Raw genomic sequence first — 1116808 nt, 5'->3', positions numbered from 1 at the left:
ACTCAGAGGTGGCACCCCTCACCATAAGAGTCATTTGGAAATGTAGGGAGCATTTTATGTTTTCATAGTGACCGAGGGGACACCGCTGACCATGGGAGGGTTAAACAATATGCAAAACCATCTTCAATGTGCAGGATTCACCCAGCCCCAATACCTATAGTGTCATGATGAGAAATACCAGGTAAAACCCCATGGAGCCACACAGAAAATTCTGGGGGAACTGGGGCTGGGATCAAGGATTGTTTCCACCCAGAGTAGGTTTTCAATTAAAAAAAAAAAATTTAGAGCCAAGTGTGGTGGCTCATGCCTGTAATTAACGCACTTTGGGAGGCCAAGGTGGGAGGATGGCTTGGGGCCAGGAGCCTGAGAGCAGCCTGGGCAATATAGGAAGGCCGCACCCCTAAAATAATAAATAATTAGCTAGGCATGGTGGTGCATGCCTGTAGTCCCAGGTACTCAGGGGCCTGAGATGGGAGGGTCTCCTGAGGCCAGGAGGCTGAGGCTGCAGTGAGCTATGATGGTGCCATTGCACTCCAGTCTGGGCAACAGAGAAAGACCCTGTCTGTAAAAGAATTCTTAAACATATGTAACAGACATGTAATAGATACAGATGTCAATTTAGCGCTTGTTCTATAAACTAAATGGACAAAATTTTCACAGTACTTTATTTCCTCTGAATTAAATTTTAATCCCAGCCTCATCCCATTGGTCAGTCAGGAAATTCAATCCTAGTTATTATCAGAGCTTCTTCCCACTCTCAAGGACTAAGAAAGAGCCTCAAAGTTCTTAGAAAGTGCCAAATATTCTGAGCGATCTCAAGCCACTTAGCCCTCTGGAGTCAGGCAGCTGTACTGCTGATGAGTCTTGTTTGGCCGTGGGAGCCTCAGTGGAGGCTGGAAGCCAGCACCTAAGTACACCTTCAAGGAGGCACCTTGACCATCAGCTTGAGCTCTTAACACCCTTACGAGGAAGCCAACCACAGATTTCAACGCCTCCCAGAGCCTGACCACCTTCCTAGACTAAGGATTCACTTTTCTCTTCTCTCTGTGCTTCTTACATCTGCTCCAGCCCCCAGAAGAACTTGTCTCCCTCATCCTCACTTTTTCAAGACCCATCTAACATTATTTCCTGAATAAGCTTTGATTTTCAAAACCAAATGTTAGGAAGGAGGTCCACCTTCCAGACGAAACATACAAAGGACTGGCTACCTTCTCAGAAAACACCTCATTTTATTTATTCTGAGATGTGCATTTTTCTTGTGTCATCGGTTAATTGGTAGTATGTTTTGTTTTTTCTTAGTGAAATACAAAACAGTGGTGCCTTTTAAAAATCAATAGCATTTTAAATTCAATGGGATAGGGAACAGGAAAACAAAGCACAAATGAAGACTTTAATAGGCGATCCAGCCCCACACTGCCAAGATAGAACCCTCACTCAGCTCACAGGGAGCAGCTAAAGGCTGGAAAATTGAAATGTCCCTGAGAAAACATGACAGTGTCAGTGAAGAAAGAATTCCAATATTTGTCTGTGGTTTGTAATTTCTAGACACAGGCCCTGAAGTCCCTGTGTCCCTGGATGAGCTCCCCAAGTATTGCCAAATGGAGACAAAAAAGACAGAGCTTCGAGCTCCAGCACAGCAAGTCTTTGACTGGAATGGAGTGGAGGAAGGACCTGTCCACCAAGTGGCTTTAGGGACTCTGGCTTGATGTGAAGTGGATTAGCTTCAAGTTGACGATTATCCTTTCTGAACACCAAGCATGCCTCATGGCTTTCCTGATCATTCATTTAGAACAAGACGCTGCCTTTGAAATCCTGGGGGATTGGTTCTGCCTGACCTCCTAAAACACATCTCCTGTCCCTGTCTCTTCTAAGCCTGGTTCAGCAGAAGGGGTACAGGCTTCAGAGGGGACCCAGACAGACCTGCTTTTACATCCCAACCCCTCCAGATATTAGATGTTGTAAACAAACTACTTAATCTCTTTGGTGCTAGGTTATTTCGTTTCTTTCTCTTTCTTTCATTCTTTCTTTCTTTCTTTTTCTTTCTTTCTTCCTTCTTTCCTTCCTTCCTTCCTCCCTCCCTCCTTCGTTTCTTTCTCTTTCTTTCACTTACGCTCATGTAACCTTTACTATGTGTCATATACCATCCTAAACACTTCACAAAATTATTTTTTTTAATCCTCAGAACAGCCTATCAAGTAGATGTTACTGTTTTTAACATCTTTGTTTACAGTCTAGGAAACTGAGGTATGGGGGTTTATGTTATTCACCTGTGTTCACATAGCCAGTAAGCAACCAAGTGAGGATTCAGTTGCAGACAGCCTGGGCCCAGGGTTGTGAATTTCCCTACTGTCCTCTGCCTTGCTCCCTCTCTTGTCAGCAAAAAATAATAACATCTTCTAGGTTATTCTGACACTTAAATGATGTATGTAAAGTCCCTGCCACGCAGTAGGGCTTGAAGAAATGATAGTAATCCAAGTCAACAAAAATATACTCTGGGGAAGACACACTTCAATAAGTGGTGCTGGGAAAATTGGATAGCCATATGCAGAAGAATGAAACTGGACCCATATATCTCAGCATATACAAAAATTAACTCAAGTTGGATTAAAGACCTAAACAGAAGACCTGAAACTATAAAAATTCTGAAAGAAAACCTAGGAAAAACTCTTCTGGACGTTGGCCTAGGCAAAGAATTTATGACCAAGTCCTCAAAAGCAAACGCAATAAAAACAAAATAGACGAATGGGACTTAATTAAACTGAAAAGCTTCTGCACAGCAAAAGAAACAATCAATAGAGTAAACAGACAACCTGCAGAATGGGAAAAAAATATTTGCAAACTATGCATCCAACAAAGGGCTAATATCCAGAATCTACAAGGAACTCAAACAACTCAACGAGAGAAAAAAATAACCCGAATAAAAAGTGGGCAAAGGACATGAACAGACATTTTTCAAAAGAAGAAATACAAGAGACAAACAAACGTCTTTTTAAAAATGCTCAACATCACTAATCATCAGAAAAATGCACAAATCCCAATGATATACTGTCTTACACCAGTCAGAATGGCTATTATGAAAAAGTCAAAACCAACAGATGCTGGCAAAGATGCAGAGAAAAAGGAACACTTATATGCTGTTGGTGGGAATGTAAGTTAGTAAAACCTTTATGGAAAAGCAGTGTGGATATTCCTCAAAGAACTATATATACAGAGCTGCCATTCAATCCAGAGAATCCCGCAAATATTTTTTCTCATTTTCCCAAAGGAAAAAAACGTCATTATATCAAAAAGATACTGCACTCATATGTTTATTGCAGCACTATTCATAAGAGCAAAGATATGGAATCAACCTAAGTGTCCATCAACAGAGGAGTGAATAAAGAAAATATGGTAATTTCATATAATACATATTTTATGGTATAATGTATAAATATAATACACATATTTATATGGTATATATGGTGGGTATATATACCATTATATATTTCATATTATATATAAAATTTTATACTTTTATTCATATAAAATTTATAATTATATATAAATAATATATAAATATATAAAATTTTATATTATGTGTGTATGTGTGTGTGTATATCTATATATACATATATATGTGTGTATATATATATATATATATATATATATATATATATCTCACCATGGAATACTACTCAGCCATAAAAAAGAGTGAAATCATCTCTTTAGCAGCAACATGAATGGAACTGGAGGCCATTATCCTGAGTAAAATAACTCAGAAACTAAAAGTCAAATACTAATACTGCATGTTCTCACTTATAAGTAGGGGCTAAACAATGGATACATGTGGGCATACAGAGTGCAATAATAGACACTGCTGACCCAAAAAGATCAGAGGGCAAAAGGGGGATGAGGGCTGAAAAATGACCTATCGGGTATAATGTTCAGTATTGGGGTGATGGGTACTAAAAGCCTAGACTTCACCACAACACAATACAGGCATGTAAGAAATCTACACTTGTACCTCCCAAATATATAAACATTTCTTAAAATTCTTTTTAAAGAAATAATACTCATCAACTTCATTCTCTGGGCTTCCACTCTTTTAATTCACATAAATAAATTATACTTGTATTGTTTTATAAGCTTAGAAAATGCTTTTAACTAAATGACTCCAGCTCATCCTTATAACAGTCCTATCATCTTTTTAAAAATAATAATGTTGGCTGGGCGTAGTGGCTCACGCCTGTAATCCCAGCACTTTGGGAGGCCGAGGTGGGTGGATCACAAGGTCAGGAGATCGAGACCATCCTGGCGAACACGGTGAAACCCCATCTCTACTGAAAATACAAAAAATTAGCCAGGCGCGGTGGCAGGTGCCTGTAGTCCCAGCTACTCGGGAGGCTGAGGCAGGAGAATGGCATGAACCTGGGAGGCGGAGCTTGCAGTGAGCCGAGATAGCGCCACTGCACTCCGGCCTGGACGAAAGAGCGAGACTCTGTCTCAAAAAATAATAATAATAATAATAATAATAATAATAATAATGTTAACATATAGTACTTTATATGTCCCAGGCACTATTTATTGTGTCTTATGTTCTGTAGTCCTAAATTCACTTCGTCATATAGCTCTGTGAGGTAAGTACTATTATTATCCCCATATTTACTGACCCAGAGAGGTTAAGTAGCATGATCAAGCTCATACACCTAGTAAGTAGTGGTGCTGGTATAGAACCCAGAGAGACAGGTTTCAGACTGTGATGCCTACATATAAGGCAATTAAAGTTTATGAACCCTCTAACAGGTAACAGTGAGGAAGTGCCAGAATCAGGACTCAAACCCAGGTCTGTCTGCCTCCAGCGCCCCCAGTAGATTTTTCTGACCTGCTGTCTTGCACATCCAAGTAATCTAATAGAAATAGCTTTGAGTTGATGGCCAGCAGTAAAATAGAATAATCAGTCAACTGCTGGGTGACCTTGGGCAAATCAGTTTACCTCCATGCTTCACCTGAAAAATTAGGGAATCAGACTCATTTGAGCTTTAATATCCTGTAATTCTAGGCCACTGTTTTCCTATACTGAATTGTCTGCAGCAATGCTGTTTGAAGAAAAGAGACATGGGTTAGGGCTCAATGTCAGTCCGCACTACACCACCCCTTAAGGAAAAAGCTGAAAAATGCCTCTCTTTACCTGGTAAAATTCGACATGTTCTATGAGATGCAGCTCAAATGCATAGCAGCTAGAAGCACAGACATGTCTCTGAAGACCTCTCCAGCATACAGCCTCTTTCTTTCATCAATATTGGTAAGAATTACTCACTCGCTGCTCTGTCCTGCTGCAATACTCGGTTCATGCCTGTATAACAGCATTCACTGACTTTAGGAGTGTGTGAGAGTGTCACTAGAAGTTCCTCCAGGACACGGTCTCCATTTTATTCCTTCATATGCTCAGTAAATTGTATTAGGCTGACCATACGTAAGTGCCAATATTTTATCATCTTTGACCTATACAAATGGCAATTTCACATGTTTCAACTTATAAGATGCTCATTAAATATAACCATATTTGCTGTTGTGCAACATATGCATTCCTGGAAAACCTCATGTTCTGCAAGAAGGGTCAGCCAGATATTTCTGAAAAGGGCCACACAGTAGCTATTTTAGACTTTATATGCCATATAGTCCCTGACCCAACTATTCCTTTTTTGCCATTGTCACAAGAAAGCAGCCATGAAAAATCAGTAAATAAATGAGTATGGCTGCATTCCAATAAAACCACATCTATAAAAACAGACTAGACTCAAGAAAAAAACAGAAAATCTGCATAGACCTATAACAAGTAAAGAGACTGAATTAGCAATCAAAAAAGTTTCTTACAAAAAAGGCTCAAAATCAGATGGTATCCTGATGAATTCTACCAAATATTTAAAGAATAACTAATACCATTTATTTACAAACACTTGCAGAAAATAAAAGAGGAAGGAACAATTCCTAACTCACTTTATGAAGCTAATGTTACCCTAATACAAAAAAGGACATCACAAAAAATTCTACAGACTAATGTCTTTTAAGAATACAGATGTAAAACTCCTAAAAAAAAAAAAAAAAAAAAAACCACTAGCAAATCGAATCCAGAAATATATAAAAAGGAGTATGTGCAATGACCAAGAAGGATTTATCCCCTTTGGGAGGCCAGGGCGGGCAGATCATGAGGTCAGGAGACTGAAACCATCCTGGCTAACACGGTGAAACCCCATCTCTACTAAAAATACAAAAAATTATCTGGGCGTGGTGGCAGGTGCCTGTAGTCCCAGCTACTCGGGAGGCTGAGGCAGGAGAATGGCATGAACCCGGGAGGCAGAGCTTGCAGTGAACCAAGATTGTGCCACTGCACTCCAGCCTGGGCAACAGAGCGAGACTCCCTCTCAAAAAAAAAAAAAAAAAAAGAAGAAGAGGGATTTATTCCAGAAATGCAAGGTTGGCTTAGCATCTGAAATTCAGTGTAAATACACCATATTAATAGAACAAAGGACAAAATGACATGATCAACTGAATAGATACAGAAAAAGCATTTGACAAAATTCATCACCCCTGTATAATAAAAGCACTCAGCAATCTAAGGGTCAGGCATAGTGGCTCACACTGATCACCCCAACACTTTGGAAGGCTGAGGCAGGACTGCTTGAGGCCAGGAGTTTGAAACCAGCCTAGGCAACATAGCAAGACCCCATCTCTGAAAGCATAATAAATAAATAAATAAATAAATAAATAAATAAATAAATAAATTAGCTGGGCATGGTGGCACGCTTGCAGTCTCAGCCAGTCAGGAGATTGAGGTGGGAGGATTCCTTGGACCCAGGAGTTCAAGGTTACAGTGAGCTATGATCACACCACTTCACTCCAGCCTGGGTGACAGAGTGAGACCCTGTCTAAGAAAAATAATAATAGTCAAAAGAAATACATTTAAACAAACTAGGAATGGAAGGGGACTTCCTTACCCTGATAAAGGGCATCTACAAAAAGTCACAACTGACTTCATACTTAATATTGAAAGACTGAATGCTTTCCTCCTAAGATTATGAACAGGACAAGGATGTCTACTCTCATGTCTTCTATTCTGTCTACGTTATTCTAGCCAGGCCAATTAAGTAAGAAATACAAAATAAAAGGCGTCCACATTGGAAAAAAAAAAAAAGAGTAATACTATCTCTATTTGGAGATGACATGATCTTGATATAGGAAATTTTAAGAAATCCATTAAAAAAATTAAAACTAATAAACAAGTTCAGCAAGATTGCAGGATATGAGCTCAATATACAAAAGCCTATTGTATTTTGAAACACTAGCAATAATCTGAAAATAAAATTAAGAAAATAATTCCATTTACAGCAGCATCAATAAAGTATTGAGGGATAAATTTAAGAAAAGAAGTGCAAAACAATAATTTCTTTGGAGGAAATTAAAGAAGACCTCAGTAAGTGGAAAGACATCCCATGTTCCTGGATCAAAAGACTTAATATGGTTAAGAGGGCAATACACTCTAAATTAATATACATAGTCAATGCAATTCTTATGAGACAGTGTAGGATGCCAAGAAACAGATAAGTAGAATCTGAAACATAAGAGAAGCCTTAGATTGACTGGAAGAGGAACCACTGTCTTAGCCAAACACAGGAAAACCTAATGAACAATTTAGGAATTTGTAAATTAATAATCATAACCATTATATACAATCTTATGCTAACTGAAAAATAAACTATGTACAATCCTCATTCCAAAATTTGGACTCAGTCTTCTCAACTAACCCTTTTTGCCATATCCACAAAATACAGAGTTAATCTTTTTGGGGTATGGTCTGAGATAGCTATCATGATTGAGTGGACCCGCCCTGACAAACAAAATCACTTCTTCGTTGCCAAAGAGGGCTGATAGAACCATTTTTGAATAATGCTTTAGCTCATTTCAATGCAGGAATGATAAGCATTATCCAAGTAGGAGTGGTCACATGGACAATGAGTATCCTTACCATCAGAATGGTTTTCTTGGGGCTAAAGAAGTTACCTAGCTGGAAGGAACTGTGTATGTCTTCTCATTCACTCAACATATATTGAGTGTTTGCTAGATACTGAAGATATGGCAAAGAACAAGCCTCAATTCTTGCTCCAACCCTAGAATTTGCAATCTAGCTTAAATATCATCCAAGTCAGTAGTTCTCACCAAGGGGCAATTTTACACCCCAGGGAGCATTTGGCAATATCTGGGGACATTATTGGTCACAATTAGGGAACTGCTACTGGCATCTACTGGTTAGAAGGCAGGGATGCTTCTAAACATTCTGCAATGCACAGGACTGCCTTCAACAACAAAGAACTATCTAGCCCATAATTTCAATAATACCCTGATTAAGAAACTTGATCAATCTCAGTCTCTCCATTTTACAGAAGAAACTGAGGCCCATGTAATGACGTGCCCAAGATCATCAAGCATCCAAATGTCCTGGTTTCATTCTGCATTCGGTAGGTTTCCCGTTTCCCTTTTTGAGCTGAGATTGAGGACCCATTTTGATATGTTTTCTGCTCTCTAAAAGCAATAAGCTCTGCAGCAGCGCCTTAATGGAAAGCTGCTTTCACCAGCAATAGAAAAGCACTCATATTCAATCTGTGTGTGTGCCACTAGAAATGGGCACTAGACATGAGGGACAGAGCTGCCTTGGCAAGGTTGGCTGTGGCCTCTAGACTTTGTCTGAAAGTAAAGATGACATAAAAAAAATCAAAAATAAAAAACAAACAAACATGGACTTAGAAGTTTCATTTATGCACTTTTTTTTTTTTTTTTTTTTTTTTTTTTTTTTTTTGAGACAGGGCTCATTCTGTCACCCAGGCTGGAAGGCTGGACTGCAGCGCTGGAGTGGCACAATTATAGCTCACTGGAACCTCAAATTCCTGGACTCAAGTGATCCTCTCACCACAGCTGGGACTACAGGAATGTGCCACCATACTGGCTAATTTTTTTTTCTTAAAGTTGGGGTCTTGCTAGCATTCCTTCCTTTTCTTGTTCATTCACAAATTCAACAAAAGCACACTGAGCCCCAGTGTATGCTGAGCACAAGGCTAGAAACTAGAGGCATGATGATGAGTAATAAATTTGTGGTGCCTGCCTTCAAGAGCTCACAATAAACAAGAGACACATGAGTAAATCAGGCATCATCACACATTGACATAGAAGCATAGACAGAGGCAAACACAGGATGGAAAGGGGGTATGCTAGTCAGGGTTATTGGTTGCAAGCAACAAAAATCGATTTTAGCTTATTTGACCCAAAAAATGAATTTACAGGAAAGATACAGGGAACTCACAGAAGCACCAGACAGCCTGAAGGTGAAGGCTCATAAAACAGCAGGAGAAGAGAGATGCAGCAGCAGCTAGTACCTCAGTCTCAAAACTACCAGTGGTAAAGACCCTACAGCCAGATTTGGGGAACAGCAGCTATTGGAGTCTAACAACATTACTCTAGCACTAGACATGTTAAGTTGCACTGAACTGCTGACCCCATGCCCGTGGAACCCACATGTTGCTGTCACAGCTGTGCCAGAATGGCTTCTCCACTGTCTCAGCTTTTTTAGCTTCCCAGGCACTAAAGCAATCTTTGGATTCAATTATCCTAGGTCACTCATCCTCACTCCAGCTGCAAGGCATGCTGGGATGGTAAGCATCTAACCTGTTGAGTTGCTACAGGTAGAGGCCGACTGCATCACCCGCCACCAAAAAAAAAAAAAAAAAAAAAAACTTGGAAAGAGGAAGTCTTCCTTCCAGGCTTTGGTGAAATGTCACCTTCTCAGTGATACCACTCTATTTAAAACTCTGATATTTCCCTCCCCTGGAATCTTTATTACCCATGATATATTTTCCCATGACTCTTATCGCCATGTGAAATTCTACATGTCTATTTATTCGGGTGTTTGTCTGTCTCTTCTTTGTCAAATTCAAGCTCCAGAGGGAAGGAATTTGTGTCTGGTTTTTTCACCACTGCATCTTTAGTGCTTGGAACATAGCAGACCCTCAGTAAATATTGTCAAACAAATGAGTGAATGAGTGAATTCTCCAAACATGGGGAGATCGAAGATCCTGAGAATCCAGATTTTCAACAAATGCTCACTACAAAGAGCCTATGGGAAAGATGCAAAAGATAACTTAGCCTGGGAGTGAAATCACAGAGAGCTCCTTGGAGGAAGTGATACCTGAGCTGACTCTTCAGAAAAAGCAGTGCAGACAGCTCAAGATCAGGAGAGCAAGATTTAAGCAATTATATGGGATTCCAAGAATGTGTTGTTTCATGGTTTGGCATGGTTCCAGGATGCTTCTCTGCCAAGCTCCTGCATCTTTTTTGTATGAGGGAGGCATAGGCTTGGACCAGTGAAGCAGCAAGCTTGACTATAAGAGGCCAAGATTCAGAGCTTAAAGGTCAATGGAATCTAACCCACAACATCCAAGAGTTGCACTGGTGGGCTAGGGTAGTCCCTTGTAGACTAGAATGGTAGGTTCTTTTTCTTTCTTTCTTTCTTTCTTTCTTTCTTTCTTTCTTTCTTTCTTTCTTTCTTTCTTTCTTTCTTCTTTCTTTCTTTCTTTCTTTCTTTCTTTCTTTCTTTCTTTCTTTCTTTCTTTCTCTTTCTTTCTTTCTCTTTCTTTTTTTTTTTTTAGATGGAGTCTCGCTCTGTTGCCCAGGCTTGAGTTCAGTGGAGTGCAGTGGTGCAATCTCGGCTCACTGCAACCTCTGCCTCCCGAGTTGAAGCCATTCTCCTGCCTCAGCCTCCCAAGTAGCTAGGACTACAGGCTTGTGCCACGATACCTGGTTAATTTTTGTATTTTTAGTAGAGACAAGGTTTTACCATGACTGGCTAATTTTTGTATTTTTAGTAGAGACAGGGTTTTACCATGACTGGCTAATTTTTTTGTAGAGATGAGGTCTCACCATGTTGCCCAGGCTGGTCTCAAACTCCGCCCGCCTTGGCCTCCCAAAGTGCTGGGATTACCAGCATGAGCCACTGCACCTGACCAAGAATGGCAGGTTTTAAGGAACATCTGGAGCCTTAAACAAAAAGCTGTTACTTTGAACTTTATTTGGAGAAAAGCAATCAGAGCAGTGAGAGAATAAATAATGATCACGCCTATGAGGCAAATGAGTTTTTCTCAGGTTTAAAGGTGCTTGTGTTATTATTACCTGGATAGCTTTTTGTTTAAGTGATTATGTTCCCATAGAACTTTTTGTAATTCATCAAAATTCATAGGATGTGGAAGGCCAGAAAAAAAAAAAGTAGGTGGTAGGGTTATTACTTGAAGTTCAATTCAATAAATATAATTTATTTTTCTATAGAGTCCTTTCTACAAAATAGTGCCAGCGGCTTTACTGTCCAACAAGACTGAGTTTGAATGACTTAAGTTATTTGCTTTCAGACCAAATGGACTTTTATGAACATTTTGACTTCCCCCCTGCACTAAATGAAGTGATATAGAGCTATTCTCGACATAATTTCTGTCACCGCCATTATCTTTCCTTGCTCCAGCTCTTTTGCAGAGCTCCAAAATGACATAAAGTGATAATTGCTGCAGTATTTCCCCTCATGAAGGGGATCACTTTTGCTTTTTATGGTTGATCACTTCAGAAGGGCCTTTTACAAGGTGCTGAGTGGTGCAATGGGGAAAAAAGGAGCTGATGAGGACAAGACCCTAAAGACGGTGCCTAGAATTCTCTCCTCTGTCACATTCAACGGACTCGGCTAAAACTGTCGGGCAGACAGTATTGTAGATCTTGGAAGTGCAGACATGAGCCACATACAGCCTCGTCACCTTGTGCCTTATCTCATCTCCTTATGACATTCAAATAAATAGTAAAGGAAAGGCAATTTACATCTTTGCTGCAGTTTCTGCTGAAAATAACAAAGGGGAACAGACTTTCATAATGCATAGCAAAACTCAAAAATCCTTTCCCCAGCCTCTCTCCCTCCTCATTCCGTGCTCCCTAATGTCCCCTCATAAATCAACACCCTGCAATCTTTCTGTTTTCTCTTTTCTCCATACACGGGCTCAGCCTTCTGGCTTCCTCAAGTCTTCCTTTTCTACCATCACCTAGATACAAGAAAAGAGAGCAAGTAAGGTGAGCCTAAGGCAGAAAAAAATTCCACAGATTTATAATTTAATATATTTTCTCCCTTCTAAGAGTGCCTATTCAGAGCACAGTTTTGTTTTGGTTAAACCTAGAATGTAAAATATTATGTTATCAACAAGACTTCCTGTCTGCTTATAAAGAAGCCTTTGGGCCGGGCGCAGTGACTCACACCTATAATCCCAGCACTTTGGGAGGCCGAGGCGAGCGGATCACCTGAGGCTGGGAGTTCGAGACCAGCCTGACCAACATGGAGAAACCCCGTCTCTACTGAAAATAATTAGCCAGGCATGGTGGCATGCACCTGTAGTCCCAGCTACTTGGGAGGCTGAGGCAGGAGAATCGCTTGAACCCAGGAGGTGGAGGTTGCAGGGAGCCGAGATCATGCCATTGCACTCCAGCCTGGGCAACAAGAGCGAAAGTCCATCTCAAACACAAAAAGAAGCCTTAGAACTGGGGGGAAAAAAAGGCAAAGAAAATACCTGTGTCTAATTTACCATGAGCAAAGATTTAATTACCTCAGATGTGACTGAAGAACATCTCTTTCTCTGTGAGAGTGGTGAAAAATCCTCAAAATAAATAGACCTGCTTTTTTCTAATTCCCTTAGCCAATGACCAGTTCATTCAAATAAACCTAGGAGTCCAGCTGACATTTTTTAAAACTGTGCTAAAATACGTGTAACATAAAACTTACCATCTTAACCATTTTTAAATGCACGATTCAGTGGCATCAAGCGCATTCATATTGTTGTACAACCATCACCACCATCCACCCTCAGAACATTTTCATCATGTCCAGCTGTAACTCTACGCTCATTAATCAATCACTCCCCATTCATCCCTTCCCCCAGCCTCTGGAAAACACCTTTCTCCTTTCTTTCCCTATGAATTTGAATATCCTAGATTGCTCATGTAAGTGGAATCATCCAGTATGTATTCTTTTGTGGTTGGCTTGTTTCCTTTGGCATATAATGTCCTCAAGATTCATCTGCGTTATAGCATGTATCAGAATTCCCTTAATCCTATAATCCTAGCTAGCCCTTTGGGAGGCCCAGGTGGGAGGATCACTTGAGGCCCAGAGCTCGAGATCAGCCAGGGCAACGTAGTGAGACCCTGTATCAACAAAAGAAAAAAGAAAGAAAGAATCCCCTTACTTTTTAAGGCTGAGTAATACTCCATTGTATGTATTGATCACTTTTTGTTTAGCCATTCATCAGTTGATGGACACTTGGATGGCTTCCATCTCTTAGCTATTGAAAATAATGCTGCTATAATATGAACATGGGAGTACTCAAGTCACCATTTTTTTGTCCAACACAAGAGTCTGGAGTCCATTTTGTTCCTGCTGGACTTTTGTTGGGTAGAAAAATGGCAGCCATAAACATTGAGTGTTCCAACTCTTCACTCATGATTGAAGTGGATTCTTTGTGGGGACTCAATAGCCCATATCCCTGTTCTGTAAGAACTGCCTCCTCATCCATAGGTTGAGATGCTGCAGCTCTTTGCATTGTAAGGGACTCCACTCACTCACCTCCCCAGACACAGGAGCCTGGATAAGAAAAAAAACCCTGACCAGGGGAAGCCAAATCATTGGTGAGATGAGCCAATTAAATTATTTCTCTCAGTAATCTGGAATTGGACTCACTGAGTTATCGGACTTGTACAGTATGTAAATTCAGAGCCAGGGGACCATGCTTGGAGCAGTCACTCCACCAGCCCTCCAAGGTGGAAAATGGAGAAAGCCCATCTAAGAGAGAAGGGTAAAGCCCTATACGGAGAGAAAGAAAAGAGACATTCTCTGGCCTGAGAAAATCCAAGAAAGTTATACCCCCAGAGAAAGGAACAGAGACTCAAATAGAAGGAATCTGCCTCTGATGCCACTGACTTTCCTGTTCCTGAAAGACCGTATTTCCCATTCCAGGATTCCATGACGGCCCCATGTGTCCTTCTAAAACAGTTCCTGATTTGCTTAAGCTATTTTGAGTGACTTCTCTTCTCTGTAACGCAGTATGTCAGGATAATCTATTGAGATATTAATTTCTGTCTTGTTTCTCAGCTAGGGGAAGGAAAGATGAGAAAGTAATGTTCTGTTTCTCCTCACCTGCTGGAAGAAGAGTTAAATTTTTGTTTCTGTTTTATTGTTCTGAGATCACACTTCCAATATGGTAGCCACTAGCCACATGTGGCTGTTGAGTGCTTGATATGTGATCCATTCAAATAGAAATGTGGCTTAAGTGCAAAATACACACTGGATTTCAGTGACTTAACACTAAAAATTGATGTAAAATATCTCCTAATAATGTTATACTGATTGCATGTTAAAATGGTTATATCTTGAATATAGTAGGTTAAAGAAAATATATTATTAATATAAATTTTATCTACTTTTTAAAAATGACTACTAGAAATTTTTTAATTTATGTGGCCCAAGTTATATATATCTCTGGGACAGTGCCAATCGAAGGCCTAGACTAGTTTTTAGGGAAGAGTAAGATGTCATAGCATCTTTGAATTGCAGGAGCTCTTCTGATCAAAGCCAGGTCTACAGTCGGCAGGTGAGACTGACTATGGAATTAAGCTGAAGTTGCTACAGAGGAGAGAGGAGGGAAGGGTTGGCACTGTGAGTGGAGGAAGAAATTGTGCCACCCTGGGAAAGAACTGGAGTTCTTAGGGCTGAGAGGGTGGAGGGAGACAGATTCTGTGAGTGCTGGAGACCTGTGTTCTTCTCCCTTGCAGTGCCCTGAAGGAAGTAAACCTCTGATAGGGTAATGCTTGGATCCTAGGGTTGATCACCAAAAACCATGACCTACAGGCTCTACAAAGGTCTCTGAATCTAAGCCACAGCTCACTCAGCTCGGCCACTGTAGGGAGTATCTCTAAAACAAACAGCTGAGGACAAAACCCCTCCTGGAACCAAAATAACCTTCAGGATTTGGTACAATCCCATGGGGTGGGAGAAACAGCCCACTGATGACAGATTCTGCACCTCTCATCAGTCATGTGGGTGGGGGCTCAGAGCCAGATTTAATTTGATTTAGATAAATGAAGAAATGTAAAGCTTTCTGCATCCTGGCACTGTGGAGCAAAGTCATGTCTGTTTCACAAATAATCTTTGGCTAAGGCAGCTATGCACCTGCAAGTCTTCAAAAATGTATTCAGGGCATCTGAGGCCAAAGGCCCCTGGGCCTCTATGCATCCAGCTGGCTGCAGGACTTCTTTCCCATAGCCTCCAACCTGAAGCATTAGGACCCCTGCTTTCCAGGTAGATACATCTTCTTAGGAATATGCTCAGAAATTCCAGGAGCTAGAGGCCAAGAGAATCCCTACTAATGCAGAAGCCACCATCCTGAAACCTCTGAACTAAGAAAGGTCCTTAGGGATAATATAGCCCACCTCCCTTATTTTATTGTGAAGAAGTCAAAGTCTGGATGAGAGGTAGGGAGGGCTTGCTCAAGGACATGAGGCAATAGTCAGACCTCTAACTAGAAGACAACCCCTTTTTACTCGCCTGAGCATCTCAAATGTTCCTGTAGCCCTGTCCTCAACACTGCAACCTCAGATCTTTCCCTTTCCAAAGAAGTCACAGTTTGTAAGATTCCAGGCAATTTCATCCATGTCCCTACAAAGGACGTGAACTCATCATTTTTTATGGCTGCATAGTATTCCATGGTGTATATGTGCCACATTTTCTTAATCCAGTCTATCATTGTTGGACATTTGGGTTGGTTCCAAGTCTTTGCTATTGTGAATAATGCCGCAATAAACATACGTGTGCATGTGTCTTTATAGCAGCATGATTTATAGTCATTTGGGTATATACCCAGTAATGGGATGGCTGGGTCAAATGGTATTTCTAGTTCTAGATCCCTGAGGAATCGCCACACTGACTTCCACAATGGTTGAACTAGTTTACAGTCCCACCAACAGTGTAAAAGTGTTCCTGTTTCTCCACATCCTCTCCAGCACCTGTTGTTTCCTGACTTTTTAATGATTGCCATTCTAACTGGTGTGAGATGGTATCTCATAGTGGTTTTGATTTGCATTTCTCTGATGGCCAGTGATGATGAGCATTTTTTCATGTGTTTTTTGGCTGCATAAATGTCTTCTTTTGAGAAGTGTCTGTTCATGTCCTTCGCCCACTTTTTGATGGGGTTGTTTGTTTTTTTCTTGTAAATTTGTTTGAGTTCATTGTAGATTCTGGATATTAGCCCTTTGTCAGATGAGTAGGTTGCGAAAATTTTCTCCCATTTTGTAGGTTGCCTGTTCACTCTGATGGTAGTTTCTTTTGCTGTGCAGAAGCTCTTTATTTTAATTAGATCCCATTTGTCAATTTTGTCTTTTGTTGCCATTGCTTTTGGTGTTTTGGACGTGAAGTCCTTGCCCATGCCTATGTCCTGAATGGTAATCATCATTCTCAGTAAACTATCGCAAGAACAAAAAACCAAACACCGCATATTCTCACTCATAGGCGGGAACTGAACAATGAGATCACATGGACACAGGAAGGGGACTATCACACTCTGGGGACTGTTGTGGGGTGGGGGGAGGGGGGAGGGATAGCATTGGGAGATATACCTAATGCTAGATGACGAGTTAGTGGGTGCAGCACACCAGCACGGCACATGTATACATATGTAACTAACCTGCACAATGTGCACATGTACCCTAAAACTTAAAGTATAATAATAAAAAAAAAGAACCATCAAGATTATCATTAAAAAAAAAAAAAAAGATTCCAGGCAGAGTACTTCTAGCTGTATAACAATCAGATATCTAAGTTGAGATGTTGAAACTCTACAAGGAGGAAATTAACTTTATCAGAACTATGCACATGTACACATATTGTATTAAGATATAACTTAGTACAGCTGCTGTAGCTCCTATCACTGAGAACCAGAAGAAGGTGTTTTAAATAAGAAGTGTATTATTATCTCATGAAACAATCTGTAATAAGCCATTCAGGGTTAGTAAGGAGGCTCCAGAGTGCTTGTGGCCCAGGACCTTTCCATCTTGTTGTTCTTCCACACACAGGGTATAGTCCTTGACCCTCTGGTCCAAGACAGCCCATTCTCATGCCGGCATTCCCCGCAGTGGGAGTGGGGGAAAAGGAAGAAATGTGGACAGCATATCCCTGCCCTTTAAAGACATGACCCTGAAGTTGCTCAAATCACTTCTGCTCACACCCACGGAGCAGAACGTATTCACATGGCCATACCTCACTGCAAGGGATACCAGAAAGTAACCTTTATTCCAAGAAGCCATGTATCTAAGAAAAAGTTTCTTGCTATAGAAGGATAAAATGATGGATGTGGGAGACAACGAGTGGTCTTTTTTACATACTCTTGTATGTAAAAGAGTATGCAGCTGCTCAAGGACCCATACCCACACATAAACACACATGCTCAAATAGAAACACACACGTACATAGCAATCCATGCACATGAGACCCACACTCATGTATATGCACTCACACACATTCAAATATACACACACTACAGTCCTTTGCACATTTGTATGTCCATTTATACACTGATTCATAAGCATACACATACACCAATGTGATGGTGCCTCTAACACACACACACACACACACACACACACACATATATGCAAATACACATGGAAAGAGAGGAAGAGAGAGAGAGAGAGAGACCCTGCAAAACCTATAATTCCACTCTGCAATGTGGTGGGGATCACATCCCAGTCTTCATATGTCTCCATTCATTGGGAATGCCCTGTGTTCTGTGTTTAGGATACATTCTTTTTTTACTATTAGTATATTTAGAAGGGCATTTAGAACAAGATTAAAGCAGCACAACAGAACGTAAAACAAAATGATATATCATGGAGGTCCACATCCATAACCACTAAGGTAGCCGATACCTCACCCTGTCTATTGGCAATCCGTCCACTGCATGTTTGGACCTGCCCTGCTCTTCAGGAGGACATGTAAAATACTAGCACCAACTAGTATAGAAGACCTCTAAGACTTCTAAGACCAACTACCATGGGAAAGGAGGCAGAATTAAAAGCAAGCCTAGGATAATGTGAAATATTCTGTGTCACTGCACATTGCCTGGCATGTAATATCTTTTGGATGGATGGATGGATGGATGGATAAATAAATGGATAAATGGATAGATGCATTAATAGATAGCATAGAACATTCTGCACTCCACCCTGACCTCACTTCTACAACTCAATCCCCTGGCACAGTACCAGGCACACAGTAGGTACTCAAACAATAGTTAAGCCAACTGGCTGGTTGATAGGATGGATGAATAAATAATTCATAACCTTTTCCATCCTTCTTGGAAAATGAGTGTTTTTCCCAAGCAACATTTTGAATTAAGTAAAGCAAATTACAGGGGAGGAGAGGAACTAACATTTATTGACAATTTCTATGTTCCAGGCTGAACACTTACATGGACATGACATTGAATTCTCAAAAGAAGTCAATAAGTAGGCTCTTTTATTGTCTTCCCTATCTTACAGTTTGTGATGGTTAAATTGATGTGTCAACCTGACAGGACTAAGAGGTGCCCAGATAGCTGGTAAAACATTACTTCTGGAAGCGTCTGTGAGGGTGTTTCCAGTAGAGATTAGCATTTGGATCAATGGACTGAGTAAAGAAGACAGCTTTCCCCAAAGTGGGTGGGTATCATCCAATCTATTTACAGTCTAATAGAATAAAAAGAAGGAGGGAGTGTGAATTTGCTCTCTTCTTGAGCTGGGACATCTATCTTTTCCTGCCCTCAGACAACAGAGCTCTTCCTTATTGGATTTTGGGACTCAGACTGGGGCTTATACCATTGGCCTTCAAGCTGGGACTGAAACTATATCACTGGCTTTCTTACGTCTCCAGCTTGCAGATGGCAGATTGTGGAATCTTCAGTTTCCATAATCACGTGAGCCAATCTTTCACAATAAATCTCTGTCTGTTTATATAGATATAGATCCTATTGGTTCCATTTCTATGGAGAACCCTGATTAATACACAGTCGATAAAACTGAGGCACAAAAAGATTAAGTGCCTTGCCCAAGGTCACTTGCTCACGCTAGTAAATGCAGAGCAGGGATTTGAACCAGGGCTGTCTGTCTCCATCCTGCAATGATGCAATTCTATAGAATGCTTTTCCCAATTGCGATGGGGTGTCGAAACCCAGTTTGTGTAACAGATGAGGGAGAGGCAGCTTTGGCTGCTTTGACTCAGGACTTCAGTGCTCTGCCGTACCCCTGTCATTCTCTGCTTGTTTCCAAAGACACCTCTATGGACCCCTAAACTTCCATGAAGCAAGACATGAAACAATGTGGAAAACCACTTCTCTGTAGGCTACTCCAGGGCTCTTCCTGGCCCTGCGCTAAGCAGCCTTCCATCCTACTACAGCAGAGATGATATTACATTCCCCAAAAGCTTCCAACCAGCAGGGGGAAAAGCAGTGGGTATGACACAATAAAAAGAATCCAGACAGAATTGGGCTTTGTTGCCTCACCATTTTGGGCTTCTGTTTCTTCAGATGTACAATGGGCATACTAATGTCCACTTCATAGGAGTGATGGGAGGATGAAATGAAATGATGTATGCGAAGTGCTCTGTGTGTGGTGCACATAAAAAAAATACTCAATAGAAGTCAGATGGTGGCACCAGTAGTGGAGGAAGCATCAACATATCCTAGTTTTCTGGATCTAGATGTGGCAACTCCTTCTTTTCTTTGGCTCCTCTGGCAGCATAAAATTGTTTCAAAACGTAGGTTTGAATTCAAATGCCAAGTCTGCTGTTTATTAGCTGTGTGACCCTGGGCAAGTCACTTAACCTCTCTGAGCTTCCATTTCTGCTTTCTTAAATGTTGACAGTGTCCTCTAACTTATGCTGTGAGAATCAAATGAGATGAAGGATGAAACGTGCCACCCAGGGAAGCATACATAAGGATTCATCTTCCCTTCCTATCGCCCAGGCTTGGGAACTCAAAGTGAAAGCTGACAGCTTCAATTCACATGAAATCCACAAGTATTTTCCTTAGGATGCAGATTTTCCCAGCCAGTTCTCACTCCTGGGTTTATCATTCTCTCCTTCCCACCAGGCTCCATGAAGTTGGCTTCAGTTTGTCTGCTGTGTGACAACTCTCTCCTTATTATTTATTTATCTCCAAACAACCAGGGAGAGAGAGTAGGCTGGCTCTTGCTTTAGGCAGACATCCTCAGAGATATAAATTGCTCCCTTAGCCAGCTGAGACAAAGAAAGATTTGGAGCCCTGGATGAATGGACTGCAAACTCCTGCCCCACACCCTTGGCCTGGGGGAAGGGGGGGATACCCGTAGCTCCATCATCCAGCTGGCATCATGGAGAAATATGAGTCACTGAGATTCCTGGAAAAGTACCACTTGAGAAGAGGCTTTTCAGGGCCAGTACAATGATTTACTAGTCCACTGTACCATCTGAATAGTAATGCCCGGATGTCCTCGCAACACCTCCGTCATCTTGTGAAAAGAATCTCTGAGCCAGGCAGCTGAGGCAGAATCCATAATGGCAGGAGGTAATTAGCTGTCATATCTACCTTTACCACTGCCAAAGGGGTTGGAGTCTCATGCTCCCTCCTTGGGTTTCCCATTCTGGAGTGTGTGTGTGTGTGTGTGTGTGTGTGTGTATAGGAAGGATGGGAGATGGGGTGTGAAGCCCTGAGCTCGACACATTTATTTTATACACAAGAGAAACAGACAATCATGGGTCATATTTTCATATTTTCTGACTACTCACTAGATTGTCAAGCATTGTCTGAGAGGCCTTTGCAAGAACTAACTCTTATAATCCTCACAAGAGCCCTATGAGATAGGTATTTTAACACACCCATTTACAGATGTAGAAACTGAGACACAAGAAGCCCCTGCACTCAGGGCACAGAGTTGGGAAGTGGCAGAACCTGCATTTGGACCATGAACATCTGGCTCTAGAGCTCACACTCTCAATGACTGTTCGATCTCACAGCTCGAGAGAATGACTTCCGCCAGGCATGGTGGCTCACGCCTATAATCCCAGCACTTTGGGAGGCCGAGGCAGGTGGATCACCTGAAGTCAGGAGTTCGAGACCAACCTGGCCAACATGGTGAAACCCCGTCTCTACTAAAAATACAAAAATTATCTGGGTATGGTGGCGTGCACCTGTAATGCTAGCTATTCAGGAGGCTGAGGCAGGATAATCGCTTGAACTTGGGAGGCAGAGGTTGCAGTGAGCTGAGATTGTGCCAATGCATTCCAGCCTGGGTGACAGAGCGAGACTCCTTCTCAAAACAAACAAACAAATAAACGAATTAAGAGAATGACTTCCAGGGTCAATCTGAAATCACCTTTGCAAAATTATGACAGTAAGAGATATCTGACGTAGTTGACTCCATCTTGCTTCTAACCGCCAAACCATCCTTGGTCATTCCTGGGCATAGGCCAAGCCAACTTTGGAAGGAATTTAGTTTATAGTTTAACTTTGAAGCAAGGATGATAATAGTTCCCCCCACAAAACTAATCCTCTCTTTTTTCTGGGGCTGAAACTGTCTTTGTAAGACTAATGAAAGGCCACAAGATTAGGATCATGAGAGGACCATGAGGTCTGCTAAAACGTAGGCATGGTTTCTATAATCCCGAGGCCACAAAATGTGTGACTTTCTCAGTTTCTCCTAGGGATAACATCACTATTGTAGAACCTACGACTGGTTTTTTAAGGTGTTTTTCAGACTGATCCCATCCAGATTCATGACTCAACTGGTCCGTAGTCCCACCCAGAGGCAGACTCAGCATATGAGGACCATTTTCCACACCCCTATGATTTCATCCCCAACCAATCATAGGTGCCATTCCCTAGCACCCTGCCCACCAAACTGTCCATAAAAACTCTAACCTCCAAGCCTTCAAAGGGACTGATTTGAGTAATAACTCCATCTTCCATCCATGTGGCTGGCCTTGTGTTAATAAAACTCTCTCTCTGCTACAATGGCACAGTTTCAGCGAATTGATTTTGTTTGTGCAGTGAGCAGAAGGAACCCATCGGGCAATTATATATCTATGGAGTCCAAGTTCCCTTAAGTACTAAGACTCTGTCTGGAAGGCAAACATGCATTTTATCTGCCTGCTCCTTCAGCAAACATGTTCTAAGTACCTATGATGTGCCTGGTGCTGGGCTGGGCACACATCTCATGGAGATGAATTGGATCAGGATCCCGTACAGAAAGAACAGTCGGAAGGACTAGACGCATGCACATAATTGTCATAACATAATAGTCATTGTGCGTTAATTTACTTCATTGGCACCACCACCTTATGAAGTAGGTGCAATTATTATCCCCATTCCACAAATGACAAAAGTGAGATTCAAAACTTTAGTAATTTGCTCAGGATTACAGTTAGCAAGTAGCAGAGGCAGAAATGGAAAAAAGGCATGTAGCCACAGAGCCTCCCTTGGCTCCTGTCCTCCATCCACATAGGACAGAATGTGGTAAGGCCATAAGGGTGTCCAAATAAAGTGCTAACAGTAGTTTACAAAGGGACCCAGGGAAGGCTTCCCAGATCCAATACTACCTGTGGGGCCTTGAAGGACAGGGAGGATTTGGACAAAAGGGGAAGGAGGAGGACGAGCATTCAGGCGGATGAAACCATGAATAAACGGATGAAGATGGAATACCTCGTGGGCTTAGTAAGCAGACAGGGTGCTGCCCAGCTTCACTGGCCAGTGGGGAGAGTCCTGGAAGAGAAGGTTGGTAAGAGAGGCACAAGCACTAGGCTGAGACCATTAGACTGAGCTACTAGCAAGCTGGGAGTCACTGGGGTCTTGGAGCAGGAGAGAGCCTGCTCAGATCGATGCTCTGGGGATGGGGTGTAATGTGGGCAGAGGAACAGGAAGGGAGGGGCTGAGACCCCAGGAAGGGATGGAAAGGAAGGTTCAGGCTTTTGTTATAAAAGATCCTGTGAAATTTGAGGAAGACAAGGGATAAGGGAGGCGACGAAGGGGATGAAACCCAAGACAAAGAAGATGAAAGAGGAATAAAGAAAAGACAAGAAGAAGGAGGAGGGAAAGTAAAGAACAAAAAGAAAGAAACGCCTCTTATCAGGGTGCCAAGCACATGCATTCTCAGTGTTTTCCCTAAGTATATGGCTCACACATCTGGAGACAGGTACACACTAGAGATGACATGGGGCATAAAAGTTGTAGTAGAGAAGGGGGCTCTGGAGGGCTAGGGTGTGGGGAAAGTAGTTAGATTGGGTCTCCTTGAGAAGGTGGAGATTAGGGGGAAGATTAGAAGGTGGTGAAAGGATGGGCCATGAGGCTGTCTAGGGCACGGTCTTGCCAGGCAGAAGGAACAGTTCTTGCAAAGGCCCTGAGATGGGACTGTAAATGATCCTTCAGCGTCAATGCCAGAGTGGCTGGAGCACAGCAAGTGGAGAGGGAGTGGTAGAAAATGTGGTCGTAGAGCTACTAGAAGTTGGGGCTGGGGGCAGGAACAGACCATGAAGGCTCTTATAAGCTGTTGTCAGGACTTTGACATTTACTCTAAGCAAAAGAATAAGCCTGCTTTCCTAACATATCAGAAAACTGGGTCTATTAGTCTGTCTTCACACTGTTGATAAAGACATACCCGAGACTGGGTAATTTATAAACAAAAAGAGGTTTAATGGACTCACGGTTCCACGTGGCTGGGGAGGCCTCACAATCATGGTAGAAGGTGAAAGGCATGTCTTACATGGCTGCAGGCAAGAGAGAATGAGAGAGCCAAGTGAAAGGGGAAACCCCTTATGAAATCATCAGATCTCACGAGACTTATTCACTACCACGAGAACAGTATGGCAGAAACCAGCCCCACGATTCAATTATCTCCCACTGGGTCCCTCCCGCAACATGTGGGAATTACGAAAGCTACAATTCAAGATGAGATTTGAGTTGGGCACAGCCAAACCATGTCACTGGGCTGCACTGACTCCCAATTCCCCCAGAGCAATAGGTGCCCGGACCTCGGTATCAGCCATCTTCTTAGGCATTTGCTTTCCGTTTTGCTGCAGTCCCCTCTATTCCCTATTACCTCCCATCCTGGCATGCTTCACTCACTTATGTTTCTTATATGGTCCCTGTAAACATTTAAGGTTGCAATTCCTGTTGTGCAGATTAATGTCTCAGGCATCCTTAGGAATCGACTTCCCTTGAGTGAAAAGTTGGTTCTGGTTTGCAGAGAAAGCAAATGCATCATGGGGATCCCTGTTAGCCTTTATTGATGCTAGCTGCGTGCCAAGTGGTTAGAAGCAAATTGGGTCTGGTGTGGAAAGATCCATCATGACCCCCATCTTGTCAACCTGCCTCATACTTCAGAGACTCCTCCTACACTCTGTCTTTGCGAGAGCTCGGCACTGATGTGGGGCTTAATTAAAAGAACACCATATGCTGGCTTCCTTCACTGGGGATGGATGTGCTGGGCTGGGAAGCAGACATGGGATTCCCCGGGCTTCTCAGCAAGGCTATCGAGCTGTCATGTTGTCAGAGTTGGGACTATAGGCATTTGGAAAGTAATGTAGCTTAGGACAGAAAGGTCTTTGAAGCTGATGTATCTTCACATGGGGCAGCTTTGGTGTTGTCTTCATCAAGGAAACTGAGGCTCAGGGAGCAAAATTTGTCACCCAAGTGAACATAACTCTTAAGAAGCAGAGGAGGGACTGGAGCTCAAATCTGAGTCTCCACAGCATTTGTTCTTGCCTGACATCAAGCTGCAAAACCCAAAGACCTCCCGTAGTGACAAGATTCCTCCCATCACCTCAGGGGTCACATCGGGGCTGTGCCATAGCAGTACATTGATTTGGATGCTTTTATGGGAATTCAGAACTCATGATATTTTGGCCAAAACTGAAGTTTATCTGCATGTCATAAAGAAAAAAATGGCCTAGCAAATGAGAGGAGAAAATAAGATGATCGGCTCTTCCTGACATATGCAAGGCATGTGTTCTTTGAGATGCTCATGCATCTGAAATTGCATTCTTTTGAAGAAATGGTCCCCTAAGGCTGGGTGCAGTGGCTCACGCCTGTAATCTCAGCACTTTGGGAGGCCAAGCAGGTGGATCACATGAGGCCAAGAGTTCCAGACCAGCCTGGCCAACATGGAGAAAGCCCATCTCTACTAAAAACACACAAAAAAATCAGCTGGGTGTAGTGGTGTATGCCTGTAATCCCAGCTCCTTGGGGGACTGAGGCATGAGAATCACTTGAACCGAGGAGGTGTAGGTTGCAGTGCGCCAAGATCGCGCCACTGCGCTCCAGCCTGGGCGACAAAGCGAGATTCTGTCTCAAAAACAAAAACAAATCGTCCCCTAAAATCATTGACATAGGACTTAAGAGTGCTAGTTTTGGCAACTAATTAATTGTCCATCAGCTGATGACATTTGGAGCTGGCAAGAATTGTCCCACTCTGCCCCACGGATGGTCCTACTCTGTCCACCTTGGAAGGATGGCAAAGCTAACTCCCAGTTAGCCTCCATCTGCAGCCCTGGGAAAGACCAGTTCCTCCCAGTCTGATTGAAAGCTTTAAAGGACTTTTGGGAATCAGAGCTTTCCCACATAATAGATTACTAGAGCCATTTCTGAAAAAAAAAAAAAAAAAAAAAAAAAAAGGACAAATTACAAATGGTTAATGAAACAAGAGCAAAATTTACAGTCAGATAAATTCTTTTCCTGAATCTTCCGATTACATGAGCCATTAACACTTCTGGGGTGGATAAGAAAACCCCAACGTGAGTGCAGAAGGGAAGATGTTCGCTGGGGTCACCTGTGGCATTACACTCCCTGGCAAAGCCCCTTGAAATTCCAGACACCGCCCACGCCTGTAATCCCAGCACTTTGGTGAGGCGGAGGTGGGCAGATCACTTGAGGTCAGGAGTTCGAGACCAGCCTGGCCATCATGGCAAAACCCTGTCTCTACCCAAAATACAAAAATTAGCCAGGTATGCTGGCAGGCGCCTGCAATCCCAGCTACTCGGGAGGCTGAGGCATGAGAATCACTTGAACCCGGGAGGCAGAGGTTGCAGTGAGCTGAGATCGCACCACTGCACTCCAGCCTGGGGGACAGAGCAAGACTCCGTCTCAAAAAATATTAAAAAAAAAAAAAAAAAAAGAAAGAAATTTCACACACCAACATTTCTAAGATAACAAACAAAAGAGCCAAAGAAAAAGCTTCTGCTATTTCAGAATCACATAAGCAAATACAAGAAACCCATGAAAGCCTTGATGTTTTGCCTTCTTAAGAGGACCTACTGTTTTAACTTGAGTTAGCATATTAATTGCCCTTATGCAGCTGCGTGCTGCTAAGTACAAATGAATGGTATTTACTCATTATAGAAGACCCAGCAGAAAGTCTCTACTTAGCAACACTATGTTAATTTAAGTTTGGCTTTCCAAGGTCACAAAACTGCTCTGAATGAAAAGGTTTTTTAGAGAGAGCATTATTTCCCCTTTTCGCCTTCACTCTTTGCAAGGAGATTCTGGGTAGAGAGCTTCTGACTCTGTTTCGTTTCTTGCTCCTCCTGTGATAGGGGAGAGCCTGTTTAGTCAGGATAGCAGATTATCATGTTAACAGCTTCTGCTAATGCATGGCACATCCTCACTGCCTCTTTCCCTCTTACTTGTATTTTCATTATCTGCATTCCAGCACTGCAGGTCCATTTCTCTTCTACTTGCATGCAGAAAGCACCCCTCCCCACTAGTCAGAACTTCTGTTTGTGTTTTCTTTTTATTATTATTATTATTTTATTTTTATTTTTTGAGATGCAGTGTCGCCCTGTTGCCCAGGCTGAAGTGCAGTGGCACGATCTCGGCTCACTGCAACCTCCACCTCCTGGGTTCAAACGATTCTCCTGCCTCAGCCTCCCAAGTAGCTGGGACTACAGGCACTCACCACCACGCCCAGCTAATTTGTGTAGGTTTAATCGAGACGGGGTTTCACCATGTTGGTCAGGCTGGTCTGGAACTCCTGACCTTGTGATCCGCCCACCTCAGCCTCCCAAAGTGCTGGGATTACAAGTGTGAGCCGCCGCGCCTGGCCCTGTTTGTGTTTTCTTGTGGTGGTAGGTCCCACCAACCTTTCACTAACAAACTAGCTCCCTTCTAGTTAGGAATTTAGGGAGAAAGGGGTCCCAATCTGGGCTTGGATCTAAGTTGTATTCTCATTCCAGCTTTTATCTGAGAGCCCTGGATTTGGGAGGCAGTAGGCTGCTCTTCTGTGTCATCAAAGCATTTTTCATTTGTCTAGCGATGGTTGTGTACAGCACCCACTGGACAGAGCTTAGAAGAGATAATGGGAGGTTGACACCTTGTAACTCTCTTGGAGCCTATAATTTAGAGACATTTCAAAAGAACATTTATTGTGATTAGTCTGGATTCTTTCCTGTAGAATGACTTGAAGTCACTGTTGTCTAACTCCAATAATAACAGTTGATATCTGTAGGTCTCAACCCTCATTCTAATTTTTTTACATGTATTACCTCATTTCCCTCTCACAACCATCCTAAAAGGCAACACTATTATTATCTTCCTTTTCTAGGTGAAGAAACTAAGTCTCAGAGAGGTCAAACAGCTTGCCCAAAGTCACACAGCTAGTAAAATATGAAAGTAGACACTGGTTTTATCTGACTCCAGAGCTCTGAATCACTGCTCTACAACGGCCTAGCAATAGCTCAGCGGTTTTAAATGGAGAAAAAGAGGGTAGGCTGGGAAAATAGAATCTAAACTTGAAACTGGCTAACCCAACGGCAGAGTTTCCTCCATGACTTCTAGAGCATTGGCTGCAAACTAAAAGATGATAGCATCCCATCACAAGGCATTTTAGAAGCCAGTGTTTTAAAAAAAATCAATAAAATTTGGCCAGGTGCAGTAGCTTACCTGTAATCCCAGCCCTATGGGAGACTGAGGCAGGAGGATCACTTGAGCCCAGGAGCTAGAGACAAACCTGAGCAACATAGACCTTATTTCTACAAAAAAATTAAAAATTAGCCAGATGTGGTGGCACATGCCTGTGGTCCCAGCTACTTGAGAGGCTGTGGTGGTGTTACATGAAAGGGGTCCCAATCCAGACCCTAAGAGAGGGTTCTTGGATCTCATGCAAAAAAGAATCCAGGGCAAGTCCACAGTGCAAAGCAAAAGCAAGTTTATTAGGAAAGTAAAGGACTAAAAGAATGGCTACTCCATAGACAGAGCAGCCCCGAGGGCTGCTGGGTGCCCGTTTTTATGGTTATTTCTTGATGATATGATAAATGAGGGGTGAATTATTCATGCCTCCCCTTTTTAGACCATATAAGGTAACATTGCCATGGCATTTGTAAACTGTCGTGGCACTGGTGGGAGTGTAGCAGTGAGGGTGACCAGAGATCTTTCTCATCACCATCTTGGTTTTGGTGGGTTTTGGCCAGCTTCTTTACTGCAAACTGTTTTATCAGCAGGGTCTTTATGACCTGTATCTTGTGCTGATCTCCTAACTCATCCTGTGACTTAGAATGCCTTAACCGTCTGGGAATGCAGCCCAGTAGGTTTCATCCTCATTTTACCCAGCTCCTATTTAAGATGGAGTTGCTCTGTTTCTAATGCCTCTGACAGTGGGAGGATCATTTGAGCCTGGAAGGTGGAGGCTGCAGTAAGCTATTGTTACCAGAAAAAGGTCCTGATCCAGACCCCAAGAGAGGGTTCTTGGATCTCCACAGGCAGAGCACCCTGGAGGGCTGCAGGTTGTCCATTTTTATGGTTATTTATTGATCACACGTTAAACAAGGGGTGGCTTATTCATGCCTCCCCTTTTTAGACCATGTAGGGTAACTTCCTGACATTGTGATGGCATTTGTGAACTGTCATGGAGCTGGTGGGAGTGTAGCAGTGAGTATGCCCAGAGGTCACTCTTGTCGCCATCTTGGCCTTGGTGGGTTTGGGCTGGCTTCTTTACTGCAACCTGTTTCATCAGCAATGTCTTTATGACCCGTATCTTGTGCCGACCTCCTATTGCATTCTGTGATTAAGAATGTCTTAACTTCCTGGGAAATGATGCCCAGCAGGTCTTAGCCTTATTTTACCCAGCCCCTACTCAAGGTGGAGTTGCTTTAGCTTAAATGCCTCTGACACTATGATTACACCACTGAACTCCAGCCTGCATGACAGAGTGAGACTCTGTCTCTAAAAAAAATAAAAATACAAAAAATAAGAATCAATAAAATGTAACCCATCAAACTGTTGAGGAGTTGGGGTTGCTGATAGAATGAGAAGTCAGCTTAGAATTGCTGGTAACCATCTTACCACCATGAGGGGAGAGCTTATTTGAAAATGGAGACCACAGCTGAGGAAAGAAGATCTGAAATGAGGAGAGAGAGAAACAAAACGCTGATCACATCATTTGAACTCCTGGGTCCAGCCACACTTGCATGCTTACCTCTTTTCTAAAATTACTTGAATGAATTACTCTCCAATTCTTCCATGTCCTGGTAATTATAATTGAAAAATCACTTATAAGCAGTTAAATCTTCTCCTAAACTTTTTCGGTTACATAAGCCAATACATCTTTTTTTCCTTGTTAAATTATGAGTTGGGTTTTCTGTCATTTGTACCTGCAATGGTCTTGAGTATGTGTTAGCTTTCCATTGTTGTTGCTGTCTCTTTGTTGTTGATTTTATTTTCATAGCACATGGATAAATCATTCAACTGTGGATTAACAGGTCCCTAGTTCACTCAAACTTTACTTGTCGCCAAAGCCAAAAACTGATTCCAGATGAATCAGAGATCTAAACATCAAGCGAAAAATGTAAAACTTCTAAAACAAAACATAAGATAATATCTTTAAAACAAAGATTTATCAGAACAGAAAATAAAAACATTAACCATAAAGCAAACAAATGATAAAATAAATTTTATTGCATTTTAAAACTTCTGGTACTCAAAAGATACCATTAAGAAAATGAAAAGGCAAGTGGCAGACTTGGAAAAAATTTACAATACATATATCTGACAAATGACTTACAGCCAGAATATGTAAACAAATAATACAACCTATTACACTATTGTACTCGAGCCTGGGTGACAGAGTGAGATCCTGTCTGAAAACATTTTTTTAAAGGCAAAAAGACTTAAATGAAATTTCACAAAAAAGATTCAAACAGCCAAAAAGCCATATGAAAAAATATTCTATAGGAATAACCTTCCGGGAAATGCAGGTTAAACCCATATTAAGATACTACTTTATACCCACTAAAAAGGCTAAATTAAGGACTGATAACACCAAATATTGGTGAGGCCATAGAACAACTGGAACTCTCATCTATGCTTGTAAAAGTGTAAAATGTTACAACCACCCTGTAAAATAGTTTGGCAGTTAATTAAACATATATCTGTCCAATGACCCAACAGTTTCACTCCCAGGCATGTATCTACCCAAGAGAAATGAAAACATGTGCCCACATAAAGACTTGTATAAGAATACTCATAGCAGCTCTATGATAATAACTAAAGCCTGGAAATGATCCAAACAGGCATCATAAATTGTGATAGGTTCAGACCACAGAAGTAGATTCATCACTAAAAATAAAAACAAACAACTAATATGTACAATAACACAGATGAATGTATTAGTCACTGCTAATAACGACATACCCAAGACTGGGTAATTTATAAAGGAAAGAAGTTTAGTTGACTCACAGTTCCACATGGCTGGGGAGGCCTCACAATCATGGTGGAAGGTGAAGGGGAAGCAAGACACATTTTACATGGCAGCAGGCAAGAGTGCATGTGCAGAGGAACTCCCCTTTACAAAACCATCAGATCTCATGAGACTTACTATCACAAAAACAGGACAGGAAAAACCCACCCTCATGATTCCAGTTACTTCCCACCAGGTCCCTCCCATGACACGTGGGGATTATTAAACTTCAATGTAAGATTTGGGTGGGGACACAGCGCCAAACCATACCAATGAATCTTTTTTTTAACCTGTATTTTAAGTTCAAGGGTATATGTGCAGGTTTGTTACATAGGTAAACTTTGTGTCATGGGGGTTTGTTGTACAGATTATTAGATCACCCAGGCATTAAGGCTAGTACCTATTAGTTATTTTTCCTGATCCTCTCCTTCCTCCTACCCTCCACTTAAAAACATTATGCTGAGTATGGAGAAACCCAGTCTCTACTAAAAATACAAAATTAGCCAGGCATGGTGGGGCATGCCTGCAATCCCAGCTACTCAGTAGGCTGAGGCAGGAGAATTGCTTCAACTTGGGAGGCGGAGGTTGAGGTGAGCCAAGATCATGCCATTGCACTCCATCCTGTGCAACAAGAGTGAAACTCTATCTCAAAAAAACAAAAACAAACAAACAAAAAAACCAGACAAACAGAAAAACATTACATTGAGTAAAGGAGGCCAGACACAAGACTATTGCATTTTATCTGATCCCATTTATATGAACTTATAGTAGAGGCAAAACTAAGCTAACGTGATAGAAATTAAGATCTGTGGTTTCTTGAGCAGGAGTGGAGGGTGACCCTGTTTGGATTCCTTCCTTCATCAAACAATGTAAAAGATTGCTTAAACATGGAGATTCTGGAGCTAAACGCCCAACTCAAATCCTGGCTTGATGGCATAGCAGATGGGTGAACTTGGGCAAGTCACTTAACCTCTCTGAACCTCACATTTTCCCACCTGTATTAGTTCTACTTACTGTATAAGATTGATGGAGAATTAAATGACATAATACATGGTGTAGAGTTGAATAGTGTCCCCCACAGAAAAATTCATGTTTACCCAGAACCTCAGGATGTAAGCTTATTTGGAAATAGGGTCCTTGCAGATGTAATGAGGGCAAAACTCGAGATACGAGCCTACTAAATTAAGGTGGGCCCTAAATCAAATGAAAGTGTCCTCATAAGAGACAGAAAAAAACTCACAAAGAAAGAGTGATGTGACGGCAGAGGCAGATATTGGGGTGATGTGTGTACAAGCCAAGAAACACCAATGACTGCTGGCCACATCACAAGCGAGGAGAGATGGTGGGTGGGATGTTTCTCCCTCAGAACCTCTGGGAGGGACCAACCTCACCAACACCTCAGTTTTAGATTTCTGGCCTCCTTACTGCAAGAGGATAAATTTCTTTTCTTTTTTTTTTTTTTTTTTTTTTTCTGAGACAGAGTCTCACTCTGTCGCCCAGGCTGGAGTGCAGTGGCACGACCTCAGCTCACTGCAACCTCCTTCTCCCGGGTCCAAGCGATTCTCCTGCCTCAGCCTCCTGAGTAGCTGAGATTACAGGTGCCCACCACCATGCCTGGCCAATTTTTGTATTTTTAGTAGAGATGGGGTTTCACCATGTTAGCCAGGCTGGTCTCAAACTCCTGACCTTGTGATCTGCCTACCTTGGCCTCCTAAAGTGCTGGGATTACAGGCATGAGCCACCACACCCGACCAAATTTCTATTGTTTTAATCTATTCAGTTTGTGGCAGTTAGTTAGGGAAACCCTAGGAAACAAACACACGGTAAGGGCCCATGGGTGATAAATGGATTTTTTTATTAGCAAAATTAGTAATCTGTTATTAAAGAGCAGCAACCCACCTCTATATTCCCGTGGATACCATGATCTAGCTAGATGTTTGTATCCAATCTCTTCGGGCCATCATATCAAAGTACCATGAGCTCGGTAGCTTAAACAACAGAAATTTATTTCCTTACATTTTGGAAGGCTGTAAGTCCAAGATCAAGGTGATGGCAGAGTTGTTCTTCTCAGACCTCTTTCCTTGACTTGAAAATAGCCATCTTCTCCCTCTATCTTCCCATTGTCTTTCCTCTGTACATGTCTGTCCCCAAATGTTCTCTTCTTATAAGGACACCCATCCTTATGAGGGTTAGGGCCCACCACCCTACTAGCCTCATTTTATCTTAATTACCTCTTTAAAGACCATCTTTAAACACAGTCACATTCTGAGGAACGGGGGTTAGGAGTTCAACATATGAATTTTGGAGAGACACAGCTCAGCCTGTAACAATGCTGATAAATGCATTCTGTGCTGAAGCATCAGCACATTGAGCCTACAGCTTGCAAAGATGATTTAATAATATTGAACAAGGATTTACCGAACTTGCTGCAGCAACCATGGAAGTGTCCTGGCCAGATCTATCTATGGCTGCATTCATGCCGGGTCATGCTTCTGCTGGGCTATTCTTTGCCAATGACTGAGGACTGGGAGAAGGGAGGGTGAAGGGCATCCTGGATCAGAGCCATTCCTGTGGCTGCAGGATTTCTCTAATGGACAGTGTCTGCTCTGGGTGTCCCCGTTAGCCTGGTAGAGACTCCAGAGCTGCACTATGATCTGAGACTCTTCCTATCCAATACATCCTTCCCTCTCTTCTTTCACAGGTGTCAAACCTGCATCACAGTTGAAGTCTCTCCCTGATCACTTCTACTCTCTCCCCTTTATTCTTCACAGGCATTTCCTAAAATAAACCTCTCGTATCTCATCTAACTTCAGGCTGCTATCACAGAGTACCTAACACTGGGCGGCTTAAACAACATACATTTATTTCTCAGTTCTGAGGGCTTCCAGCCTCCTCCTTACAGAACAGCCAACTTTTCATTGCACCCTTATGTGAAAGAAAGAGGATGAGTGAGCTCTCTGAAATCCCTTTTAAAACAGCACTAATCCCATTCATAAGGGTTCCATTTTTATGACCTAATCACCTCCCAAAAGCCCCACTTCCTGATATCATCAGCCTAGATAGAGGTTAGGGTTTTAACACATGAATTTTGCAGGGATGTAACCATTCAGTCCATAATACACCTCTTATCCCAACTCAGCATCTACTTCTCAGAAGACCTGAACTAACACACATGCTGAGAATTTAGGTGTGAGACACAAAATTAGCCTAAAAGCTTGGAATTCACCAAAACCACCATAAAGCATAAAGGCTTTTGGTGCGAAATTTAAAGTCAGGTACTTTCTTTTCCATCTTACCACAACACACACTGGGTAGGTACAAATGCTACCATGATGTCGTGTGTTTTACATAAATCTATGGAGAAGTTGGAACTCAAATCTAGGTCTCTTTTTACCAAAGACAGTGCTTTTCACTACTATGTTCTTAAGGGTTTGAAACTCAAATGCCTCTGACATTGGACAGGTAACAGAAAGGTGTGAACCAGGTCAGGCATAAGGTAAAAGGAATGATGGAGCTTGCAGGGAAATAAAAAGAACATATATTCAAATTTAAATTTTTAAACTAGCCAAAGAAAACACATCTGTGGACAGTGCTCAACCAGCTGAGCTACCTGCTGAGAAGTTTGCAACTCTTGATTTCCTTCTTCATCACTAATTTTGGTTGTCATCATTGTCTTCCTGCCTCCTTTACTTGGAAATCTTTTCTGATACCTGCATGGTGAACTCCTACCCATCCTTCAAAGCCCTAGACAAATGTTACCTATTCAGACCTTTCTGTCACTTCTCAAGCAGACTCAGACTCTCCTTTCTCTCTGTTCCCATAACACCCTGTGTCTTTCTCTTTTCCAGCAATGAGTGAATTTGTTTGCAGTCCTGTCTCCCTACTAGATGATAAGCTCCCCAAGGTCAGAGAGTTTTACTCCCTACTGCTCGCTTGCATTTAAGAACAGAACACTACTATTTATTGAGTGCCTGCTCTGTATCAGGCATTGCAGTAAGCACTTAATCTGCACAGTTCCTCCAGCAAGGCAATTCTCCTACCCCATTTTACAGATGGGGATTCTGAATTCCAAGAAGGTAAAGTCCCTTGCCCAAGGTCCCACAACTAGCAAAACTTTGGCAAAGGTAGAATTCAAACTCAGATCCCCCTGTCCCCAAAGCTCCAACCCAATCTCCCATGCCACACTGCTCCCTAGTTAGCCAGAGGGGCCGTCTGCCCACAGATGGCTAAGGGTACAGAGGAAGAGCCGCAGGAACCATTCCTGTCCTTCCTGTGCATTGAGGGGGCTGGACTAACTGATATTTAGCTTTTTACTTGCACTGACGTTTTATTCTAGGAGGTTTGTTATCTCTCCTTTTGACACCACCTGAACTATTTGAGACAAGTCCCTGCTTAAAAAATAATGATAAAACTGCCTGTCGGTGGAAATAAGCCTCACACACTATCTCACTAATAGAAGCAGGAGAATTTCCGAGATACCTCTGCAACTTCGTTAGGCATGCAAGATTAAGCTCGAATTCATCTCGGCTTAGTCATACGCGCTCTGAAACTGAATTGTGAAGGATGGAATTTGCAGCTGCTCAGTTCATTCAAGATAAAGACAAGGGAGACCTGGGCAAACATGCAGAAAACTGCTCACTGGAAGAGAGAGACTTCTAACTGCCGATAGCTTGGTGGATCCCGGTCAATTTGGACACGTCGCATAAGGTGTAAATGTGCAGACCCTGGATTCAGAAACTCCACGTTCAAATAGAGCTCCACCACTTGCTAGATGAGTGGCCTTGAGCAAGTTTCTTAATTTCTCAGTTCCTCAGTTTCTTCATCTATAAAACGGGGTAAATAATAGAACCCATACCACTAGCTGTTGTGGGGAATAAAGGAACTATTGTATGTCGTTAGTGCAGTCCCTAATATATAAGAAATGCTTAATACTGTGAGTCACGATAATCATATATGGTCTTTCCAACAGTGTTCAGAATGGTCTACTGCTCCTAGGAGAGAGGTCGACTCAGAGTCATGTTTGCAAGGCCCTGCACACCTGGCCTCTGACTATCCCTCAAGCCTTATATCTTGCTTTTCGGCTTCATTCCACCCTCATCCCTGCTCAATGACTTGCAGTGGTCCGGATGGTCCCCACTGTCTCTTCCTTTCCCTACCACTGCTGTCACATATAAACTCCTACTCACCTGATACGGTTTGGCTCTGTGTCCACACCCAAATCTCATCTCAAATTGTAATCCCCATGTGTCAAGGAAGGGACCTGCAATTCCCAGGTGTTGAGGAAGGGAAGTGATTGGATTATGGGGGTGGTTTTCCCCATGCTGTTCTTGGGATAGTGAGTGAATTCTCATGAGATCTGTTGGTTTTATAAACGGTAGTTTTTTTCCTATGTGCTCACACTCTCTCCTGCTGCCTTGTGAAGAAGGTGCCTGCTTCCCCTTCCGCCACGATTGTAAGTCTCCTGAGGCTTCCCCAGCCATGTGGAACTGTGAGCCAATTAAACCTCCTTTGTTTATAAGTTACCCAGTCTTGGGTAATATCTTTATAGCAGCATGAGAACGGACTACTACATCACCCTTCAGAGATCATGTCTTCCAGACACCTTCTCCCACCTCCCCACCAGGAAGGAAGAGTGCATTAGGGGTTGCAGGAAGGTTCCTCATGCAGTGTGAGGCTTGGTTCGGCTGGGGTGCAGGAGGGGGGATCGTTCCAGGGAAACTGCCCTACAGTTCACCTTGCCCTACTGTAAACACACAAGAATGAGCTGGGTGTCACCTGGGACGTGCCTTTGGTAGAAAGTCAAGCAATGGGGCAGCATCTCTCAAACCATCAGGAGGGGCCAGGATGCCCATGATGATAGCCAAAGGAGGCTTCTCTGAGGAGCAGATGGGATATTCTCTCCTATCAGAGGGTATTATCAGTAGCAGAGTAAGCACTTAATCTTCATGGGGACTTGGAAGCCTCCTTCCTATGAGGTTTTCTCTTGTCCAGTAAGTCCTTGTGTCTTTTGCCTGTGACTTCTGGCACTCTCTCCTCCAGTCACTTTGCCATCATCCTCAATAGCACCACATCACCCCAAGAGGCACCACAAAGGTGCCTGTCTTCCAAGATCCCACGGAACCCTGCATTTCTCCTCTTCTGGTCCTTTTCATGCTGTATATGGTTAGAGTTTAAGAGTGTGGATTCAAGAAACAGACTGCTGGAGTTCCAGTCCAAGAGCATCTATCTCCTAGCTGTGTGACCTCAGGCAAGTTACTTAACCTCTCTATGCTTCAGTTTCTTTATAAACTAGATAAAACGAATACCTTTCTCATAGGGGTGTTGTAAGGGCTAGACGAAGCAAAACATATAAAGGTCTTGGAATGGTACCTGGTACACAGAACTTGCTCAATAAACATTAGCAATGATCAGTAGTACTACCCATCTGTATCTCCCCCTCGCTCCTCACTGGGTTGTACGCTGCAAGAGGTTAGTGGCTATCTTCATTGTTTATCCCTTGCCACTAGCACAGGATCTAATACAAAGCACGTACTCATTTGTGGAGGGAAACAAAAGAGAGAGAAAAGAAGAAAGGAAAGGATGGAAGAAAGAGGAGGGAAAGGGAAGGAAGGAGAGAGAAGGGGAGAAACGGAAGGGAGAGGAGATGAAAGATGGGGAGGAGGAGAGAAGAGGGGAGGAAAGGGAAGGGGAAAAATCTTGAAGGTTGTTCACTTGTAACCCCGCTAATATGGTAAATAGAGAAATGTATGTAGAATTGAAGAAAGCCAGATAAATTTCCACCCAAGTGGAATTGGTCACTCTGTCTTAGCTTCCCCAAATCATGTAACTATCCTGAACCATTAAATATGTCAGAATTTTTTATATTTATTTATTTGTTTATTTATTTATTTATTGAGACGGAGTCTCACTGTCGACCAGGCTAGAGTACAATGGCACAATCTTGGTTCACTGCAACCTCCGCCTCCCAGGTTCCAGCAATTCTCCTGCCTCAGCCTCCTGAGTAGCTGGGATTACAGGTGTGTGCCACCATGCACGGCTAAATTTTTTTGTATTTTTAGTAGCGACAGGGTTTCACCATGTTAGCCAGGCTGGTATCAAACTCCTGACCTCAGGGGATCCACCCGTCTTGTCCTCCCAAAGTGCTGGGATTACAGGTGTGAGCCACCGTGCCTGGCCCAGAATTTTGTATAGTGAGTTTATTATTTGTTATTTTGGGGAGGTGGGATTAGGAGACATTAGCAGTTACTTGAAAAATGGATTGAATGGACTGGGCGCAGTGGCTCATGCCTGTTATCCCAGCACTTTAGGAGGCCGAGGCAGGCAGATTGTTTGAGGCCAGGAGTTTGAGACCAGCCCGACCAACATAGTGAAACCCCATCTCTACTAAAACACAAAAAAATAGCCAGGCATGGTGGCACACGCCTGTAATTCCAGCTACCTGACAGGCTGAAGCAAGAGAACCGCTTGAACCCAAGAGGTAGAGGTTGCACTGAGCCGAGATCGTGCCACTGCACTCCTGCCTGGACCACAGAGCAAGCCTCTGTCTCAAAAACAAAAACAAACAAACCAAAATGCACTGAAAGGCATAAATGGCTTTCTACATTGGACCAGGATCCTGCTGGTCCCTCAGAGATCCCCCGTCTGGATACATCTCACTCCCAGCCAGTGCGCATGAAGGTCTGGGTAAAGCCAGTAATTACCTGGGTGCTTATCCTGCAGTCCCACATACAAGCCTCAGCTTTGCAAATTGAATCCTCGATTTTGCCAGCACACCCACAATGGATTCATTTTCAGTTGCAGATTCACATTACCCAAGTTCTCAAGATTAATGTTTAAAACCAAAAAGTTAATTGAATTGTTTTCAGTGCAAAATCATTATCACACAGATTGGATTTCTCTAACTCCATGTGACCAGTATTTTCTCTCCCTGTCAACAGCCAAGTAATATTCAAAGGTCATCTGATGATTAGATACTCCAAACTAGAGGAGTTACATGAATCAAATGTTCAGCAGCATCAAGATAAGATGGACTGATGCATTCGTCTCATAGTAACAGATGGTCCTGCTTCATATTTTTTAAACTTCGGTCTTTCAGATGCCACCTACATGACTGTTTGCTGTATTCACTGCTACTATTATTTACTATCTCAATAAGGGGCTCCTGGAACATCGCTTTGTGGGGAGGGGCTGAAAGCCCCCAAACAAATACATCTATATATGGAGAAGTTCTTTTTTCCTTTGTCACCAGATACTTCCTAATAGAGTTGAAGCCTGCAGGTCTCCCTTAAATGTAAAACTGTCTTTGCAACATTTAAAAAATCATATGGCAATTAAGAGGAGATACAAATTATTTGTCGAAATGTAAGAATGTGCTTGCACTTCAGAATGATAAAATTTTAAGGATCAGTGTTTTTATGTGCCTGGGAAGCCTCTCTCTGGAAACCTTGGCCACCACTAAGAAGTCTGGGTTATGCGCAGATGTGGCCAACACTCCAGGTTAGCTGGACGTAACAAGATGCCCAGTTAGTCCATGCCACTGCTATTGCTCTGCTGAGACACAGTGGTAGAAATGCTGATCTTCACCCCTGGACACACGTAACACACGTTACCCCTTAGTCAAATGGAGGCATATATAAAAAACCAATGGGCAACAGCACACTTAATGGTGAAAGACTGAAAGCTTTTCCCCTAAGGTTAGAAACAGACAAGGATGCCAGATTTCACCGTTTGTATTCAACATAGTATTGGAAGTTCTAGCCAGAGCAATTAGGAAAGCAAAATAAAAGGCATCCAAATTGGAAAGGAAGAAGTAACTGTTCTTCCTTCCCTTAGGGGTTGTAGGAATTGTCACTCTGAAGGTTAAAAAATTACAGCTTTTTACTCCAGGACCTTCCTCTTTCTTCCTCCCTGGGTTTAGGGAAAGTGGGGCATCATCAAATTTCACATCGATTTAATTGAACCTTGCACATCTGTATTCCCCGTGCAAAGTGCCATTCATTTGATGAGAAAATAAGTTGCTTATATGTCCTTCCTGGTACTGGGAAGTTACTCCTTAGTCAAATGGATGCATTTGCATAGCTTTTTGAAGGCCAGCTCTCTTGTATATTACTTGAATATTTAAAATACTGAATTTTTAAAATAAATCTTTACATTTCTAATCTATAATATTTTGTAGCTATAAATAAGTGAAAATCTATATCATTTGCCAGAAATAAAAGGAAAAATAAATGCAAATAAAATAAGACAACACCATTAAAATCTAATGAGATACTGTGGTTTGCTAAAGGTACTACAACTGAAATTTACTTTCTCATTGTGAAAAGTTACCTAGTGCTAGAGAAGTGTTAAAGATGTAGAATCATCAGACTGAGACTTCTCATTGATGTAATCAGAGAGGTTAAAAAAAGAATTTTGGGTGAGAAATTAAATTCTGCCAATGGGAAAATAGGACCCAATGTTTTTTGATCCCGTTTTATTGCACCTCATAAAATCATCTCACATATCATCAATAAACATGTTCCAACCCTCAGGAACATTTATTGTGCCAATGGAAACAAAATACTCAAACAGCATTGGCTGTAAACTTCTGAATCCAACTTCATATTAGTGATGGTCTTCCCAATACAAAATCCACTGGTCACCTCAACGTGATAAAGTCATATATAAAAAACCAATAGGCAACAGCACACTTAATGGTGAAAGACTGAAAGCTTTTCCCCTAAGGTTAGAAACAGACCAGGATGCCAGATTTCACCATTTGTATTCAACACAGTATTGGAAGTTCTAGCCAGAGCAATTAGGAAAGCAAAATAAAAGGCATCCAAATTGGAAAGGAAGAAGTAACTGTTCACATATAACATGATCTCACATGTAGAAAACCCTAAATATTCCACACACAAAAATTGAAGCTAATAAATAAATTCAGCAAAGTTGTGAGATATCCAATAAAAACACGAAAATCAGTTTGCGTCTCTATACACTAGCAATGAACAATCTAAAAATGAAATTAAGAAAACAATTCCACTTAAAATAGCATCAAAAAAGAATACATGTTTAGGAATAAACTTAACCAAAGAGTAGAGAGACTTGTATGCTGAAAATTACAAAACACTGCTAAAAGAAATTAAAGAAGACATAAATAAGTGCAAAGAAATCCTATGTTCATGGATTGGAAGAATTAATATTGTTAAGATGACAATACTACTCAAAGCAATCTACAGATTCAATGCAATCCTTACAAAAGTCCTAGAAGTGTTTTTTGGGGGAGGGAATAAACATTCAAAATTTATTTTCCAACAGACAGACAGCATCAGCAGGTACAACTATAGGAGTTTCTCTGTAGATCATATATTCACAAGGGCATTACTAGCTCAATAGTGAGAAAGCCCTGGTGTGTTCTCTGTAACAGTATCCACTTCACAGCGTAAACAGGTACTATCGCTGTGCTCATTTACAATTCCAGAAGGAAAGGTACAACTTGGCCAAAAAAAAAAAAAAAAAAAAAAGTGGTGAGGAATCCTCAAGTCAGGTGAAATAACTAACAGGCAAGATTTTGGCTAACAGTCTTGGATCCACATTTCAATCAGGGCCTTCCACAGAGAGGGGAAAGACTTCTCTCCCAGAAGTTAGAATCTATCATTCTCCTTTCTCATTAAATCATTAGAGCAATATTTCTTTGCTTTGTTTTGTTTTGTTTTATGGAGACGGAGTCTCACTCTACCGCCCAGGCTGGAGTGCAGTGGTGCCATCATGGCTCACTGCAGCCTCGACTTCCCAGGCTCTAGTGATCCTCCCACCTCAGCCTCCTGAGTAGCTGGGGTCATAGATGCACATCACCTCCAGCTAATTTTTTATTATTCGTAGAGACAAGGTCTCGCCATATTGCCCAGGCTGGTCTTGAACCCCTGGGCTCAAGTGATCCTCCTGCTTCAGTCTCCCAAAGCGCTGGGATTACAGATGTGAGCCACCACACCCAGCCTAGAGCAATGTTTCATTTGCTCAATATTGTTCCATGTACAAAAGATTACAAAAACAGGAGTCACAAAAACATCTTGAACCTCCAATTTTTCCCACGAATACATCAACTTTTAGGTTTATGACAGGGCCTGGGAATACCTCAGTGGTCTTAGAATAGGAAAACAGACACCATGGCTACACAAAATGCAAAATAAATGAGGTGGATAAATTAAAGCTTTCACACCCAGGACTTGTCTGTCCCAACTTTGTAGCCTTCATGAAATATTCAAGGAAAAAAAATCTTCATAATTACTTGGCATAAGCCACACTAAGGAAATTAAACAAAAAAATTATATGTGAACTTGTAATAGAAAATACGCTTCCATGAGTTTCTTCTCAAGAATGAAAACCTAGTTCTCCAATAGGGTAGGCACTGGCAAACTAAATTAAGTCACCTGAGATTCCCCACTCAAGGGCCCACATCTTCTGGAGTTCAGGAAGACAAAGGCATCTGGGAGATGTGGCGAGGACACTGGCACTCTCGGGCCAACTGAGCTGTATCTAAATAAGCAGCCACACAGACATTGATTCGCAATTAGGAAAGCAAAATAAAAGGCATCCAAATTGGAAAGGAAGAAGTAACTGTTCACATATAACATGATCTCATATGTAGAAAACCCTAAATATTCCAAACACAAATATTGAAGCTAATAAATAAATTCGGCAAAGTTGTGAGATATCCAATCAACACACGAAAATCAGTTTGCATCTCTATACAATTTTAAGGATTAGTGTTTTTATGTGCCTGGGAATAAAAGTCGATATGAGGGCATCCCACTTAAGGTTCTAAGGCTGAAGCAATTTTATAATTCCACAACCTTAGGTTTTTGCTGTTGTTTCTTAAGTACATTCAAACAAACAAACGAAAAGATGGAGACAGGGTTGGGGACATATAAAACAGATACCTAAATAGATGGAAGACCTTGTCCTTTTACCTACATCAGTTATTAGGGAAGTATCCATACCCTTCTCTTCAACAGGCTAAGTAGTTAGCTGTCTTTTCCACTGTGGTTCAATAAGGTCCAACGGTTCTACCTTGAAATAGATAACAGTCTTTGGAAAAAGTCACTCTAGGTTGTACAAAGATTCTATGTATACAGTTTGTCACAAGTAACAAAGCTACTTTGCAAGATCCACTTCTTTCCAAAATTTAAAAAAAGAATTTTAGTCTGTACTTGTTTGGGTGTGAATTTTTTTTTTCTCATTTTTTGCAAAGCAGCATAGCAACAATCATGATTGTAGGACTTGCCTGAGATTGTGGTCATAACCCTGGTAAACATCATTTGCATACCAGTAAGAAAAAGAAAACAGTAGATGAGTTCTTTTTATTTTATTTTATTTTATTTTTTCTTTTTGAGACGGAGTCTCGCTCTGTCACCAGGGTGGAGTGCAGTGGCGTGATCTCGGCTCACTGCAACATCCACCTCTCGGGTTCAAATGATTCTCCTGCCTCAGCCTCCCGAGTAGCTGGTATTACAGGCGCTCGCCACCACGCCCAGCTAATTATTGTATTTTTAATAGAGACAGTGTTTCACCAAGTTGGCCAGGATGGTCTTGATCTCTTGACCTCATGATCTACCTGCCTCAGTCTCCCAAAGTGCTGGGATTACAGGCTTGAGCCACCGCGTCTGGCCAGGATATGAGTTCTTATTAAAAAGAGCAGATTCTAGAGATTTCACTCTGTTTGCATTTCTCCTTCCATGCAAGTTCTCCTTGAGTTTGGCTGACCACAAGCTCATCTTCTTCCAGGAAGTGAGAAAACTGGTATTTGGGAATGCTCCCAGTAGCACCTGCTTTTTCCATATCTGCACTGATACCTAATTGGAAGCCATCCGCGTTGGAGACAGTGGCGTTATTTATATTGAAGCTGACTCCCAAGGAAACCAGGAGGGTAGGAACACCGCCACTCTGGATCACAGAGATCTCATTGGTCTTCTTGGCCAGACCACCATTGAGCATGCTGGTGTCCTGGTTCCACAAAACAGGGCCCATGTTCACTAAAGTGGCCAGAATTTCCCTGGGAAATATTTGAGACTCTTTCCATCTGCACCTAAGAGAGCCATGGTGTTTTCGATAGCCAGCTTCCTACCATGGCGTGCTGAGTCACATAGTGGACCTTCCAGTTGCCTTTGGTGGTAAAAGCTTACCCACAAATGTTGCATGCAAAAGGCTTCTCTCCAGTGTGAGTGTGCTCATGAATCTGAAGAAAGCTAATGGGTAAGAAGTTCTTCCCACACCACGTGCAGCTGTGTTGCTTGGCCTGTTGGCATGGCTAGGCCACTGACAAAGGGGTCATCCCCAGGGACAATGTGGAGGGTTCAACAAATGTGCCAGCGACTTCAACTGTGACATAGATTGACTGAGCTCAGATAAACGTTGAAGGGAGATGGCTCCAACCTTCTATCTTAGTAGAGCTGTTTTCAGAGCTTTCTGCTTTGTCCCCAGCATCAGGAGACTTTGACTGATCCTTTCTGCTTGGCCATTGACCGAGCAGAGTACCTGGAAGGATGTGGCTTCCATGATGTCTGGACTTCAGCTCTGATACTCCTGGTCTCCCATTAGTGAGGACCAGTCGTTGGTCAAAGCTATTGCTCTTCATGGAACTGTTTTCTCTGCTGCTCTAGTGCTGCAGGCCAAAAGGGGCAGGACCCACTTTTCCCAGGGCATCTAAGGAACCCATCTTGGTGAACTCTAGTGTGGATGATGCCTACTACATGCTGGGAAGAGGCACAGGGACCTTTGAGGAGCTACTGGAGGCCTCTGGGAGCTGACTTCATCTACACTGGTGCTTTCAAAAACATCATCATGGCACATGGCACTGGTGCTGCCATTCTCATCCACCGTCATTGGCTCAGGACCCATAAAGTCACAGGAATTCTCTGGCAGGGGAAGGTTGGGAATCTGACTGGCCAGGTCCATCTGAATATGCTGCCACAACATCACAGCACCGGTGAACTTCTTCTGATAGAAAAGGCACAGATGCTGCACCTTTATGGACGTGTTGGGTTGGTGAACCCCAGTGTGTCTTAAGGGTTGCCTTTGGTAGAAAAAGCTCAGCCACAGATCTTACATTGGAATGGTGTCTCTGGAGTATGGATGCAGCAATGCATTTAAAGGGTGCTTTAGCAGCTTAATACTCGGTGGCAAATGAGGCATTTGTTGGGGTCAGTGGTGGTCATGTCGATGTACTCCACCAGCTGCTGCAATTTCAGGGTCTCTGACCCTGGTTCAGGGGTCCCACTTTCTTGGAAGCCACCAACCCTTGGGGAATTATGGTTTGGCCCCATGCCAGGAAGTGTGGGCTACAGGTCACTGGGCAATGGGCCACCTGTGAGGTCCTTGGGGTTAGGCCCCAAACAGCTTTTGAGGTAGTCCAACAGAGGGGATTACAAGAACAGGTTTTCTGTCTAAAGAGAGACTCAGTTCATCTATTGATGTACAAAGAGTGCATAGGGGATGTCACTGCCTACCACCATTTTGTCCTAGAGCTCAGCAAAGAGTGAGGGTTTGCCTTCACCTGGGGATGTTGGTGAATGTGCACCTTGAGGTTGCCCTTGGTGGTGAAGCAGTTATCACAGACAAAGCACACAAAGGGTCTCTCTTCCCATGTGGAAGTGGAGGTGGATCTGCAAGGAGCTATCAGTCTCAAACAACCTTGTTACAGTACTTACACTTGTCCTTGTAGAGGATCACCTCGTCTTTGGGTTTAACATCCACTGAGGAGATGTTCAGTGGCTTCCCCTTCCCTTTCTTGGATGGGTCTAGTGCTACAGTGGAGAAAGGACTTTGGAAGCACACCAATCCCGGGGCCTGAGAAAGCAAAGCACTCAAGAGGTGGGACATTACATTTGGCTCACCCTGGTCCCATCCAGCTTCACAGCAAAGGGCGTCAGCCCTGGGGATGGAGAACTGGTGGTGAAAAGGATGTTGGTGTGAGGTAGTATGGCTTGTTTCAAGGTGTCCAGAGACAGACCTTGGCTTCCAGCCTTTGGGCTGAGCAAAGCCACAGCCGCAGAAGCCTGCTGGAGCAGGTGGCTGCACAAGGCCTTCAGGGTGTTGGCCCCTTCCCCACCTGAGTAGAAGGCGTGTAAGGCTGTAAGGCCCACATGTCCACCTGGATGAGGACCTGCTTGGTGAGCTGAATCTACCGTAGCTGTTGCTGCTGCAGACACAGGATCTACTCAAGGACCCATGGGATGCTGTTGTTACGGGGCACGGAGGCTGGCAATGCATCTAAGCTCCACTGATTCATTGCCACTTTGGTGCCCTGTATTGCCTGCAGGCTCACATAGTGTTGGCCACTTTGCCTTTAAGTAAATAGCTTATCTTCTGGGGTGTGGGTGGCAAGGCCATCTCTGTTTTTGAGTGCACCACACACTCCACACCCAGCTCCTCCTTCATGCTCCCTAGGCTGCCACCATTCTCCCTGTGACCATCCTTACTGCTTGAACTAAGTGGCTGGTGGCTCAGCACAGCTCCGGAGAAGTCTCCTGAAGACACTGACCCCTCGCTGTCATTCATGATGACAACACAACAGGTGGATTTTTAGTGCAATTTTTCTTATGTTCTAAGAACTCACAAATGCTAAAGAACTCCACACAACATTTCTCACATTTGTGTGTTTCCTCCCAATGAAGCCGCTTTATCATCGTGATTCCCTGGGTGGTTCACTGGAGCACCTAAAGTTTGGACGTCTGGCCTCAGAACGGTGAGAGAATAAATTTCTGTTGTTTTAAGCCATCCAGTTTGTGGTTGTTTGTTACAGCAGCCCCAGCTCCCAGGCCACCAGCACCACTGGGCCCGCATCTGCAAATGCTAGGGTCAGCTGCTGTGGCTGCTGCTCACCCTGGTCCTCGTTCAAGTTGATGTGCTGGGGTTTTACCAGCTTGTGCCTCGATGTGGTGTGAGCCTCAGTGTTCCCAGAGAGCCACAGTTATTTGCCCTGTCCCTAATAGTGCTTTTTTGAAGACATAGAAAAACCCATCTTTAAACTCTTATGGACTCTCAAAGGACTCTGAATAACGAAAACAATTTTGAAAAAGAAAAAGGAACAAAATTTGGAGGATGCTCAGTTCCTGATTTCAAAACTTACTACAAAGCTACAGTAATCAAAACAGTTTGGTACTAGAATGAGAACTGACATACAGACCAATGGATAGAAGAGTCCAGAAATAAATCATCATATATATGGTCAGTTAACTTTTAAAAAGATTGCTTAGATTATTCAATGGAAAAATGATGATGCCTTCAACAAATGGTGCTGGGAAAACTGGATATCTACATGTAAAAGAATGAAGGTGGACCCTTATACCAGATCATATACCAAAAGGATATAAAACCTCATAATGAATCAAAGACCTAAATGGAAGAGCTAAAACTATAAAACTCCTAGAAGAAAACATAGGGGAAAATCTTTATGACATTAGATTGGGTAATAGTTTCTTGGATATGATGCCAATAGTGCAGGCAACAAAAGAAAAAAAAATGATAAATTGGAATTCATTAAAAGTAAAAACTTTTGTGCATCAAAGGACATTATCAAGAGAGTGAAAAGAGAACCCATGGGATGGGAGATAATATTAGTAAAACATATATCTGGTAAGGGATTAATATCTGGAATGTGTAAAGACCTCCTGCAACTCAACAACAACAACAAAAGTAGCCCAATTCAAAAACAGGCAAAATACTTGAATAGATAGTTCTCCAAATATATAGAAATGCCCAAGAAGCACATGAAAAGATGTTCAACATCATTAGCTATTAGGCAAAATGCAAATCAAACCCACAATGAGATACCACTTCACATCCATTAGGATGGCTGTTATTTTAAAAAATTGAAACCTGAAAATAACAAGTGTTGGCAAAGATGTGGAGAAATTGGAACCCTTGTGCATTGCTAGTGAGGATGTAAAAGGTGCAGCCACTATAGAACGCAGTATGGCAGTTCCTCAAAAAATTAAACATAGAATTACCACATGATTCAACAATTCCATTTCTGGGTATATACCCAAGAGAATTGAAAGCAGGGACTCAAACATATATTTGCGCACCATTGTTCATAGCAGCAGCATTCACAGTAGCCAAAAGGTGAAAACAGCACAAGTGTCTATTATTAAATGAACAAATACATAAAATATGGTATATACATATAATGGAATATTATTCAGCCCTAAAAAGGAATGAAATTCTGCCACATGCTACAACACCAATGAACTTTGAGAACATTATGCTAACTGAAATAAGCCAGCCTTTAAAAGACAAATACTGTATGATTTCATTTATATGAGGTGTCTAGAATTGCCAAATTCATAGAGACATAAAGTTGTATGGGGGTTACCAGGGGGGTAGGGTCTGGGGAAAGAATGGGGAATTTTTGTTTTATAACTACAGAGCTTCTGTTTGGAATGATCAAAAGTTCTGGATAAGTAGTGGTGATAGGTGCACAAATTATAAATGTGCCTAGTGCCAATGAAAATGACACATACTTAAAAGTGGTTAAAATGGTAACTTTTATGTTATATATATGTTTTATCACAATAAAAGATACACGCTGGTCAATCCTAAGCAGGAGAATGGATAAACAAATTGTAGTATATTCATACAATAAAATACTACTCAGCAATATTTTTTAAAGCTACTTATATGCCCAAAAACATGGCTGAATCTCAAAAACATTATATTTAGCAAGAGAAGCCTTACACAAAGGGATATATACAGATGATTCCACTTATACCAAGTTCTAGAATAGGTTACATTATTCAAAGTGAAAAATATCACAAAGTGGTTGCCTGGAAGGGGGTTGGTTTTGATTGGAAAGGGCCTGGAATTTTCTGAGGTGAAGAAAATGTACTATATTTTGGGTTTCATAGTTGTACATAATTGCCAAAATTCATTTAATTTAACACTGAAGGTTTTATCATATGTAAATTATCTCAGAGATACAGAAAATTTCTATTGGTCAAAATTTCTTTCTAGATGGACAGTACTGACTTGAGTATCCCAATGGTCCTTCTCCTTTCTCTCATCTCCATGGCTGCACAATCTCCTGCCTGTCTCTTTTTGACTGACACTTTCCTTATTTGACTCTGCTAATATATTAAATCAGGTTACATTAACATTTTACAGGCTTGATACATATTCAGTCTTCTTAAGGTGATTTTTCACGTCACCTTCCTGACTCTTTATGAGGTTGTATGACTTCTTCACATAACCTCCCAAAGCCAACCCTACTATAATGATCAAGTTTTTAGCATATACTTCACGATAGCTCCAACGCTAAAATATGACATTACTTTCAGTAGATGAGCCCTAGAACTAAACAAGATGGTCCAATATTTTAGTTTACAGTCAGATAACATGTTTAAGTTGAACTATATGAAATTGCCAATGTTTCCCTTATTTTCAACAGTTACATATGACAATTACATATGCCTCAAACGGTAAAGTTTTGTTTTTGTTTTTGTTTTTGTTTTTGTTTTTTGAGACAGTCTCGTCCTGTCGCCCACGCTGGAGTGCAATGGCATGATCTCAGCTGGCTGCAACCTCTGCCTCCTGGGTTCAAACGATTATCCTGCCTCAGCCTCCAGAGTAGCTGGAGGTGGTGGCACCCGCCACCACACCCAGCTAATTTTTGTATTTTTAGTAGAGACGGGGTTTCACCATGTTGGCCAGGCTAGTCTCGAACTCCTGACCTTGTGACCCTCCTGCCTCGGCCTTCCAAAGTGCTGAGATTACAGGCGTGAACCACTGCGACTGGGCATAAAGTTTTAAAAATTGCATAATCTCACATTTTTCTCAACATCCTTAACAGGTAATCCAACGTAAGATGACTATTTCTTTTAAAATTAGAAAAATTTAATAAATAAGCACAAATGATTAGTTGAATGATTTTAAAAAGAGCTGTCATATAAGTAGTTAGATAATTAAGTTAATTAAATTTAAAGATAATAATTAAATAATTGTTTTAAAAGATTAGTCAAGTATGTAAAAGATATTAACTAAATATTGTTTATATATATATGCTCATGGTGACCCAATATTTTGCTGGAGGTCATCTTGCAACAACAGAGATTAACCTCTGTGTCTCATTCATTGTTACATTCTTAGCACCCAGCAGAGTGCCTGAAATACAGCAGATGCTCAAGAAATATCTGCTAAAATGAAGAAATAAGAAGGACTTTTTGTCAGATGAACGATTACAACCCCAAAACATATATCCCAACATCTTTTGCCTATAAAGGAAGCCCCAAGATAATTTTCATTGCATTTTTCCCATGTTCACATTACAGCCAAATCAACTTTCTTGTTTCTAAGACATACAGTGCCCAAATCAAAGAGAAAAGGTATATCAAAAATCCAAATTTTTCTAAATCATGTCTTCTATGTGACTAGAATAAAAAACAACATAGAGGATTTCAGGTTTGACAATAACAGAAACTTCCAGAAGAGACAGTAGAATGCAACGAGAATATAACTCCTGCCATGGAATATTTAATTTGCTGGAAGCAATATGGCAATCTGTTAGGAGCATGATGCCTATAAATTGGATGGTCCTGTGTTCAAAGGTCAGTTTTTCTCTTTTTTAGACATGACCTTGAGCAAGTTCTTTCACCTCCCTGAGCCCCTATTGCTCATCTGTAAAATGGGGATGATAATTGTTCATTCATTCATTCACCTATTAAATATGTATTGAACACCTACCATACGCCAGGCCTGGAAATGGGCTATGGGACACAACAATGAGCAAAATAGACCAAAAGGCCTGCCCTCATGGAGTTTACAATCCAGAGAGAATGACATGCAAAACATCAAGTAAGTAAAATATACAGTGCGTTTGAAGATGAGCTGAATTTTCAGGAGACTGAAATTCGGCATGAGTTGGTAGGGCAAAAACCAATGGGCTTTGAGTAATTATTGGTAATGGGATGAATTACTTGTACCAATGAGCAGCTTAGAGCAATCACTTAAATAGATTTAAGAGAATCATCACTAGCTAGATAGGCACATGCTTGAATAGATTAGTGATAGACAAACAGAGCAACAGATGGATGAATTAGAGAGTCAAGCAGACAGACCTAAGTAGATTGACACAAATGGTATCTCAAGGTGCCCTGACAACAGCATCTGCTGCTAGAATGACTGACTTTTGATCTTGCACATCTGGCTAGCAAGATAGGCATTAGTGTCTCCCTCACTGGACTACAGGCATCCTTGCAAAATCCTCTCCATCTTTGAAGGTGAGTTGGAAGACCTGGTCTTCCCTTAGGAGAGGACCTATGTAAATCTGTGCCAGGCCTCTTCTCCAAATCTTCCAAAAAATCAATAGGCTCTTTCAAGCAGAGGGTAGAGATGATGCCAAGGGAAAGTCTCTGTAGCAGGAGAAGCGAACAGTCCCAAGAGATAGAAACTAGACACCAGAGAGATGAAGAGAGAATGTATTCAACAAGGAGATGGATGTCAGAAGGTGTCAAGTTTTATTTCAGTAAGACCAGTGGCCCGTCCTTCATCATTTCTCATTTCAGATAATTCAGTGTGGATTGAGTACTGAAAGCTATTGGAGAATTATCGTTGGTCTTCTGGGTGTGATAATGGCAATGCAGCACTGTAGAGAGAGAGAGAAAGAAAAAAAAAAAAGTCTTTCTCCTTTATGTCTGCAGTAGAATAATATGATGTCTGGGATTTACTTTGGCAAACTCCAGCCAGAAAAATAAAAGAAAGAAAGTCGGGGGTTTTGATGAAACAAGCTTGGCAACATTTTTATGATTGTTGGAGTTGTGTTGGGTGCACAAGAGTTCATTAGATACTTCTCTCCACTACTGAGTGTGCTGGAAAATTTTCATAGTAAAAAGTTATGATTTTCCCATTTATTTTCAGAAGGGAAAAAATACACATAAGCACACATATATACACTTGGAGCATTTTTCCAGCTTTAGGGATTAATTCTTTTTGGCAGACGAAAGTCATTCTGTTAAATGATTTATGATATTTAAAGAGCAATTTGGTTCCATTTAATTGCTACCTTAAATTAACTGTTGCCTGAGCCTAGAGAAATGATTGCTACGGCCAGAGTGGAGGAAGAGGTGACAGTGAGCTTCAAGTGGTATTGAGTGATTTCAAGTGTGACCAGCGACTTAGATGAAAGGATGCAGAGTTCCCACGTAAAGGGCAATGCTCTCTAAAAATCACTGCTCTCAACAATCTTCCACCATCTGAGAAGGTTATTTGAATTCCTTCCCAACTGTTCCCAAACAGAGCATTTTGTAATGCAGAGGAATTTTAAAATAATTGAACCCAGACTTATAAATGCCTTCAACATCCAGTCACTACATATTTGTTCAGTATCTACTCTATCACTGGCACTGTGCCAGGCCTAAGGGCTATATGGTAGTAGACAACCTAGAGAAGAGCATTGCTTTTTTTTTTTTTTGAGGTGGAGTCTCACTCTGTCACCCAGGCTGGAGTGCAGTTGCGCAATCTTGGCTCACTGCAAGCTCTGCCCCCCTCAGGTTCAAGTGATTCTCCTGCCTCAGCCTCCCAAGTAGCTGGGATTACAGGCATCTGTCACCACACCCGGCTAATTTTTGTATTTTTAGTAGAGACAGGGTTTCACCATCTTAGCCAGGCTGGTCTTGAACTCCTGACCACGTGATCCACCCGCCTCAGCCTCCCAAAAGTGCTGAGATTACAGGCATGAGCCACCGTGCCTGGCTGAGGATTACTTTCATGAGACTTACGGTCTAGCTGGAAACACAGGCATCCTCAACATATAAGCACATATTAAAGCAATTAACAACCTTCTGATAAGTGGGATTTTTTTTTTTTTTTTTTGCTCTTGTTGCCCAGGCTGGAGTGTGATGGCGTGATCTTCGCTCACTGCACCCTCCACCTCCCAGGTTCAAGTGATTCTCCTGTCTCAGCCTCCTGAGTAGCTGGGTTTACAGGCATGCGCCACCACGCCTGGCTAATTTTGTATTTTTAGCAGAGATGGGGTTTCACCATGTTGGTCAGGCTGGTCTCGAACTCCTGACCTCAGGTGATCCACCTGCCTCAGCCTCCCAGAGTGCTGGGATTACAGGCATGAGCCTGTAGGAACTTTTATAGACCACAGTAAGGATGTGCTGGACATTGGTATAAATGTTCCACAAGTAGTCACTCATTTAATCCTTCCAACAACTCATACGCCTTCTACAGGTAAAGAAACTGAGGCACAGAGAGGATAAGTAACTTGTTCAAGATTATCAGTTATTAACCAGTGGAGCCATGATTAGAACCCCAGATTTGCTGCAGAGCCTCACCTCCTAACCACTCTGCTGTCCAGCCTCTCAAATCAAGGCCACTATTACATATTTTTGGAGTATCTACCATATGCCAAGCTCTATTCTCAGCCCTGGGATAAAGCAGATAATAAAGTCCCTGCTCTCATGGAGCTTTTTGGGGGAGAGGGACAATTAGAAACATCTAAATATATAATATGCCAGAAGGCTATAAGTGTCATGTAGGACAATAATCAATGGAAAAAATAGAAAATGACAGAGGGTCTCAGATGGCAACAGCATGAAGTTCTTGTAAGTTCAAGGACTCTCCAAGAAGGCACTGAGATTGGAGGAGTGAGGTGGGCATGTTAGGAAGTGATGTCAGAAATCAGATGATGCACATACAGCCTTGAAGTTCAATTTAGGAACTTCAGATTCCACTGTGAATAGATCAGGAACCCTCAGGGTCATGAGCTGAGGAGATAGGATACACCTCTTTTTCTTTTCTTTTTTTTTAGACAGAGTCTTGCTCTGTCACCCAGACTGGAGTGCAGCAGCATGATCTCAGTCCACTGCAACTTCTGCCTCCTGGGTTCAAGCGGTTTTTGTGTCTCAGCCTTCCAAATAACTGGGATTACAGGCATGTGCAACCATGCCAGGCTAATTTTTGTATTTTTAGTAGAGACAGGGTTTCACCATGTCGGTCACGCTGGTCTCGAATTCCTGTCCTCAAACGATCCTCCCACCTGGGCCTCCCAAAGTGCTCGGATTACAGGCATGAGCTACCACGCCTGGCCAGGATACACCATTTTTTAAAAGGCTCACACTGCCTTTAGGGAGTGAGGGTAGAAGCAGGCAGACCCTTTAGGAGGCTGTTGCAACAATCCAGGGATTCACGATGGTGCAGCTGTGAGAGAAAGAGAGCCCCAAGGTGTTTGGCCTGAGCATCAGCCAAGAGGGAGCTGCCTTTAACTGCAATGAAGAAGACTGCAGGAGGGCAGAGTCTCACCTGGTAGGGTAGAGGAAAGAAAATGAACAGGTCCCTTCACTCATCGGAGGCACATAAATCGAGTGGAGTCCTATGTCAAGGTTGGAAATCAGGCTAGATGAAGAACAAGGTCAGAGAGGATAAGCAGGGGTGGTCTATGGAAATCCTGGAGCCAAAATGCCCATGCCTGCAGGGGATCCTTGTGCCTGGGGTCATCTAAAGAGACCAGGGTCCTGGTGGGCTTTGAATTCAGCATTGAAAGATGGGGAAGACACAAGGATGCAGGGGAGATAATGTCCTGTCAACCATGCAAGCAAAGGTTCAGAGGGAGGCACAAGCTTGACATGTGGCTTGGACTGTCAGTGTCCTCAACGACCACTGGACAAGGTATCCAGGGCTCCGTTTTCCGCACTGCCCAGAGCATAGGCACAGGGGTGGTCAGAGCAGAGTGTGTCTGCCGAGTATCCCAGGCAGACACATTAAGCCGGATGGAGAAAAACAGATGGTGCAGCAACAAAAACAAGCCACCTCCTTCATGGCTCAGCTGTTTGAGTTGTAAAATTATTGACGGAGGCTGGGCAAGTGGAGTCCGTGGAGGAAAAATTCGGTCTGGTGATGTCTCAAAAACTCACTTAGACAAGGTGGTTCTCAGAAGAGAAATTAGACAGTCCCCTTCCCCATGGGCTTCCCACATTACTCAGCCCAGCCGCCCAAACTGTTGCCCCAGGCTATAGTACAGGCTGTGGAGGAGCAAGGGAGAGGCAGTGGAAACCAACAGTTAGGGAATTTGCTCTGCAGCCTGCTGAGTTTGAGAAGCTGCTCTCCCACCTACTAACTATGTGACTGTGGGCAAGCTCCTGGGCTGCTCTGTGCCTCATGACCTATAGTGATGATCATAGTGGCTCCTCATAGGGCGATTGTGAAATGAAGTGAGTTAATTGCTCTAAAGCATGGAGACAGTGTTTGGTATGCACTCAGTACTAATAAAAATTAACTGTAATTATTATTATCTAACTCTACATCGACAGAGCTGAGTGTACAGCTCACCACATGTTGGGAGTTCAATAAAGGGCTGCTTAATATAATTTGATGTCATCATGATCATTATCATAGTTATTGAGCTCTCACAGTGGCCAGCTCTTTGCAAAGCCATTTAGACACTTGAGTGTCTTACATTGGGATATAGGAAAAACTCAAAAATCTAAGGACATATGTCAGGCACCAATTTTGCTCAGAAACTCAGGGATCACTTTTAGAAGCAGACTTCGGTCTTGCAGATAGATATGACAAAACAAAGGAGAAAGGAAAAATGAACAAGGAGAAAAGGTTTTCCTGAGGACAAGAGCTGAGATCTTAGATGTTTCAGGGAACTAGATATGCCCATACGATTGCCCATATTCTGTGTGTGTGTGTGTGCGTGTGTGTGTGTGTGTGTTTAATTGGAGCTAGGCATTAGTTACTTAGTCAATGAGTTACTTAGTTTTAACTTGGGACAGATGGCCCTTCCCTTCTCCCTCCTTCCTCCCCTTCCATACCTTCTTTCCTTCTTCCCAAGAAGAAAAGCTCAGGGGTTCACGAACTATGACATATGGATCAGGCCAATATATGGACAAACCAGTACAACAAAAGCCAATTCCCTAAAAAGCCTGTTTGCTAAGAATGCCATTCAGCAATTGACTTTCCTTGAATTGACCTAAGTTCCTGGGATATCACTGAAGATGGAAAGACAGAGACAAGAGCAGGAAATGGGGCTCTTGGAGAGCACACCACACTGAGCCCTGCTTGGAGAGCTGCCCATCCTAGGGCACCTGTTCCCAAAGGGAGGTGGAAGATTTGTCCTCAACAGAATCCATACTCAATTCAGCTTTAAGCGACCAGAAGCACTGGGCTCATAGGGGAAATGGACAATGGAGGCTGTAAGCACTTAGGAAGGACTCTCACAGAAAGAAGAATGCCTCGAGCAAGACCTGGAGACTGGATGCCTCCTCAGAAAACATCCAGATGAAGGAGGAAGACCAGCATGAATTTCTTTTTCTTTTTCTTTTTCTTTTTGAGAAGGAGTCTCACTCCGTCGCTCAGGCTGGAGTGCAGTGGCGCAATCTCAACTCACTGCAACCTCTGCCTCCCGAGTTCAAACCATTCTCCTGCTTCAGCCTCCTGAGTAGCTGGGATTACAGGCATGCGCCACTATGCCCGGCTAATTTTTGTATTTTTAGTAGAGACAGGGTTTCGCTATGTTGGCCAAGCTGGTCTTGAACTCCTGACCTTAAATGATCTGCCCACCTCGGCCTCCCAAAGTGCTGGGATTAAAGGCATGAGCCACCGCGCCCGGCCCAGCATGAATTTCTTAGAGCAAATTCCACTTTGTGACAGAGGAGGCAGGCTGCAATAATAAAGGTGGAGGCCGGGCACAGTGAGCTTAAGCTCAGAGTTCTTCAGAGGCCTCAGAAATAACACCACACATCTACAACCATCTGATCTTTGACAAACCTGACAAAAACGAGAAATGGGGAAAGGATTCCCTATTTAATAAATGGTGCTGGGAACTGGCTAGCTATATGTAGAAAGCTGAAACTGCATCCCTTCCTTACACCTTATACAAAAATTAATTCTAGATGGATTAAAGACTTAAATGTTAGACCTAAAACCATAAAAACCCTAGAAGAAAACCTAGGCAATACCATTCAGGACATAGGCATGGGCAAGGACTTCATGTCTAAAACACCAAAAGCAATGGCAACAAAAGCCAAAATTGACAAATGGGATCTAATTAAACTAAAGAGCTTCTGCACAGCAAAAGAAACTACCATCAGAGTGAACAGGCAACCTATAGAATGGGGGAAAATTTTTGCAATCTACCCATCTCACAAAGGGCTAATATCCAGAATCTACAAAGAACTTAAACAAATTTACAATAAAAAAATCAAACAACCCCATCAAACAGTGGGTGAAGGATATGAACAGACACTTTGCAAAAGAAGACATTTATGCAGCCGACAGACACATGAAAAAATGCTCATCATCACTGGCCATCAGAGAAATGCAAATCAAAACCACAGTGAGATACCATCTCACACCAGTTAGAATGGCAATCATTAAAAAGTCAGGAAACAACAGGTGCTGGAGAGGATGTGGAGAAATAGGAACACTTTTACACTGTTGGTGGGAGTGTAAACTAGTTCAACCATTGTGGAAGATAGTGTGGCGATTTCTCAAGGATCTAGAACTAGAAATACCATTTGACCCAGCGATCCCATTACTGGGTATATACCCAAAGGATTATAAATCATGCTACTATAAAGACACATGCACATGTATGTTTATTGCAGCACTATTCACAATAGCAAAGACTTGGAACCAACCCAAATGTCCATCAGTGATAGACTGGATTAAGAAAATGTGGCACATATACACCGTGGAATACTATGCAGCCATAAAAAGGATGAGTTCCTGTCCTTTGTAGGGACATGTATGAAGCTGGAAACCATCATTCTGAGCAAACTATCGCAAGGACAGAAAACCAAACACCACATGTTCTCACTCATAGGTGGGAATTGAACAATGAGAACACTTGGACACAGGGTGGGGAACATCACACACTGGGGCCTGTCATGGGGTGGGGGGATGGGGGAGGGATAGCATTAAGAGAAATACCTAATGTAAATGACGAGTTAATGGGTGCAGCAAACCAACATGGCACATGTATACCTATGTAACGAAACTGCACATTGTGCACATGTACCCTAGAACTTAAAGTATAATAATAAAAAAAAAAAAGTTCAGAGTTCTTAAATTCCACACAACCTGCACAAAGTGATTAGCATCCTGGTGAGGCATAAAGTAGGGAGATTGTCTTTTTTTTCCTCTCCTATTTTCTATGTCTCCACCTTCCCCAGATAATATTAAGTCTGTTTGTTGATTCTCCCAACCCCACACAGAGACACGTAGCTTAATGGTTAGCAATGTGGACTTGGGGAACAACCCACCACGTGACCTTGGGCAAATCACTTCCACTTACCTGTGCCTCAGTTTCCTCATCTGCAAAATGGAAATGAAGGTAATAAGAGTACCAGCTTTATAAGGTAGTTATAAGGGTTAAATAAATTAATACAGTAAAGTTCTTAGAATAGTCCTTGGCTCATTGTAAGTGATCAATGCATCATAGCAATTGTTACTATTAGTACTGCTACTGCTACTCCTACTAATACTATTATTCACTCAGTTGAATGAAAATACTTAGACTAAGGCAAAACATAGTAAAAACTTGGAAAGAGAAGAATTTCAGCCTTTAACTTCTTTGAACTCTAATTTATAAGAAGTCAACCAGAGAGGGGTTATATGGTTTCCATTTAGGACACGGTGTATGATCACCAGAAAGCTATGTTGGATGACGTCTTTGGATATAATGCAAGATGGGCATTGAAATACAGTAATTTTCACCCGCTGGAGTGCAGAGAGCCTTCACTTAATGAATGAGTTGTCATGATCCATTTCAGAGAATTCTGGTGGGGAAGATCTGAACCATCCATCCTACTGGTTCCAGGAAAACACCCAAGGATGTGCTAGGAGAGACTTCTTCCAAAAGAAGAAGCAGAAATGCCTAGTTATGCTTCTGCTCTTCCCCCAGGGAGAAGAGCCACAATCCACCTGACCCTTGGCTTAGACATTTAACCCAGTTGATGGAGAGGAGAAAACCTAGATGACGTTTCAAGGGATGGTGTGTTTTTCCCCCTCTGTGCACATTTCTGGCCTCTTCCTCAAGAGAAGAGAGAATTTCTGCCCTTCTGTATCTTCATCATCACTGTGCCACCCAATCCTAGAGGGGGAGAAATTGATCATCTAACATTCACTGGGCCCAGCTTTACTGAAGGTTACTATATTGAAAGGCAAACTTGCTTCCTTCTGCCATGTGTGATAGGCTCCACAAGACTGGCCCTCGCAGTGCCTTCCTTCCACTTTCCCCCACTCCCTCTGGAATGGGTATAAAGGGTCTTAATTCTCAGGGAAGGTGGAAAGAAGCACGGACATCTCTTATTCCTTTTTTCATTTCCCTTTGTCCCAGTGGCAGCAGGCAAAAGTAAAAGCCAGCCTCCAAGCTTGTCTTAGCTCTGCCTGAACCCATGTGCCAGACCTCCCCACAATTCCCACCCAGGAGCACGGCATGACCTATTCCTCTCCACCTCCCTCGCTCCCTCCCAGGTGTTCTTGTGTCCTTGTCCATTGCATGTATGAAATCCTTTGTGCATATACGAAAGCAGAGGTCAGGATCCAGACTCTCAGATTCCTTTGCATCTAACTGTATACACCTGCCCAAACAACAGCAGGCTATGACTCCCATTTTGCAGATGAGAAAACAGAGGCCCAGAGAGAATTAAAGGAGCTATGCTATAGAAAGTACTATAGAAAGTAGGTGGCACAGCCCGGATTCTATGACTGGCCTTCATGTTCTAAATCATCTTCCCAGTTCACCCACTGCTTCTTATCCACATTCGTTACTCACTCTTTTAATACCTGAATCACTCCACAAAAAATTGTGTGTGTGTGTATATATATATATAAATATGTATTAAATACATATATGCATATGTGTATAGTAAAATAAGATATGCAATATGCAAAAGAAAATATACAACATGCATACAATATAAAATAAAATTATATAATTCCCCCATCCAATGTCTAGTTGCTTGGAGGAATATGTGAAAATCAAATCATGTTATCTACCACTTAGACTTATTGGACTCAGAGCCGCTTCCCTCCTTCCTAATTCACAGTAGACTCTCAAAACACCAGCTCTGCATTCTCTCTCCTTCCTCAGTCTGGCAGTCAGGCTCTGAGCTATGTTCTCATTAGAGCAGAATTTCCCCCTCCACACAGCACAGTCTCTGGACGAAGGCTCTGTGGAGTTGAGGATAATAGACTGTGCCGGCAGTTCCAATCAGGTAGGCATGACAAAAAGACGCGTGCAACACCCAGGGTGTGGACAGAAGGCAACAGAGTTGGATGCAGACCCGACTGACACAGATGGTAACTGTGGTTTGCACTAGACCGGGCAGCTGGAGCTCGCTCCTCCTGCCTAGCTTTCAAGCAGGGGTCTGGGAGGAGGTGGGTGTTGAGTGGGTGTTCAGGAATGAGTGAAGTGATGCCGCCTGGACCACCAGGTGCTCTGGGGTCGAAATCTTCTCAATTAATGACTTAATGCTTGTAACACAGGTTCAGCACATGTGCCCCAGTGCCTGATGAGAGAGCAGGGCAGCGCTCTTTTGCCATTAATCCTGGAAAGGATTTTCTAATCTTCTCGTCATGGTGGCAAGAGCTTGTGGGAGCCAGAGCTAGAGGCAGTTCCAGTAGAGGAAAAAAAACACCAGCTTTGGACTTGGAAACCTGGACTCTGATTCCAGTTTTGTTTATATACAGATGGGGAGAAACACACCATCCCTTGAGCTGCAGGACCTGGGACAAATCACCTCATTTTCCCGGAGCACAGATTTCCCATCCTGACCTGCATATAAATTATGTCAGTCTACCAATAATATAAATATACTATCTATATACGTACGCATATGTAAAAGCACAAACTCCTAACCTGGGCAAGGGTCTGCATGTTCCAGTCCCTGCCCATCTTTCACCCTCTGTTCCCATCATCCTCCACCCTAAGTCCAGTTGGCTCCAGCCTCGCATCCTCTTGCATCTCTCAAAGGACCAAGCTCACTCCCACCTCCACTCTCTTTACACCTTTTCTTCCTTCTGCCTGCAATACTTTCCCACCCTCTTTCTCTGACCAACTCCATGTCTCACCTTAAATAGCACTTCTCCCAAGAACCTATCTGGACTGCCTCTTGCTCCTGACAGGGCCTCAATTGAGCAACCTGAAGGCCACAGAGCCTGGTGGTTGGAACACTGGAACTGCAGTTGGCACACCTGGGTTCAAATCTGAACCTGACAGTCACTGACTCATGTGACCTTGGGAAAAGTCTTGTCTGAGACCCTATCTCCTAGTCTGTAAAACAGGACTCATATTAGGTTTACATCAGAGGACTGACATGAGGATTAAATGAAATTAACTATGGAAGATACACAGACGCTGGATAAGAGATGCCTGTTTCCCCTCTACAACCCTCGGAATCATTAATATGTTAGAAAATATTCATCCTATTATATGTTCCACATCTATCTCCCCTGCCAGATTTTGGACTCAAAGAGAGAAGGAACCATCTCTGCATGTTTCATCCCTGTCTCCAAGTCCCCACCAGACAAGATACGCAATGAATTGTGTGGCTTCAGCGAATGACTAAAATGAAGACATTAGCACCTGTCTCCAGGATCTCCTGCGGAAGTAAAGGAGATTGTGTGCAGTTGAGTGCATTACAGGCCATTAAATGCCGCGAGAACAGGAAAGATGGTTATTGCATCGTTTGTGAGGTGCAGAAGGCCTGACAGGCCAGTGGGTGGGGCAGAAGGAAGGGCATTCATGGCAGGGAAGAGAAAGAGAATTCGATTATGGGAAGGGCTGGAGAAGTTGTGGGGAGGAACAGTTAGAGGGTGGCCTGAGGGAATGAAAGATAGTGCTGAAGAGAATGACACCACTGCTTTTACATAAAATATCCAGGCCCTGAGCATGGGCTAAGGGTCAGTCCACCTGTGCCAACCCTAAGATTGAGACGTTTATGCTCGTTTTCCTCCTGAGGACTGACTTTCCCCAGAAGGCTTTTATTTATGCATTCATTCATGCGATATTTATTGATTTCCTACTAAACGCACTTTACTGAGCACTTACTAAGTTCACTTTGAGGTGCAGGGGATATAGCAATGAATAAACCAGACCAAGTTCCTGCTCTTATGAAACTTATATCCTAGTGGAGATAAGGAAATAAGTAAATTAGCCACTACAGGTATAAGTGTCATGAAGGAAAATAAAGTTACAGAGGGGATGGGAATGGTGCAGGTCAGGACTATCTTACAGAAGAGACTCAAGAAGGCTTCTCTGATAAGATCCATTTCAGCAGCAACCTGAAGGGAGCAGATGTAGGAGCCATAAGGAAATCTGAGGGAACAGCATTCTAAGCAGAGGGAACCGCAGGTATAAAGGCCCTCAGCTGGAAGTGAAGCCATCCTTACAGAGTTAATGAGAATTCCGGACAGAAATATAGCTGTAATTAAGCATTAATCAGGCTGCACTTTGGCTCACTTCCTTGTAATGGAAAGTAATCCATAACACTCGATGCTGACCACTTACATCCTCTTTGTTCCTATAGATAGAATCTCTGATGTTAGAATGATAAAGTTTTCATTTACAAATTGCTTAAGCAGATCCTGGATTCCAGTGGAACACCTGATGCTGACCAGTTTAAAGACCCCCACAGAGGAACTGAGCCAGCATGAGGATGAAGTTTCTTCATCTCCCTGTGCCCTGGCTTCATCCTAACACTCTTTGACGGAGCAACAATCTCCATGCTTTGGCCCACTCCAAAACCCTTAAAACCCTAACCCCAAGTTCCTTGGGAGATGGATTTGAGGTTTCCTCTGTCTCCTATTTCAGCAGCCCTATGATTAAGCCTCTTTCTCTGCTGCAACCACTGGGCCATGGACCTATTGCTATTACAAGAGTGTGCTTGGTGGATTCAAGGAACAGCACCATGGTGGTTTTGGCTGGAGTGCAGTGAGCAAGGGGGAAGTAAAAAGAGATGAGATCAGAAAGCAGCCAGGCTCCTGATCAGGTGGCCTTTATTGGCCAAGATGAGGGCTAATGAAAAGAATACCATTACATGTCTTAGTCTTTAATAGATCACTAGCTGCCTGTGAAAAAACAGAGTGTAGAGGGCAAGGGTGGAAGAGGGAGACCACTGCGGGGAGGAGGTTGCTGCTGTCCAGGTGGGCAATGATGGTGGCTGGGACCAGGAAGCAATGGAGGAGATGGGTAGTCTCTGCAATGAGGCTTTTCTCTGTCTATAGGGGAATTGGATTTGCATTAGAAATCATAATCAGAACTAGTCTGGGCGCAGTGTAAACTCAGCACTCTGGGAGGCTGAAGTGGGAGGATCGCTTGAGGTCAGGAGTTCTAGACCCTGGAACCCCATCTCTACAAAAATACAAAAATTAGCTGGGCATGGTGGAGCACGCCTATAATCCCAGCTGCTTGGGAGGCTGAGGCACAAGAATTTGCTTGAACCCAGGAAGTGGAGGTTACAGTGAGCTGAAATTACACCACTTTACTCCAGCCTGGGCAACAGAGCAAGACTCCATCTCAAAAAAAAAAAAAAAAAAAAAAAAAACAAGAAATCAAAATCAGAACTAAAGGAGACCTTGACCCTCAGCTGGTCCAAGGACCCTCATCTGACCAATGAGATTTCTCCAAGGTCACATGGTCAGAGACTGGACAGAGCTTGGGCCTGAATCCCCTTCCCAGTTCAAAGCCCTTCCACCTGGTGGCTTCTTTTTGGTCATTGTGACTGTCCCTTCCATCTCTGTGGCTTTGTACAAACAGATCCACAAAGAGCTACTGCACTTTAGAGGTTGAGGGTATAATTAAGAACAACTTGCTTTTCATTTATAATTTATGCGTTATACACCACCTACTTCCCAAAAGGATTTGAGACAGCTTACAACAACAATCGTCTTTAAACCATCTGCACAGCCACCAAAAAACATGTTTTCAGAGAATCCTTAATGGCACAAGGAAATGTACAAAACATAACTTTTAATGAAAATGACAGGACACAATACTCTATTTACTATAATACTGTTACATATTATGAGGATGGATAAGGAGAGGGAAGAGAGGGAGAGTGAGAAGGGGGAAGAGAGAATGGGAAGGGAAGGGAAAGAAGGGGAGAGGGAAGGGAGGGGAGGGGAGGAGACACCAATAGTGGTTATTTCCTTTGTTAAAATTGTATGGTGAGACCTCATTGCTCACAGCATAGGTCCCCAAAATATTGTAAATAAAATTATTTTCAACAGCACTCTAACATCTTTTTTAATATTAATAGTTATGCATTTGTATATTAAACGTGAATTTTAAAAAATATGGCTAACACATCAAATCCACGTGTGCTGGTTAGATTTCATTGCCCTTCCAGATCCATTCTTCATCCTTTTCTGCCCTGCTCTGTACAGAGGAGACTTCTTTGCCCTCTGGCTTGGTTTGGGCCAATAGGAATTCCAGTAAAAAATATATATATATCAGAGGGCAGAGGAGGGAGGTGTGAGGATATTAGTTACCTCTTTCCCCCAACCCTTCCTCCACTGCCCCAGCTCTAGAATGGCTGTGCCCCTTGGCTGCCCACGAGCCTCTATTTCAGGGCTCCAGTTCTCCTTGGGGTCCATGAATACTGTTCCCCTCTGCTAATTCCTGTTTCACTGTCCGTTGCTGTCTTCCTTAGCCCTGCCCTCACCTATATAATAGTCCCTTTATTCGACTCTTTTTTTCTTTAGTATTTCTTAAAGTGCATAAGAATCACCAGGAAGTGGAGCTGATTAAAACACAGATTCCTGCCCCATTCCCGGAGATTCTGCTTCAGTAAGTCTGGGCAGGGCCTGAGAAGTTTTATTTCTAAGGAGCGCTCAGATGATGCTTATGTTGTTAGTCCAGAGACTATACTTTGAGTAGCAATGCTTGAGTGAAACCCTTTGGGTGTGTCATCTGCTTTCTGGAAGTTCCATGACTAATTCTCGATGAGGCAGTCCAGTGGCAGTTTCTGCAGTGGTGAAAATGCTCTATAAAATTCTATACTTTCCAACAGAGGAGCCACGGGTGTCTCCTGAGCACTTGAAACGTGGCTAGTGCAATTAAGGTACTGGGTTTTTAATTATATTGAATTTTAATTAACAAAAATAATTAGCTCTGAGCTACTAAGGGTCAGTTGGCACTTTCAACAGTCTAACTGGAAATCTCCTTAACCATTGACAGGTTCATTAGGCACCATTTTTATCTTCATGTTACTGCAGGGGACAGTTTTGTTAATTGTTCTGGCAGTTCATCATTCAAGTTTCATTTTCTCCTGTCTCCAACAGCAATTTTCTCATTGACCTTCCAGCCTCCATTAACAGCCTTCTTGAGGCATTTCAGGTCTTTATCCACTGCCCAGTTCCAAGGCGACTGACACATGATATGGCAGCATTCTACTTTTAGATACCAACTTCCCTTTTAACTATTTATTGCTGCATAGCAAGCCACCCACGACTTAATGCCTTGAAACAACAGCCATGTTATTATCACTGAGTCTTTGGGTTGACTGGGTTCAGCTTGGTGACTCTTCTGCTCTATGTGATGTTGCCTGGGGATACAGTGATCAGGGGGCTCAACTGGGATGAAACATTCAAGATGGATTACTCACCTGACTGGCAGTCAGGGTTGGCTGGATGCTGAGATGGGGCTACCACCCAGAGTGCCTCAATTCTTACTCATGTGTCTGCTCTACATAGTTTAAGCTTCCCACAGCACAGCAGCTGGTTCCCAAAGGCAAGAAGTAAAAACTTCTTGGAAATCTTAGAACATCACTTCTTGTACATTCTAGTGGTTAAAGCCAGCTACATGACAACCCAGATTCAAGGGAGTGGAAACAACTTCCACCTCTTCGTGTGAGGAGTGGCATGTATACAGAGTGAAGGAATGGATTGTTAGTGTTACCTCTGTAGATGTGCTGCTGCAATGCCTTGTCCTCAGTGAGTATGTTTTCAGTGCAAAAATAGACCCATGTAGACTACTGCTCCTCAAACTTGTGTACCCACAGTCCCCCGGGGATTACATTAAATGCATTAAAATGCAGACTCTGATTCAGTATATCTAGGTGAGAAACCACATTTTTAACAAGTTTCAGGTGATGCCAGTGCTACTGGTTTGAGTAGCAAGGATGTAGATTAGATAGTGGAAGTCCACTATGCTTTTATATGTGTACTTCCATGTAAATTTCACAATGACCCTGAGGGTTAGGAATGATTATCTCCATTTTACACATGAGGAAACAGTGGCTTGAAAGCACAGACCATGCTTTGAGTAACAGGGAGGTAGATTAGATAATGGAAGTCACCTGGGGTTTAGAATCACAAGACTTCAGTCCAAAACACCTATCTCTATCACTTTTCGAAATTTCTTTTCTTTTCTTTTCTTTTTTTTTTTTTTGCTGTGAGTCTTTGAGTAAGTTATCTAGTCTCAGTGTCTTCATCTGTTAAAACGGAACCATAGAACAACTGTGAGAACCCATAGGAAGAAGTACAAGGAAATATTAGTTTAGTCTCTAACTAGCTGTGTTTCTTGGGGCATTTAACTTCCTCTCTCTGAGCTTTAGTCTCTCCACTTAAAATTAAAGTGAGAATGGGAATGAAAGTAGCAACCTCACAGGGTGGTTGAGCATGCAGTAAAACCTAGAATTAGCAGAGGGTATTGACAGGACATGGGATACACACTGGTTTTCCTTTCCTTTTCATCCCCTTCAGCACCATCAAATATTTCCCAGCAGGTCAGCATTTGCTGATGTTTTGCAGAAGGACAGGGTAGAAGGAAACAAGGACTGAGTTTCTGAGTTAAGTAAGATTCAAATCTCACCTATGGTTTGCCTCTAACAATGACATCCTGTGACCACAGAAAAGTGAGAATGGGCTTCTCCTTCTCCCCCTACTGGGTTGGAACCAAGGATAATAACCAAGAACCATATTTGTCCTAGATCTCTGGCAAATAGCCTCAGCCCTATTGTTTGTGGTATCAGTGGCCGGTATGATTAATGATCCCTGCTGGGAAATGCAGCTGTGAGCTTCTGATGATGGAGGGCAGCTATGAGGCCCTGAGTCCCAGGACACTCCCATCTAGTACCACACGGGCTGTGCCCCCGCCAGGATCCTTAGGCCACCCGTGGCAATCAGATGTTCTGGACCCACTGGAGACAGTCCAGGTTTGTTTAGTCTTTTATTTGGGCTTTCTTATATTCACTGGGATCTGTGTAGAATCCAAAAAGGGTCTCCAACATTGAGATTGTGTCAAGCTGTCATACCTGGGAATGAGGCTACAAACAACAAGGCAAGAGGCAATGGTTCATGTTCATTTTGCACTTACTCCATGCTAGGATCTGAGATAACTGTATCAACACACATTGTCTCATCCTCACAACAACCCTACAAAGAAGATAGCTTAAGAATCCCCATTTTTCAGGTAAGGAAACAGAGGTACACAGAGATGAAATGACCTACTGGAAGTCACACAGTGAAGTGGCAAGCTTAGACTTGAATTCAGCTCTAGCTAACATCAGACTGTGCTGAGATGATTTTGAGGGCTGATGAAATTTGGCTGGGGTGGGAGGGGAGTAGCATCTCACAACATCTCACAATTAAAAATGTTTCTATCCTAGTTCAGTGACCATGGTGTTGTTCCCCTGTACACACATACACACACACATGCACACACAAACACACACACACACACACACACACACACACACCTGGGAAGAGGAGAGCCCTAAGGGTAAAGTGGGAGTTCAAGAACCAACTCATTTGGTTCTCTTGACCAAAGCAAAACTGGAAGAGTCTGTTGATCCAATCTGGATCTGCTGCTCCACAAATACCAGGCTTGGTGCTGTACCACCTGGTGACCACATCATCTGGCTTCATACGTAAGGCCTTCTCTTCCTCACTGGACTGTGTCTTCCTTAAAGATACAGATATTGCCTTCTGCTTCAAACCCCCTGCACTTCCCACCATGGTCACTGAGATAAGATCCTCCTCTGCAGCCACCCTCTCTCTACTTGGGTCCTCATCCAGCTCATTCTCTGAAATGATTTTTGAAAATGCAAGTTAAATGATGTCACTCCCCAGCTTAAAAATCCCTCAGGAATTCTCCCTGTCTTTAGAGTCAGAGTATCCAAAGTCTTTCCCAAGCTCATCTCCTGACACTTCCTTGCCCACACCAAGCCCTCCAGCCATGCCCCGCCACCTCTAGCTAGCATCACGAGCTGGTTCTCACTTCCCCACTTTTCTCCTGCTGTTTTCTATGCCTGGAATGTCCTTTCCCCAACTCACTACCCTAGTAATATGGCCTCCAGCAAGTCACCTCACCCCTCTGAGATTCAACTGGCTCATCGTTACAATGAGGCTAATGATTAGGCCTCCCTCACAGGTGACTGGAGGATTAAGGAAGACAAGAAGCACAAAATGCCTGAGACAGGACCTGGCCACTATTAGTGTCCCGCCTGGCTATGGTGGGGAGGGAGTCTATTCCTTGGCCCAGAATCTTCCTTGCCAGTATCATCTTAGTCAATTTTACACTTTTCCAAGGAAGCTTCCCACACTATCTTGACCCCTATCTAAGGTTTTATTTTCCCCAGAAGACCTAAATCTGGATGATTAACAGAAAATAAAGAAAAGTGGTACTTTTTTTTCCTCTCCAGTGGCCAAGGGAGAAAAGGAAGGGAGTTGGATTGCTGAAGAAAGAGACAGCTTTGGAATGGCCACTGGAGTTTTAAAGACTTAGATGCAGGCTTATGGATGAGGTGAGGGATTAATCACTTCCTTTTCTTTTAAAGAGTGACTTGAGGCAGAAGGACAGTCTCACTCAAGATCATATACAGTGTTTTCTTGGCAAACTACTGCCATTTGTCGCCCTTCGGGAAAAGCATGAGCAGAAGGGAAACAAATATTAGAAAAGTATTTTACCCGAAAAGCCCCACAGTCTGTAGGATAAATTGCCTGCCATGGCTACAGCCACAGGGAAGTTTCACACGATTACTTGCCCAAGATCCTCATAAATTGTCAGCTTTGCCAGTCAGATGTTAAACCAAACTTGAGGGATAAGAGGAAGAGTCATAAACATTAAATACATAATCTTTCAAGTGTGTGCCTTCATTTCCTGACTGTTTCTTCTCCAAAGGGAATTGTTTTCTCTTCTCTTTCTCTTTTTCCTTTTCCTTTGACGTTGCAGAGAGGAGTCAGAAATCATCAGTTGGGTTTCTGATTCACCACACAATGGAGCTCTGGGAAAGAAGGGCTAGCTTAGGGGAAAAGGAAAAAGTGTTACAATCAGACGGTCTTGGGTGTTCATTCTTGCTCTGTCACTTGCCAGTGTTAAGTCTTCCCGTGATGTGCTTAACCTCTCCAAGTCACTTTTTCCTCGTCTATAAAATGGAGATAGTCATTCCTAACCCTAAGGGTCACCGTGAAATTTACGTGGAATTACACATATAAAAGGCAATAAGTAGTAGGGACTCAATAAATGGCTGTTGTTATTATTATCGTTGTTATTATTATACTTGAATAGGATATTTAAGATACTTCAGTGGTCACCAATAGGAGTCCTAGCACACCCTTCCCTGCTTCCAGACTCCTAATTGTCCTCCCTTGCATCATTTTTCTCCATAGCCCTTATCAACTCCTCATATACAATATATATTTTCTTATTTGTAATTAGTTGTTTTCCTGTTAGTGAATGTTAACTCCTTGAGGGCAGAGATCTTAGTCCGCTTTGTTCCACTGCCAAAATTCCAGCGTTTATTAAATGTCTGGCACATAGTATATGTCCAATAAATATCTGTTGGATGAATGAACGAATGAACCCACTACTATACTCTGATCCCCACTTCTCATGATAACCACTGGAAAAAGGAAGAACTCACATCATCTTCCAGTGCACCCTATGGAAGTTTGATGCCTACTAAATAGACCAAATAAACATCCTTGTTCCAGATATTTCTACTGTGTAACAAACATGCCAAGCTTAATGCCGTAAAACAGTAAGCACTCTACTTTGCTCATGATTTTGTGCATGACACTCAGGCTACAAATCCAGGTTTCACATTCAGTTGCAGTTAGATGTTGGCTGGGCTGCAATCATCTGAAGACTCAACTGTGGCTGGAGGATCCAGCTTCAAGTTGGGTCACCCACATGGATGGCAGTTGATGCTGGTTGTTACCTGGGAGCTTAGTCGGGGCTGTCACCAGGAGCACCTACACGTAGTCTCTTCAGCACAGCAGTCTCAGAGTAGTTGTATTTCTTACATGACACCTGACCTCCCCCAGAGCAAGTGCCCCAAAATAATAAGGCAGATGTTTTGGCCTTTTATTGATCTAGCCTCAGAAGTCACATAGTGTCACTTCTGCCTTACTCTATTTGTCAAAGCTGTCACAAGCCCAGTCAGGTGCAATGGAAGGGGACATAGACCCCACCTCTTGATGAGAGGAGTGTTAAAGAATTGGGGTCATGATTTAAAACCTCCACAGACATGATCTCACATGCCTCTGGGGACTAGCCAGATATAAGAAGTAAGTGAAATACGTGTGGATGAGTGAGAGAACAGAGTGGTGGGGAATATGGAGAAATTGAGCCATTTTTCCCTGGCTGGAGGCATCATCCATAGCTCAGCAACCACCAGTTTTTTTTTCCTGTGGAAATGTGGGCCCAGGGTTGCCAAGTCCTTTGATTTTTCAAGTGAAGCTGTGAAAATGTCAGTGGAATTTCCCAATTTAAAAGACTCCATGTGAGCTGAAGAGAACAGGTTTGAAGATCCACAGGTTTCCAATTGTTGGCATCTAAGATAAATGATCTGAAGTAATAGTGCTTTGTGGTAACAGAGTGAGAGGCCTGCCACATGTTTCTTCAGGCTGCATGACGACAGACACAGCGGTTCATGCCTGTAGTCCCAGCACTTTGGATGGCCGAGGTGGGAGAATAGCTTGAACCCAGGAGTACAAGACCATGTGAACTTGAAGGCACTTTCAAGTAGGTACTTAAGCACCTTTCCCCAAAACAGGAAATAAAGCAAACCAGCCAAAAGATCTCTTTGGCAGAAATGAGTGGCTACCAATCTTGAGAGCTAGAAGGAAAAGTAAATGGAATGACGTGAAACATTTGTTAACCTCCACATCATGTGCCATGAATTTTTTATGTATTATTGCACCAATTCTCACTGACAACTACCTGGGATAGGATAATTACCTTCCTATCACAGGTGAGTAAACTACATTAGGTCCCCTGCTGGATCATACAGGTAGAAGGTAGTATAATATGGTTTGGCTGTGTCCCCACCCAAATTTCATCTTGAATTGTGGCTCCCATAATCCCCACATGTTGTGGGAGGGACCTGGTAGGACCTAATTAAATCATGGAGGGGTTTCCCCCCATACTGTTCTTGTGGTAGTGAATAAGTCTCACAAGATCTGTTGGTTTTATAAGGGGTTTCCCCTTTCACTTGGCTCTCATTCTCTTGTCTGCTGCCATGTAAGACATGCCTTTCACCTTCCATCATGATTTTGAGGCCTCCCCAGCCAGGTGGAACTGTGAGTCCATTAAACCTTTTTTCTTTATAAATTACCCAGTCTCGGGTATGTCTTTATCAGCAGCATGAAAACAGACTAATACGTAGTAGATCCCAGGTCAGCAGGACCCTGGAACCCCCACGCCCAACACACACAAATTCCCTCCACCAGACGAGGCCCTTGGGAGTTACTGATGCTGCATAATTAATGTTGTGGCTCGAAAGGAATCAACCATGTCTGATATCACTGTAGTGATGAGTAAATGGCAGAATGTGAGCCATGGAGCTTTAAGTGGGCCTAAGGTTGACCATCTTCTACTTTGGGCATCTCCTGGCTGGTGGTCATTATACTAGAAGAACCTCCCAACGATAGTAATAAACCAAATGTTTAGTAATCATGATATCACTTATACAATGCTCACTATGTGTCAGCTCTTGCATGTATATTTTTATTTACTTAATCCTTAAAATAGTTCATTTTACAGATGAGAAAACTGAGGTGTAGAGAGGTTAAATTATTAATACTTGCCTGAGATAACACATTAACAAATGGCAGAGTTAGGGTCATAACCCAAGGCTGTTTGGCTCAAAGTTTGTTCTCTTAAACCCTAGGCTACCTGCTTATAACTTTTTTTTCTATTTGCCACACTGGTTAATGAAATTTGATGGGCTGCGTCCATCAATACAGGGCTATCTCCCAGGACAAGAAGGCAAGCTCTGCCTCTCAAGGGGCCTGACCTTGGTGGGTGCTTCCCTATCCAGTCTCACAAACACAAGGACTCAGGATCCTAGTGTCAGTGGCATTTAGAGAGTATGACAAATGCCAGCAAAACTCACAAGAGACAAATGTATATACCACAATAAATACATAATGTTCATCTACAAGGATTATGCCAAGAGGACCAGAATGCCTCTGATGGCATGAACACCACGCTTATTCTTTGTCTGAAGCCAAATTGCAATCATTTATTCATTAAACAAATATTGATGGAACATTTGCACTGGAGTGAACAAAAGCAGACATAGCAGGATGGTGGTTTGGTAAGGAGTTTAAGAACAGCCTGTGCAACATAGTGAGAGAAGAAAAAGAAAGGAAGGGAAGGAAAGGGAAGGGAAAGGAAGGGAAGGGAAGGAAGAAGGAAAGGGAAGGGAAGGAGGAAGGAAAGGAAAGGGAAAGGAAGGGGGAAGGAAATGGAAGAGAAGGGAAGGGGGGATGGGGAGGGAAGAAGGGAGGAAGAGAGGAAGGAAAGAAGGAAGGAGGGAAGGAAAGAAGGAAGGAAGGAAGGAGAAGGAGAAAAGGAAGGAAGGAAGGAGACAAAGGAAGAAACCATGGAGTAGAATACTCTCTCTCTCTCTTTTCCATTGTCTGTCACATCAGCTTCACCCTATACATCTGCTTCATTCTTTTCTTCAATCAATCGGAATCCTTAGCTGCACAGAAACTAACTATGACTGATTTTAACAGAAAATGAATTTTTGAAAGGATATCAGAAGCCTCGGAATCTCTAGGAAGCTCAGGGAACAAGATAAAAACAAGCAGCAACAAGGAAAAGCTAGACAGCCAGAACTGCAGCCAAAATCCCACTACAGACCAAGCCTAGTGAGGATACCACTGCTGCTGCCTCTAAGAACCAAACATCCCAGCTTGCACCCGCTCCACTGCTGGCACCAGGCACAGAGTCCTGCTGAGGCACTGCTGCTGGAATACAATCTCCACTATGCCTGCATCGTGTTTATAAGCTTTTGTTATTGATATTTTCATATATACACACACACAATAGCACAGTATAATGCCAACTTAAATAATTCTCAGCTCACAGTCAATCTTGTTTCATTTGTCTCCCTACCCACTTGTCCCCACCCTCATAATATTTCGAAGCAAATACCACTTATCCTATAATTTTATCCAAAACAATTTCAACATGTATGTCTAGAATGGCGTTTCTCAATCTTGGCACTGCTGACATCTTGGACCAGATAATTCTTTGCTGTCGGGGGCTGTCTTGTGCATTGTAGGATGTTAAGCAGCATTCCTGGTCTCTACCCACCAGATGCCAGTATCACCCTCTTCACTCTCAGTTGTGACAACCAAAACTACATCTAGACGTTGACAAATATCTCCTAGGGAGAAATATTGTCCCTGATTAAGAACTTTGGGAGGCCGAGGTGGGACGATTGCTTGAGTCCAGGAGTTTGAGAGCAGCCTGGGCAACATGGTGAAACCCTTTCTCTACAAAAAATTAGCTGGGTGTGGTGGCATGCCAGCAGTCCCAGCTACCAGGAAGGCTGAGATGGGAGGATCCCCTGAGCCCAGGAGGTTGAGGCTTCAGTGAGCCATGGCCATGATCGCACCACTGCACTCCAGCCTGGGGGACAGAGTGAGACCCTGCCTCAACAAACAAAAAAGATACGTGTATTATCATAAAAACATATAGACAGCTAGATGATAGATAATCACAAAACTATCATCACACTTTAAAAATTAAAAATAATTCCTCAAAACTATGAAATGCTGAGTTGGTGTTGAAATTTACCTGATTATCTTGAGGTATTTCTCTCATATTTATTGTTAGATTCTAGATGAAAATAAGAACCATACCTTGCCATTGGTTGGTATGTCTCATGTCTCTTTTAATAGGAAGGAAGGAAGGAAGGAGAATATTCTGTGTGTGTGTGCGTGTGTGTGTGTGTGTGTGTGTTACCAGGGGCCAGAGAGAGGGGAAGGAAATGGAGAGATGTAGATCAAAGGATACAAAGTAAGAGGTATGTAGAATGAACAAGTCTGGAGATGTAATGTATAGCACGAGAGCCGTCCTTAATAACATCGGGTTGTACTTGTGATTTTTTGCTCAAAGAGTAGATACTATGTGAGATGATGGATGTGTTCATTTGTTTGACTATAGTAACATTTTCACTACCTATATGTATATGAAAACAACATGTTATACACCTTAAATACATACAAAACAATTTAAAAAAATAAAGTGGAAAAAAGAAATCAGTTCCTGTAGAGTTCACCCACAGTCTGAATTACTGATTCTATCTCCATGATTGAATTGAACATACTCCTGTTTCTCCCGTGTTTCCTAGAAGTAAGTAGTTAGATCTAGAGGTTTGATTTCATTCTGGTTCTTTGTTAACTGCTTCATGATTAGGGAGCACACTTCCATCAAGAAGCCACGATGTCTGTTTGCCTCTTTTGTTTGGATATCAGTTGGCAATCACTTTCTAAATCCTTTATTTCATTAGGTATTAAAAATGATGAAATTCTTTCAATCCTTCCTCATTTATTAGCTAGAATACTTACAAAGATAAACATGCCCTTCAATTGTTTGGCCTCCCTGACAAACTGTATAGGGAAAAGTAGAATGCATGCTTGATTCTCTCCCTTTCCTTATCAGTTTTCAAAATAATGCAATGGTATGCTAGCATCTTCCAAGAGGGACCTGTGAGTTTTGTTGTTGTTGATGGTGGTGGTGGTATCCTCATGAACTCCTGCATTTCAACACATTAGAAGTGTTTTCAGTCTCCTGCAGTTATGTCCCTACTGATACTCAACTTGTTCCATTGTTGACTGGTGGAATCCCTTTTAAGATGGTTCATGTGTTCTTCTGATGAACCCCATTGGTCTTGGGTAACTTCTTGGCTTTCTGACATAACAAACATCTGCCAGGCTCATTTCCAGGTATATATTTCCTATCCTGGACTGGAACTGTATCTATAAACTTTATACAATTAATCAGGGAAGAAGGAGGGGGAGAAATAAAAATAAACCAGGTCTGCAGCACATTCAGCATTAATCATGAAGCCACCTTGCTCTGTGACCTGCTTCCTCGTAGTTTTTTGGTGCCTATTCCTTCAGAATCACATAGACTCTGTCACAAGAGTATAGCTCCCCTTAACTTCTCTGTAGATAACAACTTAATCATTGTGAAATATTAAGTTTTCTATTTGAGATATTCTTTCAGGTTCTGCACACCAGTGAAACTGCTGACACCAGCTGGTCTGAAGGACTCCATGAGAAGCTGACTCACAAAAGAATGCAGTTCTTACATCCCAACAATTTCATCCCCTATACCCTGACAAATAACCCCAATTTTCCAGCTATTTACCTTCCATGATCTCCTAAAAAATCCCAGCCCAGATCTGCCCAAGGAGGCAGATTTGAGTGTCCCTCCTGTCTCCTCTCTCAACTGCCCTGCAATTGTTAATTTTTTTCTCTTCTGCAAACCCTGCTGTCTCAGTGTATTGGTTGTTGCACAGCAGGCCCACAAACCTGGTGGACCTATAACAAGACCAGGTACCAGACTTTTCTCTAAAGATCCCCAGTTCCTTCTAGTGTGGTCCAGCTACTTTGCAACTCTGACCAAGCCTGCACCACTTGCCCCTGCGTTAGCATCCCAAGAGCTAAAAAACAAGAATGTGGCCTTTTGGGTTTCTGTGATCTGAAGTAGCTTTGCTTCCACCAAGATGACAGAAAGGGAAATTCCCCAAACAGGAAGAGGAGGGTGGGACAATGGATGACCCACCACACCACCACCACCACCAAATGACTGATGTTTTCTGTATCTCTCTCTTTCTAAAACAGACTTTCTCAGTGCACATGGCCAAACGTGGCTGTCCCACAGCTCCTGAATTTACACATCCTCGCAGCTCCAGTGCCAATGGAAGCCAAGTCCCAGTTATAAATCCCCAGGAGATATGGTCTAGTTGTTCCAATCTGGATCAAGTGTAATCAGCTTTACCCTAAGGGCAGGATCACACAAACCTGCCACAGGGGCTCCCCATCAAAAATAGAAAATAACAGGTCTCAAAGAAAGGGAGACCTGCCTGAACTCACACCCCAAAAGACATCCTCTGCCCACAGCTAGAGTTGAGGACTGGATGATTCAAACCTTGAAGGCTTCACACACTAGGAAATTAATAGGCTCCTTTCTACAGTTCCCAATGTATGAAACTCCCAGCATCCCACCCTAAGCCCTCTACAATCATACCTGGCCTCTTGTCTCAGTGACATCAGTGACTGACCCCTCTTTCTTCAGCTAACAACCATGGCTCACATTTTCCAGAGCCCTCATGTGTGCCAGTCACTCTGTTATCCATTAGATCACATGCCTCGTTTCTCTGAATCTTTGAAGCCTCCTTGTGGTAGGCACTATTGTCAGCATCCTCATTTTTTTTGGTGGAGAAACTAAGACTTGGAGACATTAATATGCCCAGATTTCATCATCCTACTTGGTAAGAGATAGAACCAGGATTTGAAGCAAGGCAGTCTGAATCAAGAGCCTCTGTTCTTCAACTTGACACCATCTTTTTGAGTCACCAGCATTTGGGAGCACTCAAGTCTTGCCCTGCCCTATCACCATGGTGTCTCATGAAGGTAACGCCCAATTTTTCTAATTTCATCTAAGTGTCTTCCTTCTGCAGTTATTTCCCAGGGAGCCACCTGCTTTTAAAGTTGGTACCCATGCACCAGACACAAAATAGAATTCTGAAGCCACACTGTCTGTTGTTGTCCCCATGAAAGGGAGCCTAATTATCATAACCAAAAAAAGAAAGCTTCGTTGTAAAACTTGCACCCATTAGTGTAGAGAATGTGGGTTTGTATGGACTATCCAGAAAATACAAACTCATTTGATCCTGCAGAAATATTTGTTAAGCACTGTTTTAGGTACAGGGATAGAGCAGCTAACAGAACAGATAAACGTGCCTGCTTTCACGAAGCTTACCTTTTAATGCTGAGTTGGGGGAGGGCAGGAAGACAAGCAATAAGTGAGAAAAGTAAGTAAAGTACATGGTATGTGAGATTAGTGGTAAGTGCTAAGGAGAAAATAATAAAGGTCAGAAGGTAATCATGAAGTGTTGAAGGCAGAGAACGATTAAAATTTTAGATTGTGAGGAGGAGGAGGTTCATGGAAGGGCCAATTGAATAAAGTGCAAAAAGAAGCGAAAGAGTGTGTAGCTGTCTGAGGAAACTGCATTGCCAGGAGCAGGAACAGCACGTGCAAAGGCCCCGAGGTAGGAGCCCGACTACAGCTGTGTCCCAGGAGCAGAGAAGGCCAATGTGGTGGGAGGAAAGAGAAGATGCGGCAGGGTGGCAGAGGTGAGCACAGAGCTCACCTGTGAGCCTTAAAACTCACCTATGAGGTTTTTCTTTTTCAAGACGAAGTGTTGCTCTGTTGCCCAGGCTGGAGTGCAGTAGCACAATCTCAGTTCACTGCAGCCTCCACTTCCCGGGTTCAAGCAATTCTCCTCCTGCCTCAGCCTCTCAAGTAACTGGGATTATAGGTGTGTGCCATCACACCCGGCTAATTTTTATATTTTTAGTAGAGATGGGGTTTCACCATGTTGGCCAGGCTGGTCTCAAACTCCTAACCTCAAATGATCTACCCATCTCGGACTCCCAAACTGCTGGGATTACAGGTGTGAGCCGCTGCACCTGGCCTCACCTATGAGTTTTAAGGAACATGGAGGCAGGTCCTATGGGGGCCTTGAGGGTCGCAGTGAGGACTTTGGCTTTTTCTCTGGGTGAGCTGGGAGCCAGAACAGGAACTATGAGCTCTGACTGGTGCCTTCACAGCATCATATCGCCCATCACAGCATCAGCAGCAAATAAACTCCCAGTGAGGAAGCTAGAAAACCAGTTAGGGGGCTCTTGCAATAATCCAAGTAAGAGCTGATGTGATTTGAACCTGGGCGGTGGCTGTGAAGGTGTGTATATTTATCTACCTTCCTTATACAAGTAGAGATGACAAGATGGATGCGGGGTGTGGGAGAAATAAAGGAATCCAGGGGACTTCAAAGTTTGGGCTGAGCAAGTCGTCCAACCTTTAAACCTTCCAGGCAAGTCGGAATGTCACTCCAGTTTCCTCCAATTTGCAGCAACCTAAAGGTGGGTTTTTGTTGTTGTTGTTTGTTTTTCTTTTCTTTTTTTTTTTTTTTTTTTTTTTTGAGACGAAGTTTCACTCTTGTTGCCCAGGCTGGAGTGCAATGGCACAATCTCGGCTCACCACAACTTCTACCTCCTGGGTTCAAGCAATTCTCCTTCCTCAGGCTCCCGAGTAGCTGGGATTACAGAAATGCGCCACCACACCTGGCTAATTTTTTTGTATTTTTAATAGAGTCGGGGTTTCCCCCATGTTGGTCAGGGTGGTCTCGAACTCCCAACCTCGGGTGATCCACCCGCCTCTGCCTCTCAGAGTGCTGGGATTACAGGCGTGAGCCACCACGCTCGGCCAAGGTGTTTCTTTTTTTCTCGTTATAGATTTTTTTTTAACGAGGCCAGCCTGGAACCAATTTGTTTATAACTTTAAAACCCCAAAGGATCTCTGCAGGTAAAAAGATTGCACCTCCTATCTAACAGATGCCCACTGCACTTTCAGATCTCTCATTGCCTGCCCAGCCCCTGTCCCAGGCACACAGAGAAATTATTTTCCTAAGAGCCAAGTTCAAGCAAAAATGTATTATTCTGGCTTACTAGCCCAGGCAAAATTCCAATACACTGCTTAAATTCTGCCAACTAATTAGTCAAAGATGTGTAAGCTCACCCTGGTACTACAGGCTGGGAGTGGTCAAGTATGTGTATGTGTGTGTGTGTGTGTGTGAGAGAGAGAGAGAGAGAGAGAGACAGACAGACAGAAAGCGAGAGACAGAGAGAGAGAGACAAAGAGTGTGTTGAATATACACTACTTTCCAGAACGTGCTGAAATCAGGAGAAAACTCTGGTATGAGAAAAAATTGGATGTCAGAGAAGAAATCATGGCTGGGGTGAAAGAGGTCAGACCTATACATTTAGGATAGCAAACCAACAAGAACCTGGGTACTGAAAAAGGAATTTAAAACAAAAGCATATATTTCAAGGCTGCTAATGTGGATGTATGTGTATGTGTGTGTATATATATATATGTATATATACATATATATATAAAACTTGTCTCTATAGAAACATCTTGAGACATTAACCATCAAATTGGCATAAATTTTTCCCTCTATAAATCTGCAATGCTGTTTTGCAGTGTATTGACTTTATCTTTGGAACTAAAGCAGTTTGTAAGACACAGGCATGTCCTATCACAGGGAGAGAACTAACACTTTCTAATCACAGCTGACCAAGAGCTCTGAGCTTGATGTCTAAGGCATCCTATAAAATGACATGTTTCCTGACCAAGAGGATGCTTAGTGGCAGGGTTAAGAGCTCTGAACAGAAATGGGTTTCAATCCCAGCTCTGCGCCTGTAGAAATCTTGCACAAATGATTTAGCCTCTCTAAGCCTCATTTTCCTCATGTGCAAAATGGGAACGATTCAACCTGTCTCCCAGAGGAGCTGTGAAGATCAAATAACAGAAAATATGAATTTGAGTGCAGCACAGTACCTGGCACAGAGTAGGACTTCAAAAGCCATTGACCATTGCCACTACACTATCAATAAAAAAGCCTCAGGGTATCCAACGGCTGGTTTTGCTTTGAGCCTCCAGATTCATGAACCAAGATTCCCTCCCGATCTGTTGTGACACTTCATTAGTGGGCTGGGAATATTTAATGGCACACAGAAGCCTGTTTCAACAGCATGTTTTCCTTTGCCGGGCTGCAATTTCTTAATTGCTCTAAAGCAGATGTACTTAGTTTTGCCAGCCAAGTTGCAGGCGATCGGTTTCAGGGTTTGGGTTTCAAAACACGATATTGGCACTAGGTTATTTCATGTTGGTGAGACGGTCCCTGGAGTAACATGAGCAAGGCTGGGGTGGGACTAGGGTGTAGAGAACAACACGAAAGGAGGTTGCAGGTATTTTCTTCTTTTTTTTTTTTTTTTTTTTGAGACGGAGTCTCGCTGTCGCCCAGGCTGGAGTGCAGTGGCGCAATCTCGGCTCACTGCAGGCTCCGCCCCCTGGGGTTCACGCCATTCTCCTGCCTCAGCCTCCCGAGTAGCTGGGACTACAGGCGCCCGCCACCTCGCCCGGCTAATTTTTTGTATTTTTAGTAGAGACGGGGTTTCACCGTGTTAGCCAGGATGGTCTCGATCTCCTGACCTCGTGATCCGCCCGCCTCGGCCTCCCAAAGTGCTGGGATTACAGGCGTGAGCCACCGCGCCCGGCCGGTTGCAGGTATTTTCTGACTTAATCAGGCCAGGCCAAGGAATGGGACTTCTCGGTTTCCTGCCCACCTAGTGACCTCCTAAACACAGATAACTATAGGATGGGGGAATGGATGGATCTAGTAGCTGGAATGAGCCCAAAATAAAGTGAAAGCAAAGGGACAAGTCTTCAGGTATCATCTAGGCCACAGGTTATCAAACTGTGCTCTGTAGAACTCTAGAAGAAGATCCACAGGCCCTATCAGGTGTCCCTCATGCTCCCTCTTAATAACATTAATTATTGTTATGGGAGCCAACGTTTGTTGAGGACTTACATCATGCCAGGCACAGTTCTAAGCACTTTGCATGAATCAACACATTACATCCTTACGACACTCCCAAGAGGTAGGTACTATTGTAAATACCCCTTTACAGAAAAGGGAACCAAGGCACAGAGAAGTTAGGTAACATGTCCAAAGCCACCCAGCTTGTCAGCAGCAAAGCCAGGATTCTAACCCAGGCAGCGTGGAGTCAGAACTCGGGGTCGTAACCACTCGGGTGTTTTGGTGTGATCATGGTTCACTGCAGCCTCGAACACCTGAGTTCAAGCAATCCTCTTGCTTCAGCCTCCCAAGTAACTGGGACTACGAGCACATGCCACCATGACCAGCAATTTTTTTTTGGTAGAGACAAGGTTTCACTATGCTGCCAGGCTGGTCTCCAACTCCTGGTCTCAAGTGGTCTTCCCACGTCAGCTTCCCAAAGTGCTGGGATTATAGGCATGAGCCACTGTACCCAGCCTTAAACATTTGTTTTTCATTGTCTTTATTTGTGCAGGTTTCTGTGTAAGAATCCATTTTGCTGTGTGTGCACGCACGCACACACACACACACAAATCATTCATCTAGTCTAGAGCAAAGAAATGACTTCAGGCAATGTTCCAAGAGCATTAGGACCCCTTACCCTCTCAACTGCTTCTTTCTATGTATTCATTCATTCCTGCAACAATTATTTATAGATTACTAGCCAGGAAACAAAGCAGAGCCCAGCGATTTACCATATGGGCTTTAGGACCTAGGCTGTGGAGCATTCTGCAGGACACAGCAATGACCTGACAAATGGAGACGAGGACCTGACGTGGGGCAGAAGAGACCTCAGAACCATCACACAGCCACTAAACACAATGGGGGACTCACGTGGATCTTGATTTGAAAAAAAAATCCAAAGACATGCTCAAGACAACCAAGGACATGTGAATACAGGCGGGTGTTAGATGATGCTAAAGATTACTGTTAATTTTGTAAGAGTGATAATGGCGTGGAAATTATGTAAAATACGGCCTTGATGGCTTGGTTTCTCTAACAGATAAATTGCAAGAGAAAAGAAGAGAGAGACAGACAGAGAATCTGTGGATTAAAACACATTATAGATGTCTCAACCAATTGCAGCATATGGTTGTCATTTGTGTGCTGATTCAAACAGACTGTAAAACAAAAAAGGGAAAGAGGAGGAGAGAGATAGAGAGAGAAAGAGGTGGAGGAGGGAGGGAGAGGGAGGAAGGCAGACAGACAGAGGGAGAGAGAGCCAGAGAGAGAGGGAGAAAGAATGAGAGGGAGAGAGAAGTAGAAACTATAAAACAATAGGAGACAATTGGGGAAATGTGAATGTCAACTGAATATTTAATGATAGAAAAGGAAATGACTATAAAATGTTTAAGTGTAATAATGGTGTTATGGCTATGTTGTTTTACAAGACTCCTTAACTTTTACTGATACATGCTGAAATATTTACAGATAAAATGACAAAATGCCTGAGATTTGCTTCACAATGATTGGCAGGGGAGAAGAAGGAGAATACAGATGAGGGTTTAATGCAATAAGACAACCTATGAGCCAATAACTGTTGAAGCTGATGAGAGGTATGAGAGGGAATTGTTATATTATTTTTTCTACTTTTGCTGAAGTTTGAAACTCATGTGGTAATCTTTTTAATGTTCACATAAGTGAGAGATACAAATTGATGTATAGATAAGTGAGATGACAAGATGTCTTCGGTTTGCTTTAAAATATTCCATCACAAATGTTTAAAATGTAGAAAAACGATAAAATAATATTGGTCATTGCTGGAGCTGAGTGATGAATCTGGGAGTGTGTATTATTCTATTCTTGCTAATTTCATTTATATTTGAAACTTTCCTTAACAGAGAGGAGGAAAAAATTGCTTGGACTCTGAACCTATGGAATCTTGATCCACATAGGGCTCTGTCATTTAGTAACTTTTTGGCCTTAAGCAATTGATATACTCACTGCCTCAATTTCCTCCTCTGTAAAATGGGATAAAAATAAAATCAGTATCCATAGCAGCTTTCTGTGTAGTATCTGTTGTATGGATATACTACCATTTGTTTATCAGTTTACCTATTGATGGACATTTGGTTTTATCCATTTGCCTATTGATGGACATTTGGAAACAACCAAATATCCATCAATAGCAACCAAATGTCCATCAATAAGTAAATGAATAAACAAACGGTAGTATATCCGTACAACAGATACTACTCAGAAATAAAAGGGAATGAACACTAACATAAGCAAGAAAACAGATGAATCTCAAATTATGCTGTGTGAAATCAGCCGGGGAAAAGTATATATTGTATGACTCCCCTTACATGCAATTTTAGAAAATGCAAACATCTCTATAGTGGTAGAAAGCATACGAGTAGTTGCCTGAGGAGGGGGCTGGCATGGAGGGATGGGATGGAAAGATTACAAAAGGGCACAAGGGATGTTTAGTTGATGGATATGTTCATTATCTTGATAGTAGTTTTGTTTTTATAGATGTATACATGTTAAAATTTATCAAATTCTACACTTAAAATTGTACACTTAAAAACAGTTTACTGTGGCCAGGCGCAGTGGCTCACACCTGTAATCCAAGCACTCTGGGAGGCCGAGGCAAGTGGATCATGAGGTCAAGAGATCGAGACCATCCTGGCCAACATGGTGAAACCCCGTCTCTACTAAAAATACAAAAATTAGCTGGGTGAGGTGGCATGCGCTTGTAGCCCCAGCTACTCTGTAGGCTGAGGCAGGAGAATTGCTTGAACCTGGGAGGCAGAGGATGCACTGAGCCGAGATCGCGCCACTGCACTCCAGCCTGGCGACAGAGCGAGATTCTGTCTCAAAAAAAAAAAAAAAAAAGTTTACTCTATCTCAATTATATTTCGATAAGGCCATTAAAAATAAAACAAAACTTATCTCAGTAAGTTGTGGAATCTTAATAGGTCCATTATCCAATGTGCATGGCAAGTCAATTCACAAAGCCACCGGGTTGCAACAGAGAAAGAGGTTTAATGGTAGGGCTATCAAACAAGGAGGTGGGAGGAAATCTCAAATCCGTCTCCCTGATGTGTTTGGGGTTAGAGTTTTTAAGGATTTTGAAGTGGGACAAAGAGTGGAGATCACTGAATTGTTCAAAGAGTGCACAGTGAAGTCACAGGGCTGGGAGATGAAGAAACTGCTCTGTTTCTCTGTGGGGGTCTTCAAATTGGTTAGTGTCGGCTGTTTCCCTGGAATTTGAGTTGTGAAAAACATCATAAGCAATCCTTAACCAAAAGCCTATGATTCTAATGTCAGAAATCTTATCTGTAGGAACAAAGGGAATGCAATTCTCAGTTTCCAGTGCTATGTGACTTTCGGTTACAAGAAAGTGAGGCAGATTGCAGCCTGATTAATGCTTAATTACAACCATACTTCTGTCCAGAATTCTTGTTAGCCCTGTGAGGACGGCTTCAGCTATGAGGATTAAATGAGTCCATATACGTAAAATGCATAGAATGATATCAGGCCCCTGCTGAGCTCCCAGGCAGCCATCAGCAAGTGTCAGAGTCTGTACTAGGTGCTGGGGGGACAAGAATAAACAAAGCAGATTAGGGAAGGAACTCTGCCCCTCATGAAGCTCTTAGGCTTTCCAGAAGAGAGGAGAAACACATCCCAAAACATCCTAATAGAGAAGAACCACAGGAAAGGGAAATATAAGTCAATGCAGACTTCCTGAAAGAAAAAAATACATCAGCTGAGGCCTGGAAGATGAGCAGGATCAGTCAGGAAAGAGTCTGAGAGAACCTTCCAGTCAGAAGGAAAGTGTGTGCAAAGGCCCTGAGGCAAGAGAAAGCGTGTCATAGTCAGGATGGGAACATTGTTCTAAATGGTTGCAGTGTGGAGGGCATGAGGGTGTGGAAGAGAAGATGGCAGAGAAGAGGCTGAAATGAGTCCTAATAATATGAACTAGCATTTACTGTTTGCTATGAGCTAGGCCCTCTACTAAGCATTTCAGATTCATGAACTCATTTATGCTCGATGACAAACCAATGGGAAGGTATCATTTATTATTATCATTATTATTCCCATTTTACAACTGATACTCAGAGTGTGGGGCTATGTTATCCAAGATCACACAGATAGTAAGAAAGGCAAGAGGGACTCAAGTGTAAGCCTGGATAATTCCAACTCATCCAACCTTAACACCCTGGCACCCACAAAAGGATCAGAGAGCATTTGCCAGTATTAAAGAAGTGTTACAAACAGCCTGGTATGAAACGGAAACTTGTTCCTTGATGTAATGAGATTAAAAGGGGATTAGAAAAACGGCCAGGTGCGGTGGCTCATGCCTGTAATCCCAACACCTTGGGAGGCCGAGGTGGGTGGACCACCTGAGGTCATGAGTTTGAGACCAGCCTGGCCAACATGGAGAAACCCCATCTCTACTAAAAATACAAAAATTAGCCGGGCATGGTGGTGGACGCCTGTAATCCCAGCTACTCGGGAGGCTAAGGCAGGAGAATCGCTTGAACCCGGGAGGCGGAAGTTGCAGTGAGTAGAGATTGCACCACTGCCCTCCAGCCTGGGCTACAGAGCAGGACTCTGTCTCCCAAGGAAAAAAAAAAGAAAAGAAAAGAAAAAGAAAAAGGAAAGGCTTTCTCTGGAATACCAACCATGTAGCCTTGCTGTGGCAACCCTCTGTGGCAAATACTACCCTCTTCCATTTCGTGGATGAGAAAACTAAGAATCAGATAGGTCAAGTAAACTTGCCCAAAGTCACAAAGCTAGAAAGCTCTGGAGTCTCCCTGACTCCAAATCTCAAGCCTTTAAACACCACTGTATCTTGAAATCACAGCTCTCCCCCAGGCTGCCATACTACCCTTCCCTTTGTCCTCCCCTTCCCACCCTAAGCCTCTGCAGGGCCGAGGACTCCTATTTTCCCTTCCTTGGCAATGCCTTCCAGCAAAGCTGTCTGAGGAAGGTCATTGTGACCATCACGGGCAGAGGAGGACATCAGACTTCCACCTCTTGAAAATGGGTGTCAGAATCCTATGACATAGTGCTCCCAGTCAGCTCCTCTTTCCTATTGAATTAGCACTGCTTGACGCAATCTCTCTTTTGCCATTTTAATGTGATAAGTGGCTAATTTGATTGGGTTCAATGAGATGTAAATGATTGGATTCAATAAAGAACCAAGGAGTGTTTCCCTCCACCAGGCAGAACTCATTTCTCATTGGAGGTACAACTTTCTGCCCAGGGGCACAAAAAGAGGAGATGAAAGCCCTCGTTTGCATCTTGTTTAAAAGGAAAACTCTGAAACTCTGGGTTCTCCTCCCTTCCAACTCTGGGGACCCTGCTGAGTAGGCATGTCTTTATTCTGTAAAATGGGATCACCACATTCCCAGACCATTATCATGCTTTATCTCCCTGCCTCTAAACTCAGGGCCTCCACAAAGGGAAGCTTCAGGATGTGTTGTCCAGGATAAAGGTCATTCCCAAACACTATCACATCCTCTGCACTGGGGTGCAAAACAACCATGACATTCCCAGAGGGTTGGGGATGAAGAGTAATTGATAGAGTCAAGTCCCTAAGGAAAGGGGATGGGATCCAGATAAGAGTTGCTTCGGGTGGCCCCCAGTGAGCTCCGCCTTCTAATACTCACACCCTTCTATAGTCCTCTCTCATATTGTGCTAGGGTTGGTCCGGGTAACCAATAGAATGTGGCAGAAGTGATGGCAAGTTACACTGAGATTAGGTTCTAAAAAACACTTGTGCCTTTGGTCTTGGGCTTGCTCCCTCTCTTGGATCACTCACTCTGGGGGTGTCCAGCGCCCAGCCTTAGGACAACTGGGCACCCTACGGGGAGGCCCACATGGTAAAGAACTGGGGCCTCCAATCACCAGCCAGTGCCGAACTGAGCCCACCAACAAGCACGTAAGTGAGCATGGAAGCAGATCTTCCCCACTCAAGCCTTCAGTGGACTGCAGCCCCAGGCACCAAAGTCACACAACTAGAAAGCTTTGGAGTCTTAAGGTCTCAAGAGACCTTAAGCCAGAATCACCAGCTAAAGAATTCCAGTTTCCCAACCCACAGAAACTGCCAAATAATACATGTTTGTTTTTTTAAGCTGCAAAGTTTGTGGATACTTTGTTATGCAGGCGTCGATAACTAATACATCTGGTAACTATTCGTACATTCAAGTCAAACTCATCTCCAAGGCTGACTGTGTTTCCCCATGAATTGTCTTTCAAGAAGCAGACAATAAAATAATAAAACCCCAAATGTCCTTCAGTTTGGGTCTTTTGGTAAAGAGTGAGCTGCAGAACTGAATAACCTTGGACACATTATTTAAATTCCCTGACACTGAGCCTCCTCCTCTTTAAAATGTGGATAATATTTGTACCACCTCAGAGAGCGGCTGTGCAGATAAGTGGAAGAATGACCAGCACGAGCATATACAAGCCTGACACCTAGTAACTACTTAATAAACATTAGCTATTGTTATATTAGTATTATTATTAGAATTAGTAATATTAAGACGGAATTAAAAACTGCAAAAAAAAACCCCAAAACAGCCTAAGAATCTCTGTTGCCTAAAGTATCTGTTTAGAGACTAAACTGAGGTTTGAAATGAGTACATTTGCCAATACAATGGCCTGCAAAAGGCACCGGCAAGCACCAATTGTGTCAGGCATGGAAAATCACTCCACAGTGGAGTTTCTAGATGTCTGCACCTCAAACGCTCAAAGGTGTACGCTGAGCATCAGGCCTAGATGCCAGGGGGTGGCTGACGTCCAAGAGCTGGCACATTTCATCTGAGCTGGACTGCTCGGGCCCATAAAAGAAGTGAGTCAATGGCTTAGTCACCGCTTGGCATGTAGCGGAAGTTGGATTAGGAAAAAGCATGAATGGAGAAGCAGAGGCTTGTAGAGAAAGACCTCAACCATTCCATCCCTCCCTGGCCACTGGAAATTCCTGTCTGCTACAGAGAGGTCCCGACTTCAGCAGAGGGCAGACAGGGGATGGGGGAATTTGAGATGAAATTAATCCTGTGTTTACAGGAATCCTAGCTTAGGACTTCTTCCCAAACCCCAGTGGAAAGAGCTAGTACTTTAGGGTCAGTCCAAGGTCAATCCCAAGACCCCGTTCAGCCACATACTAACTGTGTGTCCTTGGGTAAGTCACTTTACACATCTGGGCCTCAATTTCCTTGCTGCAAAATGGTACAAAGTGATACCTACCTGGCAGGGCTTTGTGAGGCCAAAACGAGATCACACATGTAAAGCAAGGTTTCTAGCACACAGTAGGCCTTCAATAAATGGTAGCTAGATACTCAAGGTTTGCTCCATGGAAATAATAAAATTGCTGTCGTGTATTTGCTATGAAGATTAAACAAGACAACAGAAGCAGAGAATCGGGCAGCCTCTGCATGTCTTAGGCTCTCAACAAGATGATTTCCATTCTTTATAGAAGTTTCTAAAATTGCTCTTTCTCCAGATCTTCTTCCCAAACCAATCAGAAGAGGAATGGTAAATTTTTTCAGGGCTACCTGACCAAATTTGAAAACCCATTGACGTGATCAATGAGGCAGATACTGGCTAGTTGCTTACCCAACCTGTTCCCTCTTGTTGGGCACATAGTTGGACCACATTTCCCAGCCTCCCTTGCAGTTATATGTGGCCACGTAAGCGAAATCCAGGCAATGGATGTGGAGAGACACGATGCAAGCCACTTCTTTTTTTTTTTTTGCCTTATTATTGGGATTTTATTAATTATTTTTTATTATTATTATTTCAATAGGTTTTTGGGGGAACAGATGGTGTTTGGTTACATGAGTAAGTTCTTTAGTGGTGATTTCTGAGATTTTGGTGCACCCATCACCCGAGCAGTATACACTATACGCAATGTGTAGTCCTTTATCCCTTTATCCCTCAGCCCCTCCCACCCTTACCCCTCCAGGTCCCCAAAGTCCACTCTATCATTCTTATGCCTTTGCATCCTCCTAGGTTAGCTCCCACTTATGAGCGAGAAAATACGATGTTTGCTTTTTCATTTCTGAGTTACTTCACTTAGAATAATGGTCTCCAATTCCATCCAGGTTGCTGCAAATGCCATTATTTCATTCCTTTATATGGCTGAGTAGTATTCCATTTTATATATATATATATCACATTTTCTTTATCCACCTGTTGACTAATAGGCATTTGAGCAAATAATTATTATTATTATAAATAATTATAATAATATAAATATAATTTATAATTATTATAAATAATTATTATCATTTGCCTAATAATTAGGCATTCCATATTTTGATACAAGCCACTTCTACGTCTTGCCCACAAAGACCTCCCTCGCTACTTCTCCATGTTTGCTCCCTCTGGATAGATGAAGAAAATTCGAAGGCCCCAGAGAAGAGAGAAAGGCCATAGACTGGAAAGAATCTGGGTCTTGTACTCATCCTGTGAACAACTACCCCAGTGACCAGGAACACCCACATGGAACCATTACATAAGCAAGAAGCAAGCTTTTGTAGTGTGAAGCTACTGGATGGATGTATGGGTGTGTTTGTTACAACAGCTAGCATTACAGTCAGCTTCTGGGGAATCCAATTCCACATCCCCACTCATAAAACGGACTTGGCTGCTCCAGGGACTTGGAAATCAGATATTCCACATGAATGCTTTTAGCTTTAAAACTGCCATAAAGGATATCACACGGGGTGTGAACCTATGAGGTCCAGCCCATAATAATATCCACCATTTCTGAGTGCTTGCTGTGTGTGCCAGGCATTGGGATAAGGCCTGCATAGGCTTGATCTCAGCTGTTCCTCATAATAATCATATTTATATGATTAATATAATAGTCATAAATATTATTAAGCCCATTTTACCACGGAGGGAACGGAGGGTTGATGAAATTAAATAACACTTTCTCACTTTCACAACAGAGAACTGGCTCTGCGCATGAAACACTGACAGTTCCATTTTGTCAGGAGAGGACTACGGCTGCCCCAAGGTACTCTGGAAGCCAACGGGGAACAGGAGGGTTCTTGGGTTTCTGGATGTGGGGAAAGGAGAATGTTGCCATTTTCAGATGCTGGGGAAAGACCAAAGTCTGGACTTTGAAATATGTGTGTTGACAACTGTATTGATTCTAAAGAAAAAAATCTACATATCTATATTAAGTCAACAGTGAAATAATCATAGAGTGCTACCCTTATAAAGAGACAAATCATAAACTTGGCTGTGTAATGTAATGAAGAAATACTGTCACAGACTGAATTGTGTCTCCCCAAAATTTATATATTGAAGCCTTAATTCCAAGTATCTCAAAATGCAGCTGTATTTAGGGATAGCCCTTTAAAGAGATAATTAAGCTGGTCATGGTGGCTTACTCCTGTAATCCCAGCATATTGGGAAGCCGAGGCAGGAAGATCGCTTGAGCCCAGGAGTTCAAGACCAACCTGGACAACATAGGGAAACCCCATCTCTACAACAAATAATAATAAAAAATAGCCAGGCATGGAGGTGCACCTGTGGTCCCAACTCAGGAGGCTGAGGTGGGAGGATAGCTTGAACCTGGAGGTCCAGTCTGCAGTGAGCCAAGATAGCGCCACTGTACTCCAGCCTGGGTAATAGAGAGAGACCCTGTCTCAAAAAAAAAAAAGAAAAAAAAAGTAATTAAGTTAAAATAAGTTAATTAGGGTGGGCCCTAATCCAATATGATTTGCTCTTTGTTGAAAGTGGAAATTAGGACATAAATAGATACAGACTAGGTACAGAGGGAGGAACATGGGAAGACACAAGGATTTTGAAACATTTACCCCAACATTTACCCTAACCCTTTGAAACTGACTCCAGTTCAGTCCTGCCCAGTGTCACACACTTGATATAGATATTTCATTTTTCTCTTACTAGCAACCACCAGAGGCATATTCACTTCTGTGGATTTGGAAGCTTTCCCCTACCCTTCCAGGTCAATCATTAAATGGCTGGCTTCTGAATTCTCTGTGCACTTTATTTGTATATCTCGCTGTGTGACCTCAGGCAAGTTACTTAACCTCTCTGAACATCAGGGCTCCCATCCACAGTAGAGAGATGATAACAGTGCCAACTTCCTAGGGTTGTTATGAAGATTAAATGATGTAATTCATGTAAAGTACTTGGCATGTCGTAAGTGCTCAATCAATTGTTTGTGTGTGTGTGTGCACGCATATATTTTCTGTTTCTCTGCTTCTAGAGATAATATTAACCTTTTTAGTATCAGGAGAATTGACTAAAATAATATATTCCCACTCAGCACAGTACCTTGCACATAGGAAACATTCCCATGTGGGTGTTCCTGTTCCTTAGCGGGTGTTATTATTTTAAGACACCCACCATTGGCATTGGACTGGGATTAAGAAGTCCAGGATTTGAGTCTTGGATTGCCTGGCTAGTAAACTATGGTCAAGGCAGTTCATCTTTCTATGCTTCAGTCTTTATGTCAACAACACAGGGAGAATGGTGCTCATTATAGAGGGTTGCTGTTTCCTAAGCACTGAATAAAGTGTATACAACTCTATAGATGGTCATAAACTTGTAAAATATATATGGCTGGGCACAATGGCTGGGCACACCTGTAATCCCAATACTAGGAGGCTGAGGTGGAAGGATCACTTGAGGCCAGCAGTTTGAGACCAGCCTGGGCAACATAGTGACATCCTGTCTCAAAAAAAAAAAAATTAAGTTAAAATTAATAAAAAATAGCCCAGCATGGTGGCACATGCCTGTAGACCCAGCTACTTGGGAGGCTGAGGTGGGAGGATTGTTTGAGCACCGGAGTTCTAGGTTGCAGTGAGCCATGACTGCATCACGGCACTCTAGCCTGGGTGACACAGTGAGACCCTGTCTTTAAAAATAATTTTAAATGTAATAAAATATATGTGATTGGAGTTATTCAGGGACATGTCCTTCCTACTTCTTGTTAACAGAAAATAGATTTTGTTTCTGTAGTCTGCCAGCATTGAACACAATGCCTGGCACGTAGTAGGTGCTCAATAAATGTTGAACAACTGAGTGAATGAACAAATGTATGAATGAATGGGTTGAATGCATCTAGGACTGTCATAAGCTTCCAGGACTCAGGATTTTTTGTTTCTGCTGCAAAGATTTTTGGAATAATTACATAACCCACTAGCCCAGAGCCTCGAGCTTGATTTTCGATAACAATGATGAGAACTTTCCAAACCCATTCCGATAAGCATCACAATAACAATAATTGAATGCCTTACTTGCAAAACGCCTTTGCATCTATCATCGCATTTTATTGTCAGCACCCTTATAAAAGTAAGAATTACTATTTCATTTTGCAAATGGAAAAAATTTTTGAGGCCAAGAGAAGGAATGCAGTTTTCCCAACTCTGCAACCCAAGGGGCTCATCAAAATTTCTAGGAGGAATTTGATTTCAGTTATTCTTTCCCTCCTCAGAATCTGGGTGTCTTGACACAGAGGTTTGGAAAAATGCCTTCATTTTCAGCATCCCTCAGAAATCCCTGCAAGTTGAACATTTGCTGAACTCGCTAAATGGCAGCATTCTCTATGCAGTTGTCCATTCTAGAAATTTGGAAATTATGCTGGGTTCCTGCCTGTCTTTCATGCCCATCCAGACACACACATGCCCAGACCAGTAGCCAAATTTTCTCCATTTTCCGTCTAAAACATCTCCAGCACCTTCTTATCTCATTACTCTTACAATAGACCAACCGCCATCGCCTCTCAACTACATGACTTCAATACCCCTGATAGACCTCTACTTGTCCTCTACCTCTGGCCCCTCTGACCATTCCCACAGCCCAAGTGATGTTTGAAACATATAAATTCTCCTCCATAGCCTTAGGATAGAATTCAAGTTATTTATCGTGACCCTCCCAGCCCTTCGGATCTGCTTTGCCATCTTCCCTTCTGGCTTCCCATCTGGCCACCAACCCCTCATAGTCACATTCCCACAGAGGGAAGTCCTTGCAATTTCTGGGGTGCCCCTGCTCTCCCTGGCCTCCGAACCTTCACACACATTGTCCCCTCCTCTGGAAGACCCACCTCCCATACCCTTCTGTTATCAAGACTTGGCCTGAACATCACAGTTCAGGAATTCTCCCTTGTTCTTCCAATACCTGTTTACATTTACCTTTACCTTTACCTTTACCATTACACATTATTTGTGAGATCCCATTAGACGTTATGTGTGTGTCACAATACAAGTTATTTGTGAGATCCCATTATCAGCTGTGAGATCACAAGAAGACTGCATTGAGCCATCATTTTCGATGACTTCCACTCCTGTCCAAAGTCCTCCCAAAGACTCTGTGAAGTCCAGGGCAACAGAGAAACATCTTTGCAGGCACCTGTGAACACATTGTGCCCAACAGGAAATTCAAGCTCTTCTTCTATTTTCAAACTAAGGAGTCACTCTCATAAACATCGCAGGGGTCGGGGAGGTGGATGGGAATTGCTTGACTTTCCTACAATGCTTGGAGATTCTTAGAGCTGGAACGTTTCCATTTTGATGTTCCCGCCACTCTCCCTCTTATTTCCTGCAAAGCACCTTAGTCAATCTTCGGAGTCTCCTTTGCTAGACTAATATGGCAGCCGCCAGCCACATGGAGCTACTGAGCGCTTGAAATGTGGTTAGTCTTTATTGAGGTCAGCTGTAAGCGTAAAATACACACTGGATCTTGAAGACTTAGTGTGAAAAAATAATGTAAGATGTCTAAATAATTTTAATGTATCTTAGGTTTATTGAGTTAAAATAATTATTAAAATAATTTCACTTGTTTTTTCTTTTTTTCATATGGCCATTAGAAATTCAAAAATTTCTGTGTGGCTCACGTTATATGAATATTGGACATTTGTCTAAACCTTTGAGCTCATCAATGGTGGTTATTTCCTCAAAAGAAATTCCAGTGCTGGGTTTTAAGACGATGTTTATTGTCTGTCTCCTCTTCATACACTGTAAGATGAAGGCACTATAGCACAGAATTTAATCTTCTCTTAGTTCTGTTTCCACAGCAATAAAATGAGGGGGGAGGTGTTTATTTGATAAGCAGTTCCAAAGCCCTGTAGGCAACAGACATGGAGGATACAGGGGAGAACGAAATGGCATAGGACACATCCTCGGGGGTGGGTCAAGAGGAGATTTATGATTTTTCCATCCCCAAAACATTCCCCTCACCTCAAGTTCCTAATTTTCAGTGGTTCAACCTAGGAATTCCTCTGCTCCCCTGGGTTTGGAGTCTGAGGAAGTCAGAGTCTTGGAAATTGACAAGCATTTCTCCATAGAAACTCCATTATAAGATGTGTAATATAAGGTCCTAGACTACCCCATACACATTTATTTAACCAGTAGTTATAGTAATATATTATCTACTCTGTAAAAAAAACTGTGCATTTTTAGGAATTGTGTCCTTTTATATTCATATCAGCCATAAGAGTCAGATATTAATATATTTGCTTTTCAGATGAAGGAGATGAGGTTCAGAGAGGTTTAGGAATTTTCCAAGTCGGCACAGCTAAAAAAAAAAAAATGCTAAAACTTGTATTTGAACAAATATTGGTGTTTGTGTAGGTGTGGAGGAGAAGGGGGCTAAAAAAAAAAAAAACCATGGTATGTTTCATTAAGCTAAGGTCGAATTGTAGACAGAAGCTCTTTTTCCTCTCAACTCTACCAAGCTCTCTATTAGATTTTCTTGCATGGTTTGCTTGGAATTTAATCTATAATACAAAACTTGAAGAATCTTGTAACTGTTGGGACTATCTCAGCTGTAACTTGTAACTTACAAGGGACAGAAAACCCAACACAAACATGCTTAAGCCAATCAGAGATGAGGGCAGGGTCACACTTACTTGCTCAGCAATTTCAAAAGTTCAGAGATATTTGACTTCAGGCATAGCTTGCAGATGCTCAACCTACCTCATTGGACCTGGCATGCGTCCATTTCTTCAGACTGTTTGCTGTCCAATGCACTTCTAAGCTCTTACAACCTCTCTCCTTCACATGGGCAAGATCTTTCCTGTAGTACCACAAAAGCTCCTTAATTAGCTCTGATTGGTATATACGTGTCACATGAGACCTATGAGCCAATCACTGTGATCAGGGAGATGGAATGCTCTGAATAGCCAAGCCCAGGTTATATGCTGGCTCTTGGATCTAGGGAATATGGCCCCCCAAACCATGGCCTGAGTTAAATACCAGTGTTTCCCCAAAGGAAATTTGCTCTTACCAGAAGAGGCTAAGAAATGTATGTTGGACAGGCAGAAACACAAACATTAACTGCAATCCTTATAATGAATGGTAAACAGGTAAACAGGCTCTCAGGAAAGCAAACAAACTCTGGTTTGTAATGTTTCAAGTCATCAGTGATGTGAATGATCCCACTATAGCTAATTTTGAGCTACCGAGAGTTTAACAACCATTTCCAAAATTCCTGAATATGTAACAATCTGTTCTCATGGGCCAGTGGGAGCTAGCTTCAGCACACTACTGGATCCTCCAAAGGAAGAAGAACTATAGCAGAGAGGAGGTATTTACAAGAGGAAATAGTTTTTCCCCCTTTATATTTTGATTTTATTAAGTGGAAGGCTAAGTCCCTTATAATCCCAACTCCTAAGATATCTTCTTATCCCCAGAGCTAGCAGGGAAGCAGGCGACAACCCCAGAGTGAACTCAGGGTAGCCCGCTCTAATTTTTGAACTACCGTAGAAAGCTCTGTCATCCATTTACCCAAAATCTCTCATCAAAAGCACATATGGCCCAAACTAAAGTTTCTCTTTCTACCTTAGAATTTGTGTTTAACGATATTATCAAAACACTGATTCACAGAAAATTCTGCCTTCCATGAACATCTGTTGTCACTGATTAGAACACTTAGAGTGAAGCCATTTTCTATCTTGCCCAATATTAACTGCAAACAGACACCATAGCCAAGTTCTTCTAAATAACTTGTAATAAACTGGGATGTTTCCTTAAATGTACAAGCAAATGAAGATTCACCATAGCAACTAGGAATTCCAGGAACTAAGATGCATATTGTAAACATGGTGGTAGCTGTGTTCAGCTGGATTCTTAGAGAAATAGGACCAATAGGGGATATAAATATATATTTACTGCAAGGAATTGGCTCACACAATTATGGAGGCTGAAAAGTTCAAGATTTGCAGTCAGCAAGCTGGACATCCAGGAGAATTAATGATATAGTTCCAGTCTAAGTCTGAAAACTTCAGAACCCGGAGAGCCAATGGTATAAATTTCAGTCTGAGTCAGAAGGCCCGAGAATCAGGAAAGCCAAATGGGTAAGGTCAAGTTCAATTCTAAGTCTGAAGGCAAGAGAAGACTGATATCCCAGCTCAAAGACAGTCAGACACAGAGAAAGAATACTTTCTTACTCAGCCTTTTATTCTATCCTGGTGTTCAATAGATTGGATGAGGCCCATGCACATTGGAGAGGATGATCTGCTTCACTCCATCTACCAATTCAGTGTTAATCTCATCTAAAATCACCTTCACAGACACACCCAGGAATAATGTCTAACTAAATATCTGGGCACCCCATAAACCAATCAAATTGACACATCCCCATCTCTACTAAAAATACAAAAAAAATTAGCCAGGCTTGGTGGCGTGTGCCTGTAATCCCAGCTACTAGCTACTCAGGAGGCTAAGCCAGGGGAATTGCTTGAACCAGGGAGGTAGAGGTTGCAGTGAGCCGAGATCACACCACTGCACTCCAGCCTGGGAAACAGAATGAGACTCCGTCTCAAAAAAAAAAAAAAGAAAAAAATTACACACAAAATTAACCATCACAGTAGCCATCTCCCCCATATTCCAAGTGTCCAACAATAATCTGGTAATCTGAGGCTTTACATTACACCTTTTAAAATGAATATGGAAAAATATCCTGTGATCTCAAAACTCCTGGCTTTTTAATATTAGGATACCCAAGTGAGTGAAGGAATTCCCAGCCTATGCCACTGAATATCAGAAATTTTAGTTGAGGTGGATGGTTTCAAACTAGAAGGGATCTTAAAGCTCTTTCCAGCCCAGCCCTGAGGGTTGGCATAACAAAATTACTCAGAGCTCAGTCTTTGAGGTGAGAGACACCTGGGTTGACATCCTATCACTGTCACTTTATAGTTGATAACCCTGAGCAAATTTTTTAGCTTCTCTGAACCTCTGCATTATAATCTATACACTGAGAATGATAATAGTACCTATTCCCAGAAAAGAATGGTATGAGAAGATATATGTGAAGTTTAACACTGTGTTCAGGGTTCCCAGTTGTTAGGCTCTGGAATGGAAATGAATAATCCTTTAGCAGTGTTTAAACTTCAATATGGCTCCGTAGTTGAAAATGTCATCGTGCACATAAAGTGCTAAGTCATCAAAGAGAAGGGTGAGAAATGCATGCACTGTGTTTAAGGTGTCTATAAAGGAGGTTGTTTCACAGCCTGTTTACTTTAGGGAATGCAGGACTTCAACACAGGTGAGTTTTGAACTTCCTTAGCTTGTGAAGGGTTTCTTTTCATCAGCATTTATTATCATCCACTGCACTAGAGATGCTGTAAGGATTACAAACGAAATAAAAGACACAGAAGAGCAGGAAGTGTAGTGAACAGTGTGTGGACATGGAGCAGACAGCCTTGGATGCAAAGCCCAGCTCTGCCCCTTTCTAGCTGGGTGAACCTGGACAGGACAGTCAGTTTTCCTAACTCTCCTGAGCTTCAATTGCCTTATCAGGAAAATGAAAGTCATTCCTATGAGACAACATTGTTTTGAGGATTCAGTGAGATGATGCGTGCAAAATATCTGGTATCTAGTCTAGAATAATGTTAGAACTCTTCTCCTGTCTACAAGTGAGAGCTGATTTTCTGGGAGAGAACATAAGATACACAGAGAGGCCAAAGCTACAGAACATAATTTGTGTTATGTTTACAATGGACTGGGGTGCTCTATTTGTATGTCAACTTCTGTCGCGTTTGCACTGTCATAAGAAAAAAAGGTTCTTTCCCTGCCTCCCACCATTCATGGAAGGAAGAAGTCTTGCTGGAAAGAAGTCAGACTCATTAAGGAATCCAGCTAGCAACCTCATAGAGGCTAGGGAAGCAGGAGCAGAGTGAGACTAAGCCTGAGAGCCCTGAGACAAAAACAGCACTGGACGTTGTCACCACCCAAACCCACAAGGTCAAGACCCCGTCCAGCAGGAATGACTTCCGGAGTGCATTTCTGTGGGCAAGCCTGGTGGGAAGAGGATCACTAATTCCCCAGCAGACTAGGGTGCCCCCAAGACGGCGGAGGACCAATGCTCAGCAGGGCAGGCAACAAAAGCAACTGCAAGGATGGAGACCTCAAGGGACCTGAATGGGCCCTTCCTGGACCATGGAGTTCTTATAAGATGCCCATGGGGAGTAGAATTGAACCCCGTTAACCAAGCAGGTGAGCCTCAGAGATCAATTTAATTTGTTTCAGAAAAAAAGAAAAGTGATCTATTTTTTGAACCTGAATGCCATGGAGTAAATTCACAGGATCGTAAGAGCTTGCTAAGGACTTTCATTTATATTCTGCCAGCAACCTTGAATCAAGCACCACTATGAACCCGTCATATCGTCTCTCACTGAACCCTCCAAACCATCCTGTGTGGGAGCCTCATTAATTCCATTGGCAGAGGAGTAAACTGAGGACGAGAAGGTGACTCAACTTGTTTTTGGCCACAGTTAGTGAGAAACTATTAAAGAATATTCATAGCACTAAATACAGTATCTAGCATAGAGTAGGCGCTTAATCCAGATTTATTGAATTGATGACTGAATGAAGAAAATAGATAATTTGCTAGTGAAAGCCAGTTGAAAGAGCAAAACTGGGTGACAAGAATGGATGACATTTACCAAGATTGTTCTAGAACATTCTAACCCATGACAACACTAAGAAAAAAGATATTTTTGTTCCCATTTTACAGATAAGCAAACCCAGGCCAGAAAGGCTCAGACGTTTGCTTCCAGTCACATATCTTGGAAGCAGCAGAGCTAAGATTTAAACTCAAGATGTCTGGCTCCCCACGCCAAGTTTCCAAGTACTGTCCTATCCAGTGTACAGATAGGGTACAGCGTGAAGGAGCAACCTTTGGAATTGACATAACAAGGCCCCCCCTTTCGCTTTCTAAGATTGGGAAACTGTTAACATGAAGGCTAAAAGCATGAGCTCTGGGGTGAGATAAACTTGACCTAAAAAATCCCAGCTCCACCACTCTTTAACTCTGTGATCTTAGACAAAAGGCTTAGTCACTCTGAGACCCAGTGAGATGAAGAGGATAATAAATAGTTGAGACGATCAAATGAAATAATAGGCATACTGCTCCTACCTCAGTGCTCAGGACCTGGTGAAAGAGATAAATGGCAACAACCATAAAAATACAAAAATAACTGAAATGGTAGCTCTAGCAATGATACTGATGGAGAAGGGGGAGGAAGAGGAGGAAGATAAGGAAGAGGAGGAAGAGGAGGATAACAAGGTAGAGGAACAGGAAGAAGAGGAGCAGGAGGAGGAAGAAGAGGAGGAAGATAAGGAGGTGGAGGAACAAGAAGAGGAGGAGAAGGAGGTGGAGGAACAAGAAGAAGAGGAGGAGGAGGATAAGGAAGTGCAGGAGGAAGAAGAGGAGGAGGAAGAGGATGCAGAAGTAGAGGAAGAGAAGGAGGACGAAGAGGAGGAGGAGAAGGAGGAGGAGGAAGAAGAGGAGGTGGAGGAAGAGGAGGAGAAGAAAGAGGGAGAGGAGGATAAAATGGAAGAGGAAGAGGTGGAAGAGAAAGAGAAGGAGGAGGAGAAAAAGGAAGAGGAAGACAAGGGAGAGGAGGGTTCTGAACACAGGGAAGAATGCTGTCAAAGCCTAGAATATTGCTCAAATCGGGCAGGGGATGTGGGGAAATAGCACATCAAAAAGCACAGACAAATTTTGAATTCCACTCTGCCACACTATGTACTAGACACTGAGGAAGGAGAGAAGAGCCCCCAGACAGGTAGCAATAGGAGGACCACCACCTGACAACAGACAGCAGTTCAAGTCCCTCCAGCCATTTTCCAGCAAGCCCGAGTTTATAGCCCAGGTGACTTTAGATGACATCACCCCAGGACATCAGATGGCATGCACCTCCCTCGAATCACCACAAGATTGAATTTTCAGCCACATCCTCCAGACACATCCATTTTGGCAGCAATGTTATTTGCAGAGACCAATCAGAACCTGCACTTTAAATGCAATTCCCTTAAGCAGAGTAACCTCCTCTCCATAACCTAAGTGCCTCTGCACACCCAGACAGACACTGCTTGTGTTTGAAAGGTTAGGCTTGCCTGAAGCAGTTGAGCAGAAACCCAAATTTGGAGAACAATTTGCTACTCATAAGGAGCCATCACTCAGAAATGCACTGACCGGCCTCGAAGAATTAGGCCATCACCCAACCCATGGCTCCTGTGTTGCTCTGCCTGGATTGTGTGACCTTGACGGGTGAAGCCTCCCAGATTTGGAGTCTAACCACAACTTCTGCTGCTCAACAGAGACCCCATGCAGTAGGACTAGACACCACAGAAGCCTGAATAGGAAGCAAAGAGCCAAGAGGACAGACTGGATCTCATCTCTCTTTCTCTCCCTTCCATCAACAGGATGTCTATGTGTCATATTCTTTATAGACCTTGCTACTCAAAGAATGATCCATGGAAAAGATCTTGACCTGTTAATCATAGCAGCCTAGTCCTCCAGGCCCTTCTCCCCAAGGCTTGCAGTCATTTCTAGAAGGGAAAGAGGTGAAGCCAGAGTTTATGACTCTCAAATAAAAGACTCCTTGTCTATCAGGAAGGAGTATTCATAGGAACCTGCAACATCTCTACCCATTGGAGAGGCCTGGAATGCCCCCCAGCTGATGTCAGTACTCATGTGACATCTGCACCCACCTTCCTCTTTCTCTATCACCTCTCTATGTCCACCCCCTCTCATGGAACTGCCCATTTATCTGAGGACTTAAGGGAAGGGACGGCAACTCCTTCCATCTTACTTCCCAACCCCTCCAAAGTCAGAGAATCCTTTGGCCCAAATATTTTTGCATGTCCTTCCAACACTCCAACTGATGACCAAACTGTGGTTCTGTGGATCCTTCTATCCCATGGAAATTTGAAGAATCCTGTTACAGACTGAATGTGTGTGTTCGTCCAACATTTATTTGTTGAAATCCTAACCCCCAGAGTGACAGTACTAGGAGGTGAGAACTTTGGGAGGTAATTAGGTCATGAGATTGGAGCTTCATGAATGGGATTAGTGCCCTTATAAAAGATTCCCCAGAGAGCTCTCTCACCCTTTTTCTGCCATGTAAGGATACAACAAGATGTCGGCCATTCACAACCTGCAAGAGGGTCTTCACCAGAACCCAACCGTAATGGTACCTGGATCTCAAACTTCCAGCCTCCAGAACTGTGAGAAATAAATTTCTGTTGTTTATAAGCCACTCAGTCTATGGTATGGTGGCTTGTTATAGCAGTCTGAATGGACTAAGACAAACCCCTATCTCAAAGGGTTTCAGAGAAAGATATTTAAAGAAGAGCTTCTCCCCAAGCACATGAAGGTGTTTGTTAAGCTGATCTCCAACTCAAAACAAATCCACAATGAATGCTGCATTTTTTCCCATGTAAGAGACCCCAGTTAAGGCTGTGCCTCCCCAGAAACAAGGAATCTTGGATGTACAAAGTTACGGTGATGGTCTAATAATTGTTCTCTTCACATCCACTATTGCCTCATTCAATATCCTACATGCAACTGTCAGGGTGATATTTTTTAAATCCAAACCTTGTTATATCGTTGTCCTGCTTAAAACCTTCCGATGCCTTCCCATTGCACTTAAGATAAAATCCAATCCCTTGTATAAGGCCTATGATGATCTACATGATTGGATTCCTGCCTACATCTTGCAGATTCTCTCAAGCGTCTCTCTCCTTACTCTATAAGTGAGTACCACACTTAGATCTGGGCAAGAGGAGTGCCCATACTGGGTCCACCACAATTTAGACAGCCCCACATATCATGAACACACACATAAGTCAATGTATTAAAGAATGTGAGGAAAACTCTTGAGATCTGGCATTCAGTGCCAGTACAGGGTGCTCTGCACCCTCAACATCCATTGTTCAGGGTGCAGAGCACACTGCTAATGACACCATTAGCTCCAGGGAAATTTCCTTTTTTTTTTTTTTTTTTTTTTTTGAGACAGAGTCTCGCTCTGTTGCCCAGGCTGGAGTGCAGTGGTGCAATCTTGGTTCACTGCAAGCTCCGCCTCAAAGGGTCAAGCAATTCTCCTGTCTCAGCCTCCCAAGTAGCTGGGATTATAGGCATGCGCCACCACACCTGGCTGATTTTTGCATTTTTAGTAGAGACGGGATTTCACCATGTTGGCCAGGCTGGTCTTGAACTTCTGACCTCAGGTGATCCACCTGCCTCAGTCTCCCAATAAGTGCTGGGATTACAGGCATGAGCCACCGTGCCCGGCCAGCTCCAGGGAAATTCTCTGCTTCCTTTGCTCTGTGCCTTTAAAGCAAAAGGCAATGGCATTCAAATGTCATGAAGGATCCCCTGCAGTGCCCCGCTGATTTTGGAAACAAACACTGCTTCTGAAGGCAGAGAAAATTTCACCATTGAAAACACTTTGATAAAGAAAAGTACAAATTAATTAACTTGTCACATCCTTCCCCTCAGATCATATTAATGCAATATATACTTATGAAAGGAAGCATTGTTTTCTAGTAATGCCAGGCAACCATCTACTTGCCTCCCTTCATGTTTCAATTCACAGGTCAGGAGGCTCACACGAATTAGCACAGTATTTGCAATGGTTGGACATGGCAGTTGAGAAACACTTTGCAATATTAAATGATTTATATTACTCTGAAGCTTGTATTCGTTTAAGTCTAGATTCCATTCACGGCAAATGTGAAGCATAATATCTGTGTGTGTGTGTGTGTGTGTGTGTGTGTGTGTGTGTGTGTGTGAGAGAGAGAGAGAGAGAAAGAGAGAGAGAGAGAGAGAGAGAGAGAGACAGGGTCTCTTTCACCCAGGCTGGAGTGCAGTGGTGTGATCATAGCTTCCTGGAGCCTTGATCTAGGCTCAAGTGATCCTCCCACCTCAGTGTCCTGAGTAGCTGGGACTACAAGTGCATGCCACCATGCCGAGCTAATTGTTATTATCAGTAGTAGAGACAAGGTCTTGCTGTGTTGCACAGGATGGTCTCCGACTCCTGACCTCATGCAATCTTCTCTGGGCTCAGCCTCCCAAAGGCTGGGATTAAAGATGTTAGACACAGGCCCGACATGGTGCTCACACCTGTAATCTCAGCACTCTGGGAGACCGAGATGGGTGGATCACTTGAGGTCAGGAGTTCAAGACCAGCCTAGCCAACATGGTGAAACCTCATCTCTACTATAATACAAAAATTAGCCGGGCCTGGTGGTGTGCACCTATAATCCCAGCTACTTGGAAGTCTGAGGCACAAGAATCACTTGAGCCCAGGAGGCGGAGATTGCGATGAGCCGAGATTGTGCCACTACACTCCAGCCTGGGTGACAGGGCAAGACTGTCTTTAAAAAAAAAAGATGTGAGACACTGAGCCTGGCTGCTACCTATTCTTCACATTGACAACTAGCTGAACTTTGCTAAAATTATTTAATGAGTTTGAAATTAAGTCCTTAAAACTGAAATAAATTTCAGTTTTCTTTAATTTGGATTTGGATATTTATTATAATTTGCATTTTGCTTTTTAAATTCAATAGATAATCAGAAATATTTAGGCATGAGGTATGTGGGTCTCCCTTTGTACTCTCGGGCTGTGGAAATATCGGTATTAGGACAGCTCTACACTTCCAATCCTGTTGAAATTCCTCGAGTTCCTCAAATGCACCATCCTCTTTCTTACCCCAGGGCCTTTGCACATGCTGCTTCATCCTTCACCTGGATAACTCCTCCCCATACCTCACATCTTACCTTGAACTTCTTATCCTTTAGGAAGCCTTCCTTCATTCCCCTGGCCAGGTTAGGACCCCTTATCATGCACATTCATTGCACCTGTTTTTCTCTTTTGTATGTGTTTGTCCAATATCTCCCTTCCTCAGTAGACTGTAATCTCCTTGAAGGCAGGGACTATGTCTGCCTTGTTCACACGTTTTTCTCCAGCACCTGGAACAGACCAAGTTTATAGTAGATGCTCAGTGAATACCAGGTGACTTCATAAATGCTAGAGTTCAGAGTGCCAGCTCTGATTACACTGAATTGTAATTACCTGTGTGAGTCTCTCTAGATGGACCAGGAGCTAGAGGCCAAAAGCTGGCACCCATGGGCCACTTGTGGACTGCAGTTTGGTTAGTTTGGCCAGCAGAATATTGCCCATATCATTTTTTTTTAATTTTATGGGGTTTTTTAAATTTTTTAAATGAACTGCCAATATTTAAGAACTTGGAAATGACACTTAAAAATCAAGATTTGCAATTTCTCTTGAAAAAGTCAAACAGTTGGCAACACTTCCCATGTGACAACAATCCCCAAAACTGAGACACGTGTGCTCCTTTTAATAAGCTGATTGTCCCAACCACCACAGTCCTGATTTACCCTGTATCACACACTGCCGTGGGACTCCCACAGTAGTAACTAATATTCAATCAACTAAGGTCGTGCAACTAAGGTCTAGCCAACAATCTCTGAAAAAGAAGTGTGGCCATGTTCATCGCAGCACTATTCACAATAGCAAAGATTGGAATCAACCTAGGAGGCCATCATAGTGGATTGATTAAAGAAAATATGGTACATATACACCAAGGAATGCTATGTAGCCATGAAAACAAAAATGAAAGCACGTCCTTTGCAGCGTAGCCCAAGGCCATTATCTTAACCAAATCAACGCAGGGACAGAAAACCAAACACTGCGTGTTCTCACTTATAAGTGAGAGCTAAATATGAGGTATTTGTGGACATAAAGATGGCAACAGTAGACACTGGGGACTACTAGAGGGAGGAGGCAGAGAGGAGGGCAAGGCTAGAAAAACTGTTGGGTACCAAGCTCAGTACCTGGGTGATGGAATCATTCATACCCCAAACCTCAGCACCGTGCAATATACCCAGGTAACACATTTGCCCATGTACCCCCTGAATCTAAATAGAAGTTGAAAAAGAATAAATAAAGATATGATGCTGTATGCAGATTTTTTAAAAAGGAAGAAGTGTGGGGCTGGGCATGGTTGTTCACACCTGTAATCCCAGCTACTCAGGAGGCTGAAGTGGGAGAATCACTTGAGCCCAGGGGTTTGAGCCCAGTCTGAGCGATGCGGCAAGACTTCAGTTCTAAAAAGCAAAATTAAAATATGAGCCAGGCATGATGGTGTGCACATGTAGTTCCAGCTACTAGGGAAGCTGAGGTAGGAAGATCACTTGAGCCCAGGAGTTCAAAGCTACAGTGAGCTATGATCATGCCACTGTACTCTAGCCTAGGTGACTGAGTGAGACCTCATCTTTGGGGGGAAAAGAAAAGAAGTCTCATAAAAAAAACTTCCATGTGGCTGGGTGCGGTGGCTCACGCCTGTAATCCCAGCACTTTGGGAGGCCGAGGCGGATGGATCACGAGGTCAGGAGATTGAGACCATCCTGGCTAATACGGTGAAACTCCGTCTCTACTAAAAATACAAAAAATTAGCTGCGCATGGTGGCACGCACCTATAGTCCCAGCTACTTGGGAGATTGAAGCAGAAGAATCACTTTAACCCGGAAGGCGGAGGTTGCAGTGAGCTGAGATCCCTCCACTGCACTCCAGCCTGGGTGACAGAGTGAGACTTCATCTCAAAAAACAAAACAAAACAAAACAACAACAAAAAGACACTTCCATGAAAGGTCCTCCCTCTCTTCCTTTGTCTGTCAGCTGAATATTGATGCCCAGGGCAACCCTAGAACATGGAAAAACCTTCTTGAGCCTGGATTCCTGAATGATTGCATGGAGTAGAGATCCTCCCACCTGCCCTCTGTCAACCAGGAACACACATATTGGACCGTTTCATTGTCAAGTAAAACATTCGTACTGTGTTAAAACCACTGAAACGTTGGGTTTTGTTTATTATAGCAACTAATTTTACTCTAACATAGTCTCTATAGGCATTTAAACTTGGGACCCCTGCTTTTGGGACAAGCTCTTGGAAGACAGAGATGATGCCTCATTCATCCATTTATGTGCATGCAGTGCCTAGCACAGTGCTGAGCCCATAATGGATCCCCGTAAAGATGTTTATTGAATGAATGAAATGCAGGAACAGATGGAATCCATATAAGCTGCAAGCAGAGTCAAGGCAAGTAATGACAGCTCTACCCTGGTGGATTCCAGCATTGCTCCTACCCATCACCAACCCCCCTAGCCTTTGCAGGAGAGCTTCATCCTCTGAAGATCCTCCCCACATGGCTTCAGACTTCCCTTCTCGCCTTCACTCTCATTCCCCACACCTGTGCTTAGGACAGCAAACAGTGACTGGTGGAATTGGCATAAGGAGACAAGCATGAAGTTGAAGCAGCTGTCTAGAAAATAAATTACATGCAGTCACCTGCTATTTCCATTCTAATCTCATCTGCTGGAAGCTGCTCTCCCAATCCCTGCTTCTGCTCTCTTCTCTCTTGGCTGCGGAATTCTCTGGAAACAGAGCTCCACTAGACAAGAGGAAGAATAGGACAGAATCTATCTTTTCATAATTGTACATCATCAAATATTTATTACATGACCAGCTTAGGCGTAACAGTGAATGCTGAGCAATTTCTGTGCCATGTCTTCTTGTACAGAAATGTAGAATGGTAAAACTGGTATTTTATATCACATCTTAAAAGTCCCATTCACTTGTATTACTTCATTCTTAAACATCCATGGGACATATGCAGGCAGGATGGGGATTAATGTCCTCATTATACCATAAGATCCAAAAAGCTCTAGAACTGTGCTTTACACGTGCCAGGCACAATGCTTAGGACTTGATGTGTATTTGTTTCAGGAAGAGTTAGAAACAGCCCTGTGAGGCATGTTCTATTATCTTGGTCCCCAATTTACTAAGGAAGACAGACTCTGAGACCTAAAAGTTAAATGATTTGCTTAGGCCAGTAAGGTAGTAAGAGATGGAGCCAGGAAGTGAACTCCTCTCTGTCCGACTCCAAGGTGCTAACTGGTTTGCTATTACACTCATTAGCTTTTTTTCACTCAGTATGTTGCATCTGTTATGTCTGTCTCCTCTACTGGATTGTGAACTCCTCCTGGCAAAGGCCAAGGCATATTCATAACACTCTCCCCAGCTAGCAGAGAGCCTCACACTTAGAACAGTACCTATGTGATGAATGAAAAAAAAAGGGAGAAAGAAGAATGAGAAGTTAAATGGCCTATCCACAACCACATGACAAGCTAGTAATTACCTGACTTAAGACTCAACCAGTGTTTGAGTTACTATCTAGTTCTGTGGCTGTGGATAGGCCATTTAATTTCTGTTCCAAATCCAAGGACCTTTCACTAGGAATAATAACAATACCAGCACTACGTGTTGAGAATTCATATCAGGCTCTTTTATACATATACTATTTCATTTAATTCTTGAAATACCTTTGTAAGCTGGTTGCAATAATACCCTCATTTTGAAACAGAGGCTCAATTAGATAAACTAACTTGCCTAAGGTTACCTAGCTATTCACTCTCAAATAGTCAGTTTGTCATCTCTGAGTTACTTAACACTTGCCAGCTTCCTCCCCCGAGAACGAGACCCAGTCTCTGTATCCATCCCAAGCTGACTGAATCCTTTTCTCCACGTATCCCAAAACACGACCCTCCCCAATCTGACTACAAGAATCCCATTGCTCCAAGATTTTTTCAAGGAAGCTCCACTTTTAGAGAAGGCCTCTTGGATGCGGGGGATACTCTCCAGAATTCTACCAGAGGGGCTGAGTGTGAGCTGCTGAGTCAGGCAGAACAGGCTCCAATGCTCTGCTGCTCTCTAGCTGCATAAGTGGTTGGGGGAAGGAAAAAAGGGACACACTGGAGACTATTAGTTCTCTACTAAGTGTGACTTGGGCTCCCTCACATATCTTATGCCCCTACTGTGTATTTCAGGGTGTTCCATCCATGCATCTGTCTATCCACCCATTCTTTTTAATCTATCAATCAATCAATCTAGCCACCTGGCACTCTTTCTTTTATCTACCCTTTTACTAATCTTTCCTTCCTCTCTCAATCCTTCTTCGTATACATGCATTCAACAAACATTTATTGACCAACTACTTTCTTCCCAACACTAGTGGGTTTTAGGGTTAAAATATGAATAAGACTCAGGATACAACATAAGACAGGGGTCAAGAATAAGGGTCAGTAGGCATAGAGAACAAAGTTAACATCTAGGCTCTGCCACTTAGACGATGGACACATTCCTGTGCTTTTCTAAGCCTCTTTCTTTCTATATAAAATGAGGAGAGTGTAGCGCATAACTCATAGGGTTGTGAAGTGAAGATAAGATAAAGCCCTTAGTGAGTGTTTAAACTCCCTTAGTTGGCATTGCCATTATAAAACCAGTTCCTGCCCTAGAGGAACTCAGAATGTATTTGGGAGGAACACTGTAATAAAGTAAGACATCTGATAAGGGACAAAGCGGTGGGAGGTGGCTGAAGTCAGCCTGGGGCATGAAGGCAAATCTCAAGAAAGAGGTAGTTTCCAGCTCCTTTTCACCAAAAAAAAAAAAAAAAAAAAAAAAAAAAAAAGCATCTCCTCCAAGAGAAGAGTCAGCCTGAATTACTTGATGACCTTGAGGCATTTAAAATGTCTTCATGGATAATAACCCTTTTTCTCCCCTTGACCAAGGTCTTTGCTAAAGTATTTTTCAGCATTGTAGTTATGTGCTAATGTTCTGTGTCTCTTTCTGAGTTTATATGTGCTAATGTTCTGTGTCTCTTTCTGAGTTTAATAGATCTTCATTCTCCTATATAGTGTCTAGAATGTCCTTGGCACTTCATGTCTCTCAGATTTATCATAAAATTATAACAATGAAAAGTGTCTTAGATACCATGTAACCCTATGCTTCTTCATTTGCCAGAAGGCAAGATCCAGATGGAATAAGTGACTTGTCCAAGAGTACTCAACTAACCCGGTGACCAAGTTGGGACTAGATTCAAGGTCTTGTGGTGCCTATCCCAAATTTGCTTCCAGCCTACCATGCTGCCCAGTCTTCAATTTTCCATGCTACTTTTCACTAAGCTGCCACTCATAGTCTTCTTCAGGTTTCTCCTTATCTGTATCTCATCCACGATGTGGTGGAAAGTTCAGAACAAAATATTCGTGAAAAAATTACTTTGCCTCACCAAGTCTGTTTTCCTATCTGTAAAACTATGTTGATAAGACCAACTCACCAATTTGATGTGAAAGTTAAGTGAGAATGTATGGAAAGTACTTCAAGAAGTGCTGTATATTGTCTTTGCTTCTCAGAACATTCTATTAGTAGAAGATTCAGGATTCTGACTTGGCTGGATCTGACTGCAATATGTATGCACTTTGAATTACATTATACCCCTTAGTAGATGTTTATAAATAAAAGAAATTGATTTTCAAGAAAGTTAAGTAGATATACTTTTACCTTTTGCTAAGTCCAACTAAAAGTCCTGCATACTACATGTAAAGCAAATATACATACAACTTCTACCTCCATCTGACAGTAACAGGTGACACCACCATGCTTTCCCATGCCAGCGCAGTGTTAGAGAATCCCAGCTAAAATAGAAGGCTTACATGAGATCCAGAGTCTCCTAACATACAAAAATGTCTAGGCTTCAGTAGAAAATCACTCCTTATACCAACAGCCAGGAATATTTCAAACTGAATTTTTTTAAAAGACAATCAATAGCTGCCAACATCAAGATGCCAGAGATAGTGGAACAATCTCCCAAGGAATTTAAATTAGCCATCGTAAAAAAAATGCTTCAATGAGCAAATACGAACACACTTGAAACAAATGAAAAAATAGAGAACCTTAGTAAATAAACCGAAAGTGTCAGCAAACAAACAGGAGACAGGAAGAAGAACCAAATGAAAATTGTAAAACTTAAAAATACAATAACCAACATTTTAAAAACTCAGCCAAGAGGCTCAGCAGCAGAATGAATGGGAGAGAAGAAACAATCAGTGAACTGGAAGATAGGACAATAGAAATTACCCAATCTGAACAACACAGGGAAAGGAGACTGAAAAAAAGAAAAGTGAACAAATCCTCAGGGGAACTAGAACAGAAGATCTAACATTCATGTTACTGGAGTCCCAAAATAAGTGGAGAAAGAGAATAGATATAAAAAGGATCAGAGCTGGTGCTAAGAAATGGCTACAACCAGGGTCTCCAATGCCATCAGTTTGTCTACATCTACTGTGGTTTGAATGTGTCCCCAAAGTTTATGTGTTGAAAACTTAATCCCTAATGCAAAGCGTATTAGGAGGTGATTAGGTAATGAGAGCTCTTCCCTCATGAATGGATTAATGTTGTTATCATGGGAGTGGGTTTGTTATTGTGGTAGTAGTTTAGTTATTATGACAGTGGGCTTGTTACAAAAGTGAGTTCAGCTCCTTGTTGCTTTCTCGCTCTCTCACATGCTCTTCCACCCTCTCACCTTCTCCCACAGGATGACACAGCAAGAAGGCCCTCACCAGATGCTAGCACATTGATATTGAACTTCTCAGCCTCTAGAACTGTGAGAATTAAATTTCTTTTCTTTATAAATTACCCACTCTGTGGTATTCTGTTATAGCAACACAAAACAAACTAAGACAACATCTCTATCTCATCCGTGCTGTCTCTTTCTGAACATCAATTTTATGATCTCCTATCTAGGCTTTTTCTGCTACATGTATCCCTCAGTTTCCATTTGAACAGCCCTGGGTGCAGAACAGAAAAAGAATTTTCTCCTCTACCTCCCACTTGAAAAAAATCCCCTGGAAGAACTCTGATTGGTCACATGTGGGTCTTTTCTTCTCCTTTGACCAATTTCTGAAACCAGGTGTATTAGTGAGATAATATATATTCATTCCTATGATCAGGGGTGGAATCTATTCGCAAAAGAGAGTTTTGGATCCTGGGAAAACAATGCTTTATGCCCATGAATTTGCTTTTAAAACCTAAAACCAAAATAAGGCTTGACTGATCTCCTTCCAATGACTTAATCTTTATAACACAGAATCCTTAAGGAATTTGATAATAGGATTTCTCAGCTTTAGCACTACTGACATTATGGATCAGATAATTCTTTGTCATAGGGGTGTGTCCTGTGCATTGTAGGGTGTTGAGCAGCACCCCAGTCTCTATCCACTAGATGCCAGTAGCAGTGCTCCATCTCCCAGCTGTAATGATCAAAAATATCTCCAGATATTGTCACCTGGGGAGCAAAATTGATTGTGATTGAGAGCCACTGCAGTGGAGGAAGATGAGATGGGAGAACAGAAGGCATTTATCCAGAAACTATTACCAAAGTAGACATCTTGAGGAGTGCCAGGAATAAGCAGAAAAACATAGAGGAATAGAGGGAGGGAGAAGAGGGAGGGAGAGAGGGGTAGAGACCATATTAATAGTGCCTCCAGCACCTCCTATATCATCCTCCCATTAGCCCCTTGGCACTGATTAATTTACCATATTATATCATTTTCACCTTGGAAGAAGAGCTAGAGCCCCAGGGCATATGAAACAGAATGAGATATATGGATACCTCAGAGTGTGGAAAGAGAAGGAGAGACTAAGAATCCAGACTCCTTAAGAGAGGAGGTGGATGGTGGTAATTCAGCATCAGCAGCTATAACCTGAGGGTGCTGGACTGTGTTTCCTTGGTAAAGCACCAGTTGTTATCCACACTAACAAGAGTGATCTCTAGTTATGCAGTTATTTTTCTGGGATTTCACAGACTCAATATTATCTGATTGTCTTCCAAACCTTGTGAAGTGGGCAAGGAAAGATCTTGTTATGCCCACTTACAGATGAAGAAACTGAGATCCATAATAGGAAATATAGGCATTAAAAGTGTGGGGCTTTTAATACAGATAAATCATGCTTCAATTCTTGGCTTCACCACTTACTAGTTATTTGATCTTGTCAAGTTACTTAACCCTTTACCTGTAAAATAGAGTCAATGCTTAAGTAATATAAGTTTTCATAAGAATTACATTGCAGAATGCATGTAAAGTAACTATTATGACACCTATCACTTAGGAAGCACACAATAAAAGGCAACAAGTATATATTATAGTAATTCCTGCTATCACTTAAATTCTAAGAAAAAATGAAAATTAAGCAATGTAATCACAGACTCACAGGGAGTAAATGATGAGGCAGGTCTTTAAATTCAACGTTTGAATATTCAGTACCATTTAACCATTCTGTGATGACTGAGAGTGTCAAAGAGGATGAAGACTGACTACCTACTAAGATGTCTGGTACTTGCCATCATCTTACTTAATCTCACTATAATATTGAGAATTAGTCAATGGTATCTCCAGTTCACAGACGAAAAAATCTGAGACTTAGAGAGTCACTTGCCCACCATCACTCAGATTGAGAGTAGAGTTGGACTATTGGTTTTGTGGTTGTGAAACTCTGCCACTCATTCTTGTGCAATTCTAGCAACTGGTTGAGGTGTGGGATGGTGACATAACTCTGGCCATAAAAATCTAAGAAGTCTTAGGGAATAGGGGAACTTTGGGGAAAATTTCTCCTCAGTGAAAAAAAATAAATAAAGATGAACAAGAGAAGAAATGGCCTTTTTTCTGTGCAATATGCACGAAGTAGCTGCCACAATCTTGCAACCATGAGAAGAACAAGATAGAAAGGAAAACTGAAACATCAAAGATAACAGAGCAGAAGACAGAAAAAGAAAAATCTGGGCCCTTGACACTCAATCACTGACTTAACACCCTAAGCAGCTCAACCTCAGGACTTCTTGTCACGTGAAAAATAAATTTCCTTTTTGTTTCATCCATTTGAATCAGATTTTCTGTTACTTGCAGTCAAATGCATCCTGATTCAGTCAAGCATGGTAATGCCATTACAACTACTAATAGGACTCATTGCATAATTACTACATTCCAAATAACATACTAAGCTCTTTAAATTTGATATTTCACTTCATATTTTATCCCTACAATAAACCCACATGGTAGATACTATTATTAATTCCATTTTACAGATGAATGATAGAGTAGAAGAAAGAAAGCTATTTGTAGCTTGATGATATTTAACTTCTTGGTACATCAATGAAATGGCTCAGAGTGCAGCCTCTTGAGTCAGACTGTCTATGCTCAAATCCAGTTTTACCATTGTCCATGCAACCTCAAGCAAGTACTTAAAGGTATTCTCTTTGAACCTCCATTTCCTCATCTTTTAATTTTTTTAAAACATTTTGGGGGGTACATAGGCTTATATATTTATGGGATACATGAGATGATTTGATACAGGCATGCAATGTGAAATAATTACATCATAAAGAATGGGGTATCCCTCTCCTCAAGCATTTATTGTTTGAGTTTTAAATGATCCAATTTTATATATATATATATATTTGGTTTTTTTTAGACTGAGTCTCCCTCTGTTGCCCAGCTTGGAATGCAGTAGCATGATCTCGGCTCACTGCAACCTCCTGAATTCAAGTGATTCTCCTGCCTCAGCCTCCCAAGTAACTGGGATTACAGGCGTGCACCACCACGCCCAGCTAATTTTTGTATTTTTTCGTAGGTATGAGGTTTCACCAGTTGTCCAGGCTAGTCTCGAACTCCTGACCTCAGGTGATCTGCCCACCTCAGCCTCCCAAAATACTGGGATTACAGGCGTGAGCCACTGCAGCTGGCCTCCCATTATATTTTTTAAACTAGTTTAAAATATATAGTTAAGTTATTATTGATTATAGTCACCTTATTGTGCTATCAAATAGTAGGTCTTATTCATTCTTTCTAAGTTTTTGTACCTATTAACCATTCCACCTCCCCAACAACCCCCCACTACCCTTCCAGCCTCTAGTAACCATCCTTCTACTCTCTATGCCCATGAGCTCAACTGATTTAATTTCTGGCATTTCCTTATCTTTAAAATAGACATGATAACTGCATCCACCCATCTTATTGAGAAGAAATGAGATCATTCAACCAATACATATTGTGTGCATGATTTAATGTAATACTCATAATTTTGCAAAGTTAGGAAATATCGCTGCCATTTTTTATGAATGAGGAAACTAAGGTGTAAAGAGGTTAAACTACTTGCCAAACTCCTTGCAGTTAGTAAGCAAGGGTTCTGAGATTCAAAGCTAACTATGTTTCTTTGAGTTTCAAAGAGTTGGCAAAGAATTAGGCCATTTGGGTCAGGGGCTGGGACAGAGATATGGAAGAATGCATTAAGGACAAATTATAAAGAACTCTTTGTGCTTTGCCAAGAAACATGAGGAACATGTCAGCCAAGGTGAAATTTATTTGACAACTTATTCCTACAACAAACCCATAAAGTAGATACTATTATTAATTCCAGTTTGTAGATATGTAATAGAGTGGAAGAAAAAAACTAACATTGGTAGATTGATGCTACAGCATGGTCTAGAGTTGGCAGTAGGTAACAAGAGAAGGTGGGATTGCAAGGTGGGTGAAACTCAACAGACAAAAATGCAGCTAGGTTCTGGGGACAAACCCTCAGAGGCTAACTATGGGATTGCAAACCTAGGTAGTTTCATTAATGATAACTAGTAGGGCTTGTCTTATGCACACTTGTCACCAAAAATCTATGAGGTATGACTAGTGGTTGCAGTTCAGTCACCTCCTCATCAACCAACATGGGCACGAACTGACCTCAAGCATTTGAGCAATCAATGCTCTGAAATCGCAGATTCTCTTATTCCAGGAAACAACATGATCTAGTGGCTACAGTAGGAAATTTGGGATCAGACAGGGCTGGCCTAGAATGCTTAGTATCTAGGTGACCTTAAGCATACAACTTCAATATTGGGACCTCAGTATAATGGTTCTGGAGTCAGACTACCCAGGTTTAAATCTTGGGTCTGCCATTTATTAGCTGTGTAACCTAAGGTAAGCTACTTATAAGCTCTCTGAGGCTCTGCCCCCTCATCTGTAACATGGAGAAGGCAGTTTTACCTACCTGTTAGGATGGTGGAAATGAAATGATATAGGTCATACATTCAATGAACATTACTAAGAACCTTCTATAAGCCAGGCATGCTCTGATGGTGACAAGACAGACAAGGTCCCTGTTGTCATGGACCTCACATTAAAGTAGGAAGAAATAGAGGATAAACAATTATTAAAATCACAAAATAATGTCAAGCAGTGATCAAACTAGAGCTGCTTTGGAGGCAGATGGTGAGGTTTGAGCACAGACCAGCATGATGGTTGAGTAGGGAAAATAGCAAGTGCAAAGGCCCTGAGGAAAAAAAACACAGAGTTTATTGCGTGCATGGAGCAAATAAAAGGCCAGTGTGTCTGGACATACTGAACAAAGGGAGGGACAGTCCTGGAGCCAATCTGGGACTAAATCCTGGGAGGCCTTGTCACCCTTGTTGGTATTTTTTATTTTCCTCTACTTCAGAAGGGAAGGCATTGGTGGATGTTTTTCAACAGGACAGTTCTTACCAGAGTGTGTATCACAAAACAAGCTCTCCATAATTGATAGCTATTACCTCTAAGATGAGGGCAATGCTTTCTATTAACGAAGAGTTGTGAGAAATAAATTATACAATATGTGGAAAGAATAGAAAATGTAGGAAGTCCTCAAAAATGTTACTTCTTTCTCATTTCTGCTCCAACACATTTTGACCTCTAAAGCCACATTTAGACCAGAAAACACAATATAACAGATGGGTGTTGACCTGCATTTTAAACTGAGAACAAATTTCCCATACACCGTCCACAAACCAAATCAGCCCTGGCAGTTGATTAAAAACAAATGTAGTCCCCAATGGAGATGTTGCTACCAGATTTAAACCTCCAGCGGTCCCTCAAGAAGGAGGAAAAAAGAGAAAAGGAAGAAAAAAGTACATGTTGATTGTGTTCAATGGGCCAAGTTCTGTGTAATACAATAATGCAATGTCTCTCCAGATAGTCAGTAGGGACCATAGAGGAGATTGTTTTTAGGGTTCTCAGACCCTATATGAAATAATATTGAAGCAGTTGGTGAAAGAGGTCATCTCTTTCCCGTCATTCTAAAAACATTAAGAGAAAGTCTCAGGGGGGTGCTAGCACGTCTTTAACGCCTCTCTAACGGTGTCTAATTCCTCCTTTCAGCAAAGAATGAACCTGCCCCACTCTCAGAGCCTTGGCAGGCAACAGCGCTAGCTAGAATTTTAATGGCATTGGCTTTTTCCCCCTACACTTTTTTTTCGTACAGGGTTTCACTCTTGTTGCCCAGATTGGAGTGCAATGGCACGATCTTGGCTCACCGCAACCTCCACCTTGCAGGTTCAAGCGCTTGTCCTGCCTCAGCCTCCCGAGTAACTGGGATTACAGGCATGCGCCACCATGCCTGGCTAATTTTGTATTTTTAGTAGAGACAGAGTTTCTCCATGTTGCTCAGGCTAGTCTCCAACTCCCAACCTCAGGTGATCTGCCGGCCTCAGACTCCCAAAGTGCTGGGATTACAGGCATGAGCCACTGCGCCCGACCTCTCCCATGATTTTTAAAATGGTTTCCTTCTTTATACAGCAAGAGATGCTAGTTTGCATATATATGGTAAATTTTAATTTTTAAACAAATGTTAAATATACAATTTTTTTAAATAGAGGGATTTTTACATGAAGCAGTTTAAACAGAGACATCCCGTAAATAATAGTACAAGTGACAAAAATCATGCACGTGGTACCAAAATGGCTAAACTTCAGGAACCGTTATTTTTTTTACTCTAATAGCAACCCTAAGAGGTAAATGCCATTTTTATCTCTAGTTTACGGGTAGGAAACACTGACACAGAGACAAGAAGCGACTTGGTCAAGGTCACGCGGGCCTCTTAACCCAAGGCTCTAGAGTTTGGAATCTTATGCCGACAAATCATAATGTTTGTTTCCAGATTTGAAAATATCCAACTTTAAAAATCTTTATGTGCCTCACTTAAGAAGGCTCCAATGACCTGCTGGCTTTAGGAATTTGCTGCCATGTGTATGGTTAACCTTCACCTGCAAACGTTGAGCAAAGCCCTAAAGCCTCTTTGTAAGTCTCGTATAGCTTCTCCCCTGACAATGTTGGTTTCAGAGAGAGGCAGAGTGGTACTATAACCCCACATTGCATTGTAAACTGGTCTCTTAGATCAGTGATACACAGTCCCCAGGAACACAGGGCTGTTAAAGAGAATGAAGCCTTCAGTGCTCAGGTATTAGGGACATTCTGGAACTTTCCTGAGTAGGACAGCTCATTGCTCTGCCTCACTTAGTCTGGCCCAGCCACTGGATTGCCTACCTGCTGGCCTTCCTGGCTATTCTGCTTTTGTCATCGTTGCTGCTTGGCGGAACCAGCCTTATCTGTACATTGATGAGTCATGCTTTCTGTACATTTCAGTGTTTTATCCCCGCAGGGAGGATTCTGGTAAGTACCTTCACTCTCATTGGTCTTAATTCCTCATGCCGCCCTCTTAGGACTATTTCTGAGGCTCTTAAAGAAAATTGAACTTTTGGGCAGTTGGAGTACAGTGGTTGGAAAAAAAAATGCTCAGGGATGAGGGGAATGTTCTTATGATTATCTAGTTGGAGAGAATATTCAAACCTTCTCTCTTTTTCTAGCTTGACAACTTTAGTGCCTGGAATGCTCTAAGGTGTAATACACAGAATGTGAGAATTCTTGGCCTCTGATGCTGTACAAATTAAGGGGGAAATGACATCTGATAACTATTTATTCAAACATGGCTCTGATGTCAACTATAGGTTACTGTTATTATCTCTTTTGGGGCCAATTCTCATGTATGTAATGGTTGGCATTAGACTTTGAGTTATAAAAAGCTGCATTTGCATTCCAGTTTGACACTGTGTATGACCTTAGACTTTTCACTTCACTTTTTTGGACTCAATTCTCTCACCTGTAAAATGGGGGGATTGAATGGAATCTCTGTGAGTCCCTATTTCTTAAACACTAGGGAATAATGGACACATGGCTGGCTTTTTCTGTGCGGTAAATTTCTCATCTATAAAACAAGCTTATGATGCCAGCCCTGACCACTTCACATCGGCAACAATGAGGATTAAAATTAAATGGTGTACATGGCTATACTTTGTTCAGAGTAAAGTTCTATCAGTTGTGACGTATTACTATGGAACAAGGATCACTGGCTGATCAATGCATGTCCTTGGGTTGCTAGCAACAGAAACCTTCTCTGACCTGACTGATGTAAACAAATGGATTTTTTTTTAAGTACCCTTCAAATCTCTACAGACCCTTCTCTGGACAGTCCTTTTCTGTTTTCATTTTATGGATTTTTAAAAATTGTAGTAAGGACATTTAACTTCAGATATATCCTTTAAACAAATTTTTTAGTGTACAATTCAGTATTATTGACTTTGGGTACAATGTTGTACAACATATTCCTAGAACTTATTTATCTTGCATAACTGAAATTGTATGTCTGTTGACTAGCAACTACCCAATCATTTCCTTCTCCCACTAACCCATGGCAACCACTATTCCACTCTCAGCTTCTATGAGTTTGGATATGTTAGATACCTCATATAAGTGGAATCACGCAATATTCATCTTTATGTGACTGTCTTTATGTTTCATGTAGCGTGATGTCCTCCAGATTCACCCACACTGTTGCACATGGCAGGATTTCTTTCTTCTTTAAAGCTGAATAATTTTCCACTGTGTGTCTATACCACATTTTCTTTATCCATTCTTCCACTGCTGGACATTTAGGTTGTTTCTGGGTCTTGGCTATTGTGCATAGCGCTGCAGTGAATGTGGAGTGAGGACATGGAGCTCACAGAGGAAGAGGAAGCCATGGATTTGGAAATGCTCAGGAAGCAAGAACCACAGCAATAGCCCCGGAGCAGATGAGTCCTGTGCGGCCATCCCCACCAAGATGAAGGAAATCCAAACTCTTCTGCTGCCCTTGTCCCTCACTCAAGGTTCTAAGTTCAACATGACAGCCTGTGCCAGGAGCGGTGGCTCACACCTGTAATTCCAGCACTTTGGGAGGCTGATGTGGGCGGATCACCTGAAGTCAGGAGTTCAAGACCAGCCTGAGCAACATGGAGAAACCCTGTCTCTACTAAAAATACAAAATTAGCCAGGCGTGGTGGCACATGCCTGTAATCCCAGATACTTGGGAGGAGGTGGAGGCAGGAGAATCGCTTGAACCCAGGAGGCGGAGGTTGTGGTGAGCTGAGATTGTACCATTGCACTCCAGCTTGGGCAACAAGAGTGAAACTCCATCTCAAAAAAAAAAAAAAAAAAAAAAAGAGATAGCCTGTAATTGACCAAGCTCAGGACACCTGCCCATCCACCTCTGACTGCCCTGGGCCAAGGGATCTCTCCCCTTTGGCTTCTGTAATGGGGTGACAGGCACCTGAATATACTCTTTATCCAAAACCACACCCAGTGGGGAAGAATTCCTCTGTAAAGGGAAACCATGATCTGTTAGGAAGGGGAAGAAGATTCTGGGCAACCCCTACATGCAAAATAACTACTGCCCAGAGACTAGTTAAATGCTAAATAATCACAATGTGTCACCCTCAGACAAGGTTTTTGTTTGTTTTTCTCTTCATCATTACTGTTTCCCCATCCAACGGGAAGCAGGTAATTTGGTGACACATATTGCTGTGTCTTTTCTTTCCTCTTCTTCTTCCTCTTCTAGTCCCTCTTCTCCCCTTCTCCTTTCTTATTCTCCCTTCTCTCCTCCTTTCTTTCCTCTCTTTTCCCTCCTCTCTTCTCCCCTTCTTACCTTCCCCTTTTTTCTTTCTTCTCCAACCAACTCCTGTTACTTTACGGAGCAAACTGAGTCTTAAGGGATACACAGAGGCCTCTCACGTCTCTCTGAACCAGAAAGAAAAGACTTTTCCTGATACATCAACATCCTGGTCATCACACTCCTCTTTTATTGTACCATGCATACACACACATGCACACACATACATGCACAAGTGTGCACACATATTCATAATACACATACACATACATGCACATGAACATACACACGCACACACACACACACACATACTCCTAACCCTTGCCTTCCTCTTCCTCTCAGGACCCTATTTCCTTCACTTCGTCTACGATCATTCTTCATATCCTGATGAAATTTACCCAGGTGCAGCTTGGATTCTTTGTCTTTTCCCCCTCGCTGGGCTTTAGGAGGCAGGCAGGCAAGCAATTGTGGAAATATTCCCATCCTGTCTGCAGCTGCCCCTGACCACCTTGAAAAGTCAGTGACAAGCAACAAAAGGCTCTATCCAAACTCGGTAAGAATTGTCGTGCACCTCAAAGAACTGTTGTGAGTGATTGCTACAAGAGATCCTCAGCTGTTCACCAAGACATCCTCAACAAGAAGCCACACGTGTGGAGTAAAACAAACAGCAGAAAAACACGATGCTATAGTTCTTATTGGAAAGCAAACAAGAGCCCGCCGTCAAAGACAAACTGGTAAAAGCTCTAGCAGAGCAGACCAAGGTCAGTGGAGAGCTGGGAGCATCAGAGGAAAATATCAGGAGCCATTTTGACAGCCTAATCGCAGGGAAGCAATTGTCTTCCGCACCAACTCCAAAGGCTGAGCTTCCAAAGAATTGCAACACCACCAAGAGATGTTAGTTTCAACAATTGCTTGTAATAACATATTTGGCCAAGACACACTGCACAAGACACGTTTTCCTACATTTTATTATGATAATTTTCAAGCAGACATAAAAGTTGAAAAATGTTTCCACTGAAAACCCATCTACCCATGACCTAGATTCTACCACTAACATCTCCTTGCTTTAAGGTATATCTACCCCTCTATCCATTCTTCTAGCTATCCATCAATCCTTTTAATTTTTTAATTTTTTAATTTTATTTTTTTTTTTGAGACAGAGTCTCGCTCTGTAGCCCAGGCTTGAGTGCAGTGGCATAATCTTGGCTCACTGCAACCTCCGCCTCCTGGGTCCCAGTTCAAGCAATTCTCCTGCCACAGCCTCCTGAGTAGCTGGGATTACAGGCACACACCACCATGCCCAGCTAATTTTTGTATTTTTTGTAGAGACGGGGTTTCACCATGTTGGCCAGGCTGGTCTTGAACTCCTGACCTCATGATCCACCTGCCTCAGCTTCCCAAAGTGCTGGAATTACAGGCGTGAGCCACCGCTCCTGGCCTATTTTTTGTTACATTTTAAAGTGGCAGGCATTAGTACCCTTCAACCCAAAACTTCAGCATGAACTAGAGTTTTATTTGTTTACAGTTCACACAGAAGATATTTTTGACCCCCAGAAATAAAACACATGGGTTGGGGGACAGAGCAAGGGATCTACAGGTAACGCAAGGAGGATTTTTAGGACAGTGAAACTACTCTGGATGATACTATAATGGTGGGTACATGTTATTATACATTTGTCCAAACCCATAGAATGTACAACACCGAAAACTCTAATGCTAACATAAACCGTGGACTTTAGGTGATAGTGATGTGTTCACATAGGCTCACCAGTTGTAACAAATGGACTGCTCTTGGGCAGGATGTTGATAATAGGGGAGGCTATGCCTGTGTGGGGATGGAGGGCATTTGGAAAATCTCTGTACCTTCAATTCAATGTTGCTGTAAATCTAAAACATCTTTAAAAACCAAAATCTATTTAATTTTTTAGAATAAAACATCCAGCGTAAATCTAACAGGACCAGCAAACTGGTATCCCTTGGGCTGAATTCAGCTCACAAACATGCAGCCTAGCCATCATTTACTTCCATTCCTCCCGTTATGGAATCCCAACTTTTCTTTGAATAAATGGTCCACCTCCTCTCATAGTCAGTGTGGTTTGGAAAGAACTTACCCGTTCTCTTGGCTTTGTCACTGGACACATGAGACATACGTTGCAATCAGTATATATATATGTATTTTTTTGTTGTTGGCTATAGAAATCTAACTCAAACTTGTGAGTTTAATTGAGATGAGCCCCTCACCCAGGTTGGTTCATCAGGGGTCTTTCCCAGGGCTTTTGTTCCAGTTCTCTTTTAGCTCTGGTTATTAATCTGATAGGATAAATCTAGGGATGATGGTGTCCATCTTTTTATTATATTGTAAAAACCTGCTTAAGAATGCAGCTAATCAAGGCAAAGCAGAAGCCATTGATGGAAAAAGCCAGGTATGCATTTGCACCTGATCAGCCAGGCCTGCAGTCAGGCAAACGTCTATACTTTTCAGTTTTAAGAGCCGATACATTCCTTTTTAAAAATTAAACTAGTTTAAGTTTTTCTTCATCAATTTCAATAAAAAGAGTCCTGGGGAACACACAGTTACTAAGGGAGCTGAGCTGGGATTCAAACCCAGGTCTGGATGTAAGCCTCAACAGTTGACAGTTACACTGCTTGCACTGCAATTAGGTTCTGCATTGAACATTCCAGGATGAAGGACACTTCCCTCGCCAGGAGGTGATCTTAATGCAGGAAGGGCAGATAACAGATAACCTTTGAGTGCCAACACAATGTGGTAAGAGATGTTTCAGGAGAAAGACTGTCCATGTGGGAGGTAAACAGGGATGTGCAGGTCAGGAAAGATTTTGAGGTCAAAGTTATCCTTTAAAGGAGTCCTGAAAAGCAGGGAGAAACCAGAGGGCAAGCTACAGTCTGTAGGAAGTGGGAGGACAGAGGATTCAGCCAAGTGGACCCAGGGTGCTACAAGCCCCATTTCATCTGCCCTTCCATCTAGAACAACCTTAATCATAATCACTGTGCATTTGCCTTTCACTTCCTATCAATCTGTCTGTCTATTCATCTATCTCCGTCTCTCTGTGTCTTTCTCCACATCTCTGTCTCTCCCTCTCTCTCTAGCTGACTCTTTACTCTCTTTCGCTCCTAACTCCCTTTCTCACTTTGCCTTTCCCTCTCCCTCTTTCTTTGCACACACACTCTCCTAACTTCTGGAATGCAGCCCACTCCATCATTAATACCACCCTAGTCCAAGCCACTATCATTTCTCACATATCCAACATGACAACCTCGAAACTCGTCTACCCACTTCTATTCTTGCCTCTTTTCCATCAATTCTCCACCTCCCTGACATAGTAAGTATTTGAAAATGCAAATATAATCACAGCACTCCCCTGCTTAAAACCATGGATAAAGACCTAACTTCTCCCTGTAGCCTACAAGACCCCACTCACTGCCTAACTGCATGGATCTGCTTGTACTGCACCTACACACACACACACACCAACACACACACACACACACACACACAGTCCCTGGTCTCCCACCTCCTCAAAGAGTTCTTCTCACTCCCACCCCAGGGCCTTTGCACTGCCTCTTTCTTCCACCTGGGATGCTCCCCTCACCCCTAGACCAACATCCCTTCACTACTTATCCTTCATCTCTTAATCCTTACTTATCCTTCACATATCAGCTCAAATATCACTTCCTCAGAGAAGCCTTCCCTGACCACCAGACTACATAGAATTTTCCTTGACTCCTTGGTGCATGCTGGCTCATTCCTTTCACTTTTTTTTACAGCCCATATCCAAGCCCCAACCACAGTTGGCTTGAGTGCGCCATTGTCATACAGAACCAATCAAGTGGATCAGCCCCTTGAGCAAATTATCCGTGGGGGTGTGTGTGTGTGTATGAATTGATTCATGCCTATATCTTGCACTTGACTTAAAGATCCAGGAAAGCAGAGACCACGTCAACTTTTAAAAACAATTGTATACCCAGAATCCCATACAGTGACTAGCGTACGCATATCTAGTTTGTTACAGTCCCCACTACTCCCTATTGCCTTCCAAACTCTGAGTAAAGTGTTAGTTGCAATTTAAGTTATGTTTATGTTGTTGTTTATCTTAAAGAATTATCCCTTCATACCGCCACCTCTATCAAAGGGTGGAGAAACAGAATCTAGACCAAGAGGACCAAGAGTTTCCAGGAAAAATGGGAGATAGCATATTTCCTATGAAAGTGAAGAATGTGGCTGGGCACAGTGGCTCATGCCTGTAACCCCAGCACTTTGGGAGGCCAAGGCAGGTGGATCACTTGAGATCAGGAGTTTGAGACCATCCTGACCAATATGGTGAAACCCCATCTCTACTAAAAATACAAAAATTAGCCAGGCATGGTGGCAGGTGACTATAATCCCAGCTACTTGGGAAGCTGAGGCAGGAGAATCTCTTGAACCCAGGAAGCAGAGGTTGCAGTGCACTCCAGCCTGGGTGACAAGAGCAAGACTCTGTCTCAAAAAAAAAAAAAAAAAAAAAAAAAAGCTGAGGCAGGAGGGTCACGAGGTCAGGAGATCAAGACCATCCTGGCTAACACAGTGAAACCCCATCTCTACTAAAAATACAAAAAAAAATTAGCCGGGCATGGTGGCAGAGGCCTGTAGTCCCAGCTACTCGGGAGGCTGAGGCAGGAGAATGGCGTGAACCTGGGAGGCGGAGCTTGCAGTGAGCCGAGATTATGCCACTGCACTACAGCCTGGGCGACAAAGCAAGATTCTGACTCAAAAAAAAAAAGAAAAAGAAAAAGACAGTGAAGAATATTTATTACCTGCCCAGGCTCACAGGCATTCAAGTGTGAAACTCCTCCTCTAAAATTCTGTATATATTTCTATTATATTTATTTATTAACTAATCTAAGTTTTACTTCTGGACACCTACCTGGCACTGCTCTTGGCACTAAGGATACAGTGAAGGATAAGACAGATGAAGATCCTGCCTTCATGTTACAAAGAGCCTACGTGACAGTGTGTGACGTTTCCTATCACTTACCTATCCTTCCACTAGTCTGAGCTCCTGATGGTTTCAGCACAGGCTCTGGAGCCAACTGCCTTGGATTCAATTCCAACCAGGTGTTCTTGGGCAAATTACTAAACTTCTCTCTGCCTTGGTTTTCTCATCTGTGAAATGGGGCTAATAATTATACCTTCCTTCCATTGTGATAATGAAGATGCAATGAGTTAAGTCGTGGCTGTCTCTTAACAAACCCTCAGTAAATGTTAACTCTTATCACTCACCTGTGTCTCCTAAGCCGGACTGGCCTCATGGATGTGTGACCTATGTAGTCACTCAAGGTCCCATGCTTGAAAGGGCTCCATGCTTGGTTTAATGCTCTACTCTTGGTGTCTTGAAATTCTTAATAATTTTTGAACAAGAGACCTCGCATTTTTATTTTGCACTGGGCCTTGCAAATTATGTGGCTGGTCCTGACCAGCATATGTTACGTGTCCGGTAACATTCTGTTGAAAGAATGAATAAATGAATGAATTCAGCCAACCACTGTTGTTGAACTGAGTCTGCCATTGTCATACAGAACCAATCAAGTGGATGAGCCCCTTAAGCAAAATTAAACAGACTTTTGTTGTTAACTCATCCTGCCCATTCCCTGGGACCCAGGAACACTCAAAGCTTGACTTAAGTCTTTAAAGATCTTCTCATCCAGGCCAGGTGCATTGGCTCATCACCATAATCCCAGCACTTTGAGAGGCTGAGGCAGGAGTTTGAGACAAGTCCACGCAACATAGTGAGACCATCTCTTCAAAAAAATAAAAAATCTTCTCATCCAAACTATCCATTTTCCAGGAAACTTGGACCTTGACAAACTGCCAGTGTTCCTGATGGAGCCAGCAGAGGACCCAATCCAATTCCCCATTCTCCAGAACTGCAGTCTGCACCATACGCACCACACCCCTCTTTTTCTCCCAGCTCAGCATTCCTGGGACAAAGGCATACCTGATTTCTTTCATCCCCATTTTACACGGAGAAATAAAGATTCAGACACAATAAGGTCCGTCAAGATTTCCCATGCAGTCCAGTCCCTCTGCCTAGCCAAGTTTGTAGTTCTGTGAATTCAAACCACTCAAATCATTTTTGGAGTGACTTGTCATACATGATCATTATATGCTTAATCCCCCTAACCCCAACAGCATTCTGAGACCCTGGCCTGCAAAGACAAGCAAAGATAAACTCATCTCCCTGCAGGCCCTGGGTGCTGAGTCCATTCATTCTTTCGATGTCTGTTGAGAGTCTGCAGCATGCAGGCACCGTGTGAAGCTGAGACGCAACCAGGAACGACACAGACAAAAGGCCCTGCCTTTCTAAGAGAAAGAAAAGTAAATAAATACAACGTGTATGGTCTGCTGATGGCGCTATACACTATGCAGAAAAATTAAGCAGCGAGGGACAGAGGATGTGAATACTTTGAGGTGGGAGAAGAATAGAGATTTCAATAGGGAGGGGAGTAGAGATTTCAATGTAAATAGGATTATAAGGGAAAGCTTCAAAGAGAAAAGGACGGATAAGCAAAGACCCTAAGAAGGTGAGGAAACAGCTTTCTGTAGCTGTGCAGAGGAAGAACATTCCAGGCAAAGGGAATGGCCAGTGCAAAAGCCCAGAAGCCTTATCCATCATTCCCAATGCAGAGGGCATCTTTGAAGAGACTAGGAGGGCTTTGTCAGATCACATACATTTCCCCCGCCCCTGGCTATCCCCAACTTCTCATCTCAGTCTAGCTGCCTGCAGACCAATCCAATCTATAGGTTTTTGAACAATTATTTATTGAGCTTCTACAATGGCCAGCCACTGCTTTATTCATCAATGCAGCGGTGTTCTCGTTTTCTTTGTGTTTGCAGTAGTCATATTTAATCGAGAGAGGTCATAATAAAATTTCAGTATCTAATGGGGCTTGAAATCTCAGACCTGGCCTCACTGGGCTGGGTCCATGTGACTCTAATCTGCCCTTTTGTGGGGCCACGTGCCTCCTTGCTTACCACAGACCCAGCTAGATCCAGTAGATGCCCCCCTTATGCAGACTGCCTGACTCTGTATGCTTTGGAGATTTCCACTCTGCCCTAGAGTGTCCCCCATCCCTGCCTGGGGTAACCTCTAACAAAGACAAGAACTGGATACATGCTCTTTGCTGGTCTTGAGGGACAGGGGTCTGCTCCACGTTGGGAGACCTGGAAGAGGCTGGGGAAAGCTTAGCCAGTTCCTTCTCTCCAGGAATGGATGTGATATAGGGGTGAGGGGCGTTGGGAAGCAGCGGGAGTGGGGGGTTTGAGGGCGGGGGGTCTTAGGCTTCTCAGACCCATCACAGCTCTTTGCATAGGCAGCTGCTACAGTCTGCTCCTGGGGATGCCTGGCCTGGGTGTTCCTGCAGAATCTTTAACTCTCTCACACTCACTGTCTTGAGCCCCAGACAGACACTATGTCCCTCTCTCTCTCTCTCTCTCTCTCCTCTCTCTCCTCTCTCTCTCTCTCTCTCTCTTTCTCTCCTCTCTTTCTCCTCAAGTCTGTGGTGGCCACACCCGGAACCCTCCACCTGCCTGCCCTGAGGAGAAAGGACCACCCACCCACACATTGCTTGGATCCCACCTGCCTTACAAATGCTACCCTTCACACAACCTTCAAGCACTCTCGACAAGCCCCCATGACTCCCGCGTGCGTTTTCGTATGTTTGGAGCGCCCTGTGAGTGTGGTCTTGTGCATGGTGATGAGGATGCCTGCGTGTTTTCAAGGGTCTGGGTGTGGGATGGGAGAGCATCCGCGTGCCTGAGTGAGCGTGTGAGTACACCGCATGCCTGGGTATTGTGTGTCTTTGTGTGAGCGTGGGCGAGTGCGTGTTTGAGTGTCTGCAACATCCTTATTCCTGACTGAAGGGCGGCATGCAGGAGGGGCTTCTCTTAGCCAGTCTGTATCCTCTTCAAACGCACTCCAGTTAGGGGACAGTTCACCGGCGGCCACCCCCAGAGTCGCCACACACACGCACAGGGAGGCACGCACCCCTCTTTCCAGAGCCAGCAAGCTCAGCTTCCCTTGTCGAGGAAAACCGACAACGCTTTAGCATCCTCGCTGCTCCAACAGCCCCACCCCTTCCCCCGTTCTTTGCCCTAGGTATAGAATCCTCTATCCGGAGATGGACTGGAAGCATTGGAGAGGGGCAAGAGAGGTGGCTGCGAGGAGAGTGGAGAAAGGCAAACTGAGGACACGCTGGAGGAGTGAGGAGCCGCTGCGGGAGAGGCAGATCCTACCCACACCACGCCCCTCCCTCGGGGTTGGAGATTGGGGATAGCCTGTTTTCCACTCCGGTCTTCCTTCGGGGCTCCCAGGTCTAACTGCATCTTCTCCCCTGAAAGTGGAGCCAAGCGAGGCGGCTGGGACCCCCTCCTCTTCCGCATCCCTCCCACCCCACACACACTCCGCTTCCAGGCAGCCGCTGATTGGCTGCGGGGAGCGGCGTCCCAGCCCCCCGGCTTTGAGGCGGGAGTGGAGCGGGTCCGAGGTGGGAGGCGCACAGACGGGCTCCGGGAGCCCCTCCCGAGGCCCCGCGCAGCGCGCCCCGCACCCTGCGCCCCGCGCCCTGCGGGAGGGCTGAGCCAAGACTCCAGGCGGGCAGGTGCGGAGCGAGCAGAGGGGATCACGGCCAAGGGTAGGAGCCAGTCCTGCGGGGAGAGAGGCGCTGCTGCTCCAGCTGCCGCTGCCTCCGCCGCCGCCACCACCGAGCCGGCGACCAGAGTCGGGCTGGCAGGCCGGGCGCGAAGCGGCAAGGGGAGCGAGGGGCGCGCTCATGGAGCACACGCACGCCCACCTCGCAGCCAACAGCTCGCTGTCTTGGTGGTCCCCCGGCTCGGCCTGCGGCTTGGGTTTCGTGCCCGTGGTCTACTACAGCCTCTTGCTGTGCCTCGGTTTACCAGGTGAGGGGCGTGGGGGAGAGGGAGGGAAGCCAGGAACCCCAAGTGCCGGGCAACCCTACCCAGAATCCCCCGTCCTCCCCCGTGCGTTCCCTGGCGCCCCCTCGGAAAAAGTTTAAGCTTTAAGGGCAACTATGGATATTTCCACACGGGGGGAAAGGAAGTTGCTGTGCCCTAGCTGGGGACCGTGTGTGTGTGTGTGCGCGCGCGAGCGTGTGTGTGTGTGTGTGTGTGTGTGTGATGACTGTGACGGCGGGCGATGGGCTGGGCATGTGAGCATGGATTCGAAGGTGCATTTGTGCGCGCATCTGGAGGGGGCGGCTTTCATGGGGTGGGGGCGTAGAGGGCTTTGTGTGTGTTTGGCTTGACTGCATGTTCTGGACAGAAGGCTTCGTGGAGGCTTCCCTTCTCCCGTGGCCCCTGCACGTCCACCCCACTTGGGGCACCTCTGCCCCTCTGCGTGTCCCCGCCTGACACGAGATGAAGCTGGAGACCCTGACATTGAGCACTCTCTTGCTCGGGGGGCACTGGAATGGAGAAAGAATGCCTAGCAAGAAAAGGGTCTCCCAGCTGGCTAAGGAGAATCAGGGGTTGGCTCTGGGACCATGCCCTGGCCAGGGCAAGGGTGCAGAGACACACAGGGCAGCCTGCGGTGGCTGCCACCTCAGGGGGTCACAGTCTCCTTGAGGACATGCCTGGCCCCCTGGCTTGGCCTCCAGGTCTACCCACCCTGGGCAGCTCACGGCTGCTGTGGATGTCTGGCTGGTCCCACATCTTAATGTCCTTTCCAAAGTGTGGCTGAGACTTGTCCTGAATTCCTGAAGAGAGCTGAGCTGCCGAGAAGGAGGGAGTGCTTGCCTGGGCCGTGTGCGAGAGAGAGCGAGAGAGAGAGAAAGCTTTTTTCCTGGGGCTCCAGCTTTGGGTGGACCCTCCTTGCAGGCAGTCTTGGTGACAAATAGATCCCTAAAGATTACTTGCATGCAGAGAGGAGAGAGGGACTGAAAGAAGCAGAGAGAAAGAGAGAAAAAAAATCCAGTGTACAGCCTGAAATCTTAGCATCATCTCCCTAGTCATCTCTTAGTCTGCGAACCTTAGCATCTTGCGATCCTGGGAACTTGGGAGCTGGATTTCTGAGAGCCTGGCTGAGATTTCCTTTCCCAAACATTCAACTTGGCAGTCAGGGCCCCTGATGAGATTGTTTCAATAAATCCCCCCTCCCAAATTTGGCAGGCATGAGAAAGCGCAAGTTTACTAATGTGTGAGCCTCTCTCCCCAAGCCAGTGATGAGGCTTTTATTCCTAACTAATCGCCACGGCTGCCCTAGGAGAGCAGCTCAGCCTCTGACTTGCCCTGCCGGGGTGGTAGCACATGTCCTGTAATTACCTTGAGCTGGGATTGATTTTAGTCCAGGTTCCACCTCCCCCCTTCAGCCCTTCGGAGCTTCTCTCCCCAGAGCACTGTTTTGGGAAATGAGTTTTTGAGAAGGTTGGTTATTTGATGATGCTTGCTGAACTGGAAAAGTGTAAGAACCTCTTTCCCCCTCAGCATTCCCATCAGAATGTCCCCCCAACAATCCACCCACCCTTGCACCTCCTCTACTGAGTGAGATAGCCACTCACTCACTCACTATCCCAGGCTTTTCTAATGAAACCATTTAAGGGACAGAGACAAAGACAAGCAGAGGTTGACCCTTCAAGAGTTCAAAGCAGGGACAAGAGGATGGAGAAAATGAGGAAAAACTTAGGCCTTTAAAGACCTCAAGGTGGAAGCCAAGGTACCTCGCACCTTCACATCCCAACTCCTATGCCAGCTAGGGCCTTCCTGACACACAGCATTGACATCTACTGTATGCCAGGCACTATGCTAGCCACAGGCTTAGCCCAGAGTTTGGGAACTTAAAAGGATGAAGCTAGGATTAGGATTTAGCTGTTGTTGATGTCTTCATACCCTCAACTAATAGTTTTGGCCACTATGGTATGCTAAGTATTAACTGGGTGTCAAAAGGACACAAAGTCCTAGGATGCAGTCTCTGAGTTCCAGGAGCTCCCAAATGCAAGCGCATGATTCCAAAGACAGCAGATGGATGCGTAAGGACCAAGCAACCTAAAGAAGAATGACTGGGGAGGCCAGGCTTATCCAAAAGTCTTGGTCTGCTAGCAGTTTTGTTAACAGCCCACAAGGCTGGTTCAAAGGTGAATTCTTTAAGTCATTCTCTTAAAACCATAAGGGGAGACAAGCATGTCCTGGCAATGAAGAGTGAATGTTAATCCAGATTCTGCTGGGGTGAGGTTGCAAGCTTTTCATGTCTCTGTGCCTCAGTTTCCACAGCAGTAAAATGGGAATTATGAGGGTAGCTATCCCCTGGAGTGGTGTTGAGAAGTAAGGATGTTGCTGCAGATGATGGCACTAGCGAAATGCTCGCCTTGGTGCCTGACATTCATTTATTGACACTGCACTGCTGTGGTCATAGATATCATGAAGCCGATCAAGTTGTAAGGAGGGCGGTCTGCTTGCTCAGCCCCACCAGTGACCAGAGGAGGGACTGAGATACACAGAAGAAAGCATTCAGGTCAGCATGTAACTCTGCGTGTTGAGCTCACCACAGTGGTCCCCACCCATCACCTCCCTTCCCCAGCCACCAGCAATTAGCAAACTCTCATTACTCCACCACTGACTGGGAGACGCAGCTTTGCTGGGTGTGGAGTAACAGACCACAGCTCTTGCTCATATTGTTGAAAACTGAGATTTTAATTGAATCACTATTCCTGGCAGTGGACTCACCCCAAGTTTCCCAAATTCTCGCAGTAGTTGTTGGAGACATGGGTGGGAACTGAGGGATGGATGGGGAGCGCCTGAATGTTTAGCAACAGCAGAGCTAGTATCACAGGAAAGTGGTGGATGTCTCTGACTACCTTCGGTCTCTAGGTTGGGAGGAAGAGCTAGGGGATTGCCCCAGACAGTCTAATTTTTAACTGGTTGGTGTAGGATCGAAGAAATTCTAATGTGAAATATGGGTACAGCTTTGCCACTTAAGAACTCTTCACCTCTCTTCATCATAATTTTCCCCATCTGCAAAATGGGGGCAACAGTAGTACCTCTTACCCACACAGGTGGTATATATGAAATAAGATCATCTATGTAAAAATGGCTTAGCACAGTGCCTTGTCCAAGAAAAGCACTTATTCCTCACTCAGTGCCTTCTCCACACTGGATCTCTGTCACCTATATTATTACACTTAATCCCTGCCACACCTCTGCGACCTATACCTGTCTTTGAACTCATTTTACAATGAACAAACTGAGACTCAGAAAAACGAAGCATCTTATCTACTGTCGCACAGTCAAGCCAGCATGCAAACATGCTGCCTTATTAAACAGTGCAATAAGGCAAACAGTGCAATTTTGTTGTATGGCTTCACCTTCATTAATGCCAGGCAGTTGTTTGAACTAACCTCTGTCCCTCCTTTCTGTGCTCTGTGGAGAAAATCGGTGTCCCACCTATTCCTAAAACTCCATCTCTTTCCCCCTTTCCTCCTCCTTTTTAAGTAAGAAAGACGTTTCTCACTTCTCGAGACACACAAAATAAGTCAGCAGAGCCAAAAAGCAAGGATTTGGGACACTCATTGGACCAACTGGAATGAGACAGTACAAAAGAGACAGCAATGCAGGAGAAAATGATGAACTTGAGCCCCTGGGGGAAGACAGTGAGAGGGAGGATGGGTGGGCCAGCTTGATAAGGAAGGAGCAGTGTGAAATTAAACTGAGATTTGAGAGATTTTAAAAAAAATTACCTTCTAAAGAGTGCCGGGGATGTGCAGAAAGACAAGGTGAGGAAAGAGATGATAGCTTGAAACTGCATGCCGCCCAGCAGAAGGGTGCATTTCCACCACTGCCAAGTGAGAATGATAACATCTGTAACATGTGCCTTTGAGAGTTGGTGCAAGATGAAGGCAGATGATGAGTCTGTAGCCTGGCAGATAGTAAATAAGCCTGACGCATGGTAGTTACCATTGTTGTCAACTAGAAGTAGAAAACTGGTGATCTGTCAGCTGGACTGAGGCCTGCAGATATGTTTTCTTTACCTTGTAAACATCTTTAATGAGAGAAAATGGAATAAACAGGTTAAAAGGACACACTCTGGAGCTGGACCTCTGGGGTCTGAGTCCTGGCTGTGCTGCTTACAAGTTATATGACCTTGGGCAAGTGACTTTAACTGGGAGTGATTATAAGAATAGTCTACAGTTCATAGGGTTGCTGTGAAGATTAAATGGGCTAAGCACTGAGCACAATGCCTGGAATATGGTAAGCACTCTATACGTTATTTTTTCATCATTTAAAAATTAGGAAAAAATCCCAACTCACTTTGTGACGCCAGCTTTATCAAAACCGGACAAAGACATTACAAAAAAAGAAAACTACAACCCAATGTTCCTCATGAACATAGACACAAAAATCATCAACAAAATATTAGCAAATCTAATCCAGCAATATATAAGAGGAATAACATGTCAGAATCAACTTGAGTTTATCCCAGGAATACAACACTGGTTCGACATGTGAAAATCACTCAGTATAACTCATCATATTAACAAACTAAAAAAAAAAAAAATTTTAAGGCATGTGATCCATCTCAATAGATGCAGAAAAAGCACTTGACAAAATTTAACATCGATTTGTGATAAAAACTCATCAAACTAGGAAAAGAAAAATAACTTCTTTAACTTGATAAAGGGCATCTATAAATAACTTATGTCTTACAACACATTTAATGATGAAAAAACTGAATGCTTTTTCCCTAAGATCTAGAACAAGGCAAGGATGACTGCTCTCACCACTCCTATTAAACATCATACTGGAAGAAGTCCTAGCCAGTGCAATAAGGCAAGAAAAAGAAATAAAATTTATACAGAAAGGAAGGAATTCAGTAGTTTCGGTTCACAGATGATACAATGGCCTTCCTAGAAAATCACAAAGACTCCACACCACAAAAACTCCTAAGAACTAATAAATGAGTTCAGCGTGTTTGCAAGATACATGGTTAGTATGTAAAAACCTATTGTATTTTTATATACTACCAGTGAATAATTTGAAATTAAAAACTGGAAATTTTAAAAAATAGATTTCCAAGTTCCCTTAAAAACACCAGAAGAATTCACATTAGATTCACATGCCCACAAGACAGCAATTTTCTGGAGCTGAGGAATAGCTGCTTGCTTTATTTTATTTCTCCTTTCTTTTTTTTTTTTTTTTTTTTTTGCATTAAATAGATAATGATATTCATGTGACTCAAAGCCTAAAAATATAAACAGGCACACATTGGAAAGTCTCCCTTCCATCACTTTCTCCTGTTCACCACTTCTCAAACCCACCATCACAGAGGTAACCACTGTTATTAGTATTTTAGTTTCTTATGTATTCTTTCAGGGTATCTTCATGCATATCCGAGAAAATATCAATTATGGATTTCAACTCTCCCTTTTTTTTCACTGTCCCTAAAATGAGCACATTATACACACTGTCCCACATTTACTCTTTTTCCACTTAATATATTAATCATCCACGATGGCTTTCTCATTCTTTTATACAGCTGTATTGCATTCTATTGTGTATTTGAATCATAGTTTCTTGGTTGACTGCCCCTTTCAAAAGCACATAGGCACTCCAATGCTTTTTTTTTTTTTTTTTTTTGAGATGGAGTTTTGCTCTAGTTGCCCAGGCTGGAGTGCAATGGTGCAATCTCGGCTCACCGCAACTTCTGCCTCCTGGATTCAAGCGATTCTTCTTCCTCAGCCTCCCAAGTAGCTGGGATTACAGGCATGCGCCACCATGCCTGGCTAATTTTGTATTTTTAGTAGAGACGGGGTTTCTCCACATTGGTCAGGCTGGTCTCAAACTCCCGACCTCAGCTGATCCACCTGCCTCAGCCTCCCAAAGTGCTGGGATTACAGGCAAGAGCCACTGTGCCCAGCCAGCACTCCAATTCTGAATAGTCTCTAATGGCGTGCCTAATTGACCTTTGTATACTGCATGACTCGTCCTTAGGCACATTTGACCATAGGACTCCTGTTATAGCAGTGAGAAAAAGAGCACTTCATCATTCCAGGTTTGATCTGGCAATAACTCACTGTGTGACCTTGGCCGAGTTATTATTAATGGGTCTCTCAAAGGCCCAGGAGAGCCAGGTTCTGCTGTGTTGCTATAGTTGGAGACATGGCCCCATGGACAGGACATGAGCATAGACCAATGATGTAGCTATGCTGGAGGCTGCCTGGGCTGGCTTTGGGCTGGGATCCAGTACAGCATTTTTGTAGTTTTCGCTCCTGCTTAGTTTCTGTAACGATCATGTTAGTTTTGCTTTGTGAGATTGAGTGTAAAATACATTGCTTTGGAACTGGATGTGGATTTAAATTCTGTTTCTAAACCATGTTTGCTGTGTGATCGCAGGTATAACACTTCACCTCTCTGAGCCCCGGTTTTCCCATCTGCAAGAAAGTGGGCAGTTGAGTTTAGCAGTTAAGCCCAGTGGTCTCTGAAGTCAAACTGACTGGGTTTGAATCCTGTGCCCCTGACTGCTAATCTGTGACCATGGGCAAATTTCTCACCTTCTCTGAGCCTCAGTTTCTTCAGCTGTGAGATGGAATAACAATACTTCTCTCATTGGGCTGTTTTGAGGATTAAATGAAATTACAAGAATGCTTAGCACTATTCTCGGCACGTGTTCACTCTCACATAGAGTAAGAGTTCAATAAATGCTATTAACCTTCTGTGCCCTGGATTGGTTGCTGTGACGATTAGAAATAAAATATGCAAAGGCTTCTCACAGTGCCTCACACATTGTAGGAGCTCGGCAAATAGTAACTCGCATTGTTTTATTGTCTAACATGTCCACGTGCTCAAGCCTTATAAATGGCCTGTAGCCACACATCACTCTGTGCATAGGTCTTTTCCATGAATCCACAATTTCACTCAAAGTGGAAATGAAACAACATGCCCTGGCAAACTACAAGAGAATGATCCAATAGATTAAGCAATCAATTCCATCATAAGCCTAGGGAATTTGTCCCCCTAAAAGAGTTGCCTGTGATTCAGTGAAACTCCTAGAAATAATATCAGTGCAGAACATGAAATGGCCTTCAGCTACAGCTGGCAGAGACCGACAAACACCACCAGCAAGGTTGTCCTGGATAATGCAGTCAGAATCATGAACAGAAAGGGTCCTGCCACTGAACCTCCGTGTGGATCTGAAACATATTGGCAAATGGTGATAGCCAATGCCAGCCCTGCAGAGGGCACCATGAAATGATAGTGGCCAGGTGTCTTCAATTCAAATATTTAAACGGAGCAGTCAGATAATGTAAATGAACAAAGTAGTCTAGTTTTTAAGAAATGCTTCACTTACCCAAAGAATCATGCTTCTCTGCGGTTTTTCTGAAAGGCTGTGGCTCTCCTCATCTCTATTTTTTCTCAGTTATAGAGACAGATGTACAAAACAAACAAAAAAACAAACTATTTCTCTTAATAATTGCTGACACACTTATAGTGCTTACTATGTACTAAGCATTCTTCAAAACACTTCAAACGCATTAACTTATTTAACTTTTTTTTTTTTTTTTTTGAGATAGTCTCACTGTGTCACCCGTGCTGGAGTGTGGAGTGCAGTGGCGCGATTTCAGCTCACTGCAAGCTCCATCTCCCAGGTTCAAGCGATTCTTCTGCCTCAGCCTCCCGGGCAGCTGGAATTACAGCCATGCACCACCATGCCCTGCTCATTTTTTTGTGTTTTTAGTAGAGATGGGGTTTCACCATTTTGGCCAGGCAGTTCGCAAACTCCTGGCCTCAAATGATCCACCCATCTCAGCTTCCCAAAGTGCTGGGATTACAGGTGTGACCAATGCGCCTGGCCTCATTTAACTTATGATTCTTTGACGATTCTTTGAGGCATGTATTATACCCATTTTTCAGGTGAGAACTTTGAGACACTTCCCCAAGGTCACACAGTGAAGAAATGACAGGGCAGTATTCAGTACTGCTTCTCAGCTTTCATGTAAGAAAACAGCAGCAAACGCTCCTCAATGATAACCAACATTCAGACCAGGTCGAGAGAAGTGGGAGTGACCACAACAGGAAAGATAGGGACTGAGGGAGCTACAAAGTGCCACTGCCACTCAGCTTTCCAGCCAGTGGTTTAGTGTTGCCAAGTTGTTCAAAAAATCTAGAAATCCAGATTTTTATATGAAATGTCCATTGTTTCACATGTTGGCAACTAATTCAAAAATTTCAAAAACACTATGTGAGCCAGCACTTTGTGAGCCAAACCAAACATATCTGCAGGCTTGATATGGCCCAGCACGCTGCCAATTCACAAACTCAGGGGTTGGGAAAGCTGCAACAAGCACCAAAAAACACCAATGGGGTCACAGCAAGTGGAGAAAAAAAAAGAAGAAGAATCTAGAGGGAGGATCGAGGAAAAACAGGGATGGAGACACAGAGAAATATGTGGCTAAAGTGGAAAAGCATGCCAACCCATGAAACCAGGGATTTGGGATAAGCTGGAATAAAGAGCTCCAAAAAATACCACACATTGCATGCTAACAACATCTTGAAACACAAATCCACCATTTTGTTTTGGAACAGGAAGTGTCCTTAGAACCTGCCAGCATGGTGGATCAGGATGTAGGCTCTGTACTCCTCAGACCTGGGTTCAAATTCCCGCCTCGTTGTTTCCTGTTAATGGGGCTCTGGCAAGTGGCTTCACCCTTTCGGAGCCTCAGTGTTCCTATCTGCAGAATGGGTATAAGAATCCCTTTTTCACAGGGTTCATGGTGTAGCTGAAATGAGATAATTCAGGGTTGCCTGGGGCACAATGTCTGGTACTAGCCATTACTATGTGCTAAGAATGCTTCAAAACACTTCAAATGCATTAACTTATTTAACTTTTGTTGTTGTTGTTTGAGGCAGAGTCCCAGTGTGTCGCCCAGGCTGGAGTGTGGAGTGCAGTGGTCCAATTTCAGCTCACTGAAAGCTCCACCTCCCAGGTTCAAGTGATCCTCCTGCCTCAGCCTCCCGAGTAGCTGGAATTACAGCCACCATCCCCAGCTAATTTTTTGTGTTTTTAGTAGAGACAGGGTTTCACCATGTTGGCCAGGCTGGTCTTGAGCTCCTGGTCTCAAGTGATCCACCCACCTCGGCTTCCCAAAGTACTGGGATTACAGGTATAAGCAGTAATGGCCGCTGTGTTTTCTATGAGTCCAAACATCCCCATTTTATGAAATGAGGAATCTGCAGAGCTAGGAATGTGATATGGTTGAGGTTTGTGTCCCCATCCAAATCTCATCTTGAATTGTAATCCCCAAGGGATTAGGGAGTGACCTGGTGGAAAATTATTAGATTAAGGGTTGCTTAATCTTTTCTCATGATAGAAAGTGAGTTCTCATGAGATCCAATGATTTTATAAGGCAGTTTTCCCTGCTTTTGCTAGCTCTCTCTTTCCTGCCACCATGTGAAGCAGGTCTTTTCTTCCCCTTCACCTTCCACCATGATTGTAAGTTTCCTGAGGCCTCCCCAGCCATGTGGAACTGTGAGTCAATTAAATCTCTTTCCTTTATAAATTACCTAGTCTCAGGTATGTCTTTATAGCAGTGTGAGAACGTACTAATACAGAATAGCAGAGTCTTAACCAGAACTTACTTTTCCCAAGTCTCAGTTCACTTTTCACGAAATCACACTGCTAGCAGTCTCTTAGGAGGAAGCAAAAGGAGTAAAGGAAAAAGAGCCTGGGAGATTTTAGAGCTCAGAACGATTGCTTAGATATTTTTGGTTTGTTTTGTTGGTATATAGGATTATTTTAGGTGGTACAAGTCTGTAGCATTGAATCTCTTTTCAGCTGTCTTAGTCCTTCTGATTCCATCAAAGGGAAAGTTTCAGCTTGGTGCTAGTGTATGTTTAACACCTTTTTAAATATGTGGTAAATCTCCCTCTTTTATTTTTTAGACAGGGGCTCACTCTATCACCCAGGCTGAAGTGCAGTGAAGTGCTCACTCATAGCTCACTGCAGCCTTGAACTCCTGGGCTCAAGGGATCCTCCCATCTCAGCCTCCTGAGTAGCTAGGACTACAGACACATGCCACTGCACTCAGTTTAAATCTCTCTTTTGAATAGACACAGAGCAGGCCTTGGGCCCAGACCTTGGCAGGCAGCAGCACCTAGCTGGAGTTTAATGTGACTCTTGTATGGTCATTGTATTTCTATTTAAGACTACCTCCTGTTTACAACAGGGAAGGGAGGCTGATTTGTGATCTGGGGTGGTTATATACACGTGCCGTCCAATAGAATAACCACTAGCTGCATGTAGCTACTGAGCATTTGATATTTGACTAGTGCAACTGTGGAACTGAATTTTTTATTTCATTTCATTTCAATTAATTTACAACTAAAATCACATACTCAATTCAGTTAGTAGAAAATAACTGTATACTTGGAACAACTTGAGTATGTGAATCTACTCTTTCAATCACACATTTTATGACATCTAAATAGAGGTCAGAGACTTCCGATGAAAATTTGTCATCCATAGGGATATGTGTGCTGGAAGCATGAAATACACAGCAGATTTTGAAGATTTAGCATGAAAAAAAGTTAAATATCTCATCAATAGTTTACATAAATTACATTTTGGATGTATATAGTTAAATAAAATATATTGTTAAAATTATCTTCTCCTGCTTCTTTTTACTTTATTAACGTGACTACTAGGAAAATTTTAATTGTATATATGACTCACATTTATATTGGGCAGCACGATTATATAAAGTATAAATTTAAGGAAAAAAAGGCAAATCACTTTCAAACAAAATGCTAAATAAATGATAGTACTCGTGACACAAGAATGCAGCAAAAATCACAAAGTTGGTGGGTGTCTTGGTCTGTTTGGGCTGCTGTAACAAAGTACCATAGACTAGGGGGCTTATGTACCACAGAAATTTACATCTCACAGTTCTGAAGGCTTTATAAATTAGTGGCTTTATAAACTAGTGACTTCTTTTCTTTCCCCTCAAGTCTGAGATCAGGGTGCCAGAGCAATCAGGCTCTGGGAAGGGCCCTCTTCCAGGTTGCAGATTCCTGACTTGTTGTATCCTCTCACGGGAGAAAGAGAGGAAGACAGCCCTCTGGAGTCCCTTTTATAAAGTCGCTAATTCCATTCATGAGGGCTCCATCTCAGGACCTAATCAATTCCCAAAAACCCCATTTCCTAGTCCCATCACATTGGGGGTTAGGACTTCAAAATACAAGTTCAGTGGGGAACACATTCAATCCTTTGCAGTAGGACAGTCACTAAAGTCTGGGGAACACTGTTCTAATACAATGTCCTTTTTTAAAAGTATATTTAATTTAGAGATGGGGTCTCACTATGTTGCCCAGGCTGATCTCAAACTCCTGGCCTTAAGTAATTCTCCTGCTTCAGTCTCCCAAAGCTCTGGGATTACAGGCACAAGACCCTGCACCTGGCCTACAATGCCCTTGATGGAAAAACTGAGGCTTAGAGGGAAAGGAAATTCCCCGGGGATGCATACATAGCTAATTAGCAGCAGAGCTGGGCCTTGACCCCAAATCTCTGGGATTCCAAATCCAGTGTGCTTTGGCCATTGCTGCAATTTGGCCATTGCAGCAGTGCAGCAGTGCAAAGCAAGTGATCAGCCTCCACCTCTACCAAGGGAAATGTAAAGATGGTAGGGTCAGGCGTGGGGAGGAGGTGACTACCTTGGATCCTAGTACAATTCAAAGGGAGGGAATTTTACTGTATGAGTGACCCAGGATCTTTGTTTTTCTATAAAGTGGAAGCAGAATGGCTTGTGCTTTTCTTAAGTGATGGTCATGACCTGCTGGACTGCATTGAGAGGAAGCTAGGAATTTTAACCTCAAATGTGTGCTTTCATTTTGCCCCATGGCAAAAAGGATGAGAAGAGAAATCAGAGAGCACAATCAGACAATGCACCTGCATTCATTGACTCATTTGTCCAGCCATCCATTCACACATACATACATACATCCGCCCACACATCCATCCATCCATCCATCCCCCCATCCATTCATCTATCCATCCACCTATCCATCTATCCATCCATCCATCCACCCATTGATTCATCTATCCATCCACCCATCCATCCATCCACGCATCTATCCATCCATATGTCCATGCATCTGTCCATCCATCTGTCCACACAGCCATCCATCCATCCATCCATCCATCCATCCATCCATCCATCCACACATCCATCCATCCATCCATCCATCCATCCATCCATCCATCCATCCATTCTGGGCCTGGCATTGCTAGGTACCAGGCACCATGCTAGGTACGTGGTGAACCAAAAAAGACCCATTTTTTTGCCCTTGTGGCATTTACACACAACACACACACACACACACACACAGAGGAAAGACTAGCATGATCAGAAACCCAAATAAGTGTAAAAGTTCAACTGAGAAAAAGTCATGAAAGAGAGCTACTTGGTGCTGTGAGAGCCTATCACTCAAGAAATTGACCCAGACAAGAGAACTCAAGGAAAGCTCCCCTCAAGAAGGAGTGATCGAAATCTGAAGGACATGGAAGGAAAGAGTGGAACGGAGGGGACAAAGGGAGCAGGCTGTGCCATAACCCTGAGGCAGGAGGGGACTGGTACACACATATCACGACAGCAAGAGGGTCAGAGTGTCTGGAGTGACCAAAAAAGGAGAAGGGGGATGCATGGTGCCAGATGCAAGCAGAGTGAAACAGGAGGCCAGCACCTTGTAAAAGCAGGTAAATTGACCCTGAGTTGGGACAATACATTATACAGAGTATGAACTGATGTGTCCACTAATGACTTCTTTTCTTTCTCCACTTGTTTGACAAACATGGGTAGAGCTGGGGGAATTGCTTTTCAGCCACAGACATTTCCTATTTTCAGCTAAGTGCAAAGCAAGCGATCAGCCTCATCATTTCAACTGGGGGACTCTACCCAGACACACAGACACACACACAGGCGTGCATACACAGACACACAGATGCAGACCCACACAGACACACATGCAGACACACATCACATGCAGAGACACACACACATATAGACACACAGAAGTACACATCAACTTGCACACATAGAGATGCACACACAGAGACATACATGCAGATACACACCACACACAGAGATACACATATAGACACACAGATGCACACATGCACCACACACACACACGCACACACACACACACACCCTGCAGCCAAAGGTGTAGAATGGCCATGGTTCTGTTCTCGCTGCAGCTTTTAACTTTTAGCATTCCAGCCTCACCACAGTTCAGCTCCACGGAGCTGCTGACAAGAACCATCATCTGCCTCCTGAAAGAAAGCAGTGTCTTCCCTGGAATGTGGTGGAATGGGCAGTGGTTGGAGAGAGAGCACAAGAGGGTTGGAGTCATAAGGAGGGTCGGGGTGGGCATCCCTTAAAGGAATCAGGGACCCACACTCCTGACCCTCACAGACCGTGGTTCCACCTTGTGTCCTCCCTCTGCACCCACGACCCTTCCAGAACACCCCTTCTTCCCGGCAGAGGACGTCATGGAGGCAACAACGGTTTAGGGATGGGGCACACCTGGGCTTGAGTTCAGTGCTGCAACGTTGTTAGCTGCAAGACTGTGAGCAGGTAATTTCCCCTTCTTCGAGCCTCAGTTTCCTCATCTGGGAATGAGGGTGATAAGATCAACTGTGTTCACTTAGCTCATATCCATGAGCCCCTGTCATGTGCCAAGCACTCTTCTAGGCAGTGGGAGAAAGCAAAGAAAAATACGAAGAAGTCCCTGCATGAGCAAGGAGACAAGCAGCAGGCAGGGAAGCCAATGCACACACAAAACCATTTCAGATACTGACATGTGCCATGGAGACCATACGAGGTAAGGTGACAGGGAGCTCCATTAGGTTGGGTGGTCAAGAAAGGGTGTTCCAAAGTGGTGATGTTTGAGCAGAGACCTAAATAATGAGGTGGAATCAGCCAGGGTAGGCGTAGAGGGAACAGCCAGGGTAACCCAGAGGTGAGAATCAGCTGGCACGAAAGACCAGTGAGGTTAGAGTACAATGAAAAAGTGGGAGAAGGGGCAGGAGATGATGGGGAAGAGATAGGCACAGGCTGGGCTAGGTGGGTGATGGTGGGGAATTGAGATTTGACTTCTTACATGCTGCAAGAAGGCACAGGAGCCCTTTGAAGGGTTGACATGATCCAATTTGGGTTTTCCAAAAGTCTCTCTGGCTGCTATGAAAAGAGTAAATGGTAGAGATGAGACGGGCTTAGCAAAGAGAGGGAGGTTCTAATGGGTGCTGGGCAGAGAGAGGATCATCACCAGGGTGCCCAGAACAGGGCCTGGCACCCAATAGGAGTGCGGCTCAGAGGCCATGTTCACACCCACCCTCTCTCATCCTCCTCCCACCCCAGCCACCATCACCTTCAGACTCCACATAAAATATAGACAGCCCAGAGAAATGAGCAGGATAATGATGTTCTCAGACACCAAGGACGTCTGTGCCGGGCTCTCGAGGGCTGTGGGAAGCGCCCGCGGCACAGTGGAGAGTGATCCTCCCAGTCGTAGCAGTGGGCGAATCCTGCTAATGACCTAGCTGTCAGCTGTAAGAATCCTGAACAGAGAGAAAACAAGGGCCTGAGCTGGGCTGCTGTCCGACAGAGGCAAACTAGAAGAAAAAGGTCACCTTCAGCACTGTCGTTTGACAAATAAAAGGGATTGAGTTCTGGCCAGCGTGACGGAGGGACATCGTCACTGTGACTGCATTCAGTACTGATAACATAGTGTCTAGCAGGGAAAAGGGAATAATGACCCCAAGTCCAAGGTGGAGATTCCAAGGACATCTTGAAAATGGCAGACATAGCTCGCAGAAGAGGGAAGAAAAAGGTGGTTGCTTCTTGGATCTTCTCAAAACAGACCTTCAGGCCAGAGAAGGATGGCTCTGCCTCTCCCTATTCCCTCCACCAACACAAAGATTTTTCTTACACCTGATCTGTTTCTCTCGCTTCTGTTCCCTGCCTTGCCCCTGTAGGAATTTGAGTTTGCTATGTTCACGCCTTCCTCAAATTTGACTATGTATACAATACACACACACACACACACACACACACTCCACATCCATTTACACCATCACATTATTTGTCTTATCTCCTCTCCAGCCATTCTAAATGCCTTTCCTGCAAGAAAGAAGGGCTGTAAGACCTGGATTTGAGTTCCACCTGGAGTTTTTGCTGGGTATAGTTAAATCCTCTGAACCTCTACATATCCGTAAAATAAGGATGAGTGCCCATCTTATTGAAGGGAATATGTAATGTAATATACATAGAGTGCTTGGCACATAGTAGGCATTTAACCAATAGAAGAGTTCCTTTTTTAAAAACTGACAAGGCTTTCCTAGTAGATCCTCCCCTGGGCCCTTTAGGCTGCATTATCAAGGACCAGGTTTCATTTCATGAGGCCCTACTTTGTGCCAGGGACTACAGGGGATAATGATGCAGGGAAAGACAGAGATGCACATGAAATGGCTTTTGCCCTAAAAGAAGTCACGCTCTAGTTAGGTAGAAAGGAAAATTGATCATCATAATAAAATTAGACTAGTTCTACAATGAGATGAGGGTGGTGAGGGGTGAGGGCATTTAAATTCCTGTGGGGACTGGAGGAAGGGCTTATCTCTGCATAGGAACATTGAAAAGATGCTGAATTAGACTGTGTACTCTTGACAGTAGGCATGGAGTCTAAGTCAACTCTTGACTCCAGGGTCCTCTGGTGGGCCTTGGCACATGGTAGGGGGCCTGGTAGGTATTGGATGGATGGATGGGTGGATTTATAAGTGGATGGAGGGATGGGTGGAGGGATGGATGGAAGGATGGATGGAGGAAGGGAGGGAGGGAGGAAGGGATGGATGGATGGACGGATGGATGGATGGATGGATGGATGGTATAGATGGATAGATGACTACCTTCTTAATCCCATAAATGTAATCTTCATACTAGCCTCCAAGAATACTGAAGACAACGTCTTGATCATAACTATCTTCATCACCATCATCACCACCATTACCATTTGAGTACTTACTCTGAGCCAAGCACTAGACCAAAATGTTGCTCCATGTTGCCTTATTTAATCTTTACAGCAGTGCCTGTGAGATTGATACTTCCATCATGCTCATTTGGCATATGGGGAAACTAAGGCTTCGAGAAGTAAAGTGGCCTGCCCAAGGTAATTCAGCCAGTGAGCAGCAGAGCTGAGATGCGACCGGCCTGCACGTCACTGCTTATGTTCTGTGCTTGCCATTGGGCCCACTGCAGACATTGGTATTCAGGGCACAGGACAAGAAAAATGCTGTGTCTACAGACCACTCTGCCTTGTTCATTCTCCCAGCATGGTCTTTGCAGCTGTTTCAAGGAACTGTGTCTTCCTTCCTGATTGAAGATTCTCCCGACATCATCCCCATTACCCTCTCCCCAAGTAGATGTTTTAATTACTTGAGATTATTTTTAATCAAGGACAGGTAGGTGAATTTCCTCTACACCCCACACCTAACTTACAAAATGGAAATTGAGTTCCCTCTTCCTTAAAAAGAATATTGTGATGAAACAATCCCCCTGAAAAAAATTTCTCCTCTTCCAGATCCTTCCTTCCAAGGTTTGCTTTCTCAGCCTTAAGTGGGCTCAATTTCAGTCGAGTACTTAGAATTCCAAATCCAGTTCACATAGTGAATGTTTATTGACCACCTATTATGTGCCAGACTCTATTCCTAATGCTTAAAAAGAGTCATCAATTATAACCATTAATGTTAATAAAGTGCTGACCAATGTGCAAAGTGAATTAAAATTTACAAAGAGCTCATCCATTATGAAACTGAAAGCTCAGAAGAGTTAAGAGACTCTCCCAAGCTACTACGGGTAGGCAGGACTGAAAACCGAAGCTACATTCTTGGATCTCAAACCCAGGGCTCATCATTCCCATATAGACACAAAGCTGTCAAAGGCAGGAATGACCTCCAAAATGAAGTTACCCCTCTGAATCCTACTGGGACCTTCCATTGTTCTTTCGTTTGTAAATTGTGATAGCTACTTGTGCCATAAAGGAAAATAAATCTGGGTTCCTACCCTCAGGAAGGGCAGAGTCTAGTTGGAGAGATGCAGAAGTAAATCACATTACTGTGAAGACTGATGTATGACGTGCAAAAAGAAAGCCCAGCATACCATGGAACAAAAATGGAAGCTCATCAACCCCAGTCTTGGGTTGGGGAGCAGTGCTGGGGAAAGGGTGGGGTTGACAGCATGATGGCATAGCCCCAAGTCAGTAGCCAAATACTGCATTCATGCCTTTCCACCACCACATCCCCTCATTTCACAGTATCCATGGCTGAAACATGGATAGTAAGATTGCTGACTTCTTTATGATAGACACTAAACTAATAGTCATTTACCATAGTTAAAATTAACATTGAGTTCCTACTACATGTTAGATACTGTTTTAAACACATTACCTGAATTAACTAATTTAATCCTTCTAACCCTATGAAGTAGATGCTATTACCCAATTCTACAGATGAGAAAACTGAGGCACATGGCAAATTACTAAATGGCTCAAAGCCAAGCTTCAGACCCAGGCAGCAGGTGCTAGAGCCTATGCTCCCATCTGCTGAACAGCGGCAAGAGGTGAGGATTTTAATAGTGTTTTTGGGAAGGAAGTTCTCTGGTTCTAAGCTCAGTCAAGTGAGTATTTCCATGAAAGCAGTCATCTCTGTCTTCTGAAATGGAGATGTGGGGTGGAGACACCCACTTCTGGGAGATAGAATGGTAAAGGCTGTCCATGTTGGAGATAAAGATACATCTCCACAAACCAGGTAGTAACTGTTTTTTCTGAAAGGAGGTTGAAATTGTTAATGAGGGTGGCATCTAATTCTCCATCGGGTGGACTAGGTTTGAGCTCTGTTTTTTACACTGGAAAGAGCCAGAAATTGGTAGAACAGTTGTGTGGGAGATCTTGTGAGACTCCGGACATATGTAGAGCTGTCTGGGGACCCAGGAGACAGAGTGCACAGCCCAGAGTTGGAAAGGTGACCATTCTCCCCACCTCTGCCCCAAATGTAGCCTGCCTTGGTTATGGGCATTAATAATGTTGTAAATCTTCCTGTGTTAGTTTGCTAAAGATAATGGCCTTCAGCTCTATCCATGTCCCTGCAAAGAAAAGACCATCATCCTTAGCAAACTAACACAGGAACAGAAAACCAAATACTGCATGTTCATGCTTCTAAGTGGAAGCTAAATTATGAGAACACATTGACACATACAAGGGAACAACACACATTGGGCCTATCAGACGGTGGAGGGTGGGAGGAGGTAGGGGATCAGAAAAAAAATAACTGATAGATACTAGGCTTAATACCTGGGTGATGAAATAATCTGGGGCTGGGCACAGTGGTTCACACCTGTAATCCCAGCACTTTGGGAAGCTGAGGTGGGTGGATCACTTGAGGCCAGGAGTTCGAGACCAGCCTAGCCAACATGGCAAAACCCCATCTCTACTAAAAATACAAAAATTAGCCTGGCATGATGGTGTGCACCTGTAGTCCCAGCTACTTGGGAAGCAGAGGCACGAGAATCACTGGAACCTGGGAGGTCGAGGCTGCAGTGAGCCAAGATCGCACTACTGCACTGCAGCCTGGGTGACAGAGCAAAACTCTGCCAAAATAAAAAGAAAAAAGAAGGAAAGAAAGGAAGAGGGAGGAAGGAAGGAAGGAAGGAAGAAGGAAGGAAGGAAATCTGTACAATAAACCCTCCAGGACAAGTTTACCTATGTAACAAACCTGCACATGATGTACCCCTGAACTTAAAATAAAAGTTAAAAAAAAAAGAACGTTGTAAAACGGAATCTTCTTCCCATTCTATATTCTAACTAGCCATTACTGATACGTCTGGGCTTTGGTCCTCTTGATGATGCTCTTGCTGGCTCTAATAACTTTTCAGTTAATTTTCTTGGGTTTTCTAAGCACACAATTATATTGTCTGGAAAAAAAAAAACTGATAAGAACAATTATGCCTTCTCCAATTTCTACACCTCTTATTTTAGTTTCCCACCTGATGACTTTGGCTAACCTGCAGGTTTGGATTCTTTACTAGCAGCATTAGTATTTGGGATTAGTTAATTTTACCAATAGTATTTTACTAGAATAAGGAACACATACTGAGTTTTTCAGCACAAACAGAATGACTTTGGTAACACAGAGCTAAGAAGCCCCTGCAGTGACTCAAGTATAAAATGATGACATCTAGACTCAGATGCTGCCTTAGACAAATATTTGTCAAGTTCCTACTGTGTGTCAGGTACTGTGCTAGGGACTAAGAATGTGGCCCTAAACAAGACTGACACACATCTGCCCTCCCAAAGCCCCCAGAGTCAGGATGAGCACACAAAGAAACAAGACAGAATGCATCTGAGAGGTAGTTTGATGAATAATTTTCTGGATGTGATCTTACAGGCAGGCAACAAAATATTACTCCACGTCTCAAAACCTGGTTGTGTAATTGATAATGACCAGGAAATTGGCTAAATTTTTATTAGCTTCTGAAATCTATTACAATCTATTCATCTGAAAAAAAAAAAAGAAGATGAGAGCAATGAAATTAGAATTCTTCATCTATGAATGCTTATGAGAATGCGGATTCAAGAGAAATTAGCAGATATTTTAATTTTCTGCTATCTTGCTCTTGATACCAATCAGGATACCTCTGAAATATCTCGTAATGATTAACATTTGTCTAATGCTTATCCACTCTGCAAAACCACTTCACATGCGTTATCTCCTTAGGTCCCCACAACAACCTTGGGAGTTTGCAAAGCAATTTCACTGAGGTTATCCACTGGATTCTTGAATTCTCATCCCTCATTTCCCTGCAGTCCACACGCCAGCCAAGCCTGTCGTTTTACAGTTCTGCAAACACAGCATGCTTTCACACTTCCTTGATTTTTCACTTGCGGCTCCCTCTGCCAAGAAAGAAACCCATCCTTGCCCATCCAAGGAGTGTCCTATTTATTCAAGGAAACCCTGGGCAGGCAGGGAAGATCCTCTTCCTCCTGGGGCAGCTAGGAAGGTCTGGGCACCTTTGAGTAGGGAGCACCCAACAATGATGCCCATGTCAGGGGTAGACCAGCAGGCCGGTGGGCACAAGTTCTGTCCTGCATCTGATTTGGGTGTCAGTGAAAACAATGTTCCCCATGCCCCCTCTTATAGAAGTCTAACAAGTGATCCGTTAGAGTTGATCAGACTTGGCTTCAAATTTCAGCTCTTAACTTACCAGCTATGTAACCTTGGGCAAGTCTCTAAACCCAATCCTAAATCCCCTTCTAAATAGAGTCCATTAACATCTACCTTCAAAGCAAGAGGAGCTGCAATGACTATTGCTTATAAAACACTTGAGGGAGAGAGAGCTTTGGGAAAAATAGCTAATGCATACTGGGCTTAATACCTAGGTGATGGATTGATAGGTGCAGCAAACCACCGTGACGCACCATTTATCTACGTAACAAACCTGCACATCCTGCACATGTACTCTGGAACTTAAAATTAATAATTTTTAAAAACACTTATTCCCATTTCTAGCTTATAATAAGAGATTGTTAAATGGAAGCTTTTTTTTTTTTTTTTGAGATGGAGTCTTGCTCTGTCACCCAGGCTTGAGTGCAGTGGCGCGATCTCCCAAGCTCCGCCTCCCCGGTTCACGCCATTCTCCTGCCTCAGCCTCCCGAGTGGCTGGGACTACTGGTGCCCGCCACCACGCCCGGCTAATTTGTTGTATTTTTAGGAGAGGCGGGGTTTCACCGTGTTAGCCAGGATGGTCTGGATCTCCTGACCTCGTGATCCGCCCACCTCGGCCTCCCAAAGTGCTGGGATTACAGGCGTGAGCCACCGCGCCCAGCCGCTATTATTTTTTATTATAAAGATTACTTCCCTTCTGGAAGAAAAAGTTATAGAATCGTGTCTCATCAGCAGCAGCAGCATCATCACTATGAGTGCTGCTTCTGCTATTATGATTTCCATGTTCTCTTATTTCTAAGGTGGGGCAGAGAACTGCTGGCTTTTTCTACTGACGCTTTCTCTGTCCTGTCTTGGAAACGGTATCGCAGAGGAAAAAGGAAGTTAGTGTGTTTTGTCATAGGCAAGATTACAGGCAAAGGCTGGAGGCATTAACCTATCATCACTGGTGGCTGGACAAGCTGGTTCATAAATGATGGACAAGAGTCATCCAGACAGAGTGGATGGGGGAAGTGTTAGAAGAGGAGAGAACTGCGTAGGCAAAGGCCCAGGGGCTGGAGTGAGTGTGGTTTGTTTAGGGAGCTTGAAAGACCGTGGTTTCTTTCAGCCCACATATGGTGGGCAGGAGGGGTGAGTAAAATGGGATGGAGACTGGCAAAGGGGCCAAGATTCCAGTGGTGCTTATTATGTACCCCAATACTAGTCTCATTTTAGAGGTGAGGAAACAGGCACAGAGAAGGTAGGTAACTTGCCCAACATCACACAGCAAGTATGTATCAGCTCTGGATCCAGCGCCCACGTTCGTTACCACTGAGCCGAGAAGGCATTGCTTCTTTTTCTCTGTGACACGCAGGCACGTGTCCTGAAACCAGAAAAGAAGCAAACTCCTCCAGAGTCATGAGGAAGCAAACTACCTTCACCCGCTGAACTCAGCTGGAGCAGGTTGGAAGCCGCTTTCTCTGTGCCTCCTCCCAGGGTGCAGAGGTGGGTTTTTAGAAGTTCCCAAACATAAAACCATTTCCATTTCCATATAATTACGCCTCCTTGACCTACATGTCATTTGGCAGTGTGCTTGGGCTGGAGGTACAAAAAACAATTTCTCCAACCACAGAAAATTGCTTCCCGAGGCCCCTGGGTAATTAGACGTTGTCCTCTGGGCATGGCCTGTTCCCTGCCTGTCCACGTCTCCTGGTACAGATGCTGCCACTTCAACCCTGCATCTGCCAAGAGAACGTGGGTCCCATGGTGGAACAGAATGTCCATTAGGGAGGTAGCCTTGGGGAGCGGGCAGCTGGGCCATTTGCACCAAAGAATTTTCTAATGTTCTTGGACACCCAGATCCCGTGGGACCTTCCCTCTGCTAACCCAAGACGCGGAGGAGGGTGTGCATTGTGTGGGAGGTTGTTACCTCTCAGCATTTCTGCTGTCTCTTGTAAAATTTTATAAATGAAAAAGCTCCCATACCAATCCCTATTTGAGAGTTTCACTGAGGTATACAGAATCCTCTGTTCTTCACCTCCCACCTTGTGTCCCTTCAGGGATGTCTGTGGTTTGGGGGAAAAATAATAAGTTTCTTTCTTTATTTCCTTCTTCTTTCTTTCTTTCTTTTTTTTTTTTTGAAACAGGGTCTTGCTCTGTTGCCCAGGCTGGTGAGCAGTGGCACGATCTCCACTCACTGCAGCCTTGACCTCTTGGGCTCAAACAATACACCCACCTCAGACTCCCAAGTAGCTGGGACAGCAGGCACTTGACACTGCACCTGGCTAATTTTTTTGTATTTTTGTAGAGATGGAGTCTCCCCGTGTTGCCCAGGCTGGTCTTGAACTCCTGGACTCAAGCTATCTGCCCACCTCAGCCTCCCAAAGTGCTGGGATTACAGGCATGAGCCACTGCACTTGGCAAATAATAAGTTTCTTGTTAGTAAAACCCCTTAATGTTTGATGCCCCTCAATGACTGCCTATTGCCTCCCAACAGATCCAACTCAAATAGGGCTGCAAAGCCATTGAAATCAGGGACTGTTACTTCTCTACCTTGTCTCCAGCCAGGCCTCCCTCCCTACTCTCTCTTGGGTGAGGGTGAGCAGATGACATAAAAGAGAGAAGCCTCGTGGGGATGTGAACTGGACGGAAGCCATAGGTGGAAATGTGAGTCTAGCATGGCCTTCCCTTCTGATTTTCACAAGAAGCTCAAATCCAGGACTGGATATGAAATACTCCAGTTTATAAATACAGCAACTAATTCAGAAATCTTACAGATGCATCTGTCTCCTAGCCCCACCCATCCCTGCAAAGAATGCACCCCACAAGCAGTCGGTCTGTGACCTCTATTCTATGCTGAACTTCTACCTGCTCAACAGCCATCCCGTCTCTTGCTTCTTGGCCTTTGCACATTTCGTTCCCTCCTATTGGCATGCTTTGCTTCCCAGTCACTCGACTGGCTCCTATTGCCCGCTCCCATCACTGCACACATGCTGCTTTCTCCAGGAAGCCTTCCATGATCCTCTATATTAGATTTCTTCCCTCTTCCTAAGTGCTCCCATAGCTTACTGTCTTATTCCTTCATGGAGCTTCTCTCTGAGTATCTATCTGGCTTCTCTGCCAGGCTAGAGCCTCCAGGAGGGCAGAAACTGGTTCTTCAGGTTTACTGACATCTGCAACCTGTGGCAAGGTGCCTGAACACATTAGGGAGTCACTATTTGCAATGGAAAGAAAGCGAAGGAAGCTGGCCTGAGTGGGCTTGATGAATAAGGCAAAATGCTCCTCACTTAGGTTGGGTTGGTGAACAACCAAAATAACATTTGAGCATCACCATGTGCCAGGTGCTCTTCTAAGCACTTTATTTGTGTTAATGTATTTAATTCCCACAAGAATCATATGAGATAGGCATTACCATCCCCACTTTACAGATAAAGAACATTGAGGCATGGAGTGTTTAAGTAACCTAGCCACAGTCACAAGACTAGGAATCAGCAAACCTGGAATTCAACCCCATGAAGTCTGGTTTCACTCTCGGAGCTCTTAATCTTTCCTCATTTCAACAAGGGAAAAGTGTTCTAAGAGTGAAACTGTCAATCACATTCAATAGGGAAATGAATTCTATTTCTGAGCATCTACTCCATGCCAAGCATGGTACAGATGATTTCGCACATTAAATTACTCAGTCTTCTTAACAGCGCTTTGGAAAGATGTCCCCATTGCACAGATGAGAAAACTGACTTAAGTGTTACGCCCAAGTCAGTAAGTGGGGAATTTGATTCAATAGCTATTATAGAAGGTAACAGAAAGGAGTGCCCAAGAAGCTACATAGACACTGGATTTAGAGAGAAAAAAGCAGAGGAAAGGGGTGTGAACAGTCATCACACATATAAGGGAACACCATGAAAATGACAGCAAACAGATGGATGTCACACAGAGAGAGCCTTGGGGAGTCCATCCATCCATCTATCCATCCGTTCATCCATCCATCCATCACTCTTTCATCCCACAAACATTGATGGAGTGCATACTCTTTGACAGCCCTGTGATAAGTCCTCAAGGTTTAGAGTAAAGAGATACAGTCCCTGCTTTCCAGGGGCTCCCAGTGAATGGGTGATAAAGATCTTGAAGAATAGCATCATAAAAATGTGTTAAATACTCTGGCCAGTGAGGTGCTTAACTCAATGCATTGAGATCAGAGAAGGCTTTAAAACTAAAGTCTTCTAGGCAAAGGATTGTGGGTGGGGAAGGTATTTCAGGCAGAAGAAATAGCCCATGCAATGCTATGGAGGTAGGAAAGTGTGTTGCACGTTCAGGCAATGGCTCCTAAAATAAAGTGGCAAGGTGCATTTGCAGGGGTTGCAGAAGGGAGCTGATGGTGCGGGAGGTACCTTGTGGGTTGTGCAAAGATTTTGGATGTTGGCTGGTAAAGCAGAGGTCTCAAACCTGCAACCCATGGACCACCCTGTGTATTGGGATGGGGTGTGTAACTGTGTTGCTTGCAAGCCTCTCCTGAAACACTGGAAGACCTGACCACAGTTGGCTGTCATTCTCTCATGGGAAACTACCAAGTGGAGCTAAATGGTGACCACCCTCCTGCAATGGGGCATGCGATATCCTGCTCACCGGAAGTGCCCACATGGCATGCCCACACATTTATATTTCCTGCCCAGGCCCTGTCATCATTTGAGTTTGCAAAATCTAACGCGGTGCCATTGAAAGGAACAGGGATTTTGAAATGATGCCTCATGCTGCCTTGGGATGATCTATTTAGCAAGTTCTCAGCACCTTGAGCCTAAGGAACAGATCTTGTACTCTGGGAGCCTGACCCAGGCTCTGGTACATGGTTGGGCATCACTAAATTTATGTTGAACTGAATTGGATTTATGTGGAAGATTCTGGCACAAACCCTCTTCTCAGGCAGCTAATGGTCCCAAAAAGATCTCTCCCACACACTGAACACCAAATTAATTTCCAATTACCCTGGATTACATCACCTGATTCATTTTCTGCAGTAAACCCTAAGTACATTCAAAACTGTTAACCAGCCTTTTGCTTCTCTGCAATGTTAAGTTAATCTATATTCATAGTTATTCATTCATTTATTCATTCAACAGGTATTTATTGAGAACCTACTGTATGCCAGGAACTATGTAAGAGCTTGGCAATATATTAATAATAATCAGCAAAGCAGGCACACTTCCTGCCCTTCCAAACTTTTACCCTGTCTAATAGTAAAGATGATAAAAAGTGTATAGCATGCCTAGCACCGGGCACTTTCCCTGTATTAATTTATTTAATCCTCATGAAAACCTGTGATAGGTGCTATATCAGCATACTTTTCATAGATGAGCAAACTGAAGGCCCAGAGAGGTTAAGTAAATTGCTCAAGGTCACACAGCTAGAAGGCTGCAGGGGCAATTTGAAACCCAGCAATCTGGCTCCAGAATTTGTACTCTGCCACCTGTCTTTCTAAGATGACGCTAGGACATGCCTTCTAAATCCTTAAAGTGGTGATCATTAAAATTGTGGTCAGCTTTCATGACACCTGCTGCCATGGAACCCTGGGTATGTAAATGAACCATAAAACATGTTCTGGAACCTTGATATAGACTAGTTCATTTTCCCCCCGATGTCACGTGTTATTGTTTTTTCTTCTTTTAAATTGGAAACACTGGATGCAAACCTAATATGAGGAAGGAGCTAGAGGATGCAAAGTCAATAGTTACTGGTTGCAGTTTATACATGGCCTTAGCTGCAGGACACGCAGGTCAGCTGTCCCTTAAAAATGATCCCTAAGGGCTGGGCACAGTGGCTCACGCCTGTAATCTCAGCACTTTGGGAGGCCAGGTCAGGCCTCCCAGGTCAGGAGTTCGAGACCAGCCTGGCCAACATAGTGAAACCCTATCTCTATTAAAAATACAAAATTTAGCCAGGCATGGTGGTGGGTGCTTGTAATCCCAGCTACTTGGGAGGCTGAGGCAGGAGAATTGCTTGAACCTGGGAGACGGAGCCTGCAGTGAGCTGAGATGGTGCCACTGCACTCCAGCCTGGGCGAAAAAGCGAGACTCCACCTCAAAAAAAACAAAAAAAAAATCCCTAAGAAGAGAAGTTTTAAGACTAGAAAGACAGCTTGAGTCACTGACTAAAGTTTGTTTTGTTTTTATTTTTGTTTTGCATGAACATAGCTCACTGCGGCCTCTAACTCCTGAGCTAAAGTGATCCTCCTGCTTCAGCCTCCCAAGTAGCTGAGAATACAGGCTTGCACCACCACACTCAGCAGATTTTTTAACTTTTTATAGAGATATGGGGTCTCACTATGTTGCCCAGACTGGTCTCAAACTCCTGGCCTCAAGAAATTCTCCCACTTCAGCCTCCCAAAGTGCTGGGATTGTAGGTGTGAGCCACTGAGCCTGGCCATTTTTTTCTTTGTTTTAATGCTTCTGTTTCTTCACTGTGTTACTCACAGTCCCTACCATTCCCAGATCCTCGAGTGCCGTTCTCCTCAATCTCCCCCTGCATGTTTCTCTGAAGCCTTCCCTCGCCACAAACTCAGAACCCAGAACTCATTGCTGCTTCCTCTCCAAGTGCCCAAGAAAATGTCTCGGCCTCCTGGCTTACACTTACCACTTGGTCATGTAGCCTCTTTCCCTGTCTGCCTCCCTGACTAGAGGGTGAAATAGATCTGCCATCCCTCACCTGCAGCCCCAGCACAGAAAATGGCACATAATACACGCTCAGCACATGCTATGGGAATAAAAGAAGTCTCAGAGAGATGAGAAACTTACCCAAGCCACAGAGCTAGTTGGCGGCAGAGCAGAATTCTACTGAGTCAGAATGGACTGTAAGCTCCCTGTGGATGCAAACCACTTGTGTGTTTGTCTATCACTGCATCTCTGTGTCTGGAACAGTGCCTGATTCACAGTGAGCAGCTCAGTAAACATTTGTTGAATGAATAAGAGAATGCCCATCTTATTTAATTCTTCCTTTGTCCTTGTCTTCATAGGAGAATGAGGCAGGGTAATGGAAAATGATGGCTTTGTGTTGGCTGCATTTTGTATGCACAATTGATAAGCTATTTGCCCACAGCTAAAAATACCTACCCCTGGCAGCCATTGGGAGAAGCAGATGGATGATGCTTGGCACAAGATGTTTAATCAAACAGCGACAACCAAGGCAGAGCCTCAATTAGCCTCTGACACCCCAGCGAACTCCAGATGAAGAGCACAGAAGCCTCTGATTTCCTGTTGGTCCCCTCGCACCCAATAACCTTCACCCCTGTGTCCACAAAACAGCAAAAACAAATAAGTATCCCCTGGCCAAGGCAGTCGCTAGCCGGAAATCAGTAGATGGGCAGGACTGGCAGAAGCTGAGCACGTGGGGCAAAAACAATGGAGAATCAGCCAGTGGGGAGCATCATTCGCTATTGAAAAGGGGCAATGGGCAGGAGCTCAGTTGTATGCCCTGGATTTCAAGGAGGTGATTAGCTCCCCAGATCTCCTTATCCCCACTGATTCCCAGGGGCTGGGAGTGGCGAGCATTCTCAAAGGCCATATGACTGCTCTGAAATTGATCCTTCTCTCAACTTCCCTCATGCCTCATAGGTGCCAGCTGATGGACACTGTTTAAAACTAATAATAATATGTTACAAAAGAAAACAACTGGCCCATTTCTATTTAATGGTCAGTTCCCTGAGCTGATTATGGAGGTATCTGGACAAGTAAGTGCATCAAATGCACTCTAGAGTCTAACAAATTGTTTTTGAATCCTGGGTCTTGCACATACTTTCTGTCTGATCTGGGCAAATTCCTTAACCTCACTGAACCTCAGTGTTCCTGTCTTTAAAATAAGGATATTAATAGTAGCTATCTCATGATGTCGTATGAGGATAAAATTCAGTGCAAGTGGCCAGGCGCAATCTCTCACACCTGTCATCCCAGCACTTTGGGAGGCCGAGGCTGGTGGATCACCTGAGGTCAGGAGTTCGAGAGCAGCCTGGCCAACATGGTGAAACCCTGTCTCTACTAAAAATATAAAAATTAGCTGAGCGTGGTGGCAGATGCCTGTAATCCCAGCATCTCGGGAGGCTGAGGCAGGAGAATTGCTTGACCCTGGGAGGCAGAGGTTGCAGCGAGCCGCGATTGCACCACTGCTCTCCAGCCTGAGCGACAGAGCAAGACTCAGTCTAAAAAAAAAAAAAAAAAAAAAAAATAGTGCAAGTGAAACCTCTGGCAAGTGAGCCAAATACAGTCAGTGCTCAATAAAGGGAACTGTTATTGTTAAATGTACCAGCCTTGCTCAGGTGTTGGAGAGTGGGAAAGCTGGAAGAGGCATTTGATACCATTGCATACAACTTTAGTCAACTTCCTAACCCTTTCAAGCCTGAATCTTTTTTATCTGTAAGGGGATGAAAATAGCACCTACTTTACTAGTAAGGATTAAGTACTAAATATTTCACAGTAGTTATTAGGTATTGCCTGGTATTATAATGTTAGGTAATATATCATATTATAGACAGGCAGTATACTTGGTGTATATGAAGATGTGAGCTCAGTGCCTAATACGATATAAGCACTCAATAGCTATTAGCTGCTCTGAGGGAACAGTAGGGATCTCTTCTTTCACGCCTCTTTACCTTTGCACGTTGCCATTCACTCTCCCTGGAGAGCCCTCTTGTGTCTTATCTGCCTGTTAAACTCCTACTCATCTTCCCTAGATGTGAGCCACGATGCTGTCATTATCATTATTATTGCCTATTATGAACTCACTCATTTTACAGATATGGAAACTGAGGTCTTAAGAAGGAAGATGGCTTGTCCAGGAGCAGATAGGGGTCTATATCAGAGCCCAACCTACAGTGTGGCATCTCCTGACAAACCTGAGAAGTCTAAGGACATTTTCATTGATTGAGTCTGAGAAATAGGGTCTTTTCTTGAGCTAGTTCTCACAAATCAAGAAATATACCAGAAGACTGTTCCTAGAATTGCCAGTGCTTCTTCCCTCTCATTGAGCCTTTGCCTGGTTCAATTTATCACCTTAGCAGGACTGATTGTTATGTGTCCTTAATAACATGACTGCTTATTGAGTGGTTTCTTCAGGCCAGGCTCCATGCTAAGAGGTCTGTGTGCACAATTCTCTCTAATCCTCACAGCATCCCTTTGAACCAGGTACCATTTTTACTCCCATTTTATTGGTAAGGAATCCAAATCTCATTATGTTTACACAACTTGTCCAAAAGCACCAGCTAGAAAAGTGCAGATCTAGAAGGCTCATCTGGATCTGTCAGGCTCCAAATTGCATGTCTCCGGTTTTAAGTATCCTCTCCTCTCTAGTAACTCCTCTGCTCATTGTTTGCTGGAGAGCCACCTGCATGTTCAGGACTTGTTCTTGTAAAGCCCTGACCCCATCTGTCTTTGTGACAAACTCCCAGAACTGAGAAAACACCACTGCATTCATCACTTGGTATGAAATTGACCCAAGATAGTGCCATCAAGTCCTTTCAAGGTACTTCATCTTACCAGCTGTGCCATCTTCAGCAGGTGGCTTACCCTCTCTGAATACCAGTTTCCTCATTTGTGAAATGAAGATCAGAAGCCTATATTCTACCTGCACTGCCATTTTAATCAACTCACTTTTAAAATAAACTGACCTTATTATATAAGCATGTCTTTATCACTACCCTACATGGAGAAATAACATTCCTCTAATACCATTAAAACTAAATGCATAATTTTAAAAATAAATATGTTCATCAGTGAATCATGTAAAATCATCTCATCTACGCAAAGCCACCCAGCACATAGTAGGTGCTGCTCAACATAGGACAGTCATTAGAAAATGAACTTTGGTACTGAGATATACAGTTTGGAAACCATTGGGTCTGTCGGCTGGCTTGGATGTGGTTTCGTGATTGAGGTCTGGCAGTTATTATGGTTCCCAATGAAGCTGTCCATGGTCAAAAAGCCAGAACCAATTCTGCTGTCAAGAGGAGGTCAATTGGTTGGCAAGGCTGACTCCAGCCCTGCAGCCCGGCTGCTGACTCACCTTTCTCCATTGCCCTGAGTCAGACTGTCCTGGAATAGCAGCCATCTTATCTCTTGCTGCCTACTCATCAGCAAGGAGGAGACTTGCTCGGTCTCAACTGTTCTGGTCTACATTGGAAACCATTGCTTTGCTAATTTCTGGGAGAAGCCAGGGAGGCTGCACCATGGATCCAGGGCCCAGGACCCCAATGACAAATTCACAACATGTGTTCCATCTTGGCAGACATTACCAATCCATCAAAGCACCACTAAGCCCAGGCATGGTGTTAGAATACTTTTCAACATGGCACCCAGACAGCCATTACCAATAGACTGAAGATGAAACATGATCCCTTATAAAGGGAGATACAAAGAAACAGAAAATGCTGATTCTAGCTTTGAAAAGGATCCATTCAAGTGCTAAAATGTAGTTTAAAAAAAGAAAAAGAAAAACACCAAAAAGAGGTCTTCACAAGAAAAATAATAAAGAGGAGATGATAGTGAAGCTACAAAGAAAATTAAAGAGCTATCAAAATGGGAACTAAAATTTTAAGAGAACAAAGGCTATTTCAGAGGATGCAAGAGACAACTGAATCATCATGCAATAATGGGTTTTAAGGGTTTGATTCTACACATAATGACCAATGTTATTCTCCACCAAGCAGAGAAACAAAGTTGAGGGTAAGGTTTGGAATGCAGCTGCAACTAGAGGGCTTAGGGTAGAGGCAATGAAGAATTTCCTGATAGGTTAACAGGGTTGTTAGTGCCTGGAATGTGCCATGGGGAGAAGCTAGAATCTTTGCTGGGATTCCTTGAGAGCTTGACTCTCTCCTACTCATCTTTGCTTCTAGTGCAGATTCCCGCCTCTAGGAGATGCTCAGTAATTGTCTGCTGAACTGAACTAGCCAAATGTTAAAAAGTAACGATAGCTAATGTTTTCTGAGTGCTTACTATGTACCAGGAACTGTGCCTATTGTGCCTATATTATTTCATATATCCTCATAATATCCTATGTGGGTACTATTTATTACGATGCCCATTTCACAGATGTAAGAACTGAGGCTCAGAGACATCAGCTCACTTGTTCACCATCACACAGTTGGTAAATGGCTGTCTTGGGATTTGAACCTGGACTGGCTGCCTCCAGACAGCGTACTCTTAGCCACTATGCTCCCAACTAGGATAGGTTCTTAGGTACCCAAATATTTTGGGTAAGAGTCAGCCAGCAAAAAAATAAAAATAGCCCTTTGGGGAACCAGAAAGCCATCCTCCCAAGGGGTTGTCTTTCCCATGGTAGGAGGGTACCACTGCCTAACCTCCACCTGGCTAGTCTACAACCAGCTTCGTGCCTCTACTAACCAACTGCAGGAAGAAAGCTCCACATTCCCAGGTTTCTGCCTTGGGGCAAGAGGAACAACAGAAAACAAGGATGGCCACTGGCCACCTGTCAGTGCCTGATACTGGAAACATATGGTGGGACAGCAGCCCTGGGGAACTTTTTCCTGCTTCTCTCCTAGGAGACCACTCAACACCGAACCTCCTGGAGACCTCCCAGCACCTTCTGCAGAAGCTAAAAGACTGACCACTGAGTCTTGTCAGCATCATCTTTTTATTTACCCTTCCTCCATCCCAGGGTCCAGAGTGGGGCAGGTAACAGTGAGGGAGGTGGCAGCCACCAGAGGCAGTGCCCCATCATACAATTCGGTCTCTACCCCTCAGCTGATCTAAACAACGGCATTGCTGACTTCTTATGTAGGAGTCTTAGAAATTGATCTTCCTAAAAATCCATCCTTGGAGCACCTCCCAGAAGCAGGTAAAATAACACCGCTGCAATTGTCCACAATGCCAGGAGTCTGCATAACATAAGCGCTGACTTTTCTGATGCAAAAGATGGCAACTTTGTCAGAGAGAGATGCTTTTCTTTTCTCCTTCCCTCTCCTCTCCTCTCCTCTCCTCTCCTCTCCTCTCCTCTCCTCTCCTCTCCTCCCCTCCCCTCCCCTCCCCTCCCCTCCCCTCCCCTCCCCTCCCCTCTCGTCTCCTCTCCTCTCCTCTCCTTTCCTTTCCTTTCCTTTCTGGGTCAGAGTCTCACTCTGTCGCCCAGGCTGGAGTGCAGTGGAACCAGCTCAGCTCACTGCAACCTCTGCCTCCCTGGTTCAAGCAAAGGGAGAGATGCTTTTAAGTCACAGGGGATTGTGACTGAAAGGGGTAAGTGGCTTCTTTTTTCAGAAATTTAGGATGCAGAGAACTAGGATTTGTAGAAGGTGACTCCAGGAATCTAATGATCCCAAATAGCAATTCTCTTTCCTATTCTTAAGACCCCTGTGGACTGAGCAACTGTGCTCAAGAGTGGCCTGCTCTTCTTCACATAACTGCCATTGCAATCAAAAAAGTTCTTCTTGACATCTAACCTAAATCCTTTTGTAGCCTCCAACGTGAGCTCTTTTCCATCTTACAAATTCTCTTAGCTGCCTTTAGGAGGGAGGGAGAGAGGGAGTGAGAATACGAGAGAAGTGGAAGAAAGGGAAAGACGGAAGAAAAGTGTGTTACCCTTTAAACCAGGATTTCTACTTTTGGGAATTTATCCAAAAGAAATGCACAAAAATGCTTTATGAACTTGAAGCTTGTAGTAACAAAAATAGTCATAATAAGTAACGTCCAGCAATAGGTGAATATTTCATGAATATCATTGACATATGGAAAAATCTATTATTCATGTCTAAGTGAAAAAAATCAAGTTGCACAACAATATTATTGTATAATCTCGTTTTGTGGGGATAATTATTATTACTAGTTGTACTATTATTGTGGGCATATAAGCATCCTGGAGATATAAACACCAAGTGGCCAAGAAACCTCTGGTTATCTATTGCAGCATAGCAAACCCCAAAACTTAGAGGCTAGGAGCAACAATTTACGATTATTTGTCACGGTTCCTGGGCTGACTGGGCTCTGCTGGGTGGTTCTTGCTTCTGGTCTCTCATGCATTTGCAGCCAGTGAGCAGTGGGACTACACCCACTTGGGAGCTTTATTGAGCTGGATATCCACGATGGCTCATTCCCACGGGTGACAGTGGATGCTGGATATTGGCCATGAGCTTCACTGAGGCTTTCAACCAGAGGCCCTACACATGGCCTAAGTGGCATGTGCCTCTTACAGAAAGGCAACTGGGTTCCAAGAAGGAGCATACCAAGAGCATGTGTTCAAAAGACCCACTTATGACCTAACCTTAGAAGTCATGCAGTATCAGTCCTGCCATAATGTATTGGTCAAAAGTAAATTACAGGGCCAGCTCCAACTCAAGGCATGGAGACTACCTAGAGGCATGTGTACCAGGGGGCATAGTACACAAGGGTTCACCTATAAGGCTAGCTGACACATTATCCATGGAAGACGGGGTTTTGACAGACTTTCCCCTTCTAATTTCTAATGTAGTCATTAAATGTATAAACTCCCCTGAGTTTATACATTTAACAGTTTGGTTTATTGTCCTAGCTCACTACCTAGCTGTGTGATCTCAAACAAGTTACTTAACCTCTCTGAACCTCAGGGCTTTTAAATCGTGGTACCCACTACACAGGGTAGTTGTGAAGATTAAGTGAGATATTGTGTGTAAGATGCTTAGAAGTGCCCTGAGCACAGTGGATACACAATAAAAGTAGACAAATTCTATTACTATTATTATTAGACACTGATATAATGTTTAATTTTTGACAAGTGTGTATTACTTTTGTAATTGAAAAAACAGTTTTTAAAGACAAGAAAAAGGCAATGTAGCAGAACTAAAAGATATAAACTCAGAACTCCCAGTCCAGCTGCTTCTTCCAAGGAACCTGCAGAGACCCCTTAGTCATCACAGACACAGAAAATACCTCTAGAAGACCTTGACCCTTTCTCTCTGGGCCAGCAGACGATTCAGTGGTGTGGTCTGACAACAAAACCTGTGTTGTTCTCTCAGCCACTTCCCAAAATCCTCCCAAGCTTGAGCACAGTAAGCTGCAAAATACGGGAAATGAATTCCCTCAAGAATATAACCAAGAAGCTTTGCAGTCACAAAACATGGGCTTTTTATTATCCAGGAACTTAAACCTGTCTGACGACACCATTGACAGAAAGGATTTGCTTTTCAGAAGCATTGACATTTTGGTGGTGAAGTTCGGCGGGGCTTGCTTGGATGGGATTGGTTGGGTTTCCTCAACAATGGAATCCTTGGATCAGTTTGACAGGAAAGCTCAGAAATGGAATTTCAGGCAGTGAGAACTTCGGTTTCTTCATTTACTCACCCCTTATAAATACACACAGACCCTGTCAACATCACTCTTTCCCTTTGGGGAAAATGTGCCACTGTGGAAATGAAAGAAATTTTAAATATGGGGAGTTATAGCAAATGTCAAGCTTTTAAGAGTTGAAGGCTCTACCTTTTCATTTCTTTTTCAGAAAATCAATACACAGGAACCGCACCATTCCCCTCTGGGTCTCCTCAGCTCACACTTCTTTCTCCCACCCCACCCCAGGGATCTCCTACATGTTCCTGATGTTGCCTGGGGGAAAATCTACCTGTACAAAAGAAATGGGAAACTCAGTGTCTGCGGGTTAGTTTCTCAAGAGAGGCAATCACTAGAAACTTAAGGAAATGTCAAATATGAATACCTAGCAATTTCACTTGGAGTTGATGACTTGCCTGACTTAAAGCATTAATTAGATGGGGTTGGAATACTTTTAAAGAGCTTCGATATGGAGAATTTTTAGCACCGCACTTCAAACAGGGTTCAGCTGGGGAGGAAGAAAAAGTGGGAGAGTCACTCTCTATAGAATACACACACACACACACACACACACACACACACACACACACATATATATATTATCCAGGAACTTAAACCTGTATGTATGTGTGTGTGTGTATATATATAGCACTTTTTCTGGGGACATCCCACCATTTATACATCCTGCCTCCTTGGGAAGCAGGGATGTGAAAGGGAAAGTGGGCATTGTTTAATGGATGGGGGGGAAAAAGAGGTTGTGGCTGAGCATGATGGCTCACGCCTGTAATCCCAGCACTTTGGGAGGCTGAGGCTGGTGGATCACTTGAGGTCAGGAGTTTGAGACCAGCCTGGCCAACATGGTGAAACCCCATCTCTACTTAAAAAAAAAAAAATTAGCTGGGTGTGGTGGCACGTGCCTCTAATCCCAGCTACTCAGGAGGCTGAGGCAAGAGAATTGCTTGAACCTGGGAGGTGGAGGTTGCAGTGAGCCGAGATCGCATCATTGCACTCTAGCCTGGCCGACAAGAGCGAAACTCAGTCTCATCAAAAAGGAAAAAAGAGGTTGCAAGAAAATATGGCACTTTTCTAAGTCAGGGGCAACCCAAGGAACAGGAAACGCATTCTTTATGCTGAGAACCCTTTTCTATGACCGAAAATAAACAAAGCAGAATCTATTAAGACAGAAAGTCAGACAGAGCTGGGGTCACCATTTTCATTTTTCTCTGGCTCCCTTACTTGTTCTGTTTGTGACTTTGAGCAAATTATCTAAAAATCCAAGCCTTGGTTTCCTCATGTGTAAAATGGGAAATCGTTCTCATGTCTCTCTGTTCTATGAACATAAGAAGCTGATTCCCACCACAAGGCTGTTGCACTTGCCAATCCCACTGCCTAGAATCCTTTTCCCACAAATACTTGCGACAGATCCCTAGATCCCTTCTTTATTCTCTCTCTTTTTTTTTTTTTTTTCTGAGACAGAGTCTTACTCTGTAATCTGGGCTGGAGTGCAGTGGTACGATCTCGGCTCACTGTAACTTCCACCTCCCGAGTTCAAGTGATTCTCCTGCCTCAGCCTCCCGAGTAGCTGCGATTATAGGCACCCACCACCACGCCTGGCTAATTTTTGTATTTTTAGTAGAGGTGGGGTTTCACCATGTTGGCCAGGCTGGTCTGGAACTCCTGACCTCAAGCGATCCACCACCCTCAGCCTCCTAAAGTGCTGGGATTACAGGCGTGAGCCACAGTGCCTGGCCTCCCTTCTCTTCATCCTTGATTGGACCGAAATATCGCTTTTAATCTAAAAGTTACCACCCCATAAACTTGTCTCATCCCTTGGTGTTATTCTTCCTAGTATCACATCTGACATTCTGTTGTGCATTTGCGTGTCTGTTTATTTATTGTCTGTCTCCCTCATTATACTATAAACTCCATGGCAAAAGGGAACCTGTCCACTTTGTTAATACCTGTATCTCCAAAGCCTCATCCAATGCCTGGCATAGTCAATGCCCAGTTAATATTTGCTGCATGAATGGACTCTCAGTCAATAGCTACCATCCATTCCACACTTCTCACGTGCCAGACACTGTTTAAACCACTTTATTAAAATTATCTCACTTAACCCTCAGAACAACCCTATGAGGTAGATAGTCTTATTAACCACATGATATGGTTTCACTGTGTTCCCACCCAAATCTCATCTTGAAATGTAGCTCCCATAATCCCCATGTATCATAGGAGGGACCCAGTGGGAGGTAGTTGAATCATGGGGCCGTGTCTTTGCCATGCTGTTCTCATGATAGTGAATAAGTCTCATGAGATCTGATGGTTTTATAAAGGGGAGTTCCCCTGCACAAGCTCTTGCTGGCCACCATGTAAGACGTGACTTTGCTCCTCATTAGCCTTTTGCCATGATTGTGACGCCTCCCCAGCCAGGTGGAACTGTGAGTCAATTAAACCCCTTTCCTTTGTAAATTACCCAATCTTGGAAACTTCTTTATTGGCAGTGTAAGAAGAGACTATTAACCCCATTTTATAAAGAAGGGAACTGAGGCACAGAAATACTGAATAAACTTGTCTGAAGTCAAGGTGGTAATAACAGCCAGGCAGCCCAGCCCCAGATCCTGCACTCTTAGCAACTGAGCTCCTATACCCTTGATTCAATAGACCTTTAGACCTCAACCTCTTTACAGCTTGGGTTCCATGAAGCTCTGACTATATATGATTAGGTCAGAGGAGCAGGGATTGGAAACCAAGCCTTTAATCAGGGCCCTTCACCAAAGTTTTGTCCTTCTTTCTGTATCTATTCACCAGCAGCTCCTATATACTGTGTTCTCATTTATCTCTTTAATACTTAGCCACTTATATGATGTTTCTCTACTCTCTGAGTACAGACTTTATGTGTATCCACAAGAGTACCCAATGTATATCCACCTTAGGCCTATGCACACGTATTTGACCACAGAAAGTAGATGCTAAATACTTTTTGGAAAAATTTCTGGATGAATAAAACATTTTGAAATGCTTTTCAACAGAACACAGCAAGGCTGTTTAATAAAAGAGAGCTATAAAATGCAAGGATGCTTACAAAGCAAGCAGAACTCAATATAAGTATTCTTTGTCTTAATAAACCCAACTCTTCATACTTCTCCCCCTCAGAACATTTGCACATGCTGTTTCCTTTGCTTGAAACACTTTCTCCTTCCAACTTTTCTGCCTTTTAACCTCTTCCTGGTCTTCCAAATCTCAGTAAAGATTTTTCTGATTCCTACTCCAAAACATTCCTTCATAGCGTTCACTACAGCTTGCAGTTAATGCATTTTCTTCCGTGGCTCTTCAGCTGATGTTTTTCTTGACTAACAGAATCTAAGCTCCATGCAGGCTAAACAGACCATGTCTATTTTGTTCACCATCCCCTTCAAGGGCACAGCTCAGAATAGGTACATAATGCATGAATGCATTAATGCAGTTTTGAAATACCAAGTTTACAAATATAAAGACCTTTAGTGGGTCTCTTTTCTGAAGCAGTGACTTAAATAGGACATACTCACCATTTTTCTCTACATTGTGTGCAGTATAGCATATCTTCATGGTACCCCCAGCCCACTGGGAATAAGTACCAATATTGCAGACTGGTTTTGAGCATGGATGTTGGTCCTGGGATTGAATCCTGGCTAATTAATATAATCAGTATCTTAACTCTCCACCACTCCAAAATGTTATTTCAAAGTGATTTGGACAAGAACAAGAACAGTATAGACTTTAAAAAAAAACTGGTAATACTGAGAGGATATGGAGCAACTGGAATTCTCATATTCTGCTATTGGGAATCTAAATTAGTAAAATTTTACAAAGCAATTCAGCAGTGTCTGTTAAAGATGAGGATGCACATACTCTAAAACATAATAAATACACTTCCATGTATACATTACCCCAGAGAAATTTTCATATATAAGTACTTCTCATGGAGAGTCATGTCAAGATATTAACTTTGGTTTATAACAGCAAAATCCTGGAACCAATTTAAATGAATGAACATATTTAATATAATAAATTATAAATAAATAAATAAATCAGTAAGTTCCTACAGCAAAATGCTATGTAGTCATTCAATTGAGTGAACTAGATCTTCACGTAGCAACAAAACTGGGCCTCAAAAATACAATGTTGAATGACAAAAGCAGTATATAGAATGGCAGTTTCAGTATAAAAGAAAGCAAAAGGCTGGGCACAGTGATGTGCACCTGTAGTCCCAGCTACTTAGGAGGCTAAGGTGCAAGGGTCACTTGAGCCCTGGAGTTCAAAGATGTAAAGCACCATGATTGCATCTGTGAATAGCCACTGCACTCCAGCCTGGGCAACATAGCAAGACCGGGTCTCTGAAAAAGAAAGAAAGAAAGAATATGCAGACATGGCACTGGACACTGCACACAGCCTGCAGCATGGTGGTTGCCTCTAGAGAAAGAAGATGGAAAAGAATGAGAACAGAGCTTCTTCAGAGGAGACTTCAACTGTATCTATAGTGTCATTTCTTTCTTTAAAGAGAGCTGAAGTAAATATGGCAAAATGTTAAAATGTATTAAATCTGAGTGATGAGCACACCAGGTTTTGCAGGTGTGTTTATTATAAGAATTTTTACATGTGAACTATTGTATGACATTTTAAATGGCTACCAAGAAAGGAAGAGAGACAGAGAGAGACTGAGAGAGAGATCTGGATTCTAGCTCTGCCACTGGACCTCAGACAAGGAATGTAAGCTTTCTGAGAACTTAGGTTGCAAAATAGCATTATCGGTGTTCAAATTTCAGGGTTGACTGTGAGAATGAATGAAAATAAATGTGTAGAATGACTTCTAGATATTATCCATTGGAATATCATTTCAGAGTGAGTCCCTAATGACTTTCTAAATATGCTTAATTCAGGGAGACTTTTTTTAAAAAAAAAACTGATCAGAAATTATATAGATGTATTTTCAAGACAAATCTGACCCCACAAAAAATAAAACATTGCTGCTGTTTATGCAAAAACTATGTATTAGGTTGGTGCAAAAGTAATTGCAGTTTTTGCCAATTACTTTTGCACCAACCTAATGCAGGCACACTATATGGACATATATAAGCATAGATTATTTATTAACTGTAATTTCCCTGAGGGAGGGGAACTTTGATGATTGGAGAATAAGAGTAGAAGGAAAATGTACTTTTCCTTGCTATTATTTTTGATTATGTAGCATGTACGTAGATTACCTATTCCAAAAACAAATGTAATTTACTTTTAAATTAATCTGAAGGTCATGATCTTCTCTGCACCTCCAATTTTAAATCTACTTAAAAAGGAAAGGTCCTAAAATCCAAGCTCTGAAGAGGTTCTTAAGAGGTTATATAGTCCCGTCTCTTTCCTGAACACATATAGCAGGAAATGCCACCTCAGCCCCATATTCTTCATGCAACTGAACAAAAGAAAAAGCATGAGATTTGGGATCAGGGGATCCTATCACCATGAATTATTAACTGTGTAGCTCTAAGCAAGTTGCTTAAGCTCTCAGAGCCCCAGTTTCATTTCTAAGATGAGGAGAATGGCAACACCAACTCTCATGGTTGTGTGAGGCTCTCAGAGCCCCAGCTTCATTCCTAAGATGAGGATAATGGCAGCATCGCCTCTCACGGTTGTGTGAGGAGAATGGCGGCACCACCTCTCACGGTTGTGTGAAGAGAATGGCGGCATCACCTCTCATGGTTGTGTGAGGAGAATGGCAACACCACCTTCCATGGTTGTGTGAGGAGAATGGCAACACCACCTCCCACGGTTGTGTGAGGCTCTCAGAGCCCCAGCTTCATTCCTAAGATGAGGATAATGGCAGCATCGCCTCTCACGGTTGTGTGAGGAGAATGGTGGCACCACCTCTCATTGTTGTGTGAGGAGAATGGCGGCAACACCACTCATGGTTGTGTGAGGAGAATGGCGGCACCACCTCTCATGGCTGTGTGAGGCTCTCAGAGCCCCAGTTTCACTTCTAAGATGAGGAGAATGGAGGCACCACCTCTCATGGTTGTGTTAGAATATAAGCATAACTTTAAAATAGTATCCACTAATTGTATGAGGTGCTATTTGTAATGCTGAGGTTGTCCCTCAAAAGCATTGATTCAATCATTTTCACTTCCATGGGAGTGCAAAATAAACATATGCCTAGGGCCCCCATAGGAGCCAACGAAGTCATCTTTGCTTCAGAGCTAAACCAGTTTTTCTTCTCTCCACAGCAAATATCTTGACAGTGATCATCCTCTCCCAGCTGGTGGCAAGAAGACAGAAGTCCTCCTACAACTATCTCTTGGCACTCGCTGCTGCCGACATCTTGGTCCTCTTTTTCATAGTGTTTGTGGACTTCCTGTTGGAAGATTTCATCTTGAACATGCAGATGCCTCAGGTCCCCGACAAGATCATAGAAGTGCTGGAATTCTCATCCATCCACACCTCCATATGGATTACTGTACCGTTAACCATTGACAGGTATATCGCTGTCTGCCACCCGCTCAAGTACCACACGGTCTCATACCCAGCCCGCACCCGGAAAGTCATTGTAAGTGTTTACATCACCTGCTTCCTGACCAGCATCCCCTATTACTGGTGGCCCAACATCTGGACTGAAGACTACATCAGCACCTCTGTGCATCACGTCCTCATCTGGATCCACTGCTTCACCGTCTACCTGGTGCCCTGCTCCATCTTCTTCATCTTGAACTCAATCATTGTGTACAAGCTCAGGAGGAAGAGCAATTTTCGTCTCCGTGGCTACTCCACGGGGAAGACCACCGCCATCTTGTTCACCATTACCTCCATCTTTGCCACACTTTGGGCCCCCCGCATCATCATGATTCTTTACCACCTCTATGGGGCGCCCATCCAGAACCGCTGGCTGGTACACATCATGTCCGACATTGCCAACATGCTAGCCCTTCTGAACACAGCCATCAACTTCTTCCTCTACTGCTTCATCAGCAAGCGGTTCCGCACCATGGCAGCCGCCACGCTCAAGGCTTTCTTCAAGTGCCAGAAGCAACCTGTACAGTTCTACACCAATCATAACTTTTCCATAACAAGTAGCCCCTGGATCTCGCCGGCAAACTCACACTGCATCAAGATGCTGGTGTACCAGTATGACAAAAATGGAAAACCTATAAAAGTATCCCCGTGATTCCATAGGTGTGGCAACTACTGCCTCTGTCTAATCCATTTCCAGATGGGAAGGTGTCCCATCCTATGGCTGAGCAGCTCTCCTTAAGAGTGCTAATCCGATTTCCTGTCTCCCGCAGACTGGGCAATTCTCAGACTGGTAGATGAGAAGAGATGGAAGAGAAGAAAGGAGAGCATGAAGCTTGTTTTTACTTATGCATTTATTTCCACAGAGTCGTAATGACAGCAAAAGCTCCTACCAGTTTGAAGATGCCATTGGAGCTTGTGTCATCATCCTGTGACCAGTTAGGACACAAAGTAGAGAAGTAGTCTGTGATTTCGCCCTGGTACCATCCACAGTCACTGGGAACCCTTCATTTATGGGACTTACCAAGCCCCAGTAGCACATAGCTGAGCCTGCACTCTTCTTCCGAGAGCTGAGGTCATTCATCACTTCCCTCTGCTGTTCCCAGGAGCTAACAATAATGACTATTTCAGGATTTTTTTCAAGGTGCCCTTTGTCCTAGAGAGGGTTGTGGTCTTGAATTGGCTCTGGCACTCCTAGCTTCAGAATGACACTGTGGGAATAGAAGAGTATTGGATCCCATCCAAACTGTGGCCAGAGCTTCTTCAGGAAATCTCCAAACCCGCATAGCTGTGACCTCAAACCTGGGGTCTAAAAGGCAGTTTTCTATTTATCATTATGTATAGATTTTCTCTATCTCCTCCAAAACAAAGACCCTGCCTGGTGCGCAGGGGGAAAGGAGGAATTCTCGAGCCCAGAAAAACAAAAAAATAAGCCCACACTTGCCATTGTTTCAACCCATCCCTGTGTCAGCTGCATACGATCCCGTTACTCAAAATTGCTTCTTGTTATGGTATCACTCCAGCTTCCTAGAGAAGCCTTTTTACGTGTCAAGTTGCCAACCCTGCCTCCTTGCTTGCTGAGGCCCTCACCAAATTGTTTTATTTGAAGTGACTTCCGAACTGAATTTAATATTCAAGGGTCAGGAACTGCAGCTCTGCGGGTATGAGAGGAGGTGTTCTCAGCTCTGTCTCACAGCCCAGCTGGCGCTGCCATTTCGCCACAAACGCAGACACAAAAGGTGCCCATGCTGACGCCTCGTCTGCCCTTTGACGCACATGGCTCAAAAGGGGGTGCCAGTTCTTGGTAAAGCTATTTAACCCAGATCCTTTGTAAAATGATAAAATATAAGTGTGTTTATTTATTCTACCCTTGCCTGTCCAAGGCAAGAACATTTCTAGGATGTAATGAATAGGGGCATCCCTGGAAATTGCTACTTATGTGTGCAGCACACACACACACATGATTATATTCGTCTTATTTAGTGTTTCTTTTTTCTTCTTTTTTTTTTAACTTCTCCCTCAGATTCCCAGTATTCGAATTCATCCCTGTTTTGGAATAAATTTGCCAAACTGACTTTGAAATTGCATGACATTTTTGGTGACCAAAAAACGGCAGACAGTCCACCTGGAATATTTAGTTCCTCAGGCTGGATTTTTACTGCATTTTGTCCCTAAGTTGGAAGACATGTCTATCTTTTTTAAGGGAATTTGCAATAAATGAATGGGATAAGAAAAGGCCCCATGGCAACACAAACCCTAAACTTCAGCCAATGCTCTCAATACTAACTCAATACAAACTTAGGTCATATTAGTCCTGATGATCCTAATTCTTACCCCTTTTAAAGGATCGCAATAGAATCTCATCAGAGCCAAGGATTAGATTCTAAAGTCAGTGCAAAAGATAAAACCTTACAGAGCCAAAGTTACCTTTGCAAAAGATCCTCAAAAAAGAGCCATGTTGGAGATTATATTCCATTGCTTTCAAAACCTAACACAGCTAAGTTTTTCTCTAGCATTGGAACAAGTTGCTGTTTCTCTGGTTGATGACAAGACAGAATTGGCTCTCATTTAGGGACCATATTGTGTGATTCTAATGTATCTGAGAACATTAGGACCACCCTGGTGCATCAAGATGCTTCCACTCAAAGAAGTTCATGGAAGTCGTCTGACTGAGGGACAGATCTCCCATCTCCCACGCTCCCCAGGGCGTATGCTCATTGAGTGGAATGGTAAGCAGATTCCCTCACCTCCCTTAAATTGCATTTCTCTCTGTCTCTTTTTTGCCAAGCACGTGTAATTGAACATGTGTTCATTAAATGTGTGTGTGATGCAACGCCACTACACCCCCTTATGAATGGACATTGACCAAAGGCTACCTATACTGAATATATATATATATATATATTTATTTATTTATTTTTTAAACATGTAGCTCTGAAAAATGCTAGTTTGAGCTACACATGAATGAGTCAAAGTGCAATATCTACAAAGGTTAAGCAATTCCTTTTTGAGAATGTATATAAGATGGAAAATATGTATGTGACTCTCCATGCTCTCTGCTCCATATTTTTAATTGTGTGTAACAATTAATTGTTGATGTTTAAAAACTGGGTGTGCATTGGGAACATTTTCCTCAGACACTTTAATTTATTACTTCTCGATGATAGAGGCTCTACCACGTGGTATTGTGATCTCTTTTCCTCCGAATATATTTTATATTTTGCTACATGATATTTAAAAGAGGTCCAATTCTTGAAGGCACTGTAGTGAATTGCTGTCTTCTGCTTAAAATGCAAATGAATGCCCATTGGGTTAGGTTGATTCATATCTCTTAAAATTTATTTCAAACTATCTAAGGACTTTTATTATTATTTATAGTAATAATTATGGACATCATGAAATGGGTTTTTTTTAACTTTAAAACTTTAAAAACTTGTAAGCCTTTTCTTTCAGGCCAGTTTTGACAATAAAGCCTTGAACTTTGAAGCCTGTCATGTAAATGGCTGCTGCTGGTGGCACTAAAGCAATTGCCTTATCGTGGGTTTTTGTGGTGCCTCTTTCAAAGACAGTTAACTAGCTTCTCTCTTGCTATATGATTTGTGTCCTTGGTTGGACATTGCAATGATGATACGCACCACCATGCTGTGTCTTTTTATTGAACAACTTGACGGCTGAAATGTCTCATGGGGAAGGAAATGAGGGGAATGACAGACAAACCATAAAAGACAGACCGGAGTGGGCACGAACTTGTGTGTTGCAAACACCCTGCTATTGGAAAAGATCACTTTGCACATTTGGTACCTCCTGGTTCAACATGGGGAGCCTACCCGAAGTGAATAAAAGACTCTAATGTTGGCTATTCCAGTTCAGAGAATGGAATAGAAAGTTACCATAGAAAAAAAGCAAATGTTCATATTTTCTTAATTAGATTATATATTGTGTTTGGACTTGTTTGTATTATAATAAATTCTAATATGGTGCACACTTGGTGTTTGGTATTTGCATCTATGTTCAAGCAATTGCAGTATGCTGATTTTTATTACTATTATTTTTAATTGATAAATCATAATTGTATACATTTATGGGATACAATGTGATGTTTTGATATATGTATACAATGTGGAATAATTAAATCAAGCTAAATTAACACATCTGTCACTTCACTTATCATTTTTTTTGTGGTGAGAAATTTGAAATTTATTATCTGTTATTTTGAAACATACATTGTTACCGACTCCACTCACCCTGCTATGCAATAGATCTCAAAATTTATTTCTTCCATCTAACAAACTTTGTGCCCTTTGACAAACATCTCCCATTCCCTGCTTCTCACCTACTTCCAGCCTCTGGTAACCATCATTTTACTCTCTACTTCTATGAGTTTGACTCTTTTGGATTCCACATATAAGTGAAATCATATAGTATTTGTCTTTCTGTGCCTGGCTCATTTCACTAAGCATGATATCTTCCAAATTGCAGAATGCTGGTTTAAACATTTAACATTTAAGTGGACATCTTTCTTATACATTGTGCTGGGTGCTAGAATAAAACCAGAGTTCCATCTGTCTCCTGGTTAGCAGATATAGTTCAGAATTTAAGACCACTGAACTGTGCTCCCTACAATCCTCATTTAGGTAGTTTACTGGGTATAAATCTGAATTCTCTGCTGATCACATCCTCTGTACATCTTTGAGACAGTGAAGGATGATTTTTTAATAATCATAACTGGAAATCCAGCATCATGTCTAAGAGCTTGGGCTTTGATGTCAGACAGTCACGAGTTCATGTCCCAGCTCCCCCATTTACTAGATGAATGGCCTTGAGCAAGTCCTTGGAGATTTCCTAAGGACTTTCCTCATCTAGAAAACGGTGCATAATTTAAATTTTTTCCAGTTGTCTTCAAGGTATGTAGAAACTCTTATAGTCAGGAACCCAAGATTTGGAGTCAGTTATTACAGGCTATAACTTTCCTGGCTATGTGAACTTGAGCAATGTTCTCAATCTCTCTCTCTCTGAGTCTCAATTTTCTCTCCATAAAATGGAGCTAATTATAATTCCAGTAGGTAACTTATAAAGTGATTATTAGTAGCAGAGTTTTTTAAAAAGCCTCCAATTGTACATCATTTTATAGGTGAGGATGCTAGGCCCAAAGAGGTCAATGATCTGGGCCTGAATGGAACCCAGGTCACTCAACACTCCATCCTTTTCACTTCACCTCATTATCTTCTTTGCAAAATTCTAAGTCATTCCCCCAAAACATCACATTGGTTTTATGCCCATTTTAGAGTTGGGTGCATTGCATAATTTTGCAACTCTTCAAACCCAGATCATTCAGGCATGATATATATTATAACAGCCTCATAATTAAAACTCTCAGCTTGACCTTTCCTTGTGAGTAGAACTTTTTTTAATTGACTCTATGTGGAATCCTAACCATAGCTCTCAAACTTGCTATGCATTTTCCCACACAAACCACCATCAATTCTGACAGCCACCCACAAACTATTGTCACAATCCATCTTTGCATCAACTTGGAGAATAAAAGTGACTTAGGAGTTGAGGGGGAAGTGCAGAAAAGCAAAGAATTTGCTGAAAGGGTGGCAAACAGAAGCTCTTGGGCATGGCCACAGCAGCCTCATTAATTTTGTTCTCCAATTCAGGGAGGCAGGACAAAGGAGAGTTGAAGGAGGTTGAACCATTAAATAATAATCCTTTTATTAGTGCACTCAGCTAAATGTGATAGTCCGGCCTCTTTGGAGAGTGTGCAATTAATCCCAAGTACTTGCCAGACACAACAAGGGGGATAAGAGGCTCATGTCTACTGGGATAAATAGATACTGTGAATTTCCTGGGCTTATTGGCAGAATGTGTCACTGTCATGCCAAAAAAAAAAAAAAAAAAAGCAGATGGGGGGAATGTTCTGATTTAGAAGGAGTAAATAAGGCCACAGGGAAGAAAGATGTCTTCTCATCAACTCTGCCTGAGGAGTTGCCATGTCTTTGGAGCTTTGTTACCGAGAGAATGGCAGTAACATGACATTTCTCTCCACTGGAGATGGAACAAGACGATGTGAGACTTCAACTGCAGTATGAGAGTTCCAGATTAAACCCAAAGAAGAAATCATTACAGAAATGTCTATTAACACCACAAATGATTTTCAGTGGGAGTTCTTAGAATCTGCTTTTCTGGATATATTTCAAAATGGGTTGTCGATCAGAGTCTTACAGGGAAACAAATCTCAATCAGATGGTTTCATGAAATGACTTTAACCAAAAAACTGCTAACAATGGCTTGAGCAAGATTAGGGGAACTTATGAGAGGTGAAGCTTCCTGTGAGGAAGCTTTCCATTAGCTGTTGAGGTACCTTGGAACTAGAGATAACAGGAAGCTTTACCTCTCCTAATGAAGCAATGAGAGGAAAGGATGTTAGTGGACCTCAGTGAGGTCTAGAGCCTAGTAGACCTCAGTGAGGTCTAGAGCCTTGGAGGAGGGGCCTTCCACCAAGAAGGGGCCACATCACAGTCAGAGATATGATGCCAGAGCAGAAGGAATGCCTCTTTCTTCCTTACCTCTGATATCATGCTGATGCCACCCACTGGCCAAGTTCAAACAGAAGCCAGCCAGAAAAGGAGAGCAGGTGGTGCAGTCCACAGTGGGAAGACCCCAGGGCATAAGGCAGTAAAGAATAGATCAAGACTAAAGTGAGACAGGAAGCAAACGCAGAATAACCACAAAGGTTAGATTCTTCTTTTACTATCACTGAACCATTGGAAAGTCACAGAGGATCTTAGAGACTGTTTCACTCAAAGGTCAAAAAAGAAAGCTAAGGCCCAAGAGAGCCAAAGCTACACAACCTAGATGTTAGTAGATCCTCTTTCCAATTACCTTTCTGTACAGTTCCCAGAAATGTAGAAAGATTATATACTTCTGCAAGCTTGCTTTAAACTTTCATGGTTAGAAATCTTCATGGTTAGAAATTTCTTATATTCTTCTTTTCTTTTTTTTTTTTTTTTTTTTTGACAGAGTCTTGCTCTGTTGCCTAGGCTAGAGGGCAGTGATGTGATCTCAGCCCACAGCTCACTGCAACCTTTGCCTCCCAGGTTCAAGCAATTCTCCTGCCTCAGCCTCCCAAGTAGCTGGGACTACAGACACACGCCATCACGCCCGGCTGTTTTTTTTGTTTTTGTTTTTGTTTTTGTTTTTAAGTAGAGACAGAGTTTCACCATATTGGCCAGGCTGGTCTCAAGCTCCTGGCCTCAAGTGATCCACCCATCTTGGCCTCCGAAAGTGCTAGGGTTACATGCATGAGCCACCGTGCCTGGCCAGAAGTTTCTTATATTATTCCTTAGCATCTCCAATGACCAGGCTGTCACCTTGAACACCTTTAGAGATGGAGATGGAAAGAGTCAAGAGAGTAGGCACTCATTTAACAAGTCCCAGGCACTTCTCTAGTCATTTATTTATTTGACTAATACTTATTGAAATACACTATGTGTCAAGATGTATTCTAGGCATAGTGATTCATTAATGAACAAGATAGATAAGACCCCTGACCTTTTGGCACATACACTGTAATGAGAAAGACAGTACATAAGAAAGCAAATAAAATAATTTCAAGTAGTGATAAGTGCTGGAAATAAATAATTGTAAGTGACTAAGGTCAGGCAGAAATAACACTAGATAGATAAATGAGTCAAAGAAGGTCTATTTGAGAAGGTGACAACAGAACTGAAATCCACATTAAAAGCAGACAGTCATAAAAAGAGCATGCTAGGCAAAGGGGTCAGAGAGTACAAAAGCCTTGAGATTGGAATAACCTTGGGTGCTCATGGAACAATTAGAAGATTAATATTGCTGAAACCTAGTGATCCAGGGGTAGAGTGGTATGGAACAAAAGAAGGAAGGGACAGGGAGGAGCTGAATCATGTTGTGTTAGTCAGTTTTCATGCTGCCGATAAAGACATACCTGAGACTGGGCAATTTACAAAGGAAAGAAGTTTAATGGAGAACTCACAGTTCCACATAGATGGGAAAGTCTCACAATCATGGCAGAAGGCAAGGAGGAGCAAGTCACATCTTACATGGATGGTGGCAGGCAAAAAGAGAGCTTGTGCAGGTCAATTCCCGTTTTTAAAACCATCTCATGGGACCCATTCACTATCATGACAACAGCATGGGACAGATCTGCCCCCATAATTCAATTGTCTCCCACTGGGTCCCTCCCACAACACATGAGAATTATGGGAGCTACAAGATGAGATTTGAGTGGGGACACAGAGCCAAACCATATCACATGTAGAGCTTTGTGGTCCCTAAAAAGGAATTTGGTGGGAAGCCATTGAAAAGTTTGAAGTAAGAAACTGATGTGATCTTCTTATGTCACTTAATCTTCACAATTCTTGAAAGACCGTGTTGTGACCTCCATTATCCAGAGGAGAACACTGAATCTCATGGGGATTAAATTAAACATACTCAAGGTCACAGTGAGTAATTCATGAGTTGGCATTCAAGTTCAGTTCTGTCTGACTCCAAGAGCCACTTCACTTCAGGCCACTTTGACATGCTGTTGTTGACATTCCACACTCTCTCTCCTGAATTTGCAGTTTGGTCCCATTAGCCTTTTCATCATCCAAGGTTGATATTTAGGCTAAAGCCATCTTCTAGTTCAATTAATGAGGAGTCAGAAATCATCAGTGCATAATACTGTATGGTTCTATTTCATAACCCAACTAATGTGTCTGATGATATCTGGCAGAGCATTAGCCCTACAAGATGGCAGATAAAACAATACAGGGTCTACCAGCAGGGTAGGCATTTAAAAAGAGGCATAATTATTTTTAAACTTTCTTTCACAATCTTCAATAATATTTTCAACATCATTATTTTACAAATGCTTTAATACACAAGAGATTTTTAACTCTTTTTCCTTCTCCAGCTTAGGCACTAGCCCTTTAAAATAATTGCCTGTGCTTCTGTCCAAGGTGCTGAAACTATTTGGCCATGACTTTTGAACAAGAAGACTAATACCCATTTTAAGAAGATTTGCAATCCTCCCATAAAAAATAAATTGAGACAGCATTGTTTACTTTATGAAAATATTTAAAGTACAGAAGCAAGTTCCACGAGGGCCTTGCTCCTCAAATCATGGCCCACCTATCAGCAGCATCAGCATCACCTGGGAGCTTGCAAGAAATGTAGAATCACTGTGCCCACCCCAGCCTGCTGAACCAGAATCTGAATTTTAATAAGATCTCCAGGTAATTCATATTAAAGTTTGAGGAGCACTAAACTGACGCACTTTAAAACTGCAGTTTTACACCTTTGGGGAGCTTTTGAAAATCCTAATGCCTAAGATGAAATCCAGGTATCATTATTTTTTAAAGCTCCTAAAATGATTTCAATGTGAAGCCAAGATGGAGAGCCACTGATTTTTTAAAGAAAACTTCATATCCCCACCATAAACGGAAAGCCAGTATCACCTACCATAAATAGATAGAAATTGTAAAAAAAAGATTAAAGACTATCAATAATTTTCAATACATACTATTGTGTGAGCTTGATATCTACACTCTTTTAAAAGATAGGTGTTAGGCGTCTACTACTGCCATACTGAGACATTCTTTTTAATCTAATCAGAAGAACTAATAGAAAATTAGAAAGGTAAACTTTTTCACAATATGTTTTAGTGTTTTCAAAGTCAAACTTTGTGCTATCTAAGCCGACTCACACACTGAGTGTTACAAGCATTATACTTTGGGAAACACTGATCTGTTAAATAAGGAGGCTTCAGCAGCTCTTATCTGCACTTTAGACTCACCTGGAGTTTTTATTAAAACCTATATTCAAACACTATTCCCAGAAGAAGTAAGTCAGAACCTCCAGCAATGAGCCCAAGTCATCAGAATTTTTAAAAACATTCCCAGGTAATTCTGACATGCAGCCAGGATTGAGAACCACTTGGCTACTTAGTAACACTTGGTTAACTGGGAAAATACCATACAGCTCTCCCAGATAATCGTCATTTGGCCATTTCACAAATTCAGACTCTTCACAATTGCTTGAGAGTCCACAGTGTGTGCACATCTCACTGTTGAGGTCTCAGGGGGCTGATAAATCCCACCCATCTATCCCCCACTCTGGCTTTGGAACAAGTTGAGAAATAAAATGAAGAAATTGGTTGGTAGATATCAATTTTAAGCTCTATTACTGTAAGGGTGGATTGGAGAACTTCAGCCGGACCCAGGGCCAACAGATTTCCCACCCAGTGAGTTTCAGTCTTCAGCCAGACACCCATGAGATAGTCTGGGACTGCACAGAAAACAGTTATGCAGACTGTTGCAAGCAGATTTTCTGTCTCCAAATCAAGCCTTGTTGGTGAAGACAGTTAGAGATGGGCCTCTAGACCTTCCTTTGGAAGCCAGGCATGGACCACAACCCAGTTAGGGGGTCCTACAGGGAAGACGGGAGCATAGGAAGAATTCCTGCCTCCTAGGGTCAGGCTGGCCTGAGAAATAGGGAGGGAGGGAGGGAGGTTTATTCACATATATTGTGTACCTTCTCCCGATTCTACAAATCAGTCAAGACCTTCATTCTCCATTGGGAGTACAGTAAAAGAGGAAAGTTGAGAGAAGTTACCTTCCAAATGCTTCTGAAAGATTAAGAACAAGAATTCCTAATGTAGAACTACTAGAAAGAGAATATGGTTCTCTTTCTACATTCACCTCTTCATGACCTAGGGAATTTATAAAAGTGGCTCAGGGAATTCCATAACCCGCATGGAGGCAAACAGTCAGGTGTGCTGTACAACTAAAATACTTAAAGAAGCAAGGCAAGAAAAGATCCTCCTGGTCCTCTCAGCACCTCACTGTCCTTAAAGCAGGGGTGTTGGGTGCCTGTAAAAGCCTATTCCTATCTTCAGGGTCAGAGATTTTCAGTCCCACCCTACCCATCTCCCCCAGCTGTCACACAGTTCTCTAAAGGCTCTGAAATAAAAAATAATAATAATAATTGTAATTGACTCAATACGGACACCAAATAGCACTTCTAAAAGTGAAAAAATTGGTGCCAAAATCAAAGTAGTTACACATTCAAAGCATTGCAGCTCCTGAAACCAGGCTCCTGATGTGAAAAGGATGTGGGTCATGCAGGTCTGAGTTCAAATCCTGATGCCACCACTTTTCACCTGAGTGATGTTGGACAAGTCACTTCCAGTCTCTGAGCTACTACTATTGCATCATCTGTAAAATGGAGATAACAATAGTACCGACTTCAAAACAGGGTGGTGGGAATTATTTATAATAACTTTAAGTATCTGAAACATTATTAATAAACTCTCTTATTATTTAGTTCTCTCTAGTAGGGACAAGAAGAACTTTGCCTCTTCTGGGACTTCTCTGAGAAACTGCATCTACTTTGAGATGACAAGGCCACTCCCAGAAAGAAAGAGCTTAGCAATGTCATGCTCCCAGCTGTCCCTCTTTTCCAAAGTAGAGAAAGCATATCACTTATTTCAGTCATCCAGTGAGAGTCCCTGAAAAAGACAGAACATCAAGAATTTGGAAGAAAGAAGGCAGATCATCAGTCACTCCATATTCAATTTCAATACCATGAAATGTGGCTCCCTATTTTACCTTAGTTCTCTCTCTCCATTTTCATCCACTGCTAGTCTCTGGAGCTAAACTTCAGCCTTCAGGGTGATGTGATGGCAGCTGCATAAAGGCCACTTGCTCATCTCATCAGATAGAGGTAAGTGATATCCCTGGAGTCAACTAATAGCAACCTAATTCTGGGGGAGGGTTGATACAGGTGACCTGTCCTCACTATGTCAAGTGTGTCTCCCAGGCTCTGAGAGAGGCCACAAATATTCTGCAGTTGCAGACAAGGGCTTCTTGTTATTGTAAATTAATCTTGTAAATATCTGATTTCTAAGACGCTGTAAGGAAATGACCCCCTGTTGCTAAATGTGTGTGCCTCTTAGTGTATTTGATTGTCTGGGGCATGGTGATATGCTCTGACATGGCTGCCCCAGCCAGGTCTGCAAGGGAAAGGCCATCTCCATGAGGGAAAGTACAGGGTCTTTCCCAGAGAATGAGGTCATCATAGTATCTGTCATAAAGAGAAAAGGCAGGTCATCAAACAGGGAAAGGGAAATGAGCCTTGGAAAGTAGGAGAGAGGGATCTGCTTATTTTAGTTTTCCTAGGGAGGATAAGACAAAGGTGGGGCTGAAAGAAAACTGGCTGTTTTTCTTGAAACCCTACTGATGAGTCAACTTTACTTTTAATTTGACTGTCTCCTTAAGGTTCTCTTTGTTGGTTTTCTGCCATAGACCCAGAGCTTTAGTAAAGTCCTGTTTAAACATTCCATCTTGGGCCAGGTGTGGTGGCTCACATCTGTAGTCCCAGCACTTTGGGAGGCAGAGGTAGGAGGATTGCTCAAGGTCAGGAGTTGAAGACCAGCCTGGGCAACATAGCAAGACCCTGTCTCTACAAAAAGAAATTAAAATTTTAAAAAAATAGCTGGGCATGGTGGTGCATGCCTATAGTCCCAGCTACTCAAGAGGCAGAGGCAGCAGAATCTCTTGAGCCCAGGAGGTCGAGGTCACAGTGATTGCTCCACTGTCCTCCAGCCTAGGTGACTGAGCAAGATCCTGTCTCAAAAAAAAAAAAATCCATCTTGTACTGGTTGAATTGAAATATTAAATAAGAGGGTATCCCCAACCAAAGCCAAAACAACCTTGAAGTGGGAACCCCCCAAAAGGGAAAGTGAATCTAGCACAGAGTTAGACCCCACGGTCCCATCACTCTTTCCTCAAAAGATTCTATCTGTGAGCACTCTTAGATGTAATGGCTTATCTCTCTCAAAAGTGAGAGAATTATCTTGCAGAGTCTTTAAATACTTCTGAGATGGATAAGCTTTACCAAATTTATCCAGTGACTCTTGGTCATTGGATTTCAAGATTGACTAGTCATGTGTCACTTTCCTAAGTGGCTGGAGAAGACCCCAAAGAAATATCTCTCCTCCCATTGCCCTTCCCTAACTAACCACATGTGAACACATCCTTCAGAGCCAATGTCAGTTCTCTCCCAAAGCTTGTGGAACAATATTTCAGCTTACAAATACCCAAAAAAACTTAACAATGCTATGACTAATAAATGGTATTAGGAAAGAAAGTAGAAGAATAGGATGAGAACTTAAAAATTCTTCCAAGTAGCAAGACCAACCTTCGCTCATTAACATCTAATTGTTTCTTCTTTATTTCTTCTTCTACAGAACAACAAACAGTCTTGCTCTTTATTTCAGAATCCTCTTTAAACTTGCAGGGAGTTATTTTTGTTTTTTGTTTTTTGTTTTTTTGTTTGAGATGGAGACTTGCTCTGTTGCCCAGGCTGGAGTGCAGTGGCGCAATCTCGGCTCACTACAACCTCCACCTCTCAGGTTCAAGCTATTCTTGTGCCTCAGCCTCCCAAGTAGCTGGAATTACAGGTGCACACCACCACATCAGGCTAACTTTTTTTAAATTATACTTTAAGTTCTAGGGTACATGTGCACAACGTGCAGGTTTGTTACATAGGTACACATGTGCCATGTGGGTTTGCTGAACCCATCAACTCATCATTTACATTAGGTGTTTCTCCTAATGCTATCCCTCCCCCTGTCCCCCACCCCATGACAGGCCCTGGGGTGTGATGTTCCATGCCCTGTGTCCAAGTGTTCTCATTGTTCAATTGCCACCTATGAGTGAGAACATGTGGTGTTTGGTTTTCTGTCCTTGTGATAGTTTGCTCAGAATGATAGTTTCCAGCTGCATCCATGTCCCTGCAAAGGACATGAACTCATCCTTTTTTATGGCTGCGTAGTATTCCATGGTGTATATGTGCCACTTTTTCTTAATCCAGTCTATCATTGATGGACATTTGGATTGGTTCCAAGCCTTTGCTATTGTGAATAGTGCCACAATAAACATACGTGTGCATGTGTCTTTGTAGTAGCATGATTTATAATCCTTTAGGTATATACCCAGTAATGGGATCACTGGGACAAATGGTATTTCTAGTTCTAGATCCTTGAGGAATCGCCACACTGTCTTCCACAATGGTTGAACTAGTTTACACTCCCACCAACAGTGTACAAGCATTCCTGTTTCTCCACATCCTCTCCAGCATCCGTTGTTTCCTGACTTTTTAATGATCGCCATTCTAACTGGCGTGAGATGGTATCTCATTGTGGTTTTGATTTGCATTTCTCTGATGACCAGTTATGATGAGCATTTTTTCATGTGTCTGTTGGCTGCATAAATGTCTTCTTTTGAGAAGTGTCTGTTCATATCCTTTGCCCACTTTTTTATGGGGTTGGTTTTTTTCTTATAAATTTATTTAAGTTCTTTGTAGATTTTGGATATTAGCCCTTTGTTAGATGGGTAGATTGAAGAAATTTTCTCCCATTCTGTAGGTTGCCTGTTCACTCTGATGCACACCAGGCTAATTTTTATATTTTTAGTAGAGACAGGGTTTTACCATGTTGGCCAGGCTGGTCTCGAACTCCAGACCTCAAGTGATCTGCACGCCTCGGCCTCCCAAAGTGCTGCAATTGCAGGTGTGAGCTACTGCATCTGGCCTAAACTTACAGGGAGTTCTTCTCTAATCTAAATGACTTCAGTAACTCTTACATTTCCTCTAGCATTTTTTTTTTCTCCAATTGTGCCTCTTTCCAAATATACTGCAAGCACCAATACTCTCTCCACAACCCACAGATAACTTTATTACTGGTACTCTGTTTCTATTATCTATTCTTCCTGAGTGAGGAAGACAATTTAATCAGGGGGAAAAATTGCAGATTAATTTAGATAATTTTAAATTAATTAAAATAAATCTAAAGCAGAGATTTTTCAGTTTCTTTTTGTTTACAGCCCACTTTGAAATACCCAAACTTTCAGGAACATGCTTGAAGGGATTAACAGAATCAAACCAAGTCTTTAAAAGTCAATAGTAATTGCAATGTAATTGCTGCTATAAAACAGTCATATTTTGGTCCTTTTACAAAAGCATCTAGCCGGTTGTGTTGGCTCATGCCTACAATTCCAGCACTTTGGGAGGCTGAAGCAGAAACATTGCCTGAGGCCAGGAGTTTAAAACCAGCCTGGACAACATAGTGAGACCCCATCTCTACCAAAGAAAATTTTTTTTAATAGCAGAGTGTGGTGGTGCATGCCTGCAGTCCCAGCTATTCGGGAGGCTGAAGTGGGAGGATCACTTTAGCACAAGAGTGCTAGGCTGCAGTGAGTTATGATGGTGCAACTGAACTCCAGCCTGGGCAGTAGAGTGAGATTCCATCTCAAAATAAAAATTAAAACAGCATTTGCATTTATTGAACTCATTATTTAGTGGCCCTTCAGCACTAGCTGTGTTTTACTAGAAACTCACTGGCCTACCTGTGCCTTCTTACCTATTCTCAAAGTAAAATTCTTATAAAATCTGTGTTAGTGGAATTTCAACAAACCGATATTTAACTGAACCAAAGGAAGAAATAAAATGAGACACAGCAATGATAATCATAACAATATACATAGTAAGAGTCACCCTCTGCATTCTGCAACATGAGAATGAGTTTGAAATGGGACACACAAATCTACAATTGATTCAGTCTCTGTTTCCACATGCCTCTCAGAGTGTGAGCACCTCAGCTGACCTGGAGTGATCTCATGCCTGAAAACATGGGTTTTTTCATGTAATTGACCCCTAAACACAAGCCAACTACTTCAATTGGTCCTCAATTGAATAAACATTTGTTCTTGTGAAAGTTGTAAGAATCAAAATGGAGTCGTTTGTGTTTAAAAAAACAAACAAAAATCCTGACGAATAGGGCAGGGAAGGCTATGAAGAGAGGGTTCTCACGCTTGTATTCCTGACAACAAAACTGGGACAAAAGACCCCACAAAATCTGCAATCTTGCACAAACGCCATTGCAGCCTTACACAAAAAATACTTCTGTGAGGACGTCTGCCCAGCAACTGTCTGTCGAATCTCAGACCAGTATCACCCTCGTTATTGACCCTTGTAGCCAAGGATGATTATCTCAAAACAATTACATAGTTCTCCTGCAGTTTTCCTTTAAAAATCTTTGCCTTCCTTTACCTCCTTGAATACACACCTAGTTTACTGTGGCATGTGTATTCTCATGGCAATGCGCTGAATAAATATCATTTTATTTTAGAGGGCTTCTCTCTGACATTTCCATGCCAGAGGATGCTTCTGCTGTATACCACACTCTATCTCATTAATGATTTGATGGACTTTCAATGGCACTTTTTGTTATACTCAGTTCCACCTTACTTGTTAATTTTAGAACCTTATCTCTATCAAGGGAAGATTTTTAAAGTCCCTCTTAATTCATGCAGAATGTAAATCACAAACACTAATTTCTCCTTTAAAGATGGTAAACAAGTTCAAATGTTTACATGTTCCCAACATCATCATAGAGTAGGCATTGTTGATTGAGCTACTAACAGTTTTCTTGATGAAAATAGCAATTATCCTGACACTAATAGATTTCACATTTTACTTTTGTATTATGGACATTAAACACCTTTTCTCTGATTGTTTAAAAAGCTTTTCAAAGACTGTTCGGATAATTACTCCACTCAGAAAATAATGACTAGTGTGGGAAATCAATGATTTTTTTAAGTTTTACCATTTGAGGTAAATGACTCCACAGTAAACTAAGTTCTTTTTAAAGATATATTGTATTCATAACATACAAAACCTTTACCTATTTGAGAGTTTTAATACGAACAATTCACTTAATGATCTTCTGGTTGAATTTGTAATAAAGTGATTCCAGATAGTGTAAAATACAACACCATTATAAGCATTGCCTTTCTTTGTCACCAGCATGATGTTACACTATACTTCTTACTTCTTTCTTCCAGGAAGTTATGCCTGCTCCACAGTAAATCCCATGCACACTCATCTGATAGACATTGATTTTATTATTATTATTATTATTTTGAGACGGAGTCTCGCTCTGTCACCCAGGCTGGAGTGCAGTGGCACAATCTCGGCTCAGTGCAACCTCCGCCTCCTGCGTTCAAACGATTCTCCTGCCTCAGCCTCCCCAGTAGCTGGGACTACAGGTGTGTGCCACCACGCCTGGCTAATTTTTGTATTTTTAATAGAGATAGGGTTTCACCATGTTGGCCAGGCTGGTCTCAAACTCCTGACCTCAAGTGATCCACCTGCCTCGGCCTCCCAAAGTGCTGGGATTTTACAGGCATGAGCCACTGTGCCCAGCCTGATAGACGTTGATTTACAGTATGAGTCTTCAACTGTAGCTGAAATAAAATTATATTCATTGCTTCCAGTTTGAGGGAAGATCTAAGAAGTTTTCTTTGGCATACCAGCTGAAAACCACTGGGTTAGATATTGCTATACATGTCCTAGAAATAAGAAGGCATTTATGATACAAATCACTTAATGGCAAAGGGGTAAAGTTGAAAAAAGCCCTGGTTAAGAAAGAGAAAGTCCTGGGTTCTAATTGTAGCCCTGCCATTAACTGCCTGAGTGAAGTCACTAAATCCATCCTCTGTTGAGTTTCTCCATCTGTAAAATGAGGAGGTTGAATCTAGATAGATTCATGTATATGTAGGAATTTAAGATATGATCAAAATGGATTACAAATCCATGATACATTTATTTAAACATAAGAAGGAAAATATGCCAAAGGGATATTTTCCTTTGTAGAAAAGTAGAAGGGACACTGTTTATTATCTTGAGTGTAGGTATGGTAAACTGAGTCACAATCAAAATTTTTAAAAGTTTATTTGAGCAAACAGCAGTTCATGTATTGGACAACTCCAAACCAGAAGAGGTTTGGGAGCTCTGCCAAGGGAATGGAAGGGGGACTTTTTATAGGACAAACATAAAAGTAAAGCAAAGAATATTTGATTGGTTACAGTACACAGTTGTCTTATTTAGTCTATACTGTTGAAAAGTTTCTAGTTATATAATTATAAGTTTGTTGGCTGCTTCTGTTTGGTTGAGCTTCAGTTCTGTTATTCTTTAATACAGTCTTTTATAAGAAATAGCACAAGTTAAGTTTCACTTATGTTTGCAAATCAAACAAGGTTAAGGTCACTTATTGAGACCAAACTGGCTTTGTTTGCTCAGGGATTCTTCCCACTTGGTTTTCATTTTAATTTACTTTAACAATAGCTTTCCTTGGCATAACACCAAAAACCAGGGAGGAAAAGGAATGAAAAGACTTACAGACCTAATCATACAAACAGTTTAAACTCCTTCATGATAAAAGACATTGTCAATATATTTAAAGCAAGCATACTGTAAAAAACATGAACACACACACAAAATACTGAGTTCATGCCTGTATTAGCCCATTCTCATGATGCTATGGAGAAATACCCAACAGTGGGTAATTTATAAAGGAAAGAGGTTTAATTGACTCACAGTTCAGCATGGCTGGGGATACCTCAGGCAACTTACAAGCATGGTGGAAGGGGAAGTAAATACGTCCTTATTCACATGGCGGCAGCAAAAAGAAGTGCAAGCAAAAAGGGGGAAAAGCCCCTTATAAATCTACCAGATCTCATGAGAACTCACTATCACAAGAACAGCAAGAGGGAAACTGCCCCCATGATTCAATTACCTCCCACCCGGTCCCTCCCACATACGTGGGGATTATGGGAACTACAATTCAAGATGAGATTTGGGTGTGGACACAGCCAAACCTTATCCATACTCAATCTATAAAGAGTAGTTAAAAAGAAAAAAGAAAAAGAAGAACACCCCTGTAAAAATTTGCAAAGAATTTGAAGAGGCAATTTATAAAATAAGAACCACTAATGATAATAAACATCTGAAAACATATTAAAGCTTATTATTACTTCAAGAGATGCAAAGTAAAACAACATGAGGTTATTCTATCTTGCCAGATGTCACTGACACACAGTGTGAGTGAGAGTGTGGGGAAATGTGTACACTCGTACATACTACTAGTAGTAGTTTAAATTCACATAAACTTTTTAGAAGGGAAGTTAGCAATAGCTATTAATACACCTACCATTTGACTCAGCAATCCTAGTTCTAGGCATTTATCATGTTTTGAATTGTTGACAAACCATACAAATATATTTGAACAAAGGTATTGCAGCCTTGTTTGATAACAGTAAATTACTGGAACTGTTCTAAATGCTCATCAATAAGAAATGTATTAAATAAATTATTGTACCTCCGTAAAATGGAATACTATGAAGCTATTTGAAAATAATGAGTTAGATCTGTATGGACTCATGGCTAAGATATCTACCTTAGATTTTTAAGTGAAAATAGGAGGTATAGTATAATTCCATCTTGTTTTAAAAGAATTTTCACTATCTAAATTGTAAATATCTGATTTAATGAAGGTTTTTCAACGATTATTGCTATGGTTTGGATACCATGGTCAGTTGTAAGCCTCAATGTTGAAGGTGGGGCCTGGTGGGAGGTGATTGGAACTTTCACGAATGGTTTAGCACCATCCCCTTGGTGCTGTTCTCATGGGAGTGAGTGAGTGAGTTAATATGAGATCTGTTTAAGAGCATGTGGCACCTCCCCATTCTCTCTCTTCCTCCTGCTCCCTCCAGCCATGTAAGACATGCCTGCTTCCACTTCATCTTCTGCTGTGATTGTAAGTTTCCTGAGGCCTCCCCAGAAGCAGAAGCCACTGTGCTTCCTATACTGTGAACCGATTAAACCTCTTTTATTTATAAATTACCCAGTCTCAGGTATTTCTTCACAGCAGTGCAAGGATGAACTAATACAATTATACATCAATTTTATTATCAGAAAACAACATTTACACTTCATAAAATAAAACAAAAGGGTTTTCTTATAGGTGATTTATGCATAAGTATGAAAAGGAGGGTATTGAATCCTGGAATAAGTTCACATTACTCAGGAGAATACAAAATATTTTCTTCTGCAAACCTTAAGCCCAGTACTTAGTAGTTGTACTCATTAAATAGTTTGGGGATGAATAGATAAATAAATCAATGGATGGATGTATAGATGGATGGATGGATATTGAGGTCACAAAGGCAGTTTGTTGTTGTTGTTGTTTTAATTAGTGACCTAAATAATCCAAGATTGAAAGTCACTCTGAAGTAGCTGGTCCTCCAAAAATGTCAGGATTATTGGCTACCATGGATTTTGGAGTTTGGTCCTTACGCACAAACACCTGATGAGGGATCCAGATGATGTGGACAGACAAGGCTTACAAGAGCTCTGCTTAGCTTAAGACAAAACTCTCCCATACATGGGTTCCAAATAACCCCTAAGTGATGATCCCAGAACTAGCCTTCTGTGATTTATTCCTGTAGACATGAAGGAAATGAAGAAATGAATCAAGGAGACAGAAGGAGACCTTATGATATGAGAGATCATGCCTGGGGAAGCAACATTGTTTTTGGAAGATTAACTTTTCTTTTTGGTTTACACATATGCTGCTAGAGTTATAAAAGGAACTAACTGATGCCAATAGTATCCCCAAGTCCAGAAAAGGCTAAACTGTGTAACAAATATACCCCTGCCTCACCTTGCTATAAACACAGAAAGAGCTACCTTGAAAATGCTCCATTCATCCCAGTGTCTTACATTTTCCATGGCTTGCCTCCATGTATTCACGCAGGTCCCCTGTTCAATATTTCTGGGAGTCTCTGCGTGCATTTCATGCATCCTCAGCTGTCCAGCTATCATCTCCACGTGGAGTCCTCCCCATTCCTCCCCTCTTGTCCCGGGTCTTCCTTGTTGACATCTCTTGATTATGAAGAACTTCAGAGGATCTCATTGCTGCCATTCCTGACAAAAGCCACCATGAAAAGGCCACTGAGGGGCTAAAGCAGTGCCACATTCTAACCACAGGTAGAAACAGGTCCCTCTTCCAGGTCGGGTCACCTTGACACATGTTTGAAAAAAAGGGATAAATTTTATGTCTATGAATAGGCAATTCCTAGAAGAGGAAACCTGGATGGTGAATAAAAATAAAAACTATGTTCTAGTTCACTAAAAATCAGGAATGTGACTGAACATATCAGCAATTTTTACACCTATCAGATTTATAATCATTAAAAGAAACAGACAACCTCAAGTCTTGGGCAGATATGAAAAAGACAAGGGTGTTTGGTGGGAGTGAAAATGGTTATACCCACTATGAAGAGAAACTGGGAAATGTATTTTAAAATTGCCGATGCATTACCTCACAACCAAACGATTCTATTTCCAGGTGTGTCCTTTAGGAAAAAAATTCTCACACACATGCTCAAAGAGATGGGTATGACAATGTTTCTTGCATGATTGATGCATCAGCAAAAAGAAATTGGAAGCAATCTATATGTCCATCAATAGGAGAATGAATAAATAAATGGAATATGTCCAGGCATGGTGGCTCATGCCGGTAATCCTAGCACTTTGGGAGGCCAGGGCGGTGGATCACTTGAGGTCAGGAGTGCAAGACCAGCCTAGCCAATGTGGTGAAATGCCATCTCTACTAAAAGTACAAAAAAAAAAAAAAAAAAAAGTTGAAGGGTGTGGTGGCACGTGCCTGTAGTCCCAGCTATTCGGGAGGCTGAGGCAGGAGAATCACTTGAACCAGGAGGCAGAGGCTGCAGTAAGCCAACATCATACCACTCCTGCCTGGGTGACAGAGGAAGACTCTGTCTCAAAAAGAGAGAGAGATAATACTAGGACACAAAGCAAATGAATAGACTAAAGCCACATGTGTCACCATGGATGAACCTCAAAAAGGGAATATTGAAAGTTGAAGCCCATGTACAGTATGATTCCATTTATATAGTTTCCATACATGCATATATACATTTATAGAAATAGTATAAAAACATGAATAAAAATGTGCAATTCCAAATTTTTTATAGTGGTTACTTCCTGGACAAGAGGGAGAAATAAGAAGGGGACAAACACAAGGGACTGCAACTCTATCTGATGGGTTTTATTACTTTAGAAAATTCTGAAACACACAAGGCAAAGTGTCAAGAAATTTTACAGATGAGTATCCTTCCTGTTATCTCCTATGGGTTTCTGTGCCTTAAAATATGTTATAATGATATGGTAGATACACCATAAAGTAACACCAAAGTAAACCATGTTCTTACATAATTCCCTCCCCTCGAGTGCAGGTAGAACCTGTAACTTGATTCAAACCAATAGAATACGGCAAAGGCGATGGATGCCACTCTTGTGATTACTTTATATTATATAATTTTCTGCCTTAACTGACTAGAGTGAGAGACTCTTACAGGCTTGGAGAAATAAACTGCCTTGTTGTGAGAAGGCCAGATGGCAGAAAACCATGAGTGACCCTCTAAGACCTAATAGCCACCCCCAGCTGACACTCAACAAGAAGCCTGACCCTCAGTCATATAGCTACAAGGAAATGAATTCTGGCAGCAACCTCACTGAGTTTGGGATGGAATTTTTCCCCAGTCAAGACTCCAGATGAGAACACAGCCCAAGTATGGCCAACCCTTTAATTGCAGCCTTCACAGATGCTAGCAGAAGACCCAGGTAAGCTGTGCCTGCACTCCTGATCCACAGAAACTGAGATCATAAATGTGTGTTGTTTTAAGTCACTGTGTGGTAATTTGTTACACAATAGTAGAAAACTAATACAAATAAAATATTTATGAAAAGAAACAGGAATTCAGAGGAAAAACATAAAATTTTGATGATGTAGTGTCCAAGTTTCAAGAAGGAGGAAGCAATTCCTGGAACAAATGCTCCCAAGGCTAAGACCAAGGTTGACAGAAATATCTCCTTCAGCTTTAGCAGTTTTCAAGCAGTGGTCATGTCAGAAGCTTGGTGCTAGAAGGCTGAGAAGTAAGTAGGAGAGAGAAACTGGGGACGCTAGCCAAGAAGTTTATCAAGAAGGAAGGTTCAAGGAAAAAGCCACTCGCTGCATGGAGGTATAAGGCTGGGGGAGTTTCACTGATTTTTTATAAACCAGGAGAAACTTAAAAATGTTTGCTTGGGTGTCTCAAATGTTCTTATTCATAACAGAATGGTTTAGTTCAATGGTTCTCAACCCAGTCTGCACATTATAATCACCTGAGGAACTTTCAAATAGTCCCCATACACAGCATATCCATGCAATTGAAACTATTCAGCAATAAAAAGAAAGAAATACCAATACAAATGTAGTACCTTTATAACAACAGGGATGGAACTAGAGATCATTATGTTAGGTGAAATAAGCCAGGCAAAGAAAGACAAACATCATATGTTCTCACTTATTTGTGGGATCTAAAAATCAAAACAACTGAACTCATGGACATCAAGAGTAGAAGGATGGTTACCAGAGGCTGGGAAGGGTAGTTGGGGGGCCTGACAGGGATATGGTATAGTTAAGGGGTGCAAAAAATAGTTAGAAAGAATGAATAAGACCTACTACTTGATAGCCCAACAAAGTGACTATAGTCAATAATAACTTAAGTCTACATTTTAAAATAAAATAAAATAAAAGAGTGTATTGGATTGATTTTAACTCATAGGATAAATGCTTGAGGAGATGGATACCCCATTCTCCATGATTTGATTATTTCACATTGCATGCCTGTATCAAAACATCTCATGTACTCCATAAATGTATACACCTACTATGTACCCACAAAAATTAAAACTTCAAAAATTTTTAAAAATAAATAAAACTATCATGCTCTAGAAAAAAAAAAGAAACAAAAATACCAATACATGCTACCACATGGATAAGCCCCAAAAATATTACGCTCAGCGAAAGAAACCAGGTGCAAAAGGCCACTACTATGTTGTTCCATTTATATGAAATGTTTTTTAAAAGCAATTCTATAGAAACAGAAAGTAGATTAATGGTTATCTGGGATTGAAGGTAGGAATAGGAATTAATGGAAAACTTTTTTTTCACCATTGCCCCATGAAACAAACTTTTGTCAACTCATTTGTCCCTCAGTCCTGGCTCCTGGCAGTTCACCCTAGCATAGCCTTAATTCTCTAGATGATCCTCGTGTGTGGCATACATTTGAGGATAAACCGCAGCCATCCCCCTCCCATGGGTAACTCTGAGGCAACCTTGCCGAATGCAAACTGCTTTCAGGCAACCTTGTCTCACCATCTACTTCTAGCCAGCATCTTGGTTTTGAATGTTTAGGTGTGCAACAGGTAACAGTTACTCTATTCCTTGAGTTTCAAAGGATAGAATTCAACCTTTCAAGCAGATATCTTTAAGTCCAACACACACACACACACACACACACACACACACACACACACACACTTCTAAAGACACTTTTACTCACAAATGAATCTTTAGCCTTCTCCCCCATAGTCTGGAGACTGGGGATGGGCTAATGCTGAAAAACGCAATTTGGGGGCCTACAAAAGTTACCAAAACCGTCTAGCACCTCCATTTAGAATATGGGAATCCTTGGCCTCTATTACTCACAGGTCTGGGGACTTATCCAAAATTCTAAGACAAGAATACTCTAGTTGTAACATCCTAAAATATCTGTTTCATCTTGTGTTGACTAACTACAGCATCCCAAATGCGTGATAACCAAATTGTAATTTAAATGCATGTGCTTCTTCCAGGAAAAAAGCATGAGTAGATGGATGTGTCACATGGAAAGGACAGGTGAGCTCAGGCTGGGGACTGATGGCATCAAAGCATTTCCTGGGGGAGAAGGTGATGGTGTGTAAAACTTTGGGGGGCTTTCACTTGGATGTCATATCACATAACTGTGCTGTGATTGCCATGTGGAGTGGATGTACACTCTTATGAAATATCATCATCGCCACCCAGTTTTGCTCCTCCAAAAACACATGCTACTCCAATATAACAATGCTCAGCTCACCAAACTGCTTCAACACAGGCAAAAATCTAAGAGTTGAATGGGTCAAATTTTGTCTCATCCAGTGTGCAATTCCGCTCTTGAACCATCAAGCTATGGTTTGTTCTGATCAGTGGTCACATTTCTATTGAGGTGATAGTTCTAGACATGTGACAAATTTGGAGCAGCCCAGATGGATTCCTCACCTTGACATACACAACTGGTTCTTCTCTAGCATGAGGGTCTGCAAATTCTTTCTGCAGAGAGCCACAAATAATTTTGGCTTTGCAGGCTGTACTCTTTCTGTTGCAACTACTCAATCCCTATCATTGTAGCACAAAAGCAGCCATGGATGCTGCATAAATTGAATGATCCTGGCTGTGTTCCAATAAAACTTTATTTACAAAAACAGACAGTGGGCCAGATTTGGGCCATAGACTATAGTTTGCTGACCCCTGCTCCAGCAGATTGAACTATTTGTCAAAACATAGGTAACTGTCCTCAAAAAAGAAGTAGGAGGTATTTTGCCAAATAACCTTGGTTCCTTAGAGTCTTGTTTATTGCCGAATAAATTGTACATTTATAGTGAAAAAAGTTTATATACTCATAAATGTAGGTGGGAATGATCCAATACAGGAGAGAAGTTGAAAATGCTGGAGATATTGGGGATGACTGATGGAATAAAGACCCTGAGAACCCAAGAGGGGGATTCCAAAGAACAGGTGAGAGGTCTCTTAGGCCATAGAAGCGGAATGATGAGAGGGTGGCCTGGAAAAGATGGCACACATTTGACTGATGGTGTCCATTACCATCTGCTGAGAGAATGGTAAATATCAGGAGGCATGAGAATGGAAAAGGTTTGAAATTGCCTTTTTGGACAATAAGCAAGAAAGCTGAGCAATGGAAGGCATGGAGACCAACCTCATTGAGGCTTTAATTAACTCATTTTAAAAAGGAAACAAAGCCACCTGCTCACCAGGCGGTGGTGAGTGTTGAGAAAATAAAGCCAGTTCACCACGGTATTTAAGAACCCTGAAATGTGTGAGCAGGAAGAAACCTTAGAATCATCAAGGCTTCCAAAAATAAGGAATGACTATCACTGATGAGAGTTGAGATTGGTTTTTATGTGGCACTCAGACATGACATTAAATAATATCAATTCACATAATTGGGCAGTGCTTTATTCTCCATTTTCTTTCTATCTTTCTGATTGCCTCACATAAAAGTCTCCATCTGGCACAGGTATGTCTGTAACACCTCTCTAAAACATGCCATTTTCACATATAACAAGTCAGACAGACCTTCCAACAGGAAAGAAACTGCATATAATTTAATGTCATGGGTTTGTTGTCCTCCTACTTATTTTCATGGCTGTTTTCTATTTATAGTCATTGATAATAGGCTTTTTATTCATAATATAAATGTATGATACAATATCATACCTACCCAAAGGGAAAGAAATCATTATATCAAAAAGATACCTGCATTTATGATTATTGCAGCACTATTCACAATAGCAAAGATTTGGACTCAACCTACGTGTCCATTGACCAATGAATAGATAAAGAAAATATGGTATATACGCAAAATGGAATACTATTTAGCCATTAAAAAAGAACAAAATCATGTCGTTTGCAGCAACAAGGATGGAACCAGAGGCCATTATCTTAAGTGAAACAACTCAAAAACAGACAAATACCACATGTTCTCACTTACAAGTGGAAGCTAAATAATGTGTACACATGGACATGGGGAATAGAATAATAGACACTGGAGACTGTGAAGGGTAAGGGATAAGAGGGAAGTGGATAATGAGAATTTTTTTTCTTTTTTGAGATGGAATCTCGCTCTGTCACTCAGGCTGGAGTGCAGTGACACAATCTCGGCTCACTGCAACCTCCGCCTCCTGGGTTCAAGCAATTCTCCTGCCTCAGCCTCCCAAGTAGCTGGGACTGCAGGCGCACACCGCCATGCCCGGCTAATTTTTTATATTTTAGGAGAGATGGGGTTTCACCGTGTTGCCCAGGCTGGTCGCAAACTCCTGAGCTCAGGCAATCCACCTGCCTCGGTCTCCCAAAGTGTGGGATTACAGGCGTGAGTTATCACACCCAGCCGAGAAATTATTTAATGGGTACAGCATACATTATTCAGGTGACGGATACATTAAAAGCCCAGACTTCAACACTAAGTAATATATCGACATAACAAAATTGCACTTGTACCCTTTAAATCTATACAAATGAAAAAATACACATTTTTAAAGGAAATTTAAAGCGAGGCACTTTAAAAGAAAGACAGTGAATAATCTCCAGGCAGTATACAAAGCCAAATAGTGGAGGTGTTGTAGGAATCAGACACCACAGATAGGGGGAGTGATGCCAGAAGAGGACAGGAATTTCTCCCAACTCAAGCAGTGCTAGAGGTTGAGCTGGAATCCAATGCCAGGTCTCTCCATTCTCAGCCCTTTAGTCTTTCTGATGTAAACCAGGCCTTGCTCTGACTCAGAAGTTTCCATTTATTTGCATTGTATAGCCCAAGGTTAAACCCCATCAGTGACCCTTTTCGTCTCTCTTCACAGAGGTGCACCTTGCAAGGTGCAGAGAGTCTCCTGTCAGCATGGTGGAGATAGCAGCCTTGTCCATCAGCTCTGGCTTTTCATGCAGGCGAGTGGAGCAGAGCCCCGACATGCCTGAGAAAGTAGCCGGTCAGAGGCTGGGACTCAAAGAGCTGTGTGCCTGCTCCATCCTCAAAGCCTTCTGCAGAATCAGGCAGCCCCAGCAGCCACTGGCTCTGGTGAGAATGCATAGGAGAGCTTGGGGGAGGATGCTGAGGGTCGGGGGAGCAGGGGGACTTAAGACAGACAGTGGTGGCTTCTGGAGACCAAGGGTTCAGGCCCAGTCAGAACCTACAGGCACTGCCCGCACTGTCCAATTCCTGAGTGAAAATTGCTGCTGTGCTATTGAACATGAATGATGCTTGCTTTGTTTGCTATGTTTTCCCATTGTCCTGGCTCATAGTAGACACTCAGTGAAACTCTGTTACATGTCTAATGAGGGTGAACCTTGAGTCAGAGAAAAAGGAAGAGAGAGAGAGCAAGAGAGAGAAACACAAACGAGAAAGGAAAGAAGAAAGAAATCTTCATGGAGGTAGAAACTGTCTAACTCTTCTCTAATATTTCTCCAACTTGCGGGACAGTACATGGCACATAAAGGACTCTCAATAAATACCTTTTGAATAAATGAACAAATGAATAGAAGAGAGATAATAAACACTCATAACCATATTACAATTTAAAAGTGGGAGTGGCCAAAATAATTCTTACAGATAGCATTTATTGAGCACCTACTCTAAGCATTCAATGGATGTAGGTGGTGTTAACTGTTGCTACTATTATAATCTTACTGAGTACCAAGCATGGTGCTAGGAGCTTTACAGAGATTATCTCTTGTAATCCTCATTATTCCTGAAGACAGAATCTTGTATAAACCCCATTTTACAGCTAAATAACTGAAACTCCGAGAGGTCAAGTATCTTGCTTAAGATCGCTCAGCTAATAAAGACAATGGTGGATTGATGACTCTCATCCAGGTCTATGTGTACCTAAAGTCTGGGGTCTGTGCCTTATAGAACTGTGCTTAACAATATGACACCAAGAAGGGTGGGTAGGCTTGGTGGATGTTCAAGAAGAGTTAATCAGTCACAGAAAGTGGGAAGGGGATGAGAGAGGAAAGAGACGATTGTGGGAGTGTGGGAGGCATTACTAGGACTCTACAAGATTTGAAGGTCTCCTCTCTTTCTGTCCTTTCTGTCATACTCTTTTTTTTTTTTTTTTGGTGACTGAGTCTCTCATTCTGTTGCCCAGGCTGGAGCACAGTAGTGCTATCTCAGCTCACTGCAACCTCCCTCTCCTGGGTTCCAGCGATTCTTCTGCCTCAGCCTCTCAAGTAGCTGGGACTACAGGTGCCCGCCACCACACCCGGCTAATTTTTCTATTTTTAGTCGAGACAGGGTTTCACTATGTTGGCCAGGCTTGTCTTGAACTCCTGACCTCAAGTGATCCATCCCTCCCAGTCTCCCTAAGTGCTGAGATTATGAGCATGAGACACCATGCCTAGCCTCTTTCTGTCATACACCCTCTTAAGGTGAGGCATGGCCATGCGAATTTCTTTGGCCAATGAAATGTGAGCACAAGTGACACCATCACTTTTGGGGCAGAGGCATTTAAGAACCACTAAGTGATTTTCTGTGCTTTCCTTCCCTGCCAAGCAATTGTTGAAATAATTGGGCTAAGCCAATACGTGAAGGCCAGTTGACCATACCTGCAGTGAATCTGAAATGAGTAAGAAAGAAATTTATGTTAAGCAACTATAATTTGGTGATATTTGTTAATGCAGCATAACTTGTCCTACCCTGCCTAATACAATAATGACTATGAAAGAGTTACAAAGCAGCGGCACCTATACAAAATGAAATGTAGGACAGAATGTTTGCATAGAAGAAACTATTTGTGAGTGTCATATCAAAGAAAGAGGTTTTTCAGTCTGCTTTAAAAATGAAAAAGCAACATCAAGGCTATTGGAATGGCAGTACAATGTGGTGGGTAAGTGGAGTCTGAACAACCTGAGTTTAATTCCTGTCTTGGACTTTCACCAACTAACTGTTAGCCTCCCTGAGCCCATTTTCTCATCGGAAACATGAGATTGACACCAACACTAAGCTCATACAGTGGTTATAAGCTTTAAATGAGATTATATACATGAAGTCCTCAACATAGTACCCGGCACACAGTAAGTTCTCAAGAAATATAACTATGATTGGTGAAGGATGAGGCAACAGTCACTGGCAGGAATGAAAAGTATTCATTTTCCCCTTCCTAACAATGCCCTGTGAGTCCTGAAAGCTGTTTTCAGGCCCGCAGGGGTTAACCCAAGACACACAGTCATTCACATGTACATGCACATGCACACACAGCCCTGCCTGCTGCCCTTTGATCCCTCTCCCAAGGCCGAAATGGAGATGAAGTCTGCCAACTGTACAGCCCTAATTGCATTTCCTCTCTGAAAGAGGGTCTGGTGCAGAACACCTGCGGTCCAGCGCTACGTGACGGCGAGGCTGTCATGCAGGCAGCAGAGGCACAAGCAGCGTGCACATTCGGGGGCTCTGGGGCTCGAGATACAGCCAGTCCTGGCAGATCCCTGGGTGCCCCTCCCAAGTGCTGCTCCCGCTGTGGAAACAGAGCTTCCTGCACAAGGCTGAGTACAGTCTGGAGTTTTGTAATTAATCTTCTCAAGAGCCCCCTAGGGCTGAGGGTGGGAAGAGAAGGGTCCAGACATTTTCCTGATGCCCTAAGAGGCAGAATACATAGCATGGTGGTTGAGAGCAGAGGGTTTTGAAAGGCAGGACCCAGGGCTCAGAATGAAGCTGTAACGTCATTGGCTGTGCAACTTGGGGCAGGTCCCGTGTGCTCTTTGAGTTTCCTCAGCTGTAAGGCTCAAGGCAATAACATTTGCAGGATTGGGTGAAATGACATATCTAATGTGCTCTGCCAACACCTGTCACGTAGCGGGTGCTTGATAAATTTTAGCCATTATTCTTAGGATAATTCATTTATTGGACAAACACGTATTGAGCAATTACCATGTGTCAGGTACAGTTCCTGCTCAGAAAACATGGATGAACCACTTAGACTAAGTCTTTGCCCTTGTAAAGCTTATATTTTGGTGGAGGAGAGAGAAAGCAAGCATGCAAACCAATTAGATAAGTTTAGCACAGAATGGTGCTCTGAAGGAAATAACAGGATAGGATAGAAGAATGGCTGAGAACAGACAGCCCTGCATTAGCCAGGCTGGTAAGGGAAGTCCTCTTTGAGACACTTGAAGGAGAATGTGTTGGTAACTAAGGGAAGTTGGAGAGTGGTATGTTCTAGGCAGAGGAAACAGCCCATGCAAAGGCCCAGAGATGGGCTCTCGGTCATTACGTGGAGAGGTGACAAGGAAAGTCTCATAAACTATAGCTACCACTATTCACCCAGATTCACAAGAGGGTCAATATAGAAGGTTATATATACATGCTCCAAGGTTCTGAAGCCAAAGCGTAGTGGGGAGATCAGCACCAACGCTCCACTAATATACAAATATTTCCTGAGCATCCTCCACAAACAAGGCAGTGGGCTGGATACTAAGAGATACCAAGTAAATCAGGATAACTATTGCCTTCTATGCCGGTGACCATGCTGTATTCAAGCTGCAAGGCCAGGGTCTAGAAGATAGAAAGTGCTCAATGAATATGTATTGGTAGAAATAACAAGAACAGTAACATTTGTTAAACTCTTATTCAGCTCTTCTAGACCATTGACATATTAGCTTATTTAACCCTTACAGCAACTCTTGCATTAGGTATAGTATTATTATTATTATCCCCATTTTACAGAAAAGGAAACTGATGCTCAGAGACATCAAGTAACTTGCCCAGAATCACACAGCTAATAAATGGCAGAGCCAGGATTCAGACCCTTAGCAGCCTGGCTCTATAGCCAATGCTCTAACTACCAGCATGGTGGGGGCTCTAAATCCAATCACTGGTGTCCTCATAAGAAGAGACACAGTCACAGAGAATTCCATGTGACTACAGAGGCAGAAATGCATTTGTAAGCCAAGGAATACCAAGGATTGCAAGGAGCTACCAGGAGCTAGAAGAGCCAAGGAAGGATACTTCCCTAGAGCGTTCAGAGGGAGCCTAGCCCTGCTGATGCCTTGATTTCAGACTTCCAGAACTGTGAGGGGATACATTTCTGGTGTTTTATGCCACTGGGTCTGCAGCAATCTGTTACAGCTGCCCTAGGAAACTAGTACACCTTTCCAACAGCCAAACAGCTGAGAGGACAAAAGACACTCACCTCTACCTGCTGATGCTGGCTGCAGCTTAATTCAGTTTGAACAGTTGCACGATTCTGATGTTTAAGGTCAAAGCAGCAATTCACCCCACATATGGGTGTGAAATCCTCTGAACAATTAGGCAAGTCCTATATGGTGTGAGATTCAATTCCAAATAGCTCCAGCTGAACTGTCTTTCTCTGAAGCTAATTTTCCAGCCTTTTCACCTCTCTTTGTCTATGTACTTCCCTTTTATCCTCCAGAGCTTAGGAGAGGCATACCTTTTCCACATCTTAAATATAAAGAAACTGAGACAGAGAAAAGATTTTTCTTTTTCTTTTTTTTTTTTTTTTTTTTGAGACAGAGTTTCACTCTTGTTGCCCAGGCTGGAGTGCAATGGCACAATCTCCGCTCACCGCAACCTCCAGCTCCCGGCTTCAAGCGATTCTCCTGCCTCAGCCTCCAGAGTAGCTGGGATTACAGGCATATGCCACCATACCTGGCTAATTTTGTATTTTTAGTAGAGATGGGGTTTCTCCATGTTGGTCAGGCTGGTTTCAAACTCCCGACCTCAGATGATCTGCCTGCCTCAGCCTCCCAAAGTGCTGGGATTACAGGTGTAAGCCACCGCACCCAGCCAAAAAGATCTTTTTAAGACAGTTACTTGTAGCATATAGCATAATAGTTGCTACACATAAGAGTCAGAGTTTTTAAATGCAAGCCGCAGAAATCAACTGGTATGGTCTGAATGTTCCCCAAAGTCCTTGTGTTGAAACTTAATCACCAATGATGTGGTATTAAGAGGTGGGGTTGCGGGGCCAGGCATGGTGGCTCATGCCTGTAATCCCAGCAATTTGGGAGGCTGAGGAGGGTGGATCACGAGGTCAGGAGATCGAGACCATCCTGGCTAACATGGTGAAATCCTGTCTCTACTAAAAATACAAAAAATTAGCCAGGTGTGGTGGCGGGCACCTGTAGTCCCAGCTACTCGGAAGGCTGAGGCAGGAGACTGGCATGAACCTGGGAGGCGGAGCTTGCAGTGAGCTGAGATTGCACCACTGCACTCCAGCCTGGGCAACAGAGCAAGACTCGGTCTCAAAAAAAAAAAAAAAAAAAAAAAAAAGAGGTGGGGTTGTGAGAATATGCCACCAAGGAAGCCCTACTCAGACACTAAACCTGCCAGCACTCTGATCTTGAGCTTCCCCAGCCTGCAGAACTGTGAGCAATAAATTTCTGTTCCGTATAAATCACCCAGTCTCCAGTGTTTTGTTACAGCAGCATGAACAGACTAAGATACCAACTCTGGGTAATTTCCTGAAAAAGGAATTAATTAAAGGATATTAAGTGGTTGGCAGAAAGGCTGGAGAACCAAGTCTAGAGATTTGAGGACAGGAACAATCCCAAAACTCACACCACAGGATTGGACCAGTGAGGCCCCCACCCCAACAGAGAACCCTCCAGACCCTGTCTTTTTGGGTGGGGGTCCAAGAGAGTTTTGTTTTGTGACTGGTGAAGCCTTAATCACCCACCTGGGGCCCATAAGATGGGAAATTCCTCAGATACAGAAAGTAGTTTGCTTGGTGAGTGGCCAAAAATGGAAGTGTTCCATATTCAATATACTGCCATTCATTGTGCCTTTTGAAAAAATAGTCCCAGACTGTCCCATGTGTCAACTGAACACATGGTCAGCGCCAGGCACTAGGAATACAAAAATGAATAAGAGAAGCTCACTGTTCTCCCAGGGCCCATGTGAAACAGAAAAAAAAAAAAAAAAAAAAAAGGGACCAAGAAAGCTCAGCAGCCAGGAGCCTGGGGAAGAGCCCTGTGCTAGGAGTCAGGAGATTTGGGTTCACATTCAAGTCTAAGCCTGCCCCATGGAGCAATTTGGAGCAAGTCTCTTTAGATCTCAGCTTCCTCAGCTACCTCTATAATAGGGGTAAGGGCACTGGACTACCTACCATTAAAGGGTGATTTGGAAGCTCACTAGACAGCCTGTAGGTGACAGTGCTCTGTCAGGGTAAGGGAGTCATTGCAGTTGATTGGTTACAAAACTGTCCTCAATTCTCCACCCCTTCTGGTGTTCCTATTTGATATGATTTGGATGTGTCCCCACCCAAATCTCATCTTGAATTGTAGCTCCCATAATTCCCACATGTTGTGGGAGGGGCTCGGTGGGAGATCACTGAATCACGGGAGCAGTGTCACCCATACTGTTCCCCTGGTAGTGAATAAGTCTTTCAAGATCTGATGGTTTTATAAGACATTTCCCCTTTCACTTGGCTCTCATTCTCTTTTGCCTGCTGCCATGTAAGATGTCCCTTTTGTCTTCTGCCATGATTGTGAGGCTTCTCCAGTGAGTCCATTAAACCTCTTTTTCTTTATAAATTACCCAGTCCAAGTATGCCTTCATCAGCAGCATGAAAACAGACTAATACACTATCTTTTACGATCTGGCTTTGCAACTACTGCCATCAAAAGGTAGACTCTTTCCCCATCCCTCGATCTGGCCTGGGCTTGTGACTTGTGCTGGCCAACTAGAGTAGAAGTGAGGGTGTGTGAGTCTCAAGGTTACGCCTAAAGAGACCTGCTCTCCCATTCACTGTCAGAACACTGCCGTCACCTTGAGGACAGCCTGAGCCACCCTGCAGGAGGATGAGAGACCAACGGACACCAGCCCAGTTGTCCCAGCCAAGGCCAACATGTGAGAGAGCCCAGCCAAAATCAGCAGAACCTCCTACACAACCCACAGATATGTAAACAAGCCCAGCAGAGGCCAGAAGAACCACCCTAATGATCCATAAATGGTGGTTGTTTCAAGCCACTGAGTTTTGGAGTAATATTTTTTTTACAGCATTATTGTGGCAACAGATAATGGATATGGTAGTCCGTGGCTTCAGCATCCTGTTACTACAAAATAAGGTCACATTAACTTGCAAACAAAACAATTTAAATACTATGTCCCATTTTTTTTAATTAAATAGTACAGAAAGGGATAAAGAGAGATCATCAAACCTTTTCTGTAAAGGGCCAAATAGTAAATATTTTAGACTTTGTGGGACATATGGTCTGTGCCATGCAGGCTGTTGTAGCTACTCAATTCTGCCTTTGAAGCTCAAAAGCAGCCACAAACAATATGTAAACAAATGGACATGGCTGTGTGCCAATAAAACTGTGTTTACAAAAACAGGCAGCCAGCTGAGTTTGGCCCAAGGGCTGTAGTTTACTGGCCCCTGGCATAAAGTAAACAGCAAAACTCCTTCTTTTTCCTCTCTCTTCCCCTCTCAGAGGTAATTACAGTTAACAGTTTCTTCAGTATTCTTCTAAACATTTTCTACCTGTAAATGTCCTTTAAACACACACACAGGCCAGGCGCGGTGGCTCATGCCTGTAATCCCTGCACTTTGGGAGGCCAAGGCAGGTGGATCATGAGGTCAGGAGATCGAGACCACGGTGAAACCCCGTCTCTACTAAAAAAAATACAAAAAATTAGCCGGGCATGGTGGTGGGCACCTGTAGTCCCAGCTACTCGGGAGGCTGAGGCAGGAGAATGGTGTGAACCCGGGAGGCGGAGCTTGCAGTGAGCCAAGATGGCGCCACTGCACTCCAGCCTGGGCGACAGAGCGAGATTCCGTCTTAAAAAAAAACAAACACACACACACACACACACACACACACACACACACACATAAATGGTATCATACTATCTGCTGGCACAAACTCAAAATTTTCACAGAATATGTCTTAGATATTTTTCTGTGTCAGCACTTATGGGGTGACATTATTGTCTTTGATTGCTGCAAAATATTTCATAGTAAGGATGTACCATGCTGGACTTTCAGTGGTTTTTCAATATTTTATTCTCCAAATGAATGCTGCAATGGACATCCTCATATAGATAAATTTTGATACACAGCCTAGATTAGTTTTCTTCATGACCTTTATTCAAAAGCATTTAGACAAAAGCTCAGTTAGTGACTGATATAATCCAGGCATTGTGTTAGGTGCTGGGGGGTCCAGAGATGAAGCCACTGGTCTTCCCTTAAATTGCTCATGGTGTCAGCCAGTGGTAATGTCGATAAATTTACTGAGCATTTACTACAGGCCACCCACAGTGCAGTGATATTTACATGCATCATCTCACCCAATCTTCACAACAAAAGCACCCTATGAGGCAAGTCCCATTATCAGCCCCACTTTGCAGATGAGACTAAAGCTCAGAGAGATTGAGTAACTTACCTGATGCCACACAGCTAGCAATAAATCAAACTGGAATTCAAACCCAGGTTCCTGACCATGCTGTCTACACTTGGGAATCAATTGCAAGTAGGAGCTCAAAAGAGGGAGGGACTCCAGTTGACAAGGAGGGAGAGGGAATACCAGGAAAAGTGGGCACAAAGCCATGGGACTGTGAAAGCATGGGACTTCTGGAAACCAGCTCCTGTGATTCAGCATGGCTAGGGTGCAGAGGGAAGGAGACGATACAAGAGATAGAAGTACCACAGGGTCATGGATGGTGCCTCATGTTAGCTGAACACTCTGAACTTCAGCCACTGTGCAAAGCAGTGTGGAGATTTCTCAGAGAACTACCATTCAACCCAGCCATCCCATTACTGGATATATACCCAGAGGAAAATAAATTATTATGCCAAAAAGACACATGCACTCATGGGTTCATGGCAGCACTATTAATAATAGCAAAGACATGGGATCGACCAGGTGCCCATCAACAGTGGATTGGATAAAGAAAATGTAGTACATACACACCATGGAATACTACCCAGCCATAAAAAAGAATGAAATCATGTCCTTTGTGGCAACATGGATGCAGCTGGAGGCCATTATCCAAAGCCAATTAACACGGGAACAGAAAAGCAAATACCACACGTTCTCACTTATATGTGGGAGCTAAACATTGAGTACACGTGGACACAAAGAAGGGAACAATAGACGCTGAGAAACACAAGAGAGGTGGGCATGGGTTGAAACGCTATGTATTGGGTCCTGTGCTCACCCCCTGGGTGGCGGGATCTGTACTGTAAATCTCAGTATCACGCAATATACCCATGTAACAAACCTGTAAATGCAACCCCAAATCTAAAAGTTGAAATTATTTTCTCAAAAGACTCTTGATTTTATTCTGAAAGTTATGAAGAGCCATTGAAGTATTTTAAAGCAGGAAAGTCAAGATCAAAGTTACATTTTTAAAAGATCATGCTGACTGTAGCGTGGAAGATGGATTATAGAGAGGGTCAGAAGAGGGCAAGGAGATGGATGAGGACTGTCCTCTCAGCCACACTTGGGGAAGTTTCCTTTTCGGGGACAACATTTGCCATGTAATTAAAGACAGCAGAGTGGTACCAGGCCTCAAAAATGGGACATGCCAATCCACTGACACCGGGAGCTCTGGAGCCCCTCAAAATGCCAAAGGCCAACTCAGTCCCCAATTTTCCCCAGGATGTGAGAGCCCATGGCTGACTGCCCAGTGGGGAACCTGATTTAGCCCTGGACCATTTCATTTCATGTCCAGAAAGCATCAGGCAGCAGAGATATGTCCTCAGGTTGCCCCATCCTGGCAAGAGGACATCTTGAGCGGCGGCCCATCCATTTCCGCCACCCCCTGAGCTGACACACAAAGAGGCTGTGGCCCTGCAGAGAGCCAAGCCGCGTGGCCGCCGCATTGTGAGTCATCCCAGCTGGTTCCAACTATTTTCCCCAGGAGGCAGAGGAGTCGGACGGAAGTGTGCCCTGGCCAAGCGAGAGACCACCAGCAGGACTGCCAGGGGCTGCCAGCCGTGACCGAAGGGAGGATGGATGCCCACATCTACCCCTCTGACCTTGTGGAAAGGAAGAGAGCAGCAGGAAGGGTCTTGCTCACTTCCGCAAGGCTGAGTGGCCAACGGGTCTGGGTCTGATACAAGATACCACAGAACGGTGACCAGGGCAGGAGCATAAAGCTCAAGGGAGCATCACTGGGGGTTAAGGTTGGCAAATGAAACAGCTAACTACTTACGGAGCCCAGGCTCCAGGCCAGGAGCTGTGCTAAGCACTTCACATCATCATCATCATGTCTGCTAGAATACTTTATAGCTATTATTCCATTTAATCCACTACAACACGGATCAGCTTGTGGCTTGTCTTTGCACAGCCCATGAGCTAAGAATGGTTTTTCATTTTTAAAGAGTTTTAGAAAAAAACAAAGAAAGATAGGTCATAGAAGTCATTTGTGGCCTGTAAAGCCTAAAATATTTACTGTCTAGCTCTTTACAGGAAAAGTATGCCAAAACCCTTGCACTGGTTCAATTAGGACAAGGTATATGTGTGTGCATATGTGTGTGCATGTATGTGTGTGTCTGTTCTACTTCTATATTCCTCAATGCCTAGAAGAGGTCATGATACACCAAAGGTGCTCAATAAATATCAAGTGAATTAATGAATTAATGAGCAAATGAATTAACTTTTATTATCACCCAATGAGATAGATACTATCATCAGCCCCATTTTACTGATGAGGTTACTGAGGCTCACAGTGATAAAATGACTTGCAGAAATCACAGAGGTAACAAACACCGGAGCTGCAATTCAAATTCAGGCAGTTTGTCATTCAAGGCTTGGTTTTTTTAAAAAGCCCATATCCTAAAAACTGAAAATCTGGACTATGTCTCGTGCCGTGACTCTCAAACTTTCCTGCGCGTGACTATCATCTGGGATATTTGTTAAAATTCATGTTCCCAGGCCTTGCCTTCTTGGATTCTGATTCTATAAATCAGAATGAAACCCAGGAGTCTGTGTAGGGGAAGATGAGAGTAAATGAGGTGGCTACCAGGGGTAAGAAGCTTTGGGGAGAAGACTAGGAGGGAACATAAGTGTATTAGCCTGTTCTCATGCTACTAATAAAGACATACCCGAGACTGGGTAATATATAAAGGAAAGAGGTTTAATGGATTCACAGTTCCACGTGGCCGGGGAAGCCTCACAATCATGGCAGAAGACAAAGGAAGAGCAAAGGGATGTTTTACATGGCAGCAGGCAAGAGGACCTGTGCAGGGGAGCTGCCCTTTATAAAACCATCACATCTCATGAGACTTATTCACTATAACAAGAAGAGCATGGGAAAGACCCACCCCCATGATTCAATTACCTCCCACCGGATCCCTCCCACGAGATGTGAGAATTATGGGAGCTACAATTCAAGATAAGACTTGGGAGGGGATGCAGCCAAACCATATCAATAAGTTTCTACTGTGTGCTGTGCAATGTAAACATACCTCTTCATCTCCCTACAGTGTCTTCAGTAACAAGTCCATCTTCCCTCAGTACCTAGTGGGGAAGGCTCTCTCGAATGGGACTCAGGGCTATGTATGACCCCCACAGAAAACCTATATCTGGGTTATAAAACTAACCACTGCAGGAAAGAGATTTGGTCTTTTGGGCAAAAGATGGATTGAGAGGTAGGGAGTTGGAAAAGAAAGCAGCTGATTCCTCATGGGAGCACAATCACATTGCATATGGAAATCCAGATGGCACCAGGCCTGAGATGAAAGACACCTAAAACAGAGCTTGGGCCGTTTGGATCCAGAAGAAGATCTTCACCAGAGTACAGAACTTTTCCCTATTGAGAACTTTATCAGGGGGAGAAAAACAAACTTAGAATTATGAGCCACATCCCAGTTAAAAACCATTTTACCTCGTTTATTTTTCTCTTAAGTCACCTGATTTTTAAATCACCTAAAGATTTTTTTAAGTCATTCACAGTCAACATAATCATAATCATTATGGTTGAGCATCTCTTCTTTGTATGGGAAAGAGTTAAAGTAGAGAAAGGAAAGGAAAGCTGGAAAAGAGAAAAAGAGCAGACTGCGGCAGAGCACAGAGGAGCCAGCAGAGAAGAGACAGCCCAGGTAGAGCTGACACACAAGGAGGGTGGAGAAGGAGTCAAGAACAAGGACTGGGGGCTTTGAGGCCACACAGATCTGGGTTCCACCACTGGCCAGCTCTGCGTCCTTAAGCTGGGCAGTTAGAGTTCAATCCGAGAAGCAGAGCCACTAAGAGATACACAGATACTGAGGAGATGTGCATGTGAATGTGAATGTGAATATGGATATTGTCTTAGTCTGTATGGGTGGCTATAACAGAATGTCATTGATGGGGTGGCTTATAACAATAGAAATTTATTTCTTACACTTCTGGAGACCGGGAATTGCACGACTGAGGCACTGATCGAGGCACTGGCAGATTCAGTGTCTGGTGAGGGCCTCCTTCCTGGTTCATAGACAGCTGTCTTCTCACTACATCCTCACATAGCAGAAGAGGCAAGGGATCTCTTTGAAGCCTCACTAATCTCTTGAGAGCACCACCCTCCTGACCTCATCTAAACCTAATTACCTCCCAAAGCCCTTACCTCCAAATACCATCGCATTGGGGATTCGGTTCCAACATACGAATGCGGGGGGCGGACACAAACATTTAGCAGATAGCAGATATGGACATAGATTTAAATTTAGGGTTTTTTAAGGGATTGGTTGCACACTTGACCTTACACAACTATGGGAATGGATTAAGCAGCCTCTGGAAGGCTGTTTACTTTGATCTGATGCTGGGGCTTCAAGGCCACAGGGCAGGAAGTTCAGGAGGGTAAGAAAGTGGGGCTTGAGACCAGGCTGGAGACCACAAGCAAGAGCTGAGGTTCTTGTAGCCTCTCACCTTGGTAATCTTACTACGGAGGTGAACACTCACAGCTGCCCAGGAGAGGGAGACACGAGAATCTAGTGGAGGGAAGCAGTTGCAGACCCAGGCATCACATCACACCAACGAGGAGAGCCAGAAGGTAAGCAATGGGCATGAGCTGCAAAATGGTGGCCGCTTCACTCCTGCGCTCCAATCTCCCACAGGAATCTTTCATAGCCCACTCTACCTGGAAACGTGAAGGGAAGAGGATTCTGGGAAATGTAGTTCAGCTCAGACCGCTGAACCATTACCAAGCCACTACAGCACTTAAAGAGGTTTCTTCTGTTTGGGGAGTTTGGATGAGGGCAGGGAAGTTTTGCTGTGGTTTTTCTTTTTGTTTTTGTTTTTTTTTTTTTTGAGACGGAGTCTCGCTCTGTTGCCCAGCCTGGAGTGCTGTGGCGTGATCTCGGCTCACTACAAGCTCCGCCTCCCGGGTTCACCCCATTCTCCTGCCTCAGCCTCCCGAGTAGCTGGGACTACAGGCGCCGGCCATTGCTGTGGTTTTTAAGACATTGAAGAAAAATTGTATAAACAGTTATGAAAAATTGTACAAACAGTTTGAAACAGAAATGTTTGAAACAGGTGAAACAATGACTCTCATAAACACATGTCAGAAATTTATTTTATTTAACTCATTCGTTAAAGAGAAAACCAGAAATATGCTTACAACTGATTCAAAGAAGTCAAAGACTAGACACATACATAGGTAATCGGGATTCCTGAAATAAATTTGCCTAATAGATGCAAAACTGCTCAATATCCGCAGTGCAATAATCAATTGCCTTCTACCAGACATAATTTATTTGTGTTTCTATGGACAAAATTCATTTGCATTATCAGTTTTCTGCAACTTACAGAGTTGTACAATAGCTCAAAGACAATGAAAGGTGGTGATAATCCAGAAAGGTGCACCAGAGAGGACATCCAGCCATCCTTGCTGCTCACTGTAAGTTTTTCACAATTTTCCTGACACTGATAATTGCCATCATTCATTAAGTAATTACTAACTGCTCCGAGCTAATCCTAGGCATTAACCCATGTAAACCTACCAACAAGGCCATGGTGTTGTATAGTCCCAAATATGCAAGTGGGAAACTAAGGTACAGAGAGGTAGAGTAACTCGTCCAAGGTCACACAGCCAGTACACATCAGAGCTGGCATTCAAGCCTGGCTGTTCAACTCCAGGCTTACACATTTTGCCATCCTGCACCCAATGTGCAGTGACAGTTGCATATGGTGGTCAAAGGAAGTACTTTATCATAGACATGGTTTAGAACGTCTGGCCAATGTTTGCTGATAAGGAAAGATATGCCTACTCTCAGTTTTGTTACTGCTTTGAATTCTCTGCAGACAATGACACCCTTTCCCCCATACCCCCTGTTTCTGGTCCAGGTCATACTGCTCCCATCCCACAAATCATTTCCACTTCTACTCCCATCTTCCTCCTTACCCCTGCCAAGAGGTGGCTTTTATCATTAATCTCCAGCTTTTTTCTTGCTTAAAGAGAGATGTTAACTGAGGGTGCATGTTGATTTTTCAGGACACTCAAGGGGTTTTTAGAGGCTGCAAGATGGGAAAGGAAAGGGAGGGAAAGAAAGGAGGAAGAGAAGACAGATGGGAAAAGATGAGCTCCCCAACAGAGGGGGAAGAAAACTTGGTGGGCTAAACCAAAGATGTTTCATGGAGAATCTGATTGGGTTTCTGCTGAATGCTGTGCAATGTGAACCACCCTCTCCACATCTATAAAATCTTCAGGAAAAAAAATGACATTTTGTTAATACACTGAGGTAATGGGTCTATTGGGGGAGTGCGAAGAACAGCAGCCCCTCTGGACAAACCAGCAAGCCTGGGTTCACTGATTTACAGAGCTGGGGTACAGATTCATGAGATTAACCATGTAAAGTGGCTGACTAAGAGTAAGTATTAAGTAAGAAAGAGAAACAGAGACAGGAAAACAGCAACAGGCAGACACAGAGACATATAGAGGCAGAGAGGAGCTGGAGGAACAAAAAGAGCAGTGAGTTATCTGTGTAGGAACACAGAGCAAGGGAAGACTCCCAAATGACCTCCACTCTGGAGACTTCAGAGCTGAACTAGCCTGTCTTGTGCTTCCCTAAATCCCCAGTGCAAAGCCTATCCCAGAGTGGATATTTAATGCTTACTTGAAATTTTTACAAAAATGCATGCCTCCGCATTTACAAGAACTCATATAAACAAAAGGATGTACACCAGACATATTAGAAATGCTGTCTATTGGGAGCTGGAGAGGGATGAAATAAAAGGCAATTAATTAGTAATAAAACAAAAAGGAGATTTGTCCGCATACATGCTGGTAATTTGCTAGGTAAGAAGAGGTATGAATAGTTCAACCTTGCCCCCTGGGACCCAGAAAGTACAAAGGGAGGGAGAAAGAAAAGAAGGAGAGAGGAGAGAAGAAAGAGAGAAGGAAGGAGAAAGGGAAGAAGGGAGAGAGGATAATTGATTGATGAGTGAATGACAGATTCCACCAAGGACGTTGGAATGTTGGTTGGCTGCAGGGAGGAAGTGGGTTGAGAAAGGTTTTCTTTCTTTTTTTTTTTTTTTTTTTTTTGCAACAGAGTCTCACTCTGTTGCCCAGGCTGGAGTGCAGTTGTGTGATCTCAGCTCACTGCAACCTCCACCTCCCCAGTTCAAGCCATTCTCCTGCCTCAGCCTCCTGAGTAGCTGAGATTACAGGCGTGCACCACCACGCCCGGCTAATTTTTTGTGTTTTTAGGAGAGACAAGGTTTCACCATGTTGGTCAGGCTGGCCTCGAACTCCTGAGCTCGTGATCCACCCACCTCAGCCTCCCAAAGTGCTGAGATTACAGGCATGAGCCACTGCACCCAGCCAAGAAAGCTTTTCAAAGTATTGAAGTAGAATTAAGACTTGGCCTAGGATAAAAAAAAAAGCTGGGACCACTGTCTGCTTCTGAGGAAAGCAATCCAGCATCTAAGGCATAGAATGAAAGGGAGGCTTGTCACTGAAAATCTTCTCATGCCTTTTGAATTTTGAACCATGTGGAATTATTACCTATTCAAATATAAAAATATACATTATTATAGAAAACTGGCCAGGTTAATAAAGGTTAGGGAAGAGATTTCCAAGCATAAATGTATTTCCTCCTTTGCAAACACTTGGGAAATTCTATTTTCTTCCCTTGAAAAGAACCAGAAGGTCAATGTTTGCCTCCTTCCCAGCCCTGGAAGTGATTGACTAAGAGTTTGTTCCTCTCCCAGGTACCTACCTAAGGGCAGCTGTGTGTAGCCATTCCAGCTGCACACTGCACAGCCCTAGGAGCTGCCGAGCTCATCAGCTGTAATGTGAATGGGTTCTTCAGTGCCCAGTCTGCTCAACCTCCTGGTGACACTCTTCTCTTTCCACAGCCTAGCCTTTTTGAGGGCATGAAAGGATCATAAAAATCATAGTTTAAACATCTTCCACCAGGAGCTTCTTTTCTTTTATCCAAGAGGGAATTTCTGAGTGTTATTTGTTTCTAGGTTTTCATATGTGGAGAAAGCAAGCAGGGCTTCCTCCCGATGAGCTCACCTTCCCTCTGGCCCAGCACTTGAGTTCCTCGCCCTGGCAAACAATCCCTCGCCACAAGTGAATTGAATCTGCCCACAACAGCCCACGATGATCTGATGGTTTGTTTGCCTGCCCTGGGAATTCTATTTGAGGAGTGTATTCAGGCTAAGGGAGCTTGCAGCATCCTGACCGCTCAGGATGTGAGGTTACTATCAGGGGGTGAGACAACAGCTGCCACTCCAGAGGCAAACGAGCAAACAGTACATCACACTGCTGCCCTGTCTCCTGTTCCCAATATAAAAGCCTCACCAACCAGGTTCAGCAGGACCCCTAATATGTTCCTGGGAAGATTCCTCTTTCTTCCAGATGTCACAGTGTCTGCAACTCTACTATTAGAAAGCCATTGTTCACTGGCGGCCACCATCCCCAGGGTAAAACCCAAACTTCAGAGGTTACAAGGTTCAGGGTGACCTGATCCTGCTTTCTCCTCACCAATGCCCCCAACACGGGATCTTTTTCAGGTCAACAGGCTCTCTTGCTTCATGGGTTTTGCACAGACTGATTTCTCTTTCAAGAATGCCTTCCCTGTAGTCCCAGCTACTCAGGAGGCTGAGGCAGGAGAACTGCTGAACCCAGGAGGCGGAGGTTGCAGTGAGCTGAGATCGCGCCACCGCACTCCAGCCTGGCGACAGAGCAAGATTCCATCAAAAAAAAAAAGAAAAGAAAAGAATGCCTTCCCATGAAAGAAGACTGGTTAAATAAAAGATGGTACACTCTCACAACAGAATATTATGAAGCCATTAAAACTGATGATAGAGAAGAATATCTGATGTCATGGGAGAATGTTACAATAGCCTTTGAGAAAACCCAGTTATGAAATAACATTAGCAGCTAATGTTTATTGAGGATTTACTCTGAATACTGCTCATTGAATCCTCAAAACGACCTTAGAAAGAAGGTACTGCTATTACCCACCATATTAGAGATGAGGAAGCAGAGGCTCAGATGGAGACATCTAACATGTCTGAAATTACAAGCCTAGTTAGTGGCAGAGTTGAAATTTGAACCCAGGCAATTTGTCTTCAGTGTCTGCATTCTTAACCCCCACATAGCACTGTTTCGAACAGAGTTTGTGCAGTGTATCTTATTTTTGTAAAAACAAAACGAAAAAAGTATTATATGTAGAAAGAGGCAGAGCACTTTAAAGCATGGCCATGATACGGACCAAAATCTTCAGAGTAGTTATCTGTGGAGAATGAGATTGATGACAGGTAATGTCACAGGTTGGTTCCCCAAGAAGCAATCCCTGAGGTGGAGGATAGCATGAGGCATGTTGATTAAAGAGGGCTTATGGGAAGAAGGATACAGGAGGCAGAGCAGAGGGAGAGCTTGAGGTTTGATGCAGGAAGCTCTAGATCTAGAACAATCCTTCAGAGTGTTCCAAGTTGGCCCAAAGTGCCCAGACCTTGATGCTTCCTGATTCCTCAGTCACTGGATGTGAGCCATCCCTTGAAGGGTGTGACATTGAATGAGGTAGCTCTCTGCAGCCAAGGTGTGATGATGAATTTTATGTGTCAACTTGACTGGGCTAAGGGATGCCCAGATATATGGTAAAACATTGTCTCTGGATGTGTCTATGAGATATGTCTATCCAGAAGAGATCCACTTTTGAATCAGTAGACTGAGTAAAAAGGAACACCCTTGCCAATATGGTGGGCATCATCCAATCCATTGAGAGTCCAACTAGAACAACAACAACAAAAAAAGAGTGAATTCACTCTCTCTTCTTGAGCTGAAACATTCATCTTCTCCTGCCCTCAGACATCAGCATCTCTGGATCTCAGGCACTGGAACTCAGCCTGGGACATACACCATTGGCTCACCTGGGACATACACCATGACTCCCTTGGTTCTCAGACCTTTGGACTTGAAATGAATTTCACAACCACCTTTCCTGGGCCTCCAGCTTGCAGACAGCAGATCATGGAACTTCTCAGCCCCCATAATCACATGAGCCAATTTCTCTTAACAAATCTCCTTCTGTATATCTATGTGTTCATGTGCACTTGTTCTGTTTCTCTGGAGAACCCTGACTAATACATGAGGCAATCCCTGAAGGGCCAACAGCTGGAGCCTGGACACAGTCAGCACATGCAACAGAAGGTCCTTTCTCAAAGGGGCATCTGAGATGTGCAGCATCATGATCCCCGCGGGTGATTTTAAATTTCTTCGTTTTATTTGTTTATATGTTCCTCAATTAATGCACCTCACTGTGTCACAACGAAAAAAGCTATTCAAAGAAAAGAAGTCATCATTCTTCAACCACATCAAAGCCAAAGAAAAGTTTGGCTCTGACTGTTAAGACCCAAAAAATAGCACAAGAGTCCAAAGACAGAGGATTTTGTCCTTCTCAGACAACAAATAACTCACACTGTCAGAGAGCTTGGGCGTAAATATTAGTTCAAATTACTGCACACATGTTGGGCACAGTGGCTCATGCCTGTAATCCTAGCACTTTGGGAGGCCAAGATGGGAGGATCGCTTGAGCACAGGAGTTCCAGACCAGGCTGGGCAACATGGCAAAGCCCTGTCTCTACTACAAAATTAGCCCTGTCTCTACAAAAAATTTGCCAGGCGTGGCAGTGCATGCTTGTAGTCCCAGCTACTCGAGAGGCTGAGGTGGGAGGATCGCTTCAGCCAAGGAGGTCGAGGCTGCAGTAAGCTATGATTGTGCCACTGCACTCCAGCCTGGGTGACAAAGTGAGACCCTGTCTCAAAAACAAAAAAGAAATTACTGACATAGGCTAAGGTGGAAGGATTGTTTGCAGCCAAGAGTTCGAGACTAGCCTGGGCAGCATAGTGAAACCCTGTCTCTACAAAAATAAAAAACAAAAATGATTGGCTAGGTGTGGTGGTGCAAACCTATAGTCTTAGCTACTCAGGAAGGTGAGGTGGAAGGACCGCTTGAGCCCAGGATTTTGAGGCTGCAGTGAGCTGTGATCATGCCACTGCACTCCAGTCTGGGTGGCAGAGGGAGATCCTGTCTCAAAAATAATAAAAGCAAAAACAAAACAAATTCCTGTGCATGGATTAGCTAGTAGGGCTCCAAATACAGAAGCTGACAGGTGTGTGAGAAGGGCTTTGGCCCAGAACCCAACTAACCAGATTATCTGGCCTTAGGGAAGCACGTGGCCTCTGCCTCCCCTACTGCAAAATGAGAGGGCTATAGACTATTCCATGGTGGCCCCTATGAACCACACGTTCTAGTCATACCTGTTATGGACTGAATGTTTATGTGCCCCACGTCTGTGTTCCTTCAGCTGGGTGGAGGATGTTGGGAGCAGCTGTTCATTCTCTAGCATTTCAGGCTGCCACAATGGTGATAAAATGGGTCCAGCTTTAAAATATATATATAAATAAACGTTAACAGTTGGAAGTCAGGTCCTTGTACCCTAAAATAGTAAAGTCAAGGAGATCATGGTGAAATGGTGCTGTAAATTCCATCAATGATAAAAGGTGCTGTGTATAATATTATATATTAATACTGGTGCTGTTTAGGTGCAGAATTTTATGAATTGCATATTTCTTCTTATAAATTGGGATAGATTCAATATTGGCACTGTAGTAATGCCCAAGGTTCCTGGCCCATTCCATCTTGTGACGCCATAATCTTCAAAATATGTACACAACACACACACAGGTACACACACACTAGTCCCTTCATCTGCCTCCATCTCTTCATCCTTCAGATCTCAATGTCAACATCACTCCCCCAGTGAAGTCCTCCCAGACTCCCAGCCACATATTCCCACACCTCCCCACTCTCCCCGTATTATAAAAAGATACATCTGGCTGCCTACCCAGAATTCAAAACCCTCCCTTTTATCCCTCCCTCCCTGAGTCTGATGCTATTAGGCATTCACATCTGCCACCTGTTTTAGGGCAATGGTAACCCGTTCCTAGCTCTAGCGAGTCCTAATTAGTCTTAACCCATCAGAATTAGGCATGCTCCTGGCAACTGTTATTGGTTCAGGATAGCTCACATGATCTAAACTGGCCAATCAGATTGAAGGGAAGAGACATAGCCTGGGCAAAGTAGGGAGATTTTAGCCTCTCTCCAGCTAGAAGTGAATGCTGAAGCGGTGGAGCCTCAGTTGCTTCTGAGAGCCATTTTTTATCTACAAGGAGAACCAGGATGAGGCCAGCTCCAGGAGGACAAAGCAGAGAGATGGAAAGAATCTGGGTCCTCTTGACATCACCAAGTTGCTGACCATTTCTTGCTTAGAGCCTACCCTCCATGTGAACTGCTATATCTGTGTGATTAAATAGTTTATTCCTAAGCAAGTTTTAATCAAGATTTTCTGCCATTATAGCTAAAAAACATTCTAATAAGTGCATCTATCATAATTTTCAAAACACTATTATTTTTGTTTGTTTAATTACCTGCTGCCTGCAGTTTTTTTTCACTAGACTATATTCTCTGTGATCACAGACACTGTCTTATTTACCATAGACTCCCCAGGGCCTACCAGAGTAAATAGCTCATAGTAGGTATGCAACAAATATTTGTAAATAAATGGATAACATCATCTATGCTTTATAAATGGGAGAGAAGGGAGTGGGTGTCCAACTAAAATTGGGATGTAACCCTTGCATAGCTCAACTGTGCTTCAGCCTCTATAGAATACTAATAGTACTAATGTACCTTCATAGCTGTTGCAAACTATAGTCATGTGATGAGGTTCAAGACATGCTACCCCAAAATATAATACCTTGGCATTTGAGAATGCAGCAGAAGCAGGATGATATGGTTTGGCTGTGTCCCCACCCAAATCTTATCTTGAACTCCCACATGCTGTGGGAGGGACCCAGTGGGAGGTAATTAAATCAGGGGGACAGGTCTTTTTCATGCTGTTCTCATGATGGTGACTAAGCCTCATGAGATCTGATGGTATAAAAAAGGGGAGTTTCCCTGCACAAGCTCTCTTCTCTTGTCTCCACATGTGACGCAGTGCCTTTCACCTTCCACCATGATTGTAAGGCCTCCTCAGCCAGGTACAACTCTAAGTCCATAAAACCTCTTTCTTTTGTAAATTGCCCAGTCTCAGGTATGTTTTTATCAGCAGTGTGAAAATGGACGAATACAGTAGGTATGCAACAAATATTTGTAAATAAATGGATAACATCCTCTAGGCTTTATGAATGGAAGATAATGGAGAGGGCTTCCAACTAAAATTGGGATGTAACCCTCACCTAGCTCAACTATGCTTAAACCTCTATTGAATACTAATAGTACTAATGTACCTTAATAGCTGTTGCAAACTATAGTCATGTGATAAGGTTCAAGACAGGCTACCCCAAGATATAACACCTTGGCATTTGAGAAAACAGCAGAAGCAGGAAGGTCACTCTCACTTTCCCCTCACCCTTCTCCCCTGAATTAGGCCGGAAAAGAATTCTCTGACACTCCCTTGAAGCAGGTCATAAGACCCTCATTCCAGAAGTGCCCTCCCAATACCCAGAAAAAAAGGAATGTCTTTATCTCTGATGACACAGGGATACAGTGAATAATCTGAACAAACAGGCCTTGCTAAGTTCCCCCCAGTTTATTACCATTAGATCATACCACTTTTGCCCAATCATACTTCTGCATCATTGTCCACTCCATCAAACCTATGCATAAAAATACATAGGTTTCCCTGTTTCTTTGGGTCTTCATTTCTGAAGGTTCCTATGTAATGAAAAACTTATATTAAATAAACTTGCATGCTTTTCTCTTGTTAATCTGGCTCTTCTTATAGGGGCCTCAGCCATGAACCTAGCAATGAGTAAGAAAAGAAATAGCTTCTCCCCTACTCATGTTTTATGTATTCATGAATTGTTTAAGTTATCTGAAATCTAGAAACGTATATGTGAGTGTGTCATGCAAGTAAAGGAATCAATTATGTGGATGGCGGTCAACAACAAGTTAACATTCACCATTATTCCAGTTACTCCTCAATGCACTTCTGCACAGACCTCTCCTGGCACCACCTTGAGCATTCTGCCTTCAGACCAAGAGGTATAACACCTCAGTCCCCAGAACTGGGTATCCACAATTGGAATACCCTCTCCCCAACTGTTCTAGTTATATATTGCTGTATAACCAATTGCCCCCAACCTTAGCAAAAATTATCCTAAAACTTTAATCAGCAAACATTTATTATTTCATTGTTTCAGAGGGTCAGGAACGTGAAGAGGCTTAGGTTCATGGTTCTGGTTGAAGTTCTCTCATGAGATCGCCATGAGTTGCAGCTGCTTCTAAAAGAGCTGGAGGATCTGCTTCCAAGTTCAATTACATGGCTGTTGGCAGGAGGCTTCAATCCCTCACCATGTGGGTCTCTCTATTAGGGCTGCTCATAAAGAGAGTGAATCAGGAAAGAGGAAATGTATGCACCCAAGGCAGAAGCTGAGCCTTTTTATAACCTAATCTTGGAAATGAAACCCTATCACCTCTGCCATACGTTATTCATTAGAAGTCAGGCTCCAAGGAATAAATTTCAAGAGATCTATTATAAGGCAAGGTGACTATAGTTAATGATGACATATTGTATTCTTGAAAAATGTAAAGGGTGGTTTTTATGTGCTCTTACTGTAAAAATGCTATGTGAGTATTGCATTTGTTAATTAGCTGGACTGAACCATTTCACAATGTAGATGTACTTCAAAACATCATTTCATACATGATTAAAACATACAGTGTTCTCTATCAATTTAAAAATAGACAAGTAAATGCATTTTTAAAAATTTTAAAAATAAAATGTTTTTCAGACTATTTCTAAAAAGAAAGAAGGAGGAGGAGGAAGAGAAGTAGTTAAGCACTAAGTCCAACTCACACTCAAAAAGAGCATCCTTAAGTTACATTTCTTGAAGGGGAGAATATCAAAGAATTTGTGGACATATTTTTTAAAACCACGCTATCACTGAATCCTTTCTGTCTTCCACTGAGTGCTTATCTTCTGGGATTAAGAGAGTCACAATTTAGAAGGCATTATGATGAGTACTGCATCATTATCTTCATCATCATCAACATCATCCTCACAAGAAAATTACCATATTAATTGTACCATTTTCGGGGCCATGCCAGGCAGTATGCTAACTGCTTTATAGACACTTAATTCTCAAACAACACTATTAGGTAGGTACTATTATTCCCATTAAGAGTTGAGGAAACAAAGCCCTGGGGCCGTTAAGTGACTTATTCAATGTTAAACAGCTAGTAAGTGCATAAACCAGATCTAACTGCAGTCTGTGCTGTTAGCTACTACTCTTCACTGCCTCCCACCGGCCAGTAAAGGAAACTCCACCTGTCCGAGCAACCAGGTCAGGTTCCCAAAGCCAACTGCCCACCATGTGGAAAATTTAAAATAAAATAAAACTTTGAAATCAAAGTTCAAGAAGGTCCAATCAGAGGATGAGAGGATGGGAAGTTGCAATATACAGAGCTTACTCAAGAATGGAGCCAAATGGATAAGAGAAAGCCATGCACATACCCTATGCATGCAAATCTATGCAGATATATGCAAATGTATGTAAGTGGTCATGCTAATCTATGTAAATGACCATGTCCTGAAAAGCAAAAAGGAGGATCAGCTTTTTCAGAAGGCAGTTTCCCCTGGTCTTGGCTTCTCTTGGTGTAGGAGTCATCACTGGGCAAAAAGTCAAAGTCTCTAGATTGAAAATTGTGAGAAAAGTTGTACCAGAGGTGACATCCAGATCTTTGCAGGAGTTCAGATACCTGAGACCCAGCTTACCTGAGGCCTGGCTTGCCTGGCTCCCAAAAAACTTGTCAGATTCAATACATTAGCAAAAATCAGTAAATAAAAATTCTGTTTGCAAATAAATGTCCGTTTACTTGTCCCATAGATATATTAGTAAAAGCTGATTTGGACACCTATCCTTCCAGTGCAATCACTCACGAACTTTGGTGTGTGTTTGATTCACACAGCCAGGGTCCTTATTTAAAGTACACATCGCTGTGCCCCTCCTGAGACCTCCTGTCAGCATTTGGGTGTGAGAGTCAGCCATGCTGGAAATCTGCATTTTTTAAAACACATCCCAGATGATTCTTGATCAGGAAGTCCATGGACCACCTTTAGAGAAAACTAGTATATAAAAAACACAGAATTTGAGAGCAGATAGACTTGAATTTGAATGTCAGCATGACATTTACTAGCTGTGTGGCCTTGGATTGTCGAAAAGGTGACATGGTACCACCATGCTCATTTGTAAACTGCAGCTAATTTTATTCTCCCTCCCAAAGGGTTGCTGTGATAACCAGAAATATACAAATACATTTGACTCTCGATAACTAAACTAGATAATTCCTTTAAAGGAGTTGGCACAAGTAAAAACTCCATAAATATTTGGTATTATTATGATGATCATTCCCTAACGAAAGGCGAAACCAGAGTCTCCCTCACCCAGAAGCCAGGCTGGCTCATAAAATACTGCCTAGTGCCATTGATAGGTGAAAAAGCTTTTTCTTCCTCCCCTGGGAGGTGGAGCAATGCATCTGATTGGCAGATTGGCAAGAATCTGAGCTTCACTGGTCTACCGTTTGGGGGGAAAGTTAAAGTGTTACCACCTCCCTCTTCCCTTTTCTCCCTTTCTTTCCCTCCCTGCGGTTTTTTGGGGTGTTTTTTGTTTTTTGTTTGATTGCTTTTGGTTTTTGTTTTGTTTTGTTGTTGTTGTTGTTTGTTTTTCAGGTCTTCTTTTCCCCTTTCTCTTATCTCGCCCCTTAAGAAGTTCTCAAGTTCTAGAACAGGAGAGGAGAATTAAGGAGGATCATTAGGTCCACAGGTCCAAGCCATGTCCTTCCACCCACATTAGCCAGCAACAGGCCTGATATTTTGATCCCTGACTCCTGTGTCTGTTAATTTCTCAGTCGGTCGAAAACCCATAGAGCAAAGAGGTGACCATCTGGCTAAAATCTCACCACCCAGTGTGTGCCTTCTGGGTGCCTGATCTCATGCCCAATGGGTAAGTTCCCTTGATATCCATTGCCTCGCTTGGCAGGTTCTCCCTGAGGCCAATTATTCAGTCCCGATTAATCATGGCAACCATACTCATGCACTAATTTCAAGGCTGTCAGAACTTACCCTCATGGAGCATCCTTTATTTACTTGAATTATGACTTCCTTTCATCAATTCTTAATCAAGTGGGTTTATATGGGCAAAAGCAACAAACAGAATTTCCACGTAAACGATACCTCAAAAAGAGAAGCCCCGGGCTCAGTCCATTAACAATTAATCATTGAGTTTTGAAGGAGCTTTCAAAAGCACATCATACATGTTTATAAACAATACCACTGCCCAACCAGCTCCCATAAAAACAGCAGCAACACCCAATGGGTGCAGGCTATGTGCCAAGCACACTGAGCGGCACTTTACATACATTAATTATGGCACTTAATCCTCACAACAACTCCATTTGCAGAGGACAAGTGTAAGCTCAGAGAGGATAATAGAAAACAGTGCCCAAATTCACACAGCCAGAAGTCACCTGGCCAGGATTCAAACTTGAGTCTTGCCTTCAAAGTCCCTACCTTTAGCCAGGTGTGGTGGTTCATGCCTGTAACCCCAATACTTTGGGTAGGCCTAGGCAGGTGGATCACCTGAGGTCGGGAGTTCAAGACCAGCCTGGCCAACGTGGCGAAACCCCGTCTCTACTAAAAAATACAAAAATTAGCCGGGCATGATGGTGAGCACCTGTAATCCCAGCTACTCGGGAGGCTGAGGCAGGGAGAATTGCTTGAACCCAGGAGAAGGAGGTTGCAGTGAGCCAAGATCGCACCACTGCACTCCAGCCTGAGTGACAGAGCGAGATTCCATCAAAAAAAAAAAGTCCCCATCTTCTTCCACCACACCATGATGCCTCCTTGTAACCCTCTCGTCATGTATCCCCTTGTATTTGAGATTATATCAAGGCAAACCCCAGGACTGAATAGCCTATCTTACTGCTTATACTCACAGAGTAATTTCTAGGTTGAAATCCTGGCTCTTCCTCTTGCTAGCTGTGTGATCCTGGGCAAATTACTTGAACTCTCTGAGTCCCAATTTCCTCAACATGAAGATAGGAATAATAATCTTGCCCTGGTTTTCTTATGGTAATTACTTTCTGGGGTAGCTGTGAGCATTAAAGTACAGTGATGAACATTAAAGTGTTTTGTAATCTGTAAGAAATATACAAATACATTTGGCTCTTGAACAACATAGGGGTCAGGAATGTCAACCCCCAACACAGTTGAAAATTCACATATAACTTTTGACTCCCCTAAAACTTAACTACTAATAGCCTACTGTCCACTGGAAGCCCAATAACATAATCAATTAACACATATTTTGTATGTTATATGTGTTATACACCATATTCTTACAATATAGTAAGCTAGGGAAAAGAAAATGTTTCTAAGAAAATCATAAGAAAAAGAAGATATATTTACTCTTCATTAACTAGAAGTGGATCATCTTAAAGGTCTTCATCCTTGTCATCTTCACCTTGAGTAGACTGAGGAGGAGGAAGAGGAGGGATTGGTCTTGCTGTCTTAGGGGAGCAGAAGCAGAAGAAAATCTGCATATTTGAATCTTCACAGTTCAAGCCCATGTTCTTTAAGGGTCAACTGTATTATTTTTTGATGTTATTATTTAAATTATTCTTTTGTGGTAGACAGAATTCTAAGAGGGCACCCAGTGATCCCTGCTCCCTGGTATTCAAGTCCCAGTATAACTCCCTCCTCTTGAGTGTGCAAGGGACCTGTGACTTGTTTTTAATCAACAAAACACAACCAACGTGATGGGATGCTGTTTCCACATTGGGTTACAAAAGAATGTGATTCCTGTCTTGCTAGCAGACTCTATTACTTGCACATTCTGACAAGGACCCATGTGGCAATAAACAAGAGGAACTGAGGTCCTCACTCCAACAACCACAAGGAACTAAATCCAGCCAATGACCACATGAGTTGGAAAGCAAATCCTTCCCCAGTAGAGCCTTGAGATGACCAAATCCCCAGCTAACACCTTAACTGCAGCCTGCGCAGATGAGCTCTGCCTGAATCCCTGAGCCACAGAAACTGTAAAATAATAAATGTGTATTCTTCTAAGCCACTGAGTCTTGTGGAAATTTATTAACCAGCAATAACTAATACACCATTCAATCACTGATTCATTCAAACATTCACTGAGCCCCTACGACATACCAGGCACAATACTAGGGGAGGGGACACAGAAATAACTGGGGCATGGTCTGTATCCTCAGGTTGTTCATTCTAGTGCAGGATCTGACTTGCATATAAATGAGAGCAAGGTACACAGCCTGCAGGAAATAATGCGGAATCCATGCACAAGGATGCAGGGTTAATGTGTGCATGGCAATCTCCTTCCTCAAAATGTAAGTCCTAAGTACTAAGAAATGTACATTTTTTTACTTACAATTTAAAGGGAAAATTTAGTTTAAAATAAAGGAGAAAAGAAACACAAATGTGTCCATCAACAGGAGAATGACCCCAAAAAAGAAAACCAAAACACAGTTATATTTGCAGGCCATGAATCCCATAAAGTATCTAGCAGCCATTAAAAATAATGAAGTAAGTTTATATCTGTCTATATAAGTCTGTATCTGTCGATATGGAAAAAACTCCAAGACACATTGCTGGTTGAATTTGTTAGGAAAAAAATAGCTTGATTGTAAATAGTATCTTATTGAATAGTTGTATGAGAAACAACTATTCAATAAGACACTATTTACAATTTAAAAATAACCAATTTTGGCTAGGCACAGTGGCTCATGCCTATAATCCCAACTCTTTGGGAGGCCGAGATGGGTGTATCACTTGAGGACAGGAGTTTGAGACCAGGCTGGCCAACATAGTAAAACCTCATCTCTACTAAAAATACAAAAAATTAGCCAGTCGTGGTGGTACTCACCTGTAATCCCAGCTTCTCGGAAGGCTGAGGCAGGAGAATTACTTGAACCTGGGGGGCGGAGATTACAGTTAGCCAAGATCACCCACTGCACTCCAGCCTGGGTGAAAGAGCAAGACTCTCTCTCTCAAAAAAAAAAAAAAATCCATTGTGCACACACATATGCATGAACATACACACATAAATAGCATTTACCTTCAATGATACATAAACATGTACAGTAGGTAGAGAACTGTACAATGAGGATTAAGGACACAAACTATGGACTCAGACTTCTGGGACCCAACTTCCAGTTATGCCATTTACTGGTTATGTGACCTTGAAAACATTTCTGAAATGTTTTGAGCCTCAGTTTCTTCATCTGTAAAATGGAAATGATAATGGTGGTATGGTTTGGCTGTATCCCCACCCAAAATCTCATCTTGAATTGTACATTTGTATAATTTGTAATCCCCGTAATCCCCATGTGTCAAGGGAGAGACCAGGCGGAGGTGTCCGAATCATGGGAGTGGGTTCCCTATGCGTTTTTGATAGTGAGTGAATTCTCACGAGATTTGTTGGTTTTGTAAGAGGCTCTTCCCCCTTTTCTCAGCACTTCTCCTTCCTGCTGTCTTGTGAAGAAAAGGCCTTGCTTCCCCTTTGCCTTCTGCCATGATTGTAAGTTTCCTGAGGCCTCTCCAGACATGCTGAACTGTGAATTAATTAAACCTCTTTCCTTTATAAATTACCCAGTCTCAGGCAGTTCTTTATAAGAGTATGAAAACAAACTAATACAAATGGTATATACATCATAGGGTTATTGTGAGGATCAAATGAGCTAATATAAAGTTGATGCAAAGTAAGTTCTCAATGAATGTTTGCTATTATCAGGACTAATACAATGGTTATTATTACTCCTACGACCACTAATGATCTGCAACGATAGATACAAAATAAAAATAATGAAAAGAAAAAAGAAAAATAAGATAATAATATAAACAACAGGGGTATTGGAATGAGAATGGAGAAAAAAAGGGTCTCTATACATATGTGTAATTTCCATTTTTTACAGGGACAACAGTTCAGGTATTGTGTAACTAACAACCAAAATCAAGAAATAGATAGTCAAATAAATAGTCAATTGAAACCAACTCATAAATAGTCAAATAGTAATACAGGTGCTCACGTATCGTGGGGCGCGAAGCAGGAAAGTACTCCGTTTTCTCTGAAAATGGAGAGGGTGTCATGGCAGGCTCTATGGAAAATGCGATTCACCCAGAAACCACCCCTCCCACTGATATTTTCTCCAAGTGCAAATTTTCCTCTTTGTCGTCTTTGTCTGAAGAAGCACTGTGAGGCCTTCCAGAGTCCCCTACAGATTGATAAAGGTCCTGTTGAGAACCTGGGGAAGTGCAGGGTTGAGGGGCAAAAGCTGTTCCCAAAGTTTCCCAGAAACCCAGGAGGACGGCTGGGCCAGCTGCCAGCATGGCCTGGCTGGACCCTCCAGGATACCCAGCAAACTCTTCCAGCCCCGCCGAACTGTGCATTAATAAACTCATAATGAGCTGTCTTCCCATTCCAGGCTACTGCTGCTGCTGAGTGCTGCTGAAGGATACCTGTGTCTTGTGAAGAGGCTTGGCTGGTAATGGTGATGGATGGCCCTTCCTCTGCCTGCCCTCCCTCATCTGCCTTAATCTGCCAGGTCACCGGGCTGGTGGGGGCTGCAGACTGAAGTGAGGAAACCCACAGGAGGGGCTTCTGAATGGAAGCAACTAAATCTCCCAACACCCTGGGCCTCAAACCACAATTGGGATCTCATTAACTAACTCCAAGCTCTAACTAAGTGCCCACCATGAATGAGCATCTCCTTTTGAAGCAATAAATTCACCCAGAGGAAGCAATTAACAGAACCAATAAGAGTAGGAGGGAGCAGAGAAGAAATATTTATCAACAGCCTCCTCATTGCTTTTTCATTTTTCCTTATTTAATTTATCCAATAAACTTTTTTCCTAATTATTTTATTTTCTTTTTTGTCAGTCTCTGCTTATCCATAATTATTTTATTTTTATTATCCAATAGTCTTTTAATATCTTCACTATTATTATCGCCCATTTTATGGATGAGAAAACTGAGGCTTGAAGAGGTTCTGACTTATTCAGTAGTACACAGCTAAGAAGCAAATGGGCCAGGCGTGGTGGCTCATGCCTGTAACCCCAGCACTTTGGGAGGCCAAGGAGGGAGGATTGTTTGAAGCCAGGAGTTCAAGACCAGTGTGGGCAACAAAGCGAGGCCCCAACTCTACAAATTTTTTTTTTGCAAAGATTAGCTGGGTGTGGTGGCATGCATCTGTAATCCCAGCTACTCAGGAGTCTGAGGCAGGAGAATCACTTGAGCCCAGGAGTTGAAGGTTGCAGTGAGCTATGATGGCACCACTGCACTCCATCCTGAAAGACAGAGCAAGACCTCATCTCAAAGGACAAAAAAAGAAGCAGCAAATAAATTTGGTCCTCATCACATTGTTTATGTCCATTTCACAGAAAAGAAAACTGAGGCTTGGGAGATCAGGTGGCTTTCTGAGGGAGGACCATATGGTTGGGAAGTGATGTAGTCATTATCTCTTTTTTTCTGGTTTTTTTTTGGTTTTTTTGTTTTTTTTTTCAGATGAAGTCTCACTGTGTTGCCCAGGCTGGAGTGCAGTGGCACGATATCAGCTCACTGAAACCTCCGCCTCCTGGGTTGAAACAATTCTCCTGCCTCAGCCTCACAAGTAGCTAGGATTACAGGCACGCACCACCATGACTGGCTAAATTTTGTATTTTTAGTACAGATGGGGTTTCACCATGTTGACCAGGCTGGTCTCAAACTCCTGACCTCAGGTGATCTGCCCACCTCAGCTTCCCAAAGTGCTGGGATTACAGGCATGAGTCACCTCACCCGTCTGATGTGGTCATTATTTCTGAACTCAAGTGCAGAGTTGATTTGATGCCCAGAGATGGAAAGAGCATCTGACCTTCTTCATCACCCACCTGGAGGCTGCATCAGATCTTTTCTGATCCTCTAAATGTGGTCCTGGCTTCACCCCCAGCAGAATCAAACTAGGGTACATGTTAAAAGGCAGATTAGCTGGTCCTGCCCCTAGTCTTTGAAACAGACACTCTCACCAAAAGATCTGGAGTCTGCATCTTAAATAAACAACCCAGAAAGAGTCCCAAGCATGCTGGAGCTTGGGAACCACAGCACAGGCATCCCTCTCTGATGCTTGGTACATCTTGATCCATGAAGAACAAGGCAGCTTTTGCAAGAGCGCTGTTTAATATTAGTGAGCCAAATTTTTACATCCATCATCATTTTACATTTATGAAGTTCATTTTCATCCTCTTAATCAAAGATCTAAAGCTGGCAGACTTGAGAATTTATTTGGCCAGCAGTTAGGCTCTTAGACCAGTGTTTTGAAAGAATGTAGTCGTGGTCCTAAACAGAGACCACCTTGGTTCACATCCCAGCTCCCCCAGCCTCCACCTGTTCTGCTCACACATGCTGACCTCAATTTTCTTAGCTGCCAAATGGGGTAATAGTAGTTCATGCCTCCTAGTTATATGAGAGACTTAAGTATGTTCATTGATAGAAAGCTTATAAAAGAGTGCCTGGAATAGAGTAAATGCTCAATAAAGATTAGCTATCAACATTAAAATGTAGATTTCTGCTGAGCGCATTGGCTCGCGCCTGTAAACCCAGAACTTTGGGAGGCCGAGGTGGGTGGATTGCTTGAGGTCAGAAGTTCGAGACCAGCCTGGCCAAAATGGTGAAACCCCGTCTCTACTAAAAATTAAAAAAATTAGCTGGGCGAGGTGCTGGGCACCTGTAGTCCTAGCTACTGAGGCAGGAGAATTACTTGAACCCAGGAGGCGGAGGTTGCAGTGAGCCAAGGTCGTGCCACCCCACTACAGCCTGGGAGACAGAGTGAGACTCAGTCTCAAAAGAAAAGAAAACAGAATAAAATGTAGATTTCCAGATTTTCTTGATTTTCTCACCGCCACACTTACCTGGATCCAGGTGGTGTCTGCCCACTTTCGGGGGTGAGGAAGGCTGTTGGGTCACCCACAGCACTTAGTCACCTGGCTATCCCCTATGGGCATGGGCATGCTGCAACCAGCCCTGCAGGCCTTTGCATTGGTGACCCTGTGGGCTTCGTTGAAATCACATGTCCATCATTGCTCCTCCCCAGGAGCCACGAATTCCAGCACTCATTTCATAGCACCAGCCCTGGGGCTGCCCTGGGACTCCACACCCACATTCTGGTGATAGACCTGGAGCAAGAGGCTTCCAAGCCCCCTCAATCAAACTCTTGCTTTCCTGCCCAGCCTTGTTGCTCACCTCTCTCCCCTTCCAACTTCAACTCCAGTTGGATCATTGCAATTACTCAGCAGTAGTATCTTGCCATCCCGTGAAGCACTAACTCAGAAAGAGTTCCAGCGACAGTCCTTCTAAGACGTATTCCCCTGGCTAACTCACTCTTGTGCATTCTAGTCTCAGCTGAAATGTTAGTTCTTCTATAACACTTACTTTGCCTGCAGAGGCTGAATGAGCTGGCCCCCTGTGTGCTCCTTCAGTCCCCTGCATTTCCTACCCACCTGCACTTATCACACTGGGTTTTGGTTACCTGTTAATTGTGTCTCCCCTTATTGACCAGCAGATCCATGAAGACAGAGTCTTTGCCTTGTTCATGCTTGAGTGCTCAGTACCTAACAAAATACTTAGCACATAGCTGACACCCAATAAACATGTGTTGAATGGATGAACAACACAGAGATTCTGTTCAGGTACAGGAAAAGGGACCAGAATTCTGTTTACAAAAGCAAGCAAGAAAGAGACAAGACAAACATTTATCGAACACCTACTATACATAAAGTTTCACAATAATCTTATGTAGTAGCTATTATAAGCCATTTTTTTTTCTTTTTTGAGGCAGAGTCTCGCTCTGTTGCCCAGACTATAGTGCAATGGCTTGATCTTGGCTCACTGCAACCTCCGCCTCCTGGGTTCAAGCAATTCTCCTGCCTCAGCCTCCCAAGTAGCTGGGATTGCAGGTGCATGCTGCCACACCCAGCTAATTTTTTGTTTTTTGTATTTTGTATTTTAGATGGGGTTTCACCATGTTGCCCAGGCTGGTCTCGAACTCCTGAGTTCAGGCAATCCACCCGCCTCGGCCTCCCAAAGTGCCAAGATTACAGACGTGAGCCACTGCGCCTATAATCCCTTTTGTGAGAAAACTGAGGCTCAGAGAAGTTAAATGGTTTGTTCAAGGCCATTGAGCTAGAACAGAGGTCAGCAAAGTTTTTCTGTAAAGGGACAGATAGCAAATACTTTTTAGGCTTTGTGAGTCACATGGTCTGTGTCATAGCTATTCAACTTTGCCAGTGCAGCACAAAAGCAGTCATAGACAATACATAAACAAATGGGTCGGGCTGTGTTCTAATGAGATTTCATGTACAAAATGGGCAAGCGGTAGCATTTGACCCATGGGCTGTATTTGGTGAACCCTGAGTTAGACAGTCATCTAAGAAAGATGGAACCCATGTTTGTCCATTAGGTACTAAAGCCTCTCAGACAAGAAGCTGGAGGAAGACAGATGCATAGCAGAAGTGGTGAAGATCCAGGAAGGGGTGTTTGCTATGAGAAAGCCCAAAGCAAATACAGTCCATCTCATCATGAGAGCTCATATCCTTTACTTTTCTATAAAACACTGATTGATCAACTACTGTGTGCTAGGACTTTACCAAGTGTTTGGGGGACCCAACCAGGAGTAAGGCCAGTTCCTGCCCTCTCTTAGCCTATAGGGTATTAGACCGTTTTCACACTGCTATAAAGAAATGCCTGAGACTGGGTAATTTATAAAGGAAAAAGGTTTAATTGACTCCACAGTTCCAAATGGCTGGGGAGGCCTCAGGAAACTTACAATCATGGCAGAAGGCAAAGGAAAAGCAGGCACCTTCTTCACAAGATAGCAGGAGAGGGAGAGAGAGAGCATGAAGGGGAAAGAGGCCCACACTTATCAAACAAGCGCATCTTTTGAGACTTACTCACTATTACGAGAACAGCATGGGGGAAACCACCCCCATGATCCAATCACCTCCGACCGGGTTCCTCCCCCGACACATGGGGATTACGATTCAAAGTGAAATTTGGGAAGGGACACAGAACCAAACTATATCATATAGAATAGTAAATGAAATGATAATTATGCACGTTCTTTCCGTCATTATATATTTACCCAGCACCTACTATGTGCTGCGAATGAGACTACAAGCTGTGAACCAATCAAGGCTTGGTCTCTGCTCTTAGGGAGGTTACAGCCCAGCTGCCGAAAAGGACATGAAATAATAATCACACAGATAAATATTTAATTACAAACGTGGATAAATGCCATGAAGGAAAGAACATGATGCTATGAGAGAGAATAACAAGAGAAAATTCATTTAGGTTGTCGGAGAGAGGGCTGGTCAGGGAAGAACTCCCTGGAGAAATGGTAAATGCTAGAAAACTGAGACAGCAAAAGGTAGAGGTAGTTCAGAGGAAGTAAGGTTAGAAGAGGCTTCTGGAAGGCCACGGCATTTGAACTTGACTTGGAAAGATGTGTGGGACTTGGAAGTGCCAGAACCAGCCTGCCACGTGCAGTTGTACAGACTGGGCACTGCTCAACTCCAGCAGACACATTCATATGAACACGGTGGGAATGGCACCCCCTAGGGTTGTGCAGTTGTACAACTGTCTGCAGCAACCCTGTGCTGCACTGGGGAGAAAAAGCATTCTTGAAGAAGGGAACAAGGCACCGGGTGATAGTTAACAGTCCCTTAATTTCACCAGGACCATGAACAAATTGCCCTGCCTTAAATGCTTCCTGTTCGGTGTTTTCCCTCCACCTCTTCCTCCACGGCCTGCAGTTTGTGCATCGTGGGGCATTCTCAGGCCTCCTCAGCAGCTGTGATGAATATTTCCTTATTGCTGGTAACCATTCCCCCAGTGAGTCCCTTGCCTGGTTCTCCATCAGCCCTCCTTCTGGCTGCAGTGTGTTAACAGGGTACTCAGCCCCATACTTATTACTCCAGTTTAATGAGCTGGTGGCAAAACTTGATGATATAAAATTTATATTTATTGAATCTGATTGTCCCTGAGCCTGCTTCTGCATGTGTAGCCTGCTTGTCCTAGAGGCTGGGACCACTCTGGATTATTGTGTTACCGTTTTATTGATGGGTGAACCCATTTGCTCATTTCTTTGTACAGGAAGTCACACCCCCTCCCATCTCCACTGACTGGGTGCAGGCTTGTTTTCCACCTGGCAACTCCTTAAGCCAAGTAGGGGAGAATTAGGGCAGGAGTCCAAATTCATGTGCCTGCCAGGACCAGGCGGGCATGACAAATGAGTGAATTGGGCTGGGAGATGAGGGGACGAGACAAACTAGAGAGCACAGACATCACCTAAAAGGGATGGCCCTACTCGGTTACTGGCCATTGTTGCCTGCCCATATGCAAATGAGCCCCATTGTGAGAGGATCTTCAATTTTCCAAGAATTTGGGAAAGGGGGATTTGTGTGTGAGTTTCTGATATCTTTCCATTTTAAATACCTGCAATTAATTTTTAAGAATGTTTTAACATAGAAGTCAAACAAATTACTTCTGGAGGTCAAATCCAACCCTTGGATTTCTGTTTGCCATCTCTGAGCTCAAGGAAGCTGAAAAATCTGAAGATAAGAACACCCTTTCCTGGTGGAAACCACAGGTCATCTGACCTGAGAGACCAGCTTTTCCAAGGCAGAAGGATGTGCTGCTTAAGAGAACAGGCTTTGGAGTCAAACACATTTGAATTCAAATGCAGGCTCCACCCCCTTGTGTGACCTTGGGCAAGTCCTTCACCTGCTGAACCTCAGATCCCTCATCTGAGAACTAGAGAGAAGTCCACCTGCTTTGCAGGGTTGCTATGTGGAATTAAGGCTTGCTTTGACCCGGTGAAACATGAGCACAATGATGTGTATTTGTTCCAGGAAGAAACTTTAAGAGCCAATGCACTATGTGCTATGTGCCCTTTCTTGTACTGTGACCACATGTCAAAATTTGGAGCCTCCATCATCCTGAGTTCCTCAGAACAATGAGGAAAAGATTCCCCTGCTGACCTTCAGCAGACACACAGCATGTGGAAAAAGCAAGCTCTATTCTAGCTAAGCCATAGAGCATTTGGAATTTTTTCTTTTGTTACTGCAGCAAAGCCTACCCCATCCTGACTGGTATGTAGGATGGGGTAGGCTTGCTGTAGTAACAAAAAATTACAAAATTAGTACATTTCGCAATTACTTTTCATTGCAAAAACCGCAAAATTACAAAATTAGTACATTTCGCAATTACTTTTCATTGCAAAAACCGCAAAATTACAAAATTAGTACATTTTGCAATTACTTTTGCACCAACCGAATATCTCATAACATTGTTCTAAGAGTTAAATGAATTATTAAATATACATGAAACACAGAACAGTGCCTAGACATGGTAAGCTCTTCTATTAATCAGCTTTGTTATAATATCAAATAACTCCAACATTTCAGTGGCTTACAACCACAAAAGTTTACTTCCTGGTTTCATGCTGAAGGGCAGCCCCTCTCTAGGATAAGCCCTAAGATGTACTGTTCTTGTGACAGAGGAAAGGGACAAGGGAGCTGGCAGAAACAGACAACAGTTTAAAGTTGCTCAGACATCCATCACATCCCTCCAGACACCACTGGCCAAAGCAAGTCACAGGGCCAAGCCCAGTATCAGTGGGACAAGAATGTTGCTCCTCTCACTGGGAGGCATGTCAATCACACAGTAATGAGCAGGGATGTATAATCCTCTTATCGGGAGGCAAATAACTAGGAGGGAATTATAAAATCTAAAATACCCTTCAGTAAAAGTTAGTGATTATGCTTTTCACACTTGGTAAGAGGAGTCGGCAAGGAAAAGTTTGGGCTCTGAGGTACAAAGATATAGGGGAAGATGAAGAGGATGACTGGGAGTTTGTCCTTTCACTTGGCCTCTTGGATATCATGGTTGGGAGACACAGCCAAAGGAGCTAGTTTCAACATAAAACCCAAACACAGGCTGGGCACGGTGGCTCATGCCTGTAATCCCAGCACTTTGGGAGGCCACAGCAGGAGGATCACTTGAGGTCAGGAGTTCAAGACCAGCCTGGCCAGCATGTGAACATTAGCCAGGTGTGGTGTTACTCACCTGTAATCCCAGCTACTCAGGAGGCTGAGGCATGAGAATTGCTTGAATCCAGGAGGCAGAGGTTGCAGTGAGCCGAGATCGTGCCACTGTACTTTAGCCTGAGTGACAGAGCAAGACTCCACCTAAAAAAAAAAAAAAACAAGGGCCGTCTTAGGTCCTAGGTCCACAGGATAAAATATGACCCAGAGTAGCCGAGAAAGGCCTTCTCTCCACCCTGGGACTAGGATGCAGCAAGAAATGGACTCAGATGCAGTGTTTTTCATCATCTCCAGGGATTGTCATTTTTGGAGAGTGGAGGACACAACCCCCTGACCAAGGGCTTGGCATTTTCAGAGGCACCAACTCAGCAGCCACAGTGAACGTCCTCCCTTCCCATATCTTATCAGACAGCCAAGGTCAACCAGAGGATGCAGAGTGGGAGCTGAGAGGACTGGTCAGGGGGACACGTGAGAAACCCATGGGACTACAGGGATGATGAGGGAAGACTCAGGGCTGGGTCCACTGGCATCGTGCATTATGCAGTTAAATGCATGAACCAGCAAACGCTGAACTGTCCTAGTCAACAAGGCCCTATTGGTCCTCACGGGTTGCTGAGCTCTGCAAAATCAGGTCACTAGTAAAACTGTACACACACAAAAGCAAGATGTACACACACCAAAAAATTATCTCTAGGTAGAAAAATGCAGACAGCACCACTGGACATTCAGAAGGCTTTTTCTCACCTTGGCAGGCTGGGGGAAAGGGATATGCTGCCAAAAGGAAGGCCAAGGTGGCGGCCGTGACTGCTGGCTGGGGTCAAGATGGGATGGGAAAGCAGCAAAGGGGTAGTGATTTTCCCTTCTGGAAGTCCCCAAGACACAGACTATATTCTGGAAGGAGATGAGTAACTAGGGTTTGGAAATGAGGGTTAATATTAACATTATTCAATAATTATTATTTAAAATATTTTAAAAGCTTGTAATTAGGTTGACTCATATGAAATTGATATTTGACCAACTCTCATGTGACCAGGCTCATATGAATTGATATTTGACAGGTTCTGACCTGGGCAATTTCATAAAGCACAGTTTCACAGGGGGCAACCTAACGTACGCCAGACATTGTGCTAGGCAGTTAACACATAATCATTTTATTCAATGCCCATCCAGCCCTCTGTATTAGTTTTCATACTGCTGATAAAGACATACCTGAGACTGGGAAATTTACAAAAGAAAGAGATTTAATGAATTCATAGTTCCACATGGCTGGAGGCCTCACAATCATGGTGGAAGGTGAAAGGCACATCTCACATGGTGGCAGATAAGAGAAGAGAACTTATGCAGGGAAACTACCCTTTATAAAACCATAAGATCTCATGAGACTTATTCACTATCACAAGAATAGCACAGGAAAGACCTACCTCCATGATTCAATTACCTCCAACTGGGTCCCTCCCACAACACGTGGGAACTGTGGGAGCTACAATTTAAGATGAGATTTGGGTGGAGACACGGCCAAGCCATATCACCCTCCAAGGCAGATTCCATTACTATTTCCATTTAACAGAGGAGGAGACTGAGGTTAAATTATTTGCCTGAGCTCGGTGTGGTGGCACATGCCTATAAACCCAGCTACTCAGGAGGCTGAGGCAGGAGGATTACTTGAGCCTAGGAGGTCAAGGCTGCAGTGAGCCATGATGACACCACAGCATTCCAGCCTCTAAAATAAAAATAAAAAATTAAAACAAATTATTTGCCCAGCCGGGCGCAGTGGCTCATGCCTGTAATCCCAACACTTTGGAAGGCCAACATGGGCAGATCATGAGGTCAGAAGATCGAGACCATCCTAGCCAACATAGTGAAACCCCGTCTCTACTAAAAATACAAAAAAATTAGCTGGGTGTGGTGGTGCATGCCTGTAGTCCCAGCAACTTGGGAGGCTGAGACAGCAGAATCGCTTGAACCCAGGAGGCAGAGGTTGCAGTAAGCTGAGATCACACCACTGCACTCCAGCCTGGTGACAGAGCAAGACTGTCTCCAAAAAAAAAAAATTATTTGCCCAATGTCACATGGCTAATAAATTATAGACCTAAGATATAACCCAGAGGGTGAGAATCTGGGGCCCAGACCCTTCACTACAGGGCTCTGGCTGCTCAACGTGGGTTCCGAGGATCAACAGCAGCAAGCCTTTCCTGAGAGCTTGTTTGAAATGCAAAGTCTTATTTGTACATCCATGATCACAGCAGCGTTATTCACAATAACCAAAAGATGAAAACAACCCAAATGTCTGCTGACTGATGAATGGATAAAATGTAGTATATACAACAGTATATTATCCAGTCTTAAAAAGGAAGAAAATACTGACATATACAACAATGTGGATGCACCTTGAGGACATTGTGCTAGGTGAAATAAGCCAGCCACAAAAAGACAAATACTGTGCAATTCCACTTATATGAGGTCCCTAGAGTAGTCAAATTCATAGAGACAAAAAGTAGAATGGAGGTTGCCGGGAGTTGGGGAGAGGGAAGAATGGGGAGTTGTTTAACGGGTAGAGTTTCAGCTGAAGATGAAAACAGTTCTGGAGATTGGTCATACAACAATGTGATATACTTAATGCCACAAAACTGTACACTTAAAAACAGTTAAAATGGTATGCTTTGTATTATGTATATTTTATCACAATAAAAATAATTTCAGTCCGGGCATGATGGCTCACGCCTGTAATCCCAACACTTTGGGAGGCCGAGGCAGGCTAATCGCCTGAGGTCAGGAGTTCGAGACCAGCCTGGCCAACATGGTGAAACCCCATCTCTACTAAAAATATAAAAGTTAGCCAGGCATGGTCGCATGCGCCTGTAATCCCAGCTACTCAGGAGGCTGAGGCACAAGAATCACTTGAACTCAGGAGGTGGAGATTGCAGTGAGACAAGATTGCCTCACTGCACTCCTGCCTGGGTGACAGAGCAAGACTCTGTCTCAAAAATAAATAAATAAATAAATAAATAAATAAATAAATTTTAAAAAGTCAGAGTCTCAAGACATGCCAAGTTTTTTTTTTTCCTTTTTTTTTTTTTAGAGACAGGGTCTTGCTCTGTTGCCCAGGCTAGCGTACATAGAGCGCAATGGTACAATCGTTGCTCACTATAGCCTCAAGCTCCTGGGCTCAAGAGATCCTCCTGTCTCAGCCTTCTGAGTAGCTAAAACTACAGGTGCATGCCACCATGCCCAGCTAATTTTTTTAGTTTTTTAGAAATGGAGGCCTCACTTTGTTGCCCAGGCTGGTCTTGAACTCCTGGCCTCAAGTGATCCTCCTGCCTTGGCCTCCCAAAGTGCTGGGATTACAAGTGTGAGCCACTGTACCCAGCCAAGACTTGCCTTTATAATAAGATCCTCGGGTATCCTGTGCACATTAACACTTGAGGAGCATTACCACTGACTAGACTATCCAGCCGCCCAGGTGCAAGGAAGCACTTATAGGGATGGCCGTTTACAGGGAAGAGTACAAGGTAGCATAAATGCAGAAAACTAGGGGCAGCAGCTCTGAACACAGGTCCCCCTTTGCAGGTGTGCTCCATGCTTAGGATGCAATTGCACTCCAGCCTCCTCCCTTTTCCAGCCTGCACCAGGAAGTGCTCTTAACTAATGGAGTCTTGGCAAGCCGGCAATGAGCTGGGACAACAGGGCTTGCTTCCCCCACCATGTTTAGCTTGGCTGCTTGGAGCCCCTTGGCTGCCAACTGAAGTCACCGTAGTGCCTCTGAGCTCTGCTACAGATGAAATTAATTCCTCCAGAGCTGAGGGAGCCTGAGCAGGCAGAGGAGCGAGTGCTGGGCTGGTGGAGCAAACTGCTTTGGCAGCAGCTGTTCCATTTGGGGAACTAATGAGACTCGAGGAAAAACCTACCGAGGGATGCCAAGTGCTTGTTTGCTTGTGGAGTTGATATAGCCTTGGCCAAATTGGACAACGATGCAAAAATGCCTATCATTTTTTTTTCTGTTCAATTTTGTGGCTCCGTCTTGCATTTCAGAAGAAGAAGGATTAAAACCGTGTCCGTCGCCAGGCTACCCCTCAGTTCCATAAAGATTCAGAGAAGACAGCCACCTTACAATGCAGGTATTCCAAAAGATCATCGTCTGGATTTCCTACTGACTCATTCAGCACCAAGCCCTGACCTCACCTCCTAAATGTTTTTTTCAAAATTGTTTGGTTCTCTGCTGCTTTTTGTAGCCAACGCATATCTCTTTACAGCAGATATAACGTTTTAAAAGCCGCAAACCCAGGTGAGAAAAATATAATCTCTTTTACTTCCTTATAACTGAATTTTGTTATTTTCCAGGGCCCCCACACTATGTGGCTGCAGTAAACCTAATCCTGTTCAATTGAGGATAAACTCAGACAATTCAGGAAGAACTCAGCAAATTCAAGGTTTCATTGGTTATTTCATGGTCTACTTCCTTCTGCCTTCTCCTTCCAGCTGCATCGAATTTCTGGGAGGTGTTCATAGCATCATGGCATTGGTGGGGGGCACTCTTTGGCCCTTCGTTATCCCTTTGGTAGCCACCGAGAAGTAGCTTCTCTTCAATCAATGCCGTTACTCCTCCTTGACTTCATGGGGACTTAATGCTTTCTGGTCTCACTAGTCAGTGATGGCTATTTTCCTTCATTTCCCCTACAAGGCTCTCACCACCCCCACCATGCTAACCTTGGCCACAGAAGCATGTTCTGTTCTCCTAGGAGACGCTGGGGATGTTGATGATGCAGTGAGACTGCCCCTGACCAGTCTGCCCAGACAACACTCACAGCCGCCTCTTATCTATCATTTCAAGCCGAGCCGAGTAGAAGCCTCTCTGAAAGGCCTGACAGCTGAGACACAGGTCCCCAATGCTCTTGACCTCCCCACCTCTCTAGAGTTTACTTATGCAACCTCTCCCCAACTTGAGAGTCAGGTGAGGGAACAAGAGCCAAAGCCCTTTCTAAAATAGACTTGTGGCAGATTGGATTTCCCAAAGATGGGGGCAAAAATATCTCTTGTCCAACTTGCTCTTCTTATAATGTAACCTTGATACTCCATCCATGGAGTAGTGAAGTCTGTATCTCCTTCTGTTTTAGTCCATTTTCTGTTGCATATAACAGAATACCTTAAACTGGGAAATTTATAAAGAAAAGAAATTCATTTCTTACAGTTCTGGAGGCTGTGAAGTCCAAGGTCAAGGGGGGTGCACCTGGTGAGGGCCTTCTTGCTGGTAGGGACTCTCTGCAGAGTTCTGAGGAAGGCACCACATTGGAAGGGGGCTGAGTATGCTAGCTCAGGTGTCTCTTCTCTTATAAAGTTAGCAATGCCACTCCCATAATAACCCATTAATTCATTAACCCATCAATCCATAAATGGATTAATCTATTCATGAGGGCAGAGCATCCATGGTCCAATCACCTCTTAAAGGCTCCACTTTTCAATACTGCCATATTGGGGATTTAAGTTTCAACATAAGTTTTGGAGGGGATAAACATTCAAACCATAGTACCTTCCCTTGAACCTGAGCAGAGCTTTATGACTGCCTCCATCAGTAGAGGACGGTGGAAGAGATACTATCTGACTTCCAAAGTTATATCATTTTAAAGCTATGCATTTCTATCCTCCTCTCTTGGGATACTTGCTCTTAGAACCCAAATCCCATGCTGCAGAAAAGTCCAAGTAGCCATGGAGAGACTTGTGGAGAGGACTGAGATCCCTGGCCATAGCCCCAGCTGAGTTTCCCAACAGCCAGCACCAACTTACCAGCCATATGAATGAGCCATCCTGAAAACAAATCTCCGAACCACCTGCCAACCCCCACCCCATCAAGCCATCCCAGCTGATGTCACTGGAGCAGAGAAGGCCCTGCCCAAATTGCAGAACAGTGAGCAAAATAAATAAGAATTGTTGTTTTAAGCCACTAAGTTTTGGGGTAGTTTTCACGCAGCAATAAATAACTGATTCCATACTTATCCACACCTAATTCTCGTGTATCTCCTTGCTTCTGTCTCTTCCCAGGGAGATGTTATCATTTCTGTAGTGATAAAATTGCCTCTTCATCTTCTCTTTCCAAGTTTTTTATTATGATATAAACCATGCACCCTAAGCTCTTTAGGACTTAAGCTTTTGAAACCATTTTTAAAAACTGGCTTTTATAAAGCAAAATCCTTGGTTTTCAAAATTATTGTCAGGTGCCAAGCATTTCAAAAACCTGTTTTGAAACTCAAAAGCTGAGCGTTGGCTTTTTTTTTTTTTTTCTTCTTCCTCTATGCATTCCTGCCATAACAGCCATCCCTGGATGGTGATGAGTATGGAATACCACAGTCTCAGGTGGGAGGGAGAATGATATACGAAATTTCCAGAAGTGGTGGGATGCACTGGGTAATATAACACTATCATGCTATTTTTACCCAAGCAGATACAAATCTCCAGTGTGCAAGGTTATCCTGTTCCTTTATTTTCTTTAAATCAACTTCAATCCAACTCTGGGCAGCCATCCACTGTCCTGGTGGAAAACGAGACTTCAGTGATAATTAGAACACCTTTTCTGAGCACCATCCCCTACCCACAAGGGGTGAACAAAAGTTCTCAGGTCTTAGCCCTATCCTTTCAAGGCAATACTCATAGGCTTTGCCCCATGTAGTCTCTGCTGAAATACACGTTGTTCAAGACAGTCAGCAAAGTTTTTGTGTAAAGGGTTAGATAGTCAATATTTTCAACTTTGCTGGCCATACAGTCTCTGCTGCAACTACTCAGTTCTGCTGAGTATTGCAAAAGCAGCCACGGGCAAATCCATAAATAAATGGTCTTGTCTGCGTTGCAATAAAACTTTATTTACACAAACAAGTGGCAGCCATAGTTTGCTGACTCTAAGCCCACACAAGTCCCTTGAACTCCTGTGTTTCTCTGATTATGCCCCCAGGGAGAGCCATCAAGATATTTTCTTTTGAAACAGTATCTGTCACTCGGGCTGGAGTGCAATGGTGGGATCACGGGATATCCAATGAGGCTTCATTGGAGCTTATGCTCCGACATAAGGGAGGCAGTGCAAGAGAGAGAGGGAATTCCTTAAACCGATTCCCCAAAAAGAGTGGGTAGGGCTTTTTTATTAGGCAAAACATGGGAATTGACATCGGGGGAGGGTATGCAGGCTGTACTGGGCAAGGCATGTGAAGAGTAGGGTATGCAGTTCAGTATCTCAGGTTGCAATGGCTGTTTGGAGTCGTGGTCACCTGGTGGTCTGGCCAGCAGCAACAAGTCTATAAATCGATTGTTCAGCATTCCTTCCCAAGGGGGAATGCTGCAACCTTGGTTATCTCCTAGAGCCAGTTCCTGGAATTTTTAGCATTGAGGTACTGGTGTGGGTTTGTGATCAGTGAGAATGCATGAAAGAATGCTCTAGAGCATGTGAGCTGAACCAACCCCATCTCCACTGTGTCTTATTCCCCGCTGAGAGAATTTATTCTCCCTCTTCTTAAGGAGAAAGGGCAATGGTTTCATCTTTTGGAGCTACTTCCTGCTGGCCAGGGTCATTGTTTATCCCTAATTTATGAAGTCATAAAAACGTCTTGATTTAGTGTTTCATAGGAGCTTGGCTCCTCCTGGGATGGTAGGGGTTGGAATCCTTGCACCACTATCAGTTTGACATGAACTGTTGAAGCCTGGAAGACAAACTTTAACCATCTGCACCGCCGTTGAATGTAACAGATAATTATTTTAAAAATCAAATAGCACACAGTAATAATTAATAAAATGCTTAAGCTCAGTTTAACAATGCTTATAAGAAGGGATTGAACACCATTTGAAATTTAAGTTGGTAGGCTGGAAAACCAGTCTCCTGTTGTCTGAAATATAAAGCAAACAGACTTTTAATAGAGGCATTTCTATGGAAACAGAAGAAAAACAAGCATTAATGGTGGGCATAATCTATCCAGATGTTAGATTCAAAGCATCTTTAGTTACAGAGAAAGGCAGTGGCAATCTGACATGTTCTCACCTGTATCATAAAGAATAAGCTTTAGCTTGCAGGGAATCAGGAAAAAGACAGTAGAAATCCTGTTAAGTTAGGAAAATGGAAGAAAAATTTGAAAACATTAGTTTGGAGACTTGTAGCCCAGAAAGGACTTAAGATTCAATCCAAATAGCAGCAAATAATTTTTCAACTCAAAAACAATGAACAAAAACAATGAACAAGAACAGAATCTAACAGCAGGTATATTATAAGCTTTCTCTATCCAGTCTTTCATTTTTATCAGTGGCAAATCACAGCAGGACCAATTTGCAAAACAAGTTTTGATCTTATTATACTTGGCCTGATTATTTGCATAAGGTACAACAAAAATAATTATTTCCCATACAGACCGTCTTCTAAATTGGCTTTCCTAGAACTTTTTCCATAAGGAATATCAGATTTGACACTTTTTAAAGCCTCGAGCCCAGTCACATATTTATCTGTGCCTGCAAATACTTATATGAGTTGGGTGAATTCCTCTCTTCTGGAGGTCCCAAGATAAACGGGGGCTTCTGGGCCCGTTAGAAAGTGATGTTCTTGCCTGGCATGGTGGCTCACCCCTGTAATCCCAGCACTTTGGGAGGCCGAGGCGGGCAAATCACCTGAGGTTAGGAGTTTGAGACCAGCCTGGCCAACATGGTGAAACGTCGTCTCTACTAAAAATACAAAAATTAGCCAGGTGTTGTGGCAGGCACCTGTAGTCTCAGCTACTCGGGAGGCTGAGGCAGGAGAATCCTTTGAACCCAGGAGGCAGAGGTCGCACTGAGCCAAGATCATGCCACTGCACTCCAGCCTGGGTGACAGTGAGACTCTGTCTCAAAAAAAAAAAGTGATGTTCTTTACTTACCACAGTTAGGTACCCTATACAGGGACTATGTAGACAAGGTATGAGACCAGTTCTCCCAAGGAGATTTATCAGCTCTGTAAGTCAACTTTGATTCCCTAAAGCAGTCTGCTTATATGTGAAAGCATGTCATTTCAGTGAAAGCCTGGGTAAAATAACCACTGTCTCCAAGTGTGTCCTATTATAAAAGAAAACAGATTCTTATTGCACTTACGCAAATAACTATGTTGCCATAAGTTAAGAATACTCACAAATAGTTTTCAAATTCTATTTGAAAATAGAGAAATCAGGCAGAGAAAATTTGTTCACAGGAGCGTACTTTACTCAATTGTTAAAACTTATAAAGTAGCTCAAAAGAAAAAAAAGTGTTCTTGACTCTGAAAAACAAAACAAAAAGGACCAGCAACATTTCAAGCAAAATCTTTTATTAGTTTGGTCCGTGCAATTAACTTCTGGTCTGCTCAATATTTATGAACACATTACCTCCCCAAGAGAGTCTTGGAAATTTTTCCCTCTATTCTAATGACTCAATCCTCAAAGTTATCAGAGACCTGAATTCAAGAGTACCTGTCAGAGTCTTCTAGCTGATTATAAACTGTCTTTTGAATGAGATCAAAACAAGACGATTGTCTGTAGAGGACAAAAGTCTTAGGGCAGCCACAGTTAAAGATGCAATTGACAAGGAAATCTGGTCATCTCTGTGGCACACAGTCATTTAACATAATAATCATAATTATTAACAACATAATACTGAGATATATTAGAATTATAGGAATTTTATATAATTTTGTGATACATACAAATAACATATAAATATAACCCAAAGAAAGTTAAACACCGTTTTATATTTGACAATGTTTCCTGCAGTTTTTATGTACCAAATAAGCTAGATACGTCTCTTTTGGACTTCAGGGAACCTAATATCTAAAAAGGTCAATCAAGTCAAAAAAAGATTAGAGTATGATTTTGAAAAGTTAATCAAATATCAAAGGTTTAAAACACTTTTCATCACAAAATAGAACCACAGTTTATTTTAGTCAAAGTGATTAACTCAAATATTTCAAAAAAGCAAAACTCCATTAGTCTTTTATAGAGAGGAGACAGCTTTCCAAACAACAAAAACCAAAAAAGACAGCATGAAGCCAGCTGAATCTGTCTCTTCTCTCTCCCTTTTTCCTGCAGGCAAATGAAAATCTTGCTTAAAAGGGAAAACCATATGCTACCTCTGCATTAGTGTATTAATGCTAAAGTTCATTTTAATAAAATTTTATAAGGAAATCTATCGAATTGTAACCCATTTGACCATAAGGTAAGAATTTTATAAACCTTTTATAACCCTTTATAATTTTTTGTTAAAGAACAGATCAATACTCCAAGAAAACCCTGTTGTTCTGACACATGGGCCCAAATTCTGGCCCTGCATCAATATGATTTTATTTTAATGTGTAATTTATGGGAAAACTAAATAATAATCTTAATTTTAGCCAACTTGCTCACACACAGAATTTTCTTAATAATATTAATTTGTCACAAACCTTCTTCAACTTGCTTAAACCATCAGTTTTATTCTACCTTTCTTTTAACCTAAGACAAGCTTTAAACCTGCAAACCCTGAAAATCTCAGACAGGTCTCAGTTAATTTAGAAAGTTTATTTAGCCAAGGTTGAGGACAGACGCCCGAGATACAGCCTCAGGAGGTCTTGATAACATGTGCCCAAGGTGGTCAAGGCACAGCTTGGTTTTTTACTTTTAGGGAGATATGAGGCATCAATCAATACATGTAAGATGTACTATACGTTGGTTCCCTCTGGAAAAATGGGATAACTCAAGCAGGGAGGGGGCTTCCAGGTCACAGGTAGGTGAGAGACAAATGGGTTGCATTCTTTTTTTTCTTCTGCTTTTTTAAATTATTATTTGTTTTATTATTATACTTTAACTTCTGAGATACCTGTGCAGAACATACAGGTTTATTACATAGGTATACACGTGCCATGGTGGTTTGCTGCACCCATCAACCCATCATCTACATTAGTTATTTCTGCTAATGCTATCCCTCCCCTAGTCCCCCACCCCCTGACAGGCCCCAGTGTGTGATGTTCCCCTCCCTCTGTCCATGTGTTCTCATTTTTCAACTCCCACTTACGAGTGAGAACATGCGATGTTTGGTTTTCTGTTCTTGTGTTAGTTTGCTGAGAATGATGGTTTCCAGCTTCATCCATGTCCCTGCAAAGGACATGAACTCATCCTTTTTTATGGCTGCATAGTATTCCATGGTGTATATGTGCCACTTTTTCTTTATGCAGCCTGTCATTGATGGGCATTTGGGTTGGTTCCAAGTCTTTGCTATTGTGAACAGTGCTGCAATAAACATACGTGTGCATGTGTCTTTATAGCAGCATGATTTATAATCCTTTAGGTATATACATAGTAATGGGATTGCTGGGTCAAATGGTATTTCTGGTTCTAGATCCTTGAGGAATTGCCACACTGTCTTCCACAATGGTTGAACTAATTTACATTCCCACCAACAGTGTAAAAGCATTCCTATTTCTCCACATCCTCTCCAGCACCTGTTGTTTCCTGACTTTTTAATGATTGCCATTCTAACTGGTGTGAGATGGTATCTCATTGTGGTTTTGATTTGCATTTCTCTAACGACCAGTGATGATGAGCTTTTTTCATATGTTTGTTGGCTGCATAAATATCTTCTTTTGCAAAATGTCTGTTCATATCCTTTGCCCACTTTTTGATGGGGTTGTTTGTTTTTTTCTTGTAAATTTGTTTAAGTTCTTTGTAGATTCTGGATATTAGCCCTTTGTCAGATGGATAGATGGTGAAAATTTTCTCCCATTCTGTCGGTTGCCTGTTCACTCTGATGGTAGTTTCTTTTGCTGTGCAGAAGCTCTTTAATTAAATTAGGTCCCATTTGTCAATTTTGGCTTCTGTTGCCATTGCTTTTGGTGTTTTAGTCATGAAGCCTTTGCCCATGCCTATGTCCTGAATGGTATCTTTTGAGTTTCTGATTAGCCTTTCCAAGGGAGGCAAACAGATGCGCATTTATCTCAGTGAGCAGAGGAATGACTTTGGATAGAATGGAAAGCAGGTTTGCCTTAAGCAGTTCCCAGCTTGACTTTTCCCTTTAGCGTAGTGATTTTGGGGCCCCAAGATTTCCAAGATTTATTTTCCTTTTACAAACCCTTTAAATTAGACAAATTACTTTTTCTTAAAATCCACATTCCCATGCCTTTTTACCAAAAACATATAATTTTTATTTTTAGCATAAGCAAGTATAATTATGTATCAGGTGCAGAGTCTAGGACATAGGACAGAACTGCAGATAATGTCTTAACTCTTTCTAGCATAGCTAGGGCTCATGGCTAACACCATATGTACCCAAACCTCACCAAGAATCTATTACTTTTTTTTTTTTTTTTTTGAGACAGAGTCTCACTCTGTCTCCCAGGCTGGAGTGCAGTGGCATGATCTCGGCTCACTGCAACCTCTGCCTCTCAGGTTCAAGTAATTCTCGTGCCTCAGTCTCCCAAATAGCTGGGATAACAGGCGTGTGCCACCACGCCTGGCTAATTTTTATATTTTTAGTAGAGACAACGGGGTTTCACCATGTTGGCTAGGCTGGTCTTGAACTCCTGGCCTCAAGTGATCCGCCCACCTCAGCCTCCAAAGTGCTAGGATTACAGGCATGCGACATCGCGGCCAGCTGAATCTATTATTGTTAATAATAAAAACTGCAATTACTTTCACAACAACCTAATAATAGCTCTAAAGCCAGCAAGTCAAATAATTATCAAAAGTCATAAAAGCAGTTTATGACTTCGAAGCTATCTAGTAAAGACAGTATCTGAGCTGTCTAATGTAGACCAAATGCTTAAATTTTGAAGTTGTTTTTATTTTATTCATCTCTAAAACATTATTAGTAGTACCAAAGATTACTAAAGTCACGTGAACTAAAAGGCATTAAAGTTTTCATTTTTTGACAAAGTATATTATTTAAGCACTTATTTTTCTTTAAGCCAATTAATTAGAGCTCTTTTTTATAAACATCACACACAACACATATAAATACACAGACAGAAGCTGCTCTGGTACAGTAATAAATTTTTTATTTGCCAGTTTCTGTCTCTCTTGACCATTTTAGACCATGAGTCTTTTGATTACCTGTTTCCTCCCTAAATAATTGTCAGCTAGGCAACTCTAAATTTGTATTTGTAAAGGAACAACTTAGGTGAAACAAGATAGAAGACTGATATGTTACTCAAACCAAGGGCAAATGGTGTGAGCAAAAGTTCAATTAAGATGGCCACGAAACGGACCAGGTGCGGTGGCTCATGCCTGTAATCCCAGCACTTTGGGAGGCCAAGGCGGGCAGACTGCTTGAGGTCAGGAGTTCGAGACCAGCCTGGTCAACATGTTGAAACCCTGTCTGTACTAAAAATTACAAAAATTAGCTGGGCATGGTGGCTCATGCCTGTAATCCCAGCTACTCGGGAGATGTAGGCATGAGAATCACTTGAACTTGGGAGGCAGAGGTTGCAGTGAGCCGAGAAGACTGAGCCACTGCACTCCAGCCTAGGCCACAGAACGGGCCACTCCGTCTCAAAAAAAAAAAAAAAAGATAGTTCGGAAAAGCAGATACTCTTATTCATGGAGATTTCCTTAAAGGTGTAATTTTTTTTTTTTTTTTTTTTTTTTTTGAGACAGAGTCTTGCTCTGTTGCCCAGGATGGAGCGATCTTGGCTCACTGCAAGCTCCGCCTCCCGGGTTCACGCCATTCTCCTGCCTCAGCCTCCCAAGTAGCTGGGACTACAGGCACCCGCCACCACGCCCAGCTAATTTTTTGTATTTTTAGTAGAGACGGGGTTTCACCATGTTAGCCAGGATAGTCTCGATCTCCTGACCTCGTGATCCACCCGCCTCGGTCTCCCAAAGTGCTAGGATTACAGACGTGAGCCACCGCACCCGGCCAAAGATGTAAATTTTTAAATTGGATTATTGGCTTTGGGGTGGAGCCTTTTAAGGAACAAGGCCAGAAAAGTCTGTTTCTAAGGCCTAATAGGCAGGCACAGCTGGATGGCAAAACAGATTCCCAGGGATTAAGGATCCCATTTTTATCCCGAATCCTGGGTCCCCAAAAAGAGGGAAACATTACAAGACAGGACAGCGCAATGCTTCCACAGAGCATCTCACTGCAAAGACATTTCTCCAATGCTGGTGGGCAGCCCAGTACCAATCAGCCCATTCGGTAATCAGCCCGTCCCCCCAATTCCATACCTTCTATGTACCCAAGAGCACACTTTTCTTATCTAAATGTTCAAAGAAAGGAGTATCGCCCTGTAGTAATAAACATTCACTGTAAGCAACTATCATTAGCCATCCCTAAAAGTGTATTTCTCATCTAGCTCTTACACATCAAGGCTAAAAGTTTTCTCATAATGTAAAGTATTATGTGATGCCCCCAAAAGTCAAAATGTTTAGGTAATATAACACAAAACAAAGCAAAGCATTAGATTGTGAGAGGAATCTGTCTGCTTACAATTCTTGGGGTTCTATGAGGAAAACAGAGGTTTCTCCCAAAACAGGGTCTGTGATGCCTCCGTTTTTCCAAGGAGTCCTAGGCTGTTAGAAATGACCTTAGGTCCTCTCTTGTGGGCATTGTGGGTGGCAAGGAAACAGACAGAAGTAAATGGAGGAACAATTTAGTCAACTAAGAAGAAAAAAAAATTTTCAAAAAACAAGATCCAAGAAGAAGAAAAGCATAAAAGACTTTTAAAATTAATCTGGCTTTTAACCATACAGCTCTTTTTAAAAAAGAAAAGTATGGCCGGGAACAGTGGCTCATGCCTGTAATCCCAGCACTTTGGGAGACCAAGGCAGGCGGATCACGAGGTCAGGAGATCGAGACCATCCTGGCTAACACGGTGAAACCCTGTCTCTACTAAAAATACAAAAAATTAGCTGGGCTTGGTGGCGGGTGCCTGGAGTCCCAGCTACTCGGGAGGCTGAGGCAGGCGAATGGCGTGAACCTGGGAGGTGGAGCTTGCAGTGAGCTGAGATAGTGCCACTGCACTCCAGCCTGGGCGAAAGAGTGAGACTCCGTCTCAAAAAAAAAAAAAAAAAAAGAAAAGAAAAAATATATTTTAAAATATTTTATTACCAGACTTTAGCCAGGACAAACAGCCAACACCTCTGGCTTTTAAGCTTTTTCTCTCCAGAGGTATTTTCCAAATGACACAATAAGCCTTAACTAAGATTATGACTTAATCATGGATGCGCAAAGTGTTTCCAAAGAGATGGCAAGCAGTTTTTAGAAGATCTAGAATCGCCCCAGAGATAGCTCAGAGAAAAAAAAAAAAAAAAAGTCAAGACAGGAAATCAGAAGCTGTCCATGGAGGGGAAAAGAATTAATAAATGGCAAAAGTCCCACATGTTATCAAACCAGAAAGAAATTCCCTAAGCCAGGAATGGAACCCTAGCCACCTTCATCAAACGGCAGACCCTTATCTACTGAACTATAGCATGAGGCAGTCACCACTGTTTTTCCCAGAAGGTATCTAAAGCAGTCATTGTTGAACTTGCAAAAGATTTTTAACTGCTCAAGAGAATTCTTAAGACTAGTTGTGACATTGTGATGTTCCTTTCAGACCAAATGCCTGACATGAACTCGAAATTCTCACCCTCCAGGTAGCAAAGACCAGAAGAAAGTGACCTACATGGTCACAAACTCAAGCTCTCAAGGACATAAAACAAAATGAGGGGAAACCTCATCCAGTTTTTATTTCAGGGACCCGCAGCAAAGTTTGTAACTGACCAGTCTGCTGGGCTGTCTCGAACAGCGAGCATACACGAGTTCTATCCCCAGGTTCTGTCTTGGGGTGCCCCTCTCCACAACAGAACAACACAGACAAATCCTTTTTCCCATTAATCAAAATCTTGCAGAGAAAACAAACAGTGATTTTTACCATTCACTCAACCGGTTTGCACAGAGAGAGAGAAGCCAGGAACCTGGAGGGTAAGAAATTCTTACTCTCTTGCTGTCATGCCAGGCTTTTAGATTCCATTTCTCTGCAGCTTCCGGAAGAGCAGAGCTGCTTTTGCTGAGCTTGCTCACTGCACCATAGCTATGGGGGGCCAAGTCACATTACAAAAGAAAATCATCTATTTCCATTTCATGGAACCACAGGCAAGAGCCTTTCAAATTACTCTACTGAACTCTATAGGTACAGGTGAACCATTTGATCTCTGAACTTTTCTTTTTTTTTTTTTTTTTTTTGAGATGGAGTCTCACTCCCGTTGCACAGGCTGGAGTGCAGTGGCGCGATCTCGGCTCACTGCAACCTCCACCTCCAGGGTTCAAGCAATTCTCCTTCCTCAGCCTCCCACATAGCTGGGATTACAGGCATGCACCACCATGCATGGCTAATTTTTGTATTTTTAGTAGAGACAGGGTTTCGCCATGTTGGCCAGGCTGGTCTTAAAGTCCTGACCTCAGGTGATCCACCTGTCTCAGCTTCTCAAAGTGCAAGGATTACAGGTGTGAGCCACCACAGCCAGCCTGAACTTTTCTTATTGTGCAGAAAACCCATACTGACAGTCACCCCTAGGCGTCCCTGGTGCCTTCCTGAAGACCAGCCAGGCATCCCCAGCACCCTGTCTCAGGCATTCTCCCCACACTTAAAGGACCACACGTGAGACAGATGCCCAGAAAGATGACAGGCCTCTCTTCTCCATCAGAGGTGACAAAGGAAAGTGAAGTAATGAGGGGTTTTGAATAGAGTTACAGGATCAAGGGCCAAGGTGCCAGGTAGGGAGAGTGACAAGAGAGAGAGGGATTTTCTTGGGACTCAACCCCAAACCAACTTAGGCCAGGGGAGGGATGCAGCCCATCTCACTGCCTGCTGGGTTGATCAGACCCAGATATCACCTGTTTCCATCCATCCCTCAGGGATGTCTATAAGTAAAACAGGGAAGCCATTTCAAGGTTTCTCAAGGATATCTCTTTAGGCCAGGGGTCCCCAACCCCGGTCCATAGCCTGTTAGGAACTGGGCCACACAGCCGGAAGTGAGCAGTGGACAAGCAAGCGAGGCTTCACCTGTGTTTATAGCTGCTCCCCATTGCTCCATTGCTCACATTACCATCAGATCAATAACAGCATCAGATTCTCATAGGAGCACAACCCCATTGTGAACTGCACATGCAAGGGATCTAGGATGTGCACTTTTTTTTTTCTTTTTTTGAGATAGAGTCTCGCCCTGTCACCTGGGCTGGAGTGCAGTGGCCAGATCTCGGCTCACTGCAACCTCCACCTCCTGGGTTCAAGCGATTCTCCTGCCTCAGCCTCCTGAGTTGCTGGGATTACAGGTGCATGCCACCACGCCCAGCTAATTTTTTTGAATTTTTAGTAGCGACAGGGTTTCACCATGTTGGTCAGGCTGGTCTCAAACTCCTGACCTCATGATCCACCTGCCTTGGCCTCCCAAAATGCTGGGATTACAGGTGTGAGCCTCCGTGCCTGGCTGGGTTGTGCACTTCTTATGAGACTCTAATGCCTGATGATCTGTCTCTGTCTCCCATTACTCTCAGATGGGACCATCTAGTTGCAGGAAAACAAGTTCAGGGCTCCCACTGATTCTGTTATTGTGAGTTTTATAATTATTTCATTATATATTACAATGTAATAGAAATAAAGTCCACAATAAGTGTAATGCACTTGAATCATCCCCAAACCATCCCCCCGACCCTGGTCCATGGAATAATATTCTTCCACAAAACTGGTCCCTGGTGCCAAAAAGGTTAGGGACCACTGCTTTAGGCTACCCAAAACAGTAAGAAGTAGGAGACAAGAAGTAAAGCACCCTGAGTGACAGAAAAGACAGGAAAGGGAAAGGAGAGAAAGAGAAAGAAGGGGAGGGAGAAAACCATTGCTAGCTGTGGGGAGGCGAGGAAGTTCGGGAGGCTTGAGAAAGACTCACCCATCGCAATGACACTGAATCAAAAGTTCAGGTGGCCGTTTGCCAGCCGCAAAGGGATCTTGTCCAGCAGTCCCATCAGCTTGCAAGTCTCCCCCTCAGAGAGAGAAAGACTCCCCATGTCCTGTAATCCCAGACAAGCCCCCAAAGAATATGTTAGCAACCACAGGTTCCTGGGCTCTCAATGCAATAGAAATCGACATGGTTCCAAAAGAGTTTTCCCAAACAAGGCTTCATTGGAACTTATGCTTGGGCATAAGGGAGGCAGCATAAGAGAGAGAATTCCCTGAACTGATGCCCTGAAAAGAGCAGGTAGGGCTTTTTTACTAATCAAAGCACAGGAATTGACATCGGGGTAGAGTATGGAGGCTGGGCTGGGCAAAGCACGTGAAGGTAGGGTATGCAGGTCAGCAGATCTCCTTGCAATGGTTATCCTGAGTCATGGGCCACCTGGTGGTCCAGACTGCAGCAACACGGCTGCAAACAAATTGTTCAGCATTCCTTCCCCAGGTGGGACACTCCACAACCTTAGTTTTCTCCTAGAGCCAGTTCCTGGAATTTTTAGTAGTGAGGTCGTGGTGGGGTTTTGTGATGGGCGGGAATGCATGAAAGAATGCTGCAGTGGGGGTGAGCTGAAACCAAGCCCCATCTCTACCGTGTCTCACTAAGTGCTCCATAAATATCTCTTGAATTAAACAAAGTGCTTCCTGTAGGAATATCTGGTGATGGAATTCCCAGAGTCATTCTCAATAGCTTGGCACTAAAGCAACTGAAGTCCTCCATATTTTTGTAATTTTTTTCAGGGGTAAAAAGCAATCCTGATGAGTTCTGGCAACTAAAGTATAAAATAAACAAAAGACATTCTTAAGTTGGAAACAGATGCCCTTCACACAGTAGGATTTGTATCTGCACGATTGAGGAGGATAAAAAGCAGGTTTAATTAACAAGACAACAGGGAGGCCCAGGGAGTCATTCATGTGGATTCTGAGTGCAACCCTGGATTCTTTCAATGGCTTTTGGGGTTAACATGATGGTTCTCTGTGACATTGGTGTGCCAGATCGAAACTAGAGTTGTTCCTTCACCTTAATTCAGATACATCACCCAAACTGTTCTACCACTTGGCAGGCCTTGTTATGACATCTGAGGCTTTTTTTTTTTTTTTTTTTTGAGACAGGATCTCACTCTGTCACCCAGGCTGGAGTGCAGTGGCACGATCTCGGCTCACTGCAACCTCTAGCTCCCGGGTTCAAGTGATTCTCCTGCCTCAGCCTCCTGAGTAGCTGGGATTACAGGCACCCGCCACCACGCCCGGCTAATTTTTGTATATTTAGTAGAGGCAGGGTTTCACCATGTTGGACCAGGCTGGTCTGGAACTCCTCAGGTGATCTGCCTGCCTCGGCCTCCCAAAGTTCTGGGATTACAGTCGTGAGCCACCGTGCCCAGCCGACATCTGAGGCTTTTATGTGAAACAGAACAAAAGGAAAGGAAGAGAAAGATTTGCCTAAAGGAGAAGAGCTGGGTAAGAGATGGAAGAGAGGGTGGAAGTTAAGGGAGCACATGTATGTAGTGTGCACCAGTGAGATTCCTGAAATAGAACCAAGATTTGCATGTTCAAACAGTGAACAAGGAGAGCAGCATGTGCACTCAATCCCCTTGCAGAGGGAAAAAGGAGATAGTAAGAAAGAAAATGAGGCCATCCACGGTGGCTCACACCTGTAATCCCAGCACTTTGGGAGGCCAGTGTGGGAGGATCACTTGAGCCCAGGAGTTTGAGACCAGCCTGGGTAACATAGCAAGACCTCATCTCTGCAAATAATAAATTTAAAACAAATAGCTGGATGTAGTGGTAGGTGTCTGTAGTCCCAGCTACTGTGGAGGCTGAGGTAGGAGAACCGCTTGAGCCCAGGAAGTCAAGGCTGCAGTAAGCTCTGATTGTGCCACAGCACTCCAGCCTGGGTAACAGTGAGAACCAGTGTAAAAGAAAAAAAAAAGAGAGAGAGAATAAATCAGACTATCTCAAGACAGCCATGTCTTGAGGTGCTTCAAGACTAACATAGCTTGGGTGCTTGGGTTCTGTCTGGAGTTTTGTTGAGATCCAAGGGAGATTTACCATCAGGGTCAACCAGACGCCTGCTGTATCACATCTCCACTCTCACCTGGCAAGGCTTTCTTGTCTCATTTAAATGGTTCAGACCATGTCCATTTTGTGTCCAGTTGTGGCGCTAATCAGGAAATTGATTAGGAGCCTCCAGCACTGAAGAACAGTCTTAAGATCAATTCTTATTATAGTGTCCAAGTCATGCTTTGCGGTCTCTTTGTCTAGATCCAAGTCACTCAGGGTCTCAGCAGAAGCTTGTTCCTTCAGCTAACAGTCTGTCTACTCTATCACCATTGATTTGAGCCCTGGGTCACATACTAGCTGTGAGAATTCTGCCAAGATCTTCATCTCCCTGGTCCAGTTTGCTGCCTCCTCTCACTTGGGCTAATGCCACAGCTTCATTATTGGTCTTTCTGCCTTCACTCTTGCCCTTTATTCCCCAAATATTCAGCCAGAGTGATCCCTTAAAAAGGAAAACTAGGACCGAGGGCAGTGGCTCACACCTGTAATCCCAACACTTTGGGAGGCTGAGGAAGGAGGATCACTTGAGGCCAGGAGTTTGAAAGCAACCTGGGTAATATAGTGAGACCCCTATCTCTACAAAAAAAAAAAAAATTAAATTAGCCTTGTGTAGTAGCACACACCTATAGTCCCAGCTACTTGGAGGCCGAGGTGGGAGGACTGCTTGACCCTGAGAGGTCAAGGATGCAGTAAGCTGTGATTGTGCCACTGTACTCCAGCCTAAGCTACAGAGTGAGACCTTGTCTCAAAAAAATTTTTTTTAATTAAAAAAAATCTCTATAACCACTTCTGTAGCCAATTTCTAGCCCATTATATTTTATTTTGCTCATAACTCATCAATATCTGAAGTCCTTTATTTATTTGCTTATCTGATTATTACCTTGACTCCAAGAATGTGAGCTTCAAGAGGGCAGGGACCTTGTCCACTTTGTTCAATGCTATATCTCCAGCCTGTAGCATAATACTTGGCCCTTAGAAATGATTTGCTGAATGTCAAATGAATGAATGGGGCTGAAGGGTACAAGGAACTAGGTAATTTAGTTATCTAGAACTAGAACATCTGAAAGCAACAAAACCAAAATCACTTAGGTACACAGTCAGCATATATTTGGTTCATACTACATACCACCCACCTTAGACGGCACAGGTCAACACTGTGCCATGATTCAAGTTTGTCCTGGGCTTTGCTTGACTCCTATGGGACATGCCTTTGGCCCAGGAAAGTATTCTATGGCTCTAACAGCCAGGGGCCTCTGTATTAACTCAGTACCCTACCCTGAGGATGCTGAAGGACCCACTGGAAGACAAAGTGTCCTTGGGAATGGGGACTGACCTGGTAGCCAAAGATCACACACCCAGCTGAATGATCACACGGCTTTGAATTACTAGGCTGTTCTGATCACTGCACCTCTACCCTCAGCTTTCATGAGACATAAATCAGGGGCCAGAATTCACCACCTTCTCTGACTCTCCTGAGTACATTCATCACACTGATGTTTGTCAAACCTTTCAGTACCACTCAGTTAGAAAGGAGAAAAGGCGAAAAACTGGATGATAGGGACTAGAGACATCAGTGAATCAAGGAAAGATGAAACTACAGGGTCTGTCCACAGAGTTCTTTCTCCTGTGTTCCAGGAAAGGGCTAAAGGGCTATGAGCTTGTCCTGCCAAGTTTTGTCTTGGTGTCACCTGGGCACAAACATCTTCCCAGGGAGGGGCCTGAACTGGAGGAACGAGAGAGAGAGAGAGAGAGAGAGAGAGAGAGAGAGAGAGAGATCCTTGTAATAAAGTTCCAGGAAATCCACTCCTATTTGACCTCTGCCCTTTGGATGGATGTCTGACCTCTACTGCTCTGGTCTATGGGCCAGATGGAAATAAGCACTGATCGCTGTCTGCTCAGCCCCTTCTCTTCTTTCAGAAACAATCACTTTATCCTCTGAGAAACTACATGAGGCTCCCCTTAAAATGCCTGCCTTTCATGAGAACCTAAAGCCATAGTCTCCAGATGTCCTTACTTGCACACTGTTAATAAGATTTTGACTATGCACCCCAGTACATACATACACTTATATACAAAATAGATGCATGTCCAACTGTGTTTATATATTGGATAATTATAAAACATGCACGGGAGCGGATTTTTTTAAGGATGAAATAACAAATAAAGAGAAAGAAAAGTCTAATTTTTCTCCCCACATCCTAAAGAATGTCTCTACTTAGAAGTCCACTGCTCTAAACAGTGAAGCTCCCCTAAATATAAACTGAATAGATGTCATTTTCAAAACAATATTCCTTATGGTGATTCTTAATTACCTAACCCCCCAATAAACAACCTATGCAAGCCAGTATCTTAAGTTTCTAACCCCCAATAAACCAACTTATGCCAACTAGTGTATTCATCCAGTAGTTTAGTAGCTGAGGTACCCTAAGTGTGGTCATGGACACAGCATCAGCATCCCCTAAGAGGACAGTTGAAGGAATATGCAGAATCTAAAGTCCTGCCCCAGGCCGGGCATGGTGACTCATGCCTGTAATCCCAGCACTTTGGGAGGCTGAGGTGGGCGGATCACTTGAGGTCAGGTATTCTAGACCAGCCTGGCCAACATGGTGAAACCCCATCTCTACTAAAAATACAAAAATTAGCCAGGCATGGTGGGGGGCGCCAGTAATCCCAGCTACTCAGGAGGCTGAGGCAGGAGAATTGCTTGAACCCAGGGGTCGGAGGTTGCAGTGAGCTGAGATCGCGCCATTGCACTCCAGCCTGGGTAACGAGAGCGAAACTCCATCTCAAAAAAAATAAATGAATAAAATTTAAAAATAAAAATAAATAAAGTCCCTCCCCAGACCTGCTGAATTAGAATCTCCATTTGAATAAGATCGCCAGGTAAATCCCGTGCGCACTAAAGTTGGACAAGCAGCGATCTAAGAGATCATTTCCCAAGATTCCCTGATTATAAGACTCACTTGGGATGCATGAACAAATTTACATCTCCGCTCCCACTTCACGCCTACTGAATCAGAACCTACTGTGGCAGGACATGGGACTCTGTGTTTTTATAAGAGACTCAGGCGATTCTCAGATTAGGTAAGTTGGGAACTGCTGCCCTAAGAGGGTTCTATCAATAGTAAAGCTTCTTCCTTCTTTTTTCATAATGGTAAGTCTATGGACGCAGGTGCAAAAAGGAAAGTAACAAGCCAGACAGGTACCAACCACCTTCTTACCTGTGCACTTTACCTGAGGCAGGTGCAAAAAGGAAAATATTAAGCCAGATGGTAACAACCACCTTCCTTCTTGTGCACTCACCTGGTAGAGCCCAGGATTATGAAGTAGGAGAGGATGACAAGGCGCGGACATTCTAACCTCAGTATTAACTGCAGGTAGGTCGAGGCTCCCAATCTCCCTGGAACCACAGCATTCACTTCAATGATTACTGTCACTTCCAAAGATGGGAATGGTTTTCTCTTGTGATCATTGATTAATACAACTTAAAATGGATATGACACGAGTTTTATGTAAAGCATCTGCCCTCTCTTAAACATAATGAAATAACAAATAAGGGCTTGAAAGGAAAATTGAATAAATTATTCACCAGGGAAGCTTCAGCTTTAGAAGTTTGAACTGGGATCTATTGTTTAGTGGGCTGGATTAGTGAGTATGTGTTGCATATTTGCTCTAATCGGATGAGTGGGATCTCCCTAGATACACCTGCTATGTAGATCAGAATAATCTAAGAGGATAAAGTAAAATCCAACTAAGCCACTGTCTGAAACAGTGTTCAACTGCTGCTGTACCAAAAAACATTAAGATTCCCAACAGGTAAGCTTTGGGGTTATGAAGAATGTTTTTTCTGAAAAATTTCCTTTCCTGGTTTATTGCCTCAATTTCACTGGACAGTAGCATCCCCCATTTCACAGAAGAGAAAAACGAGGACAGGCTAACCATCTTACAGCTACCGTTGAGTGCCTGCTATGTGCGTGGCATTGTGCTAAATGTTGCATAAAGAATGTACTATTAGGCCAGGCACGGTGACTCACACCCATAATCCCAGCACTTTGGGAGGCCGAGGCAGGCCGAACAGTTGAGCTCAGGAGTTCGAGACCAGCCTGGCCAACATGGTGAAACCACATCTCTACTAAAAAAATACAAAAATTAGCTGGGTGTGGTGACACACACCTGTAATCCCAGCTACTCAGGAGGCTGAGGCAGGAAAACCGCTTGAACCCAGGAGGTAGAGATCGTGTCACTGCACTCCAGCCTGGGCGACAGAGCGAGACTCCGTCTCAAAGAAAAAAAAAAGAATGTACTATTATTACGCCCCCATTCTAACTTCTGAGGCTCAGAGAGGTTAAGTAACTTGCCCAAGGTCATGCAGCCATTCTGTCTAAGTGACAGAGCCAAAACTGGAATCCACATTTGCTGATTCCAAAGTTTGGATTTCTAACCTCTATTTTATGCTGCCTCCTTTTTCCAAAACTCACACAACTGGCAACACCAAGTGCTGTCCTCATGTGATGATCACTCTCTGGAAGCCTCCCCTTCAATCAGCAAAGATAACAATTACTGAGTGTTTACTATAAGCTGTGCACAACCCCAACTGTGGGGGCATAACCTTCACCCCTGAAGTGTACACAGGGTAGAGGAAATGACATGTAAGCACATAAGGATAAATGTTGAGGCACAAAGAAAAGAGCAGACAATTCTCTCTGGATTAGAGGTCACTGAGACAGCTTCTTGGAGAAGAAAATGCTGAAAAATGAGAAAGTGAGTTCTGGGTAGAGCACAAACTGCCTCTGTTGTTCAACTACACCAAAATCTGTGCCTCACGAGAGTCCAAGCATCTCTCTGTGTTGCAACGTCTGGGTAGGAGGAGCAGGACAAAGCATAGCTGATAAACCCATTGTACAGGTATCTAATGTTGTGTCTCCCTGCTTCTTCTGGGAATTTATCCTCTCCCAGATACATCCATAAGATTTCTCTAAGAGCTGCCAAGTTCTTCTTTGACCTCAAGGCACAATTGATTGGTTCTTGGATGGGTACTTGACCCAAACCAGGCCAATCAGAGGTCAAGATTTTTTATTATTATTATTTTGGGCCACAGAGAGCAGTAGGTGGCCTCCATCTGGTTGGTATGACCATGATTTGAAAAAGTCAACACCAATGGCCACCATGTTTTCTACCATGGGGAGTTACTCATCCATCATGAGAGAAGTTAACACTTGGAAAGGGGCAAAAACAAGAGAAGAATGGTCCTGCTTCCAATGATTCATCAGGTCCAGCTGCCTCACAGCCCTTCCTGCAATGTTGCTGTTCAACCCTTACTGGAATTCTATGGGCCAATAAATCCCCTATTGACCTAGGCAACTTTGAGTTGGCTTTTTGTTACTTTCAACCAAACTATATACTCATGCTTCTTAGTATCCAAAAAGATTGATCAATTAGTACCAATCTTGGCGTCTCCTGTTCCTTCTAGATTTGACTCTGTTCTGAAATATCTGTTCAGTACCAAGCATGTGTCAGACTGAGCTATAACTTGGATGAGGTGATTGAGACTCGCTCCAGGGCACCAAAACTTAGATTTTAATATTTATGGATTGAGAGAGCCTTGGGAAATTTGGTGAAGCTCTCAAACTTAGCACACAAAGGAAAGTTATTTATGATGGTGTTGTCAGTCAAACATGAAGTGAAGGCTGTCACATCATGCTGTCACTTAACTTTGGTAGAAAACTATGTGTTAAAAAAAGTGGCTCATTTTTTGTTTGTCCTAAGATTTAGTGCAGAGTTGTTAGTATAACCAAAATTATATTTAGTACATCAAACTTAATATAAAACTTAGCTTTTCCAATTTCATAACTCTCTCTTTTATATTTTTCCTTATTTTCCCCCACTGTCTACAATGAAATGTTGGTCCCCTTTTAAACAAGATTCACTTTTAGTGAGCTGACCCTAACATAAATTGTCTTTGGATAACAAGGACCTCCTATAATTAAAATCAGCAGCTCCCAGATGGTTCATGAGGGGAACATTTCGTACTGCTTCCCTGGGATCACAAATGGAGAATTCAACCACTGCTAATTCTCCTACCCTCATGGAGATCTCGGTCTAGCTAGAAAAATCAAACTCCTTCCAATCAACTCATTTCTATGGCCAGGGCCAGCAAAAGACGGAGAGATTCTCCCAGAACTCCCACGGTGTAATTTATCCCCTCTCTGCCCTCGCCCAAGAACCCCAGGCAGAAAAACCTGATAGCTCCTAGAAGACACTCTCCATGGGAGGCATTTTTCCCCCATAGATACCTGTTTCTAGAGCAGGGGTTGGCGAACGTTTCCTGTAAAAGGACCAGTGATGTGGTTTGGCTGTGTCCCCACCCACATCTCATTTTGAATTGTAGTTCCCATAATCCCCACGTATCATGGAAGGGACCCGGTGGGAGGTAATTGAATCATGGGGGCGGTTACCTCCATGCAGTTCTCCTGATAATGAGTTCTCATGAGATCTGATGGTTTTACAAGGGGCTTTCCGCCACCTTCACTCATTCTTCTCCTCCCTGCCACCATGCTTCCCCTTCTGACATGATTGTAAGTTTCCTGAGGCCTCCTCAGCCCTGTGGAAATGTGGGTCAATTAAAACTCTTTCCTTTATAAATTACCCAGTCTCGGATATGTCCTTACAGCAGCGGGAGAATGGACTAATACAACCAGACAGTAAATATTTTAGACTTTGCAGACCACATGGTATCTATTGCAACTACTCAACTCTGCTGTTGGCATGCACATGCAGCCAACGATGGACAATACATACACATTGACTGGGTGCCAATAAAACTTTATTTACAAAAACAGGTAGTGGGCTGGATTTGGCCTTTGGGCTGTAGTTTACCTACTCCTGTGCTAGGATATTTTGGGGATGAGGTGTGCTGGCTCTAGGCCTGTTTGCTCTCAGAGACTCCTACCCCTACCACTGCTCACACGGATGCTACCCCCGCAGCCTGTGTTCCCCAGGGTCCTGAGTCAGTGTGTGTCTGGCAATCGTTGGCAGATCACAGACAGGAGAAAAAACAAAGCAAGGACGTTTCCTTCCACACCGGAGGTTTGGGCTGCTTCTCCAGCAGTTCATTTTTCTTCTCCGAGCCTCCAGTCCCCATCAGACAAACCCCCATGATACCAGCTTCTTTTGGAAGACACCAAGCCCTGGGGTCTGCTTCTACTACCTTCCTTTGCCCTTCCAGCCCTACCGATGGTGATGGCTTCCTGCTTGGCTACCCTGGCTCTTCCCTCCTCTGCATTACCTATCCCCTGAGTATCTGCATTCCCTCAGTTTTTAAAACTTAGAGTCTTTTTATTTTCTTGGACCCTGGCTGATCCAGGAGGCAGCGATTATGCCTTTGCTCTCCAAAAGCAACAGTGCTGCAAAACATTGCTGGCTGGGCCTGAGTGGGTTTTAAAGATGATATCCTTTCCTGGCTCTATTGGAAGAAATAATGCGTTTAGCAGAGAAAGCACTTTGCTTTGAGAGTGAACCTTTCAGCAGCACTCGACCTGAGCTGATGGATGGCCTGGCATAGAAGGCCGCTCCTCTGCTCAGCTGCTATGGAAGGAGGCAGAAAGAAGGTAGGAACATGAGAGGAGCTGGTGGCAAGGGCACCCTGTCCACACGTGATGGTGTGGGGGCCTCACCACAGCCAGGTTCTGTGCAAGGCAATAAATAAATAAATAAATAAATAAATAGGGCCAGGCACAGTGGCTCACACCTGTAATCCCAGCACTTTGTGAGGCCAAGGCGGGCAGATCATTTGAGGTCTGGAGTTCGAAACCAGCCTGATCAACATGGTGAAACCCCATTGCTACTAAAAAATACAAAAAATTAGCCAGGCATGGTGGCACACGCTTGTAATCCCAGCTACTTGGGAGGCTGAGGCACGAGACTCACTTGAACCCAGAAGGCAGAGGTTGCAGTGAGCAGAGATCGCACCACTGCACTCCAGCCTGGGCGACACAGCGAGACTCCATTTCAAAAATAAATAAATAAATGAATAAATTGATAAATTAATTAAATAAATGAATAAATGACAACCATGATAATACTGTGTGTCACACACTATAATTAATAAGGTAAAAATAAATATACAGAGAACTAAGTGGTTTGGATATTTATCTTGGTATTTCCCAAATTTGCCAATTAAAATTACCGATTCCTGGACCCCCACCTCAGTTTTATTAATTCAGAGATGAAGCTGAGAAATTGCATTTGGTTAAAGAGCCAAGTGATGCCGCTGACCAGGTAACTTGGGGGCAAACTGTGTCATCTTGTTTTACCTCACATCTTACTTGTGATCTAGTAGATCCTCTTATTCTCATTTTATAAATGAGAAAACAAAAGCACAGAGAGGCGAAGAGGCTACGGAAGGGCCACAGAGCTAGAAAATGGCAGAGTTTGATTCAAATCCAAATCTGTTTGGCTCCAAAGACCAGAGTACATGTCCAGTTTATCAGCCATCTGGCAAGCCACATTCCTTTCATACACCTCAATCCTCACAATAACCCCATGAGGCAGGGATTATTATCCTAAGAATAACTGTAAATGGGCATGAGGAACCTTTTTGGAATGCTGAAAATGATCTAAAACTGAACGGTGATGATGATTTTCAGGTCTGTAAATTTATTAAAAATCACTGAATTGTACACTTAGAGTGGTGAACTTTATGGCATATAAATCATATAAATTGATGCCTCAATAAAGCTATTGTTTTAAAAAGCAAAACAAAAGAATAGAATCTAAGACTAAAGGGAGGCTGTCACCCTTGAATCCAGCAATGCCTCCAGAAGCCACCAAGAGGAAGATGAACCTCTAAGGACAAGCACTGGAGACAGCAAAGGCTGATTCTTTCCGCACAGAGACACTCTCTCCAGTGAGGGGGTCTGGACTTTATTTTCTTAAGGAAGGTAACATGTTCTCCTTCCTTCTCTGGTTCCCTTTCCCCCTCCCTTGGACAGTCCCCAGTGGCCCAACTGAGCAATGTCTTCAAAGTCTTCCTCCAAACGAATCAGTTGGTCTCTCAGGAAGCAAGGTCCCTGCTCACTGAAGGCAGGTGGCCAGCCAGGCAGGTGGACACCCAAGGGCCCAGAGCTGGTGCGGCAGGTTTTTCATGCAAGATCAAGCAGATTATAGAATGAAAAGTGTCTGCTGCATTTCAGCAACTGGGATCACTGGCAACCTTAACAAGAGTGTGGAGCTTACATCCTAGGAGGGGAATGTATTTGTTATCTATCACCATGCAACAAATTACCACAAAACTCAGCAGCTTCAAACATCCCATAGTTATTATGTTGTAGTTTCTGTGACTCAGGGATCTGGGCCTGGCTTAGCTAGGTGCTCTGCTCACAGGTCTCTCCCAAGCTACAATCAAGGTGCCAACTGAACCTGGGGTTGCATCTGAAGGCTCGATCAGGGAAGGCACCACTTCTTTTTTTGTTTTTCAACTTTTATTTTAAGTTCCAGAGTACATGTGCAGGATGTGCAGGTTTGTTACATAGGTAAACATGTGCTATGCTGGTCTGCTGCACAGATTAACCCATCACCTAGGTATTAAGTCCAGCATCCATTAGCTATTCTTCCTGATGCTCTTTCTCCCCATACCCTGCCAACGGGCCCCACTGTGTGTTGCTCCCACCATGTGTCCTTGTGTTTCCACCATTCAGCTCCCATTTCATAAGTGAGAACATGCACTGTTTGGTTTTCTGTTCCTGCATTAGTTTGCTGAGGATAACAGCTCTCAGCTCCATCCATGTCAAGAAACAACAGATGCTGGTGAGGTTGTAGAGAAAAGGAATACTTTCACACTGTTGGTGGGAGTGTAAATTAGTTCAGCCATTGTGGAAGACAGTGTGGTGATTCCTCAAAGATCTAAAAGCAGAAATACCATTTGATCCAGCAATCCCATCACTGGGTATATACTCCAAGGAATATAAATAATTATATTATAAAGATATATGCACACATACGTTCACTGCAGCATTATTCACAATAGCAAAGACATGGAGTCAATCCAAATGCCCATCAATGATAGACTGGATAAAGCAAATGAATTCCATGGAATCCTATGCAGCCATAAAAATGAAGGCTCCAGTCGGGCACAGTGGCTCATGCCTGTAATCCCAGCACTTTGGAAGGCCGAGATGGGTGGATCACGAGGTCAGGAGTTCAAGACCAACCTGGCCAAAATGGCGAAACCCCTTCTCTACTAAAAATACAAAAATTAGCCAGGCATGGTGGTGCACGCCTGTAATCCCAGCTACTCAGGAGGCTGAGGCAGGAGAATCGCTTGAACCCAGGAGGCAGAGGTTGCAGTGATCCGAGATTGGTCCACTGCACTCCAGCCTGGGCGACAGGGCAAGACTCCTTCTCACACACACACACAAAAAAGGAAGGCTCCACTTCTAACCTCACTGGTTATTGGCAGGATTCAGTTCCTCAAAGGTTGTTGAACTCAGAACCTAAGTCCCTTCCTGGGTATGCGCCAGAGGCCTCTCTCAATTCCTTGCCACATGAGTCTCTCCATATGGCTGCTTGCTTCATTAAAGTGTGCCAGCCAGGAAGGCAACAGAGAGAGTTGTCTTGCAAGACAGAGGCAAAATCTAACCACAGAAGTGACCTCCCATCAATGTTGTCATATTCTGTTGGCTAGAAGCAATTTGCTCAGTGAAAGGGGATTTCATAACAGCATGAATAACGGGAGGTGGAAATTACCAGGGGCCATGATAGAGGCTACCTGCCACAGGGAGCAAGACAGTACGCAAGAAAAAAAAGCAAACCATATTGTGTGTTATAGTATATATAAGGAAAAATACATAGCAGGAAATAAAGACAGGGAATATGGGGATATAATTCTGAATAAAACAGTCAGTGAAGTCCTGACTGAGAAGGTAGTATTTCAGCAAATGGTAGAAGGATGTAATGACATACACCTAGCCAAAATCTGGAAGCAGAGCCTTCCAAGCAGAAGGAACAGCAAGTGCAAAAGCCCTGGGGTAGGAGTAGGGTTGGAGTGATGAAGACCAGCAAGGAGGCTGGGCTGGAGTGACAGAAGGGTGATAAGATCGTGCAGGCCTTGGGGGGCTCTGCAAGGACTCCATCCTTAAGTCTGGGTGAGACAGGGTTTGGAATAAAGAAATGAGCATCTGTCACAGGGTCGGGGGCAGGGTATCCCCTGAATTCTCCTGCCGCAACCCACCTCCTGCTTTTGCTGGACAGTGACCAGGAAAGGCTGGCTGAGGTCCAGACAACCAGCTGGGAGGGGACAGACAGGAACACATGCAGGACAACACACTTCCAGAGGGATCCTGGGTTGCCTTGGCAACAGGGGCTTCCAAAAAAACTCCCCAGGGACTCCCTGGGCAGCAGCAGGCCTGGCTCATTTCTTGTAAGCTAGCAGCATGAGGACATAAAGAAATCAATTTATTGGCACAAATGGTCCTTTGGGCTCCTGCTCTTATTGTCCTTAGAATTCCATTCAGCACAGCTCTCAGTTGGAGTGCATTCATGAGCATTGCTGTTGATAGGAATGGGGCTCTTGTGAAACTGACTGAGTGGTCTCCCCCACACTTCCTGGAGTAAAGAGCCAAGGCTCAATCGTCATGGCACTGGGTTCAAATCCCAGCTCCATCACCTGCTAGCTGTGTGATTTCAGTCAAGTCGATTAAACTCTCTGAGCTCCATGTTCCTCTCAGTCCAGTGTTTGTGAGAATTTAACAAGCTGATCCCTATCTTGTGCCCAGAGCCTCCTCCCATATAGAACAGAGTCCCCTGTGTGCCCCAGATCCTGACTCCCCTCACTCTATCCTTCCTTTGTCCCGAATCATCTCCCTCACTTCCTTCAAAGTTTTGCTCAAATGTCCCTTTCTCAGTAAGGCTCTCGCTGCACATTCTACTTTAAACTACAACATCTGGAATATCCAAATGACTAACAAAATGTGGAAAGGGTTTACTTCATTCACGGTTAACGAAATGCAACTTAAACCACAAAATGCACTGCCCCTTTGCAACCAAGCTTCTCAGAGAAAGGAGCCTAATGTATTTGTACTTTCTCTATCTTTTTCACTTCTCAGTCCCTGCAATCCTGCTGCAGTCTCTAAAACAGCTCTTCGCGAGGATTGCCAATAACCTCAAGTTTGCTAAATGTCATGGAAACCTTGCAAATTGTGTTCTGGTTAGCCTCTCAAAAAGGAGAGTGGCCCCTCAAAATCCCACACCGGCTGGATCAACCACCTCCCCACAACCCCCATGATCAGGAAAGGACATGTCCTGGCTATATTCCAAATGCCCCCCAGCACCCAGGCACTATGGAGGAAACCAAAGGGAGAAGAAGAACCAAAAACCTTGCAAGGTAATTATGGGCAGGATATATATATACAAACATATAAGGCAGCAAACCATACGGGGGCAATTCACTAGAAAACAGGAGGTATAAGTGTTCAGCAAAGTTGGATAATGGCATCTCCAACCAAAGCCTTCGAGAGGCTCCATTATCCCAAGTCCTCCATCATCCCAAACCCTCCACAAGGTGATGACCTGCCACACCACCCACCATAACCAGGCCCTGAGGTCGACACCAAGTGAAGGCAATAAATCTTCCATTATAGAAAACTCATAGCTACGAAGAGAGAAGCTGCCACAATATTGTGAAAGAAAATGAGCCAAGTGAGACATTATATCCAATCTCTGTATCCATCTCTTCACTTGAGAGCCTTCTGCTCAGGGAGATAAAGAGATAGAAATGTGACAGGTGGATGGATAAATAGGTAAGTAGGTAGGTAGGTAGGTAGATGAGATACTTCAAAATCTAACAGGAATACAAAAGAGGAGAGACTAGAGAAAACAGTTGAAAAGAACCAGTTTTTGGAGACAAAATGGCTGAGACTTTCCTAATCCTTGAAAAACATGTCACAGTCAAGTCCTGAGCAGGATAAAAAAAATTAAATTCACACCCAGACACATCGTGCTAAATACAGAGAAGATCTCGAAATCAAACAGGAAGAAATTACAGACTATGTATCAAAATAGGATATAATGGAAGCTTTCATCAATCTTGGGAAAGGTAGGGTAGTATCTGGGGACAACCAAACTTGGACATTCTAATACTTTCTGGGGTCTCTGTCCTAACTCTCGCATTCCTGCTTCTCTGGGCCTGTTTCTAACACACACTCTGCACTATCAATCACAAAAAGAGACTGCCGCTGCATTCCCACCTCTCCTTCAAAAAGAATCCCAGAGAAAGCTTCTGATTGGTCCAATGGGAGGTCATGTGCTCACCCTTGGGCCAATCAACTATGGCTACGAGGGTGAAACCTGAAATTGACAATCCCCACAAGAATCCTCAGGTGGGAATGGAATAGGGAAGAATAGCAAACGCAGTTCAACAAAGGAAGGTTGGCAGCGACTGGAGGTGGGAGAAAAATGAAGCATTCCCAGAAGAAGGGAGGAGTACTGGGCAGACGAAACAGCAAATACTGCCTGCACTACATTTTCTGATCCTCTGAGAAAGGAGATGGGCTTATTTCTGAATTCATTCATAACCAATTCCCTTCCTTCTCTGTTATCAGCAAAATAGAGAGATTAAGGGTTTGGGTTCCGGAGCAAGACTGCCTGGGTTCAGATACGAACTCTTACTAACTGTGTGACCTTAGACAAGGTACTTAACTTCTCTGTACCACAGTTTCCTCAACTATCAAATAGGGATAGTCTATGACCTACTTCTGAGATTGTTTGAGGATGAAACGGGTTTATACAAGTACAGGTGTAAATGTTCAAACAGCGGCTGGAACGTGGTAAATGATTTAAAAATGTCAGGCATTATTATTTTAGAATAATCAGTATAAAGTTAAGAAGCGAGTATAGAACAGGATCTCTCAACCACGGCATCAATGACACTTAGGGCTGGACCAATTTTTGTTTTAGGAGCTGTTTGGTGCACTGTAGGGCATTTAGCAGCACCTCTGTCCTCTACCCACTAGATGCTGGTAGCACACCTACCCCAAATTGTGGCATCCAAAAATGTCTCCAGACATGGCCAAAATGTCCCCTTGGGTGGACATTTCCAGTCGAGAACCACTGCTATATAAAGAACAATAGGTGGGAGGTAGGAGGCTTGGGGTCTAGGCACGGCTCCACCCTCATTGCTGGACACTCCTTGGTAAGTTTCTTGATCCCTTTGGGCCTTGCTTTTCTTATTCATTACATGGAGATGACACCTACCCTACCTCCTGGAGCTGTTACAAGAGTCAAACCTATCAAAGGATACAAAAGGTACCATAGAAAGCTCTGAGATCTCCCAGTCCCACCCCCACAAATCCTGTCCATATTCTCCTGGGTCAGGAAACCCAGCTTCGAAGAAATGAATGGAGAAAAGGAACAAGAAAAGAAAACTAACATGAATGGTTACCATGGCCAAACATGTTACATTCATTCTTTCCTTTGGTGATCACCACACTACCAGGCTAGTTGCTGTCATTCCCATTTTACAGGTAATGCAACTGAGGCCTAAAAGGGTTTGAAAATGAGCAAGCCAGGCGGGCACGGTGGCACTTTGGGAGACCGAGGTGGGTGGATCACTTGAGGTCAGGAGTTAGAGACCAGCCTGACCAACATGGTGTAACCCTATCTCTACTGAAAATAGAAAAATTAGCCGGGCGTGGTCGTGCACACCTGTAATCCCAGGAGGCTGAGGCAGGAGGATTGCTTGAATCCAGGAGGGAGAGATTGCAGTGAGCCGAGATCATGCCACTGCACTCCAGTCTGGGCAAGAGAGTGAGACTCCGTCTCAAAAAAAAAAAAAAAAAAAACTAACAACAATTAGCCAAACATGGTGGCAGGCACCTGTAATGCCAGCTACTCAGGAGGTTGAGGCAGGAGAATCGCTGGTACCCGTGAGGCGGAGGTTGCAGTGAGCCGAGATAGTGCCACTGCACTCCAGCCTGGGTGACAGAGACTCCATCTCAAAAAAAAAAAGAAAATGAGCAAGCCCAGACTGCCTCCAAGGCATATGTGGGTTCTCCTGATTCCTGCAGAAATAATCCACTTCGGAGGGGTGGAAGCAGCAAGTTACGGGGCACCCACTTGTTCTAGGCATTATGATAGTGAGAGTGAGAATATTATTCCCCTTGTGTAGATGAGAAAATTGAAGCAGAGAGAGGTTGAGTAACTTACCCAAAGTGACTTGGACAGATTTGTACCCAGTTTAGATTCTGCCTTTTCCGTAACCCCCCACACCAGAGTGACATTTAAACTCAACAGATGCTTCACAGAGAATCTCTTCCCTATGCCAAGGTGAAAGTCACACAAAGGTCATAAGCACCTTTATCTGTGACCACACAAACTATCTCCTGCTGTACCCCTCCCCACATGCATGCGCACACATGACCCTACATGAAGCCAAACCTCCCCAGGTCAGGGAAGACACCCCAGACCTCCTCCAACTGTGCTCAGAGTTGATCACACACCTTTGGTTGAGCTTCATAAGTCACCACAGTGGCTACCGGGCTAGATTTGTCAGACAGCTCCCTATAAACACTCACAGACAGCAAGGCAAGGCATCTCAGTGTTCCCAGCTGGCATTTCCAGAGGGCTCTCTGCCCCGGGCGCTCACTGTGCATTCCTCTCAAAACCCCACTCAGCTCTTGCTCCCTTCCCCATTTCTTATGATGGATGAAACAGACCACAAGTGAATCCCAGAAGCTGAAGTCAACCTCTCATTCAGCAAACAGTTACACCCAACCGACCCAGCATGGGTACTAAGACCTCAGAAATGAAAAAGACACAGGCCCCTGTGCCTCAGTTTCTCTCTATGAAAGTAGGACCAAGTGCAGTGGCTCGCACTTTAATCCCAGCGCTTTGGGAGGCTGAGGCAGGAGGACCACTTGAGTCCAGGAGTTTGAGACCAGCCTGGGCAACAGAGCAAGACCTCATCTCTACAAAAAAAAAAAATAATAATAATTAGCTGGGTGTGGTAGCATTTGCTATATTCCTAGCTACTCACAAGGCTGAGGCAGTAGTAGCTCTTGGGCCCAGGAGGTAGAGGCTGCAGTGAGCTCTGATAGCCCCACTGCACTCCAACCTGGGTGACAGAGCGAGATTCTGTCTTAAAAAAAAAAGAAAAAAGAAAGAAAGAAAGAAAGAAAAGAAAATGGGGCTAGTGAGAGCACCTACCTCATAGAGTCACAGTGAAGATTAAATGAGATAATGCACTTAACAAAATGTCCTGCACACAGTAGGTACTCAATAAACTGAAGTTCTGGCGTACAACCTTAAAGGTTTGCACCGTTTATACTCTTTCGCAGGGTCCCACCAAGGGCTAAAGGCACACATGAGCTGCGGAGCTGAGGTCGTGACTGTGGGACTTCGGCAAATCCTGTCACCTCTTCAAAAAGGGCTCTTACCAGGTTCAAATGCAGTAATACATACCAAATGCATCGCCCAGGGCTTGGCACTAGTCGTTGTTTTATGACTGTTGCTATCACTTTTGACTAACATGTATTAGGTACTGTTCCAAGCACTTCATGTGTACTAACCCATTTAATCTTGAGACAGCTCTAGGTAGTACTATTATTTTATTATTGTGCTAATCATCATCTCTACTTACAGATAAGAAAATGAAGACACATAGAGGTTGATTTGTCTATAGAATGTCCAAGAGTAAGTGGCAGAGTTGGGATTTGAACCCAGGCAGTCTGACTCCCAAGTTCCCAGTCCGAACTACCACGCTCTGCTATCTGGTTATTTTAACACACTTCGCCTATCTCACCAGGTTGGACAAGGATCAAATAGGACATGGTAGAGTCCAAATTCTTTAGAAAAATTGCAAAATCAAGAATTCAGGCTGGGCATGGTGGCTCATGCCTGTAATCCTAGCACTTTGGGAGGTGGAGGTGAGTGGATTGCCTGAGCTCAGGAGTTCGAGACCAGTCTAGGCAACATGGTGAAACCCCATCTCTACTAAAAATACAAAAATTAGCCAGGCATGGTGGCACACACCTGTAGTCCCAGCTATTTGGGAGGCTGAGGCACGTGAATTGCTTAACCCCAGGAGGCAGAGGTGGTAGTGAGCCGAGACTGCACCACTGCACTCCAGCCTGGGCAAGAGTGAGACCCTGTCTCAAAACTAATAATAATAATAATTCAGGCAAACCCGCCAAACGGTCCAAAATTCACCTTGAAAAAATCCCTTATTTCATCAATAAAGTAAGCATGGTTCTGAATATTTCGTAACTACCCCTGCCAGCCAGGTTTTTTCTCCAGCAGCAAAACGGAATGTCGATCCTTCAGTTAAACAACCTAAAAAATACCTATTGGAGGGTTGTTTGGTTTGATTGCTTGGCTGGGTGATGATATATTACCCAAGCGTGCATGGTATAACCCCCACTAAGTTAAATGGGCATGTGGTGTGACTCCACCACACCATGCAGAAATGCTGAACTAACTCTCCAGAGGAATTATGGTACCAACTAACACTTACATATAGCCGCTATCACGTGTCAAGTGCTATTCTGTGTGTTTTACATAGACGTGTGGATGAATTTAATCCTGTCAATAGCCCTCAGAGGTCGGTATTGTTGTTATCACCCTCATCTTACATATGGGGAAACCGAGGCATGGAATTTCAGGCACTTGCCTGGCATGACCCAGTTGGATCTGACCCCAGACTCTCTGGCTCCAGAGTCTGTGCTGTCAGTGGCTGTGCCATGCCATCTGTCCAAGGGTCTCAAAGTGAAGGGAGATTACAACCCCACTGTCCTCCGTCCACGCCCCCAGCCACGTTCCTCTATGATCCAGCTGCTCCAAAGAGCCTGTTGGTCCCTGGGAAGAAACAGTCTCGTTGGATCCTCTCTGAAAGCTAATTCGGCCATTTACTCTCAATTTGTAGCGGATGCTGTCGTCTCTCAGATTTCAAAGAAGATGAATGCATGGGTCAAATTGGATTAAAAAGTTTAATTGAATAAGACAGAACCAGACAGCTTGATGGAAGACTTTGATCCGATAAAGGAAGAGGAGAAAGGCGTGCTCCTAACGCCGGGGTGTGATGGGGAGCTGTCTGGACCTCGTCTAGCCTCTTCTCATCTGCAGGAAAATCAGTTATGCCAATTATGGGTGAGATTGCCCTGGGGTGGTGTGGGGAAGACTGTTCCGAGGCATTTTCCAGATCATCATGTCCCGAAACAGGCTGACAGCTTGCCTACCTTCCTGTTCCATCTCCGCCTCCCGACAAACCCAGTTCTGAGCCTCTGAAACTGAGGGATCTTGCCTTAGACCTCACAAAACCCCTGTATCCTGGCCATAACAGGAACCCTACAAAAGAGATCTAAAAGAGAGAGAGAGATTGAGAAAGAGACACACACACCCATTAAACCAATGACCTGCAGGGAAGTCCAACCTATAGACTTGTTTAGTGGACACAGTGTTTTGTTTCCTTCCTAATTAGGAGATTTCCCATTGTATAATCCATATTTGTGTCTTCTCTTTAAATCTTGCTATTCAAAGTGAGGTCCACAGACCAGTAGCATTGGCACCAACTGGGAGCTTGTCAGAAATGCAAGAATCCCGGGGCCCACCCTAGATGTTCTGAACCACAATTTGCATTTTAACATTGAAGTTTGAAGGGTTTGCTTTAAAGCAGTGGTTCTCACCCACTGTGTGCATATCAGAATCACATGAAGAGCTTTGAAAAATCCAGGTGCTAAGCTCACATGCCATCTTTGAATTCAGAATCTCTGAGATTGGAACTCAAACTCCCAGGTTATTCCAATGGGAGGCCAAAGTTGAAAATCAATAGATTAGGCTGGGTGCTGTGGCTCACGCCTGTAATCCCAGCACTTTGTGAGGCCAAGGCAGGTGGATCACAAGGTCAGGAGTTCAAGACCAGTCTGTCCAAGATGGTGAAACCCCATCTCTACTAAAAATACCAAAAAAAATTAGCCAGACGCAGTGGCAGACACCTGTAATCCCAGCTACTTGGGAGGCTGAGGCAGGAGAATTGCTTGAACCCAAGGGGCGGAGGTTGCAATGAGCCAAGATCACACCACTGCACTCCAGCCTAGGCGACAGAGTGAGCCTCCGTCTCAAAAAAAAAGAAAAAAGAAAGAAAATCAGTAGATTAAAATCAGAAAATCTAGGCCAGCTGTGGTGGCTCATGCCTGTAATCCCAGGACTTTGGGAGGCTAAGGCAGGAGGATTGCTTGAGCCCAGGAGTTTGAGACAAGCCTGAGAAACACAGTGAGACCTTCACTTCTACAAAAAAATAAATAAATAAGTAAACAAAATTAGCCTGGTGTAGTGATGCACACCTGTGGTCCCAGCTATTCCAGAGGCTGAGGTGGGAGGATCACATGAGCCCAGGAGGTCAAGGCTGCAGTGAGCCGAGATGGTGCCATTGCACTCCAACCTGGGTAACAGAGCAAGACTCTGTCCCAAAAAATAATAATATAAAAAAATTAGAATATCTGACAACACTGGGTTCCTATTCCATGTGATAAAAGTGGCCAGAGCTGAGGAACCGGGCTTCAATTTCACCTCTTTTCATGCATTTTCATAACCTGCCGGATGCCACATGCCTATGATCCCTGGTGAATTTATATGCTTGAAGTCCCTGAAGCTCTTCTCCCTGTTGGCCCCTCTCCCCCTCTCCCTACATTCCCCATCTCCCCTCCTTCTAGGAGGACCATTATCAAGAGGCAATTTGCAGTTTCTGACTATTGGGGCTCAGAAAATAACATCCCAAAATAAAGGCCTCAGAAGCAAAAGTTTTTTCTGACCTTCTCCTGCCCTTCTGTCTCTCAGCCTCATTCTCAGCCAAGGCTAGCCAGAGAAACTAGAATCCCTCTTCCTCAAGCAGGTCTTTTCCCCAAACCCAGCCATAACCCTAAAAATGTTAATCTAACTTTCCCTCCACCTTTCTGTGTAAAAACTGGCATAAAGAAATTCTCTGACCTACCTTGTTTGACAGTAGGTCATAAGACTCCCATTCTAGAGAAGATCCTGCCCCACACCCAGAAGGAAGGAACGATTCTCAGGGAGGCCAAGGTGAATCTAGACGGGCCTTGCTAGGGGTCCCCACTCAGTCTATTATAATTCGATCATATCCTTTTTGTCAAGTCATATTGTATTTCTACATGGCTATCTATATTTTATTGAACCTAAGCATAAAAATGGACAATTCCCCTGTTCCTTTGGATCTTCATTGTGAAGTTTCCTGTGTATACACATTAAATAAATTTGCATGCCTTTTTTCTAATCTGCTTTTGCAAGTTGATTTTTCAGCAAAACTTCAAAGAGCCAAGGGGATCTTTCCCCCTTGGACTCTACATAACCAAGCAAATATGCACCCAGCCTATGACTCAGCAATTCCACTCCAAGGCCAGCATCCCAGAGGAAATGAACACACGTGACCACAAGAAGACTTGAACAAGAACATTCATAGCAGCTTTACTATAGCGGCACACATTAGGTGTTCAATACATGTAAGTTCTCTCCTCCAAACACCCTCTCCATACAAAAATATGGACTATTCAACAGCAAAAACATAATGAGTAGAGGTGGGTTTTTAATTAGTGCACAGATAATGTAGCATGTGTAGCAGCCAGAATTATGTCCCCAAAGATGTCTACATCCTAATCCCCAGAATCTATAAATATATTTTGTTTCATGGCAAGGGAGAATTAAGAATACAGATGGGGCCGGGCCCTGTGGCTCACACTTGTAATCCGAGCAGTTTGGGACGCCAAGGCAGGTGGATCACCTGAGGTCAGGAGTTCGAGACCAGCCTGGCCAACATGGTGAAACCCCATCTCTACTAAAAACACAAAAATTAGCCAGGCATGGTTGCGGGCACCTTTAATCCCAGCTACCTGGGAGGATGAGGCAGGAGAATCACTTGAACCCAGGAGGTAGAGGTTGCAGTGAGCCGAGATGGTGCCATTGCACTCCAGCCTGGGCGACAAGAGCAAAACTCCACCTCAAAAACAAAACAAAAGAATATAGATGGAAATTAAGGTTATTAATCAGCTGACCTTGAGGTGGGAGGAACTTTTCTGGACTACCCAGGGGAAGGATCCAGTGTCTATATCACAATGGTCCATAAATGTGAAAGAGGCAGGCAGAACAGTGAGTTCAAAGTGATGCAGCATCATAAAGAATCAACTGGGCAGTGCTGGCGTTGTAGAGGGAAGGAGACACAAGCCAAGGAATGCAGGCAGCCTCTAGAAGCCGGGAAAGGCAAGAAAATGGATTCTCTCCTAGATGCTCCACAAAGAACACAGCCCTGCTGACTCTCGGATTATAGCTCAGGGGGAACTGTTTCAGATTTCTGACCTCCAGAACTGTCAGATAACAAATTTGTGTTGTTTTAACCCACTGAGTTTGTGGTCATTGTCACAGCAGCCATAGGAAATTAATGCAGCATGATTTGGAGGCTGAAGGAAACACAACAAAACAAATCTTTTCCCAGAAGGATGAAAAAAGTTAAAATATTCCAGCCAGAAAGACATTCTAAATCTTCATCTAGCTAGTGATTACACAGGCATATACATATGTAAATGTATTATTATATATCAATTTAAAAGCTTAAAAGCTATGGTGAACACAGGTGTACACATATGTAGATTTTCTTTACTATAGCTGTATTATTACATATCAATTAAAAAGTTAAAAAGCCATTATAGGCTGGGCAGGGTAGCTCAAGCCTGTAATCCCAGCACTTTGGGAAGCTGAGGCGGGCAGATCACTTAAGATCAAGAGTTCAATACCAGCCTGGCCAACATAGTGAAACCCCATCTCTATTAAAAATACAAAAATTAGCCAGGTGTGGTGGTGCACACCTGCAGTCCCAGCTACTCGGGAGGCTGAGGCAGGAAAATCACTTGAACCCAGGAGACAGAGGTTGCAGTAAATGGAGATCGTGCCACTGCACTCCAGCCTGGGCAACAGAGCGAGACTCAGCCAGAATGGCGATTATTAAAAAGTCAGGAAACAATAGGTGCCAGTGAGGATGTTGAGAAATAGGAACGCTTTACACTGTTGGTGGGAGTGTAAATTAGTTCAACCATTGTGGAAGACAGTGTGGTGATTCCTCAAGGATCTAGAACCAGAAATACCATTTGACCTAGCAATTCCATTACTGGGTATATATCCACAGGATTATAAATCATTCTACTATAAAGACACATGCACATGTATGTTTATTACAGCACTATTTACAATAGCAAAGACTTGGAACCAACCCAAATGCCCATCAATGATAGACTGGCTAAAGAAAATGTGGCACATTACACCATGGAATACTATGTGGCCATAAAAAAGAATGAGATCATGTCTTTTGCAGGGACATGGATGAAGCTGGAAACCATCATTCTCAGCAAACTAACACAGGAACAGAAAACCAAACACCACATGTTCTCACTCGTAAGTGGGAGTTGAACAATCAGAACACATGGACACAGGCAGGGGAACATCACACACCGGGGCCTGTTGTGGGGTGAGGGGCAAGGGGAGGGAGAGCATTAGGACAAAAACCTAATGCATGCGGGGCTTAAAACCTAGATGACGGGTTGATAGGTGCAGCAAACCACCATGGCACATGTATACCCATGTAACAGACCTGCACATTCCCCACTTGTATCCCAGCACTTAAAGTAAAATTTAAAATAAAAATAAAAATAAAAAAAGCCATTATGAGCCAGGCATAGTGGCTTAAGCCTGTAATTCCAGCACTTTGGGAAGCCGAGGTGGGTGGATCACTTAAGGTCAGGAGTTCGTGACCAACCTACCCAACATGGTGAAATCCCATCTCTACTGAAAATACTAAATTAGCCGGGCATGCTAATGCATGCCTGTAATTCCAGCTACTCCGGAGGCTAAGGCAAGAGAATTGCTTGAACCTGGGAGGCAAATGTTGTAGTGAGCTGAGATCGTGCCACTGTACTCCAGCCTAGGCAACAGAGCAAAACTCCATCTCAAAAAAATTTTCAAAAAAAGCCATTATGAATATCATGATTATACCTTTTCAGACAACACTCCCCAAGTGTTCAGCCAAGTAGAGGCGAGCAAGGTGCCGCTTAGAGCAGAGGGGGGCCAAGTTCATCAGGAAGTACAGGCTTGGGGAAGAAGCCAGCTTCACCCTCCAACTCCCCTCTCTGTATGTCTCTCATTTCTTGCTTTCCTACAACTTCCTCTAACATCTTTTCTCAACCATGTTTCCACAATTACCGAGGATGACTACACAATTTTGTTTGCCCAAAAAAATCCTTATTTGCACCTGTTGTCCCAGTATAACTATTAACAGTGTGTCCTGGTTTGAATGACAAGTTATACAACCACCCACCTTGAATAAATTGTTGAAAAAGTGACACTTGGGGTGAATGCACCCCGAGGAAGAAATCACTGCCCCTACTACACCACACCTCAATGCTTGAGTTATAGAAAAACAAACAGAAGCAAGAAATCCCACACTCTTTGGGTCTCAGCACACTCACCCACTCTGCCCCACTGACCGCAATGGCCTCATCAGCACAGGGATGATAAGCTCAGAACAGCCAGGCATATGGATCTATAAAACCTCACTCACGTCCTGCTCCAGTCACAAACCAAACTGCCCACTCCATCCTCCCTGGGCAAAACCTGTGTGCTTAAAAGCGTCACGTGAGACCCATTCAAAGTAATTAACAACCTGTTTGAGGTCATAAACCAGCCCCACCTTCCGGAACTTTCCCCAACCTTGAGTCTTAGATGAAAGGCAGACAAATTTGGTTCCCAATTATCTTTGGACTGAACTTTTTTCTCCAAGTGGCTGAATGATATCCTGCCTCTTTAGGGATCGAAAACACAATCTATTTTGTGTTCAATGACTCTGGAGTCCATGTGAAAGTCACCTTGTGGGAGTGGTCTGGTGAACCTGGCCCAGGGCTGCCCAGTGAGGGCTGGTTTCCAAGTGGTGAGAGGGTCATTAGATTCTGGTCTGTGGCTCAATTGCCTACTGACACTGGAGACACAATAGCACCTCCACTTGGTCAGCTGACAGTCAGCATCAACAACCTAACTTATGGGTGGAGGAGTCTTTGGATGATTCTGATCTCCAGCCTTCAAATCTTCCAGCTGAGGACCTAGACATCATAAAACAGAGACAATCCATTTCATTGTGCCCTGTCAGAAGTCCTGGTCTGCAGAAACTGTGACAGATAATATATTATCATTATTTAAGCCACTATGTTCTGGGATAATTTGTTATGCAGCAATTGATAACTAATACACAAAGAACTTAATGATGCCATCTCATGCAGCATCCAGATACAATATTTACAGAAGGACTGTGATGAGTACTGTTTGATGTATGTAACCATCTCTGAACCAATCACTGGATTCAGGGGAAGTCTATATTATGATTGGCCCAGCCAATGGCCAAAGTGGTACACTATAATTGACAACTTCACCTGCAAGAGAAAGAGAGGGAAAGGGGTTCTCCCAAGAGAACAATGCTGGCAGATAAAAACAATGTCAAGTACAATGACCTCATTGTTTGGCCATCTCCTACTCCTGTCTTTCTTGCTCCTAATAGCTGTGGTAATGTCTTCTTCTGATGCCAAAACTGTTAACCCATTATGATTGAAGATATCTCCACTGATGGTTCCATAGATAGCTGTGCTAGAACTTCTGACACCAAGGCCTGTCTCCCATGGAAGCTGGAGCCTTCAACCCACTGATGCTTTGAGCTACATTGTTACTTTTCTTTTATGGTTATTTTACTTTACTTTATTTTACTCCTGGCCTTAGAAATCAAGTATCATTCTCAATGAGATGTGTGACAGACACTGGGCTGTACCACCAAGTCACTCAACTTCTGCTCCAGTTATGGTGTTTGAACCAAACACATGCTCCCCAATGCCCCTGTTTACTTAGAAAAGTGGTCCTCAGGTGGGTTGCGGTGGCTCACAACTGTAGTCCCAACACTTTGGGACAAGAGGGGATGATTACTTGAGGGCTGGAGTTCAAGACCAGCCTGGGAAATATAGCAAGACCCTGTCTCAAGAGAAATTTTAAAAATGTAGCCAGGTATGGTGGCATGTGACTGTAGTCCAAGCTACTTGGGAGACTGAGGCAGGGGGATCACATGAACCCAGGAGTTAGAGGCTGCAATGAGCTATGATCATACCACTGCACTCCAGTCTAGGCAACAGAGCAAGACCCAGTCTCTAAAGACAAAAAAAAAGTGGTCTCAACTTTGGATGCTCATTACAATTACCTGGGGAGACTTTAGAAACAATCTAATCAAGGTCCTACCCAAGCCAAATATATTAGATTCTCAAGGGGTGAGGCCTGAGCACTTGTATTTTTTAAAGCCTTCACCTAAGATTCCAGAGTTACAGCCAGCATTGAAGCCACTGGTTTGGCGAGGTCTGCCCCCGAATCAATTACACTCCCCGAAGGTCCCGAGGTCACCCTCATGGCCATCACACTTCCTTCCCTGTCTTCACCAACGGCAAGTTCTATCTATTCTACTGATATAGTTAAGTTTTGTGTCCCCACCCAAATCTCATCCTGAATTGTAATCCCCATAATCCCCATGTGCCAAGGGAGAGACCAGGTGGAGGTAACTGAATCATGGGGGTGGTTCCCCCATGCTGTTCTCATGATAGTGAGTGAGTTCTCACGAGACCTTATGGTTTTGTAAGGGACTCTTCCCCCTTCGCTCAGGATTTTTCCTTCCTGCCACCTTGTGAAGAAGGTGCCTTGCTTCCCTTTCTCCTTCCATGATTGTAAGTTTCCTGAAGCCTCCCCAGCCATGCGAACTATGAGTCAATTAAACCTCTTTCCTTTATAAATTACCCAGTCTTGGGCAGTTCTTTATAGCAGTATGAAAACAGACTAATACATCTACCTACTAAACATCTCTGGTGTCTCTCCACTTCAATCCAGCTTCATTGCCATAGCTCAGCACAAACCACCGTCATAACATCACTTGCTCAACTACAGTGAAGACTTCCCACTGTTTCCCTCACCCTGCTGCTCCTTCCATTTCTCCCTCTGTAATGCATCTCCATAACACCTGCCAGAGTGATCCTTTTAAAACCTAAATTGGGCAATGCCATGCCCTTGCTTAAAAAACATGATGACAAATTGGATCACACCAACTTAAAAATCTTCTGCACAGCAAAGAAAACAATTAACTAAGTGAAGAGACAACCCCAAAATTGGAGAAAATATTTGCAAACTATCCATCTGACAAGGAATTAATAACCAGAATACATAAGGAGCTCAAACAACTACAGAAAAAAAATCTAATTATCCAATTTAAAAATGGGCAAAAGATCCAAATAGACAGTTCTCAAAAGAAGATATACAAATGGCAAATAGATATATGAAAAAGTGCTCAACATCACTGATCGTCAGAGAAATGCAAATCAAAACTACAATGAGATATCATCTCACCCCAATTAAAATGGCTTTTATCCAAAAGACAGGAAATAACAAATGCTGACGAGGAGATGGAGGAAAGATAACTCTAGTATACTGTTGTTGGTGAAAATGTAAATTAGTACAACCACTATGGTGAACAGTTTGGAGGTTCCTCAAAAAACTAAGAATAAAACTACTATATGATCTAGCAATCCCACTAGGTATATACACAAAATAAAGAAAATCAGTACATTGAAAAGATATCTGCACTCCCATGTTTATTGCAGCACTGTTCACAATAGCCAACATTTGGAAGCAACCTAAGTGTCCATTAACAGATGAATGGATAAAGAAAATGTGGTACATATACATAGTGGAGTACTATGAGGCCATAAAAAAGAACGATATCCTGTCGTTTGCAGCAACATGGATGGAACTGGAGGACATTACGTTAAGTGAAATAAGCCAGGCACAGAAAGGCAAATTTAACATGTTCTCACTTATTTGTAGGAGCTAAAAATTAAAACAATTGAACTCATGGAGATAGAGAATAGAATGATAGTTACCAGAAGCGGGGAAGGTGAGTAGGGGGGTGGTTAATGGATACAAAAATATAGTTAAATGGACTGAATAAGATCTAGCATTTGATAGAACAACAAGATGACTACAGTCAACAATAATGTATTGTATATTTTTAAATAACTAAGAGTATAATTGGATTGTTTGTGACACAAAGAAAGGACAAATGCTTGAGGTGATGGATATCCCGTTTACCCTGATGTGCTTATTACACATTGTATGCCTGTATCAAAATATCTCATGTGCCCCATAAATACATACAGCTACTATGTGCCCACAAAAATTAAAAATTTGAATTGAAAAAACTATTCAGGGGAAAAAGCAATAAAAATACAAATAAAAGACAATACAGTATAACAACTATTTACATAGCACTTGCTTTGTATTAGGTAATATAAGTAATCTAGAGATGACTTAAAGTATCCAGGAGGGTTGCATAAGTTATGCAAATACTGCACCATTTTACATAAGACACTTCAGCGTGCATGGATTTTGGTAACCAAAGGGGTCCTAAAACCAATCCCCTACAGATACCAAGGGACCAACTGTACAAATGATTCTTAAACATAGGAAAAGGTGATCATTTCATTCATCATTTATTTTTTTTTCTTTTTTTTTTTTTTTTTTAGAGCCAGGGTCTTTCTCTGTTTCCCAGGAGGGATTGTAATAGCACAATTATAGCTCATTGCAACCCCAGCTCCTGGGCTCAAGAGATCTTTTTACCTTAGCTTCCTGAGTAACTGGGACTACAGGCACGCATCCAGGTAATTTTTTATTTTTTGGTAGAAACGGGGACGTCTCTCTGTGGCCTACCTCGTCTCAAACTCCTAGGTTCCAAAAGTCCTCCTGCCCTGGCCTTCCAAAGCACTGGGATTACAGGCATGAGTCAACACACCCAACCCATCTGAAAGTTTGGTAATGCACTGATAAGGTTTGGGGACACAGGCTGGTAAGAAGGTAAATTGGTACGACTCCATGCAGGAATTAGACAGTATCTATAAATTACGAGCACTTTTAATTTTTGAGCCACCGATTCTACTCCTAGGAATTTAACCATCTGAGATGATTGCACATGTGTGAAAATATTTAAGTACAAGGATATTCACTGCAGCATTGTCTGATGTAGCAAAAATTCAGAAACAACCCACTTCCCAACAGGAGACCAGTTAAATCAATCAGAGTACAGTCACGCAGCGGAATACGAGACAACCATTTAAACAAAAGGAGTAGTCAGATCAATGAAACAATACCAAGACATTTTATTAAATGAAATAATAATAATAAAAATAAAGTGTGAAACTGTGTGTATGATTAATGACAAAGTCATTTTAGTAATGATCATTTAATAATTGGTAATAATCATTGTTTTGTTTTGTTTTGTTTTTTCTTGAGGCAGAGTCTCGCTCTGTTGCCCAGGCTGGAGTGTAGTGGCATGATCTCGGCTCACTGCAACCTCCGCCTCCCAGGTTCAAGCAATTCTCCTGCCTCAGCTTCCCCAGTAGCTAGGATTACAGGCACGCCCCACCACGCCCGGCTAAATTTTTTGTCTTTTTAGTAGAGACGGGGTTTCACCATGTTGGCCAGACTGGTCTCAAATTCCTGACCTCAGGTGATCCACCCGCCTCGGCCTCCCAAAGTGTTGTCATTATTTTCTTGGTTCAAAGTTCAGATCTAAAATAAATAATTAAAAAATTTTAAAGAATAAATTTCCGACCGGGATCGGTGGCTCACGCCTGTAATCCCAGCACTTTGGGAGGCTGTGGCGGGTGGATCACGAGGTCAGGAGATTGAGACCATCCTGGCTAACACGATGAAACCCCATCTCTACTAAAAATACAAAAAATTAGCCGGGCGTGGTGCCAGGCGCCTGTAATCCCAGCTACTGGGAGGCTGAGGTAGGAGAATGGCCTGAACCCGGGAGGCGGACCTTGCAGTGAGCCGAGATCGTGCCACTGCTCTCCAGCCTGGGCAACAGAGCGAGACTCCATCTCAAAATAAATAAATAAATAAATAAATAAATAAATAAATAAGGATAAATTTCCATTTTAGGGATAGTCAAACTCAATATATAGCAGGTATATACTTGTATTTTACAGATAACTCTGGAAAGATGCACACACACACACACACACACACACACACACACACACACACACAAAAACTGATTTCAAAGGTAACCAGTAGTTTTGGTCCTTGGGGGGCATTAGGAGAGTGAGGTTCTGGGAGTTAGAAATGAAAAGTAAACTCACTTTTCTCCTTATGCCTTTATGCCTTTTTATACTGTTTGATTTTTTTTTTTTTTTGAGACAGAGTCTCAGTCTGTTACCCAGGCTGGCATACAGTGGCGTGATCTCAGCTCACTGCAACCTCTGCCTCCCAGGTTTAAATTATTCTCCTGCCTCAGCCTCCCAAGCAGCTGGCACCACAGGCGCGCATCCTGACACCTGGCTAATTTTTTTATATTTTAGCAGAGATGGGGTTTCCTTCAGTTGGCCAGGCTGGTCGAACTCCTGACCTCAGGTGATCCACCTGCCTCGGCCTCCCAAAGTGCTGGGATTACAGACTTGAGCCACCGTGCCTAGCCACTGTTTAATTCTATTACTATGCAAACATTGCCTTGCTCAAAACAAACAAGATGTAAAATAAAAAATAAAGGCTACACAAAACCACTTTTCCGCACCAATGTCCTCACTTTACAGATGGAAAACTGAGACCAAATAAGAGAAAGCTCCCTCTGTGCACAAAGCCTCTGGCTCTCATGGCAGTGGAGACCCCTCCCTCTGAGCTCCCAGAGCCCTTTGTTCTTCTCCAGGTTGGAGCATTGACCACGTCTTGTTGCCAACATTCTCATGCCTTGTCCATCTCTGTGCCTTCGGTATCCAGCCCAAGACGTCTTTAAACTTCTGTCATTTTTGTTCCTGCACTCATCCTGCAACTGATATTTGTTGAGAACTGATCATGGTCCAGGCACTATGCTAAGTGCTGTGAGTACATTGATAACCCTCAGGGGCAAAGTCCCTCCCGACCATAGAGACAGGGCTGCCACGTACAGCCTCACAGGATGCACACTGCACAATTTCAGAACGTGACATTCACATATGCTATTATTTAACTGGTATTCTCTGGATTTGTGCAGTGCACAACCTAGGTAACTATATACAGTTTCCCTGCCCATATTTCCAGTAGTTCAGCGGGGAAGATAAATTAAACAAAGCAGTATATATTTATTTTCATTGGAATCAGGGCAATTAAAAAAAAAGAACCATGTTGCTAAAAGAGAGAACAAATAGACAGATCTATTTTGAGTTTCACATAAGCCATTCAGAGAAAGTGATATTTATATACATTTATTTATTTATTTATTTATTTATTTATTTATTTATTTATTTATTTGATACAGAGTCTCATTCTATTGCCTAGGATCCAGGGCAGTGGTGTGATCACAGCTAACTGCAGCATTGACCTCCCAGGCTCAAGCAATCCTGCCTCAGCCTCTCAAGTCGCTGGGACCACAGGCACACACCACCATGCCCGGCTAATTTTTGCGTCTTTTGTAGAGACAGGGTTTCGCCATGTCTATCAGGCTGGTCTTGAACTCCTGGACTCAAGTGATCCACCCTCCTTGGTCTGCCAAAGTACTGGGATTACAGGTGTGAGCCACCACACCCAGCCAGAAAGTTATATTTAAACCAAGACCTGGTATTTGTCAGGAATTTTATTTAGTTGATAGTAACAGAGGCTGGACTTAGTAGCTTTAGTGAAACAGAGCTTCTTTTTTCGCTTGTTCCACAGGAAATCAGAAAGTAGGCAGCCCAGGACTGATTTGGGAGTTCCAGCAGTTATCAGGACCCCAGCCTCCTTCTGTCTTTCTGCTCCATACCCCTTAGCATGTGGTTTTCATCCTCAAGGTTGTCTCATGGTCCAAGATGGTTGCCAGAGCTCCAGCCACTACATCTGCCTCACAGACAACAACATGGGACAAGGACATTAGAGACATAAGGGACGCCTCCCCAGTCCACTTAAGGAGCTGACCATAAGTTTCACAAAATATTCCACATCCATCTCATTGGCCCAAAACTAGTTACGTGAATATCGCACGCTGGAAGAGAGGCTGGGGCATGTGAGCTCTAAAGAGTTGCCCAGGGTTTTATTACCAAAAAGGGGAAATTATGATTGAGAGGTAATACGTAGCCCCTGTTATGGACTGGGAGAATAAACGGGAGATAATTAAGTGAAAGTGTTGTGGGGAGCAGGTTCCAGGCAGAGGGAATAGCAAATACAAAGGATCCAAGAGAAGGAGGTTGGGCCGGGGCACAGCGGTTCACACCTGTAATCCCAGCACTTTTGGAGGCCAAGGCAGAAGGATCGCTTACGCCCAGGAGTTTGAGACCAGCCTGGGCAACATAGAGAGATCCCGTCTCTACAAAAAATACCAAAATAAATAAATAAATAATAGCCAGCCGCGGTGGTATGTGAATAAAAATAAAAATAAATTTAAAAAATACTCTGTTGCCCAGGCTGGAGGGCAGTGGTGCAATCATGGCTCACTGCAGCCTCGACCTCCTGGGCTCAGGTAATCCTCCCATCTCAGCCTCCTGAGTAGCTGGGACTACAGGCACATACCACCATGGCTGACTAATTTTTCAAAAATAAAAATAAAAATATTAAAAAATAAAATAAATTTTAAAATATTCAAAAATAAAAATAAAATTTAAAAATATTTTTGAATATTTTAAATATAGTGGGCCGGGCGCGGTGGCTCACGCCTGTAATCTCTGCACTTTGTGAGGCCGAGGCAGGTGGATCACCTGAAGTCAGGAGTTCAAGACCAGCCTGGCCAACATGATGAAACCCCCTCTCTACTAAAAATACAAAAACTTAGCTGGGTGTGGTGCCACACTCCTGTAATCCCAGCTACTCAGGAGGCTGAGGCAGGAGAATCACTAGAACCTGGGAGGCAGAGGTTGCAGTGAGCCGAGATTGCACCACTGCACTCCATCCTGAGCAAGAAGAGCAAAACTGCGTCTCAAAATAAAATAAAATAATAAATAAATATATATATATTTAACGAGCGAGATTCCATCTCGAATTTGAATATTTAAAATATTCAAAAAATTATATTTTAATAAAATTAAAAATAATTTTTATTTTATTCAAAAATAAAAATAAATTAAAGAAATAAAAAGAAGGAGGTTGGTCTGTTCTCAGAACTGAAAGGAGACCAGCATGGTTGGAGCACATTCAATGGGAGAAGATGAGGAACCAGGGGAAGGAGAAATACCCAGGCTCGCAGGCACATCAGCAAACCCAGCTGCATGCCTTCCACTCTGGGCGAAGCCTTGGCATCAAACAGACCCATGTTCATATTCTAACATCACCTTTTACAACTGAGAGCCCTCAGGTAAGTCTTTTAACTTACCTGAGCCTCCACTTCCTTACCTGTAAAACAAGAATTATACCTGTATGATTTCTTATTTGAATAAGAATTTGAATAATAGATTTCTTATGTGAATTAAATGAGATAATGCATATAAGGAGGTTAGCACAGCGCCTAACACATATTGAGCACACAGTATTATTGATTCGCTACACATTGACCATGAAGACTTACGTGATTGTGGCCTAGTCAAGAGTCAAGGTTGTAACTCCAGGCTCGAGCAAATTCACTGGCTTAGTGCTTAAAAGTTAGTCATAGTTAGTGCTTAACGTAAAAGTTGGGTATGGGACAGGCACAGTGGCTCAAGCCTGTAATCCCAGCACTTTGGGAGGCTGAGGCAGGCGGATCATTTGAGGTCAGGAGTTCGAGACCAGCCTGCATGGTGAAACCCCACCTCTACTAAAAATACAAAAAAAAATTAGCCAGGCATGGTGATGCATGCCTGTAATTCCAGCTACTCAGGAGGCTGAGGCACAAGAATCACTTGAACCCAGGAGGCAGAGGTTGCAGTGAACCAAGATCTCGCCACTGCACTCCAGCCTGGGCAAGAGCAAGATTCCATCTCAAAACAAAAAAAAAACAAAACAGAAAACAAAAAAACAATAGCTGAGTGTCACGGGGCATGCCAGTAGTCCCAGCTGCTCAGAAGACTGAAGCTGGAGGCTTGGTGGAGCCCAGGAGTTTGAGTTCATCCTGGGCAACATAGCAAGACCCTATCACAAAAAAATAAGAAGTAAAATAATAATAATGCAAAATAAAACATCTTTTAAAATGATAGGTGTTACTATTGTGGCTCTTGGTGAGGACAGCAGATGGCTCATCAGAATTTCTTCCAGAGCCTCTCTTGGCCTCCCCACCGTGCCAGGCAACCACGGAAACATTCAGTCTTCAGATTACCAACCTCAACTGCAAACTAGAAAGGAGGGTCCCAGAATGGAAAGTGCCACCCTAAGAATGGAAAGTGCCACCCTAAATTGCAAACAGACCCCCCGGGTGCCAGGCGAGAGCCTCAAACACGCTCTCTACTTTGCTCAGGCTCTCGGAGTCAATCAGCTCAGGCTCTGATGCAGAAACGCTTACCGCCCTGAACTCGAATAAAGCTCACACTCAGACTCCAGGAACCACCGTCTTTTACATCCCCATCGATCCTCTAAGCCTATTTTTATGATTCCTCTTCCCAGTGAGTGTTGTGTATATTTTTGGGCTGTGTTCCTCTCATAAATAAATAAATGTGTAGGTAAATACTAATAAGAGCTAGCATTTATTAAGCACTTGGCGTGGTGCCAGGGATGGTGCTGAGGGGTTTGCCTGTTATTTTATTTCACCATCATGATGACCTAATGAAACTGGCACCATAATGATCCGCATTTTACAGGAAAGGAAACTGACACTCAGAGGGATGAGGTCATTTGTCATTTCCCCCAAAAAAGGGGCAGAACAGGGATTTGACCTCAAGTCTGTCTGATCCAAAGCCCCGATTACTGAGTTCTGAGCAGCTCGTGTGGACATGAACCCAAACTTCATCTCACTTCCTAAGTGCCTTCCTTCCTTCGGTCCCCACTAATTAAGCTTCTGCCGTCGATGCCAAGCCGGACAGGGAAATGCTAAGTGCTCAAACTAAGCTGATGATTTGAAAATGCCAATAGTCCTTCATTTCTGCTGACCACCCTGAGCCTGGGGCCGGCTCACTCCTGAGCCTGGGACCCAGAACAACGTAATGGATGAGCCGCGTGTTGAGCAATGCTTTATGCCATTCAGGAGTGACTCGGGCTGAGCTCATCTCAGTAGTCAGCGTGTTAATTACAACTGCCCAAATGAGGCCCATTCATCCATTAATACCAATGAGCCAGCTCCAGAAGGCAGAGGCAAGATGACTCGCACTCATGAATCTTGCTCATTGTAGATTCGACAACCACCATGGCCTGGCCACCCAGGCTACATCTTCATTGATATCGAATTATTTGTACTTCCCCTGCAAGTCTCTCCAATTTTCACCCCATCCTTTCCCAAAGAAGACCTCAAAGAAGAAGCAAAAGGCAGCATGCCTGGCACAAAAGACGTGGGCTTCAAAGCTTGAGAGACTCGGTCGAATCCTGGCTCTGCCACTGACCAACAGAGTGACCTTAGGCAGGTCATTTCATGTCTCTGGGCCTCAGTTATCCCATCTGTCAAATGGGGCTAATCACTTCCACCCCTCTTTCGTGTTCATACTGGGAGCTAGAAGATGTGATATCTAAATGTTCCAGCTTGCAGCAAGGCTCAGCGCATGTTAGCTGTTGTTACTAATTGTATCATTAGATGGCTTGGATCACTTTCACGTCATTTCCCCCAGCGCACTGGGGTTTATGGGATGGCAGCTACCATGTGGCTGGAGAGTGATTCCCAAATTTCAGTGCACTGGGGATGCTTGTTTAAAACACAAGATCTGAAGCCCCCAGCCATTCTGATTCCAGAGTAGAGCTGAAGACTGCGTGTTTGGTAACCACCTCGGGGTTTAAGGCTTTCAGACAGCCGTTCTCAGCCCTGCCTACACACTGGGATCACGGGGAAGCGGGGAAAGGAAGTGGGGGAGGTGGGGGGGAAGAGGTTTAGTTTTTTTAATGCCTGGATCCTAACTGCAGAAATTCTGATGTTCTGGGGCCCTTGTGTGGCTGGGATATCAGGATTTTTTTCTAAAGTTCCCCCAGATGATTTTAATGTGCAACCAGGGCTGAGACCTACTGCTATCAGCCAGTGTTTCTCAGAGCGTGGTGCAGGGACCCACACATCGGCATCAGGCTCACTGGGAACGTGTCTGAAATGCAGATTCTCCCTCTGTCCTACCTCAACCTGCTGATTCAGAGACTCTGGGGGTGGGACTTAGCACTGATTTATAAAGCTTTCAAAGGGATTCATTTTTTTGGTGTTTTTTTTTTTTTCTTTTTTTTTTGGATACAAGGTCTGGCTCTGTCACCCAGGCTGGAATGCAGTGGTGCAATCACAGCTCACTGCAGCCTCAACCTCCTGGGTTCAAGTGATCCTCCCACCTCAGTCTCCTGAGTAGCTGGGACTACAGGCTCGAACCACCATGGCTGGCTAATTTTGGGTTTTTTTTTTGTAGAGATAGGATCTCCATATGTTGCCCAGGCTGGTCTCAAACTCCTGGGCTCAGGCAATCCCCCCGGCCGGGGCATCCCAAAGTGCTGGGATTACAGGCATCAGCCACCAATGTCAGGCTCCCCTGGTGATTCTGACACACACTTAAGTTTAAGAACCCCTGCTATAAGGCCTGGCATCCCCCAGACTTCATGCTGTTAAGAACCACTTGGGGAAGAGGTTTGTTATTGCTCCCTTTTCCCACCCTTTCTCTTTTGAACACTGTTGTGTCGTGATGTGAAGCTTGGAGCTTTGGCAGCCATCTTACAAACATGAGGTAAAAACCAAGGCTTCACAGAGATAGCACCCCAGTGCCTCGCAGTCACTGAGTCACTGCCCCAACCTCTGACCCTCTACTTCCAAACTTCCCATTAGCTAAATGCCTTGATTGTTTAAGCTCCTATTATTTGAGTCTTCTCTTACTTGCAATGGAACACATTTTTTATTGGTATAAGTATTCCCAACACAGTATGAGTGCATAGAACAACTTTAAAAGATCCCTGCGATAGGCTGGGCATGGTGGCTCATGCTTATAATACTAGCACTTTGGGAGGTCAGGAGGACCTCTTGAGCCTAGGAATTTGAGACCAGCCTGGGTAACACAGTGAGACCCTGTCTCTACAAAAATTAAAACAAAATTAGTTGGGTGTGGTGGCACGTGCTCATAGTCCCAGCTACTCGAGAAGCTGAGGTGGGAGGATTGCTTGGGCCCAGGAGTTCAAGGCTGCAGTGGGCTGTGATCATGCCACTGTACTCCAGCCCGGATGACAGAGCAAGACCCTCTCAAAAAGAAAAAAAGAAAAAAAAATTCCAGGACATAAAATGATGTAATGCCTAAAATTTTACTTTGAATATTCTCAGAAAAAAAAAAACAGACTAAGTGTGAAGAGAGGAGTGGGGTCGATTTTGACTTTAAAAAATATTTAAGTTAAATTTTGAGAAATCCCTCTTAAGAAAAAATTTTGAATCTGGGCTGTGGGGATAGATGAAATGAGATTGCAAAGATTGATATCTACTAAATCTGGGCGATGTTGAATCTACACATACTACATATGATTGTGGAAATTACCATCATAAAAAGTAAAAACAATTTTAAAAGATTAACTGTTTTAAAACAAAGTCTAGGCATGGCGGCTCACACCTGTAATCCCAGCACTTTGGGAGGCCGAGGCGGGCAGATCACCTGAGGTCGGAGTTCAAGACCAGCCTGACAAATATGGTGAAACCCTGTCTCTAGTAAAAATACAAAAATTAGCCAGCCTGTGGTGGCCCATGCCTGTAATCCCTGCTACTCAGGAGGCTGAGGTGGGAGAATCCCTTGAACCCAGGAAGCAGAGGTTGCAGTGAGCCAAGATCATACCACTGCACTCCAGCCTGGGCCACAGAGGGAGACACTGTCTCCAAAAAAAAAAAAAAAAAAAAAAAGACTGGCTCCCTTCTCCCCTGGAGGCAGGGGAACTGGAAGAATTGGAGATTATCACTGAGAGTTGAGGACAAGAAATCTGCATTACGAAATAAGTCCCTGTAGATTTCATCATCTCTAGAGCCCTCATTAGTGCTGATTAGGGAAACTGATTCCCAGGAAAACTAGAGAACATTATGGCACAGCAGCAGCACTGAATGATGGCTTTGGCATCCAAAAGTTCAAGTTCAGGTTCTGCCACTTATCAGCTATGTGACCTTAGGCAAGTGACTGATCTTTCTGAGCCTCAGTCACCCCTGCTGTAAAATGGGGATAATAAAGATTCTCACCTCTTAGACAATTGTGAGAAATAATGGAAATAATGTATGTATTTAAGAAATAGTAGCTGCTATGGTTATTATTTTATCTTTACTTCTAGTTTAAAGTCAAGAGTTGGCCGGAAGTGGTGGCTCACACCTGTAATCCCAGCACTTTTAGAGGATTGTTTGAGGTAAGGTGTTCGAGACCACCCTAGCCAACACAGGGAGACTCCGTCTCTAAATTAAATAAATAATCAATCCAGGCCAGGCGTGGTGGCTCACGCCCATAATCCCAGCACTTTGGGAGGCTGAGGCGGGTGGATCACTTGAGGTCAGGAGTTCAAGACCAGCCTGGCCAACATGGTGAAACCCTATCTCTACTAAAAATATAAAAAATTAGCCAGGCGTGGTGGCACATGCCTGTAATCCCAGCGACTGGAGAGGCTGAGGCAGGAGAATCACTTGAACCCGGGAGGCAGAGGTTGCAGTGAGCTGAGATCACACCACTCCACTCCAGCCTGGGTGACAGAGCAAGGCTCCATCTCAAAAAAAATAAATAAATAACAGTAATAATAATAAAGCCACATTCTCAGCCTTCCCTTGCCCACCCTGAGAAGTGAGTGTTTGCCCTCATTTCTATATTTCTGAGCCCCAACCGTCCCACCATTCTGACCTTAGCTACCCTCCCCTCCCCATCCCAACTAGTATTAACATATAGTGAATATTCATCATAGGCCAAGAACTGAGCTGGATCTTTACCTGGATTATCTCATTTAATCCATGATATTATTAGACCCATTTTACAGAGGAAGAAACTGAGGTTCAGAGAGGTTAAGATCATACAGCTATGAAGTGGGCTCTGAGACCAAGTGTACCTAATTTCCCAAAGTTCAGGTCATTTTTTTCCTCCAACACAGATCTTGAGAGGTGAGAATAAAAGCCTTACCTACAACACTAGCCAACATTTAGGATCTACACACATGTATTATTACCCTCTCATTTATCTTTTTTTTTTCTTCTTTTTTATTTTTTTTGGAGACAGGGTCTCACTCTGTCACCCAGGCTGGAGTGCAGTGGTATGATCATAGCTCACTGCAACCTCCATCTCCTGGGCTCAATCCATCCTCACGTCTCAGCCTCCCAAATAGCTGAGACTACAGGCACATGCCACCACACCTGCCTAATTTTTTTTACTTTTTGATAGAGACAGGGTTTCACCATGTTGGCCACACTAGTCTTGAACTCCTGAGTCAGGCAATCTGCCCACCGTGGCCTCCCAAAGTTCTGGGATTACGGGCATGAGCCACCGTGCCTGGCCCTTTTATTTCCATTTTACAGATAAGAAAACCGAGTCCAGGGTCTATCCCAGCAGCAAGGACTGACCACCTTCCCAATTCCACTTCTCATGCGCTGGGAGTGAAGCTTATATTTCTGGACTCTTGACCCAGTGCTCATTCAGCATCTTTCCCTTCCCCATCCTCCATCCCTGTCAGGCCTCTGAGCCCATGCTAAGCCATCATATCCCCTGTGACCAGCACGCATACATCCAGATGGCCCAGATGGCCCGAAGTAACTGAAGAATCACAAAAGAAGTGAAAATGGCCTGTTCCTGCCTTAACTGATGACATTACCTTGTGAAATTTCTTCTCCAGGCTCATCCTGGCTCAAAAACTCTCCCACTGAGCACCTTGTGATCCCCACCCCTGCCCGCCAGAGAACAACCCCCTTTGACTGTAATTTTCCACTACCTACCCAAATCCTATAAAACAGCCCCACATCTGTCTGCCTTTGCTGACTCTCTTTTCGGACTCAGCGCGCCTGCCCCCAGGTGAAATAAACAGCTTTGTTCTCACACTCGCGTCTCTTCACACGGACGCGAGTGAAAATCCCAACCCCAATGTCTCCATTTGCATCCCGGCCTGTGAAGGCTGACCAAGTGGCATAGCGGACAGGAACTGATGCAAGGATCAGAAGATGCAGTTCAGGTACCACTCAGCTGTGTGACTTTGGATTACTTACTTCCCCTCTCTGAGTCTCAAGTGCCTTATCACACCCCATACCCTAAAACTGTGATCATCTCAGCAGTCCCCCGCGGGAGAGTCCTACTCTCCTCCCACACCATTCCTCATCCCGGGGAGGCGGAAAGTAGAGACTCAAAAAGCCGTAAAACACAAAGAAGACTGCTCCTTGGAGCTCAAAGTTGCTGTCTTTTCAAGGACAAAGAGAAACAGACCTGCATTAACCAATTACGCCTTGAGCGCCCCTGAACTGGGTGAGAGCCACATCCGCAGGAAACACTGCCACCCTGTGGCCCCTGTGCTTCACTGCAGGCCACTTCCAGGGCCCTGCGGGAAGCTCACCACGGGCTCAGAGGCAAACCCGTTGCAGGATTCAAAAGTGGCGCGCACGGGGGAGGTGGGGAGACTGAGTTGGGAGGATTGCTTGAGCACACGAAGTAGAGGCTACAGTGAGTCGCAATCATGCCACTGCATGCCAGCTTGGGAAACCGAGCCAGACCCTGTCTCCAAAAAAAAAAAAGATGAAGTCATATTGGGTAAGGATAGGCTGTAAGTCTAGTAACTGATATAAGATGAAGAGAGGGCCGGGCACGGTAGCTCACGCCTGTAATCCTAGTGTAGCAGGACGAGCCACAGACAAGAACCCTTCAGACACGGAGTTGTGGAAGGAAAGGGCTTTATTCAGCTGGGAGCATCGGCAGACTCATGTCTCCAAAAACCAAGCTTCCCACATGAGCAATTCCTGTCCCTTTTAAGGGCTTACAACTCTAAGGGGGTCCGAGTGAGAGGGTCGTGATCATTGAGCAAGCAGTGGATATGTGACTGGGGGCTGCATGCACTGGTAATCAGAATGGAACAGAACAGGACAGAGGTTTTCACAGTGCTTTTCCATCCAATGTCTGGAATCTATAGATAACATAACCAGTTAGATCGGGGTCAGTCTTTAACTACCAGGCCTGGAATGTAGCGCCGGGCTGTCTGACTACTGATTTCACTTCTGTCTTTTAACTCCTACTTTTTCTTCGAGGCAGAAATTGGTTATAAGACAATAGGAGGGGTGGTCTCCTCCCTTACTAGCACTTTGGGAGGCCAAGGCGGGTAGGTCATCTGAGGTCAGGAGTTCGAGACCAGCCTGGCCAACATGGTGAAAATCCATCTCTACTAAAAATGCAAAAAATTATCTGGGCATAGTGGCGGATGCCTGTAATCCCAGCTACTTGGGAGGCTGAGGTAGGAGAATCACTTGAACCCGGGAGGCAGAGGTTGCAATGAGCCAAGATCACGCCATTGCACTCCAGCCTGGGCAAAAAGAGCAAATCTCTGTCTCAAAAAAAAAAGATGAAGAGAGGACCCACGCAGCCACAAGTCAAGGAACACCTGGGGCCCCCAGAAGCTGGAAGAGGCAAAGAGGGATTCTCACCCAGAGCCTTCGAAGAGAGCACAGCCCTGGAGACACCTTGATTGTGGACTTCCGGCCTCCAGAACTGTGAGAGAATACATCTCCATTGTTTTAAGCCACCTGGTTTGTGGTAGTTGGTTGTGGCAGCCCCACAAAACTAATACAGGTGCCTACTTAACACATTGGAAAGCATGAAGCAGGTATTTGTGGTTGAATGATACACATACGGCCAGGTGCAATGGCTCACGCATGTAATCCCAGGACTTTGGGAGGCTGAGGCAAGAGGATTACTTGAGCCCAGGAGTTCGAGACCAGCTTGGGCAACATGATGTCCCCTTGTTTTTGTTTAATAAGCTAGGTGTGGTGGTGCCTGGAGTCTCAGCTACTCAGGAGGCTGAGGTGGAAGGATCTCTTGAGCCCGGAAGGTTGAGGCTGCAGTGAACTATGATTGCACCCCTGTACTCCAGCCTGGGTGACAGAGCGAGACTGTGTCTCAAAAAAAAAAAAAAAAATTTACATATCTTGTTAAACGCAGTCCCGGTCAGCAGAGATTCTTTCTAATGCTATTTTTCTCTGAAATGTTTTGTAAAAATAAATGCTTCACCCCGTGCTGGACACTATTGCACCGGCATCGAAGGACTGTGTGGGTATCAGCAGGCACGCTCCACTCTCAGCCAATGGGTGTGGTTCACTGAGCCCACCTCTCTTTCTCCTGATTCCCTTGGGTTTGGTGGACAATTTTGACCCATAACGGAGGATCAGAGGCATGGCAGTGAGGAGGCCAGGCCTGCCGGGTGGTGAAGTCAAGGTCTCCCAGCTGGTCTAGGCTCTTTTAAGGAGATACTTGTATTCGTTTCTTGCTGGGACTTTAAAAAATTAACAAAAACGTCAGGACTTAAAACAATACGTATGTATTATTGTATAGTTCTGGAGGTCAAAATTATGCAACAGGTTATACTGGACTGAAAGTCAGTGTGTCGGTAGGGCTGGTTCCCTCTGGGAGCTCCAGGGGAGAATCTCTTTCCTTGTCTTCTCCAGATTCTAGAGGCTGCCGCACACCTTGGCTCATGGTCCTGCAGGGGAGGAAAGATTTATTTCCCCACCCATCTTAGGTTCATGGCAGAGGCACCCTTAATAAAAGACTGATGAATCAGAGAAGAGCATAGCCATTTATTTAACACAAGTTTTATGTGACATGGGAACGTTTAGAATGAAAACTCAAGGAAACGGGGAAGTGTGTGTGTGTGTGTGTGTTTAAGCAGTTTGTAACTTATTTTATTTTTATTTTTTCTACTTGTATTTTAGATTTGAGGATACAAGCGCAGGTTTGCTACAAAGGTATATTGTGTGATGCTGAGGTTTGGGGTGTGATTACGATTGAACCCGTCACCCACGTAGTGAACACTGTACCAAGTAGGTAGTTTTTCAATCCTTGCTGCCTCCCTCTCTCCTTCCTCCCTCTTGTACTCTTGTATTTCTCAGTGTTTATTGTTCCCTTTTTTTTTTTTTTTTTTTGAGATGAATCTCACCCTGTCACCCAGGCTGGAGTGCAATGGCATGATTTCAGTTCACTATAACCTTTGTCTCCCAGGTTCAAGCGTTCCTTGAACCTGCTCACTGGAGGGGAACTTATGGGGTTCAGGACATACTACCTCAAAATATGGCACCTTGTATTCGAGAAAACAGCAGAAGCAGGAAGGCCACTCTCACCTTCCCTTCACCCTGCTCCCCTGAAGCCGGTCATAAAACCTTCATTTGAGGGGTGGCCACCCAGAGGAAAGGAATATCTTATCCTTTCTTTTGTTTGGTTTTGAGACAGGGTCTTGCTCCATTGCCCAGCTGGAGTGCAGTGGTGCGATCATAGCTCATTGCAGCCTCAAACTCCTGGGCTCAAGCAATTCTCTTGCCTCAGCCTCCCTAGTAATAGCTTAGACCAGAGGCATGCACAATACCTAAGGTTTTTTTTTTTTTTTGGTAGAGATGGGGTCTTGCCATGTTGCCCAGGCTGACATCCTTATCCCCAAAGACAAAGAGATGCTAAGAATCTAAACAAACAGGCCTTGCTAAATTTCCCCCAGTTTACTACCGTTAGATCATGCCCCTTGTGTCTAATCATACTTCCTCACAATGGTACACTCTTCATCAAATTTATCAGAAAAACATGCAGGTTTCCTATGCACAGTAGCAAAGACATCGAATTAACCTAGGTGCCCGTCAATGGCGGATTGGATAAAGAAAATGTGGTACAGATACACCATGGAATACTACATGGCCCAAAAGAAGGACGAAGCCATGTCCTTTGCAGCAACATGGATGGAGCTGGAGGCCATTATCCTAAGCAAACCAGTCAGAAACAGAAAACCAAATACTGCACACTCTTACTTATAAGTGGAAACTAAACATTGGGTACACATGACATAAAAAAGGGAACAATAGGCCGGGCGTGATGGCTCACGCCTGTAAACCCAGCACTTTGGGAGGCCAAGGCAGGTGTATCACTTGAGGTCAGGAGTTCAACTCCAGCCCGGCCCACATAGTGAAACCCCATCTCTACTGAAAATACAAAAAATTGGCCGGGCGTGGTGACAGGTGTCTGTAATCCCAGCTACTCAGGAGGCTGACGCAGGAGAATCACTTGAATCCAGGAATTTGAGGCTGCAGTGAACTATGATTGCACTGCTGCACTCCAGCCTGCGTGACAGAGCAAGACCCTGTCTAAAATAAAATAAAATAATGCGAGGTGCTAGAAAGTCTCTGCTTCCATCCTCACATCTCCTTCTCTGACCTAGACTCTCCTGTCTCCTCTCTTGCCCCTCATAAGGATACTGGTGATTATATTGGGCCACCCAGATCAGCCCGAGTCATCTCCCCATCCCAACTTAATCACATCTGCAAAGTCCCTTTTGCCCTGTGACATAGTCACAGGATGTGGGGACCAGGAGATGGACATCCTTGGAGGTGGGAGAAGGGAAGTACATTCTTCTGCCTATCAAAGGGAAGGGACAGAGAAAGTCAAGGTCAGCCAGCAGCTCAGGTTGGGTGGAAGTCCTCTGATATCTGCATAGCCTCCCACCTGATCTCCAGTTTCTGCTTTGGTGCTCCCGGACCATTCTCCACCCAGCAGCTGGAGTGGTTTTCTTAATCCAAAGATCAGATCTTGCTGCTGCTCTGCTGTCCACCCTCCAAGGCCTTCCCCTGGCTCAGAATAAAACCCCAACTTCCAGGCCGGGCGTGGTGGCTCACGCCTGTAATCCCAGCACTTTGGGAGGCTGAGGTGGGCAGATCATTTGAAGTCAGGAGTTTGAGACCAGCCTGACCAACATGGTGAAACCCCATCTCTACTAAAAAATACAAAAAAAAAAAATAAGCCGGACATGGTGTCACACGCCTGTAATCTCAGCTACTAGGGAGGCTGAGGCAGGAGAATCGCTTGAACCCAAGAGGCGGAGGTTGCAGTAAGCAGAGATTTTGCCACTGCACCTCCAGCCTGGGCAACAGAGCAAGACTCCATCTCAAAAAACAAACAAACAAACAAACAAACAAAAAACTTCCAACTACAAGGTTGTTCAGCATCAACTCCCATGACCCCATGGCCCAACACCCTCCCTCTTGTTCACCATGCTCCAGCCACTCCGTCTTTCTTCCTGTTCCTCCAACATGCAATACTCCTTCCCACCCCAGGCCCTTTGCACCTGCCTTTTCTGCTGTCTGAACCACTCCTCCCGCTCATCTTCCACCTGTAGTAACTTCTCATACTGCGGGTCCCTGCTCACAGAGCCCTGCCCAGATCGCCTTATCCAAAGGAGTTCCTTTTATACCTGTTACATTCTAGCACATCACATTATTTTATTTATTTTATTTTACTTTATTTTAGACAGGGTCTTGCTCTGTCACACAGGCTGGAATACAGTGGTGCAATCACAGTTCACTGCAGCCCCAAATTCCTGGATTCAAGTGATCCTCCTGCCTCAGCCTCCCGAGTAACTGGGACTACAGGCGTGCACCACCACACCTGGCTAATTTTTTTTTAGTAAAGACAGGGTCTTGCTATGTTGCCCAGTCTGGTCTCAAGCTCCTGGCCTCAAGTGATACTCCTGCCTCAGCCTCCCAAAGTACTGGGATTACAAGCACGAGCCACTACATCCAGCCCATTTTATTTTCTTCCTAGCATTTATCGCTATCTCAAATTATCTCAATTATTGTATTTACTTGCTTATTTTCTGTCTGTCATGAAGGTAAGCTCCATGAGACCAGAAATGTCATCTGTCTCCTGTATACCAAGGGCCTGGGACAGTGCCTGCTAAGTAACAAGTGCTTGTAAGTTGCTGTATCAAGTCATATAGGTGTTATTATTAGCCCTGTGTTACAGAGGAGAAAACTGGGATGCAAAGAAATTCTATGACTTGTTCACCTCCTATAGCTATGGATTAGCATTCAGAGCTGCTATAACCAAGTACCACAGACTGTGGGGCTTAAACAACAGACATTTATCGGCTTACAGTGCAGGAGGCCAGATGTCCAAAATCAAGGTATTGGCAGGGTTGGTTCCTTCTGCGGGCTGTAAAGGAAAATCGCATTCAAGGCCTCTCTCCTTGGACTGTAGATTGTCATCTTCTCTCTCTCTGTCTCTCTCTCTCTCTCTCTCGACCTCATCTTCCCTCTGTGTCTGTCTGTGTCCAAATTTCCCCTTATCGTAAGGACGCCAGTGACCCTCCAAGGCCTTCCCCTCACTCGGAATGAAACCCAAACTTCCAGGCCAAGCGCCCGGAATATGAACTTCCAGTTGTATTGGATTAGGGCCACCCTCATGACCTCTCTTCATCTTGATGACCTCTGTAAAGACCCTCTCTCCAAATAAGGTCACATTCTGAGGTACCAGGGGTTAGAATGTCAACATATACATTTGGGAAGAATGTGTCTCCATCCATTTTCTGTTGCTTATAACAGAAGACCTGAAACTGGGTAATTTATAAAGAAAAAGAATTTTTTTTTTTTTTACAGTTACGGAGTCTGGGAGTCCATAGGTCAAGGGAGCACACGTGGTGAGGGCCTTCCTGCTGGTGGGGGACCCTTTGCAGAGTCCCCAGGCAGCACAGGGCATCCCGTGGTGAGCGGGCTGAGCTGCTCACTTGCTAATTCAGGTCTCTCTTCCTCTTCTTATAAAGCCACTAGTTCCACTCCCATGATAATCCGTTAACCCATTAACCCATTAATCCATAAGTGGATTAACCCATTCATGAAGGCAGAGCCTTCGTGATCTCATCACCTCTTAAAGGCCCCACCTCTCAATACCATCACATTGGGGATTAAGTTTCAACATGAGTTTCGGAGGTGGGGTAAATATCCAAACCACAGCAGAAGGGTTACCATTCAACCCCTAACAAGCTGGTATGTGGCAGAGGTAGGATTCAAGCCCAGCTCTGTCTACTATGACATGACTGCAAGAGAGATTCAAGTGACGGTTGTGGACAATGACATTGGCGGCCCCCAAATGGGCCCCCTTGTGTGGTCCCCTCCCACACTGACGTGGCTTGGCCATGGGATTTGCTTCAGCCAATAGGACGTTTGCACGTAGGAGGCCAGCAGATTTGCTCTGAGGATTGGCCTGTTGGACCACTCTCTCTTGGAACCCAGCCATCATGGCCTAAAGAAGTCCACCAACCCTACTGGAGAGAAGTTCACTTGAAAAGAGGGCCCTAGAGCATGAGAGATGAGCTTGGATATTCCAGCCCTAGTGGATGCCATGGGAACCACAGATAAGCCCTGTGCCAATCACACAGTCAGGAGCAAATCAGTGGTTGTATTTTAAGCCACCGCATTTTGGAGTAGTTTACGATGCAGCGTTGGCAACTCAAACAGTGATCTGTGCTACTGTGAATTTCTATCATCAGCTGATGTTTTTTTTTTTTTTTTTTTTTTTTTTGAGACGGAGTCTCACTTTGTTGCCCAGGCTGGAGTATAGTGGTGCGATCGCTGCTCACTGCAACCTCCGCCTTCCGGGTTCAGGTGATTGTCCTGCCTCAGCCTCCCGAGTAGCTGGGATTACAGATAAGCAACACCATACCCGGCTAATTTGTGTATTTTTAGTAGAGACAGGGTTTCACCATGTTAGCCAGGCTGGTCTTGAACTCCTGACCTCAAATGGTCCACCTGCCTCAGCCTCCCAAAATGCTGGGATTACAGCCACCAGCTGTTATTTAGACCTTTCGGACTCCAAGCAACTTCAGCCACAAGCATACTGTGATTTGCTTGTTTTCAATGTTGTCTGTGAGGTTGTTTAATAAGGAATGGGCTTGCTTCCATTCTTTTTGGAATAGGGCAAAGAATGAATGAACAATTGAATGAATTAATAAACAAATATATGTTCATACACACTGTAAGTAATATTACTAATCCTTAGAAGAGATATGTTCTCAGACGCCTTTAAGAATTTGCCCCATGTCATGTCTCAGAACCCAGGAATCTGTCTGTCTCTGGGGAGCCCTGGGCAGTGTAGAGATTGTGCATTCAAAAATTTGTCAGAGGAGGCTGGGCGCTGTGGCTCACACCTGTAATCTCAGCACTTTGGGAGGCCGAGGCAAGAGGATCACTTGAGACCAGGAGTTAGATGCCAGCCTGGGCAACTTAGTGAGACCCTATCCCTACAAAAAATTTAAAAATTAGAAGGACATGATGGCGCACACCTTTAGTCCCATCTACTCTGGAGGCTGAGGTAGGAGGATCACTGGAGCCCAAGTTTGAGGTTGTAGTGAGCTATGATTGCACCACTGCGCTCCAGCCTGGGCAACAGAGACAGACTCTGTCTCTAAGAAAAGAAAAAAGATGATCAGGGGTACCATTACTTCTTCCACTCAATCCCGTCTACTCATTTATAACAAAGCCCAAAGCATAGACACGCCAAAGACAGTGAAGATTTTTTTTTAAATGAGGTGTCTGACCAGAGACAGATGTAAAGGTCAGGACAAAGACAGACGTCTCCCCCAAGTGGAAATCCGGGGAAATGCAGTCTAAGAGAAGAAGAGGGAGCCTCCAAATTCACCACTGAATGAGACCTGAAAGCGGAGTTGGAGGGGGAATGTCACGACCTAGGTCATGGATGCACACTCGGCCCTCCTGGGTCAGGCAGGGATGGGCATTTGGGAGGCAGGTTGGGTGTGGGGACAGGGAGTGTAGGGACCTGGCGGCAGCCACCACCACCACTCAGCTGAAACTCTGGGCTCTGCAGGATGTTGAGGTCTTGGCTTCCAGAGGAAAAAACATTTCCACCAGGGACACAGAAAATATCCCATTAAATCTCACGCTGCAGCTGCCACCTGGTCTCTTTGTACGCTTCACGGTGGGAAAGATGAGCAGGCAAAGAAAGGAGCCTCTGTCCTGGGAGGAGGAATGAGCTCCACCCTCAGGAGGAGGGAGGGCCGTCTGGGGTCAGGGAAGATGTTTAGCCCTCGGGTGATTTCACCTGGGCATTTCTAGTCGCCCGTCTTTTTTTTTTTTTTTTTTTAAAGAGAGAGACAGCATCTCACTGTGTTACATAGGTGGTGTTCAGTGGTGCCATCATAGCTCACTACAGCCTCCCACTCCTGGGCTCAAGTGATCTTCCCGCCTCAGCTTCCCAAGTAGCTGGGACCACAGGTGCACACCACCCTGCCCAGCTAATTTTTAATTTTTTTTTTTTTAACAGAGACAAGGTCTCACTATGTTACCCAGGCTGGTCTCAAACTCCAGACCTTAACTGATCCTCCCATCCCGGACTCCCAAAGCGCTGGGATTACAGACATGAGCCACCGCACCCAGCCTCTGGCTCACTTTTGATGGGAAGTGGTCACACGCAACAGCCACAGCCTGAGAAGGGAGGGGATGATGACCAGGGGCTCAGGACCCTCAGCAACGAAGGTCTTGATCAGCCCCTGGGTGAACCACTGAGGTCAGCAGGGGGCACGGCCAAGGGCAAGGGGAGCAAGAGTGAGTAACAGAGAATGGAGACAATGAATACCTGCTGGTGGCCAAGTCCCTTCCCAGCCTCTTCCTTTCAGGAAGCAGGTGAGCAGACTCAGCCAGGGTCTGCAGCCGCTTTGATGTGAGGCATGAAGGCTCAGCCCCCCTTCCCCAGTGTGGGGCAACTCTACGAGGCCAGCTCCAGAGCTTCTGGGAAGGCAATGCAGCCCAACCTGTCCCTCTGCCCAGTGCTGCCTCCTCCCACCCTGGATGCTGATCCCGAGAGCACTCCCAAAACCTTTCCCATGTGCCAGTCTCCACCTCAGAGCCTGCTTCCCAAGGTGCCCACCTGCACCACCAGCTGTATTCCTGGGGAGCAGCTCCGGCAGGTGGCTTTCTCATGCCCGACTCCAATTCCGCTTACTGGGCACACACCGATCCCCTCTTGCTTCACCTGGATCCCCCAGATATTTCTTGTTATCAACTGAATGTTTGTGTCCCCCTAAATTCATATGTTGAAGCCCTCATCCCCAATGGGATGGTATTAGGAGGTGGGGCCTTAGAGAGGTGATTAGGTTTAGAAGAGCTCATGAGAGCAGGGCCCCCACGATGGGATTAGTGCCCTTATAAGAAACAAAACAAAGCTCTCTGGCATGCGCTCGCACTCTCTTTCTCTCTCTCTTCTGTGTGTGTGTGTGTGTGTGTGTGTGTGTGTGTGTGTGTGGAGATATATATATATATATATATATATATAATCTCCCCACCATATCACTATCCAGCAAGAAGGCAGCCGTCTACAGCCAAGAAGAGAGCCCTTCCCAGAACCCACCCATGCTGGCACCTTGATTTTGAATTTCCAGCCTCCAAGAAATAAATGTGCTTGTTTAAGCCACCCATTCTATGGTATTTTGTTATAGCAGCCAGAGCTGGCTGAGACACCTTGTCATGCAATTGTCCTGCCTCATAAGGATCTCTGAAGTCTGGAGGTCACCACCATCTCCCACATCTACCCCTACAGCCACTCTTCACCCCCATACAGAGGGCAGAGGGAGATAAATTGCCTTCCCCGGAGACACAGGCTGCTCTCAGGTAGAGCAAGCCCTTCCCTCACCCGGCACTTCTCTCTACCCTGTTTGGGCCCCGTCCTCTAGCGAACAACTGAGGGAAGTGGGATGGGTTAAGAAGGACAAAGTTTATGGGCGATGAAGAAGACAAAAGCCAATGTGGATTTTTTTTTTTTTTTTTTTTTGAGTCAGGAAAGAAAGTTCATCAAATCCGCAGGAAGGTCTGAAAAGGTACTCTTGCGTCTCTACCACCACCCCCACCATTACCATGCAGGTGGGGCTGCCTTGCTGTGCCTACTGCCCCAGGGCTGACCACAGTCAACTCACCTGCTCAGCCACTGCTCCCCTAGCCAGAGGGGCTGAGTACAGAGGGCCTCCCACCCTCAGCCACCCCCTGTGTCAGAAGAGATCTTCCCACTAAAGAAAAATCCCAGCCCTGGCCAGGCGCGGTGGCTCATGCATGTAATCCCAACACTTTGGGAGGCTGAAGTGGGTAGATCACCTGAAGCCAGGAGTTCGAGACCAGCCTGGCCAACATAGTGAAACCTTGCCACTACTAAAAATACAAAAATTAGCTGGCCGTGGTGGCACACGCCTGTAATCCCGGCTACTCGGGAGGCTGAGGCAGGAGGATCGCTTGAACCCAGGAGGTGAAGGTTGCAGCGAGCCGAGATTGCACCACTGCACTCCAGCCTGGGTGACAGAGCAAGATTGTCTCAAAAAAAAAAAAAAAAAAAAAAACAAAGAAAAGTCCCAGCCCTGACACTAAGTCCAGGACACAAGCTCAGACTCCAGTTTCACTGAAGATTATTCCAATACATCAGAGAAGTTCTGATCTCTGTCCTGATTCGTTCGGGCTTCTATAACAAAATTCTTTATTTGACTGAGTAATTTTTTTATTTTTTTGAAACATTCTCACTCTGTTGCCCAGACTGGAGTGCAGTGGCACAATCTTGGCTCACTGCAACCTCTGCCTCCTGGATTCAAGCGATTCTCCTGCCTCAGCCTCCTGAATAGCTGGGATTACAGGCACCCACCACCACACCAGGCTAATTTTGTATTTTTAGCAGAGATGGGATTTCACACGTTGGCCAGGCTGGTCTCCAACTCCTAACCTCAAGTGATCCTTCCATGCCGGCCTCCCAAAGTGCTGGGATTACAGGTGTGAGCCACTGCGCCCAGCCAAGACTGAGTAATTTAGAAATGATAGAGATGTCTTGCTCACAGCTCTGGGTGGGGAGTCTAAGATCCAGGCGCTGGCAGATTCCATGTCTAGTGAGGGCCTCCTTGCTGGTTCACAGATGCCGTCCTCTCACTGTGTCACCTACAGGGTGAAAACAGGGCTAAAAAACTTTCTGGGGTCTCCTTTACAAGAGGTCTAATCCCACTCATGATTCTGGAAGTCCTCTCATATATTTTTACCAAACTCCTTGATGTTTAATTAACCAGAGCCCATTTCTGTTGCTTGCAAACAAGAACCCAGAGTAATACAGAGCCCTTTCCTGCCCAAATACCTGAATGGGTAGGGGTCTGGAAACTTCCAGGCACATGGTAGATGCTCAATGTGTGCACATCGAATGGATAAGAACACAATGGCCACCCTCAAGACTTAATTACTTCCCAAAGGCCCCACTTTCTGATACCTTGGGGTTAGGATTTTTTTTTTTTTTTGAGACAGTCTCCTGTGGCCCAGGCTAGAGTGCAGTGGTGTGATCACAGCTCACTGCAGCCTCGAAATCCTGGGCTCAAGTGATCCTCCTGCCTCAGCCCCTCCTGAGTAGCTGGGACCACAGGTGCGCTCCACCATGCCTGTCTAATTTTTTAGTTTTTTTTTTTTTTTGGTAGAGACGGGGTTGCTGCCCAGGCTGGTCTCAAGTTCCTGGGCTCAGGTGATCCTCCCACCTCCACCTCCCGGAGTGCTGGGATTACAGGCATTAGCCACACCCGGCTATTATGTCGTTATCCATTCGATGTGCATACATTGAGCACCTACCACGTGCCTGGAAGTTTCCAGACCCCTATCCATTCAGGTATTTGGGCAGGAAAGGGCTCTGTATTGCTCTGGGTTCTTGTTTGCAAGCAACAGAAATGGGCTCTGGTTAATTAAACAGTCAAGGAGTTTGGTAAAAATATATGAGAGGACTTCCAGAATCATCTGTACTCAGTGGGGCCAGGAGAGTGGAGGATGGAGCCTGTGAGGGCAGGGGCCCTGGCATTGGGGGCAGCAACAGGATGGAAGAACTGCCCCGATCCCCTGTCCCGGTTTCCTCCTGCATGGCAGCCACCCTGGCTAGCAACGGACAATTTCCTCTGCCCTGTCCTCCTCTTTCCTCTTCCAGCTCCCAGTGTCTTCCCTAGCCCTGACTCACTGCGCCATCCCTGCCCTCCTCTCCCCACCATTATATAACTGTCCCCTGTCCCAGGGGCCCTTATGTAACTCGAGTCACCTCAGGCTCCCTTCCCCACCTCGCAGCTCCCACCTCAGCCTGCCCTGTCTGGTACAATCTTTCACAGTTGGCTGGGCCAAGCCCTCAGTAAGAAATGTGAAAACAGAGAGAGAGAGGAGGAGGAGGAGGAGGAGGAAGAGGACTCTCCCCTTCCCAGCAGTGGGACAGAACAGAGACAAGGTCCAACTGGCAGGAGGACCTCTAGAGGAGGCTCTTCTGCACACGAAGCCCAGGCCCATGGCCTCTGTCAGGGGACTTGAGCAACTCCCTGTGCCTCGATTTGCACTTCTGTAAAATGGGGATATAGTACACATTATAGGATTGTCATGAGAATCAGAAAGTTTATTTGTATGCGTGTGTGTGTATACAAAGTGTTTAGAACAGTGCCTGGGCCGGGCATGGTGGCTCATGTCTGTAATCTCAACACTTCGGGAGGCCGAGGTGGGCAGATCACAAGGTCAGGAGTTCGAGACCAGCCTGGCCAATATGGTGACACCACATCTCTACTAAAAACACAAAAATTAGCCAAGCATAGTGGCATGCACCTGTAGTCCCAGCTACTCGGGAGGCTGAGGCAGAAGAATCACTTGAACCTGGGAGGCAGAGGTTGCAGTGAGCTGAGATTGCGCCACTGCACTCCAGCCTGGGTGACAACGCAAGACTCCATCTCAAAAAAAAACAAAAAAAGAACAGTGCCTGGCAAACTGTAAATGCTATATAACTGTTTGTTACTCTTTTGTACTCTTTTGGAGAGATGGTTCTAAATAATTGTTCCTTGAGTGGTGGTTTTCAATCTTCATGGTCTTGGGACACTTTCACACTCTTCAAACTGATAAATTGGTGGAAGACCCCCAAAGAGCTTCTGTTTAGGTATATGCCAATACTTTATATCCCGCTTCAGACAGAGTCAGTGCCCAGTAGAGATTAAGAGCTATTGTTCTTATTTAAAAGGACTTGGAGGCCAGGCATGGTGACTCACACCTGTAATCCCAGCACTTTAGGAGGCCAAGACCAGTGGATTGCTTGAGGTCAGAAGTTCAAGACCAACCTGGCCAACATGGTGAAACTCAGTCTGTACTAAAAATACAAAAAATTAGCCAGGTGTGGTGGTGCACACCTGTAATCCTAACTACTCAGGAGGCTGAGGCACAAGAATCACTTGAACCTGAGAGGAGGTGGAGTTTGCAGTGAGCTGAGATCACGCCACTGCCCTCCAGCCTGGGTGACCCAGTGAGAGTCCATCTCAAAAAACTAAATAAATAAATAAAATTAAAGGACTTGGAGGAGGTAATATTAGTAGGTAAGTACCGAGTAAATACCTACCAATATTCACCCTATTTCAAATTAAAGCCAAGGAAATTTAAAAATATTCATACAATAAACCTATTACATGTTAACATAAAAGCTTTTTTATGAAGAATAACTGTATTTTCTAAAGGAAAAAGCCATTAGTGTCAGGCCTCTGAGCCCAAGCTAATCCACTGTATCCCCTGCGACCTGCACCTATATGTCCAGATGGCCTGAAGCAAGTAAAGAATCACAAAAGAAGTGAAAATGGCCGGTTCCTGCCTTAACTGATGACATTCTACCATTGTGATTTGTTCCTGCCCCACCTTAACTGAGCGATTAACCTTGTGAAATTCCTTCTCCTGGCCACCTTGTGACCCCCGCCCCTGCCTGCCAAAGAACAACCCCCTTTGACTAATTTTCCTTTACCTACCCAAACCCTATAAAATGGCCCCACCCCTATCTCCCTTCACTGACTCTTTTCGGACTCAGCCCGCCTACACCCAGGTGATTAAAAAGTTTTACTGCTCACACAAAGCCTGTTTGGTGGTCTTTCACATGGACGTGCGTGAAAATTAGTGAGAAGCACAGCAATAGTTTACATTTTTGAGAACCTCCGAAATATCTGACTTAATAGAGGACAGCGGGACTGTCACGCCTGCTCCCGCCATCGGCCTGTTGCAACATCACATCTCCAAAAGCCACTGGGAAACTCCACTGTACACTCGTGAGAGAATGACGGTAAAAGCGGAAAATAAGGTCTTAGTGCTATTATGCAAACAGTTTTGATCCTGCAGACCTCCAGAGAGGTTCTCTGGACAACACTTCAAGAACCACTTGGTACATTGAGGAAAGAGAGTAGAAAGAAACAGGCATATTTTCATGTTTTCACCGCATTCGTACTCACCAAAGGAATAACGAGTAACTGGAGATCAGGTTTGCTTTCTTGATCCAAATCTCCTTCAAGCCCTTTTAAATTAAAACCACAACACCTGACCCCTCCCGGGCACTGGCTGAGTCCAGTTGGTTGCGTCTCACTCAGCTCTAACAGGTGGAGACTATTAAGAGCCCTTCATCTCACAGATGCAGAAACCAAGATGCAGAAAAACTAAGTGATTTCTCTAAGATGACATGGCCACCCGGAGATTCTATCCTCAGTGTTTCTGACATCTCCTCCCACCCTGTTTAGCAATGGTCTGAGCCTGCTTCAGCCTCCAGACCCAGTGATTCTCACTTAATTGAATTGGTCCAGGAGAGGACCCAGGCACCTAATTTTTTTTTTTTTTTTTTTTTTTTTGACTCAGGTGATTCTCATGAGCAGCCAGGACTGAGAAGAACTGGGCCAAGGTCTTGCCACTGAGAGTGAGGTCCTGGGTCTGACAGCCCAGCTGGGAGCTTTTGGGGGTACGAATCCTCTCCCACCCTCTGAACCAGAGTGTTCATGTGGACAAGAGCCTGGTGATTTGGAAGTACATCACAGTGTCATAAGGAAAAACTAAGAGAAAGTGAAGCTGATCAGAGGATTCCTGCCCGGGGGTAAAACAGCAGGATGGGGCAGTGGTTACAGCCTGGGCTCTGGGGCTGGCACATCCAGGCCCTGCCTCCACCCTTTCTCTTAAAGTGGATCCCACATCACTCTAAGCTTCATAACCGAGTAAAGATAAATGGTCCAACATTTCTTAAACCTCCACCAGGAAGTTCATAGACGCCTATAAATAAATAACCTAGAATTGCAACCATTCAAATCATTCTTTGTTTTACATAGGGGTAGAGGCTTGAGTTTGTCTTTGGGGGGGACAGACAGTTCCTTTGTTTTGGGGACACAGCAAGGGAACTTCTAGTAGTGAAATGACAAAGCAGAAACCTTTTTTTGTTGTTGTTGTTTTAGACCGAGTCTCACTCTGTTGCCGAGGCTGGAGCGCAGTGGCGTGATCTCGGCTCACTGCAACCTCTGCCTCTCAGGTTCAAGCGATTCTCCTGCCTCAGCCTCCATTGTAGCTGGGATTACAGGCATGTGACACCATGCCCAGCTAATTTTTTTGTATTTGTAGTAGAGACAGGGTTTCACCATGTTGGCCACGCTGGTCTCGAACTCCTGACCTCAGGCTATCTGCCCACCTCGGCCTCCCAAAGGGTAAAGCAGAAACCTTCTATGAAGATAGAGAGCTGCTTCTGTGACAGATTTGCGTCAGGAGAAAAGGAGGGGAGGGGAGAAGGGAAAGGGGCCACACACTTTCTATCTGGCCCTGGGATTGGGTTTGATCCCCCTGAGATAGTGGTGACTCAGAAGCTCAGAAGCTACCCTTACAGGTGGCTGGGTAGGGCAGTGGACATGTGTGCCACCAGCTCAAGCCCCTGCTCCTTCAACTCTCAGGAAGGTCACTTGGGGCAGACACTGAGGTTTCCTGCCTCAAGCACCTTTCCCTCACCCTCCTTCTTTACTGAGTCTCTTGGTGCCAAGAGCTCACTTCTCAGCCTCCTTTGTACTAGGGGAAGCGAGGTGATTCAGTTCTGACCAAGGAAATATAAGGGTAATTCTGCACCTGGGGTGAGAAGTAGGGCAGTTCTAGGAATGATTTTCTTTCTGATTAACAGGGAGACTCACAAGAAGAGCTCTCTTCCCTGGACAGCTTCTTTCCCATACTGGAGATTGTCAAGTGAAGATGTGATGTTTGGTGCCATGGCAGCTATCTTGTGACCATGAGGTCCCAAGCAGAGGACAGCTGATCAGAAGACTACTAGAAAGACACTGGGCCCCTGTTTACATTGTTGAGCAATGGACCAACTGTGAGATCACTCACATCCCGACTTATTGTTGTGTGATAACAAACATCCCTATTGTGTAGGCCGTAACAATTGTCCTGCTGCTTAAATGTTTCCTGACAGCTTTGGGGGCTTTGGGAGAGTGTCCCCATGGCAGCCTTGCAGGGGACCAATGGGGCCATGATGAGGCTACTCCAAGCAATCTTGCGTACTCACAGACAAGAACCTGTAGGAAGAGAGGGTGGCAGTCACATTTTGACTGCAACTGACACACTGGTTTGTGGATGTCTATGGGGACACCCCATTGGGGACTCCCAGAAACAACTGAAGAGCACTTTGCCACTGTGAATGAATTTTCTTTTCTTTTTTCTTTTCTTTTCTTTTCTTTCTTTCTTTCTTTCTTTTTTTTTTTTTTTTTTTTTGACAAGGTCTTGCTCTGTCACTCAGGCTGGAATGCAGTGGTGTGATCACAGCTCACTGCAGCCTCAACCTCCTAGACTCAAACAACCCTCCCACCTCAGCCTCCAGAGTAGCTGGGACTACAGGCACATGCTACCACACCTGGTTACAAATTTTTTGTAGAGATGGGAGTTTTGCTCTGTTGCCCAGGCTGGTCTTGAACTCCATGGCTTAAGTGATCCTCCCACCTCAGCCTCTAAAAGTGCTGGGATTGCAGGTGTGAGCCGCTGTACCCAGCCTGAATTTTCTAACACATAATGGGCAGTTACAGTTACAGACTGAGGGCATTAAAAGCAGCAATCCATTGGTGATGCCTGTCATGGGCACAAAATAGTGGAATGGTGGCAATGGTGTGTTCCACATTTGTTTACTCAGTGCTCCTGGCTGCTCACCCCAAAGATGCTTCCAGAAATGCCAACAGCCTGAAGTGTCCCCCATTGCTGCTCTAAGGAGAACATCAAGTGCTGGAGTCTCAGGGGAGCCTGGGAACCTTCTCAGCCTAGCCAAGCAAAGTATGTAGGTAGGAAGTTGATATGGTTTGAATATTTGTCCACGTTAAATTTCATGTTGAAATGTGATTCCCGGTGTTGGAGGTGTCTGGGTCATGTGGATGTATCCCTCATGAGTGGCTCACAGTAGTGAGTGGGTTCTCTCTCTGTTAGTTCACACAAGAGCTGGCTGATTAGAGGAGCCCGGCATCTCTCTGGCTCTCTCTCTCTCGCCATGTGACACACCAGCTCCCCATTCGCCTTCTGCCATGAGCAAAAGCTTCCCGAGGCCTCCCCAGAGGCCGAGCAGATGCTGGGGTCAAACGTGTACAGCCTGCAGAACTGTGAGCTAATACATCTCTTTTCTTTATAAATTACCCAGTCCCAGCCACATGTGGTGGCTCACACCTGTAATCCCAGCACTTTGGGAGGCCGAGGCGGGTGGATCACCTGAGGTCAGGAGTTCGAGACTAGCCTGGCCAACATGGTGAAACCCCATGTCTACTAAAAATACAAAAACTTAGCTGGGCATGGTGGCGTATGCAATAGCTTGTAGTCCCAGCTATTTGGGAGGCTGAAGCAGGACAATCGCTTGGGGAACCCAGGAGATGGAGGTTGCAGTGAGCCGAGATCATGCCATTGCACTCCAGCCTGGGAGACAGAGCAAGACTCCATCTCAAAAACAAACAAACAAACAAACAAACAAAAAACTACCCAGCCTCAGGTATTCCTTCATAGCAATACAAAATGGACTAAGACAGAGGTCCTTCCACAGTGCCCTGTCCTAACCCCCCTCACACTCTACCGAGAAGGTCAACCTCCTCCATTGACATGGAGCATCCTGAGTGCAAGATCACACCATATCCATCTAGGGACCACCAACGGGATCAGGCACAGAGCCTGGCACTGAAGAGACCCTGCTGAGGTCCCATGGTCAGGCACTGGGATCACAGTGGAAAGTGAGAAGACCATGGGTAACTGGGTTTGAGTCCTGCCTCTGACACATACAGCTGTGAGACCAAGGGAAAGTCCCTCAACCTTCCCAAGCCTCATTTTACCACATGCGACACAGACACCAACCTCAGAAGGTTCTGTTGTTCAGGCAAGATGATTCATGGAAATCGACTTTGACAACTCCAAAGCCCTGAGTGCCACATTCCTTTAGGAGATGTTCTGCTTATTAGCAGAGACAAGAGGATGATCATGAAAGGTCTGGACACAGAATAGACATACTTGAAAGGGGAAAGCAAAGCTGGAATTCAATTATTCTTTTTTTTATTTTCTTAAAAAAAATTTTTTTTTTTTGAGATGGAGTCTTGCACTGTTGCCCAGGCTGGAGTGTAGTGGCATGATCACAGCTCAATGCAGCCTCGACCTCCCGGGCTTAAGCGATTCTCCCGCCTCAGCCTCCTGAGTAGCTAGGACTACAGGTGCACGCCACTATGCCTGGCTAATTTTTAATGTTTTGTAGAGACAGGTCTCCCTATGCTGCTCAGGCTGGTCTCAAACTCCCTGGCCTCAAGCAATCCTGCTAACTTGACCTCCCAAAGTTAACTATTCTTTTAGTAAACAAATATTCGATGAGCCATGCCCTGTGCCACGCACTGGATGCCAGGATAAACAATAGACATAGTTCTTGTCCTCATCAAGCTTAAGGATATGCTATGCATACAGTAGCCACATGTGGTTATTGATTATTTATTTACTTATTTATTTATTTTAAGAGACAGAGTCTCACTCTGTCACCCAGGCTGGAGAGCATGGGTGCAATTATAGCTCACTGCAGCCTCAAACTCCTGGCCTCAAGAAATCCTCCCACCTCAGTTTCCCAAAGTGCTGGATTATAGACATGAGTCATCATGCATGTCCAGCCTAAATTTAAATCAATTAAAAATAAATAAAACTGAGGCCGGGCTCGGTGGCTCACGCCTGTAATCCCAGCACTTGGGGAGGCCTGGGCAGGTGGGTCACCTGAGGTCGGGAATTCGAGACCAGACTGACCAACATGGTGAAACCCCATCTCTACTAAAAATACGAAAATTAGCCAGGCATGGTGGTGGACGCCTGTAATCCCAGCTACTCAGGAGGCTGAGGCAGGAGAATCACTTGAACCCAGGAGGTGGAGATTGCAGTGAGCCGAGATAGCGCCATTGTACTCCAGACTGGGTGACAGTGACTCCATCTAAAAAAAAACAAACAAACAAAAACTGAAAGTTCAATCCTGTAGTCATACAAGTCACATATAAAGTGCCTAGTGGGCACATGTTTAGCGGCTGCCATTATCAGACAGTGTAGATTGGACGGCACAGCACTGAGATACAGTCTTGTAGGGGAGACAGACACCAAGCAGAGAGCCATGCAAATATCTAATTACACACTGATATGGTTTGGCTGTGTCCCCACCCAAATCTCATCTTGAATTGTAGCTCCCATAATCCCTACATGTCATGGGAGGGACCTGGAGGGAGGTAATTGAATCATGGGGGTGGGTTTTTCCCATGCTGTTCTCATGATAGTGAATAAGTCTCACAAGATCTGATGGTTTAATAAAGGGCAGTTCCCCTGCACATGCACTCTTGCCTGCCACCATATAGCCACCATATAAGACGTGACTTTGCTCCTCTTTTGCCTTCTACCATGATTGTGAGGCCTACCCAGCCATGTGGAGCTTTGAGTCCATTAAATCTCTTTTTCTTTATAAATTACCCAGTCTTGGGTATTTCTTCATAGCAGTATGAAATTAATACACATACCATGACATTTGTCAGTGGGAAGCCATGGGCAGTGCACTGACCATTTCTCAGGTGAGGAATAGAGCCAGGGAAGCCACTGGTTTTCATTAGACAAAGTGAACTGGGCACTTGAGAGCCTGACATGGCTCCCTGGACCTCCTGGAGCCATTCTCTCCAAGGCTGGAGACCCAGTGAACTCTCCTGGGAGGTGAGGTTCCTCTGTGACAATGTCTGACCTGACAGCAAATGACACCAGTCTAACCATTGGTGGATAATATGGCCTGCAGAGCCAGATGGCCTGGATTGGATTTTGTCTTTGCCAACCGTCTAACCCCGGGGCAGTACTTAACCCCTCTTGGCCTCAGTGTCTCCATCTGTAAAACAGGGAGAATAACAGTCTCTGGCCTAAAGGGTAACTGGGAGGATTAAATGAATTAAAGAATTTAAAACACTTAGAATAGCTCCTGGCACACAGAAAGCACTATGTACTCAGCTATTATTGTTATTATTATCATCCATGGGTGTTTGAACTTTTTGGAGGGAAGGAATGCACCTGCCACTCAATGTCCTCCTTCATTTTCACTCTGTGCTCCCTGTGGTATCATCACCCAAAGTGAAACTGACCATCACAGTCAGGGTCCTCTGTAAAACAAGTGGGAAAGGGAATATAACCGTAACTGCAATGTTAATCAGCTCATATTAAGGATTTTCCACATGCCAGACCCTGCGTGAAGCACTTTATATGTTAGCACGTGTTAGACCTTCACAACAACCCCAATAGGCATGTGCGATGAAAAAGATCTCCATTTTGCAGACGTTGAGGACATGTGGCTCACGAAAGTGAACTTGCCCACGTTGACAAAAGGATCTCGGCGTCAGTTCCAAGAGCTGCCACCAGGTGACAGTGCCCATCCACTTTCCAATTGCGCAGTCTGGCGGGAACACACTTTGGGTCGTCCCGCAAACATTTAATGAGCGCCTACTGTGCCTGGAACTGTTCTGGGCTCTGAGGATCCATGCAAATAAACCAGGAGTGGGGCGAAAAACTGCCATTATGGTTCTTCCTTTCCATTTTCCCTTGAATATAATAAAAGGTATCCCAGAGATGCGTGCCCAAGGGGGATGTGGCCTAACCGGACCGGAACTGGGAGGCTGGCAGGGAGGGATGGGAGTATCTGGAAGGGCCACGGTCCCCAAAGATCAGGGGCTGCCACTATTCCCAGAAGGAGGTGTTCTGCATCTCCCCTTCCTGCAGCCCCCGGGAGAGGGGAGCAGGGGTCCGTCCTATCCCTTTTGGTCTTATGTGGCTGGGATGGTTGCGGCGACGGGGGTAGAGATTGGGGGGCGCACCGCGGAGGGAGAAAGGAAATCTCACCCTGAGAATCTGGAGTGCAGGGAAGGGATGCTGCTCAAAGGTCTGTTTCTGGCTTTGGCGGGGGGCCACCTGAGACTGCCAGGGTTTGATGGTCTGAAGGTCACCCAGGGAACCAGCCCCATATGGGGTGCCGGAGCGCAGCTCCCAGGCCTGGTCGAAGCAATGCGACCTCGGAGAGGCCTGAGGACTAGGACGGGGTGAGGGGGACTCAGAGACGGCTGCCCCGGACCCCTCCTTCAAGCAGGTCCCACGGCCGCCCAGCGGACACGCGTCCGGGCTGTGCCCTGACCGTCTGCGGAGCGCACGGCCAGTGGCCCGGGCCGCTGAGTGTGTGAGCCCTGAAGGGCAGTGGACATGTGCGTACGTGGGTGATGTGTGCGGTAGGGGTGGTGGCGATCCTGCGTAGGGACCCACGTGAGGGGTGCACCGACTGGACGTGTGTGTTTCGAGGGGCCAAGGAAGCGGGTGTTGGTCCCAGTGTGCGTAAACGGACAACGACATCTGGGAGTTGGGCAGTGAGGAGAGAGAAGAGTGTGTCCAGGAGGAACCTGCCTGGAGGAGGCCTAGCGGTGTGTGTGCGCCTAGGTGTATACCGGGGCGTTGGTGACTTCGAGAGGCACCGGGCGGGATCGATCCTCTCTGCGTCCTGGACCTGGTGCTGGTGTGTTTCGGGGAAGTTACTGCTTATGAACCCCCCTTGGAGCGTGGCCTGGGGGCAGGAAGGCTTCCGCGCTGGGACCCCTGGGTCGCGATACCTCCCTCGGTAAGTGTATTGGCTAGGGGAGTGTTCCCGCAAATGGATCTACCCTGGGGAGTTGCCCGGCTCGTCTGGACTGCTTACGGGCGCACTGACGTTGTGGGGGGAATGTCCCCGAATTGGGGGCACGAGGTCGGGGGAATCGTCTCTGAGATCCGGGCTAGAAGCTACGAGCTTGGGCTCCGGGGGTGCATGCAGACGGCGCCTAGCCCCGCGCGGAACCGCCGGCGGGACCGGGGGTGGGGCTCGGAGGCCCGGGGGCGGGGCCGGCCGGGGGCGGGGGCGGGGGCGGGGCCGCGGCCGCTGCAGCAGCGCGGGCCGGGCCAGGGGGCGCCTCGCGCGGCAGCGACTCTGGCAGGCGCTGCAGTGAAGCTGGACCCGCAGGCGGGCGTGCGTGGAGCGGGGGCCGCGGCCGCGCCGCAGAGATGTGACTCGGGCCGAAGGCCAGCTGGAGCGTCGGCGCTGCGGGGCCGCGGGGGTCGGTAAGTGCGAGCTGCGCCGATGCAGTGGAGGACGCTGTGGGGACCCCAGAAACTTTTCCCGCCGTGGATTTGGGAGAATTGGGGGGTCCGCTTCTTGTGTTTTTCTAAGCGCCCCCCCAACCCAAGCCAGGGAGTTTATTGCTGGGGGAGATGTGGAATCTGGGCGAGGGGAACCACGGTGCGACGAGAGCAGAGCCGTAGAGGGGTGGGCGGGGGAGGGGAGGATCTGGGGACCTTTACGGGGGGAGGGAGACTGTGCCCGGACCAGGTAGAGATCCAAGTCTCCCAGGAGGGTGTGGGGGCGACCACAGGTGAAGGGCAGCTGGGAGGGTAAAGGAGCCCAGCCGTGTCCTAGTGACTCGTCATGTGTGAGGAGCTGCGGGCTGGTCCTGGGGCCGCGTTGGGGGCTGACTGTGGACAGGGCAGACGCAGCCGGGGGCACAAGGGCTGGACTTTGGGGGTGAACAGCCGCACCTGTCGCGGGGGCTGGGGGTCAAGCCCGCAGCCGGCTTGAGTGCGCATTACTCAGCAAGGGGAGGGGGGGACACGGCGGTGGGAGATGGCAGAGCTGAGACCTGGGCTGGGGACGAATGACGGGGAGGGGTGGGGAGGAGGGGGCGGCTGCATACAATGGCGGGGGGGGCAGTGGCGTTTCCCTTCCAGACAGGGGGCACTTGGACCTCTGGAAGAGGCGGCTAGGCTGGAGATAAGGACTAGACCTGTTCTCGGTCCCCTCTCCTTGGGGGACACAGGCTTCCAGCCCCACAAGGACCCCACACATCCCGGGGTCCCTAGCGCTTAGGCCGAAAAGGGAGCGCGCGGGAGGAGCCCGCACCCGCCTTGGCCCCGGGCAGCCGGTTGAACAGCCTGGGAAGGGGCCAACGACCTTGCCCCAGAAATCTCCCCCGTGCAGCGGGTTCACTCCTCCGTCCTTGCTCTGTCACACCCAGGCCTAGCCAGTCCTCCCTTTCCGTCCCCCGTTCGCTAAGGGGGCGGCTCCTTGGAGCGCGGACAAAGGCCCCTGGAGTGTGGCGGGCAGCGGCGTCCCCGCCTGGGGCCCCAGCCCACGCGCCACATTGGCCGCCCAACTGCACCAGGCCGGGGGGCACCTGAACAGAGCCCAGAAAGCCCTGGGGGACCCCGCAAAGACAAGAGAAGTGGGGGAGGGATCTGGCACAAAAACCCCGGCACTTCAGCCAAGGAACCTTCTTAATTCAGAAGTTTCTTCGGTGGGGACTCGGGCTTGCGGAGGATCCAGGCTTTGAGTTAAACTGCATGCAAATGACATGTAAATAGAATGCAAATTGGCATCTGTCGTTTGGAAGCCCTCCCGGCCAGTTTGGTATCTAAGACTGTGGAGTGAACAGTTTGCTATCTGCTCCCTGCTCTAAGCCTGGAAAGGGGTCAGCTGAGTTGGGAAGGGAAGGAGATTCCAGGAGGAAGGAGCCGCCATTTGGGGGCACAGGCAGCAAGACAGGCAGTTTTGTTAGAAAGATAAACTCAGAATCTTTACTGGATTAATATGTTATTTCAAGAAACGTGCCAGGGACAGAACTGGGTGCCTTGTATAAAACGGACAAAACCCCTGCTCTCCCGGGGCTGGGGAAGTGAGTGGACAAACATTAAACAAACCCATAGCAAATGGCTATGAAATCCGATTGGGGTGAGGACGGCCAGGAAAATAAGATGGGGTGATGTAAAAGAAGGTGACAGGGGTGTATGTACCTGAGATGACTGTTCCGGGAGTGACATTTGAGTGGAGCCCAGCTAGAAGAGGGGCCCTCCGCTGGGAGGTCTTGGAGGAAGACTGAACCAGGAGGAAGGCACTGTGCCTGCAAAAGCTTGGAGGTGGGAATGAGCTTAGAGGAACTGAACAAAGGCCATTGTGGCTGGAGCTGTAGGCAGATTTGGGGGTGGGGATAGGGGAATGGTAGGGACCAGCCAGATCATGATCTTTTGGGTCATGGAAAGGAGTTTAGGGTTTATTCTGTTTGGACCAGTGAACCCTTGGAGGGTTTTGAGTGGGAGGCCATGGGATCTGATTTGTAGAAGCTCCCCTGACGTTGACAAGGAAATGGAAAATAGCCCCCCTTTCCATTCTGCCCATGGGGATAGAGAGACGCTGGGAGCCTCCAAGGGGCTCTGTCCAGCCTTGGGGGACCGCTTTGAGCCTAGCCAGCCACTGCAAGCCAACTGGAGGAGCAGCTCAGGTTTTAAAATCCACTCCCTGCTTTCATACAGTTTTTATCCACTCTAACGGAGCCCCCCGGAGCCCACGGCCCCGTAAGCACTTTCTCGCAGAGCTTCCTGGGGGTTCCGCTTAGTCACATTTTCTTCTCGGAATTACAGCCTGAGAGGAACCAACCACTGTGGATCGGGCAGCCAAGGATGCAATTTGCATTTCAATGATTGCTTTTATTTACAGGACTGGAGCTGCTTTGCATATTCATGGATCACAGAGCTTGTGTTCTTGCAACCCTGTTTACTAACCTATGAGGATTTTTTAATTTGAGAGCCCTCAAATGGGCCAGTGGTCTAGTCAGCATTGGGAAATGAAGATGATGAGATCCTGTAACTCGGAAAAGATATCAGAGGGTGAGAATTGGGGGTGTGGGAAAGAGCGGGTCTGAAGTCAGGAAACCTTGTAACAGTTTAATCCTGCAGAGCAGGAAATGGACCAGAGGCTCCAGCAGGAGTGAGTTGGGACAGACTATGATGCTGGGGTGCATGGGGATCTGGCTCTGCAGCCCCATCCTGAGCCTCTGCCACACGTGAGGGATTCAGAACAGGGATGCAGCAGAAACGCCTTGAGGTCAGGAGCTGGGAGAAATGGGGGCTAGTCCCAGGCCAGCCTGTAAATTCCAGTGAACCTCTGGCCAATTTTCCTGACGTCTCTGCCTTCATTTTCGCAACAGGAAAATGGGAATCATGATTGTCTTTCTTTTTTGAGACAGTTTAACTCTGTCGCCCAGGCTGGAGTGCAGTGGCGCAATCTCGGCTCACTGCTAACTCCGCCTCCCGGTTTCAAGAGATCCTCCTGCCTCAGCCTCCCAAGTATCTGGGATTACAGGTGTGCACCACCACGCCCGGCTTATTTTTGTATTTGTAATAGAGACAGGGTTTCACCATGTTGGCCAGGCTGGTTTCAAACTCCTGTCCTCAAGTGATCTGCCCACCCCAGCCTCCTAAAGTGCTGGGATTACAGGCATGAGCCACCGCGCCTGGCCATGATTGACTTTTTAACAAGCAATTCACTAAAAAGCTGTTGCTTCCTCTGTGTCGGGCACCAAACCTGACTTTTCTTTTCTTGTTGTATTTATTTATAATAGAGACAGTCTTGCTACGTTGCCCAGGCTGGTCTTGAACTCCCTTCCTCAAGCAATCTCCTGCCTCCCATAGTGCTGGGATTACAGGCATGAGCCATCACGCCTGGCCCAGACTATTTTTCACGTACTTCTCACACCAGCCTTGTAAGGCAGCGCTATCATTATCCCCATTTTACAGATGAAGAGACCGAGGTTCAGAGAGGTTAAGTAATGCCCAGTGTCATATAGCTCTGTCTGACTCCCCTCTTCTGGCCTGCCTCCCACTGAGGCCTTTCAGCCTGATGGGAGAGTGAACTGTGTACCCGTATTCATGTGGGTACTGGGCACTGAACTATTAAATATGCACAGGGCTCGGAAATCCACTCCCACCCCACCTGCTCATTTTGTCTTTCCCTTCTGTGTTCCAGTGCCTACCGCCATCTTTAGAGAAGGTAGGTTAAGATGCCACTGCCCTGCTAGACACTCGGAGGGGACATGGCTGGGGTCGAGGGGACATGGCTGGGGTCGAGGGGACACAGGGTGGAGCCGTGCTGGTAGCAGCTGGGGCAAGGCCAGTAAGAATGTTCTAGAATGGTTTTGTACATTTCATGTCTCCTTTCCCGTGAGTGAAAGGGAAGATGAGGATGCTGGTTCCCAAGAGAATGGCTGGTGTCTGCTCTCTGGGTGTCCTGGGTCTGACTCCGCAAGAGAGATGCCTGGTTTCAGGGCACCCCAAGGTCCTCTGGCCTAGGTTCTACCTCCACAGCGAGGCTCTCACTTACAGCACCTGCTGCAGGTTGCAGAAGAGTGTGGGAGTCCCCAGGGCCAACCACCCCAAGAGGGTCTCCCCTTCACACCACCTCAGGGACCTCTTTCGTTGATGTTTGATGGGGGAGGCTAGAAGCCAGCAGTGGACAAAAACCTAAACCAGTAATCTCATTACAACACATTCTTTTCTTATTTTATTTTATTTTATTTTATTTTATTTTATTTATAACAGAGACAGAGTCTTGCTATGTTGCCCAGGCTGGTCTTGAACTCCTGGCCTCAAGCAGTCTCCCACCTCAGCCTTCCAGAGTGCTGGGATTACAGGCATGAGCTTGGAAACCAGCGGTGGACAAATACCTAGGCGAGCCACCTCGTTACAACACCATCTCCATGGCAACCACCCCTTCTAGAAAAATCAGTTTCAGAAGAGCTCACCACCTCAGACAAGGGAGCGTTTGCCAATCTTTTTTATTTTATTTTATTTTATTATTATTTATTTTATTTTATTATTATTATATTTTGAGCAGGGTCTTTATGCTGTCACCTAGGCTGGAGTGAAGTGGCTCAGTCACGGCTCACTGCAGCTCAAACTCTTGGGCTCAAGCGATCCTCCCACCTTAGCCTCCTGAGTAGCTAGGATTACAGGCACACACCACCACACCTGGCTAATTTTTGTATTTTTATAGAGACAGGGTTTCACTATGTTGCCCAGGCTGGTCTCCAACTCCTGGGCTCAAGCGATTTGCCTGCCTTGGGCCTCCCAAAGTGCTGGGATTACAGGTGTGAGCTACGGCGCTTGGCCTTTTTTATGTATTTAATAGACACCTTATATAAAGTGCTTACCCCATTAACTACCGTCCTAAACCCTAATTATTTTAACCGTCACCGCAACCCCATGGGGTGGACACTGTTAGCACCTTTGTTTTGCAGATGAGGCACCTTATGGCAGCTGCCCAGAGTCACAAGGTGCTAGCAGGTGGTGTGGGGACATTATCGGAAACTGGGAGATCTGATTCCTAAGTTCACACCAAGGTATGGCCTTGGTGTAGCCTCCGGGCAGGCCTTGTTTTCCTTCTCACACAAGGAATCCTGCCTGCCTGTGTTCGCCCTCTGCAGGCCCCAGCACGTGGAGAGATAGAGTGTGCTGTTCCTCCACCTGCTAGCTGCTTCTGGCCCCTCTGCAGAGTGCGTGCATGCGCGTGTGTGTGTGTCTGTGTGTGTGGTGTGTGTGTGTGTGTGAGAGAGAGAGAGATGCAGTATATTTAAGAGCATCTGAGTGAGTCACATTTCTAGGAGCCTGGCTGGCAGCAAAGGTAATTAGTATGTGAGCTGAGTCTTGTGCATTCGTTCACATTTATTCATTACTCCTTTTGAGAAGCGCACGCCTGCATCCCACGGGTTTGTTGCCATATATTCATCCTGTCCCAATCAATCCTGCCTCGAGGCTGACTCGAAACCTCTAATCTGGTATTGTTCCTTCTGGGGCTCCTGGAGAGCTGCCCAGCTCTCGGGGGTGGGAGGCACCAGGTGCCTAATTTAGCAGGATGGGGGCTTACCTGCCATGGGGCACAGTGGATCGTGGGCATTGCCTGCCTTGTCTTGGGCTGGGGTGGGGAGGTGAAGGAGCTAGGGCTCTGAGTTCCGGCTCTCGCTGCTATACGTGTCCTTGTGTATCCAGCCTCAGTACACCCCCACATCGCCTGCAGCACTGGTGGAAGCACTGGTGGCTGGACCCACGCCCTGAGAATCTGCATTTCTAAAGAGCTCCAGGGCGATGTTGCTGCTTTTGCCAGCCCGAGAACCAAACTTCGATGTAAACCTCTCAGACCCTCAGTTTCCTCCTCTATAAATGGGAATGAGAACACACAGCCTTTCGGGGTGGTGTGAGGTTTGGAGACCACATTTATCCATTCACTCGGCAACTGGATTGTGAGCACTGCCCAAGTGCCAGGCACTGGGGAAATGGTGCAGACGACAAGGTCCCGGGCATGAGGTAGGGGTTGGGGGAAGAGGGGAATGGTGAGGAACAGACCAAAAGAGTAATACAAATAAAATAATCTGGCCCAGTGTGGTGGCTCACGCCTGTAATCCCAGAACTTTGGGAGGCTGAGGCGGGCAGATCACTTGAGGTCAGGAGTTCAAGACCAGCCTGGCCAACATGGCAAAACCTCCGTCTCTGCTAAAATACAAAAATTAGCCAGGTGCCTGTGATCTCAGCTACCTGGGAGGCTGAGGCAGGATAATGGCTTGAGCCCAGGAGGCAGAGGTTGCAGTGAGCCGAGATCATGCCACTGCACTCTAGCCTGGGCAACAGAGCGAGACTCTGTCTCAAAAAAGTAAAATCAAATAATTGAAAATTGAGGTACACGCTACAAAGATATCACTCAAAAGATTGACAAGGACAGGGAGAATCTACTTTGGGTTTTTTTGTTTGTTTGTTTGTTTGTTTGTTTTTAAGACGGAGTCTCACTCTGTTGCCCAGGCTAGAGTGCAGTGGCGTGACCTCGGCTCACTGCAACCTCCGCCTCCTGGGTTCACATCATTCTCCTGCCTCAGTCCCCCAAGTAGCTGGGATCACAGGCACGTGCCACCACGCCCAGCTCATTTTTGTATTTTTAGTAGAAACGGGGTTTCACCATGTTGGCTAGACTGGTCTCGAACTTCTGTCCTTAAATGATCTGCCTGCCTCGGCCTCCCAGAGTGCTGGGATTACAGGCGTGAGCCACTGTGCCAGGCCAGGGAGAATCTACTTTGATTGACTTGCCAGTCAAAGGCTCAGCAAGTGGCACTTCTGGGACTCTAGTGTGTAGTAAAAGCTAGTGTGTAGTAAAAAGCAATAGGACAATTGTTTGTGTCTCGCCTCTCCCCTTTGTAGCTGCGTGACCTTGGACAAGCCTGCTGTCTTCCCTGTGCCAGGTTTTGTCTCCTGTAAAATGGAGATAGTAATAGTACTTACCTTATAGAATTATAATGTGGATCATTAGGTATTAATATACGCGAAGTACACAGAGTGCCTAGAACATAGCACTGTAAGGGTTAACCAGTTATTGTTGTTGTCACTTTGGCTGCAATAGGAAACTCTGGGGGGCATTTCTGAATCCCCCAGAAATCCTAGATGAGCTGCCTCAGTGTCAGTCTGTGAGGCAATGTGCCACACCCCTCCCCCAAACATCCTGGACATTGTCCTATGGAGTGGGTGGCTGTCACCTCATGGGCAGCCATGGCAATGATAATGACCCACTTGAGACAAGTGGTGCCATCAGTTGCATCTGTGTGCTTAGATATTGGGTACGGAGGACTTCCTGGAAGAAGGGGGCCATAAGATGTGGGAGGAACATTAGAACTTCTTTGTTGGTAAGTGACAGAAACCCAGCTCAAACTGGCTTAATCCAAAAAAAGCAGGGGCTGGGGGAGTTAACTGGCTGCCGGAACTGCATAGACTAGGCTGGCTTCAGGCATGGATGAATCCAGCCATTCAGTGTATTAGGACTGTGGTCCATCCCATAGCTGTTTCCTCTGGGACAGCTTTACTCTCAGACAAGTTCTCACCCTGTGTGTTCTCCAGCTTCAGGCCTCCATCCTTGTAGTTTTTCAACCCCAGCAGAAAGAGAAGACCTCTTTCCAGTGAGTGCTAGAACAATCCTAGAGCGGATTCTCACGGGCCTGGCTCAGGCCACGTGCCTTTCCATGAACCACTCACTGTGGCTAAGGGTAGCATAAATGCTCTGATTGGCCAGGCCTAGGACAGATGCCCATGCTGGGAGCTCAGACGCAAGGTAGCTCTCCAAGGGAAAATCAGGTGCTCTTTCCAGAAATGGGAGAAGCGGATGCTGAGCAGCGAAAACAACAGCTGTCCCGGAAGAGCAGAGCGTTCCACCCTCAGGGATGAAAACAGAAAGCAAGAGTGTATCTATTTCCCATGTCAGAGAGGAGTCAGGAGCTGGAAACCTGGACCAGGGCCATAGAACTCTGCACCATTTCAGAAGCTTGGTCGCCATCTTGGTGTTGGCATCCTCCACATAGGTTTTCTGTTGCGACTGCATGGCTGAGCAGGAAGTGGGAGGAGCTGGAGAAACAAAAGTCCCAATTTGCAGCCAGGTCTGGAAAAGAGAGAACCCCCTCAGGGAGTGAATGGAAACAGCTTCAGAAGGCCAAGTTCTTGCAAGGAGACCCAGGGTGCAGGCCTGCTGCTGAGGGGCCTGGCTGGTTTTGTGGCATCTTCCCCATCGATTCTCTCTTTACGTGCCTAAACCAGGCTTGCTCCACCTTGGCACAGTTGACCTGTAGGGCTGGATAATCCTTTCTCATGGGAGCTGTCCTATTGTAGGATGTTTGGCAGCATTGCTGGTCTCTATCCCCCTGATACCAATTGCATCTCCCTCCCTAGTTGTGACAACCGAAAATGTCTCTAGACATTGCCAAATGTCCCCTTGGGGTCAAAACTGCAACTGGTTCGGAACCACTGGCCTACTGGGTGAGGAGGGGTTGGGGAATCGGTGGTAGTGAGGACTGCAAAGCACATTCCTGCCTGTCATCCTCCCAGCCACCCTGGGGCTGGATGGGATTAGAGAGGCTGCTTGCAGCATTGCTTGCTGAAACTTGCTGAGAAGTCTCTTAACTGAGCTGGCCATTGATGAGATGTCTCAGGGGAATCCATTCCAGGGCCCCTCCACTGGGTCGGGGACTGTTGGCATTTTGTTCTGACACCTCCAGTTCTTAAATTTTGATCCCTCGTGTGCTTTAGTACCTCGTGACAAGCAATTGTGCTAGGATGATGTTTCTCCAAAGGGTGGTAGGTTGAAATGCGCCCAGTGGGTATGCAACATGGGTTACATCAACGAGCGATTTTATTTTATTTTTATTTATTTATTTATTGAGACAGAGTCTTGCTCTGTTGCCCAGGCTGGAGTGCAGTGGCAAGATCTTGGCGCACTGAAACCTCCACCTCCCAGGTTCAAGCGATTCTTCTGCCTCAGCCTCCCAAGTAGCTGGGACTATAGGCACGTGGCACCACGCCCAGCTAATTTTTTTTATTTTTAGTAGAGACAGGGTTTCACCATACTGGCCAGGCTGGTCTCAAACTCCTGTCCTCAAGTGATCCTCTTGCCTCAGCCTCCCAAAGTGCTGGGATTACAGTTATGAGCCACTGCACCCAGTCTCAATGAGCAATTTAAAAATGTCTGGAGATAAATACTTGAATGTGTTTGGTTTTCTTGTAAGTGGGTTGATTCAAAAGTTAAGTAAATAACCGCCCAGGTGGTGTGTGGACAAAGCATAAGTAGCTGTGGTGGCACGTCAGTGACCGACGTGGCAGGACCACGAATAAGTGCTGGATTGCAGGCCGACCGATGCCTGGGGTGCATCCTCACCCCGGAAGGTACCTGAGCAGGATGCTGGGGCGGAATGCTGGCCGGATGCCTTCTATTCTGAGGCTGCCTCCTCTCATCAGTAGGCAAAGGACATGAGCCCGACAGCCCCAGGCACCTTTTCCTTCAGTAACATCAATAATTTATGCCACTGGAAAGCCTCACAGCCAGGGCAGGATCTGAGATGCTCACAGGATCTCTGTAACAGTGAGGTGGTCGATACCGCATTTACTTAGGGAAGCCCCAGGGACGTACTGGAGCCCGGGGAGAGCAGCTGGTCACAACCCCACACGTGGGTTGAGCTGGGGCAGTAAGTCTGGCTTGAGAGGCCAGGAAACAAGCATCCAGCCAGCTGTGCGGGCTGTGGCTTTCCTAAAGACCAGGCTCCCTTCAAAAGCAAGGGGCCGTTAGAGAAAAAAAAAAAAAAAGGGAAGGAGCTGGTAGCCGTGAGGTAGGGGACAGTCCTCACTATGTTTCTCATTCATTCAGTATTTACTAAACATCGTGCCAGGTGCTGTGTGTCGAGCTTGAGTCTACAGCCATGGTTCTCATCCAGGTGATTTTGCTCCCCCAGGGGACATCTAGCACTGTCTAGAGACATTTTGGGTTGTCACAGTTGGAGGAGGGGACGTGCTACCGGTATCCAGTGGGTAGAACCCAGCGATGCTGCTAAGCATCCTGCAACGCACAGTCCCCCATGACAGAGAACAACCCAGCCCAAATGTCAGTCGTGCCAAGACTGAAGGAGCCTTGTCTGCCGGTGAACAAGAGAGACCATGTCCCTGCCCTGCCACGTCTTGCAATGGAGGAAGTGAGGATGGGAGGACAGGAGGAAGGGAAGGCAGAAACAAAGTAAACAGCCAAAAAATGACAGACGTGATTAGACCAGAGGCTGTGGTGGAGAGGACTGGGGTGTGACCTTGGCCAAGTCTGAGTTGATGGCATCAGAGCTGAGCTCAGCACTGGGAGGAGGAGTGGCCAGGCAGAGGGAGCAGAGGGGCAAGAGGAGACTTGGGTTAGGCCCATCGCTGAGGCTGCTGTGTGGACTCCAGCTCGTATATGGGCAAGAGAGAGGGCAGCAGGGAGAATTCTGCAGGTTTCCCAGGGAGAGAGGCACTCTGGGGAATCCTCCAGAGATGTTCTAGAGAGCGAGCGTGGGAGGTGAGGGAGAGACGCAGCCTGGAACCAAGGAAGACAGCTGCTTTTGTGTTTACTACATTTGAAATGCTGGGATTCCAGCACTTTGGGAGGCCGAGGCGGGTGGATCACCTGAGGTCAGGAGTTCGAGACCAGCCTGGCCAACATGGTGAAACCTAGTCTCTACTAGAAATACAAAAAAATTTAGCCAGGCGTGGTGGCGCACGCCTGTAATCCCAGCTACTCAGGAGGCTGAGGCAGGAGAATCGTTTGAACCTGGGGAATCAGAGGCTGTAGTGAGCCTCCGATTGCGCCACTGCACTCCAGCCTGGGCGACAGACAGACTCCGTCTCAAATAAAAACAAAAAAGGAAAGAAATGCTGGGAGCCCGCGGAGTGAGGTCGCACCCAGGAGTTGAGTTGTGTGACCTTGTGCAAAGGTTGTCACCTCCTGGAGACTCTGTATTGTCACCTGTAAGATGGAGGTCCTAATAGGAGCTGTCTCACAGGGCATTGTGAGGACTGGATGTGTCCAATTCCTGGCTGTTAGCTGTTAGCCTCGAGAGGCTGAGACCAGGTAATGTGTGCCACTCATTCTCCCAGTGCAGCACTTGGCCTGTGGCTGTGTCTTTAAAGTTTCATTTTTTTCCCCTTATTTTTCTTTCTTTGGTTTTTTTTTTTTTTTTTGGAGACGGAGTCTAGCTCTGTCGCCCAAGCTGGAGTTTAGTGGCACGAGCTCAGCTCACTGCAACCTTCGCCTCCCAGGTTCAAGCAATTCTGCTGCCTCAGCCTCCCAAGTAGCTGGGATTACAGGCGCCCGCCACCATGCCCAGCTAATTTTTGTATTTTTTAGTAGAGACGGTGTTTTACTGTGTTGGCCAGGCTGGTCTTGAACTCCTGACCTCGTGATCCGCCCGCCTCTGCCTCCCAAACTGCTGGGATTACAAGCATGAGCCACCACGCCCAGCCTTCCTCTTATTTTTCAAGAGGTCAGATGTGGCACAGAGTATCCAATTCAAAGAATACAAAAGGGTATACAGAGAAGTTGGCCTCCCTCCTACCCTGTCCTTCAGCCACCAGTGATGATGATTCACGGTTCTTCACTGCACCCAGCCAAGGGTACAGATGGGTCCCAAAACCTCCGTGCCTGAGGAAAGGAGCACGTTTTCCTATGTGTGCAAAGGTGCCGTGTGCGCTTGCAGGTTTGAAATGAGGCGAGTCTTCTTCAAGAAGTCAGGAGAGGGGGAGTCTTCCAATGAATTCATCTTTCCTTCCCCCCAACCATTCCCCTCTTGGCTTTTCTAGAATGTTCGTGGCATCAGAGAGAAAGATGAGAGCTCACCAGGTGCTCACCTTCCTCCTGCTCTTCGTGATCACCTCGGTGGCCTCTGAAAACGCCAGCACATCCCGAGGCTGTGGGCTGGACCTCCTCCCTCAGTACGTGTCCCTGTGCGACCTGGACGCCATCTGGGGCATTGTGGTGGAGGCGGTGGCCGGGGCGGGCGCCCTGATCACACTGCTCCTGATGCTCATCCTCCTGGTGCGGCTGCCCTTCATCAAGGAGAAGGAGAAGAAGAGCCCTGTGGGCCTCCACTTTCTGTTCCTCCTGGGGACCCTGGGCCTCTTTGGGCTGACGTTTGCCTTCATCATCCAGGAGGACGAGACCATCTGCTCTGTCCGCCGCTTCCTCTGGGGCGTCCTCTTTGCGCTCTGCTTCTCCTGCCTGCTGAGCCAGGCATGGCGCGTGCGGAGGCTGGTGCGGCATGGCACGGGCCCCGCGGGCTGGCAGCTGGTGGGCCTGGCGCTGTGCCTGATGCTGGTGCAAGTCATCATCGCTGTGGAGTGGCTGGTGCTCACCGTGCTGCGTGACACAAGGCCAGCCTGCGCCTACGAGCCCATGGACTTTGTGATGGCCCTCATCTACGACATGGTACTGCTTGTGGTCACCCTGGGGCTGGCCCTCTTCACTCTGTGCGGCAAGTTCAAGAGGTGGAAGCTGAACGGGGCCTTCCTCCTCATCACAGCCTTCCTCTCTGTGCTCATCTGGGTGGCCTGGATGACCATGTACCTCTTCGGCAATGTCAAGCTGCAGCAGGGGGATGCCTGGAACGACCCCACCTTGGCCATCACGCTGGCGGCCAGCGGCTGGGTCTTCGTCATCTTCCACGCCATCCCTGAGATCCACTGCACCCTTCTGCCAGCCCTGCAGGAGAACACGCCCAACTACTTCGACACGTCGCAGCCCAGGATGCGGGAGACGGCCTTCGAGGAGGACGTGCAGCTGCCGCGGGCCTATATGGAGAACAAGGCCTTCTCCATGGATGAACACAATGCAGGTAAAGTGGGCACCACCCGGCTGGGTCAGGCCGGGGGACCATTCATCTCAAAAGATACTCTTCTTCCTCTTCAGTGGGGATGGGCGGTCCCAGTACCTGGGGCAGTCCTAGCAGATCAGAACCCACAAATGTTGACTCCTGGGCTGAAACTGACCCAGATATGGGTTTGGGTTGTTTGTTTGTCTGTTTGTTTGAGACAGATTTTCGCTCTTGTCACCCAGGCTGGAGCACAATGGTGCAATCTCAGCTCACTGCAACCTCCGCCTCCTGGGTTCAAGTGATTCTGCTGTCTCAGCCTCCCAAGTAGCTGGGACTATAGGCGTGTGCCACCACGCCCAGCTAATTTTTGTATTTTTAGTAGAGATGGGGTTTCACCATATTGGCCAGCTTGGTCTTGAACTCCTGACCTCAGCTGATATGCCCACCTCGGCCTCCCAAAGTGCTGGGATTACAGGAGTGAGCCACCACGCCCAGCAGGGTTTGGGTTTTTTGTTTTTTGTTTTTTTCTTTCTTTCTTTTTTTTTTTTTTTTTTTGAGACAGGGTCTTGTTCTGTTGCCCAGGCTGAGTGCAACAGTGTGATCATAGCTCACTGCAGCCTCGAACTCCTGGCTAAAGCAATCCTCCCAACTCAGCCTCCTGAGTAGCTGGAACTGCATGCATACGCCACCATGTCCAGCTACTTTTTTTATTCTTTTTAGAGACAGGGTCTCATTATGTGGCCCAGGCAGGTCTCAAACTCCGGGGCTCAAATGATCCTCCCGCCTCAGCCTCCCAAAACTCTGGCATGAGCCACTATGCTCAGCCTCAGATATGGATTTTTATTAAGCTTTTTTTTTTTCCCTACCAATTGCCAGCCAATTTATTTTAAAAATACAGGTTTCTGGCTTCTTTTGCAAAGTCAAATCTGGCAACACTGGACCAACATTTCCACCAGGCTGCAATGGTCTGAAACTGACTTGAGCCCATGTGCACTGGAAGGGCCCTGCCTCTGGCCCCTCCTGGACTTGTGGCTGCCCTTTAGATGGGAATCCACTTTTCTGTTCACCGCACTCTCTACCGCTCTCTATTGCACCTGACCCAGCTGCTATATAGGATAGTAACATTAATTCCCTGGCTCCCCCAAAGCATTTGAGTCTTCAACCCATGTGCTGGATGGATGTAGGGGGCCACAGCGGGGATTGCTCCCATCCCCTCTCCTAGCTCAGTTACCGGGAATGTACTAATTTGGGCCCTGGAGGCAGATGTCTGCGTTCAAATTTTGCCTCTGCCACTTCCTAGATGTGTGGCTTTGAGGAAATTATATTACTTTCGTGAGCCTCAGTTTTTCTCATCTGTGAACTAGAAATAGTAAGAGACTGTACCTCATAGAGCTGTTAGGAGAAGGAACACAGTGAGTACAAAGCCCTCTTGGTACCTGGTATGTTCTCTGTGCATCTGACTTGGCTTCCACTGAAAGAAGAATCTGAGACACAAGGGCTCCAGTGCAGGTGGTTTCGTGGGGAAGTGGTCCCTGCAAGGGAGAGGACAGGGAGAATGAGACTGAGAAGGCAGAGAAGATAAAACAAGCACATTAATGAGCTAGTTACTACCACGGGCAACAGGGGCTCATTTGTGCTGGGAATCCTCTGAGGACATATGCTGAATGAGCCTCAGAATTGGTCCAGGAAGAAAAGGAGGCTGGGGCATCTGTCCACAGGCTCCCATCTCCCAGTGTTATTTGGTTTTGGTTTTGGTTTTTTATGGATTGAGTCTCGCTCTGTTGCCCAGGCTAGAGTGCAGTGGCACAATCACAGTTCACTGCAGCCTTGACCTCCTGGGCCCAAGCAGTCCTCCCACCTCAGCCTCCCGAGTAGCTGGGACCACAGGCACACACCACCACACCCAGTTAACTTATTTTTTATTTTTGATAGACATGGGGTCTCACTCTGTTGCCTAGGGTGGTCTCGAATTCCTGAGCCCAAGTGATCCCCCCACCTCAGCTTCCCAAAGTGCTGCGATTACAGGCATGAGCCATAGCACTGGGCCCCCCAGTGTTATTAACATCCCCTATAATTCTGGTGACTGGGGTGGATAAGTATCATCAGTTCCAAGGCAGAAAAACAGACTTGCTGAGCGCTTGAGATGGATGTTATCTGGGTACCCAGGACTATCTGCTACTGCTGCAGGGGGCTTCAGAAGTGAGGTCCTATCTAGGGGATGTGGCATAGGAACCCAATAGGACCTACCTAGGGGATGTGATACAGGAACCCAAATCCCCTGCTATTGATACTTGAAAAGTATCTCGTAGAATCATTACTTGAAGGGAGTCAGCCAGGGTCCCAGCACTTGAGATTAAATAAACTTGCCCTTTCTCGGTTCTTTGAAGATGCATCAGGGGCTACAACATTAATAATAATAATAACTAGTATTGTCATCATTTGTTGAGCACTAACTATGTGTCAGACACTATTGTGAATCTGTCTTTTTTTTTTTTTTTTTTTTGAGGCAGAGTCTCACTCTGTCACCCAGGCTGGACTGGAGTGCAGTGGCTCTATCTCAGCTCACTGCAGCCTCCACCTCCCAGCTTCAAGTGATTCTCCTGCCTCAGCCTCCCGAGTAGCTGGGATTACAGGTGCATGCCATCACGCCTGGCTAATTTTTGTATTTTTAGTAGAGACAGGGTTTCACCATGTTGCCCAGGCTGGTCTCGAACTCCTGACCTCATGTGATCCGCCTGCCTTGGCCTCCCAAAGTGCTGGGATTACAGACATGAGCCACTGCGCCCGGCCACTATTATAAATATTTGACCTGCATTAGCTCATTAGTCCTCACTACCACCTAATGAGGTAAATCTTGTTATTATCCCCATCTTATGGGTGAATAAATGGAGGCTCTGAGAATTAAATGACTTGTCCGAGGACTTCAGATTGTCATGATTCCCTCTTCAGTGACATTCACCCAGGAGGCTGGTGCATGGGCCATGCTCAGCAGCTGCTTATCCTATCCAAGGCCATCCACATCCCTCTGTCCCGCGTGGATGGGCCCCCTCCCCCTGGCCAGATCTCTAGGAGGGAACGCCAGTGGCCTCTCCGCTAGATAGGGCTGGAAATCCCAGTGTGGCTTTATCAGCTGCTCTCTTCTTACCAGGAAGCTCCAGGTTGGCAAGCCCGTGTTTGTTGAGATTTGGCAGGGATGGCAGAGTCAGCCCAGCTTGGAGGCTGGCTCCCTGGGATGCCAGAAGATAGGGATCAGGACAGAGATCAGCACTGGGAACCCAGAGGACGGGCCCTTCAGGGAATGTCGTGAGCAGAGATCGGGAGCTGGTCAGTTCCTGGGTTCCTGGTTGGGCCATCTCTCTGCTGGCCCAAACTCCCTCTGGAACTCAAAAATAGCAAGAATTCCTGAAACGGATACAAACTTTTATACATTCATGTTTTCTTTTTTCTTTCTTTTTTTTTTCTTGAGATGGAGTTTCACTCTTGTTGCCCAGGCTGGAGTGCAATGGCATGATCTCAGCTCACCACAACCTCCGCCTCCAGGTTCAAGCAATTCTCCTGCCCCTGCCTCCTGGGTAGCTGGGATTATAGCCGTGTGCCACCACACCTGGCTAATTTTGTATTTTTAGTAGAGATGGGGTTTCTCCATGTTGGTCAGGCTGGTCTCAAACTCCTGACCTCAGGTGATCCACCCGCCTCGGCCTCCCAAAGTGTTGGGATTACAGGCATGAGCCACCGCACCCAGCCCCCTTTTTCGTTTTGTTTTGTTTTTCTAGATGGAGTCTCACTCTGTCACCCGAGCTGGAGTGCAATGGTGTGGTCTCAGCTCACTGCAACCTCCACCTCCCGGGTTCAAGCGATTCTCCTGCCTCAGCCTCCTGAGTAGCAGGACTACTTGAGACGGACACTTGAGATGTGCGTGCCATCACACCCGGCTAATTTTTGTATTTTTAGTAGAGATGGGCTTTCACTATGTTGGCCAGGCTGGTCTCAAACTCCTGACCTCACGATCTGCCTGCTTCAGCCTCCCAAAGTGCTGGGATTACAGGCGTGAGCCACCACGCCCGGCCTTGGAGCCTCTTTTATAAGGACACGAATCTCACTCACGAAGCCTCCACCCTGATGGCCTAATCACCTCCCAAAGGCTCTACCATCTAATATCATCACACTGGAGACGAGGTTTTAACATATGTTTCTCTAGGGAATTGTTCTATGGCTTTGTCAGATTCTCAAAGCCACCCATGACCCCCAAAAGGTGAAGAACCAGTGTGTTGTTGAACATGATGATTCCGTTTCTTGAAGTAAAACCACGATGCCAGAGCTACCCAAGTATCATGGCCTTTACAGTGTAAGATAACTAACCTCTGTTGGGGGCTTCCTGGGGGCCCGGTATCATTCTGAGCATTTTAGTGGCTGATCTCTTTTAATCTCTACAATAACTGCATGAGTTCTGATTTGCAGATAGGAAACTGAGGCACAGAGAGGCTAAGCAGTTTGCCCAAGAGGCAGAGCCGGAATTTGAACCCAGGCAGAGGAAGAGTTTAAATCCAGGCAGAGCCAAGAGTTTGAACCCAGGCGGGATAGCTCCAGAGCCCGCATGCCTGACCCCTGTGTCATGGAATTACCCTCCTCTCCATAAAGCGCTTAAGCGCCCCTCATCTCACTGAGGTGTCAGGACCACTCTGTGCATTTGGAAAGATGAGGACTATAAGACCCGTTTTACAGAGTGGAAAACTGAGCCCGGGGATGTCAGGCAACTTGTTCAAGCATAGGCTATAAATACACGGCAGAGCAGGAAGGGAAAAAGTTGGTTTCCTGAATTCCACTACTGACATCCTTTCTTGTAAAAATGCAGCCAAGACTTTATAGCCAGATAAGATCCAGAGATGCAAGGGCTCTGGGACCCAGGTTGGTGTCAGCAGAGCTGGGGCTGGCGCGGGGATGATGAAGAGTCCAGACTTATCAATAAGGTGCGGCACACCTTATGTGTTTCACATCTGTTTCATAGTGACACATTCCGAAGCCAAGGAAGTTGTCTTTCTATTCCCCTCTTTCTTTTCCAAAGCAAAAATATTTATTACTCCTTCTTGGTGGCAAATAAGCAACAATAATCATATAGAATCAGTGGAATCATGTAGGTTCAACAAGTAAAAATAATAGCCAGGTGCGCTGGCTCACGCCTCTGTAATCCCAGCACTTTGGGAGGCCGAGGCGGGCAGATTGCTTGAGCTCAAAAGTTGGAGACCAACCTGGGCAACGTGGCGACACCCCTGTCTCTACTAAAAATACAAAAAATAATAAAATAATAATAAATAGCTGGGCATGGTGGTGCATGCCTGTAGTCCCAGGTACTCGCTCGGGAGGCTGAGGTGGGAGAATCGCTTGAACCGGGGAGGCAGAGGTTACAGTGAGCTGAGATCGCGTCACTGCATCCCAGCCTGGGTGACAAAGGGAGACCTTATCTCAAATGAAAAATAAAATAAAACAATAATAAACAAAAATTTCTTAAAATCCCTTTGCCCAGGGGCAACGGTTTGCTTCCACACTCACACACAATGGGGCAGAGTGCGTCTTAACCAGGCTACACATTACAATGACTTGGGGCTGCTTTAAAAAATTACCAGTGCTTGGCCGGGCACAGTCCCAGCACTTTGGGAGGCCGAGGCAGGCGGATCACAAGGTCAGGAGTTTGAGACCAGCCTGGCCAATATGGTAAAACCCCGTCTCTACTAGAAGTACAAAAAAATTAGCCGGGCGTGGTGGCGCATGCCTGTAATCCCAGCTTCTCGGAAGGCTGAGGCAGAATTGCCTGAACCCGGGAAGCGGAGGTTGCAGTGAGCTGAGATCACGCCACCGCACTCCAGCCTGGGCGACAGAGTGGGACTCCGTCTCAAAAAAAAACAACAAAAAACAAAAACAGTGCTTGCTCAACTGTGATTAAGTCTGAGTTTGGTATTAGGTATTTTTTAAGCTCTCCAAGTGATTCTCAGATGTAACCAGGTTGAAACCGCTGGTCTAAGTGACGTTCTTCAGCGTGCTTGCTTTAAATCAATGTTACAGAGGTAACTGCAGAGCTACAGTCTCCTTTTTTTAATCTTCAGCTGGTGAATATTCTGCCTGCTTCTGACTCTCAACGATAAACAGTGCTGCAATGAACATTCTTATGCATTCATCTTCAGGCTTTTGATCAATTCACTCCTTGCAAAAAAATTTTTCTAAATGTGGGTTAAAGAGCCTGCACTTCAAATCTTGATACAGTAAAGTCCTCACTTGACATTATTAGCAGGTTCTTGTAAACTGCGACTTTAAGTGAAATGATGTATAATAAAGCCAGTTTTTTCCTCATCAATTTCAGTAGCAAAACAATGACACTATTTGAGGATCTCTTGTATGTTCCTTCACTTAAAGTCAGAGTTTTCAAGAACCTTTTGATGGCATCAAGTGAGGAATTACTGTACATATGGCCAGATGGCACCCCAGAAAGGTAGACCAGTGGACTGTCCTTCCCCTTGATAAACGCATCGAAGCCCCATCTCTCCACCTCTTCAGCAACCTTGGGTGTTGTCAGACCTTTTTAAAAATAGACTTCTTTTGAATCATCCCAAATGTGTGTCCACCAAAATTCACATGAAGCTGGGTGCAGTGGCTCACAACTGTATCCCAGCTCTTTGGGAGGCTGAGGCAGGAGGATTACTTGAGCTCAGGAATTTTGAGACCAGCCTGAGTAGCATAGGGAGACCCTGTCTCTACAAAAAAAAAAACTAAAAATAAGCCAGGCATGGTGGCGTGTGCCTGTAGTCCCTGCTACTTGGGAGGCTGAGGTGAGAGAGTGACTTGAGCTACGGAGGTCGAGGCTGCAATGAGCCGTATTCACACCACTGTACCCCAGCCTGAGACAGAGACCCTGACAAAAAAAAAAAAAAAAAAATGAGACCGGGCAAAGCTCCCACAGAAAGGCTAAGTTGGAGTCCTGGCTAGATGGCCTTTGTTCTAGAAACCCTTGCTTTGCTGGCTGGGGACTATCTGGCATGCTCCCTTGCCACAGGAGGAGCAGCCGTTGGCATCTTTGGTGCTGACCTCAGCCAGCTTGTATTTTAGGAACCAGGCCCCATGAGGCAGAGGCCTTATCCTTGAGCCCTTGGGTCTCACAGAATCGCCGGTGCCCAGGAGCTATGGTTGGCCCAGTTTCTCTTGCATTTTAGCCTTTTGGGCTCTCTTCCTTTGAGAGTCCATCCTTGACATGCTCATGCGGTGGGAAGGGCATTCTCCAGGCTGGCCTGTGGCTTTGCCAAGCCCCAGAAGCCTCCACACCCTATATCCTTCCACTGAGTGAGACCTCAGATAGATACAACTTCACCCACCTGCTGCTTATTAGTAAGTATCAACAAGGCATAAGGTATGTGATAAAAGATTAAAATACACTGAGAGATGTAGCACCTCGAATCACATCTTGGAAAGCATTAACAAGGCACATGAAATGTTGGCTTTCAACAGAGCAAGAAAGAAAAGTGTTCTTTCCTCTATTAGGGGCTTTGGGCTGTCAGATCTCATTAGGGCCAAGGCCTATTTAAAACAACTTTTTGCTTCTTGCTAGAAGGCCCCGAGTTGGCTTTGGGGGCAAGGCCAGCCTGGCATCACATGCAGGGTCTATGCAAGAAAAGGCTGGCATCCAGCCATTTGAGCTTTGATTCCTAAGGGGACCTCTTGTCTTAGGAGAGGTCCTAAGCAAGGTGGGTGAGCCTGGCTTGCCTTTGTCTCTGGCCCAGGTGTGGGTAGGGTGTTAGTTGGGCTTCTTGAAGTAAGTTGCAAGTAATAAAAAATCCAATGTGAGTAGGCTAAAGCAGCTGTCCCCAAACTTTTTGGCACCACGGACAATCTTTCCATGGATCAAGGTTGCGGGGGGGTTGGGGGGCGGTTTCAGGATGAAACTGTTCCACCTTAGATTGTCAAGCATTAGATTCTCATAAGAAGCGTGCAACCTAGATCCCTCACATCCACAATTCACAGTAGGGTTTGAGGTCCTATAAGAATCGAATGCCAGCTGGGCACAGTGACTCATGCCTGTAATCCCAGCACTTTGGGAGGCCGAGGTGGGTGGATCACTTGGTCAGGAGTTTGACACCAGCTTGGCCAACATGGTGAAACCCTGTCTCTACTAAAAACACAAAAATTAGCTGGGCATGGTGGCACGTGCTTGTGGTCCTAGCTACTTTACTCAGGAGGCTGAGGCAGGAGAATCGCTGGAATCTGGCAGGTGGAGGTTGCAGTGAGCCGAGATTGCACCACTGCACTCCAGCCTGGGCGACAGAGCGAGACTCTTGTCTCAAAAAAAAAAAAAAAAAAAAAAAGAACACAGATTCCTTGCCTGGGTCCCAATGCTGACTGTGCCCCTTACCAGCTGTGTGACCTTGGGCCCCAAGCAAAGTGCCCCAAGCAAAGTGGACATAATGAAAGTACATATAGTCAGCCTGGGCAACAAAGTGAGACCCCGTCTCTAAAAAAAAATATTAAAAAATTAGCCACGCATGGTGGCATGTGTCTGTAGTCCCAGCTACTCTGGAGGTTGAGGCAGGAGGACCACTTGAGCCTGGGAGTTCAAGGCTGCAGTGAGCTATGATCGTGCCACTGCATTCTAGCCTGGACAACAGCAATAACTTGTCAAAAAAAAAAAAAGTAGCTATCGTGCGATGAAAATTAAATGAGTTGAAAAGAAAGAAAGAAAATTAAATGAGTTAATGGTTAATATATATAAAGTACTTTGCACAGTGCCTGGCTCCTGGTTGGCGCTCTGTGAAGCTTAACTGTATAACTAAGGTGATTTTGGTCCCTGCCCCAAGTAATTTGCAAAACAAACAAACAAAAGCAAAAACAAGCTCTCTTGTTGCTTTTTAGCCAGAAAAGTGGCTCCCTTCAGGGAAGACTTTTTGTGTGTGAGACACAATTTCACCAGGCTGGAGTGCAGTGGTGCAATCTTGGCTCACTGCAACCTTAACCTCCCGGGTTCAAGCGATTCTTGTGCTGCAGCCTCCCGAGTAGCTGGGATTACAGGTGTGCACCACCATACCCGGCTAATTTTTGTATTATTAGTAGAGGGGGTTTTGCCATGTTGGCCAGGCTGGTCTCGAACTCCTGACCTCAAGTGATCCACCCGCCTTGGCCTCCCAAAATGCTAGGATTAGGGATTACAGGCTTGAGCCACTGCGCCCGGCTTCTACCCTTTTTTTTTGTTTGTTAGATTCCTCCATGTCTTTTCATGTTAGCTTTTCTTTAACAAAAAGGAAGTTCAAATCTCTAAAAGTTCAGTAAATAAGAAACACCGGTTTTACCCATCTTTCAGAGGGAAAAAGTGCCGACATGCCATCTTGGCTTTAGGTCTCCCTTTTATTCTTGTTTGGAATAACCCTACACATGTGGTTAGAGTCCCCCTGTTCTCATCCCTGGTCACTTTCCAGTGAAGACTCTTAGCAGCTTCCTCCTCAGTGTGTGTCCAGAAACAGCAAGCAGTTTTGAGTAGTGTGATGCTGAACTTTACATGAATGGCTTTCTGTAGTGAGAAGGCGCCTGTCACCCGCGGCCTGCAGAGGCTGCGTGGCTTGGAGGGGGAACCAGAGGCCCAACCATGGGCCTCCTTCCCCTGGTCTCTACAGCAGCTTTTCCCAAACCCACTGAGATGGGTCAGGCTCCTAGAGAGCCTGAGAACAAAGCCCCTTTGTGACTTTTGTTTTGAATCAGGCTTGTGACAAAGGGGAGGAGCCACTGGGTTGGGTGGATGGGGGTGCCCGGAGCGCGCTGTTGTTGCAGGGGAAGAAAACAAAATTGTGTCTTTTTTTTGGCAATGTTGTCTTGCCAATCCCTCCCTCCCCCAGCTCTCCGAACAGCAGGATTTCCCAACGGCAGCTTGGGAAAAAGACCCAGTGGCAGCTTGGGGAAAAGACCCAGCGCTCCGTTTAGAAGCAACGTGTATCAGCCAACTGAGATGGCCGTCGTGCTCAACGGTGGGACCGTAAGTATCAAGATGTGATGTGGGGGTAGGAAGCCTAGGAGTCTACGGTGTCGGGGAGCAGCTTCAACAGGGACATACTCCTCCATGGAGGCTGCCCATGTGGCCTGCAAGGACCGCCACAGCTCAAACGCATGCAATGCTTTTATTTTTCTTCTTTCCCTTTCTACCCCTTTTCTCCACACACAGAATACCCACCTCTATTTAGAAAACCATCTGTAGATTCGTTTGAAAGAGTTTGTAATCCTTGAGGCTGTTGGACCCAGTGAATTATTTGGCTTTCACTCTGTCCCTGGGAGGTGACTTTTGGAAAAAGCCCAGAATGATGGAGCGCCCCTAGCAGATTTTGCTGACATCCAGCCTAGTTTAAGGTCCCCGGTCACCCCTCTGTTGACTCCTCCCCAGCTGGGTACCAGGTTCTCCCATTCCCTAAGAGATGTCTTAAGAAATTGAAGCAGTTACTGTTTCTCTCCCTCAAACACAGAAGCAGGTTTACTACTATCTGATGCCAAACAGACCTTCAGCAGAATTGTCATTGTTTACGTTTGCCTCCTTGGAATGACACCATTTTGTTTCTCCAGCAATCCAAAGATGCACTCTCATCTCCACATTTAATTTCCAAACATAGCTACATGCTTCTTTCAGAAACAAGGTCTGAGCCAGTTTACATGTGTAAATTGGGTTTCCATTCTTTATATCATGTTCCAACTCCATAACTCAACCTGAGCATTCTTCTTTTTTTTTTTTTTTTTATGTAAATCAGGGATGGTCTTTGATCTCTAGAGGGAATTTAGGTTTTCCTGGCCTTTTGAATGGTATGCTAGGCATTGGTTTGCATTGGTTTGGAACAGGCTCAAAGACAGAATCACAGATTTGCATTCTTAAAACCCCCTGCCAACGACTGGGCTGTTTTATTGTCCCGAGCCAAGAAAAGCCTGATTCACAAGCATTCGGCCTGTGTGTTATAATAAATATGCTTAGAAAAGCCCCCATCCGTCACTCTTAAGCCCTCCTGGTTCCTTCAAGGCCAGTGTGTGAAAAAATAGTCAAGACTGAAAGTGAATGAGTTGAACTTACATTCCTTACGGGTGGATGGTTATAGAAAAGGGAGCTGGGCTTCCCAAGAACCACAGCAGCATGACTCACAGTCATTGCTGCCTCTCCTGGGAATTATTCGACCCATCTAGGTAAAAGCAAGGTAACTTATTTTTGCCGCGTTGTTTACGCATCGGTTTCTAGTGTTGACTTTGCAAAGCACAGAGTTCTCAGTGTGTTATCCTTATGTGTTATTCCAGATCCCAACTGCTCCGCCAAGTCACACAGGAAGACACCTTTGGTGAAAGACTTTAAGTTCCAGAGAATCAGAATTTCTCTTACCGATTTGCCTCCCTGGCTGTGTCTTTCTTGAGGGAGAAATCGGTAACAGTTGCCGAACCAGGCCGCCTCACAGCCAGGAAATTTGGAAATCCTAGCCAAGGGGATTTCGTGTAAATGTGAACACTGACGAACTGAAAAGCTAACACCGACTGCCCGCCCCTCCCCTGCCACACACACAGACACGTAATACCAGACCAACCTCAATCCCCGCAAACTAAAGCAAAGCTAATTGCAAATAGTATTAGGCTCACTGGAAAATGTGGCTGGGAAGACTGTTTCATCCTCTGGGGGTAGAACAGAACCAAATTCACAGCTGGTGGGCCAGACTGGTGTTGGTTGGAGGTGGGGGGCTCCCACTCTTATCACCTCTCCCCAGCAAGTGCTGGACCCCAGGTAGCCTCTTGGAGATGACCGTTGCGTTGAGGACAAATGGGGACTTTGCCACCGGCTTGCCTGGTGGTTTGCACATTTCAGGGGGGTCAGGAGAGTTAAGGAGGTTGTGGGTGGGATTCCAAGGTGAGGCCCAACTGAATCGTGGGGTGAGCTTTATAGCCAGTAGAGGTGGAGGGACCCTGGCATGTGCCAAAGAAGAGGCCCTCTGGGTGATGAAGTGACCATCACATTTGGAAAGTGATCAACCACTGTTCCTTCTATGGGGCTCTTGCTCTAGTGTCTATGGTGAGAACACAGGCCCCGCCCCTTCCCTTGTAGAGCCATAGAAATATTCTGGCTTGGGGCAGCAGTCCCTTCTTCCCTTGATCATCTCGCCCTGTTCCTACACTTACGGGTGTATCTCCAAATCCTCTCCCAATTTTATTCCCTTATTCATTTCAAGAGCTCCAATGGGGTCTCCAGCTGAAAGCCCCTCCGGGAGGCAGGTTGGAAGGCAGGCACCACGGCAGGTTTTCCGCGATGATGTCACCTAGCAGGGCTTCAGGGGTTCCCACTAGGATGCAGAGATGACCTCTCGCTGCCTCACAAGCAGTGACACCTCGGGTCCTTTCCGTTGCTATGGTGAAAATTCCTGGATGGAATGGATCACATGAGGGTTTCTTGTTGCTTTTGGAGGGTGTGGGGGATATTTTGTTTTGGTTTTTCTGCAGGTTCCATGAAAACAGCCCTTTTCCAAGCCCATTGTTTCTGTCATGGTTTCCATCTGTCCTGAGCAAGTCATTCCTTTGTTATTTAGCATTTCGAACATCTCGGCCATTCAAAGCCCCCATGTTCTCTGCACTGTTTGGCCAGCATAACCTCTAGCATCGATTCAAAGCAGAGTTTTAACCTGACGGCATGGAATGTATAAATGAGGGTGGGTCCTTCTGCAGATACTCTAATCACTACATTGCTTTTTCTATAAAACTACCCATAAGCCTTTAACCTTTAAAGAAAAATGAAAAAGGTTAGTGTTTGGGGGCCGGGGGAGGACTGACCGCTTCATAAGCCAGTACGTCTGAGCTGAGTATGTTTCAATAAACCTTTTGATATTTCTCAAGGCCCTAGTCTCTGCTGTCTCCCCTCCCCACCCCATCCTTGCAAAGCACTGGGGAAAGTAAGGCCAATCTGGCCCTCCCTGTGTGACCCGCCTTCGAGTTTTCCTTAACAGTTAGTACATTTCCTTGTGTTACCACGCATGGGGAAGAAAACGCATGGCCCCAGAATGCCACCCCCACCTGACCTCCCCGGAAGCACCCCGCCTCTGCCCAGAGCATGTGCTTGCTTCTAGAGAATCCCGTTCCAGTCATTGCGTGGACAGAAAACGTAAGAGTCCTGGGGAGGGGTGGGAGGGAATGAAGCTAGGACCTGGGGTGGGGGTGGGGGCGGTTGCATGCGGACCCGGTATTCTGAAAAGAAAGAAATCTTCAAACACCTCGGTCCTGTCCGGTGAAAAAACGACAGCATTACACATTCTCGTGCCAGGAAATGGTTACTCACCCCCGCTCTCTGGAGTCCTTTGGAGCTTTCTGATACCATTCACACGATGGAGCAATTCACACGTTCGTTTTCTAAGTTCTTTATTGTCCAAGCATATAAGGTGAGCACAGCACAAATGGCTGCCATGGAAAGTCGTGCTTCCCCAGCATAAGAACAGAGCCATCTTTGAGCCATGGGAAGCCTCATTTAATGAGACCTTTTTCCCCCCTTTTAAATCTGATATGTTATCGCACTTAGGGTTTTGTTTTATTTTGGCTTTTAAGGTTGAGAGTGGGCTGAACGCCTTCATAATGGGGGCGGAGGCGGGAGTGAGAGGAGAAGGGAGAGAGCTGTTCTTTTTCTAATGACTACACCTGAAAAGTATCAAGAGACATCTTTGCCAAGAGACTGTAGCAGCCAGCTGCCCCCCGTGGAGCAAGGTTTAAAGACAAAATTAAATGGCACCTCTGTTTAAGATCTGCGTGTGTAAACAAGACTCGTTTGGGGAAAACGACCCGGGAGGAGAGCATCTGTGATCAAAATCTCTCATTGTAAGCACAAATTGTTCCGTGTCTGGTTATTAAAATCGCTTTGGGTCTATAACAGCCACTCTTGTCCCCCCTTTTAATAGAAAATTGTCATTCTAGCCTGGATTTCTCCCCACTGGAGGTGGAGGGTGGGAAGAGAAGGGAGTCAGCTCTGACAGCTTACAAACTGGGAAGTTCTGTGCATCTCCAGGGATTCCAGAGTTGAAGATCTGGTTGTTGGAAGCTGGGCGCCCAGTGCTTTTTTTTTTTTTTTTTTTTAGCCCAGATGCCGTCAGGACCCACTGAACAAGGGTGAACTCGGGTGGTGGTCTCGGTTGGCCAAGGCTGAGTTGAACGCCTCAGGCCAAACCCCAAGTTGAAAGGGAGCATTGTGGCTTTTATAATCCAATGATGCAATGATGATACCAGCTTACAGGAGTTCTCAGCAGGTGCTTTTTATTAACTGATGAAGAGCTAAGGCTCACTTTTGATAGATAATATATATTTATTAAATGCATTAATGTGTGTTTTATAATGTACCTTTATCTTCCCCCGGCTGACTGTTGCATACTTATAAAAAAGAAGTTAAAGAAATTTCAAGACAATCAATATGTACCATAAACGACTATATAAATATTACAAATTTAAAAGGCTGTAAACCATGGGCAGATAGGTTTTATTTTCAAAATGCTGTTCTTAACACAAAAATAAAGGCTTTACTATTTACTTAAGACGTGTGGTAGCTTGTCAAAACAACCCAGTGCAACTAACTACTAGGCTTTCGGATCTGCCTTGAGGGTCGGTCTGTGGCATTTTAAATGGGAGAATCTTGGTTAACAGCAAACCACAGAACATATTAAGGTAATAAGTTTACCCATAAAAGCAGGAACTTTCTATATAATACTTTGGGACTTAGACAACAAAAATCCTTTGTTACATCTGTCTGGGTTTAAGTGTCTCATCTTGTTGGGTTTGCAGTAAAAGTTAAGGAGTGGTCTCCTTTGGAAATGATCATTAAGTATAAGGTCTTTTTTATAAAGAGAGTAGTCAGTCACTAGGTAAACTTAAAACCAAATTCAGAGGTTGGGGACTTAAATTAGAATATGGATCTTTGCAAAGGCGGCCACAAGTGGGAAAACTGGTAATAAGAGCACTTCTGTATTCCTTGGGACTAGAGTTCATTGTACATTTTAACAGCAGCTGGTGTAGAAGAATACTCCTGAGGCACTGAAGAAGTAATCTGGATGAATGAATAAAATGTGGGGATAATGCAGAAAGTGAAGACTGGTCCTTTCTTTTCTAAACTATTTGCATTAAAGCTTGTTTGCAATGAATCCTATCTTGTACAGAAAAGATTCCATTTGCACATGTTCCAAGTCTTGTTAAAGAAATCACAAGAGAGAGAGCATCATTTGGACATTTTCCTTGCACAAGGTAACTTGTGCTCGAATGGGCAAAGATACGTCTTAGCTATGGTTAAGATGATGGAATTTTCATCTTGGCTGCAGGTACTGCATCGTCCTCCATTTTGCATTTCACTGCAAAGAAAAGAAAGGGAAAGTCAGGATCAATTTACATACGTAGACAGGCTTGTCATTGGGAAACCGGAAACTCTGATGTGTGGACAAGGTCAGTTGCACCAAAACCCACTGTGCGCCTGCTATTCATGGTTCCGGCCCCATGGATCCACGGGGAAGAACACAGGCCCATTGTGCTCTAAGGACAGCACCTGAAAGTTCAAAACCACTTCCCGGACTGTTCATGGCCATTCTTAATTCAGTTCAGAAAGAGGTCAGAAGTGTGCTTTGCCGGTCAGGGTACTGAAGGAAGGCAATTTTACTAAAGACGATGACAGATTCCAGGCTCTCCGCTCAACCCCATCTGTCACCACACACCCTGTTCTCCAGCCACCCAAAATGGAAAACTCAGGGTATCACTGGGGGCAATGCAAAGGTCTGAAGAAAATCTTTTCTCTTATGTCATGGTCTGGACCAAGAACCTGATCTCGGTGATTTCCTGTGTCTGCCAAACAGGAAAGTTAGCTCCATACAGGGTATGGCTCTGTGTGTAAGGGGAATTAATCCCAACAGATAAAAGCCTCTCCCCAATTAAATATGGAAACCCAGTCCCTTGGTGGGTGCAGTAGGGATCCTTTTGGAAAGACCCTCTCTTTTAATATATCTTTGTCTGGAGTGTCCAAGTGCTGCTTGCCCATATGTGAATGTCTTGAAAGGTGGTTTGAGCCAGGCCACAGGTTCTGATGATTTGTGGAGAGCATTGTTCTGGTAAAAAGGGTGTTTGAGCTTGTTACTATGTAGGGCTGAGGTTTCAAGTGAACCTGCCCTCGTCCTGACCTCCCAGCAACTAAGGGCATGCACCAGCCAGATGCGGCAAAGAGGTGGGTATGTACACCATCCCATGAAATGCACTTTTTTGTTTTTTTGGGGACAGAGTCTCTCTTGTCCAGGCTGGAGTGCAGTGGCAAGATCTCGGCACACTGCAACCTCCGCCTCGCAGGTTCAAGCGATTCTCCTGCCTCAGCATCCCAAGTAGCTACAGGCGTGCACCACCACGCCCTGCTACTTTTTGTATTTTTAGTAGAGATGGGTTTCCCAATGTTGCCCAGGCTGGTCTCGAACTCCCAGCCTCAAGTGATCCACCCGCCTCAGCCTCCCAAAGTGCTGGGGTTACAGGTGTGAGCCACTGCGCCTGGCCCTGTGGTTATTTTCTGATGGAGGTGGGATGAGGGCCTTCAGCAACACAGACCAGCCCTGCAGTCTTCAAACTGAGGGCAAGGGTTCTTGGTCATGGTTCATTCAAAGGAAATCAATTTCCAGATCATCAGCTTCCCACCCTCCTGTCATTCCTGGCCCAGTGTGTAAAGACTCCCCAGGTGCCAAACAAGAAGGCAGTTCAAAATGAGGGCCCTCAGAGTCTCCTTATTTTCTATGTTTGACAACTATCAAATTGTATCATGTATTTATTTGGTTTTGCGTACTACTAATCATTGTATTAGCAACACAAATCAGAAAAAAATATTTTTAATACTTGGAGCCTGTGGTCACAGGACATTTTAAAACATTTTTTCAAGGTATATACCTTTTTTATTCCATTTATATGGAAGCTCTATGGGCAACCACAGTGAAAACCCTATGTGCTTCTAGACCCTACTAACGATGACATTGACTCTTCATAGTCAAGGATGCGCCACACCTCCCTAAAGACTGTCCCACTAGCTGTGATTAACAGCTCCCCAGGGATTGGGGGAGAGTCCCGAGTTGTATCATTTGCCATTTCCATAGCCTATTGGAAGCCAGCAGCCTGACAACGTAACAGAGTTGGGAAGAGGTGCGCACAGTCAGATGGAGCGGGGCTGCCCTGGATCCCCCCAGGGAGGTACACAGGTCAACTAGTGCAGCCAGCATCAGGCATAACTTCAGACCTGCAGGCTGGCTCTCTAGGGACAAATTGGGGACATCTGCAATAGGGGGAAATTGTTAGAAATGCAAATTCAGGGCCCTTTTCCAGGCAGACAGAACCAGACACTGGGGGTGGAGCCCATCCATCTGCATTTTAACAAGGCCTCCAGGTGATTCTGATGGATCAGGCTGGGTCTCTAGGGACAAGTTGGGGACATTTGCAATAGGGGGAAATTGTTAGAAATGCAAATTCAGGGCCCTTTTCCAGGCAGAGAGAACCAGACACTGGGGGTGGAGCCCACCCATCTACAGTTTAACAAGGCCTCCAGGTGATTCTGATGGATGCTAGTTAAAGTTTGAGAACCACTGATTACTGGTTTTCTACCCTGGCTGCTTGTAAGAATCACATGGTCAGCTTCTGAAATTTATTGGTGCCTGGGTTTCACTCCAGCAATTCTGATGTAACTACCCTGGGGCCTGGGCATCAGTAGCTAGGTAAAGCTCCTGTGTGTTGCTAAGGTTCAGCCAGGGTTGAGACACAGATGGGGCTTAGAATCCCTTTAAAGAAACGTGACTGTAGGACCCTGAAGAGTCTAGAATTCCCCTCAACTTATTAACATCATGCTGGCTGCCTGTGAGTCTCACAGTTTAAGCTGCTAGAGAGAGAGTTGGCAGACAGGCTGGGCACAGTGGCTCACGCCTATAATCCCAGCACTCTGGGAGGCCGAGGCACGTGGGTCACTTGAGGTCAGGGGTTCGAGACCAGCCTGGCCAACATGGTGAAACCCTGTCTACTAAAATTACAAAAATTAGCTGGGCGTGGTGGCAGGCGCCTGTTAATCCCAGCTACTTGGGAGCCTGAGGCAGGAGAATCGCTTGAAGGGAGGCAGAGGGTGCAGTGAGCCAAGATCGTGTTACTGCACTCCAGCCTGGGTGGCAGAGCAAGACTGTCTCAAAAAAAGAAAAAGAGAGAGAGAGATAGCTGGCAGACAGACAGATGCTGGAGGCAATTAATAGCTGGAGGGAAGGACTGGCTTCTGGGAGAATTCCCCAGCCCTTGGGTTTTCTTTAGTTTTCTTCAACTGCCTGAAGGAAGAATTCACCTGCAAGCTGTTGTCCTGGTATTTTACCCAATTCCTGTCCATACCTTGACAACCTTGTTGCCTACTCCCTACGTGTTGACCTTGCTTGGGAAAAAGCCCCTTAGTATCTCTTTAGATCATCACTCAGAAATCTTGACAGAGGAGAGCAGAAAGGAATGAGCTAGGGACCTTGTTCATGGGGGAGGACCGAGAGGTGTTATCTCGAGTTGACGGGCTGGAAATCAAGGTGTGACGTGGAGCCTCCCAGTGGAATTACCTGGGGATTTCTGAACACCCTACACAATTAGGTCACCATCTCTGGAGGCACAACTACACTGGAAAACTGCTTGGCGTTACCAAATGGAACTGAGTCTGACAGTGAATACAAATGATTCCACTCCCGTATCCCACTGCAGAAACCCTTCCATACGTGTACTGGGAGGATGCTCGTGATAGCAAAACCTGGACACAACCCAAATGTCCATCAGCAGTTGACTGGATAAACCAATTGTGGTCTACTTGACCAGTGATTATACAACACTGAACATGAGTGAGCCGAAGCCACACGCATCAACTTGGATTAGCTCAAAAATGTTGAAGGAGGCCGCGTGCGGTGGCTCACGCCTGTAATCCCAGCACATTGGGAGGCTGAGGCGGGCAGATCACGAGATCAGGAGATCAAGACCATCCTGGCTAACACGGTGAAACCCCGTCTCTACTAAAAACACAAAAAATTAGCCGGGCATGGTGGCGGGCACCTGTAGTCCCAGCTACTCGGGAGGCTGAGGCAGGAGAATGGCGTGAACCCAGGAGGCGGAGCTTGCAGTAAGCCAAGATCGCGTCACTGCACTCCAGCCTGGGCGACAGGGCGAGACTCCATCTCAAAAAAAAAAAAAAAAAAAAAGTTGAAGGAAAGATGAGAGGCACGGAATAATACATATAGTGTGATTCTATTTATAGCAAATCTAAATGCTGAGAGATGCATACAAACGTGAAAAGAGCTCCAAAGAAAAGCAAGAGAACAGCTATCATGATAGTCAGAGAAGTGGCTTCATGGGGGAAGAGCTTTAAAACTGTTGACAGTGTTCTGTTTGTTTGTTTGTTTGTTTGTTTGTTAAATGTTGTAGAGAGGTCTCGCTTTGTTGCCCAGGCTGGAGTGCAGTGGTGCGATCATAGCTCCCTGCAGCCTCTGGAGGCTTGTGGAGGCTCAAGCGATCCTCCACAAATGTTTTTATTTATTGTTATATGTGTTTTATAGCCACTGTTGTACGCATATTTCACCCCCCAAAAGGTAAAAAGAAATAGGTATGTTCGTGTATTGCTTGAAATTACAAAGCCAACCAATAAAGGCATGGAAAAGAATGATTTAGCTGTTTTGAGGAGGGGAGGGATGGAATCTAAGCTAACCCTCACCTATCATGGCAGGAAATCAGTAGATCCTATTGAAAATCTTATTACCATAGAGACCTGTTCCAGATACAGAAGTAACACCCCGAGGAGCAGCTGAAGTTCAAAGTCATTGCCTCTGGGGATGCACTACTTTGCTAAAAATTAAGCAAGAGATAAAATCTCGACTTGGTGGTCTTCCTCCTCCTGGTCTTAGCAGAACACAGCCTTGCACAGGTAGGTACTTGATCAGCGGAGGGAGGAAAAGGGGAGGGAAGCAGGGGTGAGAGGCAGGAGAGAAGAAGTAAGCCAGGATGCTGTAGAATGCAGCTTCCACCTTAGCTCGGAGACATCATCGTGGTTGGCTTCCAACACCAACAGACAGATGCCTCGGCACCCCTATGCTGTCCTTGTCCCTCTCAGCAGGCTGGTGCCCAGCCAGTTCCGGAAGGGCTGGGAGAGTGGAAAATCCCAGAGAGAGATACGCCAGCCCTTCAGCTTCAATTAAAGGCAATGTGACAAGAAGGGCCTTGCATACTAATAAGACTCAGTACATCTTCTCCTCGTGGTCGCCCTTATCCTCTCCTGTTCCTGTGAGTGACAGGACTGAGAATTCAATTCACAGCCCAGAGAAAAACCTCCCAGCCAGCAGCACAGGACAGATAAAGAAAATGCCTAAAGCTCAAGACAGGAAATTTGGGGACCACAGGGTCATCCGGCCACTCATACAATGTTGTCCAGACAGGGCCTCAGCATGAAAGGATGACCTGGGGTGAAAATATAGATTCCTGGGCCCCACCCCAGACCTTTAGAAACAGAATCTCCAGGAGTGAGGCCTGGGAATCAGTATCCCCTCCCCCTCAGTGCTGTGGGTGGGTGTTTTGATCTGGCAAGTTTGGGAAAGAGAGCAGATTTGGGCAAGTTTGGGAAACAGTGCCTGTTTCCTGAGGGCCTCAGTCAACTGTGAGCCAGGGTTGAGAATGGCACCTGCCTCCTAAGGGCGCTGAGAGAAGCAAAAGAGGCAAGCTGTGCAAAATGCAAAGTGCTCAGCACTGGTTCTGACCCAGAGTTAGGCACTTGATAAATATCAGCTATTATTATTCGCGTTTTTATTGAGACCAGGTCTCGCTCTGTTACCCAGGCTGGAAAGCAGTGGTGCAAATCAGGGCTCACTGCAGTCTCAACCTCCTGGGCTCAAATGGTCCTTCCACTTCAGCCTCCTAAGTATTAATAGCTGGGACCACACACACGCACCACCATGCCTGGCTAATATATTTTTATTTTGGGTTGAGATAGGGTCTTGCTATGTTGCCCAGCCTAGTCTCTAACTCCTGGGCTCAAGCAGTCCTCCTGCCTCAGCCTCCCAAGATGATAGGGTCACAGGTGTGAGCCACAGCACCCAGCCAGCTATTATTTTGCTTAGGGCATATTCTTTGCCCTCAAAGAGGTCACAGTATAGAAGGTGAGGCAGAAAAAATCAACAGGAAATTGTACGAACCACGAGATGCTCACATACTGCGGGGAGAACTTGCTTCAATAGATGACCATCTGCCACGCAGCTATGGACCACAACCGTGCTGGGGCCTGGGGTTACAAGGAGGAGACTGGCTCACGCTCCCAAATCAGCAATATCTATGAGAAACCTTAAAATGTTCATCTTTTACTCAATTAGCTCCCGATTTCTAGGATTCCAGGTAAATAATAAAAGCAAACACTTCTATGGTACTTATGAAGCCCTTGACACATACGAAGTCATAGTGAGCTAAGTGCTATTATTTTCCCCAGTTTTACAGGTAGGGAGACTGAAGCAGAGACAGGTCATGCAACTTGCTCAAGGTTACGCTGTGAGCTGTCTGGCTGCTGCTGCTCTTAAAACTCTACAGGGTCAAGATCTCACAACTGCCTCCCACCAGGACAGCAAAAATGTCTGTGATTAAAGAAGCAACAATGATGTTACGCAGACAAAGGTGTTCACTTCCGCATCCTCTACCACATAAACAGTTTGAGAACAACCTAAATGCCCAAAAGTCAGGGAATGATTAAGTATCTGACAACCTATAACCTTGATGTGATGTAATATAATGAAGCCATAAAAACATGATGTTTTGGCAAAGTGTAAAAACAGGGAGAAATGTCAGTGGGAAAATACGGTGCAGCACATTTCCTATAAATTTCCATTATGCAAATTTGAAATTGTTCAATACCAAGTTAATCATGTCTCCAAGGAGTACAAGGATGGCACGAGGGCATGGAGGCTTCTGTCTGTTAGAGCTGGAAGCCTAACAGATATAAACTGGGCTCCTTCATTTAATCATCCCTGCCTTCCTTTCTTTTCTTTCATTCCTTCTTTTTCTTTTCTTTTTCTTTTTTTTTTTCAGAGACAGGGTGTCATTCTGTTGCCCAGGCTGAAGTACATGGTGCAATCACAGCTCACTGCAGTCTTGACTTCCTGGGCTCAAGTGATCCTCCTGCCTCAGCCTCCCAAGTGGCTGGGGCTACAGGTGTGCACCACCATGCCCGAATATTTTTTTTACTTTTTGTAGAGATGGGATCTCACTATGTTGTCCAGGCTGGTCTCGAACTGCTGGGCTTAAGTGATCCTACTGTCTTGGCCTCCCAAAGCGCTGAGATTACAGGTATGAGCCACCGCACCCAGCCCCTGCCTTTCTAAAGAAAAAAAAAAGTTTACTTTTTAAAATTTTTATTTTTTTAGAACAAGTGACTCCTATTCCACATTCATTCTTGGGTGAGATTTTCATAATACATCACTTAAGTGTAACTGCCCTGTAGAAAATTACATTCATTACGTCCAAAATTACATCTATTGCTCAACTAAGTTATAACCCAGCATCTCAAATACATAAAAAAAAAAAAAACCTGAACATAGATGTAATGATTGAAAGGAAACTGCTGAATTTTTGTTTTCCTGAATGTTCTACAGTATACCTGTATTGCTATACAACTGGGGGAAACTTTCTAAAAGAATCACCAGAAAATATACCAGACAAAAGAAAAAGACCCTCAGGGTAATCAACACCTAAACAGTATTGCTGCAATTAGAGCCCAAAGATGGGAGAAAGGCAGGAAGGATGAGAAATGGTGTCAAGTGGCCAATCAGAAGCTGCAGGGGAAACTCCCCGATCATCAGATCCAGGGTGGGGTGACAGTGACAAGAGATCCACCCACAAGTGGAGTGGCCTTAGTAGGGGTGACCATTCACAGAAATAATTATGAAATGTTTGCTAGGAAAAGTTTCTGATTAGCAAATTTCTAGGAAAATAACGTTTCCTCCTCAATGTGCTTGCTAATAAAAGGGTACACTTTGGCATCAAGCAGACGCAGTATTCAAATCCTGGCTCTGCCACTTAAAAGCTGGATGATACCCCACCTCTGCCCCCAGCCTCAATTTCCTCATTTGAGCTATAGGTATAATAATCTCCACTTCACAGAGTCCTTATGAAGATTAAAGATGATCCATTCAAAGTGCCTGGTACACTGTACCAGTGGTACTGGTGGCACCAGTATGTGGCACATGAAGAAGGTACTCAAGAAATGTGGTTTCCTTTCCCCCCAGGTGGACTGCAGGAATATAAGCTGAATTGCTGCTAAGTAGTTCATTTAGCATCTTTTAAAATTCATAAGATGTCACTCATCTGAACGTTACTTATCTTTGCAAACTCAGGTATCAAACACAGCCAAGAACTTGAAAGTAAACAGAAGAAGCCAATGTGGATGTTCCGGAATGTATTCCCCAAACTCAGAGCATGGGTGCTCATTCTTTAAACATCATTCTGGCAAGTTGACCTATCAGATATCCCAATGGCAGAAAGGAATTTAGGAATGAAATACGGTCCCAATGGCTGATAAGCACATAAAAAGGTGTGCAACGTCATTAGTCATTAAGGAAATTAAAGCCACGATGAGACAGCCACCACACACCCACCAGAATGGTTAAAATGAAAAAGAAGACTCATCACACTCATTGTTGGTAAAGATGCAGACTGCTCGTGCATCACTGATGGGGATGTAAAATGGTACAGCCACTTTGGAAAACGAGTTGGAAATATCTTAGAATTAAACATATAACCCAGCAACTCCAAATCCACAGCTGAAGTGAGTATTTACATCGGTCAAAAAACAGATCCAGGAGTGTTCAAAGCAGCAGCATTGGGCCAGGTGTGGTGGCGCATGCCTATAATCCCAGCACTTTGGGAGGCCAAGGCTGGAGGATGGCTCAAGCCCAGGAGTTCAAGGCTGCAGTGAGCTATGATTGCACCACTGCACTCCAGCTTGGAAAACAGAGTGAGAGACCCTATCTCTAAAAATAATAATAAAATCAACAAAGTAGCAGCATTTTTCATAATAGCCAAAGGTGGATATAACCCAATAATCCATTAAAAAGTGACTGGATTCACAGCTTGTGACGATAATCATACAAAGGAATGCTACAACAGCAACACGACAATACAAGATCAACTGAGTGCTACCCCTCAACAAGTTAGCTGCATCTCCCAGACATAATGTTCAGCAGAAGACACAGACGCCAGACACAAAGGAGTTCATTCTGTGTTTTCCAGTTAGGCAGAGAAGAAGCAAAACTACTCTATGGTGAAAGGAGTCAGAACAGAGTTTACCTCAAGGGAAGGGGACACCGCGTGGGGCATGAGGGAGCTGGCTGGGGGCCGCCCATGTTCACTATCTGGATCCAGGCGGTGGTTGGGTTGGATTCATGCACAGAATTTCACGGAGCACTGCACTGTGACCGGTGTACCCCACTGTATGTGAGTGCCACCTCAATCACAAAAAATAAAATAGGAACAATGGGGAGGAAGAGAACAGACACAAAAATGTGCCCACCTTTTTAGTCAGATCCTCAAAGAGTCTTACACACCCAAGAGGGTCCCTATGGACAATATCATAGAATTAATCAGGAAATTTGCACTAGCCAGATGCTGGACACTAGGCTCAGGGCTTTACCTACCTTAATTATCTCATACAATTCTCCCAACCACCCTGGGAGGTAGATGCTATCCTCATTTTCATTTTACTGACTGAGAAATTGAGGCTCAGAGATACTAAGCAACGTGCCCAAGGTCACAGAGTTAAGTAAATGGCCACACCAAGATTCTGATCTTGGTATCTTTTGACTCCAAAACCCATGGTCTTAACCATCATCTGACACCACCTTGGAGTAAGAATTGGTCCCTAAAGTTAGAAAGGCAGGGGAGTGTATTATATATATTACCGAGATTTTATTTTTCCATGAAGAGCAATACATTATAGAAAATTCGAAGAATACAGGAAAAAAAGAAAAAAAAAATCTATGCCCCTCTGCCCCCAACTAGAAGAACAAATTGTGGAAGATTCCTTTCTACAAAGAAATACATGTTGACATTCAGGGCGTAAATGTCAGTAGCCTGGTAAATTTACCTCCATTTCTTGACAGTACCAGATGCTGTGTTGCATTATTTTTGGGAAAATTAAGCCAACTTGGAAGCCACAAGGCATTCCGGGAGAACGTGACAGCCTTGAATGAGCAGTAATTGCAGCTTTCTGTTGTTGACTTCCAAACAGTTACTAAAGTTAATCCAGAGCAAAGTCTCCTTGAAGGCAGTATTTTAAATGGAAACATTTGGCGTGGGAGTGGCAACATTGGTTATATTGAGACAGAACCATGGGATTATCAAGGTTTGACCCCGTAAAGGGTCTTGATTCCTGGAAAAAGAGAGATTCAATAAAAGGCTTGTTTTTAATAGGTGAAAACTGAGGTATTGACAGGGGAAGGAAGCCACCAAATCAAACCTAGCAATGGAGCCATCCAAGCACAGCTTAGCTGCTTAGAGCACACCACTTGGGAGAAGGCAGCTCCGGCTTTGAATCCTACCACCATTTACCAACTGGGTGGCCTGAACAAGTCTCTCAACATCTTGGAAGCCTCAGCTCTCTCATCCATAAAAGGAGGATAGGAAGACTTTCCTTTTGGTAGAATTCAAGGATGAAACGAAATGGTACATATTGTATGGCACATAATAAATATTCAATAAAATTATTATTATTTTTTGAGATGGGGTCTCGCTCTATTGCCCAGGCTGGAGTGCAGTGATGTGATCTCAGCTCACTGCAGCCTCTGCCTCCTGGGCTCAGGTGATCCCCCCCACCTCAGCCTCCCAAGTAACTGGGACCACAGGTATGCACCACCACGCCTGGCTAATTTTTTGTGTCCTTGGTAGAGATGGGGTTTCACCATGTTGCTTAGGCTGGTCTCGAACTCCTGAGCTCAAGTGATCCGCCCGCCTCAGCCTCCCAAACTGCTGGGATTACAGGCATGAGCCACCATGCCCGGCTATAAAATTATTTGTTATCACACAAGTAATGCAGTTACTGCAGAAAAACTGGAAAATATAATATTTTAAAACAAATATTTAAGCAGGTTTTCTTTAAATCATTGAGTAAGCCTTAGTTTATGTGTTATTCATATGTATTTATAGATCTATTCGTATTTTCTTTCTATATCTCAATTTACAAGGGTAACTCCATTTTGCAATTAGCTGAAATACATTAAGATTGGAGTTTTAGTGCTGCAGTTTAAACAGCCACCATCTGGTTGTCCTTCGAAATTCTGTGTCTTCAAAAGCCGAGTGAGTCATGGGTGTGAATGAACACAGACAAACCCCATCAGCCGTGTCTTATGACTTTTTTATTTATCACTGCATTCTCAGCTGCCGCTGCCCAAACTGAACCTTTAGAAATATCCCAGGCATTCTGAATGAGTTTAGGGTATAAACTGTTAGCCAGTTCAGACTGGCAGAAGCTCTGTATATTATATGCTGCCTTTAAGAACAACAGAGACAAACCCTCCAGTTTATTTTTAAACAGCTCCTCTACAAGGGTAACAAATTAATAAACAATTGAGAAATTATTTCAATCTGTACTTAGGGATTGCGAGACAAGATTCACTCATCTTGATGGCTGACTCAGAACCCAGGGCAGATAGGGCTAACATCAAGAAACTCCAAGGAGTAAGAAACTAAACTGGCAGGGCGTGGTGGCTCACACTTGTAATCCCAGCACTTTGGGAGGCCGAGGCGGGCTGATCTCTTGAGCCCAGGAGTTCGAGACCAGCCTGGGCAATGTGGCGAAACCTCTACAAAAACTACAAAAATTAGTCAGGCATGGTGACGTGTGCCTGTAGTCCCAGCTACTAGGGAGGCTGAGGTGGGAGGATCACTTTAGCCCAGCAGGCAGCGGTTGCAGTGAGCCAAGATTGTGCCACTGTGCTACAATCTGGGGGACACAGCAAGACCCTGTCTCAAAAACAAAACAAAACAAAACAAAAAACTTCCCATCCCCTTTCTTCATGTTTGGTAAGGTGTTTGTTGTTGTTGTTGTTATTGTTTTTACCAAACATGAAGAAAGAGGATGGGAATTAACATCCTTTGAGTTTCAACCGGCGTTCTTTCTAACAGGAAGCCCCCGGTCCACTGAAAAGAAAACACGAACGTTTTCAACCACTTACTACGATGAGAAATACATTTATCTACAAACAAAGCTACATTTTTAGAAAAGATCACTGATCTCATCTATGTCATTTTTGCCCCTTAAATGTCTCCTAAATCTGTCCACTTTTGTCTGTTCTTACTGCCACCGGGTCATCCGACCCATCTCCAATGTGCCCCATACTCTTCTTTCCTATAAAGCCCTCCTGATGCTGTGTGGCCCAGCTGAAATTGGGTTCAACTCTGAAGTCTTCAACAAGGCCGGCCAGACACAGTGGCTCACATCTGTAATCCCAGCACTTTGGGAGGCCAAGGCGGGCGGATCACCTGAGGTCAGGAGTTCAACACCGCCGGGCCAACATAGTGAAACCCTGTCACTACTAAAAATACAAAAATTAGCCGGGCGTGGTGGCAGGTGCCTGTAATCCTAGCTACTTGGGAGGCTGAAGTGGGAGAATCCCTTGAGCCTGGGAGGTGGAGCTTGCAGTGAGCCGAGGTCGTGCCACTGCACTCCAGCCTGGGTGACAGAGCCAGACCCTGTCTCAAAAAAAAAAAAAAAAGCAAGCATATGAGTACACAAAACCTTGTACATGAATATTCATAGCAGCATTATTCATAATAGCCAAAAAGTGGAAACAATTCAAATGCCCATCAATTGATTAATGGATAAGTGAGATGTGATACCTTCATACAATGGAATATTACTCAGCCATGCTACAGACTGAGTTATGTCCCTCAGAATTCATATGATGAAGCCTTAACTCCCACCATCTAACTGTATTGGAGATAGGACCTTTAAGGAGGTGATTAAGGTTAAGGGTATATACCTGATCTGGTAGAACTGGTACCCTTACAAGAAGAAGAAGTAGAGACACCAGAGAGCTCCCTCTCCCATGTGATGACCCAGCAAGAAGGTGGCTGTCTGCAAGCCGGGAAGAGAGCCCTCACTAGAACCTGACCATGCTGGTTCCTTGATCTCAGACTTACAGTCTCCAGAACTATGAGAGAAGAAATGTCTGTTGTTTAAACTGTCAAGTCTGTGGTATTTTATTATGGCAGCCTGAGCTGACTAATACAAGCTGTAAAAAGGAGTAAAGTACTGACACATGCTACAGCATGGATAAACTTTGCAAACATTGTGCTGAGTGAAAGAAGTCAGTCACAAAGGATTACATATTGAATGATTCCATTTATATGAACTGTCCAGACCAGGCAAATCCATAAAGAGACAGAGTAGATTAGTGGTTGTCTGGGGCTGGGAGGATTGGAAGTCTTGGGAGATAATGGCTAAAGGGTGTAGGGTTTCTTCTGGGGGTGATGAAAATGTGCTAAAATTCATTTAGTGATGGTTGCAAATTCTGTGACATCTGTAGTATCTGTGATATACTAAAAGCCATTGAGTTGTACACTTTGAATTGCATGATATATGAATTATATCTCAATAAAACTTTTAAAAAAAGAAAGATGACATTTCAATAATGGTCATCTCTAGGCGGTGAGACAGAATCACCCACTTTTTTGTTTAGTTTTCTACAAAGAGCAAGTATTACTTCTACAATCAGTTAAGAAGAAAGTTATTTTTAACAATTCTGTTAAAACAAATGCCAGCCCTATTCTCCTTGTCAACAAAGCTGATAAAACTTACACCTTTGCAAGAGTCAGATATGCTCTAATGACAACTCCCCCGGGCCAGGCTTCCCAGTGTTTAATGTTCTTCCCCATACATTATCTCATCTGAGATTCACAAGCTGTCTGTGTTATAAGCAAGGAAAACAACTGTTTTCCTCCTGAATGTATTTACATCCTGCTTCCTTCCTTAAAAGATTTGAGATAATTTATAATAAAAGATGGTAAATCAAAACAGAAAAAGAAAACCAAGCGTGAAGAGAAATGGAGAATTTAGATATGCTAACTATAGCGTTTAAGACGTTGCTATAAATGAGTTTCACATTGAACTCTGAGCATCCTGGCCAACAAGGCACAAAGGGAAAGTCAGGGAAGAAGCAAACCATTTTCAAGGGAAGCAACATTTTTCCTGGCACCATTTGCTGGATGACATTTCACATACGGATTTATTTTTGAAAAGGATTTAATGGATTTTGACCCAAAGAAAAAATTTTACAGAAGATGTTAAAGTACATTAATATGGTTATTTCCCAAGGTACCTTGGTTTGTAAGCCAAAGACACACCACCTTGGCAAATTCAGGGAAAATCTAAAACCATGGGAACCAAATTTATAATCTAACTTAGTGGTTTTCATATATTTAAACTGCCACCTTCAACTTAAAAAATATGTTTTACATTGCTTTTACAATGCACAAACACATCTCAAACAAATATTTCTCCAAAAAGTATTTCCCTTACAATAAGCAAAGCATGTTGATATGTTCTCTATATTGTACTTCATTTTTCAAAATGTTTTTGGCAACCCATTAATTGATTTCACCACTCAGTGGGAAAAGACACTGCTCTAAAATGATTCAAAAATGATATGGGGCCGGGTGTGGTGGTTCACACCTGTAATCCCAGCATTTTGGGATACTGAGGTGGGCAGATCACCTGAGGTCAGGAGTTCGAGACCAGCCTGGCCAACATGGTGAAACCCTGTCTCTACTAAAAATACAAAAATGTGCTAGGCGTGGTGGTGGGCACCTGTAATCCCAGCTACTCAGGAGGCTGAGGCAGGAGAATTGCCTGAACCCAGGAGGTGGAGGTTGCAGTGAGCTGAGATCGCACCACTGAACTCCAGCTTGGGTGACAAGAACAAAACTGCGTCTCAAAAAAAAAAAAAAAGATGGCTTACAATGGTAGACACTGATCATTATTGATCACCTAATGTTTATGAGGCATTGGACTAAGCATATTCATTACAAGCATTATCTCATTTTGGAATCCAGCGAGAGGGATGCTTTTATTTCCATTGTACAGGTGAAAAAACCGAAAGCTAGAAGAGTTAAGTAACTTGTTCAAGGTCACATAGCCAGTAAGAATTTGTAGGTGAAATTAGCTCAAGTTGTTGTTGTTTTAACACAAATAAACTTGTCTCTCAGTTGGGTTTTCAGGGAGAGTGTTAATTTCATTCTGCATCTAAAAGATGAGTGATCAGGAAGGTTAAGTGCCTTGCTCAAGGACACACAGCTAGGAAGTTGCCAGCCAGGGTTCCAATGCAGGTCTTGGGACTCTAAGCCTAGGACTCTTTCTACTATTATTAGCTGCTCATCCTGAACAGCTTCAAATGTCACTTTGAAACCTCTTAAGTGACAAGTCTCTGGATGCCACGAGAAGAAAATGAGGGCAATTCCAATGCACGTGGCAACAGTAGGGCTCATGCAAAAGATTCCTTAGTCTCCCCCATCTCCCTCCTACTCAGATCTGGCAAAGTAAGGCATTTTTGAAAAGGTTTCGTAGCCACCAAAGTATTACCAGTGACAGTGAGGTGGGTACCTTTTTTAGATCTCTTGCTACTATTCTGTGTTTTTCATAATGAGAATGTATTGCTTTGATATGGGGACAGGTTTTAAATTATTTTTAAAAAGATAATTTAAAAGAGATAATGAGAGTTGAATATGAAAACTGGCAAGACGCTTTAGCTGTTCACATCCTAAATTTAGATCCTAAGGGTGAACACCATGTGTCAACAGCCTTGGACTGGTGCTCACAGAGAGAAGCAGGGACAATTTGGTGGGCGGGATCGTTACTCTTTAAGGCAGGCTCACAGGCATAAAGAAGCATGTGCTTCATGCCCTTGGCAATGCAACCAGAAGTCCTAATGGACTTTGCAGGAAACTGAACACCAACAGATTTCTCTTGAGTGTTTGAACTCCATAAATAACATCTGTGCATTGCAGCCTAATGAGGAGAGAGAGAGGGAGGACTCTGGAGTCAAGCTGCTTGGTTCTGCTATGTTTTTGCTGTGTGGCCCCAGATATACTGTTTGACCTCTCTCTGCCTCAGTTTCTTCATCTATAAAATGGAGACCATAGCAGTAACTACTTCAAAGGTGTAAAGAATAATTGAGTTGCTACTAGTAAAGTGCTTGGGAAAATGCTTGCCTCATAGTAAGTGCACAATGAATGTAAACAAACACTCCTTTTTATTATTTTTAGAAATTATGGATAATCGAAAAAGAAAAATAATCACTTGCATTTCTGTTTTAGAAAAAAAGGCAAAAATCAATCAACTCATCAATCGCCTGCATTACAACCACCCAGAGATAATCACTATTAGCATCTGGGGATTATATTTTAATGGACTTTTTGTCTTTCTTTCTTTATTATTATTTTTTGAAACGGAGTCTCGCTCTGTCGCCCAGGCTGGAGTGCAATGGTGCGATCTTGGCTCACTGCAACCTCCACCTCCCGGGTTTAAGCGATTCTCCTGCTTCAGCCTTCTAAGTAGCTGAGATTACAGGTGCCTGCCACCACACCTAGCTAATTTTTGTATTTTTAGTAGAGACAGGGTTTCACCATGTTGCCCAGGCTGGTCTTGAACTCCTGATCTCAGGTGATCCACCAGCCTTGGCCTCCCAAAGTCCTGAGATTACAGGCGGTCTTTATCCATTTATATATTATATGTAAGCATATATCTTCCCTTAATTTTTTTTTTTTTTGGAAACAGTTCTGTTTGCTTTATTTTTCTTTTTTTGGAGACAGGGTCTTGCTCTGTCTCCCAGGCTGGAGTGCAGTGGCACAACCATAGCTCACGGCAGCCTCAACCTCCTGAGCTTTAAGAGGTCCTCCTGCTTCAGCCTCCTGAGCAGCTGGGTCTACAGGCATGCACCACGCTACCCAGTTATTTATTTTTTATTTTTTTAGTGGATACAGGGTCTCTTAACACTGCCCAGGCTAGTCTCGAACTTTTCAAGTGATCCTCCCAACTTGGCCTCCCAAAGTGCTGGGATTACAGGTGTGAGCCACTGTGTCCAGCCTCAGTTCTGTTTACTTGCCCATAGAGCGTTTGGCAAGCTGGCTGATCTGGGAAGGAGGTTATGTAACACAGATCCATTCATTCAACCAACAAGTATTCCTTGACTGTCTACCATGTGCTGGGCACTGTTCTAGATGCTGAGGACAGAGCAATGAACAAAATAGGAAAGAAAGGTCCCTGCTGTCAGAGAACTTACATTCTAGTGCAGTCACATAGACAATAAACAAAATAAATCATTAAAATCCTGGGTGACTGGCCGGGTGTGGTGGCTCACACCTGTAATCCCAGCACTTTGGGAAGCCGAGGAGGGTGGATCACTTGTGGTCAGGAGTTCGAGACCAGCCTGGCCAACATAGTAAAACCTCATTGCTATTAAAAATACAAAAATTAGCAGGGTGTGATGGCGTGCGCCTGTAATCCCAGCTACTCGGGAGGCTGAGGCAGGAGGAACCCTTGAACCCTGGAGGTGGAGGTTGCAGTGAGCCAAGATCATGCCATTGCACTCCATCCTGGGTGACAGAGTGAGACCCTATCTCCAAAATAAATAAATAAATAAATAAATAAATAAATTTTCTCAGTTCTGCCACTTCAAAGCTGTGTGACCAAAGGTGAATGATTTAACCTCTGAGACACAGTTTCCTCCCCTGAAAGATAGAGGCAATAATAGCTTCCTTTTTTTTTTTTTTTTTTTTTTTTGCTATGGAGTCTCACTCTGTGGCCCAGGCTGGAGTGCAGTGGCGTGATCTTGCCTCACTGCAACCTCTGCCTCCTAGGTTCGAGCAATTCTGCAGTCCCAGCCTCCCGAGTAGCTGGGATTACAGGCACCTGCCATCATGCCTGGCTAATTATTGTATTTTTAGTAGAGACAGGGTTTCACCATGTTGGCCAGGCTGGTCTCGAACTCCTAACCTCAAATGATCTGCCCACCTCGGCCTCCCAAAGAGCTGGGATTACAGGCATGAACCACTGTGCCCGGCTGGGCAATAATAATTTCTACTCATTCTGTTTGCTGTGAAGATTAGAAATAATATATGCAAAGTGCCTGGCGTGTAGTTGGCACTCTAAATCAGAGCTGCTATGAGGATTGCGGATCTTTGCAGACACGCAACGTTTGGCAGCCACAGGTAGGCAATGCTGTCCTGTAGGCCGGGCCCCAGCTTGACAAGGCAGACAGAATTTCCCATTGCCCTCCCGGTTAGCTCCAACTTGCATTCAGAAAGAGTCATTCTGGGTGTGACAGGTTCAAATGTAGTGACAGGAGGAGCCTCCTTCCAGAATATGTGCTTCCTACCTTCTCAAACATGTGATCAAACTTCACAAAAATCTCCTTTAAACCTCCCTACTCTTTTCCTCCAAACTTTCCCAAATTGCCAAATACCGAATTCATGCCTCCCTCTTCTCTGCCTCACCCTCTAAACTTCCGGATTTACTCTCTGCCTCCCCCAGTGATCCCACCTCGCTTTCCCCAACAAAAGCCCAGTAGTGGGCAGAACATTCACCATCTATTGTTCTTGCCTTCAACGTTGAGACCAAACTCCCAAACCCGGCAACAGCCACCAAAACGGCATCAACAGGTTTTCAAGGTTTAGATTCGCCCAGACAGCAGGCCTCTTGCCTGGGAGGCAGGATATTCTACAGCAAACACCTATGGGATATTCTGTTTTGCTGTTATAGAGATTTCCTGATTCAACCATTCAATTTTTCAAAGCAGAAAACAAGGTCCATGTAGCTGGTAAATTGCACAGTCGAACAGGAACTCAGATCCCCTGAATTTTAGACCAAATGAAACTGCATTAGTGAGAAGAGCCTCGCAAAGGAAGATTTTGAATCCAAAGCTATTACTGGGATCTTGTAGCTAATCCATAGTATTAGGGCTTTGCTGATGTGGTTACAACACATTCTCTACCAAGAATAAACCCATGTAATCACTTTTTCTGGCCTCTAGCCTGACACAGCTTATAAATTTCCCCCAGGAGATTCTAATCTGCAGCCAGCATTGAGAACCACTGCTGTACATAAATTACCTGGAATAAAAACTTTATTTTTGCTGACAGCTTTAAAAAATATTACTAAAACCAGCCACCAGTTACTGACCATTCACTTTGTGCCAGAGATCTATTTAATTCCATACACGGCTGTTTTACTTAATCCTCACAGTAGCCCTTTGTGACAGATCCTAATTGTCCCCACACAACAGAGGAGAAAACAGCCTGGAGAGGATTAACAACTTGCCCAGGAACCATCCTGATGGTAAAAGGCAGGAGCTCGGTTCTGTCAGACCCTCCAAAGCCAATCTTTTTATTTTTATTTTTTTGAGACAGGGTCTTATTCTGTTGCCCATGCTGGAGTACAGCAGCGTGATCATGGCTTTCTGAAGCCTCGACCTCCCAAGACCAAGAGATCCTCCTGCCTCAGCCTCCCAAGTAGCTGGGACCACATGCACAGACCACCATACCCAGCTAGTTTTCATATTTTTTGTAGAGATAGTCTCTCTGTGTTGCCCGGGCTGGTCTCGAACTCCTGGGCTCTCGAGTGATCCTCCCATCTTGGCCTCCCAAAGTGTTGGTATTACAGGCATGAGTGACTGCACCTGGCTGCCAATATTCTTAACAATATGTATTAATGATATGTTGAATGCTTTGCTTAATTAATAATAATTATCATTTATTGATCACTTATTATGGGCCAGGCACTATTCCAGTTCATTTAATCCTCACAAAAACTCTATGGCTTGGTTACTAGTATTAGTATTGCCATTGTATTGCCAGACAAACTGAGTCACAGAGAGGTTAAGCAACCTGCTCGAGGTTGCACAGTGAGAAATGGGAAACTTAGCCCAATCTGGTCATGAGCCGTCTAGGGGTTTGTAGATTTATCTATATCCTTCAAAAGCATTCCGCATCAGCCAGGCACGGTGGCTAACGCCTGTAATCTCAGCACTTTGGGAGGCCAGGGCGGGCGGATCACAAAGTCAAGAGATCAAGAGCATCCTGGCCAACATGGTGAAACCCCATCTCTACTAAAAATACAAAAATTAGCCAGGCGTGGTGGCGTGCGCCTGTAGTCCCAGCTACTCGGGAGGCTGAGGCAGGAGAATCACTTGAACCCGGGAGGCGGAGGTTGCAGTGAGCCGAGATCACATCAGAGATGAAGCTCATGAAGTTGGAAGTGGTCATTCGCATAAACTTCAATACAGGATCTTGAACTTTTAGGGCAAATCATTAAGAAAGGAAATCATCTTTTATTTTTTAATCTCAGAACAGTAGGGATCTTCAGGCATTGCAGTGGGAGGCTTCTGTCATGTCATAGCTGTGCAGACTTTTGCAAATTTTAAATGAAAAGATATGTGTAAAAGTTGATGTCATCCAAACATCCCCAGACACTGGTGAGTCCTAAAAATAGAATTGGTGAAGGCAGTGCCAAGGCATGAAGTCACTAGATGTCTCTTAATCAAATTATTTATTTTTCAGGTTAAAATGGAGAAGGAACTAAGTTTTGAGGAACTATGAAAGAAAAAAATGAAAATGAAAATGACACCTTAGATTTACAGATATATTTCTTCTGAAGGAGCCATGGTCCTATCAAAACAATGACCTCATTTAGAATTATTACTAAGGCATAAGAATTCTCATTTTACAAGTAGAGAAAATGTAGCACAAAGATGACATCATCCATCAAAAGTCCCACAGTGGGTTGGTAGCATTAAGTATAAATTAATATAACATTTTTGGATGACAGTATGGTGATCACTGTCTAAATTTAATATGTGGGTGTCCTTTGACCCAGCAATTCCACTTCTAGGAATTAATCCTATAGAGGTACTTCTACAAGGCTGGGCATGATGGCTCACGCCTGTAATTCCAGCACTTTAAGAGGCCGAGGCAGGTGGATCACCTGAGGTCAGGAGTTCGAGACCAGCCTAGCCAACATGGTGAAACCCCGTCTCTACTAAAAATACAAAAATTAACTGGGTGTGGTGGCACTCGCCTATAATCCCAGCTACTCAAGAGGCTGAGGCAGGAGAATCACTTGAACCCGGGAGGTGGATGTTGCAGTGACCCAAGACTGTGCCACTGCACTTCAGTCTGGGCGACAGAGCAAGACTCTGTCTCAAAAAAAAAAAAAAAGAAAAGAAAAGAAAAAGAAATACTTCTACAAGCAAGCTAGAATATAGTTACAACAATGTTTATGGAGCATTGTTCATAATACAAGCCAACTATCCATTCATAGGAATTGGTTTTACAAAAGTATGGTACAGCGCTATCATTTTTATGGAGCCACTAAAAATAATGGGATAGATCTGTGTGTGCTGGCATGAAGCAGATGGCAATGATATATTGCCAAGTGAAGAAAAAACAAGCCAGTTACAGTACAGCATATATAATATGGTTACATGTTTATAAATATATATATTTACGTTTTTTATTTTTTTGAGACAGAGTCTTGCTCTGTCACCCAGGCTAGAGTGCAGTAGTGTGATCTCGGCTCACTGCAACCTCCACCTCACTGCAACCTCCACCTCCTGGTTCACACAATTCTCATGCCTCAGCCTTCCAAGTAGCTGGGACTACAAGCATGTGCCACCATGCCTGGCTAATTTTTTTGTATTTTTAGTAGAGACGGGGTTTCACCATGTTGGCCAGGCTGATCTCAAACTCCCGGCCTCAAGTGATCCGCCTGCCTCGGCCTCCCAAAGTGCTGGAGCTATAGGCATGAGCCACCGCACCTGGCTTATATTTGTATGTTGATAGATGAATGGGAAAACTATGGGCTGATATACTCAACAGTGATTGTCTTTGGAAAATACATCACTAAAACTTGACCTTTTTTGTTAGATGATAGACTGTTGGTCACAAAGGTTCTCAACTAATGGTAGAACTCACTTCCTGAGCCACAGGCTAGAGTGTTCCTGGTACCCAGGTTCCCTCTCTGGTGGCCAAACCTTTCTCTGCTCCTCAAATGTAGATGGACAGAGGATTTGGAAAGAGGGAGAAAAGAATATTCTTATCCTTATTCACTTAACCCTGGTTTCTTGCTTTAGTGAAAATATCTCCCCAAAACACTCATGTAGATCCTGCAGCCTTTGAATGGGGCTCTCAGCCTCCTCTACTGCCAAGCCTCCCCTATACTAGTGGTCTGTGGTCACTCCAGTGTCAGGGTGCAGGCTGGGAGGCATAGCCAGACACTGCCTGCTGTCCAGCCTGTGGGTCCTTAGTTACCATGCTGAGAAGCTTTGCACTGGACCACTGTGGCCTATTGGGCACTTGGGTTACAGAACAGCATGGCCTGGGATGGCTCTAGCCTCTTTGGCATCAGGTAGATCCGGGTTCAAATCCCTGGTCTCTGGCCTGACTGGCTGCGTGGACTTGTGCAAGCCATGTATCCTCCCAGCCCCGGTTTCCTCATCTGTACGATGGAGATGATCTCACCTCTCTGAGATACCATGTGTGAGGACTACGTGGAAACATAAGGTGCTTAGTGTAGTGTCTGGCACATGGCATAAGCTCCATCGCTCGTAGCTACTCCTTAGTTGCAGACATCCTTCTTTGCTCTCGGCAATGCACCCAATTACATGGGCTAGGAAGGAAAGAACTAAGTTCCAGCATATCTTATGTATTTATTTATTCTGAGATGAGGTCTTGCTCATTACCCAGGCTGGTGTGCAGTGGTGCAGTCACCGCTCAGTGCAGCCTCGGGTTCCTAGGCTCAAGCAATCCTCCCACCTCAGCTTCCTGAGTAGCTGGGACTACAGGAGTGTGCTAGCACGCCTGGCTAATTTTATTTTTTGTAGAGACGGGGTCTCATTGTGTTGCCCAGGCTGGTCTCGAACTCCTAGGCTCAAGCAATTCTCCCACCTTGGCCTCCCAAAGCACTGGGATTACAGCTGTGACCACAGCCTCCAGCAAATCCTAAGGTCACAAGCAGGTGGGGCGGTAAGATGAGGTGTTCATCTTAAGAATAGCCTTTAAACCACAGGGAAATCCTAATCGCTAGGATTTGTCATTGTGGTCTAAATTAAAATTAGGGAAAAGAACTTTCTCTGGTCTCCACCCTCTACTCTGGGCTTTCATGTTTTCCCTCTAGAAGGAAACACTGCTCTAAGAAACTTACTATATTTGGGAATAAAATGGTGTTCAGTATGTTATAGTGTCCTCTTTATGAAAGAAAAATCAAGTCTCAGCTCCAGGAAGGTGTGCTTCCAAGAAACTCACTTAATCTTGAGGACACAATAAATCATTAATAATCGTATTTCCTTTATTGTTGTGGCTTCCTGGAAGCTCAGAGCCATATTTCTATTCACTATAGGAACATTTTTGAGGCCATGATTCACATTGCATAATGTATTAGGGAAGCGCTGAGTATTTCCCGAACAAATGGCCCTTTGTCTTTTTTCTTATGGACACTGTGAATTTATGTAATAGATTCTATTTCCATCTTACTTTGGCAGGTTTTCCTAAGAAACTTCTATGTTGGTCAAAGGGTACAAACTTTCAGTTATAAGATGAATAAGTTCTGGGGATCTAATGTAAAGTATGGTAACTACAGTTAATAATACTGAATTGTTTATTTAAAAATTGGTAAGAGAGCAGATTTTAAGTGTCCTCACCACACACATACACACACACAAATCGTAACTAAGGGTGATAGATGTGTTCATTAATTTGATCATAGTAATCATTACACAGTATGTATGATACGGCTTGGCTCTGTGTCCCCACCCAAATTTCATCTTGAATTGTAATCCCCATGTGTGGAAGGAGGGATCTGGTGGGAGGTGACTGGATCATGGGGGAGGTTTCCCCCATACTGTTCTTATGATAGTGAGTGAGTTCTCATGAGATCTGATGGTTTATGTTTGACAGTTCCCCCCTCACTCTCTCTCTCTCCTGCCGCCATATAAGACGTGCCTTGCTTCCCTTTTGCCTTCCGCCATGATTTTAAGTTTCCTGAGACCTCCCAGCCATGCAGAACTGTAAGTCAATTAAACCTCTTTTCTTTATAAATTACCCAGTCTCAGGTATTCTTTATAGCAGTGTGAAAATGGACTAATACAGTATACGAATATTAAATCATCATGTTGCACACCTTGAATATATATAATTTGTATTTGTCAGCCTAGGCCTTGAAGTTAAGTATTTTACTTACAGAACTGAGTGGCTTTATTTTTTTCCCTAATCTTAATTATTCCTTAATTACCACCTTTACCTAAAAATATCATATTGTGTGTATTTCCGTAACTACTAAAAACCACTCTTGGAATGAAGTAGGAAATAAAACAGTTAAGCAAACAAAAAGTAGACAATTCATTTCCTTTGACAGATCAATCTCTCCAAGTCTCTGCCTTTTCTTCAAAACGTTAAGAAGTGATAGTTATTTAGAGATTATTTGTGCATATATAAAGAATATACACACAAACACATACATGATAAATTTATCTGATGATATATATGATGTATATATATGTGTGTGCATATATATATACACACACATAGGTAATGTAATCTGATGTTATGGGAACAATTTCTATGGTTTCTTTCTCCCTGCTCATACTAGATTTCTAAATAAAATATGGATATTCAATTACAAAGCACATTTGAAAACAATTACTGACTATGTGAGGCTAAAAATATGCTATTAATCGAGACACGATATTTTTTACTACATCTCAAAAATGACTTGGGCATCTTATTTTAAACTACATTGGCTGAAATTCTTACCATACACGTTTTAAAATAATTCCTGCATCTGTCCTGATGGATAGAGACTTGAAGATAACTTCACACCGCTTCCATCCTAGAAGAAAATACTGTTTGGGACAGTCAGTCTCTGACTCACTGTAATGTGAGACAGGCTATATATGACCACAATTCCACCCCGACAGCTGATGTGACTCTCCCTCAGACCTCCTGACTGCCCAAGGTTGCTCTAAGCTATGAACTTGGTAAAATCTCTTTGTACTGTAAATGCCGGAGCACAATGTGGATAAAATGGCAACAACTTAAAAAGATATGCCTGTCTCCTGGATTTGTACATAGATGAGCTTTTTTTTTTTTTAATGAAGTTGAAAAACCATTTTCATTTGCAATCACTCCACTATTTTTTATTGCAAGTCTAAAGGAGAACTAGCATGTGCTTAACATCCATTTTCAAACTGCTTCACTGCAAGCCTTTGAGGTCTAATTGAGGTGTCACCTTGGCTGGGGAGATTTATTTTGTAACCCCCCACACTACCCAGATTCATAAGGTTTAAAATAGGAAGTAACTCTAGCGCATGAGCTTAACAAAGTGATTCAACTCGGCGACAGTTAAAGGGAACAAGAAGTTCTGCTTCACCTGGTGTGCAGCAGGTTGTACTCTGCTTCTCGTAATTCAGCCCCTAGCTGGAGGCTTCAGTCCATGAAAACATAAACAGCAAGAACCCTGAAGCCCAGAGAGGAAACTGAACAGGTCATATGTCATGTTCCAGAAGATTCCTGAGAAGCTGGGTCTGAGAGCAGAATCTAAGAGAATGTCTTAGCTCTCTGCATCTGTCCTCCAGGATATGTTAGAACACTGGACAGAGAAAGGGAAGTCCTGGGCCCAGCCCCAGGCTCTCCTCTGCTGTGTGACCTTGGGCAAGTCATTCAATCTTGCTGGAACTTCATTTCTTCATATGTAAAATGAAGCCCAGAGCTTCATCCCCTAAATATGTTCAGACCATCTGCTCTGTGCCAGGCTCATGATGAATAAGACAAACACGGTCCTACATGAAAGCCCATGGAGCTTGGAGTCTATTGGAAGAAATCAACACAAATATTTTAATAATACTATCATGACAATAACTAACATTTATGGGAACTATGTGCCAGGACTTGTTCTAAAGATCATCATCTCTTATAATCTTGTAATAACACTTGTACGAGATAGACACTATTATTACTAGTCCCATTTTGCACAAGGGAAAACTAAAGCTTCATGAAGTTCAGTAGATCAGGGTCACATGGATAGAAGTGGTAGTTAGGATTCCAAAGGCAGGTCTGGCCAACTCCAAAGCCCGGTCCTTTACCTGTCCTTTCTGCTGTCCTGACTTCCTTCTTAACTGATCACAGACCTGGGGACAGACTTCAGAATTGGCTTGTTTGCCCAAAGGCCATTTCACGGTCTCAGCGTATATGGGAACCTATCCATGGGTTCACACTGGGGTATTTACTGAAGAGGTGTTTCTTGTTTGGAAAGCACGGCTCACTCCTTCTGGAGCCCTTGGAAGGTGGCACGGGAAGCCAGCAGCAGATGGTGGAAATGGAACTGCTTCCACCAGCCCCTCCAGCCCCTCTGCTGCAGGCTGGATAAAAGCATGAACTCCAGTCTATTCTCCCTGCTCCGAAGCGAGCCCAATCAGTCAATCAACCAACTGCAAATCAAATCCAAAGAATACAGACCAACAGAAAGAAATAGGCATGCTGCACTTTCCTCGACCTTTAAACTGATTACAGCCCTGATTGCCTTCCAGTTTTGAAGCCAAATGAAACTGCAGTTGTGCATGGAACAGAGGCCTGTGCTGAGCCAGCCAAACAGTGATAGCTCAAGCTGCTTCTTTACAAGGGCAGCTTAGATCACCAATTTGATGTGCTCCTACTCTGCACCAGGAACTTTGTTTATTGACTCATTTAAACCTCACAGCTCCATTCATTCATTCATTCATTCATTCATTCATTCATTCGTTCAACTGATATTTATCTGGTGCTCACTTTGTGCCAGGCACTGTACTAGGAGTTAAGCCAGGCAGACACATCACATCAGGAGGTACCATGATGTCAATGTGTCCTATTATTTCATGCAGGTTACATGCTAGTGGGGAAGACAATTGTCCAGTAAATAAATTTAGGTTGGGGCAAAAGTAATTGCATTTAATGTCATTATTTTTAATGGCAAAAACTGCAATTATTCTTGCACCAACCTAATAGCAGCTGTACAGTCAAGCATCAGCGGGACTTGTTGCCCAGAGCCGAGAGCACAGGCCTAAAGGACTCCACATTTTAAAGAAAGCACAAAACAACTGGGCATCTCACATCTCCTTAGGTTCTCCATCCTGGCTGAGCAATAGGCATGGTGGCTGATGCCTGTAATCCCAGCACTTTGGGAGGCCGAGGAAGGAGGATCACTTGAGGTCAGGAGGTCAGGACCAGCCTGGCCAACATGGTGAAACCCCGTCTCTACGAAAAAAACGAAAATTAGCTGGGCATGGTGGCAAACGCCTGTAATCCCAGCTACTTGGGAGGCTGAGGCATGAGAATCGCTTGAACCCCAGAGGTGGAGGTTGCAGTGAGCTGAGATTGCGCCACTGCACTCCAGCCTGGGTGACAGAGCGAGACTCTGTCTCAGAAAAAAAAAAAAAAGGAATAGGAAGTACAGAGTCTCACGGTGAAGAAGGCATTGGCACATTGTAAGAGCAGAAAAGAGACTAGAGGGGCTGCAGCCCACTGAGGGAGGATGGGGACAGGGTAGGATGGGGAGGTTAGACGACCCAAGGCATGATGGCCTGTGGCCTGCTGAGGGATGTATGACTATTTTTTGTAGTTTCTCATAATTATAAAGTACTATATGCTTATCTAAAAGATTCCAACAGTGTGGTTCCACCCCTCTGGTCCAAATTCTCAAAGGTAACTACCAATAATTTTCTTTCCAGACTGTTTAGCATCTCTGTGTTTCCATGCATATATATAATATATATTTATATATATTTAATTATATATATAATTATATATTTATATATAATTTAAATAATTAAATAATTAAAATATATTTAATTATATATATAAAAATATATAAAAATATATATAATATATATTTTATATATATATTTATATATATATATATTTTTTTTGAGACGGTGTCTGGCTGTGTTGCCTAGGCTGAAGTGCAGTAGCACGATCTCGGCTCACTGCAACCTCTGCCTTCTGGGTTCAAGTAGCTGGGATTACAGGTGCCCGCCACCATGCCCGGCTAATTTTTGTATTTTTAGTAGAGACAGGGTTTCACCATGTTGGCCAGGCTGGTCTTGAACTTCTGACTTCAGGTGATCCACCCGCCTCAGGCCCCCGAAGTCCTAGGATTACATTACAGGCCATGCATATTTTTTTATATGAATAAAAACTTATAGTTCTGCAATTTAATTTTCCCCATTTGAAAACATATCAGGTTGGGCACGGTGGCTCATGCCTGTAATCCCAGCACTTTGGGAGGCCAAGGCGGGCAGATCACCTGAGGTCAGGAGTTTGAGACTAGCCTGGCCGATATGTATGGTGACACCCTGTCTCTACTAAAAATACAAAAATTAGCCGGGCATGGTGGCAGGCACCTGTAATCCCAGCTACTCGGGAGGCTGAGGCAGGAGAATTGCTTGACTCCAGGAGGCGGAGGTTGCAGTGAGCTGAGATCCGGCCACTGCACTCCAGCCTAAGCGACAGAGCGAGACTCCATCTCAAAAAAAAAAAAAAAAAAAAGAAAAGAAAGAAAACGTATCAGCCAGGCGCGCTGGCTCATGCCTGTAATCCCAGCACTTTGGGAGGCCGAGGCAGCAGATCACTTGAGGTCAGGAGTTCAAGACTAGCCTGGCCAACATGGTGAAACCCTGTGTCTACTAAAAATACAAAAATTACCCAGGCGTGGTGGAGCAAGCCTGTAATCCCAGCTACTCAGGAGGCTGAGGCTGGAGAATCACTTGAACCCAGAAGGCGGAGGTTGCAGTGAACCAAGGTCACACCGCTGCACTCCAGCCTGGGCGAACAGAGTGAGACTCTGTCTCAAAAAAAAAAAAGAAGATATCGGCTCATGAAATTATGGTGACTGAGAAGTCCCACAATCTGCCATTTGCAAGCTAGAGACCTAGGAAGTCCAGAGAACCAATAGTGTAGATTCTAGTCTGGGTTTGAAGGCCTGCGAGCCAGGAGCACCAAGGGCAGAAGATCAAGGCCCCCAGCTCACATGGCCAGGCAGAGTCCATGCAACCTTCCTCCACCATTTTGTTCTATTCAGGCCCTTAACAGATTGGATGAAGCCCATTAGGGAGGTCCATCTGCTTTATTTGGTCAATCAATTCAAATGCTAATCTCTCTGGAAACACCTTGACAGACAGATCTAGAAATAATGTTTAATCTGGGCATCTCACAGCCCGGTCAAGTTGACACATAAAATTAGCCATCGCAAAAGGGGAGAAGACAAGCATAAAATACCATCTGAGTTCAGACACACAATCAACAACTTAGAAGAATAACTATAACTATCCATCATACTGATAGACACTGTGTTTCCAAAATAATGGGTTATTCTTGATGTCTTGTAGCTTCAAAAATAGAAACTGCAGACACAGGGAGACACTGAATTTGTCCCTGTGGGAGAGAAATGGCCCTGTAAATTATATCACATCACCTCTGTCATTCCATAGCAGAATCTTAATATGCAGCCACTTCCCCCATGCACAAGCTGAGTTCCATGCAGACAAGGACCTTACAAAAGCTCAGAGGGCCTCCTTCTTGAGCCTGGAATAAGAATCAGGCTTTTCTTGAATGAACTAAGGACAGTGAATCCAGCAACTTACCTTTTTGTTCTTGCTTGGCCCAGAAAATTTTGACTTGCTGGTGAATGTGCTTGGCCTCGCGAAGTTTCTTCTGCCACTGACGCAGTTCTTGAATCTCAGGATCACAGCGAACCTGGAAAATCCCAGTAAAACTTTAGTCCCTTTTCGACACACTTCTGTACACTAGCTTATTAACCCTGCATGGAAAATCCTTTACAAACCAGTTGGATGTACTTTTGATTCTCAATGAATCATCGTCCTAAATGAATTATTGACACTCCTAGAGCTTACATCATATTTGAGCATAAATGAGGTTGTGTGAAGATTTGCTATAGTAATAGTAGGTTAAGAATGAATAGGTGTGTGCTGTCCAATAGAAAGATAATGCAGCCACCACATTTGTAACTTTAAACTTCCTGGCATCTCATTTTAAAAAGTAAAAGCAAGCAGGTAAGATTATTTTTAAGAATATATTTCACTTGGCCAGGCACGGTGGCTTACGCCTGTAATCCCAGCACTTTGGGAGGCCGAGGCTGGCAGATCACCTGAGGTCAGGAGTTCGAGACCAGCCTGGCCAACATGGTGAAACCCCCTCTCTACTAAAAATACCAAAATTAGCTGAGTGCGGTGGCGGGTGCCTGTAATCCCAGCTACTTAGGAGGCTGAGGCAAGAGAATTGCTTGAACCCGGGAGGGGAGGTTGCAGTGAACTGAGATTGTGCCATTGCACTCCAGCCTGGGCGACAAGAGAGAAACTCCATCTCAAACAAACAAACAAGAATATATCTCACTTAACCTAAAACATTCAAAATCTTATTACTTCAACATGTAATTAATATTAAAAAAAATTATGCTGGGCATGGTGACTCATGCCTGTAAATCCCAGTACTATGAGAGGCCAAGGCAGGAGGATTGCTCAAGCCCAGGTGTTCAAGACCAGCCTGGGCAACATAGTGAGACGTCATCTCTATAAAAAATAAACAAAATTAGCTGGGTGTGGTGGTGAACACCTGTAGTCCCAGCTACTCAGGAGGCTGATATGGGAGGATTGCTTGAGCCTGGGAGGTTGAGGCTGCAGTAAGCCAAGATTGTGCCACTGCACTCCAGCCTGAGATCCTGTCTCAAAAAAATAAAAATAAAAAATTATTTATGAGTTATCTTACTTTCTGTTTTACATGCTAAGTCTTCAACACTGTGTGTTTTTGCACTTACAACATACTTCATTTCAAGTGCTCAACAGACACATGTAGCTGGTGGCTACTATATAGAACAGCACAGTTCTAGGTTCACCACAGTTAATGCATTAACCACAGTTCTATTTAACACTGACTGCTTACTTCATACCAACTTTTGTGCTAGACGTTGAGATTAAAGAGATGAATAATAGTAATTTCAACAATAATTATTTTTATTTTTATTATAGCTCATATTTATTGAGCATTTATCTCCCAGGCATGGTTTGAAGTATCTTACAAATTTTATTTCATTTTTTATTTTCTTTATTTTGTAGAGAAAGAGTCTTGCCATGTTGCCCAGGCTGGTCTCAAACTCCTGGGCTCAAGCCTTGGCCTCTAAAAGTGCTGGGATTACAGGTGAGAGCCACTGTGCCTGGCCAAATATTTTACATTTTTTTTTTTTTGAGATGGAGTTTCGTTCTTGCTGCCCAGGCTGGAGTGCAATGGTGCAATCTCAGCTCACTGCAACCTCCACTTCCCGGGTTCAAGCAATTCTCCTGCCTCAGCCTCCCAAGTAGCTGGGAATACAGGTGTGCACCACCAGGCCTGGCTAATTTTGTATTTTTAGTAGAGACAGGGTTTTACCATGTTGGTCAGGCTGGTCTCGAACTCCTGACCTCAAGTGAACCATCCGCCTTGGCCTCCCAAAGGGCTGGGATTACAGGTATAAGCCACTGCTCCCGGCCTATTTTACAAATTTGAATCACTAAGCCAAGCCAATAAGGCAGGAATGATTATCTCCATGTTACAGATGAGATAACTGAGTTTTAGTGGCTTGCCAAGTCGTACTGGATATGGTGGAGCTGGAATTAAAACTTGAATGGATTGATTCCAGCTGCCTTTGAGAAACTTAAAGTGTAGGAGGAGACACAGGAATAAGATCAATAAGGTATGGTAAGACTAGGGAAGTTGGTGAGTGCAAGGGAAAACAAAGGGGCATCGAACCCAGCCTTGGAGAGGTCAGAAAACCCCTGGGCTGTTTTGAAGGACGAACTAGAGTTCACCATGGAAAGAAGGGATGGAGTGTAATTGTGTTCCTGGGAGAGATACTGGCCTCTGCAAGAGGTGCAGAATGGTGAAACAGTCTTGGATGATACAGGAATTCCAAGGTGAGAAAGTAACAAACGGCTCAGAAAGGCCACAGCCACTCACATCCTTCCTCTTCCTGGTTCATCTTTCTACCTCTTCACTTGCCAGAGGAGCTGCATCTCACAAAGCAGATTCCAAGACTGGAAGGGAGTGATTTTACATATGTGGATGTGTGTCAACTTTATCTTGAAAGATAAGTTAAAGTCACAAAAGAATGCTGTGAGACAACCTGAGAAATGAGATCCAACATTTTCCAAAGAAGTCCCTGACTCAGCTCTCTAACTATTAAATAGGGCTACTTTGGGGGTTCCCCTTATTTCGGAGGTACCCAGCCCCTGCAGCCACATGCTGGTACCGGTCCATGGCCTGTTAGGAACCAGGCGGTACAACAGAAGGTGAGTGGCGAGTGAGCAGGGAAGCTTCATCTGTATCTGCAGCCACTCCCTATCGCTCACATTACCACCTGAGCTCCACCTCCTGTCAGATCAGTGGCAGCATTAGATTCTCATAGGAGCATGAATCCTATTGTGAACTGCACATGTGAGGGATCTAGGCTGCATGTTCCTTATGAGAATCTAACTAGTGCCAGATGATCTGTCACCATCTCCCATCACCCCCCAGATGGGACCACTTAGTTGCAGGAAAACAAGCTCAGGGTTGCCACTGATTCTACATGATGGTGAGTTGTATAATTATTTCATTACATATTACAATGTAATAATAATAGAAAGAAAGTACACAATAAATGTAACGTGCTTGTATCATCCCAAAACCATCCCCCAACCCCAGTCCCTCATCCATGGAAAAACTGTTTTCCACGAAACTGGTCCCTGGTGCCAAAAAGGTTGGGGACCACTGTCTTAATCAACTTTATTTATTTATTTATTTATTTATTTATTTTTTAAGAGGGAGTCTCACTCTGCCGCCTAGGCTGGAGTACAGTGGTGTGATCTCACCTCACTGCAACCTCCGCCTCCTGGGTTGAAGCAATTCTGCTGCCTCAGCCTCACGAGTAGCTGGGATTACAGGCATGCACCACCCCATCTAATTTTTGTAGTTTTAGTAGAGACTGGGTTTTGCCATGTTGGCCAGGCTGGTCTCGAACTCCTGACCTCAGGTGGTCTGCCCACCTCGGCGTCCCAAAGTGCTGGTATTACAGGCGTGAGCCACTGTGCCCAGCCAGCTCCATTCATTTTAAATGAGGCAGTAGCTGTGTATTCTAGAGGAACAGTTGCCTGAACTGGAATGAGCATGCAGAACTGGGGCAGTCACATGCCACATGCCCCGGTCAGTGCTTCCCTCTCTAGGCCGTGGTCCCCTCATGTCTCCCCAGGGACCCCAGGTGTCCTCTTCTCTTCTTAAAGCCACAACTCAGACCAGCCGGTCTGATAGTCAGGAACTACTGTCTCTCCTGCTGGGAGGGATGCAGGGCACACTGAAGCAGAAATAGAAACCTGCTAGGCCTGCAGGACCCAGCATTTAAGAGAAACTGGTGAAGGGAGTGCAGGATGAGGACAGACCAGAGAGCCAGGCTTGTCTAAAGGGGTCGGCTGCTCCCCAACTCTGCTGACCATGGGGATGCCACCAAGCCAAAGCTCAATTTCTTGCTTTTTCAGATCACCACTGGATCTTGGGACTTCCTACCTTGGTCCCTGGGCTTCCTACCATGGTCACTGCTATCCTTTGAGGGAGCCCAAGCCTGGGCTCCCAAGTTTCAACTTGCTCGAGTTACCCACACATCCACCATCTTAGGACACAAACACAGTCCCCAAAGGGTGAGACCGAGCCAGGTTTCACCATCAGCTACCACCTAGCCCCAGAACTACCATTCCCTCTCGTCTATCCCCTATTGATAGAGGGGCCACCTCTTCCAACTCTCTTAATAATTTTACATCAAAGAGCCTTGTTGTCCTTTCCCTCCACTGAAATTTTATCAGATTCACAAGGAACCTTAGTGATTTTTTTAAAATTTGGTCAAATACACGTAGCATAAACTGTACCATTTTAATCCTTTTAAAGTATACAGTTCAGTAGCATTAAGTACACTTACAATGTTATGCAACCATCACCATTCTCTCATTGCAACACATTTTCATCAGGCCAAAAGGAAATCCCACATTCTTTAAGCAGTGAATTCCCATTCTCCCCTCTCTCTACCCCAGCCAACCACAGACCTACTGTAGTCTCCATAGCCTCTCTGTGTCTTTAGATCCACAGTCTCTCTGGATTTGCCTATTCTGGATATTTCCTACAAATGGAATCGTACAATCATGTGTCCTTTGTGTCTGGATTCTTCCAGTCAGCATATCATATTTTAAGGTTTATCCACATTGCAGCATGTATCAATACTTATTCCTGAATAATATCTATCGTATAGGTATAGGACATTTATTTTTATCCATTCATCACTTAATGGGACATTTGTTTTGCTTTTTTTTTTTTTTTTTTTTGAGACAGAGTCTCACTCTGTCACCCAGGCTGGAAGGCAGTGGCATGATCTCAGCTCACTGCAACCTCTGCCTCCCTGGTTCAAGCAATTCTCCTGCCTCAGCCTCCCGAGTAGCTGGGATTACAGGCACCTGCCACCACGCCCAGCTAATTTTTGTATTTTTAGTAGAGATGGGGTTTCACCATGTTGGCCAGGCTGGTCTCGAACCCCTGACCGTGTGATCTGCCTGCCTCGGCCTCCCAAAGTGCGGGGATTACTGCGTGAGCCACCTCACTTGGCCGTTTTTTTTTGTTTTTTTTTTTGTTTTTTTTTTTTTTTTGAGACAGGGTCTCATTCTGTCGCCCAGATTGTAGTGCAGTGATGCATGATCTTGGCTCACTGCAACCTCCACCTCCCAGAGTCAAGCAATCCTCTCACCTCAGCTGGGACTACAGGCGTGCCACCACACCCAGCTAATTTTTTAATTTTTTGTTTTTGTAGAGACAAAGTTTCACTATACTACCTAGGCTGGTCTCAAACTCCTGGGTTCAAGCAATCCTCCTATCTCAGCCTCCCAAAGTACTGGGATTACAGGTGTGAGTCACCGAGCCCAGCACTTAATGGAACATTTAAGTTGTTCCTACCTTTTGGCTATTGGGAACAGGGTTGCTATGAACATTTGTGTATGAGTTTTTGTTTGTTTATTTATTTATTGAGACGGAGTCTCGTTCTGTCACCCAGGCTGGAGTGCAGTGGCGTGATCTCGCCTCACTGCAACCTCCACTTTCAAGCGATTCTCATGCCTCAGCCTCCTGAGTAGCTGGGATTACAGGCACATGCTACCATGCCCAGCTAATGTTTTGTATTTTTAGTAGACACGGGGTTTCACCATGTTGGCCAGGCTGGTCTTGAACTCCTGACCTCAGGTGATCCACCCGCCTCGGTCTCCCAGAGTGCTGGGATTACAGGCGAGTTTTTGTTTAAATACCTATTTTCAATTTGGAAGGGGAGTTGTAGACCTAGAAGTCGAATTGCTGGGTGACATGGGTAATTTTACATTCAACTTATTGAGAAAACAAACTGGTTTTCACAGTGGCTGAATCATCTTGTATTCTCACCAGCAATGAATGAGGGCTCTAACTGAACCACATTCTTGTCAACACGTGTTATTTTTGATTTTTAATTTTACATTTAAATTTCATTTTTAATTTAATTTAATTTTTTCTTAAATTAAATAGGGTCTCGCTTTTTTGCCCAGGCTGGTCTCAAACTCCTGGGCTCAAGTAATCCTCCCACCTCATTCTTCTGACTAGCTGGGACTACAGGTGTGTACCACTGTGCCTGGCTCTGTTTGTTTTTCACTATAGCCATCCTAGTAGATATGAAGTGGCATCTCATTGTGGTTTAAATGTGTACTTCTCTAATGTTTAATGACATCGAGCATCTTTTCATGTGCTTGTCGCCTGTCTGTATAACTTCTTGGAGAAATGTCTATTCAAGGCCTTTGCCCATTTTATTTGTTTACTTTTTTCTCCCTCCACTTCCCTTTGCCCTTTTAAACAGTGGGTTGCTTGTCATTTTGTTGTTGAGTTGTAAGAGTTTATTATATGTTTTGGACACTATACGCTTCTCAAATGTATTATATACTAGTATTTTCTCCCATTCTGTAAGTTGTCTTTTCACTCTCTTAATAGTGTACTTTGATGCAAAAGGTTTTAAATTTTGATAAAATCAAATTTATCTTTTTTTTTTTTTTTTTGATACAGAGTTTCCCTCTGGTGCCCAGGCTGGAGTGCAATGGCACAATTTTGGCTCACTGCAACCTCTGCCTCCCGGGTTCAAGTGATTCTCGTGCCTCAGCCTCCCGAGTAGCTGGGACTACAGGCGCCCGCCCCTGCGCCCAGCTAATTTTTTGTATTTTTAGTAGAGACGGGGTTTCACCATGTTAGCCAGGATGGTCTTGATCTGCTGACCTCATGATCCACCCGCCTCGGCCTCCCAAAGTGCTGGGATTACAGGCGTGAGCCACCAAGCCCAGCAATTTTGTGTTTTTAGTAGAGATGGGGTTTTGCCATGTTGGCCAGGCTGGTCTCGAACTCCTGACCTCAAGCGATCCACCCACCTTGATCTCCCAAAGTGCTAGGATTACTACAGACTTGAGCCATTGCGCCTGGCCTGAAATTATCTATTTTTTTTTCTTTTGTTATTTGTGCTTTTGGTGTCATAGATAAAAAATTATTGCCAAATCTAAGATAATAAAGATTTATCCCTATGTTTTCTTCTAAGAGTTGGGTAGTGTAGCTCTTTGATCCATTTTGAGTTAATTTTTATATACGGTGTGGGGTAAGGGTCCAATTTCATTTTTGGCATGTGGATATCAAGTTGCCCCAGAGCCATTTGTTGAAGAGGCTATTCTTTGTCCCACTGAATGGTCTTCGCACCCTTATCAAAAATCAATTGACCACAGAGGTATGCGTTTATTTCTAGACTCTTAATTCTTTTCCCACAATGCATGTTTTTTTTTTTCAAGTTAAACTGTATGGACTTTCTGTATTTTTAGTAGAGACAGAGTTTCACCGTATTAGCAAGAATGGTCTAGATTTCCTGACCTCGTGATCTGCCCCCCGTGGCCTCCCAAAGTGCTGGGATTACAGGCGTGAGCCACCGCACCCGGCCAAAATGTATGGACGTTCTAAATAAGGTATAGGAGTGGTAAATAAAACTAAGTCTCTAGTTATTAAATTTTGACATAGTCAATACTGCTTCCAATTTATCATATGAATTACTTCCAAACATGTTAATCACAGCTGGATTGAAAGAGCATTTGGGAAATGTGGAAATATTGTCTATAGAATACATTCTAAGTCTACTGGCGATCCAAAGAGATTTGCCCTTGTGAAATTTTTTTTTTTTTTTAGATGGAGTCTCACTCTGTCACCCAGGCTGGAGTACAGTGGCACGATCTCGGCTCACTGCAACCTCCACCTCCCGGATTCAAGCAATTCTCCTGGTTCAGCCTTCTGAGTAGCTGGGACTACAGGCACCCGCCACCATGACCGGCTAATTTTTGTATTTTTAGTAGAGACGGAATTTCACTATGTTGGCCAGGCTCGTCTCAAACTCCTGACCTCAAGTGATCTGCCAGCCTCAGCCTCTCAAAGTGCTGGAATTACAGGCGTGAGACAACACACCCAGCCCCCTGTGGAATTTGAAACAAAAGAATAAGTAGCAAAAGCTACCGTGATAGGTCCAGATCCACCAGTGGTGGGGAGCCCAGCCTTAACACACTCACCATCGTGGACACCCTTTAACACTTCATCTCTCTGATCCTGTTCTTCTATAGCAAAGGCCTCCAACAGGTTTTGATAACTAGGAAACTTGGGGAGAAATATTGGGATTGCGGTGATCTCAATCCCTTTCCTCCCAGACAATTCTAGATTTTTTATGCCAATTGATCCAATGCCACCCCAGAGCTTTACTCGCCGAGAGGAATTTGGATAGACGGTCTTGTCAAACTCAAGAAAAATAAAGTCGTTCCTATTACTTCCTCTTCCAGAGCATAGGGTGCCTTACTTGTTTTAAGAAAACCATTCAACTGATTTTTTTACTCCCAAATAAAGAAGATTGATTGTTTTCAGCTAAACTTACAAATGGAAGTTTACCTTGCTTAATAAAAAGAAAATACACAATTTATCTCTAAATATATATAAAAAACGGCTGAGCACGATGGCTCACACCTGTAATCCCAGCACTTTGGGAGGTCAAGGCGGGCAGATCACCTGAGGTCAGGAGTTCGAGACTACCCTGTCCAACATGGTGAAACGTCATCCCTACTAATAATACAAAAATTAGGTGGGCATCGTGGTACATGTCTGTAATCCCAGCTACTCAAGAGGCTGAGGAAGGAGGATCACTTGAACCTGGGAGGCGGAGGTTGCAGTGAGCCAAGATCGTGCCATTGCACTCCAGCCTGAATGACAAGAGCGAAACTCCGTCTCAAAAAGAAAAATGTATATATGTAAAACGTTATATATGTGTATACACACACACACACACACACAAAGTAGTGTGTCATGCAAATCTCAGAGAGGAAAATCAGCTCTATATTAATGTCACAGAACATGGGATAAGCCCCCAGATCTTTATGATTACAAACCAGTGTTTTTACAGTATTTCTTAAAGTCTCATGCTCATAAGAATCAGGCATCCTAGACATCTCGGTTCTGGGTAGGATGAGTTATCATATCTTACTAGCCATAACTTTAGCTGTGATCTCAGCAACCCAAACCCTCCTAGAGGCGAAGGGCAGGGGAGGAGGCAAACAAGGGATTAACCCCAACTTTCCCACAGGCTCGTGTTTATCGGGATCTAAGCACACAAGAATACCCATACTTCTGGACCGCGACAACTGATAACCTTCATGAGAATAAACCCAACGGATCTTCTGAATCATTAAAGGAAGGTCTAGTTATAATCAGCAACTTGACTATGTTTTATCACAGTCAAATTCTTTCTTTACAATTGGTTTACTCTTAATGTTTGGAAGGACATACAAGGTGGGTTCGTCATCAGGGACTGTCACTTTTCAGTCCATGTTTTTCTGGACTGGATTGTTTGGGATATTTACAATGAGCATGTATTGTTTTAGGAATACAAGAACTGTTTAAAATTTTAAGTTAACAGGTTCTGAGGGGCAAATAAAAGTCCTTTAACTTATAAATAATTAATTAATTTTTCCTATAATCGTTTGACTCTCCATTACCTAAATACTCAACAACAACAACAACAAAAACAGAAACATCCATTTCCTCATCATTCTGGAAGCCTGCAGTTGTTCATAGGGTTCTGCTGACCAGTTTAGCGTGATTTTGCTCTGTCTGGCCAGAGACCCTTTCATCTTTTCCTTAATTTCCTTCATTTTGAAGTGAGGACTGCTATTTACCCATAGAGAATACAGCAGCCTTGTTAGTTCATTACCACGGAAGCCTGGATCTCTAGAGAAGGCTTTTGTGAGCCCTGGGGAAAGCACGCACCCATTGAACTGGGCTAATCCCAGTCATTATCATCATGATTAGGGAATCAATTTCAATGGCAGTAGTTGTGCCAATCAGCAAATACCATGGAATGCAGTTTAATGTTTAACACATAAACAATTTCATTGCCAAACAAAGCCTCCCTTACTAAGAGCTTTCTACTTTTATTTTTAAAATAAAAGTACTGTGTGGAGTCTCTATTTGCTCCTTCAAGACGGGAACATAAATAGGGTATACATTATTTATGTCAGTTTTTTTAAAAAAATGCCCATGACACCATCAGATTCTCCTAATTATAGATTACCCTGATGGAAGCTAGTACAGGGTACCATATTGGTTTTAAAAGCCAACCCTGGATCCGATAGCCTGAGGCTGAATCTCAGCTCCACAAATTACAAACTAAGGAGCCTTGGGCAGGTTCCTTAAACTCCCTGAGCCTCAATTTTCTCATCTGTAAAATGGGGAAAATAAAAATATTTTTTCATTGGGTTGGTGTGAAAATAAGCTGAGATAATACATGCAAAGTGCTAAACCAGTGTCATTACACATAGCAAGCTCTCACTGTTAGTAATTTCTTAAATCAATTGCTGAAGTAGTGAGAATAATCTGGATTCAGCTCTGAGGTTGAATCTTACAATTGCTATTAGTACATGGAACCAAGTGGCTGAGGAGCCAGTTATTCAGAAAACTGAAAGCAAGTCTCCTCCCAAGGGTTTACAAAGTATTGAATATATAAATGATTTTGTAATTTTATAATTTTAGGCATTAGCCAGGCAGCAGAAAGAAGTGTTGGCCAGGCGCGGTGGCTCACGCCTGAGTAATCCCAGCACTTTGGGAGGCTGAGGCGGGTGGATCCCCTGAGGTCAGGAGTTTGAGACCAGCCTGGCCAACATGGTGAAACCCCGTCTCTACTAAAAATACAAAAATTATCTGGGTGTGGTGGCACGCACCTGTAATCCCAGCTACTTGGTAGGCTGAGGTGGGAGAATCGCTTGAACCCAGGAGGTGGAGGTTGCAGTGAGCCGAGATCACGCCACTGCACTCCAGCCTGGGTGACAGAGTAAGACTCCGTCTCAAAAAAAAGAAGTGTTGCTGTGAGGTGGTGGTTGCAGGCAGAGAAGAGGAGGGAGACTGTTGCCTGGGACTCTGAAATTACCCATTGTGGATCTAGACTTCTAAATTCCTCAGTTGTTTTCTCTGATTCTTGGCAAAACAGACAAAAACCTAGCAACAGCCTGGATGACTGAGGATGATTCCCAGGGCTTTTTCTAATTGCTCTGGAGGAAGGCAGTTCATATATTACAGTTGCTGGAAAGAAGCTGGGGAAATAACATAATGGTCAGGCCTCTTCAGTCATGTTCACAAGAGTGAACCACCGACTTGGTGTGAGATGCCTCATAGAAGGTTCTTAATACATCTTTGCTAATGATGTGACATACTAATGATTATACTGGAGGATTTTATACTCAAGAAAAGCAGATTTCAACATAAAGGAAGTATATGTTTGCAAAATCTTTTTCAATGATCTTATATTAATAAAATATTCAGAGTTCATAACTCTCTTGAATTCAACTTTATAAGGAAGCTTTGTGATTTCTTCTTAGATCTTTGGCAAAATGAAACAAAACAAAAGCTAGTTTTTCATTCTGGTAATTATTAGTGTTCCTTATTGTCTTAAGCCTCTAATGTTTGTTTTTGGTTTTTGAGACAGGATCTTGCTCTGTTGCCCAGGCTGGAATGCAGTGGTGCAATCGCAGCTCACTGCAGCCTGAAACTCCCGGGCTCAAGGGATCCTCCCACCTCAGCCTCCCATCTAGCTGGTACTACAGGCACAAACCACCATGCCTAGTTTTGTTTTGTTTTGTTTTGTTTTGTTTTTTCCTAATTGTAGAGATGGGGTCTCACTATGCTGCCTAGGCTGGTCTTGAACTCCTGGGCTCAAGCAGTCATCTCACTTCCACCTCCTAAAATGCTGGGATTATCAGCATAAGCCACTGGCGTCGGCCTTTAAGGATCTAATTTGTAAAAGCTGTAGATATCACCTATTCCCTGGTATTGTGGAAGTGTTACAGATATTCTACTGCGGTGGGACAGTAGTCCTCTTAGAGTTACTTGGGGCTTTCAGGGAGGTTTAGAAGTGTGTTCTAGAGCAGCATTTTTCAGTCTGTTGTGTCATATTAGTGAGTGGTAAATTCAGTTGGGTGGCTGGTGAATGACATTAAAAAATATAATCAAATGGAAAATACAGAAAATGATAATTATTCCTTTATCATTAAGGACCCTCTCCAGGCCAGGCGTAGTGGCTCACGCCTATAATCCCAGCAATTTGGGAGGATGAGGTAGCTGGATCACTTGAGCACAGGAATTCGAGACCAGCCTAGGCATTTTAGTGAGACTTCAGCTCTACAAAAAAACTAAATTTTAGACAAGTGTGGTGGTGCATGCCTGTATTTCCAGCTACTTGGGAGGCTGAGGTGGCAGGATTGCTTGAGCCCAGAAGGTCGAGGGTGCAGTCAATGTGACTGCACCATGGCACTCCGACCTGGGCAGCAGACTGAGACCCTGTCTCAAAAAAAAAAAAAAAAAAAGACCCTCTTTATTCCTAATGTTTTCGGCCTTTTGTCTATTTATCTCACCTTAATATTGCTATATTACTTTTCTTTTGGTTAGTATCTGTGTTGTCAGTCTTTCCCATCTCATTATTTTCAGCCATTCTGGGTCATTTTATGTGCCTATACCTTCAGCATAAAGGCAGATTTCTTTTTTAATTCAATCTGAAAATCAGAGAAAACTTCATTCTATTTACATTTATTGAGATTAGTGATATGTTTGTATTTATGTCTCTCACTCTGTTTTTTGTCATAATTTTGTCTTTTTCTATCCTGCTTTCTGTTGCATTGAATTTTCTGCATTCTACTTGTTTCCTTCTACTGATTTATTAGTTCACATTCCATTTCTTTTCTTTTCTTTATTGAGATGGAGTTTCTCGTCACCCAGGCTGGAGTGCGATGGTGCGATCTCGGCTCACTGCAACCTCTTCCTCCCGGGTTCAAGTGATTCTCCTGTCTCAGCCTCCTGAGTAGCTGGGATTACAGGTGCCCACCATCATGCCCAGCCAATTTTTGTGGTTTTTTTTTTTTTTTTTTTTTTTTTTGAGATAGAGTTTTGCTCTTGTTGCCCAGGCTGGAGTGCAATGGCACGATCTCGGCTCACTGCAACCTCCACCTCCTGGGTTTAAGCAATTCTCCTGCCTCAGCCTCCTGAGTAGCCGGGATTACAGTTACCCGCCACCACACCCAACTAATTTTTTTGTATTTTTAGTAGAGACAGGGTTTCACCACGTTGGCCAGGCTAGTCTCGAACTCCTGACCTCAAGTGATCCGCCACCCTGGCCTCCCAAAGTGCTGGGATTACAGGCATGAGCCACCACACCCAGCCCTAATTGTTTTCTTTAATGTGTTGTTATAATGTAATAAATTACTTAGAGTAAAAAACAAAACAAAACAAAACAAAAGGCTGTCCAGCCTCCTCCCAAACAACACAAGGACTTTAAAATGCTTAACTCCAACCTTCCAATTCTCAACTTTTATATTATTGTTATCTAGTATTTTAGTTTCCCCTAATTTATTTCCTATTGGTTAATAACTATTTAGATCTATCAGCTTCCTCATTCACCATTGTTTCTTGCATCCCACTCCTTCCTTGTGGGTTCAGTTTCCTTCTAGCTGAAGTATATCATTTAGCAGTTCTTTCAATGCGAGATGTGTTTTTAAATGCCTTTGTTTATAGCCCTTGCTCTTGAATGGTAATTTAGTAGGCACATAATTCTAGGTTGAATATTATTTTGTCTGGATTAGAAGACATTACACTTCCCTGTCTTCTGGCATATACTGCTGCTGATTGGAAGTCTATAATCATCTCATTGCTTTCCTTTGTAGGTAATCTTTCCTTTAAGATAGCTTGCTGGCTTCTTCTTTGCATAGTTTCACCATGAAGCATTTTGGTATTGTTTTGTCCTTATTTATCTAGTTCAAGATTCATGTTTCTTCAACTTTGGAATACTGTCACTCAATATCTCTATGAATATTGCTTCTCCCCCATTCATTCTATTGTTTCCCTCTGGAATTCCTATTAGACTTAGGTTGGACCTTCTCATTCTGTCCTTGTCTCTTAACTGCTTTTCCACATTTCCTATCCCTATCTCTCTACTGCATTCTATCTCCCAGATCTGTCTTCCAGTTGACTAATTACTTCTCCAGCTGTGTCTATCTGCTGTTTAACTCATACCTAAAATATGGTCCATGGATCAGAAATATCAGCATCACCTGGGAGCTTATTAGAAATGCAAATTCATGGGCTTCACCCAAGACCCATTTAACAGAGTGGGGCCCAGGAATCTGTGTTTTACCAAACTCTGCAGGTGACTGTGATGCTCACTGAAGTTTGAGAAGCACTGCTTTAGTACATTGATTCAATTGCTTTCATTTCTAGAGGATGCACTTAAGTTTTTTCAAATCTGAATTTCCCCCCCTACCTTTTTCTGCAATGAATTGCCTTTTTCTTTCAGCAAGATTTATATATTTTTTCTAGCAAATCTTTATAATCTTATACTTATTTTATAGTCTCAAATTGCCACTCTTGGGGATTTGGATTTTCCAGTTGATTGTATCTACTGACTCCCCTCCTTTCTTGTTGGTTTATTTTTTATTATGAGCTCATAACTATTAGTTCCAAGTTTGCCCACATCTGAAATCATATCTCTTATCCAGGGGTCAGTAAACTGTTTTTTTGTAAAAGATCAGATAGTAAATATTTTCGGCTTTGTGCATCATATGGTCTCTGTCATAATAATGCCAACTCTGACATTATAGTACAAAAGCACCCATAGAAAACATGTTTTTAAAATAGGCATATTGTATTTTAACAAAACTTTATAAAACAGGCAGTAGGCTAGATTTGCTCTGTGGGCTATAGTTTACAAACACCCGCTCTTGAGTGGTCATTAGAACCTATAGCCCCCAGCTTCCCTATTGCCTCTTCCATCTGTCTATATGTATTACATAAATATTAATTTAATGCTATTTCCATGGCCAGGCATAGTGGCTCATGCTTGTAATTCCAGCACTTTGGGAGGCCCAGGTGGGCGGATCACTTGAGGTCAGCAGTTCAAGACCAGCTTGGCCAACATGGTGAAACTCCATCTCTACTAAAACTACAAAAATCAGTGGGTGTGGTGGTGCACGCCTGTAATCCCAGCCACTGGGGAGGCTAAGGCAGAAGAATTGCTTGAACCCGGGAGGCAGAGACTGCAGTGAGCCGAGTTTGCACCACTGTACTCTAGTCTGGGCAACAGAGTGAGACTCTGTCTCAAAAAAAAAAAAAAAAAAAATTAAGGCTATTTCCTAAATTTACCTGATGACACTGAGATCACTGAAGGTACTTGTTCAAAACAGAATCCCAGACCCTTTCCCTGTAGGTACTGATTGAGTATGTGTGAGGTAGAACCAAGGTTTCAGCATGTTCAGGAAGAAACCTAGGTGATTCTAATGATCTGAAAAGTTTGGGGAACACTGTTCTAATAAACAGAATGTTAAGAATGAACTTAATGTTACAAGACTTAGCATCCTAACATCTGTACAACTTTCAGTTCTTGCTCACATGAATGGCACGTTGATTATTTCAAATCCACAAAATCTGAGTCAAAAAGGACTGCTCAGGTCATTAATGTATAGTCAGCAAGGCACTATCTCTGTGACTCATGAAGAGCAGCTGCTTTTTGGTGGGGTCGTCTTTGCAGTGCCAGATATAAAGAGGCCTCCCAGGAAGCCACACCTATTTTTTGTTAAAGTCCCTTTAATAATAAGACTATATCGCAGTACAGATTTGGAAAAGACGGAATTTCCCCCAACAGCTCAGTGATAATAGTTCAGATAAAGTTCATCCAACTGTTCGCTGTACTTGTTTACCCAAATAACCAGGGAATGAATAAGTTGCAAAAGCATTTAAGGTATTTGATAAACTTTCCAATGATTTACAGGGTTAAACTACAGCAAAGTTTGCTATGCTAGAGACCATATCATTGTACAATGCATTGTTGTTGTTTTGAGACAGGGTCTCGCTCTGTCACCCAGGCTTGAGTGCAGTGGCATGATCTGGGCTCACTGCGGCTTCAACCTCCTGGGCTCAAGCCATTCTCCCGAGTAGCTGGGACCACGGGCATGCACCACTACACCTGGCTGATTTTTATATTTTTTGTAGAGACCAGGTTTTGCCATGTTCCCCAGGCTGGTCTCAAGCTCCTGAACTCAAGCAATCCACTAGCTTCTGCCTCCCAAAGTGTTGGGATTACAGGCGTGAGCCACTGTACCCAGACCGTACAATGCCTTCAATGCCTTGATCTCTTCTTTACCACTAATACGTATTCAAGAGCTGACTTTTACGTAGTACTTTCATTACATAATAGTGCCAGCACTATTTTAAGACTTTTATACATATTAACTTTTAATTCTCAGAACAACCATACAAATTAGAAACTATTGCCATCCCCATTTTCTTTCTTTTTTTTTTTTTTGCTGGAGTCTTGCTCTGTCACCCAGGCTGAAGTGCAGTGGCACGATCTTGGCTCACTACAACTTCCGCCTCCCAGGTTCAAGTGATTCTCCTGCCTCAGCCTTCTGAGTAGCTGGGATTACAGGCGCCCACCACTGTGCCTAGCTTTTTGTATTTTTAGTAGAGGGTTTCGCCATGTTGGCCAGGCTAGTCTCAAACTCCTGACCTCAGGTGATCCGCCCGCCTTGGCCTCCCAAAGTGCTGGGATTACAGGTGTGAACCACCATACCTGGCTACCATCTCTATTTTCTTTTTCTTTTTTTTTTTTTGAGACGGAGTCTCACTCTGTCACCCAGGCTGGAGTGCAGTGGCACGATCTCGGCTCACTGCAAGCTCCACCTCCTGGGTTGACACCATTCTCCTGCCTCAGCCTCCTGAGTAGCTGGGACTACAGGCACCCGCCACCACACCCGGCTAATTTTTTGTATTTTTTAGTATAGACAGGGTTTCACCGTGTTAGCCAGGATGGTCTCAATCTCCTGACCTCGTGATCCGCCCGCCTCGGCCTCCCAAAGTGCTGGGATTACAGGCATGAGCCACCGCGCCTGGCCGAACATCCCTATTTTCAAAGAGGAAACCGAGTCAAGGAGAGGTAGAATAACTTGCCTAAACTTGTGCATACTGTAGCCAGCACTTGAACCTACATGGCCTAACTCTAAAGTAGCAGTTCTTAGCTTGGCTGCCCACTGGACTCTCTTGGGGGTGCTCTAAAAAAAACCCACTGAAGGCTGAGTCGTACCACCACAGCTTCTGATTTAACTGCTGGCTTCAGGATTGTTATCGCCGCCCTGGTGTTTCTAATGTACAGTCAAGGTTGAGCACCACTGCCCTCACGTGTGGACACTTAACTCCTCTGCCAGCTCTCAAAGTCGGATCCGTAGACTGGCAGCATCTGCATCACCTGAGAACTTGTTTGAAACACAAGTTCTCAGGCCCCACTCCACTCCTACTGACTCCAGTTTTCTGGGGGTGGGGCCCATCGGCTGTGTGTTAACAGGCCCTCTGGATAATTATGATGTGGGCTAAAGTCGGAGAACCGCTGCACTGTGCCCCATTGAATCACATCTTCCTGGGTCCCTATCCCCTTGAAAACATTGTCGTGCTTCTCATTGAATGAGGGAGTCTATCACCTCTCTCTTGAATCTAGGCAAGGCTCATGACTGGCTTTGACAGATAGACAGTAACTGAAGTGCTGTGTTGTGCAACTTCCAGAAGGCTTGAAGTTTTTGTTTTTGTCCCCTGGATTGTATCTGCTACAATTTAAGGAAGCTGATGTGGTTTACTGGAGGATGAGAAGCCACATGGAGGAGAACTGTGGTGCCCCAGCCAGCAGCCAGCACCACCTGCCAGACATGTGAGGCCAGCTTGGACATTCCAGCCCAGCCAGGTCACCAGCTGAATGTAGCTACATGATCGAGTCTAGGTGAGACCAGTAGAGGAACTACCCAGCTAACACACGTCATGAAAAACAATCAACTGCTGTGGTTTTAAGTCACTAAATATTAGAGTGGTTTGTTACTCAGCAGAAGGGACTAGATTGCAGCTGCGCAATTTACCCTTAAACTTTGCCCTGGAGGGAAACTGGTTAGCCCTTAAAAGAAAAGGATGTGGCTGGGTGTGGTGGCTTACGCCTGTAATCCCAGCACTGTGGGAGGCTGAGGCAGGTGGATCACCTGAGGTCAGGAGTTCGAGACCAGCCTGACCAACATGGTGAAACCCCGTCTCTACTAAATACAGAAAATTAGCTGGCCGTGGTGGCGCATGCCTGTAATCCAGGCTACTTGGGAGGCTGAGGCAAGAGAATCACTTAAACCCAGGAGGCAGAGGTTGCAGAGAGCCAAGATTGCGCCATTGCACTCCAGCCTGGACAACAAGAGTGAAAACTCTGTCTAAAAAAAATGACCCTAGGAAAGTTGGAGATTTGGCTGGTGCTAACCCCAGGCAGGGTACTAGGTGGCTCACATGCAGGCCTGGCTTCATGGGCACTGCCCTGTGCAACTGCACAGGACTCATGCTTACAAGGGCCTCACACTTATTTTATGCTCTGCTGACACTATCTAGAAATTCTTAATCACTTTGAACAAGGAGCCCCGCATTTTCATTTTCCTCTGGGCCCTGCAAATTAATATATAACCAGTCCTGCTAATATACAGGTTTCTCATTTACTCCACACAACCACCCTAGGAACTAGAATTCCTTATTATTATCAGCCTCACGTACAGATAAGGAAAATGAGGCTCTGAGAAGTGAAATACTCATACAAGGTCACATGGCAAGAGAGGCAGGGTGGCACTCAGGCTTCTCAAATCCCTGAGCCCTGGAGCCAGTTCACTGCAGTGAACCCTGTGTGAACCACTGAGTGAAACCTGGAGTGTGGTTTATCAGTTTTCGTCACATACTGGGGGTACATTGTGACTGAGCAAATAAAAAGGGAGTTTTGCTGATAGCCTGGCAAGTTGGCAAGACATTTTCTGGGCATATTAAGGAAAATACACTTGCAGCTCTAACCCAGAGTATGTTTAAACAACTACAGGAGCAGGCAGGGGGAAGGGAAGGGCCTGACCTGAGAAGTCAGGCCCGAAGCAGCCCAAATCCACTATTTATAGTGCTGTGGCCTATTTTGGCCTGCCGGGTGGCCCTGAAAATTGCCCTGAGAACTGGGCCTAGAAACAGACCATGGAAACCAGGCGCCTTCATTCTGGGGTATGGCTGGAATCATGCTGGGCACAGACAAAAGTTTTCTTGATGAGCTCAAGGATGTTTTTTTAAAAAAAACAAAACAGGATTTTCTTTGACAGGGAATTAAAAAAAATACTCATTTAAGGAACATCATCAGGAAATGATCAGGAATATATTCTTAGGGAGAAAATGCATGGATCAGACCCAGCCAATACAGAGCTAATACTTATGAGCCCTTAACCATGTGCCAAGCACTGTGCAACCTGCACCATTTCATTTATGCCCTCACATATGACCCTGTGACAGCAGCAATATTATTATCCCCATTTTACAAGAAAGGAAACTGAGGCTTAGGAAAATTAAGTGATGTACTGAAGGTCACATTGTTGGCAAGCCAGGATTAAAACCCAGATCATGGCACCCTACTAGGCTGTCACCCATAGGGCTGCTTCTCAAACTTCAGCATGCAAAGACTCTCCTGGGAACCATGTAAAGATGCAGATTTTGATTCAGGAGGTCTGGATGGGGCCTGAGATTCTGCATGCCAACCAGATGCCAGTTGATGATGATAATAGCACTGGTTCTTGGACCATAATTTGAGTAGCAAGGATGCAAACAAATATTACAAGTTTTCCTGCTTCTACTTTTATCCTCTTACAATCTGTTCTCTCTGCAGCAGCCTGAGTTATTGTATTGGTCTCCATTGCTGCATAACAAACATCCCCCAGGCGTGGCAGGTTTAAGAAACAACACAATTTCTGAAGATTAGGAACATAGGAGCAGCTTAGCTGGGGCATTCTGGCTTAGGGTTGAGGCTGCAGTTAGGATGTCAGCTGGGCCTGCAATCATCTGAAGGCTTGACTGGGCTGGAGGATCCACTTCCACAATGGCTCCCTCCCATGGCTGTTGGCTAGAGGCCTCAGTTTCTTGCCATGTAGGTGCCCCCATAGGGATGATCAAGACCAGCTGGCATCCTCCAGAGGGAATGATCCCAGAGGGAGAGAACAAGTGAGCACAAGACTGCTGTGTCTTTAATAACCTAATCTTGGATGTGGCACACCATTATTTCTGCCATATTCTACTGCCACACATATTAACCCTGATACAATGTGGGAAGAGACTCCCCAGTAATGGGAATCCCAGGGGGTGGGGGTTATTGGGGAGTCACTGTGGATGCTGACTACAGTTTCCTGATGAAAACTCAGATCATGTCATTCTTCTGCCCATCATTTCTTATCAGTCAGAATAAAATCCAAAGTTCCAGCATCCAAATGAAAGCTCACCTTTGATTCTACAAGATCTGTCCCCTGACTGCTTCCTCATCTCCTCTCCCATTCACCTCTAGCTCACTGCTTTATTTTTTCTTTTTTTGGGGGGTGGGGGGGTGGGGAGTGGTTTGAGACAGGGTCTTGCTCTGTCACCCAGGCTGGAATGCAGTGGCATGATCTCAGCTCACTGCAAGCTCTGCCTCCCGGGCTCAAGCCATCCTCCACCTCGGGTTCCCAAGTAGCTAGGACTACAGGTGTGTGCCACCACACTCAGCTATTTTTTTTTTGTATTTTTTGTAGTGAGTTCATTTCACCATGTTGCCCAGGCTAGTCTCAAACTCCTGTACTCAAGTGATTTGCCCGCCTCAGCCTCCCAAAGTGCTGAAATTACAGGTGTGAGCCACTGAGCCTGGCCTCACTTTTATTTTCTAATATATATATAATGTATTTTTTAGACAGAGAGTCTCGCTCTGTCACCCAGGCTGGAGTATAGTGGTGCAATCATAGCTCACTGTAGCCTCAACCTCCTGGGCTCAAGCCATCCCCTCACTTTAGCCTCCATTAGCCTCTACCACCATGCCCAGCTCCAGCTCACTTACACACTGACTCTCTTGCTGGTCCTCAATACATCCAGCACCCTCCTGCTCCTGCAGGCCTTTGCATGTGCTTTTCCTTCTGCCTAGAATGAACTTCATTCAGGTCTCAGATCAAATAACACCTTCTCAGAGAGGCCTTCCTTGACCAAATTCACCATCTAAAATAGTAGCCGAGATGTCTTTTCAGGCTTTTGCATTTCTGACTACCGGATGGCCTCACCCAGACCTGTGCTGTGACTCAACCAGTCCTGTGGCTCCCCACCCAGAAGTAGACTCAGCACATGAGGACTGCTTTCCACACCCCTATGAGTTCATCCCCAACCAATCAGCAGCACCCATTCCCTAGCCCCCCCACCCCACCAAACTATCTTTGAAAAACCTCTAGCCTCCGAGCCTTTGGGGATATTGATTTGAGTAATAACTCTGTCTCCCATGTGGCATGGCTGGCCTCGTGTCAATTAAACTCTTTCTTTACTGCAATGCCTGGTTTCTATGAATTGCTTTTGTTTGTACAGCACACAGGAAGAACCCATGGTGTGGTTATAAGATGTAAATGTATATTGTGAGCTGCTGAGTTTTGGAGTTTGGGGGTGATTTGTTATGCAGCATTATTGTGACAATAGCTAACTGACACACTCTTTGACATTATGTTACTATGCATTTATTTGTATCTGTTTACAGTCTCCTGAAAGAATGCAAGCTCCATGAGGGCAGGGACTTTGTCTCCTTCCCTGCAGGTTGCCTAGCATCCAGAACAATGCCTGCCTGCCACATTGTAAGCACTCAATAATTACTAGTGAGTGAATATTAGCAAATGAATCCATCTCATTGTAGCACCTGCTTGCTTAACTATGATGCTATATTGCCTTCAAATCAGACCCCAAATTGCAAAGGATCAAAAAATAATTGTCTTGCACAGGAGATCTAGGCAGCATACTATTTACCAGGAAAATGTGACTCATACACCAAGCTGCTGGCCATTCTCTGTGCCAGATGCCATCTCTCTTCACCTGGGCCATATCTGAAGTCAGCCAGAAACGACAACCAACCCCTGCCTGAGAACGGAAGTGCTCCTTTAAATGACACTGGCTCACCTGGTTGGCTGGCTGTCCCCGGAGGAAAGCCAGAGACAGGGCTAATGAGCTCACACAAAGGGAGGAAATGCACCCCCACCCCCCTTCCTGGAACAGCTGCAGCAGGAGACGCCCCTCTCTGGAAAGGAGGAAGAGGAAGCTGGGGAAAGCAGACCAACAATGTGGGGAAGCCACATACTCAAGAGAAAGCAGAAGGAAAAAAGAATCTGGCGCTTAAACAACGATTGTTGGAACTTTACGATGAAATATAATACAAATCAAGACCAACTCCTAAAGGTTTCTTTGGTCCTGCCATCTCAGGGCTCACCCTGGGTTGAAAGTATTGTGAATGAGAAATGTTTGGCTAAATGCCAGCCCATCAGCCACACTGGTATTGTGTTTTTCTTTAAATACAAATACTGGCCAGGTGCAGTGGCTCACACCTGTAATCCCAACACTTTGGGAGGCGGAGGGAGTGGATCGCTTGAGCTCAGGAGTTTCAGACCAGGCAACATGGCAAGACTCGTCTCTAAAAAAATACAAAAATCAGCTGGTGTAGTAGCTCACAGCTGTGGTCCCAGCTACTTGGGAGGCTGAACTGGGAGGGCTGTTTGAGCCTGGGAGGTGGAGGTTGCAGTAGGGTGAGATTGCACCACTGCACTCCAGCCTAGGTGACAAAGTGAGACCCTGTCTCAAAATACAACAACAACAAAAAAAACCACCACACACACACATACACACAACAAACCTTTTACCTCTGTTTAGGAAATAGAACCTCAAGTACTTTTTTATTTTATTTTTTTTTTGAGATGAAGTCTCCCTCTGTCACCCAGGCTGGAGTGCAGTGGTGTGATCTCAACTCACTGCAACCTCTGTCTCCCAGGTTCAAGTGATTCTCCTGCCTCAGCCTCCCAAGTACAGGCATCCACTACCATGCCCAGCTAATTTTTTTTTTGTATTTTTAGTAGAGACAGGGTTTCACCATATTGGCCAAGCTGGTCTGGAACTCCTGATCTCGTGATCCACCTGCCTCGGCTTCCCAAAGTGCTGGGATTACAGGCGTGAGCCGCCGCACCTGGCAAAGAACCTCCAGTACTTTTCAAATAGGAAAGTCACTGATATATAATCACCTCCATACTGACACCATTCATTTCTGCATCTACAGTTTACAGAACACTATCTCCTGTGTTGTTACATTTAGAGACTGGGCACGGTGGCCCACATTTGTCATCCCAGCACTTTGGGGGGCCAAGGTGAGAGAATCACTTAAGGCCAGGAGTTCGAGACTAGCTTGGGCAACATAGTGAGACCCCCATCTCTACAAAAAAAATTAGCTGTTTGTGGTGGTGTACAACTGTAGCCCTATCTACTTGGGAGGCTGAACTGGGAGAATCGTTTGAACTCATGAGTTCAAGTCCGTAGTGAGCTATGATTGCACCACTGCACTTCAGCCTGTACAGCAAACTAAGACCTTGTCTCTGAAAATAAAAAATAAAACATTTTAATTCCATGATAACTTGGTGAGCTAGACTGGGCAGCTATTATTATTCTTCATCTAAAAAGAAAAAAAGTTGTGATTTATCATTCAGTGATTTCTCCTGAATCATAAAACTGGTAGGTAGCAAAGTCAATTCCAATACATCAGTGGGTCTCAATCCTGGCTGCATGTTAGAGTCACCTGGGAGCTATTAAACAATACCCATCTCTGGCTGGATGCTGTGGCTCACACCTGCAATTCCAGCACCTCGGGAGGCTGAGGTGGGCGTATCACTTGAGGGCAGGAGTTTGAGACCAGCTTGGCCAACATGGTGAGACCCTGTCTTTACTAAAAATGCAAAAATTAGCCGGGTGCAGTGGCGTGCGCCTGTAATCCCAGCTACTCCGGAGGCTGAGGCAGGAGAATTGCTTGAACCTGGGAGGTGGAGGTTGCAGTGAGCTGAAATCATTCCACTGCACTCCAGCCTGGGTGACAGAGTGAGACTCTGTCTCAAAAAACAAAAAAACAAACAAACAAAACAAAACAAAACAAAAAAGCCAACAATAGCAAACCTATCTCTTGTTCTCACTGTGACCAGTTGAACAAGAATCTCAGGGGAATAAGACCCCAGGTATCAGAAATTAAAAACAAAATCTGTCAGTGGATGGCTTTGATGAACAGTGAAGCTCGAGACCATCACAATCCATAGGTTCAAATAAACGAGTCTTACGTAAAAGTCGTATGTGTTTATTCCTCAGCAGAGTTAAGAACCCCTTCCTTCATGTTTCTCCTCTTGCTGGGTTCTACAGTGGAATACTGTTCAGCAATAAAAAGGAAGGGACTACGCACACACCCAAACACGTGGGACAACAGCAAACGCATGGAGCCAAGTGAAGGAAGCCAGACTCGAAGGCTACATGATGTATGACTCCATTTATGTAACATGCTGGAAAAGGCAAAAGTATAGGAGCAGAAAACAAATCAGTGATTTCCAAGGTGAGATGGGAGCCTGCTTTGTGCCTTTGAAGAACTTAAAGGAGGGCATTAGTTGGCTTTTTAAAAAGAACCCCTATTCAGGAAAATAGAGCCAACAGCTGCAACAACAATAACAACAACAGCCAATATTTCTTGTGGATTTACTATGTCCTTGGCACTGTGCCATGTTCCTTATGTGGACTGAAGCATCTGATTCGATCTTCATAGGCAGGAATTATTACTCCCATTTTACAAACAGAAAACTGTGGCTCAGAAGTTACATAATCTGCCCATGGTTATTAAAACCCATTTATGCCTAGTGTTCCATTATTGGAACGCTAAGCACGTGGGAGTTATTTATATCCTACTGCTCAAAGTCGTCACCAAAGTCTGGTTGCAAAAATTCAAAAAATTACAATCTCAGGCATAAATGGGTTAATAACCTGACACGTTGGGATTCAAACAGGTCTGTCTGCTGCTAGAGCCCACATTATTAACAAATTGCCATAGGGCATGTTTTACCTGGAAAAAAAAAATAAGTCTTTGTCTTCAGCCACAACATTGAAGACAAGAAAGTTAAGGCCAGTAATGAGAACTTCAAGTGACCTTTCAGAAAAAATAAAACCTGTCGTGCTTAATAGCCCAGCCAGCTGCCCGACTTGGAGAAACCTCTCTCCCTCTCAGTGCTGAGCCTTAAGTTGTAATTTCCGCTTTTTGTAGAAAAATATGGGAGGAACTACAAAACCTTTTATTTGTATTGTTTAAAGGTCCTTTCCATACGTGTTTGGTTTTTATCCTGAGCTGTTTTCATCATCTATTTTCTATCTAACTATGTAGGCCAGATCTTCTCTAAATAGAAAGGAGTGGTTTTTCAGAATAAAAAATAAAGTTAAATCAAATCAAAACACACCTGAACACCCACCACTTTTAACTGAGTCTTCTGAATGCCCTGCCTTTTAGACTGTCCGCTGATTCAGTGCATATTCTCCAGTGAAGTATAACACGTGTAGCGTGGAAGGCTTTCTCTGTGAGGCCAAACTGTTCTCCAAATGACTTGCGGTCTATGATTCCTTGTCAGTTAAGACTGTGAAGAGGCTGGGTGCAGTGGCTCATGTCTGGAATCCCAGCACATTGGGAGGACAAGAAGGGAGGATCACTTGGGCCCAGGAGATCAAGACCAGCCTGGGCAACATGATGAAACCCCATCTCTACAAAAAATACAAAAATTAGCCAGGCATGGTGGAGTGTGCCTGTCATCCCAGCTACTCAGGAAGCTGAGGTGGGAGGATCACTTGAGCCCAGCAGGCGGAGGCTGCAGTGAGCTGTGACTGCGCCACTGCACTCCAGCCTGAGTGACAGAGACAGAGATCCTGTCTCATAAAAAAAAAAAAAAAAGAGAGAGAGAGAGAGAGAAAGACTGTGAAGACTTGTAATAGGAGGTCTATAGGCAAAAATCCTCAAACTTCTCTGCTAGTGAAAATATTATTTAACCATAAGCACTTATTGTGTACATAGACACACACACACACAGCCCAAACCCAAAACCAAAAACACTATTAGAAAGACTATGAAATACAAAACAAGATGATTTTGGAATTTCAGAATGAACAGAGTACACTAACAATCAGATTAAAATAAAACAAAGAACACTTTCCAAATACTAGTGTTTCAAATTTTTTTTGCATATTTACACACACACACAAACACACACTCCTAAAAAGGCTCAGAAAAAATAGTCTAAGTATGTCAAATTTTAACTAAAGAAGAAAAGAGTAAAAAACATTATCATGGTGGAATATAGGTTTCTAAGTAAAGTTTTTATTACTTTGTAAAAGCCATATATGTTCTTTGTAAATAATTTTAAAAATATAAAACAGAGAGAATAAAAACATCACTCCTTATCCTGCCACTGAACAATCACAATATTTTACATATGTCTTTGTAGCCTATTTTCTATATAAAGTTATTTTTTACATAATCATAAAATAATCTGCACGTGGCATTTTATTCATTTTTCACTTAGTAATACTATGGGCAATTTCCATCTTGTTACCATGACTGATGTTGATTATTTTTAGTGTTTAAATAATACTCTATGGATTAAATTCCCAATATTTATTTTATAATTATTATTATTGAATATTAAATATTATTGAATATTCATGTTTAAGATGCTGCATAATTTCAGGAAGAAAATGCAAATTCTTGATCAAGACAGTAGTGCTTCTATACGGTATCACCGATACACGCTCCATTGACTCATCCAGCCTCCAGCTAGCAGAGGGGTTTTAAAAACCATAGGCTAGGAGCTGGGTAGGCCAGCGGAATTTAAAAATATGTAGCAAGTGGCCACTCAACTACTATTTCCCAAGCTTCTCCAAGCCTCAGATGTCTAATACATATGGTTTTGAATGGTATCCCCGAGTTGTGCAGCGCACAGCCCACACAACTGAACAAACTGGTCCTCCCTTCTCATACCCTCTAGCATGGTGTCCTCACAACTCCACCCTCCCGAGACATGCATCACGCTCCCAATCCCTTCCTTCCTCTCTCTACTTTCCCATCAAAACCTATGGCTAAAGTACACTTGCATACATTGCTGGTGTGCATATAGATTGGTCTAGGGGTTGAACTCCAGCCTCTCTAGAGGGTAATTTATCAATAATGATCTGAACTCTTGAGAAACGGTGCTTACTCTTTGAGCTATCAATTCCAATGCCAGCAATTAATCTGGAGAAAAATCGGACAGGTGTGCAGACATATGAACGAGGATGCTTTTGGGTTTTTGGTTTTCTGTTTTTGTTTTTTATTTTGCTCTGTTTTATTTGAGAGACAGGGTCTTTCTCTGTCACTCAGGCTGCAGTGCAATGGCATTATCAGAGCTCACTGCAGTCTCGACCTCCCAGGGCTTAAGTGATCCTCCCACTCAGCATCCTGAGTAGCTGGGACTACAGGTGTGTGAATTTGAACAATAATGTTTTTCACTGAATATATAGGAGAGGAAACAAGAATGTCTAACCACCTATGATTAAGTTATGACTCAATGTATTCACTGGGTGTGTGTGTGTGTGTGTGTGTGTGTGTGTGTGTGTGTGTGTGTATATATATATATATAAAATAAAATATAGGCCAGGTGTGGTGGCTCATGCCTATAATCCCAGCACTTTGGGAGGCCAAGGCAGGCAGATCACCTGAGGTCAGGAGTTCGAGACCAGCCTGCCCAACATGGTGAAACCCTGTCTCTACTAAAACTACAAAAATTAGATGGGTGTGGTGGTGGGCGCCTGTAATCCCAGCTACTCAGAAGGCTGAGGCAGGAGAATCGCTTGAACCCAGAGGCGGAGGTTGCAGTGAGCCAAGATCACACCACTGCACTCCAGCCTGGGTGACAGAGCAAAACTCCATCTCAAAAATAAATTTAAAAAATAAAAAAAATATATATATATACCATAGAAGAATTAAAATTTGTGAGGTACATCTTTGTGTGGCAATAATGAAACATATTCCCAATATATATTAAGGAGAGAGAGTAGGCTTAAAAAAGTGTTTATAATTGCAATTTTGTAAAAAATGTTTTAAAAATTTCCATATGAATAGAAAAAATTCTAGAAGGATGAATAGTATATATTTTTAAAAAGCTTATATGCATTGCTGGGCACGGTGGCTCATGCCTATAATCCCTACACTTTGGGAGGCCAAGGTGAGAGGATCCCTTATATCCAGGAGTTTGAGACCAGCCTGGCCAACATAGTGAGATCCCTTCTCCAAATTTTTTTTTTTTAATTAGCCGGGCATAGTGGCACATGCCTGTAGTCCCAGCTACTCAGGAAGCTGGGGTGGGAGGATTGCTTGAGCCCAGGAGATTGAGGCTACAGTGAGCCATGTTCACGCCACTGCACTCCAGCCTGGGTGACAAAGTGAGACACTGTCTGTCAAAAAAAAAGACCCCAAAACTTATATGCATTATCTATTTTTTCCACAAGTGATATGCATTACTTGCACAATTAAAAAATATATATACGTTTTAGACAAATTTGCTTGTTGGGGTAGGCTCTCCTCTCCAGCCATGGCCAAGCCTCAAGCTGACATAGGACAGTCTTTTCCTGGGACAAATTGAAATGGCTGCTCTCTACCATTGGGTCCAGATTTTCATTTTGTGCCAATATCCTCCTTTGTGTGCCAGTAATAAAAAGTCTGCATATTTTCATACTGAAAATTTTATTGTCAGGACTCTAGGCTGTAAGTGACCGAAATATATATATATATATATATATATTTTTTGTGATGGACTCTGGCTCTGTCGCCAGGCTGGAGTGCAATGGCATGATCTCGGCTCACTGAAACTTCCTCCTCCTGGATTCAAGCGATTCTCCTGCCTCAGCCTCCCAAGTAGCTGGGATTACAGGCACCCGCCACCATGCCCAGCTAATTTTTGTATTTTTAGTAGAGACAGGGTTTCACCATGTTGGCCAGGCTGGTCTCCAACTCCTGACCTGAAGTGATCCACCCGCCTCAGCCTCCCAAAGTGTTGGGATTACAGGCGTGTGCCACTGTGCCCGCCCTGAAGTCCATCTTTAAGGGGATTCATTGGTATAGCTGAATGCAGGCCCTCAAACGACAACTTCAGGACCCAGCCCCTTTCTCTGCCTCTTACCCCTGCTTGCCTCTGTGGTCATTTTTCCAACAGGCTCTTCACACTGTGTTAAGATGGTGCTGACAGTCTGGCCTCACGGTAACCCCAGTGCAAAGAGGGCTGCTCTGTCCCAGCCACTCCACTGAGGATCCCAGAATGGAGTCTCACTAGGTCTGACTGGGCTGATTTCCGTCTGCTGCCCATCATGAACTAAGTCCTATAGCCAGAAGGATGGAATACGTGTCCAGGCTGCCACAGCCCCTCCACATCTAGGGTGAGATCTGTCCCACCCTCAACCTTGTACTCTGCTGATACCAAGCTGTTTCTCCTTGGGGGTTCCCTCATTTACCCTAGTTCGCCCAATGCACAGATTCTTATTGTTCTCTGCAAGTGGAGATCAGAAATCTCCGTTATTTTATTTTATTGGTTTTTTTGTTTTTTTTTTTTTTTTGCAAGGCCTCAAAGGGGCTGCTGCAGCAACCTGGCACTGTATTGTTCATCAAATAACGGGTAATGATTGATGGACTTCGTAATTCTCAGTTGTCACAATGCCTGGAAGGGGAGCTGATGTTGGGACGAGGGGAGGATTGCTAATGCATGCCACCCTGGGTGACTCTGCTGAGTTAGAATAAAACAAAACAAATGAGTAGAAGGCATAAAACACCACGGGCGCTTATTTAGACGGAATAAATATTCAGTGGATTTATCTGGTCTCTACTTCTAAAATCATTAAAGAAATTTCCATCATGATGGCCCATAAGAACCTTATATTTGAACCTCACAAGAAAGCAAGGTTTTTTTTCTTACCAATTGTATCCAAGATTTCATAAACCAAAGAACACCAGTGATGCAAAAGTGCGTGACTTATCACCAATCACACTTGGAAAAGGAGAGTTTTCAGAAGAGGACCAGAATTCATTCACAACATTAAAAACTAACACTCAGTTTTTGCACATTGAAACAATCTGACTTTTCTTTCTTTGTTTGAGACAGAGTCTCGCTTTTGTCCCCCAGGCTAGAGTGCAATGGCACGATCTTGGCTCACTGCAACCTCCACCTTCCAGGTTCAAGCGATTCTCCTGCCTCAGCCTCCCAATAGCTGGGATTACTGGTGCCCGCTACCACGCCCAGCTAATTTTTGTATTTTTAGTAGAGATGGGGTTTCACCATATTGGTCAGGTTGATCTCAATGGTCTCAAACTCCTGACCTCAGGTGATCTACCACCTTGACCACCCAAACAATCTGACTTTTCAACCACTAGACTCGAATTCTGAATGAAGAAACAGGCCGGGTGCAGTGACTCACACCTGTAATCCCAGCACTTTGGGAGGCTGAGAAGGGCGGATCACTTGAGGCCAGGAGTTTGAGACCAGCTTGGCCAACATGGTGAGACACTGTCTCTACTAAAACTACAAAAAGTAGTCAGGTGTGGTGGTATGCACCTGTAATCCCGGCTACTCAGGAGGCTGAGGCAGGAGAATAGCTTGAACCCGGGAGGCAGAGGTTGCAGCGAGCTGAGATCACGCCACTGCACTCCAGCCTGTAAGACAGAGCAAAACCCTGTCTAAATAAATAAATAAATAAATAAACGAACGAACGAAGAGAATGTCCACTTCTATAGAAGTGCTTAATGTGTAGTCATAAATATCCAGGACCTATTTAGAATGCTAATTCCAAAATCACAGCTACCAAGAATGGTTCACTACAAATAGCCTTTCAGATCACATGACATCTCTGTTACTGCGGTTGGTTAAAATATATTAATATTTTTATGAGACGTCTGGCTAGTTTTGTGTTAGATGGGTGAAGATGTCAGATTTCTGGATTTTAAAACTTCATGGCATGAAGATTATTCAGCCTTCAAAAGGAAGAATATTCTGACACATGCTACAACATGGATGTAACAACCTTGAGGACATTAGGCTCAATAAAATAGGCCAGTCCCAAAAAGACAAACACTATATGACCTCCTTTATATAACATACTTAGAGTCGTCAAATTCATAGACAGAGAATACAATGGTGATTGCCAGGGGCTAGGAGGAGGGAGAATGAGAAGTTATTATTGAATGGGTACATAGTTTCAGTTGAGAAAGAGGAAAAAGGATATGGATGGTGGTCATGGTTGCATTATGTTGTGAATGTACTTAATGCCACTGAAATGTACACCTAAAAATTAAGACGGTAAATTCTGTTAGGTACATTTTGCTATACACACACACACACCAAAAAAAAAAAAACAAAAAACTTGTAGAAAGACTCTATTTTTCCTTCAGGGCATTTGAGAGAATATAAGTAAAAGTTTTTGTTGCTGGCAAATCTAGTAAAACCTACATGGCAGTGGGTAAGGACAGAGTAAGGAAGCTTCGAGATTCATTTCGTGAATTCCCGAAAGTCCCTTCTGCTAGTCATAGGACGTTTACTTTTTACTGCCAAAACCAGGTCAAAAATCAAGAACTTGTATCGAAAGAACACATGGTCAAAAGGAATAAAAGGATGACTTGCTTTATATTTTTCCCCATAATATTTGTTCATTTTCTCTTATATAATTCACATGACACAAAATTCACCCGTTTAAAGTTTACCATTCAGTGGTTTTCTTATATTCACAAACCTGTTCAACCGTCACCACTCTCTAAGTCCAGAACATTTTATCACTCCAAAAAGAAGCCCTGTAGCCATTTGAAGTCACTGATTCTCCCCTTTCTCCAGCCCCTGACAACCACTAATCTAGTTTCATCTATAGATTTCTCTATTCTGGATATTTCATTTAAGCGGAATCATTTACATGTAAAAATGCGAACTTTTCTCTCTAGCTCCTTTTACTTAGCATAACATGTTTTTCTAGTTTTTTTTTTTTTTGAGTCGGAGTCATGCTCTGTCGCCCAGGCTGGAGTGCAATGGCGCGATCTCGGCTCTCTGCAACCTCCGCCTCCTGGGTTTAAGCAATTCTCCTGCCTCAGCCTCCTGAGTAGCTGGGATTACAGGCGCCCACCACCATGCCCGGCTAATTTTTGCATTTTTTTAGTAGTGATGGGGTTTCACCATGTTGGCCAGGCTGGTCTTGAACTCCTGACCTCAGGTGATCCGCCCACGTCGGCCTACCAAAGTCCTGGGATTACAGGCATGAGCCATTGTGCCCGGCCTCGTTTTACTTAGCATAATGTTTTAAGGATTCACCCGTTTTTTAGCATGTAACAGTATTTTCTTTTCATATATGAACGTACCACATTTTTTTTTTCTCCTTTCATCAGTTGATGGGCATTTGAGCTGTTTCCATTTTTTGGCTACTACGAATAATGCTTCTATGAACATTCATGCACAAGTGTTTGTGTGGACAGATGTTTTTTAGTTATCTTAAATATATACCTAAGAGTGAAGCTGCTGGATATAAGGTGGATACTCTATGTTTAACTCTTTAAGGAACTGCCAAACTCTTTTCCAAAGTGGCTGCACCATTTTACATTCTCATCAGCAGTGTATGGAGGTTCCAAGTTCTCTATATTTTCACCAACACCTGTTATTGTGTTACTGTCTTTTTGATTATAGCCATGCTAGTGGATATGAAGTGATATCTCATTGTGGTTTTGATTGTATTTCCTTATGACTAGTGATGTTGAGCATCTTTTCATGTTTATTGGCCATTTGTATATATTCTTTGGAGAGATGTCTACTCAAATCCTTCGCCAATTTTCTAACTGGATCATTTGTACTTTTACTGTTGGGTTGTGAGAGTTCTTTATATATTATAAATACGGGACCTTTATCGAATGCCTGAACTTGCAAATATTTTTTCCCGTTCTGTAGGTTCTTGTTTCACTCACTTCATGATGTTCTTTGAAGCACAAAATGTGTTTTTAATTTGATGAAGTCCAAGTTATCTATTTTATTCCTTTTGTTGCTTTTGCTTTTTGTTATATAAACTATTGCTTAATATAAGGTCATGAAAATTTACATCCATGCTTTCTTTTAATATTTTTATAGTTTTCACACTTTCATTTAGATATTTAATTAATTTTGAGTTAATTTTTTGTATAAGATATGAAGTAAGGGTCTAACTTCATTCTTTCGCATGTGAATATCCAGTTGTTCCAGCATCATTTGTTCAAAGGACTATTCTTTCCCCCATTAAATGGTCTTGGCACCCTTGTTGGAAGTCAGTTGACCATAAATGTAAGAGTTTGTTTCTGGACTCTCAATTCTATTCCATTTATATACACATTTATCCTTATGTTAGTACTACTCAGTTTTGATTATTGCACTTTGCAGTAAATTCTGAAATAGGGAAAGGTGAGTCCTCCAACTTGGTTCTTCTTTTTCAAGATTGTTTTGGCTGTTTTGGGTCCCTTTGCATCTTCATACGAATTTTAGGACTGGCTTGTTAATTTCACAAAAAAAAAAAAAAAAAAAAAAAAAAAAAACCCAACTGAGATTTCGATAGGCATTGTGTTGAATCTGTAGATCAATGTGGGGAGTACTGTTATCTTAACAATATCAAGTCTTCCAGTCAATGAACACAGGATGTCTTTCCATTTGATTAGGTTTTCTTTAATATCTTTCAATGTTTTGTAGTTTTCAGCATGCAAGCCTTGCACTTCTGTTAAATTTATTCCTAATATTTTATTCTTTTAGATGCCATTGCAAATGGAATTATTTTCTTAATTTCATTTTCAGATTGTTCATTGCTAAGTGTATAGAAATTCAGTTGATTTTGTATACTGATCTTGTATCCTGCAACCTTGTTTATTAGTTCTAACAGGTTGTTTTTAGTGAATCTTTACAATTTTCTATATATAAGATCATGTCACCTATGACTGGAAATATATTTACTTTTTTGTTTCCAATCCAAATGCTTTTATTTCTTTTTCTTGCCTACTTTTCCTGGCTAGAACTACCAGTACTATGTTAAACTGAAGTGGCAAGAGAGGACATCCTCCTCTTGTTCCTAATCTTGGAGGAAAATATCCAGTCTTTCACCATTAAATGTGATGTTATCTTTGTGGTTTTCATAACTTTATCAGGTTGAGGAAATCCCCTTCTATTCCCAGTTTGTTAAGTGTTTTTGTCATGAAAACATTTTTAACAAATGCATTTTCTATATCCATTGAGATGATCTCTGGTTTAAGTTCACTTTTAATTAAACAAAATCATACTACATTCTCTTTGTAAAAAAATGTGTTCAGTGTGGCCGGGTGCAGTGGCTCACGCCTGTAATCCCAGCACTTTGGGAAGCCGAGGCAGGTGGATCACCTGAGGTCAGGAGTTCGAGACCAGCTTGGCCAACATGGTGAAACGCCCCCCTCCGTCTCTACTAAAAATACAAAAATTAGCTGGGTGTGGTGGCAGGCGCCTGTAATCCCACCTACTCGGTAGGCTGAGGCAGGAGAATCGCTTGAACCCAGGAGGTGGAGGTTGCAGTGAGCTGAGATCACGCCACCGCACTCCAGCATGGGCAACAAGAGCAAAACTCCGTCTCAAAAAAAAAAAAAAAAAAAGGTGTTCAGTATACATAAGGCTAGAGTCTTCCTAGTTCTTTCCCAGCTGCCCCAAGGTACTCACTGTTGTCAGATTGCTGTTTCCTTTTAGCTAATTTCCTATCCGTGTGTGTGTGCATGTATTCAAAATATACAATATGCTTTAACAAAAAATGGCATAATAGTATTAAATTAAATGCGGCCTAAACCTGCCTCCATGGATCATAAACTGCAATCTACGAGAGTACATTTTTGTAACAAGTAGCTGAGTCTCAGCCAATCACAGTAGACAAGCTTCAGTCAATTGCAGGCTGCCAACTGATGAGACCACGTCCATATTAGGCAATGCCAAGCTGTAACCAATCAAGCTGTTTCTGGATGTCATTTCCACTTTCTGTCTATAAATAAGGCCTGCCTAGGTTGCTGGGTAGAGCTCTCTGAACCTCTCTCCTGGTTCTGAGTGCTGCCTAATTCATGAATTGTTCTTTGCTCAAATAACTTCTGTTAATTTTGTCTAAAGTTTTTCTTTTGACAATGTATGTATGCTGTTTCCTCTCCCCAGAATACCCTCTTGGTCCCAGCTGACATACCAGTGCCCACCTCCTCTTTAAAACTCAGGAAGTCCCTCTTTTCTGTGGTGCCTTCTAAGGTCATCCATACATCAGGCATCTTTTCCTTCTAGTGATGGCTCAAAATTGTTCCCCCTTTTGTAGCCCCCTCTGGTTATGATTTTAGCAGGGGAGGTGTTTAGATTTGAACAGCCTGAACTTTCATACAGTATACACTGATACCCCCCTAAACATCTTTTTAGCTATAAACACATTTATAGCTATTGTGTGATGATGGTGCTATAGCCACAGTTAAATTTCGAGCCACTTTGACATCTGTTTATATGGCAGCGTTTGTTGGTATGATAAGTAGAATTCAGCTGTCTTACAGACTGCTTTATGCTGTATTCATATCACTAAGAACGAATCCCAAAGCTCCTTGTGTGTGGAAGGATGAGGGTGGGTGGAATCTTACCATGGGAGAATCAGGGACAAACAGTTCCCCTTTTACTGTTACATACTGGTTACATACTGGGCTTCTGGGTATGATTTCGTTTGACAGCACACACCTGTTTCAAGGACGGGCTTGAAAATGACTATTTTATTGCACTTTGCTCTTACCTTTTCTTTATTGAGACAGAGTCTCACTCTGTCACCAAGGCTGGAATGCAGTGGCACAATCTCAGCTGACTGCAACCTCCACCTCCTGGGTTCAAGCGATTCTCGTGCCTCAGCCTCCTAAGTAGCTGGGATTACAGGCATATGCCACCATGCCCAGCTAGTTTTTGTATTTTTAGTAGAGATAGGGTTTTACCATGCTGGCCAGGCTGGTTTCAAACTCCTGACCTCAAGAGATCTGCCTGCCTTGGCCTCCCAAAGTGCTGGGATTACAGGTGTGAGCCACCACTCACAGTCTGCTCTTAACATTTCATAAAAATAGAAAAGTAAAATTGCTGATTCTAGTGTAACAAGTATAAGTCTCACAAATCAAAGATGGAATTCAAGTAGTATCTGAACGCCAGGAATATTTTGCTTTGGTTAGACATCCCTGGATGTAAGCTAACCTTCTGGTGTTCAATGAAGAAAAAAGACCACATTTATAAAATATGTATGAAATACTGAAAACCTACATTATAAAAAACTATGTCTAAATCACGGGGAATAATAGGGGTTTCTGTAACAGGGTGGTTTTTTTGTTGTTGTTGTTGTTTGTTTGTTTGTTTGTTTTAACTCTTTGGGCACAGACTTCTCCTTTAATGTGCAAATATGTTACTTAACTTTCACACTTCCCTTTAGCCCATGGTTTCTGGAATGTACCATGTACAAAAGGAATGGAATAACTGGACAATACTGACTCATACAGTAAGCTCTTGTGTTCAGGGACAGTTCCACTAATGGGCATGTAGCAAATATTTGTTATTAATTGTAGCTTGTTAGGATTAATCCAACTTCTTAACTGATAGCTTTTTGCTGGTGTGTTTTTCAGAGTCTCTTTTTCCTACATCAGCTGTGTATAGAGTATGAAGAGCTTTGGCCTCTATGGAAATCCACTGGGACCTTTCCCTCTGGCAGTGTTTGCCACTGCTGATGTTAAATGTAAGCTCATTCCATGATATCTGATGCTCAGATTCAGGGAAAGTCATCTTGCTACCTAGAATGGGAGCTTCATGGAAGCTTGTTAACATTGATACACTAATTGCCAAATAATTGGAGAGGTTGTATACTTTTTGGAATGAGATACACATGCTACTCTCATATGTATTTGGTGAGAACTTCTTCCACAAGACAATATTATCAGGAGTTTTTTTTTTTTTGAGACAGGGTCTTGCTTTGTCACCCAGTTGTCACCCACGTTGGAGTACAGTGGCACAATCATATCTCACTGCAGCCTTGACCTCTTTGGCTCAAGTGATCCTCCTGCTTCAGCCTCCCAATTAGCTGGGACTACAGATGCCCACCACTGCACCTGGCCCATTTTTGTATTTTTTTGTAGAGACAGGGTCTCACTATGTTGCCCAGGCTGGTCTCTAACTCCTGCCTCAAGAGATCCTCCTACCTTGTCCCTCCAAAGTGCTGGGATTACAGGCATGAGTCATCTTGCACAGCCAGGATCAGGAGCTTTAAAAAAAGCTTATCTTTTCATCTAGAAATTCCACTTCTAGGATTCTCCTATACAAATGAGCAGACGAATGCGCAAAAATGACTGCACAAAGGTGTCTACTGCAGCATTTATTACAACAATAAAAAATACTGTAAATAACCTCAAAGTCTCAAATAGAAAAATGGTTAAAAAAGACAAGTTATAAAGGCAGAGGCTATTTTCTATGTTAAGTATTTATACGTCACTATGTGAATTCAGATTTTTAAAGTTTGTAGTTTTATACCAAAATGTTAACAATAATTATCTTTTGGTGACGGAGTTATCAGTGACTCAAAAATTTTTATTTATTTTATTCGACTTACGTGAATTTTCCAGTTTTTTTTTCTAAAATGACAATGTAGTTTTTTCTTTGTATATATCAATACAGGCCAGTCAACCCAACTTTAAAAGGTTAAGACAGTACTTTTAATAACTACAAAATAAGTTTTGGTAAAAAGTCTTTGTGTTTTTTTTTTTTTTTTTTTTTTTTTGGAGACAGGGTATCTCTCTGTCTCCCAGGCTGGAGTGCAGTGGCACAATCCCCACTTACTGCAACCTCTGCGTCCTGGGCTCAAGCCATCCTCCCACCTCCGCCTCCCAACAGCAGCTAGACTACAGATGTGCGCCACATGGGCTAAGTTTTGTATTTTTTTTTCTTTTTCTTTTTTCTTTTTTTTTTTTGGCAGATACGAGGTTTCGTCATGTTGCCCAGGCTGGTCTTGAACTCCTGGGCTCAAGTGATCCTCCCACCTTGGCCCCTGCAAAGTTCTGGGATTACAGCCATGAGCTACTATGCCCAGCCAGTTTCAGTAAAAATTCTAAATCACTTTTTAAGACCCATTTTACAGAGAATCGTATTTCTGAGGTCTGGATGTTAGCTATAATATCCTGTTCCTAACTCATCTAAGGTTTACCCTGGACCCTCCACCTCACAAAAGTTCCCCATTAAATCAAATACCACAGTCGCATATGATTCTTACCACACAGGCTCTCCAGAAGGATTGAATGTAGAGGGCTGCTTCCTCTTCTGTCAGCAGGAGCGAGAGTGGGATTGGCGGCCGTGGGCTGAAAAGCAATAAAATGGTTATATGCCCATGAGAATCCAGTCCTTCAGCCTTGGCATTGCCTTTGACAACATAATGACCTCTCTGATTAAGTGCTTCATCCATCCCCTTTCTTAGCAGGCAACAGTGTCATTTTAGATAGAAAAGTGTATGCTTGAGTTAGCATTTATTATTTTAAACTCTGGGAAGGATTTTTTTAAAAAAAACAGCATAATCTTAAATCATTGTTAGCCTATTCTTCTTTTGAAGGACTCAGGCTGCTATTCTTGCATTTTAGTCCTGAAGGTGCAACATACATATTACTGACATGAGACTATTTGGATACAATGCAAGAGACAGAGGAGCAGCCGCCTTTATGTACTGCAGTATGACTGAGACATAATAAAGAGCTCTTTCTCCAACTTTCCATTGAAATTAAGGACTGCAGTTCCTCTCTTTCCTGAAAGGAATACTGGAATTTATCTCTGATTAGTATGCATTCCAGGTTAATGTGGTTTAAATTCAAGCACATTTTTAAGTTCTGCTGTTGTTACAGAAACATCAAGGGTTTGGTGTAGGTCTTGCTGCTCACCACACAGAATGCCAATTACTGAACTGATGAGTATTACCAGGGAAGAAGGCTCTAATCTTAATCGAGTGCTGCAGCCAGGAGGAGATGGGATCAGTCTCAAATCCACCTCCCAGACAGACAAAAACTAGGGGTTTATACAGCAGGGAAGAAATGTGACAATGTGTAAGAAAACAAGAACTAGGGAGGAGCAAGGAAGCAATCATGATGAATGAGGGCTCTGGCATCTCATTGTCTAGATGTGGTGATCTGATGAGTTTCAGTTCTTTGATCCTTTTTTTTTCTAAGAGGCCTGGGGGTCCTTCCCTGAGGAAGGAACTCAGATAAATTAAGTTTTAAGCTTTAAGACCAGAAAAGTCAATTTCTATGTTTATCTGAAAACAACAACAACAACAAAAACTATGGGACGATTGGGTTGGTTTCACTGCTTCTTCTTCTTTTTTTTTTTTTTAAAGATGAATCTGCTGTGGATTATTGTTTCTGCTTAGAAAAAAATACTTAAACAGTAATTCTTAATAAGAAATAAAATATCTCAAGTGCTGGATCAGTTGATAGTGTCTGCTCTTGTGGGATTTTTCATATCATGGGATTTTTTTAAAAATCAAAGATACCACATTAAAAAATCAAGACTAAAAGTTTAACAGAGGCACTAACCGATGACAAGGTCTTACAAATCTGTCTTAATTCAGGTTCTTTATGTTTCCCCCAAAGTAAAGCATAGCTACGTCTGAAAAGCAAAGGCCAAGACTGTTCAGATATAAAAGAAAGAAACCCTCAAAGGACGTGGATCACATGGAGGCTGCTCCCAGTATAGCATCCCCAGAAATGACTTTGCAAGTAAGGGACTCCCAAGTGCCCTGGCCTCAAAACTCTCCCAAATAACAGCTAGAGCTTACAGTAACTCACGGCACAGACAGGTTGACTAACCTGCCCAAGGTCACACAGCTTGTAGGTGCCTAGTGAGGATCTGGGCCCAGATCCATACAATCCCAAAGCCCAAGCATCCCTTATCATGGAGTGCTGACACACCAAGCCTCAACTGGGCAAACATGCAGATGCCCGGCCTGCCACAGACTGCAAAGCTAACTGGCAACAGTGCATGATTCTCCAGGATACAAGGGTTTCATTTCCTTCCAAAAACTCTGACTTAAAAAAAGAAAAAGAAAAGCTTGATATAGTCTATTTGTTTAAATGAATGAATGCTCTTTTGAATTCTTCCAGAACCAAAGAAATCAAAGCCACAAAGAACACAGAAGTTATCAGCAGTTGAGTGCAGTGCTTTTGCCAGGCTCTGATTTTCTGGCTGGACAGGTCCTTTCTAAGAGACCAAGTAAAGGGGATTCTTCCATTTCTTCCTTTTTCTTTCCTTTCTTCCCTTCCCTTCCCCTCCCCTCCCCTTTTCTTTCTTTCTTTCCTTCCTTCCTTCCCTCCATCCCCCCTCCCTCCCTCCCTCCCTTCTCTCTCTCTCTCTCTCTTTCTTTCTTTTCTAGGTGATTCTTCCATTTCTTCCTTTTTTTCCCCTTTCTTTCCGTTCTTTCCCTTCTTCCTCTCTTTCTCTCTTTCTTTCTTCCTTTCAATGAAGTTTCACTCTGTCCCCCAGGCTAGAGTACAGTGGCATAATCTCGGCTCACTGCAACCTCTGCCTCCCAGGTTCAAGCGATCCTCCTGTCTCAGCCTCCTGAGTAGTGGGACTACAGGAGCACGCCACAATGCCTGGCCAATTTTTGTATTTTTTGGTAGAGATGGGGTTTCACTGTGTTGGCCAGGTTGGTCTCAAACTCCTGACCTCTGGTGATCCACCCACCTCTGCCTCCCAAAGTGCTGGGATTACAGGCATGAGCCACCGTGCACAGCCTCTTTTACATTTTTTAAGTAAATTTTCTTAAAACTGTAGAGACAGGGTCTCGCTATGTGGTCTCCAACTCTTGGCCTCAAGCAATCCTCCCACCTCGGCCTCCCAAAGCACTGGAATTACAGGCATGAGCCACCCGCCCCGCCCGGGCTCCCTGTTTTCCACATTAAATGTCTCTCCTCATCCACTGTCCTGATTCTCTATATCTCAGTTGTGTGACACCAACAAATCACATCCCTGAAGTAATTTCCCTTCACTAGTTAAAATTCAACAGCTTCTAGAGAGACCTTGGTGTTTTTAAGGAGACCTTGGTGTGTTGGCAGTGAATTCATGGGAATGATGCTCTAATGCATTCTCACTGGCTGATATTTACTGAGAACTTTCTGGATCCCCTCCCAGCAGCCTTGCTCCTCATGCTCCGGCCCTGCGGGTGTCACTGGTAGAGGGTCGTGACTGCAAGTTGTCCAGGTTCTTGGCGTTTTGAACAAAGAATTGTACAAAACGCCCAGCAAAGCAAAGAAAGAATGAAGCAACAAAAGAACAAAAGCAGGGATTTATTGAAAACGAAAGGACAAAAGTACACTCTGCAGTGTGGGAGCGGACCCAAGCAGCGGCTCAAGAGCCAGGATACAGAATCTTCTTGGGTCCAAATACCCCCTAGAAGTTTCCCTTTGGCCACTTCATGCTCACCTCATGTAAATGAAGTAAGTGGTAGCCAGCAATCAGTCTGATTGGTTGTAGAAAGCAGCCAACCAGAGGCTGAAGTGAAGTTATAAAGTTATGCAAACAAAGACTTCTATGCAAACAAAGACTCGGCCCGCAATCAGTCTGATTGGTTGTGGACAGCCAATTTCCCATCAGCTGTGCAGGAAATTTTGGGATTTGAAAAGGGAGTAGCCTCTGGTCCTTTTGTTACTTAGGCGTGGAAAGTTAGGGTTTTCTTTTCAATTTAGTTCTAGGATGTCAGTGTGAGACAGCCTTTGGTTCCCTGCCTCCAGACCCTATTCTCCTGCCTCACTGGCACTTGGCAGCTCCTCAAATGTGTCTGCTTCTCCCACCTCAGGGCCTTTGCTAAGGTGCTTTCCTCTGCCTCCAGTATACCCCTAGCCAGGGGCACCCTGTACAGAGGTCCTGGTTGTTCTCTGCTCAAGGGCACCCAGCAGATCGGCCAAAGGGTGCTAAAACCCAGCACATGCTCTGCTCCTGGGTGTGTGACCACATCTGCCCTAAGGTGAGGATACCTTTTTCTAATTTGCTCAAATGCACCTTGGGGCTGGTGCAAGGCCTGACACCTCTTTTTCCTGGTTTGTCTTATTACTGCTTCTGATCTCCATTCAAATGTTATTGAGGCGGGGCGCCGTGGCTCATGGGCCTGTAATCCCAGCACTTTGGAAGGCCGGGGCGGGTGGATCACCTGAGGTCAGGGGTTCGAGACCAGCCTGGCCAACATGGTGAAACCCCATCTCTACTAAAAGTACAAAATTTAGCCAGCCGTGGTGGTGTGTGCCTGTAATCCCAGCTACTTGGGAGGGTGAGGCAGGACAATTGTTTGAACCTGTGAGGCAGAGGTTGCAGTGAGCCAAGATCGTGCCACTGCACTCCAGCCTGGGCAACAGAGCAAGACTCCATCTCAAAAAGAAAAAAATGTAATTGAAAAATGTCCTTTGATTACATCAGGGCCCCAGGAAGCTTCTGTGTAATTTTCCTTCCTGGTCCTTGGCCCAGTTTGGAGATAGAAGCCCTTGTAATTATCTAATTAATGCTCAAATCTTGTACTGGTCTGAAAGCTCCACAAGAGTAGACACTGGTCCTGTGTTTGCTCCTCTTGGTATCTCCAGCACTTAGGACAATGTCTGGCACATAGTAGGCACACTCAACAAATACTTGTGGAGTGAGTAGTTGCCTCTCTGCCCAGCTGTGTGTTAAGCATTTTCTACACGTGATTTTGTTAAATCCACACAACATGAAGAATGAGTTGTTACCCTTTCTTGAGAGTTGAAACAACTGAGGCATAGAGGGGTAAAGGGACTCTGTGTTCAAGGTCATTGAGCATTTCCAGCTGAGAATGCAAACTGCCCAGGAAACAGTGGCCCAGAGAGAAGATGGGGCCAGCTCACAAGGTCAGTAGCATCGAAGTCAGGGTCTAGCAGCTGCTGAGTGTTAAGGAGAAGAAAACACAATCATTTGCTTCGAAGAAAAAAAAAATGGGGGCAGGGAGGGTGCAGAATCATAGAAAACGCCCTCTTTGTTGAACTTTACAGTAATAACTTGGCAGATACTCATTTATCTGAACCTCCGCAGGGAATCCTATGTCAGGAAGGCTAAACAGAGTAGAGTTTGTCACTTGTGTTGGAGGGGAGATTTGATAGCGCCTTTCTGTTCAGCGGCAATTTTCCTGCTTTAAGTATGTTTTTCACAACCGATGTCATGAAATCCTCAAAGTAACAGTATTCCTGTTTCGGAACAGCAGCAGGAAAACAGAACTGCAAATCTCAGAACACAACGGGTGAGCCCAAACAGAGGGCTTTCACCAGTAATGAAACCCTGAACCGCTATGCATCACAACGACATCTCCAAAAAGCAAAATGAGATTTCTAATAGGCCTTTAAGCAGTAATAAGAGGCCACCTTTAGTGACATCCCTGCTTTCATAGCTAGATAATGGGGCGCTGTCTAGTTCCCAAACCAAGAATAAGTATGAGAAAGCCATGGTAAATCAGGCCAAATGAAAAGGACTTACTCTTCGAAGAGTAGTCCTGGGAATTATCAATCATTTCAGCAGGCCAGCTTGAAGGCAGAGAAGCCACGCCAGGCCCTTTTCCCTCTCTTGGAATCAGTGCAACTGGCTTAAGGTCAAATAAAAATAAAGAGGCGACTGCTCATCACCAGGGAACTAGGGAGGGGAGAGATGAACACGTCAATCACAGAAGGAGACAGCTGAGGCCTTAAAGTGCTTAAATCAGACATCCCCAAAGCAGACGTTTTTGCATGTTCAGACGGGCACGATAGCACTGCTGGGTATGTTTCCAAGGAGAATTGTTATACTAGTAATACTCATTTGTCATGTCCTCCTCCTTTTTTTCTCAAATGTGAATACATTTGAACCCTAAGAATCAATGCTGGCCAGGCGCGGTGGCTCCCGCCTGTAATCCCAGCACTTTGGTAGGCCGAGGTGGGTGGATCACCTGAGGTCAGGAGTTCGAGACCAGCCTGGCCAATATGGTGAAACTTCATCTCTACTAAAAACACAAAAATTAGCTGGGCGTAGTGGCGGACACCTGTAACCCCAGCTACTCAGGAGGCTGAGGCAGGAGAATCGCTTGAACCCAGGAGGCAGAGGTTGCAGTGAGCCAAGATCGCACCACTGTACTCCAGCCTGCACAACACAACAAGACTCCGTCTCACACACACACACACACACAAAAAAAGAAGAAGAATCAACGCTATAATTCTGAGAAGGAACAAAAATTTATTTTTCTGATTGTGTTGTGTATATATAAATGTATGTGCACATGTGTGCGCATACACATGCTTCTTTTCTCTTTTTTAGATGCAAAGTGAAAGATTTGCAGGACGTGAAGATACAGCATGCTAACAAAATACATAATAAGAAAATCTGAGACGTTAGTCTTGATCAATTTCTTCATCCAGTTCAAAGACAATTAGAGAGGTGTCATCAAAAAACACATTTAATCAGAATAAAGAAGGGAAGAAAGCTTGCTTGAGATTGAAAATGAAATTTTGGAATCAAAATTCTATCCACTTTTCTTTCTCTCTTTCTCTTTTCTTTTTTTGACAGGGTCTTGCTCTGTCACCCAGGCTGCAGTGTAGTGGCATGATCATAGCTCACTGCAGCCTCAAATTCCTGGGCTCAAGCCATCCTCCCACCTCAGCCTCCTAAACAGCAGAGATTACAGGTACACACCACCATTCCCAGCTAATTTTTTTTTTTTTGGTATTTTTGTAGAGACAGGGTCTCACTATGTTGCCCAGGTTGTGCCCAGGCTCTTCACTTTTCTTTTCTTTTTCTTTTTGAGATGGAGTCTCACTCTGTTGCCCAGGCTGGAGTGCAATGGTGCGATCTCGGCTCACTGCAACCTCCGCCTCCCAGGTTCAAGCAATTCTCCTGCCTCAGCCTCCTGAGTAGCTGGGATTACAGGCGCCTGCCACCATGCCCGGCCTTCCACTTTTCATTAACTAAGAGATTAAGTTGTTTTCTTGGAACATGAAAGCACAACCCGGATGTAAAGCCATTTACAAAGACGGCACATGCTGTAAATCAATCCTCATGAAGTTTTGCAATACACCAGTATTTGTAACGGCCACTTGTCACAGTCAGCAAAAGAGACTTTACCCAGCCCTCGCCTTCCATCCTAACCGGGTTCCCAAATGCTCTATACTGAGGCATCACATTCTTTTTTGTTGTTGTTTTAGGCGGAGTCTCACTCTGTCACCCAGGCTGGAGTGCAGTGGCACGATCTCGGCTCACTGCATCCTCTGCCTCCCGGGTTCAAGTAATTCTCCTTCCTCAGCCTCCCGAGTAGCTGGGATTACAGGCGCCTGCCACCACACCCAGCTAATTTTTGTATTTTTAGTAGAGATGGGGTTTCACCATGTTGGCCAGGCTGGTCTCAAACTCCTGACCTCAAGTGATCCACCTGCCTCAGCCTCCCAAGGTGCTGGGATTACAGGCGTGAGCCACCACGCCCTGCCGAGGCATCACATTATTGGCTTACAAACTTAAAATATTTCTAAAAAGTACAACAGAGGTTATCTGGAATGGTACTCCCAGACATATGGTGACTAGCCGTTAGGATGGAATCTCATAGGATTCTTTCAATTCCAGCCTTCTGTGAACATACGAACAGCTCCAAAACCTGCAGAGCTTTACTCTCTGTAGCCTAAAGCATATTTAGAAATCATGGTTACCAGGATATGATGTTGCTTTGGCCCCTTCACTAATCTCTACCCTGGGAGATCAACAAGCGGTTATTACTCCAGCATCAGGCTGAATCATTCTCCTAGTTACACACAGAGCTGAGTCCCATTTAACCAACTCCATCACTGAAGCTGCATACGTGTCCAGATAGCAGAACTCGCCAAGCAGCGAAGTGCAAGACCACATGCTCCCATGTGGGTTTCAGATATAACCATTTTTTAAAAAAACAAGGCTGTGATACTTGATATTTCTTGATAAAATATTCCCAGATTGTGGTATTATTTAACGTCTTTGTAACTGATTACACATTTTCTCTAGTGTGACTAAAGGAAAAATTTAAGGAGACCCACCTACTCCCCAGTCTCCCTCTCCTGGATTTAAAGGGTGGGCCCAGGCAAGGGGGATGTTCAGAAGAGCAGACCACCTACCTCCCCACCCTTTTCAAACCTCTCACAGGGGATCTTCATTTTTTTGTGTCACGGATCCCTTTCTACTTTGGCGGTTTGGATTCCTTCTCACAATAATGTTTTTAACAACATGAAAGTAAATACATAGGATTACAGCAAACCAATTATATTGAAATAAAAGTATCAAAATATTAAAACAAGAGCTGCTGATATAGTAATATATGCGCTTCTAAATTATGCAGTAAATAACAAGAGCTAATAGCAGGCCAATTAACTACTGTAATTTGAAAGGTGTGACAAGTGTAAATGGTATTTCTCGATCTCTGCAACAACTGTAATGTGACAGGAGAATATCTGTGATTGCTGTCAGGGACAAACTCACAGATACTATGGAAACTACTGAGGTTTGTTGTCCACATTCATACTTAAAGGAGACGCTGGATTTAAGTGAGAGATTAGTGAAAATAAAGAGGGAATTTCCTTCCCTTTCCAAGTTCCGGGACCCCTGAATCGTAGACAGTTAGTTGTGGCTGGAGCTGGGGAAAGATGGGTTTTATATCCAGCTGGAGACTGAAGACTAAGGATTTAAAAATAAACAGGATGGGCCAGGTGCAGTGGCTCATGCCTGTAATCCCAGCACTTAGAGAGGCCAAGGAGGGAGGATGGCTTGAGGTCAGAAGTTCAAGACCAGCCAGGGCAACACTGTCTCTATAAAAAACATAATAAATTTTTGGCTGGGCACAGTGGCTCATGCTTGTAATCCCAGCACTTTGGGAGGCGGAGGCCGGCAGATCACTTGAGGTCAGGAGTGCAAGACCAGCCTGGCCAACATAGTGAAACCCCATCTCTACTAAAAATACAAAAATTAGCCAGGCAAGGTGGCACATGCCTACAGTCCCAGCTACTTGGGACGCTGAGGCAGGAGAATCACTTGAACTTAGGAGGCGGAAGTTGCTGTGAGCTGAGAGCGCACCACTGCACTCCAGCTGGATGACAGAGCGAGACTCCATCTCAAATAAATAAATAAATAAATAAATAAATAAATAAATAAATAAGGCTGGGCACGGTGGCTCACGCCTGTAAGGTCCCAGCACTTTGGGAGGCCGAGACGGGTGGATCACGAGGTCAGGATATCGAGACCATCCTGGCTAACATGGTGAAACCCCGTCTCTACTAAAAATACAAAAAATTAGCCAGGCGTGGTGGCAGGTGCCTGTAGTCCCAGCTACTCGGGAGGCTGAGGCAGGAGAATGGCGTGAACCCAGGAGGCGGAACTTGCAGTGAGCCGAGATCGCACCACTGCACTCCAGCCTGGGCGACAGAGCGAGACTCCATCTCAAAAAAAATAAATAAATAAATAAAATAAATAAATAAGTAAAAATTAAAAAAATACTTGTGATTTAAAAAAATAACGAGGATAAATCCTAATGGTGAAATGAGATGATCTAAAAAGAGAGAGTGACCAGAAAGTTATGGAATTGGGCCAAAAAGTATTAAAGAGCTGCTATCCAGATGGCAGATGGAGTCAATGTAATATAGTGTGGTGGTTAGTGGGAAAAAAGAAAAAACTTTTCATATTTTTATTCCCAATAATTTGTGATTTTTCAGTGTACTCATTAAATTTTCAAAAGAGAACTGTTATTTCCCCTACTCTGTTTCAGTAAAGGGATCCCATTCAGCCAGTTGCTCAGGCCTGAAATCTCTGTTGCATTCTTGACTCCTCTCTCTCCCACAACATCCAATCCATCAGCAAGTCTTCTTGGTTCCAACCTCAAAACATGTCCCAAATCCAATTTATTTTACTTCCTCCTCTCCATGAGGGCATCATCTCTTCACTGTAGTCACCTCCCTGTATGCACTATTAGGTTGATTTCAGTGAATACCCCATCCAGCTGCCGGACTGATCTTTTTAACAGATACACTGAAGGCTGGGTGTGGTGGCTCACGTCTGTAATCCCAGCACTTTGGGAGGCTGAAGTGGGAGGACTGCTTGAGGGCAGGAGTTCGAGGCTGCAGTGAGCTATGATCGCACCACTGCACTCCAGCCTGGGCAACAGAGTGAGACTCTGACTCAAAATAAAAATTGTGTGTGTTGTTTTAAGCACCAACTTTGTGGTAATTTCTCGCAGTAGCCCTAGGAAACTCATATACTAATTCCCATCTTATGATCCTTAACTTAATCACATATGCAAAGTCCCTTCTGCCATATAAGGGAACATATATATTTACAAGGTCTGGGAATTGGATGTGGACATCTTGAGGGCACTAAAAGGAAAAACCTTTGTTTCTCTACTCGCAAGACTTCTGACACCAAATGTGTGGGTTTTTCACACCAAGCAGTTCTCCAGCTCTCTGCAGATACCAACTGGGCATCCTACAATTTATTTTTTATTTTGTTTTTATTTTTATTTTTTTTTGAGATAGGGTCTCACTCTGTTACTCAGGCAGGAGTGCAGTGGTATGTTAATGGCTCGCTGCAGCCTCCATCTCCCAGGTCCAAGTGATACTCTCCCCTCGGCCTCTGGAGTAGCTGGGACTACAAGTGTCTGCCATCACACCCAGCTAATTTAAAAATGTTTTGTAGAGATAGGGGTCTCACTATGTTGCCCAAGCTGGTTGCAAACTCCTAACCCTAAGCAATCCTCCCGCCTCGGCCTCCCAAAGTGCTGGGATTACAGGCACTACAATTTAATTTAACTCTGACACTAACTGCCCACAGTTAGTGCAGACCCCACAGAAGGCCCACAGGGAGCCCACAGGATAAGGGCTTAGTCCCACAAGAATGCTCTCCACTACAGATGCCAGTCACAAGGAATGGGTCTCCAGGTTACTCACACTTCTGTCTGACTTGGCTACAAATTGGGGGCTCCCACAACCCCCTCCTCAAGTTCGATAATTTTCTACAACAGCTCATAGAACTCAGGGAAAACGCTTTACTAAATGGTGGAACTAAGATTGGAGCCCAGATGTGCCTGCCATACTGCTTCGCACAGGCTCTCTGAACTGGTTCTCTTTTTTTTTGAGACAGAGTCCTGCACTGTCACCCGGGCTGGAGTGCAATGGCGCGATCTCAGCTCACTGCAACCTCTGCCTCCCGGGTTGAAGCAATTCTCTCACCTCAGCCTCCGGAGTAACTGGAACTACAGGTGTGCACCACCACGCCCAGCTAATTTTTGCATTTTTTTAGTAGAGATGGGGTTTCACCACGTTGGCCAGACTGCTCTCGAACTCCTGACCTCAAGTCATCTGCCAGTCTTGGCTTCCCAAAGTGCTGGGATTACAGGCGTGAGCCACCGTGCCCGGCCCTGAACTGGTTCTTAAACAGCCATGGAGAAACAGCAGGAAGAAAGAACGGAAGCAGTACTGAGTGCGCCTGAGAAAGGGCCACCCACATGTCAAACCTCCAGCAAAAGAGAGGCACTAGAGAACTTATACATCTCAGCACGTCCCAAATTCAGGAAACAGCTTTCCTTCCTCCCTCTATTTGAAGATGAATGTGAATATAAAAAGCAAAGACGATTTACTATCCTCTTGGGACTCTCTGGCCTCCGAAATTACTGACACAGAAGAAATCTACTCTTCTATAAGACAAAATAAATTAAAAGGATTTTTTTTTCTATCAAGAGGGCATGACAACAAATTTTCTGCTGTGCCACCATTTAATTATAATCTTTAGTACGAAATGCAGTTTTTTGTGCCACTCTGAAGGTAGGAGCATTTTCAGTTCCACTATCAGCCTCAGCACAAATAGATCATCAAGCGACTGGAGCTTGTCCTCAAACGACACAGTGACACTTTTGTTTTCACCTCTGTTTTTGGTCACAAGATACCTTTCATCAACATGAACATATCATAGGTTCCCCCAGCCCCCCACCTTTTTTTTTGTTTCAAGGATAAAACTTAGCTGAAAAGACATTTCACCCAAAGCAACCTTTTCTTTTCAAAAACACAATCTTTGTTTCATTGAAGGTCTCAGTTTTAATGATGTCTTTCATGAGCCTTCCCTTCTGGGACATGAGACCAGAAAGGCAGTGGTGCACTTTTGCTCTTCGTGCTCATTTAGTTATTTATTTTTGCAAATGAATCTGACCAATTCTCAGGGCCATTCTTTTTGGCCAAAATAGAAATTTAAACTTTTTCTCTTCTTAATGTGCTAGAAAATAATTTCATTGCCTCTGATTGGCTGGTTGAGTCACGACTATATACTACAAAAGAGGATGGTGCTGGATTAATAAACAGGACTAAGGCCGACGGGAGATATGACATCATCTACCCCTGTTAAAAGGTAAGAACAAAAACACCCTCATCACACTTCAATTAGAGTACGTGGCAGATCGTTTTTTGTTTGTCTGTTTGTTTGTTTTTGAGACGGAGGCTCGCTCTATCACCCAGGCTGGAGTGCAGTGGCACCATCTCGGCTCACTGCAACCTCTGCTTCTCGGGTTCCGGCAATTCTGCTGCCTCAGCCTCCCAAGTAGCTGGCGTATTACAGGCGTGCACCACAAAGCCTGGGTAATTTTTTTGTATTTTTAGTAGAGACGGAGTTTCACCATGTTGGCCAGGATGGTCTCAAAGTCTTGATCTCAGGTGATCTGCCCATCTTGGTCTCCCAAAGTGCTGGGATTCTAGGCGTGGCCACCGTGCCCAGGACATGGCATCTTTCAAGCTGTCTCACACAGCCAGGTTTCTCCCAGTCTCAGTACTGATCACTTTAAGGACCAGGTGACAGAAGGGGAAGTAGAGCAGAATAATTAGCCACACTCTTAACAGTGCATAGACTCTGCAGCCAGGTTGCTTATGTTCAAATCCTGCCTCTGCTATGCACTGGCTTGAGATCCTGGGCAAAGACTTAATTTCTCTCTGCCTCAGTTCTTTCTTAGAAATATGCCTGTGGGCCAGGTGCAGTGGCTCATGCCTGTAATCCCAGCACTTTGGGAGGCCGAGGCAGGTGGATCACCTGAGGTCAGGAGTTCATGACCAGTCTCGCTAACATAGTGAAACCCCATCTCTAATAAAAATACAAAAATTAGTCAGGCATGGTGTTGGGTGCCTATAGCCCAGCTACTTGGGAGGCTGAGACAGGAGAATGGCTTGAAATGGGGAGGCAGAGATTGCAGTGAGCCTAGATCGTGCCACTGCACTCTAGCCTGGATGACAGAGATAGACTCCTTCTCAAAAAAAAAAAAAAAAAAAAAAAAAAAAAAAAAGCCTGTGCCCAGAACAGAACAGCTAGTGTTCACCAATATCCACGTGTTCCTTTACGTATCCCTGCCTCCCCCGCAACTGGCTTGAAGCCATGCTCTGTAAAGAGAGGTGAGAAAGTTAAGAACCTTCTAGACTGAGAAGGTTAAGAGCTGAGGGACCTCCTACATTCTTTTCTTCCTTTGCATCAGTGACCTCAGAGGTAAGAGGGCTGTCCAACCTACAACAGTCTTTTTGTGAGCAAGAAGTAAGCTGTTGTTGGGTTAAGCCACTGGTATTTTGGTATTGTTTATAACTGCAACCTAGCCTAGCCTAGCCTAATACAACGGGGATACTATGATTTTCTACTTTGTAGGGTTGCGATGTAAGTTAAATTAGGTAATATTTATAAAGTGCCCAGAATAATACCCAAGTAAACACTATGTAAATGTTTGGTAGGTAGGTAGTTAAATATATAAATACGAAGACAGACAGACAGAAGGAAGTAGTTGCCTTATGAGCTGCTTATGTTATGAGGGGTACCCAAAATTGAAAACAACTGAGGAAAGAGCTGAGTCATGTGTCCTATTTTATGCGTTACCTCTAGAGTAAAGTGGCAAGAATTGCTTGCATTTTAAAAAGTCTTCTTTTTTTTTTTTTTTTTTTGATACAGAGTCTCACCCTGTCGCCCAGGCTGCAGTACAGTGGCGCAATCTCGGCTCACTGCAATCTCCACCTCCCGGGTTCAAGTGATTCTCCTCCCTCAGCCTCCTGAGTAGCTGGGATTACAGGCACACACCACCACGCCTGGCTAATGTTTTGTATCTTTAGTAGAGATGGGATTTCACCATGTTGGCCAGGGTGGTCTCGAACTCCTGACCTCATGCTCCACCTGCCTTGGCCTCCCAAAGTGCTGGGATTACAGGCAAGGCCTAAGACACCACGCCCGGCCTTAAAAATTCTTATCCCTTTCCCTTTCTTCCCTTCTCTGTCTTTCTCTCTTCTTCTCAAAAGCATATCATTGAATTAGCATAAATTAAGTACACATATACTTCAATCCAACTATACACAGTATGTCTGTCCATGAAAACGGGAAACATGTTTGTCGTTTCTACATGTCATGTTTCCACGGCACATAGTAGGTGTTTCATAAATGGTAGCCAGGCCACTTATGAATATACCTGCCCCATAATTTTAAAGCATATTTAAGCATTCAATAATTATTAGCTGGCTGGGCGCAGTGGCTCACGCCTGTAATCCCAGCACTTTGGAAGGCCAAGGAGGGCGGATTACTTGAGCTCAGGAGTTCCAGACAGTCTGGGCAATGTGGTGAAATCTACAAAAAATTAGCCAGGCATGGTGGTACACACCTGTAATCCCAGCTACTTGCCCATGAGGCAGAGGTTGCAGTGAGCCAAGATCGCATCGCTGCACTCCAGCCCGAGCAACAGAGTAAGACCCTGTCTCAAAAAAAAAAAAAAAAAAAAAAAAAAAGTATTAGCTAAATAAATAATTCCCTTTAGCTGGAACATACCTGCTTGGTATATGTACCAATAATGAAATATAATAATAGTTGGCACTAGGATTCCTCTTACGGGGGGAACTTTGTTCAGTTGAAAGGCCATTTTTCAGATGGAAAAACTGAGGCTTGGAAGGATTAAGTCATCTTTGCCCAAAGTCACACAGCTGGAAGTGGTGGAGCTGGGTTTAGAACGCAGAGGTGTGATTCTAGTGCTTCCAAGCTCCTAACCACCACACTACACTGTCACTTCTTTGACTTCTAGAACATTCCTACACTTCCTTTGGCAACTTTGGGATTTGACTCACTGTCATCTTCTTCAGCTGTCTCCTCCCAGTGTTCTCAGCTACTTCATTATCTATGCTGATGACCCCCGCAATACCATGACTTTGGGTCCACATGTTTCTAGTGACCCCTACCATCCCTCTGGGTCAGTCACCCAACAGAAAGGTCACATCTTAGAATGGTTCATCACTGAAGACTGTCACATATCAAGTTCCTGAACTCCTGATGTAATCATAAACTTTTCTCTCCTTCCATCTTTCCCACCTACTACTTACTTCTAATTATGTTGGTTTTTTTGCTTTTACATGAGACCATGGTTTGGGAAGGCTATTGGTGTCCACCTGAAACAGGGAATCAACAAACCGTAGCTCATGGGCCAAATCTGGCCCACCACCTGTTTTTGTGAATAAAGTGTTATTGGAACACAGCCACACCCATTCATTCATATATGGTACATCTATGGCTGCTTTCATGACACAGCTGGGGAGTTGAGTAGCTGAGAGACTGTCTGTGGCTTGCAAAGCCTAAAAGACTTAACTATCCTCTATAGAAAAGTTTGCTGACCCTTGACATAGAAAGCCATGTCCTTGTTCCCCAGGAACTCTGAGATTATTGGAGACTTGTTCTTTAGAACAAACCCAAGGCTTTGATCATGTTAATCCTCCTTCTCATTGTTTCTGGGGAAACTGGGTTTGGGTTTGGTGGGAGGGTTGGCGTTATCTGAGACTAACATAAGAGAATTGGTTGGGAAGTTGTGCACATTCAGAGCTGGGTCTCTGGAGGGGTGACCAAGACCTTCTCAGCACCACAATACTTGTCAGTTGGGCTGCACCTGCCATCTCCCCTTTCCCCAGGGCCATTTTCCCTCAATGCCATTTGAGTTTCTCAGCATGCTCATAGGAAAACTCAGTCCTCCATTGTCTGTCACTCCAGCCACCTCCAGTAGGGAATGGCCCCCAGCCCTCCTGGTTCACTGCTCTCCAGTAGATACCACCTCGCCCAGGGCACATCTCCTACACTATCAAGTGCTCATAAGGAGCTTTGAACAATCTCATTTTAATGTTTTTTTAATTATTATTATTTTTTGAGACAGGATCTCACTCTGTCACCCAGGCTGGATTGCAGCGGCACAACCACAGCTCACTGCAGCCTAAACCTCTGGGGCTCAAGTGATACTGCCGCCTCAGCCTCCTGAGTAGCTGGGACCACAGGTGAGCACCACCATGATCAGCTGATTTTTGATTTTTTATAGAGATGGGGTCTCACTATGTTTCCCAGACTGGTCCAAACTCCTGGGCTCAAGTAATCCTTCTGCCTCAGCCTCCCAAAGTGCTGGCAGGCATGAGCCACTGCATCTAGCCCTAATCTCATTTAAAAAAATTTTTGTTATGGAAATTTTAAAAGCTATACAAAAGTAGACAGAAAAAATTAAAAGGAATCCATGTGTCCATCAACCAGCTTCAATTATACTGTTCTCCATGTCAGTGAATGGAAGCTTCCCTCCCTCCCTCACCCCTGTCCATAGAATATGTAATTTCATATATAAATATTTTGGCATGTTTCTCTGAAAAGTAATAACTTTTTAATCATGACTATGAAATTAGTATTCTCATCATCATATCTTAAATAATAATTTTTTAATTTCATCAGCTATTAAGTGTTCAAATTTTCAGTTGTCTCCAATTTTTTATACCGTTTTTTTGAATTGGGATCCAATTAAGATCCACACATTGGAATCTTTAAAAACAAACTGTCTTGATTCTAAGATGGACCCCACTACCCTCATCTTAGTGTTTCTGAGTTTGGTATATTTCTTACTTTCAATGTGAACACCTAATGTAGGATTTCTTTCTCTTCCCGAAAATTGGTTGCTAAAGCGTTAACATAATTCAGAAAATATGGTAATTTATGATTTAAAAATGTAAGACATTCTTTAAAAAGGAAACAATGCTTTCACTTGTACCTACGATCCCCTGGGCCCAGTCTAGACCTTTTACTAGAGTAGCTTTGCCAGTCTTCAACCCTGATTTTACCAACCATCTGTTCTCCACCCCCTTTCCAGAGCTGTGGAGGGTTGCTGGAGACAATCACATAAGCAGGCTGTTTATATGCACCACAAATTCAGGCCATCAGCTGGGCCATCCCTATTTATCCCTCGTTGATTCCCTGTCGGTTTCACCACAGCAGCTGTTGCAACCCCCTCCCCTCCTCCATAAACCTCTGCCTCCCTCTCAGCAGATGCCTTCACACCTACATGAATGTGAACGTGAGTGACAGCACCCACCATGAACTTTCTCAGTGCTTCTCCCTCCACCTCAATTTTTCTCTCACTCTTAGCTCTGGTCTCAGAGGAATACTTACACATTTTTTTATATCTATATACATATGGAGATACATAGAAAAGCATCTGAAAAGTTCACCAAAATGTCAACAATGGTTATATCTGGGAGGCCAGCTCTTCGGTGATCTGTGCATTTTTCTTTTGATTTTTCTGTTTTGTTTGAATTTTTTCACTCAGCATGTATCATTTTTATTATACAAAACCTGGAATACTATTTTAAAATGTAAGCAATCTTCAGCAAAATGTAGGTGATCTCTAAGAGAAAGGGACTTTAAATTTCTCCACATTCTCCATTACACTTCGTGGTAGGCAGAATTTGGGTCCTAAAGATGTCTGCATCAAAATTCCCAGAAACTGGTCGGGCATGGTGGCTTAAAACTGTAATCCCAGCACTTTGGGAGGCCAAGGCAGGCAGATTGCTTGAGCTCAGGAGTTTGAGACCCACCTGGGCAACATGCCAAAACACTGTTTCTACCAAAAATACAAAAATTAGCTGGCCGTGATGGCATGCACCTGTAGCCTCAGCTACTCAGGAGGCCGAGGTGGGAGGATGGCTTGAGTCCAGGAAGTCAAGGCTGCAGTGAGCTGTGATTGTGCCACTGCAGTTCAGCCTGGGCAACAGAGGGAGACCCTGTCACCCTCTCATCCCTCCCAAAAAATTCCCAGAACCTGTGAATATTTACCTGACAATGGCAAAAGAAACTTTGCAGATGCGATTAAGTCAAGGATTTTGCAATGGGAAGGTTATCCTGAATTATCTAGGTGAGCTAATGTAATCACAGGAGTCCTTAAAAGTGGAAGATGGAGGCAAAAGAGAGTCAGAGAGGCCAGGAGAGATGGCTCACGCCTGTAATCCCAACACTTTAGGAGGCTGAGGCAGGTGGATCACTTGAGGCCAGGAGTTTGAGTCCAGCCTGGCCAACATGATGAGACCCTGTCTCTACTAAAAATACAAAAATTAGTCGGGCATGGTGGCGCATGCCTGTAATCCCAGCTACTTGGGAGGGTTAGGCAGAAGAATCACTTGAACCCGGGAGGCAGAGGTTGCAGTGAGCCGAGATTTCACAACTGCACTCCACCCTGGGTGACAGAGTTAGACCCTGTCACCCCCCCGCCCCCCAAAAGAGAAACAGTCAGAGAGATATGACTAAGAAAGAGGGTCAGAGAGATGCAACATTGTTGGCTTTGAAGAGGAATGCAGGGGCCACTAGCCAAGGAATGCAGGCAGTTTCTCAAAGCTTGAAAAGGCAGGGAAACATTTTCCCCTAGAAACTCCAGAAAAGAATTAGGCTCTGCCAATGCCTTGATTTCACCCCAGTGAAATCCAAGTCAATCTCTGGACCTCCTGAACAGTATAGTAATAAATTTGTGTTGTTTTAAACCTACCAGTTCTGGGGTGCTTTGTAACAGCAGCAATAGAAAATAAACACACCCCTATTTCTCCTTGTCAGTCATTTAAAATCAACATAGACGCTAAGTTGAAACAAGTCATTGTTACACTTACACATGACTTAGAGTAAGTGCCATTCATTGAACTGGAATCAACTCTGGGCTACCCCTCGGTTCAGCCCTTGTCCATCTTGACTTAATCCATACATTCAATGTGGGGCTCTTGATTCCCAAACCGTTTCTCTTCATATCCTACTTGTAAGCTTTAGGCCAATGTTTCTGGCATGGATATCCTAGAAGCACCTCAATCTAAAAGTGCCCCAGACAGGAATCATCATTTAACCCTTGCACTTGCTCTTCTCGCTGGGTCCCTTGGTTTCCATTATGGGCCACCCACATACCCAGGAGCAAATCTCACCATTTCAGGTACAACCCTTCTCTACCCCTAAATTTATCCTGGGTCATCCATCCATTCTACCCATCCCACAACCCCCTTTTTCCACTAACATGGCCCTAACTCAATACCTTACGGCTATAAAGACAGGCTTGGAACTAGTAGCCCCAACTCCAGGCTCTCCCCAATCTCAGATGTCCTTTGCACTGTCTCAGGAATTATCTTTCCAAAACAGCCTAATCCCATTTTACCTCTGCTCAAAAGCCTTTGAATGATCTCTTGCTTATGGAATAATGCCCAAACTTCTTTCTTTTACTGAAAACCATAATCCACCCCCTAACTGCCTTCTAGCCGTAGCTTCCATCTCATCCCTATGTCCTCACACACTCCAGGAGCTAGCGATGCTGGTTTCCTGTGACTGGACCAAATCCTGTCTCTTCTCCCATCTTTGGGTCTTTGGCCTGGAATGTCACAATGTCCACCAATGGCAATAAACCACTACTCACCATTTAGTAAGCCACATGTTACTATAGGTTGGGCTTGTTCACGATCCCATTTGTAGCTGTATCACTGTATCTTCACAACCACATTTACCAATAAGGAACTGGAGGCTTAGAGACAGACATGCTGTGATGCTTTTAAAATAAATATGTCCACACATTCTTTGATACTCCTCCCTCCCTAAGGTAGAGCTTAATTATTAAACCTCGAATGTGGCACTTGGTGACCTGCTTCTAATAGCATGTGATGGAAATGGAGGTATTTGACTTCCAAGACTAGGTCATAAAAGGTACCATGCTTCCTTCTTGTGCCCAAATCTTTCACTCTGAAGGAGGCCAGTCACCATGTCATGAGGATACTCAAGCAGCCCATGGAAAGACCCAGATGGGGAAAACTTAAGGCCTCCAAACAACAACCAGCACCATGTTTGTGCACCATCTTAAAAGCAGAACCTCCAGCCCCAGTTGGGCCCTCAGATGACTGCACCCCCTGTGACATCTTAACTACAACCTCATGGGAGACTCTGAACCACGACCACCCAGCTAAGCGGCTACCAAATTCCTGACCCAGAGAAACTATAGGATAATATTTATGACTTTAAGCCACTAAATTTGGGGGCAATTTGTTACACAGTAATAGATAAATAAACACTTGCCCAAGATCATAGGATCAGTAAGTGGTGGAGATATATTTTTGTTTGTTTGTTTTTTGTTTTTTTGAGATGGAGTCTCACTCTGTCACCCAGGCTGGAGTGCAGTGGTGCGAACTTGGCTCACTGCAACCTCTGCCTCCTGGGTTCAAGCAAATCTCCTGCCTCAGCCTTCCGAGTAGCTGGGATTACAGACGCACACCACCATGCCCAGCTAATTTTTGTATTTTTAGTAGAGACAGGTTTTGCCATGTTGGCCAGGCTAGTCTCAAACTCTTGACTTCAGGTGATCTGCCTGCCTCAGCCTCCCAAAGTGCTGAGATTACAGGTGTCAGCCACTGCACCCAGCCAGTGGTGGAGATTTGAATACTGGTTTATCTATCCCAAAAGCTCAGGCTCTTAATTCTGCCTGAAGTACTACTGTAGTTTATATTTCACTACCTTTAAAAAGCCTTGACAGAGTCTCCCCCTCGAAAGTTATCTTCCTCCAATCTGTATCATTAAGCTGTACTCAAACTGTCCATCCATAATACTCATATAATCACCTTATTTGTCCAAGACCCATCTCACTTCATGGTCAACTTCCCAGCTGTGGGCTCCCAGCTTTAGTACCTACATCCTAGTGTTGTTGTGAAGATTAAATGAGATGGCATGTATCAAAGCTCTTAGTGAAGCAATGGCTCAATTATATTATTTATTAGTTCCTGGATGCAGTACTTTTTCTGTCCTATGGATGGATAAGCTCTTAATCCTGGCTATATATTAGAATTACCTAGGAAGTTTAAAAAAAAAAAAAAAAGCAAAAAAAAACAATGTTCAGGCTATACCTGAAGATTATGATTTAGTCATTCTGGGTGAAGTTAGGTACCACTATTTTCCAAAGTTCCCTGGGTGATTTTATTTTATTTATTTATTTGTTTATTTATTTATTTATTGAGATGGAGTCTCGCTCTGTCACCCAGGCTGGCGTGCAGTGGTACCACTGATACAGGAGTGCTGGGAAGGGAAGAAGGGGGTAGGGGAAGTGCTCCGTAGAGGAGGGCGTGGTCCCTGGCTAGGGCTTCACCCCCAGGGACCTAGATGAGAACAGCCATTTCCTGCCAAATGTTGCATTTCCCAAGACCACCCTGGCTTGCCACACCCCCCGTCCTGGGCATATAAAAGCCCGAGACCCTAGCGGGCAGACACCCAGGCAGCCAAACGTCGAGAGGAGCACTTCAGCGGAAAAAGATACAAGCAGCTGCTCACGGAGAGGATGTTGAGAGGAGCACACCAGCAGAAGAGCACACGGCAGGCACAGGCACCTGGCAGGACGAGGCTGAGTTTGGCCAGGGCAGTTAGTCGGAGGAAAGCTGTGGCCGCTGAGCAGCCCAACTCCATGGGAAAAACCATGGTGCCCTTCTGGCTCCTCCATCGGCTGAGAGCTACTTCCACTCAATAAAACTTTGCACTCATTCTCCAAGCCCACGTGTGATCTGATTTCTCTGGTACACAAAGGCAAGAACCTGGGATACAGAAATCCCTCTGTCCTCGCAACAAGGTAGAGGGTGAATTGAGCTGGTTAACACAAACCGCCTATAGATGGCAAACTAAGAGAGCACCTGGTAACATATGCCCACTGGGGCTTCAGCTGTAAATTCACCTATAGACACCGCCATCGGGTGGGAGCCCGACAACCTGCCTGCCTGTATGCTCCCCTAGAGGTTTGAGCAGCAGGGCACTGAAAAAGCGAGCCACATCCCCCTGTTGCATGCCCTGCGAGGGGGACAAGGTAATTTTTCCCGTTTCACCTTCTTGGCTCACTGCAACCTCTGCCTCCTGGATTCAAGCAGTTCTCCTGCCTCAGCCTCCCAAGTAGCTGAGATTACAGGCATGTGCCACCACACCTGGCAAATTTTTGTATTTTTAGCGGAGATGGGGTTTTACTGCATTGGCCAGGCTAGTCTCGAACTCCTGACCTCAAGTGACCTACCCACCTCGGCCTCCCAAAGTGCTGCTTTAAAGTTTTGAAACTACTGGACTAAATCAGAGGTTCTCAACCAGAGGCAGTTTTGCCTCATTCCCCTTGGGGACATACGCTAGTGTCTGGAGATATTCTTGATTGTCACAACTGTAGGAGGGTGCTACTGGCATCTAGTGAGTGGAGGCCAGAGATGCTGCAAAACATCCTACAATGCACAGGTCAGCTCCTTACAGCAAAGAATTATCCAGTCCTAAATGTCAATAGTGCCAAGGTTGAGACAACCTGGATTGGATATTTCCCGGCTCCCACCCTTGTTCTCCTTAAGAACTTTGGTTCCTGCTTGCTTCTCTGACTATTCCTACTTGAGACAAGAAGAATGCAGCATTTGAGTTCTTGCCTTGGACCAAATCTGGGCACCAACCAGCTTGGCCGCTGCCCCAGCTGGGCTGGCTCCAGGCCCACCAGGAAGGGCACGTGGATGGTCTCATGCTTCCCCACTTCCCTTTAATGCTTTGTTAACATTTGAATTACAACACTCACTACAGAAACTACAGCAAGTTGTAAACATGTCCCCCCACCCCAAGGGGCCAGGGCCATACTTTATTCATCTCTGTTTTTTCCACAGCACCAAGCTCTGTGCAGTTGAACTGGGTAGGTGTTCGATAGACATTCATTGCATCAAATAGATTAATATCACTTTAATTTTTATCATGCATCTGGGCATCTCTTTGAAAGGTCATGGATGTAGAGAATATAAATGCCCGTTAAAGCAAGAGCTCTTGTGTTTCTGTTCCTGTGGAGTGCAGCTGAAATGACCGCTACTGCTCCTTCACAGTATATTTACATGAGCTTCCTGTGGACATCAGCACCATTTAAAATTAAGGTATTTGTATAATAAATAAAGCTAAGAGGATTCTTATTAGAGAAGTTATCTTATTTTTAAGGTTATTTTTCATTGGTTATTACAAATGGAAAATTTTTTTTCAAGGCAAAGCAGCAACTTGGAGAATGATACTCAAAGAAGCTTGTCTTAGAAAAATATATGTAAATCAATAAATTTTGGGCTATACATTTCATAGCGGATAAAATCAGGCACAGGTTTGAAAGCTAAATAAGAAACAAGGTTTTCCTATGTTTCTCTCCTTTCAATGTGTAATCTTAGATTTAAAAAAAAACTGGTTAATATCTGGGGTTTTTAAAATTCTCAAAATTGCCAGAGTCAGCCAAGGGTCTATTCATCTTGGTATTCTCAAAGAGGGAAGATTTAAGCAAAATATGTGACAACTGAGAGCCGAGAGTCTAAATTTTTTTTTTGAGACAGAGTCTCACTCTGTCCCCGAGGCTGGAGTACAGTGGTGCGATCTCGGCTCACTGCAACCTCTACCACCCGGGTTCAAGCGATACTCCTGCCTCAGCCTCCTGAGTAGCTGGGATTACAGGCACGTGCCACCGTGCCCAGCTAATTTTTTTATTTTTAGTAGAGACGGGGTTTTGCCATGTTGGCCAGGCTGGTCTCGAACTCCTGACCTCAAGTGATCTGCCCACCTCGGCCTCCCAAAGTATTGGGATTACAGGCATAAGCCACCATGCCCGGCCAGATATAAACTGATTTTTTTTTTTTTTTTTTTTTGAGATGGAGTCTCACTCTGTCGCCCAGGCTGGAGTGCAGTGGAGCCATCTGGGCTCACTGCCAGCTCCGCCTCCAGGGTTCACGCCATTCTCCTGCCTCAGCCTCCCGAGTTGCTGGGACTACAGGCGCCCGCCACTATGCCTGGCTAATTTTTTGTATTTTTAGTAGAGACGGGGTTTCACTGTGTTAGCCAGGATGGTCTCGATCTCCTGACCTCGTGATCCGCCGGGCACGGTGGCTCACGCCTGTAATCCCAGCACTTTGGGAGGCTGAGGTGGGCGGATCACGAGGTCAGGAGATCGAGACCATCCCGGCCAACACGGTGAAACCCCGTCTCTAATAAAAATACAAAAAAAAAAAAAAAATTAGCCAGGTGTGGTGGCAGGCACCTGTAGTCCCAGCTACTCAGGAGGCTGAGACAGAGAATGGCATGAACCCGGGAGGTGGAGCTTGCAGTAAGCCAAGATCGCGTCACTGCACTCCAGCCTGGGTGACAGAGCAAGACTCCGTCTCAAAAAAAAAAAAAAAAGAAATTAAAGGAATAAAATAATGGCTACTCCATAGACAGAGCAGCATAAACTGATTTTATATAGCTAAATAACTAAGAGGTCTGGAAGGCTGCACTGTAGACTGAAGTGATTACTTCAATGTGGGGAGGACACCCATATTAGAATGGTCAAATAGTTTTAATTTTATCTGTCATGTTCTTTATTATATTAAAAATGGAGAATTGATGCAGGTAACTTATTATTTAAGCTTTTTTAGTATTTTCTAAGTATTTAGAAAAGCTTAGTCATATTTCCTGAGACATAATGACATTCAGAGAGACAGGAAAAAAATGAAGGGAATGGAGGGATAAATTACTTAGGATAATAATTTTTTTTTTAAGTTTTCTATTTTATTTCTGGAGTGCTTCTTGAATGAAATTACTGGCCTGATTAGGATAAGGTTAGCCTAGGCTAAGAATAACTAGAGACAGGAGTCACAAATATGACTGGCCCAGAGTCCTGGATGGATCACATCAGTTTGTTCTCTTAGATGGAAGAAAAGTATTATTAACACAATCTTAAATTAGGAATAAATTATTCAAAGCCTTGTGTCATACTCACTGTTGCTTTAGCCGCTCCTCCACAAATGGAATGGAGAAAAATTCTGTGAATGGCTCCCCTGCCCTCTTTGGATTTTGGCTGGTCATGATGCCATATGTTTGATTGACAAGAAAACAATAAGCAAGAATTCAAGTCAGTTGTTGCTATTCTGCTTGCAAATTAACACGACTGAATTCTTAGGATCACTGAATAGTCAGACACGAACAACTTACTTGTATAACCACTCAGTCAGAAAATCACAGGCAATGAATTTGGTTCTTTTCCTCTGAAGAGAGAAGAGATAATTAAATTACAACTGACCCTTAAACACTATGGATTTGAACTGCACAGGTCTACTTATACATGACTTTTTTCAATAAAGCTTAACACTGGCTGGGTGTGGTGGCTCACGCCTGTAATCCCAGCACTTTGGGAGACCGAGGCGGGTGGATCACTTGAGGTCAGGAGTTCGAGACCAGTCTGGCCAACACAGTGAAACCCCATCCCTACTAAAAATACAAAAATTAGCCAGGCGTGGTGGTGGGCACCTGTAGTCCCAGCTACTCAGGAGGCTGAGGCAGGAGAATTGCTTGAACCTGGGAGGTGGAGGTTGCAGTGAGCCGAGACCTCACCACTGCACTCCAGCCTGGGCAATAGGGTGAGACTGTGTCTCAAAAAAAACAAAAGAAACTTAACACCAAGTGTGCCTGCCTCTCCTGCCTCCCCTTCCACCTCTGCCACCTCTGAGACAGCAGGACCAATTCTTCCTCTTCCTCCTCCTTCTCAGCCTACTAAACCTGAAGATGAGGAGGAAGACCTTTATGATGATCCACTTCCATTTAATGACTAGTAAATATATTTTCTCTTTCTATAATTTTGTTAATAAATTTTCTTTTGCTACCTTACTTATAAGACTATAGTATATAATACATAAAACATACAAAATTTGTGTTACTGGTAAGTCAACAGTAGGCTATTAGTAGTAGGGTATTAGTAGTTAAGTTTCGAGTATATAATACATATACAAAATTTGTGTGACTGTTAAGTCAACAGTAGGCTATTAGTAGTTAAGTTTTGAGGGAGTCAAAAGTTTTAGAGGATTTTCTTTCTTTCTTTTTGTGACAGGGCCTCATTCTCTCATCCAGGCTGGACTGCAGTGGCGTGATCTCAGCTCACTGCAACTTCTGCCTCCCGAGCTCAAGTGATCCTTCCACCTCGGCCTCCCCAGTACCCAAGACTACAGGCACACACCACCACGCCTGGCTAATTTTTGTATTTTTTGTAGAGATGGGGTTGCATCATGTTGCCCAGGCTGGTCTTGAACTCCTAAGCTCAAGCAGTCTGCCCTGCCTTGGCCTCCCAAAGTGCTGGGATTACAGGTGTGAGCCACTGTGCCCGGCCAAAGTTATAAGTGGATTTTTGACTGCACGGGGGTTTGGCATCCGTATTGTTTAGGAGTCAACTGTATATTCTTACTTTGCCCATGTCTGAGTAGGAAAAAGGAAGGGAGGTTAATTGATTGCTTGTGTTAGATGAAATACGCGTGAATCCTTTATGAGATTTATAAGAACATCAACAAACAGTAACTTGGGCAAAGAATTCCAAAGACATTTCTTTAGTCCTCTTTCAATAAGCACATTTTCTGACATTAGGTAGTAATAAAAGACAGTGCTCATATCGAGGCTTACTACATGCTTTTGGAATTGCAGGATTTTGTTATTTAAATTTAGACTGTGATTCTCTGAGTAACTGTATATATTGCTTTACCCCAAATCCACTCAAATCCTCTGAGCAGCAGTCCTTCGGGTCTAAGTGCCACCTTCACGAGACACCCCGCACACAGGTGCCGCCAGCAGTGTGGCTGACCCTGCTAGCTCTCCACCCACGGTCCACTCTCCACTTCAACCTTATTAACAGAAACTTGATTGCTTCCAAATGGCAATCAACTCAGCCAAAGATCTACATTTCCCAGGCTCCCATGTAGCAAGGGACAGCTATGTCATACAGTTCTGCCCGATGAGATAAAACCAGACATATTCTAGGGACCTCTGAGAAAATTCTGCTTTCCTGATTTCTGCTGCCCCTTCTTCCTTGAAGTTTCATTTCACTTCTTCTAGGCTGGAACACAGATGTGGGGCTGGAAGTGGAGCAGCCCCTTTTAGCCATGAGGCCCAAAGCCACATGCTAAGGATGGTGAAGCAGGGGATAGAAAGAGCCTGTGTCTTTGCTGACTTCCTTAAGCCACGGCACCAGCCTGGGCCTGCCCTACTCTGGACATCTAAATGTGTAAGGAGAAATAAACTTCATTCGTTTTATTACCACTGTTCTTGAGTTTTCAATACAGGCAGCTGAATGCGCCCCTAAGGGATAGATACCTAGTAAACCACAAGGGAAAAGACATCCCAGAGTAATGGGGAGAAGATAAGCTGAGCCTGCCAATGGGGTGGAGCACCAGATATCCTGTCTTCTATTTCCATTTCAAGTTTGTTCTTGTAACCCAAAGAATACCAGTAAACTTCTTTTAGAGAATTGTTATGGAAATCGGGTGATAAAATCTCTGTCTTCTTTTAAAATAGCAGGAGCTAAGAATCAAGTCAGTCTAGAGGTGTTCGTTGCCATGTGGAGAGATCCTTCCCAAGAAGAAAGATGCTACAAAGTGTCCTGGAAATCCTCTTTGCCCATCCAGATCCACCCTCCCTAGCCTGCTCTGTACCTCAGGAAGCTGCTTTTCATGGTTCACATAAACCAGGCTCCTGTACCCTCCAGATAGGTCCATCCTATGGGTGGTACCAGCAGGAGACCAGAGAGATGAAGGAGGGAAAAAAAGAACATTAGGGGTTGAATTGTATCACCCCAAAATTCATATGGTGAAGTATAACCCCTTCGGAATGTAACCTTATTGGAAATGTCAGAGGCACGTGAACCAGAGCAACTCCATCTTGAATAGGGGCTGGGTAAAATGAGGCTGAGACCTATTGGGCTGCATTCCCAGACGGTTAAGGCATTCCAAGTCACAGGATGAGATAGGAGGTTGGCACAACATATAGGTCATAAAGACCTTGCTGATGAAACAGTTGCAGTAAAGAAGCCAGTCAAAGCGCACCAAAACCAAGATGGCGACAAGAGTGACCTCTGGGCATCCTCACTGCTACACTCCCAGCAGCACCATGACAGTTTACAAATGCCATGGCAACATCAGAAAGTTACCCTAGATCATCTAAACATGGGAGGCATGAATAATCCACCCCTTGCTTAGCATATACTCAAGAAATAACCATAAAAATGGGCAGCCAGCAGCCCTCGGGGCTGCTCTGTTTATGGAGTAGGCATTCTTTTATTCCTGCACTTTCCTAATAAACTTGCTTTCACTTTACGGACTTGCCCTGAATTTTTTCTTGCACAAGATCCAAGAACTCTCTTGGGGTCTGGATCAGGACCCCTTTCCCATAACATACCCTCCAGATCAGTCCAGCTAACGAGAGACCAGCAGGAGATCAGAGAAATGGAGAAGGGAAAGGCAGAGTGTTAAGGGTTGAATTGTATCACCCCAAGAGTCATATGTTGAAGTATAACTCCCAAGCCCTCAGAATATGACTGTATTGGAAACGGGATTGTCACAGATGTAATGAATTAAGCCCAGCCGCTCCTGAAAGACAAAGCAGTTCCACTGAGAGTGAACAAATTTGGGGCTCTATTAACAAGGAAGAAGAGAGATGCTGTTGGGTAGACAAACAGTGGCAGATCCTTGATGATACTCTACTAGATCCTGGGTCCAGCTATGACTGAAGCCAAAATTCCCTGGACCTTTCAGGTATAAGAACCAATATATTCTCTTTTGCACTTAAGCCAGTTTGCATTAGGTTGTTTATTATTTGAAACAGAGACTTTTTAGCACTATTATTGTCTTCTCCAATCAGTTAACCACGATTTATCCTTCATGATGCCTCCAGCAAGCCTTTCTGAGCATTCTCATTGTCTTTTTAAAAAATTATATATTTTTTAAAATTTTAGAGACAGAGTCTCTCTCTGTCACCCAGGCTGGAGTATAGTGGCATGATCTCTCTCCAGCCTCAAACTCCTGGGCTCAAGCAATCCTTCTGCCTCAGCCTCTTGAGTAGCTGGGACTACAGACACATGCCACCACACTGGCTAATATACTTTTAAAACTTTCTGTAGAGACGGGGTCTCACTCTGTTGCCCAGGCTGGTCTCAAACTCCTGGGCTCAAGTGATCCTCCTGCCTCCTGCCTCAGCCTCTTGAGCAGTTGGGACTACAGGCATGCACCACCACACCTGGCTAATATATTTTTAAAACTTTTTGTAGAGATGAGGTCTCACTATGTTGCCTAAGCTGGTCTCAATCTCTTGCGCTCAAGTGATCCTCCCGTCTCGGCCTTCCAAAGTGCTAGGATTATAGACATGAACCACTTTGCCCAATCTCACCCTCTTCAGTTTAGGGTGGGCTCTACTCCAGTTTTCCGTGTGCTTGTCTGTCATAGCACCTGAGACTGTAACATGAGTCTGCCATGTCTATCTTCCCTAGTGAATCATAAGCTCTGTGACGACAGGCCACATATACATGTCTTTTTTTTCTTTATATCCCCAGTGCTTAACTGACTGCACTGAGGCTGGGCATGGTGGCTTACACCTGTAATCCCAGCACTTTGGGAGGCCGAGGCAGGCGGATCACCTGAGGTCAGGAGTTTGAGACCAGCCTGGCCAACATGGCAAAACCCCATCTCTACTAAAAATACTAAAATAAGCCAGGCATGGTGGCACGTGCCTGTAATCCCAGCTACTCAGGAAGCTGAGAGAGGAGAATCGCTTGAACCTGGGAGGCGGAGGTTGCGGTGAGCTATCACGCCACTGCACTCCAGCCTGGGCAACAGAGCAAGACTCCATCTCAAAATAATAATAATAATAATTAATTTTAAAAAATTGACTGCACTGGACAGAGCAGGTGAGCAGTCCCTGTTGAGTAAATGAATGAATGAATTCACCATTCAACTCTCAAGCATCAAAGCAAGAAAAAAACTCATGTACACAGGTTCTGATATTTACAAGTAGGAATTGCTAATATAATTGTAGACAATTTCTCTTTACTTTCTTCCCACAATATTTTACTAGGAAAATGTTTCCATAATTTTTTTTCTTTCTTCCTCTTTAGTTTGAAATGGCAAACTCAGCTTTATAATTCAAGATAAGGTTGAAACGATTGTTGTGAAATTGATGTTTCACCAAAAAGAAAAGTTCTCCTTAACACTTTTTACCGAAACCTTTATTGGAGTTTTTAGTAAATAAAATATCGTGGTGCCTGAGTTACTGGAGATTATCTGCAATCTTTTACCTCATTGCTGAAACCCCTTTATGAAAAAATGGAAATACTGCTGGTTGGCGTAATAAAATGTATGTATCAGACCATGTAATGGGGTCCTCTAATCTGCCCTGCAAGAATAGAAGTCCCTTCAAAAAGCCATCTTTAACCAAAATAAGAAAATACTTGTATAACAATGCAAATATGTAACTAGCCTGAATTGCCGTATAATAATTTAAACAATCTGGCAATTGTAGGATGGCAGTGTCTCTCTCCCGCCCTACAAAAGATGCATTGTTCCCTTGGCATTTATCACATCATTTAGTGGTAAAGATTTCTTCTGTAAAGAGAATGCAGCTTGACTTTAATAAACAGACTTTAAAAATAGCCAAATGGTCTGATGTATGACGGTCATGCACACAGATTTAATCACTTTCGATGCAAAGAAATAAAATGGAAGAAATAGTGTTTTCCTTCTGTTCTGGGCAAGCGTGGACGTGCTGTGCATACCCAGACATGTGGAACAGTGGGGATATTGTTCAGCTGTTGTTTAGTTTAAAAATTATCTGCTGAGGAGCTGAAAGAGAGAAGGAAAAGCAAATGAAAAGTTGTGGTGAGTGATGAAATAAGAGAGGAAGTAGGAGAGAAAGAAATTAAAGAGCGAGATTTAGACAGCGAGGGCACCCAGGGTTTATGTAATGTGGGCAAATACACTGAGTCCTTGATTGTTAAAGGGTGAAAATGCTTATGTTTGTGAGAGCAGAGGGAACAGTTAAGGCAGCCTCTAACAAGGTTTAAAAATATTCTTTTAATCTATAATTAAAAGGAAAAAGACTAGGTGTCAAGGGTTAAGGCATCATCATGTCCTCATTAAGTCTGCAACTTACTCTGAAATGCATCCAAAAAACCGAGATGAATGAATAGAGGGATGGATTGCTGGGTTCATGGATATGTGATAAAACAAATAAAGCAAAATGGAAATTGTAGAATCAAGGCAGTGGATATGTGGGAATTCATTCCAAAATTCTCTCAGTTCATCTATCTGATTAAATTTTTTTAAATAATAAAATTAGAAGAGAGGGAAATAGGAGGAAAATACCATCATAAAAGACCCAGACCTCTAAAAGAGAAAATGCAGAATTTTGTTTTTTGAGACAGAGTCTCACTCTGTTGCCCAGGCTGGAGTGCAGTGGCACGATCTCCACTCACTGCAACCTCCACCACCTGGGTTCAAGCCTCAGCCTCCTAAGTAGCTAGGATTACAGGCGTAGGCATAGAATTACCATGGCCTGGCTAATTTTTGTGTTTTTAGTAGGTATGGGGTTTTGCCATGTTGGCCAGGCTGGTCTCCAACTGCTGGCCTCAAGTGATCTACCCGCCTCGGCCTCCCAAAGTGCTGGGATTACAGGCATGAGCCACAGCGCCCAGCCGAAAATGAGGAAATTAACAGCGGTTCAATCCAGACAGTATTTTGTACCAATTTTTATACTGGATGCACGTAGAAGAGACACACTGGAGGACTGAAGGCTGAGAAGAGAAACAGCTAGCATTAAAAAGCAATTGAATCTGCATCAGATGACTCATATAATTCCACCTAGAAAAGTCAAAAGCACATGCTGTGAGTTCAGGGGACTGAAGTGTGGCTGGCTACGGCACTGTGTTGGTTGAGACTCTTTGGGCTTACAAGGAATAGAAATATGCTCAATTTACTTCATGTCTTAGTCCATTTAGGTGGCAATAACAAAAATATCATAAACTGGGTAACTAATAAACAACAAACATTTGTCTCTCACAATTCTAGAGGCTAGGAAGTCCAAGATAAAAGTGCTGGCAGATTTGGTGTCTGGTTCCTCATAGATGGCACCCATAGATGGAAGGGACAAGGCAGCTGTCTGGAGCCTCTTTCTTTTTTTTTTTTTTTTTTGACATGGAGCCTTGCTCTGTTGTCCAGGCTGGAGTGCAGTGGCGCGATCTCAGCTCACTGCAAGCTCTGCCTCCCGGGTTCACGCCATTCTCCTGCCTCAGCCTCCCAAGTAGCTGGGACTACAGGCATATGCCACCACGCCCGGCTAATTTTTTGTAGTTTTAGTAGAGATGGGGTTTCACTGTGTTAGCCAGGATGGTCCTGACCTCGTGACCATCTCCTGACCTCATGATCCGCTGGCCTCGGCCTCCCAAAGTGCTGGGATTACAGGCGTGAGCCACTGCGCCCGGCCATGGAGCCTCTTTTATAAGGACACGAATCTCACTCATAAAGCCTCCACCCTGATGGCCTAATCACCTCCCAAAGGCTCTACCATCTAATATCATCACACTGGAGATGAGATTAACATATGAATCTGGGGGGAAGATATAGACATTCAGATCATAGTACCTCAGTTACTGGGCTTGTTTGTTTGTTTAGTCATATTCGGCTCGATTTTGCTGTGATAATAACTAAACTTCAAGTCTCAGTGGCTTATCTTGTCAATGGTTTATTTTTCACTCATGTTACATGAACATTTCAATCAGCTGTGGCTCTCTGCTCCATGCTGTCTTTACTCTAGGACTCAGGCTGACAGAGCAGCCTGTATCTCAAATATCACCAGCTCTTATGGCCAATCAAAAGAATATGGTGAACTATGCTTTGCCGATTGATTGATTGATTGAGACACTATCACCCAGGCTGGAGTGCAGTGGCACAATCAAGGCTCACTGCAGCCTCAACTTCCCAGATTCAAGTGATCCTCCTGCCTCAGCCCCCCAGGTAGCTGGGACTACAGGTATGCAACACCAGGCCCAGCTAATTTTTTTGAATTTTAGTAAAGACAAGGTCTTGCTATGTTGCTTGGGCTGGTCTTGAACTCCTGAGCTCTAGTGATCCTCCAGCCTCGGCCTCCCAAAGTGCTGGCATTACAGGTGTGAGCCACTGGGCTTGGCCTGTTTTGACTCTTTCAGCATGTGTTTGGAAATGATATATGTCATGCCCATCCATTTTGCTGACCAAAGCAGTCAGTCACATGGTCAAACCTCCATTAGGGAGAGGCCAAAAATATTTCTGAAGTATAATCTCTTCTACCACAGGGAGTGACACAGTAAAGGTAAAAGAAATGGTGGGGAAAATGAGAATCTCTCTGGCTGGTGGCAGAGCCAGGTCTCAGGAAGACCTGGACCATTGCTTATGGCTGTTCAGGGCACAGGTGAGGCTACAGTCATCCAACAACGGTTCTGGTTCCGGTTCTAGTTATGTGGAGCTCAGCTCCTTGGCCATGGCTCCTTTCATTGCTTGCTGTTGCTTTCTCTGCTGTTCTCTCCTAATTGATTCTCTGTCCTCCTTTCTCTGCCTTTAAGGTTGTCTCTAGGTGTCCCCCTCTCCCTACGCTACAGTCTGCCTGTTCTCTCTGCAGTGTGACATCCCACCTCCCCAGATGGGAGAATCTGATAGGACTAGTTGGATACTCCCAAGAGAGACCATCTCTGTTGGGTGGACCATTTCACAGTCATTTGCCATCTAAGAGTGGCTGCCCAAGGGCCTGATCCATATTCCTGGTTCAATCACTTGTATTCAGGGTGATGGAGACATGGATAAAATAGGGACAAAGAACAGCAGTTAAGGACTGTGGATGTGGCATACACATAGAACATCACAGCCTCCTTTCCCACGTATTTTCCACAATACATTTCCAGATACCCGATAATTCCCATACACGATGAAACCATCCGTAACTATGATCCCAGAAATAAGCATACACTTGGCCTATAACCAGATGCCAAAATATTTATAGCAAACTGCAAACAGGTATTCACATTTTTTTTTCCATTGAGAAGGCATTTCATTAGAGAAAAATAATACTTCTCTAAAGAAGTTCAAAAAATGCACTAATAACATTGACCAAGACCTCCAGCCCAGGCCACAGGGTCATTTCAGAAAGTGTTTTGGCTGAAAAGGGATCATGCTAAAATAATTCTACCACACCTTTCCTGCCAGAATCTATTGTTTCCACTCCTTAGAAATTTTTTCGAACAAAAGCTGATGGTATTACTAATTTTCCTTATTGGTCAAGACCAGGAAATAGAGTTTCTTCCCTCACTGACCAAAGCCCTTGTACTTTTAAAAGGATATTCAGGTTTTTAATTATAAGAAGGAAAATAACTACAATGAATGACTATGAGATGGGCAAGGAATGTAAAAAGAAAAAAAAAAGAAAGAGAAAAAAATTCTGTAATTTTACAGAATTATTCGTAGTAGCAAATTTTTGTGTCGTGAGATCATCAAAGAACTTGTCAGGAGTTAGAAACAGTTTCCTGATACCAACTATGGTCTACAATAGTCTTCACTGTAATGGAATTTGATAAGCAACCAAAAGCCGAAAGGGAAAATTTTACGTTACATGGAGTAAGATAGGAGAAGAGGCGGTCTTATGGCCTCTACCCAGAGTCCACATTTAATCCATATTTAAAGCTGACATAAAATTTATTTTCAGCCATCGTTTTACTCATGCACAAAACTGATTTCTTTCCAAATTAAGCAAAGTGCATTGTTCCAGTCTGACTCTGTTCAACAAACATTTACTTACTGTGTGCACGCCCTGTGTTAAACACAAGAGATAAAGAAAATGAGTAAGGCACGGCCCCAGTGTGGTTATTAAATGCCCCCAAACTGCCACCCTGCAGCTCCTGACCTGGGTAGTAAGTGACAGTAGGTGCAGATGGTTAACTCCGTCTCAGCTCCAGGTGTGAACCCTGATAAGGCAGGTGAGATAATCCCACCTCACCCCACCTAGACCTGAGCCAATCTGGTCCACATTTATCCTGGCCAAAGGGATGCACTGAATCAGGAATGGGCATGTGACCCACTTCAGAGTGATGAGATGTCAGGGGAGGTGTGCTGGAGCTTCTGGGAAGTTAATTTCCTTTGCTTTCCTGAAAGAGTTTGTTGTCCCCCTTCTGTTTGATGTAGTAGGTGGATACAAAGCCGAGGCAGTGGTCGCAGCTGTTTTGCCAATCCAAAGGAAGCCAGCCCGGGATAAAGCTGACTCTGCTAGAGGCCAAGCAGAGAGGCAGGAGAGAACCAAGTCCTCCTCAGTTATATCACAGAGTTCCTGAATCAAACCAACCCTGAAGCCTTCCCTCTCTACCTTGGGGCCTTCTAGTTTCCTGAGCCAATAAATCCTCTGTATTATTTAAGTCAGTTTCCTGCTAGTTGCAACATAATGCACCCTAACCAAGATACGTGCTCAGTATCCCTTCCATCTTATTTTGGTAACAGCACCCTGAGTTCCTTTCAGGAATCCATCTTTCCCCAGCAAAAACTATGGGCTTTGGATGCCTAACAGGCCACTAAATCACAATTCCCCTAGTTCCAAGGACCTATTCCAAAGCAGGTATGTTTATTTATTTATTTATTTTATTTTTAGAGACAAGGTCTTGCTCTGTCACCTAGGCTGGAGTGTAATGGCATGATCATAGTTCACTGCAGCCTTGAATTCCTAGGCTCAAGGGATCTTCCTGCCTCAGCTTCCTGAGTAGCTAGGACTACAGGCACATGCCACCTGTAATGCTCAGGTAATTTTCAAAAATTTTTTTTTTTTTTTGTAGAGATAGGGGTTTTGCTATGTTGCCCAGGCTGGTCTCCTGGGTTCAAGCAATTCTTCTGCCTTGGCATCTCGAAATGTCTGGGATTACAGGCATGAGACACTATGCCCAGCCCAAATTACTCAGACAATTGACCCGAGTTGGCTCAATTAGAGAGAAACTCTGGGAGAGACTCTCTCTCTCTCTCTCTCTCTGCTACACTTGAGCCTTATAGGACATAGGCTGGTGCCACAAAATGAGGGCTCATTTGAGGGTGGAGCCAACCCAGACGAAGCAGTCAAGAGAAGAAGAGAGAGAACAGTCATGGAGACATCATCTGGGTCACCAGATCAAGCTGTGCTGGAAGATCTCCCTGTGGGCCTCTTGTCTACATTTTTTAAAAGGTCCGGGCACGATGGCTCATACCTGTAATCGCAACACTTTGGGAGGCTGAGGCAAGTGGATCATTTGAGCTGAGAAATTCGAGACCAGCCTGGCCAACATGGCAAAGCCCCATCTCTACAAAAAATACAAAAACTAGCCAGGCATGGTGGCATGTATGCCTATAGTCCCAGCTACTCAGGAGGCTGAGGTGGGAGGATCGTTAGAGCTGGGGTAGATTGAGGCTGCAGTGAGCTATGATCTGACTCCAGCCTGGGCAGCAGAGTGAGACCCTATCTCAAAAAATAAATAAGTAATATATAAAGAAAGAAAGAAAACAATCCCTTTCTACTTAGGACAGTTTGAATGGGGTTTTCTGCCATGTTCAGGACCTGCCCTCAAAGAGTTAACTCCAGCAAATAAGGAAATCTTAGCTCTGCATACTTAATACTCCCCAGCTGAAACAAACTCATTTGAGTTTCCACTACTTTTTACTGCTAACAATATAAGCCTTTTATCAAAAAATGCTTACAGTAAAAATGATTAACTTTACTCTGAGTGTTCAAAATATTTTCAGAGATGCATCAGAAAGAATTTCCAAGTGAAGTTTGCAATGTAGCCACTGAGCCAGCTCTGTTTAATATAGCAGTTCAATTAAATTCTAATTAAATTCTGATCGCTCGTGTTCCAATTAAGCTAATCCAAAGGCAGGGCTGAATGTCATGGAATTCCTTAAGAATATCAACCTAACTGTAAGGTTTAATCTTCATAATGCTATTTACACATCTCAGACTTAATTTGTTCCAGTGGAATGCAATGCAGGTCACGGTAGAGCAGGAATGGTACTGTGGCCTTTTAACTAGACTTCAGTCTAAAAACACTGTTGAAGTTCTATTTTAACAATTGCACAGTTGATTTCCTGCCTTACAACCTTTTCCCCTTCCAACTCTTGTAGAGTGTGGCCAGCCCAGGGGCACTCAGGAAGGCAGCTATAACTATAATCGGAAGATCAGAAAGGTCAATGGCAATGCAGATTCAATAAGGAGAAGGCAAGTCTTTGTACAAACTCTACTCCCACAGATTTTGATCTCAGGATCAAAATTATTTGCACACCTAGCTTCAAAGCCATGCCTCCGAGAAACCAAGGGATCTGGAGCACTCCCTTCAAGGCCTGCTCTCTGCTTGGAGAAGGCATGCCAAGCTCTTTGTTAAAGGAAGCTACTGGCAGAGGCTTGATGACACACCTGTCCTGATCCATCTCGCTACTCCTGCCTAAAACAGAATTTATTCTTTCTCTCATTGCCTACCTGGACCCCAACTCTCTTTCCTCTGGCTTTGCACTTGCTCACATTTGCCTCCCTCCTTCAAACATAATTTTAAAATTTATTTTTATTTATTTATCTTTTTTAAAGATAGGGTCTCGCTCTGTCACCCAAGCTGGAGTGCAGTGGTGTGATCATAGCTCACTGCAGCCTCAAACTCTTGGGCTCAAGCAATCCTCTCACCTCAGCCTCCCGAGTGCTGGGACTATAGGCACATGGCACTGCCTGGCTAATTTCTATTTTTTGTAGAGATGGGGTTGCCCAGGCTGGTCTCCAATTCCTGGTCTCAAGTGACCCACCTACGCAGGCCTGCCAAAGTGCTGGGATAACGGGTGTGAACTACTGTGCTTGGCCAAGCACAATTCTTAATAACGATGGCTCCCATTACTGTGCCTGACACACCCCATCTCATTTATTCTTCCCCACAGCCCTGGTGAGGTGGGTACTATGATTATCACTTCCCCACTTAATAGATAAGAAAACTGAGGCTCACAGCATTTCAGGAGACTTCCTAGGGGCACAGAGCTAGCAGAGCTGAAGGAGAGATTCAAGCCCACCTAACTCCAGCAGCCCCACCCTCATCACCGTACCTGCCACAGCCCTCCACATTTCTGACACCACCCCTACCATTCAACTCCCCCTAAATGGCCAGTCCCAGTCCACCTCTTCCTCGCAGACTGTCCTCATTTTCAGACTTCCACTTTTTCCAATTTAATTTTGTTGTTATTCAATTGTTATCTTTCATTGTAGCTGTGCCAGGCACTTAACTGAATGCTTTAAATGCATTATCTTATTAAATTCTCGGCTGGGTGCGGTGGCTCACGTCTGTAATCCCGGCACTTTGGGAGGCCAAGTTGGATGGATCACTTGAGGTCAGGAGTTCGAGACCAGCCTGGCCAACATGGTGAAACCCCGTCTCTACTAAAAACACAAAAATTAGCCGGGCATGGTGGCACACACCTATAGCCCCAGCTACTGGGGAGGCTGAGATAGGAGAGTTGCTTGAATCCGGGAGTTGGAGGTTGCAGCGAACCGAGATCATGCCACTGCACTCCAGCCTGGGTGACAGAGCAAGACTCCATCTCAAAAAAAAACAAAAACAAACAAAACAAAAAAACACAAAATTCTCATTAACTTAGGCCAGGCGCAATGGTTCACTCCTGTAATCCCAGCACTTTGGGAGGCCAAGGTGGACAGATCACTTGAGATCAGGAGTTCAAGACTAGCCTGGCCAACATGGTGAAACCCCGTCTCTACTAAAAATATTAAAATCAGCCAGGCACGGTGGCACACGCCTGTAGTCCTAGCTACTTGGGAGGCTGAGGCAGGAGAATCCCTTGAACCAGGGAGGCAGAGGTTGCAGTAAGCCAGGATCACGCCACTGCACTCCAGCCTGGGCCACGGCGCGACACTCCATCTCAAAAGAAAAAAAAAATCATAAACTCCCTTATCTGAAGCAATTACTATTGTTATTTACATTTTACAGAGGAAGAGACTGAGGCTTAGAAATATTAAAATTACAAGGTCACAATACTAGCAAGGTCTGGGGTCACGCATCTACAAAGAGGTGGAATGAGGCCCTATTCTCAGGTGAAAATGGCTCCAAATTCTATTCTAAATCATTAAGCTTCCCTTACACTGTAGTGCCTCCCACACAACAATAACTACTTAATCATTCAGCTTCCTTTATACTAGACTGCCTCCCACATAACAGCTATGACTATAAAAATATGGATAGTTCCAGGACTTCAAAGCATGAATTGGCACACTTTTTCTTTTTCTTTTTTTTTTTTCCTTTTTGAAACAGAATTTCACCTGTTGCCCAGGCTGGAGTGCAGTGCTGCAATCATAGCTCACTGCAGCCTCGACCTCCCAAGCTCAATGGATTCTCCCACCTCAGCCTTCTGAGTACCTGGGACTACAGGCGCACACCATGGTGCCCAGCAAATTGTGTAAATTTAATTTTTGTAGAGACGGGGTTTCACCATGTTGCCCAAGGCTGGTCTTAAATTCCTGGGCTCAGGCGATGCTCTTGCCTCAGCCTCCTAAAGTCCTGAGGCTATATATGTGAGCCACCATGCCCAGTCAAACTTTTTCTTAAAGGGTCAGATAGTAAACATAGGCTCGTGTCACAAATATTCAACTCTGCCACTGTAGTGCAAAAGCTATTACAGATAATAGGTAGAGGAACGGGCATAGCTGTGTTCCAGTGAAATTTCATTTACAAAAACAGGTAGCTGACCTGTGTAGTTGGAAGGCGTTCAGCTTCGGAACGTTATGAATAACTGACAGATGATCTTTCCTATGGTATCATGGAAACATCCATAGTACTTGATTTCTGACACTGAAGTCTGATTTTAAGAAAGCTCTGTTTCGTCTCTCTTCTCTATTTCCTGGATAACCCTTTATGATTCTAAGGGGTTAACAGTTGAAACATCTTTTGGATCTGGGACTAGTTTATGACCTGGCTTTTCCTGTTCCTAAAATGTAGCAGGAGAAATGCAGTTCTCTAAACAACCAAGAGAGTCAATGATTTACTTTAAGATACATTCTTTCAAAAAAACCTCATTTTCATTCTTTAAAAAATGGCTTCCTTCTTTAGACATAAATTCTCAAGAGAAGGCTGAAATACTTGCAGGGCTGGTTTTTTGTTTTGTTTTGTTTTGTTTTTTTCCATTACAGGATGTGATTCTAGCAGTTGCTTAATTCTAGGAGGTGTCTTTATATTACATTCTCAGATTCTAAGCTCATCATTATTTCTAAGAGTTATGTTTTGATTTTTACTAATACCTATCATTTTAAAAGGTACTAGTATTTTCAGAATGACAAGGAGAGTCCATCCTTGGCCATCTATCTGTAATGTCCAGAATGCAGTAAGAGAATTACACCCTCCATTCACTCATGTAACAATTGGTCAACCAGAAGAGGCCATGGGGAATAGCACTCCTTTACAGGTTGGCTCTTTTCCAAGAGAAACGCTAATAGGATTAACAACATTTAATGTGTATTGAGTGCTGTCTATATGCCAGACACTCTTAAGTTTTGCTTAACTCATTTATCCTCACAACAAGAACATATTACTACGATGTACTACATACAATTCATATTTTACAGATCAGAAAATGGGGGCACAGAGATGCTAAATACCTTGCCCAAAGTCACTTACTAGTAAATGGAAGGATAAGAATTTAGCTGGGTTCGGTGTCTCATGCCTGTAATTCCAGCACTTTGGGAGGCAGAGGTGGGCGGATCACCTAAAGTCAGAAGTTTCAGACTGGCCTGGCCAACATGGTGAAACCCTGTCTCTATTGAAAACATAAAAATTAGCTGGGACTGGTGGCACACACCTGTAATCCCAGCTATTCGGGAGGCTGAGGCACCAGAATTGCTTGAACCTGGGAGGTGGAGGTTGCAGTGAGCCACGATAACACCACTGCACTCCAGCCTGGGCAACAGAGTAAGACACTGTCTCAAAAAAAAAAAAAAAAAAAAGAATTTGAGCCCAGATGGTTGAACTCCAGAACAAGCCCCTTCACACATTAGCTCATTTAATCTTTCCTGAAGTCACCAGGCTGGAGCTAACAGTCACAGCTGCCATCTGTGACCCGGTCCATATTATTTCTAACGCAGTGTATACGGTAAGTTGCAAAAAGGGCCACCATTCTCCACCCTTCCTGTATCTGCACTTTGCAGTGTGACTTTACAGCTCTTCCCATCAAGAATTGGAATCTATAAAAGGGAACAAACTCATGTATTTTGCAGCAACATGGATGGAACTGGGGGGCATTATCTTAAGTGAAACAAGCCAGACACAGAAAGTCAAATATCGCATGTTCTTACTCATAAGTGGGTGCTAAAACCTGTCTATACACAGATGGATAGAGTGGAATGACAGACAGTGAAGACTCGGAAGGGTGAAGGGGTGGGAGGAGGGTGATGATGACAAACTACTTATTGGGTACAATGTGTGTTATTTGGGTGATACCCTAAAGCTCTGACTTTGCCACTGTGCAATCTATGCATGTAATGAAATTGTATTTAAACCCCACACATTTACTTAAAAAAAAAAAAAAGGAATCTATTTCCTAACTCTTCGGATCTGGGCTGGCCTTGTGACTTGCTTTGGCCAATCTAACGTGTGAAAGTGACACTATGTCAGTTCCAAGCCTCAGGCTCAAGAGGCCTTGACGTGTCTAATTGAATTGAAGCAACCCTGCCTGGCTGCCCTATGAACAACCTAGGGTTAATCTGATAGAGGATGAGAGACCACATGGAACAGCTCATCCCAGCTGAGGCCATCCTAGACCAGCCAGCATCTAGCCTATCCAGTAGCTGCCAAAGACACATGAATGAACCCAGCCAAGGCCAGAAGAAACTCCCAGCTAAATCTAGCCCAAGTTGCTAACTTGCAAAAAAGTGAGCTAAATAAATGGTTATGATTTTTTGCTGGCAGAGATAGGGGTCTTGCTATGTTGCCCAAGCTGGTCTTGAACTCCTGAGCTCAATGATCCTTCTGCCTTGGCCTCTTAAATTGCTGGGATTACAGCCATGAGCCACGATGCCTGACCAATGCTTGTAATTTTAAGCCACTAACTTTTGAGGTAGTTTATTATATGGCAAAAAAGTTAACTGATAAAGTACATAATAATCGAAATGCAATTTATGGCCAAATGATAATGTTCCCCCTATCTGGCAGTTAGTCAAGACTGCTACCACAGCCATCTGGCATAAAGCCATGCCCCTCAAAGCCGGCGGACAAAGCTTCAGACCAGAGGAGGAAAATCCTGCCACAAAGCCACTGCCCTTCACTTTGTTAAAGAACCATTGGGTCACCCTCAGGTCAGAGCCTGCTGACTTTCTTTTTAAAGCCTTGTCCTTTGAGGATCACTTTGATTTTTAGAAACAAAAGCAACTCGTAGCCAAGTTTGGGAAATGAAGTGATCAATGCTCTTTTGTTAAAAATAAAAAAGAAACTTGACTATAAAGTTATAATAAGATTTTCTTGCATGGCTTACAAACTAGATCTGACGGCAATTCTAAGAGTCACAATGGGAAATGTTTTCAGCACCCACAGCCTTATCACCATGAGACACAGTAGGAATGAATGTCAGGTTGGGGATGGTTAATGGCAACAACTAAGACCTACTATTTGATAGCAAAACAGGGTAACTACAGTCAATAAAAACTTAAGTGTACATTTTAAAATAAGTAAAAAAGTCTATGTAATTGGATTGTTTGTAACACAGTTACTTAGGGGATGGAAACCCCATTCTCCATGATATTTCGCATTGCATGCCTGAAGCAAAACATCTCATGCACCCAATAAATATATATATCTACGACGTACCCACAAAAATTAAAAGAAAAAAAAAAAGAAATGAAGCTAGACTCTTTTTTTTTTTTTTTTTTTTGAGACATAGTCTCACTCTGTCCCCCAAGCTGGATCTCTGCTCACTGCAACCCTGCCTCCTGGGTTCAAGTGATTCTCATGCCTCAGCCTCCCGAGCAGCTGGGATTACAGGCACATGCCACCAGGCCTAGCTAATTCTTAGTATTTTTAGTAGAGAACTTGGTGGAAGTCATGTTCCAGGTCTTGGCTTTGCACTTTTGCTTTTACCCTCTTGGAAAGCTGCTGGAGACCACCACGCTGTAAAGGAGCTGGGCTGGCCCACTGGAGGATGAGAGGCCACATGAAGGAGAACCGAAGTGCCCCAGCTAGCAGGCAGCACCAGGGCCCCAGACACATGAGTGAGATAGAATTGGACCTTCCAACCCAGCCCAGTTACCAGCTGAACGCAGTCACATGAGTGACCCCAGGAGAGAGCACCAGAACTGCCCAGTCGGCCCAGAGTCATGAAAAATAATAAATCGTTATTTTAAGCCATGAAGTTTTCAGGTAGTTTACTGTACAACACAGCAATCAGGTAACTGATAAATAGGTTATATTATATCATCTAAGCATTTCATTTCAGGATAGCAAGAAGCACACTATACAATGCTATGACAAGGGAGCACTGGGCCCAGTAGGGTTGAGTCACGGCTCTAATTACTTCCAACTGCTTTTAAAATAAAACCCACTTTGTTTACTGGCCCATGTGATGTTACGGCCGCTGCGGGGCTGACCCTGTCAAACTCACCTCCTCTCTCTTTTGCTCACTCTGCCCCAAACATACTGGCCTCCTTTTTGTCCCTGGAATAGGTCACAGAATTTGGCAGTACTGGGTCATTAGTAAACTTGAGTTGTACCAGACATAGTGAGCATTTAAATGCCAGAGTGCCACATTAAAGAAAGAATGAATGGTAAAAAGATGTAGGTGAGGTGATTCACTGAGTGTGTCAGTGAAAAGGAAAGAGAGAAAGAAAATAACCTAGACGATGCAGCAGGGTCAAATATGAGGACTTGAAAATGTTACTTATCATTAACTTTTATTTTTCCTGATTACAAAGGTAACTCGTGCTTCTTTTGAAATTTTTTAATATACCCAAAATATTGGAATATTAAATATAGGAGAGCAAAGGGTCAAAACTTTCATCTCTTTCCCATCTTCCATGTGATTCTTCACTTATTGGCCAACGAATTTAGATACTATTATCTGCATTCTGTTACCTTTGGCTTGTTGTATACATGGCTGCATAAATCGCTATACACACAGGAAATGTCTGTACAGTATCTATTGTTGGCCACAGATGTACTTCCACCAGCTATTTGTACAAAGCAATCATTTTCCGTTATTTACCTTTCACAGAGTATATTTGTTTAACACAATATAAAATACTGCTAGCACCCAGCTAATTTCACAGCAAAACTAGAAGGCCATTGGCTTTATTTGTAGATTGTCACTCTAATGCCATACAGATGCCACTTAAAAAATCTCAATTACTTTTTTTACATGATTGAAAATGACCCTTTGAGAAAGGGTTAAATAAATCTATTTCACTTGTTAAATTCGTATCATGAAATGTGGAGGTCTTGATCTAACTCTCAGGCTGAGATAATTCATGGAAATCATGTGCTTAAGGTTTATTCTCCCAATTGTAATCTCCACCAAAAATTAAGGATTAGGGAAATACCTGCCTATTAAATATGCTGAATTTTACATTGAGCATTTAAAATAGAGTTAAATATCTAAGATGGGCCAGGTGCACTGGCTTATCCCTGTAATCCCAGGACTTTGGGAAACCAAGGCAGGAGGACCACTTGAGCTCAGGAGTTTGAGACCAGCCTGGGCAACACAGTGAGACCCCATCTCTAAAAATAAAAATGAAAATAATTTTTAAAATGAAAAAATATACTATTTGTGTGCTTAGAGAAAAGAAGAAAAAATAATCTAAGCAGGAACAACTGTTTGTTTAGAAACTATATTAAATTCATAGTATTTAAAATGATATATATAAAAGAATCACAAGATGAGTGACTCAAAATCAAAATAATCAAGCTTGCATAGCTTTTGGGGAACAGGCCTGGGTTGAAAGGGTCTGCCTGATTCCAGAGGCTGGAATCATGGAATTGCTGAACCATGTACCACACAATGCCTGAATTCATGTGTGCAGACACACCTACACCTATACACACACCCACACACACCACACACCACACAATAGATGTGTGTGTAATTGGCCAAATGCTCTATGGCATAGTAATTAGGTGCCAGCTCTTGCTGTTTCTCTGTCTGCTCTGTTCCCCCTGGTCTTCCTTGGAGTTTCATGGTACTGGCAGGACAACCTAAATAAAAGGCTTGCTAACTTCTCACTCCTTTTCTCCACAGCCTCCAGACCCATCTTTCATGTCAGAATCTGACCTCTGCTTTCAGCAAGCTGTGTGACTGACCATCAGAGTGGAGCAGTGGTCAAACTCTTAGACTCTGGAACAATTCTTGGTTTGAGTCTTGGCTCTGCCACTTTCTAGCTGTGAACTTAAGCTTCTTGGTTAGCCCTGGTGCTGTACAGCCCTGATCCATAAGATGATGATAATAGCATCCACCTCCAAAGATTGTTGGGAGGATTAAATGAGTGACTGCAGGTAAAGTGCTTAGAATGACATCTGGCACAAAGCAAGGCTCAAAAAGTGCTGACAACTACTATTCTTGAATCCTAGCCTCTTGCTCTACTCTCTGGCTCTCCATTGTCTGTGAATGAGGCTCCTTCAATTTGAGGGGATTTGCTCCTTGCCCAGCTCCAGCTCCAGGGAGCCTAGCAGACTTAGGCGGTCTCCCCATTGTTTACCTCCCTCCAGAGGCAGTAGATCCAGTCACTGCAGGTATAGTTAATAAATTACCTCCTGTGTGTAATAACTACAACAAACTGAATAAAGGTCACAGACCTCCAGAGTGCTCATGTAGCTTAATTATGATCTTAAAAGTAGGCCCTGACTTTTATTTATTTATTTATTTATTTGAGACAGAATCTCACTCTGCCACCCAGGCTGGAGGGCAGTGGCGTGATCTCAGCTCACTGCAACCTTTGCAACCTGGGTTCAAGCGATTCTCCTGCCTCAGCCTCCCGAGTAGCTGGAATTACAGGCACGTGCCACCATGCCCAACTAATTTTTTTGTATTCTTAGTAGAGACAGGGTTTTGCCATGTTGGCCAGGGTGGCCTTGAACTCCTGACCTCAAGTGATCTACCCGCCTCGGCCTCCCAAAGTGCTGGGATTATAGGCATGAGCCACTGCATCTGGCCAGCCCCATCTTTTGAGAATCCATATTCATTCATTTATCCAATAAATACTCATTGAGTTCCTACTATGTTCCAGGCACTATGGGGGCCATGTCATAGAAAGAAAAAACAGAAAAATAATGAAGTCAAGTATAAATAACTAGACATCAGCAGTTTAAGGGCAAAACGCAGATCAGCAAGTATTTTTGAGCAACTTAATATAAATGTTATTTCAAGATATAATTTGAATGGCATCAATAAACAATGAATTACGCTGCTGTGTAAGAGCCAATTGGATGCAAGTTCAGTTGTGGGTGACAGATAAAAATGCCCCAGTTATGTAATTTTGGTTGGAGGCCAGTCATCATTCAGTTTAAGCATCTATTCCCAATGACAGGATGTGAGGAACAGCTGAATCAAGAAAATGTGAATCTGTTGTGCAGATCAGGATAAGGGGAGTTCCACTTGGGTCTGACAAATGTTGAAATGGTACTAATGTCATTTTTAAGCCTTCGAAAATAACCCACAAAAGACTAGATGACCGGGGACGGGGGAACATGGAGGGAATCCGATTTAATTAAAAAACCCTAAGTCAGGAAATGAAGAAAGTTAATAGTAATTTACCCACCTTGCGTATTTGTAGCATTCAAAATACTGAACTTCCTGGCAAAGCGTGAGAAGCAGAGGAGGAGGAAGTTAACATTCCTTGGGTCTGGAAGTATCATTCATTACTTCCCCTCTTCCGCCCAATGACAGGAGCAGGTCTGCTGTCCTTTCAATAGTTGAGGAAACTGAGGCTCACGGATTACTTAGGGCCATGCTGCAAGGAAGCAGTCTAGCAGGATTTTGAACTCCCGTGTGCCTGCCTTTCAAGCTTCTCCACTCTTATAAGTGAACAAGTTTGTTGTTGTTTTTGTTGTTTTTGAGACTCAGTCTCACTCTGTCACCCAGGTTGGACTGCAGTGATGAGATCTTGGCTCACTGCAAGCTCTGCCTCCCAGGTTCAAGCAAGTCTCCTGACTCAGCCTCCCAAGTAGCTGAAATTACAGGTGCCTGCAACCACACCTGGCTAATTTTGGTATTTTTAGTAGAGACGGGATTTCACCATGTTGCCCAGGCTGGTCTCGAACTCCTGGGTTCAAGCAATCCTCCCGCCTCGGCCTCTCTAAGTGGTGGGATTACAGGCATGAACCACCATGCCTGGCCACATATGAACAGTTTTAACAACCCACATTTTCTACATTGCTTTATCATTCATTATACAATTTAAACTTTAATGCTCTGTTCAAGCACCCTGGAGCATCTGACATCTAGACTGTTTTCATTTAGTCTCAGGAGTAGCTCATCTGTAGGATGTCAACAATGAAATATGAGTTGGCACAAGGATGCCTCATTAATCTCTAATATAATTAGAAATTTATCTGGTTCTTTCAAAGCATTTTATCACTGCTTACAGGCTGGAAACTGTTTCTAGCCCCCTTGTTACAAAATTATTTATGGTCAAATATTAGATATGCAACCTTCATGTAAAATCTTAATTACTGCCCTTTTAGCTGATTTTTGTGCCCTCTGAAAGGGTATAAATTAGAAGAATAATGGCCAAGTAAATTAGAATAAAGGTTGCACAATGGAATATACATGCACCAAGGTCTAGAAATGAATCCCCAGCTACAGATCCACTGTAGCCATTTCTCCTTATTCATTCTTATTTCAGAGGAGTGAAAAAAACAGACACAAGGGGAAGAAAAATAAAAACAACTTTAGTTCATCATTATGGCTCCTCTAGGACAGGACCATGTCTTCTTGTCCCCTCAGTGTGCCCTGGGGTCTGGCCTCATGATCAGCACACAGCAGGGCTTAATGAATGTTTGTTGAACAGAACCAAACATGGGCGACTCATCCTGCTTCATCCTGCTTGTAGATATTCTTTTTTTTTTTTTTTTTAGATGGAGTCTCGCTCTGTTGCCCAGGCTGGAGTGCAGTGGCACGATCTTGGCTCACTGCAACCTCTGCCTCTCGGATTCAAGCCATTCTCCTGCCTCAGCCTCCCGAGTAGCTGGGACTCAGGCACCTGCCACCACGCCCGGCTAATTTTTGTATTTTTAGTAGAGATGGGGTTTCACCATGTTGGCCAGGCTGGTCTCAAACTCCTGACTGCATGATCCACATGCCTCAGCCTCCCAAAGGGCTGGCATTACAGGCATGACCCACCGTGCCCGGCCAGATATTCTTTACATGTATGAAAACAAAGATTATTCCACTGTGCTCATTTCATTGTTTGATCATTATATTCCATCCTTTGTTCAATCGAATAAAAAGACACAGTGCACTCAATATACTTTGGTCAACAGCAAGATAGGAAAAAGTGATACAATTGCTGAAATGTGACTCGTGAGGTGCTCTTCCTCACTTAGCAGCAGAACAGAAGGCAGAGGGACAAAGCCATCTGACAATGGTGTGGCCAGGCTGAAGGTCTGCTCTGGGACCACTCTTCAACCCAGCCTCACTCCCCTTCCATTCAGCCACACCTTGCACCTGTTTAACACCACGGGATACCTACCAACTGTATCACACCACAATTTGATACAATTTCTGATGATGATCATAGCAGTAGTCAAAACACAGATGATGGGGGAAGGTCAGTTATGAGTAGTGGACAAGAATTAAATTGTCAGGAAAAGCCAAGTGAGCAAATGAAAAAACAGATAAGAATTAGAAGCCGTTTAAATTTGATAACTGAAGGCAAGTAAGCAGTCTGTTCTTCAGAAAATAGCTATGAATGAAAAAAAATCAGTATCTCTGGGAGCTATTTTGAGGACAGCCTCCAACTCCCATTTACTAGGAGGGATGGAAACCCAGGCTTCAGGATCATCTGGGCCTTGGTTGGAGATGTGTGCTGTCTGTTGCTTACTAGGTGACCTTGAGTAATGCTCAACTTCTCTGTGTCCCAGGGCCATCCTTGGTAAAAGGGAGGTGATGAAAAAGAAGATCTGGTTCAGAAGGTTATTGTAAGGGTGAAACAAGATGGTGCATAGGATGCCAGTGCTGACGCACAACGGGCAATAAATCAATGAGAGGGCTCCTCTTTTTTTTTTTGAGACAGGGTCTCACTCTGTCAACCAAGCTGGAGTGCAGTGGCGCCATCATGGTTCACTGCAGACTCAACTTCCAGGGTTCAAGTGATTCTCCCACCTCAGCCTCCCAAGTAACTGGAACCACAGGCATGTGCCACCATGCCCAGCTAATTTTCGTATTTTTTGTAGAGATGGGGTTTTGGCATGTTACCCAGGGTGGTCTCAAACTCCTAAGCTCCAGTGATCCACACGCCTCAGCCTCCCAAGGTGCTGGGATTATAGGCATGAGCCACCACACTGGGTCTTCTCTGACTTTTGATATAATTTCTGATGATTATCATACCAGTACTCAAACCACAGGTGACAGGAGAGCAATTACCTGGATTTAATCATCAGTACCTGAATCATTGACTTTATTTTACCAGCTTTTTTGTTTACAGTTCTCATCAGCAGAGTGCCCTCTCTTGTTAGTGAAAATAAGGGATCTGATCATTATGGTCTTCCCAGGTTCAATATGACAACCATGACTGTAGTAGCACATCAGGAGAAAGAGTGGGGACTGAGGTCCCCAGATTTGAATTCACCAGGCCTATGTGTCAAAACTAGGATTTCTGACAAAGCAATATGAGGAAAACCTTACAACTGTGTCTTTGTTGGGGTGAGAGATGTGAAGCCCCCACCCCCAGTTCCACCTGCAAGGGCTACATGATAGCTGAATTGCATTTAAGAGAGGAGGGAAAGCTGCATGCTGGGCTTGGCCTTGCTGAGTGGGCCATGCAAGCTGAGAGCCACAGCTGAATTGTTCAGGATCCAAAAGGGGTCTGCAGAGGGAGCATGGGGAGGGGGTTCCCAGAGGGTGAGAAATGCTTCCAGAGAGGACTAACGAAGTATTGCTTGATAAGTGCCAACACAACCCTCTTCCCCACCTTCCCATGAGAGAACCCATAAAACAAACCCTCCTTGCGAGATCACTGTGGAATTGGATGGTTTTTCTGGGAACTGGGACCAAGTCCTGAATAAGGACTCTAGATGGCGAAGGAACAAGAGTGACACCACTCAGGTAGCAGGTGTAACCCACAATATCTGGGAAGTACCTGTACCACTGTATCACTGAGATAAATAAGTTAACATGTATTGAGTTCTTCCTAGGTTCCAGGGACTGGCCTAAGTACTTTACATGAGCTACCTCATTTCATCGGCATAATAATCCCATGAGCAGGTGCTATGATCAGCCTCATTTTACATGGAAGGAAGTGATAATGGCTCAGAAAGATGAAATGACTTGTCCTGGGCTATGCTGCCAGCTGGGATGGAGGTGGACTTCAAAATCAGGTAACTTTGACTCAAGTGTTGCTCTTAACTGCTGCGCTATAAATCAAGGCCCAATTTACTAATTATTTGCATAATTAATATATGAGGTGGGGGGGGTCAGACTGTGTCATTTGCCCCTCACTGTTCTCCTCCATCAACTAAACTCATGAAATAGAAGCATATCTTCTTTCCTCACCCCTCCAGGGAATTTCTCCAGGGATGAGTCCAATAGAACAGCCTTCCCAGATAGAAGGAAGCTGGGTTTTGGTCAAAGACATAGTAATAGTGACATTCCCTGGTGTATAATCATGCATTCACTTATTTAATATTTATCAAGGGCCAACTCTATGTTCACCATGTGCTAGGCATTGGGTAGCATTGACTAAAGATATAAAAATAAATCAGAGAATCTGTCCCCAAGGAACTTAAAATACAGGGGGAGACAGACATGCATAAAATTAAGTATATGTGGGCTAAGAATGTCTTAATTAAGGATGTCTTAATTTGCCATAAAATGAGGAACAGATGAAATACTCTGAAATCTGAGAGTTGGGATCAATTACTTCTAGTTTGAGCCCAGCAGGGAACTGGAAGCTTCAGAGAGAAGTTATGGAGCTGAGTTTGGAAAAACAAGTAGAAGTTAAATATGCAGAGAAGAGGAGCTCAGGGATTTTTTTTCTAAAAAAAGCAGAAGCAGATGCACAGAGGCCGTGAGGTGGGGGTTGGTGCAGCGAACTTCGAGTGGTTCTGCTTGGGTGGAGGGTACCATCGGGAAGGGGAGCACTGCGGGGGAGAGACGGAGGGAGAAAGGAAGGAAGGAACCAATGAACACATGAACTAGGCAGAGCCTTGAAAGCTAGGCTGAGGGCTAGTGACTTCGTTATGTGGATCTACTGTTGTCAAATGGTGAACCACGGCCCAGAGGTGTATCCCAAATTCTTCCTTCCTAAGCGTGCTACCCAAATTCTGATCAATGTCTCATCATCCATTTCTGCCTCAAGTAAAGACACAACTGTCATGGTGACGCCTGTCAAAGGAATGTTATGCTGAGCAAATTAAGTGGCAGGCAATTAGGGGGAGGTATAATATGGAGTGATTAAGAGGCAAGTGGGGCAGGATACTGTGAAGGCATTGCTGAGGAAACATCGGGTATTTGCTAGAACATGGGAAAACCTTATTTCCTCAGTATATAGAAGTACCAGCACGGCAGTAGGCAGTTCTCAGATGGGGACCCTGTGCTGAAGGGCAACTAGTTGGGTGATATCATTAACTATGGATAATTTTATAGACCCTAGGATGTGTCAACCTCATTGGGGTTTACACTGTAATTACTGCCGACTTTTTTAGTATCTTTTTTTTCTTTTGGAGACAGGGTCTTGCTCTGTTTCCAGGCTGGGGTGCAGTGGCATGATCATGGCACACTGCAGCCTCAACTTCCAGGGCTCAGTTGATCCTCCCATCTCAGCCCCATGAGCAGCTGGGACTACAGGTATGCACCACCATGCCTGGCTAATTTTCTTTTTCTTTTTTTTTTTTTTTTTGTAAATACCGGGTCTCACTTTGTTGCCCAGGCTGGTCTCGAACTCCTGGGCTCAGACAATCCTTCTGCCTTGGCCTCCCAAAGTGCTGGGATTATGGGCATGAGCCACTGTGCCCGGCCTTTAGTATCATTTTGAATCATTTAATCTGGATTTGAGTCCTAACTCTGCCATTCACCCTTGATCACATTTCAGGCCTCTGTGTCCCTCCATTTTCTCCTCTGCAGAGTGCAGATAATAATAATAGAAGGAAGCTCACATGGCTGGGGAGAGCAACTGCAATAATGGAAGATGCAGCACTCAGCAAAGTGCCTGGCACAGAGCGAGTGCCTGGTCAATAATAAATGTTGTAATTTTACTCTCTTCATCTGGATCATCCAAAATTCTAGAATTCAAAACTGTGCAGGGAACACATACACCCAAAGTATCCCGTGAACTACGGAAAAGAGGGAGCCTCTAAGGGTATCCGCGTGGGTGTAGGCCAGCATCGGAACTCGGTTTCTACCGAGTTCACTGAGTTTTTGCCCAGTATCTACAATCAATCAATCAATCAATCAATCAGTCAGGCGTGGTGGTGCATACCCGTAGTCCCAGCTGCTCAGGAAGCTGAGGTGGGAGGATCAACTGAGCCCTGGAGGTTGAGGCTGCAGTGTGCCATGATTACGCCACTGCACCCCAGCCTGAAAACAGAGCAAGACCCTGTCTCAAAAAGAAAAAAGATACTAAACTAAAACTTCCCTGCAGAGAAGCTGATTCTCTGCAGTGTGATGTTAATGTTATTTACTGAGCACTTACTGTGTTCCAAGACTCTCTGCGAGCAGTTTACATTCATGACAGTTGGCATGGAGTAGAGAGATGCCAGGGGGAACAATCAATCTAGAGCCAAGTAAGAAGTAAGCAGAGTTCTGTGGGATTTTTTTTTTGAGTTGAGGGTCTTGCTATTGCCCAGGCTGGAGTGCAGTGACGTGATCATGGATCACTGCAACCTCAAACTTTGGGCCTCAAGGGGCCTTCCTGCCTCAGCCTCTTGAGTAGCTGAGGCTACAGGTATGCGCCACCACACCTAGCTAATTTAAAAAAAAATTTTTTTTAGAGATGGGGGTCTCACTATGTTGCCCAGTGGTCTTGAGCTCCTGGCATCAAGTGATCCTCCCACCTCAGCTTCCCAAAGTGCTGGGATTATAGGCATGGGCCACCGTGCCCGGCCAAGGAGAGCTTTAATCAGTGCATGTAATAAACAGAAGCTGAAGACCCAAGAAACCTGGTGGATGCCAAACTGCACAGGAGAAGGGCAGGCAGGAGGCCAAGCAAGGCGGAAAAGCTCTCCGGAGTCCAAGTGGCCAGACAGATGGCAGCGCATGTATGTGCACAACTAGATGGTGTGGCTGGAACTGGGTAAGTGACCCCAAACACAGGCTTTCCCTCCCGAAGGGGTCATCTGGAGAACAACCTGATGGTACCAAGATAATGAGCTATCATCTGATAATAATGAATGATTGAGAATCTCAAAATAAAGAAATCCTGCCAAACAACTGACCTCAAAACATTTTTCTTTCTTCGCTTGGTGAAGCAGGCTAGCCATTCCGGGAAGCAGAACAGGAAAGATGAAAGTTTCCAAATATTCTTTGGGAGAACCTAAAACAAACAAACAAAAATTCCCCCTGCAAATCCCCAGTGGCCCGAGCCAATCTGGGAGAAATGTTTACTTTTGAGCCAGAAAAAGGTACTGTCCATTCAATCACATGATCTTAGATGTTATATTTTGCTCCAGACTACAGAGCTGGGCTGTATAACTAAAGTAACTTAAAATGTCCCTCTGAGCCTCTATAGTCTGGTGAAGATGTAGGAAGTATCCTACATAAGGCCAGGTCCACCAGCTTGTTATGGCCCCAAAGCAGGAATAGCAAGGGGCCCAGTGTGGCCGGAGGGACAAAAACAAGGGGAGTGTGGTAGGAAATGGGAGCAGAGAGGAATTGGGAGTCAGAGTATAATGGGTAAGGGCTTAGGGTCACAGTAATAAAGGCAGTCGTTAGCCAAGGCCCAAGGCATGCAGAAGGCACAGAACAAACCAGTAGGAGAGGGTCTGGTACCAGGGAGGGCCCAAGGAACTACGACTCAGATCTGCAGTATACACCCCTGCTTCCACACACAAAGCAGGGAAGCATGATGATGTTTTCTTCTACTTTTTACTTTTTTTTTTTTTTTTTGAGACAGAGTCTCACTCTGTCGCCCAGGCTGGAGTGCAGTGGCACAATCATAGCTCACTGCATCCTGGACCTCTCAGGCTCAAGCAATCTTCCCACCTTAGCCTCCCAAATAGCTGAGACTGCAAGTACCTGCCACCACACCCAGCTAATTTTTTTTTTTTTCTCGCTCTGTCACCCAGGCTGGAACGCAGTGGTGCGATCTCAGCTCACTGCAACCTCCGCTTCCCGAGTGCAAGCGATTCTCCTGCCTCAGCCTCCCAAGTAGCTAGGGTTATCAGTGTGCACCACCATGCCTGGATAATTTTTTTTTTTTTTTTTTTTGTGATGGAGTCTTAGTCTGTTGCCCAGGCTGGAGTGCAGTGGCACGATCTTAGCTCACTGCAACCTCCGCCTCCCAGGTTCAAGAGATTCTCCTGCCACCATGCCCAGCTAATTTTTGTATTTTTAGTAGAGACAGGGTTTCACCATGTTGGCCAGGCTGGTATCGAATTCCTGACCTCAAGTGATCCTCCTGCCTCAGCCTCCCAAAGTGCTGGGATTATAGGCATGAGCCACTGCATCCAGTGATAATTTTTTTTTTAAATTTTTTGTAGAGATGTAGAGATGGGGTCTCCCTGGGCTCAAGCAATCCTCCTGCCTTGGTCTCTCAAAGTGCTGATATTACAGGCATGAGCCATCACAGCCGGCTACATGTGTTTACTGTTCTCTTTTCCTACTTTTTATTTAATGTAAAATCAAAGTATGCTTTTTGTTACTTATTATCTTTATTACATTTTTAACCTTAAAGATAAATCAGTGAAATAAAGGACATGTCTCTTAAAAATAAAACAAGAACACATTCTTTCTTATGTATGTGGTCTCCCTGAGGTCCATCTGTCCGCCTCCATACCCACCCTGTGGTTCTGCAATGTTAAAAGCCCCAAATTATAAAAGATGGCATCTCTCTTACTCACATGTTTTTGGGTTGATTGTTTCCGATTTATCTTGAGGACAGGGTGTACGTGAGATCATGGTGAAATGGGAAACCGGAAAATAGTGCTCTGCACTGAAGCCATGAAAAAGCATTTCCTCTACTGGCGCAACCTGGAGGCAGACAGGGGAGGGGAGGCAATTCATTTAAACAGCTTAAATAATTGCATTTTCTGGTATAACCTTATGAAGGAATAAAATTCTGCATCAGACTTTAAGGTTCAAGGGGGTACGCTGAGCACAGATCTTTGTCTCCCTTCCCTCCTGAGACACCTATAAACGACAAGGCAGAAACCCCTGATAGAGAAAAGAAGGACCAGCTGTGGATGAGACGTTTGTAAACATATCCAAAACACCAGGGATGAAGCCTCACTCAAGAAGCAAGAAACTCACGCCTGTAATCCCAGCACTTCGGGAAGCCAAAGCAGATGGATCATCTGAGGTCAGGAGTTCAAAGCCAGCCTGGCCAACATGGTGAAATCCCGTTTCTACTAAAAATACAAAAAAGTAGCCAGGCGTGGTGGCGGGCGCCTGTAATCCCAGCTACTTGGAAGGCTGAGGCAGGATAATTGCTTGAACTCAGGAGGTGGCGGCTACAGTGAGCTGAGATCACACCATTGCACTCTAGCCTGGGCAGCAAGAGTGAAACTCCATCTCAAAAAAAAAAATAAATAAATAAAAGAAGCAAGAGTGGAAGTAACAGTCACAGGAGGAAGCTGCCCCAGAGGACAGATGTCCATCCACCCATCAGATCCCAAAGGGACTCAACACTCAAGTTGACAGGCACTGCACAGGGTGGGAACAAGAATGGAATGATATATGGCAAGGCTGGGTGGAAATCCGGCTGGGCTAACTTGGCCTGCTGCCCACACTCCCCTCAGGCTTCTTTCTGGTCCTTCGATATCATAAAGCTGTGTTCACACCAGCTGGATCTCCAGCTCCCCCTCCTCTCCAGGAACTCTTCTGTAAACCAATGAAACAGCCTGAAAAGGAGTAGAACACTTAGAACCACTTAGGGCACCATGATGGTAGCGTAAGAAAAAAAATTGTGCTGGGTGTGGTGGCTCACGCCTGTGATTCCAGCACTTTGGGAGGCCAAGGAGGGCAGATGGCTTGAGTCTAGGAGTTTGAGACCAGCCTGGGCAACATAGCAAGACCTCATCTCTACTAAAATTCAAAAATAATTAGCTGGCAGTGGTGGCATACGCCTGTAGTCCCAGTACTTTGGGAGGAAAAGGCGGGAAGATCGCTTGAGCTTGGGAAGTGAAGTACTGCACTCCAGCCTGATGACAGAGTAAGACCCTGTCTCAAAAAGAAAGAAAGAAAAAGTTGATTTAGAGACCCTCCTGCCGCCACCGCCCAATCCCAAAATACCGACTCTCTGCCTGTTCACCCTGAAGAAAAGTCGGCCAGTGGACAATCACCCTTCAGGAGCACCCAGTCAGTGTTTTGCTATTCATAGAAGAGACCCATCCAGAAAACAAACCCACAAGTACAGCAGTAGAAGAAAGCCACATCAGCCGTGATACTGTGATGGTTAATTTTCAGTGTCAACTTGACTGGAGTAAGGGATACCTAGGTAACTAGCAGAGCATTATGTCTGGATATGTCTGCAAGGGTTTTCTGGAAGAGACTGGTGTATATGTTGGTGGACTGAGTGGAGATCTATCCTCAATGTGGGCAGGCACCATTGGATTGGCTGAGGGCCTGGAAGGAACAAAACGTTGAGGAAGGCTGAATTCTTGCTCTCTTCTGGAGCTAGGACGCCCTTCTTCTCCTGCCCTTGGACCTCAGAACTCCAGGTTCTCTGGCTTTGAGACTCCAGGGCTCTCACCAGTGGTCCCTGGGGCTCTCAGAGGCTAATTAAGTCCAGCTAGATTTCCATGTAACCCTGCCATGTATCATAAACAGAGGCCCTCAGACTGGTAGTTACACTGTTGTTTCTTCCTGGCTCTGAGGCTTTTGGATTTGGACTGAGCCACTCTACCAGCTTCCCTGGTTCTCCAGCTTGCAAACAGCCTAATGTAGGACTTCTCAGCCTCCGTAATCGTGTGAGCCAATTACCCCAGTAAATCCCCTCTCATATATGTATCCTACTGATTCTGTCTCTCTGGAGAACCCTAATATACCAGCTATATAGAAAAATCCACTGAAGACCATTAATAAACAATCAAATCTCTTTATACGGGTCAAGAAGATCATAGCACAAGAGACGAAGATCAACATATATTGTCAGAACAGCTGACCCTGGAAGAAGCACAGAGAATTCAGGGAAGAGAACTGTGATTTGTATCTGCAGAGAAATTTGAGAAAGAATTGCGTCCATAAAGCAAGAACAGGATGCTAGGAGAAAAGGAACAATCACAGAACAAGAAAGTTTTTAGACACAATGTCTCTGTCAGAGGCAGCTGCAGTGATGGAAGTTAATAGAAGTCGAGAAACAGGTTTTGATTCCATCCGTGTTACCGTGCTCAAGTCCCTTCATCTCTCAGAGCCTTGCTTTTTAAAAATTTTAAACTCCGTTAAGCTCCTATCTAATTCCAAGGTAGACTTCACGAGGGCCTCTCTTCCTGGCTGCCCTGTCCTTAGCCCTCTCTCCTTAGCACAGTCTTCATCTTGTCTACCCTGTCATGCAGAGAAACTTGGTCTGTCTGCAACTGTCCCTCACATGGACATGGTGTTAGATCCACTGCAAAGGCTCTTCTCATCCAGGATCTCATGTGAGCCCCACAGAAGCCCTGTGAGTTAGTCAAGCATTATCTGTCCCATTTAATAAATGCAGAAACCTGGATGGGAGCAGTGGCTCACATCTGTAATCCCAACACTTTGGGAGACTGAGGCAGGCAGATCACTTGAAGTCAGGAGTATGAGACCAGCCTGGACAACATGGTGAAACCCCGTCTCGACAAAAAATCCCAAGCACGGTGGCGGGTGCCTGTAGTCCCAGCTACTAAGGTTGCAGCAAGCTGAGATTGTGCCACTGCACTCCAACCTGGGCGACAGGGCAAGAGCCTGTCTCAAAAAATAGATTAGGTAGATAGATAGATAAGATAAGATAGATAGATAGACAGACAGACAGACAGACAGATAGATAGACAGACAAACGCCGAAACTAATGCTCAAAGAGGTTATGTGATGCCCTCTAAGTCAAACTGTTAGTATTAGAGCTGGGATTGGCCCCAAGTTTCTGGTTCTCGCTCCAGTGCCTTCCCTTTCCCACCTCCTGAACTCAGTGACACTGTGTGACATTCACAGGCCATCAATGCTATTCTCATTTAAGAGCTTCTTGCTTCGGTTGAGGCCTAGGTAATACTCACCGTAATCACAGGCTCCTGTTTGACTTTATATCCTTCTGGAAAGGGAGGCTGCTCAGCTTCATACTCTAAAGGGAAGGGAAAAAAAATCCTCAATTCCATACTTCACTAGAGTTTCTGGTGTAATTTCCTTCTCCCTGAATAAAACATTCTTAAATTTTATTTTGGCTGGTGGTGTACAGAAATGAAAAAACAACTGGCCATGACAGGTTAACATTTAATGGTATTTAAAATCAGCAAGAGGCCGGGTGCGGTGGCTCACACCTGTAATCCCAGCACTTTTGGAGGCCGAGGCAGGAGGATCACCTGAGGTCAGGAGTTCGAGACCAGCCTGGCCAACCTGGTGAAACCCTGTCTTTACTAAAAATACAAAAATTAGCTGGGCGTGGTGGCTGGTGCCTGTAATCACAGCTACTTGGGAGGCTGAGGCAGGAGAATTGCTTGAACCCGGGAGGCAGAGGCTGCAGTGAGCCAAGATCCTGCCACTGCACTCCAGCCAGCCTGAAAGACAAGAGCGAGACTATCTAAAAAAAAATTATTAATAAAATAAAATAGGCCGGGCGTGGTGGCTCACGCCTGTAATCCCAACACTTTGGGAGGCAGAGGCGGGCGGATCACAAGGTCAGGAGATTGAGACCATCCTGGCTAACACAGTGAAACCCCATCTCTACTAAAAATACAAAAAATTAGCTGGGCATGGTGGTGGGTGCCTGTAGTCCCAGCTACTCGGGAAGCTGAGGCAGGAGAATGGCGTGAACCCGGGAGGCGGAGCTTGCAGTGAGCTGAGATTGCGCCACTGCACTCCAGCCTGGGCGACAGAGCGAGACTCCATCTCAAAAAAAATAAAAAATAAATAAATAAATAAAATAAAATAAAATAATAAAGTCGGTAAGAGATGGTTGGTCTCTTACATGAAAGAGTCGACGCTTTATCTAAGAGTCTGAGACTCTTTTTCTTAGAGGACACAACTTCAGCTTTTGCCAACATGATGGAAACTATAAGGAATTAAGGGAGGAAGAGAACGTGGAGGTTGGGTAAGGGAAGACACCGAGAGCACATGCGGAGGAGAGGCTAACACAAAGAACAGTCCACAGCTGGGAGCGGTGGCTCACGCCTATAATCCCAGGATTTTGGGAGGCCGAGGAGGGTGGATCACTAGGTCAGGAGTTCGAGATCAGCCTTACCAACATGGTGAAACCTCATCTCCACTAAAAATACAAAAATTAGCCAGGCATGGCGCCGGGCACCTGTAATCCCAGCTACTCAGGAGGCTGAGGCAGGAGAATCACTTGAACCCTGGAGGCAGAGGTTTCAGTCAGCGACACAGCGAGACTCTGACTCAAAAATAAATAAATAAATAAAAGAACAGTCCACGTAAGTTCTACAGGGTTGCAACAACCATGACTGACAGAGGAACAGAAAATGCTCATGGCCAGTATTAGTTATATCCCTAAAGCAAAGACTGGTAAAAATATTTCTGGAAAGGTCAATGTTGTCAAGACAATTGCACAGTCACTTACAGTCATGAGGAAAAATTAATTTGTGGGCAAGACGGTATTGAGGGCATACAGTCGTATGGACATAAGTTTTATTTCATCACCTAGCTACCTATCAGACAGTACAGCATTTCCTCCACTTCTCAACTTTCTAAGCATCAGGCTGGGGACAAGAATGTCAGGTTGCAGGTTAAAAGCAATTTATTTCTCAATACCAACTGTATTCGTTTTCTATTATTGTGTAACAAATTAGCACAAATCATTGACATAAAGGAACACAAATTTATTATCTCATAATTCCCCTGAGTCAGGAGTCCAAGAATGGATCAGGGTTTTATCAGGCTGAATTCAAGGTATCAGCCAAAGCTGTGATCTTCTCTGAGGGTTGGGATACTTTTCCAAGCTCATTGGTTGTTGACAGAATTTCGGTTTTGATAGAATCTTAGTTTCTTGGCCAGTCATGGTGGCTAAGATCTGTAATCCCAGCACTTTACGAGGCCAAGGTGGGTGGATCACTTGAGGTCAGGAGTTTGAGACCAGAGTGGTTAACATGGTGAAACCCCATCTCTACTAAAAATACAAAAATTAGCTGGGCGTGGTGGCAGGCACTTATAATCCCCAGCAACTTGAGAGGCTGAGGCACAAGAATCATTTGAACCAGGGAGGTGGAGGTTGCAGTGAACCAAGATCTCACCATTGCACTCCAGCCTGGGTGACAGAGTGAGACTCCATCTCAAAAAAATAAAAAAGAATTTTAGTTTCTTGTGGTTGAGGTCTGAGGTCCTTGCTATCTTGTGGTTGTCAGCTGGGGTCCCTCTCAACTCTTAGAAGGCACTCTCAGGTTCTCGCCATGGGTAATGCACAACTTGATTGCTGCTACTTCAAGGGCAGCAGGAGAATCTCTTCTGCTTGAATCTGACTTCTTTTAAGGGCTCACCAGATTAGGTCAGGCCCACCTACAATAATCTCCCTAATTTAAAGTCAGCTGGTTAAAAGCTTTAAACATACCTGGAAAATCTTCTGACAGCCACACCTAGATTAGCGTTTGATTGAATAAGTGAGGTGTGTTCACGAGGTGGCAAGAATCTTGGGGGCTATCTTAGAATTCCGCCTACCATACCAGCCCAAGCTCTACCATTTTTTTCCTCTCTGGCAAGCATGTAAATTCACCCTTCTTCCCCAGCTGCCTTGGGAACCATTGCTATAGTGTGGAATTGTTTATTTGGGTTTAAAATGTATACATTTATACTTCTGTCTGATTACAAAAGCAAGACATACTTATTGAAAGAAAATGTCAAATAACATAGGGATGTCTTATGTAGAGTGTAAAAGTCACACCTAATCCTATTGCAACCCTACAACCATTGTTAGATATGGCATAGATCCAACCAAATCTTTTTTTTTGGGGGGGGGGGGTGACAAAGTCTCGCTCTGTCGCCCAGGCTGGAGTGCAGTGGCACGATCTCGGCTCACTGCAACCTCCGCCTCCTGGGTTCAAGAAATTCTCCTGCCTCAGCCTCCCGAGTAGCTGGGACTACAGGCACATGCTGCCATGCCAGACAAATTTTTTGTATTTTAGTAGAGATGGGGTTTCACCGTGTTGCCCAGGCTGGTCTCGAACTCCTAAGCTCAGGCAATCCGCCCGCCTTGGCCTTCCAGTGGTAGGATTCCAATGTATTTACTAATATATGTATATAATACATAATACATTTGTTTACTTTCAATTTCCCAGGCTAGGTCAAAGTGCCCACACATAGAACCACATAACACTGTGTCCTTTTTCTTCATAACTCATATTAGTTTTTGCCTTATTTGAAATTTATAAAAATTAGTGACTATCTTTTCTTTTCTTTCTTTCTTTTTTTTTTTTTGAGACCGAGTCTTGCTCCGTCGCCCAGGCTGGAGTGCAGTGGTATGATCTCGGCTTACTATGACCTCTGCCTCCTAGCTTCAAGCAATTCTCTTGCCTCAGCCTCCCAAGTAGCTGGGATTACAGGCACCCATCATCATGCCCGGCTAATTTTTGTATTTTTAGAGACAGGGTTTCATCATGTTGGCCAGGCTGGTCTCGAACTCCTGATCTCAAGTGATCTGCCCACCTTGGCCTCCCAAAGTGCTGGAATTACAGGCTTCAGCCAGCATGCCCGGCATTAATGACTATCTTTTCTAATAGGCTATATGTTTGGTAAGGGAAGTGCCTGGATCTGTTGTCTCACCATTATTTCCCCACAGAATACTGGCTGAATGAATGAACGAATGGATGAACAGAACCAACCATATCGTAAGTTACTTTTAACGGCTTATTCATTCATTTATATCTATTGTAAGCCCATTACCTGCTATGAACCATTCTGTGTGTTAAATATGAGACTCCTTTCAATGTTGCTACATACATGATGTGCCACATTTATTTAACCAGTGTACTCTTCATGGGCATTTAGGTTGTTTCCATTATTTTATTATTATAAACAATGTTTCAATGAACATCTTTATATAAATCATTGATCCACAGAGAGGTATTTTGGTAGGATCCTTAGATGTGGAATTTTTTTCTGTCAAAGGAAAAAATAACTTAAAATTTGGGCCAAATTGCCAAACTTTTCTCCAAAAAGTTTACAGTCACTTGTACTCCCAATAGTGACACTGCCTGTTTCTCTAGAGTATAATCAATCTTATACATTAAAAGTTTTTCAACACATGTAAAAGAAAAAAATGGTATTTTACTTTTATTTGCATTTCTTTATTACTTGCTATCATATTTTTCCAGTGAAATCTCTCAGGAGTTCCGGACTGGGCACGGTGGCTCACGCATGTAATCCCAGCACTTTGGGAGGCCGAGGCGGGCGGATCACGAGGTCAGGAGATCGAGACCATCGTGGCTAACACGATGAAACCCCGTCTCTACTAAAAATACAAAACTTAGCCGGGAGTGGTGGCGGGCGCCTGTAGTCCCAGCTACTTGGGAGGCTGAGGCAGGATAATGGTGTGAACTCGGGAGGTGGAGCTTGCGGTGAGCAGAGATCGAGCCGCTGCACTCCAGCCTGGGTGACAGAGTGAGACTCCATCTCCAAAAAAAAAAAAGAAAAAAAAGAAATCTCTCAGGAGTTCACTTAAATTTGATGGAAAAAATATAAATTTCTTCATCACATGATCACAAAAGACATACAGTTGAAATGATTATGTAGAAGTATGAAGTATGGGAAAATACTTTAGCTTCAAGACAATCTGATGTGTTACTTAAAACCTCTGTAATAGTTTAAGGGAATCTAACATATTTGAGAATGTCAGTTTTCCCTGTGGTTTCAATCTGAAATATGATTACAGACTGATGCTTTTACATTGAAAGGCATAAAAGAATTTAAGTTTGTAGAGTACTGGACTCTTAAAACAACTTGATTTACCATAGTTTAATTAATTCCATTTCCAAGAGTTGCTTCAGTGCTTAGAAAAGTGTGCTTATCTGCTCTGTTCTGCATTAGAAATACTTAAGAAAATCAGGGGCCCAGGCATGGATTACAGGCTCACACCTGTAATCCTAACATTTTGGGAAGCCAAGGTGGGCAGATTGTTGGAGCCCGGGAGTTCAAGAGCAGCCTGGGCAACACAGTGAAACCCTGTCTCTACAACAAATATAAAAATTAGCTGGGTGTGGTGGCGCACGCCTGTAATCCCAGCTACTTGGGAGGCTTAGGTGGGAGGATCACCTGAGCCTGGGAGGTTGAGGCTGTAGTAAGCACGATCACGCCACTGCACTTCAGCCTGGGCGACAGCCTGTCTCAAAAAAATAAAAATTAAAAAAAAATTTTTTTAAATCAGGTATATTAAATGTATAAATGTTTACAATCTTTCCATTACCAAAGGTTATAAATGGCATTAATTGATTAGGGGAATTTAATGTTATATGCATATTAAATGAACATTATGAACAAGTGAAAGTTGTTGTTCGTTTTACACAACAAAGGCAACATTTTAGGAGAGGCAGAGCAGAAGGAGCCCGGAAACTTGTTGGCAGAGTGGAGCCCCTGTGCCACAAGTGAACCCTCTCCCCTCAACTTCTGGGATGTGAGAATAATTAACCATCTTTGTTTAGGCCATTATGAGTTGGGCTTTCTGCTATTTGCAGCTGAACATGTTCCTGATAGAAACAATTAAAATGTAGCATTGACTGGTGGCCGGGCACGGTGGATCGCGCCTGTAATCCCAGCACTTTGGGAGGCCGAGGCAGGCAGATCACAAGGTCAGGAGATTGAGACCATCCTGGCTAACATGGTGAAACCCCCTCTCTACTAAAAATACAAAAACAAAATTAGCCGGGTGTGGTGGCGGGCACCTGTAGTCCCAGCTACTCAGGACGCTGAGGCAGGAGAATGGCGTGAATCCAGGAGGCGGAGCTTGCAGTGAGCCGAGATCGCACCACTGCACTGCAGCCTGGGTGACAGAGCCAGACTCTGACTCAAAAACAAAAAACAAAAAAAAACCCAACAACAAAAATGTAGCATTGACCCACAGTAGCTTATTGGAAGGGGATGGAACAGGAAGATGACGCTGGGAGTGAATCAGACGAACATTTGACAGGCATATACTATAGTGGGAGGTTGTACCAGGCTGCTGGAGAGCCACATGAACAGGGCAGAGGAGCTTATGTTCCAGAGAGGGGATGAATGATAAACCAGGGGTTATGATAAGTGAAAGTATTGCTGTAGAGGGCTTCAACCACAGCCTAGAGGAGAGGAAAGAAGGGGCTTTGAAATTGGCCTGAGGAATTACAGAAGGCTTTCCAGAAGAGGGGCCACGTGGACTGAGTCTAGAGAGATAAATGAGAAGGTAGGGATGTTCCAGGAAGAGACAAAGCTTGTGGAAAGGCATGGAGAGGAATAGTATGGTGCACTGGAGGAATAGTTTTGTGTGACTCCAAGTACACAACACAACAGTGGTACCGAAGTGCTTGTTTAAAATGCAGAACTCAAAGACTCACCCCCAAGGAGTCTGGCCCATCAGGGCAGGAAGGGGAGCCAAGGAAGCTGCTTTTTTTTTTTTTTTTGAAACAAGAGTCTCACTCTGTCACCCAGGCTGGAGGGCAATGGCATGATCTCGGCTCAGTGCAACCTCCTCCTCCCAGGTTCAAGTGATTCTCCTGCCTCAGCCTCCTGAGTAGCTGGGACTACAGGTGCACACTGCCATGCCTGGCTAATTTGTTTAAATTTTATTTTAGTAGAGATGGGGTTTCACCATGTTGGCCAGGCTGGTCTCGAACTCCTGAGCTCAGGCAATCCAGCCCCGTCGGTCTCCTAATGTGCTAGGATTACAGGCTTGAGCTACCACGCCCGGCCAGGAAGCTGCATTTTAACATGTATCCAGGAGATTTTGATGTAGGTGCTCCCAGTCCATGCTTTAAAACCATGCTGGTGTCTTCTTCAGGGGTTTGAACTTGAGAGTCAAAACAGACTTGAGTTTGAAGCCGACCCTGCCGCTTACTTTGGGCAAGTTTCCTAACCTTTCTAAGCCTCAATTTCCTCATCTGTTGCTGTGAGGCTTAAATGAGAAGTAATGCACCTAGCACAATGCCTGGCACATAAACAGCAGCTCAATAAATGGTTGCCATTAGGATGATTTGGGTGAATGGTATGTTGTGAACTAAGAAAAGTAAACAGAGATGGGACGTTAAGAAGCTTAAGGGTTAAGCTAAGGAGTTTATCTGTAAGCTATGAAAATCATTGTAGGTCACAGCATGATGCGATTAGATTTGAATTTTAGAGAGGTTCCTACGACAGCCAGTGGGATATGGTCTGGAAGGAGGCCTGCCTCAATTAACAAGCCACAGCAGCAATCTAAGCAGGGGGTGGTAAGGGCCTGATCTAAGGCAGCAGACATGAAGACTGGTGGGGGTGGGGAGTGGGGGCAGGGTGGGGATGGTGGGAGATATTAAACAGGTAGAATCTATAAGGACTGGCAAATGAGAGTGTGGGGCCGTGGAAAGTGAAAGGGAAGCAGGCCGGATGCGGTAGCTCACGCCTGTAATCCCAGCACTTTGGGAGGCTGAGGCGGGTGGATCACCTAAGGTCAGGAGTTCGACACCAGCCTGGCCAACATGGTGAAACCCCACCTAAAAATACAAAAATTAGCTGGGCATGGTGTCAAGTGCCTGTAATCCCAGCTACTCAGGAGGCTGAGGTGGGGGAATTGCTTGAACCTGGGAGGTGGAAGTTGAAGTAAGCAGATATCGCACCTCTGTACTCCAGCCTGGGCAACAGAGCAAGACTCTGTCTCAAGGGAAGGAAAAAAAAAAAAAAGCTGGACTGGGCAGCTGAGTGAACGATGGTAACATTCGTGGAGATGGAGATAAGTTGTTGGCGTCTAAAACAGTGCCTGCAGTTATACCTGGCCCAGCATTGAAAACAGTTCCCAGCCCTGGTAGATACAAGTTGGCTCAATGCTTAAGAACAATTTATTCGGAGAAATGAGGAAGAAGCTGGTCTGCCCTTAGTTGATAAGGGAATGGGAATGAAAGACTGATAGGAGCTGGAAGAGGATATAGGGTCATGGTGGAGGTTTCTTCCTGATATGACAGGCCAGGGGTGTTTGGAGGAAAAAGCTAGTAGAGAAGTTAAAGGCGTAGCAGAGGAAGTGAGTGATAAAGCAGGATCCTGGAATAGCAAGGGGACGGTAAGCAAAGATGGAGAGCTGAGTGGCGAGTAGCGGGGTGAGAGCTTCTTCCACGTGTACAGATGGATGTTAGCAGACTCCCTCCCCACTCCTGACTGCCTGACTCTTCTCAGTGAACGCATCCTATGCTAAGAGGTATCACAGAACATTTCAGGAGGTGTTACAGACTTGGACTAGTAGAACCAGGCAATGGGAGAAGGCATTGAGAGATGCTGATTGCTGAGCAGTGCTGAGAGCCAGTTGGGGTCATCTTTCTTCAGCTGGCTCAGTGGCTGTGCTGGAGGAACAAGTATTGATTCACAACTGATCCATGTCGGTATCTGGCAGGTGAAATGAAAGGCCAGATTTTACAACAGCATTGAGGGCTGAGGCCAGAGAGTGCTTGATTAAGTGATGAACCAATGACAATAGTGAGGATGCTGATAACAGTAATCACAGCATATCAAAATAGGAAACTGTAAGGCCAGGCGCGGTGGCTCACGCCTGTAATCCCAGCACTTTGGGAGGATGAGGCGGGCTGACTGCTTGAGGTCAGGTGTTTGAGACCAGCTTGGCCAACATGGCAAAACCCCATCTCTACAAAAAATTAGCCAGGCATGGTGGTGGGTGCCTGTAATCCCAGCTATTTGGGAGGCTGAAGCAGGAGAATTGCTTGAATCTGGGAGGCAGAGGTTGCAGTGAGCCGAGATTGCGCCACTGCACTGCAGCCTGGGTGACAGAGCCAGACTTCATCTCAAAAAAAAAAAAAAAAGGAAACTGTTAAGCCCCACATCCTTTGATTGTCTTGATTAAAACCATGAACACAGCTAGTCACAAACTACTATAAGATTTGATTAGAAGTGTTGGCCGGGAAGAAGTTTATTGACACTAACACGAGTGCTTTTTAGAATACAAAACTCAGTTGTCACTGGAAAGATGAGGGAGAAAACTGAAGAATATTTACAAATAAGTTATAGTGGTGAGCATGCACATACATACAAAAGAGCACTAGTCAGGTTGGTTAAGGTCTGTGTAAGTTAGATATTGACCTACTTTGTATTTTGTCTTCATGAAATTGAGTTTCTGGCAGGTCTGTTTGCTATGATAATTTGTCTTTTGAATGGAGATTATCTTAAGAGAATGTAGTACTTAATCTCAAAGATAGGATTACTACAAAGCCTGTTTTTTCATGTTTGTTGTCAGAAACTGAATTTACTACATGTTATAGAAAACTGCATTTGTTAGATGTTTAAGAATTGGGTTTATCCATCTGTTATAATACTCATCACAGTGTCCATGTGTATAGTTTGCCAATGTTGACCTCACTGAATTGTTTTTTTTTTTTTTCTAGACGGATTCTTACTTTGTTGCCCAGGCTGGAGTGCAGTGGCACGATCTCAGGTCATTGCAACCTCCGCCTCTCAGGTTCAAGCGACTCTCCTGCCTCAGTCTCCTGAGTAGCTGGGATTACCCACCACCAAGCCTGACTTAGTTTTTATATTTTTAGTAGAGACAGGGTTTCAACATGTTGGCCAGGCTAGTCTCCAATTCCTGACCGCAGGTGATCCACCCGCCTTGGCCTCCCAAAGTGCTGGGATTACAGGTGTGAGCCACCATGCCTGACCTCATTCTGTAACTCTATCATTTTAAAAGTGGCATCAATTCACTTGCTCTTCAGAGAGAACCAAAACCCTTTGTCTTTGCTTTCTCTCTAGAGGCCTATTTGACCAAAATAAACTCGGTGTGTAAATCACAACACAAGGCATGTTTCTTTGTCAACAATAATGAACATTTATTGACTACTTTTTAAATGCCAGGCACTGTGCTAAGCACCTTTTCATACATTATCTTACTTGGTCCCCACAACAGCCCTGTGAGGTAGGCACAACAATTATCTGTCTCTTACAGATGAGGCTGAGTAACTTTTCTAACAATCCTCTAGTAAACTGTATTATAAGAAACTGTTTGGCTTGGAGAAGTGAAAGCTCTGGGGAAAAGGCAGCCACAATAACTACCGTCAAATTATCTGAGTAGATTCTTTGGGGTAGAGTGATTAGCTCCTTGGATCATAGCACCAAGAGGTAAGGACGTAGGGGTGAAAGTGACAAAGAGAACATGCAAAATGAAAGGGATTTTTCTAGCACAATGTAAGGTTGGAGAAGGAATTTAAGTACTGGATGGGGTTGAAACAGACAGCTTTGGAGGGCATCTATCAACTGAGTCTACTATTCTCTTCCTTCTCTGTATTCTCCACTTCTTTCGAGTCATCGCATATACTGGTACATTCATTCTTTTTTTCCATTCAATAAACATTTACTGACCTGCACTATCCAATACAGCAGCCACTATCCAAATGTGGCTATTTAAATTTATTAAAATTAAGTCTGGGCTGGGCCTGGTGGCTCAGGCCTGTAATTGTAGCACTTTGGGAGGCCGAGGCAGGTAGATCACCTGAGGTCAGGAGTTCAAGAGCAGCCTGGCCAAAATGGTGAAACCCCTTCTCTACAAAAATAAAAAAATTAGCCAGGAATGATGACGGGTGCCTGTAATCCCAGCTACTCAGGAGATTGAGGTGTGAGAATGCTTGAACCCGGGAGGCGGAGGTTGCAGTGAGCCCAGCCAGTGCCACTGCATTCCAGCCTGGGCGACAGAGCAACATGCCGTCTCAAAAAAAAAAAAAAAAAAAAAATTTGAGTCCAACAAGAAATTCAGTTACTCAATTGCACTAATCACATTTCAAATGCTAACTAACCACACTTTTTTTTTTTTGGGGATGGAGTCTCGCTCTGTCACCCAGGCTGGAGTGCAGTGGCGCAAACTCGGCTCACTGCAACGCCACCTCCCTGGTTCAAGCAATTCCCTTTCCTCAGCCTCCCAAGTAGCTGAGATTATAGGCGCACACCACCACGCCCAGATAATTTTTTTTTTGTATTTTCAGTAGAGACGGGGTTTCACCGCGCTGTTTCAGGCAGCTTAGGTAGTGATGGTGGCCACACGAATGAAAAATCTGAGTCCTTGACCTTGAGGAGCTTATGGTCTAGTGGAGGAAAAAGAAAACATCCCACCCAACATTATTCATTAAGAACTAGCGCTTACGTAGCTCCTTCTGTAAATCGAGCAGTTTGTGTTTTTTTTTCCCCAATAATCCTTTTGCCCTCCTAAAATCAGGCAGTTTGCTAAGCACTTTTTGTGACTATCTGGTTCCATCTTCTTAACACCATCGAAATAGGTGCCATTATTATGCCCACTTTGCAGACAGGGTCATAAGTTAAATAATTTGCCCAACCTAAGTAACAAATACTGAGTAGAGCCACAAAGGAAGATGTGCTCAACTCCGCCTGGGGAGGTTAAGGAAGGTTTGAAGCAAGAAGGGACTAAAACCCGTTTGTCCACACCATGGTTACTGAACGTGTGGGCCACCGACTACCTACGTTAGGATTACCTGGGGTGCTCTTTTAAAAAGTGCAGATTCCCTGCATCCCAATTTGAAGCTCTGTGGGCGGGGCCTGGGAACCTCCGTTTATAACAAGATCCCCACCCCGGCCCCCGCCCCAGCAATTCCTTTCGGTTCACTAACCGAGGTTTAAGAACCAATGGTCCACACCGCATGGTTCTCTTTATTCAGCTTTCCCTCGCCGTTCCCTTGCCTTTAACCTCACTACGGATCGCGATTGGAGTCCGCGCTGCGTAACCTCGGGCCAGCCTCTCCGAGCCTCAGTTTCCCCATGCGTAAAATGCGGAGCCCGGGCCCGCGGAGCCGCTGCCCGGCGGCCCCGCCCGTCAGCCGACAGGCGCACAGTGGGCGCTCCCCAAACGCGGCCCCCGTCCGGCCGCCCGGGTCCCGCCCCTCTCGGCCAGCCCAGGTTTCCTACCCTTGCAGATCTGCTCCCACAGATTCTTGCTTGACGGCTCGGTGACCTGCCACGACGAGACAGGCAGCTCGCGGGACGCGAGAGACACGGTGGGCACCGGCGTCCGGGTGAACGACGAGTCTGTAGAGCAGCTGGGCTTGAGGCGCACTATGTGGCTGGGGATTTGCCGCGGTGCCGCCATGGCCGCGGTTTCCACGGTAACCGCGTTCGCCGGAAGGCCGCGACCCGGAAGAAGCCGGAACCCGAGAGGGTGGGCCGGCGACTCGAAGTGGACTTCCGGGTCACGGCGGAGCTGGCTCTCACGTGGAGGCGGGGAAATTTCGCCCACCGGTGAGTGCCAGGGCGCGTTGCAGGCGGGCCGGCGCGGGGTGTGGAGATTGCACCAGAGGAAGTGCGCGGCGGGGAAGATGGGGAAATGCGGTCCACCCACATCCCTGAATCCGACCCCTCCAGTCGGTGTGCGCCCGCTCCGGCCTGAGGCCGCCGCCTCCAGAAAGTTTTCCCGCCTCAGAGCCGGCCCTGGGACCCCACGTAATCCCTCCCAGTCTGTTGATGCGGAGGCTTGGGCCCATGGGAGCCTTGGAGGTACGGATCTTACTTCCTGGCTCCCGCGCGTCCTGCTGGTGATCCTGCCGGGGGAGTGGGGTGTTGCTGCACAGGCTTTGGAGTCCTGTGGGCGGAATTCCAGTCTCCGTTTTCCACTTGCTGGCTTTGGAACCTAGGGCAAGTGAATTATTGTAGTCTCTGGAGCTTGCGAGGTCGGGTATTCACAAAGATCTTCACAAGGCTGTCCCTGGAATTTAAAAGCGGTTTTGGAGAAAGCGTTTGCGTTTGCAGGAGATGCACTGTAACGTTCTTTTCCTTTCTCCTTGAAAGAGTGAATGCATTTGGTCGCAGGGCTAAAGAGGAGGATGCTATACTTTTCTAAATGGCAAGAGATGGGGAGAGAAGGGGATTAAGAGTTGACCCGCAACCTCCCGGTGGATTCTTTGTTCTTACCAGATCTCTTGGCCACTCCCCTATTCTGAAGTCGTCTTGGCTCTCTTGACTGCTCCCCTATTCTGAAGTCGTCTTGGCTCTCTTGACTGCTCCCCTATTCTGAAGTCGTCTTGGCTCTCCTGACTACACTATTTCAAGGTTTGCACCTTCTTCTTTGCAAGCTCCTTTATCTCTGCCCACTTATTTAAATGCCAATACAATAGTCCCCCTCCCCCATTATCCGCGGGCAGTACGTTCCTAAACCCCCAGTGGATGCCTGAAACCACAGACAGTACCGAACCCTAAATATAACTGTTTTTTCTTGTGTATACTATCTATGAGAAAGTTTATAAATTAGGCACAGTAGGGCCGGGCGTGGTGGCTCATGCCTGTAATCCCAGCACTTTGGGAGGATGAGGCGGGCGGATCACCTGAGGCCAGTAGTTGGAGACCAGCCTGGCCAACATAGTAAAACCCCGTCCCTACTAAAAATACAAAAATTAGCCGGGCGTGGTGGTATGTGCCTGTAATCCCGGCTACTCGGGAGGCTGAGGCGTGAAAATTGCTTGAACCCGGGAGGTGGAGGTTGCAGTGAGCCGAGATGATGCCACTGCACTCCAGCCTGGGCAACAGAGCCAGACCTTGTCTCACAAAAAATTAGGTGCAGTAAACGATTACCAACAATCTAGCTAGTAATAAAATAGAACAATTACAACAGTATACTGTAATAAAAGTTGCATGCATGTGGTCTCCCTCTCAAGATAACTTCCTGTACTGTGCTCACCTATTTTGGGACCAGGGTTGACCAGGGGTAACGGAAACCTGGGATTAGGTGGCGAGCTACTGTATTTCTTGAAGTCTTGTCTCAGGCTTGTTCTGTTCAAGGCTTATCACCACCCATACATTCCTAACTTTATGTCGCCCGTGTCAGCACGGCCACCCAAACTCCTCATCCATATATATTCACCTGTCCAGTGAACATCTCCAAGTCATCTGTCCAATCAAGCCTGTTCTTCAGCCACTTGCCTTCAGTACCTTTGTCTCAGGGATTAATACCACCATCCTGCAGTTGTTCTTCAGAAATTTTCCTGACAACTGGTAGGACAGGTTCCACAACCTCCACCACCCTGACCTTAGCACTGTCCTTGCTTTTATCACCTGTATCATTGTATTACACCTTATTCCCTCCCACACCTACTTGCTTCTTGATGGGTGGTGTTTTATCTTGTTCATCTCTGTATCCCTAGCATGTGTGCATTCATTCAGTGAGTATGTATTGAGCACCTGCTATGTGCCAGGCACTGAGCAGGACACTGGAAATAAACCAGGAAACAGGGCAGACAGCAATGAATGAGTATAGTTATTCCCTTGACTCTCCAGGTGCGCCTGGAGTGGGTTATGAATGAACTTGACCTGTAGCTCAGGCCTGGCTCTTTGAAGCTGCTAAGAGAGAGCCAGCTCCAGTGTGGACCCTCTGAGTTCCGAAGCTGAGGAGGGCTGCAGGATGGAGAAGTTTTTCCTTTCCCTCCCATGATCCTAACTTGCTATGAAATATTTTGGGATATTTTGCTTCTAGATTCTGGGAATGTCTAGTGCAGGAACTTGGCTGGGGACTGGAGTGAGAGCAGTGGTCCAGCTGGACACTGATGGGTATTGAGGACCCCAGCCCATTCTCACAGGTGCTTCCACGATATCTGTCCAAGACAAGCTGGGTGCCCTCAGTACTGTGCATCATTGTGACTCATTCAGTGTTGGCAATCAACTTCAAATTTTAAAAACAGTGGAACTAGGCCAGGCAAGGTGGCTCATGCGTGTAATCCCAGCACTTTGGGAGGCTGAGGCGGGCGGATCACTTGAGGTCAGGAGTTTGAGACTAGCCTGGCCAACATGGAGAAACCCCGTCCCTCCTAAAAAAGAAAAAAAAAATTAGCTGGGCATGATCACGGGTGCCTGTTATCCCAGCTACTCAGGGGAGGCTGAGGCAGGAGAATCACTTGAACCCAGGAGACGGAGGTTGCAGTGGGCCGAGATCACGCCACTGCATTCCAGCTTGGGTGACAGAGCAAGACTCTGTCTCAAAAAAAAAAAAAAAAAAAGAGAAAAAGAAAAAGGGAATTAACAGTGTACCAAGCCCTTTCCATGGGTTATCTCATTTACTCCCTCCAACACCCTTTTGAGGAGGGAGGTGTTATATTCCCCCATTTTCCAGATGGAGAAATTGAGGCTCAGGGAGGTTAGCTGATTTACTTAAGGTGAGAGAGGCATTTAGGTTTGAACCTAGGGCTGTGTGGATTTAAAATTTACGCTGTTTCTGTAGTATTTCTTTTTTTGCTTTAAAGGAATCATGTCCATTTTCCCTGTCCCACAACGCTTTGACCACCCACTCAAAGAAACATGGCTCTTGGCAATGCTTAGTAGAATTGAACACAGGATGGCTTGGTATGGGATAACTTGTACCATTTGTTTTTTCAGGAATGATCACCAAGACACACAAAGTAGACCTTGGGCTCCCAGAGAAGAAAAAGAAGAAGAAAGTGGTCAAAGAACCAGAGACTCGATACTCAGTTTTAAACAATGATGATTACTTTGCTGATGTTTCTCCTTTAAGAGCTACATCCCCCTCTAAGAGTGTGGCCCATGGGCAGGCACCTGAGATGCCTCTAGTGAAGAAAAAGAAGAAGAAAAAGAAGGGTGTCAGCACCCTTTGCGAGGAGCATGTAGAACCTGAGACCACGCTGCCTGCTAGACGGACAGAGAAGTCACCCAGCCTCAGGAAGCAGGTGTTTGGCCACTTGGAGTTCCTCAGTGGGGAAAAGAAAAATAAGAAGTCACCTCTAGCCATGTCCCATGCCTCTGGGGTGAAAACCTCCCCAGACCCTAGACAGGGTGAGGAGGAAACCAGAGTTGGCAAGAAGCTCAAAAAACACAAGAAGGAAAAAAAGGGGGCCCAGGACCCCACAGCCTTCTCGGTCCAGGACCCTTGGTTCTGTGAGGCCAGGGAGGCCAGGGATGTTGGGGACACTTGCTCAGTGGGGAAGAAGGATGAGGAACAGGCAGCCTTGGGGCAGAAACGGAAGCGGAAGAGCCCCAGAGAACACAATGGGAAGGTGAAGAAGAAAAAAAAAATCCACCAGGAGGGAGATGCCCTCCCAGGCCACTCCAAGCCCTCCAGGTCCATGGAGAGCAGCCCTAGGAAAGGAAGTAAAAAGAAGCCAGTCAAAGTTGAGGCTCCGGAATACATCCCCATAAGTGATGACCCTAAGGCCTCCGCAAAGAAAAAGATGAAGTCCAAAAAGAAGGTAGAGCAGCCAGTCATCGAGGAGCCAGCTCTGAAAAGGAAGAAAAAGAAGAAGAGGAAAGAGAGTGGGGTAGCAGGAGACCCTTGGAAGGAGGTAGTTTTTCCTTCAGAAATGGACTTTGCCGTGGGAGAATTAAGGGTGGGGTTTGGGAGGGGTGTGTAGGCGTGTGTGCATGTTTGTACATGCACGAGTACTCATGCTTTTAGCTAAAACCCTGGTTAAATTAATTTCAGCCAGAATAGGGAGTTTATTGATATATGCAATTGGAAAGGTTATGGTTAACTAGCTTCAGGTATGGCTGGATCTAGGGGCTCATGCAGTATCATCGATAATTGCAGGTATCCTTTGCTACTGAAACCACCCAAGTTTTCCCTGTCTGCCGTTGGGGTCTGAATTAACTGGGATCAATTTTTCAGATGAATCCCTTGCTTTCTGAACTCTTGCCACTTGCTATCCAAAACTCAGGAACCAAGTAACATGAGATAACGTAGTGCCTGTAGCTATCTGAGTATCATCACAGCTCAGTATACACAATTTATACATCAAATAGATTTGGGTAGCCGGAGATGCCTGTATGAGATTTCCTCAGCTCTGGGCTTTGTATTTTTCTATCTTGGTTTATGGCCCATCCTCCTCCTCCACCTCCATCACATTGTGACCTGATGGTCCCGGCAGCTCTAGGCTTTCATCCCAGCAGTTCAGCCACCCCCAAAGGAAGAAGGGTGGCCCCTGTAAATCTATGACAGAAGTCTCAGGGCCACTATCGCAGGCCTCAGTTGGGTCAATCTATCCAGAAGCTCTAATCTAAAACCAAAGGTGGCCGGGTGCGGTGGCTCATGCTTGTAATCCCAGCACTTTGGGAGACCAAGGCAGGCAGATCACTTGAGGCCAGGAGTTCGAGACCAGCCTGGCCAACATGGTGAAACCCCATCTCTACTAAAAATACAGAAACTAGCTGGGCATGATGGCAGGCGCCTGTATTCCCAGCTACTCGTGAGGCTGAGGCACGAGAATTGCTTAAACCTGGGAGGTGGAGGTTGCAGTGGGCCGACATGCCACTGCACTCCAGCCTGGGTGACAGAGCGGGACTGTCTCAAAAAAAAAAAACTTGAGGTGAAGGACAGGGCGGGTATCAGTCCTAACTAAACCACACCGTCTGAGATGCGGGGAGGCAGTTTCTGAGAGGAAAACTGGAGTTCTGTTACCAGGAGGGAAGGAGTGGATGATGGCTTGGTGAAAACCACAGAGACCTGCTGTCTTCAGCCTGCCAGGCTGCCTGGAGTGGGAGAGGGAGGCCTGAGGTGAGCCGGAGGGCTGGTGGCTCCCCAGACCCACAGCCTTTCCCAGCTGAGCCCCTTCCAGGGCCAGGCCCCCATTCCTGTCCTCAGGTGTGTGCACGGACGTGTGGGCCGAAACGATGGTGTGTGTCTTGTTTCAGGGTGTGTGTCCTGCTCCAGACAGTGTCCGGCCCTTCCGTGTGGCCGGTGGCTGACATTTCTTGAGTGTTTACTGTATGCCCAGACTGCTTTGTATCAACCCATCTCATCCTCCTACCTGTCTGGTGAGGTAGCTGCTGTGGGCACCCCCATTTGACAGATCAGGAAACTGAGGCTCCAGAGACTTAATACCTTGTCTAAGGCCACACAGCTGGCAAGAGGTGGAGTTGGGATTCAAACTCAGCTAGTCTGGCTTCTGAAGTTGGCATTTATCCCTTCTCAGAAACCATCTATGTAACCTCTTGTAGAAGCCGGTATTAGTAGAGCCCCAGAAATGACCATCTTTCCATTAGCATAAACCCCAGATTCTCTTCCGAGCTCTGCACCAATCTGCTGGGTGACCTTGGACCACCCATTGCTCGGTTAGAGGGGGAGGGGAGTGGAGGGGTGGCCTCCATATCAAAGGCCTCCAGGTGTTAGCTTTGGTTGCTAGGATTTTCCCAGCTTTGCCCTAGTCCATTAGCCTTGGTTTTACCAGCATCTTCCTTTATTCAGAAACTTGGAGTTGGGAGGAACCCTAGAGGCTTGGGCCCAGCCGCCATCAGACTCTAGAATCCCTTCTCCCAGGAGCTCAGTGAAAGGGAGTTCCCTCTGCTTAACATCTGTGGGGGGACTCTACCTCCCACAGCAGCCCACCCAGTCCAGCAAATGCACATGTGTTGCAGGCCTGGATGAGTGATGGGAATGGAGAGGGCTTCCAGGGTCATCACACACGTGACGCTAGGTGCCAGGCACAGCACACTTCTCAAGTGAGGACGCATGAAATGTCAGCATTTGTCGTTACTGAAGAACCCCAAGAAAGTGGCCGGCCTGAGGTCTCGCTGTTGGAGGGTGTCTTCAGGGCCAAGGCGGGTGGGAGAGCATGGTGCATGTTAGTGTGGTCCTTGGCCTCTGTCCTGTAGTTTGGTGTCACCGTAGGAGGTAGGTGACGTGTGTAGTGGGAAAGGTCGGACACCAAGCCCTGGGTCAGGAGATGTGGGTTAGAATCACCAGTCCCTGAGCCGTGGGGTAACCTTGTAGTCACTTTACCTGTCTGAGTCTCAGTTTCTTCATCCGTCAAATAGTTTAGTACTACTGTTTTGCGGGAGAATTGTGGAAGAGAAGGGATGGGAAGGGCTTTGCTGACTGAGATGTTTCTAGGTGGCAGGGCTGGGGGTGATGCCGTGGTCTGAGGTCTTTTCTGGACTTTGTCATGGTCTCACCCTGGCTGGGTGCAGAGGCAGAGGCCATTCATTGTAAACTTGAACCTTAGCCAGCTCTGCCCTCTCCTGCAGGAAACAGACACGGACTTAGAGGTGGTGTTGGAAAAAAAAGGCAACATGGATGAGGCGCACATAGACCAGGTACAGCCCAGACCCTCCTCAGGCCCCTCCCGCTGCCTCCTGCCACCCTTGGAGTCTCACTTGCTGCCTGCCAGGCTGGCTAGGTGATCCTGGTCTCAGGGGCACCAGGGACTCCAGAGGCCACTGGGCCAGCTGCCAACGCACACCTCCCGGGCCGGGAATGCGTGCTTTCCCCATCCTCATGCTGGGGGCCCTTCCGGCTGCCGTGGCCATGGCCGAGAGGCCCGACTGGCCATTCCCTGTTACTTGCTGCAGGATGTGGGGGACATGTCCCTAAGACCCTGCAGCTGGGCAGGTGACACATGCTGCCACCCCCTGGGCTAATTCAGGAGCATTTAGAGGAGAAGTTTTGTTGTGAATCAGCTTCCGCTTCTGTCGTTCCCATATCCCGTGGCAAATGCATCCCTGTGGGAAGTGGACTTTCTGGCCTTGGGGATTTTTTTTTTTTTTTTTTTTTTTTGAGACGGAGTCTCACTCTGTCCCCCAGGCTGGAGTGCCGTGGCGTGATCTTGGCTCACTGCAAGCTCTTAAGCCTCAGTTTCTAGGAAAATTCATTCTTAAGAGGCTAAAGAGGATAAATGAGCCTGCCCAGTGTAGGCCAAGGGGCGCAGCCCTTGAGATGCTAAGAGAATACTTATGATAGCAGCTTCCCATTGTTTGTAGCAGAGTCAAGCTGTGTTAGTTCCTCCCACGTTCCGTTCCCCCAGCCCCGTCTCTGTCCTGGGTTTTAAGCTTGAAAGAAGATCTCTGTCTGACGGCCCTCTTCTGTCATCCTTCTTGCTCAGGTGAGGCGAAAGGCCTTGCAAGAAGAGATCGATCGCGAGTCAGGCAAAACGGAAGCTTCTGAAACCAGGAAGTGGACGGTAAGTTTGGGGCTAGGGCTCTGCGAGGAGGTGGCACGCTCGGCCTCCCGACGCTTCCCCTCGCCTCCAGCATGAGGAGTGGAGCAGGAGAACCAAGTATGTCCAGGCCCCAGAGGCAGCCCTAGCCTGCAGCAGGCTCCCTCCACAGCAGAATTTGTCCTGAGCTAATTTCCTTCCTTCTGAAAAGGGCGCTTGCCTCCCTCCTAGAGAGCTGGCCCGGTGAGATAAGCTGCCTGAACCTTTGTCTCAGCCCTGGACTGGTGGGGTGTCCTAAGGATTAATCACTGAGGACACATTCCAGCGAGCTCTTGCCAGTGGTGGACGATGCCTTTGGAGGGCTGCTAGGAACAGGGACAAGAGGCAGAGGGGAGGGAGTGGTCGCGGCCCCTCTCAGGCCTGGTTTTCAGATCCAGTCTGACTGGGAAATGTCCAAGCCGGGCCTGAGAAGATCTCTCAGGAGGGAGGAGGGTGCGAGGATCATGAGGCTGGAGAGTGTGAGGTTGTCAGGCTGGGGCCCTGGCGGAGTTCAGTGGGGGCTCTGTGCTGGGTGCTGGACATGGAGCAGATGAAGCCCATGTGATCCCCATCATCGCGCTCACGGTCTAGAGGCCAGAGCGGGGTGAGCATGGCAGGGAAATGGTTAGCAAACAAGGAAAGGAAGATCAGTTGAGGTGGCAGTAGCGGTCAGGAGAAAGAAACAGAACAGTGAGCTGGAGAGGGGCTGCAACAGATGGGCGAGGGCTGGGAGGTGGCAGCGCTTGTCCAGAGATGTTCAGGGTGCAGAGGCCCCAGCCCTCAGGAGACAGGGGGAAGAGCGTTTCAGTGAGGCCAGTGGCCGGTGCAGACCCCTAAGGTAGGAAAGGGCCTGGAGTGATCTGTAGGGAAGGCCAGTGAGGCGGCACTGCGGCTGGAATGAGGGACGAGAGGGCTACAGGCCACAGGCCTCGGCCTCAGCGGCCATGATAGAGAGCTGGCCTGGGATCTGGCTAAGTGGGATTGGCTGGAGGGCATTGACTCGGCAAGCGGGAAGACCTGGTAGAAGGCTCAGCCTGCAGGCCGCAGCCTGAGGATGGTGGCAGAGGATAGAGAGAGAAAACAGCTTTGTGATTTACTTTGGAGGCACAGCTGGCAGGACTTGTTCATAGATTGGATTTTGGGGAGACGAGAAGAAAGGTCTGGGTGACCAGCGATGCTGGCCTTCAGGCTCCGTCAGAGCATTCAGAAAAGAACAGTCGATTCGGATCAAAAGATCTGATTTCACTACTGGCTCTGCCACTGTCTAGTGGTGGGACTCTGGCCAGGTACCTTCCCCTGAGCCTGTAAAATGGGACTCGTACCCTGGCCTGGTGGGGTATGGAGTGGGGCTTTGTTATGGGTCCTGCCTTGGGGTGCCCTTTCTCTCCATGCCACCCTGCTGAGCTGAGCCGAGCTGATGGGACATCCAGCTTGAATAGGGAGGGCAAGAAAAAAGGCAGTGTGATTCGGAGCCGATGTCCCGGGGGGCTGTCCCTGGAAGGACCTGACGGCAGGAGAGTGATCCTGGGGCACAGGGGCTGGGACATGCCATGCCACTGAGACGTGGTGAAGTGGTCCTCTGGGTGGGCAGCAGCCGTTGGAAGTGCTGGTTCACGCAGGACCAGCTAGCAGTCTCCTGCTCTCCCCAAAACCCATGTGGGGTGGTCATAGATGGCCTCTCACTCTAGAAACTGCAGGGCAGGGGAGCTGTCATTATTCCTGCATCTGGGCCACCATGAAGCTGGGAGAATGTGTCACCGGTTCACTCAGGGCAGCTGTAGTGACAACTGGTTCTTATTTTCCCAAAGCCAACCCAGAAATAAGTGCTGGGCTGGCCTCTGGCTTGTGGGCGGGAAGTTCCCAGGCAGCGTCGATGTCAGCAGTCTGGTTGGGGTAGGGGGAGAGGAGTGGCCAGTCACTGAGGGCTTGAGGTGTGCCATGCATCGTGCACTGGGCTTTTGGTGTCAAATCTGACGTATGTCTCACTGAAGCCCTGTGAGGGGGATGTTATCACCCCACCTTAGAGATGAGGGCACCAAGGCTTAGAGAGGTTAGGGGACTTGAGCAGGGTCACCCAGGGGAGGCTTCCTCCCGGGGCTGCCTGACTTCCGAGTCACAGTCTTCTTGGGAGGTGAGTTTCTTTCCTCTCCCACCGACCTGGGAGAAGGGGGTCTGGAGGGCTCTCCTGCATTTTCTTGCACATGGGTGGTAGCGCACTCTGGCTGGAATGGGGACCCCCGAGTTCTTGGGCTTGGCTCAGTCTGACTTGGCTGTGTGACCTTTTACCCCTGTGGGCCCGCACCCGTTCCCGCCATAAAACAGTGCTTCTGAGAAGCACACTTCAGATTCCCACTCGCCCTCTCCCACCCTCCAATTCACCCAAACGTTAGGCTGCTGGGTGAGTGCGCCCGGCTGCTGGGCTGTGGGGTGCCCTGTGTTGCAGGGGAGGTGCGCCCTGTGGGGAGGTGGGGGAGGTGTGCTGTCTTGTGAGATGCATGGTGGGGTGAGGTGCGCTGTGTAGGGAGGTGGGGGGAGGTGCGCTGTATAGGGAGTGGGGGAAGTGCTATGTAGGGAGGTGGGGGAGTGTGCTGTGTAGGGAGGTGGGGGGAGTGCGATGTGTAGGGTGGTGGGGGGAGTGCACTGTGTAGCGTGGTTAGGGGAGGTGCGCTTTGTAGGATGGTAGGGGGAGAGTGTGCTGTGTAGCGTGGTGGGAGGAGGTGCGCCATGTGCGCCGTGTAGGGAGGTGGGGGGAGTGCTCTGTGTAGGGTCGTGGGGGGAGTGTGCTCTGTAGAGTGGTGGGGGAGTGTGCTGTGTAGGGAGGTGGGGGAGGGGAGGTGCACTGTGTAGGGAGGTGGGGGGAAATGCTTAGTGTAGGGTGGTGGGGGGAGTGCGCTGTTGTGAAGTGAGGCACACTGTGCCGTGTGCCATGAGTTAGGAAAGGAGGAGGAAGGCAGAAAGGCAGCTCTGTGCAGAGGTGGGCAGTGGTGTTGGCTGGACCTGGGCTGGAATTCTGGGGGTCACTAGTTAGGTTTCTGTCTCCAGCTAAGCTGCAGACCTCTATTTTCTCCTCTGTGCAATGGGAATAACAACAGTGTTTCTCATAGGGCTGTCTTTAGGATTAACGGAATAATCCGTTGTTGAGCTTATTAGCACTGTGCCTGGTACACAGCAGCCATCTAATCTGCTGGGCCCTCCCTGATGAGGGTGGGGGTCAAGGGAAGGAAAGGGCTTTGAACTCAAGGAAAATAGCCACCTTTTTCCTCTCCTCACAGGGAACCCAGTTTGGCCAGTGGGATACTGCTGGTTTTGAGAACGAGGACCAAAAACTGAAATTTCTCAGACTTATGGGTGGCTTCAAAAACCTGTCCCCTTCGTTCAGCCGCCCCGCCAGCACGATTGCAAGGCCCAACATGGCCCTCGGCAAGAAGGCGGCTGACAGCCTGCAGCAGAATCTGCAGCGGGACTACGACCGGGCCATGAGCTGGAAGTACAGCCGGGGAGCCGGCCTCGGCTTCTCCACCGCCCCCAACAAGATCTTTTACATTGACAGGAACGCTTCCAAGTCAGTCAAGCTGGAAGATTAAACTCTAGAGTTTTGTCCCCCCAAAACTGCCACAATTGCTTTGATTATTCCATTTATGCTGGAGATTACAAATTTTTTTTGTGAAAAAATCAGATCTTGGTGAGGACCTCGAGCAGTAAGATATAAATAACTCCCATAAGCTTAGCGTTCCAGTAATGGAACACTAGGCATAAATGGTTTATTCAGTTGTGCAAATGAAAGCCATCTGACAGTTGGCTCACATTGAACACCTGTGGAGATTAAGGACGAGGACAACTATATTGATGGGCTTGGATGAACTGGGGCAGGGCAGCTCATATTTCGGGAGCCAGGAGAACGAGTGAGTGCTAAAACCTCCTGTTTTCTGTGTTAAACATTCCGTCCCTGTTTGAGACATCAGTATGTACAGTTAACTTTTGTTGAGTGTTTAGCAGGTACTAGGGACATACTAGTGTTTTCCTTAATGTATTTAATCTTCATAATTATGAAATGGGTGCTATTATTAGCCCCATCTTATAGATGAGGCAACTGAGGTTCAGGGATAAAGTAATAAAATTGCCTGGGGTCACCCAGCCACTAAGTGCAGGGTGTTGTACTTTTGTACCCGAAGCCCTAAGTTCACTATTCGCCACTCTGAATGTCCCCTTTAGGGAATTTCCACCAGAATCCTCGTTGGGGATTGAAATGTCTTTAGATGGAGGAAAAAGTTTTATGACAAGTCTGCATCTCTGATAAAAAGTGGAGTGAATGAGGAACGGAGAATCGCAAACTCCTTTTCCTTCCTTTTCCTTTCCCCTGTCATAGAGCAGCTGTAGGCAGAGAGGTGTCTGAGTTGTTACCAAACACATGTGACTGAGCTGCTGCTGCTGGGAAATGTGCCTCTAAACCAGTCCTGCCTTTTCCACTGGTGTCCCTTCGGCCCTAAGTGCTGAGGTAGGATTTTTGTGCTTTGACTGGATTCTGAACAAGGCATTTTAGGAAGAGTGGTTAGTCCCGCAAATGAATCAATGGCAGATCCCAGGGACGTGTGTGTGTGTTTTGAGATAGGCTCTCACTCTGTCACCCAGGCTGGAGTGTAGTGGCATATCACGGCTTGTTGCAACCACTACCTATCCAGCTTAAGTGATCCTCCCACCTCAGCCTCCCAAGTAGCTGGGACTGTGGGTGTGCACCACAACAACCAGCTAGTGTTTAAAATTTTTTGTAGAGATGGGGTCTCACTATATTGTCCAGGCTAGTCCCAAACTCCTGGACTCAACTCATGCTCCTGCCTCAGCCCCCAAGAGCTGGGATCACAGGTGTGAGCCACTGTGCCCAGCCCCAGGGATGTGTCTGATGAGATTCTTTTTTATCACAAGGAAGAGAATCCCAGGTGACTTCTGTAGGTGGATATTGAATGCCAGGAGGAGATGAACGTGTGGAGATGACACGGGAAGTTGCCTCATCGGCTGTGGGGACAGCGTTTCCAAGCCTGGACTCTACAGCAAGCCTCAAAGAGCTCCAGGTCCAGTGGCCCAAGTCGCATGTGACCATCTGTGACCACCTTCTTTCCACTCACCTAGCTTTTTGCATCCCAAAATACAGGTTCTGACTGGGACATTTTCACGATCGTTTGGCCTGAACATGCCTCCTACAGACATCCCAGCCCAGGCAGGCCTCGATGGCCAGAAAGTTCAGTCTCACGTGGCAGGAAGGCCTGATTAGGGCCTGGTTCAACAGCTCGCCAAGGAAGCATTCTCTCCATCATCTCCAGTGTTGGCTTCATCAAGGCTAGTACAAAGATGGCAGTAACAGTTCCAGGCAGCATATCAAGACCCTAGAACATTCCAGAGGAAGAAAAGCCTTTTTGTGTCTCAAGGAAACTTCCAGAAGCCTCCATTGCTGGGCAATGAGTCATCTGCCCATAGCTGCACCCGCCCCTGTCATGGGAAGGCTGGTGATTCCCTTCAGTCAAGAAGAGTGGATGCTGGTGAAGTGGCCATGGTGTCCACAGCTGCCCATTGGGCAGAGGTGAGGCAGGCACTTCAGGCAGTTTCCCTGGCTCTGAACCCTGATCCGCAAGCATTGGCCAGGTCAATAGTTGGACAAGTATGTGCTACAAGGACCTACTTGGGCCACTTCCCTCAGGACGTGAACTTGTCCTGCCTTTCTTTCCTGGATTCAACCTTGAGATACATAATGGGAGAGGCCGTGGAAAGCCCAAGAGGCAGTGTTCTGGATTTGAGTGAGTGCCTTCTGGGCACCTCCTCCTTTGATGGAGAAACAAATCCCTCCTGACCTTGAGCAACACTACAGGAATGTGCCTGGTGTAAACAGGAACCAGCCGTTCGTTTCTTTTTTTTTGAGATGGAGTCTCACGGTCGCGCAGGCTGGAGTGTGGTGGCGTGATCTCGGCTCATTGTAACCTCTGCTTCCTGGGTTCAAGCGATTCTTGTGCCTCAGTCTCCTGAGTAGCTGGAATCGGCCGTTTACTACTCATAGTTTTTATCTTGCCAAGAGGTCACCCTGACGTTGGCCTGCCTTAGCTCTGTTAAAAAGGTTGTGCTCTGCCAGGTGCGGTGACTCACGCCTGTAATCCCAGCACTTTGGGAGGCCAAGGTGGGCGGATCACGAGGTCAAGAGTTCGAGACCAGCCTGACCAACATGGTGAAACCCCGTCTCTACTAAAAATACAAAAATTAGCTGGGTGGGTGTGGTGTCACGGGCTTGTAATCCCGGCTACTCAGGAGGCTGACAGGAGAATCGCTTGAACCCGGGAGGTGGAGGTTGTAGTGAGCTGGGATGGTGCCACTGCACACTCTAGCCCCGGGCAACAGAATGAGACTCTGTCTCAAAAACAAACAAAAAAAAACTGTCTTTGGGTGATTGTGGAGAGGTGATCATATGTCCGCTGTGTTGCTCCCATCCAAGCCCTGGTGACTGGTAGCTCTCATGAGGGTGTGATGGTCAGGCCTTGCCCCTGGTGTAAATTCTGTCTGTAATAGGCTGTGACTTTCTAACTCAACATCACCACTGGCTTAGGAGTTCCATTTGCACAGGGGGAGCTTTATTGCTTTTCTATATACATAAGAACTTTACGTCTCACCAGTGGAGGTTGGGCAGCCAAGACACCACAATGCTGGGTGTCTTCAGAATGGACTTAATCTTGTCCTTTTGCTTTCTGCCAGTGCAGATCACCATCTCTCAGATGAGCAGGACCCCACCCTCTGGCAGTCTTGTCTTGGGAGAATCACTCTGAGCTCCCATCCTTTGTAAATTAACATTGGTTTGAGCACCACCCTCCATCACGGCTGCAGTGAGCCATGATTGCACCACTGTGTTCCAGCCTGGGTGACAGAGCAAGACCCCATTCCAAAAAAAAAAAAAAATTTGCCAAATAGACACAGTCCTCACAAAAGAAGTTGGCAGAATAACACCCCTTCCTACCACATCTCCTCAGAACCTGTGTATTTGTTAGGTTACGAAACAAAAGGGAATTAAGTTTGCTAATCAGCTGACCTTAAAACAGGAAGAGGATCCCGTGTTTCTGGGTGGGCCGGAGGAATCACAAAGATCCCTAAATGTGGAAGAGGAAGGCAAAAAAGAGTCCACATCAAAGAGACTTAAGAAAGACTTGACTAGACACTGCTGGTTTTGAAGATGGGAAGGGAAGGGTCAGAAGCCAAGGAATGTGTGTGCTGTCTAGAAGCTGGAAAAGGCAAGGAAGTAGATTCTCCCCTAGAGCCTCCCAGAAGGAGCGTAGCCCTGCTGATGCCTTAATTTTAGCTCAGTGAGACCAGGCGGACTTAAGACCTATAGAACCGTCAGATGACAACATTATGTTTTAAGCCGCTACAATTGTGGCAATTTGTTAAAGTAACAATAGAAGACCTAATGTAAGTAAGTCTCATGTGGAAGTTGCCATGGTTTTGTTTTTCTTTCTTTTTTTTTTTTTGAGACAGTCTCACTCTCACTCCACGCCCAGGCTGGAGTGCAGAGGCGTGATCTCAGCTCACTGCAACCTCCACCTCCAGGGTTCAAGCGATTCTCCTGCCTCAGCCTCCTGAGAAGCTGGGATTACAGGTGAGCACCACCACACCCAGCTAATTTTTTTTTGTATTTTTAGTAGAGATGGAGTTTCACCATGTTGGCCAGGATGGTCTTGATCTCTTGGCCTCATGATCCACCTACCTCAGCCTCCCAAAGTGTTGGTATTACAGGCATGAGCCACCGCACCCAGGCCCCATCATTTTTATTTTCTACAATTCTGGCTGACATCTTATTGCTCCATCCTTGCTAATGATAGACTTCATCTCACATAGACCAGTGTTTTCAGAGACCGGCTTATTGATTCAGTAAAGGGCTGGGGGAAACTGCACACACAAGGACATATAAAATCTAAGCCTCTGCCTGGGCCACATGACAGGATTCAGAAGCACCTTTGATATAATGGGTGCCCGACCTCATGTGAAAGTCCAAGTTCAGGTGTAATGTGAGAGCGGTAAGAATTCACTGGCCTAGGCTTGGGAACTAATGCTGCCCACCACGTTCAGCCTCAGAGGAGAAGAAATGACTTGAAGAACATAATTTGTGAATTTGCCAATTGTTTTTCATTTTATAGCATCACACAGTAAAAGTAGATAAAATAATTTTAATGAAAATACTTCTGTGGGCCAGGTGCGGTGGCTTACGCCTGTAATCCCAGCACTTTGGGAGGCCGAGGCGGCGGATCACCTGAGGTCAGGAGTTCTAGACCAGCCTGACCAACATGGAGAAACCCCATCTCTACTAAAAATACAAAATTAGCTGGGTGTGGTGGCGCACTCCTGTTATCCCAGCTACTCAGGAGGCTGAGGCAGGAGAATTGCTTAGACTCGGGAGGCGGAGGTTGGGGTGAGCCGAGATCACGCCATTGTACTCCAGCCTGGGCAACAAGAGTGAAACTGTCTCAAAAAAAAGAAAAAAAAACAGAATTTTGTGAAATAAAGGCCACTTGGGAGTATCTGAGCCACCCCACAATGCTGTCTGAGTTTCTGTATGATTTAGTAGAGGGGAGGGAAAGAAGCATTCATTAGTGTCTGCTGTCCTTTAATTTTTTTTGAGATGAGATGATATTTTGCTCTTGTCACTCAGGCTGGAGTGCAGTGACGCAATCTCGGCTCACTGCAACCTCCGCCTCCTGGGTTCAAGCGATTCTCCTGCCTCAGCCTCCCAAGTAGCTGGGATTACAGGTGTGTGCCACCACGCCTGGCTAATTTTTGTATTGTTAGTAGAGACGGGGTTTCACCATGTTGGCCAGGCTGGTCTCGAATTCCTGACCTCAGGTGATCTGCCTGCCTCAGCCTCCCAAAGTGCTGGGATTACAGGCGTGAATCACCGTGCCCGGCCAATAAATTGATTTAAAAAAATTTTTTAGCCCCTTTTACTGTCTGAGGTTAACTGAGTGTTCAACTGTAGTCTTGTATTTCTCAGAGTAAAGATGAAATGTAATCTATGTCCAGTTCCAGTGTGGATCTTGTAGAAGCACAATAGTTTGGGGCATTTTTAATCCACAGTGTGGATGCATTTTCATAATGGCAGTGGCTGAGATGATGAATCACCCATCAGTATGAATGTTTTTACTGATTCAAAATGAAATGTCGGTGCAAGCTCACCAGCCGTAATAGAAGAATCAGGTTCCACCAAACTGTTGGAAGAAAAGCAGACAGAATCACATGCTGTTTAGAATTGTGGCTGCAAAACAAACCAGGATAATATATTTAGACACGGTCTTTCTCTTCTGGAGGAAGACAGTCAGAAGTAATTAAATGAACAGTCATGAACATAAATGCTCCTTCAGGACATTTATTCAGTTACTGTATACTGAAGCCACAGAGAATCTCAAATTTGACCTCGCTTTCTCCTTTGATCCACCAACACAGATTCTAAGTCCAATCAAGAGCTGCTTTTGATAGGAAAAAGAGTTAATGGAGTGCTATTTCTGCCTTTTATAAATCCTCCATAGGGGTTCAGGTAACACAGTTCCAGACTTTGGGTGTGCTCTAACTTTAAGGTACAAAGTCTGGAATGGAATGGGTCTGGAACAGTGGCACTTTGAAAAGCAGTCCACTTTTAAAGTCCTTATTTCTAAACTATGAAAAAACAAACACCTTCCAGAGAAGAAAGATGTTACTTGCATTCTTGTTTCTCTCTTGCTAAAAAGGCCCATCAGATCGGGCTGAGTAGACCGAAGGCCACTTGTGCAAAGACAACACAGAGACTGCTTCTTAGTGAAGATTGCATTTTAATGCTCTGACAACTCCCATTTCTTCATTGTCAGAATAACCTGGATAGAGGCCAAAGCTTAAAACAATTTGTACATATGTAAAAAGAAAAGAAAAATGAGAAACCTAAATTGCCGTAAGAGTTCAGGGCAGCAGAGCAGATCTTTCTGGATTTGGCACCAGAGTCCCTGAGCCTGGGGATGGGCCCGGGGGTCAGGTCCTTGTTTGCAGAGGGAGTCTGAGGGCCAGCTCCGTCAGATGAGTCATGTCTGGTTGTTTGCTTTGCTTCTTGATGTATTCTAGCGTTTTCACCTATGAGGAAAAAGAAAGATCCATCTCCTTTCTGGTTCATTATCCTTGGAGCCCAAGGCTCTAATGAATCAGCCATTATGTGAGCTTAGATTTCTTAGCAGAGAAGAGTGAGTTTTTTGAGGGATGAGAGGAGGGAAGAAATCAAAGTCTTCAACTTCTTGGATTGCAGCTTGCCCTAAAAATCAGATTTGGACGTGACCAGAAATGACTGATGTTTTGTATGTATGGTTCCTATTCAGAGGGAATAGACTTTTAAGGCTATGCTTTTGTTCTTTGTTTTGGAGACAAGGTCCTGCTCTATCACCCAGGCTGGAGTGCAGCGGTGTGATCATAGCTCACTGCAGCCTCGAACTCCTGGGCTCAAGCCATCCTCCCTCTTCAGCCTCCCGAGTAGCTGGGACTACACATGTGCACCACCATGGCCGGCTAATTTTTTATTTTTTGTAGAGACCTGGTCTCACTATGTTGCCCAGGCTGGTGTCAAACCCTTAGCCTCAAGCGATCCTCCTGTCTCAGCCTCCCAAAGTGCTGGGATTATAGGCATGAGCTGCCACACCTGGCCAGCTCTGCTTTTTACTGCTAGGAAGTGATCCAGTAGAAATGGACCAAGTGCTTTTCTAAAAGGGGAGTATGGGGTTGTCTGTCTGATGTCCAGGCCACAATGCTGTGTTGAGGGTGGTTGTGCACTGGCCAGTGGGCTTATACCACGGGGCCCTCCGAGCGCCTCACCATGGTCCTGGTGTCTGCACAGCCGTGCCTCTGTGCCAGGTGCCACAGGTTGACGGAGAGCTGGTTGAGCTTGTTGTTGCGTAGGTCCCCATGGGCCAAGATGCTGTTAAAGAAGGAAAGGCCCAACGAGCTCTGGCGCTTCAGGGCCTGAAACAGAAAAGGGAGGTTACTGCCTTGCACTGGGGCTCAGGCCGTGCCCCGCAGAGATGCTGTGGACAGTGCTGACTCTGGGGTAGGTCATGCCTGAGTTCCAGTGCCAGCTCTGCCATGTATTTGCTGTAGGGCAAGCTGCTGAACCTCCCAAAGTCCCAGCTGCTTCATCTGTAAGTGACAGTAAGGTCACCCCTGCAAAGGGCGGGGATTCAGTAAGATGACGAAGCTCTGTGCCCACAGATGGTCATTACTCATGAAATGGAAGAAACTCACCAGTCAGTGAGGTCGAGGAATGAAGGGTACCCCAGCAGGGACAAGCCTTGCTTTAATGCAAGTACAGCTGAAAACTGAAAGGCTTCAGCTCACCTCTTTCAGATGTGTCCTCAAACTACCCAAAGCTGCAGTCAGTATTCCTGCCCCTGGGCTGCCGGTAATAAAGACCAAAACACATCTCCCGAACTGAGCTCCCCAATCCTTGGTGCCCATATCCAGCCTTTACACGCTGACATCAGATCTTTCCTTTCTTGCTCAATCATCTGATGTGAGAGGTATCTTGCCAAAAAAAGTCTAACCACAGTGTCACGGCAGACCGAACCTGAACTCCAGCTTTGAGTGATAAAGACAAAAGGGAAAATAAATCTCCAGAATGCAACACCAGGCCCAGGAGAGAGGATACAACTTCCCCAAGGTAAACGAAGGCCCCTGGAAAAGCCACATCAACAGGTGGGTACCTGCTGTTCAGGAAGCCCATGGGGCCACGGCAGATCCCACATCTGCACAACATCAGTGCTGCCAAGAGTCTCATGTCTGCTCCCTGACAGTGAATGCGTGTAAGAGCCCTTAAGAGTGTGCCAGGGATTCTGCTCTGTGCTTTATACAACTCGCGTGATTTAACCTTCATGACAGCTCCGTGGCAGGTACACTCCTAACCGCCCATGATAGAATTCTAGAGGTGTCCCCCAGCATTCCTTCCCGTTATTCAAACATGAATCCCGGTGCTGCTGTGGAGAGACTGCAGATGGAATTAAGGTAGGGAGCATATCTTAGATGACCTGAGTGGGCCCTCGAATCACTGGAGCCCTTAAAAGCAGAAGCATTTCTCCGACCAGAATCAGAGACAAGCAGTGGAAGAGAAAAACAGGAAAGAGGAGGAAGAAGGGAAGCCAGAGATTCAAGGCATGAGGAGAACCTGGGCCACCAGTGGTGGCCATGAGCTGAGAAACACAGACAGCTTCTAGAAGCTGAGAAGGACACCTGGCCAACAGACACAGGATCTCAGTCCATGATCACACGGAAATGCAATCTGCAAATACCCTGAAGGAACAAGGAAGTAGATTCTTTCCAGTGCCTCCTGATAAGAGCCCAGCCAGCAAGACCTTGATTCTGGCCTTGTGAAACCCAGAACAGAGACGCCGGCCCCAGCTAGCACTGACTTCTCACCTACCAAACAGTGAGATCAAAAATGGGTACTGCTTTAAGATGCCAAGTTTGTGGCAACGGGTTATGGTGGCAACAGGAAATGAATATGCTCCCATTCTGCAGATGAGGCACCTGAGGCTCTGAAAGGTTAGGAACTTGCCCAAGGACCACAGATGGGTCCTCACAATGCAGAGGGGAGTCCGAGCTCCAGCTCTCTGACTCCAGAGCCTGTGCTCGTACTCACAGCCCTCTCCAGGCCACACACTCAGGGTCGCATCTTATCAGGAATCGCACTCAGAAAGGGCTGACTTGCCAGTGCCATGAGCCAACTTTGGCTATGCAGTTGTATGCAGGGATTAAGAATGGCTTGATTGGGCTTACACCAAAACACATTTCTTCCTGCTTTTCTCAACTACTCTCGGTGGCTAAAACCAACTTATCAACCGTCTATCCATCCAACGTTCCACAGATAATTCACATGGCGCCTGCGAGCTGCTATGCCAACTGATTTACCCCTTCTTACTGTCCTTTCCCAAGTGAGAATTTAAAGTCTTTTAGTGAAAAGAAAAAAAAAATTAGCTGAGCATGGTAGCACACACCTATTGTCCCAGCTACTCAGGAGGCTGAGGCTGGAGGATCACTTGAGGGCAAGAGTTTGAGGCTGCAGTGAGCTATGATCTCACCGCACTCAAGCCTGGGCATCAGAGCAAGACCCTGTCTTAAAGAAAAAGTCAAGGAACAGCTTCAAATGCAGTTGGGCAAGGTGGCTGAGTGGTAATTAAGACTCTTCGGCACCTCCCCTCCCCACTCCGGGCAAAATTGAGCCTGCCTTGGCAACAGCCTAGAGCAGCGACAGTCACAGAAGCAGCAGAGCCGACGGCAAAGAGCCCAATCATCAGGGAGCAGGTTGTGCTGTGGGCGCCCAGGCCCGCGGGCTACAAGAGAAAAGCGCTTTGGCACAGGGCACGCGGGCTGGCACCTGCTGGGCACGGACTCGCAAACTGGCTGGCGACCACCTGCTCTGCCTTCATTTGTTCTAACAGACAATGCAGTTATGCCCCAAGTGGGAACCTGAGCCCATCCTGCTCTCCTTTTAACCTGGTCCTCGTCTGACACCTGGGAGAACGGGAGCCCCACTTTCTGCCTGAATCTACAAGACCAAGCTAAAATAAAACTCTTTCAGAGCTAACTAAAAGTCTCCTTGGAGAGAGGCCCTTTGACTACCTTTCACTGAAGTGGGAGAAACTGTTTTAAAAGTCAGACAAGCAGCACAATACCTAATTGGCTATTTCTCCATTCCATATCTTCTCAATTAGCAAAAAGCTCAATTCGCATGTGTTTTAAATGCCAAAGCCCATTAAAAGTGAAATCATTGGAGACGTGTCTGAGGGATGAGACACATGCCAGCTGATATATTCAAACACCGAGAAAAATACAAACACGTAGCTTGGGAACCAAATCAGGGCCTGATCCCCTCCCCTCGCCACAGAGGTTTTAAATAGAAAAGAGCTGCTTTTCCTATGAGAACTGTCATTTCCAGGAAGCTCTCGGGGTTTGGCATGGTTCCCAGCTCCACCACACCCAAACAAACAACTTCATAAAATACAGCTTGTGATTAAAATGAGGCTGGCACCTTCACGTGGCCTTAGAGGATGACTTTGGAAGCACGGTTGCTACCAGAGCTGCGATATGATTCTCAGAACGGCACAGGCATCAGGGTTTTCCAACAGCAAGAAGCCGCCCACCCCACTCAGTGGGGAGAAATCCACCAGGCCCTTCCTGGTCTGTGATGGGCCTGGATACCAAGCCTCATGCTCTTGGGGTACCAGACTTCAGAGGACTCCAGTATGGCTGTTGAGCTGAACTTCAAATTGCACCATTAAAACAAAGGATAGCCGGGCACGGTGGCTTATGCCTGTAATCCCAGTACTTTGGGAAGCTGAGGCGGGCGCATCATGAGGTCAGGAGATCGAGACCATCCTGGCTAACAGTGAAACCCCGTCTCTACTAGAAATACAAAAAATTAGCTAGGTGTGGTGGCACGCGCCTGTAGTCCCAGCTACTCGGAAGCCTGAGGCAGGAGAATCACTTGAATCTGGGAGGTGGAGGTTGCAGTCAGCTGAAATTGTGCCACTACACTCCAGTCTGGGCAACAGAGCAAGACTGTCTCAAAAAAAAAATAAAATAAAAGAAGGATAACATGTTCAGTTTCAGCTTGGTCCACCCATATGACCATGTTTTTATTTATTTATTTATTTTAGAGACAGGGTCTTGCTCTGCTGCCAGGGTTGGAGTGTAGTGGTGCAATCACAGCTCACTGCAGCCTCAAACTCCTGGGCTCAAGCGATCCTCCCACCTCAGCCTCCTGAGTAGTCCCAGCTACTCAGGGTGCACACCACCATGCCTGGCTAACTTTTAAAATTTTTTTAGAGATGGGGTTTTACTATGTTCCCCAGGCTGGTCTCAAACTCCTGGAATAAAGCAATCCTCCTTCCCCAGCCTCCCAAAGTGTTGGGATTACAGGCATGAGCCACCATGCCTGACCGATGTTTTTCTAATAAATGTGCACATATGGACAGACATTTTCAGTGAACATCGCTGGTATTGATGCCACGTGAAATGTTCTTCAGAAACATTCCATCTTTGCTATTCTTTCAGAATCACTATCACCATCAACCCCTCTCTCCACCAGAGAAAGAGACATAAATGTTAAATATAAATAGCTCCAAATTATATGGTTCTGGGCTTTATTTTTCTTGCAAGCTTGGGACTTCTGGGCTATGATCATTTATGCTGTCAGTGACCACCTCTGATTAAACCCAGCCTATTGCCTCGGTATGAAGACACGTAATTTTGAACCACATGTCAAGTGTTCTGTGGGTGTGGCTTGTCAAACACACATCATTGTTCTAAGAGGTCCCTGGACTAGAGGGCGGAGCCAGAACCAATGGTTTCAAGAAATCAGGGGAAGGCTGGGCATGGCGGCTTACGCCCAGAATCCGCAGCACTTTGGGAGCCCAAGGCCAAGGTGGGCGGATCACTTGAGCTCTGTCTTTTTTTTTTTTTTTTCTGAAACAGAGTCTCGTTCTGTCACCCAGGCTGGAGTGCAGTGGCGTGATCTCAGCTCACTGCAACCTCCCCCTCCTGGGTTCAAGCAGTTCTCCTGCCTCAGCCTCCCAAGTAGCTGGGATTACAGGCATGTGCCACCACGCCCGGCTAATTTTTGTATTTTTAGTAGAGGTGGGGTTTCACCATGTTGGCCAGGCTGGTCTCAAACTTCTGACCTCAAGTGATCTGCCTGTCTCAGCCTCCCAAAGTGCTGGGAGTACAGGCATGAGCCAACCGTGCCCGGCCAAGCTCAGTATTTTAGGACTAGCCTGGGCAACCCAGAGAGACCTCGGCTGTGTAAGAAATAAGAACTTAGCTGGGTGTGGTGGTACATGCCTGTAGTCCCAGCTACTTGGGAGGCTGACATGGGAGGATCACTAGAGCCCAGGAGGTTGAAGCTGCAGTGAGCTAAGGTAGTGCCACTGTACTCCAGCCTGGATGACAGAGTAAGACCCTGTCTCTGGAAGAAAAAAAAAAAAAGAAAAGAAATCAGGGGAAAAAGCTAAGACAAGCTTTCCTTGGGGGGATCTAATTAGTACAAGCTAAAGGTGATGGGCTTCCATTATTCCTGTAGGCTGAAAGGGCTCTCTCCTGAAAACCATCTACACAGAAAACGGAAGAGGTATGAACCCTTGCTGAGTGTTTGTGCATGTTTGTAAAAGGTCTTTTAAAACAATGTGTATTTAGGGTTTTATTTTCTCATCTTGATTCATGAGCCTCAGATATGCAACATTTAAAAATTATTGATACATAATATTTGTGTGTATTTATGAGGTACATGTGGTATTTTGTTACATGCCTAGAATTACAATGATTGTGCCAGGGTATTTGGGGTGTCTGTCGCCTAAGCATTTATCATTTCTATGTGTACAGAACATTTCAAGTCTTCTCTTATAGCTATTTTGAAATGTATAATACACTGTTGTTAATTGTAGTTACTCTGCTCTGCTATTGAACATTAGAACTTATTCCCTTTTATTCCCCCTTTTTTCTTTTTTTTTTTTTTTTTCTTTTTTTTTGGAGACAGGGTCTTGCTCTGTTGCCTAGGCTGGAGTGCAGTGGCATGATCACAGCTCACTGCAGCCTCGAGTTCCCGCCGCAGCCTTCAATTCCCGCCTCAGCCTCTCCAGTAGCTGGGACTACAGGCACTCACCACCACGCCCGGGTAATTTAAAATTTTTTTCTGAGATGGAGTCTCACTCTGTCGCCCAGGCTGGAGTGCAGTGACATGATCTGGGCTCACGGCAACCTCCGCCTCCCGGGTTTAAGCGATTCTTCTGCCTCAGCCTCCCAAGTAGCTGGGACTACAGGCACACACCACCACACCCAACTAATTTTTTCTGTATTTTTTGTAGAGGTGGGATTTTGCCATGTTGGCCAGGCTGGTCTCGAACTCCTGGCCTCAAGTGATCCGCCCACCTCAGCCTCCCAAAGTGCTGGGATTACAGGCGTGAGTCACCGTACCTGGCCTAATTTTTAATTTTTTTTTTAATAGAGACAGGATCTTACTATGTTACCCAAGCTGGTCTCAAACTCCTAGGCTCAACTAATCCTCCCACCTGGGCCTCCCAAAATGTTGGGATTACAGGTCTGAGGCATTGTGCCTGGCCTGTTCCTTCTAACTGTATCTATCTTTGTACCCATTAACCAACCTCTCTTCATTGCCCTCCCCTGCCCCCCCGCAACACACACATCCACATACCCTTCCCAGCCTCTGGTATCAATCATTCTAGGAGAGTTGCCTCGTCTGATACTCACGGGTTTGATAAACCAGTTTTCCTGAAGAAGAAACTGGGGTTCCAATGCCACTCTTTCCACAAACAACCAAGAGCCCTCCAGGCACTAACTTGCTCAGAGTTCTGGTACTGCAGCTCGGGGTCCCCAGGGTCAGTAGGACACAGTCACATACCCTCCCTCCCTACAGAAGGTGCTACGGGCCCCCAGGGCTGCAGCATTTCTGCAACTGTTGGGTATGTAGGTCTCTGCCCTTTCAACTACTAACCCTAAGGCCAGCCCTTCGGGCAGTGCCCCTGAACTTGGAGGCCAGAAAAAATCCTACTCTCTCAAACACACGCTTGAACACCCTGGACAGAATGGGTATATATTGGCCGGGCGCAATAGCTCATGCCTGTAATCCCAGCACTTTGGGAGGCTGAGGCAAGAGGATCACTTGAGCTCAGGAATTCGAGACCAGCCTGGCTAATATGGTGAAACCCCATCTCTACTAAAAACACAAAAATTAGCCGGGTGTGGTGGCGGGCACCTGAATCCCAGCTACTTGGGAGGCTGAGGCAGGAGAATCACTTGAACCTGGGAGGTGGAGGTTGCAGTGAGCTAAGATCATGCCATTGCACTCCAGCCTGGGCAACAAGAGCGAAACTCCGTCTCAAAAAAAATAAAATAAAAAGAAAAGTGAAGTGGAAAGGCCTTGGTTGAGGAGGGCAATGTAGCAGTGCAGAGTTCAGGTTTGGGAATCCGGGTTAGAATCTCTGCTGTTTCATCACAGCCAGAGGAAATATCAACGGCTCTGAATAACCCTCTCTGAGCCTCAGTTTCCCTCCCCATTCAATGGAAATAAACACAGCATCTACATCTCACAGGGCTGTTGTGGGCACTGAAAGAGCCCAGGTATAGCAATCCCACGCTATCAGGGATTCACCATGAACTGATGGAGCATCTGCCGCAGGCCGGGCTCTGCATGAGACGTGGGGTGGTGCAGAGAGTTACCGGGTGTCCCAGAGTCCCTGTCTTGTCATTCAGACACAGGCAGGTCTTCAAGACTCACCAGGTCCAGGCCGGGTGCAGTGGCTCACGCCTATAATCCCAGCACTTTGGGAGGCCGAGGTAGGCGGATCACAGGGTCAGGAGTTCAAGACCAGCCTGGCCAACATAGTGAAACCCCATCTCTACTAAAAAAATACAAAAAATAAGCCAGGTGTGGTGGCGGGCACCTGTAATCCCAGCTACTTGGGAGGCTGAGGCAGGAGAATCGCCTGAACCCGGGAGGCGGAGGTTGCAGTGAGCCGAGATTATGCCACTGCACTCCAGCCCAGGCAATAGTGTGAGACTGTCTCAAAAAAAAAAAAAGACTCACCAGGTCCCTGCTCCCATGGAGCTTACATTCTAGTCAGGGAGCTGAGGGATGGACAGACAGAACATTTCAGACGGTGACTGAACAGGCGCTACAGGGACAATCGGGCAGAGGCATGCAGGTGGTGGTGGCTCCTTCAGACAGGGTCCGGGAAGGCCTGAGGAGGTCCTTTGAGCTGAGATTTCAATGACGAGAAGGAACAGCCAGGGGAAGCCCTGGGGGAGGCGCAGTCCAGGCAGAGAAAACAGCAGGAGCGAAGGCCCCAAAGCAATGGAGAAGTGGTTTGCACATAAACACATTACTCACATGACATAGTTTCCTTTCTAGAATGAACCAAGGTTGAACCACCCTGGAAACTTGTGCTTTCAGAGCAAGGGGCGGGTGGAGGACAGCAGAGGGCACCCACCTCGTCCTTGGCCAGGGTTTTCAGATGCTCTAGGATCTGAGCCATCACCGTCTCACACAGCTTGTTGTTTTCTGCCAGGAACTTGGAGTCTCCCCCGTAGAGGCTGTCGTTGGAGTCCACTGTTGAACAAACAAGAACAGTGAGACAGACCCAAGCCCCGCGGCCATGCTGGCCAGGGAGAGGCAGCCGTGTGTCATGTCACACCGAGTCAGCAGATGGCAGGAAGTCGTGGCAGGGCACATGGAAGTGGCGGAAATTTCCCACTGGGCTTGGGGCCTTGGGAATCACAAAGAAAACACCCAGCCTGCAGGACAGTCTAAGCCAGGGGTGTGGAAGTCACCCCTCTAGCCCATGTGTGCGTGGCGGGGAGCGGGGGTGACATTAATAATAATAATCATCATCACAGCAGCTGCCAGGCACTGGGCTAGGGCTTTCACTGCCTTATTGCAGAGTCCCCCACAACCAGTATGTGAAGACATGATTTTTCTTTTCTTTTCTTTTTTTTTTTTTGAGACGGAGTCTCTCTCTGTCACCCAGGCTGGAGTGCAGTGGCACGATCTTGGCTGACTGCAACCTCCGCCTCAAGGCTCAAGCAGTCCTCCTGCCTCAGCCTCTTGAGTAGCTGGAATTATAGGCACCTGCCAGCACGCCTGGCTATTTTTTTAATTTATTCTTTTATTTTTAATAGAGATGGGGTTTCACCATGCTGGCCAAGCTGGTCTCGAACTCCTGACCTCAAGTGATCCGCCTGCCTCGGCCTCCCAAAGTGCTGGGATTACAGGTGTGAGCCACCAGCCCAGCCAAGAGATGATATTAATATCTCCCTTTTAGGGAGATGAGGCTCAGAGGTGGTCCTAGCTGGGATCCTAAACCAGGAAGTCTGATTCCAGAGCTCACGCTCTTAGCTACCGCATCCAGCTGCCTGCCCTGTCACCCTCTCCTCAAACCTGGCTTTGGAAGGACTGCAGAGATTTTCTATTTCAACTACTCTAGAAGTGTAAATCCCTTTGATAATGTCTCTTGCCAAAAGCTCCTCCACTGTTTGCTGGGTCTCGTCCTGTGACAACCACTGCCTAGAGTAAGACAGGCCCAGCCAAGGACAGCCTGAGTCTGAGTTCCTCCTCCCTTCCTCCTCCCTCCCTCCTTCCCTCCCCACTCCTTCCTCTCAACTGAACTTCACACAGAGCATAATCTGGGCAACGAAAGAGACACCACACTCTGTGCTGCTTTACACTTTGTTTTTTTAACTTAATGATAAATCTTGGGGCTGGGATCAGTGGCTCACACCTATAATCCCAGCACTCTGGGAGGCTGAGGCAGGAGGATCACTTGAGTCCAGGAGTTTGAGACCAGCCTGAGCAACATAGCAAAACCCCATCTCTCCAAATAAAATTAGCTGTGTTTGGTAGCTCACGCCTGTAGTCCCAGATACTTGGGAGGCTAAGGTGGGAGGACTGCTTGAGCCCAGGAGTAGGTGGCTGCAATGAGCTATGATCACATGACTGCACTCTAGTATGAGCAACACAGCAAGATCCTGTCTCAAAATAAACAAAATAAAATAAATCTTCGTGCTATTTTTATATCAGCATACAATAATGCCCCCTTATCCTTGGGGGATACGTTCCAAGACCCTCAGTGGGTGCCTGAAACCACAGACAGTATTGAATCCTATATATATTATGCTTTTTCCTATATAGTAATGGGTAGGTAGTGTCGCATCAGTGTGGATAAACTGGACAAAGGGATGATGGATATCCTGGGTGGGACGAAGTGAAATTTTATCACCCTATTCAGTACAGTGTGCAAATTAAAACTTATGAATTATTTCTGAGATTTTCCACTTAATATTTTTGGACCAGGTTGACTGTGGGGTAACTGAAACTGCAGAAAATGAAACTGGGGCTGGGCACTGTGGCTAACACCTAGAATCTGAGCATTGTGAGAGGCTGAGGTGGGTGGATCACTTGAGGTCAGGAGTTTGAGACCAGCCTGGCCAACATGATGAAACCCAGTTTCTACCAAAAATACAAAAAATCAGCTGGGCATGGTGGTGCACGCTTGTAGTCCCGGCTACTTGGGAGGCTAAGGCAGGAGAATCGCTTGAACGCAGGAGGCAGAAGTTGCAGTGAGCCGAGATGGAGCCACTGCACTCCAGCCTGGGTGACTGAGCGAGACTCTGTCTCAAAAAAAAAAAACGCCAGGCACAGTGGCTCACACCTGTAATCCCAGCACTTTGGGAGGCTGAGGCGGGTGGATCATGAGGTCAAGAGATCAAGACCATCCTGGTCAACATGGTGAAACCCCGTCTCTACTAAAAATACAAAAATTAGCTGGGCGTGGTGGCACGCGCCTGTAGTCCCAGCTACTGGCACGCTCCTGCACTCCAGCCTGGCGACAGAGTGGGACTCCATCTCAAAAAAAAAAAAAAAAAGAAGAGACACCGGGTAAGGGGGCGCTACGCGTACAGCTCTGTTGCTTTGTTGTCATGTCTGCGTAGTATCCCACTGTACGATGGAAGAGAATGTATTTAGTTGGTCCCTACTGGGAACACTTCAGTGGTTTTCTTCCTTCCTTTTTTGGCTAGGGCCAGCCTGCTGCAAACCCTAGAGTTCACAACAAAACCACCAGCTCTGCCTACAGAGCCAGTTCTTTCCTTCCACACCCACATGAGCTCACATACCTTTTCCATGGGATCCTCTTACAGCTGCTTTCATTCCAGCTACCAGATGGGGACTTGTATGTGGCCGAGCATAACCGGCTGTGAACAAGCAGCACTCTGTCTGGGGAGCCCAGTTCAGCATCTGAACCCCCAGGCTAAAGGGAGAGCTCTGGAGCCAACACAGCACTCAGTGGTCAGGAAGGGGGACGGTGCGGCGGCGGCACTCGCTGCTTCTCACCTGGCACGGGCCTGCAATCTGGGTCACTGTCCTGAGTGCGTGGATATCTCATAAACCAAGAGCCATGCCTGTGCCTCGGGGTGTGGTTGTGTACACGCGGCCACAAGTGCACACGGCTAATCCAGTTTTGTGGCTTAGGGATGTCTTTAATAAACCACATCCAGTTTAGCTTATCTGCTAGAATGTGATTTGTTGTGCTTTTCTCGCCCCATTGAAAGAACATTCATCACTGTCTTGAGGAAACAAGTAGGAAGGATACTGTCTCAGATACACACAATTCAAAAGAGACAATATTTATGAGAAACACAGTAGGGCCTGTGCACAAACGAGGGACAAACAGCACGAGATGGCCAGGCACAGTGGCTCACGCCTGTAATCCCAGCACTTTGGGAGGCCAAGGCAGGTAGGTCACTTGAGCTCAGGAGTTTGAGACCAGCCTAGGCAACATGGTGAAACCCTGTCTCTAATAAAAATACAAAAATTAGCTCTATGTGGTGATGTGTGCCTGTAATCCCAGCTACTCGGGAGGCTGAGGTGGGAGGATGACTTGAGCCCAGGAGGCAGATGTTGCAGCAAGCAGAGATCACGCCACTGCACTGCAGGCAGGGCTACATTTTGTATTTTTGTAGAGATGAGGTTTCTCCATGTTGGCCAGGCTGGTCTCAAACTCCTGACCTCAAGTGATCCTCCCGCCTTGGCCTCCCAAAGTGCTGGAATTACAGGCATGAGCCACCGCGCCCGGCCATGAACACCTACTTCTTGAATCACCAATTGATAATATTTTGCTACTTTTGTGCAAGCTCTCTTGCTTGTTGTCTCTACAAGGATGGACAGACACACATAATTTTTTTTTTTTGGCTGAACCATTTGAAAGCAGGTTGCAGGCATATTGCCTAAGAATAAGGAGAACAACTGGTTTCCTTTGTTCCCCAGCTTCTCTGATCACAGGAATCTCTTATCCAATCTTAAACTGCTCGTTTATGGGGACTCTGCTGGGATACTTCCCCAAGGTTTCCTTTGCGATTGATTGCTCGTCTGACACCAGGTTGGTAGTTACTGGCCCTGGGCCGCAGGAGTCAATCTCAGAATTTCCAAGCCGGCTCTGGCTGCTGTGTCATGACTTGTACCTCCCCAGTGGGGGACGGCAGTTACTCTTGTAAGAAGCGAGAAGAATTCAATTCAGCCATTCAACACCACCTGATTGTGCAGGGCAGCAAAACTGCAGCTGGTGAAGGAATTTCTCATGTCTGCTGCTGAGGACCAGAATAGTTCCTGCATAAATTCCCAGTCTTCCTCCAGGTTGGAGTTCACTTTGATTCTGAACAGCCCAGCAATGGAGAAGAGGGAAGGTCCAACCACCCCAAGGGGCCAGAGGTGTGTTTAGAGCAGGCCACTCACACACACATGCAACACCTACTGAATAAGGCCTGCTTCATGCCAGCTTCTAGGCTAGGAGCGGGAACCTAGTGGGGGACAAGGCTGACCTGGCCCTACCCTCACAGACACAGAGGTCACAGTCTGTGAGGAGACACAGACACACAAACAGGCAATTGCAATAGTGTGCAGAGGTATTTGAGATGGAGTCTTGCTCTGTCGCCCAGGCTGGAGTTCAGTGGCACGATCTTGGCTCACTGCAACCTCCGCCTCCCAGTCTCAAGGAAGGGGGGGCAGTACAGGGGATCATGGGATACTAAAATCTATGCTTGGGACAGGATTCTGGAATCAGTGAGACCTGGACTGAGTCCTAAAGGTGGAATTCGCTAGCAGAAGTGGGAAAAGGGGTGAGAAGGGAGGAATTTATTTTCCATGCTGACACTTGGTGGTCATAGAGGGAAGGAGAAAAGGGCGCATTTGAGAATTAAAAGTAATTTGGTCAGGTCAGAGTGTATTGGGGGCCTTCAAGTCCAGACGTGGCTCTCACGAGGGGGAGAAATGATGTCCCCTGCAAATGGCCACTAAAAATAGCCCACAATCTCTGCATCTGTCCCACCCCAAGTTGCAAACCCGAATGCTTTGAGGGCCTGGCAGGTGACGTGGAAGAGTGAGGAGGGCTGCCTTGGCTTCACAGAAGCATCCTGAGTTGTACTCTTCCAATAAAGACACACTCTATCTGCATACTAAATACATAAACATTGAGGATCCAAGACTATTCTTCACTTCTACATCAAACATGCACGCTGTCTTGTAACCTCGTGTAAAAGCACCGGAGGGATTGCTCCAGGCAATGTCAGAGCCTTCTCTTTTTCTTAATCTGGGAAGAAAGTGGCCAAGGCATCCTCCAAAAATGCAGAAATTATTTAATCCCTCTCTTCCAAGTTCTAAGCTGTGTCAACATCGTCTAAAAGCCTCCCTAGAATGAGGAAGTGAACAGGGAAAAAGGAGCCCCCACAACCTGCAGAGACTCTGTGATTCCCTGGGTCTCCTACCAAGACGCCGGGCAGGTCACAGTTGCACATTCAAAGTAAACACAGCTGGACTAAGAAGAAGAAAAAGAAAATCCATCCTTCTGTTTTCATCTCTAAAAGCTAGAAAACTACACTCTTGCCTATCAAATATAGCCTCGCTCCCTCTGCTGCCAATCTGGCTCTAGTCGTCTTCGCTGGCGGCCTTGTTCAGAGAAAGGATGGGCTGAATCTGTTTAAGGGAGAGGAAGGAGAGGAGGGAGAGGAAGGAGAGGAGAGAGAGGAGAGGGCAGGGCATGCTCCTGTGATAGCCTCACTTCCAGGTCTCTGTCTGGTCCTCAAAGCTTTCTCTCTTGTTCAGAGCCTTCAATGTTCACTTCACAAAAGGGGAAACAAAGACGCCAAGAAATACAGGAAAGGGTGTTCAACCTCGCCAGCCATCAGAGAAATGCAAACTCCACTCCTAGAACAGCTGACATGAAAAAGAATGACCATAGCAACTGAACAAATGGAAGCCTCATTCGTGCCTGGTGGGAATGTCAATTGGTTTAACCCTTTGGGAAACTGTGAGGCAGTATCCTCCAACGCAGAATATAAGCAGATCCTATGAGCCAGCAACGCCACCTCCACGCAGACAGCCAATGGGAATGTACACCAAGAAATACATGCAAGAATGTTCACAGCTGCATTACTCATAATAGCCCCAAACTGGACCTGGCCACATGCAAATTTCCATCCAGAAGGAATGAATCAATTTTGGTACATCCACACAAAGGAATACTATACAGCAATGCAAAAGGTGAACTACCGTTTTGCATACCAACACAGATGAATCTTGGACATCATGCTGAGTTAAAGCAGCCAAATACCAAAGAATGCTTGCAAATATTTACTTATTCAGAAAGTGGCAAACTAATAAATAATGCTAGAAGTCAGGAGAGAGAGTGGTGTGTCTTCGAGAGTAGGGTGGTGATGCTGACTGAAGGAGGTGTTCTATTTCTTGATCTGGACTGTGGTTACCTGCGAGTGTTCACTTTGTGACAATTCACTGAGCTCTATAGTTTATTGCATATATGTTATATAATACACTTTAATTAAAACATTGCTTTTTTTTTTTTTTTGAGATGGAGTCTTGCTCTGTCACCCAGGCTGGAGTTCAGTGGTGTGATCTTGGCTCACTGCAGCCTCCTGAGCTCAAGCGATTCGCCTGCATCAGCCATCCAAGTAGCTGGGATTATAGGCGCTTGCCAACAGCCTGGCTAATTTTTTTGTATTTTTAGTATACATGAGGTTTCGCCATGTTGGTCAGGCTAGCCTCGAACTCCTGACCTCAGGTGATCCGCCTGCGTCTGCCCCCCAAAGTGCTGGGATTATAGGCACAAGCCACTGTGCCCAGCCAACACTGTTATTTTGTAATCAACAAAGCAGTGTAATGCACGTCCCACCACTCTGGGTGTGAGTTTCACTTCCATCACTAACTACCGGAAGCCCTGGAGTATATCACATTGTCTTTCTGGATCTCCTCTTGCTTACACATCAAATGGGGACATGAATGCCTGTCCTCATAGTAAAGCTGTAAGGATTAAGGGAAAAAGGCCTGTAGAGCCTGATGTAGTCCTTGGCACGCAGTAAGTGCTCAGATCAGGGTAGGCGCCATCATTCTTGCTATGAACCAGCCTCCCTGCATTACATCTTTATCCTCAGTCCCCAGACCCAGCTAGAGAAAGCCTGAGAGGTATGACAGAAGGCAGGCCATCCCTTAAGCACTGCTAATGTGTTCACTGCAACTTGCAAGTGTAGAGTTGGTTTTTTAACTGTAAAGTATACAATTACTGGCCAAAGCACTTTTGACATTAAGACCAATTTTTGGAATCCAAAAATTAGAACTGAGGGTCCGCCAGGCAGGAGGATACTTGGGCTCAGTGGGAAAAGGCCTGGAACTGGGATGTCCTGTGGTAAGTCCAGGACACGAGGAGGCTGCTCCCAACTTGTACTAGCAAGTTCAAAATGTCTGGTAGCAGGTGATCAAGGCCACCTCCTTCCTCCAGAGCACCCAGACAAGGGCTGCTGAGCCTTGGCATCATCTGAGGAGCAGTTGCAAACACCCACACCAGGGTCCTTCCTGAGACTGTGGTAAGGAACAGGCCTGGCACGAAGCTCATGCATGTGTATATTTAGCCATTGTTCCAGTTTATTGTGTAGCACACTGATCCAAAAGAGGGTTCCTCTGAAAAGAGAACACTTAACACTCTGTCAGTGGAAATGCAAATTAGTTCAGCCACTGTGGAAAGCAGTTTTGGAGATTTCTCAAAGAATTGAAAACAGAACTACCATTTGACCCAGCAATCCCATTACTGGGTATATACCCAAAGGAAAATAAATCGTTCTACTGAAAGGACACATGCACACGTATGTTCACTGCAGCACTATTCGCAATAGCAAAAACATAGCATCAACTTAGATGCTCATCAACAGTGGATTGGATAAAGAAAATGTGGTACATACACACAATGGAATACTATGCAGCCCTAAAAAAGAATGAAATCATGGCCTTTGTGGCAACATGGGTGCAACTGGAGGCCATTATCCTAAGTGAACTAGTGCAGAAACAGAAAACTAACTACCGCCATGTTCTCACTTGTAAGTGGGCCCCAAGCATTGGGTACCCATGGGCATAAAGATGGAAACAACAGACATTGGAGACCACTAGAGTGGGGAGGAAGGGGAGGGGACAAGGGCTGAAAAACTACCTATTGGGTACTATCTCATTTGCACCCCAAACCTCAGCATTGCACAATATACCCCTGTCACAAACCTGCACGTATACCTCCTAAATCTAAAATAGAAGTTGAAATTATTATAATTATTTTTTTAAACAGTGTTTCTCCAGACTGGTCTGATGTTCAACATGATCTCAGGTGCTTGTTAAAGATGCAAATTAAGAAGGGAAGGCCAGGTGTGGTGGCTCATGGTTATAATCCCAACACTTTGGGAGGCTGAGACGGGTAGATTACTTGAGCCCAGGCGTTTGAGACCAGCGTAACATGGTGAAACCCCGTCTTCAAAAAAAAATTTAAAAAATTATCCAGGAGCAGTGGCACATGCCTGTATTCCCAGCTACTTGGGAAGCTGAGGTGGGAGGACTGCTTCAGCCTGGGCTGTAAAGGCTGCAGTGGGCCGAGATCACATCACTGCACTCCAGCCTGGGGGACAGAGTGAGACCTTGTCTCAATCAATCAATCAATCAATCAATCAATCAATCAAGGGCAGGATGGGGCTGAAGAATCTGTACTCTTTTTTTTCCTTTTTGGGATGGTGTTTTCACTCTTGTTGCCCAGGCTGGAGTACAGTGGTGCCATCTTGGCTTACTGTAACCTCTGCCTCCCAGGTTCAAGCGATTCTCCTGCCTCAGTCTCCCGAGTAGTTGGGATTACAGGGGTGCACCATCAGGCCTGGCTAATTTTTGTTTTTTTAGTAGAGACAGGGTTTGGCTCTGTTGGCCAGGCTGGTCTGGAACTCTTGACCTCAGGTGATCCGCCTGCCTTGGCCTCCCAAAGTGCTGGGATTACAGGCGTGGGCCACTGCACCCGGCCCAAGAATCTGTACTCTTAAGAGTTGCTCCAGGTAAATCTTAGATCAGGTAAATACAGTGAGACCCTGGACTAGAAGTTCATGGAAGCTAAAATACAAGGGAGGAAAAAATAAAAGAGAAAATGAAAGCATTCTGTCTGCCTTTCATGAAATCCATGCGGAGCATGGTTTGGTGGGGGAGGCTCTGCTACCTTTGTCTATGTGGTAAAGGTACGTCTCCTGGCTCATGGCGGAGAGGAGATGCAGGACGCAGGTGTAGATGCGGATTTTCTCATCGCTGTTGTCCTCCCAGGTGTAGTCCTGGATCACGTTGAGAAGCTCTCGAACAAGAAACAGGACCCCATGTTCAGGATGATCCTAGCAGAGAACCGAAAAAAGGATAAATAATCCCAAAGATGAAGCAGGGAGGGAAAAAGAAAATCAACACAGAAGCCCAGATCCTCCCGCAGCAGCTGTAGAGAAATTAACGTTGTCAGTTACTGAACAAAGGCAAGACCCACTCACAAGCCTGGTTAAACAATACAGAGGAAAATGACAAAACGTGATTCCCACGAATCAACACGCTCCTGTCTGGGCAAACGAGCTTTGAGAATCCCTTTTTGGATCCCAAAAAGGAGAAGGCAAAGTTACCTGTCAGCTTAATGGCCTGTTTCCAAAATTACACTCTTATTTTTCTGTGGGTGGTGGGAGTTAAAAAAAAAGGAAGCCCTGTTCCAACCACAAAAGCAGGATCGCGGGTATCGTAGCAGATGGAACGGTAGAAGCCACCTACGCTGGGTGAGCCCCCGGATGATCCCTGCCACCACTCGAGGCAGTGACTTTAAATAGAGCCTCACTCTTTGGGATGCTCAACAACGGTAACAGCCAAATGGAGGACGCTCTCTTGGGAGAGGCAAAACCTGAGAGACAGTCACAGAGTTTATAGCAAACAGTGTTTCTCAGATGCTAAACTGAATCTATAAAAAGTTTTGGGGTGTAAAAAAGTAAGCAGCTTCAATTCCATTCCAAAAAGGTGTATGTGAGTCTGGGGATGCCCTGCTGAAAGCTCTCCAGACTTCTCACTCTGTGCAGAAGCTCTGCACGGCCAGCCCCTTCCATGGCCTTGCTAGCCCACCCCATGCGGGTCCCCTTCCCTTACCCCAGCCACATTAAGGTGGGGAGAACAGCACGATTGGAACCCGCAGCGGCAGGGGGAACAGCATGATTGGAACCTGCAGCGGCAAGAGGCCATCTAGCCCAAGATGTAGTCTTGCTTGCAGGAACAAAGCCATCGCCAAAACATGGCCCAGGAGGAATGGGGGAGAAATACCCCAGCCTCGCTTTCCTCCTGCCCTGCATATGCTGCTGCCTCCTACTGGCTGAACAAATTGGGAGCTAGAGGAAGGATAGGTGAGGCAGTCCCCAGAGGCCAGTCTCCCCCACACACAGTAGGACAAAGGGCACAGAGTGGCACCAGGGGCTGGCACACACGTCCAGGTGCTGGCCTCCAGCCAGGCACGTTCTCTCTGACTAGAGTCTGTGCCCCAGGGCTTGGCCAGACGGCTCCTTGGTAGCCTGCAGTTCTCATCTTACACATTAGCTCTTTAATGAGGCCTTCCCTGACATTCCATCTGCAGTCCTCTTACTCTCTCTTCATCACAAATCATCCTGTTTTTTTAGGGGGGGGGCGGGTTCTGAGACAGGGTCTCACTCTGTCACTCTGGCTACAGTACAGTGGCACAATCACAGCTCGCTGGAGCCTTGACTCTGAGCTCAAGCGATCTTCCACCTCAGCCTCCTGAGGTGCTGGGACTACAGGTACATACCACCACGCTTGGCGAATTTCTATTTTTTGTAGAGATGAGGTCTTGCCATGTTGCCCAGGCTGGTCTCAAGGTCCTGGGCTCAAGCGATCCACCTGCCTTGGCCTCCTGAACTGCTGGGATTAAAGGCATGAGCCACCGCGCCCAGCCTCTGTGTTGTTTTTTACAGAGCACTTCTCACTATCTGAAATGATCTTAGGTATTCCTTCAATGACCTGCCCAACAATATCTCGTGGTTTTCCTGGTTCTCTCTGTTTCATGCTAGCCTATAACCTCCAGGAGGACAGGCACTTCATCTATTGCATTTGCCAATACACCGCCAGGTCTGCTGGCTGCACACTGTATTCTGTTAATGGCGCCTCCAGGAACTCAATGTGGATGGTGTCCCTGATGACATTCAATCCCGCCCTGTCTCTGGCTCCTGGGACAGTGCTGGGCACTGACATGCATTGGGTGAATAATGTTGAATGGATTGTAGTTTTTGGGTACCTTCTATGTGTCAGGTACTGAAGTGGCTATGAAAACAACAACAGCTAATATTAATAGCAGCTACCATAGCTTTTCTATGTTCCAGGGTGATACTACGACGAAGCCCCATTTCGCAGATGGGAAATGAGCCACTGAGAGGGTAAGTGGCCCAAGGTCACACAGTTGGTACATGGGGGACCCAAGGTTCAAGCCCCAGGAGTTTGGCTCCAGAGTGGACATTTCTAACTACTGGTACCAGATTCGCACTGCCTCTCTGCAGATAAACCAAGCGTCTCTGACTTTATAGAACTTGTGAACAGGGGGAGGCATACATGCAGTCAGCTACTTAGAATACAAGTGTGGAGTATGAGCAGCATTGCCATTATATCCAACGTGAATGTGTGTACATATTGCAGTCATACTTTCAAGTGGGTGAGGACAATTGTGGAGGGGCGTGGGATGTTTTGTACAAGCTGTTAATATCTGTAAGAATTGCTCTTAGCCTGGGCTAGATAGCGGTGGCTCACGCCTGTAATCCCAGCACTTCAGAAGGCCGAGATGGGCGGATCCCTTGAGGTCAGGAGTTTGAGACCAGCCTGGCCAACATGGCGAAACCCCGTTTCTACTAAAAATGCAAAAATTAGCCGGGTGTGGTGGTGTGCGCCTGTAATCCCAGCTACTCAGGAGGCTGAGGCAGGAGAATTGCTTGAACCCAGGAGGTGGAGGATGAGCGAGCAGAGATCACACTACTGCACTGCAGCCCGGGTGACAGTGCGAGACTCTGTCTCCAAAAAAATAAATAAATAAATAAATAAATAAATAAATAAATAAATAAATAAATAATTGTTCTTAACCTGGGCAACATAACAAATATTGTTTCTACAAAAAAAAAAAAAAATTAGCCACGTGTGGTGGTGTGCACCTGTGGTCTCAGCTACAGAAAGCTATGATGGCACCACTGCACTCCAGCCTGGGTGACAGAGTGAGACCATCTTACAAAAAGAAAAAAAGAATTGCTCTTATGATACTGGCAAGAATGAGAATACAAGATGCTCAAAAGTCTGACATCCACAAACTACACACATCAAAATTGCCCATGCCATGATCTGCTTTCCACTCAGAGCTGGTTTCAGCTGGGAACCTCCCCGCCCCCCCGCCTCCCCACCCCCGCCCCCCCAGCCTTCTTTTGCTAACAGCTGTTTTTAACTAGGCTATTCGGTTCTGCTATGTGGCTGTCCAAAAATATATTTTATTTAAGGATCTGCCTTGGGAATAGACAACAATCTGAATGTTCCAGCAACTTCATTTCAACACAAATGCATAAGTCTTGTGACAGACCATGCAACACACTGTCAAAAAGGTGGTACAAGGGCCAGTGGAGACGTAAAGGTTTGTAGTGAGCCATTTCCGTGAGCTTTTGCTCACAACCGAAGAGCTGGGAGACTATTTCCAACCTTCTGTACATGGACAAAGTTTCCCATGTGACATCCATGCTTCAGTGGTTGTAACTTTTTTTTTTTTAATTGTACTGATGGGCTGGGTGTGGTGGCTCAAGCCTGTAATCTCAGCACCTTGGGAGGCCGAGGCAGGTGGACTGCTTGAGGTCAGGAGTTTGAAACCAGCCTGGCCAACATGGTGAAACCCCATCTATACTAAAAATACAAAAATTAGCTGGGCATGGTGGCACGTGCCTGTAGTCCCAGATACTTGGGAGGCTGAGGCAGGAGAACTGCTTGAACCTGGGAGGCAGAGGTTGCAGTGAGCCGAGATCGTGCCACTGCGCTCCAGCCTGGGCAACAGAGCGAGACTCCTCTCAAAAAAAAAAAAAAATGTACAGATGGTTCAGTGCCAACAGCTGAAGTAAGGCAGACAAAGATTTTTTTTTTTTCTTAAGACAAAGAAAACGGTTCTGGATTCAGATGGCGCTTCCAGTGGGAAAAGGTGTCCCCAGGTGTCCCTGGCAGGGCTACCTCCCAAGTAGAACAAACAAATGCTGACAAAGTGGCTCCCAGGTAGCACCTGGCAGGGGCTCAGACCTCTCTCCCTGCTGGCCCAACACCTACCACATCAGCAATATCCCTCTGGGTTTCTGGTCTGCAGGAATCCTTCTACTAAACCCCTTGGGAAAAAAGTATTAGGTTGGTGTAGAAGTAATTATTTTCAATGGCAAAACCCACAATTACTTTTGCACCAATCTAATAATACCCTAGAAGTAACTAACTCTTCCTAGGAGAACCAAGATGAAAGGCAGTGAGCATGGCGGCTGGGCAGACATCCTGGCCTTGGACCCTGGCTCGTCACTGACCAGCTGCTGACCCTTCATCTTTCTGCACCCCAGTTTCCACTTCTGTGAAACGAGGGTGATAATAACAGGCTTGTTTTGAGTGAGTATTTGTGAAATGTTGGCTGGTCCATGGTTATGAGGTTGGTTAAGTAATCATAAAGCCCTTTAGAAAAGGAACCAGAACACAGGTGAGCTCGTATGTTCTTCCAAAAGGAAGAACAGGGAAAGGAAAGAAAGGGCACTGGGGAAAACAGAGATAGTGGGAGGGCAGGGGAGGACGAAGGGAGACAGATCACCACTTGACGGGAAGCTGTCAGAGACCAGCTTGCTGTTTCTCTCAGTCCTGTCTGTCTCACCAGCAGCTCGGGCATCCCCTGTGCCCTCCTGATGTGCCAGTCACTCTGGCTCTCCTCCAGTCCCTCTGGAGCACAGTGCCGCTTCCCACCTCCAGGATTTCACCCACGCTGTGTCCTCGGCCCAGAATGCCCTCTCCTCTCCCCATCTGTGCCTAGCTGACTACTTACTAGTGTTCCTTCAGATCACAGCTCAAATGGCACTTTCTTCGGGAACTCTCCTGATTATCTGACCCCATCCCCCAAATCTGGAGCTCTGAGAGGTCTCTATGGTTCATTAAAAAACTTTTTCTTGCTGGACGCATGGCTCACGCCTGTAATTCCAGCACTCTGGGAGGCCGAGGCAGGTGGATCACGAGGTCAGGAGTTCAAGATCAGCCTGGCCAAGATGGTGAAACCCCATCTCTACTAAAAATACAAATAAATAAATAAATAAATAAAATTAGCCAGGCACGGTGGCAGGTGCCTATAATCCCAGCTGCTCGGGAGGCGGAGGCAAGAGAATCGCTTGAACCTAGCAGGCGGAGGTTACAGTGAACCGAGATCACACCGCTGCATTCTAGCCTGGGTGACAGAGCATGACTCCATCTCAAAAAAAAAAAAAAGAAAAAAAGAAAACTTTTTCTTTTGAGATGAGGTCTTGCTATGTTGCCCAGGCTGGTCTCGAACTCCTGGCCTCAAGCAATCCTTCCGCCTCAGCCTCCTGAGAAGCTGGAAGTGTTATTACTAATACCATCAGTTTTCCAGCACTAATCAGTAGTCATCAGCCTCTTGGTGGACCAGTGCCAACTGTAGTTGGCTTCTGTAGTTCTTTATGGCGCTTTGTGCAATTGTAGTTAAATGTGTACTTATTTGTTTAACATGAAGTCTGTCCTCCTGAGTTGGGGTATGCTTCTCTTGCTCACTCCTTAATTCCTGGATCGACAAATGTTTGTGGAATAGACGGAATGATGAAACATAGACCTGGACAACTTGCTGTGTTTATGGCTGGACCTTTTTCTCCAGGATAAGTAGGAGAAAAGACATCTCCCTGCTGGATCCGAGATCGTTAGTGCTACAAAACTGATGGTAGTAGCATTTCCATTTCTTGCAAATTGCAACTGTATCAAAACTAGGCCTCAAAACTGTGACACTGAACTTGTTCAGTCAAGTCTACTTTGTCTTACCACATTGTTACATGAAATGAGCCAGTTTGATTATATAGGGAAGATTATTCCACAAACTAGTCCCTGACTAGGCTGACGACTACTGATGCTAAAGCAGAACATTTCAACATGCTCCAAAAAGTTCTCTGTCTGCAGGGGAGAGAGGGCCACCCTGGGGACTGTTTACTCCCACATTTGTAAGAATCAATAAATTGGACCAGGGACTTGATCTGGTATCAAATGGTTTCTATCCTTTCTTTTTGTGTGTGTGTTTTTTGAGTCGGAGTTTTGCTCTTGTCACCCAGGCTGGAGTGCAATGGCATAATCTTGGCTCACTACAACCTCCATCTCCTGGGTTCAAATGATTCTCCTGCCTCAGCCTCCTGAGCAGCTGGGGTTATGGGCGCATGCCACCATGCACAGCTGACTTTTGTATTTTTAGTAGAAATGGGGTTTTGCTACATTTGCCAGGCTGGTCTCGAACTCCTGACTTCAGGTGATCCACCCACCATGGCCTCCTAAAGTGCTGGGATTACAGGTATGAGCAGCCGTGCCTGGTAGTTCCTATCTTTTCTAAACAAATAAAATGAATCAAACTTTCAAACCCATCCTTTAAGAAAATCTTTCATACTGTGGGTAGGAAAGCAAAACAGTGCAGTCCCCATGAAAAACAGTATGGGGACCGGGTGCAGTGGCTCATGCCTGTAATCTCAGCACTTTGGGAGGCGGAGGGGGGCTGAGCACCTGAGGTCAGGAGTTTGAGACCAGCCTGGCCAACATGGTGAAACATTGTCTCTACTAAAAAAACAAAAATTAGCTGGGCATGGTGGCACACGCCTGTAATTCCAGCTACTCGGGAGGCTGAGGCAGGAAAATCACTTGAACTGGAGAGGCAGAGGTTACAGTGAGCCGAGACTGCAATACTGCACTCCAGCCTGGGTGACCTGTCTCAAAAACAAAACAAAACAAAACAAAAACAGTATGGAGTTTCCTAAAAAAATTAAAAATAGAGCTACCACATGACCCAGCAATGCTACTTCTGGGTACATATCCAAACAAATTGAAATCAGGATCTTGAGGAGATACCTACACTCCCATGCTCATTGCAGCATTATTCACAAGAGCTCAGATGTGGAAACAATCTATATGTCCATTGACAGATAAATTGCTAACAAAAAATGAGGTAGCTGGGTGCAGTGGCTCACGCTGCAGTGAGCTATGATTGTACTACTGCACTCCAGAATGGGCAACAGAGCAAGACTCAAAAAAAAAAAAAAAAGACTGGGTGCAGTGACTCACACCTGTAACACCAGCACTTTGGGAAGTCAAGGCTGGAGGAGCACTTGAGCCTTGGCGTTCAAGACCAGCCTGGGAAAAATAGTGAGACCTTGTCGCCACAAAACTCAAAAATTAGATGGGCCTGGTGGCTTGCCCATGTGGTCCCAACTATTCAAAGAGGCTGAGTTGGGACAATATTTGAGCCCAGGAGGTCAAGGTTGATGCCGCTAGTGTGATTATGCCACTGCACTCCAGCCGGGATAACAGAGTGAGATCCTGTCTCAAAAAAAAAAAAAGAAAGAAAAGAAAAGAAAACATTATACACATGCACAATGGAATATTATTCAGCCTTAAAAAAGAAGGAAATTCTGCCATATGTAACAACATGGATGACCCTCGAAAGCATTAAACTATGTGAAATAAGCCAGTTGCAGGAAGACAAATATTGCATGAGTCCACATATAAAGAAAGTATCTAAAATAGATTCATAGAATCAGAGAGTAGAATGGTGGTTGCAGGGGGTGGGGGTAGGGGAATGAAGAATTACTAACCAATGGACAGTTTCAGTTATGAATAAGCTCTAGAGATCTGCTACACAGCACAGTTTCTATGTCAATAGTAATGTATTGTACACGTAAAAACCGGTTAAGAGGGTAGATCTCACCTTAAGTGTTCTCGCCCCAATACAATAAAACTAAAATAAAAGCTGTGACCTGAAAGGTAACAAATAATTTGAACTGAGTAGGCTGCACGCAGAGGCTCATGTCTGTAATCCCAGCACAAATCCCAGCACTTTGGGAGGCCAAGGCAGGCAGATCACTTGAGCTCAGGAGTTCGAGACCAGCCTGGCCAACATGATGAAATCCTGTCTCTACTAAAAGACAAAAAAAAAATTAGCCAGGTGTGGTGGTGGGCGCCTGTAGTCTCAGCTACTTGGGAGACTGAGGCACGAGAATTGCTTTAACCCAGGAGGCAGAGGTTGCAGTGAGCCGAGATCGCGCACTGCATTCCATCTAGCCTGGGTGACAGAGGAAGATTCTCCAAAAAAAAAAAAAAAAAAAAAAAAAGAAAAAGAAAAAAACTGAACCAGGTAGAAGTGAGATGTGGGAGTCTTGTTAATGCTAGATCTACTCATAATGGGCATGGCTCAGGTGTGGCGCATCCCATCACCTGAGAGTTTATTCAGCTCTTAGCCCTGGCTATTCAGGATAAACATCCTGTAGCATCTGTGAGTAGTTACTAATGCCGCGTCCCACAAGGAGGGATACAGGGTTGCTAGTGCTCAATGAACTTGAGCAAATAAGGCACACTGCAAACGTTTCCGGCTTCAGTCATGCAGGACAGGCTCTGGAATAGCGTAGCCCTCGGTTCAAATCCCAGCTCTGCTACTTATAAGCTTTGTGACCTCAGGCACATTGCAAGGGCCCTCTGGCTCAGGTTTCATGAGTGAAAAAGGTGCAATGATTCCTACCTTGGGGGGCTTGGGTGGAGGACTCCCAGGAAGTGAGTATTAATGAGTGGCGTTAGCAAGGCATGGGGCACCTAGTGAGGTGTTGTGAACTGCAGCTATTCTTTGTCTCATATCATTACTAAACCCCAGCTAAAACACATGCAATGCTACAAGGAAAAATAACTCAAATCTGTTCAAGGAATAATAACGCAAATCTGTTCAAGGAATAATAAATCTGTTCAAGGAATAAATAACTCAAATCTGTTCAAGGAATAATGAATCTGTTGAGAGCAGGAGCTCTTTCCACAAATGCCTAAGGGGCCAAGTGGACAACAGAAATGGGGTTAATGGGTCCAGAGGTACCCAGGAAAACTGGAGAGAAAGGCATACGCTGCCTGCACAGGGCAGCTGGTACCCAGCTGCAGCCAACTGGCCAGGTCGCAGGATGCGGGCCCCACGTGATAGGACCTGATTTTTCAAGGGGAGATGCAAATCTGGGATTTTCTGTGATCTACCAATTTTTAAATGTAGGAAACTCATTCCAAATGTTCTCCATCAGGACATAGCCAGCAAGTGTCTACATGTCTACCGGCTGGATCTGCCCTCCAGACATCAATCTGTAATCCCAGGGACAGAGTTTCAGGTTTACAAAGCACTTTCCCAGCTATCATTTCATTTAACCCTCACAGGAGTCATTTGAGGTGGGCACTGTGATGACACCTCAGAAAGGTGACAACTGAAGCTCTGAGGAGTTATAAAACTTTCCCAAAGTCTCAGCGCTATGAACTCTTCAGGTCAGGACTGAACAGAAGCTTCTGAATCTGAGAAGGCTTTTCAAAAAGGCTCCAGTGATTTTTAACCTGCAGATGCTGAATGCATCCCGATTAATCAATAAACAATGACTTTTACCAACTGCTTAATTCAAAACCCTGATTTTTTTCTTTTGCCTTCTCACTTTTACCAACTGCTTAATTCAAAACCCTGATTTTTTTTCTTTTGCCTTCTCACTTGATAAATAACTAGCTTACCCAAAGAGAGAAACTTACAGAGTACTAATATGGAGATCTGAAAACAGTGACATCAAGTGTCAAGTGAAGGGGCTCTAGAAAATGCCAGTGCACGCTGCCCCATCTTGGGGTGCCGCCTATCCTCCCTGCAGGACAACAAGAGGCCCCCATCCTGAAGCCATGTCTGCAGTCCTTGAGCCTGGCCTCCTGACCTCGCTCCCCTCTGTCTGAAGACTTGGAATCTGAACAGGGAGAGTCAGAAGCTGAGTCACTTTCTGTTTTCTCAGCTTTACTGAGATATAATTCACATGCCAAACAGTATACCTGCTAAAATGTACAATTCAGTGATTGTCAGGATATTCACAGAGTTGTGCGATCATCAATACAGTCAATTTTGGAACATATCATCACCCCAAAAAGGAACCTGGATCCACTGGAGCTCAGGCACTTTTATGGCTCAAGTTCAGGGTGATGTTTCTCAAATATGGTCCTAGGACCACTTACCCCTGAATCACTGAAGGGGGCTTTTAAAAATGCCCATTTGCCAAACATGGTTGATCCCACCTGTAATCCCAGGTACTGGGGAGGGTGAGGGAGGAGGATTGCTTGAGGCCAGGAGTTCAAGACCAGCCTGGGAAATGTAGTGAGAATGTACCTCTATAAAACATTAAAAAAAAATTAGCCAGGCGTGGTGGCTGGCACATGCCTGTTGGCCCAGCTACTTGGGAGGCTGAGGCAGGAGGATCACTTTAGCCCAGGAGCTCAGCCTAGGCATACAGCAAGACCCCTTCTCAAAATAAAACAATTAGATGATTTTAAAAATGCTGATTTGTGAGCCTATTTCAACCTACTGAGTGAGACTCTGGGAGGGGCCCCAGGAATCTGCATTTTAACAAGAGTCTGAGATTCCCATGCACATTAAGCTCTACCAGCGGTGCTTAATCTGTTCTGTGCCATGCACCCTGCGGCAGCCAGGTGAAGCCTATACACTCCATGGAATACTATTTTTATTTTTTTTGAGATGGAGTCTTGCTCTGTTGCCCAGGCTGGAGTACAGTGGCACAATCTTGGCTCACTACAACCGCTACCTCCCAGGTTCAAGCGATTCTCCTGCCGCAGCCTCCCTGGTAGCTGAGATTACAGGTGCCTGCCACCACTCCTGGCTAATTTTTGTATTTTTAGTAGAGACGGGGTTTTACCATGTTGGCCAGGCTGGTCTCGAACACCTGACCTCAGGTGACCCACCTGCTTCAGCCTCCCAAAGTGTTGGGATTACTGGAGTGAGCCATCATGCCTGGCCCTTGGAATACATTTTTTTTTTTTTTTGAGATGGAGTCTTGCTCTGTTGTCCAGGCTGGAGTGCGGTGGTGCAATCTCGGCTCACTGCAACCTCCGCCTCCTGGGTTCAAGCGATTCTCCTGCCTCAGCCTCCCAAGTAGCTGGGATTGCAGGTGCCCACCACCATGCCCAGCTAATTTTTGTACTTTTAGTAGATACGGGGTTGTGCCATGTTGGCCAGGCTGGTCTCAAACTCCTGACCTCAGGTGATCTGTCCACCTCCGCCTCCCAAAGTGCTGGGATACAGGCATGAGCCACGGTGCCCAGTCCTTGGAATATTATTTTTAATGCAGCAAATAAAACACATAAGACTAAAAAGCAAACCAATTACACTAAAATACAGCTGGCAAAATATTTTTTCAATGCTTCTGTGATACTGTAATCTGTTGCTTCTTTGTGAATGCATTAACAGCTCTAGCAATGGGCTTAATAACTGCTGTGCTTTGAAAGGAAGAAGAACATACACAATCTTCTGAAATATCTTTCACATCTGAAATGTGATGTGAACATATCTGTTGATTTCTTTTGGTGACAAAGTCCCAGCTACTGCTACTACTACTGTGGCTTTTTGCCTGTAATTCATCGAGTGAAAGGTAAATTTCACTCAGAGGTTTGTTAAAATAAAGCTGTCATTTTCCTCATCCAAATTCATGTCACTCTGCCAGACCCCCAGGGAGTAGATGGACTCCAAGTTATAAGGACCCTTGCTAGGGAGGGTCCAGGAATTCCTCCTGCTGGGTCCCGGGAGTGGCCTCATTCTTTCCAACTCAAGCCTGGCTGTACATCTCTTCCATCCCAGGAAAAACCCAGCATCCTTCCAACAATGCCCCTCTTAATTTCTGCTATGTTTAGTTTCTGTTATTTGCCATCAAAAGAACTTTGTCGCCACCTTCTTAGTGCTTTCTAGAAAGTTTACTATGTGCAGAGGCATGGTTCTGACATTGTGAGTACTCACTAACTTAATATTCATGGCAACCCAGAAGTGACAGTTCTTATCCTCATTTTATAGACAAGGAAACTGCAGCCCAGGGATGTTATATTATTGCCCAAGAACGCAGAGCTGGAAGAAGGATGGGCCAGGATTCCATGCTGGACATCTTGGTTCCGAGGCCTGTGCCCTTCCCCACTGGGCGACACCTCTGCCTTGGCAGTATAGAGAGTGCAGTGGACTAAATATTTGTATCCCCCTGCAAATTCATACACGGAGACCCTAATCCCAATGTGATGGGATTTGGAGGTGGGGCCCTTGGGTAGTAATTAGGTCCCAGAGGACCAATTGCTCAAAAGGCCGGAGAGCTTGCCCTTGCTTTTTCTTTCTGTCACATGAGGACATAACGGGAAGATGGGCCTGCAGTCCCAGCTGCTCAGGAGGCTGAGGCGGGAGAATCACTTGAGCCTAGGAGTTCAAGGCTACAGTGAGCTATAACTGCACCACTGCACTCCAGCCTGGGTGACAGAGCAAGACTCCTAAACAAACACACAAAAAGGCCTGGCATGGTGGCTCACACCTGTAATCCCAGCACTCTGGGAGGCCAAGGCAGGTGGATCACCTGAGGTCAGGAGTTCAAGACCAGCCTGAACAACATGGTGAAACTCCATCTCTACTAAAAATACAAAAATTAGCCAGGTGTGGTGGCGGGCGCCTGTAATCCTAGCTACTCAGGAGGCTGAGGCAGGAGAATCACTTGAACCTGGGGGGTGGAGGTTGAAGTGAGCTAAGATCATGCCATTGCACTACAGCCTGGGCAACAGTAGTGAAACTCCATCTCAAAAAAAAAAAAAAGAGAGACAGAAAGAGAGAGAAGATGGTTGTCTGCAACCTGGAAGTGGGTCCTCACTAGAACTCAACCAGACTGGCACCCTGATCTCAGACTTCCAGCTTTAAGAACTCTGAGAAATAAATGTTGTTTAAGACCCCAGTCTATGGCACTTTGTAATAGCAGCCTGAGCTGACATAGTACCTCACCTCTACTATTATAGTATGATCCCCACCCAGCAAGAATAGAAAATTCATTAAGCAATTCAAATACCTAACTGGAAAACCAACACAAAGATACTAGATAGAATGTTCCTGCAGTTTTAGGCCTAAGAACACATATAATATTATAAGGCAGGTGAAAGGAAGACATGTCCTGCGGTTCTGCTGAGGAAACGTACCGGAACTATTAATAAAGTAGAAAAGAAATTGCAGAGGAATTCCAGAAGGAACGATTCCGATGGCCGCATCTTCCCATCAATATTAATCATCTTTGGAACTTCCGGAACAAGGCTTATAGCGGCTTTGAAAAAAGCATCAGCTGCAAGACAGAAGATAAAAGTCAGTATATTAGAACTCTGGGAAATTTAGTTGGCTTTCTTCTTCACGTGGCCTGAAGGCCAGTCCTGAGAGTTAGGTAGAAGCCAGGCCATGCCGAGGGCAGGTCCTAGCAGAAGGTTTCTGCAAACCATGATGGAGCTGGAGGAATATTTGCTTGACAGGGCACTGCTTCAGCTCAGAGAACCTCTGTTAAATTGTCTTTAGATTATTAAGTGAAAAAAGCAGGTCGCAAATTTTTGTAAAAAGTCTAGAAATGACAGTTGCCTGGGCTAAAGCTCAACTTGGATTGGTTCATTGAATTCTCATGTCTACCAGTGCGAGGAAGGTGCTGTCAACACGTGTACTTCACAGACGAGAAATAAGGGAAGGAAAGAGAAGCAATTCATCCTGCAACAGTGTCCTGTGTATGAAGTTCCAGTGTTGGTAGTAGAGCTGCAGCTCAAACCCAGGTCAGTTTGAATCTATTCTAGTGCACACCATTTTTGTTAAATAGCCATCAAAATGTCTGAAGGAACACAGCACACACACACACACACACACACACACACTCAGCTTAAAGGCTTCTGATTAACATCAGCTCCATAGAATCGTTTGGGAAATGAAGATATTTAAAGAGCTATGAAAAAATCTGTAAAACAAGAAGACTTCAAAGGGAGTAAGAGAGGAAGAAAAGGAGTGGAGAGAGAATGTGTGTGCACAACAGGAGACGGGGTGGAAGGGATGAGGGAGAGCAGGAAGGATGGGAGGTGGAGGGGAAGACGGAGAGGGAGTGAAAGTTCTTTCTAAAACTGCCAAGGTATTGACCGTGAGAAAAAGCCTCAAGGTCAAAACAATCAAAACACTGACCTGACAAATGAAATTTTAAACTACCCGACAAGATCAAATGTTTTCATGGTCCAAATGGACTTCCACTCCAAAACGACTTCCAGTGATGCAAAGAGAACACTGTAGGGGTGAACAGCATCCTGAATTAAAACAGGAACACCGGCCAGCACACCAGAGGGGCAAATGCAACAGCAAATGCTCACTTTCCTGGGAAGAAAGGCCTATGTTTAATGAGAAGAGTATGTGTCTGAAGATGGATGGTGGAGTTTTGCCATCTCTTCCTTCTTCAAAGGAGAGGGAAAAAAAACATGTCACAGAAAGACACTCCTTGTAAAGCTTTCTGAGTCAAGTTAGCTCTGCTCTGGAAGCTTCTTTGCCTGGCTGTCTCCTGAACCCCAAACTCAAACCCCTTCCACATTTATTAAGCCCCAACTGTGAACAGGGTACTGTCATGGGCAGGTAGACAAACAGATGAAAAAAAAGTGAGAGAAAGCGTTGACAACATAAACTGTGGCAATGAGACCAACATAATCATACTAATTAACAACTATTTTTTTTTCTGGTTTTTTTTTTTTTTTTTCCAGACAGGGTCTTGCTCTGTCGCACAGGCTGAAGTGCAACGGTGTGATCTCGACTCACTGCAGCCTCTGCCTCCTGGGCTCCAGCCATCCTCCTACCTCAGCCTCCCCAGTAACTGGGACTACAGGAGTGCACCATCATCCCTGGCTAATTTTTGTATTTTTTGTAGAGATGGGGTTTCACCGTGTTGCCCAAGCTGGTCCCAAACTCCTGAGCTCAAGCGATCTGCCTGACTCGGCCTCCTAAAGTTCTGGGATTACAGGCGTGAGCCACCGCATTGGGCCAACACTTATTTTCTAAGCCTGTTACGTATTTTGGTCTATGAATCCACTTATCTCAATTGTTTTGGGGAGAGACATTAAATATGGGGCTTGAGGAAAAGCCACCTGATGTCCGTTCTGATAGAGAAACCTTCCAGAAAGGGTCAGAGCCTGCAGGGTCTTCTATCTTGTGACCACTAGTAAGACATGGCCCAACCAGGTACGGTAGCTCACGCCTGTAATCTCAGCACTTTGGGAGGCCAGTGGGTCGATCACTTGAGGTCAGGAGTTTGAGACCAGCCTGGCCAATATGGTGAAACCCTGTCTGTACTAAAAATACAAAAATTAGCTGGGCATGGTGGCACATGCCTGTAATTCCAGCTACTCGGGAGGCTGAGGCAGGAGAATCACTTGAACCCGTCGGTCAGAGGTTGCAGTGAGCCGAGCCTGGGCAACAGAGCAATGCTCTGTCTCAAAAAAAAAGAAAGAAAGAAAGAAAGGAAGAAAGGAAGAAAGGAAGAAAGGAAGAAAGGAAGAAAGGAAGAAAGAAAGAAAGAAAGAAAGAAAGAAAGAAAGAAAGAAAGAAAGAAAGAAAGAAAGAAAAACATGGCCCTACTTATGGAACCCACAGGATCTCCTAGGCCCTATCTTTAAGCAGTTCATTTCCTTAGTCCTCCGGCAGTCCCACAGTGAAGTAAGTATATCATGAAACAAGGTTCTCAGTGGGAATGCAAATTCTGCTCAGAGCAACTTGAAAGACCATTTTTTTCTATTTATGTGTTTGTTACTGACTGGCCCAGAGAATGTGCCTATTATTATGCCTCATTAAAAAGAGAGCAGCTTTGTCCCCAGAACTTGGCTCCTCTCACCCACCCCGCCCAGTTTCCACTCTAAAGGACGGAGCTAAAATAAACAGTTATTTAAAGGTTGGGGCATGCAGGGTTCCAAAGCAGATTTTTAGTTCTATCCTCAGAAGACTTGCCCCATATAGAAAATATTGTCTGGAGACTTCTCAATCTTATCTTAAGTAATTAGAAATCAAATCCTACCCCATGTGACAGCAGTTTATCCTTATAGTTTAAAGTTCAGAATAATCATGTCAACTTCATGTAACACTTTGTTTTGTAGCTATTAAGAGCTATGGAAGCTCATTTAAGATATAACGGATTTTTTTTTAAAGACCTACAGAAAAAGGAGAACTCAGATTCCCAGTAGTAAAGAATATTGTCCCCTCTTTGAGTAATACCCCACAAGCACAGGCAACCAAAGCAAAAATGGACAAATGGGATCACATCAACTTAAAAAGCTCCGCACAGCAAAGGAAACAATCAACAAAGTGAAACGAGAACCCACAGAATGGGAGAAAATATTTGCAAACTACCCATCTGATAAAGGATTAATAACCAGAACATAAGGAGCTCAAACAACTCTATAGGAAAAAAAATCTAATAATCAGATTTTAAAAATGGGCAAAAGATTTCAATAGATGTTTCTCAAAAAAAAAAATACAAATGGCAAACAAGCATATGAAAAGGTGCTCAACATCATTGATCAGAGAAATGCAAATGAAAACTATAATGAGATATCATCGAACCCCAGTTAAAATGGCTTTTATCCAAAAGACAGGCAACGACAAATGCTGGTGAGAATGTGGAGAAAAGGGGAACCCTCACACACTGCTGGTGCAAATGTTAAATTAGTACAACTACTACGGAGAACAATTCGGAGGTTTCTGAAAAAGCTAAAAATAGAGCTACCATAGGATCCAGCAATCCCACCACTGGATTTACCCCCAAAAGAAAGGAAATCAGTATATCGAAGAGATATCTGCACTCCTGTTTGTTTTAGCACTGTTCACAATAGCCAAGATTTGGAAGCAATCTAAGTGTCCGTCAACAGACAAACGGATAAAGAAAATGTGGTACATATACACAATGGAGTACTATGCAGCCATAAAAAAGGAGATTCTGTCATTTGCAACAACATGGGTGAAACTGGAGGGCATTATGTTAAGTGAATTAAGCCAGGCACAGGAAGGCAAACTTTGCATGTTCTCACTTATTTGTGGGAGCTAAAAACAAAAACAATTGAACCCATGGAGACAGAGAGTAGAAGGATAGTTACCAGAGGCTGGGAAGGGTAATGGTGGGGCATGGTGGGGAGTGGGAATGGTTACTGCGTACAAAATAAAAATAGAAAGAATGAATAAGACCTAGTATTTGATAGCACAACACAGTGACTCTAGTCAATAATTTAATTGTACATTTAAAAATAACTGAAAGAATATAACTGAATTGTTTGTAGCACACAGGATAAATGCTTGAGGGGATGGATACACCATTCTCTAGGATGTAATTATTATACACTGCCTGCCTGAATCAAAACATCTCATGTACCTTGTAAATATATACACTTACTAAGTACCCACAAAAATTTTTTTAGAAAAGGAAAAAATATATATTGTCCTGGTTCCACTAGAGGAAGGGGAAAAGCAGCAAGTACACGGACTAGGCTTCCTTCATCCAAGTCCTCTGGGGTTCATGGGACATTCATGTTTTTTTGTTTTTTTTTTTTTTTAGATGAACTCTTGCTCTGTTGCCCAGGCTGGAATGCGGTGATGTGATCTCAGCTCACTGCAGCCTCCGCCTCCCGGGTTCAAGCGATTCTCCTGCCTCAGCCTCCCGAGTAGCTAAGACTACAGGCACATGCCACCGTGCCAGGCTAATTTTTGTATTTTTAGTAGAGATGGGGTTTCACCATGTTGGGCAAGCTGGTCTTAACTCCTGGCCTCAGGTGATCCGGTTGCCTTGGCTTCCCAAAGTGCTGGGATTACAGGCGTGAGCCACCGTTCCCTGCTGGGACATCCATGTTTCTTTTCCATATACCTTTTTTTTTTTTCTGCTTATATTTCCAGTATCTCAGAACAATCACTGCATATCCCATCTTAAAGGCAAAACCCAAACCAGAAAAACCCCACTCAGGTCTTGCTGACCCAACACTACAGTCACTGTATTTGAGACCCCTTTTTCTTGAAAAAGGGACTTCACTTTTTTGAGCAGCATTCTATGGTTCTTTCCACACAGCAATTGACGCATCTCACGGCACTGCTCTCTGCTGGGCAGAGAGCAAACACAGACAGCCACCATCCCCATATTCGTAGTAAGAGAAACTCCAGAAACGCAGCCACCGTCCCCGTATTCATAGTAAGAAAAATTGCATAAACATAGCCACTGCCCCCATATTTGTAAGAGCACTGTAGTACTCTTGGACTGCTCTATTGTAAGAATTGTTGGGGTCCTTGCTAAAAATATGGGGACAGACTACCTCATTATTTTGTATATATGACGAGTAAATGCCAGGGATGCTCACTGGCAAAATATCACATTTGACATTTTCCATCTGAAGTTTCAGGCTCTCCTGTTCTCAACCTGAGTAGTTTCAAAAGGTCTGTGGACCACTGAAAGAACACGGTATTCGGGAAACTTCCGCAAGGACAGGAAGAAATCAAACACTCAGAACACAAAGCCATTAAAACCCCACAGATGGACTCCAAAATATATGTCACAAGCAAATAGCTGCGGGAAAGGGTGAGATGCAGACAGAAGCTGAAAATAAGGGCTTAGCTGAAGATGCTAGGTAAACTGTATGTTTTGATTATTCATGCTGCCTAGCTACTATAAATGATTGGGTCAATCATTCCTGTTGGATGAAGATATCTTTATATCAACTCTAAGATCATTTGAAGAAAAAGTGAAAACAGCTTAAAGTTCCAAAATGTAAAAAAAAAAAAAAAAAAAAAAAAAAAAGAAATTACTGCACTGTTGCACCAAGCAAGTAATATAGCTAATAAAGAGCATAAGGCAGATCTATATGTTTTGAGGTATATTTGAGGTATAAAGACATCTATGACATATTACATACAAAAAATCGGGGGGGAGGGTGGCGGGGGAAAAAAAGAAAAAAAAAGGACAAAAAGTCACACAGCTGTATACGTGTGAGCCTATCTTTGCAAAGGAAAAAAAGTATATAAACTTATGTAGATGCATAGAAAGGTCAGGCAAGATAAATGCCAAACTATTAGGTGTAATATTGGAGTGGTGGATGAGGATGGACACCAATTTTTTCACTTACTGATAGGCTACTGTCTTGGAATTTTAATTGAAATTTATTATTATTGAGACTTTGCTCTTGTTGCCCAGTGCAATGGCATGATCTTGGCTCAACACAACCTCCACCTCCTGGGTTCAAGTGATTCTCCTGCCTCAGCCTCCAGAGTAGCTGGGATTATAGGCATGAGCCACCATGCCCAGCTAATTTTTTGTATATTTAGTAGAGACGGGGCTTCTCCATGTTGGTCAGGCTGATCTCGAACTCCTGAACTCAGGTGATCTGCCCGCCTCTGCCTCCCAAAGTGCTGGGATTATAGCCATGAGCCACTGTGCCCGGCCTATTATTATTATCATTATAATTATTATTATTTTTTTTTTGAGGCAGAGTCTTGCTCTGTCACCCAGGTTGAAGTGCAGTGGTACAATTTCAGCTCACTGCAACCTCTGCCTCCTGGGTTCAAGCAATTCACCTGCCTCACCCTCTCAAGTAGCTGGGATTATAGGCGTCTGCTACCATGCCCCTGTAGGAGCTCGGTTAGGGTGATGTCAGAAATTGTAAGAGAAAATTATAGGAAAAACGCAAGCTTTCTTGGAAGGCCGGAAGGTTTTACAAAAGCTTTAGGAAAGGGTTATGGCTGAAGGCAGCCTAATCCTCTTTACCTTGAGTTGATAGCAAAAGAGCAAATAGTAAGTGAATGTGGGGGGTTTTATCTAAATAGCTTGTTTACTCATGTGGTCCTAAGACCGACCTTTGATCATCTGTGGGTGTATGACTGCTCTCTACTCAGGAGGTCGGCAATGTTAATTACCTTCTAGTGGTGTTTACTCGAGACCTTTGTCATTTAATCTGTACTAAATAAATGCGAACTTTGCCGGCTTATGGAGGCCAATGCTGTAGTCAGGCAGCAGAGCCTCTTAGCCATGCTGACAGGCAAAATATCCGTGTCAGTCTTTTATCCGTCACTGGGTCAGGGTCTGCAGGTCAGATCTGGCATACCTGGCTAATTTTTGTATTTTTTTTTTTAGTAGAGATGGCATTTCACCATGTTGGCCAGGCAGGTCTCGAACCCCTGACCTCAGGTGATCTGCCTGCCTCTGCCTCCCAAAGTGCTAGGATTACAGGCATGAGCCACCGTGCCTGGCCTATTTTTATTATTATTTTTTGAGACAGGGCCTTGCTCTGCTGCCCAGGCTGGATTGCAGTGGTACCGTCATAGCTCACTCCTGCCTCGACCTCCTGGGCTCGAGCAACCCTCCCACTTCAGCCTGCCAAGTGGCTGGGACTACAGGCGTGCGCCATCATGCCTGCTGATTTTTTAAGTTTTTTTTAATTCATATTTTGTACAGACTGGGTCTCACTATGTTGCCCAGGCTTAAATTTCTAAAAATAATTTTTCTTGAACATACAAAGGCAATACAAGTTTGCTGTAAAATGTTCAGTCCTAGAAATGTATAAAACAGAAATATGGCAAAACAATGTACTCCCTATTTAACCAGAGTAGGACAAGGTGGAGATGGAAGTAGGGACAGGGCCACACACTGCATGGACTCTTAATACTCCTGCTGTTCTAAGGGGCAGCCACCCCAGTTCCCTGTATGTGTAAGGCACAGCACCAAGCTGAGGGGTGATACACACACTGTGGGGACCAACCAGGGATGCTGTTCTGCACTGCACCGTGAGGATGGCGGGAAGGGTCCTCTCTAATTAGCTTCTCCATGAAATGAGTCAGACTTCAGGCTTGAAGCTCCCCAGTCAGTCCACTTGCAAGGGTTCTTCTTCTCAAGGCTTTAAAAAGCTCCATATCGTGCTCTGGGGCCTCTTCGAGCTCCTGTAGATAATTCAGGGGCAGTAACCTCCCACTGGGATGTCCACCTGAGGAGCCCCACTGGCATCTGTTGTGTGTACCAAGGCTTTCAATACGCCTCTGTCTGAACAATAGAGTTCCACATTCTAAGAGGCTAAAATACCAATTGGGCAACTGTCAGAAAGCTTCAAAGTGCTCAGAATTAAGATGCAGGTTATTTATTGTCTGCCAGAGCAAAAACTTGCAAAGAGTTCATATATTTTTCAACAGGAGTTCGGAGGAAAAAAAATAGAGGGGGGCCATTTGAAGAAATAATTTGTAGCACTTCCAAAAAAAAAGAAGAAACAGAATACCAAACAGCCATTACAAAGAGGGTACTGATTGACACCAAGATTTACAGAGAAGCCAAAAAAGGCTTATGAAAAACACTGTAGAAGACATAATTCCATTTATTGCTAAGGGGGAAAGAGAACTACATATATATATATATATATAAGAATATAGATAAATGGAGAGTGAAGGAGAAAGGAGAATAGAGAGGCAGAGAGCATACAAGAATAATGAATATTTTAAAATGGATATATAAAAGAAAAAAATCAAGATGTCCATACTGTTAACAACAGCAGATTTGGGGGTGGGGTGGGGAGATACAGCATATTATTGGAGACTTTTATCTCAGGGCTTTTTACTTTTTAAGAGTCCTACATTTCTGTATGGTTGGAAGTTTTTCAAATGAGCATTCTGAATTTTTATAGTGAAAGTCATTAAGATTTAAAATACAGATTGCCTAGATTTTCAACTGGATACAGGACAATCTCACCAAACACCCTCAATACATGATAAAAGGAATTCAGACTTAACTAGGACCTACAAGAGTAAATGCAACCTTTTGTATGGTTGGCATTGGTGATATGGAAAATGAGTCAATACATGAATCATAAGTGACAGTCAAGAAGTGATAACCCATCCCACCTTCAAAATTGGCATTTTGCTTTTTTTCAATAATGCATTAGGTCAGTGCTAATGGAAATCTTTACCACTCGTCAGTCATAAACTCCTGAGGCTGAACAAAACCTCAAAGTTAATTCATTTCACTCCTAGATCTTCAATCCATCAATCCATCAATCCAACTACCCTCCTAGGTAACTCAGGAAACTCAGACTGACAGCTGTCCTAGCCCAGGAAGATCGAAGAATAGAAAAACCATTATTTCTTCTTTATTTTTTTTTTTTTTGAGACAGGGTCACACTCTGTTGCCCAGGCTGGAGTGCAGTGGTGCAATCATGGCTCACTGCAACCTCCACCTCCCAGGTTCAAACAATTCTCGTGCCTTGTTAGCCTCCCGAGTAGCTGGGACTACAGGCGCACACCACCACGCCCGGCTAATTTTTGTATTTTTAGTAGAGACAGGGTTTTGTCATGTTGGCCGGGCTGGTCTCGAACTCCTAGCCTCTAGTGATCCACCGTCTCGGCCTCCCAAAGTGCTGGGATTACAGGCGTGAGCCACCGTGCCCGGCCAAAAATCGTAAGTTCTTAAGACAAGATGTTCCAAGGGTTGAAGACTCCCATCTCTTGAATGTGTATTAGTAAAGCAGGGTTCTGGCTATAAAAATCATCACTCTCTCTCAAGGTATACAAACCCCATTGCAAAACATCTTTACCCATCTTCAACATTTTCTATCTCCGTATGAGTTTAGGTTTGGATTGACAATATCAATATCATGGAAACTACCACATAAAATGCAACATCCAGACATATCTTCTTCCTGAAAACTTTGCCTGCAATGAAGATGTGCTGCCACCAAGTGATGGGGTGCCTTTGGCAAAGCCTTGTGGTCTCAGTGGCCAAGTTATCCACAGGCAAGTCACTGATAGAGATTTACCACTATCTATTACTAGCCTGTGTTTTTGTAATAGAACTTGTTATTCCAACAGCTAAGTTTGAGGACTTAGGGGCCACTATTTTGATATGTACATAAAGCAAGATGTAAAGAAATATGAATCTCCAGGAACAATTAAATACCTTATACATTAATGCTTAATTGCTATCAATGATGGCTTAATCTAACTTTGATTTTGCCACCTGGTTTATGCAGAATGCCTTTTAAGTTCATTCTGAATATCAACACTTAATGTGAAAAATCCACTTGGGACATATAAATTACTTCTTAGCTTCGGTAGTACCATCAGAAGGCTCCTGCACTCTCTCCCTCCCTCTACTCTCTGAACTGTCAAGGGCTCTCTCACTGAGCCAAGCATGCTCAGCCCATGTGTTACCTAACTCCTACCTCGGAGATACTACAGGATGACATACCTTTCTCTCATCCATGCAGTAGCTCATTTGAGGTTGCGTATTGTCTCTGTGAAAAGTAGGCTTAGATTTCCCTAAGCAGAAAGGATTAGGTATTCCTTATCTTAATTTTGGTTCTTTGTTTCCTAGTTTATCTAATGCTCAATCCGTAATAATTGACCTCCAGCAACCACGTGCACTTGGGATTAGAAATACAACCCTATGTTATGATATAGAAGAACTAACCTAATATAGAGAGGCACAGTGGTTAAATCCAGATAAGGCCACTCATTAGCTGGATGTTCCTGAGCACGCCTGAGCCTCAGTTTCTCCAGCTGCAAAATAAAGATAAACCACCTACCTAATAATACGTACTGAATAAAACTATTTTGCCAGGAGTTCAGACCTCTCAACAATTAGGCCCTCAACTATCACCTTAACTTGATCTCCTCCTCATTCCTTCCAGACGTACTGTTTTCTCAGCCTCCAGGCCTCAACCTAGAATGCCATACACCTTACTTCAGTATAATAACAAGATATTCCCTGACCTTCCAGGCTCTTCAATGCCACCTCTTTTTTTTTTTCCTCTTTCAAGTCAAGGGTTAATTCTCTCTGCTCTAAAATTCCCAAGCACATTTTATGTCCATAGTGCATGAGCTTTATCATGTGTCGCCTAGTGTAATAATTGTAAACAGATTTGCTCTCCCTGAATGGCCTGTCGTCTCTTTTTCTTGTTTTGTTTTGAGACACGGTCTCACCCTGTTGCCCAGGCTGGAGACAGTGGTGCGATCTTGGCTCACTGCAACCTCTGCCCTCCAGGCTCAAGCGATTCTCCTGCCTCAGCCTCCCAAGTAGCTGGGATTACAGGCACACACCACTACTGCCGGCTAATTTTTGTATTTTTAGTAGAGACGAGGTTTCATCATGTTGGCCAGGCTGGTCTTGAACTCTTGACCTCAAATGATCCATCCACTTCGGCCTCCCAAAGTGCTGGGATTACAGGTCTGAGCCACCGCGCCCAGCCCAGCCTGTAGTCTCTTTAAGTGCATTCCTGTTGCCCATACAATGCTTGGCACAGTGGGCCGCATGTAAAAGATGACCAGAAAATACTGACAGGAGGAAGAAACTGCAGGTTATAATTTAACTATTATAAGGGTCTGAGGGATTGTCAGGAGGAGACTTGCCCGTGCCCTTTTTCTGTGGGTTCCATGAGCAGCTGCCATCCTTCCCAGGCCTTGACACTCCCTAAGATGGATGGATCATGTGTGGACAGATGTGAACGTGGGCGACAAGCTTGATGCCATCTGCCCTGCTGTGAACTGTTCCAACTAAAATAACCTACTTTGTCTGCATTCACCAAAGAGGCCTCAGGGTTGGAGAAAACAATCAAATCAAACACTCTTCAAAGGATGTTCTGTTAACTAAACTAAATAGGAACTTAAACATAAATCGCCAAGACCTGGTAAATGTGTGAAAACTATTTTTCTCCTTCACAAGCCATTCTTGACTCTCCAGGAAGAGGAAATGCAAAATAATTTTTCTCTCCCACATCATGGCCCTGGCTATTTCCATTAGCCATTACAGTTTGTGGTAGCCAGGGGCTCCATATACAGGTTGAACATTCCTCATCTGAAATCCAAAGTGCTCCAAAATCTCAAACTTTTTGAGTAAACCAGACAGACAGGACCTCATGGAGGTGATGCGCTTACAGGGGGAAAAGCAGACAACTACTTACATATTTACTTGTTAAATAACAGTGATAAGCATAATGGAGAAAAAGCACAGGTGAGCGGATAATATATCGTACAGGATGACCTGACCTAACTTTCTGTTTATCTGCAGAAATGGGAAGGCCAAGGATGGTTTTTCTAAAGACATGACATATGAACCCAGCTCTGAAGGATGAAGATGCAAAAAATAAAAGAAAGTAAGTTCTAAAAGAACAGGGGAGATCCCTACAGAAGGTGGGAAAAGCATGATTATTAATGATAATAAAATCATTCTTGGTTGGGCACGGTGGCTCATGCCTGTAATCCTAGCACTTTGGGAGGCTGAGGCAGGTGGATCACCAGAGTTCAGGAGTTTGAGACCAGCCTGGCCAACATGGTAAAACCCCATTTCTACTAAAAAATACAAAAATTAGCCCGGTGTGGTGGTGCACGCCTGTAGTCCCAGCTATTTGGGAGGCTGAAGCAGGAAAATCACTTGAACTTGGGAGACGGAGGTTGCAGCGAGCAGAGATCACGCCACTGCAGTCCAGCCTGGACGACGGAGCAGGACTCTGCCTCAAAAAAAAAAAAAAAAAAAAACAAGTTCTTTTGACCACTATCTCTCTTTAATTGTTCTATCTTGTTTCAGCTTTGGAGGAACCGCAAGTCTTTTTAGCATAATTCATCAGTTTGTCTCAAAACAAAGATTAAGTTTCCTACAGCTTCCCCAATGCTTTGCATATGAAAAATAATCTGGCTTTCTAACTATAAAATCAAACAGCTCTCAACGTACTGTATACAGTTAGCTCCTAAAACCCATGGCATACTTTCATCATTTGAGAGATGTTTATACTAAGATAATACTTACTAAGCAGCTACTATGTGCCGGTGGGCCAAGTGCTCTAAGGCCATTTTCTCATTTAACACTCAACAGATAGGTACCACTGTCATCGTCTCCACTTTACAGATGGGGAAACAGGACAGAAAGGCCGAGTCATCCAAGAGCACCTGGCTTGTAGGTGGCAGAGTCAGGACTGGGACCAATGCAAGCAGAAGACTTGAAAGTCAGTACTAATTAGGGCCTCATCCCAACATTCTGCTGTTGGCCAAATACATCATGTAATTCCACATCTCCATGCCTTTGCTCAGGCCATTTACTCAACCAGGAATGCTAATCCTTCCTTCTTCCCTTCCCATGTTCTCATAAACACATGTTCTTCTTTTAAGACCCACCTTAAACATACTTCCATTGTAAAATGCCCCCATTTTCTTTTTTCTTTCTTTTTTTTTTTTTTTTTTGAGACAGAGTCTCGCTTTGTTGCCCAGGCTGGAGTGCAGTGGTGATATCTTGACTCACTGTAACCTCTGCCTCCTGGGTTCAAGCGATTCTCGTGCCTCAGCCTCCTGAATAGCTGGAATTACAGGAGTACACCACCACAACTGCCTAATTTTTTTAATTTTTAGTAGAGACGGGGTTTCACCATGTTGGCCAGGCTGGTCTTGAACTCCTGACCTCAGGTGATCCGCCCACCTCAACCTCCCAAAGTGCTGGGATTATGGGCATAAGCCACCACGCCTAGCCCGTAAAACACGTACCTTTTCTAGATTATAAACTGTAAAGATAAAGAAACAAAGGTAAAAATAAAGGAGAAAAGAACCTGCTCTTGCTGTGGCCTGGAAATAATTTTCTAGAAAGAGCCATTGACAAACAAGGGCAAGAAGTTACCTAGAGAAGGGACTGAAAGAAAAGAGAGACATTGCTAGGCCATCTCCAGTTAAGAAGCATCTGATCGACCAAATCTCTAGCTTGCAAGTCCTTCATTTCTCCTAAATACTCTGGGGTGGTGGGCACAAGCATGCGTGCCAAATCCCTGCACAATCCAGTCTATGCACAGCACCGGTGTGTACAAAGGAACAGAACCAGGCCTCCCCTGCAACAAGCCCTCATCAGCATCCTGCGCCAGCCTGCCTGAGGGTTCAACAGGAGTTTACTTGTCGGGATGGACCCAGCCTTGGGAAAGCCACAGCCTGCCAAAGAAGATACAACCAAGGCCGGATTAAGGGAGGCAACAAAATGAACTGGAGGGACGGGGACATTTTATAACCAGCTGCAAGGGGAGGATGTTTAGGGAGGCAAACAAAAGCAGCGCATTTCCATGAGCTTCATTTAATTTATATTTAGCCTTCTCATTCTCAGTAATTGAATGCATTATTTATTTTGGCCAGCAATTGCTGCCTGTGGCTTTCAGGAGAAAAATAATAGGCTTTTAAGGTTTAGCGCCACAGCATTTAGAGACTTGAGTAAAAATCATCAGATAAATTATTAAACATGAAGTGGACTCCACATTCCCACTCTCCTGCAGTAGCTGAAAAGTGACAGGGGAGACAGACAAGGAGCCCAGAGTCCTGACACCGAGGATGCTGTCTTTATCCATGCACAGTATATGGGGCTGTTCTCACACCAGTTGTCCCTCAGTGGGGACCGAGGACGTTATAGGAAGCACAACAGGGAGAAACTACTTACAGCTCTCCTTCAACAGTTCTTGGGAGCACCAAATCTTTGATAAGGGGGATACCTTTATCCAGGTAGAGAATTTTTGTTTTGCTTTTTCAAAAAAAATTATCATAAAGCCCTACATGGGATCTAATTATAAATTTCCCAAGATCCACAACATTCAGATCCATGGTCCTGATTTTATAACATGGGAAGAAGAAAGATCTAGGCTTCTAAAGCCTCCCCTTGCAGTTCTGGTAAGTGGTGTCATAGCTTTGGTATCTGCAGCTCACAATTTGTTCCTAGTATTGCAGGTAAAACCAACTCAGGTGTGCCTACCTAGGTCCACCATTCCTGAGCTTTTAAAGAAGGAACCCATTTATAAGCAGATTTAAAATTTCTAATATCCAAGGAAGCGTCTTCTAATTTTCATCCTGTGCATCACTAGGTTTTTGGTGGTGACTGTTAATTTTTGTTTTGTTTCTCACTAACCCATTGTTGTTTCTTTCTTTTTTTTTTTTTCAAGACAGTCTTGCTCTGTTGCTCAAGTGGTGCGATCTCGGCTCACTGCAACCTCCACCTCCCAGGTTCATGCGATTGTTGTGCCTCAGCCTCCCGATAACCCATCATTCTTACCAAAGCAAGCAGTAGGAGAAAGTTCCATGTTGACCTACACACAATGAAGACACGTGCCTGTCCTAGTGAGGACACGTGCCTGTCCTAGTGGGGAGAGGGGGTATCAGAGACAATAAGCAAGTAAACAAACACAGTAAGAAAGCATCGGATTGTGGAGTGTGCAACAATGATAATGAGGTTGATGCTGCAGGGGTGACAGAGTAGGGCAGGGCGGCTACTCTAGCTAGAGTGGCCAGCAGAGGCCTCCGTAAGGAGCTGTGGCTTGTTCTCACCATCTGCCTTGTAATTCAAAAAAAATACAACTATCTGGGGAAAGATCATTGTAGAAAGAGGGAAAAAAGCCACAAAGGCTCTGAACTGGGAGACCACTGAGTGTGTTCAAAGAACAGAAGCAGGCCTGTGTGACTAAAGCAAATGGGAGATGAGGATGCAGGTGGTTGAGGATGGAGGTGGGCAGGCACCAGCTCACAGGGGAAATCAAGAGGCAAGTGTTCAGCTGCACTCAGAAGCTACTGAAGTCCCCCATGAGTTAGAAGCAAAACCAAGCCGAGTTTTAAAGGTTCCTGGGCAGTAACCATGTATGAAGACTTCACTGCCCAGAGCTGCTCCAGTTGAATCATGACACAGATGATCCCCAAAACTTCCATGGCAGTGGTTCAAAGAATGGAGAAGTGATCACTCTCCAATTGGCCCAGAATGCCCTACGAAGACAATGGCAACAAGTGGTGAGGCGCCAGCCTTGGCATAATCTGTGCAGTTGTGTCAGGAAAAGAACCACCACTGAAAACCTCAGTCCACCTCCTATGGCGCTATGGAACTGCCCCGGCATTCCTTTAGGCTTCCCAGTCAATGCAGTGGTGAAGGGGCATGGCCTTGAGCCAGACAGATCAGGGGCTGAGAGCTGGTTCAGTGACTCAGGAGTGGATCTACCCCAAGCAAGTTAGTTGGCCACTCTCTCCCTCAGTTTACTCACCTGGGTAATAAGGCACCAGCCACAGCACCGGCCCCATGTGGCTTCTGGGAGGATGAAATGAGATAACTTGTGCAAAGGGCTTGCCACATAACAAACACTCCATAAATGTCGCGTAAAGATTTCTTTTACCCTCTGTGTTACGGCCTGCAGGGTGGGTACCCTGTTGCTAACCTGCCTGCAGGCCCTTGGCGTACACCGTTGCAGTAGGTAACCAGGGTGTCCTGCAGCAAACACTTGGGCTTTCCACCTGAGTGCCTTCTCTTGGCTCAAGTGTGGAGCAGGCCAGAATGCCAGGGGGTTAATATCCTAGAAGCAGCACTCTGTCAATGACAGATGAGAATAAAGGGAAAATCACCTGTCTTCCTTGCCCTTCAGATGGAGAAACACTGGCTGTCTGACAACACCTCCCAGATGGGAATGAGCTTCAGCTGCCCACAGGAACGACCTGTTCAATGGTTCCTATTTTTCTGGCTTCCTTTCCTTCCCTGTCTCATCTCACATCACTCTTCTGATATCACTGAGATCACCTTCTCCCAAATAAATGATCCTGAGCATCCTTGCCTAATGGATGGCTTTGGTGTCTAGTACGGAAAGACCAGTCTTGGGCAGAAACTATCTGTAACAGCAAACTGTAGGGTATTTGTTCTATCACAGATTAGATGGTACTTGTGTGTTTCTGGGGTTTCAAACACACAAACATCCACAACAACAACAAACAAACATGAATCTACCACTGTGAAGCAGTCCTCATGTCTCACTTTCTCCAGGTGTGCTGAGCTCAGGATGTCTGAGCTGCATGACCCGGTCTGTCCTAGACAGATTTAAGAAGGTTCTTACAGGAAGCTATCTGTGCTCTATGATCTGTCTGACTCTATAAATGCATATGTGTCCAATGTGCTTCCTAGCGGAGAAACAAATTTAAAACTCATCATTTATTCATCTTTTTTTTTCTTTCCTCCTTAAAGGAATCTCTCTTGGTTGAGCACAGTGGTTCAGGCCTGTAACCCCAGCACTTTGGGAGGATCATTTGAGCCCAGGTGGGAAGCAGGAACATTTGAGCCCAGGAGTTCAAGACAGGCCCAGGCAACAAAACGAAACTCCATCTCTATAAAAAATAAAAATAAAAACATTAGCTGTGTGTGGTGGTGTGCGCCTGCAGTCCCAGCTACTCAGGAGGACTGCTTGAGCCCAGGAGTTCGAGGTTACAGGAAACTATGATTGCACTACTACATTCCAGCCTGGGTGACAGAGTGAGACTCTGTCTCTAAAAAAAGAAATCTTTGTCTCTCTCTACACACATACGCACACACCTGAGTCAGTTTTCCTAAGCAGCAAGGGAGTGCCCGAGATGAGAGAATGATGGACTTACCTTGGGAGAGGCACTGGTTGGCCAAGGCCACCTGACCAGAATGCAGGTAGAGATTGAGACGTGTGAAGATGCCCGCCAGGGAGGGGATGGTGATGAAGCAGTAGGCAACACAGGCCTAGGAGAAGGGAAGAAACATTAACGCTAGCAGTGCAACGGTGGCAGAATCATACTCCTGTTTTCATCCCTCATGTATTTCCAAGGAAAGAAACTTACAACAGTGAATCTCCACATTCTGAGCCCCATTTTCCCCTCTTGTACAACTCTGCTCTGATGACCCTCTAGGAGGACAGGGGTGTGAGGGGAGTGAGTGATAATGCAGGAAAAACAAATCCTCACCCACCATCACGGGAAGTAAATACGTAACACCTAACATTGATAAATTGAGAGACAGCTGTTTAAACCAATTGCTTAAAAATATGGAGGTAATTAGAAACAGTTGCTAAAGAGTTTGAGGTGGCTAACTGAGGAAAGAGAAGCAAGGTGACAAAGGGCAGAGCCAGGATGCTTATTTTTTACTGTAATCTTTTCAGTATAATTTCATGTTTAAAAACACAGACACATATTTCTTTCTTAAAATTCTGAGCAGGGCTGGGTGCGGTGGCTCACACCTGTTATCCCAACACTTTGGGAGGCTGAGGCAGGAGGATCACTTGAGGCCAGGAGTTCAAGACCAGCCTGGGCAACCTAGTGATATGCCCCATCTCTACAAAAAACAAAAAAATTACCCGGATATGGTGGTTACAGTGAGCTATGATGGTGCCACGGCACTCCTGCCTGGGTGACAGAGCAAGACCCTGTCTCCAAAAATAAATAAATGAATGAATAGCTAAATAAATTTTGAGCAGCATCACATCTGATAAAATTTTCAGCTTCAAGAAGCTGAAAATGATTTTTCAAAGTTTAACATCAGGCCAGGTGTGGTGGCTCACGCCTGTAATCCCAGCACTTTGGGAGGCCGAGGCGGGCAGATCACTTGAGGACAGGAGTTCGAAACCAGCCTGGCCAACATGGTGAAACCCCCATCTCTACTAAAAATACAAAAATATTAGCTGGGCATGGTGGCACGCGTCTGTAATCCCAGCTACTCAGGAGGTTGAGGTAGGAGAATCGCTTGAACTTGGGAGGCGGAGGTTGCAGTGAGCCGAGATCACGTCACTGCACTCCAGCCTGGGTGACAGAGCAAGACTCCGTCTCAAGAAAAACAAAAACAAAGTTGGGCATCATTATTATCTAGAGGAAAAAAGGCCTTTCAGTTACAAGAACAATATTATTATACATATTTTTATATTAGAAAACTATTTTATATTTTATAATGTTATAAAATATGTCTTATATTAGTATATTAGAGAAAATGAAAGCTAATTCAGCTGGCACATAAAAATGCAGATCCATCGCTCATTCACCTTCCCCACAACACGTATTAAAATTCAGACTCATTTAACCATTTCTCTTGAAAACATTAGAAAATGGCTCATCCCATAGATACAGGGAAAAATTAATCTGAAAAATCAATACTAAACCATTCTTATCATGACATACTCATCTTTTTCTGGGAAATGTAATTTAGTAACCTGCAAACTAAACAGCCCACTGGAGTTCGAGGTCCAACAGTCCTTATCTTAAGAACATACCCGGACAAATGCAGCTGTCTTTCTGGAATGATTTCCTTTCATTACTTTTCTTGTCTCCATTGCCAACCGGTTCACACTCTGAATTTATTAATAAAATAGAAATGGTAATGAAGCGATGGCCGATTCAGATGAGTGTCTTCCATAGAGATCTCAACATTAACTACATACAGGTCAATGAGAACAAGCTTTCTAGGACCAAGACTGGTTAGCACTAAACCTTGAAATGCCAAAGGGGTCATCAGGCCTGATCCAATCATGGCTTGAGCAAACATCTCCAAGAGGGTAGAACAAAAGGCAGTGTTGGCTACGTCAGTCATGCCTTTTGATCAGCATTTTAGTGACCATTTTCTGGCTTAATGAATAGCTGGGGCTCACTTACTCCATTTCCAGAAATCCTACCACACCAAAGTTTAAGAATTTAGAAATCTTAAGAGACAACTCCAAAGCACACCATTTAGACAATCAGACCACACCATTCAGCTATACAGTACCAACAATAAGAACAATAATGATAGTAGCCACATCATCACTAATAGTGTTCCAAGCACTATTTAAGAGCTATACATTCATTGGTTCACTTAAGCTTCATAATCCCAGGGTGGATACTATTACCTCCCCTGATTTCCAGATAGTTTCTAAATTTAGGTCTTAAGTTTAGTTGTGCTAAATAACTTGCTAACCAGCAAACAAATACATATGAAAGTTATTCTCCTTGAATAGACATGAAATAATGAAAGAGCCTTAGGGAACCCTTCCACAGATATAAAAAGTTTGGACCTGTGGTTCCCAAACGGTGCACCATGGCACCCTGGGGTGCTGCAGCAAACTCACAGGGGCGCCACCGTTTTTTAGGGAATATTTGTTTGTCGCACATTGTAAACAGCAATACTTGTTTGTTGCACGTTGTAAAAAGCACTGGTGCAAGGCTGATTTGATGATGGACTGCTTTACATCCCTTATAGCCACATCATATATTTGTAAAACTTGTTTTTCGTGGCTACTGTGATCAAAAGCAAGTTTAATCGCTGTGCAAGAATAAATGTAAAAAACAGTGAATGTAAAACAAGAAATAAGAATAGCATCACCAATCTAACTCCAAAATTTTATGAAGCTGTGATATGCTTCATAAGTACACACCCATCATTACTAATTATGGTTAAGAAAAAAATTGGCAGGGCTTGATGTTTATGCCTGTAATCCTAGCACTTTGGGACGCCGAGGCAGGTGGATCACCTTAGGTTAAGAGTTCAAGACCAGCCTGGCCAACATGGTGAAACCTCATCTCTACTAAAAAATACAAAGAATTAGCCGGGCATGGTGGCAGGTGCCTGTAATTATAGCTACTCGGGAGGCTGAGGCAAGAGAATCACTTGAACCCGGGAGGTGGAGGTTGCAGTGAGCCAAAATCGCACCATTGCACTCTAGCCTGGGCAACAAAGCAAGAACTCCAGCTCAAAAAGAAAAGGAAAAAAAAGTATTATTTTTCTTTCAATTTATATATATACTTTCTTCAAATGGCTGTCAAGTTGTTAGACATAAATACTTAAGTTGTCTGAACCTAACTTTTTTTTTTTTTTTTTTTTTTGAGATGGAGTCTCCCTTTGTTGCCTAGGCTAGAGTGTAGAGTGCAGTGGCGCGATCTCTGCTTACTGCAACCTCCACCTCCCAGATTTAAGCGATTCTTCTGCCTCAGACTCCCAAGTAGCTGGGACAACAGGTGCCTGCCACCCCGCCTGACTAACTTTGGTATTTTTAGTAGAGACAGCATTTCACCATATTGGGCAGGCTGGTCTCAAACTCCTGACCTCAAGTGATCTGCTAGCCTCAGACTCCCAAAGTGCTGGGATTACAGGTGTGAGCCATCACATCCAGCCTGAACCTAACTTCTTAATAAACAGGGCTGTTATTAATTCTTTTGGTCTGAGGGCACCATAAAAAGTTACTGAGAGTTGCCATGATCCAAGAAAGTAGGGAACCTCTTGTTACGTAAGAAGGGGCTCCTTCTGGTTAGATTTCTGTAACTAATCATTGTAAATCACTTACCTCTGTTGCTGGCAGGCAGAAATGGGAAAATGCAAATCTCACAGAAAAACAGATCAATAAAACCAAAGTTGTAAGTTTATTAACCTTTGAGAAACCACCTTTCATACCATAGAGAAGAGTAACAAAATAGGACCAGAAAAAACCCAGATTAAGGGTGGGCGCAGTGGTTCTTTCCTGTAATCCCAGCATTTTGGGAGGCCAAGGCAGGAGGAATGCTGGATGTGAGGAATTTGAGACCAGCCTGGGCAACACAGAGACCCCATCTCTCAAAAAACAACACAAAACAAAATTTAAAATAGCTGGGCATCGTGGCTTGAGCTGGTAGTCCCAGCTACTCAGGAGGCTGAGACAGGGAGAATTGCTTGAGCCCAGGAGTTCAAGGCTACAGTGAGCTATGATTGCGCCACTGCACTCTAGCCTGGGTGACAGAGTGAGACCCTGTCTCTAATAAAATAAAATCAAAATAAATGATTGGGATGTAGATGATCAATAAATATTTACTGAGAGAAGAAACTAATGAATGAAAATACTTACATGAATCAACTGCACAAGAACAGGCTCCAGATTGCAAAACATCGACCTGGACTCAACATAAAAACTCAGCTGTTGTTCAAAATCACGGCCAAAGGAAACCTAGAATCAAGGAGAAAGACGCTGAAAGGGACAGTGGTATTTTTAGAGAGAACGCAGGCACATGGTATGACTGAAATATTATTATTGCCACCTCATCTTTATGACGTGGGCACTGGACTAGAACCTAAGAAGTCGAAGGGTATAAAACAGAAGCTCAGAGTGTAAGCAGAATTTTCCAGACTCTGAAGGAAACCACTGGAAAGGGAATAATGGGATATTGTTTGTCAGCTGTGGCCTTTTCACAGAACATAAATGTGGTTATTGGGGGCCCCTTGTCAGAAGGTTTGCCATCGTAACAGTCACACCTTTCTGCTTCCTGATGGGGACCCAACCTTGGCAGCTCACTGGTGGCTACAGAAGCCATAGATGGAAGTTTTTCCACCATTAAACATCCTCTCTTCTCCTATTTCTTCAAATTTATGAATAGCTGGTTAGTAAGAAAAACTTTACTGTACATCAATCATTTTTGTCCAGATGAGGTTTAACATTGCCATTTCCATTACAGCTATCATGTTTCATATCTGATTTCCTTATATTCTTTTCCATAATAACTTGGTAACTTTCAGACAATGCCGTAAAAAGATAAATACCACATGATGAGTACAAAAAGCAAGGGCAAAGGAGAGCGACTTGGGAAAATCCATATGTCTGTTTCCTAACACGGGAATTGAAAGGCTAATCCTGAATTTTCATCAAAATTGATATTTTACCCGCAGAGTCAGGTAGACTAATCAACCCGCACTATTGAACAAGTCAGAATTTCAAGGTTATTTTCAAAGTGATCTCGTCATTTTCATCTCAGTCAGCTTTGGTCCTGACTTTTCTATTAAAATAGAAGATATTTGCAGCAGTTGGTGTTTTGGCTTAGAGCACCCAGAATGAAGGTGAAGACTGTTCAGGCTGGGATAGTATAATGGTGGGATGTTCCCAAAGGAGGCTGCAGGAAACCTTCCCACTGTGCTTGCCCTTCTGCAATGTCTCTGTGGACTACCCCCCATCAAAAGGCAGAGCCTCTTCCCCTCCAGACTGGGTCCCCTCAAGACTGTGATTTGCTTTGACCCACAGATTGCAGTAGAATATGGCAGGGGTTTACTGTGTGATTTCTTTTTTTTTTTTCCCAAGACAGAGTTTTGCTCTGTTGCCCAGGCTGGAGTGCAGTGGCATGGTCTTGGCTCACCGCAACCTCTGCCTCCCGGGTTCAAGCGATTCTCCTGCCTCAGCCTCCCGAGTAGCTGGGATTACAGGCATGCACCACAACACCCGGCTAATTTTGTATTTTTAGCAGAGACAGGGTTTCACCATGTTGGTGAGGCTGGTCTCGACCTGACCGCAGGTGATCCACCTGCCTCAGCCTCCCAAAGTGCTGGGATTACAGATGTGAGCCACCGCGCCTGGCCTCACTGTGTGATTTCTAAGCCTTGGCCTTAAAATGCCTTGCTGCTTCTGTCTGTGCCTTCATAGAAGGCAGCACCAAGTAAGAGAGCTCAACTGGAATCACTGACTGAGAACAGTGGTGAGAAAGAGAGGACATGGAAGAAAACCAAGATGCCCCAGCCCATATCCAGCACCAAAACCCTGGAGAAGGGAACAAGGCCACTGTGGATCCTCCAGCCCAATCGTGCCACGCCAGTGCCACACCACACTCCCTGTAGCAGCCTGGTTACCAAGCTGATCCGCAGAGTTTGAGAACTAATAAAAAACTCATGCTGGGCGCAGTGGCTCAGGCCTGTAATCCCAACACTGTGGGAGGCCAAGGCTGGAGGATTGTTTGAAACCAGGAGTTGGAAACCCCTGTCTCGACCCCCCCAAAAAAAACAGCAAAAAAAAGCCCTGTTATTTAAAGCCACTAAGTTTTGGGATGAGCTGTTACTCAGCAGTAGATAAGTAAAACAGATGGGGAGTGGATATCTGGCGTTTTGCCTGCCCGGCATAGTTTCCATCACCGTCTGATGATCTGCATCAGCTGCTTCAGGACACACCTTCTTTCCACTCTCGGCCCTCCTGACTCAGGTCACCCAGGTGTGCTTGGGGCCACGACCCATGTTAATCCAAAGAGACTCAATCCCAGGACTTTGCTGGAATCCCACCTGCTGGGCTGCAGAGCTGGGGGGGATGGAAACCTGGAGCTCTGGTGGGGCAAGCCCAGCTGAGCCGGAGGCCAACAGGGCAGAGCCCAGGGCTAAAGACAGACAGGGGGCTGGGTGCAGTGGCTCACGCCTGTAATCCCAGCACTTTGGGAGGCCGAGGCGGGCGGATTACGAGGTCAGCAGATCGAGACCATCCTGGCTAACACAGTGAAACCCCGTCTCTACTAAAAATACAAAAAATTAGCCGGGCGTGGTGCCGGGCGCCTGTAGTCCCAGCTACTCGGGAGGCTGAGGCAGGAGAATGGCGTGAACCCGGGAGGCGGAGCTTGCAGTGAGCTGAGATCGCGCCACTGCACTCCAGCCTGGGCGACAGAGCGAGACTCCATCTCAAAAAAAAAAAAAAAAAGAAAAAAGACAGGGAAGGCAGGTCCTGATGACATCCCGGAGACCCTGAGCCCGGCTGCTGCTTTGGAGAGTTCCAGCCCCTGGACTTTTTGTCACATGAGCCAAGAAATCCCTCCTCCCATCACCCTCCCGCCCCCCACCTTTTTCCTCTTAAGCCAGTTTGTCTTGGCTCTCTTTGCCCCCAGGGGAGTCCTGGCTAATGTAAGATGTTTTCTAATTTCATTTTATCTCACTAAGAATGAAAAGCACCAGAGAACATAATGTTAACTGCTTTCGCCAACATAAGGATAAACAATTACATCACACTTCCAAGTGCACTGAAACTTCTTCCCTAATACTTACCATTTTTATAAATCCATTAATCAAATATGACAGCATTCTTTTCTCATCCTCAAGAGTGAGTGCACTAAAATCAATAATTGTACATAATTAACACGGAGGTAATAGATGAAAGTTTCTAAAGAAAAAAATACACAAGGGGTAAGTAATTTAACAGGTAAGAACATTTTGCATTTTCTAGATTTAAAAAACTGCCAACAGGCTGCTTATTTTTCCTTTGATAAAAATACATAATCACAATTAACATAATTTAAATATGTTTCTCATCTCCCTCAAATATGCTGTTCTCAAGATAGATTTATTAACAAGAAAAGAAAAGGTAACTTTCACTTCTTTGGAACTTGGGCAGCAAGGTCTAATGTCAAATTTTGTATTTCAGGGAAATTTCATTGAATATTTTATTTAAAAAATCTCCAGCGGGGTGTGCTGGTTCACACCTGTAATCCCAGCACTTAGGAAGGCAGAGGTAGCAGGTTCGTTTGAGCCTAGGAGTTGGAGATCAACCTGGGCAACATGACGAGACCCCGTTCTCCCCAAAAAGGAAACAGAAATATTTCCAATGTACAGCAAAGTTGAAAGAATTTTCCAGTAAACACCCATACACCATCGAAATCCTGCCATCACCATTTTACTTGTTTTACACATAATTATCCATTCCCCTCTCCATCCATCAATCCATCTTATTTTTTTGATACATTGTAAAGTAAATCTCAGGTCTCAGTTGCTTCTATTTAATAGAAAATGTAACACAAATATAAATAAGAAAAAGTCATTACAGTTTTGATTATACTTGGATAGTTAAATAAATAGTTATTTGGGGAATAAATAGTTCCCCAAAGTTATTTAAAAAAAAAATTTTTAAGAGCCCAGAGAAAACAGGAGTCAAGGTTTTTGTTTGTTGGTTTGTTCTCGGAGAAAATGTTTTGGCAAAGATTGCCCACTGTCCTTCAATACAAATGCCCACTTCGTTCTTTTTTGTTTTTGTTTTTGTTTTGAGATGGAGTTTCGCTCTTGTTGCCCAGGCTGGAGTGCAATGGCATGATCTTGGATCACTGCAACCTGTGCTTCCCAGGTTCAAGCGATTCTCCTGCCTCAGCCTCCCAAGTAGCTGGGATTACAGGCACGTTCCAAGGCGCCCAGCTAATTTTTTGTATTTTTTTTTTTTTTAAAGTAGAGACGGGGTTTCACCATGTTGGCCAGGCTGATCTCAAACTCCTGACCTCAGGTGATCCACTCATCTTGGCCTCTTAAAGTGCTGGGATTACAGGTGTGAGACACCATGCCCAGCCCCACTTTGTTCTTAGAACAACATTCCCTAGCCTCCTTCCCAGCTAGGGGTGGCTATGGGACAGTTCTGAACAATGGGATATGATGTGTGAGCCTTCCCAGCTTTGTCCCTAAAAGAAAGCTGCTGTTCCCCAATGCCCACAGGCTGGAACGTGGACATGGTTGAGGTACATCAGCTTCCAGGAAGAAGATAAGGACAACACCCCAGATAGACTGGGAGAACAATAAGACAGAAATAACCTGGGTCCCTGGATGATGTTTGAAAGAAGAGCTGCCCTACCCCTACCTTCTGGTCTGTCTACTATGCACAATTTTAACAAGAGAGAAATCAACATTCTATTTTACTTAAGCCAAAACCCAATGTCTCACGAATCTAAGTGCCTTTCTGGATGCTTTTTGTGTCTTTATTTCTATTTTTGTCCAACTAAAGTCTACCGGTTCCATTTTTATGAAATGCCTCGACACTTTGATTTTTGTAACTACCCATGAATTTGAAAGCACAAAAAATCATGGAAGTGAAGATTCTAAAATGCAGAGAAAACAAAGAAGAAATACAGTTCATCTTGTTGATGGTTAAGTTCCAAAACAATTTTCTCCATTCTTGTAACATTTTCCAGTAAATCAAGTTGCTGTGTTTAAAAATTCTTGGGGGACTAAAATTTCAGCCACAAATAAGCAGGAATTGCCCTAAGCACAGTCAAACGAAAACATATTTTAAAAATAAACAAACAAAAACCAGAAGGCAGTGACTATTCAGCCTTTGACTGAAAGGTAATGCCTGTGGATAGGTCTCAGCCTCAAGCAGTTTCATTTGAATTTCAAATAATTGGCTAATATAGAGATGAAATAAAAAGGCTATATTACTGGATGAGTGAGCTCATTATTACACTATCTGCTGCTCTCAGAAATCTCCAAGAGACATGGAGTTTGAGTTCACTTGAATGGAACCAGCTTTTTACCCGCAACATAAACTCCTTTCTAACAACATCTGCCACGTCGCTTTCTCAAGAAGGTTAACCTCAGCCTCCTTCCTCTCCTGGATTGGAATGTCCTCGTTAGCAAAAATCTTAATACTCCCAATAAAGTAATATTATTCACAGTGGCAGCTTAAAGCAGTCATTCCCTAATGTCCTATTAGGTGGCATTAAGACCCAATCCATGTTATATTTCAGCTGTAAGCATGGCTTACTTCACAGAGTCATGCATGGTCTTGCAAACATGCAAAAGGGCATTCAAGATGACCGGGTCCTTGGTGGGCTCTTGTTGATGCCTAGGAGACATTTAAAGATAAAAGTCAAAGTTTTGTCCACTGACAGCACTGCAAGAGTGGATTCAGTTTTCATCCACTGTACACACTTGAAAAGCAGCAAATTATCCAGCTGGCATTTCACCCAGCCCAGTTTACCAGTAACGAGCCATGTTCTCTGGTTGTCTCAGAATTCTTTTTTAAACTTTTGAGACAGAGTCTCACTCTGTCACCCAGGCTGGAGTGCAGTGATGTGACCTCAGCTCACTGCAGCCCCTGCCTCCTGGGTTGGAGTGATCCTCCTGCCTCAGCCTCCCAAGTAGCTGGGATTACATACGTGCGTCACCACACCCAGCTAATTTTTGTATTTTTGGTAGACACAGGGTTTCACCATGTTGGCCAGGCTGCTCTCGAACTCCTGGCCTCAGGTGATCCACCTGCCTCAGCCTCCCAAAGTATTGGGATTACGGGCGTGAGCCACCGCACCTGGCCCAGAATTCTTTAAATAACAAGTTTGCTCTTCTATACACATGATAACTTCTCCTAACTGCAAAATCACAGAAAAACTGTTCCCCTTCCTAAACCAGGTGGGCTAAGGGCAAACCTGTTTTTGTTTGTTTGTTTTTAACTATGCTTCTTATACCTTCTGAAGCTGCCCAAAACCTGTCACTGTGTTCTTAACAGGCGAATTTTGCCAGGCAAAATTATTCATTTGGTTTTTCAAATAATATAAAAGGGCAAGCTCTTAAAACAAATCTTTAGGTAAGTAAATTAGGTATATTTATTCCAAGCATATTAATTAGGAATTAATATTAATCCTTAGGAAGGAATTAATCTTTTAGAAAGATGACAAGAAAAGCTTAAAACATTTGAGCAATATCAAACTCAATTTTCCAAAGTGAACCATATCTATACACCTAATATTTAAAGTAACTAGCTTTTTTTTCTTAACCCTGTCCTAAAAAATAATATATTGTAAATGAAATCATATTAAACTAGTTATAAACTGCCTAATACATTTAAAATCAATATATAACTCTAAAAATAAAAACAGGCCGGGTGTGGTGGCTCATGCCTGTAATCCCAGCACTTTGGGAGGCCGAGGCGGGTGGATCACTTGAGGCCAGGAGCTCGAGACCAGCCTGGCCACCATGGCGAAACCCTGTCTCTATAAAAAATACAAAAAAATTAGCCGGACGTGGAGGTGGGTGCATATAATCCCAGCTACTCGGGAGGCTGAGGCAGGAGAATTGCTTGAACCCAGGAGGTGAAGGCTGCAGTGAGCTGAGATCGCACCATTTCACTCGAGCCTGGGTGACAGAGCAGGGTTCTGCCTCAAAATAAATTAAAAAAATAATAATAAAATAAAAATAAAACCCTAGCTAGGCGAGGTGGCTCACGCCTATAATCCCAGCACTTTGAGGTGGATGGATGGCTTGAGCCCAGGAGATGAAGACCAGCCTGGGCAACATAGAGAGACCTCATCTCTACAAAAAATGCAAAAATCAGCTGGGTTGTAGTGGGGCACACCTGTAGTCCCAGCTACCTGGGAGGCTGAGGTGGGAGGATCACCTGAGCATGAGAAGGTCAAAGCTGCAGTGAACCGTAATTGTGCCACTGCACTCCAGGCTAGATGACAAAGTGAGAACTTGTCTCCAAACAAAAACAAAAACACCTTTTTTCCATGCACCACCTTAAAATTATTTCATGTACCACTAGCAGTCGGGCAGTTTTGGGAAACACAGACTTAATCAAAAAAATGAAAAGAACTAAATTTGATTTTTTTTCTTTTTTGTTAAAGAGCTAAATTTGAAAACTGATCACACATTAGTCAGCTACATAACTAAACACTGAAGATGAAAACCTTTCTAGCACCGGTGCCTTCTTCGTAAGTATGTATGTCCTGATTTGTATCCTTAAAAATGTTACTCTTGAGGGAATTTATCAAAAGACTGCTCCTTCTAAAAACATATCAAAAGTAAAATGGAGCTGCTGGCCAGGCACATGATTACACTTGCTACTCTGTCTTCTTAAACACGAATGACAAACTTTTATCAGACTGCTGCTTTTAATGTGGCTTTCCTTCCAGTGTGGTTTTCTGGCCAGGCTCATGATAACACTTGCTACTCTGTCTTCTTAAACACGAATTACAAACTTTTATCAGACTGCTGCTTTTAATGTGGCTTTCCTTCCAGTGTGGTTTTCTGTATGAAATACGTACACATCACTCGGCCTCAAAGTGCAAGAACTGATTTTTTATCAACAGGTTTCACAAGGACATTGGGAATCAAGGCTTCTGCTGCACGCAGTGGCACTCACTTGATAAAGGCGTCCATGATGCATTTGCAAACCTCCACCCGCACACTCTCTTTTTGGAACATGTCCAGAAACGGCAGAAATTTTTCCTATAAATAAAGCAAGCACTCTATATGCAAATGACACAAGTTATTGGAAGGAAGGAATCTGTGGGTCTCTTTTTCTGTGGAGTTCAAAGAAGCAGAACAGAGGTTCATCTCTCTGAGTCGGGTCAGATGAGGACTCCTCTGAAATCAGGGAGAGGACCTGACTGGGCTTGTAAAAAGCTGTTACTGGGCCGGGCACAGTGGCTCACACCTGTAATCCCAGCACTTTGGGAGGCTGAGGCGGGTGGATCACTTGAGGCCAGGAGTTCAAGACCAGCCTGGCCAACATGGCGAAACCCTGTCTCTACTAAAAATACAAAAATAAACCAGGCATGGTGATGCATGCCTGTAGTCCCAGCTACTTGGAAGGCTGAGGCAGGAGAACTGCTTGAACTCGGGAAGGCGGAAGTTGCAGTGAACCGAGATCACTCCACTGCACTCTAGCCTGGGTGACAGAGCAAGACTCTATCTCAAAAATAAACAAACAAACAAAATAAAAAGCTGTTACTATTAAAACAACTTATATGCATTCCAGGGATTGGTGCTGGGACCAGTTAACATTTTGGTGAGCCATCCAGGCAACCTTTGATGACCACAAGCTTTTCTGGGCAAGGCAGACTTCAGTCTTTTTGTGATTATATTGATGAGCAATGGAAGAAGAGTCAGAGTAGAGCTGTTCACAGATGGCCTCGAAATTGGACCGCCTGGCTCTGAATACTAACCTCGGTGACTGTGTGGCTGTAAGCAAGTTACTCTACCTCTTCCTGCATCAGTTTTCTCATCTGTAAAGTGGGAATATGGTAGTTGCTCCCTTATCTGCGGTTTTGCTTTCCATAGTGTCAGTTATCCTCGGTTAACGGCCATCCGAAAATATTAAATAGAAAATTCTAGAAATAAGCACTTCATTCATTTTCATTTTTATTTTTATTGCATTTTATTTGTTTGAAACAGAGTTTCGCTCTGTTGTCTAGGCTCGAGTGCCCTGGTGCAATCTCGGTTCACTGCAACCTCAGCCTCCCCAGTAGCTGGGACTACAGGCATGCACCACCACACCTGGCTAATTTTTTGTATTTTTAGTAGAGACAGGGTTTTGCCATGTTGGCCAGGCTGGTCTGGAACTCCTGGTCTCAGGTGATCTGCCTGCCTTGGCCTCTGAAAGTGCTGGGTTTACAGGTGTGAGCCACTAAGCCCAGCCCCATTCATTTGAAATTGTGCATTGCTCAGAGTAGTGTAATGAAATCTCACGCTATACTGTTCTGTCCCTCCCAGGTTGTGAGTCATCCCTTTGTCTAGCGTCTCCACATTGTAGATGCTACCTGCTCGTTAGTCACTTAGCAGCTGTCTTTGTCATCAGATTCACTGTCATGGTATCACAGCATTTTTGTGTTCAAAGAACACTTATTTTACTTAATGATGCTCCCAAAGTGCAAGAGTAGCAATGCTGGCATATTGTTATAACTGTTCTATTTTAGCTATTGTTGTCAGTCTCTTACTGTGCCTAATTTATATATGAAACTTTACCGTAGGTATGTATGTATAGGATAAAACATAGTATACACAGCAGTCAGTTCTATCTGCGGTTTCAGGCAACTCCTGGGAGTCTTGGAATGTATATTCCTCCTGGATAAGAAGGCAATACTACAGTGATAACTCCTACTTCCCCGTGGTGGTATGAAACTAATGTGAGGCAATACATGTAAAGTCCCAGAACAGTGCTTGGAGTGTGGTATATGTCGAATAAATATTAGCTGCTATGATTAAAATAAAAAATCTTACAATCTTGTGAGCACATGTAAATGGAACCTGGAAGAGGGAAGTGAAGGGAGAGACAGAGAATGTTACTATACAGGGAATAACCTAGATTCCCTACTTGCCCAGGGCACTGAACAAACTCGAACAGACATCGCAGGATATTTTAAATTTTTGAGGGAATCATGGTAAATCTCAACTGTCAGACACTGAAACAACTACTAGTCAATGTATTTCATAGTTTCAACATTAGGCTGTGTGATTAAAAAGCAAGTGCCCTGTGAAAATCACTGTGGAAGAGCAAAGTAAGAGAAGGCTGTCCAAAGTGTTTTGAAGGTTTGAGAAGTTGTGTAATGCCCTTACTTATACATATCCCATAAGTAAGGAATGAAACAGAAATAATATTTTTCTTTCAGTTTTTGTGTATTATTTTTTCAAATACGGCTTAATCTATTAGGACATAAATACTTAAGTTGATCAGACTTAACTACTTTATAAAAGGAACTGCTGAATATTTCTTTTGGCCTGGGGCATCATGAAAACATTACTGAGACAATGAGAACCTCTGAGCCAGGTACAAATTTCCAAAGATAATTAAGAAATCCTACTTACCACTGAGAAAAGAACTGAGAAGTCATGGAAGTGGGCAATAACTTTCTTAATTATTAACTGAAGCTGTAAAACAAACAAACAAAAATATTATTTTTAAAAACTTAATTTTTAAAAATTTCTTTCTGGTTTACATTCTCTCAGGAAAACCTAAATTTTTTTTTAAAAAGGCAATCACCTTTCATAATTTGCAATTATTACTACAATAAGGTAAGCCTGGATTGTTCAACAAATGGTGAACTGGGCTTAGGGTAGGCTCTGTCTCAAGCTGAGTTTGCCCAATGACTCTGTACATCCTACTTCATAGTCCTGGGGAAGTAACTGAGTCTCAGTCTCAGCTTCCTCATCTGTGAATTGGAGATCAAAGCAGTAAGGACTCAATGGAATGGTTCGTGGAAGGTCCTGAGTGCAGTGCCCGCCTTTAGAAAGTTCTCCATTAATGTCAGCTATTGTTATTCCTTGAATAGTGGGCAAACTTTTTCTATAAACGTCCTACAGTCCACCACAACTACTCAACACTATTGCAGTGCAAAAGCAGCCATTGCCAACATTAAATGAATGTGCATTAAATGAATTTGTGCCAATAAAACTTTATTCACAAAAACAAGTGGCAGGCTACATATAGCCTATGGGCTGTAGTTGGCCAATCCCTATTCTACATCATCGTGTGGCCCTGTGTTTCTTGATTATTCACTGGAGAGGATTTGGACAGAGTGTGCTGGTAGAGTTAAAGGCCAAGGTATTACCCAAGGATGGTGGCACAGTCTGTGAGGTCTGCCTCAAAAATGCCCAGATACTGATGGTTACCGCCCCTCACTCTGCGATGCACAGTCCAGACTGAAAGGCTGACAGGGCCTTGGTCCAGGAGAGCCAAGAAGATGCGGTTTCTAAATAAAATAGAACTCTCCACCTCTGGTTGCTATCAAGAAAATGTACTGACAATTTGTTTACACTAAAAAAACTGCTGTTTCAATAATTTCCAAAGAAAATCTCTCATGTTCTAAAAACAGAACATGAAGAACGTTATGTGCCCATTTCATAATTAGGCAGCTTACTAGGTCAGTCAAGCAAAAAACTAATAAAGGACTTCAAAACTTCATCATAAACAATGCTCCAAGGCATACCATTGTAAGACACTGCAATGCTGTCTGGTTAAAATAGTTTCTGAAGCATAAAGCACCTAATCCCTTTAGAACAAGAAATTTTTTGTTAACACTTAAGCACAGCTACACATAAACTGTGATTTTAAAAGACAGGATTTTTTTCCCCTTAATATTTCATTATAAAAATGCTCAAAAATAAAGAATATTGAAAGAATTATACAAACACGCATTTATTCACCACCTAGATTTTACAAAAGCCAGCAATTTAATACATTTACTTTATCATCTCACTTATCCATCCATTTAATGATAGAATTTGTAAACAATTCTATCATTGTTTTATTATTATTTGTTTTATTATTATTTTTTGAGACAGGGTCTTTCTCTGTTGCACAGGCTGGCATGCAGTGTGGCATGATCTCAGCTCACTGCAGCCTTGACCTCCTGGGCTCAAGCAATCCTCCTGCCTTAGCCTCCAGGGTAGCTGGGACCACAGGTGCACGCCACCACACCCATCTAATTTTTATATTTTTTTAGTAGTGACGGGGTTTTGCCATGTTGCCCAGGCTGGTCTTGAACTCCTGGGCTCAAGCAATCCGCCCATCTTGGCTTCCCAAAGTGATGGGATTACAAGCGTGAGCCACTTCACCTGGCTTTAACTTTTTATTTTGAAATAATTTCAGACTTGCAGAAAAGCTGAGAGAATAGTACTGAGAACTCCCATATATTCTTTACCCAAATCCATCAATTTTTAATATTTTGCCAAATGTGCTTTGTGGTTGTCTCTATGCAAAACATACTATTTTTTCCCTGAACTATATGAGAGTAGATTGCATGAATCATGCCCTTACCCCTTAACACTTCATTTTTTATTTCCTAAGAATAATCATATTCTCTGACATTTCCACTTGCTGTCATCAAATTGGGAAAGTTAACACTGATATAATGAAATCTAAACTAATTTGATCTCATCTATCACCCATTTCCAAGCTGTTGATTGTCTCAATTAGTCTTTTCTGACATTATTTTTTCCATCTTCTGTGCAGGATCCAGTCTGAGATTGCGCACTGCATTCCATTTTCACGTCTCTTTAGTCTGTGTTAGTTCACAAGTTCTTCCGTCTGTCTTTGTCATTTAGGGCAATGATATATGTGGGGTTTTTGGGTTTTATTTCATTTTATTTATTTTATTTTTAGTTTAGTTCAATTAGAGACAGGATCTCACTCTGTCACTGAGGTTGGAGTGCAGTGGTGCTATCATAGCTCACTGCAGCCTCTAACTCCTGGGCTCAAACAATCCTTCCAGCTCTGCCTCCTGAATAGCTGGAACTACAGGCATGCACCACCACACCTGGCTAATTTCTTTCTTTTTTTAATTTTTTGCAGAGATAGGGTCTTGCTATGTTGCCCACACTGGACTCGAACTCCTGGCCTCAAATAATCCTCCTGCCTCAGCCTCCCAAAGTCTGGAATTATAGGTGTGAGCCATGGAGCCTGGCCATGGTGATATTTCTGAAGAATTATAAAATGCTTCTCAATCTGCGCATGTGTGACATTCCCTTGTGCATTCTCAACTGAAATGCTATACAGGTGATGCTGTGTCTTTCTTAGGGTACTACATCTGCAGGCACATGATGGCCTTTTGCTCCTCATTGGTGAGATGAACTCTCATTAACTGGACTGTCCACTGTCTCTGCTGTATAGTCACTATTTTCCTCATTGCAATTGATACCTGCTCAGTAGGAAGACCTCTTGAGATATGCAAATATCCTGCTCCTCATCAAACTCTCAAAATCTCTCTCCTCCTCAATGCATGCAAAACTCTTCTTCCCAGGGTTAGCATACACTGATAATTCTTACCTAAAGGAAGACAATTCTTGTCTTTACTGGGATGGCTACAAAATGGTGATTTTTCCAATTCTACCATTTCTTTCACATTTCTCAATCCGCTCATCTATTTATCTATTCAGCATAAGGATGGACTCTTGGATTCCTATTTTACTCAATGGGCTATAATCTGTTACTGTTCTAATTCCATTTGATCCTCAAATTGGGAGCAAGTGAGAGCCCCTTCAAAAGCTGCTCTTATACCCTTTTCACATGGGTATTTCACATTAGTGGGTTTTTTTTTTTTTTTTTTGAGACCGTGTCTCTCTCTCACCCGGGCTGGAGGGCTCACTGCAACTTCAGCCTCCAAGGGTAAGGTGATTCTCCTACTATAGCATCCCAGGTAGCTGGGACTATAGGCATGCACCACCACGCATGGCTAATTTTTATATTTTTTGTAGAGATGGCCCAGACTGGTCTTGAACTCCTGGACTCAAGTGATCTGCCCTCCTTGGCCTCCCAAAGTGCTGGGATTACAGGCATGAGCCACCACACCTTGCCTCACTGAACTCTTTAGAAGCAAAATGTGACATAATGTATGCAACTTATTATCAAATAATTCTGAGAAAAAAATGTACACACATACATGTATATATGTGTGGAATGCGTGAATGATAAAGCATATGTAGTAAAATGTTAACAGTTGGCCGGGTGCAGTGGCTCATGCCTGTAATCCCAGCACTTTGGGAGGCTGAGGCGGGTGGATCACGAAGTCAGGACATCGAGACCACCCTGGCTAACGCGGTGAAACCCCAACTCTACTAAAAATTCAAAAAATTAGCCAGGCGTGGTGGCACGCCCCTGTAGTCCCAGCTACTCGGAAGGCTGAGACAGAAGAATTGAAGGTGGAGGTTGCAATGAGCCAAGATCGCACCACTGCACTCCAGCCTGGGCAACAGAGCAAGACTCCGTCTCAAAACAAAACAAAAACAAAAACAAAAAAAAACAAATGTTAACAGCTAGTAAATCTGGTTAAAGAATAATAGGAATTCTTTGAGCTTTCTTTTAACTTTCCAATAAGCTTAAATTTATTTCCACATAAAAAAATTATGCTTAAGCCCAGGAAGTCGAGGCTGTGCCAAGCGGTGATCGCACCACTGCACTCCAGCCTCCGTGACTGAGCGAGACCCTGTTTCAAAAAAAAAGGAAAAAACAAAGTTGATTTAACTAAAAATACTCGCAGTTTACTTACTGGTGACAACAATGAAGACAACGCTTATTGAGCATTTACCACGTGCCAGGCCACTGTGTGAGGGCTTCACTTCATCCTCACAGTAACTCTCAGGTAGCACTATTACTATCTCCATTTCACAGGTGAGAAAACTGGGGCACAACAAGGTTAAGTAACTGATCAAAGGGCACATGGCTAGGATATGGCAGAGCTATGATTCAAACACAGGATTATGTGCCTTTATAGCCTGACCCATACAACACGCCTATTTAATTCAACAGAACAAAATTCCTAACAATGTTGAAATGAGAAATGCAAATCTGTTACCTGGGGGTAGGAATCTTCAAATGCACGATCTGGAGTCATGTGCTTGATGACATCTGCCAAAACGGTATTCACCTCTCGTTTCTAAGCAGGAAAAAGGAACCAAACCTGAATTAGACACTGTATGGCAACTGCTGACCATGTTCCTGGGGGAAAGGACTAACGTATTCAGAATATATCACACACCTTCCAGGAAATCAATTTCAGTATTCTGCTGAAAATAACGGAAGGGAGGAAATCTCACTCATATCACCCGGTCTAGTACCACAGCCCCACACCTAGTCAGGACTAAACGCTCTTCTCAAAAGTTCTGGGGCTTTACATTGTCTCTGCTTTCCCAGAGTGATGGTTGAATCGGCCGTGCCTCTCTCCACCTGCCTGTCCCAGGCCCTCCCTCAGGTGCCTGCAGAGAGAACAGTGAAGCACTGCGGAAGACTGCAGGCTCACCCTTACAAGCTGTCTGACCTAACTGCTCACTGTTCACTTTTGTCACCTATAGCAGGAGTCAGCCAACTGCAGCCCAATCCAGCCCAGGGCCTGTTTTTATAAGGCCCACAAGCTAAGAATGGCTTTTAAGTCTCTATAATTAACTGCTGATTTATAGAAAATACAAAAGGCAGAAGAGCACGCCAGACACCATCACAAGGATGCAATGGGAAAAATCCAGTCTTTGCAACTCTATAGAGCAAAAGACCCAATTTCTTCAACAAATAAATTACAGGGAAAGAAAGGGGAAGGAGAGAAGGAGACAGTTTGAGAGAGAACTTATACATCAAAAGTATCCTAAAATGTCTATTGCAATGGAGAAGCCTTATTTTCAACCAGATTTCAACAAATAAACTTAAAAAAAATGAGACAATTGGGGAAATCAGAATATTGACTGGTACTGATGATATTAAATAATTAGTAACTCGGCTGGGTGCAGTGGCTCATGCCTGTAATCCCAGCACTTCGGGAGGCTGAGGCAGGTGGATTGCTTGAGGTCAGGAGTTCGAGACCAGCCTGGCCAACATGGTGAAACCCCGTCTCTACTAAAAATACATAAAATTAGCGGGGTGTGGTCACACACACCTGTAGTCCTAGTTACTTAGGAGGCTGAGGCAGGAGAATCACTTGAACCCAGGAGGCGGAGGTTGCAGTGAGCTGAGATCATGCCACTGCACTCCAGCCTGGGTGACGGAGTGAGACTCCATCTCAAAAACAGAAGAAAAAAAAAATTAGTAACTTTTTTCCTTAGAATAATGTATTTAGATTTGGTTTAAGGAAGTGAACCCTGCAACCTGGGCAACATGGCAAGACCCCATCTCTACATCTCCACATGTGCCTGTGGTCCCAGCCACTCGGGAGGCTGAGGCAGGAGCATTGCCTGAGCTCAGGAGGTCATGGCTGGAGTGAGTGACGATTGCACCACTGGACTCCAGTCTGGGCAACAGAGTGAGATCCTGTCTGTCAATCAATCAATCAATGGAATCTTTATATTTTTACAGGTGTGCTGAAATACTGACAGATGAAACGATACAATGTCTGAGATATGCTTCAAAATATTCCAGGGGTCAGGGGACATGGTAATGATATAAATCAAACAAGATCTGTCATAAATTGATAATTCCTGATTGATGGGTACAAGGGAGTGCATATGTTTTACATTTCCATAATAAAATGTAAAATAAAAATAGGACCAAAAAAAACCACAAAAATCAATGGACCAACATTTACCTAATGCTCAAAACGAGGCAACATCAATTTTGGTGTTAGAGGCCAGGATGGTGTCTACCTTCACCTCCTCAAAGGCTGTTGTGACAGGGAGAGGCAGTTCTGGGGGTTCTGCGGGGTCACTTATTTCCTATTTCTTACTCTGGATGGTGATTATATGGTCATACCTTGTGAAAATTCATTGAGCAGCAAACTTATGATACGTGCACTTTTTTGCATGTGTGCTTGGCTTAGTCTGTTTGGGCTTCTCTACCAAAATACCATAAACCAGGAAGCTTGTAAACAACAAAAATGTAATTCTCACAGTTCTGGAGGCTGGGAAGTCCAAGATCAAGGCAGATTTGGTGTCTGGTGAGGACCCATTCCTCACAAACGGCATCTTCTCCCCAAGTCCTCATGGGATGGAAGGGGACAGTGAGCAACTCAGGACTTATTTTATTATTATTTTTGTTTTGAGACAGAGTCTCACTCTGTCGCTCTGGCTGGAGTGTAGGAGTGCAATCTTGGCTCACTGCAGCTTCTGCCTCCCACATTGAAGCGATTCTCCTCCCTCAACCTCCTGGGTAGCTAGGACTACAGGCAGGTGTCACCATACCCACCTAATTTTTTTTTTTATTTTTAGTAGAGACGGGGTTTTACCACGTTGGCCAGGCTGGTGGGCTTCTTTTATTATAAGGGCATTAATCTCCTTCATAAGGACTCTGCCTGCCATGACCTAGGCTCCACCTCCTAATACCATCATCCTGGGGGCTAGGATTTCAACATATGAATTTTGGGAGGGCACAGACATTCAGACCATAGCAATGCCACACTTAAATTTTTAGGGCTTGGCCAGGTGCGGTGGCTCACGCCTGTAATCCCAGCACTTTGGGAGGCAGAGGCGGGCTGATTGCGAGCTCAGGAGATCGAGACCATCCTGGCTAACATGGTGAAACCCTGTCTCTACTAAAAACACAAAAAAATTAGCCAGGCGTGGTGGCAGGCGCCTGTAGTCCCAGCTACTCGGGAGGATGAGGCAGGAGAATGGCGTGAACCCGGGAGGCGGAGCTTGCAGTGAGCCGAGACCACGCCACCACACTCCAGCCTGGGCGACAGAGCGAGACTCCATCTCAAAAAAAAAAAAAAAAAAAAAAAAACTTTTAGGACTTGATTAAAATAAACAAATTACTCTGGCAAGGGTTTTGAACCCACTTCTATCTTCTTCTAAAGTCTCTGCTCTTTGAGAAGCCCAGTATTCCCCTAACTGTGGTTCTAGTCTGTGCCTAGGGAAAGAAATATTTGCTTAGGAAAAAAATTACATGCCAGTCAAATTGTTTGGGAAATGCTGCTTACTAGACTCTGATGTACAGTCGCAATGCACTTTAGCATGTAAGCATCTAAGGTATCCTATGGTAAAAAAAAAATGGTTTAACTTTGTGTAATGCTGCATTTTCCAAACTTAAATGTAAACATGGAACAGTTATTTTTTGTTATAGTACACATATTAATGCTCCATCACGCTTTATTATGAAGAATGCAATTTTTATAAATTACAAGAGCAAGTACCGTTGTCAAATGCCTCAATACCTAAACTAGGCTAATTCACTATTATAAACATGAAAAAATCTAATTCTTTCAAAAACAATACCACAGTCACACATACCGTGAAATGCTTGCAGGTGTATTCCACCCACACTTCGGCACAATTAATGTAGTCCTACAAAGAGAAAGGAAAACATCTTAACATTAAGTACAACATAGTATGCATTACAGCAAACAGGAGGCTTCAGCTGGCTCTGTTCAATGGTTGGAAACGGGAATTTCCTTTTGCTAATTACTGGCTTAAAGGCTGATCTTTTATTTAGGAATATCCTACTAACGATATTTTCAAGCCTAAATCTTACGAACTGTTATATTTTGGATGCCCACTATAAAGTTAACTGATTTTTCATAAAGTTTCAAATATCTGTAATGTTATGCATTTTTTTTAAGTTGTATTTTTTATGGCAGTTCTGAACGCATGATCATGTAATTTTATACTTTTAGCACATCTTAAGGCTGTGAGAATTGAATTTTTAAAAAATCAAAGAAATTACATCTTTAAAGCTATCCATTCTCCATTACAGGTAAACAAATAATACAATTATAATAAATAGATTTCTTTAGGGAAAAATGTATAACTAATGAAAAGATAATTTTTATTTTTTAGTTCAAATAGAGACAGGGGTCTTGCTATGTTGTCCAGGCTGGTCTGAAACTCCCAGCCTCAAGTGATCCTCCTGCCTCAGCCTCCCAAAGTGCTGAGATTATAGGTGTGAGCTACCATGTTCAGCTTGGAAGGGTAATTTTTTAAAAGAGCAGATGCCAAAACTTGGACAAAAAGTGGTTGATTTAAAGTTTAAATGGCAGGCCGGGCAAAGTGGCTCACGCCTGTAATCCCAGCATTTTGAGAGGCCAAGATGGGTAGATATTTGAGACAGCCTGACCAACATGGTGAAAACCTGTCTCTACTAAAAATACAAAAATTAGCTGGGTGTGGTGGCACACACCTGTAATCCCAGCTACTCGGGAGGCTGAGGCAGAAGAATCGCTTGAACCCAGGAGGCAGAGGTTGCAGTGAGCCGAGATGGCGCCATTGCACTCTAGCCTGGGCGACAGAGCAAGACTTCATCTCAAAATAAATAAATAAATAAATAAATAAATAAAAATAAAAATAAAATGGCCACTCACCTGTGGGTTCTTCAGCTTAGTGATGACTTTCCAAGCTTCGTTGAGAATCTGAAGTCGGTCACTCTCAGGAGGATCAGCCAAGGCCAAGTTTAATCCCAGTGATCGAAAAAGAAGATGCTAAGAAACATGTCAAACCATCATGTTATGGAAATTTTAAATCAAATTAACTTGAAGCTCAAAGAAAAGAAAAGAGAAAAGGTTGTAATGTTTAATCCTTCTTGGGGCTAATCTTCCAACAACCTCCTTCTAAAGTTCTATCACACATATCTGCCCCAGCTACACTGAGAGGCTCACACAGAGTTAGCTCCATCTGTTGGTCTAATGTGGGGCCATAATATTCTACTGGACAAAGTTTTTCATAAATAATGAATGAAGATATATCCTTTTGTTTGTTTTGAGACAGGGTCTCACTCTGTCACCAGGCTTCATGACATAATCATGGCTCACTGCAGCCTTGACCTCCTGGGCTCCAAGCAATTCTCCCACCTTAGCCTCCCAAGTAGCTGGGACTACAGGAATGCACCACCACACCCAGCTAAGTTTTGATTTTTTGTAGAGATGGGGTCTTGCTGTGTTGCCCAGGCTGGTCTCGAACTCCTGGCCTCAAGTGATCCTCCTGCCCTGGCCTCCCAAGTGATAGGATTATAAACATGAGCCACCGTGCCCAGCCTGATATATTCTTAAATATGTTAGACCAAAGTCTTTCTTAAATCCTTCATAGTGAGCCAATCTGATAGATTTAGGGCTCATGGGGGCCTGAAGCATAGCAATCACACAGTGTCTGACAATCCCAACCTCTAACTCATCTTCCATTGCGTTCCTCAGAAACAGAGCCTTCGCCTGTGTTCCTGCTGGCCCATGCTGTTCCCAAAACCGGACTGTCTCTCAAGAGCTATCAGATACACACCGCTTATTTGTGTCCTACTGAGCATGAAGTCAAGAGCCTACCTTGGGGAAACCAGATTCATCACACTCTTTAATCATGCCAATGAAATCCATAGACCTTGTGGCGATGAACTCAGCCCGGAAGGCAGACATCACAGAATTCAACAGCAAGGCACTGCAAGACACAGATCCCCAAGTCAGCCTGGCTTCTCCTCAATCAAAGTTGCTTTAATTTTTGAATATATATTGCCAGGAAGGAAGACTAACAGCTCTTTAGCGGTAGGGTTGGGGAAAAACAAAAAATCAGAGTAAAAAGGTAAACTGGAGAGACTAACACAGTGTCCTGTACATATCTGCAACTCAATAAATGTTGAATTAACTGGATGTTTAGATGGATGGATGGCTAGATGGCAGGGTGGATAGACAGATCAGCAAGTGATCCAGTTCATTTAAGGAGAAGAAGAGCGAGCATTCAATAAGCTGGTGCACTAATGAGACAGAACATTAAGTAACGATATTGATCCATGTTGTAAATATATATCCACATCGTTTATGCAAGAGTTTTGGTTTTTTTGTTTTTTTTTTTTTGAGATGGAGTCTCACTTTGTTGCCCAGGCTGGAGTAGTGTCACGATCTTGGCTCACTGCAACCTCCACCTCCCGGGTTCAAGTGATTCTCCTGCCTCAGCCTCCCAAGTAACTGAGATTACAGGCATGCGCCACCATGCTCGGCTAATTTTATGTATTTTTAGTAGAGACAGGGTTTCACCATGTTGGCCAGGCTGGTCTCAAACTCCTGACCTCAGGTGATCCACCCGTCTCAGCCTCCCAAAGTGCTGGGATTATAGGCATGCACCACTGTGTCTGGCCAGTTTATGCAAGAGATTTCTTAGTAAAGAGATCTTATGTTATAGGCACCAGGCACAGGGGACACAGTGGTAAACAAAGCCCATGCAAGGCTGTTTCCATGTATCTACCACTAAAAGGAAAGCAGAGAGACAACCTCATATTCGTGAGAGTCAGGGAGATCAATTTCATCCTAGCCCAACCACCTACCACAGCCCCATGGGGAAATAACTATTATTATTACTTTTTTTCTTTTGTTTTTTGAGACAGCGTCTCACTCTGTCGCCAAGCTAGAGTACAGTGTCATGATCTCGGCTCACTGAAACCTCTGCCTCCCGGGTTCAAGCAATTCTCCTGCCCCAGTCTCCTGAGTAGCTGCGACTACAGGCATACACCACCAAGCCCGGCTAGTTATTGTATTTTTAGTAGAGATGGGGTTTTGCCACGTTGGCCAGGCTGGTCTCGAACTCCTGACCTCAGGTGATCCACACGCCTCAGCCTCCCAAAATGCTGGGATTACAGGCATCAGCCACCACGCCCAGTTGAAAGAACTATTATTACTCCCGTTTTACAGATGAAGAGACAGAGGCACAGAGAGGTCAAGCAAGCGGCCCAAGGTCACAGGGCTAAGACAGAACAGAGCCAAGGTCTGAGGCCAGGCAACCGGACTCCAGCATTCTAAACCTCCATGCAGTCCTGCCTCTCTCTCTTCAGCTCATACCCAGGTAAGCAGGCCAAGCTCAAAAATAGCAGCCAACGCCATTTTCAAACTCATGCTTTATGAATCTTAAAATACTTACTTGTTTCCTAGTTTCTTACACCTTTCCATCATCTCGGTCAGCAGAGCCTATTATGTTAAAAATAATAATAATTAAAAAATCAGGTTGGAGGAGCTAAAGTAACATTTCTAAGAGATTTCCAAAGTCGAACTCTAAAATGAATGTAGCCACATGTCCATTAAGATAATTCTCAGTGTCTGGTAGGGATGGGGAGGCTTGGGGAGAAAAAAATTCACTTTCATGGCATTTAGTGTAATAAATAGAAGGAGGGGGCCGGGTACAGTGGCTCGCACCTATAATTCTAGCATTTTGGTAGACCGAGGCAGGTGGATCACTTGAGGTCAAGAGCTCGAGACTAGTCTGGCCAACATGGTAAAACCCCGTCTCCACTAAAAATACAAAAATTAGCCAGGTGTGATAGCGGGTGCCTGTAATCCCAGCTACTCAGAGGGCTAAGGAAGGAGAATCGCTTGAACCCAGGAGGTGGAGGCTGCTATGAGCTGAGATCATGCCACTGCACTCCAGCCTGGGAGACAGAGGGAGACCCTGTCTCAATCAATCAACTGATCAATCAACAGAAGCTAGGGTCCTGGCATCAGGCACACTTGGATTCAAATCCAACCTCACCAACTACCAATGATGAGACTTCGGAAGAGTTGCCAACTCTGTCGAACCTGGGTCTCCTTGTCCTTATTGAAAGGCTACAAGTGGTATCATCTCATCTGTGGGGTCACTACAGGATGATGGGAGATAACTCCTGCACTCCAGGGCATGAATGAGAACGATAATTACTCTGCTCCCCACCTCTTCTGTAACCCCACATTCTTCCCCATTTTAAGAGGTGCCCAAGGTGCACTTAGTAATATCAGCAACAAACACTGGGCTAGAGCTTAGTGCCCACCAGCCATGGTGAGAAGCACTTTGCACTCACGATCTTACCTCTCCCAACCACCCTTGAAGCAGGGGCTCTATTCTCCCATTTCACAGATGAAAAACAAAGCCACGAATAGCAGTGTTTTTCACCCAAGGTCGCACAGTTAGTGATGGCAGGCAGACATGAACCTGGGCAGACTGGGATCAAAGGCCACGTTCTTCAATACATTTCTTCTCCAACACAGTTTGAAGTCTATTTTCCCCGCCTCCGCCAAAGGAAGCAGATTTTTTTTTTTTAACTCATTGGAATACTGTTAATGGCTTTGGAGCTATCTTAAGACAATTACATATCTTTAAAAGAGCTCCTGTTTTTAAGAAAATCAATGGAAGAAGGATCATTTAGGGCAGTGGTTTGGGGAAGGTCAAGCCCAAGACCAGAGGTAATTACAGGACACTGAGCACTGCCCAGGTTTCGGGCTAAGTCCTTGACTTCCCTTTACTCTCTTACTCTTCACCATGTCCTTGTGAGGTCCATGGAACATTATCCCCATTTTACAGATGCAAAAGCCAAAGCTCAGACAGGGTTAAGACACTTCCTAATAAGTGGCAAAAATGGGATTTGTGCAGGCCAGGGGTGGTGGCTCATGCCTGTAATCCCAGCACTTTGGGAGGCTGAGGTGGGAAGCTCGCTTGAGCCCAGGAATTCAAGACCAGTCTGGGCAATATAGTGAGATCCCATCTCTACATAAGTATTTTTGTTTGTTTGTTTGTTTGTTTTTTGAGACAGAGAGACGAGTCTTACTCTGTTGCCCAGGCTGGAGTGCAGTGACGCGATCTCGGCTCACCAGAACCTCCGCCTCTTGGGTTCAAGAGATTCTCCTGCCTCAGCCTCCCGAGTAGCTGGGACTATAGGTGTGTGCCATCATGCCTGGCTAATTTTTTTGTATTTTTAGTAGAGATGGGGTTTCACCCTGTTAGCCAGGCTGGCCTTGAACTCCTGACCTCAGGCAATCTGCCCGCCTCAGCCCTGCAAAGTGCTGGGATTACAGGAGTGAGCCACCGCGCCCAGTCATAAAATTTTTTAAAAAATTAGCTGGGTGTGGTGGTACGTGCCTGTGGTCCCAGCTACTCAGGAGGCTGAGGTGGGAGGATCACTTGAGCCCAGGAGGTGGAGGCTGCAGTGAGCTGTGATTGTGCCACTGAACTCCAGCCTGGGCACCAGAGTGAGACCTATCTCAAAAAAAAAAAAAAAAAAAAAAAAAAAGACCTGGTAGGCACGATGGCTCATGCCTGTAATCCCAGCACTTTGAGAGGCTGATGGGGACAGATGGCTTGACCTTAGGAGTTCAAGACCAGTCTGGGCAACATGGCGAAACCTCATCTCTAAAAGAAATTTAAAAATTAGCCAAGCATGGTGGTGTGTGCTTATAGTCCCAGCTAGTCAGAAGGCTAAGGTGGGGGCATCACTTGAGCCTGGGAGGTCGAGACTGCAGTAAGCCAAGACTGCACCACAGCACTTCAGCCTGGGCAACAGAGCAAGACCCTGTCTTAAAACAATAATAATAATAATAATAATAATAATAATAATAATAATAATAATAATAAATAAATAAGTAAAAAGTAAAAAATAAAGAAAAAAAAGGGATCTATATCTACGTCTGGACCCAAAGTAAAAAAATAAAAGGAGGGTTCTTAAGTGCAATTCCACCCTTTCTGGTGGCACCCCTCTCTGTCATGTTGCCTGAATAAGTGAGAGCTGACGTTGGAGATACTGTTGGAATCCCTACCCCAAAACCCTGATTTTATTCAGATTTCCATCTATGCCTCACATAAACTAGGTTGGCTTCTGTCACGGACTGAATTATATCTCCCCTAAATTGCTATGTTGGAGCCCTAACCCCTAATATCACTATTCTAGGTTAAATGGAGTCATAAGGGTGGGATCCGAATCCCACAGGACTAACCTCCTTATAGGAAGAGACAGCAAGGATGCGTGTACACAGAGGAAAAGCCATGTGAGAACACGGCAAGAAGGTGGCAGTTTCCAAGCCAAGGAGAGAGGCCTCACCAGAAACCAACCTTGCTGGCCCCTTGATCTTGGTCTCCTAGCCTTCAGAACTATGAGAAAATAAAGTCTGTTGTTTAAGCTCCTAGTCTGGGTATTTTGTTAAGGGAGCCCAAGCAGATTAATACAGACCCAAACCAATCACAGTGGCTCTCGTTCCCCTTGCCCATGATCCATTTCTAGCTGCTGAGACAGGATGGGAAGTCTTCGGGGGGATTTGGAGAAAGGTTTCCTGTTCTTAAACAAGGACCCAAGAATCAAAGATTCCCTGGATGCTGTCGGCTCTGGACGTGATGCCTGGAATGGTTGCCCCCACCTTGCTACTAATCAGGGACAGCAGAGCAAAAAGATGCACTGAAGCTGATCACCCGAGAGCCTCCACTTGTTGTGGAGGAGGACACATGGAATTATATGTGGAGGCCAGACTAGTTAGATGTTTGTTCCTTGCAGCCAAAAGCACCCTAGCTGGTGACAAAATTGACCACATCATAAATGGCTTCCCTAACCCACTCTTGGGTATTTACATTTGAAAAGTCATTCTTAAAGACCAATAGCAAAGTGGCCTTTGGAAAAGGCTAAGAGAGGAAAAGAGATTCTGTGTAATCATCACACTGACACTCCCTGACACACAGAAATAATCATTCAACGCCTACCTAACGAGCAACTTTAGTATACAGTTGACCCTTGAATAACAACATGGTTTTGAGCTGCGTGGATCCACTTAGACACGGATTTTTTTCAACCATATGCTGAACGAAAATACAGTATTTGTGAGACACCAAACTCAAGTATACACGGGTTCCACAGGGCCAACTGTGAGACTGTGAGACTTGAGTCTCACAGCATGGATTTTGATATACGTGGGGGCCGGGCACAGTGGCTCACGCCTGTAATCCCAGCACTTTGGAGGCTCAGGTGGGTGGATCACCTGAGGTAAGGATTTCGAGACCAGCCTGGCCAAGATGATGAGACCCTGTCTCTACTAAAAATACAAAAATTAGCCGGGCGTGGTGGCGTGGCTGTAGTCCCAGTTACTTGGGAGGCTGAGGCAGGAGAACTGCTTGAACCCGGGAGGCAGAAGTTGCCATGAGTGGAGATCGGGCCATTGCACTCCAGCCTGGGTGACAGAGCAGGACTCCGTCTTAAAAAAAAAAAAAAAAAAAAAAGATATACATGGAGATCCTGGAATCAATCCCCTAAGTATACCAAGGGATGACTATACCAGCCACTGTTCCAGACACTGAGGGTAAGATGGGAGGAAAACACAGAAACCCATGCCTTCGTGAGGTTTACTGTATCTCATATGCATGCACGTGCACACACACATGCACACATACACACACACATAAATGAGACCTCCTGGCCCACCAATTCTGGAAAGATTAACTAGGGCAAATCCCAACATATGGACAAAAGATTCTTACCACTAAGACAAGTTAAATGCTTAAAAAGTTCCCTCTCTCACAAAAGATGAATGCACTAAAAATGCATCCAAGAATATAACTTTAAAAAACCAAAGGCTCTGTTGTCATAAAGGAACTTGGGAATACATGTAAGTGTTCGGAGAGCCAAATGTTATAGATCCTCGGGCAGGTCTGCTGGAGGTTACTGATTTTTTCCCCTCTAAGAAGTGACAGAATTGATTATCTTTGGCAAGAACACGATGAACAACAGCTCAAAGCAGACAGAGATTGAAACAAGCCCTTTGGCTGGGATCAACCACTGAAAAAGCAGCTCAGCATATTTCTTTCATTTTCACACACAGCAGAACTTGAAGATTCAGAAGATTCACAAGGCAGGCATTTGCTTGGTGTGCTGGTTTGTTTTTTAGGCTTTTGTTATTGTTGCTGTTGGCCCTACATGCCACTTATTTATGTAACATTTGTTTTTCTAAAAATTGTAAAAATAAGAAATGCTTTATAGACAAAAGTCCCAACAACATCGACATGCATCAAGAAAGATGCGAATGTCCCCCCCTCCCAACTTCCATGTCCTAGAAATCACCACTGTCAACACTTTGGTGTTTGTCTAGGACTTTGATGTTCTTATCTAGAATTCTGCCTGTGCTTTATGGATATATATTATTACAGAAGCCTAGTTTTGTTTTTACACAATGGGATACTCTTATAAATACTGGGTTGGAGATATTTAAATATGGCCTTTTTTAATGGAGAATCTAGATGGCCCTCTCTTCTCCATGTTATTACACAAATCTACCTCACTCTTTTAATCCATGGCTATTTAATCCATGCCATGGATATAACAGCATTTTTCAAACTGCCCCTAACTGACAGATGTCTGTTTTTGTTTTCTGTTTAATTTTTAATTATTTATTTTTTTTAATTTATTCTTTTTTGAGACAGAGTCTTGCTCTGTCGCCCAGGCTGGAGTGCACTGGTGTGATCTTGGCTCACTGCAACCTCCACCTCCTGGGTTCAAGTAATCCCCCTGCCTCAGCCTCCCGAGTAGCTGGGATTACAGGCGCATGCCACCACACTCGGCTAATTTTTGTATTTTTAGTAGAGATGGGGTTTCGCCATGTTGGCCAGGCTGGTCTCAAACTCCTGACCTCAAGAGATCCGCCCGCCTTGGCCTCCCAAAGTGCTGGGATTACAGGCATGTGCCACCACGCCTGGCCTAATTTTTATTTTTTGAGGGTACATAGTAAGTGTATATATTTATGGGGTACATGAGATGTTTTGGTATAGGCATGCAATACATAATAATCACATCATGGAGAATGGAGTATTCATCCCAATTGAAGGATTTTTAAAAGACTTTTCATTCTGAATTAATTATAGACTCGTCAGTAATTGAAAAAAACAGTAGAGAGAAGTCCTGGGTACCCACCACCCAGCTTCTCCCATTTACATAACTATAATGCATTATTAAAGCTAGGAAACTGACACTAGTATAACACAACTAACTAGACAATTTCACCAAGTTTTACATGCATACTTTTTGGGGGAAAAAGAGCATGTCTTTGTGTCTAATTCAATGACCATTTTACCAATATATATGGAGTTGGAGAACCACAACCATATTTAACTGTTGGATTTTTTAAGGTGATCTCCAGATTAGGTTATTTATAATTATTTACCCACTTCAAAAGTACAGGAGGAGAGAAAAGAAGTCAGGCCAAGGCTGCATTTCTATTTTAAACATTCTATGGCGCTTTATTATGGCAGCCCGAACGGACTAAGACATGCCTTGATTTTTTACCTTGGATTTCAATTTCGATTTGAAATTCTGTAGATGAGATATTCACAACTAAAGGTATTTCTCCTTTCCCTCTCTCACTTGCCTGCCCTGTATATTACCAATTGCTGCAGCCGAACTTTACCATCCCCTATTTTGAAGTCTTGGCCTCTAATGGATACACACAGTTCTACTCTGCAGGTGACTCATAGCGGCCATTATCAAAGAGCTTTTAGGCACCAAATTGTCACATGCACCTTTAACACCACCTTCCATACCGACATCAATTCTTCTGCAGTTTGAAAATGACTATTTTTTTTAACAAGACACTGCATGTCCTTTAAGTGTGCCCAAGAATCAGAGTTTATTATTATTCAGCTGACCTAATTTTTTAATCACTTATTCTAGTGCAATAATGATTTCCTAGAGCTTATTCCCAGCTTCTGCCATCCTTTGAGATGACTGGGGCTTAAAATAAAAAGAAGACTGCCTTGTGACATTTTGTTTTTAATCTGATTTTGCCTTTCGCTAAAATAAGAAAAAAAAAGCGTTCTCATTTCACCACGTCAATCCTGCTTGTATGTTTCCGTCGTTCAGTGGAATACCAAGAAAACAGTCGAGTTCATGGTACCCTTCCCAGAAGCGGAGGACAGCATGTGGTTGCTGAAACTATGCTGAGGACCATAGAGAACCAGCAGCAAAACTTCAAACAATCTTTCCTTTATACTGGCTTGATTTAAAATCAATTTACTTAATGGTAAGACTATTCACCTGAAGTACAAGATGTCCCAGTTTTTCTCCTCATAATTTAGAATCTCAAAAAGTAAAAAGGTAAGCAGTGCATACTTGTTGAAAAGTTAGAAAACAGAGATGGGCGGCTGGGCACGGTGGCTCTTGTCTGTGATCCCAGCACTCTGGGAAGCCGAGGCGGGAGGATCACTTGAGGCCAGGAGTTAGAGATCAGCACGAGATCAACAAGGTGAAACTGCATCTCTACTAAAAATACAAAAATTATCTGAGTGTGGTGATGCATGCCTGTAGTCCCAGCTACTCATGAGGTTGAGGCATGAGAATCGCTTGAACCTGGGAGGTGGAGGTTGTAGCGAGCCGAGATTGCACCAGTGCACTCCAGCCTGGGAGACAGAGTGAGACTCTGTCTCAAAGGAAGAAAGAAAAAAAAAAAAAAACAGATAGGCAAAGAAAAATAAGTTACGCTGGCCCCAAATCTCACACTCCAGTGATGTTCTGTCATTTCTCCTTCCCAACTCTCTCGCACAGATATAAAAATCATGTCTGCGAGTACTAAGATGTGGGGCGCTACACTAAGCACCGTAGATACAGTGACTTCTTTGATTCTTGCAACGGACTAGAAAATAGGAATCATTAATATTGCTCCCATTTTACAGATAAAGAGAGAAGACTCAGAGTGGTTAGGAACAAGTTACCTGCTCCCTACTCTATCACAACAGCTGTTAACGGAGCTGAGATGCAGACCCAGGCACCCCGACTCCAGAGCCCACACCTGAACACTAGGCCACACTGCCACTTACAGCACACACAGCAATGTGTGTAACTTTCTTTTTGCACTTAGCCATATACCATGAATACCCTTACGTCAGTATGTACAGATCATCGGGAGTCTCCATCATTTTAAATGGCCCCATTAACACCCCACTGAATGCACATACCATAACCAGTCCTCTCTGATGCTTGCCTCCAATTTTGCACTACCGTGAACAAACCGTGTGTGCATCTCTGTGTGTGTTTATAATGTTTATGCACTCGTCTAACTTACAGGATAAATTCGTAAAAGTGGGATTGCTCGGTTAAAGTCATGTCCTTTTTTTTTCTTTTCTGTACAGCTTTCAACATGTGTTGGCAAGATCTAGGAAAAGGCAGATGTCTTTCAACTTTGCTTTGCTCTATATGTCCTTGTTTTGTAGTCTCTCTTTACTTTTCAATGATCAAATAAAGACAAGGAAAGCTTCATCTATCACAGTCTTTTTTTTTTTTTTTTTTTTTTTGAGACAGTCTGGCTCTGTTGCCCAGGCTGGAGTACAGTGGTGCAATCTCGGCTCACTGCGACCTCTGCCTCCCAGGTTCAAGCGATTCTCTGCCTCAGCCTCCTGAGTAGCTGGGACTACAGGCACAAACCACCACGCACAGTTAATTTTTGTATTTTTTGTAGAGACAGGGTCTTTACAAAAGACAGGCCTGGGCAACATAGTGAAACTCCATCTCTACAAAAAAATACAAAAAATTAGCCAGGCATGGTGATATACACCTATATATCCATGTTAGCCAGGCTGGTCTTGAACTGCTGGCCTGAAGTGAACTACCCACGTCAGCCTCCCAAAGTGCTGGGATTACAGGCATGAGCCACCGTGCCCGGCCTATCACAGTCTTCATGACAGTTTGAATTGGTGTTCTACTAAAACTGCTTCTCAGTCTTGGAAAAGAAAGAAAATATGTGTCTGCTATGATTCTGATGTCACTTCAATTCCTGACAATACTTCAACTGGCAAAAAAGAAAAAAGAAAAGAAAAATAAAATTATAAAAGAAATTAAGCATCTGAGTTTTGTTTTCCTTCCATAAAATACCTGCTCTACAGACTTTATTGGATTATTATAAACACAAAAGGGGTACATGAAGGTTAAGTGAAGACGCAATAAGGCTTGTTGGCCCTGGAGCCCAATTCTATGGGTTTGTATCAAGTCACCAACCATCTTCCTTTTTGTTTCTTTTTTAATGAGACAGTGTCTTGCTCTGTCACTCAGGCTGGAGTGCAGTAGTACAGTCACAGCTCATTGTAGCCTTGAACTCTGGGGCTCAAGTGGTCCTCCCACCTCAGCCTCCTGAGTAGCTGGGACTATAGGCATATATCACCGTGTCTGGCTAATTTTTTCTATTTTTTTGTAGAGATGGAGTTTTGCTATGTTGCCAAAGCTCGTCTCAAACTCCTAAAATCAAGTGATCCTCCCACCTTGGCCTTGCAAAGTGCTGGGATTACAGATATGAGCACACCCAGCCACCAAACTGCTTTCTAGCTGTGTGGCCTCACTTAGGTACATGGCCTCTGGAGCTACCACATTCCCCTTCCACAGCTGTCAAAATGAGACTATCTCAGAAAAGCACTCAGCACAGAGCCAGCCACCATGGCAAGCCCTCTATAAAGGCTGGCTAGCACTAACATTGCTATAGCTGTTATGAAAGGGTCCCATTAACGTTAAAGGGCACAGTGGGCAGGGGCTGTCACCATACAGGAGGTGAGCGTCACACTGAAGCCACCTGGCAGTTACCTCGGGGGCATGGTAGGAGATGCACTGGAAGATCCAGTCCATGGCAGGCGGGTACAAGGGGAGGTAAGATGGGAGCTCCACTCCTTGGACCACCAGCTGGTTCTGGACCGTATCCCCATGAATCTACAGGAGGCCAAACAAACACTTAGAAAAGGAGGGGAAAAACCAAACAACAAACAAAACATACACAACTCACAGACTGTGCATACTTGTAAGCATGTGGACAGCCCTGAGAGAAATAGCCTGGTTTCTCGGTTGTTTTTTTTTTTTAAACCAAAAAAAAACACAGAAAGTTTCTCATGTCACCAAGCCGAGCTGTTTTGGGAATGAGCGCTGTGGAAAGCAGGAACCTGATAAAAATGGAGCCAGCAGATGCTCAGAAGCAAGGCTGATCGACTGGAGACGTTTCCTGTTAACACATGCATATTAACTTTCTCCGCTTATTCAGTACAATCAACACATTTTAATTGTCTACAACAGAAGCTAGTGTAATTTTCCAGGGCTTGCACATTTAAAGAGCTTTAAGGCATTCTCCACTTGGAAAACCAACTGGGTTTTGTGAATTTGCTATCATAGAACTGTTATATCGATGAGCTATTCTGATAGTGTTCTCTTACCTGTTTGAACGTAAGGAGGAAGTCAAAAAAGTTCTTATTTAGGGTTTCTTTGAGATGTGGGGCCACTTCCATTCCCACCTGCAGCCAGACAAATGGAAAAACTGGTTGCAAATAATGACTATAGTATGATTTTATTTTTGGAAATTAAAAAATATATATACCTATGTTTATAGACACAGAAAAAGTCCAGAAAATTATTATTATTATTATTATTATTATTATTTTGAGATGGAGTCTCGCTCTGTTGCCAGGCTGGAGTGCGGTGGGTGCGATTTCAGCTGACTGCAACCACCGACTCCCTGGTTCAAGGGATTCTCCTGCCTCAGCCTCCCGAGTAGCTGGAATTACAGGCATGTGTCACCAGGCCTGGCTGATTTTTGTATTTTTAGTAGAGACAGGGTTTCACCACATTGGCCAGGATGGTCTTGATCTTCTGACCTCATGATCTGCCCACCCTGGCCTCTCAAAGTGCTGGGATTACAGGTGTGAGCCACAGCGCCCGGCCTATTTTTTTTTTCCTTATCTGTTTTTTGTTTTGTTTTGAGACAGAGTCTCGCTCTGTTGCCCAGGGTGGAGTGCAGTGGCACGATCTTGGCTCACTGCAACCTCCACCTCTCAGGTTCAAGCAATTCTCCTGCCTCAGCCTCCCAAGTAGCAGGGATTACAGGCATGTGTCACGACACTTGGCTAATTTTTGTATTTTTAGTAGAGACGGGGTTTCACCATGTTGGCCGGGCTGGTCTCCAACTCCTGACCTCAGATGATCTGCCTGCCTCGGCCTACCAAAGTGCTGGGATTACAGGTGTGAGCCACCACGCCCAGCCTGATTTCTTTTTCAATAAACATGTATTGCTTTTATAAGAAAGACCACAGAAGCTATTTTTAATAAAAAAGGGCAACATTTGCAGAAATCATCTTTGCCCTTCCCCAAAGGTATTGAATGTATTTCTGAACAGACGACCAAGAGAACAAATCAATACAGAACTAAAAAGGAATGTACTCTCAAGATTGTGCATACAATAAAAAAATGATAAACACACATGGGGTTGTACTTATTAGACCAAGCACAAAGATTACGGTACGTGAGAAAGTCAGCTTGAATTCCAGATGTGGTGCTGCCCCCGTTACATGCTTAGTTAAAAGCTATACAAATTCATTCTTTGCAAGGCAGAGATAAGAGCAGACATAAATTTTAATACATTTTATGCAATTTTATATAACATGAGCATGAAGTGTAACAATGCTATAATCCACTGGGTCCTGACTTCATTGTTAAAAAACAGACTGTAACATTTCTAGCTGAAGAAATTTACTAATCATAGAGAAGGTGCCAGTACTGGGGTTAGATGGAAAAGTAGAGGGATGAGCTACGGAGGGGAGTTCATAGGTTTAAAACACAACATCACAGTGTTTCTTAAACTGAGCTCCTCAGAAATGCTTCGTTTCCAAATTGCTGCTTAACCGCAAAAACAACTTCGTAGGCTGGGCTGCAGTGGCTCACACCTGTAATCCCAGCACTTTGGGAGGCCCAGGTGGGCCAATCACTTGAGGTTAGGAGTTTGAGACCAGCCTGGTCAACATGGTGAAACTCTTTCTGTACTAAAAACACAAAAATTAGCCGGGTGTGGTGGCGCACGCCTGTAGACCCAGCTACCTGGGAGGTTGAGGTGGGAGGATCGCTTGAACCCGGGAGGTGGTGGTTGCAGTGAGCAAGATTGTGCCACTGCACTCCAGCCTGGGCAACAAAGTGAGACTGGTTCCCTATTTCTTCAAATGGGGAGAGATTTCTCCCATTCACCTTCCACTACCCAGAGGTCATGATGGGTAACACTAATAATGTTTTTCAGATGGCATTTGAGAACCACCAGGGTGTTAAATTCCAAGAGCAGCTCTGTGATTGCTGGGTACAGGAAGTGCTGTTTTCAAGGACAAGCACATAGATTAAATATATATATATATGCTAACAAGAAATATCAGATCCAGTTCTACAGTGTTCTGATTCTCCTTCCACTTAATCATATTGTAGAAAAGACAATAATTATCTGTTAGGTGACAGCAAAGGCTGGCCTGGTGGCTGAGCCATGGAGATGAGCTGAAGCGGCTGTGAGTTAGGAGTTAATCATACCTTCCTTTAATAACAGCTTCAAGCTCCCCCCACGCTCTACCCACTCAGAGCTTTTGTTTTCTGTTTTTCTCTTCTCATCGGGCCAAATGAGCAGCTTGGATATCTGCTTGGGTCTAAAAGATTTCTACCCAGAGCAGCAAGGGTATTGCTCATGATTCCCATCTGCTGTTTCGGCCTGCCCAGCATTCATCCCCCCCATTGCTGGTATCGGCAAATTAGATTTGTCTCTGGGGAATCAAACCTTCCTCTTGGACCATGAGGTTTGTGGTGGAGCTAGATCCACCTCACCCTGAGCTCCATGCAAGGGCATGTGACCCAGTCAGTAAGTACCCAGACACCAACCCCAGACCCCAACCCATGGCCACGTGACTAGTCTAGGGGTGGACAAACAACCCGAGGTAATCCACCAAGAATCAGCCCTGAGGCTCTGGCTAGATCTACTGGCAAGAAGACACACTTTCCAATAAGGTTCCTAAGGTGGTAGGATGGAAGCCAGAGGCCGCTATGGGCCATCATATAAAAAAAGCAAGCCACAGAATGAAGCCAACTCAAAGAACAGCAGAGCTGAGTGATGTGGGGAGAGGCTGATTCTTGACAGCACCCTTTGAGGGCCTGCATCCAGCCATGCCTGCACTAACCCTGGCCTCTCCAGACACTGGCCAGTAAGTTCTTACTTTTGCTTAAAGTAGTATGAACTGGGTTTTGCCACTTGGAACTGAAAGAAATCTTACTAATACACAGGCTGTCTCTTTTTGTTTGTTTGTTTGAGGCAGTCTTGCTCTGTCACCCAGGCTGGAGTGCAGTGGCGCGATCTTGGCTCACTGCAACCTCTGCCTCCTGGGTTCAAGTGATTCTCGTGCCTCAGCCTTCCGAGTAGCTGGGACTACAGGCGTGTACCACCACGCCCGGCTAATTTTTTGTATTTTTTAGTAGAGACAGGTTTTTGCCATGTTGGCCAGGTTGGTCTTGAACTCCTGACCTCAAGTGATCTGCCCGCCTCGGCCTCCCAAAATGCTGGGATTACAGGCATGAGCCACCGCGCTTGGTCTCTCTTACTCTTTTAATGTTAAAGAGACTTTTAGAAACTACCCAACCAGCGGAATCAATGCATTGCCTGGACTGACAAAAATGATTTCAACAGACGCAGGGCACTCTACTACCAATCTTGTGGGGGGTCTGCTCTGTCCTCTGCATCTTCTCCTCATTGTCACTGTGTTTCAAGTTGCATCTGCCATTCAAAGGCACTTTATATGTAACAAACATGATCGTGTACCCTAACTCACATACCTGATCTCAAACATTAAAAGGGAACAGGCTTGCAAAAAATACATACTTCCCCACATTCTGATTTCTCTTTAATAACCAGAATTATTTGCAGAAGAGACAGCATGATTCTAAGTCTTTATCACCGGGTCTCCGATATCAGGCCTTATTCAAATGATGTCAAGGTGTGTTCAAAGCATTTGCTATGTTCTACAAGGTAAAAGGCAGCAGAGAAGAAATACATAAACAAGGCTGGGCACGGGGGCTCACACCTGTAATCCCAGCAATTTGTGAGGCCGGGGAAGGCAGATTACCTGAAGTGAGGAGTTCAAGACCAGCCTAGCCAACATGGTGACACCCTGTCACTACTAAAAATACAAAAAGTAGCTGGGCATGGTGGCAGGTGCCTGTAATCCCAGCTACTCCGGAGGCTGAGACATGAGAATCGCTTGAACCCAGGAGGCAGAGGTTGCAGTGAGCTGAGATTGCACCACTGCACTCCAGCCTGGGCAACAGAGTGAGACTCTGGTGCAAAAAAACAAAACAAAACAAAACAAAACAAAAAAAGGCCGGGTGCAGTGGCTCATGCCTGCAAACCCAGCACTTTGAGAGGCCGGGGCAGGCGGATCATGAGGTCAAGAGATTGAGACCATCATGGCCAACATGGTGAAACCCCGTCTCTACTAAAAATACGAAAATTAGCTGGGCGTGGTAGCGCACACCTGGAGTCCCAGCTACTCGGGAGGCTGCAGCAGAAGAATTGCTTGAACCCTGGAGGCAGAGGTTAGAGCGAGCTGAGATCACACCACTGCACTCCAGCCGGGCGACAGAGTGAGACTCCATCTCAAAAAAAAAAAAAGGAAAAAGAAATATGCAAACAATATCTTTGCATCTCTCCCAGAGGATGTGGCATTGTGTTCTGTGCACAGTAGGGCCTCAGCAAACACTGACTTGGGAGGAGTATTCAAGCTTTAATATATTCAAAAGTTGTCCTTGGAAACACACCTGATATCTCTGGATGGAAAATCCCCCCCAGGTTTCAAGCAGTGGGCGATGCATACACACTTTGGCCTCTGCTGCAAAGAGGGAAGAGGATGCCCTTAAACGAAAGGCTTTTTCTTTCATTCTCAGTATCAAGAAACAGACCTATAAAAAGTGCCCTTCCTAATGGATATCTGCTCCTCACTCTGAGGGCACTGACTTAGTTTTTCGTGAAACTTGAGAGACCACAGGGCTTCCGACATTTGCTGGCTGTCATGCAGAAGAGGCAAATCACAGGCTACATGTTCTCGCCTTCTGATTTAATAAGGTGCAAACTCATGGGGGAGGCTCTAACTGCAGCTTTGTCCTCAAGGAAGTCTGGGGCTTATCAGGTGCAATGATCCCTCTCTAAGGATGTGCAATACTGATGGGACGATAGGGAAGATTCTCGTTGCTAGGGGGAGTCCTGACAGAGGCAAAGCCCCTGTGTGAGCTGAAGAAAACTATGGAGAGACCATATACTGGCCGGGCGCAGTGGCTCACGCCTGTAATCCCAGCACTTTGGGAGGCCAACGTGGGCAGATCACTTGAGGTCAGGAGTTCGAGACCAGCCTGGCCAACATGGTGAAACCCCATCTCTACTAAATATACAAAACTTAGACGGGCATGGTGGCGGACACCTGTAATCTCAGCTACCCAGGAGGCTGAGACAGGAGAATCATTTGAACCCAGGCGGTGGAGGTTGAAATGAGCCGAGATGGCGCCACTGCACTCCAGCCTGGGCGACACAGTAAGACTCCATCTCCAAAAAAAAGAAAGACCATATAACCTCCATTGGTTACATTTTTTCCATACACAAAAAACTTAATAGCTTAGCTGAAGCCTCACGGTGCTTTAAAGCAGGGCATGGGCAAGTAATTTCTAATCAGTCCCTCTACCCCCTTTCACAGCAGCCACCTAAGCCAGGCCACACAGACCCTGAGGCCTGCCATCATGTGGGACACTGCTCCCCTGCCAAGCAGAAAACTAATAAAGCAATCAAAGTCAAGACAAAGGAAGAGCATGTTTGAAGTCAATGAAAAGCAACCTGTTAGCCCAAAGGCCCTGGGAACCTCCTTCCCAGCAAGAACTGAGAAACAATTACTTCTGAAAACCAGTTCATTTGTAAGAAGATGACCTTAAACGTCCCCTAATTAGAGCTACAGTAAGTTGGTCTACTTTAAAATTAATTTTTAAAAGAAACCCTACAGTTCTACTTTCTGTGGCAGAGCCATGATCTAAAATTAGCCACTAATAAAGTCCTTCTCTCAATGACTTGCGGGGTGGTGGGGAAGGAGGGCCCTGTGTGAACATTCAAGGAGACGGGTGGCAGCCGTGCCGTCAAGGGCAGTGACTCGCATGGCCTACCCGGCACAGGTAGGCACGGGCATACACCGACACTAGTGGGTCTCCGATCCCTCTGATCATGCATGTCAACCGGGGCAGGCACTCTGAAATTCCCCTGCAAGAGACAAAAACAGGCCAGCATTATATTCGACGTGAGAACTCGCTGTTCTTTAATTTTTTAAATAAAGATAAAGACTTCCTAAATTTCAGGGAGGGGGGGAAAAATCAAGTTTCAGTAACAAACCAAGGTCAAAGTTTCAGTTTTCTAAGGCAATGTAACAACAGTCTTTCTCTTCTGATACAATTCATTCATTGAATGATTTCTTTCATCGTTATCATTTGCTCAGTGGTGGAGGCTAACCACATTTTTTCCCCAGTCGAGGTCACATTTATTTTATTAATTTTAACAGTTTTTGTCTTCAATTATTTTCCATCGACTGGGCACCCCTTGATCTTCTCTCCACATGTATTTTCGTTTGCCACAGATTTACTGTCCCGTACCCTGTTCCTTCCGTGAATCTCAGGCTGGCATCTGACATCCTCCAACCACCAACAATGTGAATTACAATTTATTTCTCCTGCAACGTATGTCTTCCCTCTGCCTAAGGCATTATCCTCCTCCAACTGGTGAGGCAAAATAATGTTTCTTCAGCCCCCATGTTATTCCCCCAAACTATTCCAGGCAACCCTAGATCCAAATCCAACACACTTGAGATAAATTCTAAATCCAATCGGTAGAGCTATCTGTGGAGCACCATGAATCAGTCACTCCCGGGCTTCAAGGAATTTATTATCTAGCTATCTAACATGACTCAGCATTTCACCTGCTCTGCAGAAAGCAGATCTGGGTCCCCCACGTCCTGTAACTACTCTCAAAACATTGTGATAAATTGAGTGGCATGGACCTAAGCCACTAAGGGCAAAGGCTTCTGCTTCTGACGTCATTTTCATCATCATCATCATCAACAGCAGCCAACATGGAGGATGGGCCCACCGTGTGCCAGGGGTGACTCTCATTGTTGCATGTGTGACCCAAAGGACCCCCTCAGACCTCTTCTTAGGGTCATGTTCCCAGGAGAGGGAGCCAGAGGTTCTGAGGCTGTAAGTAACTTGTTCAAGACCATACAGCTAGTACCAGTACAGCCAAGATTCAAATCCAGTTGAGCTGATCTTCCATGACCTCCTTAACCAACTTCTCCAGGCTTGAGTTTTCCTCTCTCTAATATGGGGATTAGGATGGTGTCTCTACTTCATTCAGTTTTCATTTGGATTCAATGAGAAAAAGAACAGAAGGTGCTTAACACACATTAAGTACTCAGTGAATAATGGCTACTATTACATTGCCATTACTATCTGTGTACACATGGGAGATTTTTAGAAATTTTATGGTTCTAGATTTTACCGAAGAGCCTTACGTTTTGGAGAGGAATTTGTTACATTTCAGGATGGATGCCTCCACGTAACTACAAAAACATCCTGTTAAGGAAGATGTTTTCCAGAAGGTCTACTCCCTATGGAGAAAAGACTAAACTATCCATGAATAGAAGTAGGCGGGTCTTAGGAGATGGGGACCACAGTGGCCCTCAACAATCCAGCGAACTAAGGTAGCTTATGGTTTCTACATATGGTTTTCAAAGTTTCATACTTATTTGAAATAAATTGTGGGAAATGTTATACGTTGATTCATAGTTGCATGCTGAAATATAAACTGGGTTTTGAGCATTTCTAATCAATGCTTTATGGGGAAAGAAAGAACTTTAGGTAACTAAGATGGAATTTATGTATAAGTCAAATTATCTGTTCTTCAATAGTAGCATTTGCCCTGCAAAGCTTGACCCTGTTCTTTCAAGTTCTTGGAATCAGAGAAAACACAAATATGAAGCATTTTAATTGAGAGAATTAAGGTGGGAATGTTCCTCAAGGAAACAAATGCTTGACACATGGCATCGTATTCAAAGTAAAAGACAAAAAACTGGAAAGAGCAAGAGTCCAAGGGTTTCTACAATGTGGCTTGCCCTGTATGTGTTTTCAGGCTAGCAACCGTAACGGGACCAAACTTTCAATAAGAATGTCAGGGCATCCCATCACATGGCTTCTATTAACAGTACAATTCTTTTAGCCTATCTTTAAAATCATCAGACCAAAAAAAAAAAAAAGGATACAATCTTGGAATGAGTTCCCTGATGGAGGCAATCTTGAAAAACCAATTTAGGCATGTTTCCTTGGCCGTGTCATTTGCATTCTCTGGAGAAAAGTGATCTGTAATACAAAAAACAAGATCCATCAGCCCTCCTAAATCTCAGGATCTGTGTGAGTCCCTGGATGGGAATACATTACCCTGGAGCAGAAAAGGGGGTGACTCAGCCTGTTTCTTTCCTTCCAAATATCACTATTAGGAAGTAACTGATGATAACAATAGTTTACACAGACACAGGCTTTCTAAGTGCCAAGTGTCGTTCGCAGTGCTTTACAGACAGCTCACCTGATCCCATATAGCAACCCTCTGAGGTACGTAGTTTTATTATCTTATTTTACAGATGCAGAGACCAAGGCACAGAGGAATGTAGTGACTCACCCAAGGCACACAGCAAGCAAATGTAAGAGTTAGAATTCAACCCAGGCACTCTGGCCCTGCGGCCGACATTCTTAGCCACTGCCTCTAATATAATCCAGAGGTTCTTGGTTACCTACCAGTCACTATGACAACATTGTTGAGAATTCCAGATGCTTTACGGACCTGCGACTGCAACATGAAATGTGATCTAAGCTTTTGCTCTACACATCACAATGGGCCAGAGGAAGGTAAAACAAGGCCTCTGAGGTGAGAAACCAGCCAGAATTATGTTGCCGGCTCACGACTGGCTCCAAGAGAGTCATCTTGTGAAACTGCCAGTTTACTCCATTAGCTATTCTCTTCCTCTTTAATAAAAGAACTCGCATTTTCCTGCAGGACACAGGGCCATCCTTGCAGCTAGGTGTGGTCACGTGGGTCAAGTTCTGGTCCCAGGATATATAAATAGAAGGGCAACTTCTGAGAAGTATCTTTAAGGAAAGGGGCTTGCCTTCCCTCACTTCTTCTTTCTGCTCACTGACTGGAATGCAGACATGACAGCTGGAACCTCTGCAGCCATACTGACCATGAGAGCAACAAGACAGAAGTGAGGATCCTTGGTACCAGGGGCTAGCTGGCCCATCGGCCCTGACCTTCATTACTGTTATTTTGAGTTTTCTGGAACTGGTACCCAAGCTTGATTTTGACATACATATTTTTAAACAGCAGAAATTTATTTCTCACAGTTCTGGACTTGACATACATCTTAAGGAATGGAAGAGAATATGGAGAAATGAAAGAAAAAACACAAAACTTACAAACACCATGAAGGCCTTTGTTAACCTCTCACATGGAAATGATTTCAGCAAAGATTAGAGCTCCATCCCACCACTGGATGTTTTATACTTTTAGGATTAATTCAAAAAGGGAGAAGCTGGCCAGGCACAGTGGCTCATGCCTGTAGCCCCAGCTACTTGGAAGGCTGAGGTGGCAGGATCAATAGAGCCCAGGAGTTTGAGGCTGCAGTGAGCTATGATTGAGCCACTGCACTCCAGCCTGGGCAGAGCGAGACAGAGTAAGACAGAGCAAGACCTTATTTATTTATTCTCTAAAAAATGAATAAATAAATTAAAAGGGAGAAGTTAGTTACTTTAGAATATAGCAAATGATTCTTAGCTTGTTGGCTTTCATCCTGTTTTGCAATGAGTCATTTTCATCCCTGATTCTGTCATTTGGTAGTATATGAAGGTGATCAAAATTCCCATAGAATCAGCAAAAAAAGATAAACCTCTAGGTACTTCTCTAGCAGAGAACAGTCACTAATCACTGCAGATATTTTGAAATTGCAATCTCCTCACTCTATTTTTGGATGTCTGGCATGCTTCATTCACTTGAGAACTATTTGCTTACCATTTTCAAAAGGATGGGAAATGACCATTTTCCCCTTTCCAGCCTAGATCTCTACACATGAAGTAACTTTTTTTTCTACTTTCAAGAGATCCAGACAGGAAAAGATAGCAGTTATTCTTACATTCATTTGTCAATCTTCTCTTTGGGGAGAGGGAAGAGCAGTGTTAATTTCCCTTCATATGACTGAATCTTGTGGCTTAAAATCCAAAAGCAAAAATAGGTCTCTGAGGTCATCTACAAAATCTCTCACTGTCTAGCTGAAGGAACTGAGATTCAGCAATGGCTAAAACAAACTGGTTCAGGTTGCCTGAAAGAGTTGGAAATCAGGCTAAAGGCAGGCTGCCTTGCATACACGCATTGACTACAAGCTATACGACAATCTGCATACACCAATACAGAATCTTTAGGCTTTCCTTCCAGCTCAAGAGATAATTTAGGAAAAGGATTATGTTACGTGGGACTTTAAAATCTTACAGCAAACTAAATATTATATTCCTTTACTTCATGTGCTCAACACAAATGCCTTAAGGGCCAACTAAAGGTGGTGTTCCAGGCTTTGGGGAGATAACAGTGCACAAGGTAGATCCTATCTTCATGAAACTTACATTCCAGTGGGGTGAGACAAATGCTAAACAGGAAAGAGAATAAGCAGGCAAACAAATAAGATAATATCTAACAGCAGTAAGTACTATTAAAGATACTAAACTAGGTATTGGAATAAAGAGTGACTTGAGTGTGATTTAGGGGAAGGGGCTCATTAGATGTAGTGGTCAGAGAAGGCTCCCACAGAGGCAGCATTTGAGCTGAGCCCTGAACTACGAAAGGGAGCCAGCCATGCCTAGATGTGGAAGAAACATATTCCAGGGAAAGAAAACAGCAAGTGCAAGGCCCTGAGGTAGGTATAACCTCACTATGGTCAAAGAACAAAAAGCAAGCCAATTTGCTGAGCAGAAAGGGGAGCAGCCAGCATGACAAGCCAGTTCATACAGGGCTGAAGCCTTGGTGAGGAGTTTGAGAGTTTTTCTAAACATAATGGAAACCCCCTGAAGGGTTCTGGGCACAGGAATGGCAATGACATGACACAGTTTAGACTTCAGCACTTGGGCTGCTACATGGGGACTCCTTCAAAATCTGGAAATTAATTCAGAAGACACTTCAATATAACAAAGAACAGAGATTTTTTTTCTAGCTCCCACTTATTTTTCTTTTATGGTGCTGCTTTTTTTCAAACCTGAACTTCTGTGGGTATTTTAAGAGAAGGCAGGAGACCAATGAGTCTAGTTCTTTCATTTATTTGCCAAGTCTCTACCCTAGCAGCGAGAGGTCTCTTTACGTAACAGTGTTATAGGGATTGGCACCATCTTAGTTAGCATGTGCTGGAAAGGCCAGGTCAGTTAAGGCCACTGCTTATCCCGATGTGGCCCACATCAGCCACAGGGGAAAACTGAAGATGGGAATGCTGAGAAGATGGTGATGGGAACCATAATACAATAAACCCAAATTATCTCTCCCAAGCTGGAAATAAAATGATTTGACTTCTCAGAGTCGATGGTCTCTTTATGCATAAGCTGGATTAAGAACTGTTGGGAAAAAATGACCACATCTAATAGTGTGTGATTTTCATGAACCCAAAAGACACTGTATCTTTCTCAACTCCGAAGAGCTATACCTTAGTTAAAATTCCTGAAGGCAAAGGGCTCAAGTATGAAATTCACCCAACAGAACTTGATTTAAATGGAAAGAATGAGTACAAATGCCACCAAATTTCTCTTCACACATAATCTCTTTGGGCAGAATTCTGCACAGGAGATTTCTAAAGCTTTCATGATAATTATACTTAAGAGTCATTCCTCAGATCACCAACAACTTTGAAAAACATAATCTACTGTTCTTTTCAGGTTCTTGGAACTGGAGCTAACACAAGCAGATGAAGATTTTAGCTAAAAGGAAAACAAACAATGATATCATTTAAAGAAAAAAAAACCAAATCATTTGCTTTGCTCAAGATCAAAAATAGTTATTTGGAGAGGGAAGAATTTTAGTGATAAAAGTGCTATAATTAATGTATCTAAACGAGGACTGATCTGTTGTTTTGAACTTTTAAGTTTAGGCAAGGAGTTAGTTATTAGTAATTTTTCCTTAATTGGCCCTAAAATGTTGTTTGTATAGTCACTGAAGACTGGGAGAAAGGAAGATTATTGCAGTAGAGGCAAATTCAAATGCTTCTGGGGGCCAGGCAGGTAAATATGAAAATTTTTAAGAGGTTGGGTATATAACAATAGGAAGAACTAGAGCCTGTATCAAAAGTCATTTTTTTTTAAATGCTGTTGTTGCCAAAAAAAAAAAAAAACCTATTTTGGTTCAGTTCCACCTGTTGGCTCAAGTTTGCTGCCAATGGTATAGCATGCTACATGCTGGCAAGTGTATATTAAATAAATGGATTCGGCCGGGCGTGGTGGCTCATGCCTGTAATACCAGCACTTTGGGAGGCCAAGGTGGGTGGATCACCTGAGGTCAGGAGTTGAAGACCAGCCTGGCCAACATGGTGAAACCCCATCTCTACTAAAAATACAAAAATTAGCTGGGTGTGGTGGTGCACACCTGTAATCCCAGCTACTTGGGAGGCTGAGGCAGGAGAATCGCTTGAACCCAGGAGGCGGAGGTTGCAGTGAGCTGAGATTGCGTCATTGCCCTCCAGCCTGGGCAACAAGAGTGAAACTCCATCTCAAAAATAAATAAATAAATAAACAATTCAGATTTCCCAAATCCTCAAGCCAGCGGAGAAGGCCTTTCCTTTCCACTTGGGCTGGCCTCTGCCTGCCTCTCCCAGATCACTGCCTCCAACCCTGAGATGGCCAGAACATAGGAGGAGCTGCTGAAAAAACATCGTCACAGGTGTGACGCAGTGGCGTGGAGGGTCCCAAAGAAAAACCACATGAGCCACATTAAAAAGGTCAAAAACTGGGGAAATTAATTTTAATCATGTACTTTACCCGATTCATCCAGAATACCGTTTCAACATGTAATCAACATAAACACTATTAGTGAGCTACTTTACCGTCTTTTACTTGTACTGACTCTTTGAAATCCGGTGTCTTTTTTAATAGTTACGTCACATCTCAATTTGGACTGGCCACATCTCAAGTGCTCAAGAGCAACACGTGGCCAGTGGCTGCTGTACTGGACAATGTAGATGCAGCACTAAGAAAGAGCAAGGCTCTCAGTAGCTGGTGGCAGGGCCCTGGGCAAGACTCTTCCGTACTGGGTCTGCCCATCTCTGATGAAACAAGATGGGTCCTAAAAGCACTTCAAGACCTAAAAAGCCTTCAAGAGCTAAAAATCCTAAAAGCCTGTTGAGTTCTGTCTCTTTCTTTCTGACAAATGTGCACATTAAATAGTATTAAAAAGACAGGCCAAGCACAGTGGCTCATGCCTATAATCCCAGCACTTTGGGAGGCTGAGGTGGGAGGACTGCTTGGGCCCAGAAGTTTGAGAGCAGCTTGGGCAACATAGGGAGACCCCGTGTCTACAAAGATGAAAAAGTAAAAATATTAAATAGAAAAAAAAAAAAGGGACGGGCACGGTTGCTCATGCCTATAATCCCAGCACTTTGGGAGGCCGAGGCGGATGAATCACTTGAGGTCAGGAGTTTGAGACCAGCCTGGCCAACATGGTACAAACCCTGTCTCTACTAAAAATACAAAAATTAGCCAGGTGTGGTGGCAGGCACCAGTAGTCCCAGCTACTGAGGAGGGTGAAGCAGGAGAATCGCTTGAATCCGGGAGGCGAAGGCTGCAGCGAGCCAAGATTGTGCCACTGCCCTGCAGCCTGGGTGACAGAGCAAGAGTCCATCTCAAAAAAATTAAATAAAGATAAATTGATCGATTGATGGACAGATAGGAAGCAGAAGGAGAGAGAAAAGGAGAGGGTGGGAGAGGAGGAGGGAGAGGAAGAGAGAGGAGGAGAGAGAGGGAGGAATAAAGGAAAGAGGAAAGAAGGAAGAATATAGGTCAGGTTATAGGTTACTGTCACAAACACTTTCTATTCACCTCCTGGGAAGCCCCACTGCAGGAGCGGAGGGAAGTGGAGCGGCAATGGAGCAAGCTGGTTGCTCTAGCTTGGACGGATGAGAACGTTTCCTCATAGCAGTGCTCGGAAGTTAAAAAGAGGAATAAAGGCAAAGGATGCTGCAGCTGAGAGTCCTGCATTGCCAGACACATCATTCTTACCATTTATACGACAAAAGAAATTCATCATCCACTTGTCCCATTATAACCTCCTGGGAATTTAAACTTGATTGACAGTCAATTTAATGCAAAATCATTTGGGTATAGATTGTGAATTCAAAGCATCAATTACTATTGATCTATTTGACATCATTCTTTAATATGCATAAAGTCGTTTTTGATTTTTTTTTCCAAGCAAGTTGCTTCTTAGGAGGGAACGATACATAGGAAAAATATTAAAGTCAAGCAGCAGAGGAAAATATGTTCGTGTGAAAGTTTGGCTGAATCTAACTGTGAGGCCTTTGCAGATTCAAATGACTTGCCTGAGTTCCTACACGGGCCATTTAGAAACCTTCTAATGTTTTTAGAAGACTGAGGTGATCAGAAATCTTCAAAGGTGTTTCTTTTACTTTAACACACCCAAAATTAAAACCTTTATCAAGCTTCAATGAATCCTGACTCAATAAAAGCCTTCTAGTCCTGACTCCAGGGCAGAATGACACCCCAGGAACAGCTGCGACATTACCTGGTAAGACGCTGCGGCTATCCACACACATGGAAAAGATGCGCTCGTACACGAGCTTTCCTGGGAGGAAAAGGACAGATGGTGTTAGTATCACACTCTTCAGGAGCAAACAGTAAATAAATGTTTGTTAATTAGGGACCCAGAGCTATCATCGCCCAGACAGGCTTTAACTTGTGATGGTATGCTGCCACCTGGTGGGACAGATTTTAAGCCACATTTTTTTTGTTTTGTTTTTAGTTTTTCCAGTAGACTTTTACTTTCTTTGAAAGGCAGAAAAGTGATCGTTTTACCCTTTGGAATCTAAAGGAGTCTCAAGTATCTCCATCCACTCAGACGATGGTCCACACTCCATGCTAGGCCAGAGGTGAAAACAGGCAGCCCACGGGCTGAATCCAGCCTGTGACCAGTTGTGCATGGCCACTCCACAACACACAACAGCCCACAAAGTGTTTTAACATTTTTTGAATTGGTTACCAACACGTAAAAACTGGAAGAGGCTGGGCATAGTGGCTCACACCTGTAATCCTAGCACTTTGGGAAGCCGAGGCAGGAAGACTGCTTGAGCCCAGGAGTTCAAGAGCAGCCTGGGCAACACTGTGAGACAGGGTATGTACAAAAAATTTAAAAATTAGCCAGGCATGGCAGTGCACGCCTGTAGTTTCAGCTACTTGGGAGGCTGAGGTGGGAGGATTGCTTGAGCCCAGGAGTTCAAGGCTGCGGTGAGCCATGATCACCCACTGCCCTCCAGCCTGGGTGAGAGAGCAAGACCCTGTCTCAAACACAAAAACTAAAACAAACTCTACAACTTGGGAGAACTCACATGCCATATTTTCTCCTTCTTCACATAAAATATGTCAAAAATGTGGCGATATCTCTATAGGATAACACAGCTAGAGCAAATTAGTAGCTGCCCCTTGAAATGGCATATACACTAACCAGTTTGCCAGTCTCAACCACCCCCTACTGTCTCTCATCATCAGCGTGCTTTTCACTCTTTTATGTGACCTGCCTGGTCCCTAGAAGCCTCAGAATTTGAGATTCAACTAGAATGCAAGCTCCACAAAGGCAGAGATTTGTGCTTGTTTTGTTCACTGACATATTCCTAGTACTGATCAGTGCCTGGCACACAGGGGGTACTCAATATTTGTTGGATGGATGAACATACTAGAGGTTTTGTAGGTCATGGGTCACTTTCCTGACGACTCATCTTTGCCACTGTAGCATAAAAGTGGCCACAATGTGCAAACAAATTGATGTGGCTGCGTTCCAATAAAACTCTACACAACAGGTAGGCAGCCTGGACCCCTAAACTGGTATCAAAAGTTTTATTTATTCTGTGCATGTATTTTCAAAATGTTATCAATATGTGGAAGTAAAAAATTAGAGTCCTTATTCATTTTCTAAGCTCTCCTAAGTCACCTTCAATGTGAAAGTATTTCCCTCTATGAGATTTTTTTTTTTTTTTCATAACCCTTTATTCAGGGCAATAAAGAACAACACAGCTTGTCCATACATGGAAAAAGAGACAGGAAAATACAAAGATCATTTCAGGTTAAAGAACGTGGGATCAGGCAGGATTAAGTGAAGGAAGCCAGCCAAGCTAAGAGGTTCCACCCAGGTGCTTCTCCTAGTATGAGCCACCTACCTAAATACCTTCCTATCTACATTCATTCCTTCATTCACTTAGACAGGGTCTCACTCTGGCACCAGGCTGCAGTGCAGTGGCGTGATCACAGCTCACTACGGCCTCCACCTCCTGGGTTCAAGCAATCCTTCCACCTCAGCCTCCTATGTAGCTGGGACCACAGGTATGCGCTGCCATGCTTGGCTAATTATTTTTTTGTAGAGATGGGATTTCCCTATATTCCCAGCCCAAGCAGGTCTTGAACTCCTGGGCTCAAGTGATCTGCTTGCCTTAGCCTCCCAGAGTGCTGGGATTATAGGTGTGAGCCACCACACCTGGCCTTGGACCACCTACATTAAAATTTCCTGAAGGCACTTGTTGAAAATGCAGATTCCTGGTGCCCACCTTAGAGCTACTGGAAAAGAATATTTTATAGCCAGGCGTGGTGGTGCACGCGTGTAGTCCCAGCTACTTGAGAGGCAGAGATAGAAGCTATGATTGTGCCGCTGCACTCCAGCCTGGGGCAACAGAGTGAGACACTGTCTTTAAAAAAAAAAAAAAAGTATTTTGGAGGATGAGGACTAGGAATATGGATTTCTGAATAACCTTGCTGGGAAATCCTTATACATGCTGAAATGTGAGAACCACTGATTTAGGCAGACACCAGTGGGTCTCTGAGCTAAAACTTGCCTTGCCTCTGGAATCTACAGAAATAGCAACAAACTTCCCTTTTCCCTCTGAGCCAGTGCTTCTCCAACTGGGCTGCAGACTCCAAGCACCTGGGACTATTGAAAATATGTGGATGTCTGTGTCCATCCTCAGAGGTCCTCTTCTAAATGGTCTGGATGCAGCTGGGACTTTGTGGGTGTTTGTAAAGCTGCCCAGGTGATTTCAATGTGCAGCTGAGTATGAGAAGCACTGCTCCAAACCACTGGCTCCATTTAGAAGCCCCTGGAAGGCCTTAGAGAACAAGCCCCAGTTCTCAAAGCCACCTGCCTTTTTCCTCCTGGCAGAACGAGCTTTCCTTATCAGCGGCTCTGGGTTCCCTATAGCGCCACACCTCGTGTAGAGAGAGGCCTCCCTTGTGATGACCCCAGAACCCTGGCATTAGGGATGCATGCAATGTTACCTCGGACCATCACACAGCAAACCACACTAGGTGGCTGCATAACTTCTCACCTCCCATGGTGCACAGAATGAACCCAGCACAAAACACCTTTATTTCCTACACGAAAGTTGCCATCCCTCTAAAACTAGCTTTCTTTTTTTTAAAAAAAATTTCATCTCCACATTCTTTTTCACTTTTTTTTTTTTAAGAGACAGAATCTTGCTCTGTCACCCAGGCTGGAGTGCAGTGGAGCAATCACAGCTCACTGCAGCCTCAACTTCCTGGGCTCAGGGGCTCCTCCCACCTCTGCCTCCTGAGTAGCTGGGACCACAGGCGCACACCACCTTGCCTGGCTAACTTTTAAATTTTTCGTAGAGACGAGGTCTCACCATATTGCTCAGGCTGGTCTTGAACTCCTGGGCTCAAGCAATCCTTCTGCACTGGCTTCCCAAAGTGCTGGGATTACAGATATGAGCCACTGTACTGGGCCTCACTTTCATATTTTAAGGATCTTTTAACTACAAAATTAGTTTTACTGAAAAAAGTGATTTGTCTATTAAGCTAGTAGACAACTATTTTGAGAAATAACACTTGATCCTAGATTTATTTCCTGTCTTGATTTGCTTTCTTACAAATCAAAGACACTAAAAGAGATAAATAATAACAGTGGTAACAGCTAGCATTTTCTGAGCACTTACTTTGTGCCAAGCACTATTCAAGGTCATTTACTTTAATCCTGCCAGCAAGCTCTTAGAAAAGGAAAGACATTATACTTCCTATGAATCCTCTCATTTAATCCTCTCCAGAAACCCTTAGAGGCAGGGTCTACGATAGCCCCATTCTACAGGTGGAGAAACTGAGGCTCAAGTTCACACAACCCTGAAACAGGAGACGCAGGCACTGAAGCCAGAAGCCCACCTCTGTACCCAATGCCTCCAGTGAAATCCCAGCAGAAACCAGGCACACGTCTTCCCACTGTGCATGCCAGTCTCTGTGGATGCTGGGGCCTTAGCCTGCATCCCTGGCACAGCAAGATGCTCTGACCCTCTTGTCAATGATGTCAACAACCATGAAACACCTGTCCCTATACTGTCATGCATCTTCTTTTAGAGCAGAGTAATGACCATGTGCAGAAAAATGGAGCTCAGGACTCCACATTTCCACCAAGCAAGTCAGGGTTTCACTCCTTTTTTATAAAGTGAACACTCATTAGCCCCAAACCTTAATAAAGACTCTTTGAGCATCTGTCCATGCAGGCTGCCTCAACAGTCCTGAGGAATATTATTCACAATAGACTTAAACAACAGCACCGTGGGAACACCATTCTGAAGTGGAGAGGAAGGACAGGGACCTTGGGAAGTGCTGAAAGCAGCTACTCTGTGTGAATGTTTGGTTTTGAATAGGTAAAACATTCCCTTGGTTCAAAATTCAAAAAAGCTGCAGAAGGTACCGAGCGCAGTTTCTCTCCTGGCCCATCCCATCCACCTCACTGCCCTGCACACCCTCTGAGAGAAACCATTTCTATCGGTTTCTTGGCTATCATTTTAATGTCTCCTTAGGGAGACACAAGTGAATACCAACATGTAGTCTACATTTTCCTCCTTTCTTTTTTTTTTTTTCTTCTTTTTGAGACAGGGTCTTACTTTTGCTAGGGTGCAGTGGTACCATCATAGCTCACTGCAGTCTCAAACTTCTTGGGCTCAAGGAATCTGCCTGCCTCTGCCTCCTAAGTAGCTGGGACTATAGGCTTGTACCACCAAACCTAGCTATTTTTTTTAAATGTTTTGTAGAGATGGGGTTTTGCTATGCTGCCCAGGATGGTCTTGAACTCCTGGACTCAAGTTATCCTCCTGCCTCAGCCTCCCAAAGTGCTGGGATTATGGGATTACAGGTGTGAGTCACCATGCCCAGCCCTTTCCTTCCCTTCTTTGTTGTTGTTTTGTTGTTGTTGTTGTTGGTTTGATTGTTTTTCTGAGATAGAGTCTCACTTTATCACCCAGAATGGAGTGCAGTGGCTTGATCTCAGTTCACTGCAACCTCTGCCTCCTGGGTTCAAGCAATTCCCCCACCTAAGCCTCCCGAGTAGCTGGGATTACAGGCGCGTACCACCTCGCACAGCTAATTTTTGTATTTTTAGTAAAGACGGGTTTCACCATGTTGCCCAGGCTGGTCTCGAATTCCTAAGCTCAAAGTGATCTGCCCGCCTTGGCCTCCCAAAGTGCTGGGATTACAAGTGTGAGCCACCATGCCCAGCCTTTTCATTTCACAGAGCCACTAGTACTCCACTATACAGACACACCATAATTTATTGAGCTAGCTCCTATTGATGGCCACTTGAGTTGCTTCTTATAGTTTGCTATTACAGGTGGGATAGATTCCCAGAGGTGAAACTGTTGGGTTAAATGTACATGCATTTAGGCCAGGTGCAGTGACTCATGCCTATAATCCCAGCACTTTGGGAGGCCAAGGTGGGAGGATGGCTTGACTCCAGGAGTTTGAGACCAGCTTGGGCCACACAGTGAGATCCCATTGCTAAAAAAAAAAAAAAAATTCGCTGGGCATGGTGGCACACACCTGTGGTCCCAGTTACTTGGGAGACTGAGACAAGAGGATCCTTTGGGTCAAGGAGATCAAGGCTGCAGTGAGCCATGATCACCCCATTGCACTGTGGCCTGGGCAATGAAGTGAGACCCTGTCTCAAAAAAAAAAATGGTATATGCATTCCCCCATAAGCAATGTATAAAGAGAAATAAAGTAGGTGCTTTGACTGCAGAGAGCTAGTTGAGCCTCAGCTCTGCAATTCACTATGATGGTGACCCTGGGCAAGCTACTTTCCTTCTCCAAGCCTCAGGTTCCTCATCTATAAAATGGGGACAACAACCAGACCCATCTCATAGGGCTGTTATGCAGATTATGGGACTTAATATCTTTTTTTTTCTCCTGCCTCAGCTTCCCGAGTAGCTGGGACTACAGGTGCCCACCACCATGCCCGGCTAATTTTTGTATTTTTAGTAGAGACGAGGTTTCACCATATTGGCCAGGCTGGTCTTGAACTCCTGACCTTGTGGTCCACCCACCTTGGTCTCCCAAAGTGCTGGGATTACAGGCATGAACCACTGCGCCTGGCCGGGACTTAATATCTATAAAGCACCTAAACAGTCTGTCCAAGGTCATCATCTGTTGAAGGTTTACCACTGCTGTTCCCAACTCCCAGCCCAGCTGTTTTCTGGGACGCAACAAGGACAGCAGCATCTGCACTACAGCCCGGGGAGTACAGGACGGGGCTGGAGTGCTGCTGGCAGGAGCTGGCAGAGTGGCTGCCCAGAGTTCTTGCAAGGTGAGTGAGCTGTCTGGGTCTGGCCAGGCTTGCAGGATAGAGCTAATCAGTGTCTCAGAGTTAATCTTGCTCAGGAAAGCTGACTCATACAAAAGAAACTTAGGAGAGGCGGGCGAGGGAACCAGACGGCCAAGAGGTTAATTCACGGGAGGAATGAGACTGCCAGGGGAGCCAGACACAGCCACCAGCCTCTCCCCACCAATGAGGGCCTCACACTCGCCGAAGGTAAGCTGTGTGCATGGACACGTCAAGGACCAGCAGTGTATGATTTGACATCTAACCTGAGAACCTAAAGCCCTCATCCATCCTGGGTCTCTCCTCACCATCTCCACCGCCTCCCGGGGCCAAGCCACCCCTGCCTCTCACCGCAAGTGCTGCCACAGGCTCCGGGCTCTACCCCCGCCCTACAGTCTAGTCTCAACACGGAGCCTGTTAAATCCCACGTGGGATCACCTCCCTCCTCTGCTCAACACCCTCTGGTGGCCCCTCCTGTCCTCAGAGTCAGAGTCAAAGCCCAAGTCCTCCCAGTGGCCCCCAAGGCCACCATGATCTCTGACCATGTCAGTTTCTGCCCCTCTCCCGGGCTCATCTCATCGCCTCTCTCTTGGCCTCCTTGGTTCTCAGGCCAGCCTGGCATGCTCCCAATGCTCCCACCCCAGGATCTCCGCACAAGCTGTTCCTTGGCCTCTTCTGCCCCTGGCCTCCACCCCACAGACCCAGAGGGCTCACCTCTCCCCTCTCACCGCCTTCAAGCACCTGCTCAGGTAACCTCTCAACGAGGCTTCCTCTGAGCACCTTACTTAAACTTGCACCCCTACCCCCTCACCTAATTCCCTCCATTCCTCTTCACCCCCTCACCCCACTCTGGTTTTCTCCATAGCATGGATCATTGTCTAACATACAATTGGGTTGACTTAATTGTTTTGTAAATTCTCTTTTTTGGAAACATAAGCACCACAAAGGCGAGGATTTTTTTTCTCTTCTTTTTTTTTTTTTTTTTTTTTTTTTTTGAGACGAAATCTCAGCTCTGTGGCACAGGCTGGAGTGCAGCAGCGCGATCTCAGCTCGCTGCAACTTCCACCTCCCGGGTTCAAGCGATTCTCCTGCTTCATCCTCCCAAGTAGCTGGAATTACAGGTGCCTGCCACCAAGCCTGGCTAATTTTTATATTTTTAGTAGAGATGGGGTTTCACCATGTTAGCCAGTCTGGTCTCGCACTCCTGACCTGAAGTGATCCAACCACCTCAGCCTCCAAAAGTGGTAGGATTATAGGCGTGAGCCACTGTGCCTAGCCAAGGCAAGGATTTTTATCCCTTCTGTTTGCTGACACCTCCCTAGTGGCCTGCAGAGAGCCTGATACCACCTCTCCGGGCCATCTGAACCCATCAGGGCTCATCTGTCAGCTGGGACATCTCTTCTTTTTGCCCAGGTAGCATCCACTCCCCTTTCTTCTGCTAACTGTATCACTCTTTTAGTTTTGGGGTGACCCAGGCCTGGATAATCAGTGCATTTCATCCCCCAGATAACACAACTGGCTCAGGGACTGACATGTGATCCAAGCCAGGCCAATAAGATGGGATTCTGAAACTTCTGTGGGAATGCTTGGAGAAAGTAGCTCTTTCCATGCCCTGGGACCACTAGCAATAAAGCTAGCAGAAGCTGAGGACAGCTTGTGAAGCTCGAGAATGCACCCAACCAAGGGCAAGGTCTTTTTTTTTCTCTTTTCTTTTTTTTTTTTGGAGACGGAGTCTCGCCCTGTCGCCCAGGCTGGAGTGCAGTGGCGTGATCTTGGCCCACTGCAATCTCCACCTCCTGGGTTCAAACAATTCTCCTGCCTCAGCCTCCCAAGTAGCTGGGACTACAGGTGTGCACCACAACACCCAGCTAATTTTTGTATTTTTAGTAGAGACGGGGTTTCACCATGTTGGCCAGGCTGGTCTTGAACTCCTGACTGCAGATGATCCACCCACCTCGGCCTCCCAAAGTGTTGGGATTACAAGTGTGATGAGCCACCATGCCCGGCCCAAGGGCAAGGTCTTAATGACACTGTTTGGGTTCCTGGATCCAGCTGCACCTGAAGCCAAACTACCCCTGGACTTTTCAGCATAAGCCAATAAAGACCCACTTTTTCAAGGTTAGTTAGCTTTCTTGTCACTTGTTTTAGCTAGCGCACTCAGGCCTCCGGTCTCTTGGACAGGACTGGGATGCACAGAAATGAATGAGTCTCTCAGATTGATAGTCTGCTTTCTGACACATTGTATCTTTCGATGGGTTTACAGATAAGATTTGCTGGGTTGGGAGCCCATTAGTCCCTGTAAGACAGTGAATGTCTCTGTTCTGATCTTCCACGTGTTCAGCTCTCAGAAGGCGCCCCTATTTCCTGGTTCTGGTGGGGTGCCTTGCTGTGGGGCACATCATATACAGCTTAGAGGGCTGCATGGTTTGAGCAAACTGCTAATGGCACGATGTTCTGGCCTAACCAACCACTGCCAAGCAGCACAGGGGCCTCCTGCTCCTCCAGGTTATTCTCTTCAGTCTAAACCTTTCTACCTGGCTCCAAAAGGTCTCTCTACCTGTGAGGTGGTGTGTGGGACTAGGGGCAGCCACAGTGATGCAGGAAGCTATCCAGGTGGGAGAGGACTGTGGCTAGGATTAAAATTTTAACAGTGAGGCTGGGCACAGTGGCTCATGCCTGTCATCCTAGCACTTAGGGAGGCCGAGGAGGGCAGATCACTTGAGGTCAGGAGTTTGAGACCAGCCTAGCCAACATGGTGAAATCCCATCTCTACTAAAAATACAAAAACTAGCTAGGCGTGGTGGTGCGTGCCTGTAATCCCAGCTACTGGTGAGGCTGAGGGAGGAGAATCACTTGAACCCCGGAGGCAGAGGTTGCAGTGAGCCAACATCACGCCACTGTACTCTAGCCTGAGTGACAGAGACTTTATCTCCAAAAAAAAAAAAAAAAATTTTAACAGTGAAGAAAGAAAAAAATAGACATGCTGGGGAGAGCTTTAGGAGGCTGAACCGAAGAATCTGGTGACTGGACATGGGCATGTGGGGGAAGATGCTCAGATTCCCAGCTCAGGCAACTGGGTACATGGTGGTGCCATTCCTGGAGACAGAAACTCAGTGGGAAAAGAGAAAGGGCTGGGAACAGATGCCAAGTTCAGTTTCAGGTGCCTGTGAGACGGCAAGGGACCCATGCTGCTTAGTGCCCCCAGCCTGCCCTGCTTCACTCATTCACTTTACTAGTCTATCACAAGATTAGGAAAAACAGGCCAGGCATGGTGGCTCATGCCTGTAATTCCAGCACTTTGGGAGGCTAAGGCAGGAGGATCACTTGAGGCTAGGAGTTTGAGAGCAGCCTGGGCAACACTGCGAGACTCTGTCTCTACCAAAAAAAAAAAAAAAAACTTAGCTGGGCACGGTGGCATGAGCCTGTAGCCCCAGCTACTCAGGAGGCTGAGGCAGGAAGACGGCTTGAGCCCAGGGGTTTGAGGCTGCAGTGAGCCATGACTGCGCCACTGCCCTCCAGTCTGGATAACAGAGCAAGACCCTGACTCAAAAAAAAAAAGAAGAAAAAATAAAATTTTAGAAATTTTAGAATGTTTCAAAAATAGCGCCCTTATTAATGGGCGTGGGGGGGAACGGTTTGATCTCTCCCATGACTTACTTAATAACTTAAACCACAGCAGAACCTAATTTACAGTAACTCTACCACCCAATTCTTGACAAAACGAACACATTTCCTAGATCTAAGATGCATATGACAGGTACTTACCAAATGTATCAAGTATGTCGGTGATAAGGACAAATTTGCTTGGGTAGAACTGAATAACACTGGTGTCTGAAAGAAGCTTTGAACACTAAAAAAAGAGAAAAAAAGAGAAAATTCACTCTGGCATGTCTGGTATGGGTAGGACACTCCAGATCTGAAAAATTAATGGTTTCTATATACAAGTTGAGATACTTACTATGTGCCAAGGCCTGTGCGAGGTGCTGAGCATACAATGACAAGCTAAACCACTGTGCTTTTCACAGAGAGAGCCGGACTCTGCTTACAACAGAACCTCTTCTTTGTTTTCCCTTCCTTTTTTTTTTTTGTAGAGATGGGGTCTCGCTATGTTGCCCAGGTTGGCCTTAAACTCCCAACCTCAAGTGATCCTCCCACCTCAGCCTCCCAAAGTGCTGGAATTACAGGCGTGAGCCACCGCACCCGGCCCATAACAGTCTCTTAAGAAAATACACTATCACCTTCTTCAGGAAAGCCTTATCCAAAAGGATCCTGCTTGTATACTGAACCAGGAAGCACTCAAAATCACTGAGAGAAGTGAATGACATCTCTCTCATCACAGTCCTCATCTGTGGCCCCATCTTTGTTCAATTGCTTTGCAGACTGGCTTCTTCTGTTGATTTCAGGGTGATCAGCATCCTTAAACATTCTTTTCTAAGAAATGACCCCATAAGTAAATCCCCAAGGCTTCATAAACTCACACTGATTATTTATACTCAGTCCCAAATTCCCCCCAAAAGGAACATAAGCTTCAGTGAATACATGTTACTCTGGAAATATGACCTTCAATGCTGAAAACATTTCAGCTTTGCGGGGAATTGCTGAATTCTACATTCTCATTCATGCCAAAGGGTCACAGCCATGTTCAGGACTATTTAATTTTTTTAAATTTTATTATTATTTTATTAGAGATAAGGTCTTGCTCTGTCGCTCGGGCTGGAGTGCATTGGTGCAATCATAGCTTACTGCAGCAATGAACTCCTGGGCTCAAGCAATCCTCCTGCCTCAGCCTCCCGAGTAGCTGGGACTACAGGTATGTACCACCATGGTTGGCTAATTTTTTTTCTTTAATTTTATGTAGAGGCAGGTTCTCACTATGTTGCTCAGGCTGGTCTTGAACTCCTGACCTCAAGCAATCCTCCCACCTCAGCCTCCCAAAGTGCTGGAAATACAGGTATGAGCCACTGCACCCGGCCAACATGTTCAGAACTCTTTTTTTGAGTACTCGTCTGCTATTTAGCGTTCAGGACTTTTAATGGAAGACCGCAGTCACACAATGTGGCCCCAAACACCTTTGATTATCTTTTATCATCAGAAACAGAAAAGCTCTTTCTACTTTGAAGAACTAAATTTAATGCCATGCCCTGAAGACTTTACAAATTCAAAAGTCAGCATAAGGAATTAAATAACTGCCACACTTCATCACCTCAATGGTTGACCCTCAGAAAGAAAAATGTCATTTAAAAATTAAAAAAAAGATGTTCAGACATTTAGAAAGGATTATTTAATATGCAATTCCAATATGCAGAGAATGGTGAGAACGTTCACCATGTCAAGAGATAGGTTGACATGTGTTTTCAGTTTGGTGTTGTTACCCAACATCTAAATTGTTAGAGTCACCAAGTTTCTCCATAGCATTACAGGCCTAAAAGTAAACAACGTGTCTGATTTGCGAAACATCCCCTTACAGCCCAAATGTTATTTGTGGGGGGGGGGGGGGGGGCGGGGCGGGAATGTAAGCTGTAAAAACAATAGTGCTGACACCAAACGTGGCAACTGGATGTATGTGGAATTCCATTTCCTGACACCTCGCTCTGCGATTTTCATATGCCCTTTGTGAGAGTTCCAACTTAAACAGCTGCCCCCATGAGATTTCAAGGCTGGAAAAAGCTAACAACTCCAAATCTCAGAGACTGTTTACAATACACAGTTCTCGGTTCCTAGGGATGTGACATCTCTGAGTTCTACCCAGAGCTGGGCTTGGACAGTCTCTCAGAGATGAGTTACTGCCCACTGGTGAGGTGAGAGAGAGAGAATTTAAACAGAGGATTTCAAATTAAACACAGCTGGGGCTTCCCAAACATCTGTGCATTGATTTTCTCCCAAGCTGGTTTCATAGAACATATATTTTATAAAGGACAACAGGAATAAGATTTTGTTTTTAATCCAAAGTTAAAGCTATAATGATCTTATAAATTGAAGTTACTTTTTAAATTACTGTTTTGAAGATGCCACAGTTTTTAAAGCTTTGGTGCCGCTTCCTAAACTTGTCTGATAAGAATCAGGTAACCCAGGTATGTGTTAACAATACAAATCCCAGCTGGGCATGGTGGCTCATGCCTGTAATCCCAGCACTTTGGGAGGCTGAGGCAGGAAGATCGCCTGGGCCCAGGAGTTTAAGACCAGCTTGGGCAATGTAGTGAGACCCCAGTTTCTACAAAAAATACAAAAATTATCCAGGCATGGTGGTGTGTGCCTGTAGCCCTAACTACTCAGGAGGCTGAGGTGGGAGAATCACTTGAGCGAGGGAAGCAGAAGTTGCAGTGAGCCGAGACCGCCCCACTGCACTCCAGTCTGGAAGACAGAGCAAGAATCTGTCTCAGAAAAAAGGTTAAAAAAATTTGAATAGCCACAACAAATGCATACATTCAAAGATGACCTGAGTAGGAAGGAAAGAAGTAGACCATTACTATCCAGAATACATCTTAAAAATTGCAAAACTCAGTACGAAAAACACAGATAACAAAATGGAAAAATGGGCAAAAGAAATCAGCAAAGGTCATTTTACAGAAAAGGAAACCCCAAAGGCCTATAAATATGTGAAAAGATGCTCATTTTTATTAGTAATCGAGGAACTGCAAATTAAAACCACAAGAAAATATGACTGGAAAAATTAAAATAGAAAATCTGCTCATACCAAATGGTGGTAGAATGTTGAATAGCACAGACTCTCACACGCCCACATACTACTACAAGCGTATGCTGGCACAGCTACTATGGAAAATAACTTAGCATTATCTGGAAAAGCTGAAGAGGCACAGAGCAGTTCTACTCTTAGGTATAGGCTCTTATCTAGAGAAAAGCTTTACATGGGCACCAGCAGACGTGACCAAACGTGCTCACAGTGACATTGTCCATGTAGTGAAAAAAGAACAGAGCCAGATGCTCATCAACAGATGGCAAAATTTATGCATCAGAAAATGATTTCATACTCAATGCAATACCTGTCAGAATCCCAGAAGGTTTTTTTTATTTTGTAAAAATTGACAAGCTGATCCTAAAATTCATACAGAAATGCAAAGGGCCCAGAACAGTGAAAATAATTTAAAAAAAGAAGAAGAAAAAAAAAGTTAAAAGACTTACACCACCCAGGCCAGGCGTGGTGGCTCATGCCTTAATCCCAGCACTTTGCGGGGGGCAAGGTGGGTGGATCACCTGAGGTCAGGAGTTTGAATTGAGACCAGCCTGGCCAACACGGTGAAACCCCATCTCTACTAAAAATACAAAAATCAGCCGGGCATGGTGGCAGATGCCCGTAATCCAAGCTACTCGGGAGGCTGAGGTGGGAGAATCGCTTGAATCTGGGAGGTGAAGGTTTCAGTGAGCCGAGCCAAGATGATGCCACTGCACTCCAGCCTGGACAACAGAGCAAGACTCTGTCTCAATAAATAAATACATACATACATACATACATACATACATACTTATATTACCCAGTTTCAAACTTGCTATAATGCCATAGTAATCAAAACAATGTGGAACTGGCCAGGCGCAGTGGCTCATGCCTTTAATCCCAGCACTTTGGGAGGCCGAGGTGGGTGGATCACTCGAGGTCAGGAGTTCGAGACCACCCTGGCCAACATGGTGAAACCCCACCTCTACTAAAAATACAAAAATTAGCTAGGTGTGGTGGTGCACACCTATAATCCCAGCTACTGGGGAGGCTGAGGTATGAAAATCGCTTGAACCTGAGAGGCAGAGGTTGCAGTGAGCAGAGATCACGCCACTGCACTCCAGCCTTGGTGACAGAGCAAGACTGTGTCTCAAAAAAAAAAAAAAAAAAAAGACAATGTGGAACTGGCATAAGGATTGACTTATGGATCAACAGAATGACAGTGAGAGTCCAGAAATAAACTCTTACATTTATGGTCGATTGATTTTTGTTTTTTTGTTTTTTAAGTAGTCTGAATTTGCCACCAGTGGTCAATTAATTTTTTTTTTTTTTTTTGAGACGGAGTTTCACTCTTGTTGCCCAGGCTGGAGTGCAATGGCACGATCTTGGCTCACCGCAACCTCCGCCTCCTGGGTTCAAGTGATTCTCCTGCCTCAACCTTGAGTATCAAGTAGCTGGGATTTCAGGCATGCACCACCACACACAGCTAATTCTGTATTTTTAGTAGAGACAGGGTTTCTCCATGTTGGTCAGGCTGGTCTTAAACTCCCGACCTCAGCTGATCCGCCCACCTCAGCCTCCCAAAGTGCTGGGATTACAGGCATGAGCCACCACGCCCAGCCTTGGTCAATTGATTTTTAACAAAAGTGCCAAGATCTCAGTAGAGAAAAACATAGTTAACATGGTTTGGCTCTGTGTTCCCACCCAAATCTCATGTCGAATTGTAATCCCCAGTGTTGGAGGAAAGGGCTGGTGGGAGGTAACTGAACCATGAGGGCAGACTTCCCCCTTGCTGTTCCTGTCAGACAGTTCTCATGAGATCTGGTTGTCTGAAAACCTGTGTCACCTCCCTGTTCTCTCTCTCTCTCTCTCTTTCTCTCTCCTGCTCTGCTATGGAAAGATGTACCTGCTTCCCCTTTGCCTTCTGCCACGATTTTAAGTTTCCTGAGGACTCCGCAGCCATGCTTCCTATACAGCCTGCAGAACTGTGAGTCAATTACACCTCTTTTCTTCATAAATTACCCAGTCTCAGGTAGTTCTTTATAGCAATGCAAGAATGGACTAATACAATAGTCTTTTCAACAAACGTTGCTGAGACAACTGTAGCTCCACATGCAAAAAAATTATTTAGATCCTTACCTTATAGGATATATAAAAAGTAATTCAAAATGAACCATTGACCTAAATGTAAGTGCTAAAATTATAACACTTCTAGAAGAAAACAAAAAAATCTTCATGACCTTGAGCTAGGCAAAGAGTTCTTAGATACAACTACAAAAGCATAAGCTAAAATGAGAAAATTGAGAATGGAGCTGAAAGTAAAAACTTCTGACTGGGCACGGTGGCTCACGCCTGTAATCCTGGCACTTTGGGAGGCCGAGGCAGGTGGATCACTTGAGGTTAGGAGTTCGAGACCAGCCTGGCCAACATGGCAAAACCCCATCTCTACTAAAAATACAAAAATTAGCTGGGCGTGATAGCAGGCTCCTGTAATCCCAGCTACTCAGGAGGCTGAGGTACGAGAATCGGTGGAACCCAGGAAGCGGAGGTTGCAGTGAGCTGAGATCATGCCACTGCACTCCAGCCTGGGCAACGAGAGCGAAACTCTGTCTCAAATAAATAAATAAATAAATAAATATACACATACATACATACATACTTCCACACTTCAAAGACACAATTATGAAAACAAAAAGACAAGCCACAGAGTAGGAGATCCTATACTTGACAAAGAAATAGTGTCAAAAATATATAAAGAATTGTTACAACTGGCCAGGTGCACTGGCTCATGCCTGTAATCCTAGCACTTTGGGAGGCCAAGATGAAAGGATCGCTTGAGCACAGGAGTTTGAGACTAGCCTGCATGACAAAGTAAAACCCTCCGTTTCTACAAAAAATTTAAAAATTAGCCGGGTGTGGCAGCATATGTCTATACTCCTAGCTACTGGGGAGGCTGAGGTGGGAGGATCACTTGAACCCGGGAGGTCAAGGCTATATTGAGCTGTGATGGCACCACTGCACTCCATCTGGAGTCATAGAGCAAGACCTTGTCTCCCAAGGAAAAAAAAATTGTTACAACTCAACCAAATAACACAATTTTTAAATGGGCAGGCATTGAATAGACATTTCACTATAGATATACAAATGGCCAATAAGCGTGTACAAAGATGCTCAACATCACTGTTAGGGATATACAAATTAAAACCACAATGAGGTACCACTTCAAACCCACTAGGATAGTAGGAGGGTTATAACAAAACTGATAGGCCAGGTGTGATGGCTCAGACCTGTAATCCCAGCACTTTGGGAGGCTGAGATGGGAAGATCACTTGAAGCCAGGAGTTCAAGACCAGACTGAGCAACACAGCATGGCCCTGTCTCTACAAAAAAAAAATTTTAAATAAACTGGGCATGGTTGTGGCCAATTGTAGTCCCAGCTACTCAGAAGGCTGAGGCGGGAGGATCGCTTGAGGCCAGAGTTTGAGGCTGGAGTGAGCTATGATTACACCACTGCACTCCAGCCTGGGTGACAGAGACCCTGTCTCAAAAAAAAAAAAAAAAAAGAAAAAAGAAAACAGAAGAAAAGATGGACAATACCGAGTGTCAGAGAAGATGTGGAGGAATTAGAACCCTCAGGTAAATGGTGCAGCCATCTGGAATATAGTTTGGCAGTTTCTCATCAAGTTAATCCTAACTTACCATATGACCCAGCAATTCCATTCCTAAAATTTTACCTAAGAGTAATAAAAATGTAAGTCCACGCAAATAATTGTACGCAAATGTGCAGAGCAGCATTATTCATAACAGCCAGAGAGTGGGAACAACCCAAATGCCCATCAACTTGTTAAGATAACCACACATTAGAATACGATTCAGCAGTAAAAAGGAACGAACTACCCACATGTAATATGATGTGGATGAACCTCAAACATATTATGCTAAAGAAAATAATCCAATTAAAAAATGGACAAAAGAGCTGAAGAGACATTTCTCAAAAGATGATACACAAATTAGCCAACAAGTATGTGAAAATATGCTCAGCATCACTCATCATCAGGGGAATCATCAAATGAAAACCACATGAAAATGACTACTATCAAAAAGACAAAAATAGGCTGGGCATGGTGGTATGTGCCTATAGTCCCAGCTACTTGGGAGGCTGAGGTGGGAGGATCACTTGAGTCTGGGACTTCTAGGCTGTAATGCAGAATGATCATGCCTGTGACTAGTCACTGCACTCCAGCCTGGGCAACCTCATCTCTTAATAAAAAAAAACAAAAAGAAAGAAAAAAAATGCTGATAAGAATACAGAGAAAAGGAAACTCTTTTTTTTTTTTTTTTTGAGACAGAGTTTTGCTCTTGTTGCCCATGTTGGAGTGCAATGGTGCAATCTTGGCTCACTGCAACCTCTGCCTCCTGGGTTCAAGCGATTCTCCTGCCTCAGCTTCCCAAGTAGCTGAGATTACAGGCACCTGCCACCATGCCCAGCTAATTTTTGTATTTTCAGTAGAGATGGGGTTTTACCATGTTGGCCAGGCTGGTCTCGAACTCCTGACCTCAGGTGATCCACCTGCCTCAGCCTCCCAAAGTGCTGGGATTACAGGCGTGAGCCACCACACCCAGCCGAAAAGGGAACTCTTACACACTATGGGTGGAAATGCAAATTAGTGTAACAATTCTAGAAAACAGTATGGAAATTTCTCAAAAAACTAAAAATAGAACTACCATATGATGTAGCAATCCCACAACTAGGTTATCATCTAAAGAAAAGAAAATCAGTATATCAAAGAAATACCAGCAGTACCATGTTTACTGCAGCACTATTCACAATAGCTAAGATATGAAATCAATCTAAATGTATATAAATGGATGAATGGATAAAGAAAACATGGTACACACACAGGAATATTATTTGGCCATAAAAAAATGAAACTCTGTAATTCACAGCAACACGAATGACCCTGGAAGCCATCATGTTAAGTGAAATAGGCACAGAAAGATACATACTGCATGTCCTCACTCATATGTGGGAGCTATGAAAGTTGAGCTCATAGAAGTGGAGAGTAGAACAGCGACGACTAGAGGCTGGGAAGGGTAGGGGCAAGGGGAGAACAAAGAGGTTGGTTAACAGGTACAAAATTACAGCTACATATGAGGAATAAGTTCTAGTGTTCAATAGCACCTAGGGTGACTATAGTCCAAAATTTATTGTGTATTTTCTTTTCTTTCTGTTTTCCTTTTTTTTTTTTTGAGACAATCTCACTCTGTCACCCAGGCTGGAGTGGTGTAGTGCGATCTCGGCTCACTGCAACCTCCACCTCCCATGTTCACGCAATTCTCGTGCCTCAGCCTCCCAAGTAACTGGGATTACAGGGGTGTGCCACGAGGCCCAGCTTATTGTGTATTTTTAAATAGCTAGAGGAGAAGATTTTGAATGTTCCCAACACAAAGAAATCAGAGACGTGTGAGGTGATGAATATGCTAATTACTTGGATTTGATCATTACACACGGGATACATGTATCAAAATATCACTCTGTACCCCATAAATATGTAGAATTATTATCTATCAATTAAAAAGGCACATTACACTATGTGAGAGAAGCCAGATCCAAAAGATTATCTATTGAATAATCCCATGTATATGAAATATCCAGGAAAGGTAGATTTATAAAGGCAGAAAACAGACTTGTGGTTTTCTGGGGTTGGGTATGGCAGTGGGGTTTGATTACAGACAGGCTCGGGGGAATCTGGGGAGGTATAAAAATGTTTTAAAACTAGATTGCGTGTTAGTTGCACAACTCTATAAGTTAAGTAAAAAAAAATCAATGAATTACACACTTATAATGGGTGGACTTTATGATATGTAAAATATGCCTTAGTAAAGCAGCCACTGGGTACCCCCCCAACACACACAAAAAAACTTTACCGTATAGCAAATTAGCCTGGCTAATTTTTGTATTTTTAGTAGAGATGGGTTTCACCATGTTGGCCAGGCTGGTCTCAAACTCCTGGACTCAAGTGATCCACCCGCCTCAGCCTCCCAACATGCTGGGATTACAGATGTGAGCCACTGTGCCCAGCCTTGACTATGTCTTTTGGATAAAGAAGGCAGTCCTTAATGTATTGTTGAATCGTTACTATTAGCCAGATGTGGAGTTGATGAAACACACTTAATGATTATTTTGTTTGTGAAGACATGAATCAAATCTCCCCCAGATGTAAACCTCTTAGAAGACACAGTTCTAAACTACAATAATCTACGGAGAGATGCTGCCAATGCAAATATTGTGAAGAAGTACTTGTTAGTTCAGATAGTTTCTCACTCGAGACACTCAGCAAGCAACCCTCTCCACGGGCTTCCAGGATGAGAGGCCTGGCCTTCGGGACTATTTACTCTGTAAACTAACAACAGTGATTGAAGAGAAACGGGCGTGGGTTTGCCTCCCATCATGAAATACCAAAGAAATCACCCGTACTATACAAGGAGTCATCTTAAAAGACTTCATGTGTCCAGTGTGAAGACTCCCGGACTCTCCTGTCTTTCAAAAGAACAGGTGAGAAAACAAATGTCACATTATCATAACATGGAATGAGAATGGGATCTGTCCTTTTGAACTAAAATGGCAGTTCAGAAATCCTTTGTAGACTCTGCTCTGAAAATGATAATTTAATGAATTATTCCTTTCCAAATATGCTTCTGAGCACATTTTGCTGAGACAGCAGGATCTTTAGGACCAAGACATATAAGCTGTTTTCCACATAGTACTTGTTCTTGTGGTTCAAGAATTGTCACTGGCTTAACAAATTCATCAACAAAGAAGATTCAATGTATGTACCTCTCCCAACGCTGTAAACTTCTCCTTGTCACATAAGCATGCATAATATGTCTGAAATATTCATTTATTAGGGACACGTCATTAATCCCAAAGACACCAAGCGAATGCGGTCAAGGAATCCCGAAAGAAAGTTGCTCAATCTTTAGTGTGTACAAATCATAAATGTGTCAGGGGTTGCACCATGGTTAATGTACTGCACAACACATGGGGTATCATCAGTTCTGTAACCTAGGGTGAAGAGTGCTTCCTGGAGTTGTGCAGTGCACAACCTGTGCAGCTGCACATGGTAACCCTGGGATTAGCCATCTCATAAAAACACAGATTCATAATCATGGCTTTTCACAGGAAGTATATGAAAAAGAAAGGGATGAGAAAACAAGAGTAAGACCCTGCAGGTAGGCCCCTGAAAACTCTAAGTCTCACAGTGGAATTTTACATAGGAAATTCTGGGTGGGGGTGGGGGATCACTAGAGCTAACCTGGATGACTATTTTTAGAGCCTTCACTTTCTGGTCTGAGGCCCAGGCATCCTTCAGCGATTGGTTGAGCTCCTCTATGCGGTTCACGTAATCCTGCTGAGTCAAGTTCAACAGCTCCTTTTGGGAACCCTGTGGGGAGAAGGCAGAAGGTGAAGGCATAGCAGGAAAAACATTGCTCGACTACACCCTTATAAAGAATACTAGGTATTGGCTGAGTTTTGGTCTCTAAATTTTCCTCATATCCCCGCCAGGATTGACAGCTTTGCCTTGCAATTTGCAATCAAAGAGGTTCTTTTGAGTTTTCTGACAAAGATGGACAGAGTGCTGTGGGTTGAAAGTCTGGCCTTGGAAGCAAGTCAGACCTAAGCCACCTCCCAGCTTGGACACCAAGTAGCTGTGTGACCCTGGGTAAGCTATTTTCCTCTCACAGCCTCATCTGTGAATTGAGGTAACAAGACTTACCTCATTCAACCAACTGTGGGCCCCCTGTGTGCAGGACATGGGACTAGATGATCGAGATACAAAGACATTTTTGCTCAAGATTCCCAAGCAATAAGACATGACAGGGTATTTCAGCACTAATGGAGCTTAAGATTCTGAAGACAGACGGATATTAACTCAAACTGAGATAAATGCTCAGGAGAAAACACAATTCTATGGGGACACATATACTGGATCTGAGGTGCCCATTGAAAAAAGCGCAACTGTTTCACGGGCTACTAAGGAAGAAAAATATGCTGATCACTGACAGGAACCAACTGAGGAACATATACCCCAATTTCAGAGATATTCAAATGTGAGAGAAATGGTACATCTCAGACTGGAAAAAATATGGTAACAAAGAAATGGACTGTAAACTGTGATGGGGGGATCAGGAATGGCTTCCTGGAGGAGTGATACTTGAGACAAACTCTCAGGGGAGTACAGGTACTGCAGAGTGTGGGGGTGTTAATTAGACCAAGGAGAGAGTAATCAGGACAGAAAGACAACCATAGCAAAAACCCTCGGCAGCTGAGCAAGGGATCGTCATGGGGATGAAATGACCATGTAGGTAATGACTTGGCACGGTCCCTGACGCACAGTAAATGCTCCTTAACCCTGGGCTATTGTTAAGAGGCTCTTCACACAACTCACAGGAGTGAAGGTCATGCAAACACACATGATGAGACCTGGAACCAAAGGTTTATATGTATATTTCCTACAATTCAAAGTGAAAAACGCTTTATTAAAGAAATAAGAGTAGGCTGGGCATGGTGGCTCACATCTGTAATCCCAGCATATTGGGAGGCTGAGGCGGGTGGATCACTTGAGGTCAGGAGTTTGAGACCAGCCTGGTCAACATCGTGAAACCCTCTCACCTAAAAATACAAAAATTAGCTGGGCACGGTGGCGCGTGCCTGTAATCCCAGTTACTCGGGAGGCTGAGGCAGGAGAATTGCTTTAACCTAGGAGGCAGAGGTTGCAGTGAGCTGAGATCGCACCACTGCACTCCAGCCTGGGTGACAGAGCGATCTCAACCTCCATCTCTTGGGTTCAAGCAATTCTCCTACTTCAGCCTCCTGAGTAGCTGGGATTACAGGCATCCGCCACCATGCCCAGCTAATTTTTGTATTTTTAGTAGAGACGGGGTTTCACCATGTTGGCCAGGCTGGTCTCAAACTCCTGACCTCAGGAGATCCACCTGCCTCGGTCTCCTAAAGTGCTGGGATTATAGGCATGAGCCACCGCGCCTGGCAAAGATTTTTTTTTTCAAGAAATTCTGTATTTGTTGGTTACATTTACCACTGTTTAAGTGTTGGCAAAAGACTCACTTTTTTTTCAAAGTACATGTAGGCCAATTAAAAGATTCCTGTGGGCCATATCCAGCCAGCCTGAGCAGCGTCTGTTGCAAAGCAAGGTCTTTGTGCTCCATATAAGGCTGCTTCTCAGGGAGGTGACTGCAGTTGGGTTATTTTTTTTAGACAAAGTCTTGCTCTTTCGCCCAGGCTGGAGTGCAGTGGCATGATCTTGGCTCACTGCAACCTCCGCCTCCCAGGTTTAAGCAATTCTCCTGCCTCAGCCTCCCGAGTAGCTGGGATTACAGGCACCCACCATCACGCCTGGCTAATTTTTGTATTTTTAGTAGAGTCAGGGTTTCACCATGTTGGCCAGGTTGGTCTCGAACTCCTGACCTCAGGTGATCCTCCCGCCTTGGCCTCCCAAAGTGCTGGGATTACAGGCGTGAGCCACCGCGCCTGGCCTTGCAGTTGGTTTTTACCATTAGACACTGTTGCTAGGCGACCCAGCCTTGCTCAGGCATCACAATGAGAAAAGAGGCCTCTAGAAAAGCAGCCCCAGTCAGGCTTCCGTGAGCTCGGCCAACTGCACACTGGCACCCTTCCCTGGATGGAGTCATTGCCTCGAGAGGACCAAGCACAATGCGCAGCCCAGGAATTAATCAAAGAGCAGCCACCGAGGTTGATCTCACTTGGCAGGAGGAAGGAAAAGCTCTCCCACTCCCTGTATTCCACAAATGACTTGCTCACCTCCTCAAAGTCATCCAGCTCCTCCAGCCGGGTCCGCACCTTCTCTGACATTGCCAATGTGGCAGTCCCAGCTTTGCCTAAACAGAATGAATTTACGTCACACAGGTGGCTTTTCTCGTGCACCAATACCCCCAGTGGAGGCATCTTTCACTCTACACTTCATCGTGAATAAAGACACAAGGGAATGATTCCATTATAGAAAACTATCCCAGATTTTCAAAGCAACTTCCTTATGTAACCAGAATTCCATCGAAACATTTCCCACTTAGAAGCTGCCCCTGGGAGCCCAGTGGGCCAGCCTCAAAGAGGTTAACCGCTGCATTTGAGATTTACAAACTTTGCTCTGTATCATCTGTTTATTCCTAAAGAAAGGCAGTCCAGATAAGGATGCCAAAAATCCGTCATCTAATTGTTTTCTATGAACAAAAGGCCCTCTTAGGCTCTTACTCACAGCGTAGAATTGTGCTCTCCTGCTAACAAAACAACCATCTCACTGTCTACCCAGGGTGGAAACACTAGGGCTTCAAAGCCCTCTCTTCGAGCAAACAGGACTAGCTGTGCCTCCTTCCAGCATCTGTCAGCACAATTTCGCCATCAGCAGGGACTGGTGGAGGGATGAAGGAAGGGCCCCCAGGCCACAGGCCAGCCACAAGGCAGGGCGATGCATCTAGCTGACTGCTGCCCTCTGCGGCCGTCTATTTCAGAATCCTTCCCCCATCTTTAGGGGGCCTCTGTTCTAGCATTTTTTTTTTTTTGAGATGGGGTCTTACTCTGTCGTCCACGCTGGAGTGCGGTGGCGCGATCTCGGCTCACTGTAACCTCCATCTCAAAAAAAAAAAAAAGAAAAAAGAAAGAAATGTGGACTTAGGGTCGAGCTGCAGAACTCTTTTTGTAAGCCTGACAAATGTTTTAGGTTTTAAGAGTCACAAAGTGTCTGCTCCAACTACTCAACTCTACTGTTGTAGCACAAGAGCAGGCATAGATAATATGTAAACAAATTGATAGGGCTCTGTTCCTATAAAACTGTACTTAAAAAACAGGCAGTGGACCAGACTTGGCCTGCAGCATGCAGTTTACCAACCCCTGATCTGGGGATACCCCTAGTAGTGGAATGCTGGATCAAAGGGTTGGCTCATTGTGTTAATCCCTTTGAGCTGCTATAACAAAATGCTACAAAGTGGGTGGCTTATAAATAAGAGCAATGTATTTCTCGCAGTCCTAAAGGCTGGGAAGTCCAAGATCAAGGTCCCAGCAGATTAGGTCCCAGTGCCTGATGACAGCCTGCTTTCCGGTTGGGTTCATAGATGATGCCCTCCTGCTGTGTTTTCACTTGGTGGAAGGGGTGAGGGGAGTGCCCTTGGACCTCTTTTATAGGGCACTAATCCCATTCATGAGGGTTCCACCCTCATGACCTAATCACCTCTGAAAAGGGCCCATCTCCTAATACCATCATCTTGGGGTTAGGATTTCAACATATGAATCGGGGCAGGGGAGTGGGGTTAGGCACAAACAACCAGACCACAGCACCTGTCTTCAAATAAAATAAAAAATGCAAAAGTGTTCTACAAGGTGGTTGTGCCATTTTACATTCCCACCAGCAGCATATGAGAGCTCCTATTGCTCTATATTCATACAAAGTCTCATCTTTGAAATGTGATCCCCAGTGTTGGAGGTGGGGCCTGGTGGGAGGTGTCTGGGTTGTAGTGGGGGATCCACCATGAACGGCTTGGTGCCATCCTTGCAGTAATGAGTGCAGTAATGAGTTATTCTTACTTCCCATGAGAACTGGCTGTTGAAAAAAGCCTGGCATTTTCTCCCTCTCTCTCCTCCCTTCTCTTGCCATGCAATCTCTGCACACACCTGCTCTCATTTGCTTTCACCATGAGTGGAAGCAGCCTGAGGCCCTCACCAACAGCAGATGCTGCACCATGCTTCTTATATAGCCTGTGGAACCATAAGTCAAGTAAACCTCTCTTCCTTATAAATTAGCCAGCCTCTGGTATTCCTTTATAGTACCACTAAACAAACTAAGACACTTGGTATCATCACTCTATTTGATCTTTACAAACTGGTGGGTATGATTTACCTTTTATGGTCTGGGATCAAAATTCTGTCCATAACAAGCTGGGCGTGGTAGCTCACACCTGTAATCCCAGCACTTTGGGAGGCCAAGGCAGGTGGACCACTTGAGGTCAAGAGTTTGAGACCAGCCTGGCCAACATGGTGAAACCCTGTCTCTATTAAAAATACAAAAATTAGCTGGGCCTGGTGGTGCACACCTATAGTCCCAGTAACTCAGAAGGCTGAGGTGGGAGAATTGCTTGAACCCAGGAGGCAGAGGTTGCACTGCACCATGGGTGACAGAGCAAAATTCCATCTCAAAAAAAAAAAAAATTCTATGCATAACAAAGCTGTTCCCACTCTCTTGATTTCTAACGTGCTGTCTCATCCAGCAGAGCCGTGGGGAGAGTGGCAGCTGCCATATCAGAGACCTGCAATGAACTATGATTGTGCTCATCTGCACCCAGCAGCACATGATCCGTCAGTTGCTCCAGAATCCCCTTGGAGCATCAAAATAGGAATTCTGGGGTCCCATCCTGCAAGATTAATTGAGCAAGTGGGGGCCAGGCATCTATATTCATACAAAAGTTCCTCAGGAAATCCTGCTACACGGCAGTTTGAGACACCCTGGTCCAGAGCTTCTGACTGTGTGTCTTAGGAGAGGAAGCTGAGAACTGCATTCAGGGACCAGTGACGTATAAGACTAAGCATGTGACCCCCTCACCAACATACCTTATTGCACAAGGGAAAAGACTTAAGGCAAGGGAAAGGCTCTCTAAAACCCAGTTGGTGAGGGAGGCACAATGAGGGGGAGACTACTTCCTCTGTAATTCTTAAACAGTAAGCTTACGTTTTACTCCTAGTAACCTCTTTGTTTTTTTTTTTTGTTTTTTTTTTTTTTTGAGACAGAGTCTCGCTCTGTCACCCAGAATGGAATGCAATGGCACGATCTTGGCTCACTGCAACCTCCGCCTCCCAGGTTCAAGCGATTCTCCTGCCTCAGCCTCCTGAGTAGCTGGGATTACAGGCATCTGTCACCATGCCTGGCTAATTTTTTTTTTTTTTTTTTTTTTTAGTAGAGATGGAGTTTCACATTGTTGGCCAGGCTGGTCTCGAACTCCTGACCTCAAGTGATCTGCCCGCCTTGGCCTCCCAAACTGCTGGGATTACGGGTGTGAGCCACCGCACCAGGCCATATATATATATTTTTTTAATACGGAATTTCACTCTTGTTGCCCAGGCTGGAGTGCAATCTTGGCTCACTGCAACTTCCGCCTCCCAGGTTCAAGCGATTCTCCTGCCTCAGCCTCCTATGTAACTGGGATTATAGGCATGTACCACCACGCCCAGCAAAATTTTGTATTTTCAGTAGAAATGGGGTTTCACCATGTTGGCCAGGCTGGTCTCAAACTCCTGACCTCAGGCGATCTGCCTGTCTTGGCCTCCCAAAGTGCTGGGATTACACAGGTGAGCCACCGTGCCCGGCTGTATTTTTTTTTTTTTTTTAAGACGGCATTCCTGTCACCCAGGCTGCAGTGCAATGATGCAATCTTGGCTCACTGAAACCTCCGCCTCTCAGGTTCAAGTGATTCTCCTGCTTCAGCCTCCTGAGTAGCTGGGATTACGGGCGTGCGCCACCACGCCCAGCAAATTTTTGTATTTTTAATAGAGACGAGATTTCACCATGTTGGCCAGGCTGGTACCAAACTTCCTGACCTCAGATGATCCACCCACCTTGGCCTCCCAAAGTGCTGGTATTTGGTATTTTTTTAATTCATGCTCTAAATATGTATTTTATTTCTACGTCTATCCACAATCTAAGAAATAGCAGCTCCAACTGAATCAAACATCAGAATCATATCACATAAAACTTTTTTCCTTTGTAAAATTATACTAAAAGTAATGCCAGAATTTTCCCATCAAAACAACAACAAACTCATCTTACCTTTTTCAGATCCCATAAACAGATTCTGCAGAGACATAAAATTCATTAATATTTTAAAAATCGAAGGCAGTATGTTCATTGTTTTCCAACAGAGCCATTTACATACCCAAGAGAAAGAAATATATATTCAAAGAAGAAAAATACAGTCACTAAAAACCACTGGAGATTCAAATTTCTACTCAAGTCAGGGTTCTCAAAGTCAGCAGACAAATACTAAAATTTTTGATATGACAGCGGAGTCACATAATAGAACTATTTTTAACCTACTCTGAATCAGGGTTTATCACCCTCTACACTACTGCCATTTGAGGCCAGATAACTTTTTGTGGGAGATTAATTCTGTGCACCGTTGGATGTTTAGCCCCATCTCTGGCCTCCACCCAATAAATGTCAGTACCACCCCCAGAACTGTGACAGTCAAAAATGTCTCTAGATATTGCCAAATGATGACCCAGGGGTAAAAATTACTCCTGGTTGAGAATCACTGCTCTAAGTTAACTCTGTACAGTTAAAAAAAAAAAAGACTCAATTTAAATAGTCCAGCAATTCTGCCTATCATTCTGTTCAATGAGTACACACCCTGGGAGGAAAAAATGAAGAGAAGAGGCGTTGAGGCCAAGCGTTCCCCATGGCCTGCCAAGTTCACTGTTTCCTCCAGGGCACAGCCCCATTTGTAGATGGACACGCTGCTACATTTCTCAGCCTCCCTGCATCTATGCGTGGCCCATGATCACACCTTCAAGACAAATGTAACTAAAAGTGTTGCGGGACCCCAAGAAGTCTTCCTAAATGGGAGGGGGCGCATCTTTCTTTCCCTTTCCTCCCTCTGTCTACCAACATGAATGTGAGGCAACACTCAACACAGCCGAGGAGCAAGAAAGAATGCGGCGGAACCCTGATGCCCTCGGAGCTGCCAAACCAGCCCTGGACTCCTCTCCTCGAGACTTTTCTCCAGCGTAAGGAGGGATACAGGTCACTCTTGTTTACAATGTTAGCAGGGGCTTTAGTTCTAAGCAACTGAACCCAGTCCTAACTCACACAGGCATTAACCTGACTGGGTTGGTCTCAGCTCTCCTGAGTCTTTCCTTCCACAGCAATTTGCCAAGTGAAGGGTAAGCCTCGAATTTCGTAAGTGTCTTGAGGCCAAAGCCAACTACTTCACCTAATGGCCATCCAGAGAAATAGTAAATTTCCAGCTCCAGGGGAAAACCCAGCTATATGGGACTTACTGAGTGACACCTTTCTCCTCCAGTGTTGTGCTCTCCTCCCTTAATTCATTTTTTAAATTAATTAATTAATTAATTTTTTTTGAGATAGGGTCTCACTCTGTCACCAAGGCTGGAGTGCAGTGGCGTGATCTCTGCGCAATGTAACCTCCACTTCCCGGGTTCAAGCAATTCTCATGCCTCAACCTCCTGAGTAGCTAGGATTACAGGTGCCCGCCACCACGCCTGGCTAATTTTTTTAGTAGAGATGGGGTTTCACTATGTTGGCCAGGCTGGTCTCGAACTCCTGACCTCAAGTGATCTGCCCACCTTGGCCTCCCAAAGTGCTGGGATAACAGGCGTGAGCCACCGTGCCCGACCTCCTCCCTTCATAATTCAAACCTCCTCCCAAAGACAAGACTCTGCTGTTCTAATTCTTTCTCTGGCCTGTGCCACATCCCTGATCCTTAACATTTTTTTTTGGGAAACCTGTCAGCACATTTTTCTGCCAACAACACTGACATACTACATGAAGCCTTATATGTGAGCTTTTAAGAGAAGTAGAAAAATAAATAAATAAGTGAAACTTACAGAGCCCAGGAGTTGAAGCAACATAACAAAAAGAAATTACTACTAACTCCAAAGTAGACTCTGGAGAGGGTCTCCTGGTACTCACAATAGACAGCTTTTCGGTAGTGGTGTACCGGGCAAGGATTTCTCCCCGTTTGTTGGTCCAAGGCTCAAAATCCGATCCTACAACGGAGTTATCATCTCTATCACGTTTCCTTCTGGAGCTGTCCTAAAGAAAGGCAAGATAATCTCTTCAGCAGCAATATCATTTTGATCTTTAAATATATACATATATAAATAGAAGCCAGATAGTCCTTTACTGTGGAATAAAAGAGATTTGTCTCAAGGTTTACTATCATAAAAAAAATTACAGCGCCAGGCATGGTGCCTCACGCCTGTAATCCCAGCACTTTGGGAGGCCAAGGTGGACGGATCACTTAAGGGCGGGGGTTTAACACCAGCCTAGCCAACATGGTAAAACCCCATCTCTACTAAAAATACAAAAATTAGCCAGGTGCATGCCTGTAGTCCCAGCTACTCAGGAGGCTGAGGCAGGACAATCGCTTGAACCTGGAAGGCAGAGGTTGCAGTAAGCCAAGATTGTACCACTGCACTCCAGTCTGAGTGACAGAGCAAGACTCCATCTCAAAAAAAAAATTCAGACCATTTCATCATAAATGGACAATAAACATATCAAAAAATGCTCAAACTCATTAAGAATTAAGGAAAGGATAGTTGGAAAAGACCACTTTTTCAACTATCAGAATGTCAAAGAGTTAAAATGCTGGCTGATGTCAGGCTGGCAAGGATGCAGGGAAACAGACCCTCTTCAACATCACTGGTGGAAATGCAGACTGGTTAACTCTTTTTGGAGGACAATTTGGTGATAGCCATCAAAACCTTAAATACACATTGCCTTATGCCAGCAAAGAGATGGAGTCTCGCTCTGTTGCCCAGGCTGGAGTGCAGTGACGTGATCTCTACTCACTGCAATCTCCGCATCCCAGGTTCAAGTGATTCTCCTGTCTCAGCCTCCCGAGTAGCTGGGATTACAGGTGCCCGCCACCACACCTGGCTAATTTTTGTATTTTTAGTAGAGATGGTGTTTCACCACGTTGGTCCGGCTGGTCTCGAATTCCTGACCTCATGATCCGCCCGCCTCAGCCTTCCAAAGTGCTGGGATTACAGGCGTGACCCACTGCGCCTGGCCAACCAGCAAAGAACTTCTAGGAAGCTATCCTGCAGAAATCCTTGCAGACATGCACCAAGATGTGTGTGTGTTCGAGACACATGCTGCACTGCTGTTTGTACCAGCAAAACCCAGAAACTATCTGGGATATCCTCCATCTGATGGATACATCAGTAGAGGAATGGTAAATTAAAATAGGTAAATCCAGTCTTTAGAATACCATACGGCTGGTCAAAATAATAAGGTTGTTCTAAATGTACTAACATGGATAGTTCTCCAAGACATATGGTCAAGTTAAAAAAAAAAAAAAAGTTGGCTGGGCGGCATGGCTCAAACTTGTAATCCCAGCACTTTGGGAGGCCAATGTGGGCAGATCACCTGAGGTTAGGAGTTCGAGACCAGCCTGGCCAATGTGACGAAACCTTGTCTCTACAAAAAATACAAAAATTAGCCAGGTGTGGTGGCACATGCCTGTAATCCCAGCTACTAGGTAGGCTGAGGCAGGAGAATCACTTGAACCCAGGAGACAGAGGTCACAGTGAGCCAAGATCGCGCCACTGCACTCCAGCCTGGGCAACAGAATGAGACTCCGTCTCAAAAAAATAAAATAAAATAAAATAAAATAAATTAAAAAAAAAAGTTGTGGGGTGCAGTGGCTCAGGCCTGTAATCCCAGCAACTCTGGTAGGCCAAGGCAGGAGGATTGCTTGTGCCCAGGAGTTTGAGACCAGCTTTGGCAACACAGTGAGACCCCAACTCTACCAAAAAATCCAAAATTAGCTGAGTGCGGTGGCACACACCTGAAGTCCCAGCTGCTCGAGAGGCTGAGGCAGGGGGATTGTTCGAGCCCAGGACTTTAAGGCTGCAGCGAGCTATGATCATGCCACTGCAGTCCAGCCTAGGCAAAAGAGCAAGACTATCTCCAAAAAAACAAGTCACAAAACAGCAGTTCCATTTATGTAACAATGGTAAATAATATATGAAACACAGGCCGGGCACAGTGGCTTACGCCTGTAATTGCAGCACTTTGGGAGGCCGAGGTGGGTGGATCACGAGGTCAGGCGTTCGAGACCAGCCTGGCCAATATAGTGAAACCCCGTCTCTACTAAAATACAAAAATTAGCTGGGCATGGTGGCACGTGCCTGTAGTCCCAGCCACTCGGAAGGCTGAGGCAGGAGAATCGCTTGAACCTGGGAGGTGGAGGCTGCGAGTCGAGATCACCCCACTTCACACCGGCCCGGGTGACAGTGTGAGACTTCATCTCAAAAATATATATATATATATATATATATATATATATATATATATATATATATATATATATGAAACACAGCATAGGATGATGATCGAGAGCATGTATTCTGAAGTCAGACTGGCCAGGTTTGAATCCCAGCTTGGATGTGACTTGTTATCTCTATCCCTCCATGGCTGCCTCTTTAATGAGGATTCCAATACCTCTCACAAGGTAGTAAGAGAACCAAATACAAAACGCACTCCGGAAAAATGCCTGCCATGCAGTAAGTTGATGCTGTAATTATTTATATATGAGTACGTATGGGAATGCTCAGAAACTGCTATCGCAAGTATCTATGAAAATACAGGGGAAAAGCTATGGAAGAAGACACATTACAGCCATCATTCTCACAACCGCCAGGGTGGAGATTGGAATGAGGATTGCTCTACATGACTTTATCTGTAGTGTCTGACTTTTTCACATCAAAATGAGTGATTTACTTATGTATTATGTAAAAAGATTTATAAGAAGAATAAAATTAAAATTAAAAATAAATTTTAAGAGCCAGGTGCAGTGGCTCACGCCTGTAATCCCAGTGCTTTGGGAGGTTGAGGCAGGTGGATCACTTGAGGTCAAGAGTTCAAGACCAGCCTGGTCAACATGATGAAAGCCCATCTCTACCAAAAAACACAAAAATTAGCTGGGCATGGTGGTGCATGCCTGTCCCAGCAATTTGGCAGGCTGAGGTGAGAGAATTGCTTGAACCCGGAGTCGGAGGCTGCAGTGAGATTGCACCACTGCACTCCAGTTTGGGTGACACAGCAAGGCTGTCTGAAAAAAATATTAAATTAAAAAATAAAAATAAATTTTAAAATGCTTTCAAACAAAAAAACAAAAAGACTTCACAGAGCTACACCAGCCTCTCATGTCAGGATGACCTGACCAGAAGGTACCGTGTGCATTACTTGTGCAACTTAAAAAAGGGGAAGAAGCTTTAGGAGGCTCAGGTGGGAGGATCGCTTGAGGCTTGGAGTACAAGACCACCCTGGGCAACACAGCAAGACCCCACCTCTACAACAAAATAAAAAATTAACCCGGCACAGTAGTGTGTACCTATAATCCCAGCTATTCAGGAGGGTGAGGTGGGAGAATTGCTTGAGCCCCGGAGTTGGAGGCTGCAGTGAGCCATGACCACACCACTGCACTCCAGCCTGGGTGACAGAGTGAGACTCTGTCTCTCAGGGGAAAAAAAAGGGCAGGGCACAAGAAAACCACCCATTCCTGCACCCACAAAACCAACCCCCACTGGACGACCATGGCTGGGGTGCATTACCATGGCAGCTGCCAAGGCTGCGGGGTCAGCAGTGGCTGCAAACATGGAGAGGGGGTCAGTCCCATCGAGGACGCTGCTCAGCGGGTCCACCACGGAGCTGGAGGAGGAGGAGGACGTGGAAGAAGTGCTTCCTTTCCGGTTCACTTTCTTTGTCTTTGACTCTGTGACCTGTGAGGAAAATTTCTGGAGGTAAAACGGAACTCCCACAACTCTCTCCAGTGAAACACTCCAGTGGGTACTTTCCTCCCATTCTGGTAGTTGAATGGATGGTTCATTTGCAGCAGAGACTTAACCATCTGCAGGGGATGCTTAGTTTTTGTGACAAATGGACATGACTCAGGATCACAACTGTCAAGGAAGGGAAAGTAGGAAGTTAGGGTTAGGAAGTGTTAAAAAAATTAATTGAGAGGTCACTGGACTGAGATGGCTACAGCACCTGGGGTTCCCTATGTAGCAAACCAAAATCCAACTCAATATAAGTAGCAAAATGGAACTTAAGCTTAATCAGTTGCAAATCGCCAACTACCCACTAACTAGAGACTACCAATCAAAACCAACAACTAACATCTAAGTAGGGAATTTCTACTTTAACCAGGTACTTTTTTTTTGCCTTTCTCCCTTGAACACCTCATAAAAGTTAAGTTTTCTACTGGGTGCAGTGGCTCATGCCTGTATCCCAACACTTTGTGGTGCTGAGGCAGAAGGATCACTTGAAGCCAGGAGTTTGAGACCAGCCTGGGCAACATGGTGAAGTCCTATCTCTACAAAAGATATGAAAATAATCCAGGTGTGGTGGTACATGCCTGTGGTCCCAGCTACTCAGAAGGCTGAAGTGGGAGGATGGCTGGAGCCCAGGAGGTGGAGGTTGCAGTGAGCCGAGATCGCACCACTGCACTCCAAGCTGTTAAATTTATGTGGTCTCTGCCCCCAGTTCCTCCCACAGAGCTCCTAATACCCTAGGAGATTTCCTGGGTGATAGGAGCATCTTTTGTCCTAATAAGGTGACTCCCGATGGGCTCCTGCAGAGCTTCAGGATGGGGTCTGGTCACCAGAAAGACCAAGCCATGATTAGAAGATTGGAGCTTTCAGCCCCATTCCCCATCCTTCGGGAAGGTGAGAGGGCTGGAGACCGAATGAATAATCAATCATGCCTATGCAACGATGCCTCAAAAAAAAAAAAACATGAAAAATGGGGTTTTGGGAGGCAGAGGTTGCAGTGAGCTGAGAATGTGCCATTGCACTCCAGCTGGGCGATACAGTGAGACCCTGTCTCAAAAAAAAAAAAGGGGGGGGCGGTTTGAAGAGCTTCCAGGTAGGTGAACAAGAACACATCGAGGTACCTGGAGGGGACATGAAAGCTCTGTGTGCCCCTTCCCCTGGGCCTCACCCTACGTAGCTCTTCATCTGGCTGTTCATCTGTATTCTTTGTAATATCCTTAATAATAAACTGTTAAGTACAAGTAAATACTAAATAATAAACTGGTAAGTATAAGTAAATGTTTCCCTAGTTCTGTGAGCCACTATAGCAAATTATTGAACATGAGGGAGGGAGGCATGGGAACTCCCAATGTGTAGCGAAGTTGGAGTTTCTGAAGTGAAGATGTCTTTTTTTTTTTTTTTTGGAGACAGGGTCTCGCTTTGTCACTAAGCCTGGAGTGCAATGGTGTGATCACGGTTCACTGTACCCTCGACATCCTGGGCACAAGCAATCTTCCTGCCTCCGTCTCCTGAGTAGCTGGGACTACAAGCACACCATCACACTTTGCTAATTGTTTTTTTACTTTTTGTAGAAGTGGGGTATCACTATGTTGCCAAGGCTGTTCTCGAACTCCTGGGCCCAAGGGATCTTCTCATCTAGCATCCCAAAGTGCTGGGAGTACAGGCATGAGCTACCATACTGGGCCAGGGCTGTCTCACTGAGGACCTTGCCCTCAAACCTGTCGAGTCAGATGCCAACTGCCGGCGATGGCTGCCTGAATGGAGTTGAACTGCAGTCTAGGGGAGGGAGAGAAGCACCTCCCATTGGGGTACATTTGCTGTTTTTGTCTGCCTGGCACCCATTCCTCCACCTCACAGGCTTAATACTTAATACCCCAATTTTTATTTGAGAAAACATCTCTCCCCCACACTCAGTTCCTACAGGCCTGGTGGGGTGAACTCTGTTCTCAGTTCCCAAGGTGAGCATTAGACCTACCCCAATCTATCAACTTATTCTATACAGCAGGTCACCAATGCTGGTTCAGGGTAGGGCGCATAACAAAACTGGGTCAATGAAAACTGCTTGAGAAAAGCATTTTCCTGCTGCTGATGTTGCTAACCTAACAGGATAGGCCTGGAGCTGCAGCAGCTCTTCTCAGCTATTCTGTTATGGTATGGGTGTTAAATCAAGTTTAGCCTAAAGCTGTCTCCTTACCTATTTTAAGTTTGGCCTAAAGGTTTCTCTGCACATAGTGAACTATAACCTCATTGGACATGTAAACAGAGTGTAACCTACTCTTGTGCCAATCACCAAGTTTTGGCCAATTAAAGGGGGCCAACTGGGCCGGGCACAGTGGCTCATACCTGTAATCCCAGCACTTTGGGAGGCTGAGGCAGGCGGATCACCTGAGGTCAGGAGTTTGAGACCAGCCTGGCCAACATGGTGAAACCATGTCTCTACTAAAAAGACAAAAAAATTAGCTGGGCATGGTGGCGGGCGCCTGTAGTCCCAGCTACTCAGGAGGCTGAAGCAGGAGAATCACTTGAACCCGGGAGGTAGAGGTTGCACTGAGTTGAGATTGTGCCATTGCACTCCAGCCTGGGCAAGAGTGAAACTCTGTCTCAAAAAAAAGAAAAAAAAGGGGGGGGCCAACTGTTCAAATTGGGTTCAAATAAGGCAAATACTGAACTGTAACCAATCCGGCTGTTTCTGTACCTCACTTCTATTTTCTGAATGTCACTTTCCTTTTTGTGTCCATAAATCTTCTACCACGTGACTGTGCTGGAGCCTCTCTGAACCTACTCTGGCTCAGGAGGCTGCCCAATTCATGAATTATTCTTTGCTCAATTAAGCTCCATTAAATTTAATTTGGCTCAGAATTTTCCTTTTATTTTTTTGAGATGGAGTTTCTCTCTGTTGCCCAGGATGGAGGGCAGTGGCGTGATCTTAGCTCACTGCAACCTCTGCCTCCTGGGTTTAAGTGATTCTCCTCTCTTAGTCTCCTGAGTAGTTGGGACTACAGGCATATGCCACTATGCCCAGCTAATTTTTATATTTTTAGTAGAGATGGGGTTTTGCCATGTTGGCCAGGCTGGTGTCGAACTCCTGACCTCAGGTGATCCACCCACTTCAGCCTCCCAAAGTGCTGAAATTACGGGTGTGAGGCATGGAGCCCGGCCAAGAATTTTCTTTTAACATGGGGAACGGGCACCTGAGAATGAACGCAACTGTGGCTGTGCTGAGGTCACCCACAGCCACACAACAGCATGGGGATTGAAGGGGTCCTGGGAGGCTAAATCTCAGTCTTGGGGTCTTCTGCTTTATGCAATCATCTCCATACATTCCCAGAGCCTCCATGCTGACAATCACATCTTCTCTTCTCCCCAACATGACAACCGTGTAGTTTCTATTACTTGCTAATAAGACAGTACCAACCTGGCAGAGAGGAACCAGCCAAGTCTCTTGCCTGCTTTTGTTTTTATTTTTTAAATAAACCCACAGATAGACTAAGATGCTATTCAGGACAGCACTCTCTGCTGGCAATTAGAGTGACTCTTATATTCCAAATACAAAAATTAAAAGTCAAGATACATTTTGTTGACACAGCCAAATCAGGAACAAAGTCATCCCATTCACAAGGGAACCTCACTAAGGAGGAAGGAAGGGAGTAAAAATGGTGCTAGGTGAGGCCAATATTACAAAAAAGAGGCAGTGAACAAACTGGTTGATTTAAATATGCAGGCCGGGCGAGGTGGCTCACTCCTGTAATCCCAGCAGTTTGGGAGGCCAAGGTGGTTGGATCACCTGAGGTCAAGGGTTCGAGACCAGCCTGGCCAACATGGCGAAACCCTGTCTCTACTAAAAATAAAAAAAATAGCAAAAATTAGCCAAGCGTGATGGTGCATGCCTGTACTCCCAGCTACTCAGGAGGCTGAGGCAGGTGAATTGCTTGAACCTGGGAGGCAGAGGTTGCCGTGAGCTAAGATCACACCACTGCACTCCAGCCTGGGCTACAAAGTGAAACTCCATCTCAAAAATAAATCAGGCTGGGCACGGTGGCCCACACCCATAATCTTTGTGAGGTGGAGGTGGACAGACTGTCTGAGCTCAGGAGTTCAAGACCAGCCTGGGCAACATGGCGAAACCCCATCTCTACTAAAAAAACACAAAAACTTAGCCAGGCATGGTGGCGTGTGCCTATAGCCCCAGCTACTCGGGAGGCTGAGGCAGGAGAATCGCTTAAACCCAGGAGGCAGAGGTCAGAGGTTGCAGTGAGCCACCACTGCACTCCAGCCTGGGCGACAGAGCAAGACTCTGAAAAAAAAAAAAAAATCAAATATGCAAAAGTGGCTACCACTGGCAAAACGGAAAAGACTCAGGAAGATTGTCTTTCATTTCAAGGGATAAGAATATCATTCAGAAAGACCCTTAACAAAACTTACAGTTATGGGTTTCAGAGGGTGATAGTCCCCAAACTCCAATGGTACAGCCTCCAGTCGGCATGATGCAAATTCAGCTTTGTAGTTCCTATTCCTGGAGTGCCTGGTAAACAGCGAAACACAGCCAATTAGTGGATGGGGGTACTTAAAACACTAAAAACTTCTGATGAGACTTCTTCAATGACAAGGTAGTTTAGAACAGCACAATATTCCCACCAAAGTTAAAAAGAAACTACATTTAAAAACAAACTTTTTGGCCAGGCGCAGTGGCTCACATCTGTAATCCCAGCAATTTGGGCAGCCTAGGTGGGTGGATCACGTGAGGTCAGGAGTTTGAGACCAGCCTGGCCAACATGGTAAAATACCATCTTTACTAAAAATACAAAAATTCGGTGGGTATGGTGGCGCACGCCTGTAATCCCAGCTACTTGGGAGGCTGACGCAGAAGAATCGCTTGAACCTGGGAGGTGGAGGTCACGGTGAACTGAGATCACACCACTCCACTCCAGCCTGGGCCACAGAGCGAGACTCCATGGCAAACAAAAAACAAAACACAACATTTTAAAAAATCTGTTTGGCCGGATGCAGTGGCTCATGCCTATAATTCCAGCACTTTTGGGAGGCCGAGGCAGGCGGATCACGAGGTCAGGAGATCGAGATCATCCTAGCTAACATGGTGAATCCCCATCTCTATTAAAAATACAAAAAATTAGCCGGGCGTGGTGGCACATGTCTGTAATCCCAGCTACTTGGGAGGCTGAGGCAGGAGAATCGCTTCAACCAGGAGGCGGAGGTTGCAGTAAGCTGAGATCATGCCACTGCACTCCAGCCTGGGGGACAGAGTGAGACTCTGTCTCAAAAAATATATATATATTTGAAGGTATAAACAGCTGCCAGCATACTGGACTTGTTATGCCACACACCAGAACAAAGGGAAACTCACTAAGGTGACTCTAACACTCCTTGCCCAGCTTTCCCGCTGAGGGCATTTGTGAATTCTCAGCACAGGACAAGAGGCTGACGCCAAGCACAGGGCAGCTGTGAGGCAGCAGAGCAGCTAAAAAGGCTCTAAGGAAACCTCACAGAGCTGCACAGATAAACAGGAGTTCAGGGCTATCAAGACAGCCAGGAGGAAGAGGAGAGAGCACAGAGAAGACAGAAATCCAGCCCAGATTTCCCCTCAAGGTATTCGCCCATTGAGCTGCATAGGGCAAGAGAAAGGAGCCACGCAGAAAGGAGATGAAGAGCTCACTGTGTTTTCATTGGTTTCTTGAGGGTTCAAAAAGAGAAAGGATTTGTGAGCTGGAAAATAAAGGGGGAGACTGAAGCATGGAGCAGAAAAAGAACAGGACGACAGGCAGAATTTCAAAGACACAAGCAACGTGAAGAGAAGGCCTAACACACATATAACTGGAATCCCAAAGAGGAGGAGAGAGAGAATGTGCAAGAACAGTCTCTGAAGAGATAATAGGTGAAACTTTTCCAAAACCAAAGAAAGACATCAAGCTACAGACTCAAGAAACATCTGTGGCCCAAGTAGGACAAGTACAAAAGCAAATAAACAAAACACACTTGGAGCCTTCATAGTAAAATTTATAGAAACCAAACAGAATTTTTCCTTTTCTTTTTTTTTTTTTTAAGTTTTTTTGAGAGTTGGCATCTTCCTATGTTGCCCAGGCTGGTCTTAAACTCCTGAGCTCAAGTGATCCTCCTGCCTCAGCCTCCCAAAGTGCCAGGATTACAGGCATGAGCCACCACTCCCAGCCTTCTTTGAGCATTTTAAAGATACGGTCCCTGTGTCTTCTGTGCTCATCTTTGTGCTGCAATAGTAGTCTTATTGTTGCTCCTTTGAAAATAAAGTATCCGTTTTCCTTTTACGAAATTCTCTCTGCTGGGCATGGTGGCTCACGCCTGTAATCCCAGCACTTTGGGAGGTACAGATGGGTGGACTGCTTGAGCCCAGGAGTTTGAAACCAGCCTGAGCAACATGGCGAAACCCCATCTCTACAAAATAAATAAATAAATAAATAAATTTGCTGGGTGTGGTGGTGTGTGCCTGTAGTCCCAGCTATTCTAGAGGCTGAGGTGGGAGGATCGCTTGAATCCAGGGGCTCAAAACTGCAGTGAGCTATAATCGCACCACTGCACTCCAGCCTGGGCAACAGAATGAGTCTCTCTCTCTTAAAAAGAAAAAAAAATCTGAAGGAGAGGAACACAGGAGTGGGGGGAAGGCAGAAAATGTTTTTAAATGATTGTCTTTACATTTCTTAATCTCTATTATGAAGATCTGAGAATTTAATTTCATAGGTTATGGTTTAAAATCTTTTTTAACTCACATATTTAACCAAATTGTTTATGCAATGTGTGTATCCACATATAATTTTAAAAGCTACCATAGTCACAGAACGTCAGGGCCACAAAGTCATAGACAAGTTAACCCATTTGACCCCTTTCTCATCTCCTCCATTGACTCTCCAAGCAGAACATCTCAGCTAGTATGGAAAGTGACAAAGTCTCTCCTTGACCAAACTCTGGGCAGGTTCCTCTGAGTTCTCCCCAGCTAGTGCTCAGCTATTGGATTTCCATGTTTGTGTTTGCACCGCCCAGTTTTAGCAAGAATTCTGTCAAGTTGATTGAGCCAGAATCCCCCTCCATATCCAGCTGCCCTCAATATCTGATCGAATTCTTCTTCTACCCCCACTTGGCTATAAATTCCCACTATTCCTTGTTGCATTAGGAGCTGAGGCCAATCTCTGTCCCCTATTGCAAAACCCCACTATAGTAGCCCCCCGGAATAAAGCCTGTCTCATTTCCTTTAACAAGCACCATGAATAATATTTTTGTTTTGTTTTGTTTTTGTTTGACATAAGAGTCTCACTGGAGTGCAGTGGTGCGATCTCAGCTCACTGCAACCTCTGCATCTCAGGTTTAAGCCATCCTCCTGCCTCAGCCTCTTAAGTAGCTGGGACCACAGGCACACCCCCACGCCCGGCTAATTTTTGTATTTTTTATTAGAAACGGGGTTTCACCATGTTGGCCAAGCTGACCCCGAACTCCTGACCTCAGGTGATCCACCTGCCTCAGTCTCCCAAACTGCTGGGATTAGAAACGTGAGCCACTGAGCCCAGCCAATAGTTTTTCTTTAACAAAAGACATGTGCACTTCTCATTTGTAAAATATCCCATCCCAGTAAAACAGCTTTTCTGGGCACACGGGACAATTCTTGTCCCTCCCAACCCACTTTAGGGAAAGAGGAACCTCAAAGAGCACAGGGACTTTCCCTGGCCTCCAAGTCCCTTAAATTCATCCCCCCACCCCATCTTCTGCTCCCATTTAGATTCCCAACTTCATTAACCTTTGTATGAAATACTAGCACCCCAGATCTAATTGTGCCGTGCAACTAGTCAGCTTTACCCAATATCCTCCATTAACCCAGAAACCCAAGCCAGCACAAACGAATTGAGCTCCCATGTCATTTCATTTCTATCCTTTCTAAATGAACTCGGCTTCAAGTGTAGGAAAGGAGGAGAAAGGCTGGTTGACAATAATGAACCAGTTCTACTTTTATTTTATTTTATTTTTTGAGGCAGAGTCTCACTCTGTCGCCCAGGCTGGAGTGCAGTGGCGCGATCTCCGCTCAGTGCAAGCTCCGCCTCCCAGGTTCATGCCATTCTCCTGCCTCAGCCTCCCTAGTAGCTGGGACTACAGGCGCCCGCCACCACACCCGGCTAATTTTTTTGTATTTTTAGTAGAGATAGGGGTTTCACTGTGTTAGCCAGGATGGTCTCGATCTCCCGACCTCGTGATCTGCCCACCTCGGCCTCCCAAAGTGCTGGGATTACAGGCGTGAGCCACTGCACCTGGCCCCTACTTTTATTTTTTTTAAGGGAAAATCCCTTTCACGATAATTTGCCTAGTCCCTCTGGGGTCATATTTACAAAATATACACTATCTTCATCTTCCAAAAGATTGCAATTGAAATCACCTATGAAATATTCCTCCAAACTCCCATCCCATCAAGGATGCTATCAGGCAATCCTCGATTTATTTAAAAAAAAAAACACAAAGGATAAATTTGAATAAGAGTCATCAACAGTCAAGATGGAGTTTAAAACATCAAAGTACACTTTTCCTCTTTTCAAATCACTTTTTTTTTTTTAGACAGAGTATTGCTTTGTACCCCAGGATGGAGTGCAGTGGCATGATCTCGGCTCACTGCAACCTCCGCCTCCTGGATTCACTCAATTCTCCTGCCTCAGCCTCCCAAGTGACTGGGATTACAGGTGTGTGTCACCACGCCTGGCTAATTTTTGTATTTTTAGTAGAGACGGGCTTTCACCATTTTGGCCAGGCTGGTCTAGAAGTCCTGACCTCAAGTGAACCACCCACCTTGGCCTCCCAAAGTGCTGGGATTATAGGTGTGAGCCACCACGCCCAGCCTCAAATGACTCTTAATTTTATCTGTTGTCAAGAAAAGTAGAATGTTGAAAGGCTCATTTAACAAAATAGAAAATTGAATGTGACAGGAAAGTCTGTTCCAAATGTGTTTTCTGTCCCTATTGGAATTACTAACAATCAACAGCTGAGCAAACGCTAGATCAAAACAGAAATATGACTTCATATGCAACAATCAAATGACTGTTCTCATTTATTATGCACTTACTGTATACCAGGCTCTGGGCCAGCCTTTACCTCCGTTTCCTCATTTAATCAACCCAATAAGGTAGGTACTAAGCCGATTTTTCAGATGAAGAAGCTGAGGCTGTTAGAATGTTGGTAACTTGTCGAAAGTGAGAGCAACAATAGAATCAGATTCAGTAGTTCCATAGATTATCTATAAGTCATGTTGAGAACTTTAAAATTTAAGTCTATTTCCCTTAAAAGAGCCAAGTTTTGGAACGAATTTTATTTTTTTTAAAAAGGGGGATGGTGGTGAAAAATACTGCTTCTGGGCCGGGCGCAGTGGCTCACGCCTGTAATCCCAGCACTTTGGGAGGCCAAGGTGGGGGAAGCCGAGGTGGGTGGGTCACCTGAGGTCAGGAGTTCGAGACCAGCCTGGCCAACACGGCAAAACCCGTTTCTACTAGAAACACAAAAAAATTAGCCAGGCATGGTCACACACACCTGTAATCCCAGATACTCGGGAGGCTGAAGCACGAGAATTGCTTGAACCCGGGAGGTGGAGGTTGCAGTGAGCTGAGATTACGGCAGGCGAGACTGCATCTCAAAAAAAAAAATACTGCTTGTGGAAATAAATCTTAAAAAAAATTTATTTTCCTTTCTGAAAGCCCACAGTAAACCATCATATTTTGATTTTCTACCACTTCTTTGATGATTTCCTCAAATTTGCTCTCTGATCCCTAAGTCTGAGATGTTAAAGCATTTTCTTTAATCTCTGGGTCTTTGGTAAGGCTAACAGCGACCTCTTGTGGGCATTTTCTCAAAAATCATTCCTTTTCTTTTTGCTAACATAGTTGATATAAACTGGTAAAAATTCCCCATAATTCCAACCCCCAGTAATGTAAAGGGCTTGTCTGGATCACTGGCACCTGCCACAGGAAAAAAGGCCACCATTTCACACCTCCACTATTGGCTGGGCTTAGCCCTTGGCTATTCAAAATGTGGTTCACAGATCACCAGCAATGACATCACCTGGGCGGGCTGAAATACCCCAGGCCTACAGAATCAGATCTGCATTTTAACTAAATCCTCAGGTGGTTTATATGCACATTAAAGGTTGACAATGGCCTATTTTTAAATTATTTACCTCTGATAATATGGATACACAGAAATCCCACTATGATTAACCAAATTAATCTCCTTATACTGGAAACACCAAAATCCACTAAATGCTTTGCTCAACTATTTTAATTCTCAAATAAGTTTTTGGTTACTAATCACATAATCGGACCACACAGCTTTTTCTTCCACAATCACAATATTACCCAGCCCCCTTCACCGCTACACATAAAAAAAACTCTTAAAATGATGTAGAGATTCTGACTCCAAGGGTTGTTTTTTTTTTTTTTTTGAGACGGAGTCTCACTGTGTCATCCAGGCTGGAGTGCAGTGGCGCGATCTCAGCTCACTGCAACCTCTGCCTCCTGGGTTCAAGCAATTCTCCTGCCTCAGCCTCTGGACTAGCTGGGACTGCAGGCACCCGTCACCACGCCTGAGGAATTTTTTTTTTTTTCTAGTAGAGACAGGGTTTCACTATGTTGGTCAGGCTGGTCTTGAACTCCGGACATCAAGTGATCCACCCGCCTCAGCCTCCCAAAGTGCTGGGATTAGAGGCATGAACCACCTTGCCCGGTCCAAAGGGTGGTATTTCCAAGTGTGCTATAACCACAGGATTAAACGGAAAATGTGATCTAGGGTATACAGGACATCTCATCTCCTAGCCAGGCCAAAATATAGCAGGGATAGCAAAAACTGTGGGTAAAAAGAGGCATTCCTGGGGAGACCCATGACAAGGCAGTGGGATTTGGGGAACCCCGCAAGCCAGAAACCTCAGCCCAGGATATAGATTTGAAGTCCAGCTGATGAGGATGATTACTATCATAGCCTCTGGCTTCCAAACCTCAGCTATCCCTTGTGGGGCTAATTTAAGTAAACTGCTTCATCTCTCTGCCTCTATTTCTTCCTCCGCAACATGGGGTTGTTATAAGAACCTAATGATGTTACATGTTACGCACTTTACGAGTGATGTCTGACAGAAAATAAGGACTTGATAAATGTAAATTTAATGACAGAAACTCATTTCTCCTCTGCAGTCCTCCTCAGTTTCCTCATTCATTCATAAATATTATTCAGCACTCACCATTATGTTCTAGGCTCCACATACAAAGATGGACAAAACTCAGTCCCTTTAACTTTTTTTTTTTGAGACGGAGTCTCGCTTAGTAGCTCAGGCTGGAGTGCAATGGCACGATCTTGGCTCACTGCAACCTCCGCCTCCTGGGATCAAGTGATTCTCCCGGGATCAAGCGATTCTCCCACTTCAGCCTCCTAAGTAGCTGGGATTACAGGAACCTGCCGTCATGCCTGGCTACTTTTTGTATTTTTGTGGAGACGGGCTTTCACCACGTTGGGCAGGCTGGTCTTGGAACTCCTGACCTCAGGTGGTCCGCCTGCCTCGGCCTCCCAAAGTGCTGGGATTACAGGCATGAGTGACCGCGCCCAGCCAGTCCTTTTAACTTTTAAGGAGCAAGAAGTCTATTAGGGAAACTGAAAGATGAATGCATACTTCAAAAGGAAATGTTCAGAGCACGGGCCGGGTGTGGTAGCTCACGCCTGTAATCCCAGCACTTTGGGAACCCGAGGTCGGCGGATCACTTAAGGTCAGGAGTTCGAGACCAGCCTGGCCAACATGATGAAACACCGTCTCTACTAAAAATACAAAAATTAGCCTGGTGTGGTGGCATCGCCTGTAATCCCAGCTACTCGGGAGAGTGAGGCAAAGAATCACTTGAGCCGGGAGGCGGAGGTTGCGGTGAGCCAAGATCACGCCACTGCAATCAAGCCTGGGCGAGACTCCGTCTCAACAAAAACAACAACAACAAAATATTTAGAGCACGGCCATATTAGGAACTATAGAGACCCTAAATACTAAAAGCGTTATGGCACCTGTTTGCCTGCTTGTAATATAAAATTAAAATTCCAAAGGTAGAAATGTACTGGGATGCAGAGATTAAGACAGCATCTTCCTGGATTTTCTGATTGCAAACTTCAGATAAATCCACTGAAGTCAAATGTTTCTCATGTTTTTGGTTAGCTTTTTGGTCAAGCCAGCATGACTTTTTCATTTTTTATTATTATTTTTTTGAGACAGAGTCTCACTGTTGCCCAGGCTGGAGTGCAGTGGCATGATCTCGGTTCACTCCAGCTTCCGCCTCCCAGGTTCAAGCGACTCTCCTGCCTCACCCTCCCAAGTAGCTGGGATTACAGGTGCGTGCCACCACTAATTTAGCCCAGCTAATTTTTGTATTTTTAGTAGAGATTAGGTTTCGCCATGTTGGCCAGGCTGGTCTCGAACCCCTGACCTCAGGTGATCCGCCAGCCTCGGCCTCCCAAAGTGCTGGGATTACAGGCGTGAGCCACCATACCCAGCCAGCATGACTATTAACTGAAAAAAAAAAAAAAACCTCAGGGTGTGGAAGTGCTCAGAGGCATTCAATGCTGATGTAGCGTGTCAAGGAAGCAGTCTCTTAAGTGTTGGGCAAATGAAAGGAATAAGACAAAATGAAGTGTTTATCAAGCTCAAAAGCAGAAGGTTGTACCTGATTATTTCTAAGGTCTTTCATTTGCTCATTTAATCTAAGCTACTTCACATCATTTGAAGAGAAAGTAAATTATCTCGCTTTCTGAGATGCAGGAGAGATTCCCCGTCCCCAAATCCCACTATCATCAACAACACAACTTCCTCAAGTTCTTCACTCACACACATACCACCTGCTGAACCCTGAAGCTTCAGTCACTCATTCCTAGCTACTCCAACCACAAGGGACCTACGGGCCTGCCAACCAGGCACACGCCACGCCCTCCCTATGGTGGACTCCTATTCATCCTCCAAGACCCAATTTAACTCCTCCTCTCTGAAGCCTTCCCCTAGCCCCCTGGTGGGGATAATCACTCCCTTCTTGGTGCCTCATCCGAATGCCTTCTTTAGACATCCCTCTACTGTGCGTCTGCCCCATTATACTGTCAGCTCCTTGAGGCCAAGGAATAAGTCTGAGGGCTGTGCCTAGGATAGGATGAATGGCGGCCATTTTACAGATGAGAAAAGCAAGTCTCCAGGTGAACAGAGGAGCTGAGGAAACTGACCAACAGCCAGATCTCCCGACTCGTCCAGACTTTAAAAGCTGAGTCCACCATTACCCTCATCCAGCGACCCCAGAACCCGCGCCAACTTCTGGGGACGCGGAAGCCTGGAAACTCAAGTTTTCTTTAGGGAATGAATGGACAGGGGCCCGTGGAAGGCGCAGAGAGGCAGCAGACGGGGAGAGAACCAAGAACCCGCCAGTCTGGCTTCAGATTGCTCCGCTGGACCGCGGTAGCGGCCAGGGATTCTACGGTCAAGACAACTTGGGGGTGGCCGGTCGACCACCAGAACCCGACAGAGAGGAATTCACACTCTCAGACCCAGGCCGACCCCATCACAAGTAAGGACAGCCCCTCTCCAAAGCCCACCCGCCGCTGCTTCCTTACCAAGGAAAGACGGCCATCTTCCCAGTCACATGACCGCTTGTTCTGGGGCCGTCTGCTCGGCTTCCCATCCTTACCCCGCCACTCCCCGCACCCCTCGGCCGCCATGTTTGTGAAGGGCAGCTGGCCGCCCCGCAGCGGCCGCACAGCACCTTCTGCAGACGCCATGCTTGTGAGGGGCAGGCGACGCTCCGCACAGCACAGGCTTCATTTTCAGCTGACGCCATGCTTGTGAGGGGCAGCTCCCCGCTCCGGACAGCCCGGGTTACAACTCCCGCCGGCGCCATGCTTCGGAGGAGCAACGTCGGCCACGGCCAGAGTGCCGTAGTTTCTATGAGTCATGATTGTAAAGGGCAGCTGTCTACAGTGCCGGGTGGTCCCGCCTGCGGGCGTCATGATGGTAAAGGGCATGACTGCTGCTTAGCTCACCTGCGTCCTCTAGGGGCAGAAAGGACTCCAGAAGGCGGCGGAGCGAAGACGCAAACTGAGGTTCAGCCAGTACCTGGTTTTGCGGCTAATACGCTGTTTGGCGTGGGACAGCCATGCCCCCTCTAGGCCGCTGCTTTACCCACTGCTTTGCGGGCGGTTTTAGACACTTGCAGAATGCCCTTCCCACGACTAGCAACCGAGGGCTGCCCTAGATCTAATATGATTGACTACAGCTAATGCACGTGGGGAAATTAGGGTTCGCATTTCGTCCAACTTGGCAAAGCAGTGTTTCTAGGAAGGTGGATATCCATTTCGACCACAGAACGTTTTTAAAAATTATTTTAGGCCGGGAGCGGTGGCTCAGGCCTATGATCCCAGAACTTCGGGAGGCCGAGGTGGGTGGTTCACCTGATGTCAGGAGTTCGGGACCAGCCTGGCCAACATGGTGAAACCCCGTCTCTACTAAAAAATACAAAAACTAGTTGGGTATGGTGGCGGGCGCCTGTAATCCCAGCTACTCGGGAGGCTGAGGCAGGAGAATTGCTCCAACCCGGGAGGATGAGGTTGCAGTGAGCCGAGATTGCGCCATTGCACTCCAGCCTGGGCTACAAGAGCGAAACTCCATCTCAAAAAAAAATTTTTTTTTTAATTATTACTTTTATAACTTACTTAGATATCCATTATGGTCCCTTAGAGAGAAAGCATTCGATGTTTTTATAACTCTTACTTTTCATTCGGGGGTGGTGGTCTGTGGTTGTTCATGAGATGGTGACCTATGACAGGGAAAAGGATCATCTCCAGAACGGGCCCTCCAGTGTTCAGCTCAGTATGAGTAGGAAAGTATATCCACTCGTACCTGCTATTCCCAACACTGGAAGTGAACAAGGGTTAAAGGGTGGCCACGGGAAAGCAAGGAGCTCTTCCCATACAGCCATGCATGTTATCACATGCAACATCTCAATAAGAGGTCAAGGTGAGGAGCCTTTTCCTAGGCTCACACTGCATGATTAGGCAGTAACAAGAGGAGGATTCTTAAAGTTGTGCAAATTAACAGCTTTGATGTGAGCTTCAACCTTCGCATTCTCTTTTCTCCCTCTCCTTCCCTTAGCAGGCTTCTATCTCTTAATAAGTTAAGACATTTCCAGCCTGAGTTTTACCTTCTGAAAAGTCCAACTTTTAGTAGAGACGGGGTTTCACTATGTTGGCCAGGCTGGTCTCAAACTCCTGACCTCAGGTGATCCTCCCGCCTTGGCCTCCCAAAGTGTTGGGATTACAGGCGTGAGCCACTGCACCTGGCCCAGGGGACATATTAAATAATGAGATATATCTTTCATGGAACTTGTAAAGAATGATTATATACAATATTTGTTTTGGCCTAATACTTTTCAATATCTGTTTCTTTTTTCTTTTTTGTTTTGGAGACAAAGTCTCATTCAGGCTGGAGTGCAGTGGTGCGATTATAGCTCACTGCCACCTGTAACTCCTGGGTTCAAGTGATCCTCCTGCCTCAGCCTCCAGCGTACCTAGGACTACAGATGTGAACCACCATGCCTGGCTAATATCGGTTTCTTTTTTGTTTTGTTTTGAGATGGAGTCTTGCTCTGTCACCCAGGCTGCAGTGCAGTGGCACAATCTCGGCTCACTATAGCCTCCCCATCCCAGGCTCAGGCGATTCTCCTGCTTCAGCCTCCCAAGTAGCTGGAACTACAGGCATGCACCACTACGCCCAGCTAATTTTGTATTTTTAGTAGAGACGGGGTTTCACCATGTTAGCCAGGCTGATCTCAAACTCCTGATCTCATGATCCACCCACCTTGGCCTCCCAAAGTGCTAGAATTACAGGCATGAGCCACCATGCCCGGCCTATTTCTTAATAGTCCTTCCCCTGGTAAATAAAAACAATCAAACTAGATTTTCTTTAAGATGAAAAGTTTATTTTGCTTTTTGCCTAGAAGCAAAACTAGTGAAAATAAAAGTATAAAAATAAATACAATTTACATTAATGAACATTCCACTCAAAGTAAAAATAAGCAAAAAAAGTATATAAATAAAAATCCATCAAAAGCACAAACAGTGTCTGGCACCTGTATGAGAAGAAGCTATGAACACCAAAAAAGAATGTGTAAAACACAGGCTTTTATCTTTAAATTAAAAACACTCAAGTTTCTCATCCTTACTCTAAAGCTAGTTTTAACTTTCTCCAAAACTATTTGTTTTAACTAATTTGCATTACACACACAAAAAGTGCACAAAACTTTTAGCATCTTTCTTACTGGAGAGACCCACAATGCTATGAATAAGCTGTATCCTGAGTTTTCAGAATGATAAAGCACAGTTTATCATATTAAGAAGACAATTTGATACTTTGCCTATAAATTTTAAAAAATTGGTAACTTGGACTTTTTTTGACCATCTTCTAATTTTCTGGTTCACTCATTCAATACATGATACATCTCAATAAAGAAAATCAAGTTTACACCCAGGGTGGCTTATTATTTCTGTCTATAGCTGGATGTCAAAGTTAAATTTAAAATGGCACAGAAAATTGGAGAAAACAATCTTCATCTCCATATTCTTAAAAGGATATTAAGAATATATATAGGTTGCATTTTCAAAATACCAGTATCTCTTTAAAATTTAAATTAGATTAAATATACACTGTCTCAATTTTATGTGAAAAGCACAAAGCCCTTTTTGGAAATGGTATGATAAATTAATAGTGACATTCTCCCTCATGAAGTCACGTTATCTTGGTAACATTTGTTGGTTGATACTTTTTTTTTTTTTTTTTTTTGAGACAGTGTCTTGCTCTGTTAACCCGACTGGAGTGCAATGGCACAGTCTCAGCTCACTGCAACCTCTGCCTCCCAGGTTCAAGCAATTCGCCTGTCTCAGCCTCCCAAGTAGCTGGAACTACAGGCATGCACCACCATGCCTAATTTTTGTATTTTCAGTACAGATGGGGTTTCGCCATGTTTGGTCAGGCTGGTCTCAAACTCCTGACCTCAGGTGATCCACCCACCTTGGCCTCACAAAATGCTGGGAGTACAGGCGTGAGCCACCCTGCCTGGCCAGTTGATACTTTTAATGGATATGTTAGTGATGAAAAATCTTAAACATGGGTGTCTTTAAGCAATGCAGAATTTTAACCAGGCAATATTCTTATCCGGAAATCTGGATTTATTATTATATAGCCCTTTATTCTCTCCTAAATCAAGCATGCTAGAAAAAACAGACTATGAAGAACAAAATATACAGACTAAATAGAAAATATAACTGCATGCAACATATTATTATGTTACAGAAATGGATGTAATAATGCATTCCCAAGAGCTACATTCAAGAAGATTGTGCTGTCTTCCCCAAATTTGTTACCTGTCACAGAAAGATCTTATAACCTAGTACAAATGTTTCTAACAGTACTGGGGTAACATACATGAAGCCTAACATTTCTGTCAGACAACTAGTTGTCTGACAGGAATGTATGCTTCTGACCAAAATGGTGACCCACATTAACTTCTGTAGATTTTAGTGGGCCACAATTGGCTACATGGTTATACTGTAAGTCAAAGAAAGTGGACATTGAGTGGTTAATCCAAGTTTTTAAAGTTATAAAATGAGGGAAAGGCATTCTTCTGCAATAATTTCCCTTTGAATCAAATTCAAAAATCACTATGCAGAGATGAATTAAATTTATGTTTTAGAACTTATTTATAATTTGTCTTATCTTTTCAATATTCTGTAAAAGTAAATCCAAATGTCCTTGACATTTACAAAAAGGGTCTCTGTAGACATCTGGGCATATAAAATAAACTTATGTTTGTATAGGTAAGCACAGAGATGATGCAATTACTAAACACTAATTTGTCTTCACCCAAACGTATTATTAAGAGGAAAATAGGGGTGTGGAGCAGGAATTACCAAACTGACCAAATGATCCAGATAAGTGCTCAGCCTTCTGATGTCACTTTGTCTGTGTAAACGGAGTCCAGGGTTAAATAAAGTCTTGGGCAGGGAAAATAACATGAATAATAATCCTTCCCCCCATTTTATCCTAATGAATGTTGTCTTCTTAAATTGTCGCAACATTTGGCCGCTTTCTTTGGATTTTTCCTGCATATACTCCTAAAAATAGAGCAAAACCAGTATTACTTCTCAATGGGAGGTTTTCTATAATGATACCATTTAATGAGTTTTTACTCTGGAACAAACACTGAGCTAGGCAATATACATTATCATATTTAATCCTTATATGAATCATCCTGAGGTAGAAATTGTTATGACCATTTTAAGGATAATAAAACTGAGGCATAGGAGAGCAGTTGCCTAAGGAACAGAGCTAGAAGGAAGAACTCTGATAACCCAAGTCCACCTGATGTGTTATTTTACTTAACCATTTTGCATGACCACCTCCTACTCTGCTTTGATTAGTGGTTTCTGAATTTCACTATATAAACTCTAGTCAAGCACAAAACATCAAATGAAGAAATGTGTTTTAAAACCGTAAGTCAAAGATCACTTACGATAACATCAGAGATTGCAATTTAGGTTTGTAAAACTATAAATAACTAAATGCTTTGCAGCATACTTTAACATTTTAGAATTCTACTTCAGTCTAAGAGTATGATATTCTATCATAAGAAAAGTTAGTTTTCTATAAATTGCTTAACAAAGGATTTGCCTCCATTTAGAGCAAATCAGAACATAATTTCAAATTTGTTTAAAACATAATTCAGACCATTAAAACTCTAAGCAGGAAAGAGTAATCTTTTCAAGAGCGACAGTGAGTTCCTGTGTTCAGATTCATAGTTAGCATTTTAACCAGCCAATATCCCAAACTCTCAGTTTATATAAAAGAATACAATTCTGGCTGGACGCGGTGGCTTACACCTGTAATCCCAGAGCTCTGGGAAGCCGAGGTGGGCGGATCACCTGAGGTCAGGCGTTCGAGACTAGCCTGGCCAATATGGTAAAACCCCATCTCTACTAAAAATACAATAAATTAGCTGGGCATGGTGGCACGCGCCTGTAATTCCAGCTACTTGGGAGGCTCAGGCAGAAGAATGGCTTGAACCCAGGAGGTGGAGATTGCAGTGAGCCAAGATCACACCAATGCACTCCAGCCTGGGCAACAGAACAAGACTCTGTCTCAAAAAAAAAAAAAGAACACAATTATTTAGTTTCTTTCAATTGTCTAAATATGCACTCATGTATAAGTAAATCTTTAGAAAACAACAGCAACAGACTTTTGTACTTGTTTAGATACATATTAATTCAAGGGTTAAGTTCATTTGTATTAATAAGTATGTTGCAATGCAATTTAACCTCAATAGTTCAAAATAATGAACTTCATTGTATGTTACTAACTTCAGTGACTGACTATACATCCTTTATACTGTTGAGTATTGCTGAATAAAAACAGTACTTGCTATTTTGCTTATAAGTTCACAAGTGACAAATAGTGGAGATGAAATGCATGAGAAAAGAACATGGAGAGTAGTCACTGTGGCAAATTGGTATCAGGCAAAACAATACTAATTCCTCAATGATTTTCCAACTTGCTAAGTTTCAGTGCAATATAGAATACTAACATGAGAAAAACAGAAAATGTCTTAAAATTCCACAGGTTTGGTGTTTGGTCTGAGTCCTTTCAAATGGTTATCTTTCAAACTAGCTTATTCTGACTGCCTCTGGAGTAAACAGTATCTTCAGCTATGTAATCCTTTAAGACAATTCCATTAACTGTCACTCACAATGATTTCCAAAGATGATCTTTTAAATTATCCTATATATGTGTGACACTATGAATTACCTTCACTACATACATACAAAAGGTCAGCCATCATTTCAAAGTTACGACCAATAGCTTGTTCCCTCCTAATTTGAAGGAAATCACTTAGTAATAAAGCTCTAAAATTTGCCTAATTGTATATTAATGGAAAGATTAAAATTGATTAAAGGTTTAATCTTCAATGCCTGGTGATTAATTTAGGTTTGTTGTAAATGTCTAGAAAGCAGTATAGTTAAAGCACAACATTTGGAAAGTATTTTTAAATGGATCACATAATTTTTAAGTGAGCTTAATCAAAGTGTCTTAACAAAGATACCTAAAAAATATTAAAGCATTTGGTTAAGAGCTTTGAATTTGCTCAAGAATGAGTTTGTCTTCTTGCCACCATAAACAGAATTTTAAAATACAGTTTTTAGTTTAGCTCTTAATCCTCAAATAATGAACATAAGGAGAGATTTAGCTCAAGCTTTGGACTGAGCAAAATATGAAGCCCTCCTCCCACTGGCATATTCACATGTGATCTTATAGTCTGAGGGAGAAAGTTTATCCCCTTATGTGCAGATACACTTCCCCAAGCTGAACAGACAATGCACAGACTTAGCACCAGAGATGATCGTTATCTTTTATTCATTAAATAAAAAGGTTTTCTGAATTAAGCATGGCAAATTCTACAATTTTTTCAGAATGAAAAATACAAGGTGCTTTCCACAGAAATATTATAGAAATGAAGACTGGAATCACACTTTTACTAAGACTTCCTGACTGCCATACAATGCTAAGACCAAAGAACACTAATAAGATGACTGTGAATATGCCAAAATTATGGTGGCAAGGAAAGACAATCTATTCCACTTCTATGGCCTGAGTTATGGGGCAGCTTGTGCACTTCCTTCTATTGAATGGGCTTCAGGAATTTATTTTCTACAAACCTGAAACAGGCACTCTGTTAGGCACTCTGCTCTGTGAAGGCTTCTGTCTATTTTGCACAACCCCCTTCACTGATGTCTTAGGGGTTCTAATTGAATATAAAAAAATTAATAAGTCACTGGCATTAAGGTCTAAATGTTCAAAATTCAAAGAAAGCAATCACATTGCATCAACTGTCCAAAGCACAAATAAGCTTGAAAAGAACTGAAGTCTCATGCATGCGCACAGTAAGGAAAGCTAAACTCTGGCTTCAGCAGGAGACTATAAGCACGAGTCATACTCTGTTGGAGAATCACTTCGGTGATGCTGAATTTACTATATGGATATTTAAAATACTTTATGAGTAAAATGGTATGAAATGAAAAGTAAAAACATCCCAACTTAAGACAGTAATTAGAATACACAACAGTACACCAAGAGGGTTACATTTGAAGACAAAACTTTAAAATATCTTTCCCAATGCTATAAAGAAAAAAAATCCCATTGAAAAACCATTATCCTTTACATAAAGAACACTAGATTTATTTTTCCCTCTCAAATCTAATCTTGGTTTCCGTAGTTTTCAATACCCGTGTGTGGCATTCTTACCCTTGTCTACTAAGTAGCCTATGAACAGGTGCATTCTGTCCTTGGTTTGGCTGAAGGACTCTGTTGACAAATTAAATGAAAAATTAATTTAATAGGTTAAATTCCATTTTTTCCCATTTTCTTTCAACGGATGAAAGATGATGACTGTAAGGTAAAGGTCAACTATGCAATAATATGGCCTATATATTACCACAAATCAGAGCAAATCGACTAAAGCATATTAATATGATACTTGTATTTTGCTCACTAAGAGTCCAAACCTTAGGTTTTTATCAGCAAAGAAATGTCCAACATATAGACTAACCCTTGTGCTTTTAGATAATTTTCTTATACATATGCTTTACAAAAGCTAACTTTTCCCTTCAAACCAGTGAGAGAAGAAAGTATCACTCTCATTTTACAGGAGTAAAAAACAGGTCAGAAATATTAAAGTTCGCTTTTTAGCTTTATTTTTTATTTATTTATTTTTTTGAGATGGGTCTTACTATGTTACCCATACTGGTTTGAATTTCTGGGCTTAAGCTATCCTCCTGCCTCAGCCTCCCGAGTACCTGGGACCATAGGAGCATGCCACTGTGCCCAGCTTAAGTTAGCTTTTTTTTGAGACGGACCCTTGCTCTGTCGCCCAGGATGGAGTACAGTGGTGCAGTCTCGGCTCACTGCAACCTCCGCCTCCCAGGTTCAAACAATTCTCCTGCCTCAGCCTCCTGAGTAGCTGAGCAGGCACGCGCCATCATACCCGGCTTTTTGTATCTTTTATTTTTGTATTTTTAATAGAGACAGGATTTCACCATCTTGGCCAGGCTGGTCTTGAACTCCTGACCTCGTGATCCACCCACCTCACCCTCCCAGACTGCTAGGATAACAAGCATGAGCCACTGCTCCCAGCCCAGCTTAAATTAGCTTTCTAAGGTTTTTAAATAAGTATCAAAGATCCTCTGGACTGTCTAACTGAACTCAAGACATACCACGCTCAAAATTTCTACCACAGATAGCATGTCCTACAAAAGGTCCGGGCACATCTGGTCTGACATGTGACTAGGTATATGGCCAGGTATTGGTATGAATCTTGAGCCTGAGGACGACCCCCGACCCAATTCAGCAAGAAGTGCTCTACTGATGTCAAGTAGAACAAAGTCAACAAAAATGAAGTTTGGGATTTAAATTTTAATTTTTTAACTTTTTTTTTTTTTTTTTTTGAGATAGAGTTTCACTCTTGTTGCCCAGGCTGGAGTGCAATGGAGCAATCTTGGCTCACTGCAACCTCTGCCTCCCGGGTTCAAGCGATTCTCCTGCCTCAGCCTCTTGAGTAGCTGGGATTACAGGCATGTGCCACCACACCCAGCTAATTTTGTATTTTTAGTAGAGATGGGGTTTTCCATGTTGGTCAGGCTGGTCTCAAACTCCCGACCTCAGGTGATCCATCCGTCTTGGCCTCCCAAAGTTCTGGGATTACAGGCGTGAGCCACCGTGCCCAGCCAATTTTTTTTTTCTATAAAAAACAAAAAGCCTCTCATTAAGACTAAGTGATTTTTCTCACCTTGTTTCAGAAGGATTTTGTTTAACCAGAAATTTCTTATTTGGCATTCCCATTTCAGCAGCTCTAACACAATATAAAAATAAGGACATAATGTATTTAGAGAAGGGAAGAAAACATGCTTACAAATGTAATACAGGATGACAGAAACAAATCATCATTTAGAAGCTGGTGTACTACTGGAAGACCTGTACTAAGCATATTAAAGACTGCATTCAAGAAAGAAGAATTTTTTAAAAAAGTTATTAAGATATTTTTCCCATTAAGTCTTTATTCCCAAGAAACCTTTAGGACATCAGAAAAGGAATATATTTAGGCACTGAATATAAAGATTAACTGTTTTTAAGATTAACCAGCTATCAGTTATATGAGTTGAATGTTGTCAAATTTAGTAAATAAATTCATCTAAGATGAAATGAGATTTTAGCACCTGATTTTAATAAATTTCTTTATATAAAGGGGATTTCTATCAGCTCAACTGCAGAAAAATTAACTCTTTATTTCTAAATTTAAATATGCAAATAGACCAACAGATGACTAAAATTAATTGGTTTGATAACTAACATGACATGATACAAAAAACTTACTTCATGTATTTCTTCCTATCAAGAGACTTCTGTGTTGCAGCTGAAAGAGCCACTCGTGGACTTTTCATTTTATCCTTTAATATACAAAAGTAACGTCAAACTCTACTGGAACCAATTAATACCACTATATTATAATGTATTATAATCCCACATTGCCTGGAAAAGCTTCTCTCTACTAACATTTTTAATTTAGTTAAATCATCTTGTTTTGTATTTTTGAAGCAGTCTAATTCTAAGAATTAAATAATTAGAATTATGTAAATTTTGCTTGCTTTTCCTTTGCCAATCACACTAAGATAACTGATTCAAATCACATACTCTGATATACTTCAAATTAACTTGGAGCCTGTTTTCTAACTCAGATTTCAAAAAAAGCAAAACCCACATTATAATTGAATTCAAGGAAATTCAATCAGGAGCAGCTGATAGATTGTATAAGCCATCTGAGCAAAACATTCAAAGCTTCAACTCTAAAATCCAATAAGAAAACAATATGTAATTCTTAAATGATGTAATTCTTTTAAATCTGTCTACAGATTTAAATGCTGCTAGTAATTCCAGGAATTACTTGTGCTTAAGAATTATCAGAAGAAGGGTGCTGAAGTCAACCAAAACTGACATTTAGTATCAATTACCCTAAACCCAGAAGAACTCTATTCATTAGAAATCATATAACATACCATTTGCCTGAGCATTTTCTCTTTGCGAACTTCTCGATCATGATGTAGAATAGACATTCTTTCAGCTGCATCCATTACAAAGAATATGTCATGAATACCGTACAAGGCAGCTCGCAACTAGGCACAAGAGAAGAAAATATTGTATACATTTAAAAGATGAGGTTAGAGTTCAGGAATACTATATACCATGTACACTTATTTATAGAAAAAGATTAAAATAGTTTTCATTGAAACCTATTTTCAGTGATTAAATAAAAAAGGAGAAATATAATATGTCCATGTCTTAAAAGCCTTCAGGATCCATGTATTTACCTGAGCTAACACTCTTTCCTGAAGTGAAGCATCTTGAGCTGAAACAATGCCTCTCTTTAATGGTGCTTCTGACTGAAAACTTCTTATGAATTCCATAGTATCCTGAAAAAAGAAATGCTCCTTCAAAAACATTTTTCTAGAAAGATTTGTGATCACTGGAGTTTGCTTTTTTCTTTTTCTCAGTCAATCCAAAATTACAGTCTTTCGTCAGTATCTGTGGGGGACTGGTTCCATGAATCCCTCAGATACCAAAATCCAAGGATGCTGGAGTCCCTTATATAAAATAGTTATCTGCATATAACCTAAGCACATCTCCCATATACTTTAAATCATCTCTAGATTAGTTAAAATACCTAATAAATGTACATGCTATGTAAATAGTTGTTATATTGTTTAGGAAATAATGACAAGGAAAAAAAATTTGTACATGTTCAGTACAGACACAACCATCATTTGTTTTTTCTGAATTATTTTTGATCCATGGTTCGTTGAATCCACAGATGTGGAACCCAGAGATAGAGGACCGACTGTACTAAGAACATAAATAAAACTATTACTTATCAGAAGTCAAACCACTCACTTTCAAGCAAGTCAAAAACACACAAACTGCTTCATTTACATGTTATTCATAATATTATCTGAGAAAGATTAACGATTATTGGGGGGACCAGCCCCCAATATTTCAACATAGGTTCTTTCTATTTTTCATAAGTGTCAGCCAGATGAGAAATAAAGAGAAAGAGTACAAAGAGAGGAATTTTACTGCTGGGCGTCCGAGGGGGACATCACATATTGGTAGGACCATGATGCCCACCTGAGCCTTAAAGCCAGCAAGTTTCATTAAGGATTTCAAAAGGGGAGGGGGTGCAAGAACAGGGAGTAGGTCACAAAGATCACATGCTTCAAAGGGCAAAAAGGAGAACAAAGATCACATGCTTCTGAGGAAACAGGACAAGGGCAAAATCAGAACTACTGATAAGGGTCTATGTTCAGCTGTGCACGTATTGTCTTGATAAACATCTTAAAAGGAAACAGGGTTTGAGAGCAGAGAACTGGTCCGACCACAAATTTACCAGGGTGGAATTTCCCAATCCTAGTAAGCCTGAGGGTACTGCAGGAGACCAGGGCATATTTTAGTCCTTATCTCAACCGCATAAGACAGATACTCCCAGAGTGGCCGTTTATATACCTCCCCCCAGGGATGCATTCCTTCCCCAGGGTATTAATTATTAATATTCCTTGCTAGGAAAAGAATTTAGCAATATCTTCCCTACTTGCACGTCCGTTTATAGGCTCTCTGCAAGACGAAAAATATGGCTCTATTTTGCCCGACCTCGCAGGCAGTCAGTTATGGTTGTCTTCCCTTGTTCCCTGAAAAACGCTGTTATTCTGTTCTTTTTCAAGTTGCACTGATTTCCTATTGTTCAAACACACATGTTTTGCAATCAATTTGTAGAGTTAACACAATAGTGGTCCTGAGGTGACCTACATCCTCAGCTTATGAAGATAACAGGATTAAGAGATTAAAGACAGGCATAAGAAATTATAAAAGTATTAATTTTGGGAACTGATAAATGTCCATATTAAAATGAAATCTTCACAATTTATGTTCAGCAATTGAAGTAAAGACAGGAGTAAGAAATTATAAAAGTGTTATTTGGGAACTGATATATGTCCATATTAAAATGAAATCTTCACAATTTATATTCCTTTGCTGCGGCTCCAGCTGGTCCCTCCATTCGGGGTCCCTGACTTCCCGCAACAAACAATCAGACTTCTAAAACTGCCTAGATTACAGTGACTAAAAAGCGTTTAAGTTCTGAACTAATCTGTTAGCTCAGCTGTCACAAGACTGATAGAAACTAAGACAGAAGTGAAATACAAACGATTTACAGGAATCTTACTTTTACAGTTTGTCGAAGTTGCTTCAGCTTATCTGTCTGCATAAGTCTACGAGTAAGAAATCCTTTTGCCACTGCAGTTATTTTGTTAAATTTTGCTTGTATTTCCAGACTAAAAACCTAGGAGAAAGAAGACAGACACAATGTTTATTGGTGTTCATTTATACAGTCTAAGATAATATAGCTCTTAAGAAAAGATAAATAGATAGATGGACATGTATCATTAAGTTTACCCACTTGAGACCATCTAGTTTTGGCTCTTCCAAAAGGCCTTGTTACTGAGAGTTTGGTCAAGCCACTAGTTGATGATCCCCAGAGGTAGAATGGTGCTTCGTTTGCAGAAACAAAGCTATATTGCATGGCAGAATTTGTGAAACCTAGAGAAACATACATATAGTATTATACTTGATGTCATATAATTAGAATACGAAGAACATCCCAATAAACACTTGTGACACTCATTAAGAATAACAACTGCCTCCAAAAATGACCTACCTGCCGACTTAAAATATTTATGGACTTTAAAGCTTACATACCAGGTGGATCTTTTCAACACAAACAGCATCTCAGGATAATTGAGATATGAAGATAAGCTATTTAAAGGGACTAGGGAATTAGAGGTAATTCAAGATCACTCAGGAGAGAGCAAACTGTTTTCACTTGAAGTATATCACCTGCTGCATGAATGATCAGACTGGGCTCTAAGCCAAATTTCCTGATCTTTTCCTGGCAAAGGTAATCTTTGTTCACAAACATCTGCTCACAAGTCTTTGATCTCCTATCATGTCATTTTTCACTGGTTACTAAGCAGCTGGCAAAGAGGGTTGGACATGGAATCATTTGAAAACAGGAGATATAATCTTATAGTGTGCCAAATAAATATCTTACCGTAGGATCACTTTCCCAAATGTAAAAGGATTTTTAAATATTTACCAGAACTATTTGAATTTGAAGTATGGAGTGAGTCCGCTTGAGACAGCATTGTTTCCAGCAAACTAGAGTCACTTATTTTTCTCCATTCTAATTCCACTGCATTGTTAATGTCCAACTCAGAGGCTTCCGCTGTCATTGCCTTCTTCTCTTTTAACATTTTCTCCTGCTCTTCTATTTCCTATACATGAACAGTTTATTGTAACATGCTAAACCTTTTAATTATGTCCCAAAATGATATCATTTTAGGCTTAGCCAAAAGTACATGTAATTATCAGCAATTATTATTTATTTCAAGTTTTTCTTCCTCAAATTATCCTTCCTTCCTTCTCCCTTCCCTTCCCTTCCCTCCCTCCCTCTTTTCTTTTCTTTCCTTCCTTCCTTTCTCTCTCTCTCTCTCTCTCTCTCTCTCTCTCTCCTCTCTCTCTCTTTCTTGTTTCAAGAAACAGAATCTCGCTCTGTCCCCCAGGCTGGAGTGCAGTGGCACGATCTCGGTTCACTGCAATCTCCACCTTGCGGGTTCAAGTGATTCTCCTGCCTCAGTTTCCCAAGTAGCTGGGACTACAGGTCCATACACCACCATTTTGTATTTTTTAGTAGAGATGGGATTTCACTATATGTTGGCCAGGCTGGTCTCAAACTCCTGACCTCAGGTGATCCATCCACCTCGGCCTCCCAAAGTGCTGGGATTACAGGCGTGAGCCACCACGCCCAGGCTATAATTTAATATGTGATAATGTATAGTTAAATTATTAATTATAATAATATTATAACAAGTGTCGTTCTTTTTTTTTTTCTTTTTATAGAGACAGGGTCTCCCTCTGTTGCCCAGGCTGGAGTGCAGTGGCTAGACAAAGGCGAAATCATAGCTCACTGCAGCCTTGAATTTCTGGGCTCAAGCAATCCTCCCACCTCAGCCTCCTGCATAGCTGGGACTACAGGCTCATGATACCACGCCCAGCATGAGTGTCATTTTTATGATACAACTCCTGCAGAATGTGTACTTTAGCACCTATTTATAAAATACCTTTTTAAAATATTAAGCTTTAAATCAAGGATTCAATAAAATATTCTCGATAAATTATGCAATTACTTTTAGATAAGGATCTAAATATCAAAATTCATATTTTGACAAAAAATACCATTCACGTATCAAAATGACTCCCTTACCTTAAGATATATGGAGGCAAAAATTACACGTATTCTATACATGACCAAAATTCATAGGTATCCTTGGCTAAATTTCACTTACCAGTTGTATCTCCCTCCACATTCCTCACCTTTTGCAGTCTTTCTTGTTCCCTTTCCTGCTCAGCTATGAGTAGTGATAATTGCTGGGCGTGCTGTTCTTCTAGTCTCTTCCGCATTTCTTCAAAAGCTAACATCTTGCTTTTTAGTAACTCCTCGCTTTCTGAAAAGAAACATGTTTCCTCAATTTAGAAAATTCACAAGTCTAATGTCTGATATTTTATACCATCAATTTAAATTATCCTTCTGACAAGAGAGTATTCCTGGATCTGACATAATACAATCAAGATATAGCTGGGTCTCTACTTCGAACCACACTCCTTTTATTTCATGCTACTCAATAAAGTAAGACCTGTATTGCATCACCTTTACCCACTCATTCAACAGATCCCATCCTGATCTGAAATGACAGACCCAGGACTATATATTCAGACAAGATTCTCCTGACTCTACTTAACTTTCAGATGTGGTCCTCAACTGCATCCTACCATCATTTGTTTTTTTGACACTTGTCCTCCAGGATCTCTGGTAGTGTAGCTTGTAGTTTTGCCTTGTTTTGATTTTCAAAGAAAGTGTTTCCTTGATGGTATAAAGCTTTCTCAGCTTGAGGTTTCAAAAAGGACTGGACGTTAAAATTCCAGATATTTAGTTACTAACTAAGAGAAAACATTATGACAATACAAGCTTCCTAAATAGAATGTGGTAAGACATGTTGAAATGTACAAATACCAAGTATGGGCCAGGTGTGGTGGCTCACGTCTGTAATCCCAGTACTTTGGGAGGCCAAGGCAGGTGGATCACTTGAGGTCAGGAGTTCGAGACCAGCATGACCAACATGGTGAAACCGAATCTCTACTGAAAAAATACAAGCGCATGCCTGTAATCTCAGCTACTTGGGAGGCTGAAGCAGGAGAATCGCTTGAACCTGGGAGGCGGAGGTTGCAGTGAGCTGAGATCGCACCATTGCACTCCAGCCTGGGCAACAAGAGTGAAACTCCATCTCAAAAAAAAAAAAAAGAAATTTCCACTCTGTTGGTCTTATGTACTTCTGATATTCACTGAGGCAGCCTCTTGCCTTGCTATGCTATCTACTTGGAGGATCCAAGTTGGCTCCCCAGGTAACAGTGGTTGTTTTTATTAGAGCTCTTATAAAGTTGCACAGGATGGGCCAGGGCTGGTGGCTCAAACCTGTAATCCCAGCACTTTGGGAGGCCAAGGAGGGCTGATCACCTGAGCCTAGGAGTTCGAGACCAGCCTGGCCAACATGGTGAAACCCTGTCTCCACAAAAAATATAACAGCTGGGCGTGGTGGCGCATGCCTGTAAATCTCAGCTACTTGGAAGGCTGAGGCAGGAGAATCGCTTGAACCCAGGCCTACAGTGAACTGAGATCGCACCACAGCAATCTAGCCTGGGTGACGGAGCAAGACCCTGTCTCAAAAAAAAAAAATTAAAAAAAAAAAAAGTTGCACAGGTTTTAAGCAGTCTGACCCAACCCTGTATTTCCCATAAGCCCTAAGAGCTTAACTTACTTGATTTGTATGTCTTCTATATCAGTAATAAAGAATTATCAACAATGACAACAAAGTAAGGGGTAATGAAGGAGAAAAACGTGCTTTAATAAATTGCTGTTAATGGATACAACAGAAAAAACTGAAATAATAATTTTTATTAATTAAGAACCTTTATTATTATTATTTTTTTTTTTTGAGATGGAATCTGGCTCTGTCACCCAGGCTGGAGTGCAATGGTGCAATCTCGGCTCACTGCAACCTCCGCCTCCTGGGTTCATCCAATTCTCCTGCCTCAGCCTCCCAAGTAGCTGGGATTAAAGATGTGCACCACTACGCCCAGCTAATTTTTGTATTTTTAGTAGAGACGGGGTTTCGCCATGTTTGTCAGTTTGGTCTCGAACTCCTGACCTCAAGTGATCCACCCACCTCGGCCTCCCAAAGTGCTGGGATTACAGGCGTAAGCAACCGCGCCGGCCTAAAGAACCGTTCTTGAACCACCTACTCAGAGCCTTATTTCTGATACTTTGTCTAATAATTTGATGTTAAAGTGTTTACTGAAGGACCAATTACACGAAGCTCATACTACAAATGAAAAAGCAAACTGAAATAAACATTAGAAACTATAGTCCAAAAGAAAGACCTCATAGCAATACAGTGAATTAAAACTGTAAGTGATGTTTCAGGCAAGACTGTTTGGGGCTGGGTGCGGTGGCTCATGCCTGTAATTCCAGCACTTTGGGAGGCTGAGGCGGGTGGATCGCTTGAGGCCAGGAGCTTGAGAGCAGCCTGGCCAACATGGCAAAACCACATCTCTACTAAAAATATAAAAATTAGCTGGGCCAGGTGGTAAGCACCTGTAATCCCAGCTACTCTGGAGGCTGAGGCACGAAAATCAATTGAACCCAGGAAGCAGAGGTTGCAGTGAGGTGAGAACCCGCCACTGCACTCCAGCCTGGCGACAGAGCAAGACTGTCTCAAAAAAAAAAAAAAAAAAAAAAAAAAAAGAACTGTTTCCTCCAATTATTAATATTCTCAATAATACCAAGTGGACTATGAAAGCTTCATCATTTAAATAAGAAGATCCATCCAGGCATGATGGCTCACGCCTGTAATCCCAGCTACTCAGGACGCTGAGGCATGAGAATTGCCTGAACCGGGAGGTGGAGGTTGCAGTTAGCCAAGGTTGTGCCACTGCACTCCAGCCTGGGCAACAGTGCCAGACTGTCTCAAAAAAGAAAATCCTGGCTGGGTGTCGTGGCTCACGCCTGTAATCCCACAGCTTTGGGAGGCTGAGACGGGAGGCTCACTCAAGCTCATGAGTTTGAGACCAGCTTGGGCAACATGCCAGAAACTCCATCTCTACAGTACAAAAAATACAAAAATTAGCCGGGCATGGTGGCATGAGCCTGTAGTCCCAGCTACTTGGGAGGATGAGGTGGGAGGATGGCTTGAGCCCAGGAGGCGGAGGTTGTAGTGAGCTGAAGTCATGCCACTTCACTCCAAACTGGGGTGATAGAGCCAGACCTTGTCTCAAGAAAATCTTTAAGAAAGCCTATCAAATGGCAATAAACTGTAGCTGACTAATATGCTTTCTAATAAGATAAATAAAATTAAGTGCCCATATGAATAAAGACCACTTTTTTCCCAAAAATGTCAATTAAGAGTATTAAAATAAAGGTATCTGCATAGAAGGTATCAAACGCTTCAAAGATTCCTTACCTTTGGAACTAGTTCCTAACATTTTATTCTTGTTAACGAAGCCAGATCCCTTAGGGTATCTTTTTTCTGGCAAATGTTGCCTTTCTTGTTCAGTTATTCCACTTGTTATGACATAAGGGCAGTTTTCTTTTTGCAAACCATCAATATCTAAATCAAGTCTCCGTTTAACTTTCTCAAAACTGTTATCCAAAAATTGTTCATTTCCACAGGACACCATAGGTGTGTCCATCTGCTGTCTCGTATTCTGGTTTTGCATCAATAAAGGAGAAGGGTTTTTTACATCATAAGACTTATTCAGTTCTGTTTGCAAACTGCAGTTTTTCTCTAACATACTGGCTGGCTTGAGTCCACTCACAGTTCCAAAGTTTGGACTTGCTATACACTGACTGCTGGCATATGGTTCATGCAGCTTTGGCATCGCAGCACAGGTACTGTTCATTATGTGTGCGCCTCTCTCATCGGATGTTAACTGACCTTCCACAGTAACAAGTCCATGAGTAACTTTATTTTCTAAATGATTTCCTGAAGATTGACATACCTGATTTGATTTACCTAAAACCACATCTTCTTTGACTTCAGATGTATTTTTGCCCACATAAACCTTGCTTGAACAAACTCCCGCTAAATCAGTTGGTAACTTTGGCATAATTTCGGGCACATTTGTGTTTTCATCAGTATCTTGAATAATTAAGTCCATTGCCTGTTCTTTTCCTTTAGGGCTTAATTCACAGGCATTTATTGGGTTATTTATAAGTATATGACACGCTGATGATGTCCTGGAACGTCTTCGGTGCATTTTAGGACTCATACTTGGCTCTGGACTAGGTAATTTGGCATATGAACCTGTAAGACTTTTGATAACATTATTTTCGGTAACAAAAGTGGGAATAACTTTAAAATCAGAATTAGACTCTAGAACAGTGGGATGGCCAGTTCGTATAGGTATGTCCACTTTCGAAAAGCTAGCTAAAACTGGCATACTCATGCTGCTTGCTTGAGTGGAAGCACCTTGGAGAAGAACATTTGATTTATTAAGGCTTGGTTTGTCAGGAATAACTGAGACACAGTGTTTGCCTGTCAACTGGCCTTTCTCTTTTACACAGTCAGCCACTTCAACAGCATCATGTTCTTTGTCTAAATGACTCTCATTAACAATTCTGTTGATACTACCTCTCAGACTGCGTCTAGATTGTTCTCTTTCTATATATTCCTTTGACTTTTTCATCAGATTCTGAAGACTCATTACATAGGGATCTGGGATGACTTCTGCCAAAAGTGGTAGATCCTGTTGTTCATTTACTGAGAAGGGACCATCAGAAATAAGAGTTTCTTGTGGGGTTGCTGAAGAGGTCTTTGGAAAAGCTTCATTTTCTACATGACTAATATTGGAACTATCACATTGCTTCGGAGAATTAAATCCTTCTGAATCTCTAGCTAAGTCTATTCCATCAGTTTTACATTGGTCCTCATTATCCAATGGCAAAATCCCAGCTATCTTATCAAGCTTTGCTGCAGTAGAGTGTTCCGTATGGCTTGGAAAGCTATTTGGAAATGTAGCAGGAACATTCAAGTTTCTGACTTCTGAATTAGAGTAAACTGTTTCCATCTCCCACTGATCAAAATCACTGGCATTAGGTGCTTTTCTAACCTGAAACAGGAAATTTAAAAATTAATATTTCCTCATTGCACAAAAAGTCTCTGATTTCACTGTTTTCTAAAATAAAATTGAAATTGAAAATTCAGAATTCTGACATTTCAAAACATAAAGAAAAACTAAGATGACAGGTTTCTACGGTATCCTGTATCACAGGGGGCTCAAATTATTATTGAAAAGATGCCTACTGGTCATCCTGCCTAAGTTATTAAAAGAGTTATAAAAGAGTTATAAAAAGAAACATCTAATCTGATACAAATATGAACATATATATGTGTATACACACACACATATATTCATATATCCATGTGCAATTTAATCTTAGAATACAAGCACTTAAATTTCTTCTAGTCATATGTTATTAACATTACCAACTGTTCCTCCTAGGATAGCTATCATCCAAGGATAATAATATATGCAATAAACAGCAAGTAATGAAATGTCTTACGTAAACGATTCCCTCTCTAACAAAGACTAACTTGTCCAGGACATTGATTAAGCAAAAATGATTCAGTAATAAGACTCCTGCACCTACATGCTTACTCCAAAGTTTAACTAAACTTTGTCTCAAAAATGAATGAATGAATGAATGAATGAATGTAAAAATAGATATTTTGTATCTAAATAATCCAACTTTGCAAAAGAATAAAAAGAGAACTAGGATAGTTTCTAAAGGTAATTATACATCCGTATATTAAACTGGCAAAAATCATTGTATTATCATATGAATACAGACATCAAAAGCCTGACTACTGGCGGGGCATGGTGGCTCACGCCTGTAATCCCAGCACTTTGGGAGGCCGAGGCGGGCGGATCATGAGGTCAGGAGATCAAGATCATCCTGGCTAACACAGTGAAACTCCATCTCTACTAAAAATACAAAAAATTAGCTGGGCTTGGTGGTGGGCACCTGTAGTCCCAGCTACTCAGGAGGCTGAAGCAAGAGAATGGCATGAATCTGGGAGGCGGAGCTTGCAGTGAGCCAAGATCACGTCACTGCACTCCGGCCTGGGCGACAGAGCGCGACTCCATCTCAGAAAAAAAAAAAAAAAAAAAAAAAAGTCTGAATATTACAATATTTTTTGGTTGTTTTGAATGTGCTTGTTTTTTTCTAGACCACATGGCTCTCCTATTTTACGTTACAAATCCCAAGACAGGTAATGGTTTCCAGGTACTATGCAATACACAGTACAATAAGACATACTTAGTCACAACCTCAGAACCAAAATAAAACAAAAAAGATGCAAAAAGGTTTCCAGGTACTATGCAATCAACAGTACAAGAGTACAAGACATACTTAGTCACAGCCTCAGGACCAAAATAAAACAAAAAGGATGCATATTTATGAAATCCATGAACATGTTCACAGGTTTAAGTAAAACAGATGATTTCCTTACGTAAAATATTTCACATTTGTGATATTCGGAAGCTATGTTGTTTATACGTCACTAAAATGAGCCTTTAGTTAGACAAGTTAAATAACAACAAGAAAAAAATCTATCATAGAATCTTAGGTTTTACAGGTGAAGCAGAAATCTAATTGTATTATATAAAATTTTCCTATCTGAATAATTAATTCATTACAGTTCAACATTATACATGCTCTTTTAACAATTTTATTAGTAGTATATTTTATCTTCCCTCAATGGACCAAGAATGATATGCCATTTTCATTTCAATCACAGGAAATACGTAGTAAGTAAAAAACCTACCTCTTATTGTTAAATTAGTGCTACTCAATACATTTTTTAAACTTAATATGGACAGTAATTATAATCTGCAAAATGAAATCTACTACCCACACACTATATACTACTGTGAAAGGGAAATAATATCTCAGGACCCCAAACTCAACTATGTCACATGAGAGTCACTATGACTCTCATTAACAATTCTCTTAATACTACCTCTCAGCCTGCGTCTAGATTGTTCTCTTTCTATATATTCCTTTGACTTTTTCATCAGATTCTGAAGACTCATTACATAGGGATTTCGAGTAACTGAAATGGAAAATCACATGTCAAAGGAAAAAGTAAAGCTTAGGAACTGAGTCACACAAAAACTGCCTTCCTTTTATTCCTAAACAGATAGCTGCAAAATAGAAGGCCACCTATCTACCCAGGTAGACTCTCTTGCAAATTGCTCACAAGGAAATTCCTCGTAGGCCCCAAAATCTTTACACCAACCCAGAGTTCTGCTGAATTTCACTCTGACAAGATACGGACAAAGACCAAAGATGACTAGAAATCATCCCTTTGGAGACAAATGTATATTTGACTTCTTCCTCTACTCTGCTTACTTTATCCTATGTAAAATGCAGATTTATTGAGCTTGAGATGAATGCATAACTGACTGTTCCTCTACCCCCACCTTTCTCATGCGACTTGTGGATTCAGTGAGTGCTAATCAAAGCCTCACAAAAATGTGATCGCTTATCTCATTACCTACCCTCCTTTTTTTTTCTTTCCTCTTTCCCCTCCTGCTGTTCTCTCCCCTTTATACACTGAAGTCCTCAAAACCTCTTCTGGAAAAGCATAAGCCACAGATTCTACTGTAACTTTTGTCTCTTTTTCCTTGGCACATCCTCAACCTTGGCAAAACAAACCTCTAAATCGATTGAGACTTGCCTCAGTCATTTTCTTCAGTTTACACTACCAACAGAGAAATGAACCCTTAAGGTTCATTATACACGTGTCATCGATACGAATTAAACAGACAAACCACAAACTCCTAAGATTATGAAAAAACAAAAAGATGTTACCAGCAGAACACTGCTATATGTTGTAGAAATTATTCGTTCAATCTAATTCATTTGTTTTTCTTTTTAGTACAAAATGATCCACATGTCAGAACAAATTGTTTATACAAATCTAAAAATAACTGCACAAGGTGTAGATGTGTTGTTTAAATAGTTTTTAGACATAGGATGCATCTAAACAATTCAATGTTATCTAAACTGCATTTTGTGTATCTAAGAGTTTTCACCAAAAAAAAATTGGAGGCAGTTATTTACTTAAGCAAAGAATGAGAATAAGGTCATTTAGTCAATAGTCTAATTAGTTTGGGGTAAACAATAATACCCAATTCTGTCATTTTGTCACTGAGAATTCAATGTTTTTAGAGTCATAAGATGCAAACAATAAGCAATTATATTCAGTGTATGGTTCTATTGTGTAAATATCCTCTGATTCAAGTACTGGGCATTACTAACAAGCAAGTACATTCTCTTTGGAGTAACTGAAATGGAAAATCACAAATTATGAAGCTTCTCAAACGTAACAGTAAAGTACATTAGTAATTAGTTAAGTGCAAATATATTTCAGAAAAATTATCATCAACGCTTATCTTATGATTTCTTTATTATAACTGAAACAGCTAAAATCACACACCTGAACATTGTCAAGAATCTCCTGGACACGAGTCAGTAAAGCTTTCTTCCTGTTAACCTGCTTTCTTGCTTCTACATCAAGTGCTTTCTGCTTTTCTTGTTGCATTTCCTTTCTTTTCTCAATGTTAAGCTGCAAAACATCATAAAAATGTAATTATTTCCCACGATAAAAATATCATAAAATCGGGAAGTTGTGAATCAGAAAGATTAAAAACATGTGCAACAGGCAAAACTAATGTATAGTGAAAGAAATCAGAACAATGGTCTGGGTACTGAGTGGGATGGGGCATTAGAGATCTTTCCATGGTGAAGAAAATCCTGTGTGGGTGTGAGTTATACATGTGTATGCCATATATCAAAACTCATGGAACTTTAACACTTAAGATTTGTGCATTTTGCTATGTGTAAATTATTTTCAGTTAAAAGGTTAAAAAGAAAAAAGTTTGTTCACTAATCAAATGTTCTAAAATGACAGAAATAAAATTAAGGCCCTTTTGGCCACTGCTGAGTTTTTTATTACTTCACTTGAATATTGACTTGAATATTACTTCACATTCAGTATCCTTTTTTTTTTTTTTTTGAGATGGAGTCTTGCTCTGTCACCTAGGCTGGAGTGCAGTGGTGCGATCTCGGCTCACTGCAACCTCCGCCTCCTGGGTTCAAGCGATTCTCCTGCCTCAGCCTCCGGAGTAGATGGGCTTACAGGCGCGTGCCACCACGCCCAGCTAATTTTTGTATTTTTAGTAGAGATGGGGTTTCACCATGTTGGTCAGGCTGGTCTCGAACTCCTGACTTTGTGATCTGCCCACCTCGGCCTCCCAAAGTGCTGGGATTACAGGCGCGAGCCACCGCGCCTGGCCCATCTTCAGTATCTTATTTCACTGGATCAACTGGATTCTACAACTTTTAATTTTCTAACCAGTGCACAATTTAACTCTTTGCTGCCTCAAAAAATGTCCAAAGGTTTAATGATAAAATAAACAGATAATATATTATTTGCCTACAAAAGCAGAATACATCTTTTCTTTCACCTCACTCTACCTTCTGATAAAAATATAATGTACCTAAAAAATGGAAGGCTTCTAAGCATTGTATCTCTTTATAATGGATTTCAATCTTAATTATTAAGTCCTGGGAAATTAAATCACTGTTAACAGTCAAGACTTATCGTAGACTTACACAAATAGAAAATATATCATTAAAAAATTATTTCAAAAGTTGCAATATTCACCTATCAAATACAACATAAAAGTGTGGATTAGGTCCATAAACATCACATTTTGCTTATAAATAAATAACAGACGGAGTCATAGACCCTACACAACAAGCCTCAGACATTTTGGTCCACATTAAATCAAGCAATGTGTTATCAAATAGCTGATAAATATGTTGTTTTAAAACTTTTTCCTAATTGCATGGTACCAAAGAATGATTATACAATTTACTTGCTAATCAAAAGGAGAAAATGTGTACTTTAAAGAGCCATCTGGCAGTCACTACTGTAAGCAAGTGTTCAAACTAAACATCACTAATAGAGGGCAACTAAACATTATGTAACTTCTGATTTAATTTAGTATGAAGTGCAGGGCATCATCTCCAAAGAATTCCTTTTTTTTTTGAGATGGAGTCTCAGGTTGGAGTACAGTGGTGCGATCCCGATCCCTCCTGGGTTCAAGCGATTCTCCTGCCTCGGCCTAACGCACAGCTGGGATTACAGGCACCCACCATCATGCCTAGCTAATTTTTATATTTTTAGTAGACAAGGGGTTTCGCCATGTTGGCCAGGCTGGTCTCGAACTCCTGACCTCAAGTGATACACCCATCTCGGGCTCCCAAAGTGCTGGGATTACATTTTTTTTTTTTGAGAGAGGGTCTCACTCTGTTGCCCAGGCTGTTGTGCAGTGGCTCGATCTCGGCTCACTACCTTTGCCTACTGGGTTCAGTGGATCTTGGCTCACTGCAACCTTCGCCTCCTGGGTTCAAGGGATCCTCCTGCCTCAGCCTCCCACATAGCTGGGATTACAGGCATCCACCACCACGCCCAGCTAATTTTTGTATTTTTAGTAGAGACGGGGTTTCGTCATGTTGGCCAGGCTGGTCTCAGCCTCCCAAAGTGCTGGGATTACAGGCATGAGCCACCCCGCCCAGCCCTATCTTCAAAGAATTCCAAAAATCTTTAACCTGTTTATCAAACTTCACTTCCAGTTCATAGGAACTACAGGGACTAGAGAAACAAGTTAAATAACACTATTAGGAAACAATGGGACAAATCCAAGATCTAAGGAATTCTACAAGACAATAGCTCTGGTCTCTTTAAAAATTCAGTATCATAGTTTTGTTATTTTTTTAAAGACAGTATCTCACTCTGTCACCCAGGTTGGAGTGCAGTGGCATGATCAGGGTTCACCGCAGCCTCAGCCTCCCGGGCTCAGGTGATCCTCCCACCTCAGCCTCTAGAGCAGCTGAGACTCCTGGTGCGCGCCACCACACCCAGCTCTTTTTTGTATTTTTTGTAGGGATGAGATTTCACCACGTTGCCCTGACTGGTCTCAAACTCTGGGGATCAAGCAATGCAATCCACCCACCTCAGCCTCCCAAAGTGCTGGGATTATAGGCGTGAGGCACCATGCTCAACCAATAAAAAAAACTGTTTTTAAGACGTACAGTAGCTATTTTAGATTAAAATAAAGAAACATAACAAGCAAATACTAATTGTGAACTTTGGATCCAGATTGGGGGAATAAAGTTATAAAAGGCATTTTGAGCACAAATGGAAAAATTTAAATATGAACAGAATTATTAGATATTATTAAAAATTATTAGTTTTCTTAAGATGTGATAATGGTATTGGGGCTTTACATAGGAGAATGTCCTTATTTTTAAGAGATGTACACCAAAATATTTAGGGGAGCAGTGTCAGGTCTCCGTGGTTTTCAAATAGCTAGGCAATTTTTAAAAATGTCATATGTACACACACACATAGATGTATATAAAAATCACAAACACAATAAAGCAAAGATGACAACAATGTTAAAAATTATTTAATCTAATGGTAAATCTATGGGTGGTCACTGCACTATCCTTTCAACTTTGCTGTATGTTTGAAAGTTTCATTACAAAAAGTTGGCAGTTAGCTCTGGTGTCTTTAAAAATTCAATTCAATTAATTAAAATTAATCTCTTAACTCCTGTTATACCAAAAAATAAATTTAAAGCTCACTTTTTTCTAATATTAGTTTGTGATTTAAAATAAAGTCATATGCATTTTTAAAATATCCAATTAGTATCAAAGGGTGTATGATGAAGTGTCTTCCCTATTATCCTATATTCTCTCACCACTCCCCAGAAAAGGAATAGCCATCCTTTGAAAAACCCAAATGGTTAACTTATATTGGGTACCTCTTATGATCCAGGTGGTATTCTAACCATTTTATATCTACGAATTCATTTAATCTTCAAAATAGCCTTATGAGGTAGGCACTATTTTATCCCCATTTAACAAATAAGAAAATGGACCACAAGTTTACACAGCAAGTAAGTAGCAAAGCAATGATTTGGACCCAGGCCAGAAGGCTCCACAGCCTAGACTTTTTTTTTCCTTCTTTTGGGATAGGGTCTTGCTCTGTTAGCCCAGGCTGGAGTTTTTTTCCTTCTTTTGGGATAGGGTCTTTCTCTGTAGTCCAGGCAATGATGCAATCCTGACTCACTGCAGCCTGCAACTCCTAGGTTCAAGCGATCCTTCCGCCTTAGCCTTTGAAGAGCTGGGACTACAGGCACATGTCACTGCGCCAGGCTAATTTTTTAACATGTTTTTATAGAGATGAGGTCTCACTATGTTGACCAGGCTAGTCTTGAATTCCTGGTCTCAAGCAATCCTCTTCCTTCCGGTCTCTCAAAGCATTGGGACTATAGGTGTGAGCCACTGTGCCTGGCCCAGAGTCTGGACCTCTAATCATGACTCTATACTGCCCCTGACAGCATGCTGCACACGGTGTTTTACACTAGATCATTGAGATCCTTCCATGCCTCAACATTTACATCTGCCTTACTGTAATGGTATGTATGAGAGTTTATAAAATAGACCATAGTTAAACTACTCCACTACTGATGGACATTTAGGTGGTTCGTCAACCTTTGCTATTTTAAACAATGCTAATGTAACTTTGTACTTATTTCTTTGGGCTCACATATAATTGTAGGATATACCCAAAAATGGAACTGCTGACCCAAAGGCTATGTATGCTTTTAAATTCTACCAAACTGCTCATCTAGAAATAAAATAAACTGATTCTCTTAGCAAAAGTGCATTAAAAGTGCATTTTCTCCACAATCTAAGGAACACAAAGTTCTATTAGGTCTTGGCCAATCTATAATAGTAAGTAAAAAATGCTAATTCATTTGTATTTCTCTAATTCTGAATGAGGGCATCTCTTCAAATGTTTATAAGCCTTTCTTTTGTTTTTCCACGAACTGTTTTAGTTGTTCACTACAGAAAAAAACTATTTAAAAACAAAGCAAGTTTACCAGTGGAGAAAGGATAGCCACTCCATGAAAGCGAATAAGTGAGATACTTTCAGACTGAGCAGGGAGAAAGCTCTCTGTGGATAGTGATGCTTCTTGTATTCTGGCAAGACTTTTTTCACAGAACTTCTCATACTCCTCCATCTTCCCACAGTCACACTACAAGAGAGAAAAATGTTATTTTTAATGTACTGGGAAAAACAGATCTTAATTATTTGGCAGATTTTGTAGAGCATGAGAGAGTCCCTATAATTCACAATTCCTATAACTGGTCCTCCCAGAATTGTCTTACTGATCAGGAGCTAATTCTTGGGTATGGTAATTCACCTCAAGAACCTGTCCAATTAAGATTTACTTTATATATTAAATATTTCTGAATATTATTGCATGTAAATCAATCTTTAAATGGGATTAATTTAGCTAAGAATTCAGTAAAACCTTCTTAAAGGAAACAAAGTTCTGTAAATCTTTACTAACTTCACATTGTAAAACAGGATATTATATTTTCTTTAACAGGACTTATCTACACAAGAAAAACTATATCATACAAAGGTACAAACACTGTAGTAAAAAAGCCTACTTAAATCAAAGAATATTTACTTTTAAAAATTTTCTATTTTGAAGTTCAGAGGTTACTCTCATATCTTTTTTTTTTTTTTTAAAGAGACAAGGTCTCACTATGTTGCCCAAACTGGATTCCAGTGACTATTCACAGGTTCAGTCACAGTGCACTATAGTCTCAAACTCTGAGACTCAAGCAATCCTCCTGCCTCAATTTGCCTATCTTAACACTATACTTGGACTGCATGAGCACCAGCCAACTCAGTCAGAGGTAAAAAAGAGCAAATCGATTGGCTCTGATATTAATTATATTTTATTGTTGAAAATTGGAACCATCACCAAACTACTTAAAACAATCCCAGTAATTTCACAGTTTCTGGGAAATTGTGATTATGAAAATACAAGGTAACCAGGAGGGATTAGGCATCATATTCATTCATTTAGCAAACAGTAAATGTTGATTGCTTATTTGCACAGCATTATGTGTGGCACTGTTTCCTTTAAATAAGCAAGGGAAAATAAAAAGACATTATCAGAATCATAACCAGCAAGGGTATGAACTATGGAAACAGAAAATAGAATACAATCATGTTCCTTTATGTCTTCATTTTAAAATAATTAGCTTCTTAACAAAAAAAGAGAGGGCAGGGAAATTCAATTCATGATGTGGGATATGCAAAGATGAAATAGGATATGTCCTCGGTAGGCCTCAAAGTACTTAAAAATTCAGTACACCAAAGTATCAGGGACAAATTATAGTGCAATGAGAAATGGGAAAAAAAAAATAGTCAAAATTATAATCAGGTTATAAAAAAATAAGATATAATGCTATTTTTTCTAAATAGTTTAATCAATAACAAAACTTCTTCCTACTATTCAATCAATTGTAATTATTTGTGTTCAATCTATGCAAAGTAGGAATCTAATGACAAACAAATGGTTCTCTACAGTGTGAGTGAGACTATTTTACAAGCTTTTATTTATTTTAAAAAAGCAAAAGTAAAAACAATAAAACACCTTAAGGCATAGCCTTTTTTTAGGTCTAGGTTTCAACTCACATTATTTCTTAACCCCATTTCTGCTCAAATATTTTATTTTTTTAATCATGCCATGCATTCAGCAATACACAGAATGTAAATAGATTATACAAATAAAGTAATATATCTTCTATGGATACTCAAGCAAAGCATGAAATTCAATTTTAGAAGTGAGGGAAATTATTAAGGAAATATAATACTTTTATGGCCATAGTTTTATTTTTCTTTCAACATCATAGAGCTATGCCTCATTGTTTCAGAAAGTTATTCACATCCCTTAAATAGTACATATATGTCCTATATCTTGCAGATGTATAGTACTATATTATTATTACAGCACAACACAGCATATGACAACGCATTACTCATTCAAATATGAGTGCTAATATGGAGATTATACAAATTACTAGATGATCCTTAGAGCATGACTGGATCCTTCTTATTCTTCAGTCTCGGCTTGGATATCCCCTCCTCAGAGAAGGCATCCCTGATGACCCCATCTAAATGAACTCTGCCTCTATCACTATCACATTACCCTGCTGTTTCCCAATTTTCATAGCACTTACCACTATCTGAAATTATCGTGTTTATTTCCTTGATTTTTGTCTGTCTTCCTCCACCAAAATGTAAGCGCCATAAGTACAGGTACCTTTTCAGTCTTGTTCACTGAATCCCCATTACACAGAACAGTATCAGCACACAGCAGGCACTTGATAAAAGTATTGAATAAATGAATAAGAATAATAATAAGCTCAAACAATAATGTAAACCAGAAGAAAAAAAGAAGGCGGACTATACACCGAAGCTAGCAAGGAAGAGTGGAATTTAGAGAATGGAAATTTCACCATGGCTCTAGTCCCAGAGAAACTGGTACCTCTTAAACTGCAAAGGTAACCATTTAAGAAGTGAGCAGTCTGTATCCCATGATTAAGCAAGAGGACACTATGCCTTTCACACTACAATTACCACTGTCAGCAAGGTTTTATTTTAAGGGAGCCCTGACTACAAGGCTACCCCAGCCACAAATCTACTGCTCTATATCTTGCCATCAGGCATCACTGGTCCACTTCCAGTAATAATTTGTCAGCTACAGCAGGTTCAGACATGCCGTCTTCTCCATTTATACCACAGAGAACCACTGACCCTTGTGCAAATGAGCCTCTTTGCAAACCCCGTAGACTCATGGTCCTATCTGCTCCTTACCCGTGCTCTGCCAGACATGTCACTGAAAAGAGTGGTAAAAGTAACACAGAACAGATCCTGCTTTTTTTTTGCAGAACCTAGTGTTTCTTTGCCCATCAGTTCCGCCAAAGACGCAAACTTCTTGTAAAAGCGGTAAAGGGGAAGATTTCTTATTCAGATGCGTACTAGCTGCAAGTTCTTGGCAAGCCAGTTACCATCCCCACACCTGTTTCGTCCTCTGTAAAAGAGGGATGATCACGGTATCCGTCTCAAAGGAATGTTGTAAGAATTCAATGAGCTAATGCATGTAGGGCAATTAACGTAGTGCAGAACACGCAGAAAGCAACAAATAATGGGGACTGCTTTTCTTATTAAGAGGATAATGATGATGACGATTTTTAGCAGTAGAGTATGAATTCCTGGAGGGCAGCGACAGTGCTTGGTTCCCCGTAGGTTTCAAATGAAACTGAAAAATATAGAAAAGGGGACAACGGCTTCCTCATTTCCCTGTCCCTAGACCTCTCCCCGTCAAATCAATCTCGAGATGGCTGCCATTTGCCTAAACTGGGGGTAGGGAGCTTGGATCGTAACCAGAATAGAATCAAAGGGTGGGAACCATCTAGCAGCTCCAGGGGCAATCGATTACTTTATTATCCTCAAGTTTATGCCCCAGAGTGGCAAAGGCGAAGTAAGCAGCGCTCCTAGGGCCTTGGTTGTGGAAACAGGGGCTCATAAATGGCCAATGCACACCCCGGGGAAGCCTCCCTCTCCAGCACCGTGGGAGGGAGAAGAAAAACGGCCCAAACAATTTGATCACCACGATGGGGTTCTCCGGCTCTGGCCCGAGTTTTATTCACCAGGGACGGCCCCCTGCCCTCTCCCCAGCGCCCCATGCCCACCTCCTCCAGCTCCTCCGATTTAAGACTCCAAACCGAGGGCCCTCCAGGCGGGGCCAGCATCGGAGCATCACCTCAGCGCCCGGTGCTGGCTGCCCCCGGGGTCCCGCCTCCCAACAGCCGGCGCCTTTCCAGGGGGCTCGAGGCCCGGGAGCCCAGCACAGAGCCCGCCCTCAGCTTCTCAGGGCGCCAATTTCGCCTCGCCAGACCACCTCTCAGCCCGGACCCGTCAAGGCTCAAGCCCCCTCCTCATGCACACACCTGATCCCCCACGGCCCCTTCAGCTCCTCTCCCCTCGCCACGGGCCTTGTCAGGAAGCGAATGGCTCAAATGGTACTGACAGAGCGCAGCTCGGTCCGCCGCCGCCTTCTCCTCCTCCTCCCCGCCATATTACGGATCTCAGGCTGCAACGCGGGCTCCTGGCAACCGCCGCCGCTGCCACCCCGACTCCACCTCTCAGGGCCGGCACTTCCGGTGGTTGATTCCCGGGCTGTTAAAACCGTTGGGCCACCAGAACACTACCATCCCCGAGGTGCATTGCGCGCCCGCGATGGAGGACGTAATGCTTACGGCCAGCACGCTGCACGCCGGGAAACGTAGTCTTCCTTGCAAGCTAGAGACTAGAATTTATTAATAAATTTACTTATTTAGTAGAATAGGAACACCCCTCAGGGTCTGAAGCCCCCTGAAGTGTTCCTTGAAGTTGCCATTTTTTTCTTATCTGTATAAAGATAACCCCTTTCTATGCAGCCGTTAGAAAACATGTAACATTCACCAAAATATTTTCTTGTAGGTAAAAACTTGCTGAACCCACCGGGCGTGATGGCTTACGCCTATAATTCCAACATTTTGGAAGCCGAGGCGGAAGGATCGCTTGAGCCCAGGAGTTCGAGATCAGCCTGGGCAACAAAGGGAGACGGCATCTCTACAAAAATTTTAAACGTTAGCCGGGTGGGGTGGCGCGAGCCTGTGATCCCAGCTACTCGGGAGGCTGAGGTCGGAAGATCGCTTGAGCCCAGGAGGTCGACGTTGCAGTGAGCCATGATTGCACCACTGCATTCCAACCTGGGCGATAGAGTGAGACTGTCTGAAAGAAAAAAAAAAAAAGGCTGAATCCTAGATGCCAACTGGAAGGCTTAAGACATCTATCCCCTTTTGCAAATCAGTGGGAAAATGCACTAAAGGAAAAAAAGGTAACAGAAAAATCCCTGAATATTTTTGCAAAGTTCTCTACATAAAAATGTTACCAGCCCTCCAAAATATGTCCAGGGGCCCCTTTTCACTCCCTAACTCGGCTTCATGGTCTATCTCTCTTACCCTCCTTCCAGTGCCTGTTTTTGCATATGTAAAATGGGGGTTTTAAAAGTGCCTATCACAAGGGTGGTTGTGAGGCACAGTTGAGGTAACTCCTGTACAGTGCCTGGTACAAAAGCCCTTAGCAGAAGTAAGATTAGGGGGAGGAGGAGTGAAAATGTCACAAATCACTGGGGAGGCCTTTATGTCAGTCCCCACCCTGCCATTAACTGCTTAATTCACCTATCCTCAGTTTCCGCATCTATGAAATAAGGGAATCCTTAAAACCCCTTCCAGTTTTATAATCCGATTGTGCCTTCTTTGCTAGGCTCTTCCAGTCCCCCAGAATCTGGAAAATAAAGTCGATTGAAATCAGTCTCCTGATAGTAACTGTTAGGCTGTATTGAGAATGAGATAAGCATATAAAGTGTTTGCTCGTCAAGTACCTGGGACATGGTAAGTGCTCTGTAAACGTTAGGTGTACTTGCTAACTTTTATTTCCTCCCACAAGAATGTGAATCCCATAAGAGCAAAAACCCTGTAGGTCCTGTTCAACTGTGTCCGGAGCACCTGGACCGGTATTTGGCACATCTTGAATTGAACTGAACTGAACTGAATTGAATTGAATTGAATTGATAGTCTAAGCATCCTGCCTCTCCAGGTTCCCTGGAATTCAGTTTCCTCAAGGGCAGATAAAGGAGTCACTAAAATCCCTTCCAGTCCTACAGCTTTAGGATGGTTCTTATCCCTCCTTTTCTCGCCTAGGAGTCTGAACGCCCAGGTTGAAGTTCAGACCTCGGAAAACCCTAACCCACCTTAGATTTGGAACGTGAGCCTGGGGCCTGGGGCCTGGGCCCTCCCCCGTTGCCATGGAGCGGCTCCGCCCACTGGCGCTGCGAATCCCGATCCCTGATTGGCTGGGCGGCCGACTCCCTCTCTGGATGTGTCTGCTGCCGCCATTGTGCGGCGCTGGTCCCCTCAGAGGGTTCCTGCTGCTGCCGGTGCCTTGGACCCTCCCCCTCGCTTCTCGTTCTACTGCCCCAGGAGCCCGGCGGGTCCGGGACTCCCGTCCGTGCCGGTGCGGGCGCCGGCATGTGGCTGTGGGAGGACCAGGGCGGCCTCCTGGGCCCTTTCTCCTTCCTGCTGCTAGTGCTGCTGCTGGTGACGCGGAGCCCGGTCAATGCCTGCCTCCTCACCGGCAGCCTCTTCGTTCTACTGCGCGTCTTCAGCTTTGAGCCGGTGCCCTCTTGCAGGGCCCTGCAGGTGCTCAAGCCCCGGGACCGCATTTCTGCCATCGCCCACCGTGGCGGCAGCCACGACGCGCCCGAGAACACGCTGGCGGCCATTCGGCAGGTGAGACCCCCACGTTCGCGCCCCTCGGTCCTCCCGAGAGCTCGGACTTCTACTTTTCCTTCCCAGGGTTCCCCGATCTTCTCAGGACGGCCTTCCCACTTCCTCATTCGTCCACAAGGCACACTCCCGGCCCTTGATCGCTCCCAGTGTCTAGGGATCTCCGGACTTGAGGTTTTATATTTACAGAAGACAGCAGATATGTATATAGTTTCTGTGCGCCTGACGCTAAGGTTACATACAGCCAGGAACAAGGTCAAAAGTGTCCCTGGTTTACAGAGTGTACATCGGAATGGGGGAGGCAAGCCTTAAACAAGTAAACACATAAATGAGATAACTTTAAGAGAGTGAAAGGTGCAATGAAGAAATCGGGGGAACTCGAAGGAAAGAGTTACGCTATTTTATTTAGATGGAATAGTCAAGAGAAATCGTCTCCGAAGAAGCAACATTTGAACAGAAACCGGAATTATAAGGAGCCAGGCAGGTGCAGAAGGTCCTGAGATGGGAATAATATAGGGGTGTTCAGGTAACAGAAGAGGCAGTGTGTGGCCTGACTTCAAGGAAGAGAACAAAGACTGGTGTGTGAATGAAGTAGAAAATGGGTCAGGTCAAATAGGTTCTTGGTCAGTAATTGAGGTTAGTCTAAATAGATCACCCTTCACAAGACATACGTTTGCTTGTCTTGTAAATCACTTGAGTCATTTCCTTATCACCTTTTCCCCAGACACACACATTCGCACTCGCACAACCCTGGCAGCTGGACTCACATCAGTTTCTGCCCCCTCCTTTTCACAAGGCACTCCTGAAACTTTTGATACCTCCCAGCTCTTGGCATTCTCCTAGCTTCATAATAATGACAGCTTACAGAGAGGGCTTTTCAGTGGATTAGGCACTTTTGCATCTGTGTAAATATATCTGATTCTCTTCTTTTTTATTTTTCTCTCTCTTCTTCCTTCCTTCTTCTTCTTTTTTTTTTTTTTACTTTACAGAGTCTCACTCTTTTACCCAGGCTGGAGGGCAGTGGTGCAATCTCCACGCACTGCAACCCCTGCCTCCCGTGTTCAAGCGATTCTCGTGCCTCAGCCTCCGGAGTAGCTGGGATTACAGGCGTGTGCCACCACGCCCAGCTAATTTTTGTATTTTTAGTAGAGATGGGGTTCTGCTATGTTGGCCAGACTGGTCTCAAACTCCTGGCCTCAAAGTGATCCACCCGCCTCGGCCTCCCAAGGTACTAGGATTACAGGCATGAGCCATCATGCCTGGCCTCCCTCATTTCCTTTTTTTTTCTTTTTTTTTTTCTTTTTTTTTAAACGAAGTCTCACTGTCTCCCAGGCTACAGTGCATCGGCGCAACCCCAGCTCACTGCAACCTCTGTATCCCAGGTTCAAGTGATTCTACTGCCTCAACCTCCCGAGTAGCTGCGATTACAGGCATGAGCCACCGTGCCCGGCCAAGATTTATACTTTTAAAGCTGCACTCTGGCCCATGTGGAGAATGTACTGTGGGTGTAATTTCATTCCTTTGCCACTGTTTATAGTAGTGTATCTGTTTTTGGAATACACTCAACTCACATTTATCAAGTTTTTCCTTCTATATCTCATTTATAATCTACCAGAAATTCTAGCACTGTCAGAAATGTATATATGTATGTATACATTCGACTTTACCAATAATTTTATTTATTTATTTATTTTTGAGACAGGGTCTCTCTCTGTCACCCAGGTTTGAGTGCAGTGGGGCGATCTCAACTCACTGCAACTTCCACCTCCCAGGTTGAAGCGATTCTTGTGCCTCAGGCTCCCAAGTAGCTAAGATTACAGATGTACTCCTCCACTCCCAGCTAATTTTTGTTTTTTGTTTTTAGTAGAGATGGTGTTTTGCCATGTTGGCAAGGCTGGTCTCAAACTCCTGACCTCAAGTGATCCACCTGCCTCAGTGGATTACAGAGTGCTGGGATTACAGGCAAAGTGCTGGGATCACAGGCATGAGCCACTGCCTGGCCAGCTTTACCAGTACTTCTATGTTATTCCAGTAATTGAGATAAAAAGATGAATCCCTGGTTCTAATTCACATATTAGTATATATAGGAGATATTGCAAGTTCAGTTCCAGACCTGAGTAAATAGTCAATAAAGCAAATATAGTAATAAAGGGAGTCACAAATTTTTTGGTTTCCCAGTGCATATAAAAGTTATGTTTACACTATATTGTAATCTATTAAGTATTGTGTATGTATATATATATATATATATATATATGCACATACACACACATATATAGGTTTTCATCCATGGTTCCTGGCTCATAACTCTCAGCCCTTGCTACAGTATTTTGTTAGGCATCCTAGGCCTTAGGAGCAGGCCTTGGGAAACAGAATCTCTCCTGCCCTCCTTTCACCTACCCCAAGGCAGGACTGGAATCTTTCCCTGTCTTTCAAATTGTGAGTCTTAAGACCCTCCTCAGAGAGGGACCCCACCCTATACCCTGGGGGAAGGAATGCTGACATCATGAAGCTTCCATAAAAACCTAAGAGGAATTAAAAAAATAAAAACTAAAATAAACCTAAGAGGACTTGAAGCCAATTGGTCAGAAGTTCCATAGGCCCCAGCTTGCTATTTGTGTCTGGAGGAGGGTGGGGTGCAGTCTTGGGGACCAAGCCCTCAACCTATGATCTGACACTATCTCCAGGTAGATAGTGTCAAAATTGAGTTGGAGGATACCCAGCTGGTGTCCACTACTTATTGGTGGGGAAAAACCCCCACATTTTTGGTCACAGACGTCGGGGTTGATTGTTGTGAGAGCAGAGGGAAAATGTGATGTGTTTTTCCAAAATAGTCGTACATCTGTATCACATGGGAAAAGGAAAAGATTTAAATAAAGCAGAAAAATCTCCACCCATAAAGGACGTTATTGATAAATTTGACTATATTACCTTTAAAGATGTGTTTAAAAGGACATAATAAATAACAATGGCTAACATTTATTGAAATCTTAACTATTCACTAGCACAGTGCTCTGTGTTGTTTATGGGTACTTAAATAAAAACCGGTAAGGGAGTGACATGAGAATGATATACACCAACTTTAAGATGGTAATTACCTCTGGAGAGGAAAGGAGGAGAATGAAAGGGAGAATTTCAGCTGTATCTGTAGTGTTGATAGTAAAACTGAAGCGGATAAGAGTGCAACTTCTACTGCATCCTAGCTTGTGCAGCCCTGGGCAAGTTTCCTACTCTTTCTTTGTCTCAGTTTTCTTATCTGTTAAATGAGAATATTAATAGTACCTGCTTCAGGGTTGTGAGGATCAAATAAGTTAATACATTTAAAGCACTTAGAAGAGTGCCTGGCAAGTAGAAAAGGCTCAATAAATAATAGTTTTTGTTTTTGTTTTTGTTTTAGTACAGAAAGAGACTGAGGAAATTAGGTCAAAATATTCACATATGTTAAATCTTTTTTACTGTAGATGTTTGCAATAGACCATGACTTAAAATATTTTTTAAAAAATTAAAAATCTTGATCATAGCTGGGCACAGTGGCTCACACCTGTAATCCCAGCACTTTGGGAGACTGAGGCAGGAGGATTGCTTGATCTCAGGAGTTCGAGACCAGCCTGGACAACATGGTGAAACCCCATCTCTACAAAAAATACAAAAATTAGCTGGGCATGGTGGCACGTGCCAGTAGTCCCGGCTACTTGGGAGACTGAGGTGGGAGGATGGCTTGAACCCAGGAGGCGGAGGTTTTAGTGAGCCGAGATCATGCCACTGCACTCTAGCCTGAACAACAGAGCCAGATCCTGTCTCCAAAAAAAAAAAAAAAGAAAGAAATCTTCATCGTAATGAGCATTTCACATCTTTATTGTGATGAGGAAGCCAAGGAAGCAAACATTAAATAGTGTGTCTCCAGAGGAGCATGGCTCGTGTAATTTAAGGTTCAAATTCTCTTTTTAGATAAATTCTAATCTACCTCATCAAGCTTAACAACTTATGGGCCAACAGCCAGTGCTGCTTACATAAACAAAATGTGATATGTCCTAGAAGCAGGCGTGGTGTCTTTGTGGTAGAGGGTGGAATTAAACCAACAAAAACCTGACTCATTTATGCCAAAGTAGTGAAATATCTGACTAATCAACAACCGTAGGGTGATCATCAGAACTGCTGTACCAACAAATAGTGTAGGTAAACAGTGGAATTGTCTAAGTATTCATAAGCCATTGATGACCCATATAGTTAAACATCCAGAGAAAACATAAGTTCCTGAAGTCTCCTAGTCTTCCACTGTGAAAGTAAGAAGAGTGGGAAAATTAAAGTTTTTAAGGAATCCATCAGTTAGGAATTGAAGTAAGGTTATATACACAGAAAACAGAAACAGATCAGGATTGCTGTTTGGTGGGGGAAGTGGAAGGAAAATGAATCAAAAAGGACAGCTGTCTTAGGAGCCCTGCTGGTCTTTTGGGTGGTTAGATGCAAAATAATGTTTGTGGCCATTTGACAGTAATATTCTTGATGTTTTTGTTAAGGCAGCTAAGAATGGAGCAACAGGCGTGGAGTTGGACATTGAGTTTACTTCTGACGGGATTCCTGTCTTAATGCACGATAACACAGTAGATAGGACGACTGATGGGACTGGGCGATTGTGTGATTTGACATTTGAACAAATTAGGAAGCTGAATCCTGCAGCAAACCACAGACTCAGGTAAGTAGTTTATTGTCACTTAAACAGATCTTTTAGCTTTTATTGGAAATGACAGACACTGGTGCCTTCTAATTACATCTGCCCCAGGAGAGTTGTCTTGTTTTGTTTTGAACTGTACGTAGGTCTTGTAAGTAATGAGCAAGTGCCAGGAACAACAGAAATTTGGCATTATGTTTTTAATCTTTCCCACTGAGGCTAAATTTGGCTTCAGAATTATTGTCAAGATAATACTGTCTAGTCATAGAATCATGAGGCTGAAAGTCATTGCTTGGCAATCTTCTTGCCTTCAGGTGTACCAAGAAGCAAATTATACATTCATTAAAAGCTTCAAGTAACATTATAATATCACATTTTAACTTAACCCATTTAATTCTTCTGATCCTCATAACAAACTTCTGAGGAATCACAGAATTGTAGGAATAGAGAGTATCCTAGAAATCATCTAGAATAGCACTTTGCAGTAGAACTTTCTGCAATGATGGAAATATTTTATATCTGCACTGTGTAATATGGTAGGTACTTGTGGCTATTGAGCACTTGATATGTGGCTAGTGACACGAGGAAGTGAATTTTTAATTTAAATGTAAATTTAAACTGAAATAGCCATGTGTGGCTACCATATAGGATACTACAGATCTAGATCAATCTTGCCTTTAGATATAATCCCAGAAAAGTTAAATTATTTACTCAAGGGCAAATAACTAGTTCATAAAGAAGCCAAAACTAGAATCTATCCCAAGTTTTAGTCCAAATCATGCTGTTTTTAGCTGCCCCCAATGTCTTTCAACCCTGTAAGAGCAAAAGTTCTTTCAGTGTCTAATTTAATTCCTTCCTGGTAGAGTGTAAACGTAGCTTCCAAAGTATATACACTAGAGCTAATCTTACAAGATGTTCTGCAAAAACAGGGTTCAAGTAAGATCAAACAGTGTATTCTGAATACTTCTGTTGTGGATAAACAGTCCACATCAGCTGATTCTTACTTGTAACTTAGCTTTTCTCAAACTTACATGATCACAGAACCTACATCCTCTTCCCCACTTACAGCGGTAAACACCCTTGGAATTGGTATGCTGAGTAATATACTGTACTTTGGAATGTGGTTATTTAAATCCCTCTCTGCTTGTCATCTTTGCAGTACTGAAAAGGGTGTGCTCACTGGTTATTCATGTAATATCAATTATCCAGACAATGATCGATTCTCTTGGAAAATTAAGTATTTGACCCAACAGTTAAGTTATACTTTTTCCTAAAAGATGATCCAGACCTGTTTTCCTAGGATCTGAAAAACATTAGTCTGCCGAAGGAAGTCATACTGTAGGCAGGAAAGAATATTGGTAACACTTGAGAATTATGAGTCCAAGTTGCTAGAATTGTTCTTGAGTGTCATCAGATACTGTATTGCTCTGCTTATGCAAGGGAAAGGCTGGTTTGAATATTATAATGACATTGCAGCTAATAAAATGTCAGGTTCAAAGTTAATACTTAAAGCAAAAATGTTTAGGGTCATCATTACCCTTAAAAATCCTTTAAGGGAGCACTGAGTCCATTTCTCTGGAATTTGTGCATCCTAGGAAAAAAAATTGTGATTTTCAAAAAATCCCTTAAGAAGACAGCAAAGGCAACATATTATCTCAGTGTCTTTAACACAACCAGTCTTTGCTCCACTATTGGAACAGAGTGTGTTCTATGATTGAAAACTAAATGAAGTAATTGGCTTGTGTTTACGGATTATGTTGTGGGAAAAAATAGATATTTTCTCTAGAATTATGCTCAGTGTGATGAGATGCTTGTCCTGAGAGGAGGATAAGGAGGAAACTAAGATCAGCCAAAGGAATAACAAATTCAGGTCTCCCATCTTTCACTCTCAGGGAATAGAAATTGATTAGAATGGCTGGGATAATTGCCTGTAATGTTTAAATTATCCTTATCTTTTTTTTTTTTTTTTTTGAGTTGGAGTTTCACTCTTGTTGCCCAGTTTGGAGTGCAATGGCATGATCTTGGCTCACTGCAACCTCCACCTCCCGGGTTCAAGTGATTCTCCTGCCTCAGCCTCCAGAATGCTGGGATTACAGGCACATGCCACCACACCCAGCTAATTTTTGCATTTTTAGTAGAAACGGGGTTTCGCCATGTTGGCCAGGCTGGTCTCGAACTCCTGACCTCAGGTGATCTGCCTGCCTCAGCTTCCCAAAGTGCTGAATTTACAGGCATGAGCCCACTGTACCTGGCCTATCCTTACCCTTTTTTAAAAGCATGATCTTACAGTTGAAATAATGCAGTTGAATTAGCATTAAGTTAAATAATAATTTTATTATGAGAGAAAAGCTAATTTCTTTTGTATCAAGCACTTAGTTTTCATTTTCTTTATCAGAAAATTATGTCTTAGAACATTATTTATTTTAAACAGTTGCACTTAAATAAATACACAATACAGTTAACAGATTTATGTATTCCTAAGAATTCCTCCTGCATAGCATTCTATTAGGGAAATTACAATCTGAAAATTAAGTCTTTGAGTTTTCCAAAGGTGGCATATACTCTGCCCTTTGGGAAGTAGGGTTATTAATAATGTTATTAATTCAATAGAAATTCAGTGATTTCTTAAAAATTAAATGATTTTTGTTGTTGTTGCTGGTCTTTGGTCAAGAATATCTGTATTTGAACACATGGAGGTTCCTGAATGATGGAGCACTCAGAAAGGGCATGGAAGCTCTATGCCCCTTTCCCCATACCTCACCCTATGCATGTCTTCATCTGTATGCTGTGTAACATACTTTATAATAAACCTGTAAACGTGTTTGAGTTCCGCAAGCCACTCTAACAAATTAATTGAACCCAAGGAGGAGGAGGTGGGAACCCCAATTTATAGCTAGTGTCAGAAGCACAGAATTACCAGAAAAGGAAAACAAATCAAAACAAAACAAAACAAAAAACAGAAAAATAACATCCATTATACAATATAAGAAACCAAAGACCATCAATCTCTAATCTCTGTGCTCAGGTGTCTGTGTGCTTCAATTCTTCTCATCTACGAGTCTTGGGTTTTCAATGCTCACTTGTCACCAGGATATGAATTAAAAATGTCTTGGGCACCACCATGTGGTCCAGTTGTCTTAACCTTTCTAAAAGTGCTTGTGCAAACCATTTACTTGTTGCTTCTTACACAATTACAGCCCAACCTACTTGTGTTTAAAAGCAACCACAGCATGTTTGAAAGTCTTATGCAATAAAAGGGAAGTTTATGATTACATTTAGTCTGTACTTACTGGATACTTTCAGTTTTATCAGTTCCAAGTACAGCAAACTCTGGATAATATGGTTAATTACTTCCTCCATGATTCTTTCGACCTTCATATCAATTTTGCTAAATATGGAATGATTGACTAGCCAGAGCAATCAGGAAAGAGAAAGAAATAAAAGGCATCCAAATTGGAAAAAGAGGAAGTCAGATTGTACCTCTTTGCTGACAACATGATTTTGTATGTAGAAAAACCTAAAGACTTCACCAAAAAACTGTTAAAACTGATAAACAAATTTAGTAAAATTGCAGGATATAAAATCAACGTACAAAAATCAGTAGCATGTCTATACGTAAATAATGAACTAGCTGTAAAAGAAATCAAGAAAGTAATCCCATTTACATAGCTACCAAAAAAAAAATAACAAAATACCTAGGAATAAATATAACCAAAGAGGTGAAAGAGCTCTTACAAGGAAAACTACAAAACACTGATGAGAAAACTTAAGAGGACACAAATGGAAAGACATCCCATGCTCATGGATCAGAAGAATTAATATTCCTAAAGTGACCATTCTACTCAAAATAATTTACAATTCAGTGCAATCCCTATCAAAATATCAAAGACATTCTTCAGAGAAATAGAAAAGCAACAATCCTAAAATTCATATGGAACCGTAAAGAAGCCCAAATAGCTAAAGCAATACTGAACAAAAAGGACAAAGCTGGACATATCACACTACCTCATTTCAAGATATACTACAAAGCCACAGTAACCAAAACAGCATGGTATTGGTATAAATACTGACACACACACACACACACACACACACACACACACACACACAAAACAGATACATAGACCAGTGGAATACAATAGAGAACCAAGAAATAAATCCATATATTTACAGCCAACTGATTTTCCATGAAGGCACCAAGAACATTACAGTGGGGGAAAGGAACTCTCTTCAATAACTGGTACTGGGTAAACTGGATATCCATATGCAGGATAATGAAACTAGACCCCTATCTCTCACTATATTTAAAAAATCAACACAAAATGGATTAAAAGTTTAAATTTAAGACCAGAAACTATAAAACTACTAGAAGAAAACACAGGGGAAAAGCTCTGGGACATTGATCTAGGCAAAGATTTTATGGCTAAGACCTCAAAAGCACAGGCAACAAAAACAGGCAAATGTGACTATATTAAACTAAAAAGCTTCTGCACAGCAAAGGAAATAATCAACAGAGTAAAAAGAAAACCTGTTGAATAGGAGAAAATATTTGCAAACTATTCAACAGACAAGTAACTAATATCCAGAATATACAAGGAACTTAACAGCAAAAACAATAATAATCCCATTAAAAACATCTATTCAAATCCTAATTTGAATAAACATTTTTCAAAAGAGGACACACAAATGGCCAACAGGCATATGAAAAAACACCACAAATTATTAGGGAAATGCAAATCAAAACCACAATGAAGTACCATCTTATCTAGTTAGAATGGCCATTATTTAAAAGATTTTTAAAATAACAGATGCTGGCGAGGATACAGAGCAAAAGGAACTCTTATATTCTGTTGGTGGGAATGTAAATTAGTACAGCCATTATGGAAAACAGTATGGAGGTTTCTCAAAAAACTAAAAATATAGAACTACCATACAATCCAGTAATCCCACTAGTTGGTATCTATCCAAAAGAAAGGAAACTAGTGTATCAAAGGCATACTTGCACCCCCATGTTTATTGCAACACTATTCACAATAGCCAAGATACAGAATCAACCTAAGTGTTCATCAGTGGATGAATGGATAAACTGTGGTAAATATACTCAATGGAATACTATGTAGTTAGCCATAAAAAAGGATGATATCCTGTCATTTACAGCAACATGGATGGAACTGAAGGTATTATGTTAAATGAAATAAGATAAGCCAGGCACAGAAAGGCAAATATTACATGTTGTCACTCATATATGGGAGCTAAAAAAGTTGATCTCATGGAGGTAGAGAGGAGAATGATAGTTACCAGAGGCTGGGAAGGGTTTGGGGTTGGGGGAAGAGGAGAATAAGGAGAATTTGGTTAATGAGTACAAACATACAGTTCGATAGAAGGTATAAATTCTAGTGTTCAATAACATAGTAAAGTGATTATAGTTAACAATCTGTTGTATATTTCAAAATAGCTAGGAGATTTAGATGTTCCTAACACAAAGAAATGATAAATATTTGGGGTGATGGACATCCTAAATACCCTGATTTTATCATTATACATTATGCGCATATCACAAAAATATGTCTAAGTGTATAGCAATAAAAATGTGGAAAAAAGAATATCTATAATTTGGTTCAAATTATTACAGTAGGACAGGCGCAGTGGCTCACACCTGTAATCCTAGCACTTTGGGAGGCCAAGGCAGGTAGATCACTTGAGGTCAGGAGTTCAAGACCAGCCTGGCCACCATGGTGAAACCCCGCCTCTACTAAAAACACAAAAAATTAGCCAGGCGTGGTGTCACACGCCTGTAGTCCTAGCTACTTGGGAGGCTGGGGCGGGAGAATTGCTTGAACCTGGGAGTTGGTAGTTCCAGTGAGCTGAGATTGCACCACTGCACTCCAGGCTGGGCAACAGAGCAAGACTCCGTCTCAAAAAAAAAAAAAAAAATCTTAAAGTAAAGTATCTTTGGACTTTGCTATGGTCGAAAAAAGGAAGTTGGAGAAAACACTCTTTCCTTTTGATTGAGAGACATATGCAAAATGTTTGTTGCAATACAGTTTATCTGTTTCTCTTTTTTCCTACAACGTATTTTCTCTTCTCTTACAGGAATGATTTCCCTGATGAAAAGATCCCTACCCTAAGGGAAGCTGTTGCAGAGTGCCTAAACCATAACCTCACAATCTTCTTTGATGTCAAAGGCCATGCACACAAGGTACAGTTTAAATTGTGGACTTCACTTTGTTAAAAAGACATCTTATTTCATTGACGGTCATTTCCGAAGTTACATATATTTTGTTATTTATTCTTTTTAAAACTTATTTTTATAAATTGTATTTGTTTAATGGAAGTGTACAATGCAGGAATCTATATCATTTAAGGAAACAGTGCATTATGGAACTTTTTAACCTTTTATGGAAACTTTACAAAACCAGCATAAAATGGAAGAGTCAAGTTTCTATTATTTACATAAAGCATTTACAAAAGATATTAAGTAAACAGTAAAAAAGACATTTCTAGAAAAAAACCACTGTAGTAACCTTGAGTTACTTGAAAAAAAGGAATTCCGAAGTTGTACACAAGACCAATTTTATCTAGCTTAAAAGTTAAGGGCCTTATATGGACAACTATGGACTGCATTTAAAGAGAATTCCTATATTAAAAGCTTCTAATAGTTAACAGAACATATACCTTTTACATAGATTTATCCCTTTGTATAATTTATATCCCTTATGTATAGTTTTTTATTCATTGATTTTAGCAGTTATACTTTTATCAGAAAATCATTTATTTTCTTCAAATGTATTTGACATTCCTAGATAAAATTTTGCTTAAATTTTAGGGCCTGCACTTACACTCATAAGAACATATTATTACAGTGAAAATCAGTGGGAAGATATGATTCTGATTACATTTGTTCTCTTATAACCAGCTTTTCAAGTGCAAGTACTTTTTTCCCCATTTGGGCAACTTGAGTATTTTTCCCCTAGCAATATTAATAATCGGTAAGGGCCATCTACTGGTTGAGAATTCTGATGATGCCAATTTTTTTTTTTAATTAATCCCATGATATCATTGAAACCAGTTGTTAAAACCCAAAATGGGCCGGGTGCAGTGGCTCACACCTGTAATCCCAGCACTTTGGGAGTGGATCACCTGAGGTCAGGAGTTCGAGACCAGCCTGGCCAACATGGTGAAACCCCTGTCTCCACTAAAAATACAAAAATTAGCTGGACTTGGTGGCGGGCACCTGTAATCCCAGCTACTCGGGAGGCTGAGGCAGGAGAATCGCTTGAACCGGGGAGACAGAGGTTGCACTGAGCCGAGATTGCGCCAGTAGTACTCCAGCCTGGGTGACAGAGCGAGACTCCGTCTCAAAAAAAAAAAAAAAACCTGAAATGTGGAGCCTAAGTATACACTCTAATTTTATTAACAGTTAATTCCTATTTTTGAAGAAGGAAGATAATGGTAACTAATTTATTATTCTAGTAAACCGATAGTTGTATACGTCTAGGTTTTCCAATTGGTCTGCGTTAGAATCACCTGTACCTATTTTAAAATATAAATTCCTGGGCCATTCTCCCTAGGGAAGAGATTCTGAAAATGTCTAGGGTGGGCTCAAGGAACATGTATTTTTAATGAGCACCTCAGGTGCTCATTGTTGATGTTGCAGCCCACATTTGGGAACCCTGATAGGTCCTACATTTCACCCATGGTATACTGACTTTTATGCTTATTCTCTTAGATTTTTTGAGACAGAGTCTCACTCTGTCACCTAGGCTGGAGTGCATTGGCGCGATCTCGGCTCAATGCAACCTCTGCCTCCGGGGTTCAAGCAATTCTCCTGCCTCAGCCTCCCAAGCAGCTGAGATTAGAGGCATGTGCCATCACACCCGGCTAATTTTTGTATATTTAGTAGAGATGGGGTTTTGCCATGTTGGCCAGGCTGGTCTCAAACTCCTGGCCTCGAGTGATCCGCCCACCTTGGCCTCCCAAAGTGCTGGGATTACAGGTGTGAGCCACCACGCCTGGCTTCTCTTAGAATACTTTTTAAAAAGAAGTAGACATTTAAAAAAGAAAATCTAGCTATTTGAGTCTTCTGAATGGGTGCTCATGGGTGTTCAGCCAAGACTGGGTAGAACATAGTGACCTAATTCACCAAGATGGTAGTAGAAAGGCACAAGTGTAGGCAACAAAGTGGAGCTAGTAGAGCACAGTGGCCAAAATCATGGGCTTGGGACTCCAACAGTCCTTGACTGAGCTCTTACTACAGGGTAACCTTAACTTTGATGAGCTTCAGTTTCTTCATGGGTAAAATGGGGATACTAAAAGCAGTTACCACATAAGGTTGTTGTGAGAATTAAATAATGTAAATGCTAAGAGTTTACAGTGCATGTCTTTGTTCAAACAGAAAAAAAAATGCTTTCTATAGCTTGCCTTCAGTTGCATTAGCGAAGAGGAGGCATGACATGGATAATTTGTGTCCTTTTTTATTTTGGTGGGGGAATGCATTTTGCTCATCATATTTGGTTAGGGGTATGTGTAACATTCCAAAAATTAGCAGTGTTTCACAAATTATGCAGCAGCAGCATTGCGTCCCACATGGCTGGTGACTTTCTTGTTGTTAGCTGCTATTGATGTCACTTCACTAGGGGTTACCAAATAATACTTAAATTCTATCATGTCTTCTTCATTTCGTAGCTAGACTACTATAAAAAGAAACTTCTGTTCACCTTGGGAAGAATTGGGAGCCCCTTAACTCTTCCCAGTCCCTCCTACCCTTGCCCCATTACTTCTCCCTCCATATTGGTGATGGGTAATGCGTCCTCTCAGTCCCCTGGACTGAGAAATCTATCCTCTGTAGTTCCCAGACTGGCTGGCTCATGTTTCATTTAGAAAAGGCACAGAGTGATAGAGCTGTGGGTATGAAAGGACTTTTCATAGTGGCTAAACTAGGGTATAAGGCAAGGAAAATTTTGCCTCTGGCCTCATCTGACCTACGGCTTACCACACTTTTCAAAAGTATTCCAAAAGGGGTGAGGCCCTCAGAGGGAGTAAAGCAGCAGTACTCCACCTTCTTCCTTGTTTGCTGCTGGTGTGAGTTTAAAATGCATCCCAGTGGATAATAGACTCTACCAATACTTTCAGTACCTCCATTTCTAGTAAACTTCTGTTTTATTCCATAGGGTTGTACTTAATATGTGATAGTTATTGGCTGGGGCTATCTATCACATTTTAATCAATTTTAAATATATGAATCTCTTTATTTTACAGGCTACTGAGGCTCTAAAGAAAATGTATATGGAATTTCCTCAACTGTATAATAATAGTGTGGTCTGTTCTTTCTTGCCAGAAGTTATCTACAAGGTAACATTCGGGATTTTTCTTGTACATATTAGGTGAGCTGGTGTAGATAATTGCAATGGGCTGCGTAAGCACAGGATAGATGCCTATTAAATTGAACTGCATCAGGGTCACAGTTGAGAAGCTCCTCTTTTAAATTAACCAGAGAAATTCCAGAAGGGGAATGTACTCATACCCCTTACAGAATGCCATTATTCCTCTTTTGCCCCTTCTTTTATGTTGTTTATAGGCTCACTCAGATTACTGTAGTAAAATTCTCACAACAGAAAAGAATTATGTAGCCCCTACTTCTCACCAACTAACAGCAGAACATACCTTCATAAAATAAATTCTTAATTATGGAGAATCTAAAACATGCATAAAATAAAGTAGTAGTGTACCCCCCCTTTAACTGTGATCCAGCTCATTTCACCCATAACCCCATTGATCCTCCCCAGTGTTATTTTGAAGCAAATCTTATTCCATCCATAAAATTGCATTAAGAATCTTTAAAAAGTGATGCCATTTTATTTATTTATTTATTTATTTATTTATTTATTTATTTATTTTAAAAGACGGGTTCTCCCTCAGTTTCCCAGGCTGGAGTGCAGTGGTGTGATCACAGCTCACTGCACTCTTGACCTTCCAGGCTCAAATGATCCTCCTGCCTCAGCCTTCCAAGTAGCTGGGACCACAGGCGCACGTCACCACGCCCAGCTAATTTTTTATTTTTATTTTTTGTAGAGACAGGGTCTCCCTGTATTACCCAGGCAGTTCTCCAACTCCTAAGCTCAAGCAATCCTTCCACCTCAGCCTCTCAAAGTGCTGGGATTACAGGCATGAGCCACAGTAACCAGCCTAGTGATGCCTTTTTAAAAACATAGCCACAATGCCATTGTCCCATCTAAAAATTATTAACAATAAATTATTCATATCATCAAATATCCAGTGTATAAATTTTGACTTGTCTCGGAAATGTCATAAATGGTTGTTTTTCATAAATTGCTCATTCGAATAGGACCCAAGTAAGATCGGCGTGTTACAATCGTAAATCTTTTTTTGTTTGTTTTTGAGACGGAGTCTTGCTCTGTCGCCCAGTGGTATGATCTCGGCTCATCGCAACCTCTGCCTCCCGGGTTCAAGCAATTCTCTTGCCTCAGCCTCCTGAGTAGCTGGGATTACAAGCACACACCACCATGCCTGGCTAATTTTTTTTGTATTTTAGTAGAGACGGGGTTTTGCCATGTTGGCCAGGCTGGTCTCGAGCTCCTGACCTCAGGTGATCTGCCTGCCTCGGCCTCCCAAAATGATTACAGGTGTGAGCCACTATGCCCTGCCGGCAACTGTAAATCTTAAAACTTGCAGGTTCTGTCTCTCTCTCTCTCTGTTTTTTTTGTTTGTTTGTTTTGGGGGGGGTCCTTGTTTTGTATTTACTGAAGAAACCGGATTATTGTTTTGTAGAGTTTACCCAAGTCCAAATTTTGCTGATTATGCCATGATATGGCTTAATATTTTTTTCTCTTTATTTTCTATAAACTGGTAGCGAGAGCTGGAAGCTTGCCTTGATGAGGTTAGGGTTGGTTATTCTTGGCAAGATAACTCTAGAGATGAGGGTGTTTTTCCGTCAGGAGGCACTTGACATCTGGTTGACTCCTGTTGTTTTTGGCTGCTATTGATGCTCATTGGCCAGATCTGTCCATTTTCTAGGGAGCTACAAAATGCTGATATTTTAATTCTATTACTTCTTGCATTAGCTGAAATAGATCTTTAAAAAGAAACTTTTCCTCCTCTACTATTTAGTTACCAAATAGGCAGAATAAATGCTTTATCTTTCCTTTTATTTACCAGTTTCCAGAATAACAAGCTGGTTCCGTAGCATTCTTTACCAGTGACCAACAGAGCATACATTGAAAATTTTTACAGTGAGGATAGAGCCTATCAATAGAAGCTGTCATGGAGTTGAATAGGGTCATGGGGCTTGCAGACATTTGGAACAGTGTTTCCCAAACTTCCTTGACCACAGAGTCCTTTAAAACGTATAAGACATTCCCCCAGAGGAGCACAAGAGCAGAGACTAAAGGAACTCCATCCACATCTCTCCATTTCTCTGTTGTCCTCTCCCATTCTCTCGTCACAATCCCTTCTCTCCCTTCCCACCTCACTTCCCCATCCCCCTCCTCACCCCTACAACTCTTCAGCCATTTGCTCTGGAAAGGGTCAAAACTAAACAGCCCATCTTGAACTGACCTTGGTTCCCTCCTCATTGAGTTCTAATTAATTATCTCTGGCCAGGATTTAAGTCAATAGCCAATTAAAAGTTTATTCTCATGACATTATTAAAATTTGATCCTGAAGTTTTAATTTTTCCATTTTAAAGATAGGATTGCAGTTTTTAAGGACTGGGAAAAAAAAGTTCTCATATGTGCTGCATATTAGTGCTTTACATTCTTCACATTATTTTCTCAAAGGGTTTATGATTGAGAACTTATTTAGTAGATACCGGGGCAGGGTACCAACCATGACCACCTCATCTGATTGAGCACATTGGCTAAATCTAAACTAATAAGTATTCAACTTTACATATGATCATTATTTTACTTCCCCAAATTCCTTTGCAGATGAGACAAACAGATCGGGATGTAATAACAGCATTAACTCACAGACCTTGGAGCCTAAGCCATACAGGAGATGGGAAACCACGCTATGATACTTTCTGGAAACATTTTATATTTGTTATGATGGACATTTTGCTCGATTGGAGCATGCATAATATCTTGTGGTACCTGTGTGGAATTTCAGCTTTCCTCATGCAAAAGGATTTTGTATCCCCGTAAGTTGGAAGGTTTTTTATTTTACCCAGACAGACATCCTGAATGCTCTTATTTGAAAGGAAGGATTAACAGAGTAGACAACCTGAATTGGTTCTGACCTGCAAAGCTTACCATACCTCTAAATTGGATTACCAATTTCGCTTCTTAGGTGGGAAGAGTTCAGGCATATTTCACTGTTTTCAGACCGAGTCGATCACATATTTTCGGTTTTTTAGTGTATTTTGAAGAAAAAAAATGAACCTGTGACACTATGCTGAGCAAGGGATTTTATTTCTGTGACTGGTTTTTTTGAAAGCCAACACAGGATCCTGGGCAGAACCACAGTGAAGACATCCTGTGGGCACCAGCCTCCCCACTACCGTCTTATGTTATAGGCACTCCCCCACCTCTCCCCATAAAATTTCCATTTCCTAACCTGCTAGCGATCTCGGAATCATTTCTTTGGCAATTCTGTATCTGTATATTTCAGCTAATTAGAGTTGTAGGTCTAGTATTATTTCAGACATACATGATTCAGTTCAATAAATATTTGGTAAGTGCCTATACTATTGCAAGGTTCCATGTTGAGAAGCTGAAGATGCAGTGGGTAAAGAATCAAAGCCATGATCTCTGCCCTCGTGACGTTTATAGCCAAGTGGGAGAGTGAGAGATGCTAATCAAATAAAAATCCAATCAATATAAAGTTAAAACTAAGATACAGGCTATGTCAGAGAAAACTGTGCATGGGCTATAATCTAATCTGGTCTGGGTTGTCAGAAACAGCATCCCCAAGGAAGTGACAGTTAAGCTAAGATCTGAAGGGTGAGTGGGAATTGGGAGGAATCCAGATCAGAGAGAAAAATACATGTAATGTGCTCTGGCAGGAAGGAACATGGTTCTTTCCAGGAAGTGAAAGAAAATTAATATTCTTTCAATTAATTTAAAATTAATCAGCACAGAAAAGAAAGGGGGAATGTGGTGTGAGATGAAGCCAAGGAGACAGGTCGGGGCCAGGTCAGGCACACCTTCAGTGGCTGTGCCAAGGACATTTGGGGGTGGCGATCATTAGTGAGCTACTGAAATGTTTTAAGCTGGGACAGTGTAGAGGAGGTTCATGGCATCCTGGGTTTTGGAACAGTCCCTCTGATCACAGTGCAGAGGCCAGTTAGGAGGCATTCTCTGGGCACCATTGGTATGCAGTGAACACCATACTTAGTGGCCATTATGGATTCCTGAGACAGCTGCTTATTATTCTAACAGGATTGGCTTTCCTCTTTCCCCAGGGCCTACTTGAAGAAGTGGTCAGCTAAAGGAATCCAGGTTGTTGGTTGGACTGTTAATACCTTTGATGAAAAGAGTTACTACGAATCCCATCTTGGTTCCAGCTATATCACTGACAGCATGGTAGAAGACTGCGAACCTCACTTCTAGACTTTCACGGTGGGACGAAACGGGTTCAGAAACTGCCAGGGGCCTCATACAGGGATATCAAAATACCCTTTGTGCTAGCCCAGGCCCTGGGGAATCAGGTGACTCACACAAATGCAATAGTTGGTCACTGCATTTTTACCTGAACCAAAGCTAAACCCGGTGTTGCCACCATGCACCATGGCATGCCAGAGTTCAACACTGTTGCTCTTGAAAATCTGGGTCTGAAAAAACGCACAAGAGCCCCTGCCCTGCCCTAGCTGAGGCACACAGGGAGACCCAGTGAGGATAAGCACAGATTGAATTGTACAGTTTGCAGATGCAGATGTAAATGCATGGGACATGCATGATAACTCAGAGTTGACATTTTAAAACTTGCCACACTTATTTCAAATATTTGTACTCAGCTATGTTAACATGTACTGTAGACATCAAACTTGTGGCCATACTAATAAAATTATTAAAAGGAGCACTAAAGGAAAACTGTGTGCCAAGCATCATATCCTAAGGCATACGGAATTTGGGGAAGCCACCATGCAATCCAGTGAGGCTTCAGTGTACAGCAACCAAAATGGTAGGGAGGTCTTGAAGCCAATGAGGGATTTATAGCATCTTGAATAGAGAGCTGCAAACCACCAGGGGGCAGAGTTGCATTTTTCCAGGCTTTTTAGGAAGCTCTGCAACAGATGTGATCTGATCATAGGCAATTAGAACTGGAAGAAACTTCCAAAAATATCTAGGTTTGTCCTCATTTTACAAATGAGGAAACTAAACTCTGTGGAAGGGAAGGGGTTGCCTCAAAAGTCACAGCTTAGCTGGGCACAGTGGCTCATGCCGATAATCCCAGCAATTCAGAAAGCTGAGGCAGGAGGATTACTTGAGGCCAGACTGGGCAATATAGCAAGACCCCATCTCTAAAAAATTAGGCATGGTGGTGCATGCCTGTATTCCCAGCTACTCAGGAGGTTGAGGTGGGAGGATCACTTGAGCCCAGAAGTTCAAGGCTGCAATGAGCCATGATTACACCACGGCACTACAACCTTGGTGGCACAGTGAGAACCTGACTCTTAAAAAAAAAAAAAAAAAAAAAAAAAAAAAGATAACTAGAACTTCTAGAACATCTTGTTTACAGTTAGCCAGAAACTATACAAGTGGTTTAACATGCATTATCTTACTCAATCCATACAAAAGTCTTATGGAGGTGTTAGCACTCTTTCTACTGATGAAGAACTGAGGTACTTCATAAAACCACTTACCCAAGGTGTCTTGAGTCTGGTACAACTGGCATTCAAATCTAGGTCAGTCTGCCCCCAGAGCCACTACCCTTACCCCTCACTGAATCTGCCTTTATATTGTTGAGCCCATGACCCCAAACTGCTCTTTCCAATTTGAACTTCCAGGGATTTTATTGTGAACTTACATAGCAACATTAAAATGAAGTTGAATTGTTTTTAATGGCAACGCCGTCTGTCTCCTCTAGCTTACCGCTTCTCACCTTTCAACCCCATCTGTGGCCTTTGTCCAGGCCCACAGCTTAGCCATGGCTTCCCTCCTGCATCCCTGCCGTGGGTTGCTGGCCTCACACTTGCAGCAGCTGGACAGTGATTTTAGAAGGCCACCAGTCCCCATAGCTATGTGACAATGAGAAGCAAACTTTTTTGTGACAGATTGTATTGGCATAGGCATGATAGATGGGGATTGGTACGTTTTGAATCAGCATTTGCAAAAAAATTGTCTTGAATTTTAAAATAAACAACAAAGATTTGTTCATTGAGTGCAACAAATGTCTAAACTGCATGTACTTCCGTGCCATGTTATGACTAGAGTGAAAGGAGGAGGAAAAAGTGACCAAAGAAGATACATCAGGCCAGGCGTGATGGCTCATACCTGTAATCCCAGCACTTTGGGAGCTGAGGTGGGTGGATCACTTGAGGCCAGGAGTTTGAGACCAGCCTGGCCATGATGGGGAAACCCCATCTCTACTAAAAATACAAACATTAGTTGGGCATGGTGGCACATGCCTGTAATCCCAGCTATTCAGGAGGCTGAAGCAAGGAGAATTGCTTGAACCCAGGAGTCAGAGGTTGCAGTGAGCCAAGATTGTACCACTGCACTCCAGCCTAGGCCAGAGAGCAAGACTCTGTCTCAAAAAAAAAAAAAAAAAAAAAAAAAAGATACCTCTGTTCAACACTAGCTGTTCAACAGGCTGTTCAACACTAGCCTGGGCAACATAGTGAGACCCCATCTCTACAAAAAATTTACAAATAGGGGCTGAGATGGGAGGATCACTGGAGCCTAGCAGGTTGAGGCTGCAGTGAGCTAGGATCGTGCCACTGCACTACAGCCTAGGGGACAGAGTTTGACTCCAATCTTTAAAAATTTCATAATAATAATAATATCCCTTTGTGTTGTGGGAAGATCTCTGGAGAGCCATGAGATCTCTGTCTCTTGATCTTTATCCCAAATCCATTTTACCTTTGATTCAGCCAGGCCAAATTAAGGATTTAGGTCCTATGCTAAGATGGTCAGGGCCTCAAAAGGTGGAGAATTTGAATGATGAAATAAGGTATTAATAACTACTATTAAGCACTTCCTTGGAAGGCTTAGTATAGGGTTAATAACAGGATTTGGAATCAGAGAAAGCCAAGTCTGCCTTCCTATTCAGCAACTTACCAGCTATATGACCTTGGGTAAGTTACTGAATTTATCTGTAAAATAGGGGTAGTATTCTTGCGGTGGTAGTGATTAAATGAAAGAGTGCATGTAAAATCCTTGCTAATTAACATTTATTGACTGCCTACCATGTCCTAGACTGTTTAAAATGCTTTCCATGTACAGTAGTTTCTTTATTTTTTGAGACAGTCTCACTCTGTCACCCAGGCTGAAGCGCAGTGGTGCGATTTCAGCTCACTGCAACCTCTGCCTCCTGGGTCCAAGCAATTCTCCTGCCTCAGCCTCCTGAGTAGCTGGGATTACAGGCGCTTGCCACCACGCCCGGCTAATTTTTGTATTTTTAGTAGAGATAAGGTCTTACCATGTTGGCTGGGCTGGTCTCGAACTCCTGACCTCAGGTGATCCGCCCACCTCAGCCTCCCAAAGTGCGGGGATTACAGGCATGAGCCACTATCCACTGCATGTACACCTCCAGGAGAAGCAGGGCTGCACTGAAGTGGAGACAAGGGATGGAGGTGAAGGGAGAAGCATTCTAGATGGAAGCACTTAGCATCTGGTGAATGAGCAGAAGTGATGCTTTCAGAGAGAGTTCAGATTTCATTGTAGAAGCCCAAGCAGCAGCCGGGCATGGTGGCTCACGCCTGTAATCCCAACACTTTGGGAGGCTGAAGCGAGCGGATCATCTGAGGTCAGGAGTTCAACACCAGCCCAGCCAACATGGTGAAACCCCGTCTCTACTAAAAATACAAAAATTAGCCGGACCTGGTGGCACGCTCCCGTAATCGCAGCTACTCGGGAGGCTGAGGCAGGAGAATCACTTGAACCCAGGAGGGGGAGGTTGCAGTGAGCTGAGATTGTACCACTGCACTCCAGCCTGGGAGACAGAGGGAGGCTCCAACTCCATCTCAAAAAAAAGCAAAGAAAAAAGCACAAACAGCACTAAGATGACCCCAAGGGGAATAAAATCACTTCCAACATCACTTCCATGGGTTGCCTGCACTGACCCCACAGACAAGTCTCCCTTAGTCCCTGTGCTTCTTCAGAGCATCTACTACAACTGTAATTAATTATTGCTTAAGAATTAAATTCATGTCTAAACCTGCTAGACAGGCAGCACCATGAATTGTTCACCATCTTGCTCACCACTATTTGGTCCATATTTGTTGAATGAATGGATGGATGAACACTACATACAACTGTTACCAAAGATGACACCAAAAGAAATTAATTCCTCCGATGAAGTGAATTAATGAAAAAAATAAGTGAATGAAAAAGTGCGTGGTCAAGTGCAGTGGCGTGTGCCTGTAGTCCCAGCTACTTGGCAGGCTGAAGTGGGAGGACTGCTTGACCTAGGAGTTTGAGTCAAAGCTGGCAACACAGCCCAGCCTTATCTCTTAAAAATAAAAAAAAAAGGGAATAAATGACAGCACTGGTTGGGTGCTTGTGTTTCGAATGTATCTTAACTGCTTTCTAAATTCAGTTCCAATTAGGTTTTATGCGAGTGATTACTTAAGAGGAGGCTCCTCTCTCCTGAGTAACTGCACCTTTCTGCTGGACCTTTCAGTGTTAAGAACAGCCACGTGGCTTGTGAATCATTTGGCAAACCTGCAAAAACATTATACACACACGTATTCATTACATATGTGCACACACACACACATTCCACACATCACCACCAGTTTCATATTTGGTTTGAATAAGACTTTTAATTTACTTTATTTATTTATTTATTTATTTTTTTGAGGCAGAGTCTCACTGTTGCCCAGGCTGGAATGCAGTGGTACAATCTCGCCTCACTGCAACCTCTGCCTCCCAGGTTCAAGCAATTCTCCTGCCTCAGCCTCCCGAGTAGCTGGGATTATAGGCATGTACCACCACGCCCAGCTAGTTTTTTTATTTTTAGTAGAGACGGGGTTTCACCATGTTGGCCAGGCTGGTCTTGAACTCCTGACATTAAGTGATCCGCTTGCCTCAGCCTCCCAAAGTGCCGGGATTACAGGCATAAGCCATCGCACCCAGCTAATTTCTTTTCTTTTCTTTTTTCTTATTCAGTCTCCGTAGAGACTGTCAAAAATTGCCAGCGCTGATTATATTTCAAGTCATCACGGTGGGGTATTGGGAAAATTTCCAATTAGCAATAATCGCGTCTCGGATAAATCTCATTGGCTACGGTACTGCCACTGCAAAGCTAGCTTGACGTAGGACTTTGATGGTCATGTATAACACCTCACAGGGGCAGAACCTCCTCCATCCCCGACTCCAAAGACTCATGTAATCAGTACGCAAGAAAGTTCAGAGATGAGACCTCTGGTTGTATTCCACCTTTGGGACATGGGGGATGTCTTTAGTTCAAAGTCACAAATAAATGCAGGTTCTACAATTCAGAGGCTTCATATCCCTGCTGGAGTATTACATGTTTATTCAGGATGGACCACTTTTCTTAGCAACAGTTTCTAAACCTTTGCCAGGTCTGGGAAGTCTGGCAGGAGAGATTTCTAAGAACCAATCATTCCTGCACACACTTCTTGAAGATAATATACATTATTCCCTAGTTATCTCTTCCTAGGTTTTTGTAGGCTCATTTCAATATTACAACAATCTTTATTGGAAAACCCCAAGTATTTTGTCTTGAAAAATCAGCAATCCAGGTATTAAAAATAGCATGGAATGCCCAATTTTACTTTGATAATTACATGGTAGTCAGTTTCCGCTCCTGGCTAAAGCCTTGGATTTTCTTCTGGGCAGTTCCTAAAGGCACAGGTGGCATGGAAGAAATCATTCCATTTTCGTCTCCTCCCCTTATTTGATTGGTGTCTGGTTACCAAAAGAGTCATCAGGCCCTTGGATTACCTTCTTGAACTGATCTTCTAGATCGCAAGTCTAGGTTTGACACAGGAAAGAGAAGTTAACGCAGGCACACTCTGCCCCATCTCTACAAGGGAAAGACCAGCTTGCCTTCAAGATTCCATAGCTTCTCATGCCTTCTTTGCCTCTTCCTTTTAGTTTCTATAATCCTTCCCTTGAACTCCCATCACTGGAAGTCATCAGTAAATGCTATCCCCCAAAAATAAATGGGTTTGCTTGTTTGTTTCCTGCCCAGAATTCGCTCTCCTGGCATCAGCCCCAGATTTTCTTTAGGAAGTCACCCTTCCCTACTCTTGGTCCCTATGGTCTTCATGGTTGCACCACCTGCATCTACAGATGAAATCATGTGATCAAGGGAACTGCCACATTTTTGCACCCACAACAATTGGTTCATAGACGGGGACATCACCCAGTCAGATCCTATGAAACACCGTGAGAATCCTGGGTCCCTCAGTCTTTCCCACCAGACTGACTCTGAGAAGATATAAGAAGTTGATAAAGCTGTCTTGCACTTATTAGGCAGAGTCTATTGCAAAAGGAACTAACATGGGTAAGAACGGAACTGAAAGAAACCGGGTTCTGGTGACACTGTGAGTTCCTGCGTTAGGCAAGGCCTAAAGCAAGAATTATTCTTGGAATTTTGTTTAAGCCAGTTTGGATCCAATTTGCAACTGAAAAAGTAATGGACACATGAGCAATTCTTACACTTGTCTTAGGATATTTCACCAGAAATAAATTAGTGTCTTATTCTGTCCCAGTTTAATTACTCACCAAGACTGCCATCATGTTCCCCCAAATGCAAAAAGCCTTGTTGCTGAAAAAGAAAAAAACAAGCAGCCACGTCACGGAGGAAGAATGCAGATTCTGGGTCTTGTCACATATTTGGCACAATTTGTGAGCCCCTCACCATTTTATAGAAGTTAAGGGATGAGAGATTAAGGCCAAGTCTCCGCCATAGAAATATTGAACATGTTTTGTTTTTTAGGGAGAGTGATTCCATTCATTCATTCCACAGATACTCTTTTTTTTTTTTTTTTTTTTTTTTTTGACAGAGTCTTGCTTTATCTCCTAGACTGGAGTGGAATGGCATGATCTCGGCTCACTGCAACCTCCGCCTCTCGGGTTCCAGCGATTTTCCCGCCTCAGCCTCTGGAGTAGCTGGGATTATAGGTGCCTGCCACCACGCCCAGCTAATTTTTTTTTTTTATTTTTAGTAGAGACAGGGTTTCACCATGTTGGTCAGGCCGGTCTCAAACTCCTGACCTCAAGTGATCTGTCCACCTCGGCCTCCCAAAGTGCTGGGATTACAGGCGTGAGCCACCGCACCTGGCCGTTCCACAGATATTCACTGAGCATTCATATTATGCCAGGTAATAAATTAGGACGTGGGGTGACAAGTGCACAGACGTGGTCCTCACCTTCAGAGAATCTACCTTTAGGCCTCTAGATCCCTTACCTAAATTGTGCTGACAGTATAAATTTGCACAGATGGTAAATTACTTGTCAGTCACTTCTGTCAAGATCACAATTTCCAACATAAGTGGTATTTGCGTTAAGGTGGATTTACTGTTCATCTGTATTTTCAGGACACTCAGGAAGCAAGCAAGGCTTTGGAATTAGAGCAGGGTTTCATGTATCTTTATATTCTCTTGGTAAGAATGAAATTGATTAAATCTTTTTAAGGGAATGATATAGCAATATCTATTAACATTGTCATGTACGTGCTTTGTGGCAGAAATATTCACAAAAAATAACTTTTTAATTTTTTTTTTTTTTTGACACGGAGTCTTGCACTGTTGCCCAGGCTGGAGTGCAATGGTGTGACCTTGGCTCACTGCAATCTCCACCTCCTGGGTCCAAGTGATTTCCTGTGCTTCAGCCTCCCAAGTAGCTGGGATTACAGATGTGCACCACAACACCCAGCTAAGTTTTCTTGTTTGTTTGTTTTTGTTTTTTATATTTTTACTAGAGATGGGTTTCACCATGTTTGCTGGGCTGGTCTCGAACCCCTGACCTCAAGTGATAAGCCCGCCTCGGCCTCCCAAAGTGCTGGGGATCACAGGAGGGAGCCACTGTGCCCAGGGTAATTTTTTTTAGAGAGAGGGTCTTGTTCTGTCTCCCAAGCTGGAGTGCGGTGATGGGATCATAGCTCACTGTAGCCTCAAACTCCTGGGTTTGAGCAGTCCTCTCACCTCAGCTTCCTGAGTAGCTGAGGCTACAGTTGCATGCCACCGTGCCTAATTATTAAAATTTTTTAAGGGATGGGGTCTCGCTATGTTGGTCTTAAACTCCTGGCCTCAAGCAGTCCTCCCCTCCCACCTCAGCCTCCTGAGTAGCTGCGATTATAAACGCACAAAAAATAATTGTAACAAAATGTTTCATTACCTACTGTTTTAAGTATTTAAAAACATAGAAACAACCCAAATATCCAAATATGTACAGAATTAAACATCGTTCAAGATATAGTATTTAGTGGTGGGCTGCGGGGGAGGGAAGTTATGATACTATTTGTATAATATAGCCTCACTTTTGTAATAAACAAGTAAATTAAAGTGTTGGTAGATACAGGTATGTTTGCAGATGCCTAGGGAAATAGATTTGCAAGAATAGACACTGAAGTAGGCCGGGCGCGGTGGCTCACGCCTGTAATCCCAGCACTTTGGGAGGCCGAGGCGGGCGGATCACGAGGTCAGGAGATCGAGACCATCCCGGCTAAAACGGTGAAACCCCGTCTCTACTAAAAATACAAAAAATTAGCCGGGCGTAGTGGCGGGCGCCTGTAGTCCCAGCTACTTGGGAGGCTGAGGCAGGAGAATGGCGTGAACCCGGGAGGCGGAGCTTGCAGTGCGCCGAGATCCCGCCACTGCACTCCAGCCTGGGCGACAGAGCGAGACTCCGTCTCAAAAAAAAAAAAAAAAAAAAAGAATAGACACTGAAGTATTCATAGTGAGATGAGATTTCAGGGCCCTTTTCATCTCAGTGGGATCTACTTCTGTATTATCGGGGTTGTGAAAAACAAGCGTGCAAGTTCCATGAGGGCGGGGGCTTTGTTTTGTTCACCGTAACCCCAGCACCTAGAAAAAGTACAGGCATGAAAAGTGCTGAAAAAATGAATATTACTTTTTTTTGAGACAGAGTGCCACTCTGTCACCTAGGCTGGAGTGCAGTGGCATGATTTTGGCTCACCGCAACCTCCACCTCCTGGGTTCAAGCAATTCTTCTGCCTCAGCCTCCCAAGTAGCTGGGGCTACAGGTGCGTGCCACCACACCCAGCTAACTTTTGTATTTTTAGTAGAGACAGGGTTTCACCATATTGGCCAGGCTGGTCTCAAACTCCTGACCTCTTGATCCACCCGCGTAGGCCTCCCAAAGTGCTGGGATTACAGGCGTGAGCCACTGCACCTGGCCATGAATATTACTTTTTAAGTAAAAACCACAGAAATACTTAAGACAGAGAGTGAAGGGCCCTTCCATGATCCCAAGAGCTTGGTCTGTAGTTCTCTGACGCGCTTTTTACATGGAGGCAAGCTCGTGTCCCAGGGGTCCCCAAGGCAGCCTCCAGACTCACCTCCACCTCTCTCCTTTCCAGAACAAGTGAGCTGGGGTTTGCTTTCTTCTCCATATCCTGCAGCTTGATCAATTTTTCTATCAGGAACATTTTATCTTTGCCCTCCTACCAAGAAGGAAAACAAAACCAGAAAGAAACAAAAATATGAATGAATGATGGTATGGAATTGAGAAAGCAATTGATGGGAAGAACGTCGGTTTTCAGGCAGCTAGGATCCTAGAAGTTGGATGGAGGTTACTGCCATCTTTTGGTGAAAGAAAAGAAACATTTCACAGTAAAACCAAATTATCCCCCAGAGCCTTCCTGCACTGTAATATTCTCCTCTAAAGCAATTCCCCTAACAGGCTTGAGAAAGTAGCCTCCAGAAGTCGGCTGCTGGAAGCAACTTACATGCCACGTCTCAATACCCAGGAAAAATGGTTTCCAGTATCCCCCATAGGCACGTGCCCCAGAGCAAGACTCCATGTCAAAACAAAAAAAAAAGATATATGTAGGATATGGAAAATATGAAACAGATGACCTGCATTCTTTAACAATAAAAAGAAAAGAGGAAGTGGGGAGGGGAAGTGGTAAATGGTTATAGAGTAAAAGAAAGTTAGGCATATTGGCTGGGCGCAGTGGCTCACGCCTGTAATCCCAGCACTTTGGGAGGCCAAGGCAGGTGGATCACTTGAGGTCAGGAGTTTGAGACCAGCCTAGTCAACATGGTGAAACCCCGTCTCTACTAAAAATACAAAAATTAGCTGGGCGTGGTGGCACACACCTGTAATCCCAGCTACTCAGGAGGCTGAGGCAGGAGAATCACTTGAACCCAGGAGGCAGAAGTTGCAGTGAGCCAAAATCATGCCACTGCGTTCCAGCCTGGGAGACACAGTGAGATTCTGTCTCAAAAAAAAAAAAAGAGAGAGAGAGAGAGAGAGACATTAACCAAATGCAACATGTACCCCCTTTTCAGATCCTGATTTGTGCAGTTCTAGTATAAAAAGACACTTAAGGGGACAGTTGGGGAAATGTAAACATTGGATATAAGATGATAATAATAAATTATTGTTAAGTTTTTTAAGTGTGATGATGATATTGTAGTTATTTTTAAAAGTCTTTATCTCAGCTGGGGGCGATGGCTCACACCTGTAATCTTAGCACTTTGGGAGGCCGAGGCGGGCGGATCACCTGAGGTCGGAAGTTTGAGACCAGCCTGACCAACATGGAGAAACCCCATCTCTACTAAAAATACAAAATTAGCCGGGTGTGGTGGCAGGCGCCTGTAATTCCAGCTATGCGGGAAGCTGAGGCAGAAGAATTGCTTGAACCCGGGAGGCGGAGGTTGCAGTGAGCCAAGATTGCTCCACTGCACTCCAACCTGGGCAACAAGAGTGAAACTCTGTCTCAAAATAAATAAATAAATGAAATAAAAGTATTTATCTTATAGAGAGATATATATATATATATATCTAAGTTTTAATAAATAAAAAATAATATAAAGCCTAAGATTTGCTTTAAAATAATCCAGGGAGCCAGATGGAGTGGCACCTGCCTGTAATCTCAGCTACTCCGGAGGCTGAGGCAGGAGCCCAGGAATTTGAATCCAGCCAGGGCAACATAGCAAGACCCCCACCTCTAAAAAAATAAAATAAGGCTGGGTGTGATGGCTGTAATCCCAGCACTTTGGGAGGCAGGTGGATCACCTGAGGTCAGCAGTTCGAGACCAGCCTGGCCAACATGGTGAAACCCTGTCTCCACTAAAAATTCAAAAATTAGCTGGGCATGGTGGCAGGCACCTGTAATTCCAGCTACTTGGGAGGTTGGGGCAGGAGAATCGCTTGAACCCTGGAGGCAGAAGTTGCCGTGAGCCGAGATTGCACCACTGCACTCCAGCCTGGGCAACAAGAGCAAAACTCTATCTCAAAATAATAATAATAATCATCATAATTAAAATAAATAAATACTAAGAATAAAAATAAGGGATTTGCTGGGAAGAGAAAGTGTAGATGAAATAAGAATATAAAAACATTGATGGTTGTTAGGGCTGAGAGCAGGGATATGAGAGTTCATTGTAGTATTCTCTTTATTTTGGAGGATGTTTATACAGCGTTTAAAAAGGGTGAGGGCGGACATCAGAGGGATCCAAGGGGACTTACATTAATGATCTGCTCATGGAGCAGCCTTATCATAATCTTCCTTCCCTCTGTGATCTGCCAGTAAAGATAGGTGATGATTCTGGAAGAGGAGAAAAGAAAGAATGACACTCTTGCAAATGTTTTGCAGGCTCTGAATTTCCACTGGATGCAAAGGAACTGGAATCTGTGCTTGCAGATGGATTTGGCCCAAACATGTTTCTGAAAAGTCATGTCAGGGAGAGTTATAGGTTAAATACATTGGAACAATGGTTCCTGAAGGGGGAAATAAGCCCATGCCACAGCTCCTCTTCAGACCAATTAATTGAGCATCTCTGGGCATGTCATCTCCTTAAGAGGAGAAAAGCAGGTATTGCTTTCTTAATAGAATAAGTTAAAAAAAAAGTCCCTAAGATGACCCAGCACGGTGGCTCATGCCTGGAATCCCAGCACTTTGGGAGGCCAAGGCGGGCGGATCACTTGAGGTCAGGAGATCGAGATCATCCTGGCTAACACAGTGAAACCCTGTCTCTATTAAAAATGCAAAAAATTAGCTGGGCGTGGTGGTGGGTGCCTGTAGTCCCAACTACTCGGGAGGCTGAGGCAGGAGAATGGCATGAACCCAGGAGGCGGAACTTGCAGTGTGCTGAGATCGCGCCAGTGCACTCCAGCCTGGGTGACAGTGCGAGACTCTGTCTCAAAAAAAAAAAAAAAAAAAATCCCTAAGACAAGAAGATAGTATATATAACCTTTCCCCCCTTCCCCCAGTGATGGGGTCTTGCTCTGTTGCCCAGGCTGGAGTGCAGTGGCACGATCAGAGAACACTGCAGCCTCAAACTCCTAGGCTCAAGCAATCCTCCCATCTCAGCTTCCCAAGAAGCTCAGACTACAGGCACAAGCCACTGCACCAGGCTAAGTAACTTCAAAAAAACTATCAATGCAAGCTTGGGCAAGGTGGCTAACACCTGTAATCCCAACACTTTGAGAAGCTGAGGCAGGAGGATAATTTGAGGCCAGGAGTTTGAGACCAGCCTGGGCAACACAGGGAGACCCCATTTCTCCAAAAAATTTAAAAATTAGCCAAGTGTAGTGGTGCACACCTGCAAGCCCAGCTACTTGGGGGCTGAGGTGGGAGGATGGCTTGAGCCTGAAAGGTTGAGGTTGCAGCAAGCCATGACCATGCCGCTACAGTCTAGCCTGAGTGAGAGATCATGACCCTGTCTCAACCAAAAAAGAAAGAGAGAAGTAAGGAAGGAAGGAAGGAAGGAGAAGGGGAAGGGAAGGGAAGGGAGGGGAAGGGGAAAGGAAGGGAAGGGAGGGGAAGGGAGAAAGAAGGGGAAGGGAAGGGAGGGGAAGGGAGAAAGAAGGAAGGAAGGAAGGAAGAAAAAATGAAGAGGAAAGGAACGGAACTGAAAGGAAAGGGAAGGGAGAAAGGGAGAAAGAGAGGGAGGGAGGGGAAGGGAAGAGAAGAGAAAAGAAAAAAAGGAAGGGAAGGAAGGAAGGAAGGAAGGAAGGAAGGAAGGAAGGAAGGAAGGAAGGAAAGAAAACTACCTATGCAAGGGTAGAGTCACCCAGAACACTGAGCTATGCTATAGCCATTTGCTTTCCAACCAAACATCCCTACTGCTGTTTCCCTCGAGAGCTCCTGGCTTTCCCTGCTAGATTCCCCGGGTACCACACTCACAGCACAATGAGGGTGAGGATGAAAAAGAAGTGCACACTTCCAATGAGGTTCCGATAGATCCAAACAACCCACAGGTAGCCAGGCCGTGTACTTAGGGTGTCGATCCAGCTGTAGATGGAGTGAATGAAGAGAGGCAGACCTCGAAAAGGGCCACAGTCAGCTGAAGGCTTCAATCTGGTAAAACAAAGATGGAAGAACATCTCTAGCACAAGACTCAGGGATGGTTATTCTAGAATCAGGGTGTCCCTTCTGGGCTCTGGGCCTGAAAACATCAAGTCTTGCCTGATCCAATCACACCCACTTCCCAAAGAAACCCTCTTGCTCTCAGCCTTGCTGGGGTGACCTGTACTCTAAGGACCTGCTCTCAGATCAGAGCTGACCCAACAGCAGCCAATCCAAAGGCCAAGCAGTGACTTCTGCAGTAACTTGGCTCAATGATATGAATGGGGGCAGTCAGACTTTTTTTCTTAAGAAGTTGAATTAAGGCCAGGCACTATGGCTCATGCCTCTAATCCCAACAGTTTGGGAGGTCAAGGTGGGAGGATTGCTTGAGCCCAGAAGTTCAAGACCAGCCTGGGCAACATAGTGAGACTCCATCTCTACAAAAAAATAATTAGCTGGGCATGGCAGCACATGCCTGTGGTCCTGGCTACATAGGAGGCTGAGGTGGGAGGATCACTTGAGCCCAGGAGGTTGAGGCTATAGTGAGCTGTGATCACACCACTGTACTTCAGCCTGGGCAACAGAGCAAGACCCTGTCTGAAAAAAAAAAAGAAATGAAATTAAAGACAAGTATGGTGGCTCGCCTGCAATTCCAGCACTTTGAGAGGCCAAGGCAGAAGGATCTCTTGAGGCCAAGAGTTCGAGACCAGCCTAGGCAACATAGCAAGACACCCATTTCTAAAAAAAAAAAAAAAAAAAAAATTAGCCAGGCATGCCAGGCGCGGTGGCTCATGCCTGTAATCCCAGCACTTTGGGAGGCCGAGGCGGGTGGATCACAAGGTCAGGAGATCAAGACCATCCTGGCTAACACGGTGAAACCCTGTCTCTACTAAAAATACAAAAAATTAGCTGGGCGTGGTGGCGGGCGCCTGTAGTCCCAGCTACTCAGGAGGCTGAGGCAGGAGAAGGGCGTGAACCTGGGAGGCGGAGCTTGCAGTGAGCCGAGATTGCGCCACTGCACTCCAGCCTGGATGACAGAGTGAGACTCTGTCTCAAAAAAATAAAAAATAAAAAAATAATTAGCCAGGCATGGTGATGTGTGCCTATAGTCCCAGCTACTCGGGAGGCTGAGGTGGGACAATCACGTGAGCCCAGGAGTTTGAGCTGTGATTGCGCCCCTGCATTCCTGCCTGGGTGGCAGAGCAAGGCCCTGTCTCAAAGAAAGAAATTGAATTAAGAAGCATAAAGAGGGAAGCCTGTTAGCTATGGAGGAATGAGCAGAAACTATAGGGCAACAAGGAACTGGTGAGGAAGAGAGAGAAGAGAGTGGATATGCCAAGAGGAGCAAGGGCGTTGTGGAGCAAGGAAGAGAGAGAAGAGAGTGGATATGCCAAGAGGAGCAAGGGTGTTGTGGAGCAAGGAACTGAGAGCCCCAGTTTCACATGTGTCCTAAAAATCATCTCCCTTGTTCATTAATTCATTCAATTGTTCATTCAACCATGGCTTATTCTGTTAAGCACTGTTCTAGTCAGGCTCTGGGGACTTCATATTAAGCAAGTTCCTGCCCTATTGGGATTACATTCTGGTGGGAAAAACGGACAATCGTTGAGTAACAATTAAAGACTCACACAGAGGCATTCCTGATTATGAATGATAGAATGAAGGAAAGAAACTCAGGTCTGAGAGAGAGAAGCAGTGGGGAACTGAGAGCAGACAAGGAGGGCTGTGAAGATCAGATCTTGGAGAGGGCCTTGGAGCTGAGAATCAGAGGGTGGAGAGGAGGCAGCCAAGCAAAGGGAGTGGGAAAAGGACTTCACTCAGAGGACTCTGCCCTTGTTGGGAGGGGCTTGCTGGCTTCCAGGAATGGGGTGAGGGTGGTGGGGCGGGGAACAGTGGAGCCAAAGGGAAGTGGGGTTGGAGAGGTGGGAGGAGCCAGATGAGTCCTGCCTTTCTGTTAATTTAGATGAAGTTCTGTTCTGGATGTGGAGGAACGGGGTGGGGGGGCATCTCCCCATTCTGGGAAGCTTCAGTTCTTGGCAGAAGTGAGAAAGCTACTCCTGACCGTGGGCATCGGATGGGTGGTGATCAAACTAGGATGCATTCCCTCCCTGGCTTTTAGTGTCTGTTGGTTAGCCAGGGAACTTGAGTTAGGCACTGTATTAAGCATGTCTTTTTATTCTGATGTTTTGACATCTGGGGTCTTACTGACTCCAGCTCCCAGGGCTAGCTGCCCTTCCCTGGGCTAGCTTACAAAGCACACCTTTCAAATGCAAACCAACCAATCCAGATCCCACACCCGCAACCGCCCCCTTTATCAGGCTCTCACACTCTGGGCCACCACTCCCCTGCCCTAATCACCCCAGGGCCAGGTGCCAGACAACTCAGGGCGGATCCATATCCCACAGCCTACTGACAAACCAGCCAACCCTAAACCTGCTTCCCCTGCCTTGCCCATTCCTTACCATAGAAAACCACAATAAAGCCTCTAGCCCGTTTCCCCTCACTCCCTCTGCCTCCTGAACAACCCTGATGCTTCCCTGTGTGGTCCCTTGTGGCATAGAGTGCCCCCTCTTCTCAGGAACTGTGAGTAATAAACTATCTTTTTAGTGATGGTCATTCCTGACCTGTTGGGCTTCACCATACCTACATTATTTATTTATTTATTTATTTATTTATTTATTTATTTATTTATTTATTTATTTATTGAGACAGAGTCTCACTCTGTCACCCAGGCTGGAGCGCAATGGTGCAATCTTGGCTCACTGCAACCTCCACCTCCCGGGTTCAAGTGATTCTCCTGCCTCAGCCTCAAGAGCAGCTGGGATTACAGGCATGCACCACCACACTTGGCTAATTTTTGTATTTTTAGTAGAGACAGGGTTTCACCATGTTGGCCAGGCTGGTCCTGAACTCCTGGCCTCAAGTGATCCACCCGCCTTGGCCTCCCATAGTGCCGGGATCACAGGCGTGAGCCACTGCACCCGGCCTCACCACACCTGAATTATAATAAAACCTACGTTTTAAAACACACACCCATCCACCCAGTCTCTAAAACCTCCCCCAAGGCCACCTTCTCCTACCTCCAGATGGTGATGGCCAGGGTGCACAAGACCCCGGTGAAGGATGGGAAAAAGAGCAAGAAGATGAAGAAAGTCATCATCTGTGAGGCCCGCCAGGCTTTGCTCGGAGGCTGGAAATTCATCATCAGGCTGATCTGAAGAGAGAGAGGCAGCCACCTCCCATCTGCAGCCGGAGCAGCGGCAGAGGGACCCCAGCCAGGCCTGGCTTCCTGACACCTTTGCAGAGCCCCCTTCCCCAGCTTTAAGCGCCACCAGGTCACAGGTGACTGAACAAAGCTGATTGATGGCAATGTCGGACTGACTCACATTTTTGGAGTAGAACATGATGAAAAGCATAATCATTTGGATAAAGGGCAGCAGGGGGCAGAAGAAGATGCCAATCCTGTGAGGGAGAGAGGGTGAGTGTCAGAGGCTGGCGGAGACACAAGGAGTCGGGGTGAATCTGGGATGGTTGGGGGGAAGAGAAAGAAGATATTGTGGCCTGGATTGTGTGTCCCCAAAATCCATATATTGAGGCCTTAACCCCGAATATCTCAGAATGTGACTGTATTTGGAGACAGGGCCTTTGAGAGGTGATTAAGGTAGAATGAGATCACTGTAGGAGGCCCTAATCCAGTACAACCGGTGTCCCTAAAAGAAGAGATTAGGAGGCCAGGAACGGTGGCTTATGCCTGTAATCCCAGAACTTTGGGAGGCCAAGAGGGGGTGAATCACCTGAGGTCAGGAGTTCAAGACCAGCCTGGGCAACATGGTGAAACCCCATCTCTACAAAAAATACAAAAATTAGCCAGGCATGATGGCGTATGCTTGTAATCTTAGCTACTTGAGAGGCTGAGGCAGGAGAATCGCTTGAACCTGGGAGGCGGAGGTTGCAGTGAGCCGAGATTGTGCCATTGCACTCCAGCCTGGGTGACAGAGCAAGACTCCATCTCAACAACAAAAAAAGAAGAGATTAGGACATAGACACACACAGAAATGAAGACCATGTAAAGACATGGGGAGAAGATGGCCGTCTATAAACCAGGGAGAGAGGCTTGAGACAGATCCCTCCCTTATGACCCTCAGAAGAAACCAACCCCACCCGCACCTTGATCTTGGCCTTCTGGCCTCCAGAACTGTAAGATATGAAATTGATGTTGTTTAAGGCACTCAGTGTGTGAGACTTTGTTATGGCAGCCCCAGCAAACGAACACAGAGGGGGCCTGCTTCCATCCCAGCAAATTAGGCAGATTCCCACCATACCCAGTATCCTCAGCTGCCTTCTTCCCAGCTCTGGAAAAGAGATTTTATAGAGAAATCTCCCACCCACCTATTAAACCAACAGATGGTATTCAGCATGCCCTAAGCTAGCATGTCCCACATGCCTTGCCCCTCTCCTTCTTCCTCCCCCATGGTATTCAAGGTCTGAGGTCCTGTAGGGACAAGGCACTGAATAGCACTGAGTTCCAAATGAGAAAGGCATTCCCTTTACAACTCTCCCGCGGTGCTCGTGAGCAACAAAAGGAGAAAATCTCAGTGTGGTTCTAGAATGCCATTCTCCCATTTTTTAACAAGAAAGGAGTAGGCTTCGGGCTGAGAGCCTTAGCAAACTGTAACATCTCGCTAGAATTTAATGACTTTTTGGAATGGGATTGCTTTTATTTTTCCAGTTATTTGTGATTTCTTTCAAATGGCACTGGTTTTCCATTTATGATTGTAAATAAAGACTCCCTTAAAAATATATGTGAGAGGCCAGGCGTGGTGGCTCATGCCTGTAATCTCATCACTTTTGGAGGCCGAAGCGGGCAGATCACCTGAGGTTAGGAGTTCGAAACCAGCCTGGCCAACATGGCAAAACCCCCATCTCTACTAAAAATACAAAAATTAGCTGGGCGTGGTGGCAGGCACCTGACGTTTTGACATCTAGGGTCTTACTGACCCCAGGAAGATTGCCGATGTTGGGAAAAGCAGTCTGGCCATTTACAAAGGCCTTTCTTCTGCATTATTTCAACTAGGATGCCGTTGGGCAAGTTACTTAAACTCTCTCTAAACCTTAGTTTTCTAATCTTTAAATGGTGGACGTACTAGTACCTACTCACAGGGTTTTTTGAGAAGAATAAATGGACATGGTGGCTCACTCCTGTTATCCCAGCACTTTGGGAGGCTGATGAAAAGCAGTTATCATCTACCATGGCATTAAAAAAAAACTTATTTGAGTAAAAAAAAAAAAAAAAAGGCAAATAATAAAAAAAATTAAGTAGATAATGGTACAGGTGAAACGTCACTATACCAAAAAATAGGCAGGCTAGTGTACAATAGACTAAAACTTGGGAAACATGTTCCTCACTTCATCTCTACTACTGTCCCTAACATATATCCTTTTCTGTCATTATATTATCTTCTTGTAAAACTCATCATCAAAGGCAATATTCTCCTAAAACCCGCAAAGGTTAGAACTGAAATAACCATGGAGAAAAAAAAAAAAGATGTGTTTTTGATGGTGCTTATTCATGATTTATCAACAAAAATCTCAAAGGCCCAGAAGTCATAATGGTAATTTCTTTTTTTTTTTTTTTTCCTTTTTGAGACGGAGTGTCGTTCTATCTCCAGGCTGGAGTGCAGCCAGTGGCATGATCTCGGCTCACTACAACCTCCGCCTCCCTGGTTCAAGTGATTCTCCTGCCTCAGCTTCCCAAGTAGCTGAGATTACAGGCATCTGCTACCACAGCCGGCTAATTTGTATTTTTTAGTAGAGTCAGGGTTTCACCATGTTGGCCAGGCTGGTCTTGAACTCCTGACCTCAAGTGATCTGCCTGCCTCAGCCTCCCAAAGTCCTGGGGTTACAGGCGTGAGCCACCATGCCTATTTAATCCCCTCGAAAACCCTGTGAGTAGGTATCTGTACCATTTAAAGATTAGAAAACTAAGGTTTGGAGAGAGTTTAAGTAACTTGCCCAATGGCATCCTAGTTGAAATAATGTGGAAGAAAGGACTTTGTAAACTGCCAAATTGCCAGTGGGTGATCTAGCAGCATGCAAACACATCACCTAAACTACAAAAGAAAGGTCCTCACTGTCTCTAAAAAATAAACTCATTAACTTTGAGTTATTTGCAGACAGCCAAATCACCCAGGGCAACTTTAAAGAGTCAGAAAATAAAACTTTCCCGTTGTATGACATATTGGTGTTTGCAAAGCGTTTTCATTTACCATGGCATTTAATCCTCAACATGATTCAAAGGCAGCTATTCTTTTTTTTTTTTTTTTTGAGACAGAGTTTCACTCTTGTCGCCCAGGCTGGAGTGCAATGGCGTGATCTCTGTTCACTGCAGCCTCCACCTCCCGGGTTCAAGTGATTCTCCTGCCTCAGCCTCCCAAGTAGCTGGGATTACAGGCACTTCCAACCACGCCCAGCTAATTTTTTGTGTGTATTTTTAGTAGAGATGGGTTTTTGCCATGTTGGCCAGGTTGGCCTCGAACTCCTGGCCTCAGGTGATCCGGCCTCCTAAAGTGCTGGGATTACAGGCGTGAGCCACCGTGCCTGGCCTTTTCTTTTCTTTTCTTTTCTTTTTGAGACAGAGTTTCACTCTCGCTGCCCAGGCTGGAGTACCATGGCATGATCTTGGCTCACTGCAACCTCTGCCTCCCAGGTTCAAGCAATTCTTGTGTGTCAGCCTCCTGAGTAGCTGGGATTACAGGCATGCACCACCACGCCTGGCTAATTTTGTATTTTTAGTAGAGATGGGGTTTCACCATGTTTGTCAGGCTGGTCTCCAACTCCTGACCTTAGGTGATCCACCCACCTCAGCCTCCCAAAGTGCTGGGATTATAGGCATGAGCCACCGCACCTGGCCTTAAAGGTAGCTATTCTTATGTGCATTTACAGATGAATCTGAGGTTCAGACAAGCACAGTGATCTCCATGAGTGGCAGAGCCAGCCTCAGAATTCAGTTTATCCAGTTCCAAATCCAATACTTTCAAATTAGCAACACCCCATCAGATGGAACCTGGGAATGTGATTCACCACACAGAGTTCCGGCATTAACTGCATCATGTTAAAATAAGTAAGGAAAAGTAAGGCAGGAAGATTGCCTGAGCTCAGGAGGTTGAGGCTGCAGTGAGCCATGATCATGCCACTGCACTCCAGCCTGAGCAACAGAGTGAGACCCTGTCTCAAAAATAAATAAATAGGCTGAGCATGGTGACTCACACCTATAATCCCAGCACTTTGGGAGGCTGAGGCAGGTGGGTCACTTGAAGCCAGGAGCTCAAAACCAGTCTGGCCAACATAGTGAAACCCTGTCTCTACTAATACAAAAATTAGCCAGGTGTGGTGGCACATGCCTGTAGTCCCAGCTACTTGGGAGGCTGAGGCATGAGAATTGCTTGAACCCGGGAGGTGGAGGTTGCACCACTGCACTTCAGCCTCAGCAACAGAGCAAGACTCTGTCTCAAAAAAATAATAAGAAAATTAAAAATAAATAAATAAATAAATAAATAAGGAAACACAGCCACTGGCTAATTGTTTGCAGTGTCTAGGTGAGTTTGTAAAAATATTTGCTGCAACCAGTTGGCTATTCTCAATGCACGCAGAGTTTCTAAAACAGACGTCACAAATCCAAAAAACTATAGAGAACCCACCAAATGGTGTATCAAATATAAGAAACACACAGCCCTCTCTGTGTGTTTCTTTATTCTCCCATTGCTGTGGAGACATGGATGCAAAGTAAAGTTTGCATTGAAACAACCTAAGGACAAAGCAAAATGGCAAATCAATGCTAACAGACAACAGTTAAAGGTGGAGATTGTGACAAACTGGAGATGCTCAGTTTGCCACAGATCTTTGTGGAGAGAAGCCAGATGTTTCTGGAGAGAAGCCAGAAATTTAGGTGTTATGTGAAATCTCCTGAAGTTTAAATATAGGTGGTGTGTTAGTCCATCAGGCTGCTATAACTATAACTCCATAAACTGGGTGGCTTATAAATAGCAGAGGCTGGGTGTGGTGGCTCATGCTTGTAATCCCAACACTTTGGGATCCACCAAGGTGGGCGGATCACCTGAGGTCAGGAGTTCAAGACCAGCCTGGCCAACATGATGAAACCCCATCTCTACTAAAAATACAAAAATTGGCTGGGCATGGTGGCACATGCCTATAGTCCCAGCTACTTGGGAGACAGGCAGGAGAATCACTTGAACCTAGGAGGCGGAGGTTGCAGTGAGCCGAAATCACACCACTGCACTCCAGCCTGGGCGACAGAGGGAGACTCCGTCTAAAAAATAAAAATAAATAAATAAAACAGCAGAAATTTATTTCTTATGGTTCTGGAGGTTGGGAAGTCCAAGATCAAGGTGCTGGTAGATTCAGTGTCTGGTGAGGCCCTGCTTAGTGATTCCCAGATGTTGCCTTCTCTCCATGTCCCCACGTGGTAGAAGGGGCAAGGGGTCTCTCAGGCCTTGTTTATAAGGGCACTAATCCTATTCCTAAGGGCCATGTCAAAGATCAAATCACCTCCCAAAGACCCCACCTCCATCACATTGGAAGTAAGGTTTCAACATATGAATTTGAGGGGAGACCCAAACATTGAGACCATAGCAGTGGTTAATTCATATTTTTAGGGACAAAAGAAACACACCTGCAAAGCTGGACACGACCTGTGGGCTTCCAGGTTGCGATCCCTGCTCTATGCTGATTCTTGTCTGAAGTCCTTAAGCTCTCATAAAGGAAAATGATAGTCTAAATGCTAAATTCATGGTTCTCAGACTGGCTGGATGGGTTATCACCCCTGCAGCTTTAAAAACAACAGATTCTGGGACTTTGCCACCAAAACACCAGCTCCACAGTCATGTGGGAACCACTGGGCATTTTGCTGAGTCACAAAACTTACCACACCAGAGTTTGTGCATAGATCAGTTCTAGAACGTTCCTGGCAATGTCAAACTCCTGAAGGCCAAGACTTGTGATCAGTTGCATCCCAATGATTCTGTGAAAACATACTGAGTTTAGTACCCAAACCATAACTCCCACTTTCAGAAGATCCCCCACAGACTAGGACAATCAACAAAAGAGACCCTCCCCAGCTTGAAATAAAGTCGTAAGTTCCCTTGAAAATTTTTCAAAAGTTCTAAATCTATAAGCATGTTTTTGAAGAAGTAATTGAAGGGATTGAGGGAAAACTAATTTAACACAATGCAGTCTAGTGGGGGTACTGCTAAAGTGATTTAAAAAATTCTAGAGAATATTTGTTACCCTGAACATTTAAATTATCCCACTATTATCTTATACCCCTCTTTGCTAATTAAACCTTATTTTTTCATGAACCAGATGAACTCAGCACCTCTCAACTCAAATAAACATTTTTAAATTTTTGGTTGCTGCTATCAAATTATGTTTCCCTGTGTTCTAAATCCACAAGAAGGAAACCAAGTTTCCATTTACTCTGGGGAAACTTGATTTCATATTAATTTATTCATAAAGATGAGTTGCCAATTTAAAAAAAAAGATCTGTCAAAAAAAAATCTTTTCACTTTTTTTTTTTTTTTTTTTTTGAGATGGAGTCTCGCTGTGTCACCCAGGGTGGAGGGCAATGTCGCCCTCTCGGCTCACTGCAACCTCCATCTCCCGGGTTCAAGCGATTCTCCTGCCTCAGCCTCCCAAGTAGTTGGGATTATAGGCACACACCACCATGCTCGGCTAATTTTTGTATTTTTAGTAGAGACAGGGTTTCACCACGTTGGCCAGGCTGCTCTTGAACTCCTGACCTCAGGTGATTCACCCGCCTTGGCCTCCCAAAGTGTTGGGATTACAGGTATGAGTCACTGTGCCCGGCCAAACCTTTTCACCTTTATGTCCAGGCCCTCGACAGAGGCTAGAATAAAAGCACATTTTGGCAAAAATGAATGAGGAAATTTGGCATTGAATCTATCCACTGAGAAAATAATCAACATCAGACCATCTTATTACTAGAGCAGCTTGCGGAAATACATAAATGTCTATAAGGAATGAGAGGCTCATCATATTATTAAAAAAATGAATTACTAAATTTAAAAAACCAGACATGGGACAGTGACAGTGCCTCAATTCTGTATAGATAGATAGATAGATATCTAATATAAAATTAATACATTAATTCAATTAAAACAATGAGATAAATCTACATGTACTGACATGGAAAGATGTCAAGGCATAGTGACAGATTAGTAAAAGCAAATTCTACAATATGTTGCAGTGTGACTCCATTTTTGCTTTTGAAAATTATATAGCATTATATAGTAAAGACACACACAGAGCAATGTGTGCATAGAAAAATCTGGAGGAATATATACTAGAATATTGAAATTATCTACAGTGGATAAGATTTCTTTTTTTCTTCTTTTCTTTCTTTGCCTTTTTCTTCTTCTTCTTCTTTTTTTTTTTTTTTGGATAGAGACAGAGTCTTCCTATTTTGCCCAGGCTAGTCTCAAACTCCTGGCCTCAAGTGATCCTCCTGCCTCGGTCTCCCAAAGTGTTGGGATTACAGGCGTGAGCCACTGCCCTCGGCTGGATAAGATTTCAAATGGCTCAGTTTCTGTCTTTTATTTTTAGAATTTGTTTTCAAAAGGTTGTAAAAGGTCAACTGAACCGAGTGAACTATGACAACAGAACTGTCAGGTTAAGGTGAAATTTTAGCTAATTTAGAAGTGAACAGTATCCCCAAGGACAACAGGCAGACTTGGAACAACGCACGCTTTGAGTATGTCAGGCACCTGTATGTCCCACTCAGCCAGGAATCAGGTTCTGTTTACAGCATCAGGCCCTAATTACTTAAGAATGGCAAATATTTACCTCCTCAGAAACTCCCCCAGGAAGGAATTGACTAAAGAGAACACAAAATCCATCAGAAGGAGCCGGTAGATGTCCTGGCCAATGAGGGTTTCCCAACACTGGAAGGCAAACAAGAGTCAGGATGTGGGAAGGGGCTGTGGCCTCAGCTCAATTCTCCTCTGTTCCTGGCTCTATGTACCCATCAGGACATAGCTAATGGTTGGGTTTGACCAAGTCCTTGTGTACTCAAAAAAGTAGACCCACTCTGAAAAAATGCAGCTGAGTTTGTTCCCAGGGATGTTGTTCTCTTTTGGGTTTCCTTCTTTCCCCCATTAAAGCTTGCCTTCCACACATACCCAAACTTTCCCTGTTCATGATCTCTCCCCGTAAAACTTTTCTTCCCTGCCCTATCCCCTCTGGATCCCATTTCTCAGCCAAGGGTAATCGGTTTCTTCAACAGAGCCAGAAGTGCCAATGGCTAAGAATGCCTTCACTCTTTTTGCTTATTTACCTTACAAAAAATCAATTAATGTCTGCTTGATTAAGAAAGTGGCCTAGAGGTTTAGTAGGCTAGTGTAAACTGGAAGCTCAAATTAGTCAGTTTATGAAACTAGTGGCTAGGAACTTCTGCAGGAAGTCAGTGCTATCAGCTGATAGACTGGGAGCTTTTAGATTTGGCTGAAGGAGGAGAGGAAACTTTTGGGTGCACAGCCCAAGGATGGATGGATGATGGATGGGTAAATGGATGGATGATGGATGAGTGGATAGATGGGTATATAGATGGATGGATGAATGGATGGATGAATAGATGGCTGGATGAATACATGAATTGACAGATAGATGGATGCATGCATGAATGAATACGTGGATGAATAAATGGATGGATGGTTAGATAAATGGATGGATGAATACATGAATGAATAGATAAATATATGGATGGATGGATGGATCCATACATGGATGGATAAATGGATAAGTGGATGGATGTATGAATGAATGGATAGATGGATACATGGATGGACAGATGAATAGATGCATGGATGGATAAATGAATGATGGGGGAATGGATGGATGGATGCATGAATGGATGAATGCATGGAAGAAGAATATGGTATCTGCTCTAACCATACTAACTTGGAGGGCTGATTTTGAATCTCTTCGACAATTAGGGAGAGAAGTTGAGGGTGCCATGTTCATGTAAGATGGTTTGAGTATAGACACAACAGAGCTATTTTAGGGCCCAGGAATAATGGGTGACAGAGAAATAGAGAGAGACTCCTGATTCCTGACTCTACTTCCAACCCCAGGGCATCCTGGGTATCTGAGAGCTCACAATGACCATCAGCTAAGGATTGCTGTGTGATGTGAAGGCACATTCTCATGGGGGATGCAGTAGCAGGGGCAGAGGCATCCCAATGAGAAGGCCAGGGAGGCTGGCTTGTTCCTAAATCCACATGGGACACCACCCTCAGGCACCCATTCTCTGAGGTCAGTGAAGACTAGAAACTGTAGTTAAGTGAAGGACGGCCAGAAACAGTCAGCATTAGGACATAATTGTTACTGCCAGCATTTATGAGTTTACATATTGGTAAAGCCCAGGGTATCTAGGTTACAGGAAAAATAGAACATCAAGGATCAAAAAGAATTTTGTCCAACCCCAAAGCTGTTAGGACAGACTAGCACTAAAATTACTAGTGTCTATTGCATATGCTGGGCACTGAACTTATACTACACATGATATCATTTAATCCCAATTTTACAGATGAGAAAACTGAGGCTCAAAGAGATTAAGTGACTCGGAAGATGACACAGCACAGCTGGCCTTCAAATCAGGTCCTCCTGACTCTAGAACCTGAGCTTTTTTGTTGAGACCCATTTTGCCTTATGTTGCTTTCCAGATTAGTTTTCATTCTCTTCCCACAAGGGATTAATACCAAATACGGAGTGTGATGGCTCTTGAGAAACCCCTGTCCTCCCTGTTGGTCAAATGCTAAGAAACCAAACTTAAGGCAGAGAAGCATAGAATCTCACCTCTTCACCAGACAGGGCCACGGTGTTGAGCCAATAGTAACAAAGAATGCCAATGATTGATATTTTCAAAAAGATGTTTCTAAACAGAAGAGACAACATTTATGATTACCTTCAATGGCAGTCTTTCATTCTGTCTGCAAATAGCTCCTTTGGGGCACATGGTAAGATAGAAATTCCTGGCCCCTGTGGTTGGAGGGGGGCACATGGCTAGTTCCAGTGAATGAATTGTGAACAGAAGCAATGTGTGTCACTTCTTTTTTTTTTATTTTTTGAGACGGAGTCTTGCTCAGTCACCCAGGCTGGAGTGCAGTGGCGCGATCTCAGCTCACTGCAAGATCCGCCTCCCAGGTTCACGCCATTCTCCTGCCTCAGCTTCCCGAGTAGCTGGGACTACAGGCGCCCGCCACCACACCTGGCTAATTTTTTTTGTATTTTTAGTAGAGACGGGATTTCACCATGTTAGCCAGGATGGTCTCGATCTCCTGACCTCGTGATCCACCCGCCTCGGCCTCCCAAAGTGCTGGGATTACAGGCGTGAGCCACCACACCCAGCTAATGTGTGTCACTTCTAAGCTGGAGCACTTAATGCCCCTGTGAGACTCTCCAGAACTCCTCATCTTCCCTTTGGAATGGCGATCAACGATATTCAAGATGGCTGCTTCTCTCTGAGCCTGGATCCCTCAGTAACTAACATAAGAAGGTCCCTCCTGCTAATCCACACTGTGTATATAACACGAGCAAGAAATAAACCTTTGTGTTCGAAGCCACTGAGATCTGGGGGGTTGTTACTGCAGTATAACCTAACTTATTCTGACTGATACATTCTCTTTTGTTGCATCTCCAAATGATCTGATTTCACTTCCCATTATAATGATAGTAAATGTACATAATGTTTATTGGGTGCTGACCCAGCGTACACTGCCAACCTCTTTATTGAATCATCCCCCTCAGTCTTTACAATTCCATCATCTAGTAGATGGTATTTTATGCCCATCATACTCAATATGCAAGGTTATGGGGTGCAGTGAGACCTAACATTTCCCCTTCTATACAAACTTTTAAAAGTGGCACCATGGATCGGTGGCTGGGATGTGGGGAATAATGAGGGCATAGGAATATAGTCAGAGTTTTCTTTCTTTCTTTCTCTCTCTCTCTTTCTCTCTTTCTTTCTTCCGACAGGGTCTCACTCTGTTACCCAAACTGGAGTGCAGTGGTGTGGTCATGGCTCACTGCAGCCTTGACCTCCCGGGCTCAAGCACTTCTCCCACCTCAGCCACCTGAGTAGCTGGGACTACAGGTGCAATCCACCATGCCTGACTAATTTTTAAATATTTATAGAAATGGAGTCTCACCATGTTGCCAAGGCTGGTCTTGAACTCCTGGGCTCAAGCAATCCTCCCACCTTGGCCACCCAAAGTGCTAGGATTACAGGCACGAGCCACTGCACCTGGCTGGAATTTTCATAATATGAATTGGATATAATCAACTGACTGACCAATTTGCTTATTCATTCACCAATCATTCTTGGACACCTATGATATCCCAGACACTGTGAACAAGGCAAAGATTTCCCCATAAACTGTGGGAGAGGAAGATAATAAATAAATACAAATATGTCAGGAAGTGGTAAGAAAATTATACTGCAGAGATCATGCCACCGCACTCCAGCCTGGGCGACAGAATGAGACTCCATCTCAAAAAAAAAAAAAAAAAAAAGAAAGAAAATTATACTGCAGAGGAGAAAAGGTGGTAGGGAGCTGTTATTTTTAATGGGGTGTGCAAGGAAGAGTGCAACACGAGGGTGATGTTTGAAGAACGCAAAATGCAGTCAAGAAGCAAGCCATGTGGTCATGTGTGGGAAGAACATTCCAGGCCCATGCAAAGGTCCAGAGGTGGGAATATGGTTTGGCATATTTGTGAACGCTTAGGAGGTCTGTGACGGGGACAGGCAGTGAGCAGGAAGGATGGGGAGAAAATGAGGCTGGAGCGCTGGCCGGGAGCCGGATCTCACAGACCGTGGTAAGGCAAGGGCTCTGGAACTGATCAGCAAAGAAACTCAGTCTGCATTGTACAGACCTACACTTTTTTTTTTTTTCTGAGATGGAGTCTCTCTCTGTCACCCAGGCTGGAGTGCAGTGGCAGGATCTCGGTTCGCTGCAACCTCCGCCTCCCAGGTTCAAGAAATTCTCCCGCCTCAGCCTCTCAAGTAGCTGGGATTACAGACATGCGTCACCAAGCCCAGCTAATTTTTGTATTTTTAGTAAAGACGGGGTTTCACCATGTTGGCCAGGCTGGTTTCAAACTCCTGACCTCAGGTGATCCACCTGCCTTGGCCTCCCAAAGTGCTGGGATTACAGGCATGAGCCACCATGCCCGGCCTACAGACCTGTACTTATAAACCCCACCATAACCAGGAACGAGTAAGGGAAGAAACTAGAGGGACAAAATTTGGGCAGTTCCAGGCTTTGTGTATCAAAACTCTGGGATCACTTCTAGCACGTATGATGCCTTTGTGGGAATCACAAAAAGGCACCCCATGGGTGCCAGTGAGTTGCCCAAAGCACTCCTCCCACCTTTGTTTGGGTGGTGGAATTACAAAAATGGGCCCTTCCTCCCGCCTGAGGCAGTGGGTACCAGGACTCACAGCTTGACTAAGGGGAACGCTGGATGATTTCAGTCCCGTCCTCAGCCCAGGAGCCTTTGTGCGTGCACTGCCTGCCCATCTGTACATCCCATACTTGAGAACTACATCAATCCCCTGCTGGTAGCAATTAGGAAAGCAATCAAGCCATGACTTTGAGCAAAAGCCCACACCACACAAACACACTTCACTCTTTTGTTGTTGTTTAAGACAGGGTCTTGCTCTGTCACGCAGGCTGGAGTGCAGTGGTGCAATCATAGGTAAGCTCAAACTCCTGGGATCAAGTGATCCTCTCACCTCAGCCTCCTGAGTAGCTGGCACTAACAGGTGCATGCCACTGCATCCAGCTTTTTGTAGAGCCAGCATCCGGCTATGTTGCCCAGGCTGTTCTCGAACTCCTGGTCTCAAGTGATCCTCCCCACTCAACCTCCCAAAGTGCTGGGATTACTGACATGAGCCACCACGCCCAGCCACACCTTACTTTTGAAATTCTTCCTCTCTGGAGAAAAAACTTTGATACTAAAGCATAATCCTTTCTAGCTGCCATCCCACTTCTCTCTGTGGAAATAGAGGCTGGTGTTGGGCGCGACACATCACCTACCGGATCAGGAGAACGTAGACTTCGTGCCGTGGCATCTCGTACCTCTCCACAAGCCTGAACATGGAGTAGATGCATGGCACGGCCAGATTAATGCAGGACACAACGAAAGGCAGTAACAGCACCGCCCCAGGGTTACTGTGTGTCTTCAGGAACTGCAGGGGATGGGGGAGAGAACGGAGGGCTGACTTGTACACTGTACCCCTTTCTGCTTCACTCAAAAGTCTCCCATGATAGAAAACCCGAGAAGTAGCTCCTCTGCGGTTAACTATTTATCTATTTATTTATTTTAATTTTTTTGAGATGGAGTCTCACCGTGTTGCCCAGGCTGGACTGCAGTGGCGCGATCTCAGCTCACTGAAACTTCCACTTCCTCGGTTCAAGTGGTTCTCCTGCCTCAGCCTCCAGAGTAGCTGGGATTACAGGCACGCACCAACATACCCAGCTAATTTTTGTATTTTTAGTAGAGATGGGGTTTCCCCATGTTGGCCAGGCTGGTCTCTAACTCCCGACCTCAGGTGATCCATCCACCTCGGCCTCCCAAGGTGTTGGGATTACAGGCATGAGCCATCGCGCCCGGCTAGGTTAACTATTTTGTTAAGCTACCATTAATTTCCTTACCCCGTGCCAAGCAAACTGAGGCTCAGGGAGGGGAAGACACTTGCCCAGGGTCACCCAGCAAGGAAGTGGCAGATTGGAGCCTAGGTGTGTCTGACTCAGGAGCCTGAGCTCGAACAATCATTCTGTGGCTTTCCCTTTTTTACCAAGATGCCCAGGGCAATGAGGATGTGCTCCCTCCTGTTTAGCATAAGTGGCCTTGTTCATTTTCACCAGGCTTCACCTCTCTCTGAGTTCTGAATTAGGGGGTTGGCGTGTCTCTGCTAGCCCGTGCTGCTGGTTTTTTTTTTTTTTTTTTTTTTTTTTTTTTTTTTTTGAGCCGGAGTCTCGCTCTGTTGCCCAGGCTGGAGTGCAGTGGCACGATCTCGGCTCACTGCAACCTCTGCCTCCGAGGTTCAAGTGATTCTCCTGCCTTAGCCTCCCGAGTAGCTGGGATTACAGGGGTGCACCATCATACCCAGCTAATTTTTGTATTTTTAGTAGAGACGGGGTTTCACCATGTTGGCCAGGCTAGTCTCAAACTCCTGATCTCAAGTGATCTGCCTGCCTCGGCCTCCCAAAGTGCTGGGATTACAGGCGTGAGCCACTGTGCCTGGCCCTGTGCTGCACTTTTGTGTGAGGCTGGGAGAGGCACTGGGCCTCCAGGAGGAGGCAGCACTCTGGCATTTGGCTGGGAGTGGAGCCGGGACTGCACTTCTGCTAGGCATCCTTCCATGGGCCTTGGAGTCAGGGATTCCAATGAATTTATCTGATATCTCACATTCCCATATCCTCCCTGCATGGCCTCACCCTACCTCCGTCTACCTCTGGATGGTTCAAAAGCACCACTTGCATTTTTGGTGGTAGTTTTGGAGCCAGGGTAACCTGGGTTCCAATGCGGCTCCCTCCCCACACGTAAGCTGCAAGGCCTGGGGCCAGATCCTTAGCTTCTCTGAGCCCCTTTTCTCCATCTGTACAATGGAGAGATGATCACATGACTCATAGAGATGTTGCAAGAATTAACTGAGATCAAACAAGGCAAGGCCTGGCCCCAGGGCTGTGAAACGACACAGCTGAGCTCCATTCATGTGAAACTGTAGTCACCAATGAATGACCACCACTGTAGCCAGAACTACAGGTGCACACCACCGTGACAGGCTAATTTTTAAAATTTTTTTAGCGATGAAGTCTCCATGTTGCCCAGGCTGGTCTCGAACTCCTGGGTTTCAGGTGATCCTCCTGCCTCGGCCTCCCAGAGTGTTGGGATTACAGGTGTAAGCCACTGTGCCTCACCCCTGCATTTTTAACAAGTTCTCTGCTAGTGCTGATGCTGCTGGCCATAGATCCTGGGTTGAACCGTAGGCTGCACACCACCCTTCCCCTCCAGCATCTCATCCCTTCACCTGGTTCTCTCTGCCCTGGACCCTGGTGTTGGTTACCTCTAAGTTGTACTCAGCCAGGTAATAAACGGCTGCACAGCAGGCTATGGCCACTCCTGTAGAGACAACCCAGGCTACCATGTAGGCAGAGAAGCGGGTCAGCAGCTGATTGAACGTCAACTTGGAATTCTCCTGACGGAGCTCTGACAGGTTCTCCTAGAAACATAAGAAAGTCAAGTTTATGGCTGGGCATGGTGGCTCACGCCTGTAATCCCAGCACTTTGGGAGGCCAAGGCGGGTGGATCACTTGAGGTCAGGAGTTTGAGACCAGCCTGGACAACATGGTGAAACCCCGCCTCTACCAAAAATACAAAAATTAGCCGGGCGTGGTGGTGCATGCCTGTAATCCCAGCTACTCGGGAGGCTGAGGCAGGAGAATCACTTGAACCCAGGAGGTGGAGGTTGTAGTGAGGAGAGATGGCACCACTGCACTCCAGCCTGGGCGACAGAGTGAGACTCTGTCTCAAACAACAAATAAATAAATAAACAAATAAATAAAAATAAATGAAAGTCAAGTTTATCCAGAGATCCCTCTCCACTGCTAGCAAAGATCCCCAGGGAATGCTTGCCACATCCAGAGACATGAATCCAGCCCAAATCCACAGGTGAGAGAGAGGGGGAACATTCATGATGAACATGGATTATGGGAGACCCATAGAGGACTCTGAAATGGGCCAAGAATCTCCAAACACTGCTTCCATCTTTCAGAAACAGTTGGAATTAATAGATCGGGACCATGTTCTTAAGAAAAGCACACTGAGGTCACAAAATTCTTTCTTGAAGAATAAGGTTGGGTATCTACACTGAGAAAGAAGCTCACATCTGCAACCCTCTTGTTGAAGCCCCTTTATTTGGCTGGGTTTGGTGGCTCACACCTGAATTTCCAGCATGTTGGGAGGCCGAGGTGGGAGGATCACTTGAGCCCAGGAGTTCAAGACCAGCCTGGGCAACATAGTGAGATTCTCTCTCTACAAAAAATTTAAAAATTAGTTGGGCATGGTGGTGTGCACCCATAGTCCCCACTACTCAGCAGGCTGAGGTGGGAGAGGCTAACTGGATCCCAGGAGGTCGACACTGCAGTGAATTATGATTGCACCACTGCACTCCAGCTTGGGTGACAGAGCAAGACCTTGTCTCGAAAATCATAAAAAAAAAAAATTTAAAGCCCCTTTATTTATAAAATCAGCTTGCTCTTTGTTTTTTTCTGGAGATGGAGTTTCACTCTTGTTGCCCAGGCTGGAGTGCAGTGGCGCGATCTTGGCTCACTGCAACCTCTGCCTCCTGGGTTCAAGCGATTCTCCAGCCTCAGCCTCCTGAGTAGCTGGGATTACAGGTGCCCGCCACCACGCCCGGCTACTTTTTTGTCCTTTTTTTAGTAGAGATGGGGTTTCATCATGTTGGCCAAGCTGGTCGTGAACTCCTGACCTCATGATATGCCTGCCTCGTCCTCCCAAATTGCTGGGATTAGAGGCATGAGCCACCATGCCCAGCTGCTTTTTTTTTTTTTTTTTTTTTTTTTTTTAATAAGTTTGTGTCTATAGACCAGGGTTTCTCAACCTCTGCACTATTGACATGGTGGGCTGCATAATTCTCTGCTGCAGGTGCTGTTCTACGCATTGTAGGATTTTTAGCAGCATCACTGGCCTCTTACCCACTAGATACCAAGAGCACCCCTCTTCCCAATTGTAACAATCAAAAAAGTCTCTAGAGGTTGTCAAATGTCCCCCTGAGGGGCCAGATTTCTCTGGGTTGAAAATCATTGCCTTGGCTGGCTCACGCCTGTAATCCCAGTACTTTGGGAGGCCAAGGCGGGTGGATCACTTGAGGCTAGGAGTTTGAGACCAGCCTGGCCAATATAGTGAAACCTCATCTCTAAAAAATTCAAAAATTAGCCAAGTGAGGTGGCAGGTGCCTGTAATCCCAGCTACTTGGGAGGCTGATGTAGCAGAATCGCCTGAACCCGGGAGGCAGAGGTTGCAGTGAGCCAAGATCATGCCACTGCACTCCAGCCTGGGCGGCGGAGTGAGATTCCGTTAAAAAAAAAAAAAACAGCTGGGCGCGGTGGCTTACGCCTGTAATCCCAGCACTTTGGGAGGCTGAGGTGGGTGGATCACGAGGTCAGGAGATTGAGACCATCCTGGCTAACACAGTGAAACCCCGTCTCTACTAAAAATACAAAAAATTAGCCGGGCATGGTGGCAGGCGCCTGTAGTCCCAGCTACTCGGGAGGCTGAGGCAGGAGAATGGCGTGAACCCGGGAGGCGGAGCCTGCAGTGAGCCGGGATTGCGCCACTGCACTCCAGCCTGGGCGACAGAGTGAGACTCCAATTCAAAAAAAAAAAAAAGAAAAGTTACAGGTATACTGGAGAAGGGAAGGAGACCAGCCGATGGCAAATGAGTAAAGTGAGCTCGCCTTACCCTTATCTCAGTGCTAAGATTCTTCTGTTTTAGCTTCACAGCTTTTTCATGAGTGACAGTGAAGTCCCAGCAAAAGATCAGCTTGGTGATCCCTCCGGAGTAAATGTGGGGATTAATGAAGTTGTTCCGGAAATACTTGGCCATGCTAGAGAAGGCAGAAAGCAGAACACCTGAAGGTTATTATGGCCGTCACTGGGAGTGCAGGGCTTCAACAAAGGGCAGCCCTATTATTAATGGTGAAAGGCAACGTGAAGACTTAGCCCCAAGCTGTTGGCCTGGAGCGGTGTGGTCACCACACAGTGGTTAAACAAGCACTGGTTTTGGGGCTGCACAGGCCTGGCTTGCAACCCTGGATCTGCCAACTGGGGGATTTTTGTCTTGTGAATGGTTCTGATTCTCAGCCTCAGTTTCCATATCTGTAGAGAGGGAATAACAATAAAACTCACCTCACAGAATTTTTTTTTTTTTTTTTAGACAGAGTTTCACTCTTGTCTCCCAGGCTGGAGTGCAGTGGTGTGATCTCTGCTCACTGCAACCTCCACCTCCAAGGTTCAAGCGATTCTCCTGCCTCAGTCTCCCAAGTAACAGGGATTACAGGTGCCCATCACCACGCCCGGCCAATTTTTGTATTTTTAGTAGAGGCAGGGTTTCACCATGTTGGCTAGGCTGGTCTTGAACTCCTGACCTCAAGTAATCCACCCAGTTCCCTGTTGCTGCTATAGCAAATGACCACCAACTTAGCGGCTAAAAACAACACAAATTTGTTCTTTTACCCTTCTAGAGATCAGAAGTCAGAAAATGTCTTTTCTTGTTTTTGTGTTTTCTGTTTGTTTAGGGATGAGGTCTTGCTGTGTGGCCCAGGCTAGAGTGCAGTGGTGTAGTCATAGCTCACTGCAGCCTCCACCTCCTGGGCTCAAGCCATCCTCACGCCACAGCCTCCAAAGTAGCTGGAACTACAGGCACATGCCACCACACCCAGCTAATCAGAAAATGAGTCCACAGAGCTAAAATGAAGGTGTTGGCAGGGCTATGTTCCTTCTGGAAGCTCTAGGGAAGAATCCATTTCCTTGTCTTTTCCAGCTTCTAGAGGGTGTCCTCTTTCCTTGGCTTGTGGCCACCTCCTCCAACTTCAAAGCCAGCAGGGTAGCATCTTCCCATCTCCCTGCTACTCTCTGACCTCCTGCCTGCCTCTTATAAAGACCCTTGTGATTCCATTGGGCCCACTGGGATAATCCAGGATAATCTCCCCATTTAAAAATCCTCAGTCACATCTGCAAAGTCCCTTTTGTTATGCGAAGTTACATATTCACCAGTTCTGGGGATTAGGATGTAGACTTCTCTGGGGGGGGTCGGGGGAGATTATTCAGCCTTCCAAAGAGTCTATGCAGTGCTTACAGCAGCAAGCACTTGATGAAGGCACTGTTATGGTCATGGGCTGTCTCAGGCCCAGGAAGCCCTGAGCACACACACAAAAATGCTGCACAAGATGGACGGATGCTGCTGTTCTGAAATTTGCCACCACTCAGTAACAGCAACTTTAGAATCATTTCTGGCCGGGCATGATGGCTAACACCTATAATCCCAGAACTTTGGGAGGCCCAGCAGGGGGGATTACCTGAGGTCAGGAGTTCAAGACCAGCCTGGCCAACATGGTGAAACCCTGTCTCTACTAAAAATAGAAAAATTAGCTGGGTGTGTTGGCATGAGCCTGTAATCCCAGCTACTCAGGAGGCTGAGACAGGAGAATCACTTGAACCCGAGAAGCGGAGGTTGCAGTGAGCCAAGATCACACCACTGCACTCCAGCCTGGGTGACAGAGCAAGACTCTGTCTCAAAATATTAATAATAATAATAATAATAAAATCATTTCCTACTTTGACAGAACAAAACAAAATCTCACTTTAGTTTGAATTAGTATGCTGGCAGTCAGGTTGCTATGGGTTGGACTGTGTACTTCCCAAAATTCGTATGTTGAAGTCCTAACCCCCTAGTACCTTAGAATGTGACTGTATTTGGAGGTAGGGTCTTTAAAGTGGTAATTACAGGCCGGGCGCAGTGGCTCACGCCTGTAATCCCAGCACTTTGGGAGGCTGAGGCGGGTGGATCACTTAAGGTCAGGAGTTTGAGACCAGTCTGGCCAACATGGTGAAACCCCGTTTCTAATAAAATTACAAAAATTAGTCGGACGTGGTGGCACATACCTATAGTCCCAGCTACTAGGGAGGCTGAGGCAGGAGAATCCCTTGAACCTGGGGGACAGAGGTTGCAGTGAGCTGAGATCACACCACTGCACTCCAGCCTGGGCAACAGAGTGAGACTCCATCTCAAAATAAATTAATTAATTAATTAAAGTGGTAATTACATTTTTTTAAAATGGGGTCATTAAATTGTGTCCCAATTCAGTACAAATGGCATCTTTATAAAAAAGGGAGATTAAGACACAGAGGGATAACCATGTGAAGACACAGGCAGGAGACAGTGGCCGTCTACAAGCCAAGGAGAGAGGCCTCAGAGGAAACCAAGCCTGCTGACACCTTGATCTTGGACTTCAGGCCTCCAGAACCATGAGAAAATAAATTTCTGTTGTTTAAACCAATGGTCTGCTGTACTTTGCTAGGCAGCCCTAGCAAACTAATACAGAGATTGCATGTTGCTTTTCTTTCTTTCTCTCTCTTTTTTTTTTGAAACAGGATCTCCAGTTGCTCAGGCTGGAGTGTAGTAGACTGATCTCAGCTCACTGCAGCCTCGACCTAATGGGCTCAGGTGATTCTCCCACCTCAGCCTCCCGAATAGCTGGGAACACAGGCGTGCGCCACCAAGCCAGGCTAATTTTTTGTATTTTTAGTAGAGATGGGGTTTTGGTATGTTGCCCAGTCCAGTCTCGAACTCCTGGACTCAAGTGATCAGCCTGCATCAGACTCCCAGAGTGCTAAGATTACAGGCATGAGCACCGTGCCCAGCCTTTCATATGTGTATTTTCCATTTGTACCTCCTCTCTGATAGTTATCTATCATGTTCTTCCCTTCATATCATTGCTGGGGTAACTGCACCCTTATTATCAGGCTGACCAATTTCTTTAAAAGCACAGAAAAACCTCTCTTCCTCTGTCCAAACTCCTATTTTTATATTGCAGGACAAGGAATAATTGGACAGCAATGGAAAGTCAAAACTGCAGGCTGGGCACGGTGGCTCACGCCTGTAATCCCAGGACTATGGGAGGCCGAGGCGGGTGGACCACCTGAGGTCAGGAGTTTGAGACCAGCCTGGCCAACATGGTCAAACCCCATCTCTATTAAAAATACAAACATTAGCGGGGCGTGGTGGCAGGTGCCTGTAATCCTAGCTACTCGGGAGGCTGAGGAAGGAGAATCACTTGAACCTGGGAGGTGGAGGTTGCAGTGAGCCCAGATTGCGCCACTGTACTCCAGCATGGGTGACAGAGCGAGACTCTATCTAAGAAAGAAAAGAAAAGAGAGGAGAGGAGAGGAGAGGACTGCAGAGAAACTGTTACCTGGGTAATTTTTGAATTTCTTGGATTTTTGCTGAAATCTAACATGACCCTCAGAATCAGGAAATGTAGATGCTTCCATACCTGAACAGCAAACTGAAGAAGCAGGTGGTCAAGCATGCTCCGATTGTGAAGATGTAGGCCAGCTGCATGTTGTAGGATGCCCCGCTGTTCCCGTGCTGGATGGTGGAATTGGTGTAAAAGCCATAGTACATCACTGTGTCCCTAAAATAACCCTGAAAGGTACAATAAACCATAGGTCAGGTGGATCTCCTGAAAAAAAAGGTAAACGATTATGGTCATGAGAGTTGACCTCTCCTGAATACAAGAAGCCTGGGCCAGTCAGTTTAGACATTTTGTTTTCCAGGAAAGGGGCACTGAGAATTTGGACATTGTGTCACTGGGCTCTCAGACTTGAAAAGAAATCCAGTGTAACTTTACAATGGAGACATTGAGCTGTTACCACCTGGCCCAGTGATCAAGTGAAACATCAGCAAGAACACGACAGCCAGGCCTCTCGTTTCACCAGTATTATGTGCCTCTGTCACCAGTATTATGGCTAAACATGCTTAATAGGAAACGAATCAAGCCTATAGGCCTACATTTCAGTGCACAGGAAATAAGAAGCCAGAGAAACAAATTCTAGAAACCACTAGGAAATCATCAGACAATTCCAGAAGGTAGGATGTTGGAATCTACATAGCAGTAGGCCCAATTTCTGCAATAAGCCAATGTCAAGAAAAAAGGGGCTGGGCTGGGGAGATTATTTATTTATTTATTTATTTTTTTGAGATGGAGTCTCGCTCTGTCACTCAGGCTGGAGTGCAATGGCAAGATCTCAGCTCACTGCAACCTCCCGGGTTCAAGCAATTCTCCCTGCCTCAGCTTGCCTAGTAGTGGGGATTACAGGCTTCTGCCACCACATCCGGCTAATTTTTGTATTTTAAGTAGAGATGGGGTTTTGCCATGTTGGCCAGGCTGGTCTCCAACTTCTGACTTCAAGTGATCCACCCGCCTCGGCCTCCCAAAGTGCTGGGATTACAGGAGTGAGCCACCGTACCCGGCTGATTATTTTAGATTAATAGAGATTTAAGGCGGGGGCGGACACAGAATGTAAAATCTGATTGTTGACTGAATCCTAGTCTGAATAAGCAAGTTATGAAAGACATTTTGGGGTCCAGGAAGGGAGGGAGGGAGGGAGGGAGGAAGGAAGGAAGGAAGGAAGGAAGGAAGGAAGGAAGGAAGGAAGGAAGGAAGGAAAAGAAAGAAAGAAAGAAAGAAAGAAAGAAAGAAAGAAAGAAAGAAAGAAAGAAAGACAAAAGGAAAGGAAAAGAAAAGAAAGAAAGAAGGGCTTATAGTACAATCCTATCCTCTGTTTATTTTTAAAAGCATAATAATCTATGTGCCTGTCATCTATTTGGTTTTTTTTTTATCAAGTATGTATCTATCAACGTTTGTACAGGAAGAAAAAAACAGTCTACAAAGATATATCTCAAAATGGGGAGTTGGACAAAGAAAAAAATATAAAATGAACTTTCTCTTAGTTTTCTTCTATAGTAGGAATTTTTCAAAAGGAACATTGTATTTTGTAGAAATAAAAATTAAAAAGAAAGAAAACATAGATCTATAAACACCAACACAAGAAAATGCCCACCACATATTGCTAAGTAAAAAAAAAGCAAGTTGTAGATAATATACAATGAATAATTCATCTTTTGTAAGAAAAGAAAAGAATGCCTCTGTACGTGCACAGAAGTGTCCATATGTTTGCCAAAAAAGTGTGTGGATAAAAACAAACTGTTCAAGATGGTTGCCTCTGGAGACAGAAATTCTACTACGATGTGTGTATGTTACTTTGCAGGAAAACACTTTATTGATTGATTGATTGATGATTGAGACAAGGCCTCGCTCTGTTGCCCAGGCTGGAGTGCAGTGGGGGAATCTTGCTTCACTGCAATCTCTGCCTCCTGGGCTCAAGCAATCCTCTTACCTTAGCCTCCTGAGTAGCCAGAATTACAGGTGTGTGCCACCATGCCCTGCTAATTTTTGCATTTTTGTAGAGACGGGGTTTTGCCATGTTGCCCAGGCTGGTCTCCACTGCTTTGGCCTCCCAGCTTGCTGGGATTACAGGCATGAGTCACCACACTCAGCCAGGAAAACATTTCAAACATCCACTTTCCCCATCAGTTGACCCCCAGGCAAAATGAGAGGTGTGAGTGGGTGACCGGCAAGGCACGTCCCTGGGTTTCCGAGGTGATTGGTGCACTTGGGGTAGGGGAAGTGGAGGACTTACCACCCCAGTGAAAAACTCCAGCCCAGTGAACTGGAGGGTGTTCTTTTTGGCCACGGTAAACTGAGGGATTATGATGAAGCTGAAGTTCAGGATGAATGAGAAAATGTTGAACTTCAAAAGCCATCTCAGAAAGTTGAAATAGGAGAGGACGCTGGTTCCAAACTTGCCTCCAATGATCTTCAGCGTCTTCTGCCACAGGCTGATGGAATTCAGAATTTCCGACAGGCTGTTCTTGGATCTCCGATAAGCCTGGAATCAGGATTCAAAGCAGGTGTGGCTTGCTGTTGACTCAACAAATATCGACTGAGCAGGTGCCATAATAACAGAAACAGCCACCATGTCTGGAGTATTGTTAAGTGCAGGCACCATGCTAGGCATGTTTACAAATGTTATGTCAACTCTAAGGTGGAGCTATTATGACCTTCCCAGGTTTGCTGTTGAAGGTGCCACTCACAATGGCCAAGTTGGCCAATGAACTCAGCAACCTCTTAGTTCTTCCCCATGCCCACCTCGCTTTTCCACACCTGTACTAACCGTTGGCTCTGGGCAATGAAATTGCTCTGATTTTTGGTTCATCTTCCCCCTGAGTCCCCTTTCATCCTCACTCTCCTCCCTCCCTGTTTTCACCCTCTTGCTGTGCCTGTTTTACTGACTTACCCGGGAAATGGAGTTCAGACACTGAATACAGCAATTGAGCTGAAGGATACGATGGGTCTGTTTGCTTTTTTCTTTGTCAACTATTTTCCTGTAGGGAACAGCAAGAGAAAATGAGAGATACAAATGTTGCAACTCATTCATTCAAAAAATAGTTACATGGTGGCTCATGCCTGTAATCCCAACACTTCGGAAGCTGAGGCAAGAGGATCACTGAGGCCAGGAGTTCAAGACCAGCCTGAGCAAAATAGTGGGACCTTGTCTCTATTAAGAAAAAAATTAACAAAAAATAGCTGGGTGTGTTGGTAGTGCCTGCCTGTATAGTCCCAGCTACTCCAGAGGCTGTGGTGGGGGGATTACTTGGGCCCAAAAGTTTGAGACTGCAGTGAGCTATGATCACACCATTGCAGTCCAGCCTGGGCAACTGAACGAGACCTCATTTCTTTCTTCCTTTTTCTTTTTTTTTTTTTTTTGAGATGGCGTCTCACTCTGTCACCCAGGCTGGAGTGCAGTGGCCTGATGGCGGCTCACTGCAGCCTCTGCCTCCCAGGTTCAAGCGATTCTCCTGCCTCAGCCTCCCGAGTAGCTGGGATTACAGGCGCCCACCATGCCCAGCTAAGTTTTGTATTTTTAGTAGAGATGGGGTTTCCACCATGTTGGCCAGGCTGGTCTTGAACTCCTGACCTCAGGTGATCCACCTGCCTTGGCCTCCCAAAGTGCTGGGATTACAGGCATGAGCCACCACACCCAGCCGATCTGATGGTTTTATAAAGGGCAGTTCCCCTGCACATGCCGTCTTGCCTACCACCACGTAAGATGTGCCTTTGCTCTTCCTTCGTCCTCTGTCGTGATTGTGAGGCCTCCCCTGCTGTGTGGAACAGTGAGTCCATTAAACCTCTTTCCTTTATAAATCACCCAGTCTCAAGTATGTCTTTATTAGCAGAGTGAGAGCAGACTAATACACATTCTCAACCTAGGGGGATTTTGCCCCCACACAATTGGCAATGTCTGGAAACTTTTCTGGTTGTGAAACTAAGGAGTGGAGAGGGGGTGATATTGGCATCAAGTACATAGAGATCAGAGATGCTGCTACACACCCTACAATGAACAAAACAGCCCCCACAACAGAGAAAGATCCAGCCCTCAGATGTTACTTGTACTGATATTAAGAAATCTTGCTATAAGGTCTTTGGAGCCCATATTCAGTGACAGAGGCAGCCATACAGAGTTCAAAATGGAAGTGTTTTCAGAAAGACACAGTCACAGTTGGTCTCCTTACCCTTCCATGAACTCACCACATCTGCTTTGTTCTGGTTCTTTCCTAGCTTTCTTTGGTCCACCTCGAAGGCCCATCCCAATGTCATGGTCAATTGTCTTTCAAGGCCCAGCTCAAATGCCCCCTCTCTCCATTTTTCCCCAGCAAAGTCAGGGAGGGCAGACCTTTCTGGTCCTCCCATTGCAATCTCTATTTTGACTTGGCCTGATTTACTTTCTGCCATTTGTAATTTACTTGTTGACAAATCTATTCCACCCTGCCAGGATTTGAAATTTGTCTTTGAAACCTCAGAAAATCCTACATCCATGAATCACTTACTAGTAATTGTTGTTGCATCCACTCTACTACTTTCTGCCAACTATATCAAATTGAAAAAAAGAAAAAAAAAGATTAAGCAACAATTAATGTAAACTCTGAAGGCTAAAACAGCCCTTACCCTCGGGTTTTGAATTCCTGAGCTTATAAAACTCCTAAGGTCTTTATGTATTTTTTCTTTTTTATTTTAGTTTATTTTTTTTTCCGATACAGAGTCTTGCTCTGTCACCCAGGCTGGAGTGCAGTGGTGTGATCTTGGCTCACTGAAACCTCTGCCTTCCAGGTTCAAGCGATTCTCCTGTCTCAGCCTCCCCAGTAGCTGGGATTACAGGCGCATGCCACCACACCCGGCTAAGTTTTGTATTTTTAGTAGAGACAAGGTTTCACCATGTTGGCCAGGCTGGTCTCAAACTCCTGACCTCATGATCTGCCCGCCTAAGCCTCCGAAAGTGCTGGGATTACAGGCATGAGCCACTGCACTAGTCTGATCTTTATTTTTTAAGTAAAGATTTTATTTATCATAGTTTGAGATTTACAGTAAACTTGCAAAGACAGTAAAGAAAACTTCCATATACCACTCGCTAGTTTCCCCGTTAATATTTTACATTTCCATGGTAGGTTTATCAAAACTAAGATACCAGTACTGGTACGTTACTATTACCTAAACTCCAGACTATTCAGATTTTACCAGTTTTTCCACCGATGTCCATTTTCTATTCCAGGATCTCGTCCAGGATACCACATTGCATTTACTTGTCATGTCTCTCTTTTTTAATTTTCATTTTTTGTAAAGATGGAGTCTCACTATGATGCCCATGCTGGTCTCGAACTCCTGAGCTCAACTAATCCCACCACCTTGGCCTCCCAAAATGCTGGGATTACAGGCGTGAGCCACCACACCCAGCCTGTCACGTCTCTGTAGAACTTTCCACTCCATGATAGTTTCTCAGACTTTCCTTGTTTTTGATGACTTTGACAGTTTCAAGGGGTACTGGTTGAGTATTTTGTAGAATATCCTTCAGTTGGGATTTGCCTAATGTTTTTCGCTGTTTAGACTGGGGTTGTGGGTTTTAGGAGAGAGTAGCACAGAGGAGACATGTTTCCCCCATCACATGACTTATCTTTGGGGATGTTAACCTTGAGTCTTGGCCAAGGCAGTATTAGGCAGACTCTCCACTGGAAAGTTACACCCCTCTCTTCCTTCCACGCCCTACTCTTTGGAAAGCAGCTCACCAAGCAGAGCCCACACTCCAGCCCAGGAGCAGGAATTAAGCTGTAGCCCCTGGAGAAAGGAGTACCTACAGAGGGCATTTGAAATTTTTCTGTCAGGAATATTTGTCTCTTCTATTGTGCTTATTTATTTCTTATCTTTTTGAGATGGGGCAAAAGTAGAGGATTGAGGTTCGCATGAAATCTGAGAAAGAAGAAAAGCCTTTAGTCCATACCTAAGGTTCCTTTTCTCTTCCATGGTCCTTGGCTGGTTCCTGATGGCTTTAATTCTGTCTCTGGATGTCATGGGTATAAGGGATGCGATTAACTTCTGTCCTATGAAAGAAATTAATGGAATTTAATTTCTTTTTTCTTTAACAGAATCGTAACACTGAAATGTGGTGCTGAAGTCAGAGCACGTAACACAAGGGAAGAAGTTTATGGAGTTGGGGATCTCAAAGATCACAAAGGAAAACAACAAAAAAAACACATATATGTGTTAAAGCTCAAAGTGAGAGCAAATGAATAATGGCTGCACTTTATTCCAATTCAGTGTTTTTCTCTTTCCTGTAACAAAAAACATTTAGCAAAGTCAATAAGATCCTGCGTGTTTGGTCACCCTACCTCTTCTATTTTTTTTTTTTTTTTTTTTTGAGACAGGATCTTGCTGTGTCACCCAGGCTAGAGTGCAGTGGCACAATCACAGCCCACTGCAACACTGATCTCCTGGACTTAAGCGATCCTCCCACCTCAGCCTCCCAAAGTGTTGTGATTACCACAATGCACCACCATGTCTGGCTAATTTTTTTATTTTTTTGTAAAGCTGAGGTCTCACTACATTGCCCAGGCTGGTCTTGAACTCCTGGGCTCAAGCGATCCTCCCACCTCAGCCTCCAGAGTAGCTGGGACTACAGGCACACACCACGACAACCAGCTAATTTTTTAAAATTATTATTTGTAGAGATGGGGTCTTGCTATGTTGCCCAAGGTGGTCTCAAACTTCTGACCTCAAGAGATTTCTCACCTCAGCCTCCCAAACTGCTAGGATTACAGGTGTGAGCCACCACGCCTGGCTCTCTTGCTTTAATATCCCACATCACTTCCTTTTGCCCCTGACCCCAGGTTCGAGAGACTTCTCACATTCCTTGACTATCGCTGAATGCCCTTCCACCTTCCTAGAAGTACACCCTCCTTTTCTCCTGCTAACTCATATTCACATTTGCAGTCAATGTGGCAGATGCTATTGTCTACCCCAAATTCATTTCCTCCTTGTTAATGGAATTCCAATTGTGTTTAGGAATCTACCTGCCTCCCTCACATGGCCCTGAGCTTCCTTGAGGTGGAGCCTATCTCTAGGCCCAAAGAGCAAGTTTTAGTCTGAGTGAACCAATCCTCACGGTCCTGTCCCCTTGCAGGTGACTGGTTTAAGCACAGGCATGTGACACAGCATTAGCCAATGTCCTCTGAGAGGTGTGTGCTGAGAAATTTCTCGGAAAATATTTCTTCCTTCTCAAAAAAAAAAAAAGCAAAAAACAAGAAAAAGACAGATGTCTCTTCCTCTGATTATTGTTGTGTCTGCATGTGATGTGAGAAGTGCTATTGCTATCCTGTAGCAAAGAAGCCAGCAGGCGGGGCAGCGATACCGTGCCGAGGGTGGCTGAGGGACAGAGGGAGCAAGCTGGCTCCTTGGTCACAGCACAGGGTTAGAATGGCCCGCCGGGAAATACAATGTTCATCGTAATGACATACTTGAGGTGTAAGGGGAATTCCCAAAAGAGGACCACCAAATCTCTCTGCTGAGGATGAGGAATTTGTGCCTCTTCCTGGGTAGGAAGGGTGAGTAGATTGAGAGGAAGAAAGATGGAAGAGGAAAATATACAGAGATCCAGGGAGCCAGCAGTGTGAGAGGTGATGCCCCAATCTTCTTCAGTAAAGGGGCTAAACCTACTAAATGCTTTGTGTGAGTAAAGGGATATTTTTCTTCTCCCTGAAATCATTGAGAGCTGCTTGACTTTATGCCTGGAATACTGTGGGGGTGAAACAGAAACAGCATCTCTGGGCCGGGCATGGTGGCTCACACCTGTAATCCCAGCACTTTGGGAGGCCAAGCCAGGCAGATCACCTGAGGTCGGGAGTTCAAGACCAGCCTGGCCAACATGGTGAAACCCTGTCTCTACTAAAAATACAAAAAAATTAGCCAGGCGTGGTGTCAGGTGCCTGTAATCCCAGCTACTTAGGAGGCTGAGGCAGGATAATTGCTTGAACCCAGGAGGCAGAAGCTGCAGTGAGCTAAAATCATGCCATTGCACTTCAGCCTGGGCAACAAGAGTGAAACTCTGTCTCAAATAAATACATTAAATTAAATTAAATTAAAAGAAACAGCATCTCCATTGGCCTCAGGAGCAGAGAGGCTGGAAGGTCTCAGCTAAGATCTGGTTTCCTGATGATCTTGCCAACAAGAGACATCCTATCTGTTGCCTGACCAGGGTGAGGAGGAATTAGCCCAAAGTGAGACAGTGTAGCGATTAAGGATGCAGGCTTGAGGCTGGATGTGGTGGCTTACACCCGTAATCCATCCCAGCACTTTGGGAAGTCAAGGTGGGCAGATCACCTGAGGCCAGGAGTTCGAGACAAGGTTGGCCAACATGGTAAAACCCCATCTCTACTAAAAATACAAAAATTAGATGGGTGTGGTGACATGCACCTGTAATCCCAGCTACTCAGCAGGCTGAGGCATGAGAATCACTTAAACCTGGGAAGCAGAGGTTGCAGTGAGCCAAGATTGTGCCTCTACACTCCAGCCTGGGTGACAGCAAGACTTTGTCTCAAAAAAAAAAAAAAAAAAAAAAAAAAAAAAAAAAGAATGTAGTCTTGGGAATCAGATAGACCTGTATTTGGGCCCCAGATCTTCCAGGTCACTAAATTTATCTGAGCTTCAGTTTCCTCATCAAGCAAACGGAAATGCCACCTCAAAGGTGTGGAGTGCAGGGAGTACATAAAAATTCGATGGATAACAAAAAGCAGGTGCTCTGCAGAGCACAAGGCATACAAAATAAGCTTGATAAAAATAAGCTCTTGTTAGGGATGTCTTAAATTGATCCCTTCCTTTGTCCTTGGCTTCCTTAGTTCAACCACAAAACCTTCCGCCCTTCCATATTACTCAATGTCCTTCTTTTAGAGACAGGATCTTACTCTGTCACCCAGGCTGGGTTGCAGTGGTGCCATCAGAGCTTGCTGCAGCCTCCAACTCCTAGGCTCAAGTGATCTTCCCACCTTAGCCTCCTGAGTAGCTGGGACCACAGGTGTGCACCATCATGCCTGGTTATTATTTTTTAAATTTTTTTGTAGCAATGAGGTCTCCCTTTGTTGCCCAGGCTAGTCTCGAACACCTGGGCTCAAGTGTTCCTCTTATCTTGGCCTCCCAAAGCCGTAGGATTATAGGTGTGAGCCACCACGCCTGGCCCCACTTGATATCTAAAAAGTAAAATATGCTGTGGACAACGAGGAAGCCTTTTTTCCTACTCCCCTACTTCTCTTCCCCAGCATTTCACTACCTTGAACAGTTTCATGTGAAGAACCAGGAGTGTCTATGCCCATGCATTCTAGGCTATGAAGGGTCTGAGACATCGACTCATTCAAAGATGTTGAAAACCGCAGCACCTGGTTACCCTTTTGGTCATTCCTTTTGCTGACTGTCTGAGAGTCTATCACATCAATGTCAGATATTGACAAAACCATGTTGATGCTTGAGTCTAGCAGCACCTTTTCTTGAAAAATCTGATTTGAGGATGGGTGGCTTTGGACCCCAGAGGAAACATTCTCAACCTGTATGATGATTTCATTCACGTGGTCATCGGACAGCATCTCCTGCCTCCTGCAAGCCTTCTTCTCCACTGGGGTGGGCTTCCTGAGACTTCATACAGCAGTCACACCCGCATTGATTGGGACTCGCAGGGAAAAAGTGATGATGATCACAAAGGGATACACCATTCACATTATTTTTAAAATGCCAGGATGAGCTCACCAAAGCCACCCCTACACAAATCACAACATAACTCCCTGCATCTAACCCCTGAGGAGTTTTCTCAGGAGAAGGAGTGTTTTCCTGCAGAGAATTCTGTCTTGGTAGCTAGGCAAGAAATCGAAAACAGAATCTTTCATTTAAGACAATGGGATTCTAGAAACAGAAGGAAGATATTTTTCTAAATGACTCATAGTCAAAGGGCAAGATTTTTTTTTATAATTTAGTGCCTCTGGCCTAGAACTTATATATATACATATATATATGTTCTAAATATACATATATATGTTCTAAATATACATATATATATTCTAAATGTGTGTATATATATATTTTTTTTTTTGAGATGGAGTCTCGCTATGTCACCCAGGCTGGAGTGCAGTGGCGCGATCTCAGCTCACTGTAACCTCCACCTCCCAGGTTCACGCCATTCTCCTGCCTCAGCCTCCCAAGTAGCTGGGATTACAGGCGCCCGCCACCATGCCCGGCTAATTTTTTGTATTTTTAGTAGAGACGGGGTTTCACCACGTTAGCCAGGATGGTCTCGATCTCCTGACCTCGTGATCCTCCTGCCTCGGCCTCCCAAAGTGCTGGGATTACAGGCGTGAGACACAGCACCTGGCTGAACTTATATTTTATATCTGTAGTTTTATCTGCCTGTAGAAATCCACATGGGTTTACAGTGATACAATTATTATCTCCTGATGCCTTAGGTAGTGGACTCTGCTATTTGTCTGGCTCTCAGTCTCTAATCTTCTTCTTTCTCACACCAGCAAAAGCTCCATTTCCTGTGCAGACATAGTGCTCAAAGTTTCCCAGTGTTCTTTGCGGCTAAGGGTGGGCCTGTGACTCAGTTTTAGCCAATGAGACTTGTGGCTTCCAGGAATGCTCTTTCTAAGGGGACAGTTTGCCTGGGTTCACAATTTGCCCTTCACCAGTCTTCCTCCAGACATTTTGAAAAGAAGAGAACGAACGTTCACCTGCTAAGGATGGTAGAGAAAAAGGCTGCAGAAGGGGCTTCAGTCCTTGAGGGCATCATGGGTGGAGCTGCTGTACAAACTTTGCACTTCCTCCCTCCATGCTTCTTGTTTTTTTGCTTTTTAAAAATTTTTATTTATTTATTTATTTAGAGACAGAGTCTCTCTCTGTTGCCCAGGCTGGAGTACAGTGGCATGATCTTGGCTCACTGCAGCCTTTGCCTCCTGGGTTCAGGCAATTCTCCTGCCTCAGCCTCCTGAGTAGCCTGGCAAATTTTTGTATTTTTTGTAGAGACGAGGTTTCACCATGTTGGCCAGGCTGGCCTTGAACTCCTGACCTCAAGTGATTCGCCTGCCTCAGCCTCCCAAAGTGCTGAGATTACAGGCATGAGCCACCGCATGTAAAAAAAAGTACAAATTTTTAAACTTTTTTTTTTAGAGATGAGGTCTTGCTCTGTTTCCCAGGCTGGAGTGCAGTAGTGTGATCATAACTCACTGCAGCCTTGACCTCCTGGGATCAAGTAATCCTCCTGCTTCAGCCTCCTGAGTATCTGGGACCACAGGGGCACCACCATGCCCAGCTATTTGTTTTTTTTTAAAGACATAGGGTCTCACTTTGTTGTCCAGGCTGGTCTCGAACCCCTGGTTTCAAGCAATTCTCCCACCTTGGCTTCCCAGAGTGCTGGGATTACAGGTGTGAACCATTGCACCTAACCCACACTTCTCAGTACATGAGAAAAATAAACCCCTTTATTGCTAAGCCACATTTCTGTTCCAGTGCCAGGCACATAAACACAATTCCTATCCAATAGATCTAATTTCAAATCACCTAGGCCTAGTTGTTTATTTAATAGTTGTAGAAATTGAGGTGCAGAGAGCTGAACGGACACTGTTCCTCCTCATCACACTTTCATTAAATGTCAAAATTGAACTAGAACCCATGTATTCCTTCTCCCAACAGTGATAATTAACAGTAATGATACCTGCCATTACTGCAGGCCAAGTACTTTAAATAGAGCACAACATTTACGCTATGAAGTAGATATTAAAATCAACCCCATTTTATAGCTAAGAAAACTGATGCTTCATGAAATAATTTGTCACAAAACCAGCAAGCAGTAGAGCTGGGGTCAAATCCGGATTGCTCTGAACCCAAAGCAGAACTCTTAGTCATTTCACTCTGGCCCCTTCCTGTAACAAGAGGCTGGTATATCATTCATTCATTCTTGCCAGGTGTGGTGGTTTATGCCTCTAATCACAGCACTTTGGGAGGCCAAGGTGGGTGGATCACTTGAGGCCAGGAGTTCAAGACCAGCCTGGCCAACATGGTGAAACTCTGTCTACTGAAAATACAAAAATTATCCAGGTGTGGTGGCAGGGGCCTGTAATCCCAACTGCTTGGGAGGCTGAGGCTGGAGAATTGCTTGAACTCAGGAGGTAGAGGTTGCAGTGAGCCGAGGTCACTCCACTCCACTCCAGCCTGGGGGACAGAGTGAAACTCTGCCTCAAAAACAACAACAAAAAAGATGCTGGTGTATCATTCATTCATTCTTGCCAACTGAGGTGGTGGCTCACACCTGTATTCTCAGCTACTTGGGAGGCTGAGGCGGGAGGATTGCTTGAGCCCAGGAATTTGAGAACAGTCGGAGCAATATAGTGAGATTCCATCTCAAAATATTCATTCATAAATGAATGAATATAAGCACGCACACTATGTGGCAGGTGCTTCCTAGGGACACAGCATAATTAATTCATCAAAGCTATACTTTATCAGGCTATCTTTTGTTTTTCTTTCTTTCCTTTTTTAGGCAAGGTCTCACTCTGTCCCCTAGGCTGGAGTGCAGTAGGGTGATCTTGGCTCACTGCAGTGCCTGCCTCCTGGGCCCAAGGGATCTTCCCATCTCAGCCTCCAGAGTAGCTGGCACTGCAGGTGCACGCCACCAGGCCTGGCTAATTTTTCTTTTTTCTTCTTTTTTTTTTTTTTGAGACAGAGTCTCATTCTGTTGCCCAGGCTGGAGTGCAGTGGCATGATCTCAGCTCACGGCAACCTCCGCCTCCCGGGTTCAAGTGATTCTCCAGCCTGAGCCTCCTGAGTAGCTGGGATCACAGGCATGTACCACCATGCCCAGCTAACTTTTGTATTTTTAGCAGAGACGGAGTTTCACCATGTTGGGCAGGCTGGTCTCAAACTCCTGACCTCAAGTGATCCACCCGCCTAGGCCTCCCAAAGTGCTGGGATTACAAGCATGAGCTACCATGCTTGGCCAAATTTTCTATTTTTCATAGAGATGGGGTTTCACTGTGTTGCTCAGGCTGTTCTTAAACCTCTGAACTCAAGTGATCTACCTGCCTCAGCCTCCAGAAGTCCTGGGATTACAGGTGTGAGCCAGTGCACCCAGCCTGGGCTATTATTTAATTGCATGTGGTTTGTGAATCAGATTCAACACAAAGCAAAATGATGAAGACAGCCAGGTTCATCTTTTGGTCCTCTATTTCTTTACTACTCTCTGCCTTTTGGGGACTCCTCTTCTACCAGGGTTCCTGTGATATATATATATATAATATATATATATAATTTTTTCCCACCCGTGGTTCCTGGCTCATAACTACCATAGCCCTTGTTATAATGTTAGAATTTTAAGCCTCAGAAAACAGAATCTCTCTCTCTGATCTCCTGCCTCTTTTCATTTGCTCTATTTTCTCCCCAAGGCAGGATTCCAGTCTTTCCCCACCTTTCTGTCTTGGAGTTGGCCATAAAGAAATTCTCCCTCATTTCAGAAGGGGTCCTGCCCCAAACCCTGGAGGAAGGAATGCTGCACAGAAAGCCCAAGAAGGATCTGAACAGACACAGCTTTCTGGGTTTCCCCAACCTGTCTATTAGTATGAGATCATACACCCTTTGATCTCGGCTCACTGCATTCTCCGCCTCCTGAGTTCAAGTGATTCCCCTGCCTCAGCCTCCCAAGTAGCTGGGACTACAGGCACATGCCACCATGCCCGGCTAATTTTTGTATTTTTAGTAGAGACGGGGTTTCACCATGTTGGCCAGGCTGGTATCGAACTCCTGACCTTAGGTGATCCACCTGCCTCGGCCTCCCAAAGTGCTGGGATTGCAGGTGAGAGCCACCATGCCCGGCCATCCAGTCTCATTTCTACATGCTTGTCAATCATGTCTATGTAATGAAGCCTCCCAATAAAAGGCCCAAGAGGACTGGGTTCAGGTAGCTTTCTGATAGCTGAAGACGGGGAGGTTCCTGGAGGGTGGCTCACCCAGGGAGGGCATGGAAGCTCTGTGTCCCTTCCCCTATACCTCACCTAATGCATCTCTTCATCTATGTCCCTTGTAATATTCTTTGTAATAAGCCAGTAAACATAAGTTTCCCGAAGTTCTGTGAGCTGCTCCAGCAAATTAACCAAACCAAAGGAGGAGGTCGTGGGAACCCCAACTTGAAGCTGGTTGGTCAGAAGTTCTGGGGCTGGGTGCGGTGGCTCATGCCTGTAATCCCAGCACTTTGGGAAGCCGAGGTGGGCAGATCAGTTGAGGTCAGGAGTTTGAGACCAGCCTGGCCAAAATGCCGAAACCCCGTCTCTACTAAAAATACAAAAATGAGCTGGGTGTGGTGGCGCATGCCTGTAATGCCAGCTACTCAGGAGGCTGAGGCACAAGAATCGCTTGAACCTGGGAGGCGGATGTTGCAGTGAGCTGAGATGGTGCCACTGCACTCCAGCCTGAATAACGGAGTGAGATCCTTAAAAATAATAATAATAATAAAAAGAAAAAGTTCCGGCGGCCTGGACATGTGGCTGGGGTCTGAAGGAGGTATATAGTCTTGGGGACTGCGCCTTTGTCCTATGGGATCTGACACTATCTCCAGGTAGATAGTGTCAGAATTGAATTGGAGGATACCCAGCGATGTCTGCTGTAAAATTGATCGCTTTCTTGGTGTGTGGGGAGAAACCCCCACCCATTTGTTCACAGAAGCCTTCTGTGTTGATGGTTGTTGAGTAAGAGAACAGAAAAAACACTCTGAGTGTGTTTTTTTCTATACAGTCTCCAAACCTCATGCTGGCAAGACAGAGCAGTCATAACATTTAAACATATTTATTCTCCCTGATAATTAAAGCCATTCTGTGCCCCAGTGGGGACCAAATAGACAGTGTGATCATTTATATCCCAACGGTTTTCCCTTCCAAGTAGCAATATCTAACCCTCCCTGAAAAGGCATACATCTCTTGAAGGATGAGGCTAACGGTTATCTTATAGGCGATGGGGCTGAAAGGTGAGAGTTCTAAGTGGCTTCTCTCCACACGCATCATTGTATAGAGGACCTCATTACTTTATTCCTTGTTGCTCACAGATTTGCCTTGTGGCTCCAGCACTCCCTAGTCTAGTCTCTCTCCTCTGTTGCTTCATTTTTTGTTTTTGTTTGTTTGATTTTGAGACAGGGTCTCACTCTGTCACCTAGGCTAGACTGCAATGGCGTGATCACAGCTCACTGCAGCCTCAACCTCCCAGGCTCAAGCAATCCTACCGCCTCGGTCTCCCAAAGTGTTGGGATTACAGGCATAACCCCCGTGCCTGGCTTGTTGCTTCCTTTTTATTTTTCAGTCTCTGCCTCTGATTCAACCTTCATCACCACACACAGTGATCCTTAGAGAGCTTCCTAACTGATTGCAGCGCCTTCTATCTTTCACCAGTCTGACTGCTTCCACACTCCATTATCATAATAATTATATGAATATTCACAAAAACTTTGATCAATGCATCTTGTCCCCACCAACACAGGCATTAGCCACAGAATAGACAGGTGACCCAGTCTTGTCCCTTGTGGTAAAAATGATTGGCTCAAGTGTAGGCATGTGCTCCAGTTAGACTGGCCAGAGTCCTTCCCCCGCATTAGAGATGGACCCAGGGAGGAAGCAAGACTTCCTAATGAGGTGGCTAAGCAGAGGGCTCACGTGGGCCTGCTATTGGCCGTGTTCTCTGGCCTGTGGACAAGTCCTGACTCTGACGGAGATGAATGAGGTCTAACTTAAAGAGGTGCTGAGGATCCAGGACATACCTATACATACAGAACTGAAAAGCAAGTTTTACAAAGATGAGAAATGGATGGGAAACCAGAGTCCAGGTGACATTGAGTTCCCTGACCTCAGACTGAGGTCCTGATTTCTGTACTCATTCAACAAATTAATCTAACAAATATCCCTAAAATACCTACTACGTGCCAGGCACTGTACTAGGTGCTGGAAGGTACTAATACTTCTACTTTCATTTCTTTAAGTTTCCCCCATACGCTTCTACCACATGAGCCAATGAATTCCCCCTGGGCTAATGCCTGTTTGAGTTGGGTTTCTGTCACTTGCAACCAGAAGATTCCTAATGAAGACACCCTGATCCCCAGAAGACAACAAACTATACATCTAAAAGAAAACTCCATTATGATATGTTAAGCAGGTTCTGCATCAGTAACCACACTGGAGGTCAAAGGAAATGGCAATGGGTGGATTGTCTTGGACATGTTCCTTCTCCAGGGTTGACTTTTTGGTCACTGTCCTTTAAGTCTTACTGTATTAGTCTGTTTTCACACTGCTATAAAAATACTGCCTGAGACTGCATAATTTATAGACAAAAGAGGTTTAATTGTCTTACAGTTCCTCATGGCTGGGGGGCATTTCTCAGGAAACTTACAAACGTGGTGGAAGGCATAGGGGAAAGAAGGGCACATCTTACATGGGGGCAGGAGAGAGAGTGGGTGCAGGGGAAGCTGTCACTTTTAAACCATCAGATTTCAAGGGAACTCCCTCAATATCATGAGAACAGCATGGGGGAAACCACCCCCATGATCCAATCACCTCCCACCAGGTCTCTCCCCCGACACATGGGGATTACAATTTGAAATGAGAGTTGGGTGGGGACACAGAGCCAAACCATATCACTTACCTTGGGGTGACTTGTGCCAATCACATTCAGACAATGGTGGGTTTCCATAAGCATGGACAGGACCACTTTCACCTACATAAGCAGGGTTCACTGGAGGGAAGAGGAAGGAGATATTGCCGATTAGTCTCACCACACTAGACATTCCTGGCATGCAATAGTTATGATGTGCTAATAGTGGTTCGTAACGGCTAATAAGACTGAGACCTGGTCTTTGAGGTTCTAACAGACTACTGATTAAGAACTTGGGTGGAAACTAGGACAAAAATACAAAAACAGTGCTGTTAAATATAATCAGCCTAGATCAATGGTTTTTCATTTGACTAAGCCATAGTTAAAAATAATTGTTGGCAAGGTGAGGTAGCTCACGCCTGTAATCCCAGTGCTTTGGGAAGCCATGGTGGGAGGATTACTTGAGCCCAAAAGTTCAAGACCATCCTGGGCAACATAATGAGACCCTGTCTCTAAAAATATATGTATATGTGGCCGGGCACAGTGGCTCACGCCTGTAATCCCAGCACTTTGGGAGGCCGAGACAGGTGGATCACGAGGTCAGGAGATCGAGACCATCCTGGCTAACCCCGTCCCTACTAAAAAAATACAAAAAAATTAGCCGGGTGTAGTGGCGGGCGCCTGTAGTCCCAGCTACTCGGGAGGCTGGGGCAGAATGGCATGAACCCAGGAGGTGGAGCTTGCAGTGAGCCGAGATCGCGCCACTGCACACCAGCTTGGGCAACAGAGCGAGACTCTGACTCAAAAAAAAAAAAAAAAGAAAAAAATACATATAAACTACATGATATAAAAATAAATATATATTTTATACTATATATTTTATATATTTTTTGTATTTCTAATATATTTATTTTTATATGTTACATGTAATCTATATTTTATATGTTATATAATATAAAAATAAATATAATATATTAAAATATATATATTATCTATAAATATATATTTTAATATAAAATATAATATAAAAAATTACATTAAATATATATATTAATATATATTTTAAGACAGGTTCTCACTCTGTCACCTAGGCTGGAGTGCAGTGGTGCGATTTCAGCTCACTGCAGCTTTGACCTCCCAGGCTCAAGCAATCCTTCCATCTCAGCCTCCTGAGTAGCTGGGACTACAAGCATGCACCACCATGCCTGGCTAATATTTTGTATTTTTTGTAGAGAGGGGGTTTCACCATGTTATCCAGGCTGGTCTCGAACTTCTGGGCGGCTCAAACAATCTGCCAGCCTTGGCCTCTCAAAGGGTTGGGATTACAGGCTTGAGTCATGGAGCCCAGTAAAAAAGTGTGTGTGTGTGTGTGTGTGTGCGTGTGTGTGTAAATAATGGTTGCACTGAGATCCAGGACACACCTATACATATAGAACTGAAAAGCAAGTTTTACAAAATAATACTTTGTTTGACTATATAAACTGCACTCTAACATAGCCTTACTCTAGTCCACTCTTTTTTTTTTTTTTTTTTGAGACTTGCTCTGTCACACAGGCTGGAGTGCAGTGACGCAATCTCGGCTCACTGCAACCTCTGCCTCCCGGGTTCAAGTGATTCTCCAGCCTCAGCCTCCCAATTAGCTGGGAGAAATGGAGAAAATGGAGCACATTTTAATGGGGACAATATGCAAAATTACATTGCAAGACCTTCTGGAGCTTCTTGCCTGGGAATCAACTCCCAGCCCTGTTACTTCCTAGTTGTGCGCCCCCTGGGTGTGTGTCTTAGCATCTCTGAGCTTCAATATCTTAGTCTCTAAAATAGGGATAACAGGCTAGGTGTGGTGGTGTATGCCTGTAATTTCGGCACTTTGGGAGGCCAAAGTGGGACAGTCGCTTGAGCACAGGAGTTTGAGACCAGCTTGGGCAACATGGCATAACCCTGTCTCTACAAAAAATAAAAAAATTGGCTGGGCATGGTAGTAGTGTGCCTGTAGTCCCAGCCACTCAGGAGGTAAAGGCTGCAGTGAGCTGAGATTGCACCACTGCACTCCAGCCTGCACTAAAGAGCGGGCATTTTGTCTGAAAAATAAATAAATAAATAGGGATAATAATAGGACCTTCACATAGGATTGTTGTGGGAATTGAATCAGTGAACACATGTGAAATGATTAAATAATCCTCGAACATATTAAACTCTAATATATATTAACTGTTATAGTAGATTAATTGTTATTCAGCAAATATTACATTTCCCCTACCTTGACTACCTCCATTGATATTGGGCTTAGTCGTGTGACTTGCTTTGAACAATGGAATATGACAGAAGTGACAGTGTGCCAGTTCCAAGCCAAGGCTTTTAAAGATACCGTGTGTTTCTGCTTGCCATTTTGAGCACTTTCAGCTTACGGCATGGGAAGACATTGCCCTAGGTCACTCACTGGTCCAAGAAGAGGGACACTAGAACTAAATAGAACCCATGACGTAGAGCCAAGCACAACAAACTCAGCGTAGTTCAGCCAAATGCCAACCAACCTTGCAGACCCGTAAGAAGAAAATGCTTGTTTATTGTACGACTCTGGATTTTTGGAGTTGTTTGTTATGCAGCATTCCTGTGGCAATAGCTAGCTGATACAACTCTTATAGTTGTTGTTGTTGTTGTTGTTATTAACTCAGTTAATATTTTTCAGGCACCTACTGTGGGCCAGGCACTGTGACACTAGGAAGAGCACCTAGAGCCTTGGAGGGTACATAGATGAATACAGGTTCTCCTTAAGGAGTGAACACTTTATCAGGATGGGGTGACACTGGACAAGTGATTGCCAAGGGCTGCAAACTTTGCCCTACAAAAGATCCCAGAGAAGTGAGCTATACTGACCTGCTTTTTTTGTTTTTTAAGTATTTTATCTTCCAATGTTCTATAGAGCTTTGTGGTCAGGAATCTGTTTGTATTTGCCCTGATTCAACCTAGCAGTAATGCAGGGTAAATAAGAGGTCAGGTTTTGGGTAGAGAGACGGGATTCAATCCTGGCTCTGTCAATTTAGTAAGTGAGTGACCTTGTGCATATTTCTTTCTAAGTCTTAGTTTTCCCATCTGTTAAAACAGGGAGAGTGGCAGTGCCTGCCTGAAAGGCAGTTGTACAGATTAAATGAGATAATAAAAGTCAAGTGCTGGACAGAGACTCCAGGGCATAGGAAACACTCAAGATTTGCTTGCAGTTATACGTTCCACTTGCACTGGAGTAGCACAGTATGTCTCAATCTTGTTTCATTATCAGCCCCTTAAGCAGGGGAGACATTTTTTCCTCATTGCCGTCCTCTAAGAAGTTTTAATACCAAAGATATACTGTATCCGTTTGTGTACTACATGTGTATCCCTGCTTTATACATCAAGAGTGAGATTTTTTTCTGGCCTTTCAAGAGCAGATATTCCCCCCTTGGGATTTCTATTGCCCCTGTGGAGGAATGCTTGGAATAAAGGTTTGGAATAGCCCTGGGCTATCTGATGTCTGTGCTCCCAAAGGAATATTCTCTTTTCTTTTTCCTTCCTTCCTCCCTTCCTTCCTTCCTTCCCTCTCTCCCCCTCCACCTCCCCCCAACTCTTCCCCTCCCCTCCCCTCCCCTCCACTCCCTTCCTTTCCTGTCCTGTCCTGTCCGGTCCTTTCTTTTTTTGCGACAGGGTCTCGCTTTGTCACTCAGGCCAGAGTGCAGTGGTACAGTCATGGCTCACGGCAGCCTCAACCTCCCAGGCTCAAGTGATCCTCCTGTGTCAATCTCCCAAGTAGCTGGGACCCCAGGTGTGTGCCACCACGCCCAGCTAATTTTTAAAATTAGGCCCGGAATGAAAATTTTCTATGTGTTAACAGTCAGTGTTTTCATTAGTACATGGCTATGCATCCTGTCCCCTCCTCTCTGCCTTCTTCCAGACCTGCCCCATCTACTCCTCAAGGCTCATCAATCCTCCATCTGCACCTCCCAGCACTTGGGTCTCTTGTTCTCTTCTTATTGGCTGAACACCTTCTCCCTTTTCTGACTTCCACAGGTTCCAAATTCCTTTAACATGGCCTGGATTTTTTTTTTCTCTTGTGCCATCAAACGGCTTCCTGGAACATGTCTCTTTTTCCTCCTAGAAAGTAAGAACTGTTCAGAATTGGCCCAGGCTCAAGCCTGTAATCCCAGCACTTTGGGAGGCCGAGACTGGAGGATTGCTTGAAGCCAGGAGTTCAAGGCCAGCCCAGGCAACATAGCAAGACCCCATCTTTCTCAAGCATAAAAAAAGTGCCAGGCATGGTGGCATGCAACTGTAGTCCCTGCTACTGGGTAGGCTGAGGTGGGAGGATTGCTTGAGCCTAGGAGTTTGAGGCTGCAGTGAGCTATGATCAGCCTGGGTGACAGAGCAGGACACTGTCTTAAAAAAAAAAAAAACTGTTTAGAATTTCCTTTGCCTCCTGGAGCTAAGCATCTTATCTATACACACAACAAATTATGAGGACAACATGATTTTTCAAATATTAATAGTTTGCTTGCTAACTTTCTTTAGTCTTTTTTTTGTTTGTTTTTAACAGAGTCTCGCTCTACTGCCCAGGCTGGAGTACAGTGGTGCGATCTTGGCTCACTGCAACCTCCGCCTCCTGGGTTCAAGTGATTCTTCTGCCTTAGCCTCCCGAGTATGGCATTACAGGTGCCCTCCACTATGCCTGGCTAATTTTTGTATTTTTAGTAGAGACGGGGTTTCACCATGTTGGCCAGGCTGGTCTCGAACTCCTGACCTCAGGTGATCTGCCCGCCTCGACCTCCCAAGTGCTGGGATTACAGGCGTGAGCCACCACACCCAGCCTTTTCTTTAGTCTTGATGTGGCACTTTTGTTGACCTATTTAGGCTTTAAATAACATGAGGGCAGAGCTACCTCTTAACTCCCTTTTCCCCCAGTAGGTTCTGAACACATACGTGCTGATTGCCTGAATGCCTTTAGGATATGCTAAACTACAGGTGGCCACTGGCAGCTAACAAAAAATGTGGTTTTGTTTGCCCAGCTCACTGTTTTTACTTTTAAAAATTATTTTGGAACAGATCAACATCAGGTTTCACATAAAACCCCAAATACACGGCTTCTGAAAAATATGAAGATCTTGCCACATTGAGCCCACATTGCCACATAACCACCATGGACTGAGCTTCACCAACTCTGGTAGGAACAGAGTGCACAGGTCCCCATTTTCCACAACTCTTACCTAGCATTTTTTTTATAATTGATGACAATTAACTTGGCTTCTCTAAACACTGAATTCTCAACTTTTGTATGTAAAAACAAGGGTCTCTGAGATTGGAAGGATACACCAATTCTCCTATTGCCAAGTCTCCTTAATGATTGCACCCCTAAATCCAGTGATTTCAGTTTTTTCCCAGGATATGATCCTGGCTTAACAAATGCTTACCATAGCCACTTCCAGGAGCACCTGGCAGAGAGTGGCCATATGAGTTTGCCATCTCCATGGATGCCATTTCAATGCCTTCAGGGTAATCATTCTCTCCCCAAAGACTGCCCACGGGGTCATCACTCCTGTGACGAAATGAGGGCTGGATTGAAGATGTTCTGCTGAGCACCCTAAAATCCAAAATGATGGATCACTATCCAACCAAGAGTATAGTAAGGATTGTCATCCATCCATCCATCCATCCATCCATCCATTCAATCATGTATTCATCCATTTATTTATCCATCCATTTATCCATCCATCCATCCATCCATCCATGTATCCATCCATTCAATCATGTATTTATCCATCCATTTATCCATCCATCCATCCATTCATCCATCCATTGATTCATCTGTTCATCCATCCATCCATGTACCCATCCATTCATTCATGTATTCATCCATCCATTTATCCATCCATCCATTTACCATCCATCCATCCAACCATACATACATTCATCCATCCATCTATCCGTCCATGTATTCATCTATCCATCCATGTATCCATCCATTCATTAATGTATTCATCCATCCATCCATTCCATTCCATTCCACAAATGCAGACTAAATGCCAACCCTGAGTTAGGCATGGGCTAGAAGGTGAGAATACAAAGAGGAAAACATGGGGTACCTGCCCTCAAGAAGCTCACAGTACAAGTTGGTACAGCTTCTTAGACACAGCTATGAGCAATTATACTACAAGTAGAAACTGGTGAGTATCTGAAGACAGGCCCAAGGAGTTCGGAGGAAAGATAATTCTTGCTGAGAGTTTTGGGAGAAATCTGCATGGAAAAGATACATCTGAGCAGGGATTGAGAAGACACATTCATACATAAAGGGAGGGCATTCCAAGGATGAAGAACAGCATAAAAAAAGGTGTGAGGCCAGAAAGTGCTGAATATATAAAGGAAATGCTATGAAAATCAACTGATGAGTAATGATTCTCAATTTACTACATATACCACTTCCCAAGCCTTGTCCTGGAGAATTGAATCAGAAGTTCTGAAGGTTTGACTGAGGCATCTGTATTATTTTTAAAGTTCCCCAGATAACTGGGTAATGCTAAGGATCAGCCAAAGTCAAGAACCACTGACCTAGAGTATAAGGTCAAGGCAGGGGGCAGACAGGAGACTTAAGAGGAGATCAGTCAGGCTGGTCTTTGGCTGGCATCTTACATTAACACGACGTATCCTTATTCATAAACATTCTATAAGTGAAGTTGGGTGGCCTTTCTCCAAAGGTTATGGGGACCCATGGACGATGAAAAGCAAAGGAGTGATAGGATCAAAGGTGGGCTTTGGAATGATGAATCAGGCAGTGGGTGATAAGACCAAGGAGGACATTTTCACCTGGTCCTGTTAACCCTACTATTTGGGTTCTAAAGACATCAGGACTGCTGCACGCCCAAGTCCTATATCCTTGTTCCTAGAGATAAATACAAGCCACCAGTTTTTTATCAAATTCATAAATATTACTAGTAGAAACAGTAAATGCAAAATCAAACTCATATTGGTTACAACTTCACATGACAAACATTGTTACTGATTAAACCACAAACTGACTTTAAAAAATCACATCTTAGACTGGGCACAGTGGCTCATGCCTGTAATCCCAGCATTTTGAGAGGCCGAGGCAAGCAGATCATTTGAGGTCAGTAGCTCAAGACCAGCCTGGCCAACATGGTGAAACCCTGTCTGTACTAAAACTACAAAAACTAGCTGGGCATGGTGGTGCATGCCTGTAATCCCAGCTACTTGGGAGGCTGAGGCAGGAGAATCACTTGAACCTAAGAGATGGAGGTTGCAGTGAGCCAAAACTGAGCCACTGCACTCCAACCTGGATGACAGAGTGAGACGCTGTCTCAAAAAAAAAAAAAAAAAAAAATTACATTTTGTTGGCAACGTGAACATGAAAAATCTTAACCCAGGAAAAATTAGATTTGGTAGAACTAAGTAACCCAGACTAATGCTGTCGGTGTCCAGAACTGCATTTGGTAAAATTTGTCAAGGAACAAAAATTGACAGAAGATCAAAATCTTTTAGACAAAATTTAGATCTACAGAATCTAAACCTGGAAAAACTGGACTTGCTACTTAAAAATGGCCTTAGGCCAGGTGCAGTGGCTCACGCCTGTAATCCCAGCACTTTGGGAGGCTGAGGCAGGTGGATCACCTCAGATTGGGAGTTTGAGACCAGCCTGACCAACGTGGAGAAACCCTGTCTCTACTAAAGATACAAAATTAGCTGGGCGTGGTGGCGCATGCCTGTAATCCCAGCTACTCAGGAGACTGAGGTAGGAGAATCGCTTGAACCCGGGAGGCAGAGGCTGTGGTGAGCTGTGATCGTGCCATTGCACTCCAGCCTGGGCAACAAGAGCGAAACTCCATCTCAAAAAATGAATGAATGAATGAATAAATAAATAAAAAACAACAACAACAAAAAACCGGCCTTAAAGGAATACTGAAAATGGTGAAAACTATAATTGATAAAATTAGATTAAAATAGTGCAGATAATCAGTGAATCAAATCTGCAGTAAAGTTTTGGTGAAAAGTCATCAATTCTGATAATCTCAGTAAAATAGAAATAAAAGTGTAAAAATCAGAAGTGGTGCAAACATGGCCGGGCATGGTGGCTCATGCCTATAATCCCAGCAGCTGGGAGCCTTCTTCAAGACTAGCCTGGGCAACATGGCAAAACACCATCTCTATACAAAAATAAAAACTTAGCCGGGCATAATAGGTGCACACCTGTAGTCCCAGCTACTTGGGAGGCTGGGGTGGGAGGATCAATTGAGCCCAGAAGGTTGAGGCTGTGGTGAGCTATGATTGTGCCACTGCACTCCAACCTGGGTGACATAGCAAGACCCTGTCTCAAGAAAAATAAAAAAAATAAGAAAAAAAAATGACCAAAAAAAAAAACAAAGAAGTGGTGCAAACATCTCATATAAAAAACTAATCGACTTCACGGAGTTAGATCTCCAAAAGATTTTCTGGATAACAATTCATCACTGTTGATGTAATTTTAATTAAAGTGTTTGGATTTATGAGCGTCAAGTCTTAACCTTGTTGGCTACGTAGCAGGGTCAAAACAGTGTGGATCTAGATGTCTTACAGGGATTGAATTAGGAAGAGGTGGGATAATGGGAAGGTGATCCAAGGAAGAGATGGTGAAAGATTAAGTTCAAGTAAGGGCTTGAAGCCTCAAACTGAGAGTCCATGGCCCAGGTAAGGTCTACAGATAGGTATGCGCATTTCACCACAACTTCAGGTCATAGAAACCGTCATATATATCCCTAATCTAAACCACACCAACCAAATTCCATTGACTTAATGATTCAGCACTCAGCATCCACTCCCAGTGAAGGGATATATATCTGAACTTACCCCCTGGTCATCTTTGGGGTCTCAGAAGAGCCATAATCATGACCATTCTCAGCATCTGAATAATCAGGTTCTCTCCAAGTGCTTGGCAAGTTCTGATTGTCCTCAGCACTGGGATAGTCTGGCTCCCCAAAAAAGGGTGGAGAGTTAGGTTGAATGTCAGCGCCTGGATAATCAGGCTTTCCCAGAGAGTCTGCGTATGGATTGATTCTAAAACTTGTATGTTCCAGATTCTTTCTGGATCCTGGATGGTTCAAATTGGCTCTGGGTCCAGGATGATCAGAGTTGCTCTGAGCTCCAGGGTAGTCCGGTTCTAAGGAGCCAAAATGATCTGGATGTGTTCTGGAGCCTGCATAGTTTCCACTGCTGCTGGAGCCTGCAAAATCAGGATTTCGTTGAGATCCAGGGTAGTCTGGTTGTCTGGATGATGCTCGGTGGTAGGGATGACTCTGAAATTCACTATAATCTGGCTCTGGTAGAGAGGTAGGATGGTCTGGGCTTGTTCTAGAGGCTGCAGAGTATGCATTGCTTCTGGTGCCAGAATAGTCTGGATTACTCAGAGATCTAGGATAATTTGGTTCTGCCAGAGACCCAGGATAGTCTGGACGTGTTCTGGAGGCTACAGAGTATGGATTGCTCCTGGTGCCGGGGTAGTCTGGATTGTTCAGAGGACCTGGAACATCTGGATAACCTTGAGTTTTCAAATACCCCTGCGTACGGTTCTGAGACCCTGAATAGTCAGGGTAATCTGGGTCTTCCTCAGACCAGTTATTCCTGTAGTAGGCAGACATGTTGGTATGGACTCTTCACCCTGGAGTGGTAAACTGTCCCAGCATTTGCAATTACTCAGGGATCTTTTTTTTTTTTCACCTGAAAAACAAGAAGAAAAGAAAAAGTCAGATTTTTTTCCCTTTCTTCCCTGCAGAGATTGCTGGTTATCTTCCAGTATCTGTTCTCCTTTCGTTCGTAGTCAGGTACACAACTGCCTAGAATAAAGACTATGTTTCTAGATTCTCTTGCACCAAGGTATGAACATGAGGATGGTCAATGGGATGAGAGCAGCAGTGATACCCACAACTTCCCAGCTGTGCTGTTAGAGGAAAGAGGTTATTTCTCCCTTTCTCCATCTTGCTTCCTCTGGGCTGGAATGCGGAAATGACGGTGCACCATCTTGGGTCATGCACACAAAGCCAAGACCTGCATTTGGGATAAATGCACAACAGAGGAAAGGATGCTGGGTTGCTGGTGACTTCACAGAGCACAGCCATTGTATCAGCTAAGACTATTATGTGAGAGAGAAATAAAATTATCTTGTTTAAACCACTGTTTTTGTGGTCTTTAACACATGCAACTAAGCTTTCATCTTGAACAATATATTCCCTTGGTTATGGGGGAGGGGACCAGTGAACCAAAGGATTGAAAGAAACAAGGACTTTTTGTGCTTTTTGATTACACTTGAGGTTCTAGGGTTCAAAGCATAAATTAATATAAGTGCATAAAAGAAGAATGGTTAATGGAAACTAGAGGACTAGGGTAAGTAGACAATTGCTATGACCCCTTCCAGTTTGAAAATAAGATTTTATGAGCTCCACCAGCTCTGATCCACAGACCACAGGATACTTTTGTCAAATTTAGCCCAAAGCTACCTCCTAACATATTTTAAGTTTGGCCTAAAGATTTCTCTGTACATAATGAACTGTGACCTAACTAAGAGGTGTCAACAGACTATAACCTACTCTTGTACCAATCACTGAATTTTGGCCAATCACAGGCAACCAATTGTTCAAACTGTGTTCAAATAAGGCAAATGCTGAGCTGTAACCAATCCATTGCTCCTGAACCTCACTTCCATTTTTTCTATGTCATCTCCCTTTTCTTGTCCATAAATCTTCTTTGACCCAGCATGTGGCAGCACCTAAGTCCCTCAGAACCTATTCTGGCTGGGGAGGCTGTCCCATTAGCAAATCATTCTTTGTTTGATTAAACCCTGTTACCTCTAGTTTGTCTAAAGTTTTTCTTTTAACACTTTGAAATAAGAGGTGATGCAGTTTTAATTTTCTTTTCTTTTCGTTTTTCTTTTTTTGAGATGGAGTCTCACTCTGTAGCCTAAGCTGGAGTGCAGTGGTGCAATCTCGGCCCACTGCAACCTCCGCCTCCTAGGTTCAAGCAATTCTCCTGCCTCAGCCTCCTGAGTAGCTGGGATTACAGGCGTGCACCATCATGTCCAGCTAATTTTTGTATTTTTAGTAGAGACAGGGTTTCACTATGTTGGCCAGGCTGGTCTCAAACTCCTGACCTCAGGTGATCCACCCGTCTCGGCCTCCCAAAATGCTTGGATTATAGGCATGAGTCACCATGCTTGGTTGAGTTTTCTTTCTTTCTTTCTTTCTTTCTCTTTCTTTCTTTTTCTTTTCTTTCTTCTTTTTTTTTTTTTTTTTTGACAGGGTGTCACTCTGTCACCCAGGCTGTAGTACAATGGTACAATCATAGCTCACTGCAGCCTCGATCTCTTGGGACTCAAGCGATCCTCCCATCTCAGCCTCCTGAGTAGCTAGGACCACAAGCATGCATCTTGTGGTCCTAATTTTTTCATTTTCTGTAGAGATGGGGTCTCCCTATGTTGTTGCCCAGGCTGATCTTGAACTCCTGAGCTCAAGTGATCCTCCTGCCTCAGCCTCCCAAAGTGCTGGGATTACAGGCGTAAGCCACTGCACCTGGCCTCCAGTTTTCATTTCTAAGTGTGTTGGATACCTGTTGTTTTTACTTGCCTACTCTCCCTCGCTCTTGGTCCAGGTGATTCAGGAAGGGCTGACTGTACTCCTGACTGGCTGGTCAGGATGGTCACATGACTCAGGTGTCCACCATCCCCCTGGCCACAGAGTTTGGCTCAAGAATGGGCATGTAAACCCAGTCAGTCCTCCAGGACCAGGACAAGGCTTACTGGGAAAGAGGTGCTCTTATTTCACTGGGGTGGCTAAGGGGATAGAATATATACATAAGCCTGGAGCTTCCAATGTCATGTCAGAGGGAATAGAGAAAAAGAGTAATTAGTAGGGCAGAAAATTTAAAGAAAGAATCAATAGGATTTGTTGGCTGATCCAGTAGGGAAAGGATGAGAAGGAAAATAAAAGTCAAGCATATCTCTACAGTTTCAAGCCAGCATGATGAGATGAACGGCAATATTTTTGAAATAAGGAAGTAGAACATTTTTAAAGCTCAGCCAACTTTTACAAGTTTATCTCTATGTAAATGACAAGGGTTAGACTTGAGTAATCAGAGCTACGATAATATTAACTTTCTGCCAACACCTACAGTCTCAGAATGTCCGTGTGCCAACCCACATCCAAATTTCTCAGCATAGTTGACATCTGTGTTTCATTATTGTGTCCCTGCACAGCATCCATTTCTCGCTTTTGTGGTTAACACTTTTCCCTGGGTAACACCTCTCCCACACAGTCAGTCCCTGTGGGCCAGGTGTGGAATATGACCCATCAGAATTATTTTCTTCCTGGAGACAGTGATTCTGTCAGAGCATACAACCCAGTTAAAGCCAGTGAGATTCAATTCTGGGAGTTTTATCAGAACTGTAGGGAAGAGAGAAGCTCTGCCTTCTGCCGGCCTTGGAGCTAGGAAATTTTACTTTATTTTATTTTTTGAGACAGGGTCTCACTCTGCCGTCCAGGCTAGAGTGCAGTGGCATGATCACAGCTCGATGCAACCTCGACCTCCCAAGCGTAGGTGAGCCTCCTCCCTCAGCATTCTGAGTAGCTGGGACTACAGGTGTGCACCACTATGCCTGGTTAATTTTTGTATTTTTATAGAGACAGGGTTTCTCTATGTTGCCCAGGCTGGTTTCAAACTCCTGAGCTCAAGCAATCTGATCTCGGCCTCCCAAAGTGCTAGGATTACAGGTGTTAGCCACTGCAACCGGCCAAAGTTAGGAAATTTTAAACCTGAAGCTGCCAGTGGTCACCAGTAGAGAAGGGCCTAAGAGTGATGCTAACAGGGAGGAGAACAGAACCAAGAGATAAACAGAAAGAGGAGCCAGATGTTGATGACATTGTCAGATGTTGATGACATCATTTAAACACCTGAATCCAGCCAAACCTGAAGGCAGCTGGATACTTGAGTCATTACATTCTCTTTTTGACTAAAGCTGGTTTGAGTTGGGTGTCTGTCATTTGCAAATGAAAAAAAAGAATTCTGACAAATATGCCAGTTTTGCAAATAAGAACACCTATATAAACTGTCTGTAGTGCTAAGAAGACTAAATGCTGTGCTTCATTGCAAATTACTTTTCCTAACAAGAAAAATTATCGCATTTGTTTACTTGTATTCTAAGACTAGAAAGTTACATTTATGCTCCAGAAACTTCCATAGCCTAACAAAGCCCAAAGCTATTACATCTAACCAGCTGAACGATGCCTAGTAAATTCAAGAAATTGAAAACAGATACAGCTGTATTGGCCCAAAATAAATGAGTATTTCTACCAAAAGATAAGAAAAATGTTCACGGAAACTGTTTTTCTTTTTCTTTTTCCTTTCTTTTTTTTTTTCTTTTTGAGACGAACTTTTGCTCTTTCACCCAGGCTGGAGTTAAGTGACGCCATCTTGGCTCACCACAACTTCCGCACCCCCATCCCCGGGTTCAAGCAATTCTCTGCCTCAGCCTCCCGAGGAGCTGGGATTACAGGTGCCCGCCACCATGCCCTGCTAATTTTTGCATTTTTAGTAGAGAGGGGGTTTCCTCATGTTGGCCAGACTGGTCTCGAACTCCTGACCTCAGGTGAAACACCTACCTCGGCCTCCCAAAGTGCTAGGATTACAGACGTGAGCCACCGTGCCTGGCCAGAAACTATTTTTCATAAGAGTCAAAAGTTGAAAACAACTTGAATGTCATTCAACGGTGGAATAAGTGAATGAATTGTGGCATATTCATCCCATGAAATACTACAGAGAGGCAACAAAGACTGAACTTCTGCTGCACGCAGCGTCATGGATGAATGTCACAGATGCAAGGATGAGGAAAAAGAGTTGGACACAACAGAGTTCATACTGCATAATGTTTTTACAAAGTTCAAAAGCAGGCAAAGTAATACATGGTGACAGAAGTCAAAATAGTGGCTACCTTGAGGAAGGAAAGAGGTGAGTGATGACTAGGAATTGCAGGAGGGAATCTCTGGGTTGCTGGCTGATGATCTTGAGCGGTGGTTAAAGGGAGGCATGTGTGTGTGTGTGTGTGTGTATGTAAAAATCCATCAGGTTGCACACTTAAGAGTTGTGCACATCTCTGTAAATACATATTTCTAAATTTTTTTCTTTTTTTTTTGAGGCAGAGTCTCACTCTGCGCCCAGGCTGGAGTCCAGTGGCGTGATCTTGGCTCACTGCAACCTCTGCCTCCCGGGTTCACGCCATTCTTCTGCCTCAGCCTCCCGAGTAGCTGGGACTACAGGTGCCCGCCACCATGCCCGGCTAATTTTTTTTTTTTTTTTTGTATTTTTAGTAGAGATGGGGTTTCACCATGTTAGCCAGGATGGTCTCAATCTCCTGACCTCATGATCCACCCGCCTTGGCGTCCCAAAGTGCTGGGATTACAGGTGTGAGCCACTGCGCCTGGCCTATACTCCTAAATTTTAAAAAGAAAATGAGAAATCAGAAGCTGTAACATAAAACCTTCCGATTCTCCCAGGAGCCATTATACCAGTTGAAAAAAGCGGTAGGGTTTTGGCTCACAAATATTTCCAATTTTCTTATACATAAATCAAAGAAAATCGGAACCAATGAAAACAAAACCTACGTGAAGACAGGTCTTCTAGGTGAATATACGTTACCTGAATGGAATCATCTGTCTATGTGATGCTGTGAAATGAAAGTGGTTGGGAACCCAGCCCTTGGTGTCAGAACTGGGCTTACTTTCCGTTTGCTGGCTGTGTGGACTTGGGCAAGTCACTTAACCCCTCTGAGTCTGTTTCCTCAACCATACAATACTGACAATAATATCTCATAGGATTGTTGTAAGGAATGAACAAGATAAGGCACAGAAGGTGGCCAACATCAAGGAAGCAGTCACTGAATGGAAGCTATTATGTGATATTATATTTATTTATGTACAATGTAAACCCTGGCAACTTCCAAAAGAGATAGGAGTGAGTACACAGTAAAAGTCACACACTCAACCAGGACATGATTAAAGAAATAGGAAATGGGCCAGGCATGATGGCTCACATCTGTAATTCCAGCACTTTGGGAGACCAAGGCAGGAGGATTCCTTGAGGCCAGGAGTTTGAGACCAGCCTGGGCAACATAGCAAGACCCCCATCTCTCTCTCTCTCTATATCTATCTATCTATCTATCTATCTATCTATAGATATAGATATATAATAGATATATATGATATATACATATTATATATAGATATATATGATATATATATTATATCTATATTATATATAGATCTATATTATATATATAATATAGATCATATAATATATATTATATATAGATCTATATTATATATATAATATAGATCATATAATATATATTATATATAGATCTATATATATTATAGATATATATATTTTAGATAGATATATATTATATATATAGATATATATACTATAGATATATAGATATATATATTATATATCTAATAGATCTATATATCATATATAGATCTATATATTATAGATATATATATTTTAGATATATAGATATATATATAATATATATATTATAGATATATATATATTATATATAATATATATAGATTTATATTATATATATTATATATATAATATATAGATTTATATATATATTATATATATAATATATATATATATAAATTAGCTGGGCATGGTAGTACATGCCTGTAATCTCAGCTACTCAGGAGGCTAGGCGGGAGGATCGCTTGAGCCAAGAAGGCTGAGGTTGCAGTGAGCTATGACCGCACCATTGTACTCCAGCCTGGGCAACAGAATGAGACCCTGTCTCAAAAAAAAAGAAAGAAAGAAATAGGAAATGTCTTATAATCAGGTAGAGGAAGGAGCAATCCTGCAAAATTCCCAGGCCAACATAGTGACTGTAACTGAGAACTAAATTTTGCCCTGAGCTTCTTATTAGCCAAGACTAAAAGGGAATCATGACAAGTTATCTAATACTCACTATGTGTGGCAATAAAAAGGAAGTATACCAGTTTTTCAAGAGGACTACACTTCCTCCCAAGATCAATTTCTGAAAATAATTTATCATGAGAACTCTTTCAAAGGGATCGAATAACAATGTAATGAAAGCCAGGACTCAGGGTCACCAGCAAACAAAGCACTCAGAAGCTCTAACTCCAAGAGGGGCTGCAGGAGTGGAGTTGGGGAGAGACTCTGGAGTCCCCTCCAGGTCATTGTGCTGCAGGAAGACAATCGCATATGGCTATCTTTGGCCAGTGGGCTGTGAGCATAAGTGACTGTGTCACTTCCAAGAGAAAGCATTCAAAAGCCAAAATGAGACCCTCTAGCTCCCCTTCCACTGCCATGGGAACCAGTGATATTCCCAAAGGGGACCCAGTCACCAGCCCGGGTTCCTGCATGACTGCATGGCTCACAGCCCACCTGCACCTACCCACAGTAGCTTTTCATGAGCAAGAAACAAACCTTTATGTTTTAAGACATTTAGATTTTGAGATAGTGTTATTTTGATGCAGCAGAGTTTAGACTAGCCTGACTGATACAAATCATTTTGGTCTTTGTTTTGAATCTTTGACAAATTTATATATATGTATGTATGTATATAACTTCATATTGTATGCGTATATGTGTATTATATGTGTATATTATATGTATATACACACAAAGATATCCATACAATTTATGTATATATTTATTCATATCTACATATATAATAGATCTACACATATAATATACATTATATATACACATTCATAGAACACACATACAAAAACACACATAGATTAGATAGACAGATAAATAGACAGATGGGTAGATAGATGATAGATAGATAGAAAGATGGATGTTATATGTGATCAGCCAACAATTAGCTTCAAGTCTGTTGGACAGTTCTCTGTTCCATTGCCATTTGACAAGAGCTTGTGTATTGCACATCTGTTTCACAGTTGGGAACAAATGCTGTAACCATACCACCTGCACTGCAACAAATACCTAAACAAACAAAGAGCTAAACCCACAGAAAAGGATTGGGAAAGAGAGAGGAGGAAATGGCCATAAGGAAATAGTCTCTCACACTGATGTCACATGAAGTGGGAGTGGCCTTCTGAGAACCTTACCCTTAGCTTCCTGTTAACTATTAGAGGAGTAAATGAGGTATGCTGCAGGTTCAAAGGAATGATACTGTTTCCTGTTGCCTTGGAAAAAGCACAAAGAGGGTACTATCCTACTTTCTTTCTTCCTGGTTTTTCTCTAGCACCTCCTCAATAAGGGCTATTGAACCATCTATTTCAATTCCTCCTTTCCATATCCCATTTAGGGTTTCTCACTTCACCATTTGAATGGTTTTCAATCACATGCCCAAGCAATGACATGTCTTCTAAGGCTGTTAATTGAGGACTCCTTACTTGATGTTGCAAGGCTTCCTGGTTCGAATGGGTCATCTAAGTATCTTGTGTTTGTCATTCAGCTAATTCAGAAATCTTCTAGGGATCAATTACATCCTAGAATATGGATGAGGTCACAGTCAAGCTATTTACCTGGCTCTCTGCCGCCTCCCACTTCTCCCCGCCTCAAGCTAACATAAGGCCAGGCCAGCCACCCACGAGTTCTGTTCTGCACCACCAAAATGATCTCACGAAACCCAGACACTCAGCCAGAATTGCTAAGGATTGTCAGGCCAAGCTTTGTGTATAATGACAAAAAACTGGGAGCAATTCAAAAATTCATCAACAGGGGATGGGCTGAATCAGTCACAGGACATCTGCACAGTGGAATACCATGGAACCGTCACAAAGAATGCTTTAGATCTACAGGTGCCAGCAGAAGATGGCCAGCTGTGATTCTTATCTTTAATCTCCTTTTCCCATCTCCTGCCCTGGGCCTGGCTAGAACATGTGATCATGAAGCCTGTGAATTGTCCAAAGGTTAATTTTTCTAATTGAGGCCATTTATTACCTGAAAGACAGGAAAGAGAAACCAGGGCCTTACAAAACAGCAAATTGACCAGCACCAAGAGCAGGAAGTTGCCCCGAGAGAGGCAAAACAAGGCCACAAAGTCCAATTTCAGCCGTACATTTTGTCTTCTTCTTCTTCTTTTTTTTTTTTTTTCTGAGATGGAAGGTCCCTCCTGTTGCCCAGGCTGGAGTGCAATGGCACGATCTCGGCTCACAGCAACCTCCGCCTCCTGGGTTCAAGCGAGTCTCCTGCCTCAGCCTCCCAAGTAGCTGGGATTACAGGCACCTGCCACCATGCCCAGCTAATTTTTTGTATTTTTAGTAGAGACGGGGTTTCAGTATGTTGGCCAGGCTGCTACCGAAGTCCTGACCTCAGGCAATCCACCCACCTTGGCCTCCCAAAGTGCTGGGATTACAGGTGTGAGCCACCGCGCCCGGCCCCCACGTTTTATCTTCTAACGGGGTGAACTTTGTCATGAAAACCCATGATTAACCTCTTAACATAAATGAAATCAATGTTCTATATGCTAGTGATGATCCTGTAAATAATGTAAGATCCCTACATACTTAAGACCCACAGTTAAAATTATGAAAATGATTCTACAGAAGTTTTTAACTAGTTCCAATGAACCATCATTTATTTGACTTAAAACAGACCAAATAATTTTTAAAAAATTGTTTTTGTTGTGGCGCGTGCCTGTAATCTCAGGTACTCAGGAGGCTGAGGCAGGAGAATTGCTTGAACCAGGGAGTGGGAGGTTGCAGTGAGCTGAGACCGTGCCACTGCACTCCAGCCTGGCGACAGAGCGAGATTCAGTCTCAAAAAAAAAAAAAAAAATTGTTTTTATTGCAGAGAGTGGAGAGAAGGAAAGAAATTAGTCCCAATAAAATTCTGTTTTGCCATCTAAGGATATTAAAGGCAATGGCAGCTATCACAATTGACTATCACCATTATCTCATAAAACATTTTATGGACTTAAAAAAAAGAGAGGGAGACCCCATCTCAAAAAGAAGGGTAGTTTATTTAACCGAATAAATTCAGCTGTATGAAAACTTACTTTTTTGCCCTTATTGTTCTTGCTTTGTCCCAAGTAGATGCAAATGTTGTGCAAACCAACTTGATCTTAAGATGTTGTTGAGAACACTGGAGTCACGTGTCCATGGGTCCTTCAGGCTGGCTTTTGATGGGAGCTGGGATGCAGATGATTTACGGAGGGTTATAATCTGTGATGCTGGTCTGAAGTCTGAATATTCCAAGTTGCTGACTGCAGGCAGAGCCTCATGTCCTGAAAATCAGAAGACAGAGGACTTAAACTTCCATAAAAGATGGGCTCATACTGTACAACCCAATCCTGTGCATTTGGAAGCAGAAAACACTGCCTCAAATGGCTTCCTGTTTTCTCTTCTCTTAAAAACTTGAAACATTAGACTACAGTGAAGCATAGAGAAGAAAAGGTCAAATATTAACTCATACTAATCTTTTTCATATGAATTCCAGACTTGCATTTGTTTTCTTAAGGAAATAAAACATTTCTGGTGAAGCTCTCTAATACCTCTTCCTAATCCAATTTTCCAGTGTCCTCTTCCCTGTCTGGAAGGTGCCACTATCGTAAATGTGGTGTGTGACTTTCCAGGGCATATGCTGTTCATACCGTGACCACTGTTATGAGTTGAGTTGCATCCCCTCAAAAAGGTATGTTCAAGTCCCAGTCCGCAGTACTTCAGAATGTGACCTGATTTCTAAGTAGGATCTCGGTGGAGGTAATCAAGTTAAAATAAGTTCACTGGGGTGGGACCTAATGCAACATGACTGGTGTCCTTATAAAAAGGGGAACTTTGGGCCAGGCACAGTGATTCCCGCCGTAATCCCAGTACTTTGGGAGGCCGAGGCAGGTGGATCACCTGAGGTCAGGAGTTCAAGACTGGCTAATTCTAAAAATTCTTGAAAGGCTATGAAAAAGAATTTAAAAAAGAAGAAATCGCTCATTCCCAGGCACCTCATTTCAACCAAAGTTTCACATTAGCGGTTCTGGAAGCTCCCATTCTTTTTGCAGGCACCTGATCTTGGACAGACAACTCCAACACAAGGATGATGGCCCCCACACATGGACGAGTGGTTGCCAGAGCACCAGGTCATGGGACGCTCACACACAGGCACATTTCAGCAGAGACATTGATTTCGTTTGCTTGCCTGCTCTTGATTGCTCTTTCTGGGAATGTGTATTAGTGTAATGATTACTTTGGCTGTCAGCCTCGATGCCATGACAAATAAATGCCAGGAACTCCTTTATCTGCAGTGTGTAATGTTTAGGACCAGGAAATAAAGGTAATGTCAATAGTCTCTAAATAGCAAGTGAGAGCAATAGCTTCCATCACTCAATTAACAAAGCCTTCCTGTAAATAAACATTTGTTAGTATTGAGATCCATGTTGGCTTTTCAGAGTGTCAGGCACATTCACAGCCATACACTTAGACTCCTTGGAGCCTAAGAAAATGAGGCCTATGCTTAGAAAATAAGGTCTGTGGTTTCAAGACAGCAAGATCAAACCTATGAATAGGAAAATAAAAATACTGGTCGGGCATGGTGGCTCATGCCTGTAATCCCAGCACTTTGGGAGGCTGAGATGGGCAGATCACTTGAGGCCAGGAATTGGAGACCAGCCTGACTAACATGGCGAAAACCCATCTCTACTAAAAATAAGAAAATGAGCCAGGCGTGGTGGCTCGCACCTGTAATCCCAACTACTTGGGAGGCTGAGGCACAGGAATTGCTTGAACCTGGAAGGCGGAGGTTGCAGTAAGCCGAGATCATGCCACTGCACTCCAGCCTGGGCAACAGAGAGAGACTCTGTCTCAAGAAAACAAAACAAAACAAAACAAAAAAGGAAAATATAAATACAGCAAAATAGTCATCCTCTTGTCCTTTTTGTTTGTTTGTTTTCCCTTCTTTAAGGAATTTACTAAGTTTTCAAGATATTTATTCAATTCTCAAGGAAAGGTAAGGTAAAGAGAATGTAAGATTTTTAGCTTGTTAAATGAGTGAGAAAGAGTCAGAAGCTAGAAAAAGAAAAATGAATTTTAATCGCTTGAAAGTCATCACCTAAACATGGCAAAAAATCCTTCAAGGAAATGGTCTAAGGTATAGTGTTTACTACTGAAGTAACAAATGCGTCTTATAACACTGAATTAACATGAGTTCTAATGTATTTTTTAAATGAGAATTGGGGCTGAGTGAGGTGGCTCAAGCTTGTAATCGCAGTACTTTCAGAGTCTAAGCCAGCGCAATCGTTTGAGGCTGGGAGTTCGAGGCTGCAATGAGCTATGATCATGCCACTGTACTCCAGCCTGGGCAACAGAGCAAGATGCTGTCTCAAAAAAAAAAAAAAAAAAGAATTGGGAAATTTGAGAAGAAAGAGTTGGCAAATGTCACCAATTAATCTTCACAAGTCACCAATTAATCTTCACAAGTAAAATTTGTTTTTAAAAAAGCTAGAATGAGAAGATTATTTTATTTTACATGGATGTTTGAAGCCTATCAAATCTCTTTCCGCTAGCTAAGATTCCTCCTCTTTTACCACGATCCTTTCTTGGAAGGAAGTTCATGGACTAAACCCCTCCCAGCAGTTTTACCCTAACTATAACTCTAAGCCCACTTGATTAATGCTACTTTGTAACAAGACTTTCCTTCTCCTAAGACAGTCCCCAAGGTGGGTGAAGCTCACAGGCCTTAGATGTAAAGCTGGTCGATGCAATTGAATCGCAGTACAATGTTTGCATTCAGGGGCTGATGTTCTGTTTGAAGTACGCAGTGTGCGGCTGGCTTTCATTCTATTTAAGAAAGAGAGTGGCAGAAACTATGGATCTAGAGCAGTGGTTCTCAAGTGGGGGCGACTTTGCCTCTGAGAGCACATTTGGCAATGTGTGGAGACATTTTGGTTTGTCACAACTGTAGCAGGGGGTGTGACATTGGCATCTAGTAGGTAGCTGTTAAACATCCTAAAATGTACAAGACTGGCCTCCCCACAATAGAAAATTATTTGGCCCCAAATGCCAAGAGTGCCAAAGTTGACAAAACTTGATCTAGGGCAAGGCTGTCCAACAGAACTTTCTATGCCGATGGAATGGTTCTCTACATGCATGTCCAATATGGCAGCCACTAGCCACATGTAGCTATGGAACACTTCAAATATGGCCAGCTCGGGAACTAGATTGAGAAACTAAATTGTTTATTTATTTTTCTTCTTTCAGAGACAGGGTCTCGTTTTGTCACTCAGGCTGGTGTGCAGTGGCACGATGATAGCTCACTGCAGCCTCGAACTCCTGGACTCAAGTGATTCCTGCGTCTCAGCCTCTTGAGTAGCTGGGATTATAGGTGTGAGCTACTGTGCCCAACTATTAAATTTAATTTTAATTAACTTTAATTCACCATGTTGCCCAGGCTGGTCTTGAACTCTTGGCCTCAAGTGATCCGCTGGCCTTGGCCTCCCAAAGTGCTGGGATTACAGGTGTGAGCCATTGTGCCCAGCCGGAACTCCAACATTTAAAACATTATTGATGAGGGTGCATCTGACAACATCAAGCTTGGGTGCCCATGAAAGTCACCTGGGAGCCTGCTGGAGAGGGGGGCACATGGATCCTCAGGTGACCAGCTTGTCCCAGTGTGCCCAGGACTTCCCCAGTTTTGGCACTAGAAGTTCTGTGCTAAAACCCCATCAGTCCCAGGAAGACCACCCCAGCCCAGGTCCCATTCCCAGAAGTTTTCATTCACTAAACCTCAAGTGGGACCTGGGAATTTAGCTTTTTATCGGGTTTCCCAAGTGATTCCTTTATGCGCCAAAGTTTAAGAATCACTGCAGATCAGCCAGCGAGGAGCAGGGAGAGAGGAGGGAAGAAAAAAGTTGATTTGTTACCATCACAGAGAAGGTGAGCATTTAAAAAAGAAAAGAGAAGCAATAAAAAATGTTTTAAGATGATTAAATTGCTTTTTAAAGCAAAACAAAACAAAAAGTGGGTTTGTGGGTTACTTGTGCTTCAGCAGTTTCCCCCTTCTTGCTTGGCTGGATGGCTGGATCCCAACCCAGAAGAAGGAGGACGCCCGTCTCTGGGACAGATGGAGACAAGTCAAGGTGCACATCCTGGCTCTTGCACCCACTGAGATCTACTAGGAGTGGGCTCCTCTGCTATCCAACAAGAAAGGATGCTGCTTACTGGAGACCCGTAGGCTACAGAAACCTGTCCTCTTCCCTTCCCCACTGTCAGTGTGCTCAGAATCCTGCCAGGAACAGTGAAAAATGATAAAGTTTAATGCTCCCTTTGGCTAGGGATCCTCCCTATTCTCTACCACCGGGTCTGGGAAAGGTGGCAGGAGGCAATGAAGCTGGGGTGACTTTTATGCACCCTGCATGTATGGGTCTGCATCAAGTCTCCCTCTTTTAGAGGAAAAAGAACCTCCTTCTGGATCCACCTTGGAGGTCAGAAGCGTAGCTCTTTATAAGACTAATTCGGATTCTTATAATAGTCCTATAATGCTTAGTTAAACAAGTATTATATAACACAACCCAAGTATTATTGCTTGGATTTGCAGACAGCAAAACACAAATAGAAATCAATGATAACAAAACAACTTATATATCAGTGCCAGGCACTGTTCTAAGATCTGGACAGGCATTAACCCATTTAAATCTTACCATAGCCTTAGAAATAGGTGCTATTGGCTGGGTGCGGTGGCTCACGCCTGTAATCCCAGCAATTTGGGAGGCCAAGGCGGGTGGATTGCCTGAGGTCAGGAGTTTGAGATCAGCCTGGCCAACATGGTGAAACCCTGTCATCACTAAAAATACAAAAATGAGCTGAGCGTGGTGGTGCATGCCTGTAATCCCAGCTACTTGGGAGGCTGAGGTGGGAGAATCACTTGAACCTGGAAGGCAGAGGTTGCAGTAAGCTGAGATCACGCCACTGCACTCCAGCCTGGATGACAGAGTGAGACTCTATCTCAATAAATAAAAAAATAAATTGCTTGAGGAAAAGCTAAAGCAAGATGAAGAAGGTATTTGAGAGAAAGGGAGAAATGATATTCAAGAGACAATGGAAAGAAATCCCAGGATAACAGCTGTGCGCCAGCTCTAGAAAGCAGTCGGTCCAAATTATACCACCCAACAAAGAGAATGAGTAAGAACTGGGGTGATCTCAGAGACACAGTAAAGCTGTGTATATTTTCTCTGTCAACAACAAAAAAACAAAGACAAATAGAAACTCCAAAACAAGCAATCCTCTAAAAGCTGTAAAGAAAGTCAGAACCAGATATGAATAAACTAAACTCTGGCCTGTCTGTGAGCAGTCAAGGGTGCACAGGAAAAAAAAAAAAAAAAAAAGCAAACTCAACTCACCTGGACCAATGGCTCAGATTAAGTGACATAAAGTGACATAGAATTAGATGTCCCTTTCTAGGAAGTCAACTTCTCTAATGCACACATAACCACAGCTTTGAAGCCAGGTAGTTTTCATCTTTTATAATCTACTTGTGATATTGTGATTTGTGATAAGAAATATATCTTTGGTCTTTATTCCAGGTTTCCGGCACAGGCTCCTAAAACGTTGGAATTTCTTAGGTGATGGGAGTGTCTTTTGTTCTAGTATTTGGTCTTTGGTTCCGGTTCCTAAAACAGAGCTCCTAATCCCTTGGAAATTCCTGGGTTACGGGAATGTCTTTTGTTCCAATGAGGCAGCTTTCAACAGGGGTTCCTGGATGGAGGCTGCTCACCAGAAAGACCAAGCCAGGGTTAGAAGCTTGCAACTTTCGGCCTTGCCCCTCATCCTCCAGGAACGAAAGAAGGACTGGAGATTGATTTAATAATCAATGGAACCTCCATAAAAACCCTCAATGAAGAGATTGGAGATCTTTCAGGTTGAACACATCCACATTCTTAGAGAGTGACACACCCCAACTCACTGGGACAGAAGCTCCTGAACTTGGGACTCTTCTGGAACTTACCCTGTGTACTTCTTTACCTGGCTATTCACCTGTATCCTTTATCATATTCTTTTTTTTTAAGACAGAGTTTCACTCTTGTCACCCAGGCTGAAGGGCAATGGCGCCATCTCGGCTCACTGCAACCTCTGCCTCCCAGGTTGAAGTGGTTCTCCTGTCTCAGCCTCCCTAGTAGCTGGGATTACAGGGGTCCGCCACCGTGCCCGTCTAATTTTCGTATTTTTTGTAGACGGGTTTCTGCCATGTTGCCCAGGCTGGTCTCGAACTCCTGACCTCAGGTGATCCACCCGCCTTGGCCTCCCAAAGGGCTGGGATTACAGGCATGAGCCACCACTCCCAGCATATCATATTCTTTATAATATGATACGGTTTACGGGTAATATGATATGGTTACCATAATATGATATGGTTTATAGGTTTACAGGTAAACCTAAGTAAAGATTTCCCTGAGTTGTGTGAGCCATTCTAGAAAATAACTGAACCTGTGGAAAAGTCACAAAAACTTCTACTTTACAGCCAGCTGGTCAGAAGTTCCCAAGGCCAGGACTTGAAATTGATATCTAAAGTTGGGAGGCAGTCTTGTGGCGCTGAGCCCTTAACCTGTGGGTTCTGACACTAACTCCAGTCACATTATGTTAGAATTCAATAAAACTGTGGTGGCAGGTGTGGTGGCTAACACTTGTAATCCCAGCACTTTGGGAGGCTGAGGTGGGCAGAACACCTGAGGTCAGGAGTTTGAGACAAGCCTGGCCGACATGTCAAAACCCTGTCTCTACTAAAAATAAAAAACAATTAACCAGGTGTGGTGGCACATGCCTGTAGTTCCAGCTACTCAGGAGGCTGAGGCAGGAGAATCGCTTCAACCTGGGAGGTGGAGATTGCAGTGAGCCAAGATGGCACCACTGCACTCCAGCCTGGGTAACAGAGAAAGATTCTGTCTCAAAATAATAATAATAATAATAACAATAAAATTGTGGGGCACCCAGCTGGTGTTGGAGACTTGGTCAGTGTGGACCTCTCAACCCCCGCCAATATCTGATCACAGAAGTGTTCTTTGTTGAAAGTACAGTGGGAAAAAACTTTTTTCCTAGTATTCAACCTACAATGCAAGAAACATATAATTGTAGTTTATAAGACACAAAACGCAAGCTTATAAACCACAATATGTAAAAAATAATTTTTAGAAGTGGGGAAATGCAGGGGGTAGAACTTTATTAGGGGAAAATGTTGAGGTGCTAAATTCCTTCTCTTATGAAGTGGAGAGTCAGCGACGCTGTCCAAGTTTAAGGAACTGTAAGTACATCATCATTGGCAGTGGTTCTCAACTGAGAGTGATTTTGCCCTCAAGGGACACTGAGCAAAGTCTGGCAAACTTTTGGTTGTCACAACTGCAGTGAGTGTGCTACTGGTATCTAGTGGGTGGAGGCCAGGGATGCTGTTAACCATCCTCTAATGCACAAGACAGCCCCCACAGCCAAGAATGATCTGGTCCAATGTGTCAGTCATACAAAAGTTGAGATATCTTGATTTATCGCTATGAAGGAAACAACAAATTATAAACAATGAAACAAAATTGGGAGAGAAAAGAATGGGAGAAGGAAGAGAAAGGAGAAGGGGTAAGTGCAGCGGTGCAACCACAGTTCACTGGAGCCTCTAACTGCTGGGCTCCATCGATCCTCCTGCCTCAGCCTCGTGAGTAGCTGGCAACACAGGCACATGCCACCACGACTGGCTGAATTTTTATTTTTTAATTAATTAACATCCAGACTGAGTCTCGCTCTGTGGCCCAGGCTGGAGTGCAATGGCTCAATCTCAGCTCACTGCAACCTCCACCTCCCAGGTTCAAGCAATTCTCCTGCCTCAGCCTCCCAAGCAGCTGGGATTACAGGTGCCCACCACTACGCCCAGCTAATTTTTTTGTAGTTTTATTAGAGATGGGGTTTCACCATGTTGGCCAGGCCTGACCTCATGATCCACCCACCTCGGCCCCCCAAAGTGCTGGGATGACAGGGGTGAGCCACTGGGCCCGGCCTATTTTTAAATTTTTTTTGTAGAGACATTGTTGCACCCAGGCTGATTTCTAATGCCTGGGCTCAAGAGATCCTCCCACCTTGGCCTCCCGAAGTGCTTGGGCTACAACAGACGTGAGCCACCATACCCAGCTGCTTACAATGTTTTGAAAATAAAAAATGTGATTTCCAAATAAAAAAGATAAATTAAGTAAGTACTTAAAAATGCAAACATATGATTATGGAGGTTCTCGAGCAATCCAGGTCCCTAAGTAAACGGAGACACCTGGAAAGTGGTTTGGAAGCAGGGCATTGGAGTTTCCTTTGAAATACAGTATCCTAAATGTCCCTCTTTTCACCCCATTCAGGGAAGCAGAAAAGCAAATTCTTTCTCTCTCTCTTTTCCCCCCCTTTAAATATCTTTGAGTCATAGCAAATTCTGTCTTCTCTCTCTCTCTCTTTTTTTTTTTTGAAATGGAGTCTAGCTCTGTTGCCCGGGCTGGAGTATAGTGGTGTGATCTTGGCTCACTGCAACCTCCACCTCCCAGGTTCAAGCAATTCTCCTGCCTCAGCCTCCTGAGCAGTTGGGACTACAGGCATGTGCCACCATGCCCAGCTAATTTTTTTGTATTTTTAATAGAGACGGGGTTTCACCATGTTGGCCAGGATGGTCTTGATCTCCTGACCTCGTGATCCGCCCACCTCGGCCTTCCAAAGTACTGGGATTACAGGCGTGAGCCACCGCGCCCGGCCCTCTCTCTCTCTTTTTTAAGAGATGGAGTCTCACTCTGTTATCCAGGCCAGAGTGCAGTGATGCAACCTCCTAGGCCCAAGCCATCCTCCTGCCTCAGCCTCCTGAGTAGCTGTGACTATAGGTGTATGCCAACCACACCTGGCTCAAATTTTCTTTTTTCAACTCTGATTTGTTCCACATTCACCTCTTGAATTCTGCTACCTTTTCTCCCATGCTGGGTAAGTATGACATCAAGCTTGGGAAGTTTCTAGATTCAATGCTGTTTGCAGCAGGGCCAGGACTAGGGTGAGGGAGTAAGATAAGTGCTGAGCTGAGGTGCAAATTTAAAGGGGGCCAAAAATCCCAGTAATCAAGTGTATCGTCCATTTTCATACCTGAGACTAGGTAATTTATAAAGAAAAAGAGGTTTAATGGACTCACAGTTCCACATGGCTGGGGAGGTCTCACAATCATGGCAGAAGGCAAAGGAGGAGCAAAGGCACATCTTACATGGCGGCAGGCAAGAGCGTGTGTGCAGGGGAACTGCCCTTTATAAAACCGTCAGATCTCGTGTTCCCATGAGAACAGCATGGGAAAAACCCACCCCTATGACTCAATTACCTCCCACAGCGTCCCTCTCATGACATGTGGGGATTATGGGAGCTATAATTCAAGATGAGATTTGGGTGGGGACACACCATATCATCAAAATAAATAATATTTTAACATGATACTTTTAAAAATAAAAATAAGTGCAAAAAACCCATGATGAAAAAAAAATCAACATGTTCAAAACAGACAGGATCACAATTACTGCTTTGTGCTTTTGGCTCCAGCTCTGATCTTTCTCAGTGCCACACTGACTGACAGACACAACCTTGCGATCCAGGTGTCCATGAGTCTCATACTGCCAGGTCCTGTTATCTCACCTCAGGAATGACAATTCTTGGGGTGACCTAAACCATTTTCTTGGAGATCTCCACTCACCTCCTCTCATTTTAAGTCCTTTCCTCTGATCGTGTAATTTATAACTCAAGTCTCTGACACAGGATAAAATTCCATTTCTCCTTTGGAAAGCCACTATTTTGCTTTGGATGTGGGTGCTAACACATCAAAGGCTGGGAACTGTAACTATGGGCTTCCAATTCTTCTGGTGAATTCTAAACACAGGACTGTCTTTTTTTCTTTTAAATTATACCTATGTTCAGACAGGCGAGATGGCTCAATCCTGTAATCCTGGGGCTTTGGGAGGCTGAGGCAGGAGGATTGCTTGAAACCAGGAGTTGGAGACCAGCTTAGGTGACATAGCAAGACCCTGGCTCTACAAAAAATTTTAAAAATTAGCTGAGCACAGTGGCATGCAGCCGTTAGTCCCAGCTACCCAGGAGGCTGAGCCTGGATGATGACTTGAAACAAGGGAGTTGAGGCTGCAGTGCACTATGATCATGCCACTGCACTCCAGCCTGGGGGACAGAGTGAAACTCTGTCTCTACAGAAAATTTTAAAATTAGTTGATTTTTAATTTTTTTTATTTTTTTTTTTGAGACGGAGTCTTGCTCTGTTGCCAGGCTGGAGTGCAGTGGCATGATCTCAGCTCACTGCAACCTCCGCCACGTGGGTTCCAGTGATTCCCTTGCTTCAGCCTCTCCAGTAGCTGAGACTACAGGTGTGTGCCACCATGCCTGGCTAATTTTTTTTTGTGTTTTAGTAGAGACAGGGTTTCACCATGTTGGCCAGGATGGTCTTGATCTCCTAATCTCGTGATCTGCCCTCCTTGGCCTCCCAAAGTGCTGGGATTACAGACGTGACCCACCACACCTGGCCTAAAATTAGTTGATTTTTAATCATTAATGGTGGTGCACGCCTGTAGTCCCAGCTACTTAGGAGGCTAAGGCAGGAGGATCACTCAAGCCCAGAAGTTCAAGGCTGCAATGAGCTATGATCACACCACTACACTCCCTATAAATATTCCTTTCCCTATGAATGCCTTCGCAGAAATGACCATAACTGATGATTAGCATTCTAGCTGCTGTGATTTATCTCTGGGAATGATGAACGTTGGGTGACTAGAAATAACCTGAGCAATAATAGCGTCACCTCCTGCCACGTCATCCCGAAAAATCTTGGCAAATATGATTCATTGCGTTATTCATTAAGTGTTTATGAAGATACTCTATAGCTTGAACTTGACCCTGTCTTCTGGGGACAGGACCTTTTCTGGCAAAGTATGACAATAAACCCTACTTTTAACATTAGTGGCCCGGCGCGGTGGCTCACGCCTGTAATCCCAGCACTTTGGGAGGCCGAGGCGGATGGATCACGAGGTCAGGAGATTCAGACCATCCTGGCTAACACGGTGAAACCCCGTCTCTCCTAAAAATACAAAAAATTAGCCGGGCATGGTGGCAGGCGCCCGTAGTCCCAGCTACTCCGGAGGCTGAGGCAGGAGAATGGCGTGAACCTGGGAGGCGGAGCTTGCAATGCGCCGAGATCGCACCACTGCACTCCAGCCTGAGCGACAGAGCAAGACACTGTCTCAAAAAAAAAAAAAAAAAAAAAAAAAAAACCAACACATTCATTTCCACTGAGCTTCTTTTCCCCTCTCTAGTGTAGAAAGAATCTAGTCAAACAATAACAATAATAATAAGTTAATAATAATAACAACAACAGTAATAAGCATGAAGACAGCACTATTTATTGAGTGCTGACATGCATGCCAGGCACAGGGCTATGCCCTTCACATGTATCAGCAACTGAATGCTCAAACAACTTTATGGGGAGGTATTATTATCCCCATTTTATGATTACATTGAGACCCAGAGAGGTTAAGTAACTCACTCAAGGTCACACAGCTAAACAGAGGCAGAATGGGATTCAAACCCATACCTCTCTGATTGCATACGCTGGGCTTGGATCATCATCATCAACAACATCATTGTTGGCAGTGCATGGTGGCTCATGCCTGTAATGCCAGCACTTTGGCAGGCTGAGGCAGAAGGATCGCTTGAGCTTAGGAGTTTGAGACCATCCTAGGCAATATAGTCAGACCTTGTCTCTACTAAAAATCATAAAAGGTAGGCGGGCATGGTGGCATGTGCCTATAGTCTCAGCTACTCAGAAGGCTGAAGCAGGAGGATTGCTTGAGCCCAGGAGATCAAGGCTGCAGTGAGCTATGATTTCACCACTGTACTCCAGCCTGGGCAACAGAGTGAGATATTGTCTCGAAAAAAAAAAAAAAAAACACAAAAATCACTTATCAGAGGAAGAAGAGAAGGATGAGAAAAATGAGAAGGATGAGAAGAATGAGAAAAATGAGAAGTTATTGTTTCTTGAACACCATAAAGAAGTAAATAGATTTTTTTTTAAATCTCAGAAAATGAAATACCATTGGGAGAGACCACCTGAATTCACTCATCCAACAAAGCATTCTTCTAGAACATGATGCTCCAGGAGACACCCCCAGACATAGAGGTCACATTTATTGCGTGTTTGTCGTGCACCGTATTTTATTAGCTCTGATATCCACCTGTGGAAGTGGGAGCTTTTGGCATACTACCCATTCTACAGACAAGGAAACCAAGGCCAGAAACATACAATAACTGACCCAGAATCCCACAGTTAGACCTGGGGAAGCCCAGATTCCAACTCAAGCAGATAACCCTAGGGCTTGTTCTCATAATCAACACTCTCTTGCCTCCCATTTCCCCTGGTCATTCTTTCCTCTAACAAACATCTGTTGTGCCTCAATTCTGTACCCTCGTCTGGCAATAAGCAATACGACAGCCTCAGTTTCCGTCCTCCTTCGCTGACACGTTCCCAAGCATTCCGCATTATTCCCATGACCTCCCACCCCTCCTTCAAAGCACTTTCACTTACCTGCCCTCAGTTCTACAGGAAAATCCAGACAAACTTCCCCTCCACTTTGTAGTTCAAAGCTAGAGGGACAGGCAACAGGTCCTCTTTTTTTCTTAACTAACCGGTAAGGCCCATCTTTTTCTGCCTCTCTGCCGTGTCGCCTTAAAGACTGCTCCTTGCTATCTTGGTCACACGTCTGGGCGGGAAGCCACGAAGATCACGGGAAGGGGGTTGTTTACTGAGCTCATTGCCGTTTTATGCCGCCCTGGCTATCATCTCTTTCCTCATCAACCAATGAGTAACCAGGTCTCACCTGGTGAAAATGCAAATCAGTCTTCCACCTCTACCATCACAGCTGCACCTATGGCCTCTGTCTACTGAGTCCGCGACGATGAAGGCCTAACTCAGGTCCCAAGTTGTGCATTTCCTTCTTCCTAAGCCCTAACTCCTCCCTCTCATTAATATTCTTTTGTTATCAGCTCAATGAAAATATCAAAGTCCTTTCTAGAGGTTATTTTATTTCTTGGACACCATAAGGAAGTAAATAGATTCGTTTTGTGTTTTTTTTTTAACCCTAGAGTGTGAGGTGGTGTGGGAAGAGACTACCTGAATTCATTAATCCAACAAAGAATGGAACGTGATGCTCCACTAGACACCCCCGGGCACTGGCTCCTTTTTTTTTTTTTTTTTTTTTTGAGACAGCGTTGCCCTCTGTCACCTCGGCTGGAGTGCAGTGCCACAATCTCAGCTCACTGCAACCTCCGCCTCCTGGACTCAAGGGATCCTCCTGCCTCAGCCTCCCAAGCAGCTGGGACCACAGGTGCAAGCCATCATGCCTGACTAATTTTTGTATTTTTTGAAGAGCTGGGGTTCTGTCGTGTTGCCCAGGCTGGTCTTGAACTCCTGAGCTCAAGTGATCCACCCATCTCGGTCTCCAAAACTGCTGAGATTACAGGCGTAAGCCACTGCACCTGGCCTGGACACGTTTTTCTTTTCTTCTTTTTTTTTTTTTTTTTTTTGAAGACTGAGTCTTGCTCTGTCGCCCAGGCTGGAGTGCAATGGCGCCATCTGGGCTCACTGCAACCTCCGCCTCCCAGGTTCAAGTGATTCTCCTGCCTCAGCCTCCCGAGTAGCTGGGATTACAGGTGTCTGCCACTACACCTGGCTAATTTTTGTATTTTTAGTAGAGATGGGGTTTCACCATGTTGGCCAGGCTGGTCTTGAACTCCTGACCTCAGGTAATCCACCTGTCTCGGCCTGCCAAAATGCTGGGATTACAGGCATGAGCCACTGCATCTGGCCGCCTGGCCACATTTTTCTATAGATACATCCCCTTTGGCAACATGCGGACCATACAGGTTTAACTCTGTAGTTATGATCACCAATGGCATGTCCCTTCTGGAAACAAAGGACAGGCAGTATAAAACCAGCCCACATTTCAAGACAGTTGACTCGAATTCAAATGCTGACTCTGGCACTCTAAGACTGTAATGTCTCAACTCCTCTGAGCCTCAATTTCCTCCCCATTAACCTACAAAGTGGGAACTATATACACTCCCTCCTCCTAGTGTTGATAAGGGCTACATCAGTTAACATTTGAGAAAGTTTGGACTAAGATTATTTCTAGCCACCTAAGACTCACATTCCCAGGGATAAACCCCAGCAGATGGGATGCTAATCCATCACAAAGGGTTTTCTCTGAGAAGGAGATTTTATATTCATACAGAAATAAAGAAGGAGGTAGACAATTGAGGGCTGGATCAAATTTCTGTATTTTTACAAATACCAGAACAAACAAAATCTGTTTCCTATGGCATTTGCATTTGGGGGAGTATCATTTAAAAGAAAAAAAGAATGTCCTAGTTCTATAATTCACAGAAAGTATTGGGGTCTATAGTTACCGTTCCTCTTTTTTTTTTTTTTCCTTTGAGACAGGCTCTTGCTTTGTCAACCAAGGCTGGAATGCAGTGGTGCAATCATAGCTCACTGCAGCCTCTGACTGTTGGGCTCAAGCAATCCTCCTGCCTCACTCAGCCTCCCAAGGAGGTGAGACTACAGGTATGTACCACCACATTTGGCTAACATTTTAAATTTTTATAGATATGGGGTCTCTCTACGTTGCCCAGGCTTGTCTCAAACTACTGGGCTCAAGTGATCATCCCACCTTGGCTTCCCAAGGTGTTGGGATTACAGGCATGAGCCACTGCACCCAGCCCCAATCTTTGATGTATTAGCACTAAATGCAAAACAGTGGCTTTCCAATGGAGAAATGGAATTTTCTCCTGTGGAAGAGACCTGAGTTATAAATTGTATGATCAGAGGAAATGAGAGGAGGAGGGTGGTGGTTTCCAAGAAGACAGTTTGGTTTGCCCCAAGAGCTGTCATTACTGGGGTGAAAGGGCAGTACCTGGCAGCATTTGACTCTAGGAACACCTGGATCGTGCGGTTCTGCCTGCCAATCATTGTGGAGCTGCGCCAAACGAGCTCCTGGCAAGAAGTCAAAGCAGTGATTTTGATTCTTTTGTAGCTATAAGTCAGGATTTCTCAACCTTGGCAGTACTGTCATTTGGGGCCAGACAACTGCCTGTTGTGGGGAGCTGGGGGGACTGCTCTGTGCATTGTAGGGTGTTTAGCAGTATGTCCGGCTTCTATCTATTAGATACCAGGAGGACACCCCAACCCCACCCCATCTGCAAGCTACGACAACCAAAAATGTCTTCAGGAATGGGCAAATATCCCCTGGGAGGCAAAACTGCCTCCCCCTGAGAACCACTGCTCTAAATGTTACCTAGTTCCATGGACAGTGTCTCCTCGCTCTCCATTGCGTGGGACAAGGAAATCAGCAACTCAACATTTTCTCTAATAGAGTTTTCTCCCCTCTGTTTCTCCTCTTCTAGAAACTATACCATATTTTTACATATTTCGGTTTATGACACATATATGCCCTATAAACTGTAATTATACGTTTCTTGTCTGCAGGTAGACAATAAGTTGGCAATACTGGTTGCTTCCAGAGTGAGAAACTGGGTGGCTGGAGATAGATATGGAGGGAGATACTTTTCAGTATTTGCTTAGATATCCTTTGGATTTTTTCCATTTTTCTTTTTTAGAGATAGAGCCTTGCTTTGTCACCCAGGCTGGGCTCAAACGATCCTCTTGCCTAAGCCTCAGCCTCCTGAGCAGCTGGGACTACAGGAACTCACCACTATGCCCACCTAGTTTCTCTTTTTTGTCAAGATGGGGTCTCCCTATGTTGCCTAGGCTGGTCTCGAACTCCTGGCCTCAAGCGATCCTCCTGCCTCAGCTTCCCAAGGCTCTGGGACTACAGGAACTCACCACTATGCCCACCTAATTTCTCTTTTTTGTCGAGATCGGGGGGTGGTCTCCCTATGTTGCCTAGGCTGGTCTCGAACTCCTGATCTCAAGCGATCCTCCCGCCTCAGCCTCCCAAGGTTCTGGGATTACAAGCCACTGTGCCTGGTCTCTTTGGGGTTTTATACCACGTGGCAGTGTAACTTTTTCAAAAAATAAGTGAAATCTTGAAAATTGTCTCCTGTGAATTGCACACAGTATGAATAGCACGGTCACATCTTTTTAAAAGATAAGTAAAAATAATCTGTATTATTACACCCAGGAGGAGAGGGAGAAATCTGGAATAACACACATGAAACTCCAAGCAGCAGTTATCACCAGAGGGTGAATTAGCAGAGTTTTTCACCTTCTATGAAAATATTTTTATAAATAAATTTTTAAAATAATTTGCATGAGTATTGTGTTAGTAATTGGAGAAAACAACAGGAACAGTCAAAGAAAAAGATCTATTTCCAAGGTCACTGGGAGCTCCTCAAGTTTGGGAAGTGAGAAAGAGGGAGAACCTTCTGGAAGCAGCAGATGTGGGAGCCCCAGACACAGAAAGCAGGGACCCTAGATAGAGGCTGATGATTGAATTAGGGGGTACAATGAGGGGGGCATGAATTAAGAGGGAAATGAAAATAAATGAGCAGACGCTGGAACAGGAAGGATAGTTCTATGTCATTGGATGGGTTATGAATTTCCCTGAGCCTGACTCAGTTTCCTCAGCTATAAAATGGAAGTCATTGTAATACGTAAGTGGCCAACATTTATCCTTACATTGTTCTGTCACCGTCTATGTGTGGGTTGTATTTAATCCTCACAGCAGCCCTATGAGTTAGGTACTACTAGAATCATCCCAGTTTACAGATGAGTCATTTGAAGCACAGAGAGGTTAAGTAACTTGGCCCAAGGTCACACAGCAAGAAAGTGGCAGAGGCAAGAAAGTGGCAGAGGCAGGATTTTAACCCAGGAGGTCTGGCTCTGGAGCCTGAGTTCTGTAGATGACTAGGGCTGGGACTAAGCACAATATCAGACACATGGTAAGCAGAACAGGCATGAAAGACTATGATTATGTTAAAAGGCTAGGATTCCTCATCCACCAAGTACCATATTAAAGGATGTAGTGCCTCCCACTAAGAGGAAAGCACAATGCCCTTCCCATCCCATGCCAGCCTTACTGTCCCCAGAAACTGCCCTGGCTTTTTTTTTTTTTTTTTTTTTTTTTTTTTTTTTTTTGAGGCAGGGTTTGGCAATGTCGCCTAGCCTGGAATGCAGTGGCGCAATCTTAGCTCACTGCAATCTCTGCCTCCCGGGCTCAAGCAATTCTTGTGCCTCAGCCTCCCGAGTAGCTGGAACCACAGGCATGCACCACCACACCCAGCTAATTTTTGTACTTTTAGTAGAGACGAGGTCTTGCCGTGTTCTCTGGGCTGGTCTGGAACTCCTGGACTCAAGTGATCTGCCCACCTTGGCCTCCCAAAGTGCTGGGAATACAGGCTTGAGTAACCATGCCCAGCCTGCCCTGGCACACTTAAAGGCAGCATTTGTCCTACCAGAACACAGAACTCTCCAAAACTTTGACAGGTGGAGATCCCTGCAAGGTGACTGTCTAGATGAGAAGCGGGTGGTAGGGTGCGCCTAAAGCCCTAGCTACTTGGGAGGCTGAGGCAGGATGATTGCTTGAGGCCAGGAGTTTGAGACCAGCCTGGGCAACACAGCCAGACCTTGTCTCTACAAAAAATTAAAAAATCAGCTGGGTGTAGAGGCGAGCACCTGTAGTCCCAGCTACTCAGGAAGCTGAGGTGGGAGGATCGCTTGAGCCGTGACTTTAAGGCTGCAGTGAGCTACAATTGTGCCACTGCACTGCAACTTGGGCAACAGAGCAAGACTCAGTCTCTAAAACTAAATAAATAAATAGATGAGAAGGGGTTCAAGGAAAAAGTGCTTTATGGATGCAACTACTGTGCCATTCCCCCACTCCTGTAGAGGGCGGTCACAGCATTTACTGTAGCTAATGTTGATTGAGCACCTACTAAGTGCCAGGCACTGTTCCGAGTGTTTCATCTTTAATCCCCACAAAAGGGTGGGCTCGGGCTGGGTGCGGTGGCTCACGCCTGTAATCCCAGCACTTTGGGAGGCTGAGGCGAGTGGATCAACTGAGGTCAGGAGTTCAAGACCAGCCTGGCCAACATGATGAAAGCCCATCTCTACTAAAAATACAAAAAAATTAGCCAGGCCTGGTGGTGGGCACCTGTAATCTCAGCTACTTGGGAGGTTGAGGCAGGAGAATTGCTTGAACCTGGGAGACAGCGGTTGCAGTGAGCTGAGATTGCACCATTGCACTCCAGCCTGGGCAACAGAACGAGACTGTCTCAAAAAAAAAAAGAAAGTCGGGCTTGGTGGCTCATGCCTGTAATCCCAGCACTTTAGGAGGCTGAGGCAGGAGGATCTTTTGAGCCCAGAAGTTCAAGGCTGGACTGGGCAACATAGTGAGACCCCCATCTCTACAAAAATTTAAAAAATTAGCCAGGCATGGTGGTGCGTGCCTTTGGTCCCAGCTACTCGGGAGGCTGAGGCAGGAGGATCGCCTGAGCCTGGGAGGTTGAAGCTGCATAAGCTACAATCACAACACTGCACTCCAGCCTGGGCAACAGAGCGAGACAACAATTCAAAAAAAAAAAATCCCACAAAAACCCTATAGGATAGGTGCCATTATTGTCCTCATTTTACAGATAAGGAAACTGAGGCACAGAAGAATCAGATAACTGCCACATTCACTGTGCTAGGAGGTGATGGAACCTGGATTGCATGTCAAGATCACACAGACTCCTCTACAGACCACCCAGGTAACATGGGGTGACTTATTCAACCTCTTTGAACCTTTGTCTCCTAATCTGCAGTCTGGAACTAGCAGGGGTTATTGAAAGGATAAAAGGTAACACATGCCCCTTATTCATTCAACAAGTATTTATAGGACATCTACTGTGTGCCAGGCACTGGGGATGTATCTGCAAGCAAAACAAAAAAAATCCTACCCTTCTGGAATGCACACATTAGTAGGGGGACACGTATGTGGGTTAGCTCAGTAGATCTTCACAACCCCATAGGCAAGCTACTATTATTGCACCTGTTTCACAGATAGGGAAAAGGATCCCAGAAGTGGCAAACCCAAGTTCACCCTTCTGAGAAATGGTGGGACCTGGATTAGATAATATTCAGTCTCCGGAGTTTGACTTCCTGAGTTCAAATCCCACAGTTTCCATTTAATTGCTGTGGTCAAGTTACTTAACTGTCTGAAACTGGATCTCCCAAGGGTAAAATAGGACCAGGAGACCCTATTTCGTAGATTACCCCAGGAGAAATAACAACATCTAACATTTAGGAAGCAAACAAGGCTCACAGAATCTCTGTGAGGGAAGTCTAATTTTAACCTTTCTTTTTCCTTTTGTTTTTTTAAACAGGTGTGGAAACTGGAGCCCAGAGAGCATAAGTAACCTGTCCAGAGATGCACAACACACAAATAGTGCGCTTCCAAAGCTCATGTTCGCTCTCACCCAGGCCGCTGCTCAGATAAAAAACTTACCGGATCGGACATGGTGAAGTAAGCACCTGAGAAACGGGTGCGATTATTCTTTTCTTCCTGCACCTGCAGGGCGGGCTGCACGAAGGCGGCGGCCAGGCCGTGTGCATTCCCCGGAAGCTTTCTTAATGCAAAGTGACAGAGCGCGGCGGTCTGGGGCTGGAGCCGCTGCCCCCTCCACGTGCTCCCCAATTCCGGCGCCTGGTGGTTCTCCCCGCACTCCGGCGCCGCACCCCGCTGGCTCCCCGCTCCCAGCCCGTGCTGCCACGCTTGGGCGCCCCGCATTGGGGACACCCCTCCCAGTTCTTCCCAGCCTCTCTGGGAGCCGGCGAGGGGGCTCCGCCAAGACGCCCCTGCTAGGCTGGCAGCCCGGGCGCTGGCCCCACTCCTGGCGAACCCGCCTCACCTCCTGGCGCTCCTGTTGCCGCTGCTTGCGCTGGCCCTCGGGTCGACCCTGGCCCGAAGCAGCCCGCAGGCGGCGCTCCCTGCACCGGAGCCGGCCTTCCTGCCTCGGGGCCGATCGCTTTCTTCTGAGAATTGAGCCAGTTCCTGCTGGGTTGGGACGCCTGCTGGCATCCGAGACCTCTATTCACCGCCCGTAGTCTGCATTCATTCTTTCTTTCCATGACCCAGCCTTACCTGATGGCCACCAGACGCCGCGCAGGCCTGGGTGGGGCGGCGCTCGGAGGACCCAGCAGGCTCATGGGCCAGGGCTGTGCTCTCCAAAACTCTGGCCAAGAGCCACATCATCTAATCCTGAGAGATGCAAGTCCTCTAATGATTATCAGTAACTACGAGATAAATGCAAATCAAAACCATAATGAGATATTGGAACAGGAATTAAAAGAAATTAAAGAGTGTATAAGCAGAAACTCAGTTGTATGTAAGAAAACTCAATTCCCCCTGAGAAAGAGAAAGAGCTGGAGTCCTTTTAAAACTAACTGCCTATTTTTCTGTGGCTAGTGAGCCTTCTCTCCCCTCCTTTCCCAGGCATTGTGAAGACCCTGATTCCCTAGCTGTGTAGCTGCAAGGTCACTAGACAGATAAACTCAAGTAACAAAACATGTTTTTCCTTGAAAAGTAAGAAATGATGTAATGCATGTCTCAATTGAATAACTGCCTTTGTTTCTCGCTTCTGTAGTATGCTTCCCCCTGCACAGATCTCCCTACCCCTACGAAATGCTTAAAAGTTAACTTAACTCTTTGTTCAGTGCTCAGTCCTTTGGATGTTAATCCGACTGGGCCGGTGCACCTAAATAATTAATAAATATCCTCCTGAACCCCATAGGTCTCTGTGATTCCTTAAAAATCCCGCAACAGGCCAGGCGCACTGGCTCAAGCCTGTAATCCCAGCACTTTGGGAGGCCGAGGCCAACGAATCACGAGGTCAGGAGATCGAGACCATCCTGGCTAACATGGTGAAACCCCGTCTCTACTAAAAATACAAAAAAATTAGCCGGGCATGGTGGCAGGAGCCTGTAGTCCCAGCTACTCGGGAGGCTGAGGCAGGAGAATCGCATGAACCCGGGAGGCGGAGCTTGCAGTGAGCCGAGATCGCGCCACCGCTCTCCAGCTCTGGGCGACAGAGCAAGACTCCGTCTCAAAAAAAAAAAAAAAAAAATCCCGCAACATTTCCAGCTCACATCTACTAGGCTGGCCACTATCAAAAAACAAAAACAAACAAACAAAAAATAAGTGTTGATGAGGATGTGGAGAAATTGTGCACTGTCGGTGGGAATGCAAATTGGGTGCCACCGTGGAAAACAGTATAGTGGCAAAAAAACAAAAACAGAAAGGTATATATCTAAAAAAATTCAAAGCAAGGTCTCAAAATGACATCCGGGCCAGGCATCATAGCTCAGGCCTGTAGTTCCAGCACTTTGGGAGGTTGAGGCAGGTGGATCACTTGAGCCCAGGAGTTTGAGACCAGCCTGGGCAGCATGGTGAAACCCAGTTTCCACAAAAAAATACAAAAATTAGCCAGGCATGGTGGCACATGCCTGTAGCTCCAACTACTCAGGAGGCTGAGGTACGAGGATGGCTTGAGCCTGGGAGGTGGAGGCTGCAGTGAACAGTAATCGTGCCACTGCACTCTAGCCCAGGCAACAAAGGAAGACCCTGCCTCAAAAACAAAACAAAACAAAACAACAACAACAACAAAAGATATTTGCACACCCATGTTTATTGCAGCATTATTCACAATAGTCAAGCATTAAAAGCAAACTAAATGTCCATCAGCAGATGAATGGGTAAAGACAATGTGGTTACATACATACAATGGAGTATTGTGCAGCCTTAAAAAAGAAGGAAATCCTATCACATACTACCACGTGGATGAACCTCAAGGACATCATGCTAAGCGAAATAAGCCAGGCACAGGAGGGCAAATACTGTATGATTTCAATCATTGGATGTACCTAAAGCAATGAAAATCATAGAAACAGAAAGGAGAAAGGTGGTTGCCAATGGCTTAGAGAAAGGAGGAGGGAGATAATTTGTGTGCAATGAACATAGAACTTCAGTTTTTCAAGGTGAAAACATTCTAGAGATCTGTTACAAAATGTGAATACTTCCTATACTTCACACTGATGAACCATACAGTTAAAAATAATTAAGACTGGTAAATTTAATAACGTGTGTTTTTACCACAATATTGAAATGTCATTATGTCCTTACAATGACATAAATGTAATTATGATTATTGCAACCAAGAAGAGGTATATAATGTTGTAAGAATTTATAATTAGGGGCATTCTCCCAGTGTCAGGGAAGGTTTCCCTAAGGAAATAATGCTTCAGTGAGCATCTGAGTCAAAGTCAAAGTTGGGAGGTCACATGGCAAGTCTAATTTCTTGTATATAATACAGTTATCTGTCCATTTGATCTTTTCTGCTTTGTAAATAGAATCAAGGATAATGGGGGCATGATGGCAGAGGCCTATAGTCCCCAGCTACTTAGAAGGCTGAGGCAGGAGGACTGCTTGAACCCAGGAGTTTGAGATTGTCATGAACTATGACTGCACTACTGCACTCCAGCCTGGGCAATGGAGCGAGACCCTGTCTCAAAAAAAATTTTTTTTAATGTTAAAAGGTGAAAAAGAAAATAATAATGATGACAGCAACAGCCAACATGTAATAAGAAATAATTCAATGAATTACTTAATTAACATAGTAGTTAAGTGCAGGGACTCTGAAGCCATACTATTTGACTTTGAATTCCAGGTCTGCTATATCCTTACTAGCTTCATAATCTTGGGCAAATTACTTAATCTCTCTGCCTCAGTTTCTTCATCTGTAAAATGAGGGCAATAATAGTTAGACAGCCAGGTGAGAGGAGGTCCCTCAATAATCTCCAGCCTCTCCAACTGGCCTGCACACTGGGAGGAGCCACAGAAGTTTGTGCTGTTTGCAGCAGGGAGAAGCCTGGCCCCTCCTCTTTCTGTGTGGAAACTGGGATTTGAATGGCCAGGTAGGAAGTGCTCTAACAGAGACTCTGGCCCAGTAAGAGTCCCTGTTTCCCCTTTTCTTCCCTTTTCACCCAATAAAACCCTGTCTTACCCACCATTCAAATTGCCTGTGAGCCTGAATTTTCATGATCATGGGACAAAAAACCCTATCTTTAGCTGAACTAAGGAAAAGCCCTGCGACATTTTTGGCACCCAACGTGGGGCCTGAGAAGTGGTGAGTGAGATGCAAATCAAGAATTATTTTTCTCTCTCCCTTCCGAGCCTTTTAATGCTCATGGCTTTTTCCTTCCTCTTTTGGGATGCACCAGAAAGCAGCAGCTCCCCGCTGCTCCCCACTCCCTCATGGGGCTGGGATGCATGGCCCAAGGGTTCAGCTGGCTGGCTGGTTCCCAGCCACGTGCCACCTGCCGTGGCCTTCCCTTTCCCTAGCCAAGGAGTTTAATTCTACCAGACAGTAATTAAGCTTAAACTTGTCTCCCTGGTGGAGGAACCACTTGCATAAGAATAAGACATTCTTCCCCAGGCATTTTTAAACTGTTTATTTTTCTTTCCTATTGTCCACCCTATCAGCAGTTAACCTTTAAAGTTTTTTTTTCTTTCTTTTAGAAATCGTTTTTACTAGGCCAGTCCCCAAAGCTATCACTGTTTATATTTTCTGCAAAGTTTTAGTTGTGAAATCAAGCCTCCATCTTGTTTTACATCCCAAGGGCATGGCTTGTAACTGTGGTGGCAAGGCTTTGTTTAGCAGTCCTGCCTTAGGGAATAAGTTTCTTTCTGGTTTGATATTTGCATGTTTTCCTAGCCTTTTCTGTTAAAGGGCCCTACCCAGAGGACTGGGTTTTCTTCTGCCTGTCTGTGTGTGTATTATATGTGATGTCTGTAAAAGAGCTCTAATTAATTTGGCCTAAAGAAAGACAAGCGCTTGCATCTAATGTTTTTTAAAGGGGAGATAAAAGCTGTGGTACCTTTCAGTTCACATGACTTTAATCTTTGAGAAATAAAAACAGTCTTAAAGATTATTTGTAAAAAGCAGATGTCATTAAAATGTGAGTAGGTGGACAAAATAATGCAGGTCAAATGCTAGGTTTGCTAAGTGTTTTGAGGTTACAAACTGCTTTTTGGGTTTTGAGAACTATTTGACTTGCCAGCTTCACAACTGGTAAGGCCTGGGGACCTATGCAACTAACCATACCCTTAATTATAGTGGAGTCAAAACTTATCTGTACTTAGCACACAATTAAAACAACTTGCCAGGTTTTAAATTAAAGTTAAAAATTGCTAGGGGTTACCATTATAACATGTAATTGAAACTACTGGAAATAGATTTACGTGCAAGATGTGTAAGAACAGTACGATGTGGGTTTTTTTTTTTTTTTGTAAAAGGTTATAAGAAGGCATGGAAATATACATTTTTGCCTAGGGTTAAAGGATTGTTTTAAATTAGATAGGAAAAAGCTGAAAGTTCAAAGAAGTGGTGGAAGAATTGTGGAGATTAATCTTGCAGAAAAGGTTCTCTGTGTGAACATATTAATTAAATTCAAAAGGGTATTATATGGTTTTTCTGTAAATTGAGAATTGAAATAAAAACACAACAAGGTATTCTTAAAATGCCAATCTGCTCTTTGGCAAAATTCATAAAGGGTTATAAAAGGTTTTTGCTTCTTTTAAATTTCTGAGTCATTATTTTGGCAAAATAAATAACTTATGGTAACCTGGAATTCTATTTCATAATATCAAGTGCTTTAAACATATTTAAAAGGCGTCCCAAAATCAAACTGAAATTTCAAAATTGTCTTTCCTAACACCTGGCTTTTCAGATGTTTCAGAGGGCCCATAAGTGTCCAGAAAAGAGAGGTAAACAGGATTATTTGACATGTTTAGGTACATGGGATTGCCAAAATGATGTTCAATCTTCTTTAGATTATATTTTTGGTAAATAATGCTAATATATGTTCCAAAATTATATGGGATTTCTAAAATTCTTGTGTCTGAGTATATGCTATCAATCATAATTAAGGTTTTTATGTTATGTTGTTGTAAACCATGGAGGTAACCAAACTTCTTTGTCAATTTTGTTTCTAACTGTAACTACCCTGGACATTTTGCTCTTCACAGACATTTGTTGTCCTGTTTTAATCCTTTTCAAAGACAGTTTATAATGAGCTATAGAACTTTAACAGGTGCTCTCAAATACAAACTTCTGATAACTTTAGAGATTGTACCATTGGATAAAGGAAAATGTATAGGACTCATAAAGAGCTGAAATGTTCACAAATATCAAGCAAAACAAGAGTTAACTAAATGGACTGAACTCAAAAAGCTGAAGAAACCTTTCTGACTTTTGCTTGGAACATTGCTAATCCTTGTTTTGTTTTTCAGAGTCAAGGAAACTTATTTTGAACTATTTATGGCCTTTAATAATTGAGCAAGGTATACTCCTGGAAACAAAATTTGGAGCACGTCTGTTTCTCTCCACCTGGTTCCTGTAGAATTTGGAAACTATGTGTGAGTATTCTTAAATTACAGCAATATGGTTGTTTGCATCAGTGCAAATAAGAATCCAGTTTTCTTTTGCAACAGGACACAATTGGAGAAAGTGGTTATTTTACCAAGGCTTTGACTGGAAGGGTATGTTTCCCTTTAAGGAGTCAATCTCGACTTGCAGAGCCAATAAAAGCCCAGGGGGGAAACTGGCTTCATACCCTTGCTTACGCAGTCCCTGTACAGGGTTCCTGACTTGGGGTCAGTAAAGAACGTCACTTTCTAACACATCCAGGATCTCCAACTTTATCTTGGGACCTTAAGAGGAAAGGATCACCCAACTCACGGGAATTTGAGGATAAATCCATGGCTAGCCTTGGCTTTAAAATGTCTTCTTATCTGAGATTCCTGTGGAACAAATTTCCATCAAAGCGAATCCAAAAGGCCATGTAGAAATAGTTATTCTTGCTGCACTTTATGCAAATAATCAGGCTAAGTATAAGACTGAAGTCTATTCTGCAAACCACTCAGTCCTATGATGATTTTTTTTTTTAACAAACATGTGGACTAGAGAGAGAGAAATCATGTGTCAAAACTTATATGTTTGTCATTAAATTCTAAACTCACTAGTTGTTTTTAAGTTTTCACCTACATTTTAGACTAACCCTGCTTGTTCCTGTGAACTAACCAGTAATCTCCGACTGCAACTCAGAAAGAGCAAAAGGGATGGCTAATGTAAAAATCTGGATCAATATTCTAGTTCTGAGCAATTATCTCGCAAATCCTGCCAGGTGATGGGAATAAAGAGGGTGCCCATCACCCAGAGGTTTCCTTTTTGGGAAAGTAAGACCAAGGGAGCTAACCAAAGCCAAGCACAATGCACCCAAATCCTGGCAAACATAACTATAGCCACCAGTTATCTGGGCATGTCACAAGACATCCTCTTCTTTCCCTTGTTGGAGGAGGACTCAGTTCCACAGTTTCACCTTAGCATTCAGCTTATAGTAAGGAGTCCATGCAATCCCCCCGAGACACATTTTTATCCCAAACTCAATTCCAAGCATCATGTCAAAGCCCTGGAAAGGAAAACTGAATCTGAGGAATCCAGAGTCAAATGACAACAGTAATTAAAAGGCACAGTGCAGGTGAGCATGGCTGATTCCTGACGATTAAGCCAACCCCAAGCTTCCTGTTTCATGGATAATGGCCACGTTAAAATCCATGGCATAAATGAGGTCTAGGGAACTCCAAGGCTACTGACAGTAGGGGGGATAGAGGCATAGGTGAGAGAGAATAATTCCTATTCTCTAGGCCCTCCCTGCTTCATGGGTGCAAACTGCTTTAGCACTCATGGCCATGCCTGCCAAGGTCATGGGGACTCGGGAATGCAGGATGGAAGAGGAAAGAAGACGCTCTTCCCTCTCTCCTTCATGTACCCCAGGTATCTGCTAGGAAGAGAAGGGAACCAGGGGTGACTTCTCCCCTCTTTCTAGATGGATAGCCATTCATCTTCAGTCTGTACCCCTTTCAAATGCATCCTGAAGCCCCCGGACTCCTTTGAAAAACGCCTTCTTTTTCCTTTCTCCTCCTCTGTTCTCTCATCACTGATAGGTAATTGTGTCTCCATAGTATGGGACACTCCCCTCAGATGCATCCTCCAAACTGGAAAGAGTTAATTTCCCAAACCTTAAACTGGTGGGCTTAGGATTGGCCTCAAGGGAAGGGAACCCAGAAGCCCAACATGCTGGCAAAAGGTAAAGTTTTTTTGCCAGTCAGGCTTTTGGTCTCCCTCTCCCTGTGCAAACTGATAAAAGGCTTTGAAATTTTTGAGCTGTCCTTCCCCTTCCCCTTGTTTCGTTTTGATACATGTTTTCTAATAACCTAGTTTGTCTGTTCTTGCCTTCAGACCATCAAACTCCAAACAGTCATATAACTGGAGCCTGGGATGATGGTCCCTTCTGCTGGGAACCCTTAGATAGACCTCTGAGGGAGCTCTGACTGTCATTTCCCCAAAACAGCATCCCCTGTCAGCAGGAAGCAGTTAAGATCAGTCTTTGTCCTTTTCCTTAATCTAATGGCAGTTAGATGTACTTTTTTAGAGGTGGGAATGAGACAGCTAGGTGGGAGGGGGATCCCCAGAGAACCTCCAACCTCTCCAACTGGCCTGCTCACTGGAAAGAGCCACACAAGTTTGTGACTTTGCAGCTGGGAGGAGCCTGGCCCCTCCTCTTTCTGTGTGGAATCTGGGATTTGAATGGCCAGGTGGGAAGTGCTCTAGCAGGGACTCTGACCTAGCAAGAGTCCCTGTTTCCCCCTTTTCTTCCCTTTCCACCCAATAAAACCCTGTCTTACTCACCATTCGAATTGTCTGTGAGCCTGAATTTTTGTGGCTGTGAGACAAAAAACCCCATCTTTAGCTGAACTAAAGAAAAATACTGCAACAATAGGACCTATCATTTTGGGCTTTAATGGGGATTTAATGAGTAGCTTATATAAAGAGTTATACCTATAGTGCCTGCCACACATAAAAGTGTGTAAGTGCTTGTTAAATAAAAAGAAATTTAGTTCCGTGTAATAACTGTGCTGACCATTTTACATGCTATCACAAAGTCCTCCCATCCCTTTAAACATATCCTTTTCAATGTGATCTTGCAGGATCAGAATTCATCACCCCACTCAAAAGTAGGGTGAATCTCAGAGTCTGGGGCAATAGCTCACTCCTGTAATCCCAGCACTTTGGGAGGCTGAGGCAGGGGAAGGTTGCTCGAGCCCAGTAGTTCAAGTCCAGCCCGGGCAACATTAGGTAGACCCCATCTCTCAAAAAAAAATTCCTCAAAAAATTAGCCATGCGTGGTGGCATGCATCTGTGGTCTCAGCTACTTGGAAGGCTGACGTGGGAAGATTGTTTGGGCCTGGGAGGCAGAGGCTGCAGTGAGCTATGATTGTGCCATTGTATTCCAGCCTGGGTAACAGAACAAGACCCTATCGTAAAAAAAAAAATATTGGGTACATCTCAAATTTAACAAAACTAAAATCGACCCCTGAGGGTTACTCTTCTAACCTGCTCTTCCACAATTTCCCTGTGGGAAAGAGAGTTTCTGGGTTGCCAGTTGAGTTGGTCTCCTCTGTGTGAGACACCCATGGGAAGCCATGGGCAGCCTCTAAGGAGAAAAGTCTCCTTATTGCCTTCATGTCTTTATGCCCTGGGAGCATAACCACTCAGCGGCATTCCACAGGTTGGTCAGGGAGATTACACTCCCTTGAAGCAATGGAGTATAATCAAACATCTTGGCTCCTCCTGAAACCCACTTCCACCTGTTTCAGTCCTGGTAAGTTAAAGATCTTAAGTAGTTTAGACACACATCTTTGCTCAAGGAAATTCACAGAAACCACCACTGCTACACATCTTATCGAATGACTCACGAGTTCTCCTTCACTGATTAATCCTGTTCCTCATCCCTTCCTCCCCCTCCCATCTGCCCTAAGAACAAAGAGCTTGTAAGCCAATAAATTGCGTGAAGCCCAAGAGCTCTGGGCCGTGAGCAAGCCTCTGATGCTCTGGTCCCCTGAACCCGCCTTTTAAATGCTTATTCTGTCTCTTTCTAACTCCTTTGTGTCTGTCAGACTTGGGGTACCCACTGGGTGGTGTGGGGCTGGTTTCCCCAACATCTGGCACCCAACGTGGGGCTCCCCATAATCTCTACAAATAATCCAGTGAAGAAACGCCAGAGCGTGGAAAGTGGAGGACGACTGACAAAGGTTGCCCGAGTACGTTTTCACTTCAGGCTCTACGGGTAAGTAGGGTGCTCGGAGAATTCCAGGGTAACCTCAGGAAAATATGGGTCAGGCTGAAAGTAAGTTTGCAAATTACTTAAGCCTGGTGCAGCAGTTATTGTGCCACAGCGGGGTAATTGTGAGTACCCAAAATCTCACATCTTTGTTCCATCTCATAGAAAAGTATTCTCCTTTGTTCCCAGGATATGGAACCATGAATGTAAAAGATTGGGACAAGGTCGGATCAGACTTACAAGGAGCAAAACAAGAGGGTTACGATATTTCCTTCTCCACTTGGTCTGTGTGGCCAGCAATTAAAACAGCACTGGAGCCCTTCTACACTGAGGAGGAGGAGTTTCAGGATGACATACAAAAGTTTAATAATCATGAGTCTGATGATCAGCAAAGTGAACCATCACAGTCTAGTTTAAAAAAGGGGGAGAAACAGGAAGCTACATGGGCTAACCTCCAAAAACTTATGAAAGAAACAGTTCCACCTACTGAAGAAACAGTGCCACCTACTGCGCCTTTAGGGGAAGGTCCGGAACGGCCACCCCTGCCTCAGCCTTATGAATTTTTGTAACGAGAGCCTGAGACGCAGCTTGCCACTCCCATTGTTGCACGCCCCACCATTAACTATGGCAAAGGGAAGCTTCAGTCTTGCCCAACAGCCAATTACAGTGAGGGAATGATCCAGGTTGGTCCACCTGTTAATTATGGTAGAGGAATGCTGTGAACCGGCCCAAATACATATTATGGCGCAGGGATAATCCAGGCATCCATTTGCCAGGCATGAGAAATGGGGGATTTGGATGCTTGGCAGTTTCTGGTAATTATTTCGCCAGCTGAGGAGCCTGGAGAACATGCTCAAGCGTGCTGGGAGCCATTTCCTTTTAAAATATTAAAAGACTTAAAGCAAGCAGTTGGACAATATGGGCCAAATTCTCCTTATGTTCATTCCTTGTTACAATCTGTGGCGTATAACCAGCATTTAATACCTATGGATTGGGAGACATTAGCCTGATCCACCCTGCCCCCTCTCAATTTCTCCAATTTAAAACCTGGTGGATGGATGAAGCAATAAATCAGGCATGCAGAAATGCTCAAGCCCAAACTTTCATTAATATCACATCTGATCAATTGCTTGGAAGTGGACAGGCATGGGGTACTCTAAATCAACAGATGGTAATGGGTGATGAGGCTGTTGATCAGCTCAGAACTATATGCCTAAGAGCCTGGGAAAAAATTCACTACCCTGGTACTACTTATCCTTCTTTTAACTCAGTTTGACAGGGTCGAAGGGAGCCTTATCCAGATTTTATCATTCATTTGCAAGATGTGGCTCAAAAGGCTATTTTGGATTCTCATGCCAGGAAAGTGATCGTCCAGCTACTTGCTTATGAAAATGTTAATACAGAATGTCAGGCAGCAATTAGACCTATTAAGGGAAAGGCAGATCTAAATGAGGAAAAAACTTTAAGAGTATACATTAAAGCCTGTGATGGCATTGGCAGGCACTTATATAAGGCCAGCCTCCTTGCTCAAGGAATGGCTGGACTAAGGGTAACAAAAAACATATGAGTGTGCCCTGGATCTTGCTATAATTGTGGACAGATAGGACATACAAAAAGAGAGTGTACAAAGAGCCAAAAAAGGCAAAACTCAGGAGGAAAAAGCAGGGAACCAAGTACCTTTCCTAGAAGTAAAAAAGGAAAAGACTGTGCTAATCAATGTCATTCAAAGTTTGATGACAGCAGACAGACAGAACTTGCCAGGAAACGGACAGAAGGGCCAGCCCTGGGCCCCGATTCAAAATGGGGCATTCCCAATTCAGGATGGGATGTCCCCAACTCCAAACGGAGTGTCCTCAGCCCAGTCTATCCCTGTATGAATGTACAGGAATTGTCCCCCTCCACAGCTAAAAGTGGGGCAGTAGATTTATGCTGTACCGAAGCCATATCCCTCCTTCCTGGGGAGCCTCCTAGGAAGGTCCCAGTGGAAGTTTATGGCCCATTGTGAAATGGCACGGTGGGACTTATACTGGGAAGGTCCAGCTTAAACTTAAAGGGAATTCAAGTACATACTGGAGTAGTGGACTCTGATTGCCAGGGAGAAATTCAAATTGTTATCTCCTCCACTGTTCCCTGGAGTGCTAATCAAGGTGACAGAATAGCTCAACTGTTGCTTTTACCATATGTTAAGTTAGGAGAAAGCTCAGAAAAAAGAACAGGAGGATTTGGAACACAAATTCAGCAGGCAATGCTACCTATTGGGTACATCAAGTCTCTGACAATAGACCTATTTGTATGGTTACTATTCAAGGAAAACAATTTGAGGGTCTGGTGGACACAGAAGCAGACGTGTCGATCATAGCTCTTTATCAATGGCCAAAAAACTGGCCCAAACAAAAGGCCCCAGTAGGTCTTGTTGGGGTCAGAATTGCTTCAGAAGTTTTCCAAAGTACTTTTATCTTACCATGTCTTGGTCCAGAAGAACAGGAAGGCACACTACAACCTCTAATTATGCCCATTCTTGATAACTTATGGGGGAGAGATCTGCTTCAGCAATGGGGCACAGAAATTTCAATCCCTTCTCCCCAGTTTGGTCAAGCTAGTCAAAAAATAATGTCAAACATGGGCTATGTTCCCAGAAAAGGCCTAGGAAGACAGGGGGCTGGCATTATTGAACCCATACAAGTTACTGTAAAAAATGACTGAAAAGGATTAGGTTACCATTTTTAGGGCTGGTCACTGTTGAGTCTCCAAGTTCTATTCCCTTAAAATGGAAGACCCAAAATCCTGTTTGGGTTGAGCAGGGGCCACTTTCTCAGGAAAAATTGGGGGCCTTACAGGAATTAGTCAAAGAGCAATTAAACAAAGGAAACATTGAGCCCACATTTCCTCCATGGAATTCGCTAGTGTTTGTAATAAAGAAAAAATCCAGCAGATGGTTCATGCTAACCGACTTACGAGCGGTCAATGCAGTCATCCAGCTGATGGGGGCCCTGCAGCCAGGGCTTCCATCGCCCACCATGATTCCTAGAGACTGGCCATTAATAATTATAGATTTGAAGGATTGCTTTTTTAATATTCCTCTAGCAGAGTCCAATTTTGAGAAATTTACTTTTACTATTCCTGCTATGAACAACAAGGAACCAGCAGCCAGATATCATTGGAAAGTCTTGCCGCAGGGTAGGTTGAATAGTCCTACTATTTGTCAAACTTTTGCGGGGAAGGATGTTCAACCTGTGAGAGATCAGTTTCCCGATTCATATGTCATTCATTATATGGATGACATATTGTGTGCGGCTGAAAATCGAGACCAACTTATCCAGTGTTATTCATATTTACAGGAGGTGCTAGCCAATGCTGGATTGCTCATAGCACCAGATAAAATTCAAACGGCCACTCCTTTCCAATATTTGGAAATGCAGGTTCAGGAAAGGGCAATTAAACCCCAAAAGGTTCAAATTCGAAAAGACTCTCTGAAAACTAAATGATTTTCAAAAATTATTAGGGGATATCAGTTGAATTTGACCTACTTTGGGAATCCCTACCATGTTATGTCTAATCTGTTCTCTATTTTAAGAGGAGACCCTGCTCTCAATAGTAAATGATAACTGACTCCTGAGGCTGACAAAGAATTACAAATAATTGAAGAAAAAATACAACAGGCCCAGGTTAATAGAATAGAGTCAAGTTTACCATTACAGTTCATTGTGTTCCCTACTCTCCATTCTCCTACAGGGGTTATAGCTCAGAGTGAGGACTTAGTTGAATGGTCTTTTCTGCCTCACAATACTGTTAGAACACTCACAGTATACTTGGATCAGATGGCAATCTTGATTGAGCAAGCTTGCCTTAGAGTTGTTAAACTTTGTGGCTCAGATCCAGATAAGATTATAATTCCAATGAATAAAATCAGATTTGGCAAGCCTTTGTTAATTCGGTCAATTGGCAAATAAATTTAGCTGGCTTCATTGGAGTTCTTGACAATCATTATCCAAAAAACAAAATTTTTCAGTTTTTAAAGCTAACATGGGTCCTTCCAAAAATTACCCGTAGTGCTCCATTGGAAGGAGCAGTGACTGTGTTTACAGATGGCTCTAGTAATGGAAAAGCAGCTTACGTACGACCTAAAAACACAATTATTCAAACTGACTTTCAATCGGCACAGAAGGCTGAATTACAGGCAGTTATAGGTGTGTTCGAAAACTTTAAGCAAACTGTAAATATTGTCTTTGATTCAGCTTATGTTGTTCAAGCCACTCAACACATAGAAACTGCACTCATTAAATATCTGGTGGATGAACAACTCTATCAGCTGTTTTCTTCTTTACAAAAGGCAGTGCATGATCACCGTTTTCCTTTCTATATTACACACATTTGAGCACACACTAATCTTCCTGGGCCCCTTGTAAGGGCTAATGATCAAGCTGATTTATTAATTTCCACTGTGCTTACTAATGTCCAAGATTTTCACTCCCTAACACGTTAATGCAGCAGGACTTAAACAAAAATAACAAATTACTTGGAGACAGGCAAAGGGCATTGTGCAACATTGCCCTCAGTGCCAGGTAGTACAACTGCCACGTGAAAGGACTGGTGTTAACCCACAGGGATTAACCCCCAATATGTTGTTGCAAAAGGACCTAACCCATGTACCTTTGTTCGGGAAACTTTCATACGTCCATGTTACTATAGATACCTTTTCTCATTTTGTATGGGCAACTTGCCAAACAGGCGAGGCGGCTGCTCATATTAAGACATTACTTCCCTGTTTCGCTGCCATGGGCATCCCACAAAAGATTAAAACAAACAATGGCCCAGGCTACTGTAGTAAATCTTTACAGGCGTTCCTTTAACAGTGGAACATCGAGCACAGTACTGGAATACCCTATAATTCTCAAGGTCAAGCCACTGTTGAACAGGCTAATCGAACCTTAAAATCTCAATTACAAAAACAAAAGACAGAGGGGGAAACCAGAGAATACGCTACTCCTTATATGCAGCTACAATTGGCTCTTATCACTTCACATTTTCTGAATTTGTCTAGAGATCACGTTACAATGGCAGCAGAGCAGCATTTGACAAGGCAAAAAATAAATGCTTATGAAGGAAAACATGTGTGGTGGAAGGACATCAGAACCAAAACCTGGGAAAAGGGCAAAATCATTACATGGGGTCAAGGGTTTTCTTGTATCTCACCAGAAGAGAATCAGCTTCCTGTCTGGGTGCCCACAAGACATCTTAAGCTGTGCCATGAGCCAGAATCCAAGGAAGAGGAAAAGACCTCGGAACATCCCTGCACCCCCAGTTCATCAGATGGCTCAGATGAACATCTCTGTTGAGCAGATGGAAACCAGTAAAACTCGCCAAGCAACTCCACTGACCTGGGGGCAGGTGAAGAGCCTAGCTCACATTGCAGAAGAGAACCTGAGGTCTCTGAACAAGCTGCTGACCACCAGTAATCTAATGGTAGCTATGATGGTGGTAATCTCCCTGCAGTGAGTCTCCCCATAGCTGAGGCAGATCAAAATTACACTTACTGGGCCTACATTCCATTCCCACCACTGATTAGGCCTGTTACATGGTTAGACCCCATGTTAATGATAGTATCTGGATGCCTGGACCAATAGATAACCGAGGCCCTACTCATCCAGAGGAGGAAGGAATGTTAATGAATGTTTCCATTGGTTATCACTTTCCTTCCATCTGCCTGGGGCCGGCAGCAGGATGTTTAAATTATGATAAACAAAGTTGGATGACTTGTGTCCCTGCAAATAATGGATCAAAAGCCCCTATTCATGCAATCAGTGGAAGAACATTTCAATCTTTGGACACTATTAAATACCTTGAGCACGGCTATGTTATGACACATCGCCAGATTAATAAATATAAACCTAATAAGAAGCCCTGCCCTAGGAAGGCCACTAAATGGTCTGGAAAGCTAGAGGTGCTAACCTGGGAAGATTGTATTGCAAACAGCACTGCTGTACTGCAAAGTAATTCCTATGGAATCGTCATTGATTGGGCCCCTATGGGACGCTTTGCAGTAAATTGTACTGGACAGTGCGAAGATGGTAGAGAGACTCCTTTTGCAAACAACTACCCAGATAATGCACCAAAATTATATAGAAGAATTAAAACAAATTAACCTATTAAGTGGGAGGAGAACGGTATGGCTCTTTCAAGCCCAAAAATGATTGATCCAATTATAAGTCCAGAACATCTAGAATTGTGGAAATTAATGATGGCTCAAACCCCAATTCGGATTTGGAAAGGAGAATATAAAACAAAGACCCTTAGTAAAAAAAACTTTGATTTGTCGTAGCCATGACCTCTAATCAGACATTCCCATTGCAGAGTTTTGTTAAACCTCCTTTTATGTTGGCAGTGGGAAAAATTAATATCCTAACTGACTCTCAAACCATATCATGCCTCAACTGTCATCTTTTTACCTGCATTAATTCTACCTTTAATAAAGATAATAGCATTTTACCGGTTAGGGCCCAAGGAGTTTGAATAACTGTTTCCCTCAATAGACCTTGGGAGGCCTCTCCCTCCATACATATTATCACGGAAGTACTAAAAGGAATACTTAATAGATCAAAGAGATTCATATTTACTTTAATAGCTGTGATCATGGGCCTTATAGCTGTCACAGCTACTGCTGCTGCTGCTGGTGTTGCTTTGCACTCTTCTATTCAAACAGCGGGCTTTGTGGATAGTTGGCAGAAAAATTCTTCTAAGCTTTGGAATTCCCAAAGCCAAATAGGTCAAAAATTGGCAAATCAAATTAATGATCTCTGTCAAACAGTAATTTGGATGGGAGATTGGATTATGAGCTTGGAGCATAGAATTCAAAAACAATGTGACTGGAATACTTCCGATTTTTGTTTTACTCCTAGCTCTTATAATGCCATTGAACACCAGTGAGAGACGATTAGACGTCACCTACAAGGAAAAAAAGATAATTTAACATTAGATATTGCTAAACTGAAAAAACAAGTTTTTGAGGCATCTCAGGCTCATCTCACCCTATTGCCTGGAGCTGATATTCTTGCTGGAGCCTCTGATGGCCTTTCTAATACCAATCCTTTAAAGTGGATTGAAACCATAGGTGGATCAACAATTGCAAATTTTATTTTGGTTTGTGTCTGTTTATGTTGCTTGTTTTTAGTCTACAGATGCAGATGGTGCCTTGGGAGAGAAACCAGACACCATGAATGAGCCATAATAGCAATGGCAGTTATTAATAAAAAAAAATCAATAGAGGCAAAAAAGGGGAACATGTGGGAAAGTGTTTCTGGGGTGCCAGTTGAGTTGGTCTCCCCTGTGTGAGACACCCATGGGAAGCCATGGGCAGCCTCTGGGGAGAAAAGTCTCCTTATTGCTTTCATGTCTTTATGCCCCAAGAGCATAACCACTCAGCAGCATTCCACAGGTTGCTCAGGGAGACAACACTCCCTTGAAGCAGTGGAGTATAATCAAACATCTTGGCTCCTCCTTAAACCCGCTCCCACCCATTTCAGTCCTGATAAGCTAAAGATCTTAAGTAGTTTAGACACACGCCTTTGCTCAAGGAAATTCACAGAAACCGCCACTGCTACACATCTTATGGAATGACTCACGAGTTCTCCTTCACTGATTAATCCTTTTCCTCATCCCTTCCTCCCCCTCCCATCTGCCCTAAGAACAAAGAGCTTGTAAACCAGTAAATTTGGCAGAGCTCAAGAGCTCTGGGCCGTGAGCAAGCCTCCGATATTCTGGTCCCCTGAACCCGCCTTTTAAATGCTTATTCTGTCTCTTTCTAACTCCTATGTCTCCACCAGACTCAGGGTACCCACTGGGTGGTGTGGGGCTGGTTTCCCTAACATTCCCCACCAAATAAAGCAGCTCCAACCTTCTAGATGGTTGCTCAGCTCAGAAGTCTTAGAGAAATTCTGATGCCTCTCCTCACATTTGCTCTGTCGGCAAATCCTGGTGTCACAAGAGGGCTCAGGAGGGTTTCTGGATGCCAACGAGACCCCAGCCACAGCCGGTCCCCAGATTCTTGACATCATCACAAGAAAGAATTCACAGGTGAGTCAGAATGAAGTGAAATGCAAGAAGCTTTTATTGGAAAGCAAAAGTCTGCACTTAAGAGAGAAGTGGGTGCATGCTCGTGAGAACGAGTCACGCAAACAGAGTTTGGGTTTCTAATTTTATTTGGTGTTTCTTTAATTAGGGGGTGGAATAATCATTAGGTATTCTGGAAAAGGAGGGGACTTCAGGGACCCCTGAAATTGCCCATGCTAGAGTGTTGTGGCACAATCCTAGCTCACTGCAACCTTGACCTCCTGGCCTTAAGTGATCCTCCTGCCTCAGCCTCCTGAGTAGCTGGGACTACAGACGTGCACCACTATGCCTGGCTAACTTCTAAAAATTTTTAGTAGAGACAGGGTCTCATTATGTTGCCTAGGCTGGTCTTGAACTCCTGGCCTCAAGTGATCCTCCCACCTTGGTGGGAGCCTGCAATTACAGGCATGAGCCACCACACCCGGCTTCTGCTTTATTATTTTCCAAAGCACTCGTCCCTGCCTGACACATTATAGATGCATGTGTGTCTTGTCTCTACAATGTGGGCTCCCAGAGGGCAGGGACTTTGCTCTGTTCTGTTGTCTGTTGTTGAATCCCCAGTGCCTAGGATGGTGCCTGGCACATAGTAGGTATTCAATATCTATTGAATGAATATGGTCCCTGGGGCTAAAAGTAAGAAAGGAGAAAAAAATAAAGCAACCCCCAAATTTGATGAGAACCCTATAGTCCCTGACTGATTGTTTCCTGGCCATCATCATCATCAGCTTCAACTTTGTCAACACACCCTTAATATGGGTGTACCTTGTTTTACAGTTTGCCGAGCACTTTCACACCCATTATTGGATATGACACACAACCCGGTGAGAGTGCTCTCAGTGGAGTTAAGATTCATACTTTTCCCAGACATGGTGGATTGCCCCTGTAATCCCAACAACTTGGGAGGCTGAAGTGAGAGGATTGCTTAAGGCCAGAAGTTTGAGACCAGCCTGGGCAACATACTGAGACCTCATCTCTAAAACAAATAAATTAGCCAGGCATGGTGGCACATGCCTGTAGCCCCAGCAACTCAGATCACTTGAGCCCAGGAGTTAGAGACTGCAGGGAGCTATGGTCACACAACTGCACTCCAGCCTATGCAATAGAGTGAGACCCTGTCTCTAAAACAAAACAAAAAAATTCATACTCTCCCCAGACTTCAGTTTTTTATCAAGAAATGGATAAAACCAGGGGACTTTCCCATGATCAGTTTACTCAGTGGTAAAGAACAGTGATTCAACCATGTGTTTTAATTCCAAGTCCAGTTGTCTTTATCTCGAGCAGAAAGTCTACATATGCAGCAGTTAAGACCTGCAAGCTGTGGAGTTTGGATAGAAAAGACTTTGAAACTTGCCGCCAGCATTTCCTGGCTGTGTGATGTTGGGAAAGTTGTCAGCCCTCTCTGTTGTCTCTATTTTTTTCACTCATCAAATGGGGCTAATAATAGTACCAGCTGTGTTTGGTGGCTCACACCTGTAATCCCAGCACTTTGGGAGCCTGAGGCCAGTGGATCACTTAAGTACAGGAGTTCAGGACCAGCCTGGGCAACATCATGTTGAGAGGTGGAGCCAGCTGGACTTGTGGGTCGAGTGGGGACTTGGAGAACTTTTCTGTCTAGCTAGAGGATTGTAAATGCACCAACCAGCACTCTGTAAAAATGCACCAATCAGCGCTCTGTGTCTAGCTAAAGGATTGTAAATGCACCAATAAGCACTCTATAAAAATGCACCAATCAGCGCTCTGTGTCTAGCTAAAGGATTGTAAATGCACCAATCAGCACTCTGTGTCTAGTTAAAGGATTGTAGATGCATCAATCAGCACTCTGTAAAAATGCACCAATCAGCGCTCTGTGTCTAGCTAAAGGATTGTAAATGCACCAATAAGCACTCTATAAAAATGCACCAGTCAGCACTCTGTGTCTAGTTAAAGGATTGTAAATGCACCGATCAGCACTCTGTAAAAATGCACCAATCAGCACTCTGTAAGATGGACCAATCAGCAAGACATGGGTGCAGACAAATAAGGGAATAAAAGCTGGCTACCCCAGCCAGCAGCTGCAACCTGCTCGGGTCCCCTTCCACACTGTGGAAGCTTTGTTCTTTCACTCTTCACAGTAAATCTTGCTGCTGCTCACTCTATGGGTCCACACTATCTTTACAAGCTGTAACACTCACTGTGAGGGTCTGCAGCTTCATTCCTGAAGTCAACGAGACCACGAACCCACCGGGAGGAACAAACAACTCTGGACACGCCACCTTTAAGGGCTATAACACTCACTGCGAAGGTCTGCGGCTTCACTCCTGAAGTTAGCAAGACCACGAACTCACCGGAAGGAAGAAACTCTGGACACATCTGAACATCTGAAGGAACAAACTCTGGACACACCATCTTTGAGAGATGTAACACTCACTGCGAGGGTCCGCAGCTTCATTCTTGAAGTCAGAGAGACCAAGAACCCACTGGAAGGAATAAATTCCGGACACAGTGTGACCCCATTCCTACAAAAAATATAAAATTTAGCTGGGTGTGGTGGCATGCACCTGTGGTCCCAGCTACTCGGGAGGCTGAGATGAAAGGATTACTTGAGCCCTGGAGATCCAGGCTGCAGTGAGCTGAGATTGCACCACTGCATTCCAGCCAGGGTGACAGAATGAGACCATGTATCAAAATAATAATAATGACAGTACCTATCTCATAGGGTGGTTCTGAGCATTGAATGAGGTAAGACCTGGAACATAACAATAACTGATTTTTAAAAATAATTTAAAAAATCTAAGTGTTACCAAAATACCAGGGGTTCAGTCTTGGTCCTGCTGCTCACCACACAGAAAGCCAATGACTGGGACAATGACTACTGCCAAGGAAGAAGGCTTTAATCAGGTGCTGCAGCCAAGGAGATGGGAGCTCAGGCTCAAATCCATCTCCCTGACTGACTAAATCTAGGGGTTTACATAACAGGGAAGAAATGTAACAATGTATAAGAAAACAGGAAGGGGCAAGGAAGCAATCATGATAAATGAGGGGTCCCATACCTCATTGTTCTGATGTGGTGATCTTGTGAGTTTCAGTTCTTTGATAGTTTTTTTTTTAAATTTATTTTTTATTTTTTGAGAGGTCTGAAGATGTTTTCTGAGGAAGGAACTCAGACAAAACAAATGTAAGTTTCAAGCTTTAAGACCAGAAGCGGCCAGACATGGTGGCTCATGCCTGTAATCCCAGCACTTTGGGAGGCTGAGGTGGGCAGGTCACTTGAAGTCAGGAGTTCGAGACCAGCCTGGCCAACATGGTGAAACCCCGTCTCTACCTAAAATACAAAAATTAGCTGGGCGTGGTGGCGCACACCTATAATCCCAGCTACTTGGGAGGCTGAGACAGGAGAATGGCTTGAACCCGGGAGGTAGAGGTTGCAGTGAGCCGAGATTGTGCCCCCACACTCCAGCCTGGGCAACATAATGAGACTTCATCAAAAACAAAAACAAAACGAAATAAAAACAACAACAACGAAACAACCAGAAGAGTCGATTTCCATGTTTAAAGAAAAAAAAGAAGTCTGTGTGTGGATCTATTGGGTCGGTTTCATAAGCATGTTACACTGTGTTCATGCAAGCATTTTTTGAGTGGCCCTTGATTCTGTCCAAATTTCTTCAGCTAACCTGATAGTGAAAACACTGGAAGTACGACATCATCTACTTTAAAGTTGGTAAAAACTAAAGCTCCTGGTCACAAAAGGGATTTCACTCAGTGCCTTTGGGAAGAGAAGGACGGAAAATTGCATAGCAACTAGAAGACAGGCTCCCCAGAGGGAGAACAGAGCTGTGGCCAACCCCTGGAGCACTCATAACTGAGATCATTTTATTGTGCCCTCTCCTGAGAGGATGGTGTTTGCACACAGCAGAGACATACAAAGGTGGCCCCTTAGCCTCCACGGGCAGGGACTGTGCTCTGCTTCCCGGCTGCAATACCTTTGTACCTGCGCCCCCTTGTGGGAAGTCCCACAGTCTTTCCAGAAGTGGGGTGCAGAAAAGGGTGTTAACCTAGACCAAAGAAACGGTGCTAACCAAAACTAAGAAAAGGGAGCCAACCTAGGGCAAAGTAAAGGTGCTAACCTGGACCACGGAAGGGAGCTAACCTGGACTAAGCACCTCAGGCTAGGAGTCAACTTTGCACCTGACATCATGCATGACCTCACTTAACATATCCATGAGGTGGCTTTGCAAATATGGAAACTGAGAGATACAGACAGACAAACAAAGAAAAACTTGCCTAAACTCATCTCATTAGGAAGCATCAGAACCAACATTCAAATCCAGATCGGTCTCCAATTCAGAGCTCACACCCTTTCTCCAATATTGCATTGTAGATGTGAAATGAAGTCAACCAGCCTATTTGTAGATCCAGCTGTATCACAATTCCATTATTCCATCCTATGTAATATCCCAAAATATGAAAACATCCCCCTACCCTCTAGAAAAAAAATATTTCACAATGGTCATGCCAGCAGGAGTGAGGTGGAGCTTGGGGCTATTATCTAAATGCCTTGTTATAACATGCATAATTTTCAAGATAAACTGTTCAACCAATTCTTAAATCACTGACCCATATAAACACAATAATCCCATGTATTTAATACCAGTACAGCATGTCTTTTAAGACAAAGTGGTCAGAAGACTATAAACTTAAAAGTGGTTACCTCTGGGAAGAGAAGCACGAGAGAGGTATGAAGAGGGATGCTACTTTTTATTCTGCTTGTTTCTGTGTTATTGAGAACAAGCATATGTTATACATATGTCTTTTTTCTTTTCTTTGAGATGGATTTTTGGTCTGTTGCCGAGGCTGGAGTGCAGTGGCACGATCTCAGCTCACTGTAACCTCCACCTGCTGTGTTCAAGCGATTCTCCTGCTTCAGCCCCTCGAATAGCTGAGATTGCAGGCACGTGCCACCATGCCTGGGTAATTTTTGTATTTTTAGTAGAGATGGGGTTTTGCCCTGTTGCCCAGTTGGGTCTCAAACTCCTGACCTCAAGTGATCCCAAAGTGTTGGGATTACAAGCATGAGCCACAGTGCCTGGCCATGTTATACATATTTCTGTCAAGTTTTTCAACAAGCATTATTTTCATAAGTTCAAAACCATTTAAAATTGTTTTAAAAGACAACATTCAACTCAAAAATCCATAGGTGATTTTGAGATTGAAGATGGGCAAAAAAGGAAAAAAAAAAGATAATTGCTGATTTTAATCTGTAACCAGATAAAAACAAACAAACAAACGAAGACAGAAAGATTATTACCTTAAAAATGACAGTATCTGTAGTGAAACTGCTATGCTACGGGCCAATAATAACAAAAACTAACATTTATAAACATTTACTGTATATAAGCTTTGGTCTAGGATTCTTTCCATATACTAACGCATTTAATCCCCATGGCAACCCTTTGAGTTAGATACTTGTGGTAGACAGCCTTCAAAATGGCTCTCAATGATCCTCCCCTCCTGGTATTCACCTTCTTGTGTATGCCCTGTGAATAGGGCCAATATGTGCCACCAATAAGATATTGTAGAAATAATGGTATGTCAGCCTGAGCAATATAGTAAGACCCCACCTCTACAAAATATTAAAAATTAACTGGCATGGTGGCAATGGCACACATCTGTCGTCCCAGCTACTCAGGAGGCTAAGGCAGGAGGATCTCTTGAGCCCTCAGGAGGTTGAGGCTACAGTGAGCTGTGATTGTACCACTGCACTCCAGCCTGGGCTACAGAGTGAGACCTTGTCTCAAAAAAAGGAAAACAGAGAAATGATGGCATGTGACTTCCAAGACTAGGTTATAAAAGACACTGCTGCTGCTTCCTTCCTCTTTCTCTCTCTTGAGTTACCCATTCTGGGAGAAGCCAGCTGTCATTTTGTAAGGACCCACAGTTAGCCCTGTGGAGATGCCTGTGTGTAGGGGAACAGAGGAACAGCCATGTGTCTGGCCACCTTGGAAGCAGGTCCTCCAGCCCCAGTCAAGCCTTCAGATGACTGCAGCTCCTGCAACATCTTAACTGCAAACTCATGAGAGACCCTGAGTTTCTGAGCCAGAAACTCCAAGCTAAGCTGCTCCTGAATTCCTGACCTATAGAAGCTGTGAGAGACAATAAATTCTTATTTGTTGTTTTAGATTGCTATATTTTGGGTAAATTTGTTATGCAGCAGTAAATATTACTCAGTTGGGCATGGTGGCTTATGCCTATAATCCCAGCACTTTGGGAGGCCAAGGCAGGAGGATTGCTTGAGCCCAGGAATTTGAGAACAACCTGGGCAACATAGCGAGACCCTATCCTTATTTATTTTTAAAAACATTACAGCACTTATTATCACATCCATTTTACAGATGAGGAAACTTAGGCATAAAGGTGTCAAATAATTTGCCAATTACCAAGTAGTCAGAGCTGGGGCCAGGATCACAGCCTGAGTAAATCACTCCCAGAGGTGGTGCAATTAACCTCAGCACCAGCAGAAATGTGATACAGGGCAGAGTGCAAGAAACCAGGTCTCCTATTCTCTGTGCCTCTCATCAGTTCCTTTGATCCCCCAACCTGCACCCCCACGCCACCAAACCCTCCTTGGTGAGTTTCTAGCTTAGTTTCCAGGGAGCACATCATGTAAGTTTATGACCAGCATGTGACTTGGTAATTAATATCCATGACACTTGGCCTTTGAGCACAAGAAACAAGCCCAGTGCATTCATCTGTTCTCACACTGCTATAAAGACATACCTGAGACTGGCTAATTTATAAAGAAAAGAGGTTTAATTGGCTCACAGTTCCACAGTCTGTACAGGATGCATGGCTGGGGAGGCCTCAGGAAACTTACAATCATGGCAGAAGGCAAAGGGGAAGCAGGCACATCTGCATGGCAGGAGAAGGAGGAGGAGAGAGGCTTAGGGGAAGTGCTACACACTTTTAAACAAGAAGATCTCAGGAGAACTCTGTCACAAGACACCACTAGAAGGATGATGATAAACCATTAGAAACCACCCCCATGATCCAATCATCTCCCACCAGGCCCCACTTCCAACACTGGGGATTACAATTCAGTATGAGATTTGGATGGGAACACAGAGCCATCACCCAGGAACCACAAAGTGAAGCTACCTGGCATGGGCATTGATGCTGTGGTCTGAAGCATGCCATCTTATTCTTCAGTGATGAAGAAGGAACCCTGCTGTTTGTATAAGAAGGAAAATAATTTTTAAAGGTTACATTCTGTCCAATCAGCAAAGGATGCATTTAAATGTTCAAATCCTACTTCTGACTACATTGGGCTTGGCAGTAATACTCCAGCAATATTTGAAGATCCTGGACTTTTCCATGCTGTTTTGTTTTATTTTATTTTATTTTTATTATTGTTAGAGACAGGGTCTCACTCTGTCATCCAGGCTGGAGTGCAGTAGTGTGATCACAGCTCACTGCAACCTCCACCTCCTGGGTTCAAGAGATTCTCCTGCCTCAGCCTCCTGAGTAGCTCGGGTTACAGTTGTGTGCCATCGCACCCAGATAATTTTCGCATGTTTAGTAGAGACAGGGTTTTGCCATGTTGGCCAGGCTAGTCTCAAACTCCTGGCCTCAAACGATCCTCTTGCCTCAGCCTCCCAAAATGTTGATTACGGGCATGAGCCACCATACCCGGCCTATACTGTAATGTTTTAAATGAGTATTTTTATTCCTTCCTCCATCTTTTATTCTGAAAATTTTCAAACCAACAAAAATTTGCAAGAACAGTACAATAGACAACCACATTCCTTTTATGTAAGTTCACTAATTGTTCACATTTTACCAGACTTGCTTCTTCCTACTTCTCTCTGAGCCATATGAGAGTTAATTACAGACTTTTTGAAACTGCATTCCTGTATTCGTTTCTTGTGACTGCTGCAACAAATTATCATACATTTGTTGGCTAATTCACAAAGCTCCACCATAAATCACATTGCTAAATTATCTGATGTCACCCAAGGATCCAGGTAAATAAAGATGTCCATCTCAGGGGCTTAGAGATCACCCCCCAGGAGCTGGAGGCAAAGGGATAGACCTCTCTGTGAGTAAAGTAATTCTTCACTACATAGTAATGTTCACACTTTTTTTTTTAGATTAGGGTCTGAAATCTTCGGGAGACATCTTTTAGCCTACCTCAATCCCAGCTACTTTTCTAGGTACCTCCTGAGAACAAAGACATCCTCCTAAATGGTCGTCTTCTATTCCTTCAAACAGGAGATTTAAGAGACTGTTGTTTCCTGAAGAACTATCCAATTTCTATTCCTGTAAAATTGTTCCTCTTCTGGGAGTGGGAAGTCTCCTTCAGGAACCTGGTTCATTCTTCTGCTCCTGGAAGAAAAAAACTGAGGTCTCCCTGGCTCAGGTGCAGATCCAAGTCAGGGCCAGGTGCCAGGTGCCAGGTGCCAGGTGCAGCCAGCAGGAAGTGCTGGGTCTTCTCTCTAAGGTCACTGCACAGTCACCACTCGCCTCCATCACATTCCATCTTCCATACGTGGAACAACTGGGTTCCACCCATCCCTTTCCAGATCTGCAGGCTGGGACTGGGGGTGGGGAGGTGGCCTCCAGTAAGGAAGGGAAGAGGGAGGAATTGTCTCACAATAGAAATAGCCATCATTTCCTGACACTTCCTCTGTGCCACAGACTTAAAGATCATTTTTTAAAATTTGAGCATGTATTAGTAATATGTCTATTTAGTAAAAAAAAGGGGTAATCAGTAAAATTTTCCCTGCCCTTGTCCTGAGATGTATGATGCATTTACAAACATATACACATATATTCTTGGTTTTTTAACCCCAAAGGTGGCTTACCTGGCATCTTGTTTTGTTTTGTTTTGTTTTGTTTTGTTTTTGAGACAGTGTCTCACTCTGTCACCCATGCTGGAGTGCAGTGTCATGAGCATGGCTCACTGTAACCTTGAAATCCTGGGCTTAGCAATCCTCCTTCCTTAGACTCCTGAGTAGCCAGGACTGCAAGCATGTGCCACCATCCCTGGCTAATTTTTACTTTTTTATTGTTTGTAGAGATGGGTGTCTTGCTATGTTGCCCAGGCTGGTCTTAAACTCCTGGACTCAGACGAACCTCCTGCCTCAGCCTCCAAAAATTCTGGGGTTATAGGCATGAGCCACTATGTCTAGCTTCCACCTTGCTTTTTCACTTCATAATATACCTTCTATAGGCTGGGCGCAGTGGCTCACACCTGTAATCCCAGCACTTTGGGAGGCCGAGGCCAACGAATCACGAGGTCAGGAGATCGAGACCATGCTGGCTAACATGGTGAAACCCCGTCTCTACCAAAAATACAAAAAATTAGCCGGTGTGGTGGCGGGCGCCTGTAGTCCCAGCTACTCGGGAGGCTGAGGCAGGAGAATGGCGTGAACTCCGTAGGTGGAGCTTGCAGAGAGCCGAGATTGCGCCACTGCACTCCAGCCTGTGCGACAGAGACTCCATCTCAGAATATTAATAATAATAATAATAAACCTTCTATAAATATAATTTTCTATATATCTACATATAGAGGTAATTGCTGCACAGATGTGTCAAAATTTATTTAATCCATCTCCTATCGATGGAAATATAGGCTGCCTCTAGGCAATTGTTCTTGCCACAGCCCTGAGACCTAAGCTCTAGTCTTATATCCTCATTTTATGGATGAGAAAACAGGCTCAGAAAGGTTGTGGCATGTGGTCCAGCTCACACAGGAAATAATCGGAAACCAGGTTCTCATCCAGTGACCTTACCCTTAACCACAATGAAAATAGCTTTTATTTTGAGCCAGGAAATTACTTACCCACACACATAATTTTCTGTTTTAGAACAGTTTTAGATCTACAGAAAACCTTTGAGGATAAGATAGAGACTGCGGCCCGCAGTCCACCACGGTAGGGCCATGGGGAGTGCTCATAGGGAAGGTGTTCCTGGCATCCGAGGGTGCACGGAGGGAGCCGGGTGCTATAAGCTGTGCCCGGTCACTGCCGCCTCCCACCCTCAGCGCCGGGTGCTCCCAGCTCTGGGGGATAGCAGGTGGTAAGGGTATCTTCCTTATTCCTGCTCCCTCCTCCAAAGTGTCCTCATCCAACCCAGACGGAGCCAGCCGACATCTCAGCTAGCCTCTCAGCCAGACTCTCAGCCAGCCAGCCTCTCACTCAGCCAGGAAGACTGCCCGCTAGCCTCTCGACCAGCTTCTCAGCCAGCCCACCAGCATCTCAGCGGGCCAGCCAGCCTGCTGGCAAGCCTCCAAGACAGCCACTCGGCCAGCCTCCCAGCCTACCCCTCACCCAGCCTCCCAGTCAGCCACTTAGCCGGCCAGCCATTTAAGACTGAGCCCAATCTCTCTCCCATTGCAAAATTTCATTACTATGTTCCCTATACCTATCATGATGGTCCTGAAAAATCTGCCTTACCGTATTTTAACATGTGCCATTGAATAATTTTTTCTTCTACAGAGGTAGATGCTATTATTAGAATCACTTTATAGAGGAGGATAAAGAAGTACAGAGAGTACTGTCTCAGATTCCCTGTCTCAGGTGCCCGGGCTCATGTACAGTCTCAGGTGCACTGCCTCTCTCTTTAGCCAGCTGGTTCCCCAGCCAACGGTGCACCCTAAATCCCCAGGGAATGACAAAGTTGAGAGATTGGGTGAGGCTCAAATGCCATGGATGTTTTTAGTTATGAAGAGCTCAAGTCATCTCTAAACCTCCCAAAAGCCAGGGGTAGTCATTTCACAGAGCAACCAGTATGGTCCTTGAGGTCCCTCAGGCATGAACCTGGCTGTTGACTCTGGGTCTATTATAGAAATTCCAGATGAGAACTCCACTTTCAAGGGCAAGCACCAAGCCCTCACTGCCACTGGTAAGCCCTCTGTTCTTATCAGCAAGCTGTGAGATTATGCAGTTTTTGTGTTTGTTCTCCTTGTGGTAGATGATTTCAAATTACATGAGAATAATTTATGACCAATTTGGGTTGCATTATTCAATCAGGATTGCAGGGGTGGCAGAATCACCAGGTCAGCTCAGGCTTTGGGTATTTCTTTTTTCCTTTTCTTTCTTTTCTTTTTTTTTTTTAAGACATGGTCTTGCTCAGTCTCCCAGGCTGGAGTGCAGTGGCATGCTCATGGCCCACTGCAGCCTCCACCTCCTGGGCTCAAGCAATCCTGCTACCTCAGCCTCCCTAGTACCTGGGACTACAGGTGTGCACCACCATGACTGGCTAATGTTTGTTTTTAGTAGAGACAGGGTTTCACCATGTTCCCAGGCTGGTTTTGAACTCCTGGGCTCAAGCGATACACCTGCCTCGGCCTCCCAAAGTGCAGGTGTGAGCCACCATGCCAGGTGGGTATTTTCATTAAAAAAGGCAAAAGCCCTTGCTGATGGGAGCTGCATCAACTAAAACATGAATTCACCATAATTGGTGATTTTTGCCCCCTGAATCCTAGTCATAGTCCAAGTGAAATAGCAAGACACAAACAGGGGCATTGGCCAACAGCCTAGTTCTGAAGGAGATGGAGCAGATGTGGACACGTGGAGTCAGGCTTCCAGAAGTCATCAGGTGGATGTGTGAAGTCAGGCTTCCAAGGCAGCTCACGCGCATGGCTGTTGGCTGGGGGCCTCAGTTTCTCACCACACTGATATTCCCACAGGGTTGCTTCAGCGTCCTCACAACAGGATGGCTGACTTCCCCAAGAGAGCAGCTCAAGAGAGAGCAAGGAGAAAGACACAACATCTTTAATGATCTATGCTTGGAAGCTATATGTTGCCACTTTTGCAATATCCTACAGATCGCTTAGCTCCATCCAACATGGAAAGGGATCAGACACGGGCATCATTGCCAGATGATAATCCCTGATGGTCATCTTGGATGCTGGCCACCACAGTTACATTTGAGGTGAGTGTGGCAGGAGCAGAGCACATCTGGGGCAGATGTGGCAGGAATGAAGGATGGAAAAGGAGCTAAGGTTGTGAGTGTCTATTTAAGCCAAAGATGAGAGTTCTAGCTGGGAATAAACAGACATTACTAATATAAGAGTGTGACATTATCATGTTGGCATTTTATTTTTATTTTATTTTATTTTTGAGACAGGGTCTTGCTCTGTCATCCAGGCTGGAGTGCAGTGGCACAATCATAACTCACCGTAGCCTCAAACTCCTGGGCTCAAGTGATCCTCCATCTCAGCCTCCTGAGTAGCTGGGACTACAGGTGTGCACAACCATGCCCAGCAAAAAAAAAAAATTTTTAATCAGAGTCTTGCTCTGTTGCCCAGGCTGGAATGCAGTGGTGCAATCATCACTCACTGCAGTTTTGACCTCCCCAGGCTCATGTGATCCTCCCACCGCAGCCTCCCAAGCAGCTGAGACTACAGGTGTGTGCCACCATGACCAGCTAAGCTAATTTTTGTATATATATATATATACATATTTTGGTAGAGATGTGGTTTCACCATGCTACCCAGGCTGGTCTGGAACTCCTGGCCCTAATGCCTGCCTTGGCCTCCCAAAATGCTGGGATTACAAGCATGAGTCGCTGTGCCCAGCCTCATGTGCTCATTCTGAGGGAGATATTACAGGATTTGGTGATTGAATGAAGGAGGAGGAGGGAAAGGAAAATATTTCTGATGACAGTGAGGATTTTAACATGTTATGGTTTCAGAAGACACCATCACCCAGGGAGGCTTGAATATATCACCTGACTCAGTTACTGATATGCATCTCTCCTTCCTTAGCAAATGTGAAAACCTCAATTTTTTTTCTTGTTACCCTGCTCTTTCAGGCTGCTCTCCACCCCCAAATGTACTGCCAGCTGCTGTTTATTTAGGAAACGAAAGCTAATTTTAGTGTTAGCTTTAGCCAACCCTAATCTCGAAGCAAATCAGCTGCAAGTACAAGGGGCTTCAGAGTCAAACAGAAATACCTTTGGACTTACCTGCTGGACAAAGTTATCTCAATACTCCCCAGCACCGCTCTACTATGGATCTAAAAATAATGATTTTCCCTGCTGAATTTTGAAAATATCATGTTCACTGTATTTGCTTTATCCTCCACCTGGGATGCTCTTCCTTCAGTTCTCTGCTCAAATGTCATCGTATCAGTGACAGATGCTGAACTCCTTATGTAAACTAGCACCCCACTCCACCTTCTTGGGTGGAAAATCAACCACTTTGATTTTCTTCATAGCACCAATTGCCGTCTGACAAATGACATATTTACTTGGCAAGCAGTTTATTGTATCTCCTCACCCCTTTCATAGATTACAAGCCCCATGAGGGCAATGACCTGTGTATTTTGGTCACTGCTGTATCCCCAGAGGCCCCTGAAACAGTGGAATACCTCAATTTCTATTTGCATAATGTCATCCAGGGCTGGCCAAGGTGGAAGGCCTGGGATATGAAACCTTTAAACAAACTGCTGGTGGCAATGTTGCTTGAAATCAACTTTCTGAAAAGTAATTTGACTTGATACTCTCTTTAAAAAAAAATTAAGGTCAGGTGCAGTGGCTCATGCCTGTAATCCTAGCACTTTGGGAGGCCAAGGCAGGAGGATTACTTGAGCCCAGGAGTTCAAGACCAGCCTGGGCAACATAGTGGTACCCTGTCTCTACAATTTTTTTTTTAAATTAGCCCAATGTGGTGGCATTCGCCTGTGATCCCAGCTACTTAGGAAGCTGAGGCAGGTGGATCATTTGAACCTGGCAGGTCAAGGCTGCAGTGAGCCATGTTTGCACTATTGCACTCCAGCCTGGATGACAGAGAAAGACCCTGTCTCGATTTTAAAAATTTAATATTTTTAAACTTTTATTATCTTAAAAAAATTATATATATATGTATATATTTTGTGTGTGGAGACAGGGTCTCACTATGTTGCTCAGGCTGGCCTCAAACTCCTGGCCTCAAGTGATCCTCCCTCCTTGGCCTCCCAAAGTGCTGGGATTATAGGCATGAGCCACTGCACCTGGTCTTACTTTTAAATTTTTAATTAATTTATTTATTTTTAAGAGGTAGGGTTCTTGCTATGTTGCCCAGGCTGGATTTAGACTCCTGGGATCAAGAGATCTTTCTGCCTCGGCTTCCAGGGTAGCTGGGACTGTGGTGTGCAGCACTGCACCTGGCTGGTTCTATTTTTTTTTTTTTTTTTTTGAGACAGAGTCTGGCTCTGTTGCCCAGGCTGGAGAGCAGTGGCACAATCTAGGCTCACTGCAACCTCCATATCCCAGGCTCAAGCCATACTATCACCTTGGCCTTCCAAGTAGCTGGGACTACAGGTGCATGCCAGCTAATTTTTGTAATTTTTTTTTTTTTTTTTTTTGTAGAGATGGGGTTTAGCCATGTTGCCCAGGATCCTGGGCTCAAGCGATCTGCCCACCTGGGCCTCCCAAAGTGCTGGGATTGCAGGTATGAGCCACCACTCGCGGCCTTGATTCTCTTTCTATATGTTTATCCTAAGGATGGAATCAGCATTGTAGATAAATATTTAGAACAGAGGTTGGCAAACCTTTTCTGTAAATAGTCAGATTGTAAGTATTTGAGGCTTTGTGGGACATAAGGTTTCTGTTGCAACTACTCCACTTTGCCTTGAAAGCAACCATAGACGCTATGGGAATAAATGCACGTGGCTGTGTTCCAACAAAACAGGCAGCAAAGTGAATCTGGCCCACAAGCTGCAGTTTGCTGACTGAGATTTAGAACAAAATGCCGATTATAATGGCAAAGATTGTGAATGTCCTAATTATTCAACAACTGGGAGTTACTTAAATTATACAGCATCCACAAGATAAAAAAGAAGTTACAGCCATTAAAAATGGTATTTTCAAAGAAATTGTAATGAACTAGTGATGGGCTCAGAGCATAATTATGTCAATGAGAGTCAATTTAGCCATTAATTAAGACTCTGAACTCTGGAGTCAGAGAAATTGAAACTTCAAACTTGAGCACTTTCTAGCTGTTTGACCTTAAGCAAATTGTTTAACTTCTGGGAAACCTTTCCTTATTTAAGAAATGGAAACAGAAATATTATCTATCTTGTAAGGTTGTTGAAAGATAATGCATAGATCATATTGCTTAGCATACAATAAGTGCTTAACAAATCATTGTTTCCAAGTGGGGAATTAAAAATGGAATTATTTTTATAGGTTCGTGGATTTCAAAGCTGGAAGGAAACCTTGTAAGTCCCTCAAAATAGGTGCTCAGTAAATGTCTCCCAGTCTGTTTCTAAAAGGCAAGGGAAGGACTTTGATTGGTTCATTGAGTGTCACATGACCACACTCTGGCCCAATCATTGTGTCAGCAAGTTGAAGTACTATGGTTCCTCTCAGACTTGCTCTTCGACTTGTGCCTGCAACAGGCAGGGCAGCAGTACAAACTGGCCATGGAGCACAAGATTTCTTTTCGAGACAGGGTTTTGCCCTGTGGCCCAGGTTGGAGTGTAGTGGCACAGATTACAGTTCACAGTAATCTTGAACTCCTGGGCTCAAGGGATCCTCCCACCTCAGCCTCCTGAGTAGCTGAGATTACAGGTGCCTGCGCCCATGCCCTGCTCAATGTGTCTTTTCTATAAGCACCCACGTGCTTATAGACAATGACGGTGATGGCAGGTGAGTCCCTGCCTTGGTTAGTTTACCAGTCCCTGTCTGGTGGTCTTTTGGGAACTTTCCAGACTTTGGCACATAGCATGGTAGAGCATTTCCAAAATATATATCCTGGATCGCACTTCTTATCACGCTTTGTGCTCTGGGGTGCTGAGTGTCTGTTTCTTTCTGTCTTTGTTCCTTTCTTTCTTTCGTTCATTCATACACACACACACACACACACACACACACACACACACACACACACACACACAGGGCCTTTCTCTGTCACCTAGGCTGCAGTGCAGTGGTGCAATCACAGCTCACTGCAGCCTTGACCTCCTGGGCTCAAGCGGTCCTCCCACCTCGGCCTCCTGAGCAGCTGGGAGGCCTCCTGAGTAGCAGGGACTACAGGTGCACACCACCATGCCTGACTAATTTTTGTATTTTTTGTAGAGATAGTGTTTCATCATGTTGCCTAGGCTGGTCTCAAACTCCTGGGCTCAAGTGATCCACCTTCCAAACTGTTGGCATTACAGGGGTGAGCCACCACACCGGGCCCTGAGTGTTATGCTTACTGTTTTGACTCTTTTGAGCCCTTATAGTACAGTCCTGAGTTGCTCAACGATGAAGATCTGTTTCAAGACATGTGTCATTAGGCAAGGTCATCTCTGTGTGAACATCATAGCGTGTACTCACATAAACCTAGATGGTATAGCCTTCTACACACCTAGGCTATAGGTATAATGGTATAGCCTGTTGCTCCTGGGGTACAAACCTGTACAGCACGTTCCTGTACTGAAGATTTTAGGCAATTGTAAAACAACGGGAAGTATTTGTATATCTCAACATAGAGAAGTTACGGTAAAAATACAGCATTATAATCTTATGGGACCATCATTGTGTACGCAGCCTGTTGTTGGTGGAAACATTGTCGCAGTGCATGACTGTATACATGATGCAGTGATTACAGTGGTAGGGATTGAGTATCCTGGTATAAGGGGCTGTGCTTTTGAAAATCTGTTTTTTTCTCTCTTGCTTTCTTTTTTTTTTTTCTTTTGAGACAAGGTCTCACTCTGTTGCCCAGGCTGGAGTGCAGTGGAGTGATCTCAGCTCAGTGCAACCTCTGTCTTTTAGGCTCAAGCCGTCCTCCCACATCAGCCTCCCAAACAGTTGGGACTACTGGCGCATGCTACCATGCCCAGCTAAATTTTTTTTTTTTTTTTTTGGTAGAGACTGGGTCTCACTACATTGCCCAGGCTTGTCTTGAACTCCTGAGCTCAAGAGATCCGCCCACCTCAGCCTCTCAAAGTGCTGGGATTACAGGCATGAGCCACCGTGCCTGGCCTCTCTTGCTTTTTTCTCTCCCTCTTCTTCCATAAAACCCAATTCCCTGCCTTATAATCAATCTCCCCGTTTACTTTTCTCTCTCCCTCTTCCCTCTACAACTTTCTCCAGTTCCAACTGCCTTGCTAACCTGATGATTTCCATTCACTGGTTCTTGGTGCTCTGATATCTTTGCTTTGTTTGTAATTTTACTGTCAGTGCATTTAAAGTCTAATTCAACGTTCAAAGTTCCCTGTAACCCACCCCAAACCGATCTACGACATCCTTATCTGTGCATCAACAATCTTGTTGGGTGCTGACAGAAAATACAGATTTCCTGGGCCCCACAGTAGGCCTATGGACACAGATCTCTGGGAGTGGGGTTTTTGGTAAAAATTATTCTAACAAAATTCTTATGGGGATCTGATGAACAGACAGCTTGGGGATCTCTTGTCACGGCTGAATTTATTACACTCGTAAATTTACAGTTATTATATGTGAATGGATGTCCATCTTCTCTACCAAATCCTGAGTTTATGGACATAAGACTGTGTCCAACACATATTATTTGTTCAATATGTATTTATAGAAGAAATGAAAAATACCCCAAACAAGCATCACATGGTGATGAGGTTCCCATAATCCACCAGCAGGTGGTGGAAGAGGCTAGGCCACAGTCAATAACTGGACCTGTGTTCTCATTCCCCCTAAGATTGACAGCAGGGGTGGGTTTACATTTTTTTTAAAAGTCGTTTTTAATGAACAATCCCATAAGTTTATGGAATGATTTCTGTTTGCAGCACATGAAAAACCTTCTTGAAGATCCCTTTAAAAGTCATTAAAAATGGAAACATTAAATGGATTTCCCTAGAAGAGGAATGACTTTTCCTCCAACAATTCTATCAATTAAGCATTTTCAAAGAGTACTTGATATTTTCCAAATAAATATATGGTGCTACTTACTGCACCTTCCTGGGCCTTGGTTCTTGCTAGTTCCCACAGGCTCCTTCCAGGTATGAGGGGGCTCCTGGGGGAGGGGTCATAGAGTTGTTTCTTGATCCAGATGCTGGTTTTACAGGTGATAAATTGTGAAAACTTAGCAAGCTGTTTGCTTACAGGTGCATTTTTCTGTGTGTATGTTATACGTCAAAAAGGTTGGAAAAAAAAAAAAAGGCTGAGCATGGTGGCTCATGCCTGTAATTCCAGCACTTTGGGAGGCCAAGGTGGGAAGATGAACTGAACCCAGGAGTTCAAGACCAGCCTGGGAAACAAAGTGAGACCCTGTTTCTACAAAAAAAAAAAAAAAAGAAAGAAAAAGTTAGCTGGGCATGGTAGCATGCACCTGTAGGCCCAGCTACTCAGGTGGCTGAGCTGCGAGAATTGCTTGAGCCCAGGAGTTTGAGGCTGCAGTGAGCCGTGATTGTGCCACTGCACTCCAGACTGGGCAACAGAGCAAGACTCTGTCTCAAAAAAAAGAAAACGTTAATAAAAAGAAGCAAAATCAATAAAGACCCAATATTAGTTTCCTATCACTACCACAACAAATTGTCACAAATTTAGTGGCTGCAAACAACATAAATTTATGATGTAGCCACTCTGGAAAACAGTACAGAGGGTCTTCAAAAAATTACCATATGCCCCAGCAATCCTCCTTCTGGGTATATACCTAAAATATTTGAAAAAGCATCTGTGCAGATATCTGTACTCCCATGTTCATTGCAGCATTATTCACAATAACCAGAAGTAGAAGCACCTAAATATCTATCAGCGGATGAGTGGATAAACAAAATGTGGTATATACACATAATGGAATATTATTCAGCCTTAAAAAAGGAAATCTTATCATATGCTGCAACATGGATGAACTTTGAGGAAATATGCTAAATGAAATAAACCAGTCACAGAAGGACAAATACTGCATGACTCCATTTATATGAGGTATCCAAATTAATCAACCTTTTTTTTTTTTTTTTTTTTAGATAGGGTCTCACGCTGTTGCCAGGCTGGAGTGCAGTGGTGTCGTCATAGCTCACTCCTGGGCTCAGTGGGCTCAAGTGATCCTTCTGCCTCAGCCTCCAGAGTAGTTGGGACTACAGGCACACAGCACTGCACCCAGCTAATTTTTTAATTTTTGTAGAGATGGGAGCTCACTATGTTGCCCAGGCTGGTATCAAATTCCTGGGCTCAAGTGATGCTCTTCTCTTGGCCTCCCAAAGCATTGGGATTACAAACATGAGCCACCATGCCTGGCTGTCAAACTCTTATAAACAGAAAGTAAAACAATGATTATCAGGAGGCGTGAAGGAGAGGAAAACAGGGCATTGTTGTGGATATAGTCTCGTTTTTGCAAGATGAAAAACTTCTAGAGGCTCATTGCAGAACAATGTGCCTATAGTTAACACAACTGTTCTGTACACTTAAAAAGAGTTAAGATGGTATTTTTTTTTACCAGAATAAAAAAACCTCACAAATGTATTATCTTATATATCTATAGGTCAGAAGTGCAAAATTTGTCTCACTGGACTAGAATCAAGGTGTGCAAAGGGTTGCATTTCTTTCTGGATGTTACAAGGGAGATTCCCTTTCCTGCTTATTTGAGTTGTGGGCAGAATTCTGCCCTTTGCAGCTATAGGGATGGAGCCCTGGTTTTCCGTCCGGCCATCAGCCAAGGGCTGTTGTCATCTTCTAGAAACTTCCACATACTGTGTTCCCCTCCTCCATATTCTGAGCCAGCAGTGACTGGAGGCGTCTTTTGCTTATAGCATTTCTCTGACCCACTTTTCTGCCTCTCCTTTCTATTGATAAGGACTTGTGTTATTAGATTTGGTCCAATTGGGTAATCTAGGATAATCTCCCACTTTGAGATCCATAATTTTTTTTGAGACAGGGTCTCGCTCTGTTGCCCAGGCTGGAGTGCAGTGGCACGATCTCAGCTCTCTGCAACCTCTGCTTCCCTGGTTCAAGCAATTCTTGTGCCTCAGCTCCTGAGAAGCTGGGATTACAGGCACCCACCACGACACCCAGCTAGTTTTTGTATTTTTAGTAGAGATAGGGTTTCACCATGTTGGCCAGGCTGGTCTTGAACTCCTGGCCTCAAGTGATCTGCCCACCTCGGCCTCCCAAAATGCTGGTATTACAGGTGTGAGCATTGCACCTGGCCTGAGATCCATAACTTAATCAAATGGGCAAAGTCTCTTTTGCCATGTAAGGTAACATATTCTTAGAAATTTGGGAGAATTAGAACGTGTCCATCTTTGGGATGTGTAGTTCTACCACACCTCCTCCCACCCTCACCTGATCATTTTCATTCAGCTCCACATGATGACAGGAGAGAGGATTCAATCTGGCAAAAGATGCGAATATTGACTTTCATATGTGTATAAGGACTCACATTTATTGAGTATTTATTATGTGCCAGACACATTTTAAGCACGTCACAGGCCTCATCTTATATAATTCTCCTAGAAGTAAATGTTATTATTTTGTAACCAAGTAATATGGTTTGGCTGTGTCCCCACCCAAATCTCATTTTGAATTGTAACTCTCACAATTCCCACATGTCGTGGGAAGAACCTGGTGGGAGGTAATTGAATCACGGGGGGCGAGTCTTTCCCATGCTGTTCTCACCATAGTGAATAAGTCTCACAAGATCTAATGGTTTTAAACGGCAGTTTCCCTGCACAAGCTCTCTCTTTTTGCCTGCTGCCATCCATGTAAGACGTGACTTGTTCCTCCTTGCGTCACACCATGATGGTGAGGCCTCCCCAGCTGCGTGGAACTGTAAGTTCATTAAACCCTTTTTCCTGTATAAATTACCCAGTCTCAGGTATGTCTTTATTTGCACCATGAAAACAGACTAATACACCAAGGAAACTGAAGCTTAGAGTGGTTAATAAATCTCTTTAATGTCACACTGCTACTATTAATAGATTTGTTGTAAACTTGGGATTTATATTCATACAGTCTCATCCTTAATCAATTAGCTATGCTGTCTCTTTAATAAATATAATAATATCGATGACAAAATGTTATTAGAAGGTTGCACTTGTATATTAAAAAAACTCAGTAAGCAGTAATTTCAAGAAATTGGAGATAGCTAGGGATGATGGCTCATGACTGCGATTCCCAGCACTTTGGGAGGCTAAGGCCAGAGGATCACTTGAAGCCAGAAGTTTGAGGCCAGCTTGAGCAACATAGCTGTCTCTACAACAACTACAACAAAAGTTAGCTGGGCATAGTAATGCATGCCTATAGTCCTAGCTAGCCGTGAGGCTGAGGTAGCAGGATTGCTTGAGCCCAGGAGGTTGAGGCTTCGGTAAGCCGAGATCATGCCACTGCACTCCAGCCTGGGCAACAGAGCAAGATTCTGTCTCTAAAAAAATAAAAAATTGCAGAATTAAACATATTTCCATATTTATTTACAGTCAAATACATTGTAACTCAAAGAGAAAGTGGTTATATGTTGAAGGGCACAAAGCAATTTGACGTCCTAGATAGAAACTTAGTGTCTTCAGACTAGAAGGGTCTTGAAATGGTAATTTTTTTCTCTCTTTGCATTTGGGTAGGACCTCATATAACCCAACCTAGTGAGAAAATCTGGCTTTGGGGAAAGTGGTGTGTTTTGGTGACAGGAACATAGTTTCAACTTGGTTTTCCTTTTTAGAATTATTTTTACTTGTTTTAGAAATAGTGATGGGGTCTCACTATGTTGCCCAGGCTGGTCTTGAACTCCTGAGCTGTAGGGATCCTCCTGCCTTGGCCTCCCAAAGCGTTGGGATTACAGATGTGAGCCACTGCACCCGGCTTCACCTTAGTTTTCTAATTACACATGAAAGGAGTTGTTCTTTTCATTTTCTCTTGTATTCACAAGACTGTGCTGAAGCAGCCAGCTGCCCTTATTGCAGCCTGAATCCTGATTTTTACCCTGTGTCCAGCCCTCCCTGTGTGACTGCAGGGCAAATTCTGATTGGTCTCAGCCTGTTATGGTGGTGCCTGGGCTTAGCAAGGGGTGTTAGGTTCTGGTCAATGAGGCAGAGTCTACTGGGCAGCTTCTGGAAATGTTTTTTTAGTCTTAAAAAAGAGACACACAAAGAAGAAACAGCTCCTGCTCTCCATCCCTGCCTGACCACAGTGTTTGGAAGTGCCCATATCAGGTCAATCAGAGGAGGAGACCCCAAAAATGGCCAAGTATGAAGATGGAAGGGCTTGACTTGGTTAAGCCACTCAACCAATTGGCCCTGGATTCTCTCTGCTGCCTGAATTCTTTTTTTTTTTTTTTTTTTTTTTTTTTTCTAAATTTTAGACAAGGTCTCACTCTGTCACCCAGGCTGGAGTGCAGTGGTGTGATCTCAGCTCACTGCAGCCTTGAACTCCTGGGCTGAAGCAATCCTCCCACCTCAGACTCTCAAGTAGCTGGGACCACAGGCATGTGCCAGCACACCTGGCTAATTTTTGTATTTTTTTGTAGAGATGGGGTCTTGCCATGTTGCCCAGGCTGGTCTCGAGCTCCAGAGTTCAAGCAATCCACCCGCCTCAGCTTCCCAAAGTGCTGGGATTACAGGCATGAGCCACTGAGCCAGACCTTTCCTTTCCTTTTCTTTTTCTTCTCTTCTTCTTCTTTTTTTTTTTTCTTGAGATGGAGTCTCACTCTGTTGCCGAGGCTGGAGTGTGGTGATGTAATCTTGGCTCACTGCAACCTCCGCCTCCTGGATTCAAGTGATTCTCCTGCCTCAGCTTTCCAAGTAGCTGGGATTACAGGTATGCACCACCACACCTGGCTAATTTTTTTGTATTTTTCATAGAGACGAGGTTTTACCATGTTGGCTGGGAGTTCAGACCTCCCAAAGTGCTAGGATTATTACAGGCGTGAGCCACTGAGCCCACAACCTTTCCTTTTCTTTTTTGAGACAGGGTCTCACTACATTCCCCTGGCTGGTCTCAAACTCCTGGGCTCAAATGATCCAATCCTCCTGACTCAGTCTCCTGAGTAGCTGGGATTTCAGGTGCGCACCACTGCAGCTGGCTCTGGATTCTTACACTTAGGCCATTTTTGGCTGGAGTTTCTCTTATTAATACTTGCAGATGGCAGCACCCCAACTGAATCACACAACACTAGTTTCTCTCTGTTTTATTCATGGGTTATACTTTGTCTCAAAACCAGAAATGGCATTAAGTCCTCAGTTTTCTGTAATGTCCTTTTTCTGATCCTGGATCCCATCCAGAAACATGACATTGTACTTAGTCCTAATATCTCCTTAGGCTCCTCTTCATGGTGACAGTCGCTCAGACTTCCCTTGTTCTTGGCCTTTTTGACAGTTTTGAGGAGTGCTGGACGGTTATTTTGTAGAATGTTCCTGAATTTGGTTTTGTCTTATGTCTTTATTATCATTAGGCAGAGGTTATGGGGTTTTGGGAGGAAGACCTCAGAGGTAAAGTGCCTCTCTCATCGCATGTCGAGGGTGCCTACCATCAACGTGACGGGTCACTGTTAATGTGGACCTTCATCACCTGGCTGAGGCTGGGCTTACCAGGTTTCTCCACTGTACGCTCACTCTGCCTCCACCCCTTTCCATACTGCATGCACTCTTTGGAAGGAAGACACCGTGTGCTGCCTACACTTAAGGAATGAGGCATTATGTTCCCCCAACTCTTGAGGACAAAGTGTCTGCATGAATTATTTGGAATATTCTTCCACATGGGTGATTCGCCTTCTGCCATGATTGGAAGCTTCCCGAGGCTCTCACCAGGAGCAGATGCCAGTGCCATGCTTCCTGTACAGCCTGCAGAACCATGAGCTAGTTTTCCTTATTTGTTTATGAAATCATTTATTTAAACCGAGCTTGGTGGCTCATGCCTCTAATCCCAGCACATCGGGAGGCTGAGGCGAGAGGACTGCTTGAGTCCAGGAGTTTCAGGCTGCAGTGAGCTGTGATTGCACCACTGCACTCCAGCCTGGGTGATAAAGCAAGACCCTGTGTCAAAAATAAAAGTAAAAATAAGATAAAAATAGATCAATCATTTATTTGTATCAGTATGGACTCAGGAGTTCTTTTGAGTTCTAATCTAATATAACTTTATGTTTTGGGGGGCTTTTTGTTGCTCAGATTATTCTAGTTTTGGTTACTGAGACCCTTTTAGTTGGCATCTGTCTCCCTTTGGCATACCCCACCATTGTGGGTTGTGTGTGTGTGTGTGTGTGTGTGCGCGTGCGTGCATTTCCTTCCTTTCTGGCACTACAAGATTCTTCAGGCTTGTCTTTTATATTTCCTGGTTGATATACTTTGGATGTGTGTCCCCTTTACATCTTATGTTGAAATGTGACCTCCAGTGTTGGAGGTGGGGCCTGTTGGGGAGGTGGGAAGTGACTGGATCACAAGGGCGGATCCCTCGTAAATGGCTTAGTGCTATCCCCTTGGTGATGAGTGAGTTCTCATTCAGTTCACATGAGAGCTCGTTGTTTAAAGGGATCCTGGCTCTTCCCTCTGTCTCTTGCTTCTGTTCTCACAATGTGATACATCAGCTCCCCCTTTGCCTTCTGCCGTGACTGGAAGCTTCCCGAGGTCCTCACCAGAAGCACATGCAGATGCCATGCTTCCTGTACAGCCTGCAGAATCATGAGCCAATTAAGCCTCTTTTCTTTATAAATCACCCAACCTCGGGTACTTTTTTACAGCAATGCAGAAATGGACTAACACACTGGCCCTGTCCTAGAATCAGCTGCCTCTCCAAAGAGCTCTGTGCTGGTTAATACTAAATGCTAACTTGATTGGACTGAAGGATGCAAAGTATTCATCCTGGGTGTGTCTGTGAGAGTATTGCCAAAGGAGCTTAACATTTGAGTCGGTGGGCTGGGAAAGGCAGACCCACCCTTAATCTGGGTGGGTACCATCTAATCAGCTGCCAGTGTGGCCACGACATAAAGCAGGCAAAAAAACCATGAAAAGGCTAGACTGGTCTAGCCTTCCAGCCTACATCTTTCTTCCATGCTGGATGCTTCCTGCCCTCAAACATCAAACTCCAGGTTCTTCAGTTTTGGAACTTGGACTGGCTCTCCTTGCTCCTCAGCTTGCAGATGACCTACTGTGGGACCTTGTGATTATGTGAGCAAATACTTAATAAACTCCATACATGTGTATGTATATATATATATACCATCTGAATGACAGTACACTAAACAGGACTTTGTACTAATGTCTCTAACTCAAATCCGTTTCCACGTGGATCATTTTAGTCATCTCTACTTGCTTATCTGTAATCTCCCACCCCAACAATGAAAACATTAGCTTCCATCATTGCTAATCTAGGTGAGTACCATCTAATCAGCTGCCAGCATGGCCAGGATGCTTCCACCATTGAATGTGTCCCCCAAAGTTCATGTGTTGGCAACTTGATCCTCAACATGGTGGTGTTGGGAGGTGGGGCCTAATGGGAGGTGTTTGGGTCATGGGGGCCCTGCCCTCATGATAGAGTAATGATAGAATGGATTCCTTATAAAATAATAAATTGGGCTCTCTTTTGGCTGTCTGTTACCTTCTCCTTGCTCATCTGCTATGAGATGGTGCACAAGAAGGCTCTCGCCAGATGCTGGTCTTGTGATCTTGGACTTCCCAGCCTCCAGAACTGTGAGTCAATACGTTTCTGTTCATTATAAATTACCCAGCCTGTGGTATTCTGTTATAGCAGCACAAAATGGACTAAGACACCTTGTCAAACTCTCTTTTTTCCTGTGCTACACTGTCCTGCACCTTCCAGATAATGGCTGCTCCATCAGCCTGGTTCTTGGAATGAGGATGACATAAGGTAGAGTCCCAGCTGACCAACAGTGGAGATGTATCATGAGCAAGAAATAAACCTTTCTTATTTTCAGCCACTAAGCTTTGAAATATTCATTACAGCAGCCTAACCTAGCTCATCCTGACTGACAGAATTTATAACAGTGAAAGATGGAAGTAATGCAATTATCTACCAAGAAGGGACTGATATAACTTGGATATTTGTCCCTGACAAGTCTCATGTTGAAATTTGATGCCCAATGTTGGAGGTGGGACCTAGTGGGAGGCATTTGGGTCATGGGGGTGGATCCTTTATGAATGGTTTGATGCCCTCCCTTTGATAATAAGTGAGTGGTCCCTCCATTAGTTCATGTGAGAGCTGGTTGTTTAAGAGAGCATGGCACCCCTCCTATTCTCTCCTGCTCCCTCTCTTGCCATGTGACATGCCTGCTCCTCCTTCACCTTCCACCATGAGTAAATGCATCCTGCAGTCCTGACCAGAAGCAGATGTTGGTGTCAAGCTTCGTGTTCAGTCTGTAGAACTGTGAGCCAAATAAACCTCTTTTCTCTATAAGTTACCTAGATTCAGATATTCCTTTACAGCAATGCAAAACGGACTAATACAAGGACAAAGTTAATAAATTATGGTACATTTCAGCAATGGTTTACTTGTACAGCCCTTGCAAAAAAAAAAAAAGTCAGTTTCTGTTACTGACATGAAAAACTGTCCGTACTGTCAAGTGAAGAAAAGAAGCAAGTTATGGAACAGTTTATTCAGTATGATCACATTGTTGTAAAACAAATAATGTACGTACATTTTTTAGTATATGGATAGAAAAAAAGCACTGGAGGAATACACACCAAATTGTCTACAGAAATGATCTTTGCATTTTAGAGTTTTGAGTTGTTTGAATTTTTACAAGTTCTGAGTCAAGATTCTCTCTGCTCTGGGCTGGATGTGTTTCATTTGTCAGTTGGCAGCTAGACTAGATTATGCAAATTGGATTTCCCTTGGATGGATTTGACAGTCTACAAGGTTAAGTCTGGAGGCAAACATGTGGACATGTTAAGTGGGGACAGGCTAATAAATAAGGCAATTTGAGCAACATTCCTGGAATTTTTTCCAAGCCTATCAAATGCCCAGAATGTAATCGGTACTTATCTTGATTCCCAGCATAAACAATGGTGATTACAAACCGATGAAGACCTTAGATGGTTTCCGAGCCTCTGTTTGTTCCTTATGACTCTCGAATAATTACTTTCAGAGAGCAGTTTCAGCAATGATGAGGATTGGGTTTGGGGTGGGGGCTTTGTCTCATTCATCTTTGAATTTTCAGTACCTGGCTCTGGCTTGGCACGGGGTAGGTGTTCAATTAATGTCATTCTGAAATGTCTGTTTTCAATAATGATTACTAGTTTCCAATATATTTATTTTGTTTTTTGAATGATCATACAGTAAGATTGACTTTTTGTGGTATGCAGAATTTTTTTTTTTTTTTTTTTGAGTACAAGGTCTCACTATGTCACCCAGGCTGGAGTGCAGTGGTGTGATCACAACTCACTGCAGCCTCAACACAACTGGCTCAAATGTTCCTCCACCTCAGCTTCCCAAGTACCTGGGACCACAGGTGTGCACCATCACACCTAGCTAATTTTTAAATTTTTACTTTTGTGGTGATGGGGTCTCCCTATGTTACCCAGGCTGGTCTTGAACTCCGTGGCTCAAGCAATCCTTGTGTCTCAGGCTCCCAAAGTGTTGGGATTACAGGCATGAGCCACCAGGCCCAGACTGGTGTGCAGATCTGTGAATTTTAAGACATGTATAGATTTCTGAAACCACCACCATCATCAGAATACAAAACAGTTGTGTCGTCCCCACAACTCCATCATGCTTTCTCTTTATCATTACATTCCCCCCACCCCTCACCCCTGGCAAACACTCACAGGCTCTGTGTCATGGCTTTGTCTTTTCAAGAATGTCCTATAGATATGATCATGTGGCAGATGAACTTTTGAGAGCAGCTTCTATTACTCAGTTAGTTTCTTTTTATTGCTGAGGAGTATTCCTCAACATTTTTTTTTCTTTCACCTTTCATTTCACATTCAATGAGTACATGTGTGAGTTTGTTACATGGGTAAATTTTATGTCATGGGAGTTTGGTGTACAGATTATTTCACCACCAAGCTAGTAAGCATAGTACCCGGAAGGTAGTTTTTCAGTCATCTCCCCCACCTTCCACCCTCAATAGGTCCCAGTGTGTATCGTTCCCTTCTTTGTGTCCATGCAAACTTTGATATTTAGCTCCCATTTATAAGTGAGAACATGTGGTATTTGGTTTTCTGTTCCTGTATTAATTTGCTTAGGATAATGTCCTCCAGCTCCAACCACGCTGCTGCAAAGGATATGATCTCATTCCTTTTTATGACTGCATAGTCCATGGTCCTCAACAACATTTTTTGAGCACCTACTATGTGCCAGGCACCATGCTTGGTATTGGGGATATAACATATAAAGGGAAGACGTGGTCTCTATTGGCTTGGAGCTTTCACACATTGATGGGAGATTCATAAATCTTTGGGGTCCTAAGGGAGTCTGGTTCATCTCATCCTTAGCTTCTCAACATATGGACTATAGACCAAGAGCACTGGCATTCCTTGAGAGCTTGTTAGAAATGCAGAATCTCAGGCCCTAAACCCAGGCATATTGAATCACGGTCTGTACAAGGTCTCTGTGCACATTCAAATTTGAGAAGTGTCGGTCTTACTATGCCCTCCACAGAGTGCAGAACTTCCTACTTCCCTGCCCAATACCCATTCAGTCTTATTATTTTTTTTCTTTTTTGAGACAGAGTCTTGCTCTGTCACCCAGGCTGGAGTGCAGTGGCACAAGCTCAGCTAATTGCAACCTCTGCCTCCTGGGCTCAAACGATCCTTTCACCTCAGCCTCCTGAGTAGCTGGGACTACAGGTGTGCACCACCATGCCCAGCTAATTTTTGTATTTTTTTTGTAGAGACGGGGTTTTGTTATGTTGCCCAGGCTGGTCTTGAACTCCTGGGCTCGAACAATCTGCTGGCCTCAGCCTCCCAAAGTCCTGGGATTACAGGTGTGACCCACCGTGCCCAGTCAAGTGTTTTACAATTTTTAATTAATTAATTTAGAGATAGGGTCTTGCTCTGTTGCCCAGGCTGGAGTATAGCGGCGTGATCACTACTCACTGCAGCCTCAAATTCCCAGGCTCAAGCGATCCTCCTACTTCAGCCTCCCGAGTAGCTAGGACCACATGTGTGCACCACCACTTCTGGTTAATTTTTTATTGATTTTTTTATTTTTTTGATACAGAGTCTTGCTCTGTCACCCAGGCTGGAGTGCAGTGGCATGATCTTGGCTCACTGCAACCCCCACCTCCCGTGTTCAAGCAATTCTCCTGCCTCAGCCTCCTGAGTAGCTGGGACTACAGGCGTGTGCCACCATGCCCGGCTAATTTTTTGTATTTTTAGTAGAGATAGGGTTTCACCATGTTAGCCAGGACGTTCTCGATCTCCTGACCTCGTGATCCACCCACCTAGGCCTCTCAAAATGCTGGGATTACAGGCATGAGCCATCGTGCGCAGTCTAATTTTTTTTTTTTTTTTTTTTTTTTTTGTAGAGACAGGGTTTCACTGTGTTGCCCAGGCTTGGCCATTCAGTCTTTGCAAGAATGCCTTCGGTAATGGAGCTCTTATTCTTGGCAGCCAGCCCTTTCCAGCGATGGGCAGCTCTAATTGTTTGCAGTTTTTCTTAGTCTAAATGAAAATTTGCTTCTGTATAAATTCCACAGTACAGCTCTAGTTCTGACTTTTGGGTCAAGCCAAAATACACCTACTTCTTCTTTGCCCTAATATTTCTCTGGTTGTTTACAGACTTGCTGCCCTTTTCTCCAGGCTGCACATTCCCCTCACCGCCACTGATGCTATAATCATTCTTTATATTCATTTATTCACCCACTTTGTGTGTGTGTGTGTGTGTGTGTGTGTGTGTATTTTTTGAGATGAAGTATTGCTCTGTCACCCAGGCTGGAATGCAGTGGCACAATCCCAGCTCACTGCAACCTCTGCCTCCTGGATTCAAGCAATTCTCCTGCCTCAGCCTCCCAAGTAGCTGGGATTACAGGCAACCGCCACCATGCCCAGCTTTTTTTTTTTTTTTTTTTTTTTTTGTATTTTTAGTAGAGATGGGGTTTCACCATGTTGGCCAGGCTGGTCTTGAACTCCTGACCTCAAGTGATGCGCCTGCCTTGGCCTCCCAAAGTGCTGGTATTACAGGTGTGAGCCACCACATCTGGCCCCACTTAGTATATTTTTATTGGAACCTACTACATCCAGACATTGAACTTGACCAACGTCAAAAAAAATTGACATAGAGTTAAAATGGCTTAATTGGATGTTATAGTTCTGAGTATTTCTTATAAGATATTAATATAAATGATGGAAAGAAAACTTTTAGATGAAACATTTAATATGGATATTGAGGCATACTTAGAAAGATATATTTGGTCTTTGTCCCTGGTGTCTGGCACATTGCTCCTAATACCTTTGGAATTTCTGGACTGATAAGGGTGTTTTTTTTTTTTTTTTTTTTTTTTTGAGATGGAGTCTCGCTCTGTCGCCCAGGCTGGAGTGCAGTGGCATGATCATAGCTTACTGCAGCCTCAAGCTCCTGGGCTCAAGTAATCCTCCTGCCTCAGCCTCCAGAGTAGCTGGGACTTCAGGTGCGGGCCACCACACCTGCCTATGGGTGTATTTTATATGCTAATGAGATGATTGGTGACTGGGGGCCCCTACATCTCTTCAGATGAGGCAGGTCACTGGAAAGACCAAGGCAGGATTAGAGGATTGGAACTTCTGGCTCTACCTCCAACATCCCAGGGGCTCGAGATTGACTTCAGTCACCAATGGTCAATGATTTAACAAATCACGCCTATGAAATGAAACCTCCTAAACCACAGGGCTTGGAGAGCTTCTGGATTCATGAATACATCAAAATGCTGGGAGGGTGGTGCACCCAGAGAGGGCATGGAAGGTCTACATCAGCCAACACCCCCATACTTTGCCCTAGGCATCTCTTCTATTTTGCTGTTTCTGAGCTTTATCCTTTACAATAAACCAGTAATAGTACACAAAGAGCATTCCTGGCTGCGTATGGTGGCTCGTGCCTGTAATCCCAACACTTGGGGAGGCTGAGGAGGATTGCTTGAGGCCAGGAGTTCAAGACCAGCCTGGGCAACATAGTGAGACCCTGTCTCTACAAATAATAAAAAAATTCGCTGGGCATGGTGGTTTATGCCTGTAATCCCAGCATTTTGGGAGGCCTAGGTGGGCAGATCACAACGTCAGGAGTTCGATACCAGACTGGCCAACATGGTGAAACCCTGTCTCTACTAAAAATACAAAAATTAGCCAGGCGTGGTGGTGGGCACCTATAATCCCAGCTACTCGGGAGGCTGAGGCAGGAGAATCGCTTGAAACCAGAAGGCGGAGGTTGCAGTGAGCCGAGATCACGCCACTGCACTCTAGCCTGGGCAACAAGAGCAAAACTCCTTCTCAAAAAAAAAAAAAAATTCACTGGGCACAGTGGCACACGCCTGCAGTCCTAGCTACTTGGGAGGCTGAGGTGGGAGGATCACTTGCGTCTGGGAGGTTGAGGCTGCAGTGTGCTATGATCACACCACTGCACTCCAGTGTGGGCAAGAGTGAGACCCTGTTAAAAAAAAAAAAAAAAAAAGAGCATTCCTGAGTTCTGTGAGCTGTTCTGGCAAAACATCAAACCTGAAAGAGGAGGAGTTGTGGGAACCCTTGACTTTGTGGCCAAGTTGGACAGAAGTGTGGGTTCCCTGAGCACCCAGTACTTATGACCTGCATCTGAAGCGAGGCCATTCTTGTGGGACTAAGTCCTTAAGCCAGTGGAGTCTGATGCCAGCTCCAGGTTGTTAGTGTCAGAATTGGATTGAATTGTAGAATACCCAGTTGAGAGAGCTGGAAAAGTGGTTGTTGGTGTGGAAAAAACTCACACATTTGGCGTCAGAAATATTGTGAGTAAAAACAGTTCATAGATAACTAGGACTGAAAGACATAAGCCCAAACAACATGTTGGTCACCAAAATATACCATTGAAAGGCAGGTGGTAGCTATTACTCAGTGTCAGCCTACTGTTTCTGCAAGGAAATTAAGGTCCAATCTTGCATAGTCTTCTGTTTTTTGTTTTTTGTTTTGTTTTGTTTTTGAGATAGAGTCTCACTCTGTTGCCCAGGCTGGAGTGCAATGACACTGTCTTGGCTCACTGCAACCTCCACCTCCCAGGTTCAAGCAATTCTCCTGCCTCAGCCTCCCAAGTAGCTGGGACTACAGGCGTGTGCCACCACACCCAGCTAATTTTTATATTTTTAGTAGAGACAGGGTTTCACCATGTTGGCCAATCTGGTCTCAAACTCTTAACCTCATGATCTGCCCAGCTTGGCCTACCAAAGTGCTGGAATTACAGGCATGAGCCATCACGTCTGGCCAGTCTTCTGATTTTTTAAGACAAGTAAAAAATATGGATTTCAATGTGAATGTTTTGATTTTTAGATATGAGCAGTTATATCAGTCAGGGTTAACAACTGCTAACAAAATCCTTTCTGACTTAAGCAGAAAAATAATTTACCAGGTAGCTCAAAAAATTGACCACAAGGTGGAAAGCTGGACTGAAGAAGTAGGCAAGAGGCAGGTTATGATGGCTTATATCTGTAATCCCAGCACTTTGGGAGGCCAAGGAGGGAGGATTGCTTGAAGCCAGGAGCTCGAGACCAGCCTGGGCAACATAGTGAAAACTCATCTCTAACTAAAAAAAAAAAGCTGGATGTGGTGGCACACACTTTTAAGTCCCAGCTCCTTGGGAGGCTGAGGTGGAAGGATAACTTGAGCATGGGAAGTTGAGGCTGCAGTGAGCTATGATCATGCCACTGTACTCCAGCCTGGGTGACAGAGTGAGACTCTTTCTCAACAACAACAACAAAACAAAACAACACACAAAAAAACAAATAGGCAAGAACCGGGAGGGGCCCAGCATCTGGGGACATAGCAGGTGGTAAATAGCTAACATTGGCCATATTGCCCAGGACACTGAACAATGACCTTCTAGACCACTGATATCACTGCCTTTGCTTTCTCCCAACTTCCCCCTGTGTTCAAAATACTGGGTGTGTGCTTCTGTTGGCAGCACCTGGGTTGTGTGTCCCAGTACCCTGGCTTCCAGGGGACAAGGAGAGGGAGTATCTGTCCCTGTTGACTTCTGAAATGGGGAGAAGAACCTGTTTCAGGATTCTCTCAACACATGAAGTTTAGATGCTGGGAGGTTAAAAAAAAAAGTCAAGCACAGTGACCATATTAGGAATGCACTCAGCTGCAAAATAGTAAGAACTGTTTAAGGCCAGGCACTGTGGCTGATGCCTGTAATCCCAGCACTTTAGGAGGCCAAGGTGGGTGGATCACTTGAGGTCAGGAGTTCCAGACCAGCCTGGCCAAACTGGCAAAACCTCATCTCTACTAACAAATACAAAAATTAGCCAGCATGTTGGCACCTGCCTGTCATCCCAGCTACTCGGGAGGCTGAGGCATGAGAATCGATTGAATCCAGGAGCACGAGGTTGCAGTGAGCTGAGATTGTGTCACTGCACTCCAGCCTGGGCGATAGAGTGAGACTCTGTCTCAAATAAAAGAGAACAGCTTAAAACACAAGGACACAAGAAAGTAGAGATGGGCAGTCACAGAGGTAGTCCAGTATTTCCACAATGTCATCAAGGACCAGGCACTTCCTCTCTGCACACTCATCCTTCACATATTGGCTTTTTCGGCTCTTAGTCTTGTTGCCTCATGGTCATCAGATGGCTACCACAGCTCCAGCATCACATCTGTATTCCACTTGTGAAGAGGAGGATGGGGTGGCACCCCTAAGCACCCCTCACAGGACTTTCCATTTTATCAGGGTAAATAAAAGCCCAGCATACCTTGTCTTATAGCTCATGAGCCAAACCTAGATCGCATGACCACATTTAGCTTCAAGGTAAGATAGGACAGTGAGTATCTGCCTTTATTCTCTTTTTCTTTAAAAAACTTTTCTCATTTTAATTATTTTTGGTAACTTTATTTTGAAATATAAGTTCAAATTACAACAACATTGCAAGAATAGCATTAAAAACTTCTATATATCTGTCATCACATTCTCCAATTAACATTTTGCTACATTTGCCTTATAGTTCTATTTTTCATATTATTTTTCTGTTTATTTAAAAATAAGTTGTAAACAGAATGCTCTGTACTTCTGCACGTGTCAGAGTTTATTTGCCATGTACAAGTTCATTCTTATATATAACCACAGTGCAATGGTCAAAATCCAGAAATTACATATTATTACAAGTATCTGTAATATTTTATTTTTTTATCTATATTTTATTTTTTTCAGACCCTATAGTCGTGCACAAGGGAGAAGAGGATAGGGAATAGCCATTGAGATAGCCAACCACAAAAGATTTTTTTTAAATTTTTACTTTTATTTTTTAGAGATGGGGTCGCATTCTGTTGCCCAGGCTGGGGTGCAGTGGCACGTTCATAGTTCTCTGCCTCCTCAAACTCCTGGGTTCAAACCATCCTCCTGCCTCGGCCTCCCAAGTAGCTGGGACTACATGCGCATGCCACCATGCCTGGCTAATTTTTAAAAATTATTTTTTTAGACAGGGTCTTCCTATGTTGCCCAGGCTGTGCAATTTTTTTTTTTTTTTTTTTTTGAGGCAGAGTCTCGCTCTGTTGCCCAGGCTGGAGTGCAGAGGCGCGATCTCAGCTCATTGTAACCTCCACCTCCCAGGTTCAAGCGATTCTCCTGCCTCAGCCTCCTGAGTAGCTGGGACTACAGGCATGTGTCACCTGTAGCCATGCCTGGCTACTTTTTGTATTTTTAGTAGAGACAAGGTTTCACCATGTTGGCCAGGCTGGTCTCAAGCTCCTGACCTCAAGTGATCTGCTCGCCTAGGCCTCCCAAAGTGCTAGGATTACAGGCGTGAGCCACTGCACCCTGGCTGTGCAACTGATTTTTTAAAAAATCCCACCAGAGGCCGGGCGCGATGGCTCACGCCTGTAATCCCAGCACTTTGGGAGGCCGAGGCGGGCGGATCACGAGGTCAGGAAATCGAGACCATCCCGGCTAACATGGTGAAACCCCGTCTCTGCTAAAAATACAAAAAATTAGCCGGGCGCTGTGGCGGGTGGCTGTAGTCCCAGCTTCTCGGAAGGCTGAGGCAGGAGAATGGCGTGAACCCGGGAGGCGGAGCTTGCAGTGAACCAAGATCCCGCCACTGCACTCCAGCCTGGGCGACAGAGCGAGACTCCGTCTGAAAAAAAAAAAAAAAAAGTCCCACCAGATGGAGCAAACAACTGTGTCTACGGACCAGATTCTGCCTGAAAGCTATTAATTTGCCTTACCTGCTTTATACATTTTGCTGGACTCTCTTTTTTTGGATTAGAGTACTTAGAATATTTGTGTGGTATACATTTCTACTTTTCATGTTAATGTCATTTAGACTCCAAATAGCGTTGAAAAGACTGCCAGTTAACAGGTATGCATGGGTATAGAGTGCTATTCTATCCAAATATTCACTAAATAGATTTACAAAATGAACAGGATTTTTTCTTCTTCAGTTCTCTTTTAATGTCAATTTCCTGAAAACCTTCCCTAAATGATTTAATTATGTTGCTATAATTCTCACAATTTATAATAAAATCAGAGGATAAAAGAGGAATATTGAGAGTTCTTCCTCATCTCCTAGCAAAATTAAATTCAAGTCTCTGGGAAGATAGAAAACAGTATTCATGGAGTAATATCTTCATATTATCCTTCTTAATGAAATGGAGGATAGGAAATGTTTTTTAAAAAGTGAGTACAAGCCGGGCGAGGTGGCTCATGCCTGTAATCCCAGCACTTTGGGAGGCTGAGGCGGGTGGATCACGAGGTCAAGAGATCGAGACCATCCTGGCCAACATGGTGAAACCCTGTCTCTACTAAAAAATACAAAAAATTAGCTGGGCGTGGTGGTGTGTGCCTGTAATCCCAGCTACTCCGGAGGCTGATGCAGGACAATCGCTTGAAACCGGGATGCAGAGGTTGCAGTGAGCTGAGATCCTGCCACTGCACTTCAGCCTGGGCAACAAGAGCAAAACCCCGTCTCAAAAAAAAAAAAAAAAAAAGAAGTGAGTACAATGGAGGCCTGGCCTCTGGTCTTTTGGGGGAGTGTGGGGTGGTTTTGTATATAACTAGCTAATAGGTGAGTCAGGGTAGGTGGGCAGTTATGAAGGACGAGAGGACCAGGTGTGGTGGCTCACACCTGTAATCCCAGTGCTTTGGGAGGCCAGGTGAAAGGATGACTGAAGGCCAGGAGTTTGAAACCAGCCTGGGCAGCATAGTGAGAACCCCAACTCTATTAAAAAAAAATCATAAAGGACAGCCCCTGTCCTTCCCATTCCATTATTTCCACTTTCTGAGGCTGTTCTTATTTGTGACAACACAAGGGAATATTGTATAGGTTAATCTCTTAATAAGTCAGTCTGAGTAATGGCATCTGGAATACCGATGGTTAAAAAAGGGAAAATATGTATAACTTAGAGGTTAAACAGTATGGGATTGGGGCTCAGACAGCCCTGAGGTCTATCCTGGCTCTGCCACTCACTAGCTGTGTAACCATAGACAAGTTACTTAACCTCTGTGTGCCTCAGTCCTCCTTTATAACATGAGAATAGCAGTAAAGTCTACCGCGTTAGGTTGTAGTGAAAATTAGATAAGACTATTTACATACAGTGCCTAGCACAGATTCTGGTGCATACATAGTGGCTGCTATGTTTCTGGGTGACCTTAGGGACGTCATTTAATCTCTTGGGACTTCTTGGGGTTGTTCATGTGGAGAAAATAATACAAAGGATGGGAAATTGCCTTGAAAAAAATAGAACTGTATTTATTAATAGAAGTTGTTTCTTTTTTAACCATTCAATAATATATTAATAAATAGCTGAAGGGTTTTTGCTGGTTGAGTTGAAAGCCCCAGAGGGGCTGGAGGCCACCCCAAGGCAGTACACATGAGTGCAGACAGAAGCTAAGATCTCATTCATAATCAGCTTGGAGTCCTGCAGTGGCTTGATTCTTGGAAATTGTGTGTGGGATAGCATGGCAGATACCATTGCTTACCTGGTAGTCATTTTCTCTTTTTTACTCATCAGCCAAATTCTGGTTTCCTTCAGACATTCAGTGGCCATGAGCTCTGAGGAGCCCTAGCCCTCTCCCCAGGTCCATGAGATGGGAGAGTGGATCTTGAATATTTCAAACCAATCATGGTAAGTCCTCTTTTTTCTGCCAGTGATTGGTTCAGAAACAGGCATGTGACACCATTCTGGCCAATGCAGGAAAGCCTGAGAGGTGGGGCTCTGGGAACATTTTTCTCATTTTATGAATGAACCCAAGGAGGAAACATGTGTTCCTTTCTTGCTCTGGCTTTGGAAGTTACTTTGTGAAGATGTGATGTTCATAGCTGTGGCAGTCATCTTGCAACCATTAGGAACAACGCTATGTTTGGCAATATGAAAAGCTCAAAAGAACTTAAGCCTTTGATGATATCATTGACCCATTGTGACCCTCCCCAACTCTTCCACCCTCAGGCATTTTGCTATGTAATTATTTTGTATACGGACCCTGTATTCTGCAACCTTGTTAAATTCATTTATAAGTTCTAGTGGTTGTTTTGTAGATTCCTAAACCTTTTCTATGTAAGAATCAGGTTGACTGGGTGCGGTGGCTCACGCCTGTAATCCCAGCACTTTGGGAGGCCGAGGCAGGCACATCACCTGAGGTCAGGAGTTCGAGACCAGCCTAGCTAACATGGTGAAGCCCCGTCTCTACTAAAAATACAAAAATTAGCCAGGCATGGTGGGAGGTGCCTGTAATCCCAGCTACTCAGGAGGCTGAGGCAGGAGAATCGCTTGAACCTGGGAGGTGGAGGTTGCAGTGAGTCGAGGTCACGCCATTGCACTCCAGCCTGTGGGACAAGAGCGAGACTTCATCTCAAAAAAAAAAACAAACAAAAAACAAAAAAACAAACAACAACAACAAAGAATTAGGTCACCTGCAAATAGAGACAGCTTTTCTTCTTCCTTTCTGATCTTTATGCTTTTTATTTATTTTTTCTTGCCTTATTGTAAGGGCTAGAACTACCAGTACAATGTTGAATAGAAGTGGTGAGAATATGCATTCTTGCCTTATTCATGATTTCATCTTGAGGTATTAGATTATGCATTTATCATTGCTTAAGTTAGTTGAATTGGGTTTTCTGCAAGCTTCAATGCTTCCAGCTAAAAGCACTCCATCAGACACCATCACTGAAGGAAAGATTGATCTTAGAAGACTTAGTTATATCTAGGTTGGTGTTATCAGGGTTACAGTTAAAATAGTTAACATCTTAGGCCAGGTGCAGTGGCTCATGCCTGTAATCCTAACACTTTGGGAGGCTAAAGCAGGAGGACTGCTTGAGACCAGGAGTTCACGACCAGCCTAGAAAACATAGTGAGACCTTGTCTCTAAAAAAAGAAAAAAGAAAAAAAAAATAGCCAGGCATGGCTGTGTGTGCTTGTAGTCCCAGCTACTCAGGAGGCTGAGGTGAGAGGATCGCTTGAGGCCAGGAGTTTGAGGTTACAGTGAGCTATAATTGTGCCACTGCACTCCAGCCTGGGGAACAGAGCAAGACCTCGCTAAAAAACAAACAAACAAACAAAAACTAACATCTTGAATTACTTCTATCTGCACATCTCTTAGGTTCTACTTGAATCATAGTTTCTTTGCTCCTGGGAGACCCCTGCTATTCCCAGTGATGCTGCGAACTGGGGTTCAAAGTGGGGTGGCCTGGTGAGGCCTAAAATCCATGTCCCGTGGAGAACTGCCTGCATCCCTTACAGAACCTGCCACATATTTCTGCAGCTTCCAAGAGGAAGGCTGGAATTTACTGAGCTTACTGAAGCCAATTATCCCAAGAGTATGTGATCCAGAAGCAAGATAAAGATCAAAAGGACTCAGCTGGGATTTGGCCTTCTCCAAGTGGAAGGAATAAAATCTGCAATTGGCTCTGAAAATAAAAACCAAACAAAATCTCAGGCAATCATAGACATGGCTCTTTGCTATTTATGAGCTTTTCTTTCTTTCTTTTTTTTTTTAATTTAAACAAATGTTAAAAGATTTTTGTGTGGACCTCAGATTCCAGCTTTACACTGAAACTCAACATTAGTGTCGAAGCACTTGCAGGCCATATGTGCTCCAGCGAGGGTTTGGGAATGTTGGGTGGTGTTGGTGGGCACCCATAATTGCCACTTGCTATCACGTGAATGCCTTAGGCATGACGGATTGCCAGTGCCCCTCTGAGCAGTCACTTGGAAGCTTTGCCAAAATATAAATATGTAACATGAACAGAGGGTGCGTGACTTTTTAACTGCAGTAGCCACCTTTCAGACACCTGAGGCTTTGGTGTCCTCAGTTCCAAAAGCCACACAGCAGCTCTTAACCTGGAGAGAGGAAGGCACCTGGGGAAAAGTCACGTTCTTCCAAAGCCTTCACATCAATCTTTCATGGATATTGAGTTTTTAAATGTTGGTGATTGTCGTGTCTTTTGCAGCCTGACATTTGGGAGGAAGGGTGTCGAACTTTATTATTTAAAATTTTTTTTTTAAATTTTAATTTAATTTAATTTAATTATGGCAAGAACACTTAACATAAGATCTGGCCTCTTCACAAAATGTTAAGTGTACAATACATTATTGCTGACTATTAAATTTTTTATTATATATATATATATATATATATTTTTTTTTTTTTTTTTTTTTTTTTTTTTTTGTGAGACAGAGTCTCTGTCACCCAGGCTGGAGTGCAGTTGTGGAATCATAGCTCACTGTAGGCTTGACCTCCTGGGCTCAAGCAATCCTCCACCTCAGCCTCTTGAGTAGCTGGGACTATAGGTGCACGCCACCATGCCTGGCTAATTTTTTTTTTCCATTTTTAATAGAGAAAAGGTCTCTATAAAAGAGGGACTTTTGGCCTGGCGTGCTGGTTCACACCTGTAATCCCAGCACTTTAGGAGGCCGAGGCGGGCTGATCACAAGGTCAAGACATCGAGACCATCCTGGCCAACATGGTGAAACCCTGTCTCTACTAAAAATACAAAAATTGGCTGGGCATGGTGGCGCGTGCCTATAGTCCCAGCTGCTTGGGAAACTGAGGTGGGAGGGTCACTTGAACCCAGGAGGTGGAGGTTGCAGTGAGCTGAGATCGCACCACTGCACTCCAGCCTGGCAACAGAACAAGACTCCGTCTCAAAAAAAAAAAAAAAAAAAGAGAGAGATTTTTGCCCAGGCTGGTTGCCCAGGCTGGTCTCAAACTCCTGGGCTCAAGGAATCCTCCTGCCTTGGCCTCCCAAAGTGCTGGGATTACAGCATGAGCCACTGTGCCCAGGCTATGGTTAACTCTATAAATTATTATTTGTCGTGAACCACAGAGAAATCATTTAAAAAATGGATCCAAGGGGTTTCTAAAGGGCTGCTCCCGCGGCTGCCAACACAGGTCTTCCGTGGTGCTGGGATGGAGGCTGTAAATGGTCTTGCCCTTCACGACTGGCCCTGGATCTGAACAGAGCTGAGCTCTCACTGGCTGAGTCTTCTTACGGTTCTACTGTTGCACATTCACAATCCTGCAGGCTGTAGAAAATGCTCTCATAACAGAGGAAACAGTTCCGATCTAGTGAATATCACTATGTGATATTTTATTGAATAAAATAATAATAGTAAACTCCTGGATCACTCGGCATCTGTCCAAAATAGTCCAGACCTCTAGGATGAACAAGTGAATGAGTAAATTTTTTTTACTTGTGGTAAAATGTACAGAACATAAAATTTAACATTTTATACTAAAGTATTACACTAAAGTGACCACTAAGTGGTATATCTATGCTGAACATATACTCTATACAAAAGGCCACTAAATGCTACATTTTATTTTTATTTATTTATTTATTTTTGAGACAGAGTCTTGCTCTGTGGCCCAGGCTGGAGTGCAGTGGCGTGATCCCAGGTCACTGAACCTCTGCCTCCTGGGTTCAAGAGATTCTTATGCCTCAGCCACCCAGATAGCTGGGATTACAGGTGTGTGCCACCACACTTAGCTAATTTTTGTATTTTTAGTAGAGACAGGGTTTTGCCGTGATGGTCAGGCTGGTCTTGAACTCCTGGCTTCAAGTGATCCACCTGCCTCAGCCTCCCAAAGTGTTGGAATTACAGGCTTGAGCCCGGCCACATTTTTCAATGGTTAATTTTATGTTTTGCGGATTTTGCCTTAATAAAAAGAAGAAGGACCTTAAATATTCACAATTTTAACCATTTGAGAGTGTACAATTAAGTGGTACTAAGTCCACTCACAATGTTGTGCAAACATCACCTCTATCTTGTTCCAGATTATTTTCCTCACCCCATATGGAAATCCTGTACCCACTAAGCAGTTCCTGCCATTTCCCTCCTGCCTCCAATATCTGGGAATCACAAATCTGCTTTCTATCTCTATGGATTTTCTTACTCTAGATATTTTTTATAAATGGAATCACACAATATGTAGCCTTTTGAGTCTGCCTTCTTTCAGTCAGCGTAATGTTTTCAAGGTTCATCCATGTTGTAGCATGTATCAGTACTTCATTCCTTTTTAATAAGAAGGAATCTTATTATTATTATTATTATTTCTGAGACGGAGCCTTGCTCTGTCGCCCAGGCTGGAGTGCAGTGGTGCGATCTCGGCTCACAGCAACCCCTGCCTCCTGGGTTCAAGCCATTCTCCTGCCTCAGCCTCCCAAGTAGCTGGGACTACAGGCGTGTGCCACCACACCCAGCTAATTTTTGTATTTTTAGTAGAGATGGGGCTTCACCACGTTGGTCAGGCTGGTCTTGAACTGCTGACTTCAAGTGATCTGCTCGCCTTGACCTCCCAAAGTGCTGGCATTACAGGCGTGAGCCACCGCGCCCGGCCAAGAAGGAATATTATTGCATAATGATATTAACGCATATTGCAAGGCATAGGTATCTCTCATTTTGATTATCCATTCATCAGTTTATGGATATTTGGGTTGTTTTCACCTTCTGGCTATGAACATTTGTGGATAAGTTTTTGTTTAAATCCATGTTTTCAATTTTTTTGGCATATATGGTAATTCTGTGCTTAACTTATTGAGGAACTGCCACACGGTGACAGTCCCACAGTGCCTGCATAATTTTGCATTCCTACCAGCAGCATATGGGGGCTCCAATTTCCACACCCTTGTCAATACTTGTTCTTGTCCTTTAAAAAAATTATAGCCATCCTAGTGGGTGAGTAAAAGACTTTCTGTTGGCTGGGCTCAGTGGCTCATGCCTATAATCCCAACAGTTTGGGTGGCTGAGGCAGGCAGATTGCTTGAGTTCAGGAGTTCAAGACCAGCCTGGGCAACATGGTGAAAACCTGTCTCTACTAAAAATACAAAAAATTAGCCAGGTGTGGTGGTGCGTGCCTGTAGTCCCAGCTACTTGGGAGGCTGAGGTGGGAGGATTGCTTGAGCCCAGGAAGTTGAGGCTGCAGTGAGCTGTGATAGCACCATTGCACTCCAGCCTGAGCAACTGGAGTGAGACCCTGTCTCACAAAAACAAAAAACCTCAACTTTCTGTCTAAACTCTGTCTCCCCTGCCTTTCTCCCAATTTCTCAAAGAACTAATATAATTTTGCACAATAATTTTTTAAGCTATCTATGGTTTAGTCTATCAATTGTGATTCTTTTGGTTGCAAGTAACAGGAAACCAACTCAAACCAGGTCAAACAATAAAAGCCAGCTTCAGAGACACTTCTGGTGTGGTTTGATCAAGATTCCAGCTCTGTTTCACTGCAGTTCTTCTGGCACTGCCTTCTCCGTAAGTTGGATTCATCCACAAACTGGCTTTCTCCAGGGCTTTAAGGTAGCTATCAACAACAAACAAGGTTACAAGCTTCTTTATTCATATCTGAGGAGGGCGAGTCACTGCCCTTAATTGATGAATACAAATCCTAACTCCGTTGATTGGACCAGTCTTAAACCAATTCTCCTAATCGTGGATCACTGAGCTGATTCGCTTAGGCTAGGCCTGGGTTACTTGAACCAGTCAAGGGCAAGTCTGATGGAAATACCCTGATAAGCTTGGACCCATCAAGTCCCACCCTTGGATTTGAGATTTAGGTCAATTCCATCCACCACAGCTTTTAGACAATGAGGGAAAAGGAAAAAGGAAATCGATGTCCGCTCTATTGCTATTTGCTTTGTTAGAGGATTTGGTGAAAAGAAGTCCATTTGGTAGAATCTTTTTTCTTTTCTTTTCTTTCTTTCTTTTTTTTTTTCGAGATGGAGTCTCGCTCTGTTGCCTAGGCTGGAGTGCAGTGGCACGAATTCGGCTCACTGCAACCTCCACCTCCCAGGTTCAAGCAATTCTCCTGCCTCAGCCTCCTGAGTAGCTGGGACTACATATGCGTGCCACCACACCTGGCTAATTTTTTGTATTTTAAGTTGAGACGGAGTTTCACCGTGTTAGCCAGGATGGTCTCCATCTCCTGACCTTGTGATCCATCCGCCTCGGCCTCCCAAAGTGCTGGGATTACAGGCGTGAGCCACCACGCCTGGCCCATTTGGTAGAATCTTAATGTCCATCTGCTAGAGTTATGGTCAAATTGAAGTGGACTGGCGGCCTTTCTGTTATAATGATTCTAAATAGCATTATTAATACTTAGTGTCTTAAACCTTTATATATCTTAAAACTTATTTGTGGGTATTATCAGTATTCCCACTTTACCGATGAGGTTTGTAAGGTTGACAAATCTGAAAGATTCTATCACCTTGAACCAAGACGGGATATATGTGTGTTCTTTCTAGGCATATTCTGACAGCTCAGCAGAGTCGGCTAAGATGTGTGGGCACCTGGACAGGCTAATGTTGAGGTATCCTATTGAGTCTGGCGGTCAGGGTTAAAAACCTGGCCCCATCACCTACCAGGTGGTGACCTTGAGCAAGTTACTAGCACTTTGTGCCTCAGTACTTTGGCAATAACAAATAGTACCTACCTTGTAGAATTGTTAATGAAGATTACATCATTCATATACATGGTAAGAGCCCTGTTAATCTTTGTAAAAAAAAAGTCTTTGTAAAAAATAATGACACTTTTCTCTATCTGGTTACATTTCCAGGGATGTTTTAGCACCATCCTTGAGGTTTGGCACCTGCTGTTCCATCCCTTAATCCAGTTCAGGCTGCAACCTGGACCTTCTCCAACCCCCAGCCACTTTGCTAATCAATATCTTATCGCATCGCATCTCAGTCTGGGCTCTCCCAGACCAGGCAGGGAGCCCCTAGGTCCTGCCAGCCTGCTGCCACCGTCTGCATGGCTCTTAGCTGGGGAGACAGAAACCAAATCCTTCCCAAAGATGCTGGGAAATTAGTTTAGCACCGTCTGCCGGTGTGCGGTGACTCAGAGGCAGCCAGCCCAGCGGGGCTTATGGGCTCCAGGGTTTGAACAAGATTGATGTTGTCGTGAATGCAAAGCAGGCTGAGAGAGCCAGGGGGGCTGGTAGGCAGGGCAGGCAAGAGCCCTCTGTTTACTCCTAGCTCCCCTTCTAGGTGAGCTGAGGTTTTGGGCAGCAGGGCCAGCTCAGCTGCTTACTATGATGTTAGGGAAGCCAGAGGACTCTGAGGAGGGGCAGTGGGGTGCCCAGATTTTAAGGGTTCATGTGATTAAGTCAGCAGCTGGCTCTGGGGTCATTAGGGGAGAGGGACAATGGCCAAGAGTGTAAGAGTCTGAATATGCAGATGGTTGGGGCTCTGGATTGGTTAGTTTGTGTATGAAGGCATGCTCACAGGCTCGCTATTTACTGTACCTAGGAATTGGCTAGCCCTGGGAGGGGTAGGGTCAGCCAGGCCCCGGATATCAAAGCGTCAGCAGTACAGAAAGTAAAAAGGCATGATTAACTCAACCAGCACTTCTCAAAACTGTCACAGCCATAAAAAACAAGGAAAAACTGAGAAACAGTCACAGACTGATAGAGATTTAAGAAGATATGACGACTATATATAATCTGTGACCCTGGATGGGATTCTGGAACAGGAAAAAATACATTAATGGAAAAACTGGTAAAATCCAAATAAAGTCTATAACTTTGTTAATAGCATTGTACTAATATTAATGTCTTAGTTTTGATAATCATACTGTGGTTAAGTAAGATAGTGACTTTAGGGGAAGCTGGGTGAAGAGGATACAGAAATTCTCTGTACTAATTTTGCAACTCTTCTATAGCCTAAAATTATTTCAAAATTAAAAACTAAATAGCCCAGGTGCGGTGGCTCACGCCTGTAATCTCAGCACCGTGGGAGGCTGAGGTGGGCGGATCTCCTGAGGCCAGGAGTTCGAGACCAACCTGGCCAACATGGCAAAACCCTGTCTCTACAAAAATTAGCCGGGTGTGATGGCACACGCCTGTAGTCCCAGCTACTTGGGAGGCTGAGCCAGGAGAATCGCTTGAACCCAGGAGTCAGAGTGCAGTGAGCAGAGAATGTGCCATAGCACTCCAGCCTGGGCAACAGAGCAAGACCTTGTCTCAGACAAACAAGCAAACAAACAAGCAAACAAAAAAATTAAGAACGAAAAAAACCAGGGACCTTCGTTTATTTACTGTGTATTTTTGCTTGAACTATGCTAGGCATTTTATATGCCAATGAGGTAGGAGGCAGGACTTGACTCCAGACGAGGGGCTCAGACACTGGACCAAATTGAGGACTAGCTAAAATAGGGCCAGGGTGGAAGATGCTTTCTAAAGCAGCTATGAAACAAATCACTACAAACTTAGCAGCTTAAGACATCACCCTGAAATAAGTGAGTCACAAAAAGACAAACGCCGTATGATTCCATTTATGTGAGTTATCTAAAATAGTCAAATTCGTAGAAACAGAAAGTGGGGTTATCAGGGGCTTGGGGGAGGGGGGAATAGGGAGTTGTTTAATGGGTATAGGGTTTCACCTTTGCAAGATCAAACAGTTTTGAAGATCTGTATTGCATAACAATAGAATGCACTTAACACCACTAAAATGTACACTTGAAAATGGTTAAGATGGTATGCTTAATGTTATATGTTTTCACTAAAATTAAAAAAAATACAAATTCTGTAGCCAAAATGTCCTGGACATTTAGTTGATCCTTTTAAGTTCAAATGTGAATGATTTGTCATGTATAATTATTTCTGTTGAATGTAAACAGTACCTTTTAGAGATGAATATTGGGTGGCCTTATTTGTTTCAATATCTTTGGCCCTAAATTACCAGGCACCAAAATTGTTACTCATTTTTTTTTCCAAATTGTACTTAGAGATACTGTGATAAACATGCACTACAATATAAACTTAAGAATGGTACCAAAGATAGCACAAAATCATTACCTATAAACTAAACAATTTCCACAAAACCACACACATTTATTCTCTCACCATTCTGTAGGTCAGAGAAATGTGGGCAAGCCTGGCTGGGTTCACTGCTTAGGGTCTCACAAAGCTAAAATAAAAACGCCTGAGTCTTAATCTCCACACGTATACCCATTTTACAGGTGGGGATCCTGAGGCTCAAAGTAGTAAAGTGGCTCATTTATCAAACTGGTTGCCTGTGCAGGACGAGCAATAGGAGGTCTCCATTGTTAAATCTTTTAAAAATAAACATTAGAGTGTATGCCTTCTGTTTTCTGCTGGGACCCTGATGGAGATGTCAGGCAATCCAACCACAGAGTCTGAACACTCAGCCACTACTTTACGTTGCCTCAACCCAGAGAGGAAGCCTTAGAATACTCCTTGAAGAGGGAAGTGAGAGAGCCTCTAGTCTAACCTGATTTTACAAATGGGAACACTTTAGGAGGCTCAGAGTGGGGAAATGTTGCCTCTGACTGTAACAGATGCTGTCCTGGAAAGCAGCCTCAAGCAATGACAGATGGGAGCTGGTGGATAAATACCCCAACTCCCTCACCCCTTAAACAAGTTCTAAAAATCTCCCAGAATTCCCTGGCTGATTGGGTCCCAAATACCCTAAGCAGTGACCTGCTCATTAATGCACCCCGAATTGGTTCCTTCTCTTCACCATCTCCTGCTGGTGCTTTCTGAAATCACCTCCCAAATACATTATTTTCACCAAATCCTTGTCTCAGGGGACTCCAAGGAAGGTAGTGACCATCTGTGATTTCCTTCTGTCCAACATCTCCACTTTGTTTGCAGAGGCTGCCTTCCCACGCTTATCATCCTACGGCTTGAGTGGGTTAGATCCCATTCCCAGGTTCCAGGGGTAGGCAAGTCTCCTATATTATCCAAACAGAGTACCCCATCTTCCTGGCTACAGTGACTGGTTCAAGAATGGGCACGTCACTCAAACCAGGCTGACAGAAATCAAGTTTAGGATTATTGGTGGAAAGAGAACTCATCCTTCCATGATTACTTAACTCCATGAAGATGTACAGTCAGGATGTCAGCAGACCTCTTCTACCTCCCAGGAAAGGCTTGTCTGGGAATGAAACCAGCACAGGGGATCATGGGGCTAGGAGATGGAGAGAAACTGCTCCCTGATACCATGCCCGAGTCCCTGTTTTAATAGGTCTTATTATTAATTAGGTGTGGCAAGGCCAACCTGGAGATGACTGCCATTGATACATTAGCTTTGTTACACTCACAAGATCCCAAAAGGAGTACATGTCACCACCCAGAAGGCCGCCTGGGGAAGCACCAGAGTCAGGCAGGAGGCAGAAAGGGAAGGGAGCTGTGGGCAAGAGCCTTTATTGTGGTTTCTGCAGGAAAGAGTAGATGAGAGAGGGTAGTGAGTGGGCTTAGGATTGGCTAGTTTCAAATATTTCAGTCCAGGCACGGTGGCTTACGCCTGTAATCCCAGCACTTCAAAAGGCTGAGGTGGGTGAATTGCCTGAGCTGAGGAGTTCAACACCAGCCTGGACAACATGGCGAAACTCCATTTCTACAAAAAAATACAAGAATTAGCTGGGCGTGGTGGTGTGCGCCTATAGTCCCAGCTAAGGTGAGAGGATGGCTTGAGCCCAGGAGGTGGAGGTTGCAGTGAGCTGAGATCATGCCACTGCACTCTAGCCTGGGTGACAGAGTCAGATCCTATTAAAAGAAAAAAGAGAAAGAAGGAAAGAAAGGAAGGAAGGAAGGAAGGAGAAATATTTCAGTGGACTCTGGCCTGGGGTATAGGGGATGTTTCTGGCTGCCTGGCACCTGGCGCTGGGTGATTAGGGCAGTCTGTAATGGCCCAGGGCATGAGAACTTAATAAGGGAGGTGCTTGGGGTCAGACCTTGGAATGGTTGGTTTGTTTTGAAAAGTACACTCCAGGACGAGGACTTCTCCCAGAAGAAGCGGGTTGGGGAGGTGACAAGGAAGGCTGAGGCAAGTCCTGACTCAGGACTCAGGCCTCTCATCAGGTTGTCTAGAAAAAGCAGTGTCCAGCATATGGATGCCGGGAAGATGTTAAAGCTTCAAGTTTACAGAAGCTAGAAACATGGTTCATCCAAGTCCCTGGATCCAACCGTACCTTGATTTTGGACGTTGTCAGTTACGTGAGCCAATAAATTATTTCTCTTTTGCTAAATCCAATTGAAATATTGTCACTTGCAAACAAAAAGAATCCTACAGCTAATTAAAGGCAGATTTTGGAGTAAGAAACCTGATGTCTTAATATCTAGGTCAGCGTTGCTTCCACTGCACCTCTGAAAGTACTCAGCTCTGCCCCAAACCTGGAGAGTGCCGCATTTCTCCAGACTGCAAGAAACAGTGTGGATGACTCAGTGGAGATCATAATGGCATCTGAGTGATCAACGACAGCCTCCAGTTGCCACTTGGTGAGAGAACAAAGGAACCGGGGCATGCTCAGCTATGGCTGCAAGCCCTTCAAGTGAAGCTGGGCACTTACCCCCTTCATTCCATTCTCCTCAGGATAACAGATTAAAATTCCAGAAGTGTGCACCTGTTGTGTATTCAGGAGATTGTCGTTGTGCATAAAGAGACCACTTGAGGCCCTGTAAGCAAAGACTAATGGGGCTGAGTCAAAATCTGGGAATCTGATGAACTAACACACTCAAATGAAACTGATTTGTGGGCAAGTACGAATAGAATAAATGCCCTGGCGTTGTGACGACATTGCAGTTAGTGCTTTCTTATCCTTCAAGGTCTGCTGCCAAAACAAAGCTTTTCCAGAGGGTATTTTTATGAGACTGCAAGTTCTCGAATGCAGGTGAAAGAGGGAGACATCCTTACGTTGTCTTAGCACAGGTTTTGACCACTAAAAACAAGACTCATGATAATAATGGATTTAGCGAGATAAGAGTTTGTTTCTCTCTCACGTGAGTTTTCCAGCCAGTGTGGCAACTCATTCCGTGAAGTCATCAGGCGTGCAGGCTTCTCTCACCTTGGTGCTCTGCCATCCCCAAGATGCTGCCCCCATCTGCAAGCACCAAGACGGCACCCCACTGTGTCCACATTCTAGGCATCAGGATTGGGGAAAAGAGGAAGGGAGAGTATGCCTCTCTTAAGGGCACAGTACAGAAGTTGCTCACATCTCATTGGTCAAAACTTAGTCACCTGGCCACACAAACTCATATCTGGGCTTTATTCTAGGCAGCCCTGTGCCCAGCTAAAAATTGAGGCCCTGGCTCCTGTTGAATAGGGTTTCTCAACTTGAGCACTACTGGTATTTTGGGTCAGATAATTATTTATTGCAGGGGGCTGTCCAGTTCATTGCAGCATATTCAGGAGCATCTCTGACTTTCACCTACAAGATGCCAGCAGCATCCCTCCATCAAGTTGTGACAACCAAATATCTCCAGACTTTGTCAAATGTCCCCTTGGAGACAAAATTGTCTCTGATGGAGAGCCACTCTTATTTAAGAAGGGGAGAGTAGAGACTAGGGGACAGTTGGCCATCCCTGCCAGATATAAGTTGATATTTTTTATTTCTTTCCTCCTCATGTACAGAACAGGGCGGCCATTAGGACCACCACTTTAGAAGTATTACTGAACAATCAATGCACTCACGGCTGGATGCTCATGAAGCCAATACCATGGCAATGGCTTTGGGGAAAAGAAAAGCTTCCTTTGGGGATTTACAATAGCAAAAACATGGAATCAACCTAAATGCCCATCAATGATAGACTGGATAAAGAAAATGTGGTACATATACCACATGGAATATCATGCAGCTATAAAAAATAATGAGATCATGTCCTTTGCAGGGACATGAATGGAGCTGGAGTCAATTATTCTTAGCAAACTAATGCAGGAACAGAAAATCAAATACCACATATTCTCTTATAAGTGGGAACTAAATGATGAGAACACATGGACACAGAGTGGACAGAAAGAAAGAGAGAGAAAAGCTTTCCTGCAAGTTGACTGGCAAGGAGAGAGGAGGACATGGTCAAATCTGTCTTCCTGAGCTGGGCACTGGGTCAGGTTTTAGAAGCATAGGGTAATGAGGCATAATCTGATTGGATCTTGCAATGAGGTGATGCTGGGAGGCATGATCTGATTGGATCCTGCCATGGGGTGACACCAGGGCTCAATTTGATTGGATCCTGAATCCTGCCATGTGGTGTTCACTTCTTAATTCAGTCCCCATTCCTTGGTCTGAGAACTTAAGTTCCATCTGTGGTTGTACAGTTGGTTCATCTGGGCAAGCTCAGGTTATGTGACCTTTAACCTGGGGGTTGATACCAACTGAAAAACAACTCACAACTTTGTTACATAAAAGTTGAACCAGATTGGTCTGGTGTGGTTACAGAGGCCAGGTGGACTTGAATTCAAATTCTACCTCTGCCACTTATGACTCTGTTTTTCTCATACAGAAAATCTGGTTGGGTTGCTGGGTGCATTCAAATGAGATAAGTAGAAAGTGCCCAGCACAATGCCTGGCACACAATATACACTCAAAAAACACTAGATATTAACACTGAGATGGGTTTTGTTTGGGTGATGGTGGAGGAGTCTTGGGGAACTTTCCTGGCGGGAAAGGATGCTTGGGTCATGGGAAGTTGTGCAAGATGAGGGAGACTGATGGTGACCACTGCTTGGCTGGGGACCAAAAGAATTTTGGAGAGTCCAGTGATGCTTAGAAGGTGAACAGCAAGGACATAGGTTCTTTCTTATATAAAAGACAGAATTAGGACTAGAACCAGACCCATGAATTACATTTAGTGTTTTCTTCTCTATTATTATACCATGACTCTGAGTAACAATAGCCCAGACATTGGTTCTGGGCTGATTATTCTCCTACCTATGTAGCCCTGACTTTCTGTATCCATTGCATAAAACAGAAAACCTAATCAATGGTGTCTTTAAAAGATAGAGTTGTCTCTCATATAAAAAAATTCTGCAGGCAAGTGTCCAGGGTTGGTATGGCAGCAAGGATCCAGGTTCCCCTGCCTCACCATGGTTAACATGTGCCTTTCAACCTCAAGGTCACGGCAAAGTCACAAGTGGTCACTGCAGCTCCAGCTGTCCCCTCTGCATGCCAAGTAGCAGGAAGGAAGAAAGAGATGAGCAAAAGTGTGACTCTCATCTGAGACAGCCCCCTTTTAGGGAGTTTTAGCAGAGTCTCTACCCAATAACTTCTACTTCCACCTCTTTGGCCAGAATGATCTCTGAATGGGTAATGTAGTTTTCTAGCCCAACATATTGCCTCTCCCAACATAATCAGAGTTCCTTTGGAAGGAATAAGGGGTAATAATGCATAGGCAACTAGAAGTTTCCATCGTACCTTCCAGGGTGGGAATCTGTGAGTGACTAGAAGAAGAATGATGTGGAGAGAGAATGAGAGAAAGCAAGAGAGAGAAGACAACAGGGGAAAGGGAAAATTATTGTTGAGTCCAATTCATTTTTGTTTTTGCTTTTGAGACAGAGTCTCGATCTGTTGGCCAGGCTGGAGTGCAGTGGTGTGATCGTGGCTCACTGAAACCTCGACTTTCTGGACTCAAGCAATCCTCCCACCTCAGCCTCCCAAGTAGCTGGAACTACAGGCATGCACCACCATGTCTGGCTAATTTTTTAAATTTTTAAAAAAATTTTTTTGTAGAGATGGGGTCTGGCCATGTTGCCCAGGCTGGTTGCAAACTCCTGGGCTCCAACGTTCCACCCACCTCAGCCTCCCAAAGTGCCGGGAGTACAGGCATCAGCCACCATGTCCAGCCTTCTTGAGTCCAATTTTGAAGGGAGAGATGACTTCTAGCAGGTGTTTGAAATGGGTCTTGGAAATTAGGTAGGATTTGGACAAGAACCCATGTGAGTTAGGGTTCTTTGATTGTAGTGTTCAAGCTAATTTTAGAAAAGAAGGAATTTTTTGGAAAGATATAAGGAAGTTGCTTAAGAAAAACATTCAAACTGACTTTTTCTCTCCTTTCACATCGCAGACATCAACACAGAAGACCTCTGTGACCAAATGCGTGGGGTTTTCCCCACGACCAGGCACTGGACACGTGCTGGGTGTCCTCTAATTCAATTCTGACACTACCTACTTGGAGATAGCGTCAGATCCCACAGCTTGAAGGCTCAGTCCCCAAAACTGTCCCCTTCCCCTAGACACCAGTTGCAAGTCCAGGCCTCCAGAACTTCTGACCAAACAGCTGTATGTTGGGGTTCCCATGATGCCTTCTTTGGGTTGGATTAATTTTCTGAAGTGGCTCACAGAACTCAGGGAAACACATTTACTGGTTTATTATAAAGAATAGAGATGAAGAGATGTGTAGGGCGAGGTATAGGGGAAGGAGCATGGAGCTTCCATGCCTTCCCTAAGTGAGCCACCTTTCAGGAAACTCCATGTGTTCTGTTATCCAGAAGCTCTCCGAACCCAGTCCTCATGTTTTTATGGAGGCTTGATTACATAGGCATGATTGACAACCATGTAGAAATGTGATTAGACAAAAGTGCATGATCTATACCCAGCAAGGCCTGTCTGCTCAGACTTCTTGGCCCCTCTGTGTAGCATTCCTTCCTCTAGGGTACGGGGCAGGACCCACTCTGGAATGAAGGTCTTTTGACCACAATCAGATTAGAGTCCTACCTTATCAGGTAAAAGGAGGACAGGAGGCCAGGCGCGGTGGCTCACACCTGTAATCCCAGTACTTTGGGAGGCCAAGGCAGGTGGATCATGAGGTCAGAAGATTCAGACCATCCTGGCTAACACGGTGAAACACCATCTCTACTAAAAATACAAAAAATTAGCTGGGCATGGTGGCACACACCTGTAGTCCCAGCTACTCGGGAGGCTGAGGCAGGAGAATCACTTGAACCTGGGAGGCAGAGTTCGTAGTGAGCTGAGATTGCACCACTGCACTCCAGTCTAGGGGACAGAGGAAGACAAAAAAAAAAAGAGGACAGGAGAAGATCAGAGAAAGATTCTGCCTCCTAAAACCTAAAGCACCCAACATTGTAACAAGGACTATGGGAGTTATGACCCAGGAGCTGTGGATGAAAACCAACATATATAAAACTGTAATATCACAGAAGACTAAGGAAGACTAAGGAATTATTTTTTTTTAAAGGTGAGGGCTGAGAGGAGGAGAGATCTGTGTATAGCCTTAGATGGAACTCATCAGGAGTCTTGTCAGTTCAAACCATTTTGTTGTTGGTAGTGGTGTGTCCTCTACTCAAGATTCCAAGTCCCAAGAGTGAGCAACCAACTGTCCTTACTTGGGCCATGTGACCAGGAAAAGACACCATGAAATCCATCTCTAGTTGGGTAAAGAGATTCCCCAGGTCAGGCGTGGTGGCTCACACCAGTAATCCCAGGCCAAGATGGGAGGATCACTTGAGCCCAGGAGTTTGAGCCCAGCCTGGGCAAACGAGCAAGATGCTGTCTTTACAAAAAAATTAAAAAATTAGTCAGGCACAGTGGCACATGCCTGTAGCCCCAGCTACTTGGGAGGCTAAGGCGGGAGGATCACTTGAGCCCAGGAGGTCGAAGCTGCAGTGAACCTTGATCACACCACTGCATTCCAGCCTGGGAAACAGAGTGAGACACTGTCTACAAAAGAAAAAAAGAGAGATTTCCCTAGAGGAAGTCAGAACACCGTACCAGATGAAGGGAGAATTAGAGGTTGTAGGGCCAGCACTACCCAAAGTCCACTAGGAGTAATGGGAAGAGAGCTATTCTAGACGAGGAAAGACAGGAAGAAAGTCACACAAGTTGGAGAGTGAAGGAACATCCAGTTGACCAAGCAAGAGAGGGAGATGAAGCTTGAAAGGTGGGTTGAAGCCAGATTCTAGAGATGTTTGACTACCAGCATGAGAAAATCCCTGTTTTTATCTGGTGGGCCATGGGGAGCTATTGAAGATTTTTGCCTGTTAGGGTAAAGTGATCAGGTCTGATCCAAATATAAAGATTGGTCCAGGCTAGGCATGGTGTCTCATCCTTATAATCCCAACACTTTGAGAGGCCAAAGCAGGAGGATTCTGTGAGGTCAGGAATTCAAGACCAGCCTGGGCAACAGAGCAAGACCCTGTCTCTACAAAAAAATATGCCAGGCATGGTGATGTGTGCCTGTGATTCCAGCTACTCAGGAGGCTGAGATGGGAGGATCATCTGAGCCTGAGAGGTCAAGGCTGCAGTAAGCTATGATTATGCCACTGCACTCCAGCCTGGGTGACAGGAACCCTGTAAAAAAAAAAAAAAAAAAAAAAAGATTGCTCCAAGTTGTGGCATAAGTGTGGGGAAGGCAAGTATCACTCTGGGTCTCAGGGACTCAGATGTCACCAGGCGACTCACTCTTTCTGTCTTCCCAGCCCCTCTCCCTCCTACTGGCTTCTTTCTTCCAGATCCTTATCTTCCTCATGGTAGCTGAGCTCCTCAGTGCAGCTCCTGTCACCTCCTCTCGAGCCACCTGTCTCAGCTTCATCCCCTGCTAAGCACTGAACCTTGTTCCCTTGGATACTAAATTGAAAAATGCAGGAAAGTCCCCTGATTGGCTTAGCTTAGGTCAGGTGACACCTCCAGGCCAATCAATGGGCGTCAAGGGAAAGGCTCTGAAAGAAGGGAGCAGGTCCCTTTTAAGCCATGTGGTTAGTGCAAAGCCAAGGATCATTTCCTGGAGGGAGCCTGCTTGCTGGTTTGTGGAGATAAAGCAGTAGAGGTCTAAGTGTCTACTATTCGCAGGGGCTCCTTGAACACCTACTATGTGCCAATCACTGGGCTAAATGGCTTATCCCATTTTGCCCCTTCAACAACATTTTGAGGTCTTATTATTATCCCCATTTTGCACATGGGCAAACTGAGTCTCAAATAACTTAGAATCACTTGTCTAGGTCAGGTAGCCAGTTTCAATGGCAGAGCAGGGATGCAACCCCAGTCTTTCTGGCACCAGAGCATGAGCTCTTAACCATATTATTCTGCCAAAGATCCAACTTGGGGCCTCATTTTCCCACCCAGGAAGGTATTTGGCAGGGTCACCAGTAGCCATTTTGGTGCCTTTTTTTAAATTAGTAAAACCTCCCCTTCTTCAAGACACTTTACTGCCATCTGCTGAAAATTGCCAAAGTAAGTACAGTACACAAATCTATAATGCAGTGATGTAAACAGTGCCCCTTTAGACTGAGACTCTGGGTCAGTCTAAGGGCCAGTTTTTCACAGTTGGGCAGGTTGTGTACTGTACCAGGGCTAACATGGTGCAGTGCACAACCTGCTCAACTGTGAGCCTTAGCTTTGATACAGGAAGTAGAAGCTGCAGCCAGGAGTTTATTGAATAGCAAAGACTAACACGAATTATCTGGAATCATGAATTCTGTGGCCTCTGGAATAGGGTGATGTTTTGGGATGTCTGGAGCTGATAGGTCTGGGCTGAAAAGGACCAGGTCGATGGAGATGCCAAGCATTTATTTGTTTTGTTTCTTCTCACTCCTATGTCGGGTCTTTGCCTTTTGGTGCTTGGCCACTGGAGTGGGTGGCTCCATAAGATGACTCTTGGATGGTTTCAGGCTCTTCCTGGACACCCAGGACTGGTCCATGAGCTTGGGCTCAGCTGGGAAATCCTCAGGGAGATAGACATCTGTGGCCTCTGAGATTGATAAGGGTAACTGGGGCTCTGGGGCCTGTAGCTGCTCTGGTGGGAGGGGGCAGAGGTCAAGGCAGTAGAAAGATCTAGGCTCAAAAGTGCTGGGCCTAGCCTTCTTGGGGGGCTTCTTGGCCAGATTCCTGAGGGGGTCTTTGGTCTTGTTTAAAGACATCTTGAGTTTTTTGGCCTTGGAAGTCTTGGAGTGCCTGAGAGACTTTTGAGGTTTCTGGGGAAGGCTGGAACACTTTGTCTGGAGTATTCATGCCATAGGTCATTGGAACTCTCCAGCAGGATGGAGAGTAACAGGAAACTGTCTTGGATGTCATGTCTGGGATGCCTGGGGGGAGCCTGTGACAAGCTTGATGGTCTGGGTCCAGGTAAGGGCAGCATTGAGCAGTGCCCAGAGGCAGTGGGCTTACTGGTGGCTGGAGCAGTACCAGAGGTCCTCTGCGAAGGAGGTCACCGCAGTGACCTCACAGGCTGTCCTGTTCCTACATAGCAAGGGCAATTCATGAGACTGGGGTGGGAATTCTAGAGAAAATATCTTAGAAAAAAGGTCTTCTATTATATAATCACATTTTTCATTTAATCATTCATCTACGCATTGATGTATTCACTTGTTTGTTTATTTCATTCAGTCACCCAGCCATCTACCCACTCATCCATTGACTTATTACTTGCATGGTAACCCACACCATTCATTCATTCATTCTACTTCACTCACGCACTCATACCTTCATTCATTAATTCAGCAAATACTTGCGCTGTTGGAGTTGGAGATACCAACACCAAAAATAACAGCAAACATCTACATAGTGTTAAGTGTGTGCCAGCTACTGTTCTAGGTGCTTTAGATTCGACTTAAGCTTTCCAAAAACCTCCTGAAGGTGTTTGTTATGGAATTAATGTTTCTAGTCCCTTCTCAAATTCATATGTTGAAGCCCTAACCCCTAAGGTGATGATATTTGGAGGTGGATCCTTTTGGAGGTAATTAAGTTTAGATGAGGTCATGAGAGTAGGTCTCCTATAAGGGGATTAATGTCTTAATAAGAAGAGAATTCTCTTCTTAATAAGAAGAGAATGAGAGACCAGAGCGTGTGATCATTTTCTCTCTCTCTCTCTCTCCCCCCTCCCTCTCTCTTTCTCTCTCTCTCTCCTCTGTGCCATATGAGGTCACAGCAACAACATAGCCATCTTCAAGTCAGAAAGAAAGGCTTCATCAGGAACCCAATCTGCTGGCACCTTGATCTTGGACTTCCCAGCCTCTAGAACTGAGATAAATAAATGTCTGTTGCTATGGTATTTTGTTATAGCCCAGCCTAGGGTATTTTGTTATAGAAATCCGAACTGACTAAGACAGAATTATTATTATTTAGAATTAAGTTCTCGGTGTGTTGCCCAGGCTTGAGTGCAATGGCAAAATCATGGCTCACTATAACCTCGAACTCCTGGGCTCATGTGATCCTCCTGCCTCAGCCCCCTGAGTAGCTGGGAATACCAGTGCATGCCACTACACCCGGCTAAAGACAAAAAAGTTATTATTATTATTTTTCTATTTTTATAGATAAGCTGTTCTTCAAGGAGATGGAGTAGCTTGCTTAAGGCCACCTAGCTAGTCAATAGCACAGCCAGGCTTTGAACCCGGGCAGTTAGTTATCAGAGTCTGGCCTCTCAGCTGCTATGCTGGGCTGCCTTTTGTTAATAAGACAGCTCCTCTGTTCTCACTCTAGTGGGGAGGCCAGTGTGCCTGGAAACCAAGACAATGAAGTGTGATGAAATACAGGATCCACACAGAGTGCTGGAGGAGTCCCTGGCAAGGTCGCCTCACCCACCCAAGCAGGGGGATAGGCTATATGGAAGATTCTTTTCCTAACTGGTCAAGCTTACCTTCCTTATTTGTGATGTCAAGGTCATCCCTGGGTGATCCTTTCATCCATGTATGATGCAGTTTTTCAGCAACAACACTTAGTGAGTGCTAATCCTGGACATTGGGGATCGAGAAATGAACAAGGACTATCCCTGCCCGCCTGGAGCTCACAAGCTGGTAGAAGAGACAAGGAGGGAAGGGCAAGGGTGGGCTAGCCAATTAAGACCATGGAGCATGACTCCGTCCACCCCTTCTGGTTCCTGTCTTGGTCTTTGAGACCTATGCTCTCCAAAGTTGTGGGCTGCAAAGGATAGGGAGTCAGGAAACCCAGTTCTAATCCAGTGCTTCCTCCTAGAAGCTGTGTACTCTTGAACAAGTGTCTTTACATCTCTGGGCTTCATTTTTCTCATCTGTAACATAGAGAGGTAACACAGGATGATTTCCAGCAGCACAAGACCATTTATTGTCCCCCAGTACCTGTTCTCCACTGTCTCCATAATAATGGAGTCTCACTGGGCACAGATTTGCCGGCTTGAGGCTGTATTTCCCAGTCTCTCCTGCAGTGAGGTGCGGCCATGGGAATAAGTCCTCACTGATGGAATATGAGCAGAAATGATGTCAGCAAGCATCTGCATCACTTGCTTAAAAGGAACTTTCTTGCCTTGCTACTTTTCTTTTTCTCTTTCCCATAGGTGAGTGATGGATAGGGTGGGGCCACATCTATTACATGAAACAAATTGGAAGAAAATTTCACCCCTGAAGGACTGTGTGGCTCAGAGTTACCTCGTCAGCCTGGACTGCTCACTTCTGAACTCTTACAAAAGCAAGAAACAGCCTAGGTGGGAGGATCGCTTGAAGCCAGGGGTTCAAGACCAGCCTGGACAACATAGCAAGACCCCATCCCAAATAAATTAATAAAATTAGCTGGGTGTGGTGGCATGTGCCTCTAGTCCCAGCTACTTGGGAGGCTAAGGGGGAGGAATTGCTTGAGCCCAGGAGTTCAAGGCTGCAGTGAACCAGGATTGTACCACTGCAATCCAGCCTGGGTGACAGAGCAAGTCCCTGTCTCTTAAGAAAACAAAACAAGACAAAAATAAAAGCAAGAAATAAACTTTAAAAACCCCACAGCCATTCTATTTTGAGATCTCTTTGTTATAGCAGCTTAGCTTATACACTAATATAGAGTATTTGTTTCTTTTTTCTCTACTCCAAATCTTGTCTTCCTTCCTGCTGCCTGTACCCTTTCTCAACTTATTCCAAGGCAAAAAGAACACTCATTTTGCGGTTCTGCCCAGCTAGTTTAAGCAAAAGTTACTTACCCAGCCCAGGAAGCTCCTCTAATGAAGGCTACCAATGAGACATCAGACAAGAGTGCTGGTCCCATCTCATTGGCCAAGATACCAGCACATCAGCCCCAGCTGGTGAGAGTGGCTGCCTTCTTCACAATCACTCCTCTACAGTCAGTAGTGTGATGGTCTCATAGTAGTTGCTATGGGCAGCAGCACATTTTTTTTCTTCCAATGATGCTGTCTGCTTCATAATTTCTAGAATCCTCCTGGAATTCAGACATTTGTCAATAAGAATAATAATAGCAAACATTAATCAAATGCTATCTCTATGACAAGAACATTACATGCATTTTGTTCCATCCTTTTTAGTTATTATTGTTTGAGACAGGGTCTAGCTCTGTTGTCCAGGCTGGAGTACAGTGGTGCGGTCGTGGCTAACTGCAGCCTTGACTTCCTGGGTTGAGTGATCCTCCCACCTCAGCCTCCTGAGTAGCTGGGACTACAGGCTCACACCACTACACCCAACTAATTTTTTTATTTTTATTTTTTGTAGAGATAGGGTCTTGTTTTGTTGCCCAGGCTGGCCTCAAACTCTTGGCCTCTAGGGATCCTCCCACCTTGGTCTACCAAAACACTGGGATTACCAGTGTGAGCCACCACACTGGGCCTCATTCCATCTTTACAACATCATTATGTGGTAGGCACTGTTTTTATTACCATTTTACAGATGAAGAAGCTGAGGCCCAGACAACACAACTTATCCAAGATCACATAGCTAGAAAGCGGCAGAATGGAGTGGTCTGTCTTTCTATATTTGCAAGAGTTTTGCTATTGTGAAAATGAGTCATTGCCTTATTTACTAAATCCCTACAATGTTCCCAGCCCCATAGGAAACCCAAAAGAATGATCAGAACCCAAAGAACTACCAGGTACAATCACTCTTTCTAGGGTGGGAGGAACCCAGGTCCTCCCATGGTATAGGGTAGCAGCTAAGTCGTGGGCTTTGGTGTAAGGCAGATCTGAATTCAAATCCCTGCTCAGCCACTGAACGGTTGGGTGATGCTGGAAAAGTTCTTAGCCTCTCAAACTGTTTCCTCCACTGTGGAAAGGGGAGTTAATAATGTCTGCCAGTTTGTTAGGAGGAGTCCATGGAGGAAAGGGCTTTGCCATAGTGGGCATTAAGGAAGGGCACTTAAAGTAGCAAGAAGAGACACATGTTCACATTGCCTGCCATGTTTGTATTTGTTTCCATGTAGATTTTTTCTATTGCAAGTGACAGAAACCCAAAACAAGCCAGCAGTAAGTGAAGTTTATTGGTTCTTGTAATTAGGAATCTCAGCGGTGGGCCCAGGGACTCAAACAACAACGTCAAGAATCTCTGTCTTTTGGCTGAGCTCCTCTCTGTGCTTTGGCCTCAATGAAGAAGGAGTCCTTAGGCCATACCAAGCTGCCATCAGTCAGCTCAGCTAGGTATTCTAGAGGGAAGACAGCTTGGTATTAGAGGGAAGAAATATTACTCTCTCCTGGTAAAATCTCAGAGAACCATTTGATTGGACCAGGGGAGTCATGTGCCTCCCCTTGAAACAACCACAGTGGCCAGAAGAATGGGGCTTAGCTGAGATAACACAAATGAGGTGCCCAGCACACAGTGGGCTCTTGGTAAGGATTGGTTCCTGGTACTGTCCCTCCCTCACAGCACCCAACCTCAAGTCTGTTATTTTTATGTAAACATGTTTCTTCCCTACTGGATTGTGAGCCCCTCAAGGAAGGAGGCTGAATATAATCTCGTGTTTTTAGAGCTGTAACAGCCTGGCAGCCACAAGAGTAGGATCAGAGGCCGGGCACGGTGGCTCAGGCCTATAATCCCAGCACTTTGGGATGCTGAAGAGAGAAGATTGCTTAAGGCCAGGAGTTCAAGACCGGTCTGGGCAACACAGTGAAGCCCCATCTCAGTAAGAAAAAAAAAAAAAAAAAAAAAAGAGAGAGCAAGAAGGATCATCAAACAGGTTGCAAGCACATCTTTCTTTCTTTCTTTCCTTCCTTCCTTTCTTCTGTCTTCTTTCCCCTTCCTCCTTCCTTCATTCCTTCCTTCCTTCCTTTCTGTTTTTAAAGTGAAAGCAAGTTTATTAAGAAAGTAAAGGAATAAGAGAATGGCTGCTCCATAGGCAGAGCAGCCCTGAGGGCTGGTTACCCATGTTTATGATTATTTCTTGATTATATGCTAAATAAGGGGTGGATTATTAATCAGTTTTCTGGGAAAGGGGTGGGCAATTCCCAGAACTGAGGGTTCCTCCCCTTTTTAGACCATGTAGGGTAACTTCCTGATGTTGCCGTGACATCTGTCAACTGTCGTGACACTGGTGGGGGTGTAGCAGTGAGGATGACCAGAGGTCACTCTCGTCACTATCTTGGTTTTTGCCAGCTTCTTTACTGCAACCTGTTTTATCAGGAAGGTCTTTATGACCTGTATCTTGAAGCACATTTCTTTAGATCTGTCCCATACCCTATGGAGAACTACGCACAAGCTATTGATTCCTTCACAACTTGCCGTAAGAGTTCCAAGGCATGTGTGCCCAGAACACAGAGCTCTCAATTCTTACATCAAGTCCTGTGTTTGTCTCTTTAGTGATAGGCTCTTGGAAGTAAAATTATTGGGTCAGAAACCATTGAACATGTCCAGACTCCCAACAAAAACTCCCAAATTGCTTCCAAAGTTTCTCAAATCAGCCTTCCCAATAACAGTATATGAAGGTGTCTATTTCACTACAACACCTCCAACACCAAATGTTTTCTATCTTTTACATTTCTGAAGGAAGAATCATGTCATCCTGCTGATGTTTTGGTTCCCTGTATCTTATTATGGAGCTGGCCATGGTTACTGGCCATTTGGATTTTCTCTGAGCCACTTCTGAGCAGAGAGGGACACACAGCCCATATAATGACATTGGGGCCTCTGTATCACATTTTCAAATCTCCCCATGCTCCTAATGCCTATTGCAGGAAATGGAACAAGGTTGGTGCTCATTTGTATCTGCTGAAGGGCACTGAGTCTCTTTGCAGTCAGCAGTGGTCTTGCCAAGCTGTTCCTTGTGGTTGGAAGCACTCCAGCTTTAGAAATCACACAAAGCAAATTGCAAACAGTGAGTGGAATAAATATTTGAGCATTTCAGAGCCACGGTGGCTTTGATTGTTAAGCCAAGTGTCTTGCTGAGGGGCAAGAATCTGAGACTGACAGATCACAGGCTATGGAGGCCTTTGGTGGGTTGGACCCGCTGTGCTATTTGGCAAACCTGCCCCCAAAGACTCATTTGGAAGCTACAGAGCGAATAGTTCAAGGCTACTGCGGAAAGTGCTGCCTCATGGGGCATGTATTGGAAGTGACTTGCCGTGTGACTCATAGGCTTTTTGGCCTCAAGGAACTCAGAAGGGCGGCATCAGCTTACCCTGACCACCAGTCAGACTGCATCAAATCATGCCCTCCATGACAGCTAAAGTGCCCACCAGTCCCCCAGCCTGGCCCTGGAGACTGGTCCTGACCTGGTCTCTACCCTCCCTCCCAGCGCCATCTCCTATTGTTTCCGTTCCTGTGTATTGAGAACAATTGTTCCCACTTCTTTGGGTATGAGCATAAGTTTGAAATCAGAGAGCTCTGCGTTCAAGTTGTGGCTTCATTATTACATTCTGAGTGCCGAGTATGGTGCTTGTTATGTAGGAATGAGTCAATAAATAGTTTTATTTTTATTTTCTTATTAAAAACATTTTTTTAAAGAGATGAGGTCTCTCTATGTTGCCTAGGCTCGACTCAAACTTCTGGGCTCAAGTGATGCTCCTGCTTCAGCCTCCTGAGTAGCTGGGACTACAGGTGAGTGTCACTGCACCTGGATTACAAAAACAAGTCTTAAAACACATGACTCCTAGTCACTCAAAATGTGTTCCCTAGACCAGCAGCATAGGGATCACCTGGGAACTTCTTAGAAATGCAGGCTCTCAGGCCCTGGTCCAGACCTGCTGAACAGGAATCTGCATTTTCACAAGATCCCCAGGTGACTCTTATGCACATAAGAGTTTGAGGAACACTGACCTAATTCATAGAATTGGTCTGAAAACCAGTGACATCAGATGTGTAAGTGCCTGGCAAAGAGTTTGGTATATCATAGATGCTCAAATGACGAGTCATCTCTTTCTCTGTCTCTTCCACACTCCTGTCCTAGAATGCAAAATCTCTGAAGCCAGGGGCCCTGTCTCATTTCTCTTGAGACCATCAGCCAGATTTCACAGCTGACTCATAGTAGGTGCTTAGAAAATTTTTAAGTGCTGACAATTTGGCATAGTTTAGTCCAGTAATTTTTCAGGCTGCAGGTTGCAAACCATTAGTGGGTTGGGAAATGAATTTAGTGGACTTAGTGGATTTAAAAATAATTAGAGGAGGATTCTGGGAAGATGGCAGAGCAGGAAACATCAGGAATCCGTCTCCCTACCTAAATAACAATTGCACTGGCAGAATCTATTTGATGTAACTATTTTTGGCTGAGCACAATGGCTCACACCTGCAATGCCAGCACTTTTAGAGGCCGAGGTGGGTGAATCACTTGAGCTCAGGAGTTTGAGACCGGCCCACACTCTCTCTCTCTCTCCTGTCTCTCTGTCTCTCTCTCTCTCTCTCTCTCTCTCCTGTCTCTCTGTCTCTCCCTCTCTCTCAATCTCTCTCTCTCTCTCTCTATATATATATATTATATATATATATATATTTGTATTTGATGTAACTATTTTATAACACTGGCATCTATTTGAAGGATTGCAACTTCCAAGAGAAGGCTTGGATGGTAAATTGTGGTTAATTTCAGTCAATTTCAGCTGGTAGCAAGATAACAGTTACCTATCCTCAGCATGGTGGCAGGGAACTGTCCACATGTTCCTATAGCAGCTTGCAGGTTGCAAGGGAGCCAGGGTGAACAAAAGGAGCTTTGTCTTTAAAAAATTGGGGCTCTGTGTTCTGATTGTGATTGCTGCTCCTGATTATGACGGTGCGGACACATGGTGGGTAGCCATTGTTGCCCACCTCCCTATGCTATTGCAAGCTCCTCCCCCTCTGGCTGAAGCAACTTCCAGGGGATTTAAAGGGCCCTTTTTTTTTCTTTTCTTTTGCTCTCCTCAACCTGGGAGGGGGGGGGTCCCACAAGAAAAGAGAGAGAAAGGGGCAGGGAGATTTTTTTGTTTGTTTTTTTTTTTTTAGAAATAATGGCTGAAATTAGACAGGTGTGGTGTCACGCACCTGTGGTCCCGGTTGCTTGGGGGGCTGAGGCCAGAGAGTCGCTTGGGCCTGGGGGGCGGAGGTTGCAGTGAGCTGAGATTGCAACACTGCCACTCCAGCCTGGGTGACAGAGCAAGAGACCCTGTCTCAAAAAAAAAAAAAAATTAAATAGATAGTGATGTTAAGAGATATATATCAGCTTCTAGTAAAAGTTTTTTTTTTAAACCTGCTAGCTACATTTACATTACGTAAAAATAAAGGGAATAATCACTGAGAAAAAAAAAAAAAAAAGAACTAATGGCTGAAAATTTCCCCAAATGATGAAAGACATAAACATCCAAGAAGTTCAATAAACTCCGATAGGATGAACTCAAAGAGACTCCTACCAAAACACATTATAATAAAACAGTTGAAAGCCAAAGATAAAGAAAAAAATCTTGAAAATATCAAGAGAGAAGCAACTTGTCACATATAAGGGATCCTCAATAAGATTATCAGCAGATTTCTCATTAGAAACTTTGAGGGCAAGAAGGCAGTGGACTGATATAGTCAAAGTACTGAAAAAAAAAAAACTGTGAACCAAGAATTCTGTATCTGGCAAAACTGTCCTCCCAAAGTAAAAGAGAAATTAAGACATCCCCAAATAAACAAAAATGAACTGAAGAAGTTCATTACCACTAGACCTGCCCTGCAAGAAATGCTAAAAGAAGTCCTGCAGGTTGAAATGGAAGAACACTAGACAGTAATTCAAAGCTGTATGAGGAAATAAATATTTTAATAAAAATAAATACATGGGTAATTATAAAAGATTGTATTATAGTAACTTTGGTTCGTATTAGTGTACATTTTGTTTTCTACACTATTTAAAAGATTAATGCATAAGAAATTACTAGTTTTTGGTTTTGGATACACAATGTATAAAGACACAACTTTGCAACATGAATAACTAAACAGGGGTGGGGACAGAGCTGACAGAAGCAGAATTTTTGTATGTTATTGAAGTCATGCTGGTTTAAATTCAGATCAGAGTGTTATAACATTAGGATGTTAAATGTAATCCCCATGGTAACTACAAGGAAAATAGTGGAATATACATTTATACATAAAAGGAAATGAGAAGGGAATTAAAACATGTCACTTCAAAAATATCAAATAAACACAAAAGAAGACAGGAGCACAGGAAATGAGGGACAAAAAAGCATAAGGCATATAGAAAGCAAATAGCAAAATGACAAAAACTGAGTCCCTCAGTAATTACTTTAAATTTAAATGGATTAAATTATCCAATCTAAAAACAGAGATTGGCAGAATGAATCACTTAAAAAAACACCATCCAACTATACGCTGTCAACAAGATACTTTAGATCTAGGGATACAAATAGGGTGAAAGTGAAAGGATGAAAAAGATATTCAAAGCAAATAGTAACCAGAAGACAGCAAGGTGGCTATGAACGAGCCAGTCACAAAAAGACAAATACTGTGTGATTCTGCTTATATGAGGTACCCAGAGTAGTCAAATTCATAGAGAGAAAGTAGAATGCTGGTTGGGTGGGGAGAAGGTTGAGGTGGGAGGGAATAGAGAGATATTGTTTAGTGAACAAAGAGCTTTAGTTTTGCAAGATGAAAAAATATCTGGAGGTTTAGTGTGGTGGCTCATGCCTGTAATTTGAGGTGGGAGAATTGCCTGAGGCCAGGAGTTCAAGACCAGCCTGGACAACACAGAAAGACCTCATCTCTCTCTCTCTCTCTCTCTCTCTCTCTCTCTCTCTCTCTATATATATATATATATATATATATATATGATGTATATGTATTTATATATATTTCATGTAACATTTTATAACTATTTTATAACAGAGAAAGAGGAGAGAGATAGAGATCTGGTCTGGAGAAGGATTATGATAATAGTTGCAAAACAATGTGAATGTGCTTAATACCACTGTAAACTTAAAAATGGTTAAGATGATAAACTTTATGTTATGTGCATTTCACCAATAACACATAAAAATGTGTTATTCAAAAAATAATAATTAGAATAGATATGGTAAGTGTTGTTTTGTGAAATTTTGTTTTTGTTGTGTGTGTGCATTGGTGCACATGTGGGTGTGTACTGGGTCACCGTGTAAAATGTATATCTTCCTGAGGGTCATTGTCTAAAAAGTGTGGAAGCCAAGGCTTAGTGGTTCTGTGCATAGTTTCTGGAGTCAGAGTTGGATCCAATTCCAGTGCTTCTATTTATTGACTGTATGCCCTTGGGCAAGTTACTTAACCTCTCTGAACCTCAGTTTCCTCATTTGTAAATGGAGATAAGTGTAAGGCTCATTATATAGGATTGTTGTGAGAAGTAAATGAGAGGGTTAATGTAAATTGGGTGGCATCTTGCCTGGTACACTGTAAGAATTTCATGAATGGCACTGGCACCATTAGAATTAGAATATTCTGTCTAATAGGGAAATCAAGGAAACAATATGGCCAAATAGGAGGTATATTTTGACTGCAGGAAAGGGGAGAAATTTCCTCCAGCCCTTTGCAGACTCCAGGCTTGGGCAGTGAGAGAGACTTCCTGGAGAAGGCAAAACTTGGGCTATCGTTTGAAGATAGGTAAGATGTAGGTGGGTGGATGGGATTGTACAGGCCCTTTCTAGGAGCCAGCAGGGCTGCAAACAAAGGACGGCAGCGTAGAGGTTCAGAGGCTCATTCCTATTTCTGGCTTCCTGGAATTCATGGTAAGTATCACAATCAGTGGGGATCCCTCCCTATTTGGATGGGAAGAAACCTGCCTGGTTGAGAGGAAACCCTCTGGGCAAGGCTATTTTTATTTGGTGAATGTTCTGTTGGGACTGGGGTAAAAATGGCCCTCCATCTGTCCAGTTGGATTATTGGCACCTCCATGGAAGAGGCTGGGTTGAGAAATATAGCAGAGGCTCCCAGCAACTGATTCTTTTACCTCTGGGCAAATCCTCTGGATTTGGGCCCTGGAAGTTCTTTTAAATCAGACACCACAGGAGAGAATGAAGCTTTCCCAGGCACATAGTAGGTACCCACTCATTTATTTACTTTTTAATTGTGATCGAATATACACAACAAAATTTACCATTTTAGCTTTACCATTAACTTTAAATTTACCATTAAACCTAAAAGTCATTTATTGTAAACTGACAATTTATAATTGCATAAATGTGTGGGGTGCAAAGTGATGCTATGATTTATGAATACAATGTGGAATAATTAAATCAAGCTAGTTAACGTATCCATCACTTCAAATATTTAACATGTTTTTGTGGTGAGAGCATTTGAAATTTACTCTCTTGCAATTTTGAAATGTACAATACTCTATTATTAATTATATTCGCTTCACCGTGCAATAGAACTCAAAACAACATATACTCCTCCTGCCTGAGATTTTGTATGCTTTGACAATCTTCTCAGCATTCCTCCAAGCTTAGCCATTTTTTTCTTATTTTTACATTTTTTAGAGGCCATGGTAATCTTCTCTATATCATTCCAATTTTAGTATATGTGCTGCTGAATTGAGCACCTTAGCCATTTTTTAAGTGTACAATTCAGGGCATGAAGCACACTCACAATGTTGTGCAACCATCACCACTATCCATTTCCAGAAGTGTTACTTTTTTTGTTGTTTCTTGGTGTTTTTGTTTTTGTTTTTGTTTTTGTTTTGAGACGGAGTCTCACTTTGTCACTCAGGCTGGAGTGCAGTGGCGTGATCTCGGCTCACTACAACCTCCACCTCCCGGTTCAAGCGATTCTCCCGCCTCAGCCTCCCAAGTAGCTGTGATCACAGGCGTATGCCACCATGCCGGGCTAATTTTTGTATTTTTAGTAGAAACAGGGTTTCGCCATGTTGGTCTGGCTGGTCTTGAGCTCCCGACCTCAGGTGATCCTCCAGCCTTGGCCTCCCAAAGTGCCGGGATTACAGGCGTGAGCCATCACTCCTGGACCATTTCCAGAACTCTTTCATCCATCCTAACAGAAACTCTTCACTGGTTAAACAATAGCTCCCCATTCCTGCCTCCCCCTAGCCCTCCCAGTCTGCTTTTGGTCTCTATGAATTTGCCTGCTTTGGGTACCTCTTCTCAGTAGAATCGTGCTATATTTGTCCTTTTGTGTTTGGCTTGCTTCACTTAGCATAATGTTTTCAAGCTTCATCTGTGTTGTAGCATGCATCAGAACTCCATTCCCTTTTTATGGCTGAATAATATTCCTTATAATTATTATTATTATTTGAGACAGGATCTCATGCTGTTGCCCAGGCTGGAGTGCAGTGGTGCAATCTCAGCTAACTGCAACCTCTGTCACTTGGGTTCAAGTGATTCTCCTGCCTCAGCCTCCTGAGTAGCTGGGATTACAGGTGTGCACCGCCACACCCAGCTAACTCTTGTATTTTTGGTAGAGACAGGGTTTTGCCATGTTGGCCCGGCTGGTCTCAAACTCCTGACCTCGAGCGATTCACCTGCCTTGGCCTCCCAAAGTGCTGGGATTACAGGCGTGAGCCACCAGGCCCGGCCTCTTAATTATTTTTAATAGAAGAAATGAAGAAACTGTAGGCCTTGGGTTTTCCAAAGTGCTTCAACAACTGCATGGGGAAAAACAAAAGTCACTTGTGTGTAATTTCATGATGGTAATATTATTACCTCCACTCTACAGAGAGCTGTCCATAACCAAGTGAATGGCAGACGCATCTGACAGCGAAAACTCAAGCAGACACTGAGAATGATACTATGGTTTAGGAAGAATGTGTGTTTGGATTTCTGAGCTAAGGAATCTGGGAGTGGCCAATTTGAAGATTCACTCCTTATCTATGAAGGGCGTCTGAATTTCTGGCTTATCCCTTGAAATGCAGGCTGTCTGGGGGATCGAGGCCCTTTGTGTTGGGTTAAATGGAGATTGCTAGGTGGAGGTTGCTAGGTGGAGGATGCTAAGTGAAAACTGGCATATAAACTGCATGCTTTTTACAAATGGTGGTGGTCCTCCTGTCCAGCCTGCCACTCCTGGACTGCTCGGTATTTGAATCCTCAATGAACCCTGTGTCTTATTCACTGGCTCTGGGTATCTCCTTTGGCCTGGTGGACATGGTGCCAAACCTATTAGAGACAACAGGGGTCTGGCTTGACACCAAGCTATTTCATGGCCCCAATATGCTTCCAATTAAGTGAGCTTTGCTGGAAAGAAGCTTTTTGGATTTTTCTCCCCTTTTATTGTCCTGGTAATTTGGATGTGACAAATTGTGATGGATTTGTATTGTGCCAACTTAGCGAAAATTGAACTTCATTTCTCAGAACTCACTTCCCTGCAGAGTTCCAGGTTGACTTGAGCCACAGGGACATTCTGAGTAAGATTCAGAAGGTGGATGTGGGGCAGCAGCCATGTTGTTTTCTGTGCTGGGGGAGGCCGGAGCCTGCAGGGGGTGATGCAGCTCACGCACATTGTCTCTTATCTGCTGGTTCACTGGGTTGGTGGGGAAGCAGCCAGGCCCACAGTTCCTGGATCCTCTTTCCGTTCTCTCCACTCCTGGCTCAGATGCTCGTTAAACTGCACAATGAAGAGCATCAGCTACTGCTGCAGGATTCTCCCATCATTGATGCTGGAGACTTGGAGGCAGTGACAGACCTACGTGAGTTCTGGCCTGTCCTCTTAGTTCCAGCTCAGTCTCTCAGGTTCCCGTTTGTCTTCGCGATTCTCCACTTCATGTCCATCATCCTTTCCTGCCTATGTGTCCCATGGATGTCAGGTTCTAGCACAAGACACAGAAACAGCGGCCTCATGTAGACTGTGCCCCCAGCTCCCACCATTGCGTAGAGTCAAATCACTATATAAATCCCTTAGGACATATATCTCCTGGTGATGTTGCCTCTCTTGACTGAAATGCAGCCCTGACTGATATGCAGATTCTCAGACCTGTTAGCTCAGTTAGTGTGTACACTCTAGTCCATGTACAGGCAGAGGAGATGCTGTTATCCCCATTTTATTGAAGAATAGACAGATACTTGAGTAATGGACTCAACTCACAGCAATAGTAAGTGTTGGAACTCTTGCAAGAACTGGGGCTTTCTGATTCCTAGCCCTGCCCTCCTTTTGCTATGCTCTGAGGCTCTCTCTTTCCTTGACCAGTCAACAGCCCCAAAGATACGGCTAAAGAATCCCAGAACATCCACTTCCTCCTGCAATTCTGTGTCCTACTTTGCAATGGCCGTACAGGCTGTCACATTGGGAGGACAACATTGAGAAAGACCTCTGGGTCCACGGTGCCCTTGACATTCCTGGGTGGGTGGAAGAATCTGAAGGACAGTCTGAAGGGTCTTACCACCTGCGTTGGACCCTCTAAAGCCTTCTCCTTTAAGGGGGGTGGACACTCTGCCTGACTCTTTGCTTACCCCTATTTCTCCTTCTCACAGATGAGCTTCTACTTTGAGTGGCCAGATAACAAGTCACTGATGAAGCCATGACGACTAATGGGCAGAGTTATTCCTCATTGAAAGGCATGTTAGTCAGAGTCCTCCAGAGCAACAGAACCAACAGGATGTGCATAAAATCAATGAATAAATAAATATCTAAACATTTTGATGTTAAGGAATTGGCACACACACAAGTAGGGAGGTTGGCAAGTCCAAAATCTGCAGGGTAGGAAGGCAGGAGACCCAGGGAAGAATTGATGCTGCAGTTCAAAGTCTGTTGGTGGAGTTCCTTTTTGCTTGGGGGAGATCAGTCTTTTTCTTAAGGTTTTCAATGGATTGGATAAGGCCCACCCACATTATGGAGATGTGTAAGGGTTCTTTGTAGAAACAAAACCAATAGGATGTGGGATACACACACCACACACACACACACAGAGAAGAGATATACTTACCATAAGAAATTGGCTCACATGATTATGGAGGTTGGGAAATCCTAAGATCCGCAGGGTGGATGGGCAAGCTGGAGACCCAGGAGAGCTGATGGTATATTTCCTGCCTGAATATGAAGGCCTGAGATCCAGGAGAGCTGCTGGTGTAGTTCCAGTCTGAAGGCTGGCAGGCTTGAGTCCCAGAAAGAACTGATGTTTCAGTTTGAGTCCAAAGGCAGGAAAAAGGCTGATGTTCCAGTTCAAAGGCTGTCAAGCAAGAATAATTCTCTCTTATTCAGGGGACGGTCAGCCTTTTAGTTCTAGTTGGGCATTCGGCTGACCGGATGAGGCCACCCACATTAGAAAGGGCAATCTTTTTACTCAGTCTACCTATTCAAATGTGAATTTCATCTCAGAGACACACACCCTGAATAATATTTGGCCAAATATCCAGGCACCCTATGGTCCAGTCAAATTGACACATAAAATTTACCATCATAGGAAGGTAATTACTTTACTCAAAGTCTACTGATTTAAAGGTTAATCTCATGTAGAAGAATATGGCAGAAGTGACTCCATGCCAGTTTCCAGGCCCAGACCTCAGGAAACTCACAGCTGTAGAATGCAGCAGCTCATGCTTATAGTCCCAGCACTCAGAGAAGCAGAGGTGGGAGGATTGCTTGAGCCCAGGAGTTCAAGGCCTGCCTGGGTAACATAGCGAGACCCTGTACAAAAGAAAGGTGGAAAGAAAGAACGAAAGAAAGAAAGAGAAAAAGAGAGAGAAAGAGACAGAGAAGAAAGAAAGAGAAAGAGAGAGAGAAGGAAGAAAGAAGGAAAGAAAAAAGAGAGAGAGAAAGAGAGAGAGGAGAGAGAAAAGAGAGAGAGAAGAAAAAGAAAGAAGGAAAGAGAGAGAAAGAAAGAGAAGGAAAGAAAGAAAGAAAAAAAGAAAGAAAGAAAGAAAGAAGGAAAGAAAGAAAGAAAAGAAAGAAAGAAAGAAGGAAAGAAAGAAAGAAAAGAAAGAAAGAAAGAAAGAAACTCATTCCCAGCATTTACTTCCTATCACTTGGAATCTAGCAACCATGCTGTGAGGAGGTCCAAGCAGCCTGTGGAGATGCTCCCACATAGAGAGCCCTGTACTCCTTAGCCATCACCTCCAACCCCCACCTCACCAGCCCTAGGGTAGGTGGGTTTTTATATTTAACTGTGGGTTACTCTGGATCTTAGGTTTATCAATACATCACAGAGTCATTGCCGACCCAGGGAGTTTCACAGTTTGTTCCCAGCAGGCTGGACCCAAAGTCCAAGTGCTAATGTTGGGATTTCATCCCACTGGAATATTTATGCCAGTTCATATTTCTCCTGTTTCTAGCCCCTGCCTCCCACCTCTTAGCCACATGTTTCTGAGATGGGGTCATGAGGGTGAAGTCACCATATGGTGCCATAGCACACCCCACCTTTGCTTCCCTTCTTTCATATATCTTATCAATACAGAAACATCTAAGGGGCATGGGGATATTTTGAATTTATGAGATAGACGTGTTAGAATTTGACATTTCACATGTTCATAGAGGGATGGAAAGTTGCTATCATCTACTCAGAACCCCCAGACCAGCACTTAACAGGTACAATTTCCAGATACTCAGGAATTCCTGCTCTCTGAGCTCACATTACCTAAAAGCAGAGTCTAAGACAAAGGTGTATGTGACTTATTGAGGGCGTGCTCGCCGGATAAATTTGTATGGAAAGAAGAGAAGCAAAAAAGCCTGGAATAAATTAAGTAAGAAAGGGAAATCTACCCTCAACCTGAAGCCATGGTGAGCTCTAGAGTCTAAATTGCACCCCAGAGTTTACTGTGATTTGAGGCAAGAGAACAGAGCTCTTGTACCTCCACACCAGTCAGCCACTGGCCCTAGCCACCTGTTGAGGGTGGCACCATGCATCAAGGCTCACAAATTTCAACCTTCAAGCCACCTTCTTTCCGCGATCCCTCCTGTTTTCAACAGACCTGATTGTCCTCCGCTCAGTGAGAAGCCTCAACATTCTAATTTCCTAAAAGGGCTTTCAGAGCTTCAATTCAGAGAAGTCCCGTGGAGGAAGTGGCCTTCTAGATCACAAATTGTAGACCATCGAGTCTATATTACTGATCTTTTGGTTTCAAGTGTGAAGACCAATTATCTGAAAGTTTGGAATAAAGTAAAAAAGATAGCTGCGTAACTTCCAAATCAAATTAGAAAACTGTCTGCCTAAGGGTTATCTGATTCTCTAGAGGATGTAATGTTGATTTTATTATTGATTAGGGCTTGGATTCTATAACATTTGATGTTAAATTGTAGAAAATTGAGGTTGCAAATGATTTTTGTCCTGTAGGGGTGCAACTGATTTCTGTCCAGTAGAGAAGATAATAACCTCAAAGATTATTGACATGTCATTATCCTAGAACAGAGGCCAGCACACTTTTTGAGTAAGGAGACAGATAATACATATTTTAGGCTTCGTGGGCCATACAGGCTCTGTCGCTGTCAATTCTGCCATTACAATGTGAAAGCAGCCACAGAAAACACATAAATGAATGAGTGTAGCTGTATCTCAATAAGACTTTATTTATGAACACTGTAACTGGTATTTCATATTATTTTCTTTCCTTTTTCCTTTTTTTTTTTTTTTTGAGACAACAGTCTCACTTTGTCACCCAGGCTGGAGTGCAGTGGCACAATCAAAACTCACTGCAGCCCCTACCTCCTTGTCGAGGGCTCAAGCTATCCTCCCACCTCAGCCTCCAAGTAGTTGGAACTCCAGGTCCACGCCACCATGCTTGGCTAATTTTGTTTGTTTGTTTGTTTTTGTAGAGACATGTTTTTGCTATGTTGCCCAAGCTGGTCTTGAACTCCTGGGCTCAAGTGATCCTCCCACCTCTGCTTCCCAAAGTGCTGGGATTACAGGCGTAGCCACCACACCTGGCCCCGTATCATTTTCATATGCCGCAAAATACTGTACTTTTGTCAACTGTTTAAAAAAATTCTTAGTTCATGGGCCATGCAAGAACAGATGGTGGATTAGCCTAAAGGTTTTATTGTTCTGTAGATGACTGACTAGTTTTGTATTTAACTCAGACATTCATTCCATCTTTCTTGGTCCCACTAAATGCATGTGCATGGGTGTGTGTGTAAATTTGGTGGGGTGTGTGCACTGGTTTTCCTATCTCTGAACCAGTTTACCCTCCTGCTGTTTCCTTCATAAATGAGTTAAATAACTCTTTGATACATATTCACCATGTATTTGTATGACAGTTATTTTTTAACCTTCTGACAATTATACTTGGGTGCATGTCACAGAAATCCTTGTGAGCTAGCTTCTCCGTTCACTTCTTTCCCAAATTCCAATTCGTTTTGAATATGCAGTTTGGCCACCTCTTTTGTTCCCTTGGCTCTTCTCCTCGCATCAAGTGTAATATCAAGACGTTTTCCTGAATAAAGGCAGTTCTGTCCCCAAGAGAAATTGTGGTGCTTACCATTTTTCTCCTACCATTCTATTATTACTATAATAAATTTAATAGATTCCTGGACCAGGCATGGTGGCTCACGCCTGTAATCCCAGCACTTTAGGAGGCTGAGGCAAGCAAATCATTTGAGGTCAGGAGTTTGAGACCGGCCTGGCCACCAACATGGTGAAACCCCGTCTCTACTAAAAAAAAAAAGATACAAAAATTAGCCAGGCATGGTGGTGGTCACCTGTAATCCCAGCTACTTGGGAGGCTGAGGCAGGAGAATCACTGGAACCCGGGAGGCGGAGGTTGCAGTGAGCCGAGATTGCACCACTGCACTCCAGCCTGGGCGAAAGGGCGAGACTCCTCTGTCTCAAAACAACAACAACAACAAAAAGATCCTTGGACTCCTAAAAAACATTTTTTTTAGGGCTGGGAATGGTGGCTTATGCCTGTAATCCTGGCATACAGGATTTTGAGAGGCCAAGGCAGGAGGATCACTTCAGACCAAGAGTTTGAGGTCAGACTGGGCAACACAAGAGACCCGGTCTCAAAAAAAAAAAAGAAGAAGAAGAAAGAAAGAAAAAAAGAAAAGAAAGAAAGGAAGAAAAGAAAAGAAAGAAAAAATTGGATGTGGTGGTGCATGCCTATAGTCCCAGCTACTTGGGAGACTGAGGTTGGAGGACTGCTTGAGCCCAGGAGGTCGAGGCTGCAATGAGCTATGATCACGCCACTGCACTCCAGCCTGGGTGACAGAGTGAGATCCTGTCTCAACGAAAAACAAACTAACAAAACCCAAAAGCTTTTTTAGGAGTCCAAGAATCAGGAGAATGCTGGTATATCTACTCCAAAGTAAAAGACAAATTATCATGTCTTGTAATCTTACTGGGATACAACTAAAGTGCAGTTGTAACCCAATAAGGCTTTATTTACAGACATTGGAAATTGGAACTGGTATTTCATATTTTTTTCTTTTTTCTTTCTTTCTTTTTTTTTTTTTTTTGTTGAGACAAAAACAAGGTCTCACTTTGTCACCCAGGCTGGAGTGCAGTGGCACAATCATAACTCACTGCACCCTCCACCTCCTTGTCCAAAGGCTCAAGCTATCCTCCCACCTCAGCCTCCAGGTGGCTGGGACTACAGAGCCACGCCACCATGCTTGGCTTTTTTTTTTTTTTTTTTTTTTTTAGAGACAGGGTTTTGGTAAAGAGAGAAGCACAATGACTGGCAGGGCTCTTTGGGTGCTGGATGCAGCAAATTCTACACCTAGGGATGCTCTTCCAGGAAGCATGAAGGGTTGTCAGCTTCGAGTGGAGCCCAGAGCAGGAAAGGACTCTCCCAACAGGACCAGGTTGTAGTGCAACTTTTTTGCAACACCCTCCTCCATGAAACAGCCCACGGAGGGTGAGGGTGCAGGCTAATGGCTGGGGCTGGCAGTGGGCTGGCCCACATGGATGAAAGGTAATGAGTTAATAACACTGGTGGTGGATGAGGCACAGCGAGACTTGTCAAGGAGGTGCCAGCTCATATCAAGCTGCCAAGGCCTACATGGAAGAGAGCGGGGCATATGGAGTCTCTGAGGGCTCCTGCAGGGCTTCTCCCAATCTCTCCCTGGCATCCACACATACAGCGCAGCTGGAGACTCACCCTAGTGGATCTATTGTATTATTAATGCAGACCAATGCTCCCCAGAAGTCTTGGCTTTGACAGGCCCATGTGACTGGTGGATTCTTTCTATTGTAAAGCAAATAGTGATGACTCTGGTGGGTGCGGGGTAAAGTATAGGTTTCTGCGGAGGCGGAATCCACTGAACATCTGGTTGTTCTTTGGTTCTAGAGGGGGTGGGGCAGGCGTTAATTAAATGGTCCCTAGGCTGTGGGAGGTGGGCATTTCCCAGCCTAGGAGCAAGTGGAAAAATTGGCATCCTCTCCCTACCACATCCAGAAGATGGCCAAAATGCCATGGGAAAAAAATGCTCATCTTCAGTAGCAATCAAAGAATCATCAATTAAAACCAGAACCAGCAATGAATGTTATTATTTTTGTCATCTTTGCCTAGATTAGGGTGTACATTGGCATTGTTTCTTGAAAGCGTTTTGGCAATAATTATGCTAGACATGTCAGTGTTTTGTCCCAATCCACTGCAGCTGGTCCTGATTTGTGGCCAAGCCAAACCTAGCCCTAAAGGTTATAAGAGAGAATTGGGTTGAAATATGTTTCATTTTAAAAATAGCTCTGTATTTTTAGCTGCACAAGTAATACATGAATATATGATCATAGTTTTAAAAAAATCAAGCATTACAGACAAATCTAAAATTCTGCCTTGAGGCCATTTCCCCCAATCCCTGAAGTCCTCTCTGTTATCAGTTTCGTGTGTATCTTTCCAGGCCTTTTAATCTCTATTTACAGATATATGCGTTTATAGAAATACAGAGTGTAGTTCTGTGGGAGTTTATGAACATAAATGACATAATGTTCCCTATTATAGTCAGACTATGATGCAAGTGTGATGCCATGTGAAGGAGAGGGTGGAGGCGTCCTAGATCATCCTGCAGCCTAAGGCAAGTTCAGCAGGCCCATTGGGGCCTCCTTCAGCCAAGTTCACCACCAAAGGAATCTTGTGTCTCCCAGGAATATGCCTGCCTTAGTACTCCAGGTCGCTCTGTCATTACCTGGGAATGCAAATGAAGTGAAGAGTTTCAAACACAAAACCTGGGGCCCTCAGTCAATCATGGCCCTGGTAGTAGGAGGTCTGCGTGGTGCATTCTCATGGCCATCACAGTATACATAGCTGGAAAACAGTCCACTACTGTGGTCAGTAGTAGTTATCTCTGGCTGGTGGGATTGTAGAAGACACACACACACACACACACACACACACACAGCCTTCCCTTTTTTTGTAGTCCACATACATTTTTAAAAATCAGCTTTATCGAGGTATAATTGTATATTTTAAAAACTGCAAGTGTTTAAGGCATACAATTTGATGAGTTTGGACACATACATACACCTGTGATGCCATTACCACAATCACACTGATAAACATATTCACTGCCTCCAAAAGCCACCTGCATTATTTTGTATAATAAAAAGTAATTCTATCTTTAAAATGTGCATACATTTTGAACTACCAATGCCACTTCTAGGAATATATCCCCAAGAATATAATTAAACATGTGTACAGAGATGCCTATCACTGTGTTATTTGTAACAGTGAAAAATTAGATGCAATCTAAATAGCTAACAAGAATAGTTAAATACTTTGATGCATCCACACAATATGGTCCTATGTTTTGTTAACAATGATTGTATAGGTGACATATATTTATAGTCATGAGCACCTGCCTATCCATCTATCTGTCTGTCTCTCTATCTTCCCTAAGGGAGAGACTATCTATTACCTATCCATATATGACTATCCAAGGACTATCATATAGATATGATATATAGACAGATAGATAGATACATGGCTACCATATCATAGACTATTATCTACCTATCATCTATCTCTAACAATATCTGTCATGTTCATTTATCCATCCATCCATCCATCATTTATCTGTTATTTATTATTAATCTGTTACCTATCATCTGTTTTTTCTCTCCACCCCCACTCCCCCTCCTCCCTTCCCTCCTTTCCCTCCTCCCCTTTCCACTTTCCCTCCTCCTCCTCCCCCTCCTCCCTTCCCTCTTTTCCCTCCTCCCCTTTCCACTTTCCCTCCTCCTCCTCCCCCTCCACCCACCCCCTCCTCCTTCCTCTCTCTTCTTCCCTCTCCTCCTCCTTCTTCCCCTCTCCTCCTCCCCCTCCACTCATCCCCTCCTCCTTCCTCTCCCTTCTTCTCCCTCCTCCTCCTTCCCCTCTCCTCCTCCTTCTCTCTCTCTCTGCCTGGGGTTGTTCTCAGGCTTGGTTGCCTGGCTTCCCTGCCCACAGCGTCCCAGAAGCAACAATCTAGGAAAGGCTGTGAGTCCTGCGGGCTGTCAGAGACTGGCACAGTGGCACCCAGATATGACAGAAGACAAAAATGCCTGAAGCAGATGCAGCGCGTATTACCCTGAATCAAGAAAAGGTGAATCTCCTTGAGGATCTTCTGTTTAAGGAAGCAGGGAGATGCGTAACATGGTTTAGAAAGATTTCCATCCAAAATGGAAAAATAGAGATACTTGTGATGCTCAAGGAATAAATTTTAGTTTTCTGAAAAAGTCACCTATGCAGAGTTCCTCAGGCCCCAAAGCTGCCAGATAAATCACAGTCAGGGCTGGAAGGGACTGTGTCTCCATTTTACAGAGGAAACCAAAACTCAGAGAGGTTAAGCCACTTCCATGAGCTCACACAATAAGTGTCAATGGGGGATTTGAATCCATGCCTTTTTGATTCCGGATGTGGTAACATGGAGATGCGCCACCCAGATCCCCCTTCAAGGATGGTGATAGTGTTTTTCCTGTTCAGTTTGACACTTCCAGACCGCCCTGTACATAAATCCCAATAAATGCTATGCCTCCTTCACTGGCTCTGGGTCTCTTCTTTGGCCTTTCAGACATGGTGCCATCCCTGTTGGAGTCAACAGGAGTCTGGCACAACACAAACTCAGAACTCAGAGTGCTGAACTTCAAAGGCAGTTAACCTTCTAATTAAGGCAGTTTGTAATGCCAGCCCAAGAGCGAGGTTGGCACTCCCGACACATGGTGAAGCAGAGGCACCCTGGCTATCTTTGAGATTTGCAATGAGTCACAGAGCTGCCCAGCAAAGCCCAGCATAGGCCAGCTGACCCACAGACATGCGTATGTTATAATAAACAGTGGTTGTTTTAAGCCACTGAGTTTTGGGGTGGCTTGTTCCATGGCATTTTTATAGCATTTGCCAAAAAATACAGTAAGAATAATACCTAACTTACATAGCGCGATGTGCAGGCATTGTTCAAAGCCTCCGCATATGTTATTTCATTGAATTCTGACCTTGGTGAGGTACATACTTATTGTCCTCATTTTACAGAAGGGGCAGCTGAGGCACAGAGCAGCAACTCTAACCTCTGTGCTTCTTCTCGTGGAGCCAAGGGGAGCCACTAAAGTCCTTTTCTGAACCATCCAGGCTCATGTGTCCATCCTTTCCTTTCCAGGCCCACTTGCCACTGCCTCTTTCCCCTCTCTGCTTTGGGAAATTACAAGAAGCTTCCTAACTTGGGGTCCCAGTAGGCATCAGAATCTGTTCATGGATGCCCCTAAGAGGGATCAGAATATGATATCCCAAAATACGCCACTTTGGCATCAGGACTGTTTTGAGTTAAAGACAATTAAGAAATACCAGGCCAGGTGCAGTGGCTCACACCTGTAATCCCAGCACTTCGTGAGGCCGAGGCAAGAGAATCGCTTGAGGCTGGAAGTTTGAGAACAGCCTGAGCAACATAGTGAGACCTCATCTCTATAAAAAATAAAAATAAATGGCAGACAAATGAAGAGCTCTCTGTCCTCCCCCTATTGCTGTCATGGGTGATCGGCAACTATCTGGGGCCAGTGGTGCAGAGATAAGAAGAATTTACCAAGAAGTTGTAGGTAAAGAAAGGCAGATTTATTAGAGAAACTATGAAAGTATGTTGCAAGGTTGCAATGGGCAGCACAGCAGAGAAGGGGCTGTCTGCAAGGAAACAAAGGCTTGCTGGGGATGTTATAGAATGGTGCTTATGCTGAAGAGTGCTACGGGCAGCACTGATAATGCCAGGGTTGAAGTGAGCTAACTTGCAGGTGTGTCTGGTGAGTGCTGGGTGCATGAAGATTGTGAGCTTTTTGTGCAGGAAGGCTCTGTGTCCTGGACCATGAAGAAAGGCAGACTTATAGCTAATCAGCTTTCTCTTTTTGCTTTCCCTTGGTCCCAGCAGCCTGACTCATTTTCCCTAATTAGGACTCCACATTTGCCTAAAAGCAGAGCATAAATTTCCCTTTGTAAATGTAACATAAATTTCCATTGTAAAGGTGGTCCCCTCTCCTGTACCAGGAAGAGGTGAATGACCCTGGAGATCACTTGAGTCTACATAACAAACCTTACTAAACAATCTTTATCTACCATCCATTGCCTAGTCACCTTCCCACAATTTGCTGCCTCTAGAAAGCCAACCCTCTTTTCCTTTGTCTAGTCACTTCTCCACAACTTACCCCCTTTGTTAAAATGGTAGATAAGCCCCCAAGTCTAACCACCTCTTTGGGTTTTCACTTCTTTTCTATGAAGTCCCTCTCCACGTAAAAACATCTATACAACTCTTATACCTTTTCTTCTGTTAATCTGTCTTTTGACAGTTTGATTCACAGGCCTCCAGAAAGGAACATAAGAGGATAGAGAAAAAGTTTTCCTCCTTACACTCCTAAATTCGCAGGATAAATGTTTAAAGCATCTTTTTTTTTTTTTTTTTTTTTTTTTAATGAGATAGGATCTCACTCTGTCACCTGGGCTAGAATGCAGTGGCATGATCACAGCTCACTGTAGCCTCAACCTCCTGGGGTAAAGCAATCCTCCCACCTCAGCCTCTAGAGTAGCTGGGACTACAGGTGTATGCCATCACACCTGGCTAATTTTTTTTTCTTTTTAGAGGTGGGGTGTTACTATATTGCTTAGAATGATCTCGTACTCCTGGGTTCAAGTGACCCTCCTATGTTGGCCTCCCAAAGTGTTGGGAGTACAGGCATGAGCCACCATGTCTGGGTGCATTAAGCATTCTTGAGGAGTCTCTGACCCAGTTCCTCTCCAGTGTAGTACTGGGGAGGGCAGAATTTTTAACAGCATAGCCAGCATTCTGCTGGGAAGTGAGAAGCCAGTGCATCTTTCTTATGGGCACTCCAATCTCTACAAGCAATTTCCTAAAGCTCTGCTCACTTGACACTGTAGATGGAGAGAAAGCAACCCCTCCTACTTTCAAAGGAAGAAAAGGTAAAAACCCTTTCAACTGTGGGCGCTATGCTCCCCACAAGGCCAACGATCTCAGTGTTTGTCTTTCTCTACTCATGTGGTCGATTGTAGTAAGGCCAGGTCTGCAAACCATTATATAAGCTCTAAGGGTAGTTGAATGGTCCCATGTGTTCATTGCTCTCTTCAGAATGAGAGGTAATTAGTACCTGTTGCTTTCAGTTGTAGGTCCCAGGACCAATTCTGAAGCAATAGGAAAGTCCCATTTTAACATCCTTTTCAGAAGAATATTCCTGCAAAAATCTGAGAAGCGGCACAATTTACCAAATGCCAATTGATTTTTTTGTGTGCATTTTAATCTCTCTGTGCTTCCTTGTTGGTACTGGAGGGCCCAGATTTTCAGGTTCCCCCCAACCCCAGTCCATACCAAAGCAGAAACAAGGCTCACAGAATTGGAAATGGAACTGAGGCCTCCTGCCTCTCTGTCCAATGTTCTTTCTGCTAATAAATATCTATTGCTTTTCCTGCCCGGCATGCATTCTTTCTTCTGGTAACATTTTTAAAAATTGAGGTAAACGTCATGTAATGGGCCAGGCATAGTGGCTCACGCCTGTAGTCCTAGCACTTTGCGAGGCTGAGGCAGGCAGATCACTTGAGCTCAGGAGTTTGACACCAGCTTGGGCAACATGGGGAAACCCTGTCTCTATGAAAAAAAAAAAAAAAAAAAAAAACCTAGTTGGGAGAGGTGGTGCGCTCTTGTAGTCCCAGCTACTTGGGAGGCTGAGGCAGGAGGATCACTTGAGCTTGAGAGGTCGAGGCTGCAGTGATAGGTGATTGCATCACTGCACTCTAGACTGGGCAACAGAGTGAGACCCTGTCTCCAAAAAATAAAAATAAAAATTCATATAATGTAAAATTTATCATTTTAACTATTATTTTAAAATGTACAGTTCAGTGGCTTCTTGTACATTTACAATATTGTGCAGCCATTACCACTATCTAATTGCAGATAATTTTTGTCACCTCACAAAGTAATCCCATACCTATTAGCACTCACTTTCTATTCCCCCTCCACACATCCCCTGGCAACCACTAATCCACTTTCCATCTCTATAGACTTGCCTATTCTGGATATTTCATATATATGGAATCATACAACATGTGGTCTTTTGTGACTGGAAGCATAATGTTTTTCAGGTTCATTCAGGTTGTAGTATCTATCGTTACTTCATTCCTTTTTATGCTTGAATAATATTCCACCCTATGAATAGACCACATTTGTTTAGTCATTCATCTGTTGGTGAGCACTTGGGTTGTCTTCATTTTTTTTGTGGTTTTTATCAATAATGCTGCTGTGATCACATTTTTTTGTTTTTGTTTTTTGAGACAGGGTCTTGCTCTGTCACCCAGGCTGGAGTGCAGAAGCACAATCATGGTCCATTGCAGCCTTGATATCCTGGGCTCAAGTGATCCTCCCATCTCAGCCTCCCAAACAGCTGGGACTACAGATGTGCATCACCATGCTTGGCTAATTAAAAAATTTTTCTTATGGAGATGGGGTCTTACTATGTTGCCCAGGCTGATCTTCAACTCCTGGGCTCAAGTGATCCTCTCTCCTCAGCTTCCCAAAGTGCTGGGATTACAGGCATGAGCCACTACACCTGGCCGACCACTTATATTTAAATACCTGTTTCCGATTCTCTTAGGTCGAGATCTAGGAGTGGAATTGCTGGCTTAGATGTAATTCTATGTTTAACTTTTTGAGGAACTGCCAAACTTTTCCACAGTGGCTTCACTATTTTACATTCCCACCAGCAATTTATGAGTTTGGTAATCTTTTTGTTTTCCTTTGAAGAACCAGCCTCATCTTTGAGCCCATGTGTTGACGGGAATATTTAAGATGTATTCTTGGCTAGGCGCAGTGGCTCATGCCTGTAATCCCAGTACTTTGGGAGGCTGAGGTGGGTGGATCCCTTGAGCCCAGGAGTTCGAAACCAGCTTGGATGACATGATGAAACCTCGTCTCTATTTAAAAAAAAAAATACAAAAGTTAGCTAGATGTGGTGGCATGCGCCTGTAGCGTCCTGTAGTCCCACCTACTCTGGGGACTGGAGGTGGAAGGATCACCTGAGCCCAGGAGGTTGAGGCTGCAGTGAGCTGTGATTGCATCATTGCACTTCAGCCTGGGCAACAGAGTGAGACTCTGTCTCAAAAAAAAAAATTACTCTCGTAGCAAATTTCAGGAATACAATACATTATTATTAACTATAGTCATCACGCTGTACATTAAGCCTCCCAAACTTATTAATCTTATTTCCAAAAGTTTGTATGCTTTGACCAACACCCCCCCGCATTTTCCCCCACTCCCAGCGCCTCTGATAATGTGACTTCCACCCCATTTTGTCCAAAGATGTACAGCTAAGCAGGAGCTAGCCACTTAGCATATGCCAAAGTGATTGCTTCAGGGATGGGCACGTGACCCGAGCCAGGCCAGTGAGATTCAACTCTGAATCAGAACAACCCCTGGATTTTTGTTACTTGGGTCAATTTAAAAAAAAAAACACTTTAAAAAATTAAGCCAATTTGAGCTGGCTTTCCTGACACTTGGCCAAGTGACCACCCTGTATAATTAAGATCTGCTTGTTTAAAATCTCTGTCCAAGAGATTTACTTCCTATGTATGTTTTACATGTATTCAATGTCAATTCTACACTGGTTACAGCTACAAGATGATACTAGAGTTGAGCTCACACCAGTAGGACAAGACAGGATCAATGAATGGTCAGAGATGGGATTTTGCAGACAAAGGGGAACTTCCGGCTGCAGGTGTTATCATTCCATGACCTCAGAGCTGTGATGGAAAGAAGCAGAGAATCTGGGTGAAAATCCATCCGCCAAGATAAAAGTAACCCCACCACTCCTCTGAAGTAAAAGCCATCTCCAATAGGCCTTGTGTCTATGCTGGCAGCCCTTTCTTGCTGATACTTGACAAGCCTGCTGTCCAGCCTTACTCTTGCATAAAGCTGATTCTGGCTTGTCACCTTGGATGGGAGGATGAACTTCAGCCAGAGGCTTGGCCCAACTCTGGCTACCCAGGGCTCCAGGAGGGCTCCCAGGAAAATAAGCTGTTCTCTACCTCCCTCCCCTAATTAGGAAAAGAAAAAAGAGCAAAGAGGGAATAACAATTAAGTGTCTGGGTCTGGAGTTCTGTAGATCTAGATTTGAAACCCAGCTCCACTACTTAGCTTGCTGTGTGACCTTGAACAAGTTGCTGAACTTCTCTGAGCCTCGTTTTCCTCATCAGCAAAGTGGGAATATTGTTTCTATTTCTTAACATTGGTGTGAAAGTGATGATTCATGATGATGCTGGTGATTGCTAATACTGAATACTGAGCATGGCAGCTATTCTATGAGCACTATCTTCTTTTTTTATTCACATTAACCTGTGAGTTAAGTATCATTAGCCACATTTTGAAGACAAAGAATCTGAGGCACCAAGAGGTTAAGGCATTCTCTTTGGGCTACACATTAAGGATGGAGCGGGGGTTCACACAAGGGCAGTCAACTCCCGAGTCCATGCTCTTGCCACGGTGCTATATCAACTGTGCCTCCTTTAATCCTCACAGCAGTCTTGTAGGTAGGACAAATTATTAAGCCCATTTTATAGAAGAAGAAACAGAATCTCAGAGAGGATAAGTAATTCTCTGCAATGACACAGAACTAGAAAGAAACAGGGCCAGAATTTGAATTCAAGTCTATACTCTTCTCACTACCCACACCCTCATGCCACCACACATGTGGCTTGCTTCAGGAGCATGAGTCTGTGGAAGGGGCTTGCACTTTGATGTGTTGTTGAGTTGACATGGAAGCATCACCCCTTGACTACTCTCTATACAAGTCTTTATTCCCCCCATGCTTCTATTTATAACATCTTTTCATTCAAGTTGGAGTTTATGTGTCAACCAAACCCCATTTAATGTTGTTTAAAGCATATCCATTGTGGCGAATGGCCATGCCCCCGACACCCTAGTGACCTCCACCGCTCTCCAAGGTGCTGAACAATTTGCCAGTCTCAGGCCATCAGGTGCTCCTCTTCCCCCAAGGCCCTTCTCCGCTCTCCCCACCTGTGACACCTCCTGGGCTCCCCTGCAAGAGCCTTGGTCTCAGGGGTACCCACCACTGGTAGGCCTGTACCATATCTGCACGCAGTCCTCTTCTTCTGGGTCCGCGTGGACGCCATCATCTGGCTGGCTGCCATCCCAGTAGCTGTAGTCATAGGATGAGCCATCAGTCCATTCAAACTGCCCTTCCTGGGAGGGTTCCACCCAAAGAGACAAAGAAGCAAGCCAAGAAGAAGATCAGGCATTTGAGCCAGGCAGCTCCAGCTCAGACGTCTTAGCAACTTAATTTCTAACACCTCTGCACAGATGTCTTCATTGAGGCTACTGCTATCTGGCACTACTGCTACCAATCTGACTGCTATTATTACTACTATTACTAGCTGCCATTTGTTGAGGGCTTATTATGTGCCATGCCAGGAACTTTACTCATTTTATCCTCACCATTCTGAAAAGCAGGCGTCATCAGCCCCATTTTACAGATAAGAAAACTGAGACTCAGATTGGTCTACCCAAATTCACACAGCAAATAAAGCATTAGTGCTGGGAATCAAACCCAGGTCTATCTGAGTCAAGTACCCAAGACCCCTAACTACTACACTTTGCCAGTGGATGGGAGTCACTTTCCATCTGTTTTCTTTTTGTCTAAATAGTCCGTGTTTTTCTTGCCTAAGGTGGAACTACTCTGTCCAATTGCAAGGAAAGTCCTGTTGGGAATTTGATTGGTGTTGCAATAAATGTGCAAATTAACTGTGGAAAAAACTACATCTTTACAACTTGTCCAGGAACAGGAGCCATTTCTCCATTTATTTAAGTTTTAAGAAAAGTACCCCCAAAGCACTGATAATTATGGAGCCTACGTCATGTAATGGGAATAGCATGCTACTTCTGAGAGAGAGACTAGAGCTTGAGGTCCCATGTTCACCCACTGCCTAGCTCTGCAACCTGGGCAAGTTACTTAACCTCTCTGAGCCCCAGTTTCCACATCTGTGTGGTGGAGTTAATGTGTCCTTTAGAGAGTTGTTGTGAGGGTTGAAAAAATTAAAGCATGTGAAGGACTTAGTACAATGCCTGACACATGGTGCCCAGCTCTGAAAAGAAGAAAAGGCATTTTCTTGTATTTATTATTATTATTATTATTAGGTCTTTCAATACAAGTTTCTTTAACTCTGATTTAATGTAATTATAATCCAATTTTAGAGTTGCTATTATAAATGGACATTTTAGTGTTTTTAAAATTATAACTTCTCTATGTGTTCTTGCCAGTTGAAGTCTATTGATTTAAAAAATCACCAGGCATGGTGGCTCATGCCTGTAATCCCAGCACTTTGTGAGGCTGAGGTGGGAGGATCACTTGGAGCCAGAAGTTAGAGACAATCCTGGGCAACATAGTGGGACCCTGTCTCTACCAAAAAATTAAAAAACAATCCAGGTGTGGTGGTGCCTGCCTATAGTACTAGCTACTATGGAGCCTAGGTTGGGAGGATTGCTTGAACCCAGGAGTTCAAGGTTGCGGTGAGCTGTGATTGCACCACTGCTCTCCAGCCTGAGCAACAGAGCAAGACCCTGTCTCAAGGAAAAAAAAAAAAAAATAGGCCGGGCGAGGTGGCTCAAGCCTGTAATCCCAAAACTTTGGGAGGCTGAGGCGGGCGGATCACGAGGTCAGGACATCAAGACCATCCTGGCTAACATGGTGAAACCCAGTCTCTACTAAAACTACAAAAAATTAGCCGGGCATGGTGGCGGCTTCCTGTAATCCCAGCTACTTGGGAGGCTGAGGCGGGAGAATGGCATGAACCCAGGAGGTGGAGGTTGCAGCGAGCCAAGATTGCGCCACTGCACTCCAGCCTGGGCGACAGAGCGAGATTCCATCTCAAAAACAAACAAACAAAAAAAAAACAGCAAAAAAACCCAAAAAAACTCAGGTCTGACTACACTGTTACTTCTGCTACTTTAAGAGCAATATTCATCATCCTTAATGAGTTCCTATAATATGCTAAGCACCACGCTAAGCTCTTTACATGCATTAGCTCACTTATTTTTCTTTTCACAAGGCACTGTTATTTTCATCCCCATTTTACAGACACAAAAACTGAGGCTCAGAGAGGTTTTTTAAATTTGCACAAAGTCACCTGCCAGCCAGTAAGTGGCAGAAAAGGAGCTGGCACTGGAACCTTATTCCCTATAGTGCCCTGAGCAAGGCAAGAAGCATACACGCAAAATAGAGACTCAGTATGTGGTTTGCCCAGGAAAAATTTGAGGACAAAAATCTCCAGGTGGAGTTTGCTGTGACATTGCAGAGATCTGGTCCAAGCTATCCTCTTCAGCCTTATTATACACCCACCCCTACCCCACTCTGCGCTCTAATCACAATGGTCTTCCTTAATTAACTTCCTTGAATGTGCCAGGACCTCCTCTTCCTTAGGATGTTGACCCATGCTGTTCCCTCTACCTGGAATATGCTGTCTCTGGCTAACTCCTATTTACCCATTAGACACTAACTTAAATATCTCTTACTAAGGAGGGCTGTGGCAGCCACAGAAGTACATTACCCAGATCGCCTTCAGGAGGACCAGAAGAAAGCAGAGTTGATGATGGACAGCCCCAGGTCTCCTGCCGCCTTGGATTCACTGCCTTGTCTGTGATAAGCACATGCCTCTGCCTCTTTGGAGCTGCCACTGCATTCACAGTGAGACAATGCTTCCTCCAGGCTGTTCCTAGCCAGTGACTCAGCATGTCAGGGGTAATGGTGCTGGTGCAGGATTCTGCCCAGTGCAGGATTCCAGTCTTGGGCATCTTTCCTTGGGGACTCCCCATTGGCCTAGCCAAGACTTTCTCAGCACTGTGCTGTGATCTGAGGCTCTCCCTACCCAGTCCTTCCTCTCTGATCTTCTTTCACGTGTCTTAGACCCTTGGTGTTGTCTGGAGTCCTTCCCTGCCTACTTATGCCTCCTTCCTCTTTTTTGTTCACAAATATTTCCCCTCCAACATCTCTTGCACATCTAATCATGTTTTAGTGTCTTCTTTTTTTTTTTCAAGTTGGAGTCTTGCTCTGTCACCCAGGCTGGAGTGCAGTGGCATGATCTCCACTCACTGCAACCTCTGCCTCCCGGGTTCAAGCAATTCTCCTGCCTCAGCCTCCTGAGTAGCTAGGATTACAGGAGCCCACAACAGCGCCCAGCTAATTTTTGTATTTTTAGTAGAGACGAGGTTTCACCATGCTGGCCAGGCTGGTCTTGAACTCCTGACCTCGTGATCCACCAGCCTCAGCCTCCCAAAGTGCTGGGATTACAGGCATGAGCCTCCACACCCGGCCTAGTGTCTTTTTTTTTTTTTTTTTAAGAGAACCCAAGCCAAACAGGTTTTCTCTGACCATGCTATCTGTTCCCATCATTTAGTAGGACATCATTAAATGTCTTTCACAAATTGGTCATGCTGTAACTGTGACATCTTGGTGTCTGATTTCTCTCTATATGCTGTGTGCATAGCCGTGACCTGGCACTGATGTGAAAAGCTTATTAAATCAAAATAGAATCCTGGCTGGAGCTTCCAAGGGGGCCCAATGGCCACTGCTTTCTCACCTGTCTGTGATCATGAAGGCCTGTCCAGACGTCAGCTGGGATGCCGGGAACACAGCTGTTCACGAGGTCATATACAAAGACATTCTCCTCCCAGCTGCGAATTTAAGAATAATAGTAGCTGATTCCTCATGGCCTCTTTTCATAGGATGGAGTCAAAAATTGAAAGCAATCCATATTTACCTTCCTGGACCAAAGTAAATAGAGGATATGATCCAATTCGGCCTCCATTTTTCATTAAGTCACCCATATGTGGCCGGTCCTACATGGGCATCTCTGGATTTGACCTATGCCAGTTCAAAGAAGGACTCAGTACTGCTACTCATCCCTAAAAATTTAAATCCATCTCAAAAACACTAGCAAATGAGGTGGATTATATTGAAGATATGATGAAGAGACAATGAAAGGAGTTTACATTGCATTGCATACATCACATAAATAAATGAAAATTTCCACTAGTCATTTCTGTTCTCTCTCAGAGACCCTCCTTAAACTGCCCATTTATAATATATCCCCTTCTCTCCTAGTCTTTTTTCACATACCATCTCCAAAATCTCTGTTTTCCTGGGAAACTCAGCTCTAGGCTTCAACTTGCATTGCCCACTTAGCAAAACGAAGTCCCTCAGTTAACAGCCCACCATCCTTAGAAGTCATGGGTGTCTTTTGGGGGGATTCTTATCCTCTATTTCAAAGAGCTTATCAAATAATTCACCCAACAAAAGGAATCAGTGGAGGACCCTGGTGAGAGTCCACTCCCAAAAACAACAAAGAAGTAGAGATGGATGGATAGATTGATGAATGAATGGATGGATGAATGGATAGACAAATGGATGAATGGGTAGGTGGATAGGTGGTTGAATGGGTGGATGAATGAATACATGGATGGATAGATGAATAGATAGACTGATAAACAGAGAGGTAGAGAAATGAACACAATTATTTTCATCCTATCATTAAAATGTTTCTTGAGCACTGACTTCATGCCAGGTACTGTGCTGAGTGTCTTAAGTGCATGAACTCATTTCGTTCTCACAACAACCAGGCACTGGGGCAGATACTACTGGTTGTCTATCCCATAGCCATTCCTAATCCCTTACCCCATTGCCTTCATTATGACCCAGAAAAGCCAAATTTTATTTTCCCAGCTCCCTTTGCAGCTAACATTGGCCATATGACCAAGCATGGCCAGTTAGATTTAAGGCAATGTTTGTGGGGACATCTTGGAAATATTTTTCTCCATGATGAAAGGAGGGAGGTATGTGGAGAAGACCCAAGTTTCTAGCACTGCCCTTTCTCCTTAGGTTGTAGCCATGTCTGGACGCAAAACTTGGAACTGCTGCATTGAAGACGCTGAAGGAAAGCCAAAACAACTGCTCATCCAGGGCCCATATCAACGAGCCTGAAACAGGTTGTTTGTAGAGGTTAGAAGAATGGGCAAGGGATGTGACAGCAAATGGACAAATGGTGGGCACACCTCACTCAAATCATTCACAGGCCCAGATGACAGATCCCACTGAAAAAAATGATTCCCACTATTGGCTTCCACATGGCACTAAAAGGCGAACTTTAGTATGTCAAAGAAATCAATACAGAATGATAATAATCAGCCATAGACCTAATACTTCGCTTCAAAACATGGCCATGTCGATGTACCTTTTGTGTTGCAACAACATGTATCTGCTCCCATCAGCTTCAATAATTCACTTCAAAACAGGGCTATGTTGAGGTACCCTTTATGTTGCAATAAGGTGTATCTGCTCCCATCAGCTTCTTCCAAATGACTGCTCTATGAAGGCTGCCACCTTATCTAAAATACCCACCATTAGAAGATTTCTTTTTTCTTGAGGCATTAGTAGTAAATCCAAGCACTCATAGTCACTCTCCTTAGTTTTGTGTTAGTGAAGTGGAATTGATTGCCAATCAATTCCAGATTAGAAGCACTTAGAATTCTGGCACTCAGAATTTGTCTTAACACAGTGCTCCAGCCAGTCACTGCAGAGAGTTACTTAACATACACTCTTGGAGGAAAGGAAAGAGGAAAAAGAGGAAGGAAAGTGGAAGAGTGAGACAAGCCTTGCTCACTCTCAGAAAGATGAACTGATATGGAACGTTAAAAAACACTGGCCTCCTTGAGGCAGAATTATAGTTTATTATAACTAATAATAATAATAACTCCTACTGCTGGGCATGGAGTTATCCAAGTGCTGTGTAAGAACTTTAGAGGCATGATCACTTTTAATGCCTCACAAGTTTAAAAGATCAGTGTGAGGCCGGGCGCGGTGGCTCATGCCTATAATCCCAGCACTTTAGGAGGCCGAGGGAGGCAGATCACGAGGTCAAGAGATTGAGACCATCCTGGCCAATATGGTGAAACTCCGTCTCTGCTAAAAATACAAAAAAAAAAAAAAAAAAAAAAAAAAAACCAAAAAAACCTGGGCATGGTGTCATGCGCCTGTAGTCCCAGCTACTCAGGAGGCTGAGGCAGGGGAATCACTTGAACCCAGGAGGCGGAGGTTGCAGTGAGCCGAGATCACGCCACTGCACTCCAGCCTGGCAACAGGGCAAAACTCTGTCTAAATAAATAAATAAATAAAGATCAGTGTGATTATTGCTATCTCCAAGTTGAGAATTCTTGGCTTAGAGTTTAAGTGATTTGGTCAAGATTGTGCAGGTAGGAAGTGATGGAGCTGGGACTACAGTCTAGAACTACCTGACTCTGATGCCCTTAATCAATGCTCATACTGTCCCCCACAGTTTTCTTCATTTTGAACATCTGCTGCCCTCATTCCCTACGCTTCCCAATCTTTCAAGATCCTGATCCAGGACCAGTACTTCCAGGAAAGCTTCCATGACTATTTTCTATCCAATCCTTGACAGCTTGTAGCCCAAAGTTCCTGTTCTCCCAGGGGCTGGCTGGTTAGTTTGGTTCTCCATGTTCAGGGTCCTTCTGATGCAACTGAGGTTGCAAGTACAATGAGGGCTGTCTAGAGAAAAGCCTTGATTTGGAATCACTTTTGCATTTGCTTTTTATTGAATATATCTCATTTTCCTCTACAGGCTAGGAATTCTTTGAGAATTGATGTCTTCTGTCTTTACAAGTGCCAATCCTGTACTGTGCTGTGCTCTCATAGCAGATTTGATCCCTGAAGAATGCCTTTCATAGGGCTCCATGTTAGCTGGCTTTCAGTTAATGGGAGGCACTTATGAGTCTTTGGTGGATGGGTAGGAGGGAGAAACCAGAGTATTTCTTTCCCCCTCGGCTTGGGAGTCTCTGGCAGGGGCTGCCTCTCCTCCATGGCTCCAACTCCCATAGGACTGGCCTGTCCTCCAACTCAGGCATGGAATTGGCTTTCTGCTCCTATGTATCTCTAGTTTGCCTCACTACTCCATTTTCAGTTCTGAGCTTCCATCACTTTCCTATATTATCTGTTTTAGACACCTGTAGTGGTTCTTGTTTTCCTGGTTGGACCCTGACTGTCTCAATATATCCCTCAGCCCCACTGAAAATACACTGGTTGTTCAATACATCTGTTGGAGGAAGAGATGAGTGGATTCAAGATGCATTTGGAAACTAAGATAAAATACTCCTTCTCTATTTTTTTTTTTTTTTTGAGATAGGATCTCGCTCTGTCACCTAGACTGGAGTGCAGTGGCCTGAACATGGCTCACTGCAGCCTCAACCTCTCGGGCTCAAGTGATCCTCCCACCTTAGCCTACCGAGTAGCTGGGACTACAGGTGTGCATCACCACGTCAGGCTAATTTTTTGTTTTTTGTAGCAATGGGGTCTTGCTGTGTTGCCTGTGCAGGTCTTGAACTTCTGGACTCAAGCAATCCTCCCATCTTAGCCTCCCATAGGGTTGGGATTACAGGCATGAGACACTGCACCCGACCCCTTTCTTTTTTTTATTATTTATTTATTTATTTATTTATTTTTGAGACAGAATCTCACTCTATCACCCAGGCTGGAGTATAGTGGCATGATCTCAGCTCAATGCAACTTCTGCCCCCTGGGTTCAAGCGATTCTCCTACCCCAGCCTCCCGAGTAGCTGGGATTACAGGTGCCCTCCACTGCACCTGGCTAATTTTTGTATTTTTAGTAGAGATGGGGTTTCGCCATGTTAGCCAGGCTGGTCTCGAACTCCTGACCTCAGGTGATCTGCCTGCCTCGGCCTCCCAAAGTGTTGGGATTACAGGCGTGAGCCAACACACCTGGCCCCCTTTCCTTATTCTTAACAAAAGTCAGCGGCTCTACACATAAAAAACCAACCCCCTTTCTAAAGTAGTTTCTGAGATTCTTGAAGAACAGAGATAAGATTGTGATTTGTAGCTTGGGTGCCAATGGAACACATCACACCTGGCCTGAGAAAACTCACAAATCAGCAGGGAAGTCAGATGCAAAAAAGGTAGCAAAGCTGTGATAAAGGGAGTGTGCCAGGAGAGCTGGGTAATGAGTGTAATTAGGGGGTCAGAAGTAACTTCAGTGAAGAGATGTTGTCAGAGCTGTCTTGAAGATTGAGGAGGTATTTACCTGGAGGAGAAGATAGGGATGGAATTCCCAGCAGGGGGAATATAATGCCCAAGAGTATGGAGAAGTAAAAGAGCTGGACCAAATTGGAGAACTCTGAGATGGTCATTGTAGCTGGGGCTTCGGAGACAGAGGAATGTGGAAGGAGGCCTTGGAGGGTGGGCTATGGAATCTGAATCCACGCTTTCAAAACTGGTTTCTCCCACTTAAGAGTGGTGTCATGTGAGCAAGTTACTTACCTTTTCAGAGCCTCACCTTCCTAATCTGTAAAATGAAGATACCTATGTAATATGGTTTGAGGGAGTTTTAATGTCATGATGTACATGAAACGTGCAGCAAATAAGTATCAGTTATGATTTCTCATATTCTTTACATCATATTCTTTATATATGTAGTGTATCAGTTGTATCACAGGATACAGAGCAGAGGACAGCACAAGACTGGCACTTATAAAGGTGGATCTTCTGGCATGCTATTTGCTACCCCTGCTGAATGCTTTGCCTTCTATAGCCAAGGATGGTTTCAATGAGAAATTGGGTTGGATAAAAAGTAGCTTCAATTGGCCAGGCACTTGGCTTATGCCTATAATCCCAGTACTTTGGGAGTCTAAGGGGGAGAATCACTTGAGCTCAGGAGTTCAAGAGTGGCCTGGGCAACATAGCAAGACTCCATCTCCATTTTTTTCAAATAGTTTCAATTACCAAAGAGAAATGCCAGTTGGAAATACCATTCTCCACCCCATTTCCCAAGGGGGTGCTTAGTTGAACTATGGGGCACTGGGGATCCCACTTACCTGTGGATGGAGGCCAGCTTGGCGGACTTCCTGCCCACAGAGAACTCAGAACAGTAGAGGTCGGCCTCAGCCCAGGTCTTATTGAGAGGGAAGAATCGATAGCAGTGGCCTTTGAACTCCATCCAGAACAGGGGGCACAGGGAAGGCAGGGGCAGCTCTGGCAGGGCTGGGGGCAGAAAGGAAACAGACTGGGAGGAAGGTTGGCAGTGCTGACATTGTTTCCATAGCTTAGAACCTATTTTCTTTTCTTTACAATCTTTTAATTTTTTTTAAGAGACAGGGTCTCGTTCTGTTGCCCAGGCTGAAGTGCAGTGGTTTGATCATAGCTCATTGCAGCCTCCAACTCTCAGCTCAAGTGATACTCCCACCTCAGCCTCCTGAGTAGCTGGGACCACAGGTGTGCACCACCATGCTTGCCTACATTTTTTGATTTTTGTTTTGTTTTGTTTTTGTAGAGACGAGGTCTTACCATGTTGACCAGGCTGGTCTTGAACTCCAGGGCTCAAGTGATCCTCCTGCTTCAGCCTCCCAAAGTGCTGGGATTGCAGGCGTGAGCCACCGAGCCCTGCCTGTACATACTTTTTTTTTTTTTTTTGAGATTGAGTTTTTGCTCATGTTGCCCAGGCTGGAGTGCCATGGTGCCATCTCGGCTCACCGCAACCTCCGCCTCCTGGGTTCAAGCGATTCTCCTGCCTCAGCCTGCCAAGTAGCTGGGATAACAGGCACGTGCCCGGTTAATTTTGTATTTTTAGTAGAGACGGGGTTTCTCCATGTTGGTCAGGCTGCTCTCAAAGTCTCGACCTCAGGTGATCCGCCCGCCTCGGCCTCCCAAAATGCTAGGATTACAGAAGACGTGAGCCACCGCACCCGGCCACCTGTACATACTTTTAAGAATGAAAGTAAAGTATGTCCCATTATGATCTATGCAATTCTATGCTTGAGGTCCAAAAAACATATACATACCTACGTTTTACTAAATTATAAAAATAATATGTGCACATCATAGAACACCTGGAAAATGTTAATGCTTTGATACATTTTTTTCTCATGTCACATTTGTATGCAGTGATGTTTTAATGTAATGTGATTATATGGTACTCTACATACCAGTCGATATTCTGACTTCTAAAAATTAAAGAGTATAAGCATTTCCCCCATGTCATTATACATTTTTGTAAACATTGTTTTAAATAGCTCTTGAATCCTCTACTGAGTGGCTCTCCTAGAGTTTATTTAATCATTCTCTTATTTTTAGATAATTAGATAGTTTCTCTGTTTTTTCAACTATTACAAATAATTCTGAGATGAGCAGTTTTGTGCATAAAGCTTTTTTGGCATTTCTGCTGATTTTCTGAGGAGAGATTTTTAAGGCTTTAATACAATTTGCTAAATTGTCTCCTGAAAGCAATTTATCCTCCCATGGTAACGTCTGAGAGTGCCCATCTCACTTTGCCCTTGCCAGAGCTCAGTGTTATCACTTTCATGGCAATCTGCAAATTTTATAAGCAAAAAAAGGGTATCTTGTTTCAATTTGCAATGCTGGACTATCTGGCAAGACTGCACATTTTCCCACATGTTTATTGCCAAGCTATAGCCAAGACTATTTATATCTTTGCCCATCGAACTCCTGGAGTTCAGGATTTGTTCTTAATTCTAAAAAGAAACAAATTTTTAAAAACCCCATGTTTGAGACAGTAAAGTTCTCTCAAGTCTCAGCCCCTCTGAAAGCTTCTTAAGAGATACTTTTTTTGGAAACCACGACTCAGGATGACTGGCGAGAGGAGACAGGCAGGCTGAGAACCTTTCTCATACTAGGTTGGATGGCTTATCCATGAAGACAGCCAGTGGGCAGGGGTGGAATCTGTTAGACTGGGGTTGAGAGCCTGGGTCCTACCCCCAGCTCTGTATCTGACCTGCCGTGAGATGCTGGCTCATTCTTTCCCATCTTGACCTTCAAACTAGATGATCATTGGGGTCCCTTTTGTAGCCATCCACTCAGGGGTGGGTGAAGGTCACCCTTTAGTGGAATCTTTGCCTTCAAGCCACTATAGTGGTTGGCTGAACTCATGAAGTAATAAAGTAGTGAACAGCATTCATTGAGCATTTGTTATAGTTTCCCTGTATGCCAAGGAAATATAGGGAAACTGAGGCTAAGGCAGGTTGAGTAACTCGCCCAAGATCATCCTGTAGGTAAGTGGCATAGTAAGGATTTGAACCTAGGCTTCCCAACTCCCAAGTTTTTGCTCATAAAGTTGGCATGATGCTTCATGATGGGAAATTAGCGGGTCTAAGAATAGTTCACAGTCTTTATAGCACCTGCTTCATGGAGTTACTGGGTCAACTGATTGGGCCAAATAAAGTCACCAAGTACTTGGGATATATGGATTGTGTAATGTACGGCTATTAATGATTAGCTCAGGGTTTTATAACCAAAACTATGGGCTGCAGGGATCCAGTGAATTTCCCAAAATCAAATGTAAAATAAAAAGTGTGTGTGCACCTCTGTGCATTTCTCTGGGGAAAGAAAGGGACAGTTGCTTTCATCAAGATAGCTGTGCTAGGCAGGCAGTTTCCAGGCCATGCTTCTCAGGGCTGGTCAGTACCACTGGGCTTTCCCCTTTGACCAGAACAGCCTGTCCCCAACCCCAGCGGCTGTGCTGACCAGGGGTACCTCCCCATCCCTCCTGATCAATCCTGGCCAACTCTCTTTCAATGCATGCCAGTATCCAAACTGGAGCCTGTTGGTTCAGAATTGGCTTTCTTAATCCTCTTCTATATGTCAAAAGGAAGGAGCTCTGCTGGGGGAGGTAAGTGGGCACAGCACCTTGGCCTGTCCCCACCCTTTTCTGGGACTCAGGTCCCTCCTTTCTTGATGGAGAGCATTGGTCTAGGAGGACATCATCTTGATGCGTTAAAGCGTCAATGGCCAAGAGAGTTGATGGACCCTTTGTAACGCTGGGTGTTGCTGAGCTCTTTGTAGGGACTTTTGAGCACTGCCTACAACACAAAAAGGCTCTACTGAATCGCTGCTTGGGACGACTTTTTCAGCAGTTTCTCCCTTAGCATGGATGAGAAGCAGCAAATCATTTCTACCAGCAAATCATTTCTACCTTCTTTCCACTCAGTAACCAAGGACACTCATCCATGAGAACTTGGCTAAGTTTGTCCAGGAGTGACTGGGATGACTCAGTTTTTGCTGGTGATAAACCACTTTTCTCACTCCCACGTGTCCTAAAATTACTTGGCACCCTACATACTCATATTAGAGATGAAAGTAGGGTGACCAAGCCATCCCAGTGTGACCAGGACCATCCCAGTTTTAAAATCAAGAGTCCTGGCTGGGTGTGGTGGCTCACGCCTGTAATACCAACACCTTGGGAGGCTGAGGTGGGTGGACTGCTTGAGTCCAGGAGTTCAAGACTAGACTGGGCAACATGGTAAAACCCCATCTCTATAAAAAATACAAAAATTAGCCGAGAGTGGTGGAGTGTGCCTGTAGTCCTAGCTACTCTGAGGTGGGAGGATCGATTGAGTATGGAAGATCGAAATTGCAATGAGCCATGATCACGCCACTGCACTCCATCCAGCCTGGACGATAGAGCAAGACCCTGACTCAAAACAACAACAACAACAACAAAACCCTGAGAGTCCCACATCCTGGGCACTCCTACAGTTCCCAGCGAACTGAAATTGGTTGATCACTCTCAAGCAGTGAGGGGGAATTTTATCGCCGCCCCTTGCCAGGAGACATTGGACAATGTCTGGAGACATTTTTGGTTATCACCACTGGAAGTGGTGGTGCTAATGGCATCTAATGGGTAGAGGCCAGGAATGCTGCTAAACATCCTATATTGAACAACTCCCCACAACAAAGAATCATCCGACCCGAAATGTCAGTAGTGCCAGGACTGAGAAACCCTGCCCCAGATGGAAGGCAGGACTCCAAAAATGTAAAATAACCCCACAGCACAGCAACACAAAACATCACAGCAAACATTCACATTTCTTAGCCTGTTCCTATTTTCTTGAACAAAAATTAAGACACAGCCCCCGCAACTAATGAGAAGTATAGTGTGGGCTATTTCTCTAATTTTAGAGTTAAAATGTATTACTAATCCTAGCCCATGGCTTAAAAGCACTGAAGACATTGCTTTAACATTGTGTTTAAATTTAACGACATGGACCTCACTAAAGAAGTCTGCAGAAGGGAAGTCTAGCACTTTCTCCCCTGAGTTTAGAATGAGGTAAACTTCTTTGTCATCTTTCTCTGACTGTAGGAGGATGTTTTTCCCCTGGTTTCCTTTCCACTGAAGATGAAACTCTTCATGAGTTTCTGCACTAAGAAAGGGTTCAAGTTTCAATTCCCTGCTTCAGATAGCTCTGACTTCCCCTCCTACCCCACGTGGGTGTTAAAACCCCAGTCCAAGCATTACGAAGGCTGATGCCCTACTTAGGGCTCTGGAGCAATATGCTTGCTTTGCTCTCTATCTCTATCTTGGTTTCTGGCCCCTGGGCACCCCCCCTCACTTCCTTAGAAGTCCAGTCTAACTTGAGCAGGATGTTTGCAGATGTTCATGTGACCTTTCTGCACGGCGGTAGTGGGAAGAGCTTGTAGTCTCAAATTCACCATATTGTGTAATCTGGACGTCTCTGCTCTCTTTGTCTTCTACCTCTTTTTTTTTTTAAATAAACTTTTTATTTTGGAATAAATTTAGACTTACAGAAAAGTTGTCAGAGAGTACAACGATGGTTACCAGAAGCCAGGAAGGGTAGTTAGTGGGGAAGACAGGGGAAAAGTGGGGGTGGTTAATGGGTACAAAAATATGGTTAGACAGAATGAATAAGATCTAGTATTTGATACCACAACAGGGTGACTACAGTCAACAATACTTTATTGTACATTTAACAAAAACTAAAAGAATATAATTGGAGTGTTTGTAACACAAAGAAATGATAAATGCTTGAGGTGATGGACACCTCATTTACCTTGATGTGATTATTACACACTGTATGCCTGTATCAAAATATCTCATGTACCCCATAAATATATACACCTACTATAGCCCATAAAAATTAAAAATTAGGCTGGTCGCAGCGGCTCACACCTGTAATCTCAACACTTTGGGAGGCCAAGGTGGGAAAATCGCTTGAGCCCAGGAGTTTGAGATCAGCCTGGGCAACATAGTGAGACCCTGTCTCTTACCAAAAATTAGCCAGGAGTGGTGGCATGTGCTTGTAGTCCCAGCTACTTGGGAGGCTGAGGTGGGAGGATCTCTTGAAACCAAGAGGTCAAGACTTCAGTGAGCTGGGATTGCAGCACTGCACTCCAGCCTGGGTGACAGAGCAAGACCCTGTCTCAAAAACAAAAAAAAAAAATTAAAAAAATTAAAAAGTACCAAAGATAGTGTGTGGAGAGAGTTCCTGTATACCGTTCACCCAGTTTCCCCTGATGTTAACATATTAAAAAGCTAAGAAATGAACATGGCTACAACATGATTACCTAAACTCCAGACGTTACTCAGTGTTTTCCTTTTTTGTGCTCAGATCCAACTTAGGATGTCTGTTACATTGACTCTACCTGCATGTTTTATTTGACATAAACTACTCTCTCTAGTATTGGCTGGGATCAGATAAAATTGACAAGAATTGGCTGGAACTGCTCAGAATTTCTTAGCATTGTTGGATAATTTGCCAAAAATAATCTCTTTTTTCCCCTCTTTACAACCAATCAATTTTCAAGTCATGTCTATTCCATCTCCTAAACACGTCTCTAATTCAGTCTGTTCTTTCTTCCCCTTCTGCATTCTTTTTGACCTTCTCCCATGAAGACCTTCTCAACACCTTTTAGCTGTTCTTCCTGCTTTGTCTCACCTCCCAGGTCCAGAGGCATTCTTCCTCCTTGGAACAGCCTGACCTCATTTCCCTGAAACCTCACAGGTGTTCCCTTTGCCTTTGGGAACTGCTTGCCCCTAGCTTATTCTCTGTCATTCACCCCCTCCTTACTCTGTGCTCCAGGTTTGCCCACACTTTTGCCATTTCTCAAAGACATGTTCTGACCTTTGCAGATAATTCCCTTGACCTGACTTCAGCCAATTCTGTTTCTCCTTTGAGTCTCTGCTGCAGTGACTTATTCAGGGAAGATGAGGTAGGAGCCTCTGATAAATGCTTTTAGAGCCCCTTGCACCTCAACATTCACACATTCCTCCTCTATCCCCATCAGCATCTGTTGTGATCATTCCTCTTCCTCTGGTGCCTTGGCACGTAGTAGGTGCACAATGACTGGGCTTGAATGCATAAATACATGTAGGGAATCAAACACCACTTCTTGAGGGCAGCCTCTTGGGAAAATGGTGAGAAGGCTGTGTGCATAACTCATGCCTTTGAAACCAGGAGTCCTGACACTGCGATGGCATTCCTGGAGTTTTTTTAACCAAGTCCTGAAAGCAGAGGTTGCCAGATCCTGGTTTTGCATATTGTTTAGGACAACGATTGCTACGAAGGCCAACCTCAGCATCCCCTGGGACCTTCAGACTCCCAGGCCCCACCCCAGGCCTTCCAAATCGGAGTCTGCATTTTCATAAGAGCCCCAGGTGATTCTTGTGAATGTGAAAATCTGGGAAGCCCTGGTCTACAGTGTGCCAGACTGAAAGATGGAGCCTGTAGAATTACTGATTCATTCATTCATTCATTTTCTCACTGAACAGAGCCTGGCAAAGAGGAATTAATAATTAATTAAATGAAAGGGGCTGAGTGGAGTGAGAAGGGGAAAAGGGTCCTTGGTCTTAAAGACTGTGGATATTTCAAAAAGAACCCCTGCCTCCAACCCTGTCTGCTCCTCCCAGAGTGGAAAACAAGTTCCTTGAGCCATTTACACCCCACCTCCCCATTCTGGTCCTTTAGGTTTTCTCCACTGAGTAATTTGGTGGTTATGGATGCCAGGGGTGAAACACACCAGAAAATGGGGCTGTGACAGGTCACTGCTCAATTACTCCCCTTTCCAACAGGGCAGGCAAAGGCCTTTAATTGTGAGGACCTGGGAGGTGGAAAAGAGCGCTGGCTTGCACCAAAACGATCATTAACTCCAGCCTGCACGGCATTTCCCCCTCCTCCTTTACCTCTTGGGTTTAAGGAATTGGGAATAGTAGGCCTTTCATCAGCCTGACCCCAAGCCAGCCTCTGCTAATCTGTCTCTTGTGAAGGGATTTCTTTAGCTTTATAGCTTGACAGTCAGGTAACCATGGCAACACAACAATCAGCGCCAACTCTGACTCAGCATTCACTGTGTGCCAGGCATTGTGTTAAATGCTTGATACAGAAAAATACACTCAATCTTCACACATCCTACCAGGTAGGTGCCACTATCACCCCCACTTCACAGATGAAGAAACCAGAGCACAGAAAGGTTGGCCAACTTGCCCAAGATCGCACAGCTCCCAGCTGGGATTTGAAGCCAGCCTGTCTAGCTCCAAACCTAGAGAGTCCTACTGCATTTAAGCCCATTTCCTTTTGCTCCAATCTTGATGGTCTGGTCCTTCATTAATTCCTTTATCCATTCAACAAGTACTATTTGAGCACCTACTTGGTCTCAGGCAGTAGGTTACAAGCTGAAGATACTGTGTGGTATACTACACAGATGCGCCTTCTGACCTCATGAGCCTTATGGTCTATGAAGACCAAACCTAAGAAAAATAAGCACAGGCCAGGTGCAGTGGCTCATGCCTGTAATCCCAGACTTTGGGAGGCAAAGGCAGGAGGATCGTTTGAGGCCAGGAGTTTGAGACCAGCCTGGGCAGTATAGCAAGATTCCACCTTTACAAAAACACTTTTTGTAAATCAGCCATATGTGGTGGCACATGCCTGTAGTCCCAGCTACTCAAGAGACTGAAGAGGGAGCATCACTTGAGCCCAGAAGTTCCAGGCTGCAGCAAGCTATGACCATACCACTGTACTCCAGCCTGGGCAACAGAGCAAGACCTTGTCTCTAAAAAAAAGAAAGAAAGAAAAAGAAAAAGGAGCAAAAATAAAGATGTCATTAGCATGTAATTTGTGGATGTGTATCATGCCAGCAAAAACTTCAGGGAGCAGCCCCCTCGATTATTTTAGAAACTGGCTGTTTGCCCCTTTCTCTCCCTAGTTGAATTGGTGGCTGCCCTGTCCCCATCTTCAAGGATCCCATAGGTGATTATGACACGGCGTCATGAGTTCCCTTCCTGGATGGGGGAAAAGAGGGTGTTGCCACAGGAACACCTAAAAGTGGAACATAACCCAGACCTGGAGATCTGGGAGGCTTCTTAGAGGAGGTGCTGTCTCAACTGAGACCCGGAGGATGAACAAGAGTTAGAGAAAGAGTGTTCCGGGGGGAGGACACAGTGTGTGCAGAGGTCTGGAGGTGTGAGAGAGAATGGAGCTTTGGAGAATTAGAAATGGTTTAGCATGGCCGGGAACTTGAGAAGGAGAAGAGGGAAGAGATGAGACTGGTGGTGGGGGAGGGGAAGTGGAGGGAGAGAGGCAGAGGGGAGGGGATGCACAAAGGGGCTGTTGCTCTGGAAACCAGGAGGCCAAACCACATGGTCTTTTCCTTCAATTAGCAACATCAGAGGCCCCCAAGGTCTCCCAGCTGGGGTGGGGGGTCAAAGCCTTTGGGAGTTCTGAGCTTGTTAGGAAAAGAAAACACATCAGTGGAACTCAGGGCTCCCCCCCACCCCCACTCTTTTTAAAGGAATAAATTGTCACCTTCCTACTGAATCTGGCTGCTGGCTCCCCTGGCCCCAATCCAGCCGCCCACAAATGCACTACCCTGCTGCCTCCTGCCCAGATCAGTCTTGGGACCCAGCCAGGAGGGGAGGCGGAGAGGCTCAGGGGCCACATTTGTCCACCCAGTCCCCATACTAGGCCCCAGACACTCCCAGCGGGCTGGAAGAAAGTGTCTCACAGACTCCAGGAAGGTGGCTGCTGCGTTCTGAGGACTCAGTCACCCTCAGTGCCCTCCTGCTGTCCTACGGGTTCTACCACCTCCTTCACAGTGAGCCCTGGCTCTGGGAAGCGGAACTGGTGGCACCAGGTCTCTCCTATCTAAGCTTTGCTGCCCCTTCTGTGAGCCACTCCTGAGGCCACATGAAACACAGAAAAAAGCATTAGACAATTTCTTATATTGCTAATAATAGCAGCCATTCATTGGGTGTTTAGTATGTGACTCCTTGAGATCAGCCTAGGAGGGAGTATCCGTATCATCCCCATTTTACAGATGAGGAGACTAAGGCTCAGAGAGGGTAAGTCACTTACTGTCTTGGCTCAAAAGTGGCAGAGCAATGATTGAGACTCTATTGAGACTTGAGTCTGACAGATTCAGAAACTCCTGAACAGACTAGCGCCTCTAAAAGATATCTTCTTTCTGGTCTTAGTTTTCTCATTTGTGAAATAAATCTATTAAACACCAAATGTAACAATTAAGCAAATAAGTCGATGTTTCCTGGGTGCCTATTTGGCTTGAGGTCTGTGTCCTTAGGTTGCTCTCAGTCTGGAAGGAGGAACATGCACATGGCAGAGTCATCGCATACTAAGTATTCTAGAAGTATGTACAAAGTGCTTGCTCTGTGACCATAGAGGAGGAGGGGGAACTGGATAGAATGTCCAAGGGACACTTTAGGATCCGGGCTGCTCTAGGAGGTAGGAACACCGTTGCCTATGTCTCTATGCTCCAACTTCAGAGCTTGGACTCTGGAGTCAGATGGTCCTAGTGGGAAACTCAGCTCTTTGTGCCTCAGTTTTCTAATCTGTACAATGGGCATGATCATAGTGCCTACTTCACAGAAAAGCCAGTTCCAGCTCAGAGGTAGAGACTCTAGTAAGTATTAGATATTATTACAGTAGAAACAGTCTGGGTCACAGAACCTTCCCAGAGCTGAGAGTGCAATGCCAGGCTCTTGGATGGGTGAGGAAGAGGCTACATAACCTGACTTATTCCCCTTCTACGCTTCTGAAGCCCTGCAGAAGCAGATCCTGAGCTTCAAAACACTTTGCTATAAATTTCCTTTGCTATAGAGAGTTCTTGGGCTCAGGAGTCAGGGAAAGGAAACTTTTTGATGGTCGAAGAAGAATAATAAATGTTTACGTAGCTCTTACTGGGTGCCAGACACTGTTCTGAGGACTTTACATTCATTAATCCACTTAAACAATGAGATCAAAGGCAGATTCAGAGAAAAGGTTTTGGGAAAAGGATTTAGTCTGTCTAAATCCTCCCAAGTCTCTAAGAGATGTCTAAAAAGTTTTTTTTCCTCCAAAACATAGGGGGTGGCTGAGTTGTGCTATTTGCGTATATTTGCATATGCAAGGGGTGGGTGATGAAAGGTCTGGAGTAGTGGGATGAATGACCCATGACCTGTGCCCTGTTATGCATTGTACCTAAAGGCTGGGGGTCCACAGAAGAAGATGAAAAACCAAGCCTATTCTCAATAAGGAGGACCTTGGAGGTACATGTATTCTCATGGTCGGCCGGGGCCCACAGAGACCCCTAAATCCTCCCTACAACATACCAACACACACGCTCCTGCCCATATGCACCCATAAACTCACACACATTCCCTCTGTGTTGAAATCACTTTCCTCTAGAGAATCTATCTGCATAGGCTGAAACTGGGCTTCCTGTAGGGCTGGGAGCCTGGGAAGCAGTTGAACTGCCACTTGGACAGTGATGACCATGGTTGGCTCAATTGGCCTCTGTAGCCTCAGTTTCCATAGCCTTAATATGGAAAGGTTGGGCTGAGTGGATCTTTAAGACCCATCCTTCCATTTCCAAACTGCGAGCTCTCCCAGGTAGCTGAGATTGACACAATCTCAGTCCCCTTATCTATAGAGTAGGGATGAGGCTTGGGGACTGATGTTCAGAAGTTCCTTTCAATGTTGAAGACTTTTGTCAGAATAGAAAACTGTCTCCTGGCCAATTCTAGTATAACATCAACAACCACAGTGGCAAACATAGTAATGGCAATAACTCATTTTTTAAATGCTTCCTATGTGCTAAGCACTTCACCTGCACGAGCTCATTGAAGATCTCCAAAACCCTTGATAAGGACCCTTGTTATCCCCACTTGGGGCTCAGAGAGGTGAGGAAACTTGAGTCTCAGAGAGGTCCCATGGGCACAAGCTAGTGAAGGACAGAAAATACCCCTAGTTACTCCCGCTTTCAAACTCAGTCTTGGCCCCTTCCCACTTTTGCTGGGCAGAAAGGCAAGATCTTGGGATATACGAGGCGCAGTCTGCAAGGATATTTTGTTCAACTTCTTTCCTACTTGCTTATTGTATTGGTGAGGAAACTGAGGTCCGAGAGTAAGGAGGCAAGTCACTGCTATGAATGGAATGTCTGTGTCTCTCCTCTTCCCTGCCCCCAATTCATATGTTAAAGCTCTGACTCCCAATGTGATGGTATTGGGAGGGGGGACCTTTGGGAAGTGATTAGATTTAGATGGGATCCCATCCTTATGATGGGATTAGTGTGCTTATAAGAGGAAGAGACCAGAGCTTTCTCTTACTCTGCCATGTGAGGGTACAGTGAGAAGGCGGCCATCTGCAAGCCAGGAAGAGAGTCCTCACCAGGAATAAAATCTGCTGGCATCCTGATCTTGAACTTCCCAGCCTCCAGAACTGTGAGAAATAAATGTTTGTTGCTTAAGCTCCCCAGTCTGTGATATTCGCAGCCTGAGCTGATGAATACACTCAGAGAGTTTAGGACAGAACTGAAACCCCTTGCCCAAATGAGCTAAGACTATCCCTTATTGTTACCACTAGGGATGCTAGATTAACAAAAAAAAAAAAAAAAAAGAAGGATACCTAGTTAAATTTGATTTCAGGTAAACAAACAGATAATTTTTAGTATAAATACGTCCCATGTAATATTTGGGGCATGCTTACACTAAGAAATAATTTATTAATATTTATTTATTGGTATTTTATCTGACAACCCTATCAACCCTCTGTTTAAAGTCACTCTAACACTATCACAACCCAATAATTTGGCCTTATGAGAATCTCCATCTAGGTATTTCATTATTAGTTTTACTTGAACGGGGATTTAAAAATGATATCTCTGCCACTGCTATGATAAATAAATCCATATATGAACATAAACAAGCCTGGAAAGAACCTGGTAGAGGTGACAGTCAAGACTCTTGGCCACCAAATTATAGGATTCAGAACTCTTCTCATCCAGATGAGGGTCCCCCAGAATCAGTAACCCAGCCTTCCTATTGCAAAGTGGAAGAAGTTGAGCTCATTTGAAGACCCTCACCCTCCATATGGGACACTGGGAGGCCACATGCCCAAGGCTGACAGGTTCTCATCCCTGGGGATGCCCCACAAGGCTGGGGGTTGCTGGGCCAGGCCTCCAGGGAGGCCATTAGAGGGACAAGTCTCCCTCCCTGCGCACCTAACCTCTGGTGGCACTGCAGCAGCTCTGAAAGCTCCCTGGGAAGGCTGTCACAGCCAAGGTGGGGTTGGGGCCCAGATGCCAAATCCCTCACAAAACTACCATGTTCAGATCTTCCTGTAGTGCCAGACACTGTGCAAAGCACTTTCCTCATGTTATCTTATCTGCCTTGCACAGTAGCCCAAAGAGAATGCCATTGCGACCCAACTTTCTAGAAGAAGCTGAGGCTCAGAGAGATCAAGAAACTTCCTCTATGTCACACAGCTTGTAAACTGCAAAACTGGGATTCAAACCCAGGACTTTTTGTGTCTGGGCCTAGAAGAGTGCCCATGACAAAGCTGGTAGGGGGAAAGCTGTCAGGAGACTCGGGTCAGGCCACCCCAACCCCCCAACAGAAGCTGCCAGGCCTCACCGATAGAATAAGTTCCTGAGAGTGTACTCCTCTCCACCTGCTCCCAGCCCTGGTCCCTGCACTTACCTGGACTGATACTGATGTCTGTTTGTGGAAAGGCCTGTGCAGAGTGGAGGGTCAGGAAGGCTGCAGCCCACAGTGTCCACCTTTGCATCCTGAGCTCCTAGAAAGCAACCTCCCAGCCTGAGTGGAGGAGAGAGGCTTTTTGGCTGGAGCTTGGGTCCAGGATTGCTCTCCTAGGGTCAGATGGAGCCTGGCAGGAGCTGGGACAGACTGGATGGACTCCAGTCCCCTCCTCTTTTCTTCCTTTTCTCCTCCCTCCTCTTCACACTGTTGGAGACAGCTCAGAATGACAGCTGAAAGCAAAGCAGCCTAGGCCAGCCCCCCTCAAAGAACCAAGAGACATTTTAGCTCCCAAGCTTGCCTCTGAACCAAGACAAAATTTAGCTCTCAGTCTTGTCTCTGAGTCACGCTGTGGCCTTGGGTGTGCACTTCTCTGAGACTCAGTTTCCCCCTCTGTAAAATGGGATGGTAACGAAACTCACATTCCAGCCTGTCACAGGAGACAAAGCATCTCACCTCCCTCAGAGTAGATATGTACTGGAAGGTAAAATTACTGCAAGTAAGCATTGAGCGCAGAGGTCTCCTGGGCCATGGATGTCATTTGTTTGGTCTGCAGAGTTTTAAATTCTAAAAAATTTGTTAAGGTATAAAACCAAGAGATGCTAGGTATAAGTCCGGATTTCTGCCTTCTATTGGAAAATCGGAAGACCTAACGAAACATAGCCCTCATTTCTACAGGGCAACAATTGCATGGAGCTGAGAAAGAGCATCTCTTTCAGCCAGGCTCTTTGAGCTTCGGTTCACCAAGGTCTCCACCCCATGGGTCTGATCCTGACAGCATCCACCGCTGAGGAAGCACCAGGAAGCCTGTGTGAGTCAGCCTCCTTTCCTCTCCCTTCACCTCTCAGGGTCTCTCAGGGTTCCTCCGGGGGTTAAAGGAGGCATCTGTAGAAGATTCAACAGAGTGTTGCACAGAATAAGTGCTCCACAAAGAGGTGCAAGTGTCATCACTAGTGCATAGCTCTACTGTGTGGCTTGCTCAGAATTCAATGTTTAAAAACCCCTAGTGTTTTCATTGGGATCTCATCGCTCTTTTGGAGAATCAATATTTCTAAAAACCACAGTCTTTCTCCCCCACTTTCTGTGTCCTTAGACAAGTCACTTTGCCTCTCTGAACCTCAGTTGCCTCCTCTGTAAAATGGGGGATAAGTAGAGTACCTACCTCACAAGGATTAAATGAAGTAATTTGTTTCTAAAACTTGGCATAGATGCTGGCAAGTAGTAGGTGCTCAATAAATGACAGCAACATTTGCTATTGTTGTCATTGATCTAGTGCAAGGCTTTCCTTGGCATCACCCACATCCCCTGCCCCTGCACTCCCTTATTCCTCTCCAGAAATGCTCTGCCAGGTGCCCTGACACCTCATGTGGCTGGCACTCACAGGGACTGGAATGTGTCTGTTTGGCTTCCAAGTCTTTCTGGAACACCTGCTGCTGTGCTTGTGAGAAATAACTTAACTTGTGCCCACACAGCTTGCCTTGCCTGCTGGCACTGGAGCTGAAAGTCTGCCAAGGTCTGACTCAGAATATGAGCACAGCTCAGGCTCAGCTTCAACCTACAGGATGCCTCCTCGGGTAGATCTGTTGCCTCAAAACTAGTGTACTGGTGCATATCCCAGAGCATGCACACTTACTTATTTATAAATGGGATATATTTATTACATGTTTATAAGTGATGTGCAGGTACGACTCACTGTACTAATATATTATTTCTGTTATAAAACACACACACCCACATTGGACATTATTAAAGGTTGATAAAAGATATAAATGTGGAAGAAAGTTTGGATATTTTCTCCCTACTCCCTATCATCTTGCAAGCTGAAATTTGGGGGCTCCTGCTGTCATGTTCCTGGGTGCTGCTTGGAATTTAAAAGTGTCTATCTTAGTCTGTTTTGTGCTGCTATACTAGAACACCTGAGACTGGTAATTTATAATGAACAGAATTTATTGGTTCACAGTTCTAGAGACAGGGAAGGCCAAGATCAAGGTGTTGGCATCTGGTGAGGGCTTTCTTGCTGAGTCATCATATGGTGGATAGTGAGAGGGTAAAAGAGAGATGAGTCACAGAGAGAGAGAGACAGAGCTTTTTAAAGAGGGGATGAACCCACTCCTGCCATACCTGAGCTACTCTTGTGATAACATCTTTGATCCATGTATGAGGGAAGAGCTCTTATAACCCAGACACCTCTTAAAAGTCCTGTAACCTCATCGGACCAGTCTAGTTCAACTTTTACGTAACAAAGTTGTGAGTTGTTTTTCATTTGCCATGGACCCTCAGATTGAAGGTCATGTAACCTGAGCATGCCCAGATGAACCAAGTGTGCAACCACAGGGGGAACCTAAGTGCTCAGACTGAGGAGCAGGGACTGAATTCAGAAGCAGACACTACATGGCAGGATCCAGAATCCAATCGGATTGAGCTCTGACGTTACCCCATGGCAGGATCCAATCAGGTCATGCCTCCCCACATCATCTCATTGCAAGATCCAATCAGATCATGCCTCATTACCCTATGCTTATAAAACCTGACCCAAACCCTAGCGTGGGGAGACAGATTTGAGCCTTTCCTCCTGTCTCCTTGCCAGCTGACTAGCAATAAAGCTTTTCTCTTCTTAAAAGCCAGTGCCATGATATTGGCCTCTGGGCACATTGGGTAGCAAGCCCATTGATTACTCAGTACCAGTCCCGCCTCCCAATATCATCACAATGACAATTAAATTTCAACTTGAGTTTTGGAGGGGACAGACATTCAAACCATAGCAATGTCTCTCTGGGTGTGGACACATTAAGTGGGAAGGAGAAGAGTGGTCCAAAGCAGGCCACTAGAAATCCTTCTAAAAAGTGGAGAATCCTTTGATTTGGCAAATAAACCTCCTAAATTATCTGTGTTGTATTTTGATGCCTGAAGGTTTTTATAAATCAGTTCATGTACCCTCTCTGAATGGAGACACACAAGATATTTGTTACTTGCTCAAACACAAGTATGGTCAATGGGCCAGCAGCACGGGGATCTCCTGGTAGCACATTAGAAATGCAGAATCTCAGGCCCCCCAAGACCTGCTGAATCAATTCTGCGTCCCAGGTGGGTTGTGTGTATATTAAAGTTTATGAAACCCTGCTCTGGACAGGGTAGGGAACTTTTTCTATAAAGAACCAGACAGGCCAGGCACAGTGGCTTATGCTTATATTCTAGCACTTTGGGATGCTGAGGTGGGAGGATTGCTTGAGGCCAGGAGTTTGAGGCCATCCTGGGCAACATGGTGAGACCCCATCTCTACTTAAAAAATAAAGTCTTAGCCAGGTGTGGTGGTGCACACCTGTAGTCCCAGCTACTTGGGAGGCTGAGGCAGGGGGTTCGCTTGGGCCCAGGAGCTTGAGGCTGCAGTGAGCCAAGATGGTGTCTGCACTTTAGTCTGGGTGACAGAGTGAGACTCTGTCAAAAAAAAAAAAAAAGAGGTAGACAGTAAATATTTTAGGACTTGTGGGCTACACAGCCTCTGTCACAACTACTCAACTCTGCCAGAAATACAGGACTGGACCAGGCAGTGTGCCAATAAAACTTTATTTACAAAAATAGGCAAGGGGCCAGATTTGGCCCACGGGCTGTCACCTGCCAATCCCTGTTCTAGACCTCAAGCTTTCTGGCCAGAAAGTAAACAATTTCTTCACTTAACAAATATGATCTTTGCTGTCATTTGGAGGTTGTAGGCGTCTCTTTGTTACACCGTATGTATTTTCTGGCTTCTTAAAGTTGTATTTATTGAGTGGTGGCCTATCTTTTCTCTCTCCCAATACATACACTGTGTTCATGGCATCTTGAAGTTCCATTAAGATTCTCCCTCTCTCTCTCTTTTATCTCTCTCCCTCTGTCTGTCTGTCTATCTAATCTCTATCATCTATTTATCTGTCAATCATCTATCTCCCTTAATTTATTAGCTTTTAAAAAATGTTGTTTATCAATTAAACAAAGTCCCTTACCCCTTCACCACAATTATAAAAGAGGCAATAGATGCCAGTTCATTTCATGGCTTTCAATTCAGATGCATTGTTGTTCAGACTCCAGACCTGTTGCTGTGTGATTATATGCTGATTACTTAACCCCTCTAATCCTCAGTTTTCTCAACTGCAAAATGGGAAGAAATCAATACTTCCCTCATACAAGTGGTTAGAAAAATGTTTGTCGCATGATAAGCATTCCATATATGTTAGCTACCTTTCAATCACTTTAGAACCTTCAAAAATACTGTATAGGAAAGTATCAAGTTGATGTGATGGTTGATTTTAGGTGTCAACTTGACTGGATTGAGGGATGCCTCAATCCCGGAGGTAGCGTTGTTTCTGAATGTGTCTGGGAGGGCATTGCCAGAGGAGATTGACATGGGAGTTTGTGGACTGAGAGAGGGAGACTTGCTCTCAGTGTGGGAGGACACCAAACAACTGGCAGGGAGCCAACTGGAAAAAATGGTCAGAAGGAGGGGGACTGGTCATCTCTCTGCTCTCCCTCTTCCTTCCAGAGTAGGACACTTTTTCTCTTTTTGCCTTTGGACATTGGATTCCAGGTTCAGCTTTAGGATTCTAGGGATTGCACCAGTGGCCTTTGGGGTCTCTTGAGTCTGACTGGAGGCTGCTCTGCTGGCTTCCCTGGTTATGAGGCTTTGGACTTGGACTGAGCCACACTCCCAGCTTTGAGCCACACTCCAGCTTCTCTGGTTTTCTAGCTTGTAGTTGGCCTATCCTGAGACTTCACCTCTGTGACTGTGTTTGCCAACTCCTCCTCAATAAATCCCCTTCCATCTATCCTACTGGCTGTCTCTCTGGAGAATCCTAATACAGATTTTGGTACCAGGAGGTAGTTCTAGAGAAACAATTTTTTTTTTTTTAGATGGAGTCTTGTTCTGTTGCCCAGGCTGGAGTGCAATGGCGCAATCTCGGCTCACTGCAACCTCTGCCTCCCAGGTTCAAGCGATTCTCCTGCCGCAGCCTCCCGAGTAGCTGGGACTACAGGCGCCCGCCACCATGCCCGGCTGATTTTTTTTTTGTATTTTTAGTAGAGATGGGGGTCTCACCATGCTGGGCAGGCTGGTCTCAAACTCCCGATCTCATGATCTGCCCGCCTCGGCCTCCCAAAGTGCTGGGATTACAGGCCTATGCCACTGCGCCCAACCATTTAGAGAAACAATTTTAAGAATGAAGTTCCTTACTTGGTTTTGGGGTTTCTGGAATTGGCTCTGTAATCTGATTAAACCCCAAAATGCTAAAGATTCTACTTCTCATAGTACGGAGAGCATTGATAGTCCATGGCATGAACTGTTAATAGAGATACACAAAATAAATGCACTTGATACTCCTAGTACACTGCTAAGAAGAAGCAAGGAACTTAGTGACCCTGTGCATGATACTTTTGAGCATCTGTAGAAAGCCAAGGCATAGAATGATGTGGGTTAGTTGCTCCTAACATCGGTAGACAAAGTGATGAAAGAAAAGAATGAGGACAGGGACTCAATTTCTCAGCTCTAGATGCACACAATTAGCCTGGAAGCTTCTAAGTGTGCCCTGAAGCAGAATCTTCTCTCCTGTATGGTCATAGGGTTGAAAGTGCTGAAAATCAAACACAAGCCCTCATCCTCCAATTGGCTGACTTACAATGAAAGGTAAACTCAGCCCCTCAGGGTGTCTACCGTTAAGGTGAGGGTATTGATTGGGAAAGAATGGGCCCTGTAAGTTGGGAGGGATGTGTGGGAGGATTCTGAGGAGGCTGGGACACTGAACTTCTATTTTTTTTTTTTTAAGAGACAGGGTCTTGGACGGGCATGGTGGTTCACGCCTGTAATCCCAGCACTTTGGGAGGCTGAGCGGGGTGGATCACTGAAGGTCAGGAGTTTGAGACCAGCGTGGCCAACATGGTGAAACCCCATCTCTACTAAAAAATACAAAAATTGGCCTGGCAAGGTGGCTCACACCTGTAATCCCAGCACTTTGCAAGGCCAAGGTGGGTGGATCACAAGGTCAGGAGATGGAGACCATCCTGGCTAACACAGTGAAACCCCATCTCTACTGAAAACACAAGAAATTAGCCGTGTGTGGTGGCTAGCGCCTGTAATCCCAGCTACTCGGGAGGCTGAGTCAGGAGAATGGCATGAACCTGAAAGGCGGAGCTTGCAGTGAGCCGAGATCGCACCACTGCACTCCAGGCTGGGTGACAGAGCCAGACTCCGTCTCAAAAAAAAAAAAAAAAAAAAAAAAAAAAAAAAAACACCAAAATTAGCCAGGCATGGTGGCCGGCGCCTGTAATCTCAGCAACTCGGGAGGCTGAGGCAGGAGAATTGCTTGAGCCTGGGAGGCGGAGGTTGCAGAAAGCTGAGATGGCACCACTGCACTCCAGCCTGGATGGCCCAGCAAGACTCCGTCTCAAAAAGAGAGACAGGGTCTTGCTCTGTTGCTCAGGCTGGAATGCCATGGCACAATCATAGCTTACTGCTCTGAGCTCTTAGATTCTGATGAGTCTTATTTCCCAAGTGAAGTGACCTCCCTGTCTGCAGTGGTATAGGTCTTACACCACTTACAGGTTTTATAAGTTAATCCCCCTTGTCTAGGGGGATTAAGCCCTGCATTGCTTGAGGAAACAGAAGTGGCCTCCTCCAAGGCAGTTGCCAGGCAAGACAATGCTGATTCTCCTCTGGACCTAGCTCCACCACCCCTTTTTACTTCTAGACCTATAACCTGTCTCTAATCCCAGCAGGCCCATAAAGGTGAGGCACAAAGTGTGACCCATGAGAAGGTACGCTACACACCAAAAGAACTACATGAGTTTTCTAATTTATACACACAGAAATCTGGAGAACATGTGTGGGAAAGGATATTCAGGATGTGGGATAATGGTGGAAGGAACAGAAAGTTAGATCAGGCCAAATTTACTAACATAGGCTCACTAAGCAGAGAGTCTGCATTATTGTTGCAGCTTGGGGAGTTAGAAAAGATGTGAATAGTTTGATTCCTTGACTGGTTGGCTGAAACATGGGTCAAAAGATGGCCCACCATGATGGAGCTGGAGATGCCTGATCTCCCCTGGTTTAATGCAAGAAGAGATTTAAAGGTTTAGGGAGATTGGGATGATAGAGTAGATTTGTCACACACTCACACTGGGAGGGACCAGAAAATATGCCTTTGACTAATGCTTGAGAAATAGATTTGTGAGGGGAACACTAGCATCCTTGAAGAGCTCTGTAATTGTTCTTCTCTGTAGGCCAGACCTTACAGTGGGAACTGCAGTCACTCAACTGGAAAACTTAAATGCAATGGGAATAATTGATTCCGGGGTGGCAGCAGCCAAGTGGCAGCACTAACCATCAAAGGCAAGATGGGCGTGTTTACCATAATGGATCACAAAGGCAAAGCAACAACCAGAATAGTTGGCCTCCTGTTGACCTGTGGCACTGGCTAATTAATCATGGTGTTCCTGTTGGCATTGGTTAATTAATCATGGTGATCCTAGAAGTGAAATAGATGGGAAGCCTACCACATTCTTTTATTTGTTTAATTCTTTTTATTTTTAAAATTTTAATTTTTTTAGCTATTAAAAAAATTTTTTTAAGAGACAGGCTCTTGTTTTATCATCCACGCTGGGGTGCAGTGGTACAATCACAGTTCACTGCAGCCTTGATCTCCTGGGCTCAAGTGAGCCTCCCTCCTCAGCCTCCCAAGTAGCTAGTACTACAGATGTGTGTCACCTTGTCTGGCCCTGGAAGTCTACTACATTCTTACTTGATCTGTGTAAGCAGAAAACTTTCAGGTCAAGTGAACAAAAGTAATTTAAATCATAAAAACAGAGAATCATGGTCCCTCAATCATTTTCCAGACTTGAGTTAGCCTACAGACCCCAGAACCCCTTGAAAGAAGCAGAGGCTGAGTCTCCCTGAGGAAGGACCCTGGTACACTACTGAAGATTTATGCTGTTAATCTTTTCCCCATCCTTCCCCAAAGGGACCTATGGCCTTTTACCATAGGTAACTGTGCACTGGGGAAAGGGAAATAATCAGACCTTTGGGGACTACAATACTGGCTCTAACTGACATTGATTCCAGGAGACCCAAAAAGGGCACTGTGGCCCTCCAGTCAAAGTAAGGGCTTTTGGAGGTGTCAAAGAAAAATAAAATCTAAGGACCCCAAACTCACTATGCCAAAGAGAAAAGTTAAGCTTGGGAATTGAGTAATGCAAAAACTGCCTTTCTTTTGTTCCTAACCAGATAGCTATAACTTCACATGCTTATTTTATCTTATGTAAAATGTAGATCTACTGAGTGTGAAATGAATACATAATTGACTTTTCCCCTCACTCATTCCTTTTCACATGTAAAATGTGGATTCACTGAGCACTGGTCAGAGCCTCACAAGAATGTGACCACTCCCTTCACTGTGTATCTTCCCCCTCCTTGTTTCTTTCCTCCTTCCCCTCCTGCCCCCTCTTTTCCCTTTAAATATTGAAGTCCTCAAAATTGTCTTGGGAAAAAGCACAGGCTTTAGATTCCACTCTAACTTGTGTCTCTTTTTTCCAGACTCATCCTCAACCTTAGCAAAATAAACCTCTAAATTGATTGAGACCTGTCTCACACACTTTTTGGTTTACAGAGGTCAGGTGATTAGTGGAGCTTTAGCTCAGGTCCAACTGACAGTGGGTCCAGTGGGTCCTGGAACCCATCCCATGGTTATTAAACATTCCCTAGTTCCAGAATGCTTAATTGAAATAGACATACTTAGCAGCTGGCAGAATCCCCACATGGACCCCCTAACTTGTGGAGAGAGGACTATTATGGAAAGGCCAAATGGAAGCCATTGAGCTGCCTCTATACAGAAAAATAGTAAATCAAAAACAGTATTGCATCCCTGGAGAGATTGCAGAGATTAGTGCCATCATCAAGGACTTGAAAGACACAGGGGTGGTGATTCTCCATTCTGTGTTCAGTTTGGATGGAGAACACATCTCCATTCAACTCTCTTATTTGGCTGGTGCAGAAGACAGATGGATCTTGGAGAATGACAGTAGATTATCATAAGCTTAACCAACTGGTGACTCCAATTGCAGCTGCTGTACCAGATGTGGCTTCATTGCTTGAGCAAATTAACACATCTCCTGGTACCTAGTATGCAACTATTGACCTGGCAAATGCATTTTTTACCATATCCGTCCATAGGATCCACTGTAGTTTGCTTTCAGCTGACAAGGCCAGCAATATAGCTTTACTGTCCTCCCTCAGGGATACATCAGTTCTCCAGCCCTATATCATAATTTTGTTTGCAGGTATTTTGACTGCCTTTCCCTTTTACAAAGTATTACATTGGTCCATTACATTGATGACATTATGCTGATTGGACATAGTGAGAAGTAGCGACCACTCTGAACTTATTGGTAAGATATTTGTATGACAGTGGGTGGAATATAAATTCAACTAAAATTCAAGGAACTTCTACATCAGTGAAATTTCTAGGAATCCTGTGGTGAGGGGCCTGTTGAGATACTTCTTCTAAGGTAAAGGATAAATTGTTGCATTTGGCCTTTTCTACAACCAAGAAATAGGCATGATGCCTTGTGGGCCTATTTGGATTTTGGAGGCAACACATTCCTCATTTGGTTGTGTTACTCTGGCCCATTCACTGAGTGACCCAAAAAGCCATTGGTTCTAAGTGGGGCTCAAAACAGGAGAAGGCTTGGTAACAGGTCCAGACTCCTGTTAAAGCTGCTCTGCCACTTGGGTCTTATGATCCAGCAGATCTAGTGGTGCCTAAGGTGTCAGTGGCAGATGGGGATGCTGTTTGGAGTTTGGAGCAAGGCCGTGCATCATCCGCAGATAACTCCTCTCCTGTTGAGAGATGGCTCTTGGCGTGATACTTGGCCTTAGTAGAAACTGAACGCTTGACTATGGGTCACCAAGCTCTCATGCCACTAGAGCTGCCCATCATGAATTAGGTGTTATCTGATCCACCAAACCATAAAGTTGGACATGCACAGCAGCACTCCTTCATCAAATGGAAGTGGTATGTTTGTGACCAGGTATGACCAGGTATGTATGTGATCTGGTATGTGACCAGGCCTGAGCAGGTCCTGAAGGCACAAGTACCTTACAAGAAGAAGTGGACCAGATGCCCATGCTCCCCACTCCTGCTACACTATCTTCTCTCTCCCAGCCTGCACCTTTGGGCTCATGGGGAGTACCCTATGATCAGATGACAAGAAAAGAGAAGATTGGGGTCTGGTTTACAGATATTTCTGCATAATATGCAGGCATCACCCAGAAGTGGACAGCTGCAGCAGTACAGTCAGTTTCTGGGACATTTCTGATGGATAACGGTGAAGGGACATCTTCTCAATTGGCACAACCTTGGGCAGTGCACCTGGTTGTGCACTTTGCTTGGAAGGAGAAGTGGCCAGACATGGGACTATATATTATTCATGGGCTATAGCCAATGGTTTGGCTGAATAGTCAGGAACTTGGAAGGAACATGACTGGAAAATTGGTAACAAATAAATTTAGGAATGAGGTATGTGAACAGACCTCTCCGAGTGGGCAAAAAATGTGAGAGTATTTGTGTCCCAGCTGAATACTTACCAAAGGGTGGCCTCAGCAGAGGAGGATTTTAATAATCACGTCAATAGGATGACCTGTTCTGTGAATACCAGGCAGCCTCTTTCCCCAGCCACCCCATCGTTGCCCAATGGGCTCATGAACAAAGTGGCCATGGTGGCAGGGATGGAGGTTATACATGGATTCAGCAACATGGACTTCCACTCACCAAGGCTGACCTGGCTACAGTGGCCACTGCTGAGTCCTCAATCAGCCAGCAGCAGAACCCAGCACTGAGCACCCAATATGGCATCATTCCTTGGGGTGATCAGCTAACTACCTTGTGGCAGTTTGATTATATTGGACCACTTCCATCATCGAAGAGGCAGCATTTTGTCCTTATTGGAATAGACACTGACTCTGAATATGGATTTGCCTTCCTTCCACGCAATGCTTCTGACAAAACTACCATGCATGGACTTACAGAATGCTTTGTCCACCATCATGGTATTCCACACAACATTGCTTCTGACCAAGGAACTCACTTTACACCCAAAGAAGTGTGGCAGTGGGCTCATGCTCATGGAATTCACTGATCTTACCATCTTCTCTACCATCCTGAAGCAGCTGGCTTGATGGAACAGTGGAATGGTCTTTTGAAATCACAGCCAGCTAGTTAACAATACTTTATAGGGGTGGGGCAAGGTTCTCCAGAAGGCTGTATATACTCTGAATCAGATATGGTGTTGTTTCTCTGGTAGCTAGTATTCACGGGTCCAGGAATCAAGGAGTGAGCATAGGAGTAGCTCCACTCACTATTACTCCTACTGACCCACTAGCAGTTTTTTGTTTGTTTGTTTTGCTTCCTGTTCCATGACATTATGTTCTGCTGCCCTAGAGATCTTAGTTGCAGAGGGAAGAATGCTTCTACCAGGAAACACAATAGTGATTCTATTGACCTGAAAGTTAAGACTGGCACCTGGCCACTTTGGGCTGCTCATGCCTCTGAGTCTACAGGCTAAGAAGGGAGTTATGGTGTTGGGTAGGGTGATTGATCTGGACTACCAAGGGGAAACTGGATACTACTCTACAATGGAGAAAAGGAAAAATATGTCTGGCACACAGGAGGATCCCATAGAGTGTCTTGTTAATGCCTTGGAATCAAGGATGATGGGAAACTACAATAACCCAATCTAGGCAGAACTATGAATGGCCCAGACCCTTCAGAAATGAAAGTTTGGGTCACCCTGCTCCATTAAAAACCATGAGCAGGCTGAGAGCAGTGGCTCACACCTATAACCCAGCACTTTGGGAGGCTGAGGTGGAAGGATTGCTTGAGTCTAGGAGTTCAAGACCAGCCTGGGCAACACAGGGAGACCCTGTCTCTATAAAAACAAAACAAAAACAAAAACAAAAAAATCATGACCAGCTGAGGTGTTTGCTGAAAGCAAAGGGAATACAGATTGGGTAGTAGAAGGTAGTTATGAACAATCAACTATGACCTGCACCAGTTACAGAAATGATGATTATAATTATATGAGCCTTTTTCTCCCTACTTGGTTAAGAAACCATTATATATACAGGGCATCTCTCAATCCCTTGTGCATATATATACATATATTAAGCAAATATCTTTGTTTTCTCTTCTGCCTTATTCTTTTATCATGTAACATAAGATTTATCAACTTTATTTTTATCTATTTATTTTTGAGACAGAGTCTCGCTCTGTTGCCCAGGCTGGAGCACAGTGGCACCATCTCGGCCCATTGCAACCTCCACCTCCCGGGTTCAAGCAATTCTCCTGCCTTAGCCTCCAAGTAGCTGGGACTACAGGGATGCGCCACCATGCCTGGCTAACTTTTGTATTTTTTAATAGAGACAGGGCTTCGCTATGTTGGCCGGGCTGGTCTCGAACTCCTGGCCTCAAGTGATCAGCCCACCTCAGCCTCCCAAAGTGCTGGGATCACAGGCGTGAGCCACCACACCCAGCTAGATTTATTAACTTTATATCAGCATTTAAGCATTGTTAATTTTACATCCTGGTATTTCAGTTATGGAATATTAGGAGAAGAGTAAACATCACTCAAGAACTTTACCTCCTCTTCTGGGGACGGGGTTCACACATTTTTGGTTGTACTTTGGATAGCTGTATCATGTCATGTGGAATTATGACCTTGTAATTGTCTTTATGTGGAGATTAAGTATGGTTTAAGGAGACATGCAGGAGTACCAGGTTGACAAGGGGTAGGCTTATGATGGTTAATTTTAGGTGTCATCTTGACTGGATTGAGGATTCCTAGACAGCTGGGGAAGCCTTGTTTCTGGGCATGTCTTGGGGGGGTCGTTTACAGAGGAGATTGATGTGTGAGTCAGTGGTCTGAGAGAGGGAGACACCTTCAGTGTGGTGGATGCCATCCAGTTGGCTGGTGGTCTGGCTGGAACAAAAGGGCAGAAAGGGGATTGGCCCTTTTTGATCTCTCTCTCCTTTCCAGAGTGGGACACTTTCCCTCTTTTTGCCTTTAAAGGAACATTAGACTCCAGGTTCTTCGGTTTTTGGACTCCGGGACTTGCACCAGCATCCTTCAGGGGCCTCTTGGGTCTAACTGGGGACTGCACTGTTGGTTTCCCTGGTTATGAGGCTTTGGATTTGGACTGAGCCACACTCCCAGCTTTGAGCCACGCTCCCAGTTCTCCAGTTCTCCAGCTTGCAGTTGGCCTATCCTGAGATTTCTCTGCCTCTGTGATCATGTGAGCCAATCCCCCCTAATTAAATCCCCTTCCATATTTCCTACTGGTACTGTCTCTCCGACAGCCCTGACTAATACAGTTAGGTAGTAAAAGAATGACCCAAAGGACCACTGCTGCCAACCTGTAGGGCACTGCCATCCAGTCTTTTTTCTAGGCCTAAGTTTTCAGTTTTTACCTACAAACATCCCAGAGTTATTTTTAAATGGTATTTTTGATCATAAAAAGGGCAGATATCCCACTGCCAGTGGATGACAGTCCACCCAGAAAGGAAAGGAAAGGAATTTTCTTGCAGTGATTCCCAGCTTTCTGGGAGTGAAATATCAGTACCCAGGAAATAGCTATTCCTGACGCCCTGGGACCCATCCTATGTGAGCAGAGCTGGGCAGGGGTCATTAGCTTCTGCAAGTCCAAGGTGTGGGCTGGAATCCTGGGATGCCCTGGAGTCAGCCGTGAGCTCCGAGTCACTGCCAAGGAGGGAAAGGGGGATGTTGCTTCACCCAAGAAGATGAGCGGACTCTTGGATGGTCCTGGGAAAGTAGAAGCGGGTTTAAAAATCCCCAACCCAGCTTTTTTCCTTTGAACTCAAGTTCCCATTCCAAAGAGGGTGTTTAAGTGGCCTGTGTATCTCCTTTCCCACCTCCTACCTGAAGAGGAGGAGGATGCCAATTTAAACGAGTGGGCAGCCCACAACAGGGCACCTTGGGCACAGGTTTCTACAGAAACTCAGTCCTTCCTTCACCTTTCAACACATCCCTCTCGTCTCCTGACGAGCTCTGTTCCTGGAGATGTGAAAGGCTCTGATCTGTCCACCACTGTTACCTCTGATCATCCAGCAAACACTGCCTGATGTGTGCTAGCACTCATCACCATCACGCAGTGTGCCAAGGGTTATGGTAAAACTTTGCAGGCAAAACAACAACAACAACAACAAAACAACAACACAACTAAACAAACAAACTCTCTGCAGGCATTTTCCCAGCTAATCAACCCTAAGGGGTAACAACTGTCACCCTATTTCCGGACATGGTGGTGTGTGCCTGTAGTTCCAGCTACTCGGGGAGCTGAGGCAGGAGGATTGATTGAGCCCAGGAGTTCGAGACCAGATTGGGTAACATAGTGAGATCCTGTCTCAAAATTTAAAAAAAAAGAATTGTCATCCTATTTTTAGATGACACAGCCCAGTGGAGTGTTTAGCTACACTGGCTCTGACTTAGTTTGCTAGGGCTGCCTTAATAAAGTGCCACAGACTGGGGCTTAAACAACAGAAATTCATTGTCTCACAGTTCTGGAGGCTGGAAGTCTGAGATTGAGGTGTCAACAGGGTTGGTTCCTTCTGAGGGTTATGAGAGATTTGTTCCAGTCCTCTCTCCTTGGCTTGTAGATGGCTTTCTTCTCCCTGTCTCTTCACATCTTCTTCCCTCTGTGTCTGTCTCTGCATTCAAATTTCCTCCTTTTTTCTTTCTATTTTTTGAGACGGAGTCTCACTCTGTTACCCAGGCTGTCACGATCTCAGCTCACTGCAACATTTGCCTCCTGGGTTCAAGTGATTCTCCTGCCTCAGCCTCCCAAATAGCTGGGATTACTAGCATGTGCCACCATGCCTGGATAATTTTTTGTATTTTTAGTAAAGTTGGGTTTCACCATGTTGGCCAGGCTGGTCTCGAACTCCTGACCTCAAGTGATCTTCCTGCCTTGGCCTCCCAAAATGCTGGGATTACAGGCATGAGCCATTGTGCCTGGCCAAATTTCCTCTTCTTATAAGGACTCCAGTCATATCAGATGAGGGCTCACCTCATGACCTCACTTCAACCTGATCACCTTTGTAAAGACCCTCTCTCCAAATAAGGCCACAGTCTCAGGTTAGGACTCCAGCAAATCACCAACCCATAACAGGGTAGGCAGCTGGGCCTGGGCTGGCTTTTTATCTCTATTGCAGTTACCTGACACTTAAACTTATTAAATCTTGACTTCCAGCTGGGCGCAGTGGCTCATGCCTGTAATTTCAGCACTTATGGGAGGCCGAGGCAGAAGGATCACTTGAGCCCAGCAATTCAAGGCCAGCCTGTACAATATAATGAGAGCTCATCGCTACAAAAAAATTAAGAAGTTAGCCAGGCCTATGATCCCAGCTACTTGGGGGGCTGAGGTGGGAGGATTGCTTGAGCCCAGTGCTGTGAGCCGTGATACCACCACTGCACTCCAACCTGGGAGACGGAGCAATTTTTTGCCTCAAAAAAAAAAAAAAAAAAAATCTTGGCCTCCCCATTTGTAAAAGGAGATTAACATCTCTTCTACACCCCTGAAGGTTGCTGCATGAGGCTTAAATGTGATGTTTGGCACCTCGTGTGGTGCTAGTCAGCCCTCTTGTTATTACTAATGAAGGTGTCTAATGCTGGGGATGCCCTGCCTCATATCCCTCAGTCCACCTGGCTCCCCTGTGGCTATAGGGAGCTGTGTTGTGCACATACACAGCTGACCTCATCAAGCACATGTGCCTCTTCCTCTGCCCAGAGATTTCTCTGGTGTTATGGGAGCTTATACAGACCACACTGGACAATTCTGAAGTGCCAAACATTTAATGCTTTCAGGGCAGCCCTCAAGCCATGAGGAGGGACAAGCGTCAGTAATTAAATACTCCAGCTTCTGCATAATGATAATTCTTTAGTGTTTTCTACAGGGGTCCTCAGTATGACTGAGCTCACAGTACTAATTCATGAAGACTTTTGCTTTTCTCCTTCCCCTTATTCTTCACTTATGCTTTCTGGGGTCGTCTGCACCCAAGTCCTCATGTCAAGGTCTGTTTTTGAGGCACCCTAAGACAACGAGGAAATTGAGGCTTAGAAGACTTACGTGGTTTGTGCCCCAGTACACAGTTAAGGAGTGGTGGTCCTGGGATTTGAACTATGGTTTCTTGGGCCCAAAGCCCTTGGGCCTCATCACCAATGACTCCACCTCTAGTTCTAAGTGCTTATTACGTACCTGTCTTCACTCATTTTGTTTGTTCTTTTATGCTTTTATCTTCTACTGTAAACCACAGTAATGAAGCCATTTCATAGAGAAGGAAAACACTTCTCCTTTTCTGAGAACTTAACTGATATGGTTTGGATGTTGTTTCCCCCTCCAGATCTCATGTTGAAATGTGATCTCCAATGTTGGAGGTGGGGCCTGGTGGAAGGTATTTGGGTAATGGGGGTGGATCCCTCATGAACGGCTTGGTGATGAGTGAGTTCTCACTCTATTAGAGCTGGTTGTTTAAATGAGCCTGGCACCTCCTTCTCTTCCTCTCTCACTTCCTCTCTTGCCATGTGACACGCCTGTTCACCCTTTGCCCTCTACCATGATTGTAAGCTTCCTGAGGCCTCAACAGAAGCCACACAGATGCCAGCACTGTGCTTCCTGTATAGCCTGCAGAACCATGAGCCAAATAAACCTCTTTATAAGTTACCCAGTTTCAGGTACTCCTTTACAGCAATGCAAAATGGATGAATACATCAACCTAACCCAGCCTCCCTGTTTCTCCCCCTTGACCTCCACAACACTTCCACTCCAGAATGGGAGACACCATGAGGTTCTCTCTGCAATACCCAATGTAGCCTGAGGGGTGAAGCCATTTTAGCCCATGGAGCAGTTACCTGGGTCATGCCCTTAGCAGGGCTTGGCCAACAAAATGCTAAATAAGCCGTGAATCTTGCCCTGAGGAAGTGAAAAGTTTTATATAGAAGAGCAACACTGGAATAATTGGCATTAGTACACTGCTCAAGTCAGACAGACATATTGCAAATACTCAACATTCTTGACCCCCAAAATCTATCAGTATAATAAATATCATTGTTTTGAAGCTGGGTGCAGTGGCTCATGCCTGTAATTCCAGCACTTTGGGAGGCTGAGGCTGAGGCAGGTGGATCACTTGAGGCCAGGAGTTCAATTCCAGCCTGGCCAACATGGTGAAACTCTGTCTCTACTAAAAATACAAAAATTAGCCAGGGGTGGTGGTGCACACCTGTAATCCCAGCCACTCGGGAGGCTGAGGCAGGAGAATTGCTTGAATGCAGGAGGCAGAGGTTGCAGTGAGCAGAGACTGCACCACTACCCTCCAGCCTGGACAACAGAGTGAGACTTTGTCTCAAAAAAAAAAAAATCATTGTTTTGACTTGTTCAGTATGGTTTGTTACACAGCAGTACTAGCTGCAATGCCCTCCCACCTTCTATGTCCTGTGTTCATGAAGAAAAAGATAACTCGAATGCATGGCACAAATAAATAATCTTTAATTTCAATAAATAGCTCCCCATCACACCAGACATTATGCTGTGGAAAAAGATACAGAAGCATCCAACAGAGAGAGAGGAAAGAGAGAGAGAGAAAGAGAGAGAGAGAGAGATCTATTCTAACTACACTAATTCCTTAGCACGAGAGACGTGACATTCGTTCACAGAAAAACACAGAAAGATCCTCAGAGTATGATTAAGGAAGAAGATCATCATGGATGGGGTGTGATAGCCATTTTAATCCATATATCAAGTCTTTGTATGTCTTTCGTGGGTCACAATCACCATGATTCGGTCAAAAAATGTTACTTTTGCTCTATCATATCCTATTTACTTTACACACACACACACACACACACACACACACACACACTACTTTTATCCAAAGTGGGATCTCTGACAGACAGGAGGACACTGGTTGGACTCTCACTGGACAGGAGAGGCAGAGAGAAGGCAGTGCTCAGGGCTGAGGTCCTGGCCCATCGCCATGCTCTCCAAGAGGACACATAGGCACACACGTGTTCGCCTGTGAGGGCACATGCACGAGGACATACACATACATACCCACAGGGCGTTCCCTGGGATGAGCTAACACAAGAACAATTCTGTTAAGCCAGGAAAGGCTTCTGACACTGGAATAGTTTTGGTTGCCATTTGGTTTCTCCAAATGGCCCATAATCTAGTTATCACATTTACTACGGAGAAGACAAAGATACTTACACCTTTGGAGAAAGGTATCAGGTTTGAAGAACCCCAGGGAACAGCAGCCTGTTCAGAAGTTACCCAGTAGGTGTGTGTTTCGGAAGTGGGGGGTGTTCAAGTCTCCCACACACTGGCCAAACTCTTGGTAAATTTAGTCTTGATGGAGCTTGGCACCCTTTGGGAGGTCCTTTCTCTGGCCTGAGGGTTGAAAGTGCATTTTGGGGCAGGAGTATTGACAAGAGCAGGCACTGCCAATAAGTCCCACGGCAGAGCCCACTGAGCTTGTGATCTATGGATGGGGCTTCCGGAAAGTTCCTAGGCCTCACTCAACTGAGGGCGGCCATTTTGTGATCAATAGTCAGCTTCCTCTCAGTTCTGAGAGGATTTGGGGTATCTGTGTGTCTGTGTGTGTGGACGTGTGTAGACATGTTGCGAGTGTGTATGCAGGTGTGGATGTAATAGTATGTGACACATTTTTTTCCGTCTTTTTTTTTTTTTTTTAAACAAATGAAAGCTGCCTTCCCTGCAGCCCTCAGGTCACCTCCAGGGAGGCAGGAGACACGCGGTCACACTCAGCTCGGGACCTCAGGCTATGCCACTGCTCCACGGCTGTGCGGTGCGTGTTGAGCATGCGCCTCCAGTGGTTGGTCTCAGAGGGGCCTGAAGAGTACTGGCCAATGACGATCCTCCCGATGAAGTCATTGCTGCTCTTCATGTTGTGGCCGAAAACTAGGGAGCCAGAGGGTTGAGGGCAGGAGGGAGGCAAGAGGAAGGAGGGGAACAGAACAGGAAGGCAGGGAGAAGACAAGAGGCCATTAGTCTACACATTTGTCAACTGCAAACATGGGGGTCATCGTTTAGGGCACGCTGTCTTTTTCCTTTTCTTGGTGAGAAGTCCAACTCCCTCATCTCATCCTCCTGTGAGTCTCTGCAACAGCTGCACCTGGTTTCCTGCCATCCCATGCCAGCCAGATTCTTACCTCTCAGCCTTGGCATTGGCTGTTCCTTCTGCCAGACAGCTGCACCGCCTGCAATATGCAGCCTTAAACGTATGTCCCACGGCATCACCACACTGCATATAGAGCTCTGTAAGTGGATAGTTCTAGTGGAACAGTGAGCCTGTCAATGTAGTCCAGTTGAGCGATTAAACCAGGGTTTCTCAATCATGGAACTGTTGACATTATGGGCGGGATAATCCTTTGCCGTAACTGTCCTGTGGACTGTAGGAAGTTTAGCAGCATCCCGGGTACCTACGTACTAGAAGCTGGTAGCAGCTCTCTCTACAGCTGTGACAACCCCAAATGTCTTCGGACATGGCCAAATGGCCCCTGCGGAGGCCAATGCATCCCAAACGGGAACCACTAGGTTAAGCCATGGGCCATGGGACCAAATATCCTGGGAGTGAATCCTGGCTCTATCATTTGACCAAGCTCTGTGTCTCTGAGGCAGGCGAAGTAACCTCTCTGAGCCTCAGTTTCTTTATTAGTTAAACAGGAATTTTAGTAGTGCTTCTCTCATAGGTCAATGTGCAATTTCTATGAAATAATGTGTGTAAAGCTCTCAGCACACAGTGCCAAGCAGGTGGTAAGAGCTCAACAAATGTTATACTGCTATTTTGAGCCTAAATTTCTGTCTGTTGACCTTTTATAAAAGAGACTTCATGTTTCCTCTGTTCCATCAAATGCTGGAAATTTTCTGAGAGTAATGGCTACGGCAACTTCTTCCACCCCTTGTTGTGCTGCATGTCTCTTTGAAAGGCTTCTCTGTTAATCCCAACTTCAGCTTAATTTGTGTCTTTCAAGCCTAATGAGACGGTTAACTTGATTTATCTTCCCGGCCAAGTTCCGCCTAATTCTTGATCTGTGTGTGGGTAGTCCAGGCATGCCATCTCACTAATGGGAAAGCAGGCTATGCCTGTGTTATAAATGAAGGGCTACAGAATGGGAAATATCACAGATTCACCCAGCGTGAGCCGAGCAAAGGCAGGCTAGATCCCAGGAGGGATGCTGAATATCATATAAAGCAACTAAAATATGCTGCCAAAAACAGAGCTTGAATGCTAATGAGCCTCTGTTCTCCCCTGTGGGTTTCACACCACGAATTCCAAATGATGAAAATGAGGGAGAAAAAAGAAAAATGGAAAAATAAAAACAAAAACTCCATCCATCGTCCAAAAGCCAAAAAGACTTAGGGAAAACTAGGCTACGTGAAATACTATGTCATCTTCAGCAAGAGGGATGGGTACCTGTCAGCTCTGTGGAGAAAAATTGGACCATGTATATTTTTTGTACATTTGGTAACATGCTCAGTATGCATAGGTGGACCTCATTTACATGCAAATTACTTACAAAGAGAAATAATAGGAATGGAAGCTTTGCTTAATAAATGAAATTGCTAAGGAGCTCTCTGCATTTGAAAAAATAATTGAACAGGTAACACTCAAGGCTTTTAGGAATGACACTTAGTGGGCAGTGTAAGGTTTGATCTCACCAAATGAGGACAAGTTACCAGAGTCCCCTTCCCTGTGAGCCTCAAATCTAAAATAAGATACTATTATGAGACCACTTCAGGCCCCATTTAGTTTTCTTCTTTGGGGGCAAAATGTTCTATCTTCTTCTTCCTCTCCAAAGCTCAAGAATGACAATGCAGAAACTTCCCTTCTAAATGGGTATGGGTTCTACTTCTTTGTGAAAGGGCTTTAAGAAAGGAAATTCTGACTGGGCACGGTGGCTCGCATCTGTAATCCCAGCACTTTGGGAGGCTGAGGCAGGTGGATCGCTTGAGCCCAGGAGTCTGAGACTAGTCTGGGCAACATGGAAAAACCCTGCCTTTACTAAAAAATACAAAAAATCAGCCAGACATAGTGGTGTGTGCCTGTAGTCCCAGCTACTCAGGAGGCTGAGGTGGGAGGATCACCTGAGTCCAGGGAAGTCAAGGCTGCAGTGATGGTGCCACTGCACTGGCTCTAGCCTGGGTAGCAAAGTGACCTTGCTTGTCTCAAAAAAAAAAAAAGGTGGGGGAAATCTCAGTCTCACGTACTCTCATGTGCCGCTGGTGGAAAAGCAAGTTGGTTCAAATTTTGGGGTGGTTCACAGCATCTGTTCAAAATAAATATGTCATAACTCATGACTCAGCAATTTCACTTCTAGGAATTGATCCCATAGAATTTTCTGCACAAATGGACAAAAATACACATACAAGGATATTTTATATAGCAGGAATGGGCAAACTAGAGCCTCCCAGTCAAATATGGACTACTACCTGTTTTTGTAAATAAAGTTTTATTGGAACACAGTCAAACCCATTTGTTTACATAATGCTGCTTTTGTGCAAAAAGGGCAGAGTTGATGTCTTAGTCCATTCAGGCCGCTGTAACAAAATGCCATAAACTGGGTGGCTTATAAACAACAAAAACTTATTGCTCACAGTTCTGGAGGCTGGGAAGTTCAAGATCAAGCCACTGGCAAATTCGGTGTCTGGTGAGAAGCTGCTTCCTCATAGGTGGTATCTTCTCACTGAGTCCCCACATGGTGGAAGGGACAGGCTAGTTCTCTGGGGCATCTTCTATAAGGGCACTAATCCCAATTATGAGGGCTCCAACCTTCATGACCTAATCATCTCCCAAAGGTCCCGCCTCCTAATGCCATCACTTTGTGGGTTAGGAATTCAACATACAAATTTGGCAGGGTGGGGGACAACTATTCAGACCACAGCAGCTGAATAATTTGGAGGCCATGTGGCTCTCAAAGCCTCACATATCTGCTATCTGTCTGGTTCATCCATGTTGTAGTGCTACTTTTTATGGCCAGCTAACGTTCCATTGTATGGATATGCCATGTTTTGCTTATCTGTTCATCAGATGATGGACATTTGGGTTGTTTCCACATTTTGACTATTATTATGGATAATGCTACTGTAAACATTTATGTCCAAGTTTTTTTTTTCTTTTCTTTTTTTTTTTTTTTTTTGAGTTGTAATTTCACTGTTGTCACCCAGGCTGGGATGCAGTGGCGTGATCTCGGCTCACTGCAACCTCTGCCTCCCGGGCTCAAGTGATTCTCCTGCCTCAGACTCCCAAGTAGCTGGGTACAGGTGCCCACCACCATGCCTGGCTAATTTTTGTATTTTTAGTAGAGACAGGGTTTTGCCACATTGGGCAGGCTGGTCTTGAACTCCTGACCTCAGGTGATCTGCCCACCTCGGCCTTCCAAAATGCTGGGATTACAGGCATAAGTCACCATGGCTGGCCTATGTACCAAGTTTTTAAGGTCATATATTATGATCCATTTATATGAAATGTCCAGAATAGGCAGATCTTTAGAGACAGAAATTACCATTAGTGGTTATCAAGGATAGAGGAAAGAGGGAATGGGGTGTGATAGCTAATTGGCACAGGGCTCCTTTTTGGGGTGATAAAAATGTTCTGGAATTAGATAGTGGTGTTGGTTGCACAATCTTGAAAATATACTAAAAAGCACTGAATCGTATACACCAAAAGGGTGAGTTTTAAGTTATGTGAATTTTATCTCAATTAAACAAATTGCCAAAAGGGAATACAAAAAAAAAAAAAAGATTATCTGACTCCTTATAGAAAAGTTTGCTGACCCCTGCACCAGGGCATTGTTTATAAGAATGAAAAACGGGAAATGGCAAGACTGTCCCTGAGGGAGTGTAGCTGGGGCTGTTGGTGCCCTGCCTACCCCTCAGCCCACCTTGGAGGCTACTCATGGTTTCTATAGATAGTGTCCTTCCTCAAGCACCTGCAGCTTCCTGCCTGAGCCATGCCAGCTTGTCTGTGCTAACTGTGATTTATGGTGAGGACCTTGGGCCACTCAACATTAGCTGGACCTCTGCAAGCTACCTCTGCAAGGAGGCTCAGCTACCCAGATGGTCAGCCATGACTATATGACCAACGTCCTCTAACTATGCTGGACACCAAGGCTCAGGTGAGTCTTCTTGGGTGGCAATACCCTAAGTGTGTTGTCACACATCCTTGCAAGGAGAATTAGGCACTGCTCGTATAACTCCAGTTGAGGAGAACAACTGGAAGCTTGCATCTGGTCTCTCTTGGACTTTTTCCTATGACAAAGAGGACTCTTTCCCCTTTCTTAGTCTGCTGGGCTGCTATAACAAATTACCATAAACAGGGAGGCTTATAAACAACAGGAATTTATTTCCTAATGGTTCCAGAAGCTAGGAAGTCCCAGATCAAGGTACCAGCAGATTCAGTGTCTGGTGAGGGCTTGCTCTCCTTCATAGGTGGTGCCTTCTCATGCAATAGAAGCAGCAAGACAGTTCTCTTGGGTTTCTGTTATAAGGGCACCAACCCCATTCATGAGGACAGAGCCTTCATGGTCTAATCACCTCCCACATGGGGATTAGGATTCAACATAAGAATTTTGGGGGAACAAAACATTCAGACCATAGCAGCAATCTTTCACTTTGCTGATTTTGGTCTGTATGCTTTTTCTGTAATAAACTGTAACCATGAGAATAACAGTTTTTCCAAGTTCTGTGGTGAATCATTGGACCTGAGGGTGATTTTGAAGACCCCCTATACTGCAGATATCCACTCGCCAAACATCCTTGATTTGTTTTCCTCCTTTTCCTGTCTTATTTGCCATTCCCTTATTCAAGCTTCCTGAGGTCACCTCCTAGTAGCCTACTTGAGCTCATGTCACTAAGTTTGTCTTTGGGAGGTACCTAGAATAAGACTGGAGGAAATGAATTAAATAACTTCTGAGATAATAATACCACGGAAATCCATGTTGCCATTAAAAATGAGACAGACTTATCTATATGAAATGGAAAAATCTCCAACACATATTGCTAGGAGACAAAAGCACATTACAAAACAGTATATGTAAGCACAATCTTTTTGTTAAAAAGAATGTTAATATACCTGAAGAAAACAATATGGATGTTCACCACTGTTCAGAGTGGCTCTCTCTGGGAAGGGGGAAACAGAGGAAAATGTCCACTTTCTGTATCAATAAGTATGTACAGTTTGAACTTCTTACAGAAAGTACATATTATTTTGGAAAGAAAACAAAGGAAAAATAAGTCACTGTTAGAGAATCCACAACTAAATCACCAGAAAGGATGAAAACTAAAAGGAAGTCTAATATCCTATGCTCCTCATCCCAATTTGTAAAGTAACTTGGCTGGTGAATCACTTGGCCCTTGAAAGGTGGGAGCGCTTGAGTGATTCAGCCTTTCTGATGGGAGGCAGTTCCTGCCATGGCCATCTGAGTTAATTAGCAGGCAGTGTAAATTGCAAATCACTTGGTAAAGTTATGGCAATCTTAACAGTCTTAAAAAAATTTAAAATGCAAATTATAATAAAGTGAAGCTGAAGATAAGTAATAACTTCTATTAGAAAGTTGCCTGGGAGAATATCAAGATTGCCATCACTGTAAATTCTAAGTGTGTTGGAGAAAATAGAGAATTAAAACTAGACATGTCAGGGGCCAGGTGCAGTGGCTCACACCTGTAATCCCAGCACTTTGGGAGGTCAAGGTGGGAGGATCTCTTGAGCCCAGGAGTTCGAGACCAGCTTGGGCAACATAGTAAGACTCTCTTTCTACAATTTTTTTTTAAAGACTAGACATGTGGAATCCAGAAAGGGGCTTAGGGACAGTGGGTCAGATAACCCAGCCCTCTCCATGTTATAGGTAAGGAAACCAAGTCACATAGCTAATTGGTGATAAAATTTGCAGTATTTGAATAACCTGTGAATGAAGCCAATTCCTTATAACCACATTCCTAAATTCCTTCTCTTTAGAAACATCCATAACTAAAAATTTTGTTGTAAAGTACCTCCACCAAATATTTCTACTGATGGTTATGGGGGACTCTTTTAAATGTAGTCACTAATATATTTCTGGATATTGTAAGCCAAAAATACAATTCTAAGCCCCCTAACCATCTGAATGGGCCCCTCCTCTTGGTCAAGGGCATTCCAAAGGTGACCTGAAAAGCTAGTTCAGGCTGTGGTGGGAAGGGGAAGTCAGACATGCCAACATTAACATGAAGACAGATCTTAAGACTGATAGAACGAATTCTTTTTTTTTTCTTTCCTTTTTTTTTTTTTTTTTTTTTTTTTGAGACAAGGTCTCTCTCTGTTACCCAGGTGCAGTGGCATGATCTCAGGTCACTGCAACTTCTGCCTCCCAGGCTCAAGTGATCCTCCTACCTCAGCTTCCCAACTAGCTGGGACCACAGGTGCACACCACTATGCCTGGCTTTTTTTTTTTTTTTTTTTTTTTTTTTGGTATTTTCTGTAGAGATGGGGTTTCACCATGTTGCTCAGGCTGGTCTCTAACTCCTGAGCTCAAGTGATCTTCCCGCCTTGGCCTCTCAAAGTGTCGGGATTACAGGTGTGAGCCATTGCGCCCAGCCAGAAGAGACTCTTTAAATCTGGTAAGAAACACTTACCATCTATTCTCTCTGAAGCCTGCTATCTAGAGGCTTTATCTGCATGATAAAACCTTGGTGTCCACAAACCTTTATTGTAATTTAGACATTGATTTCAGGTCTTTAGATAATAACCAATTGCCAGTCTTTGAATCCACCTAAGACCTGGAAGTCACCCCACACACTCCCCAGTCCCTGTTTCCAGCTGTCCCATCTTTCTGGACTGAACCAATGTACCTCTTACATGTATGGATTGATGTCTTATGTCTCCCTAAAATGTATAAAACCAAGCTGTAGCCTGACCACCTTGGGCGCATGTCCTCTGGACCTCCTGAGGCTGTTTCATGCACAGGTCCGTAACCTTGGAAAATAAACTCCCAAACTGATTGCGACTTGTCTCAGACACTTTTTGGTTTACAAAATGTACACACTCTAAGTGTACCCTAGTCATCTGGAAGCAATTTCTCAACAACCTGTATAATATGGAGTGTGGCAAGAAAAAAAAAAAAATCAAAACATTCAGAATTGATGTCACAAGTCTATGTACAAAATCCATGAAGAGGGCTTTCTCTAAGAACCTATTTAATGCTCATGGATTTAGACATAATTCAAATAAACTCAGTCATCTGGTTTTCCCATCTGGAGTAACTTAATATAGTGGATTGTGAGTACCAGACAGATACAAGAACTCAAAAAACTACAATAGAATGGAACCATTTGGTGAAGAGGCAAATAACATTTTCCTCCTTCACAGGGCTGGCGGCTATTTGCAGTGTGATCATTTATTTTTATAATTATGATCATGAATCCATTAGGATGCCTGCTGAATGGATCAAAGGAAGTATGGGAATTTTGGTAGCAAACACAGTTAAAAAATGTTAAGCCTTGTTTAAAACTTATGGGGAAAGGGATCAGTAAGTGGAAACTTTACTCTCACAAAATGCTTTTAGTTCTCCTCCTCCAATGACTATAGAGTAACACCTTGCACGGTACCTTGCTCTAATGTTTTCTCTTCTGATTTCGCTTAATCTCCAGCACCCTAAGGCTACCCTCTGGGGACAGGCAAGTACCCAGAAGTCCAGTTCCCTTCTTCAGACAATGCATGGACACACCCTGCCTATTCCACTTTTAGGAATTTGAGACCCAACTTACCTGTAGAGTTATCAACATATCTATTTCCACCGTATCATAGCAATTCAAGTTGGGGAAACACAACCAGGAAACAAAAGTGTGGTAGGAGGCATCCACCAGGGCTCAAAGATCAGGCTTTGAAGGAGCCTGGGATAAAGATCAGTTTATTAAGCACCTACTGTGTATTAGGGCCAGGGCTAAGGACGTCAGTGGATTGACTCATTTAATCATCACATCAAGCCTCCAGAGCAGGGTTTCTCACCCTTGATACTGCTGACATTATGGGCCAGATCATTCTGTGTTTTGCGGTGCTGTCCTAGGCACTCTAAAATGCTTGGTAGCTCCTATCATCTCACACTAAATATCAGTAGCAATTCCTCCATCTCCCCTGTTTCTGTTATTTTATTTTATTTTATTTTTGAGATGGAGTCTTGCTCTGTCGCCCAGGCTGGAGTGCAGTGGTATGATCTCAGCTCACTGCAACCTCCGCCTCCCGGGTTGAAGTGATTCTCCTGCCTCAGCCTCCTGAGTAGCTGGGACTACAGGTATGCACCACCATGCCTGGCTAATTTTTGTGTTTTTTAGTAGAGACGGGGTTTCACCATGTTGGCCAGGCTGGTCTCGAACACCTGACCTCAGGTGATTCGCCTGCCTCAGCCTCCTGATGTGCTGGGGTTACAGACGTGAGCCACCGTGCCTGGCCTCCTCTATCTCCCTTGTGACTGCCAAAAGTATCTCTAGACATTGCCAGATGTACCCTGGGGACACAATTGCCACCCTTCCCGCCCCCCACCTCCCACATTTGAGAAGTGCTTTAAGGCAGTTGCTTTCACTGGCTCATTTTACAGCTGAGAAGAGTGAGTTCTAGAGGGTGAAGGGAGATCACTCACTGCTCCAGTCAAAACCTAAGTACCCTGAAGGAGTCAGGGACAAACTGAGGCTTTCACCTGTTGATATTTGCTGTAAAAACGAATTTGTTCCTCACCATAGGAGCTAAATTATTTGGTCGCTAATTTAGTTTGCCAAGGCAGACGGTTCTGGAAGGGAAGCTGGATGACTTAGAATGTGGGTGTAATAAACACTGCAAATTAAAAGGAAAAAAAAAAAACATCTTTACCAATGGGAGCAGACTCAACAGCTTCTCATTTTGCATATTTGGTTCACAAGGTAATGAAGGACTCTCATTTGTGCCCTAGGCTCTCACTGCTCCCATATGCAACTCTGAGTCTGACAGCACAGTGCAGGGACACCCCCAGATTATGGCTGGCACCCCGAAACCTCATCACTGTACCCGGCGATCTACCTCTTTGATGCTGGGTTAAGATGTTCCCCTGTTCCTGAAAAGAAAAAATGCACAAAGCCAGCAAGACCACCCTGGGCTGTTTCATAGTCCTGCCTACTTCCTCATGGCCGAGAGGTCCCCACAGCCCATCATCAGGGTGTTCATGAGTTAGCTTAACTGTTGGAGGAGACATAACGCAGTCTACACAGGCCTGCTTCTTCCCCTTTTCTTTCTTCCTACAGGGCAGCTCTGACACACTGCAACGCAGGTGGTCCTCATTGTCTTTCCAACTTTTGCAAAACCTCTTCTCACTGGAGCACTCTCTTTTTTTTCTTCTTTCAGAAACCTAGAAGCTTTTTCAGGTTTTTCTTTTTTTTTTTTTTGCAAAACAAGGTACATCATATCCCTTCCCTGGGCCTCAGTTTCCCCCTTTATACAATGAGCGGGTATATGTAGATTTTGAGTTCTTTTTTAGCTATGACATTTCTTTGGTTCTAAGAAGTTTCATCCATGACTTAAGGGTGATGTTTTTCAAGCTTTTCTGGCTCACTTCGTGATTCACAGCAGCTGCTGGGACAGAACTTTTTTTTCATGTTTTTCCTTCCAACAGTCATAATGACGATTCAGTTAACTTTATTATAATAATTAAAAATCAGTAACAGCAAATCTTGAGGTCTGTGTACTACGAACTGAGAAAAGCACTTTATATATGTTGTTGTTTTTCTTTTTTAAACTTAAATCCATATCACAGCCCTATTTTTATTGCCATTTTGCAGATGGGGAATTTGAGGCTCGGAGAAGTTAAGAGGTTGAGTGCTCAAAGCCACCCAGCCAGCACGAGGCATAGTAGAAATTGAAACTCAAAGTCCAGCCTAATTTCTTCCTTTATCTCAAAAAGAAGAGGCCAAGCACAGTGGCTTATGCCTGTAATCCCAGCACTTCGAGAGGCCAAGGTGGGAGGATCGCTTGAGCCCAGGAATTCAAGACCAGCCTGGGTTACATAATGAGACTGTCTCTATAAAAAAATTTAAAAAGTAGCTGGGCATGTTGGTGCACGCCTGTGGTCCCAGCTACTTGGGAGGCTGAGGCGGGAGGACTGCTTGAGCCCCGGAGGTTGAGATTGCAGTGAGGCATGATCATACCACTGCACTCCAGCCTGGTCGAAAGAGTAAGACCCTGCCTCAATAATAATAATAATAATAATAATAATAATAATAATAATAGACTCACCCATTTCCTACTTCCCTTGACCCTCTCCTGTGATAAGGGCCAGATTGGGTAATAGAGATGTATGGTACGTGTGTGTGTGTGTGTGTGTGTGTGTGTGTGTGTGTGTGTGTGTTTGAAGAGGGGTTAAAACCTCAACCAGCATATAAGGGAAAAGGCCAACAGTCAGAATGGCCCTGGAAAGTCCCGTGAAAATCCTCATAAAGGCGCCATGTTGAGGCCCTTCTCGCCATCTCTCTAGGGTCCAGCATGGTCAGGATTGGCTCTGACTTTTGAATGAGTGGCTCCCTGTTCAGTCAAGCAGCAGATAAGGAGGGAAGATGTCCTATATTAAAGACTGTTGCTATGAAAAATACAATGATAGCACCCAACAGTTCTATAGTGCTTATCACATACCAGCCCTGTCCTGTGGATTTCAGTACACAAATTTAATCCGCACAACAAATCTATGAGGTTTGTACTATGATTACCTCTATTTTATTATTTCCTTGAGCCTAGAGGGCACACACTGATAGCATGATGCATCGTCCTGGGGACTGACCTAGACCAGCCTTGAGCAGATCCTGGAAATAGGCTTGGGCTGTTTGGGTGGGAAATTCTGGGATCCCAGTATGTGGAGATGATCTAGCAAGGAAGATGTGGGCTCCTTGATGCCTGGACTCCTCACTCCATGAATTTCTTGCCTCCTCCCATTTACAGCATGAGGCCCAAGGTAGAAGCCCTCTTTGTCGTGGTCTGCAGGCAATATTGGCTTAGAACGAATTATTTAATTTTTATTTTAAGAGAGTACAGTGGAGTGCAGTGGCGTGGCATGATTATAGCTCACTGCAGCCTCAACCTCCTGGGCTCAAGTGATCCTCCTGGCTCAGGTTCCTGAGTAGCTGGGACTACAGGGGCACCTCACCACGCCCAGCTAATTAATTTTTTTTTTAGACATGGGGTCTTGCTATGTTGTCCAGGCTGATCTTGGACTCCTGGCTTCAAGCAATCTTACTCTCCTCAGCCTCCCAAAGTGTTGGATTACAGGTGTGAGCCACCGTGCCTGGCCTGAATTTTTTAATGCATTTGTTTTCAACAGGGGCCAATTTTACCCCACAATCTGGAGGCATTTTTGATTGTCATGTCTTGGAGGGAGGGGTGCTGCTGGCCTCTAGCGGGTAGAGCTCAGGGATGCTGCCCCCCATCCTACAATGCACAGGACAGGCCCTACAGTGAAGAATAATCCAGCCCCAAATATCAGTGTAAGTGTGGAGGTAGAAAACCTCTGCCTTAAGGGAAAAGCAGCAACGATGGGAGTTCCCTTCATTAAAACCGAAGCCTCCCCTCTCCCAACCAAAGGAAAGCCATTGAGATTCAAAAGACTATGGCAGATTCACAGGGTAAAGGAGCTGGGAGACTCAGGAGCAGGTGGGAGGAAAGTCACCTCCACTGAGCTAGACAGAGCTTGGGAGCTCAGCACAGAAAACAAATTTAGAGCGAATTTAAGGGGAGAGAAACGGGGGAGTGGAGGAGAAACCACGGAGAAATGCTGCTTTGGCTTATGAATGAGATCTCTTTCTCCTTCCTCAAGAGATGAAAGTCAAGGTTGAAATTTCTTTTAAAATTCCTTTGGGGCTGTGGGACCCCTTTCTTTATGCCTCAGTGTGGAGATTGAGCCACATGGAGCCTGCACTGAAGATGACATATGGGTTGAAGAATCACTTTCAGATCCATGTGTGAATCACACCGACTAGAAGGAAGCACACTTAAAGGTGTCACTATAAAGCAACGTGCTTGTTTTGACATGAACAACCAAAAATGTATACATCTGACTGAGGGTCCTCTCTACATTTGTTTCAGAGAAGCTGGCATCGCTTGGGGGAAGATGTACACTGCAAACTGTCTACAGAGCTAGTTACAATATTTCATCTACGTCATGAGCTTTGGGGATGAGGTAAGGCCTGCAGAAGGTCTGGAATCAAATTCCAGGTTCACCATGAGCACCTGAGCCAGTGTGGTGATATCATTAGAATGTTATGTTGTGATCTTCCAATTTCATTTTTGTCTTTAGGGGATAATAAATCAGATCTTCCCCCGTCAGTGCCCAGCTTTACCCCCAAGAGATTCTGTTGATTGGTTTGGGGTTGGGGGCCTGGGTGGCACTGGTTTTCAAATGCTCCCCGAGTGAATCTCATGTGCAGTCAGCTTAGATGCAGAATCAAAATATGAGTTGACTGGTGGCTTAGCTGGGTTGTAGAAAGGGGCCCGATCCTACTATTTCCTCTTCTTGATTTAAAACTCTCTGATCATAACTGTGCAGGTTTTGTCCCTGCAAGGTGAAGCCTGTCCAGCAGACTCACTCAGGGAGTTGCAGAGGGTGGTGCCTGTGGTGGGCAGGCAGGTCCCAGAAAGAAGAGGAGAGCAAGAAGACCTTTAACAACTTAGTCCCATCCCACAGAGATTGGGACCTCTACATGCAGTTATTATGTTCTCCATTACGTAAGTCACCTCTTCCCTGAAAAGAACAAATAAAGAATTGAAAGAGGACTGGGTGCGGTGGTTCACCCCTGTAATCCCACCACTTTGGGAGGCCAAGGCAGGTGGATCACCTGAGGTCAGGAGTTTGAGACCAGCCTGGTCAACATGGTGAAACCCCATCTCTACTAAAAATACAAAAAATTAGCCAGGCATGGTGGCAGGCGCCTGTAATCCTAGTTACTCGGGAGGCTGAGACAGGAGAATCTCTTGAACCCAGGAGACAGAGGTTACAGTGAGCCGAGATCGTGCCACTGTACTCCAGCCTGGGCAACAAGAGTGAAACTCCGTCTCAAGAAGAAAAAAAAAGAGAATTGAAAGAGAGTCCAGAGGTGTTACTCTAGGGCCAGGGTAGGCACACTTTTTCTCTTTCTTTTCTTTTTTCTTTTCTTTTCTTAAGAAGCAGGGTCTTGCTCCATTGCCCAGGCTGGAGTGCAGTGACATTATCATAGCTCACTGCAATCTCAAACTCCCAGGCTCAATCTAGAGTTTCCAATCTCTGTGGGATGGGACTAAGTTGTTAAAGGTCTTCTTGCTCTCCTCTTCTTTCTGGGACCTGCCTGCCTCAGCCTCCCAAGGACCTGGGACTACAGGCACACACAACCACACTTAGCTAATTAAAAACTATTTTAAAAAATTTTTTTTTTAATATTCAGGGTCTCACTTTGCTGCCCAGGCTTATCTTGAACTCCTGAGCTCATGCTGTCCTCCCACCTCGGCCTCCCAAAGTCTTGGGATTACAAGCATGAGCCACCATACCAGGCCAACATACTTTTTCTATAAAGGGCCAGAGAGTAAATATTTTAGGCTTTGAGGGCCACCTATGGCCTCTATTGGAAGCATTCAACTTTGCTGCACTAGCAGAAAGCAGCCACAAACAGCATGTTGATGAATGCACATGGCTGTATTCCAATAAAACTTTATTTACAAAATCAGGAAGTGGGCTGTAGTTTGCTGACCTCTGGTCTGTCTAAAGCAGTGGTTCCCGAAGTGTGGTCTCCACACCAGCAGTAGCAGCATCACCTGGAAACCTGTTAGAAATGCGAATTCTCAAGCCCACACAGCTATACTGAATCAGAAACTCTTGGGCAGGGGCTCAGCAGTCTGTTTTAACAAATCTCTGGGTGATTCTGATGCACGCTGGAGTTTAGCAGGACTACACATAACCACCTAGGGAGCTTTTTAGACTATAGTGATGGGGGAGGGGATCTTCCTGGCCAATTGACACAGTCTCTGGAGGTGGCACCCAAACATCCATCCCAGCTTTTTAAAGTTTTCCCAGTGACCCTAATGTGTAGCCGGGTTTGAGATTCACTGGCTTAGGGTAAGTGCCTCATGCAAACATTAAGTTGAGGAATAGAATCCTCTTCAAAACATCCAAAGAAATCAGCCTCATTTCTTTAGAATGATGCTTCATTTCTAATTTTTTTAAGGTGCTGCTGAGCTTAATCTAGATGAACCATTCAGCTTTCCATGACCTCAAGTTATTTAAAAAAAAATATATATATGTATATATATATGTATATATATATGTATATATATATGTATATATATATGTATATATATATGTATATATATATGTATATATGTGTATATATATGTATATATATGTATATATATATGTATATATATATGTATATATATGTATATATATATATGTATATATATGTATATATATATGTGTATATGGCAGCACCGCACTGCAGCCTGGGTGACAGAGTGAGACCCTGTCTCAAAACAAACAAACAAAAACATATGTGTTTCATTTCAAAGGATGAAGAATTCTGCAACATTTATGTTTTCTTTCAATGTGGGGCAGTTTCTTGAGGTCATTTCAAAAAGACGTCTCAAACATGGTTTTTTTGTTTTGTTTTGTTTTGAGACAGTTTTGCTCTGTCGCCCAGGCTGGAGTGCAGTGGCATGATGTCAGCTCACTGCAATTTCCGCCTCCTGGGTTCAAGCAAGCACCTCCAGCTAATTTTTGTATTTTTAGTGGAGACGGGGTTTTGCCATGTTAGGCAGGCTGCTCTCGAACTCCTGACCTCAAATGATCTGCCTGCCTCGGCCTCCCAAAGTGCTGGGATTACAGGTGTGAGCCACTACACTCAGCTCAAACATGTTTTGAACAGCGGTAACATCCCTTAAAGATCAATAGGCCACATGTAGAGACCGTGTGGCCCTGTGTATGCGCAATCCCTTTCCACCCTCACAGCAGTCTAGGAAGAAGGTTGTGAGATGCTCCCACTTTCCAGAGAAATAGATGGAGGCTCAGGGTGTAAGTACAATGAGCAGAATTGTCCAAAAGAGGCTCTAGGAGCTTAGGCGAAACATCTGGACCACGAACTGTCTGGGACCAGCTTTCCTCCCACCCTGGTGGCTTCCTCCCCTGGGAAGAGGAAGCTGTCACTTCCCATGGGCCCTAAGGTCTCTGGTCACTGGTGCTAACCCACCTGCCCCCACTGACAAGGTTGCCTGCTCACGCTTGCGCTATAAAATGGTGGGATGGTGGGCACAAAGTCCTGGCCCTAGAACTCAGACACACACCACAGACCTGCAGCATCTCTCCAAAGGATGGTGGTTACGGAGAGGGAATTCAAGCTTCTTCCTTTCTTGCCAATGCCTGTCCTACAGGCCTTTTCCTTATTCCCCAACAGAGTCTATTCCTTAACCTATACTGTGGGTTAATGTGGCATGTGTCTGGAATCCTTGTGCAAGACAAGGTGTCAAATCCCAGTGACAGGAGGAGGCCCACCTGGGACCCAGCCTGTGGTCCAGTGGTAGAGCGGGATTTGAATTCGGGTCCTGATGACCTTTTATGAGTGAGTTGCAACTCCTAACCTCAGCTCTTGGCATATGCGGCATCCCAAATTATGCTCTGAAAGAAATGCCACCTGTTTTGATGGGCAAATTCTAGCATGTTTTAAAAATCACCCTATTACTAGAATGGATATGTAAATTGTGGTATAGTGACACTCTGAAACACTATTATCCTCAAAATGTGAATAGAAAAATGACATCTACACACAATGACACAAATTTCACGAAGATAATGCTGAATGAAGGAAGGGGTGTGATCCCATTTACATAAAGGTCAAAAAGAGGCAAAATGAATATATGGCAGGAAAGGTCAGGATGATGGCTGCCCTGGGGGAGGGGGAAGTAACTGACATGGGCTATGAGGGAATTTCTGAGAATGTTTCTGGTTCTTAATCTGAGTACTGGTCACATGGGATCGTTAATTTTGTATAAATTCATGAATTGATGCACCTTTCTGTATGTGTGTTGGACTTCAATAAAAAGTCACCTTAAAAAAAGAACTAATGGGGCCACGCATGGTGGTTCACGCCTGTAATCCCAGCACTGTGGGAGGCTGAGGCAAGGTCATGCCTGTAATCCCAACACTATGGGAGGCTGAGGCAAGAGGATCACTTGAGCCCAGGAGTTCGAGACCAGCCCTGGGAACACAGCAAGACCTTTACAAAAAAGATTTAAAATTAGCTGAATGTAGTGGGGTGCCCCTGGAGTCCCAGCTATTTGGGAAGGATTGCTTAAGTCTGGGAGGTCGAGACTGCAGTGAGCCATGATGGCACCACTGCACTCCAGCCTGGGCAATAGAGTGAGACCCTGTCTCCAAACACACACACACACACACACACACACACACACACACACACACACAAACATGTTTGAGACATCTTTTTGAAATTACCCCGAGAGTCTGCCCCACATTGAAATGGGATTAACATCAGCAACTGACTTTGAAATGTATGATAAAAATATGAGTCGAGAGAGAGAGTTGGATAGATGTGTGATAAAGCAAACAGCAAAATGTTCATTACAGAATCTGATGGGTAGAAATATGGGTGTTCATGGGACAATTCTTTCAATATGTTAAAAAATTTTTAAATAAAATGTTAAACCAAAGCCTTTAAAATAAAAGCAACCAGACACACAACCAACTCAATCATTCTACTTTTATTGCCTTTACTTGCTTCTTTATGCCATGGAAATGTTCATTTCCAGGTGAGGGTATCCAAGGACTGATACCATGAGCTGGGTGACTACTCAGTTCGCAGGCTGGTATGGGGCTGTTGGATCCTAGAGCAAAAAGAGGACTTGGTGAATCTGCTGGGGACAAGGGAGTGAGCAAGACAAGACGACCTGGATGAAAGTATGGAGCCCCCAGTGACTCCAGGTTATCCCAATGACTCCAATAACAGACCATGCATGGCCAGAAACACCAACCAGGGCCTGAACCAAAGAGTCTGAAACCTTCATATTTTGTCTACCCAAAACACCAAACAAAGGTTCAACGGTCCTTTGTACCAATGAGCACACTGGATCCTGCTCAGAGCCCTCTCCTGCCTTTAATGCCTTCCACCTTCCACATGAAAAGCACTTGGAAAGATGTTCCACACCAACAGTCATGAGAAAATGCAAATTAAACCCACAACCACTTGTTTCATTTTTAAAAAATATCCCCGCAGTCTTATTAAAGTCTTATTTACACAGAATAAAATCCATCCATTTCCAAGTATCTAATTTGATGAATTTTAATCACTGCCTATGATTGTGTAAGTACCACCATAGATAATCAAGATATAGCTCTTTCCCCAAAGAAAGTTCCTTCTTCTTGTCCCTTTCCACTCCATCCCCTCCCTGGCTCAAGTTGGCTGGACACAGGTAGTAGTACCTTGCCTGCTGCTTTCTTCCACCATAGTTTATTTACTTATTTATTTATTTATTTATTTATTTATTTATTTTTGAGACGGCGTCTCGCTCTGTCGCCCAGGCTGGAGTGCCGTGGCATGATCTCAGCTCACTGCAAGCTCCGCCTTCTGGGTTCACACCATTCTCCTGCCTCAGCCTCCTGAGTAGCTGGGACTACAGTCGCCTGCCACCACGCCTGGCTAATTTTTTGTATTTTTAGTAGAGACGGGGTTTCACCATGTTAGCCAGGATGGTCTTGATCTCCTGACCTTGTGATCCACCCGCCTCGGCCTCCCAAAGTGCTGGGATTACAGGCGTGAGCCACCACACTGGCCTCTTTTACCATAGTTTTGCCTTTAGTAGAAATCCATATAAATGGAGTCACACAGTATATAGTCATTTGCATTCACTTAGCGTAATGTTTTTGAGATTCGGCCATGTGTATGTGTACTAATATGTCCTTCCTTTTTACTGCTGAGTAATATTCTTTTTGTTGTTGTTGTTGTTGAGACAGAGTCTTGCTCTGTCACCCAGGCTGGAGTCCAGTGGCGCGATCTCAGCTCACTGCAACTTCCGCCTCCCAGATTCAAGTGATTCTCCTGCCTCAGCCTCCAAAGTACCTGGGATTACAGGCACCCACCACCATGCCCAGCTAATTTTTTGTATTTTTAGTAGAGATGGGGTTTCGCCATGTTGGCCAGGCTGGTCTCAAACTCCTGACCTCAAGTGATCCATCCACCTCAGCCTCCCAAAGTGTGGAGATTACAAGCGTGAGCCACCACGCCCGGCCCAGTAGTATTCTAATGTATGAATGTCTCACAATTTGTTTATCCATTCATCAGTTGATGGACATTTGGATCATTTCCACTTTTTTGGTGATTACAAATAATGCTTCCAGGAACATCTGCATACATGCCTTTTTTTGTAGACATATGTTTTTGTTTCTCTTGGGTAAATACCTAGGAGTATAATTCATGGGTTGGATGGTAAATATATATTTACCCTTATAAGCCCCATTCATAACTGTTTCCAAAGTGGCTGTAGCATCTTGCATTCCCACCAGAAATGCATGAGAGTTCCAGTTGCTTCATATTCTCACCAACACTTCTTGTTTTCCATCTTTTAAACTTAACTGTACTAGTGGGTGTGTAGTGGTAATGTATTATGGTTTTAATTTGCATTTCTGTTGACTGATGAAGAGCAGCATCTTTTCATATGCTTCTTTGCTATCTATGTATTCTCTTTTTGTGCGGTGTGCCTTTTCAAAGCTTTTGCCCATTTTTCTTGGGGTGTGGACTGTCTTATTGAGTTACAAGAGCTCTTTATATATTCCGGATATGGGCTCTTTGTTGGATATATGTTTTGCCAAAAATTTCTCTCAGGGCATGGCTTGGCTTTTTATTTTCTTGACTATGTCTTTTGAAGAGCAAAGGTTTTCAATCCTGTTGAAGTCCATTTATCACTTTTTCACTCATTGCAAAAATAATAATCCACACACTGGATTTTGGAAGGCAGTAACCTTTAGAACTGCTTTGTCTATGCCAACTATAAAATAAAACTAAAGTCAAATCTGAGATTATTACATAATTAAAAATAAAGATGATTTTAAAGGTAAAGAGGGATGATAAAAAATGGTTGTTCAGAACTTAACAATTTTCAAAGCTTGCTTATGTCATTCTTACAAGAATCTTCTGCGGGGCAAGGAGTTGGGACCTCCCTGAGCTAAAACATTTTCCTAAGTCATCTGTCTCAATTGGATGCTTCAAGAAGACACAACAAAGTAAAAATTGTGCCACTGGCTGGTTGCAGTGGCTCATGCCTGTAATCCCAGCAGCACCTTGGGAGGCCGGGACAGGAGGGTTGCTTGGGGCAAGGATGTGTCATTTTTTTAAAAATTGCAAATTTGACGATATCTATCAAAATTGACCAACATGTATGCTTTGATCCAGCCATCCCACTGCTAGGATTTAGGTCACAGTACATTTGGACACATCAGCAGAGATATAGGTGAGGATGCTCACTCTAACAATGTTTCTAAGCCCAGAAAAAGTGATTAACCTCAAGGTTTACCAACAGGAGACCTACCAAATAGATTACTCTTCAACTAATTGACTGAATGGGATATCATACGGCCGTAATAATGAGAGGGCTTTATACTTCTCCACCTCAATCACTTGATCTCTTTGCTGTTTCTCCTGCCAGCGCCTTTGTGTTGCTGTTCCCTCTGGCTGGAATGCTCTTCCCACAAACGTCCACATGGTATATCTCTGATCTCCTAAAAGGCTAGGATCAAAGGTCACCTTCCCCCTGGCCACCCTTTAATAACTGTCACCCTCACCCCATGCATCACGACCCCCTTTCTCTGCTTCCGTTTTCTCATTTGGATTCAACATCACCTCTCAACTGCAAAATTCAGTTATTTGTTTTGTTTATTGCCTGTCTTCCCACATTAAAGCATTAGCCTGCTGAACCTGGGATTTTTGTCTAATTTGCTCACTGTCATAGCCGCAGTGCCTGGCTCATAAGAGGGACTCATGAATATTTGTTAAATGAATAAATAGGTGCTAATTTGGAAAACTGTCTAAGATGTACAAAGTGAGAAGAGCAAGTGGCAGTAAAGCATATACATTTTGGATGCTAACAAAAGAGAGTAGAGATATAGACATACACATACCCAGATGTGCACATATACACGCACACACATACGTATACATACCACGCACACACATATGTGTACGTATATACACATATTAGTGCATACATTCCTGGAAAGAGCCTAGATGTTACAAGTGGTTAGCTCTAAGTAGGGGAAATTAGGGACTTTTACTTTTTGTTTTATTTCTCCCCATTTACGGTTGCACATAATATATGTGTGTGTAGTTTCTAGATATTTGAATAATATATAAGTGATATTCATTTTTACATATTCATATTGCAAATATTCATTAATGGATATCAATTTATTAATATTCATTATTAATATATTGGTGGCTAATATTTATAGAAATAGTAATACAATATACACATATAAATTATAGGCCAGATATGGCGGCTCACACCTGCAATCCCAGCACTTTAGGAGGCTGAGGCGGGCAGATCACCTGAGGCCAAGAGTTCGAGACCAGCCTGGCCAACATGGTGAAACCCCGATTCTACTAAAAATACAAAAATTAGCTGGGCTTGCTGGTGGGTGCCTGTAATCCCAGCTAGTTGGGATGCCTCTTGAACCCAGCAGGCAGAGGTTGCAGTGAGCCAAGATCGCACCACTGGACTCCAGCCCGGATGACAGAGTGAGACTCTGTCTCAAAAAAAAAAATAAATAAATAATATACAAAATATAGGAATTATATCTAAATAATAATATGCATACATGCATATGCATATATATGCACATATATACATACATATAGTATGGAAAAATTATATCTTTTATAACAGCAATACTAAAAAGCCATCAGTACTGCCCTTTCCCATGTAACCCCTTCACGTCACCGCATTCAGGTGATATTCTGCTCATCTTCCCAAGAGGGCTCCCCGCTCCCTCTCAAGCTGGGCTGAGCTGCAGTCCATCTGCCCAGGCCCTGTCACCTGGGGGATGGGGCTTGTTTGCAGAGCAAGGTATTTCTGTTTGCCTACGTTTTTATGGGTGGAGACAGGGAAGCCATTTGAAAAATCTGCACAGATGAGCGTGGACTCACTCAGCATGCTCTGGATCTGAGCTCTTCACACTCAGGCAGTTAAAGAGAAGCCACTGGGAATGATGAGAGGTTAAAATGCCATAAGGAGAGTAAACAAGCCTCAAACAGGTGCAGAACAGGTGCTGACTGGCTCTGAGCCCAGGCAAACCTGCCCTTCTCGGCGCCTGGTGGAGATCACCACCTCACCCCAAAAACCTCAGGGGACCCACAGAATCCCATCATTCTAGCTCAGGGTTTCTTCACTTTGGCACCATAGGTATTTGGGGCTGGATGATTTTCCGTTGTGAGGGGTTATGTGTTCACTGTAGGATATTTGGCAGCACCCCTGGCCACTACCCACTAGATGCCAGTAGCATCCCTGAGCTGTGACAATAAAAATGCCTCCAGACATTGTCAAATGTCCTCTAGGGAGACAATGTCACCCCAGGTTGAGAACCACTGATTTCACTGCTTTCATAAGTCAGCAGGTGACCCGGGCTCTCCAGCCAAAAGGTTTTCCAGGCTCTTGCCAGCCTGGAATTTGGTGGCATGAGATTCCCCCACTGTTGACCCTGACCATAAACTCAGAGGCCACAGGTGCTCAGGGAGGTCGTGGAGCAAGCATGTTGAAGGCATGGACTGGCTCTTCTATTTGCCTCCTTGGGTATCTGAGCAGAGATGGCTGTGTGGTCACCAAAGCCTGTTCACTCTCTCCCTCAACGTGTAGCTGGACTACATTTCCCAGCCTCTCCTTCAGAGTTTCAGCCAGTAGAATATGAATAGAATTGGAAGTGGAAGTGATGTACATTACTTCTAGGCTCAGCCCATGAACAGTTCCCATGCAGTCCTCAGCTCTCTTTCCTCCCCAACCACCAGCTAGAGATGAAACTCCCCAAGGCCAGAGAAGATGGCAGAGCCATGAGATGGAAGGCGCCTGGGCCGCTGAATCACCACATGGAAGGTCACTCATGACAGGATCCTCGAAGGACCATGGTGCAAGAAAGAAGTAAGATTCTGGTCCAGGCTCGGTGGCTCATGCCTGTAATCCCAGCACTTTGGGAGGCTGAGATGGGAAAATTGCCTGAGGCCAGGAGTTCAAGACCAGCTTGGGCAAAACAGTGAGACCCCCATCTCTACAAAAAATTTTTTAAAATGGCAGGCACGGTGGCACATACCTGTAGTCCCAGCTACTCAGGACACAGAGGCGGGAGGATCACTTGAGCCCAGGAGTTCAAGGCTGCAGTGAGCTAAGATTGTGCCACTGCATTCCAGCCTAGGCGACAGAGCAAGACCCTGTCTCAAAAAAAAATAATAATAAAGAAAAGAAATAAGCTTCTGTGGTGTCAAACCACAAAACCTTGGCAGCTGATTTGTTATAGCAGCTAGCCACACCTTAACTGATACAGTGACTTCTAGCTTTGTAGTGAGTCATATGAGATCTCTGAGCTTCAGTTTCTTTCCCTGTAAAATGGGATAACATCAGAACCTACCTCGTCTGGTTGTTGTGCGATGAGTTGAGACAGTGCTTATAAAGTACTTGGGACAGCACGTGGAGGATTCTAAGACTTTAATAAATGTTGGCTATTTTTATTATAAGAGCTACCACTAAACTCCTGCCCCTCGCCCAAGTTAGGAGCTCTTCCCATGATGTCTTTTGTGCCTTCTTTTCCAAGCCACACTTAATAACTTGGAAAAGTACAACTTGCCCTAGTCCTCAAGTGCCTTAGGAACTTATTGAGTCTTAGAGGTGCTTCTTGTAATGAGGCTGGGGCCCTTATTTTATCACGAGGTTGTCAGGGCATATCTTTTTTTTTTTTTTTTTTTTTTTTTTTGATGGAGTTTTTTCGCTCTTGTTGCCCAGGCTGGAGTGCAATGGCGTGATCTTGGCTCACCACAACCTCTGCCTCCCAGATTCAAGTGATTCTCCTGCCTCAGCCTCCCGAGTAGCTGGGATTACAGGCATGAGTCACCATGCCTGGCTAATTTTCTATTTTTAGTAGAGACAGGGCTTCTCCAGGTTGGTCAGGCTGGTCAGCTGGTCTTGAACTCCCAACCTCAGGTGATCCGCCAGCCTCAGCCTCCCAAAGTGCTGGGATTTATAGGCATGAGCCACTGCGCCCAGCCAGATGAGGCATATCTTAAGTGTCCTGGCTTCTCCTTAGCAGAGAGGTCACCAAGAAGGCAAGGGTGACCTTGCACAAGGATGGAAGAGGAACCCACCCACAAGTCATCCAAAGGCTGCCTCCCCTCTGCTTCTCCAGCCCAAATACAATTAAGCAGAATAAGATCCCAAAGCAGACATCTAAGGGGAATTTTGCTTGCCACATCAGCAGATACTCTCCCTGGTTCCTGGACCAGTCACTCAAGATCCTCAAGAAAGTGAACAACAGGCCCCAAAGAGCCTCCTGTGGCCAGTGTAGGCATCTGCTCATGAAGACAGAGGCAAAGATCTTTTGCCCACTGCCCGCCCTACTGACTCTTCACCCACCTGTTTGCTTTGTTTTGCTTGGTAAATAATGCCCTTGCCTATGGCTGTTTCTAAAAATAATTTCCATGATAAGCCAACTACATTCTGTCCTGCTCTAATGCAGGGCATGGGGGGAGGCAGAAACCCAGAGAAGCAGTTTTCATGTCGACTCACAAATAGGAAGAGAGAGAAAATTACACCCACTGAGCATCTGCTGTGTGCTAAGTCCTTGCATGCATGTCATCTCACCCAGTTCTTCATGGAGCCAGGAGCCACATCTCTTCTTCAGTTCTGTTTCCTCCATGCCTATCAGCCTTAGGCACACTATGGGTGTTCAATAAACACTCACCATCTAAGGCTGGGTGTGGTGGCTCACACCTGTAATCCTAGGACTTTGGGAGGCCGAGACGGGCAGATTGCTTGAGCCCAGGAGTTCAAGACCAGCCTGGGCAACATGGCGAAACCCCATCTCTACAAAAAAAAGTACAAAAATTAGCCAGGCATGGTGGCACACACCTATAGTCCCAGCTACTCAGGAGGCTGAGGTGAGAGGATCACTTGAGCCTAGGGAGGTCGAGGCTGCAGTGAGCTGAGATTGTGCCACTGCACTCCAGCCTGGGCAACAGAGTGAGACCCCATCTCAAAAAAAATTTTTTTAATTAAAAAAAAATGTATCATCTAAGTTCCTTGCTATAGTCTCTGCTAATTGCTCAGACCTCATTGCCTAATTCACTCCATGAGATCACTGTTTTGGACACTCTGGCTTTCCTTCTCTTCTTTGAACAAAATAAGCTCATTCCTGCCCCAGGGCCTTTTGCACAATTCCCTCTGCCTAGAATGCTCCTTTCCTACATCCTTCCACTGCTGGCCCTTTCTCAGCTTATATATCAAATTTAGAGTAATTTTCCTGGCCTTCTCTGTTGGCTCACTCCACTATTATTTAGCTGTTCGTTTATTTATCATTTATCTCACCCCAACTAGAATGTCAAGGTCATGAAAGGATGGATTTTTTCTGTTTTTCTGTGTTTCTTCAGCAACTAATGCAGCACCTCAACAAAGCAGGGGCTAAACACTTGAGACATATAACCCAGTAACTGAGAGCTCAGATTCTAGTCCAGATGACCAGGGTTTGAATCCTGGCTCCAGGATCCTAGGTAAGCTACTTCCCACCCTATTGTTGCCTCACTTCCCTCTTCCATAAAAGGGCAATAATGACTCCTATTGATGATAGTGAAGGGCCATCCGGAGCAGCCACTGCCATTGCTCTGGCTGTGGTGGTGGGGGGCAGTTGCGGGGAACGGGCAGTGGTGGTGGGACCCCTGTGCCCCACGTGCCCAAGGCAGCCAACTGTGCTGTCCCCACCCTTGTATGACTGGATGGGACCCACTCCCAGGCCCAGAGCCTCTGTGACTCCCGACCCTGGCACGCATCACCTCTCTCTGCCCCGCCGTAGCTGTGGGGAGGGCGCAGGAAGGAGGTGGATGGTCCTCAGAGCCTGCCCCCAGGAACCTCCACTAGAGCCTGCTGCCCTAGGGGCCACTGCAATGGGACTGGGCTGAGCCATCCACCAGTGGGAGAGCAATGCAGTCAGGCATGGAGGAGTGGGCAGAGAGCGACCCAGTGAGGACCTGGGCCCCCGCCCCAGGCTGCCAGGAGGTACGGCCAGGGCTGCACGCTCCAGCATGCTCCACAGAGTGGGTGGGAGCAGTCACAAGCGGGAGCCCTGCCTCTTCCAAAATGGCAGGGAGGGAGCTTCCTGGGTGCAGCTGCAGCCACCTAGCTACAGCTGCAGACCCAGGCATCTATGCACTCTTGGGGGCGCAGGAAGGCACCCTTCCCTCCCCAGCCCCAATCCCCCACCCCACCTTTGCTGCCTGGCTCCTCCCTGCTTTCAGCACCCACTCCTAACTCGGAGCAAAGTCAGAACTGAGCCTAGGGGGCCGGGCGCGGTGGCTCACGCCTGTAATCCCAGCACTTTGGGAGGCCGAGGCGGGCGGATCACGAGGTCAGGAGATCGAGACCATCCCGGCTAAAACGGTGAAACCCCGTCTCTACTAAAAATACAAAAAATTAGCCGGGCGTAGTGGCGGGCGCCTGTAGTCCCAGCTACTTGGGAGGCTGAGGCAGGAGAATGGCGTGAACCCGGGAGGCGGAGCTTGCAGTGAGCCGAGATCCCGCCACTGCACTCCAGCCTGGGCGACAGAGCGAGACTCCGTCTCAAAAAAAAAAAAAAAAAAAAAAAAGAACTGAGCCTAGGTGCTGTGGCAGCCTGGCCGGGTGTGCACATGCTTGGGGTAGTGCTGACATGACAGCCCCCTGATGCCTCGGCCCCTTCCAGACTTTGGGTGCCAGCAAGTATGACGGGGAGGCTGAGGAGGGGCCAAGGACAGCCTACCACTGGCCTGCAGGTGCCTCTCGGCATGAACAGCCTGAGCGCCATGAGCAACCTGGCATGAGCAGCAGGAGACAGACAGGCTTCTGGGCAGAAGAGGGCTGGTCCCTGGTGAAGCCCCGCCTTCAAACCAGGGAGGGCCTGAAGCCTGGGGACCAGGCCGCCAGTCCCGTGGACCAGAGTGGAAACCTCTGGTGCTTTTCCCTGGGCCAGCCCATGGCTGCCCATGGACCAATCAGCATACACTTCCTCCCCTCTGAGGCCCATAAAAACCCTGGACTCAGCCAGACTCAGGGTAGAGAACAGAGAGACGATGGGTAGACTACAGGCTGTCCAGCTGCTGACAGCTGGACACTTGGATGACCTGCCTAGCAGAGAGAAGCTACCCTCTCTGCTGAGAGCTGAACACTCGTTGGGACACGCTGGCTACAGAGAGGAGCTACCTGTTACGGGTCCCCTCTGAGCTGTTGTATTGCTCAATAAAGCTCCTCTTCGTCTTGCTCACCCTCCACTTGTCTGCGTACCTCATTCTTCCTGGATGCAGGACAAGAACTCAGGGCCTGCCAAATGGCAGGGCTAAAAGAGCTGTAACACAAACAGGGCTGAAACACGCCCCTTGTTTGCCACACTACAGGCAACAAGAAGGAGGGAAGAAAGAAGGAGAGGAGAGCTGCAGCCCTTCAGAGGGCCCAGGCCCAGGAGCTCCCCAAGCCAGGTTTGTGACTTCCCCTTTGGGGCCCTGTGGTTCCTGGTGTCTCCAAGCTTCTGGGCACCACTGTGTTCCCCGGTGCCAGCCGTTGAAGCTGCTTGTGGTGATCCTGGTCCAGCCGCAGCCTCGCAGTGAGCCGGCACCCATGCTGGCACCTGGAACTGCCTGCCCCACTGCAGCAGCTGGTGTGCCTGACTGTGCACAGTGGCTGAACCCCATGCTCGTTTGCTCACATAACCCTTGCTACTCTGCTCCAGTCTCTTCAGAGGCATGGGATCCAGCCTGGTAGCATGAGCCGAGCACAGCCTGCCAGGATGAGTGGGCCCAGTGGGTCCAGGCAAAACTCAGACAAAGGCGCCACCAGGCACAGTGGTTTCCGGCCAGAAAAGCAACACCCTCAATGATCTCGTAACACTATGTCATAGCGTTTCTATGCAGATTAAATGAGTTAATTCATTTGAAATACTTGGAGCAGTGCCTGGCACACAGGAAGCACGATTTAAGTGTTTGCTGTTATTACCGTCAAATACTGCATGAACAACCCTGAGATAGATTTTATATGCATCTGATAGAAGAAAAATAGAGGCTGAAAGAGATTAAAAGGTTCTGCTCAAAATGATACAGCACTAAACTCTGGGAGTCTGGTTTTCTGATTTCTAAGCCAAAGCTATTTCCACTACAGCACGTTTCCTCAAAATGTAGGCAGACAGGTGACACTAGAAGCTGTGCCCTGCAGGCCCTGGCATTTTAAAATTTTATTATACATATATTTTAAATGTTTAATTAATTAATTAATTAATTAATTTTGAGACAGGGTCTTGCTCTGTTGTCCAGGCTGGAGTGCAGTGGTATGATTATAGCTCACTGCAGCCTCCAACTCCTGTGATCCTCCCACTTTGGCCTCCTGAGTAGCTGGGACTACAGCCACACGCCACCATATGTCCAGCTAACTTTTTTCATTTACTTTTTGTAGAGATGGTGTCTTTCTGTGTTGCCCAGACTGGTCTTAAACTCCCAGCCCCGAGCAATCCTCCTGCCCCGGCCTTCCAAAGTGCTGGGATTACAGGTATAAGCCATGGCACCTGGCCAGGCCCTGGCATTTTAAAAGTTAAGCATTCTGCTGACTGGCAGCTCTGGGTTGGGAAAGTCAGAATGAGATGATGGATAGAAGGGATGTCTGAAAGCATACTCTTGGTTTCTGATTTGATTTCCTGCATAAGCCTTCATCTCGAACCTACCCAGGTGCTGGCCTTGGCTTCTGAGCATAAGATTGCATCTTGCCACCACCGAGGCACAAAGCAAGCCTGAAATCTGGCCTCTGCTGGACCCCTCGTATAGCTTAGGCCCTGCAGGCACATATGTGGTTGGATAAACCCTCAGCTCCCCGATGCTCTCCCCCATGGGGATCTGCCTGGAACAAGGTTCCATCCAAAGGCACCAGAGTCATTAAACAGCCATTCAAGTGGAATAAAAACCCTCAGGAGCCCTGGCAGCTGGCCTGATCTTCAAAGGCTGCCATTGGAACCCATAATGGATGTGTACGATCCAGCCAAGTTCTACCACCTGGTGGATGTTGGCAGATTCAAGGAGCTCTCAGGAGGAGAAGTTGAGGTCAGAGTGCTACTGGGGGCTCTGCCAGGAGAACCCCAGGGTAACAGGTCAGGTCTATGCTTCTATCTCCTGACCGCCTGGCTAGAGTTCTGGCCTCTGCCGACATCCAGGTTCAACACCACAATCAACTGAGCCCTTGCTTTATGCCAAGCACTGCACTGAGCCCATTTATACATTATTTCCTTTTGTCCCCACAATAGCCTGTGAGCTGGGAACTGAGATCTACAGACAAGAAATCCTGATTCAGAAGAGATAAGTAACTTGGCCAAGATAGGGAATGGTCCTTTACATCTGATCCATCAGCATGTTCTGCTGATCCTACCTCCAACATTATAGTCCAGTGAGTGACTCTCTGAAACCCTTCTGCCACCTCTCCAGTCCAATCTGCCATTAACACAGTGGTCTTTCAGATGATTCTCCTCTCAACAGCTGGAAGGATATTTTTCAAACATCTAAGCCACATCACTTCTCTGGTCAACATCCTCCAAAGACGTCTCAATGTACTTAGAAAAAACCATCAACTTCTTATCCTGCAGGCTCTACTTGATCTCCCCACTGATATTTCTGCAAACTCATAGTCCCCCAACCCTGCTCTGGCCATAGTGGGGTGACACGGGAGAACAGAGGGAGGGTCTCCTAGCTATTCAAAGTGGTGCAGGGCAGATGAGCCCCAAAGTAGGGCTTAGTCCATGAGGGTTCCTGGCTTTGCCCGGGAAAGAATTAAAGGGTGAGCTGGTGGTAGGGTAGAAGAAAACAGCTTTATTGAAGCAGCAGTGTGACAGCTCTGTGACTGCTCCTGCAGAGCAGTGCTACCCCATAGGCAGTGTGCTGAGTAGCAGCTCAGGGCAGTTTTGTAATCACCTTTATACCTACGTTTAATTACATGTAGATTAAAGGGTGGATTATGCAGAAATTTCTAGGAAAAGAGTGGTAACTTTTGGGTTGTCGGGTCATTGCCGTGGAAAGGGACGGTAACTTCCAGGTGTTGCCATGGCAATGGTAAACTGAGATGGCGCACTGTTGGGTGTGTCTTATGGAAAGCTGTTTTCCCCCATCCCTGTTTTAGCTAGCCCTCAATTTGGTCCAGTGTCCAAGTCCCACCTCCTGCCTCAAAAGTGTGGGTCTCAGACCAGCACAGGTGTCACCTGGAACTTATTAGAATACAGATGCTCAGGTGCCTCCTCAGGCTTATGGAATCAGAAACCACATTTTAACAAGACCCCCAGTTGATTCACAGGAACATCAATGTCGTGGTTAAGAGTGAGTGAAAAGGGCTTTGGAACCAAGCAGCTTTAAGTTGGAAGCTCAGCTCAACCACTCACCAGCTGGATGACTTTGCACGGTTGCTAGTTACTACCTAAACAGTGAAAAAGTAATCTTACCCAAAAAGAGGCCTAGCCTTTGTCTTTGGCTCCTAGGGACTGATCTCTAGGTCCCTGGAATGTTCTGCCTAAGAAGAGTATCTTTGTTTGCCTAGGGGCTTTGACTCTTGGCTAGCCTAGCAATGTGATTTATGATTGGGGCTCTAGGATCACATAGTATCAATTCAGACTTATGGTGAAACTGATCATGAAAGGTCTTACCCAGACCTCTGGGAGGGGATAGAGACTGAAGATCAGCCACCTGAGCAGTATGTGATTGAGGCTCAGTAAAATCTCTGGATGCCAAAGGCGTGACAAGCTTCTCTGGCTGGCTATACTGTTTGCATTGTCACACACAGTGACTGAGTAGAGGTAATGCTGTTTGTGACTCACAAGGCGGACAGATGACTAGAGTCTCAGAGTTTGACCCCTCCTGGACTCTGCCCTATGCGTCTCCTCCCTTGGCTGATTTTAATTTGCACCCTTTTGCTGTAATAAAACTGTAGTCATAAGTAGCACTTTCCTGAGTTCTAGTAGTCTTTCTAGCAAATTATTGAACCTGAGGGAGGTCACAGGGGCCCTGAAATTGTAACCAACTGGTCTGAAGGGAGGTAGTCCTAGAGACCTCAGAACTTACAGCTGGTATCTGAAGTGAGGGCAGTTTTGGGTGAACTGTTCTCTCACTCTGCAGTTGGCTATACTCATTGCACTTCCCGTCCCTAAGCTTCGAGTTTCCCCAGCTGAAAAATGATCATAAAATAGATCATAACTTATATGTTTGTTGAAAGATTAAATGAGAAAATCAACATACAGGTGGTTCATGATAAATAGAAGTATTACTGTCCCCATTGTTCAGACAAGAAAAAAACCGAGGTTCAGCGTGGTAAAGCAACTTGCCCACAGTCACACAGAAGCCAGCTCTGGCTGACTTTGACCATGGTGCCACACAGCTTCCTCATGAATTGCTAATGTTTTCTGAGAAGGGAAGAACAAGAGTGGTTTGGTTAAGCCAGGAGCCCAGCAATCTGGTAAGGAACTCAGGGGTTGTCTGGGGTGAGTCGCCTGTCTCCATGCCAATGCTCCCCACTGTTTTTTCTTCTTTCCTTCTGGGATTCATGTGACATAAATGTTCTGGAATCCATGTGACATGAACATTAAACCTTTTTGATATTTCTCCATAGGTCTCCCCACCCTTTTCTTTCCCCGATTTTTTTCACTCTCTGTTGCATAATTTCTCTGGATCTGTCTTCGAGCCCACTAACACCTTCCTCTGTCACCTCCATTCTGCTATTGAGTTCATCCAGCAAATATTTTGTTTCAGTGATTGTACTTTTTCAGTTCTAAAATTTCCACGTAATTCTAATATCTTCTATTTCTCTGTTGATCTGCTGACATTTTCTACCTTATCATTCTTTTCAAGAGGGTTCACCCTTACTTCGTGGAGCATGGTTATAATAGTTGCTTCAAAGTCTTCATCTGATAATTCCAACATCTGGGCCATCTTGTGGTTGGCATCTGTTGATTACACTTTCTCTAAGAATTTGCCAGATTTTGCTAATTCTTCGTAAATCAAGTCATTTTGGGTTGTATCCTGGCCATTTTTAATATTATGAGACTCTAGGTCTTGCTTAAATCCTATTGAATATGTTGACTTTTTAAGAAATTGACATGGAAAAGTTCAGGCTACAAGTTCTATCCTGCCTTCTGTTTGCTGTTATTTTGATGTCAGTTCAGTTTTCAAAGGCCTTGCAATGCTATTTGTATCTGCCCCTCAGATGTGTCCCCAAGGGACCTAGGTGGTGAGCCACCCTATAGTTTGGTTTTCAGTGTCTTTAGTAGACTGTTTAGAATAATATCCACTTGTGTAGCTTGGAGATGAGTCCAGTAGTACATACACAGTTTTATGGAACCTATTCTTAAGTTCTTCCCCTTTATAATACTCCCCATACTGTAGCTCTCAGGGGCTCACTTTTGTGGTCCTCTGGCTTTAATCCCTTCGCTCTGCAGCTCACTTCCCATGACTGATCTGGCGCTGAGTGCCTACTGCCAGGTCTTGCTCTGACCTATCTCCCCATACTGCCAATCCCAAGAAACTTCAGGGAGCACAAACGCCTGGTTCTGCATCTGAGTTGGCACAGATTTGGTGTCAATTCCTGGCTCCCAGACATCATACCACTGGCAGCTTTGGAATGATGGTGAACAGGTGAGGGAGATGCTGGGGCAACAACCACAGGCTGCTGGGCTGAGCTATTAAATACCTCCAAAGCACCAGGTTTTCAACTCTTTCACAGACTGCAATGATTAAAACAGCAGATATAATTTTCCAAGTGGCCACTTCTGGATGGGCCCACAGGCTGATTTGCCTTTAACCCCCATAAAAAGAATGATTGCTACACTTTACACAAAAGTAAGCTGGATCTCAGAGAGGCAGTGTCACTTGCTTGAGGTCACACAGCTGATTTATCATGGGGCCAAGATTCAAACTCAAGTCTGTGTAATTCCAGGTCCTGCTCTTCTATGGCAGGGTCCATCAATTATCATCATCATCAATCATATTTCACATTTATTGAGCACTAACTGTACAAGGCACTTTCTAAAGCTTTTTATATAAAATAGTGAGATTTTCAGCATTAGAGGAAAGGTAAAAATAAATATATAAAATAAAAATTGAGATTGGAAGCTCATAACAGAGAAGAAACCTGAGATCCATCAAAAGAATAGTTTGCCCGATGCCCATACACTGTCTAGGTGGTAATGGTGAATTTCTTTCTTTCTTTTCTTTTCTTGAGACCGGGTCTCATACTGTCCCCCAGGCTGGAGTGCAGTGGTGTGATCATAGTTTACTGCAGCCTTGGACTCCTGGGTTCAAGCGATCCTCCCAACTCAGCCTCCTGAGTAGCTGGGACTACAGGCAAGCACCACCATGCCTGGGTAATTTTTTAATTTTTTGTGGAGGTAAGGTCTCGCTATGTTGCCCAAGCTGGTCTTGAACTCCTGGCCTCAAGCAATCCTCCTGCCTAGGCCCCCCATAGTGCTGGGATTACAGGTATGAGTGTGAACCACTGTGAATGGCCAAAAGGTGAAATTTGAACCAAACTGTAGCTCACTCCAATCCATACTCTGAATAGCCATGCAACCTTCTCTCTATTAGGCAGAGCTGAGTCTGGTGCTCACTAAGTCAGGCTAGAAGGGGAAAAGACAGAGGCTGCTGCATGGCTGCAGAGAGAAGGTATGTCATGGGTGGGCTGTGGCCAGGGTGGGGCTGTGGGGAAGCATCTGTGCCCTGGAACAAGCTCACACATCTCTCCATCCCAGGAGAATTTCAGGCTCTCTCAGAATGCTCTGCCCCACTCAGAATTCCTTCCTTTTCTCTTCTCTGCTGGAGACCCTCTGCCTCTCCACTGTCCTGCTTCCCAAACTCCAACACTTTTTATTTTTAATTTAATTTTATTTTTTGAGACAGAGTGTCACTCTGTTGCCCAGGTTGGAGTGCAGTGGCATGATCCTAGCTCACTGCAGCCTTGACCTCCTGGACTCAAGTGATCCTCCCACCTCAGCCTCCTGAGTAGCTGGGATGACAGACATGCACCACCATGCCCAGCTAATTTTTAATTTTTTTTTTTTTTAGAAATGGGATTATGCTATGTGCCCAGGCTGCTCTCGATCTCTTGTACTCAAGTGATTCTCCTGCCTCGGCCTCCCAAAGTACTGGGATTATACATGTGAGTCACTGTGCCTGGCCCCCAACCCCTTTAAAGAACATCCTCCAGTACCCATTTGACCTGGGGTCTTTCCAAGCAAGAGGCTGGCATGCTGCCCTCCAGGCCTCCCACCCATTCCCCGCCGTGCCTTCCCACCCATCTCATCTCACCAGCAGATTCAATTAGCTGATTTGATGCTACAGCTGCAGAAAGCCAAGCAATTATGGAACACAGACCAGGTGCCTTGGCACTCGCTCTCACAGAGGGGTCTGGGAGGCCTCCAGACAGACAGCAGGGCGAGAGGGAGGTGGAACAGTAGAGGCAAAGATTGGCCAACCCAGCCTGCACAAGAGAGCCACCTGGGAGCTTTGAAGAATACAGATGCCTTCCAAAACCCCAAAAAACCCAGACGCCTGGGTTGATTCAGTTTATCTGTTCTGGGAACGGGGCATCAGAGTTTTTTTAAAGTCCCTGAGTAATACTAACGTACAGACAGGGTTAGGGAGTCAAACAATGTGCAGGGGTAGGGACCAGTGCTAGAGAGTTTGTTTGTTTGTTTGTTTGTTTGTTTATGTTTTTGAGATAGGGACTGGCTCTGTCACCTAGACTGGAGTGCAGTGCCGTGATCTCGGGTCACTGCAACCTCCACCTCCCAAGGCTCAAGCAATCCTCCCACCTAAGCCTCCCGAGCAGCTGGGACTACAGGCATGCACCACCATGACCAGCTAATTTTTGTAATTTTAGTAGAGATGGGGTTTTGCCATGCTGCCCAGGCTGGTCTCAAACTCCTGGACTCAAACGATCCGCCCCCTTCAGCCTCTCAAAGTGCTGGGATTAGAGGTGTGAGCCACCGCACCGGGCCAAGGGTTTAATTCTTATTAATGCACTGGCACAATCAATCATCACTCACCCTGATGCCCTTCCTGGGTCTATTTGTTTCCCAAAATGTGGTCTGCAGCCCCACAGCATCAGCATCACCTGGGAACTGTTAGAAATGCAGAATTCCAGGCCCACCTTGGCCTCCTGAGTTACTGAGTCAGAATTTGCATTTTAACAAATCCCTGGGCGACGCAGATGCATGTGAAAATAGAGACGCCATATTCTCTAGTCTTAGAGAGACACCAAGGGTTGGCAAAAATTGAGGCGTGTCTGTCATTGCCTTGTTTCTTTTCTGTGTATTCCATAGCTGTCCTGCACTGGTTATTATTGATGAGGCCCCTCTAAGCCTATGCCCTGGTCAATTCCCGCAGCAGGCAGCAGGGTGTGGGGGTCTTTCATGCCAACCCCTGGCAGTTTTAGCTCCCAGGTTGAAGTATGACGTCAGCCTCAATTTCTCTTCCGGGGCGGGAGCCCGGCCGACCTCTCTGCATCCCCTGCAATCCTCTCTGCTGATTAATACCTCCTTGTCCTTCAGCTCCCAGCTCACGTGTCAGCTCCTCTCACTCCACAGACTGGGTCAGACACTCTGAAATGTGCCCTGCATCTCTCCTTCAGAGCCCTTAGACCAATTTACAATTCAATCATTATTGGTGTGGCATTTAATTAATGTCCGTCTGCCTCTACTAGAATTAAGCTCCATGAGAACACAGGCCGTGAATGTCTGGTTCTCTGTCGAATACATAACGTCTAGCACGGTGCCAGGTACATAGTAGGTGCTCCAAAAATTTAATCAGTAAGGACAGACACATGGTCAGCTCCAGCCCCAGGGAGCTGGTCCCACCCCCTCCCACCTCAGCCATAACAGGCGGCCAGCAAGCAGCAGTTCCTCCACCTGCCTTCCCCCAGGCTTTGGAAACGCTTCCTTAGCCAAGGGCCGCCTCTTGATCAAGTTTGCCAAGGGAATAAGACTTTTTTCTTTTCTTTTTTTTTTTTTTTTTTTTTTTTTTTGTGATGGAGTTTCACTCTTGTTGCCCAGGCTGGAGTGCTATGGCATGATCTTAGCCTCCCGAGTAGCTGGGATAACAGGCACCCGCCACCATGCCCAGCTAATTTTTGTATTTTTAGTAGAAATGGGGTTACACCATGTTGGCCAGGCTAGTCCCGAACTCCTGACCTCAGGTGATCCACCCGCCTTGGCCTCCCACAGTGTTGGAATTACAGGCATGAGCCACTGTGCCCAGCATACAGAGGGTTTTGAGTGCCTTTCAGAAGGACAGGAAACCCTGGCCACTTAGGGGAAACTGAGGGAGGGAGAAGGCTAGAGGCTCAACACATGACATTTGGTTCTTTCAAATTTAGGGATTTCTCCAAAACTTTACCTCCAAGAAGACAGATGGCCTTTCTCTAACATCGAGAGGGAAGACAATACCCTACCCAGGTAATTCTGCAAAATAATTTTTTCCTTCCCTCTTTGGGTTTTCCACAGAATCTCAGACTCTATGTAGACAACGTAGATAAACTATATTATTTATTTATGTATATATATGTAGCCTTTCTTCAGATAAGCTCAAGGTAGCATCTAGCTGCATAAATTGGATGTCTTTCAAGTAATAATAATAACGTCTCATATTTAAAGAGGACTTTCTCTGAGCCAAGCATTGCTCTAAGCCTTTATGTCTATTTACCCATTTGGACTTTGCAACAATTCACCGAAGTAAGTACCATTATCCCCATTTTACAGGTGAGGAAGCTGAGGCAAAGAGAGGCCAAGCAAAGTGCCAAGATTACACAGCAAGTAAGTCACAAATATGAACCCAAGCTAAAGGTCTGGTTCCTAACTATTACGCCTAACTATTCCCTCAAAGTGGCAATGAAAGAACATTCTTTTCTCAGGGAAAAGAACAGTATTCCAGGTTCCAGCATCAGCATCCAGGTACTTCTCTGAATTGCTCAGGATCTGCCGGGCTGAAGCTTCATTTACTTATTTTTTCTTTCCTTCTAATTATAGCAAAATACGTGTAACATAAAAGTAACCATTTTTAGGTATACAGTTCAGTGGCATTAAGTATATTCACAGTGTTGTGTAACCATCACAACCATCCATCTCCAGAATTTTTTTTTTTTTTTAAAGAGTTTCACTCTTGTTGCCCAGGCTGGAGTGCAATGGCGTGATCTCGGCTCATTGCAACCTCTGCCTCCCAGGTTCAAGTGATTCTCCTACCTCAGCCTCCCGAGTAGCTGGAATTACAGGTGCTCACTACCACGCCTGGCTAATTTTTGTATTTTTATAGAGATGGGGTTTCACCATATTGGCCAGGCTGGTCTCAAACTCCTCACCTCAGGTGATCCACCCACTTCGGCCTCCCAAAGTGCTGGGATTACAGGAACAGGCCACCATGCCTGGCCTCCAGAACTTTTCTTATCTTCCCCAAATGAAAGTCTGCACCCATTAAATAATAACTCCCCATCCTGTCCTTCCCCCAGCCCCTGATAATCTCTATTCTATTTTCTGTCTATGAGTTTGACTACTCTAGGTATTTCACATAAATGAAATGATACGGCATTTGTCCTCTCATATCTGGCTTGTTTCACTTAGCATAATGTCTTCCAGCTTCATCCATGTTGTAGCATGGGTCAGAATTTCCTTCCTACTCAAGACTGAGTAATATTCCATTGTATGTATGCACCACTTTGTTTACCCATTTATCTGTCGATGCATGTTCAGGTTGCTTCCACCTGTTGGTGGTTGTAAGGAAAGCTGCTATGAACGTAGGTGTACAAATAAGAGTTTGAGTCCCTGCTTTCAATTCTTTTGGGTATATACCTACAAGTGCAATTGCTAGATCACATGCTAATTCTATTTTTAACTTTTTGAAGATTTGCCATCAAGCTGCATTTCTTTTTTCTGCCTTTCTGATATGGTTTGCCTCTGTGTCCCCACCCAAATCTCATGTGAAATTGTAAACACTAATGTTGGAGGTGGGGCCTGGTGGGAGGTGATGGATCATAAGAGTGGATTTCTCATGAATGGTTTAGCATCATCTCCCTTGGTACTATATAGTGAGTGAGTTCTCCTGAGATCTGCTTGTTTAAAAGTGTGTGGCACCTCCCCCTTCACTCTCTTCCTCCTGCTCTGGCCATGTCAGGTGCACGATCCCTCTTTCCCTTCCTCCATGATTGTACGTTTCCTGAGGCCTCCTGGGAAGCCAAGCAGATGCCAGCCTCATGCTTCCTGTACAGCCTGAGGACCCATGAGCCAATTAAACTCTTTTCTTTATAAATTACCCAGTCTTCGGTATTTCATTGTAACAATGCGAGAACGGACTAATACGCTTTCTTTCCTTCTTTTTCCCAACATCCAGTAAAAGCCCAATCACCTCAGTGGCCAGCTCCACTTTACTTTGGTTCAGTAAACCTTCCTGAATTTCCTGGAAGCCCTCTGGGCTGTGTGTTGCTATCTTGGGCGGTGAAAAGCAATTTTACCCCTCTTTTCATTTTTTATTTTTAAACTTCAGCTGCAGAAACCACCTGATAGAAAATTGCAGACAAATCCTCCTCCCACACAGGAAAACAAGTGTTCAGAAAGTCCAGCTTACCAGCTAATTACAGGCTTTTACCAGGGATTCACGGCAAATGCTAAATTGCAGACCAACCTTACTTTTGTTATGAAGTGTTTGGAAACATGCTAATAGGCTGGGCTTTGGTTCCTCGGCCTAGAGGTGACAGCTCTTTCTCTCAGTGGACAAATAAAGCAGGTTAGAACCTTATGAATCTGAGTTCAGGAGAACTGTAGCTTTGCTGAGATACATACTGGCTTAAGACACCTTTCTCATATTATTCCAGCCAGTACCCTTTATGTAAATTGCCACCCTAGCTGGGATTTCCACTCACAGCTGTGGTTCGGAACAATGAATGAGCAATAGAAATATCTGGGGTGTTTTTAAAAAATAGCTACTTATAGATGCTCAGTGCCTCAGCCTAGTCCAGTTGCTTTAGAGTCTCTGCGGAATGCAGTGCAGCCATTGGTAGCATTTTAAAGCTCTCAGGTAATTCTAAGGTACAGCCAGGGTTGAGAATCCCTGATTTAAGGGGGCAGGCAGGCAATGCTTCCTTCTCCAGAAAGAATATTTTCAACGAGCTTTTAACCAGAGGAGCCTGAACTTCCAAGTCAGGGCCCCAAAACTTACAGGAGAGAAGCGGGTCTTCTGTGAATGGAGAGTACAGGACTTCCCTGACAGCATCAGCTGACCACTGCCCCAGCTGACAGTTGCCACCTGAAGTGCCGTGGGTTGAATAAAAGATGTATGGAGAGGGGGTGTGGTGTGGCTACCCTTGTAGTTTGAGCCTTATGAGGTAACCATATGGAATTCAAGGAATTCGAAAAAACCTCTGCAACTATATGCAAAATTTTCCATACTTCCATGTATTTTTCTGGAGTTCTAATCACAATCCCTGAAGTTCTGTCATACCCCCCCACCCCCAGAATAAATAACCTCAGCTTTTATCATACTACATCATGCAACAGTATCTAATGCAGTTATTAAAAATGAAAAGTTAAATCCATTTGTATTCATATTGATCTGAAGGCAACGAACACATTCATTGTTAATTAAACCAAAGCAAGTGTCAGTGTGGTATCCATGGAATGTCCTGGTAAGCTCCGCCAGGGCAGGGATTAGGTCTGTTTTGTTCACTGCTCTATTCCCAGAACTTGGAAGCACTGCCTGGCACAGAAGGTGTTTAATACACACTTGCTGAATTCATGAATAATGTTTTAAAGGAACAGAACCCTCTGTATGTGGATATTGTTTGTGTGAACAAGGAAAAAAGTGTGGAATGCTACACAGCAGAACATTAAAGGCATGACTTCAGGGAGAAGGAACTGGAAAGGGGAAGGCATTAAAGGAAGACATTAGGCCAGGCGTGGTGGCTCATGCCTGTAATCCCAGCACTTTGGGAGGCCGAGGTGGGCAGATTGCTTGAGGTCAGGAGTTTGAGACTGGCCTGGCCAACATGGTAAAACCCCGTCTCTACAAAAAATACAAAAAATTATCCAGGCATGGTGGCGTGCACCTATAATCCCAAGTACTGAGGAGGCTGAGGCACGAGAATTGCTTGAGCCTGGGAGGTAGAGCTTGCAGTGAGCCGAGATCATGCCATGGCACTCCAGCTGGGCATCAGAATGAGATTGTCTCAAAAAAAAAAAAGCGGGGAGAAGGATTACACAGCAAGAAAACACTCTGAAATAAACAAAACTGCATGAGGGAGTGAGAAGGTGGTGGCTGCCCCATGTGTGTGGGAGAAAAAAGGAAAACACTAAACTTTCCCTTTAATAACAGTTAACAGTTCTAGAGTGCTTACTATGGGTGGCACAGTGCTCAGCACCGTGTGTTTATTGATCTCACTGAATGCAAATAACAATCCTGTGAAGTGTCCTGTATTGTTATCCCCATTTTACAGCTGAGAAAACCTAAGCACGCAGATCTTGCCCAGGGTCACCAAAGTAGGTGAGTGGTAAAGCCAGGACCCAGACATCAGCTCCCCAGCACAGGCACATAACCCCTGTTCTCCTCTGATTCTCTGTCCTTACACATCTTTTCATGGTGTCACTCATTATAACACGTGTGTGCTACATTTATCATAAAATGTTAAGTAAAATATGAAGTGTCAGGGCTTTCCATGGGGGCTCTCAGTTTCCCCTGGGGTCCTCTCCTCATCTAAGCTTACAATAGGAGGTCCCTTATTCTCAGCAGGGACTTGGGAAAAGAGACTTCATTTTTTATCTGTGTCTTGGTTTAATATACAATAGGCCCCACTACCTGCCTGTCCACCATTTAAGGAGTCAGGGGTGACGGTCTTCTGTCTTGGCCTGAAACCTAGGAGAGAGTGAGGCCCTTGTCTATTTGTAACTCCATCCGGACAGCAGCCATCACAGACTGCATTAGAAGGGATCATTATATCTGCATATGGCAGGCATCCCCTGATTCAACGCAGACTCTATGGGTGACAGGCCTTGAGAAAACCCAGAACCAACCTGCTTCGAAGGGGTCTCAGAGGATAGACATTTGCAATCTTGGTGAGAAGGAGCAATAAGTTTATATAGGGGAAATCTTGTATGCAAGGGTTTTTCAGCCATGGATTGATTTCTTGGGAGACCTGGAGCCCAGGGTTCTAGACAAGATCTAACCAGAGGAGAGTTTCCAGTTACCCTGGAGAAGGATGTCTCAAAGGATGATGTCGATCCCCAGTTCTAGCCCTACCTGGGTGTTTGAGGAAATATAGATCCCTTGATATGTGGAGCTGGCAAGACCAGAGCTTGAGTCCTGATTCTATCAGCTTGAGACTTTGTGTAGGTTGTTTAGGTTTTAAGCCTCAGTCCCTAGATCTGTAAGTTGAGGATGAAGATATCAACTTGACAGGGTGGGTTATGGTGAATGTTAGCAATGATATAGGGAAGTACATACTGTAATTAGAACACAAGAAAGAATAACCATTACTCCTACTAACTCTATCCCTGTTGTGGTGAGTAGCTTCTAAGATGAGTCCCAGTGGTTCCCACCTCCCACTCTTCCTACCCTTGTGTAATCCCTTCCTCTTGAGTGTGGGCTGGACCTAGTGAATTGCTTCTAGTGAATAGAATATAATGAAAGTAATAGGATGTCATTTCCAGTATTAGATTACAAAAAGACTCTTCCTTGCCATTCTTGCTCCCTCACTTGACCACTCTGATGAAAGTCATGTTGTGAGTTGTTCTATGGTAAAGCCCATGTGGCAAGGAATTGAGGAAGGTCACTGGCCAACAACCAGGAAGGAACTGAGGTCCCCAGTTCAACAGCCTGCAGGGAACTAAATCATGCTGAAAACTGTGAGTGAGCTTGAAAAGAGATCCTCCCCCAGTTGAGCCTTCAGATGAGGCTGCAGCCTCAGCCAATACCTTGATTGCAGCCTTGTCAGAGGTATTCACACAGAACTATACAGCAAAGCTTTGTATACCTGAATTTCTGACCCACAGGGACTATGAGATATAAATGTTTGTTGTTTCAAGCTACTAAATTTTGGGGTGATTTATTATGCTGCAATAAATAACTAATATACCCTGGAAATACTACATTAGATTACACCCTGGAAAAATGGACTAAATTCTACCAGACAGTGTCACATGAAGCCTCTACTTAAATACTACATCCTCTGGGAAGACTTTAAAAATCCCTTTTTCTGAGTTAGGTGACACTGTTTTTTCATATGCCTCTCTATTTGACTGCAGGGAACTTGAATCATCACCACCATCATCATCAAAACTAACACATAGTGAGTACTTATTATGTACCAAGTATATTGCAAAGTCGTAAGTCATTTACTGTTCACAACAAACCTATGCCACACGTACTATTATTGTTCACATTTTGTAGATGAGGAAACTGAAGCTCAGAGGAGTTAAGTAACTTGCCAAAGACCTCAGTTATTATGTGGCAGTCTGAGGAAATTTGGCTCAAGTCCACATTTCTAACAATTATATTATAGGGCTCTATGAGTCCTGCCCCAGTTCATAGATGTTAAGTGGGTTCAAACCCAGGTAGTTGAATGCCAGACATTACGTTCTTAAATGTAACTCTCTCTAGATGCCTTCTGGCTCTAGGACAGTAAGTTTGACGTGCCTCACCTGGAGTTCATCGGGTTTTGGAATGCTACCTACCTGTAAACACTAGGCTGGCATTTTCCAGTTCTTCTTGGGGAACTTTGAAGCTGAAGGATTCATTGTAGAAAGGATCAATTGTGCCCCTTAAGAAGGACGTCTTCTTGGTTTTCACAAGTTTGAGTCCATGCACCAGCTGGATTTTCACAAAGGGGTCTGAAAATTAGACACAGCATCATAGAATGTTGGAGATCATGAAACCTAATCCGTCCAGTCATTCTGCCATTCAACCTCCCATCCATCTGTCTTTTTATTCCTCCATTCTTCTATCCATCCACCCATTCAACTTTTCATTCATCTCATAGTCCGTCCATTCATCCACCTGTTTATCCATCCATCCATCTTTCCATCCGTCAGTTCACTGATCCATTCATCATCTCACCATACTTTTATCTATCCATTTTCTATCCATCCAATTTCTCATCTATTTGACAGTTCAACCATCCATCCATCTATTATCCATCCATTTTCCCATTCATCTGCTTATCCCCTTCCTTCTTCCTTTAGCCATCTAATATTTGTTGAGCTCCTCCCATATGTCAGCATTGTGTTCATTTTACAGATAAGAAAACTGAGGACTCAAGGTGAGAAATCAGTTTTTAAAGATCTTGCTGGTGGACACAGAACCAGACTCAGAGCCTGCCCTGGATTTCTGTCTGTGGAAACCCATTATCATTTCAGTGAGCCCATAGCCCATATACAGGTGAATAGAGATGGCAGAATTATAATTCATTTTTAGATCATTTTACAGTTTACAAAGGGATTCATGTACATTATCTAATTTAATATTTGTTTAAACAACTTATCAAGATGAATACTGTTATTATGTCAGTTTTTGAGATTGAGAAATTGAGGCACATAGTGGTTAAGTAACTTCCCTAAAGCCACATCATTTGTAAGCCACATCATTTGACTCCTAAACCCTTAATGATTTTATCATACTGACTCTCCCATCGTGGTGAGTCTGAAACTCTTCAGTCTTAATACCATTGCCTCCACTGGCCCTTTCTAAGCCTCTGTTTTTATAATGTGGCTTTTGAGAATGCAAGGTGTCTTCTAGCTGTCACCTTATTGCAAAAGTAATTTATTTTAGCTACCGCACTTAGAGAAGACAATAATTCCACCACTGAGCTGAACAGATCCCTGACTACAGCTGCTTTCACAGTAATATCCTTTGCTGTCATGGAAGAAGCAACATGCAGATGGAATGGAATCTGTTCCGTTCCATTAAAAGTCATGTTTGAATGGTTTTTGCTATAATATACACACTTTAAATACAAGTCTTTTCAGAGTTGGAATTCATAAAAATTTATGGCACACATGAAATGAGCTGGCGAAAAACCTTAGGGTGTGTCCTCCACGCTCATTGATTAGAATGGATAGTCAATGCACACTATCGCCACCTGCAGGATGGCGTCTACATTGCAGGAATAGCATTTGGAAAGGCCAAGTCACTTCCTTGGGTTCAAATAGGTTTTAAGTTTCCAGTAGTTATCACAACCAGTCTCAGTCAACTCCCCAATTCCAATAGGGTTACTAAGATGGCATCATTTACCTGCCTCATCCTGAGATGAGTAATGCTCATCCAGGATACGGAAAAAGAAAACTGGGTTCTCCACACAAACACAGATGCCCCATTAATAAAGTGAGAGAAGAGGGGAATCACACGGTACCTGAACCTTGGCTCACATCTGTCTGAAGAAGTTGCTTGGCTCGAATGACATCAACATTCAGTCTGCCAGCACTTGGGAGATAATTCAGTGACAGAAGCAGCTCCCCCAGCTCCACTTCATTCTGTAGAGAAAGGAAATGATCAGGAAGTTGCCTTCTCCTTTTATTCCTTTTGCACCCACCATACAAGAAATTGATTGCAGCAGCTCACAAACAGGTTGCTGTGAGCGCATCAGTTGACAGTGGGAGCCTCTGTGTGTGACTTCTTTTCATCTCTGCCTCTAATTATTGTGGTCCATCTATCTCTGAGTTTTTTCCGCTCTTAGATCACTCAACAGCAACAACAATAACAACAAAAGCAGCAATAATTTTTTAAAAAATGCTTCACTGCCATGTACTACGCTAAGCGCTTTACATGTAATGACTAATGAGTCTGTGAGGTATTAGTATTAACTCTGTTTAACAGATGAGGAAACCGAGGCTCACAGGGTTAAATAACATGTCCAAAGCCACAGCAAGAAAGTGGTAGAGCTGGTACTTAAACCCAGGGAGGCTGATTTGGTTCCAGATACTCTGACTGCTGTTATTCTGCCATCCAATAGGATACCTGGGAGGTAGAATGCCCTGCAGAGGAACTGAGTGAGAAATCTGTTCTTAACCTGGAGTCCCCAGCAGATCCCACGCTTCTAACCTCACGATAGCAACACTCGGCACAGTGACATCCCTTGTTGAAGAGTACCCATCCCCTTGATGTCAGCTCTGTCACACTGTGGAAAATTCCCATGAACACCTAAGTGCATGACTCCATACTGCCAAAGGTACCTAGAAAACAGGAGGCCTCCCACTTCTCTGTCCCCTTTTAAAAAAAAAAGTATTGTAGAAAATTTCAGCCATATACAAAACAATAGACTAGCATAACAAATCTCCATCTATCCGTCACAAAATTGTAACAATTATCGACATTTTGCCAAATGGTATTTCACCTATATTCTGACTTGTGAAACGTTTTAGCTGAATATTTTAAACTAAGCCCTCGATATGGTGTCATTGTACCTGCATATCCTTCAGAATGCATCTTTAACTGATGAGGACATTAAAACAAGCATTTTAGTGTGGGAAATTTCCAGTCATATTCAAAACCAGACAGAAGAGTATACCCCACCATCTTCGTACCCAAACATCATTCAGCTTCAAAAATTCTCATCCCATGGTGAATCTCCCCTCACTTACACCTTCATTCAACTCCCCATATTCCTCTGAAGTAACTCCCAGTCATTATATTATTTGTAATATTTCAATATGTATCTTTAAAGGGTAACATCTCTATCTATCTATCTAACTGTCTCATCTATCTATAATCTAACCATCTATTATCTGTCAGTCATCTATTTATCTATGTCTATTATCTATCTTTATCATCTATCTTTCATCTCTATCTTTTTTGATGCCAGTCATTTCAACAAATTAATGCCAAATGCCTAGCACAATACCCAGCGGCTCTAGAACAATGCCTAGCACATAGTAGATACTCAATAAACATCTACTGACAGGGTGAACAGTCAAACCAAAAGATTCCTGTACTGAGTGAGTTAGTCCCCAAACAAACAAGAAACAATCTCGCATGTTAACTCAGAAGTTGCTAACAAACAGCCTGCAGGTGTATTTTGTTTGCCCCACATCACATTTTAACTTATAATTACTTGTTAATTATTATACAATTCAAGAATCAGGCTATTCCACATTTTTAAAAAATGTGGGTTTCTTGCCTTGCTTGAAAAACAGGAAGATCTGGTAACGCTGGCATTCCCACCAGGCAAGTGACAAAGATTCTTTACTTGACCAAACTTTAGTCAGGCTCCTAAACCTCCTAGGCCCATCAGTGCACCACCTTGTAAAATCCAGTTTCTGCAAAGAACGCTGCTAAGTCAGTTTGGTCAGATTCCTCATTCTCTCTCTCTCTTTTTTTTTTTTTTTTTTTTTTGAGACAAGGTCTCACCCTATCACTCAGTCTGGAACAATGGCATGATCATAGCTCCCTGCAACCTCAAATTCCTGGGCTCAAGGGATCCTACTACCTTAACATCCTGAATAGCTGGGATTACGGCATGTGCCACTATGCCTGGATGATTTTTTTTTTTTTAAGAGTTGAGGTCTTCCTGTGTTACCCAGGCTGGTCTTGAAATCCTGGCCTCAAGTGATCCTCCTGCCTTAGCCTCCCAAACTGTTGGGATAACAGGCATGAGCCATCATGCCCAGACAGGTTCTTCATTCTTCGTCATCCCTCAGGTAATGTCTGATCACCCTGGCCTGTCTCCAGCAAAAATCCTGCTAGGTTGATTTAGCCAGAGTCCCCCTTACTCCTCTGATGCTTCCTCTTAGTAATGTTTTTAAAAAATCCCTGACCCCCGACTTTGCTCCATGGCTATAGATTCCCATTTGTCTATGCTGTATTTGAGGCTGAGCCTAGTTTCTCTCTGTGACTGAAAAATCCCATTACTGTGGTCCCTGTACATATCATGATGGTCCTCAATAAATTCTGCCTTGCCATACTTCAAGAAGTGTCATTGAGGACCAGGTGCAGTGGCTCATGCCTGTAACCCCAGCACTTTGGGAGGCCAACGTGGGTGGATCATCTAAGGTCACGAGTTCAAGACCAACCTGGCCAACATGGTGAAACCCCATCTCTAGTAAAAATACAAAAATTAGTCAGACATGGTGGTGTGCACCTGTGATCCCAGCTACTTGGGAGGCTGAGGCAGATCACTTGAATCCAGGAGGCGGAGGTTGCAGTGAGCCGAAATCACACCACTGCACTGCAGCCCAGGCACCAGAGCGAGACTTCATCTCAAAAAAAAAAAAAAAAAGAAAGAAAGAAAGAAATGTCATTGAATAATTTTCTTTAACCCAACATCTAGCCACAGAGCAGTGCAGTGCTCCTTTAGATGGGACCTGCCCCCTTCACATCATACCTCATCTGTCCATTTCTGCCCCTTTACATTCCTGCTGCCCTGCCCTGGGTATCCAAGTATGGAGATTTTCAAAATAGGAATGGTCAACTGAGTGTCTTGAGTAATAAAAGAAGTTCAGCCCCTTTTGCACTGTTGCTAGGGGTTTCCTGCTGCTTCTCAAGGGCTTGGAAGATGCGGTGTCTTTAGGGCATGACCCTGCTGACACATCTACTCTAGTATGAGCAATGCGGAGAATTCTCAGGAGCCCAGGCCATCCAGGTCCTCCTGGACTTTGCTCCTCCCAGGTTTATAAGTCACAGTGATATTTCCTTTTATTTTAAAACAAAACAAAACAAAACAAAAACAAAACAGAACAAAAAACAGTTTACTATGTACCAGGACTAAGGATACACCAGTGAGAACCGTCCCTGACTTTATGGAACATACACTCCTGTGGGGGGGATGGATAGCACACAGATTTTAAAAAATACATAAATGAGATGATTTCAGGTAATGCTAAGTATTAGGAAGAAAAATATAGCAGAGTGAGAGAAAGGAAGAACATTTCTTGGGTGATAGCAATATGCTATATCTTGATTGTGGTAGCAGTTACGTGTGCATTTGCCAAAAATCAACAAACAGTAAGTTCCGCCTCAATGCAGTTGATTGAAAGGGAGTGATTTGAAGTAAGCAAATGTGGCAAAATATTGGCGACTTACGACATCTGGGAGATGGACACATGGGTGTTTGTTTTATTATTATTATTATTATTATTTTTTTTTTTTTTTTTTTTTTTTTTTTTTTTTTTTTTGAGACGGAGTCTCGCTCTGTCGCCCAGGCCGGACTGCGGACTGCAGTGGCGCAATCTCGGCTCACTGCAAGCTCCGCTTCCCGGGTTCACGCCATTCTCCTGCCTCAGCCTCCCCAGTAGCTGGGACTACAGGCGCCCGCCACCGCGCCCGGCTAATTTTTTGTATTTTTAGTAGAGACGGGGTTTCACCTTGTTAGCCAGGATGGTCTCGATCTCCTGACCTCATGATCCACCCGCCTCGGCCTCCCAAAGTGCTGGGATTACAGGCGTGAGCCACCGCGCCCGGCCTTGTTTTATTATTTTATGTGGGAAATATTCCCATTAAAAACATAAAATAAATATGAAAAAGGAAAACAAGACAAATTAGGCAGTGTAAGAGAATGGATGGGGTTCGCGTGGGAGCTGCCCTTTCAGTCGGTGGATGGGGTAGGGTTTCTCTGAGAGGCGAGGTTTGAAGAGGAATGAGGGAGGAAAGAGGGATAGGGACTCATGGGGCAGAGGGAACAACATGTGCAAGGTCTGGGATGGAGGGAGGGAGGAATAAACCCGGCATCACTCAGTCAGTGTGTTCAAAGGAACAAAGAGAAGGCCAGTGTGGGCAGAATGAATGGATTCTAGAGACGCCTACAGGAACCAAGGCAAGCTGCCCAGTGGTTGATCCCAGGGGCTCTGCCCAATCCTGGCAGTCTTCACAGAACTGGAAGGAGGTGGTGAGGCCATCTTCTGGGCCCTCAATACCTAAGAGCCCCTCAAGCCACCTCTGCAGCCTTCAAGTGTGGATAGAATTGTTCCTTCCCTCCCCTGGGGCCATTGATCGAACCTTCAACAAGGCACTTCCTGAAGTCATCCTTTTTCTAAGAAGACTGAGTGTTTTTCATCTTAAGAAAGCAAAGCTCTTTTATTCCTTCTTCCCTTTGCAGATACAAGCTTGCTGTACTCTCTACCCATCCCATCCTCCATACACAGCATGCACAACAGGGATTTCAGGTTGTACTTTTCCAGGGAACCATTCCCATTGATCCGGCCACTGTTTCTGTCTGCCTTATCTGGGGAGTGATCAATTTGTAAAACTGTTGTCTGGAGTCAGGGGAGCAGTTGATAGAAAGTAAAAAAGAGGGCTAATTGTGCAATAGCAAAGGATTCATTGATTCATTTAATAAACGCTCATGTAACAGGTACTAGGTCCAAGCACTTGGGGATGTCACGATTATGATTGTTACAGCAAACCTTTATGGAGAAATCACCATAGTCCTGGCACTGTCCTGGCACTAAAGCTGAATCGCATTTCTTTTCCTTAACAACTCCAGAGGCTTCCATCTTGCAGATGAAAGAATTCAAGCTTAGAGAGCTTGAGCTGCATGACTTGCTCCAGATCATATATCATAAACAAAAAGAACAAGGTTCAAACTCAGCCCATGGTTAACCCTTACACAAGGTTTCTGGTGATTAAGCAGCAATCCCAGACATCAAGCAACTCAGTATCTATTGGTGGAGAGCAAGGAAGATATAAAAACAAATCAAAATTCCAGGGGCTGCACACCCACTAGGATGGCTATAATAAACACACACACACAAAATCATAAGCAGTGTTGGCCAGGATGTGGTAAACAAGAACGCTGTATACTGCTGGTGGTAATGAAAACTGGTGCAGCTGCTTTGGTAAACAGGTTGGTGTATGACCCAGCAGTTCCATTCCTAGGTGTATACCTAAGAGAATAGGAAACATGTCCACATGAAAACTTGTACGCAGATGTTCATAGCAGCACTATTCACAATAGACAAAAGTGGAAGCAGCCTAAATGTCCATCAACAGATAGATAAACAAAACATCACCTATCTATGCAATGGTAGGTTATTCATTCATAAAAACAATGAAGCATTGATACAATGTAGACAAACCTCAAAAAAGTGAAAGAAGCCAGACACAAAAAATCACATATTGTACAGTTCCATTGATAAAATATCCAGAATAGGTAAATCCATAGAGATAGAAAGTAGATGAGTGATTGCTAGGATCTGGGAGGTGGGGGAAATATGGAGTGACTGTTTAATGGATACAGGGTCTCCTTTGGGTGATGGGAATGTTCCATATGGAACATTCCAATTATGGAATTCCATAATTCCAGAACTGGAATTAGATAGAGGTGATGGTTGCACACCACTGAGAATTTACTAAATGCCACTGAATTGTATATTTAAAATGATTACATTTATACTATGTGAATTTCACCTCAATTAAGAAATAATTGCAAACATATGGAAAAAAGCTCATCATCACTGGTTATTAGAGAAATGCAAATCAAAACCACAATGAGATATCATCTTACACCAGTTAAAATGGCGATCATTAAAAAGTCAGGAAACAGCAGATGCTGGAGAGGATGTGAAGAAATAGGAAAGCTTTTACACTGTTGGCAGGAGTGTAAATTAGTTCAACCATTGTGGAAGACTGTGTGGAGATCCATCAAGGATCTAGAGCCAGAAATACCATTTGACCCAGCAATCCCATTACTGGGTATATATCCAAGGATTATAAATCATTCTACTATAAAGACACATGCACATGTATGTTTATTGTGGCAATATTCACAATAGCAAGGACTTGGAACCAACCCCAATGTCCAACAATGATAGACAGGATAAAGAAAATGTAGCATATATACACCATGGAATACTATGCAGCCATAAAAAAGGATGAGTTCATGTCTTTGCAGGGACATGGATGAAGCTGGAAACCATCATCCTCAGCAAACTAACACAGGAACAGAAAACCAAACACCGCATGTTCTCACTCATAAGTGAGAGCTGAACAATGAGAACACATGGACACAGGGAGGGGAATATCACATACCAGGATCTGTTGGGGGTTGGGGGGCTAAGGGAGGGATAGCATGAGGAGAAATACCTCATGTAGATGACAGGTTGATGGGTGCAGCAAACCACCATGGCATGTGTATACCTATGTAACAAACCTGCACGTTCTGCACAGGTACCCCAGAACTTAAAGTATAATAAAAAAAAAAAAAAAGAAATAATTGTAGGGCTCAAGTATTAATCAGCAATATAAATGAAACCCAAGACAGACTGAAGCACAATCTATTCTTGGGAGGGGCATGGTCAAGGAAGTCTTCATGGAGGAGGAGGCATTTGAGTTAAGCCTTGATAAGTAGGATTTAGTCCAGCAAATATTGCAGGGAAGGGTGCCCCATACAGATGGAACAGAATGAGGGAAGCCTTCACTAAAGCCCCAATACTCTTTGTTGTGTTCTGATCCTGAATTTATCAATATTATTATATAAAAGTTGATATGGTTTGGATGTGTTCCCGCTCAAATCTCATCTTGAATTCCCACATATAGTGGGAGGGGCCTGGTGGGAGGTAATTGAATCATGGAGGCAAGTCTTTCCCATGTTGTTCCCGTGATAGTGAATAAGTCTCACGAGATCTGATGGTCTTAAAAAGAGGAGTTTCCCTGCACAAGTTCTCTCTGTTTGCCTGCTGCCATCCATGTAAGACGTGACTTGCTCTCCTTGCCTTCTGCCATGATTGCAAGGCTTCCCCAGCCACGTGGAATTGTAAGTCTAATTAAAACTCCTTCTTTTGTAAATTGCCTAGTCTCAGGTATGTCTTTATCAGCAGCATGAGAACAGACTAATACAAGGGCCAAGTAACTTATTATTAATAATAAAGTTGGCTGGGTGCAGTAGCTCATGTCTGTAATCCCAGTACTTTGGGAGGCCAAGGCTGGAGGATTGCTTGAGGCCAGGAGTTCAAGACCAGCCTGGTAAACATGGTGAGATGCCCCACTTTGCTACAAAAAAATTAAAAAATTAGCCAGCTGTGGTGGTGAGTACCTGTGGTCCCAACTATGTAAGAGGCAAATGTGGGAGGATTGCATGAGCCCAGAGGTTTGAGGCTGCAGTGAACTATGATAGATCCTTGGCAACTGAGAAAGACCCTATCTTAAAAATAAGTAAATAAAATAAAGCAGCCAAAGATGGTTAATAATTTGGATGTTTGAAATAAATTAGTGAGGATTCTCCTTAGAAACAACATCACCTTCACCCATTTACATTCCTGGTTTGTTGTTGTTGTTAAGTGTTAAAGACAATACTGGTTTCTCCCTCAGAACAGGTGTGTGCTCTTGGCCACTTAGGAGTGGATGATGCCCTCCCCACTTCTACATCAAATAAATTTTAAAAAAAGAGAAATATAATTTTTGGCAAGAATTTGGTATTTCAGAAATAGCACTGCAGTTCCCGTTGAGAAATCAGAACATTGCTGAGATTTACATTTGAGAATTATTGCAGCAGTCCTTTTTGTCCGGGCACGGTGGCTCATGCCTGTAATCCCAGCACTTTGGGAGGCCGAGGCAGGCAGATCACTTGAGGTCGGGAGTTCGAGATCAGTCTGGCCAACATGGTGAAACCCCGTCTCTACTAGAAATACAAAAAGTAGCTGTGTGTGGGGTGGGCGCCTGCAATCCCAGTTGCTCAGGAGGCTGAGGTGGGAGACTCCCTTGACCCAGAAGGCGGAAGTTTCAGTGAGCTGAGATTGCACCACTACACACCAGCCTGGGCAACAGAGCAAGACTCTGTCTCAAAAAAAAAAAAAGAGAATTATTATTATCTTGAATGACATATGGTGAGCAGCGCCATAATTTTCAGGGCTTGGGGGCCTCAGAGCCTTATCCTAACCCAGCCCTGGAGGAAAAGGAGAGTTGCCATCACACTCAGGGTCTCTGCCCCAGAATATGTTGTACGTATGAATAACATCGTTCACTTGGGCATCATAAATGTCGGCTCTAACAATCTAGGGACAAAAATGTCCCTGGGGTGTTCCTGGAGCCAGCATCTTCTCAGTCCTTCTTCCCTAGAAGTATCAGATGCTACATCTAAAAGCTGACGAGGGCCAAGCATGGTGGCTCATGCCTATAATCCAAGAGCTTTAGGAGGTCAAAGTGGGAAGATCAATTGAGCCCAGGAGTTCGGAGCTGCAGTGAATGTTGGTGGTGCCACTGCACTCCAGCCTGGGCAACAGAGCAACACATGGTCTCTAATTTAAAACAAAACAAAAAAAGCTGACCAGGAGCCAGCTGATAAGGAGCTTAGAATGTAGGAACAGAAAGCAGGACCATCTAGTCCAGCAGCTCCTCAACTTGCCCCACTTAGGAAGATCATGAAATTAATGGTGATCTTTACAGACATCCATGAGGTGCTAGGACATCCAACTTGCATCAACCTGGGGTAATTTTGTCCTCTCTGCTGCCACCTCCAGGGACATTTGGCAACATCTGGAGATGTTTTAGTTGTCATAACTGGGGAATAGGGTAGGGTCTGCTACTGGCATCTAGTGGGTAGAGAGAGACCAGGGATGCTGCCAAACATCCTACAAGGTACAAGACAGCCCCCCTCAACAAGGAATGGTCTGGCCCAAAATATCACTAGTGCCAAAGGTGAGAAATCCTGAACTAAGCCTATAAATCTTGGGCTGATTCAGATTTTTTAAATACATAACTGTACCCTGAACAAAATTTTAACAGGAACCGAAGACTTGGAACTTTTGGTATAAGAACAGTTCGTCAGGTGCAGTGGCTTGAGCCTCTAATCCCAACTACTCGGGAGGCTGAGGTGGGAAGATGGGTTGAGGCCAGGAGTTTGAGGCCAGCCTGGGCAACAAAGCAAAACCTTCCCACCTTCCATTTCTAAACTTTCTTTATTTTTATTTTTTAATTAGCTTAGCATGGTGGCATGCATCTGTGGTCCCAGATACTCAGGAGGCTGAGACAGGAGGAATGCTTGAAGCCAAGAGTTTGAGGCTATCTGATGCGAGAAGCTCCTCTTCAAAGGTTTAGCTTGTTTAGTTTCCTTGTTCTTTGTTCTCTACTTTTAAGGCCAAACTTCCTTGCTCTCTGTACCTCCCTGTCTTGGTTTCAGTAAACAACTCTTCCACTGGTCCTTATCTACAGAGCCTACATCTACTACCCACTCTGTAAATTACCCCTCCCATCACAGCAGCTCTTCCCACCAAAACTGTCCTTCCTGCCAGTGTAACCGCATTCCCGCACTTTCCAAGTTAGCCAACCAGGTTCAGCTTAGATTGTGTGGTCCAACTCCAACCTGTGGAGGCAGGACACAGTAGCAGGGACAAGCTACGTTAGGGATAAAAACCCCTTCCCTCCTTTGTTCAGTGCACTCTCATGATGACTAGACCTGTGAGAAACACCTTCCTACAGAAGTAAATTTTGCCTTACTGGGAAATCCTTTGTTTTAGTGCTCATTTTCTTTGTGACACTGCACATTTGTTTCTAACAAGGCTTTAGTAAGCTATGATTGAACCCCTGCACTCTAGCCTGGGAGGCACAGCAAGACCCTGTCTCTTAAGAAGAAAGAAAAGTCTATTCACTGCCTCCACTGAGTCTGTCTTCAGTCCCCTCTGGATCTGAAGAGGCCAAAGCACCAGCCACAATCCAGAGCCCAGAAAGATCCAGCTAAGATTTCCTTCCTTCTTCTTTCTCCTTAAGCCATTCTTTTTCACTGCAAAGTGGACATCCAAGCACCAAATACAAAAATCCTCCTAGGAAGTGGGTTCAGCCCTCCCAAGGAAAATGGATTGCTTGTTCTGGTAGGATCTCCAACTCTGTGAAGTCTTCCTTATCCAAATTTAGTGAGATAAGATTGGAATGTCAGAGCTGAAATAATTTAGACCAATATTCTGGTTTTCTAAAAGAAAACGGAACCATGCCATTACCTCACTTCCCCGTTTATTTCTTATTTATTTATTTATTGTGACAGGAATCTCGCTCTGTGGCTCAAGTTGGAGTGCCCTGGCACAATCTTGGCTCACTGTCGCCTCTGCCTCCTGGGTTCAAGTGATTCTTGTGCCTCAGCCTCCCGAGTAGCTGAGATTACAGGCATGAGCCCCCATGCCCAGCTAATTTTTGTATTTTTAGTAGAGATAGGGTTTTACCATGCTGGCCAGGCTGGTCTCGAACTCCTGACCTCAAGTGATCTGCCCACCTTGGCCTCCCAAAGTGCTGGGATGACATGTGTGAGCCACCATACCCGGCCTCACTTCCCTGTTTAAAACCCTCCATCTCTCAAAATAAAATTCAAAGTGCTTAGCCTGGTCAACAACAGGGTTTGTCAACCTCAGCACTATTGCCACTTTGGGCTGGAGCATTCTGTGTTGTGGGAGCTGTCCTGTGCGCTACAGGAAGTTTAGCAGCATCTCTGGCCTCTACACACTGGATGCCAGCGGCATCACCCCTCTCCCCAGTGGTAAAGTCTCAGAATGTCTCCAGACATCGTCAAATGTCCACTGAGGGCAAAAATCACCCAGTTGAGAACTAATGGTCTCTAAAATAATTTATCTACGGGATCGAAATGATTTGATCCAAATGATTTGATTCCTGCCTACCTCTGAGACTTCACTCACCAACCGCCTCTGCCTTCTTTCTATTCTTTAAAAATACAAGATCATTGGCCAGGCACGGTGGCTCACACCTGTAATCCCAGCATTTTGGGAGGCTGAGGCGGGCGGATCACGAGGTCAGGAGATCGAGACCATCCTGGCTAACACAGTGAAACCGAGTCTCTACTAAAAATACAAAAATATTAGCCGGGCTTGGTGGCGGGCGCCTGTAGTCCCAGCTACTTGGGAGGCTGAGGCAGGGGAATGCCGTGAACCCGGGAGGTGGAGCGGAGCTTGCAGTGAGCTGAGATCCCGCCACTGCACTCCAGCCTCGGCGACAGAGCGAGACTCTGTCTCAAAAAAAAAAAAAATACAAGATCGTACCTGCCCCAAGGCTTGAACTTGCTATTCCCTGGGAATCTCAACTCAACAGTCACCTCCTCATCTAAGCTTCCCATTAACACTCAGTTGAAAACACCCCTCTGCCTCCATCATTTCCCATCACACCACCTTGTCATTTCCTTCACGGTACTTGGTCCTTACCTTTTTCTCCATAAAGGCAAAGAAAGTGCCCATGTGTCCACTACTATATTCACAGCACCAGAAACAAATCCAAGATCAAGCAGTGCAGCCCCCAACACAGAGGCTGAGCTGCTGCCACACCACGGGCCGAGAGGGGTTGTCAGCACGATGTTCCACCCCCTGTCCTATCCAACCCCCACAGAATCGAAGCCAAGACAGGAGAAGGAACTGGGTGACAGGCCCACTTCTACCTCGTCCCTTGTGGAAGCGATGTCACAAATAAACAGGCCTCATTTCCTTTCTTGTAAGAGCCCGATGCGCTTAATTTGGTCGAACCACGTGGGGTGGGCTAGGGAGAACCAAAATAGACAATCTGTAAATTACTCAGATGAATCCAGCAGCCGGCTTGGGCAAATGTGGCTCAGCTCTCTCCTCTCTACCCAGACAAAAATTCTCTCTCCCGGCAGCCTTTCAACACAGTTAATTTCTAATCAATAAAAAGGAAATCAAAGAAAATCATCTGGGACAAAAGACATTTTCTGGAGATAGCAAGAGCCCAGCTCTCCTCCTGACAGGTTTGCTTTGAACTCCTTCTCTATGGTCCTTTCGCTCTCTCTCACCTAGCAAAGGGTTTCAAATGTGCGCACACAAATTTTAGTGAAGCCCAAACACAGCTGCTCTGCGCCCCCTTATGCCTTTGCTCTCACCGGTTGGATAAAGTCTATTGTCTCTTAATCTGCTGCACAAACAACATTAAAATAGAAATGGATTTTTTAAAAAGCAAACTCCAACCGCAATGCCAGTGCTTTACACATTTCATCAAATGCTTTCACTTCCTTTTCTTTCTTCTTCTTTCTTCTCTTCACTTTTTTTCCCAGTCTTTGTCAATACCTCAACCCTGTATTTGCATAGCTGCATTGACAATACAGTCACATTCTGAAATACCCTTTAAGAAAAAAAAAGGGTATTTAAAAAAAAAAAATACCCTTTAAAAAAAAATACCCTTTTAAAAAAAAATACCCTTAGATCAGAGGGGAGAGGATAAAGAGAAGTGGGTTAAAGGGTACAAACATACAGTTAGTGAGAAGGAAAAAATTCAATGTTTGGGGCTGGGCACGGTGACTCACGCTTGTAATCCAAGCACTTCGGGAGGCCAAGGTGGCAGGATCACTTGAAGCCGGGAGTTCAGGACTCCTGCCTCAAGCAAGACTCCGTCTCAATTAAAAAATAATAATAATAAATGTTTGATAGTAGAGTAGTGTTACTATATTTAACAAAAATGTATTGTACCAGAATGATAGAAGCCCTAAATACTATGACTTTATCACTATATATTACATATGTAACAAAATTTCATGTGTACCTCATAAATTTGTACTAATAAAAATAAAATAATAAAATATAATAAAACTAAAAGAATTACACACACATTTTCCATGTGACTATCTAGACATTATAAGTGTCATTATAAATGTTCACATACAACATTCCATTAGGCTGAAATACTGTAACTTATATTAACCATTTTCCTATTGCTAGATACTTAGGGTTTTTTGTTGTTGTTGTTGTTGTTTTTGTTTTGTTTTGTTTTGTTTTGAGACAGAGTCTTGCTCTGTCTCCCAGGCTGGAGTGCAGTGGCACGATCTCAGCTCACTGCAAGTTCCGCCTCCCGGGTTCACGCCATTCTCCTACCTCAGCCTCCCGAGTAGCTGGGACTACAGGCGCCCACCACCACGCCCGGCTAATTTTTTTTTTTTTGTATTTTTTAGTAAAGACAGGGTTTCACCATGTTAGCCAGGATGGTCTCGATCTCCTGACCTTGTGATCCGCCCACCTCGGTCTCCCAAAGTGCTGGGATTACAGGCGTGAGCCACCGCGCCCAGCCGAAATGTTGACTTTCTATGTGAGTGCAATGCCCTTCCTCCATAAGCCCCCAGTGAGGCTGACAAGCTGCATTTCACACTGGATTATATTGGTCTGTTATTGTCAGGCTTTTCATTAGTCTCATCTGATGGGTATCTTGTGGGTTTAATCTGGGTTTCCCTGACTGCTAAAGAGGTGAGCACCTTGTTGTGTTATCAGCTACTTATGCTTTCTCATCTATGAAAACCCTGCTCATTTCTTTTTGATCATTGTGTATTTGTCTTTCTCTTATTAATTTCTAGAAGGGCCTTTAAGTATTATGGATACTATTATTCAGCAATTACATGTTTTTATGGGTTGAATTATTTCCCTCCCCAAAATTCATATTTAATTTCCAACCCCCAGGATCTCTGAATGTGACCTTATTTAGAAATAATGTCCTGGCAGGGTGCAGTGGCTCGCGCCTGTAATCCCATCACTTTAAGAGGCTGAGGCAGGCAGATCACTTGAGGTCAGAAGTTCGAGACCAGCCTGACCAACATGGTGAAACTCCATCTCTACTAAAAATACAAAAAATTAGGCAGGTGTGGTGGTGGGTGTCTGTAATCCCAGCTCCCTTGAACCCGAAAGGCAGAGATTGCAGTGAGCCAAGATCGTACCACTGCACTCCAGCCTGGGTGACAGCGCGAGACTCTGTCTCAAAAAAAAAAAAAAAAAAAAAAAAAAGAAGGTCCTTGTAGAAGTGATTAAATAAGATAAGGTTATACTGGAGTAGGGTAGGCCTTAATCCAATGACTGATGTCCTGATGAAAAGAGGACATTTAGACATGCACACAGGGAGAATACCACGTGAAGATGAAGGCAGAGATCTATAAGCCAATAGACACCAAATATTGCCAGCCAACCACCAGACACTGTGACAGAGGCCTGGTACAGATAATAGCTTTGCCAACACCTTCCTGACATGATTTGGCTCTTTGTCCCCACCCAAATCTCATGTGGAATTTTAATCCCCACATGTCAGGGGAGGGACCTGGTGGGAGGTGATTGGATTGTGGGGTGGATTTCCCCATGCTGTTCTCATAACAGTGAGTGAGTTCTCATGAGATCTGACAGTTTAAAAATGTGTGGCACTTCCCCCCTCACTCTCCTGCTGCCATGTAAGCCGTGCTTTGCTTCCCCTTCACCTTCCACCATGATTGTAAGTTTCCTGGGCCTCCACAGCCATGCAGAACGGTGAGTCAACGGAACCTCTTTTCTTAGTAGTGCCCAGTCTCAGGTGGTTCTTTATAGCAGTGTGAAGGACTAATACACCTCCAATAATTGCAGAGAGTAAATTTATGTTCTTCAAGCCACCAGTTTGCGGCATTTTCTTACAACAGCCCTAGAAAACTAATATATGTGTATAGCAAACGTATCCTCCCAGTCTGTGGCTTGCCTTTTAATCCTTTTTACTATGTTTCCTGATAAGCAGAAGTTCATCATTTTAATGTGGTAGGATGCATCCCTCTTTGCCTTCATTGGTTCATACTTTATTTTCTGACTTTTTAAAGAGGTGCTTTGCTATACTAAGCTCATAAAGATCTTTATTTCCTTATAAAACTTAAAGTTTGGCCATTCATCAGTTCCTGACCATCAGGATTTGATTTTGGTCTGTGTTATGAGGTAAGGCTCCATTTTCTTTCTTTCTTTCTTTTTTTTCCTGTTTTGTTACAGACGGGGTCTCACTGTGTCACCCAAGCTGGAGTGCAGTGGTGTGATCACAGCTCGCAGCCTTGAACTCCTGGCCTCGAGTGATCCTGTTGCCCTGGCCTCCCCAAGGATTACAGGTATGAGCCACTGTGCCTGGCCCCATTTTCATTTTTGAGGGAGTGGCCACCTTGTTCCCTATCTTTCTGCTCCACGAAGCTGTGAGCTCATTGAGGGTAGTGACCTTACATAACTTTCCCCCAATGTTGGAGGTGAGGCCTGGTGGGAGGTGATTGGACCATGGAGGTGGATTTCCCCCTTTGGTGCTGTTCTCATGATAGAGTTCTCAGGAGATCTGGTTGTTTAAAAGTGTGTGGCCCCTCCCCATTCTCTGTCTCTTCCTCCTGCTCTGGCCATATGAGGTATCTCTTTCCCCCCCTTGCCTTCCACCGTGATTGTAAGTTTCCTGAGGCCTCCCCAGCCATGCTTCCTATGCAGCCTACAGAACTGTAAGTCAATTAAACCTCTTCTTTATAAATTACCCAGTCTCAGGTATTTCTTATAGCAGTGTGAGAACAGACTAATACACCTGTAAATATGACTGTCTTAGTCCATTTTGCATTGCTATAGAAGAATAACTGAGGCTGGGTAATTTATAAAGAAAAGAGGATTAAGTGGCTCGTGGTCCTGCAGGCTGTACAAGAAGCATGGCACCAGCATCTCCTCTGCTTCTGGTGAGGGTCTCAGGCTGCTTCTACTTTTGTCAGAAGGGGAAAGGGAGCTGTCGTGTGCAAAGATCACAGGGCACGAGAGGAAGCAAGAGAGATGGGGAAGGCACGAGGCTCTTTTAAACAACCAGCTCTTGTGCAGAACTAACAGAGCAAGAACTCACTTACTACCATGAGGATGGCACCTAGTCAGTCATGAGGGATCCACTCCCATGACCCAATACCTCCCATTAGGTCCCACCTCCAACATTGGGGATCACATTTCAACATCAGGTTTGGCAGAGGAAACACATCCAAACTATAGCAATGGGGGTCCACAGTCCTTATTTGGAAATAGGAGTTTTGCAGATGTAATTGAGTCAAGATGAGGTCGTACAGGAGTAGGGTGGGCCCTATATCCCATAGGACTGGATTTATGAAATGGGGAGAAGAAACATGGACTAAGACACACAGGGGAGAATGCCAGGTGAGGACAGAGGTGGAGGCTGGAGGGATGCATCTCTCAGCCAAGGAGTACCAGGATTGCTGGCAGCCATCAGAAGCCACAGGAGAGGCCTGGGGTGGTTTCTCCTGTAGAGGTCTGCAAGGAATCAACTCGGCTAACACCCTGAATTTGGACTATAAGCCTCCAGAGTTGTGAGGGAATAAATTCCTGTTGTTTTAAGGCACCCAGTGTGTATTACAGTGGCCCCAGAAAACTAACACTCTGGTGGACTAAGACAAAAGACAAAGAGTTACAGACCTCCATTGCAATCCCAGCTCTCCCACATACACTGAGTGTGTGACCTCAGCCATGCCGCTGAACCTCTCTGAGCCTCATTCCTTTCCTCCTAAGAAAAGGAGGACACATACCATATATATACCCCATGAAGTTCTAGTGGAGAAGGCTGATCTTTCTTGAAATGTTTCCGTTTGTTCACATGACACTGTCCGCTCCTGCTCTTCCTCTTACCTTCTAGCTTCTATTTCTTGGTCTCCACAGTTCTTGTTTCTTCTCTCCTGCCCTTAAATGTAGTTTTCCCCAGAATTCAACTCCTAGTCACCTTTACTTTACTTTATATGGTGTTTTTGGCAATTTTCTTGACGCCTGTCATTTCTACTATCACACTGACTATGTAACCCAAATATACTTTCTTTATGAGTTCTAGTCCTGCCTACGCCTTCTTTTTTTCTCTTTCTCCTTTCCTTTTTTTCCTTCCCTTCCATAAATATTTATTGAACATGTATTATGTACCACTAGGGAACAAGACAGAAAAAAATCCCCCTCCTTTTGGAGTTCACATTAAAGTGGAAGAAACATAATAAGGAAATTAATATGTAATGTCTGATAGCAGTTAAGTGCTAGGAAGAAAAACAAAGCTGGCATCGGGGATAGAAAGTGATAGGGCTGCTCTTTAAAAGGAAAGTCAAGGGGCTGGGTGCAGTGGCTCACGCCCATAATCCCAGCACTTTGGGAGGCCGAGGCCGGTGGATCACTTGAGGTCAGGAGTTCAAGACCAGCCTGGTCAACATGGTGAAACGCTGCCTCTACTAAAGATACAAAAAGTATCTTTGTATCTTTGTATCTTTATACCAAAGATACAAAAAGTAGCTGGGTGTGGTGGTACATGCCTGTAGTCCCAGATACTCAGGAGGCTGAGGCACGAGAATCACTTTAACCTGGGAGGCAGGGGTTGCAGGGAGCTGAGATCACGCCACTGTACTCCAGCCTGGGTGACAGAGTGAGACCTTGTCTCAAAAGAAAAAAAAAAAAAAGTCAAGGAAGGCCTCTCTGAGATGGTAACCTGAGTGAAGAAAAGAGGGAGCCATGAAGGTATCTGGGGGGACAGCATTCCAAGGAGAGACATGGTAGTGCAAAGGCCCTGAGGTAGGGCCACTCCAGGTGTGCCTGAGATACCCAGCAAAGTTGATGTGGCCGAAGCAGAGTCCAGGAGGCCACTGACCAGGGAAATAAAGTTGGAGGGAGATACAGGGGCTGAGTCTCATTTAGATTTTATGTTGAATGAGACAGGAAGCCATTAGAAGGTTAGATGCAGGAGTAAGACATGAACTGACATTTATTTTACTGTATTCCCCTGGCTGCTGGGTTGAGAAATGCAATGCAAAGGAATGAAGCAGGGAGACCCATGAGGGGCGTCCTAACACTGCAGGTGAGAAGTGAAGGTGGCCTGGACCTGGTTGTAGGAGTAGAAGGGTTTGAAGGGGTTGATGGGGCTGGCCTGATTTGCTGATGAGTGTAGGCTATGGCTCCTGGGTTTGGGGATAAATGCGGGTGTCACTGATGGATACGGGGAACACCGGCGGAGGAGCAATTTGGGGCAAAATCAACAGTCCAGGGTAGGAGTGAGACGTGAGCCAGCCACTCCAGCAGGCGGCAAACTAAGTTCAGTGTTTCCAAAGCTGCCCTCAACAGAGCCACTGAGGGTGCTTGTAAATACAGATTCCTGGGGCCTCCCAGAGCCTACTTGATCAGATTCTTCAGGGGAGGGGCCTGGGAATCAGAATGTTTCACAAGTGCCCCGGAAATACTGATAACACAGGTGTTTCAAGCCACGGCATCAGATGAGATCACTCAGGGATCTTTAGTTAAGTCCACTGGAAGCCTCCTCAGGGGTGCTCATCCTCAACACCCTGCACCCCAAACTTAGCTCATCAGCACCACCCTGCCCCATCCTCACCTGCTCCTCCTGTCTCACTGTCCAGCACCCCTAACCAGCAAGCACCTCAACGCCGAAAGCTGAGTGAGGCTCTAGAGACCTCCCTCACCCTCTGCCCTCGTGTCGTTTCCAACTCCAAAAAATCCTCCAAGCCCCCCATGCCTGTCCAAAATCACTCCTGGATCCCTCCCCCACCACATCTAAGGTCACCTTGCCCTGTTCTCAAACATTCTCAAATCAGTGGTTCTCAAGGGGGTGATTGTGCCCTGCAGGGGGCATGTGGCAATGTCTGGAGATATTTTGGGTGGTGACAAGTCGGGGAGAGGGAGTTACTAGCATCTAATGGGTGGGGCCAGGGGTGCTGCCCACAGGACGGCATCTACAACACAGAATGGTCCAGCCCAAGGTGTGACGAGTGCCAAAGCTGAGAATCCCTGCTCTAGGTCCACCTCGTACTCTGCTCCAGAAACAGCAACCTCAAATTCAAATCTGACCAGGGCCTCCCCTATTTTTTGTCTTGTAACGGCTCCCATCCCCCTCAGGATAAGCGCTAAGATCCATGGCCTGGCCTGAGGCTTTTCATTCCCCAGCTTCCGCTTCCGTCAATCTTATGTTGCACCATTGCCCACACGGTAAAACTATGTGCCAGGTAAACAGAACATTCCAGACCATCCACCAACCCCCATCCCATGCGCAGCCCACCCACAGCAGGGCAGGTATCCCTGCCACGTGCTTTCCTGTGAGCCTGAGATTTACCTCTTTCAGTGAACACGTGGCTGTTTATTCTACCAGCAGAAACTCCACCCTGTGCCAGGCAAAGGTGCTGCATTGGGCACAGAGCCATGACAGAGTCCCTGCAGCGGAGGGAACCACTCAGGATTCTGGTTTCTAACTGTGGCCTTCAGCCTAGACTGCGAGCCCTTCACTTACCACTTTATCCCCAAGATCCAAGCCAGAGCCGACATATGGGCAACCCCCTAACATGCTGACTAAATAAACAAATAACCACAGCGGAAACATTGACCAATCACTTCTGTACCACACTTGGGGCTGAGCACCTTGCTTCTTATCACATTATGTCATTCAGTTCTCAAAGGGCCCTTCGATGATGGTGCAGGCTCAAGCGATTCTCCTACCTCAGCCTGCTGAGTAGCTGGGACTACAGGCATGCACCACCACGCCCAGCTATTTTTTTTTTTTGTATTGTTAGTAGAGACGGGGTTTCACCATGTTGGCTAGGCTGGTCTTGAACTCCTGACCTCAAGTGATCCAGCCTCCTCGGCCTCCCAAACTGCTGGGATTACAGGCGTGAGCCACTGCGCCTGGCCAAGTGCTTTCCTTTATTTTCCCCTTTAATCTTCACAGCAACCCTATGGGAGAGTTACTGTTATTATCCTCATAATATATGACAGTAAAGGGATCTTTCATGCCTGAAAGGTCCAGGCATGTGCTGACATCACATTGTAAGTAGGTGGCAGAGCCAAGGTGCGAATAGAAAATACATATTGGATCCTCGTCCCCGTTGCTGGCAAAGACCTTCCAAAACCCCTGAACACTTACAGAGGTCGAGGTGGAGGGATAGCTTGAGCTCACAAGCTTGAGATCAGCCTGGGCAACCCCATCTCTACAAAAAATAGAAAAAAATTAGCAAGGCATGGTGGTGCATGCCTGTAGTCCCAGCTATTCTGGAGGCTGAGGTGGGAGGATTGCTTGAACCTGGAGGTCAAGGCTGCAGTGAGCCATCATTGCGCCACTGCACTCCAGCCTAGGTGACAGAGCAAGACCCTGTCTCAAATGAAAATAAAAATAAAATGCCCGGAATCTCCAGAATGATCAGAGTGTCTTTTGTATGTTAATGAGATGACTGGATGGGACTGGTCTTCAGAAAGATCAAAGCATGATTAAAAGGTTGGAACTTTCAGCTGCACTCCCAGACCTCCAGGGAGGGGAGGGGCTGGAGGTTGAGTTCTGACACCAATGGCCAATGGTTTAATCCATCCTGCCCATATAATGGTATCTCCATATAAACCCTAAATGAAGGGATTCAGAAAGCTTCTAGGTTAGCGAATACATCAAGGTGCTGGGAGGGTGCTGTGCCCGTTGAGGGCGTGAAAGCACCACACACAACCCCCTGCCTCATGCCTTGCCCTATGCATCCTTTCTACTTGGCTGTCCCTAAGTTGTGTCATTTATAATAAACTGGTCATAGTAAGTAAAGTGCTTTCCTGAGTTCTGTGAGCCTTTCTAGCAAATTATTGAACTTGAGGAGGGGGTCGTGGGAACTCCCAATTTATTAGCCAGGTCAGTCAGAGGTACAGGTGGCACCCTGGGGCTTTTGACTGGTATCTGAAGCAGGGGCAATCTTATGGGACTGAGATCTTAACCTGTGGGGTCTGCACTAACTCCAGGCATTTAGTGTCCGTATGAATTGAATTGAAGGACACCAAGTTGGTGTCCAGAGAAATGGAGAAGTGGTTGGTATGAGGAAAAAAACCCCACAAACTTGGTGTCAGAAGTGTGAGTAAAAACAGTTTACAAGGTATGAACATAAAGAAACTAACTCCAGATCCTGAACTCTTGAAAACTATGCTTTTTGGCTTTTACTCCTACTTTTCCCCCTGAAAATTGAGGCTCAGAGAAGTCAAGTAACTTCCCCAATGTCACACAGTGAGTATCCCCTGGAACACTAATGCCTGGACTAAGCAAGTGCTCAGTAAGTATCTGTTGAATGAATGAACGTGTCAGTGGTCAAGTCAGGGCTGGAACTTGGGTCTGTCAGATTTTAAAGCCTACTCCCTTACCCACTATACTGGCACACTGTAAGAATCTAATAGATCTATTGGTCTTTTTTTTTTTTTTTTTTTTAAGCAGGGGCATCCCTTGTAGCTACTTTCCTTTCTTATGTCTGCTGCCCTTAGAAGCCCTCCCTATTATTGAAAATGGCACCTTCTCTCAGTCTTTGGTTTTGGGGGGCCACAGAAGAGATATCTGTGGCTTCTATTTGTTTAGCACTCCTCCCTTCCCCACTTTTTCCAGTGTCAGAAGCTCTTTTGCTGTGATTTGGGTGGGGCTGACACTGGGCATTTGTACAGGAGTCAGCTGGTGGTCATTGATTCTGATAACCTACTGTGTAAGAGTCTATCTGACGACAAGGTTTGAGTCCCTGAATTTAGCTGTGCCTGAAGCTCAGGGAACTCCTAGGGTTCTCAGTTCCCTAAGTACCTCTTCCCCTGTCCCCCATGAAGGAAGCCTGAGTTGGGGCTGTGTCCCTGGTGGCCCAAAGGGTCCTGACACATCACACAAATCTCGGGAGGCAAGTCCTTCCATGCCGCAGATAAACAGGCCTCCATGACCACCTTTGTGCCACCCAGAAACCAATTTCCTCTCTCACACAGGTTCTATGTGCAGGTGCTGTGGTCCCCTGGACTGTCCGGCAGTAGCTGGGGCCTCAGTGGGACCTGGTGCTGAAGCAGACCTCTACTGTTGGCCTCAAGAACACTGAGGGACCATTGAGAGAGCCCTGGGTGGTGGGGAGTCGGAGCTGCCCCCCAGCTGGTCCCCCCTCTGGAATGTGCAGCCTTTATTCCAGTGATGTTGATGAGCTGATCCGACCTTCTGCCTCCACACATCACCTCTCGGTTGCCCAGTTTAATTCCCTAAGGAAGGTCACAGGGTCACCAGCAGGGACAGAAGCTCTTTTGAAACTAAACCCTCAATCTCACCTCTCCTCTTCTCTTCTTTCTCTCAACACTGGGTTTACACACATCTTGAGGCCAACACCAGCTGTAGTAAAAGTCAAGATCGAACACCTTCTAGCCACACCATCTAGACATATCTGACTGCACCTGCCCTGGACACCCTGCCCAAGGGGGAAACCCACTGGATTCTCTATCACCTAGAAATAAAACTCGAATGGAGAGAAATGAAGAGGGAGTGACCTCAGTCCATGGAGCCAAGTCAATTAATCTGATCCTTCTAAGGCTTTGCTGTCAGTAGAGGAACCCCTTGCCTCTTATGGCTGCTGCACACTTGAATAGGGCTAGTGCAAATTGAGATGTGCTGTGAATGTACAAGAGGCAATGGATTCAACCATTTAGTGTGAAAAATGAATGTAAAATTTCACATCAATAATATTTTACTTTGATGACTTGTGGAAATGATAACACTTTGGATGTATCGGGTTCCATAAAATAATATTACAGTAAATTTCACCTATTTCTTTTTAGTTTCTAAAATGTGTTTCCTAGGAATTTAAAGTTAGGGTCATGTATATGGGCCCATGTATATGGCCCATTAATATGCAGCCCATGTTGTATTTGTTGGGCTGCACTGCTCTAGAGAGAAGTCCATGGGGACCTAGTCTAGAGATTCCCAGAGCTAACCTGAGGCCTTGGTGATTCACCTCTTTTGATACTATAAACTGCTCCACTATCCTTTCAATACCACCCTCTCTTTCTCCTAGAGAGTCTGACATGAGTCCTGGCTCTGCCATTTACTAACTGGATGACTGTGGGCAAGTTTCCTAACTCCCTGGCCTCAGTTTTCTTATCTGTACAATAGGGATAGTAAAGACACCAATCATATGGTTGTTGTGGGAATTAAATGGGTTAATATATGTGAAGGGCTTACAGCCCAGATTTAATAAATGAGCCTATCATCATCTTATTCGTCATTTCCTTAAGCTGCCAAAGTCAGTTTTGCTGCTGCTTGAAATGTAAAGACGTTTTTCTTATAGCCCCATTAGTTTTCTCATTCATAGATATCAATATCATCCTTTTTTGTTTGTTTGTTTGTTTTCTTGAGACAGGGTCTTGCTCTGTCACTCAGGTTGGAAGTACAGTGGTGCAATCATAACTCACTGCAGCCTTGAACTCCTGGGCTCAGGGGATCTACCTGCCTCAGCCTCTCAAGTAACTAGGACTATAGGTGTGCACCAACATGCCTGGTTAATTTTTTATTTTATAGAGAAGGGGTCTTGATTTGTTGCCCAGGCTGGTTTGGATTCCTGGCCTCAAGCATCCTCCTGCCTTGGCCTCCCAAAGAGCTGGGTTTACAGGTGTGAGCCACTGTGCCCAGCCTAATATGATAGATATTGAGGGCCATGACTGTTTTTCAAAGGCAACTTCAGGTAATAAGAATATTGAGCTCAGAAGTCACCCTGTTTAAGTTCATGTCCAAGCTCCACCATTCCGTGAATAACTTTAGGTGAGTCACTCATTAACCAGGACCTCAGTTTCCTCCTGTGTAGAATGAAGGAGGGTCACCATACCTCACAGGCTTGAGTGAGTCTGCAGTGGGACCACATATAGAAAACACTTTGCACAGTGTCAGGAAACAGGACACATCTGACAAATGCTCATACTTATTACACTACGATGAGAGTCTCAAGGGCAGGGACCAGGCTCTCACTCATGTTTATAGCCCAGAACCTGCCATACATATGTGGTCAATCAATGTTGACAGCCCTTGGAAACATTCAGCTTCTCCCTCTCTGAACAAAGCCCTTCATGTTCTCTCTGGAGCTTACCACCAGAAACCTGGGCCACCCACCCACCGACCACTCAGAGCTCATAGCCTCATCTTCTCAATCCCAGATGAAGTTGATGAATTGCTTGGATGACAATTGTTACTTTATTCTCCTCAATCAAACTGAGTTGAAATTTCTTGGCTAGGAAGACTTCAATGTAATTATCATGGTAATGACTGACATTGACATTTATTTAGTGTTACCAGTAGGAAGTTCACATTAATTGAGGCCTTGCCTCATGCCACAGGCATTATCAGATGACAGCCTAACTATGACCCTTGATGTTGGGGTTGTTATTCTTGCCATTTTCCAACAAGCTGAGCCTCAGTGAGACAGGGCAACAGTTAACACAGCCTCCTCATGTTCAATGGAACACAGTCTCCTCCATTCACTAACTTCATGGCCTTGGGTAAGTTACTCAAACTTTCTGTGCCTGAGTTTCTTTAACTGTAAAATGGGAATAATAATAGCCCCTGGGTGGAAATGAAAGCCCTTAGAACAGTAATTGATCCATGGTAAGTACTCAGGGAGAGCTAGCAATGATTATTATCAATGACATTGAGTAATTACCCAAGGTCACACTGCTGGAAGTGGTTGGGCTGGCTCTGACCTGAAAATTAAAGGACACTAGGTCTGTGCTTTTGACCATGATATGGCACCACTGTAAACATGTGCCAGGCTCTCTGATCTTCATGCTTCATAACGACTAAGTCTGACTGCCAACAATAACCCTTTAAATTAAGTACTACTGAGATCAGTGTTGTGGTGGTAAATCTTTAGTTCTCGGGGTGGGGTGGGCAGAGGTTCTAACTTATGACACTGGTCAATTTCATATACAATAGCTGGTCTCCAGCTATCAATGTGATGATGTTAACCAGCTTGCAAAATTCCTGAAAACTTAACAATTGGCTCTGGGAGCCAGCACACCACACAATCCCCATTTACAGACAAGGAAATTGAGGCTTAGAGATGACAAGTAACTCACCTGAGCCTACACCTCTAGTGGATGGCAAAGCCAAGACTTGAAGCCAAGTCTGTATGACTCCAGGGTCTATGCTCTTAGCTATCATGAGATCGCCTCCCTTGTGGGGTAAAGAAGTTAGTACAGTGAGTTTTGGTACAGTACAGCAAGACCTCCTGCCTGAAAGCCATGTGACATTGGACAAGTCACTCAACCTCTCTGTGCTGCAGTTCTCTAGTCTACATAACAGGAAAGTTGGTCCAAATCACCTCTGGTTCCTCTTCTAGTTCATTTTATAACTAGGAATCAAAAGTCCATGTTGAGGCAGGTCACGGTGGTTCATGCCTGTAATCCTTGCACTTTGGGAGACCAAGGCAGGTGGATTGCTTGAGCTAGAAGCTCAAGACCAGCCTGAGCAACACGGCTGAGCAAATTAGCCATGCATGGTGGCTCACGACTGTGGTCCCAGCTACTCAGGAGGCTGAGGCAGGAGGATTGCTTGAGCCAAGGAGGTAGAAGCTGCAGTGAACTCTTACTGCACCACTGCACTCCATTCTGGGCAACAGAGTGAGACCCTGTCTCAAAAAAAATAATAATAATAACAAACAAACAAACAAACAAAACAAAACAAAAAAAACCTGTCCTCTTTCTTTAGAGGCCCTGTCTCTAAAAAAACAAATCAAAACAAACAAAAAAGTGCATGTTGATATCTAAAATGAATCAATTTCTATTTAAGGAGGAAGAAAACATGAAGGACCGCATGAAAAGAAACTTCTAGTTAATGGCTGCTTTGTAAGACGCTGGCCTGGGCCCAGCTCTGGCCACACAACATTGCCAAAACACTGCTGTTCATCAGAACCTGAGCGGGAAACAATTTTTAACATACACACAAAGGCCAGGACTCTACGGAGAGGGTCAAGGCTGACAGCAGCTCAGGGCAAGTTAAAGAGGGATTTCTCATTAAGAAACCTGGCATTTGCCTTGTCAAGAGCCTCGTCTGGTAAGGTGCCAGGTGGTGAGTGATCTCAAAATACAAAATGCAGTAAGGTGTCTCTGTTTACCAGGCAGTTTTTGGCAGCTGACAAGGCAGGCTGGGGGCGTTTGTAACTCCAGGCAGTTTCCAAGTACCGGGTCCAATGAGCACATAACTCTGAGCACCTCAAATTATCAAGTATTTTGGCTTAAAAAAAAGTCCCAGAGAAATTATTCTGGATGACATTACAATGGTGGACCCATGTCATTATACATTTGTCCAAACCCACAGAATGCACAACGCCCAGAGCATCCTAATGTAAATTATGGATTTGGGGTAATAATGATGTGTCAGTGTAGGTTTACCAGTTGTAACAAATGTACCATTCTGGTAGGAGATGCTGATAACAAAGGAGATTACATACGTGTGGAGGCAGGGTGTATATGGGAAACCTTTGTCCCTTCCTCTCAATTTTCCTATAAACCTGAGACCACCCTAAAAAATAAAGTCATTTAAAAAAAAAAAATTCTTCAGCTGGGTGCTGGTGGCTCACATCTGTAATCCCAACACTTTGGGAGGCCAAGGCGGGTGGATCACATGAGGTCAGGAGTTCGAGACCAGCCCGGCCAACATGGTGAAACCTTGTCTCTACTAAAAATACAAAAATTAACCGGGTGTGGTGGTGCATGCCTGTAATCCCAGCTACTCAGGAGGCTGAGGCAGGAGAAATGCTTGAAATCGGGAGGCGGAGGTTGCAGTGAGCCGAGATCATGCCATTGCACTCCAGCGTGGGCAACAGAGCAAGATTCTGTCTTTAAAAAAAAAAAAAAAATTCTTCTATCGACTGTCTGCCTGGGGCATGGTTATGACCAAAGTAGTATAAATTGAAGCACAAATCAGATTCTAAGCCAATTCCTTCTGGTTTCAACCTCAATTGTGTCTCAATCTCCCTCCTTCTTGGTACATTCCTTCCTTGGGTCCCTCCCTGTGACCTTCTGGCACCTGGGTTCCCAATCACCATTTATTCAGCATATATAGCATGACTCCATCTTTTTTTTGAGTCTTTTTGGTTTTGGTGGGTTTTTTCTTTTGAGACAGGGTCCGGCTCTGTCACCCAGGCTGGAGTGCAGTGTTGCCATCATAGCTCACAGCAGCCTCCACCTCCCATGCTCAAGTGATCCTCCCACCTTAGCCTCCCGAGTTGCTGCGAATGTGGATGTGCATCACCACATCAGGCTAAGTTTTAAATTTTTTGTAGAGATGGGGATCTCACTCTTTTTCTCTGGGCTGGTCTTGAACTCCTGACTCACATAATCCCCCCGCCTTGGCCTCCCAAAGTGCTAGGATTACAGGAGTGAGATGGAGTCTTGCTCCTTCACCCTGGCTGGAGTGCAGTGGTGTGATCTCAGCTCACTGTAACCTCCACTTCTCGGGTTCAAGCGATTCTCCTGCTTCAGCCTCCTGAGTAGCTAGGTAGGATTAGAGGCGCCCACCACCATGCCCAGCTAATTTTTGTATTTTTAGTAAAGATGAGGTTTCACCATGTTGGCCAGGCTGGTCTTGAACTCCTGACCTCAGGTGATCTGCCTGCCTCAGCCTCTCAAAGTGGTGGGATTACAGGTGTGAGCCACCATGCCTGCCCCCACTCCCCAATCTCTTAAAAAAAAAAAAAAAAGGTTTGTTTTGTTTTGTTTTGATTTTTAAAAAAAGGTTAAATAAATAAATGAAAGAAGCAGTGCCATGGAGGAGACTGGCTGAGAGTACAGCCTCTGCAGCTGGATGACATGGGTTCAAGTCCCAGTTCTGTGGCTTGGATGGGTTGCTTAATGCATGCCTCAGTTTCTTCATCTATAAAATGGGGTGATAATAATAGTTCACACAATAAAAGCACTTAGCAGAATGCCCAGTGCACAGTGAGTGCTATGTGAGAGCTTGCCACCATCACTATCCTCACAGTGCTCCCCCAGATCCCCATGCAGTAAGAATTATTATCCCTAATGTACAGCCTAGGAGTTAGACCCAAGTTCACACAGCTGGGAAATGGTGAAGCTGGAACTTTTAACCAGATCAGTCTAACTCAAAAGCGCATGCTCTTTACACAATATTTGTTCAATTCAGAAGACATCTATTGAGTTCCTTCCAAGTGCCAAAGATACCAAGACTAGAACCCTTTTATTTGGCTGGGCGTGATGGCTCACATCTGCAATCTCAGGACTTCGGGAGGCCAAGGCAGGAGGATTGCTTGAGGTCAGGAGTTCGAGACCAGCCTGGGCAACACAGCAAGACTCCGTCACTACAAAAAATAATTTAAAAATTAGCTGGGCGTGGTAATTCACACCTGTGGTCCAAGCTCCTTGGAAGGCTGAGGCGGGAGGATCACTTGAGCCCAGGAGTTTGAGGCTGCAGTGATCATGATCGCACCCCTGCACTCCAGCCTCAGTGACAGCGTGAGACCCTGTCTCTAATACATAAATAAATAAAGATACCAACACGAAATAACAACAAATGCTGATGTCTATGGGGTATTTACTCTGCCCCAGGGGCTGGCCAAACCTTTTCCTGTACATCAGCAGGATGCTGAGTGAGGGTGTTTCCTGTTGACCCCAGAACACGCTGCCCTGGCCCAAAGTGAAGACCAAGGAGAAGTACCCAGGGGCCAGCAACATCTGGGACACAACATCTCTCTCTGTGATTTGTGAGAGGCGGAGAGGTGGTTCTGCAGCATTCACAATCCTCCCTACTCCCAGTATCTACATGTAAAAGGGGTGAGGGGAGAGGGAGCATTGGCTGAATGGAGACAGCTATAGATTTTCTTTGTCATCCGTTCCCCCAAAAGCTCAGAGAGAGACATGGCTGCCAAGACAGTCACTTGCAAAGATTGGGCACCTCTATAAGAAGGGGGGACTGGCATCTTTTTCTTTACAGGTTTCCGCTTAGCCAATGTTCTTATTCATCTGCATTGCACCTTCCTGATCAGAGGAAAGGGGAAATGAAGAGAGATGGCAAGCAGGGAGAAGGTGAGGCATGGAAGATGCCGCATTCTGAGCCCTGAGGGTGGCAAGAGAAAGTGTAGCAACGCTAAAGGTGCCCACCACAGCACCTAGCCCCGACCAGAACAGACTTCGTTGACTGCCTACTGTCAGCCCCACATCTCTGCTTAGGTCTCTCGGCCAGTGGAGTCTTTCCTACTTGTGCCCACAAGGCAAGTTGGAGGTGCCCAGGGAATTAAGGACTTTTGGGAGCATCCTGCAACCCATGCCACATGGGAACTCGGTGAATAAATACCCCAGCTCCCTCACCCCTGGGGTAGGCTACACTGAGTTCCCCAGTATGATTAAGCTCTAGTTGCCCACAGTGGTGAGACACTTTATTGGTCTCATTTCCTCCCTTCTCTTCTGGTGTTTCTCAGCATCACTTCCTAAAGAAAATGCAAGCACTCAAATCTTTGTCTTTAGAGGAACCCAACCTAGGATAACAGATGACTTTCCCAGGTGTCAGCAGACACTGGAGAAGACAGCTTAGTTAGTGGCCACACGCACAGACTCTGCTTCCTAAGCCACAATGCTCTGAATTCTAGACATCAAAGGTCTAAAAGGCTTTCATTTGGGCAGTGCAAATCTCAGGTTGAAGCAATGTTCGGAAACATAAATATCCAGCATTCCAGTGTGCAAATATCACTTTTGACTAAACATATTTTCTTCTTCTAGGCCCAAATCAAACATTCCTCTTCAGTGGGCAATCTGGCTTTGTAATGTAAGATACTGCATCCTGACATGACTTAGAACTCTTCTACATGAATGCCTAAGAGCACTTTAACTTGAATCTACTCCTTCCCAGAACAGCTCCATAAAATATCATCTTAGTGGCAGCCCTGTATTGGGTGCACCCTGCACACCGGCCACTGAAGCAGCTGGGCACAGCACTTGCCACGCCAGCTTATGAAACCATCACAACATCCAACCCCTAAGTGGCAGAGCCAAGTTTTAGATGCAAGTCTGGGCAGGTCAAATGTCTGAACCCTTTCCACCTTCCACCTTTCACCTTTCACCTTCCACCAGCCACCCAGTGTTTCTCGGAACGAGGTCCAGAGTTTACCTACATTAGAATCTCCCAGCCCATTGGCTCAAGTGCAGATTCATGGGCCTCTCACCCAGGATGTGGGAAATCAGAATTAGGGAGGCTGAGGTCTGGAGGCTCCACAGTCACAGCTCCCACCTGATTCGGATGCTTGTTAAAGTAAGAGAACCATCACAGTAGTAGAAACCCACTTGACCACCCCCAACCGACCCCGCACTGTTTGATATTCCTTGTTTATAGTTTCCTCAAAGGCTGCTTCTGGGCATCAAAGCCTCTGCTTTCAAATTGCATCCTTTGTCACCGCCACCTTACACAGGGTCCAGATCATCACCACCTCTCACCTAAGAGACCACAGCAATTTTTCCTAACTGGCACCGGTACTTCTTGTCTTTTGCTCCTCAACGTTTTCTTATGAATGTTCTCTCTCTCCCTTTTTCCTGTAGAAACAGGATCTCTTCATGTTGCCCAGGCTGGTCTCGAACTCCTGGCCTCAAGCAGTCCTCCCACTTGGCTTCCCAAAGTGTTGGGATTTTAGGCATGAGCCACCACACCCAGTCTACATTTCTTTTTTTTTCTATGAGACAGGGTCTCGCTCTGCTGTCCAGACTGGAGTGCAGTGGTGCGATCTTGGCTCACTGCAGCCTCTGTCTCCCGGATTCAAGCGATTCTCATGCCTCAGCTTCCCGAGTAGCCAGGACTACAGGCATGCGCCACCACACCCAGCTAATTTTTGTACTAAAAAGTAGAGATGGGATTTCACCATGTTGGCCAGGCTGATTTCGAACTCCTGGCCTCAAGTGATCCTCCCTCCTAAGTCTCCCAAGGTGCTGGAATTACAGATGTGAGGCACCGTGCCTGGCCATGGCTTACACTCTCAACACTTTCAAATACAGAGAGGCTTAAAGAATTGTACAGTGCGGCCGCGCGGTGGCTCGCGCCTGTAATCCCAACACTTTGGGAGCCAAGATGGGCAGATCACGAGGTCAGAAGATTGAGACCATCCTGGCTAACATGGTGAAACCCCATCTCTACTAAAAATACAAAAAATTAACTGGGTGTGGTGGCGGGCGCCTGTAGTCCCAGCAACTTGAGAGGCTGGGGCAGGAGAATCACTTGAACCCGAGAGGCAGAGGTTGCAGTGAGCCGAGATCATGCCACTACACTCCAGTCTGGCGACAAAGTGAGACACAGTCTCAAAAACAAAAAAACAAAACAAAACAAAACAAAAGAACTGTACAGTGCACACTCTTAGATACATCCCCTAGATTCTGAAATGAACAGTTACTGATATTAACACTGCTGTAATTATATTTAAAATATGCTCTATTTGCTTCTTCCCTATCCATCTATCACTCTATCTTTTTTGAATGCATTTCAAAATAAGTGGCTGACATTGGTACACTTCCTCACTGTCTTAGTCCATTCAGGCTGCTGTAACAAAAATACTATCAACTGGGCGGCTTGAAAACAACAGAATTTATTTCTCACCCTTCTGGAGGCTGGGAAGTCCAAGATCAAGCCACCAGCTGATTTCATGTCTGCTGAGGACCATTCCTCATAGATGGGACCTTTTGGTTTTGCCCCACATGGAGGAAGGGGCAAGGCAACTCTCTGGAGCCTCTTTACAAGGGCGCTAATCTCATTGATAACAGCTCTGCCCTCATGGCCTAACCACCGCCCCAAAGGCCGTCTGAATACCATCCCCTCGGGGTTAGGATTTCAACATACGAATTTAGGAAAACTTCAGACCATGGCACCCATACACATTTCGGCATATCATTAACCAGAGTTCAGTGTTTGTTTATGGTGGGTTTTTTTTTTTAGATTAAACTTATATGCAGTGAAATGCACAAACTTTAGGAATACTGGATGAGCCTTGCCAAATGGATACAACTGTGTATCCTTCCTAATGCTCAGAAAGGTTCCCGCATGGCCACGGGGCATCTAATCTCTCCACTGCCCTTGTTCTTCCTTCCCCAAACCACATGAACTCAAGAGAAAATGAACCACCTACATCGTGGATATTTTTATGGCTTAAAAAAACACACACACAGTTGGTCAAAAAGCCATCTGCACACCCATGTTCATAGCAGTATTATTTATAATAGCCAAACGGTGGAGGCACCGTTGTCCATTGGGTGGAGGCAATCCAAGTGTCCATTAAAGGATGAATGAATCAACAAAATATGACACACACACACACACACACACACACACACACACACACACAGGAATATTATTCAGTTCAGCCTTAGAAAGGAAGGAAATTCTGACTCATGCTACAACACAGATGAACTTTGAAGACATTATCCTGAGTGAAACAAGCCAGCCACAGGAAAAATAATCTATGACTCTACTTATATGAGGTACCTAGAACTGTCAGATTCATAGAAAGTAGAATGATGGTTGTCAGGGGCTGCGGGGAGAGGGAGATGGGGAGTTATTGATTAATGGGTGTAGGGTTTCAGTTTTGCAAGAGTTCTGGAGAGGGATGGTGGTGATGGTTGCACAACAATGTGAATGTACTTAATGCCACTGAACTGTACAGGCAAAAATGGTTAAGACGGTAAATTTCATGGTGTGTGTATTTTCCCACAATTAAAACTAATAATTTTTTTTTAAATTTCGAGACGGAGTTTCACTCTTGCTGCCCAGGCCAGAGTGCAATGGCACGATATCAGCTCACTGCTATCTCCACCTCCCATGTTCAAGCATTTCTCCTGCCTCAGCCTTCCAAGTAGCTGGGATTATAGGTGCCCGCCACCACACCTCACTAATTTTTTGTATTTTTAGTAGAGACGGGGTTTCACCATGTTAGCTAATAATTTTTTAAAAGAGTTGAGCCTACACAGATTTCAATGGCTTTCAATCCATTCCAATGAGCAGAATTTCTCTAAATAGCCAGTGTAATTTCATGTCTATGTCAATCCCCTTGTCCTACTCACTGTATGGTCTTATTTTCATTATCTTCCAGCCAACCTTATCACTGAGACCCCAAAAATGCCATAGCTCCATTAGCTGCCAGTTTCCTGAATGCCAAGATCAAAGATGCAGTCAGGTAGGATGTTGCAAGACAGATGGGATGTTCTGCCCTGAACCAGGAGGTGCCTATATGCTGGCCCCATAAGCCACCCATTCATCTTCCACATGGGTTTTCCAAGAAGAAAGTATAACTAGACACTAAGCATTAGCTCAACTCCACACACCATTAGAATAGGCTAAAAGTAAGAAATTGAATAGCTTTGTCTTATATACCATTACACAACTGCCTCCTCTCCTTTCCATTCCACTGACCAACCAACCAATTTGGTGAAGGCAGATGTTAGCTTCTAACAAAAATCAGCAATCAGGGCAGCTATTCTGGCTCACGTCTTTAATCCCAGCACTTGAGGCCCCCAAGGCAGGAGGATCGCTTGAACCCAGTGGTTTAAGACCAACCTGGGCAAAATAATGAGACTCCATCTCTACAAAAAATAAAAAATTATCTGAGCATGTTGGTGTACACTTGTGGTACCACATGGTCCCAGCCACTTGAAAGGCTGAGGTAGGAGGATTGCTTGAGCCCAGGAGTTCAAGGCTGCATTGAGCCATGATTACACGACTGCAATCCAGCCTGGGTGACAGAGCAAGACCCTGTCTCAGAAAAAAAAAAAAAAAAAAGACAGGTTGAGGTCCTAACCCCCAGTATCTCAGAATGGGACCTTATTTGGAAATTGGGTCATTGTATATGTCGTTATTTAAATTAAGATGAGGTCACACTGGAGTAGGGTAAGTCCTAATTCAATATGACTGGTGTCCGGTGTCCTTATAAGAAGAGAAAAGACGTGGCTCACGCCTGTAATCCCAGCACTATGGGAGGCCGAGGCAGGTGGATCATGAGGTCAGGAGATTGAGAACATCCTGGCTAACACGGTGAAACCCCATCTCTACTAAAATTACGAAAAATTAGCCGGGCGTGGTGGTGGGCGCCTGTAGTCCCAGCAACTCGGGAGGCTGAGCCAGGAGAATGGCGTGAACCCGGGAGGCGGAGCTTGCAGTGAACCGAGATCGCACCACTGCACTCCAGCCTGGGCGACAGAGCAGCACTCATCTCAAAAAAAAAGAAGAGAAGAGACACAGACACACACAGGGCAAAAATGTCCATGTGACGTTAGAACAGGGATTAGAGCAATGCAGCTCCAGCTGAGGAATTCCAAGGACTGCCTGCAACCACCAGAAGCGAGGAAGGAGCAAGGAAGGCTTCCCCTCCAGGTTTCAGAGGGAACACGACTCTGCTAATGCCTTGATCTGGGACTCCTTGCCTCCAGGCCTGTGAGACAATAAATTTTTGTTGCTTTAAGCCACTCAATTTGTAGTACTCTGTTATGGCAGCCCTGGCAACAAATCTACATCCAAATCGCCATCTCTGGCTCTGCTTCTAGGGAACCCGGCCAAAGACAACCAGCTTGTTTCTTTCTTTCTTTTTTTTTTTTTTTTTTTTTTTTTGCAGAACTGAATTTTTTTTAACTTTTATTTTAAGTTCAGGAGTATAAGTGCAGGTTTGTTACATAGGTAAACTCGTGTCATGGCAGATTGTTGTATAGATTATTTCATCACCCAGGTATTAAGCCTAGTACCCATTAGTTGTTTTTCCTGATCCTCTCCCTCCTCCCACCCTCCATTCTGTGAAAGGCCCCACTGTGTGTTGTTCCCCTCTCTGTGTCCATGTGTTCTCAGCATTTAGCTCCCACTTACAAGTGAGAACACGGAGTATTTGGTTTTCCATTCCTGTGTTAGTTTGCTGAGGATAATGGCCTCCAGCTCCATCCATGTTCTTGCAAAGGACATGATCTTGTTCTTTTTCATGACTGCATAGTATTCCATGGTATATATGTACCACATTTTCTTTATCCAGTCTATCACTGATGGACATTTAGGTCGATTCCATGCCTTTGCTATTGTGAATAGTGCTGCAATGAACATAACGCATGCATGTGTCTTTATAATAGAACAATTTATATTCCTTTGGGTATATGCCCAGTAATGAGATTGCTGGGTGGAAAGGTATTTCTGTCTTTAGGTCTTTGAGGAATTGCGACACTGTCTTCCACTATGGCTGAACTAATTTACACTCCCACCAACAGTGTATAAGCGTTCCTTTTTCTCTATAACCTCACCAGCATCTGTTATTTTGGACTTTTTAATAGTAGCCATTCTGACTGGTATGAGATGGTATCTCATTGTAGTGTTGATTTGCATTTCTCTAATGATCAGTGATGAGCTCTTTTTCATATGATTGTTGGCAGCATGTAAGACAACCGGCTTTTCCACTCAAAGAGCATAATTTCCAGAGTAAGCATTAGCTGGGCAATAGGAGCATATTCTTCCCTCAGTCAGAGTCTCCAGTGCCTCTCTTTGTGTGAGCTTCTTGCCTCACTAGTATGAGTCTGGTATTCAAAGTGAAATACTCATATAGCATGACCTTCCTAGTGGATTCCATCATTTAAAACTTCTGCCTGAAATACATTTGCTCCCCAAATGTGAGCAAATACATCCTGATCCACTCCAACGGTGCAAGACCTGCTATATTGGAATTACTGAGAGATGGTACCTCAGTCTTCAATATGGTGCCCATTTTCAAGGCCAATTTTGATCATTCTTAATGAAACGAGTCTTGGCAGGGCTCAGTAGCTCATGCCAATAATCCCAGCAAACTTTAGGAGGCCGAGGTGAGAGGATCGCTTGAGACTAGGAGTTGGAGACCAGCCTAGGCAACATAGCGAAATCCCCATCTCTGCAAAATGTATTTTTTTAAAAACTAACCAGGTGCAGCGGCATACAACTGTAGTCCCAGCTACTCGGGAGGCTGAGGTGGGAGGATCTCTTGAGCCCAGGAGTTTGGGGCTGCAGTGAGCTGTGATTGCACCACTGCATTCCAGCCTGGGCGACTGAGCAAGACCCTGTTTCTAAAAATAAAAAATAATAATAATAATTTTAAAAAAGCAAATGAGTCCTGATTGCCCATTTATTACCGCATGCAGCACACTGCATCATGGCTTGCTGTTTACCAAACTGTCTTTCCCACTAGACTGGAAGTTTCCTGCTGCTAGGAATGGTATGGTATTCATTTTTATTAATCCAACTAGAAATGCCGGGCACATAATAGGACCTCAAGAGAAACAGAATGAAGAAATGAGCAGATCAGAGAAGAAAAAACAAAGAATAATAAAGAGGGGAGAAGAGAAGGAAAACAAATATCTTAAGGGTCCAGATGACGCTTCCAAAAACTATTTTGAACAGTACTAAGAAAACACTCATCATCATCAGGAATGAGAGACAGAAGGCATTTACAGCCAGGACTTGAGTCAAACCCACAATTAAAGGCATTAACAGCCACTACTTGGCTGATAATAGCACCAGCAAGGCTGGAAGCCCGAGTGTGACGGACCAGAGTATAAATCAGATGAGCAATTAGAGCAGTTGACCTGCCTGCAATATTTCAACTTTATACACACTTTTGTTATTTTATTTTTTTAGAGACAAGGCCTCACTCTATTGACCAGGCTGGAGTGCATCGGCGCAATCATAGCTCACTGCAGCCTCAAACTCCCGGGCTCGAGCAATCCTCCTGCCTCAGCCTCCCGAGTAGCTGGGACTACAGGCACATGCCACCATGCCTGGCTAATTTTTTTTTTTTTAATGTTTTGTAGAAATAGGGTGTCACTATGTTGCCCAGGCTGGTCTCGAACTGTTGGGCTCAAGCCATCCTCCCACCTCAACCTCCCAAAGTGCTGGGATTACAGGTGTGAGCCATTGCACTCAGCCCTATACACATGAATACTTTTAATTCATAGAGGCACTGAAAGGTCCCCATGAAACTAAGGCACGGCCTGCAGCTCTATCAAGGGTGAGGAGCCAGCCCTTGTCTGGGAGAAACCTGCTCCCGCAGTGACCTGAAACAGGCCCGGCTGTCCCTCTTCAAATGGAAAGGAGATGGCAGCCCCGAGATTAACTCAGCTGAGGAGACGCCAGCTCCTCTACCGCAAGAAGGCTCAGCATCAGGAGTGAACGGGAACACTCCCCGCCTCTTGTCTGCCCAATTAGATATTCACCAGGTGTGATTACCGCTTAGTGCACTGGAAGGCGACACATTACAGGCTCACTCTGAATGGGTTCACAATAGAAGACGTCGTCTCCTGACAACTGGGCCTGCCACTGTGGAGTGCTCGCCACCCGCCAGGCCCTCGCTGCGAGGTGGTGTTACTACCTCCACTTCACCTGAAGTGAGGTGAGGGAGCACAGGGGCCCAGCAACAGCTAGGCACTGGGAGGAAGGTTGCAGCTTGGACCCAAGGCCATTTTCTCTGCACGTCACCAAATGGCTCCCCATGGAAAGGCAACTTTTTTTTTTTTTTAAAGAGACAGGGTCTCACTCTGTCAACCAGGCTGGAGTGAGCTGGAGTGAGTGCAGTGGCTCGATCATAGCTCACTGCAGCCTCAAACTCTGGGCTCAAGAGATCCTCCTGCCTCAGCCTCCCAAGTAGCTAGAATTACAGATGTGCACTACCATGCCTAGCTAATTTTTAAATTGTTTTTTGTAGAGACGGGGTCTCACTGTGTTGCCCAGGCTGGTCTTGAACGCCTAGACTCAAGTGATTCTCCTGCCTCAGCCTCCCAAAGTGCTGGGATTACAGGCGTAAGCCACTGCGCCTGGCCTGGAAGGCAGCTCTTATTGACCTCATGGTGGCCAAAGCCCCCTCCCCTGTTTCTCCATCTCCCGTCCCTGTTCCTACAACAGCCATCCCACAGGACAGGGAGAGAAGGAAGGGAAGAGGGGAGGAGGGGAGGGAGGAAGGAGGGGAAGGAGGGAGAAAGGGAGGGAAGAGGGTAGCAGGGAAGGAAGGGAGGGAGGGAGTGAAGAGAGAAGCGGGAAGGGAGGGAAGGAGGAAGGAGTGGCTGGGTCTTTTCCTTTCCTTGGGCTCCCCACATCCTTCTACCTACAATGGGTAGACAGTTACCCTCTAATATGCAGGAATGCACAACAGCCGACTGGAGACACAGCCTGGTCCGTGGGTGGCTTCCCGAGCAGCCAACCACATTTCCCTGGGCTGGACAGGGGGAAGGAAGCCAATCTAACAGTTGGCCTGAAAAACATCCATGCATCATCCTGTTTTCCAGCCTTCACTTTTTCCCCAAAAAAATCAATTTCTGAAAGTCAAAATGATTGATAGCTTTATACCCTGTGCAATCATTCTCCTTATTAAATAACTCAGCATCGATGATTTAAAAAAGGCTTCCAGAGTGGTGGTGGTTACAGGAATCTATACATGTGATAAATTTTCACAGAAAGACACACACATGAGTGATGCATGTAAAAAGTAGTGAAATCTTGAGGTCAGGAGATCGAGACCATCCTGGATAACACGGAAAACCTCATCTCTACTAAAAAAAAAAAAAATACAAAAAAATTAGCAGGGCGTGGTGGCGGGCGCCTATAGTCCCAGCTACTCAGGAGGCTGAGGCAGGAGAATGGCGTGAACCTGGGAGGTGGAGTTTGCAGTGAGCCAAGATCACGCCACGGCGCTCCAGCCTGGGTGACAGAGCGTCTCAAAAAAAAAAAAAAACTACTGAAATCTGAGTAAGCTCTAGGTTAGTTACCAACATCTATTTCCTGGTTGCGTAAGATGCTATCATGCTGGATCAAGAGGACACAGGAACTCTCTGCTATTTTTGCAACCTCTTGTGAGTCAAAAATTATTTCAAAATAAAAAGTTTTAAAAATCCAAAAAAGCCTTTTAAACAGTAAAATAAAATAAAAATAATCACTTTTTAAAAAAGCTCCCAGGAGGAAACACCACAAACCCATCCCTTACCTGAGAACTGGGAATCAGCGCCTTCCACCAGTGCCCGCCCTTGACCAGGTCAACTTCACACAAAGGCACAGAAACTTTCCCAATGACACAGTGGCGGGAGAACTTATCAAAATCCACCACGGTCAGGAGCAGGGTCCTCCTCTGGGCCTCCAGGAAGGGGATCTCGAAGGTGTAGCGCTCCTCAAACACGGGCTTCTGGGTCTTGCGTTTGACCCCGGTCTGCTTTGAGTTCTTCTGGTCTGGCAGGAGACAGATCTTGACGTAGGGGTTGGAGTGCGCCATGTCCTGGCGCGAGCCATCGTGGGAGATGGGAGGTGGCAGGTCCCTGGCCTCGATCACGCGCACGGTGAGGTGGTTGTGCAGCAGGTCGTACTGAGTGCTGAAGTGCAGCATGCCCAGCTGGTACTTGGACAGGATCTCCTCGTCTGTCAGAGAGTCCACATCGTCGCTGTTGGAGTCGAGGGAGTACAGGTGGGGTTCGAACTTCCTGAAATAGTCGTCGGGGTTATAGGTCCGTCTGAGCACCGAAGGTTGGATGGGCTCCTTCTTGGCGCTGAGAACGCCAAACTCGATGGGTTTAATATCGATGAGTGGAGAGCTGGGACGTCTTGACTCAAGACCTGAGAGCCACCAGAAATAACAATGAAGACAGCCACATACGGGGCAGACCTGGGCCACTTTGCAGGTAAGCAGATTCTTGCATTGTTTACTCTGCTTCAGAATGACCTTTGCCATCTTTCTCCACACTCTGAAATACTCACTGATTCTGTGACAGATAGTTTGGTGGCACTATTGACACCTTGCCATCATCACAGCAGCTAAGTGCCAGGCACTGCTCTAATGGACTGTGTACACTACATCATCGCATATGTGCAATCACAATCTTCACATCCCCTTGAATTATTAGATAATTACTATTATCCCCACTTTATAGACGAGGAAACAGAAGCTTTAAGTAACTTTCTGAAGGTCACACACTTGCAAGTGTAGGAGCCAGGGGTCAGGCTGGTCTAGCTGACCCCAGAGTCTGGCTCTAACCATTATCCTACGATGTCTCCACTTTAAGAGAGTGAGCTCTGGGACCAGAGTGCCTGGGTGGAATTCCATCTCAGCCACTTACTCACTACTCGTGTACTCATTACCAGTGAGCCATGTGACTCCGGGCATATTCTTTTGACTCTCTGGGACTCTGTTTTCCCATCAGTAAAATAGAGTCAATAACGGCACCTACCTCAAAGAATGTGGTGAAGATTCACTGAGCCAGGGCATGAAAAGAGCATGGCACAGAATGTGCCCGTAGGCACAGACCAATAAATGGGAACGACTGTACTTCTTCAAGGTTCATATTCAAACCTCACCGCTTACGGGCCGCCTCTCTCCCTTCCATGAACCAGCAGAATGCATTGATCCCAAGTTCATTATTCCAACCTTTGCACATCCCTCTCTTCTAGCAATGAGCTCATGGCATTCTTGCTAATTGCCCAAACAGTTGTCTTTATGAGACATTTGCCAGAGGCATGGGAGGTACTCTGATAGATGTATGCTAAATGGAGATAACCTGTGTTCAGAGCTGGGCATGAGACTTAGAAATTACCTAGGCCCACACTGTCCATAGAAAGATAACGCAAGCCAGAAATGCAAGCCACACATGTAACTTAAAATGTTCTGGCAGCCACGACTTTTAAAATATGCAAATAAAAGGGCAAAATTCATTTAATTTTATTTATTTATTTTGAGACAGAGTCTTGCTCTATCGTCCAGGCTGGAGTGCAGTGGCGGATCTCGGCTCACTGCAACCTCCACCTTCCAGGTGCAAGTGAATCTCATGGCTCAGCCTCTCAAGTAGCTGGGACTACAGTTGTATACCACCACACCTGGCCCATTTTTGCATTTTTAATAGAGATGGAATTTCATCATGTTGGCCAGGATGGTCTTGAACTCCTGGCCTCAAGCTATCTGCCTGCCTCGGCCTCCCAAAGTGCTGGGATTACAGGCGTGAGCCACCGCGCCCAGCCTGCAAAATTAATTTTAATATTTTATTTTATTTAACCCACTATATCCAATGTATACTCATTTCAACATGGAACCAATATAAAAATATTTTAGTGAGATACTTTAAATCCTCTCTCTCTTTTTTTTTTTTTTTTTGAGACAGAGTTTCATTTTTGTTGCCTGAGCTGGAGTGTAGTGGTGCAATCTCGGCTCACTGCAACCTCCACCTCCCGGGTTCAACCGATTCTCCTGCCTCAGCCTCCCAGGTAGCTGGGATTACAGGCATGCGCTACCATGCCCGTCTAATTTTGTATTTTTAGTAGAGATGGGGTTTCACCATGTTAGCCAGGCTGGTCTCGAAGTCCTGACCTCAGGTGATCCTCCCGCCTCGGCCTCCCAAAGTGCTGGGATTACAGGCATGAGCCACCGCGCCCAGACTTTTTTTTTTTTTTTCCTCACTGTCCTGAAAGTCCAGTATGTATTTTGCACTTACAGAACATCAGTAAGATTCAGTCTCACACCATTTACGTGCTCAACAGCTACGTGTGTCTAGTGATTGTTATACCAGACAGCGCAGCTCTAGACCAGCCCTCTCATTTTACAAATGGGAAGACTGAGGCCTAAAGAAATCCAGTGCTCCCTCTGTTTCACTATTTCATGCCCTTGAACTCTTTTTTTTTCTACTTTTTTCTTTTCCCTCTATCCCCAGGAAAGGTTGGACACCAATGATCTCCACCTGAATGGATTTGTTTCATGCATTTGAAGCTTTTCCCTCTGTCTGGTGAATTTCAGACATCGGTTCACACAGAGCAGAGATACTTTTGTGGAGCAGAAGGAGGTTGGGAGCCTCTGGGTGTTTGTCCTCCTTTTTCCTCCTCACCCAAATCATGCTGTTTGGTCAAACACATACGCCACACAACAGAGTGGACAAATTGGGTGGTCAAATTTGATGGCCACACATACATTTTGTTTAGGCTTGAAAGTAAGAATGTTTCACATAAAAAAACCCAGATTGCCAATATCTCTTTACAAAGATCAGACAATACGGAGCCCCCAATCCCATACAGCTACCATTGGCCAGAGCTGAGTAGCAGACACCCTGGCCCCCTTTCAATGGGGCATTTGCTTTTCAATTGACCGAAGTCCCCACCCTGCCCTAGTAACTCTCCAGACAGAGCGGCAGCTGCCATTTGTCACTGCACTCAGGCAATGTTTATCTCTATGCAACCTCTGCACTTGGCCACTGATGCAACCCGCCTAGCTCCCAAAGTCACCAGAATTGACAAACCCTGCTATATAATATAGCCACACTCATCTTTCAGAATCTGAAATGATATACACTGACAATGTTAATCAATTCAGCCAATTCAATCAAACTTAAAATTAATAAAGCAAAAATCAATCAAAATGATTGCTTTTGATTAAACTCAGCAGCAATCAGGTGTGATGCCCTCCTCTGTCACACCGTCATTATCTCTCTCTCGCCCTGTCTCCTGGACTGTCATCCCACTCTGCCGCCCTCCCCCAGCAATAACACTGCCCTTCATGACTCTCCGTGGGAGAGTGTCTGGGAAAGCCAGCCAGGGCCCCCAGAAAGGTAAAGCAGAGATACTTACTCGAAATCCTCCGCGTCAGGCTGTATGTAGACTTGGATGTGTCTGAGGACGAGCGTCTTCCATCCGGGGAATTGGTCCGTGGGGTCAGCGGGACTTCGCTGGCCGTGTGGACAGAGTCACCATCCTTGTCACTGCTCCGGCTGGCCATCCTATAGGAAGGGAAGAGGTCTCAGTAGCTGTCCAGGAATCCCCGGGGACTGGCATCTCTGTCCCTTGGGGGTTAAGACCCACGATGAAACCGCTCTCAGACTCATTTTATGCAACATGGAATAATGCAAATTTGACAGTGTGGTGTCCTTAAACTCTCAACAACGTCTTGCTTTTTGCACAAAATGTGAAATGATATGAAGAAATATTCCCCAATTTAGAACAATCTGTCAAGAACTTGCATAATTTCAAAGCTGGGGTTGGGTGGAGAGCTGTGTAAAGTTAAGCTGTCGCCACGTGGGGGCGCCACTTTGGCTCAGTGAAGCCCGAGACCTGTCAATCTCCAGCCTGGAGTGAACCGTCTGGTTGTTTTATAGGCATCCGAACTTCTGCTTTTGGTTACAAGTGTCCTGGTATTTCAACAGTCACTGTGTCTATAATTTAAGATCTTTTAAAAATATCCTATAACAATGTCACTCAAGGGTTCTTTGCGCGGCAGAAATGGCCCTGAAAATCAACAATTTCTGAACAGAAGTTTGATGTAAAGAAATAGCTATAAATTAGCAGCAGCCGTGACTCAATGTGCTCCCAATAAAGAACTGCTGAGAAATTGGGAAGGAGGATGTAGGGGTGGATGGAGAAGGAAGACGATACAGGGTAGTCATTGAGAGAACCGCTGGGGCTGAACCCTGGCTGGGTGCTGGGGCAAGTCCCTTTCCCCTCCCGTACCTCCATTTCCCCATCTGTAAAGTGGAAATATTGACAGTACCCACATTATACGGTGGTTGTAAACACTGAATGAGTTAACACATATAAAATGCGTAGAGGCCGAGCATGGTGGCTCACACATATAATCCCAGCATTTTGGGAGGCCAAGGCAGGAGGATCCCTTGAGGCCAGGAGTTTGAGACCAGCCTGGGCAACACAGCAGGACCCATCTCTACTGAAAGTTGGCTGGGCATGGTGGCCCACAGCTGTAAACTTTGTGAAGAATGTAAACTTTGGGAAGCTAAGGCAGGAGGATCACTTGAGCTCGAAAGTTTGAGATCAGCCTGGGCAACATGGCAGAACTCTGTTTCTACAAAAAAATTTTTTAAATTAGCTGGGCATGGTGGTCTGTGTTTGTAGTCATAGTTACTTGGGAGGCTAAGGCGGGAGGACTGCTTGAGCCCAGGAGTTTGAGGCTGCAGTGGGCTATGATTGTGCCACTGTACTCCAGCCTGGGTGACACAGCAAGAGACCCTGTCTCAAAAATAAATAAAATGCTTAGAACAGTGCTTGGTTGCGTAGTAAACAGCTGCTCAATACATCTTGAAACATTTTTTATTGATTGATCGATCAATTCATTGTTTTTTTTTTTAAGAAACAGGGTCTCACTATGTTGCCCAGGCTGGACTCGAACTCCTGGGCTCAAAGTGATCCTCCCGCCCTCAGCCTCTTGAGTAGCTGGGACTATAGATGCATGCCTCCATGCCCAGCTTAGTTGATATTATTACAACTGGGGTGGCTTTAAGATCCCCCCCAATACTCATAAAGCTAGGTAAGGATGCTGGAGGGATGGGAAAGGAGGTAGAAAAACAGCTGGTGACGTCGTTTTGAGACTGATGCTGCTAATAACATGCCCCTAAGCCATAATGGCTGTAGATTTATGCCTTCCGAGGCTGCATACCCCCCAACTTGACATTAAAGCCTATGGGAAAACTCGTCTTGAAAAATGCAAGTTTTGAATGCTGTGAGGTCTTCAGACGCATCCTGTGCATGAGATGAGACTGATCTGATGTTCTTCAAAAGTGTTATCAGGAGCTAGGCATGGTGGCTCATGCCTGTAATCCCAGGACTTTGGGAGGCTGAGGTGGGTGGATCACTTGAGGTCAGGGGTTCGAGACCAACCCGGCCGACATGGCGAAACCCCATCTCTATTAAAAGTACAAAAATTAACCTGACGTGGTGGCATGCACTTGCAGTCCCAGCTACTTGGGAGGCTGAGGCATGAGAATCACTTGAAACTGGGCGGGCACGGTGGCTCACGTCTGTAATCCCAGCATTTTGGGAGGCTGAGGCGGGTGGATCACGAGGTCAGGACATCGAGACCATCCTAGCTAACACGGTGAAACCCCATCTCTACTAAAAAAAATACAAAAAATTAGCCGGGCGTGGTGGCGGACGCCTGTAGTCCCAGCTACTCGGGAGGCTGAGGCAAGAGAATGGCATGAACCCGGGAGGCAGAGCTTGCAGTGAGCGAGATTGCACCACTGCACTCCAGCCTGGGCGACAGAGCTAGACTCCGTCTCAAAAAAAAAAAAAGGAGAATCACTTGAACCTTACCCAGTCTTGGGTATCCCTTTATCACAACAGAAAACAAACTAATACAGGTTGGGAGAAGGATGAATAACTAATTTGCACCACTGTTAAAAGGCAGAACCCCAGCTAAGCCAGTAATGCTAAACTCTAAATGGCACACACTCCCAATCGCCAAGTGGGGCATCTCTGAGAGGGCTGTAAGAGCTCTGCACATTGTAGGCATTCAATATGTGCTTGTTCGACAAACAATCAACCAACTTGACTTTAATTCACTCTTCAATGAGGGTCTTTCTGGCATTGCTTCAAAAAGCACCAGTCAGATTGTGCAGTTTTCCTAATCTTCACCAGCCCAGCCCAGCCAAGAAAAGTTGGGGGCCCACAGGACATGAGCATATGTGACAATTAATGTATCCCCAAGATCACACGCAGAGCACACACAAAGGGCCAGCTCATCTGCCACATGCCAGTCCACAGAGGCAAGTCCCATGGTTCTTGGCTCAAATGTCGCAGTAGGAACAGCACTGCAAAGCCCATACACTTGACATTTCTACTTCCTGTCTGTTTGATAACATGCAGCTGCCCACTTGGTAAATAAATCTGGGGAAAACACAAAGCTGTAAATTTACTTTCTGAATGATTTAGCCATCTTCCCTTTACAGATTTCTCTTACCGTTTTGCATTATGCTGAGTGTCAAAACTGTATTAAGCACTGCCCAGTGTTCAGAAGAGACCTCATTCATCCTGGGAAGCACAAAGGTCACGCACAGCTGTTCAGTCTGTAGACTGCACAACCCTAGGTGGTGCCATTCATAATGGCCACCATGTGAATGGCGCCACCTGGAATTTTGTGGTGTATTGGCCCTGCTGGGAAAGTTCCAGTCCACTTCTCTACTAGTGGCAAAACCAAAAGAAGTATCTTCCCAGAGGGTCCCAGCCCCCTTGCCCCTGCTTACACAAAGGGTTAGCAGCAGTCAAGGCAAAACGCAACTGTCCTCCAGCTCAACATGAGAACCTAGGCTGTGCATCTGTAACACTCAACATTTGGATATCTAGGGGGCAAACAGGTACCTGGCTGTGATACTCAACACCTGTGAGGGGTCTCCGCTGGTATCGAAGAAAATCCAGATTCCTTACTCTGGCATTCAAGACCCAACTCAGCCTAAGCTTGCAGGCTCCCCCAGCTCTTCCTAGATGTAGTTGTGGCCTGAATCCTACAGGTGTGTGTGGAGTTGAGATTTTTGGTGAAAGCAACTCATTAATCAAGCGATAATTCACAGCCGGTTGCCGCGGCTCTCACCTGTAATCCCAGTGCTTTGGGAGGCTGAGGTGGGAGGACTGCTTGAGGTCAGGAGTTTAAGACCAGCCTGGGCAACACAATGAGACGCCTATCTCTACAAGGGGTGATGTCTGCCCACCTCTCTAGTCAATTTCCTCCCCTCTAGTCACAATACCCCAATTGTCTATTACAGGGGTCTGCAAACTACAAAGCCAAATTCACTGCCTGATTTTGTAAATGAAGTGTTAATGAAACACAGACGTGCCCGTTCATTTACTGTCTACAGCTGCTTCTGCATAACAATGGTAGAAATAAGTAGCTGCAACAGAGACCATATGGCCCATGAGGCTAATATATTTATTATTTGGTCCTTTAAAAGTTTGCCAACCCCTGGTCTAATAGTTCAGTTCCTGTGTTTCTGGTGGAAATGACCATCTCCCTGGTTTCCTGGGTGGGCAGGTAACTGGCATGATTCTAGCACCATTTCCTCCAAGTGAAAGTGATTGGTACATAACCCGAGCCAGGCTAATAAGAGTCTTTCCTGGTTTTGTTTTGTTTGTTTGTTCGTTTTTTATGCAACCGCAACAGAATGCAAGTCTAGTGCTGCCACATGGAGAAAACAAGCTTAACAATGAGGCCAATACAGAAGAAACAGAGAAAGAAAGAGAGAGAGAGAAAGGCTCTGATGACATGATTTCTGCTCCTGGATCCAGCTATGCCTGAAGCCATCATTCCTGATTCTTTCATAACAAGGTCTTATGCAGGACTGTCATATATGGAATGCAGGGTGTAAATGCACAACTCTAGGGGGCAACCTGACTTACATACCTGCCTTACCTCCTACGTGAGACTGAAAATTCCCTGAGCATGGTCACAGGACCCTATCTAGCCCTGTGTATACCACAGCGCCTGGCACACTGTACTTAAGAAATAACTACAAAAGGAACTGAGATTAACTTTTCAACTGATGATTGGCACTTTCAGGATGCAAGTTCTGCCTGCAGGATAGTCTGTCAGTCAACAACTTTTTCTGAGTGAACAAGGCAGGCAAAACTCCCTGCCCACATGGAGATAGCATTCTTGTGAGCATAGCTTTAAGGACATCAGATGGACTGAACTAACTTCTGCTACATAGACCAGTAGAATCCTTTTTTTTTTTTTTTTTTTTTTGAAGTCTTGCTCTGTTGCGCAAGCTGGACTGCAGTGGCGTGATTATAGCTCACTGCAGCCCTGACTTTCCAGGCTCAAACGATCCTTCCAACTCAGCCTCCCGAAGAACTGGAACTCTAGGCACCAACGTGCCCAGCTAATTTTTTAAATTTTTGTAGAGATAGGGGTCTCATCGTGTTGCCCAGGCTGGTCTTAAACTCCTGACCTCAAGCAGTCCTCCCACCTCAGTCTCCCAAAGCACTGGGATTACAGATGAGAGCCACGGCACCCGGCTGTGAATTATCTCTTGATTAATGAGTTGCTTTCACCAAAAATCTCAACTCTACACACACCTGTAGGATTCAGGCCACAACTTATGAATAATGAATAATGGAAGAGTTCTTTAACATTGTGTTTGTATCAGTTTAATTAATCTCTATTGAAACCTAATACTGACAGAAATAAATGCTTATAAAACTTTTGCTCTGTGCTAAGCATATTATATGCATATCTCATTTATTTATTTATGTATTTATTTTTGAGACAGGGTCTCATTCTTTCCCAGGCTGGAGTGCAGTGGCGCAATCACAGCTCACTGTAGCCTCAACCTCCTAGGCTCAAGCGATCCTCCCACCTCAGCCTCCAGAGTAGCTGGGGCCACAGGCACACATCACCACATCCGGCTAATTTTTTGATGTTTTGTCGAGATGGGGCATGGGGGGGGTCTCACTATGTGGCCCAGGCTGGTCTCGAAATCCTGAGCTCAAGTGATCCGCCTGCCCTCAGCCTCCCAAAATGCTGGGATTACAGGCATGAGCCACTGCGCCCAGCCAGAGTTACTTACATGTATGATCACCAACAAAGTATCAAGCATTCCTAACTACTTTTCCACATTCCAAATTCATTGACTCCCTTCGACAACTCTGAGAGAAATACTATTCTTTTTATCATCCCATTTCACAGATGGGAAATCAAGGCACACAGAGATCAAACCACTTGCCCAAGGTCACAGAACTCGAAATAGTAGTTGAGACCACAGAGCCTGGATACAGAACCATTTTGCTATGGAAATATTTGATACTTGCTTCTAAGAAGAGAAAATGAGAGGCCTGAGGCATGAGCCCCCAGCTTGGAGGGAAAGATGGGACACCAGAGACTTTTGGAATCTCAGGCCAAGGACTGAGCTGAAACAGCGCTGCCTCCTTCCACTCTGCCAGGCTCCAGCTGTGGGTCCTGGCCGCTGTCTGTCTCCCTCTCTGGGCCTGCCCCTCCGAAGCATGACAAGCTCACTTGATGACTTCTTGATCCTTCCCAGCCCCGACCTTCTTGACTGTACCCAGGCTCTCTGACCACGTCCCTCTCTCAGTCACGGAGAGGTGGACCAGGCACGTGGCTGAGAAGCTTCAAAACTGCGTTCCCAAAATATCTGAGCGACTGGCAGATGGAGATGTTGTATGCAGGCGCGGGAGGAGAGCAAATTAGAAATAAAACGAAAGATGCCAGAGAGAACATAAACAGCGTTGGAGGACAGGATGGAGCCTGGAGGTGCTTTTCTGCTTCCCTGTTTCTGAAGTTCTTGTTCGGAGCAGCAAAAAGGCACTTGTTTGTTCATTCCGTCTACCCATCCATGCAATGGATATTTATCGAGCTTTTACTATGTGCAGGCCCTGGGCTAAGTGCTAGGGAATCTTGTCACGCTGACTTGGATGGAAACCCTCAGAATGCGGTCAGCCCCTGAAGAATATAGAGGCTCGGCTCACAGATCTCCTTTTCTGCTCGGAACCACGCTCCACGTGACTAAAAACGCCCACACGCTTAGCATTACACGGTTCGTATCTCAGAAGGCCCGATGTGCCACTAGGTGAACTAAAACCACACCACCAGCTGGTCTCGCCAGCTTGCCGAACAAAATGAGGGGTACAGAACATATCCCCAGTCTGCAGCAAAGTTGTCCCTGGAAACTCAGCCTGCTTCTCTTTCATGCCCCCAAATCCTCCCTCCCGTGGCCCAGACCCCCAACCCGCCTTCTCATTAAAAAGGAAAAGTCTTGAAATTGATTTCAGAGAAGTTCAGAGCAGTTTTACTTACAGCCAGGGAGGGGTCTGAGCAGGGAAAGGTCCCAGAATTTCAACTTCATCCTCACTTGACTGGCAACAGCTGGACTCGTAGCACTTCTGACAGCAGTGCCGGCAGGTCCATCTGCACAGCAGCAGACCAGAGATTCTAGAAAGAAAACCCTGAGGCCATTGGGGGAGGTGGGCGGGGGGATGGGGGAGAGGGGAGGTGGGCAGGGTGGGGAAGAGGAAGAGGAGAAACAACACCCAAAATTACAAGCAGCCGATCTCGGATGAGAAATAGACATTCAGGAGTTCTGGCTCTGCTGCTCAGCACTTAGAACAAAATGTTTTCCATTTCTATTTACCAACTGCAGGCACAAAGATAGCAAACATCAACTCGCTGGAGCCGTTAGTAGCAAGCAAAACATTTGCAGGTATTTTCTTTTGTAGTTTATGTGAACGTCTTTCTTGACATGTGGGTGGTTTATACAACATCATAAGGGCTATACGATATGTTCGAAACACAATGAATATTACTGTGTCTTCTTGAAAGCAGGGGAAAAAATATTTTTAAAAAATCTCGGTGACATGAAACAGACAGAGATAATCAAACGGAATAAGTAGGGGTGGAGAGGGAAACTTGTCTTGTCAACTGGTGTCTTTTCAAAACCGGGATCTCCTTTCGGTAGAAAGGAATGGAAACTGTGCCGTTATTAACACCAGGTTATTGTTGAATATTCAATATCCCCACAGCCCCACATAAGACTCCAAAATGAAAGTCAGGCATTTCTTGATTAGAAACCAGACCAAACAAATCATCAAATGAACCCACCTCGTTTAATGGTTCCAACTGCCCTTTTAAGATCCACGATGAAGCCAAGGGCGTAAGGGAACGAAGGGGTTAAAGAAAGAGAGACAAGACCAGTTTAGCAATATTCCAGCAACTCAAAAAAATTTTACAAAAAAAAAAAAAAGCCCTGCATATTTCCACTTACCATCCTGGGAAGGGAGCTGACTTCCTAACATCCTAACAAGGTGTTGCTATTTTCAGGGCTGCTGGTAGCCTCCTGGTTAACCAACACCAAATAAATGGGAAACTTTAGCATTTCGATTTGATTTGCACCGTATGCTGTTATGAATCAGAGCGGGCGGATAGATAGTCATGCTATCCAATGCAGCCACACTTCAGGAGAAGAGCAAACCTTCCTATACAGAAATAGCCATGTAGCCAACCCAAAAGGACATGATTAGCTAACATGCAGGCAGGCACACAGTGGATGTTACTTGGCTCCCCCGCCCTCCCGGAGGCCCTACCTTCCAATTCTGCTCCAATGGTGATGGTGGGGTGTTTCCTATCACCACCCACAAATAGAGGGAACTAAAAAGGAAGCCCTAATCTGGTCCTCTTGAGGAAGGAGGTCCTCCCTTCCTGTTGTGGCCCCACCCCGCCTCCCCATCTTCGTCTCCTGGGTTCTCAAGGCACAGACTCCCTCCTTCTCTTTAAGGTGGTTTTCCAAATGGGCCAAGTAGGCTAGATAGGTTAGAAGTACTGCATCCCAACCTCGGGCATGTCCCAGAGGTGAACTGAGGTGGGACTCAAACTCAGAACTTTGAATCAAGAGGGAGAAAGTTATTATCTTTTTTCCGATTCTCCTTTAAGGAGGAGAAAGTCTCAATTTGGTACCACTACATGTTAACATCTTTTACCACTTACCAATTTCCACCCTCCCCCATCCCCTTTCTTTTAAACAAAGAAAGTAGATCTTGTCCAGAGGCTTGGAGACAGCCACGTCCACCTAGAATTCAGTAATGTGGCATTATTCCCATTGGGTTTATTCTTCTAGTTGCCTTCTGCGATGTCACATGATCTTGGTTTCCTATGATATTAGTGACATAATGTTTCCTTTTCATATGATTTTTTTAAAGTAAAAATAAAAATGAGCCCATTTATAGAAAAAAAATTAAGTTAATAATAGCATAGGTAGGGCTGGGCGTGGTGGCTGATGCCTATAATCACAGTACTTTGGGAGGCCAAGGCGGGTGGATCACCTGAGGTCAGGAGTTTGAGACCAGCCTGGCCAACATGGTGAAACCCCCTCTTTTCTAAAAATACAAAAAATTAGCCAGGCGTGGTGGCAGGCGCCTGTAATCCCAGCTGCTGGGGAGGCTGAGGCAGGAGAATCACTTGAACCTGGGAAGCAGAGGTTGCAGTGAGCCGAGATCGCACCACTGCACTCCAGCCTGGGCGACAGAGTGAGACCCTGTCTAAAATAATAATCATAATCATCATCATCATCATCATCATCATCATCATCATCATAGTATAGGTGGTACGTGGCTTGTGAAAAAATTGAAATCCTCGAAGTGGTAAGGGAATAGCAACAGCTTGGGAAATAGTCAAAGGCACTTATCACAAACTCTCTAAAGCCAAAACTCAAACCATACACAGAACAAGACCCAAAGGTGCTGAGGGGCCACGCAACAAGCTGAGCCAGGAAGTACTAGAGTCCTAGTCTCACCATCGACTGATCATGTGACTTGGGCAAGACAGGGGGCCTCTCTGAGCCTCGGTTACCTCTTCTTTAGTGGAAAGGCTACTCTATACCTCAAAGGCGTGCTGTTGAGGTGGGACAGGACACTGACTATGCAAATACTTGCGTGCGGTCCAGCTGAAAAATAAAATGCACCCTTTCTGTGATGAGAATTAGGTGATTGTCAAGACCTAGTGGAACCCAGTAGGCACTGGGTATTGTCCCGGCAGGTACAGCAGGGCACAAAACAGCAAAATATTATACCCTCATAGGGCTTGCATGAAAAAGTGCTTTAGAATGTTAGGATAAAGTGATACTTTTTCATAATAATCTATGACCATTTTCTGAATACAGGGAAGCATTTCCTAGACATGTGGTGGTCAAAAGAGGCCATTTATGAAACCAAAGTGAACAGAGACAAGGTCACCTCATGGCCCTGCTGAAAAACAGCCTCCCCAACTTTCTCAAAGCCCAGGTGCAAGATGAGTGTCAAGGAGCAGAGAGAAAGCAAAGAAGATGAAAGAGGGTGCCCTGACATTCCCAGGCATGCTGAGTCTTTCTGGCATTGGGTCTCCTGGGCTCACGTGTTTGACACCGATGGAAGAGAACCAATTCACACCAGAAAGAAAGAGGAAGAAAGACAACCCATGCATTCTAAACAGAGGTTGGCAAACTAAGGCTCGCAGATCAAAACCAGCCCCGCAGCCTGTTTTGCTACAGCCCTTGAGCTAAGAATAATTTGTGAGTTTTTAAAAGGTTGAAAAAAAAAAAAGATGAATGCCTCTTGACTCGTGCAAAGTATACAAAATTCAAATTTTGGTGCCTGCAAATAAAGTTTTATTGGAACACAGCCACGCCCACTCATTTACTACTGTCCATAGCAGTTTTGGTGCTATAGTCAGAGTGGAATAGTTGTGACAGAGACCATGTGAGCCTCCAAGAGAAAAAAAATAGTATCTGGCACTTTACAGGACAACAAAGTTTAACACCTTGTTCTAGAAGGAAAACCAACATCACTGGGTCATCGCCATATGAGATGCTTAACATATCTACCACAGTCCCCTCTTGAGATCCCACCTTGACCCCTAAGCAGCTATGTGGCCTTGGGCAAGTCACTTAATTTCTCTGTGCTGAAGGCGGCCATTAAGAACTCCAGGAGCCGGTAATCATGTTCATTTCTCACTAAATTGCGCACCCAGAGGGGCAGGAACTGTGCTGTTTTCATCACTGTATCCCCAGTGCCAGCACTTAGTAGGCGGTCGCCCAAGTGTTTGTTGGGCGACTACTCAATAGCCCCTGGACAACATTCAGCACACAGTGGGTGGACAGTAATGTGACCTTCATTGAACTTGAAGAGAAACTGGCGATTCCACGAAAGGGAAGCCAATTCAGGGAATCTAAGGCAGGAGATGAATGGAAGAGGCTCCGCCAGGTGACACAGCACAGAGTTCCCGGCAGGCTGAAGCGTCTGAGGACACGATGAGGGGATATGTGACCCAGAGGGGAATGGGAGGACCAGCAGCACCCCCAGCTGTGGCTGAGGGGACAAGATGTGAGCCAAGATGCACCCTGGACGTGGGAGTCTGTAAGCTTCTCTGCCCAGCTCAGAGGCGCCAGCGCCAGAAGCAAGCAGCTCAACGGGTCTCACTGCGGGTCTGCCTGCTTGACCTTGGCGCTGACCTGCGGTCACTTCCCTTCTTGCAGAGGAGAAAGGTCTTTTCACCAAGAAGCCCGGCCCACCCCTCCGCCCCCTCCCCCCAAAAAAGGCTGCTTAGAAATTATTTCAGAATTATTTCAGCCCAAGGATTCTTGGGGGACGTTTCTTCAAGGTGAAGAGGGTCCACATCTCCCAGACCCCAATGCAGCGGAGTAAAGTAACAGGCTCCCTTCTCTTCACCAGCGCGCCTCTGGCCTCTGGGTGTCCCCCACCCCTCAGCACCCAGTGCCCAGGAGAGACGACGTCCTTGTCCCTCCTGGTCGGAACAGCTGCCTCAGGCTCGCTCCGCCGGCCAATTAGCCGGAGCCGTCACCACGGCAACGGCAGCTGGCGGGCCGGGTGGCTGGCGCGCCCCGGGCCGCCCTCCCCACGGCCCCTCCCCTGGGGTGGGGTGCCAAGGAGAGGGAGGGGGCAGGGGAGAAGAAAAGTCCGCCCCACCCCCCATTCCCTCCCCAAGAGGCAAGGGCGCGCGTTGCAGAGTACACATAGGACCCTCCATCCCGGGGTTTGGGGGTCCCCAGTCTCTCCTCCCGGGGCGCACCCCTGTTGCTGCACAGGTTGCCCGCGCACGGGCACCCTTTTTCTCGAAGCAAGTTTGTGGGAGCCTAGCCGTGGGCCCTCCCTTCCGCGCGCTCCCAGCCGGAGGGGGCGCGGCACCCCCTACCCGCACCCCGGACCTTGCCCCCAGCCTCAGCCCTACCTGGATGTACGCCATTTTCGCCCGCGCGCACTCACTCCGGCCCGGGCATGGCGCCGCCACGGCCACTTTGCCCTCGCCAACAGCGGAGGGGGAAGAAAGCAAAGGGGGAAAGGAAGAAAAAGGCAGCCGGTGGCCCCAGACGTGACTGGCGTGGCTGATGAGCGGCGCCCGCCCCTCCGCCGGCCGCCCCGTCCTTGCCTTTCCCTGCGTTCCGGCTCTCGGAATCGGGGCCGCCTCCCCGGTTCGGAGATATCGGGCGCCCAGGGCCCCCGCCTCGGCCTCCCTCGCTGTCCCGTGCTCCCCACCGAGGCGCTCCCCAGGCTGGAATAAGGCCGGGGCGCCTGGGCAAGCAGCCCGGGGCAGCTGCGGGGACTGCAGCGACCCCAGCGCAGGCGGGGCCGGAGACGCCGGGGCCGGAGCGCGCAGGAGGCGGGGGAGGGGATGGGAATGGGGAAGGGGGTGGGAGGGGGCGGTACACAGGTCAGCCCATCCTGCTGGCACGGGGGCTGGCACCTACCGAAAGCAGCGCCCCCGGGGCAGCCGTGGAGCCGAGGGGACACAGTGCAGCCTGCCATGAAGTCTGCAGCAGGGAGGGTCCTTCCCATCCAGCCCTCTCCCCAAACTGGGTTGGAAAAACTTTATTCCCGCCCCACCCGACGCGCCTAGCACGGTTGCGGTGAGGCTTGCAGAGGCTGCGTGGATGGGAGCCTCAAGTTAAGGTGGGCGTAGGGCGTCCCAAACGGAGGTGCTGCGTCCAGGGCTGCAGGGGGCGCGCGGAGAGAGCGGAGCGCCCCTTTACCCTAAACCTGCCGGAGTTGCGCCCTGGACGCAACAGGTCTAGCGCGGGGCGGCCCGGCAGCGCCACCCAGCGTCGTGCCCGGCCTCGTGCGCTCCTCTGCCCACGGGCAGGCGGCCGCCAGCGAGCGTGCGCCCCGGGGCGTGTCCACCGCCGCCCTCCTGCCTGTCCTCGTGGCTGGGGCGCCCTGGACCCAGAGGCCTCCATCAAACCTCCCAGCCCAAGGCCTCTGGCTCTCCACTCAGAGATTCGAGGTGGAACATTGCCCTCCGCTGGATTTCTTATTTTATTTTATTTTATTTTATTTTATTTTATTTTATTTTATTTTATTTTATTTTATTTTATTTTTGACACAGGGTGTCACTCTGTCACCCAGGCTGGAGTGCACTGGGGTAATCTTGGCTCACTGAAACCTCCGCCTCCCAGGTTCAAGGGATTCTCGTGTCTCAGCCTCCCGAGTAGCTGGGACTACAGGCACATGCCACCACGCCCACTAATTTTTGTATTTTTGGTAGAGAAAGGGTTTCACCATGTGGGCCAGGCTGGTCTCGAACTCCTGGCCTCAAGTGATCTGCCTGCCTCGGCCTCCCAAAGTGCTGGGATTAGGGGCGTGAGCCACTGCGCCGGGCCGGTTTTCTTTTTAATATGCCCAGTCATCTCCTGTTGCCGGACACCAGCTTATCAGCATTTTAATTTTAACCTCCCAGTGCCTCTTTTTCCTCAGTAAAAACAGGAGAAAATCTCCACCCTGCCTATCCTCCAGGGCTGATTTGTGGGAATAAATGAGAAAATGAATATGGGAGTAACAAAAGATGGATATTCAGATGCATATATTTTTTGTCTAAAAATCTAGCAGACCTATACATTTTTTAGTATGATATATTTAGTTTGTAGCATATAGCACGTAACGCATATTGAGTGCTTATGATTCTGCAGGCATACACGCCTCAACACTTCACAAGCGTTATTTCATTTCAACCTGCAGTACCTTGATCACTCCTATTAGGTAGCACCTGTCCAGCCAGAGTAGGCACTCAGTAATTGTTTTTGTTGCCTTATTCACTCTGCTTCCTGAGGGAGGTGCTATGATTATCTCCAATTTATGAGGGACTGCAGCCCAGACAGGTAAAGCCTCTATGAAGGCCTGACAGCTGGTAGCCCAGGGCACTGACATTTGAACCCACAAGTCCAGCAGTGAACCCAAAGTGGCCACTCCTAACCACTTTGTGGTATTTATCCACAATCTTTCTCCAGCACTGATGGCAAGGCATGCCAGGTGGGGAGTGAGCCTCACAGAGGAGGATGCCTATTGGAACGGGTGCTCCTTGGGGGCACTTGAGGGAGTTCGAGGAATTTGCTAGGTGTTCCCATAAGTAAAAATAGTTAACCCTTTTTCACCTGAGGTCAGGAGTTCGAGATCAGCCTGGCCAACATGGCGAAACTCCGTCTCTACTAAAAATACAAAAAATAGCCGGGCATGGTGGCAGGTGCCTGTAATCCCAACTACTCAGGAGGCTGAGGCTAGGAGAATCACTTGAACCTGGGAGGCGGAGGTTGCAGTGAGCTGAGATCGTGCCACTGCACTCCAGCCTGGGTGACAGAATGAGATACCATCTCAAAAAAAAAAAGTTAACCCTTTTTGAGGTCTGTGTACCAGGCACTGTTTTCAGCCCTTTACACAAATTTTGATCTTTTAATTCTCTGATTACCATGAGGTAGGCACAAGTACTATCCCACTCTTTAGGTGAGAAAAAAAGAGGCATTAAGAGGTGAAGTTGGCCAGGCATGGTGGCTCATGCCTGTAATCCCAGCACTTTGGGAGGCCAAAGTGGGTGGATCACTTGAGGCCAGGAGTTCAAGACCAGCCTACAAAAAGTTTCTTTACAAAATACAAAAATTAGCCCGGCATTGGTGGCTCACACCTGTAGTCCCAGCTACTTGGGAGACTGAGGCTGGAGAATCGCTTGAGCCCAGGAGATTGAGGCTATAGTGAGCTGAGATCACACCACTGCACTCTAGCCTACATGACAGAGTAAGACCCCATCTCGAAAAAAAAAAAAAGAGATGAAGTCATTTGCCCAAGGCGTGTCATGCCAGGCCACTGTTAACTCCTTTAGGAATAGTACCATGTCCAGGAGGCCAAAAAAGAGACCTAGAGACAGTGAACGAGACACAGGGTTTATTGAGGGAACTTACATACAGGGACAATCCAGTGGCAGCTGGCTGGACAGGAGAACCTCTACTGTTTATATAAAAGCATGCAGTTTATGTAGCATTTTCACTTAGCACCCTCCACCTAGCAACTTCCTTTTGGCCCTTTAACCCAAAACAAAGGGCCTCGATTGTTTATATAAAAAACATGTTTATATAAAAAGCATGCAGTTTATATAGCATTTTCGCTTAGCACCTTCTATCTAAGCAACTTCCTTTTGGCCCTTTAACCAAGGGTTTTGGCTCTTTAACCCAAAACCAAGGGCCTCAATTGCCTGTACAGCCTGCATTCCAAGGGATAGGCAGGGGACCCAGACATCCTTCATAGATAAGGAGTGAATCTCCAGGTTGGCCACTCCCGGATTCCTTAGCTCTGAACTGTGAATACACATTCTTCTTAGACCATAGGGTCGTTCGCAGGGTAAGCTAAGTTCAATTATTGCCGTCAAATGTGTCTGCCCTGCAGGGTGTGTGTGGCTTCCAGGAGCTGGGATTCAAACCTAAACCTGAATCCTTTCCCTAGCCCCTGCACCATGTTGCCTAATAATGCCTGATCTTGGAGGAGGGGGATGACCCCGTCCCCAGAATTTTTTGGTACCTTAATCCCTTATGACCTGAAACTGTCCAAGAATACTAAGCACCTCTCGAGCAAAAGAAGAGGTTATTTAAAATGCGGATAATAGAACCTGCCTCTGGTATTATGAAATGCTTTAAATGTATGCAAAGCACCTGGCAAAATAGGTGTTTGATAAATGCTTGTTGAATGAGCAAATGGGTTGCAACAACAGCTAACATGGACACTTTCAACTCTCAGACAACTGGTTATTATGATTGAGTGTTAAGCCCTTCACATTTGTTTTTGTTTCATCCCTACTGGAGCCTTACAAGGTGGGTACTGTCATGGTCCCCAGTTTACGGGTGAGGAAACTGAAATCCTGAGACGAGAAGCAAAGTGAGTTGCCCAAGGTAAACAGGTGACAAGAGACAGGGACAGGACAAAAATGCAGGTCTGGTTAGCAATAAAGTCTCAACTCATCATGGCTGCACCATCGTCAGATGAAAGAATGGACGAGAAATCAGTTTAAGTCCTTCATCAGGGGAGTGTCAATGAGTTCCAGGATCCCACTGCTTTGCAAGCCTCTCCTGCCTTTCACGGGGACATGAAGTCCAGCTTTTCAATGTAACTTGGACTCAGATCAAGGCTGTGCCTGCAAAGCTGGCACCTTTACAGATCTCAATGAAGAAGGCCCCAATCAGGGAGGTAGACAAATGCATGGAATTATATGTGACCTGTGGTGTGATAAAGGGAGGCTCAGGGGACTGTGGGGTTACAGGTGAGGGGCCCCAACCTCGTGTGATGAAGGATCACAGAAGGTTTCCCAGAGGGGCTGACATTAAGCTGAGTCCCAAAGAACCAAAGATGGGGAGTGGGGCTTATTTGGAAGGTCCATGAACTTAGAAAGAAAAAAAGTTGCATCACCATTGTCACCAACCTCCTTCTGAAATTTAGTGTTTCCTTCCATTATGACTGCAGGCAACCAACCAAAACAAGCTTAGCACTTACTCAGGACTTTGTCACCAACAAAGATCATGTGTAGTCTATCTCATTACACTTGCAGTTGTTGCAAATGACTTGAAATTTCATTTATGTTCTTTACTGCTTGAAAATTACAAATAGTTATTAGGCCCACCTCTAAATTGTCTATTTAATGTGTTAACAAAGAAGCAAAGACATGACCATATTTAAATTTGTTTAAATATTTTGATAACTGTATATCAGTGTTCATTATAATTTCATTATCAATCTATGTATTCTATTCTACGATTCTAAAAACATTATTCCAAGAGGGCTCTATAGGCTTTGATGGACTGCCCAGGGTTTCATGACACAGAAAGTAGTAAGAAAGCCCTGAAGGTAGCTTCTGCATTAGCTTAGAGGTGAGAATGGGAACTAGGGAGAGGTGGGTGCCAGGTGTGGCTCCACAGGTAGCAGATGCCACATGTCAGGCGGCCTCCTAAGTTACCCCATGGAAAAGCAGAGAGGATTGTGATCAGAAAGATTTTGGCAGGGCTGTGTGCATGTCTGTCTGTCTGTCCACCTGGCTGTCTTTGGACATGGAGCAGACAAGCCTGGAGGCAGGGAGGCCAGTGAGGAGATGGTTGCAACAATCTAGGTGAGAAGTAATGCGAGTCTGAACCAAGATAATGGCAGTGAGCCAATGGCAGTACCAGAGTGAGAGGTGATGAGGTCATGGAAGGCAAGGAAGGCTAGAGAGATGCAGGTGTGCTGCAGGAGGAGGAGGAGTTTGTGTCTGGATATGAGTCTCAGATATGTATTATCTAGGGTTCCTGGAAGAAGTCCAATTCAATCCAACTTGGGCAGAAAAGTATTTATGGGCTCATTAACTGGAAAGTCCAAGAGCAAATCCTGTGGGCATGGCTGGAAATAGGGATGCAACTGAAGTCATAAGAGCTCACTCTCTATATATATATCCCACCTCTTTACAGCATCTCTCTGAAAATCAGGGTTTTTATATTTTCTTCCTAGAGTAGGTTTGCTTTACATGGCAGGAAATGGCCACTAGTGATCTTAAGTTTATATTCTTACAGTTTATGCTCCAAAAAGAAAAGACTTTTTTTTTTTTTTGAGATAGAGTCTTGCTCTGTTGCCCAGGCTGGAGTGCAGTGGCATGACCTCAGCTCACTGCAACCTCCACCTCCCAGATTCAAGCAATTCTCCTGCCTTCACCCCCCAAGTAGCTGGGATTACAGGCTTGTGCCACCATGCCTGGCTAATTTTTGTATTTTCAGTACAGACGAGGATTCACCACGTTGGGCAGGCTGGTCTCGAACTCCTGACCTCAGGTGATCTGCCCAGAGACTCCTTTTTTTTTTTTTTTTTTGAGGCAGAGTCTCACTCTGTTGCCCAGGCTAGAGTGCAGTGATGCAATCATGGCTCACTGCCGCCTCCAACTCCTGGGCTCAGGCAATCCTCCCGCCTCAGCCTCCTGGGTAGCTGGGATTATAGGTGCTGCCACCACACCTGGCTAATTTAAAATTTTTATTTTGTAGTCATGGAGTCTCGCTATGTTGCTGAGGCTGGTCTCAAACTCCTGGCCTCAAGCAATCCTCCCACCTTAACCTCCCAAAGCACTGGGATTACAGGCATGAACCACTGTGCCCGGCAAGAAAAGAGATATTTATACCAAATCTAATGGAAAACTTCGGGCCCTACTTAGGTCTCATGCCTATTGTTGTCCAGAGGACCCTGTACTCTGCTTCAGTTGGCCTGGACCAAGTGACCAGGTGGACAGGGATGTGTGAGCACCATGAGCTGTGATCCCACAAGGGCTGCAGAGAGGGGAGGAGTTAGTTCTCTAAGAACAGCTGCTGGGAGACAAAAACAAAAAACATGGCCACGATGAGATCACATTGGAACACTCAGGCAGAGATGTGCAATGGGAAGTTTAGATGGTTCTGGAATTCAACCCCTCTTAACACAGAATGACATTCAGAGCTGATGAGCAGGGAATGAGGCCTCCGTCACTTCCTGAAGGTATCCAGGGGCTCATTTTTATCTCCAGCTTCTAAAAGGAACCAGGCCTTTCACCTTCTTCCCTTGAACACCCACCCACCCAGCCCTGGATGGCAGAGACAAGCATATAATAATGGTCTTCTCTTCAGGATCCTTAGATAGGTAGTTAGAGGTGCCAAAGCAAACTACGGTCCTGAAAATACCTATTATAATTAAAAAGCACCAGAATTGCAAAAGCAGCCCCTCGCATCCATACGAACAACACAGATTCTGGTTAGGTGACTTTCTATTTCTGCAATACAGGCTGATGGCACTTGTCTCCTAAGTCAGTTTTAATTATACAGCTTCCCAAACATGCTATTCAGATCTTATTTTAGCTATACCTGTAACCCTGGGCAGTGTTTTTGAATGCCAGGAAAGTAAGAAGGCCCCAGGCTAATTAAATAGCTTAGTCTGAAATAGGAATGGCAGCCTCTTGTTAACTATGATCCCAAGAGCAGACATAACCAAGTAACCCCACATGGAAGTCCGACTCCTTTCATCTCCATCCTCCCCACGGGCTGTGTGGTTTGATAGCAAGAGATCTGACTTGGGCCAGGCGCCGTGGCGCATGCCTGTAATCCCAGCACTTTGGGAGGCCGAGGTGGGCAGATCACGAGGTTAGGAGATCAAGACCATCCTGGCCAACATGGTGAAACCCCGTCTCTACCAAAATACAGAAAATTAGCTGGGTATGGTGGTGCACACCTGTAGTCCCAGCTACTCAGGAGGCTGAGGCAGGGAAATCACTTGAACCCGGGAGGCGGAGATTGCAGTGAGCCCAGATCGCTCCACTGCACTCTAGCCTGGTGACAGAGCAAGACTCCGTCTCAAAAAAAAAAAAAAAAAATCCAACTTCTAGTCCAGCCTTGCTTACGTGATAGCTGTGTGACCTCAAGTAAGTCACTTCACCTCTGTGAGCCTCAGTTTTCCTCATCTGCAGAATGGGTATACTCCCCTACCAGGCTGGTGAAAGATAAAGCAAAAGAGGAAAATATACTTGAAACACTGACATGTAGTTCACGAGTAGTAGTTCTCTGTTTCTTCTGCTTAAAAGCATAAGTTTATTTTTATTTCTTTTCATTTTCTTTTCTTTTCAAGACAGGGTCTCACTCTGTCACCCAGGCTGGAGTGCAGTGGTACAGTCACAACTCACTATAGCCTTGATCTCCAGGGCTCAAGTGATCCTCCCATATCAGTCTCTCAAGTAGTTCAGACTACAAGCACACGCCACCATGCCTGGCTAATTTTCAGTTTTTTTTGCAGAGATGAGGCCTTGCTATGTTGCCCAGGCTGGTCTCGAACTCCTGGGCTCAAGCGATTCTCCTGCCTCGGTCTCCCAAAGTGTTGGGATTACAGGCATGAGCTGATATACCTGGCCCCCTCTTTTTTTTATTTTATAGTTGGAAGAGAAGATCATGTTAGGGAGGAAGAAGGGATAACATGGAAGTTAAAATCCTGGACTTCGGAGTCAGCCTGCCACTTACTAGCTGTGTGACCTTGGACATGCTTCTCTGTGTGGCTCAGCTTCCTCCTCAGTGAACAGGATAATAACAGCCACCGTTTAGTGGAAGTAAAGATTGAGTGGGCCAATCTAGATTTATCCCTTAGCACAGCGCCTGCTACCATTTATTTACTCAATAAATGCTAGCTAGTACTATTTGTTATTTTGAAAATATAAACACATCACACAGACAGGTTATATTATTACTAGCCATTATACTGGTACTTTATTTTCTCTGAACAATTTTCTTGTTTTCTTTGTGGCTCACACCTGTAATCCCAGCACTTTGGAAGGCGGAGGCAGATAGATCACTTGAGCCCAGAAGTTCAAGACCAGCCTGGGCAACATAATGAAATTCTGTCTCTACAAAAAATACGAAATTAGCCGGGTGTGGTGGTGTGCACCTGTTTTCCCAGCAACTTGGGAGGCTGAGGTGGGAGGATTACTTGAGCCTGGGAGGTTGAGGCTGCAGTGAGCCAAGATTGTGCCACTGCACTCCAGCTTGGGTAACAGAGTGAGACCCTGTCAAAAAAAAAAAAAAAAACAAGAAAGAAAGGTTGAAAAGACAGAACAACACATCAGACAGGAGGACAGCCATTCATCAAACTTGACTGTGCATAGAGAGTAGGGAGCTGTGCTATATTCTGGAACTCCTTATTTTCAGACTCCTCACCCAGAGATTGTGATGCAGTAGATTTAGAAGTGAGGTTTGGGGATTTGCATTTCCTAACGAGCTTCCCTAGAGATGCTGATGCAGGTGGTCTAAACTTTGACCTTGACCTTAGCATGCTGGGACATCATTTTGGTGATGTGCACACACTTCCTACCTAGGACGATGCCCACCACCAGCCAGGCTGCACCCGCGGCCCCCTACCCCAAAGGATGTTCCATTGGCTAAAACAGGTCAGAGTGGGAGATTGCACAGAGCGGGAGGATTGGCCTAATGGTGCCCATAAAGCCCTGAAGATGTTTGACTCACCCATGATGCTTGACCTCCAGCCAGTCCCTGCCTCCTACCAGACATCTCTTCATCTTGCATGCTGTCTGCTGATATCACTCCTAAGGATCTTGCTTAGGGGAAGGAGTCTGATGGTCTCGCCTTTGAAACCCTCTGAAGCCCCCGTGCCATCCTACCTCCAGCCTCCACACTGGTTCAAGAATTTCCACTACAGATGGTTCCTGTCTGAGTCTGGTAGCTACAGTCAGCCAAACCCTCTCCACCCCATGATTCAGAAAAGGGTAGCTAATTATGTAATCTTCAAGAAGGAAAATGTGAGGGCAATTTAATAATGGGCTGCAAACATATGAAGGGTTATTAGCAGGAAGCTGGTGACCACCTGTTCCCTCTCTCTGCCGCTGCTAGGATGAAGAGAGGTAGGATTTACCTGCAGAAACCAAAGAGAGCTTCAGGGTAGGCATAAGCATTGGTAGCTCTGATGTGGTTACAAGAGGCGGCATGTGAAATCTGCTTTCCTGGGACTCATGAAAAGGGAAGAAGCGTTGGATCTGATGTGGTGTTTCCTTTAGAGGCAGGGAGGAGGGCATGAGGCTGTGAGCAACTTTGAGACAGGGATTTTGGCTTGCTGAGCCCAGATCCCTGGCACCTGGTACTCTGTAGACCAGTGGTTCTCAAAGCATGGTCCCTGGACCAGCAGCATCAGCATCACCTGGGACCTTGTCAGAAATGCAGAATCCCAGGTCCTTCCTATACGGACTGAATCAGAGCCTCTAGGGGCCAAGAAATCTTCCAGGTGATTCTAATGCTGGCTGAAGTGTGAGAACCATGAAGCTTTCAAATTTACTGTGCATTTCACTCAGGGAATCTTGTGAAAGAGTCAATAAGTCTGGGCCATGGCCTGAGATTCTGCGTTTTTAAAAGCTATTTTTTTTTTAATTTAGGTTTGAGTGTACCTGTGCAGTTTTGTTACATAGGTATATTGTATGATGCTGAGGTTTGGGCTTATAATGATCCCGTTGCCCAGATAGTAAACACAGTACCCAATAGGTTGTTTTTCAACCATTGCCCCCCTTCCTTCTCCTCCCTTTTGGGGTCTCCAGTGCTTATTGTTCCCATATTTATGTCCATGTGTACCCAGTGTTTAGCTCCCACTTATAAGTAAGAACATTCTGTGTTTGGTTTTCTGTTTCTGCATTAATTCACTTAGGATAATGGCCCCCAGCTGCATCCCTATTGCTGCCGAGGATGTTATTTTATTCTTTTTGTGGCTGCATAGTATTCTGTGGTGTATATTTCCCACACTTTCTTTTTCAATCCACCACTGATGGGCACTTAGGTTGATCCCCTGTCTTAACTACTGTAAATAGCGCTGCCATGAAGATACGAGTGCCTTTTCGGTAGAATGATTTATTTTCCTTTGGGTATATACCCAGTAATGGGATTGCTGGGAGTTTCTGCATTGCTTACAAGCTCTATGTGATGCTGATGCTGCTAGTCCACAGACCACAGATTAAGTAGCAAGGATCTAGAATAGATGCATTTACCCCTGCACACACATGAGGGCTCAGCCCACTTCCATAGGGAGCATGAAAAGGACCAGAAGGCAGACAGACCCTGTCCCAAAGCAGGTGGGACACAGTTGAAAGAATGTGGAGTCACAGAGACCTCAGTTCAAATAGGGACTATGTTGCTCACCAGTTTTCTGAGCCTCGGTTTCTTCATCAGTAAGTGGGCATGTAATCTGCTTTCCTGGGACGTATGACATGCAAGATGAAGTGAAGGAGTTGGAAGCTGCTGGCATAGTGTCTGGCATGTGGTACCCACTCTGCCATGTAGTTCCCCTTCCTCTGAATGATCAGGTCTCATGTGATGGTCTGGGGCCTGTCATGATTGAGGGCACCCATTAGTCATGCCAACACCAACATTAACAAGGTGTTCTGTCTTTCTCTCCTTCTGCCTTGACCAACTGCCTGCCTTCTAGAGCCCTGTTATCTAGCAGAAAATGCAAGGTACCCACCAAAGTCCATCTTCCTTTCTCTTATGGAAATAGAGTTATGGCTGGGCATGTAGCTGCCCAGCTAGAATCTACATGACTTACTGATGTACCTGAGTTTCTGATAGATCTGGACTCAGGAGCTCAAACCATGAAGCTGGTTCTCTGCCTCTCCACTTCTCATTTTTCCTTTGGCCTATCTACACAAATCTCCAAAATGTGTTCCCAGCCCGGATGCCTTCTCTGAACTCCAAGGCACCATATATAACTGCCGTTTCTTCTCCAGCTGCATGTTTAAGAAAGGATTTTCAAATTATGCTTAAACACAGTTTCTCACTTTTTTTTGTAAATACAGTTTTATTGGGAACACACATTTTCTACGGGAGTTTTCATGCAGCAGTGGCAGGGTTGAGTTGTTGTGACAGAGACTGTATGGCTTGCAAAGCCCAAAATATTTGCTATCTGACCCTTTACAGAAAAAAAAAATTCCAACCCCTGTCTAAGAAGCATAACAAGTTTTGTATTCCAAGACCAAATTTCTCACCTGCCCCTTAATCCCCTAAACCTGCTTCTTCCACTGTCTTCCCTCTCCAAGTTACTCAAGTCAGAACCCTTGGAGCCATCCTTGAGATATAGATATAAAAATATAGATATAGATTCTCTTGTACCCTACACCCAATCAGAAAAGCCCTGTTAAATCTTGTCCTCTTTACATTCCAAATATACCCAGAATCTGACAATTTATCATCATTTCCCATGAGGTCCCATGAGAGATGTTGAGGTCCCATTATCTTTCCCCTGGATTATTTCAGTAGCTTCCTAACTGGACTCTCCATTTTCTCCATCACCAACTCCTACCTGATACTCTATTCTCAACCAGCAGCCCACATGAGCTGTAGAAACAGTAAGTCATACTATGTCATTCCTCTACTCAAAGCCCTTCAGTAAATTTACTTTAACTGAGTAATTTACTCAGTTAAAGTAAAGTCAAAAAGATTCCACATAACCTGGCCCTCCATCATCTACCTCTTTGTTCTCATCTTTACTACCATCCCCTCACTCCATTCCAGCCACACCAGCCTCCTTGCTGTTCCTCGAGCACCAGGCAAGCTCCCAGCCCAGGGCCTCTGCACTTGAACTTTCTGCCTGTTTCACTCACCCCTCTGAAATCCCCCATGGCTCACTCCTTCATCTCTATAACAGGCAGCTTTTAAGATGGCCCACAGTGATCCTCCTCCTGGTATTAACACCCCTGTGTAATCTCCTCCCATTGAGTGTGGGCAGGACCTATCACAGGTGATGGATGTCACTTCTGTGATTAGGCTACGTAAGGCAGTAACTTCTGTCTTGGCAGCAGATTCCCTCCCTTGCTGGCTTTGGGGAAGCAAGTTGGCATGTTGGAGAGACCCACATGGCAAAGAAATGAGGGTGTCTAGCTAGGAACTGAGACCCTCAATCCAGCAGACCTAGAGGAACTGAAATTCTGTGAACAACCACGTGAGCTTGGAAGCTGATCCTTCCCTCATTGAGCCTTCAGATAAGAACACAGCCCAGCCAGCACCTTGATTAAAGACTTGTGAGAGATCCTAAAGTAGAAGATTGAGCTAAGCTATGCCCAACTCCTGGACCACAGAAACTGTAAGTTAATAAATATCTGTTCTTTTAGCAGCTAAATGTATGGTAATTTGTTAAACAGCATTAAATAATACTTGACCTTCTCAGTCCAATCTTCTTTGACTTTTCTCTTTAAAATAGCAACCTTTATTCTTGCCTAGGAGCTCCCAGTTCCCCTGCTTTGCCTAATTTTTCTCCATAATACATATCACCATGTGACATATCATATAAAAATATATTTTTTATATTTTTTTGTAGTATGTTTCATCAACTAGAAGTAAACTCTTTGAGCACAGGGGTTTTATTTCTTCCACAGTTGAATCACTAATATCTAGAACAGTGCCTAACATGTAGAAGCTACCCAATAATATTGTCAGATGAATGAATGAATCAATGAATGAATGAATTCTGTTGACAGTCTCCTTCCACAAAAGTGGACAAATTGCACTAATGGATGTCAGCTCTACAATTTCTTAGCACAGCAATCCCAATGAGAAAAGATATTTTTGCAGACATCCATCTATATCTATCCAGAAAAAACCCAATTGGCCCTACTTGGGTCTTGTCCCTCTTTGTTAAGAGAAACATGGGAAAATGTCCTAAGTAAAGCCTGAGATCTTCTGACACTCCCATAACAATTTTGCCTTCTCAAGAGTAGCAGAAGAGTTTTAACACTTTATCCATTGTTCTCAAATAAGGCTCAATGAGGCCTACCTATGTACTATTCCAGGAAGAGCTTGTTTCTCTAGGTGAGGAAGAATTCAGTATTGTCTAAAGAGCCATCACTCTGCACAAAGATTTACATGCCAATGTTCACAACAGCATTATTCATAATTGTCAACAAGTGGAAACAATCCAGAAGTCCATTGATAGGCTAATGGATAAACAAAATGTGGTATAGTCATACAATGGAACGCTTTTCTGCAATAAAAGGGAAGGAACTACTAATGCATGCTACAACTTAGATTACCTGAAACACATCATACTAAGTGAAAGAAGCCAGCTGCACCACTGCCCCCGCCTCGAAAAATAAAAATTAAGAAAACCCGCACATATTGTATGGCTCCATTTATATGAAATGTCCAGAAAAGGGAAATCTATAAAGACACAAGATAAACTAGTGGTTTCCCAGGGCTGGGAATGGGAAATGGGGAATGAATGTAGACAGCACAAAAGATTGGGGGGATAGCGGTGGTGATGGAAACGTTCCAAAACTGTACTATGGTGATGGTTGCATGACTTTGTGAATCAATGTAGATCATTAAATTGTGCACTTAAAATGGGCGAATTTTATGGTATGTAAATTATATGTCAACAAAGGTGTTTTTAAAAAGAAAAAAATGAAAAGCTCTTGCTAAATTTTTTTTAATTCTATGTTGAAAGGATCCTCTGTCAAATTGTCTTTGAGAATTATGCTTCCTTCCTTTTTAGATGTTTCTATGAAAGATCAATGTAAAAGGTCCCTTCAGTGTCTCAAAAATATAAATGAAGTTTATAAATAAATTAATGAATACTTCCAAATGGCCTGATTTCTGCCTTGTGTAAGGCAATAAAAGGGGCCATAACATTCTGACTTTTGAAATGATTTTCTGTTCATGTTTGCAGAGCCATCGTTGTCTGACCTCATCACTGAGTGAACTGCACCAGCTCCAAGGACCATTGCCCATCAAAGCAACTGACAAATGCCACATTCACATAGAAAACAGGAATAGTGAAAGCAAAGTCTTGCATTGTGACTACTGGGGATTGAGGAAGAGTAAAATGCTCTGATTCGCCTGTCTTGTAGTGACCTGCAATTTCCATTTCAATGCAATCAAAGGAGGATGGAGGTAATCTCAACTTTGGTAGCCCTTAAAGTGCTACCCTGGATCAATGGCAGGTGCAAAGGAGGATGTAGCACTGCAATTGGCCCAGCCTGTGTCACGTGTCCGTGCCTATGGCGAGGGGTAGTGCACCAAGATTTGTAGCCCCACTAGAAACATGTAGAACAAGAGATGGATAGTTCCCACAAAAGGAAATAAAATGATGAGACAGAAACATCAGGTAACTTATGTTATTCCAATGTGCAGAAAAATCATAATGGGGCAAGATACTCTGGGGATAAGGGCAGTTGGTATTGTAAGTGACAGTTTAACAGATGCTCATGGGGCAGTGCCCTGGTTATAGCAAGACCTCTGGTTAAAGTGAGCCTTGTACCCATCCAAGTCTTCTGTCTCCATTCAAGGGGACATACACGTGTTGAGGACTCTGGGAGGGCATGTGTTGCAAAGGTGATGGTCCCTGGATGACCCACATGGTAGGCAGCTCAACGCCAGTTCCCTTCCACTTCTCAGACTTACGCTTGTGCAGATCTGGCTACAAAAAATTAGCAGGATCCTGTGCAAGAAGAAAATTCAAGACCCCTAATTCAAAATTATTAAGGTTTGCAAGATGACCACAGCAATGCATCAAACCAAGTAGGGGATCCCTCTGAGCACTGGACTTGCGCCATTGCCCAGGTCCTGTGCTCACATCACCAGTCCTGTCCTCATGACATAAATTTCTTCCTCCTTGTCCCACCTAGGGGACAACAGTACCTTCTCCCCTCCTCCTCTGAGTCACTCCTGCACTACCTCTTCCTTCATCCACAGCACACCCGCTTACACAGAATTAAGAACTAAAATCGGAAACAAAAAAAAACAAAAGATCAAGACAGCCACTTCCCTCTGCAAGTTTAAATCCAAATATCTTTGAGGCTAGAGAACTCTGTGAGGAAAAGAAATTCACATGTTTAAGAGTTTATTCTTTAGCTGGGCATTGTGGGGTGCATCTGCAGTCCCAGCTACTCGGGGGCTGAGGCAGGAGGATGGCTTGAGCCTGGGAGTTGAAGGCTGCAGTGAGCTATGGTGCCACCACTGTACTCCAGCCTAGGTAACAGAGTCAGACTCTGTCTCTCAAAAACTTAAAAATTAAATTTAAATAAATAGTATATTCTTAAAGTGTCTCATGGTGTTTACTCTCATCCTTGCCCAGAAATAACTCCAGTATTCTTTGTGGGACTTGGGTGGAAGACAATGAAGAGAGTAGCATCCAGGATGGAGCCCCAATCACAAGGGCTGCCACCACTTCGTGGTGTTTAATAATAACGATTTTTGCTGGGCACGGTGGCTCACGCCCATAGTCCTAGCACCTTGGGAGGCCGTGGTGGGTGGGTCACTTGAGCTCAGAATTTGAGACCATCCTGGGCAACATGGCAAAATCCCATCTCCAAAAAATACAAAAATTCGCCGGGCATGGTGGCATGCAACTGTAGTCCCAGCTACTCAGGAGGCTGAGGTGGGAGGATGGCTTGAGCCCAGGAGGCAGAGGTTGCAGTGAGCCAAGATCGTGCCACTGCACTCCAGCGTGGGCAACAGAGTGAGACCCTGTCTCAAAACAAAACAAAGCAAAACCAATTTTCGTCTATTGAACCCTTACTATTTGACAAAACACTGCCTTAAGATTTTTGCATATAGGTATGCCTTTCCATTCTCACACCAACTCTGCAAGCCAGGCACAGAGACAGAAAAAAACTACTATTCCCGTTTAAAAAAAAAAAAAAAATGAGGCCAGACGGCTAGTAAGTGACAGAGTAGGATTTGAATCCAGATCTGACAGAGGGTTTCTGCTACACCAAAAAACATTTGATCATTCTATTTATTTTGTTTGTTCAGTTTGGGGTTTTCTTTGAGACAGGGTCTCACTCTGTCACTCAGGCTGGAGTGCAGTTGTGCAATCACAGCTCACTACAGCCTCAACTTGTCAGACTCAAGCAATCCTCCTGCCTCAGCCTCCCAAGTAGCTGGGACTATAGGTTTATGCCACCAAACCTGGTTGGGTTTTTTGTTGTTGTTGTTTTTGTTTTTGTTTTGTCAAGACAGGGTCTTGCTATATTGCACAGGCTGGTCTCAAACTCCTGGACTCAAGTGATCCTCTCACCTCAGCCTCCCAAAGTGCTGGGATTATAGGAGTGATCCACCTCTCCTGGCCTGATCATTCTATTTCTAACCCCTGAAGTCTCAACACAGGGCAAATGAAGACACTATATCTTGAGCTGCATTTTGATTCCTTTTGCAATAGTCAAATTATGTTAAAATTGATGAACCTTGAAAGTTATCATGAAAAAAATGTCAAAGATAGGCCAACCAAGGCATTTTTGGTGGGGCTCAGTGTCAAAGCCTAACTGATTCCCCATTGTTCTAGATATCTGTGGGTTCAGAGTTAAGACCAATGAAGCTCAAGCCACTCATCTTAGTGAATAAGCCAAACAGGAGATCAGTAAAAATGAAGAAGCATAAACCATCCTTCAGAGACAGGATGGGTCAGAAATCGTTTTAGGTCACTGGAGAAGAGAATGCACTAAAATAGAGGAAACTTTCCCAGGTCTTCCTAAAACGTTGCTTGGATCATTTATTCCACAAGGTGCAATGAGCATGAATTTCTATGAGCCAGCACTGCCCTGGGGGCAGGATATGGAGAATACAAACCATGCCACTGCTCAGCTCAGAAGTTTCCAAGCACTGGCCAGGCACAGTGCCTCATGCCTGTAATCCCAGCACTTCAGGAGGCCAAGGCAGGAAGATTGCTTGAGACTAGGAGTTTAACTTCCCTGGGCAACATAGAGAGACCAAGTCTCTACAAAAAAAAAAGAAGAAAAAAAAAAGAAAGAAGGAAAAAAAAAGAAAAAAAAGCTGGCATGGTGGCAGGCACCTGTAATCCCAGCTATTTGGGAGGCTGAGGAGGGAGAATTGCTTAAGCCCAGGAGGTTAAGCCTGCAGTGAACTGTGATTGTGCCACTGCACTCCAGCCCGGATGACAGGGCAAGACCCCGTCTCAAAATTTAAAAAAGAAGCTTTCATGCTCCCATTGCCCAGCATTCACGGCTTTGTAGGCTTCACCCCTCTGGTAGAGGGCCTGTATACCATGCACGGAAACCGGGAGAAGGGGAAGGATGATAAAGAGAGAGCTGAATTAAAAGAGCGGTGTTGGGCTTTCGGAAGGGGGAAGTGTCTCCTGACTGTCATACCCTGAGTTAATAGTGACTCTGTGGGGCCGGGCTGTGGCTCACGCCTGTAATCCCAGCACTTTGTGAGGCAGAGGTGGGCGGATCACGAGGTCAGGAGTTTGAGACCAGCCTGGCCAACATGGTGAAACCCCATCTCTACTGAAAATACAAAAATTAGCTGGGCATGGTGCGTGCACATGTAATCCCAGCTACTCCGGAGGCTGAGGCAGGAGAATCATTTAAACCTGGGAGGCAGAGGTTGCAGTGAGCCGAGATCGTGCCACTGCACTCCAGCCTGGGCGACAGAGCAAGACTCCGTCTTGGAGAAAAAAACAAAACAAAACAAAACAGTGACTCTTTGTGGTTGGGCTGTCTTCACTGATGGACCACATTTTGCCTCCCTGACCACCAGACCTCCCTGATGAGGAGAGTGGATCCCCCACCACAGTCTCAGAAAGAATGGCATCCAACACCCAAGTGCATACCCTTCAATCTTCACATTGGAGTAAGTTCAGCCAAAAACTGTAAGCCTTTCCCCTGGATCTGGAGTGACCCAGAGAGACATTTCCTGCCTCTCAATTCCCACCTCCAAAGAAAATGCTGCAGTGAGTAACCGTGTAGTTAGTAAATGGGGCTGGTCCCCTTGATTGCAAGTTGACTCTAATGCTGTCAGTTCAGCCAGCTTCTTCGAGAAAGCCATGTCTACCCCCACCTAACTGCCTATCAGGTCTTACTTGGGATCCTTATAGGTATATCTGAGCCTCCTACCAACCCCTCCCCTGCAAACCCAAGCCTTATAAGGCACAGACCCTTTCTAGTCTCAGACAGATCATCTTTATTTACCAAAACCTTTTGGTGCAACTTAGTCAACTGTGAAATACTCCATAGCAAACTTGACACTTATCCCCTATGATTCAGTTGTGCAAAATGAGCAAGATTTTTTATTTCCATAATTCTTCTCATCTGGGTCTGGAATGTGAGGAGTGTTGTAAGCCCCTGGGGTTGGGGAGTTCAGCACCAGTCCGGGGTCCAGGAGGCTGTCCTTAGGTTCACCTCCACTCCACATCTTCCCTCTGTTCATCTCCCATTCCCACACCATCTTGAATGTGGTGCCCTGCCAAAGCACATTACTCTGAGACCTGCAATCTCTCACCTTTTTTCTTTTCTTTTTAAATATTGTATTCGTTCATTGATACACTGCTATAAAGAAATACCCGAGACTGGGTGATTTATAAAGGAAAGAGGTTTAATTGACTCACAGTTCTAACATGGTTGAGGAGGCCTCAGGAAACTTACAATGATGGTGAAAGGGGAAGGGGAAGCAAGGACCTTCACATGGTGGCAGAAGAGAGAAGAGTGAAGGAAGAATTTCTAACCACATGTAAAACCATGAGATCTTGTAAGAACAAACTCACTATCACTAGAACAGCATGGGGGAAACTGCCCCCATGATCCAATCACCTCCCTCCCTTGACACCTGGGGACTACAGGTCCCTCCCTTGACACATGGGAATTACAATTCAAGATGAGATTTGGGTAGGGACACAGAGCCAAACCATATCAAACATAAAATTTGTTTAGAGAGAGAGTTTTGCAGCCTCAAACTCCTGGTGTAAGCCATCCTCCCATCTCAGCCTCCCAAGTAGCTAGGACCACAGGTGCACACTACCACGCCTAGCTAATTTTGTTTTAATTTATTTATTGTAGAGATGGGGTCTCATTCTCTTGCCCAGGCTGGTCTTGAACTCCTGGCCTCAAGCAATTCTCTTGCCTCAGCCTCCCAAGGTGCTGGGATTACAGGTGTGAGCCACATACTAAACCTCTCTCTAGGTTGTGCCATGGAAAGCTGGACACCACCCCCAACTCTCTCAGATCCCGCTAAACCTCTCTGGAGATTTCTACAACACACTTGTCCTTGCTACCTCCTCCAGGAAATAGGGAGTGAGGGTTCTTGAATCTAATCTCTTACCTCATTTCTTCTCTCTTTTTCCTCCTCCCTGCCCAATAGATACTTTGCTTCCTCATTATCTTATAGAAATCTCCTTTTATCGTTGCCTCATGACTATTTTCTCTCTGTGCAGTAGTTCCCAAAAGTATGGTCTCCAGACCAGCAGCATCAGCATCATCTGGGATCTTATAAAAAATGCAGATTCTTTGCACCTAACCCAAGCCTTCTGAGTCACAATCTCTGGGGCTGGAACCCAGCAATCTATGTTTTAATAAGCCCTGCAAGGGATTTTGATGCATGCTCAAGACTGAGAACCACTGCTCTAGGGTCTGAATCAATGGTCCTCCATTCTGGCTGCCTTAGAATCACCTGGGTGAGCTCTTAAAAATTACTGATTTCTATGTAAATTAGTACAACCTCTATGGAAAACAGTATGGAGATTCCTTAAAGAACTAAAAGTAGATCTACCATTCGGTCCAGCAATCCCACTACTGGGTATCTAGCAAAGGAAAAGAAGTCATATGAAAAAGACACATGCGCACATATGGTTATTGCAGCCCAATTCATAACTGGAAAGATATGGAACCAACCTAAATGCCTGTTGACCAATGAGTGGATAAAGAAAATGTGGTATATCTACTCCATGGAATACTACTCAGCCATAAAAAGGGACAAAATAACGTCTTTTGCAGCAACTTGGATGGAGCTAGAGGCCGTTATTCTAAGCAAAGTAACTCAGGAATGGAAAACCAAATACCGTATGTTCTCATTTATAAGTGGGAGCTAAGCTGTGGGATGCAAAGCCATACAGAGCACAGTAATGGGGTTTGGGTACTCAAAAGGGAGAGAGTTGGGGGTGTAGAGTAAAAAAACTACATAGTGGATACAATATAAACTACGCAGGTGATGGGTGCATTAAAATTTCAGAATTCACCACTATAGAATTCATCCATGTAACCAAAAACCACTGGTACCCCAAAATCTATTGAAATAAAGAAAATTAAAATAATAATAAATACATCGTTACTGATTTCTAAGCCCCACCAGAGACTAATGAAACCAGAGGCCAATGAAGAGGCCCAGTCAAATATCAATCCAGTCAGATTTAAATCAGCAAAACAGTCCAACTGACCCATAGGCACATGAACGATAATGTGTGGTTGCTGTTTTAGGCAACTAAGTTGGGGTTGGTTTCTTACGCAGCAGCAGCTAACTGCTACACAGCATCTATAGGAATTTCTGGTGGTATAGTGACTGATCTCCTCACTTCTTCAAATTCAGCTATTGGTTCTGTTCCATGGCTGCTCTCCTAGCTGTTCCAGCCCCTGGGAGGATACCCTAGCATAGGTCCCCTTCCCAATGACACCACCCCAGCCTCCAGCAGCGGGATCAGACAGGAACAGAATGAGGTTCCAAACCCGTGATGGCCAATAAAAACATAATGTGAGCCACATAGTTAGTTTAAAATTTTCTAGTAGCCACATTTTTAAAAGAGATAAAAGGAAACAGTGAAATTAGTTTTAATAACATACTTTATTGCATATTTCATTTTATTATACATTTCTTTAACCCAGTATATGCAACATATTATCATTTCAACATGTGGCACTAGGCACATTGCAAGTGCTGATTAGCCACCTGCAGCTACCAAATTGAACAGAATAGTTCCACACAGATTCTTACACATGTCCCTTCCAGAGCAACGTGACAGCAGGCATGAATAAGAAACAGAAGGAGCAAAAAGAGCTGAGCCTCTGCCAAACCCAAGTCACGTTAAGCCTTTTTTTTTTTTTTTTTTAGAAACAGACTGGAGTGCAGTGGGGCGATCATAGCTCACTGTAGCCTCGAACTCCCCAGCTTAAACAAACCTCCCACCTCAGCCTCCTGAGTAGCTGGGACTACAGGCATGCAACACTCCACCTGGCTGCCCATGCTTTTAATACCTGGCCCCTTGCCAACCAAAGTATGGTTCTTGGACCATCAGCATCACCTGGGAGCTTGTTAGAAATGCAGAATCTCAGGCCCTAACCCAAATCTACTGAATCAGAATCTGCATCTTAGAACTATCCCAGGTGGTTCACAAGAACATTATGTTATGAGAGGCATTGGCCGAGGCTAGCCTGTAATTTAGTTACTCGTCTGTTTCACCCATAGGCCACTACCCTGCAAGGGCAAGGACTGTCCTTTTCTTCACCACTGTTTTCTGAACATCTACTATAGAGGTTGGCATAATAACTACCTGGACCAGATAATGAATCGAGTTCTTCTTGTCCCACCCATTCACCCACTGGGGTTTCTGTAAACTAGCCCACTTCCTTTTCTCTTTATTTTTATTTTATTTTATTTTATTTTATTTTTTTGAGACGGAGTCTCGCTCTGTCATCCAGGCTGGAGTGCAGTGGTGCAATCTCGGCTCACTGCAGCCTCCGCCTCCCAGGTTCCAGCGATTCTCCTGCCTCAGTCTCCCAGGTAGCTGGGATTAGAGGCACACGCTACCACGCCCGGCTCATTTTTGTATTTTTGATAGAGACACGGTTTTACCCTGTTGGCCAGGCTGGTCTCAAACTCCTGACCTCAGGTGATCCGCCTGCCTCAGCCTCCCAAAGTGCTGGGGTTATAGGCATGAGCCACCGTGCCCGGCCATTCTCTTTTTCTTTAAATCCCGCCTGGGAAAAAGAAAAAGAGTACATTGTGCACAACCAATTTAAAAACACCTGCCTGTGTCTTCAACAATAGTCTGTTCCACTTTAAAAGTGCAAGGCCTGACAATGCCCTGGGGTTCCTAGTGCCTTAGATAAACTGTAGCCTTTGTAGAGCTAACCCCCCAAAGCTGTTAGAAGCCAGGGCCAGGATTCAGCTGTGCCAGTCTGATGTTTACTTTTCACCAAAGTATTGTCTGAATAGAACCCATTCTGCTGTTTTAGAAAGTATAAATCTTTGGGGGCTACTCAGGAAGGGTAGCTCTGAGGAGGAGACCCAAGAAGGGGCTTAGAGTTGAGACTCTAGTAGGGAGGAAGACTTGAAAGTGAGGACCTTTACTACACCATCAGAATAAGAAAATGCCAGGTGTCTATATTAAACATTGGCAGACTGATAGAAATTGGGGGATGGGGAATGTTAAACCTCCCAGTGCCGTCCCCATGGAGCCACCACTGGTATTCAGGTCTCAGGAAAGGAAACCACAAATCACCAGGAGGATGGGAATTTGGAGTTCAATGTTGGTCCCAACCAAGGTAGTAGAATTTTGTATCTTAGAACATCAGAGCTGGCTGTGACGTGCCAGAAATTGGGTGTTTCAGAAATATTTGTTTAAAGTTAAGTAGGGATTAGCTTGGGTTGTGATTTTGCTCATCTTTTTGATGTCATTGAGACCAGGGATCCAGCAATTCCTGAATCTTGTTGTCCATCTCCTAACACCCTCCTGTTCACTCCACCCCACTCCCAAAGTTCCTTAGGGAGCTATATGCAAGAAGCAGCAGCTACATTGGAATCAAAACACCTTTTTATTAATAGTTGAATCTGGACCTAATAGTCACCAATGTAGAGCTTCCTTTAAAAAGTTAGAATATCACTTGAGCTCAGGAGTTCGAGGCTGCAATGAGCTAGGCTCACACCACTGCATTCCAGCCTGGGCGACAAAGCGAGACCCTATCTCTTAAAAAAAAAAAAAAAAGAGTTAGATTAGAGCCCTTGGTTTAGGCTGTAATCTAAAACCCTTTTTCTAGTCCCACTCCACCTCCCAATTAATGAATATAAATCTTGGAGTCTTACCAAACTTAATACACAACCCAACCCAATGGCTCACATGTAAGGCAATGTGCAAGAGCTCAGGCAGGCCGTTAGATCAGAGCACTGCCCAGCCTGTAACAGGGGAAGAAGAGCAGAGCTGCAGCCTTTGCCACACAGTGACACTAGGGATGCATGGCCCAAGGAGTGTCTAGGACTCTGATGGAGCCAATTAGCACCTTCTCCTTGCAGAGAAGCTAAAAAGATAACAGGCAGAGAGTGGCCAGCTAGGCAATCTGAAGAGTCCTCTCTGCCTAAATAAATGAATAAAGAAATAACCTCTCAGGCACCATCGAACTCCTACACTTTACAGATGAGAAAACTGAGATCCCAGTGGGAAAGAGGCTAGCCCAGGGTCACACAACAGGACCATTGGCACAGGTAGAGGGAGAACCTGGGTTTCTGATTTCTGATTCAGAGCTTGGCAGATTGGACTCAATTGGACCCAGTTGGTAGCTCTTCCCTATTGTATTCAGCCTTCAGGACCTACACAACTCTGTAAAAGAATGAAACAAGCTTAAGTGTAATGGAATCTCCTGGAAATGACAGCAACACTCCCACTGGCCGAAACAGGATCACAGGACCATCCCTAGGTGCAAAGGAGTCTGGGAAAGCAGGGAATGGAATTGAGCAATTGATTGGCTTATCGACCAACCATCATCCATAGTCTAGAGCAAGCCCACTCCTAATTGGAACAAATTCAGAGTAGACAAAAAAGTAGGGGGAATGGGTCACTTGTAGGTCACATTTTCCAACCCAGTGATAAGATAATATTATGTTCATATTATAAAGAAAGAGCCTGATATTAGAGAGCTAAAGTGATTTGCCCAAGGTCACAGCTAATTAATGGTCAAATCACATTTCTGCCTGATTCCAGAGTCTGAGCTCTTAGCTACAATGGAATATTGACTTTCAGAAAGAGCACAAAAAATATGGAACTCTTCGAGTTTGAGAATCTTACTTTGCAAAGCTATGCTAATGTTCTCGAAATCATCTAATCAAATGATACTTGAAATTAGTATACATTTTTTCATTCAAAGCAACAAAAAATCATTTTTTAATCATAGCAATTTGAGAACATTCTTTCTTCACAATGGAAGCATATAGGACCATTAAGTTGTACAATCCCAGGAGGTGCCATTCATATAGCAGCCCGTATTCATAGCACCTTCTAGAGTTGTGCAGTGCCCAACCCACTCAGCCAGATATTAAATCGTGCAAAATTAAACATGTTTATCTGGTCCTTCATTTCCTCATCCACAAAGTGAGCTGGTTGTTCTAGAAAAATTCAGAGGTTCCTTTTGAGACTGAATAAGATACTGTGACAAACCATGTATATTCGCAAGGAGAATAATAAATAGGCAAGAATATAAAAGTGTCTTATGCCTTCCCAGGAAGGCTTGCTTTGCAAGGTGCAGAATAGAGATCGTTCTGAAATATTCCTCGTAATACAGCCTTTTCGGTTATAAAAACACCCTTGTTAACAATCCAGAACACTCAGGAGCTTAATTTCTTCAGAAACAAAGTACGTCCTTATAGTCACATAAAAGTGTTCCCTCTTCCTCGTCAGACTAACGGCAAACGGGGCATTGATCCCTGAAGGACACTATTTATGGGCAGTGCGCCTGCTAAGAATTGGCATGACCTTTTTTCCCATATCTGTCTAGTCCCCAGAGGGATAGGCCCGCTTATTACATTTTCCCAGCCGGGAGTTTAGCTCCACAGGCAACCTCCTGTCATTTGTTTGTCTGATGGGTATTATTTCTTCTAAGAATCTAATTAGGATCTTTTAAAGAGTTCAGCCTGGGAGTGAGGGAATTAAATATGACTCAGAGTGTGCGCTGCCCAAAGCCAGGCGAAAAGTCAGATGATCATTCGTTGATTTATTCAGATATTTATGCAGTCCGCAAGCCCTGACAATGTACCTTTGTGTGTGTGTGCCAACCTATGCTGGGAGTTGAGGCAAGTGGACAGGAATGGAGGATCTCTCTCCACCTTGGAGGAGTTTAGCCACATATCACTGATAAATTCCACTTAAAGGGAAGGAATTGAACACATAGCACACAATGTCATGTGTCCACCAAGTCCTCTTTTTTTTTTTTTTTTTTTGAGACAGTCTTACCCTGTCATCTAGGCTGGAGTGTAGTGGTGCAGTCATGCCTCAATGCAGCCTTGACTTCCTGGGTTCCAGTGATCCTCCCACTTCAGCTTCCCAAGTAGCTGGGACCACAGGTGCACACCAGCACTTCGAGTTAATTTTTACAGAGACGAGGTCTTGCTATGTGGCCAGGCTGGTCTTGAACTCCTGGGCTCAAGGAATCGCCCACCTTGACCTCCCAAAGTGCTGGGATGAAAGGCGTGAGCCACGGCACCTGGCCTCCAAGTCCTCTTTCGTTTCCTTCTTTTTTGGGCCAAAGGAAAGCTGCATTTCACAGCCCCCTTGCAGTGAGGTGAAGTCTCGTAACTGGTTCTAACCAATGGGCTATAGCAGAAGTGACCACTGTATTCAAGAACCCAAGTGCAGCTGTCAGCTCTCCTTTACCCTGTTCTGGGGACCAAGAATGCAGAGGTTGTATGTATTAACATCTGTCAGCCTGAATTTCTTTGGTCGGACAAATTCACCTTGGTTTTGTTTAATGTTAACATTAGGATAAGTGGGTGAAGCGTATACTGGAATTCTCTGTACTATCTCTGCAACTTTTCTGGAAATCTAAAATTATTTAAAAATTAAAAGTTGGCTGGGCGCGGTGGCTCACACCTGTAATCCCAGCACTTCGGGAGGCCAAGGTGGGTGGATCACCTGAGGTCAGGAGTTCAAGACCAGTTTGGCCAACATGGTGAAACGCCATCTCTACTAAAAATACAAAAATTACCCAGGCATGGTGGCACATGTCTGTGGTCCCAGCTACTCAGGAGGCTGAGGCAGGAGAATTGCTTGAACCTGGGAGGTGGAGGCTGCAGTGAGCCAAGACGACGCCACTGCACTCCTGCCTGGGCAACACAGCGAGACTCTGTCTCAAAAAAAATTAAAAGTTGTTTAAAAATCAGTGCGAATGTTTTCCAGGTATCTACTCTGAAGGTTGCATAAGTGAAGCAAATCCGTGTGTAGGGTTGTCAGAAAAAAAAAATACAGCAGTCCCTAGGCCAAGGAAAAACTACAGCAATCCCTAGGCCAAGCCTGGAATAGACACAGAAGTTGCAAGCATGAGTATGATGTGGGCGCTGGTATCTAGCATCTCCCAGTCCAGTATGAGTCTCCAGGTATATCCCAGCCCCCGGCGTAGTGCCTGGCACTAAGCCACAGCACCATTACTGTTTGTTGCTTGAATGAGTGGGTGCACGACTTCATTCATTCAAGGTACACTTAATTAATTACCTACTGTGAGCAAGACCTTGTTCTAGACACTACAGATGCAAACACTGTACGTTAATTACAGTGAACAAAACAGACAGACACTCCCTGCCCTCATTATAATTATCTACCAGTGTTGGGGCAGGGGAAATGAAAACACAAAAAAGTGGCTGGGTGTGGTGGCTCACGCCTGTAATCCCAGCACTTTGGGAGGCTGAGGCAGGCGGATCACCTGAGGTCAGGAGTTGAGACCAGGCTCTCCAACTTGGCAAAACCCTGTCTCTACTAAAAAATACAAAAATCAGCTGGGCGTGGTGGCAGGCGCCTGTAGTCCCAGCTATTCAGGATGCTGGGGCAGGAGAATCACTTGAACCCAGGAGGCAGAGCTTGCGGTGAGCCAAGATCGCACCACTGCACTCCAGCCTGGGTGACAGAGCAAAACTCTGTCTCCAAAAAAAAAAAAATATATATATATATATATGTGTATATATATATGTGTGTGGGTATATATATGTATATATATAAGCAAATATATGGGTATTCAGATAGTGATCAGTACTACGAGAAAAATGAAGCAGATGAGGAAATTTGGGAGTATGAAACAAGGTGGGCAGTGTGATTGCAATTTTAAAGAAGGTGTCAGGGAAGCCTCGCTGGGTGACAGTTCAGCCAAGATCTTCAGGAAGTGAGATGTGTATAAAAGTATATCCGAAGGAATAAGAAGTGTCCTGGCAGCCGTAAGTAAATATCACAGCCTGGGTGCCTTACCCAGAAGACACTTATTTCTCATAGCTCTGGAGGCTGGAAGTCTGAGATCAAGGTGTCGGCAGGTTTGGTTTCTCCTGAGGTCTCTCTCTGGGGCTTGCAGGTGGCCACCGTCCCGCTGTGTCCTCACATGGTCGTCCCTTGCTCCTGTACTGTCTGAGTCCTAGTCTATTCTTATGAGGACACCAGTCATATTGGATTAGGGCCCAACCATGTGACCTCATTTTACATTAATTACCTCTTAAATGTTCTATCTCCAAATACAGTCACAATTCTGAGACATTGGGGTTTAAAATATCAACATAGAAATTTTAGGGAATGTAATTCAGTCCATAACAGTGAATGAATGAATGAATGAATGAATGAACCAGTCTGCTGCTTTGCTTATGTGTGAGAGAGTGAAGGCAGTCAGAGAAACATGGGACAAAAGGAACAGGGGATGAGGGGCAAAAAGCCACATCAGGAGAAAAAAACAGAGATTTGACATGTGCAGTTTTTCAATTCCCTCTTGGCCAATTCAAAATATGTTTTTCCCAGCTCTAACTCTTAATTATTTCCGGAAACGGTTTCATTAACTGCTGTCCTGCAGCAGGATGCTATGAAGAAATCTCTGAACTTAGAGGCAGAAGATGTGAGTTCTGCTCTGCTGGGTGACTTTGGGGGAAGTCACTAACCTCTCTGGGCCTCCTTTCAATGGGAATGGAAATCCCTACCCCCTCTCAGAACTGCAGGAGAAGTTCAGGGAGGTAACTGGCAGGCAGATGAGGGCTTTGTAAACAGGGAAATGTAATATAAATAAAAACCTAAGGTATTGCTGTGAAGCTTGCTGTGAAAACCACTGCAGACAGCTCATGCCTGGGGCCCTCTGGTCATTTCGAAGGGAGCTTATTTATTAAACTCCAGCTTTTCCCTGGTTGTTTTCTTCAGCCCTTCAGGATGATCAGAGAGCTGGGGGAGTGCAGGGCTGGGGAGAAGAAAGAAGAAAGGAGAAGAAAGAGAAATAGATTCCACCTGAAGCACAGAGCTGGTGATTTTTGCCTCATCGAGGATTCTTGCTGATATTGACCAGCAAGATGTTGACATTGATGGGAGCTGACATTGATGGGCACCCTCCTCATTAGGCTCTGTGCTAAATCCTCCCCAGGCATCAACTCACCGAATTCCCATAACACCCTCTGAGGTTAGGCTATAATCTACCCATTTTGCAGGTGAATAAACTGAGGTTCAGAGGCATTAAGAAATTGCCCAGGGTCAATTAAGAGGCAGAACTGAGCCCAGATCTGTCAGCTACTCTCTTAACCTTGACCTACACTTCCTCATCATTCCTCAAAGTGTCCTGGCATTTAGTAGGTACTAAAGACATGTAAGATCTCTAAATTCTCTAGTTTGAATCCCAGCTTTGGCGTTTTCCAGCTGTGTGAAGTTGGACAAGTTATTTTCTTTCTCAGAGGACAAAAATCCCTGCCCTGCCTACCTGTCAACTCCAGTACTTGCCAAGTATGAGTTGGAGGCTGTTACTTAACCTCTCTGAACCTCGATTCCTGTAGCAGTAACGTGGGATAATAACAGTTGATATTCCAAGGGTAAAGCACACAGCCTAGTGCCAGGCACATAGAAAGCGGTCAACCAGGCAGCTATCAATTCAGTACAGGGGTGACAACATGGCACCTATATTCCATCCAGGGTAAGTAAGAAGAGCAGAGATGAAAACATAGACCGGAAGGATAAATTTTAAATGTTCACATCTGCTGATTTCAGAACTTAAGATCAAGAAAATAATTATCTCAGCTAAAGATGTGCAGTTTTCCTTTGACAAGAAAACAAGATATTGGGTGATGCATTGCGTTTTCCTTATTGCTTTGCCAGAAAGCTCAGAGCTAAATCTAATTCTTATTAAGAGTAACTGCATGAATCTGGGTTTAGCCTTCCTTTATATGATATGTATTTTTAAATTTCTGTTCTATTGACTTTACTGTTCCTGTAACATTTAGAGTTAACTTTAGAGAAATTGTTAAATCTAGCTGCTTGAAAAACAGGCGAGGTTAAAAATGATCAATACATATTATGTGGTTATAGTTTAATGCATTTGAAATCAAAGTATTACCCATTACTTGAATTTTAGACAAAGATAAAAGGCACAGAGGCAGGTCCAGATCTATAAATTTAGGTTAAAATATTGTTTTAAAGAAAAAAATAGAAGGCAACTAGATGCCAGAGATTAATTTCAAAGTGGAATTAGTTCACATGAAGCATTTAGAGGAAAAAAAAATTGCAACATCTTCCCCAGAGCTGCCCAGTCCTGTTTGCAGGCAGGGAGTCCCCTTGGCCCCAACCAGGCTGACACTTAGCTTTTTTGAGTCCCAGCTCTCAGAGGAACAGAGGCCTCCTCCATTTTCCCATGCCGGGAGGGATTTCCTGTTTATCTTTCCAGATCGTGTGTCCACATGCACGAGATGTGAAGCCGGGGCAGAAGCCAAGATGATGAGAGCTATTTCTGCAAGCAAGTTCAATATTAAACATGCAGGGAATGAAGGAAGTTTACATGTAAATCAAATTTAGTCGTGTCCCATTGTCTGGGGTCTCCAGAAAATGGGGTGTGTGTGTGTGTGTGTGTGTGTGCACACACACGTGCATACACTTATATCCAAATATGATATTCTTTTTCTTTTTTTTTTTTTTTGAGATGGAGTCTCACTCTGTGGCCCAGGCTAGAGTGCCATGGCACAATCTTGGCTCACCACAACCTCCGCCTCCCGGGTTCAAACGATTCTTCTGCCTCAGCCTCCCAAGTAGCTGGGATTACAGGCAAATGCCACCATGCCCAGCAAATTTTTGTGCTTTTAGTAGAGATGGGGGTTCACCATGTTGGCCAGGCTGGTCTCAAACTCCTGACCTCAAGTGATCTGCCTGCCTCGGCCTCCCAAAGTGCTAGGATACAGGCCTGAGCCACTGCGCCTGGCTGATATTCTTTCCAAATACTGTAGACCATGGGTGTTCAATCTTTTGGCTTCCCTGGGCCACACTGGAAGAAGAATTGTCTTGGGCCACACATAAAATACACAAATACTAATGAAAGCTGATGAGCTAAAAATAAATAAATAAATATATCTCATAATGTTTTAAGAAAGTTTACAAATTTGTGTTGGGCCACATTCAAAACCATCCTGGGCTGCATGCAGCCCACAGGCTGTGGGTTGGACAAGCCTGCTATAGACTGTTACAAGGATTCTCATTTTGGCACTGGTGTAATGGCCAAAAGACTGGAAACAATATAAAATTAATGGATGGGAACTGGTAAAATGATACACCCACATGATGGGAAAGAATGCAGGTATTCACAAAGAAAGAGGACACAGCCACTTTGGAAAATAGTTTGCAGTATTTAAAAGCTGAACAAAGGCCGTGGTTTCTCCAGTACTCTTAGAACAAACCCCTAAGTCCCTCACACAGTGTATAACAGGATTTCCCAAGCTAGGCACTACTGACACTTGGGGGCCAGATTATTTTTGTAGTGGGGGCTGTCCTGAGTGGGGGGTGGAGGACGTTTTGAAGCCTCCACCCACAAGATGCCAGTAGCACTTCCCTCTGCAAGTCGGGGCAACCAAAAATGTCTCCAGGCATTGCCAAAATGTCACTACATGCAACAACATCCATAAATCTCATAAACTAGTTCTTAGCCAAAGAAGCTAGACACACATACGCCAAGAGTACATATTTATAAATCCGTTGTGGTTGAGGGAGGGGAGGGACCAGCAGGGGGGTTCTGGAATAGAGGTAACATTCTGGTTTTGGATTTCAGTACTGATTACTCAAGTGTTTTTCACACTGTAAAAGTTCATCCTGCTATGCAATTTTCTATAATTATGATTCAATAAAATGGTTTTTAAAATGAGGCATATTGAGGTGGCTAGATATGGAAAGATCTCCAATACGTATACGTGGTGAAAAAAAAAAAAGCAAGTTGATTGCATACTGTAATTCCGTTTGTGTTTGTAAGGGATGTATCAGAGCACCCGAGAAGCACACACCGCTTGCTGATGTGAGTCCACGTTTTTAATCACTGCCAAGCGCGCCAGCCCTCATGAATAAATGCAGAAGTTGTCCAGACCCTACGACTCAGCACGTCTGGTCACCAGGGATATGTCCTAGAGAAGCTCCTGCCTGTTGCCCAAGGGCACATGTGCAGGAAGGCTCATTGCAGTGTTGCTGGAATATCAACTGAGGCTCAGAGAGGTTAAGTGACTTGCTAAAGATCACACAGCTTATGAGTAGGAAAGCCAGCAGCTGAGCCCAGGTTTATTTAAACCCAGAGCTTGAGCTCCTAACCACCATACTGTATGACTGCTACCTCCACTCCCTGCTGTACACTGGCTGGGTGGGGTGGTACAGACAGGAACAACTTGGCTAGCAGGCTCGAATGGCATCCAAAGATCATTCCATCCATACTTCACTTAACTAATGAAAAGTTTGTGGGTATGGCATGGGCCTCCTCCTCAGTTCTCGGGGCACACTGGAGCACCCCAAGCCCTTTCTTCTACCATTCCTTACTCTTGTCAACCCTTGGGTCCCTCTCCTGCCCCCCACCCAAGGTCTCACTTCACTGCAGTCAGAGTTCACATCTGGATGGGGAAAGGGAGCTTTCCGTCTTCAGGGTAGAAAGAGGGAGGAGTGAGTCTTTTCAGTGACCTCCAGAACCAAACTGCACAGACTGATTAGCTTACACCCCTCAAGAAGTGGACCCTGAAACAGGAGCTGGGGTGTGAGTAGTTTATTTGCACAGTGATTCAGGAAACACCAGGAGGGAGGGGACAGTGAGAGACAGGGATGGGAACGGGAAGGCAGCCAAGGAAGGGTGTGTCCCCAGGCATGTTCCTACGGAGGGGGCTGGGGGGCAGGTGGCAACTGAGGTTCAGCTCTGCTGGGGCCAGGGCAAAGCATGCATCCCAGAGCTGTCCCATGGAAAGGGAAGGGAGCTGGGCGATTATCCACCAGTCCCATCCATGGTTGGTTGAGCGCTGCTCCCTGCGGCTCAAACACTCCAGCAATGTCTGCCTTGTCCTACATGTGGGTGGAATGTCCTGTCACAAACAGATAAGAACTCCCGGGCCTGAGCTGCAGGTGTTCATAGGAGGCCACCTTCAGAGTGAGGACGTGAGTGCAGTATGGATCCACAGGCTGCAGGGGAGGCACCTCTGCCATCATCTTTGTCTGTCTCTTTGCCAGCCTTGAATTATACCACAGGTTGCTCTCCTTTGATTGCCGCCTTGGAAAAATGACGGCACAAAGGAAAAGAAACCCACCCTCCCATATACTGTGGGTTAACCTGAAATCCCCCCAAACTCCACCGTGGGCCCGGCAGCCCCCTCCCTCAGCCCCAGCACAGTGGGAGACTAACGGTGGCAGCAAGCTCAGGCTTGTACCCAGAGCCCTTGCAGGAGGAAGCCAAGGGTGCCTCTTGCCTTTGGGAAGGGAGAAGCTGTGAGTTGATTGAAGTGATCAAAGGCACCTCCATCCTTTACAGATGCAACGAGCTGCTAACACTTTCCAAGAGGGATTAAATAAATGAACATCGGAAACTCTGTCCCTGGGCGGAAAAGAAAAGTCATCCGCAGGCATGAACACACTCTAGAAACTCTTGCTAGCATCTGAGCTGTTCCCCTGCTTTCTCTCCTTCTGATTTTGGATCAACCACCAAAAAAGGCAAATTCCTTTCCATACTGGTAATGATGGTGATAATGATAATAACAGTAACAATGATAGCAGTGGCCCTCACTCCTGAGACTTGTAAATATCACTTTGCATCTAGCAACTCATCTCATCTTCGCAAAAGCCTAACAAGGAGGCCGAGCGTGGTGGTCTATGCCTGTAATCCCAGCACTTTGGGAGGCCCAGGCAGGCAGATCACTTGAGGTCAGGAGTTTGAGACCAGCCTGGCCAACGTGGTGAAACCCCGTCTCTACTAAAAATACAAAAATTAGCCAGGTGTGGTCGTGCGTGCCTGTAATCCCAGCTACTCGGGAGGCTGAGGTAGGAGGATCACTTGAGCCTGGGAGGTGGGGGTTGCAGTGAGCCGAGACTGTGCCACTGCACTCCAGCCTGGGTGACAGAGTGACACTCTGTCTCAAAAAAAGAAAAAAATGCCTAACAAGGAGACTCTAAAATTAGCCCTATTTTGTCAGTGAGGAAATTGAGGCTCAGAGAAAATGAGTCAGGGGTCACAAACTCAAATGCCTACAGGGGCAGGCAGACAAGATAAACCAGCAAGTCAGGTGGATATCACATATAGATTGTGATTCATGAGGACTATGTGAACTGGAGATGGAGCAGACAGCCCCTCCTGAGCCCCTGCCTCGCCACTGCCACATGGGAACATGGGCACAGTGTGACCGATCTTATTTTTCAAGTAAAGACAGAAAATTGGATTTGAATGTGATATTTTCCCAGTTTTATAAGCAGCTGAAATCAGTTAGAATTAGGATTAGGTCCCTCTCCTTATAACAAAATAACAGGGCTAAGTAAGATAAAAGTTTCTTTCACACACCAAAAAGAAGTTGGAGACTGGGCGTGGTGGCTCACATCTGTAATCCCAGCACTTTGGGAGGCCGAGGCAGGTGGATCATTTGAGGTCAGGAGTTCGAGACCAGCTTGGCCAACATGGTGAAACTCTGTCTCCACTAAAAATATAAAAATTAGCTGGGCATGGTGGTGGGCACCTGCAATCCCAGCTACTCAAGAGGCTGAGGCAAGAGAATTGCTTGAACCCAGGAGGCGGAGGTTGCAGTGAGCTGAGATCGCACCACTGTACTCCAGTCCGGGCAACAGAACAAGACTCCATCTCAAAAAAATAAAAATAAATAATAAAAAGTTGGAGTCTGGGCACTGTGGCTCACACCTGTAATCCCAGCCCTTTGGGAGGCCAAAGATGGGAGATCATTTGAGGCTAGTTGTTCAAGACCAGCCTGGGCAACATAGTGAGACACTATCTCTACAAAAAATTTTTAAAAATTAGCTGAGTATGGTGCTGTGTGCCTGTGGTCCCAACCACTTTTGAGGCTGAGGTAGGAGGATTGCTTGAGCCCAGCAGTTTGAGACTGCGGCAAGCTATGATGGTGCTGCATTTTAACTTAATCACCTATTGAAAACCCTTACTTCCAAATATGATTACATTCTAAGGTGCTGGGGCTTAGGACTTCAATATACGAATGGCAGGGAGGGGACACAATTAAGCCCATAACACTGTCCATCTCCCCAATTCACCCAAAACTTCCTTAAGGGTGGGATTTATGTCTGGTCCAAGAAACTAGTGTGTTTTTTTATAGCTGAGCACATGTACCATTCATGGAACACATGACATACATGTTTTAGCTTAGTAGGTATTTAATGTAGTAGAAAAATATGTATAACTAGCACATTAAACCAATAATTTCACAGATAGAGTTTGGAATAAGGCTAGAGAAAAAAAAAACAACAACAAGCAACTATCTTAGTCCATGTGAGCTGCTATAACAAGATACCCTAAACTGGGTGGCTTATAAACACAGAATATTTCTCAGCCAGGCGCAGTGGCTCACACCTGTAATCCCAGCACTTTGGCAGGCCGAGGGGGGTGGATCACCTGAGGTCAGGAGTTCAAGACCAGCCTGGCCAACATGGTGAAACCCCATCTCTACTAAAAATACAAAAATTAGCCAGGCATGATGGCACACGTCTGTAATCCCAGCTACTCAGGAGGCTGAGGCAGGAGAATGGCTTGAACCCGCGAGACAGAGGTCGCAGTGAGCCAAGATCTTGCCATTGCACTCCAACCTGGGCAACAGAGCGAGACTCCATCAAAAAAAAAAAAACAACAACAACAAAACAGAAATGTATTCCTCACAGTTCTAAAGGCCGGGAGGTCCAAGATCAATGTGCCGGTAGATTTGTTGTCTGCGGAGGGCCCACTTCCTGTTTCACAGATGGTGCCTTCTCGCTGTGTCCTCACGTGGCAGAAGGGGTGAGGGAGCTCTCTGATGCCTCTTACAGAAGGCCACTAATCCCTTCATGAGAACTCTTCCCCCATGACCTAATCACCTTTCAAGAGCGCCTTGTATCCTCACATTGGCGATTAGGTTTCAGCACATGCATTTATGAGGGACACATAAGTCCATGGCAGCAGTGTTAAGGAGTAAACAGCCCGGGCGCAGTGACTCACGCATGTAATCCCAGCATTTTAGGAGGCCAAGGCGGGTGGATCACCTGAGGTCAGGAGTTTAAGACCAGCCTGGCCTACGTGACAAAACCCCGTCTCTACTAAAAATACAAAACTTAGCCAGGCGTGGTGGGGGGGCCTGTAATCCCAGCTACTTGGGAGGCTGGGGCAGGAGAATTGCTTGAACCTGGGAGGCGGAGGTTGCAGTGAGCTGAGATCACGCCATTGCACTCCAGCCTGGGCGGCAAAGTGAGACTCCATCTCAAAAAATAAAAAAAGAAGAAAGAGTAAACAAATTGTCTTGCAGGAGGTACCGTGAGGTGGCAAAGATACTCCCCAAGGGCTGGAGTTGGGGAAACCCAGCACTAAGAACCAGCTCTGAAGTCACATGACCCTGAACTTCTTTCCTGGAGCTCCTGCTTGTTGGCTGTATGACCTTAGGCAAGTCACTCAACCTTTCAGAACCTCATTTCCTCAATTGTATACTGAGGATTCTAAATACTCCAGCCTCCAGCCTCCAAACATCACATCAGCCTTGTGAGGAAGAGCACATGGCTCTGGCACAAGATCACTGGGACATCAGTTCTGGCTCTGCTGTTTCCTGGCTGTGTGACCTTGGGGAAATTACTTTACCTCTCTGAGCCTGCTTCATCTTCTGTAAGAAGAGCATTAGGGTACCTAACTCCTAGGATGGTCACAAGGATTCAATGAGTTAATTTCATCTTTTGAGTGGTGTCTGGTAGTAGTGAATGTTCAATCAAAATCATTATTATTAGTCACCCCAAGGATGGCTCTGATACAAGCTGAACTGGTCCCTTCCAGGGGCTTTGATCATGGGCACTACCCAGCTCCAGGCTAAGGCTGATGTCAGATTGCTACATTGGAAGTCCACATCCTGCCATTGTCCCCAACACCCACTGTCTCAAGGCAGGCAGATGAGGTCATGGGAATTGATGTTTTTGTCCTGAAGGGATAGGCAGGGGTGGATGGGCAACCCCTCTCTCCCACTCCTGATTGCTAAGTGGGGAAGCTTTGGCCTGAGTTTCTAGGGGTGTCCAAAGATCTTTACTTCTTTCCTAGACATTTCTGTATACTTGAACTTTTTACAGTGAGCATATATCACTTCTATGATAAACAAACAAACAAACAAGAAAGCCATTTTCATTCTTGCAAAACCAATCCAGGCCTGGCTCACACCCTTCTAGATTCCCAGAGTCACTTTCTGACCTATCTGGGTCACTTGTTCCTTGGCCTGACTCTCTCTAAACACAGAGCCGCTGTGTTCCAATAAAATTTATTTACACGAAGAGGCTGCAGGCAGGATTTGGTCCATGGTCCACAGTTTGCCCTGACCTAGGATACTGTCTGGAACACAGTAAGTGCTATACAAGTGTTAGCTATGAGTGAATGTGTGTGACTCACAAGCATGTATATCTATGCGTGCATGTGTGCACATGTGTATCTATATGGGAATCATGCCTCTGAATGTGTATTGTGTCTGTGTGGGGGATCTGTTTAGTCCTTCTATAAAAACAAAACAACATGCTCGTACCAGCCAACATTTCAACGCAGCTACCCCAAGACTTCCTGCTTCTATTCTGGTGAGAAAGGGAAGCTTCGGGCGCCAACCCCCAGTGGCCTAATGGAAAGGGAAGCTTCGGGAAAAGCCAAGAGAAGAAAGAGCTGGTGTGTCTCTGTCATTTTCATCTGGGTTAAGATTGGAGGGAAGTCATCATTGGTGATTGTGCTACTGTAGGGCCGGCAGCCCACGCCTTCCCATCTGCTGAAAGGATGAAGTCAGTCCTCTGGGGGAAAAGGGGGTGGAGAGGGGACTCTGTAAAAATGAAAAAGGAAGCTTTTTAGGAGCTTTGAAGGAGGGGTTGGGGTAGAGGGAGAATGATTCCCTGCTCTTGTGGTGGGTGGCTTTTCCAGGCAGCTTGTAAACATCTGCTTGCTTGTTTCATTTTGATCTCCTGCTGTGGGACTTCTGAGGGGCTACTTCCTGTATGACTAACTTCCTTGGCTGGCTTTGCAAGGGCCAAGGAAATGCAGTGAGCGTTAATTTTGGAGTCAGCAGATGAGGGTTCAAATCCCTGTTTGCACTTCCTTGTTAAATGCCCTGGGGGCATATGATCTCGTCCCTCTGAGCCTCAGTTTCCACCTCTGTACATTGGGGCTCCTATTATAATAGTATTACCTCCTAGGACTATTGCAATGATCAAAGGAGAACTGTGTGTGTCCAGCATTTGTCACAGAGCTTCACTCTGTAAGTGCTCCCGAAGGTGACACCCTGAAACAGACCCCCATGGGCTAGTGTGCTGAGCTTCAAGATTTCAGAGAAGCCTTCCCTAATTCCCCCATGCTGCACTAGGTCCCTTTGACTCACAGTGTCATAAAAACTGGTTTCTTTCCTTCAAAGCATTTACCTCTGTTAGTTTCGTTTTTTGTTTGTTTGTTTTTTGAGACAGGGTCTCACCACTCTGTCACTCAGGCTGAAGTGCACGATCACGGCTCACTGCAGCCTCGACCTCCCCGGGTCGGGCAATTCTCCCCCCTCAGCCTCCCAAGTAGTTGCAACTACAGGTGTGTGCCACCATGCCCGGCTAATTTTTATGTTCCTTATAGAATGGGGTTTTGCCATGTTGTCCAGGCTGGTCTTGAACTCTTGGGCTCAAGTGATCCACCCACCTTGGCCTCCAAAGAAGTAGGATTACAGGCATGAGCCACTATGCCTGGCCCTCTGTTAGTTATTTAGTGCTCACTGGCGTGCTTATTGGCAAGTGGCTGCCTCTTCCAGCAGACTGTAAACTGCAGGCCAATAAGATGGTGTTTGCTCTGCTAACCACTCTATTATCCCCTGTGCCAGCACAGGGCCTGGCACATAGTTAGCATTCAATCATTATTCAGTAGGGTCCCAATGGGGTCTTCCAAAATGGGGTTATGATAGGCACTCTCTTCAGCATCCTGGTGTTACCCTGGCAAATCCATACGGGTCTGCCACAACCTCAATTCCTGCCTCCTCAAGAGAAAGAATTCAGCTGAGGGGCAGAAGGCAGAAGGAGAGACAGGCGAGTTTCAGAGCAGGAGTGAAAGTTTCTTAAAAAGCTTTAGAGCAGGAATTAAAGGAAGGCGAGTACCCTTGGAGCAGGGCCAAGTGCATGAAACCCTACAAGACAGAGATCGTGGCAATAGTCCTAGGAGGTGATACTTAACCTCTCAAGTGTCCCATTTGACCTTTGACAGAGGGTTTTATATGTTGGCCTACTTCCAGGGTCTCGCATCCCTTCTCCCCTGATCCTTCCCTTGGAGTGGGCTATCCGTATGTGCAGTGGCCTGCTAACATTTGTGGGGGTGGCAGTGGAATGTGCAGTGTGCTTACTGGAGTTATATGAGGTGTTCTTCCCTTACCAGCCTAATGTCTCTACAAGGTCATATACCAGTTAAACTCCGCCATTTTGCCTCTTAAAGCTCATGCTTGAGCCCATTCATCCAACTCCTAAGATCTTATTTGGAAGCTGCGGATCATCAGTTTCATGGTTTTGTTTGTTTGTTTGTCTGTTTTTTGTTTTTGTTTTTTGAGATTTGCTCTTTTTGCCCAGGCTGGAGTGCAGTGGCGCAATCTCAGCTCACTGCAACCTCTGCCTCCTGGGTTCAACCAATTCTCCTGCCTCAGCCTCCCGAGTAACTGGAATTACAGTCACCCACCACCACGCCTGGCTAATTTTTTGTATTTTTAGTAGAGATGGGGTTTCACTACGTTGGCCAGGCTAGTCCCGAACTCTTGACCTCAGGTGACCCACCCGCCTCTTTAACACATGGCTTTTATTGCCTCTGTAGGATCGTGCACACATCACTTTTGCTCCTTGCCCATTGGTGAACCAGTCACTTGGCCCTGCCTAACTGCAGGGGACTGGGAGATAGAGGGTTACTCATGCATATTCAGCATCTGGAAGGGGAGAGCTTAGACTCTGGGTGGTCCCACGAGACTGGTTTAGTGAGAGGAAGCCCAAATACACTTTTAAGCCTTGCAAAGTGGAGATCCATACTAATTAGACTGCTTTTGAAAACCAGGTATTTATCAGAGAAAAAAGAATCATCACAAGTCCATTGCTTAAAATCTGGAGCAGGGTTTCTAGCCTGCAGTTTTCTGCCATGCAAGATCCTGAAGGCTTCTCTTCTTCAAATGCCACAACCATTTGTCTCCAAGGTTGAAATATGTTTTAATGCTTTCATTTTGATAAGGATCGACAGTTGCCCATCAGAGGCATAGCTGCTAATTTGAGGAGACTAATGATTGAATAAACCATGAAGATAAAAATCATTTGAGAGATTTGGTCCTTAAAAGCATTTAGCCTGAGTCTGGCACGCAGTGGGACTCCTAGGGGTCTTTTTTTTCCCTGGCTTCATTAGAAGGTGTCTTGATAGACTTTATTTTTTTTAAGTGCCAGCCACTACACCTAAAGATGAGTTGGGGAGAGAGATTGAGATAATGTAGGCAAAACCATTGAATATTCATGAAAAGAGCCAGCATTTTGTGAAGACAGGCTGTATCTGACATATGTTATCTGCAGGCTACAAGATTAAAAGAAGTGGGGCAGCCAGGCATGGTGGCTCACACCTGTAATCCTAGTACTTTGGGAGGCCGAGATGGAGTATCCCTTGAGGCCAGGAATTTGAGAACATTATGGGCAACCGAGTAAGACCCCCATCTTTAAAAATAAAAATAAAATAAAATAAAAAGCCAGGCGTTGTGGCAGCACCTGGAGTCCCAATTACTCAGGAACCTGAGGCAGGAGGATTGCTTCAGCCCAGGATTTCAGGCTGCAGTGAGCTATGACTGCCCCACTGCACTCCAGCCTGGGCGACAGAGCAAGAAAGAACAGGGCACTCTCCCTCTGAATATTGAGGCGTTTCATTACTGAGAAGTTTCAGGATGACTCTGATGCCTCTTTTTTTGGTTTAACTGTTTCCTTCTCCTTGGGGTTGGGGAAAAGGGGAACTGCCAAATGGATGAAGCCCCATTGCCCACTTAGCAATTATATTTTGCCTTGTGTCTCTCAGCTGAAGAGCTCTCTCCTAGGATTTGGTCCCCCAGCACCACCATCACCACCCTTAACCTTTCTGTCTCAGCCACGTAGCAAACCTCATGCAAACCAGCTGGTGCTTCCACAACATCTAGTGGAGAGATTGCAGGTACTCTACTGAGCACTGCAGGTTCCAGAAGGGCCATCTGACCTAGGTCACTGGTTCACAACCCCAGCTGCACTCTAAAATTGTCCAGGGAGATGTAAACAGCTCCCATGCCTTAGCTGCATCCTCCTAAGTTCTGATCTCTCTGGTCTTAGGTGGGGTCCCAAGCATGAGTATTTTTACAAAGCCCCTTACCCATTGTTATGAAGCCAGGATTGAGAACAACTAGCCTAAGCTTTCTGCCCAGGAACTCAAGCAATGAAAATCAGACTGGGGAGAAAGATGACACACTTTAGAAGTAAGAATGAGATAAGCATGTGGTTGATGCTCTCACTGTATCTCTCTTCTGGGGACGCAACTACAACAAAAAGTCACAACCGCAGACCCATTCACAGTCCTGTGGGAAAGGAAGTTTGGTGGCAGGGAGACATCTGGCAGAGTGCCTAAGAGTGATTCCTTAAGAAATGGACTCACCTTCCTGTGGTTCCAGAAATGCTGGTGCATTCCTAAAAGAACACAGTCGACATTTAGATAACACTTCTCAGTTTCTCCATTTTACTTTTTGACTCTTCCAAGGAACCTATAAGAGGAGAGATTATCTCCTTCATTTTGCAAATGAAGGGATTGATGTCCAGACAGGTTAATTGATTTGCCCAGAAGAATACACCCAGTGACAGGTGGAGCTGAGATGTCAATCCTAACACTTATGGGGCATTTACTAAATCCTAAAACTTAACGCAAGTACGCAAGTATTAACTGAATAATTACAGAATGGTAAATTCTCTAATTACTTCTCACTTCTTTGACAGAGTCTTCAGCTGTGTGTTTGTGGTATTTCTCTGGCAGACTTTTTTTTTTCTTCGAGATGGAGTCTCACTCTGTCACACAGGCTAGAGTGCAATGGTGCTTATCTCGGTTCACTGCAACCTCTGCCTCCTGGGTTCAAGCAATTCTCCCATCTCAGCCTCCTGAGTAGCTGGGACTACAGGTGCACGCTACCATGCCTGGCTAATTTTTGTATTTTTAGTAGAGATGGGGTTTTGCCAGGTTGGTCAGGCTGGTCTCAAAGTCCTGACCTCAGGTGATCCACCTGCCTCAGCCTCCCAAAGTGCTGGGATTACAGGTGTGAGCTGCCATGCCTGGCCTCTGACAGACTCTTATTTACCCACTATACTCATTCTTTCTTCATCTACTGCTCAGGGCTGCTGTATGCCATGTGCCAGGCTCTCTTTCCCAGCTTCCCTTGCAGCTAAGAATGGTCATGTGACATTATTCTGGCCAATGAGATGTCAGAGGAAGTCTACTGAGTCCCTAATCCAGCAGTCCCCAACTTTTTGGCACCAGGAACCAGTTTCATGGAAGACAATTTTTTCATGGGCTGGGTGTGGGGGGAGGATGGTGTTTGGATGATTCAAGTACATGACATTTATTGTGCACTTTATTTTTCTTTTTATTATTGTAATACATAATGAAATAATTATACAACTTGTCATAATGTAGAATCAGTGGGAGCCCTGAGCTTGTTTTCTTGCAAGCAAAATCCTGTCTTGACCAAAAAAAAATACAAATTGAAAAAGTTAGCAATGCATGGTGGTGCATGCCTGTAGTCCTAGCTACTTGGGAAGCTAAGGTGGGAGGATCTTTTGAGCCCATGAGTTTGAATCTGCAGTGAGCTATAATGGTGACACTGTACTCCAGCCTGGGCAACAGGGCAAGACCCCATCTCTAAACAAGCAAACAAACAAACAGAAAAATGAACTGCTTCTATTTACTGCAGTGGCAGCCTTTTTATGCCAGATTTTCCTAGGCATCCATATCAGTTAGTTGTTGCTGAACAATAAACCACCTCTAACTCAGTGGCTTAAAACACGAAGTATCTGTCTATTATTGCTCAGAGTCTATGGGCCAGCCGGGTGGTTCTGCTGATCTGGGCCAGGACCTGCTGATCTTGGCTAGTTCACTTGAGTGTTTCCATCAGTCAGTGGTCAGGTCTATTCGGGCACTGGGGAGGAGGTGAGGAGGCTGGTCTAGGATGTCCTCATTCCCATATCTCCCAGTCGGCTGGCTGGCGGCTCTGGGGACAGGGTTGAAGGAGCCATGTGATCGCTCATCCCCCAGCAGGTGAGCCGTTCACATGGTAGCAGTGGCCTTCTAAGAGAACAATAAGAAATAGACAAGACCTCTTGAGGCCTAGGCCAGGAACTAGCACCATGTCCCTCTGCCACATTCGATTGATCAAAGAAACTTACAGCTGGGCGCGGTGGTTCACGCCTGTAATCCCAGCACTTTTTGAGGCCAAGGTGGACGGATCACCTGAGGTCAGGAGTCGGAGACCAGCCTGGCCAACATGGCAAAACCCTGTCTCTACTAAAAATACAAAAATTAGCCAGGCGTTATGGTAGGCGCCTGTAATCCCAGCTACTCAGGAGGCTGAGGCAGGAGAATCGCTTGAACCTGGAAGAGGTTGCAGTGAGCCGAGATAGTGCCACTACACTCCAGACTGGGCGACAGAGCGAGACTCCATCTCCAATAAATAAATAAATAAATAAATAAATAAATAAACAAACTCACAAAGCCCTTCCAGATGTAAGGGGTAGGCAAAAGGGCAACCCTTCTTGATGGAAAAGATTGCAAAATCACTTTGCAAAGGGCATAGGTGTAAGAAAACTGGAGATCAGAGACTATTGTTGTAACCAGTCTACCATAGTATCCCGAATAAAACCTTTTCATAGTGGAAAATGCCCTGGACATCAAGGAAGGAGATGAACAAAAACTGGGTAGCAGAGAGATGATCGGGGGTGGACGACAGGGAAACAGACCCTGCAGAGGAGAAAGAATGAGCTTGAGCAAAGTGAGCAGAGGAAGAGGTTAGAGACACAGATTATGTGAAAATGCCACTCTAGTTTTAATTATTTGTAGAGATGGGGGTCTCGCTATGTGGTGCAGGCTGGCCTCGAACTCCTGCGTTCAAGTGATCCTCCCACCTCAGCGTCCCGAAGTGCTGGGATTATTAGAATGGCATTTTCAGGCCATTCTAATAATTGCTTCTACACTGACGCGTACTGGGCGCTTAATCTGTGCCAAGCACTTTGCATGCAAAAATCTCACTTAATCCTCAATCACTCCTATGGGCAAGGTTCCATTATTAATCCCATTTTACAGATGAGGGAATCAAGATACAAAGAGGATTAGGTAACTTGTAGAGACACGTAGATAAGAAGTGCAGAACACAAGATTTGAAGACAAGTCTTTTTTGCTTTTGTTGTTGAGATAGAGTCTCACTTTGTTGCCCAGGCTGGAGTGCGGTGGTGTGATCCCAGCTCACTGTAACCTCTGCCTCCTGGGTTCAAGTGATCCTCCTGCTTCAGCCTCCCGAGTAGCTGGGACTATAGGCATGTATCACCACACCTGTTTTTTTTTTCTTTTCTTTTCTTTTCTTTTTGTATTTTTGGTAGAAACGGAGTTTCACCGTATTGCCCAGGCTGGTCTCGAACTCCTGACCTCAAGTGATCTGCCTGCTTTGGCCTCCCAAAGTGCTAGGATTACAGGCATGAGCCACCACGCCCTGCCGACAAGTCTTTGCATTAATGCACGCCACTGTCTGTCTCTAACTTGTCTCTCTGTCCCTACCTCTGGCCCCCTGCCCAGGCCTGGACCACTGCAGCATCCAATTCCTTATAGTCTTGCTCCAGAGCTTGGCTAACTTTTTCTACAAAGGGCCATAAAGTAAATATCTTCAGCTTTGTGAGCCATTTGGCCTCTGTCACAGTTATTCAGCTCTGCCCAGGTAGCACGAAAGCAGCCATAAACAGTATGTTAATGGACGTGGCTGTGTACCAATGACACTATTTACAAAAATAAATACTCAGGTGGTAGTTTGCCAACCCCTGTATAATCCACTCTCCACACTAGCCAGAGTGAGCCAAATTCAAATGTGACCTTGCCACTCCTTGTCTAAAGTGATTCAACAGTGCCCTCTGATCAGTTCAAACTCTCTGTGTGGTCTGCAGCTGCGTGTGTGCGTGTGTGTGTGTGTGTGTGGACTCTGTACCAGTGGCATCACCATTCCCTGGCAGCTTGTTAAAGAGGCCAAATCTCAGGACCTGCCAGTCATGGTGGCTTACGTCTGTATTCCTAGTGCTTTGGGAGGCCAAGGCAGGAGGATGGCTTGAGGCCAGGAGTGTGAGACCAGCCTGGGCAAGAGAACAAGACTCCATCTCTACAAAAAATTTTTTAAGTTAGCTGTGCATTCCTGTAGTCCCAGCTAGTCAGGAGGCTGAGGCAGGAGGATCTCTTGAGCCTGGGAGGTTGAGGTTGCAGTGAGCTATGATCCTGCCATTCCACTCCAGCCTAGGCAACAGAACAAGGCCCTGTCTCAGAAAAATAGATAAATAAAAAAGAAGGCAAGACCTGTTGAATCAGAACTTGGGTTTTTTTGGGGGGTTTTTTTTGGTTTGTTTGTTTTGTTTGTTTTTGCTTTTTTGAGACAGAGTGCCACTCTGTTGCCCAGGCTGGAGTGCAGTGGTACAATCTTAGCTCAGTGCAACCTCCGCCTCCCGAGCTCAAGCAATTCTCGGGCCTCAGCATCCAAAGTAGCTGGGACTATAGGCATGCGCACCACCCCTGGCTAATTTTTGTATTTTTAGTAGAGATGGGGTTTTGTCATGTTGGCCAGGCTGGTCTCAAACTCCTGACTTCAAGTGATCCCCCCGCTGAGGCCTCCAAAAGTGCTGGGATTACAGATGTGAGCTACTGCGCCCAGCTAGAACTTGCGTTCTAACAAGGCTCCCAGGTGATCTGCACACTCCAGCCTGAGAAGCTCTGGCTTCAAACTCCCTCCCACCTCATCCTTTCCATTGAATCCTCCTCCCCTCCTCTCCACCTGCCCCTACTTTCCAGCCAAACTGGAATGTTCTTTCATCTCTGCGTTCAATATATTCTTCTCCAGCCCAACTCCCTTCACCTGGCTAATTCCCACCTATCTTTGGATCTCAACTTAGATGTCACTTCTTCCAAGGAGCTTTCCTGAAAACCCTAAAGTGCACGAGGTACCCTTGTTTGGTTTTGAAAAACTTTCTCCTACCCAGCACCTACCACGCTGTACGGTAATGGGTTCTTTCATTGCCTGTCTGCCTGTCTCTGTGAGCTCATAAGAGAGAAGACATGTCTGTCTTGGCCACTTCTGTGTGTGTGTCCTCAATGCCGTCGGACAGTATTATTTGTTGAAAACCAAGCGAAACACACCCCACCAACATTCCCCTGGGCAAGTGCCCTACACAACTACTGTTTCTTTTCTTTTTTTTTTTTTTTTTTTTTTGAGATGGAGTCTCACTCTGTCGCCAGGCTGGAGTGCAGTGGTGCAATCTCGGCTCACTGCAACCTCTGCCTCCCGGGTTCAAGTGATTCTTCTGCCTCAGCCTCCCAAGTAGCTGGGACTACAGGCACATGCCACCACGTTCAGCTAATTTTTGTATTTTTAGTAGAGACGGGGGTTTCACCATGTTGGTCAGGATGGTCTCGATCTCTTGACCTCGTGATCTGCCCGCCTCAGCCTCCCAAAGTGCTGGGATTACAGGTGTGAGCCACCGTGCCTGACCACAACTACTGTTTCATCATGGCTGCAGGTTTCCCTGGGCTTCTACCTGGCTCTGGGGCTCTGAACAACCCTTAGTCTCCAAGATTCTATCTCCTGCTAAGCCTGGTGGTTTTTCGTATTAGCAAATGTTTACCATTTCGCAAGGGCCTGAGGGCCTAAGAGATTTCTGGACAAAATTCTTGAGCCACAGGCCAAGACGTAAATTGTGTTTGGGTATGTGTGGGGGAGCAGGGGTGGGAGAGTCAGGCAGAGAGGAGAGGTGGGGGCAGAAGGTTCTAGGCCAGGAAGACTTGAAGATTCAGGATTCCAGGGAGCACACCTGTAGCATTGTGAACTAGCATTTTTTTCCCACCTGTATACAGAGCTAATTCTACACAAGAATGATCCCCAGCCTTAATGCATGGGAAAAGTTTCCCATACACCCAGATGCTCAAAGCAGTTGAGGCTTGTGCAAGGAACTACAAGCCAGCACAGGCACAGGCTGCCCTCCGGGAAGACGAAAGCCCTCCCCAGATCTGACATTCAGTCCAGAGGTTTCTACAAGTTCCTTTATTAATAAAGCAAAATAGAAAAGAACAAGGTCCCCAAATGACCCACATGATTCAAAGTGCAAATTTACTCCAACCTGCAAGAGAAAACGAATGGCAGGTCTTGACTGTGGGGGCCATGGAAATTTGGGGTGATTAAATTGCCTTTGAATCATACAATTGTAGCAGCTGAACCATATCTGATTAACTCTTTGGTCTCTGTTATTGGAACAAAACCGACGCTATGCCTGCAGCCGCCAGACTGCAACCAAAAACACAGTTTGGGGTCAGAAGACATTAAAAATCACAATAAAATAGGATGAATGTTCTAAGTCACGCAACTGAATCAAGGCACCTTTTTTTTTCAAAAGCAAAAAGTTGTTTAACAATATTCCAGAATAGTAGATACTTCAAAAACCAGATTACAGTATATATCATTTTGCTGCACATTTTAGTCTATTTTCTGTATACATAGTCACACATTCTTTACCCTCTCCCAACTTATACATGCTTTATCCCCCCAGTCATGTGCTATGTAGGTATAAAAAAATAAAGTTGTATCTAAACAAGTGATTTAAAAAAAAAAAAACTAACGAATGCCACGATGATAACACTGAACTTGTTTCCCTCTTGAAGGACATTGGAAATGTTACCGAGGTTCATTTTCCCCACCACTGAATCATCTTCCTCCATGTAGACAGGGATGAGAAGTCAAAGTCTTCATCAAGGTCAAAAGCCACATGTTACAGAAAAAGTGACTTACTCCATAGAGGTTACATGAGATGCTCTGGAAGCACTTAGGTTAATTCCTTCACAGTGTTTGCTAGGATGTCAATTTTGGTGGAGCTGCTGAGTCAGAAAATGATAGAGGCCGGCCGCGGTGGCTCACTCACACCTGTAATCCCTGCACTTTGGGAGGCCGAGGCAGGTAGATCACCTGAGGTCAGGAGTTCGAGACCAGCCTGGCCAACATGATGAAACCCCATCTCTACTAAAAAAAAAAAAAAAAAATATATATATATATATATATATATTAGCCAGGCGTGGTGGCAGGTGCCTGTAATCCCAGCTACTCGGGAGGCTAAGGCCCAAGAATCACTTGAACCTGGGAGGAGGAGATTGCAGTGAGCCAAGATCATCCCACCGCACCCCAGCCTGTAAAACAAGAGCAAAACTCTGTCTCGAAAAAAAAAAAAAAAGAAAAGAAAATGATAGAAACATTCAGGGGTGAAGTCTGATCAGAACGACGCTTTTAGGCCAGGTGTGGTGGCTCGCGCCTATAATCCCAACACTTTGGGAGGCCGAGGTGGGAGGATGGCTTGAGTCCAGTAGTTCAAGACCAGCCTGGGCAACATAGGGAGACCCTGACTCTACAAATAATTTAAAAATTCGCTGGGTGTAGTGGCACATACCTGTGGTCCCAGCTAGTTGGGAGGCCGAGGCAGGAGGATCGCTTGAGCCCAGGAGGTCAAGGCTGCAATGAGCTGCAATCTTGCCACTGCACTCCAGCCTGGGCAACAGACTGAGACCCTGTCTCAAAAAACAAAAACAAAAACCTGTGTTCTTGGTAGTTGAAATGGTATGAGCCTAAGAAGCTTGCACCCCAAATCTAGCCACCAATCATCCCTGTAAAGGCACGAGCTAGGATACCACTAACCCCCCAAAATTAATTTAAATGTAAGAATAAAATACAAAGAAACAAGTTATTCTGCAATCCTTCTGATTACTCATCTGCAAACTCCGACAGAGCAAAGAAGTTTACCCCAAATCACCAGGAAGGAAATGCCAAAAACTGGCCCTAAGTGGTTTGATGTAGGATCTGACTCAAAAAGAGCAGCTTCGAGATCAAGTGTCCTCCTGGGAACTGTGAGTTAAGTGTTATCTATGGCTGTGTTAACTTTTTTTTTTTTCTTCTACAATAAAGCTTAACTCTGAGAGATAAAGATGACTTCAAATATCACGCCCCCAAGTATATATAACACTACCATATCCAAAACAAAAAATATGACTGTATACATACTCAGGGTGTTAACTACGTAAGGCAGTGGTCGCAAACTGGTGGCCCCCAGGCTCAAACAAATGTTTGGCCCACATGGTGTTTTGGACATTTTTTTAATTACTTGTTTAAAAATCATCAAGTTTCACTTTAAAAAAAAAAAACCTGATTTCCAGCTTGTTGCCCCATTTTTTTCTGCATGGCTGAGCAATGGCCCCCTCTTTAAAGGTGGGCACAGCTTCCCCCCCACCTCCCACCCCTGTTTCTACAGGCTGCTGAGTTTGCGACCCCTGGTTGGAAATAGCACTAAAAACATGTTTCCTAACCCAAACCTCTCTCACACCCTCACGCCATTTTCACTTCATTTCCCCTTCCCTCTCTTGCTTCACTTTCATCTTAAGTCCTCCTTCCCCAGGTCTTTGGATTTCTCTTGGTTCACTCGAATTCTCCTTTCTTTCAGCTTCAGTTTCATTTTGCAAAAAACATCTCCGCTCAGCCCACGATCATTCCAGGAAGGCTCCCAAGACTGGTCAGTGGGAGTTACCAAAGGGTGTCTCGCCACAAAATGACTGAGTCATCTTCCCCAGAAACATTTTCCTCCAGCACTGGCTGGACAACTAATTTTTTCTTTTTGCTGTTGTTACTGTGGAACTTCTTGCATGAGAATATTTGCATATATGAATCTCCAGTACCAAGCATACACCAAAAATGTGTACATTTCAGATGAAGGACATAACAGAGCCCTAATAAAATACAGAATTGAGCTTAATTTAACTGTCTTGGGCAACCATCATGCCTGGCTAATATGCCATATTATTTCCGTTGTACACAGTACATGTTTTGGTTTACTAAACATTGATCAAAATTGATCGAAATCTCTAAGTTTTGGTTACCATGTACAGAGAACAATTGCTCAGCATGGCATTTAAATAAAACAGTAATATTTTAAAAATTCACAAATACAATGCACAATTTATTTTAAAAAAATAAAATTTAAAAACCTTGAGGATGGATGAGGCTTTGGGTAATTAACCTGAAAAACAAAACTAACAAAAAACTACAAGAACAGTATGTTACCAGATTTATACTTTAAAACACTATTAAAAGAGGAACTCACTGACACTGCTAGAAATATTTCTAAAATTCAGCTTTTTAAAGCTTTTTTTTTTTTTTTTTGAGACGGAGTCTCGCTCGGTCACCCAGGCTGGAGTGCAGTGGTGTGATCTTGGCTCTCTGCAACCTTCACCTCCCGGGTTCAAGTGATTCTCCTGCCTTAGCCTCCCGAGTATCTGGGATTACAGGCGCCCGCCACCACGCCCAGCTAATTTTTGTATTTTTTAGTAGAGACAGAGTTTCACTATGTTGGCTAGGCTGGTCTTGAACTCCTGACCTCAGGTGATCCGCCCACCTCGCCTCCCAAAGTGCTGGGATTACAGGCGTGAGCCACCACGCCCAGCCTTAAAGCTTTATAATCCTTCCAACCCTTGATGTCCCCCACTGTAGTAAACAATGAGTACAGAGGAAGTTGTGGTTGAGTATGGAAATATATATATATATAAAATATGTATACATATATATATATATAAGATCTACTCTTGGCATTTATTTTAAAAACTAATTTTAAAAAATACCGTGCAGTTTCTATCTTTGCATAAAGTTAGCAGACTGACTTCTTTGCACAATGCAGTACCTTATGACCCAACATTGACCTCAAAAGCTAGGAATGACCTTTGCGGGGAACTGTCCCCAAGACAACCTCAAAGAGACAGCACAACATTTGCAGCTGTTTCTCTTTCAGCCCAAGGTCGCAAAGGATATAAGAAGCCAATGCAGCTTGGAGGAGAAGGATTCCTGTAAATCACTCACTATGATTTCCCACAGCAGGCAAGTGGATCCCCTAAAGAAAGAAGGCTTATAGAGTTCCCTCAAAAGAGCTCAGAACTTCAACAATGATTCTATTCACATAGGCATTTCTGTCTTCCAAATTTTAGCTTTAAGAGTCTGAGGAAGTACATGTTTTTATTTAGAAAACAAAAAAATCCCAATTTGTAACACTTGGACTGGCTGCATTTCCAATCAGGCAAGCAGATGAGGGGCCATGCTGAACTTAAACTGCAATTGAGGACTGTTATAAATTTGGGAGAACAAGGAAGAATTCCAGGACCGGCTCCTCCCAGCTGCAAAATACACCCAACCTGGTGATACTGACACCTAAAGAGAAAAGAGACAGACTGCCGTCAAGGGCTGTCTCCCTTGCTCTTTTCCTAATTTGTCTCCTCTGCCCACGACCAGGGAGTAACTGATCTTCAAGCACAGAGCCCAAGATACTGAACTATAAGTGAAATGTTTTGCAAGACCTGTGCTGAATCAACAGGTCTCTTGGACCACGTAAGACTGCCTGGACAAGGAAGAACCATCAATGGTTAGAGACCCAGCACAAACCACATGCTAAGCAGCAGGCATTTCCTCTTCATTAGCTCATTAAGCTCAGAAAGAAATCTCTTTGTGAAGGAGTTTGCTAAAAACCTTAAAACAAAAAAGTTTTCTGTCTCCAGCCAGCAGCCAGCCTTGGAGAAACACCTTTACAGGCAAAGCCTAAAACACATCTTTCTCCAAAGCCAACATGTTTTATGCCTTCACCAGTGTTGTCTTGAATATGTATTTGGTTGCTACTTTGGTTCCAGACATCTCTGGCTGGTAGTAGGTAGTTTAATGAATGGATGTTGACGGACAGGTACATATCCCAGCTTGTGGCCTGCGGCGATGTTAGTTAGGCAAGCATGCTGGCTGCTTTTCAAGGTTGTACATTTAATAATAAATATAACTGGCTTCCCTTTCAGATGCAATGCTTGGTGCTAGCAATTACCACAAAATGAGTGAATTGATCAATATAAAGTGCTATTTTCTCTGGAAGCTTCTCTAACCAACTCTCGATTGCCTTTCCATCTATGTGACTTAACTTGTTGACAATCTTGTCAAACACCTGTGATTGCACCATTTTAAAAATACATTAATATTAATTTGAACAGTGGAAATTATGTTCCTCTAAACATTAGCCCCTAAAATAGAACTTCAATTCCAGTTGCAAATAAAGATTCAGATTTTTCTTTTTAAAGACAATCAGGAACCCAGTACCTAGCAAGTAATTGTGTCAAAAACTTTAGTGTTTTGTTTTGTTTTTTTTTAATTTGGGCAGAGAGATCTGTGTCTAAAAACCGACAGAAGGAACTTTCCCTGCAGCTAGTTCTTGCTTCTTCTACTGGACTTCTCTAAAAGCCACATCCTTCTACAGAATCCGTCTACACAGAACAATATTTGAACCAATTCTTGGGTCTCCTGTTGGATGTCTTCCCATGGTTTGCCCAGGACACTCTAGTGGGTGTGAAGATGTCATATTATACTGGACTGTGAAGCGAGAAGGTGATATTTAAGCCACTAAAGCTTGTGGCAGCCACCAAATTTTCCAATGCCTTCTGCAATCTTGCATTTAACTGGCTTCACCGCCATTCCCACCCCCACCCAGTGGGAAAGGCTTTAGGAGCATTTGGTCAGGTGGGGGTGCTGTCAGGGTTTACGGTTCACCTTCAAGGAAGCCCTGGGTGCGCTGACTCCGGGGTGGGGGGCACCTGGCAAGGTAGCGGGGACCCCCGTAGGCCCGGAGAAGCTGGGGCAGCCTTTGCCACGTGGACAGCAACCGCGCTGCTGCAAGTTCCCGGGCGTGCCCGTCGAAAGCGGCCAGGAGGTCAACTGGGGCGGCTTCCCTCAGTGCCTTGGGCAGGGGACCCACCTCGGCAGCCGCCCCACCAGGGCCCAGGACGCAGTGGAAGAGCGTATGGCGTCGCAGCAGGCAGTCCCTAAGGAACTGCACCAACTCCTCCAAACACCTTCCCAGGTGCTCCTCGTCCCAGCCTTGCCCAGGGGCCCCCTTGCGCAGCAGCACTGCCAGCAGCACTGTCTTGAGCACATATGAGGATAGGATGCGTCCCCACTGGGTGGCGGCCGCTGAGTCCAGCCCACGGGCCCCCAGATCGCGCAGAGCCTTAAGCAACTGCAGGCACTTGAGGTAGCAGGCACCTGGAGCTGCCCGTTCCTGCAGCCAACTCAGCAGCTTCTGCTCCTGGCGTGCTGTGTTCACACCCCACAGTGCCTCCGCACGCAGGCCCTCAGGGAGCTCCAACAGGGGCGCGCTGGGCAAGGGTGGCGGTGGTGGCGCCACAAGGAAGACCCCATCTCCCAGATGGACAGCGGGGATGAGACGCACAGCCATAGAAAGGCGGCAGCAGCCGTAGTCAGTGCGGCAGGGCAAGATGTGTAAGGTGGGGGGCTGTTCCAGGCCACCTGGGGTCAAGGTGACCCGACAGCGCCCCTCCAGGCTGTAACGCACAGTGGCCAAGGAGCGCTGCAGATGCGACTGGAACCAGCGCAGCACCAGAGTAGCAGAGAGGTGACGCCGCCCGCGCACATCCACGCAGAAGGCATCAGCAAAGGGTTTGCAGTCCCGAAGCCAGTGGCCCCCCGAGGCCCCCGATGGTGAGGGTGGTGCCTTGAGGGCGCACAAGAAGCAGCCGCGGAAGGCCGGGGCCAGCGCTGGCTCCTCGCCCAGGCTCCGTGGCTCCAGCGCCACAAGCGGCGGGAGGCGCAGTGGCACCAGCACGTCGAAGCTGTCGGGCCGGCGGATTTTATGTTGCTCGTAGGCGCTGCCCACCTGGATGAAGTCTCCGCGGAAGGCCAAGGCCAGCGCTCCCCCAGGAATGAGACCGGGGGACCCCCGGGCGCGGCCAGCCCGCACCAGCTCGCCCACGATCCGGCTCACGTGCGCCTTGCTGTGGCCCAACACGTGCGGAGACAGGCGCACCTCATGCTCGTAGTAACTCTCCAGCAGGATGCTGAGGCCCGGCTCTCGGAAGTGTCTCGAGGAGAAGGCGGCGTGACCCTCCAGACGGGGAGACCCGGGCAGGAAGCGCTGCCGGACAGCGTGGCGACAGCGCAGGAGGACATAGCTGAGGAGGAGCAGGACGGCCACCTTAAGCAACGGGAAGCCGCCATCCACGCCGTCGGCGGGCTCGGCCCGGGCGCCCCCGCTTCCCCGCAGGACATGGTAGAGGCACACCAGGGCGGTGCACAGGCCGGTCACCAGGGGCCAGAAGACGCGTAGATTGAGGGTGTAGTGCACCGACATGCCGGGCGCCCGGGGCGGCGGTGGCCGAGCAGCCCAGGGGGCAAGCCCCGGCGGCGACCCAAGCCCAGCATGCGCACAGCGCCCGGGCAGCCCCGCTGTCCCCGTCTCCTCCTCCGCGGCGGCTTCCCGAACGCAGGCCCGAGGGAGGCCGCCCTCCAGCTCGGCCTCCTCTCCCAGCTCAAGTGTTCCTTCCAGCTGCGGCCCGCCCTGCGCTCTCGGGCCCCGGGCCGCGCCCTGCCCCGGCTGCGCGCTGAGTCCGGCCCAGCGGCCCTCCCCGCCCGGCGCCCCCGCGCGCCGCCGTCGGCCAGCTTCTGGCCCGGCCTGGCTCGCCTCCTACCCTGGGCGGCCCTCCTGGCTCTCCCGCCGCTCCTCTCCGCGCCTGACCCTGTTACTCGGACCCCGGGAGTTTCCTCTTCCGAGGGGGAGGCGAGGCCGCGCCAGCTAGCGGGGAGGAAATGCCGGAGTCTGGAGCCGAGCGTGGAGCTGGCGAGCCGGGTCGGCCCCCTCCCGGGCCTCCGCCTTAAAGCGACGCGGGGCGGCGGGAGGGACTTCAGGACGCTCTTGGAACTGGCCTCCCGCGGCCCACCCCCATCCTCCCTCCCCGAAGGCAGAATTGGGAAGGCCCTGATTCCGGGGCGGTAGCTTCGTCCAGGGAGCCTCTGGAGTTGCGCTCCCTTGAAGTTATACTGGGACGTTGAAAAGGAGAAAAGGGCGCACAGCCAGACTGTCCAGTCCTCCCCACCCCCACCGCACAAGCTGCGGTGGCGTGGCAGGCCCTGGCACAGGAGTGGCCCTTGCCGTCTGCCGCAGTCGTCTGTTCAAACCAGTATTCACCGAGCACCTACCATGTGCCAGGTCGGAGCCACAGTGCTGGGGAAATCATAGTTGACAAGATGGACAAGGTTTCTGTCCTTCGTGAAGCTTACAGCCTTGTAAAAATGGGAATCAAAAAAGGAAGGGGCTGGGCGCAGTGTCTCACGCCTGTAATCCCAGCACTTTGAGAGGCCGAAGTGGGCGGATCATTTAAGGTCAGTAGTTCGAGACTAGCCTGGCCAACATGGTGAGACCCCCCCCCCCGCCCCCCATCTCTACTAAAAATACAAAAATTAGCCAGGCGTAGTGGCACGCGCCTGTAATCCCAGCTGTTCGGGAGGTTCAGGCAGGAGAATCGCTTGAATCCGGGAGGCGGAGGCTGCCGTGAGCCGAGATCGCGCCACTGTACTCCAGCCTGGGTGACAGAGTGAGACTCCGTCTCAAAAAAAAAAAAAAAAAAAAAAAAAGTGGGGGGAAGGATTCCACAGCAAGAAAACGCTCTAAAATAAACAAAAGTGCCCGAGGGAGTGAGAAGGTGCTGGCTACCCTGTGGAAACCAGAGGATGACAGGGGTGACATTTGGCCTGAGACTTCATCGGAACATGCTGGTTCACCCCTGTAATCCCAGCACTTTGGGAAGCCGAGGCGGCGAGAAGATCGCTTGAGTGAGGCCAGGAATTCGAGGCTGCAGTGAGCTATGATAGCATCATTGCACTCCAGCCTGAGTGACAGAGCAAGACTCTTGTCTCTGAAAAAATAAAATAAATAAAATGAAATGAAATTAAAATAAAATTATTTTCCCAGTGGAGGAAAGGGGCACAAACAGGTTCAGCTCAGGCAGGTTCAGCTGCCCCCCTTCCCCCCTCCCCCACAAGGTTACACAGCCTTTGTAGAGCTGGGCAGAAACCAAGGGGTGGAACTCCCAGGAGGGGGCCCAGGGAAGGTCTCTTCCTCATCTGCTGGGAATTTTGGGGGTCCTTTGTCTGGGTCTACATTGGAACCTCAGTCCTAGGAAGCTTGTTTTGTTTCATAACAGGGAGCACTTCCTGAAATAATCTGATCTATTTAAATAATTGTCTTTCTTTATTCACACTCATTACACCTTCTTTGCTGGCACTGACCTTTAAAGAGAGCAAGGGTGAATATATTAAAACATGTTAGAACCCAGCTGCCACCTGGGAACCAGGACTCAAAAGATGGCTTCTGGGTTGTTCCCAGTAAATCCTAAATTGGGCCCCTGAGAGCTAAGCAGATCTGCCTTCAGATCCCATCTACTAATATTAGCTATGAGATCATCATCTACCAGTCAAGATTCTTAGGTTTGCAAGTGACAGAAACACAGCTCCAACTGGCTTAAGTGCACGCACGCATAGACACACACACACACACACATTATTGTATCATGTTAACTGAGATCCATGAGGGGATTTCAGGTACAGCTGAATCTAGGTGCCTCAATGCTATGCAGACCTGTTCTCCCTTCACTTCTTAGCTCTCTGCTTTTTAAGTGGGCTGTCCTCCCCACAGGTCCTCCATATGCCCTTGGCTGCTGTAGTCTCACATTGTCTTCAGTGCAGAAGAAAAGAGAGCCTTTCCTGTTTTTGTTTGTTTGTTTGTTTGTTGTTTGTTTGTTTTAAAGACAGAGTCTCACTCTGTTGCCCAGGCTGGAGTGCAGTGGCACGATCTCAGCTCACTGCAACCTCCACCTCCTGGGTTCAAGTGATTCTCATGCCTCAGCCTCCTGAGTAGCTGGGATTACAGGCATGCGCCACCACGCCTGGCTAATTTTTGTATTTTTAGTAGAGATGGGGTTTCACCATGTTGTCCAGGCTGGTCTTGAACTCCTGACCTCAGGTGATCTGCCCACCTCAGCCTCCCAAAGTGCTGGGATTACAGGCGTGAGCCACCGCGCCTGGCCAGAGAGGCTTGCTTTTCTCAAAGTTGTGGTAAATGCCATGACTTGGGATAGTTTTGGGTCATATGCTAAAGTCACCAAGCAAGGGAATGCACTGATTAGCATTGCCCAGGTAGTGCCCCCACCAACTCCAATCCAAATCTATGTTGAAACCTTAACGGCCAATGTGACTGTATTTGGAGATAGGGCTTTTCGGCAGTAATTTAGGTTAAATGAGGTCAGAAAGATAGGGTCCTAATCTGATAGGATTGGTGACCTTATAAGAGGAAGAAAGAGAGACGGCTCTCTCTCCATGTGGTTGGACCAAAGAAAGACCATCTGCAAGCCTGGAGAAAAGCCCTCACCAGAAGCGGAATGCTACCAGACCTTGATTTTGGACTTTCTAACCTCCAGAGCTATGAGAAAATAAATTTCTGTTGTTGGAGCCACCCAATCTATGGTATTTGTAGAGGCAGCCTGAGCTGACTAATACAGTTGGGTACCCAGCCCTGGAACCAAGAGGTGGAGTCAGCCCTGTTCAAACTGTGGGAACTGTGGGAAGGGGTGTCTCTCCCCCAAGGAAAGTCATGTTGCTGCGGCTGGAAAAAGATGGATGAGATGTTTTGACATGCAGAGATGACAGCTGGCCACCTCTTTTGGATAACTCTCTTAACCTATCTTTGCTTCTATCTCCCGATCTATAAAATGGAGTGCTACCAACAGAGTGGTTTATTTTTCCCCTGGCAGATATAGTGGTATGCTATCTCCAACTATACAAATAATGGCAATGCTCTAGGTCAGAGTTAGCAAACACTATTTTTTTTTTTTTTAAAGAAATAGGTCTTGCTCTGTTGCCTAGCCTGGAGCACAGTAGCACAATCACAGCTCACTGCAGCCTTGAGTTTCTGGGTTCAAGGGATCCTCCTGCCTCAGCCTTCCAAGTAGTTGGAATTACAGGCATGCACCACCACACCTAGCTAATTTTTAAATTTTTTGTAGACATGGGGTCTCACTATGTTGCCCAGGCTGGTCTTGAACTCCTGGCCTCAAGCGATCCTCCTGCCTTGGCTTCCCAAAGTGCTGGGATTACAGGCATGAGCCACCGTGCCTGGCCTGGCTCACACTTTTTGTAAAGGGCCACAGAGTAAATATTTTAGGCTTGGGTGTCATAAAATCTCTACTATAACTACTCAGGTCCACTGCTGTAGCCCCAAATAGCTGGGTTTGGGGCTGTTGCTTGGCAAACTTCGGCTTGCATTAGGTTGGTGCAAAAATAATTGCGGTTTTTGCCATGACTTTTGTTACTAATAGCTGCATTCCTCTACCTCTGTCTTTTTTTTTTTTTTTTTTTTTTTTTTTTTGAGACGTAGTTTTGCTCATGTTGCCCAGGCTGGAGTGCAATGGCATGATCTCGGCTCACCGCAAGCTCCGCCTCCCAAGTTCAAGCGATTCTCCTGCCTCAGCTTCCCGAGTAGCTGGGATTACAGGCATGTGCCACCACGCCCAGCTAATGTTGTATTTTTAGTAGAGATGGGGTTTCTCCAGGTTAGTCAGGCCAGTCTTGAACTCACGACCACAGGTGATCCACCCGCCTCGGCCTCCCGAAGTGCTGGGATTACAGAAGTAAGCCACTGGACCCAGCTACCTCTGTCTTTATTTGGCCTTCTTCCCTGTGCATATTTCTAGGTCTTTGTATCCAAATCTTCCCCTCCTTTTTCATATAAGGACACTATTCATTGAATTTAGGGCCCACCCTAATCCATCTTAACTTGATGACCTCTACAAAGACCCAAATAAGGTCACCTGCACATGTCCAGGAGTTAGGATTTGAACTTACCTTTTAGGGAGACACAATCAACCCACTACAGCAGCTAGAGATGATCTGTCAGTGAGTGGATAGGGCTGTTCCCATCAAATTTATTTATGGATGCTGAAATTTGAATTTTGTAAGATTTTCGTGTGCCATGAAATACACTTCTTTTGATTTTTTTCAACCGTTTAAAAATATAAAAACCTGCTGGGCACAACGGTTCATGCCTGTAATCCCAGCACTTTGGGAGGCCAAGGCAGGAGGATTGCTTGAGCCCAGGAGTTCAAGACCAGCCTAGGCAACACAGTGAGACCCTGTCTCTAGAAAAAAACAAAACAAAACAAAAAAACTAGCTGGGTGTGTTGGTGCACACCTGTAGTCCCAGCTACTCAGGAAGCTAAGACAGGAGGATCATTTGAGTCTAAGATGTCGAGGCTGCTGTGAGCTGTGAACTATGATCATGCCACTGCATTCCAGCCTGGACAACAGAACGAGACCCTAACTCTAAAAAAATATAAAAACTAATCTCAGCTCGAGGGTCATACAAACACGCTCAATGTACCTGGAGGCTACTGTCACAAAATACCACAAACCAGGTGGTTTAAGCAACAGAAGTGTATTCTTTCAGAGTTCTCAAAAGCAGGAATCTGAAAGGGTGTCTGCAGGGCTGTGCTCCCTTTTGAGGCCCCAGGGGAGAACCCCTCCTTGCCTCTTACAGCTTCCGGTGGCTCCAGGCGCCCCTTGGCTTGTGGCTATCTGACTCCCATCTCTGCCTACATCTTGCATGGCCTTCTCCTTTTCTGTTTCTTTTCTTTTCTTTTTTTGAAACAGGTTCTCATTCTGTCACCCAGGCTGGGCTGGAGTACAGTGGGTGATCATGGCTCTCCACATCCTTGACCTCACCTCCTGGGCTCAAATGATCCTCCTGCCTTAGCCTCCTTGAATAGCTGTGACTACGGTGTGCACCACCACACCCAGCTAATTTTTTATTTTTTGTAGAGATGGGGTCTCACTCACTGTGTTGCCCAGGCTGCTCTTGAACTCCTGGACTCAAGCAATCCTCCTGTCTCGGCCTCCCAAAGAGCTAGGATTACAAGTGTGAGCCACCGTGCCTGGCCTTCTGTTTCTTATAAGGACACCTGTCATTGGATTTAGAAGACACTGGGGTTATCCCATTGATCTCAACTGGAGATCTGTAATTTAAGGATCCTTAATTTAAAGATTCTTAAATCATGTCTACAAAGACGCTTTTTTTCAAAGAAGGTCACATTCACAGGTTCTAGAGGTTAGGATGAAAACATATATTTGGGAGGACCATAATTCATCCCCGCTACACCGAGTAAATGACGTATTACTATTGCTATTTTTCCTGCCTGTAATCTGTTTCCATAGGTCATTTCCTCTAAAGGGCTCAAGGTACAGGCCTCAGAACTTTGCACTTGGCAAATCTACTATATGTGTCAGAGCAAATACAAATGTATTCATTCATTAATTTACTGCTCATATTTGTGGGTTCTTAACATGTGCTAGGCCAAGGGAAATGTGAAGGAAAACACAGGGCTTTGAGCTTACAGACGAAAATGGTACATACACAGTGTGTAGGTGGATTAAGAAAATTGTCACCGTTGGCCGGGCACAGTGGCTCATGCCTGTAATCCTAGCACTTTGGGAAGCCAAGGCAGGCAGATTGTCTGAGCTCAGGAATTCGTGACTAGCCTGGGCAACATGGCGAAACCCCGTCTCTACTAAAAATACAAAAAATTAGCTGGGCATGGTGTCACACGCCTGTAATCCCAGCTACTCAGGAGGCTGAGGCACGAGAATTGCTTGAACCTGGGGGGCGGAGGTTGCAATGAGCCGAAATCGTGCCACTGCACTCCAACCTGGGCAACAGAGTGTGACACACACCTGTAGTACCACCTACCCATGAGGCTGAGGTGGGAGGTTCACTTGAGCCCAGGAGGTTGAGGCTGCAGTGAGTCATGATTGCGTCATTGCATTCCAGCCTGGGCCACAGAGCAAGACCCGGTCTGAAAACAAACCAAAAAAAAAAGGAACCAAAAACCAAAACTCCTTTAGCATTTAATATTTGACAAAGGTCACTCCTATGGCTTTTGTTTTCAATAGCTTAGCAAGTATATATACAGACACTCCTCCCAGAGTTTCTGATGTCTTGGAGGTGTGTCTCACAGAGGATGAATGTGAGCACTGATGAGAGGAAAAGAGGGAGAAGTGATTCATTTCCCACAGTGGGAGCAGGGGGAGCTCATGGACAGGTAACATGTAACCAGGTTTTGAAGGACAGGAAACGATAGCCCATTTGATGCCTGTATCACACGCCTCCTAGATGTGGCGATTCCTCAGCAGTATCTCTTGAAATGCTCAGAACAAGCCCAATGAGGCAGGTGCTGTTATTATTGCCATTCACATATGAGAAAAGTGAGGACCAGCCTGGCCAACATAGTGAAACCCTGTCTCTACTAAAAATACAAAAAATTAGCTGGGCGTGGTGGTGCACACCTGTAATCCTAGCTGCTCGGGAGGCTGAGGTAGGAGAATCACTTGAACCCAGGAGGCAGAGGTTGCAGCAGGCCGGGATCGCTCACACCAGCCCGGGTGACAGTGCGAGACTCCGTCTCAAAGAAAAGAAAAAAGAAAAGTGAGGCTGAGAGAGGTTAAGTAACTTATTAGAAAACACTGCAGGGGCCGGGCGCAATGGCTCATGCCTGTAATCCCAGCACTTTGGGAGGCCAAGGTGGGTGGATCACTTGGGGTCATGAGTTTGAGAACAGCCTGGCCAACATGGTGAAACCCTGTCTCTACTAAAGATATAAAAATTAGCTGGGCATGGTGGCACATGCCTGTAATCCCAGCTACTCAGGAGGCTGAGGCGTGAGAATCACTTGAACCCAGGAGGTGGAGGTTGCAGTGAGCCAAGATCGTGCCACTGCACTTTAGCCTGGATGACAGAGCAAGACTCCATCTCAAAATAAATAAATAAAAATAAAAATCACACTCCAGCCTGAGCAACATAGTGAGACCCTGTCATAAAAAAAAAAAAATTAGCTGGGTGTGGTGGTGTATGCCTATTGTCCCAGCTGATCAGGAGGCTGAGGCAGGAGGATCACTTGGGCCTGGGAGGTTGAGGCTGCAGTGAGCCTGATGATTGCACCACTGCACTTCAGCCTGGGTGAGAGGGAGAGACCTGTCTCCAAAAAGTCACACAGCTGGCAAGTCTGACTACAGAGCTGGACTCTTCGTCCCTGTACTTCACTCTTTTACATTGTAAAGGGCTTAATAGGACAGAAAGGAAAAGAGCAGTGTAGTTTATGTTCATGTATATTTCCCTAACCAGATGATGAGGCTCTTGAAGTCAGGGACTTTGCCATATTCATTTTGGTATCCCGAGTAGCCTACGCCATGCCTGGTACTTTACAGAGATTTGTTGAATGAATGAATGAATGAATGAATGAATAGGATTTTGACCAGCAGAAATTCAAGGAGACCATTCCAGGTAATACAAACAAAATGTGCATATGCTTGTGGTCAAGGAGCATGTGACCGCTTGGGGGAACAGGACATCAGTCCTATTGTTACGGAAGTGTAGAATTTTTGAATGGACACCGTGGTTGCACTTACTAGCCATTCATTTCAGCTTTCCTCTAGGGAGCTTCTACAGCAGGAGCTGGGAAGCAAAACACATTCCCACATTTCCTGGCATGAAGACAGGAGCCACCCGAGACACCCGCTTTGCTAGTGTGGCTGGCAGCAGAGGTGGGGTGGTTCTGAAACTCCGCAGCTGGAGCAGGGGCCCTGGTTCTGCAGGCAGCTTCCTGGTGGGGACAGAGGCGGCGGCTTCCTTGGTGGCCCAGTTTCTGCTCTGTGGCTTAAGAGTTATTTCTGGAAGTTCCGCTCAGATTCCTTTACTGCAGCCTTCCCAGTGATTCTCAGACTCTCTGTGATAAATGACCTGTTGCTGGTTTGTTATTTAAAATTTCCTGTTGGTTCTACTCTGCAAGACTATCACATAGCTCATGTCATGTGCAATTCACAGACAACTTAGACTTTTGACGATTATTTTATTAAAAATCTGCTTTTGGCCAGGTGAGGTGGCTGGCGCCTGTAATCTCAGGACTTTGGGAGGCCAAGGTGGGAGTATTGCTTGAGACCAGGAATTCGAGATCAGTCTGGGCAAAAGAGCAAGATCCCATCTCTACACAAAAAAAAATTGTTAATCACCTTGCATGTTCAATATTTGACCAGGCCTATCTTTATTTAGAGATTATCCACACTGACCTGTGCCTAGAAAGATGAGCCTGTCAGTCACACTCTTGTAAATGTCACAGCAATGTCAAGTTGATGCAGATGTTTCTAAACACTCTCAAGGGACTGGACCAGGACCACCAGTAACAAGGGAGCCCAATGCACAACTTTGCCAACAATGCCACCCAGTACTGAATGGCAACCAAGCAACCCATGCCGATCTCTCTTGGGGAGTCTGAATGAATGGGACACAGAAGCCCTGAGGAAGGAGAATTCAGAATTAAGCAGAAGCCGTAAATCAGCAGAAGCTATAGAGTAGGCAAAGGCCAGGGGGCAATGGCAACCTCGGTGGGTCAGGGGAGAGTAGGAAGAAGCAAGGTGACCAAACAGCTGAGTCCAAGAATGTTGGGCTATCGGAGTTGATTTGGGGGCACAAAAGCTGCCGTGGGGCCTGAATGACCTTACAGCTCTTTTTTCTGGCTTGAGTAAGTAGTGCTGTCTGGGTTCCCTGTGATCCTTCTAACAATCCCTGCTGGAGTCTGAGATCGTCCGAATGTGTCTCTTCCTTGCCACCCAGACTGGTTGGATGGTGGCAGCATGGGGTGGGGAGGCTCTTCAGCCCAGATCCTCAGAAAACAGAACCTAAGGGTATGGCTTGCCTATGAGTGTTTTATGGGGAGTGGTTCAAGCCCAAGGAAGCTTTGCAGCAAACACAGCTGGTTCCTCCATCCCCTTCAAAGAGGCTGCACAGAGCCTCTTAATCTCTAAACAGTTGGGGAGAAAAAAGGGCAAACAATTGAGCTGATGATTCTTCCCATCTCCTGTCTCTTGTTGGTCAAAGGATACCCACAGGATATTTACTGCCCCCACTCCGGGCCTTGTCATCGGCTGATGCAGAAGCCAGCGTCCCTGAAAGTCCCTGCCTGTACATGTGGGTGGTCTCTCCTTATCGGTCAGCACCACACAAAGAGGTCCTTAGTCTGTGGCAGGAGTGGCAGCAGCCAGTTCTTTCCAGCTGTGAAAATAGAATGATCCCTTGCTAGAGCTGCGCTTGTTAAGAAACAAGGCAGGCCAGGTACGATGGTTCACACCTGGAATCCCAACACTTTGGGAGACAGAGGCGGGAAGATCACTTGAATCCAGGAATTTGAGGCTAGCCTGGACAACATAGTGAGACCCTGTCTCTACAAAAAATTATTTTAAAAAAATTAGCCAGGCGAGGTGGTGTACACTTGTAGTCCCAGCTACTCAGTGGCTGAGGTGGGAGGATTGCTTGAGCCCTGGGAGGCTGCGGCTGCAGTGAGCCCTAATCATGCCACTGCACACCAGCCTAGGCAACAGAACAAGACCCTGCCTCAAAACACACACACACAGAGACACACACACAGACACACACACACACACATGAAACAAGGCAAGTGGCTGAGGCCCAGGAGTGCAGATGGGGCCAAATGGATCTGGGGTGACCCATAAGCTGGGTCTGGTACAAAAGGCTTCCTGGAAGAGATGTCTGCTAAGCTGATTTTGGAGGATGAATTGATCGTTGTTAGATAAAGAGATGGAGAAGGACATCCTGGGCAGAAGTCACGTCATGCATGGAATCCTGGAGAAATGAAAGACCATGGTTTGAAATGCAGTGGGTCTGAAGTTTGGGACTGGAGAAAGCAATACTGAGAGATGAGACTGGAGAGTGTGCCACAAGGCAGGCCACGATGGACTCTGTGTACCATGTTGTTTGGTTAGGATGCTCTTGTCTGCAAGTAACAGAAGGCCCTCACTCTTCTAATTTAAACAACAAAGACATGTTACAACCTTACCTAACTGGACATCTGGAGGTGGAGTGGCTCCAGGCTTGCTTATTAAATGGCTCAACCATGATGTCAAGTTCCTTCCATCTTTCTGCTCTGATATCTTCAGACTAACTTTCCTCCTGGTTACACAGTGACAGCCATGGATCTAGGCATCACATCCAGACATAGCAACATCCATCAGAAAATGGACCTAGCACCATGCCTGGTACTTTATTGAGTTGACTCTCTTTTTTTAGCGGGATCTCTATTTTACAGCAAGGAAATCTTTTGCAGAAATCTCGTAACTTAGACACATGACCACATATAACAGCAAAGGAGGCTGGGAAATATACTCATTATCCTAGATTCTACGTGTCTTGCTAAACATAAGTGTTTCATTACTGTAAGAAAGAAAGAGAATAAATATTGGGGGACACTCATCACCCTTTGCCATAGTAGGCAACCAACAGTATCTGCTCCATGAGCCACTGTTGGATCAGTCCCATGCTAATTGTGATTTCTAATTAAGTGTATTTTCAAATATATTATAAGTTGCTTTGAGAGCAGGGTCCATGTCTGTCTTATAGGTACTCAATTACCTATAAGACCAACAGAACAAAAGAAGGAATGAATCTTATTTCAGTAGTCCAGCAAAGTAGCCCTGGATTGCTAAAGAACCTTTCATTAGAAAAATGCTCTTCCGGCTAGGCACGGTGCCTCACACCTATAATCCCAGCACTTTGGGAGGCCAAGGTGGGCGGATCACCTGAAGTCGGGAGTTTGAGACCAGCCTGACCAACTTGGAGAAATCCCATATCTACTAAAAATACAAAATTAGCTGGATGCAGTGGTGCATGTCTGTAATCCCAGCCACTTGGGATGCTGAGGCAGGAGAATCACTTGAACCCAGGAGGGAGAGGTTGCAGTGAGTGGAGATTGTGCCATTGCACTCCAGCCTGGTCAATGAGAGTTAAACTCTGTCTGAAAAAAAAAAAATGAAAAGAAAAGAAAGAAAGAAAAATGCTCTTCCCTGGTCTCTATTTTAGAGGCCACTGTCTCTATAAGAGTCATGAATAATGAAACCAACATCAGTCAAAGGAAAGCTTTGGTGTGGCAGAGATGAAGGGCCATGAGAGAGCTAATGAGTCTGTAATGCAATTTGGTGCCAATAAACTGGTACGATATTAACTCCAAGGCCATGAGATTTACACTATAAAGCCAACACAATTAAAGACTGAGAACCCGATCCCCCACCTGGTCCAGTTCTTCTAGTTCGAGTCATTTTATGGACGCCGACTTCCCGCTGACATTGTCTGGTGATGTCATGGTGAGAATTTTGACAGTCATTAAATTTCTGCCTGGAGGGCCAACGGGACCAAAGAAACTCAGATGTGAGTAGGACATAAAGCTACCGAGGGCAGAAAGCCGTTGTCTACAAAGTTAACATGTCAAACACAAGACCCCCTCTTCCTGGTCTCCTGCTAGCATTGTGGTGATGAGAGCCAGCTGTCTTGAACATTTACTAGGGGACAGGCAGTGTTCTAATTAGGCACTTGATTTAACTCATTCAGCCCTCCCGGCAAAGAACAACGTTATGGGCCAGGTGCGGTGGCTCACACGTAATCCCAGCACTTTGGGAGGCCTAGGCGGGCAGATCACGAGGCCGGGAGTTCAAGACCAGCCTGACTAACATGGTGAAACCCCATCTCTACTAAATATACAAAAATTAGCCAGGCATTGTGGCGTGCGCCTGTAATCCCAGCTATTCAGGAGACTGAGGCAGGAGAATCACTTGAACTGGGAGGTGCAGGTTGCAGTGAGCTGACATCACACCACTGCACTCCACCCTGGGCAACAGAGCGAGACTCTATCTCAAAAAAAAAAAAAAAAAAAAAAGAACAACTTTATGGACATGCACCACCACTCCCCACTAATTTTTTAATTTTTTAAAGAGAAGAGGCCTCACGCTGTTGCTCAGACTGGTCTCAAACTCCTGAACTCAAGTGATCCTCCTACCTTGCCTCTCAAAGTGCTGGGATTATAGGCATGAGCCACCTTGCTGGCCGTAGGTTCTATCTTTATCCCCATTTTGCAGACAGGGAAACTAAGGCATAGCCAGGATACATACATTGTATGAGATCAGGCAGCCAGATTCAAACCTATGCTTCCTACATTATACCTTTAATCACCCTAAACACTGCTTCAAGAAAGTTTTTCCAAATAAATGTCTGATGCTTTTTTTCCATGGTTTGAGGCAAGAGGAACAAAATAAGACATATGATGGGATTTTTTTTTTTGTAAAGCTCAATTTACAGTGGAGTCTCATCTTACAGGTCAGGGACATTTCTAAGTCAGCACATAGAAAATAAAATGTGTATTTACTTCAAATTACCTTTGTTCTATCAGTGTAGGAGTTTGAATTACAATTTGTCAAAACTTATTGAATGGTCCACTTTAGACTTGTGTGTTTCACGGTATCTAGATTTGATCTCAAAAAATCATAAACACGTATTGGATTCTAGCGAGTGATGTGCATGCTGAAGGGGTTACGGGTGAAGTATACTGACCTCAACAATTGCTTTTAACATGCATCAAAAAATAAGATGAATTGATGAGTGGAGAGGGGGTGGATAAAGGAATCGACATGAGATAAGGCCAGTTGAGTTCAACGTTAATGGTAGAATCTAGGTTGTGGGTATATGGGTGTTCACTACACAGTTCCTTCCATTTCTCTCTGTTTGGGGAAAAATGTAAATATAATGTTAAGGGAGAATGATCAGTTGAGCATTTGATGAAGAAGTTGGTTTGAGTTTAGGAGCCAAGTTGTGTGAATAATATATACCTTTAAACACTCAGCAAAGTGTGATGCTCACAATGTAAGATAATGTCAGACCAGCAATGGAGACTGGGAAATGTAGTCTATCCTGGATTCCATGTGTCCTGCTAAATGTAAGTGTTTCATTAGCATAAAAAAGAAAAAAAAGCAAATATTGAGGGACATGATCCCTTTACATCAGTAAAAAGATGAGGGAGATTGCCAACACTATTCAAAGCGTTTGCGGCTGGGTGTGGTGGCTCAAGCCTGTAATCCCATCACTTTGGGAGGCCAAGGCAGGAAGATCACTTGAGCTCAGGAGTTTGAGACCAACCTAAGCAACATGGCAGAACCTGTCTCTACAAAAAAATACAAAAATTAGCTGGGTGCAGTGGTGTGTGCCTGGAATCCCAGCTACTCAGGAGGCTGAGGTGGGAGGATCCCTTGAGCCCAGGAGGTTGAGGCTGCAGTGAGCTGTGATTGCACCACTGCACTCAAGCCTGGATGACAGAGTGAGAATCTATCTATCTATACATACATACATACATACACACATACATAAAATAAAGCATTCTCTTCCCACCCCAGAGCATTTTTGTTTGGGTAGCTGAATCCCAATAATTTAAATCTGTATGGGATGTGGTTTCAGTATAGTTATTTCAAAAATCTGTTCTTTTTGGATAATTTGCTCCAGAAGAAGACAGCTGTCCTGTTGTGAGGGCACTCAAGGACCCCTGTGAGGAGGCCCACATGCTGAAAAACTGAAGCTGCCTGCCAACAATCAGCACTAACGTGCTCGGTGTGTGCTGAGCCATACTGGAATCACTTCTGCCAGCCTCAGTCAAGCCTTCAGATAATGCAGCCTCAGCTGAGATCTTGACTGCAACTTCATGAGAGATCTTGAGCTAGAGCCACTCAGTGAAGCTGCTTCTAGGCTTCTGACCCACAAAAACTGCGTGAGATAATAAATGTTTATTGTTTTAAGCCACTAAAAAAAATAAGAATATATACTTCCACTCTGTTGGACATGAAAATAACCATTTTCTTCTAGGGGAAAACTGATACTAATGACAGTCAAAGCAGCTTCTCTTCTCTCCTTAAGTCCTAACTTAGTAAAATGAAAAGTTGGCAATTCTAGGTTAATCCCTCAAATACTTTACCTTCTGCCACTCAAAAATGTGGACAGGGCTTTTGTCTGCTTTGTTCCTTGTTACCTATCCAGTGCCTGGCATAGATAGTCACTCAATATATAAATAATTGTTGAATTAATTTTAATGCTTCATGAAATCTAAAACATTGAGGGAAAGAAAAACCTGCATCAACACACCAGAAGTCACTAAGTCATTACTAAATACATGGATGGTTAGACAGATGTCCCTAAACTATAGCCCAGCCACACACAACCTGTGACTATGTGTCCATAGACATAGTTGTCACGACCTCCCAACCAGCAGGAACAGAACCATGTCCCGTCCAGGATTCCCTTTATTGCAAGTAATCCTCCATCAGTTTCATCCTAAGGAGAAAAAGAATGACTCTTTTATATTCCCAAAGCCAAGAGGATCCTGTGTGTTTTGATGCCTAAAGAAAGGATCACTTGACGTTTGCATATTTCTGGTGGAGAAGGAAGAAAAGACTCTGCAGCAGTGGATGGAAACACAGCAGAGAAGCCCTGAACCATCATATTTCCTGCTCTCTAGATAGGCACAGTGGCAAATTCTGTCACCTACTTACTGAGACCTGATTTCTTGGCACATGGGTGCATCCACAGTTCATGATTCAACTCATGCTTAACAGTTGTCCACATTCTCAAGCCCTTGCTATGTGTCAAGTGCTGTGCTTTGCATATGCATTATTACTAAAACTCATAGCCAGTTTTTTTTGTTGTTGTTGTTTTGTTTTTTTTTGTTGTTGTTGTTTTGTTTTTTTTGTTTTGAGACAGAGTCTTGCTCTGTCACCCAGGCTGGAGTGCAGTGGCACAAACACAGCTAACTGCAGCTTCGACCTCCTGGGCTCAAGTGATACTTCCACCTCAGGTTCCCAACTAGTTGGGACTGCAGGTGCATGCCATCATGTCCAGCTAATTTTTTAACGTTCTGTAGACACAGGGGTCTCACCATGTTGCCCAGGCTGGTCTTGAACTCCTTGACTCATGCGATCCTCCTGCCTTGGCCCCCCAAAGTGTCATGGCCAATTTTTAAGGTCAGTATTAACATCATCACCCATTTTACAGATGAGGAAACTGAAATTCAGAAGGATTCTAAAATGTGTCTGTGTGCATCCAAATATGGGCAGATGGAACCAAAACTTGAACTCAGTTCCACCTGACTCCCACACCAGTGCCCTTACTTCTACATCATAAGGATTCTTTGAATTGAATATCAAAGTGGGTGGCACTGTCTTTGGGTCTATTTTACAAATGAGAACTAGAATTGAGACCATAAATTCAAACTTTCATCAATTACTATTATGGGGTTAGAATACTCCAGTGGATGTCTCTTGTTTCATTCTCTTTGGCATTCTTTCTCCCTTTTTCTGGTGACAGCACCCTGATTTTTCTCCACACCTCCCCAGTTCTCAGTTCATTGATCTGGCCCCAATGGCCAACTCCAGGAAAAAACACATGGCCTAGGCCTGTCCACTACCCCTCTGCTCACTGTGTGTTTCAGAGTGGGAAAGTGATCCAAGCTGACCCAATAAGAGAGTATCAGTTAGCTTCTGCTGCATAACAAACATCCCCAAACTTGAAGTCTTCACTAACAAATATTTATTATTTTTAGTAATTCTGTGGGTTGGCAGAGTGGTTCGTCTGGCCTAGGCCAATTCAGCTGATCTGTGTGGTCTCTTGGTGGCTTGGCTGGAGCTGAGTGATCTAGGATGGTCTCACTCTCATGTCTGGTGGTTGGTAAGCTGGCTGGTCTAGGGGTTCCACACCTGGGACTGCTTGTCTCTGCTCCATGTAATTTCCCATCCTCTAGTAGGCTATTTCAGTCTTGTTTATGTGACAGCAGCATTCAAAGAAATCCAGAGCAAAGGCTGAAAAGCATGTTGTCTTAGGCTTGAAACTCATATATTTTCACTGTCACTTTTACCACATTCTATTGTTCAAAACAAGTCACAAATCCAGCCCAGATGCAGGGATTGGAGTAATACATGCCACCTCATAGTGGAAGGAGCTGCAAAGAATTTGAGGCCATGTGCAATTTACTCCAGAGTCAATCTTGAGGCTTTTGCTGGAAAATTAAGAAAGAAAAGCCCTTTTCCCATCAAGGGTACTGGTTGAGTAAGCCTGGAGATGCTGCCAGGTGTCTTGTCATGGCAAGGAAAAGCCTTGCTGGAGAGGAAAGGATCACAAAGACTAGAGATAGAAATCGGCTTCACTGGAACTTCTGGATCCAGTCAGACCTGAAATTGACACACACCTGTAAATCTCAGCACTTTGGGAGACCTAGGTGGGAGGATCGCTTGAGCCCAGGAGTTTGAGACCAGCCTGGGCAAATTTTTTTCTCTTCACAAAAATTTAAAAATTAGCTGGATGTGAGGTGGGAGGATCACTTGAGACCAAGAGGTTGAGGCTACAGTGAGCTGTGATCACATCACTACACTCCAGCCTGGGCAACAGAGCAAGACTCTGTCTTAAGAGAAAAAAAAAAAGAAGATGGTGCTGAAGTTGGGTTTCACAGAAGATGGTGCTGAAGTTGAGTTTCACACAAGTGTCTGCTTTTGCCTTCAGCAGATATGGGATAAGACTGCAGGAATTTTCAGAAAAGATGCAAGAAGAGTTGTCACATACTCATTTTTGTTTGCTTGTTTGTTTTTTGAGATAGAGTCTCACTCTGTTGCCCACGCTGGAGTGCCGTGGCTTGATCTCAGCTCACTGCAACCTCCACCTCCCAGGTTCAAGGGATTCTCCTGCCTCAGCCTCCTGAGTAGCTGGGATTATAGGCATGTGCCACCACACCCAGCTAATTTTTGTACTTTTAGGAGAGATAGGGTTCCGCCATGTTGGCCAGGCTGGTCTCGAACTCCTGACCTCAAGTGATCCACCCGCCTCGGCCTCCCAAAGTACTGGGATTAGAGGGGTGAGCCACCCCCTGGCCTTGTAGCATACTAATTTAATGATGAGCAGGTTAACTGGAACCTTCTGATCTGGAAAAGGTGGCTGGTTTGGAATATCGGTCACTTTTTTTCGTGCTATGTTAATGCCTCCATGGGTAACCAAATCGCTTCCAGTTTTTCCCTTAGGGTGAAACAGAGAAGCCTCATCACAAAATCCAATGACACCTAAACGCAATGCTCTTTGTTTTTTGTTTTCTTAGAGATGGGGTCTTGCTATGTTGCCCAAGCTGGTCTCGAACTCCTGGACTCAAGAAATCCTCCCACCTCAATTTATTTTATTTTATTTTTTGTAGAGATTAGGTCTGGGCTATGTTGCCCAGGCCGGTCTCTAACTCTGGGCTTCAAGTAACACCCCCGCATCCCCTCAACCGCCTTACCCTCCCAAAGTACTGGGATTATAGGCAGAAGCCACCACGCCCAGCCTACAATGTTTACAATTTGGTAATTTGTACCTCTAAGACTCTTCAGAAGAAAATACTTAGAAATGAAAATGGAACATATGAAAATGGACGGACATTGTCGATGTCTGGAATATAGTAAAGTCAAATTAGGGACACTTTTAATTTATGTGAATTCAGCTATAAGTATATGGCAGAAAGAGGACAGAGCGAGAAAGGAGTGGGAGGCTGGGCGCGGTGACTCACACCTGTAACCCCAGCACTTTGAGAGGCTGAGGTGAGTAAATCACTTGAGGTCAGGAGTTCGAGACCAGCCTGGCCCACATGGTGAAACCCTGTCTGTACTAAAAATACAAAAATTAGCCAGGCGTGGTGGTGGGCGCCTGTAATTCCAGCTACTCAGGAGGCTGAGGCGGGAGAATTGCTTGAACTTGGGAGGCAGAGGTTGCAGTGAGCCGAGATCACACCACTGCATTCCAGCCTGGGTGACAGAGCAAGACTCTATCTCACCAAAAAAAAAAAAAAAAAAAAAAAAAGAGGGAGAGAGAGAGAGGGAGAATATGGAAGAATGTGAAAGTCACAAACATTGCCGGGGAGTCCATCTACCTGTGAATCTTTGAAAGGCCTGTGAGAAGGGAACTGAAATTGGCTGTTGGCCCCTCAGGCTAGGCCAGTTTCCCCACCTGCTGGGTATGACTCATGTTTAAAGATTTCTATTTTCCTTCAACGTCATCCCTAGAAACAAATGTCTTACAGAACTATTAAATTAAGTTTAGCCTAAAGCCACTTTGGGAGGCCAAGGTGGGCAGGTCACTTGAGGTCAGGAGTTCAAGACTAGCTGGCCGACATGCTAAAACCTCGTCTCTACTGAAAATACAAAAATTAGCCAGGCATGGTGGTGCGTGCCTGTAATCCCAGCTACTTGGGAGGCTGAGGCAGGACAATCGCTTGAACCCGGGAGGTGGAGGTTATAGTGAGCCGAGATCGCGCCACTGCACTCCAGCCTGAGCAATAAAGTGAGACTTCGTCTCAAAAACAAAACAAAAAATAATAATAATAAAGATTTCTATTTTCCTTCAACATCATCCCTAGAAACAATGTCTTACAGAGCTGTTAAATTAAGCTTAACCTAAAGCTGCCTCCTAACATATTTTTAGTTCTGTGTAAAGGTTTCTCCATCCATAATGGACTGTAACCTAACTGGAGGTATAAACAGACCATAAACTACTCATGTGCCAATCACCGAGTTTTGCCCAATCACAGAAGGCCAACTGTTCAAGCCGTATCAAATAAAGCAAACACTGAGCTGTAACCAATCCAGCTGTTTCTGTACCTCACTTCCGTTTTCACTTTCCTTTCTCTGTCCATACATCTTCTTTGACCACGTGGCTGCACCAGAGTCTCCCTGAACCTATTCTGTTTCAAGGGCTGCCCAATTCATGAATCTTTCTTTGCTCAATTCAACTCTGTTAAATTTAATTTGTCTAAGGTTTTACTTTTGATAGAGCTCAACTGAAGAAATGCAGCGATGTGTTCCGGCCCTGGGAAAAAATAAACTATGTGTATGGAGTTCTTGGGAGACTCTGTACTCAAGGGCGTCTTTGACAATAGTGATTTTCACCATCCTGGCTGACCTTGGAACCTCCCCCGACCTCAGCTCCACATGGAAAGAGATGGAGAGAATGAACAGGTCTCTTACTCTGAAACCTTCAATAACTCTCGCTTAGAAATATTGGAGTCCATTGCAGTTTCAAATACTCTTGCTAGAGGGCATAATATCCTTCAACCTACCCCAACCCGTTGAATTCATGGAAATGTGGATGTAACTTCTAAATCCTCAGAAGCTAACTAACCTCGGGCTGGGCATGGTGGCTCTCACCTGTAATCCCAGAACTTTGGGAGGCTGAGATAGCAGGATCACTTGAGCCCAGGAGTTTGAGACCAACCTGGGCAACATAGTGAGACCCTGTCTACAAAAAAAAAAAAAATAGCTAGGCATGGTTGTGCCCACCAGTAGTCCCAGCCATTCGGGAGGCTGAGGCAGGAAAATTACTCGAGCCCAGGAGGTTGAGGATGCAGTGAGCCATGATCACGCCACTACACTCCAGCCTCCGGGATGCAGCGAGACCCTGTCTCAAAAAAAAAAAAAAAAAAATTAAAAAAGCTAACTTCCCAGTGATCTGGGACTCCTTGCTCCGGAACCTCTTGAGCAGCTTTTCTAAACCACCTCCCTGCTCACCTGATCGTGCTGCAAGATTGGCACTAACAAGATGCTCCTCTCTGCTGACAGTCACACTGGCAGCTTCTCACCTAGACACATAAGGCTCCCCCAAGCCTAGCCACCTTCTTTGTCACTTCATGCTCTGACCATCAGCTTGACAAAATGCCGAGTCGCCTTTGTGTACCTGGCTCTTGGACACAGAGGTCCTTCATTTTTCCTCCTTTGTTGAGGGCACTTTGTGAGCAAAGAAGGAGTGAATTTGGCTCTCTTTTTATAGCCCTATCTAAAGGTCAGCCTTTTTTTCCTGCAGCTGGAGGTGATCTACGCCACACCGTGCGCTTAAAAGTGATGGATCGTCAGCCCTGCCCTCGTGTCAGGGCTGTGCGGAGCACATAATCTACCTTCCATTTCTTCTGCAAAGCCACCTGAGGTTTAATTTGATGTGTTTCATTTCTGACCCTGCATGAAGGACCACCTCAACACCTGCATGTTTTAGGAGGTTTTGAACAATATCCACTTTGTCAATCACCTGGGATCTCCAGTCCACACCATGCCCAGTAGGAAGCCAGTGTTCACTTTGCATGAGTGAAAACTCAAAGCCCAAACTAGGCACAGCTTATCTTAACCACACAGAGGGATGGAAAAGGCAGGCAGCTATGTTTACTCAGAGTTATTTTAACAGAATGATCCTTGTCCTACTCTGTGACTTTTGTTCACCTAACAGGTATTTCTGTTTATTATAGATAATTCATTCAATATTCATTGATTCAAAAAATAGTGATTGTCTTTGTCCATTTTCTGTTGCTTATTACAGAATACCTGAAACTGGGTAATTTACAAGGAAAATAATTTATTACTTACAGTTATGGAGGCTGGGAAGTCCAAGGTTAAGGGGCCGCTCTGGTGAAGGCCTTCTTGCTGGTGGGGACCCTCTGCAGAGTCCCGAGATGGCACAGGGCATCACAGAGCAAGGGGGTTGAGTGTGCTAGCTCAGATCTCTCTTTCTCTTCTTATAAAGCCGCCAGTTCTAAAGCCTGTAGTCCCAGCTACTCAGAAGGCTGAGGGAGGAGAATTGCTTGAACCCAGGAGGCAGAGGTTGCAGTGAGCTAAACTCCAGCCTAGGCAACAGGAGAGAGAGAGAGACAGAGACAGAGACAGAGAGAGACAGAGAGAAGAAATAAAAGCAGGAAGGAAAGAGAAAGAAAAAGAAAGGAAAGAAAAGAAAGAAAGAAAGAGAGAAGGAAGGAAGGAAGGAAAGAAAGAGAAGGAAGGAAGGAAGGAAAGAAAGAAAAAGAAAGAAAGAAAGGAAGGGAGGGAGGGAGGGAAAAGAAATGAGAAAAGAAAAGAGGGAGGGAGGAGGGAAGGAAGGAAAGAAAGAAAGAGGGAGGGAGGGAAAAGAAAAGAAATGAGAAAAGAAAAGAGGGAGGGAGGAGGGAAGGAAGGAAGGAAAGAAGGAAGGAAAGAAGGAAGGAAGGGAAAAGAAAATTGCAGATAATTTTTCTTTGGACACTATCAGATCCCTCAACAAACAATATCATCAGCCACACCCTTCTTCATCACCTTAAGAAGTATGGAGATGTGAAGTATATTTTATGTTCATGTGCTTTGATCAATCCCAATAACTTTCAATTTCCTAATTTCACATATGATAAATCTCCAAATGCCTCAAATAGGTCCATGGTCCTTCTGACCTATAAGTGAAATCATTACTAACTGCTGTGGATCTGAAAGGGAGACACAATGACTCCAACGAGTTGAGGATCATCCTTCCAAACCTCTCTACCTGTCAAGGAAATAGATTTGAAAGCAATGCAAGCAGGTGAAATTTCAGGTTTTAAGATTAATTAGATGTTGAGGGTGAGGCTGAAGAAAGAATACATGTTGGCCTCTAGTTTAGGCAACTGTGTGGAACTTTCAATCCCCAGTGGCTGGAATTCTATCTGGCACAGGGCACATGCCAAATAAATGTTTGTGAATGAAAAAATAAACAAAAAAACTTCCCCTGAAATGAATCACTTCCCTTGACTTCCTTATTTTTGTCCTATATTTTGATCGTTTTCCTAGTCATTCAGCCTTAAACTCATCACTGACTCATCTTGAGGTCTTGTAATTGTTGGGGTTCTCTGGAGAAACAGAATCACAGAACCAATGCGCGCGCGCACACACACACACACACACACAGAGAGAGAGAGAGAGAGAGAGAGAGAGATTTATTATAAAGAATTTGCTCAGAGCAATTATGAAAGCTGAGAAGTCTCAAGATCTGCAGTTGGCTAGCTGGAGACCCAAGAGAGCTGATAGTGTCGTTCCAGTCCAAACGTCACTGACTTGAGCCAGGCACAGTGGCTCACGCCTGTAATCCCAGCACTTTGGGAGGCCAAGGCAGGGGTGGATTGCTTAAGTCCCTGTATTAGTCCGTTCTCATGCTGCTAATACATATTGGAGACTGGGTAATTTATAAAGAAAAGAGGTTTAATTGACTCACAGTTTTGCATGGCTGGGGAGGCCTCAAGAAATTTACAATCATGGTGGATGGGGAAGCAAACACGTCCTTCTTCACATAGCAGCAGGGGAGAGAAGAATGAGTGCCCAGCAAAGGGGGAAGCCCCTTATAAAAACATCAGATTTCATGAGAACTCACTCACTATCACAAGAACAGGATGGGGAAAACCACCGCCATGATTCAATTATCTCCCCCTGGGGGAACTACAATTCAAGATAAGATTTTGGTGGGACCACAGCCAAACTGTATCAGTCCAGGAGTTCAAGACTAACCTGGGCAACATAGTGAAACCCCATCACGACAAAAAAAAAAAAAAAAAAAAAAAAAAAAAATATATATATATATATATATATATATATATACACACACACACAAATTAGCTAGGCATGGTGGCGCGTACCTGTAGTCCCAGCTACTCAGAGGGCTGAGGTAGGAGAATTGCTTGAGCCTGGGAGGCAGAGGTTGCAGTGACATAAGATCACACCAAGATCACTGAACTCTAGCCTGGGTGACAGAGTGATACCCTATCTCAAGAAAACCATCAGCAACAACAGCAAAAGTCACTGACTTGAGACCCAAGAAAGACCAATGTTTCAATTCAAGTCTGAAGGCCAGAAAGAAAACGATGTCCCGGCTTGCAGGCTGTCAGACAGGAGGCGCTCCCTCTTACTCAGCCTTTTTGTTCCATTCAAACCTTCAACTGATTGGACAGGGCTCATCCACATTAGGAAGGGCAGTCGGCCTTACTCAATCTATTGACTATAATGTTCATCGGACCCAGAAACACCCTCACAGACACACCCGGAATAATGTTTGAGCAAATGTCTGGGCACCCTGTGGCCCAGTCAAGTGGACACACAAAATTAACCATCCCAGGTCCTTTCCAATTAGTCACCAACATCTGTTCTTTTCTGGAGAGTTGATTTCTATCCTGGCAGGAAAGAGAGGCACATGGAAAAGAGGCTTATTGAAGGGAACTGAATGAGGGGACTGGTCAGAAAGGTCAGCACAGGATGAAGGGAACTTATGATTGAAGGCTGGTGATGCTTCCAAGGACCTGCATCTGTAAGAGGATGCTATGACCTGTGGATTGAGAAGGCATGCAGGGGGGGTGGACTAGGCACTCACTGTCCAAAGCACTTAATACATTAACCTTCAAATAAAGTTTAATGAGATATAATTACATACCATACAATTCACCAATTTAAGGTATACATTCAGAGTCATGCAACCATCATCACAGTCTATTTTAGAGCATTTTCATTGCTGCAAAGGTAAATCCTGCACCCTTTGCCATTAGCCTCTGATGCCCCAGTTCCCCCTAGCCCTAGGCACTCACTGATCTACTTTCTTTTCTTTTTTTTTTTTTTTTTTTTTTTGAGACAGAGTCTCACTCTGCCACCCAGGCTGGAGTGCAGTGTCGCGATCTCAGCTCACTGCAACCTCCGCCTCCTGGGTTCAAGCGATTCTCATGCCTCAGCCTCCCAAGTAGCTGGGATTACAGGTATACGCCACCACACCTGGCTCATTTTTATATTTTTAGTAGAGATGAGGCTTCTCCATGTTGGCCAGGCTGGTCTTGAACTCCTGACCTCAGTTGATCTGTCATCTCGGCCTCCCAAATGCTAAGATTACAGGCGTGAGCCGCCATGCCCAGCCTACTTTCTGTCTCTACAGATTTGCCTATGCCGGGCATTCTAGGTAAATGGAATCATGCAATAGGTGGTGTTTTGTGACTGGCTTCCTTCACTTAGCATATTGTTTTCAAGGTTCAGCCATGACAACCCAGGTGTTCTCATTTTACAAGTAAGAACATTAGAAGTTGGGTAACACTTGGTAAGTGGTAAGCAAGGATACCTCTCCCATCCCCGCCACTGGTGGTGTAGCCCATTACACTACACTGCCTCTGGGTCCCCATAGAGCTCTCACCCAGGTCTTCACCCACCCTCAAGACCAGCACTACCTAAATGTCCCCCACTGGGTTCCGTCTTCCTGTCTCCAGGCCATCCTGACCCCACTGCCTAATTGTTATCCACTCTCAAGTCCTGACTACATCTTGACCTCCTGGGCTCAGGGGACATTAGGCCTTTTGATCTGCCCAACATCTGTTCTCTCTTCTGGGACACGACTCTGGCTTCCTCTGTGGGAACCACCCCTACCCAACTCTCAGCCCACCGGGCTTGGGTGGAGTTTTTCCCACTCCACCTGCTGCAGGAGTAGCCATGTGGCCAGGCCTGGCCAATGAGAGCTCCACAGGCCTCCCCAGTCCACAGTGATTGGTGGAGGGTCAGGAATGTAACCTGATTGGGGAAAAGTAAGGCTAGAGATGGGGAAGGGGTGTGTGTTGTGGATTCTAGCAGCTTCCCTGTGTTCTGCAGAAGCAAGAGGAAGAGACTGTCATCTTTCTTGTGGATGGAGGAGTGTTAGGATGTCCTATATAGAAGTGCTATGGCCATTTTGCTGCCATAGGTGAGGAGGACCACGGGGCCGGGGGGGTGGGGAGAGGGTCACTGTGAGCCTAATATCAACACTGTGGAAAGCAGTGAAATGAGAGAAAGAGAAAGAAAAGTCGAATGTTTGGTTTCAGTTCCTGGATCAAGCAATACCTGAAGAAAGAGCCCTCTGGATCCCTGATTTAGCAGAGCTAATAACTTCCTATTAGAAGCAAAGGTGGCTCACGTCTGTAATCCCAGCACTTTGGGAGGCTGAGGCGAGCAGATCACTTTGGGCCAGGAGTTCAAGACCAGCCTGGGCAACATGGCGAAACCTCATCTCTACTAAAATACAAAGATTAGCCAGGCATGGTGGTGCACGCCTGTAATACCAGCTACTTGGGAGGCTGTGGCAGGAGAATCGCTTGAACCTGGAAGGCCAAGTTTGCAGTGAGCTATGATGGTGCCGCTGTCCTCCAAAGAAGCAAAAGTGAAATGTTTTGTGTTGCTTTTAAATGATATAAGGGGAAAATATGAATTTCATGTTCTAAAATTCTTTTATTCCTCAGCACTTAGAATAATGTGTGCCCTTAAAGCGGTCAAATGAATAACTCCAATAATTATTCTTTAAGTGCCCATGTGGTCTTATTTAAACATACACACATACACAGAGCATCAATAAGTAAGTGCAACAGGTGTCATTCCCGTGCAGGTTTTTTTTTTTTTAATTGTTGCAATAAAGCCATTTAGAAATTAGGCATGGAAAATACCATAGAGAGGCTGCCGCCCCAGCAGAATGGGAAGCATGGGTGTTTGCCATTGTTTCCACCTGGCAAAGACAGCTTGGTCTGAAACATGTTTCCAGCTGTCACAGCACTGAATAAGTTACAGAAAATTGGAACAATAGGTCATATCCTAGCAGAAAACAGTGCAGGAAAAGCGGGACAGAATGGACATCCTGAATCAGCCCAGGCAAGTAGGATGTAAAGCGGGGAAAGTACATCCAAGCAGAAGCAGATTTAGGATGAATGCTTTTGTGGAATTAAACTATTGCTTCTTCTTTTTAAAAAATTATTATTAATATTATGATTATTATTATTATTGATACGGAGTCTCGCTCTGTCACCCAGACTGGAGTTCAGTGGAACCATCTTAGCTCACTACAACCTCCACCTCCAGGGTTCAAGCGATTCTCCTGCCTCAGCCTCCTGAGTAGCTGAAATTACAGGCACCTGCCACCGCACCTGGCTAATTTTTGTATTTTTAGTAGAGACAGGGTTTCTCCAAGTTGGTGAGGCTGGTCTTGAACTCCTGACTTCAAGTGATCCACTCGCCTTGGCCTCCCAAAGTGCTGGGATTACAGGCGTGAGTCACCGCGCCCGGCCAAATTTATTGAGACAGGGTCTCCCTGTGTTGCACAGCCTGGTCTCAAACTTCTGAGTTCTAGTGATCTGCCTGCCTCGGCCTCTCAAAGTGCTGGAAACCGCACCCGGCTTAAACCATTGCTTCTTAACCAGGGCTACACATCAGAGGTCCTGTGGGAGTTTTTATAATACGGTCATCCCTTAGGCCCAGCCCCATAGCTGCTGCTTCAGTAGGACTGGATAGAGCAGGAGCATTCATAGATTTTTTTTTTTTTTTTAATCTCGGGTTTATTCTGACTGGCATGCCCAGTTAAAAATCCAGGGTTAAACATTGGGAAATTCTAATTTTGGAAATATAATTGGATTTTTTTTAAGTGCAGGGAAGAAAGTATCATAAAGAGAAATTCTCAAAAGAAAGAAAGAAAGAAACACTTTGGGAGGCTGAGGCAGGATCGCTTAAGGCCAGGAGTTCGAGACCAGCCTGGACAAAATAGTGAGACCTCGTCATTAAAAATAAAAATAAAAATGAGATGGGCGCCGGGCGTGGTGGCTCACGCCTGTAATCCCAGCACTTTGGGAGGCCGAGACGGTGGATCACCTGAGGTCAGGAGTTCGAGACCAGACTGGCCAACATGGTGAAACCCCGTCTCTACTTAAAATAAAATTTAAAAAATCAGCTGGGTGTGGTGGTACGCACCTGTAATCCCAGGTACTCGGGAGGCTGAGGCAGGAGAATCGCTTGAACCTGGGTGGCGGAGGTTGCAGTGAGCCGAGATCGTGCCATTGCACTCCAGACTAGGGGACAAGAGCGAGACTTCGTCTCAAAAAAAAAAAAAAAAAAAAAAAAAAAATTAGATGGGCATGGTGGTTCACACCTGTAACCCCAGCACTTTAGGTGGCTGAGGAAGGAGAATCGCTTGAACCTAGGAGTTAGAGGCTGCAGTGAGCTATGGTTAGCCTGGGCGACATAGCAAGACCCTGTCTCTTACAGAAAAAAAAAACAAAAAAACAGTGCAGCCCCTTGGATGTTGTCTGATGCCTGAAGCTGGTTTTTCCACATGGCTCCCCTAGATAGAGTCTAATCGTCCCCGTTTTCCTGTTTCCCTTTTCTGAAAAAGAAAAATGTATCCTCCGGGATAGGACACCCGAGACGCATGGACGGCGCAGACTGGAGCAGCCAGCCGAGCCCTCCGCCTCTGGCCGTGCACACACGTGACATCAGTTCCCGTTCAACAAAGTCGAGATCGCGGGACTGGAGGATTGTGGCCAGGGTATCATATGTACCATATATAACGCGCAGCAATGACCCGGCCCTCCTGCCGGGCGTTGTCCCGCCGGCCTTGCAACAGAGCCTCGCAGGGTTCGCAGCGTGGGGCGCGGGCGCCCTCTGCCGGACACAGGCGGGCGCCGAGGGCCCGAGACCTTCTTTGCCCTTGGCGCGCCCGGGAGCCGATCTCTACGCGATCCAGGATGAAAGAACCTGCAGTGCTCGGGCTCAGCCCCTCAGGGTTGCCGTTTCAGAGGCAGAAGTGGGAGGACGCACGTCCTGGGGGCGAGAAGCGCCTTTTCAAGCTCTGAACACATGAGGTGGGAAAGTGCTTTGCGCTCCGGGATGTTTCTCGGGAACCCGCAGAAGCCAGACATGAGCGGTGTTGAGGCTGAAGCTCCACTTTGAAAGGTGTCTTTGGTTTCCCTGAGTTGGGAAAGGTTGTGTTTTCTTGGCCTCAAATCACCTGGATCAAGGGATCTTAAGGAGGACCTTAATGAGGGTCTGGTGTTTTTATTAAATTATCAGAGGTATGGGATCTTCCCAAGGGTTAAAACCTTGAGCTCGTCCTTCCTTCCCAGGGGTCCCTCCTTCTGAAAGATGGTCCTCCTAAGCGTTAGGGGGCCCCCAAAAGCCTGTGTTAGAAGTAACCCAGGCCGGGCGTGGTGTGGCTCACGCCCATAATCCCAACTACTTGGGAAGCTGAGGCAGGAAGATCGCTTGAGCCTGGGAATTTGAGGCTGCAGTGAGCTATGATCACCCCACTGCCCTCCAGCCTGGACAATAGGAGACCCTGTCTCAGGAAAAAAAAAAAAAAAAAAAAAAGGCAACCCAGATGTCCACCAAGAGGCAAAAAGATAAGATAAGCGGAGGAAGAATGGCTTAGTAGTTAAGTTTACAGCCTCTGGAACCAGGCCAAGGAGGTTCAACCACAGGCCTGGGCTGTGGTAGGAGCTGGGTCAGGTCAGCAGTGGTTCATAGAAGAGTATGGCAGCCAATTAAAGGAACGAGATGGAGCTCTATGAACTGACTTGGGAAGATGGCCAGTGTAGGTCACCGAGTGAAATGCACAGATTGCAGATCCAATGCATAATATTATTCCATTTGGGGAACAATACAAACTCAAACATGTATGTGGATAAAAGATTTCTAAAAACCATCCAGAAAGATACACACTGAATTATTAATAGTAGTTGCTTCTAGGGAACATTTGGAAGAAGAGCCTTTTTTTATTTTTCTCTTTCCTTTTTCTACTTATATGCAGTTTATATTTGATTTTGAGGCAAGTATTACTTTTGGAGGTGGAAAAAAAGAGAAAAATGCACTTAGTGGTAGGTTGCTACTAGCTTATCTCGAAGGAAATTGGTAACAGATTTACCAATTTACTGTTAATCAACAGTCTACAGGGAGATTTACTTGTCACTGTAAATACCCTTTAGCACTGTTGGGATATTTTCCTATGTGCATACATGCATTTTTATT

The 1116808-nt window shown here is 44.5% G+C and overlaps 11 protein-coding genes, 10 long non-coding RNA genes and 4 pseudogenes across 85 annotated transcripts, besides 57 other annotated features; 9 read left to right on the top strand and 16 right to left on the bottom strand.

Moving 5' to 3' along the window:
- SALL4P3 (spalt like transcription factor 4 pseudogene 3) lies at positions 43473 to 46517 on the bottom strand (annotated as a pseudogene).
- On the top strand, positions 128209 to 173860 carry GPR139 (G protein-coupled receptor 139). Of its 2 annotated transcripts, NM_001318483.1 has the most exons (3): positions 128321 to 128609; positions 131077 to 131175; positions 169430 to 170614. In NM_001318483.1, the coding sequence occupies exon 3, from the start codon at positions 169582 to 169584 to the stop codon at positions 170362 to 170364; it is 783 nt and encodes a 260-aa protein (NP_001305412.1). In that variant the 5' UTR covers positions 128321 to 128609; positions 131077 to 131175; positions 169430 to 169581; the 3' UTR covers positions 170365 to 170614. The 2 variants fall into 2 exon arrangements, with proteins under 2 accessions (NP_001002911.1, NP_001305412.1); NM_001002911.4 differs by lacking the exon at positions 131077 to 131175 and having other exon boundaries at positions 128209 to 128609; positions 169430 to 173860.
- Positions 178595 to 178795: a silencer, noted in NCBI's record as "peak2522 fragment used in MPRA reporter construct". NCBI's record gives its function as "represses an SCP1 promoter by STARR-seq MPRAs in K562 erythroleukemia cells {active_cell/tissue: K562}" and the evidence as "EXISTENCE:reporter gene assay evidence [ECO:0000049][PMID:32103011]".
- Positions 181199 to 182398: an enhancer, noted in NCBI's record as "MED14-independent group 3 enhancer chr16:20031023-20032222 (GRCh37/hg19 assembly coordinates)". NCBI's record gives its function as "activates an origin of replication core promoter dependent on BRD2, BRD4, P300/CBP and CDK7 cofactors, and independent of MED14, by STARR-seq in HCT116 cells {active_cell/tissue: HCT116}" and the evidence as "EXISTENCE:reporter gene assay evidence [ECO:0000049][PMID:35650434]".
- On the bottom strand, positions 217021 to 225730 carry LOC105371117 (uncharacterized). Its single transcript, XR_950895.2, has 4 exons — positions 225683 to 225730; positions 224200 to 224264; positions 223728 to 223929; positions 217021 to 217112 (listed from the first exon to the last, which is right to left on the bottom strand). It is a non-coding gene; the product is annotated as an uncharacterized LOC105371117 (long non-coding RNA).
- LOC124903660 (uncharacterized) lies at positions 219899 to 220718 on the bottom strand. Its single transcript, XR_007065018.1, has 2 exons — positions 220591 to 220718; positions 219899 to 220107 (listed from the first exon to the last, which is right to left on the bottom strand). It is a non-coding gene; the product is annotated as an uncharacterized LOC124903660 (long non-coding RNA).
- Positions 232455 to 232955: an enhancer, noted in NCBI's record as "NANOG-H3K4me1 hESC enhancer chr16:19980466-19980966 (GRCh37/hg19 assembly coordinates)". NCBI's record gives its function as "activates a minimal SCP1, AML or CMV promoter by ChIP-STARR-seq in primed H9 embryonic stem cells {active_cell/tissue: H9 hESC(primed)}" and the evidence as "EXISTENCE:reporter gene assay evidence [ECO:0000049][PMID:30033119]".
- LOC105371116 (uncharacterized) lies at positions 272870 to 278497 on the bottom strand. The gene is made up of 3 exons (XR_950894.2): positions 278377 to 278497; positions 273091 to 273212; positions 272870 to 272971 (listed from the first exon to the last, which is right to left on the bottom strand). It is a non-coding gene; the product is annotated as an uncharacterized LOC105371116 (long non-coding RNA).
- A 37967-nt stretch (positions 278498 to 316464) lies between these two features.
- GPRC5B (G protein-coupled receptor class C group 5 member B) lies at positions 316465 to 345408 on the top strand. 2 transcript variants are annotated; one of them, NM_001304771.1, is made up of 4 exons: positions 316465 to 316896; positions 329253 to 330283; positions 340126 to 340262; positions 341555 to 343128. In NM_001304771.1, the coding sequence occupies exons 1-4, from the start codon at positions 316505 to 316507 to the stop codon at positions 341597 to 341599; spliced, it is 1605 nt and encodes a 534-aa protein (NP_001291700.1). In that variant the 5' UTR covers positions 316465 to 316504; the 3' UTR covers positions 341600 to 343128. The 2 variants fall into 2 exon arrangements, with proteins under 2 accessions (NP_001291700.1, NP_057319.1); NM_016235.3 differs by lacking the exon at positions 316465 to 316896 and adding an exon at positions 317251 to 317372 and having other exon boundaries at positions 341555 to 345408.
- Positions 316698 to 316992: a silencer, noted in NCBI's record as "tiled region #8054; K562 Repressive DNase unmatched - State 4:PromP". NCBI's record gives its function as "represses a minimal TATA promoter and a strong SV40 promoter by Sharpr-MPRA in K562 cells {active_cell/tissue: K562}" and the evidence as "EXISTENCE:reporter gene assay evidence [ECO:0000049][PMID:27701403]".
- Positions 318508 to 319238: an enhancer, noted in NCBI's record as "H3K27ac hESC enhancer chr16:19894183-19894913 (GRCh37/hg19 assembly coordinates)". NCBI's record gives its function as "activates a minimal SCP1, AML or CMV promoter by ChIP-STARR-seq in naive H9 embryonic stem cells {active_cell/tissue: H9 hESC(naive)}" and the evidence as "EXISTENCE:reporter gene assay evidence [ECO:0000049][PMID:30033119]".
- Positions 319239 to 319968: an enhancer, noted in NCBI's record as "OCT4-NANOG-H3K27ac hESC enhancer chr16:19893453-19894182 (GRCh37/hg19 assembly coordinates)". NCBI's record gives its function as "activates a minimal SCP1, AML or CMV promoter by ChIP-STARR-seq in naive H9 embryonic stem cells {active_cell/tissue: H9 hESC(naive)}" and the evidence as "EXISTENCE:reporter gene assay evidence [ECO:0000049][PMID:30033119]".
- Positions 319969 to 320700: an enhancer, noted in NCBI's record as "OCT4-NANOG-H3K27ac hESC enhancer chr16:19892721-19893452 (GRCh37/hg19 assembly coordinates)". NCBI's record gives its function as "activates a minimal SCP1, AML or CMV promoter by ChIP-STARR-seq in naive and primed H9 embryonic stem cells {active_cell/tissue: H9 hESC(naive and primed)}" and the evidence as "EXISTENCE:reporter gene assay evidence [ECO:0000049][PMID:30033119]".
- Positions 320701 to 321430: an enhancer, noted in NCBI's record as "H3K27ac-H3K4me1 hESC enhancer chr16:19891991-19892720 (GRCh37/hg19 assembly coordinates)". NCBI's record gives its function as "activates a minimal SCP1, AML or CMV promoter by ChIP-STARR-seq in naive H9 embryonic stem cells {active_cell/tissue: H9 hESC(naive)}" and the evidence as "EXISTENCE:reporter gene assay evidence [ECO:0000049][PMID:30033119]".
- Positions 321431 to 322162: an enhancer, noted in NCBI's record as "NANOG-H3K27ac-H3K4me1 hESC enhancer chr16:19891259-19891990 (GRCh37/hg19 assembly coordinates)". NCBI's record gives its function as "activates a minimal SCP1, AML or CMV promoter by ChIP-STARR-seq in naive H9 embryonic stem cells {active_cell/tissue: H9 hESC(naive)}" and the evidence as "EXISTENCE:reporter gene assay evidence [ECO:0000049][PMID:30033119]".
- Positions 322163 to 322892: an enhancer, noted in NCBI's record as "NANOG-H3K27ac-H3K4me1 hESC enhancer chr16:19890529-19891258 (GRCh37/hg19 assembly coordinates)". NCBI's record gives its function as "activates a minimal SCP1, AML or CMV promoter by ChIP-STARR-seq in primed H9 embryonic stem cells {active_cell/tissue: H9 hESC(primed)}" and the evidence as "EXISTENCE:reporter gene assay evidence [ECO:0000049][PMID:30033119]".
- Positions 325481 to 326296: an enhancer, noted in NCBI's record as "H3K27ac-H3K4me1 hESC enhancer chr16:19887125-19887940 (GRCh37/hg19 assembly coordinates)". NCBI's record gives its function as "activates a minimal SCP1, AML or CMV promoter by ChIP-STARR-seq in naive H9 embryonic stem cells {active_cell/tissue: H9 hESC(naive)}" and the evidence as "EXISTENCE:reporter gene assay evidence [ECO:0000049][PMID:30033119]".
- Positions 329417 to 329917: an enhancer, noted in NCBI's record as "H3K4me1 hESC enhancer chr16:19883504-19884004 (GRCh37/hg19 assembly coordinates)". NCBI's record gives its function as "activates a minimal SCP1, AML or CMV promoter by ChIP-STARR-seq in naive H9 embryonic stem cells {active_cell/tissue: H9 hESC(naive)}" and the evidence as "EXISTENCE:reporter gene assay evidence [ECO:0000049][PMID:30033119]".
- Positions 333401 to 333903: an enhancer, noted in NCBI's record as "H3K27ac-H3K4me1 hESC enhancer chr16:19879518-19880020 (GRCh37/hg19 assembly coordinates)". NCBI's record gives its function as "activates a minimal SCP1, AML or CMV promoter by ChIP-STARR-seq in primed H9 embryonic stem cells {active_cell/tissue: H9 hESC(primed)}" and the evidence as "EXISTENCE:reporter gene assay evidence [ECO:0000049][PMID:30033119]".
- Positions 339698 to 340278: an enhancer, noted in NCBI's record as "H3K27ac-H3K4me1 hESC enhancer chr16:19873143-19873723 (GRCh37/hg19 assembly coordinates)". NCBI's record gives its function as "activates a minimal SCP1, AML or CMV promoter by ChIP-STARR-seq in primed H9 embryonic stem cells {active_cell/tissue: H9 hESC(primed)}" and the evidence as "EXISTENCE:reporter gene assay evidence [ECO:0000049][PMID:30033119]".
- Positions 340859 to 341440: an enhancer, noted in NCBI's record as "OCT4-NANOG-H3K27ac-H3K4me1 hESC enhancer chr16:19871981-19872562 (GRCh37/hg19 assembly coordinates)". NCBI's record gives its function as "activates a minimal SCP1, AML or CMV promoter by ChIP-STARR-seq in primed H9 embryonic stem cells {active_cell/tissue: H9 hESC(primed)}" and the evidence as "EXISTENCE:reporter gene assay evidence [ECO:0000049][PMID:30033119]".
- Positions 342714 to 343913: an enhancer, noted in NCBI's record as "BRD4-independent group 4 enhancer chr16:19869508-19870707 (GRCh37/hg19 assembly coordinates)". NCBI's record gives its function as "activates an origin of replication core promoter dependent on BRD2, P300/CBP, MED14 and CDK7 cofactors, and independent of BRD4, by STARR-seq in HCT116 cells {active_cell/tissue: HCT116}" and the evidence as "EXISTENCE:reporter gene assay evidence [ECO:0000049][PMID:35650434]".
- On the bottom strand, positions 343632 to 483828 carry IQCK (IQ motif containing K). Of its 8 annotated transcripts, NM_001394804.1 has the most exons (10): positions 483612 to 483828; positions 471605 to 471669; positions 468272 to 468401; positions 466649 to 466746; positions 438199 to 438251; positions 437987 to 438064; positions 413177 to 413261; positions 374962 to 375073; positions 345538 to 345612; positions 343632 to 344644 (listed from the first exon to the last, which is right to left on the bottom strand). In NM_001394804.1, the coding sequence occupies exons 1-9, from the start codon at positions 483790 to 483792 to the stop codon at positions 345551 to 345553; spliced, it is 864 nt and encodes a 287-aa protein (NP_001381733.1). In that variant the 5' UTR covers positions 483793 to 483828; the 3' UTR covers positions 343632 to 344644; positions 345538 to 345550. The 8 variants fall into 8 exon arrangements, 6 of the variants coding, with proteins under 6 accessions (NP_001381733.1, NP_001381734.1, NP_694940.1 ...); NM_001394805.1 differs by having other exon boundaries at positions 343632 to 345612; positions 483317 to 483828; NM_153208.3 differs by having other exon boundaries at positions 343632 to 345612.
- Positions 347064 to 347983: an enhancer, noted in NCBI's record as "NANOG-H3K27ac-H3K4me1 hESC enhancer chr16:19865438-19866357 (GRCh37/hg19 assembly coordinates)". NCBI's record gives its function as "activates a minimal SCP1, AML or CMV promoter by ChIP-STARR-seq in naive and primed H9 embryonic stem cells {active_cell/tissue: H9 hESC(naive and primed)}" and the evidence as "EXISTENCE:reporter gene assay evidence [ECO:0000049][PMID:30033119]".
- Positions 347984 to 348902: an enhancer, noted in NCBI's record as "NANOG-H3K27ac-H3K4me1 hESC enhancer chr16:19864519-19865437 (GRCh37/hg19 assembly coordinates)". NCBI's record gives its function as "activates a minimal SCP1, AML or CMV promoter by ChIP-STARR-seq in primed H9 embryonic stem cells {active_cell/tissue: H9 hESC(primed)}" and the evidence as "EXISTENCE:reporter gene assay evidence [ECO:0000049][PMID:30033119]".
- LARP7P2 (LARP7 pseudogene 2) lies at positions 382471 to 382595 on the top strand (annotated as a pseudogene).
- Positions 434010 to 434510: an enhancer, noted in NCBI's record as "H3K4me1 hESC enhancer chr16:19778911-19779411 (GRCh37/hg19 assembly coordinates)". NCBI's record gives its function as "activates a minimal SCP1, AML or CMV promoter by ChIP-STARR-seq in naive H9 embryonic stem cells {active_cell/tissue: H9 hESC(naive)}" and the evidence as "EXISTENCE:reporter gene assay evidence [ECO:0000049][PMID:30033119]".
- Positions 434511 to 435011: an enhancer, noted in NCBI's record as "H3K4me1 hESC enhancer chr16:19778410-19778910 (GRCh37/hg19 assembly coordinates)". NCBI's record gives its function as "activates a minimal SCP1, AML or CMV promoter by ChIP-STARR-seq in naive H9 embryonic stem cells {active_cell/tissue: H9 hESC(naive)}" and the evidence as "EXISTENCE:reporter gene assay evidence [ECO:0000049][PMID:30033119]".
- Positions 436029 to 441338, top strand: IQCK-AS1 (IQCK antisense RNA 1). 2 transcript variants are annotated; one of them, NR_188663.1, is made up of 4 exons: positions 436029 to 436130; positions 439091 to 439344; positions 440083 to 440251; positions 440542 to 441338. It is a non-coding gene; the product is annotated as an IQCK antisense RNA 1 (long non-coding RNA). The 2 variants fall into 2 exon arrangements; NR_188662.1 differs by lacking the exon at positions 439091 to 439344.
- Positions 483619 to 483948: an enhancer, noted in NCBI's record as "active region_10534". NCBI's record gives its function as "activates an Ori minimal core promoter by ATAC-STARR-seq in GM12878 lymphoblastoid cells {active_cell/tissue: GM12878}" and the evidence as "EXISTENCE:reporter gene assay evidence [ECO:0000049][PMID:35858748]".
- KNOP1 (lysine rich nucleolar protein 1) lies at positions 483872 to 500162 on the top strand. 12 transcript variants are annotated; one of them, NM_001348528.2, is made up of 6 exons: positions 483872 to 483941; positions 484614 to 484748; positions 487062 to 487981; positions 490659 to 490727; positions 491513 to 491590; positions 494878 to 500162. In NM_001348528.2, exons 3-6 carry the CDS (start codon positions 487064 to 487066, stop codon positions 495187 to 495189), a joined length of 1377 nt encoding a protein of 458 aa, NP_001335457.1. In that variant the 5' UTR covers positions 483872 to 483941; positions 484614 to 484748; positions 487062 to 487063; the 3' UTR covers positions 495190 to 500162. The 12 variants fall into 12 exon arrangements, with proteins under 12 accessions (NP_001335457.1, NP_001335458.1, NP_001013009.2 ...); NM_001348529.2 differs by having other exon boundaries at positions 484488 to 484748; NM_001012991.3 differs by lacking the exon at positions 484614 to 484748.
- Positions 489418 to 490143: an enhancer, noted in NCBI's record as "H3K4me1 hESC enhancer chr16:19723278-19724003 (GRCh37/hg19 assembly coordinates)". NCBI's record gives its function as "activates a minimal SCP1, AML or CMV promoter by ChIP-STARR-seq in primed H9 embryonic stem cells {active_cell/tissue: H9 hESC(primed)}" and the evidence as "EXISTENCE:reporter gene assay evidence [ECO:0000049][PMID:30033119]".
- Positions 490869 to 491595: an enhancer, noted in NCBI's record as "NANOG-H3K27ac-H3K4me1 hESC enhancer chr16:19721826-19722552 (GRCh37/hg19 assembly coordinates)". NCBI's record gives its function as "activates a minimal SCP1, AML or CMV promoter by ChIP-STARR-seq in naive H9 embryonic stem cells {active_cell/tissue: H9 hESC(naive)}" and the evidence as "EXISTENCE:reporter gene assay evidence [ECO:0000049][PMID:30033119]".
- Positions 491238 to 491532: a silencer, noted in NCBI's record as "tiled region #978; K562 Repressive non-DNase unmatched - State 14:Gen5'". NCBI's record gives its function as "represses a minimal TATA promoter and a strong SV40 promoter by Sharpr-MPRA in K562 cells {active_cell/tissue: K562}" and the evidence as "EXISTENCE:reporter gene assay evidence [ECO:0000049][PMID:27701403]".
- Positions 491596 to 492320: an enhancer, noted in NCBI's record as "NANOG-H3K27ac-H3K4me1 hESC enhancer chr16:19721101-19721825 (GRCh37/hg19 assembly coordinates)". NCBI's record gives its function as "activates a minimal SCP1, AML or CMV promoter by ChIP-STARR-seq in naive H9 embryonic stem cells {active_cell/tissue: H9 hESC(naive)}" and the evidence as "EXISTENCE:reporter gene assay evidence [ECO:0000049][PMID:30033119]".
- A 773-nt stretch (positions 500163 to 500935) lies between the features above and the next one.
- On the bottom strand, positions 500936 to 646396 carry VPS35L (VPS35 endosomal protein sorting factor like). 7 transcript variants are annotated; one of them, NM_001365295.2, is made up of 32 exons: positions 646353 to 646396; positions 637149 to 637248; positions 632508 to 632675; positions 628858 to 628980; positions 626977 to 627001; positions 622971 to 623047; positions 620446 to 620574; positions 610225 to 610309; positions 600376 to 600435; positions 593825 to 593921; positions 593078 to 593125; positions 591684 to 591777; positions 590301 to 590371; positions 585908 to 585985; positions 585291 to 585413; positions 575876 to 575922; positions 574294 to 574405; positions 573346 to 573462; positions 572279 to 572332; positions 568927 to 569007; positions 564443 to 564505; positions 561999 to 562084; positions 559623 to 559703; positions 557150 to 557213; positions 554217 to 554315; positions 551640 to 551717; positions 550009 to 550123; positions 532800 to 532939; positions 519709 to 519874; positions 510628 to 510746; positions 502451 to 502597; positions 500936 to 501721 (listed from the first exon to the last, which is right to left on the bottom strand). In NM_001365295.2, exons 12-32 carry the CDS (start codon positions 591745 to 591747, stop codon positions 501623 to 501625), a joined length of 2004 nt encoding a protein of 667 aa, NP_001352224.1. In that variant the 5' UTR covers positions 591748 to 591777; positions 593078 to 593125; positions 593825 to 593921; positions 600376 to 600435; positions 610225 to 610309; positions 620446 to 620574; positions 622971 to 623047; positions 626977 to 627001; positions 628858 to 628980; positions 632508 to 632675; positions 637149 to 637248; positions 646353 to 646396; the 3' UTR covers positions 500936 to 501622. The 7 variants fall into 7 exon arrangements, 5 of the variants coding, with proteins under 5 accessions (NP_001352224.1, NP_064710.5, NP_001352222.1 ...); NR_158161.2 differs by lacking the exon at positions 590301 to 590371 and having other exon boundaries at positions 557150 to 557264; NM_020314.7 differs by lacking the exon at positions 590301 to 590371.
- Positions 502008 to 502662: an enhancer, noted in NCBI's record as "H3K27ac-H3K4me1 hESC enhancer chr16:19710759-19711413 (GRCh37/hg19 assembly coordinates)". NCBI's record gives its function as "activates a minimal SCP1, AML or CMV promoter by ChIP-STARR-seq in primed H9 embryonic stem cells {active_cell/tissue: H9 hESC(primed)}" and the evidence as "EXISTENCE:reporter gene assay evidence [ECO:0000049][PMID:30033119]".
- Positions 502663 to 503318: an enhancer, noted in NCBI's record as "H3K27ac-H3K4me1 hESC enhancer chr16:19710103-19710758 (GRCh37/hg19 assembly coordinates)". NCBI's record gives its function as "activates a minimal SCP1, AML or CMV promoter by ChIP-STARR-seq in primed H9 embryonic stem cells {active_cell/tissue: H9 hESC(primed)}" and the evidence as "EXISTENCE:reporter gene assay evidence [ECO:0000049][PMID:30033119]".
- Positions 514789 to 515289: an enhancer, noted in NCBI's record as "H3K27ac hESC enhancer chr16:19698132-19698632 (GRCh37/hg19 assembly coordinates)". NCBI's record gives its function as "activates a minimal SCP1, AML or CMV promoter by ChIP-STARR-seq in naive H9 embryonic stem cells {active_cell/tissue: H9 hESC(naive)}" and the evidence as "EXISTENCE:reporter gene assay evidence [ECO:0000049][PMID:30033119]".
- Positions 539181 to 539767: an enhancer, noted in NCBI's record as "NANOG hESC enhancer chr16:19673654-19674240 (GRCh37/hg19 assembly coordinates)". NCBI's record gives its function as "activates a minimal SCP1, AML or CMV promoter by ChIP-STARR-seq in primed H9 embryonic stem cells {active_cell/tissue: H9 hESC(primed)}" and the evidence as "EXISTENCE:reporter gene assay evidence [ECO:0000049][PMID:30033119]".
- Positions 591678 to 592877: an enhancer, noted in NCBI's record as "MED14-independent group 3 enhancer chr16:19620544-19621743 (GRCh37/hg19 assembly coordinates)". NCBI's record gives its function as "activates an origin of replication core promoter dependent on BRD2, BRD4, P300/CBP and CDK7 cofactors, and independent of MED14, by STARR-seq in HCT116 cells {active_cell/tissue: HCT116}" and the evidence as "EXISTENCE:reporter gene assay evidence [ECO:0000049][PMID:35650434]".
- Positions 645712 to 645941: an enhancer, noted in NCBI's record as "active region_10533". NCBI's record gives its function as "activates an Ori minimal core promoter by ATAC-STARR-seq in GM12878 lymphoblastoid cells {active_cell/tissue: GM12878}" and the evidence as "EXISTENCE:reporter gene assay evidence [ECO:0000049][PMID:35858748]".
- Positions 645712 to 646801: a biological region, named in NCBI's record as "NANOG-H3K27ac-H3K4me1 hESC enhancer GRCh37_chr16:19566659-19567621".
- Positions 645800 to 646762: an enhancer, noted in NCBI's record as "NANOG-H3K27ac-H3K4me1 hESC enhancer chr16:19566659-19567621 (GRCh37/hg19 assembly coordinates)". NCBI's record gives its function as "activates a minimal SCP1, AML or CMV promoter by ChIP-STARR-seq in primed H9 embryonic stem cells {active_cell/tissue: H9 hESC(primed)}" and the evidence as "EXISTENCE:reporter gene assay evidence [ECO:0000049][PMID:30033119]".
- Positions 646322 to 646801: an enhancer, noted in NCBI's record as "active region_10532". NCBI's record gives its function as "activates an Ori minimal core promoter by ATAC-STARR-seq in GM12878 lymphoblastoid cells {active_cell/tissue: GM12878}" and the evidence as "EXISTENCE:reporter gene assay evidence [ECO:0000049][PMID:35858748]".
- On the bottom strand, positions 648691 to 678157 carry CCP110 (centriolar coiled-coil protein 110). Of its 12 annotated transcripts, none has more exons than XM_011545991.3 (17): positions 678011 to 678157; positions 676875 to 677319; positions 676238 to 676380; positions 674077 to 674232; positions 669555 to 669683; positions 664512 to 666159; positions 661312 to 661442; positions 660035 to 660212; positions 659339 to 659478; positions 659105 to 659221; positions 657201 to 657302; positions 656889 to 657005; positions 656209 to 656282; positions 655625 to 655687; positions 654085 to 654144; positions 653499 to 653584; positions 648691 to 650903 (listed from the first exon to the last, which is right to left on the bottom strand). In XM_011545991.3, the coding sequence occupies exons 4-17, from the start codon at positions 674215 to 674217 to the stop codon at positions 650851 to 650853; spliced, it is 3039 nt and encodes a 1012-aa protein (XP_011544293.1). In that variant the 5' UTR covers positions 674218 to 674232; positions 676238 to 676380; positions 676875 to 677319; positions 678011 to 678157; the 3' UTR covers positions 648691 to 650850. The 12 variants fall into 12 exon arrangements, with proteins under 12 accessions (XP_011544293.1, XP_011544294.1, XP_016879397.1 ...); XM_011545992.3 differs by having other exon boundaries at positions 677080 to 677319; XM_017023908.2 differs by having other exon boundaries at positions 676238 to 677319.
- Positions 679800 to 680534: an enhancer, noted in NCBI's record as "H3K27ac hESC enhancer chr16:19532887-19533621 (GRCh37/hg19 assembly coordinates)". NCBI's record gives its function as "activates a minimal SCP1, AML or CMV promoter by ChIP-STARR-seq in naive H9 embryonic stem cells {active_cell/tissue: H9 hESC(naive)}" and the evidence as "EXISTENCE:reporter gene assay evidence [ECO:0000049][PMID:30033119]".
- On the top strand, positions 680001 to 700406 carry GDE1 (glycerophosphodiester phosphodiesterase 1). Of its 4 annotated transcripts, none has more exons than NR_136689.2 (6): positions 680001 to 680395; positions 684910 to 685085; positions 691155 to 691260; positions 694320 to 694444; positions 697007 to 697218; positions 698482 to 700406. NR_136689.2 is itself a non-coding variant. In NM_001324066.2 (6 exons), exons 2-6 carry the CDS (start codon positions 684979 to 684981, stop codon positions 698627 to 698629), a joined length of 666 nt encoding a protein of 221 aa, NP_001310995.1. In that variant the 5' UTR covers positions 680001 to 680395; positions 684914 to 684978; the 3' UTR covers positions 698630 to 700406. The 4 variants fall into 4 exon arrangements, 3 of the variants coding, with proteins under 3 accessions (NP_001310995.1, NP_057725.1, NP_001310996.1); NM_001324066.2 differs by having other exon boundaries at positions 684914 to 685085; positions 694320 to 694412; NM_016641.4 differs by having other exon boundaries at positions 694320 to 694412.
- Positions 680040 to 680209: a silencer, noted in NCBI's record as "silent region_7245". NCBI's record gives its function as "represses an Ori minimal core promoter by ATAC-STARR-seq in GM12878 lymphoblastoid cells {active_cell/tissue: GM12878}" and the evidence as "EXISTENCE:reporter gene assay evidence [ECO:0000049][PMID:35858748]".
- Positions 680320 to 680489: an enhancer, noted in NCBI's record as "active region_10531". NCBI's record gives its function as "activates an Ori minimal core promoter by ATAC-STARR-seq in GM12878 lymphoblastoid cells {active_cell/tissue: GM12878}" and the evidence as "EXISTENCE:reporter gene assay evidence [ECO:0000049][PMID:35858748]".
- Positions 680660 to 680719: an enhancer, noted in NCBI's record as "active region_10530". NCBI's record gives its function as "activates an Ori minimal core promoter by ATAC-STARR-seq in GM12878 lymphoblastoid cells {active_cell/tissue: GM12878}" and the evidence as "EXISTENCE:reporter gene assay evidence [ECO:0000049][PMID:35858748]".
- A 2579-nt stretch (positions 700407 to 702985) lies between the features above and the next one.
- TMC5 (transmembrane channel like 5) lies at positions 702986 to 791560 on the bottom strand. 5 transcript variants are annotated; one of them, NM_001105248.1, is made up of 22 exons: positions 790923 to 791364; positions 771459 to 771686; positions 761273 to 762139; positions 757849 to 758018; positions 752468 to 752557; positions 741765 to 741864; positions 738732 to 738819; positions 738075 to 738323; positions 735866 to 736017; positions 732274 to 732418; positions 729856 to 730011; positions 727823 to 727974; positions 724581 to 724659; positions 722571 to 722668; positions 720634 to 720729; positions 715079 to 715154; positions 714773 to 714906; positions 711531 to 711704; positions 709871 to 709949; positions 707733 to 707837; positions 704936 to 704978; positions 702986 to 704179 (listed from the first exon to the last, which is right to left on the bottom strand). In NM_001105248.1, the coding sequence occupies exons 3-22, from the start codon at positions 762058 to 762060 to the stop codon at positions 704133 to 704135; spliced, it is 3021 nt and encodes a 1006-aa protein (NP_001098718.1). In that variant the 5' UTR covers positions 762061 to 762139; positions 771459 to 771686; positions 790923 to 791364; the 3' UTR covers positions 702986 to 704132. The 5 variants fall into 5 exon arrangements, with proteins under 5 accessions (NP_001098718.1, NP_001248770.1, NP_001295090.1 ...); NM_001261841.2 differs by lacking the exon at positions 790923 to 791364 and adding an exon at positions 784007 to 784216; NM_001308161.1 differs by lacking the exon at positions 729856 to 730011 and having other exon boundaries at positions 791326 to 791560.
- Positions 703349 to 703489, bottom strand: RNU4-46P (RNA, U4 small nuclear 46, pseudogene; annotated as a pseudogene).
- Positions 705378 to 705589: a silencer, noted in NCBI's record as "fragment chr16:19507832-19508043 (GRCh37/hg19 assembly coordinates)". NCBI's record gives its function as "represses an EF-1alpha promoter that drives an FKBP-Casp9 reporter gene in an ReSE screen in K562 erythroleukemia cells {active_cell/tissue: K562}" and the evidence as "EXISTENCE:reporter gene assay evidence [ECO:0000049][PMID:32094911]".
- Positions 713403 to 714091: an enhancer, noted in NCBI's record as "H3K27ac-H3K4me1 hESC enhancer chr16:19499330-19500018 (GRCh37/hg19 assembly coordinates)". NCBI's record gives its function as "activates a minimal SCP1, AML or CMV promoter by ChIP-STARR-seq in naive H9 embryonic stem cells {active_cell/tissue: H9 hESC(naive)}" and the evidence as "EXISTENCE:reporter gene assay evidence [ECO:0000049][PMID:30033119]".
- TMC5-AS1 (TMC5 antisense RNA 1) lies at positions 714198 to 742139 on the top strand. Of its 4 annotated transcripts, XR_007065015.1 has the most exons (4): positions 714198 to 714275; positions 714779 to 715170; positions 724312 to 724741; positions 725019 to 725048. It is a non-coding gene; the product is annotated as a TMC5 antisense RNA 1 (long non-coding RNA). The 4 variants fall into 4 exon arrangements; XR_007065016.1 differs by lacking the exons at positions 724312 to 724741; positions 725019 to 725048 and adding an exon at positions 741910 to 742139; XR_007065014.1 differs by lacking the exon at positions 724312 to 724741 and having other exon boundaries at positions 725019 to 725351.
- Positions 791267 to 791346: a silencer, noted in NCBI's record as "silent region_7244". NCBI's record gives its function as "represses an Ori minimal core promoter by ATAC-STARR-seq in GM12878 lymphoblastoid cells {active_cell/tissue: GM12878}" and the evidence as "EXISTENCE:reporter gene assay evidence [ECO:0000049][PMID:35858748]".
- Positions 807670 to 808869: an enhancer, noted in NCBI's record as "CDK7 strongly-dependent group 2 enhancer chr16:19404552-19405751 (GRCh37/hg19 assembly coordinates)". NCBI's record gives its function as "activates an origin of replication core promoter dependent on BRD2, BRD4, P300/CBP, MED14 and CDK7 cofactors, with strong dependence on CDK7, by STARR-seq in HCT116 cells {active_cell/tissue: HCT116}" and the evidence as "EXISTENCE:reporter gene assay evidence [ECO:0000049][PMID:35650434]".
- LOC105371114 (uncharacterized) lies at positions 808367 to 847642 on the top strand. Its single transcript, NR_188657.1, has 3 exons — positions 808367 to 808723; positions 834222 to 834288; positions 847298 to 847642. It is a non-coding gene; the product is annotated as an uncharacterized LOC105371114 (long non-coding RNA).
- Positions 812586 to 812645: an enhancer, noted in NCBI's record as "active region_10529". NCBI's record gives its function as "activates an Ori minimal core promoter by ATAC-STARR-seq in GM12878 lymphoblastoid cells {active_cell/tissue: GM12878}" and the evidence as "EXISTENCE:reporter gene assay evidence [ECO:0000049][PMID:35858748]".
- Positions 847643 to 864299: 16657 nt separating the features above from the next.
- LINC02858 (long intergenic non-protein coding RNA 2858) lies at positions 864300 to 867924 on the bottom strand. The gene is made up of 3 exons (XR_950883.3): positions 867815 to 867924; positions 866516 to 866905; positions 864300 to 865119 (listed from the first exon to the last, which is right to left on the bottom strand). It is a non-coding gene; the product is annotated as a long intergenic non-protein coding RNA 2858 (long non-coding RNA).
- Positions 867925 to 876472: 8548 nt separating this feature from the next.
- On the bottom strand, positions 876473 to 876573 carry LOC124903781 (uncharacterized; annotated as a pseudogene).
- A 14578-nt stretch (positions 876574 to 891151) lies between these two features.
- CLEC19A (C-type lectin domain containing 19A) lies at positions 891152 to 916368 on the bottom strand. The gene is made up of 5 exons (NM_001256720.2): positions 916160 to 916368; positions 903261 to 903426; positions 897944 to 898037; positions 894422 to 894554; positions 891152 to 893095 (listed from the first exon to the last, which is right to left on the bottom strand). The coding sequence occupies exons 1-5, from the start codon at positions 916245 to 916247 to the stop codon at positions 893016 to 893018; spliced, it is 561 nt and encodes a 186-aa protein (NP_001243649.1). The 5' UTR covers positions 916248 to 916368; the 3' UTR covers positions 891152 to 893015.
- Positions 916369 to 933766: 17398 nt separating this feature from the next.
- SYT17 (synaptotagmin 17) lies at positions 933767 to 1034265 on the bottom strand. 16 transcript variants are annotated; one of them, XM_047434203.1, is made up of 8 exons: positions 1033955 to 1034265; positions 1029322 to 1029344; positions 1028521 to 1028669; positions 1021560 to 1021708; positions 1017952 to 1018571; positions 978934 to 979054; positions 977261 to 977416; positions 933767 to 935219 (listed from the first exon to the last, which is right to left on the bottom strand). In XM_047434203.1, exons 1-8 carry the CDS (start codon positions 1034040 to 1034042, stop codon positions 935023 to 935025), a joined length of 1503 nt encoding a protein of 500 aa, XP_047290159.1. In that variant the 5' UTR covers positions 1034043 to 1034265; the 3' UTR covers positions 933767 to 935022. The 16 variants fall into 16 exon arrangements, with proteins under 16 accessions (XP_047290159.1, XP_047290162.1, NP_001317438.1 ...); XM_047434206.1 differs by having other exon boundaries at positions 1028521 to 1028655; NM_001330509.2 differs by having other exon boundaries at positions 1029322 to 1029339.
- Positions 1009195 to 1009363: a silencer, noted in NCBI's record as "fragment chr16:19204058-19204226 (GRCh37/hg19 assembly coordinates)". NCBI's record gives its function as "represses an EF-1alpha promoter that drives an FKBP-Casp9 reporter gene in an ReSE screen in HepG2 liver carcinoma cells {active_cell/tissue: HepG2}" and the evidence as "EXISTENCE:reporter gene assay evidence [ECO:0000049][PMID:32094911]".
- Positions 1016637 to 1017453: an enhancer, noted in NCBI's record as "H3K27ac-H3K4me1 hESC enhancer chr16:19195968-19196784 (GRCh37/hg19 assembly coordinates)". NCBI's record gives its function as "activates a minimal SCP1, AML or CMV promoter by ChIP-STARR-seq in naive H9 embryonic stem cells {active_cell/tissue: H9 hESC(naive)}" and the evidence as "EXISTENCE:reporter gene assay evidence [ECO:0000049][PMID:30033119]".
- LOC124903658 (uncharacterized) lies at positions 1018039 to 1021351 on the top strand. Its single transcript, XR_007065012.1, has 2 exons — positions 1018039 to 1018636; positions 1020653 to 1021351. It is a non-coding gene; the product is annotated as an uncharacterized LOC124903658 (long non-coding RNA).
- Positions 1033275 to 1034022: an enhancer, noted in NCBI's record as "H3K27ac-H3K4me1 hESC enhancer chr16:19179399-19180146 (GRCh37/hg19 assembly coordinates)". NCBI's record gives its function as "activates a minimal SCP1, AML or CMV promoter by ChIP-STARR-seq in primed H9 embryonic stem cells {active_cell/tissue: H9 hESC(primed)}" and the evidence as "EXISTENCE:reporter gene assay evidence [ECO:0000049][PMID:30033119]".
- Positions 1034214 to 1034463: a silencer, noted in NCBI's record as "silent region_7243". NCBI's record gives its function as "represses an Ori minimal core promoter by ATAC-STARR-seq in GM12878 lymphoblastoid cells {active_cell/tissue: GM12878}" and the evidence as "EXISTENCE:reporter gene assay evidence [ECO:0000049][PMID:35858748]".
- LOC124903657 (uncharacterized) lies at positions 1065715 to 1075253 on the bottom strand. Its single transcript, XR_007065011.1, has 2 exons — positions 1074814 to 1075253; positions 1065715 to 1066545 (listed from the first exon to the last, which is right to left on the bottom strand). It is a non-coding gene; the product is annotated as an uncharacterized LOC124903657 (long non-coding RNA).
- Positions 1070938 to 1071232: an enhancer, noted in NCBI's record as "tiled region #12181; HepG2 Activating non-DNase unmatched - State 4:PromP, and K562 Activating DNase matched - State 5:Enh". NCBI's record gives its function as "activates a minimal TATA promoter and a strong SV40 promoter by Sharpr-MPRA in HepG2 and K562 cells {active_cell/tissue: HepG2 | K562}" and the evidence as "EXISTENCE:reporter gene assay evidence [ECO:0000049][PMID:27701403]".
- Positions 1070938 to 1071234: a biological region, named in NCBI's record as "Sharpr-MPRA regulatory region 12181".
- Positions 1071155 to 1071234: an enhancer, noted in NCBI's record as "active region_10528". NCBI's record gives its function as "activates an Ori minimal core promoter by ATAC-STARR-seq in GM12878 lymphoblastoid cells {active_cell/tissue: GM12878}" and the evidence as "EXISTENCE:reporter gene assay evidence [ECO:0000049][PMID:35858748]".
- Positions 1075254 to 1080469: 5216 nt separating the features above from the next.
- On the bottom strand, positions 1080470 to 1088135 carry ITPRIPL2 (ITPRIP like 2). 2 transcript variants are annotated; one of them, NR_028028.2, is made up of 2 exons: positions 1087975 to 1088135; positions 1080470 to 1087458 (listed from the first exon to the last, which is right to left on the bottom strand). NR_028028.2 is itself a non-coding variant. In NM_001034841.4 (1 exon), the coding sequence occupies exon 1, from the start codon at positions 1087635 to 1087637 to the stop codon at positions 1086030 to 1086032; it is 1608 nt and encodes a 535-aa protein (NP_001030013.1). In that variant the 5' UTR covers positions 1087638 to 1088135; the 3' UTR covers positions 1080470 to 1086029. The 2 variants fall into 2 exon arrangements, 1 of the variants encoding a protein (NP_001030013.1); NM_001034841.4 differs by having other exon boundaries at positions 1080470 to 1088135.
- Positions 1087574 to 1087943: a silencer, noted in NCBI's record as "silent region_7242". NCBI's record gives its function as "represses an Ori minimal core promoter by ATAC-STARR-seq in GM12878 lymphoblastoid cells {active_cell/tissue: GM12878}" and the evidence as "EXISTENCE:reporter gene assay evidence [ECO:0000049][PMID:35858748]".
- Positions 1088034 to 1088133: a silencer, noted in NCBI's record as "silent region_7241". NCBI's record gives its function as "represses an Ori minimal core promoter by ATAC-STARR-seq in GM12878 lymphoblastoid cells {active_cell/tissue: GM12878}" and the evidence as "EXISTENCE:reporter gene assay evidence [ECO:0000049][PMID:35858748]".
- Positions 1092997 to 1093086: an enhancer, noted in NCBI's record as "active region_10527". NCBI's record gives its function as "activates an Ori minimal core promoter by ATAC-STARR-seq in GM12878 lymphoblastoid cells {active_cell/tissue: GM12878}" and the evidence as "EXISTENCE:reporter gene assay evidence [ECO:0000049][PMID:35858748]".
- Positions 1094235 to 1094334: an enhancer, noted in NCBI's record as "active region_10526". NCBI's record gives its function as "activates an Ori minimal core promoter by ATAC-STARR-seq in GM12878 lymphoblastoid cells {active_cell/tissue: GM12878}" and the evidence as "EXISTENCE:reporter gene assay evidence [ECO:0000049][PMID:35858748]".
- Positions 1095412 to 1096270: an enhancer, noted in NCBI's record as "H3K27ac-H3K4me1 hESC enhancer chr16:19117151-19118009 (GRCh37/hg19 assembly coordinates)". NCBI's record gives its function as "activates a minimal SCP1, AML or CMV promoter by ChIP-STARR-seq in primed H9 embryonic stem cells {active_cell/tissue: H9 hESC(primed)}" and the evidence as "EXISTENCE:reporter gene assay evidence [ECO:0000049][PMID:30033119]".
- On the bottom strand, positions 1103773 to 1110163 carry LOC124903656 (uncharacterized). The gene is made up of 2 exons (XR_007065010.1): positions 1108622 to 1110163; positions 1103773 to 1104427 (listed from the first exon to the last, which is right to left on the bottom strand). It is a non-coding gene; the product is annotated as an uncharacterized LOC124903656 (long non-coding RNA).
- Positions 1106327 to 1106386: an enhancer, noted in NCBI's record as "active region_10525". NCBI's record gives its function as "activates an Ori minimal core promoter by ATAC-STARR-seq in GM12878 lymphoblastoid cells {active_cell/tissue: GM12878}" and the evidence as "EXISTENCE:reporter gene assay evidence [ECO:0000049][PMID:35858748]".
- Positions 1106777 to 1106986: an enhancer, noted in NCBI's record as "active region_10524". NCBI's record gives its function as "activates an Ori minimal core promoter by ATAC-STARR-seq in GM12878 lymphoblastoid cells {active_cell/tissue: GM12878}" and the evidence as "EXISTENCE:reporter gene assay evidence [ECO:0000049][PMID:35858748]".
- Positions 1110164 to 1116808: the final 6645 nt, after the last annotated feature.

The sequence above is a fragment of the Homo sapiens genome, chromosome 16 (genome assembly GCF_000001405.40).
Source record: "Homo sapiens chromosome 16, GRCh38.p14 Primary Assembly".
Classification (NCBI taxonomy): domain Eukaryota; kingdom Metazoa; phylum Chordata; class Mammalia; order Primates; family Hominidae; genus Homo; species Homo sapiens.
This window is presented reverse-complemented; position numbering and strand designations above follow the sequence as displayed.

What these genes read in the sequence shown, in the direction of transcription:
- ITPRIPL2 (NM_001034841.4), bottom strand. Translation starts at nt 1,087,637, where the DNA reads ATGTCGGTGCACTACACCCTCAATCTACGCGTCTTCTGGCCCCTGGTG.
- IQCK (NM_153208.3), bottom strand. Translation starts at nt 483,792, where the DNA reads ATGGCGGCACCGCGGCAAATCCCCAGCCACATAGTGCGCCTCAAGCCC. An exon ending in AACAGGAGCCTGTGATTACG is followed by an intron (nt 468,402 to 471,604) that starts GTGAGTATTACC and finishes GTCTGCCTCCAG; the next exon opens with GTTGCGCCAGTAGAGGAAAT. An exon ending in GGCCAAGCAAGAACAAAAAG is followed by an intron (nt 345,613 to 374,961) that starts GTAAGTTGCTGG and finishes TTTTCTTTGCAG; the next exon opens with TGAAATGCAAAATGGAGGAC.
- TMC5 (NM_001105248.1), bottom strand. Translation starts at nt 762,060, where the DNA reads ATGTCTGCCTACTACAGGAATAACTGGTCTGAGGAAGACCCAGATTAC. An exon ending in ACCCCAAAGATGACCAGGGG is followed by an intron (nt 758,019 to 761,272) that starts GTAAGTTCAGAT and finishes TTTGGATTTTAG; the next exon opens with GGTGCTCAGCAGAACATCTT. An exon ending in TCATGTTCTACTCCAAAAAT is followed by an intron (nt 714,907 to 715,078) that starts GTGAGTCAGTCC and finishes CTCTCTCTTCAG; the next exon opens with ATCAGCCTGATGATGAATTT.
- GPR139 (NM_001002911.4), top strand. Translation starts at nt 128,483, where the DNA reads ATGGAGCACACGCACGCCCACCTCGCAGCCAACAGCTCGCTGTCTTGG. An exon ending in GCTGTGCCTCGGTTTACCAG is followed by an intron (nt 128,610 to 169,429) that starts GTGAGGGGCGTG and finishes TTCTCTCCACAG; the next exon opens with CAAATATCTTGACAGTGATC.
- GDE1 (NM_016641.4), top strand. Translation starts at nt 680,135, where the DNA reads ATGTGGCTGTGGGAGGACCAGGGCGGCCTCCTGGGCCCTTTCTCCTTC. An exon ending in TCAAAGGCCATGCACACAAG is followed by an intron (nt 691,261 to 694,319) that starts GTACAGTTTAAA and finishes TTTATTTTACAG; the next exon opens with GCTACTGAGGCTCTAAAGAA. An exon ending in CAAAAGGATTTTGTATCCCC is followed by an intron (nt 697,219 to 698,481) that starts GTAAGTTGGAAG and finishes CTCTTTCCCCAG; the next exon opens with GGCCTACTTGAAGAAGTGGT.
- GPRC5B (NM_001304771.1), top strand. Translation starts at nt 316,505, where the DNA reads ATGTGTGCGGTAGGGGTGGTGGCGATCCTGCGTAGGGACCCACGTGAG. An exon ending in GGGTCGCGATACCTCCCTCG is followed by an intron (nt 316,897 to 329,252) that starts GTAAGTGTATTG and finishes TGGCTTTTCTAG; the next exon opens with AATGTTCGTGGCATCAGAGA. An exon ending in TCGTGCTCAACGGTGGGACC is followed by an intron (nt 340,263 to 341,554) that starts GTAAGTATCAAG and finishes GTGTTATTCCAG; the next exon opens with ATCCCAACTGCTCCGCCAAG.
- SYT17 (XM_047434203.1), bottom strand. Translation starts at nt 1,034,042, where the DNA reads ATGGGAAGGACCCTCCCTGCTGCAGACTTCATGGCAGGCTGCACTGTG. An exon ending in GCTCAGACCCCTCCCTGGCT is followed by an intron (nt 1,021,709 to 1,028,520) that starts GTAAGTAAAACT and finishes CCCTTCCTATAG; the next exon opens with GATGGCCAGCCGGAGCAGTG. An exon ending in CCTGACGCGGAGGATTTCGA is followed by an intron (nt 1,018,572 to 1,021,559) that starts GTAAGTATCTCT and finishes GGTGGCTCTCAG; the next exon opens with GTCTTGAGTCAAGACGTCCC.
- KNOP1 (NM_001348527.2), top strand. Translation starts at nt 484,019, where the DNA reads ATGGGGAAATGCGGTCCACCCACATCCCTGAATCCGACCCCTCCAGTC. An exon ending in CAGGAGACCCTTGGAAGGAG is followed by an intron (nt 487,982 to 490,658) that starts GTAGTTTTTCCT and finishes CCTCTCCTGCAG; the next exon opens with GAAACAGACACGGACTTAGA. An exon ending in ATGAGGCGCACATAGACCAG is followed by an intron (nt 490,728 to 491,512) that starts GTACAGCCCAGA and finishes CTTCTTGCTCAG; the next exon opens with GTGAGGCGAAAGGCCTTGCA.
- CLEC19A (NM_001256720.2), bottom strand. Translation starts at nt 916,247, where the DNA reads ATGCAAAGGTGGACACTGTGGGCTGCAGCCTTCCTGACCCTCCACTCT. An exon ending in AAGCTGGCCTCCATCCACAG is followed by an intron (nt 898,038 to 903,260) that starts GTAAGTGGGATC and finishes TTAAATTCGCAG; the next exon opens with CTGGGAGGAGAATGTCTTTG. An exon ending in GCCTTCATGATCACAGACAG is followed by an intron (nt 894,555 to 897,943) that starts GTGAGAAAGCAG and finishes GAACCCTCCCAG; the next exon opens with GAAGGGCAGTTTGAATGGAC.
- VPS35L (NM_020314.7), bottom strand. An exon ending in TAGCCGCAGCGTCTTACCAG is followed by an intron (nt 593,922 to 600,375) that starts GTAATGTCGCAG and finishes TTTGTATTACAG; the next exon opens with ATCACTTTTCTCCAGAGAAT. An exon ending in CTACTTTATTAATAGTTCCG is followed by an intron (nt 519,875 to 532,799) that starts GTACGTTTCCTC and finishes GTTCTCTGCTAG; the next exon opens with GATCATCCTGAACATGGGGT.
- CCP110 (XM_017023908.2), bottom strand. Translation starts at nt 674,217, where the DNA reads ATGGAGGAGTATGAGAAGTTCTGTGAAAAAAGTCTTGCCAGAATACAA. An exon ending in AACTTCGACAAACTGTAAAA is followed by an intron (nt 657,303 to 659,104) that starts GTAAGATTCCTG and finishes TTCTTTTTTCAG; the next exon opens with GATACTATGGAATTCATAAG. An exon ending in CAAAATCCTTCTGAAACAAG is followed by an intron (nt 654,145 to 655,624) that starts GTGAGAAAAATC and finishes ATTTGTCAACAG; the next exon opens with AGTCCTTCAGCCAAACCAAG.